The 1,153,433-nt window shown below is 40.7% G+C and overlaps 6 protein-coding genes and 3 long non-coding RNA genes across 48 annotated transcripts in view; 5 read left to right on the top strand and 4 right to left on the bottom strand.

Moving 5' to 3' along the window:
• ITGA9 (integrin subunit alpha 9) overlaps positions 1-364,984 on the top strand; it is a 389,935-nt gene extending 24,951 nt beyond the window's left edge. The window contains exons 4-28 of one of the 2 annotated variants that reach the window (XM_078377516.1): positions 7,542-7,665; positions 19,342-19,409; positions 27,118-27,247; positions 29,658-29,743; positions 32,110-32,178; positions 36,302-36,439; positions 42,546-42,651; positions 45,525-45,619; positions 49,004-49,094; positions 49,914-49,959; positions 68,630-68,784; positions 80,303-80,463; positions 158,262-158,411; positions 170,079-170,155; positions 186,968-187,118; positions 210,693-210,785; positions 212,327-212,406; positions 214,715-214,798; positions 215,290-215,398; positions 219,860-219,967; positions 237,594-237,719; positions 239,170-239,289; positions 247,949-248,050; positions 258,302-258,421; positions 364,093-364,984. In XM_078377516.1, coding sequence (XP_078233642.1) covers positions 7,542-7,665; positions 19,342-19,409; positions 27,118-27,247; positions 29,658-29,743; positions 32,110-32,178; positions 36,302-36,439; positions 42,546-42,651; positions 45,525-45,619; positions 49,004-49,094; positions 49,914-49,959; positions 68,630-68,784; positions 80,303-80,463; positions 158,262-158,411; positions 170,079-170,155; positions 186,968-187,118; positions 210,693-210,785; positions 212,327-212,406; positions 214,715-214,798; positions 215,290-215,398; positions 219,860-219,967; positions 237,594-237,719; positions 239,170-239,289; positions 247,949-248,050; positions 258,302-258,421; positions 364,093-364,248 — 2,745 coding nt within the window. In that variant the 3' untranslated portion in view covers positions 364,249-364,984. Of the gene's footprint in view, positions 1-7,541; positions 7,666-19,341; positions 19,410-27,117; positions 27,248-29,657; positions 29,744-32,109; positions 32,179-36,301; positions 36,440-42,545; positions 42,652-45,524; positions 45,620-49,003; positions 49,095-49,913; positions 49,960-68,629; positions 68,785-80,302; positions 80,464-158,261; positions 158,412-170,078; positions 170,156-186,967; positions 187,119-210,692; positions 210,786-212,326; positions 212,407-214,714; positions 214,799-215,289; positions 215,399-219,859; positions 219,968-237,593; positions 237,720-239,169; positions 239,290-247,948; positions 248,051-258,301; positions 258,422-286,363; positions 288,359-364,092 lie in introns of those variants that run through there. The other variant, XM_073003815.2, reaches the window with a different exon arrangement.
• A 56,787-nt stretch (positions 364,985-421,771) lies between these two features.
• Positions 421,772-424,856, top strand: LOC144583553 (uncharacterized). The gene is made up of 2 exons (XR_013537389.1): positions 421,772-421,950; positions 423,138-424,856. It is a non-coding gene; the product is annotated as an uncharacterized LOC144583553 (long non-coding RNA).
• A 4,673-nt stretch (positions 424,857-429,529) lies between these two features.
• Positions 429,530-441,336, bottom strand: NEUROD6 (neuronal differentiation 6). Its single transcript, XM_020803431.3, has 2 exons — positions 432,778-441,336; positions 429,530-431,417 (listed from the first exon to the last, which is right to left on the bottom strand). The coding sequence occupies exon 2, from the start codon at positions 431,394-431,396 to the stop codon at positions 430,383-430,385; it is 1,014 nt and encodes a 337-aa protein (XP_020659090.1). The 5' UTR covers positions 431,397-431,417; positions 432,778-441,336; the 3' UTR covers positions 429,530-430,382.
• An 82,865-nt stretch (positions 441,337-524,201) lies between these two features.
• On the top strand, positions 524,202-590,108 carry ITPRID1 (ITPR interacting domain containing 1). 17 transcript variants are annotated; one of them, XM_078377498.1, is made up of 18 exons: positions 524,235-524,594; positions 535,487-535,661; positions 536,494-536,542; positions 538,148-538,194; positions 538,449-538,469; positions 540,460-540,511; positions 542,058-542,144; positions 544,975-545,177; positions 552,783-553,366; positions 555,068-555,122; positions 576,891-576,973; positions 577,937-579,397; positions 581,828-581,955; positions 584,539-584,650; positions 585,787-585,921; positions 586,513-586,869; positions 587,789-587,847; positions 589,023-590,108. In XM_078377498.1, exons 1-17 carry the CDS (start codon positions 524,589-524,591, stop codon positions 587,843-587,845), a joined length of 3,612 nt encoding a protein of 1,203 aa, XP_078233624.1. In that variant the 5' UTR covers positions 524,235-524,588; the 3' UTR covers positions 587,846-587,847; positions 589,023-590,108. The 17 variants fall into 17 exon arrangements, with proteins under 17 accessions (XP_020659062.3, XP_078233622.1, XP_078233624.1 ...); XM_020803399.3 differs by lacking the exon at positions 585,787-585,921; XM_078377497.1 differs by having other exon boundaries at positions 587,789-589,439.
• LOC140708344 (uncharacterized) lies at positions 552,393-630,366 on the bottom strand. Its single transcript, XR_013537388.1, has 2 exons — positions 630,282-630,366; positions 552,393-552,500 (listed from the first exon to the last, which is right to left on the bottom strand). It is a non-coding gene; the product is annotated as an uncharacterized LOC140708344 (long non-coding RNA).
• PPP1R17 (protein phosphatase 1 regulatory subunit 17) lies at positions 606,800-636,694 on the top strand. 2 transcript variants are annotated; one of them, XM_020803396.3, is made up of 5 exons: positions 606,800-606,914; positions 617,539-617,645; positions 619,416-619,568; positions 622,047-622,199; positions 633,070-634,667. In XM_020803396.3, the coding sequence occupies exons 2-5, from the start codon at positions 617,564-617,566 to the stop codon at positions 633,147-633,149; spliced, it is 468 nt and encodes a 155-aa protein (XP_020659055.1). In that variant the 5' UTR covers positions 606,800-606,914; positions 617,539-617,563; the 3' UTR covers positions 633,150-634,667. The 2 variants fall into 2 exon arrangements, with proteins under 2 accessions (XP_020659055.1, XP_078233641.1); XM_078377515.1 differs by lacking the exon at positions 633,070-634,667 and adding an exon at positions 636,540-636,694 and having other exon boundaries at positions 606,827-606,914.
• Positions 636,695-642,444: 5,750 nt separating this feature from the next.
• On the bottom strand, positions 642,445-1,123,209 carry PDE1C (phosphodiesterase 1C). 20 transcript variants are annotated; one of them, XM_073003804.2, is made up of 20 exons: positions 1,122,801-1,123,139; positions 947,923-947,973; positions 940,407-940,578; positions 768,671-768,784; positions 765,482-765,664; positions 760,454-760,520; positions 752,651-752,767; positions 750,926-751,066; positions 736,736-736,836; positions 733,410-733,538; positions 728,561-728,662; positions 726,696-726,816; positions 723,816-723,897; positions 713,034-713,154; positions 711,181-711,356; positions 709,514-709,813; positions 659,930-659,992; positions 659,758-659,791; positions 658,071-658,181; positions 657,313-657,590 (listed from the first exon to the last, which is right to left on the bottom strand). In XM_073003804.2, exons 5-19 carry the CDS (start codon positions 765,565-765,567, stop codon positions 658,106-658,108), a joined length of 1,716 nt encoding a protein of 571 aa, XP_072859905.2. In that variant the 5' UTR covers positions 765,568-765,664; positions 768,671-768,784; positions 940,407-940,578; positions 947,923-947,973; positions 1,122,801-1,123,139; the 3' UTR covers positions 657,313-657,590; positions 658,071-658,105. The 20 variants fall into 20 exon arrangements, 11 of the variants coding, with proteins under 11 accessions (XP_072859906.2, XP_072859907.2, XP_072859909.2 ...); XM_078377512.1 differs by lacking the exons at positions 940,407-940,578; positions 947,923-947,973; positions 1,122,801-1,123,139 and adding exons at positions 856,176-856,202; positions 895,462-895,566; positions 895,976-896,475; XR_013537380.1 differs by lacking the exon at positions 659,758-659,791 and having other exon boundaries at positions 709,514-709,820; positions 1,122,801-1,123,209.
• LOC144583552 (uncharacterized) lies at positions 1,083,691-1,084,862 on the top strand. The gene is made up of 2 exons (XR_013537387.1): positions 1,083,691-1,083,934; positions 1,084,439-1,084,862. It is a non-coding gene; the product is annotated as an uncharacterized LOC144583552 (long non-coding RNA).
• Positions 1,123,210-1,143,796: 20,587 nt separating the features above from the next.
• The window catches only part of LSM5 (LSM5 homolog, U6 small nuclear RNA and mRNA degradation associated), a 10,605-nt gene continuing 968 nt past the window's right edge, over positions 1,143,797-1,153,433 (bottom strand). For 2 of the 3 annotated variants that reach the window (XM_020811272.3, XM_078377495.1), the window contains exons 2-5: positions 1,152,684-1,152,779; positions 1,152,172-1,152,199; positions 1,145,503-1,145,575; positions 1,143,797-1,144,081 (exon numbers count right to left, since the gene is read on the bottom strand). In XM_020811272.3, coding sequence (XP_020666931.1) covers positions 1,144,049-1,144,081; positions 1,145,503-1,145,575; positions 1,152,172-1,152,199; positions 1,152,684-1,152,779 — 230 coding nt within the window. In that variant the 3' untranslated portion in view covers positions 1,143,797-1,144,048. Of the gene's footprint in view, positions 1,144,082-1,145,502; positions 1,145,576-1,152,171; positions 1,152,207-1,152,683; positions 1,152,780-1,153,433 lie in introns of all 3 variants that reach the window. The other variant, XM_073003795.2, reaches the window with a different exon arrangement.

The following is a 1,153,433-nucleotide window of genomic DNA, read 5'->3' as shown; positions in this document are numbered from 1 at the left end:
CAGATTTTATGGAGAGACTCTACAGATAATAGAAGCTACCCACATCAGAAAGTCACCTTTGACAGGACAGGCAATAGAGGGTGAAAGATCTAACTAATGACCTTGTGTTATTTTAAAAGCTTTGAAATGCCTGAATAGGAATCAAGTGATTTATCATATCCTATATCTTCCTCAGTCACCTTTTCATGTCTTGGTTACTTGACCTCTCATTATATACTTTTTAGTCAAGGGAGTATCTACTCTCAAGGGTAATATTTCTCAACCTCAAGTTCCTAGATACATCTGCACCTCTCAGAATCTCTCACTTTGGGTTATGCTGGATTTGAAGTCCTATGAGATCCAAAACTACTGGGCTAGTGAATGGGTTGGGATCATCTGTTGAGGCTGATCAAGTATGGATTGAGTTATTAAGAGATATCCAGAATTTTTTTTTTTTATGAAAATGGGATAAACATAGAAACCTTACTTTCTCAGAAGATTTATCAGATCACTGCTCCTAGTTTGCTGGCTCCTTTCTTTAATGGTTGTGAGCATTGTTTTTGTTAATACTCACATCTGTCCTAGCTGATGTAGCCCATAGTGAGAGTCATGGGGAATTGTAGTCCAGAAATATATGAGGACCATAGTTGGCCATCCCTGGGTTAGGACATTCATAATGCTGACTGAATTCCCATAAGAACTGAGAAATAATGATGCATACATGAGTTGTAAGCCACAAAGTTCATGAATCAGCTCTTTTGTCAGCTAAGAACTTACCTTAGACATATTTCCAAAGTATGACACAGTTTCAGCTGCCCCTTTTCTTTTTACTAAATTTCTAACAAATGAAACGGAAATTTAAGCTTAGATTAGGAATTCTGAGTGAACAACAGAGAAGCACACTATCTGACCAGGAGAAAATAAAGAGAAGATGAAAACAGTGTACTGAAGACCTATAAAGAAGATATAAAAGGTTGACAGATTCCTTTAAAAAAGAATCCTATGATGAAGAATGTGAGTTCTAGAAAGTGAAGTGAAAGCTGCTCTGAAAGCACTAGGAAGAAATAAATCACCAGGGATAGATGGAATACTGATAAAACTGTTTCAAGCTACAGAGACTGAATCTGCCAAAATCCTAATGAGAATAGGCAAGCAAATAAGGAAAACTGAGCAATGGCCTACAGACTGGAAACATTCAGTACACATTCCAATTGACAAGAAAGGAGATGCCAAAGAGTGCATTAGCTATAGGACCATTGCACTATTTTCCCATGCAAGCAAAATGATGTTCAAGGTGTTGCAACAAAGGCTTTTAGCTTATCTGGAGAGAGAAATTCCTGATGTTCAAATTGGATTCTGAAAAGGAAGAGGCACTTGAGGTCATATTGCAGATATCTGCTGGCTACTGGAGTGCACCAAAGAACTTCATTAGAAAATCAGTCTATGCTTTATAGACTACAGCAATGCCTTTGACTGTGTAGACCACAAGAAGCAATGGATTGTTCTAAAAGAAATGGATGTGGCTCAGCAGTAGATTGTCCTGATGTGTAACCTGTATTGTGGACAAGAAGCTGCCGTTAGAACAGATTAAGAAGAGACACAATGGTTTTCTGTAGGCAAAGGTGTCAGACAAGGCTGCATCTTATTCCCTTGTTTATTCAGTCTGTACACAGGATGCATCATATGGAAAGCCAGAGCAGATTCAGATGAAAGAGGAGTGAAATTTGCCAGAGGAAATATCAGTAATTTAAGATATGCAGATGTGAAAGTGAAAGGAGAAAATGCCAAAGGAGAACTGCAGTTGAACATGAAGAAGACAAAAAAACATGACTATGGAACAACATAACTTTAATGTTGACAGTGAAAAAACTTAAATTGATAAAGATTTAATATACTTTGGTTCAATCAACAATCCAAATGGAGACTGTAATCAAGAAATCAGAAGACTGAGATTGGGAAGGTCAGCAATGAATGAACTAGTAAAGATCATCAGTTGCAAGAATGTGTCACTGGAGACCAAGACCAGATTCATCCATGCTGTTGCGTTTCTATTCACTATGTACGGGGGTGAAAACTATACAATAAAGAAAGCTGACAGGAATTTCTGCAAAAAAGAGAGATTTGTTTGAAATATGAGGCTGTGAGAGAGCTTTGCAGATATCCTGGAATACCAGAAAGATGAACAATTGGATCCTAGAACAAATCAAGCCTGAACTATTTGTGGTGGCAAAGATGATGAAACTGAGTCTTCCCTACTTGGACATGACATGGGAAGGCAAGATTCTCTGGAAAAGACAATGCTGGGAAAGGTTGAGGCATCAGGAAAAGAGGAAGTCCAAATATGAGATGGATTGACTCTGTAAAAGAAACCACAGGCTTGAGTTTACAAGAGCTGAATAGGGCTGTTGAGGACAGAACGTTTTGGAGATCCCTACGTTGGAAGTGACGTGATGACATGTAATAGCAGCAGCAGCAGCAGCAGCGGCAGCAACAGCAGCAAGTTTTACACCAAAGCAACTTTTCAATTCAGTTCTGGTCAGTTCTAGGAGCAGCAAGTCTGAAAATGCTTTTAGTGAGCCAGATATGTTTTGCACTTGTAACCCTACATTTTTTTGCTAGATTCTGCTGATCCTCCTATCTTTGCCTCAAAATCTCATTTTTGATTAATTCTTGATGCTGCTGTGGCTTTTATCCATTTAGAACATCCATCAAATCTCTTCTAGCATGGTTTAAGTGGACCAATTGATGCAAGCCCTGACAGATTCTGCAGTTATAGAAAATCAAGGTATAAGTTAGGAATATTGTTACTGTGAGAATTTATTTTGTTGTTCTTTAGTCATTATGTTGTGTCCAACTCTTCGTGACCCCATGGACCAGAGCACACCAGGCCCTCCTGTCTTCCACCGCCTCCTGGAGTTAGGTCAAATTCATGTTGGTCGCTTCGATGACACTGTCCAACCATCTTGTCCTCTGTTGTTCACTTCTCCTCTTGCCTTCACACCTTCCCAACATCAGGGGCTTTTCCAGGAAGTCTTCTCTTCTCATGAGATGGCCAAAGTATTGGGACCTCAGATTCAGGATCTGTCCTTCCAGTGAGCACTCAGGCTTTCTTTCAAAATGGATAGGTTTGTTCTCCTTGCAGTCCAGGGGACTCTCAAGAGTCTCTTCCAGCACCACAGTACGAAAGCATCAATTCTTCAGCGGTCAGCCTTCTTTATGGTCCTGCTCTCACTGCCATACATTGCTACTGGAAAAACCATAGCTTTGACTATGTGGACCTTTGTTGGCAAGGTGATGTCTTGCTTTTTAAGATGCTTAGGTTTGTCATTGCTTTTCCCCCAAGAAGCAAGCATCTTTTAATTTTGTGGCTGCTGTCCCCATCTGCAGTGATCATGGAGCCCAAGAAGGTAAAGTCTGTCACTGCCTCCATATCTTCCCCTTCTCTTTGCGAGGAGGTGATGGGGCCAGTGGCCATGATCTTAGTTTTTCTGATGTTGAGCTGCAGACCGTTTTTTGCACTCTCCTCTTTCACTCTCATTAAGAGGTTCCATAATTCCTCCTCACTTTCTGCCATCAGAGTAGTATCATCTGCATATTGGAGGTTGTTGGTATTTCTTCTAGCAATCTTAATTCCAGTTTGAGATTCATCCAGTCCTGCCTTTTGCATGATATATTCTGCATATAAGTTAAATAAGCAGGGAGGCAATATACAGCCTTGTCATACTCCATTCCCAATTTTGAACCAATCAGTTGTTCCATATCCAGTTCTAACTGTTGCTTCTTGGTCCACATATAGATTTCTCAGGAGATAGACAAGGTGGTCAGGCACTCCCATTTCTTTAAGGACTTGCCATAGTTTGTTGTGGTCCACACATTCAAAGGCTTTTGCATAGTTAGTGAAGCAGAAGTAGATGTTTTTCTGGAACTCCTGCATTTCTCCATAATCCAGAGCATGTTAGCAATTTGGTCTCTAGTTCCTCTGTCCCTTCGAAATCCAGCTTGTACTTCTGGGAGTTCTCTGTCCACATATTGCTGAAGCCTGCTTTGTAGAATTTTGAGCATAACTTTGTTAGCGTGTGAAATGGGTGCAATTGTATGGTAGTTGGAGCATTCTTTGGCATTGCCCTTCTTTGGGATTGGGATGTAGACTGTTTTTTTCCAATCCTCTGGCCACTGTTGAGTTTTCTAAACTTGCTGGCATATTGAGTGTAGCACCTTAACAGCATCATCTTTTAAGATTTTAAATAGTTCAACTGGAATGCCATTACTTCCACTGGCCTTGTTGTTAGCCATGCTTTCTAAGGCCCACTTGATTTTGCTCTGCAGGATGTCTGGCTCAAGGTCAGCAGCCACACTATCTGAGTTGTCCGGGACATCCAGATCTTTTTGTTATAATTCCTCTGTGTATTCTTGCCACCTCTTCTTGATGTCTGCTGCTTCTGTAATGTTTCTACCATTTTTGTCCTTTATCATGTCCATCCTTGCACAAAAGGTTCCTTCAATATCACCAATTTTCTTGAACAGACCTCTGTTTTTTCCCTTCCTATTATTTTCCTCTTTATCTTGGTACTGTTCCATTAAGAAAGCCCTCTTGTCTCTCCTTGCTATTCTTAGAGGATTTATTTACTTTGCTGTAATTCCAAGGTTCCAATAACTCATAACAGCTATAAACTGTATTCAAAAGTCCTTCTTTTTTGCAGCATATTCTCCTCTCTGGTTTCCCTAAAGACATGGAGAAAATTATGTCTGTAGGATACTGTCTTGTATTAAAATATGTATCTACCTTTTGTATTCACAGTGGAAATGCAGCATGAGATAAGCTATTTCCTGAACACTCTAGATATAAATATTTCATGATTAAAAGAGGGGATGGAGTTCTGAATACTCTGTGTGTTGGGAATTAAAACCAACTGAGACTGCTTAAAAGACCAAATAACTTGAGTTTGGTTTCTTAAAGTCTTCCTTACATACATCTGGCTGTCAAATCTGAGTGCCATTATAAACATTCTTGATAGAATGGCATTCCTTGTTCTATTCTAAGAGGGCTTCATTGAGATACTTAGAACCAGGAACATCAGTAGGCTCACTTGATAAACAACTTACTAAATAAGTGCATTCATTTTGCTGAGTTCAATATATTAGAAAAGAAATGGACCTGAAGCCTGTGAACTGTGTTGATTATATTATTAGCTTTTCATAGTATAACAAGGAGTGTTCCTAGTCTGTAGACAATTTAGTCCTTAAATATATAAAAGAACAAGCTAATAATTTATGCTGATAATTCAGGTTTTGTTGCTGAAACCTTGGTTGCTTCCCTTTGATTCTACATGTAGATCAAGAGTAGTTCAAGAGGTTTTGTTGCCTGATACATGGGGTAATATCACATTTCATGTACAGAAACTGACAATGGTAGCAGCTGAATCTTTCAATGCTGGCTATGGGAGAGCATCTTCCATCAAACATGAGGGGGACAGGCTAGCCTAGGGGAGCTGGGCCAGGCTTTCTGGCACATGTACAGTGGTGCCTTGCTAGACGACGGTAATCCGTTCCACTGAAATAACTGTTTAGCGAAATCATTGTCTAGCGAAAAACATTTCCCCATTGAAATGCATTGAAACCTGTTTAATGTGTTCCAATGGGGAAGAATCGTCGTTGTCTAGCGAAGATCAACCATAGGAAAGCCGCTTTACGAACTGCCGATCAGTTATTTAAATCGCTGTCTTGTGAAGCTTAGGTCCCGAAAACACCCGTTTTGTGAGCGCGTAGGGAGCTGTCAAAATCGTTGTCTAACGAAAATCGGTTCGCGAAGCAGGGACCAAACATTGTCCAGCAAAATTCCCCCATAGGAATCACTGTTTTGCGAATTGCTATAGCGATCGCAAAAAGCCAATGTCTAGCGAAAAAACGGTCATGCGGGGTAACTGTCTAGTGAGGCACCACTGTAATACTAATCTCCAACACACAGAATGGTCTGGGAACTCAGAAGGAATGGCTTTCCACATTCCACTATGTGCCACCTGAGGCAGCTTATGCACTTCGCCTTAATTAATGATGGGGCTATTCCTAGGCAGAGAAGTGGGGCATCCCAATTCCTTGAATCCATCTGAGGACTGGTTTCTGGCACCCCTAATTCTCACACAGCCTCCACACAGACTGAGTGAGAGGAAAGCATGCATTTCCTTTCCATCCTTGAGTTCTCTTAGGTGTGGCGTAGAGAGAGCCACAGTTCTCCTGTGAGTCCTTGTGGTCCAGCAACACATTTGTTTCAGTTATGTCTAGTTTGTCCACTGGTAGACCTGAATGGTGATGGAAGCCATTTGGTAACAGGGGTGGTGGGTTTATTTTATTTATTTATTTATTTATTTTATATCCCGCCTATCTGGTCAAACGAGGACCACTCCTTGTGTGATGTCTGCCTTGTCACACAAGGTTTGTTCATGTGTTCTGGAAGTGGTCCATTTTTGAGAGCCTCCAAAAAAACCCCACAAAGGTTGCTTTTACGAAAGATAAACAGCCTGGTAACAGAAAAGGGAGGAGCTAGAAATGCAATGAGGAAGCAGTATGTTGGAATCTGTGTCACAGTGTGGAACTTTGAACATGTTTTGAGGTAGAGAAACTGTGTATTAACATTCCTTACTCAGAGTGAAGAACTTTGAATGCTTTGACTTGAGGTATCTTTTTCCCCTCAGAATATGGAATTAGGACTAGTTATATTCGGTGAATTGAGGCAGGTGGAGATTCTGGGACAGAAATGACAACCTTCTAGTCATTCCCTGGCTGTTCCACTCTCTTTGGATTTTCCCTAGCTGCAAACCTTGCATTTAGCCTTTTTTTCCTTGATGGATCATTGGAAAATAAACATAGACTTAAATTGCAACTCTCATTGCTGGAGCACAAAGAAACCTGTTGTCAGAAGGGAATGTTTTAATTGGAAGAAGCATGCATTCCTCTTGACACCTAGTTTGAGACCCTTTGAGGCATGTGGTACCTAGGAAAGGTCAATATGTGAAGAGATTGAGGAATTAGGAAGGTCTGAGTATGTTTGGGCAATGCCATGGCCTGAAATGAAATAGTTCATCCTGTCATATCTGAGTCATCATGCATGAAGATAACACAGCTGGTAAGGCAGTACTTTTTGGCTGCTTTAAATGTGGACAGGTGGGTCATAGCTGTTTTTATTTTCACAAGGCAGAGAATGCAGACATACAATAATGTAATCAGGTTTTTCTAGAATTTAGTTTTACTCTGCGTCTGTATGTGAGAACAGACGTGTAGATAATGGGAAATTGAAATTACTGTCTGTTACGCATACACGGTTATTTGTCGTCCTGCTGTTGCTGTGGTCAAGGGCTTAGTTGGCGTTTTGTGAACTCAGTTTTACACCTCTATACAAAATTTCTGAATGGAAATGTAAATTGGAAGAATCCACACAGGACATGAAGGAATCGTTACTTTACCCTTCCACCTTCAGTTTTCTGGAAGAAAGTAATCCCTGTCTTGTCTTCAGTCACTAATTAACTGGATGCCAATTTGAACATCTACTTTTCATTTGCTCGCCTTAGGCCTGTGCACACCGTTGGAAAAATATCTATTATGAAACAGAATATATACTTCCTCATGGCTTTTGCAAAATCATCCCACCCAATCTGGAGCCCAATGGTAAACGGTTGATGCCCTGTTATGAAGGTAAGAGGTTCAAACTCCCACTTTCACGTTTTTGTTTCTTTATTATTTCTGGTGGAGGAGATGTTCACTGTTAACTTCTCCTTCACCAAAAAAAAAAAAAAAAAACTCTGTAGACTTTGTCAGTTTGTCTTCTTCATGTGGACATAAATTGTGTCTGATCTCTAAACTCAATTGAGATATAATTACAAGTGGTATCCCTGTGACTAACAACATAAATATAGAGAGTTGTTTCTTCTTGGTGGCTGTTTTCCTTTGTGCCCACCAAAAATGAACCTGAATAGTGTTTGAATGCAGAGTGAAAATTTTGCTGTCCAGGCAAGCTTTCAGCAGCTGATGTCAGAAAAGCTTATACTATTTGCTTATTTTTTAACAATGCATTTCTACAATTCTGTGTAAATTCTGTGTAAATATGGCAGCTTAAGTGTTGAATTCTATAATACAAACAAAAAACTGTGGCAACTAAAATAAATCTGCTGGTCTTTAAGGTGCCACAATATTCTTGTTTGCTTTTTTGTTTACTGTTACACATGTTGAAACAAGCTGACATAGAGATAGCTTTGAAACAGCACTGAATTAGTTTTCTGCTTGCTACAATCACAAATAATGCTGTGGGACATTCCACTGAGGTTCCTCCCAAATCTGTATTTATAGATACTCATATGATTTCATTTTTTTTCATATACTGTATTTCTATGTTGATTGGCAGAACCTGGAAAAGTTATGTTTTTAAATTACAGGTCCCAGAACACTGTAGCCAACATGACCAGTGGCCAGACTACCTGGAGGATTCTCACATTTGTAGTGTAGAAATTTGTAGAAAGTAACATTTCCAAATTGAGATGGTAGCATTGCTATTATGACCCACCTTAGATCAGGTGGGGAGCTGGTAGTAGATTCTGACCTGCAGATTGCAGAATGAATGTATTTAAATAAAGACATGTGCTTTGACATATTCCTTCAACAATCTCCCAAAATAACTACGTGGACTCACCACTTTCTTTCTTTCTTCATTCAACTCCTCCTTTCAAGTTTAACAACCAAAAGCCTGGTGCCCACAACTTGATCACCTTTGCTTCTCTGTTCCTCAATTATATTACTCCATTTGTTTTCCTGTAGATCAAAATGTAGATTGGAAGCTTCACAGAGCAGAATACTCCCCCTTCTTTATTTTTAAACATTTAACTTGTAGAATGTCATGTACATTGATGGCATCAGAGGAAAAAACTAGTACAGTAGATGTATTTCATTCTTTCATCAGAGGGGTCTGGGTAAGCATGTCACTTGATGTTGTCATTTTGTCTACACAATATGTCTGTGGGTGAAGGCTAGACAGAGAGAGAGAGAGAGACTTGGATAGTGTCTTTCATGGTTGAGCAGAAATAATAGGATCATTGAAAAATGAAGTTGGAAGGGGACTACAAGGCCATCAAGTCCAACCCCCTGCTCAATGCAGGAATACAATCGAAAGCATATCTGGCAGGTGATTATCTAAGTTTTTTCTTGAATGCCTCCAGTGTGGAGCCCTCACCAGCTCCCGAGGTAACTGGTTCCACTGTTGTACCGCTCTAACAGTTAGGAGATTTTTCCTGATATTCAACAGAAATCTGGCTTCCTTTAACTTCAGCCCATTGTTGCGTGTCCTGCATTCTGGTATGATCGAGAACAGATCCTGCCCCTCCTCTGTATGGCAGCCTTTCAAATATTTCAAAAGTGCTATCATATTAACCCTCAGTCTTCTTTTCTCAAGGCTAAACATGCCCAATCTTTTCAGCCTTCCCTCATAAGGCTTGATTTCCAGCCCCTTGATCATCTTTGTCACCTTCCTCTGAACTTGTTCCAATTTGTTAGCATCCTTCTTGAAGTGTGGTGTCCAGAACTGGACACAATATTCAAGGTGAGGCCTAACCAGTGCTGAATAGAGGAGAACTAGCACCTCGTGGGATTTGGAAACTATACTTCTATTAATGCAGCCTAAAATAGTATTAGGCTTTTTTTGGAGCCACATCACTGTGTTGGCTCATATTTAGCTTGTGATCTACGACAGTTCCAAGATCCTTCTCACTCATAGTTTTGCTGAGCCAGGTATCCCCCGTCTTGTAACTGTGCAGTTGGTTTCTTTTTCCAAGGTGCAGTACTTTGCACTTCTCCCTGTTGAATTTCATTCTGTTGCTTTTGGCCCAGTACTCCATTCTATCAAGGTCATTTGGAATTTTGTTTCTGTCTTCTAGGGTATTAGATGTGAATGTGAATCTCACATACTTAAATCTTAATAAAACCAGAGTTTGAAAAAAATTTAAAATTATAACTTCCACAGTCTCTCAGTAACTGGGATAAAACCATCTAAGTTCTCCAAGCTTTGCTTTTATGATGTAAGCTTCTCCTTGTGTCGCTGAGGTGGGAGATGGAAGGGGGACAAACTCCAATGCTCAATATAAGCCTTCAGAAGGTGGTATTGTCTCTCTCAACAAGGAGACCTTTAGGGAGGTCTTTCGGAAGATACTCTAGTAGTTTCATTTTTTAAAAAATGAATGTTGGTCTTCCTTCCTTCTACTTGGGAAATGTGTCTGAAATGGTGCATTTTGGTGGAAATAATTTTTCCCATCTTTTCCCTTTTGCCTTTGGTGGAAACTTGGCTTCCTGGTGATATTGGAAAAGTAACAATTCATCTTCATTAACTTTTCTTTGTCTAAGAGATGTGCTTAAAGAATGAGCTCCCTTGAAAAATTGAACTCTTCACACTGAAGGCTGGAAGTGGCCAGAGTGTAGATGGATTGTGTTAATTAATTAAATGTATATTCCACTTTTTACCTGGAAGCATATCATGGTTGTGATGTGCTGTTTTTTCAGCTGTTGGTTTTTGAGAATGTTTGTGGGGAGCAATGAAGAAAGCAAGAACTGGAGAGCAAAACTAGGAACCGCAGATTTAAATTGGATTTTGCAGATGGTTTGGTTAACCCTTCTTCCTCCCATGCGATAGCTGGTTAAGCTGAAAATAAATAAATAGGAAACGGACGTTTGAAAAGATTGTGAGAAAGAGATCAAAAAGCAATGTGGGCCTGGAAACTATAACTGTTTTCACTTCAGATGATTAACAAATTGCTCACAGGCACAACTGTTTGGTGGTGGAGAAAGATGTCTATTTGGTTCCATCTTTGGATGCAAGATATCTCTTCTGTAATAAAATGAAAAGAAACCATAAAATCCTCCCACTTTGAAGATTGCTTTACCTTGTTTTCCCTTTCTGTTGGTAGCATCAGTCTTGAGGGACTAAGAAGCATTGCACATCCATATAGTGTTTGCTTTTGTTTCATATGAGGGAGCCTAGATAAAGGAAATCACCCGTTGGGATTGAGATCTCCTATTTGCTTTGTTTTATTTCAATGTGCCTCCTGTTTTAAAACCGAACAGCCCCAGCAGCCAGATATCAGCCAGGAATTGCTTAAAAATGAAAGAGCACAGACTGAAGAGTCACAAGAAAGTCAGTGGAAAATTAGCTGTTTTGGCAGAGCTTATTGTGCAATTTATTGTACTGCAAACAGGACTGGAAATCGAGGACTTGCTAAGATTGTGTGTGAAGTGCCAAACTGCAGTGTCACCAAGGGAAAGGAGGCGACTGAGTTTGTGAACTCTGAAACTATCAGCTTTTAAATATAGTTAATTGTCTCCATCTTCCTCGGAAGAGGTGGCTGTAGTCCATTGCTCAGAAGGAGGCTTGATTTAACATTGACTGGGATCCTCCCTTCCTATAACAATCCTTTTTAATGCACCCGTCAGGAAGAAACAATAAAATATTTGGCTGCAAATCTGCCCTTTAAAGATAAGGCAAATGGAAGTGGTGGGTGGGATGGAAATAGTACAGTTGACTATGAAATAGTGGTCCAATATTTTAGTAGATGTAAGTTTTGAAAAAGTCAGATTTGATCATTTTCATTTTTTTATGAGGCCTTGGTGCCCACTGGTCTCAGCAGGTTATGTGCATTCATTTTCCACAGTGGAGGAATAAGCCCTTCTTTACTCAGACCAGACGCTGCCAGTGTTACAAGATAAAATCTTATAGCATGTGAACCTAAAAGCTTTAAATCCAGTTGTTAGTCTCAACCAGAGTAGAATGATTGTATCAGTGGGATTTATGTTCATGTTGGCTTTACAAGTCTCTTCGTTTAGTGGTTCTGACAGTTGGATGTAGGGATGCAGGCCCCCCCCAAATTTTTTTGGCACAGTGTGGAATTTTAGCTAAAACCCTCTAGCTAACCAGCTGGTGGCGCAGAGACCTACAAAGCAGAATTAGCTTTAAGTCTCCCCAGAGTAGACCACCCCTTTTGCTTCTGTCATCAACTGGTACTTACACTTTCAACAACACACTCTGAGACATTGGTAAGAGAAAGAGTAAAATCTTCACAGTTCTGAGCAGTTAAAAAGCAGCATATTGTAGAAAAATAATGGCTACATGAACAACCCTTAACTGTTTATAACTGTGAACAGGCAGGAAAAGGGCAGGAAAAAGACTCTTAAGTGGAGAGGTGTGGCTCTTTTCAAAACCAGAGGTGGAGAGGGAACAATTGGTTACTATTTATTTATTTATTTATTTATTTATTTATTTATTTATTTATTTATTTATTTATTTATTTATTTATTTATTTATTTATTTATTTATTTATCTGTTTATTTATCTGTTTATTTATTTATTTATCTGTTTATTTATTTATTTATTTATTTGTTTATTTGTTTATCTGTTTATTTATCTGTTTATTTATCTGTTTTTCTGTTTATCTATTATTTATTTATTTATTTATGCATTCATACATACATACATACATACATACATACATACATACATACATACATACATACATACATACATACATACATACATACATACATACATACATACATACATACATACATACATACATACATACTCCACACCATCTGGCAGTCAGCCTAGCCCAGAAGTTCCCTCCCAGTCAAAACTCTTAAAGACAGCATATGAAGGTTGCTGAAACTCCAGCAGATTCAAATTTAGGAAGAATATCTGAAGGATAACCCTGTCCTGATGAAAGCAGGATCTCCATAGAGAAAGTGGAAGTTAGGCTTGGTGTTTAGCCCTGTCCCCAAATCTGTGTTATTTCTGTCCCCACTGTCACTGTGGCCATGTTCAGCATAGCTTAAGCAATAGGAGCCTCCTGTGCTTCCATACATAGGCTTCTGAGGTGTTCAGGGATCTTCCATAAGTACAGTTTCCACTGCTCTTCATGAAGGATGTGCCAAAGATAAAGGAGAGTGTCAGGCGGGCAGACTAGTGTAGTGCTGAGCGTTGAGGGCTGGATATGTGACTTCAATGCCTCTTTCAAGCACAGAAACCTAATAAGAAACTCCAAGGGATGTTACATTGGAAGGGTAGAGTCAGAAGCATGAATCATTTGTACATCTGAAATACCAATTTCTCATTCAGGTCTCTGTTGGTTCCCAGAGATCCCTTTTTAGGCATACAGCTGTGAGGAAATAAACACAGGGACTTGAAAGTTAAGAGTTGGTTCATGCAGTGTGAGCTTTGACACGCAGAGAGACTATGTGGGCAAGAGACATTGTTTGAAATGATCCTGTGAGCAACTTCCTTCTTAAACATCTGAAGAAAAATAAAATAAAATAAAAAGATAGCCTGAACAGATTACCACATTCCTTTATCCTAATTTCAAAAAAATACTTTCGGTTTTAGTAAACAAGTCATTTTCCCAACCATATAAATAACTGTGTTACATAGCTTAGTTGAAACGTACTGGAGGTCAATTTCATCATTTCTCTATGATTTGCTCTGTTTATTTAAGCTATTGTTACACAGTTGCTGAAGAGGCAATACAGTGGTGCCCCACTTGACGATTACCTCATTAGAAGAGGAAATCGCTTAACGATGTTTAGATAGGGAAAATGCGCTTTACGATGATCGGTTCCCTGCTTCAGAAACCAATTTTTCGCTTTACAACGATCAAAAAACAGCTGATTGTCGGGTTTCAAAATGGCTGCCCGCTGTTTAAAATGGTTCCCTGCTGTGTTTTGGAAGGCTTTTTTGCAAGATAGGCACCGGAAAATGGTTGCCCTGTGGAGGATCTTTGCTGGATGCTGAGGTATTTCGCCCATTGGAATGCATGGAACCGGTTTTCAATGCATTTCACTGGGCTTTTTTATTTCGCTTGACGAGGATTTCGTTCTACAGCGAATTTGCTGGAACGGATTATCCTCGCCAAGCGAGGCACCACTTTAAAACAGAATGATTTGGGCTTTCTCTCTATGCTGATTTCTGAAATTGACTTTGAATGTCACAGTGGAAAGAAAGTGCACCTTGCACATGTGTTTCAGTATTGGTGAACAGATTCCAAGTTTTCAAGGTACAGGAGATGTTCAAGGAGTTAATTACCCTTTCTGCCCTGCAGGGTGTTTCCATGCCCAAGTGGAGACTTGAACTCAGACATCTTGTGTCCTTGTTCACCACTCTGTCCACTACATCATGCTGAATCTCAGTTCACATGTCTATTTGTGAGCATTATTTATAAACCTGATAAACCATAATCCAAACAGGCACATCTGCTTGTGAACATGCTGATAAACTCACAATCCCAGTAGGCATGACTGTTTGTAAACATGCTTTATGGGGATGAATCTGATAAATTTATAATCCCAATGGTATTAGTAGTACCACAAGTACACTCTTACTTGTTGCGGGGAAATGTAATCACAATCAGTAACCACACAGCTGTATGCTATGTATGTGTGCTGTTTGTGTAATTTCTATCTGCATATTTGTGAGTTTAAGAGGGGTCTGAAGATACAATTCACAGTGGGTAGTCCTCCTTGCACTGAAAAGTTCTCCATGTATACATTGTTATGCACAAATGACTGTCTTTTCATGTTTGATTAATGTACAGATGGCAGGGGGCACGGCCACCAGGTGTGACCACTGAAGAGGACAGGGTTAATCTAGGTATGCCTGCAGCCTCCTTTCAGGATTCTTATCTGAACCCACTTCATATCAAGTCCTTATATATTTCTTGATCAATTTAAACCAGTGATAAAACAGTCGGTTGCAAGACATGCTCATATTTCAAGAATCTCATTACCTAAAGTGAGGAACCTTTGGCTTTCCAAGTGCTGGTGAACTGTTGTTTCCATCATGCCCCACCATTGGTCAGGCTGGCTAGGACTTATGAAAGTTGAAGTTCAGCAATATCTGGATGGCCAATATCTGGATGGTACAGTGAGGACTTATGAAAGTTCAACATATCTAGATGGAAGCACAGTTCTTCAGGCCTGGCCTAGAATCACTGGGCCATGTAATTCTTCCTGCCTCCTTCTGGACATTGTTGTTGTGTTTTGTTTCTTGGCCATCATATTTATGACAGCTTCTTTCTGGTTCTGCTTGTAACAGAACTTCTGACTCTCTTCACCTTCAGTTGTCTTCTCTTACTCTGCTATTTTTCTTTGCTTTTTGTAGATATTATACAATACCTTCTATTTTTTAAAAAAAGTAAATATATTATATTCTATACTCTATATTTTGGTTTGTCAACCTGATGTTTTCCATTTCATATTCTGTTAATAGCTAGCTCAGTGGTTTGAGTACTTAGCTCCAAAGCCAGAAGTTGGGAGTTTGAGTCTGCACTGCATCTCTTGGGAGAAGAGCCAGCCTATGTAGAATTGGTCAAGATGCACAGTCCCTGAGTACCCCCGCCCCCAGAAGGGAATAGTAAACTTCCAAGTACTTTATATCTAGAAAATCCCGGATAGGTCACCATTATTCATGATCAACTTGATAGCACATCATTATTATTACTGTGGTCCTTGAATGTTAATACCAGAGCTTCTTCACAAATCTTTCCTATCACAAATCTATCTGGAAAACAAGCCCTAGAGCAGTGGTGATGAACTGTGGCCCTCCAGATGTTCTTGGCCTTCAACTCCCAGAAATCCTGGCCTGCAGAGGTGGTGGTGAAGGCTTCTGGGAGTTGAAGGCCAAGAACATCTGGAGGGCCACAGTTCGACACCACTGCCCTAGAGAGTTGGAAATGTTTAACCTAAAGAAAAGAAGATTGACTGGTAGTATGAAAACAGTCTTCAAATATTTGAAGCCAGTTACATAGGGAATGGACCAGTTTTGTTTTTTGTGGCTTCAAAGGGTAGGACCTAAAATACTGTATTCAAATTACTGTGAATAAAAAAGGACATTTTTACTAAACATAGGAAGAACTTCCTATTCAACAGTTGATTGGACAACCTGAGAAGGTGGTAGATTCTCCTTCATTGGAGACAGAGGTTGGATGGCCATCTGTCAGGAATGGTTTAGGTCGGGTTGTTTTGACAGGGGTGGAAATAATGACCTGTAGGATTCCTTCTAGCCAAGTAAAGAAAGTAGTATGAAACTCTGAGACATTTAGCAAAGTCACACAAAATAGGGAGCACAAACAGTCATCAAAACCTTTGCTTGGTCCCACCATCCTCACAAGTGCATTTTGTGGGGCATGGGAGAGGGTCTTCTCTGTTGCTACTCCCAGACTTTGTGACTCCCTCCCACATGCTGGCCCTATCTTTGCTGTCCTTCTGCAAGCAGGCAAAGACCTTCCTCTTCACGAAAGCTTTCCCTGAGTGAATGGCTGCCAAGTGGGGGTTTTAAATGGATGGTTGTGCCTTCCTGCTTTGAATGCACTTTTCATACTGATTTTGTTTATTGCTGTTTAGTGTGGCATTGTTTGATCCTTTTTAGTATTGGTATACTCACTGTTGTTAGCATTAAATATTGTCTTTCAATGACGTAAGCAACTTTGGGTGCTTCTTAAGGAGAAAGGTGGAGTACAAATATTTTAAAGAAAAATTTTCAAAAGTTGCCATCCTCTACAACTTGAGGGCAAATGTCTCAAGAAAGCTTATGCTGTCTTCCAGGCAATTTAGAATGTACTTTATGTGGCATTAACATCTATGCACCAGTTTGAATCAGTTTGATAATACTTGGCTTATAACAGTGCTATTCTATCTCAGTCCTAATTTTCAGGCTGTCTTCTATCGAGTTAGTGGCCCTACAGAGATTGCTTAGGTTTACTGCATTTGCAGCCACAGACTGTTGTCAGTCACCAAATGATTTGTGCTGTTTTTCAGCCTGGTAGACATTAAAAAGGAAATCCTTATAATGAATACAGATTTCTTTCAATTATCTTGTGGTGGGTGTAGAGTTCTACCCAATATATGGGATCTTTGTATTTGTTTAAAGTGTTGGCTAGTTCCAGGTATTCATTCATTCATTCATTCATTCATTCATTCATTCATTCATTCATTCATTCATTCATTCATTCATTCATTTATTCTTTCTTTCTTTCTTTCTTTCTTTCTTTCTTTCTTTCTTTCTTTCTTTCTTTCTTTCTTTCTTTCTTTCTTTCTTTCTTTCTTTCTTTCTAATAGAGAGCTTTTGTGGTGACGTTTATTATTACGTTCTTAAGGTGAATCAAACCATGAGGTATATACTTGGTTCCAAAGAGACAATCTGCAAAGTGATTCTGTGTGCATTATTTATAATTTAGAAGTGGGCTGGTGGTTGACTGTTCTAGGGTTTCCAGGCTACACGGTGGGTGTTTTCACAAATTAAATCACACTGCTTTAAAAAAGAGAAAGAAATCCTAAAATCCCACTTATCATTGGGCACACGTTGCAAGAATCAGGAAATGGGATCCCCCCCCCCAGTGGTACATTGAATTCTTTGCCAGAGGTTTAAATGGTAAATTTCAGAAGAGATAGAAATGAAAAACAGTGGTGCAAACTAGAGTCTTGAAATACTTTTCCTTGCTCATATCTATGCTGCATACTCAAACTATTTCCATCTTGGTATATTTGTTTTCATTTTTTTTTCTTTTGTGAAAATGTGGAAAGGTCTTTGTAAGATTCTCTGCTTAGTTTCTAATTGATTTTCCAGGGGAATCTTCATCTTACAGTGGTTCTAATCTTTCCTGGATGGTCGAACTCAGAAGGTGGTATTGGGGGAATCCTGCTCAACACTTCGGTCGTTGGCTGGCGTTGCCCCCAAAGTTTAGTTCTATCCCCCATGTTATGCAACATGTACATTAGGAAAGGCTGTCTGGAGTTTTGAGGTGCAGTGTCATCAGTATCTTAAGGACACCCAATTCAATCTCTCCTTCCCATTCCAAGGTAGCTGTTCTGTGCCTAGATCAGTGCCAGTTTCCAGTAATGGACTGGATGAGGGCTTACAAACTGATACTTAGTTCAGACAAGGCAGAGGTGCTCCTGGTCAGTCACAAATCAGGGGATAGAAATTCCAGCCTGTACTAGATGGGCTTTCACTCCCCCTGAAAAGTCAGGTTTGCGACTTGGGTGTGCTCCTGGACTCAACCCTGTGCTTGAATAATACAAGTCTCAGTGGTAGCCAAGAATGCCTTTGCCATGCTAAAACTGGTGTGCCAGCTGTACCAGTTCCAGAAGATCTCTGATTTGGCCACAGTGACACATGCCTTGGTCACATCTCATCTGGACTACTCTAACATGCTCTATGTGGGGCAGAATGTTCAGAAACTTCAGCTGATTCTGAAGGCTGTAGTCAGGGAGTATGTTAGAACACTTCCTTGCTTTCTCAAATACATATTTTTTAAAAAATGCATATTAGATTTCCTTTCCTTTTTTGGTTTGATAAGATCTTAGTCTTGTGCTACACTATTCTGATATTTTAAAGCAACTGTCTAGGTATAACTGAAACACTGGGTAATATTGAAAGAAACAGACAAGTAATGTGAAGTTGCAAAACTTAATCTAGGAAGGGGAAAATGGTATTAGGAACAGAGGAGTGAGGGATGAATTCTGGGAGAGATGACTGAACTGCGTAAGCTTGCCTCTGGTGATGCTAAATCCCAGGAGTTGCCTATGATTCTGTTATATTGCCCAGACCGCTCTGTACTAGCAGCCCGTGCTTGGAAAAGTAGTTTTCTGGACTGCAATGCACAGGATATCCTGGCCAGCATAGCCATTTTCCCTAGCTCTTTTAATTGTGATAGTGATATTTAACATCACTAACACCATCACCAGCAATTTACATGGCACTTGCAAGTCTTTCTAAATGGATTTGAGCCCCCAGGAGATTAGATTAATCACTCACTTACACTGGAAGGAAGCAGTTGCAGTCAGGGAAAGAGAAAGATTAAAAGGGCTAGGAAAGAACTGGGGGTGGAATGACAAGGAATTGAGGTAAGCAAATGTCTTTCTGTGGACCTTAGTTTCATTCTGGTTGGGAACTGACTTAGGCCAAGCCTCAAATCAGTGTTTTAATGATGTTATTGTGAGTCAAGTTCCATCAGAAGCTTGTTTTCTTCGGACTAAGGAAATAGGGATGATCTTTTTTGTTTTTGCTTGTTTATTATGCTATTGCTATCCTTCCCCTGCTTCCCCTTGACAGTTCCCATGTACTGTGGCAAAGCATATCTGCATATCTGAGGTTTACTGAATTCCAGAGATTTCCCAGGGTTGGCTCTGGTGTGGGCCTCCTGCAGTTGAGCGCATAACTGTGCATGTGGAATGAAGCAGAGGGGGACTGTGCAATTGCGAACCACACACATCTGGCAGAGACTGACATGACTCTGTTTCTTTTTCTCTTCCCCCCTCCCCCCACACACTTATTTTCCCCCTCTGTGTTAGAGTATAAGAAGAAATATGGCGAGGAGCATGGTTCCTGTCAGGCTGGAATAGCCGGCTTCTTCACAGAGGTGAGTGATGGTGGGACTTTAACAAAGTACTCAAGGCTTCCTGTTGTGTAATGCAAGGAGACTTTGAGTTAAAGAGCATTCCTTTGGCTTTTGAAACTTTAGTACAACAATTTTCCAATTCTTACACGGCCTTTTATCCTGCAACTTTGCATATACTGCTGTGAGGGAATTCAGTTTGATTAATTACATGCGCAGTAATTTCCATATGCTCCAACATCAGTGGATAACTGCATGAAGCCAGTTACAAGATCCTTTCCCAACTTAAGAGCTCCCCCCCCCCAATGTCTCAGACTACAGTTCCCAGAAGTTCCTAGTCAGCCTCTTGGTTTGGGGAGTCTGGGAGTTGTAGCCCAAGATGAAGAAGGCTGAAATGGAAAGCAAGAAACTGCCTTATATCGATGAATTGACATGTTGGTTATGCAGTGCATTTATCTTCTATGAAACCACAATTAACAAATGTTTATAAAATGCAGTAAATAAAAGAAGCCTCTGGAAATATTTTGAATATATCCTATTCATGCTGGCAAAGTATAAAGTTACACTGCGATAAATGTGCAAGGAATTGTACCTGGCCACAAGGAATTGTGTAATTGGTTGGGTTTTCCCTGCATGACTGTGCAATGCATCAGTGCAACTACCAAGGTCACAACCTTGAGTTGCATTTGTGTCGTTGTGCAATAGGATGTGGCCAATGTAAGACATCCACTTCAGACCCTAAGGCATGCATTTTATACACATTTAGTGGTTGTGGCCTTATACTTAGCCAAACCATTGGTTTCTAACTCAATACAGTCTATTGTGTTTGCAGTGGTTGCCCTGGGTATCAGATGCAAGAATGTTTCTCAGATCTATCAGGCAATACAGTGGAATGGATCTGGGCTCTTCTCTGTGGAAAGTCTGTGCTTTGCGCTATGCCCCTTTCCCACTGTATTATGTAGCACGGCTAAGCCAGAAGTGTGGAAATCAGCTCTTATACTAGTGGTTGGGACTCCTTTGTCCTCCAGATATTTTGAATGGCAGCCTCCTCAGTTCTTTACTATTGGCCATACTTGGTAGTATGAGCAGCCCTAGGACCATGATGGAGGGTGCCTTGCCTCAGTGTGTTTGTGGGGGCTACTCCCTGCTTTGTAGGAATGATGAGAGTTACAGACTAAACAATCTATGGAGTCAAAGCTTTCTCATCCTAGACCGATGCAGGGAAGTGCAAAATTGTTAAATTAAGTGCAGTAGCTTCAAATTTGGACTTTACCACATATACTGATCATGATGAATTCTGCCATTTTGAGCTCTGAGGGGTCAACATGGAGATGAGCATAGTCATTGTATGCCTTCGCTGTCACAACATACCTCAGCTGAAGTACCCAAACAGGGGCTTCCCACGTGGCAGTTTCTCTACATACCTATGTGCTAGTCTTCCTATTTCAGAGAGAGATTCTTGATGCAGGGTATACATGAAATAGAAAATGGATTTTAGAAGCTTTCCCTCATGTGTGCTTCTCCAGGCAGCAATCTTAATTTACACCAGCATGTTGAAAGCGGACCTTGGAAAGAGTACTGTTAGAACTAGCTTAATGGTGGTTCCTGGGAGCAATATACCCCTTCATGGATTGCTGCCTTGTCGTGGTGACGGGGCCTGAGTAACTCAGAGAAGCTATGGGCTATGCCCTGCAGGGACACCCAAGACGGACAGGACATATTGGAGAGTTCTGACTAAACGCAATCCACCTGGAGTAGGAAATGGCAATGCCACTCAAGTATCTTTGCCAAAAACGCCCCATGATCAGAAACAAAAGGCTAAAAGATATGACACTGGAAGATGGGCCCCTCAGGTCGAAAGGCGTCCAACATGCTACTGAGGAAGAGCAGAGGACAAGTACAAGTAGCTCCAGAGCTAATGAAGCGGTTGGGCCAAAGCCGAAAGGATGATCAGCTGTGGACGTGCCTGGAAGTGAAAGGAAAGTCCAATACTGCAAAGAAAAATACTGCATAGGAACCTGGAATGTAAGATCTATGAACCTCGGGAAGCTGGAGGTGGTCAAACAGGGGATGGCAAGAATACACATTGACATCCTGGGCATCAGTGAACTAAAATGGACAGGAATGGGTGAATTCAGCTCAGATGATTATCATATCTACTATTGTGGGCAAGAATCCCATAGAAGGAATGAAGTAGCCTTCATAGTCAATGAAAGAGTGGGAAAAGCTGTAATGGGATACAATCTCAAAAATGATAGAATGATGTCAATATGAATCCAATGCAGACCTTTCAACATCACAATAATCCAAGTTTATGCACCAACCACCATTGCTGAGGAGACTGAAATTGAACAGTTTTATGAAGATTTACAACACCTTCTAGAACTGACACCAAAGAAAGATGTTCTTCTTATTCTAGGTGACTGGAATGCTAAAGTAGGGAGCCAAGAGATAAAAGGAACAACAGGGAAGTTTGGCCTTGGAGTTCAGAACGAAGCAGGGCAAAGACTAATAGAGTTTTGTCAAGAGAACAAGCTGGTCATCACAAACACTCTTTTCCAACAACACAAGAGGCGACTCTGTACATGGAAATCACCAGATGGGCAATATCGAAATCAGATTGATTATATTCTCTGCAGCCAAAGATGGAGAAGCTCTATACAGTCAGCAAAAACAAGACCTGGGGATGACTGCGGCTCTGATCATCAGCTTCTCATAGCAAAATTCAAGCTTAAACTGAAGAGAGTAGGAAAAACCACTGGGCTACTCAGGTATAATCTAAACTACATCCCTTATGAATACACAGTGGAAGTAAAGAACAGATTTAAGAAACTCCATTTGGTGGACAGAGTGCCTGAAGAACTTTGGGTAGAGGCTCGTAACATTGTACAGGAGGCAGCAACAAAAACCATCCCAAAGAAAAGGAAATGCAAGAAAGCCAAGTGGCTGTCCAATGAGGCCTTAGAAATAGCAGAGAGGAGAAGAGAAACAAAATGCAAGGGAGATAGGGAAAGCTACAGAAAATTGAATGCAGACTTCCAGAATATGGCAAGGAGAGACAAGAGGGCCTTCTTAAATGAACAATGCAAAGAAATAGAGGAAAATAACAGAAAAGGAAAAACCAGAGATCTGTTCAGGAAAATTGGAGATATTAGAGGAACATTTTTTGCAAAGATGAACATGATAAAGGACAAAAATGGGAGGGACCTAACAGAAGCAGAAGACATCAAGAAGAGGAGGCAAGAATACACAGAGGAATTATATCAGAAAGATTTGGATATCTTGGACAACCCAGACAATGTAGTTGCTGACCTTGAGCCAGACATCCTGAAGAGTGAAGTCAAGTGGGCCTAAGAAAGCCTGGCTAACAACAAGGCCAGTGGAGGTGATGGGATTCCAGTGGAACTATTTAAAATCTTAAAACATGACGCTGTTAAGGTGCTGCATTCAATATGCCAGCAAGTTTGGAAACCACAGCAGTGGCCAGAGGGTTGGAAAAGTTCAGTCTACATCCCAATCCCAAAGAAGGGCAGTGCCAAAGAATGCTCCAACTACCATACAATTGCACTCATTTCACACGCTAGCAAGGTTATGCTCAAAATCCTACAAGGTAGGCTTCAGCAGTATGTGGACCGAGAACTCCCAGAAGTACAAGCTGGATTCCGAAGGGGCATAGGAACTAGAGACCAAATTGCAAACATGCACTGGATTATAGAGAAAACCAGAGAGTTCCAGAAAAACATCTACTTCTGCTTCATTGACTATGCAAAAGCCTTTGACTGTGTGGACCACAGGAAACTATGGCAAGTCCTTAAAGAAATGGGAGTGCCTGACCACCTTGTCTATCTCCTGAGAAACCTATATGTGGGACAGGAAGCAACAGTTAGAACTGGATATGGAACAACTGATTGGTTCAAAATTGGGAAAGGAGTAAGACAAGGCTGTATATTGTCCCCCAGCTTATTTAACTTATATGCACAATACATCATACCGAAGGCTGGACTGGAGGAATCCCAAGCCGGAATTAAGATTGCTGGAAGAAATATCAACAACCTCAGATATGCAGATGATACCACTCTGATGGCAGAAAGTGAGGAGGAATTAAAGAACCTTGTAATGAGGGTGAAAGATTAGAGTGCAAAAAATGGCCTGAAACTCACCATCAAAAAAACTAAGATCATGGCCACTGGTCCCATCACCTCCTGGCAAATTGAAGGGGAAAATATGGAGGCAGTGATAGATTTTACTTTCTTGGGCTCCATGATCATTGTAGATGGAGACAGCAGCCACGAAATTAAAAGATGCCTGCTTCTTGGGAGGAAAGCGATGACAAACCTCAACAGCATCTTAAAAAGCAGAGACATCACCCTGCCAACAAAAGTCTGAATAGTCAAAGCTATGGTTTTTCCTGTCGTGATGTATGGAAGTGAGAGCTGGACCATAAAGAAAGCAGACCGCCGAAGAATTGATGCCTTTGAATTGTGGTGCTGGAGGAGGCTCTTGAGAGTCCCATGGACTGCTAGGAGAACAAACCTAGCAATTCTAAAGGAAATCAACCCTGAGTGCTCACTGGAAGGACAGATCCTGAAGCTGAGGCTCCAGTACTTTGGCCATCTCAAGAGAAGGGAAGACTCCTTGGAAAAGACCTTGATATTAGGAAAGTGTGACGGCAAGAGGAGAAGGGGACGACAGATGATGAGATGGCTGGACAGTGTCTGCAAAGCAACCAACATGAAATTGACACAACTAAAGGAAGCAGTGGAAGATAGGAGGGCCTGGTGTGCTCTGGTCCATGGGGTCACAAAGAGTCGGACACGACTAAATAACTAAACAACAACGATGCGGGAACAATATTCAAAAAATATAACTTTTCCAAACTCTGGGAGAACAGAACTGTATCTAGTGGCCTGACTTGGCATAGGATGGTTTGCTGTCTTTCTCCCAAGAGGAAGAAGTCAGGCTCAGGTCCACCATTTAGGTGGCTGTCCTGTGTTTTTGGTAATGTCTGGTCCTGCCTTGGGCAAGCCTGTTAACTGATGGGAATGTAAAAGGGATTAATTTTGGTAAATATGTTCATGTTTGGTCTAAAGGGTTTTGATCATTCTGTGTCATGTGCACAAAACCCAGCCCATCACTGTCTTCATAACTCTCCAGTTTGACCCATTTTGTAATGGGTGGCAACCTCTGTGATAATATGCTTGATCATAGGAGCCATGTCAGCAACAGCTGTTTCCTGACTTGTATACACTATTAAGCCTGTTTCTTTTCCTTTGCTCGGAGCTCCTGGTGCCTGCTCTTTGTGCAGTAGGTAATTTTGAACTTTCAGTGTTCTGCCTAGAGCTTCCGTCATTTTAAAATGAGCAGGAAGTATAGATAAATGGGTCCTCGGTCAAACAGGCAAGATCCTAATGCAGAAGCATTCTGTCTGGTAATGTCTGCTGGTTTCTGCTCCAAGACAGGTGTTGTCCCTGAGGGGCAGCTACTCCCAGAAACAGTACGCATTTACAACAGATTCATATATTTAACTGGCTTTCAAAATTCCTATCTTTACATATATTCGTTTCAAATGGCCCGGATCATTGTTGGGCAACCCATGGTCTTCAAGATACAACTGAACTACAATTTCCACCATACCTCACATTTTGCTAGAGTTAAATGGAATTAGAGTCTAAAAGCATCTAGAGAACCTACCTTGACTACCCCTGGTCTATGCCTAGTTTTTTGGTCTGGAGGAGGCAAGCTAGGGCACTAAGAAGTTCTGAGACCTACCTTGGCCTCTTGTTATAGTTGGCTATTGATACTTCAAGAGACTGCCAGGGAGAAATTTTGTGGAGTGATGTATAGGTTCTTAGAGGCATACCCTAGAAAGGTGGGAGAGAGATCCTTGGGGATTTTGACCTCCAGAAACACTGGTCAGACAAATGCAGCAGTACCGAAGAGATACTGAAACCAACACACAGATCCAGCATCTAGTATAAAGAATAAGAAAGGAAGGGGCTTGATTGGGAAGGAATTTGGCTGTTTACAGGGTTGGATATAGATAGAATGAAGAAAGGAGAAACACAGACTACAGAAACAGAAAACTCCCACCAACTCCAACCATGGTTGTTCTGAAAACTGTTAAAGATTACTGGCGCAATGCTTTCTTGGTCCAAATGAAAGCTAGAGGAATGGAAGTGAAGGAGAAGTGCAAGTAACTAACACATTAAGTTCCTATACAATGCACAGATTGCTATTTAAGCAAATAAAATAACAGGGAAGACTGAAAAAAGGATTAGTTTAGGGTATTCAAATTGATGTGGTAGATGTTTTGAAAGTAAAAAGGCAGAGAATGACACTAATCAAGATAATTAGCAACTAACAACTGAAGTAGAGCAAAAGAATAAAAAACCTTACCAGAGAGCTGAAAACATTAATTCAGTGACTGCACAATCCCCACTTCGAGCACTGTGCTCAAGAAGTTCTGGTGAGATTTTTTTTTGTCTGAGATTGTCTAACACTTTATGGGGTTCTATGGGGCTGTTTCCTGAGTGTGATATCTGTTGCTGTATCTTGCAAACACAGTTTCACAAAACAAATATCTTCTTATTCACAGTTATATAACAAACAACACTTATAACAACACAACAAAAACACTACAATTTGTGCACCCAAGTGCTTGGCAACAGCACCAATACAGAAGTTGCTTATAGAATTGCCCAATTCAAGTGCCCTTTTGCAACCAAACTCAGACAAAAATCCAAGATACCTCACTCAACTGGGTTGGGTATCCATAAAATAGAAGAATCAGCTCCACATGTAGAGACCTCAAAATCCTAGAATGAAATATCCGTTCGAATGCATGTGTATGAATTCACTATGTGGATTCACCCCTCCAACACAAAAAATTGTAATTACACCTAGACCGAGTTGTCAGATACGTCAGCAATGCAAGTGCCAACAGCAGCTCCGACCTCTTTAGCTCTCCCATTCTTTCTGGTTCAAATCTCTTACAGCCTCACTCTTCCTTAGTTCCACTCCTTTGGGCTGAACCAGTATTTTATAGGGGTTACAACTGCAAGCTAGACATACAAGTTCATCCATTTTAGACTTGATCTGCAACTGTTACAGTTGGCCTTTTTAAACTTAGGATTTGGCCTAATCAGTTGTACTGCAGTAAGTAAAACCTCTTGCTCCTTAAGCATCTTACTTGTGCCGATCTGGTGTCAAGTAACTTTTCAGAGAATTCCCCTCCCCCAGAATCTAAAACCAAACATAACAAAGGGAAAAGAAGACCCTCTTATGAAATAAATCACTTGATACAAGATTCAAAGTCTGATTGAATTTGCTAGTGATAATATTGATAACTAAACACGGAAAGCATTTCACCTTTCCTGTTTCTATAATGTTGATTGCTTCTCTTCCAACGTTTGCTATTTTCACAGTAGTAAACGTTGGAAGAGACTATTGCACTATTACTAATTATTTAATTAAAATCTAGCATTTATATTTTAAATTTCATAAGGTTGCTTTTTTGGTACATTAACAAAACTGAATGCTGCATTTCATGTTTTTAAAGCAGTAGAAAAAGTCTAGATTTCTCTGCTCTCCTTCAGTCTTTCCTAATGTTTGTGCTCACTTCCTATGCTTTAAAAATTATAAATATTTTACATCTCTGATCATGGTAGATCAGTTTCATGAATTTATTTTCTTGATTGTGCAGGATTCACCTGATAAATTCTTCTTTTGGTAGGAGCTGGTTATCATGGGAGCCCCTGGGTCTTACTATTGGACTGGAACTATCAAAGTACTGAATCTCACTGATAATACATATTTCAAACTGAATGATGACTCTGTGATAGCCAAGCGGTACACATACCTAGGTAAGTGATGTGGAGTTTCCAGTTCTTGTTCATATTAAATTCTGAGTGTAATATAGTCTTGCATGTCATTTCCCCCCTCTGCAGTCAGAAACTATGTAAGCACAATTTACATTGTTAAATTGTTTTAACTAAGGCATAAAGTAATCTGGAACATAATTTTAGGCAGACATTCAATGAATTAATTTTGTTATGGCTTTTTTGGTGTGCCAACATCAGTTTGAATGACAGCATGCTCACTTGTACAGATTCTCCCTGGGAACAGGAAGTGGGGAGGACATGTGACCTGTAAATCCCATCAGCTCTGGCCAGCATAGGCAACAATTACAGGTGTTAGGAGTTGGAGTCTAGCAACATCTGGAGGGCCATACATTGCCCACCTTTGTTAGGGAAAAGTCCTGGATATGTCCTGAAATTCCCTCTTATTTCAGCTGGGATGACTGTGGGCCCAGCAAACAGAAGCAGAAGCACACAGATGCCTCTGGAGATCATAGTGTGGAAAGACTTTCTGAAGGCAGACAGTTTGACAATGACTAGGCTAAGCTATCAATTTAAGGATTTGAGAATTTTAGACTTCTATTCCTAGCCCCAATCAAAGATGTTCTATGGTCTCTGTATCTAAAATACCAGCTTCCAGAGTTCTGGCCTTTCTTTTTCACATCTTGAAAAAGGGAGCTCTTTGATTTGATGTAGATCTCCATTATGAAAAGCCCAGTACTCTCAGACAAATGTTAATAAACCATGTAGAAAATCATAATTATTTATGTTTTATTCAAAACATTAGTTCATGTTTTGCACACAAGTGTGGGCTCAGCTTTAACTTTTTTCATTTACTAAAGTGGTCATTAGTTAATCATTCTGATACAACAAAGTCCCTTATTCAAAAATATATAAATAAAATATGCCAGAATAAGATAGGAATGGGGGCATTGTTCAATAAACCTAATAAAACTAGGTTCAGAAGTGCAGTGAATATCACAAGAGGAGTACTGTATATCTAATGGCTTCTGTCCAGTCCCTGGTGACCAGTTGCTCTAATTATGGACGCATTAACAGACCTCAGTTTTCCTCAATTGTTTTGGCATGTTAAGCCAAAAGAGAGCTTTTAAAAACTAGAACATGACCTCTTTTCTTCAGAGCACTGTGCGCATTTATTTATTTGTTTGTTTCTTTTTTCCTAAAACAACAACAACCACTTAGCAAAAGCCACTTGAGAGTAGTTAGAATGAAGGACGGGCATACTTTATATGTGGAGGTTCTTTTTGAATAGATGTGAATCCCTTTGTTTAGCTTACAGATAAAAGGTCTGTAAATGACGGCAGTGGAAGGAGGCCCTGAAGTATGAAATGATGTCATTAGGAAGGGGGGGAACTAAATCTTTTCTACTACAGAACCTTCATGTTTCATCACTTAAGAATTTTTTGAGTGGTGAATATGACAACCTTATTGATTTCACCAAAGAAATGCTTTTCCTTTCCCCCATAAGCTTTAAAAATATCCTTATGCAACCACAGGTAGACATGTTCACTTTGTTCTCTGCCCTGCCCCTGACATTTCCATTCTTGATTTTTCCATGAAATTAAGTCCATGGCACTCAAGTACAGAGAAGAGCCATGTTAGATTAAAAGTCTGCCCAGTCCAGTATTTTGTCGTCACCGTGGTCAGACAGATCTCTTTGGGAAGCCCCAAAGCAGGACCTGACTGCTACAATGTGTGTACACTTGCTTTGGCAAGATCTTTTTGGCGCTTTCCCCTCTCCCATACAATTTGGTGCTGTAAGCGATCACTGAGCAAGTTGAAATGTACCAGTACCTCACTGTTTAGTTTCCTCCATTGTGAAAGGAGTCCATTTGTTTCTACCCTCTGCTTCTTCCCATTCTTGCTACTTACTGATCCAGCAAAGAATTTCTACTCAGTGGTTCTCTTCGAGTGTAATAGAAACTGTTGCACAACAGGCATAAATGATGGGTTCCTATAAAATAAACCATATTGGTTTTTTTTAAATTCAGTATGGGTGGGTGTGCTTAACTATTTTAATGCTTCTTTCTTCTGCATTTCTACCCCTGCACTTTTTTTTTCTTAGCCAGAGCTATTGTTCTGGTTGCTCACAGTGGTTCAGTCTACAAACTATCATCCTTTTTCATTTGCAAAAAATGATTGATTGCCTGTTGCAGCCTTTAATAGAGTATCAGTGAGTTTCTGTTTTGAAGAACTAGAGCTCTTGAGACACTACTTTTTGGCTTTGTTTTTCCCACAAGGCCAACATATTTATCCCCAAAGGAAAGAAAAACAATAATCTTGCTTTCATCCAGATGGCTGACCTACCCCTTGGACCAGTTTCCTTTTCTGAATGTGTTTGTCATTTCTCTCCTTTGGCACCTCTGATTGTCTCCCCTGAAAATGACCTGCTCAGGATACGCGGTGACAGCGGGTCACTTCTCTCAGCCAAAGACTACTGACATCGTTGGAGGAGCTCCCCAGGATGGAGGCATCGGAAAGGTGTGGCTGTTGATCAGACTTTAACTCATGTACTAAAGTGGGTACCATGTGATGTTTTGACTCATTCAACAGAAAAATAAACAAGGAAAAGGTTTCGATTTAGAACAATTTGAGCATCAAACTTGCGCAAATTTGGAAGAGGCTTTTAAACAATGGTTTCGGGGGGAAAGAGTGATTGTTCCTTTCAATTTTGTCTGACTGTCCTCTCTTCCAGCACCCCTATGTCCAGTCTGCTCCTCCTCAACCGTCCAGGAAGGGTTTTGAGAATCTATGTGCTGTGGGAGAAAAAAAAGGGAAATCTGCCTTCTGGAACATCCTTAAATTAACTTACTTTCAATCCATGCCATTGTTAGGCAGCAGAATCCTGTTGCTGATTTACATGTGTGTAAGAAATCATAGACATGCTGCCTATTAACGAGGTCCTGTTTTTATTGCTACACTCAAGTCCAATGGGACAATCAGACCTATGATGTGGAACACAGCAAACGCTCACTGATAAGTGGCATTTCCCCACCAAGATTTAAGTGATTTCCTTTACACAAGTGTAAATCAGCAGTAGGATTTTGGCTGTTATGTATCTTTTATATAATGTCTTTAAAACGAAGGAAAACGTGTTTTGTAATGTTTGTCTTCTTTGGTTATGCAATACTGTATTTTGGAAATATAGAGAAATTGCTAATATTAATTTCAGTGAGTTCAGCTTATTCAAATTGTCCGTGATTTCTGTTTAAAAACCCACATTTTCTTAGATAAAAAGAAAATAAAGACAAATGAAAGGAATACATGCCTTAAAAAACATTTTTAAAGAATTCAACATGAACACCACAGACAGTAGAATAGTACAAAATGTGCTCGTCTCACTGAGTCAGTGATTTTTATAGCTTTGAGCTGAGTTCTCTCCCTAAAGAGACATGATACTATGTTGTCTGAAAGATTAAGCCTTTCTGAGAAGTATTGTACTGTATCCTACATCTCAAGTCCAAAATTTCAAAAGGCTGCCACTCATGTGTTTGTGTTGTTCAGGTATGGGTTCATTTATGTATGTGTATAAACTCCCATATTCTGGGATGATTTGGGAAGATGTTATCAGATCTGTTTTAACACTTAGGTTTTAGCTTTTTGCTGTTGGGCTAATGGTTCAATTTGTGGGCCAACCCTGTCAGTGGGCAAATAAAATTTCAATTTTATGAATTGGTTGGCAAATAACATTCAAAAGGATGGGTGACGTGAGCCCCTGCACAACCCACCACATATCAGCATGTTTTTTCCCCTCTGACCTACCCAGCCTTTAAACTGAACACACAGAGTGCAACTCACCAGTCATGTTTGGAGGCCAGATAAATTCAATAACCATCTGTTTTCCACATTAGCAGAATAATCATCAAGAAAGTGGCATGTGAGAGTACATGCTGGTTATTTGTTCATCACTTGCTGTGAGCCAACTGCATCCTTTTAGGCTGAACTATGATCCAGGCTTACTGTGAAGATAAAAATGGGGCGAAAAGGATTTGGGTATGCCACCTTAAGCTCTCTAGAGGAAGCTGGAATATAAGTGCAGCAAATAAATAAATGAAAAAAGTTAACTGAGCAGGCAGCAGCTATATTTTGAGAAGGAAGGCATAGGACCTGAACTTTGGGTCTCCAGATCTTGACAGCAGGCAAATAGCTCTTAAAAATCCATAACCAGCAGCAGTGCTGTGGATGGGGCTTCCAGAGGTAGAGGTCCAATGAGGTAAACTTATGGCCATCCTTGGTATACATCAGACTTAATATTCATTTATATTCATTCAGCCCTTCTAAAGCGTTAGACGCACATCACATACATGTCCTCACAGAGATCCATACTGTAACCCTGAAGGTAGACCAGTGTTATTTTCCTCACATTACAGGAGTTTTTTCCAGCCATCATTGGGAACTTCATGTGCATAACAAGGGCTCTAGTACTGAACTGCAGTCCTGTAGACAGTGTCTTTTTTGTGGTGGTGCCCTCCTGAATATGGGGTGTCCTCTCTAAACAACCCAAACAGCTTAGCACATACTCTGATTTTTCTTTTTAAAAAAAGATACTGGATGGTTCTTCATGCAAGTGGCTCACATTTAACTAGAAATAGTCTTTGCTTCTTTTTTTCAGTTTCATCCTTCTCCCACAATTTTCATATATTTATTATTGTTTTTATTCTTCAGATTTTTTCTGATAAGCCTTCACTTTGTTGTAGAAGGACAAAGTAGATGAATGACATACAGTAAATAAATCACATACTTACAGCATGGGCATGTAGTTCAGTTTGCCAATCAAGAATGCATGATTTCACATAATAATCATTGCAATAGTATTAAATAACTTTTTTGTTCATTTAAATTCATAGGTATACATTTTCCGCACTGATAAGAGATTTGGAGCTTTAGTAAAGATTTTTCAGGCTTCAGGTAAAAAGGTGAGTAATGTTTAAATAACAACTTAACACTTGTTTTTAATCTCATTACATAATAAATAGCTGCTTTTCTTAGGGGTACAGACTTTTCACAAGTATATGTGTTTTCAGGCTGCAATATCCTCTTTCTCCCATTTTGGACTTAAGAGATTTTGCTGCCTGAACAGAAAAAGTAGCAAACGATACCTTCTCCATGTCTAGGTCACTCACATTTCCTTGGGCTCAATAATATGAGTGCATACTTGGAAAATTTCTTCATTTGCACCCTGATTCTTCATGTTGAACCATTATTCTTAATTCTTCTGAAAGCAGAACTGCAAGGGCTGGTGGTCTCCAGGAAAACAGCCAGTTAAGCAGGCACAAGAAGCTTGAAGTCAAAGTTTAAGAGTAGTCCTGTGTGTGCTTGAGTGGTGATTTTTTCAAGCTGAGTAACTTTGCAGAACAATGTGGAATCCAGTTGGTGGCTTTAGAGAATAAGATGGAATCTAGTTGGGCTTTTGTGTCATGTGATCCTTGCTGAATTGATAACTGCAAGACTACCCTCTAGGTGTTTTGAACAATGGTGCTGTAGAGTGAAGGACAACAGTGTCTGGCAGCTTACTACAAAAAGCATTCTACCTGGCTGCTTCTATCACATGCCTCCCAGGCAGAGGCTTCTAATTCCTTTTAGGAAATTGGAAACCTTATGCCAGTGAATGTTGACAGATGTGAATAGCAAAAACCTGAAGTTCTCACAGTCACAACAGGTCAACCTTTCTGCACAATAATGTTGCAGTTGGGTAAACAATACTCTTTTCCTAACTGCATTTGTCTAAATCAACAGTGACATATTGTTTAGATCTTTCATTCACAGACTCAGTGTTTTTTCAAAACACCACCACCCACCCAACAATGAGAATTCCCAAAGGGAGTAGTGAGACGTGTTTGACCCTGAACTCTTAAAGGCTAATGGATAAGAATGCTAAACTAATATTCTTCCTTTAGTTTGTTCCTCTCTTTTTGCTGTGGCTAATGAATAATGATGATTACTTTTCTGTACTGAAAGACCTGTTTTGATTTGGTGATAATAATAGTGGTCACTGCATAACTGATGGATAATATGCAGTCATGGGTATGTTTGATTCATTCTGATCAAGGATAAAGTTGAGTGGTCAAACTGAAGAGAGCAGACAATATAATCAGGTTATAATGCATATTATCTATGACAGCATTTATAGTAGCATGGTGAATAGCTTTCTGTAAGGTCACTTTGGTGTCCTTTCTGAGTCAAAGACTGCTCTGTGCAGAATAAAGGTCATTAGACATGTGTGTGATTTGGCACTAGATTAACAGCATATGGTCTCAGTTTCACAGTGTGCAAATAAGGATCAAAGTTCAACAATTTTTTTAAAAAAAAAATCCAGAGCAAACATTGAGGGTGGGTTCTCGTGTTAGGATTTCCATATGGAAATAACACTAAATGCTAGCTATAATTTATGTGGCAAATTGGCATATCAGTGCCAGCCACTACCAGCACTGAAAACGTGGTGTTGGCATGGAAATTCCCTGTACTCTAAGTGCACAGTGGCCAATTCACCTTAAGATGCTGATCCATCCTCCCCCAACATTGGCCCTATAGTGGATGCTAGGGGACAGATAGTGGAAATAAGACATTGGAAGACAGAGCTCTGTTCGCTGTATCACTTGATCTGTACCACCTACATAACCTGCTGCACTTGAGAATAATGGAGGGCACTATTCCATCACTACCAATGAAGTAAGCTTCAGTTGTTAGTCTTTACCAGCTTCTGTGCATGGATTAGAAGGGGGTGCCATCTTGTTCTTCATTTTAGCAATATGTTTTGAGCAGGCTAATCTTCCTCCTAACAAAGTATGAAAAAGGTTCTCACTTGTGACTCATGGGGCAGCTCAATACTTTTTTCATTAAATTTACTAATAAATCTTGGAGTAGGTGGGCTCTTCGGCTAATAAAAGCATAGATAACAATTCTGAGTATTGATAAACAACATGGCAATGGCAACATCATGCACTTAGGTTTGATTTTCATGCTTTGAAACCACATCAAATTAACTTTGGTTTCTTCGCTGTACTTCCTAGGACTGGACATTATGGTGCCAGTTCTGTTTTGAATTAGGATTGTTGCAGCTTGGCTTTGAAAGATGATTATAACTTTCAGCTAGTTGCATTTTAAGTTCACCCCTGCAATCAGGTGGGCATGGGGACCACAAAGGACACTCCTGTGTCATCTATCATCCTAAAGGAAAATAGGAAGCAACTGTTAACTCCGCAAAGGGACATTTCTTCAGAACAGTCTACACATTATTGTCCATATTCCAAGAGTCCCCTTTGTTTTTTGTCCACCAATAGGTTTGAGAACAGGTACACTCCTGGGGAAATCAACTCATGTTCTCTAGATCAATTGCAGGTAGACAAGGGTGAAGTTGCATTCACCTTATCCCATACCTGGACAGTCTTAGCCAGCAATCAGTGACTGCAGACCTTTAGGTTCCCCTCTCTAATTTTGCTAGCCATCTGGCCCAGTCCCGTAAATTGTCTTTGGCAGCACCAGTGGTGCAGCTGTATCTAGGTAGGTTCTGGTACAAGCATCGAGTACTTTCTACACCCTTCCAGCTTGACCCCCAAGGCTCCCTTAGTTATGTCCCATTCTCCAGATGATAACTTGGATCCTATCTTGAGTTCTTTCAAGAAGGAGTACAGAAGGATATAGCCTAAAGGAGGGCTCACTTCAGAAGAGGCAAAGCCAGCATACACAGTAGGCACCAGTTCTTCACCTTTGCTAATCAGGAGGACCAGCTCACTCCCCTGTTTCACTCTCTTCCTCCTCCTCTCCTCCAACAGCCTCTTTTATATCCAACTTCAGGCGGGAAGCCTCCTTGGTGATTTCCCCTCACCTTTCTCTCCTTTCTGACTTTCTGATTCAGAGGAAGATAATGTGTCAGGGTAATACTCTGGACAAGGGATCCACCCTATGTTCACCATGTATCCTTGTCAGTGACCCTGGGAGGGCCAATGAGATGTAGAAGCAGATAGTTTCTATGGGTTAAAGCTCACCCACTCACACCCCTCTTCCATGTGGGGGTTAAAAGGAGGGGGAACCATTTACTGTAATTTAATTTATTTGTTTGTTTTTTATCTCCTATGCTGCAGAGAGGGGGATTCTGAATTTTGAAATACAGACTGCTTAAGAATGGAACATTTACTCCTCTCTACTGCATATGATTGTCTTGATCTTGATTGGGATTGGGGCCACATACAAATTTTGGAATGTGAAACAAAAAAGTGATTCTGAACTGCATGGTACTTTTTAACTGTAATGTCTAACATAATGTCTTTGTTAACCTATTTGTGTGAATTCTCAGATGTGGATGTACATTGTAGTTTGTATTTGATAGTACATCTATTTTTTTTTAAAGAATTATGGTATGATGTAATAAATCACAAAACTAGGTGAGCCATGAGTACTGTAAGAACGCCCACTTTTCTCAAGCAATGATTCTTGATACATTAAGATATAACTCTCTCATTTCATTTGAAAAACAGCCCCCTGGAAGCCATAGCTTGTTGACAATTTTAAAAAATCCCAAAGAAATCTGCAAAAATAAGTGGGATTTTACTCACAAAAGCTTGCAATTAGTTTGGGTTTGTTTTGTTTGTTTGTTTTTTAGTGGTTCAATAAAGGTATTGAAGCGCCAAAAAACAAACAAACAGAACAAACCCAAACTAATTGCAAGCTTTTGTGAGTAAAATCCCACTTTCTCAGACTGGGCCCCATACCTTCATGGACACTGCTCAAACATTGTAGGTAAGAGTCCCAAAAATTCATGGGAGATGTCCATGTTGAGTCTGCTTGTATGAGGTGAGTTCAGACTTAGGTTGAAAAGTCAGCTGGGGTATGTGGTTTCAAGCACCATCCCTTGCAGCATGGTTGGAATTTTCCATCCCAAATGCCAAACAAAGGATTTGCAAAAAAAGAAATCTGCTAGGGTTGTTGATAAAAAAGTGGGACAACAAAATGGCTGTTTTACAAATACAGAAAAGCGTAAGTGATTTCTTCTTGTGTGTGGGCAGATACTGAATGCTTTGTTGTGACTCGGCTTGGTTACAGATGGGCTCTTACTTTGGCTCCTCCTTATGTGCAGTTGATCTGAATTCTGATGGACTTTCAGACCTCCTGGTGGGAGCACCCATGTTTTCTGAGATCCGGGATGAGGGTCAAGTTACCGTCTACCTAAGCAGAGGAAATGTGAGTATGTGAAGGAGCCGAGCAAATGACCTGGGGAATCTTTTAAACTCTCAGCCACACTAATCATACAAATTCTGTTTAAGGGCACTTAGCAGTTGTGAGAATATTTTTTCATTTCTGTCTAAGATGCAAAACAGTCCCAAGAAAATAGGTAGAAGATTATGAAATCCAGATTATCTGATACCTAATTTATGAAGTACTTCCTATTTTATTGTACCAGAAATACCCCTTTGTAGCACTTGAAAGATCAAGTGAAGTGGCCCTTTAACAACCATCTGTTTGTCCATGTGTCTGACTGATCTTCCTTAATTTCTCTTAATTCCAAATATGAAAAAAATTCAACTTCTAATGAATTCTTCTTTAGAAGTTAATTAAGATAAATTTTAAATCTATCGCTCTTTTAAATCAGAATTGGATTGAAGTTTTTGTTTCCACCATGGTTTTCATTATTGTGTTTGACTTATCGTTATGTGCTAACCTGGCTACTGTCTTTGCTAAGGGAATTACTGTGCATACATGTTGAGCCTGTGTTTATGAGTAGGGATGTACACTGTGAAAACTTTCAGTTTTCTTTCATTTTAGGGTATTTTGGGGTGGGTGCACCTTTTTCCCCCATGTCTTCCATGCAGTGGTCCTTTTGTTAAAGAGGAATGGGGCTGGATCTGTCAGGTTCTTATATTACATTCCCCCTTCCCCATTTGTTTTATCCTTTGCACTCATCCAAAAAAGGCATCAATGAACCCATAAAAATATCCCTGATGCCCAGTAGCTCACTATTTTTGAAGGAATATAAGACAGCAAAGATGGAGCGAGGAGAAGTCCCCTTTTAACCACTCTCGCTGCTTGGGTAAGAGAGTACCTACAATGTTTTTCTGTTCCATCATATTCCTAGAGCCGCAAGTATAAAAAGCAGAGACCTTTCCTATCTCCTCTCTTGGCTCCCAGTCCCCACTCCACCTTCTGAAGGCATTGTGTTGCTGACTGCTGCCCCAAGACTAGCCATGAATTCTTGCTGGTTCACTGCTCACTTTTCTGGTAGTGCAAGACATAGGAAACCTGTCATTTCTTCAGTTCTTCCTCTCTGTTTCATGGTTGCTCCAAAAAAGCAGAAGACAGGTAATGGAGAGTCAGGCAAGTAAAAAGGAAAAGCAAAGCATGCTGCTTATAAACCACCCCATAGCACTTAAAGCACTCTCTGGATGGCTTACAGGTTAATTATGCAGCCCCCACCCCAGCGAGCTGGATGCTCATTTTACTGACCTTGGAAGGATAGAAGGCTGAGACAACCTTGAGCCAGCTATCTGGGATTGAACCCTAGTTGTGAGCACAGTTTTGGCTGGAATACAGCAGTTTAACAACCATGCCGTGAGGCAGCACAGTTGTGCTGATGAAGTAAAGAAAGAGCAGCACTTTTCCTTGCTGGGGTCCAACCGATCCAGGCCTTTTTACCAGTTAAAAATTTCCACCTCCTGGACATTCTCCTTTGTTGCTGGAGAATGTCCAGAGAACAGCCCTTGCAACATTAAGTGCCTGAAGGATATCCCAGACAATATACAGGCAAAGGATAAAGGAAAAGTTTAATGAAAGGGGGGAAAGCAAAACTTCCCTCCACTAAACGTTCCCCTCCCTTTCATTCCAACGACTCCTCCATGTTGGTCTTGGGAGTTAACAAAATAACCTGAACATGAGAGTAAGAGCTCTTTTGTGTTTTTTCCCTATTTATGTTCAAATGAGTCTCCCATTTCTATTCATGGATGTCAAATTAGCTGAAATTATTCTAGAACCTTCCATTTCAGTTCAAGTGTATCACCTTTATGCCATGAAGACTGGTGCTTTAATGCACAACTCAAGCCAAATTGTGGGAAATAAACTTATGTGAAGAGAGCTGGGAGGAAGCCTTTCACCGTAATACCCTTGAAAATGTATGCATATTTTCCCAAGAAAACAATGATGGGACTCTTGGTTGCAAAGCTGTGTGTTTCACAACCACTCTGGCTTAACAGTAGCCTAGGGAAATAATCAACATAAGCTTCCTGTACTTTGAAATGACCATGACTTGTTTGGAGGGAACATGAGCCATATGGGGTTTCTCAGAAGCACTTCTGTTTGTGAAAGTGTCCCTTTTCCCAAATACATGCTATTTGAACTTTGGTTTCCTTTATAAGGGTCACAAATAATGACTGCTTAGGTCAGTTAAGGTCAAACAGAAGTCCAATAGTATGCGACAACTATGAGTTCTCCTTCTGACACTTGGAAAGGATCTGAAATGCAATGTGGTGTAGGAAAAGTAGAGCATGGAAAACTCTTTTTGGTTTGGTGCAACAATCCTGACAGACATCTCTCTCTAAATGCTACATTTTGGGGAGGCAGACTTACTTCCTGTTTAGATAACAAGATTCTTGGACTTACGTCAGTCACATTTTTCATGCTTCAGTGTCGCTTCTGCAGATGATACTCTGGTATCTGGAAGTTGAGTGATGGCAACTGGATTTCTTTCTTATTTGGTTGAAATGTTTCACTACTCATCCAAGTAGATTCTTCAGTCTGAGGAGAGTTGGTAGGAGACTCCTGATATATCCTCTCTGTTGGTTTAACTTCTCCCAGGTCTGAATAGGCTCGTTAGATTGACAATGGATTGGGGGGGGGTTGAGTGCTAAACCACAGAGCAAGAAACATTCTCACCTCCACAGAAGACAAGAAGAGAGAAGATGGACATCTGAAGACAGCCCTTTAGGCCTGTGGATATCCAAAATAGGCCTTTAATAAGGCAATGTCCTGACCCAACAGGAGCCAATGGAAGAACCTGGTCATTCCTTACATGGCAGCTGTGTCTGAAAAGTTCAAAAGGATTTTTGGTAAATATCAAACCCACAAAGACACTACGGTGGAGATCCGTCCACCCAAAAAACTGTACACCAAAATACAACAGGAGCAATATAGTATATGTGGTCCAATGCAAAAAGGACTGTTTGGAGCTCTACATTGAAGAAACCAAACAGCCACTAAACGGGAGAATGGCCCAGCACAGGAGGGGAAATGGCTCAGGACCACTATCAGCAGTGTTCCTTCAATTGAAGGACAAAAGACACTCATTTGATGATTGAGATTACTCATTTTGGACTGTGAAGGTAGGTGGTTTGAGAGAGGGACAGGGAGGCCAAACATGTGCATATAGAAAATCCCTCACTCAACAGGGGTGGAATCCTTAGATACAAGCTGTCTCCTATCTATCATGCTGCCCTTTCATCTGTCCCCATAAAGATCAGGACCACACCCACCAGAAAGACCACTGTTAACGACTGTTAATAACCCATGACATGAGAAGGACTTCAGAGGTGGGATTTTCACTCACCCCCAGTCCTTTGTCCATCTAGAGAGCCTATTCAGACCAGGGGGAAGTGAAACCAACATGGAGGATATATCAGTGGTCTCCTACCAATTCTCCTCAGACTGAAGAAGCTACTTGGATGAGTAGTGAAATGTTTTGACCTAATAAGAAAGAAGTCCAATTGCCATGACTCACCTTCCAGATAACTTCATCTGGGTGACTGAGAATCTTCACAGATATTAAACTCTGTTGTTGCTTGTTTTTGGTTTAATGTCACATTGTGCATAATAATGACAGAAGGTGCTTGACTGAAAGCAACCCAACAAATTCCATTGTTGAGTAGACATGTTGAGAAACCACATGTCCCTATCGACTGTGAAGTTGAGTACCTGATCTTACCAAATTAAACTATACAATAAACTAGGAGTTCTCATGAACATGTTATCTGTAGGGTTCTTTTAGTCTTAAAATGATGGAGTGCCTGTAGCAGATGATGGTGTGTTCACCCATATTGCTTGCCTGCAATCTATATATACATAAGGAAGTTGCTCTTGAGTATTACCATAGGGTAATACTAGGGTAGACCTCATGAAATTGTACTGTGCCCTCACTGCTCAAGAAAATATGCACAATGAAAATCAAATTGTTCCCAATTGTTTGCATTACAGATTCATTATGTATGGTTTTAAGTATGTCAGCAACTTTCTGAAGACCTCCCAAAGATTTTATGAACATTTTCAGAATCACATCTCTCATCATTTGCAAAGATAGAGAGAGTGAATGCAAATGCTGGTCTTAACAGGCGGGCTTATTTTTCTTGTAGAAATATTCTGTTACACCTGCAGTAGAGATTATGCTGCAAAAAGGGGCTTTAAAGGCAAGTTAGAAACATGTCTTAATATTTTATAGAGATTCTGGTGGACATCTAAATGTACAATGTTGTTCTGTTAAGTCAATCTTATACCTAGACAGCTCCGAAAGGTTTATAGGTGAGTTGCGACAGGCACACGATCCTGTTGTGATGACGATGAAATTTATTTTTATTTTTATTTATTTAAAGCCCGTCTCATCTCAGGGTGGGTTACAGAGTTGTACAAAACAATTTTAAAATACAAGATAATTAAAAGAGTTTAAAATCAAACGGCACACAATTAAAATATTCATTAAATAACCTATCTACATATGCAGCAACAGAACAATGCTCCTGAGCAATGGAACAGATTGGAGTGAGTGCATGACTCTGTATTATTTTTGTACTGATTGTTCCTGAAGATGCAAAGAATAAATTGGTATCACACACACCCTGCATTCCATATACGGAAGCACATTGGGCAGTTAGTTGAGCCTTACTTCAGTGTTGGCAGGGAGGAAGTATTCTCTGCTGCACTTGAAAGAAACAAGCTAGTTTAAGGGGCTACAGACTTTGTAATCTACGCAGCTGTTGTCCAGTGGAAATGAATGGCCAGGGGACTAAGAAGGGGCATTTGGGGGGCAGAGAGCACTGCTTCCTATCTGTATTTGCTGCCTGAATTTGCACCAATGGCTACCAGAACAGCTTTGGAGGCCACATGTGGTCTGTAGTCCATGTGATTCCCACTTTTATTCTGTATGGAATCATACATTCATGCAATACCTCAAAAAACAAATAGTCCCATGAAGCAGGAAATCTACTGCTACAATGCCAAAGTAGACATCTATCCAACTTGCTCTTAAAAGCTTAACGAAGCATTCTTGATCAGCTTCTTAAGCAATCTCTTCCACTTTTTTAACCATACCTTGAAGACTGTTTCTCTTTCTGAGGATAATCTGCATTCCCTGGCCTGTGATTTGGATCCATTGGCTTCTTTCTTGCCTTCGTAGTGTGTTGGCTATTCATGATGTTTAAACTCTGAAGTGTTTGGGGGGTTGAACCAGAAATAGGAGTTTGCAAATGCAGAATGTTGTGTGCAATCAGAATGTGTGAAAGATATGCCAACAATCTTCTTTTTAAAACAGGGATGAGGGCTATATGGCCCTCTGAAAGTTATTGGGCTGCATAAACATGCATGCTTCGTTTGTTTTTAGATGAGGTGTGCAGTTGTCACAGTTAGCCATATCACCAAAGAGGCATTCCCAATTCTTTTTCATATTAGAAAAGATGGCTCTTCTTCATTTGCCAGTTTTACCTTTTTACAGGTACATTTGGCTGTTCTACATGCATGTTTAATTAAAAATAATTGAAGAAAATCCATAAGCTGTTGTACTGGCTGATTAATTGGAAGGATATTTATAGATGATCATATGTTTATATTTAATTATTCTAACAACTGAAGTGGCCTAAGTGGCAAAGATTCAATTATCTTGGAAATTTTGCCACATAGATAAAGCATTTTATATTCTGCTACTTATTTTCGTCAGTCTTTGGAAGATCACAGAAGTGAATTAGCCTTGTCTTGCTGCTTGATTGTCAGTTCTTGGGATATTTCTGCTGACTCATAAGATTGTGGAGCAGGAATGTTATAGCTTACCATTCATTAGTCTTCATTTTGTCATCACAGATGGCTATTTCCTTTCTGGGAACAATTAAATGTATTTTTTAATTTACAGCCTTTCCTTTTTGGAATACATAAATTTAGTTGGACTGTGTGAAGTTTCGCTTAGGAGTGTAAGAGTCTTACCCCACATATGCTCCAGGTGCTTCCTGAGGGACATGTGTATGACTCTGTTCCAACGTAGAGACCATGCATCTTTCAACGCTTGCTGTATTTTTCTTAGCTGGTCCTATTTCCTGTTTCCTAGGGCGTCCTGGAAGAGCAGCTTGTTCTGAATGGTGACAATGCCTACAATGCACACTTTGGGGAAAGCATGGCTTCCCTGGGGGATATTGATGATGATGGATTCCCAGGTCAGTATGCTTTCTTTTGTATGTGAACTTAGTATTTTTATCCCTTTCTTCTCTTAGAAGATGCAAACATTAATAATGAAACAATTATTGCATTTTAGCCTTATAATCTAAAAAGCATAACATAAAAGGGAAAAAAGGATGAGGAGGGTATTAATTTTTTACTTGTATTGTTTATAAGCTGCCTAGGGGACCAAAGACAGATCCCAACACATTTTTTTTAAAAAGACAGATTTAAAAACACTATATAAATATCTCATTTAAAAAAACAATTAGACAAATATTAAGATTTAAAAAATCAAGTTTGAAAACAGTTCAAAAACACTTACAAATCTATAAGAGGACGAACCAAGTGGAGCTTTTCAGTTAAGAGGGCCGACGAAAGGGCTCTGCTTCACACTTCTCTCTCTTCTGCATTCTAATATGATATCATCATTAAATAGAGAGCAACCCTTAAAATTATTTAATATCTTAAGTAGAACAGTCAGATGAATGTTAGTTCAGGGGGTTTAATTTTTTAAAAAGCTCATATCATCAAAAAGTGCTTCTGCCAGTTATTTAAACATATCAAGGAACTACAGTTTAGGATGCAATTGTTCCTAGCCTTTCAAACAGAAGAACTCCATTGCAACAGGCAAGTCAGCGGTAAATTGCTTCTCTCCTGTATTGTCTTCACTGTCAGTCTAATGGAGAATACACTGGCTTTTGTTTAATGTTGTGGTTTTCATGGTTAATGAGATGAATACGAAGTTATCATTAGTGATGTCTGAAAGGATATGTGTAAATGCTACTTTAATATGTGAAAATCTGTTTTGTTGCTGTTGCTATCAAGTTGGAGCTGACTTAACAGAGACCTTAACAGGGCTTTCAAGTCAAGTGAGATATTTAAGGAGTAGTTTTTACCAGTTCCACTCCCCCAGTGGGTTTTCATGACTGAGTGGGGATTTGGACCCTAGTCTCCAGAATCCTAATCCATCACTCTATCCACTACACCACACCGGTCCTACAAATGTATTCTAATATGTACAAACAAACAAAAGCTGGTTATTATTAAAAGGAAAAGGGTTCCCCCCAATTATTATTAAAAATTTTCAGCTTGACTTTTAGTTTAATTCATCTGGTTATAACCTTCCTTAGAGCTGTGTCTGAATAAACTTCCTGATGTCGTTTTATTTTCTCTCGGACTCCCCACTTGGCTTATGGATATAGGTGCTTTGTGTTCCCAAGGCTTTCTGTGGGATTTCCTGCCCTTTTCTTTCCGCAGCCTGGGATATCTCAGTCAGAAATAGGTCCTTAATATCTTCTCATGAAATTCAGTGAACATGAATTTATGCCGTTCACTGCAACCATGATCATCAGCACCTAGATAATCTTATCTAAGGCTGTACAATGAAATAGGTCATGCCAATCATGTTGCTTCTGAGTATTGGTTATTGTGAACCATTATTTGCCCATTAAGAACAGAATAGTAAAGAAAGAAGCCTGTGATGACCCTCTTGTTGCAGAGGCAAAGTGTGACAGTCTTGTGCAGCTTGAGCCTGAAGTATTATCCTCTGCAAGATTTTTATATCTCTTTGTTACTCATGTCAATTTCAGGCTTTTACACTGGTCAGTGTCAAAGGATTGTGTCCATTAGAAACTGACTAAGATTAGAGCCTGATACTGACTGTGACAACCCCAGACCTACTGGAGTATGCCACACTTTAAGTAAGCTGCCACCAACCATTCCCTATAAGAAGTCACACAGACCAGGGATGGATTTTTAACAAACAAAAGAACAAGGTTTATTTAAACAACAAACAGGGTAAATAAAAAGATCAAGTAAATAAGGTACTGTAACGTGGCTTAGTCTCAATCATACATACAACAGTTTGGTTCACACAGAACACTTTAAAGTAAAGCACAGACCCTGAACCTATCAGTTCTGGCTACCTATAAAGAAACCTGAACCTATCAGGTAGGTACTAACTGACACACAGTTGTACCCTGTCTGACACACAGACTCCCACTCCAGCTTCTTCTCCTAACTTCTCCACACAGGCTCCACATATATATATACAGTACAGCTCCTCCCCCTGATGTCCCGCCTTCCACTCCCCATAGGATGGAACTTTCCCTCCAAACCCATGACAGACAGGTACCATCAGTGCTGTATGTAACACTGACAAGCATCACAAAGACAAAAAATCCTGCAGAAATTAATATTTTGGGCACAAGCAGTGCAGAACCATCAACCCTGGTCTTGTGCAGTAAATTAGGGAGGAGAGAAAAGCCAGAACAAAATGAAACAAAAAAGAAAATGCAGTGCACAGTATTTCTGTGTTCTGTTGTTTCATGAAATGTCTCAGTCTCCTTGGGGGGTCCCCAGAGGGATTTCCCACTGGAGTAAAATGTCAAAAATAATCAGGATTGGGGAAAAAATGCTGTGTATTTAGTACATTCCTTTCCTTTCAGTACTTCTCCATTGGATTTGGGTCAATAAGCCAAATGCATTTTATAGGAAGGCTGTAGAAACCTGGTAGATTATGGGAAGATTTTTCAAGAACCATGCCACAGAGAGGCTTCATAGTGGGTGGCATATGTTATGTGTACCAGTTATAGCTTCATATATAGTTGACTGATTCCTTTCTGAGATACATAAAACATGTAAAGACGTCACTATAATTATTCTCCATGTGGCTGCCGTTGCCTGTAGAACTGAGATTCATGTTTTTCGTTTAACACAATCTTAGTGTGTGTAAGAGATTTTTGTTAATTTAGGCAACGTTTTCTAAGCCAGTTTTCATGATTTGTTGTGACAAGAATCTGCATTATAACTACAAGGGACAGAGAGAGAGGGAGAGGTATTTCTGATTTTCAATTTCTTACTTAATTAGATGTTGCCATTGGTGCTCCTAAAGAGGACAACTATGTTGGAGCAGTCTATATCTACCATGGATACATTGGTGGCATCATATCTCAGTATTCTATGGTAAGTGATGGATGGGTGGACCTATGGAGCTTAAGTCGGGGTGTGCCAGAATATACAACCAAAGTTGGTACACATCTAAATGTCATTGGTTGGTCACCTATTATGTAACTCAAGGATGAGTATGTAATATTTCAGCCTGATGTTATCTAATAATGGATGGTGTTTTGAGAGGCAGTGATCCACAATGTCTCTCCATGTGTACTACTTAGAGCTAGTAAGTCCCTGCATAAGTACAGTCTGTGTGTAAGGAGGGTGTATCAGAGAAGCATAGATTCTTACTTTATTTTTTACTTTCTATCTCATCTTTTATGTATGATAAATTGTAATATGTTTGAGTAAAACAGCTACTACTAGCAAAATTTATTTCCTTTTATGATAGTCAAGCAGATTTGGCATTGGTTTCAATTTATAACAGCAGATGTGCTCTTAAATAAGCTTTTTTTAAAAAAAAAATCTGCATGGCAGACAGGATGTTTCAGGATAAAATAATTGGACCAACTTTTCAAGGTCAGCTTCCATCAGTTGTAGAAAGAAAAATATAATTCTTTCTTAAAATGTATGCCACTTGGTGCATTTTATGAGCTACTTATGATTAGTTCTTTCTATTGATTCCAGCACTTCCAGGCTGTACCTTTGTAAGGAAGCTTAGGTTTATTTTGCCATGCCTGCCTTGCACACTACCAGATCTGTCTGTATAAATATAGAGATCCAGAACTTGGATAAGTGACATTTTGAGCTACAGTTCCCAGAATCCCATTGTCACCTTGGCTACTTAGTCTGAAATGCAATTTGTAATCTAGAAAAGTAATTCTTCTGAGCTCTGTGACTGATGCAATCAGTAGATCACAGCTTGAGCTTTTTATCCTAGTGAATGAGTTTTGCTTACTGGAAAAAGTAGGAAGGCATCATACTTGTTTCTTTCACCCTTTAGCTGTTTAAAGTTGTGATCTAAATATTTTGTTTTTGTTGCTGGGTGGGAGCCATGCAGGATGCTAAGTCAGAGTGTAATGGTTGCATTTGCAATACTAAGAGCAAGCTGCAGATGATTAGTTCTGCTATTTGCATTTTTTAAAAAAAGAATGCATTAAGTTTTTTTTTAATTGCCAACTAAATCCATTTTATGACCATTTTTATAAGTGATAATTTGTGGCATATGTAAAACTCTTTCTATGTAAAACACATAGAAAGGTTGAAGGATGACTGGGTTGATTTAAATGTATCATGACATTTTGGTTGAGGATGTCCAGCTTTGGAGAGATAGATGTTTGTTTTTACATATTTGAGGTCATATAGGTTTCATAAGGAGGTATCATATTCATATTAGCAAACAGTAAAGCCGACTGTTGTCTCTTATAAGATTAGTAAATCTTTTGGGATCTTCTTTGAGATAAGCTCCTGCCAGCTATTTTCCATTACCTCTCCCCTCCCCCGCCCCCTCTGTTTGAGGCTCCTCACAGCTATGTTTTAATGCTATGTCTTGTTCCAACAAAACAGGCCTGAATCTCAGCCCTCGTTCTGCTCACATATCCATCAAGCACTTTCAGATGTTTAATTTGTAGTGTCTGCCTACCTGGCCTCTCTTTGAACCGCTAACCTTGAGGTGAAAGGCTTTGTGTCCTATTACTATAACTCTAAACCCTCCAGATGCTGTGCATTTCACACACACACACACAAACACAGATGCATGCACACACTGACAAAACAGAGTTTTTAAAAGAGAAGGTCATTTGTTTACAAGGAGATTTGATTTCCTCTCACATTTGAAATACTGGATTTTGCATGGGCTGCAGCCAGGTCTTGGGTACAGCTGAAGCATTTTAAGTGGCTTCCAGAGAAATATGTATGCTAAATAAATATTATCAAGCTAGGTTTCAGGGCCTTTGGTTTTGTTCACAGCTTTCCAAACGGTGTAGCGTTATACTCCAACCTTTATATCCTAATCGCCTGCAGATGTCTGTGGGATATGTATAGCCCTGGTTTGCCACCCTAACAGAGACCCCCCACAAAAGCCCAGCCACATTCTCCTGTGTCAGTGTAATTTGAGGCATTCAGCTGCTTTCAGTTGCCTTTGTCTTATCAATTCCAAAAGTGGGGAAGTTTTCTTCATTAGTTTTTAAGTGAGAAGGTTTAAGAGCTCCTTCCTTTCCTCCAAGTTTTCATGTGGCCTTTTGCAGGTAGTTTCTCATCTGAAGTTAGTCAGTATTACTATCCATTACATTTCTTTTTCCAGTTCATTAAGAGGACATCTGTATGTTGCATGTTGCCGGTCAGGCACTTCACTAAAAAGGACACGCAGGGCACGGCATTCCCTCTTCGCGATGGAGGCATCATAGTCTGTGGGGTTTTGGATTATATAGCCCAGTGTGGCTCTGAATGAGTCAGTTCCTCTATTGAAAGAATAAGCAGAGAATCTGTGTGGTTGATCACTTGTATTGATGGGGTTTGGGACTTCTCTGATTTAAAATCTTATTAATGACTCTCACATGTAGCCTCCTTCCAACAGGAATATGGCGTTGTGTTCCTAACTAGCTGAGAGTGTCAGCAATGAGTTGTGTATTATAATTTGAAATGGGATGGACCTAAGCAGTGAAGTGTATATTGGTACTATAAAACAGATGAAGTAGATGAATAAGTAAGGATACATGCTCTCTTGTTCCTTCTTCCTTAGGCATCCTTCAGTCTCGAGAGACTTCTTAAAAAACAAATAAATCACAACTTGTTGCCTCAAAAAGAATAGCCTTCTTTGTCTTAAATATGAAGTTGATACAATGCATACATATAGATAGGCAAATGTGTAAGTCAACAGTGAGAGGTGAATGAAACCATAGCTAGCACTTTATGCCACCCAATTCCTTAAAAAAAGATGGGAGACTTGTTATTGAATACAATCCCATATGCACTAGGAAAATCTATTGGTTTTACTTTGTTCTACATTAGGAGTTCTTAAAAGCTGAATATTTTCCATACCATGGTCAAATTAGGTAAATTATTCAAAAGGGATTTAAAACAATAATTTCCATTTGCACTGGTCAAGTCTGTGGGAGACTGCTGTTCATGCCATACACATAGTAATTAAAAGGAATGTGGGAAAAATATTGACCTAATACGGAATTGGCTAAGTTGAATACACAGAGATTCTTGCCCAGAGGTTTAAGAGTTACACATTCAACTACCTGGATGGATGAATCTGTTAATTTCACATTTTTTAAATACGGTACTGGATTTTAAAAATGTTTTTCCCCATTCGATTATAAATATTTGCAAATTTGGCAAGTCTTACAAAAATGAATGAAATGAAATCCTTGCTTATCCCTGATCACATAGAACCTAACCATTTCCATTTGCTTGGTTCTGTTGATTCCACTTCTGTCTTATCTGTTACAGAGAATATCTGGAAAACAGTTGAGTCCAAGACTGCAGATGTTTGGCCAGTCCATTTCTGGAGGTGTTGATATGGATGGGAATGGCTATCCAGGTAGGTTTGGAATGCTGGCAAAAAGTAAAGCAAAGCAAGAGATAAAACATATGGGAGGGTGTACAAATTGCTATTGATAGGTCCAAGGACGTGCACACTTCCATTTTCCCTTGTTTCTGTTCTAAAAATAAGACAAACTTTTCTACTATCTGTTTATTTTTTCTTTGGTAGTTGAACCACATTCTTTAAGTCTGAAGTAGATCTGAGCAAAAATAAGGATGTATTTGCCCTCGGTTCATTCTTTTGGAAAGAATGCTCTTGTGCAAGAAGGTCTCTAGTGCCATCTCTTTGCAAAAGCTCAGCAAGCAAAAGGGAAAAAAAGGTGTGTGGTCCTTGTACACAGTCCAAGGACAAGGAGGGGTGATACCTTGATTCGGCCCTAAAAAGATATATCCCAAACTAATGTTAGCTTTTGATCATCACGTATGGGTCTTCATCTGGCCAGGCACACTTGTGTTGGGGTAGTGCAGTAAAAATTTGAGAGCTAAAAATTGTGGCTAGACATTTATGCCAGTTTCAGAATGAGGTCTGCAAAGTTAAACGAGGAGTGGTGGTTTTCAATTTTGTCTCTGGCAATGTTGACGGAATAACTGTCCAGCTCTTCATGTAACAGACCATTATGCAAGCAGGGGGAATGAACAAATTTCTATGTTATTTTTTTTCTACAACTAATCATGTAATGTAGTTTAATAATTCTTCTGTCTATAGTATGTTGTGGGTAAGGATGCCTTATCCACAACATATTATATGTGATAATTTGATCATTATAACATTTGATAATTTTGATAATTTTCTAAATATTTTAATTTGCTTTTCCAGATGTGACAATTGGAGCCTTTATGTCAAACAATGTGATTCTTCTCAGGTGAGATCAGTTTGTCTTTAGTTCTTTACTAAGGTCACTTGTGTTCCTCTTATGATTACCAGTTTTCACCCTTAAGTTAGGGCTTGGCTACATGGCTTTGCTAGAGCGGGCTCATGTGGACCAAATAGGGTTGCTAGGAGGTCCGGTATGCTATTGAGGGCGATCCTCAGACATCAAGTGATCCTATTTGGTAATAGCAACTCACTGTCAGTTTGCCAGTGTCATATAGTGGTACACTTAACATCACAAAGGTACACAGAGTCATGAACAACCTCAAATTCTTGCATGGAGATGGTAATAGAGGGAGGTGAGTCCACACCCTGGCCCATGACTTGTGTTTTCTTCAGACTGATTGTTAATCCAAAGTCTTGGCAGGCCTTGCTAAAGTGATTCATGAGTTGTTGGAGGTCTTCAGCAGAATGGGCAACTACAGCTGTGTCATCGGTGAAGAGGACGACCCGCATGCATTTCAGCTGGACTTTGGTCTTCACTCTCAATCTAGAGAGATTAAAGAGCTTTCCATCTGATCTGGTCTGGAGATAGACACCTTCTGTTGCAATTCCAAAGGTGTGCTTCAGCATGACAGGAAAAAAGATCCCAAACAGAGTCGGGACAAGGACATAACCCCATTTCACCCTGCTTCGGATGTCAAAGGGATCTGATGTTGAGCCATCAAAAACTACAGTGCCCTTCATTTCCTCATGAAAGGACCTGATGATGTTAAGGAGTCGAGGTGGACATCCAATCTTGGGAAGTATTTTAAAAAGGCCATCCCTGCTAACCAAATCAAAGGCTTTTGTGAGATCTATGAAGGACACAAAGAGTGCCTGTCATTGTTCCCTACATTTCTCCTGCAACTGTCTGAGAGAGAATACTATGTCAGTGGTGGATCTATTAGCTCGAAATGCACACTGTGATTCTGGATAGACTCTGTTTGCAAGCACCTGGAGCCTCTTCAGCGCAACACAGGCAAGCAGCTTCCCTACAACGCTGAGAAGAGATATGCCACAGTAGTTATTGCAGTCGCCCCTGCCTCCTTTATTCTTATACAATGTGACAATGTTTGCATCCTTCATGTCCTGTTGTACTCCACCTTCCCTCCATCAAAGACAAAAGATTTCATACGGCTTGGTAGTGATGATCTCTTTACAGTACTTCAGCACTTCAACAGGGATGTTATCCTTTCCAGGTGACTTGCCAGAGGCGAGGGAATCCAAGGCCGCTTTTATTTCTGCTGAAGTTGTTTCGCTGTCCGCTCTTCCAAGACAGGCAGGCACTCAATGTTATTTAATGCCTCTTCGGTTACTACATTCTCTTTGGAATATAGCTCAGAGTAGTGCTGCACCCAGCAGTCCATCTGCTGTGCTCAGTCCTGGATGATCACTCTTGTAACATACTTCAAGGGAGCAGATTTCTTCTGAATTGTACCTAAAGACTGCTTGATACCATCATACATTCCCTTGATGTTACCTGTTTCTTCTGCTATCTGTATCTGAGAGCATTGCTGAAGCCAATAATCAGAACAACTCCTGGCAGCCTGCTAGACTTTGCTACAAGCAACTTGAAGGCCCTGCAAGTTGTACTCACTAGGATAGGCTTTGTATGCTGGTAGAGCTCTCCTCTTTTCCTTGATGGCTGGCATCAGCTCCTTTGAATGGGCTTCAAACTAGTCTGCCATCTTTTTTTGTCTTTTTGCCAAATGCGGACAAGGCGGTGTTATAAATAGCATTCTTGAAATGTTTCCAATGTTTCCATCATTCAGGTACACTTGCATCAGCCGGGCCTGGAAGGGTTTCCTTAAGCGCTTGGGCAAATTCCTCCACTTTTCTTTGATCGCAAGTCTTGCTGATGTCGATATGTGCTCTTCCTTCCTTTTTTGTGTGATACAATCTCTTTGTTTGCAGTTTTACTCTACTACACACCAGGAAGTGATCAGTGTCGCAATCAGCACTCTGATAACTGTGTGTGATCATAATACTAGGAAGGCTAGAGCGCCTAGTGAGGATCAAATCAAGCTAATGCTTTGATCTTGGATGTCTCCAGGAAACCCTGTGTTCAATATATGCACTACGTTGCTTAAAAACAAAATCCTGATAAGATGGAGCAACAAGGGGGATTTTTATGTTCATTTTACTTTTGGTTTAAAGTGATGCAATGCATATGCACTGCCCAAATAAACATTTTTTTTAAAAAAATTACTTCCTTAGCATCTCCACAGATTTGCTCTTCCGAAACCAATTCAATATACAGACAAATTGACAGGGGAAGGCTTACTTTGGTTCATTTCCAGCCATCGCATGGCATGCACTGGAAACAAACCCAAACAGGCTGATCCTAACGGCACCAAAAAAAGTAGAAGCCACTGACAGAGATCAGAAAAGTGCAGATAAGACTGCACTGGGGGGTGGGCTGGTTCAGTCTAGCAAATATGTTATTAGAGTGCTGTCTTTAGGAGAGAACCAGCTCAGCTCTACAGCAGACCAAACAGTGGGTGATATGCCTAAGTAATCAATCACTTAGTCTGCAAAAGGTGGGGTGCTACTTGTCCTAGTTTATACAGTTGTTCTTCTGGTCACTGGATATTAAGATTATTTGTGTTTATTCCTATTTGTGCAATAGCCAAGAGCTAACAGTGATAATTATATGTTAATGTTTCCAAAATTATTTTATTTTATTTATTTTATTTATATCTCGCCTATCTGGTCGGGTCAGGACCACTCTAGGCGGCTATTCCTGCAATGTGTATGGAAATAACCTCTGGTGTTATAGAGCTGTTAGGGTGCTTCCAGATTGATAGAGTAAATTCATTGCCATGTAGGTGGATGATTGCTTGTAAGATGGATGTTTTCTGCCCCTGCAGCCTCCTGCTTGCTCTCTGAATCTTGTCCAGAGAGTTCCCCTCCATATTAGATTCAAGACATGTGGAGGGGTTGGTGGCAGGGAAAGAGGAATGATTAGGGTTTTGATTAGGACTGAGGGGAAACAGATTCAGAGCCTCCACTTGCCTAGCCATTAAGCTGACTAGTGGGGTGACTTTTTTTAAGAAACAAATCAGCTTCCTTGTATTTAGGTAGATATCTCAAAACGTCAGAAGCTGCTCCCAGCAATTTTGTACAAATGTTAGAAAGTGTTCAGAATGAGGGACATCTTTGGTTGACAACCATAGCATTCAATAGGAATCTTCCCAAACTGCTTTCTGTACTAGCCCCTCCAGGACCAGAGAGGTGGATCAAAAAAGGTTGATGGTTGATGGTACTGAAAGCCCCCAAAAGGTACAGCAGAACCAGCAGAAACATGGTGTCTCCTCCCCTTGTCCTAAATACTACAAAGGTCTCCAAAGCCACCTTCATCTCATAACCAAGAGTGAAGCCAGTTTGGAATGAATTTCGACAATCCCTCTCATCCAGGCAAATTTATCTACAGTACATCATTTTATGCAATTATAATGAGCTTTCAATTTTTTTTGGCCCAAGTCTGAGTTTTCTAACCCTGTTGCTCCCTTTGCATTGTCACTCAAAGGAATATGGCCCCATTTTCTTCTGTAATGGATTTACTGTGACTGGGAAAATATAAGATGGTTAAAAATGGAAAAAAAAGCTGCCCCCAGTTCTTTTAATGGGATAGGGCAATGGCACAATATTTTTTTTCTAAGACAGTATTTTCATGAACCCATGCTGGACTGGTATGTACTGGAACATAACTCCTCTTACTTACACCTCCACCCGATATAGAAAGAGAGTTGAGAATGCTATTTTACTGATTGTACCATAGTACTTAATATATAATATCCTCAGTATTGTAAGGTACATTTCACATAGATACAGCACAGTCATCAGTTATTATAAATGGATGTGTGATAGTGGAGGAGCAAAATAGGTTCTCAAAGGAAGATGTATACTCAGTGCTTTCTCTTTTTATAATGTTAAGGGAAATGTGTTTGCAGTTATTGAAGATCATACCATTTTGTCTTGTTGAATTGATGGTGTATAATAGTAAATGTGGGGGAAGCTTTTTTTAAAGCCTCTCTTTTTTATATTATAGTGTGTTGAGAAGGCTTGCAATAGAACTAGTGTGTTGATGATTTGATCAGAGGAAACAGCTGGAGTAACATGGCCATAAAATGAACAAAGGAGTTTGATAGAGAGTGATGGAAAAATATGAAGCTCTGTTTCCCATCCTCACCCCCACCCAGGCTATTTTAAAATGCTACTCATTATGGTATTACAACTGATCAGTAGATAACTTTCTGAAACCACAATTAAGAGCAATCGTGAAAAAATTCACCATCACTCTGTACTTGTTTTGCGGTTTCCCATTTCTTAAAATACCTTTCTGTTGCAATCAAATTCCACATGTTTCAAGTCCATGGAAGTGGTGATGAGGGGCAAAGAGTGGTCACTCAGCACTATATGTGCGTCAGCCAGCCCTGCAAATAGGAACGGGACCATTGTAAAATGGCTCTCTACTGCCAGCTCACAGGAATAGAACAGCACTAGGCCATAGTCATAGCCATAAAAGTCACTGAGGGTGTGAGTTGGGGAGGGGGCCTTCCGGCTAGAGCAAGCCAGTCAGCTCCCGGCTCTGTGCCAGGGGTTTTTGGTGATCCATACTGCCATGAAAGGAAGACATCGATCCTTCCCTGGTCCCATCCAATGCACTCACCAATAAAGAAGCATGGGGAAAGCAGAGGCGAGACTGCAGTGTCTAGAAGTGGCACCCACTGGCCAACCAGCCTCTCATTGCATAGCAACCAGGCAGAGACAGGAGGGACTAAAAAATCCAGGAGGTGTGGTGTGTGGGCAGGAGCATGGAATTTAAAGGGGTTAAAACAGACAAGGGAGGTGGAGCAATGGAGAGCAGTAGGTGAAACATAGAAGAAAAGTTGGCAGAAGCATGGCAGGGATGGAAGGAAGAGGGTGGGGAGGCCAGTTGCCCCCAGAGAAGAAGAGAAGTAACCTTCCTGCTCTTGGGCAGCCCTGTGTGTATGGAGTATTAGAACAGTGGATGAGTTGTCCTCATGGAAGAAGTCCTTGACCTGGCTACCTGGGGAGGAGAGTGTTTCTGTCAATCCATCCTAGCAGCTGTTCTATTGTCTGTGTGGCTCTTCTTAGAACCTCAGTATTGGAATATACTCAGGCTCCTGGGGCATGGGGCCACTGGGTGGGTGAAATATGAATGTGAATCCATTGAGAAAGCACTAAAGAGGTGGTATTTGGGCCAGAGAGACGTGCCCTATTGAGACAGAATACTCTGGGCTATCATGTGAGAATGCGGGGGTTAGCCAGGATGGCCTGGTGTAAGGCCTAGGGAGTTGAAGAAAGGAAGGGTACTTGTAAGGCTTGAAGCTGGCCAATCCATGTTTCAGAGCTGCATTACCTGAGGAGTAAAAGGCTGAGTAGTTTAGCACAATCTAGAGTGATGTGCAATGAATAGAGGTCAGGTGAAGAGATTGCCCCATGACAGAGTGAGCAGAATGAAGGAATTGTACTACAACCTCTGTTTTTCATAGTGACCAAGACCGATTTCCAGGTCTAAACGAAGACTGAAATGATTCTAAGAAAGGCATCTCTTCCACGAGTGTCTGATACTAGGCTACTACCTTTTTTAGAAGGTGGTTATTGACAATTAGCTGATAACTGTCTAATACTTCTGAGTCCAGAGTGGGCTTCTTCAGGTAGTACCTCTGTATCATTATCATTACCCACTTGCCATTTCCCCTTCAAGCAAATATACATTTGTCAGGAGGGGAAATGGTTGGCTTTACAACTATGAATGCCTTCTCCTAATTTTCTTGTCCGTGTTTATAGTGCTTGGTGAGAAACATGAGCACCTGCCATTTTGATATGGCACAAGAATACTGTAATAGAAACCAGACGAATCTCCATATATTCTTACTCCAGGAAGAAAAAAAGGAAGAAAAATTAGCTGTCTATTAGCAGTTTGCAGCAGGGTGTTTTGGAGGTACAGTTCCCAGAATTCAATGGGCAACATGGACTTCTCTTGGAGTTGTAGTCCAAAACCCAAATCTCTACATCTCTACTGTCTAGATATCTGCGGTATATTCATTTTTTAAATATCATGCTATGTCTGTATGAAAAGCAGACATGGGAGGCTTTGCATGTTCCCACAGCAACCTGAACCCACCCACCGCAACAGCCTCTGTTTATTTTTTTAGAGATCAGTGTATTATGAGCTAACCATGTGGTGCAGCTGATTAGTTGCAGCTACCGCCTGCGAGGGTGTGGGCTGCATTTGCTATTTGAATTAAGATTAGGATAAAGTAACAGGGCCCCTGCCTCCCAATCCCATGCCTCACCCCACAACAAAGTCTCTGTAAAGTTACTTTGCCAAAAACAACATGCACATGGCCAAGAGATGTTAAAAGCTTTTGGGAGAAGCTGTTTTCACTTGGGAGAATGATGAGCATTGTCACTATGTGTATGCTTAGTCTTCGCTGATGTGTGCAGCTTTCATCCTGGTAAACTGTGGTGGTCATGGAACTAACTTAAATCTTTCAGTAGATGAGCCAGGCAGAGCTTTGAAATAATATTTTGGGGACTATCACTCCAATCCCCCAAATCCACCAACCATGCTGACTAGGGAATCCTGGGATCTATAGTCCAAATAGCAACATCTGCAAGGTCAAGACATATGTCGGGAAAAATCCCAGCCATACTGTTCCTCCTCTGCTTGTTGGACATGAGGCCATCTCACAACTAGGACTGCATGTGATGTTATATACTGTTATAAGGATGTCACATACTGTCCTGAATGGTGTGGCTGGTCTTTCCAATGCAACAAGAAGTCAGATACTTATGTTGGCCTGACTCAGTGTTTTCTATTCCATATGGAAAATTAACTCTGTGGAGAAATTGAATAGAGGGGTTTGTAGCTCTCCTCAAGAAGGCAAAAATGAGCTGTTGGACAGCTGCAATAACGGCTTGCATTGTCACATGCTATGCAGGCTTTAGATTCAGCAGACCTGAATATACAGTAGAAACTCATTAGAGCTGCCACATTGTGTTGCAATATACAGTGGTGCCTCGCATAGCGAACGCTTCGCTATGTGATGAAACCGCACAACGAGGGGTCCCGGGCCATCGCTGGAGCGTTCACTCAGCGATGGCCCCTATGGGCTTTTTTCGCTATGCGATGATCGCGCGGACGCGATCAAAGCATAGCGAACAGCTGATCGGCGGTTCCAAAATGGCCGCCGCTAAAACAAAATGGCGACCGCTGTTTTGCCTCGCTAACGAGGCATCCAAAATGGCCGCCGCAATGGAGGAAAATCGCAGAACGGTGAGTTTTAAGTCCATAGGAACGTATTAAATCAGTTTTAATACGTTCCTATGGGCTTTTTTGTTTCACTTAACGATGGATTCGCTGAGCGAGGGTTAATCCGGAACGGATTAACCTCGCTAAGCGAGGCACCACTGTATATATATATCCTTCCTCCCACCAGGAATGTTCTAACTGGCTAGTCTTCTTCATTACCTGCTTTATGAGTTTTCTTTTCAAACTAGCACCCAACTTACATGGTTTTCAGATGAGTAGCTCTGTTACTTTGTTTCAGCAACAACAAAAACACATCTATTTGTAGATGTGGATGTCCCCTGTGAAAGCTCACACCGAAATGAATTTCTTAACCTTAAAGGTGCCACAATATTTCTGTAGCTGTTGCTATTATTGTTGCTCAGTATTCTCTATCTGTTGGAACTAAACCTCTCTGTGGGAAAGAGGGCCAGTTTCTTTAAGTTTTGAGGGAAAAAACCAATTGCTTTTACATGTCTAAAAAGCTTAGGGACCACCCTGAACATGTGAATGTCTTCATCTTATTCAGAGTGACTCTGTTTTGGATCTGGTCCTGCTAGCAGTCACTGTCAAAGGGGAAAATATTGTGGCTATAAATGTGAATTGGATGGCCTTTTACTCACAAAGAGAACTGGAGAATAAAATAATACTTTTCTTTTTGTAGCAAGATTTCTCTGTGCAAGAATTTTGGATTTCCAGTCCAAAAGTGCTGTGGATGATAATCTCTATTGGACCAGTGATGAAATCACACTAGCTTTCCCCCTTATAGGCATTCTCAGGCTGAATGCTAGCACTTGTTTGTGATTTTTTTGTGGTTTAATAAAGGTATCTCCTGCCCTTCCCTTTGTATTGGTACAAGGACTCCCCCCCCCCTTTTTTAATGGGATTTCCATGACGTTTTGTTGTCATTCTTTAATGGAAGAAAGCTTCACAAGATTATTACATTCCGTACACAGAATAGCATATGTCATGTGCAGGGTTCCGTTGGAAAGGGCAGAAGAAACCCCCAGCTGTGCAGGATTGCTAGCTTTCATGCACAAGTTTCATCAGAGATAACATAAAATTTTGCCATTTCCTGTGCAAAACAACAGGTAAACAAGGGGCAATAAAAAGGAAAATGATACTGAACATTATGAAAATAAATCTGATTTTCAGGAAAAACTCTCAATGGGGAATTTCAGGATGGTGAGGTTCTGAAAGCCATTGAGAAAAATAAATTTTATGAATACTTGTTACATCTTTAATTGCGGCTCTTTGATGGTTAGAGGGAAAAAAGCTTTTACAAGCACTTCAGGTTTGGAATAAACTCCTACACTAGTGAACACCTGGTGCAATATCCGGATAATTTAACAGAGAGTACTTCTGTACCTCAGTGTGGTCTGATTATGTTTTACAGGAGTGTATTTCTGGAGGCTACGGTTCTCTGACTCCCACTCTGCACAGGTAAACAGGCTTTGTATTAGGAGTGGGGAATATGTTGGACTGAAATTACTGTTAGTCTCAGTCAAAATAGCCAGTGGTGGGGGATGATGGAAGTTGGAATCCAGCAACTTGTCATCCCCCACCACTGGCTATTTTGATTGAGACTAACAGTAGCTTCAGTCCAGCATATTCCCCACTCCCTCTATAAAGCCTGTTTACCTGTGTAGAGGAGGAGTCAGGGCCATGAATTCGTTATTCCTGCTTTTAGAGGTATAGAGCTATTATAGTTGAATGGTGTGGTATAAGATGTAGAGTAGGTATTCTAGAATAGAATTGGACTTGAATAAAGTCAGTGTCAGTTTTGGCCATTTTTATTCCTAATCAGCTGAAGTAGAAACCACAGCTCAAGTTTTACATTCTGTGCAGTTTTCAATGTGTCAATGGACCCATTCATTTCATAAGTAATTTCCAAGCATTAAGTGGTTGCCTTGTCATGTAGTAATGGAGATGTGGTGGCACTGCGGGTTAAACTGCAGAAGCCTCTGTGCTGCTCACTTTGTTGCGTGGATTCGTAAGGTCGAATCCATGCGACGAAGTGAGCTCCCATCACTTGTCCCAGCTCCTGCCAACCTAGCAGTTCGAAAGCATGTAAAAATGTGAGTAGATAAATAGCTACCACCTATTAATCTAGGTGGGATAAATGTAGGTGGGAAGGTCATGGCGTTCCGTATCTAGTCGCACTGGCCATGTGACCACGGAAACTGTCTTTGGACAAACGCTCTATGGCTTGGAAACGGGGATGAGCACTGCACCCTAGAGTTGGACATGACTGGAGTAAATGTCAAGGGGAACCTTTGTCATGTAGTGAAACAAAGTGATTCATTGTTATGAGGGCCACATGACTGACCGCTTCTTCAACTTGAAATTGCCATAGCAACACACTAGAGCCCAGGTTGCAGGATATGAAAGTTTCCTTATGTTGAAGACAAGAAGAGGCAGTCTGCCATAATTTGACTCTCAGAGAAATATTTATTAAAGCAAATCTGTGACATGAAGAATTAGGTATCCACATCCCATTCATATGTCTGCTTCATCTTCTTATCACATCTTACAAATTGGTTGATTTTTTTCCCCTTTAGGTTCTTCCCTGTTGTGTGTGTGTGTGTGTGTGTGTGTGTGTGTGTGTGTGTGTGTGTGTGTGTGTGTGTGTGTGTGTGTGTGTGTGTATATATATATATATATATATATATATATATATATATATATATATATATATATATATATATATATGTGTTTGGAGGGTATGTCTGCTGAGGGAGGGCTCTGTTGCCTTTAGGATCAGGAAGAGAGTTGCAGACATTTCCTGAGGAAAGAGAAACAGATGAGGGGGCGAAAGGAAGAGACAAGAGGAGAAAGGGAACCAAAAGAGAACAAAGGCATTTGAGCCTCTATCAGACAAAACAGCTGGCCAGCCTCTTCTCCTTGCTGACCTCCATTCTTGATGAGGCAGGGCATTGTCTTGGCCTACTTTTCATTCATCTCTGTAATGCCAAGAGGTCATATAACACACAGCTGCTTTTGAGACTTGTTGGGATGGGGGTCCTGGAGCTGGTCAGTATCTGGGGAGCCCCATAGTATTCCATGTACTTCTTTCAAAATCGACATGTTTTCTTCAGTTGGCTCAAAAAGCCTTCCCTGAAAAAAAGATAGAATGAGCTATCACATATAAACCAGCAATTTGATATCAGCTTGCATTGTCTCAAACTCCATGCCTTTGAAATGTTGGAAGGTCTGTAAATCATCAGATGGAGTTGCTCAAGGACTGAAGCAGAGGAGGGGGATACACACTGGACTAGCGCCACTGGGAGGCTGCATCCTTTACCTTTCAGGAAAAACAAGGGAGTGAGAGACCAGTTTGGTGCCACCAATAAGCCAGAGAAGGAGCAGCTCCAGAAGACTTGCTTTTATCTTTCCTGCTGAAAAGAACACTCAGCTCTAACAGTCTGTTGTCCTGAGACTGCAATAAACAAGATAGAAGTATATGCTAGTCCCATCAGTCAGTCAAAGGAACAAGAGGCACTAATTGGTGTTTAAAGATGAATGGCAGCAAGACATGGCCAGCCTGGCCTGATGTACATCTGAATGCCCATTTGTTACTCATGATTTTGTTCTTGCCTTGTGGAATCAGGGCTTGGGCAGATTATGTTTTTGGACTATAGTTCCCAGCATCCCTCATGATCACTGTTGACCAACAGATGCTTAGAAGGTCAAGTTTTTAAAATAACTTCTTACAGTTCTGTGAATAACTGATCTTCCTACTGCAGGGCCTCTCTCTTCCCCTGCCCCCCCCATTTCTTTATTATTGATTCAAGCTGCTTTCAGGAGACAACAATTATCGATAAAACAAGAGGAAATTTTACTTTAAAAAAGAGCAAGAATGGTTTTGTCGTTTGACCCTAACCAGGGGCTGAAATGAATATGAATGTGTGTACTACAGGACACCTGTTGCAGATGATCAGGCTTTGCAGGTGATGAGTGAAGTCTTGGAGGGTAGGCTGAAAACGTGAGGAAGGCAGAAGAGGTGGCAGCGGGTGGTGGTAGCCAGGACTGGGGTTCAGGAACAGGTGGTGGCTTTATGAGAAACACAGAGAAAGTAAAAAAGGCAGAGGCTGGTATGTCAAAGGCAGGTTAGATGTGTATCATCTGTTCGAAGTGGAAAGCAACATGTAGATTGGCTCTGTCCAGACTTTTATTCAGCCCCCTTTCTGTTTTTTTAAATTGAGCTTCCATGTAACTAAATGACATACTGTATATGAAGCTTCCTCTTGCTTTTGTTTTCTGTTCTATTTGTTTGTGGGATTTTTGTTTTTTCCCCCCACCCCTAGTTTTGGACTCTGGTCATTGCTTGAAGGAAAGGCACTTTCCCTATGTGCAAGTATGTTCATATAGTATCATCTGTGTAGCTCAGTTGCAGCTCTTCAGCTAACATATGCTATGCATTTTGCAGCTACTGACATTCTCTTCAAGATGCCAGTAGGCCATTGGCAGTCTACAGAGGGAAAGGGCATCATTGAACATGTGAGAATGAAGGAATAACTAAAGAGGGACGGGCAGGCTGGACATTGCTGGGGCTGGGTGTGTGCTAGAGCTCCTGTTGAATGTCCAGGTTGGCATGGTGTCAGCCAACCTGGAAATTCCTTCTTGCTTTGTTATGCAATCACGACCCTCCTCCATGAAGTCCCATGACTGGTACCCCAGTGGTAGTATGGTAGGTGTTTTTGGCTTGACTGACCATAGCAGTCCAATTCCAAACTGACCAATTCTAGCAGGAGGTGATTGGTTCTGTCCTTAGACTCAATGACCTAGGAATATTTATATAGTTAAATAGTTAAATAGTAGGATCACTGAGCTAAAGACAGGCTTGGTTCCTGGCAATAGAAGAACATATAGAAGAACATCTGGACCCGGCGCTCACCATGGAAACTCAGGTGGCGTTGTTGGTCTGTTCCGCCTTTTTCCATCTTTGGCAGGTAGCCCGGCTGCGACTTTATCTCGATTGGGGGCACTTACTACCTTGGTCCATGTGCTCGTAATCTCCAGATTAGACTACTGCAATGCGCTCTACGTGGGGCTACCTTTGAGGTTGATGTGGAAACTCTAAGTGGTGCAGAATGCGGCGGCCAGACTCCTTAGCGGAGCGAGAAAATTCCACCATATTTCTCCTATTCTGGCTGCATTGCATTGGCTGCCCATTCGGTTCTGCGCTGACTTCAAAGTTTTGATGCTTATGTACAAAGCCCTAAACAGTTTAGGGCCTCGATACCTGGTGGAATGCTTACTCCCACCAAGTTCTACCCGTGTCACTTGTGCGAGTCAGGAGGTGAGGCTGAGGAGCCTGATGCCAAGGGAGGCCCGGAAGGAAAAAACAAGAAACTGGGCCTTCTCGGCGCTGGCTCCTTGCCTCTGGAACAATCTGCCTCCAGAGATTTGCACACACACCCCTTGCGGCGTATCTTTAAAAACCAATTTAAAACATGGATGTTTTGGCAGGCCTTCCCTCCAGCTAATTCCTGATGTTTTCCTTTTCTTTCTCTATTGTGACTTACGTTGTTTGCTCTCCATCTTGTTGAAGTTGTCTATTGTATAATAATCCTTTTGATATTTATTCATGTATTTTATGGTGTAAGCCACCTAGAGTGATCGTAATTGACCAGATAGGCGGGATATAAACAAACAAGCAGGCAAGCAAGCAAGTAGGCAAGCAAACAAACAAACAAACAAACAAATAAATAAAGAGTTTGTGGCAGCCATTTGTACTTCATGTGCTGGAGTGCAACTGAGACAGAAAGCCTATGTAACACTGAGTGTCAGAAAGATTCTTGAATAAGTAGCATCCACAAAATAAGTTATTTTTTTTTCTGGGTGTTTTTCTGCTCTCTAGGCTCTGAAGCTAGTTGCTGTCAACACAGCAGTGATTTTGGGCACTATGGTCTAGAACGACCTTGTGAGTAGGGTTTAGGCAAAAGAAAGCTGGACATGTATATTAATATGTTGTGCATTAGGTCTCAGTCTCTCTAAAATTTAAAATTAATGTTTTGAGCTGTTATTATAATAAAAGCACAATCAATTAATACAGAAACAGTCTGTAGCTGTTTCTAATAGCACCGGCTAGGGAGATTCATAAGGAATACATAAAAAGTTTGAATGTTACAGGAGATTTATATTGAAAAAGAACCAAACCTTGTCCCTGTGGGCTGGCGTGGATCACAAATGATTCTTTATGCTTCAAGCCTGATAAGTTATATACATTTGTTGCATTTTCTTTTGAAAATATGTGGTTTGTAGTCCTACATGTGCTTACGTCTGGGTGAATTAATGCACGAGGAAAGACTCAAGAAACGTAAGCTATCGTGTTTTAAAAGTAGAAGAGAATGGACTGGCCCATCTAGCTTCTGTAAAGAGCAACTGTTTTCTGTCACAAAAATAAAATAAAATATTAAGAAAATATGTATCTTTAATTCCCGCATTGTGGAAATGCTTGTGTAGTGACTGTACCTTGTTTGAAACACTTTCCTTTACTGTAATTTGAATTTGATGAACACACACACACACACACAAGGATAAACATACAAGCCTAAATTAATAAGAGTGGCTTATTTTTATTATGGCAGTTTTACCATCAGATGTTAAGAGAGCTTAATCCTTGCTTGATAATCCAGAAATGCAGTTTGTCCCTTCTGTCCCCTCCCTCCAAATTTCTTTTCTTGAACTGCCATTGATGCTAATATGGATATTTTTGCCTACATTTTAAGACCCCCCTCCCATCTGAAAGTATTATTAATTGCATGCTGTCAATTTGATTCCAACTTACTGTGACCCTTTCCAGGAATTTCTTGGTAGAGAATACACAGAAGTGGTGTACCATTCTCTTCTGGACTGTGTATCTTGCCCATGACGGCACAGGCTGGCTCATCTTTCAGGAGGTTTTAAGTCCCCATCTGAAAGCTCAGTGAGTTAGCTATCTGGCTGTAGAGCCGGAGGCTGGGAATTCAATTCTCCACTGTGCCTCCTGTGAGTAGAACCAGCCTGTGTAAGCCCTGGGTAAGCTGCACAGCTACTCTGTATCTAGAAAACCCTGAAAAGAATTGCCCTTAGCCAGGATTGACTTGACGGCACACAATTAATTCTCTGAAAGAAAGGAATCTTGACTTTCGCTTACAAACTCTCTCCCCCCCATCCCAAACACAGTCTGATTTTCAAACCTGAGAAGAGTTTGAAAACTAAATTTACACTGACTCATGTTAGATACATCTTTCTTCAAAGGATCATGTATACCCAACAGTGCTCAAACCAAAAGCAAATACATGCCCTGAAGTGAGCAAGAAAGTTGAAATTGACCAGGGCTTCCTGAAACTAACAAAAATGTGATTCTTTACTGACTCTTAGGTGAAATTATTTTCTCAGGATGCAAATGGCTTGCAGCTGTCTAGCTGGTGACTGACAAAAGGCTTAACTTTCCTTGATCCTCTCTGTGTACAGTCAAGGAAAGAAGTCTGTTTTAGGCATTCTTTTGCACTGGCATCAGTGCTAGTGTGGATAGTGATAAAAGATAGAAAACTGACCAGCCAACAGCTGATTGCCTCCCTTTCCTGCCTAACAGGAAGTGAATGCAAACTATACTTTTCCCCTCAGAGGCATTATATATGGCTGTACCATGCATATTAATTAGGATACGAAAATACTTCTAGTGAGATGCAGTGACAAATGTTTTTCTTTCATTGTCTAAGGAGCATGACATCACTGGAAGTGGCAGACTGGCACTAATTAAAGACTCTATGTTTTGATTCCACATTGAGCCCAATTTCTTCTCATTGTGCAGGAGTCATATGCAACCTGAAGTCAAAGCAAGGAATCTTTAATTAGAGACAGCATGACTTTGTTGATGACATCCTTCCCCCTACTCTGGTAAAGCTATGCAGCAGGATTTTAGCTAGCATGTTGTGATACTGATAAATGAGTCTAAATGACAGCAGCTGCAACAATTAAACCATGCAGATACACAGCCTTAGTGATGGTATAAACAAATTCCAGAAATGCACGACAGAAGACTTATAGAAAGCAGATGAATAATGCTGAATCTCAACATGGACAAGGCAGTTTTGTCGTGCTAAATCCAGGATGTAATCCAGAGACAGGGATAGTTGAAAGAATCTCAGATTAAAATTTGCTAGTTAAAAGCAGGATTTTTCCAAACCATGGACAGCTCCATGTCAGCAATCAGGTGTTGTCTGGGAGACATCCCACTGAATTCAGTGAATCTACTCTGTAAGTATGAGGTAGCCCTTCATTTAAAACTGGGTAGACGAGAGGGAGTGCTATAACCCTGCTCCTTCCATTCTCTTTTACTTAGAGAGCACTGGATTTGAAAAAGGAGGTGTCAGGAATGTGCCTCCTTAGAGGAGTCATTCCCCTAGGGCAGTGATGGCGAACCTATGGCACATTTATTTATTTATTTATTTATTTATTTATTTATTTATTTATTTATTTATTTATTTATTTATTTATTTATACCCCGCCCATCTGGTCTAAAAGACCACTCTAGGCGGCACTCTAGGTGCCACAGCTGGCACGTGAAGCCCTTTCTTCTGGCATGCGAGTGAGTGGCCCACCCACCCACTCTGGTGGAAACAAGCCTTTTGAAGTGGCTGCAGCTAGGATTCCCCCTTTCTCTTCCTGTTTTGGGTCCTTTAACTTCCTGTCCGTCCCCATGATTCCCCCTTTAACTTCCTATCTGTCCCCATGATTCCCCCTTTAATTTCCTATCTGTCCCCATAATTCCCCTTTTAACTTCCTGTCCATCCCCATGATTCCCCCTTTAACTTCCTGTCTGTCCCCATGATTCCCCCTTTAACTTCCTGTCCGTCCCCATGATTCCCCCTGAAACTGCCACTTCCTGTTCCAGTTCTGGTCTTCCGGGTGGCATGCCAGCCACTGGTTTCTTCCCCACCCCCTCATTTTGGGCACTCGAGCCAAAAAAAAGGTTTGTCTCCACTGCCCTAGGGAAGATGCCATAACTCTAGTTCCCAGCTTCCACCATCTTTTCATTCTGGATTGGGTGAGACCTAGAAGCTGCATGAGTGGGCAACTATGGACAAACTTCTAACTCTAGATTTCCAATTACTTCCTTATTTGGGCATGAAAACTCTTTAACTGTGTACTTTAAACCTTGCACACCAGCTGTACCAGGCAGGACACCCAAAGAACAAAAATAGCAAACACAGCCCTCATGGCTAAGGCACTTCCTTTAGGCACTCACACCCTTGCCCCCAAGAACCACACTTGTGTAAAATATAAAAGGTTTATTTAAAAAGAATAAAAAGTTATAAAACAACAGAAAAACAAAAAGATACAAATTGTATTTGTTAAATGCCAAGCATCTAAGTATAAAGACTCCTGTAAGTCTTTCCCATAAAACAATAAAATGATTAGCTAGCTAATAGTTTTACTGCTTAATTACTATGCTCTTCTAAGTGAACACCGCTAAATTTCCTGATCAATCAAAGAAGGCTTTAAACCTCTCCTCCTTCTCCTCCTTCTCCAACTTACGCATACCTAACCTCCCTTTTCTATAACTTAAATCAGTCTGTGCTTTGTGATGGTATCTGATCAGCATACATGCCTTTGTTCACAAGTTCACGCCTGTCTTGTAACTTTCCACTGCTCAGTCTCTTGTTCCCAGGCACTTAGAATGGAATGCAATTTTATCAGTCTTGAGATGTGACCTTGGTTCTTCTCCACTGAATCAACACAACAAGAGCTGGGTCTCAGACTGAGATGGGAACACCTGTGAACTCTGAAAAACAAGTACTACAAAAACCATATCCTCACAGGAGGCTCTCTACATGAATTGAGATCCAGATTTTATACTGGCTTGTCTCATGTGGACAGCCTTCACAGATAGTGGTAGCTCTTCCTCTTCAGACTTACCATCCTCTGCAAGTAGGAGAGCAATGGAAGTTCTGAAGGAGGCAGTACTACAGCTTTCTGTTCCATGCACTACTCTGTACTGGTTCAAAGGAATGTATAAGGCTTACGTTTATGTCTAGGCTGATACAGTATGTTTTTGAAAGGCAGCAGTGATTGAGATGGACTATGGAGAGGCCATGATACCTTCTCACAGCTTATCACAGCTTACAGAAATTGGATATTGTATTTTTAATTCTGATTAGTGCTTCATGCTTATTATCACATTGGGTTACTGCTTTCTCTTAAAATGGCCTCTCATCAGCGAATTAGATCTTCATTGAATGCTGTGGATTTCCAAATATATTGATAGAAATGGAATCAATCCCGTTCTTTCAGGTGGTTATTTGTGACTTTGTGTTATTATTATTATTAACCATATTGCATGCTTGGTCTTTGTACATATGAAATAAGTTGACTGCTTTGATTTGTGCCTTAACTTAAATAAATAATTACATTGGTGCCTCCTAGTCCCTTTTGGCTTTAGTTTTGGCTTATCTTTTGGCATGTCAGTTCTTACAGGACAACCTCCTTTTAACAGTTGGCTAATTCTTTTTTATTATTGCTTCTTTTGAAGGGTTTTATGATGCTATGCAGATTCACACACACACACACACACACACACACACACACACACACACACACACACACACACACACACACACACCATAATATTAAGGTTGTGGTTAAATGTTGTATTGCATGTTTGTACATTATTGATTTCATTTAAATACACTCTGATATAGAGCACAATATAAATAAATATTAATATCATTATTACATATATGTTATATCACTTTTGTCATTCATGTTTATAGGAGCATGATTTATGTCTAAAAATGCCAGATATAAAACTGCAATTCTGATCATGCTTATTAAAGAGCATTCCCATTGATTATGATGAGAGTTACTTTGAGGTAACAAGCACAGGTCTGCAGTGTCAGTGTGGTATTCCATTGTGTACCTTGCTACACATGAAGCCATGTGAAGGGGGTAGTTATCTTACACACGAAATGGCAAATGCCTCCCTTCCAAACTGATAGGAATGCTGGTATGCTTAAAACTGGCACAACCACCATTAGAGCCCCTTCACAGCAATGGATTCCTATGTGGAATGGTATTCAGGGCTGCACTGCAGATGTTGGGGGGGGGGTAAGTCATACCTAAGATTTAAGAGAAGAATGAGAGGCTGTTGGTGACAAAATCAGAGATGAAGCAAAGTTCCTCCAGCTTGCATGAGCTAAAGCAACCTATATGTAGAATCTTAGTGCAAAAGTCTTAGAATTTATAATGTGTTATGTGTTTGGAGGGCTTCACATATATGATCATTTTTACCATGACCTGTTTCTCAGTCATTGCCCTGTGCCAATTATTGTGAAAGATAATACTTTCCCTTGTTTTGCTGTTGTTTAAGATCCAGGCCTGTTATTACTATGGACATCTCTGTTCTCCTGCCCACATCCATTGACATCACAGCTCCTCAGTGCCACGATGGCTTACAGCTGGTGAACTGCTTAAATGTCACCGCCTGTTTCAGTTTCAAAGGGAAACACGTTCCGGAAGTTATAGGTAAGATATAATCTTAACATCCATGACTTCTAATTTATGTAATGGCTTCTGTATTATTTTTGTTCCAAGACTGTCTTGGTGAAAATCACAGAGTTGGCTATGCCCACCCAGTCATTTAACAGATGAAGTCAAACTTGATTCCTGACTTCTTGTCTTAATGATCCCATGTTGAAACTGTTGAGAGAAACAAGACTAACTTTGTGACACACAACGGGAGGTAAAGCTTCTGGATATTTTCACTGAAAATCAAGAATTCAGTCTCTCTGATAGTGAACTCACAGGATGAGGACTGACAGCTGCCTAGCCAAACTGAAGTCTAAAATATAACAGGGAGGTTTCTACATGGTAGTTGTTGTTGTTTAGTCATTAAGTCATGTCTGACTCTTCATGACCCCATGGACCAGAGCATGTGAACCCACAAATTTGTGAATGTACAATTTAAAAAGTAAGGGGAAGGTAAAATTATTGCCAAAAAAGGGTCAAACATGAACTGTTAAACTGTCATGTGGGATTCCCGCCCCCCCTGCAAAAACTGGGTATGAGAAAAGGAAAATAATGCTTTATTATGAAGGAACAGCTTGTTGAAGTCCTGAAAAAGGCCGTGGCTCTTAGGAGGGCAGTTTGCAGTTGCTGCATGCTATTTAATAATATGACATCATCATGTTGCAATAGTATGTGCCATTATGAAGAAGGATGATAGTAGCGGTGCTTAATATTTATAAAGCACCCTCCAAATGCAATCCTATACAAACTGTTTGAGGTAGATGGGAAGTTTTATTCTGCAAATGCACATACAAGACAAAAACTGAAATATGGTGGCTTACCAAAGGCCATTTACTGAGTTCATATTAGAAGTGAAACTGGTGTTGAGGGCTTGCTGGCTCACAGTCAATTGCTCTACAAGCTAGGATGGATAAAACACCTGATTGGTTGCCGTTACAGCTGGAACTTTCAGATGGCTTTTGTGTTACTAGGAGTCTTTCCCAGTAAATCTCTGATGCATTACTTTCATGTGATGAAGTTTGTCTGTGAAGATTCTCAGTCATCCAGCTGTGGTTATCTGGAAGTTGAGTCATGGCAAATGGACTTCTTTCTTGTTAGGCTGAAACGTTTCACTACTCCTCTGAGTAGCTTCTTCAGTCTGAGGCGAGCTGGTAGGAGATTCCTAATATGTATCTGCCTATTCAGACCAAGGGGAAGTGAAACCAACATGAATCAGGAACATCCTACGAACTCTCCTCAGACTGAAGAAGCTACTTGGAGGAGTAGCGAAACATTTCAGCCTAACGAGAAAGAAGTCCAGTTGCCATGACTCAACTTCCAGATGCAGTGAAGTTGTTTTTACTGAAAACTGGGAGACTAGAAGGAATAATTTTAAAGTAGATTATTTCCTGCTCCTCCTTCATAAACCTTGTAAAGCCAGAAACAATCCAGAAACAAGCCTGACATACGAGACTTAATGCTGTAAGTAGCAAATGTTTGCCAGAAGTTGCTTGTTTAAGCTTATTTGCAAATGACGAATCCTTCTCCTATCTATTTTTACAAATGTAAATATAGCCCCAAAATGGACTGTCTCTCTCTTTTGGCACCTATAGGCCTGGTGCAACTACTTTGGGCATTTTAATGGCTGGATGGATTTCTGTTTTGTTCTGCTGCATTTTTTTTTTTTTTTTTGGATTGTACTATAGATTCCATAGACTTTATGGGAGCACAGTGTGCCCAAAATCTTAAGCAATCTTTTTATAGCAGAGTTGGATGTATTCTAGTGAGTAGTCATGCAAGAGGCTGTCTGAATAGCTCAGAGGTTTAAGTATCAGGCTGCAGAGCTAATTCCCAGTGCCGCCTGTGAGTAGAGCCAGCCCATGTGGCCTTGACCAAGCTGCACAGTCCCAGGGCACCCCGGAAGAAGGGAGTGGAAAATCACATCTGAGTATTCTCTACCTAGAAAACTCTGAAAAGGGTTGCCATAAGTCAAAATTGACTTGACAGCACATACAGTAGTTATTATTTATTAGTCATGCAAACAGTTGTGTGTTGCTGTACAATTAGGACAGATAAGAAAATGTATTTTAGAGTACACCTTCCACACTACCCCAGTCACCATGGGATATTCTGAGAGGTGTAATACAAGTATTTCCCTCCCCCCCCCACGCCATGAGGATGTATTGCTGATCTGTTTTTCAGAGGAATTAAACTATGTGACTGTTTCCAGTATTGCTGTTTCCGTGTAACACACCAGACAGCAATAGACATTAAAATCAGAGGGGTGGGGTGGGGGGTAAATTCCAAAACAAACAGATCCCACCAGCTCCCCTCATACGAATGTGCAGATCAGAACTCACTTACCTGTCTACTTTGACATCTTCCAAATGTTGTAACAAATGGGTGGAAGCACATTTAGAAAGGAAGAATATGTTGCAAAAATTCAGATTAATGTGGAAACAAGACAATTGACTGAAGCAACCTTCTCCAACCTCTAGCATGCTATGTTTGCAGAGAGCAATAGGTCCCAGCCTTGGGTTCCCAGATGTTCTTGGACTAAAGCTCCAACATGAGGGCATCATGTTGGGAAACTGGACTAAAATATTTTCCAGCATCTTTCACCCCAGTGGATAGCTTTGAACAACTTAATCATATTTTGAGCATGTTCTCAATCTAATCTAGACACTTGTTTGGTATTCGTTTCAGCAGCTTATCTGGAGTGCAGAAAGTTGATAATTCTCTTTCATTTATACTATGGGAATTCTCCACATCACCAAATGCTTCTGTAAGCTCGAGACTGGTTAGATACTTTATTGAATAAGTTCTCAGACTGCTTCAACTATAGTAAACGCATATTAATAATAAAAGCAGCAATAAATGGTCAGCTCTTACAAACTGGAAACAATTATTTAAAACAAAGCATTAGATTATGAAATATTAAATATTGCATATACATTTTACTCAATTAACTGTAGTAAAATAAATTTCTGTAATTCTAGTAAAAACACAAAATGGATAAAAACTTGTTACATGGCTCCTTCAAATATTGTTTTTCTTTTTCTTTTTAATAAGAGTAGCTGCTTTAAGTGCAAAAAGGGAAACCCTATGCATCACGGACTAATTTTGTTGTTTAGTTGTTAAGTCGTGTCCGACTCTTTGTGACCCCATGGACCAGAGCACGCCAGACCCTCCTGTCTTCCACTGCCTCCAGGAGTCTGCTCAAATTCATGCTGGTAGCTTCGATCACACAGTCCAACCATCTCATCCTCTGTCGTCCCCTTCTCCTCTTGCCTTCACACTTTCCTAACATCAGTGTCTTTTCCAGGGAGTCTTCTTTTCTCATGAGATGGCCAAAGTATTGGAGCCTCAACTTCAGGATCTGTCCTTCTAGTGAGCACTGATGGTTGATTTCCTTTAGAATGGATATGTTTGTTCTCCTTGCAGTCCAGGGAACTCTCAAGAGTCTCCTCCAGCACCACAATTCAAAAGCATCAATTCTTCGGCGGTCAGCTTTCTTTATGGTCCAGCTCTCACTTCCGTACATCACGACAGGAAAAACCATAGCTTTGACTATGTGGACTTTTGTTGGCAAGGTGATGTCTCTGCTTTTTAAGATGCTGTCAAGGTTTGTCATCGCTTTCCTCCCAAGAAGCAGGCATCTTTTAATTTCATGGCTGCTGTCTCCATCTGCAATGATCATGGAGCCCAAGAAAGTGAAATCTGTCACTACCTCCATATCTTCCCCTTCTATTTGCCAGGAGGTGATGGTACCAGTGGCCATGATCTTAGTTTTTTTTTTATGTTGAGCTTCAGACCGTTTTTTGCACTCTCCTCTTTCACCCTCATTACAAGGTTCCTTAATTCCTCCTCACTTTCTGCCATCAGCGTGGCATCATCTGCATATCGGAGATTGTTGATATTTCTTCTGGGAATCTTAATTCCAGTTTGGAATTCCTCCATTCCGGCTTTTCCTATGATGTATTGTGCATATAAGTTAAATAAGCCAGGGGACAATATACAGCCTTGTCTTAGTCCTTTCCCAATCTTGAATCAATCAGTTGTTCCATATCCAGTTCTAACTGTGGCTTCCTGTCCTACGTATAGGTTTCTCAGGAGGGAGATAAGGTCTTCAGGCACTCCCATTTCTTTAAGGACTTGCCATAGCTTCCTGTGGTCCACACAGTTGAAGGCTTTTGCATAGTCAATGAAGCAGAAATAAATGTTTTTCTGGAACTGTTTGGCTTTCTCCATAATCCAGCGCATGTTAGCAATTTGGTCTCTAGTTATTCCTCCCCTTCGAAATCCAGCTTGTACTTCTGGGATTTCTCGGTCCACATACTGCTGAAGCCTACCTTGGATGATTTTTAAAATAATCTTGCTAGTGTAGGAAATGAATGCAATTGTACAGTAGTTGGAGCATTCTTTGGCACTGCCCTTCTTTGGGATTGGGATGTAGACTGATCTTTTCCAGGCTTCTGGCCACTGTTGAGTTTTCCAAACTTGCTGGCATATTGAATGTAGCACTTTAACAGCATCATCTTTTAAGATTTTAAATAGTTCAACTGGAATAACATCACCTCCACTGGCCTTGTTGTTAGACAAGCTTTCTAAGGCCCACTTGACTTCACTCTCCAGGATGTCTGGCTCAAGGTCAGCAACCACACTATCTGGGTTGTCCGGGATATTCAGATCGTTCTGGTATAATTCCTCTGTGTATTCTTGCCACCTCTTCTTGATGTCTTCTGCTTCTGTGAGGTCCCTCCCATTTTTGTCCTTTATCATGTTCATTTTTGCACAAAATGTTCCTTTAATATCTCCGATTTTCTTGAACAGATCTCTGGTTTTTCCTTTTCTATTATTTTTCTCTATTTTTTGCATTGTTCATTTAAGAAGGTCCTCTTGTCTCTCCTTGTTATTCTTCGGAAGTCTGCATTCAGTTTTCTGTAACTTTCCCTATCTCCCTTGCATTTTGTTTCCCTTCTCTTCTCTGCTATTTGTAAGGCCTCATTGGACAGCCACTTGGCTTTCTTGCATTTCCTTTTCTTTGGGATGGTTTTTGTTGTGGCTCCTGTACAATGTTGCATATTGAAATCATTCTATCATTTTTGAGATTGTATCCCATTACAGCTTTTCCCACTCTTTTGTTGACTATGAGGGCTACTCCATTCCTTCTATGGGCTTCTTGCCCACAATAGTAGATATGATAATCATCTGAATTGAATTCGCCCATTTCTGTCCATTTCAGTTCACTGACGCCCAGGATGTCAATGTTTGTTCTTGCCATCTCCTGTTTGACCACATCCAGCTTACCAAGGTTCATAGATCTTACATTCCAGGTTCCTATGCAGTATTTTTCTTTGCAGCATCGGAGTTTCCTTTCACTCCTAGGCACGTCCACAGCTGAGCGTCCTTTTGGCTTTGGCCCAATCACTCCATTAGCTCTGGAGCTACTTTTACTTGTCCTCCGCTCTTCCTCAGTAGAACATTGGACACCTTCCGCCTGAGGGTCCCGTCTTCCAGCGTCATATCTTTTAGCCTTTTGTTTCTGGTCATGGGGCTTTCTTGGCATAGATACTGGAGTGGTTTGCCAAAGCCTGCTCCAGGTGGATTGCATTTAGTTGGAACTCTTCACTATGACCTGTCCGTCTTGGGTGGCCCTGCACGGCATAGCCCATAGCTTCTCTGAGTTACTCAAGCCCCTTCGCCACAGCAAGGCAGCAATCCATGAAGGGGCACAGACTAATTAGTAGCCAGTAAAAAGAAGTTTAGTTTGTTCTCAGTCTCCCTCTCTCTTATGAGATAAAGAAATGGGGCTAATTAATATTATCTGTAGCTGGAATATATCCACCAAGACAGCAAGTAGTGGGTAAGCTCCTCCACTTCCGCTGTCTCACATATGGAAAGTCTATCTTGAACTGGAATGCCGTAAAATCTTCCTTACTGTATCATCATACCTATTTGCTAAATACAAAGACAAGTAAAGGCCATATATAATTTGTTTTTCCATAGGGAAGGACAACTATATTTCTTTCTGAAATTGGGTTTTAGAGCTTACTAGCCAATTCATAGATGTTGCAGAAGAAAAGTTAGCTATATTCAGTAGTATTTGTTTGAAAACGTTTCTTATATTAAAACTGAACACACAGCTTCCAGACTAAAACCATAATTTGAAATCAATACACTAAGATTGTTTTACATTTTAAAGCACAAACAAAAAGCAAAGTTTGCTGCTTATATATCACCAATATAAGCTTGATAATTTACCATATTTTTCTGTTTATAAGATGCCCTCATGTATAAGACACACACCCTTTTCTAACCCAAAATTTCTTTCTTCGCAAGAAAGTAGAGGGGGAAGGTAGGGATCAAAGTGCTTTGATTCCTGCTTTTCCCCTCCACTTTCTTACAAGGAAAGTGGAGGGGGAAAGCAGGAATCAGAGTGCTTTGATGATTCCCGTTTAGCCAAATCTGAAAGGAAAGTAAAAAATGGCAGTTAATATGAACTTTTGCTCCATATTAACATTCCAGTTCTGGCAATTTTCCTCTCCACTAAGTCTTTTATAGAGCTAATGGATCTTAATTTTTTCCAAAGAAAAGTACTTCACATTATGACAAAGATATGCTTGACCTGGTATTCTCCACTGAGTGTAGTGAGCGTGCTCTGATGGTGACTGACCTCGTGTCAGTCCCCTTGTCATGGTCAGACCATCACCTGATAAAATGTAACCTCGCAATGGAGCTCCCCCCCTGCAGGTAGCAGGGACCTATTTTAATGGTCTGCCCTCGAAGGTTACTGGATCCTATGAGATTCCAGGATACCATGAGAGGGATTCCAGTGGCACTGTCTGGCGCTCCTGTTGAAGCTCTGATGGATGGCTGGTTCTCCACCGCTACTAGGGCTGTTGACACGATCGCACCCAAACGCCCTCTCAGGAGCAGAGCTCGGCCAGGACCCTGGTATACCCAGGATCTACGAGCAATGAAGCGAATAAGGAGACGGCTAGAGTGCGTATGGAGAAGGAAACTGACAGATTACAACAAAATTGCTGTCAGGATCGCAACTAACCGTTACCTGGCTAAGGTAAAGGCTGCTAGAAGATCTTACATCGCTGACTGGATAAGCGATGCTTCTAATCAGCAGGCGGAACTCTTCCGTATAGTTCGCGATCTATCCGGAATTGGTCTGGTTGAAGAGCTTCCTGCTAGCATCTCACCTGACCAATTTGCAGCGTTTTTTAAATCTAAAGTGGAGGCCATCCGCCGTGATCTTTCTCCTTTTTAAAATACAATGGATCGAGCTGAGATGTCCAGCGCCCCGCCTTGCCCGGTAATTCTCGATTCCTTTCAGCCTGTGACGCCAGATTTGGTGGACAAGGCGCTGGATCGCTGTCGGGCCTCCACCTCTTCTCTCGACCCTTGCCCGGCCTGGCTAATCAAAGCAGCCAGGCCTGTAACAGCAGAATGGGCCACTGCAATTATTAATGGGTCTCTCCAGGAGGGCAAGGTTCCCCTTGCCCTCAAGGAGACATTCATTAGGCCCATTAGGAAGAAACCAAACTTGGCAACGGACGACACTGGAAACTATAGGCCAACGTTTCTTTCCTTAGCAAGGTGGTTGAGAGGGTGGTGGCAGATCAGCTCCAGGCTCTTCTGGATGAAACCAATGCTCTGGACCCATTCCATTGGGGCTTCAGGCCGCGCTATGGTGCGGAAACGGCACTGGTCGCACTGATGGATGACCTGTTGAGGGGGGCCGATGGGGGGGCAATATCTCCTTGTTGGTCCTCCTTGACATCTCAGTGGCCTTTGATACCATTGACCACGGTATCCTCCTGGGGAGGCTCTCTGAGTTAGGAATAGGTGGCCTAGCGCTTGCTTGGCTCCGTTCCTTCTTGGAGGACCGGCCTCAGAGAGTACAGCTTGGAGAGAGGGTTTCGACTCCGTGGAGCCTCAGTTGCAGGGTTCCACAGGGGTCGATCATCTCTCCAATGCTCTTTAACATCTACATGAGGCCACTGGGGGGGTCATCAGGGGGTGTGACACGCAGCTCTACATCTCCTTTTCATCTACCTCAGTGGATGCCGTTCTGTCCCTCCAGCGCTGCCTGGAGACTGTACTGGAATGGATGCAGTCGAATGGGTTGAGGCTGAACCCGGACAAGACGGAGGTCTTGAGGGTGGGTGGTCCTTCCGTCAGCGGTATAGGTAACTCCCTTTCTTTCGGGGAGACAACCCTTGCCACAAAGTATGAGGTTTGCAGCTTGGGGGCACATCTGGACCTGGTGCTTACCATGGAAACCCAGGTGGTGTCCGTGGCCCGCTCCGCCTATTTTCATCTATGGCGGATTGCCCAGCTGCATCCATATCTTGATTGGGGGGCCCTCACTACTCTAGTACATGTGCTCGTAATCTCGAGATTAGACCATTGTAACGCACTCTATGTGGGGCTGCCTTTGAGGCTGATGCGGAAATTTCAGATGGTCCAGAATGCGGCAGCCAGGCTCCTTAGTGGGGTGAGAAAACACCAACACATCTCCCCCACTCTGGCTGCTTTGCCCTGGTTGCCCATCCGTTTCCGCGTCAACTTCAAAGTGCTAATGATCACTTATAAAGCCCTAAACGGTTAGGGACCTCAATATTTGGCAGATCGTCTTCTCCCACCCAGATCTACCCGGATCACCCGTCATAGCCAGCAGGAATGGCTGAGGGGTCTGACGCTGAGAGAGGCTCGGAAGGAAAAAAACTAGAAACCGGGCCTTCTCGGCGGTGGCCCCTCGGCTGTGGAACACCCTTCCAACAGAAATTCGGCTGGCACCCTCGCTGGGTGTTTTTAAATGACAGTTAAAAACTTGGTTATTTAGGCAGGCCTTCCCTCTAGTCAGCTAAGTCTTTTTTAAAATTTCTTCTTTCCTTATCTTACCCCATCTTGGTAATCCTTTCTTAAATTAATTGTTTTAACTAATATAGTAATTGTATTTTTATGATTATTTATATTTTATATTGATATATTTTAGGTTGTAAGCCGCCCCGAGTAGACATGGTCTAGAGGGGCAGAGTATAAATTTAATAAATAAATAAATAAATAAATAAATAAATAAATAAATAAATACATACATACATACATACATACATACATACATACATACATACATACATACATACATACATACATAAATGATAGCTCATATTTGCATATTGCTGCTGGGAAAATCTACCCCCTTCCCTCCTGCTTTATGGACTTAAACTAAGTTTAGAAGGAAAGGAGAGCCTGAGTGGAGTGGCAGCTTATGTCCTTCAATTTCAGCCCTTTGAGCTCCACTAAACATTGAAAGAGAATAATGTCAGAATGTTCTTTCAGCAGGAAAAACAGGCTGCTCTAATATGAGTTTGCTGTTCTACTGTTAATGCTGCTTATATGAAAGAGCTGGTTTCATGGATATTTCGCTCTAAATGTCTGCTGCCTAGAGTATCATGTTAAATGTCTCTTCATTTCTAACATACTGGAAAAGGGCTGATTTAAGAGCCCAAACCCACTTCCATATGAATCCCTCAGAGAACAGCATAGGAGAAGGATGATCTGAGTCAGCTGCAAACAAACCATTCTAGTGACATTTGCATTTTTTTTAAAAAAAATATTCCATTGCTGACATCATTGGCTGTGCCTGCCAAAAGGAAAAGTGGAGAAAGATGTGAGATACACTTCTCAAGAGATTCTAAAGGGTCAGCTGTTACTCAGAACACACATGGTTGCAACAAGATGGGATTGTCTATGGATTCTTCTCAGTTCTAAGACTGAGCCATATGCATTACAACAGCAACCTGGAAGACACTTTGAATTGCCCCATGAGGTGGCTCACAACTCAGCAAGCTGCTATGTGTACAGTAATTCCTTCAGCAGATGTGTGTGTGTGTGTGTGTGTGTGTGTGTGTGTGTGTGTGTGTGTGTGTGTGTGTGTGTGTGTGCTTGCTTTTTATTAGAGAGAGAACATTGCCATGTTTGTGTGGTGAACCACAGCAAACGATGACAGCTCACTGCATGATGACAACCACCCTGTGGAGTGAGCTACAGTGACTTCTGTGAGGTGGCTGTAATGCTGGCCTCTGCAGCATGTTACCCACAAAGCTGAACGCAACCCACCAGACATATGTTGTGGCTTGCAGTGCCGGCTATTTGACAAGGCCGAGGCTTACCCTGTCTTAGGCAAGCTTGAAGGCAAGTGTTTCACTGAGTCTCTAGTGCGGAGGTGGGCTACCTGCTCTCCTCCGTCTAATTTCACACACCCTTGGCTGACTTGCACAGTTCTGTAAGTACTTATTTGGAGCTTTGGCAAGAGTTTTATGTCTCTTCTCCAGCACTGCGCTGGACGGGATGATTTTGAGAGAATTATGGCTGTGTATTTGTGAGGAAGAAAGGAACTCCAACAGATGTAGAGAAAGAAGAGGCAGAGAGAGGGAGAGAAAAGGAAGAAGAGAGAGAGATAAAAGGGAAAAAAGGAGGACATCAGATAAAGAATGGTGGGGTTAGAGAGAGAGAGAGAGAGAGAGAGAGAGAGAGAGAGAGAGAGAGAGAGAGAGAGAGAGTATAGGGAAGATGGAGTCGGAGAGAGAGAGAAATTGAGAGAGGGAGAGAGAGGGGTGGCTGTCACAGAGATAATGGGAGGAGATTAGGGAGAGAGAAGGAGACAAAGAAAAGGGGGCAGTCAGGGACAGTGCAAGAGAGAATAATGATGTCAAAGTGAGAATAGGGCAGTCAGGAGAAAGCCAGAGAGAATGTGGAGAACTCAGAGCGAAAGTTAAGTGGTTGACCCTGTCCAGCGATGACATGTCATTTCCTAGAGAGAGTTTCCAAGGGAACACATCCTTCAATACAAAAAAAGTTTTCCCACCCCAGATCTGGTAGTACAGTATGCATGACTGATGGATGGACATTACATCTTGTGTCAGGCCAGCACATTTGCCTTGTCTGGTTGCTGGAGCGCTCCTCACTCCCAACTACACTATTCTTTGAGCTGTCTTTCACAGCTATTTTGCACCTTGCTTTGTAGTGTCATTTCAAAATGCATTCCTTTAGATAGACATATATTATTTATGGTCTCTTTTCCCATGTTTCTAATGGCCAGTGTTTTCCTAGTCATTGATTTTTTGCCTGTTAGAAAGCAGGGTGCCATAGTAATCTTTCAAGCTTCTTGTTTTGCAGCCATAAATAGGCTGTAAAGCCAACTTCCTGCCACCCTTGATGGGTCACTTTACAAGACTGGTGTATGTGTTCAACCTAATAGCTCTGAAGCTGAAATATAGGCTACGTTGGATTGGGATTATGGGAATTGTATTACAACGCATCAAAAGGGCACCAGTTGGGGAAAGTTATGCTCTATAATGCTGGCATTTTAATTTACTGTAACGGTTGAAAGGTTGTTATAATTTCTTTCTCTATCAGGAAGTAGAGATGAGTGTGGTAAAGATATAAAGCACACCGTTCTAAATAGAGATAAAATATCTTGTTTTTATATCCCATCCTTTTTTCTTTATCCTTTTAGTCTTGAATTATAACTTGACCGCAGATGTGGCAAAGAAAGAAAAAGGTAATCCCATCAGGGTTTACTTTATCTCTTCTGGAGAAGCAACAGGCCAGATCGTAGAGAAGTTGCAACTGTCCTATATGCAGGAGAAATGCAAGCACTACCTAGCTTATGTAAAGGTCAGTCCATTTATTTCATATGAGTTTAATACTGTTTCCTCTCCTTATGTTGGTTTAAAGTCACTTATTGCTTAAAGTCTGCATGTAGTTATTCTGTTAAAATGCATTTAGTTTTTTATCATTCACATTAATAAAGCCAAAATCTTAGGCATATGTACTTGGGAGCAAGTCCCATTGAACAAGTTCCGGGAAGATGTGTATAGCAGATTGAACATGGGAAACATGGCTTTAGGTAAAATTAGTGGAAAAAATGCTGAAAATGCTGGGAAGAAGGGATGTATCCACAACTGGTCCTTAGTCTCACAGGAGGAAGAGAGGTCTGGATTCCACCTGCAACAACCACGTAACAATTGGTATATTGACTTACAACAAATGAGTGATATTGGAAGACCGTCAAGTAGTCACATTTCTTTCTTTCTTTCTTTCTTTGGTTCTGTTCTGGTCATGCTCCTTTCTTTATTCTAGGGCACTGGCTTGAACTCCGTGTACTTAGCTTTCTTTGGCATTCTGTGCAGTAGGAATCCAGGAGGCAAACTTAGTTGTTAGAGACCACCAGGGAGCTGATTATCTGCTGTAAGGACCAGTAAGAAGTAACCCTCATCCTAGTAATGTTCTTCATTTGAAAGCTTCTTTCATGATAGCTGTAAAGATTTTTCTTGTCGACAACTGGAACAAACATGAATAAATTCATTCTCTTTTTAATGCTTTGAATCGGATTTTCTTGTTCGCCATCATGCACTGATGAAGTTCATGACTTGACTCATGAGTATGTGGGTCTTCTTCCTATTTGTAGCCTCTGACACCCTTGCCTCTATACCATCAAATGTACTGTGTGGAAACAGTACACATGTTCTCCCTAGACCTTGTTTTGAAGGTAAAAGGTGGCTCTTTTGTAAATATATTTTGGCAATGAAGCGCTGGCAATGGAAACAGAGACCAGCCTCAATTGAGTGGGGATGGGCCCAGGTGGCTACTTTCTCTCCCAGAAATTGCCCACTCCAACCAAAGCCTGATGGATGGGCCAGAGCATGCCTCTGTTACTCAGCAGACTAAATTAAACATATTCCTCATTTTTAGTGGTTGTGTTGTGAAGATATTTCCTTCTTAGGAAAGCTCTGCAGGTCTCATTAGTATCCCCCCCCCAAAAAAAAACCCCACATATATTTTGTCAGTTTGGCAATCGTTTTCTTTCCAGATAATTCTTTTAAAATGATATATTTGGAGGAGATAAACAATTGCTGGTTGAATTCTCTTAGACATTTTATTTCTTTCAGTAACAAGACAAAAGAGAAACATTTCAATGTCATGTTGTTAATCCTTGAAGTGAGGGAGTGACTTCTGCCATACAGCATTATTTTTTAGAGTGCTGGATTTATTTCTTCCCATACTATGAAAATGGCAAGAATGTTCATTTCTTTGCTTAAGGAAGGATGTGAAATGATTGGGATGATGAACTTGGATAGCCTGTACCCCAGTGGGAGGAAGTGTTTCTTGGCTGTTTAATGTTAGGAACATGAGGAGCCTTGAACATTCAAGAGGACTAGATGAAGGGGTCAAGATCACTTAGTGTATATCATTTCTCCTAGTAAAAGAGCCAGGGAGACAAACATTCTCTGAATACCTGCTTTACTTGTTTAGCTGACATCAGACGTTTTTGGTTTATAATGCATCCTCAGATATTTTGTTAACTTTTATATTCTCCCTATTTGACTTTGTTTTTCAAAACACATTTAGTGTAAAGTTTCGCTTCCTTCTGAATGTCCATCTGTGCTATTTTGTTTCCCCTGTTGTTTGTTTTAACATACACCAACAATAGAATATGTCTGTTGTTTCTTTCCCTTCCCTTAAAGTATGCATGTGTTCAATATGAAGCTGGAGTAATGGACCTGATTATACGGATTGTCCGCCTAAAATAGGGAATGGATTCCAAGGGGCCATGTGCAGGCTTCTGGACATGCACTGGGATTTCTCAGGTCTTGTCTCTGCTTAAATGGCTTTACAAAGCTCATTCCTTTAGACACAGCTTCCTGTTGTTTATCCATTTACAAGAAGGAGAAAGAGATTAAAGGGCTGGTTTCTGTGTTCTGGTTTGTATGGGAGTAATCCAGTGATATTAGTCAAAGAACCATCTTATTTTCAACAGAAAATAAGATTTCTGTTGAAAACAAGTACATGTCAAGCCAATAGGAAGCTGAACAAGCAAATCCAAGGCAACTAATAGCAATTAATAGAAATAACAATAACTTTTGTTTTTTCATCTTTAGAGAAAATGCATTTACGTAAATCAGTGGGGCTCAAGACTCATGACTGGTTTGTTCCATTTAATCTAATGGATTTTCTCTAAGCATTGGATCCAATTCTTGTGGTGAACCTGTAATAGTCTTTCTTATTATTTGTGCTCTTGCATGTGCTGGACATTCCATGCAACTGCTTTTAATTCATTTTGGGGAACAAGGGAGAAGGCAGAGCTGAAGAGTTTAACGCTCATGCACATACTGTTAGGGAGGATGTAGGTAATATCCCACTAATGGCTTAGTTAACCTACCTTCCACCATGTTGTTGCATTGCATCCCTATGCTTTATGCAATAAAAAAGGGAAATCTCAATATTCTGAGCTTCTGTCCAAAGCTAGACATTTAACGAGAGTGGGTATTAGAAGTACAGTTTTGAAACACAGTATGTTCATTTCTTACCCATATGGTGTAATAATACATTCTTACCAAACAGGATATTGTTAAATTAAATGGACCATGTGTGTCTTATAATGTAAGATCCTATAATTGCTTTTATTGGATTAGTTCTCTTCCTGGTTCTTTACTAGCATTTTGCAGTCAGGATTTTGTATTGTTTGTGCTGTAGAATGGATGCTGCCAGTTCTTCAGTCCTTGCACTTCTGAAAGCAGCCTTGATCACATTTCAATTTTGAATGATTTTGATAATTTGGGAGTGTCATTGCTTGGGTATTAAAAGGATACACTTCTTATATATGTATGTTTATATTATTATTGAAAGACGTGAAACATCAGTTCTAGCTTCAATGGGGGGGGGAACGGTATCAGTTTAGAAAACAGGAATAGTCAGGGTTTGTACTGTATGTATGTATGTATGTATGTATGTATGTATGTATGTATGTATGTATGTATGTATGTATGTATGTATGTATGTATGTATGTATGTATGTATGTATGTATGTATGTATGTTTTATACCACCCATCTGGCTGCCAAGGCCACTTAGGGCAGTTTACAATGTTATAATAAATAACAATTTGAAACCAGTAAACATAATGAATATGAAAAATTCAAAATTAAACACATACACAAAAACAACATAAAATTCACTAAAAATAATTAAAGGTACTTTAAAGACAAGGTGGTGGAACTGATGCTATAAATGCTGAAAAGGCCACCGTGTTTCTGATGCTATAATATCTGGGAAGGCCTGTCTGAAAAGCCATGTTTTCAATGATCCCTTAAAAATTCCTAGTGAAGGGGCCAGGTGAATTTTTGGTGGGAGATTATTCCAGAGATGAGGAGTGACCAACGAGAAGGCCCAGTTTTTGGTCTTTTATTTCCAGTCCTCTCTCAGGGTCAATAATCTCAACCACTTGGCCTGGCAAGATTGTAGGGGATGGGATCTCATTGGAAGGTGTTGTTCTGTCAGATATTGATGTCCCAAATCATTTAGGGCATAGGTCGGGAAACAGGGGTAAATTACCCCAAATTGGGTAAGTGAAAATCCTGGGGGTAATGAGCAGACTGCTACCCCCCTCCCTCTCAACAGGACTGGAAGATGGTGGTTTGGATGTGGAGGGGCTGGTTGTGACCCCATTGTCATGGTCAGACCACTTCCTGGTCAAGTTTAGTCTATTAACTTCTCCCCTTTGCAAGGTAGGGGATCTATTAAGATGATCTGCCCTCAGAGACTAATGGATCCAGATGGTTTCCTAAATCTGGGGGATTATCCGGCTGATATGGTTAGCGCTCCTGTCAAAGCTCAGGTCACCATTCCTAAAAAAGCCTAAGCTGGACCCAAGGCTGGTGGTTAACTACCGACCAGTGGCGAACGTCCCTTATTTGGGCAAAGCGTTGGAGCGGGTTGTGGCTGGGCAACTCCAGGCGCTGCTGGATGAAACGGATTTTCTGGATCCATTTCCATCGGGTTTCAGGCCGGGCTTTGGTACAGAGACTGCCTTGGTCACCCTGTATGATGAACTTTGCCAGGAGAGAGACGGGGGAATGTGACTCTGTTGATACTCATGGACCTCTCAGCGGCTTTCAACACCATGTCTTTCAGGATAAGCTGGCTGGGTTGGGAGTTGAGGGCACTGCTTTATGGTGGTTCCAATCCTTCCTGGCTGACTGTGTCCAGAGGGTGGTGCTAGGAGATAGTTGCTCTGCCCCATGGCGTTTATGTCATAGAGTTCCTCAGGACTCGATACTGTCCCCCATGCTGTTTAACATCTACATGGAACCGCTGGGAGAGGTCATCAGGAGGTTTGGGCTGAGGAGTCAGCAAAATGCTGATGACACTCAGCTCTACCTCTCATTTTCCACCGATCCAGGTGAGGCCGTTTCTATGCTGAACTTGTTTCTGGACCTGATAATGGACTGGATGAGGGTTAATAAATTGAAGGTCAATCCAGACAAGACAGAAGTGCTGTTAGTGGGTGCTTCGCTGGACGGACTAGAGGGCCATTTCCATGCCCTGAATGGGATTTCACTTCCCCTAAGGGACGGGATCTGCAGCCTGAGGGTGCTCCTGGACCCTAGTCTAACTCTGGAAGCCCAGGTGGACTCAGAGGCCAGGGGCGCTTTCCTTCAGCTGTGGAAATTATACCAGCTATGGCCCTACCTGGACGAGGAGAGTCTCATGAGTTACACATGCACTGGTAACATCTTGTATAGATTACTGCAATGCACTCTAGTGGAGCTGCCTTTGAAGTCGGTCCAGTGACTGCAACTGGTCCAGAATCGAGCTGCACAGTTCGTGAGTGGTGGGGCCCCTAGGGGACACATCAAACCGATTCTGTTTAAATTACATTGGCTACCAGTTACTGCCCGGGTCCAATTCAAAGTGCTTGTTTTGACATATAAAGCCCTAAATGGCTTTTGCTCTGGATACCCATATGAACCTACCCAGCAGTTAAGATCTAGCCAGGGGGCCCTTTTTAAAGAGCCATCCTTCAAGGAGGTAAGAGGGATGGCTTGTAGACAAAGGGCCTTTTCAGCAGCTGCCCCCAGACTATGGAACGCCATCCCAATTGAGATTCGTCTGGTGCTGACGCTGATGACATTTCGGCGCCAGGTCAAAACCTTCCCGTTTCAGAAGGCTTTTAATTGAAATAATATCAACTGTGGGTCCTGATGGCAATTTTTAGAATATATATTTTAATTGTATTTTAACTATTTTATCTTTTTACAGTATTTAAATTGTTGTAAGCTGCCCAGAGACCTTTGGGTAGTGCGGGCGGCATATAAGTTAAATGAATGAATGAATGAATGAATACTACTACTACTACTACTACTACTACTACTACTACTACTACTACTACTACTACTACTGATGATGATGATGATGATGATGATGATGATGATGATCATCTCCCCCAGTGGCCTCATATAGAAATTTGACAGTATTGGGGAATGACCCGTGTGGGACTCCATAATTAAGAGTCCGAGGGGTGGACATCATCTCCCCAAGCTATACTTTCTGAGGAAGGACCAGAGCCAGGTCAAATCCAGGCCACCAATCCCTAACCAAGAGAGCCTCCCCAAGAGGAGGTCAATGGTATCGAAGGCCACTGAGAGGTTAAGGAGGACCAGCAAGGACATTTTGTCCCTGTTGGTCTCCCTCAAAGGGTCATCTTGCAGGGCAACCAATGCCATCTCTGTGCCATACATGTATGTATGTGAGGTGTGGCATGCTTTGGAGATGCCCTGTTTTATTTTCCTGAACACTGCTGCCTCAATTGATCCTCTAGGTATTTATTACTGAAGGACATGAATATTATTTTCAATGTATACAGCAGGAGTGTGACACCTTTGAGGGATCACTTCCAAGTGACCCCCACTGATACTTGACAAATGCAGATGTTTCAAATGCTATACATTGTACTGATACTGTTGAGTGAACAGTTTTGGTAAATATACCCTGGAAATACATATACTGTAAATAGGTATGCCTGGAGTTTTTATTTAGAATTTTCAGCCGGTGGATAAGTGAATCAGCAGATGCTGATCCCATGGATGGGGGTGTCCTACTGTAATGTACAAATCCCTGAGTCACTTAGTTAGCAAGAATTTGTGGCCCAAATGGCAACTTTTACCGCTCCTTGCCTTTACTTTCTTGGGTGGCTTACCTCTCCCAGTCTGCTGTTGCCTAATTTTCTTCGATTCCTTGCTACTAATGAAACTGTCTTCTTTCTTCTCCTGCCCCCTAAATTTTCCAAAGTTTGAGAACGTGTGTGTGAGGGGGAGGAAACTGACAAATCATTACACCTTCTGGAGCAAACTGGAATGCTATAAAGGAAAAGAAAGGGGGCCATTTCGGGTTTTTTTAAAAATCAGGTAAAGAGATTTAAAAGTTTGGATGAAAAGGATCAAACCCGGTCTCCTCCAGGGCCCATCCCCAAAGCAGGCAATGAGATGTGAATTCAGGAGTTGGGGAAGTTTTTTTAAAAAAACTAGAATCCCCTAGCAGTTTGAGGAGTTGTAGCCCAAATAAATAACTCTCCTATGCTCTGGCTCAGCTCAGAAGGTGAGAGGGTTCCTTTGGGGCCCGAAGAAGGTTCTCAGAGTTGGAGAAAGCATATGATGGGGATCATGATGCAATGGTGAGAAAAATCATGATGCAATTTTTCTCACAATGAGAAAAAATGGGAACAAGGTGGCAAACACAGTCTTGACATCCCTTGCCAGAAGCCAGCTCTTAAGAGCTCATCTCTTTCTTCACTCAGTGCTGGGAAACGTTGAAAACAAATAAGATGTGTGACAGTGTCGTGGTGCACCTTCCCCCTTAGAAGAAGGGGATGCAGTGGCAATCATATGCCTCATGTAAGGGGGCAGTGCTCCAATGGCTTGCAGTTTATGGCTCTCATAAGGATGTGTGCACCCTCACTGCAACCATCTGTTCACTGCTGCTGTTCTCATTTGCATGTCTTCTCCCTCTCCAGATCTAACCAACATTAAGTGTGCAAAACAGCAGCTCTGGAGAGTGAGACTCTGGCAGTGGAGAAGGGCATGAGGCTGCTGCCTTGTTCTTTTCTTCTTCTTCTTCTAGATGTGGATGTCCTGTCATCACTGTGGCCCATCTGCCACAGCCGCCACACATTTCATCCTTCTTCCTCCACTTTGCCCTTCTTCTGGTGCAGGCACAAAATCTGGAACATAGCACAAGGCAGCTGCCAGTGCCTTCAACATTCTGTGCCCTGGTGCCCTGATTTACCTGTCCTAGTCCTGGTTGACCTGGCAAGCTATCCTCAAGTGTGGCAGATCAGACCTCACTGCTCTTTTCAGCCACAGAAGATAACTGCGGTACCAACTGTCATTATCATCATCAATTTATTTATATGCCACTTTCCCATGGGAGAAGTGATGCTCAGAACATCATACTGTGACATCAGAAAAATGATGTATAAGCAATCAACACCTTATAGAAATAAATAATTCATAATTAATTGATTTTAAGGCCTATTAAAAGAGAGATGGCAAGAACAAAAAGAGACGTTAACTCTTGGCATTGGTGTGTAATATAGTGGGTCTCTGGATTGGACAGGGACTGTTATAGATACCTGGTTGAAGAAAAAGTACTTTCGGCTTCCTATTGCTTAGATTTCATCTTCTTCAGCTGCAACTGCCATAGAAGACAATCTTTGTACTGAGATTCAAGAACAGTTGTGTTTGACCCTGAATTGGTATTAGCACTTGGTTCCGATGGTTAAATAGAGTAAACGGAGATAGTGGCTGGAATCTTGTTCCTTCGTCACATATGCAGAAAGCAAACAGTATAACATTCAGATGCTTCTATCTGGCAGTTGACAAGCCACTGCTGAGATTAGCAGGGAGCATGTGCTCACTGGCTTGGTTTGTGTTCAGGAATCCCAGCAGGGGCTCATTAATTGCCAGCTAGAGGCAACTGAAAGCTATGTCATTTTCTTTCCGTCGTTGTTGTTATTACATACATACATACATACATACATACATACATACATACATACATACATACATACATACATACATACATACATACATACATACATACATACATACATACATACATACATACATGTTGTTGTTTAGTTGTTAAATCATGTCTGACTCTTTGTGACCCCATGGACCACAACACACCAGGCCCTCCTGTCTTCCACTGCCTCCCGGAGTTGTGTCAAATTCATGTTGGTTGCTTCGCAGACACTGTCCACCCATCTCATCCTCTGTCGTCCCCTTCACACTCTCCCAACATCAAGGGCTTTTCCAAGGAGTCTTCTCTTCTCATGAGATGGCCAAAGTATTGGAACCTCCGTTTCAGGATCTGTCCTTCCAGTGAGCACTCAGGCTCTTTCCACATACATAATAAAGCAACAGGATTTCAGGCATACTTTTCTACTTCTGCTGAGGACAAGAGGTTACATTTTGTGCATTGTATCATTGTCTTAGATTTATTTGGACACTGTAAAACTACTCAACTACAAGTGCGATTTCTCTTCATTTAAAAAAAATATTGCAGGTAATAATTCTTTTACTATGCTAGGCCTTCTGTGTTCTTGCCCAGAAGTACTCTGACTCTTCTGTTATCTTTGAATGTTTAAAATCATTTCACTAAATATTTTTATAAGTTATTGCATTATTTTAAGTTGGCACTGATATTTCATCTCCATCCGGATCATCCAAGTCAGTAGCAAGATGCAGCAGCTGCTTCTTTTCCTTCATGCCAGATTTTAGAAGAATTTTGAGAATATTTTGAAAAGCAGCTGGCTTACAACCAAAAATTGCATTGTTTCACACATGTGGGTCTCTCCAATTCCCCATGCACTAAGAAGGAGCAAGACAGCAGCTACAGAGTCGGTTTTCTGGCGAGGGAAAACACAGGAGACCTAGTGTGATATCCGTTTACTTGCCAAGGCATATATTGAACTTTGTAACTTTAGGAACTGTAGAGCCTGAGTTTATTTGTCTTCCACTTCCTTCACCATCCTTGATTCTTGTATTTTATATTTTTTTTTCAGATTGTAAGGGTATGTGAGGCAGAGTCTGGCTTGCCTGTTGTTGAGCTCCTGTGAAGAACTACAGTAACTCTTTTGGTTTAAGCATGATATGTTTAAAAAACTCAAGAACACTTAGGTGCAGCACAAGGTACAGCTCTGGGTACCAAGTACATGTTGCAATATTACACATATTTACTGGGGAACATGTCCAAGTGGAGACTGACTAACATTTGTGCAAGCATGCATAGTTTTTTGTTGTTACTATTCAGCTGCATGTTTCAAATCCAACAGAGAGAACAGACGTGTCACAAATGTTGACCTTTGTGGACACAAAGTTTTACAAATAAATTTGTGGGTTTAGATTGTGGAATTCCTTGGTGAACAGCATAGACATTGTGGTGATATTCAGTTGGTAAAGGAATACTACAGAGTCAGTTGTCACCTGCATCTTGGGCAGACTACTGTGTAGATATTATAGGATTGTGTTATTAATAACTTCTCAGCTTAAATCTGAAAATATGTTTATTACATTATTTGTCTCCCTTTCTTGCAGTAACCATCCTTATTATGCTTTCAGTAATTTTCTGACATGACAGAGAATGCTTGTTAAGCCACTTTCTTTGTTGGACATGCTGACTATGTGGTTAAAAAAAGGAAGAGACATGTCAAGATGGAGAAACCATGATTCCCTGCCAAAATTAAGTTGCTAACAACTGCCAACCCTCCCTTGCAATAGGCCTGTAGGAACCCCAGGTTTTAACAAGGCAGTTGGAAGCAGAGGTGGCTCCATTCCTAAATCTGTACAAGAAACAGGCTGTGGTTCCAAATCTACAGTCCTCTACCTAGCTCTTTAAACCCAACAAAATTGAAGGTATGGCATTATGATGAACGGGTTTATTTGTTAGGGAACTGATGCATCCACTCAGAGGCAGAAATGTAGAAGGTTGAAAAGTAATCCAAGCCTCTAGAAGCAAATTTTACTAAGAATTTATCCTGAAGGAGCTTTTGTTCTGGTAAAAGCTCCATGTTTTGCACTGATTTTATAGATCCGTTTTCTGCCGTTGACATGGCATAGAGCTTCTCTGTTGTATTCAGTGCTCTTCCTGATTACTTCCTGGTCTTTTATAAATTGCCCAAGAGTTAGGGAGTTATTTCACTTTGTACCAGGGAGACAGAGTTTAGGCAGCAAGAGCCTCTGGTCATTAAAACCTTCTGTTAGCACTAAACCACTACACCAAAGTAAAACAGCAGCAGCAGCAACAAAATCCAGCACTGAAGTGCTTACCTATTAAATATTTCTCCATCCTTAATATGATGAGGAAGGGATGGGAAAGGAGGGAAAGTGCAAGGGAGGGAACAAAAGAGTGGAGGAAAAAAGTCAACAGTGACTGCTAGAGAACAGGTGCAAAGAGAATGGCACATGGAAAAAAGAAACAGGAGGAGGAAGTGAAAGAGAAAAGATGAGAAACACTGGGACAGGCAGCAGAAAGGAGGCAAGATGCCAAAAGGAGACAAGGCTATGCAAAGCGATTGTAGAAGATAATTGGGGAGGAAAGCAAAGGAGGGAAGGCAGATCAAGGACAATGGCAGCAGAAGGATAAGCTGAAAGGATGGAGCAAATCCCAAGGCATCAGAATAACAGTGGAGATTTATTACAGAGATAGGAGCCAGAAGGAAAAACCAAGGCAAAGGCTGGAGGAGAAATTAATACGCCAAGGGGAGCGGGGAGGAACAGGAAGAGAAGTGAAAGCAAAGTACAGTATAGAAACCACAGAGCAGGGGCAGCAACACCAAAGTGGTGGTAAGGTGGAAGGAAATCAAAAACAAGGGGAGAGAAGGGGAACGCATGAAACCTCCAGGAGCATCACTAGTTTCTGACAGCCACAAAGCCTGAGTGCCTTGACTCCCTTTCCGAAAACCTCTGGACCAGTCTTCAAAGTCCAGTCCCTTCTGCTGCTCTGAACCAAGTCTGCTAATGGGAGTTTAGCAGAAGAATATTCCCTGGGTTGAGTTAACCGTTTAAGACAGAGGAGGTTGGATGTTGTGTTCCTTCCAGAATTAACTGTTTCCATGCCTGCCAATGTTGGTTAAGTGAAAGAGAAAGGCGGGCAGACAGATGGCATTCTGGATTAGTTTTAAAACTTGGCGATGAAGATCAGTGACCCTAGCCACAAATGCCACCAGAGCATCAGTTTCTACTACTGAAATCCTGGTTCAAGTCCCTAGGTAATAGCAAACAATCTTCTAATGACCATTCCAAGAATATTTTCCAATTCTGGATGAACATCATCTCCAACCTGTAGAAACATTACCTAACTTTCACTATCATCAAGCAAACATTTGAACTAAAAATTATTGTGTCTTCAATGTATATACTACAAGAGCATTTCTGTTTCTGCATATTTAGTGCAAGGAACTGAAATCAAGTCCTAGAATGAATGGTTAAAAAAGCTGGGTAGATTTAGCCTGTAGGAGAAGATTAATAGGAGATATTGTCCTGGTCTTCATATTTGCAGAAGATGGAGAACATTTGTTCCCTGGGGCTCCACAGAGGAGGACTGGGGCTGATCTGAAATCTGCAAAAAAGTAGATTTTGGCTAGACTCTGGAAGAAATTTCTTATGGGTTGCTGCTGTTAGGCAGTGGAAGAGATTATTCAGGCTGTGGTGATCTTGTCTTCACCTGAGGTATTTAAATGAGAGCTGGACAAACTGCTGTCATTACATCCTGTGTTGCAGATTCTGCACTGAGGAGAGGTTTAGACCAGATGGTCTCCAAAGTTCCTTCAATCTCTGAAATTCTGTGATTCTAAAATATCAGGGGAAAAGGAATTCAGTAGGATACAAGGAAATGGAGCAGAATAATTAATGTGGTTTCACAAGCTGGAAACAAAGGAGTCTCTGTCTGTTAGTATTTGTGTATCTGTGGTTTGACTTTTTATTGTTCTGTGGCTTGGCTTCAACTATGAAAGATAAAGAGTTGCACAGTTCAGTAAAACTGAAATGATGAAATTTATTTTTTAATGGAAGCCATTGGGGAAAGTGGAATGGAAGCTTCAGGATTACTCTTTCCTTTCCTACCCAGACTAATTCTTGATTCCATAATCACTACAACTCTATATAGGTTAAATTGCAAATGGGGCATCTACTCTGGTTCTGATCCTCTCGTGATCACAGGACTAACATGGTGATGCTGTTAAACTTCTTTGCACAGTAACCCCCTGTCTATTAAAGATGACCTATGCACCCAGCAGGAGGCAAGACTGGTGGAGGTGGTAGCTGCTTTCAGTCATTTATTGTCAGTGCTCAAAGTTAAGCCCTTGATACAACTTTGACTGAACAAATGTTTCTTTTGAATTAGACATAATGTGTATGTTTTCCAGATATTCTTATCTCTTCTGTTTGACAGGATGACTTAAATGGCTTCATTATACTATTAACTCTCCATTGATTCAATTTGCAGTTCTTTGGAGCACAAGTATATCGACACCAGAGAATTATAGTACAGTAGTTTGATATTATCTCAACGGTCCTGGTTGCATCCTGCAAAATCTTTGGATTTGTCATTCACTGAACTATAGTCTTAGAACTCTCCAGCGGAGAATTCTGAGTGCATTAAGAAACTACAAAGTTCAGGATTCCAGGGGATGAAGCCATGGCAGATACGTTAACGTCAAACTGCTGTGTATAGTGCAGCTACACTGTGGAATATAGCAGAGAGGATGAATCAATGTGGCTACTAAACTTATATTTTTATATTCTATATGTTGGCAACAATGACCCCCCATACAGACAGATTGGCCATCTGGGCCCATCTCATATTGTCCTGATGATACAAAAAATGAAGCAGCATGGCTTGTGCGTCTCTTATGCCAAGACCATGTGAGCTACACTGCAGCTCCTCTCTGTGCCAGCACCATCTCAGTGGATATGAGGACACCAACAACACAAGTCATTGCAGTGGAGCACATACTCTCCTGGGCAATGGCTGCTGCTCCTTGTTGTCTAGATACTAGAAGATGGAGCACCCTTGTTTTCTATATTTCCCGTAGTACTCAGATGTTGCTGTGCATGACTATGGTTTAGATCCTGAGGGCTGCAGTTATCATGGACACTCTTCTGACCACATTTGGAAATAGAGCTATGGGGAGCCTCAAGGCGAGAGGAGGGCAATTCTGACCTTACAGATGTTGGACTGCAAACACTATCAACAATACCCAGCAGAAGCAATGGGGAGGGATTATAGGACAGCACCTGGAGGATCACTCTTGGTTTACCCATGCTGGGCAAGGTTTCAGGAAAGCAAAAATGAAATCTGGTCGTAAACCAAAAGACCTCTAGTGAGAATTTTGTACCTTTTCTTCTCTTTCCTCCCACTGCCTTTGCAAATGGCTCAGAATTAAAAGGCTAGTGAGGCAGTGATCACTTTAGGCAATCAGTTGTGTCTCCAAGGACTGCAGACATAGGAAGCAGCAATATCTGCTGCATGCCAAGCTTGATTGTTGTGTAAATGAGAATCAGGCTGTGTGCCTGGTGAAGGGCAAGGTCCACTGGGTTGGCAGTGTTCCTTTGGAAACAACCTGTGCATGTTTGAAGGAGGGAGGGAGGGAAAGAGGTGAAGGTATTTAATAGCAAGGACAGAGCTACAATTGAGTGAGCATCTGTTCTTGCAACCCAGTTGGCTTGTGATATTATCAGTTTCCTCAAGGGGAAAACCATCATGGACTAGATTAAAGCTTGGACTCAAAATCAGCATTGGTTGGCAGGACTTAGCAGCCATGGTTTTGCTGTTCAGTCTGTGCATTGAGTGAAGACATGACGGTCTGAGTGTATTATGAACACATTTGAAGCTTATTTTAACACACATTCAAAATAAATATGATTGAAACTGCAGTATATTCTGGCCATAACATCAGGACTAGCATTTGCTTATTTGTTTGGGAAAAGAATCACAACTTTTTCATTTCATAATGTGTAGAAATATTTAGTTTTACTTGGGCTACTTGTTAACTTGAAAAGTATAAATACTCCCAAGATTGAGATGCCCTAGAACAGCCATTTTCAACTTTTTTCCTTCTTCTTCTTTTTGGCCATGGCCATGACGACAATATGAAAGAAATACAGTGGTGCCCCGCTGCACGATTACCTTGCAGAGCGATGAAACCGCAGGACGGTGACTTTTTTACGATCGCTATAGCGATTGCAAAATGATGTTTCCAATGGGGTTTTTTCGCTGGACGTGGAATAGGTCCGTGCTTTGCGAACCGTTTGTTTGCAATACGACGATTTTTACAACATCGCAAAATGGCTTCTTGCTGTTTTCTGACCCATGCTTCGGAAGACGACCGTTAAAAATAGCTGATCGGTGCTCAGAAAATGGCTTCCATATGGGGGATCTTCGCTGGACAATGAGGTAATTTCCCCATTGGAACACATTAACCGGTTTTCAATGCATTCCAATGGGTTTTTTCGTGTGACGATGATTTCGCTGTACAACAATTTCAGTGGAACGAATTATTGTTGTCATGCGGGGCACCACTGTATAGGCCGAATCAAGATTGTACAAGTTGCGTAATGAGCCTTATAAGGCAGTGACATGTAAAGAATTGTTTCCAGTCTATAGCCCCCTTAAAGTTCACTAGGGCCCCCTGTTAAGAATGGCTGCAGTAGAGCATGGGGGGAGGGAATGACTCTCCAACCTCTAAGGCCTCTATATCTGGTCTACAAAGATGTGAAATTAAGGAGGAGCAGAAAATGGCTCTTTCCTGAGCTGCAGCCACAAGCAGAGCTTTGCTCTTCCCTTGTGATATCTAACTGGGGAAGGTGATGATGGAGCAAAGCTCACTCTGGAATAAACCGACAACTCAAGGAGCTGTTCTTTGAGTTTCTGATTTGGGACTTCTCTCTCCTTTTATTTCCCATGATTGAGGAAGATGAAAGAGAAAGGACATCACTTCTGAACATGTTAGGCAACTAGGTTTCATTCACTTCTTCTCTGCTCTGGAATGCTAAGTGGCATGCAAAGTCAGTTCTGGGTTCAGCACTGGCTGGTGGAGGCTAGTTTGGCATTTGCTTTCCCAGTTGCCAAGTGTGTGTGCTTTGCATGCATGTGTGTCAGGATCTGGGTGGCAGCAGGACTTCCCCTGCACCACTGCCCTGGCAGCTGCAGGATCAGGATCAGCTTGGTCCCAGGAAGAGCCCAATGCTTGCAGGATCAAGCCCTGCTGGGGCAGCAGCTGCTGGGGCTCTCATGAGGTTCACCTGGGAGTCCTGAAGAAAAGCCTACTTAAGGAAGGACTCTCCCTCTCAGAGGTTGTCTCAGCAACATAGGTTTGGGCTCTGGTGGCTGTTCTGAACTTTGGTGTTCCTGATCCTGCATTCCTGCTCTGGCTCAGTGCTCCCACTCCTGTGACCTGGCTCTAGTCCTGGTGCTCTGGTTTCCACCCCTGTCCTGGCTAGTTGGTCCATGTGTGAATTTGGGATTGGCTCTCTGTGCTGTTTTCTGGGTCCTGGTGCCCTTATCCTGCTGTTGAAGACAACCTGGATCCTGACAATGTGTGTGTGCATGCATGGTGCTTATACCTGGGGGATGTTGGCAGGTGTTGCTCCTGGTTTACAACTAGTTACTCCATGTGGCCAAAAGACATCCCTTGCTTTAGAAATTCAGGTACTAGTATTACTTGGCTAAGCCTTGAACTTCACTCATTTCTCAGGGCAATTTTGGTGGATTTGCATAAACTAGGGAGGGCAGGATTTGTGATGACCAACGTTTTGGCATCTCTTTGTGCATTAGCACACAGTCATGGATGGATCTTGGAACATGCCGAAGGGAGCTGACCTATTGCATTGTCTGACTGGAATCTTACAAATGTCTTGCCAAAAATGAGGACTGTAGCAATGACTAGCTCTGCGTATTTCAGACTAAGTTTTGAATGTGTTTATCTCAATTGTTCCAGAAAATACGTCACATGGTTCATTTGCTTGAAAAACTGAAGGAGATGGTCTTTTCCTTTTTTTTTTCCTTTCTCCCTCCCCACTCTCATAGCTTTTATTTACACAAATGTGCTATTTTGGTGACTCCTGTGCGTCTGCTTTGTCCGGATGGATAGGAGGAACGTGCGGGGAGTCTATTGTACCAAATGTCCCTCTTAGTTTAAGGGCTGTAAAACTGTTAACTAAACAAACAAGGCATTTTCCATCTCTTCACTCCAATGTGAAGAGTTCGCCTCTCGCTGAAGCCTAGCCAGGAATGACTGTGCAGTGAATGAGCATCAAGCTGGTCTCATTCCCTCTTTCAGTGACTCAGAGAAAAGAGGGAAGCGGGTCTTTTTTGTGAGAATATTTCAATCTGTTGAGGATGAACTAACATGGGATCCTTTGAACTGATGCAAACAGAGAACAAAGTCCTTACTGCCTCTTGTAGACAGAGGACAGGGCTACATGCAATACATATTGTGCATTTGAATCCCCTGTGCTTAAGAACACATACCCCAGTCTGGATCAGGACCACTGCACAGAGGTTGGAGAAGCTGTAACTTTCCCTGTAGTTCTCCCTCCCACCCCCACCCCACCCCAATAAAATCCACACTCTCAACAGAAGGGGCCTTAATCTCCTGCTTTAGCTTCTGTTTATGTGGGAAATGACCTCATGTATGTTTCTATTATTGGCTGTGTGATAGGAGCCTGGTTCTGATGTCATGGGCAGTCACGGTTTGGCCAATGGCGCTTAGACTGTCCCTTATCTCCTTATGCTCATCCTTATCTCTTTCCTCCCCCTCCCAACCCTGTGCTGACTTTATCACTCATTCTTTAGTTTGAGCAGTGCATCCTTCACTATGAGTTCTGAGTGTGGCAACAGATATTTTATGCAAACCAAGGAAGTATCTGATTGCGGTGTGTGTGTGTGTGTGTAGTACAAAGCACCATAATTTGGCCATTATATCTGAACCATATTGTATAGTTTCTGTCAATGCCGTATTTATAGCAAATGTAAAAAAAAAATAGTAATGGTCATATTCATCCATGAGAATAAACTTCTATGTACTGCAGTTTGGATTCAAAGTTGCTCTTTATGGGAATAGAGTGATGGGGTATTTTCACTTAATACATTTCTGTTCCTAGGCACCCACCACCACCATGACCAGCAGCTTCCCAAGTTCAAAAAGCAGTTTTTAGGACGTGCGAGGGGCCAAAAAGAGAAGGCAAAGGTGTGTGTGTGTGTGTGTGTGTGTGTGTGTGTGTGTGTGTGTGTGTGTGTGTGTGTGTGCGAGGGGCCAAAAAGAGAAGGCAAAGGTGTGTGTGTGTGTGTGTGTGTGTGTGTGTGTGTGTGTGTGTGTATATATATATATATTCACAGAAAGACAGTTAAGATCCAAGCCCTTGTGAGGGACATGATAAATTTGGCCTTCCAGATATCTGGAACCTCTAGCCTTTCAAGCTGTAGCCACCATAGCTGATGGCAAAGAGTTGTGGGAACTGTAGTCTAAACTCTACGTTGGGCCAAAAGGTTTCCTTCCAGTGTCCCTGATTTTTATACAGGCCGGTGTATTCTCTCCTGCAACAATAAAAATCTGTGCCCAAATCTATTTGTGATTTTGATAAATCACAAATTTATCCACAAGATTGGATAAATTTGTATCTTTCTGCTGCTTTTGCACAGTTATTTTGTTTCTGGTGTAAGAAGAGAAGAACTGCATAGGGTATTCAAGGAATGTGATACGTTTCATTGTCTCTCATACTGATGTAAAATGCATATATTGGGGTGATGATTGTGGCTTGGTTTGTTGTATGTTAAGACAAACCTCCTGGCAAGGCATTCTCTTTATTTTTAGAGCAGCCACCATCGGTTTTAATCACAGTAAGTACACTACTAAGGTAATGTAATGTCATCTCCCTTTCAAAATAAGGAAATCTGCTAGCCAAACCCTCAAAATGAGAAAATGGAGGTATAAAAATGAATGTTGAAAATACCAGTGTAATGTACACTCACCAAACTCTTGGAGTTAAAATTCTCATCGGGCAGGGCTCACATGGGGAGTTGTAGGACACAAGGTATGTTTGGATAGCTGGAAATACTGATGAAGTGACCAGAATGGCAAAGGAATACAGAAAAAATGAGATTAGAATCTGAGGTTAGTGCTAGTGCATAACTGGAAGAGGGAAACTCTTGCTTGTGTGAGCATCTGAACATGATCTCCCTCACCTCTAGGATTATTAGCTCGCTTGTTTTTTGAGTGGTTCTCAGAACTGAAGCATGGGATTCTCTTGAAGTCCGATTTTACAAACACAGAAATATTGCTTCAGTCACTTCTCTGCAACATATATGCTTAATATCCTTTCAGCTCAAATTAGGCACTGACTCTAAATTCCAAAACACTTGTTATGGTGATGAGACACGAAGTAGGGATTCTAGGTAAAGAATTTACCAAGTTCAGTGACTAGTACATCTGGAGTAAGATCTTTTTGGATTAAAAAAGGATAAAGCTCAGAAATGTTACTTTTTGGTTTATTATTCTTGGAGCACTCTAGCTAGTGTGGGCACAAACTATGTAGGGTGGGGATTCTGGGAGCTATTGCCCAACAAAGGAAAACTTCCAAGGTCTGCTGAAATCTTAATTAAAAGGAGAGAATGCTCTGTCTCTCTAATGCACTTCATACATCAGCTTTCTTCCTGCTTTTGAGGATATTGCATATCTGGAAAGATGCATTATTCTCCAAGTGGATTATGAAGACCAGCTTTCCTGGTCAAGGTTGTTGTGGTTACAAAGACATTGACACAAAATAATATTTTATTATTATGTTGGGGTACTGAGGATGAAGTGCACCAAGATGGATGGGTAAAAGGGGTGGATAACTGAGGCAGTATGGCATATAATGGAAGCTTTTAAGAGCCTGCATTTGATGGATGTCACACACAGAGAGAAGCATTCATTCAAATAATAGCCCAGCAAATATTGGGTGAATTTTGAGCAGGCCATATCTTCAAACAGTAATGATTTCACCATGAGCCTCGCTCCATTCACTTGGGTTTTTCTAACATGTTAGATTGCTCTTGTGAATTAGCTACTAGGTCTCTGGGGCATCACTTTATTACATGGCATTTATGGAATTTCGCGATATCCTGATGTGAACAATCTTATCCTCATTCATTTGTTTTTTCCTACCTTTCCTACACTTAGGTTTAGAGCTCACTGACATTGATTAACTATGGCAAATTTTATGGGTCTTCCTTTCTTTTTCTCTCCCCCCCCCTTTCCCTAGAGACACAGCAGTCTTACAAATCCCCTAAGACTTTAACATTTCCTTGATAATATCAATGGAATTTGTCTTCAAAATCTTTGTAGGACACAACATCAAAAGTATAGCTGTTATTATTATAATTTTTTTAAAAAAAGACAAGTCAGCTCTCCTTTCTGTCCTTCTAGCTTTTGAATAAATTCTCAGTTCTTTACTTGCAGGTTTATAGTTTGGCTCAAGATGCTTAAAACTTGTCACCCTAGTGGAGAATTTTGGTGATTGCCTCGTAACATTACAGGGTAGTAAAAATTGTTCCTTTATAACCAGAGGGAGGTTTAGAATGGACCTTAAGTTGTAAATAGTGTACTCTGTCTCCCTGTACGTGTGTGTGTGAGTGTGTGAGTGAGTGTGAGTGTGAGTGTGTGTGAGTGTGCATGAGTATGTGTGTTTTCATTCTTGTGGCTTTTAATAAGTAGTTCAGCATTCAGGCATAGTTAATTAATCCTGCAACATATGTGCCCCCCCCCAATTTGTTTAATAATGCATATACAGTTAAATTCTCCCAAGTTTAATCCTCCACATTTATTTATTGCACTTACTGATTCCTCCACAGCTAAGTTCTTGGGGTGGTTTGAACTTGGATTAATTTCTGAAAAGAAGCAAATTTGCTTTTTATGTCCCCCCCCCAATTGAGACATGTTTATGGCATGACTTGTGCCGTGATTGCATGATTAATTGCATTTCTCTTCCTGGTCCCCACAATTCCCCCCGCAACCCACAGGGGCTCCAGCCCCTCCAACTGACTTCTTTCTTCTTCGAAAGAAAAAACAAACAAACCAAGGTGTACACTATACATGCAGCTTCTTCACCTCATTAACAGGACTGTGGAAAGATTAGTGAACAGAATGATTACTGTAATTTCTCAAAAAGTGAACTAAGTTCGGCAGTCATGATCTGTAAAGTAACTGGTGACTTGTTGCTTCCAAGCTTTGTGGGAGTGAACAATGAAAGTAGTTTAGAACTCACAAATCTATTAAAACACCTTAAAAAAGAAACAAACCCACAATGTATATACTCTGTGCCCCAGAAATAATAGGGCAATCAAGGGTTTCACATTCAAACAGAATTGCCCTATTACTTCTGTGACACCCAGTATACATAACAAGTTATATGAAACAACAAATAGGCTTGTGGCACCTTAAGATTAATATATTTTATATGGCATAAGTTTCTATAGACTGTCAGGGATCCATCAAAAGCCTGCAGTTGTCATCTATAATATTTAATTATCTGTAGTGCCAATTGAGTTCAATATGCAGCATGTACAGGAGACTAGGTTAGTCTCATCTTTATTGTCCTGCAAGCAGGCAAAGACCTTTCTCTTCAGGTAAGCTTTCCCCAGTAAATGGCTGCTGAATGGGCTTTTTTAAATGGATTGTTGTACCTTTCTGTTTTGAATGTGCTTTGATGATCCTTATGTTTTGAAGTATTCTTGTATGCTTGCTGTTGTTAATGCCATTACTGTCTTTTATCTGTTATAAACCAACTTAGATCCTTTTATAAGGAGAAAGGTGGGTTACAAACAAACAAACACTCTCTTCTTGGAAAATTTTCCAAAGGAAAGCATGAATGTAAGAGGAAACATGTCACTCTAAAGGTGTTCTATTCACAAAACAAATCAATATTGATTAAAGAAAGATCTTTCAGAAAATATGCACATTGATTTGTGGAAATGTGGTTGCTTTTCTATGACTTTAAAGATAAGGTAGGCAGAGACATATAAAGGGCAAACACAGATTGGAGAATGAATGAAAGAATACGTTGGTGATGGAGAACTGTTTTTTGGGAATTGGGAGATGTAGTTATTTGAAGGTTTGCTAGGAAAGTGTTGTATGCTTTAGCATTTACCCACCAAAATATTATAAGCAAAACTTCTCAATTTAGCAACTATATGCCTTTGGTGCTTGGTAGGTCACTGTTGTAAGCAAACATTATGGTATGTTTTTATTTAGAAAGTGTTAATTCTGCAAGATAGCATACATTGCTAACATTTTAAAACAATATAAAATATCAGTATAAAAATAATAAAAAAAAGGTTAAAAACGTTCCCCTTGACAATTTTTGTCTAGTTGTGTTCGACTCTAGGGGGCGGCGCTCATCCCCGTTTCCAAGCCATAGAGCCAGCATTTTGTCCGAAGACAATCTTCCGTGGTCACATGGCCAGTGCGACTTAGACACGGAAAATAATAAGCCCTTCTGAAATGTTATAATCTTCCTCTGAGTAGAAATCCAGTATACAATAGTTTGCTTGTGATTTGCTCTGCGGCTGGGTTTTTTGGGCTGAGTGGGTGAATAAGAATGAAAAACAAGGCCTTGCAACTTACATTTGTTTTGATTCAATCCAGTCTTTTTCATTTGTAAAAAGTATCTACCATCTGAGAATCACTCCCTGTAAGTGATGAACTGGAAGACTCATTGTGTCAGGAAGTGCCTGTAACTCCTCTGGAGGAAATTAACTTCCTTTTATTGGGCAGATTTTGGTCAAACATACAACTCCCACCTGGGTCTGAAGACCCACTGCCTGTTGCAAAGCAGAGGCTGTGGGATTAGTTTTTAAGTGTTGATTTTGTTCTCTTTCCACCAGCAGAAATACATTTGTTAAGATGACAAAACAGAGTTATAAAAACAGATTGAAAACATAACCTCTTGTTTGGTTTTAAAAAAGTTCAACATTTTGAAGTTCTTTCTTTCCATAGAAATCCATTTGTTTTTATATGCCCACTCTACCCCTTGCTCTACAATATGACAGAGTCTCATGATTAATGTATTTATTCAGATTTACACTCTACCTTTCTTTTAAGGCACTGAAGGCAGTATATGCAGTTTGTCTGACCATTCTTTCGAAACCTTTATAGCAATGTGGTTAGGCCACATTCATATCTCACTTTAAGCCAGGAATCCTAGTTTATTAAACTGCAACATGAAGGAGCTTCATGCTGGTGTGTTTACCTGTTTGCTGTCCTTTGTACAGGTGGTAAATCGGGATGAGGAACATGTACCCCTCAAGATGCTGGCCTGCAGCCCTCATCAGCTCTAACCCATGGTGAGGGACGATGGGAGCCATAACCCAATAATAACTGGAGAGCAACCTCTTCCCCATCCTTGGGGCTGAAACCAGGAAAAGATAGCTTTGTGTGATACTAAAATGAAGGATTATGGTTTATTGTGCTCAAACAGACCATGATTTGTCAATTAAAGTTAGTTTGTCTGGGCACAGTAGCCAGGCATGGGAATTATGTATTACCCATAGCATTCCTAAAAACTGCTGCTGTATTTTGGCAGCAACCAGGGGAGAAACCGAAGTTTTTATAGCAAGCCTTTGACTTCAATGGCTTGTAGTAAGCTTCAGATTATAAACATTTCTGACCAACCTTAACTGTATTGATGGCCAGAGGAAAGGATTTTGGTTAACCTGATATATAATTGTGACTTTTGGGGGTTTGTGTGGATTAGGCTTCCCTACAGTATGATTATGGGTCCTCCCTCCCTTCCAGCCTCCCCACATACACATTTAACATTCAGCTTAAGTTATACCAAGGAAGAGAAAAATATTTAACCTATTCTTTACCAGAGTGAATGCATTGCACATTAATGCTAACCATGAGGAGGGGGTGATATACAGAATTCTCAGGGGCACTCAAGCCCATCTCTGGACCTATGAAGCACCATACATTCTCTCACAACCCCCAGCACCATTTTACTTTCTCATGGAAGTAGAGGTTACTGAATTTGCCATGTGCCCTCTAGTGACCAGATATTGTACTGATAAAAACAATTTTTCCAGATATTACAAATAAGGTTGAGGCAGGGGCGCCGAGGCATTCGAAAACATAGAAAAATGTCCCTTACAGTGCACAAGAGTACTTTTTGAGCTAAACTCTTTTTCAGAAAAAAAAATTCTTGAGAGTGTTAGTGTTCTGGGGGACCAGGTATGGAAAATGGGGGTCTGCACAGGAAGCAAACAGAAAGAGGGGCAGGATAGAGATAGGAGTAGAGAAAAAATGGGGGTAGTAGGCAGACTACAAAGTGCGATTTGGGGGAAACAGACTGAAATTCAGCACATTGCAATTAGAATAGGTCCATTGAACAGTGAGGGTTTTGGTGACTCAACTCCTATGTAAGTTCCATTGATTCAGTGGGACTACTCTAAGTGCAACTTGCTCCTGGAGTTTAATAATGGACAGGAAAGATGCAGTTTCTTCAAACAGAAAAGAGACAACTAAAATATTTTCTGCCTCTATGGATTGAAAGATGAATCTCTACACAAAATTTCCCCTAATCACCTGAAGAGACTTAGCAGTTACTTTAATCACTCTTTCTAAACTTTGAAGGGGTGTAGATGTCTTGCAGTCCCAGCCAAAAACATTGCTGCATTAGGGGTTGTCCAAGCATTTTTTCCCACGCCAAGCTCTGAGTGTACTTGTTCTTTTTCCAAGAAGGGCAAAGTAGAGGGGCTCACTTCACCTCATCCCTTGCCTGGATGCATCTGCTACAGGGTTTAGAGGAGAGCAAGCAGAGCAGGAAAGGCAGAATGGACAAAAAGGAATGGAGAAGTTAAATATCAGTAAGTTGAACTGCTCAGAAAAATCTAGCTTCTGGCTTTGCCCTGCAGAGCCTCTGCAGTAGCCCAGTGGGTCTTGAACCAAAGGCATCAGACATGCCTTAAGCCGAAAAAAATGTCAGCTATCACTAACTGTGCCACAGTTGGATGTTTCCCTTAAAGTTGTTCCTGCATAATTTTGGAGAATAACAAAGGGAGGGGGGGAGCATAACAATGAGGTGGGGATGGAATGTATTCTCTCCCTCCTGCACAATTATACTGGCCAGTCACTCCCCTCCCCTCAGACTCCTGTGACGGTGCACAGTTTCTTCATTCTAAAGAAGAGTATCCATTCCTTCCCTCTTCTGCAGGAGCCTGGTTTCTTACTCCACCCTTGAATTGCTGAATCTTCTAAAATGTTTGCACCTCAGGCAAATCGCCAGTTCCCTTGCACTAGTTAGAACCCCAGTTGTGCTGCACTAGTTACAACCCTGGTTGTCACTGGGCAGGAAAAATTCCCTCACAGACCCTGTTATCCTCTCAGAAAAGTGTGTTTCTGAACATGCTCAGAAGTATCTTTGGACATCTGGAGCCGAGTGGAAGGTAGCTTTTAGCAAATGGAGGCTGCATCCTGCCCCTGGTTATTAACTCCCACGCCTTGAGTTTTCCAATCATTCTTTATGAGTATATACAAAAATCCTTTGAAGTTTGTGGAATATTTGCAAGGAATAATTGTTTTCTGAGGTAAAGAATGGGGTACTTGCCAATTATTAATCAAAACCAACACAACTTCAGCCAGATAAGTTATTCACTGTTTTTCATTTATTTTCTGATAACAAAGATTGGGGTTATTTTGACCTTGGCTGGATTATCCAATAAATTAACAAACTGTGTGACCAAGAGACTACGATTTCCATGGTGTATCACCAGTGGGATATGCTATTTTTTCCACTTACATTAACAGTTAAAGGACTTTTTTATATTAAAAAGGAGAATTAAATTGAAATAAGGGAGCCCTAATCAGGGTAAAGATGTAATATGGTGGGTTTTCATTTTAGGTAAAAACTAAACTAGATATGAAGCTGGGGCATGGATCTGGAACCACTTTCAATAAGACCTTGAGAATATCGTACACTATGAAAGCAATATTCTGATAGTAGTCATATTATATACTAAAATATGTACATGAATGGTTTGAATGTCTGAAAGATGTCTGGAACTTGGGGGGACAACCGGGAAGACCCTGAGATGTAAAAAACAGATAATTGTAAGCAAAGCATGTAACACGATGTTTGACAAGCACAAACCAATGTGGATAGATTGAAAAACTAATAAAATGTTTAAAAAAAACAGTTAAAGGACTTTTATAGTATGACATTGTGTTAGATGATGAGGCTGGCACTGAATATTTTTCAAAAGTAGAATTTAAGGACGTATGTAATTGGATTTTTAAAATGAAAATAAATGTTTATTAGGTAAGGCAATGAGAAACGCCCCCTCCAATAATTTTCAAGAGAGAAGAAAGGTTTGAAAACTGCTGTTTTAGAATATGCTCAGGATGTTCCACAATGCATAGCAGATCTGCAACAATCCCTTAGTAACTGAGAAAATAGTTCCCTGAAGAAAATGCTTTAAATACACTGGCCTATTTGAATGATCATTGTTGCTACTGTACTTATCAGTTCAGTTTTCTTTCTCCTCTCATACCGAGTCTGGAAAGAAACAGAAATCTCTTATCAGCAGTCTACTATTACCTTTTCTGTGCTACTTCTTAAATGGTCTTTGAGGACTCAGAAATGAAATGACCTGTTTTTTGAACTTCCTCCTCATTCTACTAGCTCTTTGGGAAGCAAAATATCAGAGTTGGAGAGAGGTGATAAATGTCAGGGTGGCTTCCCCTTGCAGCTTGTTGTTCATGCTTTTCCTGTTTATAATGGTGTGAGAATATAACAGGCCCTGCTGATCCCAGATACCAGTGAACAACGCAAACAGTTTTTCCTGTTCCAAACTGCCTAAAATTATCTCTTTTTTGTGTATATTAGAGAGGATGAGATGAGCATGTTGGCAGGAAGTACTAGAGGTAACTCCAGTTAAAAGGGGCTTTCTTTTCTATGCTTAGAAAAAAAAACAATTAGTCTGTAAAGGATGTGGTCACTGGCTATAATCCAAAAAAAGAAAAAAAACACAACAACTTCTTAATAGTCTATGAAGTCTCTAGGTTTCAGAAAGGTTTCTTCATTTTATGAACATGATCAGGACCAATCTGAAATATGTTATTGCTTAAGACAGACAAGATGACTCTTTCTGTTTTAGAATATGCAGAGAAGAAGACAGCTGGATTGCCACTCGAGTCTGATCACAACAGTAGTGCTGGAACAGTGTCCTCCACTAGTCCTGAGGGAAGTGGGGTAAACATGATGACTTCTACGAACTGCTTCATGAGGCAGCTACTAGGGATGGGCATAAACCAGAAAACTGGCCATTTGTGATGGTTTGTGGCTGCCCACAATCCACCCCTGAACCCCCACACCATTTTTCTGGTTTGTTCCTGGGGGGAGGGAGGGAGCCCCCTCTGCCGCTCACCAGCCCCCTTTCCACTGCCCCTGTCACCTCCATACCTGTTTCTGCCACCTCCATGACTGCTTGATAACTTTTCTGTTTTGCCTGCTGAAGAGTTCTGCTCATTGTGAAGGACTGTGCACTTAAATCCAACATAGTACAGTATGAAGTACAGAGTACAGGCTGAATAATTGAAAGTATGTTAATGTGCTATTAGACCTTCAAAAGTCTGCCAAAATGTAGGTAAGATGAAAGCAGATGGCTGAGATGCTGCACGCTGCCTATTGCATTGACAGGTTGAAGATCTGTGCCTTTTCTAATTTTTTCCCTTGAACAGTTTTTCTGTTAGCAAGCATCAGTATTTTCTTGAACATCTCTGTCTGAAAATGGCTTTCTTATATCCAACAGAAGAACTAAAGCTTTGAACAAAAAAAAAAAAAGTGGAGAGAAAGCAACGTCAAAAAACAAAGGAAAAGAAGCAAAGGGGGAGAATGTATTATTCTGGCCAATGTACTCCAATTAGAGGTATTCAGGTGTGGGGAGATCAGATACCCTTTTCTAATAATAAATTCCCCTTATTCTTAGCAAAAGATACTACTTTTTCCAATCTTGTGTTTGTTGGCATTTCTTGGAATAAGCAATGCTTGATTCATTGTGCACTAGAAAATTATTCAAGTGCATTTGGCAAAGGCCTGTTTCAGGGATTCATTCACAAGAGCAGTGAGGTGATTGATGATCAGGAGGTGTTGAGTGATGCTTTACACAGGAATGCTTATTCTCTGCATGAAAAAAAAATTAGATTTTTCTCCATGTTAGCTCCCAGACAAATAAGAATCCTAATTTCTATATAGATTTCTTAAGTGAGACATCCAAATTTATAACCTACCTTTCAAATATATTCTCAGATAGTCTTATGAAGAAAGTCCAAAATTTTATTTATTTATTTGATTTATATCCCGCCCATCTGGTCTTGTCGACCACTCTGGGCGGCTTCCAATAAAAGTATATTTATAATAAAACATAATATTACAATCAATCGAAGTACATACAATAATAAAACAAATAAGGAAGGAAAAAAGAATTAAATATTGACAGAAGGGAAGGCCTGAACATATAACCATGTTTTTAATTGACTCTTGAAAGTGCCCAGTGTAGGGGCCGCACGAATCGCCAGAGGAAGGTTATTCCAGAGGCGAGGAGCCACCGCCAAGAAGGCCCGATTACGTGTCCTTTCCTTCCGGGCCTCCCTCGGCGTTAGGCTCCTCAGCCTCACTTCCTGGCTCGTGCGGGTGATCTGAGTAGATCTAGGTGGGAGAAGGCGTTCCGCCAAGTATCGAGGTCCTAAACTGCTTAAGGCCTTATATGTAAGCATTAACACTTTGAAGTCAACGCGGAATCGGATAGGCAGCCAATGCATCATGGCCAGAGTAGGAGAGATATGTTGGTATTTCCTCACTCCAGTAAGGAGTCTGGCCGCTGCATTCTGCATGACTGAAACCAAAGGAGTTGGAAATGCTCCCCGTGGGTGTGTGGAGGAGAAGGAACACTGTGTGTGTGTATGGAGGGGTAGGAGTTGTCCATGTGCCACCTCATACCTCAGATTGAAACTTAGGCTATGAACCTCCACAGAATGAAGGATTCCACAACTGGTATGCTTGATACATTGAACGCCACGTAGACATGGAATTTGAGATCTCATGAGACAAGGGGCTGGATGCCCCAAGCAGACTCCACAGGACTGGAGATCTTTAACTCGGTCACATAGCTCACCTCAGATTCCCAATAATAGAGGTGGTGACATGCCAAGCAGGGGCTTTGGGGCTGCTGGGGAAATGCTTCACTGGCTGCATGTTCTACTAAGAAGGGTATTTTTTTTTTTATAAATACATGCCCAAATTTGGATCAAATTGAATGAGAGCCATCAACTAGTACTGGAACCTCTAGCTCATGTATAGTTTAGTTGTCTTCAAATTCCTGTAATAGCAACCATTGCCTTAGATCTCTAACCTCCAGTTCACAACCATTGATAAAGTACTTTTTTGGAGTAGTAGTGGTAACAGCCCGCATCAATTCACATGGCATGGAAACCCCCCAAAAGACTCCCAGTTATGATCTTTAGTGTACAGACAACTACAGCTTCTTACTTACTGTCCTTCCCATTTTGTCTCATGCTTTGGAAGATGGTAAAAAAGCCCCCACTTTCCTTACCTGTTTGCTACAGAGATACAGGACCTTCTGCATATGGGTTGCATGTGTGAGCCAAAATACATGGCTCATACATGCAAACCATGGCAGAAGGCCATTATGGTGCAGGGTCAGCCAGTATGTGTTGCTATTGCACATACTGGCTAAAACATGAGTACTGTATTTGCTTTTAGTGAAAGACAAGTCCTAATATTCACGGACAAAAGTCAAAATTATGCATTGCAGAATTATGGATGGACATTTTTCTGTCCCTAGCTTTATCTCTTACTTCTTGGCATACAATAAATGCAGGCTAAATATAACACTTCCATGCTGCCTTTCATGAAGAAACATTCAAGTGATATAACAAAATATTACCATGCTGTGAAGGTTTAAATATGTGTGTTTTTGACCTTAAAAGGAATGGTTTTTAAACTGAATGAAAACAGGTGCTTTCCAGCTGTGATAAACTAGTCCATTATGAGCCATGTTTAGCAGGTCATTGGGCAGTGTTCTGAATTATCCTTTTGGAAGAATGCCACTGAAGGAAATGTAATTTCATGTCTTGGAATACAGCAGCCTGATAAATTAAAGTTGGTTACATGGCTTTTGTCACCCGTGAAATGCTGCATCTGCCGTTATGGCTGAATGAGTCCAGAGTCCACAGATGTAAAGGGTATGGAAAGACTCTTACTTTCCCTGTGATAAGAACTATTTTGATGGAACAGAATGAGGATCAGTCTCCAGTGGTGGACAGCCAAATGTAGCATTAGTGCCTATTAAATCTTAAATCTGGAGTGGAGTTGTAGAGCTGAAACGTTGACTTGAACAACTCCTTTGTGTGCTGTAAATTTCTCCTCAGAAGTGACACCAATTCAGTGTCTTCTGTAGATGTGGTTACTGTACTTCTTTTTGAATGGCACAGATCTAAAGTTATCATGGCTGGTCACTCTGATTAAAATCTGTAGAATGTCAAGATGAGATGCTTCTAGTGTGTCTTTTAAAGGCACACAAGACCCACAAGGAAAGGTAAAAGGAGGCAATCCCATTTAATATGGATCTGGCTATAAGTGAGGATGAAGGTGTGGGGTTCCCTGAAAAGCAAATAGAACATTTCACTGGAACAGGAAAGTGGTTGGCTCTTGGGAAAGTGTTACATAATATATGGAATTTCTGTAGCCTCTGATGAGCTTCAGATTATGCAGCAACAAAGAATACCACTGTCTGATTTTTTTTTAAACTTTTCTGATGCTTCTATGCCTAGCCTTGCCAAAATGCACTGAAAAGTATTCCAGAGCGGTGGATGCGTACCATATAAAGCTGCTTTAACACCACAGCCATCCCAAGCAATGCATGGTCTCAAAAGGGTGGGGAAAGAACGGCTGGTTTTTATTTTATGAACCTGGAGACAAGCCGAGATTTATTTTTAAATTTTTACATAACCAATTAAAATATTTGTGATGGCTCATGTTACTTTTCCTAGTATTTGGAGAACACTCACTTCCGTGTCCCAAGGCCCACACCTACACAATATTTAGCATGTTTTTAAAAAGCTCTTTTCTTTTCTCCTCTATGGTACAACCTGATGCACACAATGTTATCCGAGGACTGCGAGGTTCCCAGCAGAATACATGACATGTATGGACAGAGCGTGTCTGGCTTGTCTTCTGTGATCTATCATTGTTTTTAGAAAAGATAGTTCAGATTTCCCCCACTGATGTTAGAAAGGGCCAGAGGAATGCTGTGTTTTTGATGTTTTCTCATGAAAATATTGAGTTGGCTTAGCAACAGCTGTATTTATTTGAAGCTGTGCGTTTGTGAGCTTATTTACTCATGCCTCTGTTACAGTTGGGTTTATTCTCAGGTTTCTAAAGCCAACTCTCCTGCCAGGTAATCTACAAGAAAAAGGTACATTTAAACATAGCTCTAAGCCAAAGCAGCCCTTTAAGAGGCTGTTAGTGTTGCAGAGCACCTCATTTTTGACTGCCCCTTCAGTTTGGTCTATTTTTTGTTCAGCTGGTTAGAAAACATTTGAAAGAAGCTTGCAGAAGGTCTTCTTGAAGGTTCTAGGGAATTATGCAGACACCCCAGGGAAGTTTTTTAAAATATGGAGATAAAATCTCTTCACACTTAGGGGAGCTGCTAAGAACATTGTAGACTGTGGTCTGAGCTCTTCCACTCTGAGGTGGGACAAGTGGTATTGCTGAATGCTAACCCCCACTCTCACCCTCACCCTCTGGCCCAGGTTGGGTACGCTTTGTGGAGAGAAGTGACAGCAGCATACAGCAGCCAGTGCTACTCTCCACACAGACAGCTACCTTGGTCATTCCTCAAAGCCAGGCTTTGTGGGCAGAATTCCCCAGGAGATTGTGTGGCACAGATGATTCACTCACAATACCTGACTCTGAGGTTCCTCTAATAGCCAGGGACTTGGATAGCTCCAGAAGCCTGTATGCTTTCTGTTTTCAGAAAGCAAGGAACTCTGGACTGGTGTTTTTTGAAAGAAGCCCCACTGCTTCTTGCACCTTTCTGCCCAAAACAGGTTCCTTAACCTGATTAATGCTTCTGTACGCTGAGTTACAATCATTGCCTTTTATACACTCCAGGGAAGCCCTTCTTCCTGCCAGTACTGTATGTTTATAGAGAGGCCTACTCGTTCCCAACATCTAGCCTGGATATTCATTCCCCTACAGTCACAGGGGCGGGGAAGCTGGTTTACCTGGACGGCAGGAAAGGCTGTGTGTAAAAACTAGACAGTTTAATTCAGGAGCTTTCCTGACTTGGTCAGGGTGTTGCATGCCTGCCTTGTTACAAATGTTTAGGACTTTTCTCTGTTGTGACCCTGTGGCTATTCAGAATCCTGAGCTTTAAAAATTAACCTTCTGGAAATTTTACACAGCTCTATGCCAGGTGTGATTACTTGTCCAGGCCTTGACAAAAAGCTAGTTATCATTATTATTTCACACATGGTGTGTGTGTGTGTGTGTGTGTGTGTCTGTGTGTGAGTAATTGAGTGAGAGAGAGAGAATGTAATTTGTCTGGCTGTGCAACAGAAGATTGAAAATACAAATCTCATTGTGAAAATCAAACCTTGTAAAAATTTGGCCCAACCTATATGCAGAGGTGAACACAATAAAATTTTGTTGTTGTTTAGTCGTTTAATTGTGTTTGACTCTTCGTGACCCCATGGAACAGAGCATGCCAGGCCCTCCTGTCTTCCACTGCCTCCCGGAGTTGGGTCAAATTCATGTTAGTAGCTTTGATGACACTGTCCAACCATCTCATCCTCTGTCGTCCCCTTTTCCTCTTGCCCTCACACTTTCCCAACATCAGGGTCTTTTCCAGGGAATCTTCTCTTCTCCTGAGATGACCAAAGTATTGGAGCCTCAGCTTCAGGATCTGCCCTTCCAGTGAGCACTCAGGGTTGATTTCCATTGGAATGGATAGATTTGTTCTCCTTGCAGTCCAGGGGACTCTCAAGAGCCTCCTCCAGAACCACAATTCAAAAACATCAATTCTTCAGTGGTCAGCCTTCTTTATGGTCCAGTTCTCACTTCCTTTTTTTTTTTTTTTTAATTTTTTAATTAACATATCCGTACATAACCATTTCTCTTATCTTTACATAGTCATCATTTTCCTATTTATTTCTACCCCCTTATCCCACCCCCCCCAAAAAAAAGACCATTTAATTTTAAATCTGCAACCATGAGCACACCTTTTGGAGTTTAACCAATATATCATTATTGGCCCCCCCTTCTCTTACCCATCTTACATATCCCGACCATTTCTTTCTTATCTCTAATGTTTTTTCTTCCCATACCTTATCCTGTGTCAAAATCGCCAGTATGTCTGATTGAATCCATTCATATAAATACCAATTCCATCTTTCCAAAGTCCATTTTGATGCATCCTTCCACCCATAAGCTATTACTGCATGTGCTGCTATAATCATAGCTTTAAATAAATTCTGTTTAGGTTTTTTTACTTTATTATTCCCCAGAACTCCCATAAACAAGATTTTCCCAGTCAGCTGCAATTTAATATTACACACGGCATTCACCTTTTCTAAAATCAGCTGCCAAAATTCAATAACCTTAGGGCATTCGCACCAAAGATGTGCATAATATCCCTTACTCCTCTTACAATGCCAGCAACTTGAATTCAAACCTTTTATCATATAAGACAACTGAGGGGGTGTCCTATACCATTTCAATATTAATTTCATCTCCAATTCTCTAAATTTATCCATTTTGATTTCCAATATGCCTTCCATTAACCCATCTATTTCGTATGCTGACAATGTCATTTCTCTTTCCCACTTCGTTTGTATTGTCCCAATCATATAATCTTTATCTGTATTTATCAAGTTGTACAACTTCCTTGCAATACCCTTCTTATTATCCTCTTTATTATTATATAGTTTTTCTAGCGGGGTATCCTCTTTATTTAGTATTCCAGAATACCTTCTCTGTTTCAAAATATTATATAAAGCCATAGTCTGTAACCAGTATTGTCTTCCAACTTGTCCTACTACATTTTGTGCCGGAATCTGTGTCCCCTGAGGGTTATATAAATCCTTCACTCTATAATAGCCAGTTTCTTTTAGTTTCTTCCAAAAAGTTTTCTCAATTTTCAAATCCTCACCTAGAGATTCTAGTGGGGTCCATTTGGAAAGACTTGGCATCCAATTAAGTTGCCTTTCCCCCCATATTATTAGTGCTGTCTGTCTTGGGCCTATTGTATTTTTAATGTCGTTTTTAACCTTCTGTGTAAATATTCCAAATTTACCTACTCCTTTATTTATTATATCCTCCCATCTTACCCATTTCTCCACACTTTTCCCATCTAATTCCAATAGCATTTTTATTTGAAAAGCTTCGTAATAGCTTTCCAAATGTGGGAGACCCCACCCTAAATCTTCCTGTGGTGAATATATTACCCTCTTTACTATTCTAGCTTTCTTCTTCCCAAAAACCCAATTTTTTAATTCTTGATCCCATACAGCTAATTGTTTTTTTGGGATGTACTCCGGGAGTACCTGAAATAGATATAACATCTTTGGTATTATAAACATTTTTATTGCCCTTATTTTCCCTAAAATACTTATATATCTATTATCCCATTCGTTTAGTTTTTCCTGTATCCTTCTCCAAGTTATTTTATAATTAGTTCCCATCAAATTTTTAATACTTTTTGTTATTGTTATACCTAAATACTTTAATCTCCTAATTCCTAATTTCATACCTGTCAGCTTTGCTATTTCTTTTTGTTCCTTTAAATCTATCCTTTTAAACATTATTTCTGATTTCGAAATATTTACTCCTAAACCTGAATATTCTTTAAACTCTTCTAAAATTTTCAGTAGTTCTCTTATTGCATCAAGAGGATTTTGTAACACCAATATTATATCATCCGCATACAGATTTAATTTAATTACCTCTTTCCCTACTGTATATCCTCTTATTTTACTACTACTTCTAATTTTTTCGGCTAAGGGTTCCATAGATAACACAAACAGCATTGGGGATAAGGGACATCCCTGCTTCACTCCTCTCTGGAGCAAAATTTCTTTTGTATAATTATCATTAACTTTAATCATTGCCTTCCCTTCTCTATAAATTTCTTTTAATGCTATCAAAAAGGGACCGTCAAATCCAAATTTACTTAGTACTTGAAATAAATACCCATGACTTAGAGTGTCAAATGCCTTATATACATCTAATTTTAAAAGGGCAAATCTTCCTTCACTGTTTCCGTGATGTAGAGTATTAATCACATTCCTTATAGGGTGTCCAATATATCTCCCTTTAACAAAACCATATTGATCCTCTCCTATTAATCTTGGGAGTGTTTTCTCTAATCTATTTGCTAAAATTTTTGCAAAAATTTTATAATCCTGGTTTGTTAAACTAATAGGCCTATAAGAGTTGGGGTCCGTCGGGTCTCTCGATTGTTTCAAGATTATCATAATTTCTGTTTTCCTCCATGATTCAGGGGCTCTCCCTCCCTTCATTATCTTGTTAAACAAACTCTGCATTTCTGGAACTATTAAAGGCCCCACCATTTTATAAAATTCTGATGTAAAACCATCTAAGCCTGGTGATTTCCTACTTTTTAAATTTTTAATAACTGTCAAGATTTCTTGTTGTGTGATATCTTCATTTAAAATTGCTAAATCTTGTTTCTTAATTTTGTTCACAATAGCTTCTTCAAATTGTTTCTCTTCATTTACTTTAAATAACTTACTATAAAAATCTTCAAAGATCTCCCTTATTTGTTTGTCTTTAAACACCTTACTTCCCGTTTCATTTTTCATGCACCCTATCTTTTGTTTTTCCTTTCTTTTCTTCAAATAGTTTGCCAATCTTTTCATCGAGTTTATATTTATTCTCTGATACTCATTCCTCACCAATAAATCTTTTTTCCACAAAAACAAATTATCTAACTCTTGCAGCTCCTCTTTCACCCTATTCAACTGTTCCTGTATTTGTCTTTCAAACTTCACCTGTAATCTTCTTTGTAATTCAACTATCTCCTTTAATTTTTGTTCCCTTTTAAAATTCACCTTTCTTCTAAAATGAATTTCTTTAGAAATACATATTCCCCTGATTACTGCCTTTGCAGCATCCCAAATTATATCTTCCTCCGCAGATCCTTTATTTTCTTTAAAATATTTTTGTATCCCTCTTATTAAATCCTCTCTATCCTTTTGTTGCAAAAATATCCTAGAGTTAAACCTCCACCTTCTAACTTTCTGTTCCTCCCCCAAACCAATCTCAACAAGTAATGGTGCGTGATCTGAAATCCATATAGCTCCTGTTTCCACACTATTAACTTCCATATCGTTAGTTTCTTTCACTAAGATATGATCAATACAGGAAAACTTTTTATACCTTTTTGAGTAAAAGGTAGGATGCTTTTCATCCTGCAGGAGACTAAATACCTCTTTAAGTTTCCATTTTTTTAAGTTTAATTTCTTATTTTCCCTAATATCATTATTCAAATCCCCTGCAATTAACAAGTCTCCTTCATAAAATGACTGCAATCTTTGAAAGGTTCGGTTCAAAAATAGGGTTTGTCCTTTGTTAGGTGCATAAATACATGCCAAAGTATACTTCTTTCCATTCATCCTGAATTTCACAAAAATAAATCTTCCATCTCTATCTTTACATTGTTCCAAAACATCTATATTCATTCTAGAGTGCAAGAGAATAGCCACACCCCTTGCTTTGTTTGTTCCCCTTGACTCTATCTGCAAACTCCAGTCAGAAGACTTCATCAAAGGTCTTACGTCTCTCTTACTCTTATGCGTTTCCTGCAAACACAGAATATCAACCCCTTGATCCTTTATCATCTTATTTAATCTATAACGTTTCAGATCTGAGGCCAAACCATTCACATTTAAGGAGAGTACTTTAATTATCCTCCCCATTTTTTGTCTATCTCAACTCCCCCTGGTGTGCCCCTATTATTTACTATTTTTTGATGGTCTTTCCCTCCCCCATAGCTCAAAAATAACCCCTTCCCAAGGAGTTGGGTAAGGATACTATATCCCCCCATTTTCGTCTCTATACGTGGAGATCTGTCTACCCACATACTCCCCCCCCCCCAAAAAAAATTTCATTCTTTTCAACCAACACTAACCAAAAACAAAAAAAACTATTTTCACGTGGTATAAATTTTACATTCCTGAAGGAAGCTTATTCATATTTACAGTCACATATAAATTCCCTCAATCTTCTTCTTCTTCTTCTTCTCCTCCCTCCTTCTCTTCTTCGGCCTGCTGAGTAGTACGTTGTATGTTAAGTCTGTATAGTAACTTCTCCGCCTCTGCTGGGTTGCTAGCTTTCAAGAGTTTTCCATCTTTAAAAATTAAAATATTGGCTGGATAACCCCAGGAAAATAAAACACCATTCTCATGCAACTTCTGTGCAAAGGGTTTCATAAGTCTTCTTTCATTCATGGTTTCTGGTGATAAGTCAGGGCGAGGAAATATCTTCTGTCCCTGAAGTTGTAAGTCTTTAATTTTCCTGAGTTTGTTCCAAACATAGTTCTGCGTTTTCTCTCTTGAAAAAGCTATTATAATGTCTCTAGGCCTGGCTCCAGGCTTTGGTTTCGGTTTCAGAGATCGGTGAGTGCGTTCAATGTCCTCATCTGTTATATTTATGCCATGTTCCTGAAAACAAGCAATTACAGTCTTCCCAAGGTCTCCTGCAGCAATGTCTTCTGTTACTCCTGAAAGTCTTAAATTCTTTCGCCTTTGGCGGTCTGATAATATGGCCAGCCTTTTTTTTAATTGCTGTATTTCTTTCTCATTGTTTTCACTTTTTTTCACAGCACTATCTGCAGCTGACCTTGCTGTTTTAACCTCTTCCACTAATTGCCCAAACTTAGATTGAAGCGTTTTTAGGTCTTGTCTAATATTTTTCTCCATATTAGTTATCAACTCCGACAGTTCTTTAACTTCACGTTTTGTCGCCATTATGCTTGTTATATTGTTTTGTTGTTTTCGCGGTGAGTATTATTGCTTGTAATTAGCAAGGAAAAACTCACCAAGTCAAGGGAAAGTTTGTAGCTGAGTTTCCGGAACCTCCTCAAAAGTTCCTTCAGGCTTATCTTTCAATTATTTGGTTGTATTATAGTTTTATCTGTAAGTTTCCTGGAGGGCGATGTAAAGGCGTCTAGCTTCGTCGACGCATGCGCAGATCTCCCAGTTCTCACTTCCATACATCACGACAGGAAAAACCATAGCTTTGACTATTCGGACTTTTGTTGGCAAGGTGATGTCTCTGTTTTTTTACGATGCTGTTGAGATTTTGTCATCATTTTCCTCCCAAAAAGCAGGCGTCTTTTAATTTCATGGCTGCTATCACCAGCTGCAGTGATCATGGAGCCCAAGAAAGTAAAATCTGTCATTGCCTCCATATCTTCTCCTTTTATCTGCCAGGAGGTGATAGGACCAGTGGCCATGATCTTGGTTTTTTTTATGTTGATCTTCAGACCGTTTTTTGCACTCTCCTCTTTCACCCTCATTACAAGGTTCTTTAATTCCTTCTCACTTTATGCCATCAGAGTGGTATCATCTGCATATCAGAAGTTGTTGATATTCCTCCCGCAATCTTAATTCTGGTTTGGGATTCCTCCAGTCTGGCATTTCTCATGATGTATTCTGCATATAAGTTAAATAAGCAGGAAGACAACATAAAGCTTTGTCGTACTCCTTTCCCAATTTTGAACCAATCAGTGTTTCCATATCCAGTTCTACTGTTGTTTCCTGTCCCATGTACAGTGGTGCCCCGCATAGCGACGTTATTCCGTTCCGGATTAATCGTAGCTATCCGGAAACATCGCTAAACGGAACTAAAAACCCCATATGGGACCCAAACTCACCGTTCAGCAAAGATCCTCCATAGCGCCGCCATTTTTGCCACCTCAGTAAGCGAGGAAACCGCGCGAAAATGCTTGCGGCGGCCATTTTGGGTACCTGGTGGCCATTTTGGAACCGCCAATCAGCTGTTCTAAAAACATCGCAATGCGAAGATCGGTAAGCGAAATGCTTGCTGATCATCGCAATGCGATGTTTACCCCATCTAAAATAGATCGCTATGCGGATTCGTCGTTAAACGGTGGGCTCATTATGTGAGGCACCACTGTATAGGTTTCTCAGGAGATAGATAAGGTGGCCAGGCACTCCCATTTCTTTAAGGACTTGCCATAGTTTGCTGTGGTCCGCACAGTCAAAGGCTTTTATTTTGGTTCCCGCAATCCAGTCACAGGGCTAGCATTAGCACCTCAGCTGCTAGGCTCCCAGGAACTCCACCTGGCACAGCTCCACCTGCCATTATCACCTCTGTGCTCTTCATAATTTTGTGTCTGCCCTGGTGTATATACCCATCTTTTAAATTTTCAACTATACCCCAACTTAACATTTCTCAGAGACACCACTGGAAATTAAGAATGGGTGGACTGCAGCCCACAGGAGGAAGAGAAGGGCCCCTTATTGCTTCCCCTGGCCAATGGTTTTCAGACTTTGTTCTGTCAGGGAATGCTTTAGGTGAAACATAAGCAGGCCATAGCACTGTTGCCTGAACCTCACTGGGACCTCTATAGGGCCTAGTCTATTATGAGATATAGATTTTTTAAAATTTAATTTATATCCCGCCTATCTGGTCGGGTGAGGACCACTCTAGGCGGCTAACAATCATAAAATGATACAATAAAAATGTAAATAGGCAGTTCTAAGTGATAAAAGCACTACATTACGTTACAGGGTCAGGAGTTATGTGATGGGAAGGCCTACCGAAACATCCATGTCTTTAATTGCTTTTTAAAGATACCCAGCGAGGGAGTCCCACGAATCTCAGGAGGTCGATTGTTCCAGAGGCAAGGAGCCACTGCCGAGAAGGCCCGATTTCTTGTCTTTTCCTTCCGGGCCTCCCTCGGCATTAGGCTCCTCAGCCTCACCTCCTGGCTCGCACGAGTGACACGGGTAGTTCTTGGTGGGAGTAGGCGTTCTGCAAAGTATTGAGGCCCTAAACCGTTTAGGGCTTTATACGTGACCATCAACACTTTGAAGTCGATGCGGAAGTGGATGGGCAGCCAATGCAGTGCGGCCAGAGTGGGTGAGATATGTTGGTATTTTTTCACTCCACTAAGTAATCTGGCCGCCGCATTCTGCACCACCTGTAGTTTCCGCAGCAGCCTCAAAGGTAGCCCAACATAGAGCGCATTACAGTGGTCTAATCTCGAGATTACGAGTGCATGCACCAAGGTAGTGAGCGCCCCCACATCAAGGTAGGACTGCAGCTGGGCTATCCGTCTGAGGTGAAAAAAGGCGGTGCGGACCACCGACGCCACCTGGGATTCCATAGTGAGCGCCAGGTCCAGATGGATCCCCAAGCTGTGAACCACATCCTTGGGGGGCAGAGTCACCCCCCAAAAAGAGACGGAGTTTGCCAAATCCCTGGCTGTGGGGGCACCCACCCTCAGTACCTCCGTCTTGTCTGGGTTCAGCCTGAGCCCGTTCTCCTGCATCCATTGCAGTACAGCCCCCAGGCAGCGCTGGAGGGACAGAACGGCATCTCCTGCGATTGGTAAAAAGGAAATGTAGAGCTGGGTGTCATCAGCATACTGATGACACATGGCCCCACACCCCCTGATGACCCCTCCCAGCGGCCTCATGTAGATGTTAAACAACATTGGGGAGATAATCGACCCCTGCGGAACCCCGCAATTGAGGGTCCACGGGGCTGAGACACTCTCCCCAAGCTGAACTCTCTGGGGGCGGTCCTCCAAGAAGGAACAGAGCCAGGCCAATGCCACGCCACCTATTCCCAGCTCGGAGTGCCTCCCCAGGAGGATACTGTGGTCAATTGTATCAAAGGCCGCTGAGATATCAAGGAGGACCAACAGACACTTTGCCCCTGTCGGCCTCCCTCAGTAGGTCATCAAACAGGGCGACCAATGCTGTCTCTGTACCGTGGCGCGGCCTGAAGCCCGACTGAAATGGATCCAGGGCATCTGTTAAATCCAGGAGGGCCTGGAGCTGATCAGCCACCACCCTCTCGACCACCTTGCTTAGGAAAGAAACGTTGGCAACGGGCCTATAGTTGCCAATTTCATCTGCCGCCAAACTAGGTTTTTTCCTAATGGGCCTAATGAGTGTGTCCTTCAGGGCAGATAGAAATCTGCCCTCAAGGAAAAACCCATTAATTATAGCCATGGCCCATTCCGTTGTTGAAGGCCTGGCTGATTTGATCAGCCAGGCCGGGCAAGGGTCCAAGGTGGTGGCATATAATGAAGTAGTGTAGATCTACTTCATTATAAAGAAATAGTTAAATTGGATTCATAAGTTATAATGGGGTGCTTGGAGCGGTGAGGGCTGCCACCTCCTTGATCCTTCCCCCTCCTGGGTAGGAAAATCTGCCAAAGTGGGAATAATAAATGCTTTCTTACAGGAAGGCTTTGTGCCTTCCTATCTAAAGGAAGTTCTCATTCAATCATTCCTGAAGAAACTTACCCTTGACTTGCACTGACCCTGGATTCCCAGGTGGCAGAAGGGATGAGGAGTGCTTTGGACAATTTCACTTAGTATTCCAGCTACACCTTTCTTGAGTTGAACAGAAATATTAACAGGCATCCCTACTTTACTTGCATCAGGTTTTGACTACTACAATGCATTTGATATGGGGCTACCCTTGAAGAGGGTCTGTGATCTTCAGTTGGCACCATGGGCTCTAAGGAGGCTGTTGTCTGGTGCGCAGTATTGTGACAATATGGTTGCAATTTTGGAAGATCTACGATGGTTCCTGATCACTTACCCAGCTCAATTCATGGTGTTGGTTTTTACCTTTAAAGCCATAAGGAGCTTGAGGCCTGATCTTTTTATGAAGCTGCCTGGGTGTTAAGATCTTTAGTAGGAGCCCTCTTAAGAATACCAAGAATTTCAGAGGCCCACCTACCAGGCACATGGGAGAGAGATTTCTCCAATGTGGCTCCTAGGCTGGAATGTGCTCCTTCGGAGTTTTGATTAGTTTCTCCTCTGACTGCTTTTTAAAAAGTATTTTTAATACATCTATAAAAGCTGATATTTTATGCTTAACTTACCCTGCTACGTTGTCTTTTACTGCACACCCTGCTACATTGTTTTTATCCATTTAAACTGATTTTAATGTTTTTATTAGTGGGCATTATTTCTAGAGTTTATGTACATATTTGGTTTTGCTTGTTTGTATCTTATGAGGATTATAAACTGCTTTAAGCAGTAGGTTGTAATGGACAGGTGGGATATAAATATAATTAATAATTTAAGTTCTTGGGAACCCAGCTGGCCCCGGCCTGGTCAGCAGGCAGTCCCGCCTCTATTCCCTGATCCATAGACTGAACAACAAATGCTTCTAACAAAACTGGGTTTATTCCAAAAGGAGAAGGCAGTACAATCAATCAATTGTCCTGGGTCAACAACTTTAGGGTTAGTTGAAGGCACAAGTTATGAATCTGTCTTCGTCCTATTCACCTTTGGACCAATGTGTTGGATTAAAGTCTGACTTTGCTAAGTGCAGGTACACATCATTGGCCAGAGACCCATAGGAGCAAAGGGCAATGGGCCCACAATGCGGGCAAGGTCTGTCAGCCCCTCCACTCCTAGCTCTGGGGATGATGCTGGTATTCTTGCGGGTGTTTTCTTTTCCAGTGTTGGAGCTAGGTGGATATGAGTTCCCTGGTCCCAGTCCTTGTAGATGTCACTGTTTTTGGTTGGGGTTTCTCTCATACCAGTGATAAGGGTGTGTTGGACATTGATGGTTTTGCTGCTTTTCACCCTCCCCGTTTGGTACCCTCACCTGCACCATTATATACAGTCTCAGACACCCAGGGAGTGTATTCTCAAGTGCCCTCATTCTTTTCTCTAGGTACCCAGGTTTGAGGTCCCACTCTGGATTTTCCAGGTGCTGCTGCTTCTTCTCCAGCCACCTCCAGTAACTTTGCTATATCCCCTAGCTCCTGTAGGTTATATATTCCCCCACTTCCTTAGGGGTTACTCTGTCTACCCTGGGGTCTCTGTCCTGGGTAGGGCCTTCTATTTGATTTTCACAGTCCCCAGGTTTCCCTGCATGTGTTTGGCCATAATATTATTTGTTTTTCCATTATTATTCCTGATAACATATTACTGTAGTTTTGTTTCAAATAATTATACAATGTTTCATCACAAACTTGTGTCATAATCTTTTTCTGCATTAAAAACCTTTTGTCTCTCTTTGTCATTTCATATGGATTTTTCTGACTTTACAGTTGATGAAACGATCCTGCATCCTTCTATTCAGAAGGAAGCACCTCTGAATTCAGGGGCTTATTTATAAGAAAAGGGAGTGTAGGACTGCTGTGTAAATTACTTAGCTTGTTAGAAACATGTATTGATTTTGAGTGTTGTTTGGTTAATGCAGATTTTAATAGCAAACCAATTATTCTATATTGATAGGATTTTTTTAAAAAAGCTGTGATATATTTACAGTATTGTGTCTATAATTATTTAAAATTGTACGCAGTAGTGATACCCATGAATCATTAATTTAAATATTATTATTTGAATTATTGATTCATGGGTAGCACTTCTGTGCTTAATGCAGTTTTCCAGACAGAAGAGAGATTGCGAAATTTACCAGTCCCTCAAAAAAGCTGAGGTCTATGTTTTGCTTTAAGTAGATGACGCAAGAACTTTCCCTACTTCTCCTACAGCAACTCAGCGCAACATATCATTCAAAATACCTGTATATATTATAGATGCTGCCTGTTGCAAGTACAGATTGATCTGCACGACTTCATATTTTCAGACTAATCACTGAATAAGCAGAGCTTGCAGAATGTTTATGTTCTGCCTCCACTTTCCAAAAATATTTTTTGATATTTCTTGCCCTATACTGGGGCCAATAGGTAGGAAGTCTGATGTAGCTATTTATTTATTTGATGAGTAGTGTTCTTTTTACGTGCCCCTGGATTTATTTAAATTTCAGCTTTGTATATTTCTTTAGAGTTTTATGAACTCCCATTTTTTAAAAAAAGTGTTATTATTTTGGAGTCACTGTCTTTTGCTTGCATGGCATATCAAGACAGCAAATGAATAAGATCAATTTCTTTTAGTTGATTCAGGATGCTGGAAGATCTGTGAGTATTGAACTGCTTTGTGTTCTATTGATTGGTAACCTTATAGGAAACAGAACTTTGACAAAGAGCAAGGGCGTGCTATGAAAGTGTATGTAGCTCTCTGCTGAATGGAAGTGTTTCAGAAAAGGATTTTTAATGATGCAGTTATAAATTTAAGGATGATAAGTGATGCGTGTTTCCTTTAGGGGAATATAGAACATGGGAGATAATATAGAATGTTCTAAACGAGCCAGTTAAATTGCCATACAGAGAACTGCTCAGTGTACTCTGGAGAAGTCTGATGCAAAACTGATGATATAAAAAATTACATTGATGAGGACATTCTGATTTTTGTTTAATCTTTTAAATAGATTTGCCAACTCTGTTTCAAAACCTCAAAGATAGGTTGAAATTTTATTTAACTTTTTGCATTCCATAATTTTGTGCTCATAGGAAAGGCGGTAAACAAATACTGAAGATTCTGGTAACAATGTGAATGTTCATGAGATCATGTCTGCTTACAAACTAATGTAATGAATTTTGGGGAAAATATATATGTTGGTAGCCTTCATTTCTCTCATCCTGTAGGAAAGGCATGTTATTCCGTTCATAGAACCAGTTCACACAGCTAAGATTCAGTGGTATCTTTGTTCTGAATGCTAGGTTTTTTACAGCTGCAGAAGAAGGACTGCATGAATCACTTTTGAAAGCAAACATGTAGGTCTCCTGGGAAATTACTCAAGCTATGTTCATAGCCTGTCTGTGCTGATCCTTGCATTCCTAGGGCTGATGTGAATTTCAAGGGGTGGTAATTGAATCTATGTGGTGCACTTTATTTTGAGATGTTGTTTGTGTGCATGTGTGTGTCCATGTGTACAGTGTATGTACACAATTTTTTCAAAATTCCAGTATGCATAAAAGATTAGAAATAATCGTCATCATTGTTTAGTTGTGTCCGACTCTTCGTGACCCCATGGACCAGAGCACGCCAGGCCCTATCTTCTACTGCCTCCCGGAGTTGTGTCGAATTCATGTTGGTTGCCTCGCAGACACTGTCCAGCCATCTCATCCTCGGTCGTCCCCTTCTCCTCTTGCCATCACACTTTCCCAAAATCAGGGTCTTTTCCAGGGAGTCTTTTCTTCTCATTAGATGGCCAAAGTACTGGAGCCTCAGCTTCAGGATCTGTCCTTCCAGTGAGCACTCAGGGTTGATTTCCTTTAGAATTGATAGGTTCGTTCTCCTTGCAGTCCAGGGGACTCTCAAGAGTATCCTCCAGCACCACAATTCAAAGGCATCAATTCTTCGTCGGTCAGCTTTCTTTATGGTCCAGCTCTCACTTCCATACATCACGACAGGAAAAACGATAGCTTTGACTATTCGGACTTTTGTTGGCAAGGTGATGTCTCTGCTTTTTAAGATGCTGTCAAGATTTGTCATCGCTTTCCTCCCAAGAAGCAGGCATCTTTTAATTTCATGGCTGCTGTCTCCATCTGCAGTGATCATGGAGCCCAGGAAAATAAAATCTGTCACTGCCTCCATATCTTCCCCTTCTATTTCCCAGGAGGTGATGGGACCAGTGGCCATGATCTTAGTTTTTTTGATGTTGAGTTTCAGACCGTTTTTTGCACTCTCCTCTTTCACCCTCATTACAAGGTTCTTTAATTCCTCCTCACTTTCTGCCATCAGAGTGGTGTCATCTGCATATCGGAGGTTGTTGATATTTCTTCCGGCAATCTTAATTCCGGTTTGGGATTCCTCCAGTCCAGCCATCCGCATGACGTATTCTGCATATAAATTAAGTAAGCTGGGGAACAATATACAGCCTTGTCGTACTCCTTTCCCAATTTTGAACCAATCAGTTGTTCCATATCCAGTTCTAACTGTTGCTTCCTGTCCCACATATAGGTTTCTCAGGAGATAGATAAGGTGGTCAGGCACTCCCATTTCTTTAAGAACTTGCCATAGTTTGTTGTGGTCCACACAGTCAAAGGCTTTTGCATAGTCAATGAAGCAGAAGTAGATATCTTTCTGGAACTCTCTGGCTTTCTCCATAATCCAGCACAAGTTAGCAATTTGGTCTCTAGTTCCTCTGCCTCTTTGGAATCCAGCTTGTACTTCTGGGAGTTCTCGGTCCACATACTGCTGAAGCCTACCTTGGAAGATTTTGAGCATAACCTTGCTAGCGTGTGAAATGAGTGCAATTGTGCGGTAGTTGGAGCATTCTTTGGCACTGCCTTTCTTTGGGATTGGGATGTAGACTGATCTTTTCCAATCCTCTGGCCACTGTTGGGTTTTCCAAACTTGCTGGCATATTGAATGTAGCACCTTAACACCGTCATGTTTTAAGATTTTAAATAGTTCAACTGGAATGCCATCACCTCCACTGGCCTTGTTGTTAGCCAGGCTTTCTAAGGCCCATTTGACTTCACTTTCCAGGATGTCTGGCTCAAGGTCAGCACTACATTGTCTGGGTTGTCCGGGATATCCACATCTTTCTGATATAATTCCTCTGTGTATTTTTGCCACCTCTTCTTGATGTCTTCTGCTTCTGTTAGGTCCCTCCCATTTTTGTCCTTTATCATGTCCATCTTCATGGATTGCTGCCTTGTCGTGGCGAAAGGGCTTGAGTAACTCAGAAAAGTTATGGGCTATGCCGTGCAGGGACACCCAAGACGAACAGGACATAGTGGAGAGTTCCAACTAAATGCAATCCACGTGGAATAGGAACTGGCAGCGCCACTCCAGTATCTTTGCCAAGAATGCCCCATGATCAGAAACATTAGAAATAACATCCTAGTCAAATTAATATTAAAGTGCCATAGCAATAAATAATATATGTCCATGTCTCTTTTCACCAAGTTCTTGGTGATGCTTTCTTCCTTTTCTAGGTCTGAAGAGTTCTCCAGGCTTTTGAAACAGTTTTGGCTCTAGGTTGCTTACCATTCTAGGAAGTGTTTTCTTTGTCATCTGCGTAGATTTGTAATCTAATTGCTAGGGGGATCAACGATCTCATAAACTGGCCACATAATTTGGAATTCTTGTGTAATTCCCGCCTCTTGCCTTTTATGACTATCTTTTTTTTTTTGCTCTCAGGTCTTTTACTGTCCTTCCTGCAATAATAAGTTTATTATTCACATTCAAATCAGTGCTTTGGGTTTAAATATAATGTTTAAGATCAAATAGTTCTTCTGCATCTTATTTTCCCTTATATAATGCTTTTTGTCTCTATATGTGATAATATTTGCCAATGTGCCACATGCTATTTGTCACTGTTTCAAGCTTATATTCATTGTGATTTCATTCCTGAATGGAACCAGACCTCTATCTTCTCAGCCATTCTGTTTGTTTCATGACTGAGAATACAACCATCTGCCATTCACCTATCTCTGAACTCTATTTCTATGGCAGGGAAGTTATTAAAACATATTCCTTGTTTTTCATCTGCAGCCTTAAAAGCATTAAAAGTGCAGAGAAAGGGAGAAACTGTCCAGACACAGAGGGGAAGGTATCTAGTTTCTTCCCAGTTTCTGTCAGACTCGGTTGTCACACTGATAATAGATTCACAACAGTAAATCAGTGTTTCAGCACAATACACGAAGGCTCTGCTGATATTTGTGTATGTAGTGTTTTGGCTACATTTGTGAAATCGAAAACCTTCCACTTAATCCTTTGTTGTAACTTTCACCAAGCTTGTATAGCACTTCCCGGCCTTTTAAAAAAATGGTGCAGGAAAGCTCAAAGGACTCTGGGGAAAGAAAAAAGGACAGCTGAGACTGTGGTGATAATAAAGAAATGATATCTTACTATGGCTAGACATTAAGCATGAATTTCCACCTTCATGATTGCAGAGATTAGGAACAAGGAAAAATACTGTGCTTTTGTAGAGAAGAACTGTGAACAGCAGAACAATGCCTAGAATTTTGACCAGACTTTGGAAGATGACTTTTACAAACTATAGTTACAATTCCTAGGCCCGCCAAGTACAGTGTATTACCATTACAACTGCATTTTGAAGAGTACAGTAACTTTTTAACTTTTTAAATTTATTATCATTATTATAATATGACACATCAACAACCCACCATCACAAAGTACAACAAGGAAGGAAAAGGGGGTAAAATGAAAACGAAACAAAACATAAACACAGGGCAGTATTTGCTTTCATTCAATATCTAATACAGTGGTGCCCTGCTAGACTATTACCTCGCAAAACGATGAATCCGCATGATGATGAGTTTTTGCGATTGCTATAGCGCTTCGCAAAACAGTGTTTCCTATGGGCGATTTTCGCTGGACAATGTTTTGGTCTGTGCTTTGCAAGACTTTTTTTTTTCTGGGATCGATGCTTCACAAGATGACAATTTTGACAGCTAGATCCGTGACTTGCAAAACGGGTGTTTTCGGGACCGATGCTTCGCAAGACAGTGATTTTAACAACTGATCGGCACTTCCCAAAATGTCTTCCCCTATGGAAAAGGATGATGATTTTTTTCCCATTGGAACACATTAAACGGATTTCAATGCATTCCAATGGGGAATCGCATTTCGCAAGACCATGTTTTCACAAGACAGCGATTTCAATGGAACGGATTAACATTGTCTTGCGAGGCACCACTGTATACTCTTGACTTCATGACTGTGATACAATACTCAAATCCATAATCTGTAATATATTCTCTACTCATATCTGTTGCTGGGCCCAATCATAAAACTTTTTCCAGCTTTCTTCAACATATATTCTCGGGTTCTCTCATTATGTCTCTGACAGTCTATCCATTTCTGCAATACCTAGTAATTTTTAAGTAGCTCCTCTTTCTTCAGATTTTCCTGAGTTTTCCACTGTTGAGCCCAGATCAGCTTTGCAGCTGTAAATATGTGCAGCAACATATATTTAATTTTTTTCTTAACAATTTCTGGCATTATATTCAACAAAAACATTTCTGGTTTAAAAGCTATTTCTTGTTGTATAATTTCTTGTGAAGTACCATTTATCTGTCTCCAAAAGCTTTTTGCTTTATCCCTTTTTTACTTTCTTAAGAGTAGAAAATAATAAAATAATTTTCTATAATTTAATTTGGAAAGACATCAGAACACTATAAGAGACTGGGCATACAGAACACCCAGATGTTAGACCACACCCTTTATAACTACTATAAAAATTACTAAAACAGTTATAGTTTACATCATAAAAAGAGTGAAGTTATCCTTACAGTCATAATTATTGTAAACTTTTAATTACTGCAGACTAAGGTATAAATGGCAAATAATTCATTATTTTAACTAGTTCTGGTCATGATATTCATAGGTAGAGATGGGCATTAACTGCTCAGCCAGTGGTTTGTGGCAGTTTGTTTCTTGACTGAACAGGTCCTGCCTCCTCCAGTGAGCACCTACACAAAGGTAGCGCCCAGAGAAGGCAGGGCAGGGAAGCCAAGGCACAGCCTCTTAATTGGGCACCTGCTGGAGGAGTGTGTCTCTGTTCATAAGAATTCTTTCTTAATAAGCAGTGTTTACTGATGTTTTCACTTTGAGTTTTGCACATATGTACAAAAATCAAAGACACTTGTAGCAACTTCACATATCATTGAAACAGGGCTCTCATACAACAACCAATGCAGAGAAATAGAGGGTAACAACAAAAGGGGAAAAATAAGAGAACTCTTCCAGAAGATTGAATAAATCAAAAGGAAATTTAAACCTAGATTAGGAATACCGAAAGACGAACTTCAAAGAAAACACACTATCTGACCAGGAGAAAATAAACAGAAGGTGGAAACAGTATACCAAAGATCTGTACAGAAGAGATTAAATTATGGCAGACTCCTTTGAAGAGGAATCCTGTGATGAGGAACATGCAGTTCTAGAAAATGAAATGAAAGCTGCTCTGAAAGCACTAGGAGGAAATTAATCACCAAGGGTAGATGGGATACTGATAGAACTATTTCAAGCCATGAAGACCGAATCTCTCAAAATCCTAACAAGAATATGCCAACAAATATGCAAAAACAAAAACAAAAACAAAAACAAATGGTCCAAAGGCTGGAAATGCTCAATGGAACTATTACTTGTGAAGTTTTCCATTCTCCTCAGTGTAGCCTACCTTCAAACAATGGTTTACATTTTACAGGAATTGTGCATAATTTCAGGAATATTCAAAAGCAGGCAGTTTGTGTGAATGAAAATGATATTATTGCAGAAAACATTGCCACCAACATGAGAATTCTATTAACAGCACTCCAAAAATACTTGCATATCTCGCCTGCAATGAGAACAGTGTAGCTGTTCCTCATCACCATGTGTGAGGATGAGACAAATGAGAATTTATATCCCTGATGTGGAGCCAGGTTTGATTATAGCTGTAATAGAAAAATGCAGATAATTTCAATTTTTGAGGATTTTCCTAGCTAAGGCTGTTAGAACACACACTAAGTAAGCTCTGTTGTCTTCAGGGGACTTAGTTTATGACAGTGTGGTTAAGAGTGTAATTGGGAAGTGAGTGGGCTGAGTATTTGCTTTGAGCATGACAAAGAAAAGATGGGGAAACCATAGTAAATGGATAGATAGTACTGTTTGTTGCTGGAAAATTGTTAGTTCTTCCTTCATTTCTGGCCCCGAGGAACAGTTTATCCCTTTGCATGTGATCAAGACAATAATAATATTTAAGGCTGTAATCCATGTTATACCCAAGACCCCATCAGTCATCCTAAAGAAACATCCCTTTCTTCCTTGTTCTGCAGTGTAAAGCACACCACCAAGATCTCTCCAAGGATAAAACATAGCAAGTCTTAATTACACTCTTCATTCTTTAAAGAGTCCCTCTGGTGTGGAACGAATACACTTTTTAATATCCTGACCTTCTTTTGTTTGCTGAACACACACAAGGCAATGCAGTTCTTGGTTGTAGAGAATGGAGCATGTAAAGTAAACAACTTGTCAGTTAGGAATGTGTGGAATCTTCTTAAGAAACATAAAATTACTATGTAGGTTCTTTAAAACATTTCCCCCCCCCTTTTTTTTCTTTTTTGCCCCTAGAGATTCTTCATAGGTTTTCTTTGGGGCTGGAACCACCAGATTTACCTGAGCAAATCCGGTAGCAAACACGTCGTTTGTTCGTTCATTCGTTCGTTCATTCATTCGTGTGTGTGTGAGAGAGAATAGTATGTGCATGGGAATGTCTCAGTGAGGCTAATTCTGCCCACTGCTGGTCTCACCTACTTTTGACTCTGGCCTTGCCCACTGCTGGAACACAGACTATGACAGGTTTATATACTTGCATGAAACCTTCCAATGCACACCTTCTGCACTATACCATGCTGTGATGCTTATCTTTGATTTGAGCAGATGGGGGCATTTATTCCAAAAGAGTATGGGGCTTTGGAGAGATCCATGACCTGCCGTCCATTCCTAGTGTCTAACCATGTTTATGAGAACCCACGTTGGCTGGTAGCAAGTTCATGACCGAGGTGAGCTCTGAAGTTGTGATTGCTTGACTCAGAGCTCATTCTCTTAACCACAGCACCAGTTTTAGTTAAAGTAAGTAAGAAAAGCAAACATATTATTGTTGGTCTGTTTCACTTGTCCCTAGACTTTTTTAAAATATAGGATTAGTATCAAAGGCCAGCATAGGTCTTACATTAACAGCGCACCTCATGTTATTTCCAATGAGAGATGAAACTAAAGGCATTGCTGCCCAAGCAATTAATATCACATTTTTTCCCAATAGCTTTGATGTTGTTCATGCTGTTGCTGTATATGTTGTAAATCAACTATAATTTTACTCCTCAAATATGGATCAGTTTAAATGCTGACTGAAATTGTTTCTAAATATATCATGCTATTTGCAGTGCTTTGAGATACTTGCAGATAAACCAGAAAGGCCCCGTCATTTTAACCTTTTTGCTCTGTTTTGTTTCGCTTTTGCTAGCTAGGTGACAAGAAGGGGGAGATAGGAGAGGAAAGGGTAGGCATTCAACTTTTAATGACCTTACGAGAGTTGGTGGACAGATGCACTGAATTGCATGATTAAAATGGGTCATGAAGAAGAGGAACTGAAGATATGGGGTAAATTCTTGACTAGGATATTAGATACACCCCTCCTCAGATTTAAGAAAGTATTTTGTTCTACTTCATATACCAAGATAGCTCAGTGGTTCGGGAATCTGGTTGTGGAGGTTGGTAGTTCAGTTCCCCATTGTGCCTCCTTGACAGGATCTAAGGACTGTCCTGGGAATGCTGACACTTCTCCCTTGTTTAGCAGTCTCCACACTGATGTAGTGGGGTCTCGACTTACGAACGGCTCGACATACGAACATTTCGACTTACGAACCACTCTCATAGGAATATATGGACTTGACTTGCAAACTTAGATTCGAGTTACGAACTCTTTTTCCCCCCTTTCTTTAAAAGCTAAGTCATCTTAGGTTAAAAGGAAAAAAAATATCCCTCTCTAGTGGCAGAAGGCGGAATAGCAGCTTCCCATTAGTTTCTATGGACGAAAAGAGCAGATACGGATTAAATGGTTTTCAATGCATTCCTATGGGAAATGAAGATTCGACTTACGAACTTTTCGACCTGAGAACTGCCTTCCAATACAGATTAAGTTCGTAAGTCGAGACCCCATTGTAGGTGGAGTGTTGGGGTAGGATTTGAGATTGTTGGGTCTAGATCCTTGTTTGGCCATAAAGGTCACTGGAAGACCAGCCACTCTCTGACTGATCTACATTGCAGGGTTGTTGTGATGATAAAGCTGGAAGAACTAGAACCATGTACACTGCCTTCAAGCCATTAGTTAAAAGAAGCAATAAATGAAATGTATAAATACATTAATATATTTCAGTATTTCTTGATGACAGTCAGTACTTGAACTTGTAACTAAAAGGAATGATCATATACTAACACCTCTATATTTTAAAAAAGAAAGAAGGAGAAAGAGAAAGAAATCAAAATTCTATGCGAAGGCAGATCCATTAAAAAGAACATTGACTGCAATGGGTTACCTTGGTTCATTCTGAAAGGCAGCTGGAATATTTTCAGTTTTATAGAATGGCTGCTGGACTGGCTTTTAAAGCAAGGATGAAGTGTTGTTTACATGCCTGGTCCCCATACCTTGGGCCCAGAGCCGAATTTAGCACACTGTATAAATATAGTAAATCATGTCCCCATCTATTTCTTTTGCAGTTCTTTGCCTCCTTTGATAGAAATGTAGGAAATCTTCTAAGTCCTGATAGTGCAATACAGAGCATGTGCTTTGAATGTAGGAGCTTCTAGCAGGTTGAATCCCTGACATGCCCAGTTAAAACAATCAAGTTGTAGATGCTGGGAAAATGCTCTATTTCAGGCCCTAGAAGATTGCTGCTTCTTAGATGAGCAGCAGCTAATTGGGCTGCATGGATAAAGGGACGCAATCAGTGTCAAGCAATTTTCCATGTTTCCCATGTTTTTAGCCTTTCTCCTCAAATGAGAACATTTGTTTCATGTATTGAAATGTGTCAAGAATAATTTCCAAGCCTGAGCAGAACAAGGTATATTAATGAGCAGCCATGATGAACAGGTGTGTAGTAATGCTGAGTCATGATGACTCATTAGTGCTGACTCATACATGATGTAATGGCTAATGTGACTGGCCACAGGCAGATGGTGCATAAGTATATATGTGTGAGCCTGTACAGTAGATGTATCTTCCTGTTCTGTGATGAATGTTATGCTGCCAGACTGCACTGCTGTATATATCCTATAAATACACAATTGGTGTTAGGAGAAGCTGCCTGTGTGTGATTTATTTGGACTGCCTGGACTGGACATTACTCTGCTGATTCTACTGGATTTCCGCGATTTTGCGCTAACAAAATGTTTGCAGCTTCAGTCAGAGTCCACAACGTTACTTTTGTTGGAAGGATACAGGGCTTGAGTGTCCACATGTCTTGTTTCCATACCCTAGAATTCCATTCATTGCTCCCAAAGAGTATGGAGCATATTGGTGATAATCAGATCTTGAAATTAATTTCCATATATACTCAAGTATAAGCCAACCTGAATATAAGCAGAGGCACCCAGTTCTACCCCCCAAAACTGGGAAAACCTATTGACGCGAGTATAAGATGAGGGTGGAAAACGCAGCAGCTACTGGTAAATTTCAAAAATAAAAATAGATACCAATAAAATTACATTAATTGAGGCATCAGTAGATTAAACGTTTTTCAAGATACTGCCCTTCTGAGCTGCGAGACACACTTCACTGCCTGCGAAGGGAGGACTCATACCAGATGCTGTGCTTATCTACTGCTCTACTGCTGCGTAACAAGATGGAGGGAGATGGAGGATGGAGGAGGAAGGTAGGTACATAGAATATGCAAGGAGGAGGATGGGGGTGTCCTGGAAGCGGAAATGCAGTGTACTTAACCCGGGTCATCGGACCACCCAGAGAGGCTGCAGGTGCCCGTAGATGAGCAGGGGAGTCTGTAGAACACCCACACTGCAGAGGAGAACATGTAATTTTGACACTGACTCGAGTATAAGCCAAGGGGGTGCTTTTTCAGCAAAATAAATTGTGCTGAAAAACTAGGCTTATACTCGAGTATATACAGTATATGAAATCTACTGCCAGCAGCCTTGGTTGTATCTCTTTGCACCTTTAAAAAAATGAGAATATTTGCAATTTGACTTTCAGTCTGCTAACATTCCTGATGTAAGAAAATGGAAGAAGACATGGTTAAGCTTTTCCATGTGGTCATTTATAAGTAAAGAAACAAATGTTCATGCCCAGATACCGGAAAAGTTGTTCTGTCAAAATCCTTGTATCTCGGATTATTAATAATGATTCTTCACCATGCTTCCAGAAAAGACAGATTCACAAAGCATGTTGGAAAATAGTACCCAGCTATTTTTATAATCTGAATGCACTTCTTGGACTAAGGACATGTTTGTGTCTGCTCGGTTACATTTCCTGTCAAGCCAAACAAATTATCTTATTTCATTGGCTCTCAAGGCACATGTCTGCTACAACAAAAGTAAGAATTATTTCCAAATAGGGACTGAGCAAGATCTGGAATCCAGGCTGTATTTGAGGCATGCAACATCTTTTTTTAAAAAAGAAAGAAAAATCTGAGCATTGGGGAATGGAGAGGGACATGCAAACATAAACCGTACTTGACCCTATTTGCAGTACTTTAGGTCATGGTAACTTTTGCCGGTAAACTAATTTGTGCTACCTTTCACAAAGCATAATGTGAGGTTTTTGTTTGTTTGTTTTTTGTTTTATCTGGGTCTCAATACTTGGGGATTCTAGAGTTGCCCTTGCACGTTCTGTGAAATTGGAGATATGAAGAATTTAATGGGCCTTTGAAAATCCTTCCTGTGTCTTGAAATGCTGAGGAATCATTAAAGACCTTGACTTGAAGGCAGCAGTTCCTGTGATATTTTATTCCAGTAGCATCCTTGATGGGCATTTGTTTATTTACTGGCTCAAGTAAAGCTTGGCCTCCCTCTAATAAATTGGTCTTTTGGCCTTGTCTTATGCAGGAGTAACGAGTGAGATCTGATAGGTTCATAAGAAAAATTGCTTTGACATGGACAAAGGTAATTCTTTTTAATCTAAAGTATATAACGTGTCCTCTATTAAGATTTCAAAGTATAAATAAATCACAGGTTAGTTGACATCTTGGCTTCTAGGCAAAAAGAATAAGTATGCAGAAGAAAGGGAAATAAAGAATGATATCCAGCTATTTTGGAAATGGAATTCAGAAGAGAGACTTCCTTTTTTATCCATAGCGGTTGGAAGTGGTTAGGTTCTCATTGCAAAAGTTACAAGCATTAGCCACCTTAAAACTCTTGAAATACTGCATCCGTGCACATAGCACTAGACAGCATGGACTAGGTATTGGCTGGATGTTATGTTCTCTGCCAGGTGTTGTGCAGGATTTGGGTTTGACCATGTTATTCATCCTTCTTTGTCTTCTGATTCAGTGGGACTCTGGAACTAACAACTGTATTTTAGCTACTGAATTTGTTTATTGTGTGATTATTTTCTGCTCTGAGTATGGGCATCAGAGTACTGGCCTGAATATATCAAAATCCTAACAATTAATATGGCAAATGAAACAATGATCCACAGACTAGCAGCGTTCAATAAACATTCCAATCCCAAAGAAAGGAGACACCAAAGATCCCAGTAACTCAAAGACTGTTATATTACTTTTCCAGGCAACCTCAGAGTTGCTGAGAATTTTATAACAACCTGTATATGGAACAAGAAATGCCAGATGTTCAAACTGGGGGGGGGGGAGATGAAGTAGTAGAAATCATACTGCAAATACACATTGGCTTCTAGAACATAGTAAAGAATTTCAAAACAAAATCAGTTTGTGCTTTGTTGATTCTAGGAAAGCCTTTGGCTGTGTGGATCATGAGAAGCTATGGATTATTTGAAATAAATTGCTGTGTAACAATATTTGGTTGTCCTGATACACAACCTATGGACAGGAGACTAGAGAAAGAAACATAATGGCACAGCAGTCAGTCCCTCATCTGTTCAATCAATCTGCAAAACGTAGGATGCAAAAATCTTGATTAGATTCAAATGAAGAAATTAATATTTGTGGGGAAAAATTAATAATTTGAGATATGGAGGTCAGGCTGTGTTACTGCAGGAAATAGCAAAGACTTGTCATGACCTGATGAAGGTTAAAGAAGGAAGTCCAAAAGCAGGATTGCAATCAAACATTTGTTCCCTGAAATCACCTCTGACACACAGTGACCACTGGAAGTGGTGGCCTCCAAATGCTCTTATCCTTACAGCCCTGTTATGGTGTTGTGACAATCACCCTGCTTTGGCTCATGTAGTAAGTCAGAGGTCTCAAACATGCGGCCCGGGGGCCATTTGTGGCCCGCTGGATGATAGTTTGTGCCCCCCGCCTTGCATGCCCCCCAAAGCGCCCACATGTCCTTTGCTGTCAAGAGTAAAAAAAAAAAAAGCCTCTCCTTGCTCGCCGGCTCTACCCCAAGACAGCGCCTCTTGCACCCTCCATCCGGAACCACAGTCTGCCAGCCTGCCTGTCTGCCAGCTGGCAGGCTGCAGTTCCGGATGGAGGGTGCAAGAGGCGCTGTCTTGGGGTAGAGCCGGCGAGTGAGGCACACTGCCGGCCCTTTTTTCCGAACGCCCGAGCTGCCACCAAGCGATGCCTGAGAGTGGAGCTCGCTCCCAGCCCGGCCTTGAAGAGTGCCTCCAAGCTGCCAACAGCAGCTGCCGCCCCCGCCTCTTCAAGGGAAGCGGATCTCTGGCTCTCTTTCTCTCTTTCACCCCCAGTACCAGCCCGGCCAGCGGCCGCCTCAGCACCCAGCAATGCTTCCTCATCATCATCTTCGTCCTGCTTCAGCAGCCTCAGCTCTGGAGGCTGTCTGGGCTCACCTTGCAAAGTTTGCTCCTCTGTCATGGTGGAGGTAGCTGCTGCTGCTGATTGCACTCTTTTTTTGAGGGGGGCCCTCAGAGGAAAGTTGCCAGACCTCTGTGTGTGTTTGTGTGTGTGTGTGTGTGTGTGTGTTTGTGTGCAGGCGCGCACCTGTGGGGGGACCCGCCTCATTCTATTTAATTTCACGAGTATTGATGGGGGCTTTTCTCCTTTGCCAAGGCGATTCTGTGAGGTTTTTTTTTTTTATGTCGTGCCCTCCTCCCCCTGCTAGGCAGTTGACAGTGCTCCCTCCCTTCTCCGCTTCTTCGTTCTGCTGCTGCTGCTGGTGGCAGTAGTGAAGATGAGCCAGAAGGGGTCGTGGCCAGCAACAAGGGCTTGCATGCCCCTCCTCCTTAGAGCCCCAGCTGGGCTAAGGAAACTCCTGGGTGGCTTCCTTGGGCTCTTGCTCCGCTTGGCGGAAAATATGATATGGCCCAGCCTCACTCAGACTCTGCCTCCACCGGCCCCCAGGTAAATTGAGTTTGAGACCTCTGTAGTAGGTTATGTGCATATACCAATGAGAGCTGTTGGGAGGCGAAGCCAGAGAAACCAGAAGGGAGGGGTGAGTCAGAGAAGAGCAGTGAGGAGTTAGTCAGGAAGACAGTGAGAAGAAGAGGGCGTGGGAGAGTCGGACATGAGAAGTCAGTTAGTGAGGGTCAGAGATGAGAGTCTGAAGTAGACGTTTGTCTGTGAGAGTTAGAAAGAGTGGCAGAGTTAAGAGTTAAAGAGAGTTAAGAGTGAAACTAGTTATTATCAAACTACTGAATACTTTAAGTCTTTAAAGAACCTGTTTATGTGATCTGTAACCAATAAGCCTGTTTTGTTCAACATTACTCTCAGCTTGGACCTCAGTCTTTCTAATTAAAGGTTGTTGACAGAGATCAACTGGTGGCAGCGTAAAGGAGGGGATGCATTGGAGGCCTCAGGCTAGTGAAATAACCTGGGGACACAGAGGGGCATGTCACAGGTGTCATAAGCTCAAGATGTCCCATCCCATGTTCATTCTTCCTCTTTTGCAGCTGCATCCAGTTTCCCCAGCATTACTGCCCTTGTGAGCCTTGTCTTCTCATTATGCATCAAAAACATGATACTGAATATTAAGAAAATACAAAAATAAAATCATTACTACAGAAGAAGGACATATCTTTGTTCAATCAACAATCAAAACAAAGATTTTGGCCAAGAAATCAGAAGAAGACTCTGATTTAGAAGGGCAAGCAAATATCTTCGGTTTTAAAGATGTGTAGCTGGAGATCAAGACCAAGGTCATCCATACTATGGACGATATTTCCCATTACTGTGTATGGATGTCAAAGCTAGACAGTGAAAACTGACAGAAAAAAACAAAAATCATTCAAATATAGTGTTAGAAGAGAGCTATGCTGATACCATTGGTATTGCTATTGTGTTGACAAGTCAAAACTGACTTATAGTGACCATAATAGGGCTTTCAAGGTATGGTTTTAGCAGTTCCACATCGCTAGTGAGCTTTCATGGCTAATTAGGGATTAAAATTCAGGCCTCTTGAGTCCCAATATTATCACTTCAACCGCTACACCACACTGGGTGTCACAAATACCATGGACCATCAGAAAGACAAATAAATGAGTTCTAGATCAGACCAATGCTAAAATCTCACTAGAAGCTGGAATAATGAAATTAAGACTGTTGTACTTTTGGCAGAGAACAGGAAAACAAGACTCACTGGAAAAGACAATAACACTAGGAAAAATGGAAATATGCTAAGGAAAGCTACTTTTCCATGGGCTAGGCACAAACATAGTCACACCTCCATGCCTGAATGTACTGTATTTTTCCGTGTATAAAATGACACTTTTTCCTTAAATAATTAGAGAAAAAAAATGAGGGTCGTTTTATACATGGAAGGCAGCCGCTTTCCCTGCCTTTTGTGAAGACATGTGGCTTAGCAAAAAGGAAGGGAACCCTCCCTTTGGGTAAAGCTGCCGTGAAAGGGCTGCATAATTGCAGCCCTTTGATCCAGAAGCCCATTCAGGGCTGCTTCAGGATCAAAGGGCTGCGATCGTGCAGCCCTTTCACGGCTGCATTGCCCACTTCCTAAGCCCCTCACATCTACAGGGCTTAGGAAGTGGATAAAGCAGCCGTGAAAGGACTTCAGGATCAAAGGGCTGCGATCATGCAGTCTTTACCTGAAGGGAGCCTTCCCTTCCTTTATGCTAAACCCTGTGGCTTCACAAAAGGCAAGGAAAAGCGGCGGTCAAAGGGAGCCCTTCAATCCCTGCTTTTCCCTTCCTTTTTCTAAGCTCTGTGGCTTAGCAAAAGGAAGGGAAAAGCAGGGATCAAATTTTCTAATTTGGGTTTAGAAAAGGGAGGGTCCTCTTATATATTGGGTTGTGTTATAAATGGAAAAAATATGGTAATGTGAGATCTCTTCTACCTTTTTAGGAAGCCACAGGAATGCTGTTTCCAATTGTTCCAAGTCTAGCATGCAAAACATACCCTCCTGAGCTTGGAAAAATTGTTCCTTGTACAACAACTCCTCTAATCCTGTTCAGTGATTCATAGTCCAAAACATAGCTATTCTATCATCTCCCCCATACTGCTGAACTCTCAGCCTGTGTCAAAAACTTGGAAAGGAGAATGGATAAATTATGGGTGGCTCCTGTCATTCTTTCAAGGTAGCCAGAAAACAAGAACAATCCAAAGTTTAACAAAATCTCCATATCATAAATAGGTGTTCCAAAGGATAAGGAAGCAAAATGCTATTACAGCAAGAAACACAGATTTGGGTGTGGAGGGAGGAGGATGGTCAATTGAAAAAGTAAATCAACCCCATGTTTAAAAGAATATAAGTTCTAGTTGTTTTTAGTAGCCTAGATGACAGGTGACTAAATACTTTCCAGACGCTGTCATGGACAGTGAAAAATATATGCACAGTTTCAAAAAATAATGTTTCTGACAGAGTTTTAGCAGACATCATATTTCTCTAACTGTCAAAAATTAATCCTTATGGACCATCATCAGACTTACGTGAAGGATATATTTAGGGTCTATATTATCACAACGGATAGTCTGCTTTCAGCTGTTAATTGATAAAGTAGCTATGTACCTGACTATGTTTGCTAAAATCGGTGGATGAAGCTAGACCTACTTCATATTCAGAAGTACAGTACTTTACTTTATGTTCACTAGGCTTTGTGTAAGGTAAGTGGGACTAAAATTATAGTCGCCTTTGCATATAGGCTTACCAGGCTCTGAAGCTTAGGTTGCAACTACATTGACAAATAGTTCGAGATTTGCTCTACAGTTAGTATGGGTGGATCTGAAGTCTTTTTCAGTTACTACATGATGCAAAGGCCAATGTTTATCAGCCTGGCCTTTTTTGCTTCTGATTTGGAGTATTTTCTCCTGTTGTTGGGAGAGTCTACAGAATGATTCGAATGGTGTTTTCCCTGTGTGATTGTTTGTTTCATTCTACAAAAAAGAAGGGGGGCATGTGTGACACTGGGTAGTATTATGATGACATATTAAGTTGGCGCATGACATTTTGGAACAGTAGAGGAACATCCATTCCCACAATTTTTCTCCTTAATCACTCCGAAGTATTTGTTAAAAAACAAACTACTGAGTCTAGTGCTAGATTTACCTTATCACTGCATTGCTATACCAGTTTAGTGCTAGACCATCTCTACATAGGAAAAAAAAGTTAAGAAAGGAAAGCCACGATCAGCAGGAGTATGTTATCAAAGGAAAAGAAGCCATAGTCACATGTCCAATTGCATTGGAATGAAGGACAGTGTAGTCACTGACACTGAAACAATTCAAGCTCTTCATGTGATCATTAAAACTTAACTCAGCCATAAGAGAGACTGAGAATTGAGCTGCAGCAAAACTGAATTCCTCCAATTTGGCCTGCCAGTTTGGTCTCAGGACTTAGTGCAGAGGTAAATGGCACTGTACCCTTTAGATAGATTTTCCTCATGTGAATATTCTGGACTTCGGTTTCCATGTGTCCCATCCACAATGGCCAACTGTCAAGGGTTCCAGGAGTTCTAGTTCAAACCCGCTATGTATCTCACTAGACACTAGATTGCCTACCCTTGCCTCAGAGAGAGGTCGTTCTGATGCCCTTAAAAGAGGACCCAAACTATAATTGTCAAAAGTCTGAAATAGCACGTTTCTGAATTCTCTTTGTTAGGTCCTACAAAAATAACAACTGTTCCAAAAGGAATGGAGGCCTTGAATTATTTAAGGGCTAAATGACTAAGAGAAAAGCAATCTGGGATGTTACAGTCAATTTAGTTTATATATTAATCTAAACATACTCTCTCTTTTTTCACTTGCTTTTAGAAGAATGAACATTCCCTAAAATGCAGTGACTCAAAGTGAATTATTCCATCTGTCTTTGTTCCACTGAAGTGTGACTGATTTTATTGCTGTAAGTCAGGAATGTCTATAAAATACACTAAACTTGTACTCAATAGGAAAAGTGCATACTGATTTTCTCAGCTGATACATATGGCTTCGGCTGATTTGTGTCTTGGAGCGAAACCCACCATCTCCTTCTCAAATCAGAGTTGGGAGTTGGGAGAAAATATTGTCACAGAATTTACATTAGCTGCATCAAAGTATTTTAGTGAACATTTGCAGACAAAAATTTAGTGCAAATTTGCAGACAAAGATAATTCTCATCTTTTCTCTCAGGTGTGCCTGAGAAGTATAATTTTGCAAGGAATGGTTTTCACCTCTAGTTCACAGCTGTATACAGCAGTCACATCACACAACTTGCAGGCCATTCCAACAAATAACTTAATATACTGATGTTTTTAAAATTTACAAACAATACTTTTTTTTAAAAAAACAGGTGTTTCTTAAGCATTCGAAGAATACTTTTTATGGTCAATAGCAATGTTTCATTGACATCAAAATAGCAGATTTACTGGCAGAACTCTGTGTCTCTGTGGCAATGAGTAGGAGTAGTTACAAGCTGAAGAAATCAAAGGAATACCATATGTGGATGTAGTCACTCAAATCCTGCAACTGTTTCCTCTCAGAACGATTTCCAGTGCACAGCTGAAAAGCCTACAAATCTGAAGTGAATGGATGGGATTTAATGTTGATTGGTTGTTGAGGACAATAAAGGAGTTATGAGAAGAAATCAAAGTATTGCAGGCTATCAGTACTTCAGTCACACTATATCTGAACAAACCATAACAGTAAAAACACATCATTTAAAATTTTGCTGTAGCAAAATAAACTAGCCATGGCTCAGTATAAAACAGTATCCTGTATCAAGGGATGTCTGGAAGGCACCACCACTCTTCTCTACCTCCTAAGTTTACTCAGCATCTAAACTGGGATACAAAACAGCCTACCCAGGCTGATACTAAATAAATATATGACAATAGCATATACAGTAAACAGTATTGCAGTGGGACATCTCCACTGTCTTAAAAGGGGTGATATAAGCAATTATGCAATACAGGCAGACAGCCAAAAAGATACAGCCAACAGTTTTATGTTCACACAGATTTAGGAGTTCAAGTAAAAAGATGGATATGAATTCCCACGTAGTCAGCAAAGGCATGCTGATTTCACTTTGAAAAAGATGATGCACAAGAAAGCCTGCATATGGTTTGCTGCAGACAAGCAGACTAAGGACATGGATTTCTGAGACCAAGATCAACTTATTTGATTCAGATGGTGTCAAGTGTGTGTGGTGGCAACTAGTTGAGGAGTACAAAGACAAGTGTGTTGTGCCTACAGTCAAGCATGGTGGTGGGAGTGTCATGGTTTGGGGCTGCATGAGTGCTGCTGGCACTGGGGAGCTACAGTTCATTGAGGGAACAATGAATGATAACATGTACTGTGACATACTGAAGCAGAGCATGATTCCCTCCCTTCGGAGACTGGGCTGCAGGGCAGTATTCCAACATTATGATGACCCCAAACACACCTCCAGAATGACCACTGCCTTGCTAAAGAAGCAGAGGGTAAAGGTGATGGACTGGCCAAGTGTGTCTCCAGACCCAAACCCTATTGAGTATCTGTGGGGCATCCTGAAATGGAAGGTGGAGGTGCACAAGGTCTCTAACATCCACCAGCTCTGTGATGTCATCATGGAGGAGTGGAAGAGAGCTCCAGTGGCAACCTGAGAAGCTCTAGTTACCTCTATGCCCAAGAGGGTTAAGGTAGTGCTGGAAAATAATGGTGGCCACAAAAAAATATGGACTTTGTGCCCAATTTGGACGTTGTCACTTAGGGGTGTACTTACTTTTGTTGCCAAAAGTGTGGCTGTGTGTTGCATTATTTTGAGGGGACAGTACATTTACACCGTTATACAAGCTGTATACTCACTGCTTTATGTTGTAGGTCATGAATATTCATATGATATCTGCATAGACCAATGGGAGTGCTGGAGGAGTGGAGTCACAAGGAGGAGGGGAAGTTAGATTGGGAGATTGAGAGTTGAGAAAGTTTTGGAGTTTGGGCAAGAGAGTGATGGTTGAGAGTGGATAAAGGAGAATGTTTAAGAGTTAACATTGCTTGTTCTTTCAACACCTGTAACAATAAACAATTTCTATTTGGTTCTTTTAAAATGACATATGGCTTGGACATCTATAATTAATAATAGATAATGTTCATGTAATCAACTGGTGGTAGCTGAAAGACACGTAGTATGAACTCTTAGTTTGTTGAAACAAGCAGGGGCCACGTGGGGACCGTGACAAATTGGTGGTACAGCACTGGGATCAGAAGCAATCCAGGAAAAGTTGAATGGGCTTGAATTTAAAGGTATTCCTAGCTAAAAGGGGATAGGATCCGTGGTAAGAAGTGGTTACCCGTTAGAGTCTTCGTGAAGACTTAGTTTGGGGCTTCTGAACCCAGATCTGAGAAATCCTAAGAGAAGGAAAATATCTACTCAAGAGAAACCATTTTTTTATCCTCAGGATTTACAAGACCTAGTGGCTAGCTCAAAATCCAGAGCTCTGAGGTAAAGAACGGTGGCGGATAGAGTGGAAGCCTAGATCAGGATAGAGACCAGTGTCTCTCCAGGCTGAACACTCAGATGTCAAGGTTTCCCATCTGTTGAGGTCCTAAGGCCTTCAAATCCTGCTTGCAGATATCCTTGTATCGCAGCTGTGGTCTCCCTCTGGGGCGATTTCCCTGCACTATTTCTCCATACAGGAGATCTTTTGGAGTCTGAGCATCAGCCATTCTCATGGCATGCCCGAGCCAACATAAACGTCTCTGTTTCAGTAATTTGTACATGCTAAAAATTCCAGGTCATTTTAGGGCAACTCTGTTTGGAACTTTGTCCTGCAAGGTGATACCAAAAAATGCGTCGGAGATAATGCATATGGAACATGTTCAGCGTCCTCTCCTGCTGTGCACAAAAGGGTCCAGGACTCACTGCAGGAGTGTACTCAGGAAACAGGCTCTATAGACCTGGATCTTGGTATATGCTGTCACGTTCTTTTAAGCCATTTCTTCAGTGTTGTCACATGAAAAGATATACTAAGATATTTATGAAATGTGAGTGGGTGTACTCACTTCTGTGATATACTGTATATTGCTAAATGTATAGCAAAATGTTTTGCTACAAAGCACTTGTGCATCTCCTCCTGTGCATGTATAGACTTCATTGCTTTGGATCACATTCCTTGACATTTAGAAGCCTGTACTGAGAAGAAAAATGTTTCAGAACTGGGAAGGTGACAGGATTAATATCAGGAGTTTCACAACTGAGGATGTGTCTGATGATACTTCAGACATCCATGTTTCAAGTAATTTTGGTCTGATAATCCTGGTGAAAATTAACATCCTAGATATTTTCTAGATCTTTAGTGTCTCCTTTCTTTGGGATTAGACTGTATATTGAACATTTCTAGTCTATGGGTCATTCATTCATTTTCCATAATCATAGTCAGGATTTTAACAGACTCAGGCCAGTACCCTGTTGCCCGAATTTAGAACAAAAGAAACAAGAAACAAAGGCAGTAGCTAAAATCCAGTTGTTAGGGTGGTGGATTTTCCCACCTACTGTAGCCTGTGGCCCAAGTGGAAAATCAGAAAGACAGATGTAAATGCAAGGTAGTCTTATCAATTCATTCAAATAAACAAACAGGAAGGCAGACGGAGCTGTCAAATTAACAAAAATATGCAGAGTGTTTAGAGTAAGCAAAATTAAAAAAAATCCTTTGATCAGGTTCTTCAAGACCCTATATAGTTTTAAATTATGACAACACACTCATTATATCAGAAAAGAGTCTTCTCCAGTCAAGAGAACCCACAGACCCCAAAGTTACAAGCCTGAACTTATACATGTAGTTTACAACCTGTGTTAATCAGATAAGGAAGGCTGCAGCGGTCTCCAACAACATCCAAGTTTAGAAACAAAAAGAAATGGTTCAGCAAGATAAGAGGGAGATGGGGAGGTTAATGAAGTTTTATCTATCTGTCTTTAGGAGCCAGCTAGGTGTTTCCTGTGTACCCATGTCAAAACTCATTTGCCTGGTTCATTATCTTAATCATCACCGACCATCTGCCTAGTCCTTAGTGGAAAATGTCAGCTTTATTCTAAGTTTTTCCTTTACCTTTTGCTGAGAATTTAAAACTTATATAGAGTTATAAAAATATTATAATGTAAGAATCTTTGCCATTACAGTTAGTCCCAAGCCGTCTCACTGAATCAGCGGAGTTTATGTTAGTTTTGACTTACCACATTTTCACTGATGTAATGACTCTGTCTTTAGGCCAGTGGTTTCAATATGTTTCATTCTGTAAAGACATGACACAAAAATTATTGGAGCACCATTTAACAATGTCTATATATTTGTGTCTCCTTACCAACATAAATTTGACCAAACTCTGGGAAGCAGTGGAAGACAGGAGGGCCTGGCATGCTCTGGTCCATAGGGTCACGAAGAGTCGGACATGACTTAACGACTAAACAACAACAACATATATTTGTGGATAGCAGACAAAATTCGACTGTATTTTCTGTGTAGTATATAGAGGCTCGTTATATTCATATTCACATTTGTTCTGTGAATTCTGGTTTTGTGGCTTCATATTACCAAAATAGTATATAGGAGATTCAATACTTAAAGATTTTTAGCAATGTACAACTATACATTACTTCAGGATCATTTTCCAGGTCTGTTGTTTAGCCAGCATTTTCTAGAATCAATAGAGTATTTTGATTTCATCAGCCTGCGTCATCAGTATAAAGGGGATAAATAAACAAGAGTTCCAGGCACCTGAGGAATGAGCTTTTTCTGAATTTTCTGTTGGACTTCAACTGAAATCCACATATTTGTCATTTGTTTATAATATTTTAATAAAGAAATAGAAGAAGCATACTGATTAACACATAAGCATTTTCTTTAAGGCTTTGGAACTTTAAAGGTTCTGCTTATGTTTCTGAGTCATAAATCATGGCTAGGAGTGCCTCTGGTTCCCTGTTAAAGAAAACTGAGGGCTTTAAAAATACATTCAAAATCTACCTATCACATCCGCAGAGTAATCCAATTATTTCTTTTTAAAACAACACTAACCAACGTGTTACTAAAGAATGCATTTAATATGAATAAAGAAGATATTTTAAATAGCTTTGTCTCCTTAAATAACTGCATGCAGCCTTTTTATACTCTTGCATCCCAGTATTCCCAGCCACCAACATGACTACTTCAAAATCACATCAAATCAATTTGACTTCGGAGTACACTGGGATCTGGTCAAATTACCATCATCATCACCTTATAGCTCTTGGAATAGCAACAGTTTTAGAGCCAGCCCTACCATTAGGCAGAGTGCAGTAGCCACCTCAAACTGCAGTTTGCAGGTTCCATGAAAAGATAACACGTGTTTAGCAATTAACTAACAATAAATTTGCCATAGAATTTTTAAATGCAAGAAACTACAAAATGTATTTTCCTTAACTACAATGAAATTACCTTTGCTGTACTTTTACTGCTAAGTATGGGGGCGAGATGCTTGTGAGATTTTCTGAATTCTGTACCAGGATAACTTGGCTGCTTTGAGTATGCTCAAATACATGGGATGGAGGCACCCCATTTGCTGCTCAACATCAGACAACAACAGCTGCTTTGCACTGGTTGCCCATTCGTTTCCGCACTGATTTCAAAGTGCTAATGATGACGTATAAAGCCCTAAACGGTTTGGGACCTCGATACTTGGCAGATCGCCTTCGCCCACCCAGGTCTACCCAAATCACTCGACAAAGCCAGCAGGGACGGCTGAGGGGCCTAACGCCGAGAGAGGCCCTGAAGGAAGAACAAGAAACCAGGCCTTCTCGGCAGTGTTCCCTCGGCTATGCAATAGATTTTGTCTATGTGGGTGGGGTATAAGTCTAATAAAAGTAAAGTAAAATAAAAGTAAGAGACCTTGATTCAGCCCTGATCTTTGTTCCAAATGCCTTCAAGTCACGTGCAAGGGTAACCAAAGTCCCAGGTGATGGAGCCAGTGTAGGTAGTTGTCTTCTTTTATGTAATAAATCTGCATATATGTAGTAGCCCTCTGACCGTCCTCCCTGAGCTCAATATCTCAAAGCACTGCATCAGAAACAGCACACAATTATAGTTTTCGAAGAGGAAGCTGTGTTCGTCTGTGCAAGCATATCACACAGTTAGTAGTCTCACCATTCTTAGATTAGTTTCTCTTCTCTTATCCCTTTGACCATCTAGTTACAATTATAAACTTGACAAAAATGTGTCCTTAATCTAATACTTATTAATATAAGGTAAAGCATAACAATGCCTTTTATAAAGTACCAAGAAAGGCAAATAAATTATACAGGTTCTCTGGAATTCTGCTTTATGATGATGCTTTTGCAGATATCGGTTTCTCTTCAACTTGTGTTCTTTAAAATTATGATGTGTGGAAAGTCAGAGGGGTTCAAGTTTATTGATTCCTAGTAGGATAATAAGTTTCTGTAGGTATTTGAGATCTTACCAAATTATTAGCTGCTGGGGTTTCCTAGTGACTTTGTGAGGTATGCATAGTAAATGGAAACAAATATTGTATCCTGTATTGAAAATGTTAATACAAGTGAATTTTATTGCTGTTAGATATGAGTCCAAAGGCAGCTTCCTCACTTTCCAACTTAAGTTTCTTCCATAGATCTAATTGCCTTTTGAGTAGTCTAGACAATAAATAAACTGCGACTTTTTATAGAGGGATTGTTCACTTACACCTGCAAAATACATCATTTGTATGGCCTGATGCTGTAAAATGTTGAGAGGCAAAACACATTGAATTCTTTGAAACTGGTTCCTCGGGTAAAGTGAGCCATTTTAGAGCCAAAGTACACAGTACAGGTTGCTCATCCCTAGAAGGGAGAATTTTGGAAGCACTGAGAATATCCAAACATTGTGGCTGATGTTTTAGGATCTCCCAAATGTTGCAAATTACCTTGCTTTGTTTTGTGAACAACTGTGGATCTCCCTTTTTAATGATGGTCTATCTGTAAAGAATAGTGGAGTGTGACTGATGAGCTTTAGTAGGTAGGTGTCTGTCCAGTGGCAGAGTAACATGCATGGGTAGAAAGAAGAGGTGCAAATTAGAGATGGGGGTATTCGTAGGCGAATACAAATACCCCCCCCACAGGTGGACATGACGAGGGTCCAGCCCACTCACCAATCCGCCACTGCCGTGGGTGCTGCGGAGCCTTCCAATGGCTCTGAAGATCACATTCGGTCCTTCTGGCAGAAGTGGCGAGCTGAATGCGATCTTCGGGGCCATTGGAAGGCTCCGCAGCACCAGTGGCAGTAGCAGATTGGTGAGTGGGCTGGACCCGCGTTGTGCCCACCTGTGTTATCTCTAGTGCAGATATTTACCTGGCAGTGTTCTCTCGGTTGGTTTAAGGCTGGGGATAGATACAGTGCCTAACATTTCCTCCAGTATGTAAGCCTTGCCTTAATATAGATGGAATGGTGGCTGTCCTCCCACTGGAGAGTTATCCCTCCTGTTCTTCCTCTGTTATTTATCAATATGGTTGTTGTGACTGTGTGCTGAGACTTTCATGCTAACTGGCAAATGACTTCTACAAGCAAAGCTAGTTCCTGTGGTTTTCTTTCTCTGGTGGGCTGCCTGCAGCACTCTTACAATCAGGTGCACTGTCAGGATATAGCCAAGTGTACCGTGGACAGCCAGCAAATTAGCTAGCACTGCTTGCTCAATTGGCTTTGTGTGATTCTGAAACCTACTAGGATTTTGGCCTTTGTGAATGTCTTTAGAGATTAAGTTACATTGGGTTTGAGCAATTTTAGTTTTAGTTTTCTGTGTGACACATGTATCTTGTATGTTACTTTGGTATTTCGTCTCTAAGTTTCTTTGAAGCCCTTGGCTATGGCTGTAGCATTTTGAAGGTGCAAATGAGCTTAACTATAATTGCTAGAAACTGATTACTTGGGCTTTCTTTAGTAAAAGGCGAAAGATTTATGTGGTTTGAAGAGAAACCATAGTAACCACTTATTCATGAACTCTGTATGTAAGTAGAAATGTAGGGATGCTGGCACGCAGTAGAGTGTTAAGAGCTGTTATCATTTTTGTATGTGCTTATGGTTGTTTGATTAATGTTCCTTCCACTTTGGCATATTTACACAAGTGAAAAAGTGGAGAATCTTTTGTTTTTTAGAAATTGGCTTCAACGGCACTGGAATGTTGAAAATATTTTGAAAAATTAGAACATTTCATTTGAAAACCAACCTGTCAGTGTAAAAGTGCATAATTTCTGCCTTTTAAGACGTTGTTTTGTATAACTTTGATACATCCCTGAAGATATTATGTCTTTGGAAGAAAGAAATATTTGTAAAGCTAAAGGGGAAAAACAATAGTTGTCTGTGTTACTGATAGACAGCATCCATTCTTGAAGACTTTTAATGATTCATTCATTAGTCCAGAAGATAAACCTCCTTTTATGTAATTATCATAATATATATTCTTATTCTAAGTTACATAGCATGTATTCTGAGGCCTGGACATCTTTCATGATTTCAGATCAAGGGAGTCTGATTGAAGTTCAGGCTGTGCAAAATCCACACATGAAATCAATTTGGGAAAGGGACAGCTTGTTAAAACAATTGTTCTGACATGTCTGGTTTCTCTGGCACACTGGAAGCACTGGAGTGTATATTTTGAGAGGGCTTTTGTATATAAACATCATTTAATACATCGTGCCTTATGAGCCTGCCGAATGTTCTTGATGGACCAGATGCCAGTTTACCACCTCAGTGATTAACAGAGCTTCCATTAAATTTAGAAGGTCATTATTCATGGTCTGCTAATATTACATTGGTGTTGTGTGTTTATGTGTGAAGAAGAGAAGGCAGGAGAATGGTATGAGAAGGGAAGAGGTAATGAGGAAGTGGAAGAAGCATTGCAGAAGAAAAAGAATGATGATGGGTAAAAGAGAATTGTGGTATTATAAAGGGCTCCTAGAATTTACAAGAATAATGTGTGGATGAGAGGAAGTGGAGTAGGAAGGAAGAGGAAGACAGGGTGAAGCAGGAAATGGTGATATGATTAGAGTGAAAATGCAAAGGACTACTTTATAAATGTTTTTTTCTTCTGTCCCACTTCAGTAATCGTGGGGATCGTTTGAAGAGCCTAAGTCCTTTCATGTCTCCCACACTTCGGTCCTATTGGTTCCCATTAACTCCCCACATTACAGCAAAAGGGAAGTGCAGTGAAGACAGTGCTTCAGAGAACAGTCCTGCCCAATGTGGCTGCAACTGCCATCTTGATTTTCCCAGAATGCCTTTGAGTTTCAACACTGGCCAGACATAATGCTGGGCAAATTTAAATTAGACATGGGGATGAATATAAAAATGAATCGAAATATTCAAAAAATATCGCTGATTTGTCAGATATTCATTGCTTCATATTCTTGATATCCAGAGACCCTGACAAATATGAAGCAACGGATATAACTCTTTTATATTCATCCCTTGGTCTATCCTTCTCTGCTTATGCCCCCACAGACCTCAGGTCAGGCTTCTCTCCTCTTCCTATGCCCCGGCAGGCATAGGAAGGGAAGTGGAACACAAGTGATTCCCCACCCCCATTGTCTTTGTAAAGTCTAGCCTCTGTCTCCGCAGAAGCCACCACAGAGCAGCAGGAGGCAGCTGGGAAGGTAAATGGGAGTGGGAAGGCAGTGGGGACCGTTTGTTTTTGTTTTTTTTTAAGATAGTCCCATGGGCTATGACCCACCAAATTGATCTGTGGTTCATTGGGCCACTGGGAAGCAATTTGCACGTCATGAAGTCTGACGATCTACGAACCACGACAAAGTCCCATTTTGGCGCTTTGTCCCCATCTCTAATTTATTTATTTATTTATTTATTTATTTATTTATTTATTTATTTATTTATTTATTTATTTATTTATTTATTTGATTTGATTTGATTTGATTTGATTTGATTTGATTTGATTTGATTTGATTTGATTTGATTTGATTTCTATCCCCCCCTTTTAGACAAAGTCTACTTTGGGTGGGTTCCATTAAACATTGTAAATTAAAACAAAAATTTAACTGGTGGTAGCTGCAGTTGTTTCACACAACACATCCAGCCAGGCTAGAAAAAAGTGGAGGTCAACAGTGGCAGCAAAGCACATGCTGAATGTTTTCAGTAGGTCTGTTTGGCAAAATATGGAGAAAACTTATGTAGAAATCTCTAGCTAAGGAATTTTTTTTGTTTAAATTTTCTCAAGCACATTCATTTAAACCTTTGCTTCATTTCTCTGCCACTCCTTCCAGTATTCTCAGTCTGTTCACTTATTGACTGAAATCTAGTAGTAAATCACAGCACGATTAGGTCTATAGACTCAGTGGAGATTTGATGAATCAACTCCTCCATCTTTTAATTGGTCTGCTCTAGCTGTGACGTGATTTCTAGTTGTGATTTCAGCCATTATTTAGCTTTTAGGGTTCTGCCTGCAATAGCATTGGAGTGGGCTGGAATGAGAAGTCCTACCTCACATCTCTTGCTACCGTCATCACAGGTGAATATGAACTATTAAACTGTGGAGGTCCCACAGTTATCTGCTTGGAGAGTCTGCCTGAGCATGTAAGAGAAAAACTGGTTACATGCATGACAGACAAATATAGGCTATTGTCTTGGGTTATTCCCAGTCATTACTACTTTCTATTATTGGAAGTCTGTGTTCATTCATTTAGGATTCTTTTTCCTATGTAAGATACTATGTGGGAATTGTTACATATCTGCAAACGGGGAAAGAAATACATCTGTGGTTTAAGTCCCATTTCAAAGTCATAACAGAAAGCATATAGGAAGCTTGAGCACACATACCAGTGGTCACAGGGAAGGTGCCAACAATGGCAAGCAAATTTTCAAGTCATGATATCATTCACACAGATTATCTTTGATGCTGTGGCAGATGGCCTTGTAATAGAGCTGGGAATATTTTTTAAAAATAATGATAGTGCTGCTTGCTAATTTTTGTAAAAGTATCCTATCAATTGCCCACGTTTTCTTTTGGGTGGGGGGAATGCAGGAAAGCCTGAATTAAAAGCAATCTCTAATCTGGGAGAGTGTATGAGGCACATAAAAGCAACGGGCACCCACATCCTACTTGTTGGTACTTTGAACGTGGTCAGTTATGATTTCTTACTTTACAGTTATATTTTGGCCTATGGCCAGTAATCAAAGAGTGGGATTATTTAACTTTGCAGCCAGCGCTGTTTTCTTCTGGGAGATATGAAGTAGAGGTGGGACACACTGATTTTTCAGTTCCCGGCATAACTTTCTGATTCTATGTATTATGGAAATGGGGATGGTGGGGAGAAGAATTAAGCTTGCTTCCTTTTATTAACTTGCCTTCCTTAAAATTTATGAATGTCTTATGGATGTGAGTCAGATGTCACAGAGTATGTGGAATATATATGTTTATTGTATTTCTTCTAAAAAAAAATTGGTTCCCAAGTTCATTGCATTTGCCAACCATAATGTAAAGCAGTAGAATGTATATACAATTAATTAACCCAAGAAAAAACTGGAAGCAAGGGAAAAACAATAATTCACATTATAAAAAGTGGGTCCAAAATGCAGTTCCATTACCCAAGAGTTGTAATTATGCACCAGCGCATAGAGGAATCCTGTAGGAGAAAGAGGTGGACGTAAGTCAAGGAGAAGAGATAGTGGGCCAGATGGAAGGGCTAAGGTGATGGTTTTCTGGTCATGCCTGTATGTATTTCCATAGTTACATCTTTAATTTAATGACTGAAGAAAGACACAATTTCTGTTGCGGACTTTTCAGTGTGATTCAGATGTGACCCAGACTGGTACAATTTGACTTGTTCAGAATTCAAGAAAGCAATTACATAGTAATAATTGTGTGCTGTCAATTCAAATTCGACTCTTTCCAGGGTTTTTAGGTAAACAATCTTCAGAAGGGGTATACCATTCCCTTTTTCTGGGAGTTCCCTAGGACTGCATAGCTTGCCCATGGCTACACAGGCTGGCTCGCATCCCAAGAGGCAAAGTGGGGAATCAAACTCCCAACCTCTGGCTCCACAGTCAGATACCTAAAACACTGAATTATCCAGCTAGCAAGCAGTTACATTGCCCTAGTATTTGTTGGTATCTGATCAGTGGAGTGGGCAGTAAGATGTTCACTTGAAATAAACTGAGAAAAGAAAATGATCCCAAGAATAGTTACATCTGTTGTCAGAGCTAAGTGTCATCTCCATTACATTAGCTGAAGGAGAACCACTTACATTTTACAGAATCTGTGTTTCTATTCAAAAGTTGGTTTTGCTGGTAATCCACAGGGAATGAATCAGAAGAGCGGAGCATGTAGCATAATAAATAGCTGGATGAATTTTGCACTCAGAAGTTTTAATTAAAGACAAATTACTCTATATTTCTCTAGGGCTTTTGGCAGTGAAAGGGAGATGTCCATACATATAATTAATCTAGCTTTTGCTTTCCACCATTCTTGTCAAGAAAAGGAAGCAGGAATATACCTAGAAAAAGCACATTTTGAAAGTGGGTGGGATTTAGCAGGGATTTTCTCTCAATGTTTTAAAAGCTGGTATGGTAGTTGGTCTAGCAGTTCAAAAGCATGAAAATATGTGAGTAGATAAATAGGTACCACCTCGGTGGGAAGGCAACGGCGTTCCTTGTCTAGTCGCGCTGGCCACGTGACCACAGAAACTGTCTACGGACAAACGCTGGCTCTATGGCTTGGAAATGGGGATGAGCATCGCCCCCTAGAGTCGGACACAATGGAACTAAATGTCAAGGGGAACCTATACCTTTACCTTTATGGTGGTTGGGGATGGACAAAAAGTCAGGTGGCTCTTTGGGAGTTTTTAATGTGTTCCTAATGTCATTCAGATAAAGACATTTAGGAATTCCAAATATACGTATGGCAGAACAAAAACAATGTAGAGCTTGGGAAAGCTACTGTAGTGATTTTACGCCGCATATATGTTTTGTGTATAGGTTTGTGTCGGTTTGCAAGTGAAGTGCGAAGGTTGGTTGATGGTTGTTTGTGGGATGTATGCCAGGAGTAACAGTTAAGAAATGCGAAATAATGTTTTAAAATAGAAATGCAAGCTGCCTGGTCTGTATGGCTCCCGGCTGCAGAGGTTCCATTTTGTATATAAGAAATGTGTGTTAGAATTGTGAGTCAGTCAGCGCTGTCAGTCAGAGTTCAGGAGTTAGAATTAGAGATGTCTGTTTGTGAAGAGGTTGTGAATAAAATTGTGGTTATATTTTTGTCAGAGTAAGTACGTATCTATCTAAGGAATAGAAAGTATGCAAACTTCAAAATTTTAAAGAAGAAAATAAAATGATTATATACCATATAATTATATATAGAGATTATATACCATAGAATCTGACAGTTTCGGTTTTTACCTGTTTGTGGATTAAAAAAAAAACCTTTGTAAACATTAAAGTTTTCTGTGTTTACAAATCCTGTTTATTATGTTATAGATAGCAATTATAAGATGTTAGACTCATGTACACTGCTGGTCAGGGCTGGAGCACAATGTTTATGCAGTGTTATCAAATTACGCCCTATATTTTTACCCAGCAGTTCAGGTCCCTTCTGGTTGTGCAGTTCTAACTTAGCTGTGGCAAAGTTATAGCATCAGTGAGTGTAAAAGGGAACCCAGGCTCTTTGCCTAGATTAGTTATTGATAGGGATAATCCAAGGGAAGGAGTTCCTGTCTGCAAATTTAAACAGCAACTCCAACTTTAGTGCAAGGGTTTGAGGGTGCTTGTTGTCACACACTGGCAGAGAAGGCATCTGAACACAGCAGCAGCTTTTGGGGACCAAAATTCCCCGGGCCATCCTAGTTGGGAAATGTTTGTGTTCAGTCTGAAAACTCTTCTAAGGTCTGAATATTGCATTGTGTCTTCACCTCTTAAGAAGAGTCCTTCTATTGGTCAGGATGCTGTAAGTGGCTAACACAGGCCACTCATGCTTTCTTTAGTTGCCTGTTTTATTTTCTTCCTGAGAGTCAACATTCTATGGATCCTGAGCATCCTCAGTTCTCGGTTTTCACCATCTTAGGTGTTTATTTTTTTCAACTGAACTTCTGAAAACCTTAGTTTTTGAACCTGTGTTGTTTATATGTTTAGGCTTCTTTCCAAAGTGCTTTAAAAAAAAGAGCAGCTCACAGACTTTTTGGGGTCCATCTCTGTTGACTTGTCAACTCAGGTTTAACATTGCCCTGCTTGTTACTGTTTCCACAAAGCTACAGAGCAGAGCCATGATTTGCCATAGATTAAACCAGTGGTTCTTAATGTGGGCAATAATTGCCCCCAGGGGGCGGTAGAACGAAAAGGGGCGGCATGGGGGCGCTGGAGCAGTAGGGGGGCGCTGGAGCAAGCCAAACCTGTGAAGATGGCTGCAGCCTTTTTACAATGTGCATGAATACATCTTTTCCTCGAATCTTAATTTAGTTTCAGAGTTTTCGTCTTGAACTTTTTAGTTCCTGCATTGCGGTTTGTTTTTATGCCCTTTTTATATTTCTTTTTGCGTCTTAAAATTTACTTGCAACTAAATCATTAAATGTTACTTTTGGGGGGCATTTCATTTTCTTGGAATTGAATTTTGTTTTCAGGGGTCATTGGATTTAAATGTCTTAAACAAACAGACAGACAGACAGACAGACAGACAGACAGACAGATAGATAGATAGATAGATAGATAGATAGATAGATAGATAGATAGATAGATAGATAGATAGATAGATAGATAGATAGATAGATAGATAGATAGATAGATAGATAGATAGATAGATAGGGTATCATCACTACGGGGAGGGGGGGCGATGATAACTTCCTCAATGGCTCAAGGGAGCGTTTCTTTCAAAAAGGTTAAGAACCACTGGATTAAACTGAGGGTTGTCAGCTTTATCAAGAGCCCTTTCCTTTTGCATGCGTGTCTAGTGAAAGCAGTATAAACGCCTTATGGGTGTGTATTACTTAAAATCCATCCAAATACTCATTTCTGTTTTTCTTCTTTAATATGCCGTTCTGGCTCTTCTGTAGTCAGTGGCAAAAATAATGAGGACCAGGATTTGGACACAGCAAAAGGAAGGCTTAATTGCTTGTTATTCTTTCCTTCCTAGCAAATGTTAGGATCATGCAGTAACTGCAGGCATTGAGAAGAACAGGTTGTCTGGTAGCTGCCAGCCATGCTTCCAAATGTCATCTTTCATTTAATAAGCTCTTAGCATGAGTCTCTGCTTCTACCACTTCTTTCAGGTCAGGATTCAGAAACTCTGCCACACTGAGTCCCTTTACACCAGTGAAGATGGAAAATAGTCTCTTTCAGCAGTTTATAAAGGCCGAACTAGACAGGAGAATCTTGTTTGATTTATCAAACTGTTTGCTTTGGTTACACATTGCCATGGGGTGAGGGCATGGGGAGCAAATTCTGAAAGTAAGTAAGAGCTGGAGGGTTAAACACCCCACTCATTCTATAAAATGAGCATCCTCCTCTCCTGATTTGCTGGGGAGATACAGGTACATAATATTGTCCTACATTTTGAAATTCTGGTATGATTCATCACGCCACATAGGTGACTCTCTGTTGACTTCTAGGGAGTTGTATTTCAGAATTTGAAGCACTAGGCTTCCTATACTCGCTCCTTGTATGTATCCGTGTGTGTGTGAGTGTGTGTGTGTGTGTGTGTGCGTGCACGCACGCACGCACATGTGCTTTTCCTTCTCAAAGGAAAAGGACACAGAGGCATTTCACAGAAATTATGGAGACCTTGAGGGAGGAAAAAGAGGTCTTTGTTTTGCATTTGGCTAGAGAGGCAAACTCTCAAAGGTTTTAAAAATCTTCATCAAGTTTACTCATCCTGTCAAGGCAAGCTAAATGATCAAGAATGAGGTCTTCAGCCAGTATCCTTTCCATCTTTAGTGTGTTGCTTCTGTCTGAATGCTTTGCGGGTTGACTTATATATCACTTTCCTCATTCACTTGAGAGCAAAAGCATGCAGGTTTGCTCCCTTTGAAATTTTTGGTATGAAACCCTTGTGGCTCATGGCTTGTAGACGCAGTGGGAAGGGAGGCATCCCTTTCCGTAAACGGCCCATTTATCTGTTGTAAAGATAAAGAATCCTGCTGAAGTACATACAATTAAACTCTCTGAAACAGACCCAGAATTTTAGAAGACAGATAGAGATAATCGGATATTTTGCAGTAGTTTTGGAAACCTGTTTAAGCCTGAGACATTAAATTGCCATAATTTCAGTTATAAGATGTAACAAGAGAATTTGAATAGACTGGGAAAGGTAATAAAACATTTGAGTGTGAAAGAGAGAGAGGGGTGCAGAGGTGATGCTGCACGAGAGGTCACTGCCATTTTCTTCCAGATATGCAAAACCTCAAAAGAGATTCCAGTTTATTATTTGATTTTCATTCTCTCTTTCATTTAAATCTTACAGAAAAGAGTCAAGGATGTGATATCACCAATTGTATTTGAAGCTGTGTATAGCCTTGGAGAACATTTAACGGCAAGGAAGGAAAAAGAATTACCTGCACTCAAGCCTGTACTCCGATGGAAAAGGGGACAGAAAATGGCACATAGAAACCAGGTTAGATATCAAATTTCTTTGTCTAACCTTTCTCTCCCCTCCCTGAAATAACTCAGAGAACCCTAGAAGGAGAAGAGGTGTGGTTCTCTTTTCTCTTTTCAGTTGTAGAAGGACATTGTTTTTAAAAGGTAGAGTTGCTGACTTGCATTTAGGAGTGGATAGACATAGAGACTTCTACATACTGTTGTCTTTGGATATTTCTGTACCCTTTCCTGTCCTATAAATGGCTTCAGTTGTATCTTGTTTGTATGCTTCCATTTTATTTAATTTATGTGATACAGTTCTTTAAATGTTTTACAGTTCTTTAAATGTTTTACCATTGTTGCCTGCAATTTCATCATGTTGTGCTGTTGACTGTTGTAAATTACCATGGGAGAATAATTTATCCTAAAAGGCAGTTTAAAAACAACCCAATTAAATCAGTAAATACGATAGTTCAAAGAAGTTCACCTTACAGTGTGATCCTATGCATGTTTATGCAAACTTACGTCTCACGTTGGTCAATGAAGCTTATTCTCAGAGTGCAGCCTTCATGGGGTAAAGAATATTATGTTAATATAACAGTAATGTGACACTAAATTAAAATGTGATGGTGACATGTGACTTCCTTACATGTTAGTAATTTAATATATCTCAGATAAGTCACAGATACATCTATTATTGTTTTATTGTTGTTTGTTGTACTCTGCCTTTCAAAGCAGTGTATACTGTTTTTTTGGTCATTATTACAGTGGACCCTTGACTTACAGATGGCTTGACTTACAGACTTTTTGAGTTACAGACTTCTCTGGCCGCAAAATTTAGGTTTGACTTGCAGACTGAGATTTGACTTACAGACCAGAAAAAAAACAAAATGGAACAAAAACGGCCTGTTACGGGATTAATCGGTTTTCAATGCACTGTAAGTCAGTGGAGACTTGACTTACAGACTTTTTGACTTGAGAACAGCCTTCCAATACGGATTAAGTTCTCAAGTCAAGACCCCACTGTATCATGACTAGAGATAGGCATGAACTGGAAAACTGGTACTGTAGTTTGTGATAGTTTATGGTTGGTGGCTGATCACAAACTGTGAACCACCAAGAACCCCCAGACAAAAATTAAACCAGTTTGTTGCTTGTTTTTCTGGCTTGTGCTGGGGGGGGGGGCTCCCTGCTCCTGATGCTTCCACCTCTGCCTCCTTCACCACTGCCACTGCTGCCACCATGGGTGGCTGTTCAGAGGCAGTGGCAGGCTCCTGGCAGAGAATCCAGGTGGTCTGCCTCTGAGGATCGCACCCACAGTGGTGGTGAGGGTGAGGGTGGTGATGGCAGGAGCAGGTAGGTAGAGGCAACAGGGAAGGGGCAGGCAAAGTCAATGAAACACCAAAGGGGAAAAAAGTTTGGTTTTTCATTTTGTTTTGACAAAGCAGGATTCCCAAATGGGGTTGTGAAATGAACCATGAACCAGCCCAGCACATTGGGGCTTTTTTTGGTTCATGGTTCATTCTTTGCCCATTTCTAATCACAACTCTGTGCCATGGGTTATGTTGAGAGATATTGACTGACGTATATTCACCCCATGAGCTTTCTATTTCACTGGATATTTGAACCCTGATATTTCCAACCCTAGCCCATTATAGCTGTATATCACACAGGATTCTCTTTGTTTAAATGGAAATTTCTGATAATTTCTGTAGTTCCCAGAGTGTGGATTTTATTGACTGAGTGGCGGACTGATTGATTTAAAATGTTTATACCCCACCTTTTTCCTAAGAAAGACCCAAGGTGGCCTACAGTATTAAAAAACATACAGTATTAAATGTTAAGAACAATAAATTGTTGCAATATTTTTTAAAAAATAAACAAGTACAATATTGGATATTATTATTACTACAGTACTATTATCATGATCATTATATTATTATATTACTATTATTAACATTAATACTAGTAGATTAAAACAGTTGTAAAAACACATTAAAAACAGAGAAACATAACATTCCCATTTTAAGAATCCCTTCTTACGCAGATAATTAATTTTTAGGCACTCCAAATAAAAATGTCTCACCTTTCCTAAATAGAATCTTTTACTTTTCTATTTCATTTTTGATAGTGTTCTTCCTGACAACATTGGCATTCAAGAAGTACATGGGCATTGTTATAAAATACATAGATGTTAAAATGTGGACATCCACTACAATGGCTGAAATCCAGTAGTAAGTCACAAACAACTGCAGTAGTCCTACTGAATCAGTGGAACATACAGAGGGGTTGACTCAGCAAATCCCCACTTCATCAGTGTGTCAATTCTAGCTGAAACTTACTGCTGGATTTCAGCCAATATCTTAATATACTGCCCTAAGCAGCTTTCAATACATCATCTTAAAATATTTCCTTCTGTGATTTTTTTAAAAAAAGATTATATTTATCTGACATACAACCCAGTATTTATTTATTAAATACAACCAGAACATTCAAGGTTTTTTTTTTTTTAAATTGCCCTAGATAAGTTTGTGGCTTTTCAGTTGCTGCATTTTCAGCAGAATGGCCTCCCATCTGTGTTCCCAAACTCATGTAGTTAAAAATAGCTGCTTCTAATTGGCGTTAAGTAAAAGGGACCTTAACTGAATAGCTGTTTTGCAAACTAACACAAGTGTATGAGTGTTTTTTGGATGAATGGGCTGGTGGCACTAGGCAGTTCTCTTAACTGAATTCTGTTTTTCTTTTTAAATAAAGCAAACTGAAATTAAATGAAATTAATAAAAGGTTAGGGCCTGTTGGGCTATTGTCACAGTCTTGGTGTGAATGTTTTTCCCTGGGTTAGAAGTTGAAATCTTTAAAATATTAATTCCTTGGGAGAGGAATTAGAATTAGCAAGGTATCACATGTTCTTTTTCATGGCAGAATAGAAAAAAAAAGAAATATATTGAGCTACATTTGGCATTCATGACCTAATGCTTTCCAGATGTATTGGACTATGGCTCCCATCAACTCGTTTAGAGGTGGGATCCAGCACCCCTCAGATGCAGCACTCCTGCACCTCCTTCACAATTCCTGTATGCTCGCCAGAGGGGAGAGGGAATGTTGCCGTGTTTTGAGTGGTGTTCCGCAAGCCTTGGGCCCCCCACTTCATACATCTGTGTATGCACACATACAGACGTGTATACAGGGATGGGAATTGTAGGAGTGGTTACAGGTGTAGCCATCCAAAGTGGTGGCAGTTCCCAGACCTCTGGAGATCACTTCTCCCTCCTGTAGTTGACTACATGTATTGTAGCCCAACATATCTGAATAGCATCAGGTTGGGAGGTGGCTGAATAAAGCAGAAACCACTAGGGGCTCCTCTGGATGTAGATCATAGGGCATAGTATAGGAAGTTTTAAACTACAGTATTTGTTTCATGCTGTGAGCCTTATCTTGACTGGGACCACGTGCCTTCCATTTGTGTGGCAAAAGAGGCTCTGATAAAATGGGTAGGATCTTTCTTTTTTTAGTGGAAATGATGGGTGCAGAGCCCTGATCCAAACTAAGACCACAGTCAAAATGGAGGCAAAGGTTTAAATTCCCATATCCCACACTCTACATTCTGAGTTGTTGGGACTGTTGGAAATTGGCATCGAAAAAGGAACCTACACTCAATGGCAGAACTATCCAATTAGGCAGATATTTTGCTTAGCCTACAGTTGTGCACAGATGGTCTTTCAAAATTCCCTAGTATATTCAGGAGCAGAGAACTTGAGGGGGGAGGGGAACCACTACATGTCTCCAGCAGAATCTCATAGCTGCGGCTCATTATTAGAAGTGCTGTAAAATAGCTTTGTTTTTCCTCTCCAAGTAATTTCTGGTTTTTTGTGTGTGTATGCTGCCATTAAATGTGGTAACAGCAGCAACTCTGGTGATGGCCTGGCCACCTGGCTTCTGCCTGGTGTTGTTCTAGGATATCGTGATAATGGCACATTAGTTGGGCAGCAGGGGGAAGATCTGTAAATTGACCCCCTATTTCTGGAGAAGCAAGGAAAAGAAAAATCTCAGAGTGTTTCTCAGAAAAATGTATTCGGAGAAATTAAGGTTTACCGCTTGTCATTCCTTGGATTCAGCACCTCCACCAGGGTCTCTTTAATGTTAGGCTTGCAGAAGGCTATTTTTTTCCTCTGGCGCAGATGCTTATATAACTGCATTCACTTTCATGTGGAAATGTTATTTGTTTATTTATTTATTGGATGTATATACCGCCCATCTAGAACATGCCTACTCTGGGCGGTTTACATATAATATAAAAAATAAACTAAGATAAAATTCAGATGAATCCAAGATGGGAAAGGGAAAAAAGAAAGAGGAGGGAAAAGAAGAGGAGGAGGAAGAAGGAGAGAAAAGAAAAAGAAGAAAAGAAGAGATAGCATAGGTAATGGCTGTAGGGAAGGCCTGCCTGTATAGCCATGTCTTCAAGTTAGTCTTGAAGGCCCTCAGCAAGGGAGCCAGGCGGATCTCAACAGGTAAGTTGTTCCAAAGCCGAGGGGCCACTGGGAAATTTGTGACATGTTATGCCATAAGAGTTTCACTGTTTCTCTGCAGTTGTACATAGCATCATATCTGCTTCAGGGATTATAGGGATTATGCTATATTACAGAGACAAACTGTATTTAAAATTGCTCCTTCAAATGCAGCATGTCAAAGGTTGGGGAAGGTGCTGAACCCTGAAGAATGGCAAGTGTTGAGCCAAAACTTATCATAATTCAGTTTCTTAGAAAAATATATTTTTTATTTTTTCTTACTCCCCTAAATATAGAAAGCCACTTTCCAGAATTTCTTCACTACAATGCCCTATAATGTCTTTTAGGTATGAGGTATTGTGGAAAAATCAAAATGGCAGCCAAGTTGTCAGCATACTTGCTGTTACAGTAGTAGTATAAAGAACAAAATTTTTAAATGAAAAAGTACAAAGCATTGCTATAACCTTTCAAATGGAAGTCTCACCTGTGAGAAATGGTCAGAGAATTTCTCCTTCCCCTAAAGAAATTTGGAGAAATTACTCCCCCAGTTTCTTTGCCCATAGAGTGAAGAGTTTTGAGAAGCTGCACAATACACTGAGTGACAAGAGTCTTCAGACAATTCATTGATAAAATATGCACAAGAATTCTGAACTCATCTATGAGAATTTCCATAAAATTTGACATTCTTGCTCAAGGGATTTCCCCCCCCCCGCCATATTGAATGAAACTGATCCAAATAATCCTCGGAGAAATTATAACACAGAAGTAGCTAAATCCCATCCAACTCCTACCACTGTTTCCCTTTATTGTTATGTGGTCTATCCTCCCAGATCTCTCCCATCTAATTATGACTCCAGTTCATTCCATTATATGTATGTGGCCTGCTTCTTGGACTTTTGGCTAAGTGAACTGTGTGGTGTGCTATTTCTATGCATACATGTTCAAACTAAAACTATCAGGCCTCATATAACTTCACTGAAGAGAGCAGGGCTAGGATGGATTGGATGGATGTACATGCCTTACCCACCCTTTCCTGCCCTTTCACTTCACAGTTAATTTCTGCTTGTGTTGAAATGTCATGGTGACTTCTTACCATTCAGAAAGTTTCTTAACCAGTACCACGTCAGGGCTGCAGGGAATGAGGAAATTCCCAACACAATAGGGAGAAGTCACCTATTAACCAGAAGTTATATCATGTTGTGGGAACTCTCTGTGAGGAAGTGGCCGGAGAGCTGATAAGAAGATGTTAGACCAGCCCTGATTCACAATGGCAATATAGGAGCTATATCTGAAGTGGGGAAGACTTTGGCAAGTTGCTGTCACAGAGCTGTTGGATGATCAATTATCCTTTAGACCATCTGTGGACAGCGGGAGTCAAAATGCTGAATTTTGAGGAAGTTAGATAAAACAGGCAGCAGTGGGCTGCAGTACTCCCCATACATCCAAGATACAAATCTTTCCTTTATTACAGAAAAGCACTTTCTCCTGTCTTTCTCTCCCTGTTCAGTTAAAATATTTCCCCTCTACCTTTGTTTTGAGTAAAATCTGTAATGTATTCAGTCCCACCCATGGATACTTGCCAGGACTCCTATGCAGGAAATCAGTGGTCAGGATGAACCCGAAGTTGGCAGTGTATTGGCACTTCCCATGCCAGGAAAACTCAAAATGATCCCACCCAGTATTATAATACAATTAGATTGAGCAGGGTTTTGAAGTGGTTTGTCCTTTAGTGAACCATGTCAGTATGTAGAAGGGAAAGCAGAATTGATGATTTTGGTACTAAATTAGTTACGAATGTGAATAGATGGCCAACGTATTTAGAGATATTTCTAACTTGGAAATATCTCTAATTAGTTGTGGAAGTTACAGTGGCCATTGACTAAGCTATATATACAGTAATACCATTCACTCAGGATCCACTGCTGTTTTTTCAAGATTTGTTGACCCTTCTCCCTACTGCAACTCCCCATGCACACTTAAAATTTATTTATTTATTTATTTATTTATTTATTTATTTATTTATTTATTTATTTATTTATTTATTTATTTATTTATATCCCGCCTATCTGGACTATAAGTCCACTCTAGGCGGCTAGAGGACTAGGAAATCAGCTGTAGTTGGTTTTGGTGCTGCACATGACTAGAGGACTAAGGGAAAAGAAAAAAAGTTCCAGTTCCACTGGCACTGAACACTTAGGGTACACCAGTGGATCTTGGCCATTGCTGTTTTGTTGAGTAACAAGTAGAGATAAGATGAATCTGGATTGCTGAATCATGCTGGATCATTATACCGGCACCACAGGTGCTTGTCAGTTTCAGCCCCCAACCCCTTGGCTGGATTCTCCCACTCATCAGCCAGCATGCAATTTGCTCCTCCTCCTCTTCGATTGTTTCACCAGTTGCAGCAGGAGCACAGACTTCCCTTCTCTGCCTCCTCCAGCAGCTGCCGACTCAGACAAGGGAGTGGAGCAGGGGTTGTTGCTGCACTGCCTTTGAGTGGGCGGCTTCTGAAGGAGGCAGACAAGGGAAGTCTGTGCTCCTGCCGTGACTGGTGAAATGACTGAAGAGGAGGAGGAATGGAGCATGAGCCAGCTGGTGAGTGGGGGAATCCAGCCAGATTGGGTGGGGGACAGGATCACGTGGTACAATGATCCAGCACGATCTGGCAATTTGGATTTGTGTCCATCTCTAATAAAAAGTAAAACATCTGAGAAACTGGCCAGATGATTTTGTCACACAAACATAATACAGCCACCCTCTGTTTCCCTTTTGCACTTAGTAGCTTCTGTTGATTGCAGTGCTGGCCCAAGACATTTTGCTGATAGAGCGGGAATTGATGCTGCGTACTCGCCCAAATCAAAATGCATAGTACCCAAGGCCAGCCAAGTTGTTTTGATGCATGAGACAGAAATGTCCACAAAGAACTCCTCCCCATCAGTCAAAATAAACTGAGGATAAAATAAACAAAGAGCAATTGGCTACTTTTTCCTGATGTGCTGAAATCTGCTCCTTGTAGTGGCTTCCTTTCATTAACTAATGACAAGACTACTGAGAATACTGTTGAGTTAAATTGTAAAGGTAGAGATGGGCCTGGGTCAGAAAAATGATGATTTGTCTTGATTTGTGATTCGTCAAGGTACAATTTTTTTCTGATGAATCGATCAATAGATTTGTCCATTTGCTTTTTCATTTAAAAATATATAAAACAGTCCCACAAACACCTAGAGACAGCACAATTGCAGAGCAGCTTTCCCTGACTCTCATCTACAAGCTCTTCAAATTTGGTGAAGTTTGGGTTTTCAGATGTCTGAGCTATACTGTACATCTACAAATAGCCCTCCTAGGAAAATTCCCTCCTAGAGACACCAAAATCACAGTGAAGCTTCCTGTGACTCTCCTCTACAATCCTTCCACATTTGGTGAAGACTGGATTTCATACATCCAAGTTATACACTTACATAGTGGATCTCCCCAGGAAAGTGCCCCCTAGCAGCTGGCTTGGGGAAACCCTTTCTTCACCAAACTGGGAGATATTGTAGAGGAGAGTCAGGGGAAACTTCTCTGTAATTTTGGTGTCTCTAGGTGCCTGAGGGGAAATTTCCTGGGGGGGGGTGCTCTTTGTAGGTATAGATCTTGGAAATCCAAATTCCAAACTTCATCACACTAGGAGGGACTGTCGAGGAAAGTTGGGAAGTATTTCTGCAATTTTGGTGTTTCTAGATGCCTGGGGGAGCTTTTATTGTCAGATGAGTCAACAAATAAAAATCACTAAATATTTGTTGATTCATATTTGTCAAGAACATTGATTCATAGAAATATGAATTGATGGATTAGCTATTTTTGATGAATTCTGCAATTTGTTTTTCAGTTCATGCTCATCTCTAGCTAAAGGGTAACTTTATGTATGTTCCTCTACAAATGATATGACTTAGGTTGAGGGGGAAAGATCCCACCTCCTCTGAAATTATTGATACATTTTCTGCAGAATCTCCCAGTTCCAAATAATAGAAAATAATGATAGAGCAAGCCCACTGACCAAGTTTTTTGCACCTCGGGTTATGTTCACCTTATATTAATATGCAGAGTTTGGAAGTAACAAGTTGCAAGTAACTAACTCATTGTGCTATGGAGTGATGTTTAACTGTTTAATTACTGTGGCATATTTACTTGCTTGTTAATATTGTGATATTTTGTACTCGTAGCTGTTTTTGTATTCCAAATATTTTGCAAGGTATTTTGAAGTCCTTTATTGAGATAAATGCAGAATATAAACAAAATGAATGAATGAATGAATGAGTTAGGTTTGCAGAGGCCTTGCTTGCATTGCAGATTGATGCCCTCAGTAAACAGACTTTATCTATACGCAGAAGTGGAGGTGGAAGTGGCCTTGTCCAAAAACAGTGTTCAATGGGTCAACTCCAGAAAGGTTTTTCCTGTACTGCATGTTTATCAGGCATCCTAAGCTCTTCCACTGCCTCAGAGAGGAAGTGAAATGAGCAGAATACTGCAGTGGTGACAGCAGATGATGATGGCAGTGGTGATTCTGATGACAGTATCCTGGAAAATATTTTGCATCATTGAAAACCAGTGCTTTTCTAAGGCATCCTTCCTATACTGCCTGGTTTCAGAACCCCTTGTGAATTGCTATTTAGCTTAATGTTGAAAGAGATGGCTATATATAATAGAATTGTTCTCAAAATAGCCAGGGTGCAGTTGCTGGGGTGGTCTCCATGAATTTATGTCTTGCTCCTGCTCTGCTTCTTCTTCATTCTTCTTTAGAAGGAAGAAGGTGGTGGCTGTCATCACCAAAGCTGAAATCCAACTCAGGAAAGCTACTCAGAGTAGCAGCAATTCTCCAAGGCAGTATGGAACCTGCCAGGGTGGGATGGTGAGCAACAAATTTGCTGCCCCCAGAATCCCACCTCTTGAGGCAACTGCCTCCATCAGAATAATGATAGGACTGGCTCTGATGCTCATTATTCTTTGTTATCAGAGCATTGCCTCAATCCAGTTTTGAGGTATGGTGTTGTTAATTATGGTTACAGTGAAAACTGCCCACACCACAAAAATCCAAGTCTTTGGAGCATGCCTTCTCAGGTCTGGGTTGTTGTTGGTTTGGCTGTGTGAATTTGACATGCAATATCCTCATATCACAATCACTTTCTCTTGTACTGCACGTGATTGCTTCCTGATTTATCATTTGTGCTAGCACTAGGCTGCTTAGATTATGAGACTGTTAAAATTTATTTTGTCCATTCATCTTCAAGATCAAGTTGAGCTTTGGACTTCTAGATCCTAGGCTTCCCCCATCCACTGCACAGCACTGATCAGTGATCTGCATCCAGTTGAGAATGGCTTTAAAAATTCCACAGCTGTCCCTGGTTACCCTTTATATGAGGATGTCTGCTTTTTTCAATAGCCAGATTCTTCTTTACATTTATAGCTCTTATGGAATTCTCCCCCATTTGCTTCACCTGCTACAGCTCAGTGGAAATACTCTGCCAATTATTTTGTTGTCTTGTAGCCAGTGTGGGTAATTGAATCCTGGAAGGTATTCAGGAATGTTAATTACTTGTCATCAGCAAGATGAAATCAGGTGCTCACATTGGAATTCATGAGATGTTTCATTAGATGTGGTCTATGAACAGCAAAGGGTCTTATTATCTGTTGTAAAAAACAACTGATCTTTTGCTTTGCTGCCATTTGATGCACGAAATGCATCTTTATGAAGTAGAGATTTTTTAAAAAAATAATTTTAAACCTTGTTTCATCCAGTCCAAATGAGCTTTTTTAAATTTAAAAATGACTTCATGAGCTTTAGTTTTTGTGAATCTAAATACAGTATATCCTTCCATCTGTTTTGCAGACCATATACTAAGGCTGATTCAGACTATCTTAAAAAACTACTTGCCCAGAAACAAAAGTTATTTACAGACATGTGGATTGAAATGCGAAAATCAGACAAGTCCAATATATAAAAGGCTGCAAAGCCCCATACGAATAACCATGTCAAAACCTCTCCTTTCATGGCCCCAGAATATCTTGCTTTGCCCCATAGTGTTGGCAGGACATTTTTCTGTGGGCATGCTAGTGTGTCATTTATTTTTTATTATTATTTATATACTGCCTTTTCCCCAAAATTAGAATTCAAAGTAGTTTATAAAAAAGATTGAAAACAGGTACAGATAGAGGCACAAAACGTCTTATTAGTGAAATAACATTAAACAATATTACGCCACCATTGAATTTCAAAGGCAATTTACCAAAAAAAGCAGCAGCAGCAAAAAGACATGATGAAAAACACAGCACACATCTGCTAAAAGCCCCTTGTTCAGAAGGCAGTCAAGTACCCCAAAATGAATACAAATATCTTTGCCTGCCGGCAGAAGGACAGCAGGGACAGTGCCAACCCAGTTTCCCTTGGTGGAGCGTTCCAGATGTTCCACTGAGTGGGAGCAGTCAGTGAGTAGGCCTTGTCTTGTATTCTCATTGCTGAGGATAGTAAGAGGAGCACTTCCACTGAAGATCTTATAGCTCAGGTAGGCCTGTATTAAAAAATATGGTTCATAGATAAGCTGGGCACAAGATTACTAACTATCGACAGTAATTCTGCCAAGTCATTGTGCCTGATGTCCTTGCTCTCTTCTTTCCAGCGGAACAACACTTACTGTGCTTCTTAGGAACTGCTCAACTTGCATATAAGATTGTAGTCTTAAATGTTCAAAATAATTTTTAAAGGTCTGAACTGTCTTTACCTAGCACTGGAAATATGTTAAAGAAGGCACAACACAAGCCTTTCTGGGAAGTGACCCCACAACTGTTAATCCTTGAAAATCTTGATTGTATTTCTTGGAGTTTCAGGAAATTTAGAGCTTTTCCTTTTCTACTACTTATCTTCTGGTTTCTAATTTATTTGGTATCATATTTTCAAGCATGATGTCTATATTCTTGAGAGTTAAAAACAACAACAACAACACAGGAGTTCCCTGGTTTCTAACATAACCCTACTGACCATAAACACACGATTCGGTGGCTACACCTCTTTTCTGGTCATTAAGAGATTTGTGTAAGAGTTAGGATGCAATTGCCAAACCACCTAGGATGCTTTTGTCAGTTCTTACAGATCCAAGCTGAACTTGATCTTGTCTGAATCTCCCACTTCCTACTATTGTAATACGATCTCTTAATTCTTGTAGACTGTGTTTGAGAGGAATTGCCAATCAGAAGATTGTGCTGCTGATCTGAAACTTGAGGGAAAACTGTTTCTATCCAGGTGAGTGACAGCATTAAATTATGATATTTCTTCTTTTTTTAAAAAGCACTCATTTTGATTACATGGCAGGAATTAGGAAGGTGGAGAGTTCCCGCATCTTAAAAATTGGCCTATTCAAAGCATGCAAATTTCACTTTGCAAATTCTAGTGTTGTCCTAAAAGATGCTTTGGTGACCCATTGCACAGGGTTCATGTTAACAGGACCAGTGACTTCAGATCAGTACCAGATGATCTGACGATAGTAGTTAGAGATGGGCACAAACTGCAGTTCAGTGGTTTGGCCCAGTTCAGTGCCACACAGGTGTTATGTGGGCACTGTGCAATCCCCTCTCCTGGCTCCTCTGTGCGCTCACACATTTGCCAGATGACGTGCACTTCCCTCCCCACCTTAGTCCAGCTGCCCATTCACCAATCACAGTGCTCGCTTACCTCCTCCGCCTCCTCTGGTGGCTGCCCACTCAAAGGGCAGAGGAGGGAAGCTCTGCAAGCTTCCCTGTCCTGCTTTCTTGTTTGAGTGGATGGCTGCCAGAGGAGGCAGAGGAGGGAAGCATGGACTTCAAATGGTGAGTGGTCAGTCACGATAAGAAAGTGGGGAAGGAAGCATGTCCATGGAATATCTGTGCAGGCATGGCACTGAACTGGGACGAACCACCAAACTGCAGTTCATGCCCATCTCTAATAGTAGGCATTAAATAATTGCTAATAGCTGCCTGTTACTTCCAGACAGTTCTTCCTGCAGTTAAATTCCTGCAAGGTGCACTTGAAGGGAAGGAAATAAACAAGTTATTTCACACTGTGGGCCACTGGTAGACTTAGGAATAAAATGGATTCCCACACCCGCAGAAATAACGCTGAACTAAAACTTGGGTCCATATTCTGCTGATGAAAATCAGATCATGAAATTTCTGTGCTATAAATTATCATTTCACAAACTACATACAGATAGCATTTCAGATCCACTCTTGGTGGCCAGTATAAACTTTTGATGGCAGCCCTTTCCTCCTGTTTTCATACAAGTCAGTACAGCTAAAGAATCTACAATCATATATACCCAGTACAAAGAGCATGCATATTCTTGTCTCCTCAATGCTTATCGACTGGGTTGTGATGAGGAAGAGGGTGTGGGGCCTCTTTTCATTGATACTCACATTCCTACTTGCTTATGCTACAGTTACCTTCCTTTTTTTTACATATCTTTCTGTCAAAAATCATTGTGCAAATGTGCAACACAAACAGGAAACTGCATTAGCTGGAGTATTAGTTGTTGTTTGTTCTGACATGCCCCAGCTCAGTTGTATACTTGGTCATGTGGAAAGGCAAATGGCTACAAAAGTATGAAAACATTGGCCAGTGTTTCCGTTGCTTCCCACTTCTGCTCCCATGTTCTAGTTAGTAGGCATATCAGAGGCCTACTCGCCTCATTTGAGAAGCAGCTGTTGAATCTGTATCTGCAAACTTCCCCTTTTATTTCACATTCTAATTAGCACATTGAGTTTTCAATCTCTCTTTGAATTTACTTTATGCAGTGATGGTAAACTTGTCCATTGTATCTATGCTTGATCCTCGAATATGTGAAATATCTAGGAGCATGGGTGCTGTCATCACTGCAGTCTGGCACAGGGCTTGCAGTCCTTGGGTATTTTGATTTGGGGTTTCAGTTTATTCTTGAATTCGTATGATTTCTCATTCCTGAGCTTGAGCCTAGCATATAGGCCCCAGATGAGCTGCTTTTGCGAATGATACTTCTGATTCATCTGGCGCCTCTCTCTTCAAGTTACCAGTGATAATCTGGATCAAGATAATGACTAGATGCATTTGTTTAAGAATGGTCCGGTAGTATTTCTCTACCAGGCTGAATCTGGCCAATATTTTTGCCCATCTGGAAAAAAGTTACCAAGAGAATACATATGGCAATCATGTGTACAAACATATTAGTCATAATAGAAGAAGAAGAAAGAATGATTATGATGATGTAATGATTTTAAAAGACTGTTGAATACATTGTTTGCTGCTTCCTTTCTTTTTCTTAATGTTTCAAGTGGTAGTGTAGTATGTGCTTGGTTTGTTTTATTTATTTATTTCATTTATATACTTCCCTGTTAATATCATGCGGATCTGGGTGGTTCGCAACAAGTAAAACCACAGACAAATAGCATAATATGTGAAACTATAAAAAACAAAACCGTCAGAAGAGCAGTAATACAAAGGCACTTTCTATAAGAGCAAAAACAGAGGCCCATCATCAGGCAGGATTGTTCTATATTTGTATCATTCTCACTCCTGTTTCTGAAATGGGTGAAGAGAATTGCAGAATAGACCTGTTTAACCATCTATGTAAAATTTACTTGCATTTGTTAGTTGCCTTTTACAGTTGGAAATAATCTGGGAAAGAGGATATAGTCCCTGTTTTGAATATTCCAGTAACAAAACCAGACCTTAAAGTTGTGGAGGAGCATATAAAAGATAATGTGCCTACATGGGATACCAAGAGGGAGAGATTCTCTTGGTTATTAAAAATAAGCAGACGGAAGAGAAAAATTGACAGGTGCCACCCTGGGGCAGAGTGGGCAGGCAACTCATAGCAGTGCAGCTAAGGAGGAAATCCTGCCTGACAATGGGCTGTGCAAATGTAACAGCACTCTCCAGGCAGTGCCATGGGGAGCAGAATGACGCCACAGGAAGCCTTAATAGGAAAAGCAGAGGGGCCAGCCTTATCGTATAGCTTCTGCATTCCTTGTGGGGGAGAGGCTGATATGAGACTTGCAGATGGACTGCGTGTTGGCTTATGAAGACCGGGGAGTGCATGTGATCACTGGATGGAACAGGACTCATTATAAATAATTATTATTGATGGGAAAACTTCAAAGGCTGTTTTTCTTCCTCCCATATACTCCCCCTGGCTAGCCTTTTCCTACACGTGTCATTAGAACTAGAGTAAGTTATTTGGCAGGATTGCTTTAGAATACCATCTTTGGCTTTAAGTCCAGCTGGCATGAAGGACTGAGAAAATGCTGTTACAAATCTATTTGCTAGCTGTCATTCATTCCATGCTATGGTAAACTACTTGCACTCATTACTACAGTACTATAAATAATCCGTCTAAAGGAAAAAAAACAACTCCAACATTGGAATCAGGGGAACTTGTAGTTGATGTAAAATACACAGGATGCTGTTCTGTTGCTTCTCTTAATAGTTATAATAGTGTATAATTATGATATGTTCATAAAGCCTATGAAAATATACAGAAGGGAAGCACAGCCCCCTCCTATTTCTTTCTGTGTTGTTGGGTACATTGTAAACTTTTGGTTATAAGAGAGTAATTTATATTAGTAGTGCTAATGCACTCCTTCAAGTTCCGTTTCCAACTACAAATATCAATAATATAGTGGTTCAGCTAATTATTCAGAACTTTAGTTATTTCTAAAACTTCCTAACTGGTGCAGAGCCGCTGGTGACATGTGCACACTTGGAAGTGAGAGAAGAAAACAGACCCACCGGAATGTGTTTCCATGTAAAGATGCTGCTGGTGCTATATTACTTTCAGCCCTGCATCGCAATCCACAAATAGCACAACTAGCACATCTACTTAACTATATGTGACCGTCCATCATTCGAAATATTAGTGGGCAAAAAATAAAATCTTTTATTTTTGTTTATAAGTTCCCGTGAATGTGTCTGGTGGTGGAGGAGGATTATACCTATTCAATTTAAATCAACCAGCCAATCAATCCATCAAATTGATTTTTTGAAAAATTTATCACAGCTGTATAGCCTTTTCTGTCTCACAAAGGCTTTCAAAACACTTTACCTAAAAGACAACTGACAGGGATCACAAGCCTTTTCTAAACTTGAGTAGAAGTCCCTCTGCCCTATGCATCACCAAGATGCTTCTTTCCCTGATGTCAGATGTACTTTTTCCAGTTTTACTTTACTTTTTGTGTGGTGAAAGGAATGTGGCCTTCAGTGGGATCCCAACTGGGATGATGTGGAGTATGCAAAAAGGCACGGTCCGCTTTCTGTCCCACTGTCATCTTATTTTATATAGAAGGTGATGAGCAAAGGGCTTGACTGGCTCTTAAGAGGAGCCACTCCCCCAAGTGCTAACCAAGCTCTTTGCACTTAGGGTAACAAGTGATGTACCAAGGGACTCATTCAGTGCTTGGAGGAGTGGTTCTTCCCAGGGCACAACCCTGTTAGGGGTGCAACTGCCACCTTTCCACACATACCCACATCCCATCTTCTCACTGGCCTAGCCCAGGTGGCTCCATCTGTCCATCTGCACCTCCCTCTCTCCCTACCTCCTGCCATGGCCTCCCAGCCTGCTGAGGCAGTCTGGCGAGCAGGAGGAGCCAGCCACCCCTGGCCCAGCAGAAGCGCAGTGCCAGACAATGAAGGGGAGTAGGGCTGGTGGAGGGGGTGCGGCTGTTACTGCCATGCAGGCCAGGCTGGGGGTGTCAGGGGTCCGGATACTGCTGTGCCTTTTCTTGGCTGGCAGCATCTTCCTGTTTGGCTGGTGGCGGGAGCAGAGCACGGCTGTGTGGATGCCACAGCAGGCAAGAGCAATAACGGCAGTGTAGAAGTGGGAGCAGGAGGTGCAGCGGATCCCCTCTGGGCTCTGGCTGAGGCCAGTGCAAGGTAGGTGAGAATAAGCCAGGGAAAGATGGAAGAGGGAGGGCTGATGATGAAGGAGGAGGAGGGTGTCTTGGGGGCACTCATATCAGGAATGGAGGAAGGAGGAGGGGCCCAGATCCACGGGTTATGGGGTGCAGTACTTGCCCTGGGTGCTAGCAAACTATGCTGTGCCACTGATTCTTCCAAATGTTAGCCAGCTTGTGGCCTTGGGAAACTCTGCTCTTAATCTCCAGTCACTAATAACAACGGGTTTCCTGCTGATGCCCCAAGGGAAAAGTTAGTCTGGACTCTAGCTGATGATGGGCAAAGAAAGGACAACAACAAGAAGAGTGGTGTCACGACCCAGCTTCCTATTGGGGAGTGCTTGGTCAGTAGATAGAGAGCAATTAAGAGTCTGAATCCCCTTTACAGTTGGGTAGAGTCTGGATGACCTCAGCCAGGAAGTATTACAGACCCCTTCTCACAAGTCTATCCTAAAAAGATACTTGCTTGTACTTAATTAAGTTCAGCAAGAATGCACACATGAGCTTTGTAGTCGCAAGATCTATCAAAGCTCAAGCAGATAGGATTCTGTAGCATTCTGTGGCCTCACAATCTCTCTGGAAGCAGGCTCAGCAGACTTGCTGTTCAAAAGACCATTTTTAAGGATTTTAAGAATAATTTTTATTGAAAAATAGTCTTTATAGATATTCAGTTTGTTGCATAAGCAAAGCATAAGTTAAATTTACATAGAATATTGCAGTGAAATCTAGACATCATTCACTAAGCAAAAATATAGGTAAAAATTCTAAAATGCTTCTTTAAGAGTAGGCGTAGGGTATAGCCGCCCCCTTTCTCTTTGAGGTTCTACATTCCAATTCCTTTCAACCTAATAAAAGGACAAAAGATTCAAAATGGCTCCTAAGCCTGTCAATAGACTATGGAACAGTCCACATGGCACAAACTCCATTTTTCTACTTTATTGGCACCATCGTTCTTCTTCATCTCTCAAGGTGTTGACCAATGGGTGATTAGGAAAGTCCATTCTCATCCTGCCTTCTGTTCCCAGGAGAAATTCAGGTGTTGTTTTCCTTCTTCTCGTCTTGGTCCGGATCTAGACAACATGTTGTGTCTTCACGCCTTATCGTCTCCTGACATGGGTGGATACAAGGAACTTTCCCATTGGCTGATGAAGAAATTGAGCCAGTGGGAAAGTTCCTAGAATGCCGCCTAGAGTGGTCGCAATGACCAGATAGGTGGGATATATATAAATAAATAAATAAATAAATAAATAAATAAATAAATAAATAAATAAATAAATAAATAAATAAATAAAACATTCCCATCATACAAAATCATTCTTACACAGAACCAATATGCATCGATTTTACATTTCTTCACAACTACAGAAACCATCTTCATACATGCGCCATGACAGTGTTGCAAAATTAGTTCTTATTTGTTCTTTTAATCCAATGATTGGGGGACAGGGATAAATTATCCAAAATGGGGTAAAAGTGAAAATCCTGGAGGTAATGAGCAGAGTGCTACCCCCATCCCCCCTGCAGCCAAACCTCAAATTGTAAGCCACCTATCCCTGTTACTTCCTTGGTTGTGGCAGGGCACTTGTAAATCACTTCTTTCAGAGATCAGAGATAAGTCTGCTTGATTGGTTACAGCTGTAGAATAGCCCCGGGCAGTCATTCAATCCCGGGCTTGTGAATGACTGCTTCCGCCAGAGATGATTGCAAGCAAGCAGGAGGAGGGAAAAGCTCCAGTTAATGAGGGAAGGAAGGTGCAAGAGACCAACGGTTTCACCAAGCTTATTTAAATTCATGTAGAAAATGGAGGGAGGGAGGGTGGATGTGTGTGTGTGGATGAGAGAGAACGAGAGAGACTGACTCAAAACTATGAAAAAAGGAACAGGCAAGCAAAACAGAAGGCTTGAATTAAGGTGGGAAAAAAAGGGTGGCTTAATCAAGTTTGTTTAAATTAATGAGAGGAAATGGACATTTTGAACCAAAGCGATGAATTGTTGATAATTGAGGGAGGAAGGGTTTGTGTGTGTGTGTGTGTGTGTGTGTGTGTGTGTGTGTGTGTGTGTGTGTGTGTGTGTGTGAGAGAGAGAGAGAGAGAGAGAGAGAGAGAGAGAGAGAGAGAGAAAGTGAGAGTGAGAGTGAGAGTGAGAGAGAGTGAGAGAGACTGACTCAAAACTATGAAAAAAGGAACAGGCAAGCAAAACAAGGCTTGAATTAATGCAGGAAAAAACAAGGGTGGCTTTTAAAGATGCTGTCTAAGTTTGTCATCGCTTTCCTCCCAAGAAGCAGGCGTCTTTGAATTTCGTGGCTGCTGTCACCATCTGCAGTGATCATTGAGCCTAAGAAAGTAAAATCTGTCACTGCCTCCATATCTTCCCCTTCTATTTTCCAGGAAGTGATGGGGCCAGTGGCCATGATCTTAGGGTTTTTTTTTATGTTGAGCTTCAGACCATTTTTTTGCACTCTTCTCTTTTGCCCTCATTAAGAACTTTTTTAATTCCTCCTCACTTTCTGCCATGCTTTTGCGTAGTCAATGAAGGAGAAATAGATGTTTTTCTGGAACTCTCTGGTTTTCTCCATAGTACAGCACATGTTAGCAATTTGGTCTCTAGCTCCTTTGCCCCTTTGAAATCCATCTTGCAGTTCTAGGAGTTCCTGGTCCACATACTGCTGAAGTCTGCCTTGGAGGATTTTGAGCATAATGTTGCTAGCGTGTGAAATGAGTGCAATTGTACAGTAGTTGGAGCATTCTTTGGCACTTCCCTTCTTTGGGCTTCGGATGTAGACTGATCTTTTTCAATCCTCTGGCCACTGCCGAGTTTTCCATTGATGATGATAAAATAAATAGTGCACTGGTCCTTTGATATTGGGCTGTGGCACCAGGGTGGGTGACATGACCTTTAGCTTGGTTTGCTCCTTTTTGCACACCACACACAGAATGATTAAAGTGGTAGGAAAAGCCCCCCCCCCCAACTCTGCATTGGCTGTCTCTAGCAACCATGTCATTGCTAGCACCACTCTGGCAGCCACTGATGATGATTAAATCCTCTGCGAGCTAGCAAAATAATGTACCTTGCTAGGCACGTTGGACACCTTACTACATCCTATACCACCCCATGGCTGGAGTGCAATGTGTTCCAGCAAAATAGTGCACATCTTTATTAAATTTGGTGCATTCTGCTAGTTTGCTATATAGCCTGTCAGCCATTGATATTGATGATATATCCTGCTAGTTCGATACGCAGCCTGTGTAGATTCAGTAATATTTTGAATTCAAATAATGTATGATTTCCTTCCTTTCAAATCAAGGGGGTAATGTCAGCGTATATAAATTTTTTTGTGGGGTAAAAGGTAAAAAAAGTTCCCTGACCCCTCTTATAAGCCCTTTAGCTCATTACCAAGTTTAACAGGTTCTCATTCTTACCTGCTAACAGATTAACTCTGAAAAAAAATTATTTATTACAATATTTTTCAAAAGCATTCTACATACAAAAGCCTTGCCAAAACAAAAAAGTGAGGGATAGAATAGAAAAATTGTAATTGTAAAAAGCAAAGCCATTCCTGCAAGTTTGTAATCTATTTTCCAGCACAGAACTTTTCAGAAATTATGCTCAGCTTTATTCATCACTTATGGCAGTAATTCATATTGGTGGCATGGTTTAGGGACCATAAAATGAATGAACCACGAGGAAGATGCTTCAAGGCCTCACATGTACATAACTAGCATATTGTCCCCACAACAGACAGCCTGCCAAAAAGAAAGATTAAACTCCTAAAATAGTAAATCCAGGCTCAGCCAATTTTGTAGTGGCTGAAAATTTGTGATGAAAGCCAGAGCACCATAAATGCACAGTTGTGTTTGGCTTTTTGAAATACAAATCTGACCCAACAGATTTGGTTTTAAGCTTTAGCTTAACCTTAGTTCACTAACTTGTCATGCAATTGTCTTCTATGAAATCTGAAGTTAGAATTCTGAAGGGTTATATGGTGAACTGAAACAGAATGACTGCTGGTTGAGAACCTTTTTTCTATGTTTATACAGTTCTCTGGCATGGATATATTTTATTTTTAACATAAATGGCTTGTTTCTGTGCAACAAATTCTTTATTGCAGCCAACAGTAAATTTTATGAGGTTGTAATCTACATTTGATTGAGCTACATGGTGAATTTTTTTGTAAGAACAAACAAAACTTACTTCCTTTTTTCATATGTGCATTTTGGATTTAAACCCAGGTCTCATGAGCCCTAGTTTGACATGCTACATCACACTGGGTTTCCCCTATAATCTTTAGGTTTAGACAATTTGAATTTGAATCCTGAGAATAATAATACTAATAATAAAACCTGAAGTGCATGTAAAGCTATCATTCTGCGTATCTACAGAATCACAACATAGTACTGTATGTATTGCATTTCCTGTTTTGATATACAACAAGGATGATTGTTTGCATCTGTATTATCTTTGTGTCAAAAATATGTGTGAGCACAATATGCATTCATATAGAAAGTACAGTGGTGCCTCGCTTAACGAGCGCACCGTATAACGACGAAATCGCATAGCGATCCGTTTTTTTGGATCGCTAATGCGATCGCTCAATGAGCTTTAGATAGGGAGAAATTTGCTTTGCAAAGATCGGTAAGCGTTTCGCTTACCGATCTTCGCAAAACGAAGCTCCGACGATCAGCTGTTGGGCGGACAAAATGGCTGCCGGAAGCCCCAAAATGGCTGCGCGCAGCGTTTTCGCGCCCTCCCCTCGTTTAACAAGGGCGCGAAAATGGCTGCCGGCCATAGGAAACCTCGCTGAACGGTGAGTAAAGGAGCCTTTTGGAACGCATTAAACGATGTTTAATGCGTTCCAATGGCTTTCCCTGTCCCGTTCAGCGATGTTTCGCTATAGCGAAGGTTAATCCGGAACCGATTAACCTCGCTATGTGAGGCACCACTGTATACAACAAGTTATAATCATGATTGTAGAACCTTTGAAATGTTATTTCTTAAAAGTATTTAATATATGTTGCATTCAAAAGGTACATTATTAGCCTTAATTATTGACAACAGTCTGATTAGTATTACTGTAAGGTTTGTGTGAGCCACTGTGGCTACTTGTGGCTGATTGAGACAGGGAAGTGCATCTTGGTGTGCAACTGGGTATGTGACCAGGTGTGCAACTGAGATGCACCCTGCCACTTTACCAATTACCCATGGCAAGTTGTGCAAACCCTATGTGAACACCAATAGGATTCTGGCCATTTAGAAGGTTTACTTTTTACTAATGGGATTATTTTTGTTACTTTTAACATATTCTTACCAACATACCCTTTAAAATACTTAAATGCCCCAAAGCTTACCAAATACAGTGGTGCCACGCATTACGATGTTAATTTGTTCCAGCGAAATCGCTGTAGAACGAAAACATCGTAAAGCGAAATTAAAAAGTCCATAGAAACGCATTAAAACCCGATTAATACATTCCTATGAGCTTGAAACTCACGGTCCAGCGAAGATCCTCCATAGCGTGGCCGTTCTCACTGCCTGTGCAATGAGGAATCCATCCCAGAAAACAGCGGGTGGCCTTTTTTTTTTTTAACCCGGTGGCCATTTTCAAACTGCCAATCAGCTGTAGGAAAATCGTCGTTTTGCTAGAATCGGTTCCTGAAGCAGGGAACCGATCATCGCAAAGTGAAAAAATCCCCATAGAAAACATAGTTTTGCGATCACTTTTGCAATTGCAAAATCTTCGTTATGCGATTTCATTGTAAAATGGAGCACTCGTCTTGCGAGGCACCACTGTACTGAAAAGTATCTTCAGTGTTAAAAGTGCATATTAGTACTTCTGAATAAGCAATGTCATTTTCAGACATTTCATTATTTTGTAAAAGAAACATCATTATGCCCTTGTTACTCTAAAAGTAAAGTGTTGCAGGTAACTTTACTTGTGATTTAAGAACCCCGTGGAACATTGGTTAAACTGAAGTACTGCAGTAGAGTTTCTGCTCACAACCTGAGTTTGATTCTGATGGATTCAGGCTCAAGGTTGATTCAGCCTTCCATCCTTTCAAAGTTGGTAAAATGAGTTCCCAGTTTGCTGGGGGACAAGGTGTTGTTTGCATAATTATGTTGTAAACTGCCCACAGAGCGCTTTTATACTATGCGGCAGTATATAAATTGAAACAACAACAACCAATAAAAACATGTGTTAACTGTTCAGCTCTGGTTATTCTTGAGGAGGCAGTGAATGAAGAACACTAGCATATATGTCATTAACTTAATAGAATAGAACCCTACAAAATTAATTTGATGGTATCCTTGATAGTGTTCTTTGATCTTTTCTTTTCTCTTCTTTTTTTCCTTTTCTGCAGACTTAGTTGAGTCATGCATAACATTTACCAATTTTATATACATTGGGAGTTTATCTTCATTGCAACAGCTGCCTAAAAATAAGTAAGATTGATAGATCTTACTTGTTTTTCTAATGAATGGCCACAGGAATGACTCTAAACATGTGAACCAAAGCCACAGAAGACCCCATTAAGAAATCCTGCTGTGCAGAAAACAAATGCATGCAAAGACCTATATATAGGTCTTCTCTCCTATTCCCATTATTTAACCCTAAGGGGTGTGTGCATATCTGTATGTATTTTGTAAAGATTTTGTAAAGTGCTACTGCTTCCCTCCTTTCAAGCTGAAAAAAAGGAAGGAAATAGGAATGCAGTAGAATCCCTTCCCATCATATCCTTCATATTTGAATACTTTGTAGATAAATCATCCAAATAATATTTAAATAAATTATAAATAAAGTGGGTAATTTAATAATAGATGAAGCATACCTTCATGTTCATGCCAAACACAGCAACTACACAGTCTCTCAAACAAAGGTATTTTCTTAAATCTTCCTTCCATGACTGGTAATAAAAACAAATAGTACTGACCTCTAGTAAATGCAACATGGCATGAAGATTATAAATAACTTTAAAATACATGGGCAACTTAAAAAACAAACCAATGTATTGTGTTTTTTTATAAACTGGACCTATTTCCGATGTAATTAGCACTCTGAAATAATAACATAATAAAGTAATGTATACAACTGTCTAAAATTACAACAGTGGATAAAATCATAATAAAATAAACTCTAGGCCAGGCCCACGATTTTGGGCTTTCTGAGGATGAAATAGTGCCCTTTTCTATTCCATGTACAGAGACTGACTGGACTGGCAGGCTTCCCTCAGTGTTAGCTATGAGCCTGAGTCCTCCATCATACCCGATAGATTAATAGCAAACTTGTCTTGCACCAGATGCACACAGAGTTTTTTCTAACAAGAGAAGGGAATGGCCAGGGACTCAGAAGTAGCAGCCAAAGGAGTGTTGTTTTGTGTCTCCAGCATCTGCCACCTTAATACAGACTGATTTTTTTCCTCCTCTTTGCTGAGGTTTGGGATGTTTATATGATTCTAGACTTCTGCAGAGGACTCTGGGCGTTAGTTGTGTAGCAAGGAATGCAGCCCTGGTGTGTTTGTGCATAGGTTGAACACTAGGCTGCCTGATGAGGAGGGGACATGGTACATTTTAAAGGATCAGTTGGATCGTGGCTGGGAAGAGAAAACTAAACTATAGCTTCCTGTGTATTGTAGTCCTGATCCAGTCTGGAGCTCCTCTGCTCACCATCAAATAAACAGAAAACATGGCATATATTCAGCACAATGTGTAATTTGACTGTAATCTTTGGCAGATTTGGAGCATTGACATGGCTATGCAGGAGAGTACATGAAGTGTTTTAGTTCTTTGCTGTTGTTGAGAACATGATTTTGAGTTAGCCTTATATTGATTTACTATGTTCTATATTCATAAAGGCTTGGCCTGGATGACCCAAAGTATTTGTGGATGATAAGGCATGCCTGTTTCATTATATAACAAAGTTTTGTAAGCAAAGCTTTTATAGTGGTTGGAGTGATTTTGTAGGGCTTATGTTGCAATATAATATAAGCTCCATTGGAATGCTTTGACTCTCACAATCTTAAGAATGTATTCTAGAAATCTACTTTAGCCAGAGATAACAGAGACAACACGCACATGTGATCTGGGCCATCCAGACTTTTTAAAAGAAGAGGTTTCATTATGAACAAGCTGGTCACACAAATCAGGCCTTAGCCATGCGTAGCAAAAAAAAATACTGGCAAAAAGAGAGAGAAAAATTTAACTGATAGCTCAGTGAAACATAATGTGATGTGGCATCCCCCACCCTCCAGCCCTGACTCTTTTGTTTATTCACTTGCTTCCTTGAGCAAGGTTTATGTGACCCAGTGAAGCGTAGCTCAGATTGTTTCTTGAACAATGTAGTTTAACCAACACATTTTCATGATGGCAACCAACTTTTGTAATGAACTGCAGATGCTAAAGAAGGGTGCTACCCCATCAGCAGTGCAGTTCATACATCACTGCAGGCAATCCATACCCAGTGACATCAGTTGTGCCCCAGAGCAGCAAACAAGGCTTGGGAACTCCCTTGTGAATAGATTCTTTTTCTTTTCTTTCGTCCTTAATCCATTTTTTACTGAAAGTGTACCTGATTCATTCCAGATGTCTTGAAATTTAATGACTCAGGAAACTGCTCTCTTGAAAGGAAAGCCGGAGTTTGGTCTCCTGTTGGTGTTGTGATGGGGATTTGAAATCCTTTGTCAGCCTTAAATCAATCTGGCCTTCAGTAGGGTATCCCAAAGCCATGAATTCGTTGTTGGTTCCATCAAGTCAGCCTTTATTTTGTGTCCTTTCTGAAGAATCAACTTTTTTCCCCTTTAATGATGAAACAGTTGCTATTCTTTAACTTCTTAAGCATTTCTCTAATTTTGATAATATTTCACTCTGGAAGTTAGTCAGCAGCTGCAAACGACAGTCTAAATAATTTTTTTGTAGTTGCCTTAGTGAAAAATAGTAGCAGTACTCCCAAGTAAATAATTTAAATGTTATCACATTATTAGAAAGCTTAAAAGGTTGCACTTTTCAGTCAGCATTTGTTGAGCAAACAAGGAGTTTTAAAAACATATTAAGTAGGTCTCTTCAAGATATGGTAAGCCTGTGCTGAAACATATCAGAAAAGGATATGTTCCAGCACATGCCTCAGTTTCCTCATTTGTAAGTAGTGTGAAGAATGGGAAATGTATCAGGTTTCAGTACTGTATCAGATATTTCAGTTATACTGAAAAAAGTAATAGTTGTATCCTCCTCAGCTTTCATTCATTCTTTCTTGGCCTATCGCTTCCTTTGTTTACAACATGTAACCTGATGCAGAATCGAAGTCTCATGTAGCACCGAGGTGAATTTCTTAGAACATTTCTCCTTCACTTCCACCCTATGAGTTGGAGAATATCACTCACCTAGATTTGTGTGAAGAATATTCAGTTAAGGCCACAGTCACACGAGACAAAAGTTCCCCTATTTCAATGATAATTTTCATACCTTCATGTTGTACTGAATTGTGGTCATGTGGTATATATACCTGGGCAAACATCCCAATGTGTTTTAACATTATTGATTCATTTTCTCCTGTTTGAATCATTATGGCCAGTTACAGCATACCTGTAGTAACAATTTATTTTCTCTCTTGTTCTCTGGTGCAGTGCAGCCCTTCATTTAGGGATTCTTCTTCAGTAAAATTTCCTCTGTTGTGCTGGAATTAATGGCCGCTGCCTCCCTCAGTGACTTGTCTTTGGAAAATAGTCGATAGGGTCATGCACACTTATCATACTGGATCAAAATGCCATCAGAACAAAATAACACAAGCCTCTTGATGAGGAGGAAATGAACTGCAGTTACACCACTTGCCTGGTAAATGAATCAGTAATGGCAGTGTGTTGTGTGACCACAAATTTATGCAGTCTAACTAGGGTATAAGTAAAAAAAATTGTCTTATGTGATCATGCTCTAAGTCTCCCTACTCCCCATTTTTTCATGCAAAAAGAGTGTTGAAAATTGAGTGGCATACAGCTTCATTTTTATTTGTTCTGCTGTTGCAAACAGCTGAAACAAATGTTTGATGTGGGGCAGTGTGCAAACATTTTAAATAGGTAGGTTCTTCTTGACATTTAGTCCACTCATGGGCGGTGCTTACCCCCATTTCCAAGCCACAGAGCCAATGTTTGTCCATAGACAGTTTCCATGGTCACGTGGCCAGCATGACTAGACATGTTGCCTTCCCACCGAGCTGGTACCTATTTATCTACGCACATTTTTACGTGCTTTCAAACTGCTAGGTTGGCAGGAGCTGGTACATGCGACAGGAGCTCACTCTGTCACATGGATTCGATTTTATGACTGCTGGTCTTCCAACCATGCAGCACAGAGGCTTCTGCAGTTTAACCCGCAGCACCACCACATCCCTTTAACATTTTAAATAAATAAATAAAATCTCACCCTATCAGTACCTTCTGGGAGTGTTATGGAATGAAAAGGCAGGGATGCTTAACCCTTTTTCTTCCTTTCCAAGGAGCTTTCTCCACACATGTAATTATGTATTTGAGAGAAGCTTCACACAGTATATTTAGGTCCTCAGTCAGAGCAGAAAAGCAGTTAAACCTCATCTTTATATAGCCTTCAGCAAAGATGCCTGTATGATTGCCAGAGAAGACTAGTAAACCTGGCTAGATTAAGAGGCTTTAAACTGAACTGCAGCTCTAAATTATGTCAAGTTTTAGATGACTTGTAGCATTATATAAAACTTTAGCGGCATGCTCACTAAATGGGCAAGGTATAAATTTAAATAAATAAAATAAATAATTGACATAAAGGTATGTTTGCTTTTTTTCATTTTTCTTTTCTTCCTTTCAATCTTTTTGCATCCAGACGTCCCTCATAATCTGAGGCCTTAAACTATAGTTTACTTAGCTTCTGTAGAAAATCTGGCACTGCTGGCCAGTTAGCATCTCCAGGGGGCTGTTTTGTAAGGCTTAGAGCCTGATTCCTTACAGAATTACGTATGCCTAAATTAGCCGAGTTTCAGCTGCTTAGCCCTGCAGCAAGAGAGGCAGAAGCTCTTTGCACAGGGGGAGAGATTTTCCCCTGTAAACCAGGAGCAAATTGTGGAGCTCTCAGGGCCTTCCAGAGGGGGAATTTGGAGCAGTCTGATTTGTGCTTACTCAGTTTACTTGTCTGTAAGTTTACCTGGTTTATTCACTATAGTAAGGCAGTAGTAACTGAATGGCACAAGGAGAAATTATTAGGATGAAGGTTGGGGAGACTGAAAGCAGATCGTCCCCCTCTTTTTCCTGCCTTTCTTCTCAGCCAGGGCTCAGCTGGGGTCGTATTGTCTTGTGGGGACAGTGCTCATGAGTTGACATAGCCCCCTTCCCTGGCTTTTTAATTTTTTAAAAAACTTGCTTATTTTTGATTCCAGTTAACAAGACATACATTGTAGTAACCTACTTTACAGCACCTGCATTATAATTTTAAAAGATATGAATATAAATGGAAATCAGTCTGGAATAAAAGTGAAAATGAGCTGGAATAAAATGAATTTGAACTTTTCTGTCTGCTCAGAGCTGAGGTTCTTGACTTAACATTAGGCTAGTTACTGTATACATCATTTTACCTGTTCAAATGGTCAGCTATCTCTTTTTGGATTTTAATAGTAGATCTGAATCAATACTGCTCATATAAAGACTTTCATAATCTACAAGAGATATTTTATATATCCGTTTTCCCTGTTTCCCTTTACAGATGCAATGATATTCAGAAATATTTATTATGTCTGTATGATTGATCCAGTCCTCTGTTTGAATTGGGGAGGATGGTGGCTGTGGGAAAAAAGAATAAAATAGTGGGAGTTTCATGACAGGTGAAAGCAGATGCTTCTTCATGGAATGTAAAGATTAGCTGTGGAATTTGCTGCCACGTGGTGATGGCCACCAGTTTGGACAGCTTTGACTGGATGGATGTAGATGAAAAATGAGCACTGATTTACAAAATTGTTTTAAGTAATATTTTGCCCTGGCTTTACAATGGCAGACAAGGGGAAGAGCTAAATTATTTAATTTCCATTTGTTGTCTTAAAGCAGGAATGTTATTATGGTTCATATTTCATAAATGAGCATTTGAATTCCTCTGCTGTGATGTCAGAGAAGAGGAGAGGGAGTGACCAAGTGTTAACTTCTTGTCATTTCTGTTGGCAGTGTCGATGACAGGGCTCCCTATCTGGCATTGGGAGCTGTGAAGAACATTTCTCTGAACATCTCCATCTCCAACGTTGGGGACGATGCTTATGATACCAACATAGCTTTCAACTTCTCCAGGGAGCTCTTCTTCATCAAAATGTGGCAGAAGGTAGGAACAGCCAGCCATCTGAGGACAGACAAAGCCATGTTTTTGAAGGATGTAGTCACTGGGAGTAGCAGAATTTTAACCTCATGTGCCTGAGGGCCTGATTAAAGGAGCTTGACTCCTGTATTTATTTTGATTGAAGCTAGTCTTTGATCTTAAATTACTGGTCCAGGATCTTCCTCATACATAGGAGCTGTCCATATAGACTTTGGTACATACTCAAAATAGCTTCTCATATGTGCCAGATGTGCAGTTTGTAGGGGGTAGAGAGTAGCTAATGTGTGTGTCACTTCTGTTTTCATTTGGAAGGGATGGTGCAGTGCCTAGTGGGAAAAAATGGTTTCTGCTCACCTCCCCCAGAACTTGCCCTGTCCTTCGTAATATTATACTGAAACAGAAAAGAGAATCTGTGCCTGTCAGCCTTTTATTTATAACTATAACTTATCTATAGCTTGCTAGATTGCCCTCCTTCTCAGAGGTAGTAAAGATTGGCTAAAATCTTGCAGATGCTTATAAGGCATGATATCACTTGCAGTGTGCGTGACCCAGAATCCAAGTGAGAAATTCTTACATTAACAGCTGCTGTTTAGAGTTCTCACTGTGCAAGTTGCACAATAAAGAATTGCAGTGAGGGCTCTAAATTGCAGCTATTAATGAACAAGCCTTCTTCCCCACCACCACCCTGCTTGATTTCCAGGTTTCACCATTAGTGATGACATCATTTCTCTTACACTGCATAACTTTACGCAAGAGGAGTTTGGCCATTAGCGGCGTTAGATAGCTAGAGATGAAACAGTACTAGCCAGTGGTGAACTTTTCCTTTCAGGCCAAGCTTCCCTTGGTTTTTTAGGATTCAATTGATTCATCTCAGTGGTCAGATCCTGACTGTATTTCATGTGGTTAATTCATATGTGTTACATCCATGAGGGCACTCTTCAGACATCCCATGTGCCTGCATGAGCACATACTTAGGGATGGTCAGATATGTCTGCCTGGACAAAGTAAAAATAGTTCTCTACTGCTAAGTGGCCTTCTGAAAAGACCTTTCTCACTTGCAAAGGTAATGTGGGAAAGAACCTTTTAAACAATCAAAAAAGATGACTGTGTTTCTATCTGAAATGCATTCTCAGCAGAGATTCAAGCCTCAGAATGAAGACCACCCTGGCAGCTGGTTTGTACGTAATTTCTCTTGAATAGTTTTCTTAATATACAGTGACCTAACATTTGGCTGTGTGTGTGTGCGCGTGTGTGTGCGCGTGTGTGTGCGCGTGCGTGCGTGCGTGCGTGTGTGTGCGTGTGTGCGCACACACGCATGCCTGGTAAGCACTTCTTAGAAGATTCAATATAATATGCTTTAATCTGGTTACTATAGTTTCAAGAAGTAAGGACAATAACTACCTCTTTGTTCCAAATGGCTTGTGTAAACTCCTGAAGAGGTATGTTTGGAATAAAGACACCAAATATCTCATACTATTATTTGAAGAAAAAAAATATTCCCTGGCCCAATAATTATTAGAGTGGCATTTACTTTCCATGCAACTGTTATTGTTGCTGACTCTCATTTCCTTAAGACTCTGAAATTTCATGAGCCGTGTTAATGACATTTCTTGGCAAGCCCCTTGTTCCTCTTCATAGGGGTGAGAAAGGGCACATTGACTGATACTTAAAAGGCTTCATTTATTGAGCTGTTTCATTTCCCCCTCCCTCTGAAGGCAGTCAGCATCCGAGCCATGGCTATAGACTGAAAGTGTGCTTTCCACAACTTTAAAGGACAAGAATCTTAATATTCTTTCTTTTTACTTTTTTAAAAATAAATTTTATTATTTTTGAGACATATATACATACAGAACAAACAAAAACCTACAAGACAATCAAGAACATGTAAGACAAACAAAACATATAAGCGAGGAGGTATTTCCCATACCAGCTTATCCATTATATAAATTCTAACTACAGCAGATCTTATGCCTTATTCCACTGTCCTGTCAAAAGCTTACCCCCTTCTCTTGGGGGGTCCGCTGACTCTGAGTAAACCCAGGGGAATCCAGAGCCCTGGAATTTCCCCTGTTCTCGCTGCCTGTTGCTCCGCCTTCCTCAATTTAATATTAATATTCTTATTTATAAAATGCCTTTAAAACATTTGTTTTATCCTTCTTAGCCAAAATAGCTATTGGAACAGTTTATGTGATATAGAATAGGATGCAAAAGTGTGAGGAAGAGGATTCATTATAAGGTAGGCGTTTCAAGGCAGTTTGCTTGCTTCCATCTTTGCTTGGGTTGAAGCTAGACAACAGATTAAATGTATTAGATTTAGTTGTATGCACAGTAGGTTTGTGTGTGTGTGTGTGTGTGTTTGTGTGTAGGGGGCTTGTTCTTGATTTTGTTTTTGTTTTGCTCACATGTGTAGTTCAGGTCCATTTAAGCCTGTTCCAGCACAAGGGATGGAACGTGCTGTACTCATTGGCTCTGATTGAACCTGAGTGCACTTGCTTATGAACCAAAAATAATTAGAGGTAGATGCTGCACATCTGCCTTATTCATGTTGTACTACCATGTTGTTTTGGAAATGGCCAATGCAGAGATGATAATGTGTTTCATATGTTAAGCAGAACCAATAAAGTTCATTATTAAATATAACACTTATATGCATTACATGTGCAATGGAGCCATGAAATTCTTCTGTGAAGTCCTTTACTCCTCAAACATACTGTAATTTAAATATTCCCAGTCAGTGTTTTTATGGAGCGTGGGCTTGCAGGGTCAGAATACTGGACATGTTTGATTAGTAGGGAAAATGCCATCTCTTTTTACTCACCCACCCCTGTCTTCCTTGAAATGTTTTGCACAAAACAAAGATTTTTGTCATGATAACACTGATAAAAATGAAAGAAGTAGTACTCTTTTCATTCCTAGTTAAGACCCATCAGCTTCACAAAAAAGCTGATCCTGTTGGAGATCTTTTTCTAGAATTGATTTGTTGGGAAGGAGGAATATAGCTGCCTGCAGTTCCAGATTTTCCAAGAAGGAATGATTATGATGGGTACTTCCATTTTAGATTTACCATTTCACCACTCTTCCTGGTTGATTACTGCGTGCTAAATGTTTCATGTGGCTGACTTCCCACAGTATTTTAAGAGTAAATGTTTCTGATATAGCCTAATGCAGTTTTGTATGCTTGGCTGTGTGCCATCAAACAAAACCCATGGTAGGGAAGAATATGTGTTGAATCTATTTAAATAGGTCAGAAGAGACATAACTGCTCAATTATGATAACTGGTCAAGAGGGGGAAGGTATCAGTGGGAAGAGGGGGCACACATACAGTATAGGGAACTCTTAATGATTGGGTGTAGCTTACTGTATTCTGCTAAGGCGGCCCATATCCCGACAACAATCCATTCCCCTCTTCTTTTTCTTAGCACAACTGTCCCTAATTTGCCAACCCCCAGAATCCCTGGTGAGTTGTTGTCCAACACATTAGAAGGGTGTTGGAGTGGGGCAGCTGGTTTTACAGCCTGAACCATGAACAATAACTGCCATGAACTTCTCAACTAATGCCAGTTTGTGGGGAAATGCTTCTGTTTATTTTTCAGAATGCAGATTCTTTTTTGCTTTTGTTTTTAATTTCTCAGACTTTCAGTCCCCAGCAGCCTCCTAGGGGAAAAGGGGAATGTTCTCTGAGAAACGTGGGTTTCTTCTAGAAATTAGGCAAGGTACTGCATCAGCTAAATTGCTTGTCTTTATTTGTTGTTCTCTGCTGCAGCCTTTTGTCACATTCCCACGTGTCCCTTGGTGGTTTCACCAAGCAGAGGGCACAAGCTATGTGTCATGTCGCTGCCACCAGTTGATTACATCAACGTTATATATTATTAATAACAGAGGTCCAGGCAGTGTGTCATTTTAAAAAGAACCAAATAGAAGTTGTTTATTATTACAGATGATGAAGGTATTAATCAACGTCATTAACTCTTAACAAAACATCCTTCTTCATACACTCTCAACCGCCAACCCTCTCTCTCCACTCCAAACTCCCAAATCACCAATCCTCTAATCTTCAATCTTAAACTCCTAATCTATCTTCCTCCTCCTCCTCCAGAGACTCTTCTGTCTCGGGACTCTGTCTCTCCAGCACTCTCATTGGTCCATGCAGATAGCACATGACTTGGGCAGATGCCACACCTTTCTCTCCTCAAAATGGGTTCAAAGAGGATCACGCTCTATTTATATTGACTCCATATCAGTATTATCTTTGGAGCACCATCATCAGTTCATTTCCCTAATACAGATGTGGCAACATGAGGAAAGCAGAAACTGTTTTCTGGCTTCTTTTCTTAGGGAACAAAGGGGGCATTAATCTCATAGGCCCTCTTTATTTACTAGAACAATGGACCCTCTTCACATATGGCACTAAACCATTACACATGGGATTCTAGATCTTAGTCTTACATTATGTGTGAATTGGCTTCTTTTGTAACCCTTTACTGAGTTTATCTCTTTTCAATAAAACATCTCTAAAGGAAGACTTCCCAAATTCTTGTATAGAAGAAGGGAATATTAAATGTTCTACGGGTTACTGTCCTCAATCGTTTTCAGGCTGAAAACTGGAATATTGGCGGGGACGCATAAATTTTCCAGACCCTTTCAGGACGTGGTCTGCAAGGGAATGGATGTAAGACTGGATCATGTGAATTGGAGTGCAAGCGGGATGAACAGGAAGCCCTGGGACAGCCACTTTATCCAGGGAGACCTGATGAATTTTACATCAAAAAGCAAAGCAGAACAAAGAGTGCTGCTTATATATCGCCCCATAGTGCTTCAAGCACTCTCTGGATGGTTTACAAGTTAACTATGCAGGCTACACGTTGCCCCCCCCAACAAGCTGGGTATTCATTTTACTGACCTCAGAAGGATAGAAGGCTGAGTCAACCTTGAGCCGGCTACCTGGGATTAAACCTCAGGTCGTGAGCACAGTTTTGGCTGCAGTACAGCAGTTTAACCACTGCGCCACGAGGCTCTTTGTATCAAGATACTGTACTGTACTTCTTTCCAATCAAGGCTTCTTTATTGCATGCTCTGCAGCAAACTTTTGTGCAGCAGCAATGGCACAGCGCTCCCTTATAGTCTCCTGAGTTCACAGATTGACTGGTTTTAGCATGAGGGTGGTTTATTGTCGAGCATAGAGAAATGTTATGGTCCCAACCAAAGAGAGGAAATGTTTACAAATCTTTACAAATATGTAGGAAGGACTTCCTATAACCCAAATACCCTGTCCAAACCAGTTTGCCCTAGACAATCCAATGGTTCAAAGGATAGCTATAAAAATGCTGTATTTGATTCTCCTCATATTTTACAACCAGTACACAATTAATTATCTGTTGAACACCTTTTAAATTGCATTTTGCAAATTTTAACCATATAATATGTTTTATGAACTGGTTGTACATTTTTAAACTGCATTTTGTATATTTGGGCCATAAATATGTTTTATGAGCTGGTCACCCGACCGTAATAAATTCATTCATTCATTCATTCATTCATTCATTCATTCATTCATTCATTCATTCATTCATTCAATAGGACAGCCACTAGATGGATTTACTATGTTGGTTCCATGGGTAAAGTTTTTTTTTCATTTGGTAGATGATTTCTGTGTTAGATGAATCATGAGCTGCTATATAACCTAAGTGGACATCATGTGGCCTATTTTTTTAAAAAGGCATATTTCTGCTCTTGGAGTCTGCCAAGAACTGTGTTTTTCACCTTAGGGGCCTTTGTAGTGGTCCTCCAAGGTCTCTTAACTTCTGCAGACTTACAAAATGGGAAGTGCCCTTTTTGTTTGGCTTATTTTAGTGGCCATTTCTGGCCATTTCCTGAACCAGTGAGGCCTGCACAGGGGAGAGGAGAGAATTTAACCCCAAAGCCCACTGAGATTCTGCCCCCTCAGTGTAATAAAAAACTGATCAAGAAGTCGAATCAGATGAAATAGTTAGGGCATCATTAGATGGAGAAAATACATTATTGTTTCAGCCATGTATTCTCTGCCAAGCTTCTTGCTTGAGCAATCAAAGTGCAAATAAAATGTAGTTCAGACTCTTACGGCCAATAATAAAATAAAGGAAACTAATCTACAAGCTATGGGGGGCCAGAAAGCTTTTCCTATGGCAATCAGATGCTTGCTTGCTTGCTTACTTACTTTAATACCTTTCACCTGGTATAGGTAATCCAGGGTTATTCACAAATAATTTAAAACAAGTAGGAATAAAAAATATTTTTAAAAGATTAAAAGTGTAATGCAGGGCAAAATACTTTTGTGTAAAGTTATGCTGGTGTAAACCAGATTTGATGCCAGAAATATTTAATTTAAATGAGTTGAAAGCCTTTTGAAGCTTCAGAATGGAGGGGAGAAGCCTTACAGGTCAAAAATTGTGAGACTGGGACTGCCGATTTTTCTTTCTCTCCCTCCTTCTCCCTCTCTGTGTCTATCCCCACCTCTCTTTCAGACCAATCACAGGTTTACTACAGGTAAACCTGTACAGGTTTACTCAGATTTACTACAGTAGGAACACCTTATTCACAAGATCAGTATCCATTTATTCACTTATCCATGATTTGAAAATATTAAAAATATTAAAAGAAAAATTCTTTTAAAATCTTATTTCTAAAGGTGAAGTGGCCAGAAGTGGCCACTAGACGAAGCCAGAGATTATACTATGTATAGTGTTTGCTATTAAGATAGTGTTTGCTTTTCATTGTCCCTGGGAAGGGTTGGAACCAATTCTCCACAGATACAAGGATATTACTGTACAGTGGTGCCTCGCAAGACAAACGCCTCGCTGGACAAAAAACCCCGCAAGACAAATGGTTTTTGTGATCGCTGTGGTGCCTCGCAAGATGGCTTCTTCTATGGCCGTGCTTTGCAAGACTAATGTTTTTCTCAAGACTGATGCCTTGCAAGACAAATGAATTATTTTCATCTTGCGAGGTTCCCATATGAATGCATTGCAATGCATTCCTATTGGAAACTGCTTTTCGCAAGATGAAAATTTTGCAAGACAGCACTACTCGCGGAATGAATTACATTCATCTTGCGAGGCACCACAGCTTAGCAACTTTGGGGAGGGGCATTCCCCAAAAAACAACCTCCAAATTAAGAACAATTAGAGGGGGAAAATAGATCAGCAAATATAGTTCTGCCAGCCCGTCTTATGACTTCCTTTGTACAGACTATAACAAATCCTGGAGCAATGAAAGTAAAATTTTAACAGCTGAAATGCAGCAACAAAGTTATGCTCCCAAGGCTGATGGCATCATCAGTCATAGCTGGGTATTTTTTTGGGGGGGGGGGCGATCTGATGTTTCTTATTCCTCCCCCATCTTGAGTTCCAAAGCTCCCTTGGAATCCCTTTCATCCTGAGGATGTCTTTGGGGTTGTGGAGTGGAAGGGAGCCTTTCATGTCCAAAAACCGCTGGTCTGAGTCCTGCTGTGGCAATTTAGCAAATCCTGGAACACTGAAGGTCAACTTTTAACAATTTTTCCACTATATAATCCATATACTATGAAACAAAGAATAAAGTAGCTCCCTGAGAACATGGTGGGTTTTATGTACAGTTTTTTAAAATTTGTGTTTCTTGCCTCTGGTGAGCTCCCAAACAACTGAACTGGACAAATTAAGTTATGAGGCCAATGGGTGAAAGCTAGGAATTCTGAAGACAGAGAGGCCTTCTCCTGAATAGAAGAGTACATAATAGTTCTGCTGTAGTAGGCCATCCCTGGCAGTTTTGGTTTCAAACTTAGGCCAACAGATCTGTGCCTTTGATTAGAGGACTCAGTGACTGAAAAGTGAAGGAGATGCATGTGTGTGTGTATGTGGTATAGGTCGTGGCTGACATTCGACATCTCATGTATAAGGAGACAGATAGCATATTTCCTCCTGGAATGAAGATTCTGCCAAATATAAGAAGACGACACCCAGGCACAAATTCTTGAGCTTGACAAGGGCAGAAATATTTCATCTCCATTTATCTTTATAATGAGTGTGCCTGATATTATTACAAGGATAAAACTAAACAGAAGATAGATTATTTCTTTCTTTTCTAAGATCAAGAATGTTGTCCCTAAATGTCATCTTGTTGTGTTTGGCAGGATCTTTAAATAGATTCAAGAAGACTTTTTCCAGTGGGAACCAGAGGGTTGTTGTGCAGCGTTATTATTTTCAGGAGGTACTGGGAATATTTCACTTAATAATATATTGCTAGAGTGGAGAACCTTGGTGCTCAGTACGGTTTCTCCCAGAGCTCCCGCCATCCCCAAATGATGATGTAACTAATGGTAAGGGATTTGAGAGACCCAGCGTAGTGTAGTGAAGAGAATGGCAGACTAGGATACTGGTATCAAGTAAGTGATCACAAAATGGCCCCATGTTCTAGAGTGCCTTGATCTTTGGACCACTGGTGTACACTCTGGAGAACCATCCGGGAACGCACACAGGCAGTTTGTTGTCAGGTAGCGTGGTGCTCCTTTCCAAAGATTTGAGATGGGGCAGCCCCTGTTCAGTCCATGGACTTCCTCACGAATCAGTGTGTGGACTGTTTGGGTAATAGAAGCAGAAGTGGATATGCTTGATGAAGGTCTGGTGTTCTATCAGAACGTGAACCATTCAGTCCCTGTTTACATCCACTAATGCTTTTACATTACTTTTCAGCTACACAGATCTTTTAGAACCACACATTTTGAGTCCTTTTGTGGCAGGGTGAGTGGATGGCAGGTTCATGTCACCTCTGTAGGCAAGATAATATCAAGCCCTGAGACCATTGGTGCACTGGCTGAATCACTAGGTTGAGATTCTTCACCCAGGCTCATTTTTGCTCTTCTTCCACTTTCCCTGCATGGAAACACAGAAGAAAAGCACAAGCATCTCAGCCATCATTTCTTGGCACTAGCTAGCTGTTTTGGTGTTCGGCACATTCTTGGAAATACTGGCTGAATATGGCCAACTTTTCTCCTCCTCAGTCTTCCCCCTCCACGGAGATTGAAGGCCCTTTGCATGCTGCATTTGTTTTCTTTCTAACAGAGTATTTTTATTGTAGGAGACAATTCAAAAATGTTATTGTTTACAGTGATGCAGTGTGTTCTACCACTTCAGCTTGTTGCAATTGTAGTCTAGGACTTTCATCATTGATGTGTGTTCTTTACTAAGCATCATGCTAGCTAGGGCTGATATTGCACTCCAGTATCACCTGGAAGGTTGCATGTTGCCTCAGAGTAAACAAATGTTTTGTTTTATTTACTTTATTTAAAATATTTTTACCATGCCTTTTTCCTTAAAATTACGCAAGACAGCTTACATTATTAAGAGACAATATTTAAACCTAACAGCAATACATATACAAGTACTAAAACTGATCAAATAAATGCCACATTAATAGATGGTAAACAAAAGCAACACTATCAATATATTCAAAGCAATAAGGCATAATCATTCATTTTAAAAAACCCATTCAGACAACCAGTCATTAAGGGAAAGCTTACCTGAAGAGAAAGGTATTCATCTGCTTGCAGGAGGACAGCAATGATGGGGCCAGGCTGGCCTCCTGTAGGAGGGATTTCCAAACTGTTAGAGTAATAACAGAGAAAGTCCTCTCCTGTGTCCCCATCAGATGCACCTATGAAGGTGGTGGGACCAAGAGAAAGGCCTCACCTGATGACCTTAACACCCAAGCGGGCTAATAGTGGGAGACACAGTCTTTGAATGGGTTGTACCCAGGCCATTTAGGGCTGTACAGTTTAGAGCCAGCAGTTTGAATTGTGCCTGGAAACTGACTGGGAGCCAGTGGAGCAGCTGTAACAGGGATGTTATGGGGTCTCTGGGTCCAGCCCCAGTTAGAAATCTGACTGCCACATTTTGGGCCCACTGAAGTTTCTGAACACTTTCCAGAGGTATCCCCACATAATGTTACAGCAATCCAGCCTAGATATAGCTAGGGCATGTATCACCATGGTCAGATCAGAGCTCTCCAGAACTGGCACAACTTGTGCACTGTTTTAACTGTGACAAAAAAACCTGGGCATCCAAGCTCAGAGACAAATCCAGAAGCATCCTGAAGTTGTTCACCTGTGTTTTCAGAGGGAGTGCAACCCCATCTAGTGTTGTGTGTTATGTGCCATCAAAATAGAACAAGCTTATAGTGACCTTTTAAACATAATGGAGATATTTAAGGAGTAGTTTTACAAGTTCACCACCACCATCACTATCGTGAATTTCCATGGCTGAATGGGGTCTTCTGAATCATAATCCATTATTCTGTCCACTGCATCACACTATGTATCTTTCATTATGAAATAGCTGGTCTAATATGATACTGTGGTATGTCAGCTGTATGTGTAGCATGTAACCTGTGGTCATTTAACAATCTTGCTTGAGATAGTTCCAAGAGTGCTCCTTTCTAAATTGGACATGCTACTATGTAATTTTCGGCATGTCTGTTTTCTACCCAGCCGGCCTGGTTTTCTGTGCTTTATTCCATTTGGTCAAGCATTTACTCTTTAGGAGATATTTTGCGGGTTTCTTTAACAGATCCAAAGAGTACATTAAGGAGATTGGTGGTTACTCTCTGGAAAAGGAATTGCCGTTGATGCTGCATGTGGTTGTTTTCATTTTACTTGAGCTTTATTTTAGAAAAGTAACTATGTTCTAAATTTTCTTGTAGGAATTAGCAAAATCCTGTTAGAAAGCAGGAAGTGGTTTTTGCACACAAGTGGTTTTGTGTACGGACACATACAAAATAGCATCATCTTTTTAGTATGAAGGCTTGTTTCAAAAAGAATAATTTGATGCCTTACTTGTACAGTTATTATGAGGGAAATTAACAGAATGGGACATAATATCTAAAGCCTTGTATGTCTCTGCCTAAACTTACAGTAATGTTGTATTTTTTCCCCCCCAAGCTGATGTTTCTTCCAAAAATGTTGCTCATTAATAGTCAAATTACAACACCTTCACTGTCTATACAATGTACTATAGGTATAAGTTCCTATTTTCTTTCTAGCAAGTATTGATAGATGAATAGAAGAAACTCAGCTGCTTATTTGTTTGGGCTTGGGACATGGGTTCCTACCATATATGCTGTAACTAGCTGCAGATATCCTGGTTTAAAGAGATTAGGCTGAGATTAAAGGGGCAAGGAGAGGAAACTCATTTATCTTCAAAGTATCAACCTGACTTTATCCCTTTCCTCAATCTTGTCAGTCCTGCATTAGCCATTTAATAATTTACTGATATCTTTAAATCACTTGTGAAATTATTTTTCTCATAGGCTGTTGTTGTTATTTTTTAAATCTGAAGCAAGAAAAGCTTTCTGACTTTCAACTTTAGTGAGATATAAATTTAGGACGGTCCTGCAGGTCTGATTTGGCAGAATCAAAGACAAGATTCCTCTCTAGCTTTTAGTAGTTTGCCATCTGCACTGTTGATTTGCCCTTAAGATACTGCAGATATAAAGGTGACTGTTTTTGTTAACCCAGGTGTTCTCCACATATGAAAAAGGAAGGGCACTAACTTGGCCCATCCGTCTTTGCTTTCAATATGTGAAAGCATCAGTCTGAAGATGGGGTGGTTGCTGTATCTGTGTAGGCTCTCCAGCTAAACCTGAACTTGATTTTTTTTTGGTTCTGGTTCCAGTGGGGAACCTACTTTGATGCAGTAGCTTTCCCTTTTTCAGACTGTTGTTTTCTTGTGTTGAAAGATATTATGCTTCCATCATATGCTCCCTTCATCACATGTGGAGAACAAACAGTTTAAGAAAAACCGAATAGGGCTTTTGCATTTTTCTAAACTTTTTGAAGAACACAATTCTTCTAATTCTGAGGAATCAGGCATTCCTTATGTTTGGTAAATGGCCATCAGCCCTTGTAAATGGTTTCAAACAGAGGGGCTTCTAAATGTCCAAGAGATTTTGCTGACTAAGTTAGAGGACCAAGCCCCCAACAACCATGCCCACAAGCAATTACACACAGAGAAGCTACATAGATAGCAAGTTAAATCTTGCATTGGTGCTAAAAATAGGCAAGTAGCTACCAGCACATCTGAAGGTAGCAGGCTGGCTTAAGAGCTTTGGGGTCTGCTGCATGACACACACAGCTCTGTCATCCAAGAGAAAGGGATGGCTAGGAGAGTTGCCAGTGCTTTCCTCTAAATTATCATCTTCCATCTAAGGTGGCTTTCTGTCTTATTTTGAGTAGCAGAAAAGAGGTTGTCTGCAGAGTTCATCTACTGGTTCTGTAATTCAGGCATTCTCAGGTGAGATGAAGCAATGCTGCTAGTTTGTATTCAGCAGTGATGTTTCCTTAAGTTTTGAAACCTCTTTGCATCCTTATCTTCTGGTGTGATTAGAAGACAAGACTGGATGCATTGCTAGATATCTGTTGATCAGCAAGTATTTCCTACTGTTAAAGAATGGTGAACATTTTAATTCTAACTTGCACCAAGATAGCTGAGACATAAAAGACATATGCATGAACTGTACACAACATTCATTTCAGCATCTTCTTAGGCAGTCTTTTGGTGCTTAGATGATGATGATGATGATGATGATGATGATGATGATGATGATTTGCTACTATATCACAATGATGGTAAATTATTTTTGCCAGTTAGGGAAATCTAAATGATGTGTTGCAAAAAGAGCTGACTTTGTAAGAGGACATTTGAATACATGAAGAATAAGTAAAATTTATTATTTTAACATAGCCAGTGCAGTGCTTGTAACTAAGCCTTTCCAGTATTTACAGGATAAACTTACACAATTCAGATTGTTATGATTTAAATTCACAAGGACCATAGGGAAATTATATTTTTGTTAAGGATGCAATGTATACAAAGGCTACACACTAACAGTTAGTTTCTGTAGTCTGTTTCCTACAAAGTAACCTCTGTTAAGAGGCTTCTTTCTGCTATTAAAAAAGGGGAGGTGTGTTAGTTTAGACTTTCAAAGTGCTGTCCTCTGAAGATGCCGGCCACAGAGACTGGCGAAACGTTAGGAAGAACAACCTTTGGAACACGGCCAAAGAGCCCGAAAAACCCACAACAACCATTAGATCCCGGCCGTGAAAGCCTTCGCGAATACATAGTTTTGAATTTGTTAATCGAAAGCACAAAAGTACAATCTCTAGTATGAATAAACCTGCCACCCTGCCCACCTCATGCCAGGTGACAAAAGTGAATGAAGTGTCCCATTAGCACAATAACTGGCATCAGATAGGTAGCAGCACAACTATTACAACAGTCTGTAATTCACAGTATATAGTTCAGGCATACTTTGTGTTGAACCATTGCAAAACTGACTCATGGATTTGCATCACCTGCACATCCATATCTATTTCAGTCTGAGCATGGAGAAAAATGATAGAATGATAGAAAAGTAGGAGAACCATTCCACAGATCATTCATTTTCCCGACTTTCATGCAAATCTTTAATTTATTCTTTAATTGAGTGTGATTGTATTCATTTGAATTTGTAGGCTGCCAAACAGTTTTTACTGGGACTGTCAGCATTTTTTGTTAAAATCAATTAAACAGAAAATAAATAATGGCATATTTTAGGTCTAATAATATTGTTTTCGATAATCATTAAAATATTTTGAAATGCTGCATGCAAATCATGGGTTTGACCAATAGAACATTGTGATATATGTCACATTCATCTTTCCTTCAGGGTCATACCCAGTGTGGTGTAGCAGACAGGTTTGAATCCCTGCTCAGCCATAGAATCTCACTGGGGGTGTAGAACTGGTAAAACCACTTTTTAAATATCTCACCTAACTTGAAAGTGCCATTAGTGCCACTATAAGTCAGTTCTGACTGGGTGGCACATAACATAACAACTCTGTAGTTAAGTCATTATGAGAACACAACATGTTAGTGTTTGAACCACACTGTCACCTTCCAGTGAAATCTCTGAGTGGTTGGAATGACCTGTTTGTAATTAACATGGATGTTTAATATATTTTGAGTGTTCATATTTTACAGATTGTAAAACAGATGGCCTCTCATTATTTTAAATTATTTATATATTTATGTTGTGTCATTTCTATGCCACCTTTCCCCTTGTGGTGGTTGCAGGCTCAATCATCCTGCTTTAGAATTTTTGACAGCAGGCCATCTATTATATAGACAGACACACACAGAGAGTGAATGAATAGCTGCTTATTTTTAGTAACAGGGAGATATTTAGAAATGATTCTGGGAAACTTCAAGGGTTCTGCTTTCCCATGTTTTGATAATGCTGTGATATCCAAATTCAGATACTACCACTCAAGGAAACACACAGACACATTTTCCTTGAGTGATAGAATCTCAGTCACATCCACAGTCAATACCTAGACAGAATACTGAGTGGACAGGCAAGAGGCCACTTAGTCATCCCCATCATGTTGCAACATACAGTATTTTATCCGCATTTCATTTCTCAGAAGCTTCTCTAAATGCATGGCTACTGCTATACATAAGCAGAGGTAATTTTGACAAAATCTGTCCCCCCATTTCAATCTAGTAGTATGTTTCCCTTTTGGGAGGAGGGGGTATGGTTTGTGACTGCCCCCATCCTTGAAATTACTGCACCTCACAACATACATTTGATTAATTACTTTTAATTGACAATGTCAGCAGCAACCTTGACTTTCCTTTCATAACTTCTTTGGCTTGTTAACCCACATAGTGATAAACACAGGTTGTAAAGTTGTTCTCAATAAAATAATGGTTCCTCCCCCTGCCTACGACCACCTGTAAAATAGTCTCCCTTCAAGAAAGGAAATCAGCAAGGATTTTAAAAGACAGAGAAAACAGAAGTGATTTCGAAAGGAGATTGTGCCAGGAGTTCCTTCAGGAGGTCTGTCAGAACTCTGTAGCTCTAATGGCATTTTATTTTAATAACCTTGCTTGCGGAGGGAGTAGGCCTTTCCTTTTTTGGAAGAAAATGAATGAACTGATATTTGTGCCTCTGGTAATCTTGCATCAGCACATCCCAAAGAGCATTCAGACAAAAACGGAGAAATAAATCCACCTCTTAGCTGAAATTACTTCAATATTATGCCCCCACTCACAAAAGTAAGAAAGGAAAAAAGAAAGTGTAAGAAACTATCACACTTGGCCTTAGGAAATTTGGGACTTTTTGTTGTTTTTCACAGCAGTAATTCATAGCCATGCTTCTGCAAGGTTGTTCTTCAAATCTCATGAGAACATGTGTGTACGCATTTGTGTTTTAAACCCATGTTTCCAGACAGGGCTGGATATTCCTCACATCCAGCCAGTCTTAGCAGCAATTTAGTTCATGTCACGCCCTTTCTAGTTGATAGACCAGAAGGAGTTACATACAGGAAAACAAATACAAATAAAGGGAAAACCTCTCTGAACTCTTGTTGGCATCCATCTTCGGTTTGCTATTGCACATTTTTTCATGTCTTTTCAGCTTGTTGCTCAAAGGATTTGATTTATGAGGCAGTATGTGGCACTAGGACGTTGGGAACTGTCATCAGGGTTGTGTCCATTTCATCAGTTAGCCCAATGGAAAATAGGCTCCTATAAAAGCTGTGTCTGGAATTTTTTTAAAAAAATCCCGAGTAGCGAATTTTTGTGCAAAATCTAGTCACAGTTGGTAGTTCTAATTGTATTGTACCTCAGTGTTCTGAAAGCGATTTGTTTTTTACTTTAATTAAATAAAGGCCTTAGTATTTATGTACATAAACATTGTGCTTGCAGTTTTATTATATGATGGATTTTGTAGTAGCAAGGCTTCAGGTTATAATTTGAAGTTAGTTCTGACAAATTCTTATGCATGCAATTCCCATACAGAACTGAGGTTGTTGCACAGAAGGATAAAATACAGTGTGAGACAAGTAATATTTCTGTATTGGATGAAATACGTAGCACAGGAAATAGGAAAAAATATGTGTAACAAAAAATATAAGGTTTGATCTGTGTTGTTGGGAGATGGAGTGGAGGCGGTTGCCTATTTTGGCAATAAATAAGATGTTATGACCTTCTCTTCCCTGCCTTTTGGTATTTGGCCATGTATGTTATAAAGATCATAACTAAACTCAGTTGACCATGACCCAGGAAAAGTGTGCATTGAAACCAGAGATACTGTATTGTTTGGGAAGAATGTAGAAGGTTATTCCTATACTGAAAAGAAAAGTAAAACATTACATAAATGACCAAAGAAACACTTAAAATTAAGGTTATGGATAGATGAGAAGGAAAAGGAAAAGGAGACAGAAGTAGGATCAGAATCCTGAATGTAACTTTTCAGTGACTGTCATGTAAGGACAGTGGGAACTACTACAAGAACAAATGCAAAGAAATAGAGGAGAAGAACAAAAGGGGGAAAACAAGAGATCTCTTCTGGAAGATCCAAGAAATCAAAGGGAAACTTAACCCAAATTTTCAGTGCTGAATGAAGCACACTATGTGACTTGGAGAAAATAACAAAAAGCTGGAAACAGTATACTGAAGACCTTTACAGAACATATAAAGGGATGACCAATCTTCTTTTAGAGAGGAATCCTATGATGAAGAACCTACAGACTGTAAAGTTAAGTGAAAGCTGCTCTGAAAGCACTGAGAAGAAATAAATCACCAGGGGTCGATGGGATAGTGATAGAAATATTTCAAGCCACAGAGACTGAATCTGTCAAAACCCTAACAAGAATATGCCAACAAATATAAGAAACAAAACAATGGCCAATAGACTGGAAACATTCAATATACAATCCAATCCCCAAGAAAGGAGATACCAAAGAGTGCAGTAACTATAGGACCATTGCTCTAATTTCCTGTGCAAGCAAAGCTGGGTTCTAAAATGGAAGAGGCACTTGAGACCATATTGAAAACATTTGTGAGCTACTAGAGTGCACCAAATAATTTCTTAAGAAGACCAGTCTATGCTTTATAGACTATTGCAAAGTCTTTGACTGTGGATTATTCTGAAAAGAATGGGTGTGCTTCAGCACTTTATTGTCCTGATGCATAACCTATATATGGACCAGAAGGACAGAATACTGTACAAAGAGAAAGAATGGTTTCCTATAGATAAAAATGTCACACAAGAATGCATTTTATCCTCTTATGAGTTCAGTCTGTACACAAAACATGTCATAAAGAAAGCCAGGCTAGATTCAGATGGAGTCAAAATTGGTGGAAAAAACCATTTAGTACAGCTTCCTGTATCTCACAGTGGCCCCACCAGATGCCTCTGGGAGCACACGAGACAATTAGATACATGTTTCCTGATACCCCTCCCCTACATCTGGCATTTTGAAGTACTATCCTTTTAAGCCTGGAGATTATACATCCCCATCATGGTTTATAACCTGAGATAGACTTTTCTTCCAGGAATCTATCCAATCCCCTTTTAAAGGCATCTAGGCCAGATGCCATCACCACATCCTGTGGCAAGGAGTTCCACAAACAGCATGCTGGGTGAAGAAATATTTTATTTTTTCTGTTCTCAGACTCCCAACACTCAATTTGAGTGGATGTCTCTTGGTTCTAGTATTGCGTGAGAGGGAAAAGAGCTTCCTTCTATCCACTTTACCAATTCCTTGCATAATTTTTATATGTCTCAATCATGTCCTCTTGCCAGGACCCAAGGAATAATATCCAGATGCTTGAAGGGGAAATGACCCCTTGGCCTTCCTGGTACATTGGCACTTTTGCTATCCATGCAAGGGCAAAGGAAATTTATTTTGCAGTTTGTTTGTTTGTTTGTTTGTTTGTTTGTTTGTTTGTTTGTTTGTTTATTTATTTATTTATTTATTTATTTATTTATTTATTTAATATGCAGCCCACTCTACCCAGAGGTCTCTGGGCGGCTTACAATAATTAAAATTCAATACAATAAAAGATAAATTGATTAAAATACAATTAAAATACAATTAAAATTGCCATCATCAGGACCCACAGTTGATGTTATTTCAATAAAAAGCCTTCTGAAACAGTTGAAGGTATATTCCTGTGAGACTGGTCAGTTCCATGGAAAGAAATTTAAATTGACCGACCAGTAGTCTTGCTGACCTGGGCAGATATCCTAGAAAATATTACCAGCCTCAATTATGTGTTCAAAGGCGGATAGGAGCCTGTGATTCCCCTAGGTAGGGAGGTTTGGATTTGTTATGGATGCTGATAAGTATTGAGCCTTTCCCAGAAAAAATGAGCTAGGAAGCTATAAATTGCAGGGTGGATTGGTCAATTTGTCTGTATTAAATGGTGCAAAAATCAGCTACCTATGATTTTAACTTATCTTTCATTTTCAGCTCCAAAGTGAACATGGCAGCACCTCCAGAAAAGTTCATTGTGGAAGAGCATAGGACCATAATCAAGTTCCTGTTTTTCCAAGGGAAAGATGCAAAGCAGATCCATGATAAAATGTCACAAACTATGAGTGACGGTAGCCCTTCATATGCAACAGTTAAACATTGGGTTGTCAGTTTTTAAACTGGCCATTTCGGTGTTGAAAGTGAGATGCCCAGTGGAAGGCCTATTTCTCTCTCTGTGCCTGCAGATGTGAAAGTCATCCATGACATGATCATGGAGGACCGCCAAATATCAGCCAGAAGTATTGCTATATATCTGAGAATATCACATGAGAGAGATGGTGCCATTATCCACAGGGACTTGGAAATGAGAAAGCTGGCAGCAAAGTGGATCCCCAAACTTTTGACAACTGAACAAAAGAGGAAATATGTGGAGTCATCAGTGGCTGTTTTGGAACATTTTGCAAGAAATGAATCAGGTTTCCTGGGCAAACTGGTAACTGGTGATGAGACATGGATCTACTATTATGATCCTGACCCAACGGAACAGTCTTAGGAATGGAGGCACAGTGGTTCTCCCAGGCCAAAGAAGTTTCAAGTCCAAAGGTTGGTGCAGAAGCAAATGGCAACAGTTTTTTGGGTTAAGAAGGGAGTTCGCTGGTGGACTACCTCCAAAAGGGTTCAACCATCAATGCAAAATATTACTGTGCTTTATTGATGAAGTCTAGGCAAAACATCAAGGAAAAATGTCGAGGAAAGCTCTCCAAAGGTGTCATCCTGTTGCATGATAACGTCTCGTCACACACTGGTGAAACAATGGCAAAACTGACCTCCTTAGGCTTTCAAGTGATGTCCCATCCACCCTATTCTCCCAACCTGTCTCCTTCTGGCTATTATCTGTTCCCCAAACTCAAAAAATACCTAAAGGGACAAAGATTTGGGAGTGTTCTGGAGGCAACTAATGCTGCAAATGAGTGGTTACACCAGCAGTCGGAAGAATTTTATTTGCAGGGACTTAAGAAGCTGCAGGACAGATGTTACAAGTGAATTGACTTCCTGGGGGGAAATGTAGAATAGTGTGAGAGTTACAGCTTCCTAGCTCATTTTTTTTCTGGGAAAGGCTCAAGACTTATCAGCACCCTCTCAAATCTGTGTTATATACCCTTTCTAGAAAGTGATTTGTTTCTAGAAAGGGTGAAGAGTGAACCACTGCAGTGCAGGGCCTGACACAGACTCCTCACCTCCAGAGCCATCAGATGATAGGTGAACGCTGTGAAGAAGCAAGAACAACCTGCTTCCTCACGAGAAGAACCAGGCTCTTACTCTGGGATTAAGTTGAGTTTCTGATATTTAAGTGGCCTCACAAAATGTTCTTACTTCAGCTTCAGGAAATAAATACAAAAAAGGCCATTTTTTAAAAAATTACATGTTGGCAGGTTACCCCCACCTCCCTCCAAGATTTCCTGGCAGTTGAAAACCTTTCTTTTTTACTTCACTCAAAACAAATGCATATGTACCCTGATCCAGGGATTTTTTAAAAATTGCAAAGTGTGTGTTTCTGTGTGCGTGTTTTTAGATGTTCTCTTGTCGTAATTTGGATCCTTTAGCTTCAGGTTCCTGGACACTGGGCTCTTTCTGCATCTGTTAACTTTTCTTCCAACAGTTAAAAAGGTAGAGGAGAATGGTGGGGTGGACAGAAAACACTGACATCCCCCAGGGATGTTCCTTTCCCCTTTCCTTCCTTTACTTGGAGACTTCCTGTGCACGTCAATGCCTATGATCTCATAATCCAAAAATAGGCTTAGCTGCGCTGGGGTGAGGGGAACAGGAGACAGGTTTTCTGTAATTAAATTTATTGAACTAACTCTCCCCAAATAAGCTGGAATCCAAGACATGAATTTGCTGAATTGGGGGCGTGGGTGTGCCTTTTGCACTTTAGTAATGAGATCATGGAAGAGAGCAGGACATCTGTAATCAATGCCAAAGAAAATACTTTCCCCTCATTTCCCCCCCTCCCTTTCCTAGAACAAATGCTCAGAAGTTCAGCCTAATGTATTTGCAAATAGTAACGCAGTCATTAGAATACCATATATGTCTCTTAAAGTGTATGTGAAATATTTTGAAGCAATAGTGCCTGGGGTCTACATATCTTCCTGTTAGAGCCCCCACATTTTCTTTCTTTCTTTATCAGATCAATTTGATTGCAGTAGGGCATATCTTATCAATTAAAGAAGAGCTAAAAATCGTATGACTCAGCATGCAGCAGATAATATATCTTTGTACATTGGAAACCCCCCCCCCCCCCGAATTGTTATTTAAAACCCCTCCTGTTACTGTGAATGAGAAGGAAAGTATCTATGGCAGCCTCCGGTTGGAGGAGTTAACAACCCACTTCTGGGGCATCAGGGGAAAAAAGAGAGGCCTTTGATCCTGCGCAGCCAGAGATGCCTCCATCTTTGGAATGGCTATGGGGCTTATCACCTTCTGGACCAACCACTCTCAGAAGATTTATATTTATGGGACTTCTTTAACTAAAGCATCTAGAATGGCGGTACCCTTTCCTCAGTGGAGGGGCATCTCTGCTACATCCTAGCCTTCAGCCAGGGCCTTGGGAGGGAACAGTTAGGATTCCAGTGCCCAGTCCTTTATAAATATTATTAGTAAACGTAATTAAAATATTAAGTATTTGAAGGAAGACCATCTCATATTTAATAGGGGTATTTAATTAAGTGCCATTCCTTTTAAAAATGGGAAAAAATTATATAAAGAGCTGAGTGCATAAGTTCTTTGTACCATTTTATTCTTTTAAAATTGTGTGGCACAGCAAGAAGGTATGTGCTGTGTTTTAGCACAAAATGAATGAGCTGCAGTTTAACTTTTAGCATTATCTCTTGAGCTTTCTCTCCCCAGATGATGTTAACCTTCAAACAGCTTGTTGGATTGTCTCTAAAGAATCTAAATTTAATTTTAAGTGTTACTCCAGGAAATATCTTTGGTTTTAATATGCTTTTAAAAAATATTATATATCTTTATGGATTTCTTTCAGCTGTCTTAATGGGAGATTTTTTTGTGTGCAAGGAGAATTTAATATAGAGACGATATTTAAAGGAAAGTGTATCTGGATAGTCAGCACCAGTTTTCATTTCTTTGTTCAAGGCATATAGCTGAGTGACAAAACAGCACTTTTAGAGTTCTATTTCCTTATCCCTTAAGGTACGGAAGCACTTTACTTGAACTGATGTGCATTAACAATCGGTCTGAAACCTATATGTGATAAGGACATAGCCATTCCTCATGAGAAACAAACATGAGGAAGTACTGAAGACATCTAGCTTGCAGATAATGTAATGCAGTGGTTCTCAAACTTGAGTCCCCAGTAGTTCTTGCTTCTCAGATAACCTGATAATAAAAACACAATAAGTTGCCTTTACTAACATCTCTTCCGCTGTAGGTAGTATTTTTTGTTTCTCAGTACTTCTTTCTCCTTCATTGATTATCCCTTTATTGTGTTCCCTTGGAGCTTAGGGCAACTTCACTGCATAGGGGGTGGGAAAGGGCAGCCCTCCAGATACTGTTGAATTGCAAATCCCTTCTGCCCTACCCAGTATATTCAATGGTGAGAAATGCTGGGATTTGCAGTTCTAACAATATCTGGAAAGCCTCATGTGGCCCACCAATGCATTCTTCCAAATTTGCAAAGGAGAGGTAGAGATATTAAAATGCCCTACAAGTCTTGGAAAAGTATACAGCATACTTTAAATCAGGCATGTCCAACTTGCAGCCCAAGGGCCGCATGCAGCCCAGGTCGGCTCATAATGCGGCCCAGTGCAATTTTTTATTTTTAAAGAAATTCCAAAGTTTCAAGTTACACTGCCAGCGCTTGTGGCCGGAATGCAGGTGGGGCATGTCACAACAGGGGGGGGGGGAGAGGGAAGGAAGGAGTGTGAGGGGAGGGGAGAGGGTGCTGTGTGACTGCATCAATAGGTGGACCCCCTCGCGGCCCCATAAAGCCGCCGGAGTCGAAGCTGCCAGCCTCTGCTGTCTGAGATCGCAGCTGCCAGTAAGCGCGCTTGGAGCGGGGCTGCAGAGGATGGCTAGGGCTGCCCCCCCATGCGGCCCAAACCAAATTTATGTGTGGCCCAAACCAAATTTTCATCTTCTAATGTGGCCCAGGGAAGGTGAAAGGTTGGACACCCCTGCTTTAAATCAAGGCAGACTGATGAAGTTGTGCACTCTGGAAGCAATTCAGAAGTTCCCATCTCCACAGTGCACACATTTTTCACCATTCTAACCTGAGGAAGAAAACTGATACTTTTTGGAACTTTGAAAACATTTATGTCATGGGTTTCTTTGTTCTGTTTCCAGTGCCTTTAAACCCCTTTTCCACTTTTCTTTTCTTTTATTCCAAAAGTTCCATCTGAACATGACATATCACTTTGAAAAAAAGCATAAAGATGTTGGGTTGAGTTCAATTTGTAGTAATACAATGCTGTTGATCCATTTAAATAAACCCTCAGAAATTTTGTGTATGAAGTTGTTCAGTGATGCAGGATCAGAGAAAGTTGCTTTAGACTTTTATCCGACAGATTGCCCATCTAACTGTGCATTGTGTACTCTGCTTGATGATCTTTGCCTAATCTCAAAGCAGAGATCTTTCCCATATGTTTTAACTGACTGATTTTAAATTTAGAGATATCAGAGCTTGGATGTGAGACAAACTTTATGCAAAGTGTGTGCGTTACTACTGAACTATTCACCTTTCCTCTTATCAACCTATGGTAGTTCTGCAAGGTCTGTACTGTATTTTGATTTCTGTATCTGTTGGGCAGAATCTGGTAGTACTGATTGGAACAACAGCAATGACGTGAGAAATAGCAGTAACTGCTCTTAGATTGTGCACTCTGTTTCTGTGTGGGCACATGTGTGTCAAACTACTGAAAACTTAGTTTTAAAAAATTGGCTGTGGAGAGCTGTGGTTTTTTAGACCAAAATAAATAAAACATCCTACCACTACATCCCTGGAGAAACCACAGGAAGATGATTGGTATTCATTCTAGTTGGTGGGCCTTGACAAAATTATATGGATGAATTTTCTAAAACCACTTAAAATGTGAAGAGATATAGATGTTTTGAAAATGGGAGGCTGTGTAATAATTGCAGCCAAAGTGTGTGTAGGTAACACTGTATGGATCTCCCCAATGTTTTACTTTTCCCCACCACGCTTGGTGCGCTGAAGCATCATCTTCTAAAATATTGACTCTTTTCCCTCCCTCAGGAAGAGATGGGCATTGCATGTGAGTTGCTGGAACCAGACTCAGATTTCCTTAAGTGCAGTGTGGGCTTTCCCTTCATGAGATCAAAGTCAAAGGTAATGAATTATGACATGTAGTAGCTGTGCGCTTCCCTGTGTCTCAGGAGAACTTGTGGGTCACCAAATACTTTGCAAATTCACTGTGAATTCACACTTTGACCACAGAGAGACTGTGGTTATCTCTCTGCTTTTTTTGTAAGGTGTCGCTGATCACTCTTCTTTGAACAAACTACTTCGATGGCTGTTCATGATGGGTGACGGGGGCTTTATGGAATTTAACTGGGAATGCAAATAGGAATTCTTTTTTCAGCTGTCAGAAATTGATTTGGTGAATAATTTGGGAAACAACTGTCCACCATTTTTGTCCTTGCTTGTCCCCCACTGTATGTTATATTTTCTTTCACTATGGAAAATGTATAAAGTTCTCTCTCTCTCTCTCTCTCTCTCTCTCTCTCTCTCTCTCTCTCACACACACACACACACACACACACACACACACACACACACACACACACACACACACACACACACACACACACACACGGGGGGGGAGAGAGAGAGAGAGAGAGAGAGGAAAAATAAATCTCACTCTCTCAGTTTTTGTCATATGCACCCCAATGGAAGTATGCTGTTCCATTAGATGATGTTGCAAACTCTATTTCAAAGCTTCATTCCATGGGGAACCAGCCTAAGACAGCCCCCAATAAAAGTTCATGTGACATACGAACTATCGCAAATCTAGGAAGGAGAACCAGTACCATTTAATAATGGTTCAAGATTCAAAAGAATCTAGTCAAGCTGAAACACTGGGCCCAAACTAACAAAATGAGATTCAAGAGGTTCATAAACATCAAGTGGATGGAACTTGGCTTGGCAATCCTCCATGTGAGCTAGATAATCTGCAAGGTGATCTTCAAGCTGTATGATTTAACCTAACCCTATATAAGGTAATAAGATTGATGAATAATCTCAGAATTCTTCATGTCAGCAAAGATAAAAATTATCTTGTGGAGATTTATCTTGTGGAGCAATCAGAGGTTTAAATCTGTTGTGAAGCACAATGTCCCTGATGTATTCACAACTATTGATCTCAGCATATTAGATAAATAGCATTTTTGACCAATCATCCGCTTAATCTGACCTTCCTATTTTTACCTCTGAAATGTTGTTACTGGTTATCAGACAGAAGAAATATATCTACAGCTATGGCTGCCAGATTCATTTGAGGAATCACAAGCAGAGCATAAACTTTCATGGACTGTAGACCGCTTTGTCAGCTGAATGGAGATGGACTTAGATCACCTGTTTAGCTTTCTGGACCTCATCCAGCTTTGAATCCCTGTGCCTTATTTTACAAACTAGAAGGTCCATTGTTGTGCCAGGGTTATGCGTGTGTACAAAAATATGTATTATCATGTGATTCACCATCTGCCAAAGTTTGTTAAACATTTCAATTCTGGGATATGGTGAGTTAGTTTAAATATCATGTTTTAGAAAAATTTGAATTCAAATGTGGGTCATAGCTGTCAAAAACAGTGAACAAAATTTTTGTTCTGGTTCAAATTGGGGCACTAAATTCTATTTTCTTTTTATCCTAGTATGAGTTTAGTATAATCTTTGATACCAGCCATTTGTCAGGAGAAGAAGACACTCTTTCATTCCTTGTCACAGCACAGAGGTAGTGTTCATTCCTTTTTCAGTCTTTATGTTTTATTATGGCAGGCTGCAGGGCTCTCTCTGACCTGGCACATGCTAATGATGGCTGTAAGTGCTCACAAATCTTCTCATCTACAGCAAAATGGATGCCTTGAAATACTGAAACATTCTACTGAAAAAAATGGTCAACTGCTGCAATATTTTTCGTTCTTACACAAAAGTGTTGCTAAAAAGGCCTTGCATTTTTTGTTAGCAAACAAAAACCAAAAACAAACAAACAAAAAATCCTAAACAAACAAACAAACCAAACCCTATGTGTTTTGCCCAAGAATGTGTATTGTTTCTTTAGAGGTTTGTTTGGTTTCCTTTTCCCGCCCCCCTCTGCCCCCAGCATTAGAACTTGCAGTGGAGGTGGTGCTTTGCTTTTCACTGCAAGTGATGGGTGATCTTGACCTTGCCTCCTCTTGTTTCACCCATAATTCATATTAAGTCCGAGGATCTAGACTGAGTTATTCTTGAACTAGTGCCAGCAAAATCAGTGGGACTTATTTTCATCACAGTTGACTTCCCATTGCTTTCATTGAGTCTGGGTACCTAAGGTTGGGAACCTCTGATGCAGAAAACATTCAGATAGATTTGCCCCTTCCGTGCTCTTTTGCCCTATGTTTAACACAGTTGTGCTTTTCAATCATGACTACAAAATCCTAGTGTCCAAGTGCTTTAATTAAAGCAGTTGCACTCAAGCCAAAAGCAAAAGTATTGATGGTTTGTATACTGACATTTGCAGAACTGATACGAATAGTCTGAGAGTCCTCATGAGGGAGATGAGCTGATTATTTGAGCACTTCCAAGGGTCTCTGAAATCTGTTAGGGGCATGTTTAGGCCAATTCTCCACTGAGCTGTAGATTCTTCATGATGGGTATAGAGGGATTTGATAAAAAGAGTGTTGAAAAATATAATACACAGTGCACACTTCCCATACTTTTAAGTCATTAAGTAGCAACCGCCATCTGTGCTGCAGGAAATAGTTACGCTCACATGGGAATGATCACTGCTCAGCTTCATGAACTTTAGCTCTTTGGCCCACCACTTCTGAAGCAGAGACTGTTGCCTTTGTTTTTGTTTTTTGTTAGCTTTTTAAAAAATGATGTTAGATGTGATAGTAGGTGCATGAAGGGATCCATTTTTGCATCTCCCGCTGTCACACATACTGTAACAGTTCTTAATATCTCATTAAAAAAAATTAGAAAGAAAGCTAGTATGTAGAACAGTTGGAAGTAGATGAGAGGAGACCATCAGCAGTTGCCCTGTTAATCAACAGGGACAAAAGTTAACTCCTTAGGAATACCTGGTGTGTAGCAGAATATCTTGCAGCCTTCTAAGTGACTCATCCGTACCATAAGTCAGCATATCATATCAGACAGTTGACTCCATTCCTTTTTATAGTGATCCACACAAAGGAATTACCTAAACTGTGCTTCTAAGGGAATGCTGCAGCAACTATGATGGGAATTAGAAATTAGAAAAGGAGAGAAAAAACTGCTGATGTTGAATTTGTGTAATTCTTTTATAGTCGTGATCTTTGTTTCTTCTTAATGTTGAATTGTAATCTTGCTTTGGACTTTCTTCTTTAGCACATGCATTAGTAGTTCACTCGAGTCATTCTTATTTTCTGCCAGTTGCTATTTTCAGGTGTTGTCTGCATATCTTAAATTATTGATCTCTTTCCAATTTTCACTTCTCCCACATATCATTTAATCCAGTTTTCTATATGATATGTTCTGCATATAAATTGAACAGAAAGGAAGATTAAATTTACTTTTGTCTGACACCTTTGCCTATTGGAAACCATTCTGTCTTTCCATACTCTGTCCTAATAGTAGGTTGTTGTCCAGGCTATGGATTGTGCATCTATTCTACACTATCCAGCTTAACAAAACACCCATTTTTTAAAGCTTTCTATAGTCCACACAGTTAGATTGTTGCAGTAATCTGCAAAGAACAACTGACTTCTGAAATTCTTTGGTACGATCCAGTAAACAACTGGAGCATGGATAATTTGCAGTATGATCTTTTGTGCCTCTTTTATTAATTTAACTTAACATCCTGCATGTCTTGCTTCATATATGCTAAAAGCCTTTGCTGTAAAATCTTGACCATAATGTAATAAATTCTTATGTACAAAGACAGCTTTGAAAGATGTAACTATGGGGGGAAATATTCATGCTAAACCTAAATTCAAGAAATTACATTAGACAAAGAAAGGTCATATATATAACAACCAAATAGGCAATTTGTGTAACAAACTTAATTTTCTTGTTTGAAACAGTGGAAACTTAGACCACAACCTCCATGACAACTCGCTCACTCTCTCTGTTTCTCTGATGCATGAAGTAGACTCATCCATCACTGGGTAAGGAACTAACTGCTCATCAAATTATCATGTGAATTAAAGAGTTTTTAAAACATTTTCCCCACTAGGAAAAAATATCCCCCCTTGTTTACAAGTAAAGCTGGGAGAAGAATGTTTCTTTCCTCTTGATTAGTTTCCCAGAGCATGAAATTAGGACATGATGAAAGGATTTTTGTGAATGTATGTGTGTGGGGTGTTTATAGCTTTCCTGAACACAGAAATACTAGGCATTACTTATGACATCATAATCTACCAAATGTTGGGTTCAAATTTTTAGGAATATTGCCGCTCATAAGGAGATCTGGCAAATGACTTTCTTTGAATTTCAAAGTCATAACTCAGTTCATAATTTTCTTGTATGATAAAGTCACTTAAAAATAGGCTGTTTTCGTGGTTGTACAAATGAAACTTATCTGAGCAATGGAAACAAAGGAATGTATGCTTCATTCTCTCGGCATTCTGATTGTATATTTCTTCTCTCCCCCATTCAGGATGGTGTCCCCCAGTTCCTTTATATATGGTGAGTCTGTACCAGCATCTCAGTTTATTCAGCTCGAAGATTTTGAGTGTCATTTTCAGGACCTAAACTTCACCTTTCAGGTAAAGGTGATACATCTGTGCTAGTACATTTTATTTTGGGTGGGATGTGTGTGTTCTTGGTTCTAAGGAAACCTGAATTCTGCATGTCTTTATCACCCTGTGGATAAAGATGCTAAACTCTAAAGCCTGTATTTCCAGTTGTGACCTTTTTCTAGCACAACACGCATTGACACAGGCAGTTGCACATTTTCTTTGTTACTAAACCAGTGGGGGCTTTCGGTCTGCCTTCATTAAACAGGATTTAGGTCGAAGATTACAATTGTAGACACATCTACCTGAGAGAAATTCCTAATAAACTCTTTGGGATTTGTGTGTACATGTGACTGTGCATTAAAACATATGTAACTGTGAAGGACAAGAAAATACATCATTGCTTCTGTGTATTGATTTGCACCTATGGGGTTGAGTTACTGTGCTGCACTCTGGATTGCTACATTGTTCAGTTGGTGTTTCTATTTATAATGGTACGATGCAGTGCCAGACAATTTACAAATGTGGATTGGGATCCAAAGACGTTTTGCCTCTTCCTTCCTTCCTTCCTTCCTTCCTTCCTTCCTTCCTTCCTTCCTTCCTTCCTTCCTTCCTTCCTTCCTTCCTTCCTTCGAGCACTGTTCCCTACTCAGCAGTCCATGCCACATTACAAACTGTTCTGAAAAATTCCATTTGATTCTGAAGCAACTAGCTATGTAGAATAAGGAGAAGACATTTTTTCAAGAAATATAAATCCAAAGTTTCCTTTTGAGTGTGAAATAAATTGTATGGTTCTTAGGATTAACATTAAGGCTACATTAAATTTTCCAACCACAAGGCTTCTTTTCAGTGATGCTAGCTCAGTACTACTTTTGCCACAAGTTAAGTGGTCCTTCCAAAGTTTTCCAAGCTCCATATCCTATAACCATTTCAAGGTGCAAGACAGTATTATTTTTGAGCACACAATTCAGTTTAGTAGAAAAATGCAAAAATGAAATAAGTGGCCTACTAAATTTCAGTTCATGCTTTCATTATGGCAATGTATTCAGTACACTTCTACCAGGATGAACCAGAGGCCTACTGAGAAGCAGTAGTTAGAGTTCTGGTGCAGACTGGGGAGTGCCACTTTTAAATATCCACTGAGTCATGGATAGCCTTAGGTAAGTTATACTCATTCAGCTTAATGTGCATCACAGGGCTGTGTATATTTGTGGAAAAGGGGGAGAAAAAACCTTGAGCCCCTTAGAGGAAAGATATGGGCCAATATCTTACAGCAGATTTAAATTTACATCAGTACAATTCTGTTAAATGTTGTAATGAGTTGCTGCTAATTAATGAGTTGCTGCTTGCATTCCTGACTGCCACTCAAGTCCTGTGACCTGGAATGAGAGCAGCAACTTGTTAATTTTGTAGGCCAAGGAAGACTAGGGTAGAGAGGCAGCCAAACCTTTATTGGCTGCTGATAAGCTGCTTTATGTGGTGGGAGATATCTTAGATTTTGTAGACTGGCCTGGTCACATGGCCTGGAGTAGTCTTGTGCTACCAGCCAGTTATAATGACTGCCACCATCTTTGAAGCAGCAGAGCAAAGAGTGTCGTAATTGACAGTGTGGGTCCTTGTATATGGGTCACATTACATATTTTGAGAATTCTAGACAATTATGAAAAAAACTTTAGACAGAGTTCTGAGCCCTATCTTGCTATATTCAACTTATAAACGATGTACATTCTTTCTTGGCAGTAAAAGCTTGGTCTAAAGCAGTTATTACCTTTAAGTTTCGTTCATTTAAAAAAAGATTTGAGCATAAGGTGGCCATATGTCCTCCTTTAGTGAGGACAATCCTTTATTTTGAAGCCTGCTCTCCTTTTTAGTGATGCTTGTCTTTCTTTTTAGTGTGGCCACCCTACATCCCAGTGAATTTCCAAGGTTGAGCAGGGAAACTAGAGGCTTTGATTGGTAGACAAAAGCAAAAACAAAAACCAGGAGACAAAAATGTTGTGGCACATTAGTGACTAACTGCTATATTTTAATGTACTCACTCATGGATCATGTCAACTTCCTTAGCAGTATCTATGCTCTCTTATTTTTTAACTAAAATTATTTGGGTGGAGTGGGGTTCATTTCTAAGGAAAGGCGTGAACCCCAGACATAGGTGAAAGGCAGGATGTAGAAGGATAAGTCAGTTCTATGTGAATTTCAAATGAGAAGTCAGATTCAGCTCTGTGATTCTGTATTCATAGTTTAGAATTTAATGAGGGCATGTTTCTTTGAACAATGGAATAATGGACTGAAGAGGCAATAAACAACAAACAAGTTAAATATTTTGATGGTTTAATTTTTTTTTTAAAGGAAAGCATATCTGGTTTAAAAATGAACAAAATGTGTGCCCATTTCAGTATTCATATTGAAAGTTGCAATTCAGGGTACAGTACTTCCCAAAAAAAATTTTTAACTATGGGGAACTGTGGCATTCCAGCTGTGTTTGGCCTAAAGCTCCCACCAGGCTAGCATAGATTTATATTTTTAGAAAAATTGAGAAACACCATTACCCATGCCTGCATTAATGTATAAATTGCACCTTCCCCCTAATTTATCTGTCACTTCTGTTCTCTTCATCTGTCATTTTTCATGGTTAGTACTTCTTAGGGTTTGATTCTAGGCAGTTGGAGATGAAGTAAAATGTGTAGTACATTCTGTGTTACAAAATAAATCTTATCCAGAGCAAGGGCCATGCTCCATGAATAGTTAAATGCTTTCATGTTCTTCCACAATAGTCCCTCCAACATTTTTGAAATAGAAAAGGGGCATGCTTCAGCACTGATAAACGACATATATGGAAGTCATTCTTTTCACCCAGATCCCATTGACTCATTCCTAATCTCCTTTATCCCTTAACTCAATACACAGATCTTTTAGACACATCCTTTCCTGTAGATCACTGTTGCAAGCATGGACACATATAGTTCACATGAATGCTGGGGGGAAAATTGTTTTCAGTACCAGATTTTTTCCATCAAAGTAGTAGATTGAATAAACTTTCTTTTTGTCTTTGACATGCTTTGGTGTTTTTCTTTTTCTTTTCTTTTCTTTTCTTTTCTTTCTTTTTTTTAAAAAAGCTCTGTACTGAAAAAAAATGTTAGACCTACTTAGTGGAAAAGAATTCTTATCCTTAGATAGAAATAAAGCAATCTGTAAAAAATATTTCAAGTTTTAAAAAAAACATACAGGAAAACCAAAAACTAAGAGTTTCTCTTTTTTTAATGAGCCTATTATTTCCTTTATCATGGAGATCCAAATCCCCCTTGTTTATTGTCTCATTTCTCCTCACTACACAATTACCAGAACATTTGTTTTCTAATTTGTTTTACTAACCTTGCATTTCATGCAACACTTGAATTTCATTGTAGTTCTTTCCCCCCTTTTATCTGCCTCTAGGACTTCACAAGGGTTTGGAACTGTGCACCACTTCTCTTTATCATTCATACATTCCTCAAAACATGAACAGTGTTTGGAGAATGAGGTCTAGATGTTTGGATATTAGAGTTAGCTGGATTCTGAACAGCACCATGTATAGACCATTGTGTATGCAAAGACAAATTCTAAACATTGATGGTCATGTCTGAGTGAGGTGGCTTTTTTCAATATGTAAATGTTTAGGCTTGTGCATTTATGTAGATGTATACAGGGTTGGATTAACTGTTAGGCTAATTATTCTATAGAGAGAGATCCCAATCAGATTGATGATCTTGATATTTTCTGAAAAAGGAAGTTCTAGTGTACAGCCACATGGTGAACCAGCTCCATCATCAGAGCTGGACTATTGAGTCTAGTTAAGTCTAGACTTTCACTCAGCAATATAAGCAGGAGAGCCCTTAAACTCACCAGGCCTGGCTTCCCACATTTTTCAGAAAGCCAAGTAAGATACATTGCCAACCAAAGAACCAAGCCCCCTTAAAACTATTAAATACAGTCTTTGTAGTAAGATTGCCTAGCTGCACCACTGTCTTGCTGCCCTTTCCCTTGTCTAAAAGGTTTTTAAACTAACTGTGGAAAGGTTAAAGCTATTTGCCTAAACATAAATGCTTACTTTTCTGTACTTATCCTATATATCAATTTCATTTTTAAAGGCAAGTTTAAGGACTGAATTGTAGCTCAAGATGAAAGATTTTGTGTTATCTCATGGGGCCAACATCAGGAGATGCTCTACGGGCAAGTTCAGCCATGTGGTGACCTTTAGTTGTAAGGCGTATGAACTCATTAATCTGTCTTACGAAGCCCTTCATTCAATTTAATGGTGTGAAACATGCCCCCTCCCCATTTTAATGTTGTAGGCAAAGTTCATGGCTCTCTTAGGAATTATTAGGAAGTAATTTTTAATGGTTTTTGGTGCTATTTTTATGCCAGTTAGAATCAATAAAGGTCAGCCATAACTTGTATGTTAACACTTTTGAATCAGTATGTGCTCATTTGTTTTTACATCTTATTTTTAAGGTCTACAATGCTGGCCCCAGCACTCTCCCTGGATCTTTTGTTAATATTTCATTTCCAAATCGTCTCTCTAGTACTGGAGCTGAAATGTTTCAAATTCACCAGATGACGGTGAGTACAATATCTTTTCTGCATAGACACTGGCAGCTGCTCTTAATGGAAGATGTGCAGTAACATGAGAGTTTGTTTCATAGATTTGGCATTTCAAGGAATTATGCTAGGAATGATTTGCTGCAATGGTAGAGTCTGAGTGCAAAACCTGCTCTTGAATTCATCTCCAGGGTTGGGGACGGTGCCCAATTGTACTTCATAACATTAAGTAGCTGTGCAGTTATATCCTAATTTTTCCCTTTTAGAGATGATTTGCCCTGTTTCTCTTGTGGAATGGGTCAGCTATTTTTAAAACTTTAACCAAAACCACTTTCTCTCAGGGTTTTGACATGCTGTAATACTGTCTAATTTGTATTCTTAGTACAGTTTTTGTACGGTTGTATCACCACTAAAACATTCAGACTTGTTAATGACAAATGAATGTTTTCATTGACTTATATTTGCCAAGATAAAGGGTATGTAGCAAACAAATACACAGGACAGTGTACCGATGTCAGTTTTTAACCATATGTTTTACATGCCTGGTGAGCTCTCCCTGACACTTGGCAGGATGATCCCAAGGACCAAGCTACTCCAAACTGAACAAATAAAATCTATTTGGTCACCAAGTCTATGCCCTGTTGATGAAATGCTCTGGGCATCCCAGAAGGTTCTGGCTGGCTGCTTCCTGCATTTGCTTGGCCCTTGGAGTTGTCAAAGGAGAAAAAGGAAGGATGTCTACTAGTTAGAGTACCCTGGGGGCCTTCTTTTCAAGTTAGAAACAGTACAGAATACTCACCTTTTTTATTCAGAAGTAAAACAACAGGAAGTGTAAGAACACTACAAGTTGCTTTGGAAACCCAGGTGATTGGTAATGAGTTTCCTATTGAGATGGTAACAAGTAGTGCAACAAACTACTTTCAAAAAGTAATTTTCCAGGCCATCCTCTCTCCCAATCTTGTCTTACCTGCTCCTGATTGATCTGCGGCTGCAACCAGGAGGAGGAAGGCACAGTGTCACTCTTGAAGAGAGAATGTCTGTGGTGCTGGGGAGCATTGAACGTACAATTTAACACATAATTTTAAAATATGTGTTATGCCAAAGTTTTAGAATCTAATGCATTGTTTCCAACTTTTGTGAAGGGTCTGTTTACTTTGAATCATGTGCAGTTCCTAGCATAGAGTTGATGGGGGGTTTTTTGTAAAGGAATTTGATCCCAGTGCAAATACAATGGCTTGAACCCAGCGATGCCTTGCAGGAGTAGAATAGCATGTCCATTTCCACAAGCGAGCCCTCCAGATTTCTCCAATTTCCTCATCGTACTCCAGCCCTCTGGGCCCCATCCAACAACATTTGAAATGGTCCTTCATCCCCCCCCAAGACAACCCTTGTATCCACCATCCATTCAAAATCCATGGTGTTGTCAGGAGGACATTGGCCAAAAATCCGCGGTGGATTACAGATTCTGTGCATGGTAGTGTTTAATTGTAGATTTTTCCAAACTCTGGTGTTAGGTCTCTAGTGCTCCAGTGGGTCTGTCAAGTAATGCCAGCAGCTATTCATATTATGACATTTAATAATAATAATAATAATATAATTTATTGTCATTGTCATTAAGCCTTTCTTCTAATATATTTGGTGGCAAAAGAGAAATAAAACTTCCCACAAAGATGTGCTTTGGGGAAATGAGATCAGGGTGATTTAAAGGGTGGAACTGGTCAGAAGTCACTGCTTTTAATGTTCTCTTCTCTAGGATTCTATTTTAAGAATTCCCAGGTTGTTTTTTTTTAAAAAATTCCAAAATAGGAGGTAGATTATGTCTGGGTCATAGGCTGTGAGACAAAAGAGTTCCCATCGGTAAAGATGCAAGACAACATTTGCTTCTCTGAAATGTCTTGACCTTTTGCTATATCACAGCTGGAAGTCTTCTTTGTTCCCTGGCAAGCTCTCATTAGCAACTTTGACAGATATGTACAGTATAAACAAAGTAATCTTTAACTGAAATTTGGTAGTATACTCTAGCAGAGATATCAGCTACACTGTATTTAGGGTCTTTCTCAGTTATGATTTTTTTTCCATATGGTAATTGTGCAGTTCCTCTCCCCCTCAACCATTGAGCAAAAAATAGTGAAGAGCTTTGTGCCTCAAGAGCTAATAAATTTGAATTTGTATAAGCTTTGGGGGGACTGTAGCTAGTGGTCTCATGAAGCCAGGGCTTGCAGAGTTAAAGCCCTGGTGTTTTTTATGCTGCAGGCCCTATGATTATTATGTACCACCCACACTTCCTTGGGTTTCTTTTCTGCCCCTGATCTGAGTTGCACTTTTCCCAATAGCTGGGAGACCAAGGGGTTTTGCCAGAAACAGAATATTGTTATGTAATATTCCTATGGTAATATAAAATTTTGGAGGCTCGTTTGGTCTTGATTGGACAATTAAGAGCTATTAATTTAGCAAAAGATTAGCCCCTTAATTGTTGATATGGGCTGCTCCAGCTAACAACATTTTTCGGATTCTCTTTGTGGTGGTTTATGGCCATGGAAACTGTAATGATGAACCCTAGACTTCTAAATGTGTCACTACACCACCAACTGTAGCAACATGCTAGAAGTGTGGCCAGAGTAGACCAACAGTTTGTGTAATCATGTTGTCTGCTGAGGTTGTAGTCCATGCATCTGCAGAAGTGGGCTACAATCCTAGGACACTTATGCTAAATAAAACATGTTACTGTTTAGGATACAAGATGCTCTGAGATTTCTGCAGTGAAAGTATTTACATGAAAATGGGTACCATCTGAATTTTTTCTCCTGGGCTCCATATGAGGAAGTATGCTTCCATTATGGTGAATTTGGGGTCCCTAACCCTTCAGCTGCAATGTCTAGTACTGGAAAACTGGCATTCCCCTTGTCTCTATCAATCACATTCCCTTTGTCTCTATCAATTACAATAGTTTAAAGTGTAATGCATTTAGCCATGTGCCATATGTCCCTTGGCATGTACAAAAAACCATATAGGAATCTCTTTTCTGTTCTGCTGTTCTATGCAGCTGCAGTGTGCCTGTCTAAATGTCAAGGATGACCAGATGGCTGTTTTTCACAAACAACCATGTCCACAAGGTTGTGATAGTCTCATTTGGTGTATCCCTCATGAGGTAGCCCATTAATGAAATAGCTCAGTTCAGTGAGTGAAGGGTCACTAGTGAACAGTGGCCACAAGCCTCACTCTTATCATTTTGTGAAGTCTGTTATAAAAGATTTTAAGGAGGTTAGTAACCTTTTGCTTCCTAAAAAACAAAGTTCTCATGTATTCCTTTTGGGAAGTCTTCCACATGTGCCTTACAATGCCAAGTGCTGATGCCAGTGTTGACCTCCCACAATATCTTCATGCATAACTATCATCCTTGACAAGAGCAAGGCAGGAGACCAACCTTAGAGACACTTCAGAGGTTAACTGCCTGCTTTGATCTCTCTCTCTCTCTCTCTCTCTCTCTCTCACACACACACACACACACACACACACACACACAAGTCTTGATACTGCCTTCTGAAGATCTCACTGGTCAGTTTGTAGCTTGTTTTCAGTGACTCAACTGACTCACTTCTAACTTACCCACAATCCTAGTGGAGACTCAGACAACTGGAGCAAGGCCCTCTTGTTATCTTTCCTGAGGCTGGTGCAGGTGCTATCTTGTCATTCTTTGACACTGAATAATCAGCTGCTTTTATTCTTCTTTTACATGCTGTAGGATGAATAAATGTTCTAAGATTTTAAAAAAATGCATTGTAAAGTTTTTTGTAAGTTTCAATAAGAAATTAAATTGGGCCAGGTGGATCATTTCCAGCTTTGCTGTCAGATGAGATTAATTTTGTCACACTGGGAAATCAGTCATTTCCTAGTCATTTGACTATTAGCATCTTAAACAGAGCTCTCAAGTTGGAGTGTCTTGAATATTTGTAAATGTGAGATAAAACAAACCACAGGGATCAGTGCCTAATTCAGCAAACATGCATATTTTCATTCTTTTGTTTAGCTAAGTAAAGAATGCGCAGTCTTTTCTCTTTTGGAAACAGCCTTCTAATACTGACAGCCAATCACCTTGGGCTTCATAGGTGGCTGCATATTTCTTTAAATGGTACTTAATTCTCTGTGCAAAATACGTTCATCATGTTTATAGCCATGAACTGACAACCAAAATAGAATGGGGGATTTTATATTACAAAATGAAGAGGGCAGCAGCCACAGCAAGCCAGGCATAAGCCCGCATCTTTTCTGGCCAACTGCTGGGGTCACAGGGTGGCCATCCACTGAAAGCTGCCCTATGCCCTCCTTAAAAAACAGCAACAACAAAGCCTAGATCCAGGAGAGAGGGAACAACTGGCTGCTACTGGATTGGTTGACATTCACCCCAGTCCAGAAACCTTCCTCCCAGTGAAAAGCTCTTAAAGGCAACACACAAGGGTGGAATAATTCCAACAGAATAATCTCCTGTACCCAGCATAAGGAAGAAGGCACAGCAACAGGGGTAGTACCCAGGATAGGGATGTGGACAGTGCTCAAAGCACTTCTTGTACTTAGTGATTTTCCCAGTCTCTCCATTCTGACACTCTTCTCCAAGGCTTCACCTGTCCAGATTTCTCAGCTTCCTGCAAAAACCACATTTTTTTCTTGGTTTTTTTTTTTTACCACTTCTGCTTTTCACTTGTTCCCCCCCCCCCCCCCCCAAATTGAATTCTACATAGCTCAATGTTTTTTGCAGGGAATCTTGTGCAGAAAAGATGTCATGTTGTTCAGAAATCACAATAAATCTGTACATATTGGGGCTTCTTTCAGAAAAAAAATATTATGGAGCAAGGAATCCCATGAAATTTCCTATGAGATTTTTCTGGGGAAGGGAACCTTGTAGAAAGAAATCTTGCAGTGAAGCAAAAAGGGAGAGCCCCTCCCTTTTCTCTCTGTGATTTGGAAACTGTGAAATTCGCATCTCTGGTCCAGGACAGCAAATTGACAGGAAGGTATTCCTGGCGAATGCTGGACGCAAACACATAGAAAACATAGGACAATCTTAAACATCATAAAAAACATAGGACAATCTTAAACATTTATATTTAGAAGAGGGTCCCACTGAATTCAGTAAGAGTTAGTCCCTTGTATTTGGTTACAGGGATTGTAGCCTAGGTCATAGAACAGTAAAAGCATTCAGTGGAAAAACATCTGAATTACTGAATCTGAAAACAGCAGTCCAGGGTAGGAATTTATCTTGACTTGAGGGCTTTTGAGATGACAGGTGATACCAAATCTTACAATGCTTCCGGACAGTTGTATATTCCTAGCAACAAACAAACAAACAAACAAACAAACCAAAAACCAATTTACCACTCCAGAAGAATGTTGCTAATGCCATTATGATCCATGCCATAATACATTAGTTTCTCTTGAACATGACAGCCTTTTTTGATTAATAAGATTTTATCGGCTTGATTGATTATGTCTGAAAAGAAATTAAAATAGGCAAATGTAAATTGTCTGTTTCACAAACATTAAATTAACTTTATAGAGAGGGACAGCATGCTCTTTATGAGCCAGTTCCTTAACACTTTGACTAGTGTCAGTACATCCCTCTGATCCTCACTGCTACAATTCCAAATGCTATTATAATAAATGCTTTGAAGGAAGAGAAAGTTGACTAGTGTGTAATAGCTTACTAGAAAAATCTATTTATATTAAAAAGCAGTAATCAATCATTCCAACTTCCTTCTCAGTATTCCTTGCAGTTAAAGTTACACCAACTACAGAATGGGGATTTTTTTTCACTTTTCAGAGCCCCTTAGGAAAATTATGCTGGTTTCCTCTTTCTCAAATTCAAAGCTTCTTCAAAAGAGAATTCCCTGCTTAGGAAATATTACAAAATATTCCTTTCCTAGAAATTTGTACTTGTTCCAACATTCAAGAACTCCTGTAAAACCTTCTGTTTCCTCGCTGCATATGACAAAGGGTAATCCATACGTTCAGCTTCCTAAGCAAATCTTCCTAAATAATAAAGACTGAAAAATCCCATCACCCCATACATTCATGTTGTTCATATATCTTTACTTGAGCTTCTTGTTAGTCCATTTGCTCTTCATGGAGATAGTTGCACATAGTCGACTTGACTATTTGGCAGAGGATGGTGGCCACAGGTAACAGATGTTAGGGCCGGTGAGAGAAGGATTAATGGAAAGATGTTTCAGGGCTACGTATGTGTCCAGCCTGCTCTTGAGTCTGCAGCACAATCTAAGCCAGCTGCTGCCCCAAGTGTGGTGAAGGACACTATCCTTCACCATTACCAGCAGAAGGAGAACCAACTGCCCATTGGACTGCCTTCTGTAAGTGGCATGGGGCAGAATAGCTTGTCCTTTTTCTTAGGCACCAAAATGTCTTGGGCCAGCTCCAGTTTATACAGGGATAACTTTAACATCCAGAATTATGGTACTGAGTCTTATTTTCTAATATGTCCTTTCACCTTAGGATTTGAACTGTCCTGTTTTCTTCTAATAGGCGGAATCCAGTGTAGAGCCCCTAATAGAATAGACCCACTAAATGAACTTGCTGAGTCTATCCTTCTGAAAGTTCAGTGGATGCAGTGGGTCTACTCTAGCTGGGACTAAAATTGAACCTAGGACTCTGTCTCCCCAACATACACTTCCTCCTCATCCATCTCATCTTCCTCATCTTTCCATCCTTTGGTGCTTTCTCTCCCTCTGTATATATCACCAGCTCACTTCCTGTGTCAGACCTGGGCTTATGGGAAACGATTTAAAGTAAAAACACATTGCTTGCTGACTAGCCAAAACTGCCAAGTTTAATTCAGATCAGAAAATACAAACAGACCTGCAAATAAATGCCAGAGGCCAGCAATGCCTACTTCATGTAGATAATTATTTAGCTACAAGACAATTGAATGCAGAAGTAAATTAAAAGCTGTTGGGAGTATACAAAATACTCTATATTGTGAATGAAGAATGTGGGGCCCTCTAGAAATTGGATTTTTAGACTGTAATACCCATAATATCTTACTAATGCTTTGTTGGCTAAGGATGATAGGAATTGCAGAAGAAAATTTTGCAATTCACTCCCAGAAGACATCCTTTCTATTCACAAGTTTGGTGATTGTGCAGAATTATTCAAAATAATATCTAACATAGAATTCAGTGTACTGCTAAATGGTCCAAATTCATCCTGTAATTTAACTTTGAATGCTACACACATACTGATGATTAGTGACAGCAAGAGGTAGGAGTATGACCAGCTGCCATGATGAACATAAGCTTCAAAAAGTACAAACACTGGGTATTTACAAATAGTCACAAGCTCTTGTTGTGTGCTTTTTAATTTGGCCAAGTCCCCAAACTTCAAAGGAACAAAATCAAACACTTTAAAACTTCAGGTAGCTGCCAAATATGTGTCTGTGTGTCTGAGCAGAACAGTAAGTTTTCTAGATTCAATAGTGTAAGATAGCAAATGATTTTATTTTTTTGTAAATGATAAGCAAAAAAAGCTAACAGATTTCAGTTAGCTAAAAGAGATTAGAGCCTGGCATTTGGCTAAGTATTGCTTGCTTGAGTTAAAAAAATTCTTTCTTTCTCTTCAAATCTGCACCTACAACGAAGCAACTGGTATTTATGAACATATCAGCTTTTCATGAACTGAGAGTGAGAGCTGAATTACTAGCAAAAGCTATATTTTGCCGCTGTCAGAGTAAAATGCTTTACAGTGATAGTTGTTGTTGTTAATATGCCACATTTCTCCCAACAAGGGACCCAAAGCGGCTCACAACATTAAAATTCACACAATTAAAAACACAATAAGTTAAATATTAAAAGATAAATTAAACAATATATGATTTAAAATACAGTTAAAAGATTAAAACATGAAAAAGATTAGAATTATCTACTAAAATGGGGTTCAGGGATTCAGTTATAATTGTTAAAAGCCTGCCTGAAGAGCTGGGTAGTTAGCTTTTTTCGGAAGGATAAAAGGGAAAGGGCCATCCTGATCTCCCGAGAGAGAGCATTCCATAGCCTGGGAGCTGCCACAGAGAAGGCCCTCTCCCATTAGCTGTGCTTGTGCTGGCAATGGGACTGAGAGGAGGGCCTCTTCTCCTTAATCACTGAGAAGGCACATATAGGGAGATATGGTCCTTCAGGTAGCCTGGACCAAAGCTGTATAGGGCTTTGTAGGTAATGACTAACACTTTGAATTTGGCCCGGAAATGGACTGGTAGCCAGTGCAGTTCTTGTAACAGGTGTGTTATATGCTCCCTCAGTCAGTAGTCTGGCTGCAGAGTTTTGCACCAGCTGAAGTTTTCGAACCATCTTCAAAGGCAGCCCCACATTCCCATTACAGTAATCCAAACAGGAAGTAACTAAGGCATGTGCCACTGCAGCCAAATCCAACATCTCAAGGAACGGGCATAGCTGGCGCACCAGCTTTAGTTGTGCAAATGCAGTCCTGGCCACCACCGAGACCTGGGCATCCAAGCTTAGAGATGAATCCAGGAGTACACCCAAGCTGCAGACCTGAGTTTTCCAGGGGAGTGTAACCCCATCCAGCACAGGTAGTATCCCTATTCCCTCATCTGCCTTCCAACTAACCAGGAGCACCTCTGTCTTGTCTGGGTTAAGTTTCAGTTTGTTTGCCCTCATCCAGCCCATTACTGATGCCAAGCACTGGTTCAGAGTCAAGACAGCTTCCCTGAAATTAAGTGGAAATGAGAAATAGAATTGGGTGTCATCCGCATACTGGTGACACTGAACCCCAAAACCTCTCCCAGTGGTTTCATGTAGATGTTAAAAAGCAAGGGTGGCAAAGCAGAACCCTGAGGAACACCACAGGCCAATGACCAGGGTGTTGAGCAGGAGTCATCCAGCATCACCTTCTGAGTTCTCCCCTCCAGGAAGGACTGGAGCCACTGTAAAACAGTGTCTCTAAGTCCCATCCCAGAGAGATGGCCCAGAAGGATACCATGCTTGATGGTATTGAAAGCTGCTGAGAGGTCCAGCAGAACCAACAGGGACACACTCCCTCTGTCCAGTTCCCGGCGTAGGTCATCCACCAAGGCGACCAAAGCTGTCTCTGTCCCATAGCCAGGCCTGAAACCAGATTGAAATGGGTCTAGATAATCCACTTCCTCCAGGAATTCCTGGAGCTGAGAAACCACCGCACGCTCCAGTACCTTGCCCAGGAATGGGATGTTTGAGACTAGCCAGTAGTTATCCAGTACACTGGGATCCAGGGAGGGCGTCTTCAGTCAAGGTCTTATTACTGCCTCCTTTAAGCAAGCAAGGATCCTACCCTGCTGCACGGAAGCATTTACCACTCCCCATACCCAATCGGCCATTCATCCTCTGGCTGCTTTTATGAGCCAGGAAGGGCAAGGGTCCAGCACACAAGTGGTGGCATTCAGCTTTCCAAGAATCCTGTCCACATCATCAGGCTGCACCAACTGAAAAGTACCCAATAAAAACAGGACAAGCTGGGAGCAAAGTTACATCCACTGGGTCTGTATCAGTTACACCGTCCAAGTCAGAGAGAATCCGAGGGACTTTATCTGCAAAGTGTGGTGCAAATTCCTCACAGCGGGTTGTGGAGTGGTCAATATTTTTTTCTTTTGGTGGGGCATGTACTAACCCCTGGCTGCTCGAAACAACTCCACTGGACGATTTTGTGCAGATGCAATGGCGACAGCAAAGAACTTTTTCTTTGCTGCAGCCACTGCCACAGAGTAGACCTTCAAACAGGCTCTAGCCCATGTTTGGTCGGATTCACTCTGAGTCTTCTGCCATCTAGTCTCTGTCCCATTTTTTTCATCACTGCCAGCTCCCTGGTGTACTGGGGGGCTTGCCTGGCTCTACTTCGTGGGAAAGGACGCTTAGGAGTGATTGTATCCACTGCCCTGGACATTTCCCCGTTCCAGAGATCAGCCAGAGCTTCGAAAAGATTGCCTGCTGATTCAACAGGAAACTCCCCAAGAGCCATTAGAAAACCACTTGGATCTATCAGTCTCCTGGGGCGGACCATCCTAATAGGTCCTCCACCCCTGCAAAGATTAAGAGTTTCAGTAAGTCTAAACCTCACCAGGTAGTGATCTGTCCATGACAATGGTACTACAGAGGGCTCCTCCACACCCAGATCACCATCATCCTGCCCAGCATGAAAAAAACATCCACAGTGTGCCCTGCTATATGTGTGGGGCCAGAAACCACCTAGACAGACCTGTGGTTGTCATGGAGGACATGGAGTCCTGAGCCACTCCTAATAAGTTGGTCTCAGCATGGACAGGGAAGTCCCCCAGTTCCTATCAGCCTAGAGGACTCCAACATCACCTCCGATACCAACTCAGTCAGCTCAGGAAGGGAGACTGTTGAGCAGCTGGGTGGACAGTACACCAACAGAATCCCTATTCTGTCCCGAGCGCCCACCTTTAAGTATACACACTCGAACCCAGAAAACTGTGGGACATGGTGCTAGGTGAGGGGGATGGAATCACAATACACTACTGCAACTGCACCTTCCCTCACCCACCCCCAGATCTGGCCTGCTGCTGCACAGAAAACCCAGGTAGGGAAAGCTGGGAGAGAGTAACTCCCCCAGCTTCATCCAGCCAGGTCTCTGTAATACAGGCCAGGTCAGCCTGCTCATCCAGGATCAGATCCTGGGTGGCTGATGTTTTCCCTTTTACTGACCTGGCATTCAGCAGTAGCATTTTTAACACAGGGGAACTATTGCCACGGCTTTCCAGGCTGTCTCAACTGGGAGACAATTTGGAGGTGACTAGGATCCTGTTTCCTCCCCCTGTCCTACAATGATTCTCTTGTCTCCTCTTCCCATATCACCCTCCAGCATAATGCCAATGGCAGCTCTCTGTTCCCCCACATTGGCCTCCTTATTTGAAAGACACATCTCTCCCACCCCAGAAGCTGTCACAATTACAGCTTCCATGGATTTCTCTGAATCTTCACCAGAAATTTGCAGATGTTTTACACTTACCCCTTTCATAGAGGCTTTGGATCACAGATAAATCTTAGTCTGATTGTATAGTCCCTGGCATTTTTTGTTTGTCCTGCCCACTGCATAACAATGCAACAGGAAGGAACAAGTAGCACAACAAGTAATGTAACAAGCAAAGGAGTTCATTTATGGCAATATTAACAGCAGTGAACTACTTTTCCAGTTTTGTAATAAGTTATATAATGAACTAATTTTTGAAAAAGAACTTTCCAGCTTCTGGTCTCCTTTCAAGTTCCTTACTGGCAGCACCAGACAGCTGAGTCTAGGAGCTGCTGTTTAATTTCCCCACAATTCCCAACATAGCATCATTCCAGGACACAGTAGGAAATTAAAATAGCAGATTTTGAAAAGAGCCATGCCTCTCTACTCAAGAGTTCTTTCCCCACTCTTTTTAGTCAGAATTGTTCTGTAGTTAGAGCTATGTAGCCTGAAGAAAGTTAAAGAGTTATTTAGTCAGCAAGTCTGTTGTGTAGTTAGGAACTTTCAAGCCCATCAATTTCCATACTCTGCCTATATATTCCAGCCTGGTATTATTTAACCAAAACAAAATAACATGCTGTCTGGCAAGGTGTATCTTCTCTTTGTGGTCTACCATTTTGCCAAGTTTCAGGGTGGTTTTAAATACCTTCCAAAGTTATAGCTGTTTGAATATCCCTGTTCAAGGAAGTAGGAGTTTCAGAGAGTCAGAAATCCAGATCTGTATTTGGAGCCTGAATCAGTTTGGAGGGAGTCTGGATTGTACTGGATTCAACTGAATCTTGAACCAAGGTGCCAAATCAGTGGCTGGATCAGGGAATGTGCACACAGCCCTAATTTTAAGCATATGTCTTATATACCAAATTCTGGTTAGTTGACTACTTGATATTCTAGGGTTTTTAAAATAGTTTTTCTGCAGGCCAGAAGCATCCTGCATGTACAGTGCAAAGCTGCAAAAGCTTTGATAAAAGCTTTGCACCCATAATGCAAACACTGTAGAAACTATTTCTCATTTAAATTTAAAGCAGCAATCTCACATCCTAAGACTGGTAAAAGGTCACATTTCCTCTAACCCTGCCAGAAACAGTGAACATTAAATGCCCTACAAACAAATAGTTGAGAAACTACAAGTTACAGATCTCCACCAGTATCCGCTTGAGGAGTTTTTGTTACATTTATCTTATGGGCATATTTGTGCAGTGGAAATACAATATATGTTTTTCATATGGAAAAAAAGAGAAGTGGGAATGTGGAGTGGAAGGGCTACCAGAATGTGCGCAAAGAGGAGGCTTGCCTTTTCCCTACCTAGTTTGTCTGCTATTGTTATACAAATTATTAACAATTCATGTACTATTTTCAACAATAAATAAAAATAAAAATCATCTGAGCCATTTCCTGCCTCCCTTCCCCCAAGTTCTTTACTACTTGCCATTGCATCCTTAGCCTTTCTGTTTTTCTTCAAAATCCTTACACTTTATTGCCTGTTTCTTCTATATAGTATTTGAGACGAAGTGAAACTGAAAAAAAAGGAAAAATATGTATATTAAGGAAAAATCATAGGACAGCAGGAGCCTTGTATATTTGTTATGAGTTGACAGGATGTTATATGAAGCTTAGTTCTTTTTTAATTAGGTTTTAACTTCCAGGTGAAAGAACATTATATTTGCACTATACAGTATAATCTTATTTTTGCCCACTTGAAAACAAAGTCTGTTATGTTCATTGGGACACTTAAGTTCATTGGTACATATACCAGCTTTGGGATTCTGGATGTTGTAGTTCAGAAGGTTTTCCAGACTTTGATTGTTCACGATTCTATCAGGTAAATATTGGTGGTGTGTATATGTGTGTTTGTGTGACTATGGTGTGATGCTAGGTTGTATGGCCTTTAAGGGCCTGGAGAACCACCGACTCACCAAAGTCTGACTATTCTAGGCAAGTGGCAAAAAAACACAAAGAGATTCAGCATCAACCCATGGTCAGTGAGCAGCGTCCACCTTTGTGTCAGACGGCTCTAGTTATGTCCTTTGAACAGCTGTTTATAGCAGTCTGTGCGAAACCTTGCCTCCTATCAAGTCACAGTTGGCATCCTTGCAATGCTTAAATTACCCTGCTTTGTCACGAGAGAGAGGCAGAATGTAAGCAGTTTCTTAGATGTCAGTTGTTGACATTTTGAGTATGGGAATGCTATATGTAAACTCTCCTTTTTGGATGCCATGTATGGTGGTGTTAAGCTGTAGGCTTAAACCGTTTGTGAGCACTAAAATTAAATAAAGCAAATGTTTCTTCTGCTCTGTTGATATATCAGACACTGTCTGTCCTTCCTGTTCACAGAGGCTTAGATGTCTTTGTTATTCATGCCAAACAGGGCTAATCATGGCTATTCTTGGTTTGCTGTGCCAGTTCACATAGGCTTAATGTAAGCATAAAGGTCCTTTGCTGTTGGCCAATTACATCAAGTTTTCATTTCACAAAAGATGCTAAAAGGTTTCCATCATTTTTCAAAAAATATTTATACTGTATATATTGTGTACCTTATCTGTGCCTTGAAATCATTTCACAATCGTGTGCCAGAACAGGAACCACTTTGAGTTTTTCTGTAAGCATGTGTATTGCTTGAGAAAGGAATGGAACAAAAATTGATTGTAGAACCCCCAGCCAGCTTACTGGAGACGTGAAGGCAGCCATAACACTATTGAGAAAACAATGCAATACCATCAAAGAGAATGGATCAGCCTCAGGACAAATGTGGCTCGATTTCAGATGCTAGTGGTCTTTTCCCTTCACCAGGATCAGGCCTGTTATAAAACTGGTGGGTTGCTATTGTCAGTTCAAAACCAAACACCCCAAGGACCTCTTTATCAGTCAAGGGCTGTGGGACTTTGGATAGCTCCAGACATATAACTTGCTTTGACAAGAGCCATGTTCAGGCATTATGGGATCTGCTGGTTTGAACAAACTTAGAGAGGAACCCCCCGGCCCTATCCCACCTTGTTGTGTTCTTCATATGAACATTGCAGCATGTGAAAAGGGGAGGTTCTGTTAGCATGCAGGCTTTCCACATGAAGAAAAATCATTAAAAAATTGGATTGTTCCTCACATGGGGAGCCTACGCACAGGCAGAAACCTCCCCTGTTCAAATGCTGCAATGATCTTGTGAAGAAAGCAATGACAGGTCACATTGGGCATTCCCTTCTAAGTACATTTAAACCATTTGTATAATTCTGTAAGGCTTGAATAGGGCTAAGTTTTGGGTCCTATCTGTCACTTATCTGTCTTGGTCCAGATGTCCTCTCAAGCTCCCCCTTTTTCTGAAATGTGGAAAGGCTTAAGGAGTCAATCTTCTCTCCTAGAGCTAGGTATCCTCCATTTTAATTATCTCCACACCTTTGGAATTGCCTGCGGAAGCACCCTCCAATTGTAAAAATGGCCCATTCCCAGGAAAAAAATTTCTCAGGACAGAGGCCTACTGAAGATCAGAATAATGACAGCTTTGTTCCCCAGAAAACTATACGATTCAAAGTTACCAAAATATTAAATCATGAGAAAGAAATGTTTTCTTTTGGGAGCATGGTTCCCATTTGTCCATGGCTACATCCTAAACTGCTTTGTAATATAAATTCATAAGAGAAGGGAAAGTTATATGGCTGTTTCCTATCCCAGCATCTTCCCATAAAAAGCTCATAAAATGTGATTGTGTTCTTCCAGTATTTCCAGAATGATGAAGGATAGAGCCATACAGAAGTGGCAGCCATACTACTGTTATGCCCTAATATACAGCCATTAGTTCCATGGAGATAAATAGTGTACACTTCCAAATTAACTGGATGGGTTTCACCCTCCTCCGGGCATTCTTTTTAGTAGGAAGTCAGTAAATATAACACTAGACAAATTATCAATTTGTATTTGTATTCCTTGCCATCTAAGAGATATGCAAATAAGGCTGTGTGTTTTTTTAAAAAAATAAATGAGGAACTAGCAGCTCTGTCAAAGATGGATTTTGTTTCATTGTCATGTCTTAGATTCATAGAAGCATAGAATCTCAGAGTTGGAAGAGACCACAGGGGCCATCGAGTCCAACCCCCTGCCATGCAGGAACTCCATCAAAGCACTCCCAACAGATGGCCATCCAGCCTCTGCTTAAAAACCTCCAAAGAAGGAGACTCCATTACACACCGAGGCAGCATATTCCACTGCCGACCAGCTCTGACTGTTAGGAAGTTCTTCCTGAGATTCAGGTGGAATCTCTTTTCCTGTAGTTCGAAACCATTGTTCCTTGTCCTAATGTCTGGAGCTGTGGAAAACAACCTGTCCCTTCCTCGACTTGACATCCCTTCAAATACAGTGGTGCCTCACACAACGATGTTAATTGGTTCCAAAAAAATCAACGTTGTGTGAAACATCGTTCTGTGAAACACCATTTCACATAGGAATGCATTGAAAACCGGTTAATCTGTTCCAGTTGGAACAGATTGCCATCGTTCAGTGAAAATCCCCATAGGAAACATTGTTGAGTGAAACAATGTTTCCTATATTGGAATGTATTGAAGCCGACTCAATACATTTCAATGCCTTTGCGAAGTCCTTTTTCGCTCCTGTAAAAGTGTCTTACAATGTTTGGACGCTGTTTTAAATGATTGCAATGGTTAGTCCACCTCCTGAAACCTATGCAAACTGATTTTGTGTTGTTCTGACACTTCGTTAATTTATGATGATTTTTTGTTTTTTCCATTGGAAACCATTAGACAGACCATCCAATGGTTTCCTATGGAGAAAAAACAAAAAATCATCATAAATTAACGAAGTGTCAGAACAACACCAAAATCAGTTTGCATAGGTTTCAGGAGGTGGGCTAACCATTGCAATCATTTAAAACAGCGTCCAAACATTGTAAGACACTTTTACAGGAGCGAAAAGGGAGATCGTTGTGTGAAAATCCCCCATAGGAAACATCGCTGTGTGAGGCAGCAAATTTAACAGAAAAAGGCATTGTTGTGTGAATTCATCGTTGTGTGAGGCACTCGTTGTGCGAGGCACCCCTGTATTTAAATATGGATATCATGTCCCCTCTTAACCTTCTTTTTGTAAGGCTATACATTCCTAGCTCCCTAAGCTGCTCCTCATAGGACATGGCTTCCAGACCTTTGACTACTTTGGTCACCTTCCTCTGGATATGTTCCAGGTTGTCAATATCCTTCTTGAATTGAGGTGCCCAGAACTGGACACAATACTCCAGGTGGGGTCTGACCAAAGCAGAATAGAGTGGCACTATCACTTCCCTTGATCTAGACACTGTTCTCCTATTGATGCAACCAAGAATTGCATTGGCTTTCTTGACAGCCGCATCACACTGCTGACTCATGTTCAGTTTGTGGTCTACCAAGACTCCTAGATCCCTTTCACAGATACTGTTGTCTAGCCAGGTGTTTTCCATCCTAAATCTGTGCAGTTCATATTTTCTGCCTAGGTGTAGGACCTTACATTTCTCCCTGTTGAAATTCATTTTGTTAGTTTTGGCCCAGGACTCTAATCTGTCAAGGTCATTTTGAATTTTAATCCTGTCCTCTGGGGAATTAGCAACCCCTCCCAATTTGGTATCATCTGCAGCTTTAATCAGCATACTTTCTATTTTTCATCCAAGTCATTGATAAAGTTGTTGAATAGCACAGGGCCCAGAACAAAACCCTGAGGCACCCCACTAGTTACCTCTCTCCAGGATGAAGAGAAGCCATTGGTGAGCACCCTTTGAGTTCGGTCAGTCAACCAATTATAAATCCACCAAATGTGTCTAGCCCACATTTTACTAGGTTCCTTGCAAGAATATCATGGGGAACTTTGTCAAAGGCCTTACTGAAATCAAGGTATGCTACATCCACAGCGTTCCCTACATCTATCAAGCCTGTAACTCTATCAAAAAAGAGATCAGATTAGTCTGGCATGACTTGTTTTTGAGAAACCTGTGTTGACTTTTAGTGATGATAGCATTGCTTTCTAAGTAATAACAAACTGTCTGTTTAATGATTTCCTCTAGATTTTTTTCTGGGAATTGATGTCAGGCTGACTGGGTGATAATTATTTGGGTCTTCTTTTTCCCTTTTTGAAGATAGGGACAACATTACCCTCTTCCAGTCTGTAGGGACTTCTGTTCTCTAAGAATTTTCAAATATTATTGCCAATGGTTCTGAAATTTCTTCTGCCAGTTCTTTTAATATCCTTGGATGTAATTCACCTGGCCCTGGAGACTTGAATTCATTTAGAGTAGCCAGGTATTCCTGTACTGCTACTATTACAGTATGTGCTGCGTTTCCCCCACTACATCACCTGCTTTTCGCCCCTCAGGTAGAGTACTATTTTCCTTTTTGGGGGAAACTGAGGTGAAGAAGGTATTGAGAAGTTCAGCCTTTTCCCTGTCCTCTGTTAGTAGTTGGCCATCTTCTCCACACAGCGACCCTATCGTTTCTTTGTTTTTCCTTTTTCTGATCTTGTTGGTCGTGTGAGACAAAAAGGGCCTTAGTTCCCTTTCCCATCCATTGTAATTAATTAAATGAAAAAGCTGGTGAATATACACATGTGCAAAATTGAAACAGGCTAAATAAGGTACCTGTGTGTTGTTATGATCTTCTTATAGGTTGCACAAGACAAAGGAAACTGCTCTTTTCAGAGAAACCCTACACCATGTGTTATTCCTCAAGAAAAAGAGAACATTTTCCACACAATATTTGCCTTTTTTACCAAATCTGGGAGGAAAGTACTGGTAAGAAACACTATGCTTAATATCAATATCAGCTTTTGAAAAACCTGCTGCCTCTTGACAGAGCCTCTTGAAAATGGAAGCTCCAGTAGTAATGCTATTGATATTGTAGCTGTGGAGCTCTGTGACTATGTGAGCACTTTCTGTCCATACCTTGTAGCAGTAGAGGCCTCTTCTGCATCTGCACCATGGCCCACACTTTGGAAAATATTTCTTCAAAAAAGAAGGAGATAATTCAGCCATGTGATTGTCAAGATGATGATGATGATGATGATGATGATGATGATGATGAGAGAAAGAGAGAGAGAGATGTTTCTCATGCATTCACACTTGAAACCTTAAGTTTAAATTCTAGTACAAAGGTGGCAAAGTACAGTACAGTACTCCAGATGGTACTGGAATGTAGCCCACAGTATTCCTACTGGAATGGGTGAAGTGACAACTTTGTAGATCTTCCATGCATGTTCTTCCTACGGTCATAGAGAGGGAGCACCAGACCTTAAAGAAAGAGGAGCTGACAGACTGTGGCTTTATTAAGTACAGTGGTGCCTCGCATTGCGACATTAATTCATTCCGCAAAAATTGCTGTTGCATGAAAATGTCACAATGCGAAATAAAAAAGCCCATAGAAACGCATTAAAATGCGATTAATGCATTCCTATGGGCTTAAAACTCACTGTTCAGCGAAGATCCTCCATAGCGCAGCCATTTCTGGTGCCTCTTAAGCGAGGAATCCGTCCCAGAAGACAGCGGGCGACCATGTTTTTTCCCCGGCGGCCATTTTGAAACCACCGATCAGCTGTGCGGAATTGGTCGCTTTGTGATGCTTGGACATCGCAGAGCGAAAATACCCCATAGGGAACATCGCAAAGCAATCGCAAAAACGATCACAAAAAGTTCATCGCAAAGCGATTTCATCGCTAAATGGAGCAATCGCTAAGCAAGGCACCACTGTATACATTTTATATGAAAATGTAGTTTCCCCCCAAAATCAAGATTGCTCTCTGATTATATTTATCTCATTACCTTGTTAGAACATTCATTTAAAATTATTATTAAGGGATAGCTTATGACAGTCTAATGCTGTTTAGGATTGTTCAGGTGATGAGTAAAAGGAAACACACTCTTAGGATTTTAATAAGTCTGTAGAGTTCAGGCTCGATGAAAAAAATAGTGAGTTATTCCGTTTCTTCCATCGGCATAGCCAGAAGTTGTTGAGCTTTGATCCCTGTTATGTTTCACTGTGGACTAGGTTGACGGGGCTAATGAGCATTGGACTACAACATCTAGAGAACTATAGATGCCCAGCCCTGCTTTATCCAAAGAGATGCTTCAAGAGGCACTGGATTTAAGATGAAATGTGACTAGTGTTATCTGAGGAACAAAAGCTGAGCATTGTTAAGTTTTTCTCTTCTCCCTATTTACATCATAGTTTTCTGCTTATGTTCTTTAGGACTGTGAAAGACCGGGCAGACCTTGTTTGATTATACGCTGCAACCTAAGCTCACTAGCAAAAGCAGAGTCCCGAAGCATAGATGTGCAGATGCTGTTGAATACTGAGATATTAAAAAAGGTGAGTGTCATTGCCTGAATTATGAATTTAAGGTTCCTCTACATCAGTGGTTCCCAACCTTGGGTCCCCAGATGTTCTTGGAGTACAACTCCCCAAATCCTGGTCAGCACAGCTTGTGATAAAGGCTTCCGGGAGTTTTAGTCCAAGAGCATCTGGGGATCCAAGGTTGGGAACCAGTGGTTTACATAATCTGGAACAAGGTGGGAATTAAACTGAAAATATTTAGACCTTCCAGTTTAGAATTCACAAACTTCGATTTGAGCAAATGTCAAAGAGGGGGAAAAACCAGTTATTTCATGCCCTTTGTCTATCAAATTGCCAAATACCTGGCTCTGACTTTCTCTATGGTTACATTAATCAAGACCCTTTCAAATATTTGCTCCCATCGCTCACTCCTTAAGCTCTTGAGTTAGGCGTTTGCTTACTCCCCACTGGCAGTGCAGGAAGCTGTATAATTTTGTCTGGTAGATGGTACTAACTCGTTTGTCAAACACTCTGTCAGAAAAGTATTCTTTTTACTGGATTTTGTCTTGTTCTGTTTCATTGGGAATAGGGATTAGCACTCTCATTGATTTTAGAAAATCAGCACTTTATGGAAAGCTTCCCATTTCAGCTCTTGACAGTGGAGAATCACTCCACTCCTAATCTTCTTTGAAAATCAGCTGCCTTTCACACTCTTTGTGAAAAAGAGTGTAGATACAGTTAGAAGGTGATCCTCTATGCTGGATTTTTGTGTTTATTACTGCTCACATTGAAAGCTTCCCAGCTGAGAAGCCCCTGGCATGTGAGCCTGGCTGTTATTTGCACAGAACAAAATCTAAATAATGGAGTGAAATGAAAAAAAAAAACCTTTGGAGTTGTAGTCATTCTCAGGTATGGTGGGAACCTATGGGTGTATGAAAAGTCTAGTTAGGACCTCTTGCCATAGTGAAATGTTAAAAAAAAGAGCTTAAAATGTGATGTCTGTTGAGAAATTGTCCATTCCTAAACTATAATGCTGTATTCTGATTTGTTTCCAGCAGAGGGCATACCATACAACAATAGTATAAAAAGATGTGTCTTAATTAAAGATGGGGATGAATAAAAAAAATGGCAATTCGTTTTGATCTGTTATTCCTCAAGGTTAACAGATCAACAAATATGAATATTCTTTCATGAATTGACGAATCAATCTGCAGGCTGGGGCCATGCGATGGTGTTGTTTGTTTTGATATTGATGAAGAAAAGGGATGGTGGTGGTTGTTGGCACAAGAGAAACTCTGCAGTCTCAAGCCGTGCAATGGGGCGACACCTGGACATGCTTTGGGTGCTGCTGGGACTGGCATGGTTGACGCTTCCATGTCCGGACATGTCAGGTCAGGTCAGGTTGGGGTGCTGAGCCGGAACCCATTTGAAAGCATGTAACTGCAAGTGGGTAAATAGGCAACATATCGGTGGTAAGGTACTAGTAATGGTGGTCCATTGGGCACTGAGGTAGTTGGCAGCCGGGAAGCAGGCTTTTGGGCCCCATCAGGGCACTGAGGTAAGTTGGCAGCAGCAAAGTAGAGTGTGTTGCCCCATCGGGCACTCAGGCACATGGCAGCCAGAATGCAGGCTTTGGGGCCCCATTGGGGCACTGAGGCAAAAGGCAGCAGAACAGACTCTGCCTTTCTTCAGCAACCTCAGATTTGCGTGGAAGGGAAAGGTTTTTGCCCCCAGGAGGCAACTGAGGTTGCTTGTAACTTCCAACAGCACCAGCAGCACCATCGGATGAACAGGGTTGGTGCTATAAACACCACGAGGCTGCGGGGCTGTCGGAAACAGATCAGCTCTGCAATCTGAAGTTGGGCGATGGGGTGACAAAGATGCTTGTTTAGAACTAGAAAGCTGGGAATTGCTTGCAACTTGGCTGCTGGGACTACCCGGATATGATAAATGTAGCCCTTAGAGGAATGGGAGCACTTAGACAGGCTTGCCCTCTTGGCACGGGTTGAAAACCAGACGAGCCCTGCAGTCTGAAGCCAGGCAATGGGGGCACCCCCGAACAGGCTTTGGGTGGGGCAGAGCAGACAGACCTTTTGGAATGTAGCCGAAGTGGAAGGAGCTGCAGGGTTAGGAAATTGTTCAAATGGCCAGCAGTGTCACTGACTTTTTGCCCCATCAGGCACTGGGGAAGTTCGCAGTCAGAAAGCAGGCTTTTTGGCCCCATCAGGGCATTGAGGCAAAAGGCAGCCACAGCAGACTCTGGTCTTCTTCTTCTGCAACATCACATATGCCTGCAAAGTTACTTAGGTTTGTCCCCAGGAAGCAACTGAGGTTGTCAAAGCAGCAGCAACAGCAGGAGAATAGGGTCTGACTGCAAGGTGCTACTAACAGCAGTTAATCAGGGTGGCCGCTGGGCTTCTCGAGAGGAAGATCAGCAGTTCGAATCCATGCAATGGGGTGCCCTGAGCTCTTGTCCCTTGTTCCTGCTTCTGCCTACCTAATGAGTTAAACTGCTGCTGAGCCACTAGGCTTGTTGATCAGGACAGCAGTTTGAATCCATGAGCTCCCGTGGCTTGTCCCAGATTCTGTCAACCTACTTAGGCAGTAGCCCAAGTGGACTTTGGAGCACTGTGTTGGCATGGGATGGCCGGACAGGCATTGGGAGGGGGGCAGAGGAAAAGGAAGAGGTAGAGACAAAAGGAAGGAAGCAAAAGGAAAGAAGACTCTTGTCTTCAGCGCAAAAGTAGTTCTGTTTGCCCCCAGGAGGCAACTGAGGTTGCACAACTGCAGCAACAACAGCAGATGAATAGGGTCCAAGGTGCTACTGATGTAATCTACGGGGCCGCTGGTGAGCTTAGCTCCTGTAATTTGTTCCAAGTTCTGCCAACCAACTAAGGCTGTAGAATAGCTAGGAAGCTGGAATGAACCGTCTGCCAGTTTTGAGTGGGCCTGAGACAGGCCCTCTTTGGCACAAGGGATGCCCAGACAGGCTTGTGGGGGCTCGAGGCAGGCCTGGTTGGTGGCTGGATGCCCAGCAAGGCTTGAAAGCAGACTCTTGCCTTCTTTGGGAACATCACATTTGCCTGCATAGTTAAGTTTGACCCCAGGAGGCAACTGAGGTTACACAACAACAGCAACAACAGATGAATAGGGTGGTGCTACTAACATAACAGTGGTTAATCCATGGGGCCGCTGAGCTTCTCAAGCGGAAGATCAAATTCATGCAAGCTCCCGTAGGAAGATCAAATCCACGCTGAGCTCCCATAGTTTGTTCCAGGTTCTGCCTACCTGAGGCAGTAGGAAGCTGGAATGGACAGCCAGGAATTTGAAATGAAGCCTGAGTGGACTTTGGAGCACTAATGTAGCTCTTTGAATAAGGAGGCAGGCAGGCAAGCAGGAAAGAACTTGGCCTAATGAGCAAACTTCACCCAGCAGTCAAGATCTGGAAGGCCCTTGGCCCAATTCTTGGCACAAAATCAGCAGCAGGCAAGCCCAAGGCAGCTGGAGAGGGATGCAGGATTTGGGGCCAACATGGCCCAAGGAGGCTGGAATTGATGCCCGGTGAGGTGGGGGGGGATGCCCGCACAGGTTGCACATAGCAGCAACATAAACTGTGGCACTGTGGGTTAAACCGCTGAGCCACTGGGCTTGTCCATCAGAAGATCAGCACTGCAGTATGAATCCATGCGCCGGGGTGAGCTATGTCCTGTTGCTTTTCACACAGCTTCTGCCAGCCTTCTGCGGCAGTAGAGAAGGCTAGGAAGGTGGAACAAACAGGCATCAATAATTGGAATGAAGCCCAGGGGGGCTGGCATCATGAAATACATATAAATATGCATTTCTGAGATTTTTCAGAATAAATGAATCGTGGCCTGACTTCCCGTTGCCCCACGGAAGCGTTGTACCCCCAATGACCTGTGGACCTCAGTGGAGAGCTCTGTTCTCCACTCCTCGAGGTCTGAGGTGTGTGCTGCCAAGCCCCCCTTGATTTTATAGCATGGGCTGCCTGATCACACAGGCAGCCCATGCTATAAATTCTGTTGTTGTAGACAGGATGGAGTCACTTCTGCATGCCTGCCTGCAACCTCTTCACCAAAGCCCTGGTCCGTGGAAGGAGGGAGGATCCTGGTGCCACAGCTGTCTCTAGGGACCGATCGAGGGCATGAATCAGGGGGATGACCTGCCCCAGGCTTGCCGTATAAACACACAAGATGTCCATGGTTTCCAGGAAGGGCTTGAACATCTCTACCATCTGGGAGAGGGCCAGCCAATACATGGCACTGATGCCCACCTCTCTCTCCCCCCCCCCCGGGCAGAATGGCCATTGAGGACATGATGTCCTCCAAAACAACCTTCTGCTCCACCAGGCAAGACACCATGGTGTAGGTGGAGTTCCACCTGGGGGGCAGGTCTGTCAGGAGAATATTGGTTTCCTGACCCAACTCCTCTTGCCTCTTACGCAGCTGGCGGGCAGCTTTAAGGCTACGGGAGAAGTGTCCCACCAGTTGGTGGCAATGCTCCAGGAGTGGTCGCGTCTCCCAGGTGCCTGCGTCCCACTCGGGCTTGATGTGGCTGCCCAGGCCGAGGGCATCACGCACCACAAGGTGTAATTGATGCGTCATGTACACGATGCCCTCAAAACCCACCACTTTCAATGCTGCTAACATGTTCCACCCAACATCTGTGACCATGTGGCCACAGGTAACCTCCCCCTCCGGTGCCCACTCCTGCAGCATGGACAGGAACTCATTGGCGATGTTCCTCCCCATCACTTGAGCTTCCATGTGCCACGCCTGCAGCAGAACGGACCTGTAGCCTGGGGGCAGGGCAAGAGTCTCCCCCTGCAGCCCTGTTGCCAATGCCCTAATGCTGCTCAAGTCCTCTGGCTGCCGCCAGTGGGCTGTGAGTGAGAGAGGTAGCCGTGCTGACCCCCTCTCCACAGGTCTGCTGTGAAGTGCACCTTGCGCCCCTGTAGCTGTGAAAAATAGTCACAGACCACCTCCCTCACGGAGTCATAAAGCAAGGGCAGCACTCTAGAACTGAGAGTTCTCCATGAGGGGAGGTCGTAGCAGGGCAAAAAATAAAAAAATAAAAATGCAGCAACTGGTGGAAGGCTTGGGATTCCATGATGGAAAGTGGAAGTCCGAGCAGGGCAATCATCTTGGTGACGAGACAAGTGGCTGCCTTTTGGGCCTTGCCCTTCGACCGCTAGCTGAGGGTCAACAGGTACCACTTCATGGAGCACGTCCTGCCTCATGCTTCCGGCCCCAGAAATCTCTGTGGCTGCCCTTTGAAAGGAGGCACCTCCTCCTGCCTCCCTTCTGTCTCCCCTGGAGCTGCTCTTTTCCCTCTCTCAGATGGCGTGGACTAAGTGCCTTCCCTGGACAGGAGCCTTGTGTGGTGCCTCTCCAGGTGTTGGCGGAGGGCGGTGGAGAACAGATGCCTGGGGTCTGTCCCCATCCGGACCACCACAAGGCAGGCATTGCAGCATGCCAGCCGTGGGTCATTGCTGAGTGCTGTGAAATGATCCCACATGGCCTCTCTGCCACGTTTGCCCAAACAAGGACCCACTGCCTGACCTTGACTGCTGGCCTGTTAAGAACTCTGTGTCCCAGGGGTGCTGCTGGTCTGGGAGGAGGGAACAGAGGGAGGGAACAGATGACTCTGGGGACAGGGGTGGGGGGGGGGGCTGTGAAGCCTGCCCTGCCGTTACTGGTTCCAAATCAGACTGGGGATCTTTGGAAACCAGTACCTCCTCAGATTCCTCTAGGAAGAGGAGTGGCAGTTCTTTTGGCACCTCTGGAAGCTTTGCTTCCATGTCTGCCTGCAAAGCCACCGTAGGAGGGACAGTGGCACTGGTTATTGTAGACGTGGTTGTGCACGTAGTGGTAATGATGACGGTGCTGCTACCTAGCCTGCATAGCTTCACAGCCTTCTTCCCCTTGGATTGCCCCTGAAGAAATCCCCTCATTTTGTACTGCCTGCCTAACAAACCAACTAAACAAATAAAGCAATGGAGACTGAGGAAGGAAACTAATAAAGGGTCAGAGTGTGTGTGTAAATTTTATTTTTAGAATGATGGTGGTGTAATTCTTTTACTAAAATGTGACCTGCCTGCCTCAACAAAGCCCCCCTCAGTATACTGTAATTAGGAAAAATTTTCCCCAACCCACTGTTGCAGAGAAGCCAAAAAAGTCCAAAAAGGTCTCTCTCTCTCTCTCTCTCTCTCTCTCTCTCTCTCTCTCTCTCTCTCTCTCTCTCTCTCTCACACACACACACACACACACACACACACACACACACACACACACACACACAGAGAGAGAGAGAGAGAGAGAGAGAGAAAGTTTTAGAAGAAAAAGGAATGATGGATCCAGCCACCCACCAAATTCCCTGAGAGACACAAGCCTCTCTAAAATGAACTTTTGAAAATTGAATAATCCTCCCACTTAGACACACACACACACAACTAGTTTGGGGAAAGGAAAAAATGATTCTCCTAAAATAAACTTTTGAAAACTGAATATAAAGGAAAAGAGATTCCGCAGTCACATGACAACAGTCCCCCCCGACCCCCCCACACCCCTCCAGGAAAAAAAGGTTTGATTGATTTGAATTTGAAATAAAATTAAGCCCTTCCAAAGAAGTAGCCTAAGCTACCTGAAATCCCTCCCCAAATTCCCAGTAAAGTTGATGATTGATGAAAATATAAGTTTTTGCTTTGCTGCCGCTAAAGCAAAACCACAAGAGCACCAGCAAGCCAGCAAGCAGAGAGCATGAACACAAGTGGGGAATGACTGGATGGGAAAAGTTTATATGAAGCTTCTGTAAAAATAGATACACCTTTCAGTAGCGCTATTGGCTGCCGGACATGCCAATTCAGGATCTCTTTCCTGATTGACCAGAGCTTTGAATTGGCGCCAGCAAGCTCAGAGAGGCCCCCAAAAGGGGTAACGAATATAGATGAATATGAACGGATTGACAAATAAAACCGAGGAAATATTCATCAAGCCATATTCTTCCGATTTAAAATTTTACAAATACAGTACGGATCAATGAATATATGACAAATTGGCTATAGTCATCAGAAAAACTGATGCGTTTTTATATTCATCCCCATCGCTAGTCTTAATCATTTGTGTTAAAAGTCTATGTAGGAAATTCAAAAGAGAATAATTCTTGCAGGAGAAAAAAGTAGATACATTTAGGCTTTTTACAGTTTGTCATGTCAGGATTTATATTAATAGTAAAAAATATTTTATCTGATACTGTACCCAAATGCATTTTGGTCATTTCAGCTGCATATCTGTTCCTAATTATATTAAATAATTTGTATTACAGTGTTCTTTGCTGGTCTTGTTTGGCAGCATGGTGCTTTCTTTTAAAGCACCATGCTGGCAATGTATCTGGACTGGCAAGGTTTTTTTATCCAGATCAGATCCAAGTTTGCAAATGAAGAAAGTAGTACTCCGGCTTATCAACATTAATGGGACGGGTTGACTTAAATTTGAAATATTGCTTTATAGACTCTGCATCTGATTTGATGCCATAAAAATTTATTTATTTATATATTTATTTGATTTTTATACTGCCCATCTGGCTACCCAAGCCACTCTGGGCAGTTTACAAGTTACAGTAATGCAATACAGTACAATACAATGCAATATAATAAAACAGAACAATAAGACAGAAATAATCAATTACAATTTAGACAAAAGTAAAAATAATGCCAATAAAAACATTAATAAATAAAATAGTAAAGGCATGGTAGAGGGTTGAATATCTAGTTGTTAAAGCACTACTGTATCAGGATATTATAGAGTCTGGAAAAGCCTGTCTAAATAACCATGTTTTTAATGATTGTTTGAACATTCCCAGTTAGGGGGCCAGGCAAATTTCAGGTGGGAGACCATTCCACAGTTGCAGGGCGACCACTGAGAAGGCCCTGTTTTCTGGTCGTCATTTTCTGGGCCTCTCTCAGGGTCAGGACTCTCAGCCCCCTGGCCTAGGGCGATTTTACAGGGTGGGTAGATCTAGTTGGAAGGAGGCTTTCTGCCAGATAACGAGATCCTAAATCATTTAGGGTCTTGTATGTTAACACCATCGCCTTGAAGCTGGCATGGAAATAGACAGGTAATCAGTGCAGGGCAGCCAGCATGGGGAAATTATGTTGATGTCTCCTTACCCCACTCAGTAGTCTGGCCACTGAGTTCTGGACCTGCTGAAGTCTCCATAACAGCACCAAGGGCAGCCCCAAATAGAGAGCATTACAGTAATGTAATCTCAAGAATACCAGTGCATGGGCCAGCATGGTGAGGGACCCAGTGTCAAGGTAGGGATGCTGCTGGGCAATCTGCTTTAGGTGGAAATAGGCAGAGCAGACCACAGATGCTATCTGAGATTCCATTGACAGCACTGTGTCTAACGGTATGCCCAAGCTGCGCACCTCAGCCTTCCCTGAAAGAGTGCCCCCCCACAAAGGAAAGGGAAGCATCCCAAACACAGACACTAGGGGTGCCAAACCATAGGATGTCCATCTTTTCTGGGTTCAGCCTCAGTCTATTATCCTTCATCCACCCCAGCACAGCATCCAGGCAGCGCTCAAGGGAGACATAACAAATACTGTGCAGTTGAAAGTCTTTGATGCTTGTACATTTGACCGTATTACTCAACTTTGATTGCTTTTTATCCTTAGGACAGTTCATCTGTCATCCAGTTCGTAACAAGGGCGAAAGTGAGGGTAGACACAATCATGCGGGCAATAGAAGTACCCAATGGAAATTCAGAAGATGCAATGGTGAGTAGAAGAATCAGAAGAGCAAATATGGCCTGTTTTACTCATATGGAAGGCATTAGATGATCTTACCCTGAGTGAGGAATTTGTGGTCAGTCCTAAGCTTAGCCTACAAAAATGAATGAGCGTGCCTTTCTTTGAATTCACCAGCAGAGCTGCTGCTTCACAGTCCTCCTGTGGTTTTACTTGCTGTGATAAGCCATGTCTCTACAGCAAATGATGTTATTCGGAATACTTTAATGCACATTGCGCTGCAGCTAGCTCAACTTGTGCCTTTTTCTAAGCAATGAGTTCAGCTTCCCAGGGCAAAACTGAAGCCTGCTTTAATCTAACACAGGCTTTTGGAAATCCTGGAGACTTATCTCCTTCTGGAAGATTAGGTCATATAGAAGATTATGAAACTGTGTAGTGAAACCCTATGCATGTCTCTTTAGAATTGAATGCCACAGAGTTCAATAGGGCTTGCTCTCCAGTAAGGATGTTTCAGGAAAAGTTGTATCTTTTGGGGGTTCTCAATGTTGTTGTTTTTCTCCACTTATTTAATTAGCTACTTTTCAAGGCTGCAATCATGTTGCAGCACCTTGAATCACGGAACATATTGTTAATTCCCAACATAAACTCATTAATCAGTTCTAAAGATATCTAGAAATGAACAGCAATGAAACTGTTCTTGCTATATGCCATGTAAATAACTGCACTTCTGACCTTTATTGTTGTTATTCAATTGTAAATATTCTCAGTGCTATGTAAATCATAGAAGCCTATCGAAAAGAAGTATAATTGTACTTGGAAATGGCACATTTTAAAGCTGATGTTCTAGATCGGGACTGTGTGGTTTCCGGATTCATCTTCTCTCTTTCCATGAATCTAGAACACAAAGTGCAACTCTGCTCCAATGGTTAAACATTCTAATCAGAACCAACTTTGCCACTAGATAAAGTGAGGTTGTCAAAGTTTGAAGTATTGTATTAATGAAGTGTTAAAATAATTAAGGGGGTATATGAATTGCAACCCTGGAAAGATGACGTGTGATCATAACATGGAGGTTTGAACAGCAATGTACTGAATACCTGTTAGAGGTTACTTCAGAGTAAACAGCTAGTTTCACTGGATTGGCAAAATACATGTAAATGGCTATTGGCTCCACAAGACTAAAGGAAAAAGCAAAGTGTGTTACTTTTATACCACCCCATAGTTCTTTAAACACTCTCTGGGTGATTTACAATTTAATTATGTAGGCTACACATTGCCCTTCTGAGAGCTGGGTACTCAATTTAACAACCTTGGAAGGATGGAAGGCTGAGTCAGTCAGTCTTGAGCTGGCTACCAGAATCTGCTGGAATCAAACACGAGTCATGAGCAGTGTTTTAACTCCGCAGACTAGTAGAGCGCATTTTAACCCATGATTTGCAACACTGGAAGAACCTATAGAAAAAGCATATGGTTTTCTACCAGAACAAAGCCCACAGAAAAAGGCTGTACCCCTTGTTCGGTGTCAAAATGTGCCTTCTTGTTTCCAAATCAACCTTATTAACATGTTCTGCAACACAGGCCAGCAGATAACCAGAAGTGTCAGATTTACTACCTCTCATGCATTAACCCCCACAAATCAACAGAGCTGCTTCTGTTCTGAGCAGATTTCTAGAGAATAGTAACTTTCCAATCTTGGGTTCTGAGGACTTCTTAGAGTCACACATTGTTGATAGACTGTCCCAGGAAATTGCCTGTGCTATGACATGGGCTATTCCCTGGATACAGGGGACATGGTGGTGCTGCGGGTTAAACCTCAGAAGCCTCTGTACTGCAAGGTCAGAAGACCTGCAGTCATAAGATCGAATCCACATGATGGAGTGAGCCCCCGTCGCTTGTCCCAGCCCCTGCCAACCTAGTGGTTCGAAAGCATGCAAAATGCAAAAATGCGAGTAGATAAATAGGTACCACCACGGTGTTCCATATCTAGTCACGCTGGCCATGTGACCACGGAGGATTGTCTGCGGATTTATGTGTTGGAAACTGAGATGAGCACCACACCCTAGAGTCGGACACGACTGGACAAGTGGTCAGGGGGAACCTTTTAAAAAATTTTCCTGGATAAACCACAAGCAAAGCCTGATTCTAAGAGTTCCCTAGAGCCTGGCTCTGTGGAGAGTGCTATCCTTTGTGCTGTTCTCCACAAAGTCCTTCCACAAGACAGAAAGGCAAGCCTTAGAAGCAGGAGCAAAGTCCGAAGTAAAGAGGAAATGGTGAGGAAAGAAGGTGACAATGGTGAAGGTATGAGGAATGCAAGGAAAATGGCAATGAAGCCAAATAGGGGACAGTGAAAGAATTTGAACTCATGAAACAGTCTTGACAAGAAGGGAGAGACGGGGGGGGGGGAGAAGGAAAGTGAAAGTGTGCTCTAGAGAGGGGCACTTCAAAAGAAGAGACCAACAGATGTATCCTAGGCATCCAACAGGCGTCAGGACACAGACTCAGAAGCTGAGCAGCCAGAGGAAGAGACATCCAAGCCAGTTAGGCCTTCAACCTCTGGGGCAGCTCATTGGACACCTTTTAACTGGAAACCTCTGTGCAGACTACAGCCATGGCTCCTCCATGGTCTGGTCCTGGCACTGAGACAGGCTACTCACTTTCATGAGCTCTGTGATTCCGAAAGACGGTATGCCAATGCCAGTATCAGTGGCTAACAGATATTTCTGAATAGATGACAATGTCCCGGGCGGCAGGCCAGGAAGCTGTCCATTCAAAACTCCTAACATAGAAGGAAAGAGGTGAAGCATAGAAGGAGCAGTTCAGAGCCAGTAGTACTGTATAAGTAGCTTCCCTGGAGCAAGGTGCTGACTAGGAGCTGTCCTTGGTGCTGAACATCTTGACTGTTCTGCCGTGCCGTGCCATGCTTTGTGAGCTTTGCAGACCAACCCCAGGTACAATGATATATATATATATCCTTTTCTCAGGCTTTTCTCAAGTCATTTTTTTCTTTTTATAGTTTCAAATACAGTGGTGCCCCGTATAGCGAGGTTAATCCGTTCCGGATTAACCTTCGCTATACGAAATCTTCGCTAAGCGGGAAGTAAAAAGCCATTGGAACGCATTAAACTTCATTTAATGCGTTCCAAATCGACCCTAAACTTCCCACTTAGAGAAGTTTCCTGGCCCCGGGCAGCCATTTTCGCGCCCTCCCCTCGCTTGCCGAGGGCGCGAAAACGCTGCGGGGGGCCATTTCGGGTCGTTTTGAAGCCGCAAAACAGCTGTTTTGCGGCTTCAAAACGGCCGCGGGCAACCCGAAATGGCCCCGCGCGGCGTTTTCGCGCCCTTGGCAAGCGAGGAGAGGGCGCGAAAATGCCGCGCGGGGCCATTTCGGGTTGCCCGCGGCCGTTTTGAAGCCGCAAAACAGCTGTTTTGCGGCTTCAAAACGACCCGAAATGGCCCCGCGCCGCGTTTTCGCGCCCTCCCCTCGCTTGCCGAGGGCGCGAAAACACAGCGCGGGGCCATTTCGGGTCCTCCAGCGCCCATTTTGGAGCCGCCGATCAGCTGATCGGCGGCTCCAAAATGGCCGCCGGACACCCAATCGTCGCAAAGCGAGGTGCGGCGATTGGGTGCTCCGTATAGCGATCCCGAAAAAGGGGATCGCTATACGGATTCGTCGTTGTACGGTGCGCTCGCTAAGCGAGGCACCACTGTATGTGTTTATGGGAATGAACATGTATTTGGAACGTACAGAGGAAAGGTGGATCTTGAGTTAATGCATTGTCCATCTATAAAGGAAAGACACACTCCATACTATTGAATAGTACAAAAAAACAACTTGCATTTAGTATGTTTTGTGGATTATGTAGAATATTTCATAGTGTGTGCTTTACCTGGCTTCATTTGGTTTGGTACCAAACTGTCTTTACTACATGTTATTTAAAATAATTTTCAAGCTCTATAATAGTGGTTGGCTTACCAATCCTAACTACATTACTTACAAGTACTTTCAGTGCAATATGATTCCAAGAAAATGCAGTTGGGATCACAGCCTAAAACAATTTGGCTGCCATTTTGAAGGCAGCCTAGGGGCTTAGAATCAGAATTCCAATAGTACTGGATGAAGCCAGGAATCAGAAGTACTCGCCAAAATTGTAACAGTCTCAAATGTCATTAGAAGTACACAGAGTTCAGATGGGCCAGAGGTGATTTCATTATGAATGGTCAGGACTGGCCAGACTGTAAAAGCAACATGTGCAGTTGCTTTCACAGCAGTGTATTGAGGAACATCAGTAGAAAACAAAGTAATCAGAGGGATTTATGTCAAGCATCCTTGCAGGGCCACACATTCCTATCTGAAGCTTGAGAATTACACCCCATATCAGTTATAATATCAAAGAGATAAGGGTACTGCCTGGATTATGACAAAAAAATTTTCAGTCCAGCTCTGCTGCCAGTAAAGTTTTTCACTGGTTCAGCAACAACAAATCCTTCCCTCTGCTGAATGCATAGCATTCTTTTTCTGTTCTTCTGTTTGTTGCTAGTGCTGAACAACAGCCCTCGGTATGTTTGTTTTAAAAATCATGTTGCTCATTCAGAACATTTGTTTCATACTTGTGAAACCATTACTGGAAAGTCGTTGCCACTGTAGTTGTATTCTGATTCATGCATTATGGGAGGAGCCACTGTGGCTTGGTTCCTTCCCATGTGCTGCTGATAATATTTAAAAGAAAACAACTGCCTAGGCAGGGCCATCAGTGTGGCTGCTTCCCATGCCAGTGGGAAGAATGGTAGGCAATGCCAGACATGAGATCCTTCTTTCAATCATTGCTCATAGATTGTAGGAAGGACTGTGGTGCAGTAGCATAGCTGACTCTGATGTATTTGAAAAGCCCAAGTGTTAACTGCAAGCCTGGACCTACCAAATCAGCTTCCCAGGCGGTGGTCGTGGTGTTAATATAGAGACATTGAAGCACCTAGATTCCAAGTTTATATAGTGCAGAATGTTAGACCTCTCTGTTTATTGCCTTGATATGTCTTTCTTTGGACATATCAAGGATTACACTGGTATTACACTGATATATTTAGCATATATTGTATTAAAGAACCTGGAAACTCTTCAGAATGATACATATAGTATAAATGTAAGTGAAATTGAATATTTCCCTGTATTATTTGCTATTTCTAAAATAACATTTTCATACTGCCTAAAGTGGGGTTTTAAAAAGTCGGTGTTATACTTAGTATAATTTATTTTGCGCTGGAGCAAACGAAATAGAATCTCTGTTGTCGGAAGGTTGCCCTGGCTTCTGGGAAGCTGAAAAGGAGCACGTTGGACATATTTAGTTTTGAAACGTCAGTGTGTAATCTCATTCTCATTTAACATGAATGTTAGTTTTTAATCTTTGTCCACTCAGTTTCCATATGTCTCTTGGCTTCTCTGAATTGGTATGCTTTGTGTTGGGTCATGTTCAAGAAGAAAGGCAAGACATGTGGTTTGGCTCAAAGGATTCATTCTTCCCACCCCCACCCACAGAATGCAAGAGAGAACCAAACGTATTGTATAACCACAGTTATTCATATATAACAAATGTTTCGGTCCACTATTCTCCTTCTCCTTTCTTTTGAAGCCTTCCCTTCTGACAGTCTCCCCCTTACCTTTTGAATACTTTCTGATAAAAATAGTATAATGGTGACCAAGGTTTTGCATGGCGTTGGATCTGCATTTGTAACTGATTACTTTTAGAATAACTTTCCAATAACTTCTGTTTTCCCAACCTGTCCTTACAATGCTGTTTCATGAGCATTTTTGTACATTTCAAAAAGATACTGTTGTTTCTTAGTACTAAAAGACAGATATTTGGAGATTCGTAGTTAGACATTTAGATACAGTGAAATCAAGGAATGTTAAGCTAATCACAAGAAACAGACATCCTAAAATAAAAATAAAATAAATAAACCCTATTGGTTGCAATGTGAACACTTTTTTTCATGTACATCATGTCAGATTCTGAGCGAAGGTGGCCTTTTCTCTTTTGTGAGATGCTTTTCGAGTAAGTTTTTATAGGGCTGGCAGTCTAGTGAATGGGTCCATCAAGCATTGGCTTCTTCCCATTTCAACCAACTGCCAAACCTCATTGCAAATTTATATCTAAATAAATTCCTGACTGAGGTTAAAATAGTTATTTAATTCAGTCCTATAAGTTATCCTGAACAGGCTGTTTAGTGGAACATGAAGTGTAAAAACTAAATAAATATACAATAAGAGCTTTTCAATGTGGAGAGAAATACAAAAGCTAAATAATGCTGTAACTCAAGCTGCATTCTAAGCTGGATCCAGCTTTGCACTCTGTTTCCTTGGCATTTGAGAGTGAATCCAGTTTGGCACTCAGATTCTTGGGCATCTGTTCAAAGCATGAAAATGAGTCTGTAATTCACTCCACATTTTTATATCCCTTTTAATTTTGCTCAGGCCCATCGTCTTCTCCCAATCCATTTATCCTTTCTCCTGCATTAACCATAATGTATGTTCACTGCTGGAAATCTGTCAGATCTAAGGCAGAATTAAATACATTCATATTAACTACTCTGAAAGAGATGTTACAGTTAAGGAGTCCAAGAAAGACCAAGGCTTCTTCTATTATAGATCGTTCAGTTGCAACCAGGATGTAAGCAGTTCAAAAGCATGGAGTCTGGATGTCATATTTCTTCTTCAGCAACATCTCTGCCAACATCTGGGAAGGAGGAATAACTTCCACTTCTTCAAAATTTTACAGGCCGATGTAGCTTGTCATACAGAGGGAAACAGTATGTTACATCAATACCCTATTGGTGCCATTTTCCCACCATTGGATCTAATAGATTATAGGTAGCAAGACCACCATGTGCTCTCTCTGCAGCCCACAGAGTCCCACCTTCTTTTTACTACTTCCCAGCTGATCAGCAAACTGATAGAAATAAAGGATGGGAAAGAAATGGAGATGTGATTCAGAGGGACACAACAAAAGAAGGAAGACAGGTTTAATATCCTCCTTAATATGTCAAGAGTGTTCAGCCCCAGGTCTCCTAATAAAGGTAAAGGTTCCCCTTGACAATTCTTGTCCAGTCGTGTTCGACTCTAGGGGGCGGTGCTCATCCCTGTTTCCAAGCCATAGAGCCAGCGTTTTGTCCGAAGACAATCTTCCGTGGTCACATGGCCAGTGCAACTTAGACATGGAACACTGTTACCTTCCCACCGAGGTGGTCCCTATTGATCTACTTGCATTTGCATGCTTTCGAACTGCTAGGTTGGCGGGAGCTGGGACAAGCGACGGGAGCTCACTCCATCGTGTGGATTCGATCTTACGACTGCTGGTCTTCTGACCCTGCAGCACAGGCTTCTGCGGTTTAGCCCACAGCACCACCACGTCTCCTACCTCTTCTGAATGCTGCTAGCAGGAGTGGAAATAGTGGCCAAATCCTATTGAATAAATAGTGTTTGTGTAAGGGTCATAAAATCACCAGGCCAGGGTGACTGCAGGTAGTTAGAGTTCCCACAGCTTGCCCACAGTCAGTCTCACTACTGGTGAATCAGGCAGCCCCTGGAATTGAAACAGGGACTCTTTAATTGCTAGTGGACTTCTCTTCCCCACAGACATTACCAGGATTCCTGGTAATTAAAGAGTTCCTACTTAGATTCTGGAGACTGCCTAGTTCTCTTGCAATGAGATTGATTGCGGGGAAGTTGAGGGTGAGTCAGTTGAGGGTACCCTGTGTTGAACGTAGGAACTCAAGTTGAGGGAACCCTGTGCTGAACATAGGGACTCTTTAATTACCTGCATTTATCCCTTGATGATAATATATGTGACCTTTACATACACGTAATTTGCTGAATAGGATTTTAGCCTTTGTGATAAACCATTGCTTATTAATGCGGATTAGCTTTTTATAAAGGTAGGTGTTTTTAAAAGACACTTTCCCTTTGAAAGCTACTCCAATGAGCTACTTTGGTGGATTTTTGTTGATGTCTTGTCAGCAGTAAAATTATTCCTATTAGCCAGTAGATTATGTAGCAGCTGTGCTTGCTTATTTGTTTGCTTGCTTATTTTGCTTGCTTATTACTTGAGCATAGCCTTTCTTTAGGGATGTTGTTAGCAGTAGATATATCTTTTCCACTTCCCATTGGCATACTGGGAGTCACTGGAGTAGGTCAGGCTCCCTATCCCATAGAGATCCCTTCCAGTAGTAGAAAAGCACCTCTGCTATTAGGTGCCATTGCGGAAAATTGATCTCTTAGTACTTTTTATTTAAAATAGTTTGTTTTAGTTAAAAAGTATTCTCCAAATAGTATGAGTGACTTGTTACATTATTTTTGTATTGACTATTTTATTGAATACTTATATAAAAACATAAAAAGACATAAATATTCAGTAAAAGAACAATATTTTGATAACAATGTGTGAATAATCTTTCGTTAACTATATTCTGATGTGTACTGCTTGCAGACCCTGACTGTAGAGTGTCCATGAAATAGTGTAAATAAAGAAATATTCTTCTCCTATGCCATTACTGAAAGCAACTATTTGTGGCAAATCTTAAGTCCATTTTCATTATGCTTTTTCTGGTGCTTTGTGGTACCCATACAGCTGAATATCAACACCCCATAAAAGTTAACGTAGTCCATTCAATCTGAAGTGAAACACTATCTTTAGTAGTGTGGCTTTTTTATCTTTATTCTTGGTGTAGGACTTGAACTCATGGAAACATGAGCCAAGCAGCTCCACCACTATGTCATCAAACCAAGAAGTTATGTGATAATAGTGCATCCAGATGTAATTTTCCCATCAAAAAGCCCATCTGCAGAAGCACTGAATTATTTTTGAGTGATCTAATTTCACCATGATTTTGAGAGGGACATAGATCTAGAGTACTGTATAGTTAATTGCAAACATTTCTTCTTCAGAAGGTTGTAGCTGTAACAGCATTTTGGGGAAACAGATACAATGGCTGGAATAGATTGCTGGAAGACAGATGCTGTGTTTTCCTTCATGAAAAATCAGCAACTACATTGTGTTATCATTCCAGAGAGGGTCAGTGCAAGAATGTTAGGAGTTTGGTAGGTTTCCCCCCCCCTTTTTTTTTTCAGTAGTGAATACTATTAAGAGAGCAAGTTCCTAAAGAAACTTCCTAATGAGAAGATAGGCTCAGCTATGGAAAAAAACGTGACTGCTGCTGCTTGTGTTGGTATCCTTGTCCATGGAGACATTTAAGGAGCCATCTGTAAGACCCACAGGCCACATATAACTCTGGTTTGTTCCATTTGATAGAAAAGCATCACCAAAATTAGGCATGAACAAAAAAAAAAAAATAAAGCCACTTTTCTCCTGCTCTTCTAGGCAGGATGGTGATATCCCACCCTGTAGATCATCAGGGATGTTTGAAGTGGTATCACTCTTCCGGGCCACAGAGGATTTCTGCACTTCTTAGCAGTGATTATGTTAACAGTGTCTACCTTAGCAGTGACAGCAGTGTTGAGAGCAGTTCCTATGAAACTGTTCCTGCCCACCAGCATTTCCCATATATTGATTAACTTCTCCAGCTTCAGCTTTGTTTATTTATTAATAAAAATATTTATTTTATTTTATTTATATGCCAATCAGCCTTTCTCCTGAAAAGGACCCAAGGAAGTTTACAGTATTTGAACCTAAAAGCAATAAATAATTACAGAATTTAATAGATATAATACTAATATTAATATTGATGGGTAAAAGCAATTCTAAAACACATTAGAAACAACAGAAACACAGCAACCCAATTTTAATAACCCCTCTTAGGTAGCCATTCATTCAGGGAAAGCTTGCGTGAAGAGAAAGTTCTTTGCCTGCTTGCAGATGGACAGTAAAGACAGAGCCATCCTGGTGGATGACTTAATTTGGTGAAGATCACTCCTCTTTCATTGTTGATCGTGCTTGTTTATGAGCAAGATTCTGAAATCAGAGAAGGTTGCCATTGTCATGCCGTCAGCTGGGTTCTTGTGATGGCTAGCACTGAAGGGATTTTTATGTCGGGGATGGGGTGGGAGCTAGAATTGCAGTAGGGTGGAATTTCCAAGGACAAGACATGACTTGTTATCAGTAATATTTTATTTTGCTCCCTTGAGGAAAACAGCCATGAAAGCTAGACTTCACCAGTGTGGTTGATAGCATTACCTTAAGAAATCCTAACAGAAAATGCAGTGCAACTTATCTGTCATATGGAGTAATGAAACTAAGTTGTTAAAAATGGATTTTCCCCCTAATTATTTTGAAGGTGGTCTTTGAAGCCTTGCATAATCTGGAGCCTCGTGGTTATGTGGTCGGGTGGATCATTGCTATCAGTTTGCTGGTGGGAATTCTCATCTTCCTGTTGTTGGCTGTGCTACTATGGAAGGTAAGCTATCTGTCAGACACAGCAGAGACACAAGAATTATCTGCAGCCTTGGCATAAAATCACACACTCTCTTTTTGCAGTCTGTGGTAAGTATTTCACATCCATTAACATGGATGAATAATAAACAGTAATCTATACTGAGACCATTAAATATCAGAAAAACACTTGCTCTTCATTTCCCTTATGGGCAAAAAGTAAGGCTCTGAAAGAGAAGCTATACTGGAATCTGAATGTGGAGGACAAAGGCATTACTTTCCCACAAATGGATTTTATGTGCCATTTGGATTCCAGTAAAAAATTCAAGGAGATTGTTTAGTCAGTGTGGCATTCGCACCTCGTGGCCCCTGCCTGACTCCCCAAAGACAGAGCACATAAAGACAAACCAATACTCCTTTTCACCCGCTGCCACCAGTTGATCACTAAATCAACATACTTTACTTATGAAAGGATGAAGATGCAGGTCCAAACTTCACTGTCTTTTAAATAAAAATTGTTTATTGATTACAGATGTTTGATTATTAATCATAGGTAACTTCTACAGGTTTATTTATCATCCATCTCAACCTTCTATTGGTTATCACAGTTCTTATTCACTCTTCACCTCAGATCTCCCAGATACCACACTCTATCTCTCCACTCCACTCTGACTCACTCCTCTGACTCTCACTGACTCACTCTCTGACTCCGCCTCTTTTTACATATCTCTCGGCTCTGCCTCTCAGCAACATCAGCCTGCAACATGAATATGCATGACTACTTAACATAATCAGGGTGAACGCTACAGTCAGCACCTAGTTCTACTTCTTCCATTTAGCAGCAAAATCAGCATGTCATTAAGCAGACATTGTCGTCACCATCATTACCAAATGAGCCTTTGAAAAAATTGTTCAGATTGTCCGTCTTTTGTCATTCCCAGCTCTTTGTCAGCTTTACACCAGTCTTCTCCTCACTAAGAAAACTGAGTAAAAAGTATCTTCAGCATTTTGAGCAGAGCTTGGAAATGTTACTTTTTTGGACCACAACTCAGAATCTCCCTGGTCAACATGGGCTGCAGTCCAAAAGTACATTTCAGAGCTCTTACATGGATGGTGCCAATATATTGCCAGGTATGAGGACAAACATGACAGTGTTATGAGCAGTGCAGGACCAGCTTTACGGATGCACATAAGCAAAAGATACGTTCCTGCCCGATTTCTACATATAGATAGCAGGAGGGAGGAAAGGTGAGGGAGGTGGAATGGGAGCAATAAACAAGTGCACATGCTTGGTTGCATGTAAATATATTCTTCCCAGTGTGTTCATGCTGGGTATGAGGGGCAAAAAACAGATTATTTCCCATCGATGATGTCCTGTTGGTGCCACATTTTCCGATTTGACTCAGTCGCACTGGCTCACAGTCTCTCACTAAGGAAACTTAATCCCATGAAGTAGCAGCAAGAGATTCCAAGGAAGTGCTTCCCCAGGTTTGGGGAAGAGAGATCACTGGAAACTTCTTTTTGGAAGAGAGATCACTGGAAACTTTAGGTGCTATTTGAAAATTAGATTTATTTAGAAACATCAGCACTCCTACCGGCAGCATTTCCCTTCATCCAACCCATAATTTAGAGAAGCATCCTCTTTGGATTATCTATCCCAGAATCCCCTAGACAGCATGGTCACTGTCCATGTTGCCCTAGGAATTCTGGATATGTTGCCCCCACAAGTAATTTTTCCAAGATATGGATCAGATCTTCAGAGAGACAAGCCAAGAGTTCAAAATACCTCTTTATCTGCTTCATGTTGTCTTCATTTTTCTGTTTCAAAATATGCTTCTGTTCTTCTGTTCCTACAATGACCTTAATATCCCCACCATCCTTTAGCTGTGAGAGGGAAATGTGTCCTCCTCACAACATCACCTGGAAGGATTTTTAAGTATTTCTTAGCCATTCTGGACCATTTTGTCTGTAATTCCCTAGTGAAAAAATGTGGTTTGTACCATTTGTCTGCTGACATTCTTTTTTGTTTGTTTGTTTGTAGTTCTTCTCTTCTACTTTAAATTAGACATTATTATAAGTATCTTTACATCAAATGTGGTGGCTCTTATCAGTGTTGTATGCAGTGTATTGCATCCAAAGCTTAATTATTAGTCCTGACAATGTGTTGTTTCTCACATGTGAGTGAATTAGTCAAGTTTTCTGCATTCTGTGTTTTATAATTTCTTGTTCTTTATTTATTTACTTTAATAATTATTTGTTGACCATCCTCTTGATATCAAGATATTGTTGGATGATTGTTTTGTTTTGTTTGTTTGTTTATTAAAATATTAACCCACCTTTCTCCTTAATGTGTTACATTAAAATATTGAAAATCTAAAACAGCTGAGTATGCAAATATTTAAAAAGAATTAAATAAGTATTATATTAAATTAGTTAAGAATGACAAATGAAATCAATACTAAAAATACATTTAAAAACAGTACAATGCACAACAATCCATTTTTAAAAAACTCTCTCATTTATGGAATATTAACCAGTCAGGTTTCTTTATAGAAAAATGATATCTTCTAGTTAACTAGCTAGTTAGTTTATTTTGAGATCTGCAGGCTACCTTGCTTTACTATATCGGCACCTTTTCTTTGACAAGGAAAGAACGCCTCCTGTCCCTATAGGCCTGCCAGTTTCTTTACACAGACAGACGGATAGACAAACAAACAAAGTGTTAGCGAAGGCTTTCACGGCCAGGATCTAATGGTTGTTGTGGGTTTTTTGGGCTCTTTGGCCATGTTCTGAAGGTTGTTCTTCCTAATGTTTCACCAGTCTCTGTGGCCGGCATCTTCAGAGGACAGCACTCTGAAGATGCCGGCCACAGAGACTGGTGAAACGTCAGGAAGAATAACCTTCAGAACACAGCCAAAGAGCCTGAAAAACCCACAACAACCAAAGTGTTGCACAGAATAAAGGTGAGTTGGTCGTATGGACTGCAGTAATGCTCCTTGACTTTCTCTCCTCTGTTCCCTTCTCTAATGGCGGGGCAGAGCTAATTTCCTTTCTGTGGCTTACTGTCAGCATTTAGCACCATAAATTAGTTGGTCTAAGGACTGTAATAAAATATGTATGTAGTAGCATAAATTGCCACTGAAATGTAGTGGTACAGTTTTGGGGTGGAGGAATCACAGAAAAGAGCCTGGATGGAATTCCATCTCTTCAGCCATGTGTTGCTCACCTCTGGTATAGACAAGTAAGCAAAGGGCAAAGGGGAGAACTGTCTGGTCTAAGACATTTTCCTGTCTGAGGCAGAATGGAAGATGGTAAGTACACCACAGGATGAAAGGTGAAAAATATCCAAGCGTAGCTAAGGCCTAGCTAAGGGTCCCCACACACACACACACTTTTGAAGTCAACATTTCATATACATCTCCCTTTCAAGGTAAAACTACCACTGCAGTAAACTGAATAACTAACAATTTGCTGCCTCTGGTTGTCTCAGTGTTTATATTATCAGTTCTGCCTCCTTGCCTTTAAATTACTTTTAATCATTTTCAGTTAATTCTGTGTTTTTGCATATGTGCTCTGTTGTTAATTTTGATTTACTATAGCTATTTTGTTTATTGTTCTTAAGCTGTTGTCTTTTATGTTTTATATATTAGACCACCCAGAGTGGCCTTGACAGCCAGATGGGTGGCATGAAAGTCAAATAAATAAATAAATAAATAAATAAATAAATAAATAAATAAATAAATAAATAAATAAATAAATAAATAAATAAATAAATAAATAAATAAATAAATAAATAAATATTCTTTTATGCATCCTCAATCAAGTGCCTGAGGTAACTGGCTCAATTTGCCTAATGGTACCAGCCAACCATTTTACCTACAGGAGAGCTCACCATTTTAAACAGGCAATCTCAGCTTTTTGCTAGAGCCTAGGCCTCAGCGAGATTACTTGCAATGTAACATCAGAAAGATAAAATCATGGAGGGCTCTAATTTAAACATCATATGCTCTAGATTACACTAACATTTCAGCCCTCGTCCTAATAATGTAGCCTGAATGTATGGAACCCTTTTTAACCAAAGTAAACAAACAGTACATTTTACTATGTTTATGATGGTGTTGCTTACAGAAGCATTGACCACAAATATACAGGGCGTAGTTAGGAGAATGTTCAAAAGTGCTCTGCTTACGTCTTATTTGTGCAGCTGAAAAACACTTCAAGCATGATGAAAGGATCCAACTGGAACCTGAACGTGGGGGCAAAGATCCATTATAGTTCTGCTTATCTATTCTTCCCTCCTCATGATCTCACACTGTATTACTTGTCTTTATACCACTGGCTAAAACTCACACCCAAGCTCTTTCTAGGAGGAAAGCATTGGTGTATTTCCTTTCCTTTCCTTTTAAGTTCAGTTCTCCCCTTGTGGGATTCCTGTTTCAAAGAACTATATTCCATAGACATTAAGCTTTTCATAAGAATGTTACTGACTACACATGTCTACAGTATTTAGTAATGTCTCATTGAGTGCACTGGGAGCGATATGTCCCATTGAGTGTACTGGATAATTGAATATAGGATTGCAGCTTGAAGGACCAGATGTACCCTCTAAACCAGATAAGTGATACTTGGGATAAGTATCCCAGGTTGCAATTCTATGCATATTTACTAGGGAGAAAGTTCCGTTGAAGAAAACCATTTTCTAATATCCAAACATGAGCTTGCTCATATTGCTTGTATTGTTATAATGATCTTTTAAAGAATCTCTTACATTTTTATTAATGTCTTTATAAGGATCTTGAAGGGTCCCCCCCCCGATTAAATTTTTCTGAGTTCTGCAATATGATGTTAGTGATCTTTTGTTTTTGTTTTTAAAGCCTTATCCAACATGCCAGAAAAATATTATTTTAAGTGCAGAGTTTGAAAGTCCAATAGAATGTAGAGGATTAAACATCACCATTATCATCGCTATCTCAGCACTTCCAGATTACAGTGCTGTAGTCCCATAATGTTTCTAAACTTCCTGTGTTTTCCCAGTGCTACTTCTTTGTTTTTTTCCCATCACAGACAAAATTTCCTTAAAGCAGAATTGATAGAATAGTTACTTAATACCTACTTAATGGTCTTGGCTTCAATGCCTGTATCAGAGGAGTAAAGTGTTCATTGGAAGGGAGTTTCATAATTATGGGGTCACCACTGAAGAAGATTTTCTTGTGCTCATCAACATAATAAATCTTTTCAATAGACATGAAGTCAGCACTCTGAACTAGACCTTAAATTACAGTCAGGATCAAACAGATAGGGATAGTCTTTTTGACAGTTGGATCTCAAACTTACTTACTTACCTCCCTCCCTCCCTCCCTCCCTCTCTATCTATCTATGTCTGTCTGTCTGTCTGTCTGTCTGTCTGTCTGTTTGTTTATACCCTGCTTTTCACCTCAAAAGGACACAAGGCAGCTTACTACATTAAAAGGACAATATTTAAAAGCTGGAAACAATAAATATACAAATATTTTTTAAAAAGTTAAAGAAGTATCACATTAAAATTATTTATTTATTTATTTATTTATTTATTTATTCATTCATTCATTCATTCATTCATTTATTTATTTATTTATTTATTTATTTATTTATTTATTTATTTATTTATTTATTTATTTAATATCCCGCCTATCTAGTCAATTAAGACCACTCTAGGCGGCTGGTAAATAAAATCAATACCAAAGTCTAACATCTTTAAAAGGTCACCATTTTAAAAGGTTAATATTTGTTATACCATTGCAGTTCTCACTTCTAGTTAAGAAAAAATACTTCATGTGTTGTAACTGCATGTATGCATTTTAAAAGCAGTTGTACCTTACAGCTTTAAGTTTTACTCATAATTTGATGGGCTTCAGTTGTTTCATGTTTCATCAGTCCTTATATATGTGCTTCAAGATCACCATTGGCCCTTTAATCTTTTTCTTTTCATTTGATGGCCTGGAAATGTTGGTTTGTTGTTCGTTGTTGTTGCTACTGCTAACATTTTCAGCAGTGAAATTCAGATAAGTTAAAGACTTGCTAAAGTGGTGCGAACATATGAAAAATTGCTAATGGCTCTAACAAAATGAAGTGTGATGTGCTGTGCAAGATTTCAGATATCTATCAAAACAGATATGTCCAGAATGTGCCACTGGAGGCAGATTTTCCTTACTGTGGAACTGATTACTGGATATCCTCCATAGCTCTGTAGAAGGCCTGAACAGAGCATGGGAACAGACTTGGGTATAAAATTACAGATAGCCAGTGGAAAAGTGTATGCCCAGTGCATTCAGGTGCTTTCAGTGCTCCAGCTGTGGAAATTGCTGCACAATCTGATGAGTTGCCAGTTGCCTGTGTCCAGGTCCATGACTGGCATCTTGTCTCAATGGCAGCTACTCACATAAATACCAAGCAGGATAGTGGCCAATGGATTTTACTACCTGTAAGTCTGTATTCAACTTAAAGAGGCATCATTGAAAGTAATCTATAAATGCCCTTTTCATGTTGGCAAGATTTTCTAAACACAAAAATAGCATGTTTCAAAATTAGCCTTTATCTTCCTTGTAAATGTGAGGGTAACAGTGAAAAGCTTTATATGATATGGGCTTACATCATGTTCAGAATTCATCTAGTTTTCATCTAGTTTTTTATAGTGGCATTAAACCTTAGTCCTGAAAGAGTAAGAGTCCTGACCCTTTAATTCTGCCTGGCCAACACTTATTCACATCTTTATATTGCAGCACAAGCTGTTACTATCCAAAGGATGGCTCTGGAATAAGTGGCTTTGCAACTACAGTTTTATGAATAGCTGAATTTATTCTATGCATGTGTCAAAAGGTTCTTGTAAAGTCTTAGGCAGTCCTGAATGAAATTAAAACTGAAGACTCATTGAAACCATTAACAGATTTATTCCTATTCAACAAAAGAGTATCAATAACAATTTCTGTGGGATAAACATGATCCCAATCATATAACTGTGTCCCGAATTTTGCAGAACCATTACTGTATATCCAGCCCCTTTCCCTAATACTGGGGTGCCGGGCCAAAGCGTTCCTTGTCCGTTGGCTTCCGCAGTGGGGCAAATGGTGCCACAACAAGGGTGGCGAGCCCAATCCCCCTCTGGTGGTGGTTTGTTGTAGGTGGCACACCACCTTCTTCGAGGGACCCTTTCCCCTCGGAAAGACCACCACTGTCCATTCTGACATTTTGGTGATGGCTACTCCCTCTCTTCCTGGTACTGGGTCCAGCAGTAAACCACCTTCAAATTGGGAAAGTCTTTCAACATTTCACTCACATGGTCACATTTCTTTTCCTCCCTCTCTTTCTTGCTTGTCAAAATCCAAAAATCCCACGCACCTGTTCCTACTTTTATATCTTTCTCCCACACATCAATCACTTGCTCCTCCTCCTTTTCCCTCCCCTCTTCTGTCAAACAAACTTCTATTTAACTCTTTCTTCACCAGCCTTCTGTTTTAACACATCCCTCTCCCTTTCCTTGACCACCATATATTTGCTACCTGGAGGAGACGGTGCACTCTCATCCACCTTGCCTTCACAGCATGTTAAGCAATTTTGTACTGTTGTGTAGTCCAATGGTAGAACCCCTATTGCCAGTCACCCAGTTTTGGTTTTGACAGATTTCATGAACTAGCTTCAGGCTGAATTATACATTTAATTAAATATGTTTTTTTGAAAGTCTACATTATTTCATCCCTGAGTTGAGTTAGCAATGTGGAAAGTAGGGAGTTAGCCCTTTCTTTCATCCAACATTTTTCTGTTAAATGCTTCCCACACTGGTATTTGCCTCCAGTGGTACTGTTTGCACTTTTGAGACACATGGCTAGGTTGGCCATTTGGGGCTGGAAAGTGGCCTCAGAATGAAAAAGTAAACTTTTCCTCCTAGCTGTTCATGTTTTATATTGGGGAGGGAATTAAAAATGCCCATTTTTTTCTTCAAAAAGAACTCAGGCTCTGCTAATATGTTTTTCTTTTTTAGATTTTTTTTTGCTTAAAATAAAGTGTAGTTTTGCCCTTAATAATAACAGTTTTATGAACTCTGTAGTTTTCCATCCATCATGTCATAGCCGCTGGCTATTTAAATGTACCGTTGCTAATTCTGTCAGGCTACTAGGAGTATGTTTTCTTACCAGTGAGTCCAATGCCCTTTTAGAAAGCTATGTTCTATGGCAGGCATAGATCTTTTGTCCTGCTGATAAGATTTATAGAGACAGAAAGCTGTATGAGGTAGTGGTTAAAGTAAAGACCAGCACCAGAAAGACTTGTTATCAGATTCACCACCACCACCACCACCACTACAATTCAAATTTGGTGGCTTACAGCCAGTCAACTTCTGATTGTTGAGCAGGTAAATTGTAAAGAAGAGATTTTTACAGTGGTGCCTCAACTTACGAATGTCCCTACTTATGACCATTTCGAGTTATGATCAGCTCTGACTGCAAAATTTTGCTTCTACTTGTGACTGAAGCTTCCACTTACAAATAGAAAAAGGAGGGGGGGAAAGGCAGGAAAAGCAAATTTCTAACTGTAGGTGGCAATGGGGCTGCTTCTTTGTAGCTCTTTCACCCCAGCAGTTAGAGAGTGTGTGATCGGAGGAGGCTTGGGACTGCCTCCTTCTGCTTCTGAGAGAGAGAGTGTGTGTGTGCGCTTGCAGGAAGGCTTCGGGGTGCCTGGTAAGGTAAGGTGCTGTTTTCTGCTTTTCGAAAACTGTTCTGGGTGTTTTTGAAGCGTGGTTTTGAGCTGAGGGGGTTATGTTTCTGTGCTGTGATGGGTCGTGGGGGGTCTGTTTGTTTTTTGGCTTCCCCCCATTTCCAATGGGTCTTGGGGGGTTGGTTGCTTTTTGGGTCCCCCCCCATTCCTGATGGGTCCTGCATGCTTCCCTTGCTTTTTCCTCTGCTTTCTTTGCATTTCTAACCCCCCCTCGTTCTCTGTACATTTCCAAAGGGTCTTGCATGCTTGATTGCTTTTCTCCCCCCCCCCCCCTTTGGCCAGAAGGGATTAATCGTGTTTCCAATGAGTCTTGCAGAGATTTTTTTTGTATGATTTTTTTTCTTTTGGACGGAACAGAATAATTGCATTTCAGTATATTCCTATGGAAAATGGTGATTTGACTTATGACCATTTCGAGTTATGTCCATCTTCTGGAACGGATTATGGTTGTAAGTCGAGGCACTACTGTATTCTGTTTGTTTATGATGTATTACATCTGCCTTAGAGGAAAGATGGTATGCTGATGGAGGTATTAAATTAATAAGCTGTATTTATGGAAATAGAATGAAAGGGCTAATTTAAGTATTCAGTTGTGTTACATGGTTGTTCTGCTCTGGATAGTTTCCTACTGAAACTATAAATTCATTGAAAAGCAAAATCTCTGGGGTGATATGTATTCTATGTTGGCTCATTCATACATGTAGTTCCACTCGGTGCTACATTCATGTAGAGATGAATATGCATGTATGAATCAGCAGGCATCAAGTTTTGAATCCTCCTCTATGAACCAATCCAGAAAGAATAAACTTGGTGCTGCTTCCCTTCTCCACAGAATGACACTTCCAACTAAAGGAAAGCAGAAGCCTGCCAGGCTAAAGCTGTAGTTGCTGCAAATAAACTCTCACAGTTCGTAGCTAATATCAGAGGAGAAAATACCTGGTGATTTTTTTCCCCAGCAGTGTACGTGGCATACAAAGCTGCCCAATATTGAATGAATATGGCTGCCTAATGTACAACCCTCTCAACAGATTTTTTAAAAAACAAATTAGATTGATTACACACAATTGCCATTTTGTATAAATTGGAACTTTGTCAAAGTTTCCCCACTCTTCACAGTACTTCCATTTGTCGTCCACAAGTAATTGGGCTTTGTTGGTGGTCTGCATATATGGCTTGCACAGGCATGCGTTCTCTTTGCTGTTATGAGGGTAAACAGTGCATTCAAGTTTAAAGTCTCGCCAGTGGGGAATCTGTGTGCATCAGAAACCAGTGTGACATTCTAGCTTTTATCTTGGCACAATATAAACATATTAAATCTACTGGCAAAATCAGAAGTCTTCTTTTGGTGCAGCAGACCTTTCAGCAAAACTAGTATTCTTAAGAACTTAAGCCAAAACACACTATATATATCAACTTTAAAATTGCAAATAAGTATGTATGATTACAGAAGCCAGAGACCTCTGAACTAAAACATCAGATGCTCTTTAAAAGAAACCAAGTCTCATAGACCTACAGTTCTGCGAGCTAGGACGCCTCATTTCCTTGATTTGCATTTACCGTTGATTAAACCAAACATACAGCAGTTGTTTATGGGAATATTTTTGGGAAATAGAACCATTTTTCTGTCAAATATTGTGTATTTTTAGCAAGCCAAATGAACCATAATGTAGCGGCATTGCTTTTTTAAATTGACCTCTGCAATAGTGTTTAAAGTTTTGCTTAACTGTACAGTTTTTTTCCAAGCAGTTCCAGCATCCTTTTTTTTGTTAACTATTTTTGTGTCCCTTTGGAGGAAAAAAAAACCCACCTTATTCAATAAATCATTTGCCTGACAATGTAATGGCATTGAGCTACCACTGTGTTCCAGCTGGGATTTGTGAACTGCCATGTACTTTTGTTGTTTGAAAAATATCTTTGGCATCAACATACAACTCTGTTTTTGAAGAGTGAAAATTTGGTGGAACATTTTATATTGTTCACTATGATCATTATGATGCAGGATCTTGTAACCAATATGATCATAACCATATTTTGTGATCCATTCAAGTACATTGAATCATGCTGATTTCAGTGGGAATGGAGGAATGAATAAAAAACATTTGTTTCAATTTTTCTCTGTGATCTCAAAGTGACTTTAAAAGGGCTTGACTTTGAGTATGTCATGCCGAAGTTCCAGAAATATTAATAAAACTGAGAACACCAGTGTTATCACTGTCTAAAATCAATGTGACAAAAATGGGCAAAACGTAGTCTTATCATACAGCATTATCCAGCTAATATTGTTGCCCTGACATGATCAGACTCCTTTGGCCTTCTTTGGTTACAGGCTGTCATCACCAATCCCACAACATTCAATGTAAAACAGCTGTTTTTCCAAACCAGAGGTAAACTTATAACCATTTCCAGTTCCTTTCCCCGCCTCCCAGTTTTGAGCAGTCCATGCAGCCCCAGAGGATCCTGAGAGCTCCTGGCCCCAACAGGGTTGCCTACAATCTCTGTACAAAATAAATGGTTTCAAGGTTTGTGGTATTGGTCAGACAACTCAAAAGACTGCAACTGTGTTCAGAAGAACACCTACTTAAACCATAGTTTGATAAGTAGGATGGCCACATTGATCTCCACTTGTTCCTTCCAGGTTTACATTCCTACCTTATTCTAGTTTGAGAACCAACATTAACTTAAAGCAAGAATACTCTGTGCCTCTTCAAATACATTTTGAAGAGTTTGCAGTAAACTTTAATAGCTTGGACACATCTAAGGATATGAGCCACTAAAGCTTCTATCAATCAAACATTCCTAATCTTTAATCTTGTTATTTTTTGATAAGACTAATATAATTCCCTCTTTAGAAATATCAGTATTAAGCCAGAGCAATCCATCTGGACATAATTGGCAGCCTTGGCCAAAGGTCACCAAGGTCTCTATGCCAAAGCCAGCACATTGTGGGAGGAGGGTGCTGGGAAGACTTTGCCACCATAGTGCTTGCCCATTGCATAATTTATGACTCCACAGATATTTATTCAAAGTAAGTCTATAAATAAAAGATATTTTAAAAAACAATACCTTATGAGAATGAACTATTTCTCCCTTGTGTTCCTTCCACTCTCCTTAAGAAGGAGCAACAGATGTCAGAAGAATCTGACAGGGCAGGCCTTCCATGTGCCATGTTATCCAAGCTTGGAAGGTGCCATATACCTAGAAGCTGGAAGGTTTCTTCCAGCCAGGAAACTTCCATTGCAGAAGTAACACTTCTTACAGTGCTCAGAATGCGAAGAACATTTTTCTTCCATTCATCCCCTTCCATCTAACCTTTCCTGTGCTATTTCTGTTGGCAGTTCAGTGGAAATCTGAGCCTTTGGTTGTCTCTTCTTGTTGTAGTGATTAATTATTTTTTAGTCCCAGTTTATTTCTGATTTGAGCAGTCTATTTTTGGACAGGGGAGAAGAAGATATTTAAAAAGAAATAAAAAGAAATTGCATTTTAGGCATTAACAAACTGAAATCCAGTTGTCATTAACTACCATGCCATGAGAACTATGTCATCACCCAGCAATGCTACTCTTTATCTTAAATCAGTTGAACTTTTTCAGGTTCTGAGGCTGCCTAAGGTTCACTTTTGCTCTGGGAAAGCCTTTGGGAGCCTTTAGATGGGTGGGGGAGCCCTTCATATCACTGTACCATGCCTGCTGGTGGTGATCCAGTGGCAGTTTTCTGATATGAAAGGCTCCTTGCCCGCCATGGTAATGCTCCCAAGGTCTTCTTCAGGACAACAAAGATCCTTTAGGAGCCTGGGAATCTCAAACAGGGGATAGAAATTTTAAACTAAAATAGAGAGCAGCATCACAAATTGATGACATCTTCATTGCACAGTATAAATCTATTCGTTCATTCATTTTTGTTTTAATTTATTTTTCAGCTGGACTTTAGCCATACCATCTTGGCCTTTGTCACTCCTTTGAATTAATTCCCAAATTGCCTTTTCTTTTGCTCAAAATAGAAATGTCATTCCTTGTGTGAAAGTTCTGTTCCAAAAATGCAGCAGATGGCAGTGTAGCTATGCTGTACGGGTAATGTGTATATTACTGCTAAGGGTGATTTTGTTTGGCTGAAGAATCCAAGAATTGGTTTTTGAACTGAGGCTTCACTGTTGTGCTAGCTCGACTGGGACACAGTTGCCTAATAAAGCGTGTGTGTGTGTGTTTTAACAGAGACATCAGTTACCCTGATTAGGAGAAGTAATAGTTCCATGCTTTTCTGTGCAAGGCTTGGGCCAGTAGGACAAACGAGACACTGCTCCACCTCAGCCTTAGGCTACCCTCCCATCAGTCCCCTTCTGCCTGCCTCTTTATCAGAGCTGAACTCACTTTGGTAACTGAGTTAGAAGGGTGGGAAGAAAAAGAAAATTGGAGGGTGTGGGTGAATGAATCAGTGGGTAGGTCAAATGCCCAGCTTTGAACTGGGCACAGACGGAAGCAGCAGCTGCTAGGAACATGCCTAATTTGGGGTAAAGGTGTGTTCCCCCCCCCAATACAACTGATTTATAGAGTGAATGAGTGGGGCAAGGATGAAACAATGTCTGAACGAATGCTTGCCAGCCTGCCTATTCATATTTATGTGAGTGTCTTATCTTTGCCTCTTTCTTCCCATCATTCCTGACTCTACCTACCATTGCCTGCAGTGTCTTCTGCCCCATCAACCATAATGAGCAATAACCCCCAGTGCTGGGAAGCCCACAGTTAAGATGCATATAGATAGATTGGCGAGACACCTGAATGTTAAGGAGGAATCAGGAAACTAAGTCCTATGATGAACAATTGAGAAAGCTGGGGAAGAGAAGATTAAGGGGAGGTCTGGTAACTGTATTCTTCTGTGCAGCAGAACCTGTCTTAGCTGACCAGCGCCCTCTCTGCCATGCTGGCTATCCCATTGTGCCAGCTGCTAAAATTCCCAGTGGCCCTGCTTCTGAAGAGCCAAAAATATAACTGTTCCATTTCTTAGACAATCCACTCTTTGTTGCCTGATCTTTGCCTCTTTCAGCCTAGGTACAGCAGCTTAGAGCACTAACTGAACACTCTTAAAGGTTAAAGTATAGGAGCATCCTAGGCAAGAAGAGGACTTGTTTCTAATTAACATTTGTCTCTTATGTACTTCCATATGAATGAAAGGAGCAGAGGAATGGGATCATGTGCCTGCATTCTATACAGTTATCATGTAGTCTGACAGGTATCTCTGCATGTGCTCACTGAATGTAGTCAAGGCATCTACATTTTGCACAGCAAGCTTTAAGCTGTGCCATCCTCCGTTATCAGTAGGCATTCGTATGTAATATATGATGAATGTGGGATATTGTGCTTCTGTATCCACCATTCAAAAAGCCAAGAAATGGCCCAATATTTCTGCACAATATCGCACTTACCTTTTCAGCAGGGAAAAGGATGCCAAGCTTTATATAGCAAAGGTAGTAAACAGCCTGGCTGTTAACAACAATGGCAGCAGTCAAGATGGTCTACAGGAAGGGGAAGCAACAGAAGGAAAGAACAACCTAACCTGAAATGCTCTTTTTTGCAACATCTGACCAGAGAGCTTAATGATAGGACATTTTGGAAGTCAGTAGCTCATTTAGAATGAGAAGGTAGAATTGTCTCCCCAATGTTTTCTCCTCACACAGCAGTTGTCACTGTCTCCTTACTCATTAGTAAACTGAATAAACTTACTCATGAATAAACCAGGTAAAATTTGCTTTCAGATAATCCCCGGGCGCAAAGCACATATATATGTATGTATGTATGTATGTATGCGTGTGTGTGTGTGTGTGTGTGTGTGTGTGTGTGTGTGTTTCTATATATACAGTGGTGCCCCTCATGATGACGATAATCCGTTCAGTTAAAATCGCTATACAGCGAAATCGTCGTCATGCGAAAAAAAAACATTGGAATGCATTAAGAACTGGTTAATGCGTTCCAATGGGGAAATACCTCATTGTCCAGCGAAGATCGCCCCTAGAGAACTGCCGATCAGCTGTTTAAAACTGCTGTGTTCTGAAGCTTCTGTCTGGAAAACAGCCATTTTGTGAAGGGAGGGAAGCCATTTTGCGAAGGAAAGCCATTTTGCAGAGCCAGAAAAGTCATCATTTTGCGAACAAATGGTTGTGAAGCAAGAAGCTAAGCAACGTAAAGCAGATTACCCCCATAGGAACCATCGTCATTTACCGGGGTAAGCATCTAGCGGGGCACCACTTTGTGTGTGTGTGTGTGTGTGTGTGTGTGTGTGTGTGTGTGTGTGTATGTGTGTGTATATCTATCTATCTATCTATCTATCTATCTATCTATCTATCTATCTATCTATCTATCTATCTATCTATCTATCTATCTATCTATCTATCTATCTATCTATCTATCTATCTATCTATCTATCTATCTATCTATCTATATATATATATAGAGAGAGAGAGAGAGAGAGAGAGAGAGAGAGAGAGTATTCTGAAGGTTCAAATCTAGCCTCAGCCTCTTTACCGAATAAAACAGGAGTCGTTTTCATAGCAAATTCCAAACTCGGGTTTATTGAATTATTTAACTGCAATATATTCGTTAAGAGTTCTTCTTCCAAATTTTGCTGCGCCAACAGGCCCCGCAAGGGCAACCAGGTTTCTTGTTCAAACACATTCAATGATTTAGTGTCCCATGGCCCGGGTAGGAAGGGGTCATAACTTGGGTTCTTAGGTTCTTCTCCCTCGTCTCCTAATAGTGACAGGATCTCCTTGTCTCTCTGCCCTCTCCAAAGTGACTCCCCCTCTCATTCGCAAGGACCCCACGGTCCTGGAAGTACATCATCCTCTGTGCTTCCTCCGCTCACCATTGTTGCTGCTGCTCCGCTTCTCTCGCCATCGCTTCTCTTTCCTCCTTCAACCTCCTTCTCCACTCCCATGCCTCTGATTCTTCCCAGTAAGAGGATCTCTGGGGTAGCCCCCTCCTATGCTCTCATCGCACCTCTCACATCCAAGAGGGGCATCCTCTCTTCCTCGCTCCTGGCCCACAGTCCCTGCTGAGAAAAATAATCAACATTAGCATGCTCGGTTCCCTTTCTGTATTGGACCGTGAAAGAAAAGGTTGTAAGGTCAAGCACCATCTGGTGAGTCTGGGGTTTCTCTCTTTCATTCTGCATAACCACTGCAAGGGAGCATGATCCATCACCAAGGTAAAAGGGGCACCTTGGAGATAATACCTTAGACTATGGGTAGCCCATTTGATCGCCAGAGCTTCCTTTTTGATCACAGCCTATTTTTTGCTCTCTTGGGGTATGTTTTTGACTTAAATATAACACAGGGGGTTCTATTCCCTCCCTGATTTGGGACAACACCGCTCCCTGCCCCTTTTTCGAGACATTGTAAATAACATAAAGGGGTAGTCAAAATCTGGGACAAACCGAATGGGTAGCTCTCAAATAATGGATTTCAATGTTTTAAATGCCTCCTCTTGTTTTTCTCCCCATGACACCCATCGGCTAGCCTTCTTTCGAGTTAGATCAGTCAAAGGGGTGGCAATGTTTGAAAACTGAGGGATGAACTGCCTGTAATAACCTACCAGCTCTAGAAATTGTTGGACTTTCTTTGTTTTGGGGCGGTATCATTGTGATATTTTTGTAACCCTTTCCTGTTGGGACTGTATCTCGCCTTGACCCACTTTAAAACCCAAGTATTCTACTTTGGGGAGGGCAGTTTTGCACTTTTTGGGATTTACTGTCAGCCTGGCTTTCTTTAACTCTGACAGTACCAGCCTCAAATGACTTAGATGCTCCTCCCAGTATGGCTATACACTATTATGTCATCAATGTAGGCAGCTGCACAATCTTGTACTGTCCCTAATATTTTATCCATGGGGGGCTGAAAGGTCGTGGTGGCCCCATGCAACCTGAAAGACATTTTTATGAATTGATACAGGCCCTTTGGCTGTTCTTTCCCTATCTTGGGGTCTTACTGGGATCTGCCAGTAACCTTTAGTTAGATCAATAGAACTAAGGTATGCAACGCTCCCTAGGCAGTCTAGTAGAACCGTCCACTTTCGCATTGGGTATGCGTTGAATTTGGACACTGCATTTACCTTCTTGAAGTTTATACAAAACCAAAGTGACCCGTCTGGCTTGGGCACTATTACTGGGAAGCTTCACCAAGGTCCCTTGGCTGGCTCAATCACTCCTAGGTGTAGCATCTCTTCCACCTCCCACTCGATGACTCCTGCTAGCTGTCTGGGCCAGGTTCTTCCTGAAAAGCATACTACTACTCCCGGTGGTGTGTCAATAGCATGTTCTACCAGGTGAGTATACCCCGGTAATTTAGAAAATACCTCTGGAAACTCTTTTATCTGTAGAACCTGCTCCTTTTGATTTTGATCCACCTGCTCATCTATAATTAGAATACTATCTCTTGTAGGAAAAACCACTGGGCCACTCAGGTATAATCTAAACCAAATCCCCTATGAGTACACAGTGGAAGTAAAGAACAGATTTAAGGAACTAGATTTGGTGGACAGAGTGTCTGAAGAACTTTGGATAGAGGCTCGTAACATTGTCCAGGAGGCAGCAACAAAAACCATCCCAAAGAAAAGGAAATGCAAGAAAGCAAAATGGCTGTCCAACGAGGCCTTAGAAATAGCAGAGAGGAGAAGGGAAGCAAAATGCAAGGGAGATAGGGAAAGTTACAGAAAGTTGAATGCAGACTTCCAAAGAATAGCAAGGAGAGACAAGAGGGCCTTCTTAAATGAACAATGCAAAGAAATAGAGGGAAATAACAGAAAAGGAAAAACCAGAGATCTGTTCAGGAAAATTGGAGATATTAGAGGAACATTTTGCGCAAAGATGGACATGATAAAGGACAAAAATGGGAGGGACCTCACAGAAGCAGAAGACATCAAGAAGAGGTGGCAAGAATACACAGAGGAATTATATCAGAAAGAGTTGGACATCCCGGACAACCCAGACAATGTAGTTGCTGACCTTGAGCCAGACATCCTGGAGAGTGAAGTCAAGTGGGCCTTAGAAAGCCTGGCTAACAACAAGGCCAGTGGAGGTGATGGGATTCCCGTGGAACTATTTAAAATCTTGAAAGATGATGCTGTTAAGGTGCTACATTCAATATGCCAGCAAGTTTGGAAAACCCAACAGTGGCCAGAGGTTTGGAAAAGATCAGTCTACATCCCAATCCCAAAGAAAGGCAGTGCCAAAGAATGCTCCAACCACCGCACCATTGCACTCATTTCACACGCTAGCAAGGTTATGCTCAAAATCCTCCAAGGTAGGCTTCAGCAGTATGTGGACCGAGAACTCCCAGAAGTACAAGCTGGATTCCGAAGAGGCAGAGGAACTAGAGACCAAATTGCTAACTTGCGCTGGATTATGGAGAAAGCCAGAGAGTTCCAGAAAAATATCTACTTCTGCTTCATTGACTATGCAAAAGCCTTTGACTGTGTGGACCACAACAAACTATGGCAAGTTCTTAAAGAAATGGGAGTGCCTGACCACCTTATCTAAATCCTGAGAAACCTATATGTGGGACAGGAAGCAACAGTTAGAACTGGATATGGAACAACTGATTGGTTCAAAATTGGGAAAGGAGTACGACAAGGCTGTATATTGTCCCCCAGCTTATTCAACTTATATGCAGAATATATCATGCGGAAGGCTGGACTGGAGGAATCCCAAGCTGGAATTAAGATTGCTGGAAGAAATATCAACAACCTCCGGTATTTATTTATTTATTTTTATTTATTTATTTATTTTATTTCTATCCCGCCTATCTGATCATATTAGACCACTCTAGGCGGCTAGGTATGCAGATGATACCACTCTGATGGCAGAAAGTGAGGAGGAATTAAAGAACCTTGTAATGAGGGTGAAAGAGGAGAGTGCAAAAAACGGTCTGAAACTCAACATCAAAAAAACTAAGATCATGGCCACTGGCCCCATCACGTCCTGGCAAATAGAAGGGGAAGATATGGAGGGAGTGACAGATTTTATTTTCCTGGGCTCCATGATCACTGCAGATGGAGACAGCAGCCACGAAATTAAAAGACGCCTGCTTCTTGGGAGGATGACAAATCTTGACAGCATCTTAAAAAGCAGAGACATTACCTTGCCAACAAAAGTCCGAATAGTCAAAGCTATGGTTTTTCCTGTAGTGATGTATGGAAGTGAAAGCTGGACCATAAAGAAAGCAGACCACCAAAGAATTGATGCCTTTGAATTCTGGTGCTGGAGGATACTCTTGAGAATCCCCTGGACTGCAAGGAGAACAAACCTATCCATTTTGAAGGAAATCAATCCTGAGTGCTCACTGGAAGGACAGATCCTGAAGCTGAGACTCCAGTACTTTGGCCATCTAATGAGAAGAAAAGACTCCCTGGAAAAGACCCTGATGTTGGGAAAGTGTGATGGCAAGAGGAGAAGGGGACGACCGAGGATGAGATGGCTGGACAGTGTCTGTGAAGCAACCAACATGAATCTGACACAACTCCGGGAGGCAGTAGAAGATAGGAGGGCCTGGCGTGCTCTGGTCCATGGGGTCACGAAGAGTCGGACACGACTAAACGACTAAACGACAACAATCTCTTGTTACCTCTTCACTCTCTGGCCTTAGCTCTTCTTCTGGTTTGGTACCATATAGACACTCCCTATCTATCCATCTCTTCAATAAATTTATGTGCAACACTTGTTTATTCCTTCTCCTGTCTGGGGTCTCTACTTCATAGTCTACCTCACTGACCCTTCTCAGCACCTTGTAGGGTCCATGCCATTTGGCAAAGAGCTTGGATAACTCTGTAGGTAATAATACCAGTACCCTTTGGTCTGGTTCAAACTCTCTGGGTTTTACCCTTTTATCATATCCTGTTTTTTGCCTAACCTGTGCTTGACCTAGGTTGTCTTTAGCCAACTCCCAGGCTACCTGTAAGCTATTTCTCATATCTACAATTTCTTTTAAGGCATTTTGAGAGTGGTCTTCTCCTTCCTCCCATTTTTCTCTTATCAGATCTAACACCCACCTTGGGTGTCTCTCATATAGCAACTCAAAGGGTGAAAATCCTGTAGATGACTGTGAGGCCTTCCTTACTGCAAACATCAAGGGTGCCAGAAAGGTATTCCACAGTTTGGGTTTTTCCAACACCAATTTCCTAAGCATGCCCTTTAATGTCCGGTTGAATTGTTCTACCAGCCCATTGGCTTGAGGGTGGTAAATCGAGGTTTTCATGGGGTTTACTCCCAGCATTTCCCACATCTGCTAAAATGTCAGGCTCATAAAATTGGAGCCTTGATCCATTAGTACCTTTTGAGGAAACCCCACCTTGAGAAAAACCCCAACAGCACTTTAGCTAGGACTTTAGCAGATGCGGTTCTCAAAGGAATGGCTACTGGGTACCGCGTTGCATAGTCAATGATCACCAGGATGTACTGGTGTCCTCCTGCTAATTTTGTTAGTGGGCCTACAATGTCCATGGCAATCCTATCGAAGGGTCTATTGACCAATGGCATAGGTATCAGTCCCCCCCCCGGTACTCTTTGACTTTTTTGGCCAGAAGAATCTTTGATGAATCCTAGCCAATGTCTTTTGCATGACTAAGTGCCCAGCCAGTGGTACGTCGTGCACCAGGTGCATGATCCAACCTCGAAGCCGGTGGGGTATCACCAGCTGGGTCTCTACTCTGAATTTGGTCTTAACAACCTGGTACATTAGTCCCTGTCTGATCTCAAAGTTTAATTCGCTGTCCTTCATGGTTCCCTCGGGAACCGCTTGCAACTGGCTTTCCTCTAAGCTCATGTCGTCTTGCTGCCAGTTCCTCAGCTGGTCCCTGGATAGGTTCACCATCTTGGACTCCCAAGTGCAGTCCTCTAATTCTCTGCTACATGCCTCCGCCACTGTAAGGGTTAGCTCCTCTACACCTGGCCAATCTTTCCCTAGGAGCATGTCCCTTCCTAGGCCTGGTACTGTCCCTATGTCCATTTCCCTCTTTTGGTCTCCTATTTCAACTTCTGCCCTTGCCATCTCATATTCTTTAGCATCTCCATGCACGCATTTAATAAGCATGGGTTCAGGAAGCCTTTACCCTTGCAGTTCCTTTACGAGGTTCTTGCTGCACCCTGTGTCGATAAGGGCTCTCTTCCATTGTCCATTTACTCTAGCTTTCACTGCCCACCCCGGGTTGTCTTCATCACACACCTTGCCCATTAGGGCGTAAATGTCTGTCCACATGCATTTCTCCGCTGGGCAGAATTTATTTATGTGGCCATACTGTCCGCATCCGAAGCACACCACTATTTGTTCACTGTGGGATCCGAAGTTATTAATGATCTGGGTACCCTCGTCCCCATTGGGTTTAGGAACTCTACCTAGTCTGGATGGGTCTTTTTGTAGGTCTCGGGCACTGGACCTCATGTCACCGCATGCACTGCTCTCTCTGCTATCTTGTCTCTACTCCTTGGTTTTTCTACCTGTGTCATTAGTTTGGTTTGCCACGGTTCTTCCGCTTCCAGGTAATCTGGAAGTGGTCATAACTTGGGTTCTTAGGTTCTTCTCCCTCATCTCCTAATAGCGACAGGATCTCCTTGTCTCTCTGCCCTCTCCAAAGTGACTCCCCCTCTCATTCGGAAGGACCCCATGGTCCTGGAAGTACATCATCCTCCGTGCTTCCTCTGCTCACCATTGTTGCTGCTGCTCCGCTTCTCTCGCCATCGCTTCTCTTTCCTCCTTCAACCTCCTTCTCCACTCCCATGCCTCTGATTCTTCCCAGTAAGAGGATCTCTGGGGTAGCCCCCTCCTACGCCGGTAATGTGCTTCATTCTGGGATGCCTTTATCTTCTCCCATTTCCCTGCCCAGGGATCTTCCACCCAGATCCGTTCCCAACCTCCTGGTATACTGTGTCCCTTTTAATATCTCCCATTCCTGCCTCTACTAGGGACCTCCCTTTTTCCTCCTTTCCCGCCAAATCCCCTTCTGTCTGTGTGGCCACAGTTAAACCCCGTAAATTCTCTCCCAAGTCCTGGGTATCTATTCCCTGGTGCACGCTTTCTCGAGGGGTTGGCAGAGGAGTGGTTTGTACCTCTTAGGATACTCTATTGATGAATGGCACTCTGATGAGAGCTTCTATACTCTCATTGTGCCTCTCATATATATTTTTTAAAGATATCTTTTAAAATATTTTCACAGGAAGGAGTTAAATTTTTGGCCAGGAAGGAGTTAAATTTTTTTTCTTTCACAGTAATTGAAGTGGATTCTGAGTGGCAGGGTCAAAAGTTCAGTCCCTTTATAAGGGAAGCAGGAAATTTATAAGGAGGCAGGAAAACTCATAGTTTATCTTGTTTTATGACCACTACTTTCAAAGTGTGAATTAGAGCCATGAATGTTTAGATTTGTATTCTTGAAGCTTTCACAGCTGGGATCTGATGATTGTTATGGGTTTTTAGGGCTCTTTGGCCATGTTTTGAAACACAGCTGAACAAGCCGTGTTCAGAACACGGCCAAAGAGCGCGAAAAACCCACAACAACCAATATTTAGATTCCTTCAGGATAATAAAAGTGGCTGGGACTGACAATTTTTTCCAGGTAAGCAAATGTGGTCTTGTCAATGTATTTGATCTGTTCTAAATTGTCCTGGAGCTCAAGGTCAGTTGGTTCTGCATAGGGGAAAAACAGTGTTACTTAAAAAATCGTAACTCAAAAATCCTTTGCCAAAATATTTGCAATTTGGCAGAGCAAGAGCTGATTTTCTGCAACATTCCATGCAAAACCTGGTGCTGTTCTGGGGTCCAATTTCATAGTTACACATTTTTTGTTTGGGGCACCCTATCTTTTGAGTTGGCTTACGGAATGCTGAATCAGTACAATATATTGGTACCCTCTTGGGCATCAATAAAACAGAAAACAATCCCTTTGCATTGACTGTTGTCAGGTGTTTTGTATTTGGATACTATGACAAATAGAGATGGGGACGATTTGAAAAAATGGTGCTTCATTGGGGTATGTCACTAGTCAAAGTTGACAAATGGACAAAGTACCTAATTTTAGCAATTAATTGACAAATATTCATAAATTTGTTGTTAAAACACAATGTCCTGCCTAACAGCTGATCATTGGGACTCTGACAAGCAAGCTGGTTGTGGAAGGGAAACTGAGGTTTGCCTTCCCGCAGCCAGCTTGCTTATCAATGTCCCGCAGATCAGCTGATCACTGGGACACTGACAAGCATGCTGGCTACAGGAAGGCAAATCCCATTTCCATTCCCGCAGCCAGCCTGCATGAAGGGATGAATAAAAATAGGTAAATATTTTTTGTCCCTTCAGATTCGTCTTGGTCTCTGGACCTGGCTGATATAAGGGAATGAATATCCCACAAATTACTGATATTTCACAAATATCACAATTTGTTCTTTAATTTGTTCCCATGTCTAATGACAAACCATGGTTTACTTACACAGAAATGAGCCTTGCCTCCCCCACTTCCTTTAGTGTGGCCACCAAGAGAAGCCTGTTTTTCATCTGTTTGAACAATCATAGTTTGATATACTGTCCATATCTGGGAAAAAGTGATTAAACTTACCATTTTATGAAATGGGCTAAACTCAAACCATGAATTCTGAAATTAAAATTAACTGTAGTATAAGATTCAGATGACATGCTAAAGTTCAGTTAGTAAGAAAAAGCTTTACATCCCCATTGATATACCTAAGGAGAAGTATGTGAGAAACTCAGTGGGAGTCCAATACATACCTGTGACTTATTGTTTGAACACAGGCAGAATAAATCACAGGTCAAAGATCAAAGGTATTCCTTAATTTTGATTGTAGTGGCGAAGGGTAAACTTCACACAAACTTTAAACAACTTTGTGTAGAGAAGAACCAATGCACTGGAACATCCTTTATGGTACTCAACACTGGACCAGACATTTTTGCTGGTGCTTTCTTTCCATTCCATGTACAGAAACTGGCTAGGTTGGCTGCTGAATCTTATTTGAACATTTGTGATGGGGGAATGTCCTCCACTATACCTGAGATGTCAGGGTAATTTTAGGGAGCCCAGGATAAATCGCATGGCAAAAGCAAAGTAAAGCAAAGCAAAGTGTGCTGCTTATATACCTCCCCATAGTGCTTCAAGCACTCTCTAGGTGGTTTACAAGTTAATTATGCAGGCTACACATTGCCCCCCCCCTCCTGCAAGCTGGGTACTCATTTTACTGACCTCGGAATGATAGAAGCCTGAGTCAACCTTGAGCCGCCACCTGGGATTGAACCCCAGGTCATGAGCACAGTTTTGGCTGCAGTACAGCGGTTTAACCATTGTGCCACAAGGCTCCAACTGGCAGAGAGGAATAGTTGTGGATTCCAGGAGTAACAGCCACAAGGCTCCAACTGTTGCTCCCAACATCTGCTGCCTGAGGCAAGCATCTTATGCCTAAGTGTAGGCCCAACCCTGCTGATGATGTGTGTACATGTCACTATATCCCTGTTGATCTTGCCCTTTTCTGACCTAGGTTCAGATTGCTTCATAGAGGTTGCAGCAAACTCCCTATCTAGTTTCATAGCTGGATCACCTGTAGTTTCTGGATTTCATGCTTCATTAATATTTATTAACTTTTCCAACTCCCTTTATTGCTTATGTTATCACAACATATTCTTTATCAAGTTGTGAAATACTACAAAAGCCTGATATGTTTGCCACAAACTTTTAGAGATAATTCCTGAAGCAGATGTTCTGCAAGCAGACAATTTTTATTAAAAGAACAGTAGGAAATAGTTTGCTCTTGCTTGTTTGGCCCTGGAGGAAATTAAAAAGCATTTCTGTAATTTTGATCATAACTTCAAGTGTAGATTTTAATGTTCAGAATATGTGGTTTGTGTGAAGAATAGGCACCTTTAGGGCTCAGCAAGCAGTTTTAAAGGGATATCAATCCAAGATCTTTGCATATTTCAAGAATGCAAGTCATGTGATAAAATAGTGTTCTCCTGTACTTGTTGAATTACTTTTAAAAGTGCCTATGCAGCAGGGTGTCTCGATTGTACACTCAAGGGTAAGAACTGTGTCATTCTAGACAGCAAGGAGAAGAGTTAAATGGTTTATTATTTCTTAAAGGTTAAATGGTTTATTATTTATATATTTATAATACCCGCTTTTCTCCTGAAAAGGACCCATGGCAGTTCCATAAGCAGCGAAGATTTTTTTTGCATACACAGAAGCACCAAGAGGAGCAGTATACTGCATCTCTTCTCCCTAGTACAATAGTATAGTTCTTTATAAGCAGAATGTGTTGTTTTTGCTGTGATAGTTTGTTATGGAAGAGGTTCCAGTCAGAAACCGTTGTAAACCTCATCTCTGTTCTGGGTGAACCAGTCTGTAGTCCCAACTTTCTTTTTTCCCTCTTCCACCTTCACAAGTGTTAGTGGTGGAGTTATAATCTTATTGTTACCTGTGGATGGACATGAAGGAAGATTAATGTCATGCTTCTCAACTCAGAATGCATTTGCAAGTTTTGCTTTTTCAAGTAACTCAATTACTGTTTTTGCAAACTAAGCTCACGGATCACACTGCAGCAGATCCACACCCCAACCACAAAGGAAGATGCAAACAATTTGCTTATGTTACATTTGGTTAGCACACAGTCACTGGATAAAGTCCCTGTCTTAAGGGATTTGTCCTAAAGTTTGGTACAACAGAGAGCAGGAAGGAAGACATTGAGCAGTGTGACTTGACAATCTACAGATACTCACAAACAAGATTGGAACAAGTTGCTGTTTTAGATGACAAGTGCCAGAATCTGTCAGTCAGCACTAGGTACTTGACCAGTCAAGTTTTTAAACCTATGACATTCCTACAGCTTAACTGCAGCAGTAATGCCATCACTATCCAAATTGTTCACTTCTGTCTTTGCATGGTACTGTCCTGTAGTTCCCTACATGGGCTCAGTTCCCATTCTCATTCTCAGATCCACCATTTTCTCTGGTCTTGCTTTCAAAGTTCTCTGTGGTCTTTGTCCCTACATTTTTCCTTCCCTGTAGTGTGATCCATCTCTGCTCATGATGGTTGCCCTCCACCCACCATCCAAAGATCTTATGCTCCCTTGAAAGACTCTGTGCTTTCTCTCTTGCAGTCTAACTTTGCCTAAGCACAGAGAGCTGAAACAGCTGTATATTCTTCCCTGAGTGAACTCTGCTTCCATTATCTCCCCTTCCTTGTGGTGGATTTTAGATGGTGGACTTCGGTCGTAGTGCCTTATCTCAAACATGCTTCATTCCATCGGATGTGGGTTAGTTATTTCAGCTGAGCCCTCTATTGCTATCCCACCAAAAGCCAGCTTAGATAAAAACAACACTGATTTTGGAATATGGTGCAACTTTGATGCGTCTCCAAGGGAAGAAAAACTAACATTTTAGGCATGTGAAATATAGAATCCAGAATTGAGCTCTGCTGGTTTTTGAGTCACAGCCTTTTTCTTTCTCATTGCTCACCAGAACAAACAGTTATCATTTCTGCTAATAACAAAGGCAAAAAAGTAAGTGAGGTTCCCTAAAGATCCTCAGAAGAAGGACTATGGACAGATAACACCATGATGCTGGACCCACACCCTTCGTGAGCTAATGCATAAGTGAGGGTACTCCTTAAAGCAAGTCACTGTAGTACACAACATGGTGCAGATAAAGTTTTTGTCTTGTATGCCCAACACCATATTTAAGTAGAGTCCAAATAAGCCCCAAAGTTCTGGACTGTAGTAAGACATTTAATTAGATAAAAGATTTTCAATTTAAAAGTCATGTTTAACAAAAGCATAGCAGGATCAAAGTTAATGTACAAAGCCATTTTAAATATGCTTCATGTTGGGAAAGAGGGTAATAACATCTGACTGATGGAGGTAGGCTAAAACATCACACCCTGCAGGAGGGTGAAAACAGGTTTAAAACAGTAGGAGCTACATAAATGTTTAATTACAATGAACAAAATATTGACTTAATGATCTCAATGGCATGCTGCTGCACTTAAGCAATTACTCTTGAACAGTTACCCAAACCTCTTCATTACTATCATTTTTGTTTATGGAAAGGGCATAAAAATCCCACTAAAGGAGGGAAAACCCAATTGTTTACACAACCAAATTATTTTAGTTAATACCAGGGGCTTGTAAAACCACTGATTAATATTAAATTGCCACCTACACAACTTCTAAATGGAACAAAAGAGCTGAAAATTTTTAAGAGGCAATAAATATGGTCTCCCATTGAAAACAGAAGGTGCAGTCTGTCCAGAATGGCTGTATTGCTGTGTAGCTCTTGTTCATTACAAATTGGACATTCAGGAAGTGTTTCTCATGTTTACATGCTGGGCCTATGGTTATGGAATTGTACATCCCTCCTGGACAAAACATCTGAACCTTGCTATTGTGAATGTGTGAAATAAGTACTTTATCCCTTTAGTGGGTCCAGTTTAATAATCCTAAAATAAGAGATCCTCTTAATTTTTTCTTAAATTGAAATATGGAGGGTTTATTTTGGAGGGGTTCACATTGCTTAGGTGCAGCATCTGTAATAGCATTTAAGGTGTGTTTAAAACGCAGCAAAGAAAGTAGCAAACGATTCCAGTTTTCTCCCAAACATCACTAAGCATGGCCATAAAAACAAAGCAGAAATAAAATTTCCCTGCCTTTCCCACCCTTGAGCCCAAGTAGGGCTCTCAGGGAGTAAATCTGGCCCTCTCTCTGATTCCAGCTTCTCTACCCCAACTCCAATGAGTTCCAGTTACCATATTTTTCCGTGTATAAAACAACACTTTTCCCTAAAATCATTAGAGGAAAACTAGCTGCTCCTTTGCCTCCATCTCTGCCTCTTGCTGTTGCTGCCGCCTCCACCACCAGATGGCCTCCTCCAGTGCCACTTGCGGGCTCCCTTCAGGCAAGAGACAAGGCGGTGATGTGATTGGGCAGCGGAGGCAGCAACAGCAGGAGACGGAGGCAGAGCCACCCCTCACGGCTGCCCATTGACTGCTCCTCTGCCTCTGGCAAGGGACAAAATTAGGGGATTGTCATATCATTGGGGTTTTTATACATGGAAAAGTATGGTAGGTTAATGGAGCTATCTGTTCAAGGAACCCGAATCAACAATATGCCGATGTGATGTGAATTGTATGTACAAATGAAACTGATTTGTTTCAGATTTTCATGCAAATGAAAATGACTTTATTTTTGGAAATACATTTCAGATGGGCTTCTTTCGGAGGAGATACAAAGAAATCATTGAGGCGGAGAAGAATAGGCAAGAGAATGAAGATAGCTGGGACTGGGTACAGAAAAGCCAGTGAACTGTTGTGGAAGGAGAAACACTGAAAGCCCAACCATGTGATTCACCATGATTCTTCTATTGGTCCTGCTCTTGTATCTTCCATATGTGGAAGAAGGAATCTTCTCCAGATTTTTCGGAGGCCCCGTTAATGCTGTAGTTCTTCATCTTCAGCTAGGAAACATATCCTGAGGCAACCACTGCAGACCTGCCAGGTGACTGGAGAAATCTATACTTCCTGGAAGAGAAGAACTTTAATAACTGAGGTCCAGTGCAGAGCAATATTTATGAATCCAACATATGTGGTGTACCCTCAGGGGAAAACTCTTACCAAAACAAAGTATTTTTATGAATATATGATTTTTATACTGATTATGTCATTTTATATATTTGTATTAATGTTTTATGTTTTCTATTGAATAGCTCTCTTTATATATACGTTCACTAAGGTGGCAATCCTGTGCACACTTACTAAAGAGGAAGCCACACTGGATACATTGAGACTTCCTTCTTTGTAAACATTCATAGGATTGTGCTGTAAAGCACTGACATGCAGCTAATGGTTTGGACATGCTTATACGTGTATATCAAGCATACTGTACTTCTGAATTTCACTGCAGAAGAGACAAACAAATGAAATAAGAAAAACCTCATGTAGTCAATTTGCTAGTCTTGGGGATGATGTACCTCCAGGGGTACTTAGCCAAAGTCCTATCACATAAAATGGAATTCTGACATTTAAATAGCTGCATTATGAGCTAAAGTACTCTAAATGCTGCCCACAGTCAGTTCAAACAAACACAGCAAGACGATTCTGCTATTCAGGGACTGTCTATAAAGCAGTTGTTGGCAGTGTGTGGCCCTTCAGATGTTGGTGGACAGCACCTACCAGCATTTTCCACCATTTGGCTGTGCTGGCTAGGAGGGGCAGCCAGAAGCATTTGGAAGATGCAGGGAGCCCTTGCCTGCTCCAAAGTATGTCACAAATTTAAAAGATCCACCCTCTCCACCCTTCCTCCTCCTACTCCCTCTCTCCTCTGTCCGTATGAGGTTCACACACTAAAATATGTCACACATATCACTGTGCAGGATCATATTTAAAAAGAAGAAGAAACAACCTGTGCCCCCCCCTTTCCAGAACTCCACCTTGACAGTGATTTAATTGTGATGTATTGTTCTGTTGACACTTCAGCAGGTCTGAATGTTGTAATTCACCAAGCCAAATACGATGCAACCCAGGAGACATGCCTTGTCTTCTCCTGCCAGGGGCTTGCCAACCCCTCCTGGTTTTCTCAGGGAGGCAGCGATATACTGAGGAGGTATACTCACTGTTTCTGAGCTGTGTTTAACTTGGCAGACTGCAGGTTGAGCAGATCTGATGTGTAAAAGATGCTTCCATACTGACAAGCTCAGAAAATTCAGTAACAACAAACCAGAACAAATAACAATAAATACATTTTAAAAACAATTCCCAGCATTATCCTTCAACAATACTGCTTTGAAAACTTTATTGTCCTTGTTCTAAAGCAAAGGAGGTGAAATTAGAGGTCAAGAGAAAATAGGGAAAGAGTCAAGAATATGTGCTCATTAGTACTTCATTATCAGCCTCGTTGAGCGTCAAACTTTCAGTTTAGTTCCCCTTATGAAATCTTTGTTTTCCTCCCATGTGTGACATACTTTGCAAATGGCAAACCATGTCTTGCAACAAATTTGCAGGATCTGTAGCTGGCTTTGGCTTCTAGGTACCCTTGTTCATAGGGTGTATTGCACTGAAGAAAGCAGCACTGAATGTCTTCCTTTGGCTAACCGTGACTTCACTGATGGTCCTTTACCAATGGGAAGGAACTGGGGAGTGAAGATTTTATAAATACAAACTGAAGAAACTAACCTGTTATAATTTGATGGTTCTTTATCCATATCTTTCTCTGTTATAAGCTTGACCTTGGCTGATTCTTGCAACTACCCTCTGAGGTAGGCTAGGGTGTTTTACAGATTGGAAACGATGTTCCAAGTGCCAACCAGGGAAGTCCATAGTTCAGCTGAGATTTATCTCAAAGTCTAGCAGTTTACAATTGGGAAATTTTGTTATATATCTGTTATGTGTAAATAGGATGTTGTTGCATTTGGGGCATACACTGACAGTTGAAAATGATGCAGCGTTGGTCAGAACCTTGTTTGTAACAGTGGGCAAACTCCACAAATGGGCTGTTCTGGCATACTTGAGCAATCCCTGGCTTGCAGTTATGCAAGCCAAAGCCTGTCCTTTCAGAAACAATGGGGTTTATGTTTGCACAAGAGGTAGTGATACCCCTTTGCACAGCTGGGCTATTTTGGCAGTGGCGTGCACAGAAGAGAAGAATAATAGGATTCTTGTTCTTTGTGCATAAATTATGATACCAATATTTAGTTGAAGAAAGTATTTTGACTGTGGAAGTATTCAGCTGCTATGAGTTCAGTTATGAAACCCACCTCTGTCCTTAATTTTGATCATCTTTGAAACAATTGCACAGTGCATCAGTATAGAATATGCATTAACTTCTATCCTAAAATACAAGTTTTATAAACAAAAAAATCCAGCTGATTTAACTAAAGGTCCATTATACTGGGTTCTACCATGTTCTATTGTGAATGTTCAAAGTGGCATTATTATTTTTATTGCTTTTATATCCCACCTTTCCACTGCTAGGTAGTGCTCAAGGCAGCTTACAATCATAAAACATAATAGAAGTAACAGTAAAAACAGATTAAATCATAAAATGCAGAGTCAAGGAATGTTCTGAGACAAAGAACCTGACCTGCCAGGGATATTCATCACCTTCTGGAACAAGTAGAATCCTAATTTCCAAGTTTTTTTCTACTCACCAGCAGTACCTCTATCTTATTAAGATTTAACTTCAGCATGTTCATTTTCATCCAGTCTGTTATGAAGCTCAGACAACATCCAAGGATCTTGACTATTCCCTGGGTGTTAGATGACAAGGAGCAACAGAGCATCATGTTATCAGCATTATGGCTGGTACCTCACACCAAAGCTTTGAATAACTTCTTCCAGTGGCTTCTTATAGATGTTGAATAATATAGGAGGACAGGATTGAGAGGAATGCCACATGCCAAAGGCATTGTTGATCAATACTTTCCCATCACCACCTTTGAATATATCCTGAAGGGAAGAATCAGAATCACTCTAATACAATGCCCCAGTGCCCAACACCGCCAATTGGTCAGAAGTCCAGGAATACTAACAAGCCCACACTTTCCTTGTTGGGTTCCAAGCTTAGGTTATCCACCAAAGACACTTTACCATATTTCAACCAAAAACCTGATTGAAATGGGTACAGAGAACCAGTGTCGTCCAGATGTGTTTGGAGTTAAAATGCTACCAGTCTTTCAATTACAGTGGTGCCCCGCATAGCGAGGTTAATCCGTTCCGGATTAACCCTCGCTATGCAAAATCGTCGCTAAACGGGGTAAGGGAAATGTATTGGAACGCATTAAACTTCGTTTAATGCGTTCCAATACCTTTGTTACTTACCCGTTCAGCAGCCATTTTCGCGCCTTCGCTAAGCGAGGGTAGGGCGCGAAAACGGCTGCCGGCAGCCATTTCCGGGCTTCCGGCGGCCATTTTGGAACTGCCGATCAGCTGTTCGGCGGCTCCAAAATGGCCGCCGCAATACCCGATCTTCGCAATGCGGGTTTTCCCCATTGCGACGATCGGAGGAGTTTCCGTATAGCGATCCCGAAAAAGGGATCGCTATACAGAAACATCGCTATACGGTGCACTCGTTAAGCGAGGCACCACTGTAATTTAGTAAGAAATGGTAAATTTGAGACTGGCCTATAAGTAGCTTGAACCTCTGGGTCAAGGAGAGGATTCATAAGCAGATACTTTCTTTTAGAGAGGAAGGGACAGCCTTTTCTTATAAAGAAACACATATCACTGCCATTAACCATGGTGTCAGTACCCACTTGTCAGATTTAATTAACCACAAGAGGCAAAGTGGTAACTCTGACTGTTCCAACCATCTTGTCCACAGCTCGGAAATCTACAAGCTGAAAGTGACCCCAGGACAAGTGGTTGCTAATGTAAAATTCTGACTCAAAAGACCAAGTACACTCTGAACTAAAGAGTTTTAGGGAGGATTCTTTGCGGTTGCAATGGGAAGCATATACACTGAATCAGACCATTGACAGATTGGTTGCAGTGCAGTTTGATGACTAGTGAATTGTTCATATGTAAGTAGAAGTCAAGAGTCTTTGAGCTGGAGATGCCATCTGGGATTTTCTGAACATGAGACCTACTGTGTGCCATGCATATGCTCTTCTTGTGAGCTGTGGCTCCTATCAGACCCATCACAAGGACAGTACTGTACTGCTTTCCAAATGCCTATACAATGGTGCCTTGCTAGACAGTTACCCGCATGACAGTTTTTTCTCTAGACATTGACTTTTTGCGATCGCTATAGCGATTTGCAAAAACAGTGATTCCTACGGGGGAATTTCACTGGACAATGTTTGGTCCCTGCTTCACAAACCAATTTTCGCTAGACAACTATTTTGACAGCTCCCTCCATGCTCACAAAACGGGTGTTTTCAGGACCTAAGCTTCGCAGGACAGCGACTTAAACAGCTGATCGGCAGTTTGCAAAGCGGCTTTCCTATGGCCGATCTTCGCTAGACAACGACGATTCTTCCCTATTGGAACGCATTAAACAGGTTTCAGTGCATTCCAATGGGGAAATGCTTTTCGCTAGATGATTATTTTGCTAAACAGCTATTTCAGTGGAACAGATTATCATCATCTAGAGAGGCACCACTGTATAAATTTGCTCCTCAACTGAGACCAATATCAGGCTCTGCAAAGCCAGCCATCTCTTCATGTGCTACTTCTCTGAATGTCTGACAGAAAAGCAGGTTGCAACTGATCCATATCTTGGCAATCTCGTGGGATGTCAGAAAGAGTGCACAGGTTCTGCTTTGTACTTCTTCATAACTTTGAAAGCACAAGGGAATTGTAAGGGACTTTGTAAATGATTCCAGAGGTATTTCAGGCTTTTTGTGACTTCGCAACTTGCCAGCTCCTGCTACCCATTTACTTCATTCTAGACCGAGACCTTCAATTCATTGGTGTGTTTAGTACAGCATTCCTATTCAGCATGAGCTGGCATTCTGGCTTCTTTCTTTCTTTCCCAACAAGCCAGTGAAAGAATCTGCTGCTTGGTTCAGGCTTGGTTCTCTGAGTTATTGGTTGGCAAGATAAGTGAAAACATTTGCTCTACTCATGTCTGTTAAACACATGCCACAGACCCATGGTAGGATACCAATTGCAGGGGTAGGATACCAATTGCCAGAGTTCACTAGAGTTCTTGTGACATGTGGACCTGGCCTGAATGACATCATTGCCATTTGATCTTGTCAAGCCACCTTCTCAGGTAATTTGACAGACAACCTATAGTACTCAGTTTGAAAAATGGTGCCAGAGGATGGCATTCTGGTTTTAATACTCAGAAGCAAGAAGAGTACGAACTTCTTCTATGTCAGTAGTGCCTTTCCTTTTGCTGCTGCTAGGTATGTAGAATTCTTATTGCACTCTTAAGTATTGTCACTGATTTCCAACAGGCCAGTATTTCAGTTTGTGGCTTGATACGTGTTTTCAGTTTACTTCACTGATACTATAGATCAGTTCTTAACCTTGGGTTACTCAGGTGTTTTTGGACTGCAACTCCCAGAAGCCTTCACCACCAGCTGTGCTGGCTGGGATTTCTGGGAGTTGCAGTTCAAAAACACCTGAGTAACCCAAGGTTAAGAACCACTGCTATAGATCAATGTTGTAAGCCGTGAATCAGTACTGGGGAGTTAGGAAATGTTCAAGCACCACGAATATCAAACTACATAACAACCAGACTGAAGGCGCACACATACGTACAATCCATAGGGTCTAAATCCAGTTCCTGTTGCAGTTAAAGGGAACTGATTCACTCAGCAGAATTTACATTAGTATTGACCTGTCAAATGGCTTCATTTCAATGAGATTACTCTAAAAAATCAATTAGCAATTGTAATTAATCCTGGATGTGAACAATAAATTGTCTTTATCACCAGGAGAGTTCCCAGCCAAAACAATATCACCAGCACATGGACATCCATGAGTGCACACACAAACTTATAAAAACAGAAGAGTCTTGTACTATAAAAGGTAACAAATCTATTGTGGCATAAGCTTTTACAGACCAGATCACTTCATTGAGTGCATTGAAATATCACCAAACTATTTGCTGGTTTGATGCATATTGTGCAGTTTGAAAATATATTCAATAATTGTAACCTGAATTTCTGATAACATTAACAATACTGGTTTTAACATCAATTTTTTAAAATCTGCCTTCTTTGGAAGTCATAGAAACAGTCTTTTCACTAATTCCTTAAGAAGACAATTTCAGTGTTACAGACTTACAATGCAGCACATTAAAAAAATTCTGCAGTAGCGCGGGCTTGTCTCTTGTGAGCAGCTGCCATATTTTTAATGAGCACAAAAATCAATGACTAAACCTGAGAGTGATCTCTATTGAATGTAAAAATATAAAGCATCAAAGTTTACTCTGTTGTGATCCTGCTGATTTTTTAAAATTGTGTGACTATGATTGGTTGCATGTATCTGTTTATTCTCATAAACCATAAGACTAGAAAATGTTGAAATATTGCAATAGTTGTAGTTGAAATATCCTTAATAATTTCAGGTGATTATTATATCTTGTTAGCTGAAATGCTCTACAGGATTCCAGGATTATTCCAAAAGGCTCCAGACCAGTCTTTAGCAGGTACATCACATTATCCTCCTTCAACCTGAAACCATCCTACTAGCCAGCACCTCTTATACTTCTGAAGAGCTGATATTCTAAAGCCACCTTCATTTATGCAACTGGAAGTCATGATGGGAACTTGGGGGGGGGTTGATAGGGAACTACCCCATATGCATCTAAATTGCAAAACTTGGGCCTAGACCTAGCATCCAAAAATTTGTTTCTAATGCTTTAAAATTAAAAATTATTTTATTTGTATCCTGTCCATTCTTACAGGAGCACGTGGCAGCTAACAAACTCTATAAAGATACACTTAAAACTACAGCTCAAATATGGTTAGTCACAAATATCTAGTAAAACACAGAGGAGGATATTCTGTTGTTTTGCATAACAAAAGACACAAATTCCACTCCTTCCATTCAGCAGATTTGTCCCTGCAATACCCATGATGTTTGGGAGAGCAAGAAGCATGCCCACTGCCTAGGGGTATGCTCAAGAATCCCAGTGGGGATATCTTACTTGCTGGCTAGGAAGGTGTGAAAGTTATATCTTTTGCTGCACAGAGGAACAGGATTGGAGCCACTGAAAGCAAAAACACAAGATGCACCCACACAAGCAAAACACTTACTTATAGTTTAAAAGCCCATAAAAATACACAAGGGCCTGTTCTTCCAACCTTATAATATAGGACAAGCAGAGAAAGAGGTTTGCTTTGGGCCACTTACAGTCGTCCCTTTTCAGGATAGATTGCTGGACAAAAGCCTCTACAGTCCCTGAAGTCCTAACCCTAATGGAAAGAAAGCTGCAGTCTTTGTTTCTTGAAACCAGACACTTTATACCAAGAGGAAGTGATATTGGCTCTTCAGTTGTTCCTTTGTCCTCGGCCAGCATGGCCAACAAAAAGGAACGAGAGGAAACATCTTTCAACTATTCGCACCTAGAGGGCCACAATTGGTTCACTGTAGATTTCAAGTGTTCTAGCACATGGATATTAAACCAGAGGAGCTTTCCCTATTTCTCCCTCTGTATGCCCAGGAAAGCATCATCTGCTCACTTTCCACATAAGGTTTTGATTTGTCACAGAAGCAGCATCAGCAAAATCAACAACATAAAATGCTAAAAAGTGCCTGAAATGAGGAATCCCAAGCCAGAATTAAGATTGCCGGGAGAAATATCAGCAATCTCAGATATGCAGACGATACCACTCTGTTGGCAGAAAGTAAGGAGGAATTAAAGGACCTCTTAATGAGGGTGAAAGAGGAGAGCACCAAAAATGGACTGAAGCTCAACATCAAAAAACTAAGATTATGGCCACTGGCCCCATCACCTCCTGGCAAATGGAAGGGGAAGATATGGAGGCAGTGACAGAGTTTACCTTTTTGGGCTTCATGATCACTGCAGATGGTGACGGCAGCCATGAAATTAAGATGCCTGCTTTTTGGGAGGAAAGCAATGACAAACCTAGACAGAATCTTAAAAAGCAGAGACATCACCTTGCCGACAAAGGTGCACATAGTCAAAGCTATGATTTTTACAGTAGTGATGTATGGAAGTGAGAGCTGGACCATAAAGAAAGCTGACTGCTGAAGAATTGATGCTTTTGAACTGTGGTGCTGGAGGAGGCTCTTGAGAGTCCCCTGGACTGCAAGGAGAAGAAACCTATAAATTCTAAAGGAAATCAACCCTGAGTGCTCACTGGAAGGACAGATCCTAAAGCTAAGGCTCCAATACTTTGGCCATCTCATGAGAAGAGAAAATTCCCTGGAAAAACCCCTGGTGTTGGGAGAGTGTGAAGGCAAGAGGAGAAGGGGACAACAGAGGACGACATGGTTGGACAGTGTCATCAAAGCTACCAACATGAATTTGACCAAACTCTGTGAGGCAGTGGAAGACAGGAGGGCATGGCATGCTCTGGTCCATGGGGTCACGAAGAGTCAGGCACGACTAAATAACTAAACAACAACAACAAAAAGATCCAGACTTTTCACTTTGAACCGCCATTCAAATCAAGGAGAAAATTAGTCATGCCTCCTTTAAGTCTCATTGATCTCAGCAAGCCTGACTCCATCCAGTTGTGTAGACCTACATCTGCCACACCGACCTGCAGAAACCCTGGAGTTCATCTAATGCTCCACCTCAGCCAAGCACAGGCCAGGAGATAGGAAGGGATGGATATTCTTTGAAGCCCTGTCTTCACTTTTGAGGACCACTAGTCTCCACTTTTGCATAAGATACTCCTTAACTCTGTTACACATGCCCCCCTCAAACAGAAATTGTCTGGCTGCATTGAGGGCTGAATGACATGTAATGGTCACTAAGTACACAACTCTTAGTGTGCTTATGGTTGTATAAGTAGATGGATACAGATTTTTTTTAAAAAGAACACATTGGCTAAAATCCTCTTGGTGGATCTGTTTAGTTGTAATGGTGATGATATCTTTAAATTTTAATTTAACATTTCTCATTCCCCATGCCCAATCTCACCCCCACCCCCCAAGGTTCCAAGGCTTCCTCCTGTTGACATGGGAAAGCCTTGGGAAGCCTTGGGATTTCATTGGTGGGAGGCCTTTAGTAGTGGAAAATCACGTTTTCTAGTCCTGATCCTGTCAATGGTGATTTTCAGATAGTAAAGGCTCCCCCTCATATTACTCATTACACTTAAAAAAAAAACCTTTGCAGCTACATACTTCATTATTAACTGTCCAAAAAGCTACTGATTACAAATGATACAAATTTTTTCTAGCTCTTTACTCCCCAGTGCTGAGAGGGTGTTTGAGAATGTGCTAAACTCTTATCACAGACTGTTATGAAGGGACCTCTATCATATAGAGACAGGAAATGTTACAGTTTGGAAATATAATCCTCTGAATTCCCCAGCCAGACCTAAATAGCAACTTCTCCCACCTCTGACTTTGATTCAAAAACTATGTTTATTCTTTTTTTTTATTTCTTCGGAAAGGTTTAGAAGCTGTTCCCTCTCATTCCATGCTTCTGCTTTAGTCTGTAGCAGTTGAAGATACAATGTTGGTGTGTTGGATTTTTTCTTTAATGGAAGAGGAAAGTTACATTTAACTGAGGATGAATCAATTATTCATGGAGGACTATAAACACTAGGATATTTTTGTTGGGTCATTTATGGTTTAGAGGCACCAAATATTTAGAGTTTCTCAATTACCTTCTTGTTTCTTTATGCTTTTATTTTATTTATTTTATTTTATTTGCAGTTCTACTATGATTACTTTCTAATTCCAGTTATAATTATAAGGTTTCACAGTGGCATTCACTTGGATATAATAAAGATTAAAGAAATTCAGGTTCCATTAAACTTTCACAGTTGTTTCTCATTTTCAAGTATCAGTCAATTTTAATTAACACCAGTAACATAAACAGAGGCCATGTTAGCATAGTTTTTCAAGTAAGCACAAACATATATGAACTGTGAAGTGTGTGAATAAAGGGTAATGTTGTCAGAGCCTGGTCTCAAACAAAACTTGGAAAAGTTACTTAGACTATAGTTATCATTGGAATTCAGAGTTGCTCAAAGAGTAATTTTTACAGGCTCTACTCTGAAGGCACCGTTTTTGCTGGTTGGGCTTTTTAGATTGGGCTTTTTAAAGTAATGAATATTAGACCAAGATCTGTGTTTTGCTTCCCAGTGGCTCATTCTGTACTTTCTACGGTGTACTAGGAGCCTCGTTGCAAATTTCCTAAGCTTATCTTGAGAACTAAGGGACATATACATGAATGAGGTTGTGATGGCACATCAGGCATATATGTCAGAAAGTTATCTGAGGACTTTCACCAAAGTCCAGTGCAAAATGTATTTAACCCTTTACTTCCAATGAGGAATGAAGGAACTATGATTATTGTATCCAGATGTGTGTAGTCAAACTAGGATTCTGCATTACTTAATCCCTATTTGAAAGAGATGAAGAACACTGCTGTGAGCAGAACTTGAAAATATTGGTTGTTTTTTTTTAACTACAGCTCCCAGAATCAACCACCATGGCCACTGACTGTGCTGCATGGACTATTCTGGGAGTTGAAGTTCAAAAAGAGGAACATCACCAAACTCTGAGTGACAGTAAGTCAGATGGAACCCAGGAAACAGACATGTATTGCACTGCATTTAAAAATGTGGTGTGTTTTTTAAAATATTGCAATGCATTTAAAATTTGTGGGGTTTTTCCCAAGTATGCTACACATAACACCTATATCACATTTACATCCTTGTGTTGCAGTTTAATATTGTATGAGTTCCAGAAAGCACGCTTTTAAATTTAGTAGAAAGTAAATTTTATGGAGGGACAACTGTGAAGAATCAGCACACTTGGGAGGCTATTCCCTGTCCTTAAACAAAACTGAAACTCATGGAGAGATGTGAAAACCAATATGTTCAAGTAAAGCAGCAATTGTTGAAGGACACAGAGGTTGCTTTACAACGAACTGCTAAAGGAAATGAAGAACTCACAGATTGGCTTTGTGCCTTAATTTAGAGCCAGAAAGCTATGCTGCTGTACCGGCTGGAAGGACTCTGTACATAAGTTTCATTGCTAAGATGACATGGAAAGTGTCAATGCCCTGGGGTGCACACGTTTGAATATAAAACAAGCCATCTGCACCATTTTCACTCACTCACTTAGCATTTCACTTCCATTGTAAAATTGTTAATTTTTGTGTGCAGATTTATTTGGGCAGAAGGATGTGTCATCTGTTTTTATCATTGTCACCTGTATTTACCGGCTGTGTGTTCACCTGTATCCTAGCACACTTGCACTGTTTAGAAAGTTTCAGGTTTGCTGTTTTTTAAAGACAGAGAAAGAAATGTTGGATAATAATTAAAAAGCTGAATAATAATAATAATAAAGGCCTACAAAATTCAGTTGTAAGTTGAATGTTGAATTACATTACACTGAAATATGCTGTTTTCCACTAGTTGTCTTTACAGGAGATCTTTTGGTAAACACATTTTATGCACAGTCTTTCCTTTAAAACACACATACGTGAGCTACTGTGTATATGGAGAGTGTTTTTCAGGGTCGATGTGCAAGAGAAAGGATGGAGTAGTTCAGAGAGAGTACAGGCTCTGCAGGTTTGCAATGCTGCAAGCCTCACCCACTTTGAGTTGTGGCTCCACCCATCATCTGTTGTAGCCCTAGATTGCTGGAGAGCTCCTAGCACTACTTTAAGAAATGTGCTCTTTTGATCACTTTATTTTTACACATAGAACCATTTGTACATATTCATTATGTATATGTTTGGGAGTTTGCAAGGTGTGTGTAGCATATGAGAGAAACTACACTTAATTCCTTAAACAACATTTTCTACAATGAAGCCATTCAGAAAACCACAGTGTTTAAACTAGAAGACAGAGGTCAGTGGATCTATCAAACTTGATCTGCTCATTTTTCCAGGATGGTTTTGTTCATTTTCCACATCCATTCTCCAATTTTCTTTTAAGTCTGCACAAATATTCATAAGCATTTTAATGTGCATTTCACTCATAACATATATACTTTTATATTATCCCTAATACAGTGGTCACCAACCTTGGGCCTCCAGATGTTCTTGGACTACAACTCCCAGAAATCCTTGCTAGCAGAGGTGGTGGTGAAGGCTTCTGGGAGTTGTAGTCCAAGAACATCTGGAGGCCCAAGGTTGGAGACTACTGCCCTAATACAACATATTTTAGTGTTGTTTTAAAAGTTCGCACCTTCCTCTTATATATACATGCATAGTTGTCTACTTTTTAAGATTGGAGAACTGAATGTAAACATTGAGAAAAGTGGAAATGTCAAAGTGGAACATAATTTTGATTGGCATATTGGTATGAATTGGTATGAATTTGGTATCCTTCCATGAAAATGAAACCAGCAAAAGAACACTCTTAGTCTGTGTGACTACATATGGGAATGGACATATTGTAAAGTCAAGAAGGCTATTTGTATAATCATGTTCCCATGTTCAGTGAGTATAGAAGGGTGGAAACAGGATTCACTGCTAGACGTACTGTGTCCCTCATCTGGTACTCCCATTGCCCATGCCTGAGAGCAGCCATACATTCAGTATTCACATGATGAACTCTCCACATAAGCAGGAAGGCTGACAAAATCTCCCCGCTTTCAGGAAGGAATACATGATGTGTCTCACACAAAAATCCTTTCATAGTAACATTGACTGAATAGTCACTGGGGATGAGTTGTTTGCTCACCACATCATTACCTTTCTTGCTTTCTTGCTCAGGTGTAAAGACTGAATAGAATTACTGTATTTCTCTCTTATATTTCCAATAGGACTCTTCATGTCTATCTATCAAGTGTTCAGTTCTACCCCTTGTTTTGGCTGCTTCCTGGGCCACTGGGACAAAGGAGGTTGTGCATTATCTACTCTTTTCAAAAGCATGTTCTGAAATCAAGAGATAAGCAGTTGATTGCAATAAAATTACTAATCATAATGTTGATTATTGTTAGAGTTCGAACTTTTGAACTCATCGGTATATGCCTCTCTCTCTTCGGCTTTCTGCCCTGCAGGCTTGTTACCCTCTCAAGAGTCTGCAATGCTGTACTTGTTATTCAAAAGCTGTGCCTTTTTCGGAGGCACAGAAAATAACTTAAAAGCTCACATCTGTTCTCAGTTTTGCCTTCAGTTCTTTAACCATTGAAAGCCTGGTGTAAACTGAAAGTCCTGTGGAAACTGTGTATAGCATTTTCATGGACTAATATAATGGGAAGTCCTGTAGTCAGCTTGTGTTTTTTGAGTATCTGTCTTACCTAGGGATACAAGGTTGATCTAAAGAGGGAAACAACCCTAGAAAGGCTTGAATGATGCCTCATCGTTTAGTCGTGTCCAACTCTTCGTGACCCCATGGACCAGAGCACACCAGGCCCTCCTATCTTCCACTGCCTCCTGGAGTTGGGTCAGATTCATGTTGGTTGCTTTGGTGACACTGTCCAACCATCTCATCCTCTGTGAATGATGCCTATTCGATAGTTAAAAATAAATAAATCCAGATAAGAAACAGCTGTTGAACAGCTTATAGTTGATCCACATGAACGAACATCACCTTCTACTGTAGCTCCTTTCGGTGATTTACTCAGCAAAGCCACCTGAAGTCCCACGGGGGGGGAGGAGGGAGGGATTAAATTTAATAACAGGTAAAGCAAATCATTTGTAGCTGAGGGATGACTACTGTCCAGTTTTCCATCAAGTACATTACATCAGAATAGGGATGTCAAGAATGTAGGGGTGTCCTGAGATGCAAAATTTAAGATGATGCCCCTCTTCACACATGCTGGGTACATAAGTTAACTGATCTGGCAATTGACTCTGGCTTCAGCACTAGCAGTAAGATAGAAGCTTCCACCATGCTTGCCTAAGAGGTAAGTGGCACAGGAAGCATGGTTTGGAGGAAGATAATACCCCATCATCTGCTGCATGAGACAGGCACCTTCCACAGCTTAATGGGAGGATTACACTACCTGGAAGATCTCATAGGAACATATTTGTGCATGGCAAACCAACGTGTCTAGAAAGTAGTTCTAGTGAGCACTTGGCAAGTTGATTTTTCAATATATATGGAAATATTTCTACACAAGGAGTTGTAGAAGACTGAAATTGTACAGTGAAAGGAGAGCTCCACCACATACCCCTTTCCAAAGGTGTCCTACACCTTGCAATGCATTCTATGACAAGGTATGGTGGTGGTTTTATTTATTTAGCCAGCTGCTAAAGAGCACTTCCTTGGTGAGACCTGCTATAACTCGGATGCCCCAAATCCAGTCTTTACTAAACTTAGAAGGGGTGGGGAGGATTGTCAGCTGAAGACTTGCTGTGTGTTTGGCATCTCTAACTCTTGTGGGGGCCATTCTACCACTCCCAGAAGTCCCAAAAGAAACGAATGGTTTGTTTCATTGGAAAGTTTGTGGTTCATGAATAGCAACTAACCATGAACCATCATTTTTCATCATCTGGATTCACTCCAAAGCAACCACAAAATATACCACATGTGTTTGGGATGAGCACAGGAAAGTAACTTAGGTTGTGCATTATTTGGCCATGGCTGTTCATTTGGGGAGCCTGACTCACACCTTCACATAACTTCAGCAACTACAAAATGGCCATCCAGCAGCAACCAGACCCCACAGTTGCCTGTATAGCAATGCAGTTGCTGCAAATAATGTCACACATGCCCCATTCTGAGAAGGCTTACTTGGTCTACTTTGTGTCCATCTGACTTTGGGAGTATTACTTAGAAAGTGGTGGTTAGAACTAGAGTCTTTTCCCCTTCATGCCTGATGATCCAACTAGATATGAACTGGGCATTCCCACAGACTAGTATGTTTATCTCCAGTGACATGGTTTCCTCGGTGCTTTTGTGCCACAGCAATCAGACTTTCAAATTAAACTTGTACAGTGGTGCCTTGCTTAGCGATTGCTCCGTTGAGCAATGAAATCGCTTTGCAATGGACTTTTGGCCATTGCTGGAGCGATCGTTTAGCGATGTCCTCTATGGCTAAAATTTGCTTTGCGATGATCGCGGGGAAACGATCATGGCAAAGTGAACTTAAACAGCTGATCGGCGGTTCCAAAATGGCCACCACAAAAACAAAATGGCCGCTGCTGTTTTGCCTCGCTGTAGAGGCACTCAAAATGGCCACCGCTATGGAGGAATTTTGCTTTAAGGTAAGTTTTTAGCCCATAGGAACGTATTAAACACGTTTTAATATGTTCCTATGGGCTTTTTAAAATCGCTTAGTGATTAAATCACTTAGCGATTTTTTTCCGGAAGGGATTAACCGCTAAGTGAGGCACCACTGTATTTACCATGCAATAACCAGTCACATGTGCTAGGACAGGACAATAACTAACCGTATCAGGCAGTTAGGTCTAATTCCATTGAAAGATAGTCACAATTGAATGAATGATTTGTATCTATTGGCTAAACTTGTACCTGCAGAAAACAAAATTAAGAAGAGAAAACTCTGAGTGGTTTCTTTGCGTAAGGGAAGGTATTTGACTAGGAAATGGGCACAAGTTGGAAAAACAGTAAATTGGGGTCATTTATGGTTCGTGACTACTCACAAACCACTCCCAAACCCATAGAACTTATCTCTTAACTGAGTAGCTACAAGATCATTTAGAACATTTTTACCAAACCTTTCTCTTAAAAAAGGACTCAAGGTACATCATTAAAAGACAGTATTGAGAGCTAGCAACAGTGCGTATACAAATACGAAAAAGGACCAGATACCACCCTAAAAATGGTAAACAAAGGCAACACCAAAGACATTCAAGTCAATAAGGTACATCCATCCATTAAAAAACCCCACTCACTGAGCTATTTACTGAGGGAAGCCTTGCCTAAAGAGAAAGGTCTTCACCTGCTTGCAAAAGGACAGGAAAGATGAGGGCAGCCTGGCCTCCTGTAGGAGGGAGTTCCACAGTCTGAGAGCAGCAAGAGAGAGGGCTCTCTTCTGCGTCCCACCAAACACACTTGTGAAAGTAGCAGGACTGAAGGAAAGGCATCTCCTGATGATCTGAACACCCAAACAGTCTCATGAAGGGGTGTGTGGTCCTTGAGATAGTTTGGGCCCAGGGCTTTATAGGTTAGATGCAGCACTTGGAATTGTGCCCAGAAACAGGCTGGCAGCCAGTGGAGCTGCTGTAATAGAGAGGTTATGTGATCCCTGTGACTATAACTTTGGGACCCGATCAGAGCCTGTGGTGTTCTCCCTTATTAAGTTAAATAATCAGACATTATTCATGTTATAGGCTAATGTTGTTGAGAGGCGGAGCCAAAAGAGATGTTTAAAAAAAGGCGGAGCCTGAGAGTGAACAGTCAGTCAGAGTCAGGGAGTCAGAGCCAGAGTGGGAGAGATCAGAGTGGAGTGGGAGATACTGTAGAGTGAGATTTGGGAGATCTGCAGTGTGATTAGTCAGAAGAGTGTATAGTAACTGTAAGATCAAATAGAAGATTGTTATGGTTGATTTAGGAACCTGAAGAAAATACGTATGAATTATTACCAAAACATCTGTAATCAATAAACCAGTTTTATTTAAAAGACAGTGAAGTTTGGACCTGCATCTTCATCCTTCCATAATTAATGTTGATTTAGTGATCAACTGATGGCAGCAGGGTAAAAAGGAGGAGGAGTTTGCCTTCGTGTGCTCTGTGTTTGGAGGGTTAGGCAAGAGGCACGAGGGCGAACGCCACAGAGCCCTATTTTCTTTTCCAGGACAAGCCTTGAGGCCTGATAAACCAGCTTTGTTTCCTAATATGAAAACAGAAAGCCCAGCTCCCAGCAAATAATGCACTTAAAGAACCATTAATTATTACCTAATTACATCAACCAGTGCGGCATGGACAGAATAGTGCTCTGAGATGATGAAGTTGTCAATTATAGTTGATAATTAAGAGGCCAGGTGCATGTTTAATTTAACAAGATAAATATCTACCCAGATGTTGTGTGTCTAGTGGCTCATGATCACATAGGTTAGAAGGTTTTCAGGCACTGTACTAATCTGCTAATGATGCAATCTTGTTGCACAAATAAAGGTATTTATTCCCTTATATTAAATGAACAAACCTACTTTATAGTACAGCTGAACCCAATTCACTTTCCCATTACTTTCTTACACCTTCAAAGTATTCCCCCAAGTTTGGTGAATGTTGGACATTTGAATAGTAACTCCCAAGCCATTCTGTGTTTGCTTACCATCTTTGATATGGTCTCAGTACTACTACTACTACTACTACTACTACTACTACTACTACTACTACTACTACTACTACTACTACTACTACTACTACTAATAATAATAATTATTATTATTATTATTATTATTATTATTATTATTATTATTATTATTATTATAATTATAATTATAATTATAATATAATATAATATAATATAATATAATATAATATAATATAATATAATTTATTGTCATTGTAAGTATATACACAGTATACCATACAACGAAATTCACAGACACCCAGAGACCAGACACATGCACACACATAACATTCCCCAAACACTCCCCACCCATTAGAAGTCCCCCACTAAAAATACAAACATCTACACCTCAGGCTAAGTAACACAGTCCAACTAATTATTCACTACTGGTGGTCTTTAAGCTTATTATTAATTGCAATTATAGCTCTTTAATATATTATTTATATAATATAATTTAGAATTATATACTATCTTTTTGATTCAAACGTTGACTACAATAGCTGATAGCAGGATCTAACAGAATACAAAATAAGTGTTGGTGGATGGCATCTATTGCTCCTCATTCTTCATGTATATTTATTTATATCAATGTGCTCTTTATTTCCTCTCTTAAAAGAAACCAAAGCAACAGGAAAATGATGGTTGTTGTGGGGGTTTTTTTTTGGGGGGGGCTCTTTGGCCATGTTCTGAAGGTTGTTCTTCCTAACATTTTGCCAGGCCCTGTGGCCGGCAGATAATACAACAGGAAAATATTTTAAAATATGTGATAATATATATTAAAACTTTGGCAAAAACAGTAAGAATAGCCAGGTTTGAAAAAGGATAGAGATGGGGATGAATTGCCAGTTTGGCGATTTGTGTCAGTTTGTCCTTGTTTGTTTGGTGCCTCCCTGCCCTGTCTCCTCTGGCAGGCAATTACTCAGAGGCAGCACCCCCAGCTTTCCCCCCCACCTCTTCCAGGTACTGTCTTTGAGTGGCTGCCCACTGGAGGAGGCTGGGAAGTGCCAAACACCTGCTCATCCAAAGGACAGGCTGGCATGAACCACTGAACCTGTGGTTTATGCCCTGCTCTAGAAAAAAGCATTAGCACCAAACAATGTTTAATATATCCTTTGGAACAGGAAAGAGAAAGCAACCTGATTGGTCAAAAGCCTGCAAAAGCTGCATTATAATGGCTATCTTGCAAAAGGTGAATAGAGAACAGGCTGGGTAGGTAATTTTAACAAGGAGTTCCAAAACTTCAAGACAAGAATTCTGAAGACACTGTCATATAAAACCACCAAAGATACTGGCAGGACTGGAAAGGGAAGTTCTCCTGCAGATGTTACCCACACAGGTAGGCAGCTTTGTATGAGCGGCAGCTACCCTTCACATCTGAAGAACGTAAACTGCACTTTGAAACGGGTTGAGAAATCATTGTATCATCATGTAAAACAACGTTGGCTGGCTAGATTGGTAAGTTAGGTACATGGCTGTGGAGCTAGAGCCCGCCTGTGTGGCCTTGGGCAAGCTGCACAGTCCCAGGGCACCCCCAGAAGAAGGGAATGGTAAACCACTTCTGCGTATTCTCTATCTAGAAAACCCTGAAAAATATCACCAGAAGTAAGAATTGACTTGCTGGCACATGGTGATGATTATAAAACAATACTGAAGAGTTGTTAGGTAAAATAACCTTGGGATTAGCAGAACAGGAATATTTTAAATGTGAAGGCCCTTTCCAAAAACCGGCCCAATGAGGTCTGAGCTTGCCTAATGGCCGTACTGTAGAATATTGACTATCTGTTTGGGATAAAATGGACACAAGGGCCCAAAGAGTTGGCGTGTCCTGGGAAAGGGCCTGGCTGGCAAGAAATAGTTCTGAAGAGGGGAATTATAGAGTTGTGTTGCGGTTCCCATTTACATAAAGCTAGCGATACTTCCTACCATTTAAAACATACCACTTAACATTCTCCTTGTAAATTTCTGCTTTCCTCTAGGTATTCACCACCATTTGATGCTTGAATGTTTTGTTTTCATTCTTTCCTGTTCCTTCTGGCATAACTCAAGAGTTCTTTGTTTTACTGTCAGCTAGTCTCCCATTTTGTAACACATAACACATTTTTGTTCCTCGTTGAACATATGTTACTGTGGCAAAGCCTCTGAAGCACCCCTTGAGGATACCTGTCCTTCAGTTGACAATCAAGAATAACAAAAGTGACAAAAAAAGGATGTGTGAGAGATGGATAGTTGCTTCACATCATCCATCTTAAAAATAGGACTAAAATAAATAGCAGTTTTGAGGGAAACATACTTTGCAATATGGCTGAATAAATAAAAACTAGAGCCAACATTCAAGAGATTTGGATCATAGAGTTCAGGCTGCCATAAGCAACACTTGCTGAACTCACCAAGGTCCACTTTTCAGTAAAGAAACAATGGCCAAAATCCTGTTGTGCAGTTATAAGAAATGCATGAAATTAAAGGTGAAATGCTATAAGAAATCTCCATAGGCACTATTTGCTGAATCTCATGGTTTGGTGTGGAGCAGAGGTAACTTATGGCAATTCACCTTTTGCTTAACTGTACAGCAGGATTTTGCCCATTGAATCTAATGGTCCAGGAGAGAGCAAAGAAGTAACATGTTTAAAGTGTTATTTTACAGGAAACCAAGAACTGCTGGTGCTCATCTTGTCTTTTCTCTATGTAACAAGAAAAGTTGCTAAAACTGTTTCCCTAGGATATTTAAAGCAGATTCAAAAAAAGAAAAGAAAAGGCAATAGGTCTTTCTTTAAATGTAACAGGAAAAAGTATCAAGTAACAATGTAGCAAGCTAGTAAAATGTCTTTGCAACATTCATAGTAACAAGTTACAGGGGATGGCATCAAACTGTATAACAAATAAAACACTGAGAAAATAAGCTTCTAGTACTCAGTGGTACATGTAAAGTAGTTGTTTGTCTCTTTTCTCTAGACTTGCCAGAGTCAACCTGGGTAATACATGCACTTCTTTTCAGTCTGCATTTAATAATGCATTTCTTTTTCTTTGATGTTCCCTTGAAAACTGGTATCCCGTCCAAGCTTTTAGGAATATCTAAATCAGAGTGACTGATATTCGTAGGTCCACCCTAAATCAGTGAATCTAAAAATAGATGGCAGCCAATTCGAGCACCAAGCAACAACTGGAATATTGGGCATCTACTAGGACCTGTGTACCCCATGAGGGCCCCTTCAGCCTGCCACCATTGTGCCTGGGCTTCTGACACTTGCATGATTCAACAGCATAGTCATATGTGCTGGGTCTGCATTCACTCTAATCTCTAGTCATCCCTTGCAGAAAATAAGTTTAGCTGAAGTGGCATAGTCCAGGTGCTGGGGAAGGGGCAGGGTATGGCATGTCAGATTCCACTTTTTTGAACTGTACTGGGGATTGTGACTCTGCATCTACTGGTATCATTGCCATACCAAGCAAGACCATACAGGATAAGAAAGTATCTGGCAGTCACAGCACTGCCTGGCCCGATGCAGATACTGTCAGGTAGCTCAAGAGTTTTGGAGGCTCTGTAGAGCTCTGTTCCAAAGGATTGGTGGTTTATAGGAGAACTATTCAGCCAGGATGGCACAGGCAGCTCTTGTGCCAAGGTCCAGTCAAGCATGGCAACAATGGAAAAACTACCATATAATCCAGACGAAATAGAAGTACAATTTGTCAGCCTAGGCAAATGTATCTAATTTATTTGGGCTGCACCTGCAGAGGAAAAGCATGGCTGGGGTGGGGGTGGGGAACTCCTTCAATTTTACTTTCCTTTGGATGCACAGGTGATGACTTGGCTATTTCACCAATTGTAGTCTTTCCTATAGAAGACAAACCACACTTCAGTTCTCTATGCAGTGTTTTCAGAATGGGCCAATGCTTTCTGTGTGTGACTACTGTTGAAAACAGTCTGAAAACTTTTATTGGCACAAATCAATGCACCAGACTATTGTCTGGTTAGGATCTTAGCTTATAACACCAGCCATATGCCTAGATTTAAGGAGGATCCATGGTTTGAAAAGGGGAATCACTTTATCCTATTGTGAAGGCAAGATAAACCATGCCATTCAGATCATGGGCCGTTTGTAAGTGCAATGCAGTGCAGTGGTGTTATTGTACTGGCAGAGCAAATCAGCATTCTACAAGGCAACCCTAAAAATAGGGGAAGCCCAAATAAAAGATTGTAACTTTGAAACTGGAGTTCAATCAGCACCATATTTGGCATGTAGATGATCTACAGAATATCCTTTTATGTAGAGAGAGTTGTTTGTTCATTCTATTGCGGGTTCTCTTACCTCCACATTTTTCAAGTTAGCTTTCTTTCTTCTGTTTTTGTGGCGGATCGTCTGATTGCTCAGGTATTATGTTCTGAGGATCTTGTCTCTGAAGGTCTAACATATTATTAACTTCTAATTACAAGCTATATTAATTAGTTTGACCCTTAGCTTCTGTCATGTCCTATATAAATAAGTCACAGCTAGAAAATTCAGTAAAGTTTGGAGGGAAGTAAAGAGGCACAGTAGATACTGCTGAGCACCTTGAAGAAAGAAACTCTAAAACCAGTTTTTTAGCTCATCAGGCCAAAGGAACCTGATGTAGTTAGAACCCTGGTGGCCTCAGTGACCTAAGGCTTACCAGCACAGGGACAATGATGTTGATACAGCCACTGTATCTTAAAGGGCAGACGGCACCACTGGCCTTGGAATGTTTGACTTTGCACCAGGCAAGCTGCAGATGCCATCTTCAAAACGATGCCCTCGTTGGTTGTCACTTGCCAACTTACACACAATTCTGGAGTGGCTGACTTAAGCTAGTTGCAGGTCAGACAACAGACAGCATTCAGGTATGGTTTTTGACTGCAAATCCCACATGTGTGCTAGCCCCACTCCCTCCCCCATCTTTTAAATCACAGATATGTAATTGAAGAAGAGAAGGCTGCTGCATCTAGATAGCAAATTCGCATGAAACAACAACTCTTTCCTCCCCAAGCAGGCATCTGGCTCCTATGGAGAAGCTACTTAACTGTGAAAAAGCTACAATAAACTCCTCCTCTTCAGAAAGTTGCATTCCTGGGATTGGAAAGACAATGCAGTTGGGCTAGCGCGGTCCCCTTAATATGTTGTGGATGCTACACATCTGGAAGTATGACTGAATAAAGCCACCTACATCAGCACAGTAGAGGGCAATTCAACCCATTTCCTGCCTTGTGTCTTGTTGGGACAGCAAGCAGAAGTGCTTTCTATTAATAAAATTAATTGAGTAGCCTACGGATGGTGCAGAAATCTTGGTAAAGTCTGTCAACAGAGTGAATTTGAAAAAGAGAGAGAGATTTTATTTTTAAATTTTTTTAATGGAAGTTAAAAAGATTGAGGACAAAAACATAAACAGAAATGGATGTTGGAAATGGAGCCAGGCCCCGGGGGGGGGGGGAGATTGCTTATTGGCTGGCTTGCCAGATTCCACTCTCCATTTTTCACAATATTCAGCCATGGAATCTTTGAGTGAACATTTTCTTCCCACAAACTTTATTTGTCTATCTTACAGTCCAGAGCCAGTGCTGTCAAGCGCATCATGCCAAATGAAACACTGGAAGCACAATCAAAAGTATATAAACTTTGAGAAGTCAGCTTTATGGGTATATAAAACAATGTTCTGTGAGTGAATGGATCTTAAAGAGCTCAGTGAAGGAGACGATGCTGCATTTTCTGTTTTTATTTAATGATTCATTGCCAATATATTCCTGAAAGCCAAAATATCCTCTTAGTAGGATATACAAATAATTTTAATTATCTTTGTTTAAAACTAAGTGCAAATATGATTTTAGGATGCTGGTAAAGTTGATTTACAGTTAATTTTTTAAAACATGCATTTAACTGATTTTCACCAGTTTACGGGCCTGAGGGCACAAAACAGCTTGTTCACACATACAAGTTCCCCAAAATTCAGAGACTGCAGATCACTGGCCATGCTGGCTGGGGCTAATGAGAGTTGTAGTCAAATGTTTCTAGACGTCAACAAGCTGGGAAAGGCTGCAGTAGGTTGAGCTCTCAAAGATTATCAGAGAGACAATATCTGTGTCAGTGCACTTCAACTACAGTAGATTATAATATACGCTCACCTATTAATCACATAGGGATTCATATGCAATTAATCCTATTAATTAATGCCATATTGATTAATACATGATTAATCTCACCATGGTTAATTAATTTTTAAAGAATTTTTTTGCCACTGTTGATTAGCTCCTTTGGGAGAAAGAGTGGCCACGATCCTACACAATATTTTACTTGGCTCACAGTCCAACAAAAGACAATAGTTGGTTAGCTTGCACAGCTTTAAAGGGGAATTGGACACATACAAGAGAATGAGGTTATCAGTGGCTGGTAGTCATGATGGATAGAGATACAGGATGCTGTCTTATCCTACTTGCATGCTCCCACAGACAACTGGTCAGCCGCTGTGTGAACAGAATGCTGGACTAGCTGGGCCATTGGTCTGATGCAATACATGCTATGTGTCTGAGACTTGTTTAAACTACACACAGGAAACATCTGGATCTGCTAGTACAGTGATTCCCAATCTTGTGTAACCCAGGTGTTCTTGGACTGCAGTTTCCAGAGGCCTTCAGCACCAGCTGTACTGGCTGAGGTTTCTGGGAGTTGCAGTCCAAGAACATCTGAGCTACTGAAGGTTGGGAACCGCTGTAGTAGCAGATTTCTGAGTGAGCTGCAATAGATCAGCTAGTATTTTTTTATTCTCAGGTGTTTGATCATAGTAGCAAAAATGACTTTCCTACACCATAAATTATGCATCTGAAATGAAGAAAAGTTTGGATAATTTACCTAAGTGTGAAGGGGGGAGAGAAATGTGAATTCCATTCAGTTGTGTTCCTTAGAACAAATTCATGGTCTCAGAATTATTTCATTCAAAGAGTTCATCTTATGCACCAGTCTTTGATTGGTGGATCTTAGGGTTCTACTAAAATCAAACCTAACCAAACCAAGTAGATTGCAGAAGCTTGAAGTCTTTCCAGCACTGCTTCAGATGGTCACAGGATACATGCTTCTATGACCCATTTGGTCTGTGCAATAGAGTGCCATGACTCCGCATTAAAAGACAACGGCCATGATCCAAAAAGCCACTGCCTATTCTACCACACAGAATAGGCAGTGGCTATTCTTATTGGCCATTAAAAAAACCCTGCCTGAATCTTCCCCCATTCAAATCTTCTTCAGTAATGTAGTAAATCCTCTGGAACAGCTTTTATATAACCCACAGGGCTGTAGTACTAAAATCAGTAGAATTCTAATATTCATGCAGATGTTGAGACTGATGAATGGGATTCTTTGGATCTTTCCAAACTGTATTATTTTCCATTCATCTATTTTAGAAAGATGGACATCAGATCTGGCATTAGCATCCACAAGCCACAGCTGACCCTACCACTGTAGCAGTGCTCAAAGGTACTGATGTTTGCTATGGACTTGGCTTCGGCACAGATTTACCTAGAGGCAGCATCAGCCACATAGTTGGGTGGCTACTTCAATTTTCCACAGTGCTGCGGAACAGTATTACAAGAAGAACATTGTTCAGGACTTTATGACTTAAATAAACCTTCCAGGTTGAGACTGATGTTAAGGTCATCTCATGTTAGCTGAAGGTGGTAGGGCTGATAGCCTAAGAGAGTTAGTAATGTTGTTGTGTTGTGCCACAAATTGTAACAGCATACTACTTGTAACAGCATAGTACTTCCTCTCTGTACATCGATACTTTTTGAGGCACAAATCTAGATGGGGTTGGGTGCAATACTAGGAACAGGAAAGACTTGCCAGTTTGGCAGTGAGAAACAGGTAAGGTATGAAGATAATATGGAAACCATCTGCCAATACTCACTTGCTCCCTTATCCAGCACTTCACTATAACCAATGCAGTCTAATAACTGTCTATTAAAGAAGCTGAAGGGATGAGGGAAGACTGTACTAGAATGTGCTCTATTTGAAACTTATTCACCTTTACTCTGATATAAATTAACATGATTTCCAGCAACAACAGATCATTGTCCAATACATGCAATAGTAGAGTTCCTGAGCTCAGATTGGAGTCCTAAGGTACTGGAATCTATTCTATATTAGATTTAGGAATGGTATACTGCAGACCTTGCATCCTGAGATTTTGCAGTTTATTCTCATGGCTTACAGACATGGTGTTTAGACATGCTCAGAAGTACCCTTTCCCCATTATCTTGCATACTCTAAATCTGCTGCTGCAATACACATTGGCATTTGAATGCACAACAGAGGCCTGTCCTTATGTTTCAGGATTCAGCCATGAAATTTCAGGGAATGTGTCCTGGCAACCATGCACACTAAGAATAATTAGAGCAAGCAAATACCTTAGTGGTAAAGCATATGCCTTGTCTGGGAAATATCTCAAGTTTAATCCCCGAAACCTCAAAGAATCTTGGGTAGCAGGGCCCAGGAAATCTTCAGTGCTGGAGAGCAGCTGTCAGTCATAGTTAAGAAAATATTCTGAATTGGGTAGCAATTAATAGGATACTGAACATTACCAATACCGTTCTAAAGTGACCTCTAGTGTTGCCATTAGAAATGGCTACTGCCTGCATTTATTTCTTCTGTATAGCTGGTACTGGGATTTTGAACACGTGTGGATTTATGGCCGTGGCTTTTAAGTGTGTAGGGATGCCAGAACGCATTCCCATGAGCTAAAGCTTGTAGTGAGTCATTTCCTCTGCAAGAGAGGTCACTTAAAGCAAAGCCAAACAGGACCTGGGTTTTTTTTTTTCCCCCACTGGAAAACCATCTACGGAAGAAGTGCCACATCCTCACGAGGAAAATAATTCCATTGCTGAAACGGCTAGGAAGAACAACTATCCACCCACCCCCGTTCTTTTTCTTAAGAAGCTGAGGCCATGCAGCAAGAGGCTAGACACTATAAACATTCTGCCTTTCATCAGAGGACTGGTCTTCTGTCCTTCAGTGTCTCAATTGCTCTCTTCTTCACCTTCTTTAATGGGTGCAGTGCACAGCCCTGACCCATGTGGAACTGTTTCCTGTACTTCAGTAGTATAATCACCCTCAGTTACGGCATGTGGGACGATGCCCATGCCACAGGTTTTTGTTATGCTGTGTGCTTGTGTGAATGCTGGCCTCTCAGCGTCTTTTTGTGAGTGCTGTGTCTCTGTCTGTGTCTCCGTGGCACACTTTTGCCTTGATTCCACTCAAGAAGGGTTGCTGTGCCATCCATTCCACCAAACGCTTTGGGCATCAGTACCTAGTGCCAAACATTCAAATATGATTCCTCTAGACTTAGCATAAATTCATAAGATTGGAGAAGGAAGCATATGAACCTTTGACTCTTTCAAGCAGTTTCTGAGAAATGGCTTGTCTGTTACATGGGGGAAAGAAGGACTGATGGCTGCCTGTAGAGCTTTGCTTGAAATATTTATATTTGGGCTGCTTAATTTGCACTTAACATGCATACCTATAGATTTAGGTGCATCAAGAACTTAAGCTAGGGTAACATGGCATTTAAAGGTCCAACTTCATGTTACCGTAGCTGAACAGATCTAGCTTGAACTGGACTGACCCTCTGAATTGTGCAGAAAAGGGTGTAGAAAAGTTGTTTTTCTTTGTTAATATGAGCACAACTTCCACAATTATCCAGCTACCAGAATGGTCATACACTTGCAAGTATGACATGCAATCTCCTACTCCCAAAGGACAATTTATCAGTGAATTTTGGCATGTTAGCAATAAATTTGGACACTCAGTGGCTGAAATTCAGTTGCTTTGCATTGCAGATGGAAAGCAAAATCATTTTATTCTCAAAAGCTTCAAGGTCCCCTTGTACTAATAGTCAACTATTCATTTTCTTTAAAGGTGCTCCTGAAATCATTAATTCCTGAGTGTCAATTAAGCTATTGATAGGGAAAATATGTCCTGTGACTGAGGAGGTCACATTTCAGGTAACGAGTGGTCCCTAGGTTTTGGGATCTGGGTCTTTGGTTTTCAGGCTTTCGCGTCACGGTAAAGGTTTCTTTGTGAATTGTTACGAAGGCTGGTTGTGGAGCAAGTGGTTGGGGAATGGATTTTCCACAGGGCCTTCAGAGAGGAAGAGCCAGCCTGTGTTGCCTTGGGGAAGCTCATCACATGAAAAGCAGGGCTTGATAAAGTTGCTTTTTTGACTTCAGCTCCCAAAATTCTCGTAACAAGGCTAGCCATAGGTCAGGATCCTCCGATGTCATAATGAGGTCACAACCAGCAGAGGTTTTGTTTCTCTGCAAACTAAGAGGCAGTTAACATACAGGCTGGGCCTTCAACTGGTCAGGATGTATCTTCCTGTTAGGTGAAGATGAGGGTTGAAGGTGGGCTACATGACCTGTTGACAGCTATGCTGTCTTAGTGGATAGAGAGTCAGGCAGCAATTCAGAAGATCTTGAGCAAGGAACCTAGAGGAGTGAGCAGGGGCATAAAAAATCACTTTATTCTCAAAAGCTTCAAGGTCCCCTTGTACTAATAGTCAACTATCCAGTTTCTTTAAGGATGTTCTTGAAATTTCAATTCGTCAGTGTCAATAAACCTATTGATAGGGAAAACATGTCCTGTGACAGAGGATGTCACACTTCAGATAACAAGTGGTCCCTAGGTTTTGGGATCTGGGTCTTTGGTTTTCAGGCTTTCGGGTCACGGTAAAGGTTTCTTTGTGAATTGTTACGAAGGCTGGTTGTGGAGCCAGTGGTTGGGGGATGGACTTCCCACTGGTCCTTCAGAGAGGAAGAGCCGGCCTGTGTTGCCTTGGGCAAGCTCATTACATGCCAAGCAGGGCTTGATGAATTGCTTTTTTGACTTCAGCTCACACAATTCTCGTAACAAATCTAGCCATAGGTCAGGATCCTCCGATGTCATAATGAGGTCACTGCGAGAACACTGCCCATATCTCCAAGGAGACTTTTGGGGGGTTCCGGAGAATGGGATGGATATGAAAGACAGACAAACCACAGTACTGCTGAGTAGAGCCCAGGGGATCTAAGCCGGGTCTTGTCTAATCCTTCTTCTCCAAAAGCCACACTCCTTTTTTAAGCCAAGTAGCCAACACAGACATAACCATGAGATATACTCAGATTAATCTGGGCTCTAGAGATCTTTGGTAGCGAACATATAAGGCCAATTAATATTCCTCAGCTAGTCTGAACAAGAAACAATGCTTCCAGATAGAAATCAATCATTACTGTTTTATTAATAAAAGTTGTTAAAGTAAAGAAACCAAATGTTTAGTTGGTACATTTTCAGTACAAGGCACAGATACTTCCTCCCTCACTCCAGCTAGAAAAATAAAGAAATGAAACTATGCTAACTAATATAAAGAGTAACACAGTCCATCTCACGTGTCCTGGGTTCACAAGCTGATGTAGATGCAATCCCGGTGTTTCCCCTCAGTCCATGGCAGAGGAAACTATTTGTAATCCAAGATGGAACACACACCACTTTCTCTTCTCCTCCGTCGCTTCTCCTTCCCAGAGTTCCCAAGGGTAAGAAACTTCTGGAAAGGTCACGCCCCATATTCCCACGAGAGCTACAGAAATGCTTTGGCTACCAGGAATGTTTCTCCTTAGTAACTAGATAAGAGATAGCCGCTGTGGCTCATATCAGAAACTACACAGAAATCCTAATTTAAAATGGATTCTATTGAGACAGGCTTACCCTTAAAAATACATCTCATCACATGCCCCCCGTGATTACAAATAAAATTTAGAGAAGTTAATCTGATCTAATTTTTCGTAATCAAGTATAAGTAACTAAAAAGTAATGCAAAGTAACTAACTGGTTATATATCAAAATCCAACTACAAAGCAAATATGATAATCCTGAAACAGCATACTGTTGAATACATTGTTTCAACGTTCAGGTTCATAAGAATCTTCACCGTACATTCTAGAAAGACCATCTGCCACAACATTCAATTTTGCAGGAATGTGTTGAACTTCAAAATCAAAGTCTTGCAATGCTAAACTCCATCTCAACAATTTTTGGTTGTGAGACTTCATCTTCTGCAACCAAACTAGAGCTCTGTGATCTGTTTGAAGAGTAAATTTTACGCCCCCATAGATAAGGTCTAAGTAAATTTAGAGACCAAAATATAGAAAGAGCCTCTTTTTCAAGTACTGCGTAATTTCTCTCTCTCTCCAAGAGTTTTCTAGAGAAGTAGGAAATAGGGTAAAGATTCCCATCTTCTCCTTGCTGTAACAAAACGGCTCCAAGTCCTAATTCAGAGGCATCTGTTTGTAGAACGAATGGTTTGTCGAAATCTGGGGACTTCAATATGGGTGCATTCACAATCTTAGCTTTTAAAGCATCAAAGGCACCTTGACACTCTGGAGTCCATTTTACCTTGACAAGCTGTCTCTTCTTAGTAAGCTCTGTCAGAGGCGAAGCCAAATGACTAAAATCAGGAATGAATTTTCTATAGTAGCCAACTAGGCCCAAAAACGAGTGTACCTGTGTCTTAGTTTTTGGTATAGGCCAATCATTAATAGATTGTACTTTGGCTTGCAGAGTCTGAATTTCTCCTTGCCCAATCAAATGACCTAAGTACATGACTTTTCCTTGCATCCATTGACATTTGCTGGCTTTGACTGTCAGCCCTGCTTGCTGAAGTCTGGACAAAACAGTTTCAATGTGAGACATGTGAGAATCAAAATCAGAACTGAAAATAGCAACATCATCAAGATAAGCACTTGCAAAAGGTAAACCTTGTAAAAGTTTGTCTATCATCCTTTGAAATGAAGCACCAGCATTCTTCAAACCAAATGGCAATCGTCGGAAACGAAAAGTTCCCACGTGCGTGATAAATGCGGTCTTATCTCGGGAATCTTCGGCCAAATCTAACTGCCAATACGCATTCTTTAGATCGAGAATGCTGATAAACTTAGCTTTAGCAAGATGTTCAATTAAATCATCCATTCTAGGCAATGGGTAAGGATCTGGAACAGTAACACTGTTTAACTTTCTGTAATCAACACAAAATCTTACTTCCTCGAGAATTTCACCCATAGCATTTCGTTTTGGCACCAGAACCACCGGAGAAGCCCAAGGAGAGATCGACGGTTCAATCACTCCCAAAGATAACATCTTTTGTATCTCTTGTTCAATTTGAGTAGCATGATTTCCAATTGCTCTATATGGGCTAGACCGTATGGGCTGGGTATTGTTCTCAGTAGTTATCACATGACTGACCAAATTGGTGTAACCCGGTTTATCTGAGAACACATCTTGGTGTTGTTCTAAGATCTGGAACAACCTTTCTTTCTGGTCCACGGTACCTGTTAAAACAAGATTGTCAGACCAAGTACCTGCATCTTGCAATTCAGAAAACATATCAATGGGTTCATTTGCAGCATGAAAATATTCAGCATGATATTGAAAAACCATTGCAGATCTATCCTTGTAAAGTTTCAATCTATTGACATGATAAAGAACAGGTTTCTTGTTAGAACCCAACATTTTGACAAGATAGTTGACATTTCCCAATTTTTGAACAATTTTTCCTGGACCTTCCCAAACAACTTCTAACTTAGAAGGTTTAAGTGGATTCAGAACCAATACCAAATCACCCACAGAAAATTCCCTGTGTCTGGATCTCTTGTCATGGTAGTACTTCTGGCTGGCTTGGGCGTCCATCAAGTTGTCTCTGGCCAACTCCTGGACAGCCAAGAGTTTCTCTTGAAGCTTTCTGACGAAATCAGCAACTGGGGCAGTACTACTTTTAACCATGCCCTCCCATTCGGATTTTAGGAGGTCCAATGGTCCTTGTAGATTTCTTCTGAAGACCACCTCACTTGGGGAAAAACCACCCTAGTGAAGAATGTGCTGAACTACGGTAGGCAAACAAAGCAAAAGGCAAGAGTTCATCCCAGATGTTTCCATATACTTGGGTCAACGTTTTAATCATCCGAAGCAAAGTTTGTTGACCTCTCTCCACCATACCATGAGATTGAGGATGATGGGACGTGCTGAAACTGAGGGTTATTCCACTTATCTTGCTGATCTTACGCATGAGTTCACTTGTGAAAGCTCCTGCTTGATCACAAGTGATTTTGGATGGTACACCAATACGTGAACACAAGTCAACGATGATTCTAGCTATGGTGGTAGCTGTAAGGTTGCTAATAGCATAAGCTTCTATCCATCTGCTAGCGGAACAGATGAAAGTAATGAGGTACTTCTTCTTGGTTTTAGTAGGAACGAATGGTCCTAGCACATCCATTTGCAAATACTTGAACACTTGGTTGGGAACTTCCATAACTTGCATATCGGCTTGATGGCCTGTTCGTTGGCAAAAGTCACAGGAACTGACATAGTCCTTTACAGTTTTAGAAACACCAGGCCAGTAAAAATGTTGAGAAATTCTCTTGAGGGTTTTTTGTATTCCTTGGTGCCCACTGGAAGGATGGTCATGAGCCATTTCTAGAATTCTTAGTCTATACTCAGAAGGCACCACTAACTGTTGAATAGGTTGGGCATCCATATTGGACTTGGGGTAGTACTCTCGATACAACAGTCCATTTTCACCCCATAAAAAACTAACTTGCTGCTGTGCAGGACGTTCAGCATAGTTGTCTGCTTGTGACCTCAAAGAAGCTAGAGAGGGATCATTAAGTTGCTTCAGTCTAAAGTCCTCTGATCCCTTTGGTACCACCTCCTCTATTTTAGTTTCAGTTGTAGCTGCATTATCGGGTTTGGTCACAAGAGGCTGCTGTTGGGTAAGGTCTCCATCTGAGCTATCCTCAGTAGATTCCTGCTCCAGTTCAGGATCATGCATCTCCCTACTTTGAGAACAGGTGACTACCTGCATCGAAGCTGCATTTTGACTTTGCATGTGATCCAAAAAAGCAATATCATTTCCAAGCAGAAAATCAGGTTTTCCCTCATGGGTTAAAATATGTTTTGAACCTGACCAGGACTTGTAAGTAATTTTTACATATGCCAAAGAAACGAACTTCTGCTCAGTCTCTATAGACCCATAAGTTTTTATTGGACACCTCAGATTGTTCAGAATCAAGGTGGGGTCTAGAAACTGTCGACTTATCGAAGAAATGTCGGCACCCGAGTCGCAAAAAGCGCTCAAAGCCATATCGCCTGTTGGTGTGTGCAGGAAGACTACTTCAGTGAACGAACGGGTCGCCCAGTCCCTCTGCGCATCTGGCACTATGAATTCAGGGTCCATAACAGAAAACCTCTCTCCTGATGCAGTCTCTTTTACAATTTCTGAGGAAATTGAAGCAATTTGTAAGTCCAAAATTCTAGGCACATAGTGGTTTACTTTGGCCTGTGTTCCACTGGCTTGAGAAGGGGTTACAGATGTGCTAACTCCCTCTGGATTCTGTGGAGGCCTAATGCTTGACTGGTTAGGCACAGAAGTTGCAGTACTGGTGGCTGGCACTTGTATAGTTCCCACTGGCTCAGAACTAACATACGCCATCTTGGGAGTACTTGTTTTATTTCTGTGTGGAGTTGGGACAGGAGTTTTTCTAACTGGCTCCTTATCTTGGCTAGCTGGCACATTCAACCTTGGGCAATCACGTCGCAGATGTGAGCTACCACACTCATAGCATTTAAGAGGTGTTTTACTCTGGCTAGGAGCTAGGCTCCTTCGTGGTTCAAATGAACTTTGTCTGGGGTCTTGGGAAAAAGACTTTCTAACTTCAGGCTGACTTTGTCTCTTAGGGACCACTGGAGCAGTTTTTGCTCTAACAGCTGGTTCAGGCTTCCTAAAGGAAAGTATCTCGTCAGTTCTTAAGGCCAGGGCCTGCAGGTCTTTGAAGTCTTTCTCCAACAAAGTACTCCTTATCTCTGTAGGTACCAAACTAAGAAAATGCTCCATGTACATCACTGTTCTCAAATCTTTGAAGGTTCTAACGCCTAATGAGTCCAACCATTGATCTCCTAGTTGCTCTAACTGATCAGCCAATGCAGAATAACACTCATTAGGTTGTTTTTTGATTTTTCTAAAGTTCTGCCGAAGTATCTCAGGAGTATAACCATATTTTTTCTTCACTGCCTCTCTAAAAACACGCCACTCCACTCTTTCATCAGGTAATTTAGCTACAATGTTGGCAAGCTGACCACTGCACTGAGTACGTATTAACTTAACATACCAGTCCTCAGGAATATTAAGGTCTCTGCACAATTTTTTGAATAGCTCCAAAAATGCTAAGACATCTTGGCCATCGTGGTAATAAGGCAGGTTACTTCTGTCAACACTAGCTATGGATTTTTTAAAAGTTCCTTTTCCTTCCTTTCAGCCTCTAAATTTGCAATCTTCATCTGTCTGTACTCCTTTAGTAATCTCTCAGACAGGTCCTGATTACGAATAGATTGAGAGTGACATGCAACAAAATCAGTAAACATCAGGGTTAACTTGTCCACTGCTGACAAACTCTGATTAGGGTTTTGTCCTGCAGCACCTGCTGCTGCTGCTCCTGTTGTTTCATCAGGCCTTCCCCTGTCTGGCACTTCCCCTGTGCTGGTATCCTCCATGTCCTCAGCCTGATCTGAATCAGAGGCAAGGTCCTCTTCCTCAGGTGGTAACTCAGCCATCAAATTGCCCTTTTGCAATTCCCTTCGTAGCTGTGGAGAACTGTAACTGACCCTTTGCTTAGGTCCGCTCCGAGTCAAAACGCTATGCTCAACTGCTTCCAAAATCTCCTGGTGCAGAGCCTTTTTTACTGTAATGCCAGGCTGACCAGCAGATGTACCTCCAATCTTAACTGTTCTCTGAGTCACAAACCGCTGACTAGGCAACTGCAAAAAGTCATCTCCTTCCATACAAGCCGCATTCACCGCCGACGCCAATCAATTCCAAAAGGAAAAATCCTCTCCCCACCCCTGCAGCCTAAACTGTAGGGTGAGGGCAAGCCATAAAACATCCCTACCTGGAGCTTCAAAAGAGGCAATCGCTACCTTGCCTGAAAATGCCCACTCATAGCCAAATTAAACAGATTTTAATGTCTGTTAAAATCTAAGCATTGTTTCTTAACAGACTTCGCTGTAGCTAAGTCTTTATGCAAGATCCTTAGCTGGAAAGAGAAAAGCAATTTGGCTAATTTACAGCCTGTCAGCATGCACACACTCCCTCAGCCAAGGCTTCCGGAAAAATGCATGCAGCTTCACTTCCAAAGCAAACACCATGAATCATACTACAGCACGCGTTCCGTCCCACCGCTGCCGCCATGCGAGAACACCGCCCATATCTCCAAGGAGACTTTCGGGGGGTTCCGGAGAATGGGATGGATACGAAAGACAGACAAACCACAGTACTGCTGAGTAGAGCCCAGGGGATCTAAGCCAGGTCTTGTCTAATCCTTCTTCTCCAAAAGCCACACTCCTTTTTTAAGCCAAGTAGCCAACACAGACATAACCATGAGATATACGCAGATTAATCTGGGCTCTAGAGATCTTTGGTAGCGAACATATAAGGCCAATTAATATTCCTCAGCTAGTCTGAACAAGAAACAATGCTTCCAGATAGAAATCAATCATTACTGTTTTATTAATAAAAGTTGTTAAAGTAAAGAAACCAAATGTTTAGTTGGTACATTTTCAATACAAGGCACAGATACTTCCTCCCCCACTCCAGCTAGAAAAATAAAGAAATGAAACTATGCTAACTAATATAAAGAGTAACACAGTCCATCTCACGTGTCCTGGGTTCACAAGCTGATGTAGATGAAATCCCGGTGTTTCCCCTCAGTCCATGGCAGAGGAAATTATTTGTAATCCAAGATGGAACACACACCACTTTCTCTTCTCCTCCGTCGCTTCTCCTTCCCAGAGTTCCCAAGGGTAAGAAACTTCTGGAAAGGTCACGCCCCATATTCCCACGAGAGCTACAGAAATGCTTTGGCTACCAGGAATGTTTCTCCTTAGTAACTAGATAAGAGATAGCCGCTGTGGCTCATCTCAGAAACTACACAGAAATCCTAGTTTAAAACGGATTCTATTGAGACAGGCTTACCCATAAAAACACATCTCATCACAGTCACAACCAGCAGAGGTTTTGTTTCTCTGCAAACTAAGAGGCAGTTAACATACAGGCTGGGCCTTCAACTGGTCAGGATGGATCTTCCTGTTAGGTCACGATGAGGGTTGAAGGTGGGCTACATGACCTGTTGACAGCTATGCAGTCATAGTGGATAGAGAGTCAGGCAGGAATTTAGAAGACCTTGAGCGAGGAACCTAGAGGAGTGAGCAGGAGCTTAAAAAATCACTTTATTCTCAAAAGCTTCAAGGTTCCCTTGTACTAATAGTCAACTATCCAGTTTCTTTAAGGATCTTCCTGAAATTTCAATTCGTCAGTGTCAATAAACCTATTGATAGGGAAAACATGTCCTGTGACAGAGGATGTCACAATTCAGGTAACAAGTGGTCCCTAGGTTTTGGGATCTGGGTCTTTGGTTTTCAGGCTTTTGGGTCACGGTAAAGGTTTCTTTGTGAATTGTTACGAAGGCTGGTTGTGGAGCCAGTGGTTGGGGGATGGATTTCCCACTGGTCCTTCAGAGAGGAAGAGCCAGCCTGTGTTGCCTTGGGGAAGCTCATGACATGAAAAGCAGGGCTTGATAAAGTTGCTTTTTTGACATCAGCTCCCAAAATTCTCGTAACAAGGCTAGCCATAGGTCAGGATCCTCCGATGTCATAATGAGGTCACAACCAGCAGAGGGTTTGTTTCTCTGCAAACGAAGAGGCAGCTAACATACAGGCTGGGCCTTCAACTGGTCAGGATGGATCTTCCTCTTAGGTCAAGATGAGGGTTGAAGGTGGGCTACATGACCTGTTGACAGCTATGCTGTCATAGTGGATAGAGAGTCAGGCAGGAATTCAGGAGGCCTTGAGCGAGGAACCTAGAGGAGTGCGGAGGACCTTTAAAAATCACTTTATTCTCAAAAGCTTCAAGTTTCCCTTGCACTAATAGTCAACTATTCATTTTCTTTAAAGATGCGCCTGAAATTATTTATTCCTGAGTGACAATTAAACTATTGATAGGGAAAACATGTCCTATGACTAAGGATGTCACACTTCAGGTAACAAGTGGTCCCTAGGTTTTGGGATCTGGGTCTTTGGTTTTCAGGCATTCGGGTCACGGTAAAGTTTTCTATGTGAATTGTTACGAAGGCTCGTTGTGGAGCCAGAGGGTGGGAGATGGAGTTCCAAGTGCTCCTTCAGGGAGGAAGAGCCAGCCTGTCTTGCCTTAAGCAAGCTCATCACATGAAAAGCAGGGCTTGATAAAGTTGCTTTTTTGACTTCAGCTCCCACAGTTCTCCTAACCAGGCTAGCCATAGGTCAGGATCCTCCGATGTCATAATGAGATCACAACCAGCAGAAGTTTTGTTTCTCTGCAAACTAAGAGGCTGGGTCTTCAACTGGTCAGGATGGCTCTTCGTGTTACGTAGAGATGAGGGTTGAAGGTGGGCTACATGACTTGTTGACAACTATGGTGTCATAGGGGATAGAGTGTCAGACAGGAATTCAGGAGGCCTTGAGCGAGGAATATAGAGGAGTGAGCAGGAGCGTAAAAAATTACTTTATTCTCAAAAGCTTCAAGGTCCCCTTGTACTAATAGTCAACTATCCATTTTCTTGAAAGTTGCGCCTGAAATTATTTATTCCTGAGTGTCAATTAAGCTATTGATAGGGAAAATATGTCCTGTGACTGAGGAGGTCACACTTCAGGTAACGAGTGGTCCCTAGGTTTTGGGATCTGTGTCTTGGTATTCAGGCCTTCGGGTCACGGTAAAGGTTTCTATGTGAATTGTTACGAAGGCTGGTTGTGGAGCCAGAAGTTGGGAGATGGATTTCCCACTGGTCCTTCAGGGAGGAACAGCCGGTCTGTGTTGCCTTGGGGAAGCTCATGACATGAAAAGCAGGGCTTGATTAAGGTGCTTTTTTGACTTCAGCTCCCACAGTTCTCGTAACAAGGCTAGCCATAGGTCAGGATCCTCCGATGTCATAATGATGTCACAACCAGCAGAGGTTTTGTTTCTCTGCAAACTAAGAGGCAGTTAACAGTGAGGCTGGGCCTTCAACTGGTCAGGATGTCTCTTCCTGTTAGGTCAAGATGAGGGTTGAAGGTGGGCTACATGACCTGTTGACTACTATGGTGTCATAGTGGATAGAGTGTCAGGCAGGAATTCAGGAGGCCTTGAGCGAGGATCCTAGAGGAGTGCGGAGGACCTTTAAAAATCACTTTATTCTCAAAAGCTTCAAGTTTCCCTTGCACTAATAGTCAACTATTCATTTTCTTTAAAGATGCACCTGAAATTATTTATTCCTGAGTGTCAATTAAGCTATTGATAGGGAAAATATGTCCTGTGACTGAGGAGGTCACACTTCTGGTAACGAGTGGTCCCTAGGTTTTGGGATCTGGGGCTTGTTATTCAGGCTTTCGGGTCACGGTAAAGGTTTCTATGTGAATTGTTAAGAAGGCTGTTTGTGGAGCCAGAAGTTGGGAGATGGATTTCCCACTGGTCCTTCAGGGAGGAAGAGCCGGCCTGTGTTGACTTAGGCAAGCTCATCACATGCAAAGCAGGGCTTCATAAAGTCCCTCCCCTCTTTTCCTCCATTTGCTCTGAGATTAGTTGGAGACATCTGGTTTTTTTCTTTTCTTTTTTTTTAGGTTTATTATTATCAATTTTTGTATTTCTCTTTGTATTTGTGTTTTCTAGAACATGAGCATTCTCCTTTTAAAGTGACTCTTCTTTCTGCCAGGGAATTGCTCCAGTTCGGCCCCCAAAAGTAGAAGGCCTACAGCTGGACAAAAAAGGTCCCAATTAGGCTCAGATCAGGCAGGACTAGAGCGTTATTCCCCATATGTCATGTGATCACTGAGAAATAGATTGCACCAAACTGCTCTACAAGCAATCCAAATTGCAATCCATTTCCCTGTGTGATCTTACCCTAGGTTCTTCTTCCTCATCTCACCCACCATCAGCAGTTACAGGCAGGAACACAGCTGAAAAATCTATACAGCTACCGTTAATGATTGGATCCAGACTTAGTCATTCATAGAATACCCCAATGAAATCAGTGGGGTAAATTTTTGATGCCTTGTAGATTTCAAAATGTGCGATCAAAGTATGACCAAGGCTGGATGCAAGCCTGTGTTCTACAAACAATTAAAGTTTTCATCTCAAAATCAGAAGTATAACTATTAGTCAGTGTTTCCAGGATTTTATTTTATTTTTTTAAATAACACCAACAACACTGACAAGAGGATATTTCTCATGCAAATTAATTTTAATGCAGATTCTTGTGTGTTTTTGAGCAGAATAGTGACCAGATGTCTCTGAATGCCTCCAGCAATTGGGTACTGCTGCTTCCCTGACCCAGAATAAACCCAAGCCAGGTTTCCAATATGTTCTGGTTTGTGATGGGTGGCTGATTTGTAAAGCTGTTTGACTCTCTTTCTCTGCTGCTTCAATAAGCAAGGTAATCTTTCTTTTTCTTCATACAGAACCTGGTCTAGTGATCCAAAATACAAGGTCATACTCCAGAATGTTGTAATCAATTAATACTGCTAGAGATAAATATAGTATTGCCTATGGAACAAGGAGCGTTGCCAGATTTTCAGCTTGGAATCAATAAACTAAGATAAAAGTGAGGTGATTTTCTCAAAACAGAGATACTTCAGAGTGATTATATAGGACCTGCAGTTTGCAGCACTTTCCATAATTATCTCTGAGGAAGTAGACTTGTCCACAAACGCTCACATTAATATATAGCAGTTGGTCTTTCAGACGAATTCAGACTAGAACGTTTTTGTCTTATTTGGGTTTTTTCCCTTTGGTTTTGCCTCATAATCATGTGATTACTTATGACTGTGGTCAAAATGTTGGAGACAAATAGATTTCCTCTCCGCTTTCCCATGCAGGGATGCATTTTGGCCACACACCCTTAAAAAAATATAAAGGCCTGAGTCCAACTATTAATCTCAACTAGGGTAAACCCATTGAATCAGTGTTGTTTATGTACATGCTGACTCACAATTCAGTGATTGATTCAAGGGGTCTACTCTAGTTGGAATTACTAACTGAATTTAGCCCAAGGTGCTTCTAAACACGGTTTTCTATGTGTAATAGTAACTAACTGCTTGAAAAAGTACCTTCCTGTACTTTGAGAAAGAATTGAATTAGGGTGACCACTTCCATATTGTGGCACTCGCCCTTGTGGACCCTGTTTTATTTCGTCCTCACAACGGCTCGCACTCCTTCCTCCTCTTCACACTGCCACCAGATGTGATTTCTTTAACATCAATTAAGTACTGGACACTTAGGCTGCCAAACACAATCAGTTTATTGAACAGGGTGGGGGTTAATAATCAATTGGAAATTGCAGTATAAATCACATGAAGTGAATTACATATATTAAACAAGGTTTGTTTCATTCAAATTACTCTTTTAACTCTATCTATCTCTGACCCTACTGGTCCAATTCCCAAGCCTCCAGCTCTCTAACCCTTTTCCAGCCTCCTTCTCTCCTTCTTCCCGACTCCTCAAAACTCCTCTCTGGCCCCACCTTCCAGTCTCTCTATTGGCTCTCCCGTCAAGGTTCCGCAGTGAGAGGCAGGTGACATCTGGGCTATCCACTACACATATCATCAAAATGACAGACACAGGTTACCAAAAAGGCTGATCTGATTTGTGCAACATGTGCAACAAATTTACAGGAATATGTGTGAATTTAGTAGTAGTCTAATATACCCTTTCGCGGCTTGAGTAATTCAGAGAAGCTATGGGCTATGCCGTGCAGGGACACCCAAGATGGTCAGGTCATAGTGGAGACTTCTGACTAAATGTGATCCACCTGGAGCAGGAACTGGCAAGCCACTCCAGTATCTTTGCTGCCAAGAAAACTCAATGGACAGAAACAAAAGGCTAAAAGATATGATGCTGGAAGATGGGACCCTCAGGTCAGAAGGCATCCAACATGCTACTGAGGAAGAGCGGAGGACAAGGACAAGTCACTCCAGAGCTAATGAAGTGGTTGGGCCAAAGCCGAAAGGATGCTCAGCTGTGGACACTCCTGGAAGTGAAAGGAAAGTCCAGTTCTTCAAAGAAGAATACTGCATAGGAACTGGAATGTAAGATCTATGAATCTTGGTAAACTGGTTGCGGTCAAACAGGAGATGGTAAGAATCAACATTGACATCCTGGGCATCAGTGAACTAAAATGGATGGGAATGGGCAAATTCAGTTCAGACGATTATCACATCTACTATTGTGGGCAAGAATCCCGTAGAAGAAATGGAATAGCCTTCATAGTCAACAAAAGAATGGGAAAAGCTGTACTGGGATACAATCTCAAAAATTATAGAATGATTTCAATAGGAATCCAAGGCAGGCCTTTCAACATCACAGTAATCCAAGTTTATGCACCAACCACCAATGCTGAAGAGGCTGAAACTGACCAATTCTATGAAGACTTACAACACCTTCTAGAACTGACACCAAAGAAAGATGTTCTTCTCATTATAGGGGAGTGGAATGCTAAAGTAGGGAGTCAAGAGATAAATGGAACAACAGGGAAGTTTGGCCTGAGAATTCAAAATGAAGCAGGGCAAAGGCTAATAGAGTTTTGTCAAGAGAACAGGCTGGCCATCACAAACACTCTTTTCCAACAACACAAGAGGTGACTCTACACATGGACATCACCAGATAGGCAATACCAAAATCAAATTGATTATGTTCTCTGCAGCCATAGATGGAGAAGCTTTATACTGTCATATTAAAGGCTGGACTGGATGAATCCCAAGCCAGAATTAAGATTGCCAGAAGAAATATCACCAACTTGAGATATGCAGATGATACCATTCTGATGGCAGAAAGTGAGGAGGAATTAAAGGACCTCTTAATGATGGTGAAAGAGGAGAGCACCAAAAATGGTCTGAAGCTCAACATCAAAAAACTAAGATCATGGCCACTGGTCCCATCACCTCCTAGCATATAGAAAGGGACGATATGGAGACAGTGACAGATTTTACTTTACTGGGCTCCATGATCACTGTAGATGGTGACAGCAGCCATGAAATTAAAAGACACCTGCTTCTTGAGAGGAAAGCAATGAGAAACCTAGACAGCATATTAAAAAGCAGAGACATCACCTTGCCGACAAAGGTCAGCATAGTCAAAGCTATGGGTTTTTTCAGGAGCAATGTATGGAAGTGAGAGTTGGATCATAAAGAAGGCTGACCGCCAAAGAATTGATGCTTTTGAACTGTGGTGCTGGAGGAGGCTCTTGAGAGTCCCCTGGACTGCAAGGGGAACAAACCTATCCATTTTGAAGGAAATGAACCCTGAGTGCTCACTGGAAGGACAGATCTTCAAGCTGAGGCTCCAATACTTTGGCCATCTCATGAGAAGACTCCCTGGAAAAGACCCTGATGTTGGGAAAGTGTGAGGGCAAGAGGAGAAGGAGATGACAGAGGATGAGATGGTTGGACAGTGTCATCGAAGCTACCAACATGAATTTGACCCAACTCCGGGAGGCAGTGGAAGACAGGAGGGCCTGGCGTGCTCTGGTCCATGGGGTCATGAAGAGTCAGACATGACTTAACGACGAAACAACAGTCTAATTTAAATAAAAATACATCTTTCCATATATGGGAAGCATATGGTGGCTACTGATACTAAATATAAAAAGATGCCTTCAGTGGCCCTTAAAATTCTTTATCCCTAAATTGGGGACTGAGTGGGTGGCATTTTGACTACCTAACAACTTGCACTCAGGAAAGTGAGTTTCCTACCAATATACATGAATGTGGGGTGATAATCGGATAGAGTATGCCTAGAAAACAAAGCCAGCCATATCTCCAGAGGCAGCAAGGTGATTGCCTCAAGTGATACAGGGAGTAGTTGTGGTCACCTCCTGATTGTTCCCCTCTGTCGGAGTCCTGTACGCACTCTAAGAGCTTGTCCACACAGTGGTGTTGTCCTCAGTTGTTGTGGGTTGCCTTGGATCATTCTGCTGGGTTTTTTTGTTGTTGTTGTAAATTTGAATAGATCATCCTAGTTGGGAGGATGTTTGTTGCTGGATGTACTGGGATACACCAAATCTTCTCAGTACCCACCTATTAACACACATCTGGAATTGCTGCCTGAAGTCTCACTCCTGCCACAGGTCGCCCTCCAATTTTTCCTTTTTTTTCCCTGCCCTGTCCCTGTCTTGTTCACTTTTTTTTCTTCGTTTGTTTCACCTGTCTAGCAGACATGCTGGAAAAAACAACAACGAGAAAACAACACGAAATGACACATACCAGCATGGAAGAACATAGCAGTAGGGGCCATGTAAGCAGATCGAACTGGAACAAAGTTCTCACGAGAGGCCAACTAATATAGACAGCAGGATGAATCCAGGCAGTGCTCTTTCCAGCAAATATGCACAACCACCTAGCAGTGGTGTAACACCTCCCTCTCTGAAATCAAGGGTTTTTTCTCCCATTGAATTTGTTCACACTAGTTTCAGTCAAATATTTTGAATATCTCAGCTCAATCATCAATCAAATGATGATTAACACACATCTGGAATTAACAATAATCATCAACAACAGTCAAGAAATCAGAAGACTGAGACCTAGAACAGCCCCAATGAAGGAATTAAAAGAGATAATCCAGTATAAGGATGTGTCACTGCGAACTAATGCCAAGATCAGTCATACTCTTGTATTCTCGACTACAATGTACACATGTGAAAACTGGACAATGAAGAAATCTGAGAGGAAAAAAACAATCTGTTCAAAATACAGTGTTGGAGAAGAGCTTTGGATACCCTGGGTTGCTGATAGACAAACAAGTGATGCTACAGCAAACTATCTCTGGAGGCAAAAATGACAAAACCAAGGCTGTCATATTTTGGATGCATCATGAGAAGGCAAGATAATCTGGAAAAGACAATAATGCTGGGAAAGTTGAAGGCAGCAGGAAAAGAGGAAGACCAAATACAGGATGGACTGACTCCCTAAAGGAACCCACAGGCTTGAGCTTACAAGAGCTGAGCAGGCCGGTTAAGGACACGGCATTTTGGAGAACTCTCCTTCATAGCATCACCATAAATTGGAGGTGACTAGACAGCACGCAACAACAGCAGCAGCAACCACCACCACCACCACTGGTTAAGGAAAGCCACAGAGTGCCAAGGGATTCACAAGCAGCCACTCAGTCATAAATATCCCAGTTTGATGTTGGAAAGAGAATTGTTTGGATTCATCCTACTGTTTGCATGAGTCAACCTCACAAGAGAAACTGTCCATACATTGCCAGCTACTTCACATTTTGGCAGCTGCAGATAGAGCTTGTCTTGTCTGGCATGCTCTTCCTGCTAGTGTTCTTGCAATACAAGGTGGCTTATTTTCTCTAAAGAGCTAGCTGCAAATGTAAAGGCTACCTGTAGAGGTCACTATGATCTAGTTTGTTTAATTTTAAATGAATCTGTCCTGGAAACAGGATCCATGGAGGAGGAATATTTCTCAAAACAAGGTAACTTCCTGCAGACTAATGTCAGGATGTAAAATCTGCAGGCATTTTATAACTGCACAAATTCCTTGCTTTGTTTCCTTGACTGTTGAAGCTTGCAATTAGGTCCCCAGCAGGTACTTTATCCTGTGTCCTGAAGTGTTGTGGAGGGTGCAGGCAGTGAAGGTTTGTTGATTTGCTGGAAAATTCTAATACTTGAGGCCAAATGATATTTTCGTAGTGTTTTATTAATAGTAAATTATTTTTCTTTGTGGAAAATGCTAAGCACCAGCATGACTTTATGCATTCCCTCCCCCCCCCCCAAAAAAGGAAATCTATCTCCAGAAAAACAGGACTGAGATTTGCATAGAATACACACATACATGTAAATATAAATATAACTGGTATAAGTGAAATAGAAGTATGGTACATCACCATAGTGCGGAAGAATTTAGCAGGTGATATATGTGCCTTTGCATCACAGAAATACTGTAGCTGTTAGAGTTGGCCAGTGCAGAATTTTCTCTCACCTCTGGGAATATGAAAATTAGTGAGCTTTGTTTGGTCTTTGGAACTTAAGCATGCAATTCCTTTGAAGTTTGATTTTGCAAACACAAAAGGACTGCCTCAATTCCATCTCTGCAACATTAAGGTGCTTCCAGCTTTAATTATGAGTTATTTTTAATGTTTGTTTCTGGCCTCAGTCTCTGATCCAAGTCCTAATTGTGGATATGCAACTTCAAGGCCCCTGCTGTTCTCTCTGATTATGATTCTTTATCTTTTAACCAAACTTGGATCGAGTGGCCTTGAAACAGACACTGCCTTCAGACTGAGCCTTTCAAACACAAGCATTACTTGAAAACGTCGAGTTTGGACTGCAACTCCAAAAATGCCGGACCCATAGGAATTCTGGGAACTGGGGGGTTTTGGGAGCTGAAATCCAAAACAAAAAACACAAGCTCTTGATACCAGATGATCCTCCATCCTTTAGGACACAGAGTCACCCTAATATGGTCCCTGGTGTGCCACTAGGTGCTTTGAGACTGCAACTTCCAGAATTCTCCTGGCAGCTGAGAAATTCTGGGAGCTGCAGTGCAAAACCACAACTCAGCATACTTTGATCCTGCAGCCTTTCCCCACCATCTCTTCTGAGAACAGGAGGGCGTAAATGCAAATAGAGTTTGCTATTTTCAACAGGAGCAACAGGGTCCTCTGAATTACCCTGGGGAATCACAGATTGTAGTTTTTATATCATCTAATTACGAGACAAGCTCCTTTCTTGCTTTTATTTAATCCATATGCCTGGAAAGAACATTTTAACTTTTAGCATAGAGTTTGCTGCCGGATATGTTTGTTTATTTATTTATTTATTAAATTATTGCTTCAGCAATGTAGTTCTTAGGATGTGCTGAATTCTTGGGAGAATCCCCTTTACTTATCTTCATCCTGATCCTTCACATACATGCTAACTAAAAACTTTCATTCTTGGTTTGACAGCAACATCAGGCAAAACAACTTCCTTCTCAAGCAGATCTAGAAACATGCAGGTGGTGTAGATGCGAAGGAGCTCTGACAGGAACTGCTACATAGCCATTTTGTTTCTGCTTTGTATTTTCATGGATGTTGCCCAGATGCTTCAGCTCCAGACTTAACATTCCTACAAAAGAGGTGGCAGAAGTCACAATCTTAGGAAACTGGTACAGATTTTTAAAAACCTGACCTGGGTGGCTGCAGAGTAATTGTGTATGTACTTCTTCCATTGCTTAAAGAGAGCTGCTACCTACCACCAGTTGATCACCAACAGCTAATTCATGGTGATACCTATAAATTAGCCAGTTGAAGAAAGAATATCACTCTAGATTGTACTAAACTGGGTTTGTTTAACATGCAATGTGGTTGATGCTTGCATATAGGTCATATTGCCTCAAATGACATTTTGCACCTTAAAGAGACTTTGTTCAGCATGATCTAGGCAGGGATAATTGGGCTCTCTAGTCACACCCCAATTTACCTACAGAGATCTATCTTCCTTTGTACTGTACCTGTGGAGAAATACAAACCCAGCTCAAGGTCACCAGTGTATTTTAATCTAAGGTATTTCTATCTTGCCAAACAGACCAGCATGTTTAGGGTACGCCTCAGGACACCTATTGTTTTTGCACATAGGCCACCTGTCTTTCACAGTGTGACTCTCACAAACTTTAACTCAGTGAAGACCACAGAAACTTCCATAATGTCTCGTTTCATTCTCTAGAATCAATCTATTGCCCTCTTTGTTCTGTTCCATCCTGCTTCAGCCTCAGAGCCACTGAATCATTTGTACACTTTGTTTTGTAGCTTCTAACTGTCCCTAATTTTGAGTAACTGTTATTTTTCATTTACCTTGGGCAGCCTCACATAACTGGGTTTTAGCTCCAAGGCTCACAATGATGCAATGTGTCAGTTAGTAACAATTAATAAGAAATGTAAAACTTCCTCTCCTTTCTCCTCTGCAGGTTAGTGGTGAGGCAACTTCCCATTTCTCAAAACTATTACGTGCCTTAGACAAAGCACAGGGGAGGAAGTAGAAAAGGGGTTTCTTTGGTTTGTTTTTTTCCTTTAAAGGAAATAGGATACCTCTAGATTGTGCCAAACAAGATTTGCTTGAAGTGCAACGTAGCTGATCTTTGCATATAGCTTATATTGCCTCAAATGACATATTGCACCTTAAAGAGACCCTGTTCAGCATGATCTAGGTTGGGATAATTGGGTTTTCACATCACCCTAATTTACCTACAGAGATCTGTTTTGCTTTATACTGTACCTGTAGAGAAATACAAGCTGAGATCAAGATCACCAGTGCAATTTAATTCCTCTGGGAAACAATTGGATAATGACTTGGTGGGGAGGGAATTTCTGGGATAAATTTTTGTGGAATGAAGGACTGAAATGGGAAAACTTAAAAAAATATTTGGACTTCAGAAGCAGGATGTTGTACTTCTGTTCAAGGCACCCTATAATAACCTTGTGGGTTTGAAGATTCTTGTTGAAACAATTAGTTAAAGTTTATCTGTACTGTGAACCAAGACAGCCTCCAACCAAAAGAAGGATATTATTTCTAAACTTAAAGCAGAAGGCTGAACAGGGAAAATGCAAATAAATAACATGAACTCTCAAAACACTACACAGCTATGCCAATTAACTCAGCACTTGTTAACACTTGCACTCTTAATTAACCTTATATATAATTTCCAAATAACATAGTCACAGATCCGTATATACTGTATTCAAAACAGAATGGGGAAAGTAATACTTTTTATTGTATTAACTCTCACAGTGCTGACCAATGGCTAGATATGTTGTCACATGACCAGCTAGGAGCTTCCATTCTGTTCATTTAAGAACTCCACAGCAGGGAGAAGACCCATGGACTTTGCTTCCCTTGCAGTAGAGCTATCTGGTCCCAAACACTTTGCTGCCTGAAATGAAAGATGGTGCATCCCAATTCCATCCCTGTTCCCTGTTTGTTCAGCATTGGTGATGGGACATCCTTCAACTCATCTGAGTACTGACACTACCTTAGTGTGTAAGCAAGAGCTCTGACCTCCATAGGACCATCTCACTCTGTAATGGCAGGGCTAGATCTGGAAAGACCTAATAGTTTGGCTTTCTTTTCTAATGGATTAAAAAATATTCCAAAATACAGAATCTCCTTCCCATTTATACGTACCCCCTCTAGCTTTTTCCAACTTATCCTTTCCACTGGGTAGCATCTAGATAAAATCCCACTGAAGGGATTTTTCTGAAATACTAATAAGTAGTCTTAATAATAATAATAATAATAATAATAATAATAATAATAATAATAATAATAATAATAATAATAATAATAATAATAATAATAATAATAATAATAATAATAATAATATTCATTGGTTATAATAATATTCATTGGTTACTCATGTACAAAAAGAAAGAAAACAAAATAAAGAGACCAAAGCGGTGATTTCATGTTTTGACTTTTATTTCTGGTTCTGTAAGAGCTAGAGACTTGCATTCAGAAAGGATGTGTTTTGAAGCCAGGCCAGCTGATGATCTAAATTAGCCATTCTCAATCTTTTTTGGTCGTGGCCAAATTCCTCTGGGAATTTCATATACATTATGAAAGAAATATAGGCCGAAACAAGATTTTTTAAAATTTATTCTTTATTTATTTATTTGGCATTTATATCACCTATCTAGATAAATTTATTCTGGGTGGTTTACAGTCCAAAAAAACAATAGAATTAAAAACATCAATTTTAAAAAATCCTAAAACAAGCAAACACAATCCAAGATTGAAAAACCAGGGGAAGAAATTAATTAATGTCAGGAGGGAAGGCCTGCATAAAGAGCCAGGTTTTCAGTTTATTCTTTAAAATTCCCAGTGAGGGAGTCAGGGGGAAAGATGTTCCAAAAGTGAGGAGCCACCACTGTGAAGGCCCTGTTTCTATTTTTTTCCTTCCAGACCTCTCTCGTTAGTTAAGCCCCTCAGTTGACCAGCCTGGCTAGAAAAAGTGACACAGGTAGAACTAAGTGGAAGAAGGCGCTCTGACAGGTATTGAGGTCCTAAACCTTTTAGAGTTTTATATGTAATCATTAGCACCTTGAAATTGACGAGGAATCTAATGGGTAACCAGTGTCAGACTGCCAGAGTGGGGGAAATATGATATTTTTCACCCTAGTTAATAATCTGGCTGCCATATTCTGGACCATTTGAATTTTCCGGATGATTCTCAAGGGAAGCCCCACATAGAGTGCAGTACAGTAGTCTAATCTCAAGACTATGAGCACATGGACAAGTATGGTGAGCACCCCAACATCAAGATAGGAGCGCAGCTGGACAATCTGCTGAAGATATAAATGGACCATCCGGACCACAGAAGTTACCTGAGATTTCATGGCAAGCACCAGGTCAAGATGGACCCCCAAGCTGCGGACCACACTCTTTGTGGTGAGAGTTGCTCCCCCAAAAGAGAGGGAGCTTCCCAACTCACTGATGACAGGGGCACCCACCCTCAGGACCTCCATCTTGTCCAGGTTCAGCCTTAGTCCATTCTCCTGCATCCATTGCAGAACAGCTCTCAGGCAGCGCTCAAGGGATGTAACAGCATCCACTGCTGATGGAAAAAAGGAGATGTAGAGCTAAGTGTCATCAGTATACTGATGACATGAGGAACCACACACCCGGATAACACCCCCCAGAGGCCTCATGTAGATATTAAACAGAATTGGACAGATGACTGAACCCTGTGGGACCCCACAATCGAGGAGCCACAGGACTGATACACTCTCCCCAAGCTGTACTCTCTGAGAATGGTCCTCCAAGAAGGACCGGAGACAGGCAAGAGCCAGACTACCAATCTCCAACTCAGAGAGCTTCCCCAGGAGGATACCGTGGTCGACGGTATCAAAGGCAGCTGAGATGTCAAGGAGAACCAACAAGGACAGTTTGCCCCTCTCAGCCTCCCTCAATAGGTCATCCAGCAGGGTGACCAATGCCATATCCATACTGTGGCGTGGTCCGAAGCCCAACTGGAACAGATCCAGGGTGTTGGTTTCATCCAAAAGGGCCTGAAGCTGATCAGCCGCCACCCTCTCTACTACCTTGCTAAAGAAAAAAACATTGGCGACGGGACTATAATTGCCAGTGTTGTTTCCCACCAAACTCGGTTTCTTCCTGATGGGTGTAATGAGCATCTCCTTGAGGGCAAGGGGAACATTGCCCCCCTGGAGAGACCCATTAATTATTGCAGGGGCCCATTCAGTTGTCACAGGCCTGGCTGCTTTGATTAGCCAGGCCGGCGGGCAAGGGTCAAGGGAGGAAGTGGTGGCATGACAGCGATCAAGCACTTTGTCCACCTCTACTGACCTCACTGGCTGAAACTGAGTAATTCTCATCAGACATGACAGTGCTCTGGACGTCTTGGCTCTATCTATTGTTTTCAAACAGTATTGTGTAAGTTGCAATGATTCTGTAAGTCACAAGACAAACCTTATAAAATGGTGCGTGAAGAATTGTCTGTGGCTTCCTTCATATGTGCCAGAGCTCCCCCCAGTGGCAGGGCAGGGGGGGGGAGGAGTATATGGCTTAGATTCAAGGCTGGCATGGTTGCATGCCTAAAAGCTGGGTAAAACCAGGTGAACCACATAATATGGCATTTCAGATGGTATAGATAAATTAACTAAATAGACACTCAGCTCAGTCTATAGGGCCTGGCATCTGGTTGGGTCCTGATTCCAGGCCTGATCATTAGTGCTGAAAACCTGACCATGAGAACTCCTGCTACCAGAGTTTGGCCCACTGCTTTTTCTTTAAGTTATCAATTAGATCCCACCTTGGCAATCTACAGTATTTGTGCTTTGTTTAGTTGAAGATAATCCTTCATAAAATGAGAAATAGCCCTAAGTCAAGTCAACAGTACAAGTTCTTCAGTATATCTGTTTCTTTACATGTGGAAGGAGTGCTATGGAATGACTACAGTACCTGTGTGTCTTGTGTTATGTTACGATGTACTTATGAATTATATCCCTGCTATATTTAAAGGCAGAACAGATGTAGAGGCCTAGTTTGTAGCACTGTGTCAATGAAAATCTTTTCCTTATATGGGTGGTATTCGTGAGAAGAGAGACAGTATAACAGAATAGCTTGTGTAGACATAAAAAAAACAGGAAAGGGTTGTTTGTCTTTAGGAAGAAAAATCCACACAGTTCCTCCCGTAAACCACTGTGAACACTGATGCTACTATTTTCAGACACTGATCTCAGACATCATTGAGATCAATCCGAGCCTGCATATATGAACGTTTGCTAAAATATGGAACAGGACTCTCTTGGTAGTGACTCCCAACTTGTGAAATTTTGTTCCAATGGATGTTGCATTATTACAGGTCTTCAAGCAGACCTTAAAGACTCAAATTCACTTAATTGCCTTGGCCCATATTTAGGAATATAAAGAGCCATTGTGTACATTGTGTGCATCTGGTGTTAAGTGTTAGTTTTAATTCTGTAACTGTTTTTATTATTGTTCTTGTTTTCTGGCTTCATTCTTTTGTTCTGCATCACTTTGGTAAGATTTACTTTTAAAGAGTTTATAAATTATGTAAATCAATCCATCAATCACCAACCAAAATGAAGATTCCAGCCAAGAAATCAGACCAAGGTTGAGACTCGAAAGGGCAGCAATGAAGGAACTAGAAAAGATAATCCTGAATAAGGGTGAGTTACTGGAGTCCAAGGCCAAGATGGATTGAACTTCAAATTGCTATGCATAGAATTGAAAACTGGACTGTAAAGAATGCCTACAGGAAAAAACCCCAAACAGATCTATTTGAAATATGTTGCTGGAGGAGGGCTTTGTAGATACCGTGGACCACCAGAAAGAGAAACAAGTGGATCCTAGATGAAATCAAACCTGAATACTCTCTAGAAAGAGAGATTATGAATGAAGTAATTGTACTTCAGGTAAGACTCACTGGAAAAGATAATAATGCTATGAAAAGTTGATGGTAGCAGAAAAAGAGAAAGACCAAATATGTGAGGAGGCCATGATCCTGGGTTTGCAGGAGCTGAGCAGGACTGTTAATGACAGAACATCTTGAAGGTAACTCATAGGATTGCTTGCAGGTCAGAGGTGACTTGATTGGCACACAGCAACAAGAATATGGCTAGGAAAACTAAAGGATGCCATGCCATAAAAGCAAACTGGGTAAGAGTTATCTTAGTTGGGAACTTCTTAGGAAAAGATGAGTAGGGAAGAGAAAAAAAATGCAATTCTATCCACGCACCCACCCCAAAAACTCTGAAAATGTAGATTTTTGAGTCGTTCATTGCTATACAATTGAGGTTCCAGTGGTATTTACCGTAAATGAACTGTTTCCTGCTTTCTGCACGTAGGAATGGGGAATTTCCCTTAAATTCTTCCTCATTATTCAGCTTCCCAAGACTAAATGAAGACTTCAATTTTGGTCAATAACAGATGCCCAATCATTTGTAGCTATGCTTGATGGAGATTGGTTCTGACAACCAACATCACAATAGACAGACCATTCTTTAACATATTAACCCTTGTGACCTAATTAACCATCCAAAGAATGCAAATTAGATTCCAGGCTGTCTGATGTTTGTTTTCCCCTTTGCAGTGATAAAGCTCTTCTAGTAAAAGAAATGTTAACACTGTTTACCCTTCTCTCCATCTTCACCTTACCTCCAGATTGCAGATTTCAAGTTTTCTGTGGTTGCTGTCATAACCCTGCATCTCTGTCTTCAACCGTCACTAGGCACAGTAACAATTATGTATACAAACTACATATCCTAGCTATATAGGTAGATTGGCTGGATAGCTCATATTGCATGTTATACTGGCACTGTGAGTCTGTTATGTTAAGTCTAGTCATGGTGTTATGTGGCATTTAGAAGTCTGACGGCCCATGGATAGAAGCTGTTTTTCAGCCTATTTGTCCAGCTGGCTATGCTTCTATATCTCTTTCCCGATGGTAGAAGTATGAAGAAATGCTGCCCCAGGTGACAGTCATCCCTAAGGATTTTACTTACTCTGTTGAGATAGTGGGACCTGGCAGTTTCTTCCAGTGGGGTTACGGGGCAACCCATGTTGCCCCATAACCTATATGTTCGCTATCCCAAATCCAGCTATGGTGAGACACTATATGATTAGTTTCCCTTTTTTTAAAAAAAAGGACACCCTTCTGAGTGTGTTAAATGAAAATGTCAAAAAGAAGGATTCTAGGTTAGCCTTATCTTTCCTTTAGTATACATCAGGATCGACTGGTATACTTCCACTGGGTTCTTCAGTTTCAACCACAATTGGTGGTCCCCTTTCTCTTTAGTGCCCCTCATGCACCCTAAAAAACTCATCTCAAAAACTCTCTGGAAGAGGTTTTTGATTCCCTTACACGGCCGTAGCAGGAGGGAAGAGAAAGAAAGACATCAGGATCTATGGTTACATCATAGTCTTCTGTGTTAATGGATTACTTTATTTCCCTGGAAAGAGAATTAAATCTGCAACCCTCTACACATGATACCAGAGGTGGAAATCTACCTGAAATCTTATAGTGAAGTACAGTCTCCCCCTGTGAACTTCTAATCAGAACAGAAAACTCTAAGATGGATGGACCAATCAATGGTCTAGTTCGGTATAAGGCAGCTTCCTATATTCCCAGATTTTATTCCACCTCTGGCATCATGTGCACCAACTAATGTTTTCAACCAATTACAGAACTGAAATCCTTCGATCTTTTACAATAAGGTTGAGAATGCCCATAACATGCAATCTGATATACTTCAATCTCTTGTCATTTCATTCATCTCTCCTATTTCCATAGAAGTGCTTAAAATGAGTTATTTAGCTCAAAGGACCCTGCGCTTTGAGCTAGTTCTTTGCTCTTTTTATGCCAGGAAGTCATAGGCTCCTTGCCATTATTTCTCATTATTGATTGGCATTATATAGCCAGGGCATATATAACACATTCCCGATAGCCTCTGGTGAAATCTGCCATAACACTCTCTGTGTTTTCTGGCCAAAAAAATTTAAGGCCAAAAGCAACTGAATATCTGAAATCAGTTCCAAGAACTCCCAACACGGCTATATGTAATTTTGGCCATTGTATTTCTTTGCTAAACGTGAACTTCCATGGCACTTCTGTTTATGTGTGAAGTGCTTCCTTATTGTCTGCATACGAAGCCTCAAGGGCATGACCTCTCTGTGACTGTCTCAAATGCTTCCTTCTTCATCCCTTAGGGTACAGATAGATATTCATCCTGGGCAACCCGAGACAGGCGGGGATTCCGTTTTCTCCGGAGGATATTTATCTCAATAAACCTGCATATGAATTCTTGGAGTCTGGATTTTCTGTTTTTTCCCTTATATCAGATCAAATAATGGAAAGGATGAAAATAAATTACGAATGTGTACATTGAATAATTTTGTATTTCTTACATTCTTTTGGGGTGCCTTTTTATTTTTAAAACCTTTTTGATACTGTCCTTTTATTTTACAAAAGGGAAAGCCTTTTGGGGTCATTTTGTTTTATTTTTCCTATTCATATTTCCTAGCGCTAGTCCCCACCCCGTAAGAACCAGTAAACACGACTCCAAAAAAGTAGATGCAAGGCAACAGAGAATTAATCTACTCCAAAGCAGGCAACAGTACTTGAGAAAGAAAAATCATCACCAGACCTACAGTATTGTAGGGACTAGTTTATATGATTACATTCAAAGCAGGAATATGAATTCAATGCCACCCACCCAGCATGTCAAACCCTCTGGCCCTAGGCAGCACAATAGGATAAATGCACGGAAGCAGCTAGCCAGCACACAGACGCCCACTCATGAGAGCAAATCAAAACACAACCAGGAACAAGAAAAAATGCTCTAAGATGTACCTAACTGACCATAATAATCACCCACATAGCCCAGTGGCTCATTGGCACAGTCACAGTCCTCTGAATCCACACATGCCTCCCAGAAGGAAACAGGACAGTCCCAGCAAAACGGCATGAAGATATGCACCTTTTAAGAAAATAAATGCACAGTATATTAACCAAATAATTTTAAAAAAATCAATCAAAACACTCCTCTCCCCCACCACTTCATGCTTGTTAAAACCTGCTAGAAAAAGGGGAAGAACCACAGTCAAATGGCACCCATCATTGGTGGCAAGTGTTTTGTGGCTGGCCCCAATACTCCAATCATTAACAAACTTCAGTCACATGCTAAGGACCTAACCTGATAGCGCAGCAGCTAAGTACTGTACTAGAAGGGTTTTTAACAGGTTTCCATATTTTGTTTTGAAGTCTCTTCCTGCCATTCAGTATGTGCAATTTCAAGTCTTCCATGGGAATTGCTGAAGTGGTGGGTGCCATACTAGCCAAGGAATGTACAACAGGATGGGTTGCTGTCCCATTCCAGTTCCATTAAGTGTTGTCTGCAAGAAAGCATCCAGTGATTCACCACCTCTCTTACATAGATCAGTTATGTTATACTGCTAGGGCTCTGCTCTGTCAAATATGCATTCTTTAACCATGTGGTTCACATGGTTAGTGCCTGCAGGTCTGGCACCATGATGCCAAACTGTGATGTCCAGTCTGCCTCTTCATCTTGGCCAGTGTTCCTGGATGTTTTCTGCTTCTGGCTTTTAATGTCCAAAGAGGCATGGTACAATGGGTGACGCCCAGGGTCATGCATTGATTTCCAATCAGTACATTTTTAGAATGAGAAGCAAAATAAAGAATGAGGGCTAATAACATCAGGCACTACTTAGATTATGTCCTTTTTGTTGGTCCTGCCAGTTTCACAGAACGCAGCCAGTATGTGAAGATATTTTAGGCATTGGTGCAGAGCTAGGAGTTCCGCTTACCTGAGAAAAAACAGAGGGCCTGACCTTCCTTGGTATCGTACTTTACTCTGCAAGTGGTTCTTGCAGGCTGCTGGATAACAAAATGGCAGCTCTCACAAAACTGTTGCACCAGATAGTAACCAGCAAAAAATAAACCCTTAGGCAGATGAGGGTCTTCCTAGATCACCTTAACTTTGCTTGCAGGGTAATCTGGCTATGGTGCCCCCACTCACTCATTCAGTGTGGACCGCAGTGGGTTTGGTGGCCCCCATGTCATGATGACAAATGGGACAGAGGAGCAAACAGAGGTGTGGCTTAGCTTTTGGGGACAGTTTCATGGTACAAGCAGTTAGCCAGTGTCACAGCCTTCCAGGTACACTTGGATACGTTGGATAGCATTAGCTTAATATAATACTTCTGAGGCAGATGGTGCACCAGTCACTGGCTTCTAGATTGGGCCAGGCCTGACATTTTCAGGAACTTTACATTCCTAGAGTCCTTCTCAATCTTAGTGGCAACTTCTATGTGACAGGAAGAGTTCAGGGATAAAGTGGTACTGTTACTGTATGTTATGATAACTTGAGCATAGTCTGGATAGTCAATTGACAATCATCATGCTCTGCCAGAGTCACATGGCTGGTCCACTGTTTAGTTTTAGTATGTCTTGCTGCAGAATAAACTCTGCTGCGCACCATGTTTCTGTTGTGGATAACAACATTGTAGAAGCACTTTTGGTTTCAGAAGGAATAGTTTCACATACAGTGGTGCCTCGCATTACGAGCGCTCCGCTTGACGATGAAATCGCATCACAACGAAGATTTTGCGATCGATGTTCCCTATGGGGGAATTTTGCTTTGCAATGATCGGTCCCCTGTTTCGCTAACCGATTATCGCAAAGCGATGATTTTTGGCCAGCTGATTGGTGGTTTCAAAATGGCCGCCGGGTGAAAAACATGGCTGCCCGCTGTTTTCTGGCATGGATTCCTCGCTGCACGGGCAGCAAAAATGGCCGCGCGATGGAGAATCTTCACTGGAAGGTGAGTTTTAAGCCCCTAGGAACGCATTAATTGGGTTTTAATGTGTTTCTATGGGCTTTTTAAAATTGCATGACGTTTTCGTTTGACAGCGATTTTTTCGGAATGAATTAACGTCGTCATGCAAGGCACCACTGTATTAGCATGTGAGGTGGCCCATTACATGTACTCCTTCCGTGAAGATCCATGGACCCTTGGCAACAATTAATAATCCAGGGAGTATTTCTCTATGTGGTACCATCAATCTTTCATTTCTGTGTTTGGGCAATACAGGGTTTCTGGGATTTCTCAGACATGAGCTCGAGGGCATACATGGCCGACCACTGAAACAATGATGTTGAAATATTTAGCAGTACTGCCGGAGAAGGGGAGGACTGCCCAAGATTGTGGTCATCCACCTAGCTGCCCTCTCCTTTTTTGGTAAAATAAATGCTTTGAACCACATGTGTCTTTCATGGCACATTGGGCACTGGAGGGATGGTGCAGGTTGGCCCTATGCACAGGGGCAGTAGGAGACTCTTTACCTATGATATCCTTGCTCCACATACTTCATTTGAAGTCTTTTTGCTGAGACGACATTCACCATAGCTTTCTTTGGAGTCCTATGCATGAGTAAGTTGGTCTCTAGGTTGAAGAGAGACAGATCTATCTGATCCTTGAGCTGACCATTTAGCAGTAGTGTTCGCATCTCCACATATAAACATGAGAAACTGACCAGAAGGGGCAGGGTCAAACCATTCATTTGTGGATAGTGACAGCTTCCAGTGCCTGTCTGATGTGGGCCATCACAGGAATTTCCTGACTATCTCATCAAAGTGTGCAGGCCTCCTTTTCATCCAAGCGTACAGGACACACTTCACAAGATAGCACTATATAGCAGTCATGTGGGCTGGAGTGAGTAAATTGGGGCTCACAGTAGGAGACCTCAGGAGGAATCATGCATTTTGCATTGAAGGGGGCGGCGAGTTGCCATTGTTTATAAGGACACCCTTGAGGTTGTTAGGCTTTCGGCTGTGGCGATGTCAGGCCTAGAGACCTTCCAAATGTCGATTGGGGCCAGGGACGGCATTGGGATCTTGCTGGCATACCGTGCTCCCAGTGATCCAACCACCTCCCTACCGGAGCTAACCAACTTCATCTCCACAGCTCTGTTGGGATCTCCGAGACTGATTGTCTTAGGTATTTCAGCATCCATGCGGAGGCGGAGGTCACCGGTCCAGCTCTTGAGTTCTTGGAAACCATGGCTTCCTTGGACATGTCCCAACATGTTAATGACCCCCACACACGTGGGTGGCCACACTTTGGACCTGGTTTTCTCCACTGAGCAGAGAGAGTGTGGCCTGATAGTGACTGACCTTTGGTTGGTCCCCGTCTCATGGTTGGACCACCACCTGATAAAGTGCAATCTCATGGTGCCCCCCCCCATGGGGAGCAGAGACCTATTTTCATGGTCCACACTTGCAATGTTTCTTTTCTCAGCAAGGTAGTCGAGAGGGTGGTGGCTAACTAGCATCAGGTTCTCCTGGATGAATCCAATGTCCTGGATGCATTTTAGTCAGGCTTCAGGCTGTGCCACAGCACAGAAACAACATTGGTCACCCTGCTGGATGAACTACTGTACTTAGGGAGGCCAACAGGGGCAAAATGTCCTTGCTTGTCCTCCTTGATATCTTAGCCGCCTTTGATACCGTTGACCATGGTATCCTTCTGGGGAGGCTCTTTGAGTTGGGGATTGGTGGCCTTGCTCTCGCTTGGCTCTGGTCCTTCTTGGAGGGCCGTCCCTAGAGAGTTCAGCTTGGGCAGAATGTATCAGCCCTGTGGTCCCTCAGTTCTGATGGGTGTAGGCAATTGTGAGCTTGAAGTCAACTGTACTTAAAAATACGTGAAGCTGTGCCTGCTGGGCTAAAACTAACAGACTTACATCTAGATCTGGTCAAGAGAGTTTGGATTTGTGGCGACAGTTTTGTTCACTGGTTCAGGAAATACAAAGTGGAGTTCAGCTTGGGCCTCCACCTCAGGGTGCAGATCACCTGAATCAGAAGGAGGAGAATGCAGTGGGAACTGTTGTTGTTTAGTCGTTAAATCATGTCCGACTCTTCGTGAGTCCATGGACCACAGCATGCCAGGCCCTCCTGTCTTCCACTGTCTCTCAGAGTTGGGTCAAATTTATGTTGGTAGCAGTGGGAACTACACTCTGAGAAATGTTGTGTGCCTTTTGCATTCTTGATATGTCTGGGAGAGAACAGCTTGCAGCATAAAAGTACCTTAGCTCAAGCCTATCCATAAGATTTGAATTTGAATTTACTTTATTGTCATTGTACTTCCGTATAATGTAATTAAATGCCATGTCCAGTACACATAATAATAAAACACATAAGAACATAGCATCCATAACATGAAAACATAGCACAGTACACATGAAACACGTCCCTCTCATTCACATCCACATCCTTCACATTCAATTTCCCATCACACAACACATTAATATTTCACTATACAGTGGAATTCAATATAGCTGCAGCTCTGTGACAAAAATGTTTGTCAACCTATTTGTCTTTGTTTTAATTATCCTATACCGCCTACCAGATGGTAACAATTGAAAGAGGGAATGACCTGGGTGTGATGGATCTTTGAGAATATTTTGGGCTTTCTTAAGACATCGGGAATTATAGAGATCTTCCAAAGAAGGAAGAGGGCAGCCAATGATCCTCTGGGCTATTCTAATAATAACCTGGAGCATTTTCCTATCTGCAATTGTACAGATAGCAAACCATATACCAGAGCAATAGGTTAAAATAATCTCTAAGATACAGCAGGAGAAGCTTCTGAGCAGCTTTCCATTCACTTGTGGTCTCCTGAGAAGTCTCAGGTAATATAGTCTCTAAACCACTGCTATAATATGAGTGCCCCAGGACGGGTCCTCCTTGATGATAACATCCAGAAACTTAAAACTGGTTACCTGTTCCACTTGCTCTCCATTTATAACCAAGGGCTGAATATCTGATTTATTCAATTTGTTGTTGTTTAGTCATTAAGTCGTGTCTGATTCTTCATGACCCCATGGACCAGAGCACGCCAAGCCCTCCTGTCTTCCACTGCCTCCCAGAGTTGGGTCAAATTCATGTTGGTAGCTTCGATGACACTGCCCAACCATATCGCCCTCTGTCGTCCCCTTCTCCTCTTGCTTTTCCCAACATCAGGGTCTTTTCCAGGGAATCTTCTCTTCTCATGAGATGGCCAAAGTACTGGAGCCTCAGCTTCAGGATCTGTCCTTCCAGTGAGCACTCAGAGTTGATTTCCTTCAGAATGGATAGGTTTGTTCTCCTTGAAGTCCAAGGGACTCTCAAGAGCCTCCTCCAGCACCACAATTCAAAAGCATCAACTCTTCGGTGGTCAGCCTTCTTTTTGGTCCAGCTCCACTTCCATTCATGGCTACTGGAAAAACCATAGCTTTGACTATGCGGACCTTTGTTGGCAAGGTGATGTCTCTGCTTACTAAGACGCTGTCTAGGTTTCTCATTGCTTTCTTCCCAAGAAGCAGGCATCTTTTAATTTTGCGGCTGCTGTGACCATCTGCAGTGATCATGGAGCCCAAGAAAGTAAAATTTGTTACTGCCTCCATATCTTCCCCTTCTATTTGCCAGGAGGTGATGGGACCAGTGGCCATGATCTTAGTTTTTTTTTTTTGTTTTTTTTTGTTTTTTTTTTTTGAGGTTGAGCTTCAGACCATTTTTGGCCCTCTCCACTTTCACCCTCATTAAGAGGTTCTTAAAATCCTCCTCACTTTCTGCCATCACCTCCACTGGCCTTGTTGTTAGCCATGCTTTCTAAGGCCCACTTGACTTCACTCTCCAGGATGTCTGGCTCCAGGTCAGCAACCACAATATCTGGGTTGTCTGGGACATCCTGATATTTCTGTGTATTCTTGCCACCTCTTCTTGATGCCTTCTGCTTCTGATAGGTCCCTCCCATTTTTGTCCTTTATCATGTCCATCTTTGCACAAAATGTTCCTTTAATATCTCCAGTTTTTTTGAACAGATCTCTGGTTTTTCCCTTTCTATTCTTTTCCTCTATATCTTTTCACTGTTCATTTAAGAAGGCCCTCTTGTCTCTCCTTGCTATTCTTTGGAAGTCCGCATTCAATTTTCTGTAACTTTCCCTTTCTCCCTTGCATTTGGTTTCCCTGCTCTCCTCCGCTATTTGTAAGACCTCGTTGGACAGCCACTTTGCTTTCTTGCATTTCCTTTTCTTTGGGATGGTTTTTGTTGCCGCCTTCTGTACAATGTTACGAGCCTCCATCCATAGTTCTTCAGGCACTCTGTTCACCAAATCCAGTTCCTTAAATCCATTCTTCACTTCCGCTGTGTATTCATAAGGGATTTGGTTTAGATTATACCTGACCGGCCCAGTGGTTTTTCCTACTTTCTTCAGTTTAACCTTGAGTTTTGCAATAAGAAGCTGATAATCTGATAATCAGAGCCACAATCAGCTCCAGGTCTGGTGACTATAGAGTTTTTCCATCTTTGGCTGCAGAGAATATAATCAATCTGATTTTGGTATTGCCTATCTGGTGATGTCCATGTGTAGAATCCCCTCTTGTATTGTTGGGAAAGAGTGTTTGTGATGACCAGCTTGTTCTCTTGACGGAACTCTGTTAGTTTTTGCCCTGCTTCATTTTGAACTTCAAGGCCAAACTTACCTGTTGTTCCTTTTATCTCTTGACTCCCTACTTCAGCATTCCAATCCCCTATAATAAGAACATCTTTCTTTGGTGTCAGTTCTAGGTGTTGTAAGTCTTCGTAGAACGGGTCAATTTCAGCCTCTTCAGCATTGGTGGGTGGTGCATAAACTTGGATTACTGTGATGTTGAAAGGCCTGCCTTGGATTCCTATTGAAATCATTCTATAATTTTTGAGATTGTATCCCAGTACAGCTTTTTCCATTCTTTTGTTGACTATGAAGGCTACATCATTTCTTTTATGGGATTCTTGCTCACAATAGTAGATATGATAATTGTCTGAATTGAAGTCGCCCATTCCTGTCCATTTTAGTTCACTGATGCCCAGGATGTCAATGTTTATTCTTGCCATCTCCTGTTTGACCACATCCAGCTTACCAAGGTTCATAGATTTTACATTCCAAGTTCCTATGCACTATTTTTCTTTGCAGCATCAGACTTTCCTTTCACTTCGAGGTGCATCCAGCTGAGCATCCTTTCGGCTTTGGCCCAACCACTTCTTTAGCTCTGGAGCTACTTGTACTTTTCCTATAATCACTGAGGTTGTTAATAGCATTCTTCTTTGGCAGTGGAACAATAATGGAGGCCTTCAAATGCGGTGGAATAATAGACTGTGATAAAGATCCATTGAAGGTAAAGATCAATTGAAGATAAGATCTGACACTACTTAGGCTTTGATTGCCAAGCACGATGCTGATATGGTTGGACTTGCTTGAAAGCTGTGTATCGGAGGTTGGGCAAGAACCCAGGAAAGGTGGATCTCTTGTGTAGGAAAGTGACCAGGGCAGGTCATGTCATGTTGGGCTATGGACATAAACATTTAATATGGCAGAATGGGTGAATCTTTTAAACTATGGACAGGACAGTTATGATATTTTGGATGATCTTCTGGCTTGGTTACAACTGCATTAGCTTGGTGGAAGCTGTGTGGAGCCTCGGGTCCCTTGCATGTCTCTGGAGATAGATGTGTGCATAGCAAAGGAGGCAAGTTGGTGAGTGCAGGGGCAATCAGACCTCTGTCTGTGTTCAGAGATCCCTTCGTGGATGGCCCAGCTCAAGAGGGCTGCCTCAGCAATTCACAGCACAAGTTGCAGTGGGCCCATCTAGAGGTTATATGTCTAAGAGGCATGCAGACTTCAGCTGCCATTCTGTGGTTACCTAAGGACATAGTCATTGGATGGATCTGTTCCTCATGTTGCCTCAACATTACTCTGCTGTAGCCAATAAAACTATGACCTTCATTCCATCCACTCAATTCTGTTGTACAGTGTAATGCGTCTGTCACATGGGAGGGGGACAGGAGTCTGCTGGCCCGGGTGACATACCTGGGTCAGCAGCTAAACACACCACAATCATATATCCACCTGGAAAGCTGAATGGTATGATATTATATAATGCTTCCAGTTCACACAACTGTTTAATATTAATAGTGCTACAGCATTTGGTTATTCCAATGTAGGCAGTGGTTTTAGCCTCATGGTCAGATCTTCTGTAAAACAGGGGTGGTAGGTAGGCAAGTTATGGCAGACACCTCCAAAATACAAGGGAAATAAAGACAAAAATGGAACTGTCCAAAACTCTATAGTTAGTTTTTCAGGGAAAAATGTTTCTTCAAACTACTAAAAGGTGTGGGAAGGGGTTCATCTTGTTTAAAAGAACAGCTAACTCCTGGCATATTCTACTGCCATGAATTTTCCTTTCCCTCCCCCATCCCCCCCCCCCCGAGGCAGGAGTTCTGAGCATCCCATGGACCACATAATTGCCCTGGATTAAAGCCAGTCATAGAAATGAAGAAGCACCACGGCAAGAAAAATGCACATGCCATAAGTGCACAGTTTTAACTATGATCACAGGAAGTGATTGTGTAAAAGCAAAAGAAAAATAGATTATTATCCACATTTGTTTAAAAGGAATATTTTAATTTCCTTACTGGCCTTCATCTCGTGCCTTTGCCCAGCACATGGAGACGCTGAAATGTAGTATGTGAAGCAGTGACATCTCATCTCAATACACACAATTTACTGTGGACTTGTCACTGGAGCAGGAGAGGACAGATAGGGAGTCTCTGTCTTCATTAATGGTAGTGTGGGTAGATTCCCAAGAGCCTGTGTTTCCCTTATAAGAATGCAAGCCCCCAGGTGCCAGGCTTTTGACACAGGAGCATGGAGTTCACTCCCATATGCCCAGGGAGTATATAAACACTGCTCCCCTTACCATGCTGTGCCCATTCTCTGCTGGAGTTTCTTGCTGCTATTTCTTTAGCAATAGACTAGCACCATAGAATGTAGCATGGGAAGACTTTCCTCACATTGAAACCTTAACCATCAACTAAAGGCAGCAATTTAAGTAGGGGGCTAAATGAAACAAGCCCAGTACATAGCCATAACTAGTTTCAGATAACATGTTACTTAGGACTACTGTAATTAATTGTTCTACAGGGACGTGGTGGCGCTGCAGGCTAAACCACAGAAGCCTGTGCTGCAGGGTCAGAAGACCAAGCAGTCATAAGATCGAATCCACGCGACGGAGTGAGCTCCTGTCGCTTGTCCCAGCTCCCGCCAACCTAGCGGTTCGAAAGCATGCAAATGCAAGTAGATAAATAGGGACCACCTCTGTGGGAAGGTAACAGCATTCCGTGTCTAAGTTGCACTGGCCATGTGACCACGGAAGATTGTCTTCGGGCAAAACGCTGGCTCTATGGCTTGGAAACGGGGCTGAGCACCGCCCCCTAGAGTCGAACACGACTGGACAAAAAAAATTGTCAAGGGGAACCTTTACCTTTACCTAATTCATTGTTCTAACAACTAAGGCGCAACGTTAAGTTCTACTGCAGTTATAATTTAATGAGGGATAGTGATATAACTGTAAATTCTTGGCTGCTTTTAAAGTTATATAGGTGTGGCCTCATTCAGTGGTGACAGAAGAGTATTACTTGGTTCAATTGTTTAAAGGTGAATGTGTGATCCACGTGTGGAAGTAAGTACTTTGGGAGACCTTGGGATTGCTAGTGTAATTAATTGCTTAAACATAAAAATAAAAAGCAAATATCCAAGTTCTGGATGAGCCAGTGCCTTACTTTTATGCCGTCTGTAATGATGATCTGCCAGGAACATCTGTTAACATTCACAACTTTCTAGCAAGCTGTGGGTCCAGTCAAAATTCTAGGCGAAGGTGGAAGGAACATTTTTTTCCCTCTCCCTCTCTGCCTAGATACCTTGGTGCAAGCCAGATTGGGTCTAGCACAGCGAGACTTACATTTGGGGGGGGGGGGGGGTCAGAAGAGTAGTTTCACTCACCATTAAAACTTAACAGAATTGAATCTGATGATTCTACCCACCTTTTAGTTAACACCAGGTTCCCCACAGGTGTAACAGTAATGAATGTTTTTAAAAAATGTTATGTGTGTGTGCATACACAAGAAGGATGCTTCTACAAATATTATGCACTTCCCTTATTATATGAATGTTTGTTTTTAAAAAATGCCTGTCATGAATATCTAGCATTTTACAAGCTCAATTCATTTTCATTAAACCTAGGGGGGCTTTTTTTGAGTTTTTGGAAAGCATTTGTTGTACATTATTCCAGTATTTGCCAAAATGCTACCCAGAGAATGGATGCTGTACTGAGTACCCAAATGGGAAGTAAATGTCTGTTCTTTACTAGTAAGTCATGCCAGGAATATTAAGGAGAGGAGGAAACTCAGAAACAGCAGCTTCTTTAAAGAATTCTGTTGTTCATTGAATATTTATTTGGAACTTTTGGTCCATATGTGCGTGCATGTGTGTCTGTGTGTACATACATTCTTTTGTGCTTACATGTCAATATGTGTACATATGTGCAGAGCATGTACCTAATTTCAGATATTTTTGTCTACCTGACATGCCATTCTCACTACTCGTGATGTAAATGTGATTTCTTCTCAAACTGTAGGGAATAGATGGAAGCAATAACTAATTGCTCTATGTTCCTCTTAACTAAGGAGACAAGTGGTTTTTTAAAGCAATCTTACTGAGTTTTGACAACGCTGTCTTTTATTTTGTGTCACAGAAAAGGGACAGGACATGATATGCATTCTGTTCCAATAATAAGATGGGAAGTATTATTATAACAAGAAAATCTGCCGTGCATCTTATTGTGGGTTGTTTGCTATCAGCCATTGCTGAACGATACAAGGCCATAATAACACACATCTGTAATAACGCACATCTGTAATACCACAGAAATAATCACCAAAATGAAATGAACATGGGACAGACCTGATAAATTGATTTGTTTCAAACATCTTGAAAACCAGAGATTGATTTCCTGAGAATATGTACTTTACTGGGAACACTTAGGACTTTAGCTGATGACTTTCTTGAGGATTATGGTAGTTAAAGTGCCAGACTAGGACTTCAGAGAAGTGGCTTTACCTTTCATTTAAATGTATATCCCAGTATTGTTATCAGACCAAAAGAGAGCAATTGTAAACTGCTTTATAGGCTGAAAACTCTAGAAAAATGAGTACCAGTAAATAGTTATTGATGCCATTAATTTCCACAAAACTCATGAGCAGAGCTTGCAGCTGAATTTCTGTCAGCACCAGTATTTTTTAGACCTGTTCTCTACATGTGGGAAATAACATTAAGGACAGAACTGGTCCTTGCCTCCTGGGCCAAGCTTCTGGTGTCCTAGCACTGAGCATAGAGATTTACAAAGGCATGGTAATGTTTAAGCAACTCCCCACACAAGGACTGTTCTACACATTCTAAATCCTTTCTAGATGTTCATGTTCAGTGCATGGACATAAAATGCAAGTGCAATACAGTGGTGCCTCGCAAGACGATTTTAATTCATTCCGTGAAAATCGTTGTCTTGTGAAAAAATTGTCTTCCGAGGTTCCCTATGCAATGGTCTAAAAAAAAAGTCTTGTGAAGTACTGGTCTAAAAAAAAAGTCTTGTGAGGCACCGTAGTGATCGCAAAAACCAATCATCTTGCGGGTTTTTCGTCCCACGAGGCAATCGTCTGGCGAGGCACCACTGTACATCATGTGAGGATGGTGGGGCTAGTATGTGTGGGATATTGGGGTGGGACCAGCAAATGAGAGGAAGGTCTCCCCTGTTCCCCAAAATGTTGCTGCTTAAGGAGGGAAGTATCAGAATCAATCAGCTACTGCGACAGAGCAGAGGACAAGTATAAACAGTGCTGTCACTCATGAAACAACTAGATTAAAGCTGAAATAATGTCTAGTAGCACAGAAGTATAAGGAAAATCCGATGCTGCACAACACATACAATTGAAACACGGAATGTGAGTGAGAAATATGAATCAAGGTAAACTGAAAATCATAGAGCAAAAAATGGAACTATAACCATTGCTGTGCTTAGTGTTGGTGAACTGAAGTGGACTGGACTGGAATTTTTTTTCAGTTAGACAACTGCAAAGTGTTCTAATTGGGAAATGGCAAACTCAGAAGAAATGAAGTGGTTCTAATCCTAAAAGAAGATGTAGCACAGGCAATTAGGAGTTATAATGCAATAATATCAACCATACTGTAGAAAACCAATCAACTAATCAATTGGGTTCTCCAAAGAGTACTGAGGTTCAGATAGGCCATCAAGTGAACTTACGAAAGCAACTTGTAATAGCATCCCTGCCATTTTTGGCCTCCTCTGGAAGAGCACAGGCTTAGTGTAGTGCTATTCCGCAGGTGATATATAAAAGAATGCATCCAGGGCATAATATTTCAAAAACAGATGATGCTGAAGCTACCTGTATTGATAACTACACAGTCATAGCCATATATCTCTGAGCTAGAAAAATAAAATAAAAAAATTCTACAGCCCAATGCTGTTGGTGTAGTCTTAAGGTGCACCTACACTGGACAGTTATAACACATTAATTCCACTTCAAATGCCATGGATCCAACATATGAACTCCTGAGATATGGTGATATAAATGTGTAGATACACTTTTAGATTACAGAAGAATGAATGTAAGAGTTAATGTATAAAGATAAAATCAAACATTAGTTTTTTTCAGACTGTATAATAATATAACCCTATGATGAGACAGTCCAAAATGAAATAAAAAATAGTACTGGGACATGAGACTCCTAGATCGAAAAGCACCATTAGGCGAGTGAATAACATGTTCCCATAAAGCCTTAAGGGAAAGTGAGAAGTTCTATTGGATGTTTTCCATATTAGACAAACAGTCTAATATTTGTGCAAGGTAGTCTTTATCTCTACACATTCCCAGTTGCCACAATTCCCTGGTTCAGCACAAAGGAGTGAGCCTTCATTTTGCCGGGGAGCAGACACAGATTTCCCCCCCCCCCCGTCTGGGTTGATAATGAGCCTTCCACATGTCCCAGCAATACAGAGCCTAGAAAATCTTCTTATCTGTTGTGTGTCCTATAGGTAAGACCCTATGTGGGAGTGACTGTAGATGATGGGTACATTTTGCCACTTACCTGACCATAGAAAAATATATTCCCTCTCCTAGTTCTGGATTCCCATATTATCTAGTTAGTTGGGTTTTACCTGAATGCTGGACCCAGTTTCCTGGATTCCCCTCATGCTTGTTTCCACAATTAGTTGTGCCTAAAGCAGTTCTGCTCCCTCTCAACCCGTGCTCACCCTGCCCTTTGACCTCACAAGGGTCCATCCTGGGTCTCAGGTTTCAGCCTTAAAGTCAGGGAAGGGGCTGCTTCTGACCCAATGACTTATGATTTTGTCAATGATATCAAAGTCTCTCTCAGTTTCCCATCTGCCTGTCCATATTTCATAACAGTTTGTGAGACAGTGACAACTGAACAATGAAATTTGTACTCACTCTTACACATTTTACCTAATGTGCACATTTCTTCCCTTGTCTACACCACATTTGTGTGTATTCTTTCAATTTCCTATTTATCTATTCACATTTTAAACTGTACAGACTGTTTTGTGTGCACCTTGTGTCTCTGAAATGCTCCACAATAAATTTTTCTACAATCCTGAGGCAAAATGTGCTGAGATCACTTTCATTGGGACTGTCAAAATCCAAACAACTTGTCCTTACATTTCTAATCTCTTGTGCCAGGAAATAGTGGCCAGGAGCATTCAATGTTCGGGTAGAGGGGAAATCATGGCAACAGGTGTACAGGAACATTGATCGAGAGATAGAAGGTTGACAAAAGGGCATTTTGAAAAAGATAGTTGGGAGGAAGCAAGATGAAGACAGGAGAGTAAGCAAGAGCAGATGCAGAGAAGGACAAGAGGAGGTTCTTTAGAGGAAGTTCTTCTGTCATCATTAGTGACAGACTGGACATTTCACTCTGAGATATTGTACAATGTTTAAAATGATAGCTTACAGAGTTGCGTGATGAGTTTGTGTGATGAGTTTGTGAAAGGCATCAATGTTCATGGTCAGCTTTTCAATGGTGCAGAAGTTATATTGGTTTTGCAAGTCTCTCTATATATGATCAGATCTTCCTTTTTAAGCATTGCTTAAAAAGGAAGAGGATTAAGAGCTAGAGATTGAATTGGTCTTCTTAAAGACTAAACAGAAAACCTCTCAGCTGCTGGTATCTATGAGCTTTCAGGGTACTTAAACATCATTTCCCTTTGTGAGGAGTGAGAAAATGCCAATGCTATTTGCATATCCTTCTCATGCAATATAACTACACATACACCATGACTATTCTTTCTTGCCTTTGGGCTTGCTTTCAAAATATTCAAATATATTTGGCTTTTGTAACTTTCCCTAATTAAATCGTCTAAAGCAGATGGAATTACAGGAATTACAGAGTTTAAAATACCATCCTAATTGGTTTACGATCTCTGTGACACTACGGTGCCATTCAGACAGTGTGATGCATAAAAGCTGCACAGAAGAGAATTTTTGGCAATTAATTTCTTAAACTTCATCATGCCCACTTTCCTTACCTTTCTCTGAATCCCGCCAACTTTGCCTCATTCATATCCTGCACTTAGAAAAGCGAAACAAAAACAGGAAAAACAAAAAACAGACTCACTTGTGAAATCTCTGTTAAAGGGGCGCATTTCAACACACAGGTATTTTCAGCTATATGTAATGAGAGGAGATAGTATGGCTTCCTTTTGCTAGTAATATTAGGGTTAGTTGCAGTCTGGGGAGACTCTTCTCAAAGAGCCTTTCGGTGGGGACAGCAATAGCTCTTTGAGCCGTCTAAACGTAGCAAGTGTGCATGTCCAACTGCCATTTTAATTTTCCGCAATACCTTTGTGGTGTTATCAAGGGGTGTTGTGGGGGATTAAAATGGCAGTTCAACCCAGATGCCTGGTCCTGCTCAGAGCTCTGGGGCAGGAAAGAAATGTTTGAAGGGGGAACCCAGTGGTGGGTTCTGCCAGGGGCCTGGCAACTGCCCAAGGACACCAGGTGTTGATGCCAGTCCTGTGCGTGTAGTATTTCTGACATGTTCTGGAATAACTGAAGGCTGAAGAATGAAAAAGGAAAAGGTTACGTTCTCCAGAGTTTTGAACTGGGATAAGTAATGCCATTGTGGTGTTCTTCCTTTGGTTAGCTTTTTTTTTCTTTTTTCTTTTAAAAGCCCTCCTGTTTGTTTAAAGTATGTCGTTTTGCCATTTAGATACAAATTTAAACTCTCTGTTCCCTCTGGTTGCCATGGATACATGTTTTGGGCCTCATGGTGACAGAAGAGCATCACAGATCTTATTCCTGTTTGAGCAAGCATCTTGAATATGCAGGAATATGCTCATAGGAGAGAGAAATCTAGGGAAAGATCATCATACCTTTCGAAGCGCAGTTGGGTAACTGCTGGTGTTAAATAAAAGTACAGCTGGAGAAATACCCTATAGTGTGGACCGATTTACCTCTTGGAGCTTCCCTGTATGGAGTAACTCACATGGTACTGCTGGCTGCTTTTTATTCTCCTAGGTGACATTTTCTATGTCAAAGAAATATTTAAATGAAATGCATCGTAAGAGTTTCCTACAGAGCCAGCTGTAAGTCTCTTTCCAGCATTGCAGGGGTCAATTAAGAAAGCCAGTCGTTTGGTTTTAAAAAGAGAAGTAAAGAAAAAAAGTGGACAAAAAGTAATGTTAAATAGCATGGAGCATGACTAATGGCACAAGCATGTTAAAATCATTGGGAAAATGTCCTTGGAAGACAAATGAATTTTCAGCAGAATAATTAACTTAATTAACAAATTTGCATGCATATTCATCAGGCTATTGAAGTCTTTCCAGCACAGCTTGATGAGCATTGGTGTAATAATTGTCTCATTTACATTCTGCAATCTACTACAATTTAGGGCATGCAAAAAAAGGGGGGAGGGGAAAAAGGCAACCTTTTCCCTTTGACATTCTTTGGGACCCCAGACCCTGTAAGGAGACACAGGCAGGCACTGTGCAATGTCCATTCAGTAGCCTTCCCTTCAGTACTTGTATCATACCCTTTCTCTAACTCTGACGTTTTCTTTCCCGCTTACCTTCCCCACCCCTCCCTTCTCTCCTTTGGCCCAGGTTCTCTGTTTTGCCTCTGCTTACTCTCCTGGGTAAATCTTGGCACCAGTTCTGACTTCAAATCTCCTGGGCCGCCAGACTGCATCATGTAAAAATTGCCATTTCCCTCTATCTCTGCAGGGCAATCTTTAAAGGCAGTAAGGTGTGACGCTCCAGACTGGCAGCTTGGCAAGAAAGAGCTTATGGATACCAGCACACAGGAATCTGGAGAGCTCAATCTGACAGCCAGTCTGTACAAGGAACAAAAGGATTTAAAAACAGAGAGGGGAGAATGGGGCTAGAGAACAAAATGTATTTTTACATATTGCAGACATATGGCCACAAGACTAGCAGAAATAGATTTAATTACCAAACCCATGCGCTAAGGAAAAACACACCATAACAGCACTATAAATAGTGATATTCTCATTTAATTTTCCCCATTAGTTAAATCCATTAGAGAAATTCCAGCATATATCAGCCACAATTAAAAGCATGGAATAGGAAGGTGTGTATCTAGTCCAGTTTCCTCTTCTGAACCTGTCCCTGATGGAGGTAAGTAAGTGAAATGAACTCCGTGTCCTCAAGAGAGCACTTGGGCTCAAATGAAGACAATGCTTGGCACGAGTTCCTATCACCTCTCAAGCCCAATTTCCACTCCCTGCTTCTCTATGCAGCTGTTCCACTAAGATGGACCCATGAGGCAATTCACCAGCAGCAAATACACAGAGTCTTGTACCCTGATCTTCCTAATCAACAAGAACAAGGTACCGGCACTGGACAGAAGCATAGAAGTTGGAAGAAGCAGAGCTGTAACTAAGGTGGGGCAACTGTGACTTTGCCCCAGGACACCAATATTTAGAGAACACCAAAATCTAGAGGTGAAACTACTGGCATATGTCAATGGGGAAAGGGTTTTTGCATGACGACGATTTTGCTAAACAGTGATTTTCCCGGGATGGATTATCGTTGTCATGCGGGGCACCACTGTACTATGCTTGCTTGGGAACAAGCTGGAAGAAGGCTTAGGAGGCAGGAAGTGAAGTTGTCCCCAAATTATAGTGTTGCTGCCCCAGATCAAATTTGTACCCAAATTTTGAGACAAAATCGGAATGAGCTGCACATTTGTAAGCAGTTTTGCTCCAAGTAATCTCCCACACTGGTTATTTCTTTAAAATCTGTTAAAAGCTTATGAGTGTCAAAAGGAACAATTCAACAAAGGATTCAGGTTTTGTGGATAATGGATACTTCCAGTCTGTTATAGTTCTAAATGTGTTTTCTCCCTAAGGTTAACGGATCAGGCAACTGATAACTTTATCAGGCATTGTTATTATTTTATTAGAACTGATCCACCATAAAAATTATAATAGTGTGAGTCCTATTGAAAGTTTGAACTAACAGAAACAGGAGTGTTTTCCATAGACCTAGAATAAGACATTTTTCTGTCTGAGGCAGAGCAAGCTCTTCATTTTAAGGTAGTTAGTGTCTAAAACCTGCCTAATTATTTTGGCACTTTGAGCAGAAAGTCCTACCAATGCATTCTTGGCTGTAAGAATACAACAATGAATGTTTAATCACCAATACTTTCGTGACACCTAAAACTTGCTAGCTGAGATGGCTGCCTTGCTCTGTCAATTGATAGTCAACATTGTTTCTTCAAAAGCAGCAACTGATCAAAAATGTTTTTGCATCTGTAGAATGCCACCCATGAACACTCACACTGTCTCGTTTATGTAGTTTTGAAATATATAGGCATATTAAATAAAAATTTAAAATCCGTATTTTCTGTATCAATAATTTTCATAACAAGCTGTGACAGCTGATGGTGTCTGTTCTCTCTGGTTGTGGGTCTGCTGAACTCTCTCCTTCCGCCAAATGTGCTAGTTTTTTTGTTGCTGCCATTTTGTCTACTGAGAGGCATTTTCTTTCTTTCTTTTAAAAAGCTCTTTCAAACAAAGCAAGCAATTGGAAAAACAGTTTCCAGATTGTGCAAAATATTCTGAACTATAGATAGATCAAAACCAAATCCGTCTCTGAAGGCTTGGGTGGGTAGAGACAGCAAAAGTGACGGTCACACCGAATGTGCTTTAAAGGGCATCTCTGCTAGTTGAGAACTGAAGGCACAGTTGAAGCCTGTTTTTGACTTGACACACTTTTCCTTCAGCCTTTTAAATGGAATACCTTGGAAATGCTATTTTTTAAAAAACTGGCAGTTGCAGAATTGCTCACTCATGTGCCGGTCATGCTCCCCCCCCCCCCCGTATAAGTGCTGGGGATGTGGGGAGGGGCGAGATTAGAAGTCAGAATGGGAAGGATGTAAAACAGGTTAGAACATTTCAATAAATTAGAGATTTTATCCATACTTGATTTTTATTTTTTTATGATAAAAGCTCTTTTATGAAATTAATTTTGATAATTTAGTCTGAGATACACAAATCCATTAACTCGGAAATAGTCCGAACTGGTTTAAAACAATTTTTAAGGCTCTAATTATAACGTATGGGGGTGGGGCATAAGAGGACTATCACTTACCTATTAGACATATATATTTATGAATTAGGGTGTTTAGAATGCATATCCATATGTATAGTCAACAAATAAAAGTCTACTCCCTAGACTTTTAAAGTATTTATTACTACCCACTGCAGCCTTACAGATTTGTACACAAAGTAGCAGATAGGAACATTTTTCGCCTACATGCTTGGACATACATCATGCACATTATGGTAACTCCAAGAGTCATCAAGTCCATTCCAACAAAATGACGAAATTCACAGCTAAACGATGCAATCCGATCTTTCTAAACTCCCCTTGCTCTGGCATAAATTGTATGTAACATATGATCTTCTTACTGTTCCAAGTATATGATTTATTTATTTATTTATTTATTTATTTATTTATTTATTTATTTATTTATTTGATTTTTACCCCGCCCCTCTAGACCATGTCTACTCGGGGCGGCTTCAGGCAGACTTTCATGACTGAGGAATCATACTTGCAATGTGTACTCATGTTAATGTCTGAAGATAAGACATAGAACAAAGTAAGCTAATGTGAAAAGTGTGGAAAGTGTGATAAGCTCTTGCTATGGCAACAAGACAATTTGGACACTCTAGGAAATTCTGTCTTCTAATCATGGGTTATGTGTAGTGTACAGCTGAGGCCTATACTTTCATTTGGTTCTGCACATACTGGGACGTGCTACAAACATGTGTAGAACTGCAACCTACAGTATACGTCATTTAATGCAGGTATAATATGAGTGCACTTTGTAGTAAATTTATTTTGGAGAGATCCTTTTGTGTATTCCCAGTATGGCATAAAATGTCACCGCTCTGTAGTGCGATGCTAAAATTAGTTTCCCAGTGGAGTGGCACAGCAGGCACACAGGTGTCTATAGAGGACTTTTACAAAAACTGATTTCTGGAAGTCCTACTTTGAAAGGGGATGATCCACCTGTTTGTTATTGCTGTTTTGAGAAATGGTAATAGACATCCACGCATATGCATTCTCCTCCCTCCGGCAGTGTTGAAAAGTTTTTCTCAGTCATGTCTTGTTGGAATACAGCACCCATCATCCTTGGCTTTTGGCTGTGCTGATTTGGGAGTTGCAATCTATTGCAAAGTTTTTAAATTTCTGGTAAAAGTCACACAGTAGAAATACAGGGACTCATAGAAGAGAATAGCTTCAAGTTCCTTAGAGTTTCCACACCTGTCTCATTAACTGGCACTTAAAGTTTCAGTAACTCACTCTGAATCATTTGTAGGATATATATCCTACTGCATCTTTAAATACATAATTTGCTGGGGTAAAAGTACTGATGTTGCTGTGATGCTGTGAACCCAGTACTGTTGCAATATGTGCCTACTGGTTTACTCTGAAATATATATAGTTCACACCATCACAGCAACATCAGTACTTTCACCCCAGCAAATTATGTATTTAAAGATACAGTGGAACCTCTACTTACAAACTTAATCCGTCCCAGAAAATGTTTGTTAGTAGAAATGTTAGTAAGTAGAAGCAAAATTTCCCATAGGAATGCACTGAAAACTGATTAATCTGTTCCGACTGTTTTTGGTTCTTATGCAGAGGCGCCGTTCATACGCTGAAGCATTAGTTCCCATAGGAACTAATGCAAAGCTGATTAATCTGTCCTCTATCACTAGGGGGAGAATTTTTCTTCTTTTGACCTAAGATGAACTTAGGTATAAAAAAAAGGGCAGGAAAGGAGGGAGGGGCCACCTTCTAAACTGAACACCTTTAAAAACAAGCAGCTTTTAAACAAAAGCAAGGCAAGGCAAGCACCTTTTAGCTTAAAAAAGGGCAGGAAAGGAGGGAGGGAACAATGGAGAAAAGAGGAAAGAAAGAAAGAAAGAAAGAAAGAAAGAAAGAAAGAAAGAAAGAAAGAAAGAAAGAAAGAAAGAAAGAAAAAGACTCCATTTTAAAACTCCATTTTAAACTCCATGTTAAAGCCTGCCTGCCTGCATCAACAAGCACCACAGTTTTCTGATTTTAAAAGAGACAGATCTTGGAGCCACATTTTAAACACACATTTTAAAACAAAAGACAGGTCATAGTACACAAACCCTAGAAGCCACAGAATCCAGCAAGCATTATTCCAGCACAGAACTCCTAATCATAAAAAGAGAGTCTAAACTGCATTTTCCAGCCTGCCTGCATCAACAGACAGCACAGCCCCTCACAGAACATTTTCTGATTTTAAGAAAAAAAGACTGTGGAGTCTAAACTGCATTTTACAGCCTGCCTGCATCAACAGCCCCTCACAGAATATTTTCTGATTTTAAGGAAAAAAGACTGTGGAGTCTAAACTGCATTTTACAGCCTGCCTGCATCAACAACCAGCAACCATTATTACAGCAAACAGATATCCAAAGGAAAAAAAAATACTTTGGGGTCACATTTTAAACCCACATATTTTAAAACAACAAAGAGGTCACAGTACACAAACCCTAGAAGCCACAGAATGCAAAAATAAATAAATATTTTTTACATTTAAAAGTTACAGTCTAATTTTTACATTTAATTTTAATTTAATCTTACAGTCTACTTTTCACATTTAAAATCCACACTGCAAGACCCATCAGGGCACAGAAACATAACCCCTCCACCTAGCCTTACCCTCCCCCCCACCAAGCTGTAAAAGACCCTGTGCAGTAAATACTGTACATTGTATGTACTCACCCAGGACAGGCAGTCTCTCTGTTAAAAAAAAAGAGTAAAAAAAAAATTTAGACCAAAAAAACCCCAAAAACAGTCCATACAGTGTACAGTACCAGGAAGTACCAGGCAGTCTGAAGACTCTCTCTGTATCCACTCTCTAACCGCTTGGATGAGCAATGTTGCAGACAAACAGCCTTTTTGCTGGCCAACGGTCAACTGAAAGTTCAAATTTTGCGCTTTTCCTGCCTCCCCCACTTTTTTTCTGTTCGTATCTTGAAGCTCCGTTTGTAAGTAGAATCAATATTTTGCAAACAGAACTGTTCATAAGTTGGATTGTTCATAGCTAGGAACGTTCGTAAGTAGAGGTTCCACTGTATTATTTCCTTTGAAGGCATCAGTTTCTGTTTACTAAAGATGAACTCATGTCCAATCCAGGATGAAATGTTGACCCCTAACAGACTGATTTGACTCACACCCCTATTAAGTACAAATGCATGGCCAAATAAAGTAAATCAACCCTGAGTGCTCACTGAAAGGACAGATCCTGAAACTGAGGCTCCAATACTTTGGCCATCTCATGAGAAGAGAAGACTCCCTGGAAAAGACCCTGATGTTAGGGAAATGTGAAGACAAGAGGAGAAGGGGACGACAGAGGAGGAGATGGTTGGACAGTGTCATCAAAGCTACCAACATGAATTTGACCCAACTCCAGGAGGCAATGGAAGACAGGAGGGCCTGGCGTGCTCTTGTCCATGGAGTCACAAAGAGTCAGACACAAATAAATGACTAAACAACAAAATTGTTAAATTTGTTAATTCATGGGTTCAAAATAGATTCCTCTACTTCTTTGATGTTATCAGTTGCAATAAGTATAAAAACCCATATCCAAGTGACATAGCTGTAACACTTTTGTGCAAAGAAGAATAAAGAATTTGCAGTATTGCCCAGTGATTGGAAGCAAAGAAATAAAAAAAAATGATTTGTGAAATAGATTGCTTCTGTTAAGACAGCTTTAAATGTTTAAAAAGCAGACATTAATTGCATACGTTATACTTGCTGCCAGCTTTGGTGCCAGGAGGTTGGGGCATCACAAATATGGTTCTTCTTTTGAGCTTTAACATCAGGAATTTAAGGACTTACACATATTCTTATTTTCAGATTGTTTTGAAAAGTAGCAAGAACTATAATTTATTTCATCTTCCTATTCTAGTATTTAGACCAATGTAGTTTAATTTCACTGAATCTATAAGCTACTTTGGATCTCCAGTAGAAAGAAGGCAAACTGCATAATCATAGCTATATAATGTCTTATACCCCAGTAGTGGGGCAACTTGCAGCCTTTTAGGTATTGTTGGACTCCAGATCCAGCAGTAGACAACATCATGGAGCGGTATGATGGAGGTTGCAGTTCAATAACATGGGGAAGGCCCACCCCTTTTCCATACAGATGGTTAGAGCAAGGTAGGGATTGAAAATGTTTTGCTTTAGGATACAACGGAAACCTAAATCACTTCTCTAAACGCAAAGAGACCCAGTAATTCTTTACATCACTGTTTTTTTAAGTTCCTTGGAAGTTTGCTCAATGAAAAGACTGCAATGGTACACTTCAAACACTTCTGCCGCTAAGTATTGTTTTATCTTGGATGTAATGCAAATATGGATCTTGTATGTTGGACATAATGGTCCCCCTGCCAACCATGTGTGTTTGTTCAATTATGAAACACACAACTAACATACTGTATCCTAGCCCCTGACATTCCATGCTTTATAATGTTTTCTTCATTCTTAATATCTTAGAGTCAAACAAAAGAAAGAATCTTTTCCTGGCTGGATGAAAGAAAGAAAGAAAGAAAGAAAGAAAGAAAGAAAGAAAGAAAGAAAGAAAGAAAGAAAGAAAGAAAGAAAGAAAGAAAGAAAGAAAGAAAGAAAGAAAGAAAGAAAGAAAGAGTTTGAGCATGTGGAGTTTCAGTGTTACATTCTCCTCAGTCATTGCACCACCATGCCTACCGAAGAATGTACTATATTTTAAAAGTAAGTATGATAAAATGAATATATGCAATCATCTACACCAGGGTCAGGGAACTTTTTTATCTTTTAACCCGCCCCCCCAAATTTATATACGCCAACATTACCCCCTTGATTTGAAAGGAAGGAAATCATACATTATTTGAATTCAAAATATTATTGAATCTACACAGGCTGTGTACCGAACTAGCAGGATATATCATCAGTATCAATGGCTGCTAGGCTATGTACCGAACTAGCAGAATGCACCAAATTGCACTCCAGCCATGGGGTGGTATAGGAAGTAGTAAGGTGTCCAACATGCCTAGCAAATTGCATTAAATTTTTGCTAGCTCGCAGAGGATTTAATCATCATCAGTGGCTGCCAGAGTAGTGCTAGCAATGACATGCTTGCTAGAGACAGTCAACACAGAGTTGGGGGGGGGCTTTTCCTACCACTTTAATCATTCTGTGTGTGGTGTGCAAAAAAGGAACAAACCAGGCTAAAGGTCATGTCACCCACCCTGGTGCCATAGCCCAATATCAAAGGACTAGTGCACTATTTTTTTTATCATAATCAATGGAAAACTCAACAGTGGTCAGAGGATTGGAAAGGATCAGTCTACATCCAATTCCCAAAGAAGGGAAGTGCTAAAGAATGCTCCAACTACTGTACAATTGCACTTATTTCACGTGCTAGCAAGGTTATGCTCAAAATCCTCTAAGGTAGGCTTCAGCAGTATGTGGACCGAGAACTTCCAAATGTGCAAGCTTGATTTCGAAGGGGCAGAGGAATTAGAGACCAAATTGCTAACATGCACTGTATTATGGAAAAAGCCAGAGAGTTCCAGAAAAACATCTACTTCTGCTTCATTGACTACACAAAAGCATGGCAGAAAGTGAGGGGGAATTAAAGAACCTCTTAATGAGGGTGAAAGAGAAGAGCGCAAAAAATGGTCTGAAGGTCAACATAAAAAAACCCTAAGATCATGGCCACTGGCCCCATCACCTCCTGGGAAATAGAAGGGGAAGATATGGAGGCAGTGACAGATTTTACTTTCTTGGGCTCAATGATCACTGCAGATGGTGACAGCAGCCACGAAATTCAAAGACGCCTGCTTCTTGGGAGGAAAGTGATGACAAACCTGGACAGCATCTTAAAAAGCCACCCTTTTTTCCTGCTTTAATTCAAGTCTTCTGTTTTGCTCCTTTTTTCAAAGTTTTGAGTCAGTCTTTCTCTCTCTCTCCCCCCCTCTCTCTATCTCTCTCACACACACTTCCACCCTCAATTTTCAATAATTGGTCGCTTCAGTTCAGTATGTCCATTTCCTCTCATTAATTTAAACAAGCTCGATGAAGCTACCCTTTTTCCTGCCTTAATTCCTGCCTTCTGTTTTTCTTGGCTGTTCCTTTTTTCATAGTTTTGAGTCAGTCTCTCTCTCTTTCTCTCTCTCTCTCTCTCTCTCATACACACACACATCCACCCACCCACCCTCCCTTCTTCTACATACATTTAAACAAGCTTGATGAAGCCATCAGTCTCTCACACCTTCCTTCCCTCATTAACTGGAGCCTTTCCCTCCTCCTGCTTTCTTGAAGTCATCTACGGTGGAAGCAGTCATTCACAAGCTCCAGATTGACTGACTGCCCAGGGCTATTCTACAGCTGTAACAAATCAAGAAGGTTTGTCTCCATTCTCTGAAAGAACGTATTTACAAGTGCCCTGCTGCAACCAAGGGAGTAACAGGGAGAGGTAGCTTACAATTTGAGGTTTGGCTGCAGGGGTGGCGGGTAGTGCTCTGCTCATGACTCCCAGGATTTTCACTTTTACACTATTTGGGGTAATTTACCCCTGTTCTCCGGCCACTGATCTACACACCTGGCTGACTGCCCAATTGTATTCTTTTTTTCTAATAAAAAAGACATACAAGCTCCAGCTCTGTTTTGCCCATGCCAGTCCTAATGATGATGACAACTACGTTTGGTATTGCTTCCACCTCTGGACATTTTCAGAATGGTCCTTTGGGGGACTCAGGGCTAGGGATCCTAGATTTTGGCTCAGTGCATTAATGACCGCCCCCCCCCCCAAACAAGCTGTCCATTTCTGTCAGTCTTCCATGACAACATTATCTTTGGGGTGTTTTAAATATATTCTTGGGCTGAGCTGATCAAACCATACACTACTGATAGTCCATTCTTGGAAGAGGGAATTCTTCACGCATTAAAAGAGTGTGATTGTTGCATAACACAAGATTTTCACACCTCCCATACTTTGCAGGCTTGGTTGTTTTTTGTTTTGTTTTTGTTTGTTTTTTAACAACAAGGTCTGCCAGAATCCTGTCCCTATAGGGTGACTGTATAGTCTTGTTTTAAGGAGGAAAGTCTTCCATTTGAAGAGCTGTTATCTTTTCTGGTGATGTGTAAGTGGCCACCCAATGAATCTCCCTGGGCAAGCAGGGAAAGTAGAGGCTTTGACTGGTAAATGTATCTAATAGGACTTCTCTCAATTTTCAGTTAGAAGGGGGGGTCATTTTGTAAGAAAAGATGCAAACAACATACATTGATGTAAGTATTGATGGATGGCAGGAAGGGTAGATCAGGGCATGTCAATTCTATAAGAACTTCAGAAGGGAGGTCAGTTCCAGGAGTGGGCATTTGGGAACCAAAATAATTGATTCTTGTCTAGGTAGGTATTTCAATAAAACCACAGTAATCTCTGTTTATTTTCTTTCTTTAAACACACACACACACTTTTTCAGTAAGCTGTAGAAAATGCAAGGCACAGGGCATTTCAGAGGGTTATTAAATACTATGACTTATTTATTTGATTTATGTCCCATTTTTATCTCAGTGTGGTGTCCCAAGGTGGTTACCTAGTCACCGTCTTGTGCCATATGGTGAGCAGTAGTGTATTATAGTAATGTTTAATTGTGATGGTATTTGCATATATTAGTTTAAATTAGCACATGCAAATTTAATGCAAAATGTCCCTTTTTGTGAGGAATGTCCTCCTTTTTGGCATTCTTTGTCCCCCATATCTTTCTGTTTGGTGTTCAACATCCTACCCAGGATTCTGCTTTAGCATGATTTCAGTTTTGAATGACATGCTATCTTTAACATATACTTTGGCTCTCAGTTCACATTTAGTGCCTTTGAGGCCTAATAAGTTATCTGTGTGAACTGAATGTGTGCCCAAGTCCATTTACTGTTCTCAATATACCTCTATAATGAGCTGGGCTTTATGGCAGATATATAGGTAAAGAATGTGGAAAGGGTCTCCTGAAGATAGACATTTTGTTGAACACACCCGCACCAGACAAAAACAAAAACAAGAAGAGCACACAACAACATCCTGCCTACCCTCCGGCTACCCTGTATTACTATGAGCACCATCCAAACCTCCAATATAATAAAATGGATCCTTATGCTGGACTATAGCACTCAGAAGACACTCCTGCGCCATCTTCTATTAGTTTGCATTTCCTGCTTTTAGTGGAACTTACCCAGCTTCACAAAGTATCTAGATTTCCGCTTACTTGAGAAAACAGCAACTACATTCTTATTTTGTGTGCTGTTCTTTTTTTTATACTTTCTTAGCATAGCAGGATTGCAGTTAAGTGGTATGTGTGTGTGTGTGTCTAACGAACAAGTAACCCCAATCTTAAGCATGTTGTGAATTTTACTTTCTAGTAATGAGGTATTGGTGTATAGAATTAAGAAAAAGAGTAGAGCAAGGCATGTGATTTGGAATGTTGTTTGGGGGCTTAAAGTTTGAAATTAACATATTTTATTCCCAAGGAATCAAACTCTAGACAGTAAAATGCAAACAGTTGTAATACCCAAAACACATTACAGCTGTAAAGCAAGCAGCCTTATTACTTATTCAGATTTACTTTCCTGCAGTAGTCAGCTTGGTTTAAGAGGGAGATTTATCTCATTGCACCGTGTCTTCTACTACATCTGTATGTATTTCCTTGTGCATGCTGCACTTTGTCATTTATTGTGGAAGACATGGTGTTAGGTAAACTGCAGCAGTTTAAGGTTTTGATATTTGTCTGCCCTATATGAAAAGTGAATCTTACTTCAAACTCACATCATAATTAGGCTTGTCTATATGGGCTTTTTTGAAGTGGGCTTGTCCAGGATAAATAAAATTGCTTGGGATTAGGTAGAGGCCAAAGATGCAATTTGTTGCTATCGTCATGAGCACTAGCTAGTGGTGGATTCAGCTGTGGATAGATTCTTGACCCTACCTTTAACACAAGTTTTTTTTTTTAAAAAAAAGAAGAATGAAAATATTCCCTTTATTGCCCTCTCCTATCTCCGCCTGCTTCTGGAAGGAACTTTCAATTTTTTTATAAGTGATGCAGTGCATCACTGCTGCCCCATTACAGTCTCAAAATTTTTATTTCCTCTGCCCCTCTGTAGAGCAAAGAGCAATGATGCTGATAAGTTCTTAGACCCAAGGCTCAAGTCCAAGTCCTTGATAACACAGCTTGAGTCAAGTCCCAAGTCTTTGGTCCCAAGGCTCAGGCCACGAGTTTGAGTCCCAAGTCTTGGTCGGAGGCCAGAAGGGGACATGTGGATACCCAGAAGCAGTGGGCCTGGCTCTGTCCCCTCCTGGTACCTACCTGCTCCAGTCACTGCCACACTACTGCCCCCCACTGGTTCTGAGTTGCAAGTCAAGTGTGAGTCATTGGGGAAAAACCCCAAGTCAAGTCTAAGTCAAGTTGCTGATGCAACTTAAGTGCAACTCAACAGTCAGTTTCAAGTCCCAAGTCCCCATCTCTGCTAAAGGAAATGTTTAGTTTGACAATACTGTGAAGTGGCTGTCTTCTTAAGCCACTTCATGATAAGGAAAATGCCCAGTTGAAGGAGCCCTAAAAATCCTAAGGTTGCTTCAGCAGTATATAAATAATAATAATAATAATAATAATAATAATAATAATAATAATAATAATAATAATAATAATAATAATAATAATAATAATAATAATAATAATAATAATAATAATAATAATAATAATAATAATAATAATACAGTGGTGCCTCGCTTAACGACGATAATCCATTCCAGGAAAATCGTTGTTAAGCGAAAACATCATAAAGCAAAATTAAAAACCCCATTGAAATGCATTGAAAACCGTTCAATGCGTTCCAGTGGGGTAAAAACTCACAGTCCAGCGAAGATCCTCCATACGGCAGCCATTTTCGGTGCCTGTATAGCGAGGAATCCGTTCCTAAGCACAGCGGGGAGCCATTTTAAGCATCCGGTGGCCATTTTGAAAACCCGACAATCGGCTGTTTTTGATTATCGTAAAGCGAATATTGGTTCCCGAAGCAGGGAACTGATCATCGCTAAGCGAAATTCCCCAATTTAGACCATCGTTTTGCGATCACAATTGAGATCGCAAAATGATTGTCGTAAAGCGGATTTGTCATAATGCGGGGCAATCGTTAAGTGGGCCACAACTGTAGTAATAATAATGATAATGATAATGATAGGTCCTGAAATGCGACTAAAAAGTGTGGGTAGGAAGGAAGACTCTGGAGATGGGCTGGTTCACTCCAGTAGTTACATTATGTATTTGCCAGAAAAAGGAGTAAACCAGCCTATCCCCACAGTGGATTAAACAGCAGGCTAAATGCACTCTAGTGTTAGTATAGCTGTCTCCTCCTAACCTTGCAGGTGCAATTTTTTTTTGAAACTTTAGTGTAAGGATGAGTCAGTATATCAGTGATGTGGAAATGCCACCAAGGTTCATGTGGCATAATGCTACAAAACTCGGCAGGGAGAGGACGTATATGCTATTTATTTCAATATGAGATTTTCAGGGCTAGTAAACAGTTTTACCTCTTTGTTTGGAGTACTAAGTTTCAGCATGAAAATTTGGGGGCTACGCAGGCAACATCCTTATTTATTTAGACCCTGCAGATAACATGTATATTCAGTTTATATTATCAAGGTTTTTTTTCCTGATACACTGGCAGTGCATGGAAGACCTCTCCTTCCTCACTCTCAGTTTATATTGCTGAGAGTGATGAGAGTTACATCAAGAGATGAGAATTTTTGGTTAATCTGCGCCCCTCGCCGCATGCGCATTCCTAATTAATCTCCATGACCCTTGCTTTCTGTCTCACATTCCTTGCAATAAAGAGACATCATGGTCGCATGAAATGGCGGCACATGCTGAGAACATTTTTTTAATCAAGAGCTGCCCCAAAACATCAGCTGGCATTGCTGGCCACAACAAGAGTAATATCTCACCATTCCTAATATGACTATTGTGCTGTGATGGTAAAACAGATGGCAACTACCTTCTGATAAGTACCATGAAAGTGTAATTGATGTATAGACTCTTCAGAATTTAGCAATGATTTCTGAGCCAAAGGAAAATATGGTCATTGTTGGCCAAGACATTTGTCAATGGAAGCCATCTAATGACTGGTCAAAGGGAAGAGTAGGAAAAAAGGGGGGGAAATTCAAGCTAATCACCTATCCAGGTTTTTCCTCATAAGGATGTTGAAAATTGTCACATAAGGTGTGGTGCTATGGGCTTTGTATGTGTTTAGGTTTCCATTTTACAACATGGTTATAGTTTCATTCATCAGCAAGCCAATCCTGATATAAGAGTCATTACTTAATTCCTAATTACTTAACTCATTACTTAATAGCCTGTCTCCAGATTGATCTTTTTACCAACCTGATTTGTCACTCTCTCCTGATGGTTTACAATCTTTGATTCATTATAGTAAATGAACCTGGACTCCTCTTTTTCAGTAACAGTTTCACCTCTTCTCTGCAATCTTTAGCTATATTATATTTAACCTTTAAATGTCCATAATCACATTGAGTGTATGAGTTTTCTGTCAAGATATTTCTCTGGAGAACAATTAATTGAAGTTTTTGTTTAAAGGACTTGCTTGTGAACCTACTCCCTTACATAGCAAACAGGTTACACATTAAAATAAAGATGGAACACAATATGCTCTATTTTTAATTTTCAGTCTAACACTGTTTCTGTGGTCTTTGGCATCCTTTATTTCCTTAGGTGTCCTCTTTGGTCAGTGTCATTTCAGTTGCTTTAGATGGTTCTAAAGTTCTATTGACTACACTGCTCTTCAGATACAGGACTGTGCAAACCTATGGTAATTAATAATAAATAAACAGATTTGACTGGATACAATTAATTAAAACACAAATAAAATCTTATTTGGATTTGTATGTGGCACTCTCTCAAAATAATTCAGAAAAACCAGTTGGTCCAAAATAAAGGGGCAAAATTATTGACTATGACTGACAATATTGATCATACAACACCAGTGTTTTTCCATCGGTACTGGCTATTAATCTATTTCTAGCTATAATTAAAAGTGCTGGTCTTAACTTACTTAACCCTAAATGACTTTGGAGCAGGTTATCTCAGGGAGCAGTTCCTTCCATTTTTATCTATTTGTATGAAAAAGCCATGTTAAGATTTTTGTCTCAAGGTGTCCCCATCCAATGTTGTTGTCAGAAAAAGGTGCTGCCTTAATCATCAGTCCCTCATCCAGAGAGGCTTTTTTCAGTCTTGATGCTCTAATCATAGATGCTTCTCCTAGAGAGGCTTAGCAGACCTACATGGTTGTCTTGAACACTAGAAGAAGCCGTTTTTATTCTCCCAGGCATTTAAAACTTTTCAATATTTTTAAAAAAGGGATTAGAGACCTTAGGTTTTCACAATGTACACTTTGCATCAACAACTTACAGAATATTACTTTAGTTGATATCTTGCCTTCTCTGATGAAGATGGAGCAGTATATTGCCATCGAAAACTTGGACTATTTAAACAATAAACATGTATTAACATGCCTGGAAACCCATGTGCTATTTCTGAAAAGAAAAAAAATTGATTCTTTCTAAAAATCATTTCCATTTCTTGCTGCAGACATGGTTGTAGAGTTGCTAGTTTTATCTGTGTTTATCTATTTTTATCTCTTTAGCTTGTGCTGTGATGGTAATGATGGGTTATAATATGATATCTGTGTTTCAGCATTTAAACACTAGAATCAAATTGAGTGTTAGCCGAGCAAAACAGTCAACCAACATAGCAACATATGATTTCTGGGCTTCCCATTGTGCAAGCAAGTATCTCTGCCATGGATGCCCAACTTCTGCTGGCTCAAGGTAGCACTGGATACCTCCTTACATGAATGAGGAAGAAGTCAAATAGCTTGCACTGTTGTGGAAACAGTTTGCCTGAACAGGATTCCAGCCTATTATTTTAAATTCTGGAAACTGGCTGGTGGACTATGTTGAAAGTAATGGGCAATTAAGGCCTTTTAAATTTAATACGATACCTGTGTTCCTGGCTTTTAATGCATCTCTAGGGGAAAGGAACAAAGCAAAATATTACATCAAAGATCTTTCCAACATAGGGGCAACCATCTTTAAATAGTCAGATGCTTCCCTATGGAAAATGTAGAAGTGGGTTTCTTCCTGGACTGAGGTAGCGAGTTATTGCAATATTATTATTTCCTCCCATATAAAATGTATAACATTAAGTGGAGTTGCATTGCTAATGATGAAAATGTTAGCTAGGATATATTATTCCACTGTACCCACTATACCGTGTTCAAGCCACAGCATTCCACCGCACTCACTGCTGGGGGAGGAGTATTAATTTTATGTTCTTCTTGCACATAAATCCCTGCATTTGCACCTTAACAAGCCCTGAAACATTGGTTACTAAACAACCATATTACATCTCTGATATATCCTCCCCCACCACACACACACACTTTTCTTCACTAGCTATAAAACTGAACAACTGGGACTCTGAGCCTTTGGCCTGGATCCAAAACTGAACTAGATGCATCCATGCTTGGCTTGGTGCCGATAGATCTAATATTCAAATGTGACTTGTCCTTAATTTTTGTTTAAATCAAATGCTAATATTTTAGTTTCTAAAGCAACAAGGGTATTCACTGTTACTGTGGGACTCTACGACAACCATCGTTAAACTCTAATGGAGACATTATATCCGTAGATTTATTAAAGACATTTTCTTGTCCATATTCAAATTTATTTCAAGCCAATGTCTCTCTTGATGAGAAAGATATATTTGTGATTGCCTCAGTGAGGGAAAAAGCTCAGATCATCGTCACCCCTTGACTCCACGGTAACAAAATAGTTGTTTCTTAATAGGAGCATTAGGATGTATGGTTCCAGTGCCCAAACATGGACAGATATTCTACCAGGGATCAGGACCTCTTGTTTCTGCCTCCCTCCAACTCAACTTTGCCTTTTGAAAAGCAAGGAGAGTTAGCCAAATAAGAGTTCAACCAGGAAGTAGGCACAGCTGGCTTGCAGCAGGCTGTGTCCACATCTATACTGCTTAGAGACATATGACTCAGTTTCTTTCCTCTGTTTTCACAGGAGGACACCTTTATGCAAGTATTCCTGCTGGAATTCTTGTTGTACTCCTGATCAGATTTGTTACACTTTAATTTTTCATGTAGCTTGTAATTCAAGAGATCAGTTCATATCGGCTACAAATCCTTTTGACTGAAATATATGTCTCTCTCTCTCCCTCCCTCCCTCCCTCCCTTCCTCTCTCTCTCTCTCTCTCTCTCTCTCTCTCTCTCTCACACACACACACACACACACACACACACACACACACACACACACACACGAGGGGGAACATTATGCAGTCATATTTTCAGCAATATGTATAGGAAGAAAATACGTTTAAAGGGAGAAAAAGAGGATGGAATGAATTCCATTGGACTGTATTCAATGAAATATAGGGGAGATGCCATAGAACAGGTTTATATTTTTACTATCAGGGAAGTTACCTATGTGAAAGACTATAAGTTAGAAGGAAATAAAAAAAACAATTATGTAGGAAAAAACTAATAACATTGTGATGAATCACTATGGCAAGCTCAGGAGACCTCTCTCCTTTTTTAATGTATTCTACAAGGAAGTGGTGTGGTGGATGTAGTGGCGCTGCGGGTTAAACCGCTGAAGCCTCTGTGCTGCAAGGTCAGAAGACCTGCAGTCATAAGATCAAATCCACGCAACGGAGTGAGCCTCCGTCGCTTGTCCCAGCTCCCGCCAACCTAGCGGTTCGAAAGCATGCAAAATGCAAAAATGCGAGTAGATAAATAGGTACCACCTCGGTGGGAAGGTGAACAGTGTTCCGTGTCTAGTCACACTGGCCACGTGGCCACGAAGGATTGTCTGCGACAAAACGTTAGCTCTACGGGTTGGAAATGGAGATGAGCACTGCTGCCTAAAGTCGGACACAACTGGACAAATTGTCAAGGAGAACCTTTATCTTTACCTTACAAGGAAGCATCCAACTATTTTGCACTGAATGTGCCTCTGTCAAAAAGTCTACAACGTGATATTTTTCCTTATTCACTTAGTCACACAGGTAAAGCGAGGCAAATACAACGTCATGTATTGTTTATTTTGAACATTCCTGTTCTGAATGGATACATGTTTCAGGATGCTGTAGTGCTCAAAAAAAGAGGTGAGCATTGCAAATGCTCTCATACTTCTCTGACTCAGGTTGCCAGACAAGAATTCCTGATCCTGACTTACTTTCTTTGCCCAGGCACCCCCTCCTCTCTCCAAATGACAGCTGAAGGCAGCAAGAAGCTGGGCCACAAGCAACTGCCAAAGCACAGCTGAAAAACAGGGAGGTTTGCAAAACTATCCTTGAAAGTCAAGTGTGTGTGTGTGTGTGTGTGTGTGTGTGTGTGTGTGTGTGTGTGTGTGTGTGTGTGTGTGTGTGTGTGTGTGTGTGTGTGTGTGTGTGTGTGTGTGTGTGTGTGTGAGACAGAGGGAGGGAGGGAGAGAGAGAGAGGCTGCAGGCTGCAGGTTACAGTACAACACATACAGTATAGAGAAATAAGAACATTTATCTCCTTTCTGTTAAATCTGTACACAGAATGGACCAATGGACAAAACAGATGAAAGAGGAGTAAACACTGATGGAAGAAAGATTAATAATCACAGATATACAGATGATATCATGTTATTGGCAGAAAACAGAAATGACTAGAAACAACTCTGATGAAAACAAAAGTGGAAAGTGCCAAAGCAGGACTGCTGTTGAACATTAAGACAAAAAATCATTCCAATGGAACTATACCATTTTTATCTTGACAATGAAGAAGTAGAAACTGCCAGAGATGTTGTATGCCTTGGTTCAGTCATCAGTAGAGGGGGGAATTTGTATTCCAGTGCAGCTGGACTTAATTAGGTTCCAGCCCCTGGGGCCAGAACGTCCACTCATGTGCACGCCGGTGGCCCCACTCATCCTTCCAATCAGTGTCTAGAGCACTGCTGTCTTCCCACTCAGCTAACCACTCCAGGCAAGGGTGGGGAGGACAAGTCTCCCTGAACGACTGCTGAGTGGCCAGCCGAGCAGGAAAAGAATGGGGCTCTGGGCTCGATTGGAAGGATGAGCGGGGTTGCTGCTGCCACCAGACATGTGAGTGGATGGTCCAGCCTCAGGGGCTGGACCCTCATTAAATCCAGCTGTGTGGCAATATGCATATTCATATATCAATACAAATACTCCCATCTCTAGTCATCAATCCAAATGGAGACTGCAGCCAGCATATCAGAAGGAAACTGAGACTCAGAAGGACAGCTATGAAGGAACTGGAAAACATCACTCTGGTCACTGAAGAGCAAGGCAAAGATGATCTACACTATTGTATCCCTGATGATGTACAAGTCTGAAAGCTGCACAGTGAAGAAAAGCATCAGGAAAAACATAGATTCAGTTCAAATATGGTGCTGGAGGAGAGCTTTGTAGATACCCTTGGCAGCCAGAAAGATGAACTAGCAGACCCTACATGAAATACTGAATTTTCTCTAGAAGCCACAAATGCTCTTACAAACTCAAGCCTGCAGCATCCTTTAGGAATCTTGTATTTTGTCTTCCTATTTTCCTTTCCCAGCATTTTTGTATTCTAGAGAATCCTGCCTTCTTATACTGTAGTTTCTATGGACGGAAAAGAGCAGATACGGATTAAATGGTTTTCAATGCATTCCTATGGGAAATGCAGATTCAACATAAGAACTTTTCAACTTGAGAACCACCTTCCAATACGGATTAAGTTCTTAAGTAGAGACCCCACTGTATTGCGCCCAAAGTAGGACAGCCCCAGTTTCAATATTTTCAGTGTTTTCACCTCCAGAGCTAGTTTAGGCTCTATTTGCTCTAGGACCCACTTGTTCATCTTTCTGGCAGTCCAGGGTATTCACACTACACCACCACATTTCAAACTAAACATTTTCCCCTGCCAGTTTTCTTTATACAGTTTTCAGACCCATATCTGGTGATGGGAAATATAAGTGTGTAGCTGATCTTGATATCCAGTAACACATCCTCACACTTGATTATCTTTTCTAGTTCCTTCATATCTTAAATTATTAATATTCCTGTTGGATATATTGCACCCTCATATGATGCATTTAAGAGGTTTTTCTGGGCTGGAGTTGTTATCAGTCAACTCTGTAACCTCCAATAGTTCCCTTTCTCCCTCAGATTCTTTCCCCCACCTTTTTACAGTCAGTCAGGGTTCAGCTGTTCTGTCAGAGTTAGTAATGGAGTCAGAAGTTAACAGTGATGGTGAAATGTTCTGTGAGCAATGTAACAAGCCAGTTAGTTAATAACCAAGTAAATTAAGCAGTTAAGCTTGGTAATGTAACGAGTTAACATTTCCATAAAATGAAATGTTTGTTTTATATAAAAAGAACTGTGAGTAAAATGAAACATTTTATTCTTGTTCGTACTAAAGTCTCCGAGTCAATGTATGGAAACAAATGTGTGCCAGTTGAGATAAATTAACAAATAAAGTGTGGCTCACTAACGGTGATTGTATTTCAATCTGTTCTGTAGGTTCCTGATAGAACCATTTTTATTTGTTGTGTAATCAGAAGGAAAATTTATTATTATTAAAGGCCACACTCCATTTTTCTCACACCAAACTCTGCCAAACCCAACCCAATAGTTTCTTCCACCAATTTTCACTCCTTCATTTCAGTCTAGTCCAGCTTTCCTTACAACATGTTCTGTGTACATACTGAACAAATAAGGGGATAAAATGCACCCTCGTCTGACACCTTTGCCTATAGGAAACCATTCCGTCTCTCCATGTACTGTCCTAACAGTAGCTTCTTGTCCACAGTACAGGTTACATATCAGGACAATCAAGTGCTGAAGCACACCCATTTCTTGCAGAACAACCCATAGTTTCTCATGATCTACACTGTCAAAGGCCCTGCAGTAGCCTATAAAGCATAAACTGATCTTCTGAAATTATTTGGTGCTTTCCAGTAGTCAGCGGATATTTGCAATGTGATCTTGAGTGTCTTTTCCTTTTCTGAATCCATCTTGAACATCAGGCATTTCTTGCTCCACATCAGGTAACAACACCTTTCAACATAACTTTGTAATATCACTTTGCTTGCAGGAGAGATTAAGGCAATGGTCCTGTAGGTACCATACACCTTGGCATCTCCTTTCTTGGTAACTCGAATGTATATTGAGTGTCTCCAATCTGTGGGCCATTGTTTTGTTTTCCATAGTTGTTGTTTATTTATTTATTTATTTATTTTATTTATATCCCACCTATCTAATCAATTAAGATTACTCTAGGTGGCTTACAACAGCACAAACGAACAACGATATAATTAAAAGCAATTTTACATAGGAAAGCTTACAGCAAGATGGGACAGAACTAGGGAGTGGAAGGAGAGGGGGGTGGTCAGAAACTGACAAAGGGGAAGGCCTGCCGAAACATCAATGTTTTTAGTTGTTTTTTAAAAATGCCCAGTGAGGGAGCCTCGCGAATATTAGGAGGGAGGTTATTCCAGAGGCGAGGAGCCACCGCCGAGAAGGCCCGATTTCTTGTCTTCTCCTTCCGAGCCTCCCTCGGCGTTAGGCTCCTCAGCCTCACCTCCTGGCTCGCGCGGGTGACACGGGTAGATCTTGGTGGGAGTAGGCGTTCCACCAAGTATCGAGGCCCTAAGCCATTTAGGGCTTTATATGTAAGCATCAACACTTTGAAGTCAATGCGGAAACGGATGGGCAGCCAATGCAAAGTGGCCAGAGTGGGTGAAATGTGTTGGTATTTTTTCACACCACTAAGGAGTCTGGCCGCTGCATTCTGCACCACCTGTAGTTTCCGCAGCAGCCTCAAAGGCAGCCCCACATAGAGTGCATTACAGTGGTCTATTCTTGAGATTACGAGCGCATGCACCAAGGTAGTGAGCGCCCCCACCTCGAGATAGGGCTGCAGCTGGGCTATCCGCCTAAGATGGTAAAAGGCAATTCGGACGACCGATGCCACCTGGGATTCCATGGTGAGCGCCGGGTCGAAATGGATCCCCAGGCTGCGAACCCCATCCTTGGCGGGGAGGGTTACCCCCCCCAAAGAAGAGGGAGTTTCCCAAACCCCCGACTGTGGGGGCACCCACCCTCAGTACCTCCGTCTTGTCCGGGTTCAGCCTCAGCCCGTTCTCCTGCATCCATTGCAGTACGGTCCCCAGGCAGCACTGAAGGGACAGAACAGCATCTCCTGCAATAGGTGGAAAGGAGATGTACAGCTGAGTATCATCAGCATACTGATGACACCGAGCTCCGCATTCCCTGATGACCCCACCCAGCGGCCTCATATAGATGTTAAACAACATTGGGGAGATAATCGATCCCTGTGGAACCCCACAGTTGAGACTCCACGGGGCCGAGACACTCTCCCCAAGCTGTACTCTCTGGGGATGGTCCTCCAAGAAGGAACGGAGCCAGGCCAGTGCCAGGCCGCCAATTCCCAGCTCAGAGAGCCTCCCCAGGAGGATACCATGGTCAATGGTATCAAAGGCCGCTGAGATGTCGAGGAGGACCAGCAGGGACACTTTTCCCCTGTTGGCCTCCCTCAGTAGGTCATCACACAGGGCGACCAATGCCGTTTCTGTACCATGGCGAGGCCTGAAGCTCGACTGAAATGGATCCAGTGCATCTGTTTCGTCCAGGTGCGCCTGAAGCTGGTCGGCCACCACCCTCTCAACCACCTTGCTTAGGAAAGAAACATTGGCAACGGGCCTGTAGTTGCCAATCTCGTCCGCCGCCAAACTTGGTTTCTTCCTAATGGGCCTAATGAGCGTCTCCTTGAGGGCAGATGGGAATCTGCCCTCCAGGAAAGACCCATTGATTATTACAGTGGCCCATTCCGTTGTTGTAGGCCTGGCTGCTTTGATTAGCCAGGCCGGACAAGGTTCAAGGGAGGAGGTGGTGGCACGACAGCGGTCAAGTGCCCTGGCCACAGTGTCAGGTGTGACAGGCTGAAAGGAGTCAAAAGTTACCGGGCAAGATGGAGCGCTGGACGTCTCAGCTCGACTCACTGTGTTTAAAGAAGGAGACAGGTCCCGGCGGATGGCCTCCACTTTAGATTTTAAAAATGCTGCAAATTGGTCCGGTGTAAAACTAGGGGGAGGCCCATCACCAGGGCCAATTCCGGATAGGTCGCGCACTATACGGAATAATTCCGCCTGCTGGTTGGACGCTTCGCTTATCCGGTTAGCGAAGTATGCTCGACTAGCAGCCTTTACCTTAGCCAGGTAAAGGTTAGTGGCGACCTTGACAGCTATCCAATTGTGATCCGTCGGGTCCTTTCTCCATTTGCGCTCTAGCCGTCTCCTAATCCACTTCAGCACCCGAAGGTCCTGGTTAAACCAGGGCGCTGGGCGGGCTCTGCGTTGGAGAGGGCGTTTAGGTGCGATCGTGTCTACAGCCCTAGCCGCAGCAGCGAACCAGCTGACAGTCAGAGCCTCGACAGGAGCGCCAGCCAGATCAGCCGAAACACCTCTCATGGCATCCTGGAATCCATTCAGATCCAGTAGCCTTCGAGGGCGGACCATGACAATAGGTCCCTGCTCCCTGCGACGGGGGAGGGCCATGTTGAGGTTACATTTTATTAGGTGGTGATCCGACCATGACAGAGGGACCGACTCAAGGTCAGTCACCATCGGACTACTTTCGCTCCAACTGGAGGAAAAAACCAGGTCAAGTGTATGGCCTCCCACATGAGTGGGGCCAATAACATGTTGGGACATGTTCAAGAAGGCCATGGTCTCCAGGAACTCAAGAGCTGGTCCGGAAGTCTCTGCCTCCGCATGCACATTGAAGTCCCCCAAAACCAACAGCTTCGGGGAGACCAGCAGTGCCGCAGAGACAAAGTCCACCAGCTCCGGTAGGGAAATGGCTGGGTCGCGGGGAGCACGGTAGCCCAGAAAGATCCCAATACCGTCCCTGGTCCCTATCGACATGCGGAGAGCCTCCAGACCTGGCTTTACCACCGAGGAGCCCCTTGTAACTTCGAGGATGGATTTATAAACAATGGCAACTCCCCCCGTCCTTCCAGTCTACCCTGGTGTTGGACGGCATAATCGGGCGGACAGATGAGTGCTAGGGGTGGACCCCCCTCTCCGCCTATCTATGTTTCGGTTATGCATGCCAGGTCTGCATCCTCCTCCAGGATAAGGTCGTGGATTACCTGGGCCTTATTGGATGCAGACCTGGCATTCAACAACGCCAGGCGTAGAGTGGAAGGCTGGCTGGTCTGGCTACCTTGATACTGAGGGCTGGTCACGGTCTCAGAATGATGTACAGCCTTCAGGCATCTGTTCATCATTCTTCTTGCATGAGTAGGGATCATGCCAACACCATATCTCCCTCTACCCGTGACCACCGAAAGGAATTTGATAGATTCAGTCTGGCCTGAAATAGTTTTATTTCTAGTCTATCTAGTCCTGTTGATTTATTTCTTCCTAATGATTTCAGATCAGCTTTCACTGCTTTCCAGTTTCTATATCACAGAATTCTTCTTTGTAGTAGTCTGACATCCTTTTGTCTCTTCTGTATGGATCTTCAATATACAGTTTCCACTTTCTCTTGAGCTGTGAAACAACTTTTGAGTTGAGCACAAAACAGATGAAGCCTACATAAGAGAAAATATTTCTTGTAAGTCTTATAGTTTAAGATGATGCACAGTATGGCAGATAAAGTTTCCAGCAAGTGGTTTTGTACACACATAACCATGCAGATTTATTTGGAAAAAATAATGTATTCATTGATTTAAAACTCTTACAATGAATTGACTAAGATTTCCCTAATCAAGTAACAGCTTTCTTTCCTTGCATCAGAATCATGAAGCGTGTGGAAAATTGAATTTCTGACTGTACTTACGGTAGTTTATTTGATAGGTGATTGTGACTGAGGGGAATTCTCATGTTATTCTGTTGGAGAGACAAATAAAAATGATTTCCTAAACTTTAATTTTAGTAAAATATTTATGCCAAAGATTGGAAGAATTACTTTTTTGAACTACAGTCGTGTCCTGCTGAACGATTGCCCCGTTTAACGATGAATCCGCTTAACATTGATGTTTTTGTGATCGCAAAAATGATGGTTTAAGTGGGTTTTTTTCACTGTGCGATGATCGGTTCCCTGCTTTGGGAACCGATTTTTGCTTTACGACGATGAGCAAACAGCTGATCGTCAGGTTTCAAAGTCCCCCCCTGCTGTTTTTAGGACTGATTTTTCACACTACAGGCACCGAAAATGGCCGCTCTTATGGAGGATCTTCACTGGATGAGCAGGTATTCAACCCATTGGAACGCATTGAATGGTTTTCAATGCATTTCAGTGGTTTTTTTTATTTCATTTGACGACAGTTTCACTCTACAGCGATTTCGCTGGAATGAATTAACGTTGTCAAGCGAGACACCACTGTACAGCTCTCACAAGCCTCCAAGCACCACAGCCAAAATCCACTTTTTAATGGTAATGGTTTCTGGCATTTTCCAATACATCCTGTTTCTAATTTCAGTATGCTGGATATGTGCAACCTGTCAAAAATGTGAATCACCTATAATTGATAATGCACTAGATTCCTTTTGATGACCCAGTTTCATAATGACTCATCAAAGATGTTGTCATGCACTACAAAAATACACCTTTCTTCCAAAGATACTCAAGCTGATCTTCACTGTGCTTTATACATAACTGCTGAAGCTTTAAAATTACATAATTGTATCTGTTAAAAAGAAATATGTAATCTTTCTGAAGCCCATATGCAAAGACTCCTGGAGTCCAAGTTTTTAATTCAACAAAGCAGTTCAGATTTTCTACAGAAATATTCCAGGGCAAACCACTGCAAATCCCATGTATATGCCAATACCTTGCAATCTTAACAGTTATCTCCAGTATTTTGGAAAATCTACTAGGCATAATGTACACTCTGAATTAGTTTTGGGTTGTGTGAATTAGTTTTGGGTTGTGTCTGCTCAAGGTTGATGTTGGCCACCAGAAAGTTCCTTGAACAAAGAAGAACATATGTTTTGTCCACTGTATTTTTAAAACATTATTGTTGAAAAGTTTTTGAATTTCTGGTAAAAATCTCTTTTTGTGACATAGAAATACAGAGACCCAGAAAAGAGAATATCTACAAGCTCGCCAGAGTTCATCTCTTTCTGATTAACTGGCACTTGAAGTCTCACTAACTCACTCTGGGACATTTGTAGGAGAAATAATAAAAATATTTACTTACAGTTGCTTGAAATTACAAACTAGTGCATATTTTCTTTACTGTACACATACTAACAACACTGAACAGATCAACAGCAAACAAAAAAACAAAACTGCAGCCAACTAATGAAAAGTGGAGCTCTCTTTGAATTTCAAAAGCTGGAGCAATTGCTTAGTGCTAGATGGACAATCCCAGCCCAGAAAAGTCCCTCTCAGACACTCAGACTACAACAGCAGGTGAGGTTGTAAATAAAACTGCAACAATTTTTGCCTTCTATAATGCATGGAAACAGAATAATTTAAATTATTGTAACATAACATAAATAAGATATGGCAATTGAAAATGCATATGTTTAGTAAATGAGTGGACAGAGGTCAGTGTCTATGTACAGAGACTCTGTAATATGCTGAAATGATATAACTGAAATAACCTATCTGGGCGAGTTGCCCAGATTGGCGGGGTATAAATAAATAAATAAATAAATAAATAAATAAATAAATAAATAAATAAATAAATAAAGAAAGAAAGAAAGAAAGAAAGAAAGAAAGAAAGAAAGAGGAGAGGATCAACTTCACAGATTTGTTTTAGAGACTGATAGTTCATCTCTTTTCTGTTGAACAGCGTGGGATTTTGTTTGACAAAAACTACTGCTTATCATGGAAAAAACAAATTGGGGACACGTGACTGTGGCGACCACCCACGTCACTCATGTCACTCATATTCATGAGCTGATTTGCATGAACCTATGAGAGGGCTGGAGAGCGAAGTCAGTAGCTACATGAGGCTTGGCGGGAGAAGGAGGAGTCAGATAGATAGGGTTAGTCAGAGGTAGGGCTGGTTAGTCAGAAAGAGAGGATTAGTTAGGAAAATAGGTAGAGAGGATGGTAATGAAATTGCAAGCGAAAATAACTATGCACTGAGGGAACTGTTGAGTTGCTTATGAATACTGAATATCTGAAAAACTTCTCTTATTACTCATTCTGCTTCACTTCAATAAATAAGTTCTGTTTCTGTTCACAAGACAAGTGTTCTGACATACATTATTTATATTGTGGATCAAAATAATCCACTGGTGGCAGTGAGAAGAGAACGCGACGTGCACCTTTGTGAGGGAATAATAAACAGGGGGCATGTGGGTATTGTGACAAATTGGTGTCAGCTTGTGGGATACGTAGCATTAGCCCTTGGTTTGTTTCACCAAACAAGCAGGGGCCATGAGGGTAAACGTCACAGTGACATATGGTCATTTTATAATATTCTGTTTTTAAAAATAAATGTTACCAAGGCAGCAGCATATCAACACCAATCAGACCCATCCCCTCTTGAGGGGTCAAGGTAATAAAAAGGGAAAACAGTCAGCCAAGAAACAGCCAGCACCTCAGGTGTCACTGACTCAAGTTTTCATCAGATGAAGAATCTTGGCCCAATTGGGAACAGCTCCAAGATAAAATTGCAGCTCTAGAAGCTGAAAAAGTCCCTCAGTCCAGTGGGGCTCAACCGTGCCAATCAGCTAGGCAATCTAAGGTGCATCGCAGGGCTAAGCTCAAAGCTCTGGCTGATAATCTCATGTCTCAGTTTGCTGCCCTTGAGGCAGAGCAGCAGGTGGAAAGGATGTCCAGGAAGGATGCAGATGGGTCAGCAGTAACAGCATCACAGCAAGGAACCAATGAAGGGAGATCAACCCCAATTACGGCAGTGACCAGTACTTCCACTTTGGGCACACAAGAGGCAATGGAGGAGGTTGGCCTGGATACCATATATGGAAGGGAGGAGACTGCTGCCACACATTTGTCTGGTGAGTCACCTGTCACACTGGACGCCTCTGCATAGACCATGAATTCTGACACCACTACACAGTTCCCAGCCTGGTCTTGGCCAGGCAGTGGACAAGCCACTGCACCCGATACCTCCTCACAGTTACCTGCATGGCCTTGGCCAGGCAGTGGGCAATTTACTACATTATCCACCATATAATATCCAGAACGTCAGGGCTATGAGTTCTTCGTGGCCTTGTATGAGTGCCCAGTTTAATGGCTGGGCCACACTATGCCCACAACCTACATTTACAGTCCTGGTAACTCCGGCTGCTCGCATAGGCGTTTGGCCGTACCTTTCGGTCCTGGACACCGGGTATAATACTGTGCAATTACAAGCATTGCCATTTGGAGATTGTGCAATGCCCCTGGGAGACCACCTCACCCTGACGATGAAAGGAAAAATTTAGAAAGATAATATGTAGATTTATTTGAGTTAATGAATAGAGATGTAGAGAAGAAGGAGCTCGACAAGGAGGATGAGAACGATAGAGAGACACAGAAGGAAGAGTTCTGACAGGATTTGGGCAAATTGGCTACCTGGATTTCTAATATATGTTGGGGTGGTCGTAAAGGCCCAGACTTGGTGGGCTAAATCCTTATTTCAATATTTGAATCTCATTTATAGGGCATATGTGGACTTTGCAGGGCAGGCATGGCTTTCCTATGACGAATTGATCCATATGAGGATCGTGATTCACCCAAATTTACACTGGGATGAGCCACTACCGGGTCTCTGGCTGCAGATTATAACTCCAGCCAGGTCCAGTTTAGGTGACAGGACTGATAGTAGGCACCTTATCAGGAAGTCTGCCCCGAATCTGACTCCCTGTGTTGGCATGGGGCAGGTGGTTCAACCCTGCCTGTTCCGTTGGGAGTACAATTCCAGGGGTACGTGCTCTAAGAAACCTTACTGGTTTAGATACAAATGTACAGTGTGTGGTGAGCAGCACCCCAGTACCACATGCTTCCGGGCTGGTGCCCTGAGACAGAATAAGGGCCCCGGAAGTGGGAAGAAACCCAGTGGTGGCAGGGGTAACCCTGGTAAAGGGATCCAGCCCAATTAATGTCCCAGTTCTAGAAACATGGTTGCATGATTATCTGAGTAGGTAAGAAGTTGTTTATTTGCTGGAAGGTTTCAAAGAAGGCTTTAGGATACTGGCAGTTGGAGAGCACACAATGTTTTTTGCCCAAAGCCTTAAATCAGTGCATGGAATGGAGGTTATAGTTCAGGAAAAAAGGAAGTACAGTAAGGCAGAGTGCTGGGACCATTTGCAACAGCTCCTTTGGGAATAGTACCAAAGAAGGCACAAGGTGAGTTTAGACTAATCCATCATCTGTCTTACCCCGAGGGGGCCTCGGTTTATGATGCCATCCCTCAGGAACTTTGTACCATCTGATACACCTCCTTTGATGAGGCAGTTAACATGGCCCATAGGTGTGGTGTAGGGGCAGATTTGGCAAAATGTGACATAAAATCATGTTCATCTTTGCGCAAAATGTTCCTCTAATATGTCCAATTTTCCTGAACAGATCTCTGGTCTTTCCTTTTCTGTTATCTTCCTCTATTTCTTTGCATTGTTCATTTAAGAAGGCCCTCTTGTCTCTCCTTGCTATTCTTTGGAAGTCTGCATTCAAGTTTCTGTAACTTTCCCTATCTTCCTTGCATTTTGCTTCCCTTCTCCTCTCTGCTATTTCTAAGGCCTTGTTGGACAGCCACTTTGCTTTCTTGCATTTCCTCTTCTTTGGGATGGTTTTCGTTGCTGCCTCCTGGACAATGTTACGAGCCTCTATCCAAAGTTCTTCAGGGACTCTGTCCACCAAATCTAGTTCCTTAAATCTGTTCTTTACTTCCACTGTGTATTCATAAGGGATTTGGTTTAGATTATACCTGAGTGGCCCAGTGGTTTTTCCTAATCTCTTCAGTCTAAGCTTGAATTTTGCTATGAGAAGCTGATGATCAGAACCGCAGTCAGCTCCAGGTCTTGTTTTTGCTGACTGTATAGAGCTTCTCCATCTTTGGCTGCAGAGAATATAATCAATCTGATTTCGATATTGCCCATCTGGTGATTTCCATGTATAGAGTCGCCTCTTGTGTTGTTGGAAAAGAGTGTTTGTGATGACCAGCTTATTCTCTTGACAAAACTCTATTAGCCTTTGTCCTGCTTCGTTCTGAACTCCAAGGCCAAACTTCCCTGTTGTTCCTTTTATCTCTTGGCTCCCTACTTTAGCATTCCAGTCCCCTAGAATGAGAAGAACATCTTTCTTTGGTGTCAGTTCTAGAAGGTGTTGTAAATCTTCATAGAATTGTTCAATTTCAGTCTCCTCAGCAATGCTGGTTGGTGCATAAACTTGGATTATTGTGATGTTGAATGGTCTGCCTTGGATTCGTATTGACATCATTCTATCATTTTTGAGATTGTATCCCATTACAGCTTTTCCCACTCTTTTGTTGACTATGAGGGCCACTCCATTCCTTCTACGGGATTCTTGCCCACAATAGTAGATATGATAATCATCTGAGCTGAATTCGCCCATTCCTGTCCATTTTAGTTCACTGATGCCCAGGATGTCGATGTTTATTCTTGCCATCTCCTGTTTGACCACCTCCAGCTTCCCAACGTTCATAGATCTTACATTCCAGGTTCCTATGCAGTATTTTTCTTTGCAGCATTGGACTTTCCTTTCATTTCCAGGCACGTCCACAGCTGAGCGTCCTTTCGGCTTTGGCCCAACCACTTCATTAGCTCTGGAGCTACTTGTACTTGTCCTCCGCTCTTCCTCAGTAGCATGTTGGACGCCTTCCGACCTGAGGGGCCCATCTTCCAGCGTCATATCTTTTAGCCTTTTGTTTCTGATCATGGGGCGTTCTTGGCAAAGATACTGGAGTGGCTTGCCATTTCCTACTCCAGGTGGATTGCGTTTAGTCGGAACTCTCCACTATGTCCTGTCCGTCTTGGGTGTCCCTGCACGGCATAGCCCATAGCTTCTCTGAGTTACTCAAGCCCCTTCGCCACGACAAGGCAGCAATCCATGAAGGAAGGGACCTAACAGAAGCAGAAGACGTCAAGAAGAGGTGGCAAGAATACACAGAGGAATTATATCAGACAGATTTGGATATCCCGGACATCCCAGACAATGTAGTTGCTGACCGTGAGCCAGACATCCTGGAGAGCGAAGTCAAGTGGGCCTTAGAAAGCCTGGCTAACAACAAGGCCAGTGGAGGTGATGGCATTCCAGTTGAACTATTTAAAATCTTAAAAGATGATGCTGTTAAGGTGCTACATTCAATATGCCAGCAAGTTTGGAAAACTCAACAGTGGCCAGAGGATTGGAAAAGATCAGTCTACATCCCAATCCCAAAGAAAGGCAGTGCCAAAGAATGCTCCAACTACCGTACAATTGCACTCATTTCGCACGCTAGCAAGGTTATGCTCAAAATCCTACAAGGTAGGCTTCAGCAGTATGTGGACCGAGAACTCCCAGAAGTACAAGCTGGATTCCGAAGAGGCAGAGGAACTCGAGACCAAATTGCTAACTTGCGCTGGATCATGGAGAAAGCCAGAGAGTTCCAGAAAAATATCTACTTCTGCTTCATTGACTATGCGAAAGCCTTTGACTGTGTGGACCACAGCAAACTATGGCAAGTTCTTAAAGAAATGGGAGTGCCTGACCACTTTATCTGTCTCCTGAGAAACCTATATGTGGGACAGGAAGCAACAGTTAGAACTGGTCATGGAACAACTGAGTGGTTCAAAATTGGGAAAGGAGTACGACAAGGCTGTATATTGTCCCCCAGCTTGTTTAACTTATATGCAGAATACATCATGCGGAAGGCTGGACTGGAAGAAACCCAAGCCGGAATTAAGATTGCCGGAAGAAATATCAACAACCTCCGATACGCAGATGATACCACTCTGATGGCAGAAAGTGAGGAGGAATTAAAGAACCTTGTAATGAGAGTGAAAGAGGAGAGTGCAAAAAACGGTCTGAAACTCAACATCAAAAAAACTAAGATCATGGCCACTGGTCCCATCACCTCCTGGGAAATAGAAGGGGAAGATATGGAGGCAGTGTCAAATTTTATCTTCCTGGGCTCCATGATCACTGCAGATGGAGACAGCAGCCCTGAAATTAAAAGGCGCCTTCTTCTTGGGAGGATAGCGATGACAAATCTTGACAGCATCTTGAAAAGCAGAGACATCACCTTGCCAACAAAAGTCCGAATAGTCAAAGCTATGGTTTTTCCTGTCGTGATGTATGGAAGTGAGAGCTGGACCATAAAGAAAGCAGACCGCCGAAGAATTGATGCCTTTGAATTGTGGTGCTGGAGGAGGCTCTTGAGAATCCCCTGGACTGCAAGGAGAACAAACCTATCAGTTTTAAAGGAAATCAACCCTGAATGCTCACTTGAAGGACAGATTCTGAAGCTGAGGCTCCAGTACTTTGGCCATCTCATGAGACGAAAAGAGTCCTTGGAAAAAACCTTGATGTTAGGAAGGTGTGATGGCAAGAGGAGAAGGGGACGACCGAGGATGAGATGGCTGGACAGTGTCTGCGAAGCAACCAACATGAACCTGACACAACTCCAGGAGGCAGTAGAAGACAGGAGGGCCTGGCGTGCTCTGGTCCATGGGGTCACGAAGAGTCGGACACGACTAAACGACTAAACACACACACGACATAAAATCAGCATTCCAGATTTTGCCAGCTCACCCAGAGGATTTTGATCTGTTAGGGTTTTGCTTTCAAGATTTTATATAAATAGAGCACTACCTATGGGCTGTTCCATTTCATGTGCAGCATTCAAATGTTTTAGTTAATTTCTTGAGTGGAAGCTTAAGAGTAAAGTGGGATGTAAAAATACGGCCCATTATTTAGATGATTATCTTTTTTTGTGGTGAAAGGAACATGGGAAAGTATAAATGTATGCTAGATACCTTTCATTCAATAGCGATAGTTCCCCTTTAACGAAGTACCAGTTTTGGAAGCTGACTGATTTGGCACTGCACAGGGTGGGAGTCCAAGGATTGAGATTTGGTACGCACTCTTTTAGAATTGGTGCTGCATCTACGGTGGAGGCCCTAGGTTACAGCCTACAGGATATCAAACGGATAGGACGGTGGGCTTTTTCTACCAATCGTAGGCACATCGGGACACTCCCTAATGTCTAGGCAGGGGCCTGGTTTGGTTTTATCTTGTAGGTGTCATGTCATGATCGTGGGTCACAGTTATGCTTTTTGGGCAGCAAGGTATGCTGCCATGTCCCCATGCGGAAGAAATCTTGGACTTGACAGGCAGGGCCAGATCGAATGGAGAAAGTGCCATGGAATGCTGTGGGGCCAGCTTTGCCGTGCAGCTGCCTTCGGTCACCATGCCCCAGATGTGTTGGTAATACACTTGAGTGGTGACGTGGAAAGGCCTTGATCATTAGTGTGATTCGTGGCCTCACTTGGTTGAGGGCCACATACCCTACTATGCATGTTGTTTGGTCAACCATTATCCCTCAGCTGGCATTTTTCCCCGTAAACACTGCCGGAGGAATGTTAACAGGGAGGTCTGCAGAGCTGTTTGCAGTGGCCTTGGATCGGTGATTGGTCACCAAAGGATAGACTAGAGTTATGTTCGGTATGGTGGCGTACAACTATCAGAACGAGGTTTGGATGTCTTCCTTCCAGGGGAGCTGCTTTTGCAGCTCTGCTGATCTTAATTGCTGAGAAAGCACATATATGGTCCTTCAGGTAGCCTAGACCCAAGCTGTATAGGACATTATAGGTAATGACGAACACTTTAAATTGGGACTGGAAACGGACTGGTAGCCAGTGCAATTCTTCTAACAGGTGCATTATATGCTCTCTGGCCCCAGTCAGTAGTCTGGCTGCAGAGTTGTGCACCAGCTGAAGTTTCCAAAGTATCTTCAAAGGCAGCCCCTCATAGAGCATGTAACAGTAATCCAAACAGAATTTAACTAAGGCATATTGTCAGTTTGACACCGTACGAAAGCTGGTTGTTGGCATACCTTGCTGGCCTTCAAGCCGACAAGAGATCTGTTGTCCAGGAGAGTCCTCCAGGAGAGGCCAAACTCCTAAATGTTCCTATCTATGTCTGCCCACTTTACCCCACCTTTCCCCCTCAGCAGACTGGTATTCCAAATCCAAATTCCAAATCCAAGTTTTGATGCTAGTACACATCCCTAATCTGTAACACTGTAATTACTGTAATGGTCTAGTATTCATAGAAAGATGAACAAATTTGTCTGCTTTGTTATCTACAATATTCCAACTTTTTCAAGCATAATTTTGTTCCATCTCTTTCCTATATCTAATTGTCGAAAAGGAGGAGAGACAAAAGTTTTTTAAAAACTGTACGAAAACACATATGCATATTCTATCTATCTATCTATCTATCTATCTATCTATCTATCTATCTATCTATCTATCTATCTATCTATCTATCTATCTATCTATCTATCTATCTATCAAATATGAAATTATACATAATACGAAATATATGCCTTTTCATATAGTATATATTCTCATTAATTCATTTTTCTACACCATTTCCCAGAACATAGACTTTTATGATTAGAGAAAATTCAGAGAGGTGTGCAAGTTTGAAAAATAATTGTGTCCCAGATTGTACATTACTTTGGTAAATGTGATTTAAATTGGTTTGCATTCAAATGCAAACCAAACAAATTTCACCCCATCACTGCTTTCATCATCTAGGTTTTTATGGGATCACCTCATAAATGTATCACAACAAATTGTATCTTGTCTTTGAGTAACAAACCCCAGAATAATTAACAACCCCCCTACATATTTTGTCTTCTGAGAAGTCTGCTCTTCCCTTAGCAGAAATAATAAAACAATTTAATAACTGTTAAAGTGTTTGCAGGTGCCAGTCATAAGTGCAAACATGAATAAACCAAAATAATGTCTTGCAGTTTTAAAGCTCCATAAAAGAACAAGCACAACACAAATGCATGCAAATCTGTGCTGAAATGAAATAGGGTGCCCAGTTTTGCTAAGATGTTTTGTCAGAAACAAAAGATACATTGGTCTTTTTTCAGAGATCATAATGAAAGGGCTAAGGAACTGCTCAACTCTAAGGGTGATCTTTAGCTGCCTTAGATCCAGGTAACTTGTGCAGGCAGCATCACCCTAAGAGTAATGGGGTTCTATTGCCCTTAAAATTCTCAACACATAGCCATATCTGAGGAGAGAACACAGCATTATGAGTTTGCACACTTCTATGGCATTCTTCTGCTTGTAGACCTCAGTGCTGCCAAGCATTCTGGAAGGAATAGAAAGGAACACTTTCAGTTTGGTACAGAAGTTAGGAGGAGAAGTTAGGGTCATCTCCACTTCCTGAGAGTCCAGGGCATTGCAGGGCCTTTGAAGTTTTATGTTTCTTTAAAAACAGATCCCCTCTTCTGTAGAATTCTATTAAATAATATTTGTTGTAGATCAATCTGTGTAACACTCTTTCCCAGATATAAAAATGACATCATAGTGTCCACTGTTCAGTATGTGATTAGTGATTAACCACTCACCTAAACAAAACAAAATTACAGACTTAACAGTGACTAGACTGACAGGCATCTAGAGCTAGGACTTTTAATGTCAGATTTTTGCTGTTTGCAAGATGTGATAATTTTGCATAGGAATCAATGGGAAAAATACACAAACTGAACACTTCATTGTGTTTTTGATTCAGTAGCAGTGATACCCCCCAGCTCAACCTACAGCCTGAAATAATAAAAGCAAAGGCATCAGTTCAAACTGTTTCTGAATGAAGTCTGATTTTATGCGGAAAATGTGATGTTGCCAAGTTTTTAAACATAAAACAGCCATGTGTTACTTTAACATTTGAGGAGACACACTATATTTTTACCCCCCATACAGCACAAAATGAAAATTTGAATTCAACCAGAAGCAGTTACATGTGCAGTGTATTTTAATCAAACAGAAAAAAAATAGGCACCAAACCAGCATCATGATGAGGAGGGTAGAATGGTGAATGGTGGGGTCTGAGTAGCCATAAGACATTTCTGTTCTGTTCAACAAACCACATTATTACAAATATCATGAGAAGAAACAAAGGGGAAGATACCTCTCATTATTAACAGGTGGAATATCAGGGTCAGTCCAAGATATTTTGACGCCTGAGGGTGAAGACCAAATGGCACCTTCACTGACACCAACACAAGGTGCATACTGTCCAAGGCTGCCTGAGTTGTTTTGACATCCGAGAAACATGTCACAAGCGCCTCTTCCAGAAATCAAAAATTCATCAGTAAATCTAAGAACAAAGAGTGTTTCAACAATAAGGTTATAGCAGTTTGGTACCCACGACTCCAGAAAATTCACTTTTAAACATTGGCTTCACTGGATTATTTTGTATCCCACTGTGGCCACTAATTGTGACATTCACCCCGTGGCCCCTGCTTGTTTCACCAAACACAGACCTCACATGAGTATCCCATCACACCCTTTATCACGGTGCAACCAGTTGAATTCTTTATCAACCTATATTTTCTATAAAAGACTGAAACAGGTTTATTGATTACAAGTTGTTTTAGGAATAGTTCTTAAGCACATTCTTAACGTTACACAAAGCTTCAGTATTTTACTTTAACCTCTTCTATCTTAATTAATACAGGTCACACTCTAACTAATCACTTCTTAAACAGTCCCTCTGCCTCAAACCCCTAAACCCCTTCTCCAAACTCTGTCTCTGACTGAACTGACTAGACTCAGACTCACTCCTCCCTTCTAGTTTCTCTGGCTCTGCCTCCCAACAGCTCCCATTGGTGCAGGCCAATACCATTATCTATAGAAGAAGACAACAGGGTGTTCGCTACAGTGGGAAAACAGAGGAAGATGGTGTCATCTCTTGTAAAATTTGATGAATGAAAAATGGTGATTAGATGACAAAAATGCAACTCTAAAGGCTCCAGACTTTAGCATCTTCCTTTTGAATCCACTCAAGGAGTAAATGTAAACTTAGTAACACCCCTGTGGTATAGTTAGTGGTTGATATGAACTCCAGCCCCTTCTGAGCCATGCATCTCACTGGGTGACCTTCAGCTAGTCACCATCTTTCAACCTAGTGTACTTCATGGGATTCTTGTAACAGTCCCATAGTAAGAAGGTGGGCCATGTGCAGTGGTGCCTCGACTTATGAACATCCCGACATACGCCCATTTCGAGTTACGACCAGCTCCAGCTGCAAAATTTTGGTTCTACTTGCGATCAGAGCTTTGAGTTACAACCAGAAAAGGGCAGGGAAAAAGGCGGGGAACTCAAATTGCTAACCCCTGGTAGGCAAATAAGCTGCTTCTTTGTAGCTCTTTTGCCCCAACAGTTAGAGAGTGTGCAATTGGAAGTGGCTTTGGACTGCCTGGTAAGGTGCTGCTTTCTACTTTTAAAAAACTGTTCTGGGTGGGTTTTGCAGTGTGGTTTGGGGCTGGATGGTGGGATTATGTTTCTATGCGGTGATGGGTCTTGCAGGGCTTGTTTGTTTTGTGGTTTTTTCCCCTCCATTTCTGATGGGTGTTGCAGGGCTTGTTTGTTTTTTGGTGGGTTTTTTATTTCTGATGGGTCTTGCAGGGTTTGTTTGCTTTTTGGGGTCCCCCCCATTTCTAATGGGCCTTGCAGGGTTTGTTTGTTTTTTTTGTCTCCCCCCCCATTTCTGATGGGTCTTGCAGGATTTATTTGCTTTTTGCTTTGCTTTTTTTCATTTCTGAAGGGTCTTGCATGGTTTGTTTGCTTTCTGCTTTGTTTTTTTGCATTTCCAAAGGATCTTGCACAGTTTGTTTGCTTTTCTCCTCCCCCCCTTCAGCCGGAACAGATTAATCGTGTTTCTGACGGGTCTTGCACTGTTTTTTTGTTGTTGTTGTTGTTGTTGTTGTTGTTGTTGTTGTTGTTGTTGTTTTGGTGATTTTTTTCCTTTGGCCGGAATGGATTAATTGCATTTCAATGAATTCCTATGGGAAATGGTGCTTCAAATTACGACCTTTTCGACTTATGACCGGAGTTCCGGAACCAATTAAGTTTGTAAGTCAAGGCACCACTGTACCTTGTCTTGAGTACACTGAAGAAAAGACAATGTAAGTGTAACTATAATTGAATAAACGTTTGAGCCATTTTGGATGTTTTTATTTCATAGATGGTAAATCATGGAGCAATGTGTTTTCAGTGCAAATCTTGCCCCAAAGTAGATCATAAGCTGATAATTTAGCCTTCTGTGAAAATGTGCTTTTCAAATGCCTTTTCTCATAGGGGTTTGTTATTACACAGGTAGACAACACTGTGCGATTACAATGAATCCCTAGTCCATGCTAAACATATTGGCAAAAAAGTTATATGTGGTTAGATTTTTGTGTCAGTCTCATTTGTTTCTCTTCACAATGCAATTTCATTTTGAATTAAAGGTGTGATTACAAACGTTTGTCCCCGGTTGATGTGAACATCTCCATACTGCACCATGGCATTTAAATTTCTGCCATGGTTCACACAGAAATGTTTAATCCTCTTGGGGAGGCGAGTTTCAAGAGTCCCACACATCACAGTCTGCCTTCTCCCTCACCTTCTCTGTTGTTATTACTATTCTCTTACCCAACCTTTTCAACAGCATTCAAATCCCTTCTTTTTAAACATTTTTCATCAGAGAAATAGTGTTGAACTGACAAGACATGGTATTTGAATTCATGCTGTATTAATTTAGTGCTATAGTGTGAAACTAGGAGAAAAATCTTTTTAAAAATATAACTTACCAATTACATTGCAGTTTTAGTCCTTACCGTGCAAGCAGGAGGCAGGCAAAAGGAGTAGGGCTCACTCCCACATCATCCCCTACTCTGTGCATTATCAGTGATGTTATTCGGGCCTGCCCAGCAATGGCCTAAAAGGATAGGTCAATTTATTCGCAAAGGCTTTCACGGATAGGTCAATTCTTTTTTTAAAAAAACCTCTGGTTTATAAATAACTGTGGGATATTGTGCTTCTGTATCCATGATTGAAAAAACTAGAACATAGTCCAATATTGCTGCACAATACAGTGCCTGTGTTGCCAGCAGGAAAAAGGATGCCACATTTTACATAGCAAAGGGCAGTTGGTGTTGACAACACCAATGACAGCAGTCAAGATGGTCTACAGGATACCCTCTTGTTACTACTATTCACAAACTGACACCAAGCAAGAGAAAATGACAAAAGTTGACTCTTTTTTTGTCAGTTAATCACTTCTCACTCAAACACAAATCAATTGTCATGACTGTTTTTCATGTGAATGGTAGTGAGCACAAGAGAGTAACCTGTTAGACCATCTATGTGCCAAATACAGTGCTGATCAAAATCCCGTTACAAAATTATAAATTTTGTTTTGACTGTACCTGTTTTTAGAATTGTCTTGTAAAATGTTGACACAACCTCACTGCACTCTCATGCACTGATAATTTAGGCAGCCACACTAGCCAAAAGCAAAGACAAAATAATCACAAGCCCTGCTAGCTGAACAAAATGCCCATATTCATGCCAAAATATCAGTTCAATGACCGATTAATGTGAATATTGTGTAGTTCATGGCATAAATATTAAAATGAACAGTGAGAAACATGGCACAAACAGCAGAACAAACTTCTCCCTATCCAGTTGTTCACTTATGTGATCTCTCTGTCTCTCTGCAGGGGTCTAGCTTCACATGTTCATATGTTGTATTCATATAATAGGTTTGTTCAAATGGGTGTTTTGCTTGAACCATTGGAAACAAAACAACTAAGGTGATATTGGATTTGCTTTTGTTGGTTAGGGTTGTCCATGTTCCAGTTACACAGAACTAAATTGAGAAATGAATAACTCCATATTGACTGCAAACAGTAAACATGTACGTACAAGTGAGAAAAAAAGGAGGAGTGGACTTCAGAATAGCATAATTCTCTACTGATAGATGCTCATCTAATTGAAATATACTGCTTTACATCTTTTGCGTATCATATATCCTGGGACCAGTATGGCAACACAACCATCTAACAATGATAATGGTGTTGAGTGGAGTTAATTTTTAAGACAAGGCTCTGCATGCATCCCTCAGTTAAAAGTTCTTGATGTAAAGAAAGTCACCAATTCACAGAGGAATTTGATTACCTCCATCCATTATATACACACAGTGAGTGAGCGTACTACTAACCATCTGTCATCTATTTCATTTGCATCATCAACACCTGCCCTGTTTATCTGCTGCATTCTTCTCAGCGTCGAATTCTTACACTGCTTTAATAAAACACAGAAATGTTATTGTTAAAAACCAATTAATTTACAATCCTCCATAGAGATGGTATTACTTATAATTCAATTTAGCTTCTAATGACCTGCTTTCCTGCAAAAATGACTTAATTCTAGTGTCAAAGATTAGTTATATTAGGTATCACCCTGCTGCACCTGTCAGGCATTGCTGAGAGAAGGCAAAGTTGCTGTGTTCCTCTCATTAATTGGAACTCGCTGGTATTTTTCTCTTTAAAATATTAATTTTCCATGGTTTTCCCACCCATCTCTCTAGCCTATTGGTTCTGCAGATTTTTCTTCTTCTTTGTTCATAAATATTCTTGTAACAGTAATACGAGTATATTACAGATTTTATGGGGATCTTAATGGAGATAGTTGCATCAGCTTATTTTTGTAAGCGCAACCATGTGGAGTGACTTGAGTTCTAACTAAAGAATTCAATTTTCCCTTTCAGCCAATAAGATCTGAGTTCCATCTTCCTCACTTCAAAAATCTGGAAGGAAAAAAAAAAAGGATTTTCCTCACAATTACAGCACTGGGCATACTATCCTGTCTTACTACCAGAAACAGATTTATAAGCATATATCACAGAAGCCAACCAGTGCATGCATTCCTAGCTTGTCAAAGCTAGCTGCATCCTCCTTGGACTTAACAAAAGCTCAACATATGGTAGGATCCAGCAAATTCTAGAAACATCCGCCCATCTCACAGGCGCTTGCAGAATGTCTTATCAGTGCAAACTAATTTAGTATTCAACATGCAAGAGAGATTATACTTCTGTGCTTCTCCTTGTCCTACCTTATGCCACAAGAACATTCTTTATCACCACAATTTCATATTGTGGTGACCTACAGTTGTAAATAATATAAACTGGCATGCTTGGACTTGATTATTGCCACAGTTAAAAAGTAAGATTTATCTTTAATAAGAATAAGAAGTGTTCTGCTACCAATTGTTTGCACTGGATTTCGTTTAGAGACAAGCATTAACCTGCACAAAATTTGTGATACAGAATGTTTCTGTGTAGTACAGAAATTGCTGTTTATGGCTGGGTTTCAGCCAGCAAGCCAGCTGTGCCTTCTTCAAGAACCAACCTTCCTTCCTTCCTTCCTTCCTTCCTTCTTTCCTTCCTGTCACGACCAGTTTCCTGTGAAGGAGAACTTGATCGGTCGGACAGAGAGTAATTAGAAGTCTCAGCACCCCTATGGAGCTAGATTGAGTCCTTGGTACAACAAACTTTTTCTTACAAGTCTACCCTAAAAAGATACTTGCTCAACCTTAGGAAAAATCAATAGGAAGTTACACATGAGCTTTGTAGTCCTTAGACCTACTTGGCTCAATAAAGTAGGACTCAGTAGCTTAATGTGGCCTTTCTTCCCCCTCAGGGGAAGTGACCTTGGCAGCCAGATGGGTGTTATAAAAATCAAAAAGTCAAATAAACAAATAAAACAAGGGGGATGGGTCTCCATTAAAGAAGGGAATAGATTGTCTCCATTGGTCCTGGGAGCCCAATAAGTGTATATGTAGATTTGTTTGGGTTTTTTTTTAATGTTTTTCAACACTTTTTAAAACAACACAGTGGTCAATGGATTCTGAGTTTTGTAGTCCAAAAATGTAACTTTCCCGGTCTTGACCTTTAAAGACTGAGTAGGTTGAATGGTCATGGTATTGTCCCATGATCAAAAGGCTAATATCTAATTCCAAAAGCGACATGCCCCCGCGAGCATGACACGCCCCAACCCCACCCTTGTACGGAGCCCACCCCCCAATACGTCCTCATCTGTTCTCTTTTTTTGCCTTTCTATGTCCTCCTTTTGATACCCATGTATCTGGCAACCCTGTCTAAGACACAGTCCAATACTAGTCTAACCCATTTTGTGCAGGAAATGTGCACTGTTAATATACCCGTCAAGCAAGTGCACATGAAGCTGGGGAGAATTTAGCGACTGAAAAGTTAGAGCTGAAGAACCTGCAAATAACATTGAGAAACTTTGTGCTATTATTATTGTGCTTGTTATAATTCTTAATGCATGTTCAATCCATGGAGGCTTTCAACGGTGCATCAATTTGTGTTATATTAAATCTCTTCCTAACAACTACACCTAAAATTCTTATTTATACAGAGCACATATATACATCAGTTATATGTGTTCTGTATACTGGGATGAAGGTGGGGAATCCTTTTTTATGTTTTCAGTTAAAACTAGACACTTCAGAATTTCTGTCTTAGAAATAAATATTTAACATATTAAATAACACAAATTTGGTTTCTGCCAGTAATTGTGCATAAAAGAAGCTCACTGCTGGCTTTCTAATAGTTTTGCAAGACAAATGAGGCTACATTTCTGCCTGCATGATCTTTCTTATTTTTTTCCAAACAAAAAACCAAAAAAGCTTAACTCTTTTGTACAATGGTATGACTTTTTGACAACCATGTGTGGCTTGTTGAAAGGGTACGATATGTTCATTATTTTTCTAAAGTGCAGGAATTGGCTGTGTAGCATACAGAAATGAACCTTGAACAGCTGTGTTCTAAGAAGCTTCTTTGTGTTCAAAAAAGCAAAAAAAGGCAACACAATACTACACACACATATACACACACCACACACACATGCCATGCAACATCAAGAAAAATGTGACTGATGCATGACATTCTCTCTTAAACAACAGGTGCTCATACAAATGGTCAAATTCATTTAATTGACATCTAAGAATAACCTCTTTGGATTAGAGCAGGGGCCTCAAACATGCAGCCCAGGGGCCATTTGCAGCCCGCTGGATGATACTTTGTGGCCCCGCCTTACCTGACCCCCCGAAGCACCCAACCATCCTCTGCTGTCAAGAGTCAAAAAAAGCCTCGCCTCACTCGCCGTCTCTCCCCCAAGGCAGCGCCTCTTGCATCCTCCATCTGGAACTGTAGCCTGCCAGACAGCCTGCCTGTCTGCCGGCTGGCAGGCTGCAGTTCTGGATGGAGGGTGCAAGAGATGCTGTCTTGGGGGAGAGCCGGTGAGCGAGGTGCGCCGCCAGCCCTTTTCCCCAAGTGCTCGAGCCACCACCAAGTGATGCCTGAGACTGGAGCTTGCTCCCAGCCCATCCTCGAAGAGCTCATCTAAGCCGCCAACAGCACCTGCTACCGCCTCTTCCGGGGAAGCGGCTCTCTGGCTCTCTCTTGGCACCCCCAGCACCAGTCTGGCCAGTGGCCACCTCAGCACCCGGTGGTGCTTCCTCCTCCTCCTCCTCTTCGTCCTGCTTCAGCTGCCTTGGCTCTGGAGGCTGCTTGGGCTTGCCTCACAAAGTTTGCTCCTCTGTCATGGTGGGGGTAGCTGCTGCTGCTGAGTGCACTTTTTTTTCGAGGGGGCTCCTCAGAGGAAGGTTGCTGGACCTCTGTGTGTGAGTGTGTGTTTCTGTGCATGCACGTACGCCCGGGCACACCTGTGGGGGGACCCGCCCCATTCTGTTTAATTTTGCGAGTACCGATGGGGGCTTTTCTCCTTTGGCAAGGGGATTCTGTGAGGGTTTCTTTTAAAATTTTATGTTGTGCTCACTTCCCCCCCGCTAGGCAGTTGCTGATGCTCCCTCCCTTCTCCGCTTCTTTGTTCTGCTGCTGCTGGTGGTGGTAGTGAAGAAGGAGCCGGAGGAGGTTATGGCCAGTGACAAAGGCTCGTACGCCCCTCCTCCTCCTCTTCCTCGGATCCCCAGCCAGGCTAAGGAAATTCCTGGGCAGCTTCCTCGGTCTCTTGCTCCACTTGGCAGAAAATCTGATGCAGCCCAGCCTCAGTCAGACTCTGTCTCCAGCAGCCCTCAGGTAAATTGAGGTTGAGACCCCTGGATTAGAGGGTGCAGATGAAATGATGTTCTCTTGCCTTTGCATTTTTTTTTAAAAAAAATGGTTTTGCACAGTTTTTTTCCCTGCCCATTTAAGAAAAAACATTTATACATGGATTAGAAATTTTGAGCTTTTCAAATTCAGAGTGCTATCTTAGTAAATATACTATGACGATGTGTTGCTTGGGTGTTGTTTGCCCCAACATAATTCGGTTGCAACCCTGAGGTTGTTGTTGTTGTCTTTAATCCCACACTGCTCCTTGTTTTTTTACAGGCAGCTTGTTTCAAGAGCCTTAAATAGCATGGCTATAGGCCATCCTTTCCTTTTCACATCTTGTTTTTTTCTGCTCCAGGCTTGGTAGTGAGCATAGTGGAGGTGGGAGTTCATTATGTGTAAGCAAGCACACAATAAGCACACAATGAGCCACACCAACCAGCTCACAGAAATTTCAGCAGACTTTATTTATCCCACAACTTGTTGCAATATACACATTAACAAAGCGGTTTTGTTCTTATTGTTTAGTCATTAAGTCATGTCCAACTCTTTGTGAACCCATGGACCAGAGCACGCCAGGCCCTCCCGTCTTCCACTGCCTCCCGGAGTTCCGTCAAATTCATGTTGGTAGCTTCCATGACACTGTCCAACCACCTCGTCCTCTGTTATCCCCTTCTCCTCCTGCCTTCACACTTTCCCAGCATCAGGGTCTTTTCCAAGGAGTTTTCTCCTCTCATGTAATGGCCAAAGTATTGGAGCCTCAGCTTCAGGATCCGTCCTTCCAGTGAGCACTCAGGGTTGATTTCCTTCAGAATGGATAAATTTGTTCTCCTTGCAGCCCAGGGGACTCTCAAGAGTCTCCTCCAGCACCACAATTAAAAAGCATCAATTCTTTGGTGGTCAGCCTTCTTTATGGTCCAGCTTTCACTTCCATACATCGCTACTGGAATAACCATAGCTTTGATTATATGGACCTTTGTCGGCAAGGTGAGGTCTCTCATTTTTAAGATGCTGTTGAGGTTTGTCATCACTTTCCTCCCAAGAAGCAGGTGTCTTTTAATTTCGTGGCTGCTGTCACCATCTGCAGTGATCAGGGAGCCCAAGAAAGTAATATCTGTCACTGCCTCCATATCTTCCCCTTCTATTTGCCAGGAGATGATGAGGCCAGTGGCCATGATCTTAGGGTTTTTTTTTTTTTTTTTTTTTTTTTTGATGTTGAGCTTCAGACCATCTTTGGTGTTCTCCTCTTTCACCCTCATTAAGAGGTTCTTTAATTCCTCCTCACTTTCTGCCATCAGAGTGGTATCATCTGCATATCTGAGGTTGGTTTTTTATTTATTAATTTATTTAGTCCTATAAACAATGTTGGGTTAAACATGTCATATTTATTTATTTATTTATTTATTTATTTATTTATTTATTTATTTATTTATTTATTTATTTATTTATTTATTTATTTATTTATTTGCCGTTTAGAGATACATACAGATATTTTTTTAAAAAAAAACATGCTGAGACACTGGTAACATTCATAATAACCAACTGCCATTCTTGAGAATTCTCCCCCTCAAGAAACAGTTTTCAGCTCTCCATTATGCATGTATTAATTTTTTTAAGTTTTTAATTATTTTTAAAGACATACTTACCTACAAACAAACAAAAACCTATAAGACACACAAAGAAATATGTAAGACAGAACACAACATATAGGTAGGGGGTTATTTTCCATACAGACTTATCCACAGTAGATGTTATATGCTATTTCCATACTACCTTATGTTATACACACATATTATCTTTCATATCTCTATTTCAAAATATCTAAATTAGTATCTATGATTCGGAATTTGTAATAAATTTTATAAATTCTTTCACCTGCATTACCATTATCCGATACTCATCATAAACATTCCTAATTCTATCTTTAAAATTGCTCATCCACCAATACTATCTAAGCCAGGACGATACATTCCTCAAAAATCTCCATTTTTACAGACAAAAATATATTATATATCGAATCTTATCTATAAAAGCACTATGGTAAATTCACACATATTTGATCTCTACATTTGTGCCTTAAAAACAAAAGCATCTAATGTTATTATTGTCTTGTCTACTCTTGAGATTCCTACATGGCCATAATTGCTTATAGTATATTACTCATATTGCTTTGAATGTAAATATGTATCTCTCAAAACTGATTTTTTTTTTGTTTAATCAGCATATAACTTTCTCCCTTTTCATTTTTGCATATCTGCTCCCATTGCTTATAATATATTACTCCTGTTAATAAACCTGTGTTGGTGGGGGCGGGGGAGCTCTGAGAGGCCTCTGGCAGTGGCACCGAAGCCCTCAGAGTCCTCTGGCAGCGGCAATGGCGGCAGCAGGGGAGCTCCAAGAGGTCTCCAGCAGCGGCGCCGAAGCCCTCAGAGTCCTCAAGCAGTGGCAGCGGTGATGGTGGTGGCGGTGGACCCCTGGAAGGCTTCAAAAAGGTAAGGTTTGTAATTTTTAAAAATTTACTTTAATTTTATGGGGGGGTGTTTCTTGGGCGGGTTACAGATTAATGGGTTTTCAATGCATTCCTATGGGAAATGCATTTTCAGCCTATGGACTTTTAGATCTACGGACACCGTTCCAATACAGATTAATTCTGTAGGTCAAGGGTCCACTGTATTTGAATCTGTGAGAAAGCAACCTGCCAACTTAACAAACATATAAATGGTTAAGCATGCCTTTTAAGAGAGGGAAAAGTTAGTTATGGAGCTAGCAGAGAGTCAAACATTACCTCAGGAAGGGGAAATTTCAGACCAAGAAGGCCAGAAATATGAGGGCTCAAGGGAACAGGAGGGTGCCTCAGGGAGAGAAAACTCCCTAGAATTTCTAAAATGGTAATTAGAGAAAGAACAGGAATTCCAGTTTAAACAATTAGAAATGAAAACTAAGGCTGAGGCAGAGGCCAGAGAAAGGGAGATGGCCATGGAACAAGAAAGAGCAAAAGAAAGGGCTGAAGCCAGACAGATGGAAATGAGGGGGAAAGAGATGCAACACCAGTTGGAGATGAAGAGATTAGAAATAACATCCCTAAATCTTAATAACAATAATTCAAATAATAATGAAAATAATTTAATAATACTAGACCTGAAGAAATTTCCTCAGTTTAGAAAGGGGGACAATCCCGAGTCATTTCTCATTTCTTTTGAAAGGGCATGCTGGGACTTTAATATTACAAGCGAAGAGAAAATGATCATATTAAGATCACAAATAAGTGGAGAATTAGCTGAAATATATTCTGAGATGCCACAAGAACAAGCCAGGGATTATGAAGCCTTCAGGAAACTAGTTTTTTCAAGGTTTGGAATAAATACTGAACATCTCAGAAGGAAATTTAGACAATTAAAAAGCCTGAGGAATCATATGCTCAATTTGGGGCTAATCTAGTCAAATATTTGGAAAAATGGCTAGAACAAGCTGGTGTGGGAGCAATAGAAGATATGAAAAACATCATAGGTTTAAAACAATTTTTTCAGTGTTGCCAAGTGAACTAAGATATTTAGTCAGGGACAAACAGCCAAAAACAGTTCAATGGACAAATGAGACAGCAGATTTTATAGCTGAAATTAAAAACCTGAGAGTTTCTGAAATAAAATTGGAGGGCAGAAATTGGGAAGATAGAAAGAAAGAGGCCCACAAGAACAAACTGGCAACTGGAAGCCATTTTAGGAACAGACCCTCAGAGCAGTACCAACAGAAAAATAAAAGCTTTGAAGGGAAGGGAGAAAAATCCCTTGATTTTGATCAAAAAAGGTGAAAGTGCGCTTTGGATGTGGAGAAAAAGGGCATTTTATTTCACAATGTTTAAAATCTAATAATAAAGAAATTAGTCAACAGAAAACAGGGGGGATTGTGCCAAAGAAGTTTTACTATGTCCAATAGCAGACAGAGGACTCTGAGGTAGTTCAAGTTGGCGCTGTAACTGACACAACAGAGAGTCAGAAAAAACTGCCTCTGGCAGAGATTGTTCAGTGTTACTTTATAGAAAGCAACATGGAGTTAATGAGACGTTTTGTTGAAAATTACATTAATAATACCAAATATTTAGCATTAAGAGACTCTTGTTCTCAGATAACTATATGCCATACAGATATTATTCCACAGGAAGGTATAATTCCAAATGTGAAAATTATAGTTAAAGGAATTGGGACAGAATTGATTAATCTACCTGTAACTGATGTACATATAAAATATAAAGAGTGGACTGGTATGTGGAAAGTAGTGATTGTGAACCAGATTCCTACATCTTGTTTAATTGGGCATGTCAAAAGTGTTTTGATCAATACACACTCACAGAGAGAAAAGATAGAAAACCCTGGTGAGAGTAATGTGATTCATGAGGAAGACTTAAGTGGAAGTCAATCAACTGAAATAGCTGAAGTAGTAGCTGTAACATATTCTCAGAAAAAAGTTTTAAACTAAAACAAGAACAGGATCATACTTTGCAACAATGTTTTAATCTAGTCAAAGAAGAACCAGTAACCCCTGAATTCCCTGAAAAATTTGCAGTGGACAGAGACTTACTATATAGAGAGGTTATAATAAACCCTAAAAGGGGAGGGGAAAGTATCAATAAACAACTGGTTATATCTTTTAAATATAGAGAGCAAATAATAGAAAAAGGATATTTAGACTCCTTTGAAGGTCATGTTGGAGTCAAGGGGGGGGGAATAGCACAAAGTTATTACTGGCCAAAGATGGAGAAACAAATTAAATCACATGGTCAAAGTTGTGACATTTACCAAAGACAGGGAGATTCTGAGGGAAAAAATGAGACCTGAAGTAGCAGGCATAGCTAAGAAATACTTAGTGAAAAACTCTAGTCAAAATTCCAATAGTGAGAAAAGAAGATAAATGATATTCACAAAGAGTATATTGAAAAATCTAATAAGAGTTTCAATCCACTGACTCAGGTACACTTAGAAAAGTCTGTAGTTGATACAGGGGGTTTGAACTGGATGAAGCATGTTAATAGTTTCATATATACACAATCACAAGAAAGTCAGGAAGTACCCACTAAAGCAACAAAAGAAAGTTGGGGAAGAAAAAGTTTCCTGGAAAGTCAACTTAATAACTGGTCTGAAGTGGGTTGTATGATTAAAAGAAAACCCAAGCAAAGTTGCTTTATCCAGAAACAAAAGTTAGACAACATTTAAAATGTTAATGGAATATTGTTCTATCTTAGAGAGGAATTCTTGATGTTAAGATCAACAAAAGGAAATAAATTACAATTAAATTGGTCAGGTCCTTTTAAAATTATTACCAAAATGAAAGAAGTAAATTACAAGATTCAGAAAGATAGAGGGGAAAGTAGAAAATTGGTCCAAGTTTATCTGAAAAGATTTTGGTGCAAGAAAGAAAATTTTATACAGTATGAAAAAAGAGAAAAGCTCAAAAGAAAATATGAAATGCAATACTGGGAAGGTAGAAGAGTGCACTATTATAACTTTGAGAATATAGTAATAAGCTTCACTCTGCTCATAGACCAAATAAAAGAAGCAAAAGTTTTGAAAAGGATACCAGGCTATTGGATAGTCAATTCCAGAGATATAGCCTCTCCTTTAGAAAAGATGAAAGCCAAGAGAAAAGCTGAGAGGACCATGTGGTCAATGGGATACCAGGAGACCTTCAAGAAGTCGCAGACTGCAGTGATGGCCAGTCGTGTCGTGAGAGGTCCAGAGGTCCAGAGTGACTTCACCATCATCACTGATGTGTCCGCATTCGAACCAGGAGCTGTGCTGAGCCAGGCGGACAACAAGAAAGACCGAGCAGGTGAGAGACATTTATTGGATAACTGGAAGGCAAGATTGTCTTTTGACTGGACATTGCAAAGACCGAAACTTTATGTGAGGTTACGAACTGTGAAATACAAAGCCAACAAACTTGCAAGAGGAATACAAAATCTGAAAGACTTTAGTTGTGAGACCCAAGCAAAAGAAAGACTCAGAATAAGATTGCAGACGTATGGTCTCGTAGACCCAATGGATAACAGAAAGCAATGAGACCCGTTATCAGAAAACTGAAGAGTGAAGAAGAAAAACCTATAATGACAAATATTAGAAATGATACTGTAATCAAAGTTTCTGGTTATGTTCTACAATGTAGTGTTCTGCAATGTAGTGTTAAAATTAAGGGCAAGTTGTAAATAAATGAAAAAGTTATGTAACGTGTAGCTTTAAATGTGATAAAACTGGTATAATTAAAAGTTCTAAAAGCGTATTAAAATGAAAATTGATTAAAATGTAAGTATATAGAAATAAATAGTAAGTAAAAGTTGGTGAAATGTATGATGAAAAGAAAAGAGTTATATAATGATAAGGATAATTTAAATAGAAAATAAAAATATTAATAAGATGGTAAATGTGTTATAAGAATAAGGATAGATAGATAGATAGATAGATAGATAGATAGATAGATAGATAGATAGATAGATAGATAGATAGATAGATAGATAGATAGATAGATAGAGAGATAGAGAGATAGAGAGAGAGAGAGAGAGAGAGAGAGAGAGAGAGCAAATTGTTAAATGGAAATAGTATGAAATTGCAATTGTTGTACATGAGGTTAACTTTAGAAGTTACCCCATGGCACAAACCTTTCCAAGGGGGGAGGTATGTGATGGACAGCTCTCAGAACACTCCTGACAGTCAGGTCAGAGCTCTAATGTAGGAGCCAATGACATGGCAGAAGGGGTGGAATCAGGAAAATAAAGGGGGGAAAAGACAGTTAAAGACAGTTTAGGCAGTTAGGGCCATGGTTGTGTTAGAGAGAAGAGTAATAGATAGAGAAAGAGGTAGGAATAGTACAAGTCTTGGAAAGTTTAAGTGGTTAAGATTGGAAAGAGTTAGAAGTGCTAAGAAATAAATAAATAGTTGAATTTATATATACCTTGATTAAAGTGAATCTACGTAAGCAAACCTAAATGTAATCAAAGCAATGTTTATTGAATGAATAATAAAAGACCATCCATGATTTTTCTTTATATGATTTACCTAAAAACACATAAATAAACCTTGTTATGTTGGATGACACTGATCTAATAGTTGTATTTGGTAGAGAGAGGAATATATCTTCTGGTGGCAGCAAAAAAGGGTGAAAAGTACATGTCATGGCCGAAAGGGAACCTGAGTGTGTAGAAAAACAAACAGGGGAACTGAGTGTGTGTGACAGCTCATAACCTCTAACACTGATGTTTCTTCCCTTTCAATGGCCGCAATATTAACTTGGAAGATAGACATCAAGGAATGCAGAAACCAAAGGTAAACTTCTGAAAAATCATTCTCAATTTTTTTTCCATCATAGCAGGTGGTTGATTTACAGAAAGAAAATATTCTTTCAAAGCAGTAAATAGCCTCAACAGCCTCTCAACAGCTGGAAACTGAGATGGGGTGTGGATTCGATTTCTGCAGGACTCCCCCCCCCAAAATCCAGGAGAACTGTTTTCCAGCACATGAGATAGATTGACTCAATAAAGAAAGCCACAATCTTTTGTTCGTAAGACCTTTTGTTTGGTGTTGCAGTCAAAGCAGGACCAGGAGCAGAGAGACTGGGATTCAGATTTGGGAATAACCTATGATACTTTTGCCTGTTTTGGGCATGAGAAACATAGAGACATGATTGTTACACACTTCAGAAATCTAGTCCCAGGTGTGTCAGTTGTCTTTCACTAGGTGTTTGATGTTAGTGAGACTCTGCTAAATATTCCAGTTCTGTGCAGTTCAATTTAGAGTCTAAACAGAATCTTGAAATACTTGCTGTTCTCAGCAGAAATTGCAGAGCTCAATGCAGTGGAGATTAAATTTTGCAAGGTTCCTTTTTCATGGTTTTATGGAAGTGTCAGGTCTCTCTCTGTGTGTGTCTCATCCCCCCCACAAACCCTTCCTCAGTGTTCAACAATCAGTTGCTTCAGTTCAGTATGTCCATTTCCTCTCATTCAGTATCCCCATTTCCTCTTCAGTTCAGTATGTCCATTTCCTCTCATGTCCATTTCCAGCCGTCCCTCTCTCGCACCTTTGAACCTTCTCTGTCTTGCAGTCATGTCCTTTTTTCATGGTTTTATAAAAGTCAGTCTCTCTCTCACATACACCCTCCCTCCCTTCCTAAATTTTCTACAATCTTACCTTTAAACAAGCTCTATAAGCTATCCGTCACTCTCTTGCACCTTTCTTCCCTCCTTAACTGAAGTTTTCCCTCCTGCTCTCAGTCACCTCCAGCAGAAGCGGTCATTGACTGCCCCAGCTGTTGTACAGCTGTAACCAATCAAGCCGGTTTATCTCCGATCTCTAAAAGAAAGGAAGATTTACAAGTGTCGCAACCAAGGAAGGAGGGAGAGGTTTGGCTTCAGGGGATGGGGGTGAAGATAGAAAAGCTGGACATTTTAAAGCTTTTTAGCTTTGCCTGCCGGGCAGAGAACATTAGCTTGAAAAGGAGGACATGTCCTCCTTTTGCCAGATATCTGGCAACCCTAGTCAGAACTCAACTGACACACTGTGTCTACTTCTGTGCACCACAGCTTAAGATGGTTATTTACAACCTAAAATGCTCTAGAGAACTGGTTCTTAACCTTGGGTTACTCAGGAGTTTTGGACTGCAACTCCCAGAAGCCTTCACCACCGACTGTGCTGGCTGGGGTTTCTGGGAGCTGCAGTTCAAAAACATCCAAGCAACAAAGGTTAAGAACCACTGCTCTACAGGAGGGCAACCAAAATGGTATAAAGTCTGGAAATCTTAGCCCTCTGAAGAATAGTTGGGGGAGTTGGGTATGTTTAACCTGGAGGAGACTGGGAGATGATATGACAGGCATCTTTAAATACATTCCGCTGCCATATGGAAGATGGAACAAGCCTAGTAAGACCCAAAGCAATACATTCAAAGTAAAATAAAGGAGATTTGATTAAATGTTAGAAAGAGCATATTGTATTAAGAGCTGTTCAGCAATATAATGGAGAACCTCAAAAGGTGGTGGACTTTCTTCACTGGAGATTTCTAAAAAGAGGTTTGATGGCCATCTGTTAGGTATGGTTTAGCTATAGATCTCCTATTTCCTCAGATTTCCATCATTTCCTGATGACTCTTGGCATTTCTTCCACCCCTACAATTCTATGATTCTATGAAATGTGTTCAGGGCTGCAATCTGATTTCCAGATCACAAAACACATGGACAGAGCATAAACTGGTGACAGAACATGGACTGAGGAACTAACTGCTACTGGTGTATAGGAGAACAAATAACCCCTTTAATGGCTTGGTGCTTTCCAAATCAAGCCTGCTTAGACTGCAACTGCCAGATTATAAAGTAAGACATAACTACACTTTCTGCCTTCCTCACTAAGTAGCACAAGATAAAGGCTGTAGGCTGAAGTCAGTGGGTTTGAGTGTAACAAAGCCAAAACATGCTTTCAAATCTAATTCTAAAGCCACCTCCTTTTCTTCCAAATGGTAAAAGTTCATGGTAGCTCATTCAGTGCCTCATCAGGATCCAGGTTCAAGCCTTTGCCAAAAGCTCAATGCAATCTAATATGGAAATGAGCCACTGGCCTGAATATTGTATCATTTCTTCTGAATGGGATCACCTGCACCCATCTATCCTGGGAGGGCATTTCAAACAGAGTTAGTGCCTTAAACCTTCTAATTAAAATGAGAAATCCCCAGGCCTCCATGACTCAACCTCAGGAAAAAAAGAAGGAGGAGGAGGATTATTAGGAATTTAATAGGGAAACTGTCACATCTCAGACCATCTGTGACCCAGTGCTCCATGAGAATTTAAAGGAAAACTGGAGGAGGGAGGTGCAGCCTCCACTGCATGCCTTAGGAGTACTTTGCTGGAGATGCAATAAATCAACATAGTTAGAGTACAGCCTTTTTCAGATTTAATTACTGTTACATAATTATTAGCAAAGCAGCCTCCTCTGAAACTGTGAAACTCATTACATCAAAAATCCCCAAGCTCTGGGTGGAATTTATGAACTACATACTTTTTTTTCTGACTCTGGGAAAACATAGTAGAATTTTCTTCCATTTATCTTGTGTAAGTGTGTGGGTTCCCCCGCCCCTCCATTCTCATGCTGGGATAAATTTGTGTGTGTGAACTGATGGAATTAATATAAACCTTTCTAGAGTCTTTACATAATGCTGGTCTGTGATATTTCTTTAGACTGAAATAAATCTTTGTTGAAAGATACAGAAATCTCTATGTCTTATATGTGCACATGTGCACATTCACAAGCATACACAAACACACATTATACACTGCCCATTCATAGCTTTCCCTTCTCACAGGGAAGCCACAGAGCAAGATGATGAAGTCTGCTCAAGGGGCCCTGCAGCCTTTGAAACCAGAGATTAGCAGCTTCAGAAACCAGTCAGGGGTTTGTACAAATATTGCCAAAGAGTTATCTGGGATTTTTGCCACATTAGTGTCTCCCAGCTAGTGCCACTTCTGTGTCCACTTGGAGAGATTTGACAGCCACATCCAAGTTCTCAGATGGTATGAGCTATGGGCGATTTGCCCTGATCTCTCCCTGCCCCTGCTTCTCTCTCTGTAAGATTTTTCTGCTGCCCTGAATGTTTAGCACATGTTTGAATGCATGGGAACAATGGGACCCTGTAGGATAATCTTATGCTTGATGCTGTATATGGAGACACTTTCGTACTAACAAATATGTTCAGTATATTCATACTGCAGTATAGCCCATCAGTCAAGAGTTTCTACTGATGGGATCTGTTTTATGTTCACTTGGTATAGCAGAGGATGATGGACACAGCTGTGCTTCCTCTGATTTTTCCAAAGTCTGCTGCCGTTAAAGAGGGTGGGGAGTTTCCCACACTGTATGTTTCTCCTTTCACTCCACAGTTTCTTTCATGTACTGTCTCTTTGCATATGGAAGACACCTGGGGTAATTCTCCTTAGGATAACATCTTTTTTACCACACTGTTAGCCAAATCTGGAGGTTGGCGCCCTCCCCTCTAAAACTGGTGATGTCCTTGTGATGAATGCCTTACGTCACTCCTGTCACTCATAGCGGAACCTCATTTGCATGAGCCTATGAGAGGACTGGAGGGCCGGGATCAGTTAGTCAGTTAGGGAGTTAGTTGGAGGGAGTTAAGAGAGAAGGAGAGAAATGATTACAGAGAGAGAGAGAGACATAGTCAGGAAAGTAAAGAGAGATGATGATGATGATGATGATGATGATGATGATGATGATGATGATGATGATGATGATAATAATAATAATAATAATAATAATAATAATAATAATAATAATAATAATAATAATAATAATAATAATAATAATAATAATAATAAACTGATTAAAGTGAACACATAATACTGGTGGTGATGGAATGTATATTGACTTGATATACATGAAATGAATAAAGAACATCTGAATTTCTGATTTTCCCTAATAAACTTAAATATACAAAGTTCATTTGGCGGCAAATGTCTGAATGATATCTTTTTTACAGCATGGATAAAGGAAATCCACTGGTGGCAGCAAATGAAAGAAAGAGCGTAAACCGGGTGAGCCCTTTGGTTGAGGGAATCAGGTTGTGGTCACAGGGGACACGTCGCACTCCTTGCAGCCATGGTGATGATTGAGCTGCCCTGCATTATCTAGTTATGGATTGCCTACTTCATAGAGAACATTCCTTCATCTGAAAAATTGCCAGAGGACAATTCTTTTCTCAAAGACATTCTCCATTTGAAGTGCTGTCCAGTCTGAGCCCAGTTTTAATATGAAGAAACATAAGGAGGAAGAATAAAGTCTCGAAATTGCTCATCTACAGTTACTAAATGGACAGTAGATAGAGCAGTCACAAAGGCCACATGGTTGCTAACTTGTCTTCTCTGTTATTGCATATCTATTTAAATTGTCATAATGGATTTCCAGATTATACATAAAAAGCAACACATGTAAATCTGTGGTTTTTTTACATACCCTATTTCCCCGAAAATAAGACCTAACCTGAAAATAAGACCTAGTATGACTTTTCAGGATGCTCATAATATAAGACCTACCCCCAAAATAAGCCCCAGTTAAGTGAAACCTCACCCTCCACCATTGTGCAACCAGAAGAAGATGACATGACTGTAAAATAGAACATCCCCTGAAAATAAGCCCTAAAGTGTTTTTGGGAGCAAAAATTAATATAAGACCCTGTCTTATTTTTGTGGAAACACAGCATTTGCTTTGAGAGTGAGAGCTCCCCTATCTTGTTGGAATCTTAGTCATTCCCAAACATTGCTAGATTGCAGATTCAGTGAGGTCATTTCTGCTACGTAGAGTTTTTTGCTGCTTGTTTTAGATGAGATGGCTGAAATCCTGTTGGGTAGGTTCTGCCTGCACAATGTTTTCAATTTTGGGTTGCACATGACATCATCTTTTTGCATGCAAGCCATGTATACAGTGAAATCTACCAAAAATGTGATCAGTGGCAATCTGCCGCTGACAATGTACAGGCAACATTGTAATATTGTACAGGCAAAACCGCACAACAGAATTTGACCAAGGAATTACTTTCTTTCACCTAACCAGTGGGTTCTAGCAGAGGCACATTTTCAGACCCTTAAAAATTTATGTTTTCCAAAGGCCCTTTTGCATCCTTTTGATAAATTGGAATCCAGTCTGTTTCACAGAACCACAGTGTTAAGGCATCCCAAATATTGGGAACACACTGAACAGGTTTCACTGCATAGATCTTCTTTTCATACCTGCTTCCTTCTTTGTACAATGCTGGGACAACTCTGCTTCTTTCTCCAGAAATTTATTTCTTCAGAAATAGCATTAGCTTAGGAGGACCTATGGCTAAAACATACTAAATCCCTGTGATTTGACCACAACAATGCTGAATTAGGTTTCTGTCCTCTTTTTCCCCCCCAGAGGTTTTTTATCCATTGTCAGACAGGCAACATGCTGTGAATAGCTGTGTTTATTCAATATGACCAATACAAATGGGGGAAAATTTGAGGCATTTTTCATTTCTGAAGAATTCACAAAAATTCACAATTCTTTATAGTTATGAGGGGAAGATTTGAAACAAAATCAGTTGCAAATAAATGATTAGATTTCCCCATTGCTATCCTCTGGTTGTCTGACTGTCTTTGCCAGTATTACCAGCTGTCTTCAGAGACAAGGTCCAAAACCACACCATCCACCCTATCTTGAAGAATTAATGCAGGATTGTTTCATGCCTATTTTATCTTAGTCCTTTCTGTCTATTTTTCATTTCACCTTCAATCCAACCCTGATGACTGAGAGAAATCTCAATGTCAAGGACTTTTTAAAAATCCTGTTGCCAGATGCAGCATACAGTCGTCATTTGTCAAACATTTTGAAATCCAAGAATTAAGTGGCACCAAAATGTACAATGACATCCTCATAAGATTTTTTTGGCAGTTATTAATCTGTATACGCACATTTCTTAGTTAATTATATGGAAAGCTTTCCTGTCATGTCGGAGAGAGGAGCAAGACGGCATGACTCACTGTTTGCTCACCTTACCCTAATGAGAAACAGCAAGCCATGTCCTCGTGCCTGTGCTTTTTTGGCACACACACACACACGCACACAAAAGGCTTGGTCTGTACATCACCTCAGAGTCATCTTATGCTCTCAGTGTAGACTCAGCTTCATGCAGGGAGCCATACGAAACAACAAGAACTACAGCCAAAGAGCTTGATTTCTCCCAAAGTAGTAAGGATCTCAATCAGACTGAAAGCTTTTCGGTGGAGCAAAGCGGCTCCCACCAGCTCACGCTCCTGGGCTGGCAGTAGCAGCTGTCTCTTACCATTATGCCCTCAGGAAGCAGTGGCATTTGCCAGCAACTCCCTCTGTGTCTCACTCATTTCCTGCATTCTCCATGTTCATTTGCATAATCAACTGGTCCTTATGCCTCAAGAAAATCGAGGAGAGCATCTGAGGAATATGTTGCTAGAAATGAAGTTTTAAAAACATCACACCAGGAGGTGCAGGCACAAAGCCTTATTATAGTCCCAACAGGTCTGTGAACTTGGGAGAATACGGCAGACAAAAGCGAGGCTGACAGAAACCTCTTTTCAGCAGAGACCACTGAACACTCAGTTTTAAATACTTCTATGCTTTCCCTTTTCCCTTTACCTTCAGAAGAATGGCAGTTTGGGGATGTAATAGGTGGTGGTTTCTAATTGTATTTTAATAGCTCCTTCTTTTCCCTTTTCTCTTTCATTTTCCTTTCCACAGCTATGGTTCTTGACAACTTGTGTTCACATGTTATTCATAAAGTCAAACAGTTGTAGTTACCCATGTAGGAGCCGATCAATGGAGTGTACCTTTCCACTATACTGTTGCTGACACACTCCTGGTGTTGAGAAGTATATTACCCCTTTTTTGGTTGCAAGTAAAGACTAGTTTGAGGTAAGCAATACATATGCAGTTCTGTTGCAATAGGAAGCAAATAAAGAATAGGACACCAATATTTGGGGTTGAATAGATCACCATTTTATTTAACAGAATAAGCATAAATTATCATTCAGCTGTAGCCTGGATGTTCCCCTGCCCACCTGCTTTTCACAGAACCTGCCTGCCTTCGTTGGGCTGTTTTCGTTTTCATTTTGCTTGGAAAAATGAAATTGAGAGGAAAGTAAGGGCAGATGAGTGGGGGGGAGGGAAGGTTAAGTACCTCACCCCAATTCTGACTGCTAGTTTTTCTATGTGAATCCACAGTCCTCATTTCACGTTCCCTCAGCAAATAAGAGTTTAGGAACCTGTGTTCACCATGGTAACCTGTACTTGTGCACCATTTCTGAGTGATCTCTTCAATGCCTGTGAGTCTTCCCCAAAAGGCAAAGGAGAATGTGGAGAATCCTGTGGCTGCCAAATTGTCTGGGGGCCTCCAAAACCCATCTGTACAACTAGAGCTACTGAATCATGGCACAGTATAACTGAGAGACCCATTCATATCTTCCAAAGGTAATTTATTGTTAAAACCAGTGGGAGGTGGATTAACCATGAGGATGTCTACCGCTCCCTTGATGGAATCTCACTAAACTGAGTCAATAGAAATCTTGCCACTTAGATCTGTGGGACCTCTGCTGAGCTATAACAATGTGTACAACATCTTGACTTCCTTTTCATGGTGTATAAACATTTATTTTAGACCACAGTTGCAGTAAATTCTTGTAGACTGAAAGTACCTATGAGACTGTGTTGCTGATGATTCTGTGGAGTGACCGGGATTCCAAAATTGTAGCCATATGGAATCTTACTGTGCTTATTAAATTGCGTACAGCAGTGTTAACAGCAGTTTGATTTGTGGCTGCAAGTAATAAATGAATTATATTAATTTTGTAGCTGCAAGCTAATTTCTCCAGAATTACTTTTTAATAACTGACATCATGTTCACTGTTAAGACTTAAGTACATTTAGGATCACATTTTTGTGTGCTATTTTTTGCTAAAAAGTATTATGAGATTATCATTTTGAAGGCTTGGATCTTATTTTATAATTCCCTCACCTCTGAAAAACAAGTTTATGTAAAATGTTTTACACTTGACAGGGGACTTAGGGCTAAATTATCGGTGCGTCATGTGAAGAACAGAAGTAAACTTTGTCTACCAAGGGGAAAACTTGGGAGAGAGAAGTAATATTATTTATATTTTGAATTAGTGGTGCTTTCACATATCAAACTGGATCTAACTGTGCCCAATACCTGGTTTTCCCAGAGCTGATTCCTGAATTATAGAATCAGAAGTTGTGTGGCAGGATTGGATGGTCACTCTAAGCCTATCAGAGTATATTCTCTTGACATGTTATTGCAATGGTGTGAGAGGGAGATTTGATTCAGTCCCATCTTTGTCAGACCCAGCCCACAGGTTGAGACAAAGATCTGAAATGAGAAGTCTATGTGTACCCAGTAGGCTCCCCTCTTCCAATCTCCACATGTATGGAAGGAAGGCAAGGCAAAGGGACCCTATTCTTCCTGTCTTACAGTGGGAAATACAACATATGTGTCTCACTCTAAGTATGTGTGTGTGTGTGTGTGTGTGTGTGTGTGTGTGTGTGTGTGAGAGAGAGAGAGAGAGAGAGAGAGAGAGAGAGAGAGGGAGGGAGGGAAGGAGGAGAATGAATGAGTAAGAATGTAATATGTTTATAATTTTAAATCAGAATTTACAGTAACTCTCAAGTTTCTTGTTACTCAATATTTAAATGGCTTGAACTCCTCTTCCCGCCCCTTCCAGAGTTCAGTGTGGGAGAAACTTGCATTCACACATTTGTATGTCCGGGTTTAAATGCTTAACTTTCAAAAGTCTGGTTTTGAACCCCTTTGAAGCTGACATACAGTATATAGTGTATTCAACTATATACTGTATGCCATTCTGAGTTGGACCCATATCTTTTTTGAGAGACACCTCATGTTTAAACATTTATGGCAGGCAAGTAAAATTTGGTCCTTCACATCCTGGGAATACTGTCTGTGTTGAATTTGGTAAGTGCAGATTGTGTGAATAATTTCTTCAGTTATTTCTGAAGAGTTTATGTCATATTAAGGATAGAAAGAATATTGTATTTTAAAAATTGGAGTGCACGACAAAGTAAAACTTGCAGATTCTCTCTCTCTGTGTGTGTGTGTGTGTGAGAGAGAGAGGGGGGGGGAAGGACATGGATGTGCCTGTCAACAGTCTGTCAAGCTCCAACCTAGGACCCGGATGACATAGCCAGAGTCCCAAGGAGCCAATCACAAGGACCCCAAGGTAAAACCACATGGAAGAGAATACCACCACAGGTAGGTATCAGGAAAGTGGGGCAGAAATGGAAGCATATTTGGTAGTATAAGCTATAGGAGAGGGAGGTGCCTCTAGACAGAAGAGTAAGGAGTTACAGTACCACTGGCACATGAAAGATTTAAAGATGGCTTTGTCACCAAAAAGAGGAGAGGAATCACCAGAAGGGAAGGAAAAAATGTGAGGAGAGAAGGGATGGAGATGAGCCGAAAGGAGGAAGATAAAAATCTCTTGAGAGAGGAAGAAGGGGAACGCAACAGGGAGGAAGGAAAACTACAGAGAAAGGAAGGAGAGGCTTGTTGTTGGCTTTAGGTAAAAGAACTTGGAGGAGGAACACTGGAATGATGCCTGGGAGAAATGGCTGTGAACTTACTGGGCAGAAAACTCTCTGGGTGAAGAACCAGAACCTCCAGGGGAGTGAGATTATATTTACAAAGAGGATTCCTGGAGAAGGATACTAGCCCAGCTGAGAGTTCCTAAGGGAGATAGGGAGAAGTACTGTATGAAAATCCCAAGATCCCCTATCAACCATCTTACTGGGACAAGCAGGAAAGGGGGGGGGGGGAAGAAAGACATAAATATGATATCCACCCAGAGTCAATGCTGGTGTAAGAAAGGAAATTCGGCCAGGAAGGAGTACCGCAGGAACCAGGATCACTCTGCTTTTCAGACTGTTATTCCCAAGGGATTAGGGGAAGAAACATGGTACCCTGGAAGGACTGGAATTTCTGCAGTGAGTGAGGCAGGGGGACAAAACATAATGGCAGGAGATCTGGGATGGGTGTCAGGAATCAGGACCAAAGAAAATGGATCCCTCCCAAGTTTAATAAACCCTGTTGTGATCCAACCTATTGGGCTAATGTGTATGGGTTCAAGAATGGATGAGGGTCCTCTGGTAATCCAGGCAGAAGCTGGCAGGGCTCACAATATGCTTATGGGTATGGGTATGAGTATGTTCATGCAGGAGACACAACTCTGGAAAAATCTAGTCGGAAGATTTCTGGCTTATTTTTCCTATACAAGAGAAGCCTTTATTTACTAAGAATATACTACCCTTGAAATCAGGGTGTTCTATCCTGACTACCAGGATAGAGTTGGTACATATGTATCAGATTGTGCTTATCTGGCATATAAATCACTCCTTTTCTTCAGATAAATCTTCCCATTATCATGATAAATGAGAATCTTTGCCTAAGGCTTGAAGTTTTAGGAAGCTGAACTGAGCCTGTTGCATCATGCCTTCCATTTTGTGGTGGTGTCTGATCAGAGTTATCAGCTTCTCCTTCTCCTGACAGTTAAGCAGAAATTTGACATGTCTTGTCAACACTCTACAAATATCAGATAAAATTATGATGATGGTATATTGTAAATAACATTTGTACTCTTTGAGGAATTTTGATTTGACATATTGTACTTCTTAACATTTTTGATGTCTTTAATACTTAAAACAAACCCTTGTTTTATGTATTTGTAGTAAGTTTACTAGATATTACAGTAATTGTAATCTAGAATGTGTATAACCTAAGTGTTTATAAAACAACAAGAAGTGGTTTGGAAGCTGAATGATGGTTATCTTTCTGGAAAACAGAAAGAGTTGTTAGAAGCTAAAAATACCTGTAGGTAAAAACTAGCTCAAGCCTTTCTAGAACTTGGAAGTAACTAGTTACAAATAATTAGATCCAAATACTCTGTGATCCAAGCAGGAGATGGGGATTGCTTCTCCTATCACTTCAAGCTACCCATATACTTAGATAGCTGTCATTAATTCCTCTTTGAAATAACTGGAATATGAGTGTGACATCACAACTGGAACTTAAAGAAATGTTGTTTTTCTTATTTTATGAGGTAACTGTAGCTGTTTTATTTACTTCTGTTAGTTACAGGTATGCAACCTCACTACCTATTGGAGAAGGGCTATCACACAATTTAAGTACTGGCTCATGCTGTGTCTTGTGCTGCTGCCTTGTGCTGTTTTGTAGTGTTGATGCAGTAATGAGTCAGGAGGGAGAAGGGGGCATGTTTTTCTCCAGGCCAGTGACTTGTAGCATCTAGATTTATGTATGGGCGTTCAATCACTTTAAACATTACTGTTTAGTTACATAGAGAAATTCGAAAGCAAAGAGATGCGTTTTAATACTACAGGACTCTCAAGAGCCTCCTCCAGCACCACAATTCAAAATCATCAATTCTTCAGCAGTCAGCCTTCTTTATGGTCCAGCTGTCAATTCCATACATGGCTACTGGGAAAACCATAGCTTTGATTATGCGGACCTTTGTCAGCAAAGTGATGTCTCTGCTTTTTAAGATGCTGTCTAAGTTTGTCATTGCTTTCCTCCCAAGAAGCAGGCGTCTTTTAATTTTGTAGCTGCTGTCACCATTTGCAGTGATCATGGAACCCAGGAAAGTAAAATCTGTCACTGCAGCCATAATGGTGAGTAACTATTTTAGGGGTTTAGAATCTGTAATTGTGACTAAGTACTTTAAAAAGTAACTTTCCAAATTCCAGCCCCTTTTGTATATCTAGGAATACTTTATATATAGATAGATTATTGTGCGAGAGCCAAATAAGAGGAAAGGATGTCCCTCCATTGCCTCTGCTTTGATGCCATCCCTTGGATACCTAGAGGCCATTAGCATAGCCAATCTTATTTATTTATTTATTTATTTATTTATTTATTTATTTATTTATTTATTTATTTATTTATTTATTTATTTATTTATTTATTTATTTATTTATTTATTTATTTATTGCATTTATATGCCGCCCATCTAGACATGGTCTACTCTGGGCGGCTCACAACATACAAATAGCAAACAATTTAAAATATACACAATTTACATAGATAAAAACAGAAAAATATATAATCAAAGAACTTACAATTTTTAACAATCAATTTAAAGCAAAGCAAAGAGTCCCAAGATGGCATGAGTTAACAGGAAAGAAATAAAAAATAAGCATCACTTAATTGACTGGAGGGAAGGCCTGCTTGAATAGCCAAGTTTTCAGTTGGCTTTTGAAGATGCCCAGCGATGGTGCCAGCCTAATTTCAGTAGGGAGGGTGTTCCACAGCCGAGGGGCCACAGCCAAGAAGGCCCGGTTTCTCGTTTTTTCCTTCCGGGCCTCCCTTGGCGTCAGACCCCTCAGCCGTCCCTGCTGGCTATGTCGGGTGATTCGGGTAGATCTGGGTGGGAGAAGACGATCTGCCAGATATTGAGGTCCCAAACCGTTTAGGGCTTTATATGTAATCATTAACACTTTGAAGTCAAACGAACGGGCAGCCAGTGCAGAGCAGCCAGATTGGGGTAGATATGTTGGTGTTTTCTCATCCCACTAAGAAGCCTGGCTGCCACATTCTGGACCATCTGAAAGTTCCGTGTGAGCCTCAAAGGTAGCCCCACATAGAATGCGTTACAATGGTCTAATCTTGAGATTACGAGCGCATGGACTAGAGTAGCGAGAGCCCCCCCCCATCAAGATAGGGTCGCAGCTGGGCAATCCGCCATAGATGAAAATAGGCGGAGCGGACCACGGACGCCACCTGGGTTTCCATGGTAAGCGCCGGGTCCAGATGTACCCCCAAGCTGTGGACCTCACTCTTTGCAGCAACGGTTGTCCCCCCAAAAGAAAGGGAGTTACCTATACCGCTGATGGAAAGACCGCCCACCCTCAAGACCTCTGTCTTATCCGGGTTCAGCTTCAACCCATTCGACTGCATCCATTCCAATACAGTCTCCAGGCTGTACCTTTTCTTGTACCTTTTCTATTCTTCCAGATCTGTGCAACAATTTATGTGTATTCTTCAGGAAGTTACTGTAATGATACCATTTGGAAGAGGAAATGGACAGTTTCTTTGCCCTATAGATTTCTTTCCATGGTATCCAGATACCTTTCAGTTCTCTGATTCAACACTTTGAAAGAAAACATGTAAAAGTTTGGGTCAGTTTCTTTTAAGTGAGGTCAATATTTGTCCTGTGCCAATAATATTGACAGATATTTGAATTCAGTCCCAAGTAATTAATTCAAACATTACATCCCATATATTCAACATCTTGGTGTCCCCAAGGTGACTTACAGTATGTTAAGATTTAAAAACTATACCATTCAACATAATATAAAAAGTAGACTGAAATTTTCTGTTCAGTTTGACCATGATAAACAGCTGCTCAATCGAATTGGTAATGTTTTAACCACTTCTAATTAAAGGATGAAAGGAGAATCAAGAAAAGGCCAAAATATTTTTGGGGAGTACATACTGACCAGAATCCTGATGTATTTATCTGGATGTGTAAGAGGAACTGCACAAGTTACTACAGATAATTGATAAGGTATATGACTGCCACATGCCATATGTCTGATCACATGCCCAATTGTGCACTCAGTATGCACCTGGAACTTTATCAATTAGTTGCAAGATTCTTCTTGCAAGTGCATAAATATCCAACATGATTTTGGCTACTTCTATAAAGTATTAGTCAAGTATAATGCATTCTTTGTGGAGTTTTGTGTAATGACAGTTCAGAAACTGCTACTGGATTAAAATATAGATTGCTAATGGGAAATCAGCATACCTTGCTAATGTTGAATGAGTGGGCACACTGGAAAAGGAATATGCCAGTCTGACAGATACTGTTGTGGGCATGTCTCTGTAACTGATATACTTACTAATTGCCTCTTATCTGGCCATGGACAACTTGAAACATCAACTATTTGATGATTCAAGAACACCCCTTATGTTGTATAGTTTTAATACCACACCAAATGCCATCTGCTAGTAATGGCAGGAGCGATTCCTTTTTTTTTGCTTTGTGACTTGCTCCTGGCAGCTCGTGCACTCTTCTCTCCCAGTTAAACCACACGGTTTAGCTTCTGAGACAAGTTAGTATTTACTAAGTGTAGGCATCTTTAAGCAGAACTTGGACTCAAGAAAGAAATATGAAGCAAAACCATATCCAGGATTTACAAAAGAAAAATAAGAACCTGAGTAATGCTGTTTGACAGTCATTCTCAGAAACAGACACTCAATACACCTGTTCATTTTTCTTGTGTACACACATTTTGGGACTTATAGCAAATTCATGACATTCAGTTCCCTACATAGTAGTTTTGTGAAAGTGAGTTATATTTTGACCTCACACAAGAGACATCATGAATTCCAATGAAAATTTATTTGGATTAAAAGAAAGACTCAGAGGTAAAATGCATCCTGCCTGAAATCCAAGTGCAGCCTTCTGGGCTTCGCCAAACAGCCCCACAACACTATCATCTGGTGCTTTTCCAGTCTTTGAGCATTTCCCCCCCCCCAATTTATTAAAGGTCAAGACGTTTTTCTATGGTTTAATCATTTTATATTATATTGCTATTGTTTTTATGAATTTTTTGTAACTTGTTGTTTGCCGCCCAGAATAGACTTTTGTCTAGATGGGTGGGATATAAATAAATAAAATAAATAAAGAGTAAATAAATTGACAAAAGGAGCTTAAAGCTAAAATTTATTGCTATGTTACTTGGGTAGGTTCCCAGTGTGGTGCAGTGGATACAATAATGGACTAGGACTCAGGAGTCCTGGGTTCGATTCCATGGCTCTGGCATGGAAACTCGCTGGTGTGTGTGTGGAACAGGTAAGATCACTCCTTAAATACCTCACTTACCTTGGAAACTGTACTAAAGTCACTATAAAGTGGTTCTGACTTGACAGTATATAACAATATTATTTGGACATATGTTTTCATTTTTGGCCAGTCCAACCACTTGGACGCAGCCCTTGAGGACTTCTCCAAAATTGAATTTGGCATATGATCTGACAAGATATTCCCCCTCCCCCCAGAAGCAAATGACATTTTAAAAATCCAGACAAATCAAAGTGTAGAACAAACAGTTGCTGTGATAGGCCAACAGGCCTCAGTGTGCACCTGTCTCAGTACATAGACCTCATCAGGTCCTGGAAATTCCAGGAACAAATCTGTTATTAAACTACTAATCCTTCTGTTGTATGATATTCCATATACCACAAAGAGGGTAAAATAGTAGTGTCTTAAGCAGAATCTGGTGTAGTAAAAGAGCTTGGACAATCCCACTTTATTATCAGTTTTTTTTTAAAAAAAAAATTCAGCTAATAATATACGGCTTTTGTTAAAACATAAATATTTCAACTGTGTACATTTTATTTTGCAACTGCACTTTTTTCCCCTCTGGAGTTACACCTTTTGAGTTTCATGACTGTTGTTGTTGTTTAGTCGTTAAGTCATGTCCAACTCTTCGTGACCCCCATTGACCAGAGCACACCAGGCCCTCCTGCCTTCCACTGCCTCCTGGAGCTGGGTCATGTTTCATGATACTTTTAGAAAATACTGGTCATATCAATCCTGATTGCAAAATGTCAGGAGTACTGTGAGTAGAAAATGAGCAACCATGCTATGTGGGGCAGAGCACTGGAAAAGTTGTGAAAGAGGCTGTGCTCTGGAGTCTCTGAAGTGGAGGGCTTGATGGAGAACCTTTTCAATGTAAAAAGAGCTCCATTCTAGACCCTTTTGCAAGAGAAAGCATTATCTTCACATTGAGCGAAACTCTGTCCTGCACCAGGCAACCTTCTCTGTGGGTGTAACTTTCAGAGACATATACTCATTTTTAAAAATAATAACTCCTATGGGACATAATTTCCTTCCGGGGATGGGGTCATACCTGTGTATTTTGAAGTTAATGCTGTACCTGGGTCTCATAGTCCTGATTTTTTGGGAGAAATACGGAATGTAAATCAAATCCCATTACATCAAATCAGTCAACATGAAAAATTGGTTTTATTGCCAGAACAGAGCTTTTACATCGAAAATCACTTCTGGGTTTTCCCCAAGTTTTTGTTTTGATTTGGTAGCAAGAAAGAGACACTTACAGTTGGTGTTTTTATTCAACTATTGGAAATGTTTATTGATCTACTGAAAGTCACCCAAATATGTACCAGGAGATCCTGATTTCCTTTAAGTCACCTCTGTTCTAGAAGGCAAGACAATCCCTTCTATTTTGTTCTTCTTCTTCTGAAACATAAAGTACTGAAATGCTTCAAATGGTTTTGTCAGGATTTGTCTCCTTAGAATTACTCCTGCCATCACCAGTCAAATGCTTGTATCCAAGAATAAATGTCCTGTAGGAGGTGTCTCTGGCTATGCCCTTTCAGCTTGCTGCACCCCAACCTTAAATAGGGCCTTGTAAACTCCTGCCATTGAGCCAAAGCAGTTACCCATGTCTTAGCCTTTGCTTTACTAACAGAAAATAAATAAATAAATAAGCAGCCAACTTGGAAAGGGAGTTGGATTAGGGACATGGCATAGAGGAAGAAATATACCAGATATATGGAATGGAGCTTTTCTTCCAATGTAAAAAGCTGTTATAAGTCTTTGTCCCCAATTTGGATCCCTCTCATCGTATGATTTACGCAACTCTCCCTGTGTCTGTTTTTAAGCTCTGAGCACAGTGATGCATTGGATGTTCATCCGAACAGAGGGATCACTGTACAAGCATAGTAAGGTTCAGAATGCAATGAAAATAGGCTTGCAGGAGCATACATAACGGAAAATATGAAAGATAGAAACATCCCCATTGAATGAAGAAGCCAATATAGGGCTTCTGGGGAAAGCTCTTCTGATTTTTAAAATATATTTCTGATAGCCACATAATTACCCACTAGCTGTGATGAGGTCCAGTTTTCAAACATGAGCCTGTCACTAGGTGTTTGATGCAAGGACCACATGCAATGCAACAACCAGGCTTCAGAGCCAGAGCCACTCAGCCCATACTGAATCCCAATATCTAGAAAATGCAAGATTGAAATGAGTGTCAACCAATTCAGGGTAGGAGGGGAAAAAAGTCTTGCTTCCCAAGTTTTCTTGCCCTGTTGCAGAATGCTGGTGTATTTTTCTTCTACTTTGATCTGTTTTACTCCAGTGCTGATTTTGCCTGTGTGGATCCTAGTACTGAGTTGTTCTGTTCTTTGTGGATGGGTGTTATTTGATGGATGGATGTTTCCTTATGAATGTTACTTTACTGATCAATCCCTATCCCTACATACTTTTGGAGAGACAAAATGTGAGAAGGAAGGAGAGAATGACACTGTTGGACTAAGGACAGGGAAGACAGGCAAAAAGGGATGACAATCTCTGCTGGGAATGAGCTGTAAGGGATCAATTCTAGATGTGTGTGAACAGAAAGTACCAGGATGACCCAGAGTGTCCCTATAAATCCCCTCCACATGTATAAGCACAAATACTGAGATGATCTGTTTAAATTTGGAACAAAAAATACCAGAATGACCCAGAGCAAGCCCAGAACAACTGGAGACAACACCACTGAGTATCAGCTGAATATCAGCTGAATATCAGCTGCTGGGTACCAACAGCAAGAGAAGGCTGTTGCCTCCATCTCCAATTTGTGGTTTTCCCAGAATCATCTGGTTGATCATGATCAGAAACAGGATCATGGAGCAGTCGGTATATACACTACTACAGTGGTGCCTCGCTTAGCGATGTTAATTCGTGCAGAAAAAATCACTGCTAAGCAATAACATTGCTAAGCGAAAATAAAAAGCCCATAAAAACGCATTAAAACGCATTAAACTCACCTTTAAGCGAAGATCCTCCATAGCGCTGCCATTTTCGGTGCCTCTAAAGCAAGGAATCAGTGCCTGAAAACAGCGGGTGGCCATTTCGTTTACCCGGCTGCCATTTTGAAACCGCAGATCAGCTGGCCGAAAATGGGGGCTTTGCGATTATCGCTTCCCTGCGATCATTGCAAACCGAAATTCACCCATAGGGACCATCACAAAGCAATCGCTTTTGCTAAGCGATTTTGCCGTAAAATGGAGTGATCGCTATGCGAGGCATCACTGTATTAATTTTGAGAAACTGAAGGACTCCACAATATGTAAGAGCTAGGGAGCACCTGGCTCGAATCTCATACTTGCCAGGAACTCATGAGGTAGACTTATGCAAAATATTCTTTTCCAAACACACTGACATGTAGAGCATGGAAATAATGATAATAACCTTCGGTACAAAGATAGTGTAAATGAAGTTTTGTTTTTAGCACTTAAAATGGACTATTTTGAAGCTGATCACAACAATTTATTATAGTCAACTTATGGTTGTGGTATTAACTCCCTTCAAACCATTTAGTCATTCAATACCACGATCAAAAAGTCAAGGCAGCTATTATACATCAGAATAACATTGCACAAAACATTTCCTACATGCAAACTTAGACTATTTGTGTTTGGGTGGCAGCCCCAAATACATTTAGGGCAATTATACAAAAGCAGTCCTTATGCTGTGTGAGACTGTTGAAGGTTACACCAGTCTCCCTGCCCCAAATACAAAACCTACTCATCCGTTCATTCGTTCATTCATTCATTCATTTTATTTGTTTCATTATAGGCTACCTTTCACCCGATAAAGGATCAAATATATGAGGTTGCCTTATAGGCAGATGGCTTGTTTGCTCACATAGACCAATACTGCTTACTCTGACAAACAACTGCAATCCAGGATGCAGGCAAGGGGCTTTCCAAATTTGGCTGACCTTCCGTCCTTTTGAAAGGAGGTGCCAGGTCTTGGATTCCAGGCACTCTTAGCACTGAAGCCATTCCTGTTCTCACAGGCATATTTCCTTTAAAAATTGCTTCAGCTTAACCTATGTAATTGGAATCTTTAATGTTTTTCAGCTACTGTACCTTTCATGTTTGAGGCCCTGTCTATACTTGCACAGGTATCATCATGGTTTGACCTCAAGTAGTGATCCCTTATATGTATGAAACTGCAGCCACATATTCTATATCACAGAATGCTTGTAACACTTCAGATATGATCCTTTCCAAAGGGCTGATCCAGACTTAGAATAAGCAGTGGCAAGACTAAATTAGGGCCTCCTGAATGCCTTCAAGAGTGACTAAGTCTAGATCCCATTTAGGGGAGGTGGGCTCCAATTCAGATACCAAGCTGTTAAATCTGTGTGAAGCAGTCTCAAGAGAAACACTTCACTGAGGAAGGAACTCCTCTTTAAGAAGGAAAAATACCCTAATTCAAGCTTGTACTTCTTGTGAGCCACAAAATGAGAGACAATGTACCACCATCTATTCTGGCCTGCCAGGTATGGATAGAGGATCACTTTATTCCATTCCCTCCTCCATTTCTTTTCCCACTCTACGCCAGCTAGAAAAGAACTCAAACCAGATATAGTTTGCATTCAGAAATCTACATTTTTAAGAACTTTGAAAAATATAACCATACATGTGTTTATATATGAAAGGTGGACAGAAAAATTGTGTGCGTTTCAGATCCTTACAGATATATTTTAGTCAGAAGGTGGATACACAGAGTGAAAAATGAGCATAAAATACATAAATCTCTTGTAAAATTGGGGGGGGGGGGTGTTCCTGAAAGGAAGAAAGAACCGTGTAGAAATAGCATGGACTGAACGTAAGGGTTGGAATGGAAAACGTCTGCAGAAATGTCAGATATGCATAGCCCTTGTGCTGGATAACCTGCTCTCCCATTCATTTTTGCTGGGCTAGGAGAACAGCAGAAACAGATGTGCAGAGCCCAGGCTGAGGTACTACATTTGGCGGCTGGGCTGGATTCTAAGAATCATGAACATTCATATCAAACTTCATTGGAGATGATTCTCCTATGCAACAATGCAACTTTCAGCAGTCTTTTCTGAAAACAAGCGTGAAGATCACAAATGTTCTGAAAAATTACTGAAACCTGATTGCTTAAGTTTTTTGTAAACGCCACAGTGGAAATACAATTTTGCCTGCTTCTGACATGAAATATTTGCTAAGTAGTGATCCCTAGACAAACATATCTGAAAGGAAACTCTTCTGGAATCAATCAACTTCAGATGATTATCATACCATAGCGGGAGCAGACTGAAACTGTTACAGAATCAGAGGTATTCAAAAACATGTGACTGCAAGTTGGAAAAAAAAAGTCTGTATTTGATACACTTTTGTTATATTATTAGTTCCTTATATTATTATTCCTTATAATATTATTTCCTTTTGATGAACATTCTTCTGTTAAAGAGGTCAGGACTCAAGACAAAAAGAACATAATTTTATCTGGCCACCAGAGGATATTTGTGTAATGTTTTGTGCCTTTTGCCTCCCCACATTTCATTTTTATTTAATCACTGACTGTGTAATGCTCCCCCTAAAAAGGTTCACCTGCTACTTACATTGCCATCTTTCCAACACCAAGCAAAATGCATATATGGACATTTCATTTAGTTGTAAATTTTTTATTCGTTCTGGCTTTAATTTGCTCTGTATTCATCGTTCTGTTGTTTTCTTGTGGATTTTATCTGTGGTTTTATTATTTAAATATTATGGTATAATATTATTGGCTGTACATCACCTTGAAATCTTGAGAGGATGAGAAGTGGTGTATAATAAATAAACAAAATGTTAATCAAATATTACTAAGTACAGCTCAAGAATATAAAAAATGCTAATTGTAAAAGTATAACACATTATAACCCCAACCTTCCACTGAAACCTCTATGAATCATTTACCAAACTCACCAGGAATCAAGTTTGTAAAGTGCCAGTCCCTGGCCATTTGCACCCACAGATACTTCAAAATAAACATCTTTTGTGCCACCTTATCAGTTCAGTTCTCTCTTCACCCTTGAACAGCCTGTTTCAATTTGAAGACATATGTTACTCTAGTCAAAACTCGCTATTCCAATCCTAAATGTTTTTACGCTGGCCATCATGTCAATGGATCTAACATTGTGGTTAATTTCCATTAATGTTACACTAACGTCCCCAAAGATTATGAATATAAGAATTTCTACAAAAATAAGGCAGCAAAAGTCCAGTGATAATGACCATATAGTATCAATATGTCATAACGGATGTAACGACTGAAAACATTTGTTTAATTGCATTTAAAATAAGTTCCGAAAAACACAATTATACATTCTAATATATTTTACATATAAAGGCAGAAATATATGAAAGAAGTGCAGATACCACATAATTTTTATATTAAAGTGGTGGATGCAAGTTAGTGACACACAAAAAAACAAAAACCTTCAGAAAAGATAGGTAGTCCCTGCCAGCAAATGTTTCACATTTTAAGCTCATTAATTATCACTTATTTTATTTAGATGCACTTTCGTTTGATTTTTTTTGCATAGCTTAAAATATTGCTGCACCATGTCAACTTCATGTCACGATGCCTGCGACAGTTCTTCTTTAACAAAAAAAAATTCAAGAGACTGTAAGAATTCACCTCTTCCTCATCACATAATATATAATTTCTAATTATTATAAATACATTGGGGTTTTTTTTCATTATCTGAATTGAATAGCATGCATTGGTATAGGTACTGTACAATCAAAATGCTGTTTGCAGACTTTATACAGTGTGCATTTTCTCAGCTCGACAATTTTAATTAGACGCACTGCTTAACAAAATTGAACAAATCGGGAAGGAAGAAAAAAAAGCCCCAAGAAAGTTAGTTAAAACAGAATCTCACAGTGCTTACCAAGATCCAAACAGAATTAAATACTGATAATTAAAATTGTTATTATTACTCGTTGTTATTATTACATAGAAATTAAGAAGTCCCACAATAGTTGACACACTTTAGAACCTAGCAAACATGTTTTTAAATAGAGATGCACTGATTAGATGGGGCACGAGCATCTGCTTTATCTTAATTAGAAGGAGAGGTGAATGACCACTGTTTATTTTCACTTTCCTCATTAATTATGAAAAACTGCATTTAATTCATCTTGCATGGTGAGAGACTGGCTCCGCAGATGTAGGTCGTAAGGGAAGTGGCTCTCTGTAGGCAACCTGAACACAGAACTCTGCCCAAGGGGACCCCTGGGTGGCACTGCACAATAATGCATGCCATAATTGTAATTTTTGCCATAGTCCAAAGCTTCTTCTTGCTTGAGGGAAAATATCCCATTATAGTTAATTGGGGGAGGACTTAAGGGACCGTCAAACTGCGGGCTGGAACACTCCGGAGAAGTGCTTTCATAGAAGGACTCATATGTGCTGCAGTAACTGTAGGGTTTCATGGACTTGGCGTTATCAAGCGTTCCGTGACCTGGAGGAGTGTTCAGCTCTGGGCTGTGATATGGAGGGTAGAAGGAGGAGTAGGGAGATCGGGTGTGATGGGCTGTTTCCCCTGTCTGACTCATCAGGAAACTTCTGGCATTCAGCTGTAGGCAGCCCGCCACCAAGTTTGTCGTTGGCTGGGAGAGACCTTTGCACAAGTTTTGAACAAATGTTAACAGGTCAGGCCTCTTGCCAATTCGTAAGATTTCTGAAAGAGCCCATATATAATTTTTGGCCAGTCTCAAAGTTTCTATTTTAGACAGTTTCTGTGTTTTAGAATAACAAGGGACCACCTTCCTTAAATTGTCCAGAGCATCGTTGAGGCCATGCATTCTATTTCTTTCCCTTGCATTAGCTTCTTGTCGCCTGAATTTGACCCTATCCATTCTCATCTTGGTCGTCTTTTTTTTCCGGAGGCCTCTCCTTCGGGGCAAACCGTTCTCATCCTCTTCTTCTCGGTCATCTTCCACCTCCTCTTTCTCTGTGTCTTCTGCTGTGGATCTTTTAATGCTTTTTCCTTGGTGTGTAATCTGCTTCACAAAGCTGTCTGGCTTCTTGATTTGCTTTGGGTCTTCACTTTCTCTGGAAAACTTTCTGCACATCTGGGACTCTGGCATTATAACAGACTCATCAAATGGTAGCGTTAACATGGTGTTACAATCTTATGTGACCTGAAAGAATGCCAGCACAAGATTTTAAAGGTATCAATCTGTAAAGTTTACTTTTTAATATAAATCTTCAGCTAACTTTTATTTAATGCCTAGTACTTCAAATATACTTGTGTGAACATTTGTGCACATGTATAAATATACATCTTCAAATAACAGAGTACATTTGCATATATAAAATTTGTTATATTTGTGTATGAATTTAGTTCCCAGCTATTCACTGGAAATGCTTGGTAAATATCAGAATAAAAATATTTACCTGTAACAATTCAGACAAAGTTAAAATTTTAAAATTAACTCCCTTTACCTCCTTTCTAGTTCACTTTTGTTAAGCCCAAATGTTCACAACATTTAGGAGTGTGAAATTTATTAAAAAGTAACTTTTAAAAATGCATACATTTTATTTTAATGTCAAATGAAACAGAACAATAATTTTGAATTAAAATTGCTGTCTGTTAGTTGACACATGATAGCAATAACAATACTTTAAACTTTTATATTGTAATGTGTTTGCACATATTGTTCTTCAAATGATCGCAATCAAATCTGAATTGACTGAAAAGAATTAAAATGGAAGGCAAATGAATCATTCAGTGACTTAATTAAAATGTATCGAGTCTTTTTCTAATAATTAGTATGAAAATGTGTGATACACAGATTATTTCTTTCCTATTAAATTAGAGTAGCATAAATATTAAACATATTCATAGAAGGTCTTCCGTAGTAAACCTCTTACTCAGTCTTTATTTTTCAAAATACAAACAAACAAAAATCTTAAACCAAATTTCCCAATTTTACAATCAACCCACATTTTGGTATTTTATTCTTTTGAAAAATCTAAAGCAAATCTTCTCACACTCTATTACAGCATCTGTGTTCTTCAAGGAACAGACGCTTCCCTCCAGCTAATATCTGACAGGAATGGGCTGTGGATTTTGACTGCAACTGGGCACGTGTGTTCTGAATCCAGAATGAAACAGGGTTGGTGGGGAGGGGGAGAGAAACAATTTCCTTGTCATTGTGTTGCTTCTGCCCCATAGTCACTTTTCAAGCAGCATATTTCAGGATTCACAAATTAACAAATACAGAAATATAAATTCAGAAGTAAAGACAGACATGGGTTTGTTTGTTTTTTTCAAAAATTCAAGAGCTAAACGAAAGCCTTCATCTCTCTGAGTATTGTCCTTCTAGTATTACATAATTAGTAAAAGTATGCAACAACAGTTAAGAAACAGTACAATATGAAAAGAATCAAAAACAGCATGCATAAAACACAAAGCTTTTTATCCTGGATCTTTCAAAGACTTGCATGCACACTTAATAGCATAGATTAAAAATATAGATAGATATATGTTTATATTACCTTGGCCTTTTTAAAAAAAGTCATTCAATAATCAGGTTCCATTTTGTGCCTTCCAAATCTTTTCAATCTGAATGTCGCATCATCTCCTGGAGTCTAGATCTGTGTATATCTGCACTATCTCATTGATCTCTAAAAAGTGACATTGATGCCAACTGCCAGAGCTGGTACCCATGCCATCTGCTGGTGACGTCACAGGGCAGAGAAAACCATGTGATCTTTTCTCCTGGGACCTTCATTCTGCACTGATCATCTGGCATCCCTGTAAGTGGGTACCAGCATTCATGTATCAACACAGAAGGTTAGGCTGATAGGGGAGTGAAAGCGCAGAGTGGGGGGAATACACACCAGCATTTCATATGCAGTCGATGCAGTTCTCTGAGTTTTTGTTGAACAGGCAGACATGTCAACATTTCACTTTTATCCCTATCCACAGGTATATTTGGCTTCTACTTGATAATAATCTGATTTTAAATGAAGAAAGGATTTTTGTCATATTGATCTGAATGCCATGTGCACCTTGGATACTTTGAAGTTAGAAGCAGCTGTCAATAAAGAACTGAGAAAGTGTCTTGCCACTTTACCTGAAGCACATTCAGCTCACATAAAGGGTGCTCAGAACTACTGTTTGTCTAGCATTGTTGTGATCTCTCTCTCTCTCTCTCTCTCTCTCAATCTCAACCTCCCTCTGTCCCCCCCCCTTCCCTTGTATCTCTGTGTCCCCGAAATGAATGTATTTGAACTTGAATTTAGATTCTCTTTTGGAAACTGTATGAACCACCACTTTTCTCCCCTCTAGTGTCTTTAAGGCATTTTTGAAGAAGCTGGCAGGGGTTGGGGTGGGGAGACAATTTAAAGGTAAGTGAATGGTTTCAGAAATCAGTGTCGTCTACAACTTACATATATTACCACTCCACTTTCTCCTATTGACCAGATGCCCTATTTGCACCTTCAAACTCAGAAGGCAGTTCAAGATGAGCAACCTTGGGTCTCCCTGGAGTTTTCGTAATACTTACCTTGTTTTGAAAAACTAATTCAGGATTGGAATTGGTTTTTGATTTTTGCTTGATTTTTTTTGTCTTTTGTTTTTCAAAAAATTTAAGTATCTTGCTAATGTCATCTGATCCTTATTCTTTCTTCTGTCACACACCACATTTTCTTTTACTTCTGTCTGCCTCCCCAGTAATTTATGGTCTCCTTCTGCACCCTTCTTTCTTTTTTGTATCATCATCTTCAACAACAGCCAATAAATAGTGAAATGAAGCTAATGGTTCTTTCCCCCACCCCTGCAAAGCATGCCCTGACGAACTCCACCTTATTTGTTCAGGTGTAAAATATTTCCAAGAAGTTATACCTATAATTGATAGTGGATATATTGTTTAGCTTGAAAAGAAAATAGATGTCAATGTTGTAGTTGTTTTTTAAATTCAGCTATTCCATGATCAATCCTTATGCCTTGTAGTCATGTGTTGTTTTCTATGGATTTATTCAAAGTGAAAACCATTTGCTTCTAGAATTAAAATAATCCCTGGCAGAACTACGGCTGTTATGAGTCTGTGTCAGCATTTCCAGCATGGTTTTATCTACCCTGCTCCTTCAAAAAAGGTTTATGGCTCATTTTAATTCACCATGGACCCAAAGTTGACATTAATGTTCCCTGATCCTAATCCCATTATTATTACAAAATTCTATTTAAAACTGTTTGGATGCTCAAAAAGAAAATGGGAGATGTGTTTAAAAATGACGTAAGGCGTTCTTATATGCCTCCACTTTAAGAATCCTGCATTCCCTACTTTTTTTAATTGCTGTGAAAAAGATACAGGCCATTAGCTCGTAATCTAAATTAGTGCTATGCATAAGACGACATACATCAGAATGGAAGCAAGATAATAAAACTTATGTAGCAAGTGCTAGTAAACAATGGGTTTCAGTGCCCCTCCCCCCTCAGTATCTCTACCCAAAACAGACTGAATAGGTATTTATTTTTTTGTGGAGCATAGTACTTTAATTTGTGTTGTGTTTTAGTAAGTGCACTTCAACATAGTATTAAACATGATCTTTTGTCAAAAGGGACAGGGGAAGGAGTGAGTGAAAAGGATTTATTTTTGGAAAGCACTGAGTTCAGTTGTTAACTCTTTAATAGATGTTTCCATATTCAGTTTGCTACAATGCACTATAAACCAATCCTGCAAGTTAGAGCAGCTTAATATGCTTTAAGGGACATGGCTTATTTTTAACATGCATAAGACACAAAACTGTAGAAAAGCTTTATATAGTAATAAATTGCTGTAGTGGGAACTACATTATTTCCAAGCCATGTCAGATTATTTTCCATCAACCTCCTCCTTCTCTTAAAATGTATTTTTAAAAAAATCAAGCAAAGCCATACGAAAATAATATATTTCTATATCACCACTAAGACAACTATGAGCAAATCATAGAAGATCCTATTAACGCTACATTTTGCAGTCCTTTACATAAATCATGTGGTTTTTAAAGGTTTGCGGATAAACTGCTGTGAAACAAAATAGCTGCAGTAGAAAGGTTTTAAAAGCATCCATCGTGTACGCCTAATAATTTTGCGTACAGAAATTTCTTTTACTACATATCCTGCTATAGAGTCCCATGATACACAAATAATCCTTGTTGCATTCATCATTTTGCATGTACAGGACAAAAATCATGATGCGAGTATTAAAAAGAACCAAAAACATTTGTTTTGGAACTTAATATAAAAAGGGCTCACATACATTTGTTGTAGGAGTTGTATATGCAAGTTGGGGCTGGAAAAGAGTCATTCCTAATCAAGAAGGAAATGTTATCCTTCAGCCACTCCTTTTCCATGTTGGCTGCCTTCATCTTAAATCTAGAATCCAGACCCTTAAGTGTGGCAGAAACATGGATCCAGAACTCTTCTGCAAATGTGGCTGGGAAAGAGAGAAAGGGGAAGCAGCAGATGGTGAAAGGTTTAAGCCTCCTCCCACTTGCTGCTTCTCCTCTGAAAATAATGTAGCCTTATTTGGGCATGAAATCTGAAACCATAAAGAGATGCATTCCTGATGGGAGGTGCAGGGGCATACCTAGGCTTGCCCAGAACTAAGTCAGACCTTTGTGTGTTCACCACCAAGATCCACAGAAGGACTTGTAAGTGTATTCATCTGAACAGACTTAACAATGTTTCCATGATCACAAGCCATGCCTTATTGGAGCTCCTGGCTTTTAAAAAATGGTGTGAGTTTATCAATACATTGACACTGAACACATATTGGTCTGTCTTACTTCTGAGTGGGGTGGGGATGTAGGAGGGTAGAATCTGCCTGTGACTCCACATCAGTACCATGATTACAGCCCTACACACTTGCAGGGCTGAATGCTGGAATAGGGCTTGTGTGAAAGATAAGTGGATTGTAAAAACATGCAATGGTAGAGGAATAGTTATTCTCTCTCCAATGCAGTATTTTGCTTATGAAGCATTCTGAAGTTGTTGATGGGGTGATCACTTGCATAGCCAAAGAAAAAATGCATCTGTTTGAAGAAGGATGAAGATTTGTGTAACATATCTATATACTAATTCATATGGATAATTGTACATTTAGAAATAATTACTTTGATTTAGATAGAAATACAATAACTTTCAACATAGTTCAAAAGTGAAGACTGGAAGCAGGTGACCTGTTTGCCTCCTCACGTTGCTGTCCAGCTGCTGAATACAGATTGGGAACTTCCTGTTTCTTGCACTCCTTTCTTGAAACAGAATGTGGACTTTACTTCCTCAAGTAAAAACACCCTCAAACAGAAAAATGTCACTTGCAAAGCAGTGCAATTTTCTTTTTACTCTCCTACCATGAAATTTTCTTTTCATAATTTTATTAAGTATATTACTGGTTCATAAATATCAATATATGCACAATCAAGACCAAAGCATGTACCAGATTTTATGATAACTGTGGAGTGAGTGGATTGAAATATCTTGCTTTTTCTTGAAATTCTTGGATTTATTCAGACTGATGCAAATTTAATCTGGGACTGAATTGGTAAGCCTTATATTATGAACCAAATAAAGATTTTAAAAAATGGATACCAATACTGTCTGAAATGATTTACAGATGAATAGCAATGCACAGGGTGGCAGACCATTTTGTCTATGTATCGTCTGGACTAGTAAAATAAGCCTGCAGTCCTTCAGTCTTCGTACAAGTTCTGATTCCACAAGGACTGAAGGACTTGCCTTAAACAGCACAATGGTTTACAGTGAATACATGCTGAGATGAGCAGTTTGTTTCAAAGCACACAGCATGTTCTAAATTAAATGTAAATGTACAAAGACACTGCGCAATTAAACTGACACTACACAGATAGAAGCAAAAAAATAAAGCCACACAGAAGCAAGTAGATTTGAAGTGAGGTTGGCCTTGGGCGGCTTTTTCACACTTGAACTGAAAAGTCAAAATGGCATTTTTCATTCATCCTGCCACTTTCAACTTTGAGCCACAGCTTTTCAAACTCACACACAGATAAACAGGTGGAGATGGAGGTTTGGGGAAAATAATGGTGTCAAATTTAGCACCAGCTGCTGAATATCATGACCCACAGTTGGAGAACACATACATCCAGGACACTTTACGATTAGGTAGAATGAAGCACACTTGAAGTTTCGATATAAATTCACGGTTGAAAGATCCACCTTTACATGACACAGTGCCTCCTTTCTGCACCACATGGACATATCATGATGAACAAATAATTTTTCTCTTATTTTTGCTTGCTAGAGAAGGGGATGGGAACCTTTTGTTTCCAGTTTTGAACTACCAACTGTTGTTCATGTTATACAAACATGTGATGTTTGTATAACATGTTTAACAGTGGTGTGATTATGGGCTTGGCTACATGGATCATTTGGAGTGGGCTGGTGCAAGCTAAAGACAGTTGCTTATGGTTGGGTAGAGATACAGCATATTATGCAGTGTGATCTGCTCATCCACGTGGCCATATTTGCTTTAGCTCCTTTAAGAAAAGTTGTAAAGAAAGAAAAACTATAAAGGAAAGGCGGGAAAGTCCCCCTTCTTGCCCCCTCTTGTCTCCTTCCACTTCTGGGATGAAGATGTCTCTCCCCCACCCAAAAGGTGCAGCAAATCAATGCTGCCCTAATTGGTTAAAAAAAGAGCCCACTTTGCTTCCTCCTTCTGCTCTATGGAAGGTAGGAAGTTTTTAATTTCTCAGTCTCCCAGTAACCCAATATTGGTAAGTGATAAAGCCATCTCTTTGAGCCACTAATGATAGTGGGAAATTAAAACCAACTGGGAAGTTAAAAGTAGAAAGCTCCACTTTGGTTCATTCCTAGTGACTGCACATCCTCGAAATGAACAAAACAAAGTGATCCTTAAAAAGAGTAGCCACTAACAGAAAAATGAGGGTAGGGACATCGAGGGGCAGGCTGGCTCACTCTAGTAAATACATCATCTGATTGCTGGCAAAAAGAGCACACCAGTCCATCCCCAAAGTGGACCAAACAGTGGGTTAAATGCCTGCGTAATTATTCTGTATGTGTTTTTCCCCCTCCAGAGCAAGCCTATCACCACAGCTTGTTTTATTTAAGCATAGTTTGAACCAATCACAGCCCCCCAGATTCAGACTTCATGAGGAATCATGGTTTGTTTAAAGGTTGAAGTGAAAATATTTTACCTCTTTGCAGGCATGAAAAAATAAAGGAAGGGGATACTATCCCCACTCATTTATGAAGCCAGTATGCAATTTCAGTTAAGCACTGAGAAACTGTATCAATGTTTGGCAGCTCTCATATTCTTGTTTATTTCATGCCCGGCATTATCCTGAAGCTACTTTGAGAAGCTGTTCATAACTCCTGTTCTAAAAGGGGGACTATTACCAGATCCAAGCAAGCGATATCTTAGCCATTGATGGTGCCTTGGATTTGTAGAAAACATGAAAATGTGGCAGACATTCGTAACTAATAACAAATCATGAGTTATAAATAAAACATGTGCTACCTTTAATAAGGGAGAATTCTGTTTGAAGTGTAATTACTGGTAAATGTTTCCAGTATGGTTGCAGCATCCCATTCTCTGAGAGTTCAGAACCAAACCCGGAGACGTAGTGGGGAGTTCTTGTATTATCACAGGTCTTTCTGATGATCCCTTGGGATGCTATGGGAGCAGATCCTTCAGCAACCACACACCACTGCAAAGTGCAAATGGTGTCTGAGTGTCTGTGTGTGCACCTGAATATGACATATAGATAAAAAGTGGATGCCATGTGAATTTAAAGCCCAGTGAAATAGTGCTAGCAAGGACCTTCCTCTCAGCATTTTTGGGAGAAATTTGCAGGCTAAAAGCTATAACACACAATAGAAAATAAATGCATTACGTAAGGGTATTTTCTGCACTAAAGTATTTTCTGCACTAAAAGTGAGATGGGGTGAATCAGTACCCTATCGCTACATCTTTGAGTGACTTGCAGTATGTCAGGATAAACTCCAGAACCAGATTAAGATTACCATGCCAACAGCATCTCATTTCTTGAGGTTTTGAGGGAAAGCATGAGACCCAGAAAAGGAATTCATGATGGGGTGGGGGACAGAATCTCAGGGACAAGCCTTACACCAGGTCACTCCACTTTTCAGTCATGAGCATGTGGTCTCCGTTAAGTGTATTTTCTACCACAGACTGGGAGTTTGTAGAATTTTGATGGTTTCTTTAAAAGCAACTAAAAAATAATTTTGGAATAATGAGAAAATGAAAAGTTGCTTTCAAGCATATGCGTAATGGTCCCTTGATTATTTTTCAGGGGTTTGGAACATAACTGTGACCAGTTGATTTTCAAATGTATCTTTCCAAGATCTGCGGCTGACACAAAAAGTCAGCATAGAATTTATGCTTCATAAACTCATAGGTTTATGATACACTTCCACAGCATGGCAGGGGTGTGGAGCTGCCAGCGTGTCACTGTGTGCTCCCAGGGCCTCCAAAAGAACTTGAGGTCAGCCCAGTGTCCACAAATGTAGGTGGAAGCCACTTTGCTGCTGGCTTCAGCAACCTAAAAACCAGCCTAGTTTTCTATGAAAGAAGATGTGATGGCTTCAGCGTCATTAATATTTAGTATTAAACCCCCCACCTTTGGCTTACCAATATAAATAGCAGTTTTCAAAGAATCCATAATGTCTTTGTTCAAAGAGCTCTTACAGTTACATATTAATAGCATGCTTAGAGCATCCCTACTACCCAATAGTCCTATATGTTTGATAACAGATCAATATGCAGAAATTGGCAGCAACACTTTTTTGCAGAAGACGACTAGCTGCATCATATTACGATAGTATGTACACACCTTGGTGATGCTAAAGGCACAGGATCGAGGCTAGCAAAATAGCTGGCTGCCCTAGCTGATTTACATTTGGGATTTGTTTGTGTACAGTGGTTTGAAAGAGAAAATGTCAGGATTGTCCTATGATGGTCATATGTCCTCCTTTAGTGAAGACAGCCATCTGTTTGAAGAGCTGTCCTCCTTTCCCGTGGTGTGTAAGTGGCCAGTGATTCTCCCTGTCTGAACAGGGGGAATCAGCCTTGTCTCAAGTAAAATTGATGGGGTTTTTTGGTGGGGGGGTATTTCTTAAGAAAAGATGGAAACAACACACACTGATGTAACTGCTGATGGATGGCAAGAAGGATACGTCATGTCATGGCACTTATGTATGAACTTCAGAAGGGAGGTCAACCCCAGGAGTGGACTTTCTGAAAACCCCATTTGGATGGTTCCTCTGGAATAACTGATTGTTGTCTAGCTAGATATTTCAACAAAACCACAGTGTAGGAGGGTGACCTGTGTTTATTTTCTTTCTATATTTATATATTCATTTTCACTAAGCTTTAGAAAATCCAAGGCATGGGGCAATTTACAGAGTTAATAGAGATAGAGATATCTGCTTAAGCAAAAACACCACCCAAAAGTAAAAAAAATGCATATAAATTTTCAACAAAACAGGCACAAGTGTTTCATATATCTCTTTCGTATATATGAAAAAAGTGACTTGGCAATAAGTTACTTTCTGTCATAAAAGGACAAAACTAAGAGAACATTGATATTTCTTTTTCAGAGATGTAAAGAATCTCAAGACCTTAAAAAAATTATTTACATCTGAGTAACAGTAAACTTCCCGTCTTTCCACCCCCACCATGTTCCAAAGCTATTTTAACACATGCAATACAAAAGCAAAGATAGCCTTTGTTAAAAAGTTTAATGTCCTTAATTAGTAGAATTGTCGGACTAATTAGAATACCAATTAGAATTGGCAGGGCTATCGTTAATTTGGATGTGCTGTGGTCTAGTGTTAATTGCTATTCAACCTATAGTTGGCGAAAGAGTGAGAGAAAGTAGATAAATGTACACGCAGACACACAAACTATTTTAAATGTTAAGGGTCCATAACCATAATGATCTTCACAGTTGATGCATACTTAGGGAGTCTTTAATTCGGGGAAATGTTGATGAAAAGTCAACAGCTGTAAATGAAAAAATCTCAGTGGCTGAAAAAGAGGGGGGGTTGTATGGTTTTCAAAGTATTACTATTTGTAACTGAATTTTTTTAAATGGTGATGATCCTATTACATGGTTGTTATGGGTTTTCTGGGCTGAGAGCACTCTGTGCTCTGAGTTCTGACTCCTGTCCTCTGAAGATGCCTGCCACAGAGACGGGTGAAATGTTAGGAAGAAAAACCTGAAGAACACAGCCAAACAGCCCAGAAAACCCGCAACAACCATTGGATCCTGGCCGTGAAAGCCTTCGAAAATCCTATTACATCTTTACACCCTTGTAACTTGATCAACATGAATTTCAGCCATGAACTTGAGGAAATAAGAAGTCAGCATAGGCATTTGCTATAGCACACTGAGTCATGCAATTAGTTTGTGATAGCAAATGTGTACATAAGTTTCTTAACTTACAGCACTTTGTGGCTCAAAATTTACACTAATGGAGTTACACTGGCTGGTGTAACTTACAGGATTCTGGGCAAGAGTTTCAAACGACTGGAATAGACTACAGTTAAGAACTATGACTACAGTTAAGAACTGCCAGGATTATATTGATTCAGTAATGGTTTACACATCACATGAAATGCAGATTTCTCTAAAAGGAATGTGTAAGTTTAGAATGATGAGCAATTTATATATCTACACGACAGGGCAGAAATCCTATGCCAATAACCAACTCTTTTTACAAAGGGCAATATATGGATCGTGCAATGTGTAATGAGCAAGGGAAAAACAATCCTACCACTGATCTCCTACCAAATACCTCTTAATTATCAATAGGCAATAGGCAACGAGGAGGTCCACACAACCACCTGCATGTGTTGGACGCCAGAACAATGTACTGGCTGGCCCTCATCCCCGCCAGGGGTGATGGTGCTGGCAAAGCCTCCTAATGATTGTGTGTTTGTCAGCTGTGTGAAGAACACCTACCAAAGTATGTGTATTGGGCTACTTCATGGGATGAGGAATGATGAGTTAAGGCAAGTGCAAATCTTGGCACGTACTTTACATATTGATGGTGGTAGTAAAGGGTTGAGGTTAGTTGACACAATCTCCGTAAACATCAGAACTTGTCAAAGAGTTGGTACATTTGCTGAGCCAATCAGACTTGAATCTGATCTCACTGCCATTATGTGCAATTTCATTGCCACAGTGCATTTTGGGAACTGTAGCATGCAAGAGGAGAAATCTATGTACTCCATACCTCATTGAATATAACAGAATCTCATTGTTTTCATGTTGATGTTTCTATGCAAAAAGGGAGCTACATAGCATTGTGGTGGCAAACGTGACACTGCAAAGAACAGAAGCTGCACTACAATGCATGTGATGTTTTCACTGTCTCCCGTACAACACATCTGGATCAATTTCTAGATTTGTGCAGGTGAAAAACTGAAGGCTTAGGTATGACATTTAACTGTTCATGTGTGAAGTGGGAACTCAAGCACAAATGCAGGTGTTTGGAGGGCTTATGTGTATGGTGACTTGATATTTAGGTCCAGGCAGGAGAACTTTATCCAGACAAACCTGTCTGCAACACTACTCCCTGTGTAGTATTCTAAGATAATAGAATTTGTTTCTAAGTACTGTTTAATACAAACTTCTCTCTCCCTACCCCTCTCTCATTTCTCTCTCTCTCTCTCTGCCTCCCTCCCTCTTTCTCTCAATCACTTTCTTGAAATGCTGACTATAAGTACTAATGCCCTAGAAAAGGCATTTCTCTTCACGTGTACCCAGGAAATCATACTTCTTCCAAGATGGTAATTGCTATTACACACACGTCACCTGGAATTAAACAATGTATACTCTCCCCTTGAAAATGATTTCTTTACTCATATACACAGTTTTACAGAATTTGATCAGTCAGTTGATTAACCAATGAAGATTCATTTGATTAACTGACTGATTTCTGTCATCAGGCAACCACCCTGTTTAAGGCAGATACACAAACTGGTCTATGATTATCCTGATCTGTTACATCACATGCATATATGTATGCATCCAAAAACATGCCCTTTGTCAGTAGCCAAGAGGAAAGGATTCTGTCCCTTTGCTTCATAGCTGTTCTATGGGTTTGCTCCTTTTGTGTCCCTTTTTCATCAGAACCTCAGAAATATATGGATTTCCAAAAAAAAGAGATGCATTTCATCCCACTGTCAATCTGAGGAGGTGTAAAATGGAAATTTTCAAGGGAAATGCAAGCTCAGTGGATTCATTTTCCCTCCCTACCAAGGAGTGATGACTGGCATGCTTTAGGGAAATACCTTTTTCATTTGTTCATAGGTCCTTTCTGTAACATTCTTGATGGTTTAGTACTACATTGTTTTAGTGCTTTGCTTTTCAATAAGGGAATCTCTCTCTCTCTCTCTCTCTCTCTCTCATCACTTGGGGAGGAGGCAGCATATCATCTTAAGGAGGGCTGACATTTGTGCCCTTCCAGTATTACGCAAAATGCTCAGTGCAAGTGTTTTTCAGCATGAGACTGCTTGTTCCCACCTCTAATCATCCAATGCATCTTAAGAACTCAGCAGAAATAATGCAAAGCTGAATAAGAACTGTTTCATGCAGTGGACAGTTTAGGAATGAACACACCTTAAGTGCAGGTCATCCACATTCCCTTAGCCAGATTAATGAACATCCCCTGGAATAAAATGGTGAAGAGTGTTTTCTCTGGTACTGTGATCTTAAAAATAGAAAACCTGGACCCTGTGGCCAGGAGATGGCAATCTAATAATAGGTTAAGAGTGATCACCACGTTGCTCTGTGCTGTGCTCTGGACCGAGCATGCCAGTGTAACTGGCTTTTAGTAGATTTCAGTCCTACAGAAGAGACATCACTGTGCACACCCATTCTGTGAGAAGACCTTTCTGGCATGGCATGGAGACACACACAACAGAGTGAGAGGGATCTCTTTTCCTGGAAAACATAAACTATTCATTGGATGCTCAGCTTGAGTTATTTTCTCCAGAAATCTCAGTGGTTGGGTGTGATGGAGCAATTCTCTGAGGAAAGCCTGAAGCCTCTGATCATAAATCTTCTTTATAGGTAAATGGTCCCCTTTTTTTTTACTGACATTTCCTCCTGATAGTTTTTATTTTATTTTATTTTATTTTATTGCTTAGGTAGTTTAACACCCATTCCTCTCCTCAATCTATTGTTTGCCCTCAGGGTTTTTTGCAGGGGTGTTTTTCCCCCCTGCCATTATACATTTACTGAAAGCTAAGGCAACAAAAAACGCCTCCCCCATCCACATGCACTATTGCTTTTCTATGTCATTTTTGTAGTTGGCCTCTTTGCTATTATACAGTCTTATGGGCATATCTTTCAAAACACCAGCAATTAATGTGTGTTTGCTGGTAAATATTTCATTCTGAGAAAAATCACAGGCCCACTCAGACAGAATAAGCAGCAGAAATGCAGGGCTCTACTATTAGAATGATCAGGAGGAGCCCCAGCTGATACGTCACAGGGCTGATCTGTCACATTTGTAGTAAATGAAGTATCTATCAGCTGTTTTAAAGAGTTTCTCTCAGTTCTGCCAAAGCAAAGTTGAGGGAATATTCTAGGATTTATGTGTTGTATGGGGAGGATAAGCCAATAACCTCTGTCCTGATACAAATCAATGCATTGTATTTGTGGAACCCATGTGCAGGAGACTAGGAAATATAGCAGTGAAGGAATTAGAAAAGATCACCAAATGTAAAAATGTGTCACTGGAGACCAAGATCCAGGATCATCTGCACTCTTGTATTCCTGATCACTGTGTATGGATGTGAAAGCTGGACAATTAAGAAACCTGACAAGTGGAAGTAATTTGTTTGAAAGGTGCTGGAGAACTGCTTTATGGATACCCTGGACTTCCAAAAAGATGAGCTAGTGGTTCCTAGGGCAAATCAAACCTGAACTAATTCTGGAGGCAAAAAAAGTTGAAGTTGCAGCTGTTCTACTTTGGGCACATCATGAGAAAGCAGGATTTTCTGGAAAAGACAATAATGCTGGGAAAAGTAGAAGACAGCAAGAAAAGAGGAAGACCAAATACAAGATGGGCTGACTCCACAGGCTCAAATTTATAAGAGCTGAGCAGGGCAGCTGAGGACATAGCTCAAGGCAGAACATCTGCTTTGCCCATATTCATTCTCCGGCAACTTCAGTTAGAAGGATTTTAGGTAGTAGGTGATGAGAAAAACCTTTGCCTAATACTCTGGATAGGTGTTACGAGTATCAAAAAGTATTTGGCTTTATGGACAAATATTTTGGCCTGTCATAAGTCAGTTATCAATGTTCATTGAGTTTTAAGAGCAATAATCAATATTAAATAACAAGAGATATCTGTGTAACCAAGAAATAATTGGAAATGATCTGAACTGTAGGTAGTGGGCGAGTGCTGCCCCTTCTCCTCCTGATGCAGGCACTATATTTTGTGGTTGGAACTGCTGAAAGCCAGGCCCTGAGACCTATCAACCTTCTTTGTAGTATATCGTCTGGTTCTTTAGTTGCAAAATGGGTTGTGTGGCAGGCCTTTGGCAGCCCATATTGGGAAGCTGCAGTCTTAGTCGTGACCTACTATCTCCTCCTCAGACTGGGCATTTCTTTTAATATCTATCTACAAAACTGTCCCCCCCTTTTTTTTTTTTTTACAAACAAGCTCTTGAGATCTTCTCAATTTGGTAGGATTTGTGCTGGCAGTCTTAGCCAGGATAGTTCCAAGAAAAGTCCCACGTTCATCGCTTGTCTTTTCAAACAAGCAAGTAGTTTGTTTTAAATGGGCTTATGCCACTTTCTGCTTGGTAACAAGCCTCCAAGCTGGCAGGCAATACAACAAAAAGGTAAAACATAATCTACATTAAAGAGTATTTAGGTAACCAAGGCTTCAGGGCAGTGGTTCCCAACCTTTTTTTTTTAGTCGCAACCCTTTTGATAATAGCCAAGTAACCTGTGACATCCTCCCCCTACATCATGGTTGCATAAAAAGGCTTTTTTTTTAATGGGGTAAAGTCATCCCTTCTTTAAAAGTTGATGCTTCTTTCTTCCCCAAATGGCCTGTTTCTCTTAAAGACACATATGCTAACTTTGATATCTGGTTTCAAAAGGTCAAGGAAGAAATTATTTAACAATGGCAACAACACATATAAGGTGAGCCATGACCTCCCAGAAATCACTTGGTGACCCCCTTGGAGGTTAGGACCCCCAGACTGCAAAACACTTCTCTAGGTGATACAAAATATATTGTCTAAATGCCTTTAATGTCAGTACAGCTCCTCTAAAAGCTGCTGTTCAAACATTAATTTAGCAGTCACAGGAAAGTTGCTTCTCCCTCATCTTGTCTTTCTGACTTTTCTCCCTCATCTTGCCTTTCTGACTTTGAGGAAGCTAAGTCTTTTGATGAACTTTGAGGAATTGAAATGTTTTGATGAATTTAACATAAGAAGTATTCATGCTCACCGTCTTCAATCAAAAACTTAAAGAAATATTGAGTACAGGACAACATGTCAACAGGAATTATTAACTTAATGTCAGAATAGAAGACTCAGCTTTAAGAAATTCACCAAAGTAATATATCTTTAGTGAGTTAACATTTATTGATATCAATTACAATGATTTTCATGTTATACAGAACTCTTCACATAGAATGGGAAGTCCACATTCCCTGATGTTATAGATGTGGTATATGTGTTTATCGTAAGATGAAATGAAATTATATGCATCACAAGATTTTATTGAATCCAACTATTTTAATAGTTTGGGGTTTTTTTTTTACTCTTTACTCTGGAACAAGTACAGAGACAGATGTGGGATAAATAAAAGGCCATAATCTTATTATAGCAATATATATTTTTCACAAAATATATAGGACGTAGAACACCCTTAATTCCACCCAACAGGTGTTGATCTCATAACAGGGTAATAGCTGTGAAGAGACATTTCCTGCTGCCTACCTGACATGGCTTACTACATCTCTCTCCTAGTCCCTGATCATATCCTTCCTCACCTGCTCATCTAAAAGGTATACAAAATGAGCTTTCTTCTACTTGGGCTTGCCACCCAGGGATGATAGGATGTAATTGGGCCCAGAGGAATGTCTCACCTATACAGTATTCTCTTGAGCCAGTCAACTGTGAGAGGGTGGCTTGGGAAGTTGCCCATTATCATTATGATGCAGTTGATAGGGGTTTGGTAATACATTTTTAGCCCATCTAATAGTCATAAAATGCTGCTTTCTTTCCTTCCTTTAGCATTTCCATCTCACCTTCCTTCCTCAGACTGCAAGGTAGCATACATTGTCTCCACCCCACGCTTTTATAATCACAACTACCCTTTGAGGTAGCTTAGACTAAAATTCATTCTAAGCCCTGTACCGTTGTTGTTATTGTTTACTCATTTAGTCGTGTCCGACTCTTCGTGACCCCATGGACCAGAGCACTCCAGGTCATCCTGTCTTCCACTGCCTCCCAGAGTTGGGTCAAATTCATGTTGGTAGCTTCGGTGACACTGTCCAGCCATATCACCCTCTGTTGTCCCCTTCTCCTCTTGCCTTCACACTTTCCCAACGTCAGGGTCTTTTTCAGAGAGTTTAATTTTCTCATGAGATGGCCAAAGTATTGGAGCCTCAGCTTCAGTATCTGTCCTTCCAGTGGACACTCAGGGTTGATTTCCTTCAAAATGGATAGGTTTGTTCTCCTTGCAGTCCAGGGGACTCTCAGGAACCTCCTCCAGCACCACAATTCAAAAGCATCAATTCTTCGGCAGTCAGCTTTCTTTATGGTCCAGCTCTCACTTCCGTACATCACTACAGGGAAAACCATAGCATTGACTATGCGGACCTTTGCCGGCAAGCGAGGTCTCTGCTTTTTAAGATGCTGCCGAGGTTTGTCATCACTTTCCTCCCAAGAAGCAGACATCTTTTAATTTTGTGGCTGCTGTCACCATCTGGAATAATCATGGAGCCCAAGAAAGTAAAATCTGTCACTGCTTCCATCTCTTCCCCTTCTATTTGCCAGGAGGTGATGGGACCAGTGGCCATGATCTTAGTTCTTTTTGATGTTGACCTTCAGACCATTTTTGACACTCACCTCCTTCACCCTCATTAAGAGGTTCTTTAATTCCTCCTCACTTTCTGCCATCAGAGTAGTATCATCTGAATATCAAAGGTTGTTGATAGTTCTTCCGGCACTCTTAATTCCGGCTTGGGATTCCTCCAGTCCAGCCTTTCGCATGATGTATTCTGCATATAAGTTAAATAGGCGGGGAGACAATATACAGCGTTGTTGTACTCCTTTCCCAATTTTGAACCAATCATTTGTTCCATATCAAGTTCTAACTGTTGCTTCCTGTGCCATGTATAGGTTTCTCGGGAGATAGATAAGGTGGTCAGGCACTCCCATATCTTTAAGGACTTGCCATAGTTTACTGTGGTCCACACAGTCAAAGGCTTTTGCGTAGTCTGGAACTGTCTGGCTTTCTCCATAAACCAGTGCATGTTAGAAATTTGGTCTCTAGTTCCTCTGCCCCTTTGAAATCATGCTTGTACTTCTTGGAGTTCTCGGTCCACATACTGCTGAAGCCTACCCTGGAGAATTTTGAGCATAACCTTGCTGGAGTGTGAAATGAGTGCAATTGTATGGTCGTTGGAGCATTCTTTGGCACTGCCCTTCTTTGGGATTGGGATGTAGACTGATATTTTCCAATCCTCTGGTCACTGCTGAGTTTTCCAAACTTCCTGGCATATTCAGTGTAGCACCTTAAAAGTGCCATCTTTTAAGATTATAAATAGTTCAACTGGAATGCCATCACCTCCACTGGCCTTGTTGTTAGCCATGCTTTCTAAGGCCCACTTGACTTCACTCTCCAGGATGTCTGTCTCAAGGTCAGCAACTACACTATCAGTGTTTTCCGGGATATCCAAATCTTTCTGATATAATTACTCTGTGTATTCTTGTCACCTCTTCCTGATGTCTTCTGCTTCTGTGAGATCGCTCTCAATTTTATCATGTCATCTTTGCACAAAATCTTCCTTTATTAACTCCAATTTTCTTGAACAGATCTCTGGTTTTTCCCTTTCTATTCTTTTCCTCTATTTCTTTGCACAGTTCATTTAAGAAGGCCCTCTTGTCTGAGAGGCGGAGCTTGACTGCAGTGAAGCCAGCAGCTCCCGGCTAATAGCTCCCAGCAAAAACTGGAACCGCCCAGCCCATCATCCCTCTAGAAACGGGGGGACGGAAGGGCAGCCCAGGAGATGTCACCCCCAAGCAGATGTGAGCCCAGAAGGTAGAAGACTTGGCAGCAAACGGGTCTTTCTTCCCTCATAAATTCACCCAAGCATGGACCAGAGATGGGAGGCCATCTTATGGCAGAAAGCTGTGGGAAAACTCCACCCCCAATTCCCGAAGAAGGAGAACAAAAATATGGCTGAAAATATACAATAACAAAGTAAGTGTTTGATTTATGAATAACCTCATTAAGATGTTAAGGAAACTAAAGTGAAAATGCCTGACCGAAAGGAGAGAGGATGTGGTGAGCTGGCATGCCAGCCTGTGTTTTTCCCCCCCTCAAAGCGAACTTTTAAACAACAAGTTTACAACTAGCAGACTGGCTCAAGGTCAATGAGTTGTCTCATGGAAAAAGTTTGTGTTTCTGGAAAAAAATCCCAGTGGAAATATTACTTAACAATCTTTAAGGAATTGAAATCTTGTTAATGCTGTGCAGCTTGGACTCTTCTTACTAGTTTGAGTGGGACTTTGAAAATAAAAGCTTGTCTTGGGAGCAGGAGGCATAAGCTTGTGGGAAGGAAAAACAGGTGACAAATTATCATTGTGGCGACATAGATTGAAGAACTGGAAAAGCCCTCTAGGAGCAACCAACAGTGAATCATCAGCTCGTGAGCAAGAGGAATTTAACAGAATAGACTGAGGACTTAAAAAAAAACCATGGCCGGAGTTACTGAAGGACTATAATGATTTTTTTTTTTTTTTGAGAGAGAGAGAGAGACTGGTTCCCTGTGTCTGCTGTGTTCGGACTATTTGAATTTGCTGTGGATTTTGATAATATTGCTATAATATATGGATAAGGATACTATTTGGACAATAACTGGACAAGGAGGGGAGGACATTTCTGGGGGGTTGTTTGTTGATAAAATAGTGGAATAAAAAAATATTATTTATACAAACTATATATACTGTAGAGATGGAAATGACCTCCGAAAGGTTGGGAATTTTGCCAGATAATGAATGGCTGGTTACTATGCAAATGACAATAATAACAGGATTCCAGCAGGTAAACGAGCACATTAATCAGATGGAATATCTTATCAAAGGGAAATCAGCAGAGGTAAAACAACAGTTGAATGAAACGGCCCTAACACCAATACAATTTACACCGAGAGCTATGCCAGGTACTATAGATGAGAGTAAGAGTTACTCTGTGAGCTACTCAGCTATAATAGACAGAAAAGGTGATGTTAAAAATCAGACTACTGTCCTGCACTCAATTTTATTTTCCCAAAACAGGAAGAAAATAGAGTTACAGAAATAAGAGAAGGGCACTGAGAAAATATGGGAAGTGCTAGAAATGGAGATTTTTCCAGGCAGGCTGATTGCACGTATAAGACAGAAGGATATTGAAAGATGGGATGTATTTTACAATTGGTCTCGATTTCCTGATAGAGTTGGAATAACTTAGATTTAAATTTAAACATGAATGTAAGATGATACTTAGAGGATAACCAGATAGTATGTGTATAATTCTTTATACAGAATATAAAGTTTTTTTTTTTTTGGCATTGAAAAATGAATAGATCTGATGCATGTATACTTAATATGAATAGATTGGATAATTGTATACTCTGTGTTCTCCTGTCTTCAAAACCCTTTTCCCATCCCTTACGTTTCCTTTTACCTTTTGTATTCCCTACCCTATTCCCAGTAGTTTAAAAAATAAAAAAATTATTTTAAAAAAAGAAGGCCCTCTTGTCTCTCCTTGCTATTTTTTTGGAAGTCAGCATTCAATTTTCTGTAACTTTCCCAGTCTCCCTGGCATTTTGTTTCCATTCTCTTTTCTGCTATTTGTAAGGCCTTGTTGGACAGCCACTTTGCTTTCTTGCATTTCCTTTCTTTGGGATGGTTTCTGTTGCTGCCTCCTGTACAATGTTACGAGCCTCCATCCAAAGTTCTTCAGGCACTCCCTCCACCAAATCGAGTTCCTTAAATCTGTTCTTCACTTCCACTGTGTATTCATAAGGGATTTGGTTTAGATTATACCTGACGAGCCCAGTGGTTTCTCCTACTTTCTTCAGTTTAAGCTTGAATGTTGCTATAAGAAGCTGATGATCAGAGCCACAATCAGCTCCAGGTCTTCTTTTTGCTGACTGTATAGAGCTTCTCCATCTTTGGCTACAGAGAATATAATCAACCTGATTACGGTATTGCCCATCTGGTGATGTCCATGTGTAGAGTCGCCTCTCGTGTTGTTGGAAAAGAGTGTTTGTGATGACCAGCTTGTTCTCTTGACAAAACTCTATTAGCCTTTGCCCTGCTTCGTTTTGAACTCCAAGGCCAAACTTGCCTGTTTTTCCTTTTGTCTCTTGACTCACTAGTTTAGCATTCCAGTCCCCTATAATGAGAAGAACATCTTTCTTTGGTGTCAGTTCTAGGTGTTCCAAGTCTTCATAGAATTGGTCAATTTCAGCCTCTTCAGTATTGGTGGTTGGTGCATAAACTTGGATTTACTGTGATGTTGAAAGGTCTGCCTTGGATTCTTATTAAAATCATTCTATCATTTTTGAAATTGTAACCCAGTAGAGCTTTTGTTGACTATGAGGTCTATTCCATTTCTTATATGGTATTCTTGCACACAATAGTAGATATGATAATCGTCTGAATTGAATTCGCCCATTCCTGTCCATTTTAGTTCACTGCTGCCCAGAATGTCAATATTTATTCCTGCCATCTCATGTTTGACTACATCCAGCTTACCAAGGTTCATAGATCTGACATTCCAGGTTCCTATGCAGTATTTTTCTTTGCAGAATCGGACTTTCCTTTCACTTCCAGGTGTGCCCGCAGCTGAGCTTTGGCCCAAACACTTCATTAGCTCTGGATCTGCTTGTACTTGTCCTCCACTCTTCCTCTGTAGCATGTTGGACGCCTTCCGACCTGAGGGCTCATCTTCCAGCGTCATATCTTTTAGCCTTTTGTTTCTGTTCATGGAGTTTTCCTGGCAAAGATACTGGAGTGGCTTGCCAATTCCTACTCCAGGTGGATCGCATTTAGTCGGAACTCTCCACTATGACCTCTCCATCTTGGGTGTCCCTGCAAGGCATAGCCCATAGCTTCTCTGAATTTCTCAAGCCCCTTCGCCACGACAAGGCAGCAATCCGTGAAGGGGAGCCTTGTGACACAGTAGTTAAACTGTAGTACTGCAGTCAAGCCTCTGCTCATGACCTGAGTTTAATCCCAATGGTTTCAGGTAGCCAGCTCGAACTTCTATCTTTCCATCCTTCCAAGGTCAGTAAAATGAATACGTAGCTCACTTGGGGGCAAGTCATTTTTTGCATAATTATGTCGTAAACCACTGGTTTTTAACCTTGGGTTACTCAGGAGTTTTGGACTGCAACTCCCAGAAGCCTTCACCACCAACTGTGCTGGCTGGGGTTCCTGGGAGTTGCAGTTCAAAAACATCCGAGTAACAAAGGTTAAGAACCACTGTTGTAAACCGTTCAGAGAGTGCTCTAGCACTATGGAGCAGTATATAAACTGAAACAACAACAAACAATAACTCAATCCACTTTGGATGAATTGAGTTATTGAACTGCAATCATCTGTATTATTCCCCAACACTCTCACCTCTACTTGATGTCCAAATTCAATTTTTCATCACTGTTTCCCCATTCACATTTATAGTCATTTGAACTGTTACAATGTGCCCCACCTCTTTGCCATTGCTCTTAGGAGTGTTAGTGATGGAAAAGAGCATTTCCTTTTTGAAACCCTTTTACCAGCACTTTGGATATACACACCCTTTAAGAATAACTCAAGTTGCCATCTTGCCCCAGGGAAGTGCAATCAATGTTAAGCAATTAAGTTTGTAGTGTTTTCTTCTGGAGGGACTCCACACAATTTCCTGCTTGATCCAGTGCTGCCCTAGCTTTATAATTGAGGTCAAATGCTGAAATAAAGTGAGCTTTGTTGATCCTGTTGCCAAGCATATCTTGTGTGTCACTTCAGAATCAACCAATTATTTCAATTTAATAATTTAAGGGCTACTTCAAAGAGGAAGTACAGAGTCCCTTCATCACCTAGTTGATGTTAATTATTTATTTGGTACCTGCAGAGATTTTCCCAAATGCATATGTGTTTATTGTTGCAAATTTTGAAATTCTGTTTGCTGATAGCAGATAACAATCATTGTAGGGGCAGGCAACTAATAATGCAGAACAAACAGGTTGGTCCCTGATGGCATTACATGCCTGTAAATATGAAAAATGCATAAAGCCATTTAGCCATTTAAACATATTAATCAGAGTATCTAAAGTTGGCTTGCACATGAGGATATTTTCCTGTGCCTCATTCAAAATAATTAAGCTAGAGAAGACCTAGAGCTTTAGAAGACTGGTAAGGAAAGCCACATTCAAGTGGATTAATTAACCTGAGATGTGTACTAACAGAGGTTTACCATGATGAGCAAGAATTAGAATTAACATATCTCTCCCAGATTTTTTCAAAATAGAGACAATATGTTACTGGCCTTTAGTTTCATTGTTCTACTTATATTTACCAACTAGAGAGTGAGTGAAGTTTACATTTTGCTCTCATTCAGATACATATTCTGACCTGTTCTGTGCCATACCGTTTCAGAATCCCACTGAAGACAGGAAAATCCTTCATTAAAAAACACACATAAAACTGCTGACAAGGCTGACCCTCTACTTATGCAGAATGAAGTGGCCAAAAGAAAAGGTAAAATGCTAGCCATTAGAATGTTCATTGTTGTGTTTTTGCTGCCAGAGAGGAATTAATCATGCACATCTCAAAAGTGAATTCTTCTCTATATTCAAGGCAAAACTTTGATGCAGCCCTGACACATTAGCAGTTTATAAATGGAGACGAATACTGAGCAATAGAAAGCACTAGAAAGGTCGCTTTCTTAAGATTTCACAAATATTTGTTTACTCAAGAGTGTTGTTACAAGTTTTGATTTAAATGCTGATTTCTTCATAAGGAAACATGTGATCTAACTTCTGATTGTGTTATTAATTTTATGTGTTATTGTTTACTAACATTTTACTGTACTCTTCAGATGCGAAGAAAAGCTTTCAGAGAAGCTAAGAAGTCAAAACCAACATTTAAATGATTACCCCATTAAAAGAATAAAACAGCAAATCATTACGAAGTGTGAACGATAGTGCTGATAGTAAGACACTTAAAATGCATGCCAGCAAGATTTTTTTTTTAAAGTCAAATATATGAAAAAAGTATGGGCAAATAAAGAAAGTTCCTTATTAGCTCATTCTGAAAAGATAACAGAGTGGGTGCTAGTTAAGCTTCTCTAGGGTTACAAGTATCATTGCTTTGTCTAACCACTGGGACAGGCAGCAAATAGAAGTCCAAATGACGGGTTCGGGTTCCTTATTGCAGACATTCCACAAAAAGTGTTTTCCAAACAGAAAAGGGTTTATTAGCATAAGTGGGATGTTTGTGAGAACTGGTCATTCCCCAATGCCTATAAACCATTACTGAGGCTTTGATCACAGAGAATATTCGTCACTGGCCTTTGAAAGTATCAGGGACCACTATCATAATGATACGTAGAAGTTGTCTTTTGGGGAGATGGGGCTATAGCTGTTAATTGTATGCATACAATTCAGAGTGGTTGTAGAATGTGGGATTAGAACATCTGTCCCTCCAGACCAGGTTGGCAAATGATTACTTTTGATATTTTGGTCTTCCTGATTTCCATGTGTCTTCACCTACATGCGTGAAACATTTGCACCTAACTTATTCACAGGCACATGGTTACTTTATATTGGTTTTGTGGGGAAATTGGCATGGGAGACAAGGACTATCTATGCCTGTATATCTAGAACTATGTCTAGAGCTGGGGGAAGTGTATGAACATAAAAGAAACAGAGAAACACACTTATTCTGTAGCTTTTGAGTCTACAGAACAGTTTAACAACTTAACTCACCACACATGTAAATTGTGCTGTTACGAGTATCAAAACTGCAAATTTTGACAGTCTGACAATATAACTTTTATCATCATATGACCCTACTTTTGGAAATACTATCCACATGATGATATATCTAGTAAAGTTGCCTACTTACTGACAACTGATTGGTCCATTGGTGTATAAAGTGGTGTAGAAGGTAGCCTGGGTCTTCCATCTCTGCATGCAGATAAGAGATCTGTTCATTTCACTGGTGCTCGAAAGACTATTGAGTTAAAAAAAAGCCATCTCTCACCTTACTGCCAGCTTGTCCCATTTTAACTGAATTCCCCAAAGACAAAAATGGTGGCATGCTCTTTCACACCTGAACTTCTGAAAAGAACTGCAAAACAGAATGGCGAAGGGATGTAACTTGTACGCCAAGATGGAAAGCCTACTGGACAAGATTCTTTGCCAGTTATAACAACACAGGCAAACCCAATGTAATACATATCCCACCAAATGTAGAGAACATAATGTTTTCATCTGCATATTCATCTTTTGACTTAGAAGTGTTTGCAGGAAAATGTGTGAACCCAGTGAGCTTGAAGTCACAGCCTGCAGCACAGCAAACTGGCTTTTTTTTCTGAATCTTATAATGTGATAATTAAATTGCTAACAGGCACCTTAGTGATGGCATTTGCTGAAGATGTGGAAGTCTCTTTACAATTGTACCTATCTTTAGGAGACTCATCAGTAGAAGCAAAGTGATTGGAATAGACTTTTAAAAATATATTTTCTCCAATGAGTGCATTAAATTTTTATGTGGAGTGAAATGGGACAGGACTTGTTTCCTTTCCACTGCACAATGATTTATTACCCAAAAAGACCACAGAACTAATTAGCAGAGTAATTAATTAATATAAATTTGCATATTTGCATTTGCAATTAGTGCAGCCGACTGATTAGTCTGAAAATGGGAAGTTTGACTCATTAGATGCTAGTGTCTGCTGGACCGGAAAGCGGCTGCCAGATGAGGCGAAAAAGGGTGGAATAAGCAGGAGTCTCTCTCTGTGTGTGTATGTTCATTGTGTCTTTTGTTAGAAAAATGGAGGATGCTTTTTAAAAATGTTCTTAGACCTCTGAGCTTGGGGTAAAATGATTTTTCCTCTCTTTTGTCTCGACTCCATCTCCTTTTCTTTCTTCATAGCAATGGAACTGCAAGGTATAGCATTTATTTATTTAATTTTATATCCCATCATTCCACACAGTGCTGCCAAATGTGGCTAATGACAAAGAAGGATTTTTTTAAAAAAACTTGTAAAATAAGCTTATGCAATATAAAAATCATAAGCACTTGGGAAGGCCTTTCAGGATTTTTGTAGTATGGTGTAAGATTTGGGTAACATTTGCTCCAGCAGTTGAAAGTCAGTGGAAAATCTGGATGCTCAGTGTTAAAATATATATTATATATATAATTTTGCATTTTTATCTCAGGCTTTGGAAGTTATTTATTAATAGGTACACATTTTATTCTCCCTCCCTCCCTCCCTCCCCCTCTCTCTTTTCCTCATGGGTGTGCTCTAAGGAAAATAACCACTATATATACTTGGACAGTGGGCAGTTTATCTAAAATCTTCTTCCCTTCTAGTGCAGATATGGTGCCACAAAACAGATTGCAGTCTTTTAAAATTGCTATTACAATTTAATAAAGGTAAGTACATAGTTATCACATAAATTTTCAGCTTAGTCACTCTTAAGTCATGTAGAAAAACCACCCTTTCCATTTAGACATTATTAAAGTGTAGTCTGAGGAAGTTGATAGAACATTTAGATTTGCATTGAACTTGAATATTTTATAGAGCAAAAATGGCAAGTAACAAAATTCCCATTGTAGCTTCCTATGACCACATGAGAGAGGGAGGAATAGAGGGACAGATCAAAATACATTCTTAACACAATCCATGGAGCACCACAATGGGCATTACTAGAAGCATATCGGAGTACCAGAATGTTCTTCCCTATTTGAGTTTTCAGGAAAAAAGCTAATCTGAATGTGTGACGAGTAGAAAAAAGCTAGCCTTACCCCCTCTCTTGTCACTGAAGTATGGCTATAAGAGGGCAGCCTGTACTGTGAAGTGTGCTTCTGGCAGGGAGATATTTTTGGTAATTAAAGACTTTATCTTCCTTTCTCATAATTCCCACAGTTCTCATGCAATGAAACCAATTGCTTCCAAGTCAGACAAACTGTAGGGCAGAATGAGGAAGTCTTTAATTATTGGAAATCTTCCCCGTCAATGACATAATCACACTTCTGCAGGGATAGTTTATGCAACAGGATTTGGGCCAATATTCCTGTGGTAATTAAAAGTTTTCTGCTAGAAATGCCGGACAGGAAATGAACTTTATGGAAAAGTACCTTTGCAGTTCTCTTTGCCATCCAGTAAAAAATGAACAGGAGGAACAGAAAAGTCAAGGAAGTCACACAGAAAGACACTGAAGACATTGGATGAAGCCATAGATTTTCTGGTTGATGGTGGTGGTGGGGGAAACATCAATGATGAGCACTCCCCTACCAATATATGAAGATATTGTGTTTCTGGTATTTCTCATGATCTTGCAAAACAGTTTTTTAATGGCCACCTGGACTAATCCTTTTTAGTTCACCAGGTGGTAGGAAAATAGGGAAAACTTCCTTTTACTAAGTCAGACTATTGTGCACCTAAATTTTGTGTCTATGCTGACTATAAGAACTCCCCAGTTTCAGACTCAAGAGTCTTATTTAGTCCTATGAAGAGATCCTGGAGATTGAGCCTAGGCCCTCTTACCTGCATGGTCCATGTTCTGCTACTAAACTGTGTTAGAATCCCTCAGTCCTTATTTGTCAGGACAGCCTTCCCATGCCAGATATTTGTTGGGGCAGGGTACTAAATCATTCTTGTTATAGACTCTCACATGGAGGCACTTTTCTGGAGACACAAGAATATAGATGTCAGCAATTTCAGAATGGCTGCCTTTTGTACCATCGCCATCCAGTCTTCATTCAACCTTATCTCTTGATCATACAACTTTGCTTTGCTTTATAGTTTGAAATTATACAAAATATGTAATTTTGTGGTAAGGTAGAGGTAAAGATTTCCCTTGACAAATGTCCAGTCATGTCCGACTCTAGGGGGCGGTGCTTATTCCCATTTCCAAGCCATAGAGCCAGTGTTGGTCCGAAGACAGTTTCCATGGTCATGTGGCCAGCATGATTAGACACTGAATGCTGTTACCTTCCCACCGTGGTGATACCTATTTATCTACTTGCATTTGCATGCTTTCAAACTGCTAGGTTGGCGAGGAGCTGAGACAAGTGATGGGAGCTCACTCTGTCACATGGATTCGATCTTATGAGTGCTGGTCATCTGACCTTGCAGCACAGAGGTTTCTGCAGTTTAACCATGTCCCTTATAATTTTGTGGTGGATTTGTGTAAATCAGTATTTTGGATTTCAGACATGCCACCCATGGATGATGTGCAGCAGCAACAGTAATAATGGGAAAATATCTACCTCTCTGTGTTGTGTGAACATGTGCCATGCCACCCTTCAGCCAAACACTCCAGCCCAAAGACTTTCACAGTGGGGATTTCCTACCCCCCCTCCCTTAGAAGATACAACAGACCTAAATGTTGGCATCTGGCAAGTCTGACAATGTGAGCTTCAGATTATATCTTTCAGATTAGAGCCAGTACTCTGTAGGGGTAATTTGTTTGGCTCCCAGCTTCTCAACTCACTCCTGGATAAAAGATCCATCAAAATGTCGAGCTCATAAAGATACCAGCTGCATTCACACACTGTAGCAATTGCAAATGTCCTCTACACCCTAGGGAGAGAATTCCTCTATTGATGCTCAGTTAGGTCACAGAAACAATAATTAGAGTGGCAAATCAATAGACAGATCTCCTTACCGCAAAACAGTCCAGTCATATTTCCTACTTGCAACAGGAGGAGGCTATCGCCCTCCAGTTGTGAAAAGTTCTTACTGAAAGGTCAAACACCCAGTCACTGGCAGGAAGAGAAAGGCTGTGTTAATTGTCTCTTAATCCATGTGCTGCCAATGGGTGCCTTTGTGTTTAGATCCTTGCCAGTGGAATCTGCAGCACAATTTACCTGCGTGAATTGCTCCTGCTCAAGATTCCACCAAGTCATGCCCTTTCTGTCCCCTTTCTGTCCTTTCTGTGTTAACCTCCAGTAGCCAGTTAGCATTCTGCAGTCCGGTAGCAGTTTCAGTATTTGGAGGGGTGTTCCCCCTCCCTGCTGCAGATATTTTTTTTCCATTTCTGAACATCTTGCTGTTCCTGGAAATCAACAGTACTTGACTCCTGAAAAATCTATAAGACAAGTTTCAAAAAGGATGGAGGGGTCGTATCTGTTTTCTTCAGTTATAGTGTATGACCTTCCCTTCCTTTTCTGTAGGGATAGATGGTATTCCATTATTACTTTCTTTCTGAAGGACTTTCAGTCTTCCTATACTTCCAGCAGTCTTGGGGCATTCAAATTCAAGCATGCATTATTCTTTTATCACCCATTAGTTATGGAATAGTGGGGTTCCTTCTCAGTCTGCTAAAAGACTAGTGAAACAACCCATGGAAGTTCTTCTCTATACTGGTATAACCTCATTGCACAGGAGGCAGCTTTTAACAAATCACATCCCAAATAAATATGGAGAAGCCCAGAAAATACAACGGTGTACACTGATTTCTGACTAACCTGAAATAAGCTACAAGTAAGTCCAATGCAGAAGAAAGCACAGCATGAAGAATTGGAAAGCACTTGTAAAAGATTCCCTGGAGTCTGTGGAGAGAAAGGAGTAAATAGTAGGAATTGTGTGCTAACACTTTATTTAAATGTAGATAGTAATTTCAATTCCATTTCTTTGTACTATTATTTGTCTATTATTCAGTTCATTGTGGATTTAAGTCAACTACAGTTGCAATTCACTTTCTATTTATGGTGACTCTAATAAGGTGCTCAAGGTATGTTAGATGTTCAGGGAGTCGTTTAACATTGCCATTCCCCACCAGTAAGTTTTCATGGCCAAGTGATGGTTGGAACCCATACCTCCTGAGTCCGAATCTGACACTTCACTACATAGGCTCTGCGCATCAACTACAAACAACATGCAAAACAAGCCAAATAATTTGAAGCTCTTCCATTCTTCTTTAGAAATGATTCTGAGGATTTCTGTTTGAAACCCTGGCTGCTATGAGGTACCTCAGGGTTCTGTTTTGTCTCCTATGCTATTTAACATCTACATGGCCCACTGGGAGAGATTATGCAGAGTTTTGGGGTTCAATGTCACCAGTGTGCAGATGACCCCCCAACTTTCCTTGCCACCTAAATCCAAGGAAGCTGCTTTGGCTCTAGATTAGTGCCTGGTATCAGCAATGGACTGGATGAGGGTGAATAAATTGAAACTTAATCCAGACAAGACAGAGGTGGTCCTGGTCAATCAAAAGGCTGATCAAGGAATAGAGATGCAGCCAATACTGGATGGGATTACACTCCCATTTTAAAAAATGTGCGCAGCTTGGGGGTGCTCCTGGATGCCCAGGTCTCAGCAATGGCCAGGAGTGCATCTGTACAATTAAAATGAATGTGCCAGCCACTTCCACTTTTCGAGAGATCTGGTCTGGCCACTGTGATACCCACCTTAGCTATTTCCTGGCTAGATTACTGTAATGTGCTCTGTGTGGGGTTGCCGATGGAAAGTGTCAGGAAGCTTCAGCAGGTCGAAAATGCAGCAACCAGATTGCTGACTGGGGCTGGTTACAGGGATCACATAATCCCCCTGATACAACAGCTGCACTGGCTGCTGATCAGTTACTGGACGCAGTTCAAAGTCCTGGTTTTTACCTATAAGGCCCTAAATGACCAAAGTCCCAACTATCTCAAAGACCATATTTCCCATTATGAGCTAGCTTGGTGTTAAGATCATCAGAAGATGCCTTTCTCTCGGTCTCATCATCTTCACAGGTGTGTGAGAGACACAGGAAGGAGCCTCCTCTATTGTTTCTCCCAGACTTTGGAACTCCCACCCACAGGAGGCCAGACTGGCCTCATCCTTGCTATCCTTCTGCAAGCAGGCAAACACCTTTCTTTTCAGGCAAGCCTTCCTCAGTAACCAGATACTTGTGTGTGATTTTTAGATAGATTTATATGCATTACTGCTTAGATGGGATTTTTAGTACTATTTGTGTTTTCCATTTCTCAGAGTGACGTTTTAACATTTTTGTATACTTATTGGTCTTTGCCTCAATATTGCCTGTTAATTATGTAAGATGCTTCTTTATTGTTTGTATTTTTAAATATTCTCTTTCATTTTTGTAAGTCTCTTGAGTTTTTTTCAAGGAGAAAGACAGAGTAAGATACTTTAAATAAATAAATAATAGCATTTGTACTTATGTGATTGATTTTGATTCATTATGGAAATAAGGAAATCTGTGATTGTATATTCCATCTTTCATTTTGAAAGTTCGAGTTCAGGGTGATCCTGAATTTACTTGCCCTTATTTTGCTTTCAGATTTAATGGATTTCATTTATCCTGGCACCTTCCTTTTTTTCCTTCTGCCATTGCTACAGCCAGTTTAACAGCAATTGTGCAAGGAGGCAGGGAGGGTAATGTTACATAAATTTCATATCACAAATTGTATATAGATGTGACTGTGTATGTGAACCCTCATTTGTCCAGCTAAAAAGAAAAAAAAACTTAGGGAATATTTTCTAACCTTATGAGAACTACAATGTTTTTTCAGTTATGGTTAGACTTGTGGTTATTGTTTAAATTGTCTCATATTTCCTGAACCCAAACCAGAATTCCAACGTTCTCCTTTGAATGGAGCCAATCTATTGTCATCACCATGTTCTCTCAAAAATGGCATGGAATAGTTTTTGTCCTAATATATTACACTGGCAGGAGCAAACTATAGTAGATTTTTGGGGATGATTGTAGATCTAGTAAAAAGAAAAGAAAAAGAAAAGAAGACCCTCCATAAAACAGTAGAAGACAAGTAGCTAAACTTTGGGAACTTTATTTAGAACTCTTCAGACAACAATTATGCAGGACATAACCTGCGTTATAGGTCTAGTTCTATGTGGATTTGGCAGGAAAATATGAGTCTAAAGGGCTAAAATGTCCCACCTTGTGGCAGGAGGTATATAAAGTATTAGCTTTTTTAAAAAAAAATGTGAAAACCACCAGGCAGTAGTATTTTCAATTGCATTAAGGCTGCTTATCCTTCACAGAGCAGCAAACTGCGTCCATACTCTTTTCAGATTTAATTATATAACTACTTATATTAATTTTAATGATGTGTGAATGCAAGAATGCCTGGAATTCATTCATCCATGATCAGAAAGGTAACTATTTTCACATGTGCTTGGACCTCTTGTGCAGATTCTCAGCACAGTGTAGAAAGCAGAATAAAGTATTGTGAGTTTTAGGACTATTCAGTGTTTTCCTTGCAGTTCTAGCATACTGGAATAGTTCTAGTCCAAGCTTAATTTCCATCTGAAGCTGTCTCCCTAGCAGCTAGATCTCATCAGGCAACTATGAAAGTCTTCAGTTTAAGTACTTGTTTGATACTTAAGATGTACAATATTCTGCCTAGAGAACTTCTTTGTATTTTCTTGGTGCTTAGAAAGTGCCATTACATTGGAACCAATTTACAGAGACCCAAATCAGGCTTTCAAAGCAGGCAAAATATTTTTGGGGTGGATTTACCAGTTTCACTTCCCCTGTGAATTTCCATGCTTAAGTGGAGATTCAAGACCTGATCTCCATGGCCTTGTTTGTTACCTTATCCACAACATTGGGTACCTCAGAACATCTTATGGTGTCCAAAATAAAATAAAATGAAATAAAAACAGAACAGAACAGAAGATGTGTCTCAGACCCCTCCACTGAAATGAACAGATAAGCAAGAGTCTGGAGTAATAAATGAGTGTTATTGCAACAACAAAAAATCCATCTGATTTGGCACATTCCTCTTCACAGGCTATGTGCTAAAGTCCAAGTGATTCTCATGTTTAGCACTGCCTTGAAGGCTGCAGAAATCATTTATCTGTGAAGGGTAGATGTACATCCTTACTTATTTTGTCCTCAAATAAAAAATTGAATTTTTTTTCCCTTGGCAGTAAGAATGCCAGCAATTTTTCTTCCATCATTGATTGAGCCGATATACCAGTGAGTACGATATTTTGTGCAAAATATACCAATTTTGCACAAAATTACGCCATTTGCACAGTTGCACAGGTTGCCATAAACCAGGACAGCTGCTGCTCTAATAAAAATTGGAAGCTTTAGATGGGTTACAAGCATCTTTTTTAATGATCAGCCAATGCTGCCAGGCTTTCCTTGTCAAATAAAAAGATGCTAGGGACATATTGCACAAATTATGGTTACCTTGGGGAGGGAGAGCATTTTGTGTCACTTTGGCTAAAGGTAAAGAATCTAGTGTGGCTTAAAATTCTTTAATGAATTGTCCCATCATGTCAAGGCAACGCAAGCAGAGAAGAACAAAGAATTTAGCAAGTATCATTTCAATCCCCGAGGGACACAGTGTGCATCCATTAAGAATCAAGAACATGTTGAATGTTTAATGCCTCTGGTTCTGGAATGTTGCCTTGGAAATCTGTATATCTGTGAGGTCTGCAATGTTTTTGGAGGGGAGGAAATCACATAGAAGCATGCATACATTTCAAAATGGTACATAACTGGAAAAGTGGATATTTCAAAATTGCAACAATACACTTCAGTTAATGTGAAATGTGCATATGTTACAAAAGACACGTATTACAAAAATGAATACAAAAAGAAATGTAAATACTCATTTTCACTAACCAAAAAATTTCCAGGTGAGCAGCTATTTTACTTGCAAGAAAAATATTAAAACGTCTCGTGACACAATCTTGTTAGTCTCTAGGTTCCACAAGAACTTTTGATGTTTTAAGTAGGAAATCTAGAAATTCAACAAGAATGGACATATCTATAGCAGATGCTGAACTATGAAAACAATCCTAATATTAGGAAATCATTGTTTTCATCTGCTATGCATTTGACCCAAGTTGTCAATGTGCCTTTGGGCTTTTAGTGGCACAGCTGTAGTAATGGGGAGAAGCATGGTTCTTCATCCTCAGAACTGCGTTCCTCAAGCTATTCTACAGTAAGCACCATCTAGATCTAAATACTGCTCAGATAAGAAACTTCCACTTCCTCAGAAGAATCAATAACTGATTCTGTCCAATGACGGATAGCTCAGTGTTTTAGGCATCTGGCTGCAGAGACAGAGGTTGGAAGTTAAATTTCTCACTGTGCGCCCTTCCAGCTCTGCAGTTCTGAAATTATTATTAAACTATACTGGAGAGCCATCAAGGACGTGCACTGATCTCATAGATATTGTCCATCTGTGTCATTTGTGTTTCCATAATGATTTTATTCAGACAGGTATTATATTCTAATCTAAGCAAGAAAAAATATTCCCTGGTAATTGAAACTTTACATCAGACAATCTTATGTTTCAATATGTTAAAAGTACACAAAACATAAAAACTGCTGTAAAATCCAGACTGGAAAACCCCAGGCCAAACCATATTCCATGAAATTGAAGCCAATTTAAATTCTGAGAATAAGTAGCTGACAAAGATAATTTTCATAGATTAACATTTTTCACCTGAGTTTTATATTTCTGGAAGAAATATACACCACATTGGTTATGCATTGATCAAACTTTTATTGTGCCAGCTGTACTTCACAGACCTGAAAAAGTGATTCAAGCAAAACAAAAGAGAACATAAAAGCACAAGTATAATGGTTTTAAATCCCAAAGAAGCAATTACAAGTTTGATTCCAGTGATGCAGCTGGACTACAATGGAAAACTAAACACTTTACACATATTAAGTAGATGTGAAGGCTAAGGCTAGGATTGTAAATAATGAATCTACTCTGCAATTATACTGGCAAAGTGCAGCCCTTTTAATAAGTTAGAAAAATATGGCAGCAAAACTGGCATGCATTTATATGCAAGAGATAGCTTCAGATGTGCTGAAATAGGTAAAATGAAAAGCCCACACATAGCACAACAATTAACCAATTATACAGGAAAGGGAATGACAAATGGTGTGATAGGAGAGGGAACGTGTATCTTTACTTACACTTCCTTTAAATGCACACTTTTTCATTCTGGTGGTTGGATTGATACCAAAAGATACTAAACGAGTGAGCACACAGGGCTTGTCGAAGGACAGAATTAGGGTTGCCAGGTCACCAGCATCTCTTTCCCTGAAATTTCAGGGAATCTGACACCTTAGGGAACATTCTTGTGACATCATGGGAGGGGGGAATTGTTTGTATATAACAAAGACACAACATGGAGACACAAGGGTTCATTTAGGCACTAATGCAGTAGTGAGACCAAAAGTTTGCTGCCTGGAGCCTGTTGTGAGAGATTTGTAGTCTGAAAGCTGCAACTCAAGGTGAGAAGCACTAAAAAAAAAAAGAGTGCTGTCTTCTAAACTAAAGTTGGAAGACGAAAAAAATCTCAGTCTACTGCTAGATTTTTGGGTGGTCTGCAGTCTGCCAGAAGGAACCACAGACAGAAGGTTGCCAGGACAGCCGCATGCTATTGCCTGTGATTTCCAGTCCAGAGCTAAAAATTGGAGAATGAACATCAAAGCCAGAACCTCAGGGCAAAAAAGCTGAGATCTAGCAATCCTAGGTAGATATATATATAAAAATAAAGCTCCAGAGTCTATGATTACTAAAACTCTTCAGCTGAACAAATGATTAAAATCCCACTATAACCAGATTAAGTGACATGACAAGCCACCCAAAGCTATGTTAAATGGTAAAACCTTCAGCAGATATGGGACTAGGATAGAACTGCACTTATATTGAAAGCAGGTGGAGGCTATTCCAGTGCAGGGGCATCAGTACAGAAAAAGCTCTATTCCCAGATGTTGTCTTAGGAGCATTTGCAAGGGGAGGCCCTTGGCTATGACTGTAGTATTCAGGCAGATCTGTAAGTGAGGAGGTAATAACTTGGGTACCCTGATTCCACGTTCTTTGGTTTAGTAGCAAATTGGCAGCCACTGTAGATCTATCCCCCTTCATGGATTCCTGCCTTGTCGTGGCAAAGGGGCTCGAGTAATTCAGAGAATCTATGGGCTATGCCATGCAGGGACACCCAAGATGGACAGGTGGAGAGTTCTGACTAAATGCGATCCACCTGGAGCAGGAACTGGCAAGCCACTCCAGTATCTTTGCCAAGAATACCCCATGATCAGAAACAAAAGGCTAAAAGATATGACGCTGGAAGATGGGCCCCTCAGGTCAGAAGGTGTCCAACATACTACTGAGGAAGAGCGGACAACAAGTACAAGTAGCTCCAGAGCTAATGAAGTGTTTGGGCCAAAGCAGAAAGGACGCTCATCTGCGGACATGCCTGGAAGTGAAAGGAAAATCCGATGCTGCAAAGAAAAATACATATGCATATGGGAAGTGCTAGAAATGGAGATCTTTCCAGGCAGGCTGAATGCAGGTACAAGACAGAAGGAAATTGAAAGAGGGGATGTATTTTATCATTGGTCTCGATTTCCTGATAGAGTTGGAATAACTTAGATTTAAATTTAAATATGAATGTGAGATGATATTTAGAGGATAACCAAATTGTGTGTGTGTGTGTGTATGTGTGTGTGTGTCTGTATATATATATAAAGAATATAAAATTGTTTTTTTGCATTGAAAATGAATAGACCGGATGCATGTATACTTAATACGAATAGACTGGATGATTGTATACTCTGTGTTCTCAGGAACCTGGAATGTAAGATCTATGAACCTTGGTAAGCTGGATGTGGTCAAAAAGGAGATGGCAAGAATAAACATTGACATCCTGGGTGTCAGTGAACTAAAATGGACAGGAATGGGCGAAAAAAATTCAGAGGATTTTCATATCTACTATTATGGTAAGAATCCCATAGAAGAAAAGGAATAGCCCTCATAGTCAACAAAAGAGTGGGAAAAGCTCTAATAGGATACAATCTCAAAAATGATAGAATGATTTCAATACGAAACCAAGGCAGACCTTTCAACATCACAGTAATCCACGTTTATGAATCAACCACCAATGCTGTAGAGGCTAAAATTGACGAATTCTATGAATTGACCAATTCTATGAAGATAAGTCTACATCCCAATCCTGAAGAAGGGCAGAATGCTCCAACTACCGTACAATTGCACTCATTTCACATGCTATCAAGGTTATGCTCAAAATCCTACAAGGTAGGCTTCAGCAGTATGTGGACCGAGTACTATGGTAAGTCCTTAAAGAAATGGGAGTGCCTGACCACTTTATCTATCTCCTGAGAAATCTATATGCAGGAGAGGAAGCAATAGTTAGAAATGGATATGGAACAACTAATTGGTTCAAAATTGGGAAAGGAGTACAACAAGGCTGTTTATTGTCTCCCTGCTTATTTAAATTATATGCAGAATACATCATGCAAAAGTCCAGACTGGAGGAATCCCAAACCGGAATTAAGATTGTCGGAAAAACTATCAACATCCTCCGATATGCAGATGATACCACTCTGATGGCAGAAAGTTAGGAGGAATTAAAGAATCTCCTAATGAGGGTGAAAGAGGAGAGCGCAAAAAATGGTCTGAAGCTCAACATCAAAAAAAAAAAAAAAAAAAAACTAAGATCATGGCCACTAGCCCCATCACCTCCTGGGAAATAGAAGGGGAAGATATGGAGGCAGTGACAGATTTTACTTTATTGGGCTCTATAATCACTGCAGATGGTGACAGCAGCCACGAAATTAAAAGACGCCTGCTTCTTGGGAGGAAAGTGATGACAAACCTAGACATCTTAAAAAGCAGAGACCTCACCTTGCCGATAAAGGTCTGCATAGTCAAAGCTATGGTTTTTCCAGTAGCGATGTATGGAAGTGACAGCTGGATCATATAGAAGGCTGACCACTGAAGAATTGATGCTTTTGAATTGTGGTGCTGGAGGAGGCTCTTGAGAGTCCCCTGGACTATCCACTAGGAAGGAAATCAACCCTGAGTGCTCACTGGAAGGACAGACCCTGAAGCTGAGGCTCCAATACTTTGGCCATCTCATGAGAGGAGAAGACTCTCTGGAAAAGGGAGTCCTGATGCTGGGAAAGTGTGAAGGCAAGAGGAGAGGGGGACGACAGAGGACGAGGTGGTTGGACAGTGTCACTGAAGCTACCAACATGAATTTGACCCAACTCTGCGAGGCAGTGGAAGACAGGAGGGCCTGGCATGCTCTGGTCCATGGGGTCCTGAAGAGTTGGACACAACGTAACGACTAAGCAACAAAAAGTAGATCTATCCATAAGGATAGGACATGTCCATAACAAAGCATGCCATGCAGTAGCCTTGCTGCATACAGATGTTATAATGATCATAACACTAGAAGTGGGGCTCCCTTGAGAGTTTAAATTCATTGCTTTATCCTAGAGCTCTTAATTCCAGAAGTTGCATATTACGAGTAGCTTGTTTTTGTTGGGTGATTGGTCACTGAGTGTTAAGCTTAGTATTCCTAAAATTGATTTCTCTGTCAAAGAAGCTTTGAATCTTTGCATTTTGGTGGAGGCACTTTTTATTCCATTTAATGAACTACTGTTCTATCTAATTCTACACTGTAGTAGGTCTAGATAAATAGTTGCTTCCAAGAGGCTCTACAGACTCGTTGCCACCTTTCTTGGGCACTTCGTTGTCTAGTGTCTCTGGAACAAGGGTAAGCTTGTTCAGGACTGTTGCAGAAGTGGTTCTTTAAGGTTGAACACCAGCACCAGCCCCTCATGAAAACAAATGTTCACCACAATTCTTTTGTTGCAAGCTCCCAATTGGGCCAGTTTCATGTCATGACTTGAGTACTGGCACTTGAACTCAGAAGAGCTGGCTTCATACCTGTTTATGGCCAGGACACTCACCTTAGGTGCTCAGTCTCTCAGCCTGGCCAATGTACTTTACAGACATATTGTGAGGACCAAACTGAGAAGCAGAGAACTCTGTTTGCTGCCTTGAGTTCTTTGGATCAAAGACAGGATGTAAATGTAACAAATGATAATTAATAGGGAAAGGAACCACCCGTTCCGCAGTTTGTGCCAGTCTGTTTCTCATCCAGACAGGTGTTCAGTGCTTCAAAGCACCACCGCCTTTGGTGGGCGCCCACTCAGAGGCATCGTCCGGAGGGGGCAGGGCACGAAAGCCAAACTGCTGTGTCCAGGTGGGTGCCCTCTGGAGAAGGTGGGGCTTTGAGATGAGTTCTTGCCTATCTCTAAGAATAAAAAGTAATTTGATGTATGTAAATTATATGTGTATATTTTATCATTTTAAAAAGTTTCTGTCCTGTTGAATTGGTATTTTAATTATGCAGCTGTGTGTCTTTGTTGTAAACTGCCCAGAGTGGCCCTCAGCTAGATGGGCAGTATAAAAATGAAATGAAATGAAATAAATACATTTAGGCATGTAGCACATAAACCCTTTCATGGGTACCTTTGTGTCTTTGTTCTTGTGGCATTTGCATTTTATGTGCACGTTCATCTTCAGACTATACAAACTGAAACAAAACGTTCTGTTTTCTCTAATTCCCAGGATGTCTTACACACTCTCTGTATTGTGTTCTGTTGCCCTTTATTTGACTGATTTGAAAAGAGTTCTCCAATGGTTTCTGGCAAGACAATAGAGTGAACATGGCAGATCTTTTTTATTATTATTGTTATAAACACTCTGTGAATGTTCTGTTCACTTCTGTCCCCTACTGCTCAAATCTTGCAAATTATTTCAAGCTGGCTTAGAACATGTAATGCTGTATACTCTATTGGTACCAGAATCAAGAACTAATAGTTTGTCAATATATATTAATAGAGGATAGTGGGGGAGACTGTGAGTGAGTGAGCAAGCAAGCAGGAGTGAGGAAAGTGAGGGAGGGAGTGGCTGTTTGTTTAACAAATTTGTTGTGAAATAGCCCTTCTGACCCTTTAATCAGTCAAAAACTCATTGAAAAAAGGCAATAGCTTTTAATATAAAAAGTTCATTACAGTGTCTATTGCATTCATCTTCAAAGTAGCCCCAGGGCACAGTCCATGAGCCAGTTTTCAGAAAAGCTTCTTTTTCTGCTACAGCTTGCAAGATCCTCATGCCCATTTTATTCTGGGAACCTTAATCCTAAAAAGTAACTTTTTCAAACTCTGCCCTGGGTACATAATAGAGCCACCTGCTAAAACTAAGTGAGTTTGGGGGTTTTGTTTGTGCTTGGAGAGTAGGTCACTTGGGACTCCTACTTATGCCACCTGGAATTCTGCAGTGGTAGTAGGATGAGTTATGAAATTACATTAAAACAACAACTGCAACTCTGTGTAGGACATTCCTTTCCTGTCGCTCTTTTTCCTTCCATCTCTCTGTCATTGCAATGTCCTTCCATGTGATATTGGGTCTGAGTCTTGAGTTGTTTGCCTGCACATACCCACACCCACAAGGCTTGGGATTCAGGACTAAGACTCAAAGACTTGGACTGCACATGTGCTGGCCAGCTAATAGGCTGGTGCATACTCAGAGACAGTGAGTCTCCCTGCCACTGCCACTGCTGCCTACCACCAATGCTACCACTGCTGCCACCATCAGTTTACCTGCCGCCACTGCTGCCCAACCCTGCCATTTTCAGAGGCAGCAGGACTGACTCCCCTTTCAGGCACCAGCTGCTGCCTCCACCCATGCATAGGCTGGCACATGTACAAAGATGAGTGCTGGCTCTAGGAATGAAAGTTGGCCCTCGGCCTCTGAGCATGCGCCAGCCTATTAGCTGGCCACCACATGCATAGGCAGAGGAAGCAGCCAGCTCCTGGAAGGGAAGCCAAGCCTGCTGCCTGTGAAGATGGCAGTGGCATACGGTGACGGCAGCGGCAGGTAGGCCTATAAGGACTTGACAACACAACTTGGACAAATGGTCTGAGTCACAAGTCAAGTCGCAAGTCCCCACCCCACCCCAAAACCCCAAGTTGAGTCCAAGTCAAGTCACGGTGTGATGCAATTTGGACTTGACAGCAAGTTGCAACTCATGAGTCCCCATCCCTGCCACAGATTCTCACAGATATTTGTATTTCCTGGGGTTAATGTCACAGCCACAAAACAGACAAACTAAACAACTTGCCAGCATTACCAAAATTTGACATCCTTACAGGATAAAACTTCAGGCATATACATATTTCTGTGTAAAAATCAGTCAAAGAAAGCTTTTCAGTTCTATGGCAAATCATAATTTAACATTTGTCAAAGCATTTGTGTTGGTACATATGCCTGTAGTACCAGAACGATATCATAGCAACCCTGGCGTAAGCAGCAGAAGCACGGCATGTGACATTGTATTGGCTTTTATTGTTCTGGCAAAGTACGTCTGTTAGTTCTTTCAATCTTGTTATATAGTCTCTTGATTCTCTGGATGCAGATATGTGTTACCCGTTGCTCAGTGATCCAGCACTTGGTTACAGGTATAAAAGTCTCTCCCTCAAGGACTGTGCCACTCATTATAGTAGGGGATTAATGTATACATCCCTTTGCACATGAACATCTGGTGCACATAAAAGTATTCCATTTGGAGGTAAAGGGCATATGATGTGCAATATCATTTAAATATACTATATCATTCAGGAATGCTGTATATTTTAATAGGAAAATACATTCTGGAATGTCCTTTCTTTTTATAGTTTCAAGAAATTAGTTTCTGAGGTCAGACTGGCCACTGATGCCGGCATTTCTGTCATAGATTGATGAAACAATGCATATAAATCCATGACTAACATCTACAGGAGACATGGTCCCTTCAAGATATTCTTACCTGTTTTAATCATTGACTACAGGGAAACTAGAATTATCTGTTGGAATTTCCAAATATAGAACGAGCTCAGTGGTTTCTCCACCTGCTAGGCAGGTTGGCACTTTCATTGGACATAGTGAAGTATATCAGGAATGAGTGTTGTGGCTGGAATGGTTGTTCCTCTCAGTGATTGATGTTACCTTTATGTGTCATCAAGTAGCATCCAATTCATGGTGACCAATAGGCAAGTGAGATATTTAAATAGTGGTTTTACCTTTGTCACCATTCTTAGTGTGTCTCCATGGCCAAGTGGGAAACCCAGGTTGCCTGAGTTTCAGTCCATCACTCTATCCACTATACCACACAGACTCTCGCTGATTCCCCCCCCAGGGAAGGACAAAGATATGGGTTACACATGTCTAAGCCATCCTGCAGCCTTCAGTGAGATGGGCAATGCTATTCCATTGCCAGTGCTGAGTAAATTCAGCTGCCAGTGTAGTCTAAAGTTGTAAAGAATATTGACAAGGTTTTACTCCTCAAAGAGAGAGAGAGAGAGAGTCTCAAGATATCAGGACATCTGCACTGGAAAAAATATCATCTGCTGCAAGATTTTCCTCTCCTGCACAAACTGAAAAGACCAGGATGGCACTTTTTTTTCCAGCAGCACATTGAGCAATAAAATATTACAGTTGTGCAAAAAGATTTTAACAGAATCTTGTGTTTTGCATAAAATAAATGTTTGGACAAAATGCTTCTGCAAATGTTCAGTGAAATGTGAAGAAAGAACAAAATCTTTTGCAATCTTGCCATGCAGAAAAAAACAACATTAAACTTTTGAAACCAAGGTAAGCAACTCTTTACAGTATCAGCCTAGTCAGCTTGCATACATGGAATGGGGATTGGCATTATTTTGTTCATTGGCTCAGCCAGTGTCTTGGGCCAGACATGATAAGTTGAACAACTGAATAGTTAAGGCTACAAAACAGAACAGCAACTAAAGTGTCATTCCTGGATCAAACTGTGTAAAACAAATCTTCAAATGAATGAGAATGAGAACTGCAGTATAGACTGGAAGTACGTGTACTCTTCGTCATATGCTCTTCAGCTTTCTGCACTTTGTGAGTGGAGTTAGTAAGCAAGGTGTGTCAATAGTACTTAAGTAAAACTGAGGCCTAAAGCAATTAAATTAAAAGCTAAAAAGATCTGGAATCGTAAAAAGCCAACACATTTTAATTGAACATAATTCTATTGAAGACTATTAAATTACCTCAGCGGAATAGCAGCACAAAACACATGCTAATGAGCTACCGAGTGAAATTTTTAAATGGGTAAACTGAAAAATTACAGGTACCCCGGTGTAAGACATGCCGAGTGCTGATGATATGAAAATATGAATAATTTATATCTTCTTTAAATGTGGAATGTAAATTTGTTTGGAATTAATTTCTGTTGGGAAATCACTACACAGTAAACATGCCTCTCTCTTAGGGCAGTATTTTCCCTCCTGCAAAATATTATTATTAGTATTGCTATTATTTTATTATGGTATTGTTTGGGGAAGAGAGCCAAATGGAAAAAAAATGCCTGGCAGTACACCGTTACACTGGAGGGATGAAAAAATAAATAAAATAGATTTATTGCTTGGCTGAATGTATCAAATTCTGGAAATTTGGAGCCAGACTCACACTGTAGCTTGGCTTGTTTTTAGACCATGTTGAGAGCATAAAAGTGCCACCAAAATGCCAAGTGTCCTCAACTATCATAAGAATTGGCATGGCTTGATCTTTGTATTGCCTTCCAACTCTCCTAAGATGCCTTTTTTAAAAAAGGAAAGAAATAAAATATTTCTGGTTTTGTGATACAAATAAAGAGCAAATACTATACTGTTCTCAAATAGGGATATCCTATAAAACAAGGCATACCTGAAAACCCTAACAGTTGTGTGAAACCACTAGTTTACTCACTGATATTTGCTGGGAGCAGTGGAGTACTCATAAAGGTTCCAATACGGTGGCCATGTTGGACCTACATAATAGAATTCTACAAAATGTCTTGATTTTAGGAGTCATCACCACATCAGGATCCAAGACCAGCTCCTGTGGGTCCTCTTCCTGTAAATTACTAATCTAAAAAGATATGGAAAACTAGACCCTTCAATAAATACCTCACATTATTAAGGACACCACTACATGCTCATGGTTCCTTGAATCCTAGAACCCTGATCAATATTCTAGGATCTGTGGGAACCACCATACGTAGTAGTGTAAATGTTTCTCTGCCTTAGGCACCTGTGTGCAAACAATAGGGTGGGCCAGAATAATCTGCATAATATTAGGGGCAGGATCATAAGGTAGCTTGTTATTGCACATCCCAGAAATGTTGGTTTGAAGCATCTACAGCAATTGGTCTACAAGTTGTCTATGGGCAGGACTAAAGACGTGAATCCAGAGTTCCTGCTTTGGCTCTGCATGTAAGTAAGGGTCAATTGTTACTAACGAGTCTAATGCTTCAAAGCTTTGGCTGGGATATTTTATAACTGGATACATGAAAAGGTTGGTGTTATTTTTCCCTATGCTGTTACCAGATGACTCTCAGCTGCTGATTGGTCCTGTCTTCAGGAAAAAACTCCAGGGTAGCTAAGATGACCAAGCAATGACTATTCCTGTAAATGGTTTAGAAAGTACAGCAAATCATTGTGAAAGAAGAAAGAATGTTTTATGCCTTTGGGTGTTGACATTGAATGGAATACCCTGGGTCTCCATTTGTGATCTGTTCCTTTGCACTATAGTGTTACCCCATTCATGGTAGAGGCCTAGTTCTCGCAAATAGTACAAGTGAGAAGGCAAAGTTATTGTTTAGAAACAGATTTACCAGTTCTCATTTTATTCATAAGAACCAAATAAAAGAAAACAAGTAAGTATGGTTATAAATCCAAGGGAATTTTATTGTCAGCATTTGTTCTAAAAATCAGAGGTGCAGGACTTCTTTGACCTCAGCCAGGGATAGCTGGGAGGCTGGATTCCATCATGTACAAACATGCCCACATACAACCTCACAAACACTCATTACATGTATGTCATTTCTCTCACATACCATCTCTGCTGTAGTTTAGAAATCACACCTCAAAAGGAATCATTCTGCTCAAATGTTGCAACAGATTTTTTTTCGGGTACTGAAGAGGTAATGACATCTTTGTTTCATGGTTCAGCATTAATGCTATAAAATTAGTCATTCTGGGTAAGAAATAACATTTAGCTGTGTACAAGTAACATTTACAAGTAACATTTACTTGTTGCTTTCCAAGCGTTCTATTTTCAAAAAGATTGCTGAAAATCATGTTAGTAGGATTTCGCTAAAGCATCATACCAACGCCACACACTACCAGTAACATTAATTTCTTTTATTAACCTGCCGAAGTAACAGTCAAGGCCAGCACACTAGCCATTTAAAGCAATGTTTCCAAATTCTGATCACAGTTTCAGGAATAGGGAGGTTTACAACTCACCTCCCTTCCTGCTGAGATTGGGGTGGGGTGAGATGGGGAAAAGAGGATTAAAGGGTTTTTTTTTAAGATTTAAAGTTTTTCTCATGGCCCATTAATTGCCTTCAAGATAGCTGTTTCTTTGTCTTTACTAGCAGGAAGACAACCATCTCAGAAACTGGGCTTTTGTGGTTGGAAGAGACTTTTGCCTCTTCTGGGACAAGTGAGCTACCAGGATAGGTGCCACCCCACTGCTACAGGCTACAAGAAATCAGTAATCTTGGAGGTCAAGGCACATCAGCTGTCATCAAAGAGAAAAGTAGGTAAGGATCTACAACTTTCTGTGGTCTGTCAGGATGTCGCCAAAGGCCTCATGCAATCCCATATCTTTAGATGTGCACTCTTGTTTTAAATCATTTTTAGACTGTTAGGTCTCTTGCTCTCCCCCCTTTTAAAAAAATAAATAAATATGGCAATGATTGACAAGACACCTTCAAACTCCTGAGTTGTTTTTTGAGCTTCTGGTAGCAGAAAGATGACAGGCAAAGAACCCATTCTTTTCCTTCTTCTCCTTTACTATTTTGGAACAACGGCTTCCCCCTTTTCTGCTGTTTTCTTTTCATGGACCATTAGCAGCTTCCAAAGGCAATATCCTTTCACTGTGACACTATGCCATGGGGTGCTGTTTGAACAACTTCAGACGAGGGCATTAAGTACAATTCTGGAAGGGAGTCAGAGCATAACCAAATAAAAATAATAAAAGAAAGCTTGTGTGAGCAATTTGGAATGCTGTCTCGGACTGAATTCATTTGCAGCCTAGCGGAGAGCTACCAATAACTGACGAGCAACACTATTCTCCCAACTCCGTAGCACCTTACTTAATTGTAAAGCACTTCATACCCCAAGAAACCTCACTGTTCATTTGATTTTCCTTTTTTGGTGCCTGACTTAGCTGAAAAGCTGAGCCTGCTAACCAGTAGGAGGGGAAGAAAATTCATGTTTCTAATTCAAGGCAAATAAAAATTGCCTCCTTGGCAGTCTCTTAACCCTCCTCAGGATGAAACTGGAGTAACTCAATCCTTAGGATTGCTGTTTTAACGGAAGGATCCAGAGGGGGGTGATAACAGTGGTGAAAAACAGCAGCTATTCAAAGATTCTCAGAGGAGAGTAAAATCTTGGCCCCACTGAAGTCGTTGCAAGTTTTGTCTTTAGCAGAGGCAGGATTCCATCTGCTTATCTGATGAGCTCTTTCTGCTGTAAAAAAGGAGAAACGGCTCTTTGATTCTGCTTCAGCCTTTCCACAGAAAAAGTCAAGATCGGCTCATGTTTTTCTCAGCGTAACTTGAAGCTGGAAAGAAAATCTCTACACATACAGATTGGGACTTTATCCCAACTTTTGTTTTCACACAAATTTTCAAGTCTGTTGGAATCCATAAGACAAACTACCACCCATCTTTTAATACCAGAAGATATCCTGGAATGGCGACTTTCTGTATATCAAAGAATCAGATACAAAAATTACTTTATATCCAAGAATCAGAAGAATTATTTCTTAGTCGTCCTCTACACTAATGTTACAATACATTCTTTGTTTTTCTGCAATGGCTATGCTTCATGCCAATCCCTCATAGGCTCTCCTTATCCAATCCCAATAGCCCAGGGCTGCCTAAACTACTGCTGCTCTCCTGACTTGAACTTCGAAAGGACTATTGAGCTTGAGAGAGCACCAATCTGAGCTCCATATCATACAATTTGGTATCATTGAGAACTTGCCTGGGGCAATTTGCAAGTTCTTGTGCACTGGACCATGTTCTGCCTCTGCTAGAATTATTGCTATTTTGTTTAAAGTGCTCACAAAAAGGTTCTAATTTGATACTTACTTGATTGTTTTAAATTTACAATTACTTTCAATCTAGTAAAGAAATATCTACCTCCATGGTAAAACACTGATTATAATCTAAATCCATCACACTCAAGTACAGTCCTGAGTATGATGGCTTTTCTTTGTATTTTTTTATTGCCTGAAACTGCCCACAGTAGTGGCAAGGTAGCCATATAGTGTGGTATAAAAACATCATTCATACATTCATTCATTCATTCATTCATTCATTCATTCATTCATTCATACATACATACATACATACATACATACATACATACATACATACATACATACATACATACATACATACATACATACACACATACATACATACATAATAAAAAATAATAAAAACAGTGAGTCGAGCAGAGATGTCCAGCGCTCCGTCTTACCCAGTGACTTTCGATTCTTTTCAGCCTGTAACGCCTGATTCCGTCTCCAGGGTGCTTGACCGCTGCTGAGCCACCACCTCCTCCTTGGACCCTTGCCCGGCCTGGTTAATCAAAGCAGCCAGGCCGATAACAACAGAATGGGCCACAGTAATAATAAATGAGTCTTTCCTTGAGGGTAGATTTCCATCCGCCCTCAAGGAGACACTCATTAGGCCCATAAGAAAGAAACCTAGTTTGGCGGCGGACGAAATTGGCAATTATAGGCCTGTCGCCAATGTTTCATTCATGAGCAAAGTGGTTGAGAGGGTGGTGGCCGATCAGCTCCAGGCTCACCTGGACGAAACGGATGCCCTGGATCCATTTCAGTCGGGCTTCAGGCCGCGCCACGGTACTGAGACGGCATTGGTCGCCCTGTACGATGACCTGCTGAGGGAGGCCGACAGTGGCAAAATCTCCCTGCTGGTCCTCCTCGACATCTCGGCGGCCTTTGATACCGTCGACCATGGTATCCTCCTGGGGAGGCTCTCTGAGTTGGGAATTGGTGGCTTGGCACTTGCCTGGCTCTGTTCCTTCTTGGGGGACCGTCCCCAGAGAGTTGAGCTTGGGGAGAGTGTCTCGGCCCCATGGAGTCTCAATTGTGGGGTTCCACAGGGGTCGATTATCTCCCCAATGCTGTTTAACATCTATATGAGGCCGCTGGGCGGGGTCATTAGGGGATGTGGGGCTCCGTGTCATCAATATGCCGATGACACCCAGCTCTATATCTCCTTTTCACCAACTGCAGGTGATGCTGTCCTTTCCCTTCAGCGTTGCCTGGGGGCCGTACTGCAATGGATGCAGGAGAACGGACTGAGGCTGAATCCGGATAAGACGGAAGTTCTGAGGGTGGGTGCCCCCGTGGTAGGTGGCTTGGGTGGCTCTCTCACATTTGGGGAGACCACCTTGGCCGCAAAGAGTGGGGTCCGCAGCCTTGGCATATATTTGGACCCGACACTCACCATGGAAACTCAGGTGGCGTCGGTAGTCCGCACCGCATTTTTCCATCTTTGGCGGATTGCCCGGCTGCGACCCTATCTTGACATGGGGGCGCTCACTACCTTGGTACATGCGCTCGTAATCTCAAGATTAGATCACTGTAACGCACTCTACGTGGGGCTGCCTTTGAGGCTGACACGGAAACTTCAGGTGGTGCAGAATGCAGCGGCCAGGCTCCTTACAGGACTGAGAAAATATCAACACATCTCTCCAATGCTGGACGCATTGCATTGGCTGCCCATCTGTTTCCGTGTCAACTTCAAAGTTTTAATGCTTACTTATAAGGCCCTAAACGGTTTAGGACCTCGATATTTGGCGGAACGCCTCCTCCCACCAAGGTCTACCCGGATCACCCGCGCGAGTCAGGAGGTGAGGCTGAGGAGCCTGACACCGAGAGAGGCCCGGAAGGAGAAGACACGAAACTGGGCCTTCTCGGTGGTGGCTCCTCGCCTCTGGAACAATCTCCCTCCGGCGATTCGCGCGGCCCCCACGCTGGGCACCTTTAAAACCCAATTTAAAACATGGCTGTTTATTCAGGCCTTCCCTCCAGCCAACTCTTGATTTTTTTTCTTACTTTTCCTTTTGATCTTTACTGCTGTTCTTGTTTGATTATTATGTATTTGTCTATGTTTTATTATTTGATTTTATATTTGGAAGCCGCCTAGAGTGGTCCGGTGGGCCAGATAGGCGGGGTATAAATTAAATAAATTAATTAATTAATTAATTAAATAAATAAATAAATAAATAAATTAATAATAATAATAATAATAATAATAATAATAATAATAATAATAATAATAATAATAATAATAATAATAATAATAATAATAATAATAATAATAATAATAATAATAATAATAATCATACATACATACATACATACATACATACATACATACATACATACATACATACATACGGACAGAATGTCTGAGCAGTAATGCATATACTATTGCTCGAGCAGAGTGTAAGAGTGTACCAGGGTGTACCAGGATGATTGCTCTGCCACTTCTAAGGACTTTTTTCTATATAAAAGCTCCTTATCCAGGCAAGACATTTCAGAGCATTCAGGAGATAATAAAGTGGGTGTACTGGCGGCTGGTTCAAAGCAACCTCCCAAACTAATTTCCTCCTTCTGCTCCTGAGCCAAACTAGTTTTATTTGGGTTTTTCAAAAGCATGAGATCAGTTTCTAAGAGACTTTTTCCCTCCAGGCTTCCCTTTGCTACTGAATACTTTTCTGCTGCAGTGAGTGATTCCTGGCGACCTTGTGAGCATGTAAGTACAAAAGCACTCTTAACATGCTCTATCAGATGTAAACCCTCTCTATATATCAGGTCTTTATCAGTCATAGACCTCTCTGGGTGTTCAGGGGTCAGTGGAATGGGATTCTCTGTACCTTTTGTAGTACTATCTTCCATCTGTTTCTCAATTCAGGAAAGATCATTAGGGGTTTTCAAAATAACCTCATCATTCATTTTGGTTACCTCTTGGTTCTTTTCTAACTTGGGGCATCCCTGGATAGATTCAGATGTTAGGGAATCAATTTTTCCTTTGGGGATTGTTAACTGCTCTCTCAGGGAACCTGTTACTTCACAAGCACTCTGTACATGCTTAGAGAGATCTAGCCCAATTAAACAAGGTGCAGGAATTTGATCAGAAATTGCCATGCCCCAAATTCCAACCCAATCTCTATAGTTTATTTTCACTTTAGTCATGGTGAGCAGAAGCTCCAAGCCCTTTTCTTGAAGAAGGAGCTGAGGTATGTTGGGTAGACATTCTGGTGAGCTTTTTTTTTCTAGGCTGACCTTTGTTCTCCCTGACTGCTTGGTCTGAGGGGGCAGGGTTTCAGCTTTAAATGAGGGTGAGCAGAAGCTCCAAGCCTTTTTCTTGAAGAAAGAGCTGAGGTATGTTTGGGTAGACATTCTGGTGAGGGTTTTTTTTTCCTAAGCTGACCTTTGCTCTCCCTGACTGCATGGTCTGAGGGGGCAGGGTTTCAGCTTTAAATGAGGGTGAACCTTTTCTTGAAGAAGGAGCTGAGGTATGTTTGGGTAGACATTCTGGTGAGTTTTTTCCCCCTAGGCTGACCTTTGTTCTCCCTGACTGCATGGTATGAGGGAGGGTTCAGCCTTAAATGAGGGTGAGCAGAAGCTGCTGGATTGTCAGCAGAGACAGAGGAGTTTCTGAAGAAACTGTTGGATATCACAGAACCAGACACACTCTCAGAAGCACTACGAGAACAACCAAGGGACTATACAAAAGAAAGCTGGAACTTAATATCATCATCATCATCATCATCATCATCATCATCATCATCATCATCATCATCATCATGATGCTTTTAATTCTTGCTGAGGAAACTGAAACTACAAGCACATAAAATCATTAATATGGCACATCTATGTGAAATGACACATGAAAATGAAAGCTAAAAGATGACATGAATATAATTTGTACAAAATTGTACCTCATTAAGCACAAACTGGGTGAGGGAAAAGAAAACATATTATATTCATATAATTATAACTAATGAGAAGGTTGTTGCTGCATTTCACTTACAAGCCTTGTTATATCAGGCTTAATAACTGAAACTTGTATTCCAAGTTCTAACTCTACATTTTTCAAATGGTTTCTATACTTATTTTTAAAATAAATGAGAGTAGAGAATGATTATTCACACAAGTATGTCATTACAAAAGGTATCAGTACTTTCATAGCCCTCTTCAATAGTTTTGGAAAATCTGCTTGTAAGTGAGCCCAAATATTTGGAAAGGATTGCTCCTTGAACTGCAATTTCAGAGCATCATCCGTGAATATTTCTATATTTTCTGCTTCTGCTGTGAGCCGTCCTCTAGTTCATACACATTAACTGAAAATGGATCTCTTTTGCCTGCATCAAGAACAGGAAAGTATTCATGGAAACTATGCTGCAATTCTTCTAAATGTTGTGTGATAAGTGATGTGTCCTGCTCAGAAAACTCTTTGTTAATGGAACTAGGAAAATCTGTGGGGTTTAGAAATGTCTCATAGTTTTGGTTCAATAGGCAATGATGCCATAATTCCAACTTTTGCTTTGATTTTGTCTTCAGCTTGAAAATCTGTAACATTTTCTCCTTGAAGGTTTAAGTTGAGCACATTTAACTGGGTGAAGATATCTGACAGATATGCTAATTTGACTAAGCAGGAAAATCTGTCAAATGACTGCTGAGGTGAAATTGCTTCTCCATGATGAATAACTTTATCTCATCTCTCAATTACTAAAAATGAGACAAAACTTTACCTTGTGATAGTCAATGAATTTCACAGTATAGCAAAAGTTGGTGGTGCTCACTATTCATATCTTTGCAAAGTTATTCAAAAAGTCTCAAATTTAGTGATTTACTTTTCATAAAATTGACAATTTTGACTGATTCATTTAGGTCTGCTTTAGTTTTTCTGGCATCTTCTTAATAGCTAGAGCTTCCCTATATATGCAGCAATGGTACCAAGTCATTAATGGTGTGATTTCTTTAAACTGTGCTACAAGTCTAGTAAGCTTTCCAGACAGTGTTCATGCCCCGTCTGTGCTAATTCCAATACATTTCAACCAATCCATGTCATGAGATGTTATAAACCCATCTAAGCTGTTAAATATTTCTTCAGCTGTAATGTGTACCAATGAGGAGATGAACAGTATGTCTTCGAAAGCATTTCTTTTGTGCTTATATTTAAAGTAGCACAGTAAGGTCACTTGGTTTGTTATGTCTGTGCTTTTGGCCAACTGCAGTGCAAAATAGGGGGATATGCAAATTCTTCCTAATAATTGTTCCCTGATATTGGATGACAAACCCTCAATTCAATTCTTACCTGTGTCATTTGACAAAGGTATTACAGAAAGGTCCTTGACAGCTTTCTCGTTGATCAATGCAGAAACCATGATTTCTGCAGCAGGTAATTTAAGTTCTTCAGCTATTGTGTGTCATTTTCCAGGTTTTGCTATTAGCTGAGAAACTTCAATGAGGCCCTCAATGCATTTTCATTGTTACAACCAGTTGCAGGTGCTTTAAACCACATTCTTGCTTTCCCAAAACTCATGCGTTGAACTTTTGAAAAAAAATGATACTCTCTGTGGCATGTTTTTTATGTTTAGTAACAAGATGTCTTCACAATTTTGATGGTTTCATGGCCCCATTGGACAATATCTCATAACACAACACACACTGTGGTAATTGCTGTCTTTGGGAAAAAAGATAGAGGAAGAAGAGGATTACTTCAACTATGATGGTGGGGAACACAGTTGATTTGTATTTTGGTGTATGTATTTTATGTTTATGTTGTAGTTAAAATAAAATAAAATAGTGTTTAAAAAATTCCCTCACACATTCACTTTTCCATATGAGTCTCTGCTGTCCTTTGTGTGATACCCTTCTGTGTGCTATTCTGCACTGTTTGTTTTAGATCATCACCACCAGCATCCAGACTGACCCTAAAGCTTCCTTGGTGTTCTTCAAGCTCTTTGAATCTTCGACCTTCCTTACTCCCAGTGTCATAACCATCTTCTCCTCCTGCTCCACTGAAACTGAATCTGAAACTGAAACTTCAACCATGCCACAGGCTCATGATATTGATCTCGCCTCCCTCCTTCAACCCCATTTCCAGAACTGCCTTTAACAACTAGCCATTCAATTTGTACTTGCTAGGTAAAGGTAAAGGTTCCCCTTGACATTTAGTCCAGTCATGTCTGACTCTAGGTGGCAGTGCTCATCCCTGCTTCCAAGCTATAGAGCCAGCATTTGTCCGTAGACAGTTTCCGTAGTCACGTGGCCAGCGCGACTAGACACAGAATGCCGTTACCTTCCTCCCGTGGTGGTACCTATTTATCTACTCACATTTACATGCTTTCGAACTGCTAGGTTGGCAGGAGCTGGGACAAGCAACAAGAGCTCACTCCGTTGCGTGGATTCGATCTTAAGAGTACTTGGTCTTCTAACCTTGCAGCACAGAGGCTTCTGTAGTTTAACCCACAGTCCCACCACGTCCCTTCTGTGGATTAACCCGCAGTGCCACACACGTCTACTTGCTAGATTTCCTCAATAAAATTTCCTCTTAAAAAAAGAAGAAACTAATCTTGTCTTCATTGCTCCCTTCTAGAGATCAATGCAAACCACAAAAATGATAAATCCCACCCCCAAAATACAGAAAAACAAAGTGGTTTGTGGTTCATTTTTCTGGTTTGTGCCTGGGGCGTTGGCGCCAGACGAATTTCAGTCGGGAGGGCATTCCATAGTCTAGGGGCAGCTGCCGAGAAGGCCCTTTGTCTACAAGCCATCCCTCTTACCTCCTTGAGGGATGGCTCTTTCAAAAGGGCCCCCTGGCTAGATCTTAACTGCCGGGTAGGTTCATATGGAAGGAGGCGGTCCTTCAGGTATCCAGGGCCCAAGCAGTTCAGGGCTTTATATGTCAAAACAAGCACTTTGAATTGGGCCCGGGCAGCAACTGGTAACCAATGTAAATTATCTTACACACCCAGTGCTGAAATGTCCCCCCTCCCCAAGATCTCTGGGACCACACAGCACCGCCACATCCCCAGACATTTTAAATCTTATTTAAAAAAACTATTTTGGTTCAAGAAATCCTTTTGTGCCTCCTAACTGGACATCGCACAAGCAGCCTGTGGACATCTTGAAGTTTCCAGCTCTGCTAAAGAGATTCTGCTGGGTCAGGAGTCCTGCTTGTTCAAGGGCTGCCATTGTCAAACAGTCATCTCTTGTTAAGAAACCCACCCCCTAGTTTGCACAACAGCAATGTTTGCACAAGCAGTGCAATCCTATGTTGTTGTGCCAGTCAGTTTTTCCACTCAAGCAGAAGCTCAACCACACACTGACCAAGTGGCCACTGTGTCAGTGACCACACTATATAGGCGAGCTTTCTTTAAAGTTAATCCTTGCCTTTACGGCAATCTGCAACATCCACAATGCAAATAAATAACAGAGAGCTTGTTCTGCTGAAATGCATTGTCCTGGTGCTGTCATTGATCTGTGCCATCACTACACATATATGTGCATTAAAAAGGAGCTGTTGAAGCCACTACCATACCCTCTCTGTCTTCTTCTCTTTTACCCTGTTGCTTCTTTCATGACATGCCCTGTTTTGTCTCATACCTTCTGCTGTCGTTCTTCCATTATACCACCACTGGAAAGGGGGGGGGGAGAAAATCTTCAAGGGCTCCTTAAAACTGATGGACTGAAAATGAAATATACCATGGCTTCAAGCATTTTCCCCACCCTTTTGCCATACTAATTGTTTCTACAAGAAGAAACTATTACTCTGACAAAAACAAAATCCAAAAATCTCTGCTCAGTTGAAGTTGCTATAAACTGTTGCTAGTAATTAGAGAAGTCAATTGCGCAAAGGCTTCGTTTGACTTAACTGGCATTTTTAAGAAGAAGGTGGTGGGAGAGGAAAGTGACATAATAAAAAATTGTAAGACCATTTGGAATACTGTTTTTGGAGTATATCAATAATTTATTGACCAACTTATTCCACAGACCTCTTGTCCTTGGTACTTTAAAACCAGCCTTGTGCCCTGTATTCTTAATAGCAGGATGCCGAACCTCCTGTCCAGCCCCCACTCTTCCGTGATTCCTCTGTTCTTCAAAATAAATGTTACCAATAAATGGAAAAAGTAATGACACAGTTGATTTGCTAATGGAAGAATATATGACTCTGAAGCCAAAGGGAGTGAGCAAATTCAGTCGTTTAAATCCCTTCTAAAATGTGACATCCTACAAAATATTATGGTGCCATGGATATTATTTTCGATACCTTCTGCTTAATCTGAAAAAGGCAATCCCCTTGAGATTTTTTTTCTCATTACCTTTTAATATTTAGGGGGTTTTAGGTGTATTGTGTCATCACATTGTAGGTGTACCCAGTTTTGGTTCATCATTCATTGACTGCTGCTTCATTTATTGCATTGCTATCTTTTTATCCCATCCTTCCCCTTGAAAAGCCCAGGGTGACTCCTCCCCCCCCCATTTTAATCTCCCAGCTACACTCTAAAGTAGATAAGGCTGAGTGATAACTTCTCATCCAGGATTATCCTGTGACATCACACTGGCTATCAGTTTGGGGAGTACAGTAATGTGATTAGGGTACTAATGTACTAAACACAGTGTGTGGGGTTTTTTTTTTTAAAAAAAGATAATGGTTTGTTTGCTGATTGAATAGTTTTTATCTATCATTTCTATTTAAAAATCACTAAAATCCTGTTTTTCCATGCTATAATAATATTCACACCACCATGGGATCCCTTGAAGATGATTAACATTTACACCGTTTAAAAAAATAATCTCTATTATCAATAGTTAGGAAAGTTAACTTTGATATCATCCTCATAGTGTCACTTGTTTATTACTGTTACTGTGTTAATATTACTGTTTGTAGCAGCAGCAGTACTAGCACAAGCAGTAGTAGTAGCAGAAGAAGAAGAACAGCAGCTGCTGCTGAAGCTGATCAGCCTTTGTTCCTATTCATGACAATAAATCTGGGATTGCTGGATAGACATGTTGAGAAGCCTAGGCATTTGTTATCTTGGAGGCCTGCAATCATAACAACATGCAATTGAGCAGGTGAACTAGAATCTCAGTTTTAGAGGCTTGCGTTAATGTTAGTATGAACATGGTTCTGTTAGCACCAAAGTATTGACAGAGGGCACCTGACCCCATCTATCTCCATCTGTTAACATCATCTGAGCAGTATACAAAGTGGGTGCAGACAAGCATTCTTATTCCATCTGTTAGCAGTGCAATTTGTGCCCAGATTTTACCTGCGGGGGGAGCGGATTCTTTTGTTCACTGCTGATAGGAGAAAGAAGGCTGTTAACTTATTTCCATTTATTCTGGAGTATCTTTAAGTAACATTTTACCCTAGACCTTTTTCACTATGTTGAGAAAACATTTCAAAGGAGACATACAGTACATAGATTGTGCTCAGTAGAATTTTAGCTCACAGTATAAAGAAAGCATATTGAGAGAATTCCAGGTACCCATAACAAGCTTGTGTCAGCTGAAGCGTACAAACGAGGTTGCTGGTCTTAGAATATGAAGCTAATCTCTACATATTGTAGGCATATTGTGACATCATGTGGTGAAACATACATATTTACCTGAATGTTGATCTGTGGAGATATTATTTAATTAATCGAGTGACTGCTGCTCCACCAGGGATAAACATATTTGTCTGTCCTTCCTCTCAATCAGTATTTGTAGAACATAAGCAGCTGAACAACATAAAGGAAACAGCTCTAAGTATCTAATCTTTAAAGCCATAAACCAAAATGGCAAGGGCCCCCTCATCCTCCAGGAAAACAGGAGCTCCTGTCTCTCCAGCTCTCCTGTTCTCTCTCATTTGAAACCTTGAGTCACAGCCCCTTCCTAAGATTTCCCTGCTCACTGGGCTGAACTGAATAGTCCATCATGGTTAGCAGCAAAGACCATGCTTCCAGCAGTCTGGGTTTGAGTGGCCTAAAGGTATTTGTTGGTATTAGCTTAGGGCACTTCTCAGCTGGCTCTAATTATGGTGTCCAACCTTGCTCCATGGTGCTTTCATTCTTTTCTATGTTCTAACACCCAAAGTCATCAGTGGGGATGCTCCTCATCCCTCAAGCTGTTACCACTTTATGGTGGGACTGACTGGGGTCTTTCTGGCAGTGTAAAGCAGCTCCTCAGATTCTTTTGCTTCTGGGAGAGGGCTGCCAGTGGGGGCCAGAAGTGCTTCCTCCTCACTGGCCTTCCCCTGCTGACACACATCATTATTGGCTTTATCCTCTTGTCAATCCATTTTGTCACTTGGGGCAAAAGATAAGGTAGCACCCTTCTGTTTCATGTACAGGAACTCAATGTACTAGAAGTCGATTCATGTGTTAAACACTCACACCAGGACAGGGCCCTCTGCCACACCTGAGAGTAACAGGGACTTTAGGGCATGCAGGACAGGTTATAGGGCACAAATAGTTCTGTCCTCCAAGAGAGGGGAAGGGCCAGGGAGTTCAGGAGGAACAGCTGGTGGGCTACCTTTGCTGGCCTCCAGAATCTGTCTTTGTCTGACTCTAATAGTAGGGATACCGTGATGATATCACTGACAATTAAATTGGGGGGAGGGGAGGGTGCAAAAGAACATTGAATTGAGGGATGCAGCAAGAATTCAAATGAGTGCTTGACTCTATGAATATACCTGCCCAAATTACTGCAATATGAGGTGGGCCTGATCCATTCAGAGCAGTTGCCAATCCTGCTTACCCACCAAGGTTCAACCAGCAACTCTTCCGCCTCCTCAGCTTTTGGGGGTGAGGGATGAAAAAGCCAGAAGATTCCACCAAAGACTAGAAGAGCCAGCAAGCTACTTCTTCAGCAGCAAAAACCTTCACAGAGCATCTTTTTCTGCATATTTCTGGACAGCTTGTGGACTGAGTGTGGGAGTTTCTCATGCCCACCTTTTGAAGAGGGAGCTGGGCAGAAATAAGGGATTGATACTTACGGCATGATTTGTGGTGAGTCGGACAGCCAAGTGAGATCTCCCAGTCAGTCTCTAAAGGGGGAAGTTTCAAAGCTATTGTTTTAAATATAAAAACATTCATTTCAAAGGAATGTTGGACTAGAAGCAGAAGGACATGGTTTGACATCTTCACCTGTACATCAGGCTCTTGAAGTAACTTTGCCACCATCTTTCTACCCTAGAGCATTGCTATGAAGATCAAAGGAAAGGGTGGAGTGAACCATCTACTGTGTCCTACACTATCTATGAAAATGGTGGCATTTAAACATTGGAAATATCCAGCAGTTCTACATAATGCTAGTCAGGATCTAGCTTTGCCAGTTTCAATAGCTATTTAAATTGCATCCTCTAGTCTCAGAAGTACTTGCATCATGACTCAATGTCTGTTTGGAAATCTTCTGCAAAGGCATATGGAAATTTGTTTTGTTTTTTTTTTTTGTCATGAAGCCTTAGGTACGAAGAATAAGGCTCTGTCACATTAAAGAGATGCCTGGTGAATTATTTCTCTGCTTTGCAAGTTGCCATAATGCTGTAAACAAAAATAAAACTGCACTTGTAGAAGCTGTCATCATCAACAAATCCAGCAACGAGGACAACAAAAACAGCGGCAAAGGGATTGAATCAGGAGGAAAAATACTGTGTGTTTTAGGCTAAATATAATAAGCGTTATAACAGGATCACAATAATTTCAAAGTATGAGAACCAAATATTTCATAATGAATGCAGTGTATAGCTTTTAAACAGGGCTAACATATGGGCCACTAATGTGAATGTGGATGCAAATGAGGTACTTTTGATTGCCTTGAAATAAAGTCAGCAAAATCAGAGCTTCAGAAAGCAAATTGTGCAGCTTTTAACTACCTGAGTGCCACAAATGCAGTCGTGCTTTTGCAGCATTTTCCAGTGAAATGCAGCAATAAACCACAGCCAAGGACATTACTTCCAGGAAACCTCTTCTAGATTATTAGAAATCTAATTGTTGTCCTTTCTCTGGAAATGACCTTCCAAGCAATTCTTAAAACTGTTGTCTGGCAGGGCAATGCATTATCAAAATCCCATTACTTCTGCTGGGTTGAATGGTTATTTCAAGGAGGCCATGCAAGGTATAGATTGTTGGTGTGTGGATTTCACATTGTGCAGCTGCTAACCAGATCAATATTCTGTTCACAATTAACTCTAAACGGAGAACTGGTCAGATTTACTGCTCAACTCTTTTTTACTAGTGCAGAATGCCCTTCCATGGTTGTCAGCTGGACTCTACCTTTAATTAGCAGAAGGAATTCGGCCACTGATTCGGTGGTTATCTTGTTTGTGTCACTTAAATATTTTGTATGCCAAATCAGAGTCCTACCTGGGAAGACATTCATTATGGGCTTGAGGAATTTGATACGCTTGTTTCTGTAAAAATTGCACTCAAAAAGGACATGCTTCATAGTTTCAATTTCTCTATCCTTACAAGGGCACGATCTTTTTTCATAAGGGGTGCCAGAATATCACCTGTCTAAGATTGCGGATTGGAGACAGTTAAATCGGGCTCTTGAGAAAAATGCCTGTATTTTGGGATAATCAAGTTCTCTAAGTACTTAGCACTTTGGGAGAAATTATAGTTTAGGCCAAGGTGCAAGATGGTGCATGTTTTGCTAGCCGTTGAAATAGAATACTGGAAGTCAATGTCCGTGAGCCGCATTTCTAAGGTAGAGTTGGCTGCCTTGGATTCCTGGGCATAAAGAAAGTCCAAAGAGAGCCCTAATAGATGCAGTTTGGCTGGAAAAGCTTTAAGCCATGAGCTGTTATGGACATCTTTCTGTAGAAGATTAAGATATCCCATAGAGATATCAACATGTATTACCTTGTTCCAATATCTAAAATCAAAGAGCCAAGCACTGCATTCTAGTGATGTTAGACCAGTCTCTAATCATAAGGCAGCTGCAAGTATGCATCTTGGCATTCCCAAAATGGATCTTAGAAAAATGGAAAGAACACTCTCTACACTTGTGTGAAATCCTAGGATCCACGTTGGTATACCATATAACAGTTGGAGCAGAATCTTGAGCTTAAAAACTTGGATAACAGTTGGTATAAATTGTCCCCCCTTAATAAAGAAAAAATGCAAGATAGCTTTCAGCATGTTCTGGGCTGCTTCGATTATGGACTGTCTATGGGCAGCCCAGGAAAGTTTATGGTGGAATATAATACCTGGATACTTTAGCTGTTTTACTTGCTCAGTGCAAGAACCATTAATTGTCCAATTTCTATGTGTTATAGATTGAGCGAAAACCATAATTTTGGTTTTAACAAAATTTATAACAAATTGGTTGCTCTTACAATAAGTCCATAAATGTACGGATCAGCTGTTTAAGTCCTATTTTTGATATGGACAGAAGAACGGCATCATCTGCATAAAGCAGTGGGGGGCATTTGGTCTTGGCCAATTTAGGAGGATGGAAGTCTGTTCCAAGACACCACCCAAGCAGACCATTTAAATACAGGTTAAATAACGTGGAGGCTAATATACAGTACAGCCCTGTCGAACCCCTTTATTAGCCTGAATAGGTTTTGTCAGGTTTCCTTCTGTACCACATCTAACACGGAGTGTGGTGCCCTGAGAGAGACATTTAATAAGATATAGGAGTCTCTTATCTATGGAGGTTTTGTATAATTTTGACCATAACATCTATTTCTGAGCTAGGTGAGGAAAAACTAATTTTGTACGACAGCTCTGAGAACCCATGAGCATAACCAGAGCTGCAGTCCAAAAACTAACTTTTCCAAGCTCTGCCCAAAATCCTATAGTTCTGAGTAGAGACGGGCTTGGTTTGGAGGTGTGTGCCAGTTCATCCGCATGGCACCACAGGTGGCGCACAGTCCCTTCCCCCACCCCCTGGCTAGCTCCTCCGCTTACCAGCTTTCTCTCCTTTTTGCACAATCATTGTGCAAAGAGGAGCTCCAGTCACACCAGGAGCTCATGCTTCCCTTTTCCGCCTCCTCTGATAGCCACCCACTCAAAGGCAGTACTTCAGGAATCCCTGCCATGCCTCTTTGTCTGAGTGGGCAGCTGCGTACACTCTCAATCTACTAGTTCAGGGTGCTTTGCAGGGTATGGAAGGCACAGGCATACAAAATCAAATTGAGTGGTCTACAAAGATGGCATGGCATTTTCACTACAGTGTCGGGGCAGTGAGCTGTTGCAGCAGAAGCAAGAAAAATGGGGATTGCCACTGCACCATCTAATCCAGGATGTAGCCAACTTAATGGAGCTCCACTTTCTACCTGCTTGAAAGAGTACTAGAGCAGCAAAGGCACTCCATGACGTGGCACTGGAGACTTCTGTTATTGTGGCTGCTACTTCCATTCTTCCAACTGCTACTCCAACAATGTGCTCACTCACTCAACTGTGCTGTGCCCCATGCTGTTGACACAACCCCCACTTGCTGCAGGCTAGCTGCTACTCCAATCTGCCTTTCCAGTGCTGTCCAGGGTATATGCCCACCTACTCACCCATGTGACCTGTCCTCCACTTCTCCAATGCCACTGGCATTTCCTGCTGGCATTCCCACTGTTCAGTATGCCCATTGCAATCATTTCCTAATACCTAGGCACTGTTGGCTGTTACTATGTCCTCTTTGTGTTTGACACAATCACTGGAAGGTGTCCAAGGTCACAGGGAAATCTATTAAAAAGTTTTTGTCTGCTTGTGGGTGACTATATAGTATGTAATGGAGTTCCAGATATATAGGAAATATATAGGAATCTTTGATAGTGTGGGTGGCATATAAATAAATAAATAAATAAATAAATAAATAAATAAATAAATAAATAAATAAATAAATAAATAAATAAATTCTGAATTTTAAAAATTCTGAGTCTGAAAGGCTGTAATTTTGAATTATGAATCCAAATTCTGAAAGCAAATTTTGGTGCTCATGCACATCCCTAGTGGCAAGAGATCATGGATGCTTAAGTCCAACACATTTTCCTTCTGACTGCAGTAATGCATGTGTGTTGCCTCGATGCTCTGGAGATATCCCTCTAAGTAACAGTCCTCTGACCAAAGGATAAGCAGGATGGTAAAGAACGGTCCAATGATTTGAACATGGTCTGAAATTGACTGTATGCACGGAGGAGGAATTCAGATAGCTGTTGCCAATTTTGAATAAAGGAGGAGAAGAAAAGTGAGTCTGAGGATCTTGAAATTCCTTGTGGAACGTTGTTCAGAAGACTGGGCAGACACCTTCCAGTGAAAGCAGACTGATGTGAATAATTTTGCCCTGAAGCTATTACTGCCTGGAGAAAAGCAGTACGCTGTGTATGAGCGGAAGAAGATAAAGAAGCGGTTCTTCCTTACTTTGCAGATTGCAGACTGCTATTCTTAGACTGATGATAAGAGTATCACTTTAATATTTTTTATGAATACTTAAGAGAAAGCCACTTCATTCAGCTTGCCAATCTGTATTAGTCACTTGCTTTCTCTGCTTTTTCATGTACTGAAACATGATTGACTAATATACTCTGTAAAATAGATGGTGCAGGGAGACTCACATTTAAACCTGGCCCATATGTCTATATAGGAGTTGAATTATCTCCCCTGAGTTCATTTGGATTCAGTGATGTTCACATCCTGTAAAGTGTATTTAGGATTATGAATTTTAAAAAAAATGTTTTGGGGGGATAGGGCCAGAGTGGGCAATTAGACATGCAACAAGCTGCTTAACTTTTGTGTTGTTTTGGGATTTACCTGGAGGAATAGGGCATTTGGCGCAGTGGGAGGGTGGGATGTTTGATTTACCTTAGGCATTACTCCAGTAGTAGGTACCTACTACTTACTCCCAAGTCTGAGGTTCAAGGCACTTCAAAATATAATTGAAAAACAAAAACAAAACCCTTCAAAAATTCAATATATTATTATAATATTAAAACACAATTAAACAGATTCTCATAAATAGATTCCCATACATAAAAAGTGCCACATGGTTAAAAGGTATGCAAATTTATTTATCTGTTTTTCTCCTCACAACAAGCAAATACTCTGTTCAACTTTTTCCATTCCCAGTTCTCCCTCTGACTTTTTCTGTCTCTCTCTCTCTCTCTTAAAATTTCTTTGACCTATGTGTCCTTTGGTAGTGGGTTTCCATATAACCAACAAATATGGATAACTCAGGCTGTTTTTTTTTTTTAATGTCTGTTTCGACGAACCCAATTTGCATGGTGACTGCTTGGTGAAAGGGGACAATTAATTCATGAATGATAAATATAGAAATGGACATATGTGTTTATGTTGTTTTCTACAACAGTCATATGCCAGCACAAATTCTTTCAGTCTCATTTCTGCTTGAATTTACAATATATTAAAACCAGCACAAAAGTTCATATACAAGTTCTGTTTCCTTTTTTGTACTTGTAAGGATTTGTACATATTTTTGGAAGATAAACATTTCTGGAATCATTTTCCACCAACATATGCCTTCAGTTTGTGCTTTTCCTTAATGTATGCATTTTGATTACAGAACTGCCTTACAAAGTTTAGAGAAGTGCAAAGGCTAAAGGATGATAACATTTTGATTGTATATTACCGTATTTGCCAGTGTATAAGCCGACTGGGCGTATAAGACGACCCCCCCAACATTTCCACTCAAAATACCACCTTTGATGGAGATGACATGCTCGCGGATCTGGCCGCTCAGGTATGGCAGGCTCTGCTTCCCTCCCGCCATCTGGACCGACCGCCTGCCTGCCTGTCTTCCTCCCCAGCCGGCGCAGCCCCGCGTCACTCACTCAATGGCAGCGGCTCCTTCGAGAAAGTCTGCCCACTGCCCTCCTGGCCCAACTGAAGTGCACCCAGCGCATAAGACGATCCCCCCCACTTGGAGACATGTTTTTCATGGCAAAAAAAGTCATTTTATACGGCAGCAAATACGGTAGTTCAAGAAGTGAACTACCGTATTTGTTCATATAAAATTTATTTATTTATTTATTGCATTTATACCCTGCCTATCTAGTCAAACAATCACTCTAGGCAGCTTCCAACATATATGACAACATATAAAATATAACAAAAATTTAAAACATCAATAGATAAGTTATTCAAGATGGAAAAAGAGAGAGAAAAGAAAAAATATAATAAGAAAAAAGAAATCAAGCATTAACTGGAGGGAAGGCCTGCATAAACATCCAAGTTTTCAGTTGGTTTTTAAAGATGCCCAGCGAAAGGGCCACACAAATCTCCGGAGGAAGGTTATTCCAGAGGCAAGGAGCTACCACCGAGAAGGCCCGGTTTCTTCTTTTTTCCTTCCGGGCCTCCCTCAGTGTCAGGCTCCTCAGCCTCACCTCATGACTCATAAGTGGTTTACCATTACCTTCTTTTGGGGACATCCTGGGATTGTGGAGATTGCTGAAGGCCACACAGACTGGTTCTTATTTCTGGAGGCACAGTGGGGAATAATACTCCTATCTTCTGGCTCAGCAGCCAGACACCTAACTCACTGAGCCATCCATCCAGCTAATAGTACAGTGGTGCCTTGCTAGACAATTGCCTCGTGGGACGAAAAACCCGCAAGATGATTGGCTTTTGTGATCACTATGGTGCCTTGCAAAATGTTTTTTTCTATGACTGTGCTTCGCAAGACTTTTTTTTAGACCAGTGCATAGGGAACCTCGCAAGACGATTTTTTCACAAGACAACAATTTTCACGGAACGAATTAAAATCGTCTTGCGAGGCATCACTGTAGTCATAATTGTAGATATATATATATATACTAGTTTACAAAACAGGATATGGAGGAAAATGATGGGGAAGAAGGAGTGGGTTGGGATAAAAATGGGCATGATTTTTGCATCTTAAAAAAACCAATGTAAGCAAGCAAACAAGCAAACAAATAAAAAGTTGTGTTTTATATTATAAATCTCAGAATTCCTGCTGGCTTGGAGAATTCTTTAAAGTTGTAGTCCAAAAATTTAACTTTTCCCAGCTCTACCAAAAATTGCAAATGGATTATGCAAAAAAAAGGATAAGCCCTTACATCACGCCATTTAAAAAGTAGTGGGTGTATATACATATTTGTGAATGTTTTAATTTAAAAGGATATGAGCTAAAAGACATGCCCCATTGTATGCTACAGTGATCTGCAAACTTGAACTAACTTTGCTTAACTGAAAGAACAGAGGTAATGATTAACAATGCTCAAATTCCCTGTGGTTCATCCCTCCCTAATTTAAATGTCACACACCATGTCGAATCTGTCTGGCTGTTTTTTGTCAGTGAATATATTTGAGTCTGCATTGCAATTAATTTACTCGTGCTCCCCCTGGTATGGATGGTACAACTGGAAATCTGTCCAGGTGGAGAAAATTATGCACTCATAAGAAAGACTTAACCTGCTGTCCCCGGAGAAACAGTGAGCAAGAGAATCAGTGGCATGATATCTTTATTCTCTATGGCAGAAATGCAGCTTCACATATTCCAGAACGTAAAAACTCCCATTATTTCTTTGTCTCTTAAAGCAAAAATGGACTCTTGTCACTGTTAGAATACTAGGCACAGTCTAGTCAAAGCCAAGTCATGGGCTGCAATCCTGCATATAGTTACTGGGCTAAGGTATCACTGAATTCACCTGGATGTGTGGCTAGGAAGACAAACGCAAGCTTGGGCAACTATAGTATGATCTTCTGCCTGTTTTACTCAGAAGCAGTCATGATTACTGCAAAGAGTAAGCCCCCCATAGCAGGAATTGCACCTGTTAATAACAGGACTTTGGGGAAATTATTAATTCTTAAGGACATCATATGTAACTAGGGAACTGAGATCTGCTTCCAGACTTGATGAAATAAACTAAACTAAATCCTGAGACATAGTCTGGGTTTCACTCTGGCTAACCAAAGCTTTTAGCCTTTTGTTTCTGTTCATGGGGTTTTCTTGGCAAAGATACTGGAGTGGCTTGCCAGTTCCTGGTCCAGGTAGATTGCGTTTAGTCAGAACTCTCCACTATGACCTCTCCATCTTGGGTGTCCCTGCACGGCATAGCCCATAGCTTCTCTGAATTACTCAAGCCCCTTCGCCACGACAAGGCAGCAATCCGTGAATGCCTTTCAGCAGTATATGGACCGAGAACTCCCAGAAGTACAAGCTGGATTTCAAAAGGGCAGAGAAATTAGAGACCAAATTACTAACATGTGCTTGATTATGGAGAAAGCCAGAGAGTTCCATAAAAACATCTACTTCTGCTTCATTGGTTAGGCAAAAGCCTTTTAATGTCTTAAAGAAATGGGAGTGCCTGATCACATTATCTGTCTTCTGAGAAATCTATATGCAGGACAGGGAGCAACAGTTAGAACTGGATATGGAACAACTGATTGGTTCAAAATTGGGAAAAGAGTACGACAAGGCTGGATATTGTTTCCCTGTTTATTTACATTATATGCAGAATACATCATGCAAAAGGCTAGACTGGAGGAATCCCAAACCAGAATTAAGATTGCCAGAAGAAATATCAACAATGTCAGATATGCAGATGATACCACTCTGATGGCAGAAAGTGAGGAGGACTTAAAGAACTTCTTAATGAGAGTGAAAGAGGAGAGCACAGAAACATGGTCTGAAGCTCAACATCAAAAAAACTAAGATCATGACCACTGGTCCCGTCACCTCCTGACAAGTAGAAGGGGAAGATATGGAGGCAGTGACAGATTTTACTTTCTTGGGCTCCATGATCACTGCAGATGGTGACAGCAGCCACAAAATTAAAAGACTCCTGCTTCTTGGGAGGAAAGCAATGAGAAACCTAGACAGCATCTTAAAAAGCAGAGACATCACCTTGCCGACATAGGTCCACGTAGTCAAAGCTCTGGTTTTTCCAGTAGCGATGTATGGAAGTGAGAGCTGGACCATAAAGAAGGCTGACCACCAAAGAATTGATGCTTCTGAATTGTGGTCCTGGAGGAGGCTCTTGAGAGTCCCCAGGACTGCAAGGAGAACAAACCTATCCATTCTAATGGAAATCAACCCTGAGTGCTCACTGGAAGGACAGTTCCTGAAGCTGAGGCTCCAATACTTTGGCCATCTCATGAGAAGAGAAGACTCCCTGGAAAAGACCCTGATGTTGGGAAAGTGTGAAGGCAAGAGGAGAAGGGGACAACAGAGGACGAGATAGTTGGACAGTGTCATCGAAGCAACCAACATGAATTTGACCCAACTCGGGGAGACAGTGGAAGACAGGTGGGCCTGGCGTGCTCCAGTCCATGGAGTCACAAAGAGTTGGACATGACTTAATGACTAAACATTAACAACAAACCCTAGCTTTGTCCAGGTAACAGAATGTATGATGAAGAAGTGACCATTTTTTGCTGTGAACAGTAACCTAACATGGAGAAATTCAGCAAGTTTAGTTTTTTCCTTGTTTGGATGGCATGTTGCAGCCCAGCTAATCCTTCCTACTTCATCCTCCACATCCTATGTCATCTCTTACATTCTTCTAAATGTTGATGGCAGTTTTCAAAATTGAGTTTCATCATATACAAGGAAATCCGGGTTTCTTCTAATTTGGAGCAAAGAGAAGTGGAAAAAACAGTCTTGTCACTTTGTTTTTATAGCAGTATGTCAGGAAGGAAGGAAGGAAAACTTTTTTCTTGCAGGTTGACAAACCAAAAGAGACAGACAGACAGACATCTCTGATTGTCTCACAAGCAAGGGTCATCCAGTAATTATTTACTGGGCCCCAGTTAGAGGCCTGGTAAGTCCTGGGATGTTGGATAGCCAGCAACTATTTCAAGAGGCTTGTTCTGAGATGCTCTTGTGCCTGAGGAGGGCACGAAGAGGCACATTGATGGCCAGCCAATCAGGGACAGCCTACAGTGGCTGGAGGGGCAGAGCTTCTGGCCTGGAAGGCTTGACTGATTCAATTTTCTATCTAGTCCCCCAGGGAGTTGTACAATGGGTGCCCTGACTTCTTTGCTGGCAGTCCTCTTGCGAATTTCAGCTACCCACTCTCCCTCTAATCAGTGGGCTGTCTGTGAATAATATTGGGTGATTAATATTAATTAAAGTGGAGTCTATGGGCTGGAATTGATACAGTTGGCTAATTTTATCAGTGCCTTATTGGTTGCAGCAAGGAGGCAATTTTGCACATAGAATCAGGTCTTTGGTGAGGGAGACAAGCATTCAGCCCTGTCCCGAGCAAGGTATCCCCTCCAGAAGGGTATCAAAAAGTGAGGATTGATAAGGGTATACCCAGAGGGTCACCACAGTCTCCCACAGCCAGAAGCTACTTATTCATTGATTTAAAAGATTTTTACTTCACCCTTCTCCTTAAAAAGGACCCAAGGCAGCTTACATAATTAAGAAGACAATATTTAAAAGCTAAAAACAGTAAATATGCAAATATTTAAAAATAATTAAACAAATATTGTATTAAAAATGACAAATAAAAACACATTTAAAGGCGACAAGGCACAACGAACCATTTAAAGAAAACACCCTTACAGCCAGCCAATCACTAAGGGAAAACCTGCCTGAGGGGAAAGGTCTCTTCTACCCAGTGGTCTTGTGCCCGTGAGGTATACACCCATTTCTATTTCCAGTTCCAGCCCTGGTTGGTGGCTCAGCCACATACTGGGAGGTAGACACTAAATGGCAGGCAGGTTATCTGATGCAGGGATCTATTTCTTTTACTGCACCAATGCTTTTTGTTTACAACCAATCTGAGTGATGGCCTTTTTAGATCCACCATCAACCTATTCTTCAATAAAACTGTGAAGGTGGGAAATGGTATGTGTTTTTTGGCAGGTGGGATCTTGGGGCCATCTCAACAAGGTTCACAAAATGTCATTATCAGGTGATGGCTAAAGCTTCAAGTAAATGTTATGTCTCAAATAAGCACAATATCTTGCAAATGCTACACCAAGAGCTTAGTCCCTGTGACATCATACATCCCCACCCCACCCCCACCCCAAAATTTGGCCCTGAAATCTCAGGGAATGGACAGCTGCTGGCCTGGCAGCTATGCTTCTATCAGTATAAAACCAGCCCAAGTAGCCATTGCTTTCAAGACCCAATAAGCTGCTCTGTTTTAGTCTGCAATAGTCTAAGGAGCCCAACCTGGATAAGGATCCCTACATGGGGACACTTTAACCTTTACTGCTTCTTCATGGTCCAGTGCAGATGATGTCTTACAATATCTTGTAAGTTAAAAAACACTGCTCCAATAGGATCTGCATATTCTAGAATAAAGCAGAAGAAAATATGTCATTATTAACTATATTTTCAAATTAATGTCTCATTTGGTCCATAGACTGACATGTATGCCCTACAAGAAGCCATATCCAGTAGAGATGGGGGTATTCATATACGAATATGAATATCCCCATGCAGCTGGAGTTAATAAGGGCCCGGCTCCTGAAGCCAGACCATCCACTCACACATCCACTAACGGCGGAGGTCCCTCTCTTCTTTCCAATCGCTCTGGAGCTCTGCTTGGCTAGCCACTCGGCAGCCTTGCAGGGAGACACGTCCTCCCTCCCTCTGCCAAGAGTGGCTAGATGACTGGGAACAGACCAGCACTTGGGAGCAATTAGAAGGATGAGCAGGGTCAGCGGTGACGGTGGACATGTGAGTGGACAGTCTTGGCCCCAGGGACCAGACCCTCACTAACTCCAGCTGTGAGGGATATTCGTATGAATACGAATACCCCTATCTCTAAAATCCAGTAATTCACTGATCTACTAAGTATTCACGTACCTACACAATGTTTCTGCATGTTATGTTTAGTATACTCTGGCGCTTCTTGACATGTTAAAGCGACCATCAACTTCTTGTGACAAGATCACCCTGTAGAATTAATTTTTCAGCATTAGGGGAATTTGAGTAGCTTTTTATAGATGGATAATAATTTATCAGCTGTTCTCCCATAGTCCTTTGCTGCCTGGCTGCTCAGAAAGCACACAATCTACAAGAAACACCAAACAAGAATGTTTTCAGGAGCAGATGGGATATACCTTCAAAAACCAGGATTGTCCCAGTGAAACTGGGACAGCTGGCAACCCTAAAAAAATTCAGACTAGATGAAATAAAAATTATGAGGTGGAGGAGCAGAAAAATATGTCTTTGCATTGATTAGCAGGCAATGTAATTAATCTTCTTCAACTCCCTTTTCAGCCCTTAATGTAAAAACGAGGAGAAATTGGGATCTTGTTACTTTGCCAAGCATTAATTTGTGAATCATAATTTCAAATTTTAATGAACTCAGAAGGTATAATTCACTATTTTTCTTCCAAAATACAATGCAAACTAATTTAACCAAACAGCCTGAGGGACGTTCAGATAATCAGAAATTTGGATATATATATAGGGCCCCTTTTGACACTGGGTTACCTAAGCATGGAAATTTATAATGAACAGACACACAAGGAGTTCAGATTCAGAATTCAGATAAGGAGGAGTTGGGGCAACTGGACCCTTGTGTTTACTTAATGTTGAGGAACCAAAAATCTTAGGAAAGTTACTGCATTACTTTCCTGTCCATTTTGGGAAGATGGCAGATATCGTTCAAAAAAGTATTTTTACCAACCTCTGTCCTAAAGCATACAGCGTTCCCTTATATTAGTATAAGAATAGAAGGATATTATTAAAGGGATAGCCAACAACGGTTAATTCTTTAGCTTCTTGCCATGTTTAATTCCATTAGAGGGTTCTCTTTGACATTCAGCCTTAGCATCAAAAAATCTCAGCTACGTACTCCTTGCCTTTAACAGCTGTGCAAGAAAAAAAAAGAAGGAAACAGAAGAGCTTATTACGTATAATGCTTTAGTAATGGGAATCATACCAGTTACCTAACCACTGCCATTAAACCAGAGGCATTAATTGTTCTTTTGTTGAAGGCTGCATTTTATCCAGAGTAATCTGTTGGGTGGGTAGGTAGGTGTGACATACCAGTGATGGAAGGGATTGAAGCCAGTGGAGGATGAAGTAGGAAACAAAAGTGAGCAGGGGGGGTCATCCCACTTCTTCTTTTTCTTCTTTTCCTTTTTGCTGTCACCTTTTTCTTTGCCTCTAAGCCACCTTATCTGCACATGGGTCTTCCCCAGAGGCTGCTGAAAGAAAGACAGGTTGCTCATGACTTGTGCTCTGCTGAAAATTTCACCCTTGAGAATACAACTATTCTCAACCAGTTTGATACAAAAGAAATTCCTTTCCAAAAGAATTTCAAAGGAGGGAAAATTGCAGAGAAATTTGCACAGGTGAAACTCAGAATTATTACCTGTAAGATAGCTGAGGACATGCATGTCTGCCTATTTTGTCTTTCACTGTATGGTCACCTATGTGGCAGCCAGCATTTGCAGCAACACCCACTTAATACCCAGCAACTGAGTATGCTGATCAGAGTTGAGTTGAGTTGCAGTCCCAGAACATCTGGAGGGCCATATATTTCCCACCCTCCAGAACATTTCACATGCCAGATGTGTTATTAAGATTACAGAAGATGTGAGCCCCAAATATAAATACAGTGGTGCCTCGCTAGACAATTGCCTCGCAGGATGAAAAACCTGCAAGATGATTGGTTTTTGCAATCACTATGGTGCCTCGCGAGATTTTTTTTTTCCTATGACCGTGCTTCGCAAGATGATTTTTTTAAAAAGACTGATGCTTCGCAAGAGGGGTTTTTTAGACGGATGCTTCGCAAGATGGGGTGTGTTTTTTTAAGACCGATGTATAGGGAACCTCGCAAGACAATTTTTTCACAAGACGATGATTTCCTCAGAACGAATTAAAATCGTCTTGCGAGGCACCACTGTATGTGGAAATGGGTAGAAGAGGATAGCATATATGGTATCCTCTTCTACCCATTTTCAAACAGCTGGCTCCAAAGCACTTGTGTCCCTTCCCAGCCCTTTCCTGCTATGACATCGAAAAGACCCAGTTCCTCTGTGACATAATAGAACTCGTCTCCTGGTCTCAAGTGTTGGCCTTAAATCTGGGATGCTGCTGACCTGACAAGCCTGCAAAGGTGACTGTCGGTCATTCACTCTCATTCTGACCTATGTCACAGTCATTCTTTCTCAGCTTGACTTACCTCCCACAAGAGTGGTTGTGAGGAGAACATGATTAGGAGGAAAAGAACCATGTATGCCATTATGAGCTCAGTGGAGAAATGGTGGGATACACATGTAATTAACAATACACGAATGAATTAAGACCTGACATAATAAATAAATAAACAATAGAGGTTGAGATAGCACTCTTTTCTTTATCAAGCGACTATTGCAAAAAGGTGTGGCAACCTTCTTTTGCTATTGGTGGTTATCTCCTTTCTCATTTCCTTGCTGTCATCAACGACTGGAGTGCAATAATTATGAGACTCTGTTTAAAATCAGAATGTCCCTACTGAGTGCCCTCTTCCACATGTCCACTAGGTGGCTTTAGGCAAGCCATTTCCCCTGTTTCCCCATCTATATTATGTAGGAATCTGTGAATCTGTCAGGTTTGATTTCATTGAGATTCTCATTCTTTTTCCAGTGCCAAGCTGGTTCTTGTTTGGATCTGCATTGGACCAAGAGTTTCCCACTCCCTGTGGACGATGGTACATAACTGCACAAACATTTTCTATGAGCGTATTTCAAATTGATGCATTTTATATACACTTCCTATTATGCAAAATGTGTATGTGACAGATTTTTTATACTGAAACATTTTCCTAGTGTCTTAAACACATATGTGCACAAACACACACAGTGAATCGCATCACAAGCTTGGAATTGTGTAGATTACAAGCCACAAATTAGCCTGTATTCTAGAACAGTGGTTCTTAACCTTTTTGAAAGAAACGCCCCCTTGAGCCATTGAGGAATTTATCATCGCCCCCCTCCCCGCGGTGATATCTTATTTATTTATTTATTTATTTATTTATTTATTTATTTATTTATTTATTTATTTATTTATTTATTTATTTATTTATTTATTTATTTATTACACTTAAATCCAATGACCCCTGAAAACAAAATTCAATTCTAAGAAAATGAAATGCCCCCAAAAAGTAACATTTAATGATTAAGTTGCAAGCGAATTTTAAGACGCAAAAAGAAATATAAAAAGCGCATAAAAACAAACCACAATGCAGGAACTAAACATTTCAAGACGAAAACTCTGAAACTAAATTAAGATTGGAGGAAAATATATATTCATGCACACTGTAAAAAGGCTGCAGCCATCTTAACAGGTTTGGCTTGCTCCAGCGCGCCCCTACCGCCCCCCTTCTGCTCCAGCGCCCCCACACTGCCCCTTTTCGTTCTACTGCCCCCCTGAAAAATGAAATCACCCCCTGGGGGGCATTATCGCCCACGTTAAGAACCACTGTTCTAGAAGGTGCAAATTGGGTAATGCTTTATCAAAAATTATGCACGAGAAGGATAAAGTGGATAGAAGGAAGCTCTTTCCCCTCTCACACAGTACCAAAACCAGGGGACATTCACTTAAATTGAGTGTTGGGAGAGTGAGAACTGACAAAAGAAAATATTTCTTTACCCAGCATGTTGTTAATCTGTGGAACTCCTTGCCATGTTACAGCATCAAGCTATATACATAAAACAAAATTAGAAGTAGATGGGTTAATCCCTGTAATTGATAATTTATTTTAAACCAGTACTGAAGGGAGGCTAGTGTAATTTTGGCTACCATTGTTAGTGAGCCTGTCTGAATGAATTTGTGCATTTGGTACGCATCTTGGAACTTCAAGAATTGCTCTAAGGAATTTAGTCTGAACCCGCTCTATCAGATCAAAGCAGCTAGATGGTGGCCCTATAAAGGTGCCGTAGAGTATCTGGCTGACCACCTTTGCCTGAAAGAGTTTTTGAGCTGCTGGAATATATCAACCTCCTTTGGAATAGTAGAACCTTAAGATGGCATTTGCTGTTTTTTCTCTAGGTGCCTTGAGATTATATCCCATTACAGCTTTTCCCACTCTTTTGTTGACTATGAGGGCTATTCCATTCCTTCTACAAGATTCTTGCCCACAATAGTAGATATGATAATCATCTGAATTGATTTCGCCCATTCCTGTCCATTTTAGTTCACTGATGCCCAGGATGTCAATGTTTATTCTTGCCATCTCCTATTCGACCACATCCAGCTTACCAATGTTCATTGATCTTATATTCCAGGTTCCTATGCAATATTTTTATTTGCAACATCGGACTTTCCTTTCACTTCCAGGCATGTCCACAGCTGAGCATCCTTTCGGGTTTGGCCCAACCACTCCATTAGCTCTGGAGCTACTTGTACTTGTCCTCTGCTTTTCTTCAGTAATATGTTGGACACCTTCCAGCATCTTCCAGCATCATATCTTTTCGCCTTTTGTTTCTGTTCATGGGGTATTCTTGGCAAAGATACTGGAGTGGCTTGCCAGTTTCTGCTCCAGGTGGATCACATTTAGTCAGAACTCTTCACTATGACCTGTCCGTCTTCGGTGTCCCTGCACGGCATAGCCCATAGCTTCTCTGAGTTACTTAAGCTCCTTCGCCACAACAAGGCAACAATCCATGAAGATTTAATGTTTACTTGCTTTTAATTATTCAATTGTATTTTTATTAGAGAATACTTTAATTGTTTTATTAATTACCCAATGACAAATAATTATATTTCCAGAAATTCAATGAATGTCCCTTTCATTCTGTCTCTGCATTTGTACATGTAAATCCATTTTGCACTCCAGATTCTGTTCTTGGTGAACCTTAAAGTGATGCCAGTGAGGTTGTAGTGGAGACAACATCTATTCTTACATAAAGAGCTTCACCGATTGTCCACTGATGATCAGTGGTGGACTAATTCATGAGAAAGAGTATGGAACAGAGGGCTCACATTTTAGCAGTGCATGCATACTGTGATGGATAAATTTTCATGCAGCAGAGGCAAGGTTATTCCAGGAAAAAGAAAACAATTGTCAGAGGAAAGAATCAGAGTAGCCCAGTTTAGGTTTCCCTTGTCCAAGAGCACTAGCTGGAGTCTCAGAAAATGGCAGTGCTTCCTTGGGCCTTCAGTGGGAAGATGAATCTCAGGGCAAGAAGCACAGGAGGAGGAGAAATGCTGGTAGGGCTTCTGGAAGTTATCTTAATCCTTTCTCAGCTGGCACCAGGACTCGTGTCACAGTTCAAAGGTAGGTGTACATGTTTTGCTCTTGAGCAGTCACAGAACACTCCAAAACAAGAGCATAGGGAGGAGACTAGGGAGAGAGAGAGAAAGACAATGCTTTCATGTACTTTAGACCATTGTGTTATTTGGAACAAGGAAGAGGGCGGAGTGCCAACTTTGTGACTTCTGACTTCTTCTTTGTTGTCTTTGGCAGCAGTGGTATGGAGCCTAGAAAAAAATCCTTGAGGGTTGGTGATGAATATGTCCTAGAAGTAGTGTGGTGTCTGGGAAACTCCAAGCATGTATCATGTGCATTGTGGCCAAGGCCACACAGAATGTGGCCCCTAGAAGGAAGGGTGACAACCTTTGCAACTGAGCAATCACTGAAAGACTGGCTTTCCTCCGCTCTCAGTTGCTATATTACTAGGGGCGTCAATATTTCATCCACATGTCCCTTGTGCTTTGGATCATCTGCACCAGCAGCCGTTCCAGCCCCATTCCACAAAAAGAATTGGCACATCCCTTCCTTTGCACACCAGGCCAGCCTAATTTAGAAGCAGGAGACAAACAGAGCTGGGGCAGGGGGAGAGGCGTCAAGGTGTGTGATAATAAGGTGAAGAGTCTAACTCAGTGGATGTACAGAGTGCAAAGCTAAAACACGGCGACTTTCCTCTATTTCACTAACCTTACAGTGCAAAATTCATAGAATTTTAATAAGCAAGTAGTAAGGTATGTTTTCTTTAATATTAAAAAAAAAATTAAACGAGGTTCCCACTTTCAAATCTTTCTTGCATTTGTATTAATTGCCATCAAGCCAGACTGACTTATAAAAACCGTACTAGGGCTTTGAGGTGAGATATTTAAGGAGTGGTTTATCAGTTCCACCCTAACCCCTAGAGGATTTCCAAGGCTGGCAAGGGATTTGAACTGAGGTCTCCGGAGCCTTAGCCCTTTAGTGTACCTAGTATACTATACCAGGTATCTATATAGCTCAATGGCTTAGATGTCTGGTTGCACAGTCAGAGCTTGGAAGTTCAATTCCCGACTGTGCCTCTTTGAGAGCGGCTGGACTTGATGATCTATAGGCTCCCTTCCAGCTCTGCAGTTCAAGGGTTAGTAGGAGAAGCAGTAGTTGTTGTCGTCATATCATATGTGTGCCATCTTATCAGTTCTAACTCACTGATTAGCAAATTCGTCATTAGACATGGGAACAATTCAGAAAAAAGGTGATTGGTTTTGATTTGTGATTCATCAAGGTCAACAAATTATTAATTAAAGAACATTTCTGATGAATCGATGAATCAATTTGTTGATTTATTTTTTTAAAACCCTATAACATGCCCCCCATCACTTAGAGGCATCAATTCTCAGGGAAGCTTCCCCTGACTCTACAAGCTCTGCAGATTTTTTGAAGTTTGGGTTTCAGACGTCCAAGTTACACGCACACAAGAGCCGCCCACCAGGAAAGTTCTCCCCAGGCACCTAGAGACACCAAAATCACAGAGGAGCCTCTACTGGCTCTCTTCTACAATCCCTCCAAGTGTGACAAAGACTGAGTTTCAGACATCCAAGCCTCTCCCCCAGAAAGTGCCCTTTATCAGCTGGCTTAGGGAAACCCAATCTTGGATGGATTGTAGAAGGGAGTCATGAGAAGCTTCTCTGTGGCTTTGGTGTCTCTAGGTGGGAACTTTCCTGAGGGGCCCTCCTTGTGGGTGTATAACTTGGACAACCTGAAACCCAATCTTCACGAAATCTAGAGGAATTGTAGAGGAGAGTCAGAAGAAGCTTCCCCACCATTTTGGTTTCTCTAGGTGCCTTGGGGGACTTCTTACAGTCAAACAAATGGAGAAATCAAAAATCACTAAAAATTCATTGATTCACCATCTGTCAGGGGGCACTGATTCATACGAACATGAATCAATGAGATACAGATTTTTGAACGAATTTGGTGATTTTTTTATTCTTGCTTCTCTTTATCTGTGATTATATGTGTTTGTGTGCACTTATGTATGCAGTGGAATGGGGAAACCTATTAGCTTTGCTTTCTTCTCCATTCAAATGTTAAAAATGGCAAGTCTTTACCATCCTAGTTGCCTGATTTGTGAATTTTGACAAATTCTTTAGAGAGAAATAGAACTGAAATATCCCTGCATTTCCATCAACCAAATTCAGCAACTACAGCTGTTCCCAGCATGAAAGGATATACATACCATATTAGTGTCTAATCCATAACAATGAACAACCAGAGAAAGGGAGAGGGGGAGGGGGAGGGGAAGGAGGGGAGAGAAAATTTGGTGCCCTAATTTAACACGAACATAGTTTAATACAGAGATTAGTATACCAAGACCCTCTGAAGAGTTAAGCTCTCACAGGTAAGGGAAGAATGTTCTGTAGGAACTTGATTTCACACTTTCAAAACAATTCAAAAGCTAAAATTCACAATCTGAAGACAAGGCATATAAGGCCATGGGGAATGGTGCTGAGTGTCAGGCAACACCTTGTCTATGGGAGGGACATTCTAATCCACACTGCCAGAGATGAAACCTGAAACACTGTCTGTGAACTGTTTCTGCAGCCCCCATTTAGGAATTTCCTTTAAACAAAAGGCATCTGTTCCACACATCTGACAATGAATTTTGGGACATCTTTGTGTCTTCTGCACCACCACTCAACTTTGTAATGCCCTGCTGGATGACGTCTCCTATGGAGCTGAAAGCTAGCTAGCTTATGCATGTGATATTTTACTGATCTCTCCTACTCTCCAAACCAAAATTCAAGTATTCTTCAAATTTCTTACATTTCTTAATTTTGCAGTGAAAATCCTCCATGCAAAATGTGTATTAAATATGAGGGAAGTATAAATGCATGTGACAAAGAGAGATTTCTTTGTAAAAGTAACATTCAAAATGTATTCTGTTAAGGAAGTGGCTTACAAAAAGGAAGTACACTGACAAAATTACACAGAAAAATATGCAGCTGGAGAAATGCACACTCATATTACACATACTTATACAACTTCTTAAAAATTTCTTTAAGCTATGCTTTAAATTAGTAAAATTCTTAAAGATCAAGAAGAACCAAACACAAGGCTGGAAAGACAAACAACATTCCATCCCTGCTTACAGGCCATGATCTGGATGGATGAATCTGTCAATTTCAGTTTTCTTTCACATGCACGTTTTAAAAATCTCAAGTTTTTTCTGCCATCATTCTCAAGAATTTTCAAAGATGGACTGAAACATAATTGTTGGCTATGTCCTACATATGTTTGCACCATACATAATAAGTATATATCTGTATATACTGTAACTAAATAAGATCTGTTCTACGAAGAATGATAGCTTTTTCATCCGTTGTTTGTCATGCCCTTATAAAAACACATGCCACATACTTCCAGCTATGAGACTCAGGCTCATGACAACATTATTTAAAATTGCCCTTTGCGTTTTTTACATCAACGTCCAGAAATAGCTCCAATGGGAACAAGTTTGCTTTAAAAAGCCATGTCGTCAACAACATTGCTTTAGTTTATTTGCATAGCAGGTGTGTGTTAATGTGTATACATTCATTTATAGACTGAACATTGAACTATTTGCATTTGTCACAAAGGAATCAGAAGACAAGTGTATGCAACTTTTAGGTGTGCAGGAATGGCAAATGGTTTTTTAAAACACAGTATAAAGATCCACTTTGAGCAAAATATGCAGAGAATGTCATTGCTCAGTTAAAATCAATGGGTTTTTTTTAAAAAAACTGTTGGCTTTCACTGTGGTATAGTGGTTACAATATTAGATGAGGATGAGGCTTCAAAACCACCATCAGCCATAAAGCTTATTGGATAACCTGAGCCTGACACTATCATTCGATGTCATCCATCTCCATAGGACATCTGTGATTACACCCATAAGGAGGACACCTATGTATGCCATGTATCTCAACCTTCTGGAGAAATGGTTGGGTGTGAGTGGGAGGCTTGCTCTTTATCTGCTACTAAGCTAAACATGGAGTTTTCTCCCATGCACCAGAGTCGCTGATACTGCCCCTTCCTTCAGTTGTTACTTATAGTAACACATGAAAAAAAGCAAATGCAATACTTGATTGCACCAACAGAAGTACCATATAGTGTCCCGTGCTTCAGAAAATAATACCACTCTATTCTTAGGTTACTCCTCATGTGGAACATGGGCTGAAATCCAGCAGTGAGTCACAACTTACTGGTTCAATGGGCCAACTCTAGCTGTGACTTACTACTGGATGACAGCCACTGTGTTTAGTTTTGGGCACCATAGTTTCAGAAGATTGTTGACAATCTGGAACGCATCCAGAGCAGAGTGACTAGGATGGTTAAGGGTCTGGAAACCACACCTTATGATGAATTGCATTTAGCCTTGAAAAGACAAGACTGGGGCTGAGAGGCAATACAATGACTTTCTTTAAACATCTGAAGATTTGTGCTGTGGGAGATGGAGCAAGTTTATTTTCTATAGCTTGAGAGGGTAGTTACTGAAGTAATGAATTCAAATTACCAAAAACGAGATTTTGCCTGAAGGTTAGAAAGGACTGACCTTCACTGGCATTTTTAAAACAAAACTTGCTTTTGCTATGGATTTCCTGCTTTGGCAGGACATTAAACCCAATAGTCCAAGAGGTTCCTTCTGTCTCTACGGCTCTATGTTTCCCTGTGAGTCTAATATGTAGCTTGACTTGGATGAATATGGGACACAACTTGCAGCTCTGACTCAGATAGCATGATGTCTTGAGCTGTTCCTGCAGGGACATGGGAGATGGATGCAAGATATTCTCCCTCCTGTGCCATAAAACAACTCAGCTATTTTTTGGTAAGATGTCCTATGTCAGGCAGCAAAATGTCTTGCACCAGCTTGGTGGCTAAAGATGCAGTACAGTATTTTGGCAAGCTTAATGGCTAAATGAGATATCCAAGCAAAATCCAGCTTCCAGTGACTATGTCATACCTGCTTCTCAATACCTTTTTTGCTTGTTGCTCATCTCTTAACAATGCAGGAGCACTCTATGGTAACCCTGTGTCCATTAACATGTTAAGACCTTTTTTTGGACCCATCACTCTATATGTGTAGCAGTTATGGAGTTGCGCTTTGGAAATCCAGGTTCTAGTGCCCAATGAGGCATGAAAATCTCTGAGTAATCTTAAACCAGTCCTTGCAAGTAACCAGCCTGATCAATCTCGCAAGATAAAATAGTGGGGAGGGGGGGGAAGAGCTCTGTATACCACCTTGGGTTCCCTGGGAAGAAAAGCAAACTATAAATATAAATAATAAATATGAAACATAAACCTAGCTGGAACCTCTGTAGTTGGCCTTAATATCTTGAAATCTCAATTTACTTTGGGCATTCTAGACCAGCTGAAAAGCATTACTTCAACAGGTTGTTATGTGTTATCAAGGTTTTTCTGACTTATGGCTGAACCTGATAGAAACTGTGAAATACTATATGTGAGCTGTTTGAGTGGGTTTCCATTGCCAGTGTGTTTTCAGGGCTGAGCAGGGATTTGAACACAGGGTTCTGGATCCCGATCTGATATTCTATCCACTACACAACATTTGCTCTAACCTGGCTTTGTTATGCCTGCCATCACAAATGGGCTTGCTAAATCAGATACCTATTCAGTGTGCTTCTGCCTACAATTTGTGAGTGAATCCCTCCTCCCTCCTAATGCTCTCATATGAATGATACCACATAAAGTTGGTTCAAAAAACAAGCTCTGCTTTGGACTTGGGAGGGCCTGGATTATGGAAATGTCAGCTGTCAAACAGCAGAGGCAAATGTTTGTTTTCATTTGACCAATTGCTTCCTTTAAACACTGCACAGCAAAAGAAGTGCAAACATTTTCATGGCTGCACTTGGTAGACAAGCAATGGAACATTTTACTCGGGAGACCTTTTATCTGGACTTCTGTCTCATGAAACACCATGCAGGCATCGCACTTCAGTAGGTAATGCTCTTCATTTTGGGATGGTGTTCCCCACCCTTTCATATAGCAGTAATGGTGTAGATTGAATAATGGTGCAGACTGAACAGTCTCTCACTGATTTCCTAACGTTCAGATCAGCACATCTAGTACCTAAATATTGAATGCAGTTGGGGAAATACGAGGAAATAAACTAAAGCTGCATTTATTGTTGAAAATATAGTTCTACCTCCTTAAAAGACTATAAACTGTCTCAAGGAAGTTTAACAAACAAAAACAAAACAAAATGTTTGTACATAAATTTAGTTTTTACCATATAATGTATTCATAATCAACAAATGCTAAGTATACAGATTTACAAACTCTAAGTAAGCAGATTTAAAGGCGGTCAGGGCTTCTGTACCTACAGTATTAAAGCTGCATGAAAGAGGGAACTTCAGCAGGTGTAACTTGCATGACTATCTACTCTTACTGAAATTTCTGCATCTCTATTCTGCAACTATTGAAAGTGAAAGAAACTTGTCCCCCTTTGCACTTGGTTACATGTTACAAATGAATGTGTTACCTGTAAAACAATACTTTGAGTGGGGGGAGGGAAGGACATAGCAATGTTCCTTTTATCTGCAATAGTACTATGACATTTCTACTGTCTTTGTATTCTGAGTAATATTACAGAGGTAATTGATTGGTTTGCATGGGCAAAAGTGCTTTGGGGAGGATTTAAAAATATTTTTAATTCAAATTTTATGCCATCTGTTTAAGACAGATTGCTTAAAAATGAACCAAAACATAATGGAAAGCAATGAGCAATGCAATGAGCAACCTGATAAGTTACTTTTTTTAAAAAAACACAATACTCAACAGTAACAAGTTAATTTTTAAAACTATAGTGAGTAATTGCAACAAGTTTGTTTTTAAAATGGCAATAAATAACAATAATGATTTATTTTTAAAAGTATCTTTCCAAGCACTTCACCCGATATCCTCTGTATGCAACTCTTCAGAGAGATTGGCCTGTGGTATTCTATTTATCTGGGAATAAGCCCTACTGAAAACATTGGCATTTGCTTCCAAGAAAGCAAATGGAACAGGCATGCCACTGTAATATAGTACAGTATCCTCTTTTACGGACAGCATGTCCTTGTTTTGAAAACAATGTTGGAATGGAAAGTAGTAAGTTTTTTTGCCTCTCTTGGAAGTATGGATGATTTTTATTTGTGCCATATAAGTGACTGTTAGGCTGATGATGTCATCAGCAACAGTGATGTTTCAGAAAGTAAACATTTCCCATTTGTGTCCCAGGGCTCCCATATACTGCCTTCCATCATCAGAAAGCTGTGGGATGGGAGGAGGAAGTTTTTATTCATGAAAAAAAACCCAGTACCACAGGGATAACTTTATTGGCAGTGGTGATTTTCAGTAATTAAAGACTTCATCTTTCCATCTGCTGTTCCTATAGCATTCCAGTATTACAAGAGATTAAAGTGTGCTGTTTGCTGCTTATATACCTCTCCATATTATTTAAAGCTGTCTCTGGGTGGTTTAAAATTTAATTATGGAGGCTACATATTGTACAGACACAGACACACAGAGCAAGCTTGGCACTCAGTTTACTGATCTCAGAAGGATAGAAGGCTGAGTCAACCTTGAGCTGGCTACCTGAGCCTGTCAGGATTGAACTCAGGTTGTGAGCAGAGTCTTAACTGCAGTGCTTCAGTTTAATCAGCTGCAGATTAAGTGGAAATCATGGGAAATTTGGAATGGAAATAGGAAATGTTTAATTTCCAAAGAATCACCACTTCTGCTGATATCATCAGACTCATGCAGCATAGTGTTGGGAACAGGATTTAAGACAATGTGCAACAAATACCAATGTTACCTTTAATGTGTAACTTACATGGTAATAAAGCACAACAACAAAGATGGAAGTCAATGTGACAAACCCAGACCTACTGGGATCTATCACACAGTTACTAAGCTGCCACCAACCATTCCCTATAATAAGTCACACAGACCAGGGATGGATTTTTAAACAATAAAAGAATAAGGTTTATTTTAAATACAAACAGGGTAAATAAAACAATCAGGTGAATAAAATAAAGTAACGTGGCTTATTCTCACACACACAAGCATACAGTTTGGTTCACCTAGAACCTTTAACTTAAAGCACAGACCCTGAACCCATCAGTTCTGGCTAACCCACAGACCCCTGAACCTTTCAGGCTGGTACTCTGACACACAGTAGTACCCTGTCAGACACCCAGACTCCCACAACAGCTTCTTCTTCCCCAGCTGCTGCTTCGTCCCAACCCAGTGTCTCACAGTCTGTCTCAGCATCTCCTCTTCACCACACAGGCATCACATATTTATACAGTACAGCCCCTCCTCCTGATGTCCCGCCTTCCACTCCCCATAGGATGGAACTTTCCCTCCAAACCCATGACAGACAGGTAACATCAGTGCTGTTATGTAACACCTCCCCTCTTTAAAAGTTGTTTTGTAGGGGGAAAGCTAAAAGTGCTTTTCACCAAAAAAACAACCTGCATAAAATACACAACAACATTTATACATACCAGATAATACTTACATATACTTACACTCCAAGTTAACCATAGCAAATATGCATTTAAACATTTTACCATATACAGTACATCAATTTACCTTTATTAATACCAACCAAATTCAAAACCAGGTACATTTTAACTTTTTGTTTTCATTATATACATATAGTCCATGTTCTTTCGCCGTCTTCAGTCTTCAGGTCTTCTTGATAAGGCGTCAGCAACACAGTTCACTGACCCTCTGACCACCTTCACTTCAAAGTCATAGTCCTGTAGGTTTAAAGCCCACCTCATAAGTTTGCTATTGTGGGTTTTCATTGTCTTTAACCATTGCAATGGTGAATGGTCAGTACACAGAACAAAATGTCTTCCCCAGATGTAAGGCTTGGCCTTCTGGATCGCGTAGACTATGGCCAAACACTCCTTCTCCACGGTTGCCAAATGTCTCTCACCTTTTTGAAGTTTCCTACTCAGGTAGGACACTGGATGCTGGTCACCATTCTCATCCTCTTGGCACAGAACTGCTCCTACCCCGCTGTTAGACGCGTCGGTGTAGATGATAAACTCCCGGTCGAAGTCTGGAGCACGCAGGACAGGATAGTTGATTAACGCCTCCTTCAACCTCTGGAACGCCGCCTCACAGTAGCCGGTCCACGGGATGCGGTCATCAGCCTTCTTCCTCGTCAGATCGGTCAGCGGAGCCGCAATCTCGCTAAACCTCGGGATGAACTTTCTGTAGTAGCCCACCAACCCAAGAAATGATTTGACCTTTTTCTTGGTGTTGGGTCTAGGCCAATCACGAACTGCTTCTATTTTGGCCTCCAGGGGTTTTATCATTCCTCCCCCTACCATGTGACCCAAGTATTTTATTTCTGGGCTACCCAGCTGACACTTGCTGGCCTTTACTGTTAGCCCTGCTGCACTTAACCTCTGCAGCACTAACTCCAGGTGTATCAGGTGATCTTCCCAGGTATTACTGAAGATCCCTATGTCGTCAATGTAGGCCACTGTAAAGTCACTGAGCCCTGCCAAGGTCTGGTCCATCAGCCTTTGGAATGTGGCTGGTGCATTTCTGAGACCAAAGCTCAGGACTCGAAACTCATAGAGACCAAAAGGGCTGCAAAAGGCAGTCTTTTCTTGATCCCTGGGATCAATTCTTAATTGCCAATATCCCTTTACCAGGTCCAATGATGAGATGAACCGACAACCCCCTATGGTTTCAATCAGGTTGTCTAGCCTGGGCATTGGGTAGGCATCAGGAGTGGTTACACGGTTTAATTTCCTGTAATCAACACAAAACCTAATGCTCCCATCAGGCTTGTCCACAAGGACGATCGGAGAAGACCAAGGACTAGAAGAGGGGACGATTATGTTCTCCCTCAGCATTTCGTCCAGCTCCTTCCGCACCTTGTCCCTGTAGGGTCCCGTTACTCGGTATGGGGATACTGCCTGCGGGGGTGCATCCCCTGTGTGGATCTGATGCATCACTCCCTTCACTATCCCCGGCTTGTTGGAAAACACCTGTTGATATTTACTAAGCAGCATTTTTAGTTCTTGCTGCTGGTCTTGGGTGAGTGCAGGACTGATCTTTACCTCCTCTGGGTTGTATTTTACTTCCCCTCTACCCTCCCAGAAGGGTAATTCAGCTTCCTCACTCTCAGCTGCTTTTATAGCAAATAGAACCCTCTGTTCCCCTCTGTAGTAGGGTTTTAGGGCATTCACATGAACCACCCTCCTTGCTTGGTTCTCCTCCTGCTCTATTAGGTAGTTCAGATCTGACATCTTGGAAATGACCCTATATGGTCCTGCCCATTTGAGCTGCAGCTTATTCTCTCTGCAGGGCCTAAGCCAAAGCACTTCCTCCCCTGGGTCAAAGTGCCTCTCTCTAGCTTTGCGGTCATACCATGTTTTCTGTTTGACCTTCTGCGCTTGCAGGTTTTCTGCTGCCAGCTCTAGATTTCGCTTTAGGTCATTCATCAAGGTGTCTATGTAAGTCACACCGTCTTGTGGGTCATCCTGGGTGATCTGCTCCCAATTTTGTTTGATCAAATCAAGGGGCCCTTTCACTCCTAAGTGTGCAGCCAACATGTCAGAGTGACCCCTCTGTAAGATCATGGGGCGATACTTTTCAGGTACCACCAGCTGACTTCTGTCCCCCTCTCCCCCTTTTGAGATATTCCTCAGGGTTTCTCTATATAAAATCCCCTTTTTCTCCAGAAATCTCACTGGGGTTTCAGGTGTTAGCTGGGCGTCAGTCACCTGTTCAAAACACTTTTGGAGAGTGGCGTCTGCCTTTTGCTCCTGTCCAAATCTGCTGTCTGTGGTTAAGGTTTCCACCACAGCTTCTGAACTCCCCTCTGCTTCAGTCTCTGGCTCATCATTACCCCCCTGAACTGTCCCTGTGGTGGCTTGTGAGCGTGTAATCACTAGCACCCGTTTCACATGTTCAGCCAGGTCATTTCCCACGAGCACGGCTGCTGGCAGAGTCGATGAAATCGCTATCCGCCAATCTCCCCTCCAGCCTTGAAAGTTGACAGGTACCTCTGCTACTGGCAGAGAGATTATCTGCCCCTCAATCCCTGCCACCTTCATGCTCTCATTTGGGATTATAAACTCCCTAGGGATGATATCTGGATGGCATAGGGTTACTTGGGAACAAGTGTCCCGCAGCCCCCTATACTGACGGTCAAGTATTCCTACGTCCACCCCTGCTGTCTCAAACAACTGAGAATCTGTTTTTATCAGCAAGCAGCGCTTTACCTCCAGAAGAGGACCATTTTCCTCAGCCTGATCAGCAGAGGCAGCTGTCCCAGACTGAGTAGCCATGGCAACAGGCTCCCTCTGTGACAATGAGCTTTGCTCTTTCTGGACACAGAACACAGCTTTTGGCTTGGTTCCACTAGAATCATGAGGCACATTTCCTTTTATCTGCTTCCATTTCTCACACCCTGAGATTAGATGGCCCTTTCCCTCACAGAAATAACATTTTCTGCTGTACTTGGAGTCTTTCTCCTCTGGGTTTGGTTTTCCCTCCAAAATCTGGTTCCTGGACTGGCTCTGCCCAGAAGGTTTATCAACAAAATGGCCGCCCATTTTTGGCAGGCTCTGAACTAACCCTTTGGAGTACTTAGGGTCCCATGTTTCCCTCATGTTTTGTTCAGAATAATTCAGGTTTTGAGGTTGTGCCTTAACCTGTGTGCCTTCTTTTGGTTTCTTTTCCAGCTCCTTTTGCTTAGCCTCAAACTCAGCCCTGATCTGTAAAATTTCTTCCTCAGCCCTAGCTTTTATCTCTTTTACTTTTTCTTCAGTCTTATCTCTGATTTCTTTTAATTTAATGTCTTTTTGCTGATTATATTTTTCAAGATCTTGCTCACTTTGTCTGGCCTGAGCCTCATACTTTTCTCTTTCCGCAATTTCTTCAACTGATAAATTGTTGTTTCTCTTATTGAGGAATGTTAATTCTAATTGTGCCATTCTAATTCTGTGTTTCAGTTCCATCTCTTCTATCCTCATGGCCATTTCCCTTTTCCTGGCATCTGCCTCTACCTGACTGATTTCAGCTCTTTCTCTGGCCTCACTTTCCATTCTCTCTATTTCAAATTGCCTCATCCTCAGTTCATGCTGTTGGGCTATGATCATTTTTCTGAGTTCTGGGTCCTGCTCTCCTGTGCTGTCACCTTGCACTGAGCCAAATTCATCCTCAGAACCTTGGTCAATCTGGGGGTCTTTCACCTCACTCATGTCTGCTACTTGGCTTCGAGTCAAGGGCATACCCCCCCTCAGAACAGGCTGCTTTAAAAAGTCAAGCCTCAAAATAAAACGACCACTTTTTTCCTTTTACCTCAGAACCAGCTCTCCCTAGAGATTGCTGCTGTTCTTCAGCACTAAATTTGCAACAGTATCGAGTCAGAGCCTACCCCCCTCTGCTGGGCCTCTCAGCTGGCAAGCTAGCTCGCTGTTGCTACGCAGTTTTGCCTCAGCGTTTTCCCGCCAAAACTAGGCTGCCTCAGAGCACCTTAATCTAAGTCTCCCCAGTTGGCACGTTCTTCTACTAGCGCACCTCCCCGTGAGGTACACCTAGAAGATTACCTACGCGCCTCAGACTGTCCCTGACTAGATCCCCCTTGCTCTGGGCACACTTGCCAAGGCTTTGCTGGACCGCTGGACAACTGGACCAGTCGTATCCCACACGCTGGACACCAATCAATGTGACAAACCCAGACCTACTGGGATCTATCACACAGTTACTAAGCTGCCACCAACCATTCCCTATAATAAGTCACACAGACCAGGGATGGATTTTTAAACAATAAAAGAATAAGGTTTATTTTAAATACAAACAGGGTAAATAAAACAATCAGGTGAATAAAATAAAGTAACGTGGCTTATTCTCACACACACAAGCATACAGTTTGGTTCACCTAGAACCTTTAACTTAAAGCACAGACCCTGAACCCATCAGTTCTGGCTAACCCACAGACCCCTGAACCTTTCAGGCTGGTACTCTGACACACAGTAGTACCCTGTCAGACACCCAGACTCCCACAACAGCTTCTTCTTCCCCAGCTGCTGCTTCGTCCCAACCCAGTGTCTCACAGTCTGTCTCAGCATCTCCTCTTCACCACACAGGCATCACATATTTATACAGTACAGCCCCTCCTCCTGATGTCCCGCCTTCCACTCCCCATAGGATGGAACTTTCCCTCCAAACCCATGACAGACAGGTAACATCAGTGCTGTTATGTAACAGTCAGGACTCAATTCCCAACTACAAGCAAAGAAATAGAAGGTGAACCAGAAATGACCAGATTCCTGGAAGAAGATAGATCAGCGTTTTCACTCCTTATATATATCTTTTCTTCTTCTTCTTCTTCTTCTTCTTCTTCTTCTTCTTCTTCTTCTTCTTCTTCTTCTTCTTCTTCTTCTTCTTCTTCTTCTCCTCCTCCTCCTCCTCCTCCTCCTCCTCCTCCTCCTCCTCCTCCTCCTCCTCCTCCTCTATACTGACTACTTTTTAATTTTTGTTCTCTTTTTTCTTTTCTGCTTCTATATATATCTTACTGGCAAAATCACATTAAATATACTAATTTTAGATAGTATAAGCAATAACACAATTAAGATTACTAAAAACCTAAGTTTTAAATCTCACTTTTTTTCTCTTTTAATTGATTTATAATCAAGAGAAAAGAGGGGTGGAGAAGGGTTTTTATTTTATTAAACACTAAGTAGAAATGCAAAAGCTAAGTAAAAAGATCGGAGGCGAGGCTCTGGTTGTAGTTCCGCCAGATAGCAGTGGCGTTCCCCCCACCTTTTGCCCACGCCAGTGGTTATGGCATGGGACTATGGTGGAGTGGGTGAAAAATTATATGTTCACGAGGTTGGCAGTGGTCAATTATTGGGTGTTGCTAGGTCAAGTGTAAGCTTTAGTTTATTTTTCTTAGTTTGGTGGGAGGAAGGGTTGCACACGTCACCTATTGGAGACAGTTTGAATTTACATGGGTAAAAGAATAAGACCTGCAACATTAAACGTGAAAGGCCTGGGATCAACAGTGAAAAGAAAGAGAATAAAAGAAAAACAAGATGGGCTTTGTCTTTCTGCAAGAGACACAACAATCAGAAAACTGAGTAAATAATTAAAGATGAACAATATAGACATATATGAAATTTTTTTGGAACTTCTAAATCTAGAGGTGTAGCAATTATAAAATTTTTTAAACTGTGAATTTAAAGTGGAAAAGGTAGTAAAAGATTGCCATACTAGATATATGATAATACAAGGTAAAATGGGGTTGGAAGAATATACTTTGGTTAATGTTTATATACCTAATACTAAGGGAGAATTTTATGATACGGTTTTTAAAGAAATGGAAAAGGCTAAGAAAGGTTATGTTATTACAGCAGGAGATTTTAATATGGTTATGGACAAGATAAAAGATAAAACTTTTTTATGGTCGGAATGATATTTATCAAAGAAATGAAATACTAAGCAAGAAGGTAAGAAATAATTAATTGAAGGATATTTGGAGAGAATTAACTAGATTATATATTCACATCTCAGGACTTAATTTCTAAGATAGCTAATACTGAAATTAATTCTATTAAAATAACAGATCATGCTTTGATGTTAACAGAGATTGAAATAAAAAAGATTATAAAGACTCTAAAAGGTAGAGAATGGATAATAATAGTTTACAGTACCCAGAGGTAATAGAAAAGATAAAGAAGGAATGGTTAGAAGTAAGGGCAATAAATTTATTTATTTACAGTATTTTTTTACAGTAAATGAAGCAGGAGGTGATAAATTAGGCCTGTTGTGGAACATAATGAAAGCAATTTTAAGAGGAATAACAATAAGGGAATCCTGTTAATTAAAAAAAATTAAGGCGAGAAATGTAAAGTTGAAAAATGGCAAAACACCAGGCCCTGATGGATTGGGTCCAGAATATTACAAGCATTTTAGTTCCATTTTGATACCTAAGTTACAAATGTTTTATAATAAAATAATGGAAGGAGAGAGAATACCTGCTTCTTGGAAGCATTCATTAACAATTCTTATTCCAGTTGAACTATTTAAAATCTTAAAAGATGGCGCTATTAATGTGCTACACTCAATATGCCAGCAAGTTTGGAAAACTCAACAGTAGCCAGAGGACTGGAAAAGATCAGTCTACATCCCAATCCCAAAGAAGGGCAGTGTCAAAGAATGCTCCAACTACAGTCAACTTACAAACAGCCCTAGTTACGAACATTTCAACTTATGAACCACTCGGAAAAAAATTGGCATCTACTTCTGAACTGAGCCTCAACCTACGAACGAGGCTCCGTTCGCAAGTCGATGCCAACGGATCGATTGGCGCCTTCAGAGCTCTCAAAGGGCTTCCCCAGTAGGCCTAGTCTACTCCCCAGGAAAGCCTGGTAGACTTGGCCTAACAGGGGAGGGCTTCCCCCGGTAGGCCCAGTCTACTCCCCAGGAAAGCCTTTTAGAAACTGATTTTTAAGGAAATATGTGATCTATTTGGTAACGATATTGAATTTAATGCTAAAATTGCTTTGTTGTCAATTTTTGACAAGTTAGATCTTGATTATTACTCAAAAGAATTGATTATTAACTTTATGACAAGTGATAGAATATTAATAGTTACGTTTTGAAAAGACAAAAATGATATTAAATTAGAAGATTGGTATGGTGAAGTTTGGGATATTGCATTAAATGATAACTTATCTGTTAAACTCAAGATGAAAAGAGGGGAAATAAGTTCTAATATTTTTATGCTATTTGGGGTAGATTTGTTGAATTTGTATTAGTGAAAGGAAATGGGAAAGCTTCTAAACAACAATCTATACAATTTCGGAAAGGAAGTTCGTAATAAAATATTGTTCAATGGGGTCCCGTGGGTATGAGGTGCATGGTAGAATTTAGTGTATAGCAAGCATTATTATTTGTATTTTTGTATTTTGTTGTTGTTGTTGTATTTGTTTTCTTTAAAAAATAAAATAATTAAAAAAAATAAAGAATAACAACAGAACAACACAGGGACTGATAATGTTTTTTCTCCATGCCACAGATAATGTTGCTTCTAAAATGCAATAGTAATGAAGCACCCTTGAAGTAACAAGTAATGGCCAACAAATTGCATATATCAAGCTTCAATGTGAAATTCATATCAGTACTTTAGAGCTGATTTAACACTCTTGTAAGTTGGTAAGAAGCAATTTCCATTGTAGACAAAGCGCGTGCCTCAGTGAAGTTTGTGCTGGGACTTCCTTAAGCAACCCATTTCCCCATATGTTTCTCTTCACCAGGTCTCCTTTAGGGTTCGTTGCCATGTGAGGCATGTAGCAACAGACCATATATGAGTGTTTCGGCTCAAAATATACCGCGGAATAAATCATTTTCAATGCATTAAGGTCAGCTTCCAAGCAAACATATATAGGGTTGCAGAAAAGATGTTCAGAAATGTATGAGAATTTAAATTCTTGATTTTTTAAAAATAACTTAAAAACCATATTTCTGTCCAAAATATGAAACTATTAATCTCATCAAATTCTTCCAAAGAATTGCAAAAAGTCGTCTCTCATTTGTTCCAGCCAAATTCAACAGGTGCAACTATTTCTAATATGGAGTGGACAATGTTGTACCTATCTGCCATCTAGACCAGGGGTCCCCAACTCCCAGTCCGCAGCATGGTGCTGGTCCATGGCCTTGGCCGGGCCGGGCCATGGAGATAGATCCCCTGCCCCCCCGCATGCACTCCCAGTACACCCCCCACAGCCCCATCACTCATGTGCATGTGTGTGTGTGCCCCTGCCCCTATGTGAATGTGCATGTGTGTGCACGCGTGCGAGTGTGTGCATGCACCGTGTGACCGCTACCACCCCTTTGCTCATGCACACAAGTATGTCATGTCAAGCGCCCCCTGCCCCTTCGTGCATGTGCGTGAGTGTGGGGGTGCCCCGCCCCCACGCACATGGACCCCATCCCCACCAACCAGTCCATGGTGTCAAAAACGTTGGAGACCACTGATCTAGACCTTAAATAAGAGGAGCATCTCTGGGACAAAAAAAGGTAGCAACCTAATTTAACACTAACATTCCAGAATATAATACATTCAAATCTTTGATGTGGATAAATTAATCCCTCAGGTTTAGTTGCTGCTTGAATTCAGTTTGTCAAACTTCAAGTTCTTTCTGTTACAGATATGAAGAAATGTGCAAATACTGGTAAATTCTGGTTAAACTAGTTAATTGAAATTCTCACTCATTTCAAGATTTGAATCAAAGTAAATATGTGAAAGTGTACTGGAGTGCCCATATTTCATTTTGAGAATTGCATTTCCATAGAGAACCTTGGTAGCACTGTATCATGCTATATGAGCCTTCTCAGCTTTTAAGATCTTCTGGGGAGGGCCCTCTCTGTTTCACCACCTTCCAAGCTCCCTTGGTGAGGGCCAGAGAGAAAGCCTTCTTAGTGGCTGCTCCCAGGTTTTGGAATGCACTGTCCTGAGAAACCAGGTTAGCTCCCTCCGTCCTGTCCTTCCATTGTCAGGCAAAGACCCTCCTCTTCAGGCAGGCCTTTAAACAGTTAGTTATCTCAGGAATTCTGGTTTTTAACTTACAGATTTTAAAATGTTTTTAATACTTGATTTTTTAAATCTCAATGTGTGTTTGTTTTTAAAATGTGATATTTATGTAGTGTTTTTAATTTTGTTATTTTATCTGTTGTGAGCCACCTATGGGGAGAAAGGCAGCATATGAACAAATAAATAAATAGGTAGGTAGGCAGGCAGGCAGGCAGGCAGGCAGGCAGGCAGCAACAAAATTTCTCCAGTGAATTTAGGAGAATACCTACATTCAAGACTGGCTTCAAAATTTGGAGCTCAAGGAAAATCCAGTTCAAACATTTCCTCCTGGAGTTTAAGACACATCTCATGTGGGAATTAAATAAAAGTTTAAACTAAGGTTGAAGGGATGGATGAAGTAAATTAAATACACAAACACACACATTACATAGCTGCACCTGTTTGATGCCAGGAACACCAAGCAAGTCTGCTTTTTGCAGATTACACAGCCTCCACATAGTGTTTCTGTCTAGGCAGCTTTCTGATAAGTCCATCTTTAAGCACTTTTGAGTTTTCATATTTGCCAGCGGTCCAATGAAAGTTCCTTGAGCTGTCTGCATTCAGAATATCAAGTTGTGTGTCCTTCCTTGCTTGATGTTGCTTTGCAATGCAAATTGGAGGGCTTTGTATAACTCAGTGCTATATCCATGGCAACCAAAAAGAGAGAGAAAGAGGGATAAGTTTTGCATTACTTCCTTAGTGGAGCGTAACCCTCCTCCGAAAAGGCCAAACTGTTTTACAGGGACAGCAGTGTCTTGCTTTGAAATAAAAGCAGAGAGGAGTTTCTGTTTTAGAATCCGGCTTCAGTTCAGTCCAGCCCCTTTCATCCAGCACATTTTCCCCAGCTCCCCATGTGACCAAAACTTTGACGACTACTTGTCCTAATCTTCCTTTTGCTGAGAGGGCTAGGAAAGAAGCATCCATCTTATCTGTCAGCTAGAAAGACGCCAGTATTTGGCAAAAAGCCCCTTTTGGGCTTTCATGGAAGGGTTTCTAGTTCAATGGAATTTGGAAAGACAGTTAAGGAACACAAGTTCCTGTACCTTGCCTTTTTGGTTCAAGGGTGTGTGGAAAAACACAACTACTGAGGCACCAGGCTAGCAAGGACTGGCCCACTGTGTGCACCTGCAGCAGCTGCAGAAAGGAACAGAGACTCAACACTGATATCATCTAAGGACCTTGATCTATGTTGGTAAATTTTGTGATACTCTGTCTCATACCCTTAATGTTTCCTTTATGTTAAGATTTACCAGATTCCGTCTTTTGTGCATTTGCCCGTTCTCTTTTAAACTGTAGATTCTTATAAATGTTTTCAGTGAAAGCAGTGAAATTTAGCATATGTATTCGATTTCCCATGATGGTGCTTACTTCCAAACCATCACATTTATGTGTAAGTGAGTCTTCTTGTTTATAGCCAAGCTTATTTCAGAATCAGTGAGTGTAGGGCTGGGAACTTAACTTCCTTAGAAGGAAAGCCAGTTGCAAAATTTATGGTTAGAGTGTTGAGAGTTATAGAGTGCATGGTAAAGCTTTTGAGTTTCTCAAATTTCTTTAAGTGAGAACAGTTGTCTAATATATGTTGCTGGAGATTATGGGTGTTATCGGCCAACAACATTTGGACGGCCACACACTAACCGTTTATAATCTATAGGATTACCTCTTGCTCATATTATGCAAACTGCATGAAGAGATCATGAAATACTTTTTTTGCTCACCATGGAGAATCTGATGACAGCCTCTTACTTTATAGCATCTTAGGTGAGTCGGATATTGGCACTGGCAATAAGCAGGTCTCTGCTGCAGCATCTTATAACAGGTTCAAGAGAGCAGGACAGGACAGCCAACACATATACCTCTGCCTTCCTACATCTTCACTCCATCCCTGTCTTGCTATTGGAGGTAGATGCTTTACTCTGTCTAATGATAGGGCCAGTCTTTATTAGGAAACAAAGTTATATTTTCTGTCTTAGGTGAGCAATGGTTACCAGTTGCTAGATTTTCAAAGGCAAATTCCAAATTCTGTTTCTCTAATGAATTAAACAGAGAGACAGACAGAGAGAGAGAGAGAAAGAGAGAGAGAGAGAGAGAGATGGAAGCCGAACATATTACAAAAGAGTATACTAGGGGAAAATGGAACAGAATTGTGGCTGATTAAGAGTGTGACTACGCTGTTGAATTAAATTGGAGGCTGGTCTGGGTTTTTAAGAATCAATATTATATCATATGTTTTTGTGCTGGTGTGTGCATCTTCATGGAAACTGCAACCCCTCATGTCTTGCCTCTCTGTTGTAAGTAGATGTGGAAGTGGAGTGTTTCTGAGCTTTTCACTTGATGAAGGCTTATCTCAAGCTGAGGAGAGTGTGGGTAGGTAGTGGGGCTTCTCCTAGCTCTGAAGACCAGACACCCCACTTTCTCCAACTGCCAGGAGCTCCATGGAGCTGAGATGGAGGGCACAGACTGTGTTCCAGCAAGGGGGAATTTCCAGGACGTGCTTGGGGGAGCAAGAGTCACAAACTGTAGTGCAACAGTCTGTCCCCAGTCTTCTCAGATTTGTTAATATTTAATTTTTAATGAGTTTTTGAATTGTCATAGTGCTAGATCAGCAATGGCAAACCTATGGCACACATGCCACAGCTGGCACACAGAGCCCTTTCTGCAGTCAGGCAAGCCATAAGTCACCGGATTGCTACTCCCACACCACCACGTGCAGCCAAACCTGAGAAGGCGGCTGCAGCCGCAGTGCTGGCACATTGACAGGCGGATCTGAAGCAGCTGGCGCTGGTGGCGGATCTGGAGGGGGTCTCGAGGCACCTCTGTGCCTGGGATTCCCTCTTCTGCTGCCACATCCGGTTCTGCCACCGCAACCTCCGGTTCCGCTGCCACGCTGCCACGATACACCACCTGCTGAGTTGTTGTTGTATTTTTCTGTTGTGGCACATGAGCCCAAAAACATTTGCTATCACTGTGTTAGATCAATGCAGGAATAAAATAGAACTGGATAAGGAAAAATGGAAGAGTACTTAGCACCCACTCCAGCAAACCCTGCAGACCCCCACAGAGCCTCCTTACACTGATAGAGGCATTCGCACATGCAAACAAAGGGTGACCAGAATCAATTTAAAATGAACCACTCTCTTGTTGGTGTTTTTTTTCCCAAAACCACTTCCTGACCAAAAATACGTGTGCTTAGTTGTACATCATGTAGACTGATACTTTTAAATTGATGTCAAGTGTGCTAAACTTGACACAAGCCCAGGAATATTATGATGTGTAGCCAAGCTCTGAGTTACTCTATCATGTCTAAAATGATGCTGAATATTTCCAAGTATATCTAAAAAGTATGAATATTCCAACGTCTTGTTTTAACTGATGTATACTGTTCCAATGAACATAGAATTTTATAATTTTTTGCTTTTTTGCATTATATTGCATTTCTCACTTTTATTATATGATTGCTATTCTCATTGTTCCACCTACCATGGGGAGTGAAAGAATCCTGTCACTGCAGCTCTATTCATCAGCAGGACTGGTCACCCTCATTAGTGCATATGCACCAACACTGTTGTCTACAACAAAGCAAAGCAAAGCAAAGCGTGCTGCTTATATACCGCCCCATAGCGCTTCAAGTACTCTCAAAAGTCAAAGACAAATTCTATGACAATTTGGCAGCTACTATCCAAAAAATCCCCGAGAGAGAGCCGTTGTTCATTCTTGGAGACTTTACCACTAGAGTTGGTACTAATCAGAATTCTTGGCCCATTTGTCTAGGCTGTTTCGGCACTGGGAAGATGAACAAAAATGGCCAATGCTTGCTGGAGTTTTGCTTTGTGTCAGCAACACGTTCTTTAATACAAAGCTTTGACAGAGTCTCTTGGAGACATCCAAGATAGAAGAATTGGAATTAGCTCGATTTGATCCTCACTAGACACTCTAGCCTCCCTAGTATTATGATCACACACAGCTATCAGGCTGCTGATTGCAACACTGATCACTCCCTGGTGCGTAGCAGAGTAAAACTGTGAATAAAGAGATTGTATCACACAAAAAAGGAAGGAAGACCACATATTGACATCAGCAAGACTCACGATCAAAGAAAAGTGGAGGAATTTGCCCAAGCGCTTAAGGAAACTCTTCCAAGCCCGGCTGTTACAAATGCACCTGAACGATGGGAACATTTCAAGAATGCTGTTTACAACACCACCTTGTCCATATTTGGCAAGAAGACCAAAAAGATGGCAGACTGGTTTGAAGCCCATTCGGAGGAATTGATTACAGCCATTGAGGAAAAGAGGAGAACTCTAGCAGCATACAAAACCTGTCCTAGTGAGTACAACTTGCAGGTTCTTCAAGTTGCTCACGGCAAAGTCCAGCAGATTGCCAGGAGATGTTCTTACAATTATTGGCTTCAGCTCTGCTCTCAGCTACAGATAGCAGCAAACACAGGTAACATCAAGGAAATGTATGATGGTATCAAGCAGGCTTTAGGTCAAATACAGAAGAAATCAGCTCCTTTAAAGTCTGCTACAGGTGTGATCATCCAGGACTGAGCATAGCAGATGGAACGCTAGGTGCAGCACTACTCTGAGCTATATTCTAGAGAGAACGTAGTAACCAAAGAGGCATTAAATAACATCGAGTGACTGCCTGTATTTGAAGAGTTGGACAGAGAACCAACTTTAGCAGAAATAAAAGTGGACTTTGATTCCCTTGCCTCTGGCAAGGTACCTGGGAAGGACTGCATCCCTGTGCTGAAGTGCTGTAAAGAGATCTTCACCACTGAGCTGTATGAAATCTTTTGTCTTTGCTGGAGGGAAGGTGGAGTACCACAGGACATGAAGGATGCAAACATTGTCACATTGTACAAGAACAAATGAGACAGGGGCGACTGCAATAACTACCATAGCATCTCTCTTCTCAGCATTGTAGGGAAGCTGCTTGCCCGTGTTGTGCTGAAGAGACTTCAGGTGCTTTCAGACAGAGTCTATCCAGAATCACAGAGTGGATTTCAAGCTAATGGATCCACCATTGACATGGTATTTTCCCTCAGGCAGTTGCAGGAGAAATGTAGGGAACAACGACGGCCACTCTTTCTGGCCTTCATAGATTTGGTTAGCAGGGATGGCCTTTTTAAAATACTTCCCAACATTGGATGTCCACCTTGACTCCTTAGCATCATCAGATATTTTCATGAGGAAATGAAGGGCACTGTAGATTTTGATGGCTCAACATCAGATCCCTTTGACATCTGAAGTGGAGTGAAATAGGGCTGTGTCCTCGCGCCAACTCTGGGATCTTTCTTGCTGTCATGCTGAAGCACGCTTTTGGAATCACAACAGAAGGTGTCTATCTCCGGACTAGATCAGATGGAAAGCTCTTTAATCTCCAAAGTCCAACTGAAATGCATGCGGGACTTCCTCTTCGCTGATGATGCAGCTGTTGTTGCCAATTCTGCTGAAGAGCTCCAACAATTTATGAATCCTTTTAGTACGGCCTACCAAGATTTTGGATTAACAATCAGCCTGAAGAAAACACAAGTCATTGGCCAGGTCATGGGCTCACCTCCCTCTATTAATTTGAGAGTGACAGTCCCTTTCACACTGAAAACAAATACAGTCTGTCCCCTGTCCAGCTCCCTGATTTTGCTGCTTTCCCTCTATTACCATCCCTACACAAGAATCGGAGGTTGTTCATGATTTCGTATACCTTGGCTCAACAATCTCTGACACACACTCTCTAGATGTTGAGCTGGATAAACGCATTGGCAAAGCAGCTGCCATCTTCTCTAGACTCACAGAGTATGGCTTAATAAGAGGCTGACAGCATATATTGTACCAATATCCAGGTCTATAAAGCCTATGTCCTGAGTACACTCCTGTACTGCAGTGAGTCCTCGACCCTTTGTGCATGGCAGGAGAACGAGCTGAACACGTTCCATATCCGTTGTCTCCGATGCATTTTTTGTATCACCTGGCAGGACAAGGTTCCAAATAGAGTAATCCTAGAATGGGCTGGAATTGTTCGCATGCATACATTACTGAAACAGCAATGTCTACATTGGCTTGGTCATGCTGTGAGAATGGCTGATGGTCAGATTCCAAAAGATCTCCTGTATGAAGAATTAGTGCAGGGAAAGTGCCCCAGAGAGAGACCACAGCTGTGATACAAGGATATCTGCAAGTGGGATCTGAAGGCCTTACGAATGGACCTCAACAGATGGAAAACCTTTACATCTGAGCATTCAGCCTGAAGGCAGGCAGTGCTTCATGGCCTCTCCCATTTTGAATAGGCACTTGTTCAGCAGGCTGAGGCAAAGAGGCAGCCCCGAAACCAGCAAAATCAGGGAGCTGGCCAGGCGACAGATTATATTTCTCTTCAGTGTGGAAGAGATTCAAATTGGCCGTCTCAGCCACACTAGACGCTGGTCCAAGACCAGAGGATGTTACCATAGTCTCTCGAGACTGAAGGATGCCTACCCACTTCAGCTATTCTCAACAGTTTTTAATAGAAAAACTGGGAAGTGTACATATTAAATGAACTATACTTTTAAACAAGCTTAAAGGGAGCTTAAACAAACTCCGGACTAGACACAGAGCTAAACAAAATTGATCAGATTGTCTCAGATTAAAATGTCCCTCAGGGCTGGCTGAGAACTGGGAAGATGTCTTTGTAGAGGGCATATAGAGATAAGCAGGCCAAAAGGATAGTGCAGAGTAGGCAACAGAGCCAGGGCTGGGACATATGACTGCCCAAATATTTCTGGACAGGCCTGGGAGTTGTTTTCTTATTTCGTCCCACCCAGCACTTTGGGAAGTCCACTTTGTTTGGACTGAAACCTTCTAGATGTGTCCTATCACGTAAAAGGAGATCAGTATTACCTCAGTAAGACAAGAAGGCTGTGCAATATGCAAAAGGAGATCTGTGGAGAGTGTGCACTACTCAGTATCTCCTACAAAACAGAAAGATCCCATAATTTACAGTCTCCATCCATAGAAGCTTTTCTCGGCCATGATTTATCCTGCAAGTCCTAGGCTTGTTGTGAGCCTTTCTTTTTTTTTTAAACCAGGAGTGATACGCCAATCACTTCCTGTTGATTAAAAAGATCTGTGAAGTCCTAAAACAGGTCCTGAAAGTGAAACACCCTCCATAGTGTTCTAGGGGTGAGATTTGCAATTTGGGGGACAGAGGCGTTGTTTTTTAAAGGATTCTAGGGAGTAGACCAGACCTTAGTCTGGTAGCCACCAGAGGGGAGGAGAGTCCTCCAAGGCTAATGGTCTTGGACTCTGAGAAGTTGTCCATCCTTGTGTTAAGGGCTGCTTGTAAATACTTTAAATGGGTTCCAAGGAAATATACCCCGCCCCAGGTTTGTCATTGGTTTCGGAGACTCTTGCCCCTTGACAGGCTGCTGTGTACAAATATTTACAAGATCAGCCAGTGCTATCTTGCAGTGAGAAAGCAGCTGTACAACCACCCTCTCACACACAAAGTGGCATTGATGCCATTGCCCTTTCCTTGAAGAAGAAAGCACAGGGATCAGCTGACACCCCAGCAGACCAGTGCAACACTGAGAATTCCCAGGTAGAAAATGCCATTGCCGCAGCCACTACTGGAGTTTCCTTGGAGTCACCTCTAAGCAGCTGACCTGCAAGTGGACCCACAGCCACCAGTCTTAGAAAATCCTGTCGCTTAAGGCAATGGGATCCCATGATCTTCTACAACAAGGTACAGAACATGTGTAGCCCTTCATATGTTGTTGAACAGCAAATCCCATCCTCCTCAGTCATCATGCCCCAGTGCATAATATGACATAGTAAAGGATGATGGAAGCTGGAGTCCATAAGATCTGAAAAGTCACGTGTTCCCCAATCTAGTTCTATATTCTGACAGTAAAAACAACCTGGCAGAGGATTTTCTGGCAAATACAGATATACTGTAAATGACACTCCGAAGAGGAGTGTTGTTGTTTTTCTTACCTTATTCAATCTCTGAGAATTCTCCATAGGCTGAACAATAAATGTAGATAAATACATTTAAAATAAAAGTAAGTGGCTAATTCATGGTTGTGCCTATTTCAGCTTAAGTTAGCACTGGGGTAATGTCTTCATTAACTGAATACTCCCATGAACTTTTGATAAAGTGTCTTCATTTTTAAAATTCTGTGATGTTTCTCTGGTGTTTTCGTTTATATGCCCCCTTTCTATGGCATTTCTTAAGATTTAGCCATTTGACTTTTAGAAAGAACTTTGAAAAGCTGCTTTTCTCCAAGCAGCCACCCAGTCTGAAAGATTCCAGAGGTTATTGTCCCCCAAAGGGAAACAATTCCAGGCTTTGCTTTTAGACTGCTCCATTTTCAACTTTCAGGCCTTCTCCTAATATAAAGGTGAGTTGGGCAACTTTCCAGATTTCACTTTCTTTATACAGAGGGCCTTTCTCTATTGAAGCATACAACACAATTCTTTCCTACTCCTGCTGAAATGGTGACCGCCAGCAGTACTTTCAGCATTTTATTCTCTTGGAATAAGTATTATCTGGTTACGCTAAATCTTTGGTGTGTGTTTTTCCTTTTTCCATACCCAGGCTTGCTTTTCTAGCTCCAGCTGCTCATATTTATGTTTTTTACAATTTTGGCTGATACAAGATTATATGGCCTTTATAGCTGTATGTCTTTATATATTGTGCCTGCATATGCTGGGTCTTTTTCTTCCATATCATTCTCCATGTGTTTCTCCTACTATTACTCCAAACCCCTTTTCCTTTATTAGTGCAATGCTCTCCAATGCCCAATTTTGGATTGCTATAGAGGATTTTGTTCTCATAAATTAAATTTCATGGTCTGTTCTGAAAATGTGTGTATAATATCTTGCCAATAGGGATTTTGCTATTAACACTGGATCAACGTACTAGTGACATCTCAGAAAAACCAGTGGCAATCTCTTTTTGTCAGCTTCCAGAAACAGAATGATTGATGCTCCAATGCTCATAATGTGCTACTCGCGCAGCAGCATCTTTCTCTTCGTCCTACTCATCTCATTTGTACTCATTTTTACTCTAATATTTTTCTTTATCAATTTTGTTTGCCATCATCTCTGATGTGATTGTGGTTATTTCCACTATTCTCGCCATTTGAAATAGTGTCCCTGACCATGGCCAGTATTGTTCAGATCTACAACAGATTCACGCCAATTTACAGTATATGTGGATTAAGCAGAGCCTGGAATGTTACATTTCAAAATAATTTGTCGCACTACTGGTATTTTCTCAGTAGCCAGATTGCCCTTATCATGATTGTTGCACTCATCACACAAGAATTTTTTTTTAATGTTTAACAAGATCAGATACAGGGAAACACTCTCAGGTAGCCAATTGTTATTGCACCTTGGAGTTATTTTTCAAATACCAAAAAGCAAAGCAAAGAATAAGAACATAAGAAGAGCCCCGCTGGATCAGGCCACGGGCCCATCTAATCCAGCTTCCTGTGTCTCATAGTGGCCCCACCAGATGCCTCAGAGAACACACGAGACTAGATACATGTCTCCTGATACCCCTCCACTACATCTGGCATTTTGAGGTACCGTATCTTCCTTTTAAGCCTGGAGATTATACATCCCAATCATGACTGGTAATACTTTCCTTGCCACATAGCATTGATAAAAGAATGATATAAAACCTGAAAATTCCTGTTAATATGCATCTAAAATGTTGTAAAACCGCCCTTTAAAAGTAACATTGGAAAGCAACTGAGGGTTACAGGTCACATCTAAGTAACTTATTACATTTAAAAAGTCACTCAGCAACAATTAGTTTTATAACTTCTTATGCAAAAGATAACTACTTTCTAGCAACATCACATGTAACTAGTTACTTCTGATGTCTAAGACTGAGTGTCTACGTGTGTGAAGTCAGAGATTAATCATGATTCAACACATAGTGGGAAATATCCTGTTGGATATCCTTCTGTGGCATAACCTGGACTGGATGAAGGGAGCATTTAATTTAATTTCTACCTTTAAGGGCTCCCCCCTCCCCTTCATTCTGAGCTTTCCCTGAGACAAAAAGAAGTCCCAGGGAGCCTCGGAACCTAAAAAGAGGGAATAAGCTTTTAATTACTTTAAATTAAATGCTTCCAGTACCCAATCCAGGTTACACTGGCACAAACATTTTGCCCATGGACATTTTACTGTCCTGCTCTCAAAAAGGTTTCCGACTATGCTTGTGTGAGAAAAGGAGGGGAGGCATGTGATCCTTGTACACAATCTGAAGGCAAAGGTGGGTGACACTGTAATAAACCACTAAAAAATTTTACAACCATAAACTAGCTTTCAGCCCTGCATAGCTAGCTCTTCATCAGGCTGAATACCACAGAGTTGTGGGCTCCTTGGTTAAATCAGGTTTCAGAATGGGAACTGCAAACTCAAGTCAAAGGGACAGGTTTCAGACCTGGTGATATGGATGTTTCTCCCAATCTTGTTAGAAAAAAAAGGTTGCTTGTCATTAAGTCGAAATGGTCCAATGAAATTAAAAATACAGGCAGTCGCGTAGTATTGTGGTCTGTATCTACGATCGTGTGAATTTTGCATTGGAGAGTTGGTTATTCAGACTGGTGGCATTTTTTAAAAAAAAATCTTTTGTTCAGTTCTCACGTTTCTAGAATTTTGGGGTGTGCTCTGTGTTAGACTTTCCACATCTGCAACCCTTGCTTCATGATGATTCCTGTAGTGCAGTGGTCCCCAACCTTGCGCCTCCAGATGTTTTTGGACTTCAACTCCCAGAAATCCTGGCCAGCAGAGGTGGTGGTGAAGGCTTCTGGGAGTTGTAGTCCAAGAACATCTGGAGGCCCAAGGTTGGGGACCACTGCTGTGGCGAACAGTCCTGCCCTCACCTGCCCGTCACCGCAGAACATTGAAGCAGGAGCCAATGAGTGGACAGAAGGTGGAGCCAAAGGGGGAGGGAGCTGGATATAAAGACTGGTGTATGGAGTCTGAGAAGAGAGGGAGACTGTGTGTAGCTTAAAAGTGATTGAAGAGTGAGTTAGAGATCTGTAACAGCATAGATTGAAGCAGAGTGTTAAATGAGTTTTGATGTTATATACTATCTGATTCTTATATAAGTGATTGACAACCTGTGATTTATCCTATGAATATATATTGATTATAAACTTCCCTGATCAAATAAAAGATTTAAGTTTTAATAGCACACGTGTCTCCATAATCAATTGATATTAAAACATTACTATCTGGTGGCAGCGAAGAAGAAAGAGGAGCGAGATACTTGTGAAGGCCAGGAGAATAGGGTCTTCAGAGGAGATCGCCACAGTTCCCATAATCCGGCAATCAATTCATCTGGCTGTGGAATTGTGGGAATTATAATCAAATATATTTGGAGGGAACTAAGAAGAACGGGTCTCCTCTACAAATTACATGAGGCATTGAATGGATGTAATTTTTTAATTCAATGGGTCTCTAAGTATTATGACTTATCTGGATTTAATCCTCTAGGTTTACACTACTAACCATTAAACAATGGTTTAAAACATGTTGCCTTCCAGATGCTAACTACAGCTCTTGATAATCTTAATCAGCATGGCCAGTGTTGGGGAATGAAACAACTGAATGAACGTCTCTACTCAATGTGCCAGCCACAAGTCACAAATCACTTTGTTTCGGAAAATAAAGAGAGAGTATGTTTGTTCCTTCTCTGTCGATAACACTGCTGTAGACTAGGAAATGGCAGCTTGAGGCTCAAGGGGCTCAAATGAAGGCCAGTAGCACCCCCAGTTTAAAAATATGGGGGGACGATAGGAGGCTCAGATGTCCCTTTGTGCCCTTTAGTGGGTGTGGGGACGCAATACTGCTGTATTATGAGCCTTCTCACATCAAATTGTGTTGCCCTCCCTTTCCCCTTCTCCCCCAGCATCTTGAAGTGTAGGTTTTACTTTTTAATCCGAAGTTCTGATGCTCCAGCAGCAGTCTTCCTCTTTTACAGCTAGACAAACATGTTCTACACCAATGTTAACCCAAATATCAATTTCTTCTGTAAAGACTACAATTGTTTTGAAATTTGTAATAAATTGTTTCTTGTTTTTGCAAGCCTTCACATTTGTATACTGAGATGTCTTCAAAGTCCAGACATCGTGGAAACTACAGTAACACTGAAAATAAGCGAGGACTCCTTCTCTCAACTAAAGTGTCATGGACCCAGTTGGATGAAGATTTTTCCAGTCCAGCAGAAGAAGTAGACAAGCCCCCTGCTATTCCACAGCTTTGTAAGAAATTGAAAGACTTATTTACGATTTTAGTATCCTTAAGGTTGTCTCTCCCATCTCTGTGCATTTCTTCATGCAAATAGACTGAGACAAAGACTTATGTATATATTATTCTGAGCATCTTGGTGAAAGAGTGGGATGCTCTGGAACTTCAGTGGGTCTGATATTGCAGCCTGATTTCTGACCGGGGCTGGTTCCAGAGATCAGATAACCGCTTTGTTACTGCAGCTCCACTGGCTGCTGATCCACTTCTGGGCACATTTCAACATGGTGGTTTTAATCTGTAAAGCCTTACACAGTTTGAGGTCAAGCTATCTAAAAAACCGTATCTCCCCTTTTAAGCATCCTGGGGTGTTAAAATTATTAGAATAGGCTTTTCTCTTCATCCCATCATCCTCACAGTACACCTGTGAGGATGATGGGACACTGCTCCTAGACTCTGGAACTCCAGGTTGGCCCCATCATTGCTGTCCTTCTTCAAGCAGGCAAATACCTTTTTTTTCAGGCGGGCTTCCCCTTAGTGGCAGACTACCTAGGAGAAGTTTTAAAATGAGCTGGTTTGCATTTTGTGGTATTTTAGTCATGGGGTCACGAAGAGTCGGACACGACTAAACGACTGAACAAACAAAAAAAGTAATGCTTTACTTAACATTCTTAATATAATGTTATTAATTCATTTAATATTTGAACAATTCACTGTTTCTAGCTTTAATATTGTGTTTTAAAGAGGTAAGCTGCCTTGGATCCTTTTTCTTAAGAAAAAAGTAAGGTAAAATAGTTTATATAAATAATAAATCAATAAAAATACTGTTCTGTCATATCTAATTTTCAGTAGACCACAGGGAAAAAAACCTTTGCAACTGGATGGACTCTGGTTTCTAGTAAGTATGGACAATCCTGAATAGTATGATTACTTCAAAAAATGAACAAACAGCCACATCTTTTGCCAAAATCTTGTTTCAAAACAGCACATTTTGAAGGGACATGCACTCAGTTTCTGGTGGGCTGTTCTTAGCATAACCGGTTATTTCCCCAGTTTCACAACCAGTGTACAACTGGCACAAGAAGGACTGTCTACCTGAGTAGGAAAACAGCTTTTATTTGCACTGTGCATTTCCAAACAGGATTCTGGCTCTTGTAATTATATATTATTCTGCTGGAAGGCTATCTCCCCATTCCTCTAGTACGTCTGATGGACCTGGAGTGTGACTTCAAGTGGCTATTAATTCTAAGTATGCTTAAAACTAGGAAGCCGAAAAATAGAACAGTTCTAGGATGGAAAGGGGCATATCCTGTGTTTGTAGATATGTCTAGGGGCAACTGTTCACTTCAGCACTATCACTCCTCAGAGCCCGTAAAGCTTTACATTCACTTTTCTTTCCCCCCCAAATGAAATATAGTTGTTCATTTGGAACTGCTGAAGGGGATTTGGCATCGTCTGCATTTAGACGTGATGTAGAATCAGTCAGTAATGCAGCCTCCACGCTTGCTCTGGAATGTAGAGGTATGCAGGAAATTTTTGGCTGAAAGATTTCAGCTTGAAATGGAAGGAGTGAAAGGATGAAAAAGGGAACACAATTGTTCCTATTTCCTCACCATTTTCACAGTCATTGCCAGAAAAGCAGCAAGAAAGAGAGCGCCTGTCAGCTACCTGATAATATGGTGCCATTGCCAGATGGATTCTGAGTATTATTCAAGGTAAGAGTTCTCCTTGATGCTGCTGTTAAGCCATCGGAATTTGATTCTGCCCCTCTCCCCCTGGGACAGAGTGCTTCCATTTTGCTGAGCTTCAATCGGACGGCAAAATGAGAAGGCATTTTGGCTCAGTTCTGTGACGTCTGCCTTGTGAAGGAAGACTTTTAGAAAGAGCTCTCAGCTTAACTCTGCGAATTGCAATGCTTTATTTCCTCCTGGTCAACGAATCAGAAGGAATTAAGAAAACAAAACACTACCCTTTCTCAAGTTCATGTTGGCAAGGAGGCCTTGGAATGCAGAAACAGTTTGAAACCTCAGCACTGACACTGGTTTCTCTTTTTCCCCTCTTGCATCATAGCGACTTGGTACATTTGTGTAAGTGGTAGAAAAGAGCACAGGTTCCAAGCCATTATAAGCTGAGGCCAAATCTGGGGAGAGATTATATTCAATGCATAATAGCTGAGGGATTTCTGAATTGGGAGAGGTTTGTCTCTATTCAACAAACTTCCAAAATTTATCTCTATCCTATTAAACAGCAAACACCTCTTTTGATTAAACTGTTATTATTGTACTCCCCAAATAGATAAACCTTCTACTGCAAGGCATATAGAGTTGTGAACAGTAAAATACCGAACCAAGAAAAGAGGAGGATAAAGAGCTAGTTCAGACTAGCCATGAAATATGTCTTTCACTTAAAGAGAGTCCTTGTCATCTCTGTTTTGTCAATAACTGGAAGAAAGCACTGGATATTTAATCTGTTTCCTGAACCACATCTCCCTTTATTTCAACAGCTTATCTGGAAGCAAAGATTCAGAAGAAGGCAGAGACAGAATAGCAGGTAAGATGATACTTGGACGATACTTGACAATAATAAGGTATGAGGAGCTTACATAAAGTAAATCAATAGAAAAAGCTTCACCTTATTTAATCATAACACACATTTGTTTAGTCAGTCTAACACCCACCCTTTGCAAATACAATTAGAAAGCAAAAGGGTCAAGGACACAGGCAAAAAGTAACTAGATTTCTTTCCCCTTGCACTGTTCTCAAACTGTTTTCCAATAATAATTTATATGTCAATTTATATTGCAGTGCCTGCTGAAGAAGGGAATGGTAAGCCACTTTTGAGTACTCTTGGGTACTACTCTTAGTAGTTAAAACTGACTTGATGGCATATAATTATTATTGTTGTTGTTGTTGTTGAAATACCAGGCACTGTCAATCAAAATTATAAAAGCATTGACTGGTATTATGTAACAGATACAAATTTTAACCAAAAACCTAAGTATCAAATATCAGCGCAGTACGTATGCTGTTCCTAATATTGCCGTATTTTGTAGCTCTGATGGTGTTATTTCTGAAATCTGTAAATGCTTATAATATTGTGTGAAATTCCATGGCATTGTTCTTATTTTTACAATTATTAATATTTTGCAAATTGATCACTTTCTAGCATATTAAACCTTGCAGTTGTATTTATTTAAATTTATTTTATTTTAAACATTTTTAACCCTCCTTTCTCTTTTAAACCCCCCCCAAGGTGGTTTATAACAATTAAAAGACAATATTTAAGATTATTAACAATGAGTGTATAATCTTAAAAGGATCAATGAATACAATACCAATAAATAAATAAATAAATAAACAGCCTGCTTCCACAAGAGGTGTTGCTGTTTAATAGTGGTATAAAAGGAGTGTTCACTATTTTAAATTTCTGGTCACATTTAAGAATACTGTTTTCCACTCAGTTTTTCAACATTACTATCCAAGTTTGCAAGATATCCCTGGGTGACCTGGATGTTTTCATGTGAAAAAAAGAAAGCAAAGTTGGGTAGCTCTAATCGGGAAGGTTTAGAGGCTACTGCAGGGTTGGATCCATGCTCTGTGAGTTCATGGCTGCTCATGGTTACTTCCCTTGCAGGAACTGCAAGTCTCTGCTAACTCAGTAGGATATCTTTGTGTTATTGACTTGATACTTGCATTCAAGTACAGTAGTTTCAGAAGTTTCATTATGGGGCTCATTTTGGAATGATTAAGAAACACCAGTTTCTCCTCTAGCTGAGCCAAAGCGTGGGTCCTAGTCCTGAACATTTCATCTTATGAAAATCTTCCTTCTCCATTTTTGTGACCTTCAGGGCCTCATGAAAACAGAGGGGAGGGGAGGGGTTGGGGGAGTTATTGGGCATTGTGACAGTTTCACATCCTTCCCTTCTCTCAGCAAGTGCTTTCCAAAGTGGAAAGGAAAAAACACTAGTCTCTCTTTTAATGATTTCCTTAAAAATGTTGATCACCATGTTAAAGAAGGCAGTCCACATGATCAGTTGCTAATCAGAAATACAGTAATGTGCTACTGCCACTTCAAGAAAGGAGTTCCATAGTGTCATCTTAAGAGAATACTGTGTAACAAAGTAGCAGGTGAGATCCTGCTGTACTCTGTTCAATTGCAGGGCAGTTCTTTCCTAAAGATTCTTTCTTTGAAGAGCTGGGTGGAAAATTCTGGCCAAATGTTATCAGGGATGAAGCTGGAAACTGCGCCCCCCACCCCTCTCCCCAAATGCTGGCTCCTATTTGCAGCCAGCATTTGAACAGACCTGGCATGACCACCTTTCATTATTTTTCGGTACTCTCATTTATGATTTATCTGCACTTATCCACAAAATATTGGTGCATGGCCTAAAGATGTAGACATCATTGACAAAAGCTTGCTGTTTGTTGTTTTTTATTAGTCTTGCATTTGTACAATTTTAAGGACCACATGGCTTCTACCTAGTTTTTTAAGAAGGATTATTTGCTTTCTGGTAGACACTTTGCCCCTACAAAAATTAACTGCAGAATCATGTTATAATACAAAAATATTGGACAAAAGATTGTCTCTGGCAGTATTTATTTTCATTGTGTTAAAATATGGCTCGTATACATCCTCACTTCAATGACTGTTCTTTAGGATCTCATTCTTATTTGCCTCTTTGACTAAATGTTTCTTCCCTCATCTGTTGGTCCTCTGCCAAACTAAATGTAGCCAAATCAAAATTTTATTTAAAAGTTCTTGACAGTATTACAGACTTCTGGGGGAAAAATATCAGTGGATCTCATTTCTTTGCAGCTTGTTCCCCTCCCAAGGGAATGGTACAAATGACTGTGCAAAACTACATGCGGTAGGTATACACATTATGCCTTGTATGCTTTCTATCTTCTGAATTTTGAAATACCAAGAAGGCTGTACAGGTCATTATGCAGAGAAGCTGCATGATGTCTTAACTGTGGGATGGCAGGAAGAATATTCGCTAGCTTAATTGTCGACATCTAAATTTCCTAGAATTAAGTTGAATGTGCTATGTATAATTAGCCAGAGTTGTATGTGGGTGTAAATGTAAAACATTTCATGTTAAAAGCAAGACTTATCTTTCATTCTATGGCAAGCAAGTTGCAAGAAGTTTAACTATTGCTCTCTGAGGTATACATCCCTATCTGTTTCCTTATCTATGCATATATTGCCAACTGAGTGCAGGAATTATTGGGGCTGGTTCAAAGCATCACATTTCCCCCCATGTAAACGCCTACTGTGTAACATCCTGTTCCTGAGAACAGCCATACAAACAGTTTCCCCTCAGTTTCTTTATTCTAGTTGTCCCTTGTCCAGCTGGTGAAATCACGGCAGAAGTGTATATATTTATATTTTGCAGTGTGATACACAACCGCATGAGTTGAACACTTAGATATGGATATAGTTAACCCCCTTATTCTATGCACCCATTAGCATGTGCTTGTTCATAAATCCTCCCTTTATCATACACTCCAGAGCAAATAAATTTAGCAAAATGTATACAAGAATTTCCTCTACATAATATGTACCATAATATGGGGGAAATCTCTCAGGAAAAAAAGAGAGAAAGAGAGGCAATAACACAGTTGAGAACTTTCATGACTGAATACGTAAGAATTCAAAAACACACATCTTAAGAGTGAAGCCCTCAAAGCTCACGACCTGGAGGGATGAGTCTGTCAGTTTTGTTTTTTTCCATAAAAGTTCTCGAGTTCTTTTTTCCACATCCTGAATTTGGATTCAGAAACAACATTCTTGCCCATCACTGCATACTTTCAGGAAAATTGAGGTGGCTAAGTCAAAGAGATACGTTGTCTGCAAAATGGCTCATCCATCTGGTGCCTGTTTGCAAAGAGAACAGTGGGAGGGAGGGTGCAGAAGATTGCGTGTTTTTTGAGGATTGCCCAGCCCACAACCTTGTAGCCCCCTGAAAGCAAGAAATCCCTTGACAAACCCTAGCCAGGAATCTTATGCAAAGGGGAGAAGTTCCTTCTGCTACTGCTCATGGCATGGTGCTCAGTTTGGCGCTTTATTAAAAGCAGTTATATCTTTTAAGAAAGTAGGTGGCTAGAGAAAGTGTGCTCCCTAAAGACTCCCAAAGTTACACCATCTGTCAAAAGCAAAGAAGCTCTGCCACCTTTATAATTAGCATTTACTGTACCTAACACCTACATTCTAACACCTACTATAACATCCTGTTCCTGAGAACAAATGTGTTTGCCATGGTTTCATATACGCTTTCCTACTGAATAGCTCCTGCAAAGTAACATTCTGAACTGAAAGAAAGAGGCAAATGTTTACTCCAGAACGCAATTACAGTGACATCCCAGGGGATTTCAAATGTAAACATATTTTATTGCTGTTTCCTCTTACTATAGATCCTTGCACCAGTTTTCAGAAATGCCTGTTCTCTCGAGATGGAACAGTGTCAGCTCATCCCATTCCCTCTCCAGTGCTCCCAAAAGGTCAGTGTTCACCTGAGTTCAATATTTATGGTTTTTATGTGAAAGTAAAGCAAAGTGTGCTGGTTATATGCCACTCCGTAGTGCTTTAAACTTTCTCTGGACAGTTTATCATTTAATTATGCAGGTTACACATTGACACACACACACACACGGATGCATGCGCACACGCGCGCGCGCACACACACACACACACACACACACACACACACACACACACACACACACACACTGGCAAGCTGGGTACTCAATTTACTGATCTCAGAAAGATGGAAGGTTGAATCAACCTCAAGCCAGCTACCTGAGCCTGAGATCGAACTGAGGTTATGAGCAGAGTCTTGGCTGCAGTACTGCTGTTTAACCAGTGTGCCACAAGGTAGGAAGTTCTTGGATTGAAGTCCTCTAGCCAGTATAACCAATGTTGAGGAATGACAGGAGTTAAGGATGAGACTTCACCCTATTCTGCATTGCAAAGCATATATTTGAAAGAGTCTGCTGGGCCTAAAATGTCATCTGCATAGCTGATAGGTAGTATACAAGCTTCTCTGCACTTCTATCCAGCTGGGTGTGGGTGCATATATGTATATACAGTATATGAAACTTGATCCATTACTCAAAGAGGTGCTGGTGAAAGCTCAGATGAGATGCACTGTATTTTCTTTTGTAGTTCTACAAAACTACAAAAGAAAATACAATACTAGATCTGCCCGAATTACTCGGCATAGCCAGGAGGGACGGTTGAGGGGCCTAATGCCGAGAGAGGCCCGGAAAGAAAGAACAAGAAACTGGGCCTTCTCGGCAGTGGCCGTTCGACTATGGAACAGCCTTCCAACAGAGATCCACCTGGCAGCCTTGCTGGGTGTTTTTAAGAGCCATTTAAAGACTTGGCTCTTTAGGCAGGTCTTCCGTTCTGTCAATTCTTGAATTCTATCTCTTTGTTTATCATTCCCCATCTTGAACACACTATATTATTGATTTAACTGTTTAATGATTATAATGTTTTATTATATTCTATGATTTTTTGATATTTGTAAGCTGCCCCAAGTAGACGCTGTCTAGGGGGGGCTGGGTAAAAATCAAATAAATAAATAAATGAATGAATGAATGAATGAATGAATGAATGAATGAATGAATGAATGAATGAATGAATAAATAAATAAATAAATAAATAAATAAATAAATAAATAAATAAATAAATAAATAATTGCTACACCAGCTAAGGACAAATCAAAGACTTGTGTTCTTGCTTAGATACCCTATTTAGATTCTGGAACTGTCTTTTTCTTTGTCTACTAACTTAGCTTTGTTCACTAAATTTCACCAAAATATTATCACTCTCTTGTAGCCTCTGTGTCAACCACTTCAAGGAGCTGTAGTGCAAAGTGAAAGACATGTCACTGTGCAGATAGCGTTCTTGCTTTCTTGTTTCTTCTTGCGTTCTTGCTTTCTTGTTTCTTCTGCTGTACGTTATCTGGATTTGTCCAAGGGAGTTTCAGTAGATGCTTCCTTGTACAAACTGAGAAACTGTCCAACTACTTGCACAGCAGACCATTTCATGAGTTGAAGGAATTAACAAGACTCTGCCACATAAGTGTAATTGTATTTTCATGTTTAACTTACTCTGTTTTTAACTGCACCTCTTTTAAAGTAAATCACTTTGGGCCCTTGTATTGCAAGATAGGTGGGGTATGAAACAAACAAACAAATGTGCAAAGGAGGCTTTTGAGGAGCAGAGGATGCTGAGAAAGAGAGAGAGAGAGTTTGGACCTTGTTACAACAAAAATGGCACGAAATGCTAATAATACAGTGGCATAGTTAGAGGTACAATGAGATCTGACTTAACTCTGAAGTAACTTAGAATTAAAATTAAATTCCAGTTCTCCATATTTAGAAGGCAATTGTTCTCTCTCCATTTGTTTTTGCCAGTATTTCCAGTTCTGACTGGGAGAGTTAGTCGTATCAATTTCTATTACCAAAGATAATAATGACTTAATTGACAATCCAGATCACTAGATTCAGCTACATAAAAGAGAGAGAGTGAGTCAACAACAACCCACTCATGGAAAGCTTTCTCTTTTCACAGAAATCTTTCCTACTTGCACTGAAATCATGTGGCATTTCTCATGCTCTTCACAGTTAGGATTTATTGGGAAATGTGTTAGTTTTCTTAACATTGCTAGAAGCTGAATTCTGTGAACTGATTAGCTTATGAGTAGTGCAAGTCTCCTTCCTGCTGTTGCGAATGTCTATGTGCTAGCTAACTAATAATAATGAGCTGCATATTGACCTCACAATGACTATGGGATGAATCCAACGGGAAATCTCAACAACAGTTGAGCCACTGAAATCCATGGGGCACACACTACTAAACATTTTGCTCACTTTAGTTGGTTTACTAGCTGTGATTAATATTGGATAGAGTCATAGGTTTCCAGCAAGGAAGAGAGTTGGACTCATGATACAGAACATGATTTTTGGAAATCCTTGAAATTAGCAGTAAAACAGACATCTGCATTGTTACCTTTGAGCTTTTGGGACAATGTGATCCGTAAGCTCAGATAAATAAATGCAAATAGAATTGAATTTGTGCAATATCTACTTTATTACTATGGAAAATACAATGTTTTATTTATTTGTTTACACAGTTAGCTTCTGTTTCTTGATGGTCAATTTGCTATTTATTCAAAAGTCTTTACCTATATATCTAGCTAAAAGTACAAATAGAATAGAATAATATGTAACATATATTAACTTATACTGTACAGTATATAAATGAATGACCAGAAGGGTTCAACCAAGTAGGATAATTTCTCCTGATTTTTTTTTTCTGTAGTGTCATTGAATGGCTAGATTTCTGGGAAAATGATCCAGTTGAGATCCTGCTTGATTTAGGATTTGGCACAGATGAACAGGAAATCTGCACTAAAATCCCTTCTCGGTTCATCAGTTGTGCTTCAACAGCTAAAGGAATAAATATCCGTGTCTTCATTGAAGCTCAACGACAGCGTATGGATCTGGAAAACCCCAATCTATGTGGTAAGTAAATGGTGTCTATTCTGCTTCCAACTAAGGATTCCTTCAGAACTGCCATGGCTTAAGGATGTACCAAATACTGACAGCATTTTCTTCCAACATTGTGTCTCAACATGTTGATATGTGCACTTGAGTACACTTCCATGTAAATCATGATTAACAGTCTTGTGTGGATCCTTCTCGCAAGCGAATAAACATCTCCAGTGTGAAAGGAAGAATCCTCAAGTGAGAAATAAAATAGATTGTACTGAAGATAAGAATATTTTAAGTGTGAACCAGACTGCTCCAAAATCCTCTGTCTGGACATAGTATGTGAGCATCTAAGAATTCAAGTTTAGGGACCATGGGTGCCTCTGACATCCTGTTCTGCTTACGTCCTTGTTTAAATTGAAGACTTTCGAAACTAATATACTTCTTTAGCAGTGATTTCTTATATTTTCTTAATTTTCATAAGGTGTATGAGCCCATGAGCTACTTCAAGTTCAAATTCAAGTTTATTGTATTGGCTAAAAGCCGTCACAATTGTTTAAAATACAAATATGATCAATTAAAATCATGATAAAATCACAGACATATAAAATGATAAGAGACCCTTCATATCTGGGAGTCCCCTGCACAATTGATCTTGATAGCGTGGATGTTTCTGGACGCTTTTGCAAACAGTGCTGTTCTGTATGTAACATATGGGTCACAGTCCAAAAGTAACCTCACCACCTTTATCTGTGGGCTTTCCTCCTGTAGGGCAGCCAAAATGTTACCCAGGAACTCTTCTCTGGGGTTTTGATAGAGCTGACAGTTGAGTAAATAGTGGACAACATCCTCTGTCTCACCTGCTCTGCAAATACATAGCCTTAGATGTTTAGGGGCATTCATGTACCTGCCATCTAAGACAGCGGTTGGCATGGTTTGGAAACAGAGTTCTGTGAATGTGGTTCTCAAGGAGGCAAAAGTAAGTGAATGTATTGCACCCTTGAGTGGTTTGTTTTCAGCAGATGGTACCAGTGAGAGAACTTTGAAGTGTCTATTAAGGCTAAGTCCTGGTCATTATCCAATTTGTAGATCCAGTCCCTCAACATTCTTTTAACCCCAGAGAAAACAAAAATGTCTGGAGAGGGATTTACCGTATTTTTTGCTCCATAAGACGCACTCCCCCCCCCAAATGTGTGTTGGAGTAAAGGCAGCAATTTCGTCGCCACTGGCCCCATGGGGGGTAGCATCGCAAGGGTCCGGGTGAGCCTTCCAGGACCCTTGCGAGGCTCTCCCACCCCCCACGGGGCCAGCGCCGGCGAAATCGCCAGCTTCCAGGTGGGGGGAGCATCGCAAGGGTCCTGGAAAGCTCACTTAGACCCTTGCGACGCTCCTCCCACCCCCACACGGGGCCAGCGCCGGTGAAATCACCAGGTTCTGGGAGTCTTTGGAAGCTTGGGAAGCCTCCAAACACTCCCAGAAGCTGGCGATTTTACCCCCCCTAGCCCCGTGGGGGGGGTGGGGGGAGCCTCGCAAGGGTCCAAGGAAGCCTCCCAGGACCCTTGCCAAGCTCCTCCCACCCCCGCACGGGGCCAGCGCTGGCAAAATCGCCAGTTTCTGGGAGTCTCTTGAGGCTTGGGGAGTCTCTTGAGAGTCCCAGAAGGTGGCGATTTTGCCCCCTCTGACCCCCAGGGGGGCAGGGTGAGTCTCTAAAAGATCCCGGAACACACCCTAGGACCCTTTGGAGGCTCACCCTGCCCCCCCCGCTGGGCCAGAGGGGGGGAAATCGCCAGCTTCTGGGACTCTTCTGAAGCTTCCCAAGCCTTAAGTCCCAGAAGGTGGCAATTTCGCCCCCTCTGACATCTGGGGGGGCAGGGTGAGTCTCTAAATGGTCCTGGGGTGTGTTCCAGGACCCTTTAGAGACTCACCCTGCCCCCCTGGGGGTCAGAGGGGGCGAAATTGCCACCTTCTGGGACTCTTTTGAGGCTTGGGAAGTTTCAGAAGAGTCCCAGAAGCTCGCAATTTTGCCCCCTCTGACTCCGGGGGGGGGGCCAGGGTGAGTCTCTAAAGGGTCCTGGAACACCTTAGCACCCTTTGGAGGCTCACGCTTCCCCCCTCCCCGCTGGGGCAGAGGGGGCAAAATTGCCACCTTCTGGGACTCTTTTGAGGCTTGGGAAGCTTCAGAAGAGTCCCAGAAGGTGGCGATTTTGCCCCCTCTGACCCCCGGGGGGGCAGGTTGAGCCTCCAAAGGGTCCTAGGGTGTGTTCCATAAGATGGACCTCTCCATAAGGCTCACCAATTTTTAGGAGAAGAAAACAAATTTGTTTCCTGTTTTCTTCTAAAAATTTGGTGCGTCTTGTGGAGAGGTGCGTCTTATGGAGCGAAACATACGGTAGATTTTAGTAAGGTTTGAACTGAAGTTGCCCAGCTGTCACTCTTCCATTGCTCTACCATACAGCGCTTAGGTAGACGGTGGTCAGACATATCCATCACCCTCTTATAGTAGAAGAATATAGCTAGAGTTGCCCTGGCTTTAATGGACACCATGCCTGTCCCTGTTCTAAGAAAAGCTGCTGGAGTCCCCTGGGATGCCACAAGGATGTGTCTCAGAAATTTGTTCTGTCCTACTTCAAGATGGTGTAGGTTGTTCTGATTCGTACCCCAGATCTTAATTCCATAAAGCATTTGAGAGATGACTCCCCCCTGAAAAGACTTTTAAAGCTGGAGTTACGAGTTTACCACCTTTAGAATGGAAAGAAATTTGTCAAGAGCATAGACTTCTGAACCAATATTTTGGTGCTCTGTATCTGGGATTTCCAGCAGTTTTTCTCATCAAAATGCACTCCTAGGTACTTAAAGGTCTGGGCTTGTTCTATTTTATTTTCGTCTATAGTCCACCTGAATTTGGGGGAATGCTTTCCAAAAATCATCACTTTGGATTTTGTGTATTTTATTTTTAGTTGCTGTAGGTGGCTGAACTTTTGGAGCTTATTTAAGCTTCTCTTCGGTCTGTTCATAGATAGTAATACGATGTTGTACAATGTCATCAGCATATATAAGGCTTGCAATCTTATAGTTCCCAATTAGGGGGGGAATGATCTGGATGGTTTCAAGCCGTTACAGTATTATTAATACAAAGTTAAAGAGTAGGCATGCAAGTAAGCACCCTTGTTTTATCCCTTTGTTGGTATGAATTTCCTCTGTCAGCCTTCCGTCTGTGCTAATCCTTACCCTAAACATTGTGTTGGAGTTTAGTTCTTGTATTAGGGTTAGAAGTCTCTTATCAGTGTTAGTCTCTGCGAACTTATCCCACAGGCGATTTCTGGTGATTGTGTCAAATGCAGAGGAAAAGTCAATAAAAGCTGTGAACAGCAATTTGAATAGCCTGGTGGTATATTTGCATATAAGATGAAGTAGCACGTAGATTTGATCTACTGTGTTATGGCCCTTCCTAAAACTTGCTTGTTCCTGGTGAAGCATGTTATTTTCCTCCATCCATTTAGCCAGCTTCTAAAAAAGAAGGTGGGTATAGAGCTTGGAATTAATATCTAGTAAGCTGATTGGATGATAGTTTTGAGGGATGGATTTATCACCTATTTTATAAATTGGAAACATAATGGTCTACCTTCTTCCCCTCGGGGAAAATTCCTGTAGCCTTAATGTGAGAGAACAGTTGTGCTAGGACTGGGGCCCACCATTCCAATGTTCTTATACACCTCTGGCGAGATCATGTCCTCGCCAGGTGCTTGGTCTGTTGCTAGGGCATCAGTAAGTTTACACACTTCCTGTTCTGATACTGGAGGCCATTTGGGTATGGAATTTAGTAGGGTCAGGGGGGGCGGTTCTCACTTTTTGTGGCCCAATATCTGCATCACTGTTAAAAATACCCTGTTTCCTTGAAAATAAGACCTAACCTGAAAATAAGCCCTAGTATGATTTTTCAGGATGCTTGTAATAAAAGCCCTACACCAAAAATAAGCCCTAGTTAAGTGAAACCCCACCCTCCACCACTGCGCAGCAACCAGAAGATGACATGACTGTATTTGAATAAACGTAGATTGTTGTACATGAAAAAAATAAAACATCCCCTGAAAATAAGCCCTACTGCTTTTTTTTTGGATCAAAAATTAATATAAGACCCTGTCTTATTTTGGGGGGGAACACAGTAGTTCAAAAGTGGTCAAATCAGGCATTTGCAAAGATGCAGGCATTTGGTGCAGGATTGGGACCTATATCCACAGCTGAGACCATACTCCAGAATTTTCACTCTTTCCTTTCCAGCACAGCCTGCCTTAGTTCCTCCCACTGAGCTGACATAAATGCATGTTTCTTTTGTTTTAAAAGTTCCTTATATTTTGAGCGGTAGTGAACCAGAGCCTCCAGATTCAAATTTGAATGCATCTTCCTCATCTTCCTTGTTAGATGAGCTAGATGCTTTTTGGCTAATCTACATTCTCAGTCATACCATCCCCCTCCATTGAGGGCCAGGGAAGGCTCCTGTGGCTCTTTGGTTAATAGAAGTCTTAAGATAGAATTGATGTAGTTGATGCCCTTTATTGGATCCCTATGTCCAATTACAATATCCCTATGTGCACTCAGCAGATGTGGGTTGTTTAGGTGTTCCTGAATTGTTTGGTCAACAAGGGGGAACCATTTTAAGCATTTCCCTACAACCATAGTTCTCTCTGCCCAATCAGCCGGGGGTGGGGGGCAACTGTGGAGCTCTCAGGGGAATGGAGAGACAGATGGGTAGGTGGTCACTATCGGGTCGATCTAATATATTATATTTTGTCTCCTGGGACACAGGGGAACAAAATATATAATTGATGACACTCCCTGCCCACCTATGAAGGAAGGGGAAATATCCTTTTGAGTCATCCCGAGATCTGCCAAGAAGGCAAATTAGTTGTAGGCCAGACATTGCCTTGGCTAGCTTCCTACCTTGTTTACTGAGGACTTTTTCCAAAGAAAAAACGGTCAGATAGGAAGGGTTCATTATACTCTAGGTCTGAATCAATTACCGTCTCAGTTAAGCCAGAGCCAACTCTGGCATTAAAGTCACCACACAAAACTATAGCTGCTCTCAGGTACAGGAACTCACAATGGTTTATGGCTTCTTCCAATTCATTCCAGAAAGAAGTGAGATTTTCTGTTTGATCAGGCGGACAGTAGGCATTGATGCATATTAGTGCCTTCAACCCATTTCTCTGTGTTCCCATTACCAATACTGACAGAATAAAATTACTTTTAGACCGGTAAATGATTTCCAGCTCCATGTCCAATTTGACAGAGACTAAAATAGCTAAACCTCCTCTTGCTCTCCTTTTCCTAGATGGTTTAAGAGCAGGAAGCAAAAATGGGGTATACCTATGTAACACCAAGGGAGTGGAATCAATTAGCCAGGTTTCCTGTGAACAAAGGATATGAAACATTGAAATAAATTTTTTGTACTCCTGGTCCGCCAATTTATTTTGCCACCCAGGGATGTTCCTTGATAGAACTGAAAGTGAGCACTGGGAGTTGGAGCCATTCTGTGGTCAGGGCAGTTCTCTCATAAAAGGATTGGAGCGTCAGCGGAGGGTGTTGGTTCTGGATGTACTTCAGCCTGAATTGTAATATTGGGATGGTGAGTTTCAAGGAGATTCACAAGCTCCTGCCTTACCGCCTCTATCTTTTTAAGTGTCAGTACCTGCTAGTTGACTAACGTGCAAGTCAAAAAGGAAATCTGGATGTCCTTGCACTACTGTATCACTATCATTTGTGTACTGTGACTAAATCAATGTCCACATGTCCACTGATTTAGTCACTATACAAAATGTAATGTGAGTTCCTTATTTCCTACTGTCTTCACCAATGCATGTACTCATTTGCAGTGGTAACTACAAACTGAAACATCAGAAAAATACTCATGCACAGCTGTTTGAATCAAGTTCAGATTTGCCCCCTAAGGAATAGCATTAGATTACTAAAGCACTGGTGCTGCTCCATAAACAAGATTAGGTATTTTGGAACACTGGCATCCCAGCAGAAATTTTGATGAAAAGAATGTAATAAGCTAACTTGGGATATAAGTACCTTATATTATTCTTTCTGAAGAAGTGCTAACATTCTTCCTAAGGAATGTGTTTGGCAGCTTCTATGGAAAAGCAGCATTTAAAGATCTCAGCAATTTCCACTCTGTTCCTGCTGATGACTCTCTCAAAGAAGCAGAAACACCTTTTGACATTCAGGAAGATTGAAATCCCAACACATGTAACAACACATTATTGTTATGTGCCATCACATCAGAATCTTCTTATAGTGAGGTTAATAGGGCTGTCAAGGTAAATGAAATGTTTAAGGAGTGGTTTTATCAGTTCCACTTCCCTAGTGAGTTTACATAGCTGAGCGGGAATTTAAACCCAGGCCTCCTGAATCTTAGACCATCACTCTATCCATTACACCACACCAGGTATCCAGGGCGAAATTCACAAACACTGCAAAATATTCTTGGATAAAATCAGATATAAGTTTCTTTAAGTGTTATGTTATGATGATCTTGGATTCAAAGTTGCTATCTACACGAACCCATTTAACTGAATTGTGATATGTAAACAGAAAAGTAATAGCTTGCTTTGCTACTTAAATGAGAATCCCAGCCACACTATATCTATATTTGGTTAAATTTATGAAGTTTTTGACCATGATTGGCTGAATTATTGTGAATGTTTAAAAATCTTCCAATTGCTCAAGAAACAAACTTCCAGCATGCTTAATTTTTTAAAATTTATGCATATCACCCTGGAATCCAGTTTTTGGTTAAAGCATTATTTAGAAATTAATGATATAATGGAGATTGTGAGAGTTGTCAGCCAAAACGTCTGGAGATCCAAAGGTTCCTAACCCCATACATTAAGAGGACAATGACAGACCTAGTCCAAAACTGTGACATAACTGTGAGAAACCTTAGCTGATTGCCTTAATTGTGATGAGTCGGTTGTTAGCAAGAGCTTGTAGTGTGTGCTTCAGGATTTATTCCTAAAGAAAACACCAGGTTTATTTTCACTTCATCACTCATCTTTTAAGGAATTCAGTTAAGGATTTTTTTGTTGTTGTTGTTCATATGTTTCCATCTGCAGTATCCTTATGACAGCAAAGCCAGTTCCAACAATGGAAAGCTGGAATACTGGGATCATTCCACTGGCACTTACAAAAATCTCATCCTTTTCTTCATCAAGACTTCTAATAGATTTGTTCTATGGTTTCACATAATACAAGCATATATGAGTGATTTATTTGTTCAAGGTATAGATCCAGTGGTTTTGATGTGGCATATATGGCTCTCATCCTCACCTCAGCAGCTTTGTAAGGCAGGTCAGTCTGAAAAAGAGAGAGAGAGAGAGAGAGAATCAGGGTTACCTAGTGAGTTTCATGGCTCTATATGGATTAAATTGGGTTCCAGCCCAACATCTTGACTGCTACACTACACTGGCCCATTACACTTCATGGCAATATGGGAAATCATATATCTTGCAATATGACTAGGATTTTAGAGAACTGATATTGTCCATCTTCAGGCTCTCCTTAGTGCTCCTTGTGCATTTGATTCACAATAAAGCAAACAGAAACACAGACCCTGTTTTCTTCTGTCCCATACCTCAGGGCGTTTTCGACAATTGCAAGTCCTGGATCATGTGACCATTGCTTTTTCCTCTTTGCTGAATGATGTCAGTGCCATGCAGCACAAGATGGAAGAAGAAAAGAGGGAGGAGAAAAGCACAGTAGATCTGCTGAAGGGGAAAGCTGTGGTTACCCAAGCAAAGAGAAAGAAGATAGGTCAGCTACTGAGAAAAGCATCCAGGCACACAACTATACATGCCCACCAAGGTTACCGAAATCCTGGCCCATGTAAAGCCAAAGAAGACTGCGCTGCTGGTGGTGGTGGTGTGGACTTGTGCACTTCAACCAGAGCTGGCATATCGGATAACACTACCTTGGTCTCTCTAACAGAAGAACTGCTCCCAAACGAGGAGCTGGCAGAGGCAATGACTGTTTCTCAGCCCATTACATCCAGCAAAAGAGTGCCCTTGCCTCATCTACCTACAGAACAGCCCCAGTTTCCTTCCACTTCAGAGACACCCATGAAAGACAGACCACGCAAAGAGCTCAATCTGCTTTTGACTCAAACACTCCGGAGGGTTTCGAGCTTAAGCAAGAAGCTTTCAGATTCCTTTGAAATGGAAGAGGTGAGACAGACTGGTCTGCTGTGTATAGCATGGATCGGAAATAGGGATACATAATGTATGGCAGGTTAGAGACTATGTGGCTACCTAGATGGCATTAAATCTCACTTCCCATCCTCCCTAGTCATCATAGCTAATACTAAGGGATGATGGGAGCTGTAGTCTCAGAAATTTGGAGGGCCACACATTTCCCATCCATGCCATAGAGCAGTGATCCCCAAAATTTTTGGAACCATGGATTGGTTGGGGGGGCGGGCTCCGTGCGCAAGGGACATGCGCTCGTGCATGGGTGTGTCATGATTGTGGATGGGTGTGTTGTTCCTGTGGGTGGGTGTGTCACGCCCCCGTGAATGTGACATGCCCACCCATGAGTGCAACACGCCCACCATGCATGCATGCATGCATGCGGGGGGGGCAGATATTCGTCTTTGCGGCCCAGTCCTGGGAAGCACACAGACCCCTGCCATAGACTAATTTTTATGCATTGCTTCATCTCGATGTTGTTTCTTGACTACTGCAGGGAATGGAGGAGACCATGAAATACAGCATCGTAGCATATTATCTCAGTCTCTTCACATCCCCAAAAGTGAGCTCTTGTGGTCCAGGATGCTATTCAGGGTAGTTTATATTTAAAAATTTAAACAGTGTAAAGTACATCTGACCATTTAGGCAATTTAAAAACATTTAAAACCATACACATTACAAAGAACTCCACATCTTACATGAGCTACAATTTTTAAATCTCAAAAGCTCTGGGAACAACTTGGCCCTGAAATGATGGCCATGCCAGCTTCAAAGGGGAGAATATCACCGCCAAAGTGCTACAGCCAAGAAAGTCCTCCACATACTGTACTGTTTTCATTAGTGGGACTTTGAAAATATCAGTTATGGTCATTTATTTATTACTCACCTCTCTCCAAAAAGATGAGAGGAGAAACAGATCCTTATTTTAGGATGTCCACACTATCACATAGCTCTGTACTGGAGCACCTCATCCAAAACACATGGGCTAGTAGGATGCATCGACTTCTGAATCATAAATCATCGTTAGCTTGGTTATTGTATAAGTATCATTTTAATTGCCATTAGGTAAATACAAGTGGCACTTCTGACTAAGTGTTGTACTGCTTTCCTCTAAACAGGAGGGCATATGGGATGGATATATGTTATAGACTCCTTCTACTGCCAGTCTGACATTTCTCTCCAAGTACTGCAACTCAGCAATTTCTCACCCATCCCACACATTTTTCTTTTTCTTTTCCAACTGTCACTTCAGATTTAATGACAACTCAGTACAGTACACTCAGTCCTCACTGTGATCTGCTGCAGACCTCAAAATCCCCAAACATGCCCATACCTTGGATTTCCCTTATTTCTCATGAGCCCGATTTTGTAGCCCTATTTTGTCTCTGTATCTGCCAGTACTCTCTACTTGAGTTCGCTGTTTGAGGGAGTGGTTTCCAGATGGCAAGATTGTGCTTTGACTCAGCAGTAATAGCATATAGAATGGAATACATGTTATAGATTCTGACTTGCAACTGGCAACTCAAAGCTATTGTTAAAAGGAGGTACCTACAATAGAGAAACATCTGGAAGGTTTTGCTCTGAAATCTAAATGTTAAAAAGAAGAAATATATGTTTAATAATAATTAGGGAAAAAAAACCCAAGATTTTTAAGGAGCGTTTTCTGTCCCTGTTTTTCAGATCCAGAGCTTTGAAGATGAATTTTCTTGGGGAAATCCTCTTGGAAGCACTTCAGGTGGGTATTACGAACCATAATCACTCTATATATTTTTGCATGTTTGCAGTTCAGGAGAGCCTTAGAACTATAAATGCCACTGATATAAACCAATTGGTGAATCAAATGCTCCTTCGCAGCCTGATATTTTGAATCAGTACACTAATGTGTATTCAATTCTTCCAAAAAAACAGAGCCCCTTCCAGTTATAATATTGGGATATTGTGCTTCTGTATCCACGATTCAAAATGCCAGGAAATGGCCCAATATTGCTGCACAATATTGCACCCATGATAAAGATGTGAGCAACACATACAATCAAGAAACATATACACCCTTGAACCTCTCAGGTACACTAATCTTGCCATGAACTCATACGACATGGGCTGACTTATACCCAAGGGGGCAGGTGAGAAGAGAAAAGAACCTAAAATGAGATATTGTTGGTTTGCAAGATCTGAGCAGAGCTCTTACTACTAGGACATTTTGAAGATCATTAATTCATATAATCACCACACCTCAGAAATGACTTGCTGGCACATAACATATTTGGAGTTTTTTTTTCTTATTTACCAGACAATTGTATAGTGACAAGATGGATGGGATGGATGAAATTAAGGCAGGGTATAACTACCAAAGCTCTGCTAACATCAAGTAAAGCCACTCCCAGCCACACAGATTAAAAAACCATAATGTCACAGCTTAAACAAGTGATCTTCTGAATATTGGTTGTATATTCTTTTTAAAGTATTTTTTAATATTAAATATGTATACCACAAGGCACAGAATCCCTCTGCCAGCACAAATGCCTGTTTTGGCTAGAAAAGAGTTAAAAAGTTCTCCTCCTGAGAGTCAGCTAATTGAGTCCTGACTGTTAGGATCAAAAGTTCAGATTGCCTCAGATCTGCAGCTGATTTCCCCTTTGGAGACTTGTGTCAAATTGTGAGAGAATGTTTACAGCAAGGCTTAGGGCTGTGCTTCTGTAATGCAAAAACAACCAAAAAACCACTGAATATGTCTTACAAAATTGTATATTACTTCTCTGGAGATCCATAGCAAAATGACTGTTTCTGGAGGATTGTTACTCCATTACTTTCTTCAAAGAAAACCTGTCTCTCAACTGTTCTTGTGACCTATCATTGCACTCCAAACATCTCTCTTTTCCCTTTCCCCATGAAACTTTCAACATTGTATATACAGTGGGGCCTCGACTTACGGATGTCCCTACTTATGAAAATTTTGGCTTACGAAAAGCTCAGGCCACAAAATTTTGCTTCAACTTGCAGCCAGAGCTTTGAGTTAGAGACAAAAAAGGGCAGGGGGAAAGGGCGAGAAATTCAAACCGTTGGTGGCGAAGAGGCTGCTTCTTCACCCTAACATTTAGGAAAAGGGAGGTTTAGCTTCCCGGGCTTCTCCGCTGCCATCGGAGGCCTCCTGGGGTTCCCTGCCACCCTGGCCACCACCGATGGAGGCCTCCTGGGCTTCCCTGTTGCAGCCCCCAGCGGAGGCCTCCTGAGGTTCCCCGCCACCATGACCTCCGGCAGCAGCCAGGAAGCCCAGGAGGCCTCCAGTGGCGGAGGTCAGGGTGGTGGGGAACCCCGGGAGGCCCAGCGGTGGGAGGGAAGCCTGGGAGGCCTCCCAGGGCAGCGGGGAACCCCGGAGGCCTCTGGCAGCATCAGTCAGGGCGGCAGGGAAGCCTGGGAGGCCTCTGGCAGCAGCGGTCAGGCCAGCAGGGAGGCTGAGGAGGCTTCGAACAGGTAAGGTGCTCCTTTTTCCTTTTTAAAAAGTTATTCTGGGTGGGTTTTGGAGGGTAGATTTGGGCTTGGGGGTTATGTGTCTGTGTTGTTTTGTTTGTTTGTTTGTTTGTTTATTATTGCAGTCCCAGTGTGGGACTTGCTCTAATGTTTATTTTTGGATTTGTTTGTTTGTTTGTTTTATTTTGTTTGTTTGTTTTGCAGTACCAGTACCACTTGTTTTGTTTATTTTCTTTCTTTCTTTCTTTGGTATTTTTTTTCCTTTGGCCAGAACAGATTAATCGGGTTTCAGTGCATTCCTATGCAAAATGGTGCTTTGACTTATGAAAATTTCGAGTTACGGCCACCGTTCCAATACGGATTAATTTCGTAAGTCAAGGCACCACTGTACTTTGGAACACTCCTGCTGGTAAGCCGGTTTCATAGATGCTCAGTCTTATAGCAAAGTGGTTGTGTTGAAAGGCCTTTTTAAAAAAATATATATCAATATTTCAATCCGTGAAGCCTGGGTTCTTCCCAAATTAAAAAAAGTTGGTGGGACCAATCATTCTCCTTAAAAAGAAGGAAAATTGGCATTTTCAATTTGTATGAGCTATTTTAAATCTAGAGATGTTTAGGGTCACTTTTTTCTGCATGGGGGCAGGCAGGGAGAGAAACAATTTTATTTTAAAATTCATAACTTGAAAACTGTTTGCCCAAAATTTCTGAAATTTGGCACAGTGTAAGAGTAGACCACCTGTTATATCTCTGCCATGTTTGTTTAATTGGGCTGCCCCATTCTTAGAATTGCCTTGTACAGTGATGTTTTGCTCTACCGTACAGTAATATAGCTGCACTACCATGGAACTCTTATTAACCCGAGTTCAGGCACATTGGTTTGAACAGTACAAAAGGCAGTGATGCAGCATCAGCTACGGATACAATTTTCTGTTCTGTATATACTGCCTCAAGTGCCTGTCACTATCAAGAAGAACCAGCATTAGCACCTATTTGTATTCTCGAAGGCTTTCACAACCAGGATCCGATGGTTGTTGTGGGTTTTCTGGGCTGTTTGGCCATGTTCTGAAGGTTTTCCTTCCTAACATTTCACCAGTCCTGTGGCCGGCAACTTCAGAGGACAGGAGTCAGAACTCTTGTCTGTGCTCTGTAGCACCTATACTTTTGTCATTCAGTCACCACATTTCTCAGAATACAAATTATGTCCTACTTGGTGGCAATAACAAGGTCTATGTAACAACTTTACTTTTCACCCCAGAGGGCATGTGCATTCATGTGTGTGTTTGCTTCTGCATAATTAATAATATTTTCTGGTTAATATTTAAGGACATTAAAGACATGTAAAGGCTTTTAAATACTTTTAAGGCACCACATGGATTTTGTTTGTTTATTTGTTTTATGCCATCAATCACACATTCATGCTTTGGCCGCCTAGAGTAGTCCACCACGACTAGATAGGCGGGATATAAATTAAATAAATAATAATAATAATAATGAACTGATTTCAGAAAGAGATAGTGCATTACTAGCCCAAGGATGCTCTCACCATAGGGGACAGGATTCTACAGAACCCTCTTTTGCCAGCAGAAATTCCCATCTGCCATCTAATCTGAGGTCTGCAGTGTCGCTAGATGGAATGAACCAATGTCCTTCTGTTCAGAATAGACACTGGGCAGGGTCTATAGCAGTGGGATTGTTCAATATTACAGCCAGTGTGATCTAGTACAGCGGTCCCCAACCTTTTGGGACTGGGGACCGGCTGAGCCTCCAAGGAAGGCGGGGGGACCCCCACAGATGCATGCGGGTGCGCACTCTCTCTCAGGTGCATGTGCAAAGCAGTGGGGGAGTGTCTGATTGCCAGCACCAGCATGAGTGCTCCCCGACCCCTTTGTGCATGCGCGGGGGTACCTGCACGTCCTCTCGTGCACCCACTCCTTTGCGCAGGCACTCGGGCACTTGGGCGCATGTGTGAAGGGGTGGGGGAGTTCTCATGCCAGCGCTAGCATGTGCACACGTGTGCAAAGCAGCTGTGTGGAGGGGAGTGCATGTGGGAGGGTGGGAGGTCTGTCTTCATGGCATTGACTGGCTCAGGCCATGGACCAGCACGGGCCGTGGACCGGGTCTTGACGACCTCTGATCTAGTAGACAGAATGACAGACTGGGACTCAGAAGTAGAGATGGGGGTAGTCATATTCATATAGAGATCACAATTGCTGAGCCACTCTTCAACATGGCAAAGACACTTGTCATCCTGCCTCCTGCTAGGAGTGGCTCCGCGATCTCCATCTCTGGCGCAATAGGATGGGAGTGCAGACCCTGCGGAATTAGTGTATCAGTGAGTGGACCGTCTGACCCCATGGGGCCAGACCCTCATTATCTCCCCCTCTGTGTGGGTATTCGTATTTGTATATGAATACAAATACCCCCATCTCTACTCAGAAGCCCTGGGTTCAAATCTCTGTTCAGCCAAAGAAACTAATGGGAGAGACATGGTAACTGGTAAAACAACTCCTTAAATATCTCACTCACCTTGAATACCCTACTAGGTTTGCTGTAAATCAGACACAACTTAAGAGCACATAACAAATGTTTGGTTAATAGTATAAGTTTGAAAAGATTGATGCTGTTGCCTTCTGGGTCTGTAAGTGGTCCAAATACTTTGCTGGATTTATGTATCATATATGTATGTATCCTATAATCACATTTCGGGTATCTGTGACCCTCCAGATGTTGTTACAGTATAACTTGCATTGTCCTGAACATTAGCTGTCTTGGCAGATTTGAATGGTTCTCCAACATGAGTAATATTTCACTTTAATTGATTGAAGTACACAACGCTTCAAAAGCAGGGCAGTTAATAGTGTGAACTATGAATCACAAGCATCTGGTTCAAATCTTAACCATAAAGCTTCTAACTCATCCTGACTAGAAAATGAGGATTCTTTCTACAATGCATACTGTACTTAGGAACGTAGTAGTTAAAGCCTGTGTTTTTCTGAAGATGAATCATCAAATCTTCAGCTCAATTCCTTTGTTTGTTTTTGTTTGCTTGTTTGCCTGAAGCAGGCTATTCAGGTGTTATAAAATTGAAAGAGTGGGTAGGAAAAGGGTGTACTAGCCTGTATTATTGCAACAGAGCAAATCAGCATTCCATAAGGTAATTCTAAAAATGGGGCACCCCAAACAAAAATATATAATGCTGAAACTGTGGATCAGCACCAAAAGTGGCCCAGATGTAGAAGACAATCTGCTCTTGCTCTGTGCTGTATTTGGGGATGTTTGGGCAAACATTTTCAAGTTATGATTTTTTAAAAAGTAAAACTTTACTCCTCAGTCCTCATGCAGACATTGGCAACCTTTTCTGTCTGCAGATTTAAAGCAGATAAATGCTTTGAAAAAGGCCAGTCTTGCTTATCTTGAGATAAGTCCCACCTGCTTTTTTATTTGGAAGGAATCCAGGCATCAGGGGCTATAATGCTGACTTCAAAAATGTCTGTTTCAAAGACATTTTGGTTTTCTTATAAACTGGTTATCAGCATAAACATTATAAACATAAACATTGAGAGCCAGGAAGAGAGATCTGAATTTTTTACTTTGCTGGTCAGGACCAATTTAAATGACTCTCAGAAGGAGAACTTTCTAACTCCTTCTCGGCCAAACAGCCATTAAACAGAGTTTCTATTTCAGGTGTAGAACTATTTTAAAAGCTACTATTAAAAATAGAGAATAAATATTCAGAAGCTCACTCATTTAAGCTGTGAAATTACTGTTTTTTGCTTTGTGGTTGGGGATGTAGACAATGTTAGCAGAGTTTTGGTGCCTTTTGCTCCTATCTTGTCACAATACACTTATCTGGTAATTAGGAAAAACCCTCCAAAAATGCTACATGCCATCAAGTAATTTCTGATATTCTGGTGACTTATATGAGTTACTGACTTCCGAAATGTCCTGTCATTAACAGTTCTGTTCCGATCTTGCAAACCAACAACATCTCATACTAGGTTGTTCTCTTTTCCTACTGCCCCCCTCCCCCACATCCTACCAATATTGTCTTTTCCAGTAAGTTCTGCTCTGATCTTGCAAACTAACAGCTGTGGCTTCCTTTACTGATACAGCCCACCTCATCTTTCTTTTGACTGGCCCTGCAACTTTTCTGAGCAATATTGTCTTTTCTGGTTACTTTGTTTTTCAATTATATGTGCATGGTAGGATAGGCTCAGTTGACTCACTTTTGCTTTAATGAGAGTTAGAAATACCAACAACAGTAGTCAAGATAGTCTACAAAATACCCTCATTACCATTCATACTTGTTGAAAAACAGCCCTGACAATTACTTTGTGTTTGGGTGAAAAGTGATTAAAAAAGGAGTCAGCTTCTGGGATTTTCCCTTGCTTGGAATGGTAGTGAGCACAAGAGGGTATCCTGTAGACCATCTTGATTGCTGCCACTGGTGTTGTCAATATTCAAGCTGCTCTTGGCTATATAAAGCTTAGCCTCTCTTTTCCTGCTGGCAATGGGGGCTCAATACTGTGGAGCAATACTGAGCCATTTCTTGGTGTTTTGAATCTTGAGTACAGAAGCACATAGAAGTTATTTGAAGAATTTTATATCATGGCTCAGAATTAACATGGACTAGAGTTGCTTCATATGCAGCTTAGGATATGCTCTTATTAGTTTAATGGCATAAAGTGCAATGATGAATTGCTACTAGTTGACATGTTGGAATCCATCACAGCCAGTGGCATGAGTGGTGGATAAAAGAGGCAACTTTCAGGGCAGTTGACACCGCTTACATGGAATAATTAAATTATAGGATTCTGGGCAATGAGTGAAGTATTCTCTCTAAAAGCAAAGGAATGAGAGCTTGAGAAGCCATCAGTTGAGCAGATCATTAGAGACAAGTTGTCTGACATTAAAATAATCAATTGCTCAAACTGAAAAACTAGACCAGAGTCACTGGTTTTATTACACAGAAATAGCTATTAGAAACAATATCCTGTATAGCTGTGTCCTTTGGTTCCGTGATTAGGCCTTTCCCTTCACCCAGTTGCTTAAATATACACACGTGTAGACCACTAAAAGACAGAGATGGCTGAAGAAAGGTTGCTACCTAAGATGGAACAGCAAATGGCATCTCCCCCCCCCCCCGATGCACCCAAGTCAAGGTGCATAGTAACTAGAGCTATCCAAATTGTCTAGGTCATATGAGGGAGAAAATTTTAAGTATCTCTTCCTGTCTCTGGTTGAACACAATACAATAATTACAAAGTGAATACTTAACAATTTGCTATCCTTTTGTAAAACCCAAAATCTGCTGTCTGAGACAGTTGCTTTACTCTGCCTAATGGTAGGGCTGGCTATAGCAAAAGGCCATTCCTTGGCTGCTGTTTGCCATTTCTTCTGAATGTTGATTCTTAGCTGTTTAACTTGCCAAACAGCATGATACTCCTTTCATCTTTTCTTCCCCTTTAGCAGAATGCAGAGTCTTAATTCTTAAAGACACTCAAACCCCAAGCATTCCTAAATGACTTACAAGGAATACCGGAGTGTTCTTGAGCAATAGCGGGTGGTTGGGTTTTTTTTTTTAAACAAAAGATTACAATTTTTATTAGGCAATTTTATCATTGTTATAAATAAGTAATTGTACTGGGGAGAAGGGATAATCCTTATTTAATTAAATTCATCTATACTCCCAGGTTGGCAGCAACCAGACATATGTGAGACTAATACCCACAGCCTGCCTTGTATGCATGTGCAATTAAAAATTCACTCTACAGTAGCACTGGCAGTTTAGTGTTGCTTTTGGCATTTACAAATTCTTTTATTTTGTGACTTTTTTCCCCCATCATACACATATGCTGGAGCAGATGTTGCTTATTTGTTGTTTATTCAAATCTGTAAGCTCTGGCAGCAAACGCCATTGTTCTGTAATGAAGCTTTGCTCACTGTCCTGTATTAGGAGGACCTGGTAAATGTCTGACAGGCAGTTAACACTGGGCAGGAGGACTGTGCTTGTTAAATTCTCTCTCTCTCTCTCTCTCTCTCTCTCTCTCTCTCTCTCTCTCTGTGACAGCTCCATTTGAGGGTATTGGCTTTTTGGCAGTGTAAAGATACTCAAAGACACAAACAGAATGAAGATCATGGCAACATTATTATGGTTTCCTCTCCCTTCTTTGCACTCATATACTGTTTGCAGAGACTTTATATTCATTATTTGACAACAGAGTAGTTCTATATACAAATGCATGCTTTCTAGTTCATATAAATATTACCTTAAACTTCATATCACACATTGTGCGAGATTCAGCAGCACCTTTCAGTTGTAAAAGGAATTGTGTTCGTATCATGTAAGTGTCCTTAACTTCTTCACCCCTTTCTTTGCTGATTTTAGGGAGGGGGGTGTTGGATTGTCTTCCTCTTAATTGTCCCCCACCCACTCATGATCAGATGATCCAAAGGGGGTGCTGACCAAAGAAGGAATGGCTGGTCCCGCAGGCAACGGTGCCAGTGTGGCAGCATTTGCTGGCTGAGAAGCCCTCTTTGCTGCCCAAGAGGCAATCAATCAGAAAAGTAACCACCTCCATCTGGCACATGGTAACACAGATACTCACTTCCACAGCATTTTGTGATTCATCTTGTCCCAACAAGTGGTGCCAAGGACCAAACCACACTTGAGTCTTTCCAGCAGCTGGGTACAGTCTACCTCCCCCCCCCCCTCAGCAGACTGAGTTGACACATTAGCTCCTGTGACTTATTGAGTAGCAGTCCTTTTAATTACCTCAATTTCACCACTCTCCCTCCCTCCCTCCTCTTCACCAAACCTTCACGAATAAGTTTGGCTCCATGAGATTAGCTGCAGAAGGCAATTGGCATTTTTCTTAATTGACTGTGTTCCAATGGTATGAATCCTGTTTATTATCCTTCTGCAAAGTACATATGGGAACAATTGTTTGATGGGGGGGGCGGAGAGAGAGAAACCACACTAATTTCCTTATTTTTAATGGCATCAGAACAAGTTCTTTTGGTTTTTAGAGATTTCTCGTCAAATGCTATCAATCAGACTAATAGGTGTAAATCATTTACTCCATTTTCTTGCTTATACATCTTCAAAATAGACTGCAGAGGTTTCCACCAAAATTCCATGATTTCTATATTTATTTATATATTAAACACATTTTGTATATATTAAACTACAACAAAGTGCAGAAAGAAATTGCATTATGTTTAATGTATGCATCTGCATTTGGGCAAGAAAACCTTACATTTTTCAAAATTATGAGATTCTTGTTTTCAAAATTATGAGATTCTTGTATTAGAGATATTAGCACAGTATTTTTAATTTCTCTGTTTCTTCTGTTGTTCTTAGAATAAATGGGACGGTGGGTGGGCAGGCAGACAATGGGACCCACTTGCTTAACATTTATGAGAAAGCTTGTAATCTTGCAGGATTGAGGAAAGAAGACCCTAGATTGGCAGATGTTATTCCACTCAGCTAGAACTAGACACAGGGTGGCGGTATCCATTTCATCATCAAACAGCTGGAAGTGGTGATGTGGATTGATATCCTCTTAAAGAAACAATGGGTGGGAAGTGTATCATTAATAGCTAATCAGGACCATCTACCTTGTAATAGTCTGTCCCTTACTACCAGGTTCCAGATTTGTATTAGCTGATCTGAAGAAAATTTGGTGGGGGAAGTGATCCAACAAGAGAGAAATAATTTGTGGGGGTGGTGTTAAACACACAGCCATTCCCCCTGCCCCCCCAGAAATGGCCACAGGTTCCACTTTTCAACTGCCCAATGGGATGGGCATTATTGACCTGAGAAATCCATGCCCAATGGTTACCAGCGAGTGCGCCCTGTTTAAGGGCACAGATCTAGATCTATTCAGTTCTGGAAGCTTTTAGGCCGCTGCTGGTGTGGCAGTGAGAAAACATGGCAGGGATGCAGCACATGGCTTTCGAAAAGTTGAATGCAGGAGCAACCTAGCCCCCACACCCAAGACAATGTTTATGCCTATGTTACCATCCCATGATTTTTTTAAATGGTCCTTCTCATAAACAAACCTTCTTAATACTGTAGGCTTCAAACCGATCATCACATAAAGGAAGAAGGAAAATAATTTATGAGGCAAGAGGAGGAAGGGGGGCTACTGAAAAGGTCTACCAACTAATCTAGATGAGCAGAGAACTTGTCCTTGTCACTGTAATGATGATATAGAGATGGTAATGCCTTGGGAATTTACCGGCATTAGCCTAAAGTAGAGCCGTTATGCATCACAGCCAAATTCGTTCATGTGTGACTCTTCTAATATCACTCCGGCTTGCCTTTTACTCCCAAGCCACCACCTCTTCCATGTTACCATGCTGCCTGCATGCTGGTAAATCACAGGATGTCATTTTGTCACTCAGAGACACTGATTCACCTTCCCTTTTCCTTGCCTGCAAATGAGACCAGGACACCACAGAGATGTAGGTTGCTGTTCTTGCTGCCATCAGGCAATAGAAATGTGATACTCACAAAATCCCAAAGAGCTGATGGCCTTTGAGAGATGCCTCAAAGTAATCTCAGACATTGGCAAGAGATTTAAATAACTGCTTCCCTCTAGAGATCAATCACATTCTGGCTTAAATGAAATGAAGGTAAAAGGAGCTGCAGCGTCAAACATGCATTGCCATCTTGGTTTACAGCCTAAGAAAAGCCCTGCTGGATCAAACCATCTGTTAATCCAGCATCCTGTTTTCCACAGTAGTCAACAAGATGTCTCTAGGCAACTGATAAGAAAGGGATGAAGGCCAAATACAACCAAATTCTTTAAATTTCTAAAAAATTTACATTGTATGTCTTCCTTTTAAAAGTATGTATGGTACGAAAATTCCAGTTTCAATAAGTGCATCTGCAGGGGTGGGGGGTGGGGATAGCTAAAATGACATATGTTGTGGCACGGCGAACTTCTCATTACCAGTTCTGGTGCTTCCCTCTTATTTCCTTGGGCTCATATGTCATAGTTTCTTTCCCTGCTTCAAAATCTCCACTGTGATGTCAGTGAAATAAGGCAGTGCTTCCAAAGGAATGGCTGTTTGTGTGTGTCCCAGCTACTGCAGTAGTGTGACAATGATCCATGAATTCCAAAATCAAATGGATATTGGCAGGCTGGGGAAACATCATAAGCCACTCTGAGTAAGGTGCCTGTACTATTTTCAGTGGGTGTTCATTTGTATCTGCTTTAAACTTTCCCTGAACTCTCATTACAACTCCCTTCACATCTGCACCACACTCAGACTCCCTCTTCTCATTCCCAAGACATGTTAAACTCTCTCAAAACATGTTTCTCTGACTGAGACCACATTCAAATGGATGCTCATTCCTTTTCTATTCTTTCAACACTTTCCATAGCATTCTGAGTGGCCAGAGGATTGGAAAAGATCAGTCTACATCCCAATCCCAAAGAAAGGCAGTGCCAAAGAATACTCCAGCTACCGTACAATTGCATTCATTTCACACGCTAGCAAGGTTATGCTCAAAATCCTCCAAGGTATGCTTCAGCAGTATGTGGACCGAGAACTCCCGGACGTACAAGCTGGATTTCGAAGGGGCAGAGGAACTAGAGACCAAATTGCTAACATGTGCTGGATTATGGAGAAAGCCAGAGAGTTCCAGAAAAACATCTACTTCTGCTTCATTGACAAAGCAAAAGCCTTTGACTGTGTGGACCACAGCAAACTATGGCAAGTCCTTAAAGAAATGGGAGTGCCTGACCACCTTATCTATCTCCTGAGAAACCTATATGTGGGACAGGAAGCAACAGTTAGAAGTGGATATGGAAACAATGATTGGTTCAAAATTGGGAAAGGAGTACAACAAGGCTGTATATTGCCCCCCGGCTTATTTAACTTATATGAACAATACATCATGCAAAAGGCTAGACTGGAGGAATGCCAAGCCGGAATCAAGATTACTGGAAGAAACATCAACAACTTCGGATATGCAGATGATACCACTCTGAAGGCAGAAAGTGAGGAGGAATTAAAGAACCTATTAATGAGGGTGAAAGAGGAGAGCACAAAAAATGGTCTAAAACTCAACATCAAAAACACTAAGATCACGGTCACTGGTCCGATCACCTCCTGTCAAATAGAAGGGGAAGATATGGAGGCAGTAACAAATTTTACCTTCCTGGGCTCCATGATCATTGCAAATGGTGACAGCAGCCACAAAATTAAAAGGGGCCTGCTTCTTGGGAGGAAAGCGATGACAAACCTAGACAGCATCTTAAAAAGCAGAGATCACCTTGCCGACAAAGGTCCGCATAGTCAAAGCTATGGTTTTTCCTGTTGTGATGTATGGAAGTGAAAGCTGCACCATAAAGAAAGCTGACCGCCGAAGAATTGATGCTTTTGAATTGTGGTGCTGAAGGAGGCTCTTGAGAGTCCCCTGGACTGGTAGGAGAACAAACCTATCCATTTCGAAGGAAATCAAGCCTGAGTGCTCACTGGAAGGACAAATCCTGAAGCTGAGGCTCCAATACTTTGGCCATCTCATGAGAAGACTCCCTGGAAAAGATCCTGATGTTGGGAAAGTGCGAAGGCAAGAAGAGAAGGGGACAACAGAGGATGGGATGGTTGGACAGTGTCATCGAAGCTACCAACATGAATTTGACCCAACTCTGGGAAGCAGCGGAAGACAGGAGGGCCTGGCGTGCTCTGGTCCATGGGGTCATGAAAAGTCAGACACAACTTATTTATTTATTTATTTATTTGATTTATATCCCGCCCATCTGGTCTGGTCGACCACTCTGGGCGGCTTCCAATAAGGTGTATACGAAAACATAAGAATTTTACAAACAGTCCATAACACATACAATAATAAAACAAATAATAAATGAAACAAAAAATAAATTAAGAATTAGATATTAACAGGAGGGAAGGCCTGAACATACAACCATGTTTTTAGTTGACTCTTAAAAGTGCCCAGCGTAGGGGTCTCATGAATAACCAGAGGAAGGTTATTCCAGAGGCGAGGAGCCATCGCCAAGAAGGCTCAGTTTCGTGTCCTTTCCTTCCGGGCCTCCCTCGGCGTTAGGCTCCTCAGCCTCACCTCCTGGCTCGTATGGGTGATCTGAGTAGATCTAGGTGGGAGCAGGCGTTCTGCCAAGTATCAGGGTCCTAAACCATTTAGGGCCTTATATGTAAGCATTAACACTTTGAAGTCAATACGGAAACGGAGGGACAGCCTGTGCAGCATGGCCACAGTAGGAGAGATATGTTGGTATTTTCTCACTCCAGTAAGGAGTCTGGCCACCACATTCTGCACCACCTGAAGTTTCCGCATCAGCTTCAAAGGGAGCCCCATGTAGAGCGTGTTACAGTAGTCTAATCTAGAGATTACGAGCGCATGTACTAAGGTAGTGAGTGCCCCCTTGTCTAGGTAAGGTCGCAGCCGGGCAATCCGCCAAAGGTGGGAAAAGGCGGTGCGGACTACCGATGCCACCTGCGTTTCCATGGTGAGCGTCGGGTCCAGGTGTACCCCTAGGCTGCGGACCCCACTCTTCGTGGCCAGGGCCACCCCCCAAACATGAGGGAGTTTCCCAAGCCACCATCCACAGGGCCACCCACCCTCAGAACTTCCGTCTTGTCCGGGTTCAGCCTCAGCCCGTTTTCCTGCATCCATTGCACTACGACCCCCAGGCAGAGCTGGAGGGACAGGACAGCATCACCTGCAGTTGGTGAAACGGAGATGTAGAGCTGGGTGTCATCAGCATATTGATGACACGATGCTCCACACCCCCTGATGACCCCACCCAGCGGCCTCATATAGATGTTAAACAGCATTGGGGAAATAGTCAACCCCTGTGGAACCCCACATTTGAGGCTCCACGGGGCCAAAATCCTCTCCCCAAGCTGCACTCTCTGGGGGTGGTCCTCCAAGAAGGAACGGAACCAGGCCAGAGCCAAGCCACCGATACCTAACTCAGAGAACCTCCCCAGGAGGATACCATGGTCAATGGTATTGAAGGCCGCCAAAATGTCGAGGAGGGCCAACAGATATTTTACCCCTGTTGGCCTCCCTCAACAAGTCATCGTACAGGGCGACCAATGCTGTCTCTGTACCATGGCACGGCCTGAAGCCCGACTGAAATGGATCCAGGGCATCTGTTTCATCCAGATGTGCCTGAAGCTGGTCAGCCACCACCCTCTCGACCACTTTGTTCATGAAAGAAACATTGGTGACGGGCCTATAATTGGCAATTTCATCGGCCGCCAAATTAGGTTTCTTTCTTACGGACCTAATGAGTGTCTCCTTGAGGGCAGAGGGAAACCTGCCCTCAAGGAAAGACCAATTTATTATTGCAGTGGCCCATTCTGTTGTTATCAGCCTGGCTGCTTTGATTAGCCAGGCCGGGCAAGGGTCCAAGGAGGAGGAGGTGGCTCGACAGCGGTCAAGCACTCTGGCCACAGAATCAGGCATGACAGGCTGAAAGGAGTCAAGGGTTATCGGGCTAGACGGAGTGCTGGACATCTCTGCTCGACTCACTGTGTTCAAAAAAGGAGAGAGGTCCCGTCGGATGGCCTCCACTTTAGATTTTAAAAAGGCTGCAAACTGGTCAGGTGAAAAACTAGGGGGACGCCTATCATCCAGACCAGTTCTGGATAGGTCGCGCACTATACGGAATAACTCCGCCTGCTGGTTGGATGCTTCGCTTATCCGGTTAGCGAAGTAAGATTGACAAGCAGCCTTTACTTTAGACCGGTAAAGGTTAGTTGCGACCCTGACAGCTATCCTATTATAATCCGTCGGGTTCTTCCTCCACCTACGCTCTAGCCTTCTCCTTTGTCGCTTGAGCGCTCGAAGCTCCTGGTTAAAACAGGGCGCTGGATGAGTTCTACAATGGAGAGGGTGTTTAGGCGCGATCGTGTCTATAGCCCTGGTTGCGAAGGTGAAGCAGCTATCAACCAGAGTGTCGACAGGAGCGCTAGCCAGGTCTGGCGTGACCCCTCTCATGATGTCCTGGAATCCAGCCAGATCCAGTAGTCTTCGAGGGCGGACCATAGAAATAGGTCCCTGCTCCCTGCGAGGGGGGAGAGCCACTGTGAGTAAACAACAACTAAACAACAACATAGCATTCTGAAGGCTGGCTAAGGCAGAGAGAGGGTGGACATCAGAGCTGTCAATACCACCTATGTTAGGGGAAAATAAACAATAATATGGGAAACATATGGGAAATGCATATCAGTGAAGTTTTCATCCATTTTTAAAAAATGTTCGCAAATTGTTGTCAAAGTGGGGAGGAACAAGCTTGTGATTAGGGAAAAGATGGGTGAGAGAAAGCAAAAGGAACAGGTTCTTTCCCAAGCTGATGTCTGCAACAGATGCATGGATCTGGAAGCTTTGCTTAGAAAGTGCCAAGTTAGAGAACATCCATTCATTTGGTGCCTTCCAGATGTCTGGGACCACTAGTCCCAGCATGGCTGGCCATGCTGGCTGAAGCTTGAGGGGGGTTGGTCTGAGCCCAGAACATCTAGGAAGTCACTGAGTTGGGGATGGTCTACGCTGTCCAGGTTATAGGCAGGAGGCTGTCCTAGCTCTATATGTAAATGCTAAGGACTGAAATTGTGATCACTGGCTGCAAAGTAGGTGCTCCACCACTGAGCCATGACCCTGCTGTCTGGCATAGGAATTTTGTGTGTATAAGAGAGCTGGTCATTGTAACCAATGGACTAGCATTATGTTTCCAACTGAATAAAGCCATGGCATGTAAGCAGACTGAGTTGTCTGATGATTTCAGTGACTAGGGCCAAATATTCTGGCTTTGCATTATTAGTTTATTGCATATTTAGTTATGTTGAAATTATAGCATATACTGCCTTTCCTTGTATTTTCCTTCAGTGGCAACCGCTAGTCTTCTGTGATTTTAAGTTCTTTAAAAACATTCCAGTTATAGAATTTCTAGAAATGCTGTCTTTGTCACACCATTTTCATCGAAGGCTCTTTGGAAACTGCTGAGCGTGAAGGTTTTCTGTATCATCTCCATACTTGTGACATTCACAGCTTTGTGTCTCATTTCATGAGACCTCGACACAGATGTCAGCGGGCTTTCTCGCTGTTTGGCAGGGATTAGAAGGTGGACCAAAGCCAGGTTGTAAGATTGTAGATAATACAAACAATTGGAAGGAAGGAAGGAAGGAAGAACAATGTGTGAACCCGGCAAGGAAGTCTTATCTGATGATACAAAAGGATCCAAGGCGATTATTAAGGAGGCTTTGCATCTTGTGGTGTGGATGTCAACCTCATCTCTACCCCAAGACTGGCTGTTCCTTGAATCAATGGCATATCCTGCTGAAATGGGATCTAAAGTATAGAATCCAGACTGATCATAATGGATCTCGCTAATTTTTAAAATACCCTGGATTTTAGTCATCCTTGATACTGTACTTATCCCACATCTGATCCTGTACCAGTGGTATGGTGTCCCATCCTCACTGTGCCACAGGAGGTCTGTCTTCTCTGCATTAGCCACGTGGCCATTCAGCAAGTCTCATAGATTCTGCACAGGTTCTGACTTCAGTTAGATTTGTTATATTTGTTTGTCCTAAAATTATTTTTTTAAAAAAAAGCTTAAAAGCTCTTCCTGTCCAAATTTATGGAGAAATTTGCAATTTTGAGGAAGTTCTTATCAAAACCATCTTTCACAAAATTGCCACACATCTTCATCTGTTTAGTTCAATAGGTAGTTAGCAATCATGCATTAAAAATAAACCAATTTTTTTTGTTTGTTGTCCATGTAAGTCTCACGGAAGGAAGGAAGGAAGGAAGGAAGGAAGGAAGGAAGGAAGGAAGGAAGGAATAGTTATTTTGATTCAAATGGAAATATAATAGATATCACCATAATGTGGGAGACAGGAACAGGGTAAGGCATATGTCTTCTCACTCTGCTGTCTACAGACAGGCACCTCCAAAATCCTCATAAACTCTTCTTAGTGTTCTGTTCTCTTTTGGAAGAGTACCTAGTCCGAAGCCCAAAAAAGGACTTCGGACTAGGTAGTCCGTCCAAAATAGAGTGTCTTCAAATGGGCAACTACCATATCTTTCCATTTATAAGATGACCCAAAGTATAAAACTACCTCCCCTTTTCTAACCCCAAATGAGAAAATTTGATTCCTGCTTTTCCCTTCCTTTTGCTAAGCCACAGAGCTTAGCAAAAGGAAGGGGAAAGCAGGGATCAAAGGACTCCCTTTGACTGCCTCTTTTCCCTTCCCTTTTTGCTAAGCCCTGTGGCTTCCCAAAAGGCAGGAAAAAGTGGCAGTCACTTTGACAGCCACTTTTCCCTGCCTTTTCCGAGCCACGGAGCTTCGCAAAATGAAGGGAAAGGGGGTGGTCAAAGGGCTCCAGCGGTGGAGGCAGCAGGAGGAGGAGGCAGAGACTGAGGCAAAGAAGCAGCCCAGCTCGGCCACCTCTCGCTGCTGCCCATTGACTGCTGCTTCCGCCACCCAATCACAAGGAGATAATTGCTGGAGGGGGCGACTGGGCCTCAGTCTCCGCCTCCTGCTGCTGCCTTCCATGTATAAAACGACCCTCAATTTTTCCTCTAATTGTTTTAGGGGAAAGTGTCATTTTAAATGCTGTAAGCCGCCCAGAGACCTTTGGGTAGTGTGGGCGGCATATAAAGTAAATAAATAAATAAATAAATAAATAAATAAATAAATAAATAAATAAATAAATAAATAAATAAATAAATAAATAAATAAATAAATAAATAAATAAATAAATAAATACAGTATCTCCTTAAAATGGTGAATGGCCACACTTGCCAGGTGCCATAAACCAGTTTAGGACCCTGATGTTTATAGCCCTTGGTTTTGGTCCTAGTCCCAGATCCTGGAATTATTATTGCAAAATTTTTCATGTTAGCATTTCATTTTTATTTAAAATACCGTTTGAAACATGTTACCTATTGCTACTGAGTACCAAATAAGGTTAACTGTTTCCACTGCAGCCATGAGTCCATCAAATACAGTGGTGCCTCGCATTACGATGTTAATTCATTCCAGCGAAATCACTGTAGAATGAAAACGTCGTAATGCAAAAATAAAAAGCCCATTGAAATGCATTGAAACCCCTTCAATGCATTCTAATGGGCTGGAAACTCACCATCCAGTGAAGATCCTCCATAGGACGGCCATTTTCGGTGCCTGCGCAGCGAGGAATCCGTCCCAGAAAACAGCGGGAGCCATTTTATTTACCCGACAGCCATTTTGAAACCACCGATCAGCTGGAGGAAAATCATCATTTTGCGAAGAATCAGTTCCCAAAGCAGGGAACCGATCATCACAAAGCGAAAAAACCCCATTCAGACCATCGTTTTGTGATCGCAATTGCGATTGCAAAAAGATCATCGTAATGCGGTTTCATCATAATGCGGGGCAATCGTAATGCGAGGCACCACTGTATTTTCCTCTGTGGAACAGCCAGGCTTAGAAGAGAAAAGTTCCCATTAGCTTCAAGATGACTCTTCCCCCATTCCAAAGCCTCATAGCTGTGGTCATAGCCATAAAGGGAAAGGTTAAATGCCCCTTCCTTACATTCAGGGTGTTGATGAAAATTATTAAATTAAGAAACAAAGTGAATATAGCTTTAAAGTATGCGTTTAGCAGCCTGTATAATTTAACCCTCAATGGATGCATACCTGAGTCTGCTATTAAACACAGTGATACTTGACCAAATGAGACACACAGTTATCAGTATTTGTCAGTATCCGGCAGTAAATGTGCAGCGAAAATAATATTTGACCACTGACATTTAGCAGAACTATATAGACTTTTATATTAACCCCATCAACCCAACAATGCAATAAAAACAAGCTTATATCATGGTTTAAAGTCAGAATTGAAATATCAACATGAAATTCTAAATTTTGAAATGGAAGAGTTCAGCAGATTTTGAAATGTTGCAAAATCATAGTTTAGCTGTATTAAAAAGAAATAACACCATCCTTGCTTTGCTGGCAAAGATGAGAAGAATTCCTAAGTCTTGATTGCATGTCAGGTCTTGAATCCCACCTGCATTTTCTTCCCCTCCTTGTTTTTATTATTTATTATTATTTCTTTTATTTATATCCTGCCTATCTAGTCAATTAAGACCACTCTAGGCGGCTCTGAGAATTTCCAGAGGAGGGTTGTGGAAATTTCAGTTCTCAGTGTTCCTACTTATGCTATGTTATTTCTGAATATTTCACTTACTTACACATAACCGAAGAACCTGGTAATGTCTACAAGTCTGCCTCCACTTTTGTAAACTGGGCTTTTTGGAGGAGGGATGCTAAATGGATGAAGAGGTCCTGTTACATATTTAAAATATGATTTGCTATTCCTGGGAGGTTCCAGAAGCAACGATTCACTTATTTGTTTTGTATTTTGCTGAGAAAAGATGAGGTCAGGGAAGAGGTGGAGGCTGTCAAAGCAGGCTTTATTGGCCTACACATGGCCCACCCCTACTCAGAGTGACCCCCAGACTTGGGAAAGGGAATTGAAAACCCGTAGGCCCAATCCAGCATATGATTAGTCCCAATGCAACACACCAAAATTTTGGGGTGCCCTCTCTTCCTGGGATTCCACCCTACTCACCTTCCCAATTAGGAACAAAGTATTGCAGAGTTTTGAATTTCTGGTAAAAATTTATTGTGCTGCACAATAGAAGTACAGACTCACAGAAGAGAATAGATTCAAGTTCAACAGATATCCCACCCTTTTCTCATTACCTGGCACTTACAGTGTCAGTAATTCTCTTTGAGGCATTAGTAGTAGAAATAATTAAAATGTTTCATTACTTGCAGTTGACTGACTTATCCCTGCTCCAATTGTCCCCTGCAGAATCGTAGTTGTGCCTCTCCAAAGCTTATGAATGTATGGTTTAAGTCATACATTTGTAGTTCTTATTAGTCTGCTCTAGTGTTCCATGGAATAACTCCCCCTGCTAATCTAGTTTAAGATAACAAAGCACTCTTCAATCAGTTTAGAATATTCTTGATGGAGACCGACAGATTAGCCTCTGCGTGATTTATGTCCCATTTGACAGGTAGTCAATCTGTTCCATTCCATTTCTGTATCACTCTGCGATTTTGCCCCCAAACATATTCTGTCCATCTATTTTTATGTACAATTTTTAACATATGTATTTTCCAAACAATGCCCCCAATGGACATTCAAACATGTACACCTTTCCCCAAAACCTTTGTACGCAATCTTAACATAAATCTTAAAAAGGGAAATGGGACCAAATGAAATTATCCTGCCTCACTGTTGGAGCATGTCAATTCCTTCCCCAGGATGGAAAACATGGAATGGAGCACCATGTCTTAACACCCGATACACGTGCACAGAACTGCTTGCAACAGATTATGCAGCCTTCCCAGGACAATTCTTTGAATCTCTGCTGAGATCAGAAACAATGCCCAACAGACTTCAGTGCAACTTTTCCCCACTGAATCCAGCAGCCCTAGTCTTCGAGAGATACATACCTGTGTCATCACGGTTTTCACAATCAAGATAAACATGGCAATTCAGAAGCCAGGGTGTCCAAGAACCTCAGAAAACCTCCAAAGAAAAGCACTTCTAGGAATGAAAAGTCCTTCTACCCCAAGTTCACGGTGGAGATTTGTCTGCTGCTGCCACCTGCTGACCATTATTTTGTACTGTTTGGTGTCGTTTCATTTTCTCGGTCTGATGTGCATTTGTTGTTGTTGTTTAGTCATTTGGTTGTATCAGACTCTTTGTGACCCCATTTACCAGAGCACGGCAGGCCCTCCTGTCTTCCACTGCCTCCTGGAGTTGGGTCAAATTCATGTTGGTAGTTTCGGTGACAGTGTCGAACAATCTCATCCTCTGCTGTCCCCTTCTCCTCTTGCCCTCACACTTTTCCAGCATCAGGGTCTTTTCCAGGGAGTCTTCTCTTCTCATGAAATGACCAAAGTATTGGAGCCTCAGCTTCAGGATCTGTCCTTCCAGTGAGCACTCAAGGTTGATTTCCTTTAGAATTGATAGGTTTGATCTCCTTGCAGTCCAGGGGACTCTCAAGAGCCTCCTCCAGCACCATAATTCAAAAGCATCAATTCTTCAGCAGTCAGCTTTATTTATGGTCCAGCTCTCACTTCCATACATCACTACAGGAAAAACCATAGCTTTGACTATGCAGATTTTTGTTGGCAAGGTGATGTCTGTGCTTTTTAAGATGCTGTCTAGGTTTGTCATCACTTTCCTCCCAAGAAGCAGGCATCTTAATTTCATGACTGCTGTCACCATCTGCAGTGATCAGGGAGCCCAAGAAAGTAAAATCTGTCACTGCCTCCATATCTTCCCCTTCTATTTCCCAGGAGGTGATGGGACCAGTAGCCATGATCTTCATTTTTTTTTTTGAGGTGGAGCTTCAGACTGTTTTTTGCACTCTCCTCTTTCACCCTCATTAAGAGGTTCTTTAATTCCTCCTCACTTTCTGCCATCAGAGTGGTATCATCTGCATATCGGAGGTTGTTGATATTTCTTCTGGCAATCTTAATTCTGGTTTGGGATTCCTCCAGTCTGGCCTTTCGTATGATGTATTCTGCATATAAGTTAAATAAGCCGGGGGACAATATACAGCCTTGTCGTACTCCTTTCCCAATTTTGAACCAGAAATTCCAAAGGCACCTTCCCTTTATTCATCAGCTACTTTAAAATAACAATTAAAAGTATTCATGCTCTTGTCTATCCCCATATAACATTTTCCTTGGCAGTCCTTCCTCTGAAACATGATGCGGCTTTCTGACCATTAAGTTGTTTTGTTCTGTTCTCTTCCTTCTCCCTTCTCCCCTAGATCTCTGTTTTGCAGGAGGATGCTATGGCAACTTCCGGCGCCACCGTGCTGCCATGGTTGGTAATAAATTTCAGCAGAAACTGCATTAGGAATGGCAGCATGTGCTGCAATCACCACAAATTGAATACTTAGGGTTTTGTTTGTTTGTTTGTTTGTTTGATTTTCTTCTCACTTTTATTTTTCTAACTGTAGATATGATTGCGACAAGAACAAGCAGTTGCCAGTCTGATAGCAGTGGATTTCTAGAAGATCCTTCGGAGCCTGCACCTCTACAGGTGGGTGGTGAGTGAGAACGTGAAACCCATGACAAATTATGGGCATTTTGTTGGTGGTGGTGGGATTGAAAGTAGAGGTGAGAGGGGCAACTTTGATGAGCATGGGGACCAGTTTGCCACTAGGACCTCATGCAGGCCGCCAAAAGTCAGTGTTAAATTGCACAGTTTTCTCTGCAGATTATATAGGATGATGTGCAGAAAAAAGTAATCTTGGTTTCCATGAGAGTTACTTACAGACGTATAGATATACAACTCCAGCCTTATTCGAATTTAGTTCCCAGTGAAATATTAGTGATTTATCTCAGTCTCAGCTTGTTCTCAATTTCGGGCAGACCCCTGATGTTTTTGCAGGCTCCAGATCCTCATTGGTTCCTCCTGCACCAGAGGAACTGCCAACTAATCACAGTGTTGCAGTTTTTGCATGAGGGGCTCTCAGCTGTCCCCCCAGCAATAAAAACAACCACCACCACAACTAAAACAGAACCTTGAACACGTAAGTGGATGTCTAGGTAGTGTTGATTTTCTTTTTTTTTGTCCTTTTTATTTATTTATTTATTTATTTATTTATTTATTTATTTATTTATTTATTTATTGTCACAGCCTATAGCAGATATTGGGGGAAATACAGTACCAGAACAGGCCACTGGATGGAGCAAGAGACTGTGCCATGACTATTTGTTAGTGAATAATACATAGCATGGTCTATGGCATGTTCTATTGGCCAGTTCTGGTAATGCATGTGAAAATAATTTTTTCTTGGTTTTTTCCCTTTTACCGTTATGTATAGCATTTGCTATTATGCACAGTTTTCAGTATCCACAGGGCTTGGAACCAATCCCTAGCAGATATGGTGGTCCTACTGTACTTAGACTCCAGGCTGACTCAAGGTGTCCTTCTTCTGTTTTAGATTCAACAGAATGTTATGACAATCCTTTTCTTTCTTTCTTCCCCCCCCCCTTTCAGGGTTTGTCTCTCCCTGGAAACATGAGGCTTAGCTACAATTCATATGATTGCCAAGCATTTCTGCGACACAGGAAAGATTCATCTATGGCTAGCCATGATCTTCTGCAAAATGTAACAGGCCCAGTTTCTAACATATCGGCAGCAAACCATGACCACATTCCATTGCTAGCCAGCTTGAGCAGAGAGCATAATTTTCAGGGTGAGGAAATCTTTTATTCCATAAATGAAGAGAATGATCTGTATGATGATTGCAGTGGTCAGTCGGGATGTGTTGACAGTGAAGAGGGACATGAAATGGATGAGAAGGAGATACAAGGTAGAAGAGGACAATTGGACAAGAGGGATAGTGATGTGGAGGAAGGTCTTTCATGCTGTGATGCAGCGAGTATGAATCAGGCGGCCATCAACACTCCAGAAAGAAACAGCTTCTCACCTTGTAGCGAAGAGCACCGAAGTGTAGGTTCTACTCCTGCAATGGAAGGCTGCATGCTTCTTATTGGACATAGTGATGGCAACACTGGTGAAGATGAAAAGGAATGTGAAGAAGAAGAAGAAGAAATCAGAGACACTTGCCAAGATGTTCTGGAAGCTATTGCTGTAGATCTGGCCGAAGAGCCACATGATCAGAAGGCTTATGGAACGCTAGACTCTCCCATTCCACTCCCAGATGGCACAGGTGAGGGTCAGAAAAATGAATTAAACACGATTGTCGGACCGTTGGAGACAACCAAAGTCTCCCAGACTCAACACAATGTCATAGTTGTGCAGCCAGAGTCTGGTGTTATTTCAAGAAACCCTCTTCAAGATGCTAACCAAGCCTGTCACTGCTTTGGAAAGGGAGACAATGGCTCCTTGGATAGATCACCAGTGGGCCTAGAACTTGATGAAGATGGGTGCATCCCTGGCTCTGAAATGAATGCGAGCTCATCTAAATCTGTCACTGTCCAGATGCCTTCAAGACTGATGTCGGCTATGCGGAGCATCTCACTTGGCGAAACTGCCGCAAAAGGCCAGTCTGTGGACTCCACATCTAGCATCTCCCAGCGTTCTAAGGAGGAACCCGAATTTACATCAGTACCCAAGGCATCAAAGGGGGAAGACAGGCAAACGAAAGAAGCTTCTATTCAAACAGACAGGAGCCAAAGAAAGAAGGAAAATCTCCCCCTCTTCCGGTGTCTCCCTTCGTTTCACAGGCATGGCCATCTTGTGAAGGCTGCTTCCTTAGATACAGGGCTCTATTGGAAACGCAGATCTTACCACCATGAACCTTTGAATGCCTGGTGGGCCCAGCATAGAGGTCACAGCTGCTCTTTGTGTTCCTACCACTGCTGTTTGACGTGGCCCTTCACGCCCTCGTGGAGACACCCCACGGCCTGTCATTCATCTCATGCCACCACCGAGCTACAGCTTCTGAAGACTCTCCAGCTGCTGCAGGACACGACCATGAGAAATATTTCTTCTGTGAGTATATTTTAGAAGGAACGCTAATTAGGGTTGCTAATCAGCTAGGATGTTGCTGGCTTAGACAGTAAAGCTATCTTGTGTCAAACCAAGGCAGAGGCCTGCAACACCGTTGGACTGCCTAGGACATAGGAACCCATCTGAGGTCAGAGTATTTGTTCATATAGCTTAATAAATTATTCTCCGACTCTGCAGATTGTCAGATAGCACTCTATCACATTACCTACTACCATGATTCAGAAAAAAACTGTCAGTCTTATTTTCACTGGGTCCCCCCCCCAGAACCCCACCAACATTCTTGTCCTCTCCCAGTTTCATACCCGTTTGCAGTCTTCTCCCTTTCCCTGTGTAGAAATTCTTCCATACCTCTGTGCCTTTTTTTCAAAATATATGCATTTTTTACACATTTATTAGTGTATGAGTTTTGTATGCATTTCCCCCATGCATGTTTGTGTGCATGTTTCAGATGTACACATTATTTATTCATGCACATTTTAAAGAGACGTGTTTTGCAAACAGTTTTTTCCCCCAGTTAAACTCAAATGTACAGATTTCAAAGGCAAGTTGCACTCCATCCTGTTGCCAGTCTTAGGAGATGTGAAATGGATATTTCGGTGGTGGTGATGGAGAACAACAGAATCTTCTTCCATTCCACCCTGCTACTGGTTCTTTTAACTGCAGATTCTTCTCATCTGGATTCTCCTGGTTTTGTTTTCTAATGTCTCAGACAGGTGTAGAGAAATAGTGAGTACAGTAGGACCCCCATATCCAAAGAGGATGGGTTCCACGCCCCTTTGCAGAAGATTATACCAGACACTATTACAATAGCAATTACTCTACATAGCATGGTGTCTTACTCCCTCTAGTGGTCAGTTCTGGTAACATCATTGTTAAAATATATATATTGGGGATTGTCTTTTAATATTTTCAGACCATGGATAATAAATCAGTAGATTATGATCCTGCAGATAAGAAAGCCCTGCTGTATTTATTTTAAGTCAAAAGCTTGCAAGCCCCTTTGCGAAGTCTATATATGTACAACTCGAATGTGTATGCATTCGCTCCATGTGTCTGGACATCCTGTTTTCTTCAAGGTTTCAATGCTGTATACATGGAACATATATTATGCACATATAAGTTATGCTCACATAGGTTCTGTTCAGAGATCTGGCTGAACATACCCAGAGACCAGAAGTGGAGCTGGAGGACATGATGCTTTCCCCATCCATGCATTTAGGCAGAGTGGTCGAATATACCAGATGGGTGGGATATAAACCAAACAAACAAACAAACAAACAAATAAATAAATAAATAAATAAATAAATAAATAAATAAATAAATAAATAAATAAATAAATAAATAAATAAATAAAATCCACATAGCTACACATATTACATGTAACTTATGTTTGGTGTCCACATAAAATACATTTGGTTTCTATTGGTAGTACGTACTCCATATTTCAGACTGGTGAGGTTAGTGCTTCACAAAGTGCCTCAATATCTATTTGACAAGAGTTTCCACTTGAAGCCTAGACTTGAGAGGCTCAAACACAACAGATGTATCTATCAGTGGGGGAAATGTGCATATATCTTCACTGAGATGAGATGCCAGTTGCTTTTTTAAAAAAAACAAGAAAACATTCAATTGCATGATTTCTCTCAACTGCCCTAACACTTGTAAATGTCCACAAGATGGCAATGTTTTATTAAACACTCACAGACTGTCCAAAATGCCTTTCCCCAGGACACTTCTTTATCTTAGGATGTCTGCAGTACGTTTCCCCTGCTCAATAAACTTAACATAATGCAGTCATTTTCTAGACTGCCATGTGCCAGGATTAGTAATTAAAGCATAATTACCACCTCCCCACCAGAAAACCACATGATTTGGTCTCTTTTCCTTCTCCTATGCCTTGAGCTTAAGGAAGGAAGGAAGGAAGGAAGGAAGGAAGGAAGGAAGGAAGGAAGGAAGGAAGGAAGGAAGGAAGGCTGTGCACATATGTTCCTAGCTTGCAGATATGAACATGAGAATTCTGCTCTTTCTCTTCTCTATGAAAGTATCTGGGATAGACATAATAAGGAGTTAGTACAGAGAAAGACACACTTCCTGCATGATATCAAAATGGGAGATGATGAATGACACAATAGCTGTTGGTAATTAGAAGGAGCAGTTCATGTGGAGTGACATGATTGTTTGGGTTTATATGTGATTATATGTGTATGTGTGGAATTTCATGTACAGTATATGTATGCATAGACAGAGGTTTCACTAGACATCCATTAGTACACGGAGGTCTTCAAGTTGATTCTGCTCAAGGATGTGGACTTCCTGGGGTGGGGGCAGGAATTCTGAACAGTTTGCTTGAGAAGTAGACACTCAGATGTGGATACAAAGTAAGTCATTGCCTCTTTTTGATCTTGTATTTAGTGCACGGTCCATGAAATTGAAATTATGAAAAATTCATGTCAAAAGTTTCGAGAACGACTGGATGAGATTGAACAGCACCTAACAGAGCAAGAAACTCTCTTCTCCAGTGCAATGTCAAAGGAAGGGCGGTAAGAGCGCCACAGTTGGTATTTCATAAAACAACTTGACATTGGTTGCACTAGTAAACCACTTCTAGTATTTTATATCTAGGAAATACTCCTAAGTCTGAATTAACTTGATAACACCCAATTACATTTATTAATGTGTGCCACAAGATGTGTATGCACATTGCCTCTTCTTATGTATTGAAATACCTAGTTTATATACATGTTAGATGGCAGCATTTGAAACAAAATCAGTTCCAAACAAAACAATGTCAGTTCCATAGGCCTGTCCTGTCCTTCTTCCCATCTACCTATTACAGAGCTGCCACCACAACATCACGGTTTTGCACTAATCACTGGTGCACCAGGGTGGAAAAACACAGTGGTTTATCCTGGGGCCCCCTGTAGCCCTAGCCTAAGCTATATTGCTGCTTGAGGCAAAAGAAAAGATGATTCCACATACATAGCCCACCTAGAGGGAAATTTACTCCAGCGCTTGAGATGCTACTATTCCCTGCTGCACCTGAGCTACACAGCTTGCTTAGGGAACATGAAAATAGACAGTGGAATGGCTGGAGGGGGCTCAGGAGGTGAAAAACTGGGGGAGGGGTTATTGATGGAGCTGCCCTTCAACATCTGCTGCCTGAGGCAATGGCCTGTTTTGTCAGAGATCTTTCAGGAAACCAGGGATCTGTTCAGGAAAATTGGAGATATTAAAGGAACATTTTGTGCAAAAATAGACATAATAAAGGACAAAAATGGGAGGGACTTCAAAGAAGCAGAAGACATCAAGAGGTGGCAAGAATACACAAAGGAATTATACCAGGAAGATTTGGATATCCCAGACAACTGGATAATGTGGTTGCTGGCCTTGAGCCAGATATCCTGGAGAATGAAGTCATGTAGGCATTAGAAAGCCTGGCTAACAACAAGGCCAGTAGAGGTGATGGCATTCCAGTGGAACTATTTAAAATCTTAAAAGATGATATTGTTAAGGTGCTACATTCAATATGCCAGCAAGTTTGGAAAACTCAACGGTGGCCAGAGGACTGGAAAAGATCAGTCTACATCCCAATCCCAAAGAAGGGCAGTGCCAAAGAATGCTCCAACTACCGTACAATTGCACTCATTTCACATGCTAGCAAGGTTATGCTCAAAATCCTTCAAGGTAGGCTTCAGCAGCATGTGGACCGAGAACTCCCAGAAGTACAAGCTGGATTTTGAAGGGGCAGAAGAACTAGAGATGAAATTGCTAACATGTGCTGGATTATGGAGAAAGCCAGAGAGTTCCAGAAAAACATCTACTTCTGCTTCATTACGCAAAAGCCTTTGACTGTGTGGACCACAAGAAACTATGGCAAGTTCTTAAAGAAATGGGAGTGCCTGACCACCTTGTCTATCTCCTGAGAAACCTATATGTGGCACAGGAAGCAACAGTAGAACTGGATATAGAAACACTGGTTCAAAATTGGGAAAGAAATACGACAAAGCTGTATATTGTCCCCCGGCTTATTTAACTTATATGCAGAATACATCATGTGAAAGGCTGGACTGGACAAATCCCAAACCGGAATTAAGATTGCCGGAAGAAATATCAACAACCTCCGATATGCAGATGATACCACTCTGATGACAGAAAGTGAGGCGGAATTAAGGAACCTCGTAATGAGGGTGAAAGAGGAGATTGCAAGACGAGATTATGGCCACTGGTCCCATCACCTCCTGGCAAATAGAAGGGGGAGATATGGAGGTAGTGACAGATTTTATTTTTTTGGGCTCCATGATCACTGCAGATGGTGACAGCAGCCCCGAAATTAAAAGATGCTTGCTTCTTGGGAGGAAAGTGATGACAAACCTCGACAGCATCTTAAAAAGCAGAGACATCACCTTGTCAACAAAAGTCCGAATAGTCAAAGCTATGGTTTTTCCTGTAGTGATGTACAGAAGCGAGAGCTGGACCATAAAGAAAGTTGACCACTGAAGAATTGATGCTTTTAAATTGTGGTGCTGGAGGAGGCTCTTGAGAGTCCCCAGGACTGCAAGGAGAACAAACCTATCTATACTAAAAGAAATCACCCCTAAGTGCTCCCTGGAAGGACAGATCCTGAAGCTGAGGCTCCAATATTTTGGCCATCTCATGAGAAGAGAAATCTCCCTGGAAAAGACCCTGATGTTGGGAAAGTGCGAAGGCAAAAGGATAAGGGGACGACAGAAGATGAGATGACTTGACAATGTCATCAAAGCTACTAACATGAATTTGACCCAACTCCGGGAGGCAGTGGAAGACAGGAGGGCCTGGCGTGCTCTTGTCCATGGGGTCACAAAGAGTCAGACACGACTAAACTACTAAAGAACAACAACAACAACAACAACAAAGAATCAGTTACCAGAATGTTCATGTTGTATTCCTAAAACAGTTCTCTGGACCAGACTCTGGACCAGATTACAGATAACTATGTGAATTTAACTGTGTGTCCAGCCAGTTACTTACAGGAATTTCATTTGTAACACAGTTCTTTTATTTGTAAAAGACATTTCGATTACAATACCTGGGAAATCATTACTGAGGGTTGCGTTTTTCATTTGTTACTCTGCTGTTGACCACAGAGAGGAAAGAAGGCGATTACAGGTCTTGCGGCAAGCTGTACGTCGAGAGGTGGCTGAACTGGAATGCCAGTTGCAGGATCGTGCTCGCCAGGTTAGGGAGGGCATGCTAATGGTACGTTTTTGTAAGATATCTTGCCATGAATGTTGGTGTGCTCCATAGGGAGGGCCTGCCTGTGGAAATTGTCGGGAAACCTCAGTTGATCCAAAACGTGACTGCCAGGTGGCTGACTGCAGCCATGGTCACATGAGGGAAATGTTATGTAGTTATCCACCAGTTATGTCACTAATTTTTTTTCCTGGTCACAAGATGCAGAGTGAAGACCAAGACATTTCCCCAGATATTAGTGTAACTGCAGAATAGTTCCCCACTGCCAGGAGGGTTGTGTTGTTTTTGTACCTTTGTTGTACTGGTGCATTCCTTACTGGAATTGCCTGTGTGCATGACCTGCCCCACTTCTTTTCAGAATCGAAGCCAGTAAGGTAGTTGCCACTACTGCAAGGCGTACATTATGTTTTTTTAATCTTTTGATACATCAATACATTGGTAAAAGAGAGTCATGCCCCCGCCCCCATCATTACATTACTGGCAAGTAATATTTTTTTTCTTTCCTGTGGGAAGATGCATTGAAATGTTTGTATGCCAATGTCACCCGGGGGGGGGGGGGGGAGTGATCGCAGTACTGCTGCATAGATATTCCAAGTTTATTGTATGCAATGCATTTCTGCAGGAGCAGCTGGTGCAACAGACGGACACTTTCCTAAACACGAACCCCTTCCTGATCATTGTTCCCTCTAATTTCCACCCCTATGTGTGATTCCCCCCTCCCCACCCCCACCCCCGTGTGGGGCTCCATTGTGACAGGAATGAAAGGGGTTGGAAACTATAGCTGTGGGTGCATGGGCAAGGAGGAAAGTTGTGCAGAGCAGGGTGGAGTCAAGTGCATTTGCACAGTCATGCACTTTAGAAGGACTACATGACGGTTCAGCACAACAGAGGTATGGAAAGTACTGGAAGAACTAGAAAACATTTCCCTTGTGTGACCAGGGCCTGAGGCTAGTCACAGGGGTCACATAACCCTCCTGCTGCTGCAGCTCCACTGGCTGACAGGTTTCCAGGCAGAATTCTAACCATTGAAGCCCTCACAGCTTGGGCCCGAGCTATCTCAAGGGCCACGTCTCCCTCTATGAGCCTGTTTAGGTATTAAGATCATCAGGAGAGACCTTTTTTTCTGTCCCACCACTTCACAGGTACATTTGATGGGGACACAAGAGACAGGGCCTTCTCTGTTACTGCTCCCAGATTGTGGAACTTCCTTCTATGGGAGGCCAGGCTGCCCTACCTTTGCTGTCCTTCCACAAGCAGGCAAAGACCTTTCTCTTCAGGCAAGCTTTCCCTGAATGACTGGCTCCTGAGTGGGGTTTTAATATGGATTGTTGTACCTTAGGGCTTTAAATGTATTTTGGTGTTGCTTTTGTTAATGTTGTTTAGTGCAGTATTTGTTTGATCCTTTTTAGTATTTGTATGCTCATGGTTGTTAACTTTAAATACTGTCTTTTATCTGATGTAAGCTGCCTTGGGTCTTTTTTTAAGGAGAAAGGTGGGGTAGAAACATTTTAAATAAATAAAAATTGAATTTTTCAATAACCTTTGAGGGACTAGAACAGTTGGAAATGCAGTTAGCATGCTTTGGCTACCAGAAACCTTCACCACTAGCTGTGCTGGCCAGGATTCTGGGAGTTGTAGTTCAAGAATATCTGGGGACCCAAGGTTGGGAACTATTGGGCTAGATGGAAGGCAAGAGCAAAGACGGGAAAAGTTACTCTTCTGGAGTACAACTCCCAGAATACTCCAGGCAGCATGGCCGATGGGATATTCTGAAAGTTCTAATCCAAAAAGTAACTTATCTGGGCAGGAACTCATCCTTTAACCGTATGTTTTCGTTCTTGTTGAACACTCCTCTATTCATTTTGCAGCATCTGGATCAACTGTTGGATGAACAGGCTTGTTTGTGTTCAGCGCTTGGAATTTCTGACTGGAGAGAAGAACAAGACACCAAGGATGGGGCTGTTCTCCCAGACCCTCCTCCTGCTTCTTTGTTGAACCAAGCCAGTTGTTCAAAGGTTGCCCACACCAGGCGGGCTCCAAGCAGGAGTGCACTGGTCCCACCCAGCTCTGGTTCCTCCTTACTCAGAGAACCTGAGTTACCGGCTTCAGTTGTAGCAATGAATCAGACCAGCTCTGCATCTAGCCCTGAGGAATTCCACACCAGTAAAAAAGAATGCAAATCTCCTTCTCCGCCAAAAATAGACTTCAAGGTCTTTATACAGAATGTAAGAATTAATATGCATCTGGTTCCTACAGCTGAGACAGTACATCTGGTCCTCTTTGACAGTAAAACCTTTAAGCTTCTCAGTTTGCCTGGCAGGGTCTACAGTGGGCCAACAGAGATGAACCTCAGTTCTGTGGCAGCCATTCTGAATGTATTCATGCAGTAGCTTCTAACTTCTTCTGAAGCAATAGCTGCTAAGAGAATCTGTCTGATTGTATGCTACTGTAAACCTAGCAAAATTTGGGGTTGTGGTAATATGCCACACCTTCCAGTTGAGCAACCTCTTATGTTCAGATAAAAGGACACAAGGGAAATGGAAATATCCCACCATCCACGTGCAAATAAATGTACTTCAGGTACACCCAACAATGCAGCAACTTAGGGTAGACGTAGAGCATGTCTATTCATAGAATTATAGTAATAAACTCAGTAATCCATATGGTTCAATTCCAGCTCTGCAGTTCCAAGATGATGTTGATGATTAATCTCATAGAATGGAGATGTAGCTGTTAAAATCTTACCAAACAGAAGCAACTCTGTAATGCGGACCCCCCTCTTGTGTATGCTTTACTCTTAACCCATTGCCTTACAATGTTGAGCTATCAGCTGGAGATAATGATCCATGCTCATATCCGCAGGCATGTGAGGGAGGTCAAAGGGGAGGAATCTTATCAAATTGCCTGACACTTAGAAGTGTTGCAAAGGCTTCTAGAAGACACTTTCTCCCCACTCAGACTATCAGAACAGACCTTAGTAGAGTCTGGGAACCAGCAGAAGCTGCAGCTGGCTTTTTGTTAACAGCCATCTTTCCTCTCCCTTCTACCCTCTGGGGTGTTTTCCAGGTTTCAATGGGTGTGCTGTATTTTTATAACCTCTCGCCTATCAATATCTAACTGCTTTCATTTTTATCTTCTTATCAGCTGAAGAGGTCTTTCCGAAACTCTTTCAGTAATGGCACAGGAGAAGGAAGAGACTGATGGTATTTCCATGCTTTTGCTGAAGCATCGTGCGGAACTGGAGCTAAGATGGTTTTTTCTTTGCGTGATAATTATTCATAAACCTCAAAATTGGTTTTTATGAGAGAATAGATCAAAAAGAGAGGGGTGAAGAAAGGGGGAAAGCCCTGAGTAAAGGGTTGGATTACCGAGCTATTAGAGGCAGGAGTCAAGAACTGGGCACCGGCTGAACAAACTGTCGTGAGATAAAGCCCTTACGGAAGCTAGGCGCAAATAGTTATTTTGTTGATATGACCTTTTCAAATCCCATTCCATATAGTACTCACGCAGTACTGACACTCAATTAATGTTAGTGCTGCCTCCTGCAATGAGGGTCTCCAGGAGGCAGCACAGTCTGGCTCTTGAATATCCTGATGTTAACCAACACCTGCTTGTAGGAATTAAAAACACAGAAAACTCAAATTTTCCCAGCTGCATTACAGAAATCTAGCTCTCGCTCTCTCTCTCTGTGGGGATTGTTGTTCTTAATTTGGTAGACATTAACTGAGACCTTAAAAATGTTTTCCCTTCCTAAATATGTTTCGCAGATCCTTTGGAAAAATGCTGTATCTGTTTTACAGTTCTTATTTTAAGATTAAGAAGTCTCCTGGCACTGACATCAAATGAAGTTAAAAATATAGAGGGAGGGACTGCCTCCCCCAAAAGATCTGCTTTAATGCCATCCAATACTTTCCCAAAATCTTGAGTTTCCTTTTACGCCTCATTTTAACTTGTGCCTTCTTGTTTAGCTTCTTTGGAAATCAAACATATCAGACATGCTTGATACCTTCTTTGAAATCAAATGTGCCTAAATTCTTATCAGGTACCTAGAAGTTGAATTTGATAACTCACTTGTTGCTGTTCTGAAACAGTTCAGTAACACATTGTCCCCAAGGTCCCGGCTGCCACTCAGGATTAATGCCAGGGCCATCTTTCAACTGGTCACTTACATGACGAAATCTGTTTAGGCACAATCATTTGCGATGTCACTTTTTTAAACTCCAGAAACCTACTTGGGTACCCATCTTCAAACCTCCAGCCCAGGAAGGAGGCAAAACAGTTTTCTGAAGTCATGGGGTTTTGAGTTACTTGCCATACACTGCTTCTTAATACTGCAATACAGGGATGTGAATATTCACTAAATGCTTCATTCTCACAGGTGTAAGTGCCTTGACTGGACAGATACTGCAATGAGGAATTTTGAAGCCAGGCAAGATTCCTCCCCACCAGTCAGAGAGCAAGATATAAAGAATTCCTGCCTCCCCGCATCAAGTCTTCTGCAATGTCCACAAAATATCTCTGTGACAATCTGCACAAAACAGGTGGCTTTTCCTGTTATGAAGCTAAGCATGCAGCAAGCATTAAAGGACTTGGCTAATTGTTTTACAAGACACAAACAAGCTGGATGCTTCTAATTTTTAAAAATCCAACGAGGAAGCAGTTTGTTGATGGTGGCAGAAAATGCCTCTGGCTTGAAAGAAGAAGAAGAAATTGGTTATTCATCATCCTCAGCTGCAAAGAGAAGAGAAGCAAGGAATTCCAACCTTGTTGCTATTCTACTATTTTCCACCAACAAGTGTATGTAGCCATTATAGTCATGAAAAACCTGATATGAGACATTTGTGCATATCTTCTGTGTTTGGATCCAGTCAGAAGAATACCTTAACAATTCCCCCTGCTCTTCCCACCACCACCACAACTACAATCCATATGCAGAAAACTGTTTCTATGCCACCTCTACATCTGGCACTGGACTATGGCAACATATCAAGTCCTCAAAATAAGGACACTGTTATGTGGTAGCTATATAAACGTTTTCCCTGTGGTGAATTTCATTCATAATAAATAATAGTGTGTCACTTAAAGTTGACTTTATAATTTAACAGATCATAGATACCTAAGGTACAATCTGTGAGAGGCCTCCATGCATGCCATTGTTGAAGTTATATATATTCCTGTTCAGTTAAGAGAGGGGGGTGTATGATGTAAGTGATATATCTAGCCTGGACTATAGGCCATGCTGGCTGGTCCAATAACGTTTGGAGGCCCACCTCTGCCACAATGGAACTATAACTGAACACATACGTACAGATCTATAAATACATTCCTCTTCAAACAGTCATTTAGAAATGGATTGTATATGTGGCAGGGTGAGAAATAGCATTATTTGGCTATGCAACTGTAAGTAGGAGAAAGCCAGCTTTTAATTATTTTAGCAATAAAGCCTCTGAGCAATGGAACAAAAGTTCTCCCTGGTGTCTCCCTCGTTTCATTTGATATCCCAGATCAAATCACTGATTTTTTTTCTGAAACATATCTCTCCCTTCATTTCAGAAAGATGTGGTCATCATTTAATGGCATACATCTTTTGATACTGATTAAGACACTCTTAGATTCAGTTCATCCCATGCATTATATCCCATGCATTATATGCATTTTTGTGCACATTAATCAAAAGTATCCATTTAGACGCACCTATCCATAAGACGCACCAATTTTTTAGGAGAAGAAAACAGGAAAATATAATCTGTTTTCTTCACACCATAAGACGCACAGACTTTCCACCCACTCTGTTTTGTGGGGAAAAAGTGTGTCTTATGGTGCGAAAAATACGGTATATTGATTTTAATTGGAAAGCTCTCTAGCAGGTTTTAGGGAACGTCAAAGGATAGTGGAATTTGAGGTCTTGTATTGGTTTGACAGTGTGAAGTGTGCTTTATAACGCTAATGGAATAAACTCTCACTAGATGCAGCAGTCCCTTGAGCCTTTCATCACATCACCCATTGCCCTAAAGCAGGGGTCGGCAACCTTGGAGTATTTTCTAGTCCTTGGGTCTACTAGATGTCATTTTAGGTCTACTAGAGGCCTAAAATGCAAATATGTGATAAAGATGTTTCTATTTCTGATTCTGTTTCTGGTTTTATTTTTTGTTTGTTGATGAGACATTGCACCCCATTTCACAACAAAGATGGTGTTCCTGATGAATTCTCTCTCTTGGTTTTTCAGCTGGAAGGTAGCAAGGGGTTTGTGAGCGAGGAGCTTTTAAAAAATGGAGGTCAGAGCAGTCATATGAGCAACACATGAGTTGCACTTTGCCCACTCCTGCCCTAAAACATTGCACAATGTGACATGAATAGTAAGGAAGGCTTCAAGCACAGAAATCTGCTGACAGAAATGGTAATGATTATACATGGGCTTTGGATTAGACTGATCTAATCTGAACTGGTAGAGATAGCAAATATCATAAAATGAGTATGCCAATGCTTCTGTATTTTGAAAAATGAATCCATGATTATTTATTTTATTTATATATTGTATTTATATCCCACCTATCTAGTCAATTACGACCACTCTAGGTGGTCGTAAGTTGACATCCCATTCATTATTAAAGCAAGATCCCACACAAGACCGAGCCTCTGGTACAGGTCTGTTTGTTGTCTTCTCTTGGCTCTGACAGTTTAAAAGTGAAGAAAACCCCATTACACCATGACCATACTTTTATAGTGCTTCTGGTGACAGTCATTTACACAGCTAAGTGTAAAGGGAAAAGAGTGGCTTATAGCATATGATGCTATGGAAGTTAACAGAGCTGCTAACATTGTCTCGAGCCTATCCTTAGTGATGTAACTGAAATGTAACAAGTGGTAGCTTTCCCCCCATCCTTGCATTACCATTTTGGGTAATCTTAGCATCACTTTTTGAACTTCTGTTTGTACAGGTTTGAATAATTTGAAGACAGGGTGCTCTTGCCAGAAAAGGAGGTTGGCAACCTAAAGCAAAAGAGAAAGAGGAGCATAGAGAGCTGAGAGGGAGACCAGAAGAGGTGTAGGTGAAGGAAATAATTCTACCCTCTTCAACTTGACAGGTGAATGATGGGGCTTGCAGTCCAACACATTTAAGAAGGACTAGCTTGGATAAATCCTTTCTAAATTAGGGGTATCTAATGGCTGACATGCACAGAATGAAATGTTCCAGTTGTATACTGCACAATGCATACAATTGGACATGGAACTTAAGAAGTATGAATCAAGGTAAACTGGAAACCATAAAGCAAAGAATGGGATGTTTAAACATTGCTTGGTATCAGTGAACTAAAGTAGACTGGGATGGAATATGTTCAGTCAGACAACTGCAAAGTATTCTACTCTGAAAATGACAACTCTAGAATGCAGAGTAGAATACTGCAAAGTATTCTCCTCTGGAAATAAAAAATCTAGAAGAAACAGAGTGGCTCTAATTGAGGCAAGATGTAGCACAGGCAATTAGGGACTATAATGCAAGGTCTGATCAAATGATTTCAATTGAACTCCATGGGAAATATATTAAGATAAAGATCTTCCAAGTCTAGGCTCGAACTACAGATTCTAAAGAAGATGAAATTAAAAGGGGTGTTTTCTTTTTGCAAGCATCCAGGAGGAAATTGACCACACACCGAAATCATAAGTGGCGGAACACAAAGGTAGGGAACAAATCAGAACCAAATGTTTGTGGGGAATTTGGCCTAGGGAAGAGAAAGGAACCAGTATAATGACTCTGAGTTATACACAGCCAACAAACTGTTTATTGCAAATACATGCTTCAAGCAACCAAACATATGGCTGTACATGTGGACAGTCACCAGACAATCAATATAGAAATCAAATAGATTCTGTAATTAAAAGAAGAAGATGGAGAAGCTATACTGTCTCTGCCAAAATATAACTAGGAGCATATTGCAATATTGCTCATGAACTGTTAATATCCAGTTTTAGAGTAAAGCTGAAAAAGGGCACTAAAAGAATTGCAGTACAAAAATATAATTTAAACAACATTCCTGATTAATTTTGAGTCCACATAAGAAGTAGATTTGCACAACTAAACTCAACTGACTGTGAACTAGAACTGTGGAGTGAAAGCAGAGATATTATAAGAAAATAATGCAAATATACAATTTCTGTAATAAAAATAAAAGAAAAACCTAGTTGGATGGTAGAAGAAACACTTAAGAGAAAGCTATTATGAGTTCGAGAAAGTGAAGTGAAAGCTGCTCTGAATTCACTAGGAAGAAATAAATCACCAGGAGTAGATGGAACTGCAACAGAACTATTTCAATTCACAGATATTTTGAATTTGTCAAAATCCTAACAAGAATATGCCAACAAATAATCAAGATGGCGCCGTGAACGGCAGCCGCGACTGTGCTCAGCTTGTGTTTTGTGTTTTAGTGGCGTGTTTTTAGGGTTTTATAGTCTTTTTAGAGCCGTTATTAGGGTCGTTCCTGTGGCCATAAATGGCTATTTACTATTTTTAGCTGTTACTTCTTCGATGGATTTATGGTTTTATGGCTAACACTTGTTAACTTCTGCCTTCTGCCTCCTGCCTCCTCAATATACCAGGACGGCGTCGCTGGTAAAGACTTACTACTCAGCTTTATTGTGCTTATGTTTTGGAGCAATTACTGCATTTACGCCTTGGAGTAATTACGGAAAACTATCCATTGCTTTATGGCGTCCTGTGTCCCCTCCCGGATTACATTTACTAGAGAAGAAATTCTAAATATTAGCAAAGCCCTCCCATGTACGTATCCTCCTGTTTTTGTGGAAGAAGAAAGTAGCACAATAGCTTTGGTCAAGAGAGGTGCAGCAGCTGTGTATGATACTCGGAGAAGAATTCACCAAAGAGGATGACGTGCTGGCACGTTAAATAGGCTGCGACAGCGTGGAATGAGATCTGCACTACCATCTATTCATCTTTCCAACCTCCGTTCACTTCTTAACAAAATGGACGAACTGCATCTCATCAATCAGGTTAACCCTGACTTCTCACGCTCAGCTGCTCTTTGTTTTATAGAAACATGGTTAAACGGTTCTGTCCAGGACAGTATAATTGAACTATCTGGGTTTCAGATCTGCAGAGCAGACCGCGTACTTGAAACATCTGGGAAATCGAAGGGTGGAGGAGTTTGTTTTTATATAAATAGAGATTGGTGCAGAGATGTGACTGTGTTAGAGAAAACCTGCTGTGAGGACTTGGAAGCTTTGTTTATTAATTGTCATCCGTTTTATTCCCCAAGAGAATTCTCTTCGATAATGCAGTATGTATTCTTGCTGACTTGATAAATAGACTAGAGAGGAAATATCCTGACTCTCTGCTTATAGTCTTAGGGGATTTTAACAAGGCAAATTTATCACATGAATTGCCTAGATACAAGCAGCATGTTAGTTGTTCCACCAGGGATAAGAATACGTTAGACCATTGCTACACCACAATTAAGGGTGCTTATCGTTCTGTCCCTCGTGCTGCCCTCGGTCGCTCTGACCACTGCCTGATTTTTCTTATTCCAACTTACAAACAGAAATTGAAAGCTGTTAAGCCAGTGGTTAAGACAGTCAAGCGTTGGACTGAGGATGCAAAGTTAAAGTTGCAGGCTTGTTTTGACTGCACTGATTGGAATATGTTTGAGTCTACTTCCAATAACCTAGACGAACTTACTGAAACCATAACATCTTATATTAAGTTCTGTGAAGACTTATGTGTGCCTACTAAGACCGTGCGTATCTACAATAATAACAAAGCCTGGTTTACAGCAAGGCTTAAGAAATTTCGACATGCCAAAGAGGTAGCTTATAGGAACGGAGACAGAACCCTGTACAATCAGGCTAGAAATATACTGAATAAGGAAATTCGAGTGGCAAAAAGAACGTACAGCGACAAGTTGAAGACACAAATGGAAAATCATGACTCTGCTACTCTCTGGAGGAACTTACAGAACATTACGGGTTATAAGAAAACATCTTCCCCGGTTCTGGAAAACCAGAAATTGGCAGATGACCTAAACGAGTTCTACTGCAGATTTGAAACACCACCATCTACACCTGCGGTAAACCATTTGGGTTCAGAAGTATTAAAAACCGCCTCTCCTACTGTTGTTCCTTTATCTCAGGAATCTACTTCCTTGGTGATTTGCGAAAAAGATGTGCGTGATCTTCTTCAGATACAAAAGGTTAGGAAAGCTCCGGGAGCAGATGGGGTGACTCCCTTCTGTTTGAAAGTGTGCGCTGCACAATTAGCACCTATCCTAACACGGATTTTCAACAGCTCGTTGGAGTTGTGTAGTGTCCCTACATGTCTTAAAACTTCCACTATTACCCCTGTACCTAAGAAAGCTTCTATTAGCGGACTGAACGACTACAGACCCATCGCCTTAACATCTGTAGTGATGAAAGTCTTTGAGAGATTGGTGCTGACCCATCTGAAGGACATCACTGATCCTTTGTTGGACCCTCTCCAGTTTGCATATCGGCCTAACAGATCAGTAGATGATGCTGTCAATATGGCTATGCACTACATCCTACAACATCTGGATTCCTCAGGGTCTTATGCACGGGTTCTTTTTGTCGACTTCAGTTCCGCGTTTAATACAATTGTACCATCTAAATTGTATCTTAAACTGATTCAACTAAAGGTACCCATTTCTGTTTGTAAATGGATACATAGCTTTCTGATAAATAGGAAACAGCAAGTGAGACTGGGGAAAATAACATCTAATATCCGTACAGTTAGTATGGGAGCTCCCCAAGGGTGTGTACTTTCCCCATTACTTTTCTCCTTATATACGAACGATTGTATTTCCACGAATCCCTCTGTTAAGATTCTGAAGTTTGCAGATGATACGACGGTCATTGGACTTATTAAGAACGGTGACGAGTCGGCATACAGACGGGAAGTTGAGCATCTTGTCGCATGGTGCAACAGTAATAGCTTAGTGCTCAACCCACAGAAAACGGTGGAGATGGTAGTGGACTTTCGAAAACACCCCCCTTGTATACTCCCACTTTCCGTCTTAGGCAGCACGGTCTCTGTAGTAGAGTCGTTCAGGTTCCTGGGCACTGTACTCTCTCGGGACCTGAAATGGTCAATTAACATCGATGGCATCATTAAAAAAGCTCACCAGCGTCTGTATTTCCTACGACAACTTCGGAAATTCAATCTGCCTCGGGAGCTGCTTGTCCAATTTTACAGAGGCATTATTGAATCTGTCCTCTGCTCTTCCATAACTGTTTGGTTCGGTTCGGCAACCAAACTGGACAAGAACAGGCTTCAGAGGACTGTCAGAACTGCTGGAAAAATAATCAGAGCTGATTTGCCATTATTGGAAGAGTTGTACATTGCACGGGTTAAAAAGAGAGCGGAAAAGATCGCGGCAGATCCACGGCATCCTGGTCACAACTTGTTTAATCTTCTCCCCTCTGGTCGGCGATACAAGACGCTGTATACTAAAACATCGAGGCACAAAAATAGCTTTTTTCCCTGTGCCATCAAACTGCTGAATTTGTAACCATCTGACGCAACTGGGAGTTGAGGCAATCGGCTTTTGTAGAATTTGTTCTTAATTGTCTTGTGAATTTTTCTGTTTATGGTGTGTGTGTGTGTGTGTGTGTGTATTGTTTTTAAGTGTGGCCGATAGCCATATTAAATTCCGGGTATGGTTTACATACCTGGCCAGTAAGTAAGTAAGTAAGTAAGTAAGTAAGTAAGTAAGTAAGTAAGTAAGTAAGTAAGTAAATAATAATAATAATAATAATAATAATAATAATAATAATAATAATAATAATAATAATAATAATAATAATAATAATAATAATAATAATAATAATAATATGGAAAACAAAACAATGGCACACAGATTTGAAATTTCCATTCTAAATCAATTTACATTCTAAACCATAACAAAGGAGATGCCAAGGAGTGCAGTAACTATAGGACCATTGCTTTAACTTCCCGTGGAAGCAAAGTAATGCTCAAGATTTTGCAACACCTTGTATGGAGGAAAAATGCCTGATGTTCCAGCTGGATCCTGAAAAAGAAGAGGAACTTGCAATCATATTGCAAATATCTACTGGTTACTGGAGCACACCAAAGAATTTCAGAAGAAGATCAGTCTATACTTTTGGACTCAAGCAAAATTTTTGACTGTGTGGATCACAGGAAACTATGGGTTGTTGTGAAAGAAATGGTTTGCCTCAACACTTGATTGTTCTGGTGCACAACTTTTATTGTGGACAAGAAACTACCATTAGGACAAAATATGGAGTGACAGAATGGTTTCATATAGGCAAAGGTGTCAGATAAGGATGCATTTTATCTCCTTATCTGTTCAATCTGTACACAGAACATATAGTATGGAAAACTAGACTAGATGCAGATGAAGAAGTGAAAATTGCTGGAAGAAACATCAATAATTTAAAATATGCAGATAATACTATATTTCTGGCAGAAAGCCCCAATGACTTGAACTGACGTTTAGTGAAAGTGAAAGAAGAAAGTGCCAAAGCAAGACTGCAGTTGAACATAAAGAAGACAAAACCCATGACTACAGAACTAAAAAATGTCAATGTTGACAATGAAGAAATTAAAATTGGTATTTTGTATACCTTGGTTCCATCATAAATCCAAATGGAGACTGCAGCAGGGAAATCAGAAAACTGAGACTTGGAAGGCCAGCAATGAAGGAATGATAAAATCATTAAGTGTAAGGATGTGTTATTGGAAACCAAGGTCAAGATCATCCAGACTCTCATATTCCTGATCACCATGTATGGGTGTGAAAGCTCAACAGTAAAGAAAGCTGGCAGGAAAAAGAATTCTTTGATCTCTTTGAAATATGGTGTGGGATGAGAGCTTTGTAGATGACCTGGACTGCTAGAAAGATGAACAAATGGGTCCTAGATCAAATCAAGTCTGAATTATCTCTGGAAGCAAGAACAATGAAACTGAGACTGTCCTGCTTTGGTCCCAGCATTAGAAGGCAAGAAGATTCTCTGGAAAAAACAATAATGCTGGAAAAGTATGAAGGCAGCAAGAAAATGGGAAGACCACATACAAGTTGGATTGATTCCATAAAGGAAGCCACAGGCTTAAGGTTGCAAGAGCTGAGCAGGGCTGTCGATGACAAGACATTTTGGAGATTACTCATTCAGAGAGTCACCATAAGTCGAGGGCAACTTGGTGGCATATAACAACCGCTTGGGCAAAGAGTTCAAAGTATGGGAAGGAAAAAAGAGAAGTGGGCTACTTGGCTTATCCTAATCCTCAGAGTAAGGCTCAAAGTACTGAGGTGGCCTTCATTTATGAGCCTCCAGGGTTAGCAGGTAAGAATCTCAAATGATATGTCCATGTCTTCTTCAAATCATCTACAGTACCTTAAAAAAAAAATTTCACCTGCTCTCTCTCTCTCTCTCTCTCTCTCTCTCCCACTCTCTTTGTTTGAGGAATGGCAACATACACAGCTCCTAATAATCTCAAGGTTTCTGCCCAATATCTTATCACTTTCGCAACTTGTGCATTTACTAGCCTTCACTTTTTATTAGATGGCTCCGAAAGACAAACAGCAACCACTCATAATATCACTTTGTATCTGTTATGTTATAGATCATATTTTTCTGGAACAAATGGAAACAGATGTGTGACCACTGATTAAATTAAATAGTATGGGGAGTGCGCTGTGCATAAAGTCTGATTCATGCCCATTGTCAAGGACAGATACTGAGAGCAAGGAAGATGTGAAAATCAATAACTACCTCATGTCACCAAGCACATGCTGAGAAGATGTAAAATTGCATCCTCACATTATCGAGAAAGGCAACATGGGCTTCTTGACCTATTTTATATCCATTCAGCTCTGATAACATATGACCTGATAAGATTTAAAATTTCATATTCAATTTATTTCCTGGTGTACAATCATCTTCTCTAGTAAAATTTCAGTCAGGTTTCATTCTTGGTTGTAGGCTTCTCTTAATATGTTATTGTAGTTGAAATAAAAGCCTATTCATCCCTCTTTACCCCACCCCCATACATTTTACACTATATTGAATTTCATGCTGTACAAAACCCTTTTATTCTTTTAGAGTGCTCTCTCTGTCTCTATCTCTCTTTTTGATTCATTCTAACTACATTTTTGTATTATGAGCAACCTTACATACCTGAATGCTTACCACTAACTCCAGATAATTTAAGAAGAGTTTTTAAAAGCACTGCCTCTCCTACCGTATGGATCCTTCGGGGAATCCACTCTTTACATCCTTCCATTATGAGAAATGTTGATTTAATCCTGTTTTCTTCTTTCCCTATTTTAAACAATTACTTAGAAAAGGAACCTGTTATAAACACTGATGGTTTTGACAGTCTTGATCTTGATGGTTGTGGAGGTTGTGTGGTGGTTGATTTGACTTCATGTGTTTTATGGAGGGAACATGGATTAAATGGACTATCTTTCAGGGACCATCCAGCTCTGTAATTCTAAAACCTTATCTGATAAATCAACTCATCACATTGAATAAAGTTGATTAAAATGCAGACCTAGTGGGAAAACTAAAAACTAAGTACTACTAAAGCTGAAAGAATTCATAGAAGCATTATGTGTGATCTAAAGCCTGTGGCATGGCAACCATGACCCAAGGGCATCATCTTGGCCTGCCAAGTCTCATCAGCAATTATTCTGCAGAGGGTGGGGAAACACAATTATGTCTTAGACAAGCAGCTGAACTTTAAAGGAATAGCATCTGGACACTTCTTTGGGGAAAACATTAATACGGGATTCAGTGAAGCTAGCTTTCCCTAGGGCTTGCTCTTTCAAATATCATTCTCAGTGGAGACCTGGAGGGCATTGTAACTCCAGCATCCTGCTTTCTATATGGGATATACATGTGCACCTGTTAGTTTTGCATGCCTTGAAGCTTCATTTTTAATGTCCTTTGTAAGCTTTGCCATGAAATATTTTCAGTTCATACCAACGCGGTGTAGCAGATATACAGACAAACTAGACATGATCTTAATTCTGATGTGAAGTTAAAATAGATGTAACTCAACTGCAGGAGACCTGGGGCAGCAGTGAGACTGAAAGTAAAGGGATCAGAAGAATTTAATCCTTTTCTCCATGCTATTATGGACTCACAAAAATAATTGAAGCTGGTATTTGCATGAGAAGGGAAATCTCCGTTAGTGACCCATCGTTGCTTTATATATATGATAGCATATGTGCCAAATTAGACATAATCACATGAATGCAGTTAATGTGTGTGAGTGCATGTGTGTGCATGTGTGTGTGTGTGTGTGTGTGTGCACGCATGTGTGCACATGCAGACATATACACACACTGTTGCGAAACCCCAGTGACCCCTGTGTGTTTTACCTCTCACACAAGTTCACCTTTGGGCACGACTTGTTCTTTACCCCTTTTTTGCTGCCACCAGAGGATATTATATATATATAATATATAATATTAAATGAATGAATGAATAAATAAATAAATAAATAAATAAATATTATCCTCATTATATCAATTATGAGTCTCACACTCTTGCTGCCAAATAAAACAAGGTTTATTTAAGGATAAATAAGTGAATCACAGAAGAAAATTTATGGATGTTCTATTATCATTCATTCATTAAAACATGGATGTGATTACTTATAAGCTTGCTTGTACACATTTACTTTAATCACAGTCTCAATATATGCTGACTGTCAATGTATTTCTAATTCCTTTTAACTCTTTACTATTCTCTAACTAACCAAATGTCCAATATCTAGTCTAAACACGTCACAGTCTTCTCTCTAACTGTCTATACGTGTCACCATTTTTTTCTAACTGACTCTCTGTCTCACTCTAACTGACTCTCTGTCTCACTCTAACTGACTCTCTGGCACTCCTAGTTCCCTTGACTCCGCCCCTCCTGCCCTGTCATAGGCCCCTGCACTGGAGCTCTAAAATGACTGACAGGAGTGACATGTGGGCTATCCGCCACACACATTAACTGCATTCATGTGATCATGTCCAGTTTGGCACATATACTATCAGAGTCCACCAGTGTGAGCAAATATGGTAGCTCCAGTTCATATAATAAAATACAACTGCTCCTAAACACTTTGCTCCCTGTTTTCACTTGACCTCAAGGAGCTGGAAGCAAGCAAATGTCCCACTTGTTGAAGGTGGATGCTCACTTTAGCACTGGCATGGGGAGCTTGTGGAGCTCCAGAGAGCAAGACAGTATCCATGCAAGTAACATATCTGCATGCGCTCAATGCATGGATAGCAGGGATATCACTGACTGACTTCACCTTTGTTATCCATGTATTCTGCTCACTCATACAACTTGTCTGTGCAGAGGACTTCTGTACACTTAGTTGAGAACTCTAGAAAAGATGATGTCCCTGATCACATGGAGAATTCATACACACCAGCATGTTGCAGAAAGAGGTTCTGCTGGGAGATGTGGCACCCCCAGGGTCCATTTCAACCTACATACATTTAGCGCATGTGGACATATCACACAAATAATTCATCTCTATGGCAAGCTGTGATTCTTACATAGAATTCAGAATTGGAAGCTTGATGTTTCAGTTGTCTAATTTTTTATTCTTACACAGATCATCAGCAGTACAACTATATGCAGCTTAATCAGATATAAGTGCCATTTTGTTCCTTTGGACTAGTTTATTAATAGGTGTGCTTTAGCATTCAGAGAGACATTATTCACCATTATTTACTATACATGGTCTCCAAAATATAGTAATAGTGTAGCAGATTTGGACTTTGGTGTAGCAGTGGCCTGGCTTTTCTTCATCCTTTTGCTACAGAGGATATTATGGGATAGCTGCATCTAGACAAATGCTGAAGGATGAACTGCTAGCAGTCTGTTCATTTTCACCTAACATGGGCTGAAGCCATCATGGTGTAAGGGAAAAGTAGCATGGTTCATCTACCAAAGGAACAATGATATTCAAAAAAAAAACAACAACAACATTTGTACAAAAAACATTTGTACATCCTAGAAATTGCCTATTATACTCCAAGTGTTTACCCAGAACTAGTGGTCTAAGAGCTGGTAGACCAGATTAATTTTCCATCTAATTCAGCATTCTGTTCCCTTTGGAGATCAGCTGGTAAGGTTCTCTCAGAAAACTTACACGCAGGACAATAGCTATCTCTTCTTGTTTGTTTCCAGCACATGGCAATCAGGTATACCATGTCTGAATAGAGGTTATTGTAGCTCACTTGGATTGTTCTGTAACGTTAACAGTGCTCTTCATTTACTATTTTTTCCTATACTAATTTGCCAAGCTATCTGTTTTTTCTCAGTCATTTGTATTATCCGTTCATGGTAGTGCAGAACGGGGGGTGGGGGGGTGGGATCCACCATTTGATTATATCTTTTGAGTTTTTAGAAAAACAGCAACATTAGGTAAAAAAAGGCCTTCATAAAAGCTGTTGCTGTTCAGCACAAGCATTGTTTTCTGTTTTTTTCTCTGTGTGTCTCAATGAATACACATTTAATTAAAACCAAGGACAGAAGAGGCTCTCTTAGCAATAATGCAATTTAAGAGACTTCTTGAAATATTTTAATAGCAATTTATCCTGGAACTTTTATTAAAAGCATGTCCATAGGAAATATATATATATATTATTGCATTTGCTACAGACCTCTCCACAGAATTAGCTTAATGTTGTCTGAAACACAATGCTTATGCCCATAAAAATGCAACATCTTTCCTATTAAATTCAACCAAAAAAATCCAGCATCCTGCAAATTGCCACTTCAAAGCAGTGTAATTAGGCACCTTGCAAAATGCCATGAGTGAAATTATCAGTTCAGACTTTGGCAGGAAGAGTTGCCCCTCCAAGAGCAGCCTGGACTACAAGATGGGAGAAGCTGGGGAGGAGAAAGAAGAGCATGGCTCAGGGGAAGGAAAGACACTGACCTTGCCCACTTGTGGGAATAGCTCATCCATCACTGACCTCTGGCGTCATCTTTCCAAGGCAAGTACCAAAAGAAAGAAAGGACAGAACAGAACAAGCACCGTACTCACATTTGGAAATAGCAGGAATGACCACCTGGGAGAACATCTGCTGCCACAAAAAGAGGCTTTTCTATGAAACTGAGTCATAAAACTGACTCCATCTTCACTGATACCCCCCCCCCCCACTTCTTCTTTGGTGTCTGTTCTAGAAGGTGTTGTAAGTCTTCATTTCAGCCTCTTCAGCATTGGTGGTTGGTGCATAAACATGGATTACTGTGATGTTGAAAGGTCGGCCTTGGATTCATTTTGAAATCATTCTATCATTTTTGAGATTATATCCCAGTACAGATTTTCCCACTCTTGGGTTGACTATGAGAGCTACTCCATTTCTTCTACGGGATTCTTGCCTACAATAGTAAATATGATAATCGTCTGGATTGAATTTGCCCATTCCCATCCACTTTAGTTCACTGATGCCCAGGATGTCAATGTTCATTCTTGCCATCTCCTGTTTGACTACATCCAGCTTACCAAGGTTCAGAGATCTCACATTCCAGGTTCCTATGCAGTATTTTTCTTTGCAGCATCGGACTTTCCTTTCACTTCCAGGTGTGTCTGCAGCTGAGCATCCTTTCGGCTTTGGCCCAACCACTTCATTAACTCTGGAGCTACTTGTACTTGTCCTCCACTCTTCCTCAGTAGCATGTTGGAGGCCTTCCGACCAGAGGGGCTCATCTTCCAGCATCATATCTTTTAGCCTTTTGTTTCTGTTCATAGAGTTTTCTTGGCAAAGATACTGGAGTGGCTTGCCAGTTTCTGCTCCAGGTGGATCGCGTTTAGTCAGAAATCTCCACTATGACCTCTCTGTCTTGGGTGTTCCTGCACGGCATAGCCCATAGCTTCTCTGAATTACTCAAGCCCCTTCACCACAAGAAGGCAGCAATCCGTGAAGGGGAGTAATTACATTAACTTCCCATTATTATACCAACAGGATTGAGCATACAGTATGTGTGTGCATGGTTGTGGAAGGATGATTGTTGTATGGGCTTTGAGTGGATAGCTTGCACAAGTACAGCACTTTATAGCCAGCCCCTCCTCATAGCTATTTCCATTTCTCTCCCATTTGCAGGATATTTGTTTTAACAGAGATATAGAAACATAGAAACAATGTCACAGACCTGAGGTCAAAGTGAGTCACAATGTTTTCTAAAAGGAATAGGGTGTGTTGACCCCAATCTGGAAGCCCTTATTCTGGTACAGAATGCCTTGGGAGAGTTCCACATACCACAAATCCAAAATAATTTGCAAAATCCACCCTAATTTAAAACAGATGACCATATATAATTCAAACTTCTCAAAAGAATGTTCAACTGTAGCAGACCTAGGTGCACTGTACATAGGGGGCTATGGTCTGTAAGGTGGAATACTCTCTCAAAAGGATTAATCCTTTGTCTAGGGGGAGGGGTAAACAGAGTTTTCAGGGATGGTAATATAGTCCTTCCTACAACCCTGTTTGAAAGATATTGAATGCATTTATAGTCTCCCAACCAAATGACATGAAAAGTGTTAATGATTAAGAGGAAAATATTTATTGTCCTCTGTTTTCAATTATCACTGACAATGAGTGAAGGATGGGAGAAGCAAAGGGGCGCAGCAAATAATTTACTGGAAAATATAAGTACTGTTGTTGCATATGACTGGAGAGATAAAATAAAAGAGCATGATGCGCAGTTGATCAGTTCTTCAACATCACTGGGGAAGCAGAGCCTCTATGATGCCAGGAATCATTAAATGGCCTCTCCTGGAAGAGTCTGATCTAGCAGGCACTCGTTCTTCAAAATTGAGAGAGGATGCTCCTCAAACTGGACAGAGTAGTTGAGCTCTTTGGGGTAATGAAAATTTCTGGATAAGTGTCACATCACATAGCACTAATATAACTATTACTGACAATGCTTTAGCATTAAATTCTGAAACTCAGCTTCTAAGGACATTCCAAAAATGCAGTCACCTGTACTGACTCATATCTACAAACCAATTTCTGCAGATTTCATCCCTATCAGGAAGAGTTGTTTTGCAAAGTATTTTTCCTCCTAATACTATTGGAGCTTTCTACCCTGCCTTTTTCCCAGTGGAAAATGGGATGTGAATTTGGAAGTCTCATTTCCAAGAAAAATGTGGTTTTGTTTAGAGGTACAATCTGCATCACCTTGTAGAGTGTCTATTCGCAAGCCCTGTCTTCTATCTTGGTAAGGCTTTATTTAGAAATAGGATGGGTACTTTTAAAATGTCTCATTCTTGGTGATTATCTGAGTCTTGACTTTCTGAATGAAAAAGGAGAGCAATGGTGTGTTAAGTCGCAAGGTAATTCACAGCTTTTTTGTCTCAAGAGCCAGGGTGTAAACATTCCAAACCTTGTTAAGAGATAGTAAGAGACCCAGCCTCACAGGAAGAACTGACCATCTCTACATATCTATGTAACATCAATCTCTGGACATTTTTTTTGAATGTGTGTTTGGAGCTTGAGGAAGTGGATTTCATCCACTTCAATAAAAAGGGGCTCAATAAAAAATATTACCGGTACCTACACTTGCATTCGTCATTCCAGGATTTTGCAAGATTTTCCCCTGGCTTCTTGCAAATGTGGGATTTCCTGGCTTCCTGAGAAAACAAGACCCTGCTCGCCATCCACCCACACTTTCCACCTGTTGTTCTGCACCAGAAACTCCCAAGTCTGCCTCAGCTCGATGCTCTTTCTAGTGAATCCTATGCAGAAAAGATGCTATTATGTCTAGGAATCATAATAACCCTTCATAGCTATGTCTTTTCCCTGCCATTTATGAGTGAATCATGTCTAGGAAAGATGTTCTACAGAGGAATTGTAATAATCTTGCAAAGTTTTTTCCCCAGAGAAAAGGACTATAAAACTGCAGAGAAATCCTGTGAATTATTTGGTTGTGCGAGTGGGGAGAAAATCTTGTATGTCCAGAGGAATCTCACTGCAACAAAAAAGGGCTGATCTCTCTCCCCCATGTCTCTCCAAGAGATGGGTGTGTGTGCAAGATTCACATGTCTGTCTCAAATATACTGGGGCATTTGGATGTTGGGATATACATGTTCCCAGCTTTATATACATTGCAACATGGTAGTACAGAGATGATGGAGGTGACCAAGTTACAATTGCTTCTATTGGCTTGTAATTGGAAAGAGAAAGTAAATTCTAGATAATTAGGCTTCTCCCAGTTTGCATAATGTTGTCTCTGTCTTTATATTTTCCGATGGAAGAAGTTACTGTGAAATTGATATGTGGTCACCAGATAGGAATGGCACAGGAATCGGAACAATTAGCTATCAGGAAGTCTGATGCTGCAAAATGTTTTAAAGGAAATTACACAGGTTAATCCCTTTTCATGTGAATGGTTAAAGGGTTCTGATTCATAATGCTGCCAGGTGGGCTGAAAGTTTCCTCTAGCCTTCCAGAGAGCTGGCATGTTTGTATGTCTTTCCCATTCCAAACAAAACCTCTATCCAAAGCTACAGGCAAAAATAGCCAGTTCTGGTCAGCGCTGGCATGTACACCACGGCCACAGAAGACTCCCCGCCTGCCTCCCTAAATGGCACCAGTGTGCCAAGTTTGTGTAACAAACCAATCCATAAACATACACAACCACCACAGTCGTCAGTGAAACCTCATTCCCAGACACGGCGTACCTTCCTCCGAATGTTTATGTGTTGCATCCAAACCAATTCCCGTTTTCTCCTCCTCACTGTTATTTTTCTCAGGAATGGTCTAGCTGGCTCACCTTTGGGGAAAAAAATGGTTTAGCTTCGACACTCCTCTGAGTTTTAGATTTGTGTGTGGTTAAAAGTTCAGACTAGTGTTGCCTTGGCCCACATACTTTACCTCTTATCTTTTCCTATTAACATCCCTAGCCAGTTCCTCTGCCACCTTCTGGGGCAAGAGATCTTTTAAGTTCTGTTTTTGTGATGTATATTTTCCTTTGGCATTTTTTACTTGTTTCTTTCCCCTCCTTTTTCTGACACTAATTTGAAAAGCAGCGAGCGCGGCATCATTAAACTCTGCTAGTGCACACAGGCTAAAGGGTACTCTTCTTTCCCTTCCTGGGGTAGTTAGAAAACAAAGCATCGTCATAGCAACTGCTACTGCTGTTCCCTAGATAAGACGTGCAGGAGGATTCGGTGCCAGCAGAGGAGAAAGTTCCTGCTCCGGTGAACACTGACTCCATATCGCACCTATCCCAGCTCCAGTGGTTGGTAAGTTTTCCAACACTTTTGACAGGGGAGAGGGTGCTATGGAAATCAAACAAATATCTGCTTGTGATGTGATAGTAATAAAAGACTCAGATCAGTTCCTTCTCGTCAAGTGGATTGAAGGGCAGGCTGATTCTGTCTGGAAAGAGTTGGAAACTGAGGGAAAAGTAGTGAATTAAGAGAAAAGCTGACACCATGTGTTTTAGAAAAAGAGACAAAATAGTTGCTCATGCACTATTATTTATATTTTAATCAAAACTTTGCACAGTGCTGAGGTATTTGGATTTTTGAACAGTCCAGGTTTTTTTAATGTAATCCACTGGTGCTGAAGTCAGTTTTCCTCATTCAAGGGGAAAAGTACATCCAAGAATACTTAGAATCTGTGAACTGATGATCCAATCATCTTCACCGGATTGGTCCTATGTACCTTTTGTTGGAAGTTAAGTTCCACCAGATTCAATAAGATATACAGTACTTTATTTTTTGATTAATGTATTTGAAAGATTGATAACCTGCCTTTAAAGATAACATGCTGTGAAATGATATTCAAAGCTAAATGATAAAAATCTAACAGTGACAACATTAGACAGTTTCTCCTAGGTCATTGTAGATAAGAGCACAGGTTGTAAACATAAACACATTCATAAGGGGAAACGTTCCACTGAACTCAGCAGGTTTCCTGGAGCAAGATCCTACTGTTTATCAGTTTATACTGAAGTCTTTTAGCTTAATTTGTTCACACCTATATCTGAAGTACTTTTTTGCTCTTAAAAGCCAGTGTGATTCAAGTATTCAAAGTGACAGAGTTACATTGCTATGCTACATATTTCCAGTGTTATATTACATTATGTAAACGTACTGTATATCAAACAATTGATATGCTTGAGTTTATTCAGTTAAATCAGTTTAAGGATTTTGATTTAATTGAAATACAAATCACTTTTTGAGAAACTTTTATTACCATGTCCTAATATAAAAGGTCCTGCTTGAAAATTAGCTAGTGGGACAGGGCAGATCATGGATCGTTTTTATATAAGTTGATATTCCTTGAACCATGTAAAGAAAGTGTTCCTACTGTATTTGGTTCATTATATGAAAAATACATACCTATATTTCATACCTTAGAAAATTTCTATCTGTGCAGAGAATGAGGGAGAAATGGTAATGTTTGTACCATTTAACTGTACAGCTTGTAGCATACAAACGTTTTTTAAAATTCATGAAATCATTAACATTTCTTTTGAAGGAGAAATTTGAAAGTGACTATCGTGTATGGTTTTCAAGTGTTTAAGTTTTCTTGTTAGAAATGTCAGCAAAATGTTAACAGGCTATGTTTCAGTTCATGAAACCACTAAAATATAGTCATTTTGAGAAGGTTCACCAGGAATTTATAAATTGCTTCAGCCATGCTCTCTTTTCATGTAACCTGATCAAAAATGCATGTGACCTTTGCAAAGGTGGCTTGGGACCAGATAATGAGGGACCCTGCCCTGAAATTTTGGGGTAAATCACTCCGACTGCTTGATTCATGAGCAGGCCCTAGCAGATTCTGTCAGGGATCAACATCCTTAGAAAAATGATCAGACTTCACACTTCTCTATACGCTATAAAAGTTTAAAAGTGTGTGCTTTTATACCACCCTATAGCACTTAAAGCTCTCTCTGCGTGGCTTACAATTCAATTATGCACGCTACACATTCCCTCCTGCCCCCCCCCCCAGTGAGCTGGGTATTCAGTTTACCTTGGAAGGATGGAAAGCTGAGTCAACCTTGAGCTAGTTACCTGCATCCATCGGGACTGAACTCAGTCTGTTGAATGCAGCACTGCAGTTTAACCATGTGCAATGAGCTTACTATGCTGGCTCCTTGCGTTGACATGGTTGATAGCTATGTCTTCTGGCCAAAAACTGATGGAACTGTTTCCAACAATGCCGTCTGACCAGTGCAAGAGGTTATTGGATAGCAAGAGTTATTACAGCACCAAACTGTAGTAATACTTAGCAACTTCTAGCTTTCTACCCTGAAAGGAAGCACTTTAGAAAGTTGAATCTTGGCCCCTGGTCTCCCCTTCTGGGGCCTCATCTAAGCTCCTCCTTTTCTTTAGACTAGTGGGGCTTTCTCCATGAAAGCTTGCAATTTGTAAGATTCTGTGGTGGCCAATAAAAGGCGTCACCCACCCTTACATATGAAAACTTACCTAAGAGGCAGTGTGTGTCGCCAAAGTGGTCTATTGGTCAGAATACAGGATTAGGAGATGGGAGATCCAGTTTTACATTCCCACTGAGCTGTGCACTGGCCCCGACGTGCATTGGGCCAGTTTGTCTCTCAGCTTAACCTCACAGGGCAGTAATCAGGATAAAGCTCCAGAGCAAAAAAAGCTACATATGCCTCCTTGCGCTCACTGGAGGAAAGGTACAACATAAATGCAACAGACAAACAATATTTGAAAATATACTACATGCAACTTTAGAATGCACTCCGTCTCGCACTTACTGAAGAATAAAACCTTATTGTGCTCAAAGAGACACATTTAGGCCTGCATGGCAGATGGATAGCCAGCAATCATAACTCAGAACAGATTTGAGCACATCATGGTGACTTTACAAGGTAATGGAGAGTAGGGCATTTACTATATTTATGACCTTCCACCTACTTTATTGTTGTCCTATGAAGAGAAAAAGGATCCAAGAAAGAATCACAACATAAATACAAGATATACACAGGTAGGACACTGCCAACTACAGCAAAAGTCCTTTTGCTTACACCAATTAGCACAACTTTCAGCAATGAATGGCTACAAGTTTATAAGCAGGCATTGCGTTTGAAGGAAGGATGCACCACACAGCAGCCATATGGTTTGGCCATGACCAAAAAACAAACAAACAAACAAAAAACCCAAGCGCTGACTTCTTAACTGGCGGCAATTCGCCACTCATATTTATATTGTTAATATCAGGCTAATAAGATTCTGGCCTAAGGTAGAACTTTTATCCCTCGGAATTGTCAAGCACATAAGGGAAGAAATAACCAGAAAGACAGGCATGAAACATGACTCTAATGGCAAGAATCACAGTTTGCCTCTCGCTGTGCCCCACGGACATACTGCTGTAGGCCTGCAACCCAGACTAAAGCTTGTGCATACGTACCACAGGCCATGAACTCTATAAAATATGCATGGCTGCCATTAACAATGCAATGATGTATCAAGAACTAGAAGAAGATGCTCCCCACTGCCAGACACAAATTCACACAGCCTTGTAATTGTCATGTTACTAATTTTTATGAGCCATTGAGAGCAAACTGCTTTAAGGATCGATTTTACAGGGGGCAATCAGAGATTATCAAGAGTGCTGCCTGGCACAGAAGAATTGAATCAAGCACAATGAAAGTTCACTCTTACACCATCCTTCTTCAGTGGGGTGACCCATTTTTTCCAGCTATCTACATGCCTCACAGTTCTGTGCAACAGCCAATATATGAAGGAAAGAAAATGGTGAGAGGTATATAAAAACTTGAGTCCACACCAGATTCTTCAGCTACAGCGTGAGATCACCTGCCTTTCTTGACTTTTGTAGCTGAAATGACAAATGTTGTTGTTGTTTAGTCATTTAGTGTACATTCTAGCAAATCAAATATATGCATGTTTTATCAGCTCATTTCTCATGTTAATAGTTTAAAATTATTTTTTAATTAAAAACTGGTATAAAAATTAAAAGGAATCAGAAGATTTCATGATGACAATAATGCACTAGCCAATCAGTCCTTTTAACTGTGTGATTCTACCATAAACATGCAGATGTTTTCTTTCATGGAAAGGAAACATAGGTTTGTATTAAATATACTAAAGGAAATTTTATCTGATTACAATGATACAGTACTCCTTTTTTTCATTTAGGAAGCTCTAGATCAGTCATTCTCAACAGGGGCCATATGGCGCCCTGGGGCCCCCTGACACATTTGAAGGGGGTCACAGACTGGAAACAATTTTCACACACCATCTTTTAAGGTTCATTATGTGATTTATACAATCCTGATTCCACCTATATTTTTTTCATGTGTTTATATTCATGGCCAGAAAACGGTTGAGAATGGCTCTTCTAGCCAGCATAGGCATGCCCACTATTTGCCCTTCACAATCTTGCATTTTAGGCTAGGCAAGAAATAGTGGCTGCCATACATCGAGCTTTTTATCTGAATGGGGATCTGAGCCGGAGTCACCCCCGTCATAGAGTCTAAGCCTAATTTCCCCAACTCAAGTCTTCCAGAAGAGTTGGTCTGCAAATCTTATTATTCCTAGTTAGAGTGCACACCAATCATGCTGGCTGGAAATTATGGAGATTGTCATCCACAGGAGGATACCAAATTAAGGAAGTTTACTCTAAGCATTGCACAATTTCATTTTCATTTTATTATTTATATCACGTCTTTCTCCTGAAGACGACCTAATGACTGAAATCCTATAGGTGTAACTACAGATTATGTTACCAGCAGGTTTTTTTTTTAATTAAACACTTCCTAGTTCTGTCTCTTGGCTCTCATGGATCCTGTATAATCGCTTTCATTGTGTGGAAGTCATGGGAGTCATTGCGATGGTAGGAGAATGTTTATAATTATTGAAAACTCCACCTCTGGGGAGACATCACCAGTGGCAGCAATTTTTAGTAATTCAAGACTTCTTCCCATCCCACAGCTCCCACGGCTTCCATATGATGAAAGAGTTTGTATTTGTGAGAGCCACAGGACAGAAGTGAGAAGTCTTTAATTTTCCCAAATCACTCCCTGCTCGTGACATCATGCTTCTGCAGATATAGTTACATCAACACAATTTCAATCAATGTTTCTGACTTGTGTTAAAAACTGTCTTGGCTAAGTATTGAATGGAAACTGGCCGGAAAAAAAAAAACCATTTATAAGGAAATGAACCTTTTACAATGTACTGTATTGTTAGGTGTAGGGGAAATTAATGGTAAAAGAGATGGAGGGCAAAGACAGATTACCCAAGCATGTATATATGCCAATAGTCTCTGTATTTTTTCCGGTTCTTCCTCTCTTTGACTAATTATTTCTCCAACTTGATGCTTGTGGGATGTCTTCTGGAAATGATGTTGCACACAGCACACTTGCATACGGGATCTGCCTTTCTTAAGACATTAACTGCCTGCTACATACTTTATGACAGGGCTGGTTAGACTTCAGGTCTGTGAGGTCTACTTTATTTTTTACGCTATCCATAATTGGAGCCAACAGCAAAAGACACACATTTAGAATTAATAGATTCTGAGTCCTGGGATTTATCTTCAGGACCAGAGGTGTTCCCACTAGAGATGGGCAGTAACCTCAGTTCAGAGGCACATGCTGGTTCGTACATGTGGCGTCAAGGGTGCTGCATGTTCCCTTCCCCTGCCTCCCTGGCCAATGACCCACTCACCAGCTGGAACACACTCCTCTCGGCACTACAGGTCCTGTGCGTACAAACTGGCATGAACCTCTGAACCGAGGTTCATGCCCATCTCTAGTTCCACATAAAAGCCTACTCATAATTACTACAAGCTTTCCTCAATAAAAAAGAACTGGGGAAGTATTTTGTTGCTTTTATTGTTAAATATCTGGCAATAAAAAGCTTTACTGATAGACTTTAGGCTCCCCCAAACTGTCAGTTGGTAGCAACCTACTTTGTGCCCACCTCTGCTCTAGATGCTAAAGTGCCACATGGTGGAATTAATACTATCTTAGCTATTCAGTCACTTGATCTTCTCCACCTGCCAGTTTTCCACTCTTGACGGTAACTTCCTATAGCTGGACAATGAGGAAAAGGAAAATGATTATGAAAAAAGTAGGGGAAATGTACACAAAACTCTGGGAGTAATTTTGGATGTCACAGAAAAGAATAGGGATATATTTGTAGAAAAACATAGGATCTTGGGTTCTGCCAATGTCACATGTTCCTTACTCTTCTCAAGCCTGCCACTGAAATCAGTCTCACTGTGTTATCTTTTCAGTGTCCTCTAGACCCGTGGTCCCCAACCTTGGGCCTCCAGATGTTCTTGGACTACAACTCCCAGAAGCCTTCACCACCACCTCTGCTGGCCAGGATTTCTGGGAGTTGAAGTCCAAGAACATCTGGAGACCCAAGGTTGGAGACCACTGCTCTAGACTGCCATTGAACTCCCAAGAATAAAAGCATATACTGAATATCTGAAAAATATCCAAGAATGAAGGGTTAAAACTGAAGTATTGCACTTCTTGTAAGTTTAATACACAGTGGGCAGACTTTGGGAAACATGGTACAATCCTGAATAATCAAAAGCCCTTTGATCTTTTGGACTTTGCATTAATGCATCAGTTGATAAACCTCTTATTAAGGTATTAACAATTATTTAGTTAAATATTTACTGAAAGAATTACTTAAGAAATTATTGCACTAAATCATAGGCTATATCAGGTGCTGAAAGTCCACAGAAAGTACACAAAGTGACTTTTGTGATGGAGTAAAGACTACAGATGGCCCATTTTGGAAGAAACTCCATGCTTCGTGGATATGTTCATTCGTCTAACCCACTGGTTCTTAACCTTGGGTTACTCAGGAGTTTTGGACTGCAACTCCCAGAAGCCTTCACCACCAACTGTGCTGGCTGGGGTTTCTGGGAGTTGCAGTTCAAAAACATCCGAGTAACAAAGGTTAAGAACCACTGGTCTAACCCTTGGGTGGGGTGGAGATTTCTTTAGTTATACACTAGCTGAAATCCTGTTGTTTCACTTAGTAAGCTGCTCCCATTGAATCCTCGGGATTGTGTAAGTCAACTCATCTATAGGTTCCATTGATTCAAACGAGTCTACTCCCTACATGCACCTTCACGGCGATTAAGATCAACAGAGGAGGCTCTCCTCTCAGTCTCATTGCCAGCACAAGCACAGCTGATGGGGACACAGGAGAGGGACTTCTCTGTGGCAGCTCCCAGGCTATGGAACTCTCTCCCTCAGAAGATCATGATGGCCTCTTCCCTTTCATCCTTCCGAAAAAAGCTAAAGACCCATCTCTTCAGGCAGGCTTTTAACAATTATAACTGAATCCCTGAACCCCATTTTAGCAGATAATTTTAATCTTTTTAATGTTTTCATTTTTTTAATCTTTAAATTGTATTTTAAATCATATATTGTTTATTTTATCCTTTAATATTTAACTTATTGTGTTTTTAATTGTGTGAATGTTAATGTTGTGAGACTCTTTGGGTCCCTTATTGGGACAAATGCGGCATATGAATAAAACTACTACTAATAATAAACTAATAATACTCTATGTGCAGGTCACTCTAGCGCAACAAGTGATGACTAGAATAGGTCTATTTGAATATATGGAATGTATGGGGTAGTTGACTCACCAAATCCTCAGTGATAACCTGGGACCACTTTAATGTGACAGACTATTTATTTATTTATTTATTTATTTATTTATTTATTTATTTATTTATTTATTTATTTATTTATTTAGACTATGTCTAGATGGGCAGCATATATATATTGTTAAATATTTTAAATTGTTTTTAACATATATGTTGTGAGCTGCCCAGAGTAGACTATATATATATTATAGTCTACTCTGGGCAGCTCACAACATATATGTTAAAAACAATTTAAAATATTTAACAATTAATTTAAAATAAATAGTTCCAGGTGGCATAAATCAAAAGAAAAAAAAATAAGACTCACTTAACTGACTGAAGGAAAGGCCTGCTTGAATAGCCAAGTTTTCAACTGGCTTTTGAAAATGCCCAGCGAGGGTGCCAGCCGAATTTCAGTAGGGAGGGTGTTCCACAGCCGAGGTGCCAAGAAAGCCCGATTTCTTGTTTTTTCCTTCTGGGCCTCCCTCAGCGTCAGACCCCTCAGCCGTCCCTGCGGCTATATAGAGTGATTTGGGTAGATCTGGGTGGGAGAAGACGATCTGCCAGATATTGAGGTCCCGAACTGTTTAGGGCTTTATATGTAATCATTAATACTTTGAAGTCAACACGGAAAAGGACGGGCAAACAGTGCAGAGCAGCCAGAGTGGGGGAGATATGTTAGTGTTTTCTCACCCCACTAAGAAGCCTGGCTGCCGCATTCTGGACCATCTGAAGTTTCCGTGTCAGCCCCAAAGGTAGCCCCACATAGAGTGCATTATAATGATCTAATCTCGAGATTACGAGCGTGTGGACTAGAGTAGTGAGGGGGCCCCCATCAAGATAGGGTCGCAGCTGGGCAATCCGCCATAGATGAAAATAGGCGGAGCGGACCACGGACGCCACCTGGGTTTCCATGGTAAGCGCCGGGTCCAAATGTAGCCCCAAGCTGCGAACCTCACTGTTTGCAGCAAGGGTCGTCCCCCCAAAAGAAAGGGAGTTACCTATACCGCTGATGGAAGGACCGCCCACCCTCAAGACCTCTGTCTTGTCCAGATTCAGCCTCAACCCATTCGACTGCATCCATTCCAATACAGTCTCCAGGCAGCGCTGAAGGAACAGGACGGCATCCACTGAGGTAGATGAAAAGGAGATGTATTGCTATGTGTCATCAGCATACTGGTGACATGATGCCCCACACCCCCTGATGACCCCACCTAGCGGCCTCATATAGATGTTAAACACCATTGGAGAGATGATCGACCCCTGTGGAACCCCACAGTTGAGACTCCACGGGCCGAGACACTCTCCCCAAGCTGAACTCTCTGGGGATGGTCCTCCAAGAAGGAATGGAGCCAGGCAAGCACCAGGCCACCAATTCCCAACTCAGAAAGCCTCCCCAGGAAGATACCATGGTCGACGGTATCAAAGGCTGTCAAGATGTCAAGGAGGACCAACGAGGATATATTGCCCCCATCGGCCTCCCTCAGCAGGTCATCCATCAGCGCGACCAGTGCCGTCTCTGTACCATAGTGCGGCCTGAAGCCCGACTGGAATGAGTCCAGGGCGTTGGTTTCATCCAAGAGCGCCTGGAGCTGATCTGTCACCACCCTCTCAACCACTTTGCTAAGGAAAGAAACATTGACGATGGGCCTATAATTGCCAGTGTCGTCCGTCGCCAAATTTGGTTTCTTCCTAATGGGCCTAATGAGTGTCTCCTGAAGAGACCCATTAATTATTGCAGTGGCCCATTCAGTTGTTACGGGCCTGGCTGCTTTGATTAGCCAGGCCGGGCAAGGGTCGAGAGAAGAGGTGGTGGCCCAACTACACGAAGCAACAAGATTTTAGCCATTCAGAATTAGTGATGAAATATTATGAATAACACAACTCGGAGATAAGACCATTTTCTTAGGCTGATGACATTTAAAGGTGTATAGTAAATACTACATGAGAGGAACTACAACCATAACATTTCTTATCCATCTACTTTTTAAAGAAACAGAACCCTTTCCAAAAAGAAATCTTACAGCCATAGTGCTGATCCATAGATCAAATTGTGGCCACAAGCATGTAGTCATCAGGCTGGGGTGGGGGTGGGCAGGGAAACCTCCCATTAAACTTCCTCTTACAAGAAGGTGCAGTGAGCAAACCACAAAATTCTCAGATGAGTGGATTTGGGAGGGATTATTATGAGAAAGGAATAAATAGAAAGGCAAAATGAGATTAAATACAAAGACTATTTCCACAGGACTAAACCAAATGCAGTTGACCAGCCATAAATTAAGGCCTGTTAGGGCTTGTATCAGAGTTATGCCATAATTTTTGCTACCAGATGCAAGAGGCAAGATTCTTTCTCTATGTCTGTTTTACAAACAGAAGCAAGTGAAACAGGCAGCTGAATTTTACTGTAATACTGGTGGCATGGCAAGACAACAGATTGATTCAAGGTGTGCAAGATAAGATCTATAGCACATGGAGGAGAAATGATCAGGGGGATGCTTAAGGTCAAGTCACTTCGGCCTAAGCGGATGCCAGCTCTGAACTAGTTAAACCTCCTGTTTCTTTAGTGTGCTTACTGTCATCGGGCATAATGAGGTAGTCTTCTGAAATGCAGTGTTATGGGTGCCATGAAGCAATGCAACCATGCTATTTATTTTGTTCTCATTTTATTTTTATGGACAAGGAGGAGGAAAGGTGCTTTTAGTATACTTGTGTGCCAAAAAGTCTTGGCTGGGTATAGCAACTTCTCTGCCATTCTTAAATACCAGCAGACTAGACACCATTTGATGACCCACCTCAGGCTGCAAAATGTTTTGGGTGAGCACTGCCCACTTAGACCTGCAAACAGTGAGTTTGCCAGGAACCCGGCAGACCATAAAATATGAGTCCCTAGCTGTGTTCAGTTTATGGGGCCACAAGTTTTGCCCTACAACCTGAAGTCAGAATATGTTTTCAAATACCTGAAAGTGTTAGTGGTTCTTCCTGACATCTTCCTTTCAGTTGCCAAAGCATCCTATATATGAGTAAAATGTTCCCTACATTGTAATTATTGGTTTTGCTCTTGCATTTTTATACAAAACAATCCTTGTATATGGTTGTGTCAAAACAAAACAAAAAACCCAAACCAGAATTAATCAGTGAGTGCATGAAAGAAAACAAAAGGTTCCTATATTAACGCCAAAACTCATAGGTTAGCATGTGACATAAATAGCTCCATGGTCTACACACCATCTATTATGTTGTCTTTCACAGCTTCTGAAGAAAAATATCTTCAGTTATGTCAACTGAATATGTGCAGGCGTCTCATGATATCTCAGAAGACCGACGGGATGGACGAGATGCTCACTGTAACCACTTAGGTCAGTCTTATGGAGGTGATGTCAGTGTCTGCTGTGAAAGAAATTGTCTTTCTTACATCACCAAGTTCTGTCTGAAGCCTCCCCTCCCCCTCCCTTTCCCATTCCCCACCCCTCAGCAGAACAACTGCTCTTCATGAAACCTGATAGACTGTGCCTTCTGGTGACACATGTGATACCAGATGGCAACACAATGGGTGAGGTTCGGGACTCTTTTCTTTCTTTCTTTCTTTCTTTCTTTCTTTCTTTCTTTCTTTCTTTCTTTCTTTCTTTCTTTCTTTCTTTCTTTCTTTCTTTCTTTCTTTCTTTCTTTCTTTCTTTCTTTCTTTCTTTCTTTCTTTCTTTCTTTCTTTCTTTCTTTCTTTCTTTCTTTCTTTCTTTCTTTCTTTCTTTCTTTCTTTCTTTCTTTCTTTCTTTCTTTCTTTCTTTCTTTCTTTCAATAGAGAGTAGCAGCATGTTTCCTTCTGTCCCATGTCAGGAGGCATTTCGATTTTGCTGGTTTTGCCCTTCGCAATGTTCATATTTTGGAGTCCTTATTTTACCTCAGCTTTGTAAAGAGCTGTGACTGTACCAAAACCAGAAGCAAATATAAGAGCATATTCAGCAAATGTTTGTGTCTGATTTGGTAAAGTCACAGCTCTGTAATAAAGAGATAAAATAATGATGTAAAATAAGGAGTCTGAAATAGGAACCATCATTACTGTCACAAACACATTCCTAGAGTTGTGAGCTAACTTGCTTCCCCTAAACCCAACTTCATTGGTGGTCTCATCACTGCTTACTTTCATTGGATGTAAGTTATTTTAAGCTATATGAGAGTGCAACTACACAGTGGAAAAATGCAAACTGATCCACTATGAATTGACATGCAGAAAGTTGAGTTTCCCTGGCTGAATTTACTTCAGTCCACCACACAGGAGTCAGCAGATAGAGGAGAAAATTGGCAATGAACTTTTGTTTCTGGCTTGTTAAGGTAGCTCTGTTGTAGCCATCCAGATTTGCAGGAGGCCAGCTAAAGTTAAGCTACCTTAATAAGCTGCAAACTAGGACTAGGTGTCTTTGTATCTGATTCTCATATAGTCAGTTAGAGCAAATGGACTTCTACCAGCTGGTCTTGTAAACAAGGTCTGGTTGCAATTTCCTCTTACAAACCTCCCTCTTCCGTGATATAGTGCACAAGTCCTGGAATCAAAACGTTTTAAAAAAATAAACAGTTTGGAGACAAGGGGTGCTCAATAGAAGGGAAGTGACAATCATACAAGTGTCCCTTTGTTTTCTCTCTCCCAATCTTGAACAAGGAAGCTAGGATAGCCAGCTTCTGAGCCATGAAGCTGATTCAACTCAAGTGATCACACTGTCTGAACTGATAAAAATGCATTCAATTAGGGGAAAAAAAGTAGAAGCCCCAGAGATGGAGGGGGAAAGTACAGATTAGGTAGAGATGCCAGGCTGATTTACATTAACCTGCATGCTATGAAGTCAACAGCAAATAATATGAATCTGACTATCCTAATCTCAGAATATTTCCTGTATTATTTATCAATATAGTTGTCCGCTCAGTTTCCCCCAGTCAGATGCTTTCCAAATATGGATAACAATTCCCATCAATCCCAGCCAACTAGGGGTGATAGGACATATAGTTCAACACATCTGGTTGGAGAAGGCCATGCTTTATTTTCGGGGAAGTGTTAAATTTTGTGAGAAAGTTACTGTCCAAATATCATTATTGTATGTTTTTTATATAATTATTATGTGGTTTTTAAAAAAATGTAGATGACCTTTCTGAACAACTGTTGAAAAGCTGTGAACTCAAAAAGATACCAAGAAAGGGGAAAGCTATTCAAGTCTCTCAGAAAAGTGAGCTGGACCAAAAAAAACCAAAGAGGAAAGATACACCAGCAATACACACTCCGCCACCTATAGCAGGTTAGTGTTACTGATCTCACATTTGCTACTACACATGGAACCACTGATAGTTGCACGGACCTCAAACTGAATAAGTATAGTGGACAAACACCAATGCTTTTTCAATCAATTATCTTCATATTTGTAGCAAGATTTTTCAATCCAGAGGCTTGAAACCACCCTATGCATTGTAAGGTATACCCTGTATTTCCTTGTATGCCACTAAGGGCCTCTGACACCATGGAATATATAACAGCTCCCAATCTTTTTGATCTAGCTGGCACATCTGGAATTTTCAGAACATTGCTGATGCTGTCTAAACACGGCTGACAGGAGAGGCTGTCCATCACAAAATGCCTATAGATTATGCACAGTCAGCTTTTCGACACTCATTTCCCAAAGAGTGCGCTAGTGAGCATAAAAGAAAAGCAAGAACTAAGCGCAAAGTAAAAAAAGATGAGATCTGAACTCTAAAACATAAAGCTACTCTTGAAATATCACAAGAAAAATATCAATTTCTCAGAGGCTAACTGATTATCCTCATAGAATATTATATACAATGCATACACAAAAAAGAAGGATGAATAAAGCCAGGCAACACATACATGTACACCATAGTAAAAACACTCTCTTGCTTCTCAGTATCACATCTTCTCCTCCCAGGATGATCTCTCTAAACTTAGGATGCTCCCTACCTCTCCTTATTTAGCTTCTACCTCTGCTAGACACCTGGGAGTTCTCTCTGTGAAAGCTGAGAAATATACCAGCCTTCCTCTTAAAAAAGAAAGCAACAATGAAAATAGATGGACGGACGGACGGACGGACGGACGGACGGACAGACAGACAGACAGATAGATAGATAGATAGCTTTGAAATGTTAAGGAGTAGGAGGGTTGCAGCCCAAGGAAATGTCAACTGAAACAGCAGTGCACAGATGCATGATGTTCAGAACCCCACACGTACAGTGCCAGACAGCTCTCTAGACTATGTACTAGTCAAGAAAAAAGAAGATCTTTGGGGGGTTTTTGTTGTTGTTTTTAATACTCATTCAGTATTAATACTGTTGTCTACATTTATAACATGGGATATATATTTTTAATAGCATGTTTATTACAATGGTTTTTTTTTTAGGTTCTGGGGTTTAAACTGAAAAATATAACTTTCATCAGACTTACTCCTTGAATGATCATACCAGTTTTGCCAGACCTATTAACAAGATAAGGCATTATAACGAAAGGCTGCAATTAACGCATACCTTGCTTCCCTTTTTAAAGCAATTAAGTTCAGGACGTGCAATTTTAAATTCCTACAATGCTCCTGATACAGTGTTATTCAAGGGCATTATGGGAAATTAATGTGATTGGTACAATAAAATGAATGAATGAATGAATGAATGAATGAATGAATGAATGAATGAATGAATGAATAAATAAATAAATAAATAAGTACAAGCCACTCAGCACTGATTCAGTGTTGTGTTATCCCCTGTGCTGCCTACCTGTAATGCTTGCTCTTGTGCTCACTATTCCGACTAGCTATGGCTGCTGGAGCTCAGTGAGGGAAAGTGGAGCTCATAAGAGCACACCTAACTGAGCGGCCACCTCTTGAAATATCATCACACCCAGCATTAGTGTCCCTCCTTAAATTAAACATCTGCTTCTAACTTTATGTAAACAGCAGACAGTGGGCTCATAATTAATAGCTGTATATGCCATATTTCTCCAGGTCCAGTTTAAAGTAAGGATGTAATAAAGGTAGCATTCTCGGAAGTGCTGTTTGTTCCACGGGCAGGGCCAGCTAGGCAGGCAGAGCTCAGAGGTCTCAACACGTATTTATATTTTATGCAAACCAATCTCCTCTAATCTCTTTTGCCTTGTTATGCTACCAGTTTCTTGGAGACAAGGCGAAAAGGATTATTTGAGAAGGAGGAAGACAAATGTTTAGAGATGGGGATAGTCATATCCTTACATGAATACAAATATCCCTGTACAGCTGGACCTAATGAGAGACTGGCCCCTGGGATTGGACCTTCCACTCATATGTCCTGCTGTGGTGCCAGTCTTCCTGCTCCCTGCCTGGCAGCAAGAGAGTAGAGCTCCAGGTGCCATTGGAAGGATGAGCAGGATTGGCGCCACCGCAAGATACATGAGTGGACAGTCCGGTCCCGGGGGCCGGATTCTCATTAGGTCCAGCTATATGGGATATTCATATACAAATGCAAATATTTCCATCTCTACATGTGTTATATTTTACCCCAATAAGCTTTAATAAGAACATTTTTTTAAAAACATCCTATCTAGTATATCTAGACCCGAACTGTGACTCCTAATGAAATCCACTTTGCATAAAAACTACACAGCGCTGGACCAAAGATGGGAGTTTTTAATTCTTGTGATGGGTTTTTCTTTTACCTCTCACCATTATCACCCCACACAGATGCAAAAAATCATGATGGTGTAGTATGAGATCTGACTTCCATTTCTTGTGGGATTTGTGCAGGCATTCTTTCAGACCACTTAATTAGGAGGTGTGACCCCTCTGATAATTCACCAAAAACCAACATGCATCTGGCATTTCAAAATGCAGAGCAAGAGGAGAAAAAACCGAGAAGGAAAAACACACCTGCAATAAATACACCTCCTCTACTTGCAGGTAAGGAAAATATGAAAAATAATAATAAAAAAACATTTTAAAAGCTATTGTTCAAGTCCTGGACAGAATGTATCACGTGAACAATCCCTGTAGATTTTGGGGGGGGGGGAGGAAATATATATTCTTTTACACTCCGTCCAAACCCATAAGCTGTCCTCTTCACCATCATCAGTGTTTCTTCTAACTATCCTGTCACTACTGTTCTGTTTCTGTATGTTCCCTGCAATGCTCACCCCCTCCATCAAGCACAGTTATTTCTCATTAGTGGACTTCCAAGTCAAAAGAAGCTTACATTTTCTTTGACAACAACCCAGTGCCCACTCACCTGGGTGTGAACTTCAGGATATCCACTAGGACTTTGAATAACTATGCATACAATTATGCTGTCACCAACACATACAATGTTACAGAAACTATCCAGCACAAATAGAAGTGACTTATTGGTCAGTTTTTGAAAAGGTTAAATCGTGCTGAGAAGAAGTTGCCATGACTGGCAAAGTCATTATCCTGTTTAAAACAGGTTGTCTGGAGGACTTCATACGGTGTTGCATTTTCTTACAAACAGCTCAATGTATTTGTGAACATATACTGCTCAGGTTTAATCAGAAAATATGTTTAAAATATTAAGGTATGCCTTTTCTATGGTCACAACAGAAATTGCACAAATCACAGAAATGCGTTATATATGCATTTAGTACTGAATGCCAGAAGTGAATCATGGCAAAACATTTGATGAGCAAGAACAAAAAAACTTAAAAATAAAGCACACACAAAAACCTATCCACTGAAAACCAGAGTATATTTCCTTGTTGCAGCTCATGCTCCACAAAGCCAGGAAGTTTGAAGCTAGGGCTAATGCCTTGAGAGACCTCCATGGGATCAGGAATTGTAGTGTGCAATGAAGCAAAATATGCTTGCTTACAGTACACTCTCAAGACACATATTCTGTACTCTGGATTCTCAGGCCCAAATCCAGCTGCATAGCTTCTGCTAGCTGAGACCAACAATGATCCTCTGATCCTCTATTTCACAATAAATAAATAAAAAAGCCAGCTGCACAAAATATTCCAGCACATACCAGTCCAGAAAGAGTTGACTCTGAGTAAATCTGCACAGGACCTCAGGATTTAAATTTTGCCTAAGCCACGGTATACTGACAGCTGATGAGCAGTTTCCATGTTATCTCCCTCATAAGAACTGATACTGGTGATGACTTTTTTTTCATTTCCTTTTAACAGCTTTTAAATTTTAGCTATTCACTGATGCTGCAGTTTTGTTTTCTCAGTCCTGTCTCTTTTTAAAAACTTGCAGTGGCCTTTTACCCAACCTTTCTCCAACAGCACTAGCTTTTCTTGCTGTTGATGCCATACTTTGTTTATATAGTGGCCTTAGAATTCCTTGAATTCTTTCCTAAAGGTAGACTTCCTTTCCTATTATTGATGTCCATGTATTCCTATATTTTAAAAAACAGGAACATTGTCCAAAGAGAAGAAATACTGAGTTCAAAGGAAAAAGGCTATAGTTGAAGCTGATCCCCACAACTAGGAAATTTAGACCACAGATTAGACCACCCCCTCAGTTAAAACATGGACATGCTGATACACTCTTTATATCAACTATTGCCCTAATTTGGTGTAGTGAACATGATAAACTCAGTCATGGATCAAGACTGAAATCCATGCTCAGTCCATGGGAAATCACTCAGGGATAGCACTGATAATTGATGATGATGATGACTCACTGCTCCCAGTGAAACTGGTAAAACCACTCCTTAAATACTGTATCTCATTTGAAAGCCCTATCAGAGTCGCTGTAAATCAGTTTGGATCTGATGACATATAACTAACTAACTGTTCTTGGGGTACTTCTGGGACTGTGCAGCTTGCACCAGACTACGTACATGGGTTGACTCTTCTCCCAGGGGGATGATGGGGACTCAGACTCTTAACCTCTGCTTTCACAGCCAGAAACCTGCCGCAGTGAACTGTCCAGCCAGCCCAACACTAGTAAAACCACTCCTTAGATATTTCCCTTATCTTTCAATCCTTATTAGGGTTGTTAAGTTAGATGCAACTTGATGGTGCATAACGTATAAACGCTACAACATAGAACCACTTGCTAACCCACTCCCTTTGTAACATGTCTTCATAAATTATTTCCAAACAAGGCCTTAGTTAGAAATTGAAGTCAAATTCATACATTTGTAACGGCAGTAGGTGCAACAGCAACCCCCAGTGAATTGTAGTGAATAATACTGAATAAGCCTGCTTACTGAACCAGCTACATAGTGGTTCTCACACGAGATGGGGGGGGAAAAAACACTGCCTGTGTGCTATTTGCTGCTCCTGCTTCAGCTGCCCATGCCCTACCATCAGTGCCGCATGAGAACACTTACAGGAGGAGCAAGAGGGAACTAGAAGATGATGTCAGTGGCACTTGCAACATTGAGGGCAGGTTGTTTGAACTGCCACTGACTGCACAGGTGCATTTGGAGCACAGCTGCTGTGCAGCTAAGTCTCTGAAGCCAAGCATTTGAAGACCAAGTCCACACACCAGCCTAATGTCTTGGCCTTGAAGAACTGGCCACATGGTACCGATGCTCCAAAGGTGACTAGGCAAACGGTGGCAATTCAAAACAACTGCTGCCATGGCTGCCACTATCATTATCCGGTTCTTTGTCCTCTCCTTCCCTTTCACATATGTGTTCCTGCACTGTGACAGAGGAAGCTTGGGCAGCAGGAGATCACATGGTGGTAAGTGGATAACAGTAGCTTTGCGACTTCCTCAAGCACTTTGTTGCGTGAGGTGACCACTTCAATCTGGCTAATGACCATCCCAGCCCCACAGGAGCATCCCATGCCTGAGTATCTTAGTACTAATATCTGAGACCTGAGGATATATCCTTGGGATAGCATTAGTGTGCACCTTTCTCATATCATAGGGTTCAGACCTTTCAGCAATACAGTAATTGCAAAATGTTGTGTGTGTATAACAGACAAATAGTGTGGAGACACGGTCATGAGTTTAAAAGCTAATGGCAGAGTGCTGCCAAAGACCTGTCTGCCAGGGTCTTTTGGAAGACAATTGCAGACTGAGGGTTACACCACACAATAGGAAGCAAGTGCCTTATTGAAATGAAAAGAAACTGTGACCAAAATCCTGTTCCTTAGTGTAGTAAATTGCACTAGATTGTAGTAGGCATCCTTCAGTCTCGAGAGACTATGGTATCATGCTCTGTACGGAGGTCTTGGAACAGCGTCTGGTGTGGCTGAGAAGGCACTAGATTAAACCTATGGAATCAATGGAGGTCTAGTGAGTCAACTCCTCCATAAGTTCCATTGATTCAAATGGGTCTACTCTAACTCTGAGTTGTTTTAGCATAGTAGGTCACAGTTAGAGGAAGACCATTTGAATCTATGGAACTTGTTGGCTCACTAAATTCCCATTGATTCAATGGGCCTATTCTAATGCAATTTATTAGACTAAGCAACAGGATTTTGCTTGTGCTTTCTAAAGCAAGGGTGCAAGGGGGGGAAATTGTATTTCTGGGTGATCTGCAAAACCAAATGAGGGTTGAATTCCAAAACTAAATAAGGGTTGCCAGGTCAGCAGCCTCCAATTCTCTTAGATTTCAGGACCAAAGCCTGAGACACAGAATGAACCCCAAATTCTGAGTACTAGGGACAAAGCCTGCCCCAATAATGGCAGCCCCAGTACTGTCAGCTACTTGCTTGTCATGAAGAATTTACATTCCTTCATGCTCCGTCTTTAATCCAGGTATTTATTTCTGCCAACGCCCTTCCTGACTTACACTAATAAGGGGTTCTCATTGCTGCTGCTCTCTTTTGATCCCAATGCAGAAGTGAACAAAAGCATTCTGTGTTGCATTCCTGATTTTTCTCCATGTTCAGACTTTATGAAACGCCTCTTTATTTGAATGAGTTCTCACAATCCAAAAGAGGGAAATGGCAGGGGAAAGGCTTGGTTGAATCAACACAACCAGTCAACAGGCTAAAATACCACAGACAGGAAACATTAGGAGGCTGATTTATTAACAAGTCTTGCTTGGCCTCAAACACCCATGTCCCTCAACCAGTCTATATAATTATCTGGACAAGCTTTTCAAGCTTTTCATACAGAAGAAAAATAAATAAATACATCTAGAATGTATTTTTGTTTTGTTTAAAATTATGTTTTTAAAACAAGGATTAGTAGAAGTTAGTGCAGCCACAACAGTTATTTGTTTTTATATGAAAGGTGAAAAAGTATTCCCTCAGCTTTGATGTACCATTTTTCACAACAACTGTATGAAGTTTGTAAGTAGGTAAATATCTAGATAGTCACCACTATTTCCACTCTACATTTGGTAAGGGGGTAGCGATGGCAATATATCATATCAGACAAACATACGCTTAGCTTCATTTGTTCTTATGCTTTTTAAAGTAGTTATCACATACGCTATCAAGGGTCTCTCAGAGCACAGAGCTGATGAACAGCCCTGAGCGTAAATAAAAGTCACAAGGAAGAGTTGAGGAGCCTATTCTTCCCCCACTCCATATTGAAGCCCTTTGCATTGAAAGAACATCTGTCATGGTTATGCCTGTATATGTGTTTTTTTTTTCTTCCTATCCCAAACCTCTGTACTCAAGAGAAACAGGAAAAAAGAGTTTGCTGTGGCTATCTGTGTACATGTGCTTTGTTTCTTCATAATTCATATAAAGATTCTTGTTAAGACTTTAGTCTTGGACTCAGCTATTCAGCAATTCTTGCTTTGTTTCAGTAAGAATTCAGCATGACAATTTTAGGATGCAATTAAATTACTGAAAAAATCCACCGTATTTAAATTGAGTTCAGTGTGTTTTAGATCAATGTTTAAAAAAGGGTGGATATAGAATGCACATGGAAGGGCAGAATCATGGGATTTTTTTTAGCAGCAGTGAGTGTTTTTACTCTTCCACTAGAGGGCTATTTAATTTAATTTGGATGTGGAGTTGATTTCTTTAAATTGATTCACCATATGTGAATGCCTCTGTCAGTATTAATTTTTAAGGAGCCCTCCCACTGACTGACCTTCTCGGCCATTTGCCCCTGGTGTTTGTTGTGGTGCTATTTTTAATACTTTAAAAATTCTTACTATCTGGTACAGTGCTATATCAGATAAAAATATACTGTATTTTAAAAAAATTAAAAGAGAACTTTGTTGTGCTCTCTGTTCAGTAGCACGCTGATCAGCTATTCAGCATAGCTCTCTAGCTAAGTACTAATCGGGAAGTTGCAGTAAGATGTGCAGGAGAGGGGGAATGGAAGAGGCACATTGAAGATGGCTATGGCAGAGGCAGAAATGGCAGTGGTGTTAACTAAGCTGCTGCTGCTGGTAGCCAGTCAGGGTAAACAAGCATGGGCTCCTTTTAAAAAAAAAGATTAAAAGTTGCCCCAGGGAATGCGCACAGCAGTTTATATAGCATGTAATTGCCACATGACTTAAAATCAATTTAAATAACATCACTACATATTTTGGCATTTGCCAAAATCCACAGATTTCCTCATATGTGGGATGGAAAGAATTTGAGATTTAAAAGCAAGGCCAGAAGCAGATATTAGAGATAACCTCTAATTAGGGTTGAAAGCATGTCAGTGTTTCAGAGAGGTTGCCTGAGGCAGTTTCTCTGTGTTTATGAAATCAGGCTTCAAACAAATCTCATAAATCTAATCTACATTATCATGGAGGTGAGGGAAGTTCCTACTGTGAGACTGAAGACTCCTAATTTAATAATGCCTCTTTTCTTGTCATGAGCTTCCTCTTTCTTCTGTTTCTGGCTTGCAAGTGAGAGAAACTGAACTGTGGAAATTAATTCACTCAGGCCAGGTCTTTCAGTGCTTCACCCCCAGTTGTTAGTGTACCTATCTATTTATTTATTATAATGGTAGTGCCGAATTAGGATTGCCACATCTTTTCTCTGAGAGGGTCCTCATATTTACAACCTATATGGAAGCAGAATTTGTCTGATGCAAGTGGGGGAAAGTTTTATTTTACAGTATTTCAGTTTTTATTACAGTTAGTTCTAAAGAATATACCAAAATCTGTGCATTCTTCCTAATTAGAATGGAACTACAGTAAAAATACAGCAAAAAGCAAATTGACCGATTTTGCCGTCTTTAGGTAGCAGGCAGTGGACTTGTGGTTTTAAATTTATAACAAAGCGTAATTGCCTTACTTTAAGAATGAAAATGGCAACATTGACCAATCCACTGGCTTCAATCCAGCTAGAGTGTGGTGTAAATGAGGCAGTTGTGCAGTGCAGCCTTGTTCATAGTTACTTGAAGGCTGGCTCCATTGCACCCAATCAGCTTACTTGGGTCTCCTTTCTGCAGAAAGGCATGGTAGAAATAAAATAAAATAAATAAATATAGGCCACAATCCTGCTGGTTATTCATGCTCGTGTAAATGCATTGCCACAAATAGCAGGAGTGGATTGCTGCTAGTAAATGAATCCTTGCTTATATTCTTTGTCATAGACCAGATCTCAAGATGCTGACATTATTAAAGAATTTCCCCTTTCTAGTTACAGGCTTCCTCTGTAGTCTGTTTCTGGTCTGAATGTGAGATAATCTAAAATATAGATGTATCTATACAAGAGAATTAGCAGAACTACTTAGCTAGCAGCAATTTGCCATTGCATTTATGTCAGTGTAAATAATCAACACAGTTTTGTTCCATGTGGTTTCTGTTTTCAAAAACAGCCCAAAAAGCTCAGAACCAGGATGAATATGGCAGTTTCATTTTTGAGGCAAACAAATCTTCAAATGTACGTGTTTAAATATTATTAATAATGCAAATGAAATAGCAGAGTAACATTATTTTCACCCTCCCTATAACTGGACGACATTTTGTGAATTCGACTCTTGTTCTGTGCACTATCCTTTAGTGATGATGCTTAAAAAAATTGTTGGGCACAGCCAACCACAAACAAGTAAAGTTCCAAAAAAAGCTTCATGGAAAATTTTATTTCTGGCCTGCAAATGCATAGATATAATTTCCAGAGTCTGCAACAAACCAGAAGACATTTACGAGAATATCTATATTCACCTTGTGTCTTGCAAGAGGTTAAACTAGGACACAGGGAAGACACAGGCTTCTAGAACAAGCCACATAATTTGGGCAGATTTTTCCTGGGCTCAGGCCAATGCGGCACATCCTTTAGAATAGCAGGTCTTGGCTGTCCAACCATGCTTAAAACTCAGGATTTAGGAGGAAATCCACAAGCAGGAAAAACTGAGTCTCAACAAGGCATACATGATCTCCAACGTTTTTAGAACATAGTGATGAGAAGCCAAAAACAATTATTGTAAACATCTGTTCAGAACTGAGGAAGGTGTTGTTTTTTGACATCCCAGCCCAATGTGAGTATTCACTGCTTTTTTAGACAAGCAGCTGGAAGTTTTATTTAATCATATCAGCTGAAATTGTTCAAAATTACTAAGGCTTAGGGAAGATGAGAAGCAGTTAAATGTATAAAATACCAAGCTAAAGCAGATAATGAGAAATACCCTATGTTAAAAAAAGCATACATCTATGAAAAAAGCAATTATTTACAAGCACACACACTTCATGAAGCAAATGCAGAGTTTGAGCAGCCCAGCAAAACAAAAAACCATTATACATTAAAAGGTGAAGACTGACGTTTAATTTTGTAATACCAAGGTTCTTTACCTCACCCCGCTGCTGCACCCAGTCTACCTGCCAGCTTGATATATTTTTTTCTTAAATTATACTGTGAAACTACTGAATAGTGAAAATATTGCCTTCATTATCCTTGTGTGTCTTTTTAAAAAAATGATTTATAGAACTGGAGCCTGAGGTAGATCACAACAAAAGGAAACCAGATGCCGTTAAAAAGAAGGAAAGATAAAAGCATAGAAAAACTTATGAGGAGATGCAATTAAAGCAACCATAGTAATAAAACACTATTGAAGCAGAATTAATGTAAAACACACTAATTTAACACAACTCCTTTACAAGCCTGTTCCAGAAACAGCAACTCAAGTGCCAGAAGCAATGAGAAGACAAAGGTTATTTATTACCTCACAAAAGGATGACAAGGAGGGGCCACTCCAGCCTCTTTGGGGAGAGAATTCTGAAGCCCAGAAGGAGCCTCTCTTTCTGTGTAGGACTGCCAAAATGTGCCTCAGGATGATGGCACAACATCTCAGAGCCTTCCAGGCTCATATGGAAGAATGTGGTCCTTCAGGGAGCCTGGGCCTTGGTCATAATAACCAGCCTATTTCAAATCATTCTTTAAAGCCACTTTTAAGCAATTGAAGCTTCACAGGAAGTATCTACCTTGATTAAATGGAATTTTTTTCACCTGCACCTTTCTTCAGGGCAGGAAGAAAGAGGGGCTGAAAGCCCAGCTTACCAATCTTAGCTGTTAACCTGTTTCCCTGGAAGCTAAGCAGAAGTACATAGAATTGCCACATCAAGACTGCTAAAGCAGCAGCATCCATGAACCTTACATTATCCTATTGCTATTCTAGCTAGAGTAAACCCACTGACTCAATGGGATTTACAGAAGTGTTCACTTATTATTTAGAAGTTAATTAAATGGCTCTAATGCCAGTTTGGACTAACAACGAGATACTGACCTAATAGTTACATTATGATGCTAACAGGCACTTTGTGTCGTTGTGCTTCCCAATTTCATGACTTTATAACTTTCTGTGTGTTGTTTGCCCCAGGTGCAACATGTGTGTGGGTAATTGGGGAGGATGGACCACTCTACATTTAAAAACCTATAAAGCCCCCCAAAATGTTATTCATAACCATATTGTTGTTTAGTTGTTTAGTCGTGTCCAACTCTTTGTGACCCTATGGACCAGAGCATCCTGTCTTCCACTGCCTCCCGGAATTGGGTCAAATTCATGTTGGTAGCTTCAATGACACTGTTCAGCCATCTCATCCTCTGTCGTTCCCTTTTCCTCTTGCCTTCAAACTTTCCCAACATCAGGGTCTTTTCCGGGGAGTCTTCTCTTCTCATGAGATGGCCAAAGTTTTGGAGCCTCGGCTTCAGGATTTGTCCTTCAAGTGAGCACTCAGGGTTGATTTCCTGCAAAATGGATAGGTTTGTTTTCCTACCAGTCCAGGGGACTATCAAGAGTCTCCTCCAGCACCACAATTCAAAAGCATCAATTCTTCAGTGGTCAGCCTTCTTTATGGTCCAACTCTCACTTCCATACATCACTACAGGAAAAACCACAGCTTTGACTATACGAACCTTTGTTGGCAAGGTGATGTCTCTGCTTTTTAAGACGCTATCTAGATTTGTAATCGCTTTCCTCCCAAGAAGCAGGTGTCTTTTAATTTTGTGGCTGCTGTCACCATCTGCAGTGATCATGGAGCCCAAGAAGGTAAACTCTGTCACTGCCTCCATATCTTCCCCTTCTATTTGCCAGGAGGTGATGGGGCCAGTGGCCATGATCTTAGGGTTTTTTTTTGTTGAACTTCAGACCATTTTTTGCGCTTTCCTCTTTCACCCTCATTAAGAGGTTCTTTAATTCCTCCTCACTTTCTGCCATCAGAGTGGTATTATCTGCATATCTGAGGTTGTTGATATTTCTTCTGGCAATCTTAATTCCGCCTTGGGATTCATCCAGTCCTGCGTTTCGCATGATGTATTCTGCATATAAGTTAAATAAGCAGGAAGACAATATACAGCCTTGTCGATGTATTCTGCATATAAATTAAATAAGCAGGGAGACAATATACAGCCTTGTCGTACTCCTTTCCCAATTTTGAACCAATCAGTTGTTCCATATACAGTTCTAACTGTTGCTTCCTGTCCCACATATAGATTTCTCAGGCACTCCCATTTCTTTAAGGACTTGCCATAGTTCTTTGTGGTCCACACAGTCAAAGGCTTTTGCGTAGTCAATGAAGCAGAAGTAGATGTTTTTCTGGAACTCTCTGGCTTTCTCCATAATCCAGCGCATGTTAGCAATTTGGTCTCTAGTTCCTCTGCCCCTTCGAAATCCAGTTTGTACTTCTGGGAGTTCTCGGTCCACATACTGCTGAAGCCTACCTTGGAGGATTTTGAGCATAACCTTGCTAGCGTGTGAAATGAGTGCAATTGTACAGTAATCGGAGCATTCTTTGGCACTGCCCTTCTTTGGGATTGGGATGTAGACTGATCTTTTCCAATCCTCTGGCCACTGCTGAGTTTTCCAAACTTGCTGGCATATTGAGTGTAGCACCTTAACAACATCATCTTTTAAGATTTTAAATAGTTCAACTGGAATGCCATCACCTCCACTGGCCTTGTTGTTAGCCATGCTTTCTAAGGCCCACTTGACTTCATTCTCCAGGAAGTCTGACTCAAGGTCAGTATGCGGGTTGTCCGAGACATCCAGAACTTTCTGGTATAATTCCTCTGTGTATTCTTGCCACCTCTTCTTTATGTCTTCTGCTTCTGTGAGTTCCCTCCCATTTTTGTCCTTTATCATGTCCGTCTTTGCACAAAATGTTCCTTTAATATCTCCAATTTTCATAGCCACAAGCACACTGAAAGACAATAGCTGCCTCACTTATTGTAAAACACTAGTAGAATACTGACTATGTACATTATTTCCTTCTACAAGATCCAAATACAGTTTTTTTAAAAATGAAAGCTGGGAGTCTAGGCTAGCTAATGGGCATGGGGTGGCATATGTATATTTTAAGTAAAATTCAGCCACTTGGTTAATGCAGTGATCCAACAAGACCTCACCCTATATTTACACTATCCTGTGGAAGATGAGATATGTAGTTGACTGGATCATTAAGGCAGGTACATTCATGACTCTCACATACTAACCTGTCTTCATTCTCTTGTTGAAGGTATTAAATTACTTAAAGAAGATAAGCAGACTGTGATTGTTGAAGATGAAGAAAAAGAGGCAGAAACGTCACCCTTTTAACATCCCATCATATCAGCAAGTTTTTGTAAATAATTCTGTATGACTGAATGGTAGTATTATCTCTAAAGCCTTAAAAAACCCACCCAAAAATATAAACCATGTCGCTTTCAGATGTACAATATATTTTATCTGTTTTGCATATTGAAGTAAATATGGATTATTTGAGCCAAATTTTCCCTACAATTAAAATAAAAATGACCATGTACCTTAAGTATTTTAGGAATTAACATATAAAGTCAATTGGAATTAACCTATAAAGTCAAAAAGAAGACAGTTGCCCCAGAAGAATTCCCTCATGCCAAAACGCTGCATGAAACATATTATTCTATCCCTACTCCTTCCTATCTATGAATACTTAACAGTTGTTGCTTTTATTCTGCTATCAGCTGAGACTTGTTTTACATATTTTTATACATTTTAACATCTATTATTTCCCTCCTGAATCCACAGCAACTTTCAGTCTTATTGTTTTCTCAGTGACTTGCTTCTTCTTCATGTGCTCTGAATGAAGTCTGGTGTGGACTCTATTTCTGCTGGAAATGTAATCAAGCTGAAGTGCTGCAGAATGTCTTTCATGTGCAGCTTACGGCTCATGGCACGACTTCCCCACCAGCCTTCACCCCACCAAGCTTTCCAACACTATCCTATCCTTGCTTTTCTGCCAATAAAAATGCAGGCCCCTCTCATCATGAAACCATGCATGAGACTTCCAGCTCATCCAATTTGTCCTTTGCCTCAGTTCTGTTGTAGCCGCACACTTACCCCTTGAACCAATATTGGCATTTTATTTGAGTCAGTACCTTTTTTCCTTTTTGGCAATTCTCATTTGGCTATGTATAAGACATAGCAGGAAACCCACCCATTTATGTTGGAAACCCAATGCTCCATAGTGTTCCTCAATATTGGTTGTAAAGCAGGCCACTTTAAGTCAAACTCTACTTCCCGACTGGGATCAATATTAAAATAGGAGTTTGGTTTCCAGATAACACTTAAGGCTCAGATCTACTTTCTTTTGCCCTTGTCCTCTCTCCTCTGCTGTTTTGCTAGCTCTTTTTGTTCCCTTTGCTATCTTTTCCCATTTCCTATCCACTTTCCATTGCCTTGCTTGCTCCTTTTGTTCCTCTTGACTGTCCTCTCTTTTCTCCATCCATATTCTGCTGTCAAGCTTGCATCTTCTACCCCACTTGGCTGTCTTCTCACTTCTGTCTGTCTGATGCTGTCTGACTTGCTCCCTTTCTCCCAGTCCATCACCTCCAACTCCCTCTGTTTTCTGCCCTGCCACACTTCCTGCTGTCGGTGTACCAGTTGCGGAGGTTGTAAAACTAAGTTGTGGGTGCTAATAGTGGGACACTGGGGAACACAGAAGTAGACATAAAAGCAAAAGGGGGGATTGCAAAGCAAAATGCCATAAGTGAGGCGTATACTGTACATATTTTGGGTTTTCTTTACTAATTTTATGGTAAACACAAATATTGTGTCTATTGTCTGGTTATCATCTGGGATACAGGAACACATAAACATGCAGTTCCAAATCAGATCACATTTTTATCACCTTGTATCACCTAGCAGTTAGTAACAACTTAGCGCCTGGTAATTTTGCTTCCTATCACTTAAACTAAATCCATGTACTCCTTTTATCTGAGAGAGGTAAGCACTTCTACAGATAATTTAAGACAAAGTTACACCATTGAAAAACTTGTTAATAAGTGACAAAGCCCAGAGTTGTAAATGTTAATTTAAATATTTAATTTGTAGGACAAACTTTGTTTATTATTTTCATTTGTGCAAGTAATTTGGTTGTACTTTCTTTATTAGCAAATGTAGATTTAATGTCACGCTCAGAATTAGAATTTGATGAGAGCAATCCATCTTTGCAACTTCCAAATTAGAAAATGCAGTGCCATCTGTAAAGAGAATTTTCCAGAACTGAAATGTCTGTACTGTGTGTCATATAAATGATGTAATCTAATATAGTGGAATAGGAATTACAGTATTTGTGTAGATAATTATTCTAAACTTTGGCCCACTTTTGGAGGAAGTGGAACTGTTTTTCTCCTTTGGCTTTTGTTTTTACATTATCATTATTATTATAATTATTATTGGCTAACATTCTATGTTGCTTTCAAGCTTAAATTGTGCAGCCTTTCTATGATGACACGCATTGCAACAAGATGTCATTCTGTATACAGATAGTACACAGTGGCTTGTGTAGTGCATTAGATGAAGCGTGAAGATGCAGTGGAATTATGTGTCAAAATTTACTACAAAGAGAAAAAAAAAAGCTCGGTGGTTTAAGTATCTGACTGCAGAGCCAGACATTAAGAGTTCGATTACTCACTGTGCCTCCTTGATAAGGGCTGGACTCAGTGATCCATAAGGTCTCTTCCTGTTCTGCATTTCTAAGATTATTATATGAAATGCTGGATAGCTCAGTGGTTTAGGCAGAACCAGAGGTTGGGAGTTTGATTCCTCACTGTGCCTCCTTGACGGGGTCTGGACTTCCAGCTCTACAGTTTTAAGATATTATTATTATTATTATTATTATTATTATTATTATTATTATTATTATTATTATTATTATTATTATTATTATTATTATTATTATTATTATAGCATTTAAGCATAGGCTTGATATATCTCAAATCCAAATTCTTATTTGTAGCGGTGGCTAACCAAATGTAATGCCACAACCTTTTTATTATGTGCTATCTGATTAGGTAAAGGGATGTGGTGGCACTGCAGGTTAAACCACAGAAGCCTCTGTGCTGCAAAGTCAGAACACTTGCAGTCGTAAGATCAAATCCATGCAACAGAGTAAGCTCCCATCGCTTGTCCCAGCTCCTGCCAACCTAGCAGTTCGAAAGCATGTAAATGCGAGTAGATAAATAGGTACCACCACGGTGGGAAGGTAACGGCATTCCGTGTCTAGTCACGCTGGCCACATGACCACGGAAACTGTCTATGGACAAACGCTGGCTCTACGGCTTGGAGACGGGGATGAGCACCGCATCCTAGAGTCGGACATGACTGGACTAAATGTCAAGGGGAACCTTTACCTTTTATCTGATTAGGTATAGAGACTCCTGTGTTCTAATTTAAGAACATTCACCTTGATGGTTGAGACAGCAGCTTTCTCTTTTTCATTTCACACTACTCCAATAATGCCAGCCATCTCTGTAGAAATTTGGATTTTCTGTTCAGAAGGGAGGTGGAATTTCTTCTCTTTATTTCTCTCTGTGTCTCATTATTTTAAAAAGCTAATGGCTCCACTAGGGTATCAAGCCAAATCATCATCTGCTAGCCATAATTAATCCAAAATATGCTTTGATCCTTCAGATGTACTATAGGCAAACCCCAATTTAGAACTACCTGCCTGCTTTTGTTTCCCAGTTCCTGTTCAGGACTCAACTTCATAAATTCTCCCAATGAAAGGGAACAATCATCCTGGATAAAGAGGTAAATCCCCGCTTGTCTTGTCCTCAGGTATGAGGATGAGGAAACACAACATTCTTCCCTGTGCCAGAGGTGGTGAGGAATTCCTGGTGATTTTCCAGATTTATAAGTGATTTTCCAGATTTCAGCATAGTCATAGAGCCTACCACTAATGTAACAATACTTTTGTAACTGTTATCTGAAAATCAGGGTTGGAATAGTTGCATGGAGATTGTGTATCAGACCCTGGACTCTACTTCTTCCTCTTAGTCCTATTCATTTCAGTGGGGAAAATTCCCCCATGTAATATTCTAATGAACAGAAGTTAACAGCTGGATCCCCCAATGTTTTCTGCATTCTGTGCAGGGAATTCCAGCTGCTATCATGGATCAATGCTCAGACATACTGGGATTTCCTTTTTATTTCTCTTCCTGTCTGAAGGAATGAGTGTTTAGGGACTTTCTGAAAGGGACAAAGAACACCAAGACTCCATGTCCCGCTTTGCACAGAAGGGGTAAAGGCAGAGGTCAGGGCTAGGGAGGGGTCAGATGCTATCCTAAATGCTGACATTACCTAGCCTGCTGAATGAGCTAGCTCCTGAATCACAGAATCATAGAAATGTGAAGTTGGAAGGGACCTATAAGGCCATCAAGTCCTGGAACCAAAATGTTTCTTCATCCCTGCACAAGCTGTGGCAACCACACCAAGATTCCTACAGAGATTTCTGTGCTTCTATTTAAAATAGTTGGTATGTTTCAAGGTTTACTTAGATCCTTCCAATCGCATGACCGCTTCATGGTATTAAAACCAATTTGTAAATCTTTCTTTCCTGGGCTAGCAAACAGTTTGTTATTTGCCTGTGATTCTTAGATCCTCTGTATATCAAGATGGTTTCCTCAAGACGAGCCGTGGTGAATGCTGATAAAGAAATGCAGGGAAATTATTTGTATTCTGCCTGGAATTCTAGTGTCTATAATAATAAATTTATAATTATTCCACAATAATTACATCTATTCTAATAAAATTTCTGAATTTAGTACATGTATTTGCTGTTGGTTCATGGAGTCTAGTTAAATTGTACAAATCAAACGAATTGTTTAGTAGAATACCTCAGTACCAATGTATACCCAACCAGTGAAGTGCACTGAACTCTCCACTTCTTTTATGTTGTGTCTCTGTATTTTATAAGCTGGTGGCTCAGTTCAGATATCACACCAAATCATGGTTTACTAGCCATAATTAATAATCCAAAATATGTTTTGACCCTTCACATGTACCATAGGCAACCCCCAGTTTAGAATTCCCTGACTGCTTTTGTTTCCCAGAGCCTGTTCAAAATCAGCTTCATAAGCTTTCTCCCATCTTCACGGTGGAACAGACCAATGGAGCAACAGTCCTAAATACAGAAGTAAGTCTTCAGTTGGATTGTCTGCAGATGTGATGAGGAAATGCAACATTCTTTTCTTTGACATAAATTGCCTTTTTTTGCACAAAAGCACCCATCTGCTCAAAAGTGTGCCGTCTGTCAAGTGCCATGACTTGAAAGCTAAGTCACATATTAAGAATCAGCCTGTACTCCTGTGTTTGGTGTGTATGTGTGTACTTTGCTTTTTAAAAGGAAAGGACACTAGAGGCATTTTCTGCAAATTACAGAGATCCTCAGGAGAACTGGGAGATCCTTCTCTCACTCTCAGCTGGAGTTGAGGAATCTCATTAGTCTTTGATCTGTTATTGAGGTGTCTCATCACACCAAGATAGCTTAAACTGTTGACAACAAGGAATTTGGCATGTATGATTTCCATCCCTAGCCCTAACTGTGGCTTGCAATAGTCAGTTAATTCAGACATCATAATAAACTATCCTTAGGATAAACCACAGTTTGCAAAGCCACCTTCAAACCATGGTTTGTTTCCATTGGTATGAAGTTTGTCATGCTTCATGCAAACGTCATGCAATAAGAAGCATGCCATTGTGAGGGGTTAGTTATGTGCTTACCCTTCCACTTTACATATTGGCAACAAGATGTTCACCAAAATATATAAGTGGATCTAGATGCAGCACCAACTAGTAGCGTAGTTTATCTTTACAATTTCTGAATGTAGCCATTTAGCCATTGAACATGGTTAAACTTTAACTTGCTTTGAAATCATGTAGATAAATGAAGACAAATTTTAAATGACAAGAAGCAATGGAAGAGCTTGTCTGACAAGAAAAAAGATGTAAAAATTAATACCTCAAAAGGTGAGTTGGAAAGGAAAATTGTATCACCGCAGGAATATCAGATTTCATTATTTGTTTGTTTATTATTAGATTTTTATCCCACCCTTCTAGACAATGTCTATTCATTGAATTCCTTTGTTTTGAGAAATTTGAATTTCTCCCAATCCACATCAGTGAGCTTTAAGAGTTATTTTTTTTAAAAAAGTATGTAAGTGTTTAAATGTCTATGGTGTATTATTTCAGCACTATGTGTCTTTTGAAACATGGATCGTTATGGGCCATAAACAAAAATAGCATTTTGGTATACTTCTGTTTGGACACTAGAGGTCAGTGTTGGATCAGGGAGATGAACACATTTTTTAAATTTTATTTTATTTTATTAGAACTCATATTGGCTTTGTAAAGTAAAACAAGTATTAGGTGTTCTAATATAAAGCCAAAATATAAATATATCATATACTATCTTTTAAAAAGCCAATTAAATTAAAATGTGAGGCTGTCTGGACACACTGAGAAAAAGCGAAGCCTTTACCCACACGACGACAAACACATGCTAGGCTCATTTGGAAGAATACAGTGTTGTATTTTAATTTAACTTTTAATACAGGTAACCTAACAGCTCTTTACAAGCAATGCGTTTTCAAAAAAATACGTATTCCTTTTAATCATAACATTAAAAAAGATAAACCACATCTCTCCTCTTCTGCACCTGCCCTGAATCTTACCAGCTTTGGTATGATAGATTCATTTCCCCCTGTTAAAGAAACAGGTAATGAAGAGACAACCAGTAATATAGCAAAAAAAATTTATATCTCCAATCTCCAATTAAAGTTTCAGAGGGGCAAGAACTTCCACACATGGAACTAGTCCATCAAAGAGAATATACAACTGACTTGCGATGTGCTATTTGAGCCTAACGGTTACACGTTTCTCAGAAACATCTTTTAACAGAAACATAGGATCATAGACTGTTGGGCTGGAAAGACCCCAGAAGGCCATCTAGTCCAACCTTTCGCCAGGTTGGGAAATCCCAGTTCAAGCACCCTCGAGAGATGATCACCCAGCTTCTGGACATCTCCAATGAAGGAGAATTTATTCCCAGACTTCTGCTAAACAACATTTACTTTCAGGAAGTTCTTCCTATCAAAACCTCCATTCTTATAATTAGAATACATTTGTTCAACAATTATCTTGGTTTCATTCTCAGTTTGTGTAGCCACTGGCATCTTGCTGCCCTTCCCCCACCCATTCATTAAAGTTCCTTTGTCAAAAGGAATGTTTTTGTGTGAATGTTTCCACAGCAAATAGGGCAGAACGACTGAAACGACTGGAGAAGTGCTTCCTGGTTGCAGCTCTAGGAATAGGGAGAGTAGGAGGGGCTCCCTCTGGCAAATGACTTTTGGGGTCATCAAATGGCAGCAAATAGTTGCTTTTTAATTTGTAATGTATTATTGGGTTAAACAGATCTACATTTAGATGCCTACAGCTGGGCTGATGAAAGCAGATCATTCTGGTTTTTCCTTCTCATCCCATCCCATCCTAATCCTGTAAGAGGCCACACCAGGTGATCCATAAGGTGGGATGGAGAAGAATCAAAAAAATTAACTTGCACACTCTTCTACAAGCAGAAGGAATACAGCTTGTGCTTGTGGGATTTTGGTTTCCGGGTGCAAAAATAACTTGGCCAGGCTTGGCATTTTGACTTTGAAGTGGGAAGAAGAAGAAGCGTGATTTGCTGTGCTGCCTTAAACTGAAAAATGTCTTGTGCTAGCCCTGGTTTCCACCTGCCCTTCTTACCTGAAGTGTAGTTGTTGCCAGCAGTGTGGTAACTGCTGGCAACAACTTCCTGATTAACAGGACTGATGACATCATTCTTTCCTCCCACTGCAGATTTCACTGTTCCCTCTGAGCTTAGCAGCACTCTTCAAAGTAGCAGGGAGAGAAACAGATGGTCCCAGAAATTATATACAGTGGTGCCCCGCTAGACGATTGCCTCGCAAAATGACAAATCTGCGTGACAATTAGTTTTTGAGATCGCTATAGCGCTTTGCAAAATAGTGTTTCCTATGGGCGATTTTCGTTATACGATGTTTCGGACCGTGCTTTGCAAAAGGGGTGTTTTCGGGACCAATGTTTCGCAAGACAGCGATTTTACAGCTGATTGGTGCTTTGAAAAATGGCTTCCCTGTGGGCGATTTTCGGGAAAAAAATACGACGATTTGTCCCCATTGGAATGCATTAAATGGATTTCAATGCATTCCAATGGGCAATCACATTTTGCAAGACAATGTTTTCACAAGACAGTGATTTCAATGGAATGGATTAACATTGTCTTGTGGGGCACCACTGTATTGTTGCTAGCTATCCTTATGGAAGTACTAAGTGTTTGATGGTAGTTTTGTCTCAGATGGGCACATAAAAGCATTACCTTTACAAAAGATCTATTCTTTGTCGCTTTATACGGACTGATTCAGTTGCCTGTATTTTTTTTAAATGCAGGGAGATGGCTATGACAACTGTCATGATGAGCACTTGCACACTGTACAGTGGGGTCTTGACTTGAGAACTTAATCCGTATTGGAAGGCGGTTCTCAAGTCAAAAAGTTCTCAAGTCAAATCTGCATTTCCCATAGGAATGCATTGAAAACCATTTGATCCGTATCTGCTTTTTTCCGTCCATAGAAACTAATGGGAAGCTGCTATTCTGCCTTCGACCACTAGAGGGAGATATTTTGTTTCTTTTTTTCTTAGGTCAAGAAAGGTTCAGGGAAGGCAGGGAAAATACAGTCCAGGCAGTGCAGTACCAGGCAGTCCGAAGACTGTCTCCCAATCCACTCTCTAAACGCTGGGAGGAGTGAGGAAGCAGACAGGCACCCCTTTCACTGGCCAACAGTTAACTGAAAGTTCAAATTTTGCACTTTCCCTGCCTCCCACGTGTTTTTTTTTTCAGTTCTTAACTCAAATCTAAGTACTTAAGTCAAGTCAATATTTTCCTATGAGAGTGGTTCTTAAGTCAAAATGTTCTTAACTCAAGCCGTTCTTAAGTCAAGACCCCACTGTACTCTAAGTTGTCACAATAGCTTCCATTTTCCTTCACACTTTGATAAGCTGCTCATTTTGCCAGGTGTTCTTTTTCATTTCAAGAATCCAGTAACACTCCTCCTCATTCACTAGAAGATAACATGTCAGACAGAAAAGCCTTGGTTTTGGCCCACAAACTCGTAGATTAGAAAATGATACTTGAGTGCAATCATGTTTCTAAAGCCTTTGGTTGTTTCCAGCTTTTGTTCTTCCTAAATTGAAAGGGACCTGGGAGAGGGAGGAGTGGGAGGGACGCTGCCAAAGAAAACAGCCATCTATATTAAAATAGTGACCAGTCAATTGTTCTCTTATTCTGTAGAATGACCACATTAAATGTGACATATTGTTTCCATGGTACTAGTCTAGCATAGGAGATGCTTGTTTTTTTTTTTTCCTATGCTTATGATGTCTTTTCTCCTCTATACACAGTAGTGGCATAAAAATATATTGATCGGGTGACAGGAGGTGCAAGTGGATTTCAGGGAGAGGTGAGCACATGAAAAAGACCTTTCCGTCAGGCAACAATGCAATCAAGAATATAGGATTAGATACACGTCCGCAGGGGAGGGGTTTAACTTAATTATCTCTACTTTCATTTCCTATGCCTGCCTAACTGAAGATAGCAGCCATGTTGCTTGATGCTTACATACTTGCCCCCTACTACCTTTGTAAAATTGGATTCAGTCTTCCCTTTCAAGATTCTTGGGTATCAGATTTGACCATACCAATTGTTTGTTAGGGAATATGTGTTTAATATTTTGTTACACCAATTTTTTGTGGATAGACCATGGGATCTCCAGCTCATCTTCATAAATCAGAGAGTGCACATCCTGATGATGCTTCCATTGCATTTATTACATTACATGCTTGTTTTTTGGGTTGTTCAATAACCGTTTTGATTTCCAAGTGGCGTTTGGACTTGTTCCAATATGTCCTCCAATAAAAAAAAACTGCATTCCTGATCTATTTCCTGTTCCAGTGCTGGGAAATATGCTGAATCTTCTTCATTCGGCCCCTCTGGTCAAGCAATTTATACTTCACCAAGTAGTCCTCAGTTTTCTTGTGACAAGGTGGGAAAGTGGTGGTTGCAGAGGCAAAACTGGATTTCTTGGATTGGTTTAATGGAGGTTTAATGGCTAGAAAGGAAGAAGATCAACATTAAGATAACAGAGACTCAGCAATTTCCAAAATCTATGGATTGTCACTCACCCTGGCCTTCATTCTGCAGCCACACATTATTGCAGACAGGAAAGCAGAGGGCAAGAAGGGTTGTAAAAGAAAAGCAGATATTAGTTGTTTCTCTCACATTCTTTCATCTTTCAACCCAAAGAAATGCAAGATTTAAGTGTTTAATTTAACCAATTCCAGTTGTTCTAAAAAATGTACTAAGCTCCCTACTTCCCAGCCAGGCTATTACTGGGAGAGCCATCTGTTTATGGTATAACCTGAAATACATATTTTCAGAAATAAGTCCCACCAAGTTCCAGAAAGTGAGTAGAAGGTTACAGCCATAATCTTCCGCCTTCTTACTGACTTGATCTTTGATCCCTGTTCTTCACTGAAGTGTAAATATGAAGGCAATGTGCCGTCTTCATATATTTACTCAGGAAATTCAAAACTTTTAATGTTATTGAGGTGGAACCAACAATCACCGAGCAGCTAAAACGTGATCTTCCTGCTGCTTAAGATATGGTCAGTTAGATTTTGTGCCATGGTGACCATGTGTAAAGCTGATTTGCTCTGAAGTATGTAGAGAACAACTTTTCACAGAGGAAAAGGTTGCAGCTACAAATCCATTGCTTTGTAATGAACCCAGTGTGGGGTTTTGATCACAACTATCTAGAATCAAATTCATGCTCAGCTATGGAGTTGCGTTTTGTAATTCAATTTGGTAACCTTTATTGGCATAGGAAACTTAAAAACATGCACTTGGGAAATTAATAGTAAATAGAGATACACATAATAGTAGTTAAACAGCTAAAAAATACAAGAAACACTGATACTTTGGGGTAGTCTAGTTAATTTTTAGAGACCTGGGAGAAGAGAACCTTTGCAAGAAACTCGGCTACTAAGGCCATTATTTTTTGTGAATAGTCATAGAGGAAACCTGTGAGAAACTGAGGAGGGCCAGAAAAATGTGAAATTATTGAACCTAATAGACAAGCACGCATATCTTTAAACTCAGGGCAGTAACAGAGGATGTGTGTGACTGAGTCTGGTTCTAAACCACAGAAATTGCAGATTCTTTGTTACCAAATTGAAGGTTACCAAATTTAATTGTAAGTAACATTACTCAACGCGTATGGATAAAATAAAATAATTACACATATTCTTTGGAATAGGGGTTAAATCTTTGTTTCATCGATGGCGACCCTCTCCCCCACAACTGATGAGATTACAAAAATATTTGTACTTTTAATGCATTTTGATATTGCATCTTTGGCATTTCTGCAAGAATTTGCAGAAAAAAACTTTCCACACAAGATGTGTAATTTCCATTTAAAAAGTTCTGACCAGTAGCTTGTTGCTAAGATACACATGTGGTATGAATTGCCCCATGTATGGTTCCTTGTTTTTCATCATGTGCCCAAGCAGAAAGACCCATTGTTTCCAACAGTGTGGCCTCTTACTTGTGTAACTGCGGAATAAATTTGGTTCTCTTATACAGTGGTGCCTCGCATTAATTCATTCCAGCGAAATCGCTGTAGAGCGAAAACATCATAAAGCGAAAATAAAAAACCCATTGAAATGGATTAAAACCTGGTTAATGCGTTCCAATGGGCTAAAAACTCACCATCCAGTGAAGATCCTCCATACGGCAGCCATTTTCGGTGCCTCTATAGCGAGGAATCTGTCCCTAAGCACAGCAAGGAGCCATTTTGAGCACCCAGCGGCCATTTTGAAAACCTGACAATCAGCTGTTTTGATCATCGTAATGTGAAGAATCGGTTCCCAAAGCAGGGAACCGATCTTTGCAAAGCGAAAAAACCCCATTTAAAACATCGTTTTGCGATCCCAATTGCGATCACAAAAACATTATCGTGAAGTGGATTCATCGTAATGCTGGGTAATCGTTAAGCGGGGCACGACTGTATTCTGCATATAAACAGTATTCTGCCCATAGTATTCTGTGGAAAATAACAAGGTGCAGAGTAAGGTTGCTTTTAACCATGCATGGAAGGGAAATTATGCAAGCCACTACAATTAATTGACTAAATGCTGTTCACAAGTTGAGTGGTCATATACCTGGTTAAAAGCAAGAGAATTGTGGCCAAGGTTTTTTCCCCAGGGAATTCAAGGTTTTGCTTTTGCTAAAAACAGTGCCTATAAAAGAAAAAAGAAAACAAATTAAAGACTTAGGGACATAAATGAAATCTACAGGGAAGACGGAGAAGAAACTGGAGGGTCCCAAGGCAGTGCTGGAAGAACCACAACAGAAAACAAAGCAAGATGAAATTAACTTACTAAAATTACAAAGAGAGGGAGACAATTTTACTTCTAGATCCCAAAAGTCTTCAGGAAAAGAAGGTGAAGATACAGTGCAACTGATAACTAATTTAACACCTCTTATGGAGATGTCAGCAGTAGAAGTGCAGCAAATGGTGAACTTTACTATGGAAAGAAGGGGAATGGAGATGATGGGACATAGGCCGTGGCAGATGGGACAAAGAAGGAGACAGTACATGGAGTTGATGAAGCTTTGGGGAGCAGATCTAAGTACAGAGGCGCCCCGTATAGCGACATTAATCCGTTCCAGGATTAACGTCGCTATACGGAAACATCGTAAAGCGAAATTAAAAAGCCCATTGAAACGCATTAAAACCCGGTTAATGCATTCCAATGGACTAAAAACTGGCAGGGACAGGGTGGGTGGGGGATCCCGAAGGCTTCCAGGCAAAAGCCTGGAAGCCTTCGTGACCCCTCCACCCTGTCCCCGCCGCCCCGCGCTGCCTTCCCTAGCTGGGATCGGACTCCCAGGAGCCTGATCCAGGCTGGGGAAAGCAGCGGGGGTGTCTGCCAGTGAAGGGGACAGGGTGGGTGGGGAGACCCCTCCACCCTGTCCCCGGCGCCCCGCGCTGCCTTCCCTAGCCGAGATCGGACTCCCAGGAGCCCGATCCAGGCTGGGGAAAGCGGTGGGGTGGCTGCCAGCGAAGGGGACAGGGTGGGTGGGGAGACCCCTCCACCCTGTCCCCGCTGCCCCGCGCTGCCTTCCCTAGCTGGGATCGGACTCCCAGGAGCCCGATCCAGGCTGGGGAAAGCGGCGGGGGTGGCTGCCAGCGAAGGGGACAGGGTGAGTGGGGAGACCCCTCCACCCTGTCCCCGGCGCCCCGCGCTGCCTTCCGTAGCCAAGATCGGACTCCCAGGAGCACGATCCAGGCTGGGGAAAGCGGCGGGGGTGGTTGCCAGCGAAGGGGACAGGGTGGGTGGGGAGACCCCTCCACCCTGTCCCCGGCGCCCCGCGCTGCCTTCCCTAGCCGAGATCGAACTCCCAGGAGCCCGATCCAGGCTGAGGAAAGCGGCAGGGGTGGCTGCCAGCGAAGGGGAGAGGGTGGGTGGGGAGACCCCTCCACCCTGTCCCCACCGCCCCACGCTGCCTTCCCTAGCCGAGATCAGACTCCCAGGAGCCCGATCCAGGCTGGGGAAAGCGGCGGGGTGGCTGCCAGCGAAGGGGACAGGGTGGGTGGGGAGACCCCTCCACCCTGTCCCCGCTGCCCCGCGCTGCCTTCCCTAGCCGAGATCGGACTCCCAGGAGCCCGATCCAGGCTGGAGAAAGCGGCGGGGGTGGCTGCCAGCGAAGGGGACAGGGTGGGTGGGGAGACCCCTCCACCCTGTCCCCGCCGCCCCGCGCTGCCGAGCCCAGGATGCCTGACAGGCATCCGATCTCCCCACCTTTCCCCCACGGCTTCGATCGGACCCGCGGGGGCTAGCCCTGCCATGGCTGGACTCTTGGGAGTCCAGCCATGGCAGGGCTAGCCCCCGCGGGTCCGATCCAAGCCGCGGGGGGAGGGTGGGAGTGCGGGGGGATCCGGATGCCTTTCAGGCATCCCGGGCTCGGATCCCACCCGCCACCGGTTACCCAAGGCTGAGTAACTGGCGGTGGGTGGGATCCGAACCCAGGATGCCTGACAGGCATCCGATCTCCCCACCTTCCCCCCGTGGCTTGGATCGGACCCGCGGGGGCTAGCCCTGCCATGGGCAACTGCCGAGGCTTGGATCAGAGCCTCGGCAGTTGCCGAAGAAGCCGGCCATGCCTTCCACCCCCCCACGGCTTGGATCCAAGCCGTGGGGAGAGGATCGGAGGCATGGATGGGTTCTTCGGCAGCCGCCGAGGCTTGGATCCGAGCCTCGGCAGTTGCCGAAGAGCCCAGCCATGCCTTCCACCCTTCCCCCACGGCTGGGATCCAAGCCGTGGGGAGAGGATCGGAGGCATGGATGGGTTCTTCGGCAGCCGCCGAGGCTTGGATCCAAGCCTCGGCAGTTGCCGAAGAGCCCGGCTATGCCTTCCACCCTTCCCCCACGGCTGGGATCCAAGCCGTGGGGAGAGGATCGGAGGCATGGATGGGCTCTTCGGCAGCCGCCGAGGCTTGGATCCGAGCCTCGGCAGTTGCCGAAGAGCCCGGCCATGCCTTCCATCACCACCCCCGCGGCTTGGATCCCACCCGCGGCCGACTACCCCAGGCATGGTCGGACTCCTGACAGTCCGACCATGGCCAGGGAAGCCGACCGCGGGGAAGGGGAATCCCGGAGGTGGCCTCTGAAGGACCCTTCAGAAGGGTCCTTCCGAGGCCACCGCAGGCATTTTCCCCCAGCTGAGCTGCGGGAGTGCTCCTTGGGAGGCTCCCGCCGCTCAGCTGGGGGAAAATGGTGCCTATGGGGAAAACATCGCTAAGCGATTTTTCCCCATAGGCAACATCGGTATGCGATTGCTTTTCCGATCGCAAAATCCGCATCGGTATGCGGATTTGTTGTTAAACGGGGCACTCGTTATACGAGGCACCACTGTAAATATAAATGGTTGATAAGGTGGAAGATGAAGGAATGAAAGATTACATGATAAAATGGGCACAAAATATTGTTTAGATTATTGATAGGGAGCAGTAGATATAAATCTGGCAGAATAAGAAAATATAGATAAGATGTTCTGTATAGATAGCCAAATGATGGAAATGTAAAATCTAAGAGGGTACTTTGTGGTGAAAGATTATATGATAAAATGGGCACAAAATATTGGTTGTAACATTTAGAGCAGTGGATATAAACTTGGCAGAATAATATCAATGTGATTGGGTTCTTTGAAAATTCTTGACAGTTCCAAACCTTGGGCGGGAAAATAAAATGATGGCTCATTCAAATTATTAACGGTTTTATTAAACTTGGAATCAGGTGAATCAACTACAACAGTTCAATTCTTGCAACTGACCTTTAAACTCTGGAGACACTCCATAATTAACACTGTCCTTCAATATTGGGGAGCCAGACCAAAATGCTCCTTGTCAGTCGGTGTGACGTTCACCTCTATGAAGCACCTACTTTTTGTGCCATCACAAAGGTTCCAGTCTTTGTTTCCCACCAGTGGATTACCTCTATCCACAATATAAAAGACTTTTGTCCAAACACTTGTCTGGTAAAAGCAAACAGAACTTATTTATTGAAGTGTAGCAAAGGTAATAATAATCACAGATGTTCTTCAGATGTTCATTGTACACAAGCAAATCATCCACAGGTCTCTCTATACATACTTTCTTCTTGCCATAAAATTATTTATCACCTTCTCTATCTATTTATCTTAACCAGCTGAGCTCTATCAGTATCTGTTCCTTTTCTCTCTGACTCCCTGACTCTGACTAACTCTCACTCTCACTCTGACTCTTGACTGACTCCTCTCTGGGTCCGCCTTTTAATCTCTCTCTTGGCTGTGCGTCTCCACCACATCAGCATAAAACATGAATAATACATGACTTATTTAGCATAATAAGAGTGAACGCTACAGTCGGTTTCCTCATACAGTAGGTGTGCTCTAGACTGCACATAATGTGCCACAGCACAGGTGGCAGGTTTGTTGTGGGTAGGATGCCACACCACCTTCTTCCAACGACCCCGACCTCTCAAGAATACAACCACCATCCATTCTGAGGTCTCCGTGTTTGTCACCTCTTCCTTCCCTTTCACCGGATCAGGCAAGAGTCCCCCCACCTTCAGATTGGGGAAGTCTTTTAGTAAATCTCTTACATGCTCGCCTTCTTTCTCCTCTTTCTTCTCTCCTATCGGGACCCAAAAAATCCCGCTCTCCCCTTGTCTCTTTTATCTCCTCTTCCCATACTGCGATTTCTAACTCCTCACCCTTTCCTTTCCCTTCCTCCACTAAGCAAATCTCTGTTTTAACCCTTTCTTCATTAGTTCTCTCCCCTCCTATCTTTTTCTCACCTCTTTTCTGTGTCATGACATTTCTTTCCTCTGGAGGAGACGGCACACTCTCTTTCTCCAGTTCTCCTTCACAATCAGACTTATAAAATTAGTAAGTTTAAGGATAAAAAGAAAAAGAAAGAGAAGGTCCAAGGAAATGGAAGATTAATAACTATAGATATTCTGGAAAATTGCAATATTGTTTTTCTCTTTGTATGATTTCCCTTTTTAATATAACTCTATATTTGAAGCCCATTTGGAGGAGCTGATGCCTGCCGTAGAGGAAAAGAGGAGAGCTCTAGCACCAAAGAAAGCCTGTCCTAGTGAGTACAACTTGCAAGTTCTTCAAGTTGCTCATAGCAAAGTTCAACAGACTGTCAGGAGTTGGTCTAACGATTATTGGCTTCAGCTCTGCTCTCAGATACAGACAGCAGCAGACACAGGTAACACCAAGAGACTGTATGATGGTATCAAGCAGTCTTTAGATCCAATACAGAAGAAATCTGCTCTTTTGAAGACTTTTGAAGGCGTGATTATCCAGGACCGAGTACAGCAGATGGAACGCTGGGTGTAGCACTACTCTGAGCTATATTCAAGGGGGAACATAGTAACCAAAGAAGCATTAAATAACATTGAGTGCCTGCCTGTCTTGGAAGAGTTGGACAGCAAAACAACTTTAGCAGAAAAAAAGTGGCCTTGGATTCCCTCACCTCTGGCAAGGCAACTGGGAAGGATAACATCCCTGTTGAAGTGCTGAAATGCTGTAAAGAGATCATCACCACTGAGCTGTATGAAATCTTTTGTCTTTGCTGGAGGGAAGGTGGAATACCACAGGAGTACCACAGGACATAAAGGATAAACATCATCACATTGTATAAGAACAAAGGTTGACAGGGGCGACTGCAATAACTACCATGGAATCTCTCTTCTCAGCGTTGTAGGGAAGCTGCTTGCCTGAGTTGTGGTGTAGAGACTCCAAGTGGTTGCAGACAGAGTCTATCCAGAATCACAGCTAATAGATCCATCATCAACGTGGCTTTTTTCCCTCAGTTGCAGGAGAAATGTAGGGAACAATGACTGCCACTCTTTGTGGCCTTCATAGATCTTACAAATGCCTTTGATTTGTTTAGCAGAGATGGCCTTTTGAAAATACTTCTCAAGATTGGATGTCCACCTCGGCTCCTTAACATCATCAGGTCCTCTCATGAGGAAATGAAGGACACTGTAGTTTTTGATGGCTCAACATCAGATCTCTTTGACATTCGAAGTGGAGTGAAACAGGGCTGTGTTCTCACGCCGACTCTGGGATCTTTTTTGCTGTCATGCTGAAGCACGCTTTTGGAACCGGAACAGAAGGTGTCTATCTCCAGACTATATCAGATGGAAAGGTCTTTAATCTCTCTAGATTGAGATCAAAGACCAAAATACAGCTGAAATGCATGAGGAACCTCCTCTTCGCTGATGATGCAGCTGTTGTTGTCCATTCTGATGAAGACCTCCAACAACTTATGAATTGTTTTAGGAAGGTCTGCTAAGATTTTGGATTAAAAATCAGCCTGAAGAAAACACAAGTCATGGGCCAGGGCATGGACTCACTAATTCTCCATACAGGAGACCTTTTAGAAACCAACTGTCTGTCATTCTCACAACATGCTCAAGCCAAGGTAGACGTCACTGTTTCAGTAATGTATAAAGGTAAAAGTAAAGGTTCTGAGGGACGCGGTGGTGCTGCGGGTTAAACTGCAGAAGCCTCTGTGCTGCAAGGTCAGAAGACCTGCAGTCGTAAGATTGAATCCACACGACGAAGTGAGCTCCCGTCGCTTGTCCCAGCTCTCGCCAACTAGCAGTTTGAAAGCGTGCAAAATGCAAGTAGGTAAATACATACCACCACGATGGGAAGGTAAACAGCGTTCCATGTCTAGTCACGCTGGCCACATGACCACAGAAGATTGTCTTTAGACAAACACTAGCTCTGTTGTTTGGAAATGGAGATGAGCACCACCCCCTAGAGTCAGATATGACTGGACAAGTTGTCAAGGTGAACCTTTACCTTTAGGTAAAGGTAAAGGTTCCCCTTGACAATTTTTGTCCAGTCGTGTCCGACTTTAGGGGGCGGCGCTCATCCCGCTCTTCAAGCCATAGAGCCAGCGTTTGTCCGAAGACAATCTTTCCGTGGTCACATGGCCAGTGTGATTTAGACACGGAATGCTGTTTACCTTCCCACCGAAGTGGTCATAAGTTGAATTACCTTTACCTAGTCGTAAGATCGAATCCATCACATGGATTCAATCTCACGACTGCTGGTCTTCTGACCTTGCAGCACAGAGGCTTGTGCGACTTAACCCACAGCGCCACCATGTCCCTATCATACAGTATACAGTAATGTATACATGCTAACAATTCCATCTTGTTCTAGAACTACTCTATTTGAAACTTTGTCCTGCCAGGTGATGCCAAAAATGTGTCGGAGACAACGCATATGGAACGTTTTCAACTTCCTCTCCTGCTGTGCACAAAGGGTCTAGGACTCACTGCAGTACAGGAGTGTACTCAGGACACAGGCTCTATAGACCTGGATCTTGGTATATGCTGTCAGCTTTTTGTTTAGCCATATTCTCTTTGTGAGTCTAGAGAACATGGTAGCTGCATTGCCAATGCATTTACAGTGGGGTCTTGAGTTACGAACGGCCCGAGGTACGAACTTTTTGAGTTACGTACTTCTCCGTCCGCAAAAATCCATTTTGACTTGTGGACGGAGAATTGAGGTACGAACCCAAAAGTTTTTTAAAAAGCGGGAAAGCACCTGGAGCCGGGTGGCGGCGGCGCGGCGAGAGGCGGCGGTGCTGCTCCTGATCCGGGATTGGGGCACCTCAGGGCTTTCCGGCCGCCAGAATTCCAGCCCAGCCGGGGCCTCTGCCTGTCCTGGGTGGGCCCCGCTGAGCCGAGCTCCGGCGGCGGTGGCAAAAGGCAGCGGCGAGGACGGAGGAGCCTCCCAGTGCCCCGGTGAGCCTGCGCGGGAGGGTGGGAGCGAGTTCGCAGGGATGGCACTGGCGCTGGGAGGGCTCCACGCCGGGGAACAAGGCGGGCACGGGCGGTGGGTGATGGGAACAGGGGCTGGGGAAGGAGAGCGAGGAGGGCGAGTGCGGCGCGGTTGGGTGGGCGATGGCTGCCTGAATGAAGGGAAGCCGGCTGGGGCTGTAAACGGAGGCCGGGCGGGGAGGGAGGGAGCGCCGCGGGGGCCGGCTGCCTGTTCTACCTTCCTGGGCTGGGACTGTAAACGGAGGCCGGGCGGGGAGGGAGCGCCGCGGGGAGCCTTGATGGCCGGGCACCGTGTGCTGCTGCTGCTCCCATCTCCACCCGGCCCATTCCCCCGGAGCTCAGAGGAAATGGCTGGGCTGCCTGTTTCGCCTTCCTGGGATTACAAAATATCCCCCTCTAGTGGCAGAAGGTGGAACAGCAGCTTCCCATTACTTTCTATGGACGGTACAGAGCAGATACGGATTACAATGGTTTTCAATGCATTCCTATGGGAATGCAGATTTTGACCTACGAACGTTTTGACTTGCGAACCACCTTCCAATACAGATTAAGTTCGCAAGTCAAGACCCCACTGTATCCAGTTTGACATCTAGAGAGAGTGTGTCAGAGATTGTTGAGCCAAGAATTGAGCCAATTCTTGTGTAGAGATGGTAATAGAGGGGAACCAGCAAAATCAGGGAGCTGGATAGGGGACAGATTGCATTTGTCTTTAGTGTGGAAGGGATTGTTATTCTGAAATTGGCCTCCTCAGCCACACTAGATGCTGTTCCAAGACCTCTGTTCTGAGCACATTACCATAGTCTCTCAAGACTGAAGGATGCCTACTGTATAAGCAGATGTAAGAACACTTTCACTCTCTGGAATGTTACCCTTTCCCACCCTTACCTTCCCCCTTTTTACCTTGTTTTTGTACTATCCCCTATGAAAAATTAATAAAATAAAAAATAAAAAAGGAAGGAAGGAAGAAAGAAAGAAATTATTTTTTCCCTCTTGTGGAGCAGTGAAAAATCTCAGAGCAGTTGAAATGTTTGGTATGTGGTTCAATGTATTTGCTACATCCTTGCTCTTTTGTTTTTTATTTATTTGAGCATTTGTTTATCATGTCTGTATAGTGCACATATGCTACTCAAGGTGTCTTCCAACAATTACAAGAGGACAATTTTATGATAAAGCAACAGGAAAGGCATTTGCGAAGGCTTTCACGGCCGGGATCTAATGGCTGAAGATACCGGCCACAGAGACTGGTGAAACGTTAGGAAGAACAACCTTCAGAACATGCCCAAAGAGCCTGAAAAACTCACAACAACCAACAGAAAAGGCAGTTGGAGGTCACTGAGAGACCCGTCTTACTGGCATATTGCCAGGTCAATAAGTTGTGCCCAAATACAACCTCTGATTTGGGGCCATGTATAAATGTATAAATATTTGCCATGTAGTCCAACTCTTATGTATAAATACAATACAATAAATAATGTTTTTTTCTTTTTTCTTTGAACAATTGATTATTGATGCTATATATTGATGTTATATTTAAATTGTTTTATTTTAAGTGTTGTTAAACGCCTAGAGCGGTCAATTGATCAGATGGGCGGGATATAAATACAATCAATCAATCAATCAATCAGTCAGTCAGTCAGTCAGTCAGTCAATCAATCAATCAATCAATCAATAAATGATGTCTGAGGATGTGGGTTTGTCCATGAAAGCTCACATGAAAATACAGCAGTTAGTCTTTAAGGTGCCACAACCTTTTTGTTTTCTTTATTTTTTTAATTTCTCTTTTGGTTTTGTCTGATATGCTAGGACAGACTGACATCTTCTAAAACCCCAGATACATGTGAATAGCTGCTAAGCACTCCTGCTAACAAACTAATTAAATAAAATGCTTACCCCCCTCCACAAGCCATCTTCTGACATCACCCGAGCACACTGTTCCCACAAGATACCATGCACCTTCTCAACCAATAATAAAGCAGTCTCATCACACTAGCCTCCCTCCACACAAAACTATCTCCCAGGAGCATCAGAACCAGAACAAACAACACCCAAAGTTCCTCTTCATTCCTAGGAGTCAGGACATTGCTCTCACACAATGGAGCCCATTCATTGGCTGGAACTACACATCACAGATAATCCACAGCAAATCAAAAACTGCTCATATCACAGGCTGTTTCAGTGCAATGAAAGCAAAGCCACTGTCTGCTGCCCCCCACCCCTAGACAAAAACAATGCTAGTTGGCCAGTGCCAAAGTAGCTGGGAAGCCTCCAAGCTTAGGTTGCCCAGCAACATTGGTTTTGCCCAGGGGGTCAACTTCAAAGGCTCTGTTTTCACCACCTGTGGAGCAGGTTACCCTTTCTCCTCCACACAACTTGCTAGTCCAGCAGATAGCTGGACAGCAATGGCCAGAGAGTGTATGGAGGTTGACCCGGCCATTGAAAATGCCACCCCACTGCTTCTGCTTGCTGTCACCATGCTCCTTAGCTTTTGCCATTCAGCCACCTGCAGAACAAGCAAGTCCTGTGGTAAACGAAGGGTTCTTTTGCCCAGCTGAAGCCTCAGCGTGCTTCAAAATGGTGCTCAATGCACACTGTTTAAAGCACAGTAAGATGTATATCATGTGACATGATGAAAATCACTTCACATTGATACTGCTTTGAAGTAGGTCTTCAGTTCCAACCCTTCACTGGTTTCACTGCACTTTGACACCACAGATATACGTGCATGCACACATAACACACAGAGGAACCCAAGGAACACACTCTTGTCTACTCTCATCTGCAAGGAACCCAAACAAGCATCAGTCTCCAGCTGAGGAGGAATAAAAGAAATGCATGGGGGAAAACACATCTATTCTTTGACAGAAAACACACTGTGCAACTAGAGAGATAATTCCTTTGCTGTTACAACTATTGGATACCACAGCCCTCACTCCTAGGTAAACATACATGGCATGCAGGAATCTTTCAGTTGGTAGACTGAGGGCTTCAAAGCACTCTCAGGAGTCAGGAAAGATGCCTCATCAAGTAGCCCCAGAAGGATCTCACTGTCCCAGCATCATAAAGGGCTACCAACCATGGCAACCCCAAAGTGACATTCCCAAGAACCCCACTGCTATCAACATAATTTCAAGCAACCTCAGTCATCCTTGGGGTATCCTCCCTGGGTAAAGCACCTTGGATATCAGATATAGACACCAGCCCCACAAAGACAGTTATGTAGGAGTCACAGCCATCAAACCCAATATCATGTCACATAAGACATGCAGAATTTAGCATTGTCAGCTAATTCAAACATGCTGCTTAATATATGAAGCAAACTCTTTCCACTCTGATCAAAAGGCACCACTACAGACTAAGAAAGGGGAAGGTCCTTAAAAGCCATACCAATACCCAACCACAAGCAGGGTGAGCATCAGAAAGAAACTCTGAAGGTCACCCTCAGAAGAAGAAGAAAAGAGATGCCAGCCTGTAGAACTTCAAACATCAAAGATACCCAAGAATACCGACAGAACATCATCGTAAAGAAAGTGGCAGTCAACACACAAATCCTCAAGCATGATTCCCCTCAATCCTTGAGTAGAAAAATAAAAATCTTAGGCCAAAAACCTCACATTTGTCAAAATGTAAAGGGAAAGCAGAGATGGGATATCTAGGAAAAGGCACCACTCAGCCACACAGGAAAGAAGGAGCCACAATAAGGCTGGGAGAGAAGGGTACCCCCCAGCCACAGAGCATATAGAGCATAAGTCTCTTGTGGTGTTTGACAATAGTAGTGGTGGTGCTCACTGCTACTTGCAATAACAGTGCAGATAGGGATGATGGAGGGGCCAAGAGACGGCCCACAGTGGGGGAGGGGAACTGCCATGTAGAGGACAGAACAAACACAGGTCACCCACATGCATAAGTTGGTAGAAGGCTAACACTTGTTCCAACATAGTCTTAATGCACTCCCCACATGCAAGTGGCCAAGAGTACACCAGAAGCATGAAGGAACACAGCATCCCATGTGCAGAGTAAGCAAGATGACACATGTTTGGAGGGCCAGTCATGGGGTGAGCAAAGCAGACTATGAGGTAACCTGTAACCATATCATCTACAGTCAGTTCTTGATACATATGCCATGATGTTTTACCTCTCTGCAGCTAGATAGGTAACAAGAGAAGAAAGAAGTATGGAAAGGGAAACATGAAGCCGAGAAGCTGCATGGTGGGAAATAGCACGTAGGAAGCATTACAAAGGGTGGAGACAAAAGTACTATGTTAATAAGGAGACCAGAAAGTACGTAGGCAACAGAGGCAGAATCCCAGCCAAAAATGTCAGAGTATCCTTTGCTTTGATCATAAGCGGCCTGTTTCCCCAGTGCACTAAACACCAAATTATATGTTACAGATTAGCTGTCATTAGAAGCAGAACTTCCTTTCAGTGGCAATTGTGAATAGGAGCTTCAATCGTTTCCCATTATTTGCACATGAACTTGCTTTGTTTTATTGCCTTCAGAACATCTGCATATTGTATCTCTTAAAACCTATTTTTTCAGACATGAAAGACTGAGTGAAAGAATTGCATCTCTTGGACACTAAGAGATTCAGTTCTAATGACAGATTACCTGTAATGTAAAAATACAGGTAACCAGTACAGATAACCTGTACAGGTAACAGGTTATGTGTAACGTAATGCAGCTTATTTGCAATGTACAAATTGGCTTAAGTGCACAAACTTCCGGACACTGAAACTGTGTGTATGGCCTCTATGTGAAAGGCATTTGGTGGTGAGCATCAGAGCTGGCTTATGTATGACTATGCAAGTATCCAACTTCATGCCATCCCGTCATGTAACATGCCCGTCTCTTTTTAACTTTTTTGGAGAGTTGAAAAATGGTACTGTAAACATTCTTTAGTGAAGTGAATGCCACAGGAGCCATTACTAGTCATACAGACACAGCAAGCAGCCCTTCCTTTCACAGATGTATTAATTCCAAAATACGCAATTCTGTGGCAGAACTTTATTAAGGAAAGCAACACAGTACAGCTGGCTGTATAAATAGCATTGTGCACTGTGCTGAAGTACAGTTATACCAAAATTTGCTTTAGATAACTACATAAAATAAATAAATAAATCATTCTTGGACATTGTTTAAAACAAAGACAAATGTATTTGACTATTTAAGAAAACTTTTTTATCCAGGATAGTCTGCTATATGTACACTGTTGCTGCTGATTCCTTAAGATGGATGTTCATTGTTGCTGGTTTTTGAATTCACATAATCTAAGGGGAAAAGATACATATTAACAAATGATTGCTTAAAATCACTGCTGCTTAAATACTGAAAAGTTAGCAAGCGTATTTTTCAACACTGTGTTTTTGTGCTATACGGTATAAGGCATAGTGCTATTTGTTATTATGTGCTGTCAAGTCAGAATCAATGTACTGTATAGTGAACCTAATAAGGCTTTTCAAGGAAATCAAGATAACTAGTTCCACCCTGCACCCCAACCCACGGCCAAGCATGGATCTGAAGCTAGGTCTCCTGAGTCCCAGTCTATCCACTACACCTCTCTGGGAGAAATGGAAATCTACTTAAACATGTCCTCGTCTGAAGCAACAACTTATTAAAAAGTATGTCAGACTCCAAACACAGAACAAGGACAATTTGGAGGAGTTTTGAGCCCTTCTGTTTCAGCATAGACATAGGCACATAATCATGTAATGTAAATGAGTCTTAATAGCTACGTTGGTACTACTAACCTGAATATTTTCAGTGGGAAAGTGCACGCTTTTCTTTAAAATGCCTTCAACCAAGTAGGCTGGCACACTGATGGGGTTATGCTCTTTTCTGAAGGATAATCTTTTAGTTTTCTGAAAATTAGAATGTCATAGAAAAAAGGCTGTCAGCTTTCAAAAGGAATGTATGTTTTCTTAAAAAAAATAATGACAACATTGAACAAATTGAAGCAGAAATTATCTACCTCTACTACTACAAGATATACTAGGGAATGTAGCTACAGGAAGGCGGAAGGCTAATATGCTATTGATGATACAGTACCTTAATGTAAGAAAGGCATCGGACAAAAGGTGTAAGAATGATCTTCATAAACATCACTTTGGGTGCTGGAGTTTTAAAATGTTTATTTCCAGCCACCTTCCACAGGTATCTGGTGAAACTAGTGTGAAGACTTGAAGCATTAAAGGAAAATATATCCAAAGATCATTATGGTTTGCTTGCTGGGTTTTCTGGAAAAATCATCTACCAAACCTGATGTGACTTTAGCTAATGTAACTGTTTGCCATCACGGCTGTAATACAGAATGTAGCCATTACAAAGTTATGACAAAGGATAAAGAGCTGCTTCTAATGATCGTGATGTCTTTTGGAGAGTTAAAAATGTACAAAACAATGAAAAATGTACAAAACAATGAAAAATGTAGTCATGCACTACTTTTGTAGTGCATGACTACAAAAGTTTACATTTAAAAAAGCATACAAACATACTTGAGCCAACAGAGAAAACAAAATACAAAGTGGTATTAGAGGAAAAAAATGAACACAATATACATACACTCTGAAAATATATGCCTAATAATATTGTAATGTCCATGTGGGAAACCCGATAGGCAACTGGGATGGTACGAGAATGGCAGTAGGATTTTGAGGAGTGAAGTGCACTGTAGGTTAACCCATGTCCTCCTCTCAAGCTTCGGTCACAAGCATTTAACTCATTCTGATCATCACCCTCAGATTTGTTTTCCCAGAATACTTTTAGCACTCTAGCAGAAAAAGCTGCTTTTGAGTGAATTAGGTGTAAGATCACTAGCATCATTTAATGCAATGGGTCTTCTGTTAGTTGCTGCTGTTACATTCTATTGGTTTCTATACCATTTGCACAACTAATGCATGCTTAAGATTTAGAAAGCAAGATTAAGGTTGCTTAGTATTTTTACTAGCCTGCTTCTTACTCACTATCAGGCAGATATTAAAAAGCATAGGAAATTCATTAACCAAAAAAGTGAGGAGTTTCTGGCTTGTTCAGCATAACAAAAAAAGCAGATGAAGATGTCTTAGTGTGCTGTTTCTTAAGAACAAACTGTAGATAAAATGACCCCTTTCCTATTCTATGCAATATACCAGCACCTTTCCTAATCACCATTGTTATGAAACTCGATATTTTCTGTAGCAACAGTAATCACAGAGGTTTATCTTAACATGGATCAGGTTACAGATTCATGAAGACAATGGAAAACATGGATGAAAAGAAATGAAACATGCCACTTGGCAGAGCTGGAGAGAGTGTCATCATCAAACAGTAACTGTGGCTTTGATAAGTTGGTTCACAAAAGCGGGTGAAATGGAGTTAATTTTTTTTCAGTCATTTAAATTGTTTAAATGTAATACCAATTTGATTGCTTTTTAATGTCGTAATAACTTGTATTTTCACCTGTTTATATTGTCCATAAGTTGCCTTGGGTCTTCTTTGAGAGAAAGGTAAAACATACATAATGAAATGAAACGAAACGAAATGGTCACAATGGGACATTAGAGAGACATTATGGGGCATAATTTTGATATTATGTCTAAATATCCATTACAACATATTAGAACTTACTAACCTGGCAAAGTAAGACGATCCGTGGAATCTCGTACTGGTATATCTTTCATAAGTTGCTTCGAACCTTTAAAAATAATTTTTTAGAATAATGAATATCAGTAAGATTTTTTTTAACTCCATATAAACATAACATGCTTCTATCAGTATTCTTTTTTTTTCTTCATACAGAAACTAACTAGACTGGATTTGATTTCATATCTGGAGGTGGGTTGGGGAAGGGCCCTTGTACAAACCCCTAGAGAGCTGTTGCCTGTCAGTGTAGACAAAGCAGAGGTAGAAACTCCAAATGGTTTGGGTCAGTATCAGACACCTTTCTGTGTTCCTATAATGCTAAACCATGGTTTGCAACCATGTTTATGTTCAGTTAATTCACAGATTGTTGCCACTTAAGAGCCAAGCCAAATGTGGTCACAATGCACTCATTGTTACCCTGCGGATATGTGGTTATTTTAAAAAGAAACAATGATATTCTTAATAATCATCTTAGAACTGCAGAGCTGGAAGGGATCCTGTGGATCACTGAGTCCAGCCCTTGCCAAGGAGGCACAGTGGGGAATTGAACTCCCAACCTCTGGCTCCATAGCCGGATACCTAAACCACTGAGCTCTCCAGCAGCTCTTCTACAATGGTATTCTTGTTGGTGTTCATGTAAAGTTCCTGTAAGGGTTGCTATGGCTAATTGTGGTTAATTAATGCAGTATTTGGGGCTCATCTCAGTTGCACAAACAGGTGTGTGACCAGGCATACAAGGAAAATGCACATTGGCACCTTGTCAGTAAGTCACATTATGCTGCGGCAAGTTACACAAACCCTATGGGAAAACCAGGGAATTCTGGGCAATAGTAGGTGGAACAAGTACTTGGTGTTGTGATCACTTGTGCTACACTAATTAAACTTGCTTAGAGAAGGCAAGTGGGGCAGAGCCATCTATCTTCAGAAAATGTAGGTAAATCCAACTTCTTTTTTAAAAAAATCCCTGAACATCTGGCCCTGGATCTAGTCCACAGTTAGCTTGTGCTGCAAAAGTTCAAGGTGCTGGTTATGGAATTTCAAACTCTTAATGGCTTAGAATCTTGACATATAAGGGAACATATATCTGTGTATACACCTCCCTGACTGCTGAGATCTCTCAAAGATCTCTTTCTCAGAGTTCCCCCACTGGTAACAACAGATAAGGTGGGGACATGAGAGAAAGCTTCCTCTCTTGTGGCAATCGGCTGTGGACTTGGAAGGCTGGGTATAACTGCCATTGGTCTCAGTTCAGTGGCAAGAGAAAATCTGACTTTTTACTTAAGCTTTTGAGACCTAGTCACTATAGCTTGGTTCTGGTCTCTTTGACTATGGTTGTTATCTTCTCTTTGTTTTATTCTGCCTAATTAAACGGAATGTTATTAATCTCCAGATATGGGAGGAATACAAGTACCCTAATATACAAACCAACTCATTTTTTAAGTAAAATGGGAGAGCAAAGTACTTCAAGGATAACACTCAGGAAGCAGTTTGCCTGAGAAGATTTTGAACATGTACTCCTCCATACAATCTGATTTTAGGAGGAAGAGAAATGTACCTTTACCACTGTACATAAACGGTGAGGAAGTGGAGAGAGTTGGTAGTTTTAAATTTCTGGGTATTTACATCTCAGAGGACCTCTCATGGACTATAAATGCCAACATGCTAATGAAGAAGGCACAGAAGAGGCTGTATTTCCTGAGAATGCTCGGCAAGTTAAATTTATCTCAGCATTTACTTTTGTCATACTATCGTAGCACCATTGAGAGTGTCCTAACCTATGGCATTCTGGCATGGTTTGGGAGTAGCTCTGTAGTGGACAAAAAAGCTCTACTGTCTGAGGAAGTCACACAGCATCCTGAGAGACTCTTCCCATCCTGCTTATAACTTTTTTGAACTGTTACCATCTGGCAGAAGATATAGAAAAATTAAGACTCGGACCACACGTTTTCTGAATAGCTTTTATCCCAGAGCTATAATTGCAATTAATAATGAGCTTAAAGACCACCAGTAGTGAATAATTAGCTGGATTGTATTACTTGGCCTGCGGTGTAGATGTTTATATTTTTAGTGGGGGACTTTTAGTGGGTGGGGAGTGTTTGGGGAATTTTATGTGTGTGCATGTGTCTGGTCTCTGGGTGTCTGTGAATTTCGTTGTATGGGTATACTGTGTATATACCTACAATGACAATAAATTATTATTATTATTATTATTATTATTATTATTATTATTATTATTATTATTATTATTATTATTATTATTATTATTATTATTAATCTCAGACCTCTGATACTACCAAGTTGTACAGGAAGGGGACACAACGCCAAATGAAATTGGTGAAATTCTCCCCACTGTACTGGACCCCTTACACACTCCACTTGTGACATTAATAGTACGGTATAAACTCTTTCAACCAGCTCTTTTTCTTCCTTAGATGAGCTGAGTCACATTGCACAGGACTGGAATTCATGCCAAGTAGAGATCTCATTGCTTTTATTTGGTGCTAAGATGAACATACAGGGACTCATTTACAGAAAAACTGAAAAGCTGGAAAAATAGTTGATACATTTAGAGACTGCACATCTCTTTTTCCCCAATAAAAATTACAATAAATACATTCCTTTAAAATTATTCTCAGAACAGTTGACAGTAATCAGCATTGCATGCTCATAAGTCTTTCATATTTTATATCCAAAATTCAAACGAACCCCAGTATATTTTACTCATCCTCCTCCTTGTTTTAGCAATGAATTAGAACAGTCTTTTTCTTATGGAATAGTGCAACACATACATAATCTTCTCATCCAATTAAAAAAAGACACTTGAAAAGTGGCCATGGATTACAGATTTTTCCACTTTCTTGAAGGCCTCTTTACACCTTTCACTTCTTAGGTGTCTCCTCAAGAGATGTTTTCTATATATCTAACTGTGAATGTGATGCATATTTGCAAACAAATATGAAGGGGACTACAGTCCACACATCCTTATGCCAAATAAAACATCATAATCTTTAAGGTGCCACCAGACTGTTTTGTTGTATTTGTAAATGTGTGAGCCATACATGTATGCTGTTTCATATTGAATGTGCATGTGTTGGAAAGCGGTGAAGTAGGCCTTATTGAGGACTCTGGTGTCCGTTCTCACAAATATGACAACATCCAGAATAATAGACTTATATCCCTGTATGATATCAAAGAAAAGCAACTCTCAAGCCAAGCTTACTTCGATTTGATTAATTTTTCCCTTCCTTCTTGACAAAACTACACCAGACTCAATGCTATCTGTAACCAATCAATAATTCTAGGGGAGGTTTACCAATAGTTAGTCTTCTTTCTAAATATAATACTTACACTCCTTTTGAAATCTTTGTTCTCAATACCTACTTATTTAGAACATGCCTTGCTCATTGATCTCATGATGTTGCCAGGGTTGGACTACACTTCCCAGAATTGCCACAGCCAACACAATCACTAGTCATGCCAATGAGGAGAATCTGGAGGTTGTGGTCCCCCAAAGTAATGTCTCTAAGCTTTGAATGTTACATTAGATAACTGTGGAAGAAGAAAAACTTTGGCTTTTAAGATCAGAAATGGACAGCTTTGGGAGACTTGTATCATTATCCTCCATATTTTGTTTCCAATACACTTCTATGGGCCATTACTCACCACATTTTATGTCAACAGATGCTACCATTTCATTAACTGTTAAGAAGTACTGATCAAAATCCTGATGTGCATGCTTGATATACTGTAAATTGAGAGGCAAATTGAGTCACCTTAAGAAATCTTTGCAGACATTATCTTTTGCACACTGACTCACACAACTCACTGTGAAACAGATAATATCTGTGGAGATTGCTTAACTTGAGGCAATTCACCTCTATAAACTACACGTTTTGTGTAAGTGTGCAATAGGATTTCAGCCACTGTCTGTTTTTCTTTTCTGGTACTACTGTAATAAATGATACAATATCCCTACTAGACTACTATAGTTCAGAACTGGCAGAATGAACCAGGTGCCTCACGGGGCAAAGGCTAAGAGATACAAAAAAGTGGTAAGATGTTGAAAGATAGAACTGTGTAGCCCATGCAGTCACCCTTTTTTTCTACCAAGCTAGGCTGTGGCTCTTAGATGTGGTACAGGATGCTATCCTGTCACTAGTAGTGTTCAACTGCCAGTCAAACTGGCTTGTGTATGTGCAACAATGGTGATGGGGAATTATCTTGTCCTTTACCTCAGTCAGCAGAATATCCTGTGCTGGCCCTATATCACTCTAGGCACATCCTACTTGCATCTCACATACTTCCTTCTGATTCTAGCAGTGATTACTGATGCTACTAAAAAGGCCACAGATGTAAAAAAAATCCCCTTTTCATAAGGTAAAGCACTAAATTCAGAAAGCCCTCTCTGTCCATCCATTTCTCACAATATAAACACAATGCTTATTCTCTACTATGAACTTTTTCAAAAGGGAGGAGGAGGCAGAAACATGGAAATAGACAGACAAAGGAACACTGACATTTGAGTGCACGAGAATTTAGGGTCAGAAAGTCACTGGCTATTCTGAGGAAATCCTATCCAAATCTTTACAAATAAAAATAGAAGAGTTTCCAAAAAAAAATTGTATAGAAAATAGTATAAAAATATTTTCCTGGCAAAAAGTAATAAAAAGCTTACTCCACTTTATCACATGTAAAAATCACACAATGTCTATGCCTATAACGGATTGTGCTACCCATGAATATAAAGGTAATATGAGAAAAGTAATTTGTCCACTATTGACACCACTTTGGCTTTGGCTTAGACCCAGCTGTACACATAGCAAATCAAATGATGCAACTGTTCTCAGACTGAAGTATCTTAGATAGCAGGGGACAGGCAGGACTGGCCATGCTGTTAGGCAGGGGTGAAGCAGCTTCTTCAGACAGAATATTTGGTGTGCCATGAAAGAACAAGAAAGGTTAATCCATTTATTTCTTCTTCTTGCATTTTTGACTGCCTGTGATAGGGAGAGGTGTAGGATCTTTCACCTCATGTATAAAATAACTCAGCTGGCTTTGGGTATTATTTTGCTTAACTTGGTACCATTTGCTATTTGGCATCAGATGCAAAGATGCCTTAGTCAGCCCTGAAAGGGAAATTATATATTTAAATGTTGCCCCATTAAAAAAATGTATCCAAACTTAGAAAATCTGCACATAAACATGGGAAGACAGTCTCAAGAGCACAGAATCCTGCTCCTTGGTATGTACTGCAGCTCTCTCTGTGGAACTTTCTATGTGGGAGGTGCATGCAGGAATCAGTGCTTTAATGCATTTCCCATACAGAAAGTTGCTTCCATAAACAGAACTACAGTGGGGTCTCTACTTAAGAACGTCCCTACTTAAGAACAATTCCACTTAAGAACAGCTCCATTTGCTAAATTTTGCTTCTACTTGAGAACAAAAATCCAAGATAAGAACAGGAAAAAAAACTTTCCTGCTCTTTTTTTAACCTTAGGTCATCTTAGGTTAAAAAAAGTTCTCCCCCTAGTGGTAGCGTATGTATTAAGCAGCTTTGCATTAGTTCCTATGGGAACTAATGCTTCAATGTATGAACGCACCTCTTCATAACAAAAAACAGCCAGAACAGATTAATTGGTTTTCAGTCCATTGCTTCAAAATTAGCTTCGTCAGAAGTGCTTTTAACACTGTTCCCTGACCTAAGAAAAAAAGAAAAAATATCCCCCTCTAGTGGCAGAAGGCGGAATAGCAGCTTCCCATTAGTTTCTATGGACGGAAAAGAGCAGATACAGATTAAATGGTTTTCAATGCATTCCTATGGGAAATGCAGATTCTACATAAGAACTTTTCCACTTGAGAACCACCTTCCAATACGGATTAAGTTCTTAAGTAGAGACCCCACTGTAGATGGGAAGGCATTCAGTCATGTGATTCCTTCATACAGCCACAGTCCAAAATGATAGTACGGGAACAGATCAACTACTTTTATATATAAATACTCAACCAGTTTGGAAACACTACTCTCTCTCTCTCTCTCTCTTTTGGTGGACTACAACTCACAATTGAATCCCCTAAAAACATGGCTAGTGAAAGTTATCAAAAATGTAACATCCCCAAGCTCTGCTCTGGGCCTTCTCCAAGTACCAAAGAGAATTAATTTATCAAGTGTATTAGAAAGAAATTCAAGGGATTCCAATTATGCTGTACGGTTTCTCCTGGATCTGAGGTAGTCAGCTAACTCGGACATTTGGGTGGGTGCAGGGTTTCAATGAGCAGGGTTGTGGGCTTTTCAGTGGCTGTTATCTCCCCAAAAGCAATCTGCCAGATTTTTTGCTCACAAAATGCAACTGTGAAATGCTTTTCAGATTAAAAGAAGCCATGGGAATATCCAAATTGGCAGTTCCTAGTGACTGACACTACATCTTTGTCACAGCCAATACAATTTTGTGGAAAGAGCCAAATTGGTCGCCTATTTTCCAATGCATAGTAGTTTAGCGAAACAAAGAAAGTGACTGCAACTGCAGATGCCAAGAGGAGGAAGGCTAGCAAGATGCCTTTTCCCATGTGGTCAGCCAGCCAGCCAAGCTGTGTGGTGGCAGCAGTGGGTCCACATAATTTCCACTTTCAGGTGGCAAAATAAAGAAACAAGACAAAGTCAGAAAAATCTGAATTGGAAATTTCAGTATCCAATTTTCTATTATGTATTTTGGACCACCCCTAGGTATATATTGTATAAGTTGACCAATCCTATAAGAGGAACAGTGAGTTCAGATCAGAACAAATCCTCACAGTTCATTATGATTATTATTTTGAGAGTAAGGCCAATCAATTGCCAATAGCCTGCCTAAATTCTTTGTGTTCCCATTAGCAATGATGTGGATTTTATATACAACCTTCAGATTTGTGCCAGGACCAAGAAAAGCTCTATCAAACCAGCTATAACTTCCAGTTTAAATGCAATCACAGATGTTATCTTCTCATGAGCTAAGTTGCTAGATAGGTAAAGGTAAAGGTTCCCCTTGACATTTTTAGTCCGGTCGTGTCCAACTCTAGGGGGCGGTGCTCATCCCATTTTCAAGCCGTAGAGCCAGCGCTTGTCCAAAGACAGTTTCCATTGCCACATGGCCAGCATGACTAGGGAACGCTGTTTTACCTTCCCACCGAGGTGGTACCTATTTATCTACTCGCATTTGCATGCTTTCGACTTTGCAAAAACTCACAAACTGACTACAAACACACCTATATTTCTCTCCATAAAAGTTCAGTGCAGAAAATTAATAATAATAGCAAGAAGAGATCCTTAATGTTTGGACAGTCCAAAATGTGTTTTTGGCTCCTACATGTTAAATGCACCTAGTTATTTTAATAAAAATCCCTGACATACTGACTTAGGACACTTGGAGATAAAATAAAAACAGGAAAAGAAGCCTGGATAGGGTTTTGCTTCTTCCAAGATTCCCCTTTTGTTAATGTATAATGCAGGGAGGACTATTCTAATACAGAGTTACCATATTTTGGGGCTCCAAATATGGGCAGCCTATTTACACATTATGCAAATCAGGAGTATTAACAGTTGCCCCCCTTTTTTGGTTACCAATATGTCTCATCTCTGGAACTGTTTGTATAGTTGACAGCAATATGAGGGAGTCAGTATAGTGCAAACATCATAAGTGCTCGATTTAGAATAGGAAAACTCAAGTTCAGATTCCTGCTTGGTCACAAGCTTACCTGGTTTCCGTTGGCCAATCAGTATCTTTTATCCAAATCTACTTTGCAGGGTTGCTGTCAGGCTAAATGAGGAGACCATGTAAAAATTGCCCTATGAATTGTTGGCGCATATAAGCAATGACATATCACGTGTAGAAATTTCTGATATTATTCTGTGATCATTGTCATTCCTTGCTGTCAGACTCTACTGATGGCAGAAAACCCTACAGATCCATGAGTATATGACTGGAATTCTTCACATATGACATGCTATTTGATTTGCAGGAAAAAAATGCAGGACAAAGTGAGGTCAAGCTGCAGGAATCATGAGCAAAAATATGTCTAATTTCCTTCAGGTATACAGATTAGGTATTATATTATTATTTTAAAGTATTCTAGATTAATTTTCTTCATCTAATTGATATTTCATCTCCACGTATTGGGGAACTCATGTATGATAATATTCAATCTTTAAAAAAAAACCTCCAGTTTATGTATGTGATATTTTGCTTCTGTATCCATGATTCAAAATCCTGGAAAATGGCCCAACATTGGTGTGCAATATTGTGCCCATGCTGTCAGCAAGAAAAAGGATGTCGAGCTTTACACAGCAAAGGTCAGCCTGAATGTTGATGGCACCAATGTAAGCAGTCAAAATGGTCTACAACAGTGCTTCCCAAACTTGATTCCCCAGATGTCCCTGTACTAAAACTCACAGAAGCCTTCACCACTAGCTGTGTTGGCCACGATTTCTGAGAGTTGTAGTCCAGGAACATCTAAGGACCCAAAGTTGGGAACCTCTAATCTACAGGATCCCCTCTTATGCTCACTATCATTCACAAAGACACACCAAGCAAGGGAAATGCCTAGAACCTGACTCCTTTCTTCCATCAGTTAACAACTTCTCACCCAAACACAAAGCATTTCTCAGGGGAGCAGGGAGGTTACTGGGATCCCTTGTAAATCTCATGGCAGACTACAAGGGAGTGGAAATTCTTCTGGAATATTTCCAGTACACATACTTAGTGTTATAAAAAGCCACTGCTTTTCCTTATTAAAAGTGCCATTGCTGAGGTTCAATATATTAGCACCTTAGAGATGTCATTCACTCAAAATGAACAAAAGAGGCAAGGACAACTCTTAATCTCTTAAGAAAAGAAAACTAATAGTTCGAAATGTTTTTCAGCAGCTCCTGATCTGCCATAGCAGAACACATGCTTCTTCACAGAGATACATAAGTGTTTTTTTTAAAAAAAGAAATCGTAACTTTATAACCATTTGTCAAAACCTCTGAAAATTTGGGGTAGAACAGGAGCCGACTGTCTGCTCTGACCACGCCAAATTTGGTGCTGATCTAAACCCCAAATTTAAAGTTATAATTTTTGGACTGCCACCTTTTGTAGAGATGCCTGATAGACTGCTCTTTCTCTCAGCTGCTCAAAATACGGCCAGGTGCCCCCCCTGCCATAATATCTGGGCTACCACCCAACTGGTACCACAATACTTAAGGTAGCAATCAATGTTCATACTTTGAGGGGCTAGAAATTTACATTGAAATGTGGCATTACTATCCAGTATCCCTTCTTTTAAAAAAAACACATCTCTTTTTAAAAATAAATCCAACTTCTCCTTTCTATCCTGTCCCCTGGAGCTACTTTTTCTTGCGTTACTAGAAAACAGCTGAAAGCTTATGACTGGAAGCTGTGACCTGGGAGTTCTGCTCCTGAAAAACCCCAAGCTAAATAAAACCATACTTCAAGAGGAGGTTAAAATAACACAGAAACTCAAAGGTTTGTTGCTGATTGAACCAAGAAGAAGATTGCCTCACATGGATGATGGGGAAAAAAAGATTGATAACATTATTGATTAACAAGATGCAAAATATAGAACAAATGCTCCATCTGGATAAGGCCTTAACACAGGCTGCATTCCCACCACCTTGTTTTTTGGCTTATGTATGCACCTTTTCACCAATGATATGTAACTTTTGCAAATGCTACTTTACAGAACATGATGAGGAGAAAACAGATTCCAGAGATACATATTGTTCCTCTAACAATAACAAGAATAATTATAAACTATGTGCTAAGGGCACAGAATATTGTGTTGTGTTATTTTCTTCACAGGGATTCTTCTAAATGTCAAGAAATAATAAAGCAACCCATTTTTATTCTTTGGCGAAGTTATAACTCTGATTTTTTTAAAAAAGTCAATGAACAAATTCATGTTCTTGCATTCAAGCAGTCTCAAACTTTGGGGTTTGAAGTAAAAATATCAGATCTGTATTTCACAGAGATACATTTGCAAGGCAGGTACTGCAATCCTCTGTACTTCTTACTGCTTGGGAGACTGGCATGTTCGTATCTGGTGAAATTCAAAACACAGTCTAATAATGGGAGCCTACTTCTAGGTATAATAAGAAGAAAGGGGAGATGCTTCACATTTCTAAAAGTTTACATTGAGTAAAATGTTCTGCTTTGTTAATACTACAAGCCAGAGGAATTTGCCCTACCCAATGTTTGTAGTCAGAAATCCATATTTTTTAAAAGAGTAAAAGACAAAAAACATATTACAGACCATAAGTAAAGTGGTTACAGCAGTATTAGGCATACAATTTAATCCAGTTCTTCTGTGCAAGGACAGTACTTGCTCTCAGTCTATGTAATATATGCTGAAGTTGCCATCCTATATCCATTTGTCCAGGAAGTAAGACTCATTCAACTCAATGAGACTGACTTCTGAATAGACTTAAGGTGTGACTTCACAGCAAGAAAAATGCAGATAAATCCACTGTGAAGATTTATGCAGGAAGTCAGTTTCCCCAGGTTAGTTCACTTCACCCAATCGCAAAGGAATCAGCAGAGAGAGAAGAGGAAATCAGCCTTGTTTGCATCTTAATAACCATTTCAATCCTCTCCTCACGACATGTGGAGCTTGGATCTGTTTGTTTTCCCTCTTCCTTCCCTCCCTCCCTCCCTTTCAAAGATTTGCTTTCCTAGTGCTACGACAGCTAGGTGACCAAAGAGAGAAAGAGAAGCAAGGAAAGTAGAGAGACACAGGGAAATTTTCACTACAGCCTTGTTTTCAATTTGTTAAGAGAGAAAAAGGGAGCAGAGAGATGGGAAGAAGTTTTAAGTTAACTCTGCTCTGACCCTCCAGATGTGCAGGAAGCACAATTAGAGCAAAGCTACTTTAAAACATTCTCCTCTTATGTTATCAATCAGTTCAGACATACATTGGCTATTATTTTGCAGTCTCATAAATTGAAATGATTAGACATGGAATCACAAGAATGATATCTGTGCTCTATGAACATTCTTTTAATACAATTTAATAAGAGTGTGACAAAAATATTGAAAATCCCTTTCTTAAAAACATGCTTTTAATTTGGAATAGGTGTAGAAAAATATTTATACCAAGAATTTCTCCATTATATTGAGTGTTAGAAACTTCCAGAAAATTTTAAATAAAATATGGAGAATTTAATAAGCGAAAAAAAAAGTTATTAGGATGAAAATTGGCTAGAAAAATTGGGGAATAAAGAGCAAACAGGAATGAAGAGAATATTTTAGTTTAATCTTAACAAATTAGACCAGTGGATGAAAGATTGGGTAAGAAAAAATGGTAAATGTAAGGAGTACAAGAAATTTGAAGAAATTGTATTACAAAAGGAAAGTGCAGATAAATATAAAAAACTGAAAGAAATAGTAAGTAAAACTTATAAAATATTATTGGAAGCTAACAATCAACAAGATTCACTTAAAACATCATGGGAATATGATCTGGGATAATAATAAAGTACCAGAGGTTGGGAGAAAATAGGGGATACAAGAATGAACGGATGGATAAAGGAAAAATATTAATAATCAGATTTGATATAGCATTTCACTCTGGTGAGATTAAATCAAATCAAATATGTAAGAATTATTCTATGTTGTATTGGAGAGAATGTCAGAAAATAAGTACTTATATTTACATGTGGTGGAAATGAAAGAATATATTGAAATTTTGGCAATGGGTTTTTAAAGAAATAAATGAAATAACTAAGTTAAATTTAGAGGCATGCCCTAAAACAGTGTGTTTATCAATATTTGATAACGAGTAATGTAATTGGTGAACTAAAGAATTAATTCCAAATTTAATAACAGCAGCAATATCAATGGTAGAAACAAATGGAAAATAAAGTATGATTTTTCATTAAATGAATGGTATAAACGGGTTTGTAATGTAGCTATTAATGATAAATTAACATGTAACATGAAAGTAAAGTAGGGGTTGCTAAATAAAAAATGCTTTACATATTTTTGGGAAGAAAGTATAGATTTTATATTAATAAAGAGGAAATGTCAACAGAATTTTGGAAAGGAATAAGGCTCCATAAAGGGAGAATGCATTGGGAGGAGGACACTTTTAATAGTTATTGTTGATGTTTTGTTGGTTTTTTTTTCAGGTTTGTACATATATGTTTTATGTTATTAAATAAAATAATTAAAAAAAAAAAAAACTTCCTCTCCCTTTGTCAAGTTCTCCATCTTTTTTTCCCCCTGTCTGAGTCTGGGCTAGCTAGCCTAGAGAGAGAGAAAGAAAAAATTAGAAGGGAAGGGAAGTTGAAAGCTGATAGAGACATCAGGTTTGGGAAGGAGAGGATTCAGATAACAGCCAATTTCCCTTCTGCCCTGCCTCGTTCACTGCTGCTGTAGCCAACTGGAATGGCTTCAGGTACAATGGCTACAAATCCCTCTACAGTACATCACTTCAAGTGATCACACTGCGTATACCAATGCAAATGCATTTGTGTCCAAAAAAGCAGAAGCCCCATCAATAAAGGGAAAAAGTGTGGATGGGGGAGGGATCCAGGCTGATTTGTTGGAGTTTTATTTGCAGCGTTACATGTTATCTGTAATTTGTGTGACTTGAAATGACTATATATTCGCGAAGGCTTTCACGACCGGGATCTAATGGTTGTTCTGGGTTTTTCAGGCTCTTCGGCCGTGTTCTGAAGGTTGTTCTTCCTAACTTTTCGCCAGTCTCTGTGGCCGGCATCTTCTGAACTTGAACTGAACTTGAATTTATTGTACGGTCAAAGACCCAAAAATACAAGGATAAAAACATTACATAAAATATACAAAACAAGTTAGATATCAAAAGATAGCAGGAATAAAAACTTGAATCATACATCTAAACACAACACTTTACGGATTCTTAAAACTGAGAATAAAAACTTAGCCACTGACTGTGATATTAATTGGTTCTCTCCAGACAGCAGAAACTTAAGGTAGTCTGCGGGAGGTATACTAATGCATTTAGACATTATTGGGTGGAGGTAATGGGTACGTTCAGACTTATATAAACTACATTCTAGAATGGTGTGTGCCAGAGACTCAACTGTTTCTTCCCCACAGGGGCATATCCTTTCTCCATAAGGAATGTTATTAAACCGCCCTTTTAACAAGGCTGAGGGAAAGCAATTGAACCTAGCCCTTGAGAAGGCAAAACGATACCTTGGTACATTGATTTGATATAGATAATTTGGTAACTTGGGAAAGTTAAAATTTATACCAAAGTACGTTGGTGAGCAGGTCCTGTCTGCACCTGCTAATGAGTACTGAAGATCTATGTCTTTAATGCGTTGCACAAGCATTGTCTTGATGTTGTCATAAGGCTGACTCAGGAAGAAGTCCATAGAGAAGCCTAAGAGATGTAATTTATTAGTAAATCCCTTGTGCCATGAGCTGGTAAAGACATCTTTTTGTAAATAGTGTATATACCCACTGGTTATGGGAGCATATACCACCTTCAACCAGAATCGGAATGCATGCAACCAGGCTTGACATTCCACCGATTGAAGGCCAGCCTCCAAACGCAAAGCAGCTGAAGAGCAACATCTTGGCATAGCGAATAGGATTCGCAGTGAGTTTGACAGAACACTTTCAACGGAGGAATTGAAACCATTTATCCAGATCGCAATACCATACAGGAGCTGTGCAAGAATTTTGTACTTGACTATCTGTAGAGCAGCAGGGATAAACTGCCCACCCTGGACATAGTGGTATCGTCTAAGAACTTTGGTTGTATTATTAGCCACTTGCACTGCTGCTTGTCTATGGTACGCCCAGGAGAGGGTCCGTGAGAAGACAATTCCCAAGTATTTGAATGTTTTAACTTGTTCTATATGTTGGCCTTCGATAACCCAATCTTTAACTTTACTATGTCTAGAGAAAACCATTATTTTGGTTTTCTGGAAATTAATTGTTAATAGGTTGTTCCTGCAATAACTCATAAATGCACGTAAAATACGTTTGAGACCAACTTCTGATAGTGACATGATAACTGCGTCATCTGCATATAGTAGAAGAGGCACACTGATTTTAGCCAATTTCGGGGAGTGAAATTCAGGAGCTGTGCAGCTTTTAGGAAGGTCATTTAAATACAGATTAAATAATGTAGGCGCCAGAATACAACCTTGGCGAACCCCTCTCTCTGCCTGAATGGGGTTTGATAGATTCCCATCGACTCCACATCTTACCCTAATTGTGGTCTGTTGGTAGAGGCTTCTAATAAGGTATAGTAGCCTCTTATCAATCGAGGAAGAGTAGAGTTTTTCCCATAAATTTCCTCTGGGTATTGAGTCGAAGGCAGATTTTAGATCTATAAATGCTGCAAACAGGCCATTCCCATGACAACCCATATACTTCTCTGCGAGGTGATTCAGTACTATACAGTGGTTAAAAGTGGAGCGGTTCTTCCTGAAACCAGCCTGTTCATTCCCTAAGATCTCCTCCTCCTCAATCCATGTGATTAGTCTATTGTTTAGATATCTAGCATAAAGCTTGCCCACTATTGACAGGAGGCTAATTGGTCTATAATTTGAGGGTTCGTCTTTGTTCCCCTTCTTATAGATTGGTATCACTATTGCCTCTAACCAGGAGTATGGAATTTGCCCAGTGTTATTAATAAATGTAAATAAATGTGATAAAAGGGGAGCCCACCAGTCTACATTGGTCTTTAAAGACTCTGCTGGTATTAGATCGGGTCCCGGTGCCTTCCCTGATTTTAGGCAAGCTATTAATGGCCTTATTTCATTTTCGTTTACTGGGTCCCAGTTTGGCAATTTGTTTAAATCTAAGAATGTGATGTTAACAGTTTGTGCAGGTTTAGTTTCCTCGAATATTTTAGTGAAGTACCGTTCCCATATATTTGCCGGGATAGTGCAGTAAGCTGATCCTGTTTGGGCACCTAGCGCTCCAGAGACCAAGGCCCAAAATAGCTTAGAGTCTTTGTTTAGTACTGAGTCAATCAAGATGTTCCATTGTTTTTGAATTGATTGTTTCTTTTTCTGGGCAATCAGGGTTTTATATTGGTTTTTAACTATGTAGTACTCCCGGGGGAGAACTGCCAAATTCTTCTTCCTATACTGCATGTATATTTCTCTAAGTTGGTTTTTTTTTATGGGAGCATTCCTTATCAAACCATTTAGGAGTATATCTTCCCGATTGTTTATGAGTTTGAGATTGTTTTGGGCTTAGAACAGATTGTATTGTTAAAACTAGGGAGTTGTAGTTTGTTACGATGGAAGTCAAAGTAGATTTTGTAGGTGCTGTTATTAAGTTTCTTAATTTCTCACTGGTAGGAGATTTTAAGAAACTGGAGACTTTTGCATTAACTTCATCTGTCCAAGTTAGACGTTTATATCTTACAGATAAGACATTGTCACTTAAGTGATGTTCAGGGGGAAGATGTATTGGGTTTAGCAGTGACAAGGTTAGGAGTAGGGGTAAATGATCACTATCTGTTCTATGTCCAACGGAGAATTCCTTAACCAACCTGGTTAAAGATGGAGAAATTAACACATAGTCTACCACACTACTGCCCCTCCCTGATACAAAAGTAAATTCTGCGCAATTATCAAACAATGCATTGCCATTTACAATATAAAGAGTAAGACGTTCTGCCATCCGTGCCAGGCATATCCCACTATAATTGATCTTCAAATCTTTTGATGTTCTATAATTCATCAGGGTGTGGTTCTCTACAGAGTCTGTACCCCAGACATTGGAGGGGTAAAAGATGTCATTATTCGATCCAGTTCTTGCATTCAGGTCTCCCATAAGTATCACATATGCATTAGGGACTATAGATTCTAAGTTTGTAATATAAAGTTCCAATTGGTTCCACATTTGAGTTATTTGATTTTTAGAAGACAATGGAGGAATATAAGCATTGATGATCAGATAAAAGCTTGACCTGATAACAAGTAAGGCAGCCATAGCAATTTTGTCACAGGGTGGAAGCGATTTGACCCTAGCCTCCATAGCAGTAGAGAACATTAGAGCCATCCCTGCTTTGGGGCGGCCCTTTCCACTGCTAGGAACTGCATAGCTGTTAAGTACCAGATAGCCATTCAAACTAATATTATCAGTGCTCCAGGTTTCCTGTACTGCAATTATATCGTGTAATCTTAGATAATCGAATATTCCTGGGTCACCCTGTCTGGAGGCCCAACCAGCTATGTTCCATGAAAGGATTTTCAATAAACAGGCCCTTGACGTTAAGGTTGTCTTTTGGGCCTCAGTCTTGACATCTGGATATACGACAACCTTTCCATGTGATTGGGATATCTGGGGCATCCAGCTAGATTTCATGGTGCTGGTGTTTAAGCATTCTGGCTCATTGCAATGGCTATTTGGTCAATACATATAGTTCCAGGTGGGTCTATCCTCGTAGCTGCTATAATCCCACCAAAAATGGTTTAGATCTCTGTGGCTAACCTGATTAAAATCAGCAGGTTGCAGATCCGCCTTAAGATTTGCTCTGTAGTTAGCAGAATAATTTGTATTTCCATACATATATGTGGGTCTCTTATAAATTCCCCTTCTTTTCTTAGCTGTTGCATATCTGTCTCGTATCAGGACTGGGATTTGTCTGCAGTTGTTTCCTCCCACTTCATTGTTGACCACCTTGGCAGTAGTCATCTCCGAGTTTCCATTGAGTGGAGAGTGTATATCTGACAATAGAATCTTTGAGGTCTGTTTGGTAATTTGTTTCTTCTTTTGAACAGGTGCTTCACCTTTCTCTGCTGGAGGCTTTTTGGTTTTTTCCCCCATTTTCAGTGTGTGCCGTTGATTTCCTTCCTTTGCAGTCATTTCTCTTGCTTTTCCTTTTCCTTGCTGTGGAATTATTTGGTCATCTTTATTCCTTAGGTCATTTTGCATTACATCTAGCATTTGGAATAAGGGTTTAAAGTCCATCCTTCTACCTTTTTGGGTAAGATGTATGAAACCCTTCTTACCTTTGTTGTTTTTGTTAACCTTACAATTTGGTTGTCTTATGGAGTTAGTTGGTCTTTGGTTTTTTGAGGCTTTGTCTTTCTTTTTGGCTTTGGGCTTCACCTGTTCCTTTCTAGTACTTATTATGGGTATGTTTGGTATAGTCTCTTTGATGATGATTTGAGGTATTAAGGTTTCATTCACTTCATCTAAGTCTGGCCTAGGAGGCAAGGACCGTCCCTGATTTGTCTGTGTAACGCAAGAAAGTAACTCTTCATAGGAGAGGTTAGCGATTTTCTGGATGGTATTAGATAATAAATTGAAGTTTTCATCAGCTTCTGCCCACAAGGAGGCATTTGGTTTTCCACTGTGTCCAATAGGGTCATTTGTGTGTGGAATAACCCTTTCCTTCATTAAATCAACCAAACAGCCCAGCAGGTCTTTTATATCCTTTACTGAGTCCCTTATTTCCAAGATAATATTTTGAGGGAAGTGAGTGCCTCCTTCTGGTAGGGTTGGAGCCTGATTACACTGAGAGTTATTGTGTGTCACCAGCTTTGGTCCCTGTAGTTTCTTAGCTATACTGTCATCGAAGATAGGGAGCTTTGTTATATACTCATCTTGGGTGTTATTGTGTTCAGTGGACATTTCTACAGGGGTAGCCATGTTGCATAGAGGGGATGTAAAGTATTCCATTTTCAGCCTGCCAAAGTCATCATTTGAAAAGCTGTTCAAGTGACTTTGTTCCAGGAGATGACTCTGATCAGCAACCATTATTGGCAAATCAATAATTGGGCTACATGGTCCTTCTTTGCAGCTTGATTTTGATCTCCAGATATAATCTGTCATCTTAGCTTGCCTCCTCCTTCTTTGTGTTTGGCTGTCACTTTTGCAACTCTGAAGTTTATCCTCTGGTAAATGGTCTGGAATTTCAGTATTGTTGCACTTTTTTCTAAGTTCAGTAACAGGAGTAATGGACATTGGAGTATATCTCAGCACCTGTTGCAACGCTGGGGGAGATAAAGTTAAGTCAAGTACTTGATCAGGTGACCCATCAGTAATTAAAACTGGCTCTTCCATTCTCTGTAGATTCTCCATAGGTTCTGGTTAAAGGTGCAAATCTCTGCGTTATGTTGATGAGAAGCAGAGAGTATAGGTGTGGAAATCAGTTAACGGAGGTAAAGGCTTCAACAAACAGAGTTTAAAAACTGGTGGTGCACGGGTGATTCCTTTAAGAGCCTCACATCAGAGTTTCTTGCAAGATACTTGATAACATGAAAAGACAGTAGTCATTAACATTCCAGAGCCAACTTCTTGGCTCCTTGTCTAATGTTATCTTGCGTATGTGAGGGGGAGTATATTGGTTGTAAAATACTGCTCAGTTCTCAGACGCTGTAGCCTGCAGCACAAACTCCTCTTCTCTTCTCTAGGCTTGTTGAGAGCAGAGAAGCTCTCTCATAAGTAGAAAATTTTCGAAGGGTTTACCTTCATTACCAGCTATAACTCTGAATTTCTCGGAGCTCCGTCTCGACACTGCCGAACGCCGGCCGGCATCTTCAGATGACAGCAACCTGTGCTCTGGATGCACAGGTTGCTGTCCTCTGAAGATGCCGAGCACAGGCACCTGACCAGAGCACAGGTTGCTGTCCTCTGAAGATGCCGAGCACAGGCACCTGACCAGAGCACAGGTTGCTGTCCTCTGAAGATGCCGAGCACAGGCACCTGACCAGAGCACAGGTTGCTGTCCTCTGAAGATGCCAGCCACAGAGACTGGCGAAACATTAGGAAGAACAACCTTAAGAACACGGCCAAAGAGCCCGAAAAACCCAGAACAACCATGAAATGACTTTTCTGGGCTAAGGTGATTGCATATCTATCTGGCACTAACCAATAATTCCTTTGAATTTAAAGAAAGCCCCACTTCTCTACTGAGGGTTTTTCTCTTTCTTTCCTCTGTTGGAAGCAGTTGTTTTGTTTGTTGTTGATCTGTCCAGTTGATTGGCAGTATATGTACAGTAAAGACAGCAACATGCACAAGTCAGTAATTTCAAGCAACTGTAATTTAAATAAATGTTTTATTATTTCTTCTACAAATGTCTCAGAGTGAGCTATTGAGACTTTAAATGCCAGTTAATTAACAAAGAGGTGGACTCTGGGGAATTTGTAGCTATTTTCCTCTGTGAGTCTATGTATTTTTATTGCGTAGCAAAGGGGGATTTTACCAGAAATTCAAAACTCTGCAACACGACTCACATTGACTTTATGGGAAATAATGGAAATCAAACTGTCTCAATCCCGCAGCAGTTCCCATATATCTGTCAGTGTAGTCAAATCCCTATATAGATCTGCACTTTAAAACAGATTGCATGTGCAGACAATAAATTTCTGTGGCATTGTTTTTATCCCTGTATACAGAAATAATTGTAGATTTATAATACTCTCAGCATACCATAGAGTTTGCTTACAACAAAATAAGGGTAGATTTTTGGTTTTGTAAAGTTTATGTATCTAGGTATCTGTGTCCCCTCCACCTTATATTCTGTGCTACCTCAACTCTGTGTTCTGTTTCTGTTTTTCCACCATTAAAACTACAAAGAAAAACTGAACAATGACCTCACCAATCTGTATTACTCCTTCCAATATGTCTTTATCATGCTTACTTGCAAAATACTCCTAAAATATAGGATATCATCACAAACAATGAGGGGAGTAAATCTGTCAGTGATTTCCCTGAAATTGTCTCAGTGAGTATCTGGGAAAAATTTCCCCAGGCTCTCTCTCTGGGATAACCAACATTAAACATTTCTGCCTAGGAGAGAGCTTTGCCCATTTATTCAAATTACTTCAGCACATTACATCAGATCTGAATAAACTCCTCCATTTTCCCTTCTCCTTTTGGGATGTTTTTGTTTGCCTCACTTGGGAATTTGGGTGTAATTTGAAACCTGGTTGATTTTTTTATCTCTTTCTGGTTTCTTGACTCAAATCACCATGGGTTGGGGGAGGGTTGTACAATTAGATCTCCCTTAGCATCAGCTGCCATGTGATGTGAGGGAATGTTCTCTTCAACATGGAGAAGGACTGACTAAAGCTCTCTAAATGGGGTGGTGGTGGTAGGATGAGGAAGATTTGTGGCCTGTCTCCCTCTAATTCATGCCTGGCATGATCAATATCAAGCAGATGCTGGTTCACTCTGCAAGAAAAAAGAACTAACAGTTCTATGGTTCTATTCAAACTCTGCAAGAGGTCTGTTAGGAGATGCTCACACACTTTTTCACACACCAAAATTTGGAAGTTTCCAAAGATAATGTGAGACAGGAGGGGGAGAAGAAGAGAAAGGAGGAAGGGAAGGGATATGTCATAAAAGAAATAAAACAAGTATAGACATTTGGATTAAGTGATTTCAGATGAATGTGGATTATTCCCAACTATTTCAATCTGAGCCACACACCATTTCTCTCCCTACCTCCCTCTCACACACAGACACCATAATTTCTCATTTATAATGTCCATTTACAAATGAGAAATACTGACTTGCCCAAAGCTGAACCATGGATCCATGATGGCAAAAGATCTTTTACACATAATCTTGTTCATTGCCCTCATTGTGAGGGGAAATATACTTCAAAGATGGTGAGCAATACATTCCATCATGAGTCAAATAGTCCTGTGATACAACACAAGGTTCCCTTTCCCAGCGATTCCACATCTATAGGGGTAAGAATTTATTAATTTTTTTGCAAACCTTGCAGTGTTGAGATGCAACTTCCAAGATCCGCTTATTTCCAACTGATAGGCAGTTAAGCAAAATTTGATAAAATTGACTGAGAAGAATGGGCATCATAGTTTGTTTGCCTATGTTGGTCAATTAACAGTTTTTAATTCAGATTATTACGTGATGAAATATTGTGCTGTACAAATCCCAATGGAGAAGTTTATATGTTTCCCTAAAGGTTTTTCTTAGGGGTGTATGCCAAATTAACTAAATAATCAAGTGATGGATATGCTTTTGTAAAAAATGTGTTTGTTACAGAAGATAACACAAGTAGTGTGTTCACCCAGAGTACCAAACCAACAAAATGATGGATCCAATGAACAATAAGATACAAACCAAGGAGACATCTAGCAAATGGAATCTACAGAATGTATTTCTTGAAAATATTATAAAGCTGCCTAGGAATCCAGCAGTTTGCTTGTCTGTAAAATAGCCACATTTCTTTCCTTTTTGTTCTTGTTGTTGTTTCTGTTTTTAAAAAAACAAGATAAAGACACAGGGATTGGGGAAAGCCAAAGTTCTAAATCACAGCTTCAAATTAATAAAGAGTTCAGTGCTGTTGCTTCTCTCTTTCTTTGGATATGAAAATTAATTCATGGAAACAACAGTGTTTTTCAAGACTTTTTCAATGGAACTGTCATTTTGCAGCTTCTCCCTGTCAGATTTTGTTTTTATTTCCACAAGCCAGAATTTGTCTCACATTTGCTTCATCCACAAGTCCCCAAAGAGGAGTCATTTTGCCGAGAGAAAAATTCATTTCCAAAAATAAAAACAAACCAAAGCCTTCACTTACATGTCAAAAACAAAACAAAAAAACCAAAAACCAAAATGTGTGTAGGGAAAGCCCCCAAAGTCATTAACTGCGAAGTAGCCAGTGGGAGGAGGAAAAGAAGCAGTGGCTTGGAAAGCTGCATAACACCTTCCCCAGAAATTGGTCTTTGTGGAAGGAGGTGAAGAATAATGAAGAGAGAAATTTGCAGTCTCTTTTTTGATTATATATGTAAATTATTTTTTTACTCTTCTGTATCTGGAAAAAAGAGAGAGAGAGAAAGAGAAAGTTGTCAATGTTCCTCCCTACTTCCAAGACACTGAAAAAAGGGAAGAAAAAAATATTCTCTATCAATATCACCCCAACCAATATATTAAAGCAAACTCTTTCTCTTATAGGCTGATATTCCCAAAAAGAGAGGTATAAGAACACTTGAGGGAACTCCAAACTTTTCTGAAGGGATGGAAAGCTTTGAAAATATCTTGGTTACCTATAATTAATTCATTCTCTCCCCTTTAAGAAAGGTACCTATGTCACTAATTATATTATATTGTGTTATAACTACTTAATATTACATATTATTAATGAGCAATAACTTTTTTTAACATTTGCTGGGATGCGGCTTCACTTTGCAATGGAAAAGGAATATCACATGTCTCAATAACTGGCTTGCACTGTGCCTTGTGCTGTTGCATCCTGCTGGTTCGATATAAATTAGAAAACAACTGACAATGAAGAGAGCATGTGTTTTGTAACATTGGCCAGAGGACTGAAGCATTTGTGTGTGCTCTTTTTAAGGAATTAAAAGGTAATAATTTTAGTTATTTTTGAGAAACTGAAAATGTTGTTTTAATTAACTATTTCAGAAAAGGGGGACGCAGGATTATCTGGCGTTCTCCAGTTGTTGCCAGAGTAGCAGTTCCTTGCCTGCCAAGGATACGTGAAAGGGGCTGGAGTTGGTTTGGTAGCCCCCATGTGACTGCTCTGTTGTGACAGGGACACTGGGAGGATGGCACATGGATTCCGCACTGGCTTTCCACTGGACAGCAAAGAAGGATTTTTCTCCCTGCCCTCTTTCATTGACTGGTGCGAGATTTCTAATTAGAAATTTGGGCAGGTGGATTGTGGGGCAATGGTTCAGCCTGCCTGCCTGATATTTTAAAAAGGAGCAGGGAAACCACTTTGGCCATTGATTCTTTTTTAAAAAAGAATCTCCCCTGCTGAATCTGTTTTGGTCATCTGGAAGGACAGCTATGTACACATTGCCTAGAAGAACAGCAAAGGAGGGCAGGGATTGGCATAAAGTCTGCATATTCTTATTCACATGCAAACATTCATCCTGTATGGAAATAATACAGATAGAATAGAGAATTGACAATACATAGAAAAGAAACACCATACGTCTAGCCATTGTGGGGAAGACTGCACCCAAGTGATCTTTTTAATTTTTGTACTCTTACCTGGACATGGAACAGACCATTCTTTAAATTACACTATGAGTTCAAACAAAGAACTGTGCTTTGATGACACTTTGATAACACCCTTCTCTTTAGGCACTAAACCACTGGCATGTGATTTAAAGACTGGTCTGTGGACCATAACTTGAGTGATGTCAGGTATTTCCCTCATGCAGGTGAGGAATTGCTTTTGTAAAAGAGAGGACTCTCAGAAGCTGCATCAGAGACACAAGGCAAGGGGCTATGAAGAAAATAGAAGACTTACTAATGCTTTAGGGAGGTTTGTATTTCAGCCAGTTTTGATATTCAGGAAGTAATACCTAATCTGTTGCTGTTCTTAAACAGTTGGGTGACAATATTCTGCCCAGTTGGGGAAAAAAGACAGTCTTGATTTTTATTTACATTCTAGCAATAAACTCCTTACAAATATATGTACAATGAACAACATTAAAAAAAAAACACAATAAACTGGAACATTAAAAAAGAAGTCAGATCATAACTCTGAAGCAAGACATTTTGGATTAACCTGGAACAGAGAGGGCTTAAATCCATATCCTCAACAAAATAGTTTGACCAAATTTGTTATCTTCAATATGGTGTTGGATTTGAACTTTTATTTAGTACTAATATTAGAAAAATCCACTACACTCATAACAAATGCAAAGGTATAGCTGTATTTGAATTCTTAAGTGTTAAATTGTGACATGTAAAATGGCCAGCAATTTAAGTCAATTTTAAAATGAGCACATAAAATGCCTCCATCAAAGCACTATACTAAATACTCATGTGATCAACTTACCATTTATAGACTGATTTTTTTTTTCCAAAAAGGAGTATCTGACTCCCAAAAGAGGAGACAGGTTTCAGATTAAACAGGGGTGCTTATTTGAATAAGCAGTGATTGTTTATTCCTTTATCTACAACACAAACTTGTACATGTCTATCCATACGTAGGCTTGCCTATGTTCGGTATAATTTATACCCAGAAAAAAAATGCATAGGACTGCTGTCTTATTTGTCATGTTCACAGACAGTATTCCCACTAGTATCAGGTGTGGCATTTGATGGGAAATAGACATACCAGAAGCACTACAAAATGCTAATGATTAACAATACTTATCATGAACCTCATATATTAAATACATAAAGACACATTCTGAATTGTTTTCCACTATGAAACACACATCAATATAATGCTCATCACGTTCTCTGGAGGAGGAGATACCTAATTCCTCAAAGGTCTCCACCCTGATGCAAAATGTATGGAGGGAATGCAATAACCTCTGCTACACTAAGAGCCCAACTACACCATCAAACATCTTGGGATTTACTCCACTTATAAAACAGGTGAATTCAAAGAAAATTTTGCTGCCTGCATGACACAAAGACTGAACCGAATCTGACCAGCCCTAAGGGCACCTACTTCCTTTTTGCCTGATGAATTTGAAAGGGCTTTTTTCCTGTGCAGATTCGAGAGGCCTTGTTTGTAGAAGAAAAGGGGGGAAAGAGCAGATGAAGCATCAGCCAGGAGAAAAAAGAGGGAGCATGAAAGAGAGGACTTTGAAAGAAAGCAGGGAGTGGTGTGTGTGTGTGTGTGGAAAAAAAGGGAACAAAAAAGGGAAAGAGAGAGTGTGTGTGCAGGCGCGCACACCCCCACACCCCTAAGCAGCACCAGTACTCACCACTCTCTGCAAAGTCTCTCCCTCTCCTAAACCATTACTTCATTTTTAAGAGCTTCTCACACTACCATCCACAACCCTATTTATTCACGTATTCATTTTTAACAGCTTCAGGAACTCTCTTGCTGGCAGGATAAGATGTGGAAATGGATGGAAAGCCTTCTTAAGGCAGTTGCTTTGAACTGTGCCACCTACAAATGGAACTCAAAATAGAAAGCTTTTTTTCCTCTCTGCTTAGCAGCCACTTATATAGAAGAGAACTGAATGCCCCAGTGCATCTTTATGGTGAAGGAGTGCAACTTAATTCATATTTCCCTCACTGTGTAGTCACACCCTAACTAAGGTTTCAACATCACTATTAATATAATTCCTAATGGAAATAGGATGCAAATTCTTTGAAAATCTTTAAATATATCTTATAATGCATTAATCTAAAATGAAGAGATCACATTACTGTGATCCAGCAAATAAACTGCTCAACCTAGCTAGACTTAGGAAACTTGGAGTTTCCAAACTTTTGATACAAATTAACAGAACAGTCATTGGCAAGTCCCTCATCTGAGGGTGAAATAAGGGAATATTTACACTCCAATTCCCAACACAGTCTAATAGTTAACTAGAATTTTTAAAGCATTTTTCTTCCTGAATCCCTTTCTAATGACTTTCTATTAGCATTTAATACTGCCAGTTTGAATGTCTAATATTCATTAATACTAGCTGATTTGGTAACTAGGTCAGTGCTAAATTCAATGAGCTAAAACCAGAACCTCTTTAACAGCCAATAGATGTATGACATTTCAAAAACTGGTGGTGCATACCCATCTCACTTATGTTGAGTGTCCTTGTGTTGGTCAGCTAAACTCAGATGTTGAGTTATTAAATGACTACAGCCAGTGTGGTGTAATGGATAGTTACTGACTCAGGAGACCTGGGCATCTATCCTGCTTGTGCTTTTATTAGGTCCAAGCCATGCTGTGGTTTGCATACACAGAAATTGAAGATATACTTATGAAGCCTTACTGAAGATGGTGAATGTTAGATCTGAATACACATATACACAATTGCACTGTTAATCATATGGGTAATTCCATTAATCATTTGGTTATTTTTTTCCAAAATGAGCATACTTCCATCAAGTAAGTAGCAGGATATTTGTATTAATCCAGTTACTATGCCAGTGTTTCCTTTTTAAAAGCTGAACATCTAATAGCCAGATGGAATATTCTTGGGTGACCGTGCCAAAGAAAAGGGCTTTTAAAGGTTCTTGTTTATGCTTCAGAGGATATGAAAAAGGGGGAAGCTATAATAAAGAACTCCTTCATGGATTGCTGCCTTATCATGGTGAAGGGGCTTGAGTAAATCAGAGAAGCTATGGGCTATGCCGTGCAGGGACAACCAAGACGGAGAGGTCATAGTGGAGAGTTCGGACTAAACACAATCCACCTGGAGAAGGAACTGGCAAGCCACTCCAGTATCTTTGCCAAGAAAACCCCATGAACAGAAACAAAAGGCTAAAAGATATGATGCTGGAAGATGGGCCCCTCAGGTTGGAATGCGTCCAACATGCTACTGAGGAAGAGCGGAGGACAAGTACCAGTAGCTCCAGAGCTAATGAAGTGATTGAGCCAAAGTCAAAAGGACACTCAGCTGTGGATGTGCCTGGAAGTGAAAGGAAAGTCCGATGTTGCAAAGAAAAATACTGCATAGGAACCTGGAATGTAAGATCTATGAACCTTGGTAAGCTGGAGGTGGTCCTGGGCGTCAGTGAACTAAAATGGACAGGAATGGGCAAATTCAATTCAGATGACTATAATATCAATTATTGTGGGCAAGAATCCCTTAGAAGGAATGGAGTATCCCTCATAGTCAACAAAAGAGTGGGAAAAGCTGTAATGGGATATTATTCCAAAAATGATAGAATGATTTCAATACAAATCCACGGCAGACCTTTCAACATCACAATCCAAATTTATGCACCAACCACCAATGCTGAGGAGACTGAAATTGACCAATTTTATGAAGACTTAAAACACCTTCTAGAACTGACACCAAAGAAAGATGTTCTTCTCATTATAGGGGATTGGAATGCTGAAGAAGGGGAAGTCAAGAGATAAAAGGAACAACAGGTACATTTCGTCTTTGAGTTCAAAACGAAGCAGGGCAAAGGCTAATAGAGTTTTGTCAAGAGAACAAGCTGGTCATCACAAACACTCTTTTGAAAAACACAAGAGGTGACTCTACACATGGAAATCACCAGATGGGAAATACTAAAATCAAATTGATGATATTCTCTGCAGCCAAAGATGGAGAAGCTCTATACAATCAACAAAAACAAGACCTGGAGCTGATTGTGACTTTGATCATCAGCTTCTCATAGCAAAATTCAAGCTTAAACTGAAGAGAGTAGGAAAAACCACTGGGCTAGTCAGATATAATCTAAACCAAATCCCTTATGAATACACAGTGGAAGTGAAGAACAGATTTAAGGAACTCGATTTGGTGGACAGAGTGCCTGAAGAACTTTGGATAGAGGCTTGTAACATTGTACAGGAGGCAGCAACAAAAACCATCCCAAAGAAAAGGAAATGCAGGAAAGCAAAGTGGGTGTCAAATGAGGCCTTACAAATAGCAGAAAAGGGAAACAAAATGCAAGGGAGATAGGGAAAGTTATAGAAAATTGAATGCAGACTTCCAAAGAATAGCAAGGAGAGACAAGAAGACCTTCTTAAATGAACAATGCAAAGAAATAGAGGAAAATAAGAGAAAAGGAAAAACCAAATATTTGTTCAAGAAAATCAGAGATATTAGAGGAACATTTTGTGCAAAGATGAACATGATAAAGGACAAAAATGGGCGGGGGGGGACTAACAGAAGCAGAAGACATCAAGAAGAGGTGGCAAGAATACACGAAGGAATTATACCAGAAAGATTTGGATGTCCCTGAAAACCCAGATAGTGTGGTTGCCGACCTTGAGCCAGACATCCTGGAGAATGAAGTCAAGTGGGCCTTAGAAAGTTTGTCTAACAACAAGGCCAGTGGAGGTGATGGTATTCCAGTTGAACTATTTAAAATCTTAAAAGATGTCACTGTTAAGGTGCTACAATCAATATGCCAGCAAGTTTGGAAAACTCACAGTGGCCAGAAGCCTGGAAAAGATCAGTCTACATCCCAAAGAAGAACAATGCCAAAGAATGTTCCAACTACCATACAATTGCACTCATTTCAGACCCTAGCAAGGTTATGCTCAAAATCCTACAAGGTAGGCTTCAGCAGTATGTGGACCGAGAATTCCCAGAAGTACAAGTTGGATTTTGAAGGGGCAGAGGAACTAGAGATCAAATTGCTAACATTCGCTGGATTATGGAGCAAGCCAGAGAGTTCCAGAAAAACATCTACTTCTGCTTCATTGACTATGCAAAAGCCTTTGTGTGGACCACACCAAACTATGGCAAGTCCTTAAAGAAATGGGAGTGCCTGACCACCTTATCCGTCTCCTGAGAAACCTATATGTGGGACAGGAAGCAACAGTTAGAACTGGATATGGAACAACTGACTGGTTCAAAATTGGGAAAGGAGTACAACAAGGCTGTATATTGTCCCCCGGCTTATTTAACTTATATGCAGAATACATCATGAGAAAGGCCGGACTGGAGGAATCCCAAAATGGAATTAAGACTGCTGGAAGAAATATCAACAACCTCCAATATGCAGATGATACCACTCTGATGGCAGAAAGTGAGGAGGAATTAAGGAACCTTGTAATGAGGTTGAAAGAGGAGAGTGCATAAACGGTCTGAAGCTCAACATCAAAAAACTAAGATCATGGCCACTGGTCCCATCACCTCCTGGGAAATAGAAGGGGAAGACATGGAGGTAGAGACAGATTTTATTTTCCTGGGCTCCATGATCACTGCAGATGGAGACAGCAGCCTACGAAATTAAAAGACGCCTGCTTCTTGGGAGGAAAGCAATGACAAATCTGGACAGCATCTTAAAAAGCAGAGACATCACCTTGCCAACAAAAGTCCGAATAGTCAAAGCTATGGTTTTTCCTGTAGTGATGTACAGAAGTGAGAGCTGGACCACAAAGAAAACTGACCACTGAAGATTTGATGCTTTTGATTGTGGTGCTGGAGGAGACTCTTGAGAGTCCCCTGGACTGCAAGGAGAACAAACCTATCGATTCTAAAGGAAATCAAGCCTGAGTGCTCACTGGAAGGACAGATCCTGAAGCTGAGGCTGCAATACTTTGGCCATCTCGTGAGAAGAGAAGACTCCCTGGAAAAGACCCTGATGTTAGGAAAGTGTTAAGGCAGGAGGAGAAGGGGCTGACAGAGAACGAGATGATTGGACAGTGTCATCGAAGCTACCAACATGAATTTGACCCACCTCCAGGAGGCAGTGGAAGACAGGAGGGCTTGGCATGCTCTGGTCAATGGGGTCACGAAGATTCTGACAGGATTAAATGACTAAGCAACAACAACAACATAATTAAGAATGTAGTCTGTAAAATATATTTTGGCCACTAGATGGGAGTATTTCTTATGCTACATGTTAGCTGCTGTTATGGATGTGAAAATAATTCACCTCACTTCATAACATGTTTTCTAAGAATTTACTAAAATAGTATTTAGCATTTCTGAGACAGAAAGAACTTGAGTGTTTTTTTTTAAAAAAAAGCTGATAGATTCACTAATCCAGATCTAAGGCTTTCACTGTTTGTATGATAATGTCTGAATTTGAATCCCTTTGATTCAGCCATGTTGATATTGAACTGAATGCTTGCACCCTAAACAGCAAAAGGAGAGGTATAAACACTTAATTAATTAATTATCATCCATCCATCCATCCATCCATCCATCCATCCATCCATCCATCCATCCATCCATCCATCCATCCATCCATCCATCTATCTATCTATCTATCTATCTATCTATCTATCTATCTATCTATCTATCTATCTATCTATCTATCTATCTATCTATCTATCTATCTATCTATCTATCTATCTATCTATCTATCTATCCATCCTGCCCACATACTAGCAGAGTGGCAAACAAATCAGAATAACACAAACAACCCTAGTAACACCGACGTAATCAATAGATGTGAGACGTAATAGCAATAGATAAAATACCTAGTAAAAAATATAGACTAAAATATTAAATACAATAAAGGCAGTGAAAATAGGGCAGTTACAAAGCGTGGGGAGCTCCATCGATCAGTGAGATTACTCTGGGGTAAGGCCAAAGAAGGCTTGTGACAAAAGCCAGGTCTTAACTTGTCTCCTGAAACCAAGAAGGGAAGGGGCTAATCATACCTCAGGTAGGAGTGAGTTCCAAAGCAATGGAGTGAGGACTGGTGAAATATGATTGAATTGTGATGTTCCAGAAACCAGCCTGGCTGCTGCATTCTGCACTTGCTGCAGCATCTGAACTGCCATCAAAGGCAGCCCAACACTGAGACTTTTGCAATAGTCTATTCTCAAGATTATAAGGTCACGGACCAGTGTTGTTAGGGACTTCCTTTCAAGATATAGGGGCAAAGGTGTATGACTCTGCCAAAGAAAGGTAAAAGGCAGACCTGGCCACAGCTGAAATCTGATGTTCCTTTGAGAGAGCCATTCCAGAAGCACACCCAGATTTCGCACCTGATCCTTTACGAGGAGAGTGACCCCATCAAGACCAAGTGAACATCCACCGAATCACTCAGGAGTCCCCTCTGCTCAACAACAGAACTCTATCTTTTCAGGATTCATCTTCAACGTGTTAGCCCTTATCCAGTCCATGACAGTGGCCAGGCAGTGCTCCAGCACAGCTTCCACTGCTGAGGAGGAGAAGAAAAGATAGAGCTATGTGTCAGCAGCATACTGATGACAATGAACTACAAAACTCCAGATGATGCTTTCCTCTCTGGAAGGGCAGCAATGATGGGATTAGAAAAGATTATCAAGTGTAAAGATGTGTCACTGAAGACCAAGATCAAGATCATCCACACTATTAAATCACTAAAGGAAGCCACAGGCTTGAGTTTACAAGAGCTGAAGAGGGCTGTTGAGGAGAGGACAAACTGATGCCATGTGACAACGATAGCAATATAAGTCAGTTTCAACTTAATGGTACATAACAACAACAAATAATACATTTTTATTATCTGAGAAATGAGTTTAACTATGTTAGCAAGGCATGTTCTCTTTTTTTTTCTCTCACATGTCTACTCTTGGGAGAGAAACAGATTAAAGCGGAGCTGCCTTAAGCAATAAAGAACACACAAGCATTCTCCAACATGGTTCTGCAAGTTTGCAATTTCTAGATTTGCTGGCTTTTGTTTGGTGGTTGCTTTCTCTGCCATTTCTGCCCCTATATATTTATTTTCTACGCACAATGACATTTTCTTTTGCTTGAATGAGGTGTTCACCTCTTACATGGAGCAGTTCACACAGGGATGTACAAAGAATATGCCTTCTCTGCTTTCACACTGTATGTACATTCACAAAGATGGCTCTAAGAATCATTCTAGATGTTGTTGACTGAGGTGGGCCAGCTTGTCCACTCCACTCATCCCCATGTTGACGGGGAAGGTCTCCAAAGAAGCTCACAGGGTTTAATGAGGCTACGAAGTTCCACAAGACTAGACAGGGCTGCCTGCAAGCTCTCCTCCCACCTGAAGTGGGAGGAAAACTGGTCTCCCCTTACCACCCACACACTGCTGCTGCCCTTTCCTCTGCTTCTCTCCATCTGATTTCCCCTGCCAATCTTACCATGTTCCCTTCTAAGATCACCACCTCTTATCTGTTTCGTCCTCTCACTGCTGCCCTATCTCCTCCACTTCACACACTCACTTCTTTCCAATTCCTCCTGCCCACTATCTCCTTGTTGACTCTAGTCCCCACTTGTTTCCTGCCACCTCCTTCAGCCCACATACCTCCAGTCCAATATCACCATCACCTCCAGCCTGCATCGCCTCCAACACATAGGTAAAGTAAAGGTTCCCCTTGACAATTTTTGTCCAGTCGTGTTCGACTCTAGGGGGTGGTGCTCATCCCCGTTTCCAAGCCATAGAGCCAGCGTTTGTCCGAAGACAATCTTCCGTGGTCACATGGCCAGTGCGACTTAGACACGGAACACTGTTACCTTCCCACCGAAGTGGTCCCTATTTATCTACTTGCATTTGCATGCTTTCGAACCGCTAGGTTGGCGGAAGCTGGGACAAGCGACAGGAGCTCACTCCGTCACGTGGATTCGATCTTACAACTGCTTGGTCTTCTGACCCTGCAGCACAGGCTTCTGCGGTTTAGCCCGCAGCGCCACCACGTCCCAGGTCCCACCACGTCCCAGGTCCAACACATACCCTTTCCTATCTCTACTCTGTTGCCTCTTTCCCCTCCTTCATTCTGCATGTCCCCCTGCTCACTGTTGTCCCTTCCTCTCTCTACCCCTCTCCCCTTTTACTCTATATGTTCTGTTTTCCATAGATCTATTCTCTAACTACTGGGCATAGAGACCCCATACAGCCTCATAATGTTTGTGAGGAACTCAGGGAAATTGTCTGTGCCACTTTTCAAACCATTTCCCAAACACAGGAAAAGCTGTATCCCCAGATTGCCTATCCGAAAATGCCTGATTCCGAGATAACGTTGAGCCTGGTGGTAAGAAAATATCTAGCTCTGGAGAGTGATACAATGCAGCTTTCTAGAAGTGGAGGCACTGAATTTGCTGGTCTTGACAGCCTGACACATGGGGCACTCACCTCATTTTGTCTAAGTAGGGCCAACCCTGAGAACTCAGGGTTTGCAAGTGCATTGAGCTATGTTATTGTGTTCACTTTAATGCTACACATCTTTTGGAAGCTTCTCTATCAGCACAGGAGATCAGGGCTGAGGACAGCAGAATTCAAACTTGTGCCCTCAGCTTCCTCTAAATGGTTATATATATATATAATAAATCCTCAGCAGGAATTTGTTCAACCTCAATTCATACCCAGTTTGCAGCCAGATATTATTAAAATCCTACTTAATCCAGGATACTTCTCCATGCACAAAGTTGCACCTTGGTGGAATTGCTTCACATAAGATTACATTAATAGATGAAAATTTTCTCCTCATGTAACTTTGCATAATATCATCTGCTATCAGGTGCTTGAAGAAAACCCTTTTAGTCTGTAAGGAAATTCTGAGGTGAAGTTTATCCTAAGTATGAGCACAAGATCTGAGACAGGAAAGAAATTCAGGAGACCACAAGAAGAGTGAGTAAACTGAAAACATTAACTAGAAGAGACAGCCAATAACGTAACTCACTCAGCATTTGGCCAGCAGCATCTTTGAGACCAGAGAGTAGCAAGTTGAGCTCTACAGCTGCATTCTGCTCCAAGACTAGACGGCAGCAAACAGACCCACTTAGCTATCTGAAGCAACTGTCTCCTCTTGCTGTCTTCTCCAGTTTTGTTTCGTTTTGACACTTTATATCTAATCCAAACTAAAACTGTTCCTCTCGCTTCCTTCCCTTGTATTATATATATTTTTGTTATTTTTTTTAAAAAAAAGCTTTAAATTGTTAAATCCTATATTTCTGGACTAATTGGATTGTGATAATTTTTCTTGAGAGTACAATCCTATGAAAGCCCCAGTGAACACACCAGGACTTCATTTCTGTGTAGCGTAACAGCAGTACAGTACTAGGACCCCCTGCTAGAACGCATATAGATGCCATTACATGAAGGTAACTACAAGTATTCACATCAGCATTCTGTGCACAGTGTACATGTGTTGACCATTACACAGGAATAAATGTGTGAGTGTAGAGATCAACAGTCTGTGTAAACAGATGCACAGACTGTACAAGTGTTGACTGGAATATGTGAACACGCCATCTGGTAGGGAATACGTGCCATAAAACTGTAGTACTTCACTTCAGGGACACATATATGATCTTCTCTTACCAGTATCCACATCGTGTTTATATAACCCCCTCCCTGTCTTCACAATCTCAAGTGTTTGTTCCTGGGAAGAAGACCCACTATATACAATGGAACTTACCTCCAAAGAAGCATTCACAGAATTTAGCTACAAAGCTCTGTGGATAAATTAGTTTATTTCTGGTTTGTGTTACTTTCTGCTTTTAAATAATGAAATCCTCATGGAACTGCACATGTAAAACTGCACATATTTTTCATAAATATTAATCTTTCTGTGCATTTAAAAATATGTTCTGTATATGTTCTTCACAAATACATATTTTGTGTGGCAATCGCCTAAAATATGTATTTTTTATTGTGTTGCATTTGGCTAAACTATGCACTTCCCCATTAAAAAGTATAAATTAGTTTGGTTTACTTAAAAATGCAGGCCAAAGAAACTTCTCCAATATCCACTCATATACTCTACATATACGGCTATTCTTCACAAAAACTATCTATATAGACGGGAAGTATAATATTTATCCTGTGGAGATTTGTTTAGATAGCTCAGTGGCTTATGTATCTGGCTGCAGAATCAGAGGTTGGGAGTTTGATTCCCCACTGTGCCTTCTTGACAGGGACTTGATGATTCATAAAGTCCCTTCCAGCTCTTCAGTTTGAAGATTATATTCTAAGATTATATTCAGTCTAGCTGTCCACAGAATTATCCTGGTCTCTTCATCCCGATTCCTAACTAAATACTTCAAAAGACAATTGTAAACCACTAGCACATTAACCAATGACTGGAACGAATGAAAGGGAGGGTTTGCACTTGTGGTCCAAACCACACTCATATACAGTGGTGCCTCGCATAACGATTTTAATTGGTTAAAAAAAACGTTATGTGAAACATCGTTATGTGAAACACCATTTCCCATAAGAATACATTGGAAACCGGTTAATCTGTTCCAATAGGCACGGATTGCCGTCCTTAAGCGAAAAAACCCATAGGAAACATCGTTAAACGATACAATGTTTCCTCCATTGGAATGTATTGAAGCTGACTCAATGCATTTCAATGGCTTTGCGAAGTCAATTTTTGCAAATTTAAGTGTGTCATAAAAGGGTCAAAATGGTTTTAAATGCTTGGATTAGCTTCTGCACCCTCTAAAATGGATGCAAAAGTTAATTTGGCTTTGATCTGACTTTTCGTTAATTTATGGTGAATTTTCCCCCAACTTTTGACAGCTGTCAAAATCTGACAGCTCCATTGGTTCCTATGGGGGAATAAAAAATTCCCAAAAAATTAACGAAGACTCAGCAACTGTTCTAAATGCTTGGATTCGTTAGAGGACCCCCTAAGTCATATGCAAACCTGATTGGGCTTTGATCTGACTTTTCGTTAATTTATGGTGAATTTTTTTTCGGCCCATAGGAACCAATGGAGCTGTCAGATTTTGACAGCTCCATTGGTTCCTATGGGCCGAAAAAAAATTCACCATAAATTAACGAAAAGTCAGATCAAAGCTAAATCAGGTTTGCACACGACTTAGGGGGTCCTCTAATGAATCCAAGCATTTAGAACCGTTTTTGACCCTTGTAAGACACTTTTTAAATTGAAAAAAGAAACATCGTTAAGTGAAGCAAGGGACCTAAAATCGCATTCGTTATGCGAAGCATGGTCCCAAACTTCGCTAAGCGAAAATCGCCCATAGGAAACATCGTTATACCGTGCATATTATTTTCTAAAAAAACACATCGTTATGCAAATTCATCACTAAATGAGGCACTCGTTAAGCGAGGCACCACTGTACATACATACAGTATATAATCTGCATATCAGTAGATGATTAGCATATCATTTTTAACAGCACTGAAGTATTTCATTTCTATGACACCGCTTTGAACAACTGAGCTTTTCCTCTCTCTCAAATTATGGCTTCATTTTCTAGACACAGTACTCACTCATTGCATTTCCCTGATATATATATATATATATATATATATATATTAGGGTACTGTGTCTAGAAAATGATATATATATATTAAAACTAGTGCACCTGCTGTGCCAGTTCCTCAAGAGGCCTAATCTGGCCATGCTGACATATGCTTTAGTTACATCACAGCTGGATTACTGTAATGCTATCTACCTGGTGCTGCCTCTGGAAAGTGTCTGGAAACTTCAGCAGTGCGGCTGCCTGATTGCTAACTGGGGCTGATCACAGGGATCACACAACCCCCTTGCTACAACAGCTCCACTGACTGCCAATCCATTTTGGGGCACAATTGAAAGTTCTGTTCTAACCTATAAAGTCCTAAATGGCTTGGGCCCAAGTTATCTCAAGGACTGTCTCCCCCTTTACAAGCCTACTCAAGTGTTAAGATAATAATGAGAGGCCTTTCTCTTGATGCCATTACCTTCATAGGTACATTTAATGGGGACATGGAAGAGGGCCTTATGTGGCTGTTCACAGCCTTTGGAACTCTCTTCCACTTGAGGTCAGGCTGGTGCCATCTCTGCTGTCCTTCCACAAGCAGACAAAGACCTTACTCTTCAGGCAAGCTTTCCCTGAGTGAGTGACTGCCTGAATGGGGATTTTAAATGGATTGCTGTGCCTTACTGCTTTTAATGTGTTTTTGGTCTTGCAATTGTTTACCATGTTTTAGTTTTGTATTTGGTTGATCCTTTTTAGTACTTGTATACTTACTGTCTTTAGCTTTAAATATTGTCTTTTAATTGATGTAAGCCACCTTGGGTCTTTTTAAAGGAGCAAGGCAGAGTAAAAATATTTTAAATAGTTTTTTTTAATTGGATCTGCTTTAAAGAAAGTAACAGAGTGGCAGTCCTCCAGAAAGGGGAACATTTTGCCATATATCTTCAGGGAATTAGCAAACACTTTTGTAAGGTATATTCAAAGTATTCTTCATGCATTAGAAACAGCACACAGCAAGAAGTCAACCAGTTTTGTTTTGTACTAACCCCAAGTGCTTCCAGTATACCTTGTCTCAGGATTTCTCAGACCAAATTGTCTCCTGACATAAGCTTTCAAAGGGAAAACTAGTTCTGGTCTGGGACAATATCAAGGACCCAATTAGCATACTTTCAGAAGGAGAACGTTTTATCCCCTCTCTTGCCTAACAGGATGTTTGGGATTCAAGCTTGCAAGGAGATTCTATGTCTGGTTGTAAAAAATACATGCAGAGATATTAAAGAAGCAACAGAGAACAAATATTCAAAAGCTCACTTGTTTAAGTGAGAAATTACTGCAGTGTTGTTGTTTTGCTTTATGGTTCTAGAAAGTCTTGCTTAATGTTAATAGAGTTTTTGTGGTTATATTCTGTCGTAGTCTCCAGTTAGTAGTTGGGTACTTCAGCCATTCCAACCCTCTACACAATTGCTTGATAATTAAAAACAAAAACAAAAACAAAACCCTCCAAAGATGTTGTGTGCTATCGAGTAATTTCTAATATGTGGTGACTAAGTTAATGACCTCTTAAATTTCCTATCATTAACTACTCTGTTCAGATCTGGCAAACCAGCAGCAGTGGTTTCCTTTATTGCATCAATCCATGTCATGTTAGATAATTCTCTCTTCCTATTGCTCCTATGTTTTCCAGTAAAACTCTTTTGTGGTCAGTTCTGTACTCTTATTATATATGCAAGGTATGATGGCATCAGTTTACTGATTTTTGCTCTGAGAATTCAGGCTTGAATTGAGTGTCTTATTTGCCTTTCTGGCAGTTTGTGATATCTGTAAAGCAATTCTCGAACAACACATTTCAAATGAGTTAATTCGCTCCTCTCTCTTTTTTCACTGTCCAACTTCTACATAGTGTGGAAGATCTTAACCTTGGCTTCCAGTGATAATATTTGCTAACTCCAAGACTCTCTGTCTTTTATTTCAAAAGACAAGGGGACATTTTTTAGAAAACATGCAGGCATTATGTTCATAGAATTTTAAGCCTACATAGCTTCCCCACACCCACCCCCGATTGCATTTGTCAAGGAAAAGGTTGGGAAACGAGAGTGTAGTTTCTATATTCTGCAGAGCAGGCATGGCAATATTTGTTTACCTGGGAGATTAAATGGAGTGTCTGTATGTGTTGCACTTACTCACATTTCTGCTTTACCATTTCGTTAACTCAAAAACAGCCCTTCAAAATATTTTGGCATAGAGGGAATGCAGTCGCATCCTAGATGTTCTTGGTTCTGACCTTCTTCCAAGCAACCAGAATACAGATCATGTGCTCATCTTCTGATATCCTCTAGCAGTGTGTGTAATTGTAAAAGGGAAGCTGGTGATGGAATTTGTGTTCAGTGTATGTATACTGTACTTAAACTTCCATTTTAAAAAGCCAGGAAATTCAATTATTTTTTTTTAAAAAGGTATTTGTTTTACGTATGTAAGATATTGTTCTTTTGTATCCCTGATTCAAAGTGCCAAGAAATGGTCAGATATTGCTTCACAGTATCGTGCCTGCATTGCCAGAAGGAAAAATGATGCCAAACGTTGCTGTTCTTGTTTTTGAATCTGGATGCTGCCAATGTTTCAAAAACAAGGTACTGATTCATAAATTTTGGTATGAAGAAGGAGACTAAAAGAATAATTGACATTATTTTCTGCTCCATTAATCTTGATGTAGAGTAGCACCTCAGTAAATGTGGAAAGGTAGGGTAGCGTTGAACTTGATTTGACATAAATTTTTCAATCCAAAAGATGCACCAAATTTGAGATACCCAAATTTAGGCCATTTCATTTCTCTTCTGAAGATTCAACTAAATCCTCAATAAGCAACAATTTACAAAGAAGGACCCTGCATATCCCTGAAAATAATTTAAAATGAGGTATTTTGCAACAAGTATCCATAACTTTCCTTTAGCTTTCTCTCAAAATCTAGATGCGTATAAAAGAACACTGGCCATGGAGGAACACGACTGAGAGGCCTCTCTTAAGATGGATGCCTGAGAGTGTTAGGCACCAGGTTACATGGGGCAGAAGGACTCCAAATTCATGTAAATTTCCAGAGAATTAACAAGCCAATATTTTCCAACTGCACAGACATGTACTTGAGTGCACACAGTGGCTCCGAAGGACACATTTTTTTCTAGGCATTTTAATTATTTTGTGCCTCCAAGCAACAAATGGCTAAAGAACTTGGGGGAAAAGCCCTCACAATTGCTTTGTGTTTGGATGAAAAGTGGTTAACCGATAAAACAAGGAGTCAGTTTCTGGAATTTTCCCCTGGTTGCTGTCTTTTTGTGAATGGCAGTGAGTACAAAGCAGTATCCTTCAGATCATGTTGACTGCTGAGATTGGTATCATCAACATATAGACTGCCTTTTGGTATGTAAAGTTTGCCATCCTTTTTCCTTCCAGCAATGTGGATTAACTTAATGCAATGTGATACTGTGGGAAAATTTATCTATAAACAGTATATCTTGTAGGCACTGAAATGTCTCAGTTGACATTTTAGTGCCCACATTTACACTACAGTGAGACATGAATATAGGAGCAGCAAGAAACTAACACAAAATATGGTGCCCTTATTATCAGTTTGTTTCTTAACATATCTTTTTTGTCCTCTTACCACACCACAAACTGCCAAACTGTCATTCTTTTGCAGCATGTGGCTATGGGACATCGCATGCCAACCTTATAAATCTCTTATTTGAAAGGAACCCTGGGAAGCTTATTATTTTGTAGTTAGCGTTCTGTTATACATTTCTGAGCATTATTTTTACACAATAATTTACAGTGATGTTTGTGCAAAGTCATGTGGGTTCTAGGCTCAAATGTAACAATTAGTTTGTTGGATCCCTCTGACTGAGAATATGAACCTCACAACCTCCTGCTTTGAGGAGCCAGAGGAGAAAAGAGTTACTCCTTTTTACATGTAATACGAGTAAGATTTCTCCATGCAAGATTTTTTTTCTCCCCAAAAATATTTTGGGATTTCTCAAAAGTTTTGTCATAATTTTTCCTGGAAGAAATATCAAGCTGTACAGGGTTGTCATAACTCCTGCAATCTTTCCTTCACATGCACAGATGTTGGTATTTTGCTATACAGAACACTGAGCTGGAAGGAAGGAAGGATGCTATGATGCCTTAGTTACATCTCATCTTGATTACTGCAATGCGCTCCAAATGGCACTGCCTTTGAAGGGTATTTGGAAACTTTAGCTGGTTCAGCATGTGCTGGTTACAGGGAGTATATAATTCCCTAATTATAACAGCTTCACTGGCTGTCAGTTTGTTTTGGGGCTCAAATCAGTGATGATTATTACCTACAAAGCCCCTTATAGCTTGGGTACAGGCTACTTGAAGGATTGTGCCATCTCACATGAGCCTAAAGGTAAAAGGTAAAGGTTCCCCTTGACAATTTTTGTCCAGTTGTGTCCGACTCTAGGGGGCGGCGCTCATCCCGCTCTTCAAGCCATAGAGCCAGCGTTTGTCCGAAGACAATCTTTCCATGGTCACATGGCCAGTGTGATTTAGACAAGGAACGCTGTTTACCTTCCCACCGAGATGGTACCTATTTATCTACTCGCATTTGCATGCTTTCGAACCGCTAGGTTGGCGGGAGCTGGGACAGGCAACGGGAGCTCACTCCGTCGCGTGGATTCGATCTTACGACTGCTTGGTCCCCTGACCCTGCAGCACAGGCTTCTGCGGTTTAGCCCACAGCGCCACCACGTCCCACCCACATGAGCCTACTAGGCTTTTAAAATCTTCTGGGGAGGCCCATCTTCCCAAGCTCATTTGGTGAGGACCCAAGAGGGGGCTTTCTCAGTGGTTATTCCCAGGCTTTGGAATGCACTGCCAGGTTGCCCCTCCCTCTTGTCCTTCTGTCATCAGGCAAGGACCTTCTTTTTCAGGCAGGCTTTTAACCAATAAGGGGGAGTCTAGGGAACACCCCATTTATGAAATGTATATATTTTTTAAAAAAATTCAAAATTGTTTTTAATCTTATTCAATGTTTTATTGTGTTTTTAAAAATACATACTTTTCTATGGTACTTTTAACCTGTTATTATTGTATGGTTTTAATTGTTGTGAGCTGCCTTGGGTCCCCTATGGAGAGAAAGGTGGCATATAAAATCAATCAGTCAATCAGTCAATCAATCAAGTCACACAACATGGAGCAAGAAACGTCTTCTGACTATCCCTGGGATTGCTGAAGGTATGCAGAAGAGTCACACTAGCATCTCCAATCAGTGGTTTGAGACAACAGCAGATTTCCTCTCATCCTATGAAGTTCACCTTCCCAGCTGGCAAAATAAGCAGCAATGAGAGGGATTCTCATTTTTCTCTTCTATCAGTGACTGGAGATAACAACTGAAATCTTATTGCTTTAGCATAGTAAATTGCATTAGAGTAGGCCCATTGAATCACCATGGATTTGCTGAGTCTACTCCATAAATGACATAGATTCAGATGGACCTGCTCTACTTGTCATTTACTGTGTTAAAGCAACTTACAACTAGAGTAGTCCCATTTGAATCAATGAAAATTACCAAGGGCTTAATGCACCAAATCCTCATTAATTCAGTTGGTCTACTCCAGTGCACTAAAGGAAGTTGGAGCTAGAATAGGCCCATCTGAATCAATGGAATTTATAGAGGAATTGACTCATCAAATCCCCACTTACTCCAGTGCAAGTTACTATGTTAAGCAACAAGATTTCAGTCAGCATTGAATATTTACATCACTTGCCTTATGTCCTTCCACTGATGGAAGGTATGGGGTGAGTGAAGCCACCCTGAGTCAGATGTCAGCATCAAGCTAGCCAGGGTCTAACCAACTCCACTGCATGCAGTACTGATGTAGCCAGGAGAAGCAACTTGTCCTTCACTCAGGGTGACTTCATGGGGTCCATGCCTAGGAGATCACTGGTTCTCATGGAACCAGTTTTTCAAGTGCTTTGCCATTTGGCCTATGTCTTACTTTATTGGTTGATTGCTTAAAACCATAGGTCATTGCAATATATCAATGACAGCATCAAACATATGTGACACTGTCATATCACAATTACACTTTAAAAAGAAAGATTGAGGACTTTTGATGCTTGGCACGAAACTTCTTTGCTGCCAGGGCAAATTTTGCTTCCTGGTGGGTAGTAATTACATTCCTGCTCACAAGCAGTATACCAAGTTGAGCCAGAGGAGGGCTGTCACACAAAGTTCTAAGTATGCCTGCAAGGAATTTGCTCTTGGGGTGATCATATAAAGGACATCTTAACAAATAATGAGAAACATCCTCAACTTCTCCTGATCCACATATACAAAGTCTTTGATCAAAAGGAACACTTTCATATCTTCCTACTAATATAGCTGTTGGCATACACTGAAAGTGCAGAGCTGTAAACGCTTTTCTTAGAGGGGCTGAGGTTAAATTAACAAAGTAGTCCTCCAAACAGAATGATGTTTTATATAAAGGGAAGCAACAGGAATAGGACATTTCTGAGATCGCACGGAGATCTGCCTCTTAAAGACATATTTTTTCTTTAACCAGATGCTTAGGTCAATTTGAAACAGAGGTAGGAAGGGAGTCTCTGTCAATCCCATAGTTCTGCAAAATGGGTCTAACTAAATTCACCCAGGATTTTTGAGATGGATTCTGAAGCTGTTCTGTGTAGCACTTCCTAGGAAGGCAGGAATCATTCATACTGGCCAATTTCAGCCAATACATGGCCAGCACAATATGAGGATGTGTTTCAATTGGAATCAGTTCTACTTTGGCCCTTAGATATGCAGAGGATTTGTTATGCGAGACAATAAAAGAATTTTGGATCACTTCTTCAGTGTGAGTCTTTATATATCCCCATATCTCTGCACCATATGTTATTTGGGGTACTATTTTCTTGGCAAACACCTCAACTGCAGGGACCACTAACCTCTTGCCATGGGTTGAAGTAAACCGCAAAAGAGACTGAGAGAACTGAGATGCTTTCAGATTAATTGCTTTCAGATGATATTTCCATGAAAGTTGGGCATTGAAACAAAGGCCAAGATATCTAAAATTGCATAGCTGCTCGATGGGTTTGCCATCAAGCTTCTGTGTATGGAATTTCCTCTTCTTTCCAAAAACTACAACCTTAGTTTTGGTGTAATTGATGGTCAGGTGTTCTCTTGCACAGAATTTGCTAAAATTGGCCAAGAGTCTTCGCATACCAACTAATGTTGTGGAGACCATTGCAATATCATCTGCGTATAGAAGGACTGAGAGTTTGGCATTCCTAATTGTGGGTGGGAAAAATTCCAAACTGCTCAATTCTTGGACTATGTTGTTAATATAGAAATTGAAGAGGAAAGGGGCCAACAGGCATGCCTGATGGACTCCTCTTTCTGTTGGAATTTACTCAAACAATAGGCCATTTGCCCCAAGCCTTACCCTGAAGCTGGTGTTAGAGTGAAGCATCTGAATTAAAAACAATAGCCTCCTATCTATATTGGTGGCAGAAAGTTTTTGCCACAGATGGGCTCTATCTATGAGGTCGAAGGTTGAACTGAAATCCACAAAGGCAACATACAGCTCCTTCTTACCTAATTGAGAGTATTTTTGTATTAAATGGTGTACAAAACATTGATCTAAAATAGATTTTACCTTTTGGAACCCTGCCTGTTCTTCTGCTATTACTGAGTTTTCAACAGCCCAGCACTCTAATTTGCCCAGTAAATATTTGGAGTACAGTTTAGAGACAACACTGAGAAGAGTGATTGGTCTAAAATTGTTTGGGTCAGCTTTAGAGCCTCTTTTGTGATTAGGGACAATTGTACTTCCGCCCCAACCCTGAGGTGTTTTCCCATGTTGGTTTATATATGTGAACATTCTAGCAAGCACTGCACACCACCGGGTGGTATTTGACTTAACTCTCCTGAGAGCTCATCTTCACCAGGAGCTTTGTTACTGGGCAAAGAGGTGATCCAAGTTATTTATTTCATCTGGGGTGACTGGGTCCCAGTCAGGGCAAAATGAGAAAGAGAATTAAACCGTACTAATGAATGGTTCTGGTTTAGGCCCAGAAATGATATGACTATAAGGAGCCGAGAAGTGGGCTTGCTGTTGTGAGGAGGTTATTTGATTGCCTAAGGCACTGGTTCTTAACCTTGGGTTACTCAGGAGTTTTGGACTGCAATTCCCAGAGCCTTCACCACCAGCTGTCCTGACTGGGGTTTCTGGGAGTCGCAGTTCAAAAGCATCCAAGTAACAAAGGTTAAGAACCACTGGCCTAAGGCACCAGAATAAGTATTGGTTCCCTTTGACACTAATGACCAAAACCTGGCCATATCTCTTTTCAAAGCTGCTGCACCTAACTCTAACCAAGATTTCCTTGGGTGTTCTTCCTTCTCCTGCTGAAGCAGGACTTTATATTCTCTGCGGAGCTGAACATAGGAAGAAAAGTTTTCTGGTGAATCCTCTAACCTTAGTCTCCTTATTGCTCCTGCCAGGATACATTTCTGGGTGGCACACTGGGCATCAAACCATCCTTGATATAATTTTCTGTCTGTGCAAGCAGGCTTAGAAGAAGACAAAAAAGGTCTAATTACTTTAACAACTTTGTCAAAAATTTCTAAATGGTTGGCGGAAGTAAGGATTTGTTCTCTTAAAAATAAAAGGTTGGGAGACGTTAGAAATAAATTTATCTGTTCCTGTAAATTTCCAGTCCATCGCAACCTTCTCTCACCATGAACTATCACATTTTCCTTGCATGGTATTATTGTTAATTGTTTTCTAATTGATAAAGAAAGTAACAGTTGAATTGGCATATCATCGCTCTCAGGCCTACTAAGAACTTTAAAATTTCCAAAGAACGTCAATACTGAGTATGAAAGAACCATATAATCTATCACACTTTTGCCCTTTGGGCCAATGAATATGTATAAACTTGAGTCTGTGTCTACCTCTGTTCCATTACATATATACAGGTGATATTTATAGATGCGACCAAAAAATATTTTCCGGTTTTATTAACCCCTTGATCCTTAAATCTTCTGCTGTAAGTGCCAATGCATCTCCTATTTTATAGTTATTTCCCCCTATTCTGGCATTCATATCACCTGCTAACAAGATTGGAAGGTCAATAGACTGCTTAAAGAGAGTTGGGAGAGCCTGGTCTAATTCTGATAATGTTTTAATGCCTCAAATATTGTGGGGGACAATACACATTTAGCAAGAAGATTTTAATGCCTAGTGGCCAGGTAATCTGTAGGATTAGGATGTTACTGCTGAGACCCATATCAAGTTCTAGAATTTCTGGGTTACTATCAACTGATATTAAAGTTGCCACACCTCCCTGTGCCTCTAGTTTCCAGTTTGCTGGCAGGTCGTGCATGAGTGGCAAAACCTGGGAGAGAATGGAAACCCATAGAGGTCACCCAGGTTTTCAGAATAAAGATAATTTCAAATTGAGAGCAGAAATCTTTAATGTCTTTGTCTATCAATTTGGAAGGCCAGCCTGCAATGTTCCAGGATATGGCTTTGATAAGACATCTGTTAAGACCTGGAGAAAGAGGTAGTAATTTCTGTTCACTTATTCCAAGTACATTGTCAATACTAGTGGCAGAACTTATACCTTTGGGTTTGGAACCAATTTCCTTGCTGGATGGCTGTCCATCAGTTACTGCATCATACAAATGTGAGGGTAGTTGTTCATATATGATGTCTAAGCCTAAAAGCTTATCATCAGTTATATAATTCTGTGCTGCATGCACCTCGGTTTCGGGTGTAGTCGTGGTATTTGTCTTAGCTGTCAACTGAGGGTTTATGTTAATTTCTGCTGTAACTTTTTGTGTTTTATTTTGAAAATAACCTGTTTGAGTTATATTATTATCTTCTATAGAGGGGGCTTTAACCAAATCAACTACAGTGGTACCCCACATAGCGACGTCAATCCGTTCCAGGATTAACGTCGCTGTGACGTCCCTCTTTATCGTCACAATGGTCAGGACACTCTCTCATTCACACTTTATTTACGCTGCCACCAACCACTCCTTCATAAGACTCTTCAGACAAATGTATGATTTTAAAAATAAAAACTTGTATTTTATTGATAACAGCAGAAGGAATGGTAAATCACTTGATCAACTAAAATAAAAAGGCAATCAGTAATAATAAAGTATCCCCTCATACACACTCTCTCTCAGACCTTAACTAACTCAGTACTTCATGCCCTAACTCAACTCTCACTCTAACTCTCCATAACTCTTAACTCTCAAAAACTAAAACTGACTCACATCATTCACTCCCCCCCCCTTATATACACAGCTCCACCTCCTGGAGTCCCACCTCCTGCTCTGCTATAGGCAGATGGGTTCCAGCATAACCATGATAGGCAGGTGACGTCATCGCAGCCGTCACATTCGCTAATCAGATTCGTTGCTATGCGGGGGGGAACCCATAGGAACGCATTAAACTCCGTTTAATGTGTTCCTATGGGGCGAAAACTCATCGCTATGCGAAGATTCCCCCATCCAGCCGCCATTTTTGCCACCCGGTAAGCGAGGGCAGGGCGCGAAAATGGAGCGGGCGGCCATTTTTTCTTCCGGCGGCCATTTTGGAACTGCCAATCAGCTGTTTTTATAACATTGCAATGCAAAGATCGGTAAGCGAAACGCTTACCGATCATCGTAATGCAATGTTTTGCCATTCAAAATGTCGCAATGCGATCGCTAAAAAACGCGTCGCTATGCGGATTCTTCATTAAATGGTGTGCTCGTTAAGCGAGGCACCACTGTAAACATAATGATCTGGCTGGAGGCGGTGGTGCTTGGCAGATCCTTGAATCTGTTAATAGCAGTCTATGTGCCGGGTCATCCTCTGATAGGATTTCTATACAGGAAGCTTGTGATGCCATTGGACAGAAGTCTGCAGATGTTGTTTGAAGTTCATTTGCTTGCTCTTGCGAGGTATTTAAACTAAATGAATTACCGACTAAATTATGGATAAGCGTTTGAAGCCTGTTTATGATATGCTGTTGTTCTGTTATAGGCAAAGTGAAATACCTGTCAATTAGAACTTTCTCCTCTTCAGAGATCATCGTAGGCACTATCGGAGTACCCTCTGGAAAGTAGTCTCTTACTTCCAGAGAGCTTTGGAGGGTGTCGCTTGTGTCTCTGTTTAACTGGTTATTGTAGGTGAGGTTTTTGCTTCTATGACCAGGGGAGTTTAAATTCTCAAATCTTGAATTTGCATTACTAAGGTCTAAGCGTATTAAATTATAAGTTGGTAAAGATTTATCCTGTTCTATAATTTGTCCATCCCTAGCAGACCAGTCTTTGGTCAGTAGTTGGATTATGGCATTGACACAGTGCCTCTTCACCTGAACCCCTAAACTAGCAAAAGCCTGCCTTTGTCTAAGTATAGAATACACAGAAGCTGGGCCTGTGAAAGTTGCTTTTATCCCATAGGTGGGATTAATAAAGCAAAGATATTCAATATTCTCTATGCCTTCCATTGACAGGTGATACAGTCCTGCCTCTTCAAGAATTTGCAAGAGGTGACATTTCTTTCCTAGCTGAGTTAGTTTTCCATTGGGCTTAGGAAAGTTAAGAAACGCTAAGTGATTCTTTGAAAGCACCATTGATATTTTGGGTGACTGAAGAGGTTTACCTTCAGCAGGACTTTTATCTGATTGTATATTGTTGTCCAGAGACGAAGTGCTAGGTAAAAGTTCCGAACTGGATGATTTGAGACAGAAAGTCCGCAATTGCAGTCACTGGGTTTAGATCCTTGTATACTGGAGGAAGTAAGGGTAGAGCTGACACAGTATTTAGTTACTGATTTAATTTGCCTTTAACATGGGTCTCATCTACCTCCAGGCTTATGGCAGGAGATAAGGAGTTGGATATAAGTTCCAAGTTAGGTAAATTGGAAGGCAGGAGATCCATAGTTACTGTATGTAAATTTAGGTCCTCAGCTTCTGGGGGAAATAAGGGAGTAAATGGCACTTCAGGTGACTTGATCTGTGGCTTCAATAGCTTTCTTGTCTGATTTGGAATGGTTTTTATCCTTCCATTTTCTTTATCCTGTACCTCCAGCAGTTGGAACAGTCTCTTAGAATTGAAATTACAATGTGGAGGAATCTGCATATTTACGTTCCTCCTGGATGGTTTATATTTTCTATTGTGGCACTTCTGATTTTGGGGTTTTTTTGTTTGTTTGTTTGTTTGTTTGTTTTTGGTCTTCTTACTCTTTTTTCCTTCCAATCCTCTCTTTCTTTTCTTTTCATCGTTGGGAGGGTGGGATCCCGGCTCTGTAGGTTTGTTTAATACCTTCTCACTTGAGCCAGAGGCCTCCAGTGTGACATCTGAAAAATTGACTTGAGTACTAACATTAAGTTGTACATCAGCAGTTGGATGAGGTATTTCACAGAAGTGGCATTTTGTTGTGACTGGAATGCTGGTTAGAGCTGGATTCAAGGGTGGATTCAATATCATGCTGATTCATGGTTAATTTGCTTAAGATCTTCAGTTTGTTGTTTGATAGCTGAAATATCGTGTAAGAGGATTTGTATTTTATTTGCAAATAGCATGTTTTGTGTCTTCATTACATCAAAACAGTGAGGGCCTTGATCTCAGATGGGGACTTGGGAGATCCCTATATTTAAATGCTGCCAAGTATTCCCCCTTTTTGGGCAGGTCAGTGCTAAATCTGGAAATTTCTGAATGGAATTTGTCTTTATCATGTTTAGGGGTCCTAGGCTCTGAATTGATTGAGACAGCTGAGCTTTGACAGAATGCTTTAGGATTTGCCAGTAGTTGCTCCTGCTCTAATGAAGCATGTTTTAATTTAGACAGAAAAGCCGTTAGTCTGTTTAAAAACTTGACTCTTTGATTTTACCGGTTGTTGAAGATATATGGTAGAGAGTACTAAATCTTTATATGTTTTCCTTGTGTGCACCATTTCCCTTCCCTTTTTCACAAAGAAGCCCAGAACTGGCAGAGGTAAGATGAAACAGATTTGAGGGAGTCATCAGGTGTGAGATCTCACATCAACCATGTTCTCAAATTGTTGTCCCATAACAGCAAAACCTGTAGACTAATAGTCCTGAGTATGACCTCAGTTCACACAACTGCCTGCTGGCTGGATTATGCAGAGCACAGCTTAATCAGTGGAATTAAGCATTTGCATGCAGTAAGAAAGCTAAACCTTTTCTTTTGCTTTCCTCAGCTCTAATGCAAGTGAAGCAAAATAACATTTTTATCACTCAGATTTCAGTAGGAATTTCTTCACAACAGTATTGGACAGGGACTCCACTGCCAACCCCGAGTTGTTCACAAGGATGCCACCAATGACGCCCCAAGAACCCCCAGCATAAAATAGAAGAGATCCTGGCAACCATCATATGGACATTTGGGGTTGAGGAAGAAAACAGCAGCAGAAACAACAGTGGTCTCAATACATCAGAAGCAAACGTGGGAGTCAGCAGGGAGAAAAAAGAAAAAGTCCAACCTGAAGATAAATTCTCACTGTTGACTCAGGGGAGAATAGGGAGGAATAACACAATTCAGGATGGCAGGCCAGCAGTTCAGCCGTTTCTTCTCCCCTTTTCCTTGTTGTGTTGGCAAAGCAACAGGAATTCTGGAGGTTGTTTTGACTCCCTAAACGCTTGGCTTCAGAAGCTTCTTCGAGAGCCATTTAGAAGCTATTTAGAGGGAGTTAAGTGTAGTTTTTTTTTTTAAAAAAAGACTATATATAAAAATTAAAAGGGTTGAATAAAATCAAAACAGCAAAAAGTGAGGGAGAGAATGCTGCTGCAGCAGCATCCTACCGGAACTGGAACCTCCGAGGATATATCACTTGGCCTATGGGAAGCCATCTGGGGTCACCAGTCCCCTCTATCAAGGGATACTTCCAATTTCTGCTTCAGTGTGTGTATACCAATGTTCATTCTATGATATCATTAGACTATCCATTAGAACATTTACAAGAAATCCATTTATCTTCTCCAGATCTATCAAACAGTACTCTGTGAACTTGGCAGTGAGTTTATCTCAGGAGAGAGGGTTGTAAATAAGCACTTACCATTTTGTACCTGCTGTTTCTGTTCTCCTGCTGTTGAGTTGGACTTCGTCTCCTTTTCCACCTGAGTTAGATTTTTCCCTTGAGAAGCTTCATGCCTGCCAGCACTGGTTTGATGAGTCCCATTTACATTAGTCTTACTGATTTCTGTGCTCTTACTTTCTCCTGAATTCCCTTCTTTACTCTTGTCAGACATGGTGGCAGTAGTTTCCTCAGATGGCTTTTTTCCTTCATGTCCTTCTGTTTTTTTCTCATCCACTCCCTGTTGAGAACTCTCCTCAGCTTCTTTCTTTGCTTTTTCTTCTGCATCCTCAGCAAAAGCAAGCACAACATTAACAGGAATGAAGAGAGTGAGAAAAACAATTGGTGAATTTTCAGAATGGTAATTCATATCTCCTTTCAAGTTTCAGGACATAGGCCCCAATAGATGGCAATAGTCAAGATGGAGTCTGTAAGCGGAGCCAGCAGTGTCTCCTCTCACCTCAGGTAGTAGGACACCGTGGGCTGCCCTTGAATATGATGCACACTTTTCCACTCTGTTCTACCTTTTAGAATGCATAACTTGCAGCAGCTATTTAAAAACCATCTAAACAGTAATTCTTTACACCTGCACATGCACCACAGTTTAATTATAAAGAGCGGGTGGTTTCTTTTGTCAGTTGAATTGGGAATTTAATTTTCCAAAGTGATGTGCTAAGGTGTTTCTGCTCTTTTTTTCCAACACCAAAGTGTCATTGGCTGTTTATTGTTACTGCACATGTTTGGGATGACAGCTTAGAAGAGTTTAGAAGTTCTACTTCTATGGGCTACTCCTCCCAGAATACCACAGCCAGCAACTTCTATGAGCTCTGGATAAGGAAGTTTCTATGTTTGTCATATTTATATTCCTCCTTTTCTCCAATGAACTCCAAATTCAATGATCAACATCTTATGGGTGTAAATTTACACTACAAATGCCAGATGACATTTACACCACAAAACCAGCTGACATCATCAACAGGGTTAATAAAATTTAATCTAAACTAATTGAAAGCTTTCTATCCTTCAGTTTCAGGTTCTGATGCTGTCTTGGGCTCCTTTTTGTCCTGGGGAAGCACTGAGAAGGAACCATAAAGTATGGGGCCAGAAAGAAAGGAGCATGTATTTTTTGTAAACTAATTTCATGTTAAATGATTAATTGTTCTGGATAAATAACATAATAACAATATTAATTATTAACCATCCCACTAGTACCTGAGGTTCCCATCACAATACAGTGGTGCCTCACAAGACAATTGCCTTGCGGGACGAAAAACCCGCACGATGATGGGTTTTTGCAATCGCTATGGTGCCTCACAAAACGGTTTCTTCTATGACCTTGCTTCGCAAGATGTTCCCCCCCCCCGAGACCCATGCCTTGCAAGACAAATAAATTTCATTCGTCTTGCGAGGTTCCCATAGGGAACCTCACAAGACAATTTTTTCACAAGACAGCGATTCTCGCGGAATGAATTACATTCATCTTGTGGTGCACCACTGTAGTTTCTTTGAGCATACCTCTGTTGTGAACATTCAAGAGTCTTTATACAGAAAATTCCCAATGTACTTGAGTATACATACAAATGTACCCACCACTGACCATAACAATTGAGATTTTGCTAGTTCTTATTCATAAGCCCACTAGTTATTACCTTTGGCTGCTTGTGCTTTCCACTTCTCTCTGTTTTGTTGTACCACCTCAGTCCAGGTGGTTTTAAAACATTTGAAATCCACAGTGAGTATGGAACAGTTGAGTGAGGCACTTCCTTCAGATCCAGTGCTCTTGACACTTGATCTTTTAACTTCTGAGGGACTGATGCTGTTCAGACTGGGATTGCATAATATAACAGGAATTATTTTTGCACTATCATTATCATCACTAATATTACTTTTTCAGAACATAGACATTAAAAATGTTATATGAGTGGAACTTCTGTTACTGCTTTGACTGGCTTTTTAGTACTATTTGTGTTTTCCTTTTTTGTGTTTCCCATTTCTTGGAGCAGCATTTTAAAAAATATTTGTATATTTATTGTTCTTAGCTGTAATATTGCCTTTTAATGATGTTAACCACCATTGTACACTCATTGTTTTCAACTTTAAATATTGTCTTTTAATGCTGGAAGCTGCCTTGTGTCCTTTTCAAGGAGAAAGGTGGGGTAAAAATATTTTTAAACAAACAAACAAACAAACAAACAAACAAACAAACAAACAAATAAATAAATAAATAAATAAATAGTTTTGCCTTTCTTTACAGCAATCCTATTCATTCTCTCTCTGGACTGATTTATCCACTTTCAAAGCATGTGTGATTTGAGACAGCTTATTCTAGGTTGAGATTGTACATGCATCTTAGCACAATACCTTATAGAACTTTAGGTCTGTCCTGAATCTGTTCTACTTCGCTGTGCAAATTAAAGTGATCTAGGTATTTTTCTATTTCCTTTTAAAATATGTGTCTCCTAAATGAAATATGCACTAAACAGCTACTCATTTTAATATTTACAGGAAAATATTAGCTAACAAACCCATCTATATAAAATAGTGCTCCATCCTGCCCCATAAAAAAAAAACTATGAAAAAAAATTATCCAAAATATATTTTATGTAGTAACTCCATACTTGATCATAAAATAATCTTATTCTCATTTCATAATTAATTACATTTCCTGTAATTATAAAGTACATCCCATGGTTGTATCGAGCATTGCTTCTTCCAAACCATTTTGCAGTTGGATTGCTAGCAATAATACATGAGAATGTTCTGTGAAGCCTTTGAGATACAGTGGTGCCCCACATAGCGAGGTTAATCTGTTCCGGATTAACCTTCGCTATGGGGAAACATCACTAAACGGAACTGAAAAGCCCATTGGAACGCATTCCAACGGGGCCCAAACTCACAGTTGATTGAAGTTTCCTCATCCGGCCGCCATTTTCGTGCCCTCGGTAAGCGAGGGCAGTGCGTGAAAATGCTGTGCGCGGCCATTTTGGGTGTTCCGGCAGCCATTTTGGAACCGCCGATCAGCTGTTCCCCCAACATCGCAATGCGAAGATCAGTAAGCGAAACGCTTACCGATCGTCGCAAAGCGATTTTTGCCCTATTCAAACATCGGTATGCGATCGCATTAGCGATCGCAAAATCCGCATCGCTATGCGGATTCATCGTTAAACATTGTGCTCGTTATGCGAGGCACCACTGTATAAGAATTCTACATTATTAGAAGCTCCTGTGCCCATGGAGTTCCAGATTATAGCCACTGGATTATTTAGCAATCATTGAAGCAGATCCACTTGAATCAATGGGACAAGTTAAGTAAAGCATAACCTAAGTTCCATGGATTTAAATGGGTCTCCTATCTGTCTGACTAAATCTGCATCCAAAGCATTAAGTAAGAGGAGAGAGAAAGAGAAAGAGAAAGAGAAAGAGAAAGAGAGAAAGAGAGAGAGAGACTGTATTGCAGTTGGGAACTAAGCTCCCATTGCAAATTTTACAGTGTCACACTAACCTGGAACGCCTAAATCCTGTCATGCCAGAGTGGGAGGCTTCCTCAATGAGAGGTGTTACAATCTTCTCTGTCATATCGGTCAGCACAGTGAAAGTGGGCTCCACTATGAAATCAATAAAACCTGCAAAAGACAAATAGAGGGAACAAATCAGTTGTATCAATATATTTTGTGTATATATTTGTAAATGTCTGTGTGAGAATATACGTTCATAATTATCAATATATTTATAAATTATATTGATCAAGATGGGTAAGCAGACATTTTGCAGCAGATATATTAAAAGGTCAATGAGGATGTGCATCTAACAAGGCATTTCCCACTTAATAGTAAGGTAATTCCTTAAAAAAGAAAGTATTGCAGCAATTCAGCAATAAGCAGATGGGATTAAGTCTGTTTTGTGTGGGTTTTGTGGACCCTGAGCCAAATTCCTAGTACAGCTGGTTATGACCCAGCTTGGAGGATGGAACTGATGGAAGCAACACAATAATAAGGCTGTAATAAGGCATTATAGGTAGGGATGTGAGAAAGCAGCAGACACATTACCTTGAAATTTCTCATTCTAAACTTCAATTTGTTAATACAAGATGGCAGGGGTAATTTCATATATTTTCTGTAAACCTAATTTAATGTTAAATGATTAGTTGTTCTGGATAAATAATGTATAACAATATTAACTATTAAGAAATATTTAATATCAAAGGAAGGATCTTGTACTATGCAAGGGTTACTTCAGTACAGTAAAACTGGAAGCTATTTTTTATCTACTATTCACCATATCCAGAGCAAATTAAACAAATTGGATACTATGTCACAGAAATGTGTAAAGAACCACCATAATTAAAAATATGTCCCCTGATGTCAAATGTAATAATCATTTCAAATAATCCACTGATTTAATTTAGTTTGTGTGGGACACAGATCCCACTCCACATCCGCTGGGATTCATCTCACTTATATATCAGAAAATGAGAGAAAGATGAACAATGCTTTAAACTCAGCAGTGGTTCACAAATCATGCACCAGAGATTGCTGACCATTTGTGTAATCGTCACTCATAAGTAGCTGTTAGTTGTCTCTGCACGTTGAAAAAATTAAAAAGAAGAAAATCAAAAAGAATAAGGAAGATAAACTATTGTAGCATTTTAAAGGCTAACGGGTTTATTTCAGTGTGAGCTTTTGTGAATCTAATTCTACTTTAGAATGTTTGAAGAAGTGGATTTTGATCTACAAAAGCTCACACTGAAATAAATCTGTTCATATTTAAACCACTCTTTCTCCTTTTCCTTTTCCTTTTCCATTTCATTTTTTGCCATTATCATCCATAAAATGGCATTTCCCACCTCACCCATTCTTCACAATCTCGAATAGCAGTCGCACGTACAATCATACAATCATGGAATAATTGAGTTGGAAAGGGCCTATAAGGCCATCGAGTTCAGGCAGGAATACAAATTGAAAGATATCTGTCAGGTGGTTGTTCAAACTTCTCTCGAATGCCTCCAGTGCTGGAGCATTCACCACCTCTCGTGGTAATTGATTCTTTCAGTCTTTCCTTATGGGGCTTGGTTTCCAGCCTTAATCATCTTTCTTGCCCTCCTCTGAATTTGTTCCAATTTGTCACCATACTTCTTGAAGTGCAGTGTCCAGAACTGGGCACAGTACTAAAGATGAGACCTAACCATTGCTGAATAGTTACGTCTCTGGATTTGGAGACTATACTTCTGTTAATGGAACCTAAAATAGTATTTGCCTTTTTTGTCGCCACATCACACTTTTGGCTCATATTCAGCTTGTGATCTACAGTGATTCCAAGATCCTTCTCACTTGTAGTATTGCTGAGCCACTTATCCCCCATCTTGTAACTGTGCATTTGGTTTCTTTTTCCTAGGTGCAGTACTTTACACTTATCCCTGTTGAATTTTATTCTGTCATTTTCAAACCAGTGCTTAAGTCCATTGTGAATTTCGTTTCTGTTTTCCAGGGTATTAGCTATTTCACCCAATTCTGTGTCATCTGCAAATTTGATTAGCTTTCTCTGTATCCCCAGATCCAGGACATTAATAAAAATGTCAAAGAGCACTGGGCCCAGGAATGAGCCCTGAGGTACCCCATTTGTTACCTCCTCCCAGTTTGAGAAGGAGCCATTATTCATCACTCTGAGTATAATTTTGTAGCCAACAATGTATCTACCTGACAGTTGTTCCTTTCAGCCAACACTACTTAGCTTGCTAGTCAGAATACCATGAGGCATTTTGTCAAAAGCTTTGTTGAAGTCCAGATATATTATGTCTACAGCATTTCATCTGTGTATTAATGAGGTTACCCAATCAAAAAATGAAGTCAGATCAGTCTGGGAGGATTTGTTCCTGACAAATCCATGTTGGCTTATAGTTATCTCTGTATTGTTTTCTAGGTGCTTGCATAGTGACTGCTTTATAAGCTATCCCAGAATTTTCCCTAGGATTGTACATGCTGACAGGTGTATAGTTCCCAGATTCCTCCTTTCTGAACATAGGGACAATATTAGCCCTCCTCCAGTCATCTGGCACTTCACCCATTTCCCATGATTTCAAGAAAATAATGGACAGTGGTTCTGAGAGTTCTTCAGCCAGTTCCTTCAATACTCCTGGGTGTGGTTCATCCGGCTCTGGAGATCTGAACTCATTCATGATAGTAAGGTATTCTCTGACTATTTGTTTACCACTCTCCAGCTGCAATTCTGTCCCCTCCACTTGCACTTCACATTTGTCTGTCCTTTGGGAAAGGTTTGGGCTAAAATAGGAATTGAGCACTTCTGCCTTCATCTGTTATTATTGTGCCATCTCCACCGAGTGGCTGAGCCACTGTTTCTTTTCTTCGCCTTTTGCTGAATAATGCTTTTTTGTTGCTTTTAGTGTCTCTAGCTGACCTCAGCTCATTCTCAGTGTTTTGCCCTTCTAATGCCATCCCTGCAATTCCTTGCTACTTGTCTGTACTCTTCCTTTGTGACCTGGCCTTCCTTCCACTTCCTTTATGTGTCTATTTTTATTTTTAGGGTCTCTCTTAGATTTTTGTGAGGACACACTGGCCTTTTCCCCCCTGTCTCCTACCTTTTTTTCTTGTTGGAATTGTTTGTAGCTGTACCTTTAGAATTTAGTTTTTTAGAAACTCCCACCCTTCTTGAACTTCTTTTTTTATAAGGATCTCCTGCCATGGGACCTTACTTATCCTTGTTCTGAGTTTATTAAAATTGGCTTTTTTAAAAATCCAGCATATGTGTGTGGCTACACTCTGCCTTGGTTTCCTTCGAAATCAAGAATTCTAATACAACATGGTCAGATGTGAAAGAATATGTATGTGACAAATGTGAAAGACTATTCCAAAATTTACAATCACACAAATATCCTTTTTAAAAAGGCATTTCTAAAATATGGAATATGTGAATGAAACAACTTTGCCCACCCAGCCTGGAATAAAGAGACAAGACACAGATGTTGGATAAAACTAGGGCCACAACTTTATTAAACTATTTAAACTTTTAATTCCCCTTTCACAAGGGGGCTCACTGTAGTGCAAAATTATCATCTGACTCCAGTGTACCATTTACAACCGGAGCAGGCTACCAAGAGTGAGTTCCAATTGCTGAAGTGTGCTGCCTGTGACTAGCATATCTTCAGCCACCCATCTGCAGGAATCCTCCCACTGCTTCAGTCACCGAACCTCGAGACCTTAGGTGCACTGCTGCCCAGGAGATTCTCTTAACACCATTCCCCTTCATATACGCCTTGTTCTACCAATCAGGGAAATGGGCTGATTGACACCCTCCTCAGGTGTCCCAAAGGAACTCACTAAATCTCTTACCTTTCACACTCCCCACAGCTGTGACCTTAGTACCGTGTCTTCCTCACATTACCTATTTAACCTGAAGTAAGAATTGGATGGGTGAAAACTTGCCTGCCTCGTGATACATGCCAGTTATGGAAGCAGACCAAAAATTCCCAGCTACTCTCATTCTCACATATTAAGGGGTGGGTGAGTGGGCTGCGAAGTTGGCAAGTGAACAGAGGCCGATCCTGAGGGAGGCAGGCAAGATGAAGGCTCTTCCAAACCCCCCTCCCTGTGACCTTAACGTTACCTGCCTGCACTCATTTCCCCCAAGTGTGCAGGCAAAGTGCAACCATGGTGGCAGCTTCGCACCATGTGGAGTGCACCATATGCTTACAAATGCATGTGACATACAGCCATATTCATGAGAAAGCTGTCCTATAGCACCATAGATTTGTTTGCTACTTAAAACGTAGTACAGCCCTAAGGATACAATACTATAAACACTTACGTGCGAGTAAGTCCCTAAAAATAAAATGGTTTCTGAGAATTGTACCACATGAGGCACACAGACTATTTCAGGCTGGAGCTCCATGCATATGACAGAGTAACTCTTTACATGGGAGTTGTTATAGAATTGTGATTCAGGTGCTATGAAAAGGATGAAATCCTTTAATCCTATCTTCCTTTTTTTTCCCTTTTACAGAAGAACGGAAGCATCTTACAAACCCTAGGACAGCTCTCTCACTCTCTCTTTCTTGCTATCTCTCTCTCATATAATAAAAGATCAGAAATAAGATGATGCATCAGCTAAAAGTAAACCATAAAAGCCAACTGAAATACAACTCTTCAGTACAGATCGATAAGCAGAGGGAAATCCAAAAGAACTCCACAGGTACATTCCACATTTTTGCACCACTTTGTTATCCCCACCCAAGGCCTCTTGTTTTATACTCATCTTTCTGTTCATCAACAGAACATAGAACACCTCCCTCCCTGTCTGCCCTGTTGATCTTAAAGCAATTTCATAATTAATCACAATGCTTGCCGTGGTTCAGAAGAGAGGCTGTTCCTTCGGTGACTTCATTCTTGGGGGATTTTAGAATAAAGACCAACACTTCATATTGAACTTGCAAAAATAAGTAACCAGGCCAGGAGCAAAAGGTAATTATCGATTTGAAACACTGATCTTATGGTTACACTTTGGATCAGTTGTAGTTTCTGAACAATTCTTAAAAGCATGCTCACAGAGAATAACTTGCAGTGGTCTACCTGGAGGGAGTAAGGTTCATCTTCACTAGGAAATAGTGTTATTTAAAACAGATAAAAGACACTCGTAGCTACTACTCTTACTTGTACAGTGGTGCCTCACTTGACAACGTTAATTCATTCCAGCAAAATCGCTGTAGAGCGAAAACATCATCAAACAAAATTAAAAAACCCACTGAAACGCATTGAAAACCGTTCAATGCGTTCCAATGGGCTGAATACCCGCTCATCCAGCGAAGATCCTCCATACGGCGGCCATTTTCTGGTGCCTGTTAAGCAAAAAATCATTCCTAAAAAAAGCGGGGGGGCATTTTCTTCAGCCAGCGGCCATTTTGAAACCCGGCGATCAGCTGTTTGCTGATCGTCGTAAAGCGAAAATTGGTTCCCGAAGCAGGGAACCGATCATCATGAAACAAAAAAACATTTAAACCATTGTTTTGCGATCGCAAAAACAATTGCAAAAACTTCAACGTTAAGCGGATTCATCGTAGAGCGGGGTAATCATCCAGCGTGGCACGACTATACCTCTTAGGACAGTGTTAAGTTCTCAAATTTTCTTAAATAGGTCCTGAAAAGCCAGTACAACCTCTTCTAGAGCAAATTTCCCCTTTCTTCCCCACCAGACTCATTGACTTTGATTCAAAACGAAGCAGTGCCTACACAGTTCCCTCTAGCTGAGCAGTGCCTAAACTCTCCATTAGCTGATTTTACTAGAAGGCAAAGAGGTCCTGGAAACAAGCAGCTCCCATCTTCTTTGTTTTATAAGGCAACTTGTGACTAAAACCAAAAGGCTACCTCCCAAAGCACTGACCAGGCGGAAACTCACAAATAGTAAACTTATATTCACTTGGTTCCCTTACAAGAGCTGCTCCAAGGAAATCTTCTCCCTCTATGTTTACATTCTTGATTTGATGAATTTAATCAAATGGAAGCAACAGGCTATTCAGCTCTTCACTCCAAAATGGAAACAAATACAACTACTTAAAACTTGGTTGAAGAGAAGCTATCAGTTACCGTCATCCCTAGACAGCACAGCTCATGGTGATGGATAATGGACATTGTAGTCCAAAAATATCTGGAGGAGCACATGTTTCTCTTCCCTAACTGAAAAGAATAAACAAATGAGAAATGAATGTGGAAAAAATATCACCCTTAACATTAATGGCCAAAAAGCTGAGAATGGGGGAAAAAAACCCAAAACCCAGCAACTTATAAAACACTGCTGGTGGCCACTGTTGGATTCTGGGAGCATCCCTAAGATAGAATGTTGTTTCTGTTATTTCTATACAATATTCAAAAGGAGTACAGTGGCCTGTTAATTAATGCACGGTAGATTCAAGCATCTCCATCTAACCATCAGGGTTTTCCAGTATGTACTGAAACAGTGGGCTTTCTCCCTTCCAGGCAAAGGGAAAGAACAAAATAATGTCACTACGCTAATCAGCAGGAAGAGGCACAGATGACAAGGAACAAAAATCCCCAATCAAGCAAGCCACAGGCAACCTCAGATAGAAGGAAAAGCTCTTACATCTTCTAACCCTCCTGTTAAACAATACACAATTCTTGATGTGGTATTCTACTGCAGTTTTGCCTGACTGATGAGAAAGTAATCTGGCTTTCAGATATTGATATTGGATTCATGATGCAATATTTACAAAATAAACTGGCTTTAAAAACAGGTCTTGACATTTAACTTCTTTTCACTAAATATTTATTACTTTTCTTCACTGAAAATTGTTCATCATAATACATCATGGTCTTTTATTTATGCCACCTGGCATAAGCTCATTGGCATAAATCTGTTGGCTACGCATTTCCTGTCACACATCAGTCACATGTTTTAGTGCGCAACAGTAAATACTGTACATACACTGATTTTTTTTAACTTGTAGCAATTTGTAGCTGAGATTTATGGACTTAATCCCAGCATTTTATTTTCAGTTGGGTTCAGCTGGAGTGTGCAAAAGTCTAACAGAATATATTAAAATCTACGAAGGCATTTTCTTCAGGACACAGAGCAGGGATTGATCTCAGAAGCGGACACTGGCATTAAAATCCGATTGTTCCATTACACAAGTTTAACATTCACTCACCTAGCCAGCAATTAATGAGTCCCTGCTGGAATTCAAATGCCTGCACCAAGCAGGCACCCCTAAGAATTCCAGCAGTAACTCATTATTTGCCAGGAAGAAACAAAGGAATGTTATGCATTTCACCTTCTGTCTATATAACAAAGCAACAGGATTTCATCCTCAGTGTTCAGTTATGAATAGACTGACAACTGCAAGTTAACTAAAAGGAGAAGATTTGTAGTGCTGCCATGTAGAGTCTGTACTATCATGCCAGTTACATGCAACATTGAAACTTGCTCTACTTGTCAGTTATATTTACTTCATCACTGTAGATAAACGGCAAAGTATGATTTATACCTGTGAGGTACTTCTTCAAGAAAATGAATCAACTATCCAACTCTAGAAAAGTCATATTAATTACCTAATGGGATCAATAATGAAATGTTCTGCTATTGTCTTTTGACACCATATTTGAGAAAACAACTTCTATCTGTGCATAATAAAGGAGAAAAATATGATAGTTCCTGATTTAATCACATACTCACTATATGAACCCATTAAGTAATTGCCCACAGAGCACCAGACTGAGAAATGAAAATGTTATAAAGTTAGAGCATGAGATTTACACAACGGATATAATTATTAATGACAGTGAAACACAGCAAACTCTGTGAATTCAATAAAATGTTAAAGAGTACAGGGCTGTATAAATCAGACTTCAGTACTACCTGAGTGCTTGTTTGCTTATAATTATCTTTGCTAAAAATGTAATTTATCATTCATTCTCCACTTATAACTGGCTATGAATAAGAGCATTTTAATTAAAGGCCAAAAGTTTCCTGAAGCTCTGTTTGGGAAAATAAGGCTAAAGAGAAAATATCTTTCCTCCATGGCTATCACAGGCTACCTTATAATAAGTCACTCTGGCCAGCCTTCTACTACTTGTCTGCTCTGACTGGCAGCAGTTAACTCAGATCTTAAGACATGCACTTCTTCAAACTGGAGGTGGCAGGGATGGAAATGGGACTGAGTCTATGGAAAACACAGCTCTACCACTGGGCCATGGTCTAAACCCAAATATTACCACCCTCCCCATTTCCACTCCCTTAGAAGTTTCACCCAAGCAAGAATCTCCAGATTTGCAAGAGGCAGCCATGCAGTCTGATTTCGACAGTATGAGAGCTTCACATGGATCCCAGCATGGTGCTGAGGACACCAGGAGGCCTATTACATTATGTCCTTCCAGTTACTTATTGGCCAGCATGGTGGAGAGGGGTGGGACTAAGATATCAAAGTTAATACAATCCTGTTCCTATAAAACACTGAATATTGATTTCTTCATTCCTTTTTACAAGTGGCTTGCATTTCCCCAGCAATTATAACAAGAACATGGCAGTGATACTGAAAACTTCAGCCACTGCTGTGAGATTATAGTCATTACATGTTATCTTTCAAGCCCATTAGCAGAGAATATAAAATAAAGTTCTTTACAAGCACCAGTAGAAAAATATTAAAAGACATTTCTTTTTCTCATCACCACCACTGTGATAGAATGATGCATTGGCATATGTTCTAGAAATGTTCCTTGTGAGCTGTTTTTGATAACCTACGTAAAAATTCAACATTCATAGTGTCAACTTGCTTCTCGCAATAAAGACAATTGGTTTTGTTAATATTTTCGTTAGATGCTTGATACCTTAAAAATAGGCTGATGATGCTTGTCTGCAATGAAATGTTTCATTTTTATGAAACAAACCTCAGTGACTGTTTAACAGCAGAAACACAAACAGAGCAACTGGAAGTTAAAAGCTTATTAATTAAAATGAAATTAAATGTATTGATGCTATTAATTGAAAATTGTATAAAAATAGCTGAATTAGACAGAAAGGTGTAGGAGAAAGGAACATGGATAACAGCTAAAGAGCTTTGTGCTAGCTCAATTAATTCTTTTGGGAAAGAGAACTTCATTTTAGAATGTTTGATGTATGTCAAAAGTATAATTGGTTAAGGCTATGAATTCTGTTCTTCACATTTTAGAACGTGGGTGAAATATATTTTTCTAACTGTATTTTATAGGGTTACATTTTTTAGCTTGTCGAAGTGAGTTTTTCTGTATGTAAAATATAGGTAGATTCACTTAGATGGGCATCCTTCAGTCTCAAGAGACTATGCTAATGTGCTCTGAATAGAGGTCTTGGTACAGCATCTAGTGTGGCTGAGGAGGCCAATTCAAAAGTGACAATCCCTTCCACACTGAAGACAAATACAATCTGTCCCTGTCCAGCTCCCTGGTTTGGCTGGTTTTTGGACTGCCACTTCGTCTTGGCCTGCTGAACAGGTGTCTCTTCAAATTGGGAGAGGCCATGCTACACCACCTGCCTCCAGGCTGAACACTCAGATGTCAAGGTTTCCCATCTGTCAAGGTCCATTCCTAAGGCCTTCAGATCCCGCTTGCAGTTATCCTTGTATCGCAGCTGTGGTCTCCCTCTGGGGTGATTTCCCTGCACTAATTCTCCATACAGGAGATCTTTTGGACTCCAACCATCAGCCATTCTCACAACATGCCCAAGCTAACGTAGACATTGCTGTTTCAGTAATATATACATGCTAACAATGCCAGCTCAATGTATTTGTGCAGGATTTCACAGCCGGGATCTATTGGTTGTTGCGGGTTTTTTGGGCTCTTTGGCCGTGTTCTGAAGGTTGTTCTTCCTAACGTTTCGCCAGTCTCTGGTGTGATCTGGCCCTGATACAAGCTACACCAACTTTATATCAGTATGTCTGCACTGTATCACTGTACTGTGAGGCCTTTTACTGGGATGAAGAAAGATGATGGCAACCTACATGGCCTTCAAGGTTTTTCTGCCTCTATCAGCAATATAACAATAAACCAGGAAAACAGAACAGTGAAGAACTCAGAAGTCTTAAAACAAGTGGGAAAGAGTTTATTGAGTAACACTAATCAGTTCCCTAGGTATAAATAATAATTACATGCTGTTAGGTAGATTCTGATTTCTGGCAATGTTTTCCAGGGATTTCCAGGTATAGAGTACTCAGAAGTACCATTCCCTTCTTCTGGGGGCACCCTTGGACTGGGCGGGCAGCTTGCTCAAGGCTATACAGGTTGGCTCTTCCCCCAGGAGGCACAGTAGGGAACTGAACTCGGGGCCCCTTGCCAGAAGCTCCATCTTACTCTGCTATCCAGCCAACTGCAGTTGTATTGATGAGTTGCAAATATCATTCATGCACGCACACACACAAACACAAACACACTCGTGCATATATACAGTGTGAGTGAGAGTAAGTGATATTTAAAGTGTATTTAAATGTGTGGTGAAGGGACACAGAGAAATCCCATACTATAACATAGAAGGCAAAAATCACTTGTATTGGCAGCCATTCTGGTGCTGCAGAATTAATTCAGCTACATTTTAGAACTGCCCTTTTAAACAATGTGTAATAATGATTTTGGTTCAGAATACCTACTCATTTGAAGGAAAGAAATATCAGTGAAATGACATTCCTCTCTTTTTATGATACACAAAATAACACTTCTGGAGCAACTGCATTCTCTCCAAGAAAGGTTTCCTCCTACTCCTACAACTTCGAAAATGTAGCCTTACTGAATGTACTCACCTATTTGAGACTGTGGAACCATGGTTGATTTACGGTCACACAAAGGGGAAAAAGGAAGCCCTAGTTCAGCTTCTTTGTCACCCTGGGGGGGGGGGAGAGGATGGGGGGGGAAGAGGACAAAAAGCATGTTAATTTAGCGCAAGAATGTAAAGGACCAGGCTCTTGTGCTCTTTCTTCTCACTTACATACAACTTTCAAGGGAGGCATTTCTGATGCACAGTAACTGTATCATTCAACATCTTAATATCACGAAAACCAAACATGGAATGGCAGATTTCTCCCCTTTCTCTTTTGTTAGGCAGTTGGTACAAAAAGAGAGAGAGGCCAACTGGCCAAAGAGAAATTGATGGCCTGTCCAGTTTATAGCCTTTCTGATTCTGTTATTTGTAGGAAGTGTAAAACCAACACTTTTTGACTAGTGACCAGAATTTCTGAGCAAAAATCAAAAGTATAAAGTGGTTGCTTTATCTGGATATTATGACTATGTACCTCACACATATGCAGTAAGGCCCCACATTTTTAGTTCAATCCATGATTTCACATCAACTCCATCTGTTTCTGTATATGATTGTTTGTGTGTTCGTGTGCACACACTTGGAATAATGACTGAGGATCAGTCAGGTAATGTACAAAAATTATCTCCCACACTGTTCTGCATAAGTGAATAGATATATTATTTAAATGATTAGTCCCTCAGTAAGAAAGCGAGATGGGCAAAATGCTTCCCTGATTATTATGATTAAGTCGGCAACAGAAGCTATTTTATCTAACTGAGTTTTGGGGAATGTCCTCCTTTCTCTACAAATTAGATGTTCCTGTAGCTTTTTTTACAACATCCTCATGCTGATGATCCGAAGGTCATTCTACTAGTGTCAATGTTGAGCTATCTCAATAGTATTTAGATTTTTGCTTTGGTCCGAGAGAGGGCCTTCTAGGTGGCTGCTCCTGGATTATGGAATGCCCTGATTCATGAAGCTAGCTTGGACCCCTCTCTCCTGCCCTTTCAGTGACAAATGAAAGCCTTTCCTTTTAGGCAAGCTTTTTATATCTAATTTAAACATAACTTAGATGCCCTACAGTCACTGCTTCTATATCCTTTCTGATGTCATTTTAATTTTTTTAAATTGTATTTAGATGAGTGTTCTAATATTAGTAAGTTTAATTGCTTTTTACTGGTTTGTGTTTTTTAATTCCTGTTTATTTTAATCTATGTGTGAGCCACCTTGAGTCCCTTCACTGGGAGAAAGGAAGCATAAAAACAAACAAAATTATACTAAAATAAAATAGATTTTTACCCAATTCATGTGGCTCTTGCCATTACTGAATTGCTAATTTATTGTATTGATTCCTTAAAATCTTCCTTATGGGATTACTGTTGAACACAGTTTAGAATGTTGCACTACAAAGCAAGTAATTTACTGATGAGATGGGCCTGACTCAGGCCCGCAGAGAGTTCAAGATCACACTCTCTTCATTCCATGTACAGAAGTGGACTGGACTTTCAGCTGACACTTGAACCTTGGCAATGGGATAAGGACATGCCACCACACTTGCAGGCAGAAAGCTATTTTAGGGGATGTTGGACAGGCTATACATCACACATAGCTCTATCCTTCAAAAGAAAATAATAGCTTGGGGGCTCAGGGGGAACAATCAGTATCCTGCTGCCATTCCCACAACATCTGCCTAAAGACAAGGCCATCCCTGGCTGGCTATTGAGAACATCTTGTACCTAGGCTAGTCATTTGCATTATTTGTTTGAAGATCCCCCAGCAAAGTGAACTCCCCACCCCGCAAAAAAAAGCAATGGGCAAGCATAACTGAGAGAATGTCTTGTCTGGGTGAATCTCCCCACTTAAAAAAAGAAATCTGCCAGACAAGCCTTTCTCTGATTTCTGTCTCTATGTGACAAAATCTTATAAGGCTCAGAGCCCAGAATTCTCTGTCATGATGCCTCAGCTATAGCATCAAATTTTCAAGGAGAGCCTCCAGTTCTCCTCCCTGCTAGTGTTCAGGCACTAGGTAAAAACTTCTGTGTCATTGTGCTCTTTAAATTGATCTTTAAATCTTTAGTTTTCATTGTTGGTGCTTACTGTGTGATTTTCATTTTTCTGGCACATTGCAATGACAACATTCATAAAAACTGAAATTGAGTAAACATTGCCTACTAAAGGCAATTTATACAAATCACTTATGACAGTATGAAAAGAATGACTCGAAAACTGACATGCTACCATTATGGAACACTTCATGTACTCATTAGTGAAAATTATAAAAGTAATTTTAGACCCAGGAAAGCTGGATATATAGATTCTTGGGGGACATGTTTGGAGTTCAATGGGTATTGATGACTCTTCTTGCCAACAAGAAATATGTTTATTATGTCCATAAGAGAACCCATATACATCATGTTAGCACTCAATAAAAAACATAAGGATGTAACAAATACTTGCAAATGTTCTTGCCTTCTACAAAACCATTTGTCTCAGACCATCAAGACACCCATTAAAATAACTGTCAGTTGCTATAATTTTTATAATTCCCAAGGCTGTATTTAACTGTGACAGCTTCCTTGATTCCTCCTGTGTGTAAGTAAATATCTCATAGGGTTTGGATCACTGCATTTTGCAATGAAATCAGTGTTTTGTGCAAAATATTTTACAGAAAATATCACAAATGTGAAAAATCCACTACAGTTCTCCATTTTTTATTTTAAAAAATCTTTTTCATTTTTCGTTTTCACCTGTGAGATTGAAAGGAGTGAAGTATCAGTTATAGTGCAATCATATAACTGTATACTCAGAGGTATACAATGCTGGATTTAATGTCTTCATCACTGTGTCACTGAAACTAGAAAGCAGTAAATCTTCTTCAAATTACCTGTCTGAAAAACTCCTCTAATAATGACATGGTCCAGCGGTGATGGAGATCCCATGCCTTGGCGGGATGACTGATGTCAGCTGTATGCAACATCAGTGATAAGGCTTTTGGTTTGTCGATGCTGTAAAGATAGACAGTGGTACACTTCAATTTTGTGCATTGCTAGAAAAGGAAAAAACTGCTAAGGGAGGAAATGAAGCTAATCTTAGCTTCACCTGATAGACTGAGTCTGTTGAGAATATTCAACCATATTCAGTTGGCAACGCTTCATACATCTGTTTTCATCTAAATTACTAAGACACTCATGAAGTAAAATGATTTGTGAATCCATATATCTAGCAAGGTATACAAAATAATCTGAGGACAATAAGAGGACTAGCAAAATTTTAATCCCTGAGGGTGCTAATAACTATCCTAGCTGTGGTACTTGGTGAGTTTTGAAAAAAAAATTGACTTCCCTATTTTTCCTAATCAGAAACAGTAATGCGGGTTAATGACATGGCCAAAGTCCTATAACTTGCATGTCCCAGGGTAAATCAAATAGCACAAACTGCAGCAGCAATTAGCGACTAGGTAATAAGTTGACACAATGAGGACACTGTGTACGAATAAAGTGACTTGGAACATGATGAGCAGCAGAAACATCAACTTCTTATCTAGTGGCAACTTGCTACCATGTTTTATGCTGTTTGACTTACATTGGAATAGATTGTATAATAGTATTATGGCCACTGAGAATCAAATTTAGGTGAGCTCACTCAAGAGCTTCTCAGCTCTGTATCTTGCATTTAGTGTGTTTTGTTTTTGTGTTGGTTTTTTATTCGTCCTTGACTGGAAAACACATGCTTAATTTATTAGTCAATAGCATTGTTTCTAATTTGACTCTGAAGCTATGGACAAAATATGAAACAAGCAAGTGGAGATGTGTAGATTACATGTCGTCAAGTGAAAACTGACTTTTAGTTTCAAGGTAAGCATGTGAGCAGGGCTTTGAACCTGTTCTCTAGAGTCCTAGTCCATCACTCTATCCACTAGACCACACTAAGAATCAGTGGAGTAGAGTGGAGATACATGACTACAAATGGATTCAAACACTCCTAATAAGACATCTTCTGCATGTTATTCCTCATATGCTTCAAGGTTCTGATAATGACTGTATATTTCTAAGCCCCTCGGGACTGCTGAACTACCCAGTGCAGTTCCTGAACTGAGTTAAATATATATTCTACATCAAAGAGACATATGAAATGTAACTCATAGATTGCAGCCACAGATGCTCTTTAAGGACATGTTGGTGGCTGCCACTAGAGCTTATTCCTGGACAAAGTCCCCCAATTTCCATAAGAAGTAACCAATCACTAACAGGACAAAAGTGGCAGAGGAATTCATGGACCGAAGAGAACAATTTAAAAAGGAAATCCTCCTCATGTATTTCCAACCCAGAATTTGTAAATTGTATTCCAGCACTGAAAAGAATATTTCAACGGTGAGAAGTAAAACACAGGATACTTTCACTGCATCATCTAATGCTTTCTAGAAGGTATAGCAACATGTTACAACAGGGTGCAAGTAATGTGCTGTGTGTCTCAGTTTTCCCTCTGTCTGAGGAAGAGAAAACTTTATATAATACACAAAAGATGCAACAAAAATACAAATTTCTGTTATCCCAGCTGGGAGCGTGCCTGTGTTTGCCTCTGAATGGATGCATGTGTGTGAATTCAATCACTCCAAAAAGAAAAGAGGCACAGGCATCAAAGGAAGCCAAGTTCCCCCAGAGAGATGTTTTTAAAGCTTGTTTAATGAAGTGGCAAAGTACCAGCAGTAACACAGCTATTCTCTCCATACAATGTCACGAGGTGACTCACCCTTCTGGCTGCTGAAGTGCATTCTTCATGGCTTTGATTTGCTGGAAGTGACAAGACATATCTGTAGCTAGTACCATCTCAATCACCAGAGTCCTGAATTCTCTGGGGAAGATATCCAGGCAAGGAGGAAGGAGGGAGGGAGGGAGGAAGAGAAAGGTTTAAGAAACACTGTCCCCCCCTTTTTTTTTATTTCTCTGTCTACAAATAATTTATGACATTCTCACGCTACACTCCCATGTGCGTCACTAAGCACTTCACATTATCTTTTTCCTGCAGCTGAAGGACAGGGAGGAAAACCAGACCTAGAGTGAGCAATTAAGTCAGATGATGTGGTCTTGCTTGCTAAGAGATAAAACAGTTCTTTTTAGAAACTGACTTCAGGATACTTCAGGAAATGTTAAGATCTAAAATCATCAGACCTCATATAAATATGATGTTGTGCAATGCCAAAGCATGCATATGGAAACAAGGCCACTATCTGGCAGGCTAAGGCACAGTTACAAGCCTATTTCCCTCCATAAAACATTGAGGATAAATTGAAAACCATGCTTCATTATATTCGCGAAGGCTTTCATGGCTGGGATCTAATGGTTGTTGTGGGTTTTTCGGGCTCTTTGGTCATGTTCTGAAGGTACTCCCAAGCCAACTACACCAGAGCACAGAGTGCTGTACTCTGAAGATGCCAGCCACAGAGACTGGCGAAACGTTAGGAAGAACAACCTTCAGAACACGGCCAAAGAGCCCGAAAAACCCACAACAACCATGCTTCATTATATTTAGGCAAATTTCTTTCCCTAGATTTCTCTGGGGCCCAGATCTTGTTACTAGTACTTCCTGTGCACACAATGGCAGAGTCAGCAGGATGTGGCATCGAACTGGTAGTTGGGAGACAGGGCAAGTGTGATACAAATCACCAGGGAGATCATGAGCCCAACTATAGATTGTAAGTGATCCATCACAAGAAGAGAGAATCCCTGAAGTGCTGATTGTGTGAGTCTGTCACTGCAAGAGCTTTTCTTGCATCTAATAATTGATTCTGTTATTGCTCTTCAAGCCATAAACAAATTCTTCCTTTTGTCAATCAAATTTCTCAGATGCAGAAGTCTGCCCCAGTCATGCCTCTTGCAGTGTTTAATGTATAGTTTGGCCCTGAGAGTCAAAATTATTGCCCGTGATTGGATTTAAAAGCCCCAGAGTTTGGTTTGGTTGTCAGTCTTCAGAGTACATAGAAGGATGGACAGCAAACAGTGAATTGGTTATTTATCTTGATTTTATTCATGGTATTCAAGCACAAAGCAAGCTGTTAAACACCCATGGAGACACATGTTTACTTTGCTAGCACCACATTCAATTAAGCAAAATGTGTCTGTAATGCAGGAATTGTTAAAAACATGTGAACTTGGATGGAATTTGTTGGGAACCTAAAACAAAATCTTACCATTGTGTTACTTTCAAAGCTTGAAAAGTGCTTTTTAAAGAGTAATTAGTTACTATTTACAAGTAACTAATGGTTTCTCCATCACTCCCCATAGTTACTGTTCCAGATTCTTTTAAATGCTGGCTGCACCCTGTTTGGAGAAACTCATGCAAGGAGCTACCCAGGCCCTCCCTGCACAAGCATAATTTGGCTATTTGTAACAGAAGAGCAACTGCTCTGTTCCACTGATGTTAAACAGATTTCCAACCTTATAACATAACTCTTTGCCATTTCTCAAATGTAAGTGCACCATTACTTTTTAGTTCTTTTCCAGAAATATCTGAATGCTATTCATCCATGAATCATGTAATATTCTTTGGTCCAAAAAAAGCACACTATAACCAGAAATGTAGCTGAGACATTGTAGTTACACTGCCAAAGAAGTGAAGTTATTCCTCATTTACCTATCACCAAATAATGTAGTTTTACCTTTCAAAAAAGAATTAACTGGTTTTGTACTCTTAATTAGTGCTCTCAAGCAATGATTATTCTGCAGAAAATTTATAAGAGACTGGTCTGCCATCCAGTTCTGATGACAACAAATCAAAATGGATCTACCATAACTAGAAAGTATTGCAAGAATGCATCCACGAAATAAAATTAGAGAGGGCAGCTAAATGGTCCATGACACATACTGGGAATAAAGGCAACAGAGTTTCCCACTGTTTTGTTTACTAGGGATCAGTATTCAAAGAGGCATTACTTTTGATAACAGAATATACGTCATCTCTGTACAACCATTAGCAATTTAATTTTGCTTCTTTCTGAAATATGAATACTCATGCAGGAAAAAATAAAATAAAATTCAGTTTTTAAAAAGAAAAGCATGGATTTGTTTGCCCAAAAGTCATGTGTTTTTTTTTTTATCAGAAGCATGGCATTTTGGCTGCAGAGGGTTCTTTATTTTAGCATGGATGACAGCCACTCCCTATACAATTTTTAAAAGGGGCAGTGAATAAAAATGTATGAGCCAGGAAGGTGTAGTCATGAGGTGCTCAAATGGTTTTTGAACTGCTGTTGGAATTCCCTTGTGGCAATTTTTAATATGTTCTTTTAAAATGTTGTGTACCAATATCAGATGCATCCCCCACTACAAGCAGGAAGCAACTTGCAAGCTTCTCTGTGCTTTATAAAAACCTTTTGCACCCTCCTTCAGCATGTCTTTTCCTGGAAAGAAGCAAGGAGCCATCAGCCTTCAGTTGCACCCACACACCTTGCCTCCAATGCCACCACATGAACTGGAGGCACATAAACATCTTGGGAAAGAGAAACAAAAAGGGCAGAGAAAGAAAGCTATAAGACAAATCCCTTATTTCATTTTGAAAGCATGACAGCCGGTGGACACAGAAAAAATGCAGGGTTTTAAGGAACCCTGATTCAAATCACAAGTGTAGCCTCCAACATCAGTATACAACTTTAAAAAGGAATGTATTAAAAATTACCACAAGGGAATACAAACGGTGAGTCAAAAACCACATGAACACCACATGACTATGAAGCTACTTAGTTAACACCGTGGCATGTTATGGCATATTATATCCGCAGTGTGATCTGAATCTGACATCTTCAGAAATTCATAGATTCTTGCATATGCATGTCTACATTTTCATTTTGTGAATGTTCTGTAACATGTGTTCTGATTTTTCTTCTGCCCAAACCTGTTTGTCACAATGTCATGTATCACCTGTATTCTTTTCAGGCATTATCTATCATGGCAAACACACATTGACTGGAGGGGAGCATGACCCTGCCACCTGTTCCACCATCCTCCTATGCATACAGAGTGACAAGTCTGGAGGCTCTCCACAGGAGTCCGATGCTGATTTTCTAGGGTCCCAGCTGGCATGGAGAGGCACCACAAGTAGCAGAGCTCTCCCTTTTCAGACTCACTGCCCTTCACATGTAGAAGGAGAGATAATGGAGATGGAGGGGTTGGACTAGAATGCTGCCCCCTACTTGAATGCCTAAATAAAGCCCTGATTGACAGTTTTCACATGTGTTATGTTGTTTACTACAACCCAGCAAGAGGGAACTGCTGAAAGTAGCAGCTGCAGAGCAGGAAGAAACAGTAGCTACAGAATAGGAGGCCTAGCATTACTAGGACTGAGGGCATATTATCAATATAACTATTTCCTCAAAAATATTTGGCTGCTGTAGGGTTTTGGTTCCAAATTTTAAAAATGATTGGCTTGGGCAAGGTATAAATAAAAGGTTAAAGTAAAGCCCTTCCATGTACATGTGTATTGCGAATAGGACATTTACTGTATATTTGTCCTGGAAATTAAAGGGTTACAATACAGATTGAAACATTTGCAAAATAGCAAATCCTGGATGTTTAATGGCACTGCTTAGGCTGGCACACAAATTATAAATAAACTAATACTCAGCCATGGTTTGAATTACAGAAATATTAAATTTTGCTAGATCGAACTCTGGGCTCATTACACATTTGAGAATTATGAACCTATTAAATTCAACTTAGAAATCACTTACAAGCTTCGTTGGTGTCCCTAACAAAATCCCAGACCAAAAATAGTGCATTCTGACAATATGACACATATAATCATATAAACAACTTTAATGGATCAGGCCAAAGGGCTCACTTTATTCCAGCTTTGTTTCCATCAGTGGCTAGCTGGATGTTGCCAGTAAATCTGTAGAGCTTTTTAATATACTTGCAGGCACAAGCAATATAGTGTACATAGTATACATACTATATACTATTTAGTATACTTGCAGGTATGAGCAACATACACAGGAGAATAAGATAGTTGCAGAAAAACTGCACTGATGTAATTAATGTGTGGGCATTCATGCTGCAAGTATAAATATGGGGAATTTCATATACAGTTTGCTAATGAATTGAACAATTTTTATTTTGAGATTTTGTTATTGTTTACCAGAGGCCACTGAAGAAGACATCAGTCAAACTAGATTTCATATTCATGGATGCATTTGAAATACAATTGATTGAATTTCTCTGACAATTGAATCACTGACAATTGAATTTCTCTGAATATTCTTTGTGTGAATCCAGCATTTTATTTGGAATCAAAACCCTTCTTGATTAGATCTTGGAAACTACTTTTTCCCCTCTAATTCATTAAGTGGAATAGCTCTACTAGCCACCACTCTGTGACTGCAACAGGAGCAGCAAAGAGAAAGGTAATGGCCCATCATTACCTTTTATTTTAAAACAATTTATATTGCAGCTCCTGGCTTCAACACAATTTGGGTGCTTTCTCTCTTATCTGCAATGAGACTCTATCCTTCAACTTATCCTCAATAAACCAGGACTCCTGCTGAGAGCATTCAGAGAGAACAGTTGGAGCAATCAAAATGATAGCCCGCAAGGTCAGTGGGCATTCTTACCTCCAATCATCCTTTGAAAGGTTGGACAAAATGTTCATCTCCTCATCCTCTTGCAGCAGACGAAATGCAGCACTAAGATGATGATTTTCTAGCACAGACCGGTCATTATAAAGAATGGCTGAATCTGACCTATTAAGTAAAAAAGACTTGGCATTCATAAACACAGAGTTTCTTCCCCTTGATATAACAAATATTTTTCTCATAGTACAGTACAGTATATGTTTGTCTCTTACATGTGTATTTGGGGGTGTGCATTCATATCAGAACAGATGAAAGGTGGAGCTGAGTCAGCTCATTCAGCTCAGTTTTCATTTGTTACAAAGTGAATGCATCAGAGAACAAATTGATATAAATGGGTCAGACATGCCATTCTGTGATGAGGGAGTTTTCCACATTCCTATAGTGGCAGTGAAGTTCCTTTCACTGTTTGTGGTGGCTGCCATTATGTGCATGGAACACCTTCAACACTGCAAACTTCTGAGGCATTTCCAAGCTGGGGTGGGGCAGGGAACCAGTTGTTATAAAGACAATTCTTCTGATGAAAACATTTTCCCTGAGAACGCCATGGAATCCACACAGCATCTAGGTTGTTCTGAATAAATATCTGGTTCCAGAAACAGCCACAGAAATAAGCTCTGCAGTTGCCACCAACATAAGTGGCAACATACACACATGTACACTGGCATGCACACACACTGAGATAGAGGTGATAAATCCTAAGTCCCATTGAATTCAACAGGGCTTACTCCAAGAGAAAGCATGTTTCCTATACCTGAGCTTAAAACACTAGTTAGTTTGTGAATATGCCTTTTCTCCATCTTTCCTTCTAGATAAGGGAATGTGTACATCACAATATCAGAATTAAGTTTATTTTATGTAACAAAAGCACTCATTCTCTTTGGATCAGGCAGCCAATTTGCATGGATTCACTCATGTGGGAACAACCAACAATTATAAACATTTTAAAAATTACACATGTCATGCAAATTTCACATGGCAGATACTTATACCAGTCACTTGTTCATTCCAATCACATGGAGGACAAAAAAAAGGATCTGGCTTTTACTTAAGCTGAAGTATGTTTGAGCTGGTCCTGATATATACACTATTTCCCTCCCTCCTACTTTCTCTCTCACACACAAAAACACATAAGGAACAAAGAAGCTGAAAACAGGGATGACTAACTTGGTAATATCCCAGCTTCTGGGAGACAATTTTTAGCCTCCTATAGATACTGGAGGGCTGCACATGCTCTTTAATAATAATTATGTACTGTCAAGAGGACTCTGACCTATGGCAATCCTTTCTAGGGTTTTCTAGGTACAGAGTCCTCAGAAGTGGTTTGCCATTCCCTTCTTCTGGGAATCTTCTGAGACATATTTTAATACTCAGCAAGTTTAAGTTCTACTTAAGCATCTGGTGAAAGATATGATTGTGATCCAGTGTGTGCTTATACAAAAACTAATTAGGGTGAAAGCACCAGGCTGTTATTCAGCTCCTATTCAGTTCACCCCACTCACTAAAATATTAGAAATCTTGCAGCAAATCATGATAATCTTTCTTCCCTTTAAGTCCAAGGTTATTCTTCATAAAAATTATTTTCTATTCCTTCTGATATGACAAAAAGTCTTTAGAAGTTTTCTTTTAGAGATTCAGCTTTCCGCATCTGAAGAGACTATGAGCTTTGATTCACAATAGCATGCCTACAGATAATCCAAATATTCAGTGGTCTCAGTTTCTTATTTAGAAACAGGCTGGTTCACATCTTCCCTTAGACATCTGAGATAATGTTAAAAATTGACATGACAAATGTCTTCTCCAACTTAGTATCCTCAAACATTATGGACTACAACTCCCAGCAGGCTTGACTACTAGTTATGATAGCTGAGGTCATGCCAAATCATATGGAGAAAAGCTTTGTTAGTATACAAAAACATAGCCTGGAGAGTGGCTTTTAAGCCAATTTAATTAATTAATTAAGCTCAGTGCAGGAAATCCAGAGCTGAAATATATCTGAGAGATAACTCTCCAGCCCATTAGAGAGAGTCCACCATCCTTTAGTTGAATGTTTCCACTGTCAACTCATTCTCACCTATGTGAAGCTGTTATCAAAAACATCTTTTATGTCATGGTCTTAATTTTATTTCCATAATATACAGTATAATTTGCCCTATCCTGCATTCCTTTCCTCCTAAGTATGGTTTCAAAATTCTCTTCTTATAAAACTCTCTTTTTTGGCACTCCAGCTTAACAAATCTTGTTTCTAAATTAGAGATGATAATTAGGACTTCTTCGTTAGTCTCTGTTTTCATTCCGCATTTTATACAAAGCACTGTACTTGCATAATTTGCCACAGTTTTTAATTTCTTCCATTCATCATTTTTCCTGTCTACATCACCAATTTGCACGTGTATCCTGATACTATGTTCTAAATGTATTTATTTATGTATGTACTGACACACAGTAAGCACAACGTTGATTGGACTTTGCAAGGGACCAAACACTCTTCTGTTTTGAAAATGGCATCAGCTAGTAGCTAAAATTTGGGGATCTGGTGGGAAATATATTGGCAGCCATATGGAATTGTTTTTATATGCCATCAAGGCACCTCCAACATGTGGTAACCTCATTAATTATATTTATTAGAAATATTGAGAATGAACAAAGAACTGATCAGATTGTTAATATAATCTACCTTAGCTCAAAAGAATAGGATGTACCTAATCAATGATGCCAGGAAATGAGGGGAGTATACTCTTAGATTAGATATTGTGGCAAAGTCATGGCATGGTCATTTTTCGTGAGAGGCATGCGTATATATTGTGTATATCATAATCTCTAGTTCCAGACTAAATGCATGGCATTATGGTTTTTTAAGCCTCCTAAAGTACAGTAGTTATTGTGACAAAGTCTACACTAACAATTGGCTATAGTAGCATAAGTAGCAAGAAATGAAAGAAATTGATTGTATGACAACAGACATGCTTAAAATCAATGCTGAATTTTTCAATAAACTCAAACACTGATTCTAATATGATATTTAAGTTGAAAATAGCAAATCTTTAGCTTCTTTGGTGAAATTTAGGCTCATTCATTGATAGATGGTAATGACACTCAGTATTAAGTCCTGTTATCTGACTTTTGCAAACCTCAAAAAAAGTTTAAAAAATTAATTAAAATATTATTAATTCATATATTAAAATATCAGTCCACAAATTCTTGTTTTGTTCTATTTAAAATTCTGTTTCATCCGCACAACACTAGTACACACTTTATCTTCTGTTTCATAGCTTTTTTTGTTTTTATTGCTCATCAAAAAGCCTCACCTTGTCTGAATATGAAAGTTGTTGGTAGTTCCAGTGTGCTCATAATCATGGATGGCAGCTGCAAAGATCATAGCGAAGATTTCCAGCTCTGTCAACCAGTGCTGAAAGAAAGATTTAAGAGCAGTCATGCTACAGGTCATTCTGTCAAATGTCACCTCGTTTTATTTATTTATTTATTTTATTTGTTTGTTTTTGGTAAGGAGAAGGGCTTTGCCTTTTAGCTAAGCACAGTACATTCTAGTGCTTTTTCAGTGCAAGGTACTGTTCTGACAGCTCAAGTTCAGATACACAGAACTAAAGAAACCATTAATCCAAACTAACATAAAACTGCTTTGCTAAGGCTAGACTGCCATTTTTCAAATTTCTGAGAAATGAGAATTTTATTTCTCAAGGGTTACTCTGCCAATAACTGCAGATAATTTTCTACCTTCCCTGCATGAGAACATTTAGCCACTTCAAAATATGATGAAGAATTTGAGTAAATCTGTCAGTTTCCATGGGCAAAAACCTGAATGTCTCCTATAAGGCTCCTCATAAACAGGTTTCTTATGGATGACTTATAGATTTGTGTCCTTTACACATCTGTCAAGGAATTCATTTATGGTCTCAGAATATATTGTATCTTGTTTTATTTCTTTTAAATCTTCACTCCTGGATACCTTGTAATATTTTTGTCTTAAAAGTTCAAAAATGAATCCTTTTCTTCTTTAAAAGGTTTATTTAGCAAGCAAGCAAGTCAGCAAATAAAAGACAAAAATATAAAATATACTTGGAATACATGTAAAAATTACACAGGTATATAGTTTCAAAATCACAGCCTTCTATTACATATTTCTCTAGTTCATCCAAGTAAATAATACTTCTATGTTTGAAAAGAAACTCTGGTTCGATGAAAATAAGAGCTTCTGTCTAGACATCATATAGGTGAAGCTCAGTGATCCAAAAATACATAGAAAACAAGTTCTCTATAGTAAAAGGCGATTTTCTTAGATAACTCTCATTCAAGTCACTTAAAAACAAACTCTATTAATTACAAGTTGTTATTAAAACAATTCTAAGCATAAGCAAGAACATTTGCAAATGAGTGACAGCGCATTAGATATTTCTCACCCAATATTTTCCCAGCAGAGATGTCTCCCCTGTTTGTATAAATGTGGTTATGTGTTTTGGAGATGTCCTTCTAAACATGATGGAAATCTCAGTTTTTATACACTCAGTGCATCTTAAACAAAACACTTATGATGCCAAACTTTGGCTTTTCTGTGGGCAAGTGATGCCATCTTGCCCAGACAGCTGTCGAATCAGTTACCTGCCAAGATAAAGCCTAGCCAGGGAAATGCCCCCTCCCTTGGAGTAACTTCCTTAATACCATATTTGGGCAGTATAATACATTTTGAATGCCAAATTTCTGCATTTTACATGTTCTATATTTCCCAATCAAACTCCATATTTAATTTTTTCCTACCATATAATTTTTCCCTAAACCTATTACTGACAAACGTTTTTAGCTCAGCCATGTTTCTTCCTGGCAATGATCCCACTCTCCCTGCTGTGTTCTCAGGAAGACGTCCCCACTAACTCTATGGCCTGAATTCAACTGACCAAAAAGCCTTTCACTTTAGCATGTTGTGTTCAGGCCTTCCCATGTCTACTCAAGCTCAAAAAGGGCCACGATTCAGCAACTTTAAGGGCCACACCATTTACAGACATATTAATTAGAAAATACAAATAAAAGTTGTTTAATATATTGACATTATATTGATGCTCCTAGTTGGACAATACAAATAAAGGTTGTGGCTAGTTTCAACTTCACCACTATTTCAGAGCTGGATACCTGTTTGTGGTATTGGTGTGAGTTCAAACCCCATCTTTGTTCACTGGAATAGGGACATCAAATCTATGCAACTGAAGCTACCACTCCATGTGCAAGTACACAACTGGCAAGTAGTCCAATGCAGTGTGTGTGTCTTCAAAATGGGCTTGAATGGATGTTGATGTATGTATCTTGTGTGTGATAGAGAGAGTGTTTAAAATGGGGTCTGTGTAATCATGTCAAGGGTCACATGTCAAAAACAGAGTGGCACCACACATTACAGAATGTGTGGCATGAGACCCTCAACGTGCTTTTCCAGAGCAAATTCAGTCCTCAGGCTGAAAACAGTCCCCTATCCCTGCAATATAAGTGTTGGACTACCAAGTTTAAAACCAACCGGTTAGAAGTTTTCTGAATAAAAAAAAACCTACAGCCCTTCCCCCAAATTCTGGTTATCCTAAAATAATGTGATTTGACGAAATCAGCCTTAATGTAGAGCAGCTCTTGGATCCTATAAATCCTTTTAAATGAACATACTGTGAGGAATGTACTTGAGATGCTGGCAATGTACATTTAATCTGATGTGCAGCCCATGTTACCAGACACAGAAGTAGTGAACAGATCCTCAGATGTAACAGTTGTTTCACAACCTACTACATATGCGCTCCAACATTTCAGAAAGAAAAATAAACCTATTGGTAAATTAAGCTCACCTAATAAATCCCTGACTGCCTCAAGGCCACGTATCTCTGATCATATCTTCCTTTCCCTTTTTAAAGGCTTTTTTAAAGTGTTGTAGTAGAAGGTTCAACCATCTCAGGGTAATTTTATGAAAAGAGGAAGGAGTGTGCCATTTTGCCAGAGGAATATGCCCACTGGTTATTTATTTTCTAGTATATTTATACCTTCCATTCCCCTGATGATCTCAAGGTGCTCTACACAGCTCTCTTCCCCCACAACAATAATTTTGATGGATTGGTTGACAGAGACCAGCCCAAAGTCACCTAGTGACTTATCCAAGATAAAACCTTAAAACACATAGAAGAACAAGCCTTGCTGAGGGAAAATCAGTATGGCTTCTGTAAGGGCAAGTCTTGCCTCACAAACCTTTTAGAATTCTTTGAAAAGGTCAACATGCATGTGGATGCTGGCGAACCAGTGGATATTGTCTCTCTGGATTTTCAGAAGGCAGCCTGCTGAGAAAACTCCACAGTCAGGGGATAAGAGGGCAGATGCTTTAATGCAGTGGTCCCCAACCTTTTCCAAACTGCGAACCAATTGCAGTGGGGGGCAGCATCCATGAACGGGTGGTGGGGCACCCATATGCAGGGTTGGGCAGGGCACCCATAGATACAAACATAGGTGGGTGGGGCACTAGTGTGTGGGGGAGGGAGCCGTCCATGCTTCTCTGCGTGGGAGGACATACGTGCTGGGGGGGTGAGAGATCTGTCTCCATGGCCCAGTCCTGCCGCAGCCACATCCCGGTACTAGGCCATAAACCAGAGGATGGGGACCACCAGCTCTAATAGGTTGAAAATTGGTTGAAAACCAGGAAACAGAGAGTACGTGTTAATGGGCAATTATCACAATGGAGAGAGGTGAAGAGTGGTGTGTCCCAGGGATCTGTCTTGAGACTGGTACTTTTCAACCTGTTCATAAATGAGCTGGAATAAGCAGTGAGGTGGCCAAGATAGCAGATGACACAAAACTTTTCTAGGTAGTGAAGACTAGAAGGGATTGTGAAGAGCTCCTGGAGGATCTCTCCAAACTGGGAAAATGGGAGGCAAAATGGCAAATGTGATTCTATATAGGAAAATGTAAAATAATGCACATTGGGGCAAGAAATCAAAACTTTATTTATCAGCTGATGGGTTCTAAGCTGTCCGTGATGGATCAGGAAATAGATCTTGGTGTACTGGTGGACAGCTAGATGAAAGTGTCAATTCAGTGTGCAGCAGCAGTGAAGAAGGCCAATTTCATGTTTTGTTCTTTAGTTGTTAAGTCATGTCTGACTCTTCGTGACCCCATGGACCAGAGCACGCCAGGCCCTCTTGTCTTCCACTGGTCAAATTTATGTTAGTAGCTTCAGTGACACTGTCCAACCATCTCATCCTCTGTCGTCCCCTTCTCCTCTTGCCTTCACACTTTCCCAACATCAGGGTCTTTTCCAGGGAGTCTTCTCTTCTCATGAGATGGCCAAAGTATTGGAGGATTTGTCCTTCCAGTGAGCACTCAGGGTTGATTTCCTTTAGAATGGATAGGTTTGATCTCCTTGCAGTCCAGGGGACTCTCAAGAGTCTCCTCCAACACCACAATTCAAAAGCATTAATTCTTCAGTGGTCAGCTTTCTTTATGATACAGCTCTCACTTCCATACATCGCTACTGGAAAAACCATAGCTTTGACTATGGGGACCTTTGTCGGCAAGGTGATGTCTCTACTTTTTAAGATGTTGTCTAGGTTTGTCATCGCTTTCCTCCCAAGAAGCAGATGTCTTTTAATTTCATGGTTGCTCTCACCATCTGCAGTGATCATGGAGCCCAAGAAAGTAAAATCTGTCACTGCCTCCATATCTTCCCCTTCTATTTGCCAGGACGTGATGGGACAAGTGGCCATGATCTTATGGGTTTGTTTTTTTTTTTTTTATGTTGAGCTTCAGACCATTTTCTGCGCTCTCCTTTTTCACCCTCCTTAAGAGGTTCTTTAATTCCTCCTCAATTTCTGCCATCAGAGTGGTATCATCTGCATATCTGAGGTTGTTGATATTTCTTCCAGCAATCTTAATTCCGGCTTGGGATTCGTCCAGTCCAGCCTTTCACATGATGTATTCTGCATATAAGTTAAATAGGCAGGGAGACAATATACAGCCTTGTCGTACTCCTTTCCCAATTTTGAACCAATCAGTTGTTGCAGATGCAGGTGTAACTGCTGTCCCAAATATAGATTTCTCAGGAGATAGATAAGGTGGTCAGGCACTCCCATTTCTTTAAGAACTTGCCATAGTTTGTTTTGGTTGACACCGTCAAAAGCTTTTATGTAGTCAATGAAGCAGAAGTAGATGTTTTTCCAGAACTCTCTGGCTTTCTCCATAATCCAATGTATGTTAGCAATTTGGTCTCTAGTTCCTCTGCCCCTTCAAAATCCAGCTTGTACTTCTGGGAATTCTCGGTCCACATACTGCTGAAGCCTACCTTGGAGGATTTTGAGCATAACCTTGCAAGCATGGGAAATGGGTGCAATTGTACAGTAGTTGGAGCATGCTTTGGCACTACCCTTCTTTGGGATTGGGATGTAGACTGATCTTTTCCAATCCTCTGGCCGCTGCTGAATTTTCCAAACTTGCTGGCATATTGAGTGTAGCACCTTAACAGCATCATATTTTAACATTTTAAATAGTTCAACTGGAATGCCATCACCTCCACTGGCCTTGTTGTTAGCCATGCTTTCTAAGGCCCACTTGACTTCACTCTCCAGCATGTCTAACTCAAAGTCAACAGCCACACTATCTGGGTTGTCTGGGACATCCAGATCTTTCTGGTATAATTCCTCTGTGTATTCTTGCCACTTCTTCTTGATGTCTTCTGCTTCTGTGAGGTCCCTGCCATTTTTGTCCTTTATCATGTCCATCTTTGCACAAAATGTTCCTTTAATATCTCCAACTTTCTTGAACAGATCTCTGTTTTTCCCTTTCTATTATTTTCCTCTATTTCTTTGCACTTTGCACCATTCTAGGTCTCATTAAAAAGAGGATTGAAAATAAAACAGCCACCATTATAATGTCATTGTACAAAATGCTGGTAAGGCCGCTCCTGGAGTATTGCATATAGTTCTGGTCACTGCACCTCAAAAAAAAACATAATGGAACTGGAAAAAGGTGCGGAAGAGAGTGACTAAAATTATTACTGGGCTGGGGCACCTTCCTTATGAGGAAAAGCTACAGCGTTTGGGGCTCTTTAGTCTAAGAAAAGGCGCCTGGCAGCGGACATGATTCAGACACATAAAACTATGCAGGAGACGGATAAAGTGGACAGAGGGAAGTTTTTTTCCTCTCACGCAATACCAGAACCAGGGGACATCCATTGAAATGGAGTGTTGGGAGAGTGAGAAAAGACAAAAGAAAATATTTCTTTGTTATTAGTCCGTGGAACTCCTTGCCACAGGAGGATGAAAGTATTAAATCTCACCTCTCCCAGCTTCACCTGAAAGAATATATTTCTCTCAACTATGAAGCTATTTTCAAGTTTTAAAAATATGTTGGGAATCTATTCATGAACATTTCACATTACATGTACTTTGGGCCTCAAATTTGGGGGAGTGGCAACAATACATCTTGGAAAAGCTACTTCTTTGGACTACAGCTCTAAGAACGTCCCAGTCACTGTGGCCATAGTTGGCTCAGTCATAGCCATGTTGGCTAAGGGTTTCTGGATGTCATCATCCAAAACAGTAGCTTTTTCCATGCTCTGGCAAAGACTCTCTGGAGCTCCCTTTTACAAAAAGCTCCCAAAATCTGTGCTCAGCATTATAAATAGATGAGGAAACCCATCTGTAAAATGAGAGCTAAACATGCATGCCTCATCAATATCCAGTAGCTCAATCTGAATGTTGTATATAATGAATTTTGATCACAGTGATATTAGAGAACACAGCTGTTTGGGAGAATATCAGGAAACTAGATTTGGTAGTTTCTACTCTCCCAAAGCAACTAACTGTTTGGACCACAGTTAGGAGGAGGGACGTCATGACAGCATGAAAGCCCGCACAGCATGACCCACCACAGTCTCAGACCAGGCCCAGACATCAAGGTGGTAGTGACACACGAAGATGGATGGCGTGGCCCACGTGGCGGCTCTACAAATGTCCACTATGTCCACCCCTCTAAAAAGAAAAGCAGTCAAAGAGGCTACCACCCTCGCTGGGTGTGCCTTAACCACGTCTAGGAGAGGTATCTGAGCCAGCTGGTAGGCAAGGTGTATGGTTGCCACAATCCATTTGGAGATGGTCTGAGAGGTGGCTGGAGCACCTCTAGAGGGCCCATGGAAGGTCACAAAGAGTTTTTTCGAAGTGCAGAAAGTGGCCTGTAGGTCAGGCGCATGTTCCTCAGCCCTTGCAAGGATTGTTTCAGGGTAGGGTGTCAAAAGAGTGCAGCTGCCTGACAGGAAAGCGGCTGATGGGCCACTATAGCTGCCATGTAAACCTTTAGAGTCGATTGGGAGAGCACACGAAACAAGTGAAGTAGAAACTGCAGGACTGTGTTGAGGGATGTTGGACTGACTGGTAAATGATGGGACAGTGCAAACTTACAGAAAGCTTTCCACTTATAGGCATATGTCAGGGAGGTGGAGCACTTATGTGCTAGACAGAGAACCTTGGATATAGATGGGGAAGACTCCATACCATGAGATGAAGAGACTACAGGTCCGGGAGGAAGACCTTGCCCTGGTCCCAGGTCAGCAGGTGGGGAAGAAGTGCTAGCCTGATGAAATCCGATGCTCTGCCTTGGAGCACCAAGAACCAAGGTTGGTGGGGCCACCAGGGAGCTATGAGGATGGCATCTGCATTGTCCAGATGGATCTTTATAATAGTCCTCTGTAAGAGCGGGATAGGAGGGACCATGTAGAGTAGGTGTGCCTTCCAGCTGACCATAAAGGTATCCCCCAGGGAGCGGTGGCCTAGACCTACTCTGGAACAGTAGGTCTCACTTTTCCTGTTGTCCTGAGCTGCAAAGACATCCAGCTGTGGGGTGCCCCAGAGATGGCAAAGCCGTTGGAAAATGGTATTGTCCAGGGCCCACTTGTGGGAACAGGACTGGAGCCTGCTGAGGTGGTCCGCCAGAGCATTTTCCTCACCTGCCACATGGACTGCTAATAACCATTAGCAAATATGGTGCACAAAGCACCACTCCCAGAGATCGACAGCAAGATAAAGCAGATAGTGAGTGAGTGCCCCCCTGCTTGTTGATGCAGAACACTGTTGTCATGTTGTCTGTTGTGACCTGGACCATAGGCTGTGGATCGTATGAGAGAACATGTGAGAACCCCAGCCCATCAGGTTGGTGTCTGTGGTTATTTGAACAGATGGAGACAGCTGGCCAAAGGGTCTTCCTATCAGTAGGTTTGAAGGATGACTCCACCAAGTTAACTGAGTGACCAGCTCGGGCATGATGTGTAGATACCTGGTCCGAGGTTCCAGTACCATTGAAAACAGCGAGAGGAACCATGCCTGAAGTGACCTCATTTTCAGGTGGGCATGCTACACCCCAGCTGTGGAGGATACCATGAGGCCAAGTTGTCGCTTAACCTGGGATGCTGGTACCCATGCATTTGGGCAAAAAGGGCATAGCATGGACTCAATCTTTGAGATCCTGTCTAAGGAGAGAGAGGCTCAACTCGACAAGGCATCTAGAGTTGACCCAATATAAGCCACTCACTGAGTTGGGCAAAAGTGTTGACTTTTCCAAGTTGACCTTCAGGCGTAGGGTCAACAGCAGAGATAAAGTTAGTACCATATGCCTCTATGCCTGCAATTCGGACTGTGCTACCAGCAACCAGTCATCTAAATAGGGGAACACTGTGACACCTTGAAGACGTAAATGTGCTACCACTGCAGAGTGGAGCCAAACACGGCGACGGAGGGAGACAGCTGTGGCCAGTTGTTTAGAAGCCACATCCAGAGTATGATGTGCCACTATATACTCCTGTTGAGCCAACCCCATGGCCTCCAGATGGTAAGAGAGGCCTTGGGTCCAGACTGCCTCAGGAGGCACCTGGAGCATGGGCAGTGCCAAATTCCAGAGGTGGTGGTGATATGTCCCCATAGCCGAATAGTTGGTGACCCTGAGGACAAAGGAAGCCAACAAATACATCCTGTGGCCAATGATGTCCAGTTTACACCCTCCTTATTATTGGATGAAAAGAACAAGCGATTTTGAACCTTGTTTTGAGTGGCATCCACCATAAAGGAGTTTGGTAGTGGGTTTTTCAGGAGGAAGTCAGTGTTCTCACCATAGGTCTTATGCAGGTTTTCCACCTTCCTAGGGATTTGATAGGAGGAGAACAGTTTCACCTAAGACTCCCTCACGAGCTCCGACAATGATGGTATTAAGCCGAGCCTGAGAGGGGGAGAATCATCTTGGGTTATGCCTCCTCAAACCTGAGGGCAAGTTAAGGCACACCGGGATGTCTCTGGCATCAGTGTTGATGTATCTGCCACTTGTAATGGTTTAGGAGTCTTTTTCTTTTCTTGAGATGAATTCCGAGGGTGGTTTAGGTGTCGATGTCGCCCCTGTCGACCTTGAGCTGGAGGAAGAACTTTTGGGCTTAGCTGCCATTATAGCCCCTTTCTGAGTCTTAGAGGCAGGTGCAGAACCTGCTACTGAGGGCTGTTGTTGAGCCTGTGGGGGATCCATCAGGGTTTCTTGGGATGGAGAGAGGCACTTCTCCTAAAGAAAGGAGTGGATGCGTTGAAGCCTTGATTTCAAGGCCAGCTTGGTAAAGCTTTTGCAGAAGATACACAAAGCCAGTTGGTGCTGCTCTCTGAAGCAAAACAAACACTGAGAATGCCTATCAGAGAGGGGGAATCTTGTTAGAGCAGACCCCGCGCCTCTTGAAGAGGCCCAGCAAGGCCATAAACTTCGCAACTAGATAATATAACAGTCTGTTTATATTATTTCAGGTAAAGACAGCGAAGAATGGTCGACAGTCCAAAATGAAGCCAGGGAGGTCCAAAGTAGGTAAGGTAAGAGGTTTTGCAATATGCATAAGTTCCAAACTAAGCTGCTGCAGCAGTGGCAAGAAAGAAACTGAGGCACTCGGTGCCAGGGGTGGAGTTATAGCCAGCATGTGGGAGGTCCTGGCACCATGTGCTTGAGCTCTGGAAAGTTCCGAGGCTGCTCTGCGCAGGTGCAGATTAACCCATTAGTGTGCATTCACAGAAACCACGAAGAAGAACCAGATCCACAGATTCTACAACTTAATCTATCTCTACCACAACCATGGGGTTGCAATCCTATGCATAACTTACTGCCAGTAAATCTTACTGAAGACAGTGAAATCAATGAATCACTGGAACCTGTGATGGCCCAGAGGCCAAATTCCACTTCAGGAAATGATTTAGGGGGATGCTGTAGCTAAATCTAAGTGTACCAGTCTTAGCCAAATCACAGTGGGTAGAGCTAGATGAAATTCTTACCTATTTGGGACAGTTTTCTAGTGAAATTACAAAGTGTGGTTCAGGCTTATGCAAACTGTACTCAGGAGTATACAACACTGCAACAGTTTTATGGGCTGTGAACCAGAGCTCAGTCCCATGCAACAAATTTCAAGGTCACTAATCAGCAGAAAGGTTTACAGGCCAGATGGTGACCCTTAAGGGCTACATATGAATTGCAACTAGAGGTTTCCAATCCCTGAGTGTTCCCCATCCTTGAACTAGACATTGCAAAGGAAACAGAGCCCAGAAAACTCTGCATTTCCTTTCTTCTCTTCTGATTTAAATCTACATTATGGACTGGGCTTTTTCCCATGCCCCAACCTCAGTTCAGCAACCTCGCTCTTAAAAACATAGACAGGGAATCCAACTGCCCAATGATTTTGATCTAAATACTACATAAAGTTAGACAATAACAGACAGAAAGAAAAATTCAGGCCTTGTTGTTTGTAGTTTCAGTGAATCACAGTTTAGCAATATATTCATACCCTTAATTATGCATTTTGTGGATCCTAAACTGTGCATCTGCTCTGTCTGTTTACCTTGTGTCTCTCCCTCTGAAATAATACCAGATATGTTTAGCATGAATGTTGCTGTGCCAGACAAGTTAATGTTAGAGGGCCCAACTCTATGCAAAGCATTTTAAACAGGTGTGAACACGAAGTAAACTGTGTAGAGGAGAGAGAGAGAGAGAGAGAGAGCAAAAGAGTTATATTCTAATTAGGAAGTTTAATGTTAGCACTGCTGGTTGTCAAGTCCATTCTGGATCCTGTAAATCAGATCTGTCTACCTCACCTATAATTGTATCATAAATAACTGCAGCTTTATTGACTAGTACATGAAATACAAGGATGTATGTCCATTCTCAGATCTCTAAATGCCTCTTATTTCCTCAACCCTCTTAGTAGCTATGTAGCTCATTCAATTGTGCTTCCAGTGATCTGATGCTAGCTGCCTCAAATGCTTTTGATATTGCCTGTTATTCAGCAAAAACTGACACATTTATTAATTGTACTCTGGTGGTAAAGAAAGAAAGAAAGAAAGAAAGAAAGAAAGAAAGAAAGAAAGAAAGAAAGAAAGAAAGAAAGAAAGAAAGAAAGAAAGAAAGAAAGAAAGAAAGAAAGAAAGAAAGAAAGAAAGAAAGAAAGCTATGTAGTTTAAGATAGTTGATAGCTATGAAGCCAAAGTCCTTTCCACACGTACTGCTGAATACGGATGAGGGGAAAGATTATATACACTGTTCTTTCCATCTTCAATACACTCAGCTGACTAAATCTGTAGAAATTATGTATGGATACTAGAGCTGTCCCTCTGCAATCACTAATCCTAGGAAAAACACATGCTGAATGAATCATGGCTGTTAGATTTTAGTTAGAAAATAACAACATTCTTAACCTGTAGCATTGTGCCTTTGGCGTGTTCTATGCCTTACCTTTTGCACCTTGAATGCAACTTGAAAGCTTAATTACATTCATGTTTTAACCTTTTGCTTTTCTTTTTAATAAATTATTTCTTTTTAATAGACTCCTTCTCTGGGGCTTTATTCTTTGCAGAGTGTCTTGGTTAATCTAATCCAAAAGCCAGGCTTACTATCATCCAACAGTATGAGTGTGATAGATTACATTTTAATCTCCCCTGACTTTCTTCCCAAACTTGTGAACTTTACGATTGGCTCTCATTCTGAAAGTGACCATCAACATGTTTTCTATCTTTATTTTGGGAGCTTCCCCTCCTAACTATTAATATTATTCCCTCTGCCTTATATCATCATAAAATAGTCTGGTCAAATAAAACTAGAGAAGGTGATTGCTACAAACAAGGGAGTCACCAACCATGCATTTCATGATAGAGTTCTGGTAGCTGTTTTGCAGAGCAGGGCCACAGAGTTGTTTATATCAAGCTTTCAGGCAAATGTTTTTGCCAAACATCCACCCAGGATCATTGCCAGCAGCAGGCTGTTATGAATCATTCACACTTGGAATCTTTCTTACCCAATTAAATATTATGTTTTCTATTAATCAAAGAACTGTGTAGTGGGATATATTTCCTCAGAGAGAGAAAACAACTTCAGATGAAATCTTTGCTTACATTTTTGTTTGTGCATGATTTCTGTGAACTCTTCTGGAAAACTATAATTTTCTGCCCTCTCAAATGTATTGAGCTAAATCTCATTGTTTGTGCCAACTAGAGTTGACACACAGAATCAGCAGAACTGCATAAAAATTAACTTATCAAATCCTATTTTTTTTCAGTAGGTCTACATTACCTGGGACTAAATATATAAATAGTTTTAGAATGGCAGTTACCTTGGTGTTTTTGTTACTACTCTTTATTTCTACATTATTCTTTGTTCCATCCCCAGAGTTGCATATTTTGTTGTTCAATCAATAAATCAATAAATACAGCTTTTCCTCCCAAAGTCAAGGCATTCCCTGCAGAACATGACAGTTTATATGCTTAGCTGCAGACATAAAAGGTGCAAAATATATATTGCTATAGGAAAAAGCAAACTTGAGAAGTTTCTTCTCCATCACTATGGGTCTTTCCATTTACAGTGGTAATTTTCAGTGTGGGGTGGATCAGGATACGAAAGATCTGTTGAGCTGGTGTGCTCCTTCCATCCCCACAGCAAACTACCCCTTGTGGCCCAATAAGCTATCAGTTCTGTGTTTCGGAGGTCAGGGAAAGCAGGTACTCTTTTCCCAGGCTAGATCCATGCAAAGCAAGGTTTGTATAGCTAGAGTTCTAACTCCTGTCCTCTGAAGATGCCGGCCACAGAGACTGGTGAAACATTACGAAGAAAAACCACCAGAACACAGCCAAACAGCCCGAAAAACCTACAACAGCCATCGGGTCCTGGCCCTGAAAGCCTTCTAGAATACAAGGTTTACTTGTTTTACTCACAAGTAAGCTTATCCAGTTTACTCATAAGTAAAGAGACAGTAGCAAGAGCAGCTGAGGACAGCTGCAGCACAAGGGGAGAAAATTGGTTTGAAACTTCGGGAGACAGAAGAGAGATAATTCCACCACCACCCCGTTTTTTCCCTGCCTTTCTCAGCCGGGGCTCTGCTGCTTTGTGGCATTAGAGTCCATGGAGTCAACGTAGCCCCCTTCCCTGCCATTTCCCTCAGACTCATCCAGGAGGCTGGGGTGACTTTCCTTATTTTGTTTGTTGAAAAAATAAATGGCATCTCAAAATAGCAATGCATCAACCTGGCATGGTTTAAAAATTTCACTGTGTTAATTAGGAAAATATTAAAAGTAAAAGAACATAAAAATAAAGATGGGGGTTTCTCTGACCTCCCTTTCAATGCCACAACCCACTTAGTGCACCACAGGGTAGTCTCCTCAGTTAACACCACCAGTATCATTTTGGTGAAATACCCTCCATGAAGGCTAACCAAAAAGCTATTTTGCATCTCACTGAATCATGCCAAGAAGAATGCATGCTCTAGCCCTGTGCCAGAAAAGCTCTTAAAGGGGAAGGATGGATTGTTCTAAGTAGAAACAAAAGCAGACAATGCTTTTCTTTCTCATGCCAAAGAGTGCCATCAGAGTTCCATATATCATAACTATATGCCAGTGTGGGCAGGCTCTTAGTCTATACTATGCTGCTGCCTACTGTGCAGTTTAGCAGTTATAGGAGGAAACCACTCATATGTACATGTACTGTAGGGCAGAGAGGAATGGCACAAGTACCTCCCTGGCCTTGATGTCAAGCCTCATAGCAATAATAATAATAATAATAATAATAATAATAATAATAATAATAATAATAATAATAATAATAATAATAATAATAATAATAATAATAATAATAATAATAATAATAATAATAATAATAATAATAATAAATCCACCACTATTTCAATTAATATTGTAACATCAGTTTGCCAAACCCTTTACGTAGTTCTAGAATACCACACCACAAAGACCAGTTATATTTTCTGAAACCAAGAAAGTAAACAGGTACTAATGTATGTTTAGCAACAGACTGTAGTTCAAAGAGTCTAAACTAGATGCAAAAAGAGACACACTTCATAGTGTCTAAATCTTCGGGTCTGTGATCTAGCCTATTATATTGCACTAAAGAGTTGAGCTTACAGTAGAATCTACTCATGATGTATAACATTGCTTTGGTCTCTTTAAGGATATGATTAATCTACTTACTGCTACACCCGTCTTAAAAAGGAGGTAATGAACAGTCTGTGTGACATCTGCTGCATGCATTAGATTGTGATATGGATTTTTATGCTTGCTGTAGCCAACTTCCAGAGCTTCCACAAAGGAGACAAGAGCAGAAATTGGAATCTACACATAAACACAGGAAGGAAAATATATTTGAGAAGTAAAGGCACCAGAAGATGTTTTTAATTTTATTCAGATTTGGAACAACACTTTACCTGTTTTTGTGCTTGCGGATTCTGAATTATTTTCCAAAAGAATGCACCACCCCATCTATACATCATGAGAATGTGATAATGTGACCCTCAAATGTGTAGCTACATTCAACACTCAATAAAGGATTAAATCCCATATTAGTCCTATTTATAAAACACACACTGAAAAATGAGACTAAAAATTCTAATTCATTTCACTACTCTAGATGAGGATAACACTGGATTTTGTCCCAAAGAACAATTAAATCGTCGCTTAGCTCAATCAAACCCACTTCAAATGGTTGCTATAAGCAAATAGAGTAGTAAATAAATGAGCACAGGATGTGAATACATATTGACACAATACCTGAAGAAAAATATAGAGATGAATCATTTCAATGTTCTTCTAAACAAAAGGGTCTCACAAAATGTTATTGTTGCCATTGTAACACAGCACCTTATCTAGTGCACATTCATAAATCACATTTTCATCTAGAATCAATGAAAGTTTTTGCTAATTTTTCTTCTACTGCTCAGATACAGAAGAAGCAGAAGAAATGAATGGGCTCGATGCTATAGGGTCAAAAAGAAGAGGAAAAAAACAGTAGAGTCCAGTGGAAGACAGAGGAGGAAAATAAGTAGCCCTGGACAATACTAAAGCAAGGACAGTTTCTGCCTCCTACTGATTTATGAAGCACAGTTCCATTTTGGGGGTCAAATGGCAATTCAGAGAGAGAAAAACAAGAGATTCACTCTTTGCTCCTTTTGCTCCTCTTTCCACCATCTCATCCAAAACACTGTAATGCTAGATGAAAAGTGAAAGTTTATCAGGTTTAGTGAATCACTGTCTAGGAGAGGTTTTAAAACTAAATTGTTCACATTTTGTTTATTCTAAATTTATTTTAGTAATGCTTTCCTTAAGATTCCTAATATAATGCCAGTTCATTTATTATTTGAATAATTCAGTGTTTTAGTTTCACTATTATATTTAAAAGATGTCAGCTGCCTTGGGTTCTGTCTTAGGAGAAAAGTGGGGTAAAATAGTATAGATAGATAGATAGATAGATAGATAGATAGATAGATAGATAGATAGATAGATAGATAGATAGATAGATAGATAGATAGATAGATAGATAGATAGATAGATAGATAGATAGATAGATAGATAGATAGATAGATAGATTACTAATAATCATTGCTAGCTGTAGATGCACAGTAATTGGAAGGAAACCTCGACTGGATGGGGAAGACAACAAAACGAGAAAGGACAGTAGGGACAGACCCACATAACTATTGTGATGTGAACCATTCCTTCAGTCAAACCAATGCACACAACCCATGCTACTTCAAAGGGAACAGAATGCAACCCTGTTCTGTTGAAATGCTGAAACACTATCATAAAGCAGAATATTCTGACTGAAATCATGTGGAAAGTGTATTACAGTCAGGTTGCCCAAAACACAAGTAATGCATAGGGCTAATGAAAACAGACATGAAATATGTCACCTTTACTGACCTTGAAACGGCTGATCAAATCATAGCGTGTAAGTAATTCGTAGAAAATGAATTTCAGTGCATGATCCCCACTTGCATCATTTAGTGCAAATACGTCGAAGGACCATTTGTCTACATTCTGTGGAGAGCAGGGAGGAAATCCAGCATTGGTGTGCGTTTTCTTTACAAGCCACAAAATGAAAACATCATTTTATGAAATATGAAGCTTAATTATGATCACTTATTTTGCAATGCTTGCATAAACTTTCTGTATGGTCCTGTCTGACATGTTGCAGTGTCTGTAGCTGTAAGCAGGCAAATTGCACTCTGTTAAAAAAATGTTTGCCTTTCACTGTACCAAGTATAGGAAATCAGTTGTAAGAAACTGATTTCATTTTGAAACACATAGAAAAGCCAGCTATTTTAATGATAACATGCTATTTGGAAAGAGCTACATTTTTATTCCTTTTTTTTTGCTTGCTTGCTTGTTTACAGTGGTGCCTCGCTTAACGAGCACCCCGTTTAACGACAAAACCGCTTAGCGATGAAGAATTTGTGATCGAAAAAGTGATCACATTGCGATGTTTTAAATAGGAAAAAATCGCTTTGCAATGATCAGTAAGCTGTTTCACTTACCGATTATCGCATAGCGATCTTTTTCCTACAGCTGATCGGCAGTTCCAAAATGGCTGCCGAAAAAAAAACATGGGCACCTGCTGTGTTTTGGGATGGATTCCTCGCATACCGGTCAGCAAAAATGGCCACCGTATGGAGGATTTTCACTTAAAGGTAAGTTTTTTGCCCATAGGAACGTATTAAAGGGGTTTCAATGCATTCCTATGGGCTTTTAAAAATCGCTTAGCGATGTTTTTGGTTAGCGGCAATTTTTGCTGCACCGATTAACATCGCTAAGTGAGGCACCAATGTATTATGTTTATTTTCTGCTTTTCTTTTCATCATAGAACAAACAGTGAGGTACAAAAGACAGCTAACTCATCTCTCACCCACAAACTCAGACCTCCTTAGGTACAGCAGGATTGCTCCATTATAGTCCTTCAAAATAATGAATCAGTACTTATCCAAATTCTTAAAAATGAGAAGATGAAAAATTATCATGGTCATAACTCTCTTCTGGCTATATCTGCAATGTCCCAGTATGTCTGGTGATTGCAGCTGTACACAGATGGCTCACCATGCAGTAATGGCTGCCACATGGATCAATGTTAAACAAGTGAATCAAAATAACATTCAACTCCTTCACTGTTAAATTGTTAATTGTATACCATCAATTAATGGTACTCAGTGGCCATTTAGTATACTCTTCGATGTCTACCTAACTAGAATAGTGCCAAAGGATTTTTAAATGACAATTTTAATTGCAGTTTTTAACCAGTGTAAATTCAAGTGTGCAAATGTAATGAACAGTGGTATAATAAAGAGACACCCAATTGTGCTGCAAATCAAACTTACAAGGCAATTTTGGTTAACACGATTCATACATTATACATCTGATTATAAAATGAATATCCTAAATGCAGTCTGGCTGTAATTTTTCCCTAGAGAAAAAGCAACACAGTGGGAAAGACACACACTGACATTACGTATATAGCCTGGTGAGAAAATAAAATTCTGAAAGCAAGATGTAACATAACAGCTCTGCTCTCACCTGTCCGTCACAGCTGGGCGGGGAACATCAGCCAATGAGAGGATGGAGGGTGGTGCAGAAGGGGGAGGAGCTGGATTATATAAGGGTGTGTGTGATGTGTGAGGAAGAGAGTTTTGGAGTTTGGGAGATGAGAGAAATTGGTTGAGAGAGTGAGATAGATTTGTGAGAGATAGTGAGGGAAAAGTCTGTGTGAGGTACATTAAATGAGAAACTTGATTTACAACTTGATTTACTACCTGTGATTCACTCCTTTTTATTTTGTCAAATCAATAAACAATGTTTTGTTTTAGAAGAAACACTTGTCCTTTGTGATTACTGAATAAAGTTGGTGGCAGCAGTTTGAAAAAGAGTAGTGAGCACTCTGGGAGGCCTGAGTTGACAGAGGCTTCAGAGTGGCCCGCTACACAAGAGTACACATTTTTAGTGTGCTCTGGACTTTCCAGATGCTATTTTCACCAACATTCTAACTACTTTTATTCTATCACACAAAAGAAAGATTATTTGGAGGAAATAGAAATGGTATTGTTCTGAAATTATAGCCTTTGACTGTTGGGTCATTAGTAGGAAGTGGGACAGCTCAGCAAAAAAGTGGTGAGATTGAACCTTCCTAATTCATGTCAGAATCAGCTGCGCTACAGTTTCCTATCTGATCTGCAGGTAACATTTAAGGGTAATGTAGCAAGCATGGCTACTATGTAAAGCCCATTAGTGTCAATACTTAGTTGCAATTTGGTGTATGCTTACACCAGTGGTTCCCAACCTTGGATAGCCCAGGTGTTCTTGGACTGCAATTCCCAGAAGCCTTCACCACTAGTTTTGCTGGCCAGGATTTCCAGGACCTAAGTCCAAGAACATCTGGGTTATTCATGACTGGGAACCACTGATTTATAGGATGTTTTTGTTAAGTCCTGTCTGACACATTGTGACCTCATGGACGAGTCAGCCTTCTTTATGGTCCTGCTCTCACTTCCATACATCGCTACTGGAAAAACCATAGCTTTGACTATGTGGACCTTTGTTGGCAAGGTGATGTCTCTGCTTTTTAAGATGCTGTCTAGGTTTGTTGTCGCTTTCCTCCCAAGAAGCAGGTGTCTTTTAATTTTGTGGCTGCTGTCACCACCTGCAGTGATCATGGAGCCTAGGAAAGTAAAATCTGTAACTGCCTCCATATCTTCCCCTTCTTTTTGCCAGAAGGTGATGGGACCAGTGCCCACAATCTTTGTTGTTGTTGTTGTTTGCACTCTCCTCTTTCACCCTCATTAAGAGGTTCTTTAATTCCTCCTCACTTTCTGCCACCAGAGTGGTATTATCTCCATATCTGAGGTTGTTGATATTTCTTCTGGCAATCTTAATTCTGCCTTGGGATTCATCCAGTCCTGCGTTTCGCATGATGTATTCTGCATATAAGTTAAATAAGCAGGGAGACAATATACAGCCTTGTCGATGTATTCTGCATATAAGTTAAATAAGCAGGGAGACAATATACAGCCTTGTCGTACTCCTTTCCCAATTTTGAACCAATCAGTTGTTCCATATACAGTTCTAACTGTTGCTTCCTGTCCCATGTACAGGTTTCTCAGGAGATAGATAAGGTGGTCTGGCACTTCCATTTCTTAAAGGATATGCCATAGTTTGCTTTGATCCACACAGTTAAAGGCTTTTGTGTAGTCAATGAAGCAGAAGTAGATGTTCTTCTGGAACTCTCTGGCTTTCTCCATAATCCAGCACATGTTAGCAATTTGGTCTCTAGTTCCTCTGCCCCTTCGAAATCCAGATTGTACTTCTAGGAGTTCTCGGTCCACATACTGCTGAAGCCTGCCTTGGAGGATTTTGAGCATAACCTTGCTAGCGTGTGAAATGAGTGCAATTGTACGGTAGTTGGAGCATTCTTTGGCACTACCCTTCTTTGGGATTGGGATGTAGACTGATCTTTTCCAATCCTCTGGCCACTGCTGAGTTTCCCAAACTTGCTAGCATATTGAGTGTAGCACCTTAACAGCGTTACCTTTTAAGATTTTAGATAGTTCAACTGGAATGCCATCACCTCCACTGGTCTTGTTGTTAGCCATGCTTTCTAAGGCCCACTTGACTTCACTCTCCAGGATGTCTGGCTCAAGGTCAGCAACCACACTATCTGGGTTGTTCAGAACATCCAGATCTTTCTGGTATAATTCCTCTGTATATTCTTGCCAACTTTTCTTGATGTCTTCTGCTTCTGTGAGGTCCCTGCCATTTTTGTCCTTTATCATGTCTATCTTTGCACAAAATGTTCCTTTAATATCTCTGATTTTCCTGAACAGATCTCTGGTTTTTCTTTTTCTATTATTTTCCTCTATTTCCTTTCATTGTTTATTTAAGAAGGCCTTCTTGTCTCTCCTTGCTATTCTTTGGAAGTCTGCATTCAATTTTCTGTAACTTTCCCTATCTCCCTTGCATTTTGTTTCCCTTCTCTTCTCTGCTATTTGTAAGGCCTCGTGGACAGCCACTTTGCTTCCTTGCATTTCCTTTTCTTTGTGTTTGTTGCTGCTTCCTGTACAATGTACGGGCCTCTATCCAAAGTTCTTCAGGCACTCTGTCCACCAAATCTAGTTCCTTAAATCTTTTCTTCACTTCCACTAATTATACTTGACTAGCCTAGTGGTTTTTCCTACTTTCTTCAGTTTAAGGTTGAGTTTTGCTATAAGAAGCTGATGATCAGAGCCACTATCAGCTCCAGGTCTTGTTTTTACTGTCTGTATAGAGCTTCTCCATCTTTGGCTGCAGAGAACATAATCAATCTGATTTCGGCATTGCCCATTTCTTGATGCCCATGTGTAGAGTCGCCTCTTGTGTTGTTGGAAAAGAGTGTTTGTGATGACCAACTTGTTCTCTTGACAAAATTTACAGTATTAGCCTTTGCCCTGCTTCGTTGTGAACTCCAAGGCCAAACTTGCCTGTTGTTCCTTTTATCTCTTGACTCACCACTTTAGAAGGTGTTGTAAGTCGTCATAGAATTGGTCCATTTCAGCTTCTTCAGCATTGGTGGTTGGTGCATAAACTTAGATTACTGTGATGTTGAAAGATTTGCCTTGGATTCGTATTGAAATCATTCTATCATTTTTGAGTTTGTTTCCCAGTACAGCTTTTCCCACTCTTTTGTTGACTATGAGGGCTATTCCATTTCTTCTACGGGATTCTTGCTCACAATAGTAGATATGATATTCTTCTGAATTGAATTCGCCCATTCCCGTCCATTTTAGTTCACTGACACCCAGGATGTCAATATTTATTCTTGCCTTCTCCTGTTTGACCACATCCAGCTTACCAAGGTTCATAGATCTTACATTCCAGGTTCCTATGCAGTATTTTTCTTTCCAGCATTGGAGTTTCCTTTCCCTTCCAGGTGCGTCCGCACCTGAGCATCCTTTCGGCTTTGGCCCAACCACTTCATTAGCTCTGGAGCTACTTGTACTTTTCCTCCGCTCTTCCTCAGTAGCATGTTGGACGCCTTCCGACCTGAGGGCTCATCCCCCGGCATCATATCTTTTAGCCTTTTGTTTCTGTTCATGGAGTTTTCTTGGTAAAGATACTGGAGTGGCTTGCCAGTTCCTGCTTCAGGTGGATTGCATTTAGTCAGAACTCTCCACTATGACCTGTCCGTCTTGGGTGTCCCTGCACAGCATAGCCCATAGCTTCTCTGTATTACTCAAGCCCCTTCACCACAACAAGGCAGCAATCCATGAAGGGAGTTTATAGTATAACCACTACTATAACTTTCACTTTAGTACATGTTTATATACTGGGATGACTCCTTCACGTGCTGTCCTCAAGGAAGTCCCCTCATGTGGACAGTGCCAGGCAATCACAGAAGTTCCTCACAGCCCTCCTTATGTCTGTTTTGGCTCTGCCATTAAGTCAGAACCAACTTAAAGTGACCCTAAGAGGGCTTTCAAGGTGAGTGAAATATTTAAGGAATGGTTGTACCAGTTCTACACACCCAGTGAGCTTCCATGGCTGAACAGGGATTTGAACCTAGGCCTTCTGAGTCCTAGTCCATCATTTGGTATGTTTAGCAAGACAGAAAAATCTTGAAATGTTCGCTACCATTTTCTTTCACCTCCAGGGCAGTGAAGAAGTCCAGAGCCAAAATAGGAAAATACATTTGCAAATGATTCAGAACTATTTAGATATTTGCCAATGTGCTTTTTAGAAAGATATTTTTCCATAGAGAAGCTACATTTCCTTAACAATGCATTAAAGATTTAAATCTTTAAATTGGAGATTTTCTTCCATGTTTGGTCTCTGTTGTAGATTAGATCCAAATTCCCCAAGGCATTCTAACTGAAAAGGAGAGAGATGATTGAATTTCATATGGCCCTCATATGTCTAATGTAGCTCCAGCTGTGAGAAGGAAAGTAAAAGCAATTTTGCATGAGCCATTTGTAAACTATAATACCTGCTTAGGCTAAAATCTAAAGAAAATTATCTGACAGGCACCCAGTTCCAGTATTAAAGCCAGGAATGTGTGTGAAAACAATCATGGGTTGAAGCTGTTAAATATCATTGGAGTTCCTGATTTTAAACCAAGAATCTGAGGGCCAGAATCTAGGATGTAGTCTGCACCTCCAAGCCCACTGTGGAGACAGAGATAATGCAGCAACAACAGCAGCACTTCCTATGTTTCAAAGCCTATATGAAGACTAATATGACCTGCATTTTCTCTGCATATTTAAAATGCTAGTGAGGTGGATAATAAAATATTTCTAAACAAAAATGTTCTAATTAAGCCAGCCTAATCATATAATGAGAAAAACTTTCAAATAAGCAATTGATTGAATTCAAAGTTTCGCTTCCTCTAATGGTAAGGATGGGCAACATGTGGTCCTCAGGAGCTCTGTGTCCCCAGAGGTCCCTCATTCCCAATTTTTAAAAATCAATGGGTTCACAAAGTCACCTTTTGCTCTCTGAGGGACTGGGGGGTATTTTTGCCTTGTTTTGCCAGCACCCCTGGAGGTGCCCCCTTGTCCTGAAAAATTTTGAAGCATATTTTAAAGATTTCATCCACTAGAACATAGAAAGGGATTGCTTTCATTAAAACCCCTCCAATTTTTATAAGATATTTTGGGTGTGAGGGGTTTCATGAAAATAGGTGTAGCCCTCCATAATGCAAGAATTGGCCACCCTTGCTCTAACAGGCCTTTCAGTGAAGGAAGAAAACTTCTGGATCTAACTTTATGAGTGTAATTATATTATAATTATAGTAATATAATTATATAGCATAGTATTATAATTATAGTAATAATGATTACACTAATAAGCATTGACCTGCATGCTTACTATATGGTGCAACTAGAAGACAACTGCAGATATTGTTGCATCCGTAAGTGGTTTTCAGCAGAGACTACCCCGGCTACTACCTAGTAAAGGTGGAAATGAAGCCACACATTATTTTATTTTATTTAAGATAAAGTCTTACTTGATTTATATTTCTATTAACCAACCAATGTGACATGTAACAGAGTAATTCAAGGTTTTGCTTTGCTTTTTGCAATAGTCACAGCAAGCTGCATATTAGAATATATCGTCACCACAGTACACCTCATGGATCTCCTCCAAGTCTCCATTCCTAGGTGCCTTAACCTGAAGCAACACTTTCCTGATCATTACAAGGCAGCTGTTATTTTAGATCTCCCACAGTGCCCCAGCATGATCAGTTATTTAGGTATATCACAGGAAATGTGAAATTGCAGTTTTGTACTTTCCTGCTGAGAAGAATCCAGGTAAAAGAAATGTTAATCCTGTTTGGCTTCTGGAAACTGCTGAAGAACACCTGGCACTGACATTGGCACTGGCCTTGACAATGGTATATTCTAAATTTCTGTCCCTACTTAAAAAATTTAATGACTGAAATTGTCTATCACAGAGAATAGACCTTACTCTCCATATGTTTGTTTTTAAACATAGAAAAGACAAAGATCACCAGGCTACTCCTGAACTGCTGTTCCCATATGTGGATTTTAAATTGTTCTTCGTATATTTTGTTTTATGCATTCATTTAGTTTACCCTTTAGTCACTGATATGCCATCCAAATTAAAATTTAGAAAGAATACACACATTTCTGCATAAGATCACGACGTCCTTTCAGTGCTTCATAAAAGAGAATCATGCACCAACATTACCTTTAGTGCTCCAATCACAGCTGGTGGATAGCTGAGTCCAACCATATTGGATGTTCTCCTGTACATTCTAGCAAAACAAAATAACATAAGCATTAATTTTTTAAAAAAAAACCTAAAGGTAATTTCTTTGCAATGCTCATGGTTTATCCAAGTAAGACAGCTACACTTATTTAGTCTGATCCACAGTTGTGTCTGTGGCAAAATCTTCACCTATCTTTGGAGAGGTAACTTGATACAAAAGAGTGCTGGACTTAATTATTTACCTATTTTGTAGATAATACATTTACATAGAGGCATACAGCTAGTATAGGAGGGCAGTTAGGCTATGTGTACTGCCTTACCCCACTAAACTTCTACATGTTGGCTTGATCTACAGGGCCATTTTACACAGCTGCACAGGATCTCTTTGTTATAAGCACTGCTTGAAAGTTAACCGGTTAATAGTAGTATTGGGTTTATCAGTGACTAGATGCCATCTGATTAACATACCATATAGCTAGTCATTTAAAAGTTACTTTTTGATGTAATGATTAACACCTGAGTTACTTAGGGGCACTAAGTAACACCCAGTTACTTTCAAAAGTTGATTTAAAAAGACATTTTAAAGCCATTTTGACAAGAGTTTTTCAGGTTTTATGCCATTTTCATATTAATCCCAAGTGGAAGAGAAGTTTTATCTAGCTTCGTCTTTAGTATTTTTGTAAACATTTCCAAGGTGCAACATCATAATTGACTGTTGGACAGTATTTCCCTTTATTTTTTGACCACTTGGTAAATTTAGCATAGGAATGTGCAACACAATGCATAACCTGCACGACTGAGCCGTAATAACAATAACGGCAATCTGGCTTCCAAGAGATAACAATGAATGCAAGGAGTTCTTTTCAAAATGTAATTTTCTGAGGACTGGTTTTGAATGCACAAAAGGTTCCCACAAAGGTTTCAAGCTTATAAGGTAAAGCATGGGATCTGTTTCTGCTCTCCAAATACAGCAATATTCCACACTAAATATTTATAGGCTTACCTGGAAGCACTGACAATAAATATATTTCTAAATGAATATGTATTGACAGACATGGTAAATTTAAAATGTTCTCTCAGCAATTAACACCTTAATGGAAAGGACCACCATATTTATGTATTTATTTATTGTTTGTTTGTTTGTTTCTATCCCACCTTTCTCCCCCAAAGGACCCAAAGTATAATGACAAAATGCATCATTCTATGTTATCCAAATGGCAGCTCATCAACATGACAGTGTCCACATTCTTTGCAGTCCATTCAAGCATTCTGCTTCCTCTCAGACATGGCTAACCCACAGCATAATTTGTTTCAAGTTGGCTACAGTTGTTCAGACCTGTAGCCAAAATTATTCAGAACTGCCCTTATGTCATTTGTGTGTGCTATTTTTCAAATAACATGAGCCAAAATCCATCATAGGCCTAAGGCTTCCATTCTTAAGAAACAGGGATGGAGAAAAAGGAGCTCTTTCCCTCAATAATGGACATGGCATTGAACTATGCACCCTGTGTTGGCTCACTAAATAAGACTTATATGTCATCAGGACTAGACCAATAACATAAAAAATTCATCAGCATTTAAACAATGGCTAGGACAATTATAAATTTTCATGTATGACATAGGGCACTTGTATCACTGTTAGAACTCTGCTTCTTTTTGTTTGTTTGTTTACACATATATAGTAAATATATCTTTTTTTATTTACATATACCAGATATTTATTTACTGACAATATTAACGTAAAATGTATAAAGAAGGTTTCTTTCTTTATCCCAATGGGACTTTTGTATACAGTAATGCTTTGTAGATCATTTTAAGACTAGGGATAGAATTTTTAGGTTTCTTGGATTACAAATTCAATAATTCTCCATTCTGAGAGTTCTAAACAGGGGTCATTTGGGAGAAAGGTCTCAAAGGGAAAACATGAGGCTTAGTTAGGCCTAGCTCAATCTAGCTTCATGGTCAGAAAAAAAGCTCCCAGCTAGCACTAGGGCAGGAACAGGAAGTTTCAGGAGACCTACACCTAGTTCAAGCTGAGGCCTTTCCCCCGGTTGAGCTCCATTTAGGTATCTGTCTGTCAGGTAGAACTCACAGGATGAAGACTTCTGGGATATGTAGTCCAAGAAATAATAAAATCCCATCCCTGTGTAAGACCATAATTAAGTCTTGTTCTACGTATTTTATTCTTTACACAGGTCCATGATATACAAGTTGACTTTCTAATATAAGTCTTATTGGACCATGATTTAAAGCATGTGGAGTTCACATACAGTGAGGGAAATGCACTAGCCCTGCCTCAGCCTACTGTCTGTTTAAATACAGTAATGTAGCCATCTGAAGAAGGAGAGTCTGTTGTACCTTTGGAACCTTCCATTTAAGCCAGAACTCCAACTTGGAGAGGATGATGGTTCATGTGGAACACAATATTTCTGTGATTAAAGAGATAATAGAAGGGGCAAGGCTAGTGTACTCGCTTCAGTGCATATCAGCTACACTCTCACAACTGAATAGAGCTATGTTTGCGATGAGAAAAGACATTCATGCCATTTTTCATAATTTATGAAGCAAATGAGTTTTTCATACAGTGTGTTTCAGGTGAATGTTCACTTCTATGAAGTTTGTCTATCCTATCAGTGTTTTAATGAAACAGTGTTGATAACAACTGTTAAAGCAAATGCTAAATAAAGGATTATATTGCAAAGAGCACTGAAGAATTACTGCAGCTCCCTTTTAGGTATAATAGCTTGATAGCATGATAATATTTTTTTTAAAAAAATCACACAAACCCAAAATTCTATCTATAGTAACAAGCACATTTACATGTTTTCAAAAATGTGAATTTCTTCAAAACCTTCAGTAATCTAGAGATACTCTACATTTTACTCTAACCTACATGAAAATTCTAGTTAATTTTCTTTTCATGGAGACATCTTTGCTGAACTCTTATAAATGTTGTATTAATGGTTGCCTGCAACAAGTCAATGCTGACTTATGACCACTCTTTCCAAGGTTTTCTAGAATACACAGTTTACCATTTTCTTCTTCTGGGAGTGCCCTGGGATTGTGCAGCTTGCCTACGACAATGCAGGCTGCGTCTTCTTCCAAGAGGCAAAACGTGGAATCAAACATCCAAACTCTGGCTACAACATCAGATACCTAAACCACTGAGCTATCTATCCATACGGTGCCCTGACCCTGCCTTAAAACAGAAAGCTAAACAGAAAAGGTCCCACTACAGGGATTAAGTTCTGCTGTTCCTTCTCTGTCCTGGAGGGTTTTTCATTTCATTTTGTTTTACAGTTCACCACTAGATAGGTCATACTGTACTCTCTCTTGACTGATGGTTGTGAGAAGAATGTTGAATAAGCTGCCAAAATTGTTGGTATGAATTTGAATGTGTAAGAAAAGGACCCCTGAAGATGGTTAGGAATGGAGCTAAGAATGACATTGTAGAAATTAGTGGTGTCCTCCATATATGACAAACACCATGAATTAGTCTGCTGGCATTTTGTTAGTGGTGAAGCAAAAACACTAATACAGTGGTGCCTTGCTTAACGGGAGCCCCGTTTAATGACGAATCTGCATAGCAATGATTTTTTGCAATCGTTTTTGCGATCGCATTGCGATGTTTTAAATGGTAAAAATCGCTTTGCGATGATCGGTACGCTGTTTCGCATACCAATTTTCGCACAGCAATGTTTTTAGAACAGCTGATCGGCGGTTCCAAAATGGACACTGGGTAAAAAAAAATGGCCACCTGCTGTGTTTAGGGATGGATTCCTCGCTTACCGGGCAGTGAAAATGGCCACCGTATGGAGGATTTTCGCTTTAAGGTGAGTTTTTTGCCCATAGGAACGCATTAAACGGGTTTTAATGCATTCCTATGGGCTTTTTTCCCCGCATAGCGACGAATCCGTATAGCGACAATTTTTGCTGCACGGATTATCGTCGCTATGCGGGGCACCACTGTATATGCACCCACAAATGTCACAGGCAAAAATTAAAAAAACTAAACTAAACCCTGAAATCCAGCAATTGCAGGAAAACTTTACTATTTTCTGTAAAGTGTATGTGAGAATTGAGGGTTGGGGGGACCATGGAATAGCACTGTGAGACCATTAAAAAGACATGTTCATGGTCAAAGCGTGTTTGGTGTTTCTCATTTTGTAGATATTTACTCTGAGCATAACACCAAGATGTTTGCTTTTGCTGTTTGTTGCTGTAGAAATTCATTATTTAATTATGATATTATCAACTGAGCTTGATTATTGTTTTCCCCTAACCCTAACCCATGTTCCACAGGACAGCCAGAATCAACATTGAATGGTAGGGGTCTTCTGGAACTGAAGTTATAGATCTGGGATGTAATGAACATTAGCTGCCATATGCCCTGATGCAGAGGCACAACCATCCTCTTAAAAACTGAAGCATTTGTGAAACACAGAGACAGGAAGTGGTAAGCATATCATTTGCATATAAGATCTACCAGTTTTCATAAATCTGCTGTAAATGAAATTAGGTTTGTTTGCTTAGTGTTCAAACAATGAACACTACTATAGTAATCAAAATGAGCACTAAGCCTTCATTAGTCACTCGTATTTTAGTAGCCATAATTCTTATTTCTTTCAGGTGAATTTAAGAAAATGGATTAGCGCAAGACTTAGTCATACTTTCAGTAGACTCATTAAAATCAATGGGACTTAAGCTTATTCTTTAATGCTCCATTTATTTTATGGGGTATCCTCTAAGAATCCACTAGAACCAATCTATAAACTGAAAAACAGATGAAATACAATGCATTATGATGTCATGAGTAAATTTTTGCTTTGATCCTGTGGATCACAGTAGCTTAGGTTATTTATTCCCAATTTTTCTTTCCCAGCTCAGTATTTTTCTTGTTGTTATTACTAAAACAACATCCAGATCAAACATTCTTCTTTCACTGTCAGTTGTGTAATCTGTGATGTTTGACTGTGTTTTGTAAAATGCAATTAAATCCTCCAATACCTCTCCACAAATATCCCAGCTTGGACTGCATGAACAATGCTCCTGAACCGTGGTTTTTCTTCAGTTCTCTTCAGCATCATCCCCATCTGCCGTGTGAAGGTGGAGGCCAGCCAATCCCGCACCTCTGAGGGCACGGAATCTGACTGGATATCACTGAGCTCATCTTCTGTATCCAACAGACGCCTGTGGGAGGATGGGGGAGTAATGGTAAATAAAGGTTTCCTAAGAGATGGCATTTCCCCTGCAACATTATTTACAACTGTCACACGAACAGAACCCCTAATTAAATCTGCCAGTTCTTCTGTATGTGTGTTTTACCTTTTATAATTTCACAAAACACACTTTGTTGACTTTCAGTTATTTCACTGCACAACAGCCGTAGCACCACAGTGCAAAAGGGCTCACTTTTGCTGAGCTAGAAAAAATGCACGGGCATGACACTGTCCTTCTAGGAGTGTTCTTAATTATGGCAAGAACCCACTATGATATTCCTGACTTAGCCAGCCTGTTTTCAAACCATAATTTGAGAATTATAGGATTTTCTGTGTGATGATTTCCTAAACACTATTTTCTCCCTCACTCTCAAAGTACAAACACAATCTAAGAGTTGATGACTGGTATCCAGTCCATTGATGTCCCTGTCTCAGACTGAAAATAAGCCATTAGAAGATAAAAATATTTCCACATATTAAATGGGAGGGGAAGGAAAGAAAGAATTGGCTTAACAGTGTAATAGATAATGTTACTGATACTTGTATGGCATGTTGTCTATAGCACTCAGCAGGTCGCTTAGTATCTTCTAAAGGAAGCATGGGTATACAGCTTTGAAGCAGATGAATAACTACGAGTTAGATCAAGCTATTCAAGAAGTCAGGATGTAATGTTCACTTATCTTGTCCTCGTGCAAGAGAAGGAAGGACTGCAAAATTATTCTCCTTGCCCTTTGGGAGGTCAAGTTATTCTATTGCACTCTTGGCAGAGAAGAGAGTAAAAGCAAGAAGGACATTTTGCAGAAATTAAGCAAAATCATGTAACATTTTAAAACAAAAAGTCTTTTTAAACTCTAAAAATGTAAATAGCACAATTAAGCAGACTATGATTGCCTAGTTGTTGCATTGACGTTTAAGGACTAGATTTTTGCATCCATATAAATAATCAGAACCTCATCCTATGCTTCCTGCATTGGAGAGGACACTAGTTTTACACAGAGGCAATTTATGCATATTATAGAGAGTTTGATGAGAATAAAAAATCACTCTCTGCATCATTGTCCCCTGGATCAGACTAAATCAGCGACAAAGAATGATTTAGCAAGTAAACTTTACATCCCCACTCTGGAATAAATATCTTCTCTCTGCCTAAAAAAATAGCCAGGTAGATGAACTTTTAGGGAAGTATTTATAATTTTGATCCATTTTGGAATAAAAGATTGAGGTACTGAGGGTGGGCGCCCCCACAGTTGGGGGCTTGGGAAACTCCCTCTCTTTTGGGGGGGTGACTCTTCCCACCAAGGATGGGGTCCGCACCTTGGGGATCCATCTGGACCCAACGCTCACTATGGAAACTCAGGTGGCGTCAGTGGTCCGTACCACCTTTTTTCATCTTAGGCGGATAACCCAGCTGCGGTCCTATCTCGATGATGGGGCGCTCACTACCTTGGTGCATGCGCTCGTAATCTCAAGATTAGACCACTGTAATGCGCTCTACATGGGGCTGCCTTTGAGGCTGCTGCGGAAAGTTCAGGTGGTGCAGAATGTGGCGGCTAGACTACTCAGTGGAGTGAAAAAATACCAACATATTTCTCCCACTCTGGCCACATTGCATTGGCTGCCCATCCGGTTCCGCATTGACTTCAAAGTCTTGATGCTTACGTATAAAGCCCTAAAGGGTTTAGGGCCTCGATACTTGGCGGAACGCCTACTCCCACCAAGATCTACCCGTGTCACTCATGCGAGCCAGGAGGTGAGGCTGAGGAGCCTAATGCCGAGGGAGGGCCGGAAGGAAAAGACAAGAAATTGGGCCTTCTCGGCGGTGGCTCCTCGCCTCTGGAACAACCTACCTCCTGAGATTCGTGTGGCCCCCTCGCTGGGTACCTTTAAAAATCAACTTAAAACATGGATGTTTTGGCAGGCCTTCCCTCTAATCAATCCCTGATGGCCTCTTTCTCCCTTCTATTTGTCTATTTTATTATGTCTAATTTTATGTAAAATTGTTTTATATATATTCACTGTTCTATTTTATGTTGTTAGCCGCCTAGAGTGGTCTTAACTGACCAGATAGGCGGGATATAAAATAAATAAGTAAATAAATAAATAAGTAAATAAATAAATAAGTAAATAAGTAAATATATATATATATATATATATATATATATATATATATATATATATATATATATATATAAAGTGTTGAACAGCAGGAAAGCTGGAGTGCCTATTAACTCCCTCACATGGAAGAAAGTGGACCTTGGCATAGTGTCATGGGAATACTGCTGGAATCTTGTTGGGCAGCTCTCTGTGTGCAACTCAAAACTATGGCAACAATAGTGGAAAACTGTGCCATGGCAGAAATGCTCTTCATCAAGCTCCTCCATATTCATGTCATACAATAGTCAGGATGAAAACTGAATGACTAGTTAGTTGCACAATCAAATTGTGCAGTCTTAATTGCCTCCATGGAATGCCCCAGCAAATTTCCACAGGCATTAATTTTACACCACGCAAAGGCAAATGAAATTTCAGCTAATGTTAATAGCAATCTTTATGCTCTTGAGAGTCCCCTGGACTGCAAGGAGATCAAACCTATCCATTCTGAAGGAAATCAACTCTGTGTGGTTACTGAAAGGACAGATCCTGAAGCTGAGGCTCCAATACTTTGGCCATCTCATGAGAAGAGAAGACTCCCTGGAAAAGACCCTGATGTTGGGAAAGTATGAAGGCAAGAGGAGAAGGGAACGACAGAGGATGAGATGGCTGGACAGTGTCATCCAAGCCACCAACATGAATTTGACCAAATTCCAGGAGGCAGTGGAAGACAGGAGGGCCTGGCGTGCTCTTGTCCATGGGGTCATGAAGAGTCAAACATGACTTAACAACTAAACAACAACAATGACAGAACCTAAATCCAAGGAAGAGCATGAGATATAGAAATTGTTTTAAATCCATCAATATACTGAATTAGTTTTCTAACCTGGTTTCATCAATGTACACAGATTCAAGTACAGTGGCTGCATATTCCAAGTTCTTTTTTAAATCAACAACGGATGCATCTCCTCTCTCAAGTTGCTTTACCAAGGATCTTAACCTATGAGAAGGAAACAAGAATTTGATTAACACATATTCATCTCTGGAAATCAAAAGACATTCAAATTAATGTCATACACGAAATCTCTATCCTCCTTGCAATGTACAAACATAACAGACTACAATGAAACAAATTTATGACTGACATCTGTGGCCAGTCATCTATGCAGGAGCACATACATGACCACCAGCTACTCTGGATTAATTTGCAGGTTTACATAATTTGCTTCCCAGTCTACCTGGCAGAAGGCTCCCCAAAAAGATCTTTTATCTTCCAAGCTCTGCCAATAGTCAAGGAAAATGGAAGTTGTACTCCAACAACATCTGGAAGGACACAGGTTTTCCAATCCTTATAGTATAAGGCTTTACATACAAAACGAATGGATGGAAAAGGAAGCAAGGGAAGGGAATTTGCTATCCGAGAGATCTGAGACTCAGAGCTAATCTAGTGTCACTTTAGCTTTGAGGTGGCTTACCATCTGACCTGAGTAAATAACAGAAATACAGTTATTTACCATCTTTGCTTAGTTAATGCCGCAAGGAAAGAAGCAGCTACATCATCTTCTTACGTAATTATGACTTACCGCAGGAGACAGAACTTACTTTGTTGATGTCAAAATGTGAATAGGGGCTATACTGCTCTATTCATCCATGCCTTGCTCCATTCATTCATTCATTCACTCGTTCATTTATTTTAGAGACACAGAACCTATTGACAATATACAGTATCTGCTACCCACTGCATAATCAATATATATTTTAAAAAAACAAACAGGTATTTTCATAAAATTAATATTTTGTATTGGAAATTTATGTAGGGTTCCAAAAAGCCTCAAATTTATTTGAAGAAGACATAACTTGCACAAAGTGAAGATGGATTTTGTTTCCCCTATGTTAGTTTATATCAGCAGACCCATTTATTAACTAACATTAATTATTGGAACTGTGTTTCTCAGAATAATTATCCATTTGCGGCCTGTTTGGAAGCCTCTTGTCTGGTGCCTCTCTTGAAATGGCTAGTGCTGAGATCCACAAAAGTTAAAAAAATTCTGCTCCTCTGACAATTCTATCAGCAAGAGATATAGATGTATATTTTCATTACAGTTGCAATTTAACCCCTTCTTTACATACTAAATTAGCATTATGGAACAATCCAGATTTAATAAGTGAGAAGAAATCATTTGCAGAGAAGGTCTGGCCAAAAAAAAAACCTTTTACCTTAGATCTATGAATTGACATGATGAATCTTTTTCCATTTTGTGTTTTGAAGGCGTGGTACAACTTGCTACTCTCAACCGAATGGCAATTTTTACAACTGCGAAACTTCTTGACATCTAAATATAGTCCAGCAGCGTTGAATTCATCAGAATCTGCTATATTTTTGGAATTGTTAATGGAATCAATCTCCCCTCAAAAAAGGCTACAACATCTGTTTATAAACATTTGTTGTCATCTAATAAACATGGCACACAGGTTCTAAGGAAGGTATAAGGAACTGGGCTGCCCTATATGGTCCAATCAATGGAAGGAGACATTAAATAGTATACTTGAAGTTTCTACGGATCTTAAGCTATGACATACCCAGCAAAAGATCATATTTAGAATATATTGTACAGCATAACACCTTAAGAAGAAGGGTTTGAGCAGTTCATCTAAGCACTGGCATTGTAATTCTCCTGCTGCTTCTCTGAGGCATATGCATGTCCTGTTACAGGTTAGTTTTGGGGAGATGTTATTGCCCATTTTCATTTGGTTCTGGATCATTCTCTGATCTTTGTTGATGTTTAAATTATTTACCTGTTTCTTGGAGATTAACCACTAGACAGTGTAAACAGACTTAATGTGCTCTTGCTAAGAGACTTATATTTAACACTGGAAAGACAAATATCCATTCTCAATAATTCTGCTCTGATACAGAACCTAATAATATTGTTAACATATGAACATATGGCTTATAGAAAACAATGATGCATGTATACATTTTTAGATAAGGCTTCTCTTTTATATAAGTTTATGTATAACTATTTTTCCTTCTCCTTCTCCTTCCCCTTTTTTCTTTTTCCCCCTCTCTCTTCTTTTATTTTCCATTTCTCTCCCCCCCCCTTGGGTTAGAGATAGCATTATATATCTGGGCAATGTTCCCTCTAAGCTGTGTAGATGTGCAGGCGTGCAGCACTGCACCAGTGCCATGCATCCACAGCCAGTGTTGCCACCCATTGGTTCCAGTAACAGCCAGAACCCCGCACACATGTGTGGGATCCCACCTAGCCCTGGTGGAAAATCAGAGGTAATGTTGATCTCGGGTGTGGGGTTTTTGCATGGTCTTCTCAAATGATTTGTCCTTTTCTTTCTTTTTTTGAACTTTTACTTTAAAAAAATCAAGCAGGGAACAGAAGTCTTCAGAATGTTGTTTTTTAAAAAGTAATAAATTAGCCTGTTGCTTTTAAGTGCTGTTGGAACCAACTTTAAATTTTCTGTTGTTTTATGAAGAATATTTATTTATACAAAAAGTAAAACCAAACAGAAAAAGAAAAAAAATAATGAATATCTAAATACGCAGTGCTTCCCCCCCCCCCCCCAACAACCAAACTATCTGGGAGTAGCCATCAGTGATGGAGACTTGTGACTTGCTGTTGAGTCAGAATTAAACGGGCTGTGTGGTTTTTTTTAATGACTCGAACTGAAATTGTGACTTGGACCCATTTATCCAAGTCGCATTTTCAAATCCCTATTCTTTTAATGAAGGACACCTTAAACCCAGAAGAAGCTTTGAGACACTCACCAGAAGACAGAGGAGAGGCAGGCAAGCAGTGGCAAATGGCAGAGGAGGAAGTAGTGACAGGGAGGGAGGGTTTTCAAAAGTGTGGGGGCACAGGGGTGAGAGAAAGTGAGGCAGGCTCAGTGTTTTTTTCCTATTGGCCACAACTCTGAGCACAAGGGTGGGCTGGGCAAGGAAAGGGAGCCAGAGAGAAGGAATATATAGGACTGCTAAGCATTTTTCCCACACTTTTGTCATCAACTGGAGTGAGTCGGCTGGTGGATCTTGGCTCATGCTTCAACAGCAAGTTGTTCTCTGTCTAAGCAGGCTAGCTAAGGCAGCTTACTGGGAAGATTACTATTTTATCTGACATGCAACTTTGATATATTTGAGTAAGTGCACAGCATTGTGTCAAGAAATGGTTTGGATTTTGATAATAGTATGTTTTCCAAACCAAATTTATGGTGTTCAGGAGAAGGGCAGATGGGAAATGGTGTTGCAGAAGCCTCAGATATGCCCACACACCCCACACGGGCCCCACTCCTCCCTTTTTTTTCTGGGAAAACAAATTGTTGTTAATAAGGACTGGGACTTGAGGCTTGGGACTTGGGACTGGGACCCAAAGACACGGATACAAATTTGGGACTTGGTACCAAGGACCGGGATGTGGACCCAAAGACTTGCCAACATCCCTCTTAACCAACGATACTATTTACGCATGTGCAGTTCCATCACCACTCCAGAATTGTATTGACTCTAACATTGGAATTTGCCCCTCCCCCTTTATTAATACAAAATCCACAAATGCTCCCATCTACAGAAACATCTCTGCCAGTTACCCCCTCTGAACTTTTATACATGTTATCATTGACAGCTATGTCTCAAACTTTCCTATATCAATCACTTAACTAGAAATTATAATCTATTTTCCAATTCCTACCAACTATCAGTCTCACTGGTGTTAACAAATTGGAAACAAATACCTTAGTTGTCAAATATTGATAAAAGCTCTATTCTGCAACATATATCTAAGTTTAACTAGTGTATTTCATTCATTTCCTTAAAAACCAATTGCCAAAATTTCAATATATTCTCCCATTCCCACCACATATGAAAATTAGTAGATATTTTCTGGTACAGAAAAAAAAATTTTTTTAAAGCACTCAATTTGAGTGGATGTCCCTTGGTTCTGGTATTGCGGGAGAGGGAAAAGAGCTTCCTTCTATCCACCTGATCCATTCCCTGCATAATTTTATACATCTCAATCATGTCCCCCCAGACACCTTTTCTCTAAAGAACCCCAAACACTAGCCATTCTTCATAAGGGAGGTGCCCCAGCCCATTCATCATATCAGTCACTCTTATCTGCACCTTTTCCAGTTCCACAATGTCTTTTTTGAGGTGCAGTGACTAGAACTGTATGCAACACTTCAGGTGCGGCCTTACCAGCATTTTGTACAATGGCATTATAATGTTGCCTGTTTTATTTTCAGTCCCCTTTTGCTGTTGCCCATTCTCCTGAAAGTGTCTGGCTTTGTTCTATATGATGGGACAGTATAATGAGCTGTACTTGGACCTAGCTTTGAACCCAGCTCTGCTTGATGTAGGCTCCTGTTTTGATCTGCAACAGCTTGGATATTCTTCACTGTTTATTATCATGATTCAGAGCTGACTGGCTTTATTGGTCTAAGGACTGTAACAATATACTGTACCTGCACCCGGCTGTACCCGGATGACTTTCTGGCTTCTTACTGAAATTCAAGCTCTCCAACTTACTCAAACCTCTACTCCAAGTCCCCTACTACGGACACTAAACAGAGCTTGGAACAGTTACTGTTATTGACTGTAGCTCCCAGACCCCGCCAGGCAGCATGTTCTTTTCTCTTGTGTTATTTTCTCTTGTTGGTTTTATTTGGGGTTTATGTTGCTGCTCTTTTCATTCTGTTTTAGAGTTAATTTCACTTCTTACTACATACCATTGCATTCTTCCTTGATTCTGTTGCCAGTGGCAGAGAATCTTTGTTATTGAACAATATATTAATATTTCAAATAACGGAAAATAAAACAGAAATTAAAAAAAATTAAAGTCAGCACAGACAAATTACATTAAAATAAGAAAGCATTTTCAGACCTAGATTAGTTCCAGAAAATCTGATTATTATTGATTCGAATTGGCACATTTTTAAAACAGTACAATTTCATTCTGCTCAGATTAAGACCCAGTTGTAAGAAGCATTGACCAAAATTCACCATGACTGGATCACTTGATCTCTTTTTTTAGTACAAGCTCTGATTACTTATATGCTGTTGCCCCTAAAAATTATTTTTTAAACTCTGAACCATTGGGAGATTTGATTAGCAATTTCCTTGTCACCGCTGGTTTAATACTAAAGCTCAGTAGAAGTTCAATACCTTTCACCATCATATGCAACAAGTCTGTTATCATATGCAATAAATGTCATTATGCATAATGCAGATGGAGATACACTTAAGTTGGTTTCCTGATTCATACTTCACAACCTTAAAAATGAAATAGATTGCAAATCATGCAAAATCTATAGATTTTTAAAGTTTGCAATGCAATTTTCAAAAATGTATATATTTGAAACACTGCATACAAAATGTATATGTTTTATAAAAATCTATAGTCAATGGAAACATTATTAGGAAACATTCGTATTCCAGATATGCATAAAAATGTACAATTTTTAAAAATGGAGATAGAAATGCATACATATTTTTTAAAATCCGTACATGGTCTAGAGGGGCGGGATAACAATCAAATAAATAAATAAATAAAATGCATGTAGGTTTTGCGCTACTCTCTCGTCTCCTGGCTGAGGCACTGTTACCCATACATTGTATGATCGCTGAGAAATAGCTCACACTGGACTACACCACAAGTGGTCCAAAGTGTGAACACAAGTGGTCCCTCCAGTCAACACTTGATTTTTTTCTTCCTCTTTTTTCCTTATTTTTCCATCTTGAACAGCTTGTTTATTGATGTTTAAAATCTTGTTATATTTTAAATTGTTATTATATATGTTGGAAGCCGCCCAGAGTAGTTGATTGACTAGATGGGTGGAGCAAAATGCAATAAAATAAATAAATATATGCCCTGGGATCACACCCACACTAAACTCAACTGTGGGAGAATAAGAATCTGAGAGGTGTCAAGCTTGACAGAATTACCAATCTTTACAGACAATAAGAATGTAACAAAACATCCATTAGCTTTTTCAAAATGAGCACAGTTTGTTTAAATGCAAAATGAGGGCAATGCAGGAAGCAATCTATCCACTTATTCCTAATTAATGGAATCTCCTTACATTTTGCACTTGCAGATTCAAGCAATGAGTGAAGTTCATTAATAAGAATAAGAACATATGTTAACTCAGGAGGATATGAGAACTTAAATTTTTTACACAGCAACATGGCCTAGGCTTTCCAGGAACCACTTTGCTCGTGTCTGTATCTTGTTTTGCCAAATGGTGGGCATGTCTGCTAACATTAAGACTCAGGCATTTGGAAGTTCTTTCATACATTCCTGCTGCCCAGCTGGATTCTGCCCAAGTCTCTTTTTTTCCTCTTTCTGGGTAAAGATTTAAAAGTCCAAGGCTTATCTGGATAGGACAGGCAGAATTCATCATAGGGCTTGGTGACTACATTTAGAAATCAAACTTTCTTGAACTGCAGTCCCCACTAAAAAGAATTAGGGGGATGCCCAAACAGAGAAGCTTTCACTGCCCCTTGCTGCTTTCTACCCTTAGGATGAGCCCTAGCCACTCCACTATTCCTAGATCCTGCCCCAGCCACCACAATGGAGGCATGGTACCCCTGGATCCTACCCTAGCTCACCATCCTCAATGTTTTACTTTTCTAAATCTTCCTCCCCTTATTCCATCTTCATTATAATAACAGTGTGCTCCTAATACTGTAGATATCCTCTCTGTGTGCTGAAAAACATCAGTGGAAAAATATACTAGGGGACTGGTAAAACCACTCCTGGAATATGTCACTTACATTGAAAGCCCTATTAGGGTTGCTATAAGCAAGGTCCAACATGACAGCACATGACCTAGCATCTCCACCGGAAGAAGGGAATAGTAAACCTCTTCTGCGTACTCCCTACCTAGGACCCCTGGAAAGGGTTGCCATAAGTCAGCTAGCTGCCCTTCCCCCCCCCCCCCAAAGCAGCTTCCAAATCCAGAGTAAGGGGAGAGGAGGGATGTGCTCTTCTTGTCTCAAATCTTAGGAGAAATCTGCAGCACAACTCAATGCACAGATCTGTAAATGCTGAATGAAAACAGCACACACACTCCACACACTCTGCAGGATGCAACAAAAGGAAAACATGCATTCTTTTTACTTCCCTTCCAAGATACCATCCTCAGATTATACATGCAGAAGAGCCAAACAGGAAGTGGCCAATTCCCATTTATGTGCATGTCTTGAATAGTGAAACAGTCTTAGGGAAAGAAGGGTACTGCTCACTGGCAGTAAGGGTGATCATCACTGCCGACACTGAGGGTCAGGAGATTTTTCTAACATTTTGCCAAAGAAAGTTTATGAGGACACCATCCAACTTGGCCATCAAAGCTTCTCTGTTCAGGAAGCAGGACTGCCTGTTCCAATTCTTAACTTGGGCTCTGGCTTGGAGTCTGAGGAGGCCTGGTCATGAGAAAACAGCTACCACCATGTTTCCAGATGATCTGGGAGCCTCACATCAGCTCAGCTTCACTGGGCTGCAAGATCTAGCTGGACCAATCAGGTTAGCTGGTTGAGAAGCAGCCAATCAGAGACAGGGATGTTTAACCAGCTTGGCAGACCATAAAGAAGCAATGTTCAATTCAGACTGAAATATTCTATGCTTGGTAGCAGCAATGAAGGAGGAGGAGGAGCCAAGTTGGCAGTGGAGCCCAGATGGCAGCAGCTTCACAACAAAAGTGGTTGAGGCAGCTGAAGAGCTGCCACATCCAGTGATGTGGGAACAGGCAGCAGAGAACCTGGCCATTAACGAAAAGTTCTGAAATTACTTGGAAGGCTCGTGGCTGTTTCCTAACTTTTATTTATTTTTGTATTGTATTGTATTGCATTGTATTGTCTCTTGGGGAAGGAATGGGGCATGATTTGAAGAGGGGGCTAATAAGCAGTGTTGGGTGGTTCATGTTCCATTTTGGGGGGTTGCCACATGGGCAGCCACCATTTGAAGTTCATACTGTGCAGCTGCTGTATTGAAGCCAGCTACTTAGCATGAAACGGCCACTGCACTACCTGGGCATTATCAGAAGATACTCAGCTACCTGATGCACCCTGACAAAAAGTTCATTGCCCTTCCTTTGGTCGCCTTGTTGACTCTAAGACCCACTGCCACCTCATAAGGCAGTTTAGCCACTTGGCCACCTTGTCATCTATTGAGGGGAGCAGGTCAAATGGTCATCTCATTCTACCAATAACGGGTGTACCACTCAGGATAGGATAGTGACCCATCTGTCCTAAGGACCAACCACCAAGGGATGCCACTTCCTTAAAGTCAATCTGTGGAGCTAAATAGTGGAAAAGGAGACAACGACATGTATGGCATCGATAGCGGAATACTGTATAAAAATTCATGGATTTTTAGGCTATCAATAGTTACTAGTCATGAGGACTATGTATCATCTGAAATATCAGAAGCATTTTGTTTTCAATATTTTTCAGCTCCCAGGAAACAGAGGAAGGAAAGGAACTGCTTGTCAGCTTCTCACGGGCATCTATGGCCACTGTGGGCACAGAAGAGTGGAATAGGTAGGGTGCTGGTCTAATCCAGTAGGGTTCTTTCCTCAGGAAAGTTAAAATATATGGTCTAAATTTAATCTGAATCCAGAATCCTGGGAGTTCCAGGCCTCTGACCACAACCTTGGCCACAAAAATTGGGAGGAAGGCCATATACAACCCATGACCCACAAGTTGCCTGCCATGATAATTAGCAATAAGCTATTTAATGAAACTGAAAAGAACTGAAAGTTCTGCTTCATTGTGCTGTACATGCATAGTAAGCTTGATATGAAGAAAATAGCTTGGGCCATATCAAGAGACTGTATTCTCCATACATTCCTAAAATATAAAATACACCTTTTTAGCTGGGTGAGAAAATGCCCCTTTACACGGCTCCTTCAATAAAAGAGTCAGGCACAGCGACCTGATTTGACATGCTAAAACCAGCCGCCAGCTGTTTGACTGTTAAAGCCCAACGCAGGCATTTGTCCAACACATGGTTTCAAACTGCACAGAAAAGGCGAAAAAGAAGGCGAACCATTTCCTTCTTTCACTTCCTACATCATTGCAAAATATATTCCTGTTAGTGACTAATTTATGACTTCTCAAGCTAAACCCATTCTGCAGACATTCAAGGATAGGTGACTGCAGGGAATGGGTGCTTATTAAATGTGATTAGCTGATATTATAATTGTCACTTGCCATGAGGTTGTAAATCAAATCACCATATGTTTTTCTTAATACAAATGTTGCCCTTGTCAAAGCTAGATGTTTGCTGCTTAAGTGGCCAAGCCAGAAATTTCACACCAAACCTGGGCACTACTGATAGAATTTGCTCTAGAGATCAAAAACAACAGCAATTTTAAAAATTAAGAAAAGAAATCAACACTGTAAAGACTGTCAAAATAGAGAGTGACAAAACCACTATCAAAATATGCCCAAATGAACTACTGTATATTGAAACACTAATTTTACCATAGATACCAAACAATTACAAAACACAAGTTGAGAGAACACAATGATGTGTTAAAATAGCAAGCTACAAACATACCTCATAGGATCATCTCTATCTATAAGCAAGAATTGGGCTTCTTATACACAAAACTGCATATAGCTAGAGAATATGAATCTGGTTTACTTACTGCTTCCATGCCTTACAGAAACAGAATTTGAAAAAATTGTGATTTCAACCTATGCAAAATTATTCCTTCTGCATCGCTTTGCATCTTGCTGATGCCATTTAATGGCAAGTTAAAATATATTTAAAGTAATCGGTTTTTAAGACAAACTCTGAAAATAACTCTTCAAAGGGTAGAAATGCATGTTAAATTGAAAGGGCCCTTATTAATTCCACTGCTATGTGTGAAAACTTTAAATTATGCTTCTGAAAGTTTTCATAAACTTCATTTCCTGCCTAGAATTTGCCATTTTGTGAGCAAGGGTGATTTTTCACCAGGCTGGGAGGAAAAGAATTAAACTTCTCTCTCCCAACCTACCATATTCTTGCTTCTGCTTAGGCTTCCCTGTAACTGCAACTTACATTTGAAGGAAGGTGGGGGTGGAGAATGGCATTCATGCAAATAACATCATGTCAAGTGTAGAGTTGGCACTGTCACAGGTTCAAGCGGCTCCTCTGGTCATTCACACACATCCATGCACAGTGAAAAACACCCACCCCTTTATCTTGGGAAGGAAGATAATGAGTGACAAAAGGAGGTCTTGGGCAGGATCCAGCAATGGGCCTCTACTGAACAAGAGGATCCAGCAGCAAGAAAAGAGAGAAATATGCTCTTTCCATGGCACCCCTATATAGCATCTTCCAGATAGGGAACTATCTGGAGCTGGCTTTGAGAAGGCACAATGACTACAGGGGAGAAGAGAAAAGAAACTTCCTTTAGTGTTGTCAATAAAACACTGCATTTAACCCCCTGACTCACTCACAGCCAAGCTGGCTGTGAGGAGCAGTGTTAATCAGCTGTTAATCACATGAGGCAGGAAGAGAGGCACCACTTCTTGCCCTCCCTTTTGAGGACCTCCCTCTGCCAATGCAGTGCAAGAAATCTTACAGGGACAGGGAGGAAAGGAAGAAGAGCATACATGTAAAGGCAATGGCAGTAAGACGTTGTTTGGAACAGCTGCTGGCTGGCTGTTGCCTTTGAAGCATAGCAATTATGCAGCCTACTGTTTGCCTAAAGCCTGGATCTTCAGGACCAAAACATTGTGGGAGGGATGGTTCACAATTCCTTGACTTCCCAACTGAGGCCTTAGGCAAAAAGAGGGCTGCATAATAGCCATGTTCCAAAGGCACCAGGCAGGCAGGAGCTATTCCAGATCACCCTCCCTCTCTGCTGCCATCTTCACCACCATCATTCTATTCTTCCTCACTCTCCCACACCTATAAGTGTTCCTGCATAGCAGCTATGGTCAGCAGGGACAAGAGATGGACATGGGCAGCTGAGGACCAAGCTCTGCACTGCTCCAAATACACTGCTGCCTGAGGTAATACTTCATTTGAGCTGATGCCCAACCCAAAGCTGATGGCAACCTCATTGCTCACATATTTTTGTTTTCCTTCCGGCACATCAATGCATCTGGTGAAATGGACTCCATTCCCTGAATGCTGGTGCGATATTAAGGTGCCACAAAACTATTTATTGCTGTTTTCTAAAGCACATATGGGAAGATACTTTTTTTTAAAAAAAAAATCTACACAGAGTGACTTCTGGAATATTTTGTGATCCCTTCCCCTTCAATTCTAAAGTAGTAAGGGTCAACAGAAGATTTAGAGTTAGAAATGGGATTACTGTTAGAGATAACAGATCCTGCATTTCCTGAACCCACTGAGAATTCCAGTCAACTTTCCATTCAACTATGGGGAGAGCCTACTAAAAAAAACTGTAAGCAGCATTTCTGGTTCCTAGGATTATGGTTCCTCCACAAATGACAAGGGGGCTTTTTTGCCCTGTTGAGTTACACTGGCTGGGACCAAAGAGCTTCCCAATGGCAACATGGAGATTATTTTTGTCCAAACTCTCTTTTTTTGCCTCCCCCTATTTCTCTCTCTCTCTCTCTCTCCACATAAATATATGCCACACACAGATGCCAGAATCCTATTAATTAGTTATGCTAACAGCATGACTGCAGTGGCCAACTGCCCATAGTTCACAAGTAGCTGCTTGTATCCCTTGTTATACACAAGTCATTTGATTTGATACATGATGAGAGATGCAAGCAGTGACTTTTTAACAAGTGACTGCTTCAACTTTAGCTACTGCACTTAATGCTGGCATAACTAACCATTAGGATTCTGGCCATCATGCATGGCAAGTAGATGAAACATGGAAACATTTAACACTATTCAAGTGACAATGCCATAAAATGCCTACCTTCTAGGTCTAGTTCTGTGTAAATTCTGCAGCAAAATGTAATTGTGCAGTACTAAAATGCCCCATGTGCCTAGATAAAGGATTAAACAGAACTCACGGTGCTGTTGCCTTTCCAAGACAGTGTGCTCAACTGGTTCTATCTGAGAAAGTTAAGTGAGCTCAGCTAGCATCTTAAAATGAAACCACAACTTTAACTTTATATATTTTTTTAAAAGGCAACAATCACATCCATGCTAATCAAGTACTTAACCTTCTTCTTTTACTTGGAACTGGGATTGTGGAGATGGCTTTTAGGGTAAAGAAAAGCAGAAAAATAAAAAGACTGGATCCAATTTTTCAGGGTTCTCAAATATTGGCAGGTGTACACAAGATTTTAATAACTTTAATGAAAGTCTGCCGGCAGAGTTCATTAAGCATCAGATTAATGTGACTTGTATGTGGTAAAAATATAACTCACATCAAACATTTATTATAGTTTCTTTTTTGTTTCTTGCCTCCCGTCATCTGAGCTTGTTCAATTCCATTTGAAAAGAGAAACATTCTCCGCATCAAGCTTTGATCTTGCTTTTTCCCATAAGCAAAGAGAAACCAACATTTCAAATGCCAGACTTTCAGACAGACCTCCATGAATTATTTAAGGTGGGGGGGGCATGGACAAAAAATGCAGCTATATTTATGGCTCATTATCACCTACATTTTCCTTGTATAACATAAGTTTATTCAAACTGTCCTATACAAATCTGGAAAGTGAAAGTCCCCTTATCTCAGTTTTGTTGCATTTTCCAAATCCTGCTTATATTCTCCCATTCTTGTTATAAGTTATAAGACTTTGTGGGGATTTTTCTGCAGAGAAATTCAGACCATAAACTGAATGTTTCAGCTCCAGGAGTAGTCACCATTCCCATTAGGGTTCACGTGCCATGTGACCTCACCTATACAGCACATGGGAAGTTTCAGCAACCATTGCCTACTGTCCTTCTGCTGAGGTCTGTGAAAAGACTCATTGCCACCCACAGGGTACTTTCCTTTTCTTCGCCCTGTACTACTGTTGCAAGGCCTTTTAGTAAAAATAAGGCTCACAAATTGCAATGCTGGTACTCCACTCTATTCCATTCCACTCCACTCCCTGCCTTTCTCCAAATGCTGCCCTCGACCAAAGTGCTCTCTCCCCAGTTTTTTTCCCTTTCACCCTTGGCTTGCAAGCATGCAGACACTGAATAAGCACAACGCCTTCGGTCAAGGCTATCTGAAAGACTATAAACCTGCTCTAACTCAGAGATCTTTCAAGGGTCCCTCCTCAGGGTCCTACCACATTCACTGTCAACCCTACCACCTCTGTAGATCCCATTTCTGGCTCTAACTTCTAGCTGTTACCATGTGTTCTGAACTTGATGGGATTTCTGGAAGCTGAGGTCCCCAACAGCAAAAGAATTCAACCATTGCCATAAGCTCTTCTGCACATCCTTCACAAACTCCAAAAATGATCCTGCGGGAGAGGAGATGGCCAGAATAGGGTATGCCAGAGGAAAGACGGAAAGGAAATATGAGTAGAGATGGGCATGAACCAGACGAACGATGGATCAGAATAGTTCATGGTAACTCACAAATCACGAACCACCACCCCTTCCCTGGAAAAACAAACTAGTTTGTGGTGGGTTTTTTAAAATTGGTTAATGCCTAGGGAGGTGAACCTAATGCCTCCACCCCCTCTGCCACCAACCACCCCTTCCCACTGTCCTTTTTGCCTCACTACTTGGTCCTGCCACCTCCTTCTCTTTGTCCCCTGCTTCTACCATCTTTAGAGACAGCGCCACAGCTTCCCTTCCAGGACCCAGGCTGCTGTCTCTGCATATGGCCATGCCTATCAGCTGTTCTATTTTGCATCTGGCCCTTCTAAAGTGTTACAAATGGGATTAAAAGAAGCTATATGGGACATGTTTATTATACAGTGGTGCCTTGACTTACGAACTTAAACCGTAATGCATTAAGTGTTCATAAATCAAAACATTTGTAAGTCAAAGCAGCATTTCCCATAGGAATGCACTGAAACCCAATTAATCCGTTCTGGCTGTTTTTTGTTCTTATGTCAAGGCATGGCTTGTAAGTCAAAGCATTCGTTCCCATAGGAACTAATGCAAAACTGGTTAATCCATCCTCTACCACTAGGGGGAGAAATTGTTTTAACCTAAAATGACTTAGGTTTTAAAAAGGGCAGGAAAGGAGGGAAACAGAGAGAGTAAACAATGGGGGAGGGAGAGAGTTTGGAGTCTAAAACACATGCTAAACCAACACATTTTAAGCCCACACATTTTAAACCAAGCCAGCACAGACCATTGCAAAAACTTTTCTGATTTGCAAGGGAAACACGCAGGGACCACTGCAAAAACACAGAAAACAAATGGAGCAGATTAGAAATGCAAAGAGAACGAAGCAAAAAAGCAAGGGAAGCATATACGACCATTGCAAAAGCACAGAAAACAAACAGAGCAGATTATAAATGCAAAGAGAACAAAGCAAAAAAGCAAGAGAAGAATGCATGAACCATTGCAAAAGCACAGAAAACGGAGCAGATCAGAAATCCAAAGAGAATGAAGCAAAAAAGCAAGGGAAGCATCCATGAACCATTGCAAAAGCACAGAAAACAAACGAAGCAGATCAGAAATGCAGAGAACGAAGCTAAAAAAAGCAAGGGAAGCATGCATGAACCATTGCAAAAACACAGAAAACAAACGGAGCAGATCAGAAATGCAAAGAGAACGAAGCAAAAAAGCAATGGAAGCATGCAAGACACATCAAAAATGGGGAACTCCCCCCAAAAAAACAACCCCCCCAAGACCCATCACAGCGCAGAAACATAACCACCCCAGCCAAAAACCACGCTGCAAAAATACCCAGAACAGTTTTTTAAAGTATAAAGCAGCACCTTACCTTAGCAGGCAGCCTCTTCAGATCACACACTGTCTAGTTGCCGGGGCGAAAGAGCTACAAAGAAGCAGCCTTGTCGCCACATACAGTTAGCTATTTGAATTTCCCACCCTTTTCCTCTGCCTTTTTGTGTTCATAAATCAAGTCAAAGCAAAATTATGTGAACAGAGCTGTTCGTAACTCAGAATGTTCGTAGGTCAATGTGTTCATAAGTCAAGGCACCACTGTATAAAAACTGTCTTATTACACAAAGGGAAGCAAATAGATAGCTAATATAAAAACAGGACACAGCCCAGTTTTTGTGTATTAGGTTTAGATTGGACATCAAAAGCATGTAATCTATGATATTATGGGAAAGAGAATATAATCCATGTTATTTCCAGTGTTTGCTTAATTAAGTAGAATGTTTCATTAGCGTAATCTGTACATTGAACTCTGCTATAATCTATTCACTTGAACCTTATTACAGAGAAACCTTCAGGCTCAGCAGAGCTGAAGCGAAATGGAAGTTTAATGAGGCATTACTAATTATCAAAAATGTAACGTGTTACTATACAAGATCAAGAATAATTTGATGTGAAAGACCTTATTTTCTACAAAGAAATCCACACATGCATTTAAAAGTATTGTCAGAAATTACATTTTCACCAGCTCTGCTACTATTAATAAGTGAAACATTTTTATCAGGAATTAAGGCTAAATTTTTTGCAGTTTCTTAAGCATTGCACTAACCCCATATCTGAGCTATCCATAGCAATTTGATTTGGAAAAAAGGCTTTACAATTTTGCTGTAATATTAGCTATAGCTTACTTAAGTAAAGGACAGTTAATATGAATGGCCTGTCAGATGATTTGGACTACAATTCCATTATCCCTCAGTAACATATTGATGATGGCTACTGGAGGTTGTAGTCCAATGACATCTGGAGAGCCACCAAATGCTCCTTTCTCCTTTCTTAATGATCCAGCTAAACAGAGAACATTTCATCTGCATAGCTAACCATCCTACAGTATAACACACCAATACTAATACTATCTATTGTTGTCTCTAAGCCACTTTTTGCAATCACATTTAAAAAGAGATTTGCAAACTATGATTTAGCCCCATAGTTTCAATATCAATGCACATATCAATGTACAGTATCAATGTACAGTATCAATGTACAATGGTACAGTTATAGAAATGAGAATGAGAAAGGAATTTAGGAGAGGATGTAGAAAAGAGGGAACAAAATGTGTCAGTCTGGTGAGAAAAGAAAAGGGGGAAGCACAAAAAGGAAGTCCCCCCCTCTTCCATTGGTTGGTTGGTTGGTTGGTTGGTTGGTTGGTTGGTTGGTTGGTTGGTTGGTTGGTTGGTTGGTTGGTTGGTTGGTTGGTTGGTTGGTTGGTTGGTTGGTTGGTTGGTTGGTTGGTTGGTTGGTTTTTGAGTTAATGAACTGCACACAGGAAAAACATTAAAAATTCAAAGATTCATCCAGCTAAGGTAAAGTCCATGACCAAACAGGATCAAAATAGTCTTAATAAGACAATTAACCTCATAGTATTTGATAATAAGAGTTATTATCAAGTAAGATGAATTTGGCTCTCTAAACTAAATTTGAACTAAATTTGTTCCAGTCATACATCTGACAGAGAAATTATTTATGGCTATTGTTCTGATTGTGAAGGAGGGATAAATCAACCCAAAAAGACCTAATATTGTTGGGTTTATTTTCCTATATCAACCAATATCCTATTTTTAGCAAGGAGAGCATTCCATATAGGCTATTCTAGTTGCCATTTTAGCAAACTCCATCTAGTACAGGAAATAAACACTGGAGTAGTAGTAGATGTCCTTTTGACCCAGTTACCATAAAAAACATTAATTTACCAATCAGTGTACTGTGTAAAGCTAAAATGCTGTAAGAGAGAGCAGAGAACAATAAAGTTTCTCCTATAATCATATCTTCCCAAACACAAACTAGCATCCATGATGAATGAATTAAGAGGGAAAATAGAATGAATCTGGTGTCCCTCCTCCAGAGAATTTATCTGTGTAAGGCTGACAAAAATCTGGGCAGATGGCTTTTGGATGAATCATGCATTTATTTGTATGTGTACTCTTAAAGATAGTTTATATAGGTGGCGTTCTTTCTGGGCAGTGCATTGGATGGAGTCTAAGTGGTCAGTAACATATACCATGACACCCCCAAGACCTTCCACAGCAAAAGTACAACCTCCAGTGCATTCTTCCCATTGCACAGTGCCTGAAAGATTTTTCAATTAATGTATGCTAGAATGGTAACAGATAGAGTGCACAGCAAATTTCCTGATTTATACAGTGCAATGAAATCCTTTTCAAAGGCCTTTAGAACAGTTTCCCACTTATACAATGAAAATGACCACTAGCAGAGAAAGGTTGTCATTTTCTTTCCTCCTCTTTCGTATACATTCCGCATACTTAGAGAAAGCCTGAACAAACAAAGAAAGAATATTGCAACCAGGGGCATCTTTTGTACTACTTATTACTATATCATGATTATAACATGTGCTGTTAAGTCAATTCTGACTTATGGCAACCTTCCCAGGTATTCTATATATAAAGTACTCAGACATGGTTTACTAGTTCTTCTTTCTGAGAGTGCTTTTGGATTATACAACTTGCCCAAAGCCACATAGGTGACACATCACGTAACCCCATTGACCACACACAAAATGGAAAATGTCATCTTCCAAGTCCTGAAGATCATGAAAGTATTCTTTTGTATGCTGGTGGTCAAACTCCAAATTCTACCATGTTCTGTGATGCAGAGAGATTCTTGTGCTGTTGTTTTTCCTATATTATGCATCCCTTTGTATGAATCACAGCAATTTCCAGGCAATCTCAGCCAGAACTTTTTCTGGGAGGGAGTGGAGATTTGAACCCCCAGCCCCAGGCTCCATAGGCATTCCCTGTTTCACATACTGGATGTGGTATAGCTAAAAAGATATGGTTGTGCAGGTTGTGGCCTGTAAAAGCTAAGGGAGAGGAAAGAGTAGCACTGATTGTAGATGTTGCACTGCAATTTCTACAATCCTTCATCATTAGTTATGCTGGCTAGGACTGCTGTAATTTGCAGTCCAACATACAGTATCTGCAGGGTTTCATGTTGCCCACCACTTCCATAAGATCGCAAGATACTCTAAAGAATGTTGGAATCATCACCTGCCACTCCTCTAGCAGCCTTGGACTGTGAAACAAAATCACACAAAGCCACTTGTTTTATTAAAACTGTGTCCATGATATGAATCAGAGTGAGCCTCTGATCAGCTCACAGGATTAGATGTACTTTACGTTTTTAGCAACTTGCTTTCCAGATGCTAAATGGCTCTAAAGATATGCTCCAACTACATGTGCTAAAGAAACAGAAAGCTTTTTATGTGAGTGTCTAAGAGGAAACTGATCACACACCAAACAGGTTGTACTGATAATCATAAGTGGCTAGGATGCAAAAATAGGAAATAAAGCAGACTCAAACATCGTTGTACAGCTTGTCTCAGACTCAGAAATGAAGCAAGAGAGCAACTTTTAGAACTTGGTGAAGCCAACAATTTCTCTATTGGAAGTACATGCTTCAGGCAATTGAACAGACACATGGATGTCGCCATATGGCCAATATGGAAATCAATCAGACTATACAATTGGAAGTAAAAATGGAAAAGCTTTATTTTGTCTCCTAAAATAAGACCAGAATCAAGTAGAGAATGGTCAGTGAACTGTTAATATTAAAAGTTTGAGTAAAGCTCAAGAAGAAAATACAACAATTATAATGCCAGAACAAGATATAAATGACATTCTTGAAGAATTTAAAGTCAATATAAACAACAGATTTGCATTAATAAAGACAATTAATTACAGAAACTGTGGAGTGAAATCAGAGATATTACCCAGAAAGAAAGCAAGAGAAGCATATGGGTCCTGCACCAGCACCTGTAGTACACCTGATTGTGCTGTAACCTTCCTGTACCCTCAACATGCTCCAGTACAAGGATGGGGAACTTGTGACCCTCCACCTGTTGAAAGGTTGCAACTTCCATCACTTCTCACTGTTGCCTATGTTGTCCAGGTCTGACTAGAACTTCAAACCAGTGGCATCTTGGGGACCATACATGCTGCATCCTTGCTGCAGTACTTAGAATGCTGATGGTGGACAATGTACAGATTCACACTGGTTCTAAGCTATTCATTTGGCCTCAGACTAGAACCAGTAAAATAATAAAGAAATGAAAGACGGATGAACAAGATTAGAGCTTGAAGAAAGCCTAATTAAAATACTTATTTGTGAGCATTAATAACGAGATTATAATAGCACCAATCATTACAATGCCATTTCTTTTTAATTAAATTTATTTATTTATTGCATTTCTCTGCTACCTTTCTCCTGGCAGTGAGATTCAAGGCAGGTCCCTTTCCACCAAAGAATTCAAGGAAAATTGTATGCTTCAATCCAATTTCATCCTCACAGATTGAAGGATGGTTCATCTAGTAAGCTTTGTGACTGAGCAAAGGTTTTGTTCCTGAGTTTTCCTAGTCCTAGCCCAATAGTCTAGCCACTATATCACACCAATTTTTCATTTCAAAATACAGCTTGTTTATTTTTGACATCAACAAAAGTAGTGATAGGTTTAAGGCAATTAGTAATTCATTGGATTGAATTCATGCTTATTTGTTTTACAAAGAAAAAGAACCAAGAGCCAGATAAAAACTGGTACAGTGCGACTTTAAAGCCATATGGAAAAAAACATATTTACAGAGCAAAAGGAAAAATACCTGTGTAGGTAGAGAGTAATCAGATGAGACTGTCTGCCAAGGGAAATCATCTGCTAATCTCCATGTTTGTTATGGTCTTTTGGGATTGACCCTACTAAATAAAATTAAAAACTGGGACAAACAAAGCTTTTGTCTGCTTTTCAAAGCAGAGTTCCCATTAGGATAATTAAAAGTGAGGAAAATGCACTTGGCTGTGCTAGTCTTTCCTAAACACACATTTAGTACATGCATACATTATTATTTTTATTTGTTTATCTATTTATTGTTGTTATACTTTATTGTTGATTCTAACTTATGGTGATCCTGGCCAGGGTTTGCTAAATATAAAGTACTCAAAACTGGTTTCCCTCATTATGAGGATGTTCTAGGACTGTCCAGCTTGCCCAGGATAACATACCCTGGCTCTTCTTGCAGAAAGCAAAGTGGAGAAACTGAATTTCTGACCTTTGACTCAACAGCCAGGTACCCAACTCACTGAGCTACCTAACCAGCTAGTATATAGATGTAATGAGTCCACTTTTCTTACTAGTTCTTGTCTTTTTTAAAAAAAAAACAACAACACATATATTACCATAATAAAAACTTTCACATTTCACTATATATTTTGAATATTTATTTTGCATCAATGTCATTCAACTAGAATTCCTTTCACAAATATTGGCCACAGTCTAACACAGTCAGTGGCCAAACGAAACAAATAGTGAAGACTCACATTTCTACACAGCCATCTACTTTAATTAATTTTCCCACACTGAAATTACTGTCTTTTCTTCAGAACTGAAAACTATCACAGGAGCCCACATTTTGAAAAAGACTGATTTTTATTTCACAGTGCTGGTGTTCAAATTATATGAAGTTCACATAAGCTCTATGAAACCACTGGCAAAAATCCTGCTGCTTAGCATAGTAAGCTGCACTACAGTGAGCCCACTGAATCCACAGGATTTGATTCAGATACACCTACTATAAGTGTGACTCCCTTTAGCACATTAAATCACAGTTAGAGTAGGCTCATTGAATCAATGAAATTTATGGACAAGTTGACTCCTCAAATCTCCACTGAGTCAATGGCCCTACTTTAGTGTGACTCACTACACTAAACAATAAGATTTTGGCCACTCTATTAGAAATCAGTTACCAATACCATCAATCATGACTCCATTTTACCAAAAATCCTCATTTGTATAATTATACAAGATGTGGTGAGTTGGGTAGGCCGACCTCATCCCTGGAATGAGTACCATCAAGATACTGGATCTCCTCTTCAGAAGCTAACCACAACCAGCCCTTGATTAGCACTTGGATGAGAACTTAATAGGGCTAGTCCTTGCTAGGAAAGAACACTATCTGACACCCTGGAGAACTACTGCCAGTCAGAGTTGACAGTATTGAGTTAAAAGGACCAAGTGTGTGACTCAATATAAATCAGCTGGCCCTATTAACTGATGGCTTGGATACCATATGGCCACATCACAAGCTGGGGATTACTCAACAACTATCAGCAGCACTAATTTGATTATAGTTGGACAATTGGATTCTATTTTATTTCCACTGCTTGAAACATGGATGAGCTAGCTGCTGGTGGACGGGCACAGGAGAGAATGTTGCTTACCAGTGCAGTTGGGCTAGATCTTGGAGGTGGGTTGCCTTCCACACAGCAGGTAGTGCAATAATAATAATAATAATAATAATAATAATAATAATAATAATAATAATAATAATAATAATAATAATAATAATAATAATAATAATAATAATAACAACAACAACAACAACAACAACAACAACAACAATAACAATAATAACAATAACAATAATAATAATAATAATAATAATAATAATAATAATAATAATAATAATAATAATAATAATAATAATAATAATAATAATAATAATAATAATGGTAGCTTCATTGGAACTTCATTGGCAAGAATTCTGTTGTGCACGTTATGCTGCACAACTGATGATGATGACGACGACAACAACAACAGCAACAACAACAACCTTTGTATTGCAGGCAGAGCTGGAAGGGACCTTATAGATCATCGAGGTCAGCCCCTCTCAAGGAGGCACTGTGGGGAATTGAACCCCCAACCTCTGGGTCTGCAGCCAGATGCTAAGCCACTGAGCTATCCAGCAGTTCATGATGCATCCATGTAGCAATTTCACAGCAGTTTGGGGAAAATTTAAAACTACTTATTTTCCTACCATATTTTTCATCCCAGGAAGTCTTTAGGAGCTGTGGGCAGAGAATAATTTAAAGCCAGAAAACTGCCCCTGCTGATTCTAGTCCCACCTCTTTTAATTTTTTTTCTGCAAATACCAAAGGCCCATCCTAGCAAAAACAAATTCCTTCTGTATGTACCCAGATGAATATTGATTGCTGTAAGTTTAATGCTGTCAGATGTTCATATGTTCTAATTTTTTTCCAGAAAAAGTACAACTTGTCCACCATTTTTTTCCACAGTAAATTGCCCTAAAATTAAAGGATCAGCAACGAAATCCATTAAAGCATAGTAAAAACAAAACCTGGTGTGAAAGCCAAACTATTAAGCACTAATATAAAACCAGTAATATGCAACATCACCAGTAGTCAAATATTTTTCCTGGGCTGGACCTATATTAAGTTAAAGTTTGTCTACATGGGCCCAATTGGAGCAGGATAGATCAGGCCAAATAAGGTCGCTTATGGTCAGGTAGAGGTCTGCCATGTTATTTGGTGCATTGGTGCAATCTTCACAATTAAATGGTATACTCACCTCAAGCAACCCTATTTTGTCTGACTACCTGTTTAAAACAACAACCACAACAAAAGCCTTCTTCCCTTCTTCTCCCTCTTCCCACTTCCAGGAATAACCATCTTATCCTACACTTGGTAAGAGTTTTCGGTGAACTCAAAGCAACTTACGTTGTCATGACAAACCTTTTGTATTCCTTGAATATAACTGCAACTAAATTAAGATGAGACCCACTCTCTTCTTTAGCCATATTGATTACTACCCACATTAATTGCGGTCAGATTTTGACTGCAGCTGTATGTCTGTTATAGACTAGAGATGGAGACGAATATAAAAACAGATTGGTTTTTTTGGATGAAAATAGCCAATTCGTTAAATATTTGTCAATCCATATTCATCAAATTTTAAGTTTGATGAATAAGGATCAATGAATATTTTCCCTTTTTTATTTCTCCTTCATAATCTTAAAAAAAACATTCTGCCTACTGGCTACCGATCAGCTAATCGGCAGGCCAATAGGCAGCCACACACCGCCACAGCCATCCACTCCCACAGTCTACCCCCACTCCTTTCCTCTCCCTACCTTAGCCCCCCTGCCAATTCCACCGACCCCTCCCACTGTATTCACTGCCACTGAAGTCTCCATCTGGCCATGGCATGTAAAATGGGAGACTGGCTGCCCTTTGCAAAGATGGCAGTTACGGCTTTGTTTAGAGTAGGGAAGCTGCAGCTGCCATCTTTGCAAAGAGCAGCCTGGATTGCAGTGGTGGGGGGTGGCAGTAGGGGGTTGGCAGTAGCAGCGGGGGTAGATTTTTAATAACCCCCCATGAATCGATGAATAACTTCGTTATTAATCGCTTCATGGGGGCAACTTCGTGAATCATCAACTTCTGATGACTCATGAAGCAGGATGACTCACCAAAATAATGAGTCATCCCCATCTCTATTATAGACTACAAATGTTGACTGCTGTTGTACAATCTTCAGATCTGAAACACTGATTTTAGGAATTAGATATTCACCATAGATTTGCGCACACATGGATTTCTCTACTCATTGTATTTACTGCAGTGTCAAATTGAATTAGTGCTGCTGTTCAATTATAAACAATATTTCATTTGGAGGCACATATATATCTGAATAAACCAAAGAAGAAGAAGACTATGTGGTTTATGCATCAGAGCAGACAAGACATTGATCATAAGGATTTATTACATACCCAGTTTGAAGTAATGGGAAGATGGCAACGTGCCAGAAGCTCTAGTTGGAGGCTCTGTCAAGGTTCTGTTTGTTGCTTTAACTTTTATCTTTTTTACCCTGTTTTAATTGTCCTGACCAATTTATGTGTGAGTCTCAGCTTGGAGTATATTACCTCTCTCCTTTTGCATTTAACTTTTCTGTTTGAGGAACCAGAGGTTTGCTGTTTGCATACTGTTTGCTGCCAAGCAGCTTCCATAACGTTTGTTTACTTATTTATCTTCTTGTCTCTGGTTCTCCATGCTTTTTATAAAACTACTGAGTGAGAGTATTTCTCCCTGCTCCTTGAACATTGTGACTTTTATTTGTTTATTTTGGTGCTGCTGTGACCGGTTTTTATCCAGCTGGAACACTTCTCAACGCCACTTTCTGCTGGCTTACGGATTGAGAGTTAACTCCTTCACAGCAGTTTTTTTTACCACTCCTATGGGGAAAATGCTCGTCCTTGACCCCAAGTCCTCAGGTTATTCTCCCCTCCCCCAAGCAGTCAACGCTCGAGAACTTTTTTACTCATGCCTGGGCAACGATCTCAACTTCTTTGAGAACGATGGCTTCAATACCATCTGTCCCAAGCCTTTAACCCAACAACAGGCAGAGCAGTCTTCTCTCCAGATACCCAACATGGAAGATGCACTGGATTCTGGAGTTGAAACTATTTTAAGACAGCTATCAATATTGACAGCTCAAACAGTACAACAGATTTTTTTCGTAGCTTTCATATATCACAAATCTTTTGCAAGAAGTCAATCAATCTTGCATGGAACTTCTAGCCCAACCTTCCAAGATAATATCCACGTCTACTTTGAATTCATGCCAAGAATCTTCTCAAGATGTATCTCTGATTACCCTTCTTCAAATTGATTCTCCATGGCTCTCTAATCAACTGGTTTTGGATACAGATGCTGCTGTTACATCTATCCAGACTTTTAAGTCTTATAGAAGCCATTCAGACTGGTTCTTTTGCTCCATTAGCCAAGAAACACCTGGCTGCTCTTCCTGAGTATCTCTATCAATTATATACATTGTGAAAATTACTAACATCTCTTCTTCTCGCCATCTGAATCCATATTTGCTGGAATTTAACTCTAACTGCCCCTTCACGGATTGCTGCCTTGTCGTGGCGAAGGGGCTTGAGTAACTCAGGGAAGCTATGGGCTATGCCGTGCAGGGACACCCAAGACGGACGTGACATAGTGGAGAGTTCGGACTAAACGCAATCCACCTGGAGGAGGAATTGGCAAGCCACTCCAGTATCTTTGCCAAGAATGCCCCATGATGAGAAACAAAAGGCTAAAAGATATAACTCTAGAAGATGGGCCCCTCAGGTCGGAAGGCATCCAACATGCTACTGAGGAAGAGCTGAGGACAAGTACAAGTAGCTTCAGAAATAATGAAGTGGTTGGGCCAAAGCCGAAAGGACACTCAGCGGTGGGCGTGCCTGGAAGTGAAAGGAAAGTCCGATGCTGCAAAGAAAAATACTGCATAGGAACCTGGAATGTAAGATCTATGAACCATGGAAAGTTGGATGTGGTCAAACAGGAGATGGCAAGAATAAACATTGATATCCTGGGCGTCAGTGAACTAAAATGGATAGGAATGGGCGAATTCAATTCAGAATGATGTCAATACGAATCCAAGGCAGACCTTTAAACATCACAGTAATCCAAGTTTATGCTCCAACCACCAATGCTGAGGAGACTGAAACTGACCAGTTTTATGAATATTTACAACACCTTCTAGAAGTGACAACAAAGAAAGATGTTCTTCTCATTATAGGGGGTTGAAATGCTAAAGTCGGGAGTCAAGAGATAAAAGGAACAACAGGAAAGTTTGGCCTGAGAGTTCAAAATGAAGCAGGGCAACGGCTAATAGAGTTTTGTCAAGAGAACAAACTGGTCATCACAAACACTCTTTTCCAACAATACAAGAGGCGACTCTATACATAGAAATCACGAGATGGGCAATACCGAAATAAGATTGATTATATTCTCTGCAGCCAAAGATGGAGAAGCTCTATACAGTCAGCAAAAACAAGACCTGGAGCTGATTGTGGCTCTGATCATCAGCTTCTTGTAGCAAAACTCAAGCTTGAACTGAAGAAAGAAGGAAAAACCATTGGGCTAGTCAGGTATAAGCTAAACCACATCCCTTATGAATACACAGTGGAAGTGAAGAACAGATTTAAGGAACTAGATTTGGTGGAGGGAGTGCCTGAAGAACTTTGGATAGAGGCTCGTAACATTGTACAGGAAGCAGCAACAAAAACCATCCCAAAGAAAAGGAAATGCAAGAAAGCAAAGTGGCTGTCCAACGAGGCCTTAGAAATAGCAGAGAGGAGAAGGGAAACAAAATGCAAGGGAGATAGGGAACGTTACAGAAAACTGAATGCAGACTTCCAAAGAATAGCAAGGAGAGACAAGACAGCCTTCTTAAATGAACAATGCAAAGAAATAGAGGAAAACAATAGAAAAGGAAAAACCAAAGATCTGTTCAGGAAAATTGGAGATATTAGAGGAACATTTTGTGCAAAGATGAACATGAAAAAGGACAAAAATGGTAGGGACCTAACAGAAGCAGAAGACATCAAGAAGAGGCGGCAAGAATACACAGAGGAATTATACCAGAAAGATTTGGATATCCTGGGACAACCCAGATAATGTAGTTGCTGACCTTGAGCCAGACATCCTGGAGAGTGAAGTCAAGTGGGCCTTAGAAAACCTGGATAACAACAAGGCCAGTGGAGGTGATGGCATTCCAGTTGAACTATTTAAAATCTTAAAAGATGATACTGTTAAGGTGCTACACTCAATATGCCAGCAAGTTTGGAAAACTCAACAGTGGCCAGAGGACTGGAAAAGATCAAATTACATCCCAGTCCCAAAGAAGGGCACTGCCAAAGAATGCTCCAACTACAGTGGCCCCTCTACTTACGGAATTAATCCATATTAGAATGGTGGCTGCAAGTCGAAAAGTCTGTAGGTCGAATCTCCATTGACCTACAATGCATTGAAAACCGATTAATCCCATAAATGGCAGTTTTTATTCTATTTTTGTTCCATTTTGGTTTTTTTCTGGTCTGTAAGTCGATTCTCCGGCTGCAAATCGAATCTAAATTTTGCGGCCAGAGAAGTCTGTAACTCGAAAAGTCTGTAAATAGAGCCGTCTGTAAGTTGAGGGTCCACTGTACTGTACAATTGCACTCATTTCACACACTAGCAAGGTTATGCTCAAAATCCTCCCAGGTAGGCTTCAGCAGTATGTGGACCGAGAACTGCCAGAAGTACAAGCTGGATTCCGAGGGGGCAGAGGAACTAGAGACCAAATTGCTAACATGCGCTGGATTATGGAGCAAGCCAGAGAGTTCCAGAAAAACATCTACTTCTGCTTCATTGACTATGCAAAAGCCTTTGACTGTGTGGACCACACCAAACTATGGCAAGTCCTTAAAGAAATGGGAGTGCTCAATCACGTTATCTATCTCCTGAGAAACTTATACGTGGGACAGGATGCAACAGTTAGAACTGGATATGGAACAACTGATTGGTTCAAAATTGGGAAAGGAGTACGATAAGGCTGTATATTGTCCCCCAGCTTATTTAACTTATATGCAGAATACATCGTGCAAAAGGCTGGACTGGAGGAATCCCAAGGCAGAATTAAGATTGCCAGAAGAAATATCAACAACCTCAGATGCAGATGATACCACTCTGATGGGAGAAAGTGAGGAGGAATTAAAGAACCTCTTAATGAGGGCGAAAGAGGAGAGCGCAAAAAATGGTCTGAAGCTCAACATTAAAAAAAACTAAGATCATGGCCACTGGTCCCATCACCTCCTGGCAAACAGAAGGGGAAGATATGGAGGCAGTGACAGATTTTACTTTCTTGGGCTCCATGATCACTGCAGATGGTGACAGCAAACACAAAATTAAAAGACGCCTGCTTCTTGGGAGGAAAGTGATGACAAACCTCGATAGCATCTTAAAAAGCAGAGATATCACCTTGCCAACAAAGGACCAAATATTCAAAGTTATGGTTTTTCCTGTAGTGTATGTACGGAAGTGAGAGCTGGACCATAAAGAAAGCTGACAGCTAAAGAATTGATTCTTTTGAATTGTGTTGTTGGAGGAGGCTCTTGAGAGTCCCCTGGACTGCAAGGAGAATAAACCTTTCTATTCTAAAGGAAACAACCCGGAGTGCTCACTATAAGGACAGATCCTGAAGCTGAGGCTCCAATACTTTGGCCATCTGATGAGAAGAGAAGAATTTCTGGAAAAGACCCTGATGGTAGGAAAGTGTGAAGGCAGGAGGAGAAGGGGACGACAGAAGATGAGATGGTTGGACAGCTACCAACATGAATTTGACCCAACTCCTGGAGGCAGTGGAAGACAGGAGGGCCTGGCGTGCTCTGGTCCATTGGGTCATGAAGAGTCGGACACGACTAAACGACTAAACAACATCAACAAAGCACTCCAGCTATGGCCATCCTGAACTATAATCTACTCATTGAATCCTTAATATCGCTACTTCGATCCTGAAATCCACCTCACCCAACTACCCAATGTCGCTTTTGGTTCGAGGCTGATTGTTGGAAGGCAAAAAAACTAATTAGATCTTTCTTTTCACCTATTCGCCAACATTTAACACTTCCTTACTTACAGCACTACTACTCTCTCCGCAAAGCTTGTTCAGCCTTATTTGATACCAAAAAAACAACAACAATTTACACAACGCAAATGGCACCTCTTATACCAGGCAATAATTTCCCACAACCAGAAGCCTTTCTGGTCTATAGTTTCTTGTTCCACTGCTCTGGCCGATTCTAATTCATTTCCCTCCATCCCGGCTGAAACCTGAATTGATTATTTCACGGGACTATTTACAAGCTACCTTCTCTTTCTTCTTTGCCACCGAATCCTCTTAATCTCCCTGATTGGCCCCCTGTCACCACTGACCAAGTTTTAGATCTCATCAATCCTCTAAAATCTGATAAGGCCCCGGGCCCAGATAACTTTCTTTCTGAGATCTTGACCTCCAACCCTCATTGGTGGGCCGAGCTCTTTGCTACATTGTTCATGCTAATAAACAATACCGGCAAATTTCCTGCAACTTGGCTATCTTCTGTTATAATTCCCATTTATAAAAAAGGTGATGCTTCCCAACCCAGTAATTATAGGCCCATAAGTCTTCCTGCCAACATTGGTAAACTCTACAGTATTCCAAATTTCTTCTCACCAAACTCCTATCTTGGGCGCAATCTCAAAATCTCCCTGGAATGGAACAAATTGGCTTTCATGCTGGTGCATCCACTAACAATCATGTTTTTGTATTATCTTTTCTAGCTGAAAAATATTCCATTTATCACCAATCTAATATCTATGTTGCCTTTGTCGACATTAAGGGCACCTTGATTCCATTAAAAGAAATCTACTATGAGAAAAGCTATCCAAGTGGGGAATCGACCATCACCTCTTGTTTTTGCTTTGCTCTCTTCATACTCTTAACTTCACCCAAGCCCGTCTCCCCAATTCACATATCCTAACTGATAGGATCCCTGTTCTTAATGGTGTACACCAAGGATGTATCCTTGCCCCCCTGCTTTTTAATCTTTTCTAGCTGATTTCTCTTCTTTTCTGATTTCCCTTCTTTTAGACTTTGATAATTCCCCTCCAGCCCTTAATGGGACTCCTCTTCCTGTCCTCCTCTATGCTGATGATATGGTCCTACTTCCTCTCACTAAATCTGGTTTACGTTCTTCTCTTACCATTTACAACAATAATGCTCGTCAAATTATCTTACCATCAATTCAGACAAGACAAAAATTATGATTTTCTCTAAACACTGGTCCCCTTCCTTCTGGTCAATAAGTCTCCACTCTTATCATCAAGTACAAACCTTCAAATACTTAGGTATCCTCTTACATTACAAACTAAATTGGTCCCCTCACAAAAAGCTGCCATTTCATCCACATCTCAGAATCTAAAGGCAATTGCCAAGTTTCACTTCTCTGTCAGTAATCAATTCGTCCCAGCTGCCCTTCATATATTCCAAACCAAAATTATCTCACAATTGTTATATGGAGTTCCTGTTTGGATTGCATTGGGCCACTCTGACCTTGACCACTCAGCGGCTTCTTTCTTTAGGAAGAGCCTTGGTCATCCAAATTCCATTTGACATGCCTATCCTACTTGAATTAGGGATCCATCTCCCCTCAACACTGGCTCCGTTTGTTTTCAACCAGGCCCCCAGATTCGTTACTTTAGGCTCTGTTAAGAGATTCTTACTCTCCCAAATGGATACAACTTATCAATTCCAAACTGTCATCTATTGATATCCCACCAAAATCACTCTTTGATTTGGAATTATCTCTCACTCACTCTCATATCAAAGCCAAGCTATATCAGTGGGAGTTTGAACATCTAAGTGACCTCCTTAATCCCACATGTTCTCCAAATTTTTTCAGCTTATCTCCTGTTTTAGAATATCCTTCAAATTATTTCACGCGGTGGAGATTAGCTAGCTCGATTTAGCATCTTCCCATCGGCCATGCACTTTGGCCGTTTTTCCAAAATCCCTAAAGACAAAAGACTTTGCCTTTTCTGTCATTTGCTGCCTGACACCTTAGACCATATTCTATTTAGATGCCCAGCACACCACTCCCGTCGCAAACTCTTTTTAGATCACTGGCTGATTCCCTTTTTGGATCACTTTCCTGATCTTCTCCCCATCTTCTTGAGTGATCGCTTGTGCTCAACTCACTGAGGTGGTGGCAAACTACTTAACTGAAATGTTGATCCTAACTGATGCCTTACAATTTTTAATTCTCCTTACCCCATTCTCTGGATAATATGTATTACTCCTCATGATTTTGTACTTCCTCATTGATGTTGATTTTGTCAATGTTCCCTGAGTTACTGCCTAATGCCAATAAAGGTTTATCGTACTGTATTAAAAAACATACCCAGTTTCTAACCTCTGTAATTCACGCCAGTCTTACTTGGTTTTTTTTTTCTCTAGATGATGGGGAAAGGATTTCATTTGATGCTCCCCAGAGACAGAAAAATATTCATTCATAGAAGGAACTATGAGAAATTCCTTCAAGCAATCATGAGGTGGTCTGGATCAGCCAATCTCAAGCTTTTTTTGGCCACATCCATAACGCAATATGAAAGAAATATAGACTGAATCTGTTTTGTATAAATTGCATAAGGAATCTCATAAGGCGGTGTGTGAAAAATTATTTCCCATCTGTGGTCCCCTTCAAATGTACCATATGGCCCCTATTGAGAATGGCTCCTCTAGACACTGTGTTACCCAAACCATTTCCATTTCCTCATGATATTTTCCCTCCTTTCTGATGTAATGAGGTCAAGGAAGCAGTGTGAGGCAGCAGCATGGAAGAAAAAGGAAGTTCACTACCCAGCAAAAAGGAGAAATATCAACTGATGACAAAGAGTAAACATTAAGTCTTCAATTTTATTTCACCTCTCCCACAGGAGAAATGTATGCAACCTTGGATATATAGCATTGCTAATTAATTCAAGCTTGATAAGGGAAATACCTCGTTCAAGTCTTAAATAACTTCAGAGCCAGGTGAGTTTGATCTGGAATAAAAGAATCAAGGCTTTGGAAAGTTACTTGTTGGACTACAAACTTCAGAATCTCTAATACTGGCTGGGAGATAAAGTAACTTTTCTAAGCTCTGAAAGGAAAATACAAATATACTGCAGAATGGGTGGATGCCCCAGATCAGAGATAGACATATGTCCAAATCTTTAAAAAAAAAAAAAAAAAAAAAGGTTTGGGAGGAGAATTGAAGAAAATACAAACTAGTCTGTCCGACTTTGGTGTCAGGATGGAGAGCAGAACAGATAACATAGTAAACTCATAAGCATTTTGATAATAAAACTGATTAGCAGGAGCCAGAAATTGCCAAAAATAAATGCTATCATTTTTGTAACTGTGTCCAGTTTCTGGCCTACAAATAGAGTCTTGAAGTACGTTTTCATCAGCTTGTTGGCTTTGACATAAAACACCAATGTTTCTATGGCACAGAGGCTATAAGCTGGCACATTTGGCCGTACTCCTGTCCACCTCTCTGAAGGGCAAGAAGGTTGAGAAACTCTGGGCATCCTGCACAGAGCTGTATGACATGACAGTGCTGTGGGCAGTACTGTCATGGGCACGGAGCAGACATCTGACAAGCCTTTTCTTGTCACAGCAAAACTTAATGACCCTGATGCTGCACATGAGAAGGAGGAACACTGTGAGGTGGATAAGGCAAACATGGCAAAAGCTTATCTAGCTGGTTCCTTGTTGAAAACACCCTTTGGTGTCCAATACAGAGAGTCTCAGCAAAGGAAGGCACTTACTGTAGTAAGATTAAAATAAGAAGACTTCAGGAGGCACTGCTTGTTCAGCAACAATACAAAGAAAGCAGAGGGGAGGGAAACTACCTCATTTTCCTTGATCCAGGAATCTCGAGGTTCCTTTGTTTTCCCCAACCTTAAATACAAAGGCCTCTATGAATGTTGAAATCCATTCTATTCCTGTGCTGGGCATGTGGGCTGCAATCACAAGGGGCCTATCCTAACTGATAGTGAAATGCTATGAACACAAGTCATCTTGATTTTAGTAATGCATCTGATGAGGTTGTCCATCACATTTCAAATAGCTGAGTAAATGCAAAGTAGATAATACTGCCAGGTTGACTGAGGACCGGTTCTAATGCCACAGTCAAGGCTTGTTTATAGTTCTTCATCAGAGAGAGAGAGAGAGAGAGAGAGATTCTTCATGGAGATTCCAGAGTGGTGTTGTAGACTTCTGTACTAAGCCTAGTACTCTTCGTCATTTTCGCCAGTTGGCAAAGCGTGGTCTATGGGTCACATTCAGAACCCAGGGATCTGAATGCAGCATCCCAGCATCTCTGGCCCCCACAGCCCCTACCCCAACACTTTTTTGTTTTGCTTCTTAAAGTCCTCCTGTGCCCTCTTGACATAATATTACCATGTTTGGGAAGGTCCATCACTCTTGGGGGTCAAATATCCTTCTAAACAGTAACTGCTTTTTTAAAACATTGACCACTGGCTGGTATAGGTGGACTTTTCCAGTTTAAAAAGCCTTTCATAAGAAAAATAATTTTGAGGCGGAGGAGACACAAGGCCAAGCATGGGTACAGACCTCCCGGATCTAAAGGAGGTGGGAATCCCTACCAATTTTGCAGATAGCACAGAACTGAGAGATAGCACAAATGTGCAAACAGGACAAAATTAGCACCTTAAGCATATAGGAATAAATTTGAGGATGACCTTGATAGAACATAACATTTGGATGATACTAACAACACTTTTTATATTCTCTCTCACTCCATAGAGAAATGCATGGACTTTCCACTTAAGTATCTTGCTCAAAAGTACAGAGGCCAGGATAGAATGATGGGCTTTGGCATTGAACAAAAAGGGAAGTGGGAGTTGCTACCCACCTCACTCACACTTCAGCCTTCTGTGGTGACAAAAAAAAAACACTCCAGAGGATTTCCTAGCCCTTCAGATCAGTTTTTAGGGTGCATGGTAAGCTGCAGAGAGGCAATATAACTGCTTATTCTAGTGGAAAAAATAGGTTCAAGGAGAAATGTCTTAGTTCACATCTCAAGTGCATATTGGTATAATACTGGGAGGAAAATGCTACCTAATACCAGTGCCTTCATTTACACAGAGCTAGTGCTACCTCAAAGAGAGCAACTTATTATAGCCATTATAGCATAAATGAAGATAGAGTAATGAGCTTAGATTTTGCCACTAATTTGCTTTAGTGAATGTGAAAAAAGACCCAAATAAGTCCATGAGTGCCAGCTACATAATTATCTGGAAAATGCAAAATGACTGTGATTTCTAGTCCAATTCTGTATGGATAAGTGAACTATTAAGAAAAAAAATTGCACACTAAGCTATCAGTATGAGTAGGTGGGGATAAAATGCCTGGCTTGTCAGAAGAGTGTATCCATCTAAAACTTCATTTCTCCAGATGTGACTCAATCATGCTGCAGTGGAAAAGCTCTTCTTTGAGCCTCTGATCAGCTCACAGGATTAGATGTACTTTATGTTTTTAGCAACTTGCTTTCCAGATGCTAAATGGCTCTAAAGATTAAATGTGTTACATTTATGTAATAGCAATAGCAATAGCAATAGTGGTGTTTTCCATCTCCAAATCATACTTGACCACAGGCTGGGAGCATAAAGACTTTATACACCAGGATTTTAAGGAAAACGTACTTAGCCTGTGAGCAACACTTCTGAAATATGTGTGTTTGGTGAACATTTTAAATGGTTCAAACACCACCTTTGGCCAGACAATTTTTGGAACAGGAACAGAAAGGGGGAGAGGGGCAAAACCTTCCTACTCCAGCATTAACACACATAACATGCATCACAGTCCCAATTTCTATTAACATTGGGGCAATCTGCTTTTCTTAAGGAAAGAGACACAAGCAATCACAATCTTGTCATTCAACATGCTTTGAGTCTCATCTAATCTGACCATCAATTAGTTGTTCAAGCCAACAAAAAGAGTAATAATCAGTTCTCAGCTGCATAAACATCAAAACATTTTGATTACTCTTGTTGTTTCAAGTAATCTGCAGGGGTATCTTTTCCAGGGGAAATCTATGAAGCAAAACGTTAGATTCCACACACCGGCCCAGAACAAGGAGTACTGGTCTATCCAGTGGTTCTATGCCAAAAAGCAAATTAATATGGGTATTTTTTATAAGAAAGAAAAACTACAAGAATTATAGCAAATTCAGCTTTTCCATGTACTAAATTCCTCTATGGATGAAGCTATATCTCAATTGTGCCAATAACTGAAGATTGAGTTAAACGGAAATTCACAAAAAGGTTTGATAGATAGTAGCAAATCATGTCATACTCAAATCCCAGCCTCTTTCTGTTGCAGTTTCATATCAATCAGCTTTTTATATGTATTCCTGGCTGAAAAGCTGTTTTCTAAATAGCTTCAAATGCAGGGATGTGGAGACCTTTTATTCAAACAAAATCATCAAAAATATAAAAGGAATGATTTAAATGCTCTCCTTTCTAAATGGAGAAAAGGAAAGTTTCCTGAAAACCAGTATCTTTTAAACATGCCTGGGAATAAGTGCACCCTTTATAAATGAAAGTTCCTGATCCCACTGCCAGCATAAACCAGGTCAAAACAAGGTCAGTCGTGGACGATTGGGCTGGGGAGATGACTGAGTAGGCAGGCGAGAGGGTAGGCATATCAGGCTGGTGGGGGGGCAACTGGGCTGGTGGGAGTGATCAAGCTGGTGGGGGGCAATTAGGTGGGCAGGCAAGGGGGCAGGCAGGGGGCAAATAATGAGGAGGCAATCGAGCTAGCAGGAGCGGGCAAGGGGACAAGTGAGCTAGTTAATTTTTCTGCTCTTAACAGGTATGTTCACATAGGTGTAATTGATTCCAATGAATTGACTCCATATCCACTTTGATTCCACATACCTGTGGTGGAGAACTTGAGTCTCTCTTTCTCTCTCTTTTTAAGCAGACCCCAATACAAGAGCAGTTTTTCTTTAAGCAGTTTTATTTAAGAGCAGTGGGATCAGGCTCAAAGATGGTGACTCATGTGGTATTTAATTTCCCAACTGACTAAGGTGGAGGCATATAAGATCATGGGAGAAAGGGATTCAACACCCCAATTGGTTTCACTAAACTTGTAAAGGCAATCTTATAAGTTTTTATGTTGTTGTATGAAAAGTTTCATATAGGACGTGGTGGCACTGCGAGCTAAACTGCAGAAGCCTGTGCTGCAGGGTCAGAAGACCAGCAGTTGTAAGATCAAATCCATGCAATGGAGTGAGCGCTCGTCCCTTGTCCCAGCTCCCACCAACCTAGCGGTTCCAAAGCATGCAAATGCAAGTAGATAAATAGGGACCACCTCGGTGGGAAGGTAACAGCGTTCCATGTCTAAGTCGCACTGGCCATGTGACCAAAGAAGATTGTCTTCGGACAAACGCTGGCTCTATGGCTTGGAAATGGGGATGAGTCGAACATGACTGGACAAAAATTGTCAAGGGGAACCTTAACCTTTACCTTTACCTATGAAAAGTTTCAACATACATTGCTTTTGTTTTTCATCTTCTTCATCACTAGATGCAAAGTTCATGGGCACTCTGATGTCATAACAGAATACTTGATCACACAGGCACCCAAACTGGCTTGTGTGGCAGGTAGTTATTTCCCATTTCCATTACTTTGAACATGTTTTCTATGTTTTTGCAGGGGCTATCTTTTCATCCTCTTTGCTATACTCGGCTTTGAATGTAGACATACTGCAATGGCTTGTTGCTTTGATATATCTTTGTGCACGAGCCTCCACAGCTCTAATTCCCATAATAATTAATTCAAAGGTTTTGTAGTACTCTTTACAATAATCTTTGCATTTGTCTTCAGGAACTGGGGATAACCACAGAACCAACTCAGCATGAAATCTAATATCCAGCTTGTTGTTTAGTCGTTTAGTCATGTCCGACTCTTCGTGACCCCATGGACCAGAGCATGCCAGGCCCTCCTGTCTTCCACTGCCTCCTGGGGCTGGGTCAAATTCATATGGGTAGCTTCGATGACACTGTCCAACCATCTCATCCTCTGTCGGCCCCTTCTCCTCTTGCCTTCACACCTTCCTAACATCAGGGTCTTTTCCAGGGAGTCTTCTCTTCTCATGAGATGGCCAAAGTATTGGAGCCTCAGCTTCAGGATCTGTCCTTCCAGTGAGCACTCAGGGTTGATTTCCTTTAGAATTGATAGGTTTGTTCTCCTTCAGTCCAGGGGACTCTCGAGACCCTCCTCCAACACCACAATTCAAAAGCAGGAGTCTTTTAATTTCATGGCTTCTGTCCCCATCTGCAGTGATCATGGAGCCCAAGAAAGTAAAATCTGTCACTGCCTCCATATCTTCCCCTTCTGTTTGCCAGGAGTTGATGGGACCAGTGGCCATGATCTTAGGGGGTTTTTTTGTTTTTTTTTTATGTTGAGCTTCGGACCGTTTTTGCATTCTCCTCTTTCGCCCTCATTACAAGGTTCCTTAATTACTCCTCACTTTCTCCCATCAGAGTGGTATCATCTGCATATCGGAGGTTGTTGATATTTCTTCCGGCAATCTTAATTCCGGTTTGGGATTTGTCCAGTCCAGCCTTTCGCATGATGTATTCTGCATATAAGTTAAATAAGCAGGGAGACAACATACATCTGGGGTGCCTTTATTTGCCTCTTTTCCCAGTGATACTATTTTTGAAGTTCAGGGGAATTTAAACATGTAATAGCAGCAACAGTAACAGCAATAATAGCAAAGTATGGAGTGGGTCTCAGTCCATCAGTTGAAGAGCAGTGGCCTAAGAATACTAAGCATGAGGACAAAATTATATTTGACCCAGGAATTTCCTGCAGTTCGTATTCTTAGCAATTTCAAATTTAATTCATATTTCATAGTTGGAAAAGGACAGAAGAATTTGAAGGTGTATCTAACATATGGGCTCTATGCAAGCACAGGTTTCCCATGCTTAGGTAGACTTTTTAACATTATAAAAAATATTGTATTTGTACAGGGCACAGGATAATAATTTGTAATGAGGCTTGTAGTGCCCAAGCCTCCCTAAGGAATGCTTAGCACTCAGTCAGAGAGTTCAACGGGCCACTTACCTACTACCTTTGTGCTGAGGCAAGTCCTAAGACCTCAGCAGTGCATAGACCTTGAACAAGTCTGTCCTTAAAAGAACACTTTACTTTTACCCAGTTCTTTGCAAGTACAAACACATGGGCTTCGTGATTCCTTAGAACTCACAACAGCTCTGTTATGTAGGACTCTTAAAGATAGCTAGTTTGTGGCCCTCTCCACCTCCTGGAATTAGCTAGTCCCTGCTGTTCAAGAGACCAATCCTTTTGTAAGAATTTTTTATAATTAATTTTTATTAGAAAAATAGAGTTTCATAGAATCAGTTTATATTGCTCAAGCAGCATAAGGAACATATTCAAAGATTATTACAGTTAAATAAAATACTAATCCCCATTAATATAATAAACACTATTAAACTGGAATAAGGTGGGCTAGCCCCGCCTCAACTTACATCCTTTCTCCCTCAAGCCACATACTCAAACCATCGAGTTCTTTTTCTCTCCCATCATCATGGAATAGAATTTCTGGACTTCTTCCACATAACTCATTGTCCATTTTCTACATTCTCTAACTCCTCCCTTCTTCTTGACACGTCATGGCTGTTAACCAGTTGACCTGGGCAAAGTGCGGCCTTCCAGATGTTCCTGAATTGCAAATCCCAACATTCCTCACTGTGTGGGCTAGGCCCAAATCTCTTCATTATTGGCTGTGTGGGCTAGGAATTATGGGAGTTGCAGTTCAGCAACATCTGGAGGGCTGCATTTTGCTCACCCCTGGAACATCTTCCTCCTCCCTCAATTCCCATGAACATCCAGGTGTTTTATCTCTTCGCCAATTAGCTCAGAATGTTGAGTCTTTCACAGGCTCCTTGTCTGACCTTCAGCTTTATCTTGAACTCGGCTGTACCAGTTTTCAGAAAAAACACTCTCATAGAAAAACACATTCCAATGTCTCTCAAATCATCTTCACACAGAACCTGTCTGATTCCATCTTACATTTCTCTGACTACATATCCCATACTGCTTCAACTCCATCACAAGGCTAACTTCCAGCAACAGAAAAGGGCAAGTTTATCATTGAAACAGCATAGTAAGAAACAACCAGTCCTCTCAAGCTCACTGAAAAAGATCAATAGGTTGTTTAGCTGAAAGCCACCAGAGTACCACCGTGTTTCTATAAATATCTGTGGAAAGAAAGGGGGCTTTCCCCTAGAGTATTACAACCCAAGCTTGACATACTTCTTTACAATAAAATGTAACTCCGTGTTCACTACATGATGCTGCTTCAACAGGCTCTTCCCAGAACTACCCCTCATCCATTCCTACAGGTGAAGATTAATCTTGGTATTACAATAGCTGATGATTTTGCAAATCACAAGCAATTATAAGCAGAGATTATTTATCAAACTCCTGTTTAATAGGCCAATTTTTTCCACAGACCTCTTTCAATCAAGGATCAGGGACCAATAAAATAACAGCCATGAAGTAGTACAGAAACTTGTTGGTCTTTCCAAATGCAAGCAATTTTGGAACATATCATAGGTTCTATATCTTCCCCTACACAATGCAGTTATTGCCATTCTCCGTATAAATTTTATACGGCATTTAAAAATTCAACATAATAAACTTGTTAAGGGCTCAGTCATGTGTTACAGTTTGCAGTGCTACTGCTTGTTCAGTACAGGGACAAAGTGAAGGTTTGCAAATGCTGCTGGACTAAAATTTCCAGTAGCCTTAGGCATCATAGCCATGGTGAGGAATGCTGGGGGTTGCAGTCCAACAATAAAACTAAAGCATGTATACTGCTAAGTAAAATTCAAGGCATATTTTTATAGTGCTAAAATGAAAAATAAAAAAGTTCCAGTCTTAAACCTATCATATGTCTTCGATGTAAAATGTCATATAGGAAAAAGAGTCCAGCTTGTCTAACCAGCAAAACTGTCATGGTAACACTGCAAACTTCTGTACCCTCAGAGGCCCCCTCTTATTTACACAGAAGATGAAGTGGTAAACCTGATAGATATTAGAGTGAATTGTGCAAATTGAGGCAGCAGATGGTGGATCACATTTGCAGTGCTCCAAGTGTGTTCCAAATGTAAACATTTTTGGAAAAAGAAATCATCCCTCGATCACTAATCAGCAAAATATGAGGTTTATCTAAAGAAAGGGAAAAGCAGAAATAATTTAAGCCTTATTGAAGGAGACATTTTAGTAGCTTACAAACCACATTTTATTGTAGAAGTCATACAGAAACAGATACAGAAAGTAGGCAGTTTGTGGTATTGCTATTTGAACAGAATTATAAAAATGCCCTGAAGTTTCTTTGTCTTGACTTTTATTATTTATTATTGTTATTTTTTACAAGCAAACAATCAGCTAGGACAAAAATGTACCCAACCTATTGTGTTTTGTCATTTCAGTTCTTTTTTTGTCCCAGCTAATGGAATACACTTAGTAAAAAATGTCCCATGATATTTTTCAGCACATCATGATGCCAAGATGCAGAAGCGGCTTATTCTGGTTGTCGATAGGTCCATGCTATGAGGAGATTCTTAGTGGGTTTGGGAAATATAAGACCACTGTCCCTTATACTACTTCATGCCTACCCCAACCCTTCTGCTAATCTCCAATATTTTGATGTTCCCACAGCAGTCCAAAAATATCCCAGAAATGTTTTTCTAAAAAATATTTGCCCAGATGACTATTAATATAGTCATGTATTTTTCAATGCACACAAGATGCCTGTGTTTGATTGTCCACAATTTCTCTCACACATGGCAGCCCCTCAATCTTCATCCCAGATCTTTCCTTAAAAAGCCCAACTTCAGGCCTCTCCACTCACTGCAAAACTTTATGAAAAACGGGTAGAAAAAACAGGGGGGAAAGAAAGTGTCATCCTTCTTGGATCACCATGGCATTCCTGGCTGTATAATCCTTTCCTTTCTGCTATGAACACTCCACCTCTTGCTGCAGCATGGGCATGCCCATAGCAGCCTGGCTTGAGCCATACTTTCCAGGACAGAATGAGGGCGGGAGAGAAAGGAAGTGCTTGGAGGGCTGGAGAAATAGACTGAGGGAACCCAGCCATGTGGTTCTCTGAAAACTACCAAAAGTATAAAGCCTATAAATGCAAGGTAACCCTATCCAGAAATAAATAGGTGCTCTTGTGAGGCATCTTGGATCAAATTCTCAGTTATCCCATCCTACTTACACTCTAACAAGATATGCCTTGCATAAATGGCTTTGCATAAACACTGACACTGCACAGCGTGTGATTTCTAAGTCACCATTTATGCATTCTCCATATTCGTTTTAAGAAACGCAGGCAAGATTTGGTAAAGCAAATGCCCAGTCAAAATGTAAATCTGTAACAACATTTGACTTATTGGAATATTACATTTAGAGTGTGCATTCACCCTATGTGATCAGTGCACACGGATAAAATGTTTCTTTATCATAACACAAAACAGTTACAAATCCTCCGGTATAATCATTTTATGGGATTATTATGGTACGCACACAAACCTCCTGTTCACTTAGGCAAATATTCAGCACTGTGATCTGCTACCTGCAGTCTGAAGAAGTATAGTCCATTCTACCACATCAAGAAGTCTCTGCCTTATTCCTACTTCATACCATTACATGAATAGATTCAGCTCATATCCTAAACTATGAAACATTCTACCCAGAACACGACTCTTTCTGAATCATAACTAGGTCCTCTCATATATTGTTTCAACAGCAGCTTAATGATGCAAAACAAAATTGCAATTTAAAAAAAAAATCAACTGTTGTGTGAATATAAATCTACACCTAAAGATCTAAATAAGCATAAGGCTGGCACTGAAAATATCAACAAAAAAATCAATAGAAAAATATTTGGGGAGTGAGGAGGGAAGAAAAATAAATTTTCTAGGTACTGTACACAAAAAATATGTTTACTGAGCTCAGTATGTCCCAAATACAAACTTTTTAGAAATGTATGCAATACAGGGGGAGGTTAAAGATTCACACAAGTTATGTCTAAGAGTGCCAATGAAGAAGGCACACTTACTCTGAAATGGGTGTGTGTGTATTAATGCACAAGTGCATTTTTGTACATGTAAAATTTGGGTGTTTCAAGATGTTTTGGCTGCTTATTTCCCTGAAAGTAGCACTTTCTCATTTGTGTTTTTCTACAGCCATACTTTAGGAGACTAATCAAGTCTTTGAACAGGGATGGGCAACTGTGTGGCCTTTACAACTGTCATTGGGGTGAAGCTCTCAGAATGTATCGCCATTAGCTATGATGACAGGAGCTGTAAACAAAAATATCTGAAGAGCCATGGTTGCCCACCCAATTTAAAATACAGCTTCACTGAGAATACATAATGAAGAAGATTGTGCTGATTACATGAACAGTCATCCTCTCAGAGGTTCCTGAGTCTGGTTCCTCATACTTTCATAGACTAGGCTGCCAGTGACAGATCATATGGAGCCACACACATGCACATGTACCCCACACACATGCATGTGCACACACCACTGCCAACAAATCCAGTGCACTGAGTAATCTTGGCATGGGAAGAACAGCTTGTCCATGAGTTTGCAACATGTTTCTTCATTAAAGCTGTGTTTCTGTTCAGCTATAGTTTCTGCTAGAGTACACTGCCAACTGAAATAGCCAGGGGAGGAGAAAGGGGTAAACTTCATTGGACATGGAGACTGCCTGCAAGTTCTTCTTTCTCCCTGCAAGCAGATTACAGCACAATCAATCAATCAATCAATCAATCAATCAATCAATCAATCAATCAATCAATCAATCAATCAACCAACCAACCAACCAACCAACCAACCAACCAACCAACCAACCAACCAACCAACCAACCAACCAACCAACCAACCAACCAACCAACCAACCAACCAACCAACCAACAAATAAATAAATAAATAATAAATGGCTGGGTCATGAAGGGAGACATTGGCAAAAGTGGTGTTTTCAATAAAAATGCCAAATTGGTACACAAATACCTATTTTTGTGCAAAACTGTCAAACTTCTGTAATTTGCATAGTTGTGTGAAAAATACAAATAGCCTAAAACTAGAATAATTACTGCTTTATTTAAGAAGGTGAAACAATAAATTTGTTGTTCCTATATTTCTTAATTATCTTCCAGTCCTTCTGTTTCCATGATGTGTTTGTGTCCTTCGTACATGCACATTATTTATCAATAGGAAAGGATAATACAGTCAGTTTATAAAAATTACAGAGGAGAGGAGAGTGGTGGGTGAGGAGAGCTCTTTGTTTCAGCTGGAGGCAAGGGATCTCATGAGGCTTTAATAATCCTCATCAAGTTATTTCATCATGTTAAGGCGCACTAAATCAACAAGAATGAGGAATTTAGTAAGCATCTTTTTCGCCTCTAAGAAATAAAATTGAATCCTAGCCTCACTTAACATTGTGTGACTTACTCAGACCAACCCTGCATAGAAATTGAAATATTTTTACTTTGAAGCATAGGGAAAAGGGGAACTTCCCCTCTTTTTTTGCATATAGTTTTTTTCTTCGGTTATCACTGTCTAGGGTACAATCCAGCAGCAGAAATCATCAGTTTGTTTTGTTGTTGTTATGAATAAAACTATAGCAGAAGCTTCAGATCTCAAGTACTCAGTGTAATTACACTGAATAAATGTGATACAGAAGACATCTGTGTTATTATTTAAGTACAACAAACTAATGAAACATTTTTTTCTTACTCATTTCCATTACATTTCCATGGTGGCACTTTTTTTCCAAATGAGATTCAAAAGAAATCTCCATAGAGACAAGAACCGGGAAATACAGGATCTAGGCTTCTAATTAAAATTCAATTAATGAAAAAAATATTCCCAGTGCAAGAAAGGAAGACAATTAACAATTAAATATCTTGATGTGTACAAAAGATAGCACATGTTTGGAGACAATCTTTGGAAAGTGTTAGATCAGAACTGCCAAACAATATTACCTTTATATTGTATAGGTCATTCACAACATGAACTCATTTACAATACACCAAACATTCAGCTTGCCTGTAATGAAAGCTAGCTATTTATCCTAAAAAATATAAAACAGAAAGAGACACTAAGGGTCATTGAGTCCAACCCTGGCCAAATCAGGAGGTCCAAAAAGAAAAGATCTCCCAACCTCTGCTTAAAACCTCCAAAGAAGACAATGTAAAATGGCAGATAGGAAAGAGAGATAGTCAATTACAGTACATTGTCAGTGTGGCCTCCCTCATACTCAGTTGAAATTTCTGAAATGATTTATTTCAGTTCCTACCCTCTCCAGCCACTGAAAGCAACTTTACTTCATCCTCGATGTGACAGCCCTTCAAACATTTGAAGATGGCTATATCATTACTGATTTCCTTGCCCCCATCAATACTATACATATTCAGTTCATCAATCATTCTTCATTGGATTCTAGAACATTTACAATATTGGTTGCAGTCCTTTGCACACATTACAGAGTGTCATAGCTGTCTTAGATTGTGGCATCCAGAATGGACATGGTATTTGAGGATCTAACCAAACCAGAATAAAGTGGAACTGTTACTTCCCTTGCTCTGCATCCTATAGATCTGTTGATTATAGCCCAGAATTATATTAGAATATTATTAGCTATTTTTGCCACTGCATCATACTGAGTCATGCTTAGCTTGTGGTCTACTATGACATTTAGATCCTTTTCACACATAACTGCCAAGCAAACTGTCACCCATTTTATGCATGTGCATTTGATTTTTTTTCTTATTAATGTAGAACTTCACTTTTTCCCCATTGAAAAATTCTGCTTGTTTTACAAGCAGTTTGTTTTGATCATCAGAATATTATTGGCAATTATTCTAATAAGAGCATTTATGTAAGTTTTACATCACTACAAATGAAGTCCACAAGACATATATTTTACTTTTAGAGCCTTTGTTTTTATATCTGACCTGGTAACAGAACCAAAATATGGACTGAGCCACATGTAGGATCCTATTAATTTTGAATGGTCACGATGTAAGTTGTGTGAACAACAGTGATGGGCATCAATTAATAATGGATATATTCCCTAAAGAGGACAAAAAAGTTATTTAATACAAGAAGTTATAGCACCTATTTCTTCCAGAAGTTAAAGTACCAGAAGGGTTCACCAGTATGCTCATGTTTAGAGTAAAGTTAGGGAGTTTATAAGGTCCCTGTTTCCTTTATTTGGAAGAATATAAATCATGACATGATGTAATAAGTCATTTGTTGTTGTTCATCTGAGGTTGTATTTACGTATTTTTCAGATGATTTTTATTATGTCCTGATACTTAAAACCAAAAAATCAAGATTATATTTTCTTTTTCATATTATTGTAGCTGAGGTGTCACCCTTCTACAATATGCTGAAAGTAGCATTATAATATGCTTAGCGCTGCACTGTATTCTGCAACAATGCCCTCCTTCACAGCCAAGACTGCCCTATAACATTAACAAGAAAAGGTTTATGGTCTGAGTTGGGGGAGGGGACATTTCACCATAAAATTTAATGATGGGGAATTCCTGCTTCAGTCAAGAGCTACTTATGATGTTAATTCACAAGGAAGTCCATTTTAAAAAGGTCCTTTCCAATATTATTTTAATCCAACCTTTAATTGCTCTTGATTACTAACTTCTGTTTCCCATGGCATAATTCATTAATAATTTCCTTGCATTTCCCACTGCCTGCATTTCTATTATGATATAATACTGATCATCCTCCTTGAAAAATGCCACAGAAAATAGTAATTAAAGCAAACTGCATGGGAAACAGAAGTTAACAAATAAGGGGCAATTCATCACTAACTGCCCAGCCGTGCTCAAAACAAACAAACAAAAAAACCAGCACCTGAAACTGGGAAGCTTTGGAATGAATGCAGTATCTTTTTGAAAAAGCTTTGCTTTACCAGTCCATAGGCCTGCATTCAATTTACCTTTTACTACTCATACTCCAAATGTCCACAGTTTTAGTCTCTGGAAGGGAAAAAATCACTCACCAACTCAACAAATCTAATAGACACACTGCATAATAAACTCTTCTGAATTAAGAGTCCAATTCATCAGATGCATGAAATATTATTTGAGATTAGCAAATTCAATTCCTTTTCACACAATGGTAATCTGGAAGTGAGAAGGGAATGGATCATCTCAGTTGTCCTCCCTTTCAATCTCTACACATTCACCAGCTCTTCCTGCATGCAGTTTATATGTATATTTGTTTAGGAATTAAAAATGAGTAGCAAGTTCCCAAACACATACACAACCCACTGCATTTAACCAGCTTAATTACCGTATTTGCCGGCGTATAAGATGACTTTTTTGGCCCCAAAAACATGCCTCCAAGGGTGGGTCGTCTTATACACCGGGTGCACTTCAGTTGGGCCAGGAAGGAGCGACCGCCACCGTTGAGTGAGTGATGTGGGCCGCGCCGGCCAGGGAGGAAGGCAGGTGGGCAGTCCGGACGGAGGAAGGAAAGCAAAGCCGGCCATGCCTGAGTGGCCAGAGCCTGCCGCCGGGCTGCCCGCTGCCCCACACCACTGAGCCAGCTGCTCGCCCGCCTGCCGCCAGAGAGCCGCTTCCCCTCCTCCTCTTCCTCCTCCTCCTCCTCCTCCTCTGCTGCCACTGCCCGCCCAGCCACTTCCCCTCCTCCTCGCCCGCCTCGCCGCTGAGCCAGCTGCCTGCTCGCCCACCCGCCACCAGAGAGCCACTTCCCCTTGTCCTCCTCCTCCTCCGCCCGCCCGGCCACTCCCCCTCCTCCTTGCCCTCCTCCTCGCCGGCCTTGAACTTCCAGGGCAGGCCTGGGCAGAGCCCCGGGCAGCCAGCACCAGCGCCGCAGCAATCCACTCTATATTTTGAGTGGAAATGTTGGGGTCGTCTTATATGCCCAGTCGTCTTGTACGCTGGCAAATATGGTAATTGCTCATACACTGGTTTGTAATAAAAAGGAAATAGTCAATGATCCTGCAGGCTGTAGTCTTGAACTGGGTTACAGAAGACTTCAGTAGAGTACAAAACGAAAGTCTACAGAGGTTAATAGAAGGGATGAAGAAAAAAAGATTAAAAATAGTAAAACAAATCTAGGTTCTCTCGACCGACGTGGCTGAGAGAAAATGGTGGACATAAGACGAGGAGAAATTCAAAAGAGCATTATCCCTCTATAATTCCCAAAAGCCTAAACAAAGGCAGTAAAAGAACTGAAAATAGGGGATGGGGTCGCCTCTGCCTGCCAAAGGAAGTCAATTGGTCATGCAACCTATACAGCTTGTTAATTTACAAGCACCCCCTTCCTCAGCTGATCATGCTTTATTTTGAATTTTGAAATGGCTCATAATTCCAACATGATCAAATACCAGGCCAACCAATCTTTTAGACTGGGGACAGAAATAGTGGGTACAACACTGCTCCCACTTCCCTTCCAAACACTAATTAGACATTGTTTCATTTTATTTATTTTATTTATTTTATTTGTACCCCGCCTATCTGGTCAAAACGACCATTTTGTCAGATGATATAGAAACCTCTGGGGCCAAGAGTAGTTCTGTTTTCATCTTGTAAACAAAGCCAAAAAGTTTACAAGAAACAAGGTGTCTAGAAACACTCCATACATACTCTGTATCTAACATTAAAGTCATGTATATCAATAGATATAGAGTCGGGTGGTAGGAGCGTTTCATTGTATTTTGATGTACATTGCTTGAAATTTGATGTATTGTGGATGATATATAAATGTTTACAGTGGGGTCTTGACTTAAGAACGGCTCGAGTTAAGAACATTTTGACTTAAGAACCACTCTCATAGGAAAATATTGACTTGACTTACATACTTAGATTTGAGTTAAGAACTAAAAAAAACACGTGGGAGGCAGGGAAAGTGCAAAATTTGAACTTTCAGTTAACTATTGGCCAGTGAAAAGGGTGCCTGTCTGCTTCCTCACTCCTCCCAGCGTTTAGAGAGTGGATTGGGAGACAGTCTTCAGACTACCTGGTACTGCCTGGACTGTATTTTCCCTGCCTTCCCTGAACCTTTCTTGACCTAGGAAAAAAAGAAACAAAATATCCCCCTCTAGTGGTTGAAGGCAGAATAGCAGCTTCCCATTAGTTTCTATGGACGGAAAAGAGCAGATACGGATCAAATGGTTTTCAATGCATTCCTATGGGAAATGCAGATTTGACCTGAGAACTTTTTGACTTGAGAACCGCCTTCCAATACGGATTAAGTTCTCAAGTCAAGACCCCACTGTATATGCACAAAAGCTTATTCCATTATTATAATTCCTCATCTATAGAAGTATTTATGACTTGTAGGGATCTAAATCCATAGAGTGAAGGAAAATTGCTGAGAAATAGTATGTATCATAAGACAGTTATGTTCATATCAATACTACTGATTTTTGTTCTCATGCCAGTCCAACACACAACAAACACAGAGAGATACACACTAGTAAGGGTGCTACAATATTGTGATGATTTTGCATTTCTGTTTTATTTACACAGTGGCAAGTTCTTGTCTTAGACTGTAAAGCGAGAAAAGTCATCTTTTCTAAAAGCAATCTTATCACATCCAACTGGACAGATTACATGGGGATTACTGGATGGAAGCATTACAGTTCTGAAAAAGTAGATTTCAGCATTCCCTAGTGACCGCATCATTTTCAGGGAAATACAATGCTTGAAAAAGATCATCCTTCCTCTTCTACACTTAGATGGGATAGGAAATTGCAGGCCCTAGAGTGATGGGGACAAGAATAACTCCAGGTCTTCATTTCATTTTTAGCTACACACCTAAGCAGAGTGATCAGAAGAAGGGGCAGGATACAAACAAAAATGCCAATTCAGAGTATATTAAATGATTAAATGTGGAAAACACACAAACACCAATGTTCTACTTATAAGCTAGATTTATCTCACAGGTGGGGTATCGCCATTCAAATTATTTGAACTACAATTCCCATACGCCCTTACCACTGGCTATGTTAGGAAGGGCCAATGGGCTTATAAGGCAAAGGAATCTGCAAGGGAAATTGTTCTGCACTCCCACAATATTTATTCTTGTTTTATGTCATTTCAGCCTGAAAATATGAGATCTGTAATGTTTAGAAATGTAAGTGATGATCTTTTCCTTGACCTATTTCGGATGTGCAGAGAATATTCTATATGTTAGAATGCTGGATCTGATATGGTACAGGGAGACGAGGGACATATGAATTTCTAGATGTTGATAGACTGGAACTCCCGTCATTGCTAGCAATGGGCGATAATAACAACAAATATCTAGAGGGCCATACGTTGCCAACGTTTGTTGTACAATCAAAGAAAAAGTACATTACATACAATAGACACACATACCATTGTTTGGAAATGAAAACTGCTACAGAAGTTAATACTACTAAGTACAACTTTGTCCCATATTTGGGGCACCTGCTATCTGTACTGGAAAAGTGAGAGAGGATCAACATACAAATAAATTTATAAAATACTATATACCTAGTCCACTGCTTTTATTTCACTCCAATAAAACAGATTCGTTCACCATAGGACTTTTTGGATGTCACTGATTCATAGGTTCGCCATATGTTGGAAATAACTTGATGGCACATAATAACAACAATATATAAGAAATCTAAATAACATAGTCATCAGGTGTCAGTCATATTCCCATCATGCTTGATTCCAAAGGAGCTCCAAATTAGGGAAAGGAGATGTAATTTAAGAAAAGTAGGCTTTGATGTTCATACTGCATTAGTAAATGCAATTAAAAATGTAATCCTGCTACTGCAGTGAATGTGCTGGCAATCCATAGGCAGGTGTCAGCCATTATATACTCGGGATGAGCTCAGACAGGGGCTGTAATCATTATCATTTACTGTACATCCATGGAAATTTTGCAAATAACCATGCTGAAAGGAGAACTAAGTCCAACAAACTTTAAACTGGCCCATTTCACTGTTTTGAGATCATTAATTTGAAAAGGTGAAGATCCAAAGAGCTACTTCAGAAACCAATCCCAGAAGCTAAATGCATTGATTTAACACTTGCCAAAAGTTTGGGTTAGCCCAATGACAATCCCTGCCCCCATATATGTCCTATCATAAGCTGCTTCTGAAAATCCTCTCAATTTGCAGTAATGCATACATTGTGGTGATATGGTACTCCTACCGGTCATTTCACAAAGCTGACGTTTCCATGTACAGTAATCTCAACTATTAAACCAGTGGTGCAGGAACCATTTCAAGGATATATTGTGAACAAGATGTAGTTGTTTAGTATTTTATAGTTCAACTACATTTTTCACTACTGCTATAGACATTTTGGAGTTATTATCATCCCAGAAAATGCACAGTATTATAACCACAGAGTCAAGTTTACACATATAATCCCTGTATGGACAGAATGAGATGAAGGATTTTCTTATGTGCAAATGAGCCTTGTGTTATACTACTTTGGGCACAATATTTATACTGAGTTATATAAATACTACTACACAATACAGTGGTCCCTCGCTTAACGATTTTAATTGGTTCCAAAAAAATCATCGCTATGGGAAAACATCGCTAAGCGAAATGCGGTTTCCCATAGAAATGCATTGAAAACCGGATAATCCGTTCCAATGGGAACGGATTGCCGTCCTTAAGCGAAAACCACCATAAGAAACATCGCTAAGCAAAACACGGTTCCCCAATTGAAATGCATTGAAACCTATTCAATGCACCTCAATGGGGGGAAAAATACAACAATAGCTAACTATAGCTGTAAAAAGAAAACATGACATCTTTTCCACAACCAAAGATTTACAAAGCAAAAAGGACTTTCAAAAATATATTAGATAGATGGCTTAGAAATGTTTTTTTATTCATTTATTTAATTTACGAGGATATGTCTAGCATATTTTTTTCAATTCAATTGAACTCAGCAGAAGCAGGAATAACTTAAAAATATGGGCTGCTAATAAATTTCCATGTAAGAATTTTAATTATTCAGACACTTTATTGCAAACATTAAGCACGTTGTATTTACTCTTCAGTTGTAAGCATTTCTGGAAAGAGGGGTAAGTTGATTTTTAATTCTGATTGATTCAAGAATACTGGTTAATCTAGAATGCACATTTGTATTACGTATGACATTCAATAATACATTGGCTAGGAACCTGTTTTGTAGCACTACTGGAACAATAGCAATGGCTAATGCTACAGAGCATGCTACTTGCAATCATAAAGTAATTTACTCCAGAAGTCCCCAAAGAAAGTACAGTGGTGCCTCGCACAGCAAGGTTAATCCGTTCCGGATTAACCCTCGCTGTGTGAAACATCGCTGTACGGAAAGAAAAAAGCCATTGGAATGCATTAAACTTAATTTAATACGTTCCAATCGGCTGATTTACTCACCGTACAGCGATGTTCCTCTATGGCCGGCAGCCATTTTTGCGCCCTCCCCTCGCTTAACAAGGGCGCGAAAACGCTGCGCGTGGCCATTTTGGGGCTTCTGGCAGCCATTTTGAAGCCGCGGAACAGCTGATCGGCGGGTCGCAAAGCGAAGGTCGGTAAGCGAACCGCTTACCGACCTTCGCTCTGCAATTTTCGCCCATTGGGGCCGTCGCTCTGTGATTGCATTAGCGATCGAAAAAACGTCCCCGTAGAGCGAATTCATCGCTCTACGGGGCGCTCGTTGTGCGAGGCACCACTGTTACATTTTATATTTGACAATTATTTTAGCATAAGCTCAGCTTGAAGCACCAAAGTGAAGAACTTGGCTATGAATAATATCTCCTCAAGAGAAAAAGTAATTTAAAAAAAATTGATTTATTTAATTTATACCCCACCTATCTGGTCAATTTGACCATTCTAGGTGGCTTACAACATAAAAACATTACAAGTATATATAAAAAGACAAAAATTATAACAATTAAATTATTCTGCAAGATGGGAAAAATATAACAATAAATCAAATAGAAAAAGAAGGGAAGAGGGTCAGGAATTGACTGGGGGGAAGGCCTGCCTATACATAATAATAATAATAATTTATTGTCATTGTAAGTATATACACAGTATACCCATACAACAAAATTCACAAAATAAAATAATTTAATTTAATAAAATCCACGTTTTTAATTGATTTTTGAAAGTACCCAGCGAGGGTGCAGCGCGAATCTCCAGAGGCAGATTGTTCAGAGGCGAGGAGCCACCGCTGAGTAACCAGTCTCTTCAGTAGTAACAAGTCTCTTCTTGGTGTCCAGGTATGTACATCACTGTCCCAGGTGGAGATCCATCAACTAAGCTATAAAAGGCCCTTAGCTGGGTTTGCAAATCACTGGAGACAATGTGCATACTAGATCCTGTACATGGTTTCTTTGTGCCTGGGCCTCTGCTTCAGATCCTGAACAGAACCTGACTCCTGGACTGTTTGAAGGATGCCTTTGAATGTTCTTCATGGACTGTGTACAGATTGACTTGGTTCAGACATTTGGACTGATTTTGGAATGTGACTTTAGATCTCCCTGTCCTGGTTGTCTACCTTTGGTGGAAGCTTCAACACCTGCCCCTGTTGCTTTATATTTTTCCTGATTTGGGTTTTCTCTAGGCTTCTTTACTTTCCTGACCATGGAGAAGGATACTTGCCTCTAGTCAAGAAAACCTACTTTTCATACATGTGATGGAATACAAATTTAAAGATACAAAGGAATTGCATAAATGAGTACAAGCATGCCTAATAAAACCAAGACACGGCTACTTATTTAAATATAAGGATGTCTAATTTTCTTTATTAAACAGCCCATCTGTCTTGCATGAATCTCAAGGCAGCATCCACAGGGCTTCCTGCCCACATGTTACATCTTTGGTCTTGCAGTTGTCCTCTGGGCAATCTCCCCTTGGGAACTCTGTTCCCTCAAGAATCACCATTCTTTCACCCCAAGAGCAGTCACAATCTATGGCCCATTTTTCTCTTCCTCATTCATGCTACCTTACTGAAATCTTATCTTATTGTAACTAAGTCAAAGTATGTGTACTTCAGATAAGTGCTGCTGCTTTTTCTCCATTCATGCCTCATTTCTACCCATCCTTTACTCAGTTGTTTCTGCTATCTTCAGGTACATGAAAAAGACAGTATATCCTCTTTGAATTTTATGGTTTTGCATATCAGGACATAATAAAAATCATCTGGCCCTTAGTAGGTCTGAAAATTAGGTAAATACAACTTCAGATGAACAACAACACATGACATATTACACTGTGTCAAGATTTATTTTACAAAAATAAAGCCAAAATGGAGAAATCATGTGTGAAAAACTAAGTACACCTTAGCTTATAACAGCTTACAATAGCTTATAGAACCACCTTTAGCAGCGATAACTTGAACTGATTGTTTTCTGTATGACTTTTATTAATTTCTCTCATAACTGTGGAGTAATTGTGGCCCACTCTTCTTTACAATATTGCTTCAGTTCATTGAGGTTTGTGGGCATTTGTTTATGCACAGCTCTCTGGAGGTCCCACCATGGCATTTCAATTGGGTTGAGGTCTGGACTTTGACTGGGCCATTGCAACACCTTGATTCTTTTCTTTTTCAGCCATTCTGTTGTAGGTTTGCTGGTCTGCTTGGCATCATTGTACTGTTGCCTGACCCCTTTTCAGCCAAGCTTGAACTGTCAGACAGACTGCCTCGTATTTGACTCTAGAATATTTTGGTATACAGAGGAGTTCATGGTTGACTCAATGACTGCAAGGTGCCCAGGTCCTGTAGCTGCAAAACAAGCCCAGATCATCAGTCCTCCACCACTATGTTTGACAGTTGGTATGAGGTGTTTGTGCTGATATGCTGTGTTTGATTTTTGCCAAATGTGGAGCTGTGCTATGGCCAGACATCTCCACTTTGGTCTCGTCTGTCCAAAGGACATTGCTCCAAAAGTTTTGTGGTTTGTCCAGATGCAACTCTGCAAACCTAAGTTGTGTGTTGTGATCTTTTTAGAGAGAAGGGGCTTTCTTCTGACAACCCCTCCAAACCATATTTGTTCAGTCTTTTTCTAACTGTACTGTCATGAACTTTAATGCTTCATATACTGATGGCTGTAGAGTCTGAGATTTGCCAAATCTTGGGGTTTTGGCAATTTCTCTGCGCATTGCATGGTCTGACTTGCTCCTGGGAAGATTAGCAATTATCTTAAATGTTTTCCATTTGTGAATAATCTTCCTCATTATAGAATGATGGACTTTAAATTGTTTGGAAATGGCCCTATAACCTTTCCTAGATTGATGGGCAGCAACAATTGCTTCTCTACAAATATTGCTGATGTGTTTTCTCCTTGGCATTGTGCTAACAAACACCTGAATGTTCCAGATCAGCCAAGTGGTAAATGTTTGGCTTTTAAAGAGGTGATCACACTTACTGATGATCAATTACTCAAGGGCATTTGGTTGGCTGCTACTTAGTCTAATTCCTACGGAAGCAGTACAAGTGTACTTTCTTAGTTTTTCACACATGGCTTCTCCCTTTTGGCTTTATTTTTATAAAATAAATCATGACACGGTGTAGTATGTCATCTGTTGTTGTTCATCTAAGGATGCATTTACCTAATATTCAGACCTGCTAAGGACCAGATGATTTTTATTATGTCCTAATATGAAAAATCATAACATTCAAAGAGGATGTGCTTTCTTTTTCACATGACAGTATATCAAAGTTCAAGCTCCTTCAGTTGAGGGAGCTCTTATACCTATTTTTTGTAAAACATCACATACACCTGAGTTTTTTTAAAATGTGGTAAAAACAACAAGAGTTAGCAATAGGTGGGAGGAATGATTATTTTGTGAAGTGGTCCCTGCAAATATCACTACCATCATCAGATTTTCCTATCTCACACTTGGGCTCAGAGTTAGGGAAAGTATTGCTGACCAGGCCTTGGGCTGCTTTACCACTGAGTGACAAACTGGATTGGGCCCATGATACTGATTTTGGAGATAATGGTTGGAAGTCATATGAGTTCAGCTGAGTGAGACTGATTACCTGAAGAGTCAAGTACCTCATGTACCACCGTACCTGCCAAATAGCACATGGAGTGTACCAGTCAGGAATCCTGCTGTAAGGTAAAAACATCCTTCCCTTTATTATTAGTCTTTTAAAGTATTCACACTCTTTAGGCACTGAGTTAGACCTTGGGAGGGATAGACTGGATCAGGTCTGGCATCATCACCTGGGATCACAGATTGCTCAAGATTGTTAAGACCCACTGCTGCTGTTTGCTGACATGGTAATGTTATTATTACTACTTTTAAATGACTTGGCACTCTAAAACAGCACTAGGCAGTCAGAATTATAACCATTTAAATCTCTCATATCACCCAAATTTATGTAAAGTATTATTGGAAATTTAAGAATGGCAAGATTCAAGCAACCAGCAGCTTATACGGTTAAGAACATCACCAGGCTCTGCTTGGAAAAGAGGGGGCCACAAGGGTTCATTTTGCACAGTGTATTTTCAAACCTTGGGTCACCCTGTTGGGATAACTATTAAGGATCATTATCTAGACCTTGTCAGCTGTTTGTTGGAAGGTTTCCATGGTGCTGATTTAGTACATGATCTTTCTGGCTGATTTTCTGTGCGTACCAAAATAAGTCCAATAGATACCAGCACTCCCCAGAATCAAAATCAATCGATCAATCAATCAATCAATCAATCAATCTAGCTAGCTAGCTAGCTAGCTAGCTAGCTAGCTAGCTAGCTAGCTAGCTAGCTAGTTAACTTATATGCCACCCACACTACCTAAAGGTCTTGAAATCTTCCTTTTTACTATGTTGTACATAAAGATTCCAAGCAGTTGTTCACATGTTTTGAGACACAAGCCCTAGGTGCCTTTGCAAAAGGAGATAAATACTGTTTGACAGTAAAGTAACTACAAATGACAAATAATGGTTATAGATGGAATAACTAAGCAAAGCAGTGATAAAAGCCTCCTGGTAACAGTAAATTGCTTACAGAAAGAAAGGGTGGGGAAGAGGGGACAGAGAATATACAACAAGCTGTGTTATAACCAATATAAAACAGAGTAACCCAAAACTCTCTTTTAGCCAAAAATATTTCGCAAGGTTACGTTTTTCCTTGCCACCTGGCTTTTCAGAAGCTATTTCTCTAACAGAATAAAACCTCTATGTCCAATCCTTTTTTTGTATGTGGTATTTAAAACATGTTCCTATTTTTAAAGACATCGTATGGGAGATAAATGATTGGATGATCAGACTTAAAAGCAGCTATAGACAGCATATTGGGTTGGGGCAGCAATGCTGGGCATGGGTTTTTAGCATTTTGGCTGTTTCTGTGAAAGAAACTGCTATCACCCTGCTAGTGATGGCGGAAACCAAGCACCTGTACTGTGTGTACCACATAATTTTAGGCCCAAACATTTTAAAATACCTTAAGCTTACAACTGAGGTGAAAAAACTCATCAACTGTACTGGGAATTTGGAAAGGGATTTTCAGGTAGCTTAGGTTAGCTTGGAATGGCTTTTTTCAAACTTTTTTTCTAGAGGCTTGTGTGTGTGTCTCGTGTCGTCTTCAGGCAAGTTGATGCTTGCATCTGAGACACAGTGGGTAGGGGGGATTTTAATGGTGGTGGTGGTGGTGGTGGTGGTGGTGGTGGTGGTGGTGGTGGTGGTGGTGTGTGTGTGTGTGTGTGTGTGTGTGTGTGTGTGTGTGTGTGTGTGTGTGTGTGTGTGTGTGTGTGTGTGTGTGTGTGTGTGTGTGTGTGTGTGTGTGTGTGTTTAATCCGGCAGGACTACATTATTCAACCAGTTTTCAAAAGTTTAGTTTGGGACTTAAGTGGCTTGCATCTCAGGCAGAGTGAGGGGGGTGTAGCTGGATCAATCCTTTTTTCTCTCCTTTTACCCAAAATGAAATTGGTGTGACTTGTGTGTGTGTGTGTGTGTGTGTGTGTGTGTGTGTGTGTGTGTGTGAGAGAGAGAGAGAGAGAGAGAGAGAGATTATCTGGCAGGACTACATTATTCAATCAATGTAGCTGGATCAATCCTTTTTTCTCCTTTCCCCTAAAACGAAATTGGTGTGACTTGTGTGTGTGCCCGTGTCTGTGACTGAGACTTAGCTGGCAGGGCTTTTCTTTTTGGATTTTTTTTATTTTTCATTTGGCCACAGTGGGTTGGGGGTGATTTTTACTAATTATATTATACTGGGGGGTGTTTAGGTAGGGAGGTCACATTTTAGTAAAAGAATTAGTCCACCACCCCATCATTCAAAAAATAAAATTTGCACAGTCACTCCGTCTCTCCATTGCTTTAGTAATTAGATTATTATTATTATTATTTGTTTAGTTGGTTTAGTAGGTAGGTAGTAGAAAATGAAGGGATTCCTTCATGGCCAATCCAAGGGGAAGAAGGCTGTGAAGCTACATAGGCTAGGCAGTGGCAGCATGTCCATCACCACCACGTGTACGTCTACTACCACCACCACGACCACCACTGTTCCTCCTCTGTTGGCCTTGGAGGCAGGCACGGAAGCACAGCTTCCAGAGATGTCTAAAGAACTGCTGCTCCTTTTCCTAGAGGAGGCTGAGGAGTTACCGGTTCTTTCTGAAGATCCCCAGTCTCATTTGGAACCAGTAATGGCAGGGCAGGCTTCACAGTTCTCCCCACCCCTGTTCCCTCCTCTCAGGCCAGCAGCACAGTCACTCTCTCTCTTTCCAGGGAGTTCTTCCCAGGCCAGCAGTCAGGGGCAGGCAATGGGCCCTCGTTTGGGCAAACATGGCAGAGGGGTCATTTGGGATCATTTCATGGCACTCAGCGATGACCCATGGCTGGCACGCTGCAATGCCTGCCTTGTGGTGGTCTGGAGAGGGCCAGAGCCCAGGCATCTGTCCTCCACTGCCCTCTGCCAACATATGGAGAGGCACCACCCAAGGCCCCTGTCCAGGGAAGGTACTTCGTCCGTGCTGTCTTGGAGAGGGAAAAGAGCAGATGCAGGGGAGGCAGGAGGAGGCGCCTCCTTTCAAAAGGGCAGCTACAGGGGTTTCTGGGGCCGGGAGCATGAGGCAGGCCATGCTCCACGAAGTGGCATCCATTGGGTCTGCCATGACCCTCAACCGGCGGTCAAAGGGCAAGGCCCAGCAGGCGGCCACTTGTCTCATCGCCAAGACAATCGCCCTGCTCACTGTCCATCATGGAATCCCAAGCCTTCCGACGGTTGCTGCATTTTTTTTGCCCCTGGTACAACCTTCCCTCACAGAGAACTCTCAGTTCTAGAGTGCTGCCCTCACTCTATGACTCTGTGAGGGAAGTGGTCTGTGATCATTTTTCATGGCTACAGGGGTGCAAGGTGCACTTCACAGTGGATCTGTGGAGCGGAGGTCAACACAGCTACCTCTCACTCACAGCCCACTGGTGGCAGCCAGTTCCGGCTGTTTTTTGGTTGTTTATAGAGGTGCTGGTTGTAAGTCGAGGCATTTGTTCCCATAGGAACAAATGCAAAAGCAGTTAATCCAGCCTCAACCACTAGGGGAGAATTTTTCTTCTTTTAACCTAAGATGACTTAGGTTTAAAAAAGGGCAGGAAAGGAGGGAGGGAGGGAAAAAACAATGGGGGGAAGAGGAAAGAAAGAAGGTCATTACTGGGGCACACAGACACCTCAGACAAAGGTTTGTGTTGTTAAGCACAAAAAGAGAGAAGATAGAGAGAGAGAAGACAATGGGGGAGAGAGAGTTTGGAGTCTAAAACACCTTTTAAACCAAACACTTTTAAAACCAAGCACATTTTAAACCAAACCAAGCACCTTTTAAACCAAACACATTTAAAACCAAACCAAGGACTTTTTAAACAAAACACATTTTAAACCAAACACCAGTTAAAACCAAACACATTTTAAACCCACCCACCAACATCTTGTTCCAGCAAACAGACCCCATCAGCAGAAAAAGAGAGCAGAGAGAGAGAGAGAAGACAATGGGGAGGACAGACTTGAGTCTAAATCCCATTTTACACCATGATTTTAAAACAAAAAGACTTTGAAATCACATTTTAAGCCCACACATTTTGAAACAAAAGAGAGGTAACAGTACACACCCAGGAGCCACAAAATGCAAAAATAAATAAATAAATTTTATATTTTAAAATTACAGTCTAATTTTCACATTTAATTTAAATTTAATATTACAGTCTACTTTTCACATTTTAAATCCACACTGCAAGACCCATCAGAGCACAGAAACATAACCCCCCCAGCTCAAAGCCATGCTGCAAAAGCACCTAGAACAGTTTTTAAAAAGCAGAAAACAGCACATTACCTCCCTGCAAACACACACGCGCTCACTCCGAAGCAGAAGGAGGCAGTTCCAAAGCCTCTGACGATGACACACACTCTCTAACTGCTGGGGCAGAAGAGCTACAAAGAAGCAGCCTCGTCACCGCCTACAGTTAAAAATTTTAATCTCCCGCCTTTTCCCCCTGCCTTTTTCTGTTCGTAAGTGGAAGCTCTGATTGCAAGTAGAAGCAAAATTTTGTGACCGGAGCTGGTCGTAACTTAAAATGGTCATAAGCAGGGACGTTCGTAAGTCGAGGCACCACTGTATTCATATTTGTTGATCCGTTAACCTTGACAAATAATAGATCAAAATGAATCACCATATTTTTTTTAATTTGTCCCCATCTCTACTCATGATTAGAGGAAGCTAAGTCTCCTGGCTGTAGGAAATTAAGCCTCACGATTGAAGAAAGCCTGTTTGCAGAGGCAAGATATGGACTGTTTTGTTCTCTCCTCAGCTTACGTATCTGCGTGGGAAATGTTTTCTTTTAAGGTGTTTAATATTTTCAGACTATGGACAACAAGTGGATCAGCAAATACTGATCCCACGGATAAGAGGGTTCTATTGTATAACAATCAGTCTTTAAGATGCCACAATATTTTTTCATTTTTATTTTCTTTTTGCCTTTTATGACAGAGATAGTTTTAATCTACAGTAACTCCTTTGTTGTATCTCAGACCTTAACAAAACTAGTTCAAGATAATTTCTGCAAGAGCCAGAAAATATCTGGCTACCTGCACCTCCAGTGTCACAATATAAAGTATTCTGAGCCAGTTATTTTGACATCACAAGAATCTCTCCCTCTTCCTGAAAGAAAAAGGCAAAAATAATGAATTCAATAACCAACAATTTCCTGAAGTTTTATGATACTCAAAGTCTTCTGCCTGAGAGGTAGCCTCACTGGGCCTAATGATAGGGCCAGCTCTGGACCCTGAGGAAGAAGTAGATTCAACTATCCAAACATTTTCTTTGACTGATACTTTATACTTATCCAGATGGAGGCTCACAAACCTCATACATAAAGCAGAGTGTGCATTAAGACTCTAGAGGAAATAAATAGCTGATATCAAGAGCTAAGGCTAATAGGGGGTTACAGTATCACCAGATACTTTCTGATAATGTTACTTTCTTGGGCTCCATGATCACCGTAGATGGAGACAGCAGCCACAAAATTAAGAGACACCTGCTTCTGGGGAGGAAAGCGATGACAAACCTTGACAGCATCTTAAAAAGCAGAGACATCACCTTGCCAACGAAAGCCCGCATAGTCAAAGCTATGGTTTTTCCTGTCGTGATGTATGGATGTGAGAGCTGGACCATAAAGAAAGCAGACCGCCGAAGAATTGATGCCTTTGAATTGTGGTGCTGGAGGAGGCTCTTGAGAGTCCCCTGGACTGAAAGGAGAACAAACATATCAATTCTGAAGGAAATCAACCCTGAGTGCTCACTGGAAGGACAGATCCTGAAGCTGAGGCTGCAGTACTTTGGCCATCTGATGAGAAGAGAAGACTCCTTGGAAAAGACCTTGATGTTAGGAAAGTGTGAGGGCAAGAGGAGAAGGGGACGACAGAGGATGAGATGGCTGGACAGTGTCCGCGAAGCAACCAACATGAAATTGACAGAACTCCGGGGGGCGGTGGAGGATAGGAGGGCCTGGCGTGCTCTGGTCCATGGGGTCACGAAGAGTCGGACACAACTAAACGACTAAACGACGACGACGAAAGGTGATCTAAGTAGAAAAAGTATCAGTGTGACAGATTTGTTTTGTCAATGTATATTATTATTTTTTCCCCATTGTACTAGAAATAGTTTGGGTTTAATACAAAAAAAAGAGTCAGGTGTTTTTTGCAGATTACCAATTACAGTGCTGGTAGTAGAAATGTCCTATCTGCACTTTTCTTGTTTGGTGATATCACCTCCACTTAGCAAAGTTCAAGAGACAAAAATTCACCAAAGACAAGTCAAACTGATCTTTCAGATCTCACAATTCAAATCACGTTTTCCTAGAATTACAAATCAAGATTCAGTGTCTCACTGAAGAACACATTTGATAAAGCAGAAAAGTTATTTTTGTAGATTTAACATATCTATCTGCTCATTAGAGATTCCATTTTGTATTATTGAGCAATATTGTGGAGGGAGAGAAGATAAGGAAAAATGAAATTGAAGGCAAGAAGTCTGAGAATAAGATAATTATGTTAAGGGGGGGATCAATATGTATCTAATAAATAGCCAGAAACTGTAAGTAGACTATTGCATTAAAGCAAAGAGAGCAGAAGCTTTCCAATTCATTTCCAAACAAAAGATTTATGAGTGGTTTGATAGCTGGCAGAAGGTAGCTAACGGCTTGGTTAATAAGCAAGAAAGAGATTGCCAAATCAATAGCCGGCTGCTACTAAAAGCCCCATAATGGTGGTTAGACAGGCTCATGAAATTTCTGAAGAAAGAGATTGCTCAGGGAATGAAGATAGTAAAGCTCTTTTGTAAATTACAGGAAAAAAGCTAAGTGGGTGGAAAGAAACATATACCAGAACAAAACGCTTCCTGTGACTGAATACCCAAAAAAAAGATGGAATCATTTGGTTCAGTGGCATCTCCCCTGAGAGTTTTAAAAGGCAAGGATCTTCAGGCAATTTGTATCTAGCTCGGGGGGGGGGGGGGGAGAAGCAAAGAGTGCTGCTTATATACCGCCCCATAGCACTTAAAGCACTCTCTGGGTAGTTTACAATTTACGCAGGCTACACATTCCCCCCCCCACTCACCCCCATGACCTGGATACTCAGTTTTCTGACTTCAGAAGGATAGAAGGCTGAGTGAACCTCAAGCCGGCTTATTGAACCTGGGTCATGAGCAGAATTTTGGCAGCCGTACTGGAGTTTAACCACTGCACCATGAGGCTCTCATAAGTTATAACTTAAGTTAAAGGCAAAAATAAAAATAAAAACTACTTTGGGGAGAATACTATAATTCCTTGGAATTTTTAAAAAGTGTTATTCAATCAGACAACCAATAATAGGAAATAAGTCTCCCTTGAAAGATGGTTTGCCACTACCGTTACTAATCTTCCCTTGGAATGTGAGCACAGTTTCAAAAGAATGCAGTCTAGAAGAGTCTGTTCTTTCGGTAAACAACAATGATCCAGGAAGCATAGCTACTGTTTGCCTTCAAGCAGTATTTCCCAGTCTTAGCTCCACTGATACTGTTGGACCTCAACTCCCAGATTCCCCAGTCACCATGCACAGCAATCACGGAGTCAGCTGAGATATCCAACAGTATCTGGGGAGACAAAGATTGGGATTCACTGATCTAGAACAGTCATCACTTTTTCCTACAGCATACCCAGCTGATCTTAAATAGTTCTCCAGTGAAGAAAAACATGATGTTATGTATGTGTTATTTAGCTGTAATACCTAACAACAACCCTTTAAGTTACCAAGCGGTACATGTACCTTCTATACTGCAGGCAAGGGCTGAGAATGAGCTAGGCAGTGGCTTGCCTAAGGCAAACTGATGATGAATTTCTGCTAGAAATGGGATTCAAACCTGGACTTCCTGCTTACACATCTCATTTTCTTTGCCACTATACTACACCAACTCCTTGAAATCAAAGTGTATTTTCAAACTGGGACTTCTACAGTTCAAACCCAAATATTCTAATCAAATGCAAATATTCTAATCAAATGAATTGGGCAAAAGAGAGAAAAAATGCAGGTGAATGCCAAGTTGATATGATGAAGGGTCTCAAAAACATAAATCTGCTTACAACCAGTTTAGGAATAGGTCAAGACAACCTGATAGATCACAAGACAACAAAATGGGTTCCATAGTCGACATTATTTTGGTAAGCAAACCAACTACTTGGTCAGATAGTTGAATAGCTGCCACATCAGCATAGTAACCTTTTCCAACTTGGTGCCTTCCAAATGTGTTGTGCTATAGCCCTCATCATCTCCAAAGAACACAGTTGTTGGCCATGTTGCTTGGGGATGACAGGAGCTGTAGTTCAATACATTCAGAAGGGTGCCAAGGTTGGGGAAATGTCATTAGAACTAGTCAACAAAACTACATCTAGATGCCAAAATCCAGTTCACAAAATAATGAAGAACATCCATGTTGTATCCACACTATAACACCATTAAATGGGTGGGAAATACTATCTCAGCTACTACTACAGGCAGAAATGTGAGAAATGGATGGGAAATGAAAAAGGAAAGCCAGATATTTCAGATCTCTTTCCACACTCATTGTCCCATTCTCTAGCTCAGACACTTGTTACAAAATTTTTGCTGTTTCTTTCACTAAAATTTTATCTCCAAGCTTAGGTAACATGCATAATACTAATAAATATTATTTCATATGCAAGCTAAAGCATTTCTTCCAGTGAAATTGGGACTCTTGAGAGATGACCAGCTGTGATTTGTTCCTAAAAGGCCAATGGATCATGCTTGAAGATATCCATTTATCCTACTATATTGGGAAGACTGAACTCAGGGGAAAATAGTAATTGTTACACTTAGGCAATCAAATTAAAAGTCTGATAAAAGATAGCAGTTCATGGCATGTGGTTCCCATTCACAATGAACAAAACATCCTACTTTTCCATTTCTACAGTAATTTCAGTTCAGATTTCAGTACCTTTGCAATGACAGTAAAATACAATGCACCCATTTTTGGGAAACTACCATTGTCTTATGAAAAAGATGTTCCTAATGGTTTTTGGACAAACTTTTATTTATATCTCATACTCTTTGAAAAAGAGTAAAGCAAACATATGATACAACTATGTACAAAATGGTTCTACTCTCTCTTTTTCAAAGGTATTTTCCTTCTCCTGTTTCGTTTGCTATATTATTTGTTAGGATATTACTTTATGTGTTCTAATTTGCATGTCATTTTTGGAACCTTCTGGGGAGAAAGGGGGGACTAACACACAATTTATAGATAAAATACATTTTTTTAAAGCATGTGAGGTTAAGTAGGTTGAAAAATACATTTGTTCAAGCCTACTCAGTAAAAGTCATATAGCCAGGAACATATATATTAACTGAAATACAGTGGTGCCTCGCTTAACGAGCACACTGTTTAACGACGAATCTGCATAGCGACACATTTTTTGAGATCGCTAATGCGATCACATTGCGATGTTTTAGGTGGCAAAACATCGCATTGCGATGTTTAGAAAACAGCTGATCGGCAGTTCCAAAATGGCCACCGGGTGCAGAAAATGGCCGCCCGCAGCGTTTTCGCGCCCTGCCCTCACTTACCGGGCGGCGAAAATGGCCGCCGGATGGAGGATTCCCCACATAGCAGTGAGTTTTTCCTATGGGTTCCCCCCCCCTGCATAGCGACGAATCCGGATAGCGACGTTAATCCTGGAACGGATTAACGTCGCTATGCAGGGCACCACTGTATATATTGCTGATGTTCAGCAACAAGCAAAAATCCAAATATATAGAAAAGGTCTTATAAAGGAGACCTCAACCTGCCCACCAGCTAAGATCTGCTTTTAAATAGAGGCTGTCTGGTTTTTAAAATTAGGCAAGCCTCTGAAAAGAATGTTTGCAGTGATGATACCAAATTCCGGACCTCTCTATACATCTGCACCAGCCAATTTCTTTTGCTTCTGCATTTAGTAGTAGTAGTAGTAGGCATCCTTCAGTCTCGAGACACTATGGTAACGTGCTCTGTATGGAGGACTTGGAACAGCGTCTAGTGTGACTGAGAAGGCCAATACGAGAGTGACAATCTCTTCCAAACTGAAGACAAATACAACCTGTCCCCTGTCCAGCTCCCTGATTTTGCTACTTTTGGGACTGCCTCTTGGCCTTAGCCTGCTGGACAAGTATCTCTTCTGCATTTAAAGACACTGAATAATTGCTGAATCATCATATTTTTCCTGCTTATAATTGTTCATTGGATTTTTATTGGCTTGGGTTTGTTTTTTGCTGTTGTTGTTTTGCTGTGTTTGTACTCTTTTTATTGCCTTTGTTTCATGTTGTTCTTCCTAGTGGTCTCAGAACTACCAACTTAGTTTCCACTAATGGTTTGAAATTCATTTTTGTTACTGATTAAAAGAGAAGCCCAAATCTGTTTTATAAATAAGCAAGCACGACCACCATTTCTAAAAATAATAATTACTAATGTACGTTTTCCAAAAAAAAGTCAGAAAAACGAACAAGTTTTGCTCCCAAGCAACACCAAAAACAGCTCTATGAGGTAGCAGATGTATTTTCCTTTTATTTTTGAAAAACGTAATCCAGCTCAGGCCCAGGATAAGCACAGCAACATCCTCTTATTCATATTTTAGGTGCTGAAGCTCACAATTAAGAAGCTTTCCCACTTCCAACCAATAATCCTACTCTGTTTCATTCATTCATTCATTCATGCTTTCATTTTCTGAAAATAGCCCAAAGGGACTGACCTACATCAAGGGCATTGTACAATTGCATAGCGAATAGACCCTTAACTTGAGGGCCAGAAGGAGCAGCTAATTCTTGGTTGTGAATCTGCAGCATGGTGCTGTTGTGGCTTCTACAGCCAGAATTATGGGAGAGAGAATCCCAGCTGGCCAAGGGTCTCCTTTTTGCTATTAATAACAACAACAGAGCAACTTGCACATTCATTCGAGCAAATGTGCCATTGTGGCACCCCACCAGGTCATACAGCCCCATCCTTCATTTCACTTCACTCCCTTTGCAGAGGTGAAGGGGTTGGAGAATCTCAAGAGGAATAGCTGTGTACTTGCCATTTCCTCCCAGCAACTGCCACTTGTCACATTACCACACTCTTTCTTAAAACAGAGCCTTCTCTGTTTAGTCTGTGGAATTTCTGCAAGGTCAAATATTAAATATTATTCATACTAGTCTGGCACGAGTTACTCATGAAAATGATCACCTCTTCCGTAGGCTACTGAAGATTCATCTCTTCCAAGAAGCCTTTGGTAGCAGCCTCTTTTGAACTTGCCTGCCTTGGATCGCTGCTCTATCTCACTGCACTATGTGGGCTTAACAACTCATCTATTTTAGCCTGCTGTTGTTTGGCTTTATTGTGTTGGCTATGCCATTTTACTTGGTTTTTCATGTACACCACCCAGAATAGTGCTGTAGTAGGTAGGTAGGTAGGTAGGTAGGTAGGTAGGTAGGTAGGTAGGTAGGTAGGTAGGTAGGTAGGTAGGTAGGTAGGTAGGTAGGTAGGTAGGTAGGTAGGTAGGTAGGTAGGTAGGTAGGTAGGTAGGTAGGTAGGTAGGTAGGTACCCTATGAAGGACTCAATAAGGTTTTGTTGCTTGCCAAGGACAATAAAAAAGGCACACAGTAGATGACAATATGTGGATAATGAATTCTAGGGAGTTCCCAGCAAGTGCCAGGGCAACTTCTTTTTCTAGAGCTTGGCCAGGCCTTTTTCCAGGTAAGCACCATTTAGATGTGAGTCTGAGTGGTGGAACTCCCCAAACAGAGAATTCTGGGATCTGGATTAAACCAAATAATAAATGGCACATACACCGTGTGCTGTATCTGACTGAATGAGTTAAATGTTACGCCCGATGCCTGTGCCGAGGATGAAACGAATACTCAAAAAAGTCTCTCAACCTTGAGATGCCCTGTTGAAAAATAGGCGAAGTATCGTTGTTTATTTAAAATTGTGAATTATGTGCAAAAATATTTTGTGTGTGTATATTAAAGCCTTTTGTATTGGGGGGAGGGGAACCCAAAGAAATTCCCAGAGCCTCATGCAGCAATGACAAATTATTAAAATGTTTGTTTTGGCCCGCAAGAATGTAATAAACACAGATTAACATCCTTCTCTCTAATATTAGAAAGCAGACATAGTTCAAAATAGCAGTTTTTGCCAACCTAGCAGTTTGAAAGCATGTAAAAATGGGAGTAGATAAATAGGTACCACCACAGTGGGAAGGAAACGCCATTCTGTGTCTAGTCGTGGTGGCCACGTGACCACGGAAACTGTCTACAAACAAACACTGGCTATACAGCTTGGAGATGGGGATGAGCACCACACCCTAAAATCAGAGACAACTAGACTAAATGTCAAGGAGAACATTTATTTTTACCTATAGTTCAAAATATAGTGTTGAGGAGTTGAACTTAGTAACGTAAAGGTTCCCCTTGACATTTAAGCCCAGTCGTGTCCGACTCTAGGGCGCGGTGCTCATCCCCATCTCCAAGCTATACTAGCCTGGAAAAAGTTTGATTTTGGTTTTCCTAAGGCTTTTTTTTTTAGTTAAACTTAGGAAAACCAAAATCAAACATTTTTTCCAGGCTAGTATTTGAGTAGGGAGCTTAGGAAAGATCCATATATCTTAATTTTGACTCAAAAATAAACAGCAAGAATTGAATTGCTGAAAAGTAGCAGCTAGTTCAGTTAGAAGGATGTCTTGGCTTAACATAGTCTTTGGATGCCTAATGACCACTAGTAAAAACAAAGGTCAGAATCCTTCTGGTGTTTGTGTAAATTTTGCATAACTTTCCATGGCTTCTTGTAGCTAATTGACAAGATGCAGGGACACATACCTGATTGTGCAATGGAGATGCACCAAAATAACTTGTTGATTAGCTGCAATCAGCCATGGCAAGTTACACAAACCTTATATCAGGGGACTCAAACATGCGGCCCGGGGGCCATTTGCGGCCCGTAGGGATGATAGTTTGTGGCCCCTACCTTGCCTGCCTTCCCTGAAGCACCCACATGTCCTCTGCTGTCAAGAGTCAAAAAAAAAAAAGCATCGCCTTGCTCACCGGCTCTCCCAAGACAGCACCTCTTGCATCCTCCATCTGGAACTGCAGCCTGCCAGCCAGCCCGCCTGTCTACCGGCTGGCAGGCTGCAGTTCTGGATGGAGGGTGCAAGAGGCGCTGTCTTGGAGGAGAGCCGGCGAGCAAGGTGCACTGCTGGCCCTTTTCCCGAGCGCCCAAGCTGCTGCCACGCAGTGCCTGAGAACGGAGCTCGCTCCCGGCCTGTCCTCAAAGAGTGCTTCCAAGCCGCCAACAGCAGCTGCCGCCGCCTCTTCTAGGATAGCGGCTCTCTTTCTCTCTCGGCACCCCCAGCACCAGAAAGCGGCTGCCTCAGCGCCCAATGATGCTTCCTCCTCATCCTGCTTCAGCTGCCTCGGCCCTGGAAGCTGCCTGGGCTCGCCTCGCAAGTTTGCTCCTCTGTCGTGGTGGGGGTAGCTGCTGCTGCTGAGGGGCCCTCAGAAGAAGGTTGCCGGCCCTGCGTGTGTATTTGCATGTGTGTATGTGCACGCGCACCTGTGGGGGGCCCACCCCATTCTGTTTAATTTTGCGCCTACTGATGGGGGCTTTTCTCCTTTGGCAAGGCGATTCTGTGAGGGTTTTTTTAATTTTATGTTGTGCCCTCCTCCCCCGCCAGCTAGGTGCTCACTGGCGCTCCCTCCCTTCTCCACTTCTTCGTCCTGCTGCTGCTGCTGCTGCTGGTGGTGGTAGTGAAGAAGGAGTCAGAGGGGGTTGTGGCCAGTGGCAAGGTCTTACACACCCCTCCTCCTCCCCCTTGGAGCCCCAGCCGGGCTAAGGAAACTCCTGGGCAGCTTCCTCGGGCTCTTGCTCCACTTGGCGGAATATCTGATGCAGCCCAGCCTCACCCAGACTCTGCCTCCACCGGACCCCAGGTAAATTGAGTTTGAGACCCCTGCCTTACATGGACACTATTAGAATTATAGCAAAAAAGGGGGGATCATTACTAACTTTACCTAAAATACAGGCTGTGAAACAGCAGAGCAGCTCAGAGTAGAAATTCATGGCATCAAGACTGAGTGATTTTGTCTGTTATTCAGAAAACAACTAGAATAAGGCAACCAAATTCAAGTCATCTCTGTTAAGATCCAAACTGTACATATTACATGATGAAATTAGTTTGATGAACACCTTCCATATTGTTCTTATCTGTGCTTCCTTTATTATGTTCTCAGAAATTATCTAATTTTAAAGACAGGGCATGATTTAGCCAGCCAAAGCTGAGCACTTTAAAGGTCCACTGATTTCAAGCAAAGAAAGCCATTCCAGTGAAGGCAAAATTAATTATGAAAGGAGTGGGAATTAAATTAGTCTTCACCAATTCACTTCGTTCATTGCAGAATTTTAGTGGGACTCATGCCCAATTAACTTTTTCCAGCTTGGGGCGCAACTATACAAGTGCTTTGTTGCTTGGAACTGCGTTGTTAATAGAGAAAATCTTATCCGATCTCTTCCGTCTGCCAAGGATCATTGGAGGACCAGTCCTCTTATCACCCAGGATAAGTGTCACAACAAGAGGGAGGTCAACTTCATTCAGCTGGAGAATGGTTTCAGGAAACCTGCTTTGTCCTTTCCTGCTAGAAAGAATTTTTTAACTCAGACATTACAATTAGCTCTCCCGAGTTGCAGATTTTTGTTTGTATGGTTGGTTGTGGGTTTTGTTTTTTTTTTTTTTTCTGTTCAAACATCTGAAAGAAACATCAGATTTATTTTTCTGGTCCAGATGGGAAAGGGAGTGATGAAGCTTTAGCACAGGAATGTCCAACCTTTTTGCTACTCTGGGCCACATTGGAAGAGGATGAATTGTCTTGGGCCACACATTAAATACACAAAACTAATGAAAGCTGATGAGAAAAAAAAAGTCTGTGCATAATTTTCGTGATATCCACCACCAAAGATAAGCAAAACAGTCCTCACATAATAATCCCCATTCGGAGAGTCTTTTAAAATCATAGAGCAGATCCCAAGTTTCCAGTCACTAATATAGAAAATGAACATATCTAAGTACTGTAATATTGTGAAATTGTTGTTATATGTTAACTGTTTTTATTCTATTTGATGTGAACCGCCCAGAGTAGATACTATCTAGATGGGCAGAATACAAGTTCAATAAATAAATGAATGAATGAATAAATAAATAAATAAATAAACAAACCATAGAACTTAATTGCTTTTTTGATATTTTTATTATAGAAGTAAAATAAAAGAGGGCAACATAAAACTAGTGGGACATTTGACATATTTGAGAAACTAATGCATCAGTATGTGGTTCAATGGAAGTAGCTGCAATTCTCAGTGAGTTCTCAAGATGCTCATCAAATGTTTTGGTTCTTAAGGGTATTTCCAATGTGGATGCAGTGCAAGGCAGAGGGCCAATTGTAAAGCACAGTAGGAGATCCATGAGGCACTGCTGAGGTGTGGAAGTACCATTAATAATCAAATAAGAATGCTTGCCTGTTTACTAAATAACATTAAATACCTATTGTTTGCAATGGTAGGTCCCACAAGCACATGTAACGCCTGATGGTGTCAATTTTACTGTCTGTGCTTGGAGGGAAAACACACTGGAAGCCACACACCACTGTAAAACTGAAACCACACATGCGTATAAATAGCAAGAGCATACATACGTTTATTTTATGACACTGCGACACGACGCTGTCGTCTAAAAAGTTCATGCTCGAGAACCATACAGTCGAGTTACCAAAAAAAATCTCACAATGTTTTAAGTATATTGAGCCTCATGGCGCAGTGGTTAAAACACTGTACTGCAGCTAAAACTGTGCTCACGACCTGGGGTTCAAATCCCAGGTAGCCGGCTCAAAGTTGACTCAGCCTTCCATCCTTCCGAGGTCGGTAAAATGAGTACCCAGCTTGCTGGGGGGGGCAATGTGTAGCCTGTATAATGAAATTGTAAACCGCCAGGAGAGTGCTTGTAGCACTATGGGGCGGTATATAAATCCAATAAATAAATAAAGTAAGCTTACAATTTTGTGTTGGGCTGCATTCATAGCCATCCTGAGCCAAATGCGGCCCACGGCCCACAGGCTGGACACCCCTGCTTTAGCATCTTCTAATTGCAAAGCCAGCATTTCACATGTTTTTGCATGGCATAAAAATGAATATTTCTGTTTCTTCCCCCATCCTGTCTCCATTTCTCTTTTGGTTTATGTCTGTTGTAGGTGACCTGGGGTCGAAGTGGTAGTAGGAATGTGTATTTCATCCTGAAATTTCGGCTTAAGCCCCAACTCCAGCTATAAGCCACTGTGAGATTGTATAGACTGTAAGTCTGAGGAGCACAACTGTTTTATAAATCTTTGTAAGCCACTCTGGGAGCCTTTTTCAGCTGTACCATAAGATAAAAACGCCTCAAATAATAAAATAATAGACATGTTAATAGCTTAAAGGTGATTAATTCACTGATCTGTGCCAGTACTACATGGTCTCTCTAGTTCAAAAACAGACCTCTAAAACAGAGAGTTCATAATGATCCACTATTGTCCTGCAGAGAATATAATTATCAGAAAGAAATTTTAATTGTTTTCCTGACTTGAAGGAATTTTCCTGATACAAGAGTGTTAAAAATCCATGGTTACTTGTTATTCATTCATTCATTCATTCATTCATTCATTCATTCATTCATACATACATACATACATACATACATACATACATACATACATACATACATACATACATACATACATACATACATACATACATACATACATACATACATACATACATACATACATACATCCCCTGCCTTGCACCTTGAAAAAGATCCAAGGCACCTTACAACATTGAAAAACAATATTTAAAGTTGAAAACAATAAGTATACAATGGTGGTTAACATCATTAAAAGATAATATTTAGAGCTAAGAACAATGAGCATAAAGAGGCATCTTACATCACTGAAAGACAATATTAAAATGAATAACAATAAATATACAAATATTAAAAAGAGAGAAAAAGTCACTCTGAGAAATAGAAAACCCAAAAATGGAAAACAAGTAATACTAAAAGTCCAGTCAAAGCAGTAATGCATAACAATCAGAAATGGGGGTATTCGTAAAAGAATATGAATATCTCCACTCAGCTTGCGTTAACGAGGGTCCAGCCCCATGGGGCCGGACAGTCCACTCACTGATCCACCATGGACACGGACGGCATGATTCTACCAATGGCTCCGCAGCACATGATCCATTCGCCACTCTTTGACCTTGCAGCGAGGCTTGTCCTCTCGCCTGCTTCCAGGAGTAGCGTTGGATCATGCTCTGCAGAGCCATTCGTACAATCGTGCTGTCCACGTCTGCAGCAGGTTGGTGAGTGGATAGTCCAGCCCAATGGGCCAGGACCCTCGTTAATGCCACCTGTGCACAGTATTCGTATTCGTATATGAATACAAATACCCCCATCTCTAATAACAATCCATCTTAAAAAAAACCACACATGTAGCTACTTACTGAAGAGAGACTTGCCTGAAGAGAAAGATCTTTGCCTGCTTGTGGAAGAAGAGCAAAGATGCAGCCAGTCTAGCTTTCTGTGGGAGGGAGTTCCGAAATCTGGGAGCAGCAACAGAAAAGGCCCTCTCGTGTGTCCCCATCAGATGCAACTGTGAGGGTGGCAGGATCATGAGAAAGGCCTCTCCTGATGATCTTAACACCCGGACTGGTTCATAATGGGAGACACAGTCTTTGAGATTGCTTAGACCCAGGCCATTTAGGGCTTTATAAGTTAAAACCAGCACTTTGAATTGTGCCCAGAATCTGATCGGCAGCCAGTGGAGCTGCTATAACAGGGGGGTTATGTGATCCCTGTAACCAGCCCTAGTCAGCAATCTGGCTGCTGCATTTTGGAAGTTGGGATTTCCAGACACTTTCCAATTAAAATGGGGTTTGGTTTTTTTCATTATTCTTTAAACCAATGGCAAAATAATGTATGACAGCTACTGCTTCTGATCCTTATAGATCCCTCCAAATACTACACATAGAAGCTGATTGGAATGGCAGTTCAATCCTACTTCAACAAATTGTAGCCAGATAGTATTCTCAATTTCATTAAAGGGCAACAAGCCAGCTTAAGAAGTGTGGTGTAGGTTGAATGGCATGTACACCAACTTCCCCTGAAACCTTGCCACCACAACATTGTCCTTCTCCCACTAGTGTTTACTATCATCAGCAACTTCTTTACTCTGCTTAATGGTAGAGCCAATCCTAGGGCAATACCAGGGGAAACTGTGGATTTGGTCCTTACACACACACACACAAACCTTACTTATTCACAGAGCCTAAATATTTCTAAATTCTTGGAAAGTTCACAGTCTCTTCCCCTCTTTGCAGATGAACTTATAGCTGGGCATTCACCCTCGCTAGATGTAACATATTACCATCAAGTCTAGCGCAGGGCAGGTATAGGGGCTTACCAACAGAATTGAGAATCTGCCCATGTGGGCAGGGAAAGACTGAATCCCTGCAGCACATGCTATTTTATTGTACACTCTACAAGGATATCCGCCTGTCACATCAGATGGTCTTTCTCCCCCTTCATTCCGGATGGGCAGACCTGAGGAAAATACAATACCTTCTAGGTGACCTTAGCAAGGAAGTCACTCTATCAACCGCCAGATACGTCCAGGCCATTATCCAGAGACGCCGCAACATGTTCCCCCAAAACGAGGGGCTCCAACTTTGATGTTCTGGTTCCTCCTCCCCCCAGTAATGAATCTTTCCCCGGTATTTTATTGTTTTATCGTTTTATTTATGCAGCATGCCAATAAAGGTTTCTGTACTGTACTGTACTGTAACTTATAGCAATTCCTGGCAGACCTGTATTTTACACTAAAAACATTTGAATCATTGCAGGCTTCCAAGAGGAACCAGACATCCACTAATCAGATCCATATCTAAAAGTCGAAGAAGCCACACAAGGAATAGGACCACTGCAGACAATTAAGAACATCAAACTTAAAAGGACAAACAGTCTTATAGGCTGAAAGTCACTTAATGGGAGTGATGCTTATGACTTATCTCACCACCTTTATGTAGGCATCCTTCAGTCTCAAGAGATTATGGTAATGTGCTCTGAATAGAAGTCTTGGAACAGTGTCTAGTATGGCTGAGAAGGCCAATTTGAGAGTGACAATTCTTTCCACACTGAAGACAAATACAATCTGTCCCCTCTCCAACACCCTGATTTTGCTGGTTTTGGGACTGCCTCTTTGCCTTGGCCTGCTGAACAAGTAAGTGTCTCTTCAAATTGGGAGAGGCCATGCTGTACCACCTGCCTCCAGGATGAGTGCTCAGATGTCAACATTTCCCACCACCTTTAGATGGTCCACAATATTGGCATATGGTACAACTTTACTTATGAGGCCACTAGATCAATTATTGCAGGCATATGTTTTCTATTTCTGTGAATAAAGACTTTTTCTTTTCTTTTACCTTTTTAGTGAAAACTGAATATTCAAGAAGGAGGTTGGAATAGCCCCAAGGTGCCCAACCCCCACAGCTACAGCTAAGTATAAGAACAACTATTTCGGCAAGCCAAATATTTTGGGTCTGACTAGGTAATTTACATTACACAGAGGTATTGTGGTTACCCTAATGTATTCTATTTCAGACTTGCCATCTGCTTTTACGTTTTAATTATCACTTTTATAAAAGAGCAGCAGGTTGCAAATGTACATGAATGACTGAAGAGGAAAGCCAATGCACTCAATATGGATAGATGTTTTACCTACCTACATCTTTGCTAATTTCACACATGGGATAAATTCACTGCCTTCAGATCAACTTGTAGCTATACTGCTAAAATTACTAACCAACATTTCACTATTGCAATGTCTTCAATAAGACATATAGAACTACTTAGCACAGCAATATTTGACAGTGTAGGACGGGTGCTCAGTATTCTGATGAAATGATTTTGGGAAGAGGCAAGAGGTGGAATCAATAGATGGTATAATTGCAAGATTAGTTTAAAAAAACTTCAGTGGGGTTCTAACTCAATACAGGATTTCATTTTCACCAGAAGAATCATATATAATTTTTGACTCTTATAATGTAAAGTAAGGATTATCACTGTGCAAACACATATAAACACTTATAGCTTACTATTATTGATCTAGAATCCTCATACCACAATAAATCTTTGGATGTTTTCTGAGTAGGGATATAGTTAAAACAGTACCTCATATAAAAGAGCTTAGATCAAAAATATGCTATCATTCAGTCATCATCACCATCCCCTCCATGGATTTGTTGAGGCGGAGGGGGTTGTGTGCTTCAGTGAGGTTGAAAGCTACACTGCAGGATCTCCCAAGGTAGACAGATCTCAGCTGAGGAGCCAGACCAACTGTCTCCACCAACCATCAATCATGATGAGAGAGAATAAACAGAAATCCATACCAGATTGGTCATTGCCCAGGTCAACAGGGACCGCATCAGATGCTATAGCCCCTGGACATTCGGTGACAAATAAGCTACAGATCTCAGGAGACCCTGTTGAGGAACCAGGACAGGCTGCTGCAAAGCTACTAGAACAATGTAAATGCAAAACCTGGACTCTCACCAAAAATTGAGAAATTATGAAATGTTATTATGAGGCAAACCCAACAGCCTGTGGTTTTCAAAAAAGAATGATGGAAAACTGAAAAAGGAAACACCCAAGTAGTGACATAACTGAACAATGATTAACGGACCAGAGAAGGTTTATCATCCAAAGTAAAGTGTTTTCAGAACTGGATTTGCAAGAACTAGAAAAGGTGGCAAAATCAACACAGAACAATGACCATAATATGGAAGACAAATGGAGGGTAGTGGTAGGCACAATGGTGGAAGAAAACATATCAAAAGAGGAACAACTTATGGAACAACCCAGAAATTATGAGTTGACAGAATGGCAAATATCACCGAGGGAAAAAATAGTAATCCATATTAGCCAGAATGCAGCTCATGCATAGGACAGCTACCACAATAACCATGGAACTTGGTTACAAGCTACAAAGCCCCCAGAAATGCAAAAATCAGCTGGAAAGAAAAATAAACAAATTACATGCAGACATTATTAGCAACTTAAAACACTTGAAAGATTCAAAACTTAAAAATGAAAAAGTAAAAGCAAGACCATGCAAAATATATGACCTAGAAAGGAAAACAATTGTTGAAACTATGAAAGAATTAAAACAATGGGTAACAGCTACAGCAAAGAAAATTGAAAGATATGATGGATGCCTGAAACAATATAGAGAAAACATGCAATTTCAAAATAACCAACAATTGTTCTATACGTCACTAGGAGAAAATGCAGAACGAAAGAAATTAGGCCCATGTAAAGATGTTCTAAAATTTTGGAAAGAAATAACCAAAACGCCTCATGGATTAAAGACATTTGTAAAGAAACTCAAGGAAAACAAATGGATGATATTGTAATAACTACCGGAATGATTAAGAGACAAGTAAAGTCTGAGAAAAATTGGAAAGCTATGATCCAAGGAATTAATGCTAACAGCAAATGTATACTCTGCCAAGAAAAAGATGAAATGGTGTCAAACCTCATCTGTGAATGTCCAAAGATTGCACAGTTTACAAAGTTAGACATGATAGAGAGGCAAAATTAGTGCACTGGTCATTATGCCAAAAAAAAAAAAAAAAAAAACAACTTGCCAGCCTCCATAAACCTGTGGGAACATCAGTTAGAAAATGTGTCACAAAATGAGGAAGTCAAGTTCTTGTGGGATTTCTGGATCCAGATTGATAGACACCTTGAACATAACACATCAGGCACAGTAATAAGACAATGAAGAAATGTCTGAAGAATTGGAAAAACTAACAAAGTACAGAGACCTGGAAATCAAAACATCTCGCCTCAGAAGAAACACACCTCAATGAATCCTGTAGTTATTGGGGGTTTGGAAATAGTATCAGGAAATTTCACACAGTACTGTATTATAAGCAGTTGCAGATCTCAGAAATCACACCATTAGAGCTACAAAAAATGGCAGTATTAGGAACAGTGTACCAATCAATGTTTTTATAATTTTGACTGTGCCTGGAGTTTTTGTATTATTATTATTATTATTATTATTATTATTATTATTATTATTATTATTATTATTATTATTATTATTATTATTATTATTATTATTATTATTATTATCATCATCATCATCATCATCATCATCATCATCATCATCATCATCATTATTATTATTATTATTATTATTATTATTATTATTATTATTATTATTATTATTATTATTATTATTATTATTATTACAAATTGATTCTGACTTATGATGACCCTAACTTGGGTTTTCCAGCACTTAAGCATTCAGTAGTAAACACATATTTTATTTGATGTTTAGGCTGCAATCATAAGTGACTTCTGGATAGACACACATAGGATTGTGCTGCAAAGCAGGACGCCCAGTTCAGTATTGCTAAGTGCAAGAGTTTAAAATCTAAAGTACATCATGTAATTGCTTAGAACCACAGGGAGGGAGGCAGCTATGATCAAGGTTACTGTGTCATTTCCTCAGGAAAGGAGTTCATAAATAAATCAGAACAGTAATTTTGCACCCATTTTAAGAATTAATATTCCTGGCTGTTCTGTTTGAAAAAGAATGACTTTGAAAAAGAATGTTTACCCACCTGCTAGAAGCAGTTATGGAGTTCACAAGATAAATGGCAAGTTCTCTGTGCTAAAGTTAAGCACAAATTTAACCAAGCAAAATTGCCTGTCTTTTTCTCATTTACAGAAAAAAAAAGCAAAAATGAAAGGGCTTTAGGGACCCATTTAGACTCCACAGAGGTGAATAAAAATGTTCTGCAAAGTGATGGGTTTCGTAATTAAAGAGGAAATGTCATATAAAAAACAGAAAGTGTATTTATATGTCATTTAGAATAAAAACATTTGCTCAGTTAACTGGTTTAGCATGTATTGTTATGCCATTACTTGCTGGAGTAGAAAAAAAAGGGTAGAATGGTTTCATCAATTTAAAATGTAAGCATATGGGGATGGGTGGAAGTGCTCCTTGTATTTGCAAGGTCTTTTCCCTGTTGATAAGCTCATCATGATCTACCACCTTTCCATATTTTTCATCCTATTGATCCTTCTCCTTTCCAAAGAAAGCTGTTTGGTGTAATATTTAAAAATATAAAGAACACTTCAGTATTTTCTTCTTTTGTATCGGTGTGTGTATTATATAATGTCAAACAGATTTCAACATTGTGATCACAGAAAGGTTTTCCAAGGTACAGGGTAGTTCCAAGATAATTCAGCTGTTTAAAGAGTGGCAAACAGAGGACAGAGCACAGTTTGCTGTCCTCTGAAGATGCCGGCCACAGAGACTGGCGAAACGTTAGGAAAAACCACCTTCAGAACACGGCCAAGAAGCCCGAAAAACCCACAACAACCATTAGATCCCGGCCGTGAAAGCCTTCGTGAATACATAACATTGCACCATTACCATCTATGGTTTCAATTTCATAGAGAGACCTACTTATCCTTTTTTCCCCTCCTGTTATTATTACTCCCAAATTGGGAATCCAGGGTGGGGTGGCTGGGGGTTGAGGATGCTGGTAGTTCAGTCTTGTTGTTCCACATCTAAATTCTGTAATAATACCAGGACAACAGCACACCATCAGCAGCCAGAATATGAGGTACATGTGCAGGCCAGATGGGACAATGAAAACAACCAAGGTTGAAACAGGTGGCCAGAAAGCTGGGGGAACATCAACAGAGTCATGGCACTATTGGGACCATAAAAGGCACTGCACTCAAATAAGGGGCTGACATAAATTTAATGTGAAAATACTTCCAAGCAAGGTTTTCTATAGTAATTCTAAAGTTAGTTCTCTTTGCTACCTTACCTGCATTGAGAAAACTGACAGCCAAACTGCACATAAACACATTCTCATGATGGGTTTTGGCTTACATTATTTAGATAATAAAATAAGTGAATCACACTGCTGGAATAAGCATATAGCTCTCATTTGCATTCCCTCTGTAAAGCTTTGCAAAGGAGTTAAAATGTACCAATGCAAATTTACACAAATAAAAAACAATTAACATATGCAAACATTCCAATACAGGAGGAAAACACATCTGATAACAGGCCCTAATAATAACACTCATTATACGCCATTACTTTGTCTCCAACTTATGGCAACCCTCTCCAGGATTTCTTAGGTATACAATACTCAGATGTGTGTTATCATTAACTTCTTCAGTCTGGATAGATTGCTCGAGTCTATATGAATGGGCTTTTCTCCCAGCAGATACAATGGAAAATTGCAGCCAGATACCAAAATTCCTGAGCTATCCAGCCATGCTTTAATTAGCTTATTACGGTTGAGTGACCAGCCATGCTTATTTTGAAGCCTTATCATAATTGTGAGTTATCAAGTTGCTTCCAACTTACAGCAAGTCTCCCAGGATTTTCTAGGCATAAAGAAGTGATTTACCAGTTTCTCCTTCCAGGACTTGCCTAATTCTGTACAGACGGCAAGCCAAGTAACCTCGTCAGCCGAGCACAATACAAGATGATCTTGTCTGACCCTTTTTAAAGAAGCACAGTTGAGATTCAGACTCACAATCCTGGTTCTGAAGCTAGGTGCTCCAAGCCAAAGAGATATAACAGCTCTCCCTCTGATTTATTTTGAATTCCAAGCAGCCTCCCAAACTTTAGTGGTCTGCAAGTGCTGGTGAAAGCATATTTTTTTCATTCCAGTTATTTTTCTGCACTATAGCCCAAGATGAACATCACCATTAATATAAAACAGGAATGCTGCTTTCTTAGCTGACATATGTTGGGAGAGTAAAATGCCAGGCAATGAGGATAAAACAAAACTACAAGTGAGGTTACTGTTCTGAGCCATTATGTATTTGCACAGCCTGCTTATGTCCCCAGTACAAAACCTTTTTTTACTTCTAACCATTATCACTTATTCAAGATGACAGGTGATATGACAGAACAGGCTTTGTTGGTACCTCAGGATCCTTATGCAGAGGATGAATTTATTGTGATATATGAATGGAGACTTCATAAAAGCTGATAGCAGCCTGTTCTCAAAAACTCCAAGGACCTCTCCTAACTTGTTTTAGCACAAGGAATCTCACTTACAAACAGACAAAATATCAAGAGAGTCTACCAAAGTCTGGAGCAAGGGCTCAGCAATCCTCTGCCCCTTAAAAGCTCCAAAATCAGCTTATAATAAATACATCTTTGTGTGCCCATCTGTTATCATATACACAGAACATTAAAATGTATTCTAAGAATCTTATCCACAAAATGACATGACAGACTCAAGTGGGTGAAATGAATAAGGAATGACATTTTCAAATGTTGATAAAGCTGGCTACTGAGATTAATGAGAAACTACTCAAACCCTGCAACTAACTGCTTTAATTCCACTGTTCTTGCAGTGTGACTAAGAGCAAGGTTACATATTTAAAAAAAAAAAAACAATATTTGAATCAGGTTTAACATGTTTGAAACTGATTTTTTAAAAGGTGAATACACAATGCACATGGTAGTGTGGATGTTTTTTTGTTTGTTTTTTTGTTTTTTGCCTGGGCAGCATGTTTTTTAGTAGGAAAGCAAGGTATTTTACTTGTCTGCCATAGGGCCATTTATTTTACATTGCTTGTGAAATCAATTTATCTTGAATCATTTTAACACATGTGAATACCTCTGTAAATTGTATCTATCGGCTTCTGTGCTCCCTCTCCTTCTCCACCCTCTCTTTCTTTCTCTCTGTATGTGTTTGTTTCTGTTTATTTTTCTCTGTGCATGTCCGTTGGAGTGCAGATAAACTCTTTTAATTTTTTTTCTATCTGTCATTCTGTGCTAGTGCTATGTGCCATGAGTTAAGCTGAAGAAGATCTGGAATCTGAGGAGTTAATTACAGCTTAGGAAAATGCTGGGCAATTAGAATTGCAGACAGATGAATCACCACCAGATTCTCCTCCCCCAGTAGCTAAAGTGAGGGATAAGCTTCGGCAAAGACTCATGATGCGAAGGTCTGAGGCTCGCATGAATGCTTCCCACAGGAACATCAGGTCAACCAGTCCTGAGTTTTAACAGGATGGAAGGCTTCTAGGAGTTTGATGACTGCTGCTGCTATATAATCTGCACCCAGAAGGTTTGGAAGTTTGTGGAAGCAACAAGTTAATTCTATGGCTCGCATCCACGGTCCTGCTTATCGTGGACCTTGCTTTCTTGACCCTTGGCTTTGGACTCTGGTTTCTGACTACAGTTTGCATTTTTGGCTTTGACAATTTGGCATCTGTTTGTATCTTCTGGACTTCTGATATTGGATTGGCTTGTTGGACTTTTGTCTTCTGAAACCCCTAGGAATGTGACAGATTGCTTCCACCACCACACTCTCACCACAAGATGGAGGGTGAGATAAGCAAAAGCTCTGGTCAGCTGAATGCTGTGCTTACTCAGGTGTAGTATCTTACACAAACGGTGGCACAGCGTCAGCAGCAACAACTGCAATCTGAAGCCAACGCTACCGCCCAGGTCAAGTGCCCTGTGCTTCCTCCAGAAAAGTTTGGAGGAAAAGTGGAGGAGTTTCCAGCATTCCTGGCACAGTGTAAACTGTACATTGAGCTGAGTGCCAGAGACTTCACCACAGATAAAACCAAGGTATGCTTCATCATTAGTCTTCTCAAGGGACAGGCAGCTAAATGGGCTATTCTTGTACTCCTTGCTCCTTCACCCCTGTTAACCAATTATCAGGGCTTTTGGGACCATATTTCAACAGCTTTTGCTAATCCCTTGCAAGCTGCTGCTGCCAATAGGAAGATTTGGGACCTGAAAAAGTGTAAGAGTCCTTATTCCCAGTATTCCACTGAGTTCAAACTTTTGGCTCAAGACTTGCTATGGAACGAGGCAGCTCTCATGGACCAATATATGGAGGGGCTGGCTGATGATATCCTGGATGAGCTGGCACATGTAGACCAACCCAATACGCTGCAAGAACTAATCACGCTGTGCCTTTGCATCGATGGCCGTCTAGAGAACCGACACCTAGTACGGGGCGGTTCCCATCCCTTGCCTCCACTCCCAACACCCTCTAGCACTGGGCAAGAGGATTTTGAGCCCATGCAGTTAGGGGCTGCTCAGCCATGCCTCACCCCCAAGGAAAAAACTTGATGCTGTTCACAGAATCTCTGCCTGTACTGTGTGGGAGCAGGACACTTTACCTCTGGCTGCTTCGTCAAGCGGCACACCTGGCTCCATGCTACCACCACCAGCAAAATATTGGCCCCATGTCTGAGTGGACCCTTAGACGTGGGGCACTTAGCTGGGTCCCCTGAACCCTATGTTAATATCCAGGGTCCATTCCTTGTGCCAGTGGAACTTTGCTTACCGGATGGGTGCTGGCTGTTTGTTTATGCCATGGTTGATTCCAGGGGTGACCGCTGTTTCACTGGCATGCCCTTCGTGAAGCAACACCCGATTCCTGTACAGGACAAAGAGACCCCAACCCTAGTTGAGCCCATAGACAGGGGTCTCCTCTGCTCTGGCCCAGTGACGCAGGAGACCTATCCAGTTATTCTCCAGATCCCACACCATCAGGAGAAACTACAATTCAACATTGCACATATGCCTCATTTTCATCTCATTCTGGGACTTTCCTGGCTTCGGACACATAACCCCCTTATTTTTCAGGGGGGTGATGGAGTGAAAAGGGGCAACGGGGGGGTGAAGGAACAGAAGGGGGCGATAGGGGATGATTGAGCCACCACACTGCCAACATTGAAGAAGTTGTCATCGCCCCTGCAACAGGATTTTGGACAACAAAGGCAACAACTCACAGCACCACTATCACATACTTTCAGTCAGTATCAGATTTCATTAAGAATAATACTTTGTAATTTTCCTAAAAGACCATTGACAGCAGATCTGACAGACATTCTGCAAAGAGAGAATCTCATCAACAAGATAACCCCACTAAGAAAAAGCCCTGTTCCTCATAACAGTTATCTATATTGGAAAACAAAAAGCACCCACAACTGGGTCTCTGCAGGTGATCTGAGGACATAATGGGATTCATATGAAAGATCTGTTGTTGTATAGTGTGTAAAGGCACTGGGTGATACATGGGAAATCCAATTCCTCATTAAAACATGAATGCATGGGTGACTTTAGGACAGTAACTCTCTCTCAACCAGCCTGCCTGACAAGGCCACTGTAAACACAGTTAGGTAAGGAGACAGAGCACTGTACATACCCTGAACTCATTAAGGAAAGATATAACTGTAATTAATAAATGAAAGATGGCACTGCTAATACAACAACCAAGATTCAAATAACCATGCCTGGAGAAACACAGACTCAAAAAAGTCTGAGACTTCTGTTTCTTTTCTCAGATAGCCACTTCCTATGCTATATACAGGGGAGAACCCTTAAGCACATAGATTAAGCAGGTATATTGCATACATAAACCAGTATTAATCTCTGGAATCCTCAGGTTATTTGAGGCGCTGAAAAAGAAACATTGCAATATTCCTCTCAGTCAACAGGGGGTGCTGTGACAAAGGAGCTTATATTGTTAAACAAAGATTAGATATATGTACAACTCTAGATAATAAGTCACAGGTCTGAAGAAATCTGGCAGCAAACTGTGCAAAGTATCATTAGCATAATCAGAGATACTTCGTAGTAACTTCAGCCGATTGACACTGAGACAATATTTTGATTTCATAAACTGGAACAGAAATTAAAATGAAGGTCCTCCACATATCACAGCATAGCTAGTGATTCCCTTCTTTATGATTAAATAATATTACAATGTTTACAATGTTATACTCAAAACTAAGTCTCATTCTGAAAAAGAGCCTTCCAAAGGTAATTAAAGGCTACCTATTTGCAAGTCCTGCTTCTTACATTATGGACACTTAACTTTTTTAGGCTTTAAGGGCAAATATTCCTTGATGAGAATGTTCAACTTATTTGAACAAGAAATAATATACATGTACAAAGCTACTGTCCAAACTCTGACACAAATACCGGTGATCTACACATTAGAACCTAGAAAGTATTTATTATGTGACCAGACATAAACACAACAGGCTGCAAATATCATTACCTAAGAACAGTGATGAGTTAACAGATATCCTGACTGAACTTATGGAGGCTATAGCAAAAGGTGTAATCCTAGCAAATCCCAGTGTTTGGCACCATATAATCAGAATCATCATGTGCCGTCAAGTTACCGTATTTTTCGCACCGTAAGACGCATTTTTTCCCCACAAAACAGGGGGGTGGAAAGTCTGTGTGTCTTATGGAGCGAAGAAAACAGATTATATTTTCCTGTTTTCTTCTTCTAAAAAATTGGTGCGTCTTATGGAAAGGTGCGTCTTATGGAGCGAAAAATACGGTAATTCTGATTTATGGCAAACCTTTTCATACAGAAACTATAAAAGGAGGCATCATTATAATGGAGTTTGCAGAGGAAGCCACATAGCACCTCATAGAGGGCAAAAGTAATGCAGCTATTAGAAGAGTAACTATCATTCTCTACACTGCAAGAGCAAAACAGCATATGTTGAGCTGGATCCTTTATATCTTCTGTTTGTACCCTGGTGGGGCGTGTGGGCAGGACTGGGGACTTTTTATTCCCAGCTCATGCAAGAAATTCATTCAAATGCAACAGAGGCATGCATGCACCTGTCAATATGTGTTACCAGGTTTGTTTCTCAAAAGCACAAAAGAGAGTGGAGCAAAACATAAACTACCATAAAAGCAGAGATAAAACGAGGCAGTAAAATTGAAGTCAAAAGGGAAATACCACAAGCCGAATGGGATGTACTTCATGCTCCTAATCAGAACAGATTTTTGTTCAATCAGAAAAGGCCAATCTTTAAGCCATCCCTCCCAAGGCTTGCCTTGTCAGTTTCAGCAGCAGGCACTATAAAATGATCCTCTTTCCTAAATGTTCCAATTCCTCCTTAAGAGAACAGAATGATGACAGACACATTGAAACCAGAGTATTCTAGATAATTTAAATCCCTTCCTTCCAGGGATCACACTACTCAATAAAATAAATGTCTAAGTACTAATTATCTAAGTAGCCTTCTCTTCTCCAAGGCTATCTGGATGTGAAAAATGAATAACCCTGATCGTACACTCTGTGCATCTTGGCACTGCAATGATTACTTGGCATCATAGCTTGCTGGTCAATTGCTCTTCCAACCTGAAACCCATGAAATCAAGGTTTGCCTAGAGAGTCATGAAATGCTGTTGCTTGTGATAAAAACTTTAGTAATTTTTAAGCTACCACAGTAGGAGTACATGATTATTGCCTATCAAAGTTCTCTTCCTTAATTTTAAATTAATTTTATTTACATTAGTAAGTGAAAAATATAAAGCAATTAAAAATACATGGCAATAAAAAGATTACAAACTTAAGAAAAAAATTGAATGCAAAATGAAAGCAATTTAGAACTATAAAATTACACAAAGAGTGGACCCCTCCACTGTGACCATTGGAGATATATCATTTATTCATTTAGGAAGCCTCACTCCCAAAACAGCATTGAATCTTGGAAAGGTACAAAAACCTTCCCTTGTATTAATACATAATCAATAAAAGATCACACATTTTTGATTAAAATTATTCATAGTTATCAATCCCCTTTTCACCTTAATATCACAAGACAACATCATTGACAGCTACATTCCAAACTTCTTTATGCCTTTTGCTTCATTAGAAATGTCTAAATTAGACACCTATGCAAAGCTTTCTCAAACTTTCAGTCACATAAACTTTCTCAAACCTTCAATCTAAGGACTGGAATAAGTCCCAGTGTAATTATATTTATTTCATTGAGACCCAACCTAATTTTAATCAGGTTGTGCAGCTTTGTCACAAGTTTCACTCAAAAGAAAAAGAAACTTTTCTTTATCCAAAGCTGTCAGATGTTTCACAATTTTATGTTAGATCCTTTGGTGGTTTTTGTATAGAATACCCCAAGTATGCTTTGTGCCTGTCTCTTCAAAATTGTAATATTCAACACAACTATCTGTCAGATCTGCTTTGATTTGGATTCCTGCATTGAGCAGGGGTTAGACTCGATGACCTTATGGGTTCCTTTGCAACTCAATTATTCTATGATTCTATCTTCATTACTGAAAGATGTCACCAAATATATTACAGAACCTGACCACCTCTATAGCAAAATATATTTCTGCAAACCAATGTATAGAAAACAGAATGACCGTGAAGAAATAAAGGTTGGTCATTCACAACTTTGAGCCATGCATCTTGGCAGCCGTTTACCCAATTCATGTAAACCATCCAGAAAAAGAGTTGTCATATTTCCTCGGAGAGGGAATCATTACTAAATCTGTGAAACTTCTAATCAGCTTCTTGTTCTTCCTGGGTACTCTGATATCCAGAACAAAGGTAGCACAAAATACAAAACAAGTGATAACACAAAGCTTAAAGGTATGTAACAGGCACACAGGAAGGTTAAAGGCTGGTGCAATACATAGGACTTAGACATTTATTTATTTAACTTATATGCCGCCCACACTACCTGAAGGCCTCTGGGCGGCTTACAACATTTAAAATAAAAAGGCAAAATAAAAGGGCAAAATAATTAAAATGCAATTAAAAATATATGCCCGCAATATATACAAGTTGCACTATGCCTTCATCTTATTGATAGGAAACTCCAGCCATGAATAAACAGATGACTTATTCATGAGCATCACCAGTGAGGTAGAATAATCATATTATAACAAATGCTACAAAAAACAGATGTACAATTCAGCAAAGAGATGCCCAAGCCAGAAGGAAGAGTATATTCAACAGTACCTTTATGGCTTGAGATCCATCATGCTGAATACTTTTCATTCTCAAAACAGCTTGTAAGGGGAAAAAAAGAGTCCTGAGCATCTATCTATCGATTGATCATTCAATCAGTCAGTCGGTCTGTCTGTCTGTCTGCAGGAATGTTCTGATCTTTTACGGAGGATAACATCTCCTTTATTGAGAAAAATTGCTAGAAGCATGGTATTTGTTTAACCAAAATAATTAGCCATCAAAATAATTGCAAAAAATGCAAAGATCCTATGGAAAGGATACTTCTCTCCATTATGCTCTGAACTTAAGTTACAGGGTGTGATTTCAAATGTGTACTTTCAAATAAATGTAAGCATTGTAAGAAGGCTGCATAAGCAACCATGTCAAAATCAGCTAAGTTGTTCAGTGTGATTTCCCATGATAAATGTAAGTGAAAGGCAATCAACAGTCCAGTCCTTTGTTTGCTTATATGGCAGTATATTTAACTGGTCTTATACCTGATGGGAATATGCATGGCCTGACAAAAGTCACTTTGGGAGCGCAAGTGTAAATAGTAAGAATAATAAATAAACCTCTTATCGGAAAACTATGCAAAATTTCAAAGCTTTGGGACACAAAGCAGAGCCACCAGGTATTTGCAGTAGTATAAAGGTCATAAATGAATTATGTTTTGACACACAAAAAGCAGGCAGATTTTTTTCAACCAAACAAAACACAGAAGTTGATTTATTGAGATTCACACATCTTGATAAAATCCTCCATCTCTTGGTCCCTCTGAATCATTAAACAGACAATCCTATACATACACATGCACAAGTAATCACCATTGAGCTCAACAGAATATCTTTCCAAGCAGATACATAGAAATTAAGAAATATTGGCCAAATTTCATCTTATCAGTGTCAGTTTAGGTAATGTTGAAGCAGACACTGCATGATCCATGGCTCACACCATACCTACCAATGTTTTGCTAACCATCAGCCAGCCCATGAGTGAGTTACAATAAAAATCCATCAGGCCATAGGGGAAAAGTTTTGGTGTGATGGTATGTTCACTAGAGGGCTTACCTTGACTATTCCTGGTGTAGCAGGTTCACAGTATGAACAAGACCATTACTAAAAGAATATCAAATAATGTCAGATTTATTTTTAGGTGCTTTTCCCCAAAAATGCCTTCTAGCTCTTCTGTGATCTTTTCTTACCTCTGTGATGTTTTCTTATACTTTCTCCTGCAGGAAAAAACATAAATAAGAATGAGAATTATATAGGTATGCAGCTGAAGATGGAGAGTGAATTAGTACCGCATGATACAAAGAAGTGAGTCTTCAGAGAGACAAAAAGGTATTCGGTTGATGCCCTGACCAGCCATTCTACAGTACCTTACAAACCCTAATTTTTTTTTTCTGAACTTTGTAAGATATTGTAGAGAGTTAAAAGGTGATTGATGAGAAAACTCTGAAGCCAATAGTTCTTGCAAACAAATGATACTTTACAAAGCTAAAGGTCCTATCAACTAATGTAAGAATCAGTTTTATTTGGGTATCTCTAAGTGTTACTACCAGCATGAATTTGACCAAACTCCAGGAGGCAGTGGAAGACAGGACAGCCTGGCGTACTCTGGTTCATGGGGTCATGAAGGATCAGACACGACTTAACGACTAAACAACAACAACAAGAAGTGTTACTGTGTGGAGCAGAATGTGAGAAAATAGGAACATTTTTCTTTATTGATGTATACTCCTTGATGCAACTGAAGAAGATTAGGAACACCCTTTGATTTTAGATTCAAGTTACCATTAGCATGTGGAGGAAGATGGAAATATGTTTGGCAATACAAACAGTACAATATGATTTACCTAGTAGTATTGCCAGTAGAACTGCAATTTTCTTCCCCTCTATCTTCCACTGTAGTCCTCCATGCTCCAAAAACCTGCTCCAGAGGATTTCTCAAACTTTTGGAACAGATTTTTGAGGTATGGGGTGGGGGGAGCTACATGCTGGAGGATAAGTAATTCTGCAAAAAGCAGGAATATCCAGTGGAAGATGACTTTTATATCCCGCCCCTTTTGTTCAGTAGTCTCTTTTACTACCCAACAAAATGACACATCTACAAAACAAAAATATGTCTTCCTGTATTATGGTGAGTTGGTAATTTACAACGGACGGGAGGCTTTCACAAGATGATTTCATTAAATGGGGATAGGCTAATCTATTTTCAGTATTTATTGCTTCCCCCACCCTTATTAACATGGAAACAGCATATTATTTTGCCAGAATCCATTGAATCAGTAGGGAGTCACTGAATCAACTCCTCTGTAAGTTTTATTGATTCAAATGGTCATATTCTACTTGCAATTTATTATGCTAATGCAAGTTACAACTAGGGTAGGCCCATTTGAATCACTGATATTTACAGAGGGGTTGACTCACCAGATCTCCAGATTCAACAGCTTTATTCTAGTTTGAATTACTATGCTAAGTAACAGGACTTCAGTTTTTGTTTAAACAGTCTCTTGAAATCTATATTTAATGTGCATTTGAATACAGTATCATTTAAAGGTGAATTTTCTCTAAAAATATTTATTCCAGTTGCCTAAATTCAAATGATAGCACTAATTAGAGTAAACCTTTTGAAACAATTCCTGAATGGGAGCTCACACTTATGTAAATCCCATTAATTCAGTGGGTCTAATCTCACTGGAAATAATGACTGGATTCAAGCCTATGTGTATTTTAAGACATTTACGCCAAGGGGACTCTCTGGCCTTTGGGCCCTAAACCAGCCTGCAAACAGGCCGAATCTGGACCACAAGTGAAGCTCTAATCCATTTGTAAGACAGTAAAGTGCAGTAGGGAATGCCCAAAGTACTGTATTTTTTGCACCATAAGACTCACTTTTTTCCCACAAAACAGGGGGGTGGAAAGTCTCTGCATCTTATGGAGCGAAGAAAACAGATTATATTTTCCTGTTTTCTTCTCCTAAAAAATCGGTGCGTCTTATGGAAAGGTGCGTCTTATGGAGCGAAAAATACGGTAAGTTCCAACCAATTCAAACTGTTGAAAAATTTCATCACAATATTCAAAGAAGTGCAAAATATGATTAGTAGCTGAGTTTTGATCCGCACATTAGTCAGAGGGGTGTAGATTAGGTTCTTTTATACAGAAATGTATAGAAACCAAGCTGGCATGTCACATTTGAAAATAATACATGTACAAGAGTAGGGACCTTGTAGGTGTTCCTAAGTCATTCCAGTCTCTACTTAGTGCAATTTATTTGTCTGATTTTTCAATGTAATCAACAATGAACTCTGTTGATGCTAGTCATCCAGGCTATACAGAAGATGCCATGGCAGTTAAAAATTTTTAGGAGAAACCTTCAACTATCAAGTGAAAATCCGCTTAAAAAATCCGGAATTTCAGTACCAACCAGATCATTTAAATTAGAATTTTATATGCTATAAAATACATAGCCAGGAAAAAAAGTATTACATCAGAAGAGTTTATCACTCTTCTGGAAACTTTTTAAGGCTGATTAAAATGTATATATACCTCACTCAGTATTTCACTGCTCAAGGACTCTTAGTTCCAATGCAGAAGAAAAGGGCTGAAGCATCTCAGAAGAGGGGCATCAACTATTAATGCAGGAAGTCCATAGTTTGGAATCTAGGGTATCCTCACTTGCAAATTTACTCAGTTTACTTCAGAAACTGAAGATACTGTATAATAAACAGAGATATTCATGCAATGCCAATTACTGAAGAGGGAAAAGACCAAGGTGAGATAAAAATTTAAATTATTAAATAAATGCAAATAAACATTTCAAGTTCTGGGCTGTGACAGATATATGCTTGAGACCCAGTGAACACTGCTGCTGGTGCTAGAAAAGCCCTGCTGGTCTCACAGCAACTGATTCTAATCCATGTATGATGGTTAAGATAATAACACATGATCAGCTTTACCAGAAAAGGGAAAGTGTTTGAGTTTGATCATATTAATGCAGATGCGTGGAAGATATCCTGAAGTCCTCGGATCAGAACTAATCAGTATCAGTGATCTGTCAGTTGCTATAATCAAGTAACGGGATCTTAACCAAATTTACACATACCCCTCTTGAACAAATGTGAAATCAAGGGCTTGCCAAATATGTAATATAGAATTCAGCTTCTGGACTCTTCTATGTTTCTTTGAGTGTATGGGGAGCCAAACTAAAACTTAAAAGGTCAGTCTGTAAACAGTCCAATTCACATCTTCACTTTATCTCCTGCTCCAGGATACTTCAAAGAAAGGACATCTCACATGTTGATACTCTTCAAAGACAGATATTGATAAAGAATTGTAAGCTTATCTATTCTATCAAAGAGGGCTTCAAGAGGGAATCAAATCAGCCTGCTTTCTTCCCCAAGGGTTATGTAGATTTCAGAGCTGAGAATAGGAATGAGGCAGAAGGAAGCCATTTGTTCATAGAATGATCAAAGAGGATTAAATGTTATTAAGAGAATGTGGGCATCAACTGTGAAAATGGCCCACTGACTTGCACAAAAAGGATTTTAGAAAACTTGTTTACTGGCTCAGTCCTCTTGGGGAAGGGAGAGACTGTGTTTGTGAGCTGTTTACAAAGCTATGTCTTGTTTAGTGTAGCAAAGGGGACCAGTAACTTCTTTTTCTCTCTTTGTTTGGCTCTTGAGTATGAGATAGGGCCCCTTCATGGATTGCTGCTTTCTTGTGGCGAAGGGGCTTGAGTAATTCAGAAAAGCTATGAGCTATGCCGTGCAGGGACATCCAAGATGGACAGGTCATAGTAGAGAGTTCTGACTAAACACGATTCACCTGGAGCAGGAACTGGCAAGCCACTCCAGTATCTTTGCCAAGAAAACTCCATGGACAGAAAAAAAAAGGCTAAAAGATAGAACGCTGGAAGATGAGTCCCTTAGGTCAGAAAGCCTCCAGCATGCTACTGAGGAGGAGCAGCAGACAAGTACAAGTAGCTCCAGAGCTAATAAAGTGGTTGTACCAAAGCCAAAAGGACGCTCATCTGCGGACACGCCTGGAAGTGAAAGGACAGTCTGATGCTGCAAAGAAAAATACTGCACAGGAACATGGAATGTAAGATCTATGAACCTTGGTAAGCTAGATGTGCTCAAACAGGAGAAGGCAAGAATAAACATTGACATCCTGGGCATCAGTGAACTAAAATGGATGGGAATGGGCGAATTCAATTCAGACAATTATCATATCTACTATTGTGCGCAAGAATCCCATAGAAGAAATGGAGTAGCCTTCATGGTCAACAAAAGAGTGGGAAAAGCTTTACAGGGATACAATCTCAAAAATGAGAGAATGATTTCAATATGAATCCAAGACAGCCCTTTCAACATCACAGTAATCCAAGTTCATGCACCAACCACCAATGTTGAAGAGGCTGAAATTGACCAATTCTCTGAAGACTTACAACTCCTTCTAGAAAGATGATACCAAAGAAAGATGTTCTTCTCATTATAGGGGGCTGGAATGCTAAAGTAGGGATTCAAGAGATAAAAGGAACAACAGATAAGTTCAGCCTTGGAGTTCAAAATGAAGCAGGGCAAAGGCTAATACAGTTCTGTCAAGAGAACAAGCTGGTCATCACAAACACTCTTTTCCAACAACACAGGAGGTGACTTTACACATGGACATCACCAGATGGGCAATACAGAAATCAGATTGATTATGTTCTCTGCAGCCAAAGATGGAGAAGCTCTATACAGTCAGCAAAAACAAGACCTGGAGCTGATTGTGGCTCTGATCATCAGCTTCTTATACCACAACTCAAGCTTGAATTGAAGAAAGAAGGAAAAACCACTGGGCTAGTCAGGTATAATCTAAACCAAATTCCTTATGAATACACAGTGGAAGTGAAGAACAGATTTAAGGAACTCTATTTGGTGGACAGAGTGCCTGAAGAACTATGGATGGAGGTTCATAACATTGTACAGGAGGCAGAAACAAAAACCATCCCAAAGAAAAGGAAATGCAAGAAAGCAAAGTGGCTGTCCAACGAGGCCTTACAAATAGCAGAGAAGGGAAACAAAATGCAGGGGAGATAGGGAAAGTTACAGAAAATTGAATTCACACTTCCAAAGAATAGCAAGGACAGAGAAGAGGGCCTTCTTAAATTAACTGTGCAAAGAAATAGAGGAAAATAATAGAAAGGGAAAAACCAGAGATGTGTTCAAGAAAAATGGAGATATTAAAGGAAAATTTTGTGCAAGGATGGACATGATAAAGGATACAAATGGTAGAGATCTAACACAAGCAGAAGACATCAAGAAGAGTTGGGAAGAATAGACAGAGGAATTATACCAGAAAGATCTGGATATCCTGGACAACCCAGATAATGTGGTTGCTGACCTTAAGCCAAACATCCTGGAGAGTGAAGTCAAGTGGGCCTTAGAAAGCATGGCTAACAACAAGGCCAGTGGAGGTGATGGCATTCCAGTTGAACTACTTAAAATCTTAAAAGATGATACTGTTAAGATGCTACATTCAATATGCCAGCAAGTTTGGAAAACTCAGCAGTGGCCAGAGGATTGGAAAGGATCAGTCTCCATCCCAATCCCAAAGCGCGGTAGTGCCAAAGAAAGCTCCAACTACCGTACAATTGCACTCATTTCACACACTAGCAAGGTTATGCTCAAAATCCTACAAGGTAGGCTTCAGCAGTATGTCGACCGAGAACTCCCAGAAGCACAAGCTGGATTTCGAAGGGGTAGAAGAACTAGAGACCAAATTTCTAACATACGCTGGTGTGACATTTGCCCCTTTGTGGCCCCTGTTTGTCTCCCCAAAACAGATAGCTTGTGAAGGCAAATGAAAAAACCCCACCTTTTCAAACGCTGCCACCAGTTGATCACTAAAACAACGTACTTTACTTAGGAAAGACAAAGGTCCATTCATTACTGTCTTTTGAATACAACAGGTTTATTTATTATAGATGTTTCTAAAATAATTCATAAGTATCTTCTTCAGGTTCATCAATCATCAATAACAGTCTTCTATACAGTATTATCTTACAGGTTACTAGTCACTCCTCTGATTAATCACTCCTCAGATTCCCAAACTAACTCTCTCCCTCCCTCCCTCTAACTCTGACTGCTCTACTTCTCCTCACTTGCTCCGCCTTTCAACATCTCCACCTCTCAACCACATCAGCATAAAACATGAATAATGCATGATTTATTGAACATAATAAGGGTGAACGTTACAGCTGGATTATGGAGAAAGACAGAGAGCGCAAGAAAAACATCTACTTCTGCTTCATTGACTATACAAAAGCCTTTGCGTGTGTGGACCACAGCAAACTATGGCAGGTTCTTAAGGAAATCGGAGTGCCTGGCCACCTTATCTATAATTGTTTCTAAAATAATTCATAAGTATCTTCTTCAGGTTCATCAATCATCAATAACAATCTTCTATACAGTATTATCTTACAGGTTACTAGTCACTCCTCTGACTAATCACTCCTCAGATTCACAAACTAACTCTTTCCCTCCCTCTCTCTAACTGTGACTGAACTCTACTTCTCTTCTCCGTCTCTGCCTTTTAACATCTCTAATGGCCCCACTTCTCAACCACATCAGCATAAAACATGAATAATGCATGACTTATTTAACATAATGAGGGTGAATGCTACATACCTCCCCCCTTAAATATGTTTCGGAGAGGAAACACGTTTTGCATGAAACTCTACTTACCATCTGGCACAATTCTGTAAGCAATACCACATATTTACTATAACAAACACAGTACCTTTTTACACTAAACATTCCACTACAATTCAGTAATATACTTTATCTTATCATTTGCACTTACTTCATTTAACATTTTCAACCTTACAGAAATACATCACAATCAGGAAACATTTACATAGATAATTAACCAGTAAGTCAATAGTCCATTCCAGTTTATTTTAAAAGTCCTTGCATCCTTCACGTTTCTGTCCATCAATATTCAATTTTTCATCACTATCTACCAACAGAACATTTCTTATACATTACTAATTTTATTTATTGCCCCCCCCCATCAGCCATTTGGCTTTTGAGGCACGATCTGTGTCTCTTTTGCAAAGTCCAAGTTTGCAAAGTCCAAATCTTTCACCTTCCCATTGTAGTAAGGTGCGCCATGGACTAGTCCAGTTGTTACTGCCTCCTTCTGCCGGACACACAACTACTGAAACTCAGGGGTCCCTCTGATGATCACTGGTTCCTTCTTCTGTGTTCTCTTTTGCACCGACTGGCGGTCATCGGGCCCTCTGATGTCCACTTCCCTCTCTTCCTCCCGAACATCTCTGGATGTGTCCCTCTTTAAGAAGTCAGGGCTTAAGCCTTCTTCCTCACTCACACATTCACTCACAGGTATTCTCATTGAAAGGTTTTCCCTATGTGGTGGACCATGATCATGGATCAATTTAATATTCTCATGCAAGTTTCTCTTAAGTGCAATCAACAATTGATTTGTTTTAGATGCACTGAGTATGTTAGCTGATTCTATTTCTTCATTCAGTGATACACTAGATAGGGGGTTGTCTTGCAAGGATTTAAGGACTACTTGTTCTGCTCCTGCCAAAAGCAATTTTCTCCCCTCTATCATTCTCAGTTCTACTACTTGGTCCTCAGGACAGAATACTCTTTCCTGGGCCTCATATAAGTCTTTCTCTTTTCCAGGAGTACTTCCCAAGCTTGGCTCTGCCATGCCTAAGGATTCTTTTCTATATAAAAGCTCCTTATCCAGGCAAGACCTTTCAGGGCATTCAGGAGATAATAAAGGGGCTGTACTGGTGGCTGGTTCAAAGCAACCTTCCAAACTAATTTCCTCCTTCTGCTCCTGAGCCAAACTAGTTGTACTTGGAGTTTTCAAAAGCATGAGATCAGTTTCTAAGAGACTTCCCCCCCCAGCTTTCCTTTGCTACTGTATCCATTTCTGCTGCAGTGGGTGATTACTGGCCCCCTTGTGAGCGTGCAAGTACAAAAGCACTTTTAACATGCTCTATCAGATGTAAACCCTCTCTAACTTTTGTAGTACAATTCTTTAAAGTACCATCTTCCTTCAGTTCATCGATACAGGAAGGATCATTATGGTTTTTCCACATAACCTCATCAGCCATAGATTCAGAGGTTAAGGAATCCATTTTTCCTTCAGGGATTGTTAACTTCTCACTCAGGGAACCTGTTACTTCACAAGCACTCTGCACATGCTTAGCGAGATCTAGCCCAATTAAACAAGGTGCAGGAATTTGATTGAAGCTTGGTACATCCCAATTTCCGATCCAGTCTCTATAGTTTATTTTCACTTTAGCCATGGGTAAAATCACTGGAGTAGAACGTATTCCCTTCATGGTAACAGTCTGGTTTGGGAGAATTTGTTCTTTAGGAATCACATCAGGATGACACAGGGTTATATTAGAACAAGTATCAACCACTCCTACATAAAACTTCTCATTAATAAGAATCCTTTCACCAGGGTTATGAACTAAAATATCTGCTGCCTTTACTAGAAAACAATGGGCTAGTGGCAGATTTTTCTGTTGTGCCAGTTGCCATAGAGACAGAACCTTGGTTACTACTTCTCTCAGTGGCTTCAGCTGGTTTTAAACAGTAAACCTTCTTGGGCTGAATATCATCCTTCTCATTCCTAAGTTTAGTTTTCATACAATTGAATTGGAAAAGTATCCAAACTCCCCACAGTTGTAACACTGTCTTCTTCACTTACTCTGAGGAGAGCTATTCAATTTTAACTTTTCCTCAGGGTTCATTTGGGTCTGAGAACTAGGCCATGCTAATTTAGGTGAAGTACTACCCTGGCCTTCTTTTCCTGTTGTTTTGCTGAGGTAATTTTTATTAAAGGGTTTCTTATGGTTGTTCCAGTTTTGCCTGTTAAAATTTACCTCAGAGAATCTGTGGTTTTGAATCTCCCCGAGGCAATCTGCTGTTTCACCTGCTTCTAATAGATTTTTGGGATTTTTGTCCTTGACTAAATAACGCAGTTCCCCAGGCAAAATAGAATAAAATTGTTCCAAACCAATCACATTTTTCATCTGCTCAAGAGAAGTGACATTTTCACGTTCCATCCATTTCTCCAGACATCGCAGCAGTTTATCTCCTAGCTGAGAATAAGATTCCTCGGGCTTTTCAGTAAGAGGAAAAAAATTGCCTCGGGTGTTCTGCATTAAGACCAAATCTAGAATAAACCATTTTTCTATAGGCCTTAAAATCTCAAGCCTGCTCCAGAGGCATTTGTGAATACAACTCAGCTAAATCTCCACTTATTTGGGATCTCAAAACCATCATCCTTTTATCATCCTTCATATTAAAGTCCCAGCAAGCACATTCAAAGGAAATGAGGAAAGATTCTGGGCTGTCACCTTTTCTATGTTGGGGAAATTTCTTTAGATCGATTTTTGAGAGATTTCCCTCACTAGCGCTGTTATTATTGTTATTTTGAGACACCAATTCCAATTGTTTCATCTGTATTTGAAATTCCATCTCTTTTTGTTTTAATTCCATTTCTCTTTGTCTATCTTCTTGCTCAGATGCCATTTGTGTGGCCTCTTGCTCAGCTTTTTCTCTCATCTCTAGCTCCCTAGCTCTCTCCTCAGCTCTGGCTTTTTCCAATTCTAATTGGTTTTTCATAGCTAGCTCCTCAGCTCTAATTTCTAATTCCTTGGTTCTTTCTTTGATCTATAATTCTTGAAGCTTGAATTCCTGTTTAATTCTCCATTTTTCAAACTCTTAGGAGCTTAGATCACTTTCTCTCCCTGAGGCATCTTCCTGAGTCCCCCCCCGTTCCACACCTAGAAGGTCTCCAGTTCCCTCCACTTCGTGAGGTAAACTTTGTGCCTCTTGAGGATCAGTTTCCTCCATTATTAGCTTTTTTGTTCTTTTGGGTGGTATTTTTATCTGTTATTTAGTCTTGAGTGTGTTTATATTGATTTTTAAAAGGACCTGTCTTTCTTCTAATTCCAGTCACTGAAATAAATATCTCTTTCAAGCCTCTGCTTTTCTTCTATTCCCCCAGATCTGTTCTGACCCCTGGCTTCTGCTTTTATCCATCAGCGCTCCCTTCTCTCAGAGCCATGGATCTTAAGAGCCTCGTGGCGCAGTGGTTAAAACGCTGTACTGCAGCTAAAACTGTGCTCACGACCTGGGGTTCAAATCCCAGGTAGCCGGCTCAAGGTTGACTCAGCCTTCCATCCTTCCGAGGTCGGTAAAATGAGTACCCAGCTTGCTGGGGGGGCAATGTGTAGCCTTTATAATTAAAATTGTAAACCGCCTGGAGAGTGCTTGTAGCGCTATGGGGCGGTATATAAGTCCAATAAATAAATAAATAAATAAATAAAATATTATGCTAGCCACGAGGTCTTTCAAATCTTGAGGTAAAAACAGGAATTGTTTTATTCAGAGTCATTCCCTATCTTACTCCCCCAGATCTCAGTTCAGAAGCCCCGCTACTAAGCTTTCCCCAAAAGCTCTAGCAGGTAACCTACTTTTTCACCACAGACCTCCATCTAAAAGATACATTTGACTCAAAAAAATTCACTTTAAACTCAGGCTTTACTGGATTGCTTCGTATCCTCCTGCTGGACACAAACTGTGACGTTTGCCCCTTTGTGGCCCCTGTTTGTCTCCCCAAAACAGATAGCTTGTGAAGGCAAATGAAAAAACCCCACCTTTTCAAACGCTGCCACCAGTTGATCACTAAAACAACGTACTTTACTTAGGAAAGACAAAGGTCCATTCATTACTGTCTTTTGAATACAACAGGTTTATTTATTATAGATGTTTCTATAATAATTCATAAGTATATTCTTCAGATTCATCAATCATCAATAACAATCTTCTATACAGTATTATCTTACAGGTTACTAGTCACTCCTCTGATTAATCACTCCTCAGATTCCCAAACTAACTCTCTCCCTCCCTCCCTCTAACTCTGACTGCTCTACTTCTCCTCACTTGCTCCGCCTTTCAACATCTCCACCTCTCAACCACATCAGCATAAAACATGAATAATGCATGACTTATTGAACATAATAAGGGTGAACGTTACAGCTGGATTATGGAGAAAGACAGAGAGCGCAAGAAAAACATCTACTTCTGCTTCATTGACTATACAAAAGCCTTTGCGTGTGTGGACCACAGCAAACTATGGCAGGTTCTTAAGGAAATCGGAGTGCCTGGCCACCTTATCTATCTCCTGAGAAATTTACATGTGGGACAGGAAGCAACAGATCTGGATATGGAACAACGGAATGGTTCAAAACTGGGAAAGGAGTACAACAATGCTGTATGTTGTCTCCCTGCTTATTTAACGTATACGAAGAATACATCATACAAAAGGCTGGACTGGAGGAATCCCAAGACGGAATTAAGATTGCTGGAAGAAATATCAACAACCTCCAATATACAGATGATACCACTCTGATGGCAGAAAGTGAGGAGGAATTAAAGAACCTCTTAATGAGGATGAAAGAGGAGAGCGCAAAAAATGGTCTGAAGCTCAACATCAAAAAAACTAAGAGCATGGCCACTGGCCCCATCACCTCCTGGCAAATAGAAAGGGAAGATATGGAGGCAGTGACAGATTTTACTTTCTTGGGCTCTATGATCACTGCAGATGGTGACAGCAGCCACGAAATTAAAAGACGCCTGATTCTTGGGAGGAAAGCGATGACAAACCTAGACAAGATCTTAAAAAGCAGAGACATCACCTTGCCGACAAAGGTCCACATAGTCAAAGCTATGGTTTTTCCAGTGGCGATGTATGGAAGTGAGAGCTGGACCATAAAGAAGGCTGACCGCCGAAGAATTGATGCTTTTGAATTGTGGTGCTGGAGGAGACTCTTGAGAGTCCCCCGGACTGCAAGGTGATCAAACCTATCCATTCTGAAGGAAATCAACCCTGAGTGGTTACTGGAAGGACAGATCCAGAAGTTGAGGCTCCAATACTTTGGCCATCTCATGAGAAGAGAAGACTCCCTGGAAAAGACCCTGATGTTAGGAAAGTGTGAAGGCAAGAGGAAAAGGGGACGACAGAGGACAAGATGGCTGGACAATGTCACCGAAGCTACCAACATGAATTTGACTAAATTCTGGGAGGCAGTGGAAGACAGGAGGGCCTGGTGTGCTCTGGTCCACGAAGAGTCGGACACAACTTTACGACTAAACAACAACAACAAATGAGATATGGAGATTAGCTTTCTTATTTTTACATTGTTGTCCTTGAATGCTCTAAACCTGTAACCACAATTTGCTCCTATGTTCTGGACTCCCTGGAACGCTGACAGTTCTGGCAAACTGTTGTGTTGTGAGGAATTTGGTGCCAGGCAGGGGTTACAATTATCACCACAACTGGCTCTCCTTGGGCTCACGAAACCCAAGACCAGACAGTGGTGTGGCTGGCTGGCTATGGAAAGGGACCCCTGACTGGGGTTTTTCTACTGATTATAACAAAAACACAGCAAAGCAGTGTGAGAAAATGCTGTCACACAGAGTTAAAGCACTGATTCCTCATTCACTCCCACAGAAATAGCTCATGAGGTTTACACTGCTTCATAAGAGTACAGGCAATTGGTCATGCCAGCTGGCTCTCAAAAATGGGAAAACACATTAATATATTTTTCCCCCCACCAAAAGTGACAGGCAAGATGAGGGAGTAGATTCCCCAACAGCACAGTCCTTCCCCCACCTTTTATCACATGACTTCATACCTTAGTCAAGCCAATAGCTTTTTTACTCCTACTCAGGTTTAAAAATAATCTGAATTGCTTTAAGTTCAGCTCTAGATAACTCTTCAGTAATTGACATTGCACATCTCTCTATTTATTGTAGCTGCAATTTCTTAAGTAAATTGAGCAAATTTGCAAGTGAGAATACCTTTATAAAAAAAAATCCAACCAAGCTAGCTCCACTTTGAAACTGTCATGCTAAAAGTTAATTCCCAAACTTACCTCTCGCTTTTAAAGTATAATGACTCATGAGAGTACAGATCAGAGTTTCATACACAGGTAGTCTTCTAGAATTCACCTGAAACAATCTGCAGTTCAAATGAGCCTTATAAGAACATGGGAAACATAGGAGTTAGACTATTTGTCCATCTAGCCCAGAATTGTCAAAACTGAAGAGTGCCAGACAACTAGCTCTGAAGCTCTCCCTAGAAATGCATTCCACAGGCCTACCCAGATATATGCAGAACATTTGCTCTGTGACTGACCTACAGCCCTTTCCTATACAAAAGTGTGATCTTCTGATGTTGTGGCTACCTTGGCCAGTGGATAAAATTATGTTGGTGCCACACATGCTGAAGCAGCCTCTCTATATCACTCTTCTTAACTATTTATTTGTTTGTTTGCTTTATTTATTTGGCTTTTACACCACCCATCTAGATGAATCTACTCTGGGTGGTTCAATGTACATCCATTGTGCATTGCTAACTCTCAAGGAAGTACAGTGATCAAAGGCGATAAACAGAATAAGAGAGTTTAAACATTGGATCAATTCTTTAGCTTGAGAACATTATTTTTATGACTTTGGAAATACAATACTTTTGAATATTCATTGTCTACCAATTAATAGATGTACAATAACTTTTCTCTGCATTCTGAATTCAGAACATCCAGTTTTTGGCAACTCATCAAGACTACATATCATTGATTTTGCCATAAAGGAAGGCAAAATCACAGCACTACCCATTTGTCCTTATCAGGAATTAAAAAGAATCCTAGGAAACAAATAGGAATAGCACACATTAGTTATCCAACATGCCAAGAAAGCGTATTTTGCTTTCATCTGCTCTAAATCAAAAAACAAGGGCTTTTTTGAAAGGGTGTGGATTCTATTGCTCAGTTTGATTCTCTATGAGGAATTAATTAACACAAGGAAACTCCCATGGAGCCTAGTGGATTATTGCCCAGTTTTGATTTGTTTGAGTTGTTAGCTACAGAAACAGCAGGAGATGGTAGAAGAAGAAGAAAGGTCAACAGCCACAACTTGAATTAAACACTGAGAGAAAAATCCCAAGGACTGGAATTGCATCAGGGCAGGAGACAGCTGCTCTCCAAGTCACAGAAACAAATCTGCATCTTGCACTAAGCTTTAGTAAACCTATCAGACTGTTATTGTTTCAACTTCCCTAATCCTCTGTACTGCTACCCCCCCCCCGTCTGCTACTAGACAGCTGGTGTGTTGCAGAATTTTAAATCTCATCTCAATACCAAACTTCCTCCTAACTTTGGAATATAGGCTGAAACTCTCAAATTAGTGTTCAATTAGCCTAAACAGGGAAACACTGCACACATCAAAAATGAAGAGTTCTTTTTTTAAAAAAAAGTATGATTTCTTATTAAATATTTTTTCTAGTTCTTTAAAGAAGATGTATTTTCCAACATTTGACACAACTAGTTGTGTGAAGTATCTTTGCATTTTACTAAATAAGTCATGATTTTAAAAAAATGATCTTACTGTTTAACATTTTATTGTGCAAAACATCAGTATGGCTGCAAAATTTTAATAAAGAATGGGAGAGACTGGGAAATCAAGCATTAATGGGGGAGATGTAAGCATATACTTATCTTTCCTAGACTGCCCAGATGCAATGATCAGACTGAAAGACACACTATACCTTAATGCCCAAACATGATTTTAAGAGGGAAAGGTAAAATATTAAGTTGATACAGTATTTAAATAACAATAAATAATAATTATCTTAGAACTGCAGAGGTGGAAGGGACCCTGTGGATCTTCAAGTCCAGCTCCTGTCAAAAGGCACAGTGGGGAATTGCAGTCTCAAACTCTGGCTCCACAGCCTAAGCCACTGAGCTAATATACCAATGATGGCCTCCATACATCAAGTTACAGAGCAAATGCCGGCAAGCTAAGAAACACATAGGTTTAGAAATGTTATTTAAATTACATTTGCCACTAGGATACTTCTAGTTTTCTTTTTCAGCTGTACTCTAACTTTTGAAAGTGGCAATTTAAGATCAGTTCCACAGTCTACCATGACCACCAGTATAATCTATTCCTGGTCTTGTTTGCAAGAAAGAATACAACTTCTCTTTCTCCTACTTTCAATTACATAGTCTATTTTATTTCTATATTTCTCATCTGGTGATGTCCACATGTACAGTTTTCTGTTTGGTTGCATGAAGCATGTGTTTGCTATAAACAGATTGTTGGCTTCACATAATCTGTGAGTCATTCTTTTGCTTCATTTCTGACTACAACTTCTTCTACATCATTTGATTCTGCTTTGTTTCCTACTTTTGAGTTCTAGTCACCTGTGATTATCAGCACATCTTGCTTTAATGTGTGATAAATTTCTTCCTGGACACTTGCACAAAAGCACTGTCTCCAGTGTCATTTTGGATTGTCTCTTTGTAGGCTTTTTGGATTGTCTCATCACAGGGAAAGAAATATTCAGCAGTGGTTTACTATTCCCTTCTTCAGTACAGCACTAACAAAAATTAGCTTGAGTATCACTGCTGTTTGTGAAAGATCCACTGTCAGTGTCACTGTTGCTGCCCTGAAGCTGTTCTTCTGGAGTTTCTCATCACCACTGGAACTATCTATTCTCTTCTGCTGATGTGACTGTTAGTCCTGAAGAGGATATATGCATCCTAGAGTCATAACGGAGTCTAGTTTCCTGAAGGCATTGCTCTCAGTCTCTCTTAACCTCTTAAAACCCTTTGCCACATTAAGAGATGCATTCAAGGGGGCTTGACAAATTCCATAGGAAGGTTTATAAAGAGCTGCTGTAAACCTATCCCAAGCTTAGCACCTGGCCTGCTGGGAAAAGATGCAGGGAGATCAGTGAGCTGCAGGATTTGGCTCACTGGTCTCTCCAGGAAGAATCCTACAGCTAAGATTTATCTGGGGACTTCTATAAAAGTACACACTTTTATCCTCTTGCATTCTCATGAGCTGGGGGGGTAGCCCAACTTCCTGCTTTAATTCAGGCACTGAATTAGCTTCTTCTAGGGATTTAGCCTCCTGGGCCCCCAACTGTACAGTCTCTGCAGGATCCAGCAATTCCAGAGTAAAGTTTTTTCTGCCATACTTCCCTTTGTTAGGTTTGGGAGTCTTGAAATTTCAGGGAGTGTAATGGTGCTGATGAACAACCCCAGTAGTCACTGATAACCCCTGCGGCGGAATGCCCATGTCACTCCTGTCTATCATAGCCAAAGCTCAAGGGCAGGAGCCTATGGGAAGACAGGAGGGCCAGAGTCGAGGAGACAGTTACACAGAGGGAGACAGTTAGAGAGGAGAATTGGAGAGAGTGAAGGAAAGAGAATTGGAAAGTTGGATAGTTAGAGAGAATGAGAATGAGATAAATGGAATAGTAAAGCTAAATAGATATGTGAATAAATAAATACATCTGAATCAGCAAGCATAAAATCAAATATAAGAAGTTTAATGAGTGATCCTACACAATAATAAAAGAACATATGTGATTTAAAACCGAAAAGATAAATAAACAAGTTATATTGGCAGCACGTGTCTGATGCATATATGGTGTAGTGTGGATGAGATATCCACTGGTGGTAGCGGAGGAAAGAGTAAATGTATCCAGAAAGTGAACCTGTGTTTGTGGGAAACAAACAGGGAACACTGGGTGGAACGTCACAGTGGTGACCAGCGATGGGATACGATTAGATTCCAGTAAGCCAAAGTGAAAAAGAGAATTTTCTGAGTCTAAAGCACCTGTTAGTCAGGGACTGTCATGAAGGAGTGGGGCTTTTGGTGAAAAGCTTAGTAGGGGCTCCGGATCGCAGATCTTGGGAAAGACTAAGAAAGGAGAAGACTCTGAGGAAAAATTCTGTGGTTAGAGGTTACCTCACACTTAGATTTGAAAGACCAGTGGGCTAGCGGGGATCCTAGGCTCTAAGAAGGGAGCACTGAGGGGACAAATGCAGAAGCCAGGGTCAAGAACATATCTAAGGTGACTGAAACTAGTAGAGGCTTGAATAAAATAATAATTCTGAAATAGTTTGGTGTCTGGAGGTAAGGAGATATAGTGTCTGAGACAAGGAACAGTGTGGCTGTGTGCCAGAAGAAACAGAGTAACAATCCGTAGCTGCCAACGGAGGGCTACAGAGTAACTCTCTCTAACTCAGAAAGGGGGGGAAAAGCATTTTAAACAGAGGCTTGACTGTCTAGCTCTGCCGAATTAATCAGCTTATATAAATAAATACAAATAAATATGCCTCCTAAATGAGGGGAAAAGGTGGCAATGGAGGTAACTAATCCTCAAGAGTTACCTCATGAAGTGGAGGGAAATGGAGTCCCTCTTGAAATATCTGAACAGGAGGAGACCCAGGAAGATGATGCCTCAAGAGGAGAAACTGTTTTAATCTCTCAGGAGTTTGAGAAATGGAAATTACAGCAGGAATTTAAATTAGAGGAATTAGAAATAAGAACTAGGGCCGAGGAAAAAGCTGAGGAAAAAGCTAAAAATCTACAGCTCAGGGAAATGGAAATGAGAGAAAAAGCAATGGCATATGAACAAGAAAAAAGAGAAATGGAGTACCAATTAGAAATGAAAATATTAGAAGTGATGGCCCAAAACAATAACAATAACAATAATTTGAATGCAGAGGGATATTTCTCAAAATTAGACCTAAAGAAATTTCCTCAATTCAGGAAAAGTGATTGCCCTGAATCATTGCTTATTTCATTTGAGTGAGTGTCCTGGGACTTTGAGGTGAGACATGGAGAACGAATGATCATGCTAAGGTCTCAGATAAGTGGGGATTTAGCAGATATTTATTCACAAATGCCCTTAGATCATGACAGAGACTATGAGGCTTACAGAAAATTGTTTTTCTCGAGGTTTGGGATCAATGCTGAACACCTGAGATGAAAATTTTGCACATTGACCAAAAAGCCTGAGGAATCATACTCTCAATTGAGGGAAAATTTGGTTAGATGCTTGGAGAAATGGATGGAGCAGGAGAATGTCATGTCATCATGTCACTAGAAGAAATGAAAATATAATAGAGCTAGAGCAATTTTACTCGATTCTACCTGGGGTTTGAAATATTTAATCAGAGACCAAAAAAACCCAAAAATGTACAAGAGGCAAGTGAAACTGCTGATGTTATAAGTGATATATGGAACCCCAGATTCTCTGAGGTAAAAATTGGCAGGGAAGTATGGGATGACAGGAGGAAAGTGCCCAGTGATTACCGCAGGAACAATCAAGCAACTGGAAGCCATTTCAAAGGCAAGCCCTCAGAGCTGAGTCAACAGAAATATGAGAGCTTTGAAGGAAAGGGTGACAAGTCCCCATATTTTGAACCCAGAATCCCTAGAACCTGCTACGGGTGTGGAGAGAAAGGGCATTTTATTGCTCAGTGCCAGACCACCAAAAATAGAGATATTGGTCAGCAAAAGGGAGGGGGAAGTTTGCCCAGACAAGTATATTATGTACAACAGAAAGGAGCTAAGGAAAACACTGAATTGGTTGCCATGACAACCCCAGTAACACTAAAGCCAGAGAGCCAGCAGGAGGAGCTGCCTATAGCTTGCGTAGTTCAATGTTATTTTATCAAATGTGATCAAAATCTTTGCACAGTTCAGGAGATGAGATTTACATTACTAATATGAAATATCTTGCTGTCAAAGATTCATGCTCACAAGTGACAGTGTGTCATCCAGAGATCATACCCAAAAGAAACATGCTGGAAAATGAGACCATTTCGATTAAAGGAATTGGAGCTGAAGTAGTGAAGCTGCCCTTGGCAAAGATCCCCATAAAATATAAAGAGTGGACAGGAAATTGAATAGCAGCTGTATCAGATCAAATTCCTGCTCCTTGTTTAATCGGCCTGGACCTATCAGAGCATGTACAGAGTGTTTTGGTAACAACTCACTCCCAGGGAAGGCCAGTTGAAAATACTGAGGAAAATATGGGGAATCCTGAAACAATAGAAGAGAATGAAACAGATGAAACAGATGAACTAGTTTCTATGAGAAATCCTAGGAATCTGTCTTTCATAAAAGAGCAAAGAGAAGATCCTACCTTAAATGAATGCTTTAAACAAGTTAAGGAAGGGCCCCTGACCCCTGAAAACCCTGAAAGATAGTGTTAAGAAAGACCTATCGCACAGAGAAATATTAGTGAATCCTATGAGGGGAGGGGGAACATTATCAGACAATTATTAGTACCCTCCAAATACAGAGAAAGAATTATAGAAAAGGGACATACAGACACATTTGCTGCTCATTTAGGAATCACACATACAAAGCAAAGAATAGCACAAAATTTTTACTGGCCTGGGATGGGGAATCAGATTAAATTATATTGTCAAAGCTATGACACATGTCAAAGGCAGGGTACTGAGAATGATAAAACCAAAGCTAAGTTGTGCCCTTTACCAATAATCTCTACCCCATTTCAATGAATAGGCCTAGACATAGTGGGACCATTACTTAAAGTTACGAGGAGGGGAAATAGATTCATTTTGTCAATAATCTATTATGCCACCAGATACCCGGAAGTTGTTCCCTTGTGAAATATAGAAACAGAGACAGTGGCAGATGCTTTATTAAATTATACGTGTTGTGTGGGCTTCACTTCTGAGATAGTTACTAATTTTGGAACCCCATTTATATCCAGATTAATGAAAGGGTTGTGGCAAGTTTGTGGCATAACTCACATCACATCCTCCCTGTATCATCCCCAGACTAATGGGTAAGTGAAGAAATTTAATGGGACCCTAATCATATGATTCGAGCTTACACCGCAGAAAATCCCAATGACTGGGATCACAAATTGCAACCCTTATTGTATGTGTATCAATCTGTACCCCAGGAAAGCATGGGATTTAGTCCATTTGAATTATTACTTGGAAGGGAAGTTCAGGGACCTCTAGATTTACTCTGGCAAAACTGGGAGGGACTTAGGGGAGAAGATCTGGGGTCAGTGATCCAATATGATCTAATGAACTCCTTGCAGCAATCTCTTAAGATAGCAGCAGAAACTTAGCCATCAAGGGAAGCAAAAGCACTGGTATGATAAGAGGGCCAGGGAAAGAACATTCAATCCTGGAGATGAAGTACTTATGTTGAAACCTATCAAAGGGAATAAACTTCAATTAAATTGGGCAGGTTCATTTAGAATAGTCTCAAAGATGAGTGAAGTGAATTATATAATTCAGGAAGAGGGAGAAGGCTGAAGAGTGGTTCATGTAAATATGATCAAACCTTATTATAGGAAAGAAAATGTCTTACATGCCATTTAAGAAGTGGACAATAAAAAACATGAATTACAATATTGGGAAGGAAGGGGCAAACCCCATTATAACCCTGAAAATGTTAAGATTAGTTACACGCTAACCCCAGAGCGACAAGAGGAAGCAAGAGCCTTGCTGCAAAAATACAAGCAAGTCTTCTCAAATAAGCCTGGAGTAGCAAAGGGAATAGTACACAAAATAGATACAGGAGATGCACCTCCTCAAGCTGTCACACCTTACAGAGTAATAGAGCCATATGTAGCCAAGGTTTGCCAGGAACTAGATGAAATGTTGAAAGAAAGAATCATTGTTCCTTCATCTAGCCCATGGGCAGCCCCAATAGTACTAGTGGATAAACCAGATGGAAGTATCTGCTTTTGCATGGATTACTGAAAACTGAACCACATCACTAAGCCCGATGCTTACCCGATGCCTTGGTTAGATGAGTTGATTGAGACTATAGGGGGATGTCAGTTCATATCCAGTTTAGATCTGAATAAGGGGTTCTGGCAAGTGGGGTTATACCCCAAAGATCCAGTGGATGAGCGACTGCAAGGAGGCCTTTAGTAAGTTGAAGAATGTGATGATGAGCGGTCCTGTCCTGAGAGCTCCAGATTTTCAGAGAGAGTTCACCGTCTTCATGGATGCATCCAATATCGGATTGGGAGCCGTGCTGAGCTAGGCAGATGACAATGGAAACCATCATCCAGTAACTTACCTCAGTAAGAAACTGCAGGCGGGCGAGAGACATTTGTCCACGATTGATCGGGAGTGTCTAGCAATCGTATGGTCATTGCAGAAACTCAGGCCATACATATGGGAAAGACATTTTGTACTTTGCACTGATCATTCCCCACTTTGGTGGCTGAGAACTATAAGGGCAAATAACAACAAGCTAATGAGATGGACCCTACTCCTGCAGGACTTTGATTTTGAGATTTGGAGTGTGAAAGGAACTCAAAACATGGTGGCCACTGCATTATCACGTAGACCGGTGGACTGACAGATGGAAAAGAAGAAAAATGTAAATTGTAATGTTATATAAAATGTTCTATTTATGTATGAGTATGAGAGGTAATTAAAAATTTAATCTTGAGATGAATTAATGGTAAGTAGGGATAAAAGTAACTGAAGTGTATTAAGGAAATTGTAAGTAATGCAAAGGCTGATTAATGTAATTTAAATGTGTAAATAAGATTAATGTGCGTTAACCAGTAATCAATAATAACAAGCATGCCTAGATACTGTATAAAAGAGTACGAATATAAATATTGCTTAAAAGAGTAACTGATAATAGTATTGGAAAAATGTTTGAAATAAATTGCTAATTGATTCATACGTTGTTCAAGAACGTAAACTACTATAAGGTTTCCCCCATTAAATAAACTTTTCCTAGGGGGGAGGTATGTGGCGGAATGCCCACGTCACTCCTGTCTATCATAGCCAAAGCTCAAGGGCAGGAGCCTATGAGAAGACAGGAGGGGCGGAGTCAAGAAGACAGAAAAAGGGAGGCAGTTAGAGAGGAGAATTGAAGAGTGAAGGAAAGAGAATTGGGAAGTTGGATAGTTAGAGAGAATGAGAATGAGATAAATGGAATAGTAAAGCTAAATAGATAGTGGGATAATGTTAATGAGTTGGTTAATGTGAATAAGTAAATACAACACCTGAATCAGCAAGCGTGAAATCAAATATAAGAAGTTTAATGACAAAATAACATATGTGATTTATAAACGAACAGATAAATAAACAAGTTATATCGGCAGCACTTGTCTGATGCATATATGGTGCAGTGTGGATGAGACTTTTCATACTGGTGGTAGCGGAAGAAAAAGTAAACGTATCCAGAGAGTGAACCTGTGTTTGGGGGAAACAAACAGAGAACATGGGTGGACGGTCACACCCTCACTCTCCACGAATATGTTCAATTTCCTTTAAAGCTATGCAAGTGGAGATAATTGCTATGTACTGGCCAAACATTTTTTTCTTGTGATTGTTTTTAATGTTTATACGTCCTTTTTTCATAAAAACATTTTCACAGCAATGAAGAAATAAAAACAAACTTGTTTATTTTACTTACCTTCTGCTAAGCGTCAAAATAAATAATATTTATTTTATAAATATTGTAGAATATTCTATAGTGTTTTATATTTGCTGGGCTAACTGAATATGATTAATTTTTAAGTACATGCAAAGGGCAAGGACTGTTTTTATTAGCAGAAGTTTTCAAAAAGCCATGTCCCATATCTTGCAGCTGAGACTTACGTTTTTTTGTGAAACCCTTCTGTCTTATCTTTATTTTTTACTAGTACTGATTTAAGTCTACATGAAATGGCATGATTGAATAATAAAGTGGATGGTAGAGTGAGTTTTAAGTTTATCATTGTTCCATCTCTCTATATGTTACACTTTTTAATTAACTTAGGCTGACACATCGTTGCTTTGACCGATCCATAAAGAATTCTTACTTTCTCCGTTGCTTCTTGAATAGATTATTTGAAATCACTGCCACTGGATGCTGTCCAAGTGGAAATGTCAGCTTGAGAAAAGTTTTCTGTTTATTCAACCACTTCAGCATACAATTACATATGCACGGGCTAAGATTCAGAAGGTTTGTAATGAACTCTTCCAGCATGGTGAGTAATTGCTACTTATGATTAAGGCAAACCTTCCTGCATTTTCAGCTTTGCTGACAATTGCCCATTTGGAGTACAGCAACTTCTTCCATCAATCGTCCACTTTCCCAAAGGGCAGGAAAGGCTAATGTGGAGTGCATATAGCAGCATCTAGGCATCACATTTTAAAATGATTATTATTTTTGGCTGTTTCTCCTCCATATGCTCTGGTTGTTTGCAGCAAGCATGAGAAATGGAACAATTGAATTTGGTACACTAATTTCAGTGAATCTTATTTTTCAATCATTAAGATAAAATCCATAAAGTCCAATTTAACACTGTGGGATTTATTTTCACATATTTTCACAAGGTACAATCCTATGCACAGTTCCCTAGCAATGAATGCAATTGAAATCAGAGGGATCTACAGGCTGCACTGAGAAGATATGCAAGCTGTAGTGGGTTTGGAATGGCAGAAATATCAGGCAGCATGACCCTCACGCTCATGTTCTTTCAGCCCTTGAAAATGTGGAACATATAGGAAGTGGCCCTCACGCTGAAAAGTTTGGAGATCCCTGATTTAAATCATAGTTAAAACATCCCTCATTCCATTCATCTTGGTTATGATATGATCCTAGGCAGATAGTTAAAATGAGCAGAACTTGCTCACATAAAAACACTTGTCTATACCCAGCTAAATTCTCAGGAGAAATTCAGAAAGAAAAGGGAATAGCAACAGAGAAAACCACAGGAACTCTCACATCTTTGGAAAAGAATTAGCATATTTATTTATTAACTTGGAGTTGGAATAATTTAAAAATTTCCTAAGAAAGCACTGTTTTGAGGGACTTTGAAAGCCTCACCTCCCTAATGCCAGCCAAAAGAGTGCCAGCTAAAAGACAAGGTCCCCCGTGTAGTCAACTTGCAAGCAATGCTCTGCTCCATCAAATTAGAGATAACTGAAAAACAAGGGGGCTGGGAATGCTAAAATTCATGGTACGTCCTGTTCAGAAGAAAGAAAGCAGAACATGGAAACCAGAAATGTTTGCCTGTATTGTATTGTATGGTGTAGTGATAATCTGTGCAAATTACCTTGAGGCAATAATGGTTTGATTTGTCTAAAAGCAATTAGGATCCTATCTCAAATTCACATGGGGGGTCCTAAGTAAATATTTGCATTGGATAACCTAAATTTCTACAGAATGCACACCATTTTCTTCAGTACGTACGTTTAAGCAAATGGAAAGAATGCTTTAGAAAGATTTCAGTCAGATTTATAGCTACCGACATTTCAGAAGTCACCCTCATCTGTAATGTATATTGTTTGTGCTCATTGCCCTCCCCCTTTGTGAGGAAGGGGCACAAATCAGAACAGAAGCACTAGAAATGCATAGTGTTATTAGAAGAGGTGGTGGTTGTAATGAATTCAGGATACACCATTTGCAATTTGTTTTTCAGATGTATTGGATATTTCAGTGCTAGAAAGGGGGGGAAGTCATAATGAATCAAGCAATTTGGCATTGTAATCCCACAGGCCTTCTTTTTGCTTCCACTGCAATGCCTAGGTTAGGAAGAGGGGCAACACTGGCAATTCTAGTTAAATATTATATTCCAACTGAGAATTGAGAAAATGACTGTAAAAGTATTACCACAAACTCTTCAAATACGAAACAGCAATATGAGAATAATTGTTCTATGTGACTTGCTTTTAGATATTTTAACAATTTTAAGTTTTCAGTTTCTAAAACGGCAAGTGTCAGGAATCAAGACTACTTTCAATAAATCACATCTCATTTGGAAGTGAAAATTCACGTCCTGTTCTAGAATAAGATACACAAGGATACTTTTACTGATTCAGTGGCTTTAGTGAACAAAAGGCACTCTGAGCATGCTCAGAATATTAATAAAATTCACAAATATGTGTGTCCTCAGTCCAGTGAAGATTCTCCACTGTGTCTCCTTGACAAGGTTTGGACTCGATGATCCATAGAGTCCCTTCTAGCTCTACAGTTCTATAATAATAATAATACTAATACTAATACTAATACTAATACTAATACTACTACTAATATTATTATTATTATTATTATTATTATTATTATTATTATTATTATTATTATTATTATTATTATTATTATTATTATTATTACTACTACTACAGTGGTGCCTTGCTTAACGAGCGATCCGTTTGGCGACGAAACTGCATAGCGATTAAGTTTTTGCGATCGCAAAAGCGATCGCATTGCGATGTATTTAATGGGGTTTGCTTAGCGATGATCGGTTCTGTTTCGCTTCCGATTATCGCAAAGCGATGATTTTTTAACAACTGATCAGTAGTTCCAAAATGGCCGCTGGGTAAAAAAATGGCCGCTGGCTGTGTGTAGGGACAGATTCCTCACTTAAGAGGCAGCAAAAATGGCCGCCGTATGCAGGATCTTTGCTTTAAGGTGAGTTTTAAGCCCATGGGAACGCATTAAACAAGTTAATGCATTTCTATGGGCTTTTTAAAATCGCATAGCGACAAAATCGCTTAGTAGCGATTCTTGCTGCACAGATTATCGTCGCTATGCGAGGCACTACTGTATTATTATTATTATTATTATTATTATTATTATTATTATTATTATTAGTAGTAGTAGTAGTAGTAGTAGTAGTAGTATTATTTAAAAAACACCAGGCACAGTCAAAATTATAAAATCATTGACTGGTATTATATAACAGATACATGTTTTAACCAAAGGCCTAAGTACAGTATCTGTTAAATATTGGTGCAATATGTATGCAGTTCTTGTTGGTTATTTTGAAATTGCATGTTTTCTCTACATTGTTTCAAGCATCTGTCATATCAATTTTCTTTGCTGTAGCTGTTACCCATTGTTCTAATTCTTCAATAGTTTCAACAATTGTTTTCCCTTCTAGGTCATATATTTTGCATAGTCTGGCTTTTACTTTTTCATTTTTAAGTTTTGAATCTTTCAAGTGTTTTAAGTTGCTAATGTCTGCATGTAATTTGTTTATTTTTCTTTCCAGCTGAATTTTCCATTTTGTGGTGCCATGAGTTTTCTGGGGGTTTTGCAGCTTGTAACCAAATTCCATGGTTATTATGGTAGCTGTGCTATACATGAGCTGATTTGTTTCCTTTAGCGTGTTGGTTGGGATTGTTCTGATGACAATATTTGCATAATCCGGTAGATCTTTTACTGGTTTACTCTGTAATTGACGCAAAGTGGGGAGCCTTTGTCTTTCTGCATTCTGGCTAATATGGATTACTATTTTTTCCCTCGGTGATATTTGCCATTCTGTCAACTCATAATTTCTGGGTTGTTCCATAAATTGTTCCTCTATTGGTATGTTTTCTTCCACCATTGTGTCTACCCCTACCCTCCATTTGTCTTCCATATTATGGTCACTGTTCTGTGTTGATTTTGCCACCTTTTCTCAGTTATGTCACTACTTGGGTGTTTCCTTTTCCAAATTTCCAACATTCTTTTTTGAAAACCACAGGCTGTTGGGTTTGCCTCATAATAACATTTCATAATTTCTCAATTTTTGGTGAAAGTCCAAGTTTTGCATTTACATTGTTCCAGTAGCTTTGCATCAGCTGTCCTGGTTTCTTAACAGGGTCTGCTGAGCCCTGTAGCTTATTTGTCACCTTGTTGACCTGGGCGACAACCAATCTGGTATGGATTTCTGTTTATTTCCTCTCATCATTGAGACCTATCTGGTTTGGGAGACCCTTCAGCATAGGTCTCAATCTCACTGAAGAACACAAGCTCCTCAACAAGGCCTGTGCCCATGGAGGGGATGATGATGGTGATGATTACCTGCCAATTCCTTCTAGATTTTTATGTCCCTTCAGGAAAGCAAAAGGCTTTTTTTCATCTGTGCACTAATAAATTGCATTTGAACAGAAAGCCCTGCATTTCCACCGATAAAAGTTTATATCTTGGACAGCATGGTGTATTTTCAGTGCACAATACGTTTACCAAGATCTTCTTGTAACATCTCTGAGGACAGATCACTCTGTAGAATCACCAACTTGCAGTTAGAAAAGATGAAGATGGCTCTATGGATAGCTATGGGAATTCCCTGTGTTGAAGGGGGTGGTGAATATCTCCTTATATAAATGTCATTAAAAAGATAAGTGCATATAAAGGTTGCACATGTAGTAAAACTGAACAGAACCTTGGCCAATATTGGCCAATATGGAGCACATTACAGGAATCCAAACAAAATATAACTAGGTTATGTGTCCTTGTGGCCAGATCATACATCTCAAGGAATTAACTAGTTTTAGCTGTGCAAATGCACTCCCCACCACTGCCAAAACCTGAGCATTTAGGCTCAAGGCTGAATCCAGGACTTCATCACAGCTGTAAACCCAGAGTAAATGTAACCTCATCTAGTTCAGATGCCTAATATGGTTTTTGACTGACTGGAAGCACCTCCATCCTGTCTAGATTAAGCCTCAATTTATTCATCCTCACCTAGACCATTAATGACACCAGTTAGTAATGTCAGTTGTCAGGTTGGTGAGATCCAAAACAAATTATATCTTTCAAGCAAGGATCATAAATTTTATACCTTGAGTACCTTAAAACTGGTAGGAATATTTCTGAGGCATCAGCGTAGGATGCTATGCTTGTGTGACGTGTGTGCAATCTAGTCATTAGCTGCTGGTTGGCTCCTAGTTTAAAAGGATAAATCCTCAGCCCTCTTCTCTGTCCATGGACACTAGCGGATTAGTCAGTAGTGACCAACACTGGGCAACAGGTCTTTTTTTATTTTGTAGAATCCTATCCATGTAGCATTTCTCTGTTTTGGAAAATTAAAATAGTAGCTAGACCCAATAATTCTCAGCACATCAGGTCAAGGGAGTGTAATGGAATAAAGGGGGAACCAATGCAGGCTTCGTGTTGGGTGTTGAGAGGGCATTGCAAGCTTCCTGGGGAAGCCATGTGTAGAAGCCAGTCCTGCAGTAAAGGTGGAATTAGACTATAAACTTTGAATAAATTTTTCCATATTTTGTATTGAGCCATGCTTTGTTTTGTGATTGTTCATTAGAAAGTGAACATAAACTGTTTTTGAAGACTGATTGCTGAAGCATGTATCCTTAAGAACAGATTTTCATTGGAAATAAAACATGCTAATCACAGAGAATATGCATCTCCCTTAATGTTCAGTTTGACCATCACCAAGAAGAAAACACACAAAGAAATTTGTTTTTATTTCTATTTTATGAAACAAAATTCTGCTCCAAAACACACTGAAACCACTGATTCAGCAACTGAAATCCTGTTGTTTAGCACAGTGTCACAACCAGGGTAGACCCATCGAATTAGTAGGCATTTGGTGAGTTAGCTTTTCTATATGTTCCAGCAACTCAGCGAGTCTCCTCTAGTTTCACCTTACTACACTAAACTACAGGATTTCAGCCAATGCATAATATCAGCCAATATTATCAACAAAGCTAGTTTATCGGGTGAATAAAATATTGAGAATCTATTATTTCAATCCATTTGTTGTTGCATATTTATCAATCATAGCTTCTTAAAATGTACATTTATATTCTTGCATGCCTTTTGCATACTGTCCATTCTGTCATCATTTTTTATTTTGCAGTTAAACAGATAAACCATTTTACTTTTCACTCTACCACACACAGGCAATGGTCAAAATTTCCTTGTTGATTGGCTGGATAACACCTACCAATAAGCATTGCTTGAATGAAAACAGTCACCCTGAGGAAGTTTGTACGTGCTCAGTTTGTTCTGTTTCCAACATTCTCTCCTCCTGCTGTTTACATCAGCATCTTGCCAGAAGTGAAATCCCATTAAGAACTCAGAACGCCTCTAACTCATACAAACTGAGATATAAACATCTACACCTCATCCAATGGGGCGTTATCTGGGAACTTCCTCTCCACATTCTCTTCTCACTTCTTCCACCTGCCACGTACCACCCACAGGTAATGGGGGCAGTGGAACAAGGATTAATCTCTGACTACCAAATTGAAATTACGAGGGAAATACAGCAAGCAAATATCCTGAAAAATAAAAGAGGAGCAGAATACCTTCATGCAGACTGCATCAGAACTGCAAGTTAACTATTAGAAGAAGGAGAATGGGACATTATTTTTAAAAATGTTGTCATTATAGCAGCTTGTGACCTGGCTGTGTACCCCAAGGGAAGGTAGCACCAGCTCCAGAGATTTTTTTTCTGGCCAAATGCCACTTTCTCCTCCGCTCTGCAGCTTGTAATAACTCTGAGCTGCAAATCAGGAAAGAGACATGAGTGAAAAGAGAACAACTGGGGTGTGGGAACACAGAGTCTTTGTCATGAAAGACCCTCATAATCCTAAACCCCGCCCTTAAAGCTAACATTCACTCCTCATCTCAAATCTCCTGTTAGTCCATTGCCAACATTCACAAGAAAACTCAGGTATTACATCTCCATCACAGTCCCTATAACTCACATCCAGCCCTGAGGATTTTATGTATTATGCCTCTCCTTCTCTGCATCCTATCAGCAATTTACCCTTTATCTTCTCAGTAGCATGCAGACAGCCATTATATGCTCAAGTGAAGACTAAAGAAACTGGGAACAAACATTAGGACAGGGGAGTGCTCACACTAAGATGATTATAGTGGCCTTTCTCCCCCTCCCCACCCCATCAATAAGGAAACTTGATTTCCAAACAAACAGTATGATGGGGGGCGGAGGGGGGAATCATTCATGGACTACCTCCTATCCTGGAGTTTGAGTGGAAAATTCCAACCAAATGGCATCAGGGGTCAGGCATTTAAAAACACCCACCCCAAAACTGATTGAAACTAACTCTCAACTCACCTTGAGCAAAATGCCTGGCGGACCTCTGCCATGACCATTTTGTTCATAATTTTTCTACCCTATGCCTAAGGAAGTGAATTTTATTCACAAAAGACTGTGTTGAATGTTTTTGATTTTCAGTGGTCTAAATAAAGGTATCACACCTCTTCTACATTTGGATTGTGTAAAGGACCAGATGGCTATCTCTGTTGTTTTTTTCACAATAGCAGTGACCCATGTCTGGCCACAGATCTATACTGTATCTTGTTCAGAACAGCAGATAGTTCAACCAGCTGTAAATTGTGGCAGCAAGAAATCACTGAGGCATGGGAGCATATTTCCTGCAACTGGTTTGGGAAGCTATTAAGAAGAACAGATGAGAATCCCAAATGTGAAAGGTGATAAGTGTAAGCTGGTTAGAAAATGGGCATGTTTTAGGTTTCTGCTCTGTCCTAATAAGCAGTTCAGGAACTTGTGAACATGCACTCAGCAAGAACTACAAATTTTACAGCTTTGTAAGAGTCACAAGAGAATTCTCTTTTAAAACAAACTTGAAGTTTGTTAAGGGCAAGGCCCCAATGAACAACTAACCAGCTGAGCAGTTTTATGTACAGCTACCAATAAAGGAATATAAAGACATATGTAGAATAAATATGCAGCATTAGATTTAACTACCAAATGAGCGTATATGCCCAGATGAGTGTAGATAGCTGGTGTTCTGCATGTTAGGAAGTGTGAAATGTGTGCAGCACAAACCTTAATGGTCTGTGCAGCAGCAGTTTATTATATTTATTCTATTATACTTGGAAGAATCAGAGCCAATAATTCAATTCTCGATAAACTTCCCAAATTAATTAATTGCACTGTTTCCAACCGACATGACTTCATCTACACCTGAATGTTAATTATTTGAGAACTGCAACATCAAGAGGTGTGTGGTAGCCAACTATAAAGCAGCTGTTATAGATCAAACACCAGAGACAGAATTATCACATCTATTCAAACCATCTTAAGCTTAATAGTGAAATGAAACCGACCTATATATTTTTTTGCCTTGAACTAGTTCACACATATGACCAGGAATAATTAACTGTTGGATGACTCAGAAAGGAGAAATTGAAGGATGTATCATGTCTGTATGAATCAGCACTCAGGAATGCCTTCCAACAGCTAAGCAGGTAGACTTTGGTTCACTGGCCCTGCTAAAAAAATATAGGGATGAGAAGTGGGCAAAATGGGTTCTTCGCAAGAAACTCTCAACTCTCAGATTCAGGTTTGGGGGAATGATAATGAGGGCTCATTTGCTCATTCAACTACTACACTTTCATTAGTGGCCACAGGCTCTCATGGACATTCAGATGGCCAAAGTTGTACACATTTATAGAGAGAAAAGGAACCGTGCAGAGGACAGTCAATCTGAATTCCCACAAAGGAGAGGAGCATAAAATGTGAAGTTGTGGTCTCCTTTCATATATGCATTTTCTATAGGTTCCTTCAAATTACTTTTTTATTCTTTTGCATGTGTCCTGTATAGAAGTAGAATCTTTCTCAAGTTGTCCACCCTGCTTGGGTGCAATCTTCTCAAAGTCAATTTGAGCAAAGGTACCAATAGAGATATTAGAGGAACATTTTGTGCAAAGATGGACATGATAAAGGACAAAAATGGGAGGGACCTAACAGAAGCAGAAGACGTCAAGAAGAGGTGGCAGGAATACACAGAGGAATTATATCAGAAAGATTTGGATATCCCAGACAACCCAGACAATATAGTTCCTGACCTTGAGCCAGACATCCTGGAGAGTGAAGTCAAGTGGGCCTTAGAAAGCCTGGCTAACAACAAGGCCAGTGGAGGTGATGACATTCCAGTTGAATTATTTAAAATCTTAAAAGATGATGCTGTTAAGGTGCTACATTCAATATGCCAGCAAGTGGCCAGAGGATTGGAAAATATCAGTCTACATCCCAATCCCAAAGAACAGCAGTGCAAAAGAATGCTCCAGCTACCGTACAATTGCACTCATTTCACAAGCTAGCAAGGTTATGCTCAAAATCCTCCAAGGTAGGCTTCAGCAGTATGTGGACCGAGAACTCCCAGAAGTACAAGCTGGATTCCGAAGGGGCAGAGGAACTAGAGACCAAATTGCTAACATGCGCTGGATTATGGAGAAAGCCAGAGAGTTCCAGAAAAATATCTACTTCTGCTTCATTGACTATGCAAAAGCCTTTGACTGTGTGGACCACAGCAAACTATGGCAAGTCCTTAAAGAAATGGGAGTGCCTGACCACCTTATCCGTCTCCTGAGAAACTTATATGTGGGACAGGAAGCAACAGTTAGAACTGGACATGGAACAACTGATTGGTTCAAAATTGGGAAAGGAGTACGACAAGGCTATATATTGTCCCCCGGCTTATTTAACCTATATGCAGAATACATCATGAGGAAGGCTGGACTGGAGGAATCCCAAACTGGAATTAAGATTGCTGCACTCTGATGGCAGAAAGTGAGGAGGAATTAAAGAACCTCGTAATGAGGGTGAAAGAGGAGAGTGCAAAAAACGGTCTGAAGCTCAACATCAAAAAGACTAAGATCATGGCCACTGGTCCCATCACCTCCTGGGAAATTGAAGGGGAAGATATGGAGGCAGTGACAGATTTTACTTTCTTGGGCCCTGTGATCACTGCAGATGGAGACAGCAGCCACAAAATTAAAAGACGCCTGCTTCTTGGGAGGAAAGCGATGACAAACCTTGACAGCATCTTAAAAAGCAGAGACATCACCTTGCCAACAAAAGCCCGAATAGTCAAAGCTATGGTTTTTCCTGTAATGATGTACGGGAGTGAGAGCTGGACCATAAAGAAAGCAGACCGCCGAAGAATTGATGCCTTTGAATTGTGGTGCTGGAGGAGGCTCTTGAGAGTCCCCTGGACTGCAAGGAGAACAAACCTATCAATTCTAAAGGAAATCAACCCTGAGTGTTCACTGGAAGGACAGATCCTGAAGCTGAGGCTCCAATACTTTGGCCATCTCATGAGAAGAGAAGACTCCCTGGAAAAGACCTTGATGTTAGGAAAGTGTGAAGGCAAGAGGAGAAGGGGACGACAGAGGATGAGATGGCTGGACAGTGTCTGCGAAGCAACCAACATGAAATTGACAGAACTCCAGGACGCAGTGGAAGATAGGAGGGCCTGGCGTGCTCTAGTCCATGGGGTCACGAAGAGTCGGGCACGACTAAACGACTAGACGACGACCAATAGTCTGCCCAGAAGCCCATACCTGTCCTCAAGGAGAAGGCAGAAGGTGAGGCAACCTTACTTAGTAGGGTCACTTGGCAAACTTGAGTCAAGATGCAGTCATTTCTAAGAGAGCAAGATCTTGAAACCCAGGGCAGAGAGTAAAAACTCAAAATTTAAATCTAACTGAGCTTTTTACGCAATAACAACTGTTTTAAAATTTAGACTCTGTAGCAATTCTGAAGCTTTGGAATTCTTTTCCTAATGAAGTGCACCCATGTCCCCCACACACCTTCTCTCTCTCTCTCTCTCTCTCTCTCTCTCTCTCTCTCTCTCACACACACACACACACACACACACACACACACACACACACACACACACACACACACACACACACACACACACACACACACACACACACACACACACACCGCTGCATGGTCTTTTGCTGAGAGGCTACTACTTTTGAAGGAGGGAAGGGTGATTGATATGCTGGCCTTCTGCCCTGTTATATTACTGGATGTTGTGTTTTTAACTTTCATCCAGCCACTTTTTAAAAAAAAAAAAATTCTGCTCCCTGATGTTTGTTCCTTAAATTTTTAAACCAACATCTTAATGTCATTACATATTCGATATCATCTATGGAAAAGACAGAATATAAATAATCTTTTTTCAAAAAATACCACAAAAGGCAACATAATATTGTTTAATAAGAAACATTGTAAGTTTTACGCCCATTAAAATATGACCCATCAGTTAAGAACATGACTTTTTTTCCTTTGATGGTAAAATTTGCTACTAACAAGAAGACTAACTACTTTATCAGTATTAAAAAGAAAGATATAAGCAGATGTGTAGATGTAATTATTTAGAATCGCAGAGACTAAGCAGTGATGGCGAACCTATGGCACGCATGCCACAGCTGGCATGCGAAGCCCTTTCTTCTGGCACTTGACAAACCTTTTGAGGTGGCTACAGCTGGGATTCCCCCTTTCTCTTCCTGTTCTGGGTCCTTTAACTTCCTGTCCATCCCCATGATTCCCCCTTTAACTTCCTATCCATCCCCATGTTTCCCCCTGAAACTGCCATTTCCAGTTCCGGTTCTAGTCTTCCAGGTGGCACGGCAGCCACTAGTTTCTTCCCCACACCTTCATTTTGGGCACTCGAGCCGAAAAAGGTTTGCCTCCACTGGACTAGAGGCTTCTGACAACCATGTCATTGTTTTTCATTACTCCATGAAGTATACCAGTTGCAAAAATCAATTAAATGAATATGCATTTGGAAATGTAGTAAGAAGTTCATACATCATGTTTATATGGATCTAGGATATAAATGGATGCTTTGCAACATTAGGTGAATAGCAGAATCGCCTCAAAACACTTTTTTCCAGGACTGTTGTAGTTTATTCACATTAGGTTAATTTCAGGAAGGAACAGTTTGTTATATATTAATATTACATGATAACTAATTGATTAAGTAGCGGGAAAGCTTTTCATACACACTGCCATTTAAAGTATAAGGGGAAAATAAGTGCTAAAGGAACATCTGTCCAACCCAGTTCTCATACTAGTAGCTTTTCACACTCCATTATTGGAGTAAACAAAGGAAGGTTCTTGAAAAGAGGAGCATTTTTTTCATAGAGTTTTCCTTAATGCCTGTCTATATAAGGTTTCAGATGGCTGAAATTTTCTTATGTTTTAAATAGTTTTATTTTTAAGAAATAATTTAACAAATTTTAGTATTTAGATTATTTAAATTGCTTTTATTAGAGTTCATTGAGTTTTTGTGACAATGTGCGGGATATGAATATTCTAAATAAATAATACTGCCTCAGCTAGCTGCCCCCTCACACCAGTTCCCACCAGTTCCTCTGTACTTTCAACTCCTAGAAACTTTCTCCCTTTAGGGGAAGGGTCATAAAAGAGTGGTAAATACATACAGAGCTTAGGAAAGCTACTTTTTTGGACAGGATCTTTCAGGCAGCAGGGCTACTAGATGCACTGGCCAGGGAATTCTGGGAGCTACTGTCAAAGTTCTGCTTTTCTTTCAGTCTCTGCCTGGAAACCACTATCTGAAAATAACTTGTCCAAGCTACTAGTACATGCTTTGCATGCAAATCCCTGTTTAATCCTTGTAACCTCCAGGCAAGGCTGGTAAATATTCCCGTGAAACTCTGGAGAGCAGCTGCCAGTCAGATTTGGCATCACAGAGCTAAACAGACCAAAGGATCACCTTAGCATAAAGCAGTTTGCTGTGTTATTGTTTGAGACTACAGTACATTCTTTATCTTCCTTCCCCACCTCATCATATGATTCATCACAAGCAACATGAAAGGAGGTGACACAGCCAGTGGACTTAAGTACCATGTCCAGAACCAGTACCCTACTGGGCATTCACACTGGCAGGAGTATAACTACATGAATTTGGGTTGGCAAATTGATGCTAATTAACAACTTACTAGTTACACTCTTGCTTATGAGCCAAATTGCACAACTGGCACTTAAACAAAAATGCATGTGACAACTCATTAACTGCCACAGTTCACACAATTGCACTTATGTCTGCTTAAATCTCTAACACAAATGAGAATTCAGATCTATAAATTCTAAAAATAACTATACACTGCCTTCCACACAACTTCTTTGAGGAAATCTCATATTTAAAAGATATGTGTTTTTCCATTAATGCAACAATTTTGTTGCCTAAATCCTCTGGGAATGCCTGACTCAATTTACTCTTTGCCCTTCAGGCAGGTCTGGCTTAGTGATGGTTTGGCTTCTTGCTCTTAGTTAATGGCACAATAATGATGGCAGAGGCTTGACAGCAGAATGCAATTGTTCTGAAGGTGGCTTAAGGGGAAAAAAATTCCATCTCCATTCCATCAGGAGAACTGGGTTTGGAGACACCAGAGGTGAGTTCTAAGCATTCATATTTGCAATTAGCAACTGATTACAATCAACCATTGATCAAGGGGCACTCTGCCAATCTGGACTTGCTATTACTTGGTAAGCTGGCTGCACCAGTGTCTGGAAATAATAAATTGCAGGCAATGACAATAAAGGTAACACACAAAATTACCTCTACATCATTATACTTTTACAAACAACTCATAATAAAGTTATATTTTAAAAGTAATATAAGAAATGGGAACAATATTGTGGGGTCTTGGCATGATGAAATGATATGTTTTTTAATTAATTACAAAAACTATTTCAAAGCTCTTTTAAAGCATTCAGGTTTTATGTGCTACTTTTAGCAATCCCAAATGTGTGTTTTTAAGCAACAAAAGGCAATGGACAAATTTCTCACTTTTTAAAAATGCAACAAAAATGGTAACAAATTATTGGGGGGCAAAGGTGCTTGCAACAATTAACGTAACAGATTACTTTAAAAATGTACATATTTAACATACTTCAATGTAGTAAGGATGCTGTTTCCACAGCACGTCTGATCAGAAGCCAATGGGTAGTAAAGTTCTCCTCATGAATGACCAAGGATACAGAAATGCACACAGTGAGTTATTTTATTATATATTCTACCACACATTGTCCATGATGTTGCAAAATAATCACTATAATATAGCTAAACAGGACAAGAGACAGAATTAATCTATCATATTGCTGTCATCTGTACAGGTTCTCTCAACCAACATACCAAGAAGTGGCACATACATTGTGATAAGTTATCCCCTAATCAATAGCCATTATCATTTATCCTACAAACAATCCAGAAATTGAGCACTTCATTTACTTATGGTGGTTGGTGTGGGTATGGCAAATGGGCAGGATTGATTGTGCAGTGTTTGTCCTGAAATTGTTAATCTCACTTCTGGCAGGTAGCCAATCCTGTGGGAAACATCCCAAAATTGACAATATCCACATGGCTGAAGTTGTGATGCTATTGATGAATCCATGGAAAGGGAACTCCCAATGCAGGGCTGTAAAAAACAGAGGGCACCATAAGTACTGGCTAAAAGCCCAACTGCCTTTTGGAGAACAGAAAGCCTACCTGTTTGCAATAGAAGCACTGCCAATTTCCCTTTTCACTGCAGCCTTTCTGTCTCAAAAGTGCCTGAACAACATTACAGGACAGTCTATCATGGGAAAGACAGCCATAAAAAGCAACATCACAGGTATCAAACTCTGTACATGGACCTTTAGGTCCTGTCTACTGCATTTTTAAAAAATATTAAATTCTGAAAATCTAGATTCTTTCTCCTCTTTTCCACACTAATACCAAAACCTGACATCTCAGCAACTAAATCCCAGGATGCATCACAATGTAGACCAGCTTGTGGCAAAATGTAATTAAGGTAGCATCAGACCGAGAGAACTATTAACTTCGTTAATAGCTCCAAATCTTTCTCATAAATTTATCATAATTATTAAAGTAAATGTTGTTTGTACAGCTGTGCTTTCTACTAAACTAGTAGTAGATGGAAGCAGTGAAATTGCCCTGCAGAACAGTGTGATAATTAAACAATCTTCATCCCACCACTGGATAGATAACTTATTTGTACAGAATTGCATACCTTTCTGGAAAATCCTGTTTGATCTTTAAAGCCAATAAATCTATATGTAAGTGTGACTACTTGGTTAAAATGACTAAATGCTTTTGCTTACATGTTGGTAGCATCAAAATGGAAAAGAAAATTTAAAGGCCAATGGTGATATACCTATTGCCCAGACAGAGCTCAGCCAGTGAAATGTTTTCTCTCTCTCTCTCTCTCTCTCTCTCTCTCTCTCTCTCTCTCTCTCACACACACACACACACACACACACACACACACACACACACACACACACACACCCTGAAAACACAGCTTCTTGCAGAAAAATATCATACAGCTCAAAGGAGGAAAAATACATTTTTGTTTTGCATTTGTGCATTGATTCTGACACTACCAATAAAGAGAGAGAAATTAACACAGAGATCACACTGAAGAAATCCCCCCAAGAGGGTTCTAAGTGCTGCATCACTCTGTCAAATGTGGTGTATTTAATACAAACAATGTGTGAACCTTTTGAATCAGTTATATTCTCTGTGTCAGAACTGGACTGATAATAAAGTTACATAGTCATGATGTGTTGTATGTAGATTGTTAACAATATTATTGATTAAAAGACATTTCTTACCATCAGGGATATGCTGAACTCGCACAGGATGTTTTAAATAATCATGGAATCATGGACAAGGTTTAGAGATGTAAAAATCAAAGGTTTTTCTTTTATAGAGCTGTTCTGTTTGGAATTGCTACAAGACAGCTGTCATTGGGCTTGATTGCATTTCTTCACAGAACAGACCTTCTGGAACTGATTCACACAGCAACACATAATTGTTCTTGTTCTAGACAATTACAAGGGTTTTTTTTTTCAAAATAGTTCAGCATAATGAACTGTGCTGTTATTAGGTTAAAACACATACATACACCCTAACATACTAAACAAAGCTTCATGTTTAAGTTTGGTTTCTTCAAAAGAAGAGAAGTATGAGCTAGGTTACTTTCACTATGTGCCATCTCTTCATTCCCAGTACCCCCCTAATGAAATCACAGTACAGTATGTTATATTAAGATGAAAGGAGGAGGAACATTATGTTCTGAACATCTGGACAGATACAGCTTAACATGCTAACACTCTTTCTAGGCTTGATCAGAAATTGAATAAAGCAAGTACTATACAAGCCATTAAACAGATTTAGTATTTCTAATAATTCCTTCTCTCTCTCTCTCTCTCTCTCTCTTTCTCTCTCACTCACTCACACACACACACACACACACACACACACCCTGCAAGAAACAAGAGACCCAGTCATGGGAACATACATGTGACAGTTTTTCAAACTGTTGAATAAACACTTTTCTTCAGGTATCTCAATCTTTCCCATTACACTCGTTTTGGCATATATTCAACGTAGGTTGAAATGTGCAGATTTGAAAAGTGTGAATAAACAAAAACAAGCTGAATCATAAGCTTATGTATTAATAAAACTGATCTTGAATTTCTTGCTATTAAATGTTACTTTCTCTTAAAGTGAGATTCAGCTCTGTCCTTCACATTTGTTCAAGATGACTGGGATGACTGGGAATGTAAATGCAAACACGGGGTATAGAACACCTGATTTTAATATGACAGAGATGTGATTAGTATTTATTCCCCATTGCCTATTAAACCAGAATAGCATTATGCCTCCAGAAATGATTCCCCTCCCCCACTGTAACACTGAGCTTCAGTCTACTGAAGGAAACATATTGGATTTGTTTTACCCCTGTGACTGGAAGTTGTTTAATATACAATAAGCAGATATAAAGGACACTAGGCTGCACAAAAAAGTACAGGAAAAAAATTGGAGTCTAAAACAATACCACAGCAGCTACAAAATGATAGAGAAGAGCAATAATAATAATAATAATAATAATAATAATAATAATAATAATAATAATAATAATAATAATAATAATAATAATAATAATAATAATAGTAAAAGTAATAGTAAAAGTAATAGTAATAGTAATAGTAATAGTAATAGTAATAAAAAGTATTACTTACAATCCTCTGAGACGAAGCCATATTTTTTCTATTTGTTCCGGTTGTAGGTATTTCAAAGAGTTGCTTTCAAATTCTTCAATTTCCTTTGTCGGAGACTCCATAGCTCTATGTGTTCACTTTGGTTAAAGCTTAGAGAGAATAGATGTTTCCCTCAAAACATGTGCATGCTCTTCCCTCCCAAAAAAGCATGATAGTACTGACCAGAAGCTGCAAGCATTTCTCGCCTCCTCCAAATGCTTCCCGCCCACCCCCTTGTCCCACACTTTGATTAGACGGAGCGTGTGGAGCCCGCAAGCTTTCCAGGTGTGCCCGGAGGGTAGCTGTGGTCGCATGCCATGCTCCTCCGAGTGGTGGAAAGGAGTAGAGGCTCATCTCCAGATTGAATGCAACCACAGATTTTATATATACACATATATAAAATACAGATATTCTTCATACATACATGTACAGTATATATACATATACATACATATACATATACATATACATCTTTTGCACCATGAGCCAAGGATACAGTCTGTAATTCCAGCTGAAGGACCTTTATGACAGGAGTGAGAGGGAGGGGTGGGGCCGAAAAACCTTTGCTGGCAATTAAGCTGTCTGAATGGGAGGCCTGGAAGTACTGGCAGATGTACAGCGAGCTCCCAGTTTATCTGCCTTGCTATTTGCTGGACTCCGCCGCCGTCCTCGCGGTGCTGCTCTGAAAAGCAGCCCTCATTCCTTCCAATGCCGAGTCCCTCTCCCTCACTCTCTTGTTGCTACACACACCCACCATGGCCCTCCCCGTCTCCGGTTCTTCCACTTACCAAACGCTTTCCCCGCTGTCAGGGAAGAAAACCAACAACAACTGAGGAAAGTCGTCTGCCGGTGCAAGCCTAGCCAACGTGGTCTCGCTTTCTTACTCTTTTTCCTTCCTATGCAAAAGCTCTCGAAACTAAGAAAGGGCGGGAGACGGTGACCCAAACAGGAGAAGTCGACTACAGTTAAAAACGGGAAGGCATCGCGGAGGGAAGCGAAGGCACCAGCGCGCCGCCGCCGAGAAAAGTCCGCTGTTGAAGGGCAGCCGGCATTTGCGGCGAAGCGGCAAACAACAGACGCCGCTGGGTGGAAAGGGCGGTGGGTGTCCCACCCACCCATCGACCCCCAGGGAAAACCGGCTAGTGACCAAACTATGCTGCCGAAAGGTGCGTTAACGATAAGAACCCTGAAGCCTCCCCTCACCAGAGGAGTTTAACAAAGTAGTCAGGCACCTGTCAGCTATGATTTCAGCCACCGTTTTCTTGTTTTGCAGTAAGAGTCCCATTGGATGGCTTTCTTCAGTAGTTTCAACTGATTAATAAAATCCGCAGATCCTGTTCCATTTTAGTAAAAAAAACTGAAGTCTGCAGTCTTCTTATTAAGAACTGCTAGCACTGTTTCTTCCGCATGCATGTCCTGCCTGCTTGATAAGGATTACCCTTCCCATTAAACTGACGTGTCCACAAAAGCGTGTCTTATAATAAATATACTCATCTTTATGATGCCACAGGACTGCCAAATGTATAGAGACTCTTTGAGGACATTTTGTTATTTCAACACCTGGGTTACCCATGATTGGGAACCACTGACATAGGGGGAATAAGAAAGCATACCTATATGTATTTATGTCAATTTTCAGGTGTCTAGATGTCATTCCTGGAGCTATGGTACAGGCACACAAACACACACAAAAAAGGCACATTCTCTCTCTCTCTCCTGCCCCATCCACATATATGTATGCGTGTGTGTACAATTATATAGAATTACACGTGTAACTTATGATGTTTGAAAATTCACTGAGAAAGCTCATGGCTTGTTAATAGGAAACCGTGAAATTGGTAACCATTTGTGATGTTTCTTAGAAGCATTTTGCACAACTGTACTTAAGGATGTTGTAAATGTTCTCCTTTGTCACAACATCACTCCATTTTAACCCACACCACCATCCTTCCACTACCATCTTCTGGATTCATTGAAAAACATCCTTTAGGGAAATGATTTGTTTTTTGACAGAAGACTGTTTACTTTTAAAGGTGTAATATAAAGGCGGGTTCATAGTCCTTTACCTTGTGCAGACTAATCAATATACTGTATGGTCACTATCACAGACATTCTTAGGATTTAATCATTCCAGTGAAAGAAAGAAAAGTTTGTATATAGTAATCTCATCCTGTGGTAATTGTCACATTAGTTTCTTTGTAAACACATTGTGAGAGATCTTGAAATTAGTCAAATATGTATATTGCTATAATTGTTCTTCACATCTATTTATTTATAAGAGTGCAAAATATTTGTGCAGTCAACAGTGAAGTGTGCATGTTTGTTTTTGTTGCATTTCCCTTTAAAAGACATTCAACAGAAAGTTTTGCCTTCATTCAGTCTCTTTTCTCTCTGTTTTGAAAATAGGACACAGTGAAAAGAAAATACAAACACCTTTTTTATTATTATTAATTTGTTGACAGGTCATTTGTATATTCTTTGCCTGTCATCCAACATTGTGCTAGTGGCCAGCAAGTCTAATAGGATTTTCTCCCCTTCTCTTTGCCTTCCTCCTACAGTCCACTGCACTGCTTAGAAAAACGCTCTGTAGAGTTTCACAGACCTCTGGAGATGGTTTTGAGTGCTTGGGTGAGGCAGGGTGGGAAATCCCACATCACTGGGTTATTTTTTCTTTAAAATGCATTAGTTTATTTTAGAGGGTGATCAAAAGGGTATTTGTTGCACTGTTTGATTTGCTGTGGGGATGAGCCGGTTTCCTCTTTTTTCTGGTGATCATATGATGTAATTGCTACAGCAAACCAACCTGTCCCCAGAGCGCCCCTATCTGTACCTTACTGAGTGTCTGTAAAGGGCTTCTACATTTTTGGTGCAGGAGGGATTTATCTAGTTTGGTCTGCTTCCAGCATGTGTGATCACTGGGAATGAACCAAAAATGAGCCTTCTGGATGTCAGGACTCCTTATGTTTCGAATTTGCAATATTGTAAGGTGGCTTAATAAGTGAGCCTCTTCACTTATTCAGGTTAATGAATAACTTGAACACTTTCTCTGCTCCTTGGCAGAAGGGCCAGAAAAGTGGATTTTTTTAACAGACTTTGGTATACTGTATCACTTATAATGTTTTTAAAATAAATTATTGGCCTTGTCTGAAAGGCCAGTCAAGATACTGCCCACAGCCAAATTTCTGGGTCTCTTTTAATGTTTACTCTGCTATATTTTTATTTTGTATTAGTTTGATATTAATAAGCCACATTTGGACACTCCAAAAAGCCAAAATGTAGTACAGTAGAACAGTTATAAATAAAATGATCCTCCCCATTACAGGATCTCTCCTGTAGTACTCTTTGCAATGTCTCATTGAATCCTAGATCTATCCTGAGATTTTGTGTAGCATTGCAAAAATACTGTATTCAGGATTTGTATTGGTGAGAGAACACACTGCTTCATTAATTCATCTGATAATATTGATATCTTAAGCCAGCATGTCAATGTTATTTTATTATTTCGTTTTCAATAGATTGTAAATTTAGAAGGCAGAGCTCTGAGTTTTTTAATCTTATAACAACTATTTACCAAAGGTATTATTATTTGTATATCAACAGCCATAGCAATATTATTTGTATATCAACAGCCATAGCAACAGCATTCCTTATCCCTTTAGTTGTACCTTAAATGATTCTAATGTTTATATCAATCCAACTCATTCCTCTTACTGGATTTAGCTATCCTGCACCACTGAACAGTTTAACTTTAAAGTGAGATAGTTGAGGATGAAGAGAAGAACACTTTCAATCTCTTAAAATTTATTACAGTGGCCAAAATCTTGTTGTGTAGTTATTAGCTGCAAATTGTCATAAGTTAATAAATCTTCTTAGGCATTATCTGTTGCATGCTGAGTCATGCATAGTAGTGTGCCACAGATAATGCCGACTAAGATTTCTTACAACAATTGGTGTCTTCTACACCATTAAATTACACCTTTTGAATAACTGTGCAAAAGGTGTTCAGTCAATATATTTCATTAACTGCTCAAGTGTAGAAGACAATCTAGAACTAACTTGAGAAGAATATTGCATTGCTGATATTTCCTTAAATTTAGCATGGAAAACTACAGTAATAGTAAAATAATAAATATATTACAAGTATGAGCCATGCATGAGGAACCACATCTTACTGATAGAACCTTCTTGTCAAAAGAAAAAAATATAAATCAACAGAAATGAAGACAGGTTAAACGGAATAGAGCATCTGAGTTTTATAATCTGTGCTATACTGTATAAGCACAGAAACAAGTTTACATAAAATTAAAAAAAATTAAGATACTGTATATGCCACTGCAATAAAGCACACAGATAAAAGATGTGCCATCAAGACAACTTGTGTAAATGAACACAAAAATCATTCCCATTAGAGCTAAAACAAATTTATTTTGCTACAGTAATTCATAACAGATTTTAGTTACATGGCTAGTAAAGCCTATGGATTGATATAATCATTAGAATCATTTAAGATACTTTAATTATAGATCTCAGTCTGTAGTTCAGAAACCTGGTGACAAAAATAATCTTTCCAGCTCATACAGAAGGCATATTAAAAGATGGTGCAAAATGTTTTCTACTGTTTTCCAGATCCACAAATATCTAGCCCATTCCCATAACAGACAAACTATACTATACGTTACGTATACATAGATCAGTGATCAGTGACAACCAGTATCCAATATCTACATTCACTATATAAAACAGCAAATGTTACATCATAGGTGTGGGCAGAGTCCTTTCTAGAATGAAGGTGCAGAACTGCCATGGCATGTAATTGTACATCACACAAATAACACAAGCCATCACAATGCACTTCTGTATTTTCATTGTTACTCAAGAATCACATTGCACAGAAGTTTTTATAGGAAGGGAAAAAATCCTCAGAACCAGGATTTTGGTGGTACGAATACAGAACAACATTATATTCAGTCTTTGCACAAAGAATGTCATGAACTCAGAACTTGGAGCAAGGAGTATTTTAAGAACATGCAGGCCAAGAAACCCCGGGCATGTGGGCATGCCGCATGGGGCTGACTTTTGTCTTCTCATATGTAAGATGGAGTGCACATTTTCATCTTTTTCTTCACATAAAGCTGAGAACCAATATTTTGCAAAGTACTGAGCTAGGCAAAACTGAAACCCATAATTATAAGCTAATTGATTCCTTGACAATGGTGTTAAAGCAAGCTGTCATAAGTCAAACCCTATCTTCCCATTAAGATCAATGTAAGGCGTCAATTTCTGTCCAACATCCACTGTCTTGCCAGCTCATACTATGCCCTTATAGCCCCCCTAGCAACAAATTTCTTCTACCTTCTGTCTTCTCTAACCTCCACTCTCTTGTTTGCTTGCTCTGTGCTCTCCTTCAACCTCAGTTTCCTTCTCTCTTCCTTCTCTGATTTCACTTCTTGCCTTCTTGCTTCCTCCTTACTACCTCCTAACCTCAACCATCTTCTCTCTTCTCCCTTCACCTTTTGCTGTCTTGCTTGTTTATTTGCTGCATGCCCCTTCCTCCCTTGATCTTCACTCCTTTCATGCTGTCATAATTGGTTATGTGACATAATTACACTAATCAGTGGTTATACATGTAGTAAGTCTTGGATGCTGAGGAGTGGGCATTGGAACGGTCACAAAAGCTGAGATTAGCACAGCAAGGCATTGTAAGTATTCAATGCCTCATATGCAATTGACTACTCATACAATGAAAAATGCAGACAACATATTTATCTTTTATCTGGGTTCAATAATTTTGTCCCTGAATCTTATGTTGTTGTATTTGGTGGAATCTTTACAAAGCTTCAACGAGGATTTTTTTCCACTGGGCACCAAGCTGCCTACTGTGCTCATACTTTCAGATACAACTGTTTCATGTATCTTGGGCCCTAAGCTTTTCACACTTGACATTTTCTGGTATCATGCCACTATCATAACACTAACGATTTCTCATGACTTGCCCAGATGACCCCATATTCAAGAAAGATTTCCTTCATCTCTGAAAAATGCTAGTAAACATTCTATGGAGAGTAATAGTAAGTGGAAAATTTATCAGCATTCTAGACACAAGATTAAAGTCAACCTTCGACTTACGAGCATCCCTGGGTACAAACTTTTCGATTTATGAATGGCTCCGTTGGCAAAAATTGGCATCGACTTGCGAATGGAGCTCGGCCTATGAATAAGGTTGAGGCTCCATTCACAAGTCAATGCCATTTCTTGCGAATGGAGCCGTTCGTAAATGGCTCCCTGCAAAAAGGCAGGGAGAAAGGGGGGGAATTTGAATTTCCCGCCCTTTCTCGCTGCCTTTTTGGCTTCGGAGCTCTCAAAGGGCTTCCTCCGATGTCGGGGGGAAAGCCCTTTGAGACCTCAGAAGGCGCCAATAGCGGCGGTGGAGACCCCCAGGGAGGTCTCCCAGGGCTTGCCTGCCACTATGGGAGACCTTCCTAGGGATCCCCACCACCATGATTGGCACCTTCGGAGCTCTCAAAGGGCTTTCCCCTCGACATCAGAGGAAGCCCTTTGAGAGCTCCGAAGCCAAAAAGGCAGGGAGAAAGGGCAGGAAATTCAAATTTCCAACCCTTTCCTCATGCCTTTTTGCCTTCTGAAATACTGGAATGGATTAATTCCGTTCCCATGCATTTCAATGGGAAATAGTATTTCGACTTACGAACTTTTCAACATACGAATGTCGTTCCAAAACAGATTAAGTTCGTAATTCAAGGTACCACTGTACTTATTTTTCCCAGACAGTTATCAGCTACATTTTTGCCAAAGGTTGGAAAAATTACTCATTTTTATTACAGCTCCCAGTATGCCCCAGCCAATATTGACATGGCCATGCTGGCTGGAAGATTATCGGACTTGCAGTTTTAAAATGAAGTTTTCCAAGCTCTGTTTTTTGTGTAAGCTAATATCTTCTTCCCAGTGTGGTGCAGGGATTCCCAGTGTGATATACTGGATAGAGTGATGGTCTAGGACTCTGGCAAACAGGATTCAAATCCCTGCTCAGCCATGGAAACTCACTGGGGGGTGTGGAACTGGTAAAACCACTCCTTAAATATCTCACTTATAAGTTGGTTCCAACTTGACAGCACAGCACACATACACAATATCTACTTCCCATATTGTTCCTGCTAGAGTTTGGTTGTCATCATGGCTATTCTGAGTTCATATGCAGCAGCTCCAAACAACAATGCTGTCCTGCACCCAAACCAAAGTTTTTCACCCAAGATGTTTAGCTAACAATACATCTTTTTGCATAACTTTAATTTCTTAATGGCATGTATTTCCTTCTAGACCTGCACTTTTTTTCAATAACCAATCCATGTTGTGTCTTCACTGTAGAGTGTCACAGCTGCTTCTTCCTTGTGGTTCGATGAGCAATGTTCTAGTACCAACCTGATTGCTGCAGTCACCTGAGATTGCCTACCCCTGTTCCAGATTGCAGGGGATGTTGGATTTTGAAAAGGGAATGGACTTGAACCTAGTGACCCAATGCAAGTCCCAATATTATGAGAGTGTCTTGAAAATTAGCTTCAAGAAGGTAACCACTATTTTGTTCCAGTAATAATAGACTGACCATAAATTAAGTGAGCAGGGACGTGGTGGTGCTGCGGGCTAAACCGCAGAAGCCTGTGCTGCAGGGTCAGAAGGCCAAGCAGTCGTAAGATCGAATCCACGCGACAGAGTGAGCGCCCGTCGCTTGTCCCAGCTCCTGCCAACCTAGCGGTTCGAAAGCATGCAAAATGCGAGTAGATAAATAGGGACCACTTCGGTGGGAAGGTAACAGCGTTCCGTGTCTAAGTCGCACTGGCCATGTGACCACGGGAGATTGTCTTCGGACAAACGCTGGCTCTATGGCTTGGAAACGGGGATGAGCACCGCCCCCTAGAGTCGAACATGACTGGAGAAAAATTGTCAAGGGGAACCTTTACCTTTACCTTATAAATTAAGTGAAGCCAAAGAAGGTAGGACTTCATTGTCCAAAGGCCAATATCATGTTCCATTAGCTGCAATTCCACTTTCATTAACAAAAACTATCATTGTTTCCCTGAAGGCTAATATAATGAGCAAGCTGACCACCATTAATTAATATCCATAGCATAGTAACCCTATAACATTAGAAAACATAGATCACATTTAGAAAATGAGTTGTATGTTGCAGCCACTCTAGCTCCATGAAAGTGGTATCTGTCTTTAAAAAACAAGGTATCCCATTGGGCTCTTTCATCTTTGAACATTATGCTGATCAAAAATCCAACATTGTGATGGATTAATAAGAGAACCAAGCATATTGCAAGTCTTGAAGGATGTTCTTGTGGGATGCTGAAGCCATGTCACCCAGGGGGGTTGTAATAAAATGTTGCCCTCAGCATGTTTCCATGCTAAAGATTTAAGGTAGAATTGCCACAATTTGTTCACTTACTCTTTGCTTTTTTAAATATACTGTATATAATTATGTGCTATCAAGTCAATTCTGATTTGCAGTGCCCTTTTCAGGGATTTCTAGACAGAGACTATTCAGAAGTAGATTACCATTCCCCCTACCCCTGGGAGCATCTTGGGATTGTGCATCTTGCCCATGGCCACACAGGCTGGTCCTTCTGGAATGTACAGTGGGGAATTGAACTCCCAACCTCTGGCTCCACAGCCAGATACCTACCTCACTGAGCTATACAGCTTTGCTTCTTAAAGTTCTCTTCAACTGCAGTCAGAGCTTGGAAAAACAGCTTCTTTTTTTTTAACTACAGCTCAAACCACCACCCTTTTAACGTTCCAAAAGTCTGGTGATTCTGAGATTTTTAGTCCAAGCATACTACTTTTCTAAGCTTCATTTCCTCACAAATTACAGTAGAAAACAGTTAATTCACATAGACTCAAGGATATGAATTGATTTGGAGATTTCACTGCCTGAGTCTGGGATTAAGGGTAGTTTTAGCCTCCATCTCAGCTGTGACCTATACTGCATCCTAGTTACATTCCTCTATAGCAGCGGTGGTGAACCTATGGCATGTGTGCCACAGCTGGCACACAGAGCCCTCTCTGTGGGCACCGAGCCATAAGTCACCAATCAAGAAATACTTACCTGTTCTCTGATCCCGGATTTCGGCACTCCCCTCTGCTGGTGCAGTGGTCCGGCAGAGGGGTGCAATGGCGACCATTACCGGTCTAGCCCAATGGGGGATTGGGGGGCCGATAAGTATTTCTTTGTTAATACCGCCTATAGAAAAAAAAGTGCAAGCATTTAACCCTTGCCGTGAAGGAGCAGTTATTTTTTCTAAACTAAAACCTCAGTATTCGGGTTTTAATTGCACTGTTGGCACTATGAAATAAATAAGTTGATTTTGTGTTGCAGTTTGGGCACTCGGGTTCAAAAAGGTTCACCATCACTGCTCTAAAATCTCTTCTCCCCTGCCTTTTTACAAAAAAAGTGTTATTGGTGCCTCTAGTGGAGAAGAATTTGATTGCAATGTATATAATATTCATCGGCATAATTCAACCTAAGCATTTTGTAAAAAAAAAATTTTTTTTCATAGATTCAACTGTTGATCTAATCAAGACAGTATTTTTTTAAAAAGCCTATACATTCTTTTCAACCATCTGTACAAATATTTAATGTGTATGGTAGTGGTTGCATAAACTTAGTTTTATGCAATGCTTGTTATCTTGCAACAAACAAAGAAAGGGAATGAATACCAGGAAGAGGAAGATGGGCGTGGGGAAACACCGTCTCCAGGATGTCACTGTGTTTCACAGGCTCACCAGTGCAGAGCTGTAACTATCCATTCTGGCACTGTGGGCATGTGGCACCATCTCCCAGTCACTCTGCCTTGAGGCATGGACACTAGCATCTCATGAAAAATAGGAGAATAGAATGTCCCCCCTGAAAAGAAGAGAACACTTCTGCTTTCACAAAACAAAACAAAAAGGAAATTTTATAGGGCTGAGAGGTGATGTCCTTTATTCCCACTCACCAGAAGGTGCCCCACCTGCTCTATCCTAATCACAGCCTCACACTAATGAGATGTTATCAACATTTTTTTGTTGAACATACTGAGAAAAGAGATGGGTCCATCTCACAGAATATGATAAGAGCTCTTGTGTGCACGGTACTTGACTTAATTACTTGGGTTTAATGAAAATCACATCTGGTGGGTTTTTTTTAATTGCTACAATAGATTCCAGGGCTAGGTTTCTTTAAAGCCATCTTAGAGTTTATTCTTTTTCCGCTTAGGGAAAGGGCTAGGCACTATTGTAACAGACTCTCCTGCACATTCTGTTGGAATGCAATGTGTGTGAAAATACTGTAATCACACCCACCTGCCTCTTCATGCCTTGATATTCACTCACTGGGTGCCACGTTTGCATAGCAACCCATAAACATAGACTCCAAAACAAATTAGCTTGAAATATTGTAGGTTATGGATAATATGGTTAATATCATTTGATGTGACTCATGTCAAACATATGTTGAGGGGGGTCTATGAAATGTATATCTAATACAGTAGGACCCCTGTATCCATGGGGGAATTGGTTCCAAGTCCCTCCCTGGTGGATACTTAAATCACAGATAATAGTGAACGCTATATATAGCATGGTAAAAGGGGGGGGGGCAGGGGATGGGAAAACGATTTTCATATCTATTACCAGAACCAGCCTCTAGAGGGTGCCAGTGACCATGCTATCTATCAGTGACAGCTAACCTTTTTGAGCCTCAGTGTCCAAACTGGGGGGGGAGGGGGACCCAGTGGGCGGCAGGCAGTGGCGGAAGCGGAAGTGGCAGTGGAAGGGGGAATCCCAGGCGTGGAGGTCCTCCACACTCCACTCCAGACCCGCCTCCAGTTGGGCCCAACCCCACCAGTGCCAGCTGCTCCAGGTGCTGGCCCAATGCCTGTCGGGGCACTAGCATCGCAGCTGCAGCCGCCTCCTCAGGTTGGCTGCCGAGGGTAGAGATCCGGCGACTTATGGATCACGTGCCCACAGAGAAGACACTGCATCCCAGTTGTGGCACATGTGCCATAGGTTGACCATCACTGCTGTATATTATTCACTAACAAGTATTGTCATATTGAATACAAAACTTGGCAAGTTGGATACCGGCCTGGTTAATATGTGCATCTTTGGAGATCCTGCCTGACCTAAAAAACCAAGGGAGGGAAACATCAGGGTCTAAATCCAAGGCATCCAAAAGATCCCGGTCGTCTTTGCCGATTCTAGCATTAAAGTCTCCAAGTAAAATGATGTCTGTCATGGGAAACCGGCCATGAGAATTATTTTTAAATCCAGGCAAGGAATATGCTAAAAAACCTTCTAAATGGATCAGAGAGTCTGTCCAGGTTTCCTGTAGAAAGATGATCTCGAACTGTTGGAGGTAGGAGCAAAAGTCGGAGTCCCTTTTCTTGGCTGCCCAGCCAACTATATTCCAGGATAACAGTTTCACTGATAGGGGCTGGGGCTTTGTTGATCATCAATTGCTTTCAGTCAGCTGTTCAAGTGAGCTATTTGGATCAAAGTTGATACATCTGTTGCTGAGGCTGGAACCGATGGGTACTTCAGTGGATGAATGTGTATAGTTAACTGCACTGGACTGCATGGGGTTGGCCTTCTCCAGATCCACTAAGGGATGGATCTCAGCTTCTACCTCGATCAGGAGCTTAGAGGAGTCGGCTAGACTTTGAGTAGACATAGGGCATGTAGGCATGATTGTAAAATTTTGCTGTGGAGAAGGAGTCCCACATTTCCTAATCTTGTCTGGGTGAGTCAAATGGGAACTCAGATCCACGGGTCTGGGTACAAGTGGCTGCTGCTCAGTAGTGGACAAATTTTTGAGGATAGCTAGAAGTTCACCCTCCAAGGCAGTCTGACCCACAGGGTGCACAGTCAGAGGGCGGGGGGGGGGCTCAATGCTAACCTTCAGCAGCCCTAAAATACCACAACTCCTTTTAAGCAGGAAATCTTTCCTCTGCTCCAAAGGTGTCTTTCCCACAAGAGTTTTCCTGAACACCTCAGTTGCTCCACTCTTTCCACTGTTGTCCTCAGCCATTCCGATTGGACAAAAGGAAACCATCCCCAAAAGTGTTACCAAGCCCGCGCTCTCTAGCAAGGGCATCAACACCACATCAAACAGGGCTGTGCCTTTCGACCACTAACAAGTATTCATTGCATGGTCTCTCGCTCCCTCTAGTGGCCCGTTCTGGTAATACATGTGAAAATAGTTATTTTTGGATTTTTTCCTTTAATATTTTAAATATTTTCAGACCATGGATAAGTGAAACCATGGATACTGATGCCACAGATATGGAGGTCCTACTGCATATAGAGTATGGGTATCCAAAAGGACATGTGAGGCAACACCTCACATGATGAGGCTAATGCCAGAGGCCACAGGGCATTGACCTTCCTTTTTGAAAGTTGTTAAAGAAATGGAAGGAGCAGGGGGAAAAAGTGTCTGGCAAGGGAGCCACAAGTCCAGTTCCAGTACTGTATTTCTTTTCTGACCCATAAATCAGAGGTGGGCAACCCTGCTCCTGTTGGACTGTTATCAGACATATCCAGCATAGCTACCATGTTTCCCCAAAAATAAGACAGGGTCTTATGTTAACTTTGCTCCAAAATGCGTTAGGGCTTATTTTCAGTTGATGTTTTATTTAATTTTTTTCATGTACAACAATCAACATTTATTCAAATACAGTCATGTCTTCTTCTTCTGGTTGCTGCACAATGGTGCAGGGCAGGGTTTCACTTAACTAGGGCTTATTTTGGGGGTAGGGCTTATATTACGAGCATCCTGAAAAATCATACTAGGGCTTATTTTCAGGTTAGGTCTTATTTTCGGGGAAACAGGGTAGTGATGATGGATTATGGGAATTGCACTCCAAAAACACCTGGAGCACTACCATTGCCCACTTTTACTGCAAATAAATAAATAAATAAATAAATAAATAAATAAATAAATAAATAAATAAATAAATAAATAAATAAATAAATAAATAAATAAATAGATTGATTGATTGATTGATTGATTGATTGATTGATTGATTGATTGATTGATTGATTGATTGATTGATTGATTGATTGATTTGATTTGATTTGATTTGATTTGATTTGATTTGATTTGATTTCTCTCCCGCCCATCTAGACCAAAGGTCTACTCTGATATTGATATTTTAATGCCAAGGTAATTATGTCCTGCCTTACATATCCTCCCTCACTCAGAATGAAGGATCAGATAATTTAATTAAACCCTGTATAGGTTAGGATTTTAGTGCAAATGACTTCTTCCCTGAATTGCAGTTTGTTTTGCAAGAGGAAACTCCTTTAAGACTTTCTCTTTATTTCAAGATGATCTGTTCCCACCCTCTGAATACAGAGAAGTCTCAAACCCAGCAAAATTAGGGAGCTGGAAAGGGAACAGATTGTATTTGTATGCCACTCGCACTCTGCAAGAGTCTCCGGGTGGCTTCCAACATCAATTAAAACATTCGGTGCCCACACACTGAATGACAACAGGAGAAATAACAATAATTGGACTCAGTGAACCACAGGGTCCCTTCCAGCTATGCAGTTCTAAGATTACAGTATTATTATATGACTCGTAGTTTGCTTGTGGAACTCATTGAGACAACAGGTTGTTATGAGTCACAACTAAGCTTTCACTGTTTAATAAAACCACCCAGAGTAGTGGATTTTCACTAAGTGGAACAGTATAAAAATGCACTCAATCAATCAATCAATCAATCAATCAATCAATCAATCAATCAATCAATCAATCAATCAATCAATCAATCAATCAATCAATCCTCTTTCTTTCTTTCTTTCTTTCTTTCTTTCTTTCTTTCTTTCTTTCTTTCTTTCTTTCTTTCTTTCTTTCTTTCTTTCTTTCTTTCTTTCTTCCTTCCTTCCTGGATCTACAGTCAACAAGTCCCCCAGCCAGAAACAAAAGGGAGATACCTGTGTACTTGAGAAAACCTCAAAATTTGCAAAGATTTACACATACAAAAAGTGTAGGAGGTGGGGGGGAAAGTTTAAACGACAGCTTGCACATGTATGTGTTTATAAGGAGAAAAAATATCAGAGTGAATGCACATGTGTTAATGAAAATTGTATAAATTTCTATTGGAAGGAGGAAAAATACCAAAATCTCACAACTAGTTATAAAATAAGGAGAGGAAGAAACTGCAAGTGGAATTGACAGAAATGCAGCAAAATCAAGACTAACGTCAACAGAAGATTACAGAGGAAAAAGAGACTGCAGAATCACAGGCAAAGTCCCTAGAAACCCCAGAAGAGAACAGCTTTAAGACAATTATTGATACTCTTCAAACAACAGAAACAGCGAGTCCTTGGTTAGTCCTGGGATCTTGCAACAAAAGTACCAAGCAGAAACAGAATAAGCTAATGTTTATGTCATAATAAACCTGCTAGTCTTTGGGAAGCCATTGAATTCTTCTGCATTTTTGCTAAGACAAATTAACATAGCTATTTTCTGAAAAGTGCCAAATGGAGACACATCATTATGATTACTCTCAAGTGAGAAAAACATTTCAACATGATAGTCCATCCATTCTGTTTCTAAAAAAAAAAAAAATAAGAAAGCCTCCAGCAGTATAAAAAACATTGATTGCATTTGAAAGTTAATTTACATTTTCACTTTCTTTGCCTTTCATTTAATAACTCAAAGTGTGACTCACTCTCCCCCTAACACAGTAAAACAACAGTAGCTGTTCTATCACAACTGCAAAAATGTTAAAGATTGAGAACCACAGTTTGTTAAAAATATGATGAAATGAGAGAAAGTGAGTCACAGCTCAAAGGCAAGAAGAACATTTGCCCTCAGGATACTGTAGTTACTTCATTGCAGCATTACAATACATCGACCTAATCATAAACCGGGGAAGAGAATCTCTGGTAATAAAATGCAAAAGTACATTATCTGCTTAAGAGCTACAAATCACACAATGAGGCAAAAAGAAGCACTGAAGAGTTATATTTAACAAATCACTAGCAGTTCTACCTGTTATAAACAATACCAAGACTGTACCTGCATGGTTTTTTAAAAAATTATAAATTCCTACAATGCTTTATATCAGCAGTGCCCAAAGTTGCAAGTGTAACTTATTCATGACTTAGTCATGATTATATCGAAACAATGACCATATGTAAAACAGCCACTGTACATTTTAAAAAACAAACAATTTCTTTATTTGGAAAATTAATGCAGTATAGTTTGAGTTCAACAAGAAAGATCTGGATTCAAGTCTCCATTCAGCTCTAAAACTGTCTGGATGCTTGGGCAACAAGTTGATGTCTCTCAACCTAGTCTGCTGTTCAGGGTTGTTGTGAAAACAATGTCATCTGTGAGCTTTGTTTTTGGAATTCTCATACGTGTGACCCGGCCAATAACACAATACCACTATGATGTCACCTCAAACATAATGTTTTTCAAAGGAAACACATTTACACATCCAGGGTAAAGCTCCAAAATGTCAGACCATCTGCTGATCGATATATAAATACAATACCAGTCTTTAAAAAAAACCCTAAGACCACTAACATCAGTACATTATAATCTGCACTCGATATATATGCCTTTTTGTCAAGTTTGGAGGACTCCCCTGTTTACACGGACCCAAATGAAAAAAGTTGAATCCAGATACATTTAAAAACATCTAGTACAGATGGAAATTAAGACCTTACTTTTCACACTGATTCCAATGGCATCTAAGTGTGACCAAATTATTCTGGAGCTAACCTCAAAACTTTTAACAAAATGTGATAAATGCTCCTGATAAATACCGATGATGGCACCTAGAACCCCAAAGCCTCCTCTGTCTACCAAAAAGCAGTAAGTCTTTTGCAAAGACTCCTATATAATATTTGAATTATTCTACAGCCATTCCCTTCTTCTCCTGGAACTCTGCAGCTTGTCCAAGGCCACACATGCTGATTCTTCTCACAGGAGGCACAGTGGGGAATCACACTCCCAACCTCTGGCTCTGTAGCCTTACATTCCTGAAATGAACATTTCCAACTACATTCCATTACATCTGCACTCTTGTCAAGATCACTGGAAAGTGCCCACCTTTCAAGTTAATAACAGAGTATTTTATTCTGATGGATGCTAAGAATTAAGGGAAGAAACCACAATGCATTTTATACTGTGAGTTAATTTTCTACAAATAACTGTGAGTGCCTCCAATCCCTCCACTGAGGGTGTTGGCAGCTGCAATAATTCCATTGGCTCCAGTTTGCCAGTGAAAGTACTAACTGGTTTTATTGAGGAAAGTTTGGGCTCAGCAATATCAACCTAACCTTTCATCCCATCCGAAGAATCCCCAGGTGGTTGACTTCCCTACACTAACCCCTAGACAGGGTATTTTCTGGCAGGGCCTCAGTTAATTTCACTGGTGGCCCCTGCAGTCCAGGCACAGAGAAACAGGACAGGAATATTTGTCCAGATGCCAGCCAAAGTCCTTTCAGGGACAGCCAGCACAACTGGGTGGTGGGCACCTGGTTGGGCTCCCTTGCTCCTCTCATAATATCTGCTGTCTCTGATGCTGGCGTTTGTACCACCAGTGCCACAACTAGGTTCAGGCGGATGCTCCAATCAGTTAGTGTGGTTGGCAAAGGTTTTTAGGAGGCATTGGCTTCCCCGGAGTAGGGGGATGGGGACCCCTTGTGAGTAGCTTCTTCCTCTTGGGAGTAGGAGTTATGTGGGGGGTTTTCTGCCAGTGATCCTCCTTCCAGCCATACTTCATATGCCCCGCAGCACAAAACAGAGAGTCCCTCTCTTCCACAGTTTCCCCCCCCCCCAGGTCTCCTCATCTGAGGTCTGTGCATCAGTTCCCACTGCTCCCAAAGTCCCTGACTCCTTCTCTTCTTCATCATATATTGGGTTATCCCTCTTCTATCTTCCCCAAGTGCAAGTGCCTCCTATCATTGAGTGGATACCTCTTTGCCTCCCCCTTGCCTTTCAGGTGCCCAAGAGCTCTCAGCTCTCCCAGGCTTCCAAGGGGCTGCAAGGCAAAAGTAGTAGATGGTTTGTTCAGGTCTCCAGCAGTAACCCCCTCACAGTAAAACACAAGCCAGATTTTTAACAGAGGAAATACCTCTTTTGTCAAAGTCATTAAAAAACACCACCATTAATCAATCAGTCAGACAGATTCTAGCACTTTAGAAAGAGACAAATTAATATTGCTTACTTATTGTATTCCTTTCAATTAACTTGCTTACATGCACTATGCAGAGGAATAATAAGCCATACTATGGCTGGCTGGATAGCTCCCTGAGACAAGTATCTGGCTACAGAGCCAGAGGTTGGGAATTCTATTCCCCACTGTGCCTCATAGGAAAAAGCCAACTTGTGTAGCCTTTTTTCCTCATAGGAAAAAGCCAACTTGTGTAGACAATTAATTGCACAGCCCCAGAGCACCCCCCAAAAGAAGGGAAACTGCCTCAGAGTACCCTATACCTAAGAACCCTGGAAAGGGTCAATGTAAGTCAAAATTGATTTGATGAGAAATAAACATTTATGAATTATAAGCTGTCTTGCTATAGCAATCTTGTAACAAAGGAACCTGCCCTATACTGAGCCAGACTATGTTGCTCAGTATTGTCAATTCAGACTGGCAGCAGCTTACCAGGTTTTCAGGTCGCAGCTCCTCAGGGAGGCAGATGTAATTTTTTCCTAAGTTTTTTGTGGAAATTCTTGATATTCTTAGGGGGTTTCCCATCCATATACTAACCAGAACTTGCTTAATTTTCAAAATCAAACAATATAAATGTATTTATAGTAGTAAAGTTGTTTGTGCTACTCTAATTTTTATTTTAAATATGTCTCATGCCCACATAACTTTGGCCAGACTTAGGTGCTACTGAAGGTTGTAAGAATGTCTACAGCCATTTCACACATTAAGGGAAATATGAGTCCTGTTTGCTTTCTTCATAGTCACCAACCAGGATGAGTCTTCTAAAATCCAGTTGAATTTCCATAGATACCCAACTTCCAGCTCTAGCAGAAACTCCTCCTTTAGAGCCACCATAGGTTCAAAGCCATTCTATCTGGTTGTAGTCCAAAAAGTACTTTTTTTCCTAGATCTGTTTGTGTGAGAATGCCCTCACCTTCACATATTTATTTGAAGTGACCACTGTGTTTGCAGGAGGAAGAGTCCATGTTAATACACACAGGATAAGTACACAGGTCCAATTTAGATGTATGTTTCATGATCAAATAACCACATTCTCAGAAGTCAAGGATGATTGTGCTTCTCTTTAGTTCTCTCCTCCCATTACATGCCTGGCTTCACTGAGTATACTGAGATTTATTAAACCATTTCTTACAAATGTCGCAACTTGCAAATCAATGCACCAAGCACGAGATTTTCACCATAGCTCAGTGTCTATGCATCAGAAAACAACTCTTATCTTCTTTTCTATTTTACTAGGCTTACACATTCTATACCATGAAAACAATTGTTCATTTTTACATTTATATCCTGATTTTCCTCTAAGTCAAAACAGAACGCCAGCTCTCCTTCCATTTCATCCTCACAACAATCCAGTGAGGAAGGATGGTGGCTGACCCAAGACCTCCCTTCAAGATTCTTGCCTCAGTCAAGATTTGACCATGCTAAAACTCTGCCCAATCCCAATATGACATTCTAATCATTATTCCTGACAGCTTCCTATTATTCCTGATTTATTAGTCAAGGTATTGGTATTCACAGCCTATTAACAGAGCCTTGATTAATAAATATCTTAGTTACAAGTAATATGTGCTTACCAGACAACACCTTACCCTTTGTTTCTAACAATTCCCCATAGAGCTGGGAATGCAGAAGGAACACATGAAGTCTGAAAAGAACTTCAAAAGCAGCTGTGCCATTTACGATAGTATAAAAAAAGAGCAAGAAAAATTAAACAGTGATCCTTGATGGAGGGTAAGGATCACTAGTACAAATAATTCCGCTTGTATCTGGACCATGAAGTATTATTCTCAGAGGCTGATGCTTTACAATTCAGTTTCATTCATTGCTGTTATTTGTTAAATTTCTTCCTCCTAGTAACAAACATGTATAATAAAATCAAATAATAATGTTGTTGATGATTTACTGTCAACTTGATTATGACTTATGGTGACCCTCGCCTGGGTTTCCTTGGTATAAAGTACTCAGAAGTGTTTCACCAGTCTCTTTTTCTCAGCTAGTTGTCATAAAGCCCGTTTAAAACAGGAAAATAAATAAGGAAATCTGGCATTGATCGATGCATGTTTTTCTGCTATGCAAAGTAGCAAAGAGAACAGAGAGTACTCCACATAACAGAGTCAGTCTGTTTGAGGGTTTGAGACTTCTTCCCCCAGTAACTGGAGGATTGAACAGTTTGCAAGATCTAACTAATTCAAGCATTAAATTCATTATTATGACAACGTGGCATGCAAAAAACTCCAATATTGTGATAATAATATTTTAGAATACAAAGTAACCCTTATCCATAATACATTTTATCACAAATTCCTGTGCCTTCACTAGATAAAGAAATGAATAATGAATAAAAGGTTCACAAGCAAAGACATGGGGAAGGGGGGCAGTGTCAGAACTTATTACAGGCGATGTGCCAAAGATATATGCATTCAGCATGTGCTGAAGGCATATATCCACCTCAATTTGTAATAGTGACAGGATCAAGGATGGTCCTGCCAGGAGGGCCCGTAGACAATATATCTGGGTCAAACTACACAATACATTGAAAATGCATCATGTAGCTTGAGAGCTCTCCCTTATTTTTGTTCAGAATAAAAGTACCGTATATGTGGGCCCAATCTAAAACAAACATATGAACAAACCTCAGTGAAGTTTAAACCTTCATTCCCATCTTAACATTTGATATCTATTTTTAAACAATATTTTAAGAACTGTGAAGAGGAAAATATTAATGAAAACTGATCTATGTTTTAATGTTCATGTGGAGGGTCAGATTTCCCATACTACACGCTCTGGTGCCAGTCCACATTGGCCTATGCACATTCACTCTGGAATATATATATATCCAGAGTGGGAAATCTGACCCTCCACATACATATATCTGGGTCAAACTACACATATATATGAATGGAATTGAATATTTGTTGTTGTTGTTGTTTAGTCATTAAGTCGTGTCCGACTCTTTGTGACCCCATGGACCAGAGCATGCCAGGCCCTCCTGTCTTCCACTGCCTCCCAGAGTTGGGTCAAATTCATGTTAGTAGCTTTGATGACACTGTCCAGCCATCTCGTCCTCTGTCGTCCCCTTCTCCTCTTGCCGTCACACTTTCCTAACATCAAGGTCTTTTCAAAGAAGTCTTCTCTTTTCATGAGATGGCCAAAGTACTGGAGCCTCAGCTTCAGGATCTGTCCTTCCAGTGAGCACTCAGGGTTGATTTACTTCAAAATGGATAGGTTTGTTCTCTTTGCAGTCCAAGGGACTCTCAAGAGTCTCCTCCAGCACTACTTTGAAACATCACTTATTCAGAACACAATAGAATATTGCCAACAGATGCTACTGAATAAACCCTTCACGTTTTACACATGAATACAATTGCTATCTCACTGGTATTTGTGTCCCCTTCCACCACAGCCATTGAAAACTGTTAACTGTGACATGAATTCTGAACTGAAACTCAGATGGGTGATAGCAGACATGCCTAGCTTATGCATGGTTATCTAATTCCTTTCTAAAGCCATCAGATGGTTGAACTAGACTTTAAAGGGAATCCATATTCTATGAACAGAGACAGATGGAGTGGCGCCCCCTCAGCTCGGTTATAGCAAACTTCTACATTGAGCTTTTCAAAGAACAGGCCCTGGCTTCAGCACCCTTCGCACCCACAGTCTGTTTCCAATATCTGGATGACACCTTCGCAGTTTGGAACCACGGTGAAGAAAAACTGGAAGAATTTCTAAACCATCTCAACAGCATCCAACCAAATATACAATTCACCATGGAAAAAGAACTGGAGGGCCAACTCCCATTCTTAGATGTCATGGTCGTACGCAAAACTGACCTCCTATTGGGACACAAGGTCTATAGAAAACCCACCCACACAGACCAGTACCTACACAAAAAATCCAACCACCACCCACAGCAAAAAAGAGGCATAATCAAAATACTGGTGGACCGTGCAAATCGGAACTGTGAAGCTCAATTTCTTAGCACCGAACTCAACCTTCTGAATTGGGCCCTACAGGCAAATGGCTACTCCAAAAATGAAATCACAAGAGCCATCAAACCAAGAAAACACCAAAATGAAGAAGAAAAACAGCCAACCACAAATAAAGTATTTCTGCCATACATCAAAGGGGTCACAGACCACATGGGGAAACTTTTGAAAAAACACAACCTACAAACAGTATTCAAGCCCACCACAAAAATACAACAAATGTTACGGTCAGCAAAGGACAGAAGGGACCCCCTCACCACTTCAGGAGTATACCGGATACCTTGCAGTTGTGGGCAGGTATATATTGGAGCCACAAAACAAAGCGTCCACACCAGAATCAAAGAACATGAGAGACACTGCAGACTAAAACAACCAGAAAAATCGGCAGTAGCTGAACATGCCCTAAAACAAGCTAGACATGAAATTCTATTTGAAAATACTGAAATACTGGACAACACCAGCAATCATTATGTTAGACTGCACACGGAAGCCATTGAAATCCACAAACACCAGCAGAGCTTCAACAAAAAAGAAGAAAGTTTAAAACTCAAAAAAAGCTTGGCTCCCAGCACTGAAAAATACAGCCTGCAAAAGGTCAACGAAATCTACCCAGCAACTAGGATCACTACACACAAAAGACCAGCTAAAAACACCCATCAATCACAGTGACAGATAATCTAGCCTCCTTATCACAACAATACACCCACAACAAAAACACTGATCACCATAATCACCCATCTCCTGAAAAGGACAAAAGCTGATCCCATAGCTATAAATACTGAACTTCCAAACAAACTGCAGCAGAGCACAGAGTGCTACTCCTGTCCTCTGAAGATGCCGGCCACAGAGACTGGTGAAACATTAGGAAGAACAACCTTCAGGACATGTCAAAGAGCCTGAAAAACCCACAACAACCATTGGAATCCATATTCTCTGCAATTAAGAGGGTTTCCTCTTAGTGAGAGGATTTTTTCAGAGACTTGTGTCAACACATCTAAATTTACAGAGAAAGCTTGGGTTTACCTTTCCAACAACTGTGACCAATCATAAAATGAAGTGTGGCTTAATAGAAAATGCAGAGCTGAGGAGAAGCATATGCTATAATGAACAGATGCCATTTACCAGCTCAAGGATCCCTTTTTAAAAATATGGCCTAAATATCTCATCTAGCTTGACCCTTGTCAGTTATCACCACCAAATCCATTTAATTCCAACTGCCTCAGTTTAACCAGCTTGTATGACCACACTCTGGGCCATAGCTTGTAAACATGATCACATCCCACCATTTTCAAGACGACTAAATAAGCAGAATCAAAGCCATTGAATATGACATCATCAAGGCATTTTGCTGCCTGAAGTTAAAGATATGAAGGCAATTCTCTCCATTATATGTGCAGAAGCAAGATAGACACATACTTAAAAAGAGTCTGTCTCCACACATAAGGTGCATAGTGTTCTCCCACTCCAAAACTGCATTCTAATTTAGGGGATGTAGGATTAGTCGTGCTGCATACAGTATCTTCCAGTAGAATGTTAACAATCAGGGAATTGAAACAGAACAATCAGGAAGCCACCCCCACTACTGCCCTTCCCCACCCCACAAAAAATCTGGTGTCTAAGGTGATCACTCAACACTGCCGAATGGTTAGGCCAGCCTTGTACAGCATCCTGTGCTGTATTATTTTAACAATAAAATAGGAAAATATATTAAAATGCATTTCTGAAGATAATGGAAAGGTCTGCTTTAAATAATATAGCCACCTTGGGTCTCTTAACTACAATTGGGAGAAAGGTGGCCTACAAGTGGTACAAATAAATAATAAAATACATGAAACATAATCCTGTTGTTATTGTTTTCTATATGTTTTCTAGGCACTTGGTAATAACTTCTGTCTTCACTTGCAGTCCACTTACATAAACCTCATGAAATAGAAGCTCAGTTGTCTTTAAAACCACACCTTACGCCTACGATGTGTTACTTATATACCACCCCACAGCACTTAAAGCACTCTCTTGGTGGTTAACAATTTAATTATGCAGGCTACACATTGCCCACTCAGTGAGCTGTGTACTCAATTTATCAGCCTCAGAAGGATGGAAGGCTGAGTTAAACTTGAGTCAGCTACCTGAGCCCATTGGATCATAACTCAGGTTATGAGCAGAGTCTTCATTGCAGTACTGCAGTTTAACTCCTGCACCCTGAGGCTCCTCACAGAGATTCCCTCACGGTTAGTTTCATAACATGAATTTTTATCAGTGACATATTCTACACCCCACTCCAAACTCAGCAATTTCTTATGGTGGTTTTTTTTTTTTTTTGCCTCCTCTCCCCATTATTGCTATGTCAGTTCTGTTTACACTGGTTGACCTGCCCCTCTTTTTGCTAGTGTAGAGAGCCGTGCCTCAAAGAGCCAGACAACAGACGCTGTGGATTCCATGTTCAGATCATCCATTTTTTAATTATTGTTTTAAAAAAGAGGCAGAAAAAGGAGGCTAAAATTTCATTCAAATTCTGACAGTCTTTCACTTTGTTCTTACTTATTCTGGGTTTTGAACGTGGAGAGGGATGAAATATATCAGAGATTAAAAAGAAAGAAACACCTACCGTGTTCCCCTGAAAATAAGAAAGGGTCTTATATTAATTTTTGCTCCAAAAAACACATTAGGGGATGTTTTATTTTACAGTCATGTAATCTTCTTCTGGTTGCTGCACAATGGTGGAGGGCAGGGTTTCACTTAACTGGGGCTTATTTTGGGGGGTAGGGCTTATATGATGAGCATCCTGAAAAACAATATACTAGGGCTTATTTTCAGGTTAGGTCTTATTTTAGGGGAAACAGGGTAACACATTCTCTTTGATAGCTCAGCTCAAAGTCATGTTCCTTCTCTCCGTACATTTCTAAAAATGATTATTTTTAGATGCCAGTCTCATGGAATTGTTATACGATAAGACTCCACAACGCCTGCCATCTGCTGCCACTGCTCTTTCAATGGATTGAAAGGTCAGTGTGCAATTTTTCACCTCCACTTGGGTTCATCATGGATGTAGTGAATTATTCAGAGGTTCAATAACTTTTTCCATTTCCCTCAGGCCATGTGCAATGGAGTAAGACTACATATTTGCAGTACTTTTGCTATTAGACTGTTCATAATTTAACTTTGTGAAATGATAATATAAAACTATCCCAAGACCAATCATTCCACATGATTAGTCTTCATGACAAAACAAAAGTGAAAACATGTACTCATGATATCATAAAGATTAAGACTAAAGTATTTACAGTTAAGATCCTGAACTATTTTTGGATACAATGCATTCTAGACTTTTAAGAAGGAACTGTGGGTACTTCTGTCAGAAATGGTGAGGAAAACAGAAATCATGCCCGTTCTCCCAAAATATTAATTCTTTCTCAATGAAGGTGGCTTTCAAAGGCCCTAGATCGGCCCAACAGATTAATTGCCTCCTTCCTGCACAGTACGTGATTTTATTTTCCTGTAAGCACTATAGACATCTTAGCTTCCTTTGGCATCACAGTGAAAAGAATGTCCTGAAGAGGTGGATCAGCTACAGGGCTTGAAAGGTTGCTTTTAAGAATGTAATGACATGTTGAACTGATCTACAACTGAGCAGTGGCAGGGTCATGTTCTGGAGCATCATCCTACCACTGCTTAATAGGCTTCAGCATGTCATTACATTAACTCTCCTTAAAAACAACTTTCCAAGCTCAGTGTTAATGAAACTTGCAATTTGTCCGTACAGAAGAAAATGAGTAAAGAGGTTTTGACCACTAAATATTTAAATATAAATTAAGCTGATACTTACCTTGTAATCTAATGCACAGATCTGAACATAGTTAATGATCAGCTTCTACCTATGGCAGAGGATCTTTGAATGTGTAGATTCGCAAGGTGGTCTGAAAGCTTCCTTTTCAAACCTTTTTTGGGTTAACAGCTGCTTTAAGTGACTATGAAGACCAGTTGCCAAGACCCACTCCACGGCCATTCAGAATGGAAATTAATGCTCCTGGGAGCAATGGTACATAGAGACTCTTCATGTAACCCAGATTTCTAGCCACTGCAAAAAGGGGCAGGGAGAGGATTTTAAAGGTGGCTCTTGGAATGCCTCTTAATTCTGTGAGTGTCCAAAATCCTGTTGCTTAGCATTGTAAATCATACTTTAAGTAGGCCAACTGAATCAATGAGGATTTATTGACTCAGCTCCTCCATAAGTTCCATTGATTCAAACTGGATTACTCTAACTGTGATTTACTATGGTGAAGTAAGTCACAGATAAAGTAGTCCCATTTGAATCAATGAAGCTTATGGAAGAGTTGACTCATCAAATCTCCATTGATCCAGTGGACCTACTTTAGTGCAATTTTGGACATTTTACCTTTTCCCATAGATTAATTTGGAAACAGAGAGGAACAGAGTTCAGAATGAGTGCATATGCATTTGAGAGTGATACAGAATGGGAACAAATCAATTCATTCCCTCCCTAGCAAAACCGCATGGACTAATCCAGCCCAAATAAACTATAAGTAGATTCATGCAATAAAGAACTGGACACATTCAAACCTCCACATATAGGCGGCATTTGACAATGATCACACAAGTACCCCATCTGCAGATGAACTGATGGAGATTGTTGCATAAACTGGATATCTGTGCAATCAGGGGTTTGTGGAGATCATTTACATCACTGATTATATTATATATACAGTAGAGGGCGAGACAGATAGGCCTTTATCACCATGTAAGCTTTAAGGGCTTTTAAAATCTAGCATGCATAACTGAAACATGGATAGGCAGGGAAGGGGGACTCTTGCTGGCCCTCCTGATTATGGAGTCCAACACCAGGGTAGATTGGAGGGGTGGGGCGGGGGAGTAGCCATTGTCTACAAAAACGCCCTTCAGGTAGCTAGACACTCTGTTCTGGTGACGCCAGGTCTAGAGGCCCTCCACGTGTCGATTGGGGCCAGGGATAGTATAAGGATCTTGCTGGGTTACTGCACTCCCCGCAACCCAACCATTTCCTTAACGGAGCTGGCAGACTTTGTCTCTGCAGCACTGTTGGGGTCCCCAAGGCTTTTGGTCTTCAGTGACTTCAATGTGCATGTGGAGGCAGAGGTTTCCGGTCCAGCTCTTGAATTCTTGGACACCATGGCTTCCTTGGAAATGTCCCAACATGTCAATGGCCCTACACACGTGGGTGGCCACACACTGGACCTGGTGTTCTCCACTGAGCAGAGTGACTGACCTAGTGTTTCTCCCCTTTTCATGGTCAGATCATTGCCTAATTAAATGCAATCTTGAAGTGGGTCTCCCTCCTCGTGGGAAGCAAGGAGCTGTTTTAATGGTTCGCCCTTGAAGGTTATTGGATCCTATAGGATTCCAGGACACCATGAGAGGGATTCTGTCTTCTACTGCCTCTTGGAGTTGGGTCAAATTCATGTTGGTAGCTTCAATGACACTGTCCAACCATCTCGTCCTCTATTGTCCCCTTCTCCTCTTGCCTTCACACTTTCCCAACATCAGGGTCTTTTCCAGGGAATCTTCTCTTCTCATCAGATGGCCAAAGTATTGGAGCCTCAGGGTCAGGATCTGTCCTATCAGTGAGCACTCAGGGTTGATTAACTTCAAAATGGACAGGTTTCTTCTCTTTGCAATCCAGGGGAGTTTCAAGAGTCTCCTCTAGCACCACAATTCAAAAGCATCAATTCTTCAGCGGTCAGCCTTCTTTATGGTCCAGCTGTCACTTCCATATATTGCAACGGGAAAAACCATAGCTTTGACTATGCGGACCTTTGTCAGCAAGGTGAGGTCTCTGCTTTTTAAGATGCTGTCAAGATTTGTCATCGCTTTCCTCCCAAGAAGCAGGCGTCTTTTAATTTTGTGGCTCCTGTCACCATCTGCAGTGATCACAGAGCCTAGGAAAGTAAAATCTGTCACTGCCTCCATATCTTCCCCTTCTATTTCCCAGGAGGTGATGGGACCAGTGGCCATGATCTTAGTTTTTTTGATATTGAGCGTTAGACCATTTTTTGCGCTCTCCTCTTTCACCCTCATTAAGAGGTTTAATTCCTCCTCACTTTCTGCCATCAGAGTAGTATCATCTGCATATCGGAGGTTGTTGATATTTCTTCCAGCAATCTTAATTCCGACTTGGGATTCCTCCAGTCCGGACTTTCGCATGATGCATTCTGCATATAAGTTAAATAAGCAGGGGGACAGTATAGAGCCTTGCTGTACTGCTCTCCCAATTTTGAACCAATCACTTGTTCCATATCCAGTTCTAACTGTTGCTTCCTATCACATGTACTGTATAGGTTTCTCAGGAGATAGATAAGGTGGTCAGGCACTCCCATTTCTTTAAGGACTTGCCATAGTTTGTTGTGGTCTACACAGTCAAAGGCTTTTGTGTAGTCAATGAAGCAGATGTTTTTCTGGAACTCTCTGGCTTTCTCCCTAATCCAGTGCATGTTAGCAATTTGTTCTCTACTTCATCTGCCCCTTCAAAATCCAGCTTGTACTTCTGGGAATTCTTGGTCCACATATTGCTGAAGCCTACCTTGTAGGATTTTGAGCATAACCTTGCTAGTGTGTGAAATGAGTGCAATTGTATGGTAGTTGGAGCAGTCTTTGGCACTGCCCTTCTTTGGGATTCAGATGTAGACGGATCTTTTCCAGTCCTCTGGCCACTGTTGAGTTTTCCAAACTTGCTGGCATATTGAGTGTAGCACCTTAACAGTGTCGTATTTTAAGATTTTAAATAGTATGACTGGAATGCCATCACCTCCACTGGCCTTGTTGTTATCCAGGTTTTCTAAGGCCCATTTGACTTCACTCTCCAGGATGTCTGGCTCAAGGTCAGCAACCACACTATCTGGGTTGTCCGGGACATCCAGATCTTCCTGGTATAATTCCTCTGTGTATTCTTGCCACCTCTTCTTGATATCTTCTGCTTCTGTGAGGTCCCTCCCATTTCTGTCCTTTATCATGTCTATCTTTGCACAAAATGTTCCTTTAATATCTCCAATTTTCCTGAAGAGATCTCTGGTTTTTCCCTTTCTATTCTTTTCCTCTATTTCTTTGCACTGTTCATTTAAGAAGGCCCTCTTGTCTCTCTTTGCTATTCTTTGGAAGTCTGCATTCAATTTTCTGTAACTTTCCCTATCTCCCTTGCATTTTGTTTCCCTTCTCTTCTCTGCTATTTGTAAGGCCTCGTTGGACAGCCACTTTGCTTTCTTGCATTTCCTTTTCTTTGGGATGGTTTTTATTGCTGCCTCCTGTACAATGTTACGAGCCTCCATCCAGTTCTTCGGGCACTCTCTCCACCAAATCTAGTTCTTTAAATCTGTTCTTCACTTCCACTGTCTATTCATAAGGGATGTGGTTTAGATTATACCTGATTGGCCCAGTGGTTTTTCCTACAGTTTAAGCTTGACTCCCTACTTTAGCATTCCGGTCCCCTATAATGACAAGAACATCTTTCTTTTGTGTCACTTCTAGAAGGTGTTGTAAGTCTTCATAGAATTGGTGAATTTCAGCCTCTTCAGCATTGGTGGTTGGTGCATAAACCTGGATTACTGTGATGTTGAAAGTCTGCCTTGGATTTGTACTTAAATCATTCTATCATTTTTGAGATTATATCCTAGCACAGCTTTTCCCACTCTTTTGTTGACTATGAGGGCTACTCCATTTCTTCTATGGGATTTGTGCACACAATAGTAGATATGATAATTGTCTGAATTGAATTCACCTATTCCCGTCCATTTTAGATCACTGATGCCCAGGATGTCAATGTTTATTCTTGTCTTCTCCTGTTTCAGCACATCTAGATTAGCAAGTTTCATAGATCTTACATTCCAGGTTCCTATGCAATATTTTTCTTTGCAGCATTTGACTATCCTTTCACTTCCAGGTGTGACCGCAGCTGAGCATCCTTTCGGCTTTGGCCCAACCACTTCATTAACTCTGGAGCTACTTGTACTTGTCCTCCACTCTTCGTCAGTAGCATGTTGGACACCTTCCGACCTGAGGGGCTCCTCTTCCAGCGTCATATCTTTTAGCCTTTTATTTCTGTTCATGGGGTTTTCTTGGCAAAGATACTGGAGTGGCTTGCCAGTTCTTGCTCCAGGTGGATCATGTTTAGTCAGAACTCACCACTATGACCTATCTGTCTTGGGTGTCCCTGCACGGCATAGCCCATAGCTTCTCTGAATTCCTCAAGCCCCTTTTCCATGACAAGGCAGCAATCCATGAAGGGGAGGATCACGACTAACCTCTACCAATCTAAGTTGAAGGCTGCTAGTCGATCTTACATCGCTGTCTGGATAAGCAAAGCCTCCAACCAGCAGGTGAAACTTTTCTGTATAGTTTGCAATCTATCTGGACTTGGTTATAGTGACTGGCATCCCTCTAGCATCTCACCTGACCAATTTGCAGCCTTTTTAAAAACAAAAGGGGAGACCATCCGCCGGGATCTTAGCCCCTATTTGAAAACAGTGGATTGAGCTGAGACATCCTGTGCTCTGTCTTGCCCAATGAGACTTAACCACTTTTAGCCTGTGACATCAGACATGGTGGACAAGGTGCTTGACTGCTGTCGTGCCACCACCTTCTCCCTTGACCCTTGCCCAGCCTGACTAATCAAAACAGCCAGGACTATAATATCTGAATGGGCTACGACAATAATTAATGGGTCTCTCCAGGAGGGCAAGGGGAAGACACTCATTAGGCTCATTAGGAAGAAACCAAGCTTGGTGGTGGACAATATTGGTAATTATAGGCCCGTTGCCAATGTTTCTTTCTTCAGCAAGGTAGTTGAGAGGGTGGTGGCCGATCAGCTGCAGGCTCTTCTGAATGAAACCAATGCCCTGGATTCATTCCAGTCGGGCTTCAGGCTGTGCCACGGCACGGAAACAGCATTGGTTGCCCTGTTTCATGACCTGTTGAGGGAGGCCGATGGGCAAAATGTCTCTGCTGGTCCTTCTCGATATTTCAGCCGCCTTTGATACTGTCAACTACGGTATTCTCCTGTGGAGGCTCTCCGAGTTGGGAATCAGTGGCCTGGCTCTTTCCTGGCTCCGTTCCTTTTTGAAGGACTGTCCCCAGAGAGTGCAGATTGGAGAGGGTTTCTCAGCCCCATGGAGCCTCAATTGTGAGGTTCCACAGGGCTCGATTATCTCTCCAATACTGTTTAACATCTATATGAGGCTGCTGGGAACGGTCATCAGGGGATGTGGGGCTTCGTTTCATCAGTATGCAGATGATACTCAGCTCTACATCTCCTTTTTTCCCAACAAGAGTGGATGCTGTTTTGTCCCTTCAGCGCTGCCTAGGGACTGTTCAGCAATGGATGCAGGTGAATGGACTGAGGCTGACATTATTCAGGGAGGCGTCTTCCATGTCATTGCCTCTGATAACACAAAAAGAAGACCAAAAGTGTGCAGATAAACAGGGAGCTACAATAAGGAGTTGAAGTAGGTGGATAGGGGGCCTTACAATTTCCCCCTCCAGCTGGGCCTCAGCATGTGCCAAGCAAGTCTAGCTCCTGATATCCTATCCAATGTAAGGACACGGCTCTAACTGGAATAAAGCTGAATATGCTTGTTTAAGACAAAATGTTCAACTTTACATAGAGAGCAATTGGTAACAAAAATATGGCAACTTTAATTTAGGATTGCATTGTTGAGAATGACTGCTCACCCCATTACACAACATACCTGCAGTATTTATCACGCAAAACAAGCTGACACAGAATTCGATTTCACATTTAACAATGAAAGTTCAAGAAGAAAGGCAGAATAAAGCAAGATGGACGATTTTTATTGTGATGAATTGATTTCATTCTAGTCTACAAAATACAACTCTCTGGATTAAATAATCAGAGCCAAATATACCCTCTGTACACAGTCTGACACCCACATAATCTGTCAGTTCTTTGAACTAATGAAGAGTAATCCACAGCACTGCTGCTGCTAAATCCGTACACTGTATATGTTCATCTATTGTAGCAAGGAGTGAGCAACAAAGAGATTAAGGTGAGTCTGTCAGTTTGAAATTTACTGGTTTTACCAAAAGTTCCTGCATTCTGGCAGGAAACCATTAAAGGCACTGAAAAGCTATTGCAATGGTTTTATTCTTAGCTGTTTCCAAGAATGTGGAGAAATTGGGTCATTCCAAGCAAGTAAATGCATGAAATGTGAAAAGAGGCTGTACGGCCATCAGTTTACCATTTAAACAACTACCCTATCTAATAACATGGTAAGTATAAACACGATCATTTACATTGTAAATTTTACAAGGTCATTTAACTAACCATGAAAAGTCAACTGGGCTATTATGTGACGTTTAACTCCAAAACTAAAATGCAAATGTATTTGAAATGGATTACAGGTATGTTTTTATCCCACCATCATATGGTACATTTACATCTGACATTTTAGCAGTCTCATAGAGGTGTGGGTCATCTTAGTGGGGCCAAGAGCCATTTTTTAGACTTGTTGGTACTATCAAGGAGTGGGGCTAAAAGAAAAGGGTGTGGCAAGAAATTCTAATCTGTATTTTTTTCAAAGTTTGTTTTTGTAAAGATTGCTGCAGTGGTTTTTTGTTAATTGCAAAGTGAGTTTAGCTTATTAAAAAAAAACCACAGATTTTAACTGAGAAAAGGTCCCCTGCACCCTCTAGTGCAGGAGTGGGCAATTAATTTCTATAGGGGGGCGACATAAAAAATCTGGACTGTGTTCGGGGCCAAACCAACTTTACTTAAAAATAAAATGAAAAATGAAACAGTGATGTTATGATTGTTTTTATTTTAAGCTTGTTAATCTTCACAAATACTAAATAGTTTTTTTGTGGTATGTTAAAGATAAGCAACTGATCAACTTTAGACAAAAAGCTATAAATAGTTTTGATGTTCAAAACTGTCCGCGGGCAGGACAGGACCGGCTCGCGGGCCGTATGTGGCCCTCGGACCGCACTTTGCCCAGGTCTGCTCGAGTGGCTCTCTCTCTCTGTAATAAAACCATAATAAAACCTGAAGTATCAAGGACCCCATGAATGCTAGGGAACACTCAAAATATGACAGAATTGCCACACTCCTCCAAGAGAGGCAGAAGCATTTTCCGCATGTAATTTTCTTATCAATTGTTAAAAAAAATTATAGGGGTGCTGGAGACAAACATATCGTGTGAAATATTTATGGCCAAAAATATCAACAATGTAACAGAGACACACTATGGACGGTGCAGTGCTTCCGTTAAAGGCCATCCATCTGCTGCAAAATGCAAATTATATTTTGTAAAATATTAATTGTAAGAAAGTGTGTAATTATGCTAAACAGCGAGCATTATGTATGCTCACTGTTCAGCATTTCTATTTCTAATTCATGCCGCCCCAACAATTTGAAGTTCAACTCAAGGAGAGCAACTTTAGCAACGGAATGAGCAGGCTCTGCTGAATACTCTTCAGTGAAAATTCCAATGGTCAACATTTCAATTATCCTTTATGGGGAGGATTGCAGCTGTGAAGATGAATGTATTACCTAAAATGATATTTTTTTTTTAAGACAATACTAGTCCTTACAAAACAATTAATACTTCAAGAATTTACGAGAGAGAGAGAGAGAGAGAGAGAGAGAGAGAGAGAGAGAGAGAGAGAGAGAGAAGTTTGTCTGGCAAGGGAAAAAAACCTAGAATAAAAATCAAACACTTCAAGACACAAAACAAAAAGCAGGCTTTGGACTTCCAGATTAGTTTTTATATTATAAAGCCTGTGCTCTAGTTTGGATAAAGGAATGTGTCATTTTAGAAAATGACAGAATACTAAAACTAGAAGGGTATAATTTAAACCTAGGATGGCACACCTTCCTATGGTATCAAAAAGCTAAGGACAATAAACAATTTAAGAACCATCTGATAAAGAAAGCTCTGACCTGGGTATGGACTAAGATCCGGGAAGAAAATTACCAAAAAGTTTCTGAATGGGTCTCACCAATGGAAGCATTCACACAACCAACATTTTTTCCCTTATAAAGGTAGGGTAAGGTAAGGGGCGGCTGGGATAGAGGTAAACTTGGAGGGGATGGATTTGAACGGATACATTACAAATCAATATTTTTTCATAGTAATTCGATACATTCTCTTCTAGTAATAGTTCCACATATCAGAAAAAAATATAAACAGTGAGCAAGAGGGAACAAATCAAATTCAGACAGATCTATTGTTATTCTAATTACTGATTATGTAGCTGATAGTCTTTATCCATCATTTATTCTGTCTCTTCCACAGCCATACAGAGGTGACTCCAACAATCCAGGAGTTAATAGAAAAAAAATGTGAAGCAGGAGAGATAGATATTTTAACTGAAGTATTATGACAAAGAAATTGTTGAGGATAGAAAAAAATGGGAACCTTTGTATAATTGGATGAGAGATGAGAACATGAATGGATTAAAATTATAAGAAAGAATATATAATTGTAGATCATAAAAGCTTAGAAAAAATTGGCAAGATTGGTGTGAAGTAAGCTTAGTAAGAAAACATATCAGTAAAAATAATAAAGATATATATTTTTGTGTGATCTATGATATATATTCATTCTCCATTGGGTCATGGAAGATCATAGGGAAGGGGATTTGGAACAAGGTACTGGGGTAAATAAAAAATACAGAATGTGGTAGAGAAAGATGAATTTTTCGCAAGACGGCGTTAACCATGGGACAAATTAAATTCGTCTTGCGAGGCACCACTGTATAAAAGAGCACTCCAATGTGCTTTTCACAATGCAGCTTTATTTTTATCTACCAACAAACAAGTAGTAGAAATTTCCTTTTTATTTAACCTTTTTGTATTTTCTTAAACACTTTTTCCCATTGCAGGAGTGCTGGAAAATGACACCAACAGATGTAGCAAATAGACGTAAGGAGAGTATAGGCAAACCGACACCTTGGGCATTTCCCTCTCCTGTCTGTTCTGGCTGTATGGAGATTGCTATTCTTAGGCATATTTAGGAGGTGTGAAGAAATTTCACATGCCTAAATAAGCAATAAACTTACTTGACCAACATGGCAGTGAAACACAGAAGCAGTTGACATGATTGGCACAATTTGTACAAAATGTCTCTAGCACCTTTCCCTTTGGAAGGCAAAGCACAAACATACAGAAAGCACAAAAGAACAGGCTAGCTGTTCAGAAAAACACAACAAACCATCAGCTGGTTTTATTTTTATAGTCCATATAGTAAGACAGCTGTTATTATAGTTTTAAAATTTGTACTTTCATAGAAATGTACAAAAATCAGTGTTAAGAAAAGTTGGTTGTAATGCAGCATCCTTAATCAGACATGTGATGGGACAAGAATACCTTTTAAACAGAGGCGGAAGACTGTTTTTTAAAAAAAAAATGACTGTCCACTAAAAATATAAGTCCATCATCCCCATCCCCAAAAAGTGCCTTTAAAAATCCTTTTCAACTCACCTCCAAATGTGCAGAAAGGGCTTCTTCATTTACACAGCCAGAAAGAGGGGCTGTGAAGGTGCTAACACAATTAACCAACATTTTGCATTTAGTTCATTTATTTTTCTTTTGAATTGTTAATTGAGAAAAGTAGGTGTCTGAACTTTTTAAAAGTCCAGTAAACTAGGGTGTTTTTTAAAAAAACTTTTTAAAACATTTAAATTTACAACCTTGGAGTAGGTAAAGAGGAGTAGTTAAAAACAAAATAGGTTACTTCAAACAACATGCAAAAGTAGTTTCAGTTACTTGTGGTAAAAACAATTAACTATAGCTGCTTTTCAGACAGTAGTTGAAAACATACTTTAATTACATTTACCCTGCATTCACACTATCATGCTGCAACCACATTGCAATTACACTACCAGTAGTTGATATGTAATTTTTTTTAAAGTGGAAAAGTTGAAAGCTGGGATTGCACTATGAAAAACAACAGTTTCCTCAACCAAATTAGGGCATTTACAGGATGTGTTATCTATTACTTTTACTTTCTTGTCATTTATGTTTTTATTTAGTTTTATCAGTGCTAAATTTAGCGATTACAAGCACCTCTGGCTTCAGCATGCTTATCAATTTGCTGTCAACGAATTTTTGCCACACAGAGAGCCGGAACCATCTGGAACATTCACAAGCTACGTGTGCAGAGGATCAGTGTCACAATCCCTTGTCAGATAGCCTGACAAAACTAAGTGGTGAGGATTAGAAAACTTGCTACTGACAACAAACAAAACCACGCACTGAACTGAAGGTTATAGACCTGATTTTCTTACATATCAGACTGCCATTCTTCTTGGCATAGTGAGAAATAGAGGTGTGTTCTTTCCTTCTCTCACATACACGTAATGTAATGTGTGGTTGACACTCTAGATTTAAGCATGGTTTAAATGGTGCACTGGGACTTGAGATATTGAGGTTCAAGAGCTTCTGAGCTTCTTGGATGCCACTCAGTCTCTCTCAGCTTGAAATACCACACAGATGTGTTATAAGCATGGGTATCTGCAAGTGTTCCTCCACCCACAAAAAATCCCAAACACATTTATTATTTTAATATACACAGACTTTTGGTACATTGGCCAGAATCCTCTTGGGGGTGGAATGTGAAATAATATGTTAATGAATGGCAGCTAATTAATAAGGTGCTGTTTTTATGCTTCATTAGGTGCCTAGTTGCATGACTGGTATGCAAACAGTCATGCACCCAGCAACTTCTTAATTACAAGGAACTTTTCGCCATAGCTTACGCAGTTCCAATTCCATTAGAATAAAAATTCCAATAGAATTCTGTAGCAACATGTTGTATGCATGTGCCAGTACACACACTCACCAGGAGCATGTGAAAAAAGAAAGAGCACTCCTATTGCCCTCCAACCCATTTCCCCCTCTCAGGCATTCTGACTGGATGTTGATGATACCCTTGAAACACTATTGGTTGAAAAATTTCCTGGGCCATTTGAAATGCAAAGGGTGAAAGAAAGATTAGGTGAAACAGGGAAACATAAAAGAACATGAAACTTTTGTTTCCATCTTTCATCAATACAAATCATTCATGTTTCAGAGATTCTCTTTCAGGAATCTACAAAAGAAAACTAAAAAGAAACTTCCATGCATTTTTTCTTTAGTTAAATATGAATGTACCATTCTAATGATAAATTAAATATTAGAAAAGGCAAATTAATATGATGACTGTGTCAATAGTTTTTATCACAGTACTACATTGTGTCCATCAATAGTTTAAATGATATAGTTGGAAACATTAGTCAAACAATACATTTATTTCTAGGCAATATTTGACGAAATGACTACCAAATTACATTTTCATTACTTCCTTCTGTGAAGTCAGTATGGTTTGCTCTGTTTAATATAAATGTACAGCTGGTTTAGTGAATGTGCATCATAGTGAACACAGGTATCTACTATAACCTTCCTATTTGGTAAAGTATTGCTGGCATTTGGAATGAAAATATTAACAGCATTGTTAAAGTAATTAGGGAAACTGAGAAGCTCTCCAAATATCATCTTTAATAAAAATCCAATATTCTCAAACTGTCGTGCACAGAATAAATTTAAAAGAGTTCCTAAGAAAAACATTATTCCAAATCAAAACTAAGTTCATTATAATTATACTTTAGCTGAAACAAATAAAAAGACTTCCTTTTCCACTTACATTGCAGATGTTAGTAGAAACATGACTATGTGACTTTGTTAAACTTTTGTTTGATTATACTCAAGAATCAGAAAACATTTATAATTACGTTGGTTCCTTTGCATCCCAGGCATGGAGGGAACTGCTCACATCTCAACTGAAGTTATAAATTCATCCAGACCTGTTTATAAAGTAGTGTCAGGCTTACGGGCTGTGCCCTCTTTATGTACCAGCAGTTCCTACCAGAAAGTTTGCAGCTACCATCACCTTCTCTTGGTTACCACTTAGTGCCAGCACCTAACCAATTCAATTCAACTTCACATACACAACTCAAGTGACTTCAAAAAACATGCAGCTGCCACATGTCAAAAAAGTGATGAGAATAGGCTACAAGGATCAGAATATAATAGGCAGATTCTCCATTTTAAAAATTAGAGAAACCTTGCCATATAACATATGATGCAGGGAGCATGTGATCCTCTTTGTTCTTGTTGTCTTATCCGTTTCTTTCTGAATTACAGTTTAGCAGATACAATAAAGTATTTATCTGAAGTTAATTTGTCACCACCCCACCCCACTTCTTTGTCACTCTGAAGTTGCTGTCAGAGTTTTAAAAAATCCTTTGTTCTTGCTGAAGGAAATAAAACCACAAAGGTATTAACGTCAACAGATTTTTTAAAAAAAAAATTACAAAATCATTCTCCAGAGCTGAATCTTAAAGAAAAAATAAATTAAGTTCCTGTGCCACCAAAACCAACATGATAATGACTTGATATGAATACCACCAAAGCATCCCAAAGGGACATGAATTTCCTGAGCGATTAAGTCTATATTGAACACATTTTTACAGGGAGAGGATCCTTTGAAAAACAAAAGCAATCAGTTGCACTGATATGCCTCAACACCCTGTATTGTTTAATTTAAAACTTATACGCCATTCTCAGTTTAGACAATTCACAGCTCACAAGATTGCACAAAATAATAATACATATTTTATGTAAACAGATAGGAAGAAAATTGTATGTATGTATGTATGTATGTATGTATGTATGTATGTATGTATGTATGTATGTATGTATGTATCTATCTATCTATCTATCTATCTATCTATCTATCTATCTATCTATCTATCTATCTATCTATCTATCTATCTATCTATCTATCTATCTATCTATCTATCTATCTATGTACATACAGTCATGGCCAAAGATATTGGCACCCTTGCAATTCTGTCAGAAAATGCAACCGTTTTCTCAGAAAACTATTGTAGTTGCAAATGTTTTGGTACTCCCATGTTCATTTCTTTGGTTTGCGTTGGAACAACAAGATTCTTTCATTTTGTCATGTGTTTTCAGTTGTGGGTTTTATCTGTTTTATGCTTTACATGATATTTTCATTCTCAGTGAATTCTATTATTTAAGAGAAAGGTATGGTTATGTAAACCCAGCCAACCAAACATTCTGTCTGTCTGTCTGTCTGTCTGTCTGTCTGTCTGTCTGTCTGTCTGTCTGTCTGTCTGTCTGTCTGTCTGTCTGTCACAAAATCAGTTTACATGGTTCTTCTTCCATCCTAGTCACTTTTCACAATAATGCTGTGCAACAAATTACCCTGGGGAAAATTTACATGTCACTTGCCCCAAGGTAACCTACAGTACTTCACAGCTAAGTAGAGATCTTAAATTTAGATTTCACTTTATACAACAGTGTAACAACTATACAGAACACAGCAGGAGGTGGGGATGGGGAAGCAGTGCAATTGATAAAATAGTTCACTTAAAACCAGTGTTGTTGACATGCTGGAAAACTACAGAAATGAAGATGTCTTCACCCAGTGCTTAAAAGACATCCAACATGGTGTTGGAAAGCCTCCTTGGGGGAGGCCAGTCCAAATACAGAGCACCATCACTTAGAAGTGTTGTCACCAATGACTAGTAATTGCTGGCTGCTAGCTTTAGAAGCCAGTTGGCTGTTTCATTCTAGCAGATCCTATCAGATCCACCCCTACCATTAAAAAATTACCTCATATAAAAGAAAAATCTGAGTACACAGACAGTTTCATCCTGAGTTTGAATGAAACATTGGGCACCCTTCAAGAAGTTATTTGTGCCAGATTCTGCATAGTCCAGCATCGCATTTGTAGGATTGGAACATACACACGAACTTCAGCTGATGCAGCAGTCACGTATCAGTGATCGCAAGTGTCAAGGAAGCCACACTGATGAATAAATACTGAATAGTGGATGGCCAGATGATGACTTAACAATCAATTCAAAATGATCTTGGTTCACATAGAACACTATGTGCCCATGTGACTTTCACACTCCCAATGTTTCATGTAGAACTGGGTCTTAGTATATTTACAACTAAACAATTTTTTATTCATATTATTTTATTTATCAAAAGTGAGTAACCTCTCCTTTCGGGCTAGGGTCCCACAAACTGCTGAAAGTAAAATGCATAGATACAATATCCTGGCTACTAAGAGAATAAGTAAATTCATTTTAATCACTTGAGATATAAGATTCTGAATACACAACTTTCAAGCTAAATCTGGGAAAGTTTCATGGCTCTGCAGACAGGCAATGCAAATAACACTAATAATGATGATGATGGCCTCTTGTTTCATCTCATTTTCTGACTTATTTTCAGTACTACGTACATACAAATGGAAACTAAAGAAGTAAGATGTCTTTCAGTCCTGCATTAGAGAGTGCATGTTCCAGCAAATGTGCCCAACTCTTCCTGCCTAATAGCAGAGATTATGACTAATACAGGAATGTGCAGCTAAATGCTTCATTATCAGGATAAAAACCTCATAATCATGATACACACCATTAGCAGCCTACACATAACCCCTCTTTTTTCCTGCACAACTTAATGGAGTACACTTCTAGCAACCAGGAAAAATAAAATTGCCAAGCACCCAAAGTTTCTGGAGAGCAAAGCTTAGGTCTGTCTTCAGGAAGACATCTCTGTGGCTCCCGGCACTTGTCATAAGCCAATGGGTAAAACCTGGAAAAGTGAGCCAAACTGCTTGTGAGCCCATGTTCACTGGGGAACTCTGGGAGTTGCAGTCCAAACAAATAATTGTTCAACATTCTGGCAATGAGTCACAACTACATCAGATCTACAGTTATTTTCTTCATGTAGGCATAACAGCACACAGTAAAGAAACTGAGGCCACAGTAGAATTGAGAGGTTCAGCAAGGATGGGAGCAGGGAATCTGGCACACATTTGTTTATCTCAAGTGCCTACTTTTATGGTGGGAAAATAGAAATTTTTGAAAAAAACTCTAGGAACTAGACAGATTTTCTAGGAAGCCAAGTAGGAGAGAAAGATTAGGACATGAAAGCGATAGCAAAAGATCAGGCAAAAACAAAATAAAAATACTGTAAAGACAAAAATGTTGTGGCATCCTGGCAAAGTGCTGAAAAAGAAGCAGAAAAACTACTTTGGCAATCATATAGGACTATGGGATCCCTCGGACGCTGTTGGAATGTTATTGCTTTGAACTGTTTCTTATGTTTAGCCTTTATATGAGCGTGTAAATATGTCTTATATTACAGAAACATCACATGTCTCCAATGACTTCCTTTTAAGAAAATTGAGTTCTGTGCAGGTGCTCAACCCCTGAAACTTCTCACCTTGTGCACATGGAGTGTGTGTCTGTAATGGAACAGACTAAATTAGGACATTAGGAAGTGCAACTTAGAACAGAAACGAAGATGCAATAGTAACATCAACATGGGCAACGTCATTTATTTGGTCATGAGGTCTGTATCTCCAAAGTCTAAGGATGGAGTAGAAGAAGAGATGCAGACTTAAATAGAGTAGATGCTCTAATACAAAAGGCAGATTTCAGATCACATCCACCAAGGAACCTATGTGCTTCATCTGATGCAGCTTTCCTCCCTCCTCTTCTCCTGCACTTTGCTTTTTATAATATAAAACACTTGAGAAAGAATTATAGAGTTCAAAACATTGCCCACAGTTCTGTGTGAATTTGAAGAGTTGTAATAAAGATATTGCCTGTAGGTTTTAGAATTTTTTTCTTGTAAACCCACATACTGTAATTTGTGCTATATGTAAATTTGGACTAAAAAAATGATACTTTGACGTCAGTGTAACATCATGCTTTACAGCTGAAATTACGCATTACAATGTTGCCTTGAATCAGGACAGAAAGTACTTCAGAAATAAAACTGACCCATCTTTCATATCTTTGAAATTTATACCATGTGCCAGGAGACAATTCATGTATATCTATCCGCTGTTACTTTGCACCCTCTAGTGGAACTTTAATACTGCATTTTAAATATTAATTAAGTATTTTTGTCCAAAATGAAGCTATAATCACACTGTCATTAAGAACCACATTTACTGTAGGTGTCATTTAAATTGATTTAGATTTCATCATTCACACAATAGCTCACACAATATATGGGCTGCAAAATTATGTTTTCCAGTCGGCCGACAGGGGCTTTTTTAAATACCTTGCTTCAATAATCAATTCAAATGAGTCAATTTCAGCTGTATAGACACCCAAGCTGGTTTAAATCACCAGAAATTGATTTCCATTCAGTGCATGTGAATGCAGCCACTGGTTCAAATACCACATGACGTGGACCTGATTTTTTAAAAGTCTGAACAGAAATCGATTCAAATTGCCAATGTGAGCACACATTGAGACACTGAGCAGATCTCCACTGCCTGGATAAACCAGCAGACTTTTGGATTCGGGCAAGAGCCACGTGGACTTTAGCCCTGATACAAAAGTGTTGAATCAGTGTGTGTTTGCACACACTGTCCATGCTGCTGTCAAAAAAAGAAGGTAAGTCATAGACGGCCGGCAGGTGATCAGGTGGGCGATCCTGCAGGATTCGGGGGGATGCGGCAATCCAGCTGGCAGACGGATCAAGTAGGTGATGGGGCTGATGAGGTAGGCAATGGGGAGATATAGTTGGTGGGGGAAATCAGATGGGCAATGGAAGTGATTAGAGAGGCAATAGGGAGACAATTCAGGTGGATGGGGATGACTCAGGCAGGTGAGTGTGCAATTGGGCAGGTGATCATGAACGGGGCAAGTGATTCCATGGATGGGGGGCAATTGAGGGGGGGAGTCAAGGATGGTACTTTAATAGTTTTTATTTCCTGCTATCTGGTATAGTGTTGTATCAGATAGAATTTTTTTTAAAAAGCAGCAAAGGCATACACACATGTGCCATTGGTTCCAAGGTATTGATTCCACATGCACCTCAAAAACAAAGAGACCTCTGCCAGAGGAGCAGAAAAACTCACTCTCCAGGCACAGACATTTGTGCCTTGTATGTACACTAAAATCTAATCAGGTTATTTTCAGCCCAACCCGATACAAAGCAGGGCTTTTTTTGTCAGAAAGATTGAGCCCACTGATAGTCCATCCCTTTCACTGGTTCTTTACCCAGTTACTTCTGCCAATTCACACACAGACAGCTGATATGGACACATAAATTAACTTGAATTTTTCATAACAAAAGTGGTTATGTATACACATACAGCACACCGAATTCCTATTCCTATAGCCTGTAACTAGGCATTCAAATTCCTTTCCCTTTTTTTATGTTTTGCATGTGATGTAATGCTGATCTAAAACAGCTCCGAGCTGAGGTCAGTGATGCTAGGCACTGCCTAACACACACACTTCAGTTTCCCTCCTCCTCCCTTCTCCCAGTGTTGCTCAGATACCATTTAGTGCTTCCAATCAGAGAGAAAGAGGGGTTGGTCGAGGACTCCCTACTGCTCCTCTTTGTGTTTACGGAAGGTCTTTTCTCCCTCTACAAGTCCATTAAGGATGGCATGTGTATGAGAGAGTTAATGTGTGTGCATGCCTGTGCTTCATGCAGTTGCATACTCAAAGGGCTTTTCTCTGAAGGCTCTTCGAGCACTCCTGGCTGACTTAGGATCCGATTTACTGCTGAACAGGCGTATTAACTTTTTTTAAAATACATTTTTAGGAAACATAAGAAGGATTGGACTGTAGGTATATGAACCTGGAGGGAGTAATGCTGAACCATGACACCCTGTCCTATTGAAGATATTATCCTCAATGTGATCAGAACATGCCCCAGTGCCCAAAGCCAGAAAGCAAATGAATACTATACCAGCAGAGATGCTACAAAAATTTCAAGCTCTGCTGACTGACCAAAATGCACTGAATACCTCTTTACATATACAGTACAGTGGTACCTCGCTTAACGGGCGCTCCATTTAGTGACGAAACCGCATAGCGACGAAGATTTTGCAATTGCAAAAGTGATCACATTGCGATGTTTTAAATGGGGTTTTTTCACTTTGCGATGATCGGGTCCCTGTTTTGCTTACCGATCATCGCAAAGCGATGATTTTTAACAGCTGATCGGTGGTTCCAAAATGGCCACTGGGTAAAAAAATGGCCGCCCGCTGTGTTTAGGGACAGATTCCTCACTTAAGAGGCAGCAAAAATGGCTGCCATATGGAGGATCTTCACTTTAAGGTCAGTTTTTTGCCCATAGGAACACATTAAACAGGTTTTAATGCGTTTCTATGGGCTTTTTAAAACCGCATAGTGATGAAATCGCTTAGCAGCGATTTTTGCTGCACGGATTAATGTCACTATGTGAGGCACCACTGTACAGTCAACTGAAGAAACAGCAAAATAAATATTGGGAACTGTGGTACAAATCAAAAGAAAAATCTTTGTCTATTTTCAGCCACAATTATATGAGCTAGAAAATCGCTATCAGAATAGTGGTTTGGAAAGTCAGTGAAATGAATTAGCATTAATAAAAGTGATAACTTTGACTACAGACAGCTTGAAAATCACTAGTAATTCTCTATACAAGTACTTGTGGCTGACAAAATCAATTACATAGTTACATTAATTTGAATTTCTGAAGTTCCCTTACATTTCAGCCTGCTTGGCTTACAAATTCAAGAATTCTTTTATTACCCTTAGAATTCTGCAGACCTACAAAAAGTGAGTTTCTTATAAATTAAAGACAGAATTTCATTATTTACATAATGGTGGGTTGATTAAGAACCTTTAGTCAGAAAGAATACCTTTCAAAACATTCCTGAAGACTAAAAATTCCTGATATTTCTACATAAACATCAGCAGAAGTCCATATCAATAATTCTTTTAGGGTGCAGTAAACATATTGCAAACTCAGGGATGTGAATGCAGTTAACACAAAACTAGCACAAAAAAGGTTAACCAGTAAGTGCTCCTTAACTCAGCCTTCCACAACAGGTGCTTTTACTGTGATAAAAGGAAGTACTGGATTCACATATGAATTTATCCAATAAAATGTCCTAGGTTGGATTGGGTGGGAGAGAAACCATGATCACTTAACCTTCCCCAACCTGCGTCCTTCCAGATGCATTGGCATACAATCATGTTATCTGAAGCTTCTGCGATCTGCAGTCCAAAAATTCTAGGGAGAAACTTAAATGAAACATGAAGACAATAACTCAAGTCCATGCTCAATAACTTCAAATGATTCAAACTGGCCTTAAAAGCTAGAAAAGCCAAGGGAGCAGAAGAAACTGCAACAAAATATTTACACAAAAAAGGAACTAAAACTCTGATATGACAACATGTGTGTCATTACAAATATCTGTTATTACAAATATACAACAATATCTATAAAGTTTTTTTCAACAAATATATTGTTCATACACTTTTTATCTTTTTTTATTAAATGGTGTAAATGCACACTCCTTTCTTCTCCTCTTAGAAATTCTGTCAATTTTAACATAATCATATCACACCAGACCTTCTCCAAGATTTTCCTACAATATTAAGAGTATTTTTAATTATTTTAGCATACAATTATTTATATGCTTACATAGATCCAGAATTACCAATATATGAAAGTGCCATCAACAGGCTTCAAAGGTCACATTTCTTACCAGAAGAGCTTAGATAACCTAAGTCACCTGCTATTTTTGGCTATTCCACTCAGCTCTATTGACTATAGAAAATCAAACTAATAAAAAGGCACATCTAACATTCATCAAACCTGAATGAGGTTTTCACCAGAGCTTCAGGACTTTCCACTGGGGGCAACTCCTCTGCTAAGATTTCTTCAGGAGGTCTTTGATCTAAAGCAATGGTTGGTTTCTGTTTCTCCTTCAGATTTTCTGTAAGGCCACCAATGATGGTATTCCACAAACAATTCTGAGATTTTGATCCTGCATGGAAATGATGCAAAATGAAAGGTATCAGCAATAAATTAGCATGAAAAGTCCACTCTTCAGAAGACTTCAGAAGACTGAAGAGAGGAAGAAACCATTCTCTCTTCTTTTGGATATGCAGAACTTCAGGCCACACATATAGTTTCAACATTAAACTTGACAAAAAGAAAATGAGAGTCTATGCGTATCTTCCAGTAGCCAATTACACCAAAATGATACCTAGTTGAGGAAAAACATATGCTACAATAAATACCTCTCGGAAAAAGAACTAATCACATGTCAATGGTCAATCCAGAAGCAGTTTAGGTCAGTTGTACAACTATTTTGCTGCTATTTACATCAGAGCAGCAGGAACACAAGCTAAATGCTTACATTTTTAAAAATCACAGTTTGGGGGAATGTATACAGATACAGCTCATGAGGCCCATTAAACAAAAAAATATATCAGAATGTGACAATCTTTTTCTGCAAAGACACCTGGCACATGGTTGCCGCATGACAATTACAGCTTAAGAATTCCATATGAGCTTGTTAGATATGAAACATAGCTATCCTTCTTTCAAGAAAAACATGTGCTGTATCTGAGACAATTTTCTTTTGTGGTCCCAGAGGAATTGTCTTCCATCGCGGCAATTACCATTCATGCTTTTTTGCTTTGGTTAACATTCAGAATTTCTCAAAGCTTCTCTCATCATGTGAGTGAAAGCGAAAGTCATTCTCAGAGCTGAGACTGGTCACTGACATCCATGCAAGCAAACATAAATGCTCACACAGTTGATGTTGCATTAGCTCTTCTACTGAGGTCCGAAGGGAATAACGTAAAAGTTGGCCATCTCATGCTGCAAACATGGGGAGTAAGCCAGGAAGAAGATATTTCATGTTAGGGTAAAGACAGGGGTTTAAAAAGACATTGCAGTCATCCATTCAGTCTGCTCCCAGCTGTGGAATCTACACATCATGGGCACAAATCCTATTCATGCAACCAAACAGGATACTGTGCACTTATGCATGCTCTATACAGGTGTTTGCCTGCTTGTGTGTATGACTGAATCTGTGAAAAGAAAGCTCTGTCCCTAAACATCACTATTACCCAGAAGTCCTGCATTGAGTACAAAGGTCTCAAGCAGGCTGCCATAAATAAATTTCACTGAATGCCAAGCTCCTGCCATTGGAATCCTGATAAGGCAGAGTCCTTGATCCCAGAAGCTCTGTAAGCCTTATACCCTTGCAGAGGCCTGTTCAGATTCCTGCACTCAATGCACAGAGGTCTCTTATATGGACTGGTGCTGGGGGGCAGCACTTGCTCTCTGTGAATCCTATGTGTATTCATTAATGAATTTGTAGACTAGCACACGGTGTTACAGTCTGTGTAGCAGCAGTGATTTTTTGGCTGAGCAGTTAAATCAATTTTCAGCCGTTTTGAGGTGGAAACAGGAACAACCATTATTCCAGCACCTACTGTCTATAATACATCACTAGAATCTACCATCGACAGACAACCACTAGTACTGCAGATTTCAGATGTGAGACCCGCTTTCCAGAATATTAACGTTCGAAAGGCAGCTGGACCAGATGGAATCATGGGACGAGTTGTTAGGAGCTGTGCTGCAGAATTAGCTGGAGTTTTTACGGATATTTTCAATCTATCCTTGTTGCAGTGTTCAGTCCCCACTTGCCTGAAGACATCTATTATAGTGCCAGTCCCCAAGCAGTCAGCTGTGGTATCTCTCAATAATTATAGACCAGTAGCTTTAACATCTGTTATTATGAAATGTTTCGAGAGATTGGTGCCTGATTACATTAAGGCTAATCTTCCACCTTCTTTGGACCCATGGCAATTTGCATACAGGAGAAATAGATCTACTGATGATGCTGTGTCCATTGTACTCCATACTGTATTGAGCCACTTAGAACAACAGGGAACTTATGCGAGGCTGTTGTTTGTGGATTATAGCTCTGCTTTTAATACCATTCTACCAAATAGGTTGTTTTTTAAAATGATCAACATGGGATTACCTCAGGAGATCTGCATATGGATAAAGGATTTTCTGACAGATAGGCCACAGTCAGTAAGGATGGGATCTCACCATTCTTCTACCCTGGTACTAAGTACAGGAGCTCCCCAGGGCTGTGTGCTAAGTCCCTTCCTCTATTCCCTGTACACACATGATTGCACCCCACTGTATAACACCAATGCAATTATTAAATTTGCGGATGATACGATAGTGGTGGGGCTCATAAATAAGAACAATGAGTCTGCTTATAGAAAGGAAGTACAAAGGTTGATACTTTGGTGTAAAGAAAATCATCTCGCACTTAACATCAAAAAAACTAAAGAACCCATAATTGATTTTAGGAGGAAGAGAAATGTACATTTACCACTGTACATAAACGGTGAGGAAGTGGAGAGAGTTGGTAGTTTTAAATTTCTGGGTACTTACATCTCAGAGGACCTCTCATGGACTATAAATGCCAACATGCTAATGAAGAAGGCACAGAAGAGGCTGTATTTCCTGAGAATGCTCGGCAAGTTAAATTTATCTCAGCATTTACTTCTGTCATACTATCGTAGCACCATTGAGAGTGTCCTAACCTATGGCATTCTGGCATGGTTTGGGAGTAGCTCTGTAGCGGACAAAAAAGCTCTACAGAGAACCATTAAAATTCCCCAGAATATCATCGGGCTCCAGCTACCAACCCTGGATGACATCTTCATATCCCGCTGTCTAAGGAAGTCACACAGCATCCTGAGAGACTCTTCCCATCCTGCTTATAACTTTTTTGAACTGTTACCATCTGGCAGAAGATATAGAACAATTAAGACTCGGACCACACGTTTTCTGAATAGTTTTTATCCCAGAGCTATAATTGCAATTAATAATGAGCTTAAAGACCACCAATAGTGAATAATTAGTTGGACTGTGTTACTTGGCCTGCGGTGTAGATGTTTGTATTTTTAGTGGGGGACTTTTAGTGGGTGGGGAGTGTTTGGGGAATTTTATGTGTGTGCATGTGTCTGGTCTCTGGGTGTCTGTGAATTTCGTTGTATGGGTATACTGTGTATATACTTACAATGACAATAAATTATTATTATTATTATTATTATTATTATTATTATTATTATTATTATTGTTGTTGTTGTTGTTGTTGTTGTTGTTGTTGTTGTTGTTGTTGTTGTGGCGGTGGTGGTGGTGGTAGTGGTGCACACTATGCTTGCATATTATGCTAACATACACTGTACCTTTGCTCCCCTGGAAAAAAAATCCTGCAAACACTCTTCATTCAGGGGCAGGGCATACTTTCATGCCCATGACCACAACAAACATTCATTCTCATGTACAAGCAGCAGAATGCTTCCATAGACTACTGCCAATTCTCAAACTTAAAAAAAGTTGGAAGGAAAGGAATTTTTGGACAGAGGAGGCTTTTGGGATAGTGAGAGGGTAATGTGGTAGTCAGGGGATGCTTCTACTATCCTCTCCCCACTTCCAACTTGGGAGGACGTCTGAGAAAATTATGAGGCAAACTGAGGCAAACCACTGAAGCTTTGACCATGAAGCTACCCTTCTGAGTAGCTACACAAGTCCCTTAGGGAATATGAGAAACTCTTTTTGAAGAGAGTGATATTTCAACGCAGACTTGAATCATCTTGCAATATATACTAAAGAAGCACCACAGACTCTTTGTGACTTTGGAATCACCCTTACTTTCTTTGCCTAGATCCAATCAAGACATAAAGCCAGCATATAGAGAGAGGAGAGCCCAAAATAGGGACATTTTTCTGAAAACAACTACTTAGTAAGGGCAATTGGTGAACACAGGCTAATCTTACCTGCTTCTGTTAGCTTAATTCTGCTTTGAAAAAGAAGATACTTAATGTTTTATAACAAAAGATGGAATTTGGATCTCACAGCAGAACACCTTTTGTACTTAGGGAATAGGGACACATCTAACCCATTCAGCAACAGTCTGAATAAGTGGAAGAAGGGACAGGTGACATTCACACGTGTCCAGCAACAATCAAGAAATAAAGCTCCAAAATAGGAACAACATGCTTTGTAACTGATATTAAAGCACATCAATTTTTCTAGGGTAGAAATACAGAGCACAGTTGTTTCTGAAGGGGCAGGACCCTTTCTCTGGTCACCCCATGATGCCCATTTTTAATTTTCATTTGGGACTACTTTGCTCAGAGAAGACTATAACTGAAATGTAATACTTTCTCCCACTGTTGCACAGATGAAAACTCAACACGCTTGAATATATTACTGAGTGCACCACCCCTGTGAAGGGCTCTTCATGATTCAAAATGAATGGGAAGCAAGATATCCTTGAAGATCAAATCAAATGGAAACCATGGATTTAGGACAAAGGATTAATGTTTCCTATATCTTTCCCCAAAATGCTATTATTACCTTGGTGTAAAGCATACAGGTACCCAAGGAATATAGAGTGGGTCATTCCAAGTCAAGCGTCTTCTTTTTTTTGACCAAGCTACTTCAATTTAACAAATTTTACAGAAGGGAGAAATGACAGCATCTTCCATTTGCAACTCCTCTCCTATTTTCCTACTGCCATCACCTGTCCTTTTTCTCTGGAGAGAAAATCCATTAAAGAAGGAAAAACGCACAATTTGTTTTTGTTTTTATTTTTGACTAGTAGTGCTAGAAACCACTTGTCTGGAAATGCCCAGTATCTGACCTAAAACACACAAAGAAGGAAAGTGATGGCTTCAAAGTGTAAGAATTTCTTTTAAAAAATTATATCATTTTGAGGCCCACCTTGAAGGAAGCCGGGTGGGGGGTGACCATGCATCCTGCTTTACAGAACACTATTCTTTACTCACAAAGCTCTCAGAGAACAATCCGCTATTTGAATCATCTTCCCTTTGAAGGGCTATCTCATAAGTGTGAGTTTAAAAAATTAAAGTAAAGAGTGCAAGCACTCTGCAGACTGAGTAGGCACACAGATCACTTAATCACAGTTGTCCCCCTGCCAGCGGGATGTACGGTTCTTTAACTTAAATTATAATAGTTATTTCTAAATGTTTATGCATCTGAATTAGTATATGCAAATTAAATGCTTTTTTAAAGAGACTCATAAGTGGCCACCCTCTGGCACCATTATAGATTTGCCTGAAAAGAAGCTGAAAATGTGATTGCACCATACTTTGAGCACTTAGCATATATAGTAGTTTTAGGAGATGAACCACACCAACTGCACAAACCACATAGGCAAGGATTTAAACCCCTTCCTTGACAATTTAACCTTATATAACTTTTTTTAAATTTAGAAATCTTTAATCATAGATGGCTTGTGACATGAAGAGGTGGAGTGAGACACGCTCCTGAACAGACCATAAGCCACCACAAGATGGAATTCTGATCTCACAGCTGATCACTTTTTGTACTTAGGTAACAGGGACACACCTAACACATTCAGCAACCTTCACAGGTTCCATAATCACATGGTGGAAGAGCGGACATGTGTCATTCACACATGTACATCAACAATCAACCATTTTAATGCATCTCCAAAGTATCTTTAGGTGAGAAACAGGAACAAAATTGAGGGCAGCCGTTTACCATACTCAGGAACAAGAGAAGGCCTGTTAGGAAACCAGATTAATTCAAATATACCATTTGCCTTCCTTTTCATGAATTTAGAAAGTTAATTTAAAGAAGAATCCATTTAATAACATGCAGAGCAGTGGGAGGATGATATTCAGAGATCCAGAACCGGAATCATCATGGGTTCCTGTACATCATCCTACCACTGCTCAGTTATGTATAACTTCAGTATGTCATTATTTTCATTCTTTTTCAGAATAGTATGCCAAGTTTCTCTAGCAGCTTTACTGGCACAGTTTCAACAGAGTTGTCTTTCTCAAAAACCTTTTGTCACCTGATTGCTCTTTCTTCCCACACATTTTCTCTGGGAGAAAAGGTCTTTTGGTAAAGATCAGTTGCATCCTCCAGCATTGATTTGTCTGCACAAACTGTATAACTTTTTTGTTGATTATTTGTTGTTGCTTTGTTTTGTTTTGTTTTGGGGGTGTCAGCTTTTGGTTGACCAAAAACGTGCTTATGAAATGTTAAGGCCATAAAACAAAATCTAGCAAGATGGGCTTAAATGTTTGCCCAGGCATCTGGTCTTCAGTCATTCTCCATGTCTGAACTGGTTCTTTTATGTTACCAGAGCTTGTAAAGTTGCTCTTTTTAAAAAAAATATAGTTGCAATAATTATCAATTCAAAGTGCCAGAAGAAGTTGTTACTTTCTTGAGTTGACTTCGCTATCCTATATCTCAAAACTAACTACAATAGTCACTTTTAGTTCCTTTTCTTTGAGAATGTGGGAATAGCACAAGCCCCTAGCTTATAGTGCAGAAACATACCCTCCACTCATCCATCTTGTCACTTGTCTCAACGACCACAATATAGCAGGAGGCAGCAGGAAGATAGTTCTCCTCCACATTTTAACAAGACTACACTTCTATAACTAAAGTCACACCACAAAAGGAGCAATGTTATTCCTTGTTAAGTTTAAATCATGATGTAACATAATTCTACTTTAGTTACAGAGAAGAGGAACCAACTATAACTATTTATTTTGCATCCTTGTACTTCCACACTCTGTATGCTGTTTGGTAATACCCTCCAATTTTTCATGGTTCATTTTCTTGGAACTTGGAACTTCTGGAACTTCTGAAGCTGATGTTCAGAAATAAAAGAGCTACAAGGCATATATAGAGAGAGTCATCTATTTATTTGCATTATGACTATAATTTACTACAGCCATGCAACATGCCAAAAATGGTTACACTGCCATCATGTGACTATGCAGGAATAGTGCATCCAAGGGAAGGGGGGATACAGCTATATACAGTAGATATTCTTTTCTTTTTTTAAAAAATCTATAAGCTTATTGAATGATTGATTGATCAATTGATTTACTAAGGTTTAACTATATAAGCCACTTTGGTTGGCATCTTATATATTGGGAAGAAAAAGAAAATATACCACCAAGAAAGAAGTCAAAAGAACAATGTGCTTGTGGTGATTTATATGTATTGATGTAAAGTTAGAAAGAATTTGTATAATTTCATAAAAGCACAGCTCATTTTACCACACCAGAAGGACTTTGTGACTGCTCAGTTGTTGTGGATGAGCAACTACAAGGCCACTGGGTTTTTTAAATCTTTTAATGGGATGTAGAATAGAAAGCTACTTCAAACACAGGGCATACTTGTACAAGACATCTCTGGCTTTGTAGAACCCTGGAGTTCTAGTGCCTTTATTTGTAACAATCTGGAAGCAAATTAGAAAGACTAGACTACTTACGAGCAAATCGTGAAAGCGGCCGAGCAGATTTGTCTCCTGCTTCGTTTGCAACTGAAAGAGAAGATAAAGCTCTTAGTAAGAAGTACATATTTGAAGCAATATTAAGATACAAATTCCAAATTTCCCAATAAGCTGATAACAAGAAGTTCAATGATGGGCAGCTGTAGCACTCCAGATGTGTTCACAACTTCCATTAATCCTAGCCCGCATAGCGAATAGTGAGGGACTTGGGGATACACAGTTTAAATACATCTGGAGGGCCACAGGTCCCCAAACCTGGTATGAAGAGCCAGACACATGAAAGTACACACATGATACATACAAACAAACCACAACAGATCTTTATTTAGATGTCTCATTCAACTCAGTAAGATTAGGGCTTAAAGCATCAACAGACTTACCTGGTGGTTAGTCTCAATAAACCCAGTGGGACATACTTATGAGGAAACATGTATAGGTTTATCCTATAAAACTGCTGTTGTACTAGACAGCCATTATAAGCTACTTTATTTTAGCATAGAGGGGGAGAAATCAAATAAACCCCCCCACAAGCACATCTCTCCTCACCTTGCAGTAAAAGTATTTCTCAAAAGCTGTTCTTTAAGAAAAGTGTTGCCTGCCTCATTCTGTGTAGAGTAGGTCCACCTTGGAAAGATGGAAGCCCCAATAAACACATTTTCCCAATACCTCCTACACCAGCATTTATTTATAAAGAAACTCAAGGCTTACTATGGTTCAGAACCTTGGACAGCTCATGTACAATTCAGATTGAAACTCAGAGTGGCTTTACTGCATTCATGCCATTGTAGCCCCCAACTTCTGGTGAAAGAAAGTACTAAAATATGCCAGATCCAAGTCTGCAAACAGAGCCACAAAGCTGGCATAAAGTTAGGCCAAAGCAAGGTGATTAACAACATCTGAATGCTGGAATAGCTGAGCCAACTTCACCTGCCCTAGGTAAAGGTAAAGGTTCCCCTTGACAATTTTTGTCCAGTCGTGTTCGACTCTAGGGGGCGGTGCTCATCCCCGTTTCCAAGCCATAGAGCCAGCGTTTGTCCGAAGACAATCTTCTGTGGTCACATGGCCAGTGCGACTTAGACACAGAACGCTGTTACCTTCCCACCAAGGTGGTCCCTATTTATCTACTCGCATTTGCATGCTTTCGAACTACTAGGTGGGCGGGAGCTGGGACAAGCGACGGGCGCTCACTCCGTCACGTGGATTCGATCTTACAGCTGAAGATCTACAGACCTTAGAGCACAGAGACTTCTGTGGTTTAACCCACAGCGCCACCACGCCCCTCTCACCTACCCTAATGTCACTCAATTGGCCTTCAAATATCTTGGCTAGAAAAAACTGTTCTGTTACTGTGCTTTGGGGGAAATAACACAGATGTGGATCAAACAGTCCTAAATACTTTTCTTGCTGAACAAAAAAGTTTAATAAGTGTGGATTTAGGACCACCACTCTCACACCGAGCTGCCTCTTAGAGCCTGGACAAGTTTTTTGTTTTTTTGTTTTGGACCATTTCTAGAAACCCACAGCCAAGATAAGAACTGTTCATACTAGCTACTGAGATGATCCTGAGACTTTCATCACCAAGAATGTCTTTTAAAAGTTCTGCTCTTAGACTTATGTGGATTAAACCCCAAGTCAGAAATGAATATAGTATCTGGACTGCAATCCTGTATCCCCTGGCCCTGAGAGAATATCCCTTTGAACTAAGTGGGGATGGTCTTCTCAGGAGACATTTATAGAATTGCTCTGCAAATTTTCCTTTTCATTTCTACCCACCATTCCTTAAAAGAGCTTAAAACAGCCTTCATGAGAGGTTTAATCCATACGAATCTAAGAGCAGAACTTTGAAATGTCCTTTTTGGAGTGACAATGTCTTATATTTAAAAGTACCTTATATTTAAGACATTGTTATGTCAGTAAGTATCCTATTGAGCCTTTACAGTCTGGAAGGCCCCACTGGCATAGAAATGTGTAACTGTGCTCTTTGTCATTATACAAGCAGGACACACCATAAACTGGCAGGACACACCATAAACTTAATGCAAGAATTGTCTTACTGTTAGTATATGCCATGTAGACCCAGAGTTTCATGTGGCTTGGTACCAAACTTGGAAAAAGTTTATTTTTGGACTACAGCTATTTATTTATTCATTCAATTTTTATGCTATCTTTCTCCTGATATAGAGACAGATAAATCATAAATCATTAACAACAAATACAGTTCAGAACGTAATGATTGAAACTTATTACTAATCATAACTAAAACAGGCTCATTGAATCAGTGGAACTTCACTAAATTCCCACTGATTCAATGATTCAGTGCAACTCTACTTGCAGCTTAATACCAGATTTCAGCCAGTAAATGATAATTTTTTTAAAAAAGTAAAGATTCAATAATATTTAAGAAATTATAATAAAACCAGTTTTAAAACATGAAAGGTGCATATGAGAGGCAACAAAAATTTACAATGCTTTCCAGTAAAACTCAGTTGCGTTCAGTTGTTCAAAACCTGCAGAGAAAGAGAGGTCTCTACCCATCACCTGAAGGATAGTGCAGAAGTGATCCACCTGGGAGTAGCCACAAAAAAGGCCCTTTCTTGGGTCTACACTGAATATGTCTGTGAAAGTGGCAGGATCAAGGGAAGGACCTCTACTGGAAATCTTTAAACCTAGAGAGGATTGTATAGGGAGACACAGTCATTCAGACTGCCTGGACCCATATGGTCATTCTGGAAGTTCTGTAAGCAGGGCAACAGTCAATGTGTTAGACCAGCAGTCAATGAAGTTTTTATAACAGAGTTAGTCTGGCCATTCCATATTCTAGAAGGTATAACTGGCTATCTTTTTGTAGTGCCTTCATGGCCACAGAGATGCCTGAGACCACAGAGCAGAGAGCTGTAACTTAGAAAAAGAGAGAAAATGCCTATTAAAAGAAGCACTTTTATCCATCAACAACAGACTCATGCTGCGTGAGTTCAAGGACTGAGTTCAGCTGCAGATCATGTGGCTAGTCCAAATTTTGGGCATTGCAAGCTTTTTCCTTCATCCCTATTTTTTCCCTGCTTCTTTAACATTTGTATTTTTAGCTATCACATACAAGAAAATAAGTATCAAGAACACAGTTTGGAAGAGTTATGCCCCCCACAGCTCCCAGAATCCCAAGATACTGGTTGAGGAACTCTGGGAAACTGCAACACAGACAAGCATGACCTGAAATAGAACATATGGAATAATCAAGAGAGAGAACAAAGCTGATCATATTTTTGTCAATGTTTTCATTGACTTGAATTCCACAGAGACACAAACGAATTCATTTAGCTTCAGATTAATCAAGCACACAAATCTTTAAGATTCTATAACTATTTTATGTTTCATAAATATAGATTCTGTATCGACCTATCTGTACTTTGTTTGCTTGCTTGCTTATTTCTACCTCATTGTTCTTCTTAAAAGGATCCAGGGTGGCTTATATCTTTAAAAGGGCAATATTTTTACCACCTAACTTGAACAGTTCTGGAAATATTGACAGCCTATGTGCTAGTGAAGAATTGTAATTGGATCAAGTAGAAGAGATGCCCTTCTGTGGATTTTGGAGGCTGAGTATACCCAGGCATACCTTCTGATGACTAAAATCAGAATGCAATTTTTCAGGGTGAGTGCTAATACATTTCTGAAAATATATTCTTACTAGCCCAGAGGCCAGTGTACAATATCTCTACATGTACTGCCTCTCATACACAAACTCACTCACAATCTTTATCTTCATTCTGCAATTTTATCTTTGAATGCTGTGCTTGGAAAACAAATCTTCCACTGCAAATTCTATGTGGATATTTTGCCCTTTAAAAATCTAGGTCAATATTTATTTTACACATTAATACTACAGTGACATTTTTTAATCCAAGAACTCAGAACCAGTCTGCCAATTCCTGAAAACATTATATGTCAAGTGGAAAGGGACATAAGGCTCTTTTTAGATTATTTGTTTTCCCATACATGTAGTTAAATCCAGCTAAATGTAAAATGACAGTATAGTTCTATATAAGTAAGTCCATAGTGTCAGTAAGATCTGTCTAACATAAATGTATCCAGAATTATAGACTTAGGCCTTAAAGACCAATAGAGCTTTCACATACTATCCATTCAATATGTCACATCTTAATGTTAAACAGTAATCAATGCTTACAGATACTGTAGTACACTCAACCACCTTGTCACTGGACACTTCAGTAACAGAATTGTCAACTGGCCAGAAATGTGTGGGTTCTGTCAAGATTTTGCTCTTTGGCTTGTTTCCAGCATTTTAGGATTGAAAACTGGGACAGGAAAAGAATACACTATTCTTGTATGGTAGCCTTTAGAGAAAGGTGCTGAATTATTCAGCTACCTAGATCCGAATATCTCTGCAAGGCAGCACAGCTGCCGCACATCCATTCAGCCCTCCCCTGGACCAGCTGGTCCACTGACCTGTTGTTGCATGCCACTGCACCTTCCAGGAATAATCAAATATTTCTGGGTGAATAACAACTGCAAATTCAACCAGGACAAACTGCCAGGGTGTGACACATAAAAGCCTTCATCCAACCAGTATAACCTCCCATGTGACCATGCCCCTGGATTGCAATGCCAGTATTTGGCACCACATTAGTACTTATATATGGAATATTTCTTAAACTGAATAGCAAAAAAAGCATATTTACGTGGACATTTTCCCATCTAATTTATTATTTTATCTCATTCTTTCACTGAAATGTCATGTACAAAAATATACTCTGTAGGCTTTATATAAAGTGATTTGAAACTGCAAAAGAGATAAATGCTGCATATAAAGCTACTGTTGACATGGAAAATTCTATTAAGTCCTATGGGCTTGTTTGCTTTGTTTCCCAAAGGAATTCAAAGCCACCATCTTTATATAGCATCTGCATCACATCATTGCCACAGTGGCAAACTTGAAAATTATTTCACTCGTTAAGAGTACTGGAGATGATTTTCCCTGCAACTTTCCTGCTATTAACACGACTCATTCACTCTTCCTTTCCTTTTTGAAAACATATCTTACAAACTACTTCAGTCTTATTTTTATTCTCAAAGGTGAACCTGTCTTTGTTTTTAAATTGTCAGCTTGTAATAATTTATGTTGAGGTTTCTTTGCCATTAAAGGGAATTAATTTGAGACATGAAAATAAACAGTATTATCTCAAGTATGGAGATGGGGATTGTGATATTTTAATGTAATGTTACATTAAATTATGTTATGTTATTTCCTGCTCTTCTGTCCATGGACATTTGAAATGAATTACAATATTAAAAACACTATGGCATTTTAAAAGAAATGAAGAAACTGTTATGAAGAAACTCTTCATAAAAGTAAATAGTTTAAGACAGCCTTGTGCTCAGTTGCTTTAGATTGCAGCTCCCATCAGCCTTAGGCAGCATTATTAATAAAAAAGGAAAGAAAACAATTATACTATACTATTCAAAACTTAGAATTAGAACAGGAATTGTTTGTTGGTAAATATGATTTGAAGGTATACAATTCAATTAAATATTTGGGTACAGATATTTTAAAGGATATTCAGAAAATAAAATAACATAATTATAATGAATTAAAAAGGGATATTAAAAATAAGTTACAAGAATATTCTAATTTGAAACTTTCTTGGTTTGGAAGGATTGCCTTGATGAAAATGAAAATTTTACCAAAGTTTAATTTTTTTATTTATGAAGTTACTGATACAATTATCAGAAGATGATTTCAAGTTCTGGCAAGGATTGATTAATAGATATTGTAATGAAGGTAAACAAGCTAGAATAAATAAAAAGTACTGGTACAAGATGCAAAAAAATGAGGTATAGGGATACCCAATGTTAAACATTATTACATAGCCAATCAATTGAAATCATATATAATCCAGAAAGGCTAATTTGGTGGGAAATGGAATCATTAGAGTTAGAACAGTGGTTCTTAACCTTTTTGAAAGAAACGCCCCCTTGAACCATTGAGGAAGTTATCATCGCCCCCCTCCCCGCGGTAATGATATCTTATTTATTTATTTATTTATTTATTTATTTATTTATTTATTTATTTATTTAAGACACTTAAATCCAATGACCCCTGAAAACAAAATTCAATTCCAAGAAAATGAAATGCCCCCCAAAAGTAACATTTAATGATTTAGTTGCAAGCGAATTTTAAGACTCAAAAAGAAATATAAAAAGGGCATAAAAACAAACCGCAATGCAGGAACTAAAAATTTCAAGACGAAAACTCTGAAACTAAATTAAGATTGGAGGAAAATATATATTCATGCACATTGTTAAAAGGCTGCAGCCATCTTCACAGGTTTTGCTTGCTCCAGCGCCCCCCTACCGCCCCCTTCTGCTCCAGCGCCCCCACGCCGCCCCTTTTCGTTCTACCGCCCCCCTGAAAAATGAAATCGCCCCCTGGGGGGCATTATCGCCCACGTTAAGAACCACTGAGTTAGAAGACAATATTGAAAAATATTTCTTTGGGACTGTCAAAAAATTCAAATTAAGTAAGATTAACAACCCCTATTTAAAGATCATGCTAAATGTATGGTATAAATATTTTTTTAAAAGTCTGTGTCCCCTAATTCAGCTTTAAGGTTAGCAACCAAAATAGAAAATTTTCCTGCTTATCTGAAGGTTCTTGAAAAATTATTTAGGATGAAGCGGGTGAGTAGACTAAAAGACTGGATGGAAAAAATGAGATTGAAGAAACAAATGAAACAAATTCTTCAAAGTAAGGATCTAATTTGGTTAAATTATGAATAATTAGAGAAATGGACTAAAGAATGGATAAAGAATAATAATAAATGTAGAGAATATACAAAATATGATCAGTTCCTTTTAACCAATGAAGATATACAAAAGGATGATTCAATGAAAGGTGTAGTAAGTAAACATATAAAATAATTCTGGAGTTAGAGGAAGATGAGACTGAGGGTGAAGGAATGAAACAAATATGGGGGCAAGATTTTAAAAAAGAAATAAAAGAAGAAGATTGGGAAATGATATGGAAAATGAGGCTATTACAATGTATGTCAGTGAGAATTTTAAAAATCTATAAAATAGTTTTAAGATGGTACTTAACACTGGTTAAATTGAGCAAACTATGTACTAAATATTTGAATGTTGGAAATGTGGTAATTAAATTGGTACATATTTTCATTTGTGGTGGGAGTGTGAAAAGGCACAAAAATTTTGGAAACAAATTACTAAGGAATTACAATATATTTTTAATAGAGATATAAAGTTGAATCCAGAAATGGCTCTGTTATCAATATTTGTTACTGAAGATTATGATTTTACAACTAGAGAATTGCTTACTAATTTATTGTTTGCTGTGGAATTAATTATAGTTAGGAACTGGAAGTCTAAATTTGAATTTCAACTGGAAGAATGGTACAATGAAGTTTGGAATCTTACTGTAAATGACAAATTGACTTGTATCCTAAAAGTGAAGAAAGGGGAGATTTTTAAAAGCCTTTTTAAAATTATATACAGGGTAGATTTATTGAATTTGTATTACTAAGAGGAAAAGGTAAAGTCCCAACACAAGGATCAATGCAGTTCTGAAAAGGAGGACAATGAAAAGAAGAGCTCTCTAGAAGGTCCCAATGTTGGTGGGGAGCATAATTATTTTAGTTTATATCTTGTATTTTGTAAAATTAAAAAACAAAAAAAAAACAATTATACTTCAGCACATTAGGAGATCACCAAGTTAGCCAAGCCTGATTTGAGACATGATGAGTAATGATACTGTAATATAGTGCCACCTGCTTTCTGTAGGGCATATGGAGAAATTGTATAACCATTTCTCTAAATGGCTACTAGCCGTAATTGCTATAAGGTACTTTCCACATTCAGAGATGATATGCAAATAAGTATACTTTTCAGGTAGATGAATGGAGCACAATATTGTTTTCTTGCCCTATAGTTTTCTTGCCTACCCTAGCAGTAACTTTCTAAAAGCATCTGGTTTACCACTGTGTAAAACAGTAAATACTAAGCAGTCAAATCTGGGTTATTATCCTAAAAGTACTACTTTTGACTGCTTTTTCATATTTAAGAGAATGTTGTGCAATTCATCCCCAGGGAAATATTTTCCTTAAATAAATGCAATTACAGTCACTAGAAACAACAATCCTAATGTGATGTTTTAGAGCAGTGGTCCCCAACCTTGGGCCTCCAGAAGTTGTTGGACTTCAACTCCCAGAAATCCTGGCCAGCAGAGGTGGTGATGAAGGATTCTGGGAGTGGTAGTCTAGAGCAGTGGTTCTCAACCCACATGTTCTTGGACTAAAACTGCCAGAAGCCTTCACCACTACTTGTGCTGGCCAGGATTTCTGGGAACTGTAATTAAAGAACATCTGGGGACCCAAGGTAGGGAACTGCCGCTTTAGAGATATTTCACACTTTGCCTAGCAATTTAGAAAAACAACAGGGGTTTATGATATGGGGTATAGGCTAAGGAGACTGCAAAGGCCACTGGGTGATTCATGTGCTCTGGCATGCTCAGGAATGCACATCTGCTCTTCAGTCTTCAAAGGGTCTGCTGTAGGAAATACTGGCAAAGAGCACTGTAACTGAAATCATAGGGGTGGGCAACCTCCAGAAGCCCAAGGACCACAAATGCCACCCTAAGCTTTGGAGGGCCCATATACCCCTATCCTCCATGCATGAAAGTGCTTTTATTTTACTCAAAAAGGATTCTTCCTTTGTTCACCCAGTTAAACAATACTATATGTTTAGTACAGTTAGAAGCAATACTCCCTCAAATGAAGAAAGATGTACAGTACTATGTCAAAGCATATCCAAAGCATATCACATCTGTATCTTGTATTCCACATCTTTTGTGATTGGTCTGTGGAGGCATGTGGTCTGTGGAGGCATGGGCTTCTGTGTCCAATGCTGAAGCAAGAGTCAGAGAAAATCACACTGGGGGAGGAAAATAGGCTAATTGCAGGGAATACATATTTTCTTTAATGTCTAGTTGCTATATAACATGAAGGGGCATTTGTCTTGTGATGAAAAAGTGAATTCTCCCAATTTCTCAATCTTCAGACCTCTGATCCATTCCCTAAGCATGTTAATAGATGAGAAGTTGAATTTCATGGCTTAGAGAGGAGGTCAGGATAGTTAAAGATGATCAATATTATACTTTGTACCATTGTACGATATGGTGTAGAACGTTATGGCATTATAACTACTAGTTGTTATTCTACAGGTTATTGATTAAATTGTGTTAGTCACTAAAACATTTGATTGCATGACTAATTCCACCTCCGATCTCCATCCTTTAAACCCCAAAGACAATTTTGTAGAGTTTACTCCACAGTTGCTGACTGGGTAGAGTAATCCTGAATTTAATTACAGTATCTCAAAATGTGAGAAGAATATTATCTTAGATAATGTTCCATGCCATATATAGTTATCCCCATTAGGCATGAATTTCAATCACTGGGTACTCTAGAAGTCATTAAATCTATGCAGTGCATGTAGGTTTCCAACACTGTATGTTGCTTTCAGTAGCTGGAAGTGGAAATTGAGAGGCTGAAAAATACAGATTTATGGCAAATGTATGCAAGTGCTATACTGATGAAAACAACTTTTCTTGAATGTCTACCTGTCATGGAACTTTTAAATTATCCTGTAGGAAAATGGGCAGAACATTTAATTACAGACACAGACCCAAATCCTATTAATTAAATTTGTTGTTTAGTCGTTGTCATGTCCGACTCTTTGTGACCCCTTGGACCAGAGCACGCCAGGCCCTCCTGTCTTCCACTACCTCCCAGAGTTGGGTCAAATTCATGTTAGTAGCTTTGATGACACTGTCCAACCATCTCATCCTCTGTCATCCCGTTCTCCTCTTGCATTCACACTTTCCCAATAGCAGGGTCTTTTCCAGGAAGATTTCTCTTCTCATGAGATGGCCAAAGTATTGGAGCCTGAGCTTCAGGATCTGCCCTTCCAGTGAACACTCAGGGTTGATTTCCACCAGAATGGATAGGTTTGTTCTCCTTGCAGCCCAGGGAACTTTCAAGAGTCTCCTCCAGAACCACAATTCAAAAGCATCAATTCTTCGGTGCTCAGCTTTCTTTATGATACAGCTCTCACTTCCATACTTCACTACTGGAAAAACCATAGCTTTAACTATGCAGACCTTTGTTGGCGAGGTGATGTCTCTGCTTTTTAAGATGCTGTCTAGGTTTGTCATCGCTTTCCTCCCAAGAAGCAGGTGCCTTTTAATTTCGTGGCTGCTGTCACCATCTGCAGTGATCATGGAGCCCAAGAAAGTAAAATCTGTCACTGCCTCCATATCTTCCCCTTCTATTTCCCAGGAGGTGATGGGACCAGTGGCCATGATCTTAGTTAGTTTTTTTTTGTTTTTGTTTTTTGGTTTTTTGATGTTCAGCTTCAGACTATTTTTGGTGCTCTCCTCTTTCACCCTCACTAAGAGGTTCTTTAATTCCTCGTCACTTTCTGCCATCAGAGTGGTATCATCTGCATATTGGAGGTTGTTGATATTTCTTCCAGTAGTCTTAATTCCGGTTTGGGATTCCTCCAGTCCAGCTTTTTGCATGATGTATTCTGCATATGCGTTAAATATGCAGGGAGACAACATACAGCCTTGTCATACTCCATTCCCAATTTTGAACCAATCAGTTGGTCCATATCCAGTTCTAACTGTTGCTTCCTGCCCCACATATAGATTTCTCAGGAGATGGGTGGTCAGGCACTCCCATTTCTTTAAGAACTTCCCATAGTTTGCTGAGGTCCACACAGTCAAAAGCTTCTGCATACAGGTATGCCATCACCTTCACTGGCCTCGTTGTTAGCCATTCTTTGTAAAGCCCACTTGACTTCAATCTCCAGGACGTCTGGCTCAACATGAGCAACCACACTGTCTGGGTTGTCCAGAACATCCAGATCATTCTGATATAATTCGGCTGTGTTTTCTTGCCACCTCTCCTTTGTGTTTTCTGCCCTATGGAGGATCTTCGCTGGACAGTGAGTTTACAGCCCCTTGGAACGCATTAAATGGGTTTTAATGCGTTTCAATGGGTTTTTTCTTTTCGCATTACGACATTTTTGTTCTACAGCGATTTTGCGGGAACGAATTAATGTTGTAATGTGAGGCACCACTATATATTTATCATGAAAAGTCTGAGGCCATGGATTACTGCAAATTAGAGATGGGGCTATTCATATTTGTATACAGATATGAATACTCATGCACAGGTGTAGATAATGAGGACTGTCCTCTCACCTTCCGCTGCTGCTGCAGGCTCTGTGCTCCCTTCCTGTCGCTCCAGAGTGCCCAGTCGGTGAGCCACTCTTCGACCTGGCAGCAAGGCTTGTCATCTCGCCTCCTGCCAGGAGTGGCTAGTCAACTGCGAGCTCCAGAGCAATAGGAAGGGAGCATAGAGTGCTCAGCAGCAGTGGAAGGTGAGTGGATAGTCCAGCCCCAGGGGGATGGCCCCTTGTTATGTCAACCTGTACAGAGGTATTTGTATTTGCATACAAATACGAATACTCCAATCTCTACTGCAAATACAGCACGTAGTAGGGGTGGAAAAAAGAAGCCTAAATGATTACATCTGTACAAGCAGAGAAAAATTACTGAAAGCAGTAAAAATGGAGAATATTTTGAAAAAAAAATAGAAACAAAGGCTCAACATAAGAAACAACCATTTGAAAATAAATTAAACAGCTGGAAAAATAAACCACTACATGGACAACACCTGAGAAATATTGATGGAAAGCATGATCACAATTCAACATGGGCATGGCTAAAACTGGGGACCATTAAGAAAGAAACCAAAGGCTTGATTTTTTTGCTGCACAGGAGCAAGCACTCCAAACTAACGTGATAAAAGCTAAGATCCAAAGAATTAGTGCTAACAGCAAGTGTCGAGTCTGATAACAAAAAGCGGAAACTGTGTCACATCTGCAAATGTCCAAAGACTGCACAAACAGATTACAAAATTAGACATGACAGAGTGACAAAATTAGTGCACTGATCATTATGCAAAAAGTATGACTTGCCAGCCTCTGACACCTTCACACCAGGTAGAGAAGATGTCAGAAAATGACAACATCAAGATCTTGTGGGATTTCTAGATTCAAACGGATAGACACCTTGAACATAACACACCAGACATAGTACTAACAGAATGAAGAAATGTCAGGATCATTGACACTGCAATTCTGGGGGATGCCAGAGCTGAAAAGAAAGAAATGGAAAAAAACTAACACAATACCTGGCAATCAAAATATCTCGCTTGTGGATGAAACACACTTCAGTGGTCCCTGTAGTCATTGGGGCTTTGGAAACAATATCAAGAAATTTCACACAGTACTATAAGCAGTTGCAGATCTCAGAAATCACACCATCAGGCCTACAAAAAATATTAGGAACAGCATACATACTGTGCCGATATTAAGAGATAGGTTTTCGGTTACAACTTGTATCTGTTATATAATGCCAGCCAATATTTTTATAATTTTGATTGATTATGCCTAGTGTTTTTGAATCATCACCATCACCATCATCATCATCATTTTAGAACTGCATAGCTGGAAGGGACACCATGGATCGAGCCCCTGTTAAGGAGGCACAGTGGTGAACTGAACTCCCAACCTCTGGCACCACAGGCAGATATCTAAATCATTGAGCTGCTTCCAAACCTGCTTGTGAACCCAAATTATGTGTCTTCTAGCTCTTTGCTTGCTACCAAATTGATCATAAATGAACAGTTTGTGGTAGGAGCCTTACTATCACCCTTCCTGCTGCCCCTCTCTTTTGCCTCTTCAGAATTTAATCACTGACCATTCTAAATGAAAGGAAGCATTCTTTCCAAGCCTCCTAGCAGAGCCTTCTTCATTATGGACTTTTGCTACAGCACTACTGAGCAGGAAAGGGAAGCGATGGAGAGACAGAGAACTGAATAGGTATTTCAGTTTCCTGAGCAAGTGCCATGACATAGCAAACATCATTACATAACCTTTTACTTAAGGTACCTTGTTTTTAAAATCAACAACTAGAGCAAGCAATGTCGGCAAACACTATAATGCAGCAAGAGCAGACTTAATACCTTAAGGACTGTAGCTGATACAGGGGACTGTTCTGTTTTTCAGTAGTCACAACTGTATTTCCGGATTAATATTAACACCAAACAATCTGGAACGGACTGTAAAATATCTCCTCTCTGTATACTGACACTTTTTTCTTGTGGTAGAAATACTCACTCATGATGAAACTTAGGGTGGGGGGAACAGCTTCACCCTTGGGAATACTGAAAGGAAGCTGGAATAATTTAAGGAACAGCAGCAAGGGGGAATTTGCAAAGCCTAGATTTCTTGCATTTTGCCATAAATAGGAATCAGAGAATTCTGATATGGTCACAGGGCTCTTCTCCTTTACCTCATCATATAGACACAGAGGGGCAAGGAGTCAGATTCTCACAGCAGTTCTGTAGGTTTTTTCCCAACAGTGTGGTGGCAAGTACCCTGTTTCAACAAAAATAAGACCTAACCTGAAAATAAGCCCTAGTATCATTTTTCAGGATGCTCGTAATATAAGCCCTACCCCAAAAACTAAGCTCCAGTTAAGTGAAATCCTGTCCTTTACCATTGTGCAGCAACAGAAGAAGGTGACATGACTGTATTTGAATAAATGTAGATTGTTGTAAATGAAAAAAATAAATAAAACATCCCCTGAAAATAAGCCCTAAAGCATTTTTGGAGCAAAAAATTAGTATAAGACCCTGTCTTAGTTTCGGGGAAACACAGTATCTCTCAACAAAATTCTATTTTCCCAAACATAATTTCAGCTTTCAAAACAGGAGAAATTCTCAGAAGCATACATAAAAACTCCTGCACTATGTCTTGCTTACGAGACACTGAAATCTTTTAGTTAAAAATAGTACAGTCCTATTCATATTTAGCAAACAGTAATTTCCTATGAATTCAGTTATAATAGTTCCATGATAAATGAATTTACGTATTTATAACAAGGAAAAGAAGCTAATCTCTCGGTTTCCTTTGGAAAACTGTTCAGAACAAGGAAAACAGATGTGTTTAGTCAAGAGAACTGACTCTTAGATGAATTAAATCTTTGGTTTTCAGTGACTTCTTAAATAAATACACAGAAATCTATTAGTGAGCTGAATTGAAAAACCAAGACTTTTATAGTGAGAGAAATAGCACATCAATTATTATATTTTCCTTTGTACAAACCCTTTTTTCCTCTGATTTTTGAATCAGAATGTAGCAGAGGTCCCAAGCGTACAACCTTTCATTTAAATGTTGTCACATTAGTAAATGAGCTCCCGTGTGAATTTTTCAGTGAAATGTTTTTCCCCTCTGAGTGTTGTTGAAACACTGAGGCTGTTGTTCCTAACGCAGAACTCTTCAAAACTTTTCATCGATCGATCGATCGATCGATCGATCTGTCCGTCCGTCCGTCCGTCCGTCCGTCCCTCTGTCCCTCTGTCCCTCTGTCTATCTTATATTCTACTTTTATGTTGGTAGATGCCTCTGTGCTGATGTTGCTGAAAAATGCCATTGTGTACCCTAGCCATATTGAGTATCAAGCATCAGTTCAATAACCCAATCCTAGGTAAAGCCAATGGCTGTGTGAAAAGGAGATTGACTAGGATGCTTGTGGAAATCTGAGGAACAAAATTGTGTCTAAACCTCACCTGCCTTTGGGCAGCAGCATATGCCATCTGAAAGCCAACTTGCAAAGGATGTCTGTTGGCCTTCAATAAGGACAACTGTGGGCAGTGGTTCTATCTGCTCTAGTACTGAGTTGTCAAAAGTAATGAAAAACCATTATATCTTCAAAGTATATTAGAAATATCTACCCAACTCAAGACAAATCCCGCAGACATTGGTATCATACAAATATATGGTACAACTGATAATGTTCATTGTACCAGAAGAGTACAATGTAATGTAAAATGTAAAGAAATGAAGGTATGGGGCACTAGGGTGCCAGGCAGCCATCAAAATATAGAAAAAATGCCCCATGTCTTCAGGATGATACAAGAGGATGTTATCAGCAATCAACATTTCAAACATTAAAAATCTGGGGTGCATGGGATGGTGGGAGCCCCATGCAATCTGTAGGCTTCATGTCCCTCCTTTAGATTATTTCTATCCCACCTGTCAGTTAAACAGTCCTCAAAGAAGTTTATAATAGATTGCATTAAACACATACAGAGATTCTATGCCCAGAAAATTTAATAAACTTAATTTCTCTAGTCAGTGCATGGGGATGCCTTCCTTCACTATGATCCCAGAGAAACTGGGAATTGGAGCCCTATGTGCACCTGATCATTGGGTCATTATATGGGTCATGGGGGGGGGGTCAGAAGTCCAAAACTAGGTGGAATCTACAGAAGCAGCAGTACTTTTACTCCAGCAATAGCTTGGAAGACATATTTCTTGCCTCAGTTGAAGAAGCTGGCTAGAGTTGCCAAGTCTCAATGTGCCAGCTAAGTCTCAGGAAATTACTAAGATTCTCGGGGTCTCCAGGAAGGGTGGGAAGAGTTCATGGTGAATGGCAATGGAGGAGGAGAAAATCCAATTGGTGTGCATCTAGGATGGTTAAACCTTGGTACCCATGTCCAGCCAATCCCAGCAGAACCCAGGATTCACTCAGTCAGCATAAAGGTATTTTTTATGAATGCTCTGTTCTTGCAACACTGGTACACACACACATACACAAAACCAGTAACCAAAAAAGCAGGTTTACTTTTCCCTTTGGCTTTGAGTTGCCATATTGCCTGCTTAGCACAATTTATCTAGATTGTGGGTCTGTTTACTCAAATTACCCTCATATCTGTTCCTGCAATCAGCTGGTCCCAAGGCAGGTCCAGGTCCCCTCTAAACCTTTGCCTGCCCTATCTCTGAGACATCATAAGGAGCTACCTCTGGTCCCAGATTTTGAAATCTCATGAAATAAAATGCTATTGACCTGGCAATCTTTTGCATGGCTCTAGCTCAGCTAGCTGCAGGATTGTGGATTCTAGACAAAAGGTTCCAGAAAGAAAACCTCTCAAGAGAGAACAGCACAAATTCCCATGGCCAGAATCCTGTTGCATGGTTACACCTACAAAAAGTAAACAGCATAACTCGCAGTACCGTCTCACTAGCAGTTAATAAATCCCCTGCTTGGATTTTCAGGTGTGCCCCAAACCACTGCAGGCATTAACCAAGCAACAGGATTTTGGTCAATAAGTAATGAAGGGACATTTTAGGTCACTACATAAACTGGCTTCCTTCTTCAGACATAACCGGTTAGTAATATTATACTATTGTACAGTATATTCCCATTAGTGCAACATCAGTGGTGAATTACAAGTGCATGTGATAATTTCCTATCACAAACCAAGTCAGATTGTGGATGTGCACTAGCAAATACTCTTCTCAATTTCTTAATTTATGGTAATTTGCCAGTAAAAGTTATACCATTGTCATTACAACAGTGGGCTTAACAAATAGGATTGTGAACATTATTTTTTCAGATAGTATGGAAATGGGTTTCCAGTTCAGTCCATTATATGAGACAGATGAACTTGTTCATCTATCTTATTAAAAATTTGCTAGGACTCGAATGAACAGTTCCCGTTATTTGTGATTTTAATCCCCAAAATTTACAGCATCAATCTGGAGCCATAAGAATGAAAACTGAAACTGAATGGAGAGTACCTACATGATCTGGAGAAAGAGGAAAGTGTGCTATTTTTATATTCCAATGAGGTTAAAATGTCAAGGATGCTAAAATGTCACGGGTCTTCTGTAACATGCAAACAAACTACATTGCCCAGTAGCAATAATGGAAATTCTGTCTTTAGAATGTGTACCCAAGAGATAGTCTAACTTGTATGTTCTTAAACAACAACATGGTTTTGTCCTTAGTGAATGGTAAAGTTTACTGTAGATCATTTTAATGAATGAACTGGTGTAGCCTAAGAACCATCTGGGTGTTGTGCTAGTAGCTCTCTGTACATTCTCTCAAATCTCAGGAGGGGTTCATTTTCAAGGGACTCTTGTCATATACAGTCCCCTGAAGTTTCATTAAGACAGAGACAACATTTACAAAGCACCATGCCTGTTCAGTTTTCATGAAGGCCAACTAAATATGGTTTCCCTTCCATTTCTATTTGGAAACAGGACATTCCTTACAATACAACCTAATAGGGAAGATACGTGGGTACTTCAGCTGCAGGTCCAAAATACTTTGCATTTTCCAGTAATCCTTTTCAGATAAAAACAAGTTGCAAAACTGTAGAGTGTCTTTTGCTTAAACCAATACAGTATGTGAAGCAATAATTATTTAAAATATAAAAGAGGAAACACATATTTTTTTAAAAAAGAATTTCCTTGAGGACTGTTTCTGAGTGGGGAGGAGAAATTCTTGCTTGGTCCTGAAAGAGCACAGAGCTTACCAACGTTCATATATGCACTATTTACATCCTCCTTGCCAGAGACCTCTGCTGTGCCCCTGAAGATTCTCCCCCTACATCAGTCTTTCTCCACCCCTACTTCTTCCCTCCCATTTCTCTGATAGTTTTTCTTCCTCATTCTTCCTCCCAGCCTGCTACAATGCAGTTGAGCACTGCAATTGGGAGACTGTGAGCTGCAGTCTGAGATGAACAGGAGTTGCCTGCCACCTCTTTTCACTCATAAAAAAGAAAAGTGGGGGAGGAAACATGTTTTTGAGCTAAACTGTACTTCTGTGATTGGGTTTTAATTTAGCTGCTGGAAGTCCATCTGATTCTCTTTTATAAGCAGTAAGTCCACAGGTGAATGCAAAGAACTTTTATTTGACAATAACTAGAGTTTCTCCACCATATCAGGTCCTGATAAAAATTACAGGCACTCTAGAGCGATGCCATCCTTAAAGGGGGGGAAATGGAAGTAGTGGTGTGAAAAAAAAAGGAAGGATTATGACTGGAAGACTACATCGTGTATAGCTACCACAAAAACAATGAATATGATAGGGTAATTGCATGATGAAAGTCTGAGTAAAGATTACTCTGAGATAGTGAAAACAGGGTGGCACCCAGCCTCACATTTTGTATAATATTTAATTGCTCTGAGGGCCAAAGCAAATGTTTGGAGAACTGCACATGTCCTATTCTTATTTCATTTCCCCCTCAGTAATACAGTATGATCTCTTGTTACATATGTCTCTGGAATCAGACATGCAAAAAAGGCCATTTTTTACATTCCACAGATAATGCCAATAATACACGCTTCATTTTAATGTTTTTTCACAATTACAGCTTTTTTACCACTTGATAGAACATTCCTTCTAGACATGGATTCTTCATAAATTCTATATTATAATAGATTAGATTAGATTAGATTCTAAGGCTCACATGCCTGCACATCATAGAAATGAGGGTGAGAACGGGACATCCCTAGTAGATGATGTGAGCATAATTTATGCCAGCTGTTAAGGCAAGCATGCTTGATACACACCTGGGTGTGTTACCTAATAAGGACTGCAAAAACAAGGGGTGCCAAGGATTTGTCTGCAGCACAAGAATGATGGCAGTGTTCAGCAACACCACACTTTCTGCAGTGCATTTATCATAACAACAACCGAAGTAATTAGAAAGCATTGCCACTGGATATAAAAACATTGTTTCTATATTTTCCGTTTTGCAAATCTAAACTCCTGCCCTCCTCCAGGAGGTAATTTCTGCACTTCTCTGACTCAACTAACTCCCCCACAAGATAACTGTTATTTAATCATTTTATTTTATTAACTCTTTTTCATCGAAATATTCCATACCTGCCTTTATTCTGTGTGTTGCCTTCTCCATCTGTAAAATGGAGATAGCAGCTGTCTACTTTGGGTGGTGCTGCTGTTCACTAAAACTCTTTTGACATCACATATGGCAAATGTCATAGGAAGCAAATCACATTAAATCCAGTAGACTACTTTTGTCTATTTTAATACACATGCCAGTATTACACAAATACTTTTTGGGTATAGCACAGACTATTATGGGGAATGGGTGATCTATGTGCATCAGTTACACCCACACAAAATCTTTTCCCATCCATTCCAAAGTCTAGTTTTTAACCAAAAAGAAACACATGAGCCAAAGAAGAAGACAGAAGCTCCCATTCCCATAACAAATAAAAGAGCACATCTCAAGTATAGACCACAGGCAAGGATGGCATCCTTTCTCTGTTGACCTGATTCATGTGCACCACCTTACAGTTGACTTATGGAGAGAGGAAGAGTAGGGTGGTGGTACACTTGATTGATTCCTTGCCATGGCCACCTTGCTCACTGGCAGTAATAGCAACAGGTGCAACGTGCAACCTGGCTATCAAATTGTGATAGAAACCTACATGCTGTCTTTGTCTGGGTTTCATACCAAATCCAAGCAGTAACTACAAGAGTGGTACATTTATCACCCTACTTTCCCTCCATATCAGCTAAACCTTGGAAGGTTATAAACAGAGCCTGGAAAAAACACCTTTTGGAGAACAGCTTTAAGAATCCCACTGTCTATGTCTAGGGATTCTGGGTAATGTCCAAAAGGTTTTGGTCATCTGCAGATATTTATAAATAAACATGGTGTGTGTGTTTTTGCAAGCAGTAAAGAAGAAGCAGGGCTCTGATGTGGTCTTTGGTATTTTATGTTCATGGGCATATAGGCACAGTAAATACATGCAGAACAAATAGCGAATTTTCAAAAAAATAAAACAATTCCAAGAGTTACATGTCATCAACCCTGTCTGATAACTATTCAGAAAGCAAAGCAAATATGGAGGTGGCCTAAGAAAGGTTGTTTTCCTGATGTACAACAGTAAAAATCACGAAAATGCATGGTAAGCAAGGCCAGTCAAATTACTTTGATACCTGAGCAAAAAATATCCTCCTGCAATCCCTGATAACAAATACAGTATATGACAATAATGCAACTTATCTATACATCATTAAAATCCTAATTGGGCACATGATTGGGCAAATGTATTCAAATCCTAATTAGGATTTTAATGATGTATAGATAATTCTACTTAAAAGTCAACAGAAATCTCCTCCATAATCTTGCAAAATGTCTGTCTATTTAAAAATCAATAGTATAACAGATCGCACTGGAAACAACTTTGGAATAGAACGGAGCCTTTTCAAGGGAAGAAAGTCAGTGGCTGAAATCCTATTCCCTGATAAACAAAGCACCTCAAATATGACTCACTTATGGTAGACACACCTAGCCAGCTTGCATGCACCCCTTCCTCAAGAAGCACAGCAAGGATATGATTTTGCTTACACTATGAATAGGATTTCAATGGGATCAAGTTACAGGAAGCCAGATTTTGGTTGAATGTGAGGGAAAAAATCATAACTGTTAGAGCAGTTCAGCAATGGAACCAATTACCTCGAGAGGTGCTGAGTGCTTCCATGCTGGAGGCACTCAAAAGGAAGTTAGGAAGCCTCATATATACTTTCACTTGAATTCCTGTACTGAGGAGAGGGTTGGACTCAATGGTCTTATAGGGCCCTTCCAACTCCATGATCCTGTGATCCTTTTTTTTTTTCCAGAGATAGTGACCAGAGCTGTACACAGTATTCAAAGTATGGTGCACAATAAATTTATGTAAGACTGTTATGAAATTGGCAGTTTTATTTGTAGTTCCTTTTCTCATTATGCTCAACAAAGTTTATGTAATTCCTGAATTAGATAAAAATCAGAATGTTGGTTACACAAAACAAGCACCGTTCTTTCATAACCAAACTGAAGTGCCCTCAACAGTATAAACAGTGGTCCTCAATTCAATACTGTGAACAAGATTACAGTTTCATTGTTTATCAGCCATTAAAACAACACATAAATAAACCTGACTCTTTTCTAAAGGCCACTTCCCTTCTTTCTGAAAAAGGCTATTAATAGAATAAGAGGTAAGTTGTGCCCTTCAGTAATGTATATTTTGTCATTATTAAACAAATCATTTGAAAAGCATCTTATGTGGGCTCCAGAAATAAACTGGCAATGTACCTGGATGTTGCAATAATCATTTATACATTTATATTCCCCCACTCCTCTAAGAACCACTATACACTGTTGATGGTAACTGATGCATGAGAATGCTTGTCAACCCTTTTGACAACATTCCACACTAGCTCAAGTTTTTGAACCATCTTCATAGGCAGTTCCAGGTATGCAAGACATCAAACCCTGAGGAGCAGAGATGAGTTCTGTATCTTCTAGCAGCAGGCATAATATGAACACAGGCTGATAACAAACTCTCCAGCAGTGAAAAGACAGGACTCACAGAGTTGGAGCATGAGACCCCTTGGCAAAGACAACCAGCTACCACCACTCCTCACACTTCTCTTGTTCCCTCTGAGTTTTATTTGCATTTTGTACGGAGAGCTTGTCTACACAAGATCAATTATTGTGGGCTGGAGCAAGCTAAATAGGGTTGCTTAAGGTTGTGTAGAAGTCAAGTGAGCCATTTGGTGAGATTCTTCCATCCAAATGGCATACACACCTCAAGTGACCCTATTTGGTCTGGCTCTTTTTAAAAATTAAAAAATACAAGAAAAAAACTCTGTCCATGACCCCTCCTACCTCCTTTTTTAAAGCAATGTTTGGTTTATTTCGCCATTTTCTCCCCCCTTGCCCTGTCCATCAGCGTTAGACAACCCTGGGAGAGACCTAGAGATTTACTGGATTGTCAGGTCAGGTAGCCAAATGCATGGCTCAAAGGGCTCTGGGAGAGTTTCTTGTTCTTATTTATAAGACCAATTCACAGAAATCATTTTCTCCTCAGAGCCACCTCTTCCAGTTAGAGGAACCCTTCTATCTCAGAACCAGGTTAGCCCAGATCTCCAGCAGTACATTTCTTCCCTTGTCAGGCAGCCTGTCTCTACTCCCTCCTCCCCACTGGCCACACAACAATCTTTGTACCTCCAGTGTGGCATTGTCCATAGGGTTTGGGGAAAGGGTATTGTCCCTCCCCAGTCCACCTCCTGATGAGCAACACTGTGTGTCAGATTCCCTGGCAAGAACCACTGCTGGAATTTTCCCCAAGCCATCTACTCAAGGGCACTTTCCTGGGGAGACCTGCTTCGAGGGTATTGGATGTCTGAAATTCAAACTTCACCAAACTTGGGAGGGGTGTAGAGGAGAGTCAGATAAAGTTTCTCTGTGATTTTGGTGTCTCTAGGTGGTTGAGGGCCATTCTAGGGCTCCCGAACCTCTGAAACAAAACAAATCAATTTGTGGTTTATTTTTTCCAAAAATTTAGGAAGTTTGTAGTTCATGGACTTCAACAAACCATGAACCACAATGAACTGCCATTTTGCTGGTCTGTGGCCATCTCTAGTCTGGATCCATTTCAGTTGGGGTTTAGGTGGTGGTACTGAAGAGCTGACTTGATAGCTCAGAGAGTTAGGTATATGGCTGTGGAGCCAGAGACTGGGAGTTCTGTTCCCCATTTTGGATCCAGAAGATTCAGCCTGTGTGATTTTGGATAAACCAAATAGTCCCAGGATACCTGAAGAAGAAGGGAATGGTAAACCACTTTTCAGTCTTCTGTACTGACAGCACACACATATTATTCAGTTATGGTATAGAAACAGCATTGGTTGCCCCATAAGGTGATCTCCTAAGGGAGGCAAACAGGAAGAGTATAACCTTGTTGGTCCTCCTGGATCTTTCTGCTGCCTTTGATACTGTGGTATCCTTTTGGGATGTCTATGAAATTTAGGGATTGGGAGGTTCTGTTCTTGAGTGGTTCCAGTCTTTCTTGATGGCCAATCCCAGATAGTATAGTTTGAGGATGATGTCTCTACCTCTTGGGGACTCCATTATGACCCACATGTGCCAACCACCTCTCCAATGCTTTTCAAAGTCTACACAAAGGTGATGGGAGAAGTCAAGTGGACATTTGGGATTTACTATCACCAATATGCTGATGATACACAGCTCTCTCACTCTCTCCTTGTCTTCATCTGCAGGCGATGTTGTACAGCAGTGGTCCCCAACCTTGGGCCTCCAGATATTCTTGGACTACAACTCCCAGAAGCCTTCACCACCGCCTCTGCTGGCCAGGATTTCTGGGAGTTGAAGTCCAATAACATCTGGAGGCCCAAAGCTGGGGACCACTGTTGTACAGGTCTCTGAGTGCTACCTAAGTTTGATAATGACTAGACAAGGGCCTATAAAGTGAAACTGAATCCAGATAAGATGGAGATCCTACTGTTAGGAGGAGGGAGAGAAGCTTACCGGTCTCAGTGGGGTTACACTTCCCATGAAGGATTGGACCCACCTTTTCTATGGAGGTTCAAATACCCGTCATGGCCAAGAATGCCCTCTATCAGCTTCAGTTAATTGCCCAGTTGCACTCCTACTTTGATATGAAATGCCTAGCAACAGTGATTCACACATTGGTACTGTAAAAAAAGACTAATGTAACACTCTCTGTGTAGAGCTGCTTTTGAAAACTGTTCAGAAACTTCAACACATCCAAAATGTGGTGACCAGATTGATTTCTGAGACTAGTAAATTTGATCATATATCCCACTCTTGTCACACCTTGAATGGCTGCCTCTCAGTTTCCATACTCAATTCAAGGTGCTGGTTATCACCAATAAATCCGTTAACAATTTAGGACCTCAATATTTGTGGAATGCTTCTCCTAGAAATCAGCTACTGTTTCCACCCACTCCTCTCAATTCATGCTGTCAAAACTGACCACACTAAGGGAAGCCAAAAAGGTGATTACAAGGAATTGTGCCTTTTCTGTGGTGGCTCCCAGTCTCTGAAACAAGTTAGCAACAGAGATACACCTTCTCCCACCCAGCTCTGCCAGAGACACTCATTCTAGCCAGGCCGGACGACTGAGGGGCCTAACGCTGAGGGAGGCCCAGAAGGAAACAACGAGGAACCAGGCCTTCTTGGCAGTAGCCCTTTTCAACTTGCCCATTGAGATCCGCCTGGCTCCCTCTCTGGGTGTCTTTAAAAGCAAACTTAAAACATGGCTATTTAGGTAGGCTTTCCCTCCTGCTGTATCTTAATATTTACATTTTTTTCCATCTTGGATTCTTGCATGTTTATTGGTGCTATTGCTTTTTTTAAATTTTGTAATGCCACCCAGAGTAGACCATTGGTCTAGATGGATGGGGTATAAATCGAATAAATAAATAAATATAAAATAAAATACACCAGGCACCTTCCTTCCTTATAATTATGAAACTGATAGAATTATTTAAAGCTACCTTTCACAACTGAATATCTTGGATGCTGTAAATTTTTTAAAAAAAATGTATTTCAGATTTTATATGATTAATTAAGTTTATGATTTAATTATTGTTGTGTATCACCATATAGTTTTTGATTGTATGATTGTCATGTGATGTCTTGAGGGTTTTAAGTTTTAACTTGTAAACCACCCAGAGTAGTGCATTATATAATACACTAATGGGGCATTATATAAATCAAATAGACTGTCTGGATAACTCAGTGGTTTAGGTTTAGGTATCTGACTGCAGAGACAGAAGTTGGGAGTTCGATTCTGACACTGTGCCACTGTGAGTAGAGCCAGCCTATTTGGCCTTGGGCAAGCTTCATGGTCCCAAGGTGCCCCCCAGAAGAAGGGAATGGTAAACCACTTCTATATATTGTCTACCTGGAAAACCCTGAAAATAGCCACATAAGTCATAACTGACTTGTCAGCATACGATTATTATCATAAATCAAATAAATAAACAAACAAATAAAATCAGTTTTAATACAATAGAGCAAAGCCTTTCAATGTGTGGATTGTAAAAGGCTATGAAGTATTGTTCTAAAAGAATCAGTTAAGCTACAACATTTCATTTTACTAATGCAGTTACTGTTAAAATAGACTGTAGAGAAAATGAATGATTTCCCATAGACAGGGGATGTGTTTCATCTCTATATCTTTTCAATCTGTACACAGAACATATACGGAAAACCAGACCCGATTCAGATGGAGGAGTGAAAACTGGTGGAAGAAACATTTTAAGATATGCAGATGATACCATATCACTGGCAAAAAACCAGTAATGACTTCAAACAACTTCTGATAAAGTTGAAAAAAAAAGTACACAAACAGGTGTTCAGTTGAACATGAAGACATGATTACAGAAGATAAATGTTAACAATGAAGAAGTTGAAGATTTCCTATACCTCAGTTCAAAGCAATCAAGGCAGCCAAGGAATCAGAAAATTGCTGAAACTTGAAAGGGCAGGTATGACGTGACCAGAAAAGTTTCTCAAAAGTTAGATTGTACCACTGGAGACCAAGACAAAAATAATCTAAACAGTTATGTTACCAAATACTGGCTGAAATCCTGTTGTTTAGCTTCCTACCTGGCAAATAAAGAATCATGGTCACAATCCTCATGATATGTGCACATGCTGATTTAGTGCCCAAAGAATCACAGTAGGTACTTTTTATTCACTGGTTAGTAACACACTGCCTTTTCCCTAGGAAGCTGGGCTGAGGGCGAAGGCCAGGTCTGTTTGCATGGATGCCTTGCTGAGTTTTTTTTTCCTGGGCTTTCTTTTTGTCTCCTGGCCACATGGCCTGGGGGTGGGGCCCAGTGGTGGGACTTCCTGCTTTAAAAGAGCGTGTCCCAGGACCCTGGACCCTTTTCCCTAGGAAGCTGGGCTGAGGGCGAAGGCCAGGTCTGTTTGCATGGATGCCTTGCTGAGTTTTTTTTCCTGGGCTTTCTTTTTGTCTCTTGACCACATGGCCTGGGGGTGGGGCCTAGGGGTGGGACTTCCTGCTTTAAAAGAGCGTGTCCAAATTTTTGAAATTCTCAAATTTTGTATCTGGCCTTAATATGGTAAATAGGAAAGCCAGTTAGATTTGCATAAGCCGGGGAGTCAGGAAAGTTTTAAGGATCAGATCATACTTTTGCACTATTAAAGAGCAGGTCGGGTAGGTGGGGCTCGTCAGCCATGGAAGGCAGCCCATCTAGGAGAAGGAAAACTCCGATTTCAAATCTCCCCTGCCTTGTGGCTATATCCACTCATGGAAAAGACTTCAGGAGTTAACCTCGAGGCAAAATCCGGAGCTGGAGTCCCGAAGGCAGCATGTGTCATTCTGCCAACTCCTGCGACATTGCTGGAACCAGTTGTATTGGCTCTTGCCTTTCCATTGGACCATTTCAGCAATGTGGAGAGGGGGGATCTGCTGCTTGGGTAACAGCCTATCCTCCATATTACCTTACCCGGGCTTCATGCTCTGGAGAGGACACTCCTCGATTCAAAGCATGTTACCATAGTCACTCGAGACTGAAGGATGCCTATAGTAACACACTGAAAGCTACAAATTTTCTTACACTAAACAACAGGATTTCTGTGACTATGTATAAATATGAATGCTAGACAGTGAAGAAAGTCAACAGGAAAAATATTGATTTATTCAAAATCTGTGTTGGCGAAGAGCTTTGTAGATACCATGGACCACCAGACAGACAAATAAGGCAATGCTAAATTAAATCAAGCATGAACTCTCTCTAGAAGCAAAATGAAGCAATTAAGAAGCAATAAGCAGAAACTATGATACTTTGGGCACATCGTGAAAAGATAAAGCTCGCTACAAAAGACAATTGTGCTAGAAAAAGTGGAAGGGAGTAGGAAAAGAGGAAGACCAAATGTAAGATGGACTGATTCAATAGAGGAAGCCATTGCCTTTGGTTTACAAGTGTTGAGAAGAGCTCTTAACAACAGAGTTGTTATGTGTTGGAAATAACCTGATGACAACTAGCAGCAGGACTAGCAGTAACAATAACATGGCAAATTATCAAGGTAACCAAGGTATTAGAGACAAGGTTGTGGTAGATGATAATGCATTTCATTAAAGTTCAGCTAGTTCATTGACCAGTTAGAGAATGATAATGCTTCATAGGACTAATATTGCTTCTGGCACTTAAGTAAGGTTTGGTATTCTCAGTAGAAGACATAAATCATTATACTTGCATGACTTGACACAGCTGTCCATTCGATAGTAACAGTTCTGTGAGTTGTAATATTTATTGTTCAGAACTAGGATACATCAAAATTGAATTTAGACACAGAAAATAAACAGCACATGGTGCATTTTATTCCTTCTGTGGTTAAATCTAACGATCTCTATAAATATGTACAAATGTTCCAAACGTTGCTCTTGTATCTCTATGCAAAGCTACATATATAATCAACAAAAGCCTTTGTGATGGGTGTGAACTTTTACAGTTAAGGCTAGAAATAAATGTTAGAGATAGCCCATGACCCAAAAAGTGTTTAACTGATATGAGCTTCAGAACATACACTTCTCTCACCTTTGGAATTATGCAATTTAGCTTGTTTTGTTTGGTGATTAATCTTCAGGATTTAAGCTTGAGATTCACTTAAAGTATGATTTCACAAACACAGAAAGACTGTCTCAGTAATCTTTGTTCAACATTAATATGCTTTCAGCTCTAAATATTGGCTTTGTTTCTGGCCTTAGATTAGATTACAACCTTCAGTTCAACCAGTTCATCCATGCATTCAAAAAACACAGCTGGCCCAGTGAAGTAATTAGCTTCTGTATGGGCTCTAAAGGGACTGACATGTTTTAATCTAACCAACTACATAGTCCCAGAGTCTTGAGAGAGCTTTTGAAATGACTGGCTAATACAGGCAGTAAAATCACAAGATACTGTATAGTGATGGTTGCTAACTTGGATGCCTTTAAAGATTTCATCATAAAGAATAAGTCTTGCAGTTATGGAAAGCTAAAATGGGTGATACTTTTATTAGACTACTACCAAATCAGGAGGAGAGCTTTGCTATATCCTGGACTGCCAGAAAGATAAACAAGTAAATACTAAATCAATTTAGCTTGAACCTTCTCTGGAAGCAAAAGATGTTGAAACTGAGGCTGCTGTACTTTGGCCACATCCTGAGAAGGCAAGATTTGCTAGAAAAGACAACAATGCTAGGAAAAATTAAAGGCAGCAGGAAAAAAGGATGGATTCCCTTAATAGAGGAAACCATGGCTTTTACTGTTGGAGAACTGTTGATAATAGGGCTTTTTGGAGGTTATTAATTCATAGGTTTGCCATAAGTCAGAGGCAACTTGAGGGCACATAACCAAAGAAGAAGAAGAAGAAATTGCAGACATAAGCTAGCTTTCAACCCTCCATGGACCCTTCACCAAGCTGTGTGTGGTGTTGAAAGCTAGTTTGTTTAAAAAAAAAAAGGGAGGGGGAAGAAAAAGCGAAGTGTGCTGCTTCAAACTGCTCTGGGCTGTTTACAAGTTAGTTATGAAGACTACACATCCCCCCCACAAGCATGCTGGGTACTCATTTTACAAAACCTGAGAAGGATAGAAAGCTGAGTCAACCCTGAGCTGACTACCTGGGATTGAACCCCAGGTCATGAGCACAGTTTTTGACTGCAGTACAGCAGTTTAACCACTACACCACAAGGCTCTTGTTTGTTATTTTTAGTGATCTAATAAAGTTATCACCCATCCTTACCTTTAGACTGTGTAGGAGGATCACAGGGTGCCCCCTTTTTTTTCCTTTTTCTGTTTGTTTGTTTGTTTTATTTGTTTGGTAAGGCAATTGTTGGCTACTAGACATTATGGCAATATTTCACCTCCAGAATCAATGTCAACAATGGTACAGAAGCGTACCATTATTTCTTAAAATACACCCTACTTACAAACTTTCCAGAGCTTCTAATTGTTGAGGAAAGGAGGAGGATTCTGGGTTAGATGGTCCTTTGGTCTGATCCAGTAAGATTTTTCTTATATCTTCCAACAAAGGAAAGTCCAATACGGTTCGAGGCCCAAGAACTTCAAACTACAGCTTCTACTTTGACATCTGAAACTTCATTCCAAAATACACATAGTCTATTGCCTTGCTCTTCACTTTGAATGAAACACTAATCATTTTCCGAAATAGGAAGTATGAGAACAAGGAAGGAGAGTTTGAAATTGGCATGTGTGCTATCAATAATTTAGTATTTTTAGACACTGATAGGTTGACCTTATGCATTATGCAGGCAGAACAAAACTATATTTGTATTGAAATGCACTGTGTCTGTTGTTGCATTCATTTGTTATTATTTTCAAATGCACATACATTTTCTCGATTCTCCATCTTTTCCACTGACTTTCATCAGGAGATTATCTTCACCTCATTCTTGGAAGATTATACATAGATTCTGTATTTTCTTTTGAGAATATTTGGCCTCCAATCCTGCACATGCTTCCTTCTGAAGCTATGTAGGAGTGGCCTGAAAATAACTGGAGAAATCAAAATGATAGTATTTTAAAAGCTGGTGGGGATGTATGGTCCCTGTTTGCACTATTGGGCTGCACAAACTGAAATTAATTGATCAACACAGGACAAGCAGAGTCTTGTGTCAACTACACCATCCAAAACAAAGTCAATCCAAGAGATTTTACCTGCAATATGTCTTGCAAAATTTTCACAGCACAGATGAAAACATTATTTGCTGCCATTGCTGCCAGGGAATGGGCCTCCCAATCAGCTCAAACTATTGTTTGTTTGGACCGCCTCTGTATTTTTCACCATCATCATTCTAGTCCCCATTGCACTCAGTTCATAACCACCAGCTCTCTGGTAAACCAATGGATGAGTTTGAGTCCACTTTGCAGAAGATGTGGCACAAGTACAACACATATACTCATTAATGTTGAACCTGTTATGCTGAACCAATGAGTTCTGAAATCAAATGGGAATAGGCAGAGATGGGTGTTCAGGGTTTAAAGCTACCTCACAAATAATTTTTCTTCCTTTTCATTTTCCACTAGCACTGTATGTCCTGAGACTTGTCTTCTAATCTGCAGATGCAGAGAAGCCTACCAGACATCTGAGATTTTCAGTAAGCATCCTGAGCTACCACCAGGCACACACCACTCCTGTGGACTTGGTGAACTTTCATTGTTTATCCTAAAGAAGAATTAAAACAAATTGCCTTGGCTACTATATGAAATTAACAGCAAGCCTCTAATAGCTCTTCATTTCCTAGCAGGCCATTACAACAACATCTTTAATTTTATTATCATTTTATATTAATTTGGCACAGCTGCTTTAGTCTTTGTACTATCCTCCTGCCAATAGAAAAGCATATCATGAAAGTAGGCAGACGGGAAGCAATGAACAAATCAGTTTTTCATTTACATGTATTTCTTCTGAACAAAGAAAACATGTTTAAAGGCTCTGGGTTCAGTCCCCAGCATCTCTAGTCAAAGCAGTTATGGCCCCTCCCCAGACCTTGGGAACCACACTACAACCATTCCAAAAATACGTTTGAAAAGACTTCTTCCACCATCTAGTGGCAAAAAAAGGTTTTGGAAAACGGTACCAAAAAATGAAGGGGCAAATTGAGGTGCCAGGGTTCTCCAAGTATAGTAAAAGTGCTCCCATACCTCATAAAGAGCAAATAATAATAATAATAATAATAATAATAATAATAATAATAATAATAATAATAATAATAATAATAATAATAATAATAACAACAACAACAACAACAACAACAACAACAACAACAACAGCAGCAGCAGCAGCAGCAGCAGCAACAACAACAACAACAACAACAACAACAACAACAACAACAACAACAATAAATTTTAAAAAAACCACTTTGGGGATTTTTTTAATAGCAATTTTGGCTCCCAGAGGTGATAAAGCTACATTTGGGCTCCTGGCTGCTGTATGAGCACAGGCTACATTTTGCCCACCAGTATACTGGTGGTTAAACTGCAATACTGCAGTTAGAAACTCCACTCACATCCTGTGTTCAATCCCAGTGGATTCAAGTCGCCAACTCAAGGTTTACTCATCCTTCCATCCTTCCAAGATTGGTAAATGGAATACCTAGTTCATGGGGAGGGGGGATATAATTAATTTGTAAACTGCATAATTAAATTGTAAATGGCCCAGAGAGTGCTTTACGTAGCACACTCTAAAGAATCATCAGTTGCACTGCAAAAGCTCTTTAAGGGGTGAAAACTAGATCACCAAAACAGCAGAATCCCATTCCCTGAGATTTCAGGACCAAAACCTTGGACCAGGGGATAGTTCCTTGTGATGTCACTGTGAAGGGAAAGACCAACCTCAGCGGGTCTTTCTGGTGGAACTGACTCTCTTAAAAACCTCAAAGAGGACACAGACCAGCCCTCCTGCTTCCCCGGGTCGAAAGCAAGACCAGGGTACCGACACCTTGAACTTAGAGGAAACCCCCCCAAAAGGGGTGGTATCCTGTGCGGTGGATACCAATGACTTGGAAGAGACATTTAAAGGGTTAATGGCTGCTGATCCAAATAAGGAAGATTTGGAGGGCAAAGAGAAGGTGGAGTTAAAGGAGGAGGAAGGGGGGTTGGGGATATAACCGTGGGCAGGGGGTATATCCCTGGTGGTTGGGAAATGGTGTGGATCGAGGATCCTTGGACCGGACGCTGGGAACAGGTCCGTGTACCCAAGGAGGAGGCTGAGCGGAGGCGTAGGAGAGGTCTAATGCAGAGGCCCTCCTATTGGGGAGAGACGGAAGCCAAAGCCTGGCATAAAAAGCTGCGAGAGGCAAAGGAAGCAAGTGAGAGGGAAAGGGCAGCCAAACAAGCATGGCATGTAGAAGAATTGAGGAAGATGGGCTGTTACCTGGTCCCCGTAGTGCCTTGCCAGGTGAAGGAGACCCCTCATGGGGGTGGATGGGAGACGAAGAGACCCTCCCGTTATTGAATCCCTTTTTGCAAGGTTATGACTGTTACATACAGCACTGATGTTACCTGTCTGTCATGGGTTGGAGGGAAAGTTCCATCCTATGGGGAGTGGAAGGCGGGACATCAGGAGGAGGGGCTGTACTGTATATATATGTGGAGCTTGTGTGGAGAAGTTTAGAAGCTAGAGAAGAAGCTGGGAAGAAGAAGCTGGAGTGGGAGTCTGTGTGTCAGACAGGGTACTACTGTGTGTCAGTCAGTACCAACCTGATAGGTTCAGGTGTCTTTATGGGTAGCCAGAACTGATAGGTTCAGGGTCTGTGCTTTATTTAAAGGTGTTCTGTGTGAACCAAACTGGTGTATGTATGATTGAGACTAAGCCACGTTACTGTATCTTATTCACTTGATCATTTTATTTTCCCTGTGTGTTATTTAAATAAACCTTATTCCTTTGTTTGTTAAAAATCCATTCCTGGTCTGTGTGACTCCTTACAGGGAATGGTTGGTGGCAGCTTAGTGAAAGTGTGGCATATCCCAGTAGGTCTGGGGTTGTCACATTGATTGGTGTCCAGCGTGTGGGATACGACTGGTCCAGTTGTCCAGTGGTCCAGCAAAGCCTTGGCAAGTGTGCCCAGAGCAAGGGGGGTCTAGTCAGGGACAATCTGAGAGCGCGTAGGTAATCTTCTAGGCTTACCTCACGGGGAGGTACGCTAGTGGAAGAACGTGTAACCTCAGATTGGGGACTAGATTAGGGAGCTCTGAGGCAACCTGTTTTGGCGGGAAAAGGGCTGAGGCAAAGCTGAGTGAAGTAGCAGTGATCTAGCCTGTCTGCTGAGAGGCCTAGCAGAGGGGGGTGGACTCTGGCTGGCAACAGTTGCAAGTTAGTGCTGAAAGAACAGCAGCAATCTATAGAAGGCTGGTTCTGAGGCAAAAGAAAAAAAAAAGTGGTCGCTTTATTTTGAGGCTTGACTTTTGAAAGCAGCCTGTTCTGGGGGGGGATTATGCCCTTGACTCGAAGCCAAATGGCAGAAATGGGTGAAGTGAAAGACCCACAGGTGGACCAAGGTTCTGAGGAGGAATTTGGCTCAGTGCAGGATGAGAGCACGGGAGAACTGACCCCAGAACTCAGAAAAATGCTCCGAGCCCAACTGCGTGAACTGAGGGTGAGGGAACTGGCGTTTGAAAGGGAAGTGAAACAGAGACTGTTGGAAGTAGACAAAATGGTGTTTGAGCTGAAGAAGACGGAAATAATGAGTAGAAATAGGAATAACAATAATGGTGAAGGGAAGCCCTCAGACATGAAACCACCTAGACCTCAGATTTTGGAGGGAAAACCAAAACCAGATGAGAAAGACTCTAAGTACAGCAGAAAATGTTATTTCTGTCAGGGAAAGGGCCATCTAATCTCAGCGTGTGAGAAATGGAAGCAGCTAAAGGGAAATTTGCCTCATGATTTGAGTGGAACCAAGCCAAAAGCTGTGTTCTGTGTCCAGAAAGAGCAAAGCTCCTTGCCACTGAGGGAGCCTGTTGCCATGGCTACTCAATCTGGAACAGTTACATCTGCTGATCAGGCTGAGGAAAATGGTCCTCTTGTGGAGGTCAAGCGCTGCTTGCTAGTGAGAACAGATTCACAGTTGTTTGAAACCGCAGGGGTGGACGTAGGAATACTTGACCATCAGTATAGGGGGCTAAGGGATACTTGTTCCCAGGTGACCCTATGCCATCCAGATATTATTCCTAGGGAGTATATAATCCCGAATGAGAGCCTAAAGGTGGCAGGGATTGAGGGACAGGTGATCTCGCTGCCAGTAGCTGAGGTACCTGTGAGCTTTCAAGGCTGGAGGGGAGTTTGGCGGCTAGCGATTTCATCGACTCTGCCAGCAGCCGTGCTCGTGGGAAATGACCTGGCTGAACATGTGAAACGGGTGCTAGTGATTACACGTTCACAAGCCACCACGGGGACAGTTCAGGGGGGTACTGTCGAGCCCGAGACGGAAGCAGGTGGGGGGAGTTCAGAAGCTGTGGTGGAAAACTTAACCACAGACAGCAAATTTGGCCAAGAGCAAAAGGCAGATGCCACTCTCCAAAAGTGTTTTGAACAGGTGACAGACACCCAGCTAACACCTGAAACCCCAGTGAGATTTCGAGAGGAAAAGGGAATTTTATATAGAGAGACCCTGAGGAATATCTCAAAAGGGGGAGATGGGATCAGAAGTCAGCTAGTGGTACCTGAAAAGTATCGCCCCATGATCTTACAAAGCGGGCACTCTGACAGGTTTGCTGCGCACTTAGGGGTGAACAAAACACAGCAGAGAATCACACAGAATTTTTACTGGCCTGAAATAGGGAAGCAGATCAAGGAGTTCTGTAAACAATGTGATGTGTGTCAGAGGCAGGGGAATAACCGTGACAGGACCAAAGCAAAGTTGTGCCCTTTGCCTGTGATTGACACTCCGTTCAAATGTATAGGGGTGGATATTGTGGGACCTTTGCCCAAGGCCACAAAGAGGGGGAACAGGTTCATTCTCACCATTGTGGACCATGCCACGAGGTACCCTGAAGCCATTCCCTTGACTAACATTGAAACCAACACAGTGGCAGATGCCTTGGTGGGGTATATGTCCAGGATGGGATTTGCCTCAGAAATAATCACAGATTTGGGCGCGTCATTTACATCGAAGCTCATGAAACGGTTATGGCAAATCTGTGGAATTAAACACAAGGAAACCACTGCCTATCACCCTGAAAGTAATGGGTTAATGGAGAAGTTCAATGGGACTCTGATGCGCATGATTAGGGCTTACTTGGCAGAGAATCCAAACAATTGGGACCAGAAGCTGCAATCCCTTTTGTTTGCTTATCGATCAGTGCCACAAGCCAGTACCGGGTTCAGTCCGTTTGAACTTTTGTTTGGGAGAAGGGTGAAAGGGCCCCTTGATTTAATCAAACAAAATTGGGAGCAGATCACCCAGGATGACCCACAAGACATTGTGACATATATAGACTCTTTAAGGAATGACCTAAAGAGAAACCTAGAGCTAGCAGCAGAGACCCTGCAAGCTCAAAAGGTCAGAAAGAAAGCTTGGGATGACCAGAAAGCCAGGGAGAGGCACTTTAACCCAGGGGAGGGAGTGCTTTGGCCTAGGCCCTGCAAAGAGAGCAAGTGTCAGCTGGGTAGCCCAGAAATAAAATACTTGGGTCACATAGTAGGGGGAGGAGTGATCAAACCCCTAGAGGCCAAAATAGAAGCCGTTCGTGATTGGCCCAGACCCAACACCAAGAAAAAAGTCAAATCATTTCTTGGGTTGGTGGGCTACTACAGAAAGTTCATCCCGAGGTTTAGCGAGATTGCGGCTCCGCTGACCGATCTGACGCGGAAGAAGACTGATGACCGCATCCCGTGGACCAGCGACTGTGAGGAGGCATTCCAGAGGTTGAAGGAGGCCCTCATCAACTATCCAGTGCTGCGTGCTCCAGACTTCGACCGGGAGTTCATCATCTACACCGATGCGTCTAACAGCGGGGTAGGAGCAGTTCTTTGCCAGGAGGATGAAAATGGTGACCAGCATCCAGTGTCCTACCTGAGTAGGAAACTCCAGAAAGGTGAGAGACATTTGGCAACCGTGGAAAAGGAGTGCCTGGCCATAGTCTACGCGATCCAGAAGGCCAAGCCTTACATCTGGGGAAGACATTTTATTCTGTGCACTGACCATTCACCACTGCAATGGTTAAAGACAATGAAAACCCACAATAGTAAACTTATGAGGTGGGCTTTAAACCTGCAAGACTATGACTTTGAAGTGAAGGTGGTCAGAGGGTCAGTGAACTGTGTTGCTGACGCCTTGTCAAGAAGACCCGAAGAATGAAGACGGCGAAAGAAACATGGACTATGTATATATTTTGGTGACCAAAGGTTAAATGTACTTGTTTATTAAACATGCTTGGTTTGTATGAATAAAGGTAACTTGATGTATTGTAAATGGTAAATGTTTAAATGCCTAATTGATATGTTTATCCTAGAGTAAGTATGGTATTGTATGTTATTGTATAACTGTTTTTGTATGTTTTGGATCCAGGTTGTTTTTTGGAGAAAAGCACTTTAGCTTTCCCCCTACAAAACAACTTATAAAGAGGGGAGGTGTTACATACAGCACTGATGTTACCTGTCTGTCATGGGTTGGAGGGAAAGTTCCATCCTATGGGGAGTGGAAGGCGGGACATCAGGAGGAGGGGCTGTACTGTATATATATGTGGAGCTTGTGTGGAGAAGTTTAGAAGCTAGAGAAGAAGCTGGGAAGAAGAAGCTGGAGTGGGAGTCTGTGTGTCAGACAGGGTACTACTGTGTGTCAGTCAGTACCAACCTGATAGGTTCAGGTGTCTTTATGGGTAGCCAGAACTGATAGGTTCAGGGTCTGTGCTTTATTTAAAGGTGTTCTGTGTGAACCAAACTGGTGTATGTATGATTGAGACTAAGCCACGTTACTGTATCTTATTCACTTGATCATTTTATTTTCCCTGTGTGTTATTTAAATAAACCTTATTCCTTTGTTTGTTAAAAATCCATTCCTGGTCTGTGTGACTCCTTACAGGGAATGGTTGGTGGCAGCTTAGTGAAAGTGTGGCATATCCCAGTAGGTCTGGGGTTGTCACAATGACAACCCCGGGTTGGGGGAGGTCCCGGCTGGGCCTTGGGGACTTGAACATGTTGCAACGGTTATGAACAATACTGAAGTACCCTTACCTGAGTTTGACTCAGCGCTCAATAACACTTCCCTGTATTGACCATGAGAGTGGTTTCCATGACTTAGAAAAAACTAAGATCTTTGTTTTCCTGGTATTCAATGTTAGATCATTAAGATGGAGGTAAGTCATAGTTTGACGTAATAAACGCTTCAGCCCAACTTGGGAGCATGACAATACAACGGCGTCATCCGCATATAGGATGGGAATATGGCGGTGAGCAAGTTTAGGGGCGTGCCCATTGATTGTGTATAAGGCTGGGGCTAGATCGTTTAAAAATAAGTTGAAAAGTGCTGGAGCAAGAATACAGCCCTGTTTCACGCCTTTGCAAATTGGAATTCCCGGAGTTAAGTTCCCCTGAAGATTATACCTGACTTGGCAACTAGTGGATGAGTATAGGTTTTTAATCAGGAAGGGCAGTCTGGGATTTATATTCAACCTGGCCAACTTGGCCCACAGCAATTCTCTTGGGATTGAGTCAAATGCCGCCTTAAGGTCCAAAAAGGTAGCGAAGAGTTTATTCCGATATTTCCCACTGTATTTGGAAACTAAGTGTGACAATACTACACAATGGTCAAGGGTAGACTTGCCATGACGAAACCCTATTTGTTCTGGGCCCAGTATGTTACACATTGTTAGCCAGTCTTCTAATTTTGCTAGAAGAAGTTTAGCATAGAGCTTACCGATGATTGATAGAAGACTGATTGGCCGATAGTTCTCAGGGAGTGAGGGGCTGCCCTTTTTATAAACAGGCACTATAATAGCATTGGTCCATGTTGTGGGCATTATTCCATTTCTGTTTATTGTAGTGAACAGGGCAGCCAAAGGGGGAGCCCACCATTCTGGGAACAACTTCAATAGTTCTGGAAAAACTCCATCAGGGCCAGGAGCCTTTTTGGGTTTAAGTTGCGAGATCAAAGTAATAATATCCTCGGGGGATACTGGCAGCCACTCAGGGTGTTCGCTGATATCGGTTTCAGGGGGGTTGGAAAGGTTTGCCCCATCGCTACTAAAAAGATTTGTGAAGTATGAGTGCCAAATCTGGGGGGAGATTGTTATTGATTGGTTGGGTTTCCCCTGCAGATCCCCGGAGATTAGTGCCCAGAATTTCCCGCTATCCTTGGACCTGGAAGCTTCGATCAAGCGCTCCCATTGGGTTCTAGAGAGCTGAAGTTTCTTGGCCTTAACCGTATCTGATAGTTGGTGTTTAACAGTAAAATAGTCTTGGGGTAGACTGAGCATGTTGTGGCGTCTATAATGGTGGAAGATGCAGCGAAGGGTGGACTTCAGATGAAGACATTCTCTGTTATACCAGGGGTTGTATTTAGGTTTGCTTTTTGAGACCGCGGAAGAAGAAGGGTTAAGCAAGGAGATGAAGTTGGAAATGAGATTGTTGTAAGCAGTAATAACTTCCTCGGGGTTAGTAGGGGACATAAGGATAAAACGTAGGTTCTCGAGTAATTGCTCGGTGATTATTGACTGAGCTTTTGCGGCAAGGTTAGGTGACCAATTAAGTCTGGGTGAGGACCCCGTTGACATATCAGCTATTGCACAAGCTGAATTGTCATCGGGAAATAGTGAAATGTCAAATATAAAAACCAAGGGAAAGTGGTCGCTCTCAGAGCGATGGTCAATGTAAAAATGCTTTAGATTATCTTTAAAAGACGGCGGAGTTAAAATATAGTCTAAAACGCTGCAACCTCAGGTTGATGCAAAAGTAACTTCTCCCGGGGAATCTCTGGTGGTGGAACCATTTAGCACTTGTTTGTCATATTGAATACAAAACTTGGCAAGTTGGATACCGGCCTGGTTAATATGTGCATCTTTGGAGATCCTGCCTGACCTAAAAAACCAAGGGAGGGAAACATTAGGGTCTAAATCCAAGGCATCCAAAAGATCCCGGTCGTCTTTGCCGATTCTAGCATTGAAGTCTCCAAGTAAAACGATGTCTGTCATGGGAAACAGATGTTCAAGATGCTCAAGGTATGAGGATAGGCGCTCCCAAAGAAGGCACAGCGAAGCTTTGATGTGGGAGGGGGGAAGGTAAACATTAACAACAATAAATACAAGACTGTAGCTAAAACGGAAAGCCTGAGCAAGAGTGTCATAAGGGGGTAATTCCAGGACTTTAAATTTAGATTGCTGGGAAACTAATAGAGACAGGCCGGCTTGAAACCGGCCATGAGAATTATTTTTAAATCCAGGCAAGGAATATGCTAAAAAACCTTCTAAATGGATCAGAGAGTCTGTCCAGGTTTCCTGTAGAAAGATGATCTCGAACTGTTGGAGGTAGGAGCAAAAGTCGGAGTCCCTTTTCTTGGCTGCCCAGCCAGCTATATTCCAGGATAACAGTTTCACTGATAGGGGCTGGGGCTTTGTTGATCGTCAATTGGTTTCAGTCAGCTGTTCAAGTGAGCTATTTGGATCAAAGTTGATACATCCCTTGCTGAGCCTGGAACTGGTGGGTACTTCAGTGGATGGATGCGTATAGTTAACCACACTAGACTGCATGGGGTTGGCCTTCTCCAGATCCATTAAGGGATGGATCTCGGCTTCTACCTCGATCAGGAGCTTAGAGGAGTCGGCTAGACTTTGAGTAAACATAGGAAGCATGTAGGCGTGACCGTAGAATTTTGCTGGGGAGAAGGGGTCCCACATTTCCTAATCTTGTCTGGGTGAGTCAAACGGGAACTCAGATCCACGGGTCCGGGTACAAGTGGCTACTGCTCAGTAGTGGACAAATTTCTGAGGATAGCTAGAAGGTCACCCTCCAAGGCAGTCTGACCCACAGGGTGCACAGTCAGAGGGCGGGGGGCTCAATGGGGTCCGTCCAATTGATTAGGTCGAAAGGAACAGCCCTGTTTGATGTGGTGTTGATGCCCTTGCTAGAGAGCGCAGGCTTGGTAATGTTTTGGGGATGGTTTCCTTTTGTCCAATCGGAATGGGTGAGGACAACAGTGGAAAGAGTGGAGCAACTGAGGTGTTCAGGAAAACTCTTGTGGGAAAGACACCTTTGGAGCAGAGGAAAGATTTCCTACTTAAAAGGAGTTGTGGTGTTTTAGGGCTGCAGAAGGTTAGCAAAGCCTTTGGTGCTTGGTTAGCGTTGTTCAGCAACTCAACTGACTCCAGATCTACCTGCTTGATTGCTAAGAGAGTCTTTAGGTGTCTTGACACAAGAGATTTAGAATTCCAAGGCGGAGTCTGGCCTTTAAGGCTGCAGATTTTTAGGCAAGCCCTGCGTGGCTGTAGTATCAAATGCCAAGCAGGATCAGGCCTTGAGTTGGAGATCAATTTTTTCTACAATGGGAGCTGGCTAACCCACCGCAAGTGCGCTGTATCACTGGCAAGAACTAGTGCTTCGGCTATTGCCCATTTTTTCTATCTGAAAGGGAACCGATATGTCCCTATGGCTCTAAGAGCTTTCAATGCGAAATCTTGCTCCCAACTCCTATATGGTGCCCCCATATGGATTGAAGCCTTCGATCGCACCATCGAAGGCTTACAATCTGCCTTCCTGAGGAAAATACTCGGATTGCCTAATTGTGTCCCCTATGCCGCTATGTGAATAGAAACGGGATTGCTATTGTTGGAAACCCGTGCTTGGCTTTCGACCTTCAAGTTCTGGCTCCGCCTTTTATTCAACTCCAAACAGAACTCTTTTACCTTTTTGATGTTGACGGATCATCATGCTTCCCATTGGTTGACCACGATTCAGAAAAAAATCATGTCCTTGGGAATTTCCCTGGATACATTCCACCTGTCCTCTAGTCAGGCAATACTTGGATCAATCAAACGCAGACTGTTAGACATCCAGTTCCAACATCTGACTGAGGCAGCTCGGAAAACTTGTTCCCCTAGTCATTTGGGCCTACCCCTGAAGCCAGGGCTCTTAGCTCCCTATTTCTCCTTTCTAACTGACGCCCACTACAGAAGAGCATTTATGCTGGCAAGATTCAACGTATTACCGTCGGCTATTCTACTTGGTAGATACCATAGAGTCCCACTTAATCTCAGACGATGCCCCTGTGGTCAAGATGCCATCAAAAAGTTTCTCATGTTCTCTTGGACTGCCCTTTCTACAACAGCTTGCGTGCAAGATTTCTAGAACCATTGCTCTCCAGTTTTCAAGGACGCTCCGATAAGGCCAAGGTTTGCTTTTTAGTCCAGGGGAATATTAACCATGTCACTACCTATGTCACTCCCTTTTTACATACCGCGATTCAAATCAGAGAGACCATCCCCCAGGCATAGTTGAATCACTCTCCCAATGCAATCTGGTCATGGCTCTATTACTCTCCACAGCCTTTTTATTGATTTAAGCTTTGCATTAAGCATTCCTAATCTACATGATGCAGTGGTCTACAACTACTGTATACCTTGAAACTATGTAATGCTTTATTCTGCCCGCATTGAAGCTTTTTGATCTGCTTCATGCAGGGTATATACCCTCCATCTATCTGAGGACCCCTGCTTGCTGTATGTTTTATGCCAATAAAGGTTATGATGATGATGATGACTCAGCGCAAGAGACTAAGCAACCACCACCTGTTAATGTTGACGTTCCAGTTGTTAAGGTCAATAAACCACAGTTAAAGCCAGAACCAAAAGCGTTGACTCCTTTTTGGAACCCCTGGGAAGCCCCAAAGACTGAACCCTCACAGTCACAGAGGTGAATCTTTGTGATGTCATAGAGGCAGGCAGGCAAGAACTAGAAAGGAATCAAACACAGTACACATACAAACACCTTTCATTGGAACAGAGCTTCACCTGGGAATGGGTGAAGCTGTGTTCCAAGGCTTTAAAAACATCTTGCATACAAATTTATCTTCTTCTTTCAGGGCTGCACATGCTGAGGTTTATCTCCCACACCTAGAGAGCCAAAGAACTATGCTACTTTTGTAAGAGTTCAGTTATATTTTGCAACCTTTGTCAGAATGAACATTTTGATTTTAACATAGGTAGCAAATTAAATTACAGTGGTGCCTCGCTTAGCGATGTGAATTTGTTCTGAAAAAATCGCTGCTAAGCAAAACGCGGTTTCCCATTGAAATGCATTGAAAACCAGATAATCCGTTCCAATAGGAACGAATTGCTGTCCTTAAGCGAAAATTGCCATAGGAAACATCGCTAAGCGAAACGCGGTTCCCCAATTGAAATGCATTGAAACCTACTCAATGCATCTCAATGGGAGAAAAAATACAACAATAAATTTAAAAAGAGTCAGAACAAAGTCAAATTTGGTTAACAAAGGGTTTATTAAGTGCACTTTATGATTTCAAACATTTTAAACAGTAAACTTTAACTTTATAAATAACAGAAAAACATTTAAAAAACAGCATACATGAGGCTGTTTAAACCATCGTTAAGCGAAACAGGGGACCCAAAATTTAATTGCTACGCGAAGCATGGTCCCAACCATCGCTAAGCGAAAATCGCCCATAGGGACCATCGCTAAACGAAGCGCAAACACGCTCCGAAAAAGTTGTTGCTAAGCAATTTCGTCGCTAAACCGAGCGCCCGTTAAGCAAGGCTTTTTTTTTTTAAACATAATCATTTGTTTAGAAATTATTGGAAATTAAATGGCTGATTCTGTTTAACTGGAATCAGCACCATTGTGGCCACATCCCTGTACCTTCACAATCTTTGATTCCTCTTTAATTCACACCACTGCAAACCTCCTACTCTCTTTCATGCACTTCCATGGATCACATGAGGCACTCTCTGTCCTCAATTTTCCTGGGCAGTTCAACATGCAGTACTGTGAGGAGGAGAATAGAGAGACAATTAAGAGTGAGCCGTCCCCTCAGGTAATTGAGGTAGAATCAGAAAAATCAAAGAAACCCGAGGCAAAAAGACAAGCAGAAGAGGTAGAGGAAAGTCGCGAGACGAAAGTAGAGAGAGCTCGAGAGGAAGGAGCGCGCGCGAAAGAAAAGCAGTTGAGACCGTTAGATAGACCAGAGGGAGGAGACGGGACACCGGTTCATGGTGAAAGGGAGAAGAAACCAGTAGAAAGACCTGAGGTGTTAAAAGAGAGAGAGAAGATAGATGTATTCTTAACAACTGAAGAAGGAAGTGTTTCTAAAGAGACGGAGAAGGTGTCTGTCTTTAGAGAGAGCGAATCCGGGAAAACAGAGAGAGATGTCCAAGTCTTTTCAGTTCCAGTTAAAAGACCCTCAGTGAATCTAACGAGTGAAGAGGAAGAAAACCGGGCTAGCAGTAAGATAAGACCCATCATCCCTGGTTTGAGTCCGGAGGAATGGAAGGTGCTGGTGTACCCGATGAAACAAGGTCCAGCACGTCTGGTACATCATATCCCACCAGATTTAGAGGAAAGAGTCCAGAGAGAGGGAGATTGGGCCCGCCACCCTTGTTGCGGGACTCTGTGTGCAGTACGAAACAACTTCATGAGGCAACCAACGGAGGAGGAGGAAAAAGCAAGAACTTACTATTAAAAGATTTGAATGAAGAAAAATCCATGTTATGGTTTTGGGAGAGTACTCCTCCCCAGTTATCAGTTCAAAGTTCTGTTGTTTGTAACCAAGAAGAAGAAGTGAACCCACTAGTGAACCCAATTGTTAATAAAAATACTTTAATTTTAATTCTGACTCCTCTTTTGTCTCCCCGGGAAGAATTACTCCCCAAGGTAATACAGAACCCACTCACAAGTACCAGTAAGGAATGTCCCAATATGTCATTGGAACAATATAACTCTAACCCTCCCACTGATGGGCAAACAAACTGCAATTACACTGCTGGCTGGGAAAATGATATGATAATGGTTGTGCATCCGGTGACCAAAATGTGTGTCATGTGATCAGGCCCTTAGAGTGGTTAGGCTGATTCCGAGCAATAATGCTTGTGACCAACGCAGAAGTGCACTTCATAGAAAGGCAGTGAAGTTGGCAACATGTGACAAAAGAACAAGTAGGGTATGGTCTGTCAGAGGTGCTGCTGCACTTTGTGCCTTTTCTAGGATGCCTGTACATAGGAAGTGCTTGGGCCAAATCTTAAGAGAGGAAGGACGGCAAAATGGGCAGAGAGCATGATATGGGCACACAGAGTGTGAAAGAAGGACAGAAAAAGACTCTGAAGGATATCACATGAGAGATCAGGTGCAGATGCACAGAAGACAAAAGGGAATGTTATAGTTCAAATAAAAATATTCAGCAGTTACTGAATAAGATGCAGCATTAATGGAGTATTTACTTCCAGTGAAGACCAGTCTGAAGATTGCTGCATTCCAGTCTGCACTACACAGTCCCCAGACTGTCATCATTTGCAATTGGTGTTTATAGGTGTAGCAGGGAAAGGGGGCCTCCCAACAGCAGTGGCAGCTCTGGCAGGTGCCACATGGCTCTGGCATTGCCATTTGGCACCCCCAAGATGGCTCCCAGGCCTTCGCCTCCCTGTTCCAGGAGGCCGGGTTCCAAATGGGGCTCTGAGTGACTCAGAGGGGCACACTTTTTAAGTGACTGAACTAATTTGTTCAGAATGAGTTAACAAAATTAATCAACAAACTATATAGGTCTTCAACGCTATGGTGTGATCACAGATGTTATATGGTGCACAATGGTATGTGAACAGCAATTTTGCTGGAACTGAATCCATTGAGGGGGGAAATGTTTTATACAGCTCTGTAGCCAGCCCTGTGATCCTGTGACATAGGCTGGGCTATTAATATTTTAAATAAATAAATAAGAGTACTGTTGCATTGCTCCCTTTGTAGTATTAATTGTATTTTTAATTTTTACGGTTCTGCAAAGATATGTTGAGCACTGGATCAGTGCCCATTGGTAATAATTAAAGTGGTCAGTTTTTGTGCAGTGGTAATAGATTCCCAGCAAGAAATGATATTTTAAAATCATATAATTATTACCCTGTTAAATTTCTATTTTTAGGAGTTAATTATATAGGAAAGTCTACCCTGGACCAGGGCTTTATCCTACAACATCTAGCTCATAAATACTCCTCCCCTCAAGGAGACACATTGTATGCAGCCTTTATTGATTTTTATCCCAAGAAATAAACTTTGGGCCAAATTTGAATCTACGAACATAGACAGACGACTGCTTCTGCTAATGAGATGACTGTATGAAAATACCCACCTGAGAGTCCTCTGTAATTCAGCTGGAGTTCTATCCAATCCCAGTTTTCAATGGAGTCAAACAGGGTTGTATATTGGCGCCCACCTTATTTAACTTCTATATTAATAACATAGTTGAAGATTTATCTAATCCTGAATTTCATCCCCCCCCCCAAGCTGCACTTATATCGTGTATCAATGCTGCTTTATGCAGACAATGCGATTCTTTCATTAGCATGTGTGGGACTGAGAAGACTCTTGAAAGCTTTCTTCTTACTGCAATCAAGAGCAGTTAGTAATTAATTACCAGAAAACCAAAGTTCTCATGGTCAATAGAAGAAGAGTAAAGCACAGTTGGACTATCAATAGTCATCCCATAGAGCAGGTTTCCAGCTACAAATATTTGGGCATAATCTTTCACGCCCCGGGTTCCTGGGGGCCCACATAAAGCATGCAGCACTGAATGCTCATAACAGTGCAGCAGCATTAACAAGATTTTTTCACACCAAAGGAGATTGCCATATCCCCTCAGCCATTCAGGTTTTCAAGGCTAACGCTGTTGCTCAAATGCTCTATGTGTGCCAATTGTTTGCTTTTTCTGACCTACGTCCTCTTGAGGTAGTTCAAACCAAATTTTTGACTATACCCCCCTGTACACCTAATGTAACCCTTCGACTGGAGGCTGGCCTAATTGCCATAAGAGCACGCGCCAAAGTCCACATGTTTTATTACTGGCTAAAGCTTCTCTTCTCTTCAGAAGGCTTGGTACACTTTTTGATGCCACTTTTTGACTCCTTTCAATCAGCATGGAAACTACAACTTACAAAAGAAATAAGGCAAATGAGCTTTTCCACCAATGTTCTTTTGGCGATGGGGCATGTCAGCGCTAAAGCAGCACTCAAACAAAGAATCTGGGACACAAAACTTCAAGAGCAAATGAACCAGGTAGGCAAACACAGTGTTGTCACTAATAATGCCTTTACAATATCTGCATATTTGACAAGCACAATGTCAACAAAGACCAGAAGAGCCTTCATATTAGCAAGACTTAATGTTTTACCCTCTAAGCTTATGGGGGGAAGATTTCAACATACGCCTATCTCAGATTGCCTGTGTCCATGTAATGATGGCCAAGTGGAAACCGTAGGTCATGTTTTACTGTATTGTCTTTTCTATAAAGATCTATGCACCAACCTCTTGAGCCCAATCATTCTCAGATATCCAGGGAGATCAGATGAATTTTGCACCAAGCTTCTTCTTTCTGGTCAAGACTCCCTTATTACATGCACTGCAGCAAGATTGTGTGCAGCAGCAGCAGCACAGCGCTCCCTTGTAGTCTCCTGAGCTCACGGGTTGACTGGTTTTGGCATAGGGGTGGTTTATTGTCTAGCATGGAGAGGTGTTATGGTCCCAACCGAAGGGACAATGGCCCGGGGAATAGCTGTAGAGGTGCTGTGATTTATTCTCCTCGTGTTTTACAATCAATGCATGGTTGATTGCCTGTTGTCCACTTTTTTAAATTGCATTTTGTGTGTTTTGACCATGTAGTGTGTTTTATGGATTGGCTATACACTTGAATTGCATTTTGTGTATTTTGGCCACATTGTATGTTTTGTGAATTGTTTGTATATTTTTATAACTGTATTTTGTATGTTTTAGCCATGGATATGTTTTGTGGGCTGGTCACCTGACCGTAATAAATAAATTCTATTCTATATGCAAAATATATCAAAAAATTATTATTATTTTCTATCTGATCTGATTATTGCAATAACGGAATTCTCCAATTCTGCCCCCCCCAAATCAACTAATCTTCCACAGTTTTTAAGGAAGTGACTATATTAGGTTGTGACTACACTGGTGCAATTTGATTTGCAGCCTATTTTATGCTTCTATTCAGATTAGATATTGGGGGGGCACACAAAATATTGTAAGACTCTGAAGATTAACAATTTTAATTCAGTATGAGCTTTCATGGATCAAAGTTCACTTCCTCAGACACTGGGCAGCAAATACTATAGAGTACTTACATGTATCCCCATGGTCAGGTAAGGATACTGCTCTTAGACAAAGTGGCAGCTTCATAGTCTCATTCCTGTTTTAACAAACATTGTCACTCTGTCTATGATCAGTACCCTTATCTGGTCATGGGGATATATATCTACATACAGTGGTGCTTCGACTTACAAACGTCCCGACTTACAACCAATCCGAGTTACAATCAGCTCCGGCTGCAAAATTTTGCTTCGACTTGCGACCGGCGCTGACACAGTATGAGCACTCCGTATATCTGAGGAAGTGGATTTTGATCATCATAACCTCACAAGGAAACAAATCTATTAGTCTTTAAAGTGGCACAATATCTTGTTCCTCCATCCTTTCTCCCCACCCTCTCTCTCTTTTTCTCTCTCAATCTCTTAAAAAAACAATAACTATATTTTGGCCAATTTTCTTTCTGGTTTGAACAATAATTCAGTATCAATGCAATTGTTGAACACTTACTTTCTCAAATTTGAACATAAATTACTTAGATTTATGAGTTCACTAACAATTTACCATATTCCACTAACTTTCCCATCTCTAAAGAGCCCTGGGCTAGCTGAAGAGACATCAAGATTATTTTATCATTATTTACTTTGCTCGTACTTCCTAGTATTCATCTGGCAACAAATGTACATTACCAATCAATATACAGTAGTTCCATATTCATTGCAGAAACTATCAGCTATGCTGATTTCTTTCCAGTGCATTGACCCACATTGGTTAATAGAAATAAGAAAGAGGGGGATGTCATCTGAAGCTGCACGCAGACACACAGCAAGCTGGCTCACACCAAGTCAAACTACCTGTCCTGCCTGCCTGAGACTATCTACCATAGATTTCCAAGGAGAGATCTCCTACGTCACCAGCTACCTGACCATTGCAGTAGAAATGCTAAGGATTCAACCTAAGATTTTTTATATGAATTATATACTCTAATGGCCCTTTACTCCATATTTGGAACTACCAAGAACTGTGCTGATTGCTCACACATTGCTTGTAAATGGGAAAGTAGTATTTTGCTTCCTTTCATTTTTCCCCCCAGCAGACGCCTGGGCATACTGTTTCCTTTACATTGGCTTCATAATTGCATTATGTTGACTAAATAGTATTTTATTTTCAGCTGAATACAATAAAGTGACAACTACCATCTGTCATGACAGCCCAGAAGAACCAATTTCTCTTTATATGTCTTAAATTTGTTGCACTAAAAATAAAGAAAAATTCAGGCAATGGCAGCACCAGAAAGAGGGCAAGCTACCTGCATCCAAAGAAGCTTGTTCCCCCAGCTGCTACCCTCTCATGGCTGAACTCCTGCCATTACTTGATGAAAGGCACTTTTCACATGTGCAAGTGCATCCATATAGTATCATTTCTGTAGTTCTTCAGGTGTGGCTCTTTTACAGCTACTGACATAATTTTGAAGAAAGGCAATCCACAGAGAAAAAAAGGGGTGGGGGGAATGCCAGAGAACTGTTTGCTGCTTTACTGTATAATTCGAGCCATTCTCCATGAAGTCCTCTGACTGAAGCCCTTTGGGCACAATGATAGCTGTTATGATGGCCTAATTGGGGATCCAGAATACAAGAAGAAGGAGGTTATCCTGCCTGTAGCCTCAACAGCTTAGAAAATAAAAACTAGATTCAAGTTCAGTGACCTTTCTATCCTGGAGCCCCACTGAAAAAGAAAGGCCTGCTATGACATCTCAGAATAGCATCCACAAAATATGTTCTTTTCCCCCTTTTAATTTTTGTTTACACTCTACCTATGCTCAGGAGCTAGTTTCTTTTCACACTGTAGTCAGTGTTGGCCACAACTGGTTCAAGTGACCATATGCATTATGTGTAGGAAGAAGAAGACTGCATTTTGATATTGACATGTATAAAAAAACCTTTTGATTCTCTAAAATTTAAATGTTGTTCTGTTGCCATAGTGACTGTATATCAACATAGAACCAGTCTTCAGCTGAGATAAATTCCTAACAATACAGTACTAATAAAAGAGGTCTAAAGGGGCTGAAGGAAAAATTGGTTTGTTGAAGAAATTTAAATTCAACAGGAATCATAGGGTGCATTTTCTTTTCCTTCCTTTTATTCCCCAAGCCCTGTTTGAAGAAATCAAATATCTAGCAGGCGTCCCACTCAGTGATAAATGGAGAGAGATAGCAGCTACTAGTGAAAGACTCAAAAATCTACAGTACTTCAAAAGTGCATCTATTCTTTGGCTATTATTCAGTTCCATTGGTTCATTTTTCAACAGGTATTCAGTGCTTCCGAGGGCTGCCTCCTCTGGTGGGCACCCTCTTAGCAACAGTGCCTGGAGGAGGTGGGACAGGGAAGCCAGGGTACTTCCTTTAATACAGTGGTGCCCCGTATAGCGAGGTTAATCCGTTCCGGATTAACCTTCGCTATACGAAAACATCGCTGTGCGGGGCAGGAAAACCTATTGGAACGCATTAAACTTAGTTTAATGCGTTCCAATAAGTGTGTAAACTTACCCCCTCCAGCGATGTTTTCGCTCCGGCGGCCATTTTGGAGCCGCCGATCAGCTGTTCGGCAGCTCCAAAATGGCCGCCGGAGCCCCAATCGTCGCAAAGCGAGTGCGGCGATTGGGGCTGATCCGTATAGCGATCCCCAAAAAGGGATCGCTATACGGATTTTTCGTTAAACGGTACACTCGTTAAGCGAGGCACCACTGTATTTCATCCAACCCACATACTCCTGTTATTCTTTTGACATATTTCCACAGTTTCTGTTCCTATAACGTGCTGGGACGTTGTTGTTAGGAGACATCATATGCATGTTTGCAGTGACTTGACTGACTGAAAGCATCTGGAAAAGAAGGTCCTACAGTGAAACCTCTACTTAAGAATGATCCAATTTAAGAACAGCTCCATTCGCTAAATTTTGCTTCTACTTGAGAACGGAACTCCAAGATAAGAACTAAAAAAAAATTCTGCTGCCCTTTTTTTTTAACCTTAGGTCATCTTAGGTTAAAAAAAAAATCTCCCCCTAGTGGTAGAGGACAGATTAACCGGCTTTGCATTCGTTCCTAATGCTTAAACCTACAAACATGCCTCTACATGAGAACAAAAAACAGCTGGAACAGATTAATTGGTTTTCAATGCATTCTTATGGGAAATTTTGCTTCAACTTAAGAACGTTTCAACTTAAGAAAACCATTCCAAATTGGGTTAAGTTCTTAAGTAGAGGTTCCACTGTACAGTGGACACTCACAGACGGCTCCCCTTACAGACTTTTTGAGTTACAGACTTCTCTGGCAGCAAAATTTAGGTTTGACTTGCAGCCGGAGAATCGACTTACAGACCAGAAAAACACCAAAATGGAACAAAAATGGAACAAAAACGGCCGGTTACAGATTAATCAGTTTTCAATGTGTTGTAGGTCAATGGAGACTCGACCTACAGACTTTTTGACCTGCAGCCACCATTCCAGTATGGATTAATTCTGTAAGTAGAGGGTCCACTGTATTCCCTTGCAGAAATTTCAAAGATTACTACTGTAATCTGTTGCAGCAAAAACAACAAAGTATCCTGAGATATCTGAAAGATCAACAAGTTTTATTTGGCAGAGGCTATCATGGACTGCAGCACACCTTTTCAGATGCATAGGCTCTAGCATCTATGGGCAGACATCTGGAGATGCTTATATAAACCTGCTGTGGGCACATGTGTGCATCTGAAGAAATGGGCTACAATCTATGACAGCTTACATCAAATAAACCTGCTTTGTTTTTATCACAAGATTCTTTGCTGTGTCTATTCACTGGCATTTTATTAACATATTTCAATAGCTTTTGATTTTTGTGTGTGTTTGAAGGGAAAGCTTAGGACTATCTTTGCATTCATGTGGTTAACTCTATGTCATTTCATGTTTTCAGCATTCTTATTATTCAACCTGTATACTGACTTTAGAACATAATAACAGATTGGTTCACTAAGAATACTGATACTGGAGGTGATAACACAGCTATTTTGACTATCATGCACTGATTCGAAATGTAACTGCAGTGGGCCCTCGACTTACAAATGGCCCTAGTTGCGAACATTTCGGGTTATGAACCCAATCTCATCGCAAGTAGCAGACCCTACTTGCGAACGCAGATCGAGTTACGAACCCAAAAGGCAGGGAGAAAGGATGGGAAATCCGAATTTCCTGTCCTTCCTCCTTGCCTTTGGAGCTTTCAAAAGGCTTCCTCCAATGTCGGAGGAAGCCCTTTGAAACCTCCAAAGCCAAAAAGGCAGGGCGAAAGGGCAGGAAGTTTGGATTTCCTGCCCTTCCTCCCTGCCTTTGGAGCTTTCAAAACGCTTCCTCTGACATCGGAGGAAGCCCTTTGAAACGTCTGAAGCCAAAAAGGAGGCAGCCGCAGCAGCATTGGGTGAAAGGAGGGAGCCAATTTCTCCCTGGCCACCTGGCTTGCTTTTCCATGGGAGGACTTTGGCCGGAATGGATTAATTGGTTTCCAATACATTCCTATGGGAAACGCTGGCTCGATTTACGAACTTTCCAATTTACGAACTGACTTCCGGAATGGATTAAGTTCGTAAATCGAGGGTTGACTGTGTTTTCAAAAGAACATGTTCAAAAGATCATGAGCACAGTTTTGGCTGCAGTACAGCGGTTTAACCACTGTGCCACGAGGCTCAGTGGCGCTGTCCCTTATACAGTGGGGTCTTGACTTGAGAACTTAATCCGTATTGGAAGGCGGTTCTCAAGTCAAAAAGTTCTCAAGTCAAATCTGCATTTCCCATAGGAATGCATTGAAAACCATTTGATCCGTATCTGCTCTTTTCCGTCCATAGAAACTAATGGGAAACTGCTATTCCGCCTTCGACCACTAGAGGGGGATATTTCACTGGCCAACAGTTAACTGAAAGTTCAAATTTTGCACTTTCCCTGCCTCCCACGTGGGTTTTTTCAGTTCTTAACTCAAATCTAAGTACTTAAGTCAAGTCAATATTTTTCTATGAGAGCGGTTCTTAAGTCAAAATGTTCTTAACTTAAGTCGTTCTTAAGTCAAGACCCCACTGTATCTGGAAAAGCTGCTCATCAGCTTTAAAGGCCGAAAAGTCATATAATGATCAAATCTTCCTACAGAAAAATAAAATAATTACAGCGTTCACACCTGAACTTATACACCTCCTTTCACTGCAATTTTGACAAGGAGCTTAATTGTATAAAATCAAGGAGAAGGATGACTCTTTTTTCCTTTTCTTTTTTGAAAGTTACTATACACAAAACAGACATCAGAAACACAAGTGACTAAGCATAACACAAACACACACCACTGGATGGGGATATCTCCCTAAGGCTTCATTTAAGTTTTGGTGTAGAGACAGAAAGAGATAATTAAGCATTTAAAGTCAGCCTGATAAATGCCTGATAAACTGAACAACTAGAGCTAAATAGTGATGTCGTGTTCCAAAAGGAAAGTATGGGGGGAAAATGACAAGTGCAAAATTTATCTGGAAAAACAACCCAATGAAATGGGAAGATGAATTTTAATTAAAAGAATTAGCATATAGGTGCTAGAGAGTGAACAGAATTTTTTCCAATAGAACATTTACTCTGACAACTTGTGTCAGGTGAACAAGCACATCTTCTAGAAGACGGCTGATCTTCATAATCGAGAGTGCATTAATTGGCATTCTCATTGCTTACACACACCCTACTTCAAGAACAATTAAGCCTCATATTAACCATAGATGTGGGGATATGTATGATAAACATAAGCAGCTGCTGCAATAGCATATTACTAACACTTCTCAGGAAGAAAGGAAGAGGCAAAAGTTACAGCATGCTAGAAGATTAATGCGAGTCACAACATAATCCTATGTACTCCAAAATAAGATCAGCTGAATTTAATGGGTCTTACTGTTAGACACAGACAGGAACAAAGATTACAAAGATGTTCATATAAACTAAATTATGAATTAAGTTGGAAATTTGTAAATAAAAGGGGGCAGTTTCAATCATTTTTAAAAAAATACACACACAAGTGATACACTCACTTTTGAATTGTGACATTAATGTGTCTCCAGAATTAAATTAGGAATAATATTGCACTTGTAGTTTCTTAAGCCAGGGAGATGCTGGGGACAAAAGTAAAGAAAAGCTCTTCACAGATTGTCCAAGCCACTGGGTGACCTTCGGCCAGTCTCTTTCATTCAGTTGAATCTGCCTCAAAGGGCTGATTTTAGGATGCAATGGGTGAATAGACCCACGTACCCTGTCACCAGCAAAGTGAGGTATCAGTATAAATAATAAGTAGTAAATAAACATTGATCCAAATTTCAGTTACATAACAAATACACAGATATTCATTTAAAACTGTGTTTGACTTGAAAGTTAATCAGTAAAGATTGGCATGGGTAAGATCTTGCACCTTCATTTTCGTCAAGGCTTTTAGTAATGTAAGTTCAAATGTCAATTTAAAATTCACTGGCGTATTTAAAATGTTCCTGTTTTAATATATATGTAATCAAATCAGGGCTTTTTGGCTTATTGGTTATTATTAACATAGTCATTCTTTCCCACTGACTTTTCCATCACTGCTATCAGACGAGGATGAACAAGGCTGCAATCTAAGAGGAATGCTCAGTTTTGCTATGGGGTCACAGTATGTATTGGATAGAAACATGCCCAAGTGACAAGCCTGCAACATTTTGAAACATTCTTAAGCACAATGAATAATCTAGTGAATACACAGAGATATTAGGGAACTCCTAGAAGTGTATTTGTGCACTGTAAAGGAGCTAAATGAGCTCAAGTAGATGACTCACCTTTTAGAGAATTCAAACTACAGGAAGCCATTTGTGTCCCCTCCCACACCACAGAGTTGTGTTTTTTTTTAAGTTGAAGTATGGTGACATACCAGTTATAGCAAGTATTGCTACCTTCTTCCCTATAAGGATGACATCGGAGAGAGATCATTAACAGACATAACGAGACCTCTCCTCTATGAGAATTCACGTTCCAACTTTAGTGCAATAAACCTTCCTGAAGCAATGGAAAACATCTCACTCCAGACCCTATCCCAGTTTCAGAAGTCTGGGGCAGCATTTTCTCCCAACACCTAAATACTGTATCAGCACTGGCTGGAGAGATTTTGCTGTGTGAGACCAAAGAAATGGTGGCAGACAGACACACAAACAAGCACAAATCCACCTCCATATGTTAATTGGACTGGCAATTGAATGTAATTTCAGCATTGGCAACAGAACAACACCCTCATCGCCCATGAGACACAGCTCTGTTTTGCAACAGGAGGTATAGTTGAAAGACTGAGGAAGAACAGCTACGAGAGGAGATGCTATTACTACCTTGCAGCATCTGCTTCCTGAGGCAGTTGCCATACTCCGCCTAATGGCACAGCCAGCCATGGATGAGATCATAATGATGTCAATTTCACTGTGTGCTAGATTTGCACCACTATCCCCACCTGACGAACTACAAGCAAGACACTGTCATAAAATTAGCTGTATTATAACTGCTTAGACATTAAAAGATGCCCTTCTTTTAATCCATCAGCTGGAAGATTTTACACAATCACCATTAGCTGCAGCAAAGATATACTTGGCAATAAAAAGCAAAGTAAAGCATTCTACTTGTATACCACCCCATAGCGCTTAAAGCACATGTTTAATTATGCAGGCTACTCATTGCCCTCCCCCCACCATTGAGCTGGATACTCATTTTACCGACCTGAGAAGGATGGAAGGCTGAGTCAACCTTGAGCGGGTTACTTGAATCCACTGAGATTGAACCAGGTTGTCAGCAGGGTTTTCACTGCAGTACAGTAGTTTAACCACTGTGCCACAAGGCTCTTACTTCAATAATGTGGAAAGATGTGGGGAAAAATGTAAAAGCCCACAAGATACTTGATTGATAGAGATAAAAAGTTTTAGTGGGGGGAAAATGCTGACGATGATTTGTCAAAGTAATAAATCGATGTTTAGTTTTTACTGTATGTGAAAAAATATATGTACTGTACTTTTGAACATAATCTTGTATTTTTTATAGACTAGAAAACACCACACTAGATGTTGAAAGATATTTTTATTTATAAATATGCTGCAAGTGGTTCTAAGCAATAAATAGTTGGATCCAGACTGGTTTACCTGAACTTGTGCCTGAATAAAATCAATGAGACAATTATCAATGGGAATAAAGCACAACTAATTTAGACCAAAGCGGGACATGGTGGCGCTGCGGGTTAAACTGAAGAAGCCTCTGTGCTGCAGGGTCAGAAGACCTGCAGTCGTAAGATCGAATCCATGTGACAGAGTGAGCCCTCGTCCCTTGTCCCAGCTCCCGCCAACCTAGCGGTTCGAAAGCATGCAAAATGAAAAATGTGAGTAGATAAATAGGTACCACCACAGTGGGAAGGTGTCTAGTCATGCTGACCACATGACCACAAAAGATCATCTTCTGACAAAACGCTAGCTCTATGGGTTGGAAATGGAGATGAGCACCACCCTCTAGAGTCGGACAGGACTGGACAAATTATCAAGGGGAACCTTTACCTAATTTAGACCAAATTCTGTCTAGTGTATATAATTTGTGATTATTCTTTTTTGTGTGTATTTGATTTGTTATTGATGTATTCAAATATTTTATATATATGAGACAACATGCCCTCACCCCTGTATACCAAATTCATATAACTGAAGCTTAACCAATAGGCTAGGTGTCAAAATAGCTGGTTACAGCTCTACACAGATCTTCAAAATGCATGGGATAAAGATGCCAGTTTATCTTTGCAGCAGTCATCCCTCAAGGAACTGGAGTCTGCACTTTCTCCATGTGATTTTTAGAATACAAGAGGGACTACTGTCTTCAGAAGTCTGGAGAATCAACCTACATTTCAAACATAAAAGCCCACATGATAGCTATTCTAGATATATATTTAGGGAAAATGTTGCTAATTTTTCTTTTCTTCTTTAGCAGTTGTATTGCAACAAGGATCTCCATTTTGAAAGGATTGGTTTCCCAAATATTTACACAGCATCACATTCTAATATTTCTTCTACAGTGAACTAGTATGATGTCACAATTTAGACTTGCAGAACTGGATTCCTTAAGTGGGCTTGGTTTATTGCTTATTCTTCTCCGTTTATAAAAAATAAATGACAGTATATAATTTTGCAAGAGTGTCACAGGGGTGAGAGATTAGAAATGAGAAAGTACTCAGAACAATAATATGCCTAAAATTTAGATTGCAGTTAACATTAATGCAGCAGCAAGTAACTGAAGAAATTCCAGTGTCTACTATCCAATGCTGCTATACTTCAGTTCTGCAAGATATTTTTAAAAACTACAGTGGGGTCTTGACTTGAGAACTTAATCCGTATTGGAAGGCGGTTCTCAAGTCAAAAAGTTCTCAGGTCAAATCTGCATTTCCCATAGGAATGCATTGAAAACCATTTGATCCGTATCTGCTCTTTTCCGTCCATAGAAACTAATGGGAAGCTGCTATTCCGCCTTCGACCACTAGAGGGGGATATTTTGTTTCTTTTTTTCTTAGGTCAAGAAAGGTTCAGGGAAGGCAGGGAAAATACAGTCCAGGCAGTACAGTACCAGGCAGTCTGAAGACTGTCTCCCAATCCACTCTCTAAACGCTGGGAGGAGTGAGGAAGCAGACAGGCACCCTTTTCACTGGCCAACAGTTAACTGAAAGTTCAAATTTTGCACTTTCCCTGCCTCCCACGTGGGTTTTTTCAGTTCTTAACTCAAATCTAAGTACTTAAGTCAAGTCAATATTTTTCTATGAGAGCGGTTCTTAAGTCAAAATGTTCTTAACTTAAGTCGTTCTTAAGTCAAGACCCCACTGTATCTGGAAAAGCTGCTCATCAGCTTTAAAGGCCGAAAAGTCATATAATGATCAAATCTTCCTACAGAAAAATAAAATAATTACAGCGTTCACACCTGAACTTATACACCTCCTTTCACTGCAATTTTGACAAGGAGCTTAATTGTATAAAATCAAGGAGAAGGATGACTCTTTTTTCCTTTTCTTTTTTGAAAGTTACTATACACAAAACAGACATCAGAAACACAAGTGACTAAGCATAACACAAACACACACCACTGGATGGGGATATCTCCCTAAGGCTTCATTTAAGTTTTGGTGTAGAGACAGAAAGAGATAATTAAGCATTTAAAGTCAGCCTGATAAATGCCTGATAAACTGAACAACTAGAGCTAAATAGTGATGTCGTGTTCCAAAAGGAAAGTATGGGGGGAAAATGACAAGTGCAAAATTTATCTGGAAAAACAACCCAATGAAATGGGAAGATGAATTTTAATTAAAAGAATTAGCATATAGGTGCTAGAGAGTGAACAGAATTTTTTCCAATAGAACATTTACTCTGACAACTTGTGTCAGGTGAACAAGCACATCTTCTAGAAGACGGCTGATCTTCATAATCGAGAGTGCATTAATTGGCATTCTCATTGCTTACACACACCCTACTTCAAGAACAATTAAGCCTCATATTAACCATAGATGTGGGGATATGTATGATAAACATAAGCAGCTGCTGCAATAGCATATTACTAACACTTCTCAGGAAGAAAGGAAGAGGCAAAAGTTACAGCATGCTAGAAGATTAATGCGAGTCACAACATAATCCTATGTACTCCAAAATAAGATCAGCTGAATTTAATGGGTCTTACTGTTAGACACAGACAGGAACAAAGATTACAAAGATGTTCATATAAACTAAATTATGAATTAAGTTGGAAATTTGTAAATAAAAGGGGGCAGTTTCAATCATTTTTAAAAAAATACACACACAAGTGATACACTCACTTTTGAATTGTGACATTAATGTGTCTCCAGAATTAAATTAGGAATAATATTGCACTTGTAGTTTCTTAAGCCAGGGAGATGCTGGGGACAAAAGTAAAGAAAAGCTCTTCACAGATTGTCCAAGCCACTGGGTGACCTTCGGCCAGTCTCTTTCATTCAGTTGAATCTGCCTCAAAGGGCTGATTTTAGGATGCAATGGGTGAATAGACCCACGTACCCTGTCACCAGCAAAGTGAGGTATCAGTATAAATAATAAGTAGTAAATAAACATTGATCCAAATTTCAGTTACATAACAAATACACAGATATTCATTTAAAACTGTGTTTGACTTGAAAGTTAATCAGTAAAGATTGGCATGGGTAAGATCTTGCACCTTCATTTTCGTCAAGGCTTTTAGTAATGTAAGTTCAAATGTCAATTTAAAATTCACTGGCGTATTTAAAATGTTCCTGTTTTAATATATATGTAATCAAATCAGGGCTTTTTGGCTTATTGGTTATTATTAACATAGTCATTCTTTCCCACTGACTTTTCCATCACTGCTATCAGACGAGGATGAACAAGGCTGCAATCTAAGAGGAATGCTCAGTTTTGCTATGGGGTCACAGTATGTATTGGATAGAAACATGCCCAAGTGACAAGCCTGCAACATTTTGAAACATTCTTAAGCACAATGAATAATCTAGTGAATACACAGAGATATTAGGGAACTCCTAGAAGTGTATTTGTGCACTGTAAAGGAGCTAAATGAGCTCAAGTAGATGACTCACCTTTTAGAGAATTCAAACTACAGGAAGCCATTTGTGTCCCCTCCCACACCACAGAGTTGTGTTTTTTTTTAAGTTGAAGTATGGTGACATACCAGTTATAGCAAGTATTGCTACCTTCTTCCCTATAAGGATGACATCGGAGAGAGATCATTAACAGACATAACGAGACCTCTCCTCTATGAGAATTCACGTTCCAACTTTAGTGCAATAAACCTTCCTGAAGCAATGGAAAACATCTCACTCCAGACCCTATCCCAGTTTCAGAAGTCTGGGGCAGCATTTTCTCCCAACACCTAAATACTGTATCAGCACTGGCTGGAGAGATTTTGCTGTGTGAGACCAAAGAAATGGTGGCAGACAGACACACAAACAAGCACAAATCCACCTCCATATGTTAATTGGACTGGCAATTGAATGTAATTTCAGCATTGGCAACAGAACAACACCCTCATCGCCCATGAGACACAGCTCTGTTTTGCAACAGGAGGTATAGTTGAAAGACTGAGGAAGAACAGCTACGAGAGGAGATGCTATTACTACCTTGCAGCATCTGCTTCCTGAGGCAGTTGCCATACTCCGCCTAATGGCACAGCCAGCCATGGATGAGATCATAATGATGTCAATTTCACTGTGTGCTAGATTTGCACCACTATCCCCACCTGACGAACTACAAGCAAGACACTGTCATAAAATTAGCTGTATTATAACTGCTTAGACATTAAAAGATGCCCTTCTTTTAATCCATCAGCTGGAAGATTTTACACAATCACCATTAGCTGCAGCAAAGATATACTTGGCAATAAAAAGCAAAGTAAAGCATTCTACTTGTATACCACCCCATAGCGCTTAAAGCACATGTTTAATTATGCAGGCTACTCATTGCCCTCCCCCCACCATTGAGCTGGATACTCATTTTACCGACCTGAGAAGGATGGAAGGCTGAGTCAACCTTGAGCGGGTTACTTGAATCCACTGAGATTGAACCAGGTTGTCAGCAGGGTTTTCACTGCAGTACAGTAGTTTAACCACTGTGCCACAAGGCTCTTACTTCAATAATGTGGAAAGATGTGGGGAAAAATGTAAAAGCCCACAAGATACTTGATTGATAGAGATAAAAAGTTTTAGTGGGGGGAAAATGCTGACGATGATTTGTCAAAGTAATAAATCGATGTTTAGTTTTTACTGTATGTGAAAAAATATATGTACTGTACTTTTGAACATAATCTTGTATTTTTTATAGACTAGAAAACACCACACTAGATGTTGAAAGATATTTTTATTTATAAATATGCTGCAAGTGGTTCTAAGCAATAAATAGTTGGATCCAGACTGGTTTACCTGAACTTGTGCCTGAATAAAATCAATGAGACAATTATCAATGGGAATAAAGCACAACTAATTTAGACCAAAGCGGGACATGGTGGCGCTGCGGGTTAAACTGAAGAAGCCTCTGTGCTGCAGGGTCAGAAGACCTGCAGTCGTAAGATCGAATCCATGTGACAGAGTGAGCCCTCGTCCCTTGTCCCAGCTCCCGCCAACCTAGCGGTTCGAAAGCATGCAAAATGAAAAATGTGAGTAGATAAATAGGTACCACCACAGTGGGAAGGTGTCTAGTCATGCTGACCACATGACCACAAAAGATCATCTTCTGACAAAACGCTAGCTCTATGGGTTGGAAATGGAGATGAGCACCACCCTCTAGAGTCGGACAGGACTGGACAAATTATCAAGGGGAACCTTTACCTAATTTAGACCAAATTCTGTCTAGTGTATATAATTTGTGATTATTCTTTTTTGTGTGTATTTGATTTGTTATTGATGTATTCAAATATTTTATATATATGAGACAACATGCCCTCACCCCTGTATACCAAATTCATATAACTGAAGCTTAACCAATAGGCTAGGTGTCAAAATAGCTGGTTACAGCTCTACACAGATCTTCAAAATGCATGGGATAAAGATGCCAGTTTATCTTTGCAGCAGTCATCCCTCAAGGAACTGGAGTCTGCACTTTCTCCATGTGATTTTTAGAATACAAGAGGGACTACTGTCTTCAGAAGTCTGGAGAATCAACCTACATTTCAAACATAAAAGCCCACATGATAGCTATTCTAGATATATATTTAGGGAAAATGTTGCTAATTTTTCTTTTCTTCTTTAGCAGTTGTATTGCAACAAGGATCTCCATTTTGAAAGGATTGGTTTCCCAAATATTTACACAGCATCACATTCTAATATTTCTTCTACAGTGAACTAGTATGATGTCACAATTTAGACTTGCAGAACTGGATTCCTTAAGTGGGCTTGGTTTATTGCTTATTCTTCTCCGTTTATAAAAAATAAATGACAGTATATAATTTTGCAAGAGTGTCACAGGGGTGAGAGATTAGAAATGAGAAAGTACTCAGAACAATAATATGCCTAAAATTTAGATTGCAGTTAACATTAATGCAGCAGCAAGTAACTGAAGAAATTCCAGTGTCTACTATCCAATGCTGCTATACTTCAGTTCTGCAAGATATTTTTAAAAACTACAGTGGGGTCTTGACTTGAGAACTTAATCCGTATTGGAAGGCGGTTCTCAAGTCAAAAAGTTCTCAGGTCAAATCTGCATTTCCCATAGGAATGCATTGAAAACCATTTGATCCGTATCTGCTCTTTTCCGTCCATAGAAACTAATGGGAAGCTGCTATTCCGCCTTCGACCACTAGAGGGGGATATTTTGTTTCTTTTTTTCTTAGGTCAAGAAAGGTTCAGGGAAGGCAGGGAAAATACAGTCCAGGCAGTACAGTACCAGGCAGTCTGAAGACTGTCTCCCAATCCACTCTCTAAACGCTGGGAGGAGTGAGGAAGCAGACAGGCACCCTTTTCACTGGCCAACAGTTAACTGAAAGTTCAAATTTTGCACTTTCCCTGCCTCCCACATGGTTTTTTTCAGTTCGTAACTCAAATCTAAGTATGTAAGTCAAGTCAATATTTTCCTGTGAGAGTGGTTATTAAGTCAAAATGTTCTTAACTCGGGTTGTTCTTAAGTCAAGATCCCACTGTACATGTTCTAAACACAAATGGTGTTTCTGCAGAATAAATATTCTACAGAAAATGCTGAACATAGTGCCTCCCCGAGTAGACTTTGTCTAGAGGGGCGGGGTATAAATCTAAATAAAGTAAAGATATGTAATTCAAATAAAGAAAAATGTGTGCACCTTTGAGCACAGAATAAAAGCCCCTTGTGTTAAACAATTGCTTATTTTTCTACTACTCTGCTAATGTCATCTATCAAGGAGGCAAACAGCCAAAATAAAGAATGTAAATAAAGATAGTTAGAACTGAAATAATATCAGCTGAAATAATAACAATGGGTCCTGCTCCTGCCTTCCTCCACAAGGTTTGTGATGGAACTGTAGCTGCAAAGTCAACAAAGGGAGGATGTGACATCACAGAATAGTTTGAGTAACTGTAATCATATTGTTCTAGTACATTCCTCGTGCTGCCTTCTGGAAATCCAGTAGAGATCTCATTAAGTGAAACTGTCCGGTAATTGTTGCAAGTTTTCCTTCATCATGAGTTTAACTCTGAGAAAAAGCCAGGCACAAAGGCTACAATTGTTACTGAAATAGCAAGGAGTATGGTTTAAGCCTAAATAAACATTTGAAGCTCACAGCAGAATAGTGAAATGAAATTTGATGGGCTCAAAAGGATGCTACAAAAATCAATACATTCATTTATGAATTCTTGGAAAGGAGCAGAAAAACAAGCCTTATGGTCTAACAATATAATTACATACACTTTGACTGCAGGTCATACTCATTCTTCCACTGCATCAATGGAGATTAAGCACACAGATTTGGGGCCTATGCTTCATTTCTGTAAATGGTAGCACTTTTGTCATAAAAAGTCCCTCACAGTACGAACTCAGGGCTTGACTACACATGTGTTGTTTTTAATTGTATTCTTTGTTGCTAATTGTTTTTAATGTACAGTATTTACTGGATTTGTTTATAAGCCACCTTGAGTGTTATCTTTTAGTGGAAAGATAGGGTATAAATAATAATAATCTTCTTGTTATGACCCCTGTCCTCTGAAGATGCTGGCCACAAAGACAGGCGAAACGTTAGGAAGAAAAACCTTAAGATTTGAATATCTCAGGTGGAAAAAAGCACTAGTAAAAGACAGCTTTAAATAATACAGGAACTGTTTTCTTAAAAACCAGGAAGAAGGCACCTGACAAATCTCTGTTGGAAGTTTGTTCCAAAGGGAAGGGGCTGCTATTAAAAAAGCATAGTTTCTAGTATTAATTCTTTTGGCATCCTTACGTGTCACCACTTTTGACATTATGGATTGTGAGGAGCAGGTGGAATGGGTAGCTGTCTTGTACGACAGACATTCTGGAAATTGTAATTGCTAGTGTCTTGAATTGAGCATGGAAATTAACAGGGTTTGAAATCAGCTAAGGAACTGTCATCCAAAAAATTGGACCATCATGCACCTCAACCTACAAATTAACAAATATATCATATAGTTTACATTACAGCAGGAACAGCTTACAAATATGTACTATTATTGGAAAAATCCATTTCTCCCCAGTTACTATGAGGATTGCAGCTAGGCTCAGAGGGAACAGGGAAGGTGGCGGAGGCAGATGATGTCATACTCAAAAAATCCCAGACTTTGACCCTCTGATTCCACTACTCCACTGAACGCAATAAACCTTTACAACAATAATGCTAGAAATCCTGGTACTTTTCCCATACCTTCCCAGAACCAGTTGGCATTACTCTTGTTGGTGAGTTATGGGTGGTTCTGAATGTTCTATCAGTTTCAATTCACTTACTATAACATTTCGGCCTAAAGCAGTATATCTCCAGCTTCCCTCACCCCACCCTCGAAGAACCCCTTGAGAAAGCTGAAAATAACTGATTGTTATTGATTGTCATCCTGCCTGAACTCCAAACTTTCATTTTTTAAAACAACAGGTAAGTTTCTGCCTCTTACAGAACTGGAAATGCAAAGGAAAACATACAGTTATTGCTTAGACCTGCTATTATAGGACACAAACCTTCCCATATTATCAGCCAATGAATGAAGACTTCCACAATTTCACAGGTAAATGTTGCAATGTTGAGAATACATTGTTCTTTTCCATACAGCTGAAATCTGTTTGCAAATGTATCTATATACTGTAGTAAGGCTTCCTTATACATGGGATCAGTATCTGCTGATTCACTTATCCATGGTCAGAAAATATTTGAAATAGTTAAAGAACTGGCCAACAGAGGAAGTCAGAGAGCATGCTATGCACAGTGGTGCCTCAATTTACGAACATCCCTACTTACGACTATTTCGAGTTACGACCAGCTCCAGTCACAAAATTTTGCTTTTACTTGCGACCAGAGCTTCCACTTACAAACAGAAAAAGGCAGGGGGGAAAGGTGGGAAATTCAAATTGCTAACTGTAGGTGGTGAAAGAGGCTGCTTCTTTGTAGTTCTTTCGCCCCGACAAGTGAGTGCGATTGAGGAGGGACTGCCTGACTTCTCCTTCTCAGTGAGCATGTGTGCAGGGAGGCTTGGGACTACCTGTTAGGTAAGGTAAGGTGCTGTTTTCTGCTTTTTAAAAACTGTTCTGGGTATTTTTGCAGCGTGGTTTTAGGCTGGGGGGTTATGTTTCGGTGCTGTGATGGGTCTTGGGGGGTTTGTTTGTTTGCTGGGTTTTTTTTCCCATTTTCAATGTGTCCTGGGGGGTTTGGTTGCTTTTTGGTTTTTTTCCCATTATCAATGGGTCCTTCATGCTTCCCTTGCTTTTTCCTTTGTTTTCTTTGCATTTCCGACCTTGTCCCTTTGTTCTCTGTGCATTTCCAATCGGGTCTGTTTGTTTTCTGTGCATTTGCAATGGGTTTTGCATGTTGATTGTTTTTTCTCCCCCCCCCCCCTTCGGCTGGAAGGGATTAATTGCATTTCCAATGAGTCTTGGAGTGATTTTTTTGTGATTTTTTTCCCTTTGGTCGGAATGGATTAATTGCATTTCAATGCATTCCTATGGGAAATGGTGCTTCGACATATGACCATTTCGAGTTATGTCCATCTTCTGGAATGGATTATGGTCATAAGTCGAAGCATCACTGTACAGTATAGTGTTTGCTAGAGAAATAGATTTTGGCAATGTAATTATTGGAACTGGCCACGAGATCGAGACAGAGACCATGCTATGTATAGTGTTTGCTATTAAAATAGAGTACTGTGTTTTTCATCATCTGTGGGGAGGGCTTGCAACCAATCTCCCGCAGATACGAGGGTCTTACTGTATTTTTCTATGCAAATGATTGGCTGAGGAATTATTGGAACTGTAGCCCAAAAATGATAATCAGATCTCCAACTTCATGCATCCTGCATTTTCTGCTTTAGCAGAAGGTTGAACTTGCTGACCTTTGCAGTCCCTTCTAACTCTATAATTCTGTGGGTTTTACAGCCCTCTGATGATGTTACATCAAGTCAGAACTGACTTATAGTGACCCTAAAAGAGCTTTCAAGGTAAGTGAGATATTTAAGGAGTGGCTTTACCAGTTCCATACCCTCAGTAAGTTTCAATGGCTCAGCAGGGATTTGAACACAAGCCTCCTGAGTCCTGGTTCATCAGACTATCCACTACACCATACTGGGTATCCATGAGTCTCTGATATCTCTCAGAAACATTAAATTCCAGTTTACACACACACACACCAGCTTCTCAGGGCTTAGCTGAGACTTTAGCTAAGTGCTAGCTTGAAGAAAAGCACATCTGCCAAAGAAAGAGGAAGGAGTATAAATTATTAATAGTTTCTACTTCTTGTTGTTGCCTTTGTTCTTACTTCTTACTGAATTTATGGTTGCTGTGAAACTCAAATTTCTGGGAAGAAGTTTCAGAACATCAGAAGGAACCAATTCTACATGTATTTTCTATGACTCCTTGACACATTTATTCAAATATAAGTTCTACTCAATTAAAAGAGTCGGGTAAATGTTCCCCTTGACATTTAGTCCAGTCATATCTGACTCTAGGGCATGGTGCTCATGCCCGTTTCCAAGCTGTAGAGCCAGTGTTTGTCCGAAGACAGTTTCCGTAGTCACATGGCCAGCGCAACTAGACACAGAATGCCATTACCTTCCCACCGAGGTGATACCTATTTATCTATTTGCATTATTACATGCTTTCGAACTGCTAGGTTGGCAGGAGTTCGGACAAACGACAAGAGCTCACTCCGTCATGTGGATTTGATCTTATAACAGCTGGTCTTCTGACCTTGCAACACAGAGGCTTCTGTGGTTTAACCCGCAGCGCCACCACGTCCCTAAAAAGTCTTACACCTCAGTAAATGAACATAAAAACTGATATATCTCTGCTCATCAAGACAAAAGGATTGATATTGTTCCTTTCTTGGACATGAGCTCCCAAAATCTCCCAGCCAGCCTTGTCAGTGACTGTTCTGCAGAGGGATTCTGGAATTGTTAATTTATTTATCAAAAATATACTCAAACTCTGCTCTGTGTGCATGTGAGAGGGAGAGAGAGAGAATAATGGAAAACAAAGTTAAATTAGGATATTTTCTAGTTATAATAAAATGTTCAGTGTGCATCTCTGAAGGAAATTACACCTTGTTTTGTTTCATATACAGTGGTACCTCGCAAGACGATTATCCCTCAAAACGACAAATCCGCATGACGACAAGGTTTTGCGACCGCCATTTTGCTTCGCAAAACAGTGATTCCTATGCGGGAATTTTTCTGGATGATTTGGTCCGTGCTTCGTGGACCGTTTTTTTTTGCAAGACAACGATTTTTACAGCTGATCATCAGCTTCACAAAATGGCTTCCCTAGGGGCAATCTTCGCAAAACGGGTGTTTTCGGGCCCATTTTTCGTAAGACAACGATTTAAAACAGCTGATCGGTGCTTCACAAAGCGGCTTCCCTATGAGCGATTTTTGCTGGACGAAGACAATTTTTCCCCTTTGGGACACATTAAATGGGTTTCAATGCATTCCAATGAGGAAACGCTTTTCGCAAGACAATGTTTTCACAAGACAGTGATTTCAATGGCACGAATTAACATCATCTTGCGGGGCACCATTGTATTTGCATGATTTCTGTCACTTGCCCTCAATTTCCCCTGCATTTTCCCCCTTACAAATCAGATGATAAGTTGTCACTTGTGGAAGATGCTTGTAGTATTCTCATAGATCTGGAGTGTATGGTTTGCCATCACTAGGAACTGATAACAAAAAATAACAGCCATCTCATTAGAAACTTATCAGAACTTCCAATGTGTAAAATGTAATTATTTATCCTCACAGGCAATTTACATGGATGCTTTCTCCAGTTCCCCTCTCCCCATTTAATCTGAAAATGACCCTGTAAGATTTTCTTGGTTTAGAAGTACTAACTGACCAAAAGATGACAAGCAAACTTTGAAATTGAGCAGGGATTTGACCTTATATCTCCCTGTTCCAGATCCAACCATTATAATATACTGACTCCCTCATATCAGTGATTGCTGCATAAATGATTCTAAAATATATTTCTGGGAAAATACTGCAACACTAAATGTGCACAATTTGCTTAATATGAAAACTCTGTATTAATTAGCACATTATGCTAATTTGTATACCATGTAATGTGGGTTATCTAATTTGTATATGCCAATTAGGCTAACCAGATTTAGAAAACTAGAATACAACAACCACTCTCCCCAGGGTGTAAAACAGGTTTCAGGAGGAAAAATGTAGCACATATTTTCCCCATATCCTGTAGAAAGCACAAGAGACCTGTATAAGTCAAATGAAAAATTGGGTTATTTGCGATCTGGAGGGGACAGATGTGGCAACAGAAGAAACAGCAGCTGCTGCAAGTAAATGTGAATGTAAAAGTAGCAGAAGAGAGGAATGAAAAACAATGTCAGTTGTGGGTACAGTTCCAGTTAGGTTTTAAAGGAGAAGAGAAGATTAAGTGTAAAGAAATGAGTAAGAATACTTTAGGAGACTTGGGAAGACAGGAGGAAAAATACAAGACGAAAAGTCTTGTCTAATTAGAGCAGTGGTGCGCAACTTCCCTTGCCTATCCCTTTCTTCTGTTGCCAGTTTTAAATATTATTACTGTTTACAATGTTCACCTTTTTATCGCTCTCTTCTTTTAGAGGCCCTCTGTAGCCCCTTTCTTCAGTCTCTCTATACCTTTCCCTTCCTTGAGACTTATTTCTTCTCCAGCCACCTTTGCTCTGCTCCACCCTCTTTCTACTCTCCCCACCACTCTAGCACATAATCATAAGAGAGGCTCCTTGTGCCACCAGCCAATGCCAGGTCATTCTTTGCAGGCAGAGGTGGATCTTATTATGGCCCTGAATTCCTCCCCAATCCCAGTCCCTTATTCTGTAGCCCTTTAATCAAAACATTTTGCACACTTTTCAACACAAAGACTCCTTAAGGCAAAATTAGCATCTGCTTCTAAATTTTGCTCTTTGCTCACATGCAACTGGCTGCCTGTATATTGTCCATTCCTTCCCTTTCCTTCCCTTGCCCCAACTTCGCATTCTTGCAGTCTTGGCCTCTAGCCTATTCCCAGTCCCATGTACCTAAATTACGGTCAGTTCATCTACAAGCCTGTTCTGCTGCCATGGTGCAGACTGATCGAGCAAAGAGTTACAGAGAAGGCTCCAACATGAAGAGCCACCCTAAAGTGGCCTAAGGTTCACCAATTCAGAGGGCATAAAAGAAGGATCCAGGGGATGCATGCAGTCCCAAGGCCGTTTTTTGCCAACTCCAGCCCTCTCTTTTCCTGGACAGTGCCACAAGCTTCCAGGAACACTGATCAGCCCAAAAAACACACTGTTGGCCCTCTGCACCATTTTACGTTTTAACAATTCATTTTTTTCCAAAGCTGGAAGGAGATGTATAACCACTTCCAATCTTGTGTGTGTGTGTGTATGTGTGTGTGTGTTTTCTGGCAATTTTGTTGGTCAATTTTGTTGGTCAATGTGATCAAAATTCTGGCAATTTTGTTGGTCAATGTGACTTTGCTTGCTTGTTCTACAGGGCCCCAGGTTTACCAGAGTTGGCATCCCTGCAGTAGATGTCACAGGCTACTGTCTAAGAAATGTTAGATTAGAGTGTGACAAAAAATGTAGAACTGTTACAGAATTGAGACAGTAAGATTTGCAATTTTTTTTCTATTGACTACGGGATGTAAATACAAATTAGCCCTGAGTTCCCCCCATCTATAATTCTTCTCTCCATCACTAGAGCTTCTGCTTTTTTCTACAGTTGATTCATCACATTGGTTCAGACTATGTGATCACTTGAACTGATGCAGAAAAGTGTGTGGTGTGGTTGGTGTTATGGTGCACCTGCTGGGGGAGGGGGGGCTAAGATCCAGACACAGAGGGCTAGCTCTATGCATATAATACCATTTAACAGTAAAGGAGGAGTTATATAGCTATGACTTTGCAAACACAAAATAATAACCATTATTTGCATGACAGCAGATAATGCTAGTAAACAGAGTAGAATAACAGGAAGGCATTATGTACAAACAAATTAAATCTGACTGCTGATTTATCTGGTACTGATGGGGCCACTTAATGCAACACAAGTCTGATCTTTCGAAAGGTATAGAACTTAACATATTTTAAAGGCATCTAAAAAGAGGCCTTTAAGAAAAAGAAAGAAGAAAGATTGTGCCAGTTATCGGTTTCAGGTTTTAACACAGAACAAACAAATGTTAATAAAAATAGCATTTCTTCAACTGGAGGAGAATTATCTTATAAAATAATTATCTACGTAATCTCTCTGTCCCACTTTCCTCCTCTTGTTATTCTCAGAAACAGATGCCATTCTTAGAAACTGAGCCATTTCCCCCCCCCCCGATTTTTTTTCAGGTGAACAAAGAAATATAAAATCTAGTGTTAAATAAGCAATAAAATTTGGGCTAAATACAAAACATCATGAGCTAAGGGCTCTCTATTCCTCATAGAATCTTCCAGATCCTTTATCTTTCCTCCACCCCCACCCCTAGATTCAAAATCTAAGCTTCCTGTTCTGTTTTTGTCGTGTTTTTTGATGTTCTGTTCTTATTGTAATTTCCTTTCAACATAAAATAGTACAGTTACAGTGCTGTGCAAGCCCAGTACTATTATTTGACAGGCTATTTTCATAGGCTTAGTGCTTTGCCAAGCAGTTCTTCCTCATATAAAAGTGTTCCAGCCATTGAAGCTACTTGGGTCTCAAGAGGCTGGATCAAAGAGCAAGTTATACACAAATAATGTACTACCTGCTGCCACTCTTTGCATTATTTCCTTGTCATGTTTGTTCTTTTCCTCTAGCCTCCTCCTACTTCACATACCTTCCATTCGGTTTCTGCCCAATGTATGTATACCCTCTACCCTTCCTTCAGATACCTTGCTTCTGGATTTCTTGCTGTTTAGCATATTTCTCTTACAAGGTTTCTTTCTGGTCCTCAGCCTATCCTGCATATATGCATTTCTTCCTCCCCCTGCATCTGTGTCATGTTTTAACTGCAGCCAAATTGACAGCTTCCCCTTCCCTCCTAATGAAATGTTTTGAGACTCTGATTCCAGAATATTTGGAATGTTTGGGAACATTCCAATCTACCACAATAGCTGAGCCACAGGTATGAGAGGCTTCGCCACCAGTAGCCCAATCCTGTACAACATATACATTGAGAATGTACTTGGTCCTAGCTAACTTAACTTTTAGGTATCTCCACTTGATATAGAACGACATCACACTTTTCTCTCAGGACATCAAAAATATTTTCAGATATTAGGAAACAGCTGAGCCACCAAGTATGAGAGGCTTCACCACCAGTAGCCCAATCCTGTACAACATATACATTGAGAATGTACTTGGTCCTAGCTAACTTAACTTTCAGGTATCTCCACTTGAAATAGAACGACATCACACTTTTCTCTCAGGACATCATTAGTATTTTCAGATATTACGAAACTTGTACAAAACACAAGAAGCTCTTTACTTTTTAGCAACTTCTTCAAACAGTAAGCTTGGAGTTAAAAATAGGGCTAACATACACTGATGTGGTTGAGTTCATTCTGTGAAAATCAAAGGCTAGATGCCCAATGCAAAGACAGATGGGAATCACCCTGAGAGGGCCAACATTTAGAAGCAAGCAGCTGAAAGAGGGGCCCGAGGCGAATAGATGTCAAGTTAGATAGATGCAGCTACACTTTCATGGAAATCTCTTTGTAAATGGCCTTCTGCTTCTCTAGTATTGATCATGTGCTCAGTATCAGAGCTTGCAAGTAACTAGTTACAATAGTCAGCTACTTGAAATTAATTTCTGTGTCCAGTAAGGGAGGTGTAACACTGCAGTTGCCATTAAAAAGAACAACTTCATTGCTTTTGTGATGTAACTGTAACTTTTAGTTATTTTCATAATTACTTAGTGGTGGTTTATGAATGTTCTGTTGTGAGCTCTGAAGCAATGATGAGGTGAACAGAAGGAGAATATACTTTGTGGCACAGACCATCAAACTGCAGCATTTACACTTTTTTAAAAAACTGTCTAAAACAACTTTGGAGGAAGGGAAAATAATTATGTTTGGATCCTCGGAGTTACAACTGAAACTAATTTTAGTTATGACTTATAGAAGTACTTTTCCAATATGTGATCATTTTATACATTTACTTGAAAAGCTAGGAGCCCATTTATTTGTTTGTTTACTTGTTTATCTAAAATATTTTCACCCTGCCTTTCTTCTTAAAAAGGACCTAAGGCGGCTTAAAGCTAAAAACAGTAAGTATGCAAGCATTTAAAAACAAACAAACAAATATTATATTAAAAATGTAAATAAAATCAATAGTAGAAACACATTCAAAAGCAACAAAGCGCAACAATCCATTTAAAACCCCTCTCAGATAGCCAGTCAATAAGGGAAAGCCCATCTGAAGAGAAAGTTCTTTGGCTGCATATGGAAGGACAGCAAAGATAGATCCTCCCAGTGGAAAGGAGTTCCAGAGTCCGGGAGCAGCAACAGACAAGGCCCTTCCTCTCCCATGTCCCCACTAATCATACCTGTGAGGGTGGCAGGACCAAGAGAAAGGCCTCTCCTGATTATCTTAACACCTGGCTAGGCTCATAAAGGGAGACTTAGTCCTTGAGATAGCTTTGACCCAAGCTGTTTATGGCTTTATAAATTAAACCTGCCTAACATCTTTACATTTATTTTATGCTTGAGAGTAGGTAGTAAACTGTTCTGAATTAGAAATGACTAGTATCATGTGTATAGTCTTAAAACAGCAACAACCAAATGATCCGAATGATACAAAAAGCAAAACACACCTTGTCTAATCATTTTAAAACATGATGTACTCCTAAAGATGGCACACCATCTGTTAATGAGTGGCCTCCTACACATGTGCTAAACTGACAGAGTGAACATGTGTAGCTCTGACCTCAAAGCCAGATTCTAAACTTTGCGAGTAAAATAGTCAAGCACAACAAAGCAGAGCTGGCTCTGTTATTAGGCAGACTGAGGTGGCTATCTCAGGCAGGAGATTTGGGAAGGGGGACATAAAAGGGCAACAAATTATTAGATACCTATTCTGTTAAGAGTACATTTCTATTGCCACTTGTGAGGGAGGTATTTGCAGGATTTTCTGCTTCATCTGTTAAAAATAATCTGCCCACCTTTGGGTACCAAGTGTCTTCATTGGGGCCTTCTCTGTGGGGGGGGGGTGCCACTTCCATGCTTCAGGCACCAAAATGTCTTCAGGCAGCTGTTGTTCTTGTTACAGGCCTTCAAGTCCAAACTGACTGATTGAGACCCTAATATGGCTTTCAAGGCAAGTGAGGTATTTAAAGAGCACTTTAACCAGTTCTACACTCCTCAGTGAGTGTCCATGGCTGAGCAGGTTTTCCAGCCCAGGCCTCCCGAGTCCCAACTTGTCACTTCACCCACTACACCACACTTAGGACAGCACTGCTCCCAAAGATCTAGTAGCCATTTTGTTATAATGGCAGCAAAGAAAGGATCTCGAAGCACTAAACGTCTGCCTCCTGATGCCTAACAAGGCTGATGTGAGACATAGTACAGGTTGCACTGTTCAACATAATAAATCTGCACAGAACTTATATGGGCACCATGGTAGGCTTATGCTACAATTTCACCTTTCTAAACTTCCAGCTCTAAATGAAGTGGGGACAGACAGGGGCAAGTACGGATAAAAACTTGAAAGCATACTTTTAAGATGCCCTACCTGCATATAAATGGAAGGAATTATAACTGAGGGAATCCCCCTGCTTTTTCCCCTCTTTCATTTGTTTTTACTGCCACCACAAATCTTGGCACAGATTCTATTAGACCAAACTCATAACTCTTTAGAAGAATGTTTTGGCATAATGATAATTTTATTCAGGGGTAATGGGGTGGGAGGAATGATGACTGCCAAGTTGAACAGAGACAAAGGCCTGTTTTGAAAAGTTTTTTTTTTTAAAAAAAGAAGCAAATAATTTATTGCACTCCCCAAAAATTACCCGCGGAAAATTTACCAAGTTCTGCTTGTAAAATTTCCACTTTTATTATTTTTTGCAGAGATAATGTAAATGTGCGTCAACCATGCATCAAAGATTGAGATCCACTGATAAAACATTAGAAAGCTAGACCCCATTATGATTATACAGTATTAATAAACAAATCTAAATATTACTAGCACTGTCTTGGATACAATGTGTCTTAGAGATCATCACCACAAGGTGTGTGGCTAGGATTGATATGAGGGAAAAGGAATTGTAATCCCTTTTCCCAACAGATCCATAATGACTCGCTTCAAGCTTCCTTCCCTTTTAAAAATTTTCCATGAATTTAATGTGAGTACATTTTTCACCATATAAGACTCCTCCTCCTTCCTGCTCATGCCCTCACCATTCTCTGCCTGGTCTCCACCCCTTGGAAGGGATATGCACAAGCCCTGTCCTTGTATGGACAATGGAAAGGAATGCAAAGGAAAGGAAATGGAAGGAAAAGAGCAGAACATGTAGAAGAAGATCTTAGAGCCATTAACTGTTCTTTCCCCCCCCCCAGGGTAAAGCAATGTGTTAGTTCAAACCTGCAAGGCATGAAACAGAGGGCAAGAGGTAACTGTGCTGGGGAGAACACCCCCACTCTCATTGATGACATTACAGATGACATTACAACTAATATCAGAGTAGTTCCAATTATACCCAACCCTAAAGGAACCAGTCTGGTTTGAGACAAGGAAATTGATGGGGATAATAGGTTTCAAAGGATGGGGCTATAGAGAAAAAAATGGCTTCCCCAAGTGAGGGGAAATAATCTGGAAACAGAAGGGACAAGGAAGGGATTGATTCAAGCCTCAAATAACATCACATAGCTCTATTAAATTATTTCAAATCCATGGGAGACTGAACAACCTCTTAAACAGCAGAAAACAGGATGTGTGGATTTGGTCTCAAATAGATTTTGGTGTAGCTAAGATTTAAAGCTTTCAGACTCAGGAGATGTTAGAAGCTAGAAGAGTTAAGCAAAATGGCTTTGATTTCATCTAGTTAAACTCTTTAATATACCTTTGATTTAATCTACATTATATTTTACCCTCTAGCACCTACAGTATTTTTTTCTTTCTTATTTCCCCAAGTTTTTTTGGCTTGTATTGTGGCAAAAAAACCCTTACTCTGATCCTGGAAAGCCAAATACCACAGAGTGGTATAATAGCCACCTGAAAGAGAAATTATCCAAGTGCACACTCCACTGATTTTCACACCAGGACAGGATCAGCCCAAGACTTTTTTGTTGCCATTCCCCACTCCACATACAGTAACTGGGCAGAGCTTTGAACAGAAACTTACTTCAGAACTGGCGATGAAGGAAGTAGGGTAACTTAAAATGGGGTGGGCTGAATATAGATCCAGTTATGTCCTCCAGCATCTCACTGACATTCATTCTCCTTCTGCATCTCCTGCCTAAGGGGGCAACTTTGTTCCATCTAAAACTGAAGCCAACCCTGTGCCAGATAAGTTCTCCCTGCTCATTTTTCTTTTCCCATAGGAGACTCCTGTAAACAAGAGCAGGAGAAATAAAATGAGGGTGACCTCATTTTAAGTATCCAGTGTAGAAGTAGTGTAATGGTGACAACTAGCGAGGTGTAATGGTGAAAACCTCCCCTTAACCACGGAATTCACAGGTTGGCTCTGGGCTAGTCACTTTACCTCAGTGTAGCCTTCCTCATAGAGTTGCTGAGAACATAAAGTGGAGAATATAAACCATCTATGCAACCTTGAGTTTGTTACAAAACAGCTGGCAAGGAAAGGGCAGGTTTTCTTCAGAGAGATCATCATCTCTTTAACGCTAATGCTAGCACAAGTGGCATGGTTTCCATTACTATTTGCTAGATACCAGTAGATCTCTCTGTTTTCCCCTGCTCAAACCTACACTGCTATAAGTGCATAAGACCTTCCACATAATATTGGATGCTGTAAATGCATGGACCTTTTTTATATGCTCATTTGGGCAGACAGGCATTGGGGTAATAGTTTATGATGGGGTATATGCTGGCTGGATAGCTCAGTAGTTTAGGTATCTGTCTAAGCCAGAAATAAGCCAGAGTTTGGGAGTTGGATTCCCCACTGTGCCTCCATAGAGAAGGGCCAGCCTCTGTGGTTTGGGGCAAGCCACACAGTCCCAGGACGCCTCCAGAAGAAGAAAATGGGAAACCACTTCTCAGTCTTCTCTACCTAGAAAACCCTGAAAAAGGTCACCAAAAGTCAGAACTGACTTAACAGCTTATAGTACATATATGGATTTAGGCGCAGAGAGAACTGAGTCTACAACTATTCCTTAATCACAGAAGATGTCAGCACAAACTTTGTGAAAATTCTAGATAGAAAAAACATTTGCAGATGTTATGACTATTCTGCTCATTCTGCCTGTTCTAACAAGCCTATTCAGGCCAGGGGAAAGTAAAAACAACATGAAGGATATATCAGGGGTCTCCTACCGACTCTCTTCAGGCTGAAGAAGCTACATGGATGAGTAGAACATTTCAATCTAATAAGAAAGAAGTCCAGTTGCCATTACTCAACTTCCAAATAACCTCACCTAGATGACTGAGAATCTCTACAGATATTCTGAATACATATGATTTTCTGTATAGTTAGCCAGGTTATGAAACCTGTTTCAAATCTCATTCCAGCTATGAATGCATTAGGTGGCCTTTGACAAGTCATTGTCTCTCACGCTTAGCCCTCTGCCATGTGCCATATAGAGAATAACAACACAATAACTCTGTAGGGTTATTTTAAAGAATTCTATGATACCCATGTAGCATTACGGATGTTCAAAAGAAGAACAATAAATATCACTATGATTATTTAACATATTTTCGTGTTATATGTATAAACACATGCAGACAAATAAATAAAAAGTGATACATTCATATTTATTTTGGGGGTGTTACAGAATGCCCTGCTTTTTATACCCAGTGCACAATATAAAAGTGTACATTTGAGTAGATGAAATTATAATCTAACCAAACTAAACACTGCAATGTTGCAGTTCTAGATGCGCATTCTGAAGAGCACATCCCACTGAATCAAGTGGAACATACTTTGAGTAAAGATGGATAAAATTGGGCTGCACATCTCATTGATTTTCCTGGGAAAATTAAAGCATAGGCATAGCTTTTTCTCTTTGAAATCAATGGAATCTGAATATGCTGAAATTCATGCCTGGTGGCTGCAGTAGGCCTTCAATAACTTAAAAATGATCAAAAGAATGCAGTTATTAACTATGTCACTTATTTTTTTTAAAAAAAACTTCATCTCTTTGGATGTCAAACCCATAACCAAAGCTGATGAGGAGGGGAGTATGATTCATCTGAAATATGGTGCTGGATGAGAGCTTTACAGACACCTTGGACTACCAGAAACATGAACAACTAGGTCCTAGATAAAATTAAGTCTGAACTATCTCTGGAGGCAAAAATAATGAAACTGAGGCTGTCCCACTTTGGGCACATCATGAGAAAGCAGGATTCTCTGGAAAAGAAAATAATGCTGGGAAAGGTCGAAGGCAGCAGGAAAAGAGGAAGACCAAATACAAGATTCCTAAAGGAACTTTGCCCATTCAGTTGGGACCTACAAGTTGGTAAAATAGGTATGATAACTCCCAGCAGGCATTGTTTATGGGTTTGATTCATGCCTGTGTGAGGAGAATAAGATGGCTTTGCATCCGGTGGCTCCAAGGCTGTCCCAAATATGTCAACCCAACACTTTGTTTCAGGCCCATCTCCTAGCAAAAACATCTCTGACTGTTCATCAACTCCACATAAAGCTTTCTGAGAGTTGCTTTGGGGGAGGGATTTTCCCAGGCAAGGATACCACCTTCTCGGCAAGTGGGACTTCTGCCACATCCAGCAGCTCCTTAGGCAGCCTTTCACAGCTATTGATCTGCCTTGATCATTCTCTACTCATAAAATCTCTAACTTACAATCTGCTCTCAGCTCCTCACTCCCCAATTGTGAAGGAGCACCAGGCAAGTTCCTTCCATGGAGGTACAACCAATTTTCTCCCTCATCACTAGCACTTGTTCTAATTCTCAGTGGGGTTCCTGGGGTTTTAACACAGCATGTGCAAAGAGCAACAAGAGCAAGAAAAAGCTGATAGATGTAGCTCAACCCAGAATGAAACTCTATTGTTATTTACACCACAGCAACAAGGAGTAAGTGCACCGTCAGAAACAGCATCTGTTCTTGATGTGTAGAAGAAAGAATGCCAAACAGAGCCTCACTGATCATTCATTCCTCAGAAAATTTCTGCTCAAATTATAAACTAAAATTAAGTCAGCAGGAGAGCTTGTTTTGTTTTGCTACACAAGGATTTGCACAGTAGAGTTCAGTCACATATAAAATGTCAGAATAACAGCTTGCTTGGTTTACCCTAGGAGTCTAACCTTTGTACACAGTGATAAGAACAAATAAGATGGAGAGCAGCACCTCTTGCTTTAAGCAATTTGTCTTTCTTCCCCCAACTAAGTAAGCTTAACTCTTTATCCTCTTTGCAATGCTCTCAGAAGAAAATGGAACTGAACACAGAGAAATGAGTATATCTGAGCATGTGCAGAGTGTCCCTCATCTTTGAAAAATTTAGCACAATCAATCTCTGCTTTTTGACATTGGGATGGTCAGAAAATATGTCTTCACACAGACTCAAGCACCTCCCTTTGTAGCCCACTGTTATTGTTGGGGGGCCCCAAGGAGAACAGATGAGCTTTTTGCCTTCTTAATTTCCAATTTAGTGTTCTGCTCAGAAACTAAAACAGAAATTTCAGAAAAGATATCATGTTTTATGCCACTGGTAATGGTCATGGGTTGAGCATTCAACTAGCTAAAAACCGAAGTAAAAGAAAACAAAGTCAATCTGAAAACACCAGTCCAACCCCTACCTCCAAGCTTTGTAATGTCCAGCCTAATGAAGGGTCCTGCAACACTTTAAAGCTAAGTTCTGTCTGTGAGATGTGCGTGTCTAATAAAGGTATCACCCACCCTTGTTTTCACACAGTGTACACGGACCATATAGCTCTTTCATTTTTCGGTTACGCAAACTCAAGGCACAGACAGGTAATCATACACTGTGTTCCTGAGTTTTTAGGAAGTAAGCCAGCAAACATATTAGAAATATGTAAACTTGACAAAACAGGCATTCCTGAGATAAGGGTTTCGAAAGACACAAAAGTTCTGCTTGCCTCTCTCTCTGACAGTGAAACGATGCCCAAAAGCAAGTGTTTGGGAAAGGCACATTTCCTGCCTCAGAAAAAGCCAGTAAAACAGAGGGGAGTGGGGGTGGTGGCAAAAGTTACAGTATAGCAACATCTTCCAAAAGGCATCTTGGACAAACCACTTCCTCCATCCCTATTTTTGGTATTAAGATTACAGGGGGGAAAAAACACCATCCCCACAAAACATGCTCACCAATTGTGAAGCTATAGCCATCAATGCTGAAAGTGGCACTCCGGCATTTTTTAAATCCTTCTTTTCTGTTGCTTGGTTCTGTCATGGTGATCCTGCCAGGAAAGAATCTAGGAGGGAGAGCAGTAACAGCAGATCTGAACTCCAGCAGCAGCAGCAGCAGCAACCACGGTTCTCTCCTTGTGGAATTATGAGCTTTTTCTGAGCTGGCAATTAGTTCCCCTTGAATCTCTCCTGTTGGCAGCAGCAGCACTCACAACTGAGTTCACACATCTCCTGATGCACAGCTCTGGATCTGAGAGAGAGAGGGAGGGACGCACCAGGCAGCAATTCTCCACCTCCTAAGGCTGTCACAGCAGCATGCTGCTAACATATCTTACTCAGAGGCTTTCACCACTGGTTAGGGAGGACTCACATCCCAAACCAGTGGTAATTAACAGCTACACCCAATTCAAGGTGTGAATGTCATTCACATCTGTAGGAGCACAAGATATAACAGAAAAGAATATTTAGAGATACTAGCCTATAAGCAACCTTTGTGAATTATTGGATGTACAAGCTTCCTGCAAGAGACCTGTGACATTCTGCAGCCTAAATGTTTCCTGTGTGCCCAAGAGTTTATAATCATAAGGCGAGGCTTGCCCTAACCTTAAACAGGGTGAAACAACCACCTCAGACAGCCAATTCTGGATTATCATGAAAGGGCAACAGTTTGTTAGTTGTTTACATTGTTAATAGTAATATTTATTTGCACTGCTAGCAGGGAGAGGAAGAGATGCTTGTGGGATTTTCTGCTTCATGTACCAAAATAACTTGACTGGCACTGGGGATTCTGCACCATGACTTAATGGATCATTAGTTGCACTGCCTCAGGCAGCAAAATGTCTTGTGCAAGCCCTGCTCAAAATTATAGAAACCTTGAACCTTCCTAAAAAAATTCCCCCAAGATGTTTCTGATTCCATGTAAATAGAAAGTAGGTCAAAAATATGTTGCAGGCTTTTTGTAACTTGGCACTGGTTTTAAAACTGTCAATGGCACTGACCTTGTCATTTCTTGCATATATTTGGTTACCAGATTCAGATCCTGAGAAGATTTACTTCTAAAAATTTCCACCACAGTGGCACATGCACAAGGCAGGTGGTGAGAAGGAATCACAGCTAGTGAAACTTTTATCTTTTACATGGATCGCTCAGCAGTTCAGGAACCCTCATATTCTGAATTTGAAATCCATCCATCATCTACAGTATTCCAAAAGGAATCTTGGTTTATTTCAAGAGAGAGGGGCACAATAATGTGGTACAGAGTGCTGCTTATATCACTATATGATCTGCATGTGCCTACCTAGAGGGACACGCTGAAATTCCAAAACCACTGGCATCCTTTGGTATCCAATCAGCCTACTAGTAACTGACACATATTCCTTTATAAGGAAACAAGGCAAAATTATAGTTGAAACTCCAGCCAACTGCCCTGATTTGATTAATTACGGTAGCTGTTGCGGTGACCAGCTGCTGAGACTATTCTGCTTGCAGGCATATCATGAAGAGATGGCCTTCCCCTACCTCATTAATCTCTCTCTCTCTCTCTTACATAAACTGAGAGCTTTCCTCCACATCCACACTGTGTCATGGCCCTGATCCTAAGGTTCAACAGTCTTGCAAGAAAGAATTGGATAAGATTCAGGCTGCTCCTCCACCCAAAAACCTTCAATACCTTTTCACCTTTTCCCATGGCCTTCCAGCTGAAGAATGCAGCACCATTAAGGCATTGCATTTAGTAAATTAATCCCAACAGCGTCTCAGCATCTCCTAACATTCTAGAAGCCACCAGATATAGAACCAAGCAAGGTCCTTTAGAAAAAGCAAAGGTAATTTTTGAAGGCTCCTTGTTCCTCTTAATAGTAATAACACTCATATGCCTTAAGAAACAGTTTCCCAAAGGGAAAATGACTGAGTACTATGGGGGAGTACAGAAGAATGGTACTGCAGCCCCCACCCCTGGTGGTCCTCTGATTCAGCCAGCTGAGAGCTTTGTAAGCATCTTGAATTATGTTCATAAGAAAGGCCATAGATATAACATATTCAGGAAACAGTAGAATGCCATTTCCCATACATGATACTAATTGTCTATAAACGTTGACATCTTCAGTTATTGTAATGGCAAATGTTTTACTGTTTTAACTATCTCAATAAATAGTGCCCTCTGAGCCTTTGTGTTTAACTTATTTCCCTCAGTTCATGCATTTGTGAGGCTGCAGGTGCTTCAACACCCTGAGAGACCTAAGGCATTACAGATTTTTTGAAAGGTACAACGAGCAAAATTTATTTAAAATAATGCTCTTGCTCTTGTTCTCCAGGCTCACTTAGAAATTGTTCAGCATGAGGATTTTTCCTCACTGTAAGTGGCTTTCTAGGTCACCTCAACAGTGAGTGCTATGCTTCACATTAAGAAGGAAGCCAAAAAGTTCATTAATCTCAAAATATGCAATGTACAGAATATTTTAAACCCGATTTCATACTGGCCACTACCATAACAATTTCTGTCCTTTTCTTGGCAGAACCATGTCCTCCTCCGCCAAATTAAATCCAATTTGCTTCTCTCTGTAACTTGAAACTTCCCATGAGACAGTTTTTAAGTAGGGCTCTTAATAGTTAGGTGCTTTTAACTGTGCCTTTAACTGTTACATTTCCCATAGCTGCCCTTCAGCATCAAGAAACACTTTCTGTGGCTGGCTCACTAAGCCTGTTTAAACCCTTTGAGATGGAAAGTATATGTAGCCTATTAATAAATGTAAAGTATTATTTATTTATTCAAATCACCAAGAGATGCAATACCAATAGTACCGTTTCAAGTCACAGAGATCAAATCTGTTAAAATCCTAACAAGAATATGCAAAAAATAAGGTGAATAAAACAATATGGCTCATAGACTGGAAATGCTCAATATACATACCAATCCCTTTGTTTTGATCACAGTGCAGAAAAGAGAGTGGAGTTTCATTTACAGGGAAGGAAGATGTCTCTTAATAGTACAGCTTATGTTAAAGCCCATCATGCCAGTGATCTATATAGTCCCCCCTATGCAATACTTTCAAGAGAAGAAGCAAGATGCATCTCTGGTTACCAGCTGCTGTTGCTATGGCCCATCTGTGAGCTTCCCAGAGGTATCTGGTTGGTCAGAGACACCCAACTAGAAAATCCCATGGTAGATGTGTTCTTACATCCCTTTATCTACAATGATTAAGCCCACATGTGCATTGTGATCTAATTAGACTGTAGTCCCAATTGGGAGAAAATAGCAATACTGTAATGAAAAAAATGCTTCCTGCTGCAACATGTGGCCAATCATATCCAAGCACCTCTTACTTTTGAATTCATGTATTGCACATTGTGCAATGAAAGTGACATCTGAAGCTATATGTTCTGCAATCAATGCTTCCTGCCCACGTCCCATTTCTTTGAACCACAGTTCCCAGAGGCCCTGGCCAGTACAGCTAGTAGTAAAAGTTTCTGGGAGTTGCTGTCCAAGAACACCTGGAACAGCAGGTTTGAGAACCAATGCTCGGGAGTATTTCTGGGCGACACTGGTCATTCTTCCCTTGCACACACATTGCTGCCCCCTCCCCCGTATCTGAAAACAAGAGTATGTTTGCACCATCATGACATACCCTGTACGCCCTAGACTCCCCTGATGCCCCAATGCAAAGATATTGCTCCATTGCCAGACTGATATTGCTCCATCAGCCACCCTGGTGAGACTCTATCTGGTATGCAAGAGGTACCACCTAGTATTTCAATGCAGACAAAGTTTATTTGGCCTACCCCAGCCATTTTATGTACATTTTATGTTCAGCTGCCATTGAAGCTTTTGTGAGGAACTTGGGATGGAAATGCTGTCTACTCAAAAAGGGGCAATACATTTCAAGGAAATCCAGAACAGATCTGAACCGGAATCCCACTCAAAATGGGATCCACTGACCTTGCCATTAGGTATCCCTGCTGTTCTCCCATTTACTTGCTCAGAGAATGAAATGATCATCAGCAGTTGCACATAATTTAAATCCATAGATTGAAGTAGGCATGCCTATCTGTTGGAACCCCTCTACTAATAGAAAAGCCCTCCCCTTCCACAAGGGGAAGTGGAATGCTTGAAAAAGAGGGGAAAGGCTCCCAAACCATTAAAAAATTGCATAAAACCCAAGCAGTTTTGAGTGCACTGTCATACTACTGCAGACAATATTTGGTCCTGAATTGTTTGAGAAAAAGAATGTCAACAACAATTTGCAATTCAACAAGGATCACTTGCAACAATATGCACTTCCTGGGAAAATGCATTTCAGCTACTTTGAAGATTACAGCTAAACTCAGAGAGAACAGGGAAGCCTCAGAGGAGTGATAGATAATGTCATAGTCTCTGTTGATTAGAAAGTCCTAGGGCTTCAACCCTGTAAATCTTGGCTCCCCTACACCACTGGTGAGCAATGAATGGTTCATGGATACTCTGGATATTTATGCATCTTGCAGAAAGTTCACATGATAATTGTAACAGATAAACTTATGTTCTTGTGACAATTGCACAAGAACACTTGCACAATACATTAAAAGAGGCTGTATCTCTGATTCTTCATTAATTATGTGTTGGTGACAAGACCGAGGGAAAGAAATGACACAATTTACGAAGTGGTGGCATTTCCCTAAAAACATTTAATGCAATAGTCTTTTCAGCTTGGACCCATGACTCAGGAGCTGTAACTCGCACATGAACCAAACTAAGCTCTGCATCAAGGAAGTCCTTCTCAAAAGAGATGGACTGAAATCTCTATAATTATGCTGTGAGGATTTTTAGAACGCAAATGTGATTATCTGTTTCAGATAGGTTATGGCAATGGTGGTCTCCATGCCTGAGAGATTCTGTGAGTCTTTTTTCCCCTCCTCCCTCTCTAGAAATGTACCATCTGGATGTTGGGATGACTTCATTGGGAAAATGGATTCTACCTCAGTGATATTTAGTCTTAAACAGAATAGCCAGAAGGCAATATGATAATTTTTCTAATGTTCAGCTGTTTTAAGTTTGCTGTCTTTCTACTTACTCCAGGGCTGACCCCCCCCCCCACCATGCCAAATACTAACCAAGCATTATATGAAGCCCTGGGAAATGCCCACTGCTTGTGCCATTTCAGATTTTTCACTTGGGGCAGTCATCCATTTAATTTATAATGACATTACATTGGAGGAAAAAAAATACAGCAGATTTGGGACACTTTTTTTAAAAGGAGGGATTAAAATTAATGATCAGTTGGATTCAAACCAAGGCATTTCATTCCACTTCATATCAGACTTGTCAATCACACAAATGTCGTGTTTAAGAATGCACAAATTCATGACAGACTGAAGGAAGCTAAGAGCTAAGTCAGTTATCCTAATTTTGCCAAATGAAGGCAGACCCTCCTCTGATGCCAAGGTCTGAAGAAGATTGGACTTGGACCAGCAAAACAGAGGTTCTAGACCTTAACTCAATTCAACAGGCATTCTTTGGATGAGCTCCAACTGTGCTTTGTGTTTGGAAAATGGAATAATAATTCCCACTGATTTTTATATTATTTCTGACAAGAGTTGTATTCCAACAATACCTGTACATTGTCCATCAGTGTGGTAAGGGAGAGAAAAATGCTTCCTTTGAAAAGCAAAACAATGTACAGGAACCAATGCCTTGCCCTTTCCTAAAGACCAGAGTACTTAAACAATAAATTTCAGAAACCTATAATTTACTCTAACTGACAGCCCAAGTTGTTTTGCTGCCTTTGTCACTCACATTCATCCAAATTCACATGCAAAGTACCAAACCCTTTGGCACTTAAGGCAGATAATCCCACAAACATTTTGGTAGTAAAAAAATACAATTGAAAGAAATTAAACAACTAATAATTCATTGCCCTTTCATGGCACTGAGAGTGGGGCCGCACACACAACCCAGCAGCCACTTGTCAAAGCCTCCAGTTAAGTTCTTTCACATTATCTGCTGCCTGATCTTTTTAACTGGAGATGCCATTGGGCCACAGAAAATCGCTGTAGAATGAAATCGTCGTCAAGCGAAAGTAAAAAGCCCATTGAAATGCATTAAAAACCGGTTAATGCGTTCCAATGGGCAAAATACCTCACCGTCCAGCGAAGATCCTCCATAGGGCAGCCATTTTCCGGTGCCTGTAATGCAAGCAATCCATCCTGAATACAGCGGGGAGCCATTTTGCACAGCGGGCGGCCATTTTGAAAACCCGATGACCAGCTGTTTTTGATCATCGTAAAGCGAAAAATCGGTTCCTGAAACAGGGAACCGATCGTTGTCAAATTTAAAAAATCCATTGAAACATCATTTTGCGGTCACAATAACGATTGCAAAAAAACTAATCGTACAGTGGATTTGTCGTACAACAAGGTAATCGTCAAGCTGGGCACCACTGTACTCACAATAACTTCAACCTGTTCTCCACAAAATCACAGGTAGTAGTGAAGCCATTAAAGAAAGTGCACTGCAAGCTGGGCTGCAGCATTGGTGATTGTGGACAGCAAGAGGTGGGAGAAGGGCAAGCAGAGGAGGTAAGTGTACATGCACACTACAGTGTGCACACGTACACTGCGGGCACGTGCAGTGGCAATGACAGACAGGTGGCTTTGCAAATATGGGAGCACTACTGTACAACAGGACATGTTCCACAGTTTCCAATTGGCAAGGGCAAAAACATTGGTCACAAGAGATGTATCTGGCTGCAGAGCCAGAGGCTGGAGTTTAATTCCTTACTGTGCATCCCAGAAGCCTAGCCTTGGGCAAACTGCATAATCTCTGGATGCCCTCCTCAGAAGGGAATGGTAAACCACTTCTATGTATTCTCTACCTAGAAGGCCCTGGAAAGGGTCACTAAAATTCAGAATGTACTTGATGGCACGTGATTGTTATTAAAAAGGCAGAAGCCAAAGCATTGAAATTGGCAAGGGTAAACACTCTCTGATATCTAGCAATTTCTAAATTATAAAAATAATCTTCTCTGTTAAAAATCTTTCCATGATTCCCAGCCACTGAGTAATGCAGAACCAGTCCTCTGACAAATTGGAAGGCTGACCTTGGGACCTTTCTGAAGCCAGGCTCCATTTCCTCAAAACTGTCTTATTATTTAGCTTGACTTGCTCTATCCCGTTGTTACAGAACAGATGGAAGGAGCCTTGAACAAGTTGAGGAGAATGTCTAGATGTCCCTTTCCCCAATAATTTAGAAAGCAAAGTAGTTTGTTCTGATTTATTTGTTGTTATTTCTAATATTAGTTATATAATGGAAATAATAACAACAATCATGCATCATTTATATCATAGCTTTCAGGATATATAACTTTCAAGGCAGCTTACTGGTAAAGGCAAACAATTTGATAAAAAATCACAGTATCAACCTCTCTAAAAACTTTTAGCACAAGGCAAGTTTGAAATCACAAGGCAAGTTTGAAATCACCCCCACACCCCATTCAATAAATGCTATGTTATATTTTGCCACCTACATGCACAACCCTATTTTGGCTCTCCAGTCACTATGATGCAAAATAAATTGATTTGTACATCCAGTCTGGAAAGAGAGAAGAGCTACCTTTGTATCATGCTGAACTAGCTCCTTAGCAGTCAGATGTTAAGTAATCCATTAAGAGATCATTCTCTAAATTGGCTCAGTCCATGATGGATCACTCCAGCCTATGGGGAATGGATGAGACTTCTGTGAGGGTCTTGTTGGTTGATTCTACCTGTCTCAATCCTTGCCATGGTCTTTATTACACTATAGAAAGAACTGGGTATTGACACACTGAGAGTGTCTCTTTAACATGACAGTAATTGATTTTTCTGAAAAGTAATGCAGCACCTCATATTCTCCATTAGAACTCTGTGTTTTGGAAAGCCTTTCCTTCTTTTTCATTTTCACTTTCTCTAGTCTAGGATCGCCACCACAACAGAAACTTCTGTTAAATTCATAAATGTTCACTTTTTAAATAAGGTTCATGAAATACAACAAAACCCTGTATGTCTTCCATTCAGCACTGTCAGTACACAAATCTGTAAGATGTGTCTTTATTTTCTAAAGAAACAAAACCCTACCTTAGAAACGTTGCTTATTTTTATAAACAACAGCCTTCCCTACACCCACAAAGAGCACTTGCTCCTCTGCAGACATGGTGGAGGGTATCATGAGCACTGAAGTAAGTTTTAAATACCAAGTCAGCTTCTACATGCAGCATTGGGTGGGTGGGTGTCATTCATTTCAAGCAGCATGATGTCCAGCACTGGCCCTGCTTCACATCTACCAGCAGATATGAACTCAGGAAAGGGGAAACACAGAAACAGCTGATCATAATATTCCACATGGAATGGGCATTGGGAGACACACTTCAGGGAGTCAAATATCTTCAGCAAGGCCTTCTGCAGTAATAAGTGATCCACTGCTACTGGCCCTTTCGGAGTTCTGTCCATGGCTCTTTTTTACGTGCATTAAGAAGGACACATTTGCAAGGAAGAGTCTTGATGCTCAGAAAGAGGACAGTTCTAGCAACCTGCATGTTTGCAAAGCATCACAGAAGGCAAAAGCACAGTCAAGGGTGGGATCTTTTTTATAAAGAGCTGCAACTAGAACTAAAAGACTTCGAACGTCTGAGCTTTGGCAAGGTTTTCTTTTTCATCAAGGTTCTGGTGTAGTTTCAAGGCTGCAACTACAACTCTAGAAATAAAGATTGATTCACTTTCTGAAAGTGGAAGTAGAGCTTCCTCATCTTACTTCTGGCAAGGACCCGGAAAAACTACTTATTTGAACTACTGTTAGTTCTCCCAGGCAGTATGGCCAGCGGCATGTGCGCAGGGACAGGGCTAGAAGAGCAGTAGGTGTCCCCCAGAGAAGGAACTTGCCTCCACTCATTCCCTTGCGATTGTTGGACTCCAACCACAATAGAAGGAAATGCAGTTTTCACATATCAGTATCAATGTATCATCAGCTAATCCATTTGGTTTATTTCAGGGAAACCATGTTTAGGATGGTAGTTTTACCTTGAAATATACAGTTACAGTATTTTAATTTCTGAGACCTTAAAATGTGGGACACAGCTTGCCCACACTGAAACACACTCTTCCTCCCTGCCTCCACTCTTTTCTGCTGCTGCCATTGTTTATAGGATCATTCCAGGGGATTATAGGTGTGTATATCCCAGTATTACCTTTCTGGACTATAGCTGTTAGAATACTTTAGTTAGCAGGCTCAGAGGCCATGCTGGCTAAGGTATTCTGGAACACATGTAGCTTTTACCATCTGTGCATGTACAATAGGCATATAAGCTCTTTTCTACATTCACTCTATAGGATTCCGTCACTACACCACTGCATGTGAGTGGATGAAGGTCCAACTGCCACCCACCCAGCTTATTTACATTTAGCTCACAACATAAGAAATCATGAGATCAAAAAGAGGAGAGGCATTGATAATGATGACTGTCATGATCAGTCTCAATTATTTTTATTCTCTTGCTCTGATTTAATGAGTTCTGCCAATAATGTGAAAACCCTTTTTTTCAGTAACTTACATAAAATGTTTCTGCTTTTGATTGATTGGCCAGCTACAGTGACAACTGAGAAACAAAAACAATAAATATTTGTAGTACCTTTTATGTAGTTAACTGCCCACACCAAACAGCATACTCATTCTCCTACCTCCTGATGATTGTTGGTTGCCAAGCCAACTAATTCATCTCTCTGTATGTTCTAAAATATGAGAGCTAAGTGGCCGTTGTTATATTTTCTTTTTTAAAAATCAGAAAATTAGAACCATACAGAAAAGATAAAGGGGGGATGCAAACACCAGAGACTGTCATGTAGGAATTTAGGTCACTGAAAGCTTCCAGATGAACAGCTCTTGGCACTAAGAGGAGCGGTTCTATTTTTCTTTCCTTAATGGTTAAAAAAAAGATAAGCAAAGCATTAAAAAATACAGAAAGGTTTACAATGGAAGAGAAAGATGTCTGGACAATTGGTAAAATTCTGTGTTCAGTGGTAGAACAACTGCACAATAAAAAATTTCCTCTGGAACCACCTACTGTGCTCATATGAAATTGAGGGATGCTAGATGGAAAATTAATGGCATTTTCAGTACTGTAGCCAGATAACCTGTATAGTGGAAGTGTTACTTCAGGAGCACAACAATAGGGATTTCAGGGTCAGAAATATGTTCCTCCTTCAAATAAAAGGGACTAGTACCTTTGTTTCTCTGTTTAGCTACATCTCAGTGGTATGCTCACCACTGCTGGAATGTTTGCTGGATTAGACCTCAGGTGCAGAATCTATAATCCATCATGCACTGAATTATCAACATCATCTTGGTCTTGGGCCGCTATGCACCCAACTGGTGCTGTTCGACCTGCTGCTATGGAAATTAGGGTAGAAATATTCCTTCCTTCCTGAATCCAACTCCCAGATTTACGCAGGCAGAAATCTGGGAGTTCCAATGCAGAGACCCACAGCTACAGAGACCTACATTCTGCCCTTGCTTTCTGTTTGTAATGTAGGAAAAAAAGAAGCTGCCATGGTGCTTCCTGAGAGGCGTGGATGAGGGGAATCAGCAAATGGCTTATCTTGTTTTATTTATTCATTTATTCGATTTTTACCCCACCCCTCTAGACAACGTCTACTCGGGGCGGCTTACATAAGTTTACATAAATGGCTTATCAGGTTTGCAGATGACACAAAATTACAAGGAACAGCTAATAACCTGGAAGACAGAAATAAAATTCAAAAAGAGCTTGATAGGTGCAAGCACTAGGATGAAGACAACATAATGAAATTTAACAGGAATAAGTGGAAAGTTCTCAACCTCAGGAAAAGAAACCAAATTCATAGTTACAAGATGAGGGATAATTGGCTCAGTAATACTACGTGTGAGAATGATCTTCTAATTATTGTGGACTGCAAGCTGAATCATCATCATTGTGTTAGAATTGCAGAGCTGGAAGGCACTTTATGGATCATCGAGTTCAGTCCGTCAATGCGGCACAGTGGGCAATCAAACTCCAAACCTGGTAACTACTGTATATCACTGAGATATCCAGCACCTATCCATTTTGGGTACTGTGTCCAGATCTGGATATCACATTTTAGGAAGGATTCAGACAAATTGGAATAAATTCAGAGGAAGGCAACAAGGATGATCAGGGGATGGGAAACCAAGCCCTATGAGGAAAGAAGTAGGCACCTTCAGCCCTGAGAAAAGAAGACTGGGGAGACATACAACAGCACTCTTCACATACTTGAAAGATTGTAATAAAGAGGAGGGGCAGGATATAAAACATTGTGTGTGAAAAAAAAACTTGGCTTCTTGTAACTTGAGCTCATTATTACATGTCCTGCACTGAGATGACCAAGAACAAATCCTGCCCCTCCTCTTTATTACAATCTTTCAAGTATGTGAAGAGTGCTGTTGTATATATATACGCATATCCATACACATACATAGACATATATATACACACACGTATGCCTAAATCTCTATCTACAAACAATACATACTGTAAAGCTTAGCCTACAAGCCTTTTGTATAATAACACATTTCTTTCAGCAGTGTCTTCTCCTCATTATTCATTTTGGTCACTTACTTTCTATTTATTACAAAGTTTTTGTTTTCCACCATTCATAGAACATGTTCCAGCTTTCAGAGTAAGTTGACTTTTCTTGCCCTTTTAGTCTCTTTGTAAGTCTATCCATTTCTGCAAACACTAATATTTTTTTGATAATCAATTCGTCTTTTGGTGGGTCTCCCTCTTTCCATACTTGTGCCCATGCTAATCTAGCAGCTGTCAGGACATGTGATATTAAGTAGTAACTCTGCTTATTTATATTATTTGGTATTAATCCCAATAAAAAAATTTCTGGTTTAAATTGTATTTCTTGCTTAATCATTTGTTTAATCCATGTATGCATTTTGACCCAATATTTCTTTACAATATCACATGTCCACCACGTGTGGTAATAGGTTTCTTCTTGATTTTTACATTTCCAGCACTTATTCGAAATATTGGCAGAAATTTTTGCAAGTCTGGATGGAGGGAGATGCCATCTATAAAACATTTTATATAGATTTTCCTTATAAGACGTTGCTAATGTTAATTTAAAAAATTTTAGTCCACATTTGTTGCCGTTTCTCAAGTTCTATACTATATCCAAAAAATTTTGACCATTTTACCATAGTCTCCTTAACCTCCTCATATTGGGTTTCCCATTGCAATAAGAACTTGTATACTTTTTGAATTTGTTGTTTTTCTGTAGTGAGTAGTATTTTATCAAGTGCTGTGTATTCGCGATAAAATCCTCGTGTTTTTTTATCCTGATTATAGATCGATTGCAGTTGTAGCTGGGGCCAAGTTTTGATTGAATATCAAGAAAAACTTGATAAGTGTTAGATCACTATAAGTATGGACCCAATTTCTTTGGGAGATGGTGAGTGTTCCAAACTTGAAAGCATTCAAGAGAAAATTAGACAACTATCTGTCATATATAATTTGATTTGGATTCCTGCATTGAGCAGGGGCTTAGACTCGATGGCTCTATAAGACTCTTCCAACTTCATTATTCTAGAATTCTATGCTAGATCTTTGAGAAATGCCCTCCATAGAGCCTAAAGGGTAGTAAGACTATACCTTCAGGAAGCACTGCAGCAGCTTAATTTTGTACATTATCAATAGGAATCAAGGCCAGAACCGGGCCATGCAGTCTCAGAGGTAGGCTCTGGTCCAGGTGGTTTAAGGCAAAATGAAGATACAGTGATGACTTTAAAAGACAGTGAAATAGCACTATCAAGTTATACTTCCCAGTGTCTGTTGGGAGACAGTTGTAGACTGAAGGCTACAACACATAGCAGAAAACAACTGCATTACCAAAAGGAAAAGGAACACTTTATCTTTTCAAAACCAAAGGTGGGACAACAGTAAACCTGCATGTATTGGCAAATGTCTGGGTGGTGTGCAGTATCTGAAGGGAGGGATGGGCAGGGATGGGGGTGTTCCACTGACTCTTACCTGCCCTCCTGGTTATGCAGTCCAACATCAGGGTAGACTGACAGGGCGAGGTGGGGGAGTAGCCATTGTTTATAAAAACACCCTTCAGGTTGTTTGGTGCTCTGCTCTGGCGATGCCAGGTCTAGAGACCCTCCACGTGTCAGTTTGGGCCAGGGATGGCATTGGGATCTTGCTAGGTTACCGCGCTTCCCGCGGCCCAGCCATTTCCTTACCAGAGCTGGTGGACTTCGTCTCCATGGCACTGTTGGTGTCCCCAAGGCTTTTGGTCTTGGGTGACTTCAACGTGCACATGGAGGCGGAGGTTTCCGGTCCAGCTCTTGAGTTCCTGGAGACCATGGCCTCCTTGGACATGTCCCAACATGTCAACGGCCCTACCAATGGGGGTGGCCACACACTGGACCTGGTGTTCTCCACTGAGCAGAGTGAGTGTGCTCCGATGGTGACTGACCTTGTGTTTGTCCCTTGTCATGGATGGATCACTGCCTAATCAAATTCAACCTCGCAGTGGCTCTCTCCTCCCCCACGGGGAGCAAGGACCTGTTGTTATGGTCCACCCTCGAAGGTTACTGGATCCTATAGGATTCCAGGATACCATGAGAGGGATTCCAGCCGATCTGACTGGTGCTCCTGTTGAGGCTCTGGTGGATAGCTGGCTGGCTGCTGCCACCAGGGCTGTTGACATGATCGCACCTAAAAGCCCTCTCCGGTGCAGAGATCGCCCTTTGCCCTGGTTTAATCCAGAGCTGTGATTAATGAAGCGAAATAGGAGAAGGCTAGAGCACATATGGAGGAGGAACCCAACAGAAAATAATCAAGCAGCTGGTAGGATCGTGACTAACCTTTACCAATCTAAGGTGAAGGCTGCTAGTCGATCTTACTTCGCTGTCCAGATAAGTGAAGCTTCCAATCAGCAGGTGGAACTTTTCTGATAGTTCGTGATCTATCCGGAATTGGTCATGGTGATTGGCCTCCCTCTAGCATCTCACCTGACCAATTTGCAGCCTTTTAAAAAACAAAAGTGGAGGCCATCCACCGGGATCTTACCCCCTATTTGGATACAGTAGATCGAGCTGAGACGTCCAGCACTCCGTCTTGCCCAATGAGATTTAACCACTTTCAGCCTGTGATGTCAGATATGGTGGACAGAGTACTTCACTGCTGTTGTGTCACCACCTCCTCCCTTGACCTTTGCCCGGCCTGGCTAATCAAAGCAGCCAGGCCTATAACATCTGAATGGGCTACAGTAATAATTAATGGGTCTCTCCAGGAAACACTCATTAACCCCATTAAGAAGAAACCGAGCTTGGCGGCAGATGATATTGGTAATTATAGGCCCGTTGCCAATGTTTCTTTCCTTAGCAAAGTAGTTGAGAGGGTGATGGCCGATCAGCTACAGGCTCTTCTGGATGAAACCAATGCCCTGGATCCATTCCAGTCAGGCTTCAGGCCCCGCCATGGCATGGAAACAACACTAGTCGCCCTGTTTCATGAACTGTCGAGGGAGGCTGACAGGGGCAAAATGTCTCTGCTGGTCCTTCTCGATATCTCAGCTCCCTTTGATACCGTCAACCACAGTATCCTCCTGGGGAGGCTCTCCGAGTTGGGAATCGGTGGCCTAGCTTTGGAATGGCTCCATTCCTTCTTGGAGGACCGTCCCCAGAGAGTGCAGATTGGAGAGAGTTTCTCGGCCCCATGGAGCCTCAATCGTGGGGTCCCGCAGGGCTCGATTATCTCTCCAGTGCTGTTTAACATTTATATGAGTCCATTGGGAGGGGTCATCAGGGGATGTGGGGCTTTGTGTCATCAGTACACTGATGATACTCAGCTCTACATCTCCTTTTTTCCAACAACAGTGGATGATGTCTCATCCCTTGAGCACTGCCTGGGGGCTGTTCAGCAATCATAGGCATCCTTCAGTCTCAAAAGACTGTGCCTTGTGGTGCAGTGGTTAAATCGCTGTACTGCAGCTAAAACTGTGCTCACGACCTGGGGTTCAAATCCCAGGTAGCCGGCTCAAGGTTGACTCAGCCTTCTATCCTTCCGAGGTCGGTAAAATGAGTACCCAGCTCGCTGGGGGGGGGGGCAATGTGTAGCCTGCATAATTAAATTGTAAACCGCCCAGAGAGTGCTTGAAGCGCTATGGGGCGGTATATAAGCAGCACGCTTTGCTTTTTTTGCTCTGTATCGAAAAGTGTCCTCTCCAGAGCATGAAGCCTGGGTAAGTAGTATGGAGGATAGGCTGTTACCCAAGCAGAAAATCCCCCCCTCTGAAATGCTTAAATGGTCCAATGGAAAGGCAAGAGCCAATACAACTGGTTCCAGCAACGTTGCAGGAGTTGGTAGAACGACACGAACTGCCTTCGGGACTCCAGCTCCGGATTTTGCCTCTAGGTTAACTCCTGAAGCCTTTTCCATGAGTGGATATAGCCACAAGGCAGTGGAGGTTTGAAATTGGAATTTTCCTTCTCCTAGATGGGCTGCCTTCCATGGCTGACAAGCCCAATGGGGCGTGTTCAGCAATGGATGCAGGAGAACGGACTGAGGCTGAATCCGGGCAAGACGGAGGTCCTTCGGGTGGGTGCCCCAGACATCAGTGGTCTAGGAAACTCCCTCTCTTTTGGGAGGTGACTCTTACCACCAAGAATGAAGTTCGCAGCTTGGGTGTACATCTGGACCCGGCGCTCATCATGGAGACCTAGGTGTCATCAGTGGTCCATTCTGCACATTTCCACCTTCGGCGGATTGCCCAGCTGCGTCCCTATTTTGATGTGGGGGTACTCACCACTTTGGTCCATGCGCTCGTAGTCTCAAGATTAGACTACTGTAATGCACTCTACATGGGGCTGCCTTTGAGATTGACATGGAAACTTCAGCTGGTACAAAATGCCGCGGCCAGACTTCTAACTGGGGTGAAGAGGCACCAACATATTTCCACCACACTGGTCGCCTTGCATTGGTTGCCCATTCATTTCTGCTTTGATTTCAAAGTTCTTACGAATGCTTATAAAGCCCTTATAAAGCCAGGATCTCGATATCTAGCAGAACACCTTCTCCCACCCAGCTCTGCCAGAGACACTCATTCTAGCTAGGCCGGACGATTGACGGGCCTAACGCCGAGGGAGGCCCGGAAGGAAAGAACAAGGAACTGGGCCTTCTCAGCAGTGGCCCCTCATCTCTGGAACAACTTGCCCATTGAGATCCGCCTGGTTCCCTCTCTGGGTATCTTTTAAAGCAAACTTAAAACATGGTTATTCAGGCAGGCTTTCCCTTCTCCTGCATCTTAATATTTACATTTTTTTACATCTTGGATTCTCGCATGTTTATTGGTGCTATTGTTTATTTTTTTAAATTTTGTAATGCCGCCCAGAGTAGACCATTGTCTAGATGGGCGGGGTATAAATCGAATAAATACATACATAATTATGAAGGAACCACAAAAGCAGATCAGGGCAGTTAGGTCTGTACCATCCCAGTCTATGAGATTTCAAGCCAAAGCCTGAGATCTAATGAAGCCTAAAACGTGAATCTCTGTGCCAAAGCCTGACATTTGGCAATCCTGCATGAGAACTGCTTCTTTGCTGCCTTCTTTGGTACATCAATGTATAGGCCTAAAATTAGAGAGTTAGATGAAGGATAGGATGCCAGTGAAAGAAAGGACTATGTAATCCAGCCAACGGTGCCCTCTTTTGACCATGGCTTTCCCCACTACAGTAGTAGCTGCAGCCTTTGATTGACTTGTTCTGTGAGTTTAGGAAAAAATGCTTTTCAATTTTCACTGGGTAGGATTAAATGAACCTCAGCTTCGATTCAGCAAGATTCCCCTGTGATTTAAGTACTGCAGGAATTGTAGGGCTGAGACTGTTGACAATTTTATGCTGGAGATGTCTTAAGTCTCCAAAGAATTACTCTTCCAAATGTCCCTTGCTTAGGAAAATAATGGCAATTAAACAGGATTCAAAAGTACAAATTGGAGACTGAATCTCAAGATGTATAAAAATGTTGGCAATGCAGAATTTTATTCTTATCGAAAAATCTCAGGCTCGACACATTTCGGTGGTGGCCTCCTTCAGGAGCTAAGTATAAAATAAATATATATATTAACTTGGAAACAACTGGCTTGGGACGGTTGCGGCTCTTTTTCCTTATTTATTAAGTTACCAATATAAAATATTAATAAATATGCACATAACAAGATCCATAAACTCCTAGTACAGCTTAATGACAGCATAAAAGATACATACCAAGCTTTTAGAAATTTTGCTTCTTGTTTGGTCTATACCAGCTTCAACATTAATCCAAAATGCAAATACAGAAGGGATTATATCTACTTATTGTCAGCTGGCAGACAAGTCAAGGACAGTGAGATAATCAGCAAGGCAGTGGGGGCTGTGCTATAGTAAGGGCAACAAATTTCTTTCTTCATTTAGCCTAAAAGGGGCTAAAGTGTTCAACCTCAATATCCAGTCAATCTCCTTCTTCAGTAAGTTCCTCTCATACTTAACAGGAACCATATTCACAACCCAGAATATTAAATCTCTCACCGTGTGGTTGAATTCTGTGAAGTGGCTGACAAGAGGACTAGCCAGTCTTCTATTTCTTAAATTACTCAGATGTTCTCCTATCCTTGTCTCAAGAGGTCTAGAAGTCTTTCCTATATACAATTTGTTCCAAGGACAACTTATAGCAGAGATAATTCCTTTAGTATTGCAGCTGGTAAACTGCCAGTTCTCAAATCAGTGATTATGGCACTGCCTGTAAGATCTCAGTCTAATAAATCAAATGTATTAATGCAGTTGCCCACCAACTCACACTGTGCTACTATCCATCCCGTCCTTTATCTCCTGTGTGGATCTTTCTCGTTATTACAGTCATAGATGGATGTTACAATTTTTACAGTCATGTTAAAACAGATTTAAAGTAGATTGAAATGTAGAGTTATACACACATTACTGTTGCATGCTTTGTAATACAGAAATAAAATTGAGAACGTGAAAGTGGAAAATACGCTTATCATCCTGCTACTTAGACTAGAATGCAAAATGAGAAAAAACTGATTTTACAATAACATTTGTTGCTGTCAATCTTGCATAACTTGTTTTACAAAGGAAAACTGGGGTCAGATATAAAAACTTTGCTAATTATGAAATGGAAATTACAGTTGTTCCTCAGGTACTCCCTGGAACCACATCACCATATACAGCATTTTAGAATACCTACATTCCTCCCTCTCTGTGTCCAGTCTCTTCAGAATTTTGTGTTCACCATGCTGAAGTCCTTAGTAGTGAGGCAGATGCTGTTGCTGTGAAGGTGTCTCTAATATGTCAGTCTTTCCCTACAGCTATAGTGTATATTGCTTGCCATTCAAAGAAAACTGAACCTGTTTAGCCCACAGCATCCAAATATGCAGATGCATGTTATATGTCTATGTCCAAAACTCCATTTTCTTTCCAGCACATTTTGTGAGACTTGTTATTGCACTTACATAACTTCCACAGGGAATGAGGGCAGGGGAGAAGAGAATAACACTGTGGTTTTATATTGACATGTGAAGCCCCGAAGCTGTTGTGATTTCTGAGTCTTTGTGATCACAAATGTTGGTGGCCGGTCATTTTGAAGGCTATATGCTTTGCAAAACAGCCCTATCTATCTCCAGCACATTCTTCAGACAACACAGAAAGAGGCAAATTTAAAGAGAGGCCTAGAAAACCAGTACCTCTTATGGCCTTGCAGCATTTAATACAGAGTTAACAGGTACTTGTACATTGCAACAATTGCTATTATATAATGGCCTTGAATTGATGCGCTGAAGCTTTGAAAACATACAATGTAGAACCTCAAAAGGTTACATGCAAAGTACAGCAGCAAAACATTTTTTCTTACACAAGGAAGATCAGAAAAAGCATGATTTGCAAAACTTAAGAAAACTTTACTATGTGCGTGCCTGTGAAACCAGGCTAATGTGAGATACCCAGTATGGTGAAATGGGCAGTGTCACAGCCAGGAGGTTCTGCTCCAACCACTTAGGAATGCTAGGTTGCTATTTCTGGAATGGGTGAGACAGAAAAATTAAATGTGGTGACAGCTGGGGAAATCTACCCATTCCAGTAACCTCCTAATAGTAACCTCCAGTCTGACCCAACTGAGCAGTGTTTCTGGGGAGTTCCAAAAAACTACAAGGTTAGGTGCTTTGACTCTCATGCTAGCCCTTCAAAGTAGCATTGCCACCTCATCCATAAAACCTGTAGGGTCCTGGTAGACAGTCAAGGCAGGATCTAGTTTTAAGTACCACAGATCTGTTTTAGCCAAAATGCCAGACAATTGAATGGAGAAATTCTTCAGTTTTATTAAAGAGAATGAAAAAGGCAAATGTTTCAAATGATCTCAAAAGGTTTCAAACTGACCTTCAAAAGTATTCTGCAGTAAACAGTCAATAAAAATCTAAGGCAGGAACAATACAGAGCAAACATACAAGAAAATAAGGAAGCTTACTAAACTACCTAGTATTTACCAGCATAGCTTCAGCATGGTCTCAGAGAATGCACGTTCTTTACAGCAGGGGTTCCCAATCACTGGTTCATGGCCCGGTGACAGGCCGGGGCCAGTGACGGGCCAGGGCTGGGGCTGGACTGGGCCTCCCACCCCTGCACACACTCCCCCCCGCACAGCCCTTTCGCACATTCGCACAAGCACGCAAGTGCAAGCACAAGTGCCCCCCTGCCCTTCACACATGCAATGACTGTGCACATGCCCACACAAGTGCCCCCCATGCATGTGAGTGGGGGGGATGCTGCACCTTCCCCAATTGGTCCACAGTGTTAAAAAGGTTGGGGAATTCTGGATTTATTTTCTGTACAGTGGTGCCTCGCATAGCGATCGCTCCGTTGAGCAACAAAATCGATTAGCGACTGAGTTTTTGCGATCGCAAAAGCGATCAGTTTGCGATGGTCCCTATGGGTTTTTTTCACTTTGCGATGATCGCGGGGAAGCGATCATGGCAAAGCAACCCTTTTTTAACAGCTGATCGGCGGTTTCAAAATGGCCACCGGGAAAACAAAACGGCCGCCCACTGTTTTTCCTCGCTTAAGAGGCAGCGAAAATGGCGGCGCTATGGAGGATTTTCGCTTAAAGGTGAGTTTTAAGCCCAAAGGAACACATTAATCACATTTTAATGCATTTCTATGGGCTTTTTAATTTTGCTTAGCGATGTTTTCACTTAGCAATGTTTTTTCCGGAACAGATTAACGTCGCTAAGTGAGGCACCACTGTACTTTATCCATCACCTTTCAAACCTTTCAAGATGGTCCACCAATCAGACTGCAAATTCCTTTAAATGTTCAAGAAGGCAAGAGCAGTTTCTACCTCCTCCCTTCAACACAGTTAAGGTCATTCCCAATTAACAAAGTACCAGGGAACAAGCCAACACAGCCTTGACATTTTAGCACAACAGATAAATCACAGGTGGTGCTTCCATTCCTATTTCGGCAAAAGCTGCCTTTTCCCCAGTCAGCCATTCTTAGAAAATAATTGCAGAAAATTATAAAAGAGAATCCCCCCCCAAAATTGAGAGGTTTGCCAGATGTGCTTCTCAAGGTAAGCTCAAATGCTGCCTGCAAAGTGCACCTGGGGGTGTTTGTGTAAAACTTTACTCCAGTAACTAGAATATACAGGTTTTAAACAGTTTCCCTCCTTTTTTAGAGGAAGCCTTGGAAGAAAGGTGGGGTACAAATATAATTAATAAAACAGACAATTTCTAATTTCTTTCTAGGCTTTCAACATCATAGAGGATTATTGAAGGCAAGCAAGTTGAACTCTCTGCTTCCACCTGATCACCGTGTTCCTTTCATCAAAGCCCCCCCACACAAAGTGGTTAATTCCAACTTCTGGCAACCCCTTCCAGGTTAAGCCTTTTCTAGGTAGAGAATACATAAAAGCAGTTTACTAATCCCTTCTTCTGAGGGTGCCCTGGGACTGTGCAGCTTTCTCATGACTACATAGGCTAATCACATTCCCAGCCTCTGGCTCTGCAGCCAGATATCTACTCAACAGTTTCCCTGCCTTTGCTCACTGAGCTGGTCTTGGGGGTGGTGTTGGAATCTCCCCCACTTGTTGTGCTGGGGGACTTCAACATTCATGCCAAGGCAGCTTTATCAGGAATGGCTTGAGACTTTATGTCCTCCCTGACAACCATAGGTCTGTCTCAAATGGTTTCTCTCCCGACTCATGCTGCAGGGCACACTTTAGACCTGGTATTGGGGTAGATGTCGGTGATCTGGGTGTGGAGGAACTCTCTGTTGTTCAGTTGTCATAGATAATCATCTGGTGTGGTTTAGACATACTGGAACTCTGAGCCTTTGCAGAGTTAGGGGACCAATTAAGATGGTCCACCCCAGGAGGCTGATGGATCCAATGGCTCTTGGGAAGTTTCCTGTTGCCTCAGCAGGCAATTCTGTTGAAGCCCTGGCTGACGTCTGGATTTGGGAAATGCCAGAATGGTTGACAAAATCACTCTTAAGTGTCCCCTTTCATGAGGCAGAGCCACACTAGTCCCCTGGTTTACTGGGGAACTATTGATGATGAAACAAATGGGATGGTGGCTAGAGCTACAATGGTGGAAAACTTTGAGTGAATCCAACCAAACACGGGCTAGAGCATATTAGAAGGTCTATTCCATGACAGTGGTCACAGCAAAGAGGTCATTTTTCACTGCCACCATTACACCTGCACAGAGCCATCAAGCGGTGCTCTTTCAAGTGGTCAATGGCCTTTTACAGCATGGCCCACATAAGATAGTGTTGACCACTTGGTAGCTCACTGTGAAAATTTTGCACAGCACTTTGCAGGCAAAATTGCTTGGATCTGCTCTGACTTGGATGCTGTAGTTAATACAGGTCCTGCAGATGTAATTATGGCTCCTGCTTATCCGGTGTTGATAGATAATTTTCAGTTTTTGTAGCCTAATGATGTGGACAGGACCTTTGGAGAGGTGAAGGCTACCACTTGTATTTTGGCCCCTTGCTTTTCCTGACTTATAAAAGCTGCCAGAGAGGGAGTGAACAAGTGGGTTCAAGGTACAATGCTACCTTGCAGCAGAGTAGCATCCCAGCATGCTTAAAGGAGGAAGTAATAAGACCATTATTGAAAAAGCCCTCCTTGGACCCCACAGTACTGGATAATCACTGGCCAGTCTCTAATATCCATGCTTCGGCAAGGTGCTGGAGCAGGTAGTGGCTTCTCAGCTCCAGGGATTCCTAGATGAGATGGATTATCTATATCCATTTCAATCTGGCTTCAGAGTTATGGGACAGAGACTGCTTTGGTTGCCTTGGTGGATGACCTACACTGAGAACTAGACAGGGGGAGTGTGTCTCTGTTGGTTTTGCTGGACCGCTCAGCAGCTTTTGATACCATCAATCATGGTATCTTTCTGGGCCATCTCTCTGGGATGGAGTTGGAGGCATTGTTTTACACTAGGTCCGGTCCTTCCTGGAGGGGAGAATCCAGTGGGCGCTGCTGGGAGACTCCTATTCAACACCCTGGCCATTAGCCTGTGGTGTCCCTCTGGGATTTTTTTTGTCCCTTATGCTATTTAACATCTACATGAAACCACTGGGAGACATTACCCAGAGTTTTGGGGTTCAGTATCACCAGCATGCTTTTTGATTCCTGACTCCGGGCAGAGCACAGCTGACAAATAAAGCTAAAGGCAGACCCAGGGAGCTCGTGACCAGAGCTCGCAAACAGGAGAGCAAACAGGGAGTTTGCCGTGGGAGGCTAAGGGGGAGGCCCCTAACTTTTTTTTTGTTCCTTGGCTATATATACAACTACATTTAAACTAACAAACAAGAGTGGAATTGAGACCGAAATATGTTGGGAGGATCCATGAATTGTGGTGCTGGAGGAGAGTCTTGAGAGTCTTCTGGACTGCAAGGAGAACAAACATATCTATTCTAAAGGAAATCAACCCTGAGTGCTCACTGGAAGGACAGATCCTGAAGCTGAGGCTCCAATACTTTGGCCATCCCATGAGAAGAGAAGACTCCCTGGAAAAGACCCTAATGTTGGGAAAGTGTGATGGAAAGAGGAGAAGGGGACGACAGAGGATGAGATGGTTGGACACTGTCACAGAAGCTACGAACATGAATTTGACCCAACCTCAGGTGGCAGTGGAAGACAGGAGGGCCTAGCATGCCCTAGAATCAGACATGACTTAACAACTAACAACAACAACATTGTCATGTTATGCAATTTGACGAAGAACATGAGAAAGCAGCATGGGAAAATCAACCAGCAATGTTCCATAAGCAATCCTACGCTCCATTGTGCGTAGGATTTTATCTTCTCTGGCTAGGGGCCAGTAAGTCCCAATCAACTCAAAAACCACAGATAAAATCATGTGTTTCAAATATTAGTAACATGGTTTCATGTGCTGTCAAGGAAGCAGTAAAGCAAATTCAAATAATAGTTTGGAGTCTGCCATTAAAGCTGCAGGGAAGAATAATTTGCATCTGGAGTTTGGTGCTAACATGATACAGACTGTTACCAATTGAAGTGAATATTTTTTAATATAAATAAGCAATTTAATTAATTTTTAAGGTGCTAGTCTTCGACTGTAATAAAGCAAATTCAATTCAATTAGTGTTTAACTTAACTTATACGTTTTAGCACATTTTTCCAAGTATGGAACACAGAAGGAAAGAAAACAGATGCCATGTAACAGGATCACATGCTACAACACTCTCCTCCAATATCTGCACTGGCCAAACCGATTAAGAGTCTTACAGCAGAGAAAGAGTAAGGGTAAGGAGATGATATCTTAAGGGAGAAGGCAAAGTCAGAGATGGGTTATTTATTGGGTGGATAAGAAATTGGATTTTCAAATATTATTGCAGTTATCTCCTTCTCTCCAATGCTCAAAAGAAGAGCAAATAGGAGAGGAGGAGGAAAATCATGCATATTATTTCTCACCATCCTGATAAGGCCTTTTAGTGCAGCATTTAACATAAATTAAACACCAATTTGTAAGATGGAAGAAATTGCTACAGATAACCCAGTGTCTTCCAAGGAAGACTCAACATTCCTTAGTGATAAGCTGCTCTGTGCATGGGTAACTGCTTTACTGAAATGCAAGAAATTGGAACCAACAAGCATATATTCCTCAGGGACCAATAAACTGCTGCATACTTTTGTTCTTTTTTTCAAACTATATAAAAATTTGAACCCTGTTGATCTCAGGGTCCCCACCCTACTGGGCACCCAAGTGTGCACTTCTTTTACCTGAATAAATCTGTCACCCTTTCCTCCAAGAAACAGCCCTCTTTATTATTATTGTTGGAGTTTAGGCTTAATAGAATTAGCTAAGACACCCAAGCATGGGGTGGGGGTAACTGTTTCTGGCGTCCCTTGGTGTGCAATTCAGTTTTGAGGGCAGAAGTTTTCTTATGATTATTGCATGGTGCAGGGTTATCGATCTGCTTGTCAGTTTTCACCCTAAACCCCACACACCGCATGAGGTTAACAGACCGTGGTGAGATAGCACCTTACTGGCTGGGGACTCCCTAGCTCAAGGCAGCCAGTAGCTTCACTACCTAGTGAAGTTCAATGACCTCTCCCACTGTCGGAAGTAGCCCCTGGTGTCATGCTCTACACCAATCAAGCAAAGACTTATAATCGGTAACTGCTACTTCCTGTGTTATTTCAACACTATATGCGAAGCTGGAGTGTCCTCTCCAGAGCACGATGCCTGGGTAAAATAATATGGAGGATAGACTGTTACCCAAGCAGAAAATCCCCCCTGTCCACAACTCTGAAATAGTCCAATGGAAAGAAAAGAGCCAATATAACTGGTTCCAGCAACATCGCAGGAGTTGCCAGAACATCACAAACTGCCTCTGGGACTCCGGCTCTGGATTTTGCCTTGAGGTTAACTCCTGAAGCCTTTTCCAACAGTGGATATAGCCACAAGGCAGTGGAGGTTTGTAATCAGAGTTTTCCTTCTCCTAGATTGGCTGCCTTAGTTTCAAGGGTAAAGAGCCCCACCTACCCGGGAGAGCTTACACAGCAGCTTGGACAACTAACCAGAAATAAATCCAACTATAGAGTACAATAGTGTTTCATGAAGTGGCCAGAGTTTTACTGGTTTATTTACACAGGCATTAAATATAATACAAGTCACTGCTTGTATTCCTCACTGCACACCGAGTCATGTGACTGACACATAACAAGGAATAATATGACTTGTTAATTTGTGGCAGTTCACTGTTGTGACATGTACTGTATATAAAAGGTAAAGGTTCCCCTTGACAATTTTTGTCCAGTCATATTCGACTCTAGGGGGCGGTGCTCATCCCCGTTTCCAAGCCACAGAGCCAGCGTTTTGTCCGAAGACAATCTTCCTTGGTCACATGGCCAGTGCGACTTAGACACGGAACGCTGTTACCTTCCCCCGTGGTGGTCCCTATTTATCTACTCACATTTGCATGCCTTAGGACCGCTAGGTTGGCGGAAGCTGGGGCAAGTGACGGGAGCTCACTCCATCACATGGATTCGATCTTACGACTGCTGGTCTTCTGACCCTGCAGCACAGGCTTCTGCGGTTTAGCCTGCAGCGCCACCACGTCCCTTCTTACACTAGTGTAAATAAGAGAGGATTTTGGCCAGTAAAACAGACATGTTCTGCAGGTTGAAAGTAAAAGATCTTGGAATGCAGATTACCCAACGACTTAAATAAAAGCCTGTTGCAGCTATGCATGCACACACACAAAGTTGGTTTTTTTTGTTTTTTTTGTGTTTGTTTTTTTTCTTTTTTGGTCATTTAGCTAAATAGTGGAAGAGCAGTGACCTGTGCAGAAACATTTTTCATGCCTTGCTCATTAGATAGATTTCCTTTAGTACACCACAACACACAGCAGGAATATTAGGAATTAAGAGGCATTAATTGGTTTTATGGAATTTGTGTGTTGTTGGTTTTTTAGAAAGTCAAATGTAGACTATATGAAAGAAATTGATGCTGTGCTGTTATGAGAGGGAGAGTTAACACTTTCCACCATCCAGTGTTTGTCCCATGGGGAAGAACATGGAGATACTGGTGTTTTATAAAGTTAGTAACATTTAAGTGTGACTGGGATTTAAGTAAAACAGAAAATCTCTCCACACTAGCTCCACAATCCTGATCCAATTTAGGTTATTCTATGAGTTTGTTTTCAAGGACAATCAGAGTTCTAGCCTCAGTTCTCTCAGTACATCTAGTCTATAAATGTCAGAGCATCCTTACTATAAATCTAAAGCAGCTTCATAGCTATTGAACAGGTCCAACCCTACCATTAGGCAGAGTGAGACACTTCGTGTGGGAAATATTTCGGGATGAAGGGGAATGGTAAGAAGTTGAAGGGTAGTACTCCAGTACTGTCATCTTTCCAAAGATCGCATAAAGTTGAAACTAAATAAATAGACCTGACTACATATCTTTGTAGGTAATGTGTATGTATTATGTTCTTTATCATAGAGTGTCTGTTCACCCAAATACTATCTTGAATAACCTACTTGACAGACACTCTATTCCTAGCTGTAGAACAAGCAGAAAGCCTGAGGTTTTCCGAGAAAGCTATTCAAGACTAAACTATACGTTAAAGATGCCATATAATTTGAAGATGGAATGCCTTAAATGCTGAGAAAATCTGGTTTTCACACCTCTTATATTTCGAAAATTAGCTTGCTTTGTTTTGGTTTGTAATATGTCATCTGGAAGTAAACACTTTTTTTGCAGATATGATTGCCAGACACGAAGGTCTGCTGAAATCGTGTCTCTTAAACACTAACAAGTTTCCAGTTTAACAACATACAATGTAATGCATTGTTTGGCTCTGCATCCAACACTGGGCAAAATCAGTCCACAACAACTTTCCCCCCATTCTAATTGGTTCAACTTCTATTCTTGTCCCATGTGCACAGAGATACACATTCCTTCTAAATATTTCTTGATTAAAAATCCACAGTCTGTAAAGAGACACTTTACTTTTAAATAGTTCCTTCCTTGAAAAATACAGCCTGTGGGTCCACCAAAATCTAGTCATATGGGGTTTCTCTCAATAGTACAACTTGTTCTCCATTATCAGTCTAAGAACAGAAGGTTATGAGCTGTAGTTGAACTGACACTTTCATAGGCCGCTGGCTTTTATTCTTTTGGATTGACTCAGATTGTACATCAGTATTTGATTTCACTGAGTTCCAGAACTACAGCTGTAAATCGCTCCCGAGGACAGTGTGTGAGGATAGAACTCTCCTAGCAACGGCTTCAACAACAGAAGTGCAAAACAAAAGAGACTAATCTGCAAGATGGAAGAAAGAAAGAAAGAATTCCTTACAGCCTCAAAGAACAATCCCAGCTGATTGTCAGAAAGCCTTTTATATATGGATATGACATAAGCAACAACATGTGCGACAAACTGAATGACAACATATAATGTGTAATTTGAAATATACTCGAAGGATAAGAAGATAACATGAGACAGAATACTTCATGGCTCTTCAGCATTGCACTATTGGAGTGCACTGTTGTCATTCACAGTTTTCTTGCAAATTCCTGTTTTAATCAGTTAGCATTATAATGACATGAGCTATCATACCATAAACACAACTTGGAAGGACTATCAGGGACTTTAGCCATTAGGCCAAAGAAACACAACATCAATACATTGGAGATGCCTTTTGCTGATGGGTTTATAGGCATCTGTCAAACTTATTGTGATCCTTTAATAATAAACACTATGGAACCAACTGCCAGTGGAACTGCGCCTGGCCCCCTCCCTCCCATCTTTAAAAAGATAACTGAAAACACTGCTTTACAGAGAGGCCTTTATTGGCAATCCTACATGAGCCATTCCTTCCTCCTCTATATGGTTATGTGCCCATGCCATATTTCATTTTATATTTCCACCACTTGATGTATTGATTGTTATTTTGTTGTTTTTATTAACATTTTTAGTTTATTGTAAACCACCCAGAGTAGTGCTTTTGCTCTAAAGGAGTGGTATTCTAAACAAACAAACAAATACTAGTTTTAAAAAACCGATTATGACAATGTAAACTATAATACCTAAAGTTCATATAGATTAATCCCACTAGTGTCAATGATAGCTTTACATGAGTTTGCAATGGAAACGAGACCATGCATTTCCCTGATTGTTACAGAACAGCAGAAGAAAACAGGCATCTCCTTAGGGGGTCATAAAATCTCAGATTACTGAAACCTCCGAAACACAATGCTCATTAAAAAAAAAAACAACCAGTTTTACAAGGGAGAGAATGTTATACTCATACTGTGAAAAATCAATGCCTAATACTTTCCCTATTATCATAGGTAGGGTGGCCATGATTCCTACATTAGAAAGGACTTACATTTGAAAAGTTTTCTAACCCACGTCTGGTTTCAAAATAGAGAACCATTAAGATGGAAGTTCAGTAACCTTAAAGTTGTCCATCAACAGTTAGCACCTGGCTGACAACTTGAGCAGTCACACTGATCACCTGATCACTATTCTCCTCACTATGATTTCTGTTTATAATACTAATTTTGAAGCTTGGACCTGCACATATAGATTAGAATATTCAGTTTTTATACCACTGTATATCCTCTTTTTGTTGACAGTTTCCCTCTTTTTAGCAATGCATAAGTGGCCACCCTGATTAGGGAAATAGAGCCATTTAGCTAGGGGTTTTGTTTAAGATAAACAAATTGCATTTCTACAACATCTCTAATGATGGAATCCAATTAAATCAGTTTGCTATACCTTAATAAAGTCTTATTGTTTGTCCAAACAATAAGTTTGATCAAAGGTTGACCTTGATTGTTGTCACATGTCCTCTGTGTTCCACAGGGATTTTCTAGCATGAATATGGAAAATGAATAATGAAATAGACATATTTCAAAGTAGTTGATGTTTAGCAGCAATGGCCCTTAAATTCTCTAATCAAATCAACCTAACATACAGATATAAAGCAGAATTTTGAAACACAGTGTTATGAAATTTCTAACAAGCAGGAAAGAAACCTACAAACTAAAGAGAAGGCACAGAGTAGCGTACAGGAAAGCAAGGAGATCAAGAAAAATAGGCTATAGGAAGGAAACTGTCCCTCTCCAGTTCCATCAGTGAACTTGTGTGCTCAATACTGAAACAAACAAAAATATTCTTGACATTAATTAGTGCCACTGAAGTGAGCTCAACGTCTAATAGTAATTTAATATGTGAGCAATTGCTGGGATGTTTTTAATATATTTTTATACCTAAATATTTAATATGTTTTACGATAAGACTGAAAAGTAGGTCATTAGAAGGAGAGCTGCAGAATAGACTACAGTACTTATGAAGAATGATAGAAGCTGATCTGTATGTCCCATATCCTAAGCAATGTGACATTATTTTATTTTACATAATGTATTTCACGCTTTAGTTTGTGCATAATTTATTCTGTTCTGCTGAACAAGGAAGGAGGGCAAATAGTTTTTTAGGATACTGGCAACCAGACACTATGAACAGTAAATTTCTAAAAGTGAAAAAAGATAAATTTGAAGCAAAAAGCTATAACCTCAAATGTAAGGAATTACAGATTACATATTACACCTTCTTCTCTCAGTGAAAACATAGGCACACTGATACACCCATCTGGTTGTTCAACTTCCACTCCAAATAAATACAAGAAATAAGTTTCACTCTTTGATTTTCTACCCAAAAATATTCCTGCTTCCCAAGGACTAAGCCTGTTAAACACAGTGAGATTGTATTCCCTCAAATACAGATACTGTAGACTGAACTGAAATACAGAGAGTAAAGTACTGTAGTTTGTAGATGTTGACATTGTGAAAGCCCATGTTTCATTTCAATTATCACACACCAGTAATGTGCTATACAAGGAGTAGTGTGACCACCAGGATTATGTTGTAGTGTTTAAATTGAGGTGGGAATTAAGCTACAAGGCAGTATATCAATCTGCCCAATTTTTGCATGAAGATAGCAGATTATCTGTGATCTGAATTTCCCTACTCGGGCAGAGAATACCCTGAATCCCATTTTTTTTTATTTTAACAAAAAGTTTATCCATCTTTGGGAACTTCCCTGCTTTATAAAAATTTGGGAATCAATGGTGGGAAAAAGAGGTCTATTTTTACTGAACAGTTTAAGACAAAAGAATATTTTTAATCCACCGTAAAAATCAAAGGTGGCCAAACTGCAGCCTGGAAATCACAAGCAATCCCCAGGGGCCCAGATGAAGCTTCTCCCAAACAGATGGATTTGTATGCAAATTACACAGTCTCAGAAAAGAGTGGGAACTATCATTTAAACCTTTGTCTTAAAGAAAAGGTCCTATGTGCTATAAAGTGTTACTCATATTTGATGTTCTGTTGAAAAAAAATCCCCAGGAAACACATAGGATCAGATCAGAAGCTATTCTGCCAAGAGAGAGAAGGTTAGAAAACCACATTTTTCATTCCTTATTGCTACTCTTAATTATTCAGTTGGGTAAAAGAACAAAGGAGATACTTGAGGTTTTCAGCAGTTAAGAATGAGAGTTAAGAATAAAAAAGCAAGCATAATCAATTAAGTTACCTCTCATAGGTACTCATTGTCTAGTCTCATGGCAGTGGACACACAGCACTCCCTCTGCTAATGATCTCAATTTCCAGAGACGTTTATATGGAAAGGGATCGTATTTCATCTTCTGAGGGGGGAGCCCATCAGCACTCTGGGAGGGTCATCTGAGGCCATAGCTCCTGAGCTTCAAATAGGCAAGGGGAGGTTACCCTGTGAGGGAGTTGACAAATGAGGGTCACCTGCAAGAGGGATATGGAGAGGCTGAAGCTGGAATAAAGGAGGAAGGGATAAAAGAGGGAAATCGAGAGGACTTGGGAATTCCTTCAGGGAAATAGAGAAAGAAAATGAAACAAAGACTTGAGAGGAGCGGGGGCATGGGGAGAGGCTGTTGAGGCTTGGGATCCCAAATTCTGTGGTTTTTTTCTGCAGTGGAGAGTGACTAGGAAGAGGATCCCTGGGCTGAAGTCCCCAGGCCCCAAGAAGGGACCGCAAATGAGGACCCCACAGCCAGGATTCTAGGAGCCTAATAAACATGGCCTTGGCACCCATGTCATCCAAACAGGATCAGCAATGTCTACTCTCACCCAGCGGGCAGTGCTGTTGATGAAAGCAGCAGCATGAGAGACAGAGAAGACTCCAGGAGAAGCAGAAGAATGGGGCACCAGTACCCCCACCCAGCTCTACGAGCCATGCTTAAAGGGCCTCATACCGGGGCTGGGACTTATTTTCTCCTCCTGCTTTTTAAGACCAGGACTCTCAGGATACACTTTGACCCATGAGAGTTAGTGCAGGGGACTCTAGGAAACTGCTGGAGGGAGTTCAGGACAGTTTTCCTGTTTCTGTTGGTTCCTCAGCTGCAACAAAGTTCACGCTTGGCTATTCTTAAAATATGGAGCCCGTGGAATTATTGCCAGAAGACTCAACCAACACCATCAGAGGTGGATCCACGGTACTCACACAGCTATCCTGCCTCCATGGTATTTTTATGAAAGAAATTCATGGAGATGCTAACATCACTCTGCACATGTTTCCAGCCAACTGTTGAAAGATAAACCTTCCTCTGTAGGGGCCCTATGACTATCAGCTACCAGTTTGTTTCAGCAGAGAAGTTACATTCAATTTGGAGGGAACTTACATTTCATTTATCTCTGGACTTGACCTGAAACAATTACATATCTTTTCACATTTTATCAAAGAAGATCATCATGCGCAGATTTGAATTTCCAGGGAGTCTCAAATAGCTGCAAATTATACTGACAACAGAGGAAGAGAAAAGATTCATCAAGGTACATCAGCAAAAGAACAGAATGCATTTCACACTATTCCTCTCTATCAGGAATGCTGGCATTACATTCATTATGGTACAGTGGTGCCTCGCTTAACGAGCGCACCGTTTAACGAAGAATCCATATAGCGATCCCATTAAAATGGCCGCGGATGGCCCGAAATGCCCCCCCCGCAGCGTTTTCGCGACCTCCGTAAGCAAGGGGAGGGTGCGAAAACACTGATAGGGGGCCATTTCGGGTCATCCGACGGCCATTTTGGAGCCGCCGATCAGCTGATCGGCGGCTCCAAAATGGCCGCCGGACGCGAAAACATCGCTGGAGGGGTGAGTTTGGACGCTTATTGGAACGCATTAAACTAAGTTTAATGCGTTCCAATAGGCTTTCCTTGCCCGTACAGCGATGTTTTCGCATAGCGGGGCACCACTGTATACTATACGGGGCACCACTGTATACTAATACAGTATTTATGATCATATAATGTGATTGGCTGTTGTCTAGTGTACTGCAATTCTATAGCCCCTGCAATTCTATGGCTTTATGCATGAGTACATAAATTAGAAAGTCCATTGACAGCACAGGAGGAACCATCCTTTAACACAGAATACAACCACTTCAGGGTACAAGGGGAGCAAGTGAAAACACTTCCACATTCAAAAGTTCCTTTAGAAAAAGCTAACACACAGGAAGAAAGAATCTATCCTAGAGTCCTTCTTGCCTTTCACTGTCCAAATGCAGAAAGTTTTCCAAGTGAAATTGTTTTCTAAAAAACATCATCTCCCACATGCATTTTGGGGTGGCAACAAATGCTCTTGACCAGTTTTCAGGTACAGTAGACCCTCGACTTACAGACGGCTTTTTGAGTTACAGACTTCTCTGGCTGCAAAATTTAGATTCGACTTGCATCCAGAGAATCGACTTACAGACCAGAAAAAAATCAAAATGGAATAAAAATAGAATAAAAACCACTGGTTATGGGATTAATCGGTTTTCAGTGCATTGTAGGTCAATGGAGATTCGACTTACAGACTTTTCGACTTGCAGCCACCATTCCAATATGGATTAATTCCTTAAGTAGAGGGTCCACTGTACTACTGTGAAGAAAATGCCTTTTACTCCTGTGTTAGAATGCTCCTCAGTTTTTGACTAGAAAAACATTGATCTCCTCAGCAACTTCCCAATAAACACCTGGTTTTTTCGATGTCTCCTCCATCCCTGCTTAGGAAATTACTGTGGCCTAAATCCAATTATTCAGTCCCAAGTAGACAGACCATTTGAATCAATGGAATTTATATAAGTGTTCACATACCAAGTTCCCAATTTAATAGTCTACTCTAACTGGCATAAAAATCAGATTTAGGCCTGGATTGCATAGCTTCCAGAGACATCAATAATATAAAGACTTTGAATTATGCAGTTGTATGGATTCCTATCCCCTACATGGATTGCTGCCTTGTCGTGGCAAAGGGGCTTCAGTAATACAGAGAAGCTATGGGTTATGCTGTGCAGGGACACCCAAGACGGACAGGTCATAATGGAGAGTTCTGACTAAACGAAATCCACCTGGAACAGGAACCGGCAAGCTACTCCAGTATCTTTGCCAAGAAAACTCCATGAACAGAAATAAAAGGCTAAAAGATATGATGCTGGAAGATGAGCCCCTCAGGTCAGAAGGCGTCCAACATGCTACTGAGGAAGAGCAGAGGACAAGTAGCTTCAGAACTAATGAAGTGGTTGAGCCAAAGCCGAAAGGACACTCAGGTGCGGACGTGCCTGGAAGTGAAAGGAAAGTCCGATGCTGCAAAGACAAATACTGCATAGGAACCTGGAATGTGAGATCTATAAACCTTGGTAAGCTGGATGTGGTCGAACAGGAGAAGGCAAGAATAAACATTGACATCCTGGGTGTCAGTGAACTAAATGGATGGGAATGGGCGAATTCAGTTCAGACGATTATCATATCTACTATTGTGGGCAAGAATCCTGTAGAAGAAATAGAGTAGCCGTCATAGTCAACAAAAGAGTGGGAAAAGCTGTACTGGGATACAATCTCAAAAATGATAGAATGATTTCAATACGAATTCAAGGCAGACCTTTCAACATCACAGTAATCCAAGTTTATGCACCAACCACCAATGCTGAAGAGGCTGAAATTGACCAATCCTATGAAGACTTACAACACCTTCTAGAAGTGACACCAAAGAAAGACGTTCTTCTCATTCTAGGGGACTGGAATGCTAAAGTAGGGAGTCAAGAGATAAAAGGAACAACAGGTAAGTTTGGCCTTGGAGTTCAAAAGGAAGCAGGGCAAAAGATAATAGAGTTTTGTCAGGAGAACAAGCTGGTCATCACAAACACTCTTTTCCAACAACACAAGAGGTGACTCTACACACTGACATCACCAGATGGGCAATACCCAAATCACATTGATTATTGTCACATACAGCACTGATAGTACCTGTCTGTCATGGGTTTGGAGGGAAAGTTCCATCCTATGGGGAGTGGAAGGCGGGACATCAGGGGGGAGGAGCTGTACTGTATATATATGTGGAGCTTGTGTGGAGAGTTAGGAGTTGGAGTCTGTGTGTCAGACTGGGTACAACTGTGGGTCAGTTAGTACATACCTGATAGGTTCAGGTTTCTATTTAGGTAGCCAGAACTGATAGGTTCAGGGTCTGTGCGTTACCTTAAAGGGTTCAGTGGGAACCAAGCTGTTGTATGTGTGTGATTGGGGTTATGCCACGTTACATTATCCTAGTTACCTGATTCTTTTATGTACCCTGTTTGTTGTTTCAATAAACCTTGTTCTTTTGTTTAGTAAAATCCATTCCTGGTCTGTGTGACTCCTTATAGGGAATGGTTGGTGGCAGCATAACTATAGGGTGGCATACTCCAGTAGGTCTGGGGTTGTCACATTGATTGGTGTCCAGCGTGTGGGATACGACTGGTCCAGTTGTCCAGTGGTCCAGCAAAGCCTTGGCAAGTGTGCCCAGAGCAAGGGGGGTCTAGTCAGGGACAATCTGAGGGCGCGTAGGTAATCTTCTAGGCTTACCTCACGGGGAGGTAGGCTAGTGGAAGAACGTGCACACTCGGATTGGGGGGACTAGATTAGGGAGCTCTGAGGCAACCTGTTTTGGCGGGAAAGGGCTGAGGCAGAGCTGCGTGAAGTAACAGTGATCTAGCCTGTCTGCTGAGAGGCCTAGCAGAGAGGGTGGATTCTGCCTGACAACAGTTGCAAGTTGGTGCTGAAGGAACAGCAGCAGTCTATAGAAGGCTGTTTCTGAGGCAAAAGGAAAAAAGTCGTCGTTTTATTCTGAGGCTTGACTTTTGAAGGCAGCCTGTTCTGGGGGGATTATGCCCTTGACTCGAAGCCAGATGGCAGAAATGGGGGAAGTGAGAGAACCACAGGGAGACCAAGGTTCTGAGGAGGAATTTGGCTCAGTGCAGGATGAGAGCACAGGAGAACTGACCTCAGAACTCAGAAAAATGCTCCTAGCCCAACAGCATGAACTGAGGGTGAGGGAAATGGAGGAAAGATTAGAGAGAGAAAGAATGGAGGAAAGGGAGAAACAAAGACGATTTGAGATGGAACAGGAAGAGAAACAGAGACAATTAGAGTTAGAAAAAATGGCGTTTGAGCTGAAGAAGCTGGAGATAATGAGTAGAAATGGGAATAACAATAATAATGAGGGGAACCCAGGGAATGGGGAAGGCAGCCTGTCTAAAACTGACCTGAAGAAATTCCCTGTGTACCACAAGGGAGATTGCCCTGAGGTGTTCTTTTCCCTGGTGGAAAGAGCGTTTGTGGACTTCTCAGTAAGGGAAACTGAGAGGATGACTATTATGCGATCTTTAATCAGTGGCAGCCTGGCAGAAGTCTATGCAGAGATGCCAGTGGAACTGCTGAAAGACTTCGCTGAGTTTAAAAAACTGGTGTTTGCCCGACATGGGATAAATGCGGAACAGCTGAGGCAAAGATTCAGGTCACTCACAAAAAAACCAGAGCAGACTTTTACCCAAGTGGGGGCCCAACTGGTGAGGTTGCTAGAGAAATGGCTGTCTCAGGAAGGGACAGAGACCTTCCAGCAGCTCAAAGACCTGATAGTGCTGGAACAATTTTATTCAGTCCTGCATGGGGAACTAAAGTTCCATGTGAGGGAGAGGAAACCTAAATCGGTGGCAGAAGCGGCAGAGATCGCAGATTTTATTTCCCAAATAAGGAAGCCCTTAGGTGCTGAGGGGAAATCTGTGGGTAAGCCCAAAGAAACCTACAGCAGGTACTCTCAGGGACCTGGGAAAAACCAGCAAGGGGGAGGGGCCCATGTTGAAGGGAAGCCCTCAGACATGAAACCACCAAGACCTCAGATTTTGGAGGGAAAACCAAAACCAGATGAGAAAGACTCCAAGTACAGCAGAAAATGTTATTTCTGTCAAGGAAAGGGCCATCTAATCTCAGAGTGTGAGAAATTAAAGCAGCTAAAGGGAAATTTGCCTCATGATTTGAGTGGAACCAAGCCAAAAGCTGTGTTCTGTGTCCAGAGAGAGCAAAGCTCCTTGCCATTGAGGGAGCCTGTTGCTATGGCTACTCAATCTGGACCAGTTACATCTGCTGATCAGGCTGAGGAAAATGGTCCTCTTGTGGAGGTCAAGCGCTGCTTACTAGTGAGGACAGATTCGCAATTGTTTGAGACCACAGGGGTGGACGTAGGAATACTTGACCATCAGTATAGGGGGCTAAGGGATACTTGTTCCCAGGTGACCCTGTGCCATCCAGACATTATTCCTAGGAAGTATATAATCCCAAATGAGAGCCTGAAGGTGGCAGGGATTGAGGGGCAGGTGATCTCACTGCCAGTAGCTGAGGTACCTGTAAGCTTTCAAGGCTGGAGGGGAGTTTGGCGGCTAGCGATTTCATCGACTCTGCCAGCAGCCGTGCTCGTGGGAGATGACCTGGCTGAACATGTGAAACGGGTGCTAGTGATTACACGCTCACAAGCTACCACGGGGACAGTTCAGGGGGGTACTGAAGAGCCCAAGGTGGAAGCAGGTGAGGGTAGTCCCGAAGCCGTGGCAGAAACCTTAACCACGGACAGCAAATTTGGGCAAGAGCAAAAGGCGGACGCCACTCTCCGAAAGTGTTTTGAAAAGGTGACAGACACCCAGCTAACACCTGAAACCCCAGCGAGATTTCGCGAGAAAAAGGGAATTTTATATAGAGAGACCCTGATGAATATCTCAAAAGGGGGAGATGGGATCAGAAGTCAGCTAGTGGTACCTGAAAAGTATCGCCCCATGATCTTACAAAGGGGGCACTCTGACATGTTTGCTGCGCACTTAGGGGTGAACAAAACACAGCAGAGAATCACACAAAATTTTTACTGGCCTGAAATAGGGAAGCAGATCAAGGAGTTCTGTAAACAATGTGATGTGTGTCAGAGGCAGGGGAATAACCGTGACAGGACCAAAGCGAAGTTGTGCCCTTTGCCTGTGATTGACACCCCGTTCAAATGTATAGGAGTGGATATTGTGGGACCTTTGCCCAAGGCCACAAAGAGGGGGAACCGGTTCATTCTCACCATTGTGGACCATGCCACGAGGTACCCCGAAGCCATTCCCTTGACTAACATCGAAACTAACACAGTGGCAGATGCCTTGGTGGGGTATATGTCCAGGATGGGATTTGCCTCAGAAATAATCACAGATTTGGGCACATCGTTTACATCAAAGCTCATGAAACGGTTATGGCAAATCGGTGGAATTAAACACAAGGAAACCACTGCCTATCACCCCGAAAGTAATGGGTTAATGGAGAAGTTCAATGGGACTCTGATGCGCATGATTAGGGCTTACTTGGCAGAGAATCCAAACAATTGGGACCAGAAGCTGCAATCCCTTTTGTTTGCTTATCGATCAGTGCCACAAGCCAGTACCGGGTTCAGTCCGTTTGAACTTTTGTTTGGGAGAAAAGTAAGAGGTCCACTTGATTTAATCAAACAAAATTGGGAGCAGATCACCCAGGATGACCCACAAGATGTTGTGACGTACATAGACACTTTAATGAATGACCTGAAGAGAAACCTAGAGCTAGCAGCAGAAAACCTGCAAGCTCAGAAGGTCAGACAGAAAACCTGGTATGACCAGAAAGCCAGGGAGAGGCACTTTAACCCAGGGGAGGAAGTGCTTTGGCTTAGGCCCTGCAAAGAGAACAAACTGCAGCTCAAATGGGCAGGACCATACAGGGTCATTTCCAAGATGTCAGATCTGAACTACCTTATAGAACAGGAGGAACACCAAACACGAAGGGTGGTACATGTGAATGCCCTGAAACCCTACTACAGAGGGGAACAGAGGGTTTTATTTGCCATAAAAGCAGCTGAGAGTGAGGAAGCTGAATTACCCTTCTGGGAGGGTAGAGGGGAAGTGAAATACAACCCAGATGAGGTGAAGATCAGTCCTGCACTCACCCAAGACCAGCAGCAAGAACTAAAAGTGCTGCTCACGAAATATCGTAAGGTTTTTTCAAATAAGCCGGGGATAGTGAAGGGAGTGATGCATCGGATCCACACAGGGGATGCAACCCCGCAAGCAGTATCCCCATACCGAGTGACGGGACCCTATAGGGACAAGGTGCGGAAGGAGCTGGACGAGATGCTTAGGGAGAACATAATCGTCCCCTCTTCTAGTTCTTGGTCCTCTCCGATAGTCCTGGTGGACAAGCCTGATGGGAACATTAGGTTTTGTGTAGATTACCGGAAATTAAACCGCGTAACCACTCCTGATGCCTACCCAATGCCCAGGCTAGACAACCTGATTGAAACCATAGGGGGTTGTCGGTTCATTTCATCGTTGGACCTAGTAAAGGGTTACTGGCAATTAAGGATTGATCCCAGGGATCAGGAAAAGACCGCATTTTGCAGCCCTTTCGGTCTATATGAGTTTAGAGTCCTTAGTTTTGGTCTCAGGAATGCACCAGCCACATTCCAAAGGCTGATGGACCAGACCTTAGCAGGGCTCAGTGACTTTACTGTGGCCTACATCGACGATATAGGGATCTTCAGCAATACCTGGGAAGATCACCTGAAACACCTGGAGATAGTGCTGCAGAGGTTAAGTGCAGCAGGGCTAACAGTAAAGGCAAGCAAGTGTCAGCTGGGTAGCCCAGAAATAAAATACTTGGGTCACATAGTAGGGGGAGGAGTGATCAAACCCCTAGAGGCCAAGATAGAAGCCGTTCGTGATTGGCCCAGACCCAACACCAAGAAAAAAGTCAAATCATTTCTTGGGTTGGTGGGCTACTACAGAAAGTTCATCCCGAGGTTTAGCGAGATGGCGACTCCGCTGACCGATCTGACGCGGAAGAAGACTGATGACCGCATCCCGTGGACCAGCGACTGTGAGGAGGCGTTCCAGAGGTTGAAGGAGGCGCTCGTCCATTATCCAGTGCTGCGTGCTCCAGACTTCGACCAGGAGTTCATCATCTACACCGATGCGTCTAACAGCGGGGTAGGAGCAGTTCTTTGCCAGGAGGATGAAAATGGTGACCAGCATCCAGTGTCCTACCTGAGTAGGAAACTCCAGAAAGGTGAGAGACATTTGGCAACCGTGGAAAAGGAGTGCCTGGCCATAGTGTACGCGATTCAGAAGGCCAAACCTTACATCTGGGGAAGACATTTTGTTCTGTGCACTGACCACTCACCACTGCAGTGGTTAAAGACAATGAAAACCCATAATAGTAAACTTATGAGGTGGGCTTTAAACCTGCAAGATTTTGACTTTGAAGTGAAGGTGGTCAGAGGGTCAATGAACTGTGTTGCTGACGCCTTGTCAAGGAGACCCGACGAGTGAAGACGGCGAAGAAACCATGGACTATGTATATTTTGGTGACTAAAAGTTAAATGTACCTGTTTGTTGAACAGGCTTGGTTTGTATTAATAAAGGTAATTTAATGTATTGCGAATATTAATGTTTAAAGTAAGTATGGGTTATGGAATTGTATTATAATGTATAACTGTTTATGTGTTTTGATCCTGGTTGTTTTTTTTGGAGAAAAGCACTTTAGCTTTTCCCCTGCAAAACAACTTATAAAGAGGGGAGGTGTCACATACAGCACTGATAGTACCTGTCTGTCATGGGTTTGGAGGGAAAGTTCCATCCTATGGGGAGTGGAAGGCGGGACATCAGGGGGGAGGAGCTGTACTGTATATATATGTGGAGCTTGTGTGGAGAGTTAGGAGTTGGAGTCTGTGTGTCAGACTGGGTACAACTGTGGGTCAGTTAGTACATACCTGATAGGTTCAGGTTTCTATTTAGGTAGCCAGAACTGATAGGTTCAGGGTCTGTGCGTTACCTTAAAGGGTTCAGTGGGAACCAAGCTGTTGTATGTGTGTGATTGGGGTTATGCCACGTTACATTATCCTAGTTACCTGATTCTTTTATGTACCCTGTTTGTTGTTTCAATAAACCTTGTTCTTTTGTTTAGTAAAATCCATTCCTGGTCTGTGTGACTCCTTATAGGGAATGGTTGGTGGCAGCATAACTATAGGGTGGCATACTCCAGTAGGTCTGGGGTTGTCACAATTATGTTCTCTGCAGCCAAAGACGGAGAAGCTCTATTCAGTCAGCAAAAACAAGACCTGGAACTGACTGTGGCTCTGATTATCAGCTTCTTATTCCAAAACTCAAGCTTAAACTGAAGAGAGTAGGAAAAACCACTGGGCTAGTGAGGTATAATTTAAACCGAATCCCTTATGAATACACAGTGGAAGCGAAGAAAAGATTTAGGAACTTGATTTGGTGGACAGAGTGCCTGAAGAACTACGGCTGGAGGCTTGTAACATTGTACAGGAGGCAGCAACAAAAATCATCCCAAAGAAAAGGAAATGCAAGAAAGCAAAGTGGCTGCCTCAACAATGTCATGAGTGCTTCCGAAGATCTGGACCCAGAAGGGTTAACTGTGGCTGAGGAGAATGTGGAGAGATCGGAAACAGCTGAGCAGCCTCCAGATTCTCCCTCCACAGCAGACAGGCTTCGGGGCAGGCTTCGGAAAAGACTCAGGGCAAGAAGAGCAGAGGATCGCTCTAAGGCTTTCCACAGGGACCTACGTTCACCTAGTCCTGAGTACTAGCAGAATAGAGAGCTTTCCAACAGCTCAAGGAGCTGTTTTAGTATAAAACAAGCTTCAGTGAAGCCAGAAACTTCATGGAAGCAAGGAGTGAAAACCTTGGCTGGCATCCACGTCTCTTGTTCCTGTCTCTGGACTTTGGACCTTGGCCCGGGACTACGTTGGTATTGTACTCTGAACTCTGGACTCTGATTGTGTATCTGACCCTGGACTTTGACATTGGACTGCACTCTGTAAGTTTGTTTTGGGACTTTGGCTTTGCATTCTTGGTATCTCTGACCTTGGACTGGTTTATCGGACTTTGGCTATTGTAACCCCCGGGAACGTGACAAACAAGGCCTTGCAAATAGCAGAGAAGAGAAGGGAAACAAAATGCAAGGGAGATAGGGGAGGTTACAGAAAATAGAATGCAGACTTCCAAAGAATAGCAAGGAGAGACAAGAGGGCCTTCTTAAATGAACAGTACAAAGATATAGAGGAAAAGAATAGAAAGGGCAAAACCAGAGATGTTTTCAAGAAAATTGGAGATATTAAAGGAACATTTTGTGCAAAGATGGACATGATAAAGGACAAAAGTGGTAGGGACCTCACAGAAGCAGAAGACATCAAGAAAGGGTGGCAAGAATACACAGAGGAATTATACCAGAAAGATCTGGATGTCCCAGACAACCCAGATAGTGTGGTTGCTGACCTTGAGCCAGACATCCTGTAGAGCTAAGTCAAGTGGGCCTTAGAAAGCATGGGTAACAACAAGGCCAGTGGAGGTGATGGCATTCCAGTAGATATATTTAAAATCTTAAAATCTTATGCTGTTAAGGTGCTACATTCAATATGCCAGCAAGTTTGGAAAACTTAGCAGTGGCCAGAGGATTAGAAAAGATCAGTCTACATCCCAATCCCAAAGAAGGGCAGTGCCAAAGAATGCTCCAACTACCGTACAATTGCACTCATTTCACACGCTAGCAGGGTTATGCTCAAAATCCTACAAGGTAGGCTTCAGCAGTATGTGGACTGAGAACTCCTAGAAGTACAAGATGGATTTCGAAGGGGCAGAGAAACTAGAGACCAAATTGCTAAAATGCAGTAGATTATGGAGAAAGCCAGAGAGTTCTAGAAAAACATCTACTTCTGCTTCATTGACTACGCAAACTATGGCAAGTTTTTAAAGAAATGGGAGTGCCTGACCACCTTATCTATCTCCTGAGAAATCTATATGTGGGACAGGAAACAACAGTTAGAACTGGATATGGAACAAGTGATTGGTTCAAAACTGGGAAAGGAGTACGACAAGGCTGTTTATTGTCCCCCTGCTTATTTAACTTATATGCAGAATATATTATGCGAAAGGCAGGAATCCCAAGCCAGAATTTGAATTGTGGTGCTGGAGGAGAGTCTTGAGAGTCCCCTGGACTTATCCATTTTGAAGGAAATCACCCCTGAGTGCTCACTGGAAGGACAGGTCCTAAAGCTGAGGCTCCAGTACTTTGGCCATCTCAAGAGAAGAGAAGACTCCCTGGAAAAGACTCTGATGTTGGGAAAGTGTGAAGGCAAGAGAAGAAGGGGACGACAGAGGACATGATGGTTGGACAGTGTCATCGAAGCTACCAACATGAATCTGACCCAACTCCGGGAGGCAGTGGAAGACAGGAGGGCCTGGCGTGCTCTGGTCTATGGGGTCACAAAGAGTCGGACGCGACTTAACAACTAAACAACAACAAATGGATTCCTATAAAAAGGAAATTAATTTGATTGATATTTTGGAAAGAGACAGCTTTTTGTAACAATTTTTTTCAATAGCTACCTGAGTATGAAACCAATTACACTGCTAATATACAGAAGGCTGGATGTGTTGTAATGAAAACATCTGATAAAAGTGCTTCAGAATTAAGTTATTCTTGCTTCCATTTGCTGCTCCTAGTAACAAGCAGTCTTTTTATCATGATAATGTGATGTATGTGACTTGCATCAGGCAGAGTAGGATAAAGAAAGGTTACTTACCTGTAACGATGGTTCTTCAAGTGGTCATTCTGTGAATTCACACAAAGGGTTAATACCAGTGCCAGCGTTGGGCCTCTCGGAACATTCTCTAGCTGCAAGAGAAAAGTAACAATGTTTAGGACTACCCCTACTGCGCACGCCCAGCCTAACCGTCCCTCAGTTCCATTTGTCCGCCACAGGTACTCGAGTCATAGAGATGCCAGTGACAGACAGACAGAGGGGAGGCCAGGCGGGATTGTGTGAATTCACAGAATGACCACTTGAAGAACCATCGTTACAGGTAAGTAACCTTTCTTTCTTCATCGTGGTCTTCTGTGAATGCACACAAAGGGTGATTAGCACGCTTACTAACTGGATGGTGGGCTGTCACTGAAGAGCCGATGTTAACACTGCCCTCCCGAATCTGGTTTCCTCTCTTGCCCTCATGTCCAATCTGTAGTGGGTTATGAAGGTAGAGGCATTGGACCAGGTAGCGGACCGGCAGATGTCGGGCAGGTCGACGCCACGGAGTAAGGCAGTTGATGAGGCAATAGCCCTGGTGGAGTGGGCTTTAAGTCCTTTTGGAGGATCTCTGTGGTTGAGCTCGTAGGCAAGGGTGATGGTAGATACGAGCCACCTAGAGAGCGTCGACGGCGAGGCCGGACAGCCCTTCTTTGGGCCAAAGTAACAGAGAAACAGTCTGTTGGCCAGTCTAAAGTCCTTGGTCCTGGAGACATAAAAGGCCAAGGATCGTCGAACATCAAGCATGTGGAGCATGCGTTCAGCATCAGTAGTCGGAGACGGAAACAAGGTCGGTAGAATCAGTGGTTGATTTACATGGAAGTCGGAGACCACCTTCGGGAGAAAAGAGATGTCCAGGTAAAGCATAACCTTGTCCTTAAAGAATTGAAGGAAGGGTTGGTCATAACGGAGAGCTGCCAACTCACTAGCTCGGCGAGCAGATGTGATAGCCACCAGGAACAGCGTTTTTAAAGAAAGCATCTTGAGGTCACAGGTAGCCATAGGTTCAAATGGAGGCCTGGAAAGAGCATGTAGAACCAAGTGAAGGGACCACTGTGGGAGCGGTGGACGAACGGGAGGTCGGAGGTTAGAGAGACCCCTCAAGAACATCCGGACGGTAGGGTGAGAGAAAAACCGGGAAGAAGGAGAAGCCCTGGGTTGGAAGAAAACAACCGCCGCAAGGTACACCTTGATAGTAGATATAGACAGGTGGAAATCAAACAGGTAACGGAGATACTGTAGAAGCGTGGAAAGAGATACAGGGGAGGAAACAAGCTCCCTCTGCTGGGTGAATTTCAAAAAACTTTTCCACTTGTAGGTATACAAGCGAGACGTGGAGGTCTTGACGGCGTTAGTCAAGACCTCTTGGATTTCGGGACGATCCTCCACGCCGTCAGATGGAGCGTGTCGAGGTCGGGGTGAAGGACTTTGCCTGCTTCCTGGGTCAGCAGGTCCGGCCACAGCGGAAGGGTCATGGAGTCCACAGCCATGCTGACTAGAGTGGGGAACCACACTTGGCGAGGCCAAAAGGGTGCAATGAAAATGGCCGGAGTCATCGAACGTTGGAGCTTGATTAGGGACCTCTGTATCAACGGAATCGGTGGAAATATGTACAAGAGACCCTGGTTCCATGGAATCATGAATGCGTCGCCGAGAGAATGCAGGCCGAGACCGGCTCGAGACGCGTACCTGAGGCATTTTGCATTGTGAGGGGATGCAAACATGTCCAGCACTGGAGACCCCCACCGATTGCAAAGGTCGTGAAAAACCAGGGGGTTCAGTTCCCATTCGTGTGTCTGATGTTGAAGCCTGCTCAGAGTGTCCGCAATGGCGTTGTCCTCTGTGGCTACATGGATGGCTACCGGGTAGACATGATGACGGTAGCACCACTCCCAGAGGAGGATGGAGAGATACAGGAGTGAGTGAGAGCGAGTTCCTCCCTGCTTGTTGACATAGTGCATCGTGGTAGTGTTGTCCGTCACTAGCTGAACTCCGCGGCCCTGTAGCAGAGGGAGGAAGGACCTGAAGGCTTTGATAACTGCAAGGAGCTCCAGGTGATTGATGTGGAGCATGGTTTCCTGTGGGGTCCAGAGGGCATGAATGGTGTGATGACCGCAGTGCGCCCCCCAGCCGGATGGACTGGTGTCCGTTGTGACCTGAACGGATAGACGGAGTGGACGAAAAGGCCGGCCAACTGTGAGGTGGGGTGTGTACGTCCACCATTGGAGCTGCCTGGCGAGCTCCGGGGTGACCCGGAGACGCTTCCTCTGGCTGTCCGTCATAGGGTCGAAAAGAGTGAGGAACCAAGACTGGAGCGAGCGTAGCTTGAGGCGAGCGTGAGCGAGCGCCGGTGTTGTAGAGGACATCAGGCCGAGGAGGTGTTGGGCGTGATGGGCTGTCACTCGAGCACGAGGGCGAAATTTCCTGATGGCTCGCTGAATCTTGTGCATCCTCTCTGGGGGAAGAAATGCCCGACCCTTCACAGCGTCCAAGCAAACCCCTATGTATTGTACTGTTTTGGAGGGAACGAGCTGAGACTTCTGTTTGTTGACAGTGAGACCGAGATTGGAGAGGAGATACAGGATGAATTTTGTGTCTTTCAGGGATTGTCTTCGTGAGGTGGAGACTACGAGCCAATCGTCCAGGTAAGGATAAACGTGGATGCCCCGGAGACGAAGGTAAGCTGCCACTGGGGCCATGACCTTGGTAAAGGTCCGAGGAGCTGTGGACAGGCCGAACGGCAGGGCCTGGAATTCGTAGATTGTGCCCTGAAAGATGAACTGGAGAAACTTGCGGTGGTCGGGGTGGATAGTGACGTGGAAGTATGCGTCCTTTAGATCTATAAGGACGAACCAGTTGTTTTTCTTCAGCAGGTGCATGATGGACTCTAGGGTGAGCATCCGAAACCGTCTGGGTCGCAGGTAAGTGTTTAGAAGTCTTAGATCGAGGATGGGCCTTATGCCTCCTCCTCTTTTTGAGACAGCAAAGTAGCGGGAGTAAAAACCACGGTGTATGTCGCGGGGTGGTACTGTATAGATGGCATCTTTTTCCAAGAGAGATGATATTTCTTCCTCTAGCGAGGGATCGAAGGGAGAATGATTTATGAAACCTAGCGGAGGAGATCTTATAAACTCCAGCTGGTAACCGTGCTGAATAATTTTTAGAGCCCAAGTGTCGTTTGTGATGGTAGACCAGTTGTGAAGAAACGGTTGAAGACGGGTGGCAGGTGGCGAGTGGGTAAAAATGGGGGGCCGAAAGTCAAAGATACTGTTTTTGTTTTCTTCCAGGTGGCTTAAAGGATTGGCGGCGATGAGACGGACGAGGCCGGTATCCCTGATAGCCCTGGAGAGAAGAAGAAGACTGGCCAGAGCGTTGTTGAGGTGGGTGCTTGTAAGGACGGTACTGTTGAGAAGGTTGATATTGACCATAAGATTTGCGCCATGGGGGCCTTCGCTGCCTAGACTGAATTTGGACAGAGTAGGATTTGGCAGTCCTCTTGGCCTTGTGAAGGTCCTCCAAATGGGAGTCGGTCTTTTCGTTGAACAGCCCGGTAGCGTCAAAGGCGAGGCTCTCAACCTTTGATTTGACGTCCTCCATTATGTCTGCAGAACGGAGCCAAGCGTGGCGCCGGACAGTGACAGCAGACATGAGAACTCTGGCAGAGATCTCTGCTGCATGTCTGATGGAGAGACGCTCATACTTGGATACCGTCTGAGCTTCCTCATATGAGTTCAGGAAAGCTTGCCGGGAGTCTTCAGGTATCATTTTGAGACCTGGCAAAAGTTTGAGCCATAACTGTTTGTGATAAGCCCCTAGAACAGTCTGGTAGTTTATGACTCGAAGTAACAAGGTGACAAGGGAGTAGATTTTTCTGCCGATGATTTCCAGTTTTTTACCCTCCTTGTCAACGGGGGTAACGTGAGCTTTGGCCGATGGCCGTGAACAGCTTGTTTCAACAATGAGTGAGTTTGGAATCGGATGCTTGAGTAAAAAGTGGGTGTCAGCCCCATGAATCTTGTAGAAGTGTTCTGTGCGACGAGGGACATTAGGAGTATTCGCAGGCTGAGCCCAGAACTCCTTAATGGCCTCCATAACTACAGGCACGAAGGCTATACTAGGGGGAGCGGTACTGTCCTTCTTGATGTCTCCGAAGAACAAGTCCTCACCCGGAGGCGAAGGGAGATTCAAGTCCAATTTCAGTGTTTTGGCAAGTCTGGACATCATCTGAGAGTAGGAAGAAAAATCCTCAGATGGAGAAGAGGCGTGAGGGTCACCTGTATCTGAAAGCACCACATCACCCGGAGGTAAATCGTGCGGTGGCAGGGGTGGGGGTTGTTCCTGATCAGAGTCAGAAGACTGCTCCGTGGACACCTCATCTGGATCCGAGGAGAAGACATCCCTCTTTTTCTTTGGAGGGGGTTTCTCGATGTCGACCGGCGCTGTCGGAGGTCGAGTCGGGGCCGCAGTCGGCGCCGAGGTGGAAGGGACCGGTTGCGGTAGAGGGGCAACAGGTAGCGAAGGAGGCTTTTCTCCGACTCGAATAGCTCGGCGTCGACGTCGAGGACGGGTCGACTCCGAGGAAGAAGACAGGTATATGTACCGGATCTTCTTATGGTACCGGTCTCGAGATGCGGACGTCGAAGACGAGGAAAGGGACCTCGAACGCTCACGTCAACGTCGACGGCGCTTACGACGCTTGGGGCGGTCGGAGTCCGCCGAACAGGAAGAAGAGGATCGACGTCGATGTTTGCTACGACGCCGATGGGAGCGTCGCTTCTTCCGAGAGCGTTTGCGCTTAGAAGATTTCGAGTCCGAACGATGGGAAGAGTCGGACTGGGTGGAAGCCCGATGCCTCTTCTTCAACCGTTTCCGTCGAGGAGACTTCGACCTCGAGCGGCCGGAGGAAGGGGATCGACTCGTGGAGCGATGCTTCTCCGTACGGGAGCGTTTGCCTCGAGGAGATTTCGACCTCGAACGCACAGGTGAACGAGGCACCTTGTCTCGAGGAGATCTCGAGTCCGAGTGTACGGACGAGATCGACACAGGAGGCGACCCCTGGCCCGCAGGAAAAGGGCTATGCGGGGCAGAAGTGAGACCAGTAGTGACACCTACTAACTGGCTCGGCGTCGGGGAAGACATTCCCGATGGTGGCACAGCTTCAGTGCGTCGAACCGGAGGAGGAGCGGGTGCCTCGGACGAGGTCTCGAAGCGTCTCGACAACTCCTCGAGAATCGGTGACGGTATCGAGCCCGAGCTCGGAGAAAGTCAAATGGATGTCATTTTAAGCTGGGCGGCTGCCTTAGCTTTAGATGTCTTCGACGGTTTAGCTTTTGGTGGAACAAGAGCCGGGGGCTCGGGATTCGAAGCAGGCACGGCCGATTTCGACGACGCGGATTTTTTCGACATTTTCGAAACTTTGGAGACGACCGATTGAACAGGAACTGCTCGAGAAGTGGAAGCCATTTCTCCCTCCGAGGGCGCCGTGGAAGACAACGTTGACTCCCACAGATGGAGTTTAAGGCGCTGCTGGCGAGCCTTAAGAGCGGCTTTAGTGAAAGCTTTGCAGTGTGGGCAAGTTTTGGAGTTGTGCGATTCCCCTAGACAATACAGACAAGTATCGTGGCCGTCCTGGTGGGGAATTTTGCGATCGCACACCACACACCTGCTGAATGGCCCGGAAGGGGACATAGGGCGGGAAAAAACCGATGTCGACTAGTTTAAGGGAGAAGGCAAGGCAGTCCGTAAGCAGTCCGAGTAAGGCCAGTAGAAGAAAATAAACCGAGTCGTCTAGTTGAAGGGAGAAAGCGCTAGGGTAGTCCGTGAGCTAAGCGAGGTCAAAAAATCCAAGGAATAATATCAGGTCGCAAATAGAACGCAGCTAAGACGAGAGGCTCCAAACCGCTAGGCGGAAAAATGGAACTGAGGGACGGTTAGGCTGGGCGTGCGCAGTAGGGGTAGTCCTAAACATTGTTACTTTTCTCTTGCAGCTAGAGAATGTTCCGAGAGGCCCAACGCTGGCGCTGGTATTAACCCTTTGTGTGCATTCACAGAAGACCACGATGAAGAAGTTCAACTTTTAATCATGAAAATCAAACCTTGCTGGGGTGTGAAAGATGGAGGGGAAAATTCCTTGGGTCCTTCTTTACTTGTATAAGAATCAGCGCTGTGTTGCTTCTTGAGCAAAAAGATCAGCCAATAGCGGGCTTCTACTATATCCCCTTCCTTGGATTGTCATTCAGTCATTGTTATGTACCATCAAGTCGGAACTGAATTATAGCAACATTAATAGAGCTTTCAAGGCAAATGAGTTATGTAAGAAGTGGCTTTCCATGGTTGAGCGGAGATTCAAATCCACGTTACCTGAGTCCTAATCCATTACTCTATCCGCTATACCAAACTGGGTATCACTGGGTATTTACTCATAGCAGCCTGGAAAGCCAACATGTAATGGTCCAAATGAGATTTATTAATTGCAGAACTTGTAACATTATTAAAAATAATGCTTTCCATTAATAATTTCTTTCGAGCAGAGATCACTACAGCACATGCATGCACGCACGCACGCGCACACACACTGTAGAACCACATACGTACATATATGTCAACTGGAGATGGGATAGCATTTATAGTCCAAGTTCCAGGTTGCCTGAAATTCTATCAATAGACTTTACATGAGTATTAGTTTAGCTGACAAATTGCGCTGTCCTAGAATTGTGTCCTTTTCCAGGAGAGGAGGTGGGTGAAAGCAGGGAGGGCTGACGAAGTCTAAACACTTGAAGCAGCATGTAGCCATAGTTTAGGACCATCAGTAAAGCAAGACAAATGAGAGAAAAGGTATGTGCCATTTGCATTTCCTGCTTGTGCTGCCTTTTAATTCTCTCCAATACTCCAAAATATAACAGCCTCTTTTAAACATCCTCCCCAAACTAGCCTGTGACAACCCCAGACCTACCGGAGTATGCCACACTATAATTAAGCTGCCACCAACCATTCCCTATAAGAAGTCACACAGACCAGGAATGGATTTTAACAAACAAAAGAACAAGGTTTATTTAAATAACAAACAGGGTAAATAAAAAGATCAGGTAAATAAAATACTGGAACGTGGCTTAGTCTCAATCATATACATATAATAGTTTGGTTCACACAGAACACTTTAAAGTAAAGCACAGACCCTGAACCTATCAGTTCTGGCTACCTATAAAGAAACCTGAACCTATCAGGTATGTACTAACTGACACACAGTTGTACTCAGTCTGACACACAGACTCCCACTCCTCACTCTCCACACAAGCTCCAAGTATATATACAGTACAGCTCCTCCCCCTGATGTCCCGCCTTCCACTCCCCATAGGATGGAACTTTCCCTCCAAACCCATGACAGACAGGTACCATCAGTGCTGTATGTAACATAGCCTGAGTCTCTTGAGCTCATGTTGCCTTCTCCCTCAAGAGACTGCAAGAATCTATGTTAGCACTTCCTCCTCTTGCTGTTGCTTTTATTTCCCTGCACTCACCTTCCCAAAATCTAAAACAAATCAGCCTCTTGGATTATTTCTGCACTTCATGTTGCTTTGCTGAGCCGTCCTTTTTATACCCCAACTTCCAAAGCAAATTAGTCTCTTTCAAAGTGATTCCTCTCAGCAGCTTATCTATCTGCAGTTCATTATGGTCTTTCTTTTCTTCCTTTGGGACTGGCCTCTCTGTTTTTCCTCCTCTCCTTTTTCTACCTTGAAAGCTTTTCTCTTTCTCTTCCACAAAGAGAGCAAGTGAGACATAGCAAATAAAACACCCTTGTGGTTCCTCCTCCTTCCCCTGCTGCTCAGAGAAGAATAACAGAGAGTAAAGGACATTCTATTTACTTTTTAAAAGTTGTGAATTACACCCATGGCCGTTACAGGCCAAAATAACTCAATTCCACCTAATCACTTAACCAAAATAATGTGCTTTAAGTTAGGTGTTCCCTCTGAGCTCTGTAATTGTGTGATCACAATATAAGACTGCTGGATAGCTCAGAGATTTAGGTCTCTGCTGTGGAGGCACAGGCTAGGGGTTCAATTCCCCACTAAGCCTTCTTGACAGGGGCTGGACTTAGTGACCCATAGGGTCCCTTCCAGCTCTGCAGTTTTGAGGTTATAATGATTGTAATGGAAAAATAAAATAAAAAGGCCATTGCAGAGGCAGAAATATTTATCAAGGCCACAGTACAGATGGCTAAGACTTTCTTCCCTGTACCATCTTTGAAATGAAGCCATTGGGCAAAAGGAGAAAGAGTTAAACTCAATACCATCACAGTCCCCATCAAGATCAGGAGTCTGTGTAGAGCTTTTTAAAAATTAGACCCATGCAAATATGATCAGTCATTTAATTTATTGTAAAGTTTAGCCCTTAGTGAAGAGGAGAATAAAATACATAAAAGCAACTCTAAAATGGTACTTCAGTGCACCAGAGGGTTTTTTATTTTTATTTTACTCTTTATCCTCATTTCACTTCATTTCTTTTTTGTTTGTTTCCATTTTTGTTGTTGTTGCTGCTGCTGCTGGACTGAATTCCAGTAGCATGCAAAGGAGTCCGTGGTCCACATCTTACTAGTGGGCAAGGCTGAGGAAAGAGTACATAGGGCGAAATGTAATTCTTATCAATGTTGGCTTTTCCCCACTACATACAAATATGCATCTCAGTTCAATTCTATCGTGTGTCCTTTGGAGAAGGGCCCAGTGCAACAAGTATATGAAGAACAGTTTAGAGCCCGTTTACACTTACAAAAAAATCTACTTTTGAATTGGGTTGAGCAGATTTTAAATCAATTTTAAAATATTTGTTTACATATCACAGAGCTCAGCATGCTCTTTTTTTTGTCTGAAAAGTGAATTATTTTAAACAGCCAGGAGAGGATTGTTTATGTTAACTTGATAGTGAATTCAGCTTATTTTGATTGTTTGCATGTGTGAATGCCTTTGTCTGAGTATTTATTGTGTCTGGAGCCCTGCCAAAATGAGTGCCGAAGGCCAACAGAGAGAGCAAATAAAGTGTTTTTACCTCTCCTTTACCCCTCTCCCTCCCACCTATGAGAATGGAAACCAAAGACTGGCAGGGTGGAAGAAGGGGAGACAATGCAGGTGGCCACAAAGAAAGCTCCAGGAGCCAAAAATTGAGCAGAAGGAAAGGAGAAGGTAGAAATTCAGGAGGCATCAGGCAGGCAGGCATGTGCATGTATATGTGTGTGCACACATCAGTGAGGAGGAAGAAGACTTGGTGACTCACAGACACCTGGTTCGCTTGCAGTCTCCTCCAATCCCAGCCACCTGCCCTAATTTCCTTACCCACACAACCTGCCCCTGAAGCTGCAGAAGGCAGTGAGGGAAGGCTTTCCTTTGGCAAACCAAGCAAAAGAGGTGGTAGCTTATCTTCTCCCCAGCCAACCAACCCTTCTCGCTGCTTGAGATCAAATACAGCCCCTGAGGATGATGCCACCACCATCATCGCTGATCATGAGGATGTGCACACAAAAACCATGTGATGTTAACTCAATTTGAATTAGATTTCAGTGGACCAACGGTCCACTGAGAGGGGACCGTTGGTCCAGACAGGCGGGGGGGGAAATCAAATAAATAAATAAATAAATAAATAAATAAATTTCATCGCTGTAACCGGGACCTTTGCATAACAGAACATATTTAAAAGCAGGGAATGTAAAGCTCAGATACCTTTAAACACCATCTCATAAGCCAATATGAAATAGCTGAAAATAGCAGCCCAGATGAAGAGCCTCCATGGACTTTATGTAGCCTGTGAGCTAAACACTGTGCTGCACACACTTATCTGGCAGTGAGTCAAACTGAGTTACACCCAGGTTCAACTGGCATTGCACTATGTTCCTTGATGTTTCACCAAACATCACTACATTTTGCAGTGATTCATTTGGTTTATTTCAGTTTCATTAGGCTTCTTTTGAATTCATAGAGAGGGCCCACACAGGCACCACATAAATATCAAAGTTTTCAAACTGCTTTCAGGAATTTTCATAACAGTTTCATAACAGCTCACTAAGTTTCCTGTAATTTTTGTGGAAGTCTTATGAAACTTGCTTCGCAATTGTTTCACTAAGGTTCACAGTAGTTTCACCACAGACATGTTATCTAAGTTTCACCAAAAGTCCCATAAAGTTTTGTGAAATTGAGGAGGGTGGGTGGGATAGATTTCACCAGATGGATGAAGTTCTTTACTCAAATCTTTGTCAGTTCATGCTCAGTTCATTGTCCATTGTTAAAGTATTTTTTTAATCAATCAAAGCAAGTATTTGTGCTATTTGTCTGTGACATCAGTTAATACAGCAACTTTTAAAAGAGGCATTTTATTTTGCTTTGTTCCTCATATTGTTCCTTTTGTTTTGAAGAAACTATAAGCATACTTTACTAAAGACTCAAAAACAACAATGGATTAACCAGCTGCATTATTGAAAAGAGAATGAAAGAATGTTAGATAGTATATTAATTATTTAATTATATTTAAGAAATAATACTGGGAAGAAATTAACTGTCACCTGTCCTATTTGTTTGTTTGTTTGTTTTGCTAAAGTTCACAAATAGCAGGTTAAATGACAATTAAAAGCAAAGTGTGTGTTCTGCTTATATACCAACCCATAGTGCTTAAAGCACTCTCTGGGTGATTTACAGTTTAATTATGCAGACTATACGTTGCCCCCCTCAGCAAGCTGGGGACTCAATTTACTGACCTTGGAAGGATGGAAGGCTAAGTGAACCTCAAGCTGGCTAACTGTGATTGAACCTGGGTCATAAGCAGAGTTTTGCCTGCAGTACTGCATTTAACTACTATGCCACAAAGCTCATACTGTATTTGACTTCTTCTCCATATGGCTTTCCAAATTGTTAGTTCCTTGACCTGTTCTTATGAAATGCTATAAAATTGCTTCAGACATACAGTAACCCTAATAGGCTTTTTCAAGATATGTAAGACGTTTAAGAAGTGGTTTATCATTAAAAACACAGAGAGAGAGAGAGAGAGAGAGAGAGAGAGAGAGAGAGAGAATTTCCATGGCCAAGCACAGATTTGAACCACTACACCACACGGGCTCTCAATTGCTTAAATTGCTTGATGATGATGATGATGATGATGATGATTTGTGGATGAAATACATTTCAGTGGTTCCCATAGTCATCAGGGCTTTGGGAACTTTATCAGGAAATCTCACACTGCTCTATAAGCAGCTACATATCACAGAAATAACACAATCAGAGCTACGGCAATATTAAGAACAGCATACATACTCCGCCAATATTTAACAGATACTTAGGTTTTGAGTTAAAACTTTTATCTGTTATGTAATGTCAGACAATGTTTTTATAGTTTTGATTGACTGTGCCTCCTGTTATAATAATAAGAAGAATGAGAAGAAGAATGAGAAGAAGAAGAAGAAGAAGAAGAAGAAGAAGAAGAAGAAGAAGAAGAAGAAGAAGAAGAAGAAGAAGGCGGCATCAAGTTAATTCTGACTTCTGATGACCTTCATCAGGGTTTTCTAGTTAGAGAGTACTCAGAAGTGGTTTACCACTGTTAATTGCTTGTTACACATCTAGAAATCCCGGATTATCATGACTGAGAGAACAGAACAGAAAAGACCAGAGCAGAGTAAATTAATCTGAGAAGAAGATGGATTCCATTAAAACCACAGTATGTTCTTGTAGTAGCATGTGGGTGAGCATGGGCTTGCTGTCTCTCAGTTCTCATTCCACCTTGCAATGTCCATATGGCTATGCATTTTCAAGTGGGCATGGACAACCCACTTTTCACAAGCTTTCACAGAAGCTTTCTACCTTTTTTTTCCCTGCCCAAATGTGTTACACACAAAAGTATCCCACACTGTGCCTGAAATTCCTAGCTCCCTTTTGAGACAGGAGTAGATAACACCTGGGCAAATTGTGTTAATTGCTGACACTGCTGTGAAGATTCATTAGTACGAAGGCTTGTAGCCGTATTGAATTTCCAAAAAGTTTGTCTAACTATCACACACTGTGTCCTGTACTTCATCCAGAAAGGCAGCTTATAAATATTCAAATAAACAAATAAAATGTACTCCACAGCCCAGATGTATGGACGCTTTGCATATTCCCAAAGGCATTCACTTCTTTCCTACTCCACATGTTAAGGAACTGTGCATTAATGTTGGAAACAAACTCTACCTCTAAATTGTGATGAATGTTGATTTGAGCATAATCTTGCCAAATTTAAATTTAAGCATACTTAAGTGCAATTTCCCATTTCATGGATTGCTGTCTTGTCATGGCAAAGGGGCTTGAGTAACTCAGAGAAGCTATGGGCATGCCGTGAATGCATGCAGAATACATCATGCGAATGGCCAGACTGGAGGAATCCCAAGCCAGAATTAAGATTCCCAGAAGAAATATCAACAACCTCCGATATGCAGATGATGCCACTCTGATGGCAGAAAGTGAGGAGGAATTAAAGAACCCCGTAATGAGGGTGAAAGAGGAGAGTGCAAAAAACGATCTGAAGCTCAACATCAAAAAAACTAAGATCATGGCCACTGGTCCCATCACCTCCTGGGAAATAGAAGGGGAAGATATGGAGGTAGTGACAGATTTCACTTTCTTGGGCTCCATGATCACTGCAGATGGTGACAGCAGCCCCCAAATTAAAAGACACCTGCTTCTTGGGAGGAAAGCGATGACAAACCTTGACAGCATCTTAAAAAGCAGAGACATCACCTCGCCGACAAAGATCTGCATAGTTAAAGCTATGGTTTTTCCAGTAGTGAAGTATGGAATTGAGAACTGTATCACAATTTAAATGAAGCAGACTTAAGCACATTCACTACTCTTGTTCTTAAATATCAGGGGTGCATGCTGATATGCATACTGTCTTTGGTCAAATGTGGAAAAATAGACTGAACTGGGGTTATTTGTGCAGCCCTGTTGAAACCAAAAGAAGTAGCTCCAGTAACCTTCACGGCAGGGTACACTGCACAGATCATTCACATTCAATTCAGCATTATTGTGATTTAAAATGGGGAAAAAAAAATTTAAGCGCCACATGAGGAAAGAGAAATTTAAAGTGTGCATGTAGAGAGAGTTGATTCACGGCAATTCAATGTTTCCCATGGCAGTGATATCACTGTTGTTGTTTATACAAATTATTTAATTATCACAGGCAATTTTGAGGGCAAGAGTATACACCACACCTCAAATCATTACAATTCTCACTGGGATCACAGGCCAGTCACCTTCCTCTGTTGTTAACATTGCTTCTTTGCTGCCTCTTCCCCCCCCCCAAAAAATTGAAAGTGACATAGCGCGACATTGATATAACCGATGAGACTATAGTGCTTATCTCACATAGTGATATACTGAAAAAGTACAATTTCAAAAAAATTATTCACAGGAAAGGCAAGACCTGCTTACTTCAGGGAGATGTTCCCTCTGTACAGATATATCACACACTTCTGAAGGATATGCCAGTACACTGGGAACATACGCCTCAAGAGAATGACTTGTCTCTCCTCTGAACATTTCTTAAAAATTAATGTGTTTCTAGTATAGCACTATGTCAGATAATCACTACAGCTTCCCAGGTTGTTAAATCAATTCAAAACTGCATTTTTTTAAAAAGACAACCTGCTGTCAACATTACTCTAGAACACACCTGACATTGCCCCTTTGGACTGATATAGATGATCACACATGCCATAAACTGGAAAAAAGTGATGCAAATAGAATCATTACAAAAACACCCCTACTGGCTGAACAAAAAGCAACAAATGCCCATGAAAAAAGACTGGGCATACCTGTGATTAGCTGTATGTCATGTAGTCAATAGAAAAATATACCAAATGTAACCATGGCAATTTCAGCACAAACTGCAGGGTAAGTTGCAGTATGGTCAGACCCTGATACAGAAAGAAGAGGGTAGCCCAGTGGTTCTTAACCTTTTTGAAAGAAACGCCCCCTTGAGCCATTGAGGAAGTTATCATCGCCCCCCCCTCCCCGCGGCGATGATATTTATTTGTTTGTTTGTTTGTTTGTTTGTTTGTTTGTTTATTTATTTATTTAACTTAAATCCTATGACCCCTGAAAACAAAATTAAATTCCAAAAAAATGAAATGCCCCCCAAAAGTAACATTTAATGATTTAGTTGCAAGCGAATTTTAAGATGCAAAAAGAAATATAAAAAGGGCATAAAAACAACCCGAAATGCAGGAACTAAAAATTTCAAGATGAATACTCTGAAACTAAATTAAGATTGGAGGAAAATATATATTCATGCACACTGTAAAAAGGCTGCAGCCATCTTCACAGGTTTGGCTTGCTCCAGCGCCCCCCTACCGCCCCCCTTCTGCTCCAGCGCCCCCACACCGCCCCTTTTCATTCTACCGCCCCCTTGAAAAATGAAATCGCCCCCTGGGGGGCATTATCACCCACGTTAAGAACCACTGGGGTAGCCCACTAGTAAATTAATGACCAATTAGAAATGATTGTTGGAATTCCTATGACGAATTCTATATTGGATTTGATCCTACGAAATGTTTTGTCTGTTCTTAAGCAAAATGTACATATAGCACAACTTACCTTGCAGTTTAAACTTCTTTATCAGGATTCTTTTTTTCTTCCTTTTTTATTAGCCCACTGACATTCAGTGTTGAATATAGGACTCTTCTTTTTGCTTCTACCCAATTCTTTGTGTATGTCACATACAGCACTGATGGTACCTGTCTGTCATGGGTTTGGAGGGAAAGTTCCATCCTATGGCGAGTGGAAGGCGGCACATCAGGGGGGAGGAGCTGTACTGTATATATATTTGGGGGAAGTCCATCGTAGTGAAGCTGACGTGGAGAAGTGGAGTTGGAGTCTGTGGGTCAGACTGGGTACAACTATTTGTTAGACAGTACATACCCGATAGGTTCAGGTTTCTATCTAGGTAGCCAGAACTGATAGGTTCAGGGTCTGTGCGTTACCTTAAAGTGTTCCGTGAGAACCAATCTGTTGTATGTGTATGATTGGGACTACACCAAGTTCCAGTATCCTATTTACCTGATCCTTTTATTTACCCTGTTTGTTTTTTCAATAAACCTTGTTCTTTTGTTTATTAAAATCCATTCCTGGTCTGGGTGACTTGGTAGAGCGAATGGTTGGTGGCAGCCTAACTACAGGGTGGGATACTCCAGTAGGTCTGGGGTTGCTACAGTGTAGGAGCAAAATCCAAGCTAAACCTGCTGATCTTTTATTATCATCCATCCATCTAGTTTGTAGTTTCCTCTACTCCTTCTGAATCAAGCATAGCATTAATGTACTTTTTAAAAATTCAATTGCTCATCTACTTGCCTCATGGTGCAGCCCTCCCATCTTAATTTTAATGATGGTATTTGTTCTTTTATTTATTCAATTATTTTTGTCTTGTGAGGAATATCCTAAAATCCATGTTTTGAGGCCATGGAAATTCTAAAAAAATAGGCAAAAACTGAAGTCATCCCATCTGTGCTATAAATTCATAACGTATTGTTATTTATTTAAAATATTTATATCTTGCCCTTTTCCTTAAAAGGACCCAAGGCGGATTACATCATTAAAGACAGTATTTAAAAGCTAAAAACAACACCAAAGTGAAGAAGAAAAACAGCCACCCACAAATAAAGTATTTCTGCCATACATCAAAGGGGTCACGGAACACATGGGGAAACTTTTGAAAAAACACAACCTACAAACAGTATTCAAGCCCACCACAAAAATACAACAAATGTTACGGTCAGCAAAGGACAGAAGGGACCCCCTCACCACTGCAGGAGTATACCGGATACCTTGCAGTTGTGGCCTGGTACAGTATATAATGGAACCACAAAATGAAGCATCCACACCAGAATCAAAGAACATGAGAGACACTGCAGTCTAAAACAACCAGAAAAATCTGCAGTAGCTGAACATGCCCTAAAACAAGCTGGACATGAAATTCTATTTCAAAATACCGCAATACTGGACAACACCAGCAATCATTATGTCAGACTGCACAGGGAAGCCACTGAAATCCACAAGCACCAGCAGAACTTCAACAAAAAAGAGGAAAGTTTAAAACTCAACAAAACTTGGCTCCCTGCTCTGAAAAATACAGCCTGCAAAAGGTCAACGAACTCTACCCAGCCACAAGGACCGGGGATCACTACACACAAAAGACCAACTAATGACACCCATCAATCACAGTGACAGATAATCTCTCCTCCTTATCAGAACAATACATCCACAACAAGACACACTAATCACCCATCTCCTGAAAAGGACAAAGCCTATCTCACAGCTATAAATACTCAACTCCCAAGCAAACTACACCAGAGCACAGAGTGCTGTCCTCTGAAGATGCCGGCCACAGAGACTGATGAAACGTTAGGAAGAACAACCTTCAGAACACGGCCAAAAAGCCCGAAAAAACCACAACAACCATTTAAAATGCTTATCTAAAGAGCCATAATAAATGAGATGAGAAAAGATGTGCTACTGACTTTGCAAGTATATTTTTCTCGTGGAGAAAGAAGCTGTGGCAGGGCTTGTGGATCAAGTCCAATGAGAGGCATAATTTTCCTCCTCTATGGATTTCTTGGTGCAGATTCCTCCTATAGTTAGGAGGAGGTGAAAACATGCACAATACAGATGCCTATATGATTTGTTAAGTTTTGTTTTATTTATTTATTTTATTTCTTTAATTTTTATACCACTCAACAGTGGAAATTCACTACTCTCGGTGGTGTGCATAAGAGAACTGAATCCACAACAAATACCTTCACCACTCTATGTCAACATAAAATAACAAAACAATATAACTAATAACATAGAAAACGACAGATTACTAAAAATGTGCCAACATCCACAAAATCGAATGACAATGGAAAATTAAGCTCTGAAAAAAATGAAAAATACTTAACTCAGGCAAGATGTTTTAAAAGGTCTGTTTATAAAGTTCTGCTTTCACCCATTTTCCAAAAATAGGGAGGGATGGGTCCTGGTGTACGTCGAGAGGAAAGGAATTCCAAAGGGACAGGGCCATCACCAAGAAGGCCCTGCAAATGTTTTTGTGTCTTGGTGCAGCCACTCTAAGAAGCCAGGCCTGGGAGGGACAAGTGACTATAGATCAAACATTTTAAAATATATACTCCTCATGTCACAGCCTGGATCCACTTTTTTTAAAAAACATATTGAGAGACCTAGTCATGTATTCTTGTCATATTTATTTGCCCTCTCTTATACTTCACACAGTATTGAAGGTATACTCCAAATCTTTCTGTACACATCTACTCAGAAGTAAGTTCCACTGAGATAAGTGGGCTTACAATCAAAGGAGGCATAGACCACAAACTAAGATGAATTGCTTTTTACGTGTTATATTTTTAACAAACTTTTGAGCTCTTAAATGCTCTTATCATTCAGCATACACCTTTAAACTTTTGTTATATATCCTTTAACAGCTCTGTAAAATGTCGGCAACCTTAGCACAGTCTGTTTGACTTATACTTTTCAGCTAATCACTTTCTGACACACAGGTATGTAAATTTCACCTGAGTTTGCCAAGTTCCCCTCCACCCTTTCAAATGCAAATGGTTGGACAAAAAAAACAGATGTTAGAGAGAGAAATGTAAATTTCAGATACATTTGCTTCCCAGCTGCCCTGGGATTTCCTATCATTGTGGCAATTATTGACAGGGAAAAAAGCAAGTTGACAGACATCCAGTTTGCCGGACATGACTTTTGGTGCATGCACAAAAATCCAAACACAGTAAATATTTACAGGAATATTCATTTAATATCTCATGTCTGAAATTCAATTGGAGGCAAGATCAGTAACAGAAAAGAGCACAAGTTTGTGTCAGTAATATCCCAAGTGCAACTCCTAGCAAAAGGATCTCGAACAGGAGATGCTGAGAAGCAATTTTCATTGCTTGGAGAGCAAAGGTTGGAAACCACTAGGCTAGAGCACGGCTAGTAAAACCATGGCTATCAGAAGTTACTGAACTACTGTTCTTATCTGTCTTCGAATGTGACTGCATAGATTTGCAGCCTGTATTATGGATGAATTTGCAGTCAGTGATAACATAAGTGCTGCAGATTGATTCAGAAGTTCAAGTGTTCACACTCAAGGCAATGCAACTTACATTTTAACACACAACTTCCCATTCTTTCCTTCCTTCCTCTGGTCCTGCCTCTGCATGCAAATTTCCTAAGGATACTTTATTTCAAAAGGCAAAATAACGTGTTTTGAAAAACATGCACACAACATGTCTGTACAGCTTTTGATCCGAATTAGCTTTTCTTCCTCAGCTTGCCTAACTCGCAGAAAGCGTTTGGAAATTGGAACACAGTTTTCTTATCTGCATTCTGCAGAGCAGACATGGCAACATTAGTTTACCTAGGAGGTTAAAGGGTGTATATGTTTCTCCATTGTATGTGTTGTAGTTACTCGCACCTTTGCTTCATCATTTCATTAAGTCGAAAACAGAAAATATTTTGGCAGAGAGGGACTACAGCCACATCTCAGCTGTTCTCACTTTTGTCTTCTCCCAGTAACCATAGTACAGATCACATGCTCATCTTCTGGAATCCTCTAGCACTGGATAATTCTATATGAGGGAAATGTCTGTTGGAATCTGTATGTAATGTATTTATATTTAAACTCCCATTTTAAAAAGCCAGGAAATTCAATTCTTTTTTTAAAAAAAACTTACAGCTTTATGAATGTGGGATATTGTGCTTCTGTTCTATGATTCAAAAAGCCAGGGAATGGCCTGAGATTGCTGCACAATATTGTGCCTGCGTTGGCAGCAAGAAAAAGGATGCCAAGCTTTATATATCAAAGGGCAGCCTGAATAACACTAATGGCAGCAATCAAGATGGTCTACAGGATACCCTCTTCCACTCACTACTATTCACATTTGTTGAAAAACAGCACTGACAAATCACTTTGTCTTTGGATGATAACTGATTAAAAAAGGAGTCAGCTTCTGGAATAAATCGCATGGTGTCACTTTGTAAAAGGAAATGGACTAGCCCCAAGTTGTACAGCAATTATGTGAATACAAATTAACCTGGAAGGTATTACACCCAATTTGTTTCCATCATATATTCAAATAAAGTACTGCAGACTTTCAGTCAAATTGTAGCTGCTGTAGAAACTGAACTTTTAAAGAGACAAGCAGAAATTGGTAGCCAACATGCCGTTACAAATGCTACTTTTTTCTCACTTTGGCCACTGTGGGACAGGCCAGTCAAATACAAACCAGCCAAAGAAGTTCTTGAAAAATGGAATTCTTAAAATTTAAGCCTAGGCTTTTTATGTGGCAGTGCTTCACACTGGAAAGGAGATTGTCAAACATATAGGAAAACTAAAAGTCTAAGCAGAAGCATAAAGATATACATTGTTCTGCCCAAAGAAATGTACAACCAAGTTGTTCAAAAAAGAAGAAGAAAACAGACTTTCTATTTGGATTCAGGGGCATGGAAATATATGTGTGTGAGAAAAAAAAATCCTGTACACTCAGAATAGCAGAGAACTAGAACTAGAAGTAAAAGAGAACTAGAAGTAAAAGGAGCTGGAAAAGGAATTCAGATCTGTGAAACTCTGGGTAGTCTCAATGACATAGTGCTTAAGGATGTGTTGTATGTACCAGAAATGACAGTTGGACGTATATCATTGAGTCAGATCACAGACAGAGGATGTAAAGTTGAGTTTGAAAGAAATCAAAGTATGGTAACTAAAAAAGAAGTATACCATATGCAGGGGTGGACAATTAATGTCTATACGGGGCCACATGAAAAATCTGAACTGTATTTGGGGGCCAAACCAACTTTACTTTTAAAAAAATAAAACAGTGATGTTATGATTGTTTTTATTTTAAGCATGTTAATCTTCACAAATACTAAAGAGGTTTTTTTTTGCAGTATGTTAAAGATAAGCAATTGATCAACTTTTGACAAAAAGCTATAAATGGTTTTGATGTCGGCCTGACAGGAGTGGCTGGTGGGCCGTATGTGGCCCTCGGGCCGCACTTTGCCCAGGTCTGTCATATAGTCTCCCCACCCTAAAAAGGAAATGTATAAACAGCAACACAGCACCAAAGAGACAATGTTGTGAAAGGCTGTATCAGATATAGATGTAGTCATCTGTCGCGTGCAAGATAGTTGGCTACACAGACATTTCTAACCTAATAAGACCTACAAAAGGGGGAGTTAGGCAAAGGCATGCATCATTAAAGCCAAGGGTATGAGACCCAACTTTCAAGAGCAGAGTTAAAAGAAAACAAGCTGCCTCTTAGAATTGATACTCAGTCATAATTGTGACTCAGTGCCAGTAGCACCACAGGGAAGAAGAAAGTTCATACTTACATTGATAATTTTTCAAGATATAAACTAATGCAACTTTTAAAGGAGAAAAGTCAAATGCCTGACAAACTTAAACAATATGTTGCAGTTAAAGTCCAGAAAAAGACACAAGTATTTTCTACAGACAACACAAAGAAATACATCTCTGGAATGATGCAGCATCTACATGAGCAAAGAATAGACCACCAAAACACAATGCCTTATAACCCACAGCAGAATGGTGCTGCAGAGAGGAACAAATGCAAACTCATAGATGAGGTGAGATATATTTCGGAGAATGTACAGCTGCCTGCAAGATACTGTCAGAACATAGCATCTACACTCAGCTAGCCACCTACAAAATCATCTACCTACTGTAGTGACATCTACCCACCCAGCTCTAGTGGTATTTATCACCATATGAAATGCCACTTGAGTGCATTGCCAGTATAGTTCATCTGAGGATGTTTTGTTCAAAAGTCAACACCCAAGAACAGAAGAGGTTCAAACTGAATAACACGATTAAAGGAAGCATATGCCACAAAGATAAAGCAAATACTGAGTGATTGATCCCAAATGAAGACAACCATAGTGGAAGTTCTCAAAGAACAATGTGAGTGTGTTTCAGCATGTATAACAGAAATAAAACAAAATGTCAAAGCTCAACTCCCTTTGCCTGTGTCCATCTGTACTCCATCCCCATCTTCAGTATGTATTCTTTTATGTAAACTTGTTGCTAAATATTTTACTCCATATATCTGAAGAACTGGACTATAATCCACAAAAGCTCACACTGAAATACTTCATCTATTAATTCTTCAGGTGCTACAACACTTCAGTTTTAAATTTGCTTTGGGTGTTATATGCATGCAGGGGCTTTTTATTCATTTGGCTTCTCTCATTGCTATTCCACCATGACCAGCAATGTTTTTTTACTATCAGCAGGTGGCACTATTGCTTTTACTAATTCTGCAATATATCCTTAACTTTGCTGAGATTATTATCTTCCCTACCAGCGTCCTGAATCCTCCCTGCTGCTCTTATGCATCACCTCATCTTGCACCTGCTGAAATTCTTTCTTCCACATAATTCTGAAAAGTGCAGTTGTTCTGTCTTCTTCCACATCTCATTATCCTTAGAGCCTTTTATATAAAAAGCATGTGCTCTGTGTTTATTAGCATACCCTGCTTTGCTGTGTGATCATTTTCCTCTTGGATGCTTGTATTAAAGCTTTCAACTTCTTCAGCAACTGTAGTGGCAGCAGAAACTTGAATTATGGTTATGCTGATTGGTATCCCAGGTGATCTGATTGATATTATTCAGTAAGTCCTTGCATTATAGCCTTAATTGCCTGTGCTACATCTTGTCTCAATATTAGAAGCGCATCATTTCTTCTGATTTTGTCATTTCCAGAGTAAAATACTTCATAATTTTCTGACTGAAAATGTCTTCTTGTGGACCATTTTAATTCAATCACACAAGGTACTGCAATGTTTGTGTTACATTTCTTGTGCTCCTGCCTTCAGTTTGCTTTCATTCATACCTCTTTGTCAAGGTTAAAAGTATGACACTTGAACAATCATCACAGAGCACTAGAATAGTCATAACATTATTTGGTAATTTGAGTCCTTGATGGTCTGTCACAACTGACATTTATCCCTAAAAAAAGTTAATTCCAGTGTGAAATCAGATAATCATGTCACTCAAATCAAAGTTCATCTGGGTATCAAGGTATAAGTTTTCTTTACTTATAACCCTCATTCAAGTCTATGGTCCTGGTTCACAAAAATGCAGCTTCCAAACATGCTCCATCTCTCTTCAGAGGATGAGAATAAGCCATTGTTTTCATTCATTGTATAGTAAGCGAAGAAAAATTATTCCAGTCAATGCTAGCTTGCCTGTTTCTACAAGCATTGTTCATCTACATGGCTCCTAGGCATAAAAATAAAAAAAAATCAAAATTATTTAAAACATTCTTACAGCTATGAATATAAAATGTGGGTTGTTGATGTTGTTTAGTCATTTAGTCGTGTCCAACTCTTTGTGACCCCATGGACCAGAGCACGCCAGGCCCTCCTGTCTTCCACTGCCTCCCGGAGTTTGGTCAAATTCATGTTGGTAGCTTTGATGACACTGTCCAACCATCTTGTCCTCTGACGTCCCCTTCTCTTGCCTTCACACTTTCCCAACATCAGGGTCTTTTCCAGGGAGTCTTCTCTTCTCTTGAGATGGCCAAAGTATTGGAGCCTCAGCTTCAAACTACGTATAGGTATAAATGCTTAAAATATATATGACAACTTGACTTAAGTTGCAGGCAAAACCTCAAGTCTTAAAAATATATTTCAGTTATAACCTTTCAGCTATAAAATTTACAGACAATATAAATCATATTGCAATCCAAAAATACAGGAGGTTATATTCTAAAAAGGTACAATCAAAGAACAGAGAGTACATCTCTAAAATATATCATTAAAAAGTAAAAAGCATTATAGCTTTGAGCAACCTTTAGCATATACAATCAATAAGTTTTCTAAGTCCTCACCCAGCTATCTGCCAGTTTAAATCTATGGAAGAAAAGCTATTATTTTCTTGTCTGTGTATGTTGTCAGCTTCTGTGCTGCTGCTACATGTTGCCTGCACCTGATAATGAACTTTGGTACACCAGTGTGACTCTTGTTTCTTGGCTTGTTTTATTCTTGGTCCCTTGCCTATGTTACATTAGCATTTTTACAGGAATAGGATGTTTATGCTTCACTATATTCTCAGCTAACTTGCAGATCACATTAATAACAAGACAAATACAAAATCTCATAGGTTTGCTAGCATAGAGAAAGTTCACTGATTAGGAACATGTGAACATCTGTTTCTATCGCTACCTAACAAAACCAATGGGTTTTGATACAGGTTTCACTTCAGTAGTGAACTCCATTCACTTACAATGCAAGCCAATAGACTTTTACATATATTTTGCTACTTTAGCAAAATTAGCTGCTTGCCCTGAAGTAACCTCTAACAGGCAGTGTATTGTTGTCCAAACCTCCATTTTATGATCACATCTCATATTTCTAGGGTTACAATTCTTATGCCCTCTTAATCATTTAATATTTTATTTATACAAAATTTCAAATTTTGACAATTCCCCCCTCTCTGTCAGGTGAGTGTGGTGATGTCTCACTTATAGATTATCCATTTTAACAATAGACCAGTTTAACAGTCTTGACAACATACCACACTGTCGTGCAGCATCAGACCTATCTTTAATCTCTGTGCATGCAAATCACTAGATGTCCTTTCAGCTTTAATCTAGTGAAAGCATTATTCATATTTGTCCTTTGCTCTTCCCCATAGTTGATTGACTGCCTTCTGACCTAGGAGTCTAATCTTTCAGCACTATCTCTTGTTTCATTTTAGATTGTCTCATCATAGGTTTTTCAAGGTAAGAAATATTGAACAGCGGTGTGCAATTCCTTTTTCTGTGTAGTACTAACAAAATTTAACATGAGTATCACAGCTATTGTCTGCGACAGCTTCTCTTCTAGTGTCATCTTCCAATACATCTGCTGTCCAGCAGTTGCCCTCCAGGAGTTTCTCTGCCCCCATCACCATTGGAACTATCCATTCTCTTCTACTGGTGTGACTATTACTCCTGAAGAGGGTGGATGCATCTGAGTCTGATGTCTCTGTTTTGACCATTCCGCCTTGGGTGACCCTGACTGAAGTCCTAACTCATATGTTCAGAGTTCCTAACACAGAGGACTCTTTGGTAACTTCAGTTGAGAGGAAACCTTTACCTCAAAATACCATGAAAAAGTAGTACAGTATCACCAGCCAGCTCTGTCATAATGCTGAATGAGATAGCAACCTCAGTCAGCAGATTTTTGTAACCATGCAAGAATAGCAAATTGTTAGTTCACTAATTTTTTGATAGGGATGAGGTATGGCATTTGTCAGAGTTTCTGTCTCATATGCCAAAATAATGTGCCTTGGTTTTGTTGCTATGCAGTTTGACTTAGGTAAGTGAGAAGTGCCAACTGCCACAGCAAAATGCCTGGGCCAGTCTTGGTGTGGAGTTGTAATACTTCACTGAAATATATATAGATTATTGCTTGTGCAAGAGGTCTATATTGGTACATACTGGGAACTTTGGTCTCTGAACAAATTTTATTAAATGTAATCAAGCCTAGTATTACTTTTAAAAGGTGAGGTTTATTGTGGTGTCCTCATGCATGTGTGTATGCGTTCATGTGTGCACGCACCACCCACTTTTTTACCCAAAGGTGCTCAAGATGGCTACTTGAGTGTGTTGAAATTATTCCTAATCCACCATTTTATGGCCCTAGCTTCAGTCCAATATCATTGTTAATATTTGAGCTTGGGCATTCAGAGGGAAAGTAAGCTTCTTTTGTTAATTACTGCATATTTGTCAGTACTAATTGAAAGACATCCTTTAACTGAAATATTACGAGCTGAGCCAGACTTAAAATTGAAAGGACATCTGTTTCATCACCCAATTACAGTTGGACACTAATTACAGCCTGAATAAAAAGTCTGGAAAGATTGGGTTTGAAAACTTCAGAAAATGAGAGTTTAAGGGGCCATACATTTTTTTTATTTATTTAATAAAGAGAAGTCCATGTCAACTGTAATGTCTCTTTTTCAGTGCCTGTATGCTCCAACATTCACCCCACAATATTGGATGCTGACACCAGGCTTGTTTGGGAACAAAGGAGCTCAGGCATATTCAAGGACATGCCTGAATCAGAATTTGAGAACAACCTGACCTCATTGAGAAAAAGCTATTCATAGTTGTTTTATTTACTCTGTACAAATCATCTGCTAGACCACTTGAATGTAGAATACCAGGATGATGTGATGACTAGAACATTGGACTGGGACTTTGGAGATCTTGGTTCTGTTTCTGCTAAACCACTAAATTTATGGAAATGATTTTGGTCCACTTGCATGCTCTGAGTCTAATCTACCTGCTTGAGCTCTTTGGAGAATAAAGTGAAAAAGAGCCAAATATGGTACCCAACACTCCCGTTGATTTTCCACCAGCACTAAGCGAAAACCCCACCCCCACACATGCAAAGTTCCAGCCACAACTAGAATCAAATGAGTGGCAACACTAACTGTTTATAGAGTGGAGAAATGAAAACCTTGAACTATGAATATAATACTTTAGAAAATAAAAGTGAATTGAGTAGAATCAGAGAAATCTCACTGGGGAAGAGAGAGAAAATTATACAAATTATACAATTATATTTCCTCAGACCAAAAGAAACATGCAAACTATTAAACTCAGTTATAATTAGATTTTCAGAGGCTATGGAAGACTTTCAATAGAAATTAATGACATTAGGCTGTGAACAGTTATTGTTCTGTTGACATTCTGCTTCAGGTGGCTCAGAAAACAGTTGAACCTGCTACTTTCTATATCCAGAGCATACAGTATAGTCTATCCAAAAGTATAAGAATTTTATGACATATTTGCCTTTTCCATATCTTTTCATGCCCACCTGAAGATACAAGAAGGGGATAGTGAGACTGTGTTATTTGCTGTGTCCCAAATATTGTCTTCTCAGTAGCCCTGCCTCTCCCAGCCTCTGTGAGTAGTGCTAAAAGCCTGGAAGGGACCCCTTATGGATGAATTTTTTATCCTGAGCTCTAGTCCACTTCTGTGAAGTTAAGATCTTCTTTCCAAAGGTCAGCCCCAGCTTGGAGGTTTTTGGCTCCTCAGAGCTCACCCTTTTAAAGATGAGAAGATCTCTTTCTGCAAAATCTCCACATGTTTCTGTTAAATGTTAATTCACTGAGATCTATAAGGTGTCTGGAAACTGACTATGATTAGCAAGATGAGAAGCCTTGACCCAGTGTATCCCTTGTATTGTTGCTGTGGTTACAGGTATCAAAGGCAGCAATAAAACATGGTCAAGACTGGATATGAAAAAAAAACATGGATTATTTTTATCATTTTTTCCATCTCCTCACACAAAAGACCTCCAATGAGGTTTGAAAATTAGTTTGCTTTGACCTGGCTTCAAAGGAAAGGTGCATTTCATCACTTGGCATAACAATGATGCTGAACAGTGAAAGCTCATTGTGGCAAGCAGAAGGAGAGGGAGAAATATAAAAAGAAAAAGAAAGCAGTCTTGTAGCCAGGTTTCTGTGTTAGGTGGGCCACATTTCTAGAGGTGGAGAAGACATGGGGGCCAGACTGTAGAAGAAAAAAGCAAAATGATTTCCTTCACCCCTCCTCCTTGTACAGAGTATATTAGCTTATATAATTGGCTGTGTGGAATTCAAATTAAGAGAAAATTCAACAAGAAGATCAAGAGTTCAATTAGTGGCTTGTTGCTTTTGTTGTTGCACAATAAAATAGAATATTCAACATGAAGTGAACAAGGAGCTATCAAAAGGTGTAAAACAAACAAAATATATGAAATTGAAAACCAGTGTGTGGCTTGTTTTCTCCAGAAATCAATTTTAATCTTGTTTTCTTGCAGTGTTACCACAAATAAAATATTTTAGATACAAACTGAGAAGGTGCTGAAAATGAGACTCAGTTCTTAACTTTGGAACTCTGTATTAGACTTCCTGTGGTGAACTTAAATAAATTCTTGAAAAACACACAGGAAAGCTTTCTGTATGGTAGCTTTACTGTGTACGTTTTCAGAGAGATCCACAGCACATAACCATCATACTTTACAACTTGCAGCTTTTGGTTTTTACTTCTGTTATAGTAATGTCAAGATTTATCGAAACTAACATTAACGATATAGCTGGCTGGATGACTCCGTGTGTTGGAGCCCTGGGTGCAGATACAGGAGTTAAGAGTCTGATTTCCCCCCTTTGCCTTTTGCCTTATAGAAGAGTCAACCTGTATCGTCTTGGGCAAGCTATATAGTCTCAGAGCACCCTAGAATAAAAAAAATGGCAAACTACTTCTGATTACTCCATACTTGTTCTTATTCTTGGGGGACTGTGATTCCTACGGAGCTAAGTGGGTATAGCTGCTCAACATTTATGTCATCAACAGATGGCACTGCAGTGATTATTTACCATTTTCAGTTTAGTCTCATGTTCATTTCAATGCAAGCAATATGAGTTATTTCAAAATGCATGCTTTCCATTTGTTCACTTTCTGTCTCATGTGCTTTACTAAACCTTTGTGTTATGACATACTGTATTCGGGAAGGCTTTCACGGCCAGGATCTAATAGTTGTTGTGGGTTTTTCGGGCTCTTAGGCCATGTTCTGAAGGTTGTTCTTCCTAATGTTTCACCAGTCTCTGTGGCCGGCATCTTCAGAGGACAGCACTCTGAAGAAACAGGGAGCCTGGGCATGTCACCCATGTTATGGGACAGTGTGTGCTATGAGGAGTGCTCCCATGCGCAAGATATTGCGAACGGTTTGGTCCAGCCCCGCAGTAAATGGACTAAAGTTGGACAAGATGTTGATTATGTTCCACTGGGAAATATTATTGTAGGCCTGAATCATATTTGCCAAGTTGGCTGGGTCTGGTTGTCAAGGCTGGGTGTTTCCTGGTTAAATTCTCAACAACAAACATGCATTATAAGATACAGATTCAAATGCAGAATACACATACCCATGCTGATTGTGAGTTATGGAGAGCTGCAATCCCAAAAAATAACTTTTTGAAATTATGGGCAAATGGCATGACTCAAAAAAAAAAAAGCTATCACCACTTATTAGGAATGAACCTGTGATGTAAATCCTATACTCAAAGTACAGCTTGCGAACTGTATTTCACCATTGTTTTGTACAACTAAAGAAATGTGTGGGAATCCAGTTAGAAGGCTTTGTTTTGAAAATCACCGGTGTTTCTATGACGTTTCAAATTACATTTTCTCCCCTTCGATTTTATCAAAACCCACAATGTTTAGCGCAGAATGGGAAAAATCCTGTTGCTTACTCACAAATCTGGAAGGCAAGCAGTGAAACTTTCAGTGCCTTCTAGCTGCCAATTAACAAGTCTCCACTGAGATTCTTGAGCACATGCCAAGTTAATAGGCACATGTACCCCACAAAAATCCCAGTGGCAACTCATAGGGGCCAGCAAAAAGCAACTGAATGTTGCTTTCTGCATTCAGAACTAAGCAAGAGGATATCAGCCAATAGGTTTTTTTATAAGCCACTTTGTGCAAATACAGTTTTAATCAAATTTGGAAATCTTATCTGTTCATTCAGATAATATCACAATATAAAGATACCTAAAATGGGTCCAACATGAACTAGAGGAGTACAGTAGGACCATGGTGTCCACAGGGGATCAGTTCCAAGCTTCCTGTGGATGCAGAAAACAGTGGATATACAAGCCCTATATACAGCATAGTTTCTGGTTCTCTCTAGTGGCCAGTTCTTGTAATACACTTTGGAAACAAATATTTCTTGGGTTTTCTGTTTAATATTTTCAGGCAGCAGATAACTGAAACTGCAGGTACTGAACCCATGGATACAGCGCTCCTATTATATGAAGTTATAGTGACATATTATTTAATTATTTGTCCAATTTTATACTGAACAATTTATAGGATATTTTAATTCTTAATTTTTCTTTAAATTTCATCACAGTAGTAATCTGTGATTTTTTTAAAATTCAAATCTAGGTGTCTTCACCGAAGCCATAAAGCATCAAACTGACAACCTCAACAAGCTCTGAGGTCCTTGTCCTGAAAAATTTCCTCTAAAGATTACATTATTTATTATTAGTAGTTATTCAGTAGCTTCAGTTCAGTTAAATGTGCTTGAAACAATTAGCGCCACTCATTTTGATTTTAAAATTACCAGGTGACAAAAAGGTAATTTTATGAGGTAATTACTATGAGATCTTTCAGCAAATAGTCACTTCTTTGTTTAATGTGTATTTCTTGCAGTGTAAGAGTTCTGCTTTCTTAATTAATTTAATAAGAATTGGGTACAGGGAATTAACCTGGCTATGTTTTCCCCATTTAATTTTACACACCCCATTGTCCCCCTTTTCCTGTTGCCACTCACATAAGCATACCATCAAACAAATGGGCTTTCTTATCCACATAGGAAAGAACTGCTGTCTGGGGCTAGTAGGTCTCTGTGGTGGAGGAATTTGTGAATGACAAAAAAAGTTAAAACAAATTTTCTCTCAATATACATTTGATATCCCATCTATTATTGTTTAGAACAACTGTACCTAAAACCTATGGAGGCTCATAACATTGTACAGTAGGCAGCAACAAAAACCATCCCAAAGAAAAGGAAATGCAAGAAAGCAAAGTGGCTGTCCAACGAAGCCTTACAAATAGCAGAGAAGAGAAGGGAAACAAAATGCAAGGGAGATAGGGAAAGTTACAGAAAACTGAATGCAGACTTCCAAAGAATAGCAAGGAGAGACAAGAGGGCCTTCTTAAATGAACAATGCAAGGAAATCGAGGAAAATAATAGAAAAGGAAAAACCAGAGATCTGTTCAGGAAAATCGGAGATATTAAAGTAACATTTTGTGCAAAGATGGACATGATAAAGGACAAAAGTGGTAGGGACCTCACAGAAGCAGAAGACATCAAGAAGAGGTGGCAAGAATACACAGAGGAATTATACCAGGAAGATCTGGATGTCCCAGACAACCCAGATAGTGTGGTTGCTGACTTTGAACCAGACATCCTGGAGAGTGAAGTCAAGTGGGCCTTAGAAAGCATGGTTAACAACAAGGCCAGTGGAGGTGATGGCATTCCAGTAGATATATTTAAATCTTAAAAGACAACAACACTATTAAGGTGGTACACTCAATGTGTTAGCAAGTTTGGAAAACTCAGCAGTAGCCAGAGGATTGGAAAAGATCAGTCTACATCCCAATCCCAAAGAAGGGCAGTTCCAAAGAATGCTCCAACTACCATACAATTGCACTCATTTCCCACGCTAGCAAGGTTATGCTCAAAATCCTCCAAGGTAGGCTTCAGCAGTATGTGGACCGAGAACTCCCAGAAGTACAAGCTGGATTTCGAAGGGGCAGAGGAACTAGAGACCAAATTGCTAACATGCAGTAGATTATGGACGAAAGCCAGAGAGTTCCAGAAAAACATCTACTTCTGCTTCATTGACTACGCAAAAGCCTTTGACTGTGTGGACCACAGCAAACTATGGCAAGTTCTTGAAGAAATGGGAGTGCCTGACCACCTTATCTATCTCCTGAGAAATCTATATGTGGGACAGGAAGCAACAGTTAGAACTGGATATGGAACAACCGATTGGTTCAAAATTGGGAAAGGAGTACAAAAAGGCTGTATATTGTACCCCTGCTTATGTAACTTATATACAGAATACATCATGCGAAAGGCTGGACTGGATGAATCTCAAGCTGGAATTAAGACTGTCGGAAGAAATATCAACAACCTCCAATATGCAGATGATACCACTCTGATGGCAGAAAGTGAACCACTTAATGAGAATGAAAGAGGAGAGTGCAAAAATGTTCTGAAGCCGAACATCAAAAAAAAAAACTAAGATCATGGCCACGGGACCCATCACCTTGTGGCAAATAGAAGGGGAAGATATGGAGGCAGTGACAGAGTTTACCTTCCTGGGCTCCATGATCACTGCAGATGGTGACAGCAGCCACGAAATTAAAAGGCACCTGCTTCTTGGGAGGAAAACAATGACAAACCTAGAAAGCATCTTTAAAAGCAGAGACATCACCTTGCCAACAAAAGTACGCATAGTGAAAGCTATGGTTTTTCCAGTAGTGATGTATGGAAGTGAGAGCTAGACCATAAGGAAGGCTGACCGCCGAAGAATTTGTGCTTTTGAATTGTGGTGCTGGAGGAGACTCTTGAGAGTCCCCTGGATTGCAAGGAGAACAAACCTATCCATTTTGCAGGAAATCAACCCTGAGTGCTCACTGGAAGGACAGATCCTGAAACTGAGGCTCCAATACTTTGGCCGTTTCATGAGAAGAGAAGATTTCCTGGAAAAGACCCTGATGTTGGGAAAGTGTGAAGGCAGGAGGAGAAGGGGACGACAGAGGACGAGATGGTTGGACAGTGTCACTGAAGCTACCAACATGAATTTGACCAAACTCCAGGAGGCAGTGGAAGACAGGAGGGCCGGACATGCTCTGATCCATGGGGTCACGAAGAGTCGGACACGACTAAACGTCTAAACAACAATCTAAAAGGTCATGCTTCTTTGACATTACAGTATTGTTCAACTGGTCTTCAAAGTCTAATTCTGTCATGTTAAGACTGCTTCTTGATTCAATATTCTTTCCAGGGCTGCACTTTCACATACAGTACTTTGTACTGCCTTGTCCCTTCCTTTACACAACCTGACTCAGGATCGCTCCAAAGATAAATAACACCTTGGGTAAGAAGTTACTTCGGTGATTCTCCAGTCAGGTAAATAGGGTCACACTGAGGTCTTATGAGACAGATGTGATGTTGAGGGCCCTGATGCTGTCCCCCATAAAGCCCCATAGCATAGAGATATGAAGCTGGCAGCCATGTATGAGAATTACTGCATGTGTGGATCGCATATAGGACTCTTCACCTTTGGCTCCTACTTGCTCTTGGATCAAGCAGAAAGATATGCTGACCTTATATATATCTACGCTGTCAGAGGCAGGTGCCTTTCTCTAGGTTGGCTAGATTATAAAACTCTGGCCAGGCAAATATCTTTAATAAGAATAGACAATAGAGAGCAAAGGGTGTAATAGAAGCTGGAGGCAAATTTTCTGAAGTTGATGCATTGACAACCCCATATCACCTGCAGTGTCTACTCCTCTGCCTATTAAGTTACACTTAATAATAACTATCATGTTCTCTTCAAGACAAATGGAGTAAAATGAATGCATAATTGTAGCTGTGAACAATAATCTTGAGTCATTTCTTGTGCTCTTTAAAAATTGCAGTTGGGCTCTTGTGTACTAATTATACCTTTGGCAGGCAACTGTGCTGTGAGTAATAACCTTTTATATTCCTGTGACAGGAACACAGTAAGTAAAGGAGTTCTGCAAATGGACTTACAAAATGCTGTACTCAACATAATCCACCAAGTAGCTCCACTCCATCCTACTGACACCTCTACGTCCCAGCTTCTCATTTGTGTTCTTGTACACACAGCTCCCATGGCATATTCTGAAAGATTAATTAATGAAACCTGTGCTACAAATGAAAAATATATTCCAGTAAGTCGTTCAGGTTTTCATAGTGTACAGCTTGCCACTACAGTAGTGGAAAAACCCAAAAAGTATCTAATGAAATTGCAATAAGGAGTAAGTACATATAGTCTGAATATCCTACCTAGAATTGTGGTATTTGAAGACAAACAAACAGCACATTCCAAACTGTATGGATGTTAAAGGCTATCCAGTTTTGGTGCCAACACATATGCAGAATTGGTTATCCAACACATAATTTCAACAACTGGTAAATCTATTTCTCAAAACTAACTTTACTGCTTGTGGGATGCATGCTTATACCGGTATAAGGTACCCTCTTCCACTGGTGGTCTCAGAGTTCTGGAACACAATTTCAAATGGGTTCTTGCAGGCCCCTTGTTACAACCATAGAAATTTTTAAGAGAGATCAAGAAAGCTGTCTTTGTGAACTAAAATTCTAAGCTGGCCATGGTATTCTAGGAACTGTAGTACAAAACAATAACTTTTCCCATCTTTGGTCTTTCAGCCCTTTTGTTTACTGTGCCTTTTTAATAACTTGGGTTCTGTTTAAACTGGTGACAATTCCTCACATTTGGCGGGAGGAAGAGGCTGAGACTGAGTCAGTGGGTTAACATTCTCTGATTTATTCGTGCGCAGAGATTCAACATTAAGACCAACAGGGTCAAAACAAGATAAATCAGGTAAATGTCCTTAACTGGTGAATGCGGACCTCTCATCCAACTTTAGTCCATTTACTGTGGGGCTGGACCAAACCGTTTGCTATCGGTAATCTTGCACATGGGAGCACTCCTCATAGCGCACACTGTCCCACAACACGGGTGACATGCCGAGGCTCCCTCCTTTGGTGGAGTGTTGTAGACTGGATTGGGGCATATCACCCTCTTGCCACATCCTTGCCCATGCGGAAACACTATCACAGTCCATTCCTGTGTCTTGTAGATTGTCTCTCCTTCTCTGGAGTTCTCAGGATCCGGTAGCAGACCTTCTACTTTTAGGTTGGGGAAGTCTTTTAGTAAGTCGCGCACCTTTTCATATTTTTTCTCCACTTTCTCTGGTTCTACTCTCGCCTTGTCCTCTCGGCTCTCCTCCTCTACCACTCTGCTGCTGAACCTCCATTCTCCCCCTTCTTTTATCTCCTCCTCCCAGAGTGAGAGTTTCAACTCCTCCCCTTTTCTTCCTTCCCCCACCTCTACCAAACAAACTTCTATAGACTTTTTCCCTTCACCTAACACTCCTGCCGTTCCTCCTATATCACCTTCTATGGTCTCTTTCTCCTCTCTTGGTGTTCTTGCTGGCGAGGACGTCTCCTGTTCTCCTCCACAGAATGGCTTCATTTTGAACAGTGGTGGTGGCAGCAGCTCCTCCTCTCCTTGGTTTTCTTTTTTTATTTTGGGAGGTTTGCTACTTGTTTTTGTGCTTACTCCTTTATGTTGGTAGTATCTTGGACCTAAGAGTTTTAAACCTATTTCAGTGCTATTATTCATGTTGTATCTTTATTGCTGCAATACAGTCTTTTCAGCAAATACCTTGTTTGTGAAAGCCACATTGAGAAGGTTTTATCCAGAAAGATGGCACACAGATTTACAAATAGTCAAACTGGTATTGTAAGAGCCATATTTTATGCACATTCACATCCAGCATACCTGTTTGCCATGTTGAAAGACATGTAATTTTGTATACAAGTCCTTACTATGAAATAACCACCTAGTTAAGCTGAGAAAAGAATACAGTGGTGCCTCATAAGACAATTGCCTCGCGGAATGAAAAACCCGCAAGACAATTGGTTTTTGCAATCGCTATGGTGCCTCGCAAGACGGTTTCTTCTATGGCCATGCTTCGCAAGACTTTTTTTTTCCTGAGAGCAATGCTTCAAAAGAGGAATAAATTTCATTCGTCTTGCGAGGTTCCCATAGGGAACCTCACAAGATGATTTTTTTGCAAGACAGCGATTCTCGTGGAATGAATTACATTCGTCTTGCGGGGCACCACTGTATTTAATGTTGAGGATCAATCCATCTGCCCCCCATGAACCTTTAAATGTTACAGACCTTTGATGGTATTAACGTCTCGAAAAGCATCTCCTGTGACTCAAGATAGTCTGCTGCCTGAAGCAATGGACAAGATGACACCCTGACCCAGTGTCACATGCCTAAATTGAGGGCAGCAGACTGTCTTAAGTAGTTGAGGGCAGTATGTGTGGCACTTCTAGCATTTATTGTCTGAGGTCACTGTCTCACTCACTCTGCTTACTGGTAAGTGTGATTATAATATATAAAGGTCATATAAGTGCAGGTTATTTTAAAAGAAAGACCATGCAGAATCTCAGACATGAGGTTCAATGGGCCATTTAAAAACAATGTAACCCATATTGACCTGCACACACCTCTGCTATTCCTTATATCTACTTCATCACCCTTTTATACACAGACTTCTACAGCATAAAATCTCTTTTTTTAAAAAAGTGACAACTTTAGACACAAGCACAAAAAACCCACCATACTTGACATATCACAGCTATTTTGGCAGCATGTGGGGGACCTACATGGTATTAGGCAGGTGGCTTTAATGTTGTGGCTAATCAATGAATATTATTGTAATATATTTTTAGGATTTATCTATTGTTAATACAAAGTTCAAACTAACATCTGTTTTATTGTTCTCATTTTAAATGTCTTTGTTTCAATGATTAAACAAAGAAAGGATCTTTCTCATCTTAAATAGTGTTCTTACTTCCAATACTTCTGTGTGTAAATCCTCTATTTCTTTTTCTTCTTCTTTACACTCATCCCCTGGAGACTACTGTCTTGGTTTCCTAAGAGATCATGGCGTGAAATTACTGAGATCATGGCATGTATTTGTACCCATTACCCACTGTCTCTATGTTTTAGTACCCAGAGCCTGTCCTACTGTTTGGCTGAGTAGGGCACTGATTGTATCCAGGACACTTTATTTGATGTCTTCACAAGGCTATTAAAGTAAACATAGCTGTCTGCTGTGTAGCTTGCCAGAACAGCATGAAATGGAAATATTTTTTAAAAGATTTTAAATTATTGCTTTAATAGAAAGATTTTAAAATACTGCTTCAATAGAAATATTTTGCTGTCACTTATTCTTAACATCTCAAAATAATTATTACAATTTTTTACAACCATTAATAGATTCATCATCATAAACAGCAACACCAGCCTTGCAGGCAAAGACTTTAAGAACATTAGTAAGTTTCCTCTGATAGCATTGTCTGTTGAATAATCCTTAGAAGCCGCCCAGAGTGGTAGAATATACCAGATGGGCGGGATATAAATCAATCAATCAATCAATCAATCAATCAATCAATCAATCAATCAATCAATCAATCAATCAATCAATCAATCAATCAATCAAATAAATAAATAAATAAATAAGGAAGTATTTTTGCTGCTACCTTACCACTGCACAGGATGTAGTGCTCACACATGCACTTTTGTTTCTTGAAAATGTTTGTGAGTAAACAAATCATCACATCTAAGCCACGTATGTATACATACTATTTCACATTATATCTACGTTTCCATGGAGGTCCTTCACAAATTTTGGGTCAATTAACCACCAGGAACATGACAACCACATCCTCCGTGTTGCTTTCTCTGACATGTCAGTGGAAAGAAGTCATGGAAATAAACAAGACAAATGAGGCTGCTACACTTCTGACTGATCTTTGGTCTCACCTCCTACGACAATCCTCCCATGTGGGTTCTCCAGTCTTATATTATTCAGGGCCAGGTCTATTATTAGATAGAGTAAGACAACTACTGTACCTCAGACATAAGCTGCTGATCAGCAACATCCCAGCTGAGCCTCTCCCATGGTCATTCCTGTCCTAGAGGACAGAACTCTGTGTTCTATACAGTATAGCCCATCCCATACTTCTTAGCTTGGAGGGAGCTATTTATTGCCATCATTGAAACAATGCTGGTTGCTATTCCGGTTAATCAATCTACACACCTTTGACACTGAAGAGCAGCCAAAATCTGAGACCCCTCAAACTTGAGGGAAACATTGGGTCAGATTGCCCTGTTGCCTCCCACAGGGCCTGGCCACAGTAGTTCTGAGCTCAGATGACCTGAGCTCTTTGGCTGATTCATATCTTACTAGACTATTAATGTCAGAAACAACCAAACCAAAGCACCTAAGTTGCCAGTAAGCATGAACAAGTAAGCAGAAAAACTACAGGCTCCTCACGGTTGCTTCTCACACTGTTCCAATTAGTTGTAGGTTCAAGGCTGTTGCATGTTGATGCTCACAGGTAGCAGCATCCACTATGACAACCACTTCTGCTGTCCCTTCTTAACTCTCTTGCTTCCACTACACTCAGCCTCTTAAAAGCAACTTCTTTCAAAAGCAACAACCTCACAAAAGTTCCATCAAAAATACTATTCAGAATGGGCCCCTGGAGATCATTGAACCCTATTAGTCTCAATGAAACAGATGCTTGAAGATTACCTTAACCCTACTATAAAATTACAATGTATCCTACTTAGAAGTGTAGTATACATTATGATTAACCCAGCCATACCTGCTTAATTAGCTTCCTAGCAATTAACACAGCATAGCACCTCTCAGTAATTTAAAAACTAACATATATATTGTGATATGAGTTTCCAAAGCAAGAGACAACTTCATCATGTATCTCTTGTGAAGGGCAAATCTATATTAATGAGAATAAGCAATACTTAGCTATAGGCTATAATTAACTCACGCATGGCTAATGGCTAATCAACAAATTGGAAACTCTTTCTGATCAAGGCATGTTACCATGGTTGAAACACATCGAAGTTCACATTTCAGCAATGGGTAGGCATGTGAATGTAACCTTTGTTCAGCATGTAACAACTATTGATATGATATGATATGATATGATATGATATGATATGATATGATATGATATGATATGATATATGATATGATATGATATATGATATGATATGATATGATATGATATGATATGATATGATATGATATGATATGATATGATATGATAACTCCTGTCTGGGCATGTTCTCTTCCATCAGCTTTACGGTTAGAGGACAGAGTACGGTATATGATATCAATAGTATGATATGGAGATGATTAGATGGTGTCATAAAGTCTACAAACTAAGACTGAGGGACCTGGAATTCCATATTTGGCCCATGAGTTGAATGTTCCTTGCACCTCACAAAAGAATTGGATGCCCGTCTTTGTTGAAATCGACAAATCTTCATTCCATTCTCCATACTGAAACTAGTAGGAATACCTGTCTTCGTACGGGTTAAAAATCATGCAATTCAACCACAGCCTCATGCTCCCTCTCTCTTCTGTTCCCTCAAATTGGCTATTTTTTTAATTGCTTAAAAATGATAATGGGCTTTGAAATATTAATTATTAGTATTAAGGATGGTACTGTATAATAATAGTAATTACATTAAGTGATGTCTCTCCGGAGTACCTTTCCTTTGCGGTAAGAGGCTTCTTGTCGTGAGTTAAGACCTGGCGTTTTTGAAAGACAAAATATCTCTAATTATGTACAGAATCCTTTTTTTTTTCCCTTTGATGCAAGTTATTTCTTTCTTCATTATTTTTCTTTTTTTTCTTTGGTTTTTAAAATTTTTGTAAGGAACATAAATAGTCAAATCTTATGCATATCTACCCATAAGTAAGCATCGCTGAATTCAGTAAAGAGATATAGGAATGGATAGCAGTATTGGGGGGAGAGGGAGCTTTTAGAAGTTCTTCTGAAAAGGGGTTCCTCCCCGCTCTCTGATACATTTATCCTAGCCTATTCCTAGTGCAGTCAACATACAGTTACAAGCTAAACCAACCTTTCCGTAATACATATTTAATCTCTTCCAGCACTCAGTCTTGATGAGTATCATTCATTGTTACTAGCTAGATCATTTAAAATGGCTGCACCCAGAGTGTGGTCACAGACAGAGCAAAGACCAATGCTTGGCTCTAAAATTTTTAATTGTTGAGATTCAAAAATACAGCTGTTGTGACTTCACTTATTGGCTAAACGTGTTGACTGAAATTTTGTAGTAAGTCACAATTAGAATAGGCCCATTTGAATCAATGGAATTTGCAAAGGAGTTTACTCAACAAATCCCCACTGATTTAATGGGCATACACTAGTTGCAACTTACTACTGGATTTCAGCCAGTGAAAGGTAAAAGCAATTTTGTTCATTTTAAAATGGAACACCACCAGCATGGTTTGTCTCAATTTAATGTATACAAAGACTAGAGATATCGGGTGTATCTGCACGGCACAGTTATAACCACTCATATCACTTTAATTGTCATGGCTTCGTTGTAAAAATCTTGTAATTTGCAGTCTGGCGAGATACTTAGAAATCTTTGCTAGAAAACTCTTGTCCAATTCTCTAAATTACAACTCCCAAGGCAACTTGAATGTATTCATAATGCTGCATAGTTAAAACTGTTTTAATTCTCAATCCCTCTCTTCTTGAAGTACCCTTGCACCTTCTCCAGGACCTCACCAAACTCCAAATATCAGGATTCCTTACGATGGAGCTATAGTGATCAAGCAGTGTGGGATACACCTTTATCTTTTTTTAAAAATGAAAGCTGTGAATCCAAGCCAACTAAACTTGTGACATGGCTGGACTTCAGATAAAACCCCAGACAACATGGAAATATGGCAACTGTCCCATCTCGGTTTTCTCCTTTATCCCTGTTTTTACTTTCCATTCAGTGGAAACATTTTGTTTTAAAAAAAAAAACAAATAACACCAAGATGTTAAAGTCCTTTTAGAGTCCCCTTGGTATGGATGCCATGTTTTACGTCCCTAAATTTCACAGTCTTGGAGAGAGATATCAAGGATAGACAGACACGCCTTTTTTTATTATAGAAGGAAAAATCCAGAATAAACCTCCGGATCAGTGCTTGGAGTTTTCCAGAAACAATCTACATTTCAAATCTCTATCACATCACCACCATTACCATTACCATTACCATCACCATCAGCAGCCAAAACAACTAAATAAAACATAGTTGCAATTGTCTAAATAGCATTTCCTTTCTAAATCCCATGTTGTTCAATTAAAAGTATGCTTCTACCTTCATTAGCTTTGATAATTGTCAGTAAAAACTTTTTTAATTCTCAATATCCCAGATGCAATTATTTTTTTTTAAAAAAAAACCTATAGCAACCCCTATTGATATATGAACGTAAGATCTTTGATTCTACAATAGGTCTCTGCACCTTACTACCAACTCAAATCATTTCTAAAAATTAGTCACATTTGTTTTGTAAACTTTCTTTGTAATAAGAAAGTATCTGGAGAAATGTAGAGAAAGGGGGTAAATGGTGAAGAATATGATAAGTCCAGGAATGGTAGCAGAAGCAAAATACCAACCTATAAGCAGGGATGGGGAACCTGAAACACTGGATATTTTGAACTACAACTCCTATAATCCTTTATAATTGGACATACTGCCTGAGATTTGGGGTAGTTGTGTTTCAAAAGTCTGTAGCAGTTCCCAAATACATGTCTATGTTATCTGTCCAAGCATGCTGGCAGAATTAAAGGGGGGAAAGAAAAGAAAAGAGAAGAGGGAGATTTAAAAGGCAAATTATTATTACACTTTAAATATTAACAGTTATGTACTGCAAAGTTCATTCCCACTAAACTACAGTAGGGTCTCTACTTAAGAACGTCTCTACTTAAGAACAATCCAACTTAAGAACAGCTCCATTTGCTAAATTTTGCTTCTACTTGAGAACAGAAATCCAAGATAAGAACAGGAAAAAAAACCTTTCCTGCTCTTTTTTTAACCTTAGGTCATCTTAGGTTAAAAAAAAAATTCTCCCCCTAGTGGTAGAGTACGTATTAACCAGCTTGCATTAGTTCCTATGGGAACTAATGCTTCAATGTACGAACACACCTCTACATAACAAAAAAACAGCCAGAACGGATTAATTGGTTTTCAGTCCATTCCTATGGGAAATTTTGCTTCAACTTAAGAACGTTTCAATTTAAGAACACCATTCCAAAATGGATTAAGTTCTTAAGTAGAGGTTCCACTGTAGTTTCTATGGACGGAAAAGAGCAGATACGGATTAAATGGTTTTCAATGCATTCCTATGGGAAATGCAGATTCAACATAAGAACTTTTCAACTTGAGAACCACCTTCCAATACGGATTAAGTTCTTAAGTAGAGACCCCACTGTATTGGTAAAGTTCTTTTTCCTACCTCTGGTTTGCATCTCCCCTCCTCCTGTTTGTTTGTTTGCTTTGCTCCCTTTGTTTGTTACTCTCACTCCTTTCCTGATCTCCAAGCATGTGGGACACATGGAGGGGGGCTTTCCTATGTTTGGAAACTCAATTTTTCCTATTTTCTAACTAATTGTAACTATACATTTTTTCTAGGTGCACTCTGGGAAACCTACACAGAAAATGCAATACATGTCCCACATATTTGTACAGATGGCTATATATATCTGATATTAACTTAGCATGCAGCTTATTGCACTAGCTAGGGTTTGTTACCTGAATTAACAGTTTGACAGTCCCATTCCTGTGTTAAGGACCCATTATTACTTTAGCTTTTCTCTACGTCCTTACCTGGTCATGACTCCCGCTATCATATGAGTGTAAATACTGTAGCCATCCTTCAGTCTTGAGAGACCATGGTAACATGCTCTAAATAGAGGTCTTGGAACAGCATCTGGTGTGGCTGAGAAGACCAATTCGAGAGTAACAACCCCTTCCACTCTGAAGACAAATACAATCTGTCCCCTGTCCAGCTCCCTGATTTTCCTGGTTTTGAGGCTGCCTCTTTGCCTGTACTCCTTGTATCTGAAGAAATTGATCTCTTAGGGCCCCACAATATTTTTCATTTCTCCCCCACCCCTGCTTCTGTTTCTCCACCCATTCCAAACGCCTTTCCTCCCCCTTTCTTTCTCCATCCCTTCCAAACTCCTTTCCTCCCCCTTTCTTTCTCCATTCCTTCCAAAATCCTTTCCTCCCCCTTTCTTTCTCCATCCCTTCCAAACTCCTTTCCTCCCCCTTTCTTTCTCCATTCCTTCCAAAATCCTTTCCTCCCCCTTTCTTTCTCCATCCCTTCCAAACTCCTTTCCTCCCCCTTTCTTTCTCCATTCCTTCCAAAATCCTTTCCTCCCCCTTTCTTTCTCCATCCCTTCCAAACTCCTTTCCTCCCCCTTTCTTTCTCCATCCCTTCCAAACTCCTTTCCTCTCCCTTTCTTTCTCCATCCCTTCCAAAATCTTTTCCTCCCCCTTTCTTTCTCCATCCCTTCCAAACTCCTTTCCTCTCCCTTTCTTTCTCCATCCCTTCCAAAATCTTTTCCTCCCCCTTTCTTTCTCCATCCCTTCCAAACTCCTTTCCTCTCCCTTTCTTTCTCCATTCCTTCCAAAATCCTTTCCTCCCCCTTTCTTTCTCCATCCCTTCCAAACTCCTTTCCTCCCCCTTTCTTTCTCCATCCCTTCCAAACTCCTTTCCTCTCCCTTTCTTTCTCCATCCCTTCCAAACTCCTTTCCTCCCCCTTTCTTTCTCCATCCCTTCCAAACTCCTTTCCTCTCCCTTTCTTTCTCCATCCCTTCCAAAATCTTTTCCTCCCCCTTTCTGCCGGTAGGTGAGGCTTGTCAGCCTTGGAAGGCAGCCCTTCTAGGAGAAGGAAAACTATTTCAAACCTCCACTGCCTTGTGGCTATATCCACTGATGGAAAAGGCTTCAGGAGTTAACCTCGAGGCAAAATCTGGAGCCGTAGTCCCGGAGGCAGTTTGTGTCATTCTGTCAACTCCTGCAACCTCGCTGGAACCAGTTGTATTGGCTCTTGCCTTTCCATTATACTATTTTACTGATGTGGAGAGGGGGGATTTGCTGCTTGGGCAACAGCCTATCCTCCATATTATTTTACCCAGGCTTCGTGCTCTGGAGAGGACACTCCAGATTCGCATAGAGCGTCGAAACAACACAGGAAGTAGCAGTTATCGGTTTTAAGTCTTTGCTCAATTGGCGTAGAGCATGACGCCAGGGGCTACTTCTGATGGTGGGAGAGGTCATCACACCTCACTAGGTAGCTACCACCCACTTTAAGCTGGGCAGTCCCCAGCCAGTAACGTGCTACCTCGCCAGTCTGTTAACCATACGCAGTGCATGGGGTTTAGGGTGAAAGCCGACAAGCAGATCGATAACCCTGCACCATGCAACAATCGTGAGAAAATTTCTGCCCTAAAGTTGGGCACCTGGAATGTTTGGAAAATGACCCCTGGCTTTTCTGACAACGGCCTTTCTGATGACCTGCAGGAAATAGACGACATGCACAAGAGAGCTATCATCGACACGGAACTGAATAGACTGCAGATGGACACTGTTGCCCTGCAAGAGATGAGATTGCCAAAGAAAAAACTTCTCATTCTTCTGGCAGGGAAAACCATTGAATGAGACCAGGGAATATGGTGTTGGCTTTGCAGTCAGAAATACTCTGCTGAGATCCATTGTTCCACCTACTGTGGGGAGTGAAAGAATCCTGTCTCTGCAGCTCAGCTGGTCCAGTCACCCTCATTAGTGCATATTCACCAACACTGTCATCCACAACAGAAGCCAAAGACAAATTCTATAACAATCTGGTAGCTACTATCAAAAAAGTCCCTAAGAGAGAGCCACTTCTCAGAGACTTTAACGCTAGGGTTGGTGCTGATCATAATTCTTGGCCCCCTTGTCTAGGCCATTTTGGCATTGGGAAGATGACTGAAAATGGCTAACACTTGCTAGAGTTTTGCTGTTATTATGGTCTTTGTGTCAGCAACACGTTCTTTAATATGAAGCTTCAACACAGAGTTTCCTGGAGACATCCAAGATCCAAGCATTGGCATCAGCTTGATTTGATCCTCACTAGATGTTCTAGCCTTCCTAATATTATGATCACAAGCAGTTACCAGTGTGTTGATTGCAATACTGATCACTCCCTGGTGTGTAGTAGAGCAAAACTGTGAACAAAGAGACTGTATCACATGAAAAAGGAAGGAAGACCATGTATTGACATCAGGAAAATTCTCAATCAAAGAAAAGTGGAGGAATTTGCCCAAGTGCTTGAGGAAACCCTTCCAGGCCCGGCTGATGCAAATGCACCTGAAAAATGGGAACATTTCAAGAACTCTGTGTATAACACCGCCTTCTCCACACTTGGCAAGAAGAACAAAAAGACAGCCGACTGGTTCGAAGCCCATTCGGAGGAGCTGATGCCAGCCATTGAGGATAAGAGGAGAGTTCTAGCAGCATACAAGCTTGTCCTGGTGAGTACAACTTGCAGGCTCTTCGAGCTGCTTGTAGCCATGTCCAACAGGCTGCCGGGATATGTTCCAATGATTACTGGCTTCAGCTCTGCCCTCAGATACAGATAGCAGCAGACAGAGGTAACATCAAAGGAATGTATGACGGTATCAGGCAGGCTTTGTGTCCAATACAGAAAAAATCTGCTTCCTTGACGTCTACTACAGGCGTGATCATCCAGGACCGAGCACAGCAGATGGACCGCTGGGTGCAGCACTACTCTGAGCTATATTCCAGAGCAAATGTAGTAAACAAAGAAGCATTAAATAACATTGAGTGCCTGCCTGTCTTGGAAGAGATGGACAGCAAACCAACTTTAGCAGAAATAAAAGCGGCCTTGGATTTCCTCGCCTCTAGCAAGGCACCTGGAAAGGATAACATCCCTGTTGAAGTCTTGAAGTGCCAAACTGTATGAAGTCTTTTGTCTTTGCTGGAGAGAAGGTGGAGTACCACAAGACACGAAAGATGCAAACATGCTTGCAGACAGAGTCTATCCGGAATCACAGTGTGGATTTCGAGCTAATAGATCCACCACTGACATGGTATTCTCCCTCAGACAGTTGCAGGAGAAATGTACAGAACAACAACAGCCACTCTTTTTGGCCTTCATAGATCTAACAAAGGCCTTTGATTTGGTTAGCAGGGATGGCCTTTTTAAAATACTTCCCAAGATTGGATGTCCACCTCGACTCCTTAACATCATCAGGTCCTTTCATGAGGGAATGAAGGGCACTGTAGCTTTTGATGGCTCAGCATCAGATCCCTTTGACATCCAAAGCAGAGTGAAACAGGGCTGTGTCCTCGTGCCGACCCTGTTTGGGATCTTTTTTGTTGTCATGCTGAAGCACGCCTTTGGAACTGCAACAGAAGGTGTCTATCTCTGGACTAGATCAGATGGAAAGCTCTTCAATCTCTCTAGATTGAGAGTGAAGACCAAAGTCCAGCTGAAATGCATGCGGGACTTCCTCTTCGCCGATGACGCAGCCATTGTTGCCCACTCTGCTGAAGACCTCCAACAATTCATGAATCATTTTAGCAAGACCTGCCAAGACTTTGACTAACAATCAGCCTGAAGAAAACACAAGTCATGGGCCAGAGTGTGGACTCACCTCCCTCTATTACCATCTCCACACAAGAATTGGAGGTTGTTCATGAATTTATGTACCTTGGCTCAACGATCTCTGACACTCTCTCCCTAGATGTTGAGCTGGACAAACGCATTGGCAAAGCAGCTACCATGTTCTCAAGACTCACAAAGAGAGTATAGCTCACTAAGAAGCTGATGGCATACACCAAGATCCAGATCTATAGAGCCTGTGTCCTGAGCACACTCCTGTACTGCAGTGAGTCCTGGACTCTTTGTGCACAGCAGAAGAGGAAGCTGAACACGTTCCATATGCGTTGTCTCTGACGCATTTGTGGTATCACCTGGCAGGACAAAGTTCATAATAGAGTAGTCCTAGATGGAGCTGGCATTTTTAGCATGTATACATTACTGAAACAGCGACATCTACACTGGCTTGGGCATGTTGTGAGAATGGCTGATGGTCGCATTCCAAAAGATCTCCTGTATGGAGAATTAGTGCAGGGAAATCGCTCCAGAGGGAGACCACAGCTGTGATACAAGGGTATCTGCAAGCGGGATCTGAAGGCCTTGGGAATGGACCTCAACAGATGGGAAGCCCTGACATCTGAGTGTTTGGCTTAGAGGCAGGCGGTGCATCACGGCCTCTCCCAATTTGAAGAGACCCTTGTCCAGCAGGCCGAGGCAAAGAGCAGTCACAAAAGCAGCAAAATCAGGGAGTTGGACGGGGTATAGTTTGTATTTGTCTTCAGTCTGAAAGGGATTGTCACTCTCGAATTGTCCTTCTCAGCCACACTAGACGCTGTTCCAAGTCCTCCATACAGAGCACGTTACCATAGTCTCTTGAGATTGAAGGATGCCTAAAATTCAGCCCTCAGATGTACAGAATAAATCAGAAAACTATTAAAATGGATAAATCAGGGTCACCAAGCTGACATACAGTGTTTTCTTTCAAGTGCTTTTATCTAATAATGATGGATAGAGACAATCATCATGCAGTCTTTTAGTCACAATCTTATCTAATGCTTTTAAACAAATTGATCACATGAGGAAGCAGAATGCATGAGCAATGCCTAATCTACAAAGTCAGGCACTTACTGAGTTCTCAAGACCAACACATGTCCGTAACACTATCCAAGAAGTTGCCTTTAGGAGAGAAGCCAGAATTGTGTAGCACAAATGCATATTTGAACACAGAAGTTCTCAAGTTTAGTCCTTGCCATCACCAGCTACTGACCACACTGTCTGGGGTTCCTACCATTATAGCCCAAAAGGTCCCATTTTGGGAGAAAGGAGGGATAGAAATAGAGTAAATAAATAAATTTTTCCCGTCTCTGAACTTCATTTAATATCATGAAGCACCGATAGATCTGGATTTTCATACTTTGGCTCTAACTAGATGTGCCTTTAAACAATTACAATGTACAGCACCATCTGTATATTTGTACTTCACTGCACAGAAACACATTACGGTGCATTGGACAAAACAAGGAGACATAGGTTCAAATTCCTGCTCAGCCATGGAGATTCATTGAGGGGTAGCAATGGCAAACCACTCCTTGAACATTCCACAAACCTGAAAACCCCTATAAGAGTCACCATAAGTTGGAAGTGATTCCATGACACATAACAGATCTGTCTGCACACTTGATAATGAAGAAAGAGCTGAGGCAGGAAGCTAGGAAAACATGTTTATAGTCTTAAATTCATAAGAATTCCCTTGGCCCCTGTCCATAGCATACATACCACTTGAGACAAGGAGCCCTCTGCAGGCACAAAACAGAGGTCACATTTAAATCCAGTAAAGAGCATCATATTTTCCTTCAAGGTGACTCCCACAGGTGACTCCAGAATACAATCTATGCCTAAAGAGTGGGTTGGCTGGACATAATCTGATTTTAAGTGCCCCACTTGTGACCAGCCACGCAGATGATTGTAGAAGGACTGTGGATTCTATTTAGAGTTTGATAGAAGGAATTTCTGAACTCAGAATTCATTAATCCCCAATATGTGTCTTTTGCACCTAGCTTCCATTAGTGAATAATGGGATTATAGTAAAAACCAGGGTAGACCCTCCAAGTGTGAAGTTTGTCTACTCCTGCCTTAAAAGCAGCTGATGAAGCCATACCACCTGACAGGACTCAGTGTAAATTTTGCCTCTAATTGGCAGATACTAAGCAATGATATTAGTTTTCCTAAAATGTCTCCAACATAGCATTGTGCAGGGGCACTGTGCAAAATTAAAATGGAGAAGGCAACAATACGCACAATATGAGATGAAGTGATAATACCGTTCTCTATGTGGCATTTTGTCTGTTTCATTCACACAGGAAATGATCAAGTCATAAACAAGTATGAGTTAACCATAATACAGTAGGCGGCTACTGTTATTTGACTAAACGGTTCTGTTCTAGCATTCATTGTTTTGCAGTATGCTCACCCTACTAACCACTAACAAGTATATTCCATGAGCTCTACACATCTTCATCCATAAATAAATCCTCAAGAGCCCAATTTAGAAATATACACCTTGTGCTGGCCTAAAATAAACACAACCTAATAATGTATTTCCTTTGTGATAATAACCAGAACACACTTTGGTATCCTACCAGTTAATGAACTGGAAAATATTCCTTGCACCTACAGTGTACAGTTTTCTCTATTTGATGAATGATGCCTTGTAAATGACTACGAAGATGAATTCTTATAATCTTGTAACAAAATAATAATGGCTTCCATTTGAACACCTGGGTAGAGCTTTCCCCAACCCACCCACCCAACTACGACACACCAGCTAAAATGCAGACATTTTTGTCAGCTGGCTTGTCACTAATTAATTTTCAATGCTTTTAATACTATAGCTTTGGCAAATGATCTAGCAAAATTCCCAACCCAGATTCTCCAGGGGAAGGAGAAGTCCTCCGATAATTTCTCAAAGGTGCTACCCTCTAATAGCAGTAATTACAGTACCACTTGTTCCTTCTGCCGCCACCATCAACAGATTTTTGCTGTTTGTGCTGCCACGGGAAGTGGAAGCAAAGCTACTATGTTGGCAGCCTGTGCACCATTTTGGTTTCTCTACAATGCCTTGTATTCAGTGTCATTCTTGGGCATTCTGCAGGTGGTGGAGGAGAGGTAGACACCAAAAAAGGTAGATAAATATTGGAAATAATCTGCATATCCTAGAAATGATTATGTTTCTTCTTTTTGTACAAACAAAAGAAAAAGAAAATCTCACATAATATTTCGAGGGGGGGGGCTTCTGAAAATGTTTTGCTCAATACTTGTCATTCCTTATCTATTTATTTAATTTTTATTCATTCATTCTTTTCAGTTAAGCACATTCCCCAGGACTTCCATATGTCATATTTTTGAGGGAATCACAGTACATACTTTTTGTCTATATTGCAGATCCATATCATACAGCTTCTTCCCTGTAAATTATGTAGTGGGTATGAGGAAGGGTACTTCTATGTCTGCTCCAGGAAGAAGATGTAGCTGGTGCTGTATAATAATTAGTTCTCCTTTTGTTGAAGTTTTATTTCCCCATAAAGAATCTTCCAATTTTCTGCCTCTTTTTCAGGATGATTTTGGATTTCTTTTGGTTTTACCATAATGTTGCAAAGTAGCTTGAGGTATATTTCTGGGTTTCTATTACATTTCTTATCACCTAGCTGCCCACAACACCTGATTTTAAAAAGACCTGTGAAAAGACTTATCTGATGACATCTTCCCCTGGACTTTAACTAAAGTGTGGAAAGTTTGAGAGGGACTGCCAGCCACCACAGACATGACTGTACAATGAAAGAAAACACATGTGCACACACTTGGTCTCAGTCACATCATTAAAAAATATATACACAAGAATCCTCTGCCTTATCCATGAGCATTTCCCCCCTTTAAAATACTTTTCAAAGGGCATTTCTTTTCTGTCAGAGTTACTGAGAACTGTCAAAATTCTCCTGGGAAATTTTTTTGTCACAACACTACATTTGAATATGATGTTATTACGTATCATAACCACATTGCATCTGACTTCTGGTGATTCTCATAGGGTTTTCAAGATAGGTGAGATACTTAAGAACTAGTTTAACCATGATGACTCCTCAGTGAGCTCCTACAGCCAAGTGGAGATTTGAAGCCACATCTCCTTAGTGCTCATCTGTCAGTCTATCTGACCGCAAGGTTAATTTAAGTTCAAACTGAATATTAACGATTTTACTACATTCCTAGAATGTCCTCTCTAGAGTACATTTCTTATCTTATCATATTCTGATCATCTTGAATATGATGAGACCAGAAGACTTCCTATATTCCTACATATGCTTCTCACAAATTATTTTATAAGATCATTAGTTGTAAAATAAATACATTAAATAATTTATTTTATTAATACTTTTGTGGGTTTCCTATCAGATTTCTCAGAGCGCAGCTATCAAATGCATGTTGCCCTAAGGTAATACCTCAGTTTGACAAAGGAGTGTTGATAGCCTGTCGTGCAGTCTCCATGGGAGCTAAGAAGACTATGCCATGGTCAAAGGAGATAACTCTTTCATCCTTTATCCCTTTCCAGAGAGTGGCAGAGAGATGTCTAGGTATTTAAAAGAACAGCAAACTATAGTTTAAGAGCAACTATGATAGACACAAAGACATAAATTTGAGCTCCTCTTGCCCATCCTTTCCTTTGCATTCTGTGTCTATTTGGGGAAATTTCCAAAGAAGCCAACATATCATTACATAATTATGTTATAAACTGCTCAGAGGCTACTTTAGCACTATATGGAGCAGTATATATGTATTGAAACAACAGCAACAATAATGTTTCATTCTACAGAACAAAATATTTGTGTGCATTTTGTATATTTTGGTGGTTTGGGTGGAAATTATTTTGTTTGCTTCTGTGTGGGTGGGTGTTGGTCATGCAGATGAACTTTGTGTGACTATGCCACTGTGGATGCTTGCTTGCATAGCCCTGAGACTCAGAGGATGGTGTGTGTGGGGGGGTGGGTGTGTATAGATTCTCTCTCTATCATCTTGCCCCTGATTTTTGGAAGTAGTTTATTGAAGTACTGTTGTCTGCTTTTGGAGTAGATTGGTTCTCTCTTGCCTTGTCACTGCTTTATTGGAGTAGTTTTTAAGGTGTTCTTTAGGGCTTTAGAACTATTAGGGCTATAAAAAAACAAATAGGGAAAACCAAAATGAAATGATCCAAAAGTGGTTGCCCCTTTCATATTAAATTAAAGAACTACATACCAGTAAGCCTGACATCAATCCTACAGAAAATTCTAGAACAGATTATCAAGTGGTAACTCTGCAAGCACCTTGAAAACATTATGATAATAATTAGAAGCCAACACAGATTTGTCAAGAACAAATCCTGCCAGATTAAACTCATCTCATCTTTTGATCTGTTAACCTCCCTGGTAGATAATAGGAATGCTATAAATGTAATATATCTTGACTTCAGCAAAGCTTTTGACAAAGCACACCATGATATTCTAACTAAAAGCTAACTAGGTGTGGGTTGGCTAGAACACACAGTTGGTTACAAAATCATACTCAAAGAGTGCTTATCAATGTGTCCTTCTCAAACAGAGAGAAGGTAACAAGTGGGGTATCATAAGGCCCGGTGCTCTTCAATGTTTTTATTAGTGGTTTAGATGAGATAGGTGCAGGGAATGCTTATCAAATTTGCAGATTACACAAAGTTGAGTGGAATGGCTAATATCCTTGAAAAGAGAAACAAAATTTAGTAAGATTGTGACAGGCTGGAGCATTGGGCTGAAAACAACAGAATAAAATTTAACAGAGATAAGGGCAAAGATCTAGATCTAGGGAAATAAACCAAATGTACAGTTACAAGATGGAGGATAATTGGCTCAGTAATACTACATGTGAGAAAGATCCTGGAATTGTTATAGATCACAAACTGAATATGAACCAACAGTGCAATGTGGTTGCAAAAAAGGCAAATGCTATTGAGGCTGTATTAACAGAAATACAGTCACCAAATCCTGTGATTTGGAGTTCTCCTCTATTTAGCACTGGTTAGAACTCATCTTGAGTATTGTGTCCAGATCTGGATACCACACTTTAAGAAGGATGTTGACTACAAACTGGAGCAAGTTCAGCGGAGTAAAACAAAAATGATTGGGGGCCTGGAAACAGAGCCCTCTGAGAAAATACTGAAAGGACTGGGCGATCTTCAAATACTTGAAATATTCTTATAGAGAGGAGGGGCAGGATCGGTTAGTCATCCCAGAGTGCAGGACACATAATAATGGGTTCAATTTACAGAAAGCCAGATTTAAGCTGAATATCAGAAAAACCTTCCTAACTGCTAGAGCAGTATGACAATGGAACTAATTACCTTGGAAGGTGGTAAGCATTCCAACATTGGAGTCATTCAAGAGAAAGTCATCTGTCAAATATACTTTGATTTGGATTCCTGCATTGAGCAGGAGGTTGGATTTGATGGCCTTATAGGTCCCTTCCAATTCCATTATTCTATGATTCTATGAACAAGTGAATGAAACAAATGAAAACAATAGAAGACACACACACCCAAAAGAAATAGAAAGGAAAGTTTTCACCATTCATACCCTCTATCCTGCTCTTGAAGACCATTGTTTTGTGAAATAGTCATTCTTTTTTTCCCCATCGTCCACTTCAATCCTTTACTCCCTTGAAAACAGGACATTAATTTATTTATTGGTCCAAGAAGACTAGTCTAATTTTGACAGAACATTTTCTGAGACTCTTATGATCTGATCTTTGCCCTGTCATGATGTAGAGGGGGCCAAGGACTGAAATAATTATATCTAAAATCTGTACATCAAAGACAAGTTTAAATGCAAGCTACAATGGCTGATATCCAGTAGTAACTCACAAGTAGAGCAAGCCCATGCATCAATGGAGTTTAGAGAGGAGTTGACTCACCAAATGTCCATTGATTCAATGGGCCTACTCCATAACGTAAGAGAAGGAGTGCATGTCTGCATGAACAACCTCCCTAGCTAATAGGTGATAATATGCTTTGTGTTACAGTCTTCCTTTATGCCAATCATGCTCAGTCCTTTTGTACTATACCGACTTTCTAAATGTACTTCTGGATATTATGAAACTTCCAGTAGTTTAAACTACTGAATCAGGAACAAAATTCTACTATAAAATAAACCTCAGTGCTTGCAATTCTTCCCTTCCCTCTAAACTCCCTGCAGCCTGTCCCAGGTCAATCTGTTAATCTGTCAATCTATTATTGTTGTTGTTACATGTCACCAAGTTGCTTCTGACTTATAGCAGCTCTAATAAGGTTTCTGAGATATATGAAATATTTAAAGAATAGTTTTACATTTTTTTAAGCTGGCTGACTAGCTCAGTGTTTTCGGTATCTGCTTGTGGGACCAGAGATTGAGAGTATAGTTCCTCACTTGTCTCTCCTGTGAGTAGAGTCAGCCTGTGTGGTCTTGGGCAAGCTGCACAGTCCCAGGATACCTCCAGAAAAAAGGAATGCTAAACCAATTCTGAGTATTCTCTACATGGAAAACCATGAAAAAGGGTTGCCAGAAGTCAGAATTTTCTTGACTACACATGTTTATTATTGGTGAGTTGGCTGGGTAGCTCTGTGGTTTAGACATCTAGCTGCAGAGACAAAGGTTGGGAGTTCAATTCCCCACTGTGCCTCCTGTGAGTACAGTCAGCCTGTCTGGTCTTCTTGGGCAAGCTGCACAGTCCAAGGGCACCCCAGGAAGAAGGGGATGGTAAACCACTTCTGAGTATTCCTTACCTGGAGAATCTTGAAAAGGGTCTCCATAAGTCAGAAATGACTTGACAGCACATGACTATCACTATTATTTACCATTTTAATTCCCCAGTGAGTTTCCATGGTTGAATGGGGATTGGAACCCAGGTCTCCTGAATCCTAGTCCACCACTCTACCCACTGCACTACATTGGCTCATGTCAAATTATAAAATGTTTATTTCTCTAGGCAGAAACTGGATTTGTTGTATCATGTAAAGCATTATGTATTATTATGATTTGCTCCAGATTTATCTTTGCACCCACTAATATGTCTCTTTGCAGGGGCAGAAGGATGCCCATCACAGGGATTTGTTGCAAGTGCCAGCAGCACAAACTGCTGCTCAACAGGAAGTTCAGGTACAAATCTTCATGTAGAGGTTAACAGGCCTTAAAAGCAACTGTCTCTAAATAAAACTGGCTCATCGAGTTGCTGCAAACCTAAAGCAGCCCTCAGAGCTGTCCTTGGACACAGACAAATAATCGCAGGGTAACAAAACATGGAGTAGCTTCTCCGTGTTAATAAGGGGATGGGTGGCTGGAGGAGGAAATTTCAGTTGGCGAAGCTTCTCGGTCAGGGGGCTGACAAGAGAAGACAGCTTTTCCTCTGGGCCAGAACTCTTAAAAGGAACCCCAGCCCTTCCCCCCCCCCGCGTGCGCGCACTGCTCCCAATTGCAAATGGTTCCTCCCATTAATCAGCTAAACTTCCCAGAAAGTTTTTCCTTAAAGATTGGGCAGATCCAAGGCAAGAATGGGCTACGAAACCCCAAAGGAACTGAAAGAGAAAGACTTCTCAAAGGGGGGGGGGGCTTAAAGCAGAGATTCCACTCACAGGCGCTGCGGCTGCGGGGAACCAGGGGTAAGGCCAGTCCGGCGGTCCCCCGTTTATCTTCAGCGTGCTTCAGCACCGCGGACAGATCCCGGGGCGCTCCCTTCTCTCCCTTCTCCGACCGGCCGCTCCCTTCCCAAGCGCCCGGCGGCAGAGGCGGCGGGAGGCGGCGGGCGGGCGAGGCTCCAGCAGGGGCCCCAGCAGCAACCGCTTGGCTCGCCTCTTTGTTCCGGCTTCTGAAGGCTCGCGGCTTGCCGGCGGCGGCCGCCTCTGGGGCTCCAGCCGGCTCCGAGCTGAGCTGAACCACGGTGTTGCGCGAACGGGTGAGAGCAGAGGTGACGGAACCCATGGTGGCGGGCAGGGCTGGCGGCAGACTGAGGACTTACTTCGCCCTGGCGCCCGGTGAGGAGGGTCGCCCGCCCTCGCTGCTCGGCCCCGCCTTCCAGCTGCCCGCGCCCCTCCTACTCCGCTCTGGAAAAGCGACTTTCCAGGCTGCGAATGGGGACGCTTTGGGCGCCCTCTCAGTTTCTATTTTCCACACGAGGGCGGGCGCGCCCGCGCGCGCGTCCGGATGAAAGCGGCAACCTGGAAAATCCCGCCAGAGGTGACTGAGGGAAAGCGGGCGTCCCCCTCGATGCCCCGAACCTGCTCTTTCCAGCGGTGTCCGCCCCTTTATCAGCCCTGACCGAACTCTGCCATATCTTGTTCACGTTGCTTCCAGTTCTCAATAGGACAAGCCTTTCGTTTGCAAGTCACGGCTTCAATATTTTGAAGTAATTTTAAAATATTTTAGTTGTAAAAGGTATTAAAATGTTAAAACGTCTGTTTATTCAAGGTCAGGTTCTCGGAGTCTTTCTGCTCTTATGCTCATCACCGAGTTCTTGAGACCAGGCTGCAAACTGATTAATAGCTGTTATTAGCAGCATCTATGCACCTCCCATTTTTGAAAAAAAAAAAGTTGATTTTTTTTTTATAGTAGGCAGGCAGGCTTGTCAAGTCCCTGTGGGCAGGAACAAAACACCCACACACATCTTGATCTATAATTTGTATCTTTCAGTAGCTGTGCTGTTCTTGCTGAATATGAAGATTCCCAACTGAAGGCTGATGGAAACAGCCTTCCCAATATTTTACAGCAAATTTGAGGATTGCATTCAGTCATAATTATTGTAATATAACACTAATCAGTGCTAAGGGTCTGATTATAGACTGCTATGCACTAAGTATGTGATTACACCAATCACCACATCTATCTAATTTTCAGGAAGGGAAATATATTATTAGTCTGGATGGCAGTAAGACTTAGGGATAGACAGATTGGCATTCCAGGGTTCTGCAAAATGCAAGAGAGGAGTTGAGGAGGAAAGCAGAGAGCTACAGTGGTTATCTGGAGTACAGAGGTTGTTTCCGGCCATGTGGCAATAGTGGGCACCTGGAGAAATAACAATTTTGTTCAATTTCCAATTGCTTTCTGTGTTTCCTGGCCATTTGATTTTCTCTTCCATGTTTTCTGTTCTCCACCAATAAAAGATTGCATTCTGTGTTATGACAGTATTCCAGAATATGGAACTGGTCTGGAACAGACAACTAGGCAGCAATAAAATGTTTTAAAATGAGAGCCTACCTATTACTCCCTCCATTGACTGAGATTAAAATGAAGGGATCAGGCTTTCATAAAAAGCACACGAACAAGTGCGTAGGAAAATTGGTGGAAGTTACTAGGTTTGAATGTTTCTTTTCCTAGTTAGACCGACCCTAAAGATACAGGTGGTTGCTATATGGAGGCTCTCTACAACTGCAGCAGAGAAAGAAATCTTAGAAGCAGAATACATAGAGCTTCCAGATCATCTGAAGTGAAAGGAGACCCAAGTGCTTAGGAACTGCAAAACTGACAAAAAATCTCTTTCAGAAGGCTTAGCAAGCCAGAACTGAGTGCTTTGGGATAACAGGCTAATGAGGCTCTTCAGCAAGCAGTCCAGGCCCTGCAAAGCAATGTTTCCAGATTGTGACTTCCACAGAAGTGCAGCCTGGAATTTCCAGCAACATAGAATAATTTCAATGCGACTGCAACAATCAAAGTGATTTTGGCCAGCAAAGTAATTTTCAGCAGTTAGATGTCTACAGTGAGAAAGTAAGCAAAGTCCTGACCCTGCATATTATTTTTAAACCAAGAAAATGCTTTAAAAAACCTAGGGATATTGGGTCCAGGTGTACATTTATTTTGTATTGACCCAAATAAAAAAATGCAGTATCCATGCATCTGAGGGGACAACAAAGTCAGTGCAATAGACTACTAAAGATAAATCCAATCAGATTAATGTCTTTCTGTAGCACTACTGTTGAATGTGAAATTTTTGTCAGACACAAAGTGCTGTTCAATTATGCAATTACTTAGTTGAATGTATTCATACATATTGCAGAATTGATGATCTTTGAGTAAATTTCTCATTGTGATTAATTACTTTTAATAGTGGCTTACTGAATTTGCACTGCTGGTTTCTTACTGGATTTACACTGCTAGTTTCTTAATGTGTGTAGATGACCAGCTATTCACCACAAGGCTTTAGGTTATAAACTTTATAATCTTTTGCAACTGATCACGCGTGTTGAGGCTTCTGAGAGCTGACATTCAAAACATCTAGAGGACAAAGTGTTTCCTATTCCCACTATTGTACATTTAGATTTAAATAAAACCTTTATTGTCATAAGTAGAAATTGGACATAGTCACAGTGGTTTGTTAGGTAACTACATATATAGGCATCAAGAGGGCAGAAAAGTGTCCCTTAAAGGGACAACGATTCATCTCCTAACAATAGTATCAAGGAAGTCTGCGACTCTTTCTACAATATCAGTCATCTCAGCCACCAGCATATAGCGAACTTTATCCAGATCTGACCTCCCTTCCACCTTTAACAAAAGACAGTGAAGGCTATCTTTCAGAAAATCCACCATATTGCTGATCAGCTGGACTCCCTCCAGGACTTACTAACACAAACTGGAAAAGAATCTCCACACCCCCACATGTGGCAGCTCCAAGCATAGGGGAAAAGTAAGGGAGCCCATCCCAGTGGAGGGGGGGGGGTGGCACAAGACTTCTTCTAACCAAACATAGCCTAAACAACTTCTCGACGCTTTCTCATAACTCAAATAATCATAGAAGTGATGGACAATCATATAAATAAATGAAAATGGAAAAACAGGTAAAAGGTTCTCACTTCCTTGAGTAAATTGCTGCGAATAGAGGTGAGCCAACTTGATCTAAAATCCATTGAATGCTTACCTTGCTATATACTAAGGCTATGGATGGAGTTTTACAAGCCCATGATGCCTCTCATGCTTTGCAGGATGAAAAGATTTCTGAGCAACAAAAAAGAGTCTTTTCGGATGTATCTCCAGATCCAGATATAAAACAGACTCAGCAACGTTTGTGGAGCAAACAGTACTAGCTACTCCTCCACTGGCCACAAGGCCACAGCTAATGGGCTCTTGGCCAAAACACAACATAGACAAAGGTCAGCTCATGGCACAGCAACAACAGGAAAGAGTACAGCCGCAATCAAGCAGCATCTCTACCTGCAGTTAGAGAACTGGTCTCCCTGGATAAGCTGGAGTGCCTGACGAAGTTCTTGGAAGACTCTCTAGTAAATTTAAGAGGGTTCCCAGCTGTGCATAGCTCAACAATAATGCCAGCAGGTGGGATGATACAAAAACCTCAAATTGAGTCTACTCCAGAGCTCAAGGTCCAGGGGAAGACACCTAACTTGGGCCACAACTGGAACAGTGTTGCAAAGCAGGTAAATAGTTTTACTCAGATGGTAACTGATCAGGGCAATACTGAATCACCATCCAAGGACTTACTGATGCAACTGGATATTGATGGAGATGAACTTGTGGAAGAAGCCATGGCCACTTTTAAAGATTTACCCAGGGAGGAACTGGAGAAATTGAGGACCAACTTAATTAACATCACAGAAGTCCCTATGTCACCTCTGATTCCTCATGCCACAGAGGGCACCACCCTGCCAGGTGATCCTCCATCAATCATTGAATTCTCCACTCCACCCTCCTTTCCTTTAGCTCCCTCTGGTCTGCATCAGCCCCTAGTCAGAGCATCTATCCACCACTGCTCCATTTCCAACATCGTGGGAGTGGCACAAACCCATCCAGGAAGACCCGCAGTGGATGATCTGCTACTTCATGACCCAGGAAATTCACTTCCAGAAGCCACAAATCTAGACCTCCTTACTAACCTAGAAGCTGAGAATTGACTGAATATCTCCTCCTTAATTCCTGAAAATAGAACCTCATTTAAAATTCTTTCATGTAACATAGCAGGCTGGAAGGGTAAATGTAAAGAAGCTTATTTGTGAATTATATCAAAAATTATGATATTATACTGTTACAGGAAATGTGGGCTGTAGACCAAGTATTGCTAGGAGCCGCCCAGAGTGGTCGACCAGACCAGATGGGCGGGATATATATAAATAAATAGATAGATAGATAGATAGATAGATAGATAGATAGATAGATAGATAGATAGATAGATAGATAGATAGATAGATAGATAGATAGATAGATAGATAGATAGATAGATAGATAGATAGATAGATAGATAGATAGATAAATAAATAAATAAATAAATAAATATTCCAAACCTGCAATTAAGGTCAATAAGAAAGGGAGACCAATTGCTGGCCTAGCTGCAATGGTTAAAACTTTCTTAAATTCGGAATATATGGAACTGCCTATCTCTCAGTGTCATGTATTGGCCATTAAGGTTTGTACCCCTAACAAAGTATTGATTCTAGTCAACATATACATACCCCGGGTCTTAATAATCTACAGTGGTTTCAACAGTGTAATTCCTTCACCAAATGCATAGAGGAACTTGAGAGGAGGTTCCCACTGGCTGAGTTCATCTTGGCACGTGATTTCAATATCCAGGGTGGGAAAAGATGATCAGATATTTTTGAAAGCATTAGATGTGGACTGATACTTCCCTTCCCACCTGTTGCATCTTCAGCAGACAGTTCAAGGACCATATCTGTTATATTGACATCATTCTATCATTTTTGAGATTATATCCCATTACAGCTTTTCCCACTCTTTTGTTGACTATGAGGGCTACTCCATTCCTTCTACAGGATTCTTGCCCACAATAGTAGATATGATAATCATCTGAGCTGAATTCGCCCATTCCTGTCCATTTTAATTCACTGATGCCTAGGATGTCGATGTTTATTCTTGCCTTCTCCTGTTTGACAACATCCAGCTTACCAAGGTTCATAGATCTTACATTCCAGGTTCCTATGCAGTAATTTTCTTTGCAGCATTGGACTTTCTTTTCACTTCCAGGCGCATCTGCAAATGAGCATCCTTTCGGCTTTGGCCCAACCACTTCATTAGCTCTGGAGCTACTTGTACTTGTCCTCCACTCTTCCTCTGTAGCATGTTGGACGCCTTCCAACTTGAGGAGCTGATCTTCCAGCTTCATATCTTTTAGCCTTTTGTTTCTGTCCATGGAGTTTTCTTGGCAAAGATGATGGAGTGACTTGCCAGTTCCTGCTCCAGGTGGATCACATTTAGTCAGAACTCTCCACTGTGACCTGTCCGTCTTGGGCAGGGGTCTCAAACATGCAGCCCGGGGGCCATTTGCGGCCCGCCAGATGATAGTTTGTGGCCCCTTCCTTGCCTGCCCCCCAAAGCACCCACGTGTCCTTTGCTGTCAAGAGTCAAAAAGAGCCTCACCTCGCTCGCCAGCTCTCTCCCAACACAGCACCTCTTGCACCCTCGGTCCAGAACTGCAGCCTGCCAGCCAGCAGACAGGATTTCTGGGAGTTGAAGTCCAAGAACATCTGGAGGCCCAAGGTTGGGGACCACTGGTCTAGAGCACAGCTAGAATCTAGATACACAAAAGATAAAATAGAAGGTTTCTACTCAGAGCAAACGATTTTTGACAAACTCTTGCTAGGTCCAAAAGAACAAATGGTTAAGAAAATGTATAATTATATACTGGAAACTAAAATGCAAGATGAAATGGTTAAGGAATCTATGATTAAGTGGGCACAAAATATAGGGCATAATATTGATATTGATCAATGGCTGAAAATATGGCAAAATAATATAAAGCTTACAAGATCGGTGAACTTTAAAGAGAATATATATAAGATGTTTTATAGGTGGCACATGACCCCAGAAAAATTGTCAAAGATGTATACAGATGTGTCAAATAAGTGTTGGAAATGTGAAGCACAAGTGGGAAGCTATTATCATATGTGGTGGTCATGTGGAGTAGCGAAACAATATTGGAAAAGGGTACATGTTATGTTGCAACAAATATTGCTCTTTAAGGTACCATTAACCCCAGAACTGTTTTTATTGAGTATGATACCTGATAATATAGATAAGTCAAAGGAAAACATAGTTGTATATATTGTAACGGCAGCCAGAATCCTATATGCTAAAAACTGGAAAAGCCCAACGGTACCGAAACAAGAAGATCTTATTGAAAAGATACAGGAAATAGCTGAAATGGATATTCTATCAGAAGTTATGAAGGACTATCCCTTGCAAAAGGCAACAGAAAGATGGGATCTATTCAACAATGGACTGTATCGAAAGGCAGTATGTGAATAGCATATATTGAAATGAGAACTTAATCTAGAAGGCAGAAAAGAGTAAACAGAATTATTTTAAAAATTTGATATGGCAATAGGTATAGAATGGATATTAGCATGCTATTGTCTCCCCTCTTCCTCATTAATCCCAATCCCCTTTTTCCTTTCTGTCATCCCTTATGTTAAAAAAATAAAATATTCTGAAAAAAAAGAGTCAAAAAGAGCCTCGCCTCGCTCGCCAGCTCTCTCCCAACACAGCACCTCTTGCACCTTCCATCCAGAACTGCAGCCTGCCAGCCAGCAGACAGGTGGGCGGGCTAGAAGGCTGCAGTTCTGGATGGAGGGTGCAAGAGGCGCTGTCTTGGGGAAGAGCCGGCGAGCGAGTTACACTACCAGCCCTTTTCCCCGACTGGCCGAGCCGCCGCTGAGCAGAGCTCACTCCCGGCCCGTCCTCGAAGAGCACCTCCAAGCCACCACCTCTTCCAGGGAAGTGGCTCTCTGGCTCTCTTTCTCTCTCGGCACCCTCAGCACCAACTCGGCCAGCGGCCGCCTCAGCACTGGTGGTGGTGCCTCCTCCTCCTCCTCCTCCTCTTCGTCTTCCTTCAGCTACCTTGGCTCTGGAGGCTGCCTGGGCTCACCTCACAAAGTTTGCTTCTCTGTTGTGGTGGGGGTAGCTGCTGCTGCTGAGTGCGCCTTTTTTTCCTCAGAGGAAGGTTGCCAGACCTCCGTGTGTGTGTGTGTGTGTGTGTGTGTGTGTGTGTGTGTGTGCGTGCGTGTGTGTGCGTGTGTGTGCGTGCATGCACGCATGTGCACCTGTGGGGCCCCCGCCCTGTTCTGTTTATTTTCACGGGTACTGGGTTTTTTTAAAAAAAATTATGTCGTGCCCTCCTCCCCCCAGCTGGGCGGTCACCAGTGCTCCCTCCCTCCTCTACTTCTTCATCCTGCTGGTGGTGGTGGTGGTGGTAGTGAAGAAGGAGCTGGAGGGGGTCATTGCCAGCGACAAGGGCTCATGTGGCCTCCCTCCTCCTCCTCCTCCTCCTCCTCCTCCTCCTCCTTGGAGCCCCAGCTGAGCTAAGGAAATTCCTAGGCGGCTTCCTCAGTCTCCTGCTCTGCTTGGTGGAAAATCTGATGTGGCCGAGCCTCATCCAGACTCTGCCTCCAGCGGCCCCCAGGTAAATTGAGTTTGAGATCCTTGGTCTTGGGTGTTCCTGCATGGCATAGCCCATAGCTTCTCTTAATTACTCAAGCCCCTCCACCATGACAAGGCAGCCATCCATGAAGGGGCCCTAGTAGTAATAAACCTGTGCAAATGTAATTCAAATAATTCCTGCCATAAACACATGTCCTGATTGAGGTCTGCAGAAATAAACAGAAATACTACTCATATCCTTTGTTTAAATAAAATTCTTTATTTATTCATCATTCTTTTATTGGTTTCTCCAGCTATTGAAAGCTGTCAAGTGTTTGAACTATGCAAGTTTTCTGTTCTAAAGAAAACTCTCTACAATAGTTTCCAGGCTATCAGTTTTAGTTAAGATGTATTGTTTTATTTTAAGAACACTCTCCAGTTCAGTGTAAAGGCTTCACTGAGGTGACATCAACTTTGTGAGAATTCGAGGTTAAAATATTAGTTGACATCTATTGTGCAGAACAAGCTACAATTTGTTTCAGTCATCTGTCCTGCTATTTGTGGTTTAAACAACAAGCCATGATTATCACACCCTGTGGCTTTCTGTAACATGAGATTGCATCCGTTATACTGAAATGCAGACAAGGGACTTGGAAGTGTATTTAAATGTCTTGTGGTAGTTTGAACATGATTCAAACTAGAACACAGATTTCACTACTAAATCTTCAGTTCTGTTTTATCAAGTAGACTTAAATACCACTTACTTTCTTATTTAGGATGTTAATTATCTCAGATCATAATAAAGTTTTCTTCTATGACAATGTTTAAAGTTCTCCCTTCTGAGTAGATGACAGATTCAATGTAATGTTGCAATCTATTTTCCATCTCCCTTTCTTTTGCATCTTTTGATAAAGGGCTGTGAAACATCTAATTATTCAGTTTGACAGTGTTGTTTTCAGTTTCTTACAATTATTTTCCTTCAGAGCTCTAACATGTCAGTCACTAAATGTTCTTGACAATGCCCATGGTTAACCACATATTGTTGTTTGGATTTTTATTTACACCTAATGTTTAATACTTTTAGAAACATTTAGTGTATCAATGTATGTTACAGTATTAAATGATGTAATGAACTGTTGATTGCAAATAGCCACGATGGTGATTACCATTCACCTAGCAGACATGTTACTGCCTCATCACAAAGAGCACCACCAGCTTCTTTCATCAGCACTTACACTGTGAATCCATTCTTTTTTAATATTTTCTGTCACTAGGAAAAAAGCTATCCAATACAGTCACAACAGCAACACAGAATACCAGATGAAACTATCTTCTATTGACCAAAAACTAGATAATGTAAATCCCAAGCTGTCACTTCATTTATATCCATGTGTCAAACCACTGATTTTAATCAAGAAATCAAATATTGCCAATATGTCTTCCATAAAACAATATACTGTTTCCACAAAGCTCAGGAAATACCAATGTGACAACTATTCTACTGATTAGTGCTAACTAAATGCAAATTGGATTCTGAAAATTGTAAATTACCATTGTGAACACTTACCAGATCGGGGGAGGGGGGCTTTTATAGCCAATCAGCACACTACCTTGTTGCCCTGGAGTGAACCCAGGAAAGTCAGGTGTGGTTAGGACTATGGAAAGCACCTTCCAATGCCTCAGTATTCCCAGACTTGTCAGTAATTCCAGGGAACCCTAACATCCACAAGGCTGGGCACACAGAGCCAGTACATCCCCTTTGCAAAGTATAGTTGCAAATCTTATGGGTCAACAACCCAAACAGGTAGTTGGAGATTTTATTTTTTATGAAAGAGTAAAAAGGCAAAAAGATTCAAAATGTTTCAACAAGAATCTGGTGGAAAAAAACTGAGACTAAGGAAATCAAGAGAATGCACCAAATATGAGAAAGCTAATCTATCCTATCTAATACATCATGGTTCTGAGGAACAGAGTACTGCCCCCTATTGTAGGACAACTAATCATCTTATCTCCTAAGAGTCAAGCTAAGTCAACTAAAGTAACTTCTGAACACTTTTTAATACATTAAATATCCCATTCTAGACCCTTCCAAATAAACCACCAATCAGCCTTCACATCCCCTTGAATATTCAAGAAGTACAGTTTCTTCCTGCCTTCCTCCCTTCTTTCACAGCTGTCACTTCCCAATTAGTGTGGCACCAGGGAACTGGCTATGGATGGCCCTGAAGGCCTATTTCTCAAGAGATAAGCTGCAGGCTTACCTATCCTTGTTACCAAGCAGACACTGAGCATTGCAGCATTTAGCCTATTCCCAGGCACCCAGAGATGGATTGTAGATTCCATACCCCGTTTCTCAGTTTTTTCACAGCCATCAATCAGCACAGTATGCCAAATTGTGTGGTTGAAAAAGAAAGTCAAATCTAAGATCATAATTTCCAACTCTCTTCACATTTCCACATAGTATTTATTTCTAGAACACTTAAATGCCCCAAAGAGGCATGGATGAATCTCTCATTAGCACAGCATAATAGCCAGATCCTATCATCATGTATTCATCAACACTCTAAAGCAGTCTAAATCATTCAGATGTTTTTCTCTTAGGGGATCACTTTTTTCATAGTGTTTCTATGCTTCAGAGAACTCAGATTTTTGAACTCATCTTCTATTTATTGATATTTTTCAGGTTAGTATAGCTGTGGAGACAAAGGTTGGGAATTTCATTCCCCACTGTGCCTTCAGGGACAAAAGCCAGCTTGTTTAGTTATGGTCAAGCTGCGGATTATCAGGATGCATCCAGAAGAAGGAAATGGTAAACCATTTTTGAGTACTCTTTTCAGGGAAAACACTGAAAATGGTTGACCTAAGTCAAAATTGACTTGATGGCATACAATTATATTATACAGCTTAAATTATCCACAGCAACAAAATCTGACTATTGTAATATAATTCCAGACAGTTGATCCTGAGAGTAAAACAGAAAAATATAACACAGATGATCCGCAAAAATTCCTTACCCAATACATTGGAACATCATTGAAAGAGGCACAGACATCTCTTGAGGATGAATATCAACAAGATATAGTAGTGTTGCTTCATCTTTCTGAAATATGGCTAAATATACTGTTTTAGCCAGTTAGTGACTCTTTGTGGTGCTACACATATTCCAATAGTTCAAGGTGAAGAACCATTGAATGAATGTTGCAGAGAGGAAAGTGGATGAACTGGCAAGAGTCAATATTACTGTATATTACAGCTAGGCAATGTAAATACTAACAGAGTATGGTTGGAGGCTTGAGTTTGCAAGAGTTAAGCTGGGCTGTTGAGGACTGAACATTTTGGAGATTACTCATTCATTGAGTCAACATAAGTTGGGGGGGTGACTTGACAGCAAATAACAACAAATGGTTAGAGGAGAGGGTTAAGGAAAGAGAGGAAGTGGTGTTTTGGAAACTTGGAGAAACAAGTAGCATATTGTTGAATAAGGGTAACAAAATAAAATGGAAGAATAGGCAGCGGGCTAAGTTACTTAGATATGGGTAAAGGCAGAGTAGGGAAAGAAAAGGGGCCACACACACACCCTACATACAAAATAAGGAGTAGGATTAGGGGAAAGACTTCACACAGGACCAAGAGACACAAAGATTCATTATTTTTATAGACAAAAAGTTGGGGGCTGTTATGCCAGGGATACTAAAACAGACAGCGAGCTCTCAATTTCATAATCTGTGTGTTTCAGGTAAAACATGTATATTGTTCTATAATACTTAAATGAATTTAAAATAACTCCAAATGAAGATACTAAAATATCACATGATGTATCAATACCATCGCTTATATCTTAATACAAATTTGCTCTTCCAAAAACTTGTTAGTAGCTTTCTAGGTAAATAAAGCCAACATTTTGTTGCAGGTTCAAAATCTGCATGATGGATTATAAAGCCATGAGCCAGAAGTATCAAATTTTTATCCTATATTTTTCTCTCCTTCTTTCTGAGGGATAGTATCTGCTGTTTCCTTGTAGATTGCTTCCTCGTACGTTTGTAGTGCAAAAGTGCTTTCTACTGTGCAAAAGTGCTTTCTACTGATATCAGGAGTGTTTACGTCTGAGAAGGCATGTACAGCACAGCATTGTCAACAAATGAATTGCTCCAATACGAACAACATGAGCTGTCTAAAAATCATTTTAGAGAAGACAAACCAAACAATAGTCACCATCCATATTCTACTACTATTAAGCAAGACTGAATAAAAATAAGAATGCAGTCTTAAATTTATGTTAAAATGCATATTATCAAATTGTTACTGGAATCCTGTTAATTTACAGATAAAGCATACAGTAATGTTGCAAAATTAGGGACACAGGGGAGGAGGAATCAGCCATATGTCGGAAAAACAAATCAAGATCACAAGTGAATCTGTACTTTTCCATTAGTTGAAAGCAACTGACCAGTTGCTTTGTAATTCCCAGTGTATCTCATGTGTGCAGTTGCCTGGTAACTTGTCACGTGCTGCTTGTTTATATTACATACACATGCAGAGATGCAGTTGCTGGACTGGACTGATAATCTTCACTGGCAAAGATCTTTTTTCAAGTTATCCAGTTTTATGTTAGACTTGCTTTAATTACTTATGCTTTGCATTTGTGATTTTATAGATTAACCCTCTGTGAAGTATGATGAATTTGAATAAAATCATTTAAGCACTTATATGTGTTCTGGAAAAATTAAGCTTTGCCTGAATATACCTAAAGGAAAAGAATACTTTGCTAAAATGAAATGTTAGCAAATTACTTAAGAGTCACCAGTTGTTGTTGTTGTTTAGTCCTTAAGTTGTGTCCGACTCTTCGTGACTCCATGGACCAGAGCACGCCAGGCCCTCCTGTCTTCCACTGCCTCCTGGAGTTTGGTCAAATTCATGTTGGTAGCTTCAATGACATTGTCCAACCATCTCGTCCTTTGACGTCTCCTTCTCTTGCCTTCACACTTTCCCAACATCAGGGTCTTTTCCAGGGAGTCTTATTTCCATGTTAATCCCATTTCTACAACATCTATTATTGCAGAGTAGCAATATACATATTGGCCAGAATCCTGTAAAGTAAACCTGAACTACATTACTGATATACTCTTATCATTTCAGCTGTTTATCATGTGTTTGAACATCCTAGGATCATGCACTCATTTGTGCACCCTTATTCACATGGCTGAAAAAGGTATGAAGATATTTTCTAGGAAAAAAATTATAGTATAGGAATGCAGTAAAAGCATTAATATTGTATAGTCGCATCGATCTTTAATTGATCTTGCTATCATTATTTATAGAGTCAATGTAGCATAATAGATAAAGTGATGGAGTAGGACTCAGGACACCTGGGTTTGGATCAGTACTCAGCCACTGAAGTGCACTAGTGTGTGCCAATGTTAAAGCTGCTTTTCAAATATCTCACATACCTTTAAAACCCAATTAGAGTCGCTATAGGTCAAATGCAACATGACAACACATAACAGAATATTATGGTTCCAAATAAAAATTTATTGGATAATTAAATCTTTAAAAATTCATTTTCCATATGGGAACAGGAAAAAGAATTATAGCAAAAACCTAGAAAAGAAAAGATCTGTCTTTGACACTCTGGTGTGTCTGGAATATAAACCTGGCAGAGAAAATAATTATGCAGATTAGAGTTCAGTGAATGTGAACTGAAATGGACCTTCTCTTAATATCTTGGTATTTGTTTGCACAATACATTAACAATGACTGACAAAATAGAAGATATACAAATTCACAACTATAGAATGACACATGGAGAGACAACTGTCAAGAAGCAATAAACATTTATCTTAAAAAGGCACCGATTACAGAACCTACCTTTTCTGTAACAGCCAATTTGTAAAACATACAAAAATAGATAATACAGTAAAATTATAATTCTACTACTCTCTAAATGAATGTAATGTTATTCATACTTTTTAAAAAAATGCCTATCATAATTTTTAAAAGTTACCGCATATACTCAAGTATAAGCCGAGTTTTTCAGCACAACTTTTTCGCTGAAAAAGCACCCCCTTCAGCTTATACTCATGTCAGTGTCAAAATTACATGTTCTCCCCTGCAGTGTGGGTGTTCTCCAGACTCCCCTGCTCATCTACGGGTGCCTACAGCCTCTGTGGCTGGTCTGATGACCCGAGTTAAGTACACTGCTGTGACAACCCCAGACCTACTGGGATATATCACCCTTTACTTAAGCTGCCACCAACCATTCCCTATAAGAAGTCACACAGACCAGGAATGGATTTTTAACAAACAAAAGAACAAGGTTTATTTAAATAACAAACAGGGTAAATAAAAAGATCAAGTAAATAAGATACTGTAACGTGGCTTAGTCCCAACCATATACATATAACAGTTTGGTTCACACAGAACACTTTAAAGTAAAGCACAGACCCTGAACCTATCAGTCCTGGCTACCTATAAAGAAACCTGAACCTATCAGGTATGTACTAACTGACACACAGTTGTACTCAGTCTGACACACAGACTCCCACTCCAACTTCTAAACTTCTCCACACAAGCTCCACATATATATACAGTACAGCTCCTCCCCCTGATGTCCCGCCTTCCACTCCCCATAGGATGGAACTTTCCCTCCAAACCCATGACAGACAGGTACCATCAGTGCTGTATGTAACACCTCCCCTCTTTATAAGTTGTTTTGCAGGGGGAAAGCTAAAGTGCTTTTCTCCAAAAAACAACCAGGATCAAAACACACAAAAACAGTTATACAATAACCTACAATCCCATACTTACACTCTAGGTTAAACATATCAATTAGGCATTTAAACATTAACATTTACAATACATTAAGTTACCTTTATTAATACAAACCAAGCATGTTTAATAAACAGGTACATTTAACTTTTGGTCACTAAAATATATACATAGTCCATGGTTTCTTCGCCGTCTTCATTCTTCGGGTCTTCTTGACAAGGCGTCAGCAACACAGTTCATTGACCCTCTGACCACCTTCACTTCAAAGTCATAATCTTGCAGGTTTAAAGCCCACCTCATAAGTTTACTATTATGGGTTTTCATTGTCTTTAACCACTGCAGTGGTGAGTGGTCAGTGCACAGAACAAAATGTCTTCCCCAGATGTAAGGTTTGGCCTTCTCAATCGCGTATACTATGGCCAGGCACTCCTTTTCCACGGTTGCCAAATGTCTCTCACCTTTCTGGAGTTTCCTACTCAGGTAGGACACTGGATGCTGGTCACCATTTTCATCCTCCTGGCAAAGAACAGCTCCTACCCCGCTGTTAGACGCATCGGTGTAGATGATGAACTCCTGGTCGAAGTCTGGAGCACGCAGCACTGGATAATTGATGAGCGCCTCCTTCAACCTCCGGAACGCCTCCTCACAGTCGCTGGTCCACGGGATGCGGTCATCAGTCTTCTTACGCGTCAGATCGGTCAGCGGAGTCGCCATCTCGCTAAACCTCGGGATGAACTTTCTGTAGTAGCCCACCAACCCAAGAAATGATTTGACTTTTTTCTTGGTGTTGGGTCTAGGCCAATCACGAACGGCTTCTATCTTGGCCTCTAGGGGTTTGATCACTCCTCCCCCTACTATGTGACCCAAGTATTTTCTTTCTGGGATACCCAGCTGCAGTTTGTTCTCTTTGCAGGGCCTAGGCCAAAGCACTTCCTCCCCTGGGTTAAAGTGCCTCTCCCTGGCTTTCTGGTCATACCAGGTTTTCTGTCTGACCTTCTGAGCTTGCAGGTTCTCTGCTGCTAGCTCTAGGTTTCTCTTTAGGTCATTCATTAAAGAGTCTATATATGTCACAACATCTTGCGGGTCATCCTGGGTGATCTGCTCCCAATTTTGTTTGATTAAATCAAGGGGCCCTTTCACCCTTCTCCCAAACAAAAGTTCAAACGGACTGAACCCGGTACTGGCTTGTGGCACTGATCGATAAGCAAACAAAAGGGATTGCAGCTTCTGGTCCCAATTGTTTGGATTCTCTGCCAAGTAAGCCCTAATCATGTGCATCAGAGTCCCATTGAACTTCTCCATTAACCCATTACTTTCAGGGTGATAGGCAGTGGTTTCCTTGTGTTTAATTCCACAGATTTGCCATAACCGTTTCATGAGCTTTGATGTAAACGATGTGCCCAAATCTGTGATTATTTCTGAGGCAAATCCCATCCTGGACATATACCCCACCAAGGCATCTGCCACTGTGTTAGTTTCAATGTTAGTCAAGGGTATGGCTTCGGGGTACCTCGTGGCATGGTCCACAATGGTGAGAATGAAGCTGTTCCCCCTCTTTGTGGCCTTGGGCAAAGGTCCCACAATATCCACTCCTATACATTTGAACGGGGTGTCAATCACAGGCAAAGGGCACAACTTCACTTTGGTCCTGTCACGGTTATTCCCCTGCCTTTGACACACATCACATTGTTTACAGAACTCCTTGATCTGCTTCCCTATTTCAGGCCAGTAAAAATTTTGTGTGATTCTCTGCTGTGTTTTGTTCACCCCTAAGTGCGCAGCAAACATGTCAGAGTGCCCCCTTTGTAAGATCATGGGGCGATACTTTTCAGGTACCACTAGCTGACTTCTGATCCCATCTCCCCCTTTTGAGATATTCATCAGGGTCTCTCTATATAAAATTCCATTTTTCTCACGAAATCTCGCTGTGGTTTCAGGTGTTAGCTGGGTGTCTGTCACCTGTTCAAAACACTTTTGGAGAGTGGTGTCTGCCTTTTGCTCTTGGCCAAATTTGCTGTCTGTGGTTAAGGTTTCCACCACAGCTTCGGGACTACCCTCATCTGCTTCCGTCTCGGGCTCGACAGTACCCCCCTGAACTGTCCCCGTGGTAGCTTGTGAGCGTGTAATCACTAGCACCCGTTTCACATGTTCAGCCAGGTCATTTCCCACGAGCACGGCTGCTGGCAGAGTCGATGAAATCGCTAGCCGCCAAACTCCCCTCCAGCCTTGAAAGCTCACAGGTACCTCAGCTACTGGCAGTGAGATCACCTGCCCCTCAATCCCTGCCACCTTTAGGCTCTCATTTGGGATTATATACTCCCTAGGAATAATGTCTGGATGGCACAGGGTCACCTGGGAACAAGTATCCCTTAGCCCCCTATACTGATGGTCAAGTATTCCTACGTCCACCCCTGCGGTCTCAAACAATTGCGAATCTGTCCTCACTAGTAAGCAGCGCTTGACCTCCACAAGAGGACCATTTTCCCCAGCCTGATCAGCAGATGTAACTGTTCCAGATTGAGTAGCCATGGTAACAGGCTCCCTCAATGGCAAGGAGCTTTGCTCTGTCTGGACACAGAACACAGCTTTTGGCTTGGTTCCACTCAAATCATGAGGCAAATTTCCCTTTAGCTGCTTTAATTTCTCACACGCTGAGATTAGATGGCCCTTTCCTTGACAGAAATAACATTTTCTGCTGTACTTGGAGTCTTTCTCATCTGTTTTTGGTTTTCCCTCCAAAATCTGAGGTCTTTGTGGTTTCATATCTGAGGGCTTCCCTTCAACATGGGCCCCTCCCCCTTGCTGGTTTTTCCCTGGTCCCTGAGAGTACTTGCTGTACGGTTCTTTGGGTTTACCTACAGATTTCCCCTCAGCACCTAAGGGCTTTCTTATTTGGTAAATAAAATCTGCGATCTCTGCCGCCTCTGTCACAGATTTCGGTTTCCTCTCCCTCACCTGGAACTTCAGTTCCCCATGCAGGACTGAATAAAACTGTTCCAGCGCTATCAAGTCTTTGAGCTGCTGGAAGGTCTCCGTCCCCTCCTGAGACAGCCATTTCTCTAGCAGCCTCACCAGTTGGGCCCCCACTTGGGTAAAAGTCTGCTCTGGTTTCTTTGTGAGTGACCTGAATCTTTGCCTCAGCTGTTCCGCATTTATCCCATGTCTGGCAAACACCAGTTTTTTAAACTCAGCGAAGTCTTTCATCAGTTCCACTGGCATCTCTGCATAGACTTCTGCCAGGCTGCCACTGATTAAAGATCGCATAATGGTCATCTTCTCAGTTTCCCTTACTGAGAAGTCCACAAACGCTCTTTCCACGAGGGAAAAGAACACCTCAGGGCAATCTCCCTTGTGGTACACAGGGAATTTCTTCAGGTCAGTTTTAGACAGGCTGCCTTCCCCATTCCCTGGGTTCCCCTCATTATTATTGTTATTACTATTTCTACTCATTATCTCCAGCTTCTTCAGCTCAAACGCCATTTTCTCTCTCTCCAATTCAAATTGTCTTTGCCTCTCCCTTTCCCTTTCCTGTTTCTCTTCCTTTTCCATTTCAAATTGTCTCTGTTTCTCTCTTTCCCTTTCCTCCATTTCCCTCACCCTCAGTTCATGCTGTTGGGCTAGGAGCATTTTTCTGAGTTCTGGGTTCTGTTCTCCCGTGCTCTCATCCTGCACTGAGCCAAATTCCTCCTCAGAACCTTGGTCTACCTGTGGCTCTCTCACTTCACCCATTTCTGCCATTTGGCTTCGAGTCAAGGGCATAATCCCCCCCCAGAACAGGCTGCCTTCACAAGTCAAGCCTCAAAATAAAGCGACGACTTTTTTCCTTTTGCCTCAGAAACAGCCTTCTATAGATTGCTGCTGTTCCTTCAGCACCAACTTGCAACTGTTGCTAGGCAGAATCCACCCCCTCTGCTAGGCCTCTCAGCAGACAGGCTAGATCACTGTTACTTCACACAGCTTTGCCTCAGCCCTTTCCCGCCAAAACAGGTTGCCTCAGAGCTCCCTAATCTAGTCCCCAATCTGAGTGTGCACGTTCTTCCACTAGCGCACCTCCCCGTGAGGTAAGCCTAGAAGATTACCTACGCGCTCTCAGATTTTCCCTGACTAGACCCCCCCTTGTTCTGGGCACACTTGCCAAGGCTTTGCTGGACCACTGGACAACTGGACCAGTCGTATCCCACACGCTGGACACCAATCAATGTGACAACCCCAGACCTACTGGGATATATCACCCTTTACTTAAGCTGCCACCAACCATTCCCTATAAGAAGTCACACAGACCAGGAATGGATTTTTAACAAACAAAAGAACAAGGTTTATTTAAATAACAAACAGGGTAAATAAAAAGATCAAGTAAATAAGATACTGTAACGTGGCTTAGTCCCAACCATATACATATAACAGTTTGGTTCACACAGAACACTTTAAAGTAAAGCACAGACCCTGAACCTATCAGTCCTGGCTACCTATAAAGAAACCTGAACCTATCAGGTATGTACTAACTGACACACAGTTGTACTCAGTCTGACACACAGACTCCCACTCCAGCTTCTAAACTTCTCCACACAAGCTCCACATATATATACAGTACAGCTCCTCCCCCTGATGTCCCGCCTTCCACTCCCCATAGGATGGAACTTTCCCTCCAAACCCATGACAGACAGGTACCATCAGTGCTGTATGTAACAACTGCATTTTTCAGACTCTGCAGGTAGACACCGTGCTGGCAGGATAATAGCAGTCTATGTCCAAATGAAGGAGCTGTAGATGAAAACTTCTTCCCGGCACCGTGTCAGTATTTCAAAGACCACTCTGAACAGAGGTCACAGTGAGGGCATCTTTGTTTACAAGCCCAGGGAAGCCCATTAACCCCCCTTCTTCCCTGTCAGCTATGTCTCTTAAAGATCTTTATGGGAGTGTCCGCTTCCAGGACACTTCCAGATACTCCCATCCCCCTCCTTCTGCATATTCTATGTACCCAACTTCCTCCTCCATCCTCTGTCTCCCTCCATCTTGTTACGCAGCAGTAGAGCAGTAGATAAGTGCAGCATCCGGTATGAGTCCTCCCTCCGCAGGCAGTGAAGTGTGTATCGCAGCTCAGAAGGGCAGTATCTTCAAAAACATTTAACCTACTGATGCCTCAAGTAATGCAATTTTATTGGTATCTATTTTTATTTTTTTTAATTTACCAGTAGCTGCTGCATTTTTCACCCTCGGCTTATACCCGAGTCAATAAGTTTACCCAGTTTTTTGGTGGTCAAATTGGGTGCCTTGGCTTATATTTGGGTCAACCTATAGGAGCAAGTACTAATGTAATTATCTGCAGAGTAAGTATAAATTTGGGCAAGATAAATAATAAATGCAGAACTGAAAGAAATTATTAATTGTGCTCCGCTTCTCATGACATGCAACGTTTTTACTGTCTTTTTACATACTCAGTCCAGTTAAACTATATGGTTTTCCACTTGCTCAGAACTCTCTGCTCACCCATTTTTGCCATAGGGTCTACAGAGAGCAAGATATTATTTAAAATAAATAAGCTACCATAGAAAAGAACTCCTATGCCCAAAATAAAAGAAACCACAAAGGCAGTAGAAATTGAAATTGTCAATACTATTTTCATGTATTGACTACATTTCAAGCTGCAATTTTTTAAAAAAAGACCTTTGTCAAACCTTGCTTTTATTTTATGGCAACTACTATTAGCCTGACACATTTTACATGCTCCTCACCCATCTTCAAATATGTATCCTAAGAAATAATTCTGGATTTTGGCCTTGCAATTATTGCATTAATTTGGACAGTCTCCCTCTAGTGGAGACTTGACATCAGTGTTCTAGAAAATTAGTAAGGCTCAGAGAAGGCACTTTCACATATACACAGATGTTTGTTTCTCTGAGAAACCAAGTTCAATTCCAGACTTCAACCCCAATTTTTTTTTAGCTCTGACAGAGCTATCCTAGGAACTGTCATCTGGGAGGGTCTTTTTTGCAAGTAGAGGCGACACAGAGTTCTTCTGACAGAGAGGGAGAAAATAAAAGCATCCTCAAAATGAACAACAAAACCTATCACCACTTTTAATTCAAATTTATGTGTAGGATGGAACAGAATTCAAGCTAAGGCTCAGGAACAGTAAATGGAATCTCCCTGTTCAGCTGCTGCAATCCCCACTCAGATAGTGTGAAGACAACGTACTCCAACCTTATTCCTTGTCAAAATAATATAAACGTTGATCATATTTTTACTGTTTTGTCAAAACTATTACACTTCCATACAATAATTTTCTTAAGAAGCAAGCCTGATCTATGATAATTCTCCCTTCCTTGACCTATCCTTATGCACTATCCCACATCATTGAAGATGGCTTGAATGGGAAGGAGAAAAATAAATCAAGTGAATTTTAAAAATGAGTATCAAATCTAGATTTACTTACCATTCAAGATTCACAATGTCACTGGACACAAGATTTTCACATTAACCCACACAACTGTTTTTTTTTTTAAAAAAACACCTTTATTGCCTGTTTAGAACAGCAGATTTTGTCTTTAAACCAAGGTCATGATTTTAACTTACAAAGTCATCTTTAACGGTGCACTTCCACTGAAATGCAAATTGCAATTTATATGCAAACATCAACTTGAAATGTTTAAAAAAAACAAAACAAAAACCACATACGAAATTTTTCCAGATCTTTCTACAGAATATTTCACAGAAATTCTTCAGCCATGGCAAACAGATTCATTTATACTTCTGGTCCTTCTCCTCCAGGAACCAACTGTATGGGATTAAAGCAACAAGAGGAGTTTATATGATGTAAGAAAAGAGACACCAGTTTTTATCTGAAACAGTTGTAGAGGAACCATTCCATCTTTCCTAAAAGACTGGGCTACAGAAAATGCCCATGGGAACCTTATAATGCCAGTCTGATACAACAACCAGCTGGCTTCCTTCTCTCATACTCTATGTTTGTATTTACACTTTGCAATGAGACACACTTAACAAATTTGGTCAAAAAGATAAAAACACACAAAGACATGTTTCACAACTGCAACATTTTAAACATTAGCAAAAATAAGTCAGTGAAAGTTGTTGTGGGCTTTTCAGGGTATTTGGCCATGTTCTAAAGGTTGATCTTCCTGACGTTTCGCCAGTCTCTGTGGCCGGCATCTTCAGAGGACTGGAGTAGGAACTCTGTCCACATGGACAGAGTTCCCACTCCAATCCTCTGAAGATGCCAGCCACAGAGACTGGTGAAATGTCACAAAAAAGCAAAGCGTGCTGCTTATATACCGTCCCATAGGACTTCAAGCACTCTCTGGGTGGTTTCCAAGTTAGTTATGCAGGCTACACCTTGGCCACCCCCCAGTGAGCGGGGTAAGCATTTTACCAACCTCGGAAGGATAGAAGGCTGAGTCAACCTTGAGCCGGCTACCTGGGATTGAACCCCGGGTCGTTAGCACAGTTTTAGCTGCTGTACAGCAGTTTAACCACTGCGCCACAAGGCTCTGGAAGAACAACCTTCAGAACATGGCCAAAGAGCCTGAAAAACGCACAACAACCATCAGATGCTGGCCGTGAAAGCCTTTGAGAATACAATTCAGTGAAACTCTTTGGAAAAGGGAATCTTTTCAAGAGGTTCTATTACAAGAGCAAAATTGACAATGCAATTCCATCAAGCAGAACTTGTTTCAGGTGAAAGCACAAATTTGATCTTGCTCTCACTGACAGCTGGACATCATATCCACCCATCCCTACATTTTGCAACACAGGAAATACCTAAGATTTTTTTTAAAAGAGGAGAAAACTGCTACATCTGGAAGCCTCCAGAAATAACTGACCTTCAAAGGCGCAAGGCCCTGTTTTAATATATACATGGAAAAAGAGACAGAGGTATTTGTTTTCCCCCCAAAACCTTGAAGTGAATTTCTAGTCACTCCCAGTCTTGAAAAAATGCAAAGACCATTTTTGATGTGGTGCAGCCTTCAGCAGGTCTTTATAAGTAGCAAAATGAGTTCAAAATGAAAAGCTGGGCACCCACAAGCAAAGTGGATTAATATAGCACAATCTTATCAAAAAAAGCTGCAGAAACATTGATCATTAATAAAGCAAGTTTCTAGTTATTTCAGGTTTGGCTTAATGAGCAGGGATTGACATGGTGAAAGGGGAATGCATCTGTAAGTTAGGAAAATCACTTACCATTGTTATGTTATTTCCGTTTAGCAAAATCTGATCTAGCTTGGTGATTCTTCGTCCTTCAGGTGTGATCTCACTGTTGAATTTTTTTAAAAAATAGAAACCTTTTTAAAAGCTAGTCTTAATTTACGAAAAGGTTTTCATTCAAGAAAATCAAAAGAAATGAAAATTGCAATCTGAGGTACTAGTACATAAAAGTAAGGCAAACTGAACTTAACAGGACTTACTTCTAAGTAAAAGTGGGCAAAACGATTACAACAATTAAATAATTTTTAAAAATCACAAGTACTGTATCAATGGTCTTAGATATCTTCCTTGTGCTATCACAGCAGCATGAGAGCAAAGTGGTTGCTTTCCATACCATGCTGGAAATATGATATCACATGGAAAAGGTCAATAAAATGTAGTTATTTCTCACACCAAAGTCCAATCTCCCATGAAACACAAAACCATGAGAAATAACTGTACTTCGTTCCCTCCAACTGGACATGTAATTGTTACATACAGCACTGATGTTACCTGTCTGTCATGGGTTTGGAGGGAAAGTTCCATCCTATGGGGAGTGGAAGGCGGGACATCAGGAGGAGGGGCTGTACTGTATATAAATGTGAAACCTGTGTGGTGAGAGAGAGACACTGGGAGATGCTGAGACACACTAGAGAGATGCTGAGAGACACTGGGATGTGACGAAGCAGCAGCTGGGAAGAAGAAGCTGTTGTGGGAGTCTGTGTGTCAGACAGGGTACTTCTGTGTGTCAGAGTACCAACCTGATAGGTTCAGGTGTCTGTTGGTTAGCCAGAACTGATAGGTTCAGGGTCTGTGCTTTAAGTTAAGGGTTCTGTGTGAACCAAACTGTATGCTTGTATGAGTGAGAATAAGCCACGTTACTTTATCTTATTCACCTGATTCTGTTTATTTTCCTGTGTGTTGTATGTAAATAAACCTTATTCTTTTATTGTTTAAAAATCCATCCCTGGTCTGTGTGACTTCTTAAAGGGAATGGTTGGTGGCAGCTTAGTGTAACTGTGTGACATATCCCAGTAGGTCTGGGTTTGTCACATTGATTGGTGTCCAGCGTGTGGGATACGACTGGTCCAGTTGTCCAGTGGTCCAGCAAAGCCTTGGCAAGTGTGCCCAGAGCAAGGGGGGTCTAGTCAGGGACAGTCTGAGGCGCGTAGGTAATCTTCTAGGTGTACCTCACGGGGAGGTGCGCTAGTAGAAGAACGTGCCAACTGGGGAGACTTAGATTAAGGTGCTCTGAGGCAGCCTAGTTTTGGCGGGAAAAAGCTGAGGCAAAACTGCGTAGTAACAGTGATCTAGCTTGCCAGCTGAGAGGCCCAGCAGAGGGGGGTAGGCTCTGACTCGATACTGTTGCAAGCTAAGTGCTGAAGAACAGCAGCAATCTCTGGGGAGAGCTGGTTCTGAGGCAAGAAGGAAAAAAGTGGTCGTTTTATTTTGAGGCTTGACTTTTTAAAGCAGCCTGTTCTGAGGGGGGATTATGCCCTTGACTCGAAGCCAGATGGCAGAAATGAGTGAAGTGAAAGACCCCCAGATTGACCAAGGTTCTGAGGATGAATTTGGCTCAGTGCAGGGTGACAGCACAGGAGAGCAGAACCCAGAACTCAGAAAATTGCTCATAGTCCAACAGCATGAACTGAGGATGAGGCAATTTGAAATGGAGGAAAGGGAGAGGGAGGAAAGACTGGAGAGAGAGAGAATGGAAATGGAGAGGGAGAGAGAGAAAATTGCTCTGGAGAAAGAAAAAATGGCGTTTGAATTAAGAAAATTGGAACTGATGAATCAGAACAATAATAATAATAGGGATTCTGAGGGAGGCCAACTGTCTAAAGCTGACCTGAAGAAATTCCCTGTGTACCACAAGGGAGATTGTCCTGAGGTGTTCTTTTCCCTAGTGGAAAGAGCGTTTGTGGACTTCTCAGTGAGGGAAACTGAGAAGATGACCATCATGCGATCTTTAATCAGTGGTAGCCTGGCTGAGGTTTATGCCGAGATGCCTGAGGAACTGATGAAAGATTTTGCAGAGTTTAAAAAACTGGTGTTTGCCAGACATGGGATAAATGCGGAGCAGCTGAGACAAAGATTCAGGTCCCTCACCAAGAAACCAGAACAGACTTTTACCCAAGTGGGGGCCCAATTGGTGAGGCTGCTTGAGAAATGGCTATCGCAGGAAGGGACAGAGACCTATGAGCAGCTTAAAGACTTGATAGCACTGGAACAGTTCTATTCAGTCCTGCATGGGGAATTGAAATTCCAGGTGAGGGAAAGGAAACCGAAATCTGTGGCAGCAGCCGCAGAGATCGCAGATTTTATTTCTCAAATAAGAAAGCCCTTGGGTGAGGGGAAATCTGTAGGTAAACCCAAAGAAACCTACAGCAAGTACTCTCAGGGACCAGGGAAAAGCCAGCAAGGGGGAGGGGCCCATGGTGAAGGGAAGCCCTCAGACATGAAACTAAGACCTCAGATTTTGGAGGGAAAACCAAAACAGGATGAGAGAGAATCAAAATACACCAGAAAATGCTATTTATGTCAGGGAAAGGGTCATCTAATCTCAGATTGTGAGAAATTAAAGCAGCTAAAAGGAATGGTGCCTCAGGAGTCTAATGGAACCAAGCCAAAAGCTGTGTTCTGTGTCCAGAAAGAGCAAAGCTCATTGTCACAGAGGGAGCCTGTTGCCATGGCTACTCAGTCTGGAACAGCTACCTCTGCTGATCAGGCTGAGGAAAATGGTCCTCTTGTGGAGGTAAAGCGCTGCTTGCTGGTAAAAACAGATTCTCAGTTGTTTGAGACAGCCGGGGTGGACGTAGGAATACTTGACCGTCAGTATAGGGGGCTGCGGGACACTTGTTCCCAGGTAACCCTATGCCATCCAGATATTATTCCTAGGGAGTTTATAATCCCAAATGAGAGTATGAAGGTGGCAGGGATTGAGGGACAGGTAATCTCTCTGCCAGTAGCAGAGGTACCTGTCAACTTTCAAGGCTGGAGGGGAGTTTGGAGGCTAGCGATTTCATCGACTCTGCCAGCAGCCGTGCTCGTGGGAAATGACCTGGCTGAACATGTGAAACGGGTGCTAGTGATTACACGCTCACAAGCCACCACAGGGACAGTTCAGGGGGGTAATGATGAGCCAGAGGCGGAAGCAGAGGGGAGTTCAGAAGCTGTGGTGGAAACCTTGACCACAGACAGCCGATTTGGACAGGAGCAAAAGGCAGACGCCACTCTCCAAAAGTGTTTTGAACAGGTGACTGACGCCCAGCTAACACCTGAAACCCCAGGGAGATTTCTGGAGAAAAAGGGGATTTTATATAGAGAGACCCTGAGGAATATCTCAAAAGGGGGAGATGGGATCAGAAGTCAGCTGGTGGTACCTGAAAAGTATCGCCCCATGATCTTACAAAGGGGTCACTCTGACATGTCTGCTGCACACTTAGGGGTGAAAGGGCCCCTTGAGTTGATCAAGCAAAATTGGGAGCAGATCACCCAGGATGACCCACAAGACGTTGTGACATACATAGACACCTTGTTGAATGACCTAAGGAGAAATCTAGAGCTGGCAGCAGAAAACCTGCAAGCTCAGAAGGTCAGACAGAAAACATGGTATGACCACAAAGCTAGAGAGAGGCACTTTGACCCAGGGGAGGAAGTGCTTTGGCTTAGGCCCTGCAGAGAGAATAAACTGCAGCTCAAATGGGCAGGACCATATAGGGTCATTTCCAAGATGTCAGACCTGAACTACCTAATAGAGCAGGAGGAGAACCAAGCAAGGAGGGTGGTTCATGTGAATGCCCTAAAACCCTACTACAGAGGGGAACAGAGGGTTTTATTCGCGATAAAAGCAGCTGAGAGTGAGGAAGCTGAATTACCCTTCTGGGAGGGTAGAGGGGAAGTAAAATACAACCCAGAGGAGGTAAAGATCAGTCCTGCACTCAACCAAGACCAGCAGCAAGAACTAAAAATGCTGCTTAGTAAATATCAACAGGTGTTTTCCAACAAGCCGGGGATAGTGAAGGGAGTGATGCATCGGATCCACACAGGGGATGCACCCCCGCAGGCAGTATCCCCATACCGAGTAACGGGACCCTATAGGGACAAGGTGCGGAAGGAGCTGGACGAGATGCTGAGGGAGAACATAATCGTCCCCTCTTCTAGTCCTTGGTCCTCTCCGATAGTCCTTGTGGACAAGCCTGATGGGAGCATTAGGTTTTGTGTCGATTACAGGAAATTAAACCGTGTAACCACTCCTGATGCCTACCCAATGCCCAGGCTAGACAACCTGATTGAAACCATAGGGGGTTGTCGGTTCATCTCATCATTGGACCTGGTAAAGGGATATTGGCAATTAAGAATTGATCCCAGGGATCAAGAAAAGACTGCCTTTTGCAGCCCTTTTGGTCTCTATGAGTTTCGAGTCCTGAGCTTTGGTCTCAGAAATGCACCAGCCACATTCCAAAGGCTGATGGACCAGACCTTGGCAGGGCTCAGTGACTTTACAGTGGCCTACATTGACGACATAGGGATCTTCAGTAATACCTGGGAAGATCACCTGATACACCTGGAGTTAGTGCTGCAGAGGTTAAGTGCAGCAGGGCTAACAGTAAAGGCCAGCAAGTGTCAGCTGGGTAGCCCAGAAATAAAATACTTGGGTCACATGGTAGGGGGAGGAATGATAAAACCCCTGGAGGCCAAAATAGAAGCTGTTCGTGATTGGCCTAGACCCAACACCAAGAAAAAAGTCAAATCATTTCTTGGGTTGGTGGGCTACTACAGAAAGTTCATCCCGAGGTTTAGCGAGATTGCGGCTCCGCTGACCGATCTGACGAGGAAGACGGCTGATGACCGCATCCCGTGGACCAGCGACTGTGAGGCGGCGTTCCAGAGGTTGAAGGAGGCGTTAATCAACTATCCTGTCCTGCGTGCTCCAGACTTCGACCGGGAGTTCATCATCTACACCGATGCGTCTAACAGCGGGGTAGGAGCAGTTCTGTGCCAGGAGGATGAGAATGGTGACCAGCATCCGGTGTCCTACCTGAGTAGGAAGCTTCAAAAAGGTGAGAGACATTTGGCAACCGTGGAGAAGGAGTGTTTGGCAATAGTCTACGCGATCCAGAAGGCCAAGCCTTACATCTGGGGAAGACATTTTATTCTGTGTACTGACCATTCACCATTGCAATGGTTAAAGACAATGAAAACCCACAATAGCAAACTTATGAGGTGGGCTTTAAACCTACAGGACTATGACTTTGAAGTGAAGGTGGTCAGAGGGTCAGTGAACTGTGTTGCTGACGCCTTATCAAGAAGACCTGAAGAATGAAGACGGCGAAAGAACATGGACTATGTGTATATAATGAGAACAAAAAGTTAAAATGTACCTGGTTTTGAAATTGGTTTGTATGAATAAAGGTAAATTGATGTAATGTATATGGTAAATGTTTAAATGCCTATTTGCTATGGTTTAACTTAGAATGTAAGTATGAGTAAGTATAATATGGTATGTATAACTGTTGTTGTGTATTTTATACAGGTTGTTTTTTGGTGAAAAGCACCTTAGCTTTCCCCCTACAAAACAACTTATAAAGAGGGGAGGTGTTACATACAGCACTGATGTTACCTGTCTGTCATGGGTTTGGAGGGAAAGTTCCATCCTATGGGGAGTGGAAGGCGGGACATCAGGAGGAGGGGCTGTACTGTATATAAATGTGAAACCTGTGTGGTGAGAGAGAGACACTGGGAGATGCTGAGACACACTAGAGAGATGCTGAGAGACACTGGGATGTGACGAAGCAGCAGCTGGGAAGAAGAAGCTGTTGTGGGAGTCTGTGTGTCAGACAGGGTACTTCTGTGTGTCAGAGTACCAACCTGATAGGTTCAGGTGTCTGTTGGTTAGCCAGAACTGATAGGTTCAGGGTCTGTGCTTTAAGTTAAGGGTTCTGTGTGAACCAAACTGTATGCTTGTATGAGTGAGAATAAGCCACGTTACTTTATCTTATTCACCTGATTCTGTTTATTTTCCTGTGTGTTGTATGTAAATAAACCTTATTCTTTTATTGTTTAAAAATCCATCCCTGGTCTGTGTGACTTCTTAAAGGGAATGGTTGGTGGCAGCTTAGTGTAACTGTGTGACATATCCCAGTAGGTCTGGGTTTGTCACAGTAATTATCCCAGAGTTGCACAGAAAGTAAACTCCTTGTAACTGTGCATAACTGTGCCCACATAAATCACCCCATGCAAGCAGAGTGGTCCCAAATCTTGGAAAGAACAGGATTACAAATTTATCTTTTGAAAATCTACTACCATGCTGCCTGGGAAAACCCACTTTTATCCACTGCAAAGGCTGCCACAGAATGCATGATTACAGTATTAGCATCGCAGGAAGCAGAACAAAGAATTACTCGGGAACAGCTGCAGAAAATCCCATTAAGATAAATTCTCCTGGAGGGAGAAAGGAATATGCCCCATAGTTCTGAAAGCAGAGAATTACAGAACACCATCCTCAAGATTCTTCACAGAAGTACCTGACAGTCTTAATTTAGGAATGGAATAAGTTAGAAGAGGAAGTCCAGATACATAGGCAAAAGTAAAGACAATTGTTGGTACAAGAAGAGATTAGTCACAAACATTCTAAGGGTAGAGACCAGTAACAGCAATACTTACAATTCTGTAACATCTTCTAATACCATATCTGGAATCTGGGATCAAGGAAAATAAATTACTAGAGAGGGTACTAGTAATATTTTTCCTTCATGTTGAAGATGAGTGGATATTTTTTGTAAAATATAGACCATGTTCATGTGTTCAACAACTCCTACATCATAGACTCACTTTTTGTATTAGTTTCAGAATCCAGAAGGAACAGATCTTTTACATCAAACTGTCCCCTGAAAATATCAGTTATCCAGCCTGATATCAAGGTTTCATTCATAGCAGAAATAGAAGAAAATGTATGTTGTTTGAAGATGCCAGTTCATTCAAATGGAGCCTTGAATGAGCAAGTGGTCACATTCACAGTCAATTGCATTGTCAAAACCAGAGTGTACATTTAATTTTATACCACATGAAATATCAGGCCACATCCTTTTTAGAAAAAACTATCCCAAAGGGCTACCTACAAACATAAACACACAAGTACGTCAAAATGATAAAGTATTCCTGAAAAAAAAGGATACTGACAAAGTCATCAAATCCTAGGAGTGTGCCAACAATTTCTTTATCACTTTTCATCACAATATGAATGCGAGAGCCTATACACTTGTCCACCAGCTCTGTTGATCAGAAAAACGTTTTTTAAAGAGTTAGGTTCTTTAGCATACACCTTCTCCACAATAGTACAGTATACATTCAAAACCAAAAATGTATGAGATCCTCATGCTACTGAATAAAGATATTAATGCAGTTGCAAGTCCTCTATAATTTCCTGCTTGGCAAGGACCTAATGATTTTATAAATGTATACATATTTCTGAATTACAAATGTTACTAATATTCATGTAGTTACATCCAGAATGTATAGCTAAACTGATTAAGAGCAACCTACATTCAGATTCTACACAGGAGATCCATGGATGCTTGGCAAAAGATCTATAATGTGCAAAACAACCACACAGATGCAAAACCCATAACCTTTGAGGCTTTTACAAATGATGCTGGTGCAAAAGTGTCATTCAAATCCCCCCCCACTACAAATCACACTGTTAAATGCTTCCTTTTCAGCCACCAGACCAGGTTGTGATAAACAGGATTTCATGGAGGAGGGAGAACGAAGACTCAGCACTTTCCAGTTCGGGTCAATAAGTATGTTAGGTGGAAGACTATGGGAGTTGTAGTAGCCCAACACATCCAGTAGGTGAAAGATTGGAAAAACTCTGCTCTAGCCTCACCTCCAAGAGCTGACAGAACTTCCATATAACTTTACATACT

The sequence above is a fragment of the Pogona vitticeps genome, chromosome 6, assembly GCF_051106095.1.
Source record: "Pogona vitticeps strain Pit_001003342236 chromosome 6, PviZW2.1, whole genome shotgun sequence".
NCBI classification, from domain to species: domain Eukaryota; kingdom Metazoa; phylum Chordata; class Lepidosauria; order Squamata; family Agamidae; genus Pogona; species Pogona vitticeps.
This window is presented reverse-complemented; position numbering and strand designations above follow the sequence as displayed.

Bases quoted from the DNA above. Each gene is read 5' to 3' on its own strand.
- PPP1R17 (XM_020803396.3), top strand. From the start codon at position 617,564: ATGTCAACTGAATATGTGCAGGCGTCTCATGATATCTCAGAAGACCGA. The intron at 617,646-619,415 runs GTCAGTCTTATG...AAAAAAATGTAG, and splicing joins TGCTCACTGTAACCACTTAG to ATGACCTTTCTGAACAACTG. The intron at 619,569-622,046 runs GTTAGTGTTACT...GGATTTGTGCAG, and splicing joins CACTCCGCCACCTATAGCAG to GCATTCTTTCAGACCACTTA.
- ITPRID1 (XM_073003811.2), top strand. The intron at 538,195-538,448 runs GTAAGATGATAC...TTTATATTGCAG, and splicing joins AGGCAGAGACAGAATAGCAG to TGCCTGCTGAAGAAGGGAAT. The intron at 538,470-540,459 runs GTAAGCCACTTT...ATTTCTTTGCAG, and splicing joins GCCTGCTGAAGAAGGGAATG to CTTGTTCCCCTCCCAAGGGA.
- NEUROD6 (XM_020803431.3), bottom strand. From the start codon at position 431,396: ATGTTAACGCTACCATTTGATGAGTCTGTTATAATGCCAGAGTCCCAG.
- PDE1C (XM_073003805.2), bottom strand. From the start codon at position 1,026,242: ATGACAGAACCAAGCAACAGAAAAGAAGGATTTAAAAAATGCCGGAGT. The intron at 723,898-726,695 runs GTAATTTGAAGA...CCCCCCCCCCAG, and splicing joins TAGAGGAGTTTTTCAGACAG to GGTGACAAAGAAGCTGAACT. The intron at 709,814-711,180 runs GTAATAACTAGT...CTGAGGATGCAG, and splicing joins GAAAGCACAAGCAGCCAAAG to AAGAAAAAGCAAAGAAAGAA.